Here is a 998,086-nt window from a genome sequence, read left to right as displayed (position 1 = left end):
CGCAGATCGCTTTTAAGGTAGAGCCCACGCGTCTCGCTTCAACGCGAACTAAGCGGCGAGAACACAGGCCCGTAGGGCCGCGCCATACGCAGCCGCCGCCGGAGTACATTTAGTCGCGGTTCATAATCGTTCGACGCGGATGGGTAAGGCACTAAAGAGCGATAACGGCTTATAATGATCAGAACGTCATCAGCGTACCTGGCGCCTCCACCTCCATTATTTGCTTGCGTCATCAATTCACCTTGTGCCACGGTCCGCAGCAGTTCGTGTCGCCGCAGCGCTGTTGTTTATACTGATAGGATCAAGTTTCATAACATTGATAATGACACAGCGCTGCGTGGAGATGAGCGAGCGGCGCAATGCTTACGCATACATAGACAACTCCCAGAGGAGTTCCTACGTGAATTCTTCTGTTTTCGTTTTTTCTTTCTTCTGCAGCTTCCCTCCTTCTTCTTCCAACACCACCTTCCGCAACGATGCCAATAGAAACGCCAAATGACAGCGCTCATTTTCTTGTCAGTCTCTTGCTTTATAGCCAGCCACCGCTGACGAAGACCGCCCCTAAAGTCACCCTACTAATTCTTTAAAACTAACCCACGAAGGATGACAAGATGGCCTTTGGCATAGATAGGTCCACCTATCGAAACATTGGTCAGCCTTTCTGAGGCACTTCATCCTGTTTCTATAATTTTATAGAATTGAGCTGTCAGGCATTATGAAAAATGATATCTGGTGTATTGATTGTTCAGAAGAAAAGGAAAAGGGGGGCTTTCAGCCATCCCGACTAGACCAAGTCAGGACTCGGGACATTTGCCCAAAAGTCAGGACTTTTGAGCAAGTGTCCTGGTGCGACTGAAATCTTGCTAGACTGAGCCGAGAAGTATGGTGGCTTGATGCGGCCGGTGTGTTCTCGCGCTCGCAAGGGAGGAAGGTGGGGAGGATGCGTGCTGTATTCTCACGCACGCAAAGGGGGGGGGAGATATCCGCACGCTAGGATGACGGGGGAAGGTAGCAGGTGAGTGCGCATCACCTCTCCCACTCCAGCTGCAGTGGCCGAGCGCGGCCGCTGGCGTCCTATCTTGGAGGCAATCTGCGCTGGGTTGGAAGGCTAGCTGACCTGAGAGAGTGATGGCTTCGTGTGCGCTCATTTCTCTAGCGCCTAGTTCGCGTTGAAGCGAGAGGCCACACGAAGGGGAATTCGCTCGCCACTGCTGCCGCTCTTCATCACATCGTTCTCACAGCGAGTGTCCGCGATCATCGAGTGAGATGTGTTCGTGCTTTCTATGCGCGCGTGACAACGTGCTTGTTAATTCATTTAGTAAGCGAATGTTTAGAGTGTGCAGCAGGTAAAACCACCAACTTTACTTCGTATAGCTATCTAATAATTTGAATTGAATTCTGGGGTTTTACGTGCAAGAACCACGATTTCATTATGAGGCACGTCGTAGTGGGGGACTCCGGATTAACATTAACCAACAGAGGATCTTTAACGTGCTCCCAATGCACGGGTCAAAGGCGTTTCTTTCTTTCGGGTATTTATATGTGTCGTCATTAAAGCGCTAACATGCACCCAATGTACGGTACAAGAGCACTTTTGCATTTAGCGCCCATCGAAATGCGGCCGCCGCGGCCAGTATTGGCGACCTCGTGCTTAGCAGCGCAACACCATAACCGCTAAGCCACCGCAGCGGGTTGTCTAATAGTTTGCTGTCGCAATCAATGCTGACTTTTTTTGTGCGTCATTGAAGCCACATCATCCAGAAAATGACGTTTGCAAGAACGAACTTCTGATGTGCGTAAGACTGTGCTGAAGGCTTACATTCGTTGTCCTGAGCCTGAGGAATCAATCGTCATAATCGCACCGACAGTTTTCGTGGATGTCATCAGTAAAGCTGACACTCAAATGCATAGGCGCCTAAGTCACCCGACGACACTCACCGCTAGGTTGACGTGCGCACAGGAGGTGGAAGCTGCAGGGTACGTAACTTGGACAGTACTTGATTCTAGTCCTGTCCCTATGCCACACCCTGATGTACCACATCCTGCCAGTCACCTATCTGATAAATGCGAAACCCCTGTGCATCACCAGGAGAACTCTGCCTTGAACGACACTTCAGCGCCCGTGACGTCTGTCCTTCAACATCAACACTTGCGCTTAAAGAATGGATGGCGACGACAGCGAGACAGACAGCCGACTTGTTCAATTCCCTTTACGTCTATATTGTATCTCTAGACAAGCGCTCTCCACGCATTCGTGTCATAATTTCCGGGTTAAAAAATCCCGACAGAAGCAGTCATTGAAGAGAGGGCTGCCGTTAGTGCAATTGACGCCGACTTTCTTCGTGAATTCCAGAATAAACAGTCCGGCTCCAAATACACTCAACGGCCGTCACCCGTCAATATACGAAACGTCGCTATTGGAGAACGAGCTTCCCTGACTGCGTATGACGTAATTATGGTGTACGACTGGTCTGTAATTTTGGGATGCGATTGGTGCAGTCTTGTGAAACGGTGCATGTCGTTATGTGGGCAAAAGGAACCATATGTAACGCCTACTTTGCCTGTGGAGCCACCGCAAGAGCCCTTGTGTACCGGAAGAGAAATAATGAATGCCAAATTGAACGAAGGGGTCCCACATTGCCCAATTTGTTCAGTATTTTTCAGTCGGCAGTTATCAGCTCCTAAAATTGTCGGGCGTGAAAGGTTGCATCCAGGATTTTCAAGGTACGTGTGCCCTTTACTTTTCATGTGTCAAGTTTGTTTGTTTGTTTGCGTGTTTGTTTGTATATTCTCAGGACCCAAGGGAATTACACAGAGAAGTGGTTTAGGAATAAATTAGTAAATGCGTTTTTGAAGGCAGTAGAATATTGTGTTGTACCGACTATTGCGACTTGGGGGTCGAAGACGAAAGACGCATTCTTGGAGCCGACGAGGAGGAAACGAAAAGCTTTATACAGTATGTAGAATATAGCAGGTAATAGCATAAAGTAGCGGAGCCGAAAAGCGCACTAGGCCGACGGGACGGCGGGTGGCGATTCTCTCTCCTAACAATGGGCCTGCTCTGCCTTAAAGACCCCTCACCAGGCCCCAAAGCAAATTTTGGTTATACGCTGGAAGTTGTTACGCATCCTCTAGGGATCGTTCTGCCGCAAAAATATTTCAAATCGGTTCATTAATAGCCGAGATATAAATATTTCGGTGCCGTGAACCCATGATTTCAGCAGGCCGGCTCCACTGCCAATCAAGACGCTCTCTCCACTCGCCCCGTCTGGCCTACGCAAGCGAAATTCCTTCCCTACGTTCTCCCATACCGAGGATCGCGTGACGCATGCGTCACAGGCCCCGCCTTCATTATTTTTTTCTCCTCGCTTTCTTTTTCGGCGCTACGCACTTCCGCCCACGGCGTCGCGCACGAGCTGCGCAGAGCGCACATCTACTCGTTAATCTACTCGTTAACCTTACAATAGAACTACGCTTATATAAAACGCACTACGACACCTAAGCGCATATTTAATTATAAGAAGGCTGATTTCACTGCCATCAAGCGGAGCGCAGAGCGTGATCACGCGCGGGAAGACGGTAGAAAATGGCATAGTTTCGGTACCTGCGCACGTGACCGCAGACCTTGGGAACAAGCAGACGAAGCGGAAGTACATCTCTCTCGCTTCGGTGCGAAATAAAACAAAAAAGACGCAGACATTCCGTTTGTGTGTTTTATTATTTCTCTAAACAACAGATCGCACAGATAATAGATGTCTTGGATAATTCTCGAAGTCACCAGTCACCACGAGCGACGTCACACTGCGGACATGAGTACGTAGGCGCAGGGGCACGACTACGTCACCGTCCGGCTTGGAGCGCGGCGGCCGTGAGACTGAATAAAGGCGTTCGGTTTGAAATTTCAGATTTTTCCGCAGAGCGGAGCGATGTAATACTTTGCAGACACGATCGTTATCGCGCATTGTAGGCTCTGCGCTTATCAGCTCAAAATGGCCAGACCTGGTGAGGGGCCCTTTAAATCCCTTTGGGCCTCCCATTGTGGGCAGGAACGAGGCAGGACCGGTGCTGGCGTCAATCGTGTCGCTTTCCTCTTTCATCAAAGGAGAAGTTGAAGCTGCATAAAACTGGTCTCCACGGCAGGGGTCAGCAGTTCCGTGGAATTCTGAAGGCTGCCAGTGGATTAGTCATGGTGCTCTCTGTCCCCGGACTCCTCAGTTCGAGCCACGGAAAGGGTTCGGCCGTTTTCTGGAACTTTGCAGGTTGTCACCAAGGGCAACCACTTCAGAAGAACGAGGTGGGGAGGGGGAAGCGCCCGTTGCCTCGAGGCAGGAATGGCGCACTCACCCTTATTAATGTTCCAGGTGGTCGCTGACGAATGTGCCCGTGGCTGTGTGCCCGGCAGCTTCAATGACTGCTGCTGCATGCACTGCGGGTGCGTCAACAAGCTGGCCTCACCCGGATCTATTCGACTATTGGACGCCACCAATGCTTTTTGGCTGGACTTCCCACGTTTGCTGGCAACCTGGATCTACGTCTACTGCTTCCGCTATCAATCTCGGCCTCAGTCTACAAACGGATTCCTCGGCAAGCACTTCACTGGGGCACAACACCGCTGCAGGAATGGCGCACTCACCCTTATTAATGTTCCAGGTTAGATACCTTGATTGTTTTTTCGTTCATAGTGGCAACCGTTGCCTATTCGTGGTGTTATGCCCCACTGAGCTCTCTAACTTGTGTAAGCGTTGTAGCAGCTGTATAGCAATGTGTGTTAAAATAATGGCTCTGCTTCTATGTGGCGATGTTGAGACAAATCAGGACCTTCTACCGAAAAAACGTAACTACTGTTTTAGAAACCGCAACAAGGATTGAAAGCGGGCGGGCGAATATGCGTAGTGATTTACACAAACTTAACCACTGGCAAGCATCTGTTAACGTGTAGCTGCAACACTTATCTTCAAGAATACGTTTTCTGGAGCTTGACAGGTCATCGCTGAATAAAACCCAAGGCGCACTGCCACTCCGCTCGCCTGAAGCTATTAATTCAATATCTGAGCAAATTAAGACTATTGAATCAGGGTGCGATGACACGGAAAATCGGCTAAGGCGATCTCCTCTTTTTTTGGCATGCCCGATGATTCCAATGAAACGTGGTCAGCGTCAGAAGGCAGTCATTGATGCATGTTGAAAAGAGCTTGGCGTTACAACTGAACCTTCGCAAGCCGACCATGCGCATCGTCTTGGCAAATATTAAGTGGGTAAATGTAGGCCGATTATTACTAAATTCACCTTCAAAGATAAGCAAAGAATAATTGGAAAAAGGTTATAAGTTCAAAAATACTAATTTTGCTGTTCGCGAAGACTTTTCATTGCAAACACGAGTAGCCAGAAGACAGTTAATAGAATTCGCGAAGTCCAAACATGTGCCGTTTAAGCTAGCCGTCGATAAACTGCGGATAGAGAATACCGTGTTCACTTACTGCGCTGATACTGACAGCGTTATTCAATCATCTAGTTAGCAGTTTCAAAGGGCGGCAGTCTCGTCAGATTGTCATGCACCTCACAGTCCAAGAGCCCATAATGCTGTAGCACAGATTTCAATATCTTTCACGAATATGCGCAGTTTACTCCCAAAACGTGTCGAAGTTCGCTCGCATCTAGAAACCAGCAATTGTGTTATTCTACTTAGATTTAGGTGCAAGTTAAAGAACCCCAGGTAGAAGAAATTTCCGGAGCCCTTCACTACGGCGTGCCTCATAATCAGAAAGTGGTTTTGGCACGTAAAACCCCATAATTTTAAGACAGGGACGGAAGAAAGGGCGACGGCGTATTGATAGCCGTAAAAAAAAAAAAACACTGCTGCCTTTCCACTAGAAATTTCAAGCCCAGTTGAAATAACCTGGGTCTGCGTTCCATCTTCACATTCTAACAATGTATTTGGAATATGTTATCGACCACCATACAGCACAGAAACGTTCACGTCTTATTTATATGAAAATCTTTGCGAAATTACTACGGAATTTACAAACGCTAACATATTCCTATTTAGTAAATTTAATTACCCCGAAATTGACTGGGCTAACCTAACGTCACCCTGCCAACACTCCAGCTTGCACTAGACTTTCCTCTAGTGCAAATGATTCAGAAACCCACCCGTGGCAATAATGTTCTTGACCTCGTTTTCACATCCATCCCTGAAACAGTTGCATCAGTTTCTTTGATGTCTGGTTTTAGTAATAATCTACTCGTTAACCTTAAAATAGAACTACGCTTATACAAACGCACTAAGACACCTAAGCGCATATTTAATTATAAGAAGGCTGATTTCACTGCCATCAACATAGGTTTAGAGAACTTCTACAGCTCGTTCATACGTAACTTTGTTTCCCGACGTGTTCAGGAAAACTGGAAAATATTTAAGGACACACTAATGCAGCTTACAAACGCTCATATTCCGCTAATTCACTTCCGGGTAAATAGTTCACAATCATGGTATCACAGGACACTACGCTTATTAAATAATTAAAAGAAACGCCTGTTCAGAATTGCTAAGCGGCAAGGAACCCCAGTGGCGTGGTTAAGAGTCCGAAAAGGAATATTGCTGTAACATTCGTAGCGCTAAGCACAAATTCTTTTCACATGACCTCCAATTCATGATGCAAAATAACCCTAAGAAATTCTGGGCAGTGATTTCCCCTCGAAGAGACTCGGGCCGAATTTCACTTCAAGGCAATACCGGAGCACCTACTTCAGAAGAATCCTCAGTTGTTTTTAATAATTTATCTCGATGTTTAAACGCGAGGATTACTCTACCGTTACCGCCATCGCAGACGTAAACTACAGGTATACGGTACCAATAAAGATTGATGCCTCAGGCCCATCTCATCTCTAATTAATAAACTAAAGCTCTCTACCTCAGCCGGCGTTGATGGTACAAATAATACAATTTTAAAGCATACATCCACATATACAGGCCCCATCCTATCACGCATTTTTGAGCAGTCCTTACCCACAGGGAGGGGGAGGGGGGACTACCATGTGACGGGAGAATCGGGAAAATCATTCCCATCCTTAAGTCTGGCGACAAAAGCAAGATAAGTAATTACCGACCCATATCATTAACAAGCATTCCTTGTACATTACTAGAGCATGTCATAGCATCTAATATTGTGCCGCACTTAGAAGCTAACTATTTCTTCTATCCAAAGCAACACGGTTTTAGGAAAGGACTTTCCTGTGAGACTCAACCAATCGAATTCACTAATGAGATATTCACAAACATAGACAAAGGTTTCCAGATTGATAGTGTATTTATTAACTTTGCCAAAGCCTTTAATCGTGTTCCCCACTCTAGATTGATAGCCAAACTATCATCATTACATTTAGATAGCCTTACAATATCATGGATAAGGAACTTCCTCCCGTCCCGCGAACAGTTTACGTTTACTGACAATCATTCATCTTCCTTGGCCGATGTGTCACCTGGTGTACCTCAAGGTAGCATGCTGGGTCCGCATATATTTTCTCATCTGCATAAATTATTTGCCGTCCAACATAACATCAGCTATCAGATTATTTGCTGACGATTGCGTAGTTTATCGCCCAATTAAGACACCCGACGACCACATCGCTCTTCAAAAAGATCTAGATGAAATTACAAACTGGTGCACGCTATGGCAAATGGCACTCAATACTGAAAAGTGCAAATTAATGACCATCAGCCGAAAGAAAACAAACTCTCTTTACACTTACTCGCTTAATAACAGTGCTGTCACTGTCACCCCCCTGTACAAATATCTCGGTGTCCATATTACAACAAACTTATCATGGAAGGCACATATAAAACCTGTTACAGTAAACGCATCTAGCACACTTGGTTACCTAAAACGAAACCTGCGTGAAACCCCTTCAGCCAGTCGTGAAATAGCATACAGAACCTTTGTTCGTCCTCAGCTCGAATTCGCTTCCGCCATCTGATCGCCACATCAGGAATATTTAATAAATTCTATCGAATCTATTCAAAACCGTGCCGCACGTTTCATCGCGAAAGATTACAGTAGGCATTCTAGCGTTACTGCTATAAAGAAATCACTATCATTCCCATCTCTTGAATCAAGAAGGACGATAGCTCTGCTTCGCTTACTGCACAAAATCACTCACAGTATTCACGCAACTACATTACCCCTTTCCCGCCCATTTCGCACATCTCGTCGCTTATATAACGCACACATTTTCACACGTGTGTTTGGCCACACAAGTGCATCTAACAAATCTGCATTACCTCTGGCAATAGCACCTTGGAACGATCTTCCAAGCCACATTGTTGAAATTAATAATCTGGACACGTTTAGAGAAACATTAAAAATGATTCCGTAGTCATGCGCACACGTTGTTTCATTTGTGCCATGGGACTTAACTGTCGTCATTCTCGCTTCTTGCAAGCAGTTTATAGGTATGCATGTGTTTTGCAGTTCTTTGCCAGGAGTTCGATGAGCCATGCGCGTTTCTGATTGTTTAGAGTGTTGTTGTTGTTTTTCGTTTGCTTGATGTTAGACGGCGGCTTTTCCTTTGCTCTTCTTTTCTTCAATTGCCTGATTTATTGGTAGCTATATTCTCCTGTTTTCGCTACATGTTGTTTCTCTTACCCCCCTCACGCAATACTCCAGTTGGAGCCTGTGAGGTATGTGTATAAATAAATAACACAAACGCAGCAGTGAAAATTGGACAACGTTGCAGAAGGTTTGCTATGTTCAACCAATATTGTTTCATATAAACGCGTTCTTTTAAAAAATGATTGCCAAAAACACAAATGCCAACACCACCCGAGAGCGATGCAAATACTATAAGCACGCGTTATGAACAAAATATTTTGATGGTGCCAAACGACGGGGACAATGTGGCGATACGTATTCCTCCCGGCCGTCATTGCATATGGCTGCTCATTAGCATAATTCGCGCGGATCGTCGCACCACGAATTATGGCGGAAAATCTCTGCAATGGCGGCCCAGCGCAACGTCACGCAACATCAACGGCCCTTCCTGTGACGCTCCCCACAGCATATTCCTTCAGCCAATCAGCAAGCTGGCATGGCGGTTATCTTGGATCTCCACCACATATTCCCGAAATTGCAAATGCGTTGCACTAGCTTCTGTACGCTACCGCTCACTTTCTTTTTGAAATGCTAACGTCGTAATATAGCTGCCAAGGAACAAAAAAATGTATTAGTCGATAAAATATGCAGCTTCACGTCACATTTCGTCACCTTGATGAAAACGTAAACTTGCATTTTTCAAAACTTCCGTTTCCCGGCACAAATTTCAAGGCACGTGAGCTCTCCACAGCCAATCAGAGAGTCAACATGGCGGTTAATGGCGGCCGTGCAGCCGCCATGCGTGTCGAGAATAGCGCCCCTAAACCGCTTTTCACCCGAAGCTTCGTGACCTATTTGGATCGACGTTGTAGACTCTTCGGAGAGCATCCCAGTAGACACAGCACCGATGAAGAGCAAGTGGCACGTGGGAGGCAGTGACGTGCGTGGGCATGACGCACGCACTATAGGCACAACTCTGGTCAGCCATAACGGTGGAGCCACCGTAGCGTCGGGGGAAGCGTGCTAGTCTCGCACCCCGGAGGTCCGCGTCCGATTCCCACCTAGAGCGAAGTGTCCAAAGTTTCCTTTTCAATTCCATTAATTGACTTTGTTTACAGAAACCTGCCTGACAAATTAGACGTCAATCCGAACATTTTGACGTGTTTTTGCTCTTAGCGCCGTCGACCACTTTTGGTACCATCTTTCGGTCACGCCGCCGAATACAACGCTTGATTTTAATAGGGCATATAACGCTTTCTCATTAAAAGTGTGGCTATAGTGATAGATCAGTGCTCGAGAACGCCCAAGACTTCAATATTATCGCGAACAAAGTTTTAGTAATCGGGAAATTGAGGTAAATACGGAGCACGATTTGCCACTTACCAGGGACATTCAAGTACTAGCCCGATGACGGAGGCAGCATTCATTTTCTTTCTGTCGCTAGGAGGCAACTTCTCGTAATAAAAAGATAACTGCAGTGCATCATAAGACGGAAGAAAATACTACTTGTCTAGTTCTAGTCGATGTTTAGAAAAAAGAACTCATTGACGTTATTACCCTTGACAACGACGCGGGCGGTCGAAAGGTTTCCTTTATGCGCTCCACTCTGCACCGCCCGCACCTTCGCGTTTCAGTAGTTTCCTTATCGCGTAGTGCTGTGCTGGTTTTGCTGACTCGCGAAATTACCTCGAAAGGCAGGTAGCACACATTTCCGCATCTATGTGATGTCTCGAGATGCCCGAACAGTCCACGTCACTTAAGCAAAAACAGCTGCAAGGGTGAATCCAACGCTCTGTCTTGGCTTGGTTTTTCCATGTCCGCGCGTTTGCGTTTTGCACAAAAATCCGTAGCGCCGTCGGTCGGGCGCCGTTTTACTTACAGACGGCTCTACAAAGCCGGGCTAGAGGGGCGACGAGCTCTAGCCCGACCGTGGGCTGTAAAGGGCGGAGATAACGTATGCAACGCCACCACTCCCCTGCTAGAGGACGGGCGATTTGAATTGCGCTAAAGGTATCCGCACCCTTCAGACACGATTTTCTCTTAAACAAAGCCTTTCCTTGGCACGAAACAAGTGCTGCGAAGTTTCGGGAATGGTACTTTAACAGTCCACGTTGACTTCATATTGCCTTTAGTGTCCCTTTAAAGAACACCAAGTGGTCAAACGTAATCCTGAGTGCCCCACTACGCAGTGCCTCATAATCAGATCGTTGTTTTCACACATAAAACCCCAGAAGAATAAGAAAATAAACTTTAATGAAAAGAATGGTCCGGCAGTTTTGGTTGTGGTGGCCTCAGGTGGCGGCTCGAAGTCCTCAGACTTGGGCGGCGTCTTCGGCTCGCCTGACAACCCAGAGCTGGTCTTCCAGCTCTGAACTTTTGAGAGCCGCCTCCCAGTGGCGGCGCCGCCGACGGAGAAGGTCCCCGGCGGTCCCCGCAGCCGGGGCTGCATTGGGAAGGAGCGAGCTGGAGGCTTCTTGTAATAGGGACTTTTAGCAGTGCCAAGTTACCGTACGGTAAGTGCGGAAATACCGTACCGGCCGAAGACTGCGCATGCGCGCACTTTACCGTACGGATAGACTTTCCGCAAGGCATACTAGGCGGTAAGGCTCGGCTTTCACCGTGTTTTGCGAGCCGAGCCGCACCAAGCCAACACAGTGAGAACTGGCGTCGGCCACAGAGTCCGCGCTGTGCATAGCGACGTCTCGCGTGCTTTTTTTTTTTTTACCATGACGCGGCGGAGAGGCTCGGCCTTTCTGTCCCGACGTGGGAGCGGCCCGCTGCGCGCTAGGGCGCGCCCTAAAGGACCCTAATAAAGTTTTTCATCTATCCATCCATGTCCTTGTTTGGTCTTGGTTTTGGTGATACCTAGAAAGGCTCGCCATATATTCCTGGTCTTCTTTGTGTTGAGTGTGCCTTGAAGTCAGTCGCACAGCTCATGCCAGTTCTGCCTAGTGAGCTGGTCTCCGTATTCTTCTGCTTGCTTTGCTGAGTGGGCGTTCCGTTTATTCACTTTACGGTTAGGTTTCGCCCTTTTCCACCATCTCAGTAGTCCTCTTCTGGCTTCCCAAAAATGTAGGAGGTGATAATCTACTGCCGGTGTGTCCATTGTGAGTTGAATGTCTTTAGTGTGCTTCTCCGCCATCTTACCACTTTGGTGACCCACTTTTCAATATTTTCGATGTTTTCTTGTATGCCATGTGTGCTCGGAAGGCCTTCCAGTCCGTCAGCCTTGCCGTTCCAGTTCTGCTCGGCTTTTTATGGTGCAGCACTTCAGCCTCGAGGATTTCGTGGTCGCTGCCGAGATTTTCTTTCAGTCTTGTTCAATCGGCTTTGGAGACTCTTGTTGTAAAGGTGAGGTTAGGATTTGTGTCACTGCATACACTGTTGCCTATCCGAGTCGTTAGTTTATGATCATTTCAGAGCATTACGTGATCCTGTTGCGCCGTGTCATGCACTCGCGTTCCTTTCTTGGTCGTGTGCTGGTAACCCCATGCTGTGTGCGGGTCATTAAGGTCTCCCGTTACTACGAGTTCATGGCCTTTATAGAGTCTTCTGGCTTGCGTGATGAAGTTCGAAAGTCAGTGGATCCCTGGGTGGACTATAAAAGCATAAGACTTATAGACTTTGGTGCATCTTTGTCTCAGGTTGCACTTCTACTGGGGTGTGTTCCACGGTTGCCCCCAGGATTGCGTGACCTTACGTGATGAGATTTTTCTTCGTCAGTATCTGTTCTCTGGGATCAGGCTAGTGTATCGTATCCCTGTACGCGGTGATTGGTGTGATAAACTTCTTGGATAGCGATGATGTCTAGTTCTCCCTGTTTAGTCAGTTCCAGGACGTTTGTTCTTTTGGTTGAAATAGAACGACAGTTCCATTGCCACCGCTTCATTGGGAGTTGTGGGAATCTCTTCTTGGTATTACGCGCCATCTTTTTCGATATCGTTGCTTTTGCCCCGGGTCATGGATTCCGATCTGGTCGTGTTGTGGACGTCTTTACGTGCTTTCTTGCGAGCCGTGTCGGTATCGTTGAGTAGCTTTTATACTGTGGCTTTCGTTACGTGGTTCTGCTAGGCATAGGACATGAAGTTGTTCAGTTCTTGAAGGGTAGCATGGATAGGGGTCAGCTGAGCAGTAATGTGTGGCTGGAGCTGTTGTGTTATCTCCTCTGCAAAAGTGGTAATGGGCTCATGTATCTGCTTTCGCACCTCCATTGTTACTATTTCCTTGATTCGTCCTTACGTAATGGGCAGTGAGATGTTTGGCATTCCTCGAAGTTTTGAGGCTTGATTGGCGGTGTCTTGTTATTTGCACCCTTGTATGAGGTTGTCAATGAGGACTTGCGGATCTTGGAGTTGTGCTCGCAGATCTCGTTTCTTCCGTGGGTTCCTGTGCTCATGTGTTTCCTCCTGCAGCGTCTGCATGATTCGCTTTTGGGGGTTGGGGGTAGGGGATCCAGACCATGACCTTGACCGGGGTCTGGAATTTGCTTGACCGCGTCTTGATTTGGAGTCACTTCTTGGTCTTCGTGTAGTGGGTAGTAAGGTACTGCTTGATTCGGAGAGTTCCGGGAAGTCGGAGTCTCAGTTTGAGTTCCATCTGCGTTGCTGCTCTTGGATCTTGTTTTCCCATTGCAGTCAGATATTTTACGGTGGTGGATTTGGCTTGAGTTTATGTCGGCACTCCTTTCCTGCTGTTTCATAGGGTTGTTGATAAATTTTACATCTGGGTTGGCAGTCATGGTCTTCCGGTCGATTTTCCATCCCGCACATATAGCAGAAGTTGATAAGGGGTTTCGGGCAGATATCTTGCCGGTGCCCTAGTTATCCGCAGGTTCTACACTATTGCCCGGATTCCTTGTATGGTTTGCAGCGGTAGTCACAGTACGGACATATTATGTTGTACGGGACGTGAGGTCATCGAAGTATATGAGTACTGTTGAAGATCTTCCTAGCATGGGCACTGCGAGGACCATGTATCCCGGGGATGCTCGTGGCCCTTGTAGTAGTTCTTCGCTCGTGCCTGGCTGAATGTTGTATACTACGCCTATGCTGATGTCCTCTGGTGTTCCGTCATTTGCTTTAACTTCGTAAATGGACCCTCCAAGCTGTATACTGGTCACGTTGAGAAGCATGTTGTTCGCTATCTTCTTGATTGGTGTACTTGAGATGATTATATTCTCGACATGTTGCACTTAATCCGAATGTTGTCATAGAACTGTATATATGCGAGAGAATGTATTAATTGTTGTAATATGAATTTAATATGTTGTTTCACCAACTGCCTGGTCATTTTACAAGCACTGCGTGCTTAGATTGACCAGCAAATTCATCCTGTACAAAGAACTTTGGATAAATAAATGAATGAAAAAAAACCTCTTTTTTGGCACAACTTGCTAGCTGGGCCGTGGGCATGAGTAACTGCCACCAGTGTCCACTTGGAGAGTTGTAATCCCGCCTTTGGTCTGTAGATGTTCTCCGTGTCGTCCAATGGCAAAGGCGGAAGTCTCGGTTTTATATAATATGGCATGTTTCCCGCTGTAGGTTTTGTTGCTTCGGCTTGCTGCGTACGTTGTTGGTCTGCTTCCTCGGCTGTGGGTGTTATACGCGCCTGAGTCTTCTTTCCTCCCCTCTCCCATGCGTGCAATTTTCCTGAATGTTTATCACCTTTCCGCTGCTCTAGTCATACGTCCACCCCGCTTGCAGTTTTCGCTGCTCTTGTGGTGTCTCGACATGCATCTCAGTGCTGTTGGTTTTCTGGCTCAGTTCTCGTGCATTCTTTGCTGTGTCGGATGCATCAGTCTTTCTTTTGTTGAATACGTACTGCATACATGATTTTTACAAGCCTGAAAGAAGCCCGCAAAAAGTACTGCGCGACTAGTCACGCGGCACCGCACATAGCCAAGCTCGTACTTACGCAGAAAAAAGGTGATACGGCTAATTTACAATCGTTATGATAGGCTGATCTCACCTTCATCACATGCTCAAAATTTATCGCTTGACTCGTTGGTGCAAAGGCGCACGTGCGAGCGCATTTGTACATTACATAGTATTGTGAATGCGGGCACCCGGTCCGGAGCACCCGTTTCGTTTATCGTGTCCCTTATCCACGCGACCCGTCGTTCAAATCCACTCGATACTGTTTTATTTAGGTCACCTTTATTTTTATTAAATATTCCTTTTTCGATTTTACTGTTCAAATGTCGAATAGTCGGGATGGATCGTTGCGCACGCTGTCATCCGATCAGTTCGCGAAAGGAGTGACTAAATATGTTTTCCGCTAACATTTACTTTTCGTTGTCTTTTCCGTTTCTTTTTTCATCTGTATTAAAGCTCTGTACACATACCTGCAACGGTTCTGCTTAGAGAGAGCACTATCCGTAAATACATAAAACAAAGAAAGTGAAAGAAATGTTTCCGTTTTTTTTTTTTTACCTTGCTGAGGCCCTTTGAAGGTCAATTACTGGCAGGCTCTGCGGCTGAGTGTCAAGGAGAGTTAGGACTTGTCGCTCAGTGTGCTAGCTGTCTCTTGAATGCCTACTTTTCTTTGCCATGAGTTGAGGGTACAGTTCGTCTGTCCCGCAGTACACACTCCTAAATGTCGCAATTGTGTTCTAAAAAGGATTTAGCAAGAAACGCATAACTACGTTAGAATACATTGTTAATTATAGAAAATTAATCTTTGAATAAAATTAGAAATCATCCAGAGCAGTCAGAGAAGAGGGGGCAGAGTCCTAGCCTCTCACTCCTCCCTCCATCGCGCTGTACCATTCCTCCCAAATGCACAGACAGCGTGAAGTCGTTTTATGCGTGGAAGAATCGTTTATTAGGACTAAGAGCACACTGATAGAAATCACTCCTAAGATGCACGTTTTGAAAATTTGCTTCTCATCCGAACATCCCCCCTTGTCTTCTTTCTTTTCTTTTTTTTAGAGCGCAGCTCTTTGGCGTCCGTTCCTGGGTTTCGCGTCGTCGTCGTCGTTGGCCTCGTAACCAGCTCCGCCCCCCTTTCATCCCCCCAGCGCTAGCAGCGACCGACTGATACCGCTGGATGCCGCTGACGCCGCTAGAGAGTCAAGATAACGTGACTGCATAGAACACCGTCGCCGCCATGCAGAAAGAGGAGGAAAGGGTCCCCCCCCCCTGTTCTTGTGTGGCGGATAGGGTGCTCTTCAGTTGCCGACGCGCCGTTTATTCGTTGTCCCTGAAACCAACTCCGCAGCTGGGGTTGACTCACTATCGGCGTCAGCGGCATCAGTCAGTCGCTGCTATCTCTTCCCTCCTCCCTTTATCGTGTTGTCCGCTTGCTGCGCGCGCTTCTGCCCCCATCGTTTGCCGCTGGGTGTACACGCCGCCCCCCTCCCCCCTCTTCCTGCGAGTCTCCGGTTGTCAAAGCGCCGGCTCGAACTTCATTCCTTTCTTCGCTCCTCCTCCAATGCAACCCCTGTGCGGTGGCAATCAGAGAGCCAGATCGGTGGCGGCGGATGTGTATATGTGCACCGCCCGAGCCGAAATTGCCGCTGCCGTTCGCCCTGTGCGGTGGCAATCAGAGAGCCAGATCGGTGGCGGCTTGACATAAAGACAAACAGCAATTTCCTAACACTTATGCGGGAGAACATCCCGTTCCTCTCGCTCGTAACACGTCCCACGGCTGTGACAACCTCGCGAGGCACTTGTATAGATCTCGTCTTTGAGAATGAAGCATTGGTGTACCAAGTCGAACATATATCAGTCTATTTCTCCGACCACAAAGCTTCCTTCATGACTGTCAAGAACTGTTAGTGGAGTCTTTGTTAAAGGAATACGTGTGAAAAATAAAAAAAAAATTCTGTGATAGCGCATACATGTGTTGCTCGATTTCTTTGCCTCAATCTATCGAAAAGGTGAAACAGCTTATTTGCTGCGCTCAAATTTCGCATTAGGAAGTAACGTAATCGTCGGTAATTTTTTTTCGTAAGAGTGATAACAAAACTGTTAGTGACTGGAAATTATCTGTTCCCATATACACTCCTCCACGACAAAGCTGCAATGGGCTACTGTGGAAATTATATATACGCTGGTGCTATCTGCTACGCGTTTTTTCATCTGTGTAGCACAGATGGTATTAAATATATTAGAACTGTCCTACTCCAACCGTTCCACTCTTTTTGTCTCTCCCCTGCAAGTAACAATAAAAGGTAGAGAAAATCGTTATTATCGCAGAAAAATGACATAAAGGTATCTGATTATTTTAACTCCAATATAACAATTTAAGGGAATATGATATTATGGATACTAAGACAGTTTTCAATTATATTACACGTGAAGAAAAAGGTACTGTTCCAAGTCGGTTCAACAAGAATAAATGATTTTTTTTCTATTTTAAGGACTAAATTTCACAGTGTAGTAGCGCTTTAAACGAATGAAAATTCCCCGTAGTTAGTTCGAATAGGTGGGATTTAAAGTTGCACATGTGATGCTCGAGTGTTTCATCGGATGTCGTGATGCTGCAGTATTATGGCCGTACAACGTGTGGTGTTGTGAAGCATCCTAAACGTTAGAATAATTTTCCGATGTTCAAGGGATCTGCCTAACCGGTAGAATATTTAGAAAAGAAAAAGCAAAACGGATAAAGTCGTGCCTGTCGAGAAACAGGATAATCCGTACAGTAGTGATTCGGGCGACCTGCAGAGGAAGTAGTGTGCAAGGTAAACTGAAATGTGTACAGCTATGACGTTAGTTATGTGGCAATGGATTAAAGAACAATAAAAGGTTAGTAGGGTGTTGAGCAAGAAAATATGTCGCAACCTGTATAATATCACCGTGTTCTTGTATACCTTTTGACACATTTGCTTCATGTGTTGAGGCTATGATATCTTGCTGTCTAATGTTACGCCAAGCAATTTGGTTTCATATTCGTACTGTAGCAGTTCCTTGTTTATTTCTTAGGTGTGTCCGAATGTAAGGCGCGCGTCTATCGCATTAAAAAGTATGTAACTACGCTGTCAGGTGTTCGGGACTAATTTTCTTAGTGAGTTACAACGAAAGCCGTCATTGTAATGTTCTGTCTGCTGTTTCATACAATTGTTTTTTTTTCAGATGTAATGAATCTGTTAGTGTCATCAGCGCACAATAACGCAGTCCTGGACAGGTTGAAAGATCATTTACGAAGACTAACAATAAGAGCGGTCTTAAGCTCGAGCCCTGCGGAACACCAACATGCAATGTCAACCGACAGTCTTAGAATAGCGTTTGCAACCAAGCCTAAACGCGTTACGTACCTAAAGAAATAGTTTTGTCCTCACTGCGCATTCTCCGAACGTTATTAGGTTCTTGTGGTCTAAGTGTGCTATGATAATCTGCGTCATTTGGCGAGTTTAACGTTAGTAATGTTTATGCAAGCTAAGAAATAGTGTTGTCAAACATGGCGGCACCTATGACTCCCACTTCAACGTGAATTCTCGTGAGGGCTACGCTCTCACTCTCGTTGATTGCCAGTAACAATTGGAATGAGCTTTCGCTTCTTCTAAACTCACCTGAAACTTTAGTTATCGGCACATAGCGCGTCCAATTTCTGAGATCGTTCGGCGATTCTGGCGTTTGTAGGCCTAACGGAATGCGTCCTCATAGCGACAGGATGGCTGTAAATCGATTGTCTTGCCTTGGATACGTTTGGCATGAGGCACCACACGGCACCCTTTCTTTATCGCCTTCCTTACGTTTGCGTTCTCGTGCGGTAAAATAAAATCTTGAAGGCACGCGCACCGTATTGTCCCGAAAAGGTGCTCACGTCTAACGTACGTAATACGATAAACGCTAGTCTGAAACTGTCTGTTACGTCAGACGGCTAAACGTTAAACTGTACGTTCATGCCGACAGTAAATTAAATAGCTAAATCAAATGACACGGAATGCCTCGTATTCCGTAATACCGAAGCTTTTTTATGAACAGTACATGGTCCACTAAGTCGAAATTTTTCGTTAAATCTACACATATTCACATTTTCAACATCTTGTTTTCAATATTTATTCGCATTTTCTGAGTGATGTTTCTGAGTGACATCATCATCATCAGCCTATTTTGATGTCCATCGCGGGACGAAAGGTTCCCCAGCGCTCTCCAGTACCCCTGTCTTGTACTAAATGGTTCCACGTGTCTTCAAATTTTCTAATTCCATATCGCCCACCTTATTCTCTGCCGTCCTCGACTTTGTTTCCCTTCCCTTAGCACCCATTCTGGAACTCCAATAGATCAGCGGTTCTCTCCCTTACGCATTGCATGGTCTGCCCAGCATGACTGCTTCCTCTTAATGTTCTTAAATAATGTTCTTCTTAAACAAGGGCGCTGGATGGGTGTTCACAAGGGTGAAAAGATAAACACACCCGCATTACACCCATAAGGGTGTGAAATATTTAAGAGTGCGCCGCTTCGTCACTTGCATGTGAAACAGGCTTTCCGCATTTTGACGTCTGCTCCGCCGCACTGCACCCGTATGGGTTTGTTAGAAATCGCTAAGTCCATTTCTGTTGCTGGACGCCGAAAAAGCTACGGGAGGTTAGTCATACGTAGCTTTCGCTGTAAAATTCACCGACGATTACGATACACCCTAAAGGCTGTTTCACATGGCGCGATTGGGACGAAAGAAATCGTTCTGCCGCGCACATCGCAGAGCGATTTTGCTGACAGCTTTCATATGCGTTTTCGGCAGTGCGATTTCCACCGCAGCGATGCGCAATGTTGACCCCAGCTCACGAAGTACTCGTGCCTACATTGTTAAATAAAAACAACATGGAAACTAGTCAAATATTCGAATTTTCCTATTATTGTTCAATAATAGAATAAGTACACCATTTTTTAACGTTTAAAAGCGTTGAGACTTTACGACAGCTTGTAGATGCGGTGGCTGGGACGCTGCACAACACCGGAAGTGTATGAGCGTGCGGCTTGTACGGCGTCGGTGGGGTGTATCCGTTTAGTACACTCTAGTTTCGTTGTTACTATGGGAGCCACAACTTTTTTCCTGGATGAGTATTTGCTTTTGCAGAAGAACAAGCTATTGAGTGTGCATGTATAAGCAGCTGGTACAATTTGTAGAGATGAAGAGGTTGACGACGGTGGCGATCAAGTGGGTACGTGCCTTATGTTGAAGCGGCGTCCTTCTCTCGGCCTGGATAGCGTGCAGCTTCTCCTTTTAAACGAATTGTGTAACTGGAAGAAAAATATGCTTATGAAGCTCCTAAGCCGCAGTCACTGGTGGGTGCGCCCCATTAGATCAACTAAAATTGGCGCGCGACATTGCCACAGAGCTACTAACGCGTGGTAAAACAGGAAAGCGCCTATTTTGACGACTCTTTGTTTCGTCACACATTGCCCCTCCCACATTGCGCCGATCGCAAAGACTCCGCGACGGCACGACCAACTTGTTGGAATCCAGTCGCGGAGAGCCCACGACGTCGCGGCAGTCGCTGAGCGACGGAATTCGCTATGTCGCTGTCTGAAAATTGCGTCATGTGAAACAGCCTTAAGAGCTGCGCTCTAAAGCAATCGCAAACCATGACAATCAAAACAAGCACGAACGATACCAAACCAAGCAAACAAGCAAATCAAACATGCGTGAGCGAGAGCTGACGCGAGCAGACGATAGTACGGAACGAGCGGTCCGGCTGAGACCAGATATGAGTACGCATCGAGCGGTCGGTCGGGCTCGCATGACACCAGTTTCCAGCGCGCAAGTCACTGTAGGGACCGTTCTCATTGGTCTCCGCCGTTCGCGGCTTTCATCTCCAGCTCTGCGTCCACTCTTTCATATTGCGATGTGCTCGTTCGCTTGGTTACGGCGCCGCCGACGCCGGCCGCAGAGAGGGGAAGAGCTGCGCTCTAAAAGAAAAGTGGCCACGGTGTGGATTCGATGCTCTGCCGCCTTAATGCCACTGCTACCGCTCCGTAGCCTAGCCACTGCGCCTCCGATGCAACCGGCAACAGTGATGAATATTTTCCAGCCTGTGCACGTGGTTAGGCCCTGCCTGGCCGGCGATTCACAAGATGGCAGGGCGAGCAGCGTTGTCGGGGGCCGGCAGACACCGTCGCTATGGACGACGAATGAGATGCAACGCGCTTCACGTCCACGTCGGACGACGACTACGACATCCCCCCGAATATGACGTGGAGTTCGCCTATGAACTCGATGGAGAAATATAAGGTCTATTCGATTCAGCCAAGTTTCTCTGCACCTTCTGCAACTATTCACGGTATTCACGGTGCACTGCACCTAGGCCCTCGATTCCCCAAGGTGCAGCAGTGCACCCTGCACCCCCGTGCTCGATTGAACGGGGTGCAATGCAAGGTGCCGCCGCGGTGCACTGCACCCTTGAACCTTGCAGCGGGTGGGTGCATACCGGCACCCCCTGCACTTTTTCGTTTCAGGTGCTGTTGTGGTCGGACCGCTGGCTTCATGACGGAGTGGAGCTTCTCAACGGAATTCGACTGTGGGTGGTACACTGAGCTGTGTAGCAGCTTTACCCCACACCTTTCGAGAAAAGTTGTCGTCAAAGCGCTAGTAAACACTGTGCCCTGATCTGATTGGATTTCCGCAGGAAAACCAACTCGCGCAAATATGGACAGTAGTGCATTGACCATCTCAACTGAGCTGAGTTCTTTAAGCGGCACTGCTTCAGGGAACTTTGTCGCTGGGCAGATCACAGTCAAAATGTGTCTGTACCCCGTGGCTGTTACCGGCAGAGGTCCCACTGTATCAATAACGAGCCGTCTAAAAGGCTCCGTAATGATAGGTACCAATCTCAACGGCGCCCTCGATTTGTCCCCTGGTTTTCCCACCCGCTGACAGGTGTCACATGTCCTCACGAAATGGTCTGCGTCCCGAAAACACCCTGGCCAATAGTACTCTTGCAAGAGACGGTCCTTAGTTTTCTTAACTCCTAGGTGTCCGGACCACGAACCCCCGTGCGACAAGCGCAACAAATCCTGACGATAGCATTGAGGCACGATCAGCTGATCGAACTCCATTCCTCTGCGGTCTAGATACTTCCGGTACAGGACTCCACCTCTTTCCACAAAGCGAGCATTTTTCTTGGCGATACCTTCCTTGACATTGCAGCGTATGTTTTCTAGGCTGCCATCCTTCTTTTGCTCGGCTATCAAAGCCGACCGGCTGACTTTTAGCAACCTATCAAGTCCGTCTGACGTAGGCGCGATGAGCAAATCTGCAGATAGCTCTTCTAACTTTCCCGCGTCGGGCATTTCCTCTCCAGTATCTGGCGCCTTCAACGCTACAGACTCAATTTTATTCAGTTCGGGCGTGCTCTGAATATCAGCTTGCTGCGCCTCTGACCCTTTTTCATTGTTCGATAACGTCGGCCCCACAACTACCGCCTTTGCAGCGAGCTCCCGAACCTTCGATCTGGTTAAGGCCTGAACGCTAGCCTCACCAAACAAAAGCCCCTTCTCGCGCAGGAGGTGATCGGACCTGTTTGAAAATAGGTACGGGTACTGGGGGGGGGGGCAGCATAGATGACACTGCCGCCTCCGTCTCAAGCGCTCCGAAAGGTCCTTCAATAAGCACTTTTGCTACCGGCAGACACACGCTATGAGCTTCCACGGCTTGCTTGATCCATGCGCACTCGCCCGTGAACATATGGGGTTCTACGTAAGACGGGTGAACTACATCCATTGTAGCTGCGGAATCGCGAAGCACTCGGCACTCTTTCCCGTTCACGAGGAGGTTTCGCATGTAAGGCTCGAGAAGCTTCATGTTCTCGTCAGTGCTGCATAATGAAAAAAACACAACTTTTGGTGTTGTTTCCGGACACTGCGCCGAAAAGTGACCCGGCTTCTGGCACGTATAACACACGCGCGCTTGCCTCATCTCGAACCGCTTTCTGCGTTCGGCTTCGGCTGCCGCCGTCTCTTTACGTTTGGTCGGACTGCTTTCACTCGCATCCTCACTACGCGTGTTCCCCTTTGCTCTCGTGGGTGTGAACTTCGGCCTCTCAAACTTCGAGCCAAATTCACCCTTTTGACCGTCCTTAGCTCCGCGAGCCCGACGCGTCACAAACTCCTCGGCTAGCTCAGCGGCTTTAGCCACCGTACAAACGTCTGGCCTATCCAAGACCCAGTACCGCACGTTCTCAGGTAACCGACTATAAAACTGTTCTAGCCCGAAACACTGCAGAACTTTATCGTGGTCACCAAACGCTTTCTCTTCTTTGAGCCACTCCTGCATGTTTGACATAAGCCTGTACGCAAACTCTGTATATGACTCACTTTTGCCTTTCTCATTTTCCCGAAACTTCCGACGGAACGCCTCCGCTGACAGCCGGTACTTTTTTAGAAGACTCGATTTCACTGTGTCGAAATCCTCTGCCTCCTCTCTATCCAAGCGAGCGACTACGTCGGCCGCCTCGCCGGGTAACAAAGTGAGCAAGCGCTGTGGCCACGTTTCCCGAGAGAACCCCTGCTTCTCGCACGTTCGCTCAAAGTTAACCAGGAACAAACCAATGTCCTCTCCAAGCTTAAACGGCCGCATCAGGTCAGTCATTTTGAACAATACTCGTTCTCCTGCACCGTGTGCCTGACTTCCATTACGAGCGCGTTCCATCTCTACCTCGAGACGCTTCATTTCCAAAGCGTGTTCGCGCTCTTCGTTTTCTTTCTGCTCTTTAAGTTCGCGCTCCTGTTTCTCTTTTTGCTCTTTAAGTTCGCGCTCCTGTCTTTTTGACCTCTCCTCAATAGTCTCAAGGCATTCCGACAGCTCGTCATCCTCAGCCTCTAACTCAAGAATAGCCTTTAGCAGTTCTGGTTTTCTGAGTTTGTCCGAGACATCCAGGCCCAACTCTCTTGCAAGCTCCAACAACTTCGGTTTGCGCAACGACTTCAAATCCATGGCTGCTCTGAATGCTGCTTTCTCTACTGCCTATTATTGTCTTGCCGCAATCTAACCCGGCAGCAACGACAACCACAATTACCAGCTCTGTTTCTGACACTAACAAAAGCCTGGCAAAGCTCAGAAGAAGAAAGTCCCGCACTCACGAAACCTCGCAGGCAGGAATTCAGCGCAGTCGTTCCGCTGCAGGCAACCAGTCATCACACAGGGCTCGTTGCACTGCTCCCGGATCGTTGTTGAGCTGCTCAGCATACAGTCAACTGCATCTCTTCGCTGCTGGCCTCCGTTGTCGCGATCCCACCGCTGGCAGACAGTTGTTGTAGTCGCACCGTTGGTGCGATTTGTTGGGAACTCGGCGCTGACGCCCGTTGTTGCACCTGGGTCGCAAGCCCCAAGGGTAGCGTTGGCCTGGCGGCCTGGGGTACAACTGGAAGCATCCGAAGGTCCCGGCAAAGCATGAGTCGACTGGTAACAACAAAACAACTTGTTTATTTTAACATCGCAAAGAGTTGGCGGTCAGGTTGACCGAAGTAGAGAGACGGGAGAGCACTTTACTCAACAGAAGAAATCGGAGCCCTCCCTTTGGCGTCCGGGGGCAGCTGTTTTTATACTCTCGCAGTTGAGGGCAAGAAGGAACCCCTCTATAGGCGAGCACGTGACTGTACAATGGGATAAGGTGACGCATACTGTCGTATCGCCGCCGGTCGGGCACAAAGGGAGGAGCAGGTGGCTCACACTGTCGTGTCGCCTCCGGTCGGGCACAATGGGGAGGAGAAGGTGACTCACACTGTCGTATCGCCTCCGGTCGGGCACAATGGGGAGGAGAAGGTGACTCCTACTGTCGTATCGCCGCCGGTCGGGCACAATGGGGAGGAGAAGGTGACTCACACTGTCGTATCGCCGCCGGTCGGGCACAATGGGGAGGAGAAGGTGACTCCTACTGTCGTATCGCCGCCGGTCGGGCACAATGGGGAGGAGAGGGTGACTCACACTGTCGTACCGCCGCCGGTCGGGCACAATGGCACATACACTCACACACGCACATGAAGACACGTGGCATCGGAACATGCCTGGACGCGCTTGGCGGGGAGGCGTAGCGGCGACGCCGAACGGGCCTAAATGTCTGCCGCTTTGTTGCAGTCGAGCCGGCTAAACCGCGCGTCGTAGGCGAAACGTAACAGACCGCCCCGCCGGGGGAAGGAGATCCCGATGGACAGGGGACTGCATCCGCTGTCCGGAGGGATGTCGCTCGATGATGCTCATAACCGAAGTCGGGCGTCCCTCGACGTTTCTTGAGCGCAGCGCACAGAGAAGGCCTCGTTCTCTCGTTCAGGTTCGCACAGGACACTGCAAAGTGACTTCGGGAGAGTTCACATTTTTGTTCTCGTTCCCGGCAAGCGTTAGAACTACGCTGAAACTCAACCGCTCAGTCAGCAAGCACGTCACAACCCTCACTAAGCCCTGCCAGGCTCTTTCCCCTTCTATACCACTGCCTAGTTCCTTACAGTAGTCTAGCAGCACTTAGAACGCGTCCACAAATTGGAAAATTGCACTAGAAAGCATGTCATCACTGTGAAACACTAAACAAAAGCAATATGTTAAAAATCCTGCCTCAGGAAGAAAAACATCAGTAACAAACAATTTTGAGGCTGATTCCTACGTTAGGGGCTTCGACTTAAGCCATCGGCGTTACCGTTGAGACTCCCCTTTTTGTAACGCACCTCAAAGGAATATTGTTGCAAGGCGAGGCTCCAGCGCAGGAGGCGGCCATTTTTGGGAGAGATGGTCTGCAGCCATTGGAGAGGGCAGTGATCCGTCTCAATGATAAACCTCGAGCCGGCTAGATAGCATGACAATTTCTGAACGGCCCACACGAGACATGCACACTCTTTCTCGGTGGCGCTATACGCCTGCTCACGACTGGTCAGCTTACGACTAGCATACAGGACGGGGTGTTCTACTTCTCCATTTTCCCGTTGGCACAGTACAACGCCCATGCCTCGCTCACTAGCATCGCACTGAACAACGAACCCTTTTGTATAGTCTGGCGATCGTAGCACAGGCTGGCTTGTTAGGGCACTCTTTAGGGCGCTAAAAGCTCTTTCCTTTGTCTCGTCCCAGACGACTGTTTGAGGCTCTGTTTTTCTTAGAGCATCCGTCAGGGGAGCCGCGATATCAGAGTACCTGGGGATGTACCTCTGATAGTAGCCGGCGACACCTAAGAACGACCGAATATCGGTCTTCGTGCGCGGTTGCGGGAAGTCTCGCACAGCGGCCACCTTTATTTCAGAGGGGCGGCGACGACCCTGACCAATCACGTGACCGAAGTAGACAACCTCTGCCTGTGCTAACTGGCACTTAGGAGCCTTTACTGTCAAGCCCGCTTCGCGCAGGCGGGTTAGCACTGCCCGCAAGTGTGCCATATGCTCAGACCAGGATGCGGAGAATATCGCTACGTCGTCTAGATACGGTAAAGCGAATTCTTGCTGTCCCCGCAACACTTTATCCATGAGGCTTGAAAAACAGTATGGCGCGTTCTTCAAACCAAAACTCAACACTTTAGGACGGAATGTTCCCATTGGTGAAATGAACGCCGCATACCTACTAGCCTCTTCTGTAAGTGGAACCTGCCAATAACCCCTGACAAGATCTAGGGTGGAAATAAACTGAGCGCTACTAACTTTCTCAAGGCGCTCCTCGATGTTAGGGATCGGATAAATTTGATCCTTAGTGATGGAATTAAGCCTGCGGTAGTCGACGCAAGGACGAGGTTCCTTGCCCGGTACCTCAACTAAAATCAAAGGGGAGGTATAATCACTCTCACCTGCCTCAATAACACCGAGCTGTAGCATTTTCTTTACCTCAGCCTCCATAATATCGTTCTGGCGGGGTGACACCCGATACGCCTTGGATCGTACTGGCTCTGGGGAGGTAAGTTCTATATCATGAGTAAGTACAGAAGTCCTACCAGGCCTCTCAGAGAACAGACCTTGAAACTCTTGTAAGAGCTGGTGTAGTTCGGTTTTCTGCTCAGGCGACAGCGGTGCTCGACTGACTAAGTCACTAATGACTTGACCGGTGTCTTCCCTGTTCGTCACTGAGCCTAGTCCCGGAAGCTCGACCGGAAGCTCTTCAGGAACGTTTACCATCATGCACACCACTGCTTCCCTTTGTCTATAAGGTTTGAGCAGATTACAGTGGTAAACTTGCTGTGCTTTCCGCTTTCCTGGCAGACTTACCACGTAGTTAACGTCCGACAGTTTCTGAACAATTCGTGCTGGGCCCTCCCACTGCACGTCTAGTTTGTTGTTTAGCGATGTGCGCAATATCATGACCTCATCGCCCACCTCAAAACGACGGGCCCTGGCTGTCCGATCATAATAAACCTTGGCCCTCTGCTGGGCCTTTGCCATTGCTTCACCTGACAACTCCTGTGCCCTTCTTAAGCGTTCGAGGAGCTTAAGCACGTACTCCACCACGACTGGGTCGTCGCCCCTGCCTTCCCACGATTCTCGAAGCATGCGAAGCGGAGACCGAAGCGAGCGACCGTACACCAGTTCAGCTGGCGAAAACCCCGTAGCTGCATGCGGCGCGGTCCTTAATGCCAACATCGCCCCAGGCAGACACAGCTCCCAGTCAGTTCGATGTTCAAAACACAATGCTCTCAACACGCGCTTCATGACGGAGTGGAGCTTCTCAACGGAATTCGACTGTGGGTGGTACACTGAGCTGTGTAGCAGCTTTACCCCACACCTTTCGAGAAAAGTTGTCGTCAAAGCGCTAGTAAACACTGTGCCCTGATCTGATTGGATTTCCGCAGGAAAACCAACTCGCGCAAATATGGACAGTAGTGCATTGACCATCTCAACTGAGCTGAGTTCTTTAAGCGGCACTGCTTCAGGGAACTTTGTCGCTGGGCAGATCACAGTCAAAATGTGTCTGTACCCCGTGGCTGTTACCGGCAGAGGTCCCACTGTATCAATAACGAGCCGTCTAAAAGGCTCCGTAATGATAGGTACCAATCTCAACGGCGCCCTCGATTTGTCCCCTGGTTTTCCCACCCGCTGACAGGTGTCACATGTCCTCACGAAATGGTCTGCGTCCCGAAAACACCCTGGCCAATAGTACTCTTGCAAGAGACGGTCCTTAGTTTTCTTAACTCCTAGGTGTCCGGACCACGAACCCCCGTGCGACAAGCGCAACAAATCCTGACGATAGCATTGAGGCACGATCAGCTGATCGAACTCCATTCCTCTGCGGTCTAGATACTTCCGGTACAGGACTCCACCTCTTTCCACAAAGCGAGCATTTTTCTTGGCGATACCTTCCTTGACATTGCAGCGTATGTTTTCTAGGCTGCCATCCTTCTTTTGCTCGGCTATCAAAGCCGACCGGCTGACTTTTAGCAACCTATCAAGTCCGTCTGACGTAGGCGCGATGAGCAAATCTGCAGATAGCTCTTCTAACTTTCCCGCGTCGGGCATTTCCTCTCCAGTATCTGGCGCCTTCAACGCTACAGACTCAATTTTATTCAGTTCGGGCGTGCTCTGAATATCAGCTTGCTGCGCCTCTGACCCTTTTTCATTGTTCGATAACGTCGGCCCCGCAACTACCGCCTTTGCAGCGAGCTCCCGAACCTTCGATCTGGTTAAGGCCTGAACGCTAGCCTCACCAAACAAAGCCCCTTCTCGCGCAGGAGGTGATCGGACCTGTTTGAAAATAGGTACGGGTACTGGGGGGGGGCAGCATAGATGACACTGCCGCCTCCGTCTCAAGCGCTCCGAAAGGTCCTTCAATAAGCACTTTTGCTACCGGCAGACACACGCTATGAGCTTCCACGGCTTGCTTGATCCATGCGCACTCGCCCGTGAACATATGGGGTTCTACGTAAGACGGGTGAACTACATCCATTGTAGCTGCGGAATCGCGAAGCACTCGGCACTCTTTCCCGTTCACGAGGAGGTTTCGCATGTAAGGCTCGAGAAGCTTCATGTTCTCGTCAGTGCTGCATAATGAAAAAAACACAACTTTTGGTGTTGTTTCCGGACACTGCGCCGAAAAGTGACCCGGCTTCTGGCACGTATAACACACGCGCGCTTGCCTCATCTCGAACCGCTTTCTGCGTTCGGCTTCGGCTGCCGCCGTCTCTTTACGTTTGGTCGGACTGCTTTCACTCGCATCCTCACTACGCGTGTTCCCCTTTGCTCTCGTGGGTGTGAACTTCGGCCTCTCAAACTTCGAGCCAAATTCACCCTTTTGACCGTCCTTAGCTCCGCAAGCCCGACGCGTCACAAACTCCTCGGCTAGCTCAGCGGCTTTAGCCACCGTACAAACGTCTGGCCTATCCAAGACCCAGTACCGCACGTTCTCAGGTAACCGACTATAAAACTGTTCTAGCCCGAAACACTGCAGAACTTTATCGTGGTCACCAAACGCTTTCTCTTCTTTGAGCCACTCCTGCATGTTTGACATAAGCCTGTACGCAAACTCTGTATATGACTCACTTTTGCCTTTCTCATTTTCCCGAAACTTCCGACGGAACGCCTCCGCTGACAGCCGGTACTTTTTTAGAAGACTCGATTTCACTGTGTCGAAATCCTCTGCCTCCTCTCTATCCAAGCGAGCGACTACGTCGGCCGCCTCGCCGGGTAACAAAGTGAGCAAGCGCTGTGGCCACGTTTCCCGAGAGAACCCCTGCTTCTCGCACGTTCGCTCAAAGTTAACCAGGAATAAAACAATGTCCTCTCCAAGCTTAAACGGCCGCATCAGGTCAGTCATTTTGAACAATACTCGTTCTCCTGCACCGTGTGCCTGACTTCCATTACGAGCGCGTTCCATCTCTACCTCGAGACGCTTCATTTCCAAAGCGTGTTCGCGCTCTTCGTTTTCTTTCTGCTCTTTAAGTTCGCGCTCCTGTTTCTCTTTTTGCTCTTTAAGTTCGCGCTCCTGTCTTTTTGACCTCTCCTCAATAGTCTCAAGGCATTCCGACAGCTCGTCATCCTCAGCCTCTAACTCAAGAATAGCCTTTAGCAGTTCTGGTTTTCTGAGTTTGTCCGAGACATCCAGGCCCAACTCTCTTGCAAGCTCCAACAACTTCGGTTTGCGCAACGACTTCAAATCCATGGCTGCTCTGAATGCTGCTTTCTCTACTGCCTATTATTGTCTTGCCGCAATCTAACCCGGCAGCAACGACAACCACAATTACCAGCTCTGTTTCTGACACTAACAAAAGCCTGGCAAAGCTCAGAAGAAGAAAGTCCCGCACTCACGAAACCTCGCAGGCAGGAATTCAGCGCAGTCGTTCCGCTGCAGGCAACCAGTCATCACACAGGGCTCGTTGCACTGCTCCCGGATCGTTGTTGAGCTGCTCAGCATACAGTCAACTGCATCTCTTCGCTGCTGGCCTCCGTTGTCGCGATCCCACCGCTGGCAGACAGTTGTTGTAGTCGCACCGTTGGTGCGATTTGTTGGGAACTCGGCGCTGACGCCCGTTGTTGCACCTGGGTCGCAAGCCCCAAGGGTAGCGTTGGCCTGGCGGCCTGGGGTACAACTGGAAGCATCCGAAGGTCCCGGCAAAGCATGAGTCGACTGGTAACAACAAAACAACTTGTTTATTTTAACATCGCAAAGAGTTGGCGGTCAGGTTGACCGAAGTAGAGAGACGGGAGAGCACTTTACTCAACAGAAGAAATCGGAGCCCTCCCTTTGGCGTCCGGGGGCAGCTGTTTTTATACTCTCGCAGTTGAGGGCAAGAAGGAACCCCTCTATAGGCGAGCACGTGACTGTACAATGGGATAAGGTGACGCATACTGTCGTATCGCCGCCGGTCGGGCACAAAGGGAGGAGCAGGTGGCTCACACTGTCGTGTCGCCTCCGGTCGGGCACAATGGGGAGGAGAAGGTGACTCACACTGTCGTATCGCCTCCGGTCGGGCACAATGGGGAGGAGAAGGTGACTCCTACTGTCGTATCGCCGCCGGTCGGGCACAATGGGGAGGAGAAGGTGACTCACACTGTCGTATCGCCGCCGGTCGGGCACAATGGGGAGGAGAAGGTGACTCCTACTGTCGTATCGCCGCCGGTCGGGCACAATGGGGAGGAGAGGGTGACTCACACTGTCGTACCGCCGCCGGTCGGGCACAATGGCACATACACTCACACACGCACATGAAGACACGTGGCATCGGAACATGCCTGGACGCGCTTGGCGGGGAGGCGTAGCGGCGACGCCGAACGGGCCTAAATGTCTGCCGCTTTGTTGCAGTCGCGCCGGCTAAACCGCGCGTCGTAGGCGAAACGTAACAGACCGCCCCGCCGGGGGAAGGAGATCCCGATGGACAGGGGACTGCATCCGCTGTCCGGAGGGATGTCGCTCGATGATGCTCATAACCGAAGTCGGGCGTCCCTCGACGTTTCTTGAGCGCAGCGCACAGAGAAGGCCTCGTTCTCTCGTTCAGGTTCGCACAGGACACTGCAAAGTGACTTCGGGAGAGTTCACATTTTTGTTCTCGTTCCCGGCAAGCGTTAGAACTACGCTGAAACTCAACCGCTCAGTCAGCAAGCACGTCACAACCCTCACTAAGCCCTGCCAGGCTCTTTCCCCTTCTATACCACTGCCTAGTTCCTTACAGTAGTCTAGCAGCACTTAGAACGCGTCCACAAATTGGAAAATTGCACTAGAAAGCATGTCATCACTGTGAAACACTAAACAAAAGCAATATGTTAAAAATCCTGCCTCAGGAAGAAAAACATCAGTAACAAACAATTTTGAGGCTGATTCCTACGTTAGGGGCTTCGACTTAAGCCATCGGCGTTACCGTTGAGACTCCCCTTTTTGTAACGCACCTCAAAGGAATATTGTTGCAAGGCGAGGCTCCAGCGCAGGAGGCGGCCATTTTTGGGAGAGATGGTCTGCAGCCATTGGAGAGGGCAGTGATCCGTCTCAATGATAAACCTCGAGCCGGCTAGATAGCATGACAATTTCTGAACGGCCCACACGAGACATGCACACTCTTTCTCGGTGGCGCTATACGCCTGCTCACGACTGGTCAGCTTACGACTAGCATACAGGACGGGGTGTTCTACTTCTCCATTTTCCCGTTGGCACAGTACAACGCCCATGCCTCGCTCACTAGCATCGCACTGAACAACGAACCCTTTTGTATAGTCTGGCGATCGTAGCACAGGCTGGCTTGTTAGGGCACTCTTTAGGGCGCTAAAAGCTCTTTCCTTTGTCTCGTCCCAGACGACTGTTTGAGGCTCTGTTTTTCTTAGAGCATCCGTCAGGGGAGCCGCGATATCAGAGTACCTGGGGATGTACCTCTGATAGTAGCCGGCGACACCTAAGAACGACCGAATATCGGTCTTCGTGCGCGGTTGCGGGAAGTCTCGCACAGCGGCCACCTTTATTTCAGAGGGGCGGCGACGACCCTGACCAATCACGTGACCGAAGTAGACAACCTCGGCCTGTGCTAACTGGCACTTAGGAGCCTTTACTGTCAAGCCCGCTTCGCGCAGGCGGGTTAGCACTGCCCGCAAGTGTGCCATATGCTCAGACCAGGATGCGGAGAATATCGCTACGTCGTCTAGATACGGTAAAGCGAATTCTTGCTGTCCCCGCAACACTTTATCCATGAGGCTTGAAAAACAGTATGGCGCGTTCTTCAAACCAAAACTCAACACTTTAGGACGGAATGTTCCCATTGGTGAAATGAACGCCGCATACCTACTAGCCTCTTCTGTAAGTGGAACCTGCCAATAACCCCTGACAAGATCTAGGGTGGAAATAAACTGAGCGCTACTAACTTTCTCAAGGCGCTCCTCGATGTTAGGGATCGGATAAATTTGATCCTTAGTGATGGAATTAAGCCTGCGGTAGTCGACGCAAGGACGAGGTTCCTTGCCCGGTACCTCAACTAAAATCAAAGGGGAGGTATAATCACTCTCACCTGCCTCAATAACACCGAGCTGTAGCATTTTCTTTACCTCAGCCTCCATAATATCGTTCTGGCGGGGTGACACCCGATACGCCTTGGATCGTACTGGCTCTGGGGAGGTAAGTTCTATATCATGAGTAAGTACAGAAGTCCTACCAGGCCTCTCAGAGAACAGACCTTGAAACTCTTGTAAGAGCTGGTGTAGTTCGGTTTTCTGCTCAGGCGACAGCGGTGCTCGACTGACTAAGTCACTAATGACTTGACCGGTGTCTTCCCTGTTCGTCACTGAGCCTAGTCCCGGAAGCTCGACCGGAAGCTCTTCAGGAACGTTTACCATCATGCACACCACTGCTTCCCTTTGTCTATAAGGTTTGAGCAGATTACAGTGGTAAACTTGCTGTGCTTTCCGCTTTCCTGGCAGACTTACCACGTAGTTAACGTCCGACAGTTTCTGAACAATTCGTGCTGGGCCCTCCCACTGCACGTCTAGTTTGTTGTTTAGCGATGTGCGCAATATCATGACCTCATCGCCCACCTCAAAACGACGGGCCCTGGCTGTCCGATCATAATAAACCTTGGCCCTCTGCTGGGCCTTTGCCATTGCTTCACCTGACAACTCCTGTGCCCTTCTTAAGCGTTCGAGGAGCTTAAGCACGTACTCCACCACGACTGGGTCGTCGCCCCTGCCTTCCCACGATTCTCGAAGCATGCGAAGCGGAGACCGAAGCGAGCGACCGTACACCAGTTCAGCTGGCGAAAACCCCGTAGCTGCATGCGGCGCGGTCCTTAATGCCAACATCGCCCCAGGCAGACACAGCTCCCAGTCAGTTCGATGTTCAAAACACAATGCTCTCAACACGCGCTTCATGACGGAGTGGAGCTTCTCAACGGAATTCGACTGTGGGTGGTACACTGAGCTGTGTAGCAGCTTTACCCCACACCTTTCGAGAAAAGTTGTCGTCAAAGCGCTAGTAAACACTGTGCCCTGATCTGATTGGATTTCCGCAGGAAAACCAACTCGCGCAAATATGGACAGTAGTGCATTGACCATCTCAACTGAGCTGAGTTCTTTAAGCGGCACTGCTTCAGGGAACTTTGTCGCTGGGCAGATCACAGTCAAAATGTGTCTGTACCCCGTGGCTGTTACCGGCAGAGGTCCCACTGTATCAATAACGAGCCGTCTAAAAGGCTCCGTAATGATAGGTACCAATCTCAACGGCGCCCTCGATTTGTCCCCTGGTTTTCCCACCCGCTGACAGGTGTCACATGTCCTCACGAAATGGTCTGCGTCCCGAAAACACCCTGGCCAATAGTACTCTTGCAAGAGACGGTCCTTAGTTTTCTTAACTCCTAGGTGTCCGGACCACGAACCCCCGTGCGACAAGCGCAACAAATCCTGACGATAGCATTGAGGCACGATCAGCTGATCGAACTCCATTCCTCTGCGGTCTAGATACTTCCGGTACAGGACTCCACCTCTTTCCACAAAGCGAGCATTTTTCTTGGCGATACCTTCCTTGACATTGCAGCGTATGTTTTCTAGGCTGCCATCCTTCTTTTGCTCGGCTATCAAAGCCGACCGGCTGACTTTTAGCAACCTATCAAGTCCGTCTGACGTAGGCGCGATGAGCAAATCTGCAGATAGCTCTTCTAACTTTCCCGCGTCGGGCATTTCCTCTCCAGTATCTGGCGCCTTCAACGCTACAGACTCAATTTTATTCAGTTCGGGCGTGCTCTGAATATCAGCTTGCTGCGCCTCTGACCCTTTTTCATTGTTCGATAACGTCGGCCCCGCAACTACCGCCTTTGCAGCGAGCTCCCGAACCTTCGATCTGGTTAAGGCCTGAACGCTAGCCTCACCAAACAAAAGCCCCTTCTCGCGCAGGAGGTGATCGGACCTGTTTGAAAATAGGTACGGGTACTGGGGGGGGGCAGCATAGATGACACTGCCGCCTCCGTCTCAAGCGCTCCGAAAGGTCCTTCAATAAGCACTTTTGCTACCGGCAGACACACGCTATGAGCTTCCACGGCTTGCTTGATCCATGCGCACTCGCCCGTGAACATATGGGGTTCTACGTAAGACGGGTGAACTACATCCATTGTAGCTGCGGAATCGCGAAGCACTCGGCACTCTTTCCCGTTCACGAGGAGGTTTCGCATGTAAGGCTCGAGAAGCTTCATGTTCTCGTCAGTGCTGCATAATGAAAAAAACACAACTTTTGGTGTTGTTTCCGGACACTGCGCCGAAAAGTGACCCGGCTTCTGGCACGTATAACACACGCGCGCTTGCCTCATCTCGAACCGCTTTCTGCGTTCGGCTTCGGCTGCCGCCGTCTCTTTACGTTTGGTCGGACTGCTTTCACTCGCATCCTCACTACGCGTGTTCCCCTTTGCTCTCGTGGGTGTGAACTTCGGCCTCTCAAACTTCGAGCCAAATTCACCCTTTTGACCGTCCTTAGCTCCGCGAGCCCGACGCGTCACAAACTCCTCGGCTAGCTCAGCGGCTTTAGCCACCGTACAAACGTCTGGCCTATCCAAGACCCAGTACCGCACGTTCTCAGGTAACCGACTATAAAACTGTTCTAGCCCGAAACACTGCAGAACTTTATCGTGGTCACCAAACGCTTTCTCTTCTTTGAGCCACTCCTGCATGTTTGACATAAGCCTGTACGCAAACTCTGTATATGACTCACTTTTGCCTTTCTCATTTTCCCGAAACTTCCGACGGAACGCCTCCGCTGACAGCCGGTACTTTTTTAGAAGACTCGATTTCACTGTGTCGAAATCCTCTGCCTCCTCTCTATCCAAGCGAGCGACTACGTCGGCCGCCTCGCCGGGTAACAAAGTGAGCAAGCGCTGTGGCCACGTTTCCCGAGAGAACCCCTGCTTCTCGCACGTTCGCTCAAAGTTAACCAGGAACAAACCAATGTCCTCTCCAAGCTTAAACGGCCGCATCAGGTCAGTCATTTTGAACAATACTCGTTCTCCTGCACCGTGTGCCTGACTTCCATTACGAGCGCGTTCCATCTCTACCTCGAGACGCTTCATTTCCAAAGCGTGTTCGCGCTCTTCGTTTTCTTTCTGCTCTTTAAGTTCGCGCTCCTGTTTCTCTTTTTGCTCTTTAAGTTCGCGCTCCTGTCTTTTTGACCTCTCCTCAATAGTCTCAAGGCATTCCGACAGCTCGTCATCCTCAGCCTCTAACTCAAGAATAGCCTTTAGCAGTTCTGGTTTTCTGAGTTTGTCCGAGACATCCAGGCCCAACTCTCTTGCAAGCTCCAACAACTTCGGTTTGCGCAACGACTTCAAATCCATGGCTGCTCTGAATGCTGCTTTCTCTACTGCCTATTATTGTCTTGCCGCAATCTAACCCGGCAGCAACGACAACCACAATTACCAGCTCTGTTTCTGACACTAACAAAAGCCTGGCAAAGCTCAGAAGAAGAAAGTCCCGCACTCACGAAACCTCGCAGGCAGGAATTCAGCGCAGTCGTTCCGCTGCAGGCAACCAGTCATCACACAGGGCTCGTTGCACTGCTCCCGGATCGTTGTTGAGCTGCTCAGCATACAGTCAACTGCATCTCTTCGCTGCTGGCCTCCGTTGTCGCGATCCCACCGCTGGCAGACAGTTGTTGTAGTCGCACCGTTGGTGCGATTTGTTGGGAACTCGGCGCTGACGCCCGTTGTTGCACCTGGGTCGCAAGCCCCAAGGGTAGCGTTGGCCTGGCGGCCTGGGGTACAACTGGAAGCATCCGAAGGTCCCGGCAAAGCATGAGTCGACTGGTAACAACAAAACAACTTGTTTATTTTAACATCGCAAAGAGTTGGCGGTCAGGTTGACCGAAGTAGAGAGACGGGAGAGCACTTTACTCAACAGAAGAAATCGGAGCCCTCCCTTTGGCGTCCGGGGGCAGCTGTTTTTATACTCTCGCAGTTGAGGGCAAGAAGGAACCCCTCTATAGGCGAGCACGTGACTGTACAATGGGATAAGGTGACGCATACTGTCGTATCGCCGCCGGTCGGGCACAAAGGGAGGAGCAGGTGGCTCACACTGTCGTGTCGCCTCCGGTCGGGCACAATGGGGAGGAGAAGGTGACTCACACTGTCGTATCGCCTCCGGTCGGGCACAATGGGGAGGAGAAGGTGACTCCTACTGTCGTATCGCCGCCGGTCGGGCACAATGGGGAGGAGAAGGTGACTCACACTGTCGTATCGCCGCCGGTCGGGCACAATGGGGAGGAGAAGGTGACTCCTACTGTCGTATCGCCGCCGGTCGGGCACAATGGGGAGGAGAGGGTGACTCACACTGTCGTACCGCCGCCGGTCGGGCACAATGGCACATACACTCACACACGCACATGAAGACACGTGGCATCGGAACATGCCTGGACGCGCTTGGCGGAGAGGCGTAGCGGCGACGCCGAACGGGCCTAAATGTCTGCCGCTTTGTTGCAGTCGCGCCGGCTAAACCGCGCGTCGTAGGCGAAACGTAACAGTGCCGTGCACCTTTTTCTGAATCGAACAAACCTATAGTGCCAACACCATGGTGTCACTCGGAAACTGTCATCGCTCGCCAAAGCGGTGTCATCGTGCTGAAAAGTAGATTCATCAAAAAAGAACACTCAACGCAATGTGCGTGAAACACTACTGCAATGAGAACTCCGCAAATAAAACTCAATTGAGTGATCGCAATAATGTCGGTTTGTCGTCTTGCGTTGTTTTAACCTCATAAGTAGCAACATTACACTCGGAAACATAAACCAGCAGCACTAGACTCAGCAACATTTCACCGCAACACTAAACTCAGCCACACACTCAGCGACAAGTAATGCACTAGCATTAATACATCATAAGAATTGGTTAGGTGGCCCCATAATTTCTCCTATTTCCTCCAATAAGGAACGTATTTGAAAAATTTTGTTAAGAAACTCCTCAGACGGCATTTTACAACTTACAACCAAAATTTGCAGTGTGAGCTGGTGAGGGACCCTCTAAGTAGCAAGCTTTCCATACTTCTTATGAATGATAATAGAGCATTAGGGCTGTAATTTTCAGTTTTCAGCTCATCTCCTTTTTTTTTTTTGAACCCTAGTGTAACTTTTGGAATATACAGAACAGCGGGAAATATTCAGAGTGAAATCGACTGTTGTGTACATCGCATAAGGGAGGTGTTATACAGCCTTTTCTTTACTTCGAATACTAAGAAATCCTACACAATTTACTGTATCGTAAATGTAGTAAAAGCAGCGGAATAATTCTGTACTGACCTATACAGTACCTAAAGCAGCCACGATACCTCCATTCGAAGTAGTAATGAACAGGTTACAGAGGCTCCTTCTATAACAAGCGATGAAGTTAGAAGGGCCTGCAAGACATGAAACGGGGAAGAGCAGCAGGAGAATATGGACTACCAGTCGATTTAATCAAAGATGGTGGAGATACAATGCTTGAAAAACTAGCGGCCCTTTATACGAACTGTCTATCGACTTCAAGGGTCCCAGAGAACTGTAAGAATGCCAACATTATACTAATCCACAAGAAGGAGACATTAATGAATCGGAACATTATTGGCCCATTAGCGTATACTTCCAATATTAGATAAAATATTCACCAAGATAATCTCCAATAGAATAATGGCAACACTGGTCTTTAGCCAACCAAGGGAACAGGCAGGTTTCAGGAAGAGATACTCTACAATGGATCACATCCATGTCATCAATCAGGTAATCGAGAAATCCGCAGAGTGCAGTCAGCCTCTCTATATGACTTTCATAGATTACTCAAAGGCATTTGATTCAGTAGAGATTCCAGCAGTCATAGAGGCATTACGTAATCAATGAGTGCAGGACACTTACGTAAGTATCTTGCAAAGTATCTACAGAGATTCCACAGCTACCTCAATTCTCCACAAGAAAAGTAGAAATATACCTATAAAGAAAGGGGTCAGACAAGGAGACACAGTCTCTTCAATGATATTCACTGCTTGCTCGGAAGAAGTATCCAAGCTATTAAACTGGGAAGGCTTAGGAGTGAGTCTCAACGGCGAATATCTCAGCAACCTTCGATTTGCAGATGACATTGTCCTGTTCAGCAACACTGGGGACAAGTTAAAACATATAATTGAGGACCTTAACAGAGAGAATATAAGAGTGGGGTTGAAGATTAATATGCAGAAGACAAAGATAATGATCAATAGCCGGGCAAGGGAACAAGAGTTCAGGATCACCAGTCAGCTTCTAAAGTCTATGAAGGAGTACGTTTACCTAGGTCAGTTACTCACAGGGGATCCTGATCATGAGAAGGAAAATTACAGAAGAATAAAAATTGGTTGGGAGTGCATACGGCAGGCATTGCCAGATCCTGACTGGGAGCTTACCAACATCGTTGAAAAGAAAGGTGTACAGTCACTGCATTCTGCCGCTGCTGACATATGGGGCAGAAACATGGAGACTGACGAAGAAGCTCGAAAACAAGTTAAGGACCACGCAAAGAGCGATGGAACGAAGAATGCTAGGAATAACGTTAAGAGACAGCAAGAGAGCAGTGTGGATCAGAGAGCAAACAAGGATAGCCGATATTCTAATTGTCATTAAGAGAAAGAAATGGAGCTGGGCAGGTCATGTAATGCGTAGGTTAGATAACCGGAGGACCATTGGGGTTACAGAATGGGTACCAAGAGAATGGAAGCGCAGTCGAGGACGCCAGAATACTAGGTGGGATGATTAAATTAAGGAACTCGTAGGCGCTAGCTGGAATCGGTTGGCGCAGGAGAGGGGTAATTGAAGATCGCAGGGAGAGGCCTTGGTCCTGCAGTGGACTAAATAGGATGATGATGATTATGATTATGACTATGATGATGATGACGATGATGACACAATGTACTCCAATTACATCGCTACAAATAGATTATTTGCCTCAGGCGGACATAATGTGCAAAAAAAGTAAGATCAATTATTTCCCTAAATAAGCAATTACATCAGTTAACTTCCTAGCTGCAAATTCTACGCCACGTGTTTATATTTGAAAGTTCAAGGGCATCAGCATAAAAGTCTAGAAACGCATTTCTACATTTGAAAATGATCATATAGACCCAAATTACAGGCGTCAAATTCTTTTTTCAATTTACCTGATTACGCACGTGTGGTATCATCAACAAGACTTAGCGATGCGTCTCGTGCCTATATGTGTTCTACTTATAGCGAGTGTTTCAGCGAACACTTTCAAAAATTTTTAAAGGTTGCCTGTGGCAGATAGCACAATTGTAGTTCATGAGCTGGTCTGTTCGAAGAGGCGGACAAGCATAACGGACTAATTACCAAAAAATAACTAATTATGTTATAACTAATTACTTTATGGCCCATATTGAAATTTACAAATTCTAGCCATGGAGTTGGCAAGGCGGATCCTCTTGGAACGAATTCTCAGGATGACACCAGTTTCGCGATATTAATTCCATAACTTTGCGAACTTTGCATTGACGTTCCAGTTACTTTCCTAACAAACCGTCGTTTTGTGCATATAAGCGCAAAAGTAGCTGGAACGCGACTGCATTTCTCCGCAAAGTTCGAGAATTAATAAAAAGTTTTAGAATAGGGGCCCCAAATGTTTGGGGCACCAAGAGAAATCACGTCGAAGCTATGCGCATGCGCAAGACGCAAACTGCGTTTGGGTTTTGCGTCGGGTACGCTATTTCACTGATTTAGCGAGAGCCCCGAAAGCTACCCCAAAATATTTGCGTAAACAAACATGGCGGCACCCATCGAAGTGACGGCTCTAACCAAGCGCCAAACTGGGCTCGATTCGTGGTAACGCGTGAAGTTCGTAAGCTAGGAGAAGTGACTGCAGTTATCGCTTTCTGTCAACTAGCCTGTGTATGATGATTTATTCATTAGACGCGGTTAACTTCGAATTAGATTGTGGGTTTCATGGCTCGTAGGCCTAACACGGCTTAGCTTGACTGGTGAAGGCACGTAAACTTGGTTACTCAAAACTACGTGCAATTTTTTGCTGCTAATAGAATAACCTCCGAATTGCAATCAAAAACTAAAACACGAAAGTCAAAATTACTGTTCTGATCAGAAAATGGTATATTTCATTTAATTATTTCTAATAGCTTTTCTTTCACGGCGTGGCGCTGTCAGCGCAAGAGGCTCTCCGCAAACGCAAAGCCCTAGTCTAAAACTCTTCACTCTTGTGTGGCCCAACGCTAACACCCGCAAAACTCTTTGGGGCCCCCAACTATTGGGGCCCCTATTCTAAAGCTCTCTAATGTCTCGAAACTGGTGTCATCCTGAGAATTCGTTCCAAACAAATGCGCCTTGCGAACTCCACGGCTAGCATTTGTAAATTGCAATATGGGCCATAAGGTCATTAGTTATAACGTTAATTAGCAATTTCTTGTTGATTAGCCAGTTATGCATTTCAATTTCTTGTGCAAGTAGTGTCCGCCTCTTCGAGAAGACCAGCCCATGAACTAGAATTGTGCTATCTGCCACAGGTTTAAAAATTTTTGAATGGGTTCGCTGAAACACCCTGTATGTTATCTTATGCAGTTGAAAGCCGTGCCGAAGTAAGACGTTTAATGTCAGGATTAAGTCTTCTGAAAGTGACTGAAAGGACATCTTCCAGGCAACACTCGTTAAATATCTTAGCTACCTTGTATCTTTCTTTCTTTTCTTCACTTAATTTCTATTTTTATGGCGCATATCTATTATCTCTCTCACGCGTGTGCTGTAAGGTCCGTGCTTGTTGGCACGAAGGCACGTCGTACACGGAACGTGTTTATGGCAAGCTCCTTCGTCGACAGGGCCATTCATCATCAAGTCGCCAAACTAAAACGACCACTCACCGGTCGTATAGGTTCATTGCCACCACCGTTCGCTGCTACGATCCTTTCATTAATCCGAACGCTACGTTTTTATCCCCAGCTGCGCAAGCAGTAACACCTATAGCGAATAAACCAAGCAGCAAGTGAACGAGCCTTTCAAAGCCCCAAGTTAAATATATATTTACATATTCCTTTATTTTTACCTATTGCCCTGCCCTTGTACACGAGCACGACATGTAGTGCGAGCTGGATGTCAAGGAAGACAAAAGAATCGCAAGAAAACCTTGGCTATCCCTGTGTGTACAGTTAAGCGGAGAGATGCCGAAGCACGTATATCCTTCCCTAGAGGGTCATTCAGCACCAATGACCCGGGGAGTGAAATTTTCTGTACACTTTTGCGATGACGGAGGAAATCGCGCGGCACAATTCCCGCGCCGATCATATATGAGACGAACTAGGCTTACGCGAGAGCTTCGGTCCACATCTGGGCTCGCTGCGTGGGCCGAAAAAGACGACCCTCGCGATAACTGTGGGCACACGAAGGCGATTCCTGGTGCTTCCTCTTTCCGGACTCGTGCAGAAGGAGCAACTCGGCCGCATACCTCTTACGTGAGCTCCCTTTCGCTGTGCTGCCTCGGAGAGAAAGAGAAAGACGACGCTGTTTGATCTGTTGTCACCTCAGCTCTGTAATTTTTGCATAGGTTTTGCTATTCATTAAGCAAGTTATTTATATCCCTGGAAGACGGCCGCATCTTTAAGGCGGTACTGTCCCTATGGGAAGGGTACGGCTGCTCCGGCGCCGGCATCTTTAAAGGGACAGCGCCATTCGAAGGAAGCCAGCGTGGCGGAAGCGGCCATGGCCTCGCAAGGCGTGGAGCTGCCAGTCATCAGGGACGATCAGCAGTCCATTACGTCATCATCGCTCAGTGGGGATGACTCAACTACCGTCGACCCTGACGAGGAAGTGGCTGAAAAGGCGGAAGTGGACAGCGACGGCTTCAAGGTGGTGAGTCAGCGGAAGCAAAGAACGGTTGGAATCGCAGTGGTAGTTTTGTCAACAGAGAAAGCTATTGATTTGAGAGAGCGGAATCCTATCAGGCTCTTCGAAGCCATTAAAGTACTGCTGGGATCTGCTCCGATTCGCAGTCGCTTCACAACGCAAGGTGCTCTTCATCTAGATATCGCAACGGAAGAGCAAGTTGACATTCTTCTCCGGTGCTCTCAGATTGGTGACATAAGTGTTAAAGCCCGGTTGCCCCACTCCTACATGACTAACACATGTGTTATTAGGGGAGTACCAGTGTGATATTCGGAAAGCGACCTCCTTCACCACTTGAAACCGCAAGGTGTTCTGCACGTGAAACGTATGATGCACCGGGTGGAGACTCAAGAAAAAGAATGGGCAGCGAAACCTACTAACTCTGTTGTGCTAACGTTTGCTCCCAATACCGAGCGCCCAGAAAAAATTGACCTCGGTTTTACCAAGCATGCAGTCGAAGAATTCGTTGAAACTCCTCCCCGATGCTTTAAGTGCCAACTCTTTGGGCATGTAGCCAAAGTTTGCATCAAAGATCAACGTTGCAAACGATGTGGTGGCGCCCACGATTACAAATCCTGCAAGGCAGATTTTGCTTGCGCTAATTGTGGGGGTGACCATCCAGCGAGTTTCGATGACTGCCCCTTCCGTGTAAGCGCCTTACACCATCGAGTGTCCTTCATTAGTGGTCCCAAACCACAACCTACTGAGAAGCCGATACCTGGAAGTGACGAGTTCCCTGCGTTAGAGTCGGAGGTTCGTGGCGTGGTAACAAGCAACGTCAGTGAGCGACCTGACCCTAGCAAGACGGCAAATTCCTCTGTGGGTGAGTCGGTTGTTCGATCTGCTTCAGTCAAAAGTGTCCAAGTTTCTCAGCGACCGGAACAAAGCCAGACTCGAAGACAAGGAAGACATTCCCTTGCCTCAAAAGAGATGAAGAAACCAGCTGCAGTGGCCAAGAGTGGGTCCCAGTCCACATCTTTTGTTGAAGTTGTGAGGCAGTGCGTCCAGCAAAATAAGGAGCTCAAAAATCGAGATCTGTCCGAGCTTCTGCGAGTTTTGTTTGAAGTCCTCCGTTCATATGTTCAAGCGATGCAGACTGGCACCCTGAAGAACTTTCTACAGCTCGTTCTTTCTTTTGAGCCCATGATTACCGCCTTCTCAGCGAACTTCACCTTATAATATGGCTAGTTTTCTTCAATCTCGTGCAACTAAAAATAACCAAAAAGTGCCGTTTATTATGCAACGGAACTGCTCTGGGATTATAAGTCGATTAGCAGAACTGAAATTATTTTTGAAAGAAACTTGTGTTCTAGTATTGGCCCTCTCGGCCTACCAAGCGGGAGATCTTTGACTGGATATGTCGCAGACAAGAATTGCAGCATAAAGTCATTTCCCGCAGGAACTGCTGCCCTTTACATACGAAGAGAGATTCCTCATGTGGTTTTGAACGTCACCGATCTTTGCACCGATAGTATTGAGGTACAGCGGCTGTGAGGATACGGCTCGGCTTCCGAACTCTTTCTGTTGCATCCGTATATACGTGTCTCCGCGGACGAAGGTAGCAATGGATTTGTTTCTCCAGCAGCTTTGCGACCGTTGCCCAGCGCCCAGAATTACCGGCGGTGACTTCAACGCCCATCACTCTGTCTGAGGTGACAGGAACACAGATTCACGCAGACGCAAACTTGTAGAAGTTATCGACAGTTTGGACCTGTGCGTGGTCAATGACGGAAGTCCCACTTTCTTCCAGCCTCCAGCCTCAGCCAAATCTATAGACCTAACTTTGCATTCACCTGACGTCCTTGGGAAGTGTTCAACTGCACCTGACCGCATGGGAAGTGATCACTATTTAATTTTAGTGTTTACTCCCTACTTCCATATGCGCGGCTTTAAAATTAGCCATGTTGTGAATTGGGACAAATACAGGGAGCAACTTGCATGTGTTTCTGGTGATGTGATAGACAAAATGATTTCTGGTAAGATGGCTGCTACCACGGCGATCAAGTTGCCTAAGCATTTTCCGACTCTGGACTTAAAACTCGGGAACCTTTGCGCAGCGCGCAGAAGGGCGGAGCGACAACTGATGGGGAAGAAAGACGACAGATCCTTGAAGACGACCTTCAATAGGCTTAACTCTGCCATTCGACGACATACGAACGAGTTCTGTAGGTCGCAGTGGGCGTCCTTCTGCACTAGCTTGACTATTTTCTCACCGATGACGAGAATTTGGCGAGTCATTGGCAGTCGTGCTGGTGATTCTCGTACTAGTAAACCTTTCGAAATGGAATTGACCTCATACTCTGCGCTAACCCTGGTATCATACAAGATGTGGACGTGCTCAGCAAGGTGCGCTGCAGTGACCATAGGATGGTAAGAACTCGAATTAACCTAGACCTGAGGAGGGAACGGAAGAAACTGACACATAAGATGCCGATCAATGAGTTAGCGGTAAGAGGGAAAATAGAGGAGTTCCAGATCAAGCTACAGAACAGGTACTCGGCTTTAACTCAGGAAGAGGACCTTAGTGTTGAAGCAATGAACGACAATCTTGTGGGCATCATTAAGGAGTGTGCAATGGAAGCCGGTGGTAACTCCGTTAGGCAGGATACCAGCAAACTATCGCAGGAGACGAAAGATCTGATCAAGAAACGCCAATGTATGAAAGCCTCTAACCCTACAGCTAGAATAGAACTGGCAGAACTTTCGAAGTTAATCAACAAGCGTAAGACAGCTGACATAAGGAAGTATAAAATGGATAGAATTGAACATGCTCTCAGGAACGGAGGAAGCCTAAAAGCAGTGAAGAAGAAACCAGGAATTCGCAAGAATCAGATGTATGCGTTAAGAGACAAAGCCGGCAATATCATTACTAATATGGATGACATAGTTCAAGTTTCTGAGGAGTTCTATAGAGATTTATACAGTACCAGTGGTACCCACGACGATAATGGAAGAGAAAATAGTCTAGAAGAATTCGAAATCCCACAGGTAACGCCGGAAGAAGTAAAGAAAGCCTTGGGAGATATGCAAAGGGGGAAGGCAGTTGGGGAGGATCAGGTAACAGCAAATTTGTTGAAGGATGGTGGGCAGATTGTTCTAGAGAAACTGGCCACACTGTATACGCAATGCCTCATGACCTGGAGCGTACCGGAATCTTGGAAGAACGCTAACATAATCCTAATCCATAAGAAAGGGGACGCCAAAGACTTGAAAAATTATAGACCGATCAGCTTACTGTCAGTTGCCTACAAACTATTTACTAAGGTAATCGCAAATAGAATCAGGAGCACCTTAGACTTCCGTCAACCAAAGGACGAGGCAGGATTCCGTAAAGGCTACTCTACAATATTCCATATTCACACTATCAATCAGGTGATAGAGAAATGTGTGGAATATAACCAACCCTTATATATAGCTTTCACTGATTACGAGAAAGCGTTTGATTCTGTCGAAACCTCAAGAGTCATGGAAGCATTATGGAATGGTAGACGAGCCATATATAAAAATACTGAAAGATATCTATAGCAGCTCCACAGCCACTGTATTCCTCCATAAAGAAAGCAACAAAATCCCAATAAAGAAAGGCGTCAGGCAGGGAGATAAGATCTCTCCAATGCTATTCACAGCGTGTTTACAGGAGGTATTCAGAGACCTGGATTGGGAAGAATTGGGGATAAATGATAATGGAAAATACCTTAGTAACTTGCGATTCGCTGATGATATTGCCTTGGTTAGTAATTCTGGGGACCAATTGCAATGCATGCTCACTGACCTCGAGAGGCAAAGCAGAAGAGTGGGTCTAAAAATTAATCTGCAGAAAACTAAAGTAATGTTTAACAGTCTCGGAAGAGAACAGCCGTTTACGATAGGTAGCGAGGCACTGAAAGTTGTAAGGGAATACATCTACTTAGCGCAGGTAGTGACGGCGGATCCGGATCATGAGACGGAAATAATCAGAAGAAGGAGAATGGGCTGGGGTGCGTTTGGCAGGCATTCTCAGATCATGAACAGCAGGTTGCCATTATCCCTAAAGAAAAAAGTGTATAATAGCTGTGCCTTACCAGTGCTTACCTACGAGGCAGAAACCTGGAGGCTTACGAAAAGGTTTCTACTCAAATTGAGGACGACGCAACGAGCTATGGAAAGAAGAATGATGTGTGTAACGTTAAGGGATAAGAAAAGAGCAGATTGGGTGAGGGAAAAAACGCGCGTTAATGACATCTTAGTTGAAATCAAGAAAAAGAAATGGGCATGGGCAGGACATGTAATGAGGGGGGAAGATAACCAATGGTCATTAAGAGTTACGGACTGGATTCCAAGGGAAGGGAAGCGTAGCAGGGGGCGGCAGAAAGTTAGGTGGGCGGATGAGATTAAGAAGTTTGCAGGGACGACATAACCACAATTAGTACATGACCGGGGTTGTTGGAGAAGTATGGGAGAGGCCTTTGCCCTGCAGTGGGGCGTAACCAGGCTGATGATGATGATGATGAAACCTTCCGAAGCGCTTGCACTGCGCAAGCAGAAACCTCTCGCGTGCTTGGCAGAGGAATTTGCAGATGCATTTGTACGTGCAAGTTCAGGAATTCATTCCTGCATGCGCTCTGCCTGCAACATCTACGTCTGTTATGGGCGCCCCGTTCACACTTCGAGAGCTACAGACAGCACTCAGCAGCCTGCGGCGTCGATGTACACCAGGTCCTGACGGCATTACCAACCAGATGATGCAGAACCTACCTCTGGAACACCGGAAGATACTCCTAAGCTATCTCAATCCAGAGTGGGAGACTGGCGATGTTCCTGCTTCATGGAAGGTGGCTTGTGTTGTCCCACTGCTGAAGCCCGGCAAAGAAATGACAGGCTTGGCCTCGTATCGTCCTGTATTACTGACGTCGTGTGTGGCTAAGCTCATGGAGAAGCTGGCAAGTAAGCGTTTGTCTTGATGGCTCTAAGATAGAAGGGCTCTGTCAACATGCATGACTTTATTCAGCACAGGTTTAAGCGCGCAAGACAGCGCCTTGGACTTGATAAGCCACATTGAACATCATAGAGCTTTCGGCCTTACAACACTAGCTATTTTCCTAGCTCAATACTAAATAGTTTGCAGGCCATAGGCGTACAGGGCTATCTTCTGCGATTCATCCACTCATTCATCAGTGAGCGCAAAATTCAAGTGCGGTTAGGAAGTACCGTAAGCACCGAAAGGGCGGTATCGGGAAGTGTACCTCAGGGAAGTGTCTTCCCCAACGCTCTTTAATTTTGTAATGGCTGGTCTTCCCGCTGAAGTGCAAAAACATTGCAGGCATGCCCATATGTCGATATATGCGGACATTTGTCTTCGGTTAACTGGATATCAACACAAGCGTTTAGCTCTGATAGCTCGACAGGCATTACTTTCAGTTCAAAGTTAACTTCAAGGTGTTGGGTTGACTCTCTCGGTGGAAAAATCTGGCTTCATCATATTTCCAGGTAGAGGAAGATGGTATGCTCGGCTGAAGATAGACCTTGATCAATCTTGCATTCGTCAATTGAAGCACAAGCGCTTTTTGGGTGTAGACTACCTCTACAGTGGCGGCGATCTGTGGACTCGATTGTGACATCACTATCTTCGCGTCTCAATGTGATCCGTAGAGTTGCAAGTCAGCAATGGAGAAATCACCCTTCTTCAATGATCAGGCTGCACGATGCACTGGTGTCGAGTCGAATAGTCTACCAGCTCCCTTTAATTTCCCCCTCGCTATCACAGCTGGAACGACTTGAGGTTTTGCACAGAAAGGGCCTAAGGAGGGCTCTTGGCGTTCCACAGACTGCTCCTAACAATGAATTACTTTATGAGTCTCTATCGAGACCTCTTAGCCTAGTCGCTTCACAAAGCTTATTGATGCAAATTGGCCGCCTCAAACAGACGTTAGCCGGGTGAGCCCTTCTACAGCGCCTTAGAAAGAGATCTGAGTCCCGAGCGTACTTGGCCCTTAATGCTCTTGGGTACCTGGGTCTTGACGCTATAGTTCGAACTAAGAGGTTGAAACCACTTCGGTCATTCGCGAGCCTCGATTGTTCGTTGACAATCCCTCACGTTCGCGCTAACCGGAGTTCTCCTTTGGCGGCAACGCGCTCGCTCGTACTGGAACATCTTGAGACTGAATATGCCCGTCATCTTCAAATTTATACTGATGGCTCTGTGGACAAGGTCAGAGGATCTAGTGCAGCTGCTTTTCACATTCCCTCTTGGAAGTATGATTGTTTTTTTCGCTTCACTGCAGTCGTGTCCTCCACAACGGCCGCAAGTGTTGCCATTGAGGCAGCTCTAAGGAAGCTGCGGTTTTGCACACCTCAACCTGTTGTCCCCCGCAGTTCGGGGCGTCTGCGTCAGCAGGCGTTTGGTGTGTTGCGACACCACGTACCCGAGCACACGAGGGTTGGACCCTCCCGCGTGTAGCCTTGCGCGGCTTAGCCGTGTCCGGGGAAAGGGGGATCCTGGGGTTTGAGCCGATGCCAGGTGTTCGGACCTTTAAGGCCCCCGGCGTAGGCAACACACCTCTTTGGCCTCTGCTTCACGTAGACGGCACCCCCGGATGACCCACCCGGGGGGAATCGGTAGTTGCCTTTTCCTGTCTCTCGCTCTCTCTCCAACCTTCGTCTCTCTCTCTTTCCTGTCTTCTCCTAGCTTCTGATCACTTCTAATTTTCCAGGCAGCAAGGGTTAACCTTGTGTGAATAACCAACCTAGGTTATCTCATATTTGGTTATAGTGATAACGTACAGCTGGCGTTTGCAGGACGTGTTTTTACAGTCCCTGTAACGTCCCCTTGTAGGGCTCCACGGTGGGTGGCTGGCGTTATTGCCGAAAATTACATTATTCTATGGCTAGTTCCTTCCCTCCCTTCCCAGATCGCCTTCAGAAAAGAGGGCGCACCGAAGATGTATTTCAGTTTTTTGGACGACAAAGACCCAACTTCCCACGATTTCCCGTTATTCACTCGGAAAAGTCAGATACACAAGTACGCGCAATCTCCCCATTTCTAGTATCAAAGTCTTTAACTGAGGCCCTTGGTCCAGGTTACAAGGCGGTAAGGATGGCAAGTGGAGATCTCCTCTTGGAGCTCCAGGATCTGAAACAATTTGAAAAGTTATCCAGTCTCGTGTCATTTGGGGACGTTCAAGTGACAGTGAATCCGCACCGAACTATGAACACCACCCACGGCGTTGTCTCAGACGATGACTTCCTTTACCTGACAGACGCAGAGCTCTTGGAGGGCTTTAGTGAGCAGAATGTTGTCAATGTGAGAAGAATAAAGATGAGGCGGGATGATAAAGAGATTGCAACCAAACACCTAATACTCACTTTCAATTCAAGTGTCCTACCCGAGTCAATAGAGGCCGGGTACACAAAGCTCCGTGTTAGGCCGTACGTGTCAAATCCACTGCGATGTTTCAAATGCCAGCGCTTCGGCCACAGTTCGCAGAGCTGCCGCGGCCGCCAAACATGTGCGAAATGCAGTGCCTACGAACACACCACTGAAGCTTGTGCGAACGCTCTCCACTGTGTAAACTGTGATGGGGAGCACGCCGTGTACTCGCGGTCGTGCTCTTCCTGGAAAAAAGAAAAGGAAATTGTTACAATCAAAGTCAAGGAAAACATAACTTTCAAGGAGGCACGCAGGCGGGTATCATACTTGCCCAAGAAAACCTTTGCCGATGTGGCGCGTCAGGGGGCAGCGTCACAACGGCCTCCGGCGGCTGTCCGACCCACAAGCAGTGAGTCGGAAGTTACGCCATCTGCCCCCGCGGCGGTTGCAGCTAGCGCTGCTCCGTCAACCGAGGAGAAGGGACTATCGACCCCGAAGGTGGGCGCAGCCGAGGCTGCCTCAACCTCCCAGGTCCCTTCCAGCGCTGGCAACGGCCGGCGCAGCCAAATCCCCCAGGGAGCCCCATCGACCTCCGGGCTGGTGGGCGCAGGGGTCTTGCCCTCGAAGGCGGGACTCTCCCTGGTAACTTCTCGCTCGCAAGAGCACGTGTCGGGCGCCTCACAAGAGGCAATGGACACTACACCTATCCTCAAGGGGTGCCAAGTGCCTAAGGAGCGGCGAGGCTCCCTCGAACGCTCCAGAAAGGGCAGAACCCCCGTTACAGGGCCTCGAAAGAGCTCTGTAACCTAAGGCATCACCTCCGTTTCCATACGCACAGCACTTATTTACTTTCAATATGGATACACAAATTATTCAATGAAACGTTAGAGGTCTTCTTAGGAACCTTGATGACGTGCAAGAGCTTATCCAAAAACACAATCCAAAAGTGCTGTGTCTACAGGAAACACACTTAAAACCACAACACACAAACTTTCTCCGACCATATGTCAAGTTCCGCAAAGATCGCGATGATGCTGTCGTATCATCAGGCGGTGTTGCCATTTTTATTCATAAAGGTATTTCCTGTCAGCGTTTACAGCTACAAACGCCCCTTGAAGCAGTGGCGGTTCGTGCTGTTCTCCTAAACAAACCTATCACTGTGTGCTCGCTCTACATACCCCCACATTACAAATTAGCTAAACATGAATTTCAGTCCTTCATAGATGCATTGCCAGAACCTTATATTGTTCTTGGCGATTTCAATGCACACAACTACCTGTGGGGCGACCCTCGTATAGATGCGCGAGGACGACTTGTTGAACAATTCCTTTTCTCTTCTGGTGCGTGCATTCTGAATAAGAAAGAACCCACATATTACTGTGTTGCCAACAAAACCTTTTCTTCAATAGATCTCAGTATAGTTTCCCCGTCTATACTGGCCGAACTCGAATGGGAAGTTGCGAGCAATCCTTACGGGAGCGACCACTTCCCCATACTGATAAGAACACCTAAAGAAAACGAATATCTACCACAGGCTTCTAAGTGGAAGATTGATACAGCTGACTGGGAGAAATTCCGAACTCTCAGTACTATTTCATGGGATGACATGTCCTCGTTAGGAATTGATGCTGCTGTGGAATATTTTACAGCCTTCATAATAGATGCCGCAACTAAATGTATATCCCAAGTAAATGGATTGGCATGCAAACGGCGTGTCCCGTGGTGGAACGACGATTGTATGATCGCTCGTAAGAAACAAAACAAAGCGTGGGGGTTGCTACGCGCATCCCCCACTGCGGAGAATCTTATCAATTTTAAAAAGGTAAAATACCAAGGCAGGCGAACCCGCCGACAGGCCAGAAGAGAGAGTTAGCAGAAGTTTTTATCCGGTATCAACTCCTATACAGATGAGGCCAAAGCCTGGAACAGAGTTAATAGGATTAGAGGGCGGCAAACATAATCACTCCCTCTGGTAAACGCACAGGGCGATACACTGCAAGACCAGGCAGACTCACTTGGGGAGTATTTTGAGAACGTGTCAAGTTCAACAAATTATTCGCAATCCTTCCTGAAATATAAACAAATAGAAGAATGCAAGCCACTCATCAGAAAATGTCGACAGAATGAGCCTTACAACCGTCCTTTTAGTATTGCCGAATTGAGAGCTGCCTTGAGCGCATGCAAGAGCTCCGCACCAGGATCTGATCGAATCATGTATGAAATGCTTAAAAACTTACACAATGATACGCAAGTAAGTTACACTACTCACACTTTTCAACACAATATGCGATACAGGGTACCTTCCAACCGCATGGAAGGAAGCCATTGTGGTCCCTGTTTTGAAACAAGGCAAAGACCCTTCCTCAGTGGCAAGTTACCGCCCGATAGCCCTCACAAGTTGCATTTGTAAGGTGTTCGAAAAAATGATAAATTGCCGACTCATTCATTTCCTTGAACAGAGCAAAATGCTTGATCCTTATCAGTGCGGCTTCCGAGAAGGGCGCTCCACAACCGATCATCTCGTACGTGTTGAAGGAAATATCCGGGATGCATTTATACATAAACAGTTCTTCCTATCGATATTTCTCGATATGGAAAAGGCGTACGATACAACGTGGCGTTACAGTATCTTAAGAGACTTGTTAGAAATGGGCATCCATGATAATATGCTTAACCTAATAGAAAGCTATCTGTCCACTCGTACCTTCCGGGTAAAAGTTGGCAATGTACTTTCACGTCCTTTTATGCAAGAAACGGGTGTACCCCAAGGAGGCGTGCTCAGCTGCACGCTCTTTCTCGTGAAGATGAACACGCTTCGTGCTTCATTACCACCAACCATCTTTTACTCTGTCTACGTGGACGACATTCAAATAGCTTTCAAATCTTGTAACCTCGCAGTATGCGAGAGACAGGTACAGCATGGCCTGAACAAAGTGTCAATGTGGGCAGACAAAAATGGATTTAAGATCAATCCTAACAAAAGTTCTTGTGTTCTTTTTACAAGAAAGAGAGGCCTGATTCCAGATCTTTGCTTAGAACTATGTGGACAACAGATACATGTAAACAAAGAACACAAATTTCTAGGTGTCAAACTTGACTATAGACTCACTTTCGTCCCCCACATTAAATACCTTAAAGAAAAATGTCTGAAAACAATGAACCTAATGAAACTTCTATCCCAGACTACGTGGGGTAGTGACAGGAAGTGTCTAATGAATATCTATAAGAGCCTCATTCGATCACGACTAGACTATGGTGCCGTGATCTATCATTCTGCAGCCCCGAGCGCGCTAAAGATACTAGATCCGGTTCACCATCTAGGAATCCGACTGGCCACTGGCGCTTTCAGAACGAGTCCCATACAAAGTTTATATGTAGAATCAAATGAGTGGTCACTTCATCTGCAGAGAACATACATCATCCAAACATATTTTCTGAAAGTCCACTCTAATCCTCAACATCCGTGTTTTAATACCGTTAACGAGAATACATATGCTACACTCTTTCGTAATCGTCCCTCCGTAAGAAAGCCTTTCTCGCTGCGTGTGAGGGAGCTTAGTGATGAAATGCATGTTCCACTCCTCGAGCTCCGCCTAATGCATCCAGCCAAGCTGCTTCCTCCTTGGGAGTGGCAGCTGATACAATGCGATATATCTTTCATGCAAGTTACAAAACACGCTCCAGAGATTGAAATACAAATGCATTTCCGGGAACTCCAGCACAAATACTCCTGCACGGAGTTCTACACAGACGCATCGAAGTCACACGACGGGGTGTCCTATGCAGCCGTCGGTCCATCCTTCTCGGAATCCGACGTACTGCATCCAGAAACTAGTATCTTTACGGCTGAGGCCTACGCAATATTGTCGACCGTGAAGCATATAAGGAAATCAGAGCTCAAGAAATCAGTTGTATATACGGACTCCCTAAGTGTTGTGAAGGCTTTGATATCGTTCTGTAAGCACAAAAATCCTGTTATAATTGAACTCTATTCCGTCTTATGTAAAGCATATGTATCTAACCAGCATGTGATTATATGCTGGGTGCCTGGCCATAGGGGCATCCAGGGTAACGTTCTAGTGGACCAGATGGCCACATCAATTTCATTGCATGCAGTTAATCCTACTGCTTCGGTCTCTGTCACAGACCTGAAGCCTTTCTTAAGAAGGAAACTGCAAAACCACTGGCAACGTATATGGGACGCAGAAATAAATAACAAACTGCACGTGATAAAGCCACAGTTAGGTTCTTGGCCCTCCGTAACAAAATCACGGCGAACAGATGTCCTATTCTGTCGCCTCAGCATAGGACACACATTTGGCACGCATAACTATTTACTCACTGAAAATGATCCTCCAACCTGCGGTAGATGCGGGGAGAGGCTGACCGTCCTCCACGTCCTCCTGGAGTGTCGGGAAGCCGAACATGAAAGAAAGAAACATTTTGCCTTAGCATACCGGCAGCACATCCCCCTTCATCCTGTTATGTTACTCGGCCCAGAACCTTTATTTGACACCAACGCAGTCCTAAGTTTTGTGAAAGATGTTGTCTTGCATGTTGTTAGCCCCACATGTTCGTAGCGGGTCCTCTCTTCAGAGGATGCCACTGTGATAGCTTTTTCGTATAGCACATGCCTCTAGGCCCTTGTGTTTCAAGGGCTCTGGCGAGGCAGCAGTGCTCCAAGTAATTTTACCATCCTATATTTTTCTATTTTGCATCATTCTTCTACGATGGATTTTAATGTTCATAGTATTCGTCATTAGTCATCGCCATAATTTTATAGCACGTAGATTTTACGCACTTTACAGCGACAATTTTTAGGCCAGTTTACAGCCAAGTCACATCTCCATAATACATCGTCAACATCACCACTTGTCATGGCGCTCTTTGGCCAAACCTGGCCCTTGCGCCATAAAACACCACACATAATCATCATCAACCTGTTGTCATTCTTACAGATTCAAAATCTGCCCTTCAAAGGTAGCACGGGTTCCCTACTGTGCCTTATGTCTTAGCTCCCTACGCTCGGTGCACAATCTCCATATCAAAGGTTTCTCCATACGTTTCCAATGGGTGCCCTCGCACATAGGTATCATAGGCAATGAGATAGCGGACAGCCTCGCCCAGAGCACTGTCTGGGAATCCATTGAGAAAAGTGCCTCAAGAGGACAAGAGACTCTTCAGAGAAGCGGTGTTTTGCCACTTCAGCTCTTTGTGAAGCTCACCTCACAAGCCATGTGTGACCAAGGGTATCAAAAGAAACCAAGCCACTTTACTGCTCCGCATTCGCACGGGCTCTGCTCGTACCCCTGCGTGGATGTCTAAGACTGGCCTGGCGTTGTCTCCATTCTGTTCAACGTGTGGTGTGTGCGGCGACATAGAAAATTACCTTATGTGCTGTACTCTGTATAACGCGGAAAGGAGTGTGTTATTCGGGTCCCTCAAGAAGACAGGAGTTCCTCACACTTCTCTTCAGGACATTGTTTTCCCGCGCGGGAACCAGTTGTGCAGGAAGGAGGTTTCTCGCCTTCTTTTAAATTACCTGCAGGACACGGATTTGGTCTCCACATGGTGACCTTAGGAGTGACTATTTGTAATTGTGAGGTCTTTGTCTGATTTATGTGATTTATTTATTTTAAGTGTCGCTACGGTGGAGCAAATGCCGGCAGCAACTGCAAGGCTAATCCCACCAGTAGCCTACAACCACTCAACTCAACTGTGCTGCCTCGGAGTTCAGTCCTCTCAAAGCAGCTTATACTATTATATCGATGTCCCGCGTACTGCGCAGTATATACTCGAGGAGAGTGTTATGTGTGTAGCATCTTACCGTTCGTAATCTGCGAAGCCGCACCTTCACACTGCGAAATTTATTTCGTGTGCATGGATTACGACGCGTTGTGGTCATAGCGGTCATCCCAGTGTGGTGGCGCATGTACAAACCTTTTCTAGCCTTCATATTCCTCACTGTCTTATTCCTTGTATTCTTAGCGGTTGTTATCGCCATCAGACATTGTCAAAGTCAACGTTGCCGTTGCTGTTTCTGATGCTGATGCTGATGCCGCCGGCACCGCCGGCACCGCGTTCGTGCCTGCTTTCGCAAGGCGCTATTTTGCGTCTTCGAACTTGAAGAGAATCGGAAGCACATTTAATGCATTAGCACTATCCGGGTCATTAGAGGACTCTCAGCGTCGCAGGTTATCATAACATCTGGGAAATAGACGCGTGAAAGCAAAGCTGAAGAAAATGTGTCACGGGGTGAAGACAGCGGCGGCGGAGTAGAAGAGGCGGGCGCAGGAGATTACGTCAGCGTCATGTGATAGCGCCGCCGCAGTTGTCGGACAGGAGAATCGGAAGAGGTGTGCGAAGGTGATACGTCAGCACAACGCTGTCCTTTGCTGATTGCATCATGTTCGTTTGCTTGGTGGGGCATGTCGCGGCGTCGATTGCATCATCAACTACGCTCCATGGGTTGTATAAAGGAGCCCCTGCGTGGATTGCGTCATTCGCCAAGGTGTCTTGCAAGAAGACAGTCGTGTCCGAAGTGGATACGGCATCGCCAAGCCAAACTATAGCGCGGAAACTATGTGCCGCCGAAACGCCAGAGCAACGCGCCGCTGGTTAGGAAGTCGCCCTCGTACCAGATATACATCATTTGGAAAAGAGGGGAAGAGTACGCGATGCTCTTCGTCACGCAGAGAGCCTGAGAGGGCGCGGCGTCAGCTCAAGACCTCGGAGGCCGCGCGAAGATATTTACCCAATGCGAACTTTTTAGGGTTAAATAAATGATAGAGTTCCCCAAATGCTGCACCATTACATCTCTCTAGGGTGACATGTGGAGTTCGTAATTTCTTTTTCGTTTAGTTTAGAGCCCACATTTAAAGATTATGGCTTTCAGCTAGAATTCATTTATCTCACTATGAATCATAAACCCTGCCTGGAAACGCATAAATATTTTTAAAGCCCTACCGCCTCGGGCGATAGCGCTGCATGGCTCCGCCGTCGCACGTGATTGGTCCACCGCTTCGCGTGACGCCATCGAGGAGACCTGTGTCAGCTGCCATGGCATGGTTCAGATGAAGAAATGAAACTTCCGTCCCGACAACTTGACAGATGCGACGTGTGGGGCCACGGAAGCCATACGGATGCTTCCGAGCAGCGGCGTGGCCAGAGGGGAAGGACTTATATGGGGCGTCGACCCCCACCTGCCACCCGAAGTTTTGTCGTGCCTGCATTCACGGACATGCCGGAAATCATGCCAGATTTTTGTCGATGAATGGCTTTTCACATTGCGAAATCTGTCCGCAACACGTCGAGAATATCAAGTTTGCATCATTCTTTCGCTCTGCATTCTAATCTTCATAGTACACGTCAATAGTCATTCCCATAATTTTACCACACTTAGATATTATGGAATATACATCAACTCTTTTAGGCCCTTTACAGACACGTCACATTAAGATCACAGAACACATCAGTCCACTGCGAACTCATTAACACTAGCATGGCGCTCTTATGGCCACACCTGGCCCTTGCGCCATTAAACATCATATATCCATCCATCCGAGAACATCAAGTTGCAGACTCTATCACACAGCACCAACACAAAATGCTCCGAAACATGTTGTCGCCTGCCAGTGAGCGCCGCTAACTTGTCAACTTGTCCTACCAGAAAGATATGTTCAGGGACACTTCATTACCTCGCTGCTGATACCTGCCTTAGCCAACACGCTTTTTTTTCCTTCGTGAATGTTACATGCGCACAGTCGAGTCATGCAAGTTTCTCGTTCGTACCGGTACTCGCTTGGTGCATTTCATTGCACCGGCTCGGCGCTAAAGAGCATTTCAACGAAACCCTCTACATTAAAATGATCCGTACGTTTCGGAACCCACTTGGTTTCTTTTCAAGAGGTGACCAAAATGACCCGAAAAAAAATGTTATGCAGATCTCACGCCCTGTAGGAATCGATGTAAGCGAAGCTTTCTGTGCTGGTTGATTTGATTAACAATAATTAGCGGTGACGTTGGCAGCGAAAGCTTAATTTCTTCAACGGTTAATCTAACACGAGATCGGTGAGTACTCGAGTGCGGTGAATACCTTGCGTGCACCACTGCTGTCTGCGTGGTACTGTTGCGCACTCCAGGGTAGCGTACCGTACTGCTGCCGTGAAGTAGCGGCGCCTGCCTATCGAAGCTCGACCGACATTACTTATTGGGTAGCGTGGCGTTGTCGGCGGGCTGCAGGAATCCGATAGATCATGGCGACCAAGCAGGGGCGAGACGATTTGCTAGTGCGAAACTTGCACTGTTTATTCAAAAGTAGTTGAAAGAAAATAAGAAAAGCATTAAGTATCAAGTATAAAGTATATTTCGGAGCCCCTTAAATAGGCTCTCTACAATTGTGGGCGGGATCTTGCTTCCGTCGATGACACGTGACAGGCACCGAGAGAGGGCCCCTCCTCCTGCAATACCGAGCACGGGTAGGAGAAGTCGATCCTCTTTTCGACGAATCCGGGGAGAAGGTCGGGTGAATGACCTCTCCGGCGCCGTGGGGTCCGGCCAGTAGAGGGGAAGGGGATGACGTAACACCCACGGTGCCACGACCATGGGAGGGGAAGGGGATGACGTAGCACCCACGGTGCCACGACCATGGGAGGGGAAGGGGATGACGTATCACCCACGGTGCCACGACCATGAGAGGGGAAGGGGATGACGTAGCACCCACGGTGCCACGACCATGTAGATGGTAAGGGGATGACATATCGCCCTTGGCGTCCGGCCATCCCTAACAGCATCTCCGGCGGGGGAGGAAGATCCCGACGTGTAGGGGCCAGCAGCCGCTGTAGGAGGGATCGGCGTTTCGGTATCAGGATTCCCCGTAGAGGTCACGAACCCTTCGTTCGTAGCAGGTAGATTCCGGGGAGTGGTCATCCGTCCTCGTGGCGCTCTCGTGACTTTTCTCCTTGGTCCGGTCCGGTTAAATTGGTCTTTGCAAGCAGGTCTCGCAACTTTCCGTCTCCTGCGTGGGCAAGCAATCACCCCAGAACAGTGCCGGACCCACAACCACAAAGCAGCGAGCACAAGGCCACTCTCCCCCAAGACACACCCGGCTTTTAACAAAAAAAGAAAACCCGCTACACCTTTCCCGTTTCCTACGCGCGTCCGCCCCCCCTCAACACTAAAACCAGCCATTTCTTGAAAGCGTTAGGGCGTGGTCATTAAAATCAGCTAACAGTCGGCTTCACTTCGGAAAACATATGAATGCACGAAACAAAAAAAAATGCCACGGAAACCCGGATGAGCATGAGGCTTTCGATACTCTAGGGGCAACGACTTAAACCATCGGCATTGCGGTTAAGCTTACCCTTCTTGTAGCGAATATCGAAGGTGTACTGTTGAAGAGCCAAGCTCCAGCGCAAAAGACGACCGCTTTTCGTAGACATGGACTGCAGCCATGTGAGGGGACAATGGGCAGTCTCTATGGTGAATCTTGAGCCAGCGATATAGCAAGCTAGCTTCTGTACCGCCCAAACTACGCAGGCGCATTCCTTTTCTCATGCACTGTATGCTTCCTCACGAACTGAAAGCTTTCTACTGGCGTACAGTACAGGATGTCCGTTCTCGTCATCTCTCTTTTGACAGAGCACCACCCCCATACCCCTTTCATTGGCATCACACTGAAGAATGAATGGCTTAGAGTAGTCGGGCGCGTTCAACACTGGCTGACTCGTTAGTGCGTTCTTCAGCATACTAAAAGCCTTTTCTTTCGCGTCATCCCACTTTACCGTTTGTGGTTCTGTTTTTCTGAGAGCATCCGTTAAAGGACTCGCAATCTCGGAATACCGCGGAATATATCTTTGGTAATAACCCGCCAAGCCAAGGAATGATCTGATGTCCCGCTTGGTGCGTGGTTGCGGGAAGTTGTCTATCGCGGTCAGTTTAACCTCGGAAGGTCGACGATGGCCTTGCCCTTTTACATGACCTAGATAAGCTACCTCCGCGCGCCCTAATTGGCATTTGGGAGCCTTAACAGTTAAGTTGGCCTCTCGTAGCCGACACAACACGGTTCGCAGGTGTTGCATATGGTCCGCCCATGATGAAGAAAAGATAGCTATGTCATCGAGATAGGGAAGTGCAAAGTCCTCCATTCCTCGTAGCACCTGGTCCATAAGGCTAGAGAAGCAATATGGCGCATTCTTCAATCCAAAACTCAGGACTTTCGGAAGAAAGGTTCCCATCGGGGAAATAAACGCTGCAAGCCTGCTTGCCCTCTCGGTCAATGGAACCTGCCAATACCCTCTGACTAAATCGAGCGTAGAGATGAAATTAGCACTGCTCACCTTTTCAAGCCTTTCCTCGATATGCGGTATTGGATAAGTCTGGTCCTTCGTGATTAAATTGAGCCTGCGGTAGTCGATACATGGCCGCGGCTCTTTTCCTGGGACCTCAACCAAGATAAGAGGCGAGGTATAATCACTCTCTCCTGGCTCGATTACACCTAGCTCTAACATCTTTATTTCAGCGGTCATGACTTCACGTTGACGAGGCGAAACGCGATAAGCTTTCGAACGAACAGGGTCCGACGAGGTTAACTCGATATCGTGAACGATCGCAGTCGTCCTGCCCGGTGTGTCTGAAAATACGTCTTTAAATTCAAACACGAGTTCCCTCAGTTCGGCCCTCTGAATGGGATTCAACTCCGCCTGTTCTACTAACTTATCAATGGTCTCGTCAATGTCTTTGTCTCCGTCACTGCTGGTAACTCTGGAAAGTCGACAGGCATTTCCTCATGTTGGTTAAGGGACATGTTCACAATGGTTTCCCGCGGCCTGTAGGGTATAAGTAGATTGCTATGGTACACTTGTTGTGTCCTTCGTTTTCCCGGTACCGTGATTACGTAGTTTGTTTCAGATAATTTCTGAATTATGTCAACCGGTCCTTCCCATTGAACCTCTAGTTTGTTTTTCAACGAGGGTTTCAGGATCATTACCTTTTCCCCCACTTCAAAGCGTCGCGTGCGAGCCGTCCTGTCATAGTAGCGCTTAGCCTTGCTTTGTGCCTTACGCATTTCCTGCCCTGCTAATTCCTGAGAAGCGTGCAGACGGTCCAACAGCTCTAGCACATATGCCACAACCGAAGGATCGTCTGCCCGGCCTTCCCAGGCTTCTCGAACAATGCGGAGAGGGGAGCGAAGGCAGCGTCCGTAAACGAGCTCTGAAGGTGAAAAACCTGTTGATTCGTGCGGTGCCGTTCGAAGCGCGAACATGGCTGCAGGCAAGCAGCTCTCCCAATCGGCTTTGTACTCATAACAAAGGGCTCGCAAAAGCCGTTTCATGACTGAGTGGACTTTCTCTACTGCGTTGGACTGCGGGTGGTACACTGAGCTATGGATAATTTTAATGCCGCACCTTTCCAGAAACGTCGAGGTCAGTGCGCTCGTAAAGACGGATCCTTGATCTGACTGGATTTCTGCGGGAAACCCTACTCGCGCGAAGATAGATTAAAGCGCGTTGACGATCTCCACCGAGCTCAGTTCTTTGAGAGGCACTGCCTCGGGAAATTTCGTTGCGGGGCATAGTGCCGTAAGAATATGTCGATAGCCAGACTGCGTCGCAGGAAGTGGTCCCACTGTGTCTATTATGAGCCTGCGAAATGGCTCCGTGATAATGGGAACAAGTTTCATTGGCGCTTTAGCCTTATTTCCGGGCTTGCCTATGCGTTGACATGTGTCGCAGCTTCTTACAAATGCTTCTATTTCTCGAAAGCAGCCGGGCCAGTAAAATTCCTGCAATAAGCGGTCCTTTGTTTTACGAATGCCCAGATGTCCTGTCCAAAAGCCCCCGTGAACCAGGTGCAGGAGCTGCTCACGATAGGGAAGCGGCACCACGAGTTGGTCGAATTTCACTCCCTTTCGACTGGTGTACTTTCTATAGAGGACGCCTGCCCTGTTTAGGAATTTCACGTTCTGTTTGGCTACACCTTCTTTAGCGTCAGGGCTTAGGTTACGCAGGGTGGAATCTTTTTCCTGCTCAGCAATCAATGTGGCCGGGCTTATATTCAATAACCTTTGCCTGCATTCTGCCTCGCGAGACATTTCAGGCTCTGCTGCTTTCCTGACTTCTTCATTAGCTGGCGTACCTTCCGCATCATCCCCTATAGGGCCGTCCGGTTCGGTACTGGTGGACGAATCCTCCTTCAAACCTATTTCCTCCATTACTGGACACTCGTACACTGCCTTGGCCGCGAGCTCCCGTGCCTTGGAACGAGTTAAGGCTTGCACTATCCCTTCACTAAACCCGATTCCCCTGCGTCGTAGCAAATCTTCAGATTTGTTAGAAAACAAATATGGATACTGAGGCGGGAGATGTGCCGAGATGGCAGCCTCAGTGTCTAGTACTCGAAAAGGTCCTTCGATACGAATCTTGGCCACAGGGAGACAAACACTGGAGGTTTCCACGGCTTGCCTTATCCAAGCACATTCTCCCGTGAACTGGCCTTACTCTACGTACGACGAGTGCACTACGTCCATTGTGGCTGCTGAGTCGCGAAGCACCCTACACGGTTTGCCGTTTACCACGAGGTCTCGAATGTACGGTTCTAGCAATTTCAGGTTTTCCTCGTTACTAGTTAGTCACACCAACACTAGTTTGGGATTTTTGCATCCCACGGAGATATGTCCCGTTTGCTGGCAGTTGTAGCAAACTATTGCTTTCTTGGCCTCGAAAGCCCTTTTCTTTTGCCTTTCTGCCCTCTGTTCGGGTGAATCCTCCCTTCCCTTGCTGTTCTCGTCACTACTTTTCACTGAATCTGACCTTTCCTTTGATTTATACTGATTCGACTTCGACCAACGCTCTGGCCTGTCGGGTCTGTATTTAGTCACCTCCTTCTTAGGAGCTTCGTTGCCTTCGAACGCACGGCGGGTTACGTACTCCTCAGCGAGATTCGCCGCTCTCGTGATAGTGTCTACGCCTGGCCTATCCTGAACCCAATGCTTGATGTTTACTGGCAGCCGGCGGTAGAACTGTTCTAAGGCAACGCACTGCATTGTCTTTTCGGTATCGCCGAGTGCACCCTCTTCTCTGAGCCATTCCTTCAGGTTTATCTCCAAGGTGTATGCAAAATCTCAATATGACTCACTTTTGGTCTTCTCGACTTCCCTGAACTTTCGCCTGAATGCTTCAGCTGATAATCTATACTTTTTAAGCAGATTTGCTTTGACTTCATCGAAGTCCTCTGCTTCTTCTTTCCCTATGCGGGCGATAATATCAGCTACCTCACGTGGCAGTAACGTAAGCAAGCGTTGCGGCCACGTGTTTCTCGCGAATTTTGCCTTCTCACACGTGCGCTCAAACTGTACCAGAAAAAGACCTATGTCCCCTCCTACTGCGTAGGGTGCCACCAAGTCTGTCATTCTGCGTTCATTTTCGCGTGCCTCTGTGCTAGGTCTTTCAGAATTTTGTGCTTTCAAGAGCTCAATCTCTAGACGCTTCATTTCGAGGTCGCAGTCTTCTTTGGCCTCACGTGCGGCTCGCTCTTCTTGGGCCTCACGTGCAGCCCGCTCGCGCTCCTCTTTTTCCTCTAGGCGCTTACGCTCTTCCTCTCTTTCTTTAATGCCCTCTAGGCATTCCGTCAGTTCCTCATCGTCTGCCCCGGTCGCTTCGATCGCCTCAATGATCTCCGGCTTTCTCTTTGATTCGGCAATTTGGAGACCCAACTCTTTGGCCAAGCTCAACAATTCCGGCTTCTTTAGTGCCTTCAAGTTCATGGCTGCCCTTAGTGCTGCTAAACCTTCACTCTATACAACCTTGACGTACTCAGACTTCCGTCAACGGATTAAAGAAAAATCACTGCTATGTACTTTCCAAAAAATACATAAAAGCCAAGTGATATCTCAGTGAAGAAAAGCCGTGCACTCACCACATGCAGTCATGATCCAGACACCTTCCTTCCGAACGTTGTTGCAAGGACGAAGAGGCTACGATATCGTAGTTGTCGTCCAAGTTGGGGTCTCCAGGATTCCGTATCCCAATCGCTGCCAGCCAGTTTGTTGCGTACTCCAGGGTAGCGTACCGTACTGCTGCCGAGAAGTAGCGGCGCCTGCCTATCGAAGCTCGACCGACATTACTTATTGGGTAGCGTGGCGTTGTCGGTGGGCTGCAGGCATCCGGTAGATCATGGCGACCAAGAAGGGGCGAGACGATTTGCTAGTGCGAAACTTGCACTGTTTATTCAAAGGTAGTTGAAAGAAAATAAAAAAGCATGAAGTATGAAGTATGAAGTATATTTCGGAGCCCGTTAAATAGGCTCTCTACAAGTGTGGGCGAGATCTTGCTTCCGTCGATGACACGTGACAGGCACCGAGAGTGGGCCCCTCCTCCTGCAATACCGAGCACGGGTAGGAGAAGTCGATCCTCTTTTCGACGAATCCGGGGAGGAGGTCGGGTGAATGACCTCTCCGGTGCCGTGGGGACCGGCCAGTAGAGGGTAAGGGGATGACGTATCACCCACGGTGCCACGACCATGAGAGGGGAAGGTGATGACGTAGCACCCACGGTGCCACGACCATGTAGAGGGTAAGGGGATGACGTAGCACCCACGGTGCCACGACCATGAGAGGGGCAGGGGATGACGTAGCACCCACGGTGCCACGACCATGAGAGGGGAAGGGGATGACGTAGCACCCACGGTGCCACGACCATGTAGAGGGTAGGGGGATGACGTAGCACCCACGGTGCCACCGCCATGAAAGGGGAAGGGGATGACGTAGCACCCATGGTGCCACGACCATGGGAGGGGAAGGGGATGACGTAGCACCCACGGTGCCACGACCATGAGAGGGGAAGGGAATTACGTATCACCCACGGTGCCACGACCAGGAGAGGGTAAGGGGATGACGTAGCACCCACGGTGCCACGACCATGTAGAGGGTAAGGGGATGACGTATCGCCCTTGGCGTCCGGCCATCCCTAACAGTACACAGAACAGACAGGGAGATGTGCTTTCTTGAGGCGTTGTTGTGACCGATATTTCATAACCTCTGAGAGGGTTGAGCATTGCCATTGCCTCGCGTGGTACATCGCTTTTTTCTTCTTTGTTCCCAGTTCCTCAGGACTTCTTTGGAGGAAGGTTCATCCTTACCACTGCCACCAGTTATTAGATCTTGCCGTTGTGTACGGGTGTTGGCCGACGTCGAGCAGAATTTTGAGAACTGAAGGTTCATTTATAATATTTACAGTAATAACACAAAGTAATGAACAGTCATAAAGTCATCGACGGCCAGCAGCAAATCGGACGCTGTGGCCCGTGTCAAGAAGAATGAAAAAAAAAACTCTTCCTCTGTCTCTCGCTTTTAACCCTTTCGGTCTCTTGGGGTCACGTAATTTCCGGGCACTCGTCGAGCCAGCTCAGGGTGTCGTCATTTTCCTCTAATAGTAGGCGCCCGTGCAAGTGCCGTCACACATTCGGACAATGGGGACGCCCCAAGGGCTCCATTGTCCGATGGTTGACTTGCCTCCGGCGTCGCCTCCTCGCCTGGAAGCGCTCAGTTGGAGGTCACGGGTTGTTCTCGAACGACATTCCAGTGCCGCAAAACAGCTTTGCTTGGGAACAAGATCAACTACCTTGAACTATGCCAGCCTCCAGTTGCACTTTCGGGAAGTCAAGCAGGAGGGGGGGGAGTTTAGGGGACGCAAGCGGCTTGCGTACGCAAGAACTAGGGGCGACGGTACTGCGCATGCGCAAACCGCTACGTCTACTTGCGTCCTTGGGTTGTTGGGGCGGCTGCAAACATCGCTGCCCCTAAGAGGTCAGGTTACCCACGTGCCTCGCGGTGCACGACAACTTACGAGAAGCGAGACCAACCGAGACAAGTCGCACATCCCGTCACATAGACGGAGAACATGGCTGCGCCGGCGCGGACGTGTGCACGTGTGCATTTCACAGCCGATGTGGTAAAGAAGCTGGTTGCCGAGCACACCGGCACGCTGTCGCTGCAACGGCGGCATGTCGAAATTTGCAGGAGGCTCTAAATAAACAAAGCACAGACCACAACGGATTATGCTGCACGAGACGCCTAACTACAGTTTACCAAACATGTTACCAAACGTATGTTTGGATTGTTTCGGCTCGGCCTGAGTCGTAACGTAGGCGCTTAGATAATTTTATATTTTGCCAAGTGTCCGGAGACGTCGTTTTTATATATATTGTTACACACGAGGTGTTTAAGGCAGAACCAGATGAATCTGGTTGATAGGCGCGGTTGTTGAAGAGCGGTCTCTCGGCAGCTTGGCTCACGGCGTTGTCTTCTTTCTTTCATCTCGTTGTCTGCGCGGCAGGCGTGGTTCATGATAGCTTGTGACATTTCCCAGCTGGCAGACAAAGCCCGCCGGGCGAGTCAGTCATATCGTGGGTTGTAACGCCTCAGACGCGCGACGTGTGTCACTTCAGCCTTGGCCGAGCGTCGTCCACTGCTCGTGAGACGCGCAATGCGGTAGTTTACTTCGCTGAGGCTCTCCAGAATAACGTAAGGGCCGACGTAGTGGGCGAGAAACTTCTGGCACAAGCCACGCTTCCGCAACGGCGTCCAGAGCCACGCAAGGTCACCAGGGTCGAAGTAAACGTGGCGGTGACGCCCATCATAGCGTATCTTGGACCGGTCCTGCGATGCTAGGGTGCGTAGCCTAGCGAGGCGTAGCGCTTCTTCTGCTCGACATAGGATCGCATCAATTGATTCGTTGTCATGAGCGAAGTAGGGAAATATGGTGTCGAGGGTGTAGCGCGGCGGACGAGCATACAGAAGGAAAAAATTACCGACGATTACGTTACTTCCTAATGCGAAATGTGAGCGCAGCAAATAAGCTGTTTCACCTTTTGGATAGATTGAGGCAAAGAAATCGAGCAACACATGTATGCGCTATCGCATAATTTGTTTTTTATTTTTCACACGTATTCCTTTAACAAAGACTCCACTAACAGTTCTTGACAGTCATGAAGGAAGCTTTGTGGTCGGAGAAATAGACTGATATATGTTCGACTTGGTACACCAATGCTTGATTCTCAAAGACGAGATCTATACAAGTGCCTCGCGAGGTTGTCACAGCCGTGGGGGAAGCAGAGGCTAAGCGCCGCCGCCGAGAAGACCCTGCCGTTCGCGCCGCCGAAGCGGAGGCTCATCGCCGCCGTCGAGAGCAACCAGCAGTAAGCGAGGCTGAAGCAGAAGCTCATCGCCGCCGCCGAGAAGACCCTGCAGTTCGCGCCGCCGAAGCGGAGGCTCATCGCCGCCGTCGAGAGCAACCAGCAGTAAGCGGAAGCGGAGGGGGGCGGCGTGTACACCCAGCGGCAAACGATGGGGGCAGAAGTGCGCGCAGCAAGCGGACAACACGATAAAGGGAGGAGGGAAGAGATAGCAGCGACTGACTGATGCCGCTGACGGCGATAGTGAGTCAACCCCAGCTATCCGCCACACAAGAACAGGGGGGGGGGACCCTTTCCTCCTCTTTCTGCATGGCGGCGACGGTGTTCTATGCAGTCACGTTATCTTGACTCTCTAGCGGCGTCAGCGGCATCCAGCGGTATCAGTCGGTCGCTGCTAGCGCTGGGGGGATGAAAGGGGAGCGGAGCTGGTTACGAGGCCGACGACGACGCCGACGACGACGCGAAACCCAGGAACGGACGCCAAAGAGCTGCGCTCTAAAATGGTGAGTAACCAGTGGTCTCGTGTCTCGCGGTATTGAAGGCATAGGCAATGAAAGGCAAGATACTGTCCCAATTCTTCTGTGCTGAATCGACGTACATGGACAGCATGTTGGCAAGCGTTCTGTTTGTGCGCTCGACCAGACCATTAGTTTGTGGATGGTAAGGCGTAGAATGGCGGAAGCTACGTACATGAACACAGACGAAGGGTTTCTTCAACCACGACCGCGGTAAACTGTCGCCCACGATCGCTGATTACTATGCGAGGAGGTCCATGTCGGAGTATAACGTTAGCCAGCAAGAAGATAGAAACTTCTGTAGCTGTGGCTGATGGCAATGCGGCGGTCTCACAATAGCGGGTAAGGTGATCTACGCAAACGATAACCCAACGATTACCCTTGCAGGATCGCGGGAAAGGGCCCAGAAGATCTATACCAACTTGCTCAAAGGGGACGCTAGAAGGGGGAACTGGTTGAAGCAGGCCATGTGGCGCTTGTGGCGGACGCTTGTAGCGCTGGCATTGAGAGCAGCTGGCGACGTACCGTTCGATATTTTTCCACATCTTAGGCCAGTAAAAACGTTCTTGAGCCCGGTAGAGTGTACGTGTGGAACCAAGATGACCGGAAGTTGGGTCATCGTGCATGGCGTGTAATACTTGGTGGCGAAGGTTCTTGGGGACAACTAAAAGGTAGCGTGCACCGGTGGTCGAGTAGCTCTTCTTATACAGCGCGCCACCATCACGTAGGCGAAAGCGACTGCCTGCAGGTGACTCCTGTGCCGCCGCGAAGAGCGGTTGTAAGTTCTCGTCCTTGTGCTGCTCGGAGATGACGGTACCCATATCCGGAAATTCCGGGGACACAAAAGCGATGCATTCATCAAAATTGTCCGCATCACATTCAGTTGTTTGAAGTGGCATCCGAGAGAGACAATCAGCGTCAGCATGTCGCCGGCCACTTTTGTAGCAAATAACGAAATCATATTCCTGTAGACGGAGGGCCCAGCGCGCTACTCGTCCTGAGGGATCCCGCAGATTCACAAGCCAGCATAGCGAATGATGATCTGTTATCACAGTGAAGGGGTGCCCATAGATATACGAACGAAACCGTTACACGGCGAAGATGACCGCCAGACACTCTTGTTCGGTGACTGTGTAGTTGCGCTCGGAGCGGCTCAAGGACCGGCTAGCGTAAGAGATCACGTGCTCACTGTCGCCAACACGCTGAACTAGCACAGCCGAACTACGCCGCTGGCATCGGTGTGAATCTCAGTTGGTGATGAAGGATCAAAGTGGCGAAGAATTAGTTGGGATGTCAAAAGGAACTTGAGCTGGCGAAACGATGAGTCGCAATCTGCAGTCCACTCAAAGGGAACGCCTTTTAGGAGAAGGCGTGTAAGGGGATGAGCCGTGTCAGCAAACCGGGGAATGAATCGGCGAAAATAGGAGCACAAGCCCAAGAAACTTCTTAACTGCTTTACAGAGTTGGGTACTCTAAATGCTTCTACGGCCGCAGTCTTTTGTGGATCTGGTCGGATGCCTCCTTTAGCGACCAGATGGCCTAGCACAAGAGTTTGTCGTCCCCCGAAACGGCATTTTTTTTTAATTGAGCACAAGACCCGCTTTCTCCAAGCAGTTCAAGACCAAATCCAAACGTTTGTTGTGCTCACTAAACGTTCGCCCGAAGATCAACGTCGTCTAAGTAGCACATGCAAACTTCCCATTTTAAGCCCCGTAATATCGTGTCCATGAACCTTTCGAACGTTGCGGGCGCGTTACACAACCCGAAAGGCATCACGTTAAACTCGAATAGTCCGTCGGGTGTTACAAATGCTGTCTTTTCTCTGTCGTCCTTGTGTATAGGAATTTGCCAGTAACCTGACCGTAAATCGATTGAGCAAAAGTAAGATGCCGCAAAGAGACAGTCGATGGCGTCGTCAATTCGTGGGAGCGGATATACATCTTTCTTAGTAACGGCGTTTAGGTGACGGTAATCAACACAGAACCGCCACATACCGTCTTTCTTCTTCACCAATATCACGGGGGCTGCCCAAGGACTAGATGATCCTCGAATGACGCCTTTGCATATCATTTCTTGGACCTGATCGCTGATTATCTTGCGTTCTGACGGGGATACACAATAAGGTTTTTGTCAGATAGGCTGGGCGGCTCCTGTGTTGATGCGGGGACGAGTTCTGGACGCAGGAATCGATGGCGGGCCATCGTGCTGCGCAATTAAAGTCGAATACCGAGGTATGTTTCCTAAGCAGGGCCATCAAAACTCGACGCTCGTGATCGCTGAGGGACTTATCAACCATGGAAAGTATCTTCGAGCTCCCGGGGCTCGAGACACTGGTTGCTCCTCCATCGGGGAGCTCTGTAAGTACTGCCACCGATATGGGCGAGTCTTCCTGAAACGTGGCAATCTTTAGGCCTTGAGGTAGCACTGCCGCTTCAGTGGAACAGTTTAGCGCCCACAGCCCCGCGCATCCATTGGTCACTGAGACCACGTAGTGCGGAACTAACATGTTTTTCTTGAGGCAGTTCCGATGTACAGGTTCCACTGCAGCATCGAACGAGATAGGAGTCGGAGATGAACAGGCGATGGCAACAGGTATCGCGGATAAGGCGGGCACAACTGTATCCTCAGACACGCACAACACACTCTCCGGGCAAGCTTCACCTTCAAAGAGCACAGGTGAAACACTGGTGTCGACACTGAGTTCTCCCGTCCGGCAGTCAACATTCGCACCACACAAATGCAAAAAGTCAATCCCCAGAATCACGTCATGCGAGGAGTGAGGAAGAACAGTAAACTCTGCATAAAAAACTTTCCCACCCAAAGACACATCCACGTTACACACACCAACCGGGTATAATGATTCACCACTGACTCCACGGAAACTTGAGCACTGGTCCCAACGAAACATAACCTTGCGTCCCAGAAGGCCTTTAAACCCCACACTCATGACCGAGACAGTTGCTCCCGTGTCGACTAAAGCCATTGTAGAGACCCCATCACTCAGTACATGAACCTTATTCTTTAGCATGAAAATAGTTGGAGGCAGTTGAGTCGGCAGCACACATTTTCCAGCGACCTCACCTCCATCGGGCGACACGAAACGGCGCCGAGGCGATGGTGACGTGGTGACGATCGGGCGGCTCGGAAGGCTGGTGGTGGCGTCAGAGTACGGTCGGAGGCAGGGGAGCCGTAGCGGTTCCGGGTTCTTTCTTCTCCAAAGTAGGTTTTCTGGGCGGTGCACCGGTCCTCTCGAAAGTGGCTTCCTGAAGTGGAGTCTCCTGGCCACTGAGTGCGCAGTGTACGACCGCTAGACCGCATAGTCGGCGCTGACGATCCGTAGTTTGATGCTCAGCGTCGGCTGCAGTACCTAGCTACATGGCCAGGCATGCCGCAGCAGTAACACACTGGCGAAGGGCGAACTTCAGAATGCGGATTGAAGTATTCTGCCGAAGACATCGGTTGAGGGTAACGAGGCTCTTCCCCTTGAAAGTCGTAGGTAGCGGCGAGTCTTCGTGGACGAAAGTTGCGTGGGCATGGATCAAAACGTTGAGGGAGCGAATCATTGCGTGGTGGTTCGGTCGTAATGTAATGCGGTTCGTCTCTGGAGCCGTTAAGATCCGCGACGTTCACCGAGTGGTTCCAAGTAGCAGAAGGGGGTTCCCAAAGAGTGTCTCGGAAAACGGAAGAGCTGCAACGTGGCGCCGCATAACGTGCTTGTTCGTCATGTCGCTGGAGCTCCTCGGGGACTATCTGGCGGATGGCGGACGAAAGGTCTGGGAGCGGAGGACTCGTGTCAACGCTTGCTACAGTCGTTACATTAGCCAGCCGTCCAAACTTTGGTGTAATTCGGCGAGTCTTCAGCGCTTCGAACGTACGGCAGTGCCGTATCAGTTCTGATACAGTGTGCAAGTTTTCTTTACCAATGAGGAAGTTGTACACGTCTTCCGCTACTCCTTTCACCACGTGCCCCACTTTATCTTCCTCTGTCATTTCAGGGTTGACGGATCGGCACAGCTTCAAAATTTCTTTGATATAGGTAGTGCAAGTCACGCCGGGTACCTGAGCTCTCTGGGCTAATGTGAGTTCCGCACGTTTCCTCTTTGCGTCCGAGTCACCTAAACACTTTTTGATCTCCTCAACAAAGCGTGTCCATGTAGTTAGCATGTCCGCGTGCTTGTCATACCATACCAACGCCGTGCCGGCCAAGAAGAAAACGTTCCTAAGCTGACTGGCAGCGTTACAGTTATTGTATTGGAGCTGTGCGGGGTAACTCCCACGACCTACAATGGAGCCACCAGCACAAGAGCTACGCCGAAGCCATCGCCTCGCCGGACTTTCGCCGTCGCGCTCAATCATGGCCACCAAAGCAAAATACCCAGCACCTCCACCAAATGTTACACACGAGGTGTTTAAGGCAGAACCAGATGAATCTGGTTGATAGGCGCGGTTGTTGAAGAGCGGTCTCTCGGCAGCTTGGCTAACGTCGTTGTCTTCTTTCTTGCATCTCGTTGTCTGCGCGGCAGGCGTGGTTCATGATAGCTTGTGACAATATTACCTGCTTGTAATAAAAATAGTTTAATGTACTTTAGTTCATATGCTTGATTTCATATTTTTTTAAAATAATAACGCAACAACGATCAGACGTTGATGGCGCTGCGAGCGCATGCCACCTAGAGTTACTGTATATGCTACCAAAGGTAACAGAGTTGCGCGTAGGTCCGCCATCTTGCCTGGGAAGCAACCAAATCTATGCGGCGAAGCCGCACTCTGTTTTTGCAGGCGACATGCCTACCGTATCGTCGATCAACCGTGGGCGCTTTTGCATCGCTTGTGGACTGCTTTTCCGCCTAATCGCAAACAAAGTGCATCGAAACAGCTGACTGAATAAGATCGTCAAGAAAAAGGCGCCGAGATCGGTCCCCACCGTAGCTTAGGCCAAGCGTATCCGCCGAGTCCGTCTGCACGCTCTCGGCGCGTCTAGGCTCAGGAATCAAGAAGTCTAAGAAGGATAAATGACGATATTTCAGCTTTCACATCAATGTTCTTAAATAAACCATTTTTTCATGTTTGCAGTGCCAGCACAAGTAGCGATGAGCGCCGATGTGACGCGTCATAAACACAGGTATGTATGTGCTGTCGCCGAAGGCTGACAGCCCTAGCCTGCGCTTCTCTGACGAACATATATCAATAGACAGACGTGTCGACTGAAAGGCATCACTGAACTAAGAAAACGATGTATATCCTTCGCGTGAAGAACAAGAAACGGCTATCGAAATCGGTAGTAACAGCCCATACAGCGTTTCGGGTCGGTGGTTCATTTAGGACTTTTTTCGAAGTTAAAATGCCAATCGCAAGTGAAAATCGGTGTTGTGGCACTTCCGAGCACGCTACTGAATATGTACAGCAAAATTTTCTTTGTGGTATAGGCCTAAGGTTTGGTTGCTGGGCGATAGCGCATCTACCATGACTGAGCGAGTCTTCTCTGTGAAACTAAAACTGCTTCTCGGTCCTTGACGTGGAAAATAATGTGTCGTCGTTCGGCTCCTGGCGTGGCGTAGTGGGGAAGTACCGGGCTTGGGATCTGTAGGTCCGACGATCGAGTCCTGGTCGGAGCTTGTCTGTTTCTTTTTTATTCAACCGAAACGCTCTCTGTTGCTTTCTGCTCTCAAAAAATATATATACGGTGGCCAGACACCGCGAATTTAACGCACTAGAGCTGTTTTTCGCACCAGTACGCCGCGCCTGCCCAGCGCGCGGCACTGGGCCCATAATCCGGTGCTGCACTGGGTACTGGGTTTTGCAATAGGCATACCTGCTTATGCGCCGAAGCTCTCAAACGTGTTGGCAGTCTTAAATATTACTGGTGAATCAATGACCAACCATTAGTATTTCGACTCTGGTACCCCGTTTAATTTGCTGTAGAAACGTACCCACCTACTAGCAGGCACTGGATATCAGCCACACCTGCAAGTGCCTCTTCATTATGTGCCTTTTCACTGCAGGGATTCCAAAAGTAACCTTCTGTGGGAGTGTAGTGAAAGTTTTTCTCTCACAGGATTGACATAGCTACATTATGGGTAATAATGCAAAACACAGTTAGGCCCTTACCGTATGGTAAATAACGACATTAATTCTTCTTGCATCCTGCTTCACATAAGCAGTACTAGATGAAATATCTTTACTTAGTAGTGTAACCTCTTTTACGTTCAGAAACAACAACCCAAGCAGTGCATTATCATGAAAATGTGAGCTGGCTTTTTTATGACAGTTCTGTGAAAGCAATGTGGTGCATGAGATTTAATGGGATCGAATAAAAAGCTTTTCCGCTTTCAGAGCGATTCGTGCAGTCGGGAGCAGAGCACCCGGTCATTATATCATTCCGATGGGACTGCGAGGACACTGCGATAAACCAACTGTGAGATGCACTGCGCACGTGCTCCGCAGCTGGCGCGCACGCGAACCAAGGTCGATCCAAATAGGTCGCGAAGCTTCGGGAGAAAAGCAGTTCAGTACAGATTGTCACCGACATCAGCAAGGGGGGTTATGGGAGAGGCGATTGAAGCGCGACTATGTTTGGAGGGAACAAACATTGGGAAAGAAAAAAGCGTTTCTTTAATTCAAGCGAGACAGTTACATTCATTCAACAAAAATAAAATTCCTGGTCAATTTTATATATTCGTGACGAGTTAAGAAAATACAATTTTATCCAATTTTATTATTATTAATAAATGCATTTATTTTCGGGGCCCATCGTTACAGGGGGCGTTGATTGACGCCACTATCACTCGAAATGCAATGCACGTCTTGAAATGGGCAGAAAGGCGCACTCGTAAAGTTCACCGGTTGAAATGCGCCCCCCTCACAGTTTGTGCTTTTTTGCTTGTCGAAGTTTGTCTCACTTTGGTGACGCGGGTAGCTTCATCGCTTCTTAATCTGTTCAGTCAAAAGTAGTGAGTTACGACCGCCAGATAATTGTGTAGTTGTTCTCGTGCGACTGCGCCGGCCGACGAGCTTGGCGTCCGACGATAGGATCAGCACTCTACACCTAAAGCTTTTGTTGGCCTCGGAAGAAAGTATGTTCTGTGCAGGGGTGCGATTTAGACAACCGTACGGCTGGTTTTTCCTGTATCGCTTTCCGCGCTGAAAGCTCGAAACGCCCATCAAGTCGAATGACGGGGCATTTGAATATATAGCTCCAAAAGCAGATCAACAAAACAAATTTCGCGCCTTCGAAAACAAAATGACGTCACTTCTTCTTTTAACGGACATGGCGTCGCATCATTTATTCTTCCGCCAGAAGTGTTGCCACCACATACAGATGGCGCTAAGCCCCATGAACCGCTGATGGACCGCCATGTTTTAAACGTATGGGCTCCTATGGAAGCTTCGCTACCAGGTACATTTACCTTGCGCGAAGAGCGAACGCCAAGATCGGCCGGATTCGCTTTGAATTTGACTGGCGATAACTTGTGTCAATCCAGTTCGCTGCAGCGGCAGCGTCGGGAAATACAAAAATTGGCCCGGGCATCTGCTTCTCCGCAATGCACTGTTGCTTGACTACCACGTGATGACGTTGTGCCAATAGAGGCGCTAGCGGCATGATAAGACAGACACGCAACTCTGCTACCTTTGATAGCATATTGTCACGTGGTGGTGACGTTGAAGAACACAGTAGCAATAAGCAATACTGTGAAAGACAAAACTAACTTTTATTCGGCGAACCTGTGCCCACAAAAATAGGCTACAATTATAGCACAACGATAGCGGCGAACACGGTCGGCGATCGTCGAAAATCTGCGCAGCGGGTCAAGTGCATCGGCTTTTATACAGCAGTCATCGAATGTTCCAGACTAATCGTTGGGACCCGCATGCCTTCCACAAAGTTCTACAACATTCGAGTCACGCGATGAAATCAGATAACACAAGGTTCGGCGACAACAGACAGCAGCTAGAAGCATCGATAACTTTCCAGAAACTTCGGATACATGCAGGCGCGTCCCGCGCTGTGCGATTACATTTGTTAGGCGGCGAAACGTGGTCGCCCGATAAAGATAAGTACACGTGGCAATATACAGTAAGTCTAATGCCACCTAGGGTGCCTCGACGCGCGCGCCCTCTCGGAGGGTGGAGTCATTCTGTGAAGGAGTCAGTGCCGCCTTCCGAACGGCGGCCGCCATTGCGCACCCACTTTTCGTTACGGTCGGTCGAGAGAGACACGTGCACGGCGTTTTCTGGTCCGAAATGCCCGGATGTTGCGTGCCCCAGTGCACGAACCACTCACGGAATGACTGGAAGATGTTCCGATTTCCTAAAGAATCGAAAAGACGACTCATCTGGCTGGTTAAGGTCAAGCGCGACAAGTGGCAACCCACGGACCGGTCGTGTGTGTGCAACGTAAGCTATGCCATTTCTGCATTCGTAGTTATTCGTTCATTTGTGTGCTTTTTCCCGTAGCGTATTCGTCTTGTATTCTTGATATCTGGCACATATGCATGCGTGTGTAACTCGTTTATTTCTGGATAGCACAAAATGCTTTGTTTTTAATCGCTTGTTGCACACCGGCTGTAACAGCGTCAAGATGTACGTACAGTACGCGTACGTTGTGCGCTCTTTGTGACCGGCGCCTCGCACAATTTGATTTTGTACTTAGCTGGAAGAACATACGCATGGCGCAGTAGAAGGTAAGGTGAGCATTAAGCTTGCCTTTCATGTAATGACATACGGATCGTGTTCACGTGTTTTCCCGGCGCTATTCTTGTGCCGCTGTCGAACTCGGGCGTTACTTGGTGTCCGTGCGTGTGTGTGTTCATGCGTGTCTTTGTGTATGGGGGGGGGGATGAAACCTATGACCACGCATGACACATGTATGGTCATGACAAGCTTGTCATGTCACGACTCATAATGACTGATTTAATGACAATTGGTGGTGACTGCTATGTATAGAAGCCACGTAGTCGTGCATTGGGCATGAGTAATTTGATCATGCATTGTCTGTGGTTCGCAATTTTTTCCCCACCCGAGGATCGCAGAATTATTTGAATATCGGATAAGTGATGATTGATTAGGATTGCAAGGCTATGTGTTCGTTTAACGACAAATCTTTTTTGGGCGGTGACAGAATTAGACGAAAAAGAAAGCTGTTGTGTTCGGGCTCCGCGAACTTTGTGTTTCTATAGTTTCTATAGAGGTTAAATGCATGGTGCTGTGTACTAGTTCGGTATCGGTGCATGTGAATAAAACCTCCGGTGGTCGAAGTTTCCAATGCCTACTGCCACGGATCCATCACACCCGATGATACGAAATCACAAAGAAAGGCCGTGGATGTGAAATTGGTGGAAATATGCGACGTTAAAAAATTCGCAAATGTCAGCACAGGTAACGCAGACACAAATGAAAAGCTGCCACGTTCACTGCAGTTTCCGTGAACCCGAAACAACCATTCAACATTGGTAGAACATCACTTACACACGGCCTCGTTTCAACCGCAGAGTGGTTATTTGACTGTTGCGAGCATTGCTTTCTACTCAGCGTTGCAGCATTCCGCCCGTAAATGGGCTAACTGATGACTGTTTCGAAAAGATTGGAAAGTAGGGTGTGCGATGGTATGGTATGGTATGATGAACTTTATTTAATGTCCTGAAGATCAACCCTTAGGTTGACGCAGGCGGCTCCCACGTCGGGACAGTAAGGTTTAACTTTACCGCCGTATCATGGGCCTTCTGGACGGCCTGTACTTGATCGAAAAGACCTCCACTGTGTAGGACTCGCTGCCACCAGTCTCTCTCCTTGTCACAGTCTGTGAAAGTCACAGGACACTGCCAAAGCATGTGATCCAGAGTAATGATGCCATTACACTTCTCGCAATTGATTGGTATCTCTCTTTCAGGATATATCTTGTTAATAAAGTTTGGACTTGGATAAGTTCCTGTTTGCAACAATCTCAGAGTCACCGCTTGAGCTCTATTGAGCTTAGCGTGTGGCACTGGGAATTCCCTTCTGTTGATGTAATAATGCCTCGTGATTTCATTATATGTTAGTAATTGGTCCCTGTTCTCCTCCTGTATATTATTAAGGTTCTGGTCGCGTAGTGCACGGATAGTAAGTCCTCGTGCAGCTGCGTTAGCCATCTCGTTTAAATTCTTCCGAGATGGATCGATAGACCCCATGTGCGCAGGAAACCAGCGGATTTCGATCTCTTGGCTGTCCAACTCACCGATCAGCTGGGCAGCCCTTTTGGTTACAAAGCCATTGGTAAAGTGTCTAATAGCCATCTTAGAGTCACTGTAAATCTTCGTCCACTTATTATTCCTTAAAGCCAATGCTATCGCTACTTGTTCCGCGACTGTCGTGTCTTTAGTCATGATTGTAATAGCATCCCGAGTGAGACCATGTGCATCTACTACTACTGCCGTAAAGGCTTTCTTTCCTCTGACCCACGCAGCATCTACAAATGCCGCATGTTCTCTGTCGTGTTCTATCTCTTGCAGGAGAGCTTTGGCCCTTGCCTTTCGTCTTTCCAGGTTGTGCACCGGGTGCATATTTCTGGGGAAAGGAGTCGTCTTGATTACCTTTCTTATGCTATCTTTTAGTTCTACTGTGCCTTCACCTGAAATTTTGGATTCGGTTGTGCACCATCCTACCTCTTCTAGTATTGCTCTACCTGGCCTTGTTCCAGAGAGCCTCTCTCTGTGGGCAATTTGCTGAGCTTCAATTATCTCGGCTATTGTGTTGTGGAGCCCGAGTTTCATTAATTTGTTATCCGGAGTGTTAATCGGTAACCCCACTGTTGTTTTGACTAGCCTTTTAATTAATCTGTTCAACTTGTTTATCTCTGTCTGTGTCCAAGTGAGCATCCCAGCTACATATGAGAAGTGACACAAGGCGAAAGCGTGGACCAGTCTCATGGCGCTCTCCTCTCCCAGCCCTCTGTGTCTGTTAGTGATTCTCCTTAGCAGTCTTATTACCTCCACAGTCTTGCTTGTGATGTGTCGTATTGTTCTTCCATTTGCCCCGTTTGCCTCCAGGAATAACCCTAAGACTCTAATGGATTCTACTTGCTTAATAGATTCGCCTGCCTTCGTGGTCAGTACTAACCTGGGTTCTTCCTCGGGAACGTATCCCCTCGGTTTTCTACCCCTTCTTCTGTTCTTGAGTACAAGGAGTTCAGACTTATTAGCAGAGCATTTGAGTCCCATGCCTTCTAAAATAGACTCTACCTCATAAATGCTCTTCTGAAGTCTGCTTTTCGCATGTCCCATACTTCCTTCAGCGGTCCATATAGTCACATCGTCTGCATAAATGGTAAAGTGAATGCCCTCTATCCCTTTTAGTCCCTTTGCCACTTTTGACATGGCCAGGTTGAAAAGCATAGGTGACAAGACCGACCCTTGTGGCGTCCCTCTGTCACCGAGATCCATCTTCTTTGATTTAATATCCCCGAGTCTAAGGTGAGCTGAACGATTGCCAAGAAAGGTTTTGACCACTTCGTAGAGTTTTCTCCCCAATCCCAGTTCGGAAATCACTTCAAGTATTGCTCTATGCTTAATTCTGTCAAAAGCTTTTTCGACATCCAACCCCAAGAGAGCTCGAGTGTTTTTTGGTTTAGCTAATAGCAGTTGATGTTTGATTAACAACATGGCATCTTGTGTGGACAAGCCTGATCTGAAACCAATCAGATTGTACGGTAGGATGTCATTGTCCTCCACATATTTCGTTAACCTGTTCAATATGACATGCTCCATTGTCTTCCCTAGACATGATGTTAACGAAATTGGCCTCAGATTATCCAAGTTGAGTTGCTTGCCCGGCTTTGGTATTAAGATAGTACTGGCCGTCCTCCATTCTTCTGGATATACCCCATTTTTCCATAGGTCATTAATGTATGTGGTCAGATACTTTATTGAATCGTCGTCCAAATTCTTAAGCAATCTGTTAGAGATGCCATCCGGGCCAGCTGCTGACCTACTATTCAGATCATACAGTGCCGTGCGTACCTCACTTTCGGTGAATTCCTGATCCATATATTTGCATTCTACCCCTAAGTAATCGGGATAACTCACATCCTGATCTTCTTTCCTGAGAGGCAAGTGTTTAGTAGCCAATCGCTCCATTATGCTCTCTGCGCTTGCAGTCTGACTCTCCTGGTGTACCAGTTTCGCCACTGCCGTACGTCTATTCGATTTAGTGACTTTTTCGTTGAGCAGATGCCTCAGCAGACTCCAATTGCCTCCACGTTTTATCCTTCCGTCTAGACATTTACACACCTCATCCCATTTTTGTTTCTGCAAATATCGTGCGTGTTCCTCTATACTCTTATTGAGCTGAGCAATTCGTTTTCTAAGTCTCCTGTTTAGGCGTTGTGATTTCCATCTTGACAATTATTCTTTTGTCCCGTGGCGGCACGCGGCTTGTTAAACAAAATCGGGTTTCAGCTGGCAGCCAAACGGTCTTTACGCTTTGGTTAATGGCATGAAACACACGCAGACACAGCAGCGGAAGACGGCGGGACTCATGCCTGCGTACGTTTCGTGCCTTTGACCAAGGTGAACAGTCACCAGCTAGCCCAACAAGACGTTCTTTTAAGCTCTGCGCGGCTGGTGTGGACGGCAGTTTTGTGCTGCCAGCAAGTCCAGTTGGAAATTCCGCTTTAAAAATAAAAATGACAGAATATTAAATTGATACCTTCACACTGCTGATGCTGAAAATTTCGTGTTCTCGACATATCATTAAAGCAGCACACGCTATCAAAGCAAACTGTACATGCAGCTGCGCGACGCCCGTTGACTGCCTACGGAGCGGGCATCATAATGGCGGACGCCGTAGCAGACGACGCGGTTGTCTTCACCCTGCAGGGCGGCGGCGGGGAGCGCGCGCATTGAGGCACCCTAATTGCGTTTGGGGCCGCTAACATATAATGTGTTTCTGCTTGCGTACCCAAACGCAAACTCACCCAAGCTCTAGGGGCCCCAACGCCTTGCGTCCCCTAAACTAAAGCTCTCTAATAGCTCGACGTGCGGCGCACGAGGTGGTGTTCGCCAACCTGTCTGACGGATCCGGTAACCTGGTAGACGCGCCCCGGCACACCATAATTGGAATGCGACGGCGATTGGATGTGATCGCAGAACTTGAGTGACGCCAGGAAAAGGGTCCGTATCCAACAGCATATGCACTTGCAATGAATTGTGAGAATGGCTCAGGTTTCAAAATATGCGCCGTCAAACTTGCAATAAAGATACTGTTATTCCACTTACATTGTTATGAAAAGACATTTTTTTATGCATTATACACAAGAGTAACTGCAAGGAACTGTCGTCGGACACTTGAAAAATTGGTACCTCGAAACTGGTGTAGTCCTGAGAATTCGTTCCAAGTGGATACGCCTTGCGAACTCGCCTGCGATAATTCGTATACTGAAATATGTTCCGTTGTCAAGTACGTTCTTTATTTCGGGAAATCCTCGGCGCACGCACACACACGCAGTCTGCGTTCCGTCCCGCCGCACCGCATGCGGCTTGCTCCGCCGATTCCTTCACTCACTCAGTTCGTTGTCGCGCGCTCCCCGCATGCCGACCGCGCACACACGCCTTCCGTGTTCTCCCCCGGGCCGCCACACACCGTTGCCAACCATCCCGTGCCTGCTACTCTACACAGTGGCCTACCAACGTTACTAGAAGTATCACAGAACACCTATACAAACTTAGAGAAGGGAAACTGTACCTTCCACAGTGCTACGGAAATAAGCGTAGCGGTGGCGTCGTGAACTAAAGTATGGGACCACAGGTGGCGCTGTACAACAGGAAACGGAAACGGGGTTTTGCACACGCTTTACCAGGTGTTCTGTGGCTTTACTGGGTTTCTGGCTGCTGCGCCTCGGTCGTGCTCCCGCCAGTTTAGTTGCTGTGTGGCAAACGTAGCGCCTACATATATATGTAGGCGCTACGTTTGCCACACAGCAACCAAACTGGTGGGAGCACGATCGAGGCGCAGCAGAATACATGTAGTGCAGAGTCATATCGAGTTAAGGCACACTGTGAACTGACTTTTAAGGTCATCCCGAGCGGTTTTTCGTTTATTACGCCGCCGTTACCCCGAGTTGTGCCGCCGCGCTACAGCTGTTGCATTTCGTGTAGGGCTACTTAAAGCCCCTACATCCACGCGTCACCGCCGACCAGGTTAAGTACCGCCAACCTGCCCTCCTCCTCCACGCTCCTCTCCCACTCACCCCCTCAGCTTCCGGCGTCAAGCGGAACTTACGTAGCTTCAGCTTCCTGTTCCGAGTGGAAGTGACCATATGTTTTTTTAGCGTTGTTTACTTTCGCGTCTACGGAGAGGCTTTAATTGCACCAGCTGCGGTTGAAACTGTTAATGCGATTCCATCCAAGAACCACCGCCTACTGTAATCGGCGATCTGGTCGTGTTCGCTGCTTCGCGTCAACCTGCGACAAGTTGTGCCACGAGAGACAACGTACAGTGGAATGTAGTGCCTGGGTGCTTGGAGACCGCTCCCGTTTTTCGTGCATTTGGAAAACAGCGACCGCAAACTACTACTTCAGCGGAATACAACAGCTTGTCCCCTTTGAATTCTTGTTTTGAAGCATACATCCCCTCCAGCCAGCACGTATGGAGGGACTTTAGTGAAGGAGTTCGCGACGCCAATTTGTACGGCAGACGCATAGAGTTTATGCTGTTGATTCTGAGGTTGAACTTGTCTCGTACGGCAGATCGAAGGTAACGAACGTCCCAAGTGCGTGCACTGCGTGAAGAACTGCAATGACGTGAAGCTATGAAATATAACAAGTTCAAATTTGCGTGGAGGGCATTCAGTGACATGGTGAAAACAAGTGTGCTTTTCTTGTGCGATATGAGTGGAGGTGTGCAGTGAATTGGTGCGTGCGCGCGTGTTGTAACGCGTGCAAAGGTTTACGGCGAATTTTGTTAGTGTTGTGACGCGAGCAGATGTGTACGGCGAATTATGTTCGTGTGTTGTGCCCCAGCCCATGGCTCTCCGCACTTTGTCAGAGAAAGGGGACGACAGGCAAAGCTTGCGGGCGCAGCGTACGCAAACAAGCACGTAGATGCACACGAATGACGCTTGGTGGAATGGCTAGAGCGAGCTACTCAAATTAGCACCGGTTGCTAAGCACGGGCGTCTCACCATCGTCTGCAATCACAGTGGAAATTCTCGCGGCGCAACTCCAGGAAGCGTAAACGCCGGAACCGGAAATCTTAAAACCGGACATGCCGGAACCGGAAATGCCGGAAGCGGAAATGCCGGAACCGGATTTGGTCTGAGGGGAAAAGGCGGTTGTCGCTACTTAAGAAAGCGGCGGTGGCGCGTGGATGGAGGGGCTTTAGGGCTACTGACAGAATGCGGTTTCCAGGTGGCACGATGGCCTCGACTGGAATAAACGCACACGACACCAAAGATTGAGTAAGCCTGAAAATATTTTATTTGCATTTTACAAGTACAACAAAAAGCACACGTCTGCGCATCCACACAAACGCGGTTACATAGTCAAGAACATAGTCAAGAAATGGCTCATTAATAATGGTAGCACAAACGCACAAGAAAGAAGACCTAAGCTACAAAACGTACGGTCGGCTGCTAAGTATAATAATTTCCCTGTCACCGCGTGTCACTTTTATACAGCATCTTTACAGCACTACCAGGCCGGGTAGTTTGGCGGAAAGAACGCAACAGCTTACGGCCGTCAGCTGCCTCTTCCTTACGGGTGTCATAATTATCCTAATCTCCGCATCAACGTCGTGCAAGTCCGCATACAGGCATCTGTATCTGAACCATATGTGCCAGCTTAATACATGTGTAGTGAAATTATGATAACCACTGCGTCTTATCAAACGTATTGGTTTTGCAAATGCGCATTACAGCTGACGGAACGACATACTGTAAGTGAAGCACAAGAGAACAAGGACAAAAGGAGGATACAACACTTGAAGAAATGAAGAATTAGTAGGCGTACAGCAAACAAGCGATGACTGAGAACAAACAATGATGCATCGGGTGTTCTGTGACATCGGTTTGCGTACTTACGGTGTTATGGAGATCAACGGCATAAAAACGTACCTTCAAGCGTACTCCCTCAACCTCCGCCGCATTCATTATGATAATCAACGCCTAAACAAAATGAGGCACTATGTTTTGCCAAGAGTAGACCTCTTTACAGCAAGTCTATGTAATGACTCGCAGACGAAACCAGCATGCTTTCGAAAATGTTTTACCGCCGTAGTATTCGAACGCCAACGGCCAGGAAACACATCGATACCAATAGGCTGTTGGCTGTCGGTGGTTAATCAAGTACAAAAACCTTGACGCTATGACTAAAACGCAGTTTCAACAATTGAATTTAAAAAAAAATCAACTGCCTATTTGTATGAGGTAACAAAACATCCTTAGACACCTCGATTGTTTATGTCAATGGTTTGGGTAAAGTAAAAAATCCGGCTTGTTCAGTGCCCCTAGCAGAGAAAGCACAAATTAAAGTATTCGACCAAATCACAGTAGCTACACTTGCGCGCTTACGGTGAAACGCGCCTCGATTGACTTTTCGCCCTCTGTGGCCATTTGTTGAACTTGAGAGTGTGCGGGGCCTGGAAGTATCTAGTAGCGATGGTGGCCTACCATCTAGGATGGATGGATGTTATGAGCGTCCCCTTTGGAACGGGGCGGTGGGTTGCGCCACCAAGCTCTTGCTATTATACTGCCTAATGTCCTACCTAGGTTAAACAAGAAAAAAAAACACTATGCACACCCACAGCCAAATTTTCTTATCCATATTGCAAACTAGGCTTTTGTAAGTCTCCGTGTTTTGTTGTTTCCCTACTTTTCTTCCACCAATCCTCCGATCGCCTCTTACTAATCCCTATTGCGGACAAGTTTACTTTTCCACTGCTCTCGATGAACCCAAGGGCTTCAAGGAGGCCAGTGGTGCCTAAATCGACCGCTGGTAAGACTTCTTCACATTCTAATAAAACATGCTCCATAGTTTCCCTAGCTTTACCGCAGCAAGCACATGCTTCTTCCTTATATCTCGCTTTATAGGTGCGTGTTCTAAGGGATCCCGATGTCGCTTCGAAAGGTAATGAGCTTCCCTTTGAGTTATCATAAATTGTTTCTTTCCTGATTTCGTATTTTCCTCTTAAGTAGTTACTCATGGCAGGTTTCTTCTCCATTGCCGCCACCCATGAGATTATTTCGGCCTCTCTGACTTTCCGCTTGACGTCCACCCTACAGGCCGCATACTTGCTGGTAAGCTTCCTAGTTCTTTTCCTCCACGGTGAATCAATGTTTTTTCCTGTACAGATACCTCAACACTCTCCCAGCCCATTTACTGTCTTCTATTGTCCTCAGTCGTTCTTCATACTCAATTTTACTGCGAGCTTCCCTCACTTCAAAACTAGTCCATCCCACATCACCCTGCACAGCTTCATTTGTAGTCTTCCCGTGAGCGCCCAATGCGAGGCATCCCACTGAACTTTGGTTCCCATCGAGTCCTGATTGTACCCCTGATTTAAAGCAAACAACTGCATTTCCAAAAGTAAGTCCTGGAACCATTACACATTTCCACATACCTCGGAGGACCTCGTACCTATTGTATCCCCATAGCGCTCTGTGCTTCATTATGGCTACATTTCTCTTCCCCTTCACTGTTATTGTTTTTTCCTGTGTTCCCATATATCTAATGCCTTCGTTTATCCATATACCATATATCCATATACCATATAATATTCTGTTACCCGAGGTATTTCCTGGCCCTGTATTGCCACTGTCTGTTCACTGTTTTCATTGAATACCATACACCTGATTTTCTAACATTACATTTCAAACCTAAATTGTTGCCTTCCTGTCCACAGGTGCCTTCCTCCCTTCCTGGCCAGACGTTGCAAATCAATTTGCTTGTTAGCTAGCCACACAATGTGGTCCACATAAAATAAACCTGGGAGCTGCTGCTCTACTACTGTTCCCGCCTGTTTGTGTGAGAGATTAAACCCGATATTACTTTCTTCTAGCGCTCTCTCCATCCTCACCATGTATATCATAAACAGCAGTGGTGATAAAGGGCACCCCTGCCTCAGTCCCTTGTTTATGTCAACTTTCTCCTCGCTCCTCATCCTTCCCCATCCGACGCAAGCGGTATTTTCTAGGTAAATCTCTCTAAAAGAAACTGTAGACAATCGTCACCTAAACGTTCCCCTTCCAGAATATTCCACAAAATGTTGCGGTCTACGATGTCATAGGCTCCTGTAATGTCTAGAAGGGCCACATGTAACGGTCTGCTTTCTACTTTTGATATTTCAATACACTGAGAAAGAACGAATAAGTTATCATCTAAACGCCTACCTATTCTGAGGCCATCCAGGAGTTATCCCAAAAGGCCATTATTCTCTGCCCATGCTTTCAGCTTTAATTTGATTGCCTGCATTGCTAGTCTGTATATTACCGATGTAATGGTCAACGGTCTATACGAGTGAATTCTATCTTTCTCCCCATTACCTTTATAAATTCAATTCATTCTACTTTGTCGCCAACTGTCTGGTATTTGTCTCTCTTCTAAAGTTCTTTCCCACTGCTTTCAGCAGAGCGTCCTTACTTCTTGGTCCTAGTTAATAATCAGCCTAACGGGAACCGCATCTAGCCCTGTCGCTGTGCGCTTAGGAATTTTCTCTTCGCCTTTCTTCCAGTTGAAATTTGTCAGCACCAGCTCCTTTTCCACCTGGGTCTCTTTCATGCTCTTTTTTTCTTCAATACAACCTCGTCATTACCTTGGAAAGGTTCGGCTGTTATTTTTCGGATGTAATTTATTGCCGCTTCACCTTCCAGTTTGTTTCCATGTTCGTCTAGGATATGTTGTTGTATTGTTGACTTCCTGCCTAATAATTTTATGATTCCTAAAATTCTAGGTGCGGCCTTCTTTTTCTCACGTATTTCTGACAACCAACGTTCACTTTCACCTTTTAATTTTGCTTGCACCAGTATTTAAACCATAGACTTTTTCTCCCGGTATATTTCCCATTTACTGGCTACTTCATCCTACGGCAACTGCGTCTTCTTTGCCTGTCTGTGCTCTCGGGATGGTGTCCGTCGCTCGGCGATCGCTTCTCGTATCTCCCTGTTCCACCAGCTTTTCGGTTGCTTTTTTTTTCCTTTCCAATGAACATGTTGTTTCTCTTTCCGTACTTCTGTCGTTATTACACTTAGAAGCTCACTATATTCCCACTCTTCCCCGCAGGGGCGTCTGCGCAAGCAGGCGTTTGGTGTGTTGCGACACCACGTACCCGAGCACACGAGGGTTGGACCCTCCCGCGTGTAGCCGTGCGTGGCTTAGCCGTGTCCGGGGAAAAGGGGATCCTGGGGGTTGAGCCAATGCCGGGTGTTTGGACCTTTACGGCCCCTCGGCGGCGGCAACACACCTCTTTGGCCTCTGCTTCACGTAGACGGCACCCCCGGACTGACCCACCCGGGGGAAACCGGTAGTCGCCTTTTCCTGTATCTCTCTTCTCAAACCTTCGCCTTTATCTCTCACTTTACATCTTTCCTGTCTTCTTCTCTCTTCTATTTACTTCCTTTCTCCTTGGCGGCAAGGGTTAACCCTGTGTGGCTATCCAACCTTGGGTAAACCATATTCGGTTATAGTGACGGCGTACGACTGGCGTCGTGCAGACTTGTATGCAAGCTCTGCCGCGTCCCCTCGTTGGGCTCCGTGGTGGGCGGTCGGCGCTGTTGCCGAATTTTTATATATTTTAATGGAAACCTCTTTCCCCAAACTTCCTGATCGCCCTCCTAAACGAGGGCGCACCGAGGATGTCTTCAAGTTTTTTGGACACCAAAGCCAGAATTTCCCACGCTTCCACGTTATCCACTCTGAAAAGCCAAACAAAGCAGTTCGAAACATTTCCCCATTCCTTGTCTCAAAGTCCTTGACTGATGTTTTTGGTCCAGGTTACAAGGTGTCGAGAATGGGAAGCGGTGACCTCCTCTTGGAGCTCCGCGATCTGAAACAATATGAGAATATACAGAAACTAGTGTCATTTGGGGAGACCCCCATAACAGTAACCTCACACCGTACAATGAACACCACCCGTGGTGTTGTGTCAGATGATGATTTGATTGACCTGACTGAGGCGGAGCTCCTGGAGGGCTTCAGCGAACAAAATGTGATCAACGTCAGAAGAATTAAGATGAGGCGGGATGGTAAAGAGATCCAGACGAAGCACCTAATAATTACTTTTGGATCAAGTATCTTGCCCGAGTCAATCGAGGCCGGGTACATCAAGCTCCGTGTTAGGCCGTACGTGCCAAACCCACTCCGTTGTTTCAAATGCCAGCGCTTCGGTCACAGCTCGCAGAGCTGCCGAGGCCGCCAGACTTGTGCTAAATGTAGTGCCCAAGAACACACCTCTGAAGCTTGTGAGAACGCTTTCCACTGTGTAAACTGTGACGGGGATCATGCCGCGTACTCGCGGTCGTGCCCCTCATGGAAGAAGGAAAAAGAAATAGTAACGATCAAAGTAAAAGAGAATATATCCTTCAAAGAGGCACGCAGGCGGGTAGTGTACCTGCCAAAGAAAAGCTTTGCCGAAGTGGCGCGTGAGGGGGCAGCGTCGCAGCGGCCTCCGGTGGCTGTCCGACCCACAGGCAGTGAGTCGGCAGTTACGCCATCTGCCCCCGCGGCGGTTGCAGCTAGCGCTGCTCCGCCTATTCAGCAAACGGGGCCATCGACCCCGAAGGTGGGCGCAGCCGAGGCTGCCCCAACCTCCCCGGCCCTTTCCAGCGCTGGCAACAGCCGGCGCAGCCAAATCCCTCAGGGAGCCCCATCGACCTCCGGGCTGGTGGGCACAGGGGTCTTGCCCTCCAAGGCGGGATCTTCCCTGGTAACTTCTCGCTCGCAAGAGCACGTGTCCGGCGCCTCACTAGAGGCAATGGACACAACACCTATCCTCAAGGCGCACCTAGCGCCGAAGGAGCGTCGACACTCGCTCGAACGCTCCAGAAAGAGCAAAACCCCTGTTACAGGGCCTCGAAAGGGCTCTGTAATCTAAGGCATCTCTTCCGTTTCCGTAAACACAGCACCTATTGACCTCCAATATGGATACACAGATAATTCAGTGGAACGTCAGAGGTCTCCTTAGAAACCTTGATGATGTTCAAGAACTAATCCACAAACACAATCCCAAAGTGCTGTGTTTACAAGAAACAAACTTAAAACCCAAACACACAAACTTTCTCCGACAGTATATAACATTTCGCAAAGATCGCGATGGTGCTGTCGCATCATCGGGCGGTGTTGCCATTGCTATCCATAAGAGCATTGCATGTCAACTTTTACAGCTACAAACGCCTCTCGAAGCAGTGGCGGTTCGAGCTGTACTCCTAAACAAACTCATCACCATTAGCTCTCTTTACATACCCCCACATTACAAATTAAGGAAGCACGAATTCCAATCCTTTATTGATCAATTGCCAGAACCTTACGTTGTTCTTGGCGATTTCAATGCGCACAGCTCTCTGTGGGGCGACTCTCGTATAGATTCGCGAGGTCGTCTTATTGAACAGTTCCTTTTCTCTTCTGGTGCGTGCCTTCTCAATAAGAAGAAACCCACATATTACTGTCTTGCAAACAATACTTTTTCTTCAATTGATCTGAGCATAGTTTCTCCGTCCATACTGCCTGAACTAGAATGGGAAGTTACCAGCGATCTCTACGGAAGCGACCACTTCCCCGTACTATTAAGAACACTTAAAGAAGACGAATATCCACCACAGGCTCCTAGGTGGAAGACTGAGACAGCAGACTGGGAGAAATTCCAAAACTTAACCAGTATATCATGGGATGACATGTCCTCGTTAGGAATTGATGATGCCGTGGAATATTTTACAGCCTTCATAATAGATGCCGCAACTAAATGTATATCACAAGTAAATGGATTGGCATGCAAACGGCGTGTCCCGTGGTGGAACGACGATTGTAGGATTGCTCGTAGGAAACAGAACAAAGCGTGGGGGATGCTACGCGCCTCCCCCACTGCGGAGAATCTTATCAATTTTAAAAAAGTAAAATCCCAAGGCAGGCGAACCCGCCGACAAGCCAGAAGAGAGAGTTGGCAGAAGTTTTTATCTGGTATCAACTCCTATACAGATGAGACCAAAGTCTGGAACAGGGTCAATAGGATAAAAGGGCGACAAACATATTCACTCCCTTTGGTGAACACACAAGGTGAAACACTGAAAGATCAGGCGGACACACTTGGAGAACACTTTGAGAGCGTGTCGAGTTCAAACCACTATTCGCAATCATTTTTGAAATACAAACAAATAGAAGAATGTAAGCCAATAATACAAAAATCCAGACAAAATGAACCTTATAACCGGCCGTTCAGTATTGCAGAGTTGAGAGCTGCTTTGACCACATGCAAAAGCTCTGCACCGGGACCTGATAGAGTCATGTACGAAATGATCAGAAACTTACACACTGACACCAAACTTACACTACTCACGCTCTTCAACGTTATTTGGGCTACGGGATACCTCCCATCCATATGGAAAGAAGCGATTGTGGTCCCTGTTCTTAAGCACGGTAAAGACCCTTCCTTGGCGGCAAGCTACCGTCCGATAGCTCTTACAAATTGTCTTTGTAAGCTTTTTGAAAAAATGGTTAACCGCAGACTAGTACATTTCCTTGAACTCAACAATATCCTCGATCCCTTTCAGTGTGGCTTCAGAGAAGGGCGGTCCACAACCGATCACCTTGTGCGCATTGAGGGAAACATTCGCGACGCCTTTCTACATAAACAATATTTCCTATCCGTATTCCTAGATATGGAGAAGGCGTACGACACTACGTGGCGCTATGGAATCTTGAGAGACTTGTCGGGAATTGGCATCCGTGGCAATATGCTCGTGCTAATAGAAAGCTATTTGTCCGACCGTACATTCCGCGTGAAAGTCGGCAATGTATTGTCGCGACCTTTTATACAGGAAACTGGTGTACCTCAAGGAGGTGTACTCAGCTGCACTCTCTTCATCGTGAAAATGAACACCCTTCGTGCTTCATTACCGCCAGCCATTTTTTATTCTGTTTACGTAGACGACATACAGATAGGTTTCAAATCCTGCAACCTTACTGTATGTGAGAGGCAAGTTCAACAGGGCTTGAACAAAGTGTCCAAATGGGCAGAAGAAAACGGATTTAAGGTTAACCCCAACAAAAGTTCTTGTGTGCTTTTCACAAGAAAGAGAGGGCTTACTGCAGAACCCAGTATCGTAATGTATGGCCAGCAAATTCCTGTGAACAAAGAACACAAGTTCTTAGGCATCATACTTGATTCGAAATTAACCTTTATTCCACACATAAAGTACCTCAAGGTCAAATGCTTAAAAACAATGAACTTACTTAAAGTGCTATCCCACACAACATGGGGCAGCGACAGGAAATGTCTAATGAACCTTTACAAGAGCCTCATTCGATCACGGTTGGACTATGGTGCCGTGATCTATCATTCTGCAGCCCCGAGCGCGCTAAAGATGCTAGATCCGGTCCACCATCTAGGAATCCGACTGGCCACTGGAGCTTTCAGAACAAGTCCCATCGAAAGTTTATATGCAGAATCAAATGAGTGGTCACTACATCTGCAGAGAACATACATCAGCCAAACATATTTTCTGAAAGTCCACTCTAACCCTCAACATCCATGTTTCAATACCGTTAACGATATGACATATGCTACACTCTTTCATAATCGTCCCTCCGTAAGACAGCCTTTCTCGCTGCGTGTGAGGGAGCTTAGTGATCAAATGCATGTCCCACTCCTCGAGCTCCGCCTAATGCATCCAGCGAAGCTGCTACCTCCTTGGGAGTGGCAGCTCATACAATGCGATATATCTTTTGTGCAAGTGACAAAGCATGCTCCTGAGATAGAAATCCAAATGCATTTCCGGGAACTCCAGTACAAATATTCCTGCACGGAGTTCTACACAGATGCATCGAAGTCACGCGAGGGGGTGTCCTATGCAGCCGTCGGTCCATCCTTCTCGGAATCCGACGTACTACATCCGGAAACCAGTATCTTTACGGCTGAGGCCTACGCACTCTTGTCGGTTGTAAAGCATATAAAGAAATCAAACCTCCAGAAATCAATTATATATACGGACTCCCTTAGTGTTGTGAAGGCCTTGATGTCATTCTGTAACCACAAAAATCCGGTAATTAACGAACTCTACTCCGTACTGTGTAAAGCATATATATCCAACCAACATGTGATTGTATGCTGGGTGCCTGGGCATAGGGGCATTGAGGGAAACGTACTAGCGGACCAGATGGCCACATCCATTTCATTGCATGCAGTTAGTCCTACTGCATCGGTCCCTGTCACAGACCTGAAGCCTTTCTTAAGAAGAAAACTGCGAAACCACTGGCAACGTATGTGGGACGCAGAAGTAAATAATAAACTGCACGTAATAAAGCCACAGTTAGTTTCTTGGCCCTCCGTAACAAAATCACGGCGAACAGATGTCCTATTCTGTCGCCTCAGAATAGGACACACGTTTGGCACGCATAACTTTCTGCTCACTGGAAATGATCCTCCAACCTGTGGTAGATGCGGGGAGAGGCTGACCGTCCTCCACGTCCTCCTGGAGTGTCGGGCAGCCGAATCTGAAAGAAGGAAACATTTTTCCCTAGCATACCGGCAGCACATCCCCCTACATCCCGTAATGCTACTCGGCCCAGAACCTTTATTTGACACCAACACAGTACTAAATTTCCTGAAAGATGTCGACCTGCATGTTTTTAGCCCCACATGTTCGTAGCGGGTCCTCTCTTCAGAGGATGCCGCTGCGATATCTCTTTAGTATAGCACATGCCTCTAGGCCCTTGTCTTTCAAGGGCTCTGGCGAGGCAGCAGTGCTCCACGTAATTTTAACATCCTACATATTTTTGATTTTGCATCATTCTTCTACGATGGATTTTAATGTTCATAGTAATCGTCATTAGTCATCGCCATAATTTTATAGCACGTAGATTTTACGCACTTTACAGCGACAATTTTTAGGCCACTTTACAGCCAAGCCACATCTCCATAATACATCGTCAACATCACCACTTGTCATGGCGCTCTTTGGCCAAACCTGGCCCTTGCGCCATTAAACACTACATATCATCATCATATTCCCACTCTTTATTTGGCCATTTGCCAAGTTCTTCCTCGATTCTAGCGACTATATTTCTTATTTGTTCAGCGTTCAAATTTGGACTGGCCATCTTGCACTGCTTGCTCTCTTTCCCAACTACATATCCCATTTTCAAAATGATGCGTTTATGGTCGCTCCCTATGCTAGCTCTTCCTCGTCAATGACCATTTCTCTCAACTTATCATGAATTCCTTCTGTCATCAGACAGTAATCGATGGGTGATTGCTGGTTTCCCACTTCCCACGTGATCTGCCCTTCACACTTGGGCCCTGTATTCATGATAACGAGGTTATGTTGCTCACAAAGGTCTAGCATTGGCTTTACGTTATTGTCGGCATAGCCATCTAAATCCTGTATGTGGGCATCCGTGTCACCTAATAGGATAATTTCAGCGCCATTCCCGAAACCCTTAATATCAGTGCTTATGCATTCCACTAACTCTTTATTCTTCTCTGTGCAATTATTTCCGGTCCACAAATACGTAAAGCCCAGCCAAGTTTTTTTGCACTCATTGTACCTGATAACCAAAGATGCTCTTGACATTTAGAATTTACTCTTTTCCATTTGGCTCCCTGATGGATGAGCATTCCGACTCCACCTCCCTTTCTTTCCGACCTAGTTCTGTTACACCCTTCCCAAACATAATTCTCAATCACTGGCGGCTCTTCCAAATCTCTAATGTGCGTTTCTGTAACCGCATACACCCCTATTTGTTCTCTATATAACTGCTCCTCAATCTCTGCCCACTTTTTCCTTCTTCTGCCGCCGTGCATGTTTATGTAGCCTATTGCATGGCAAGCTCTTTCTTGCTTTCCTTCTTTTTCTCTTATTGACGGCGATACTATGCTGAGGTTCCCTTAGGGGACCTTCTTCATTACTACCTACTGTGGCCTCCTTAGCGCCCACGTGCCCCCTAAAAAAGCAACAGCGCGACCAGCAAGTCGCCAGCCCACTTCTCATGCAAGCCTGTAATTGAAGTGGATCCCGCCTCGCTTAAAACCACCAGACCTTCTCACTTCCCTGTTTACTTAAACAACCTCGAAGCGTTTCACTCGGCTCATTTTCCATATCGCCTCATTAGCAGCCACTACGGCTCTTTGTATGTAACTGTCATGCACAGGCACCTGCGGCACCGTGCACACCACGATCTGCACCTGAGGAGGCAGCTCGCGCAAGTCGTCCACCCCCTTCGCCAAGCGCTGGGCTAGTCTTGTGCCTTTCCTGTTTAGGACGTCATTTAGCCCACCTGTTACTATGACAAGGTTGCGCACGTGGGCATTTTCCGCGAGCTTTGCTTTTGCTCGCTCCATGATAGAACCCAGCGTCCGCCCGGCAATGTCCCTACCGCCACTCTTTTATCGCCTTTCAACCTATCCGCAATTGCTTCTGAGCACCAATCCAGGTTTGAGTCGCCGGCGATAATCGCCATTTCACTCTCTCCTACCTCTCCCTGCTTTCCTTTGTCCTTTTCCGCGTGATTCGGAGTTCACAAGGAGCACTGACCCATGCGCCCCTGCTTTCCCCGCGTGTAAGCCTCAAGGTAGGTGCCGCTCTTTCCAGCTAACCACTCACCCCGTTGCACGCATTCCACGTACTTTGCTAGCACTCCCTCTCCTGTCACATCGGGGCACTGCGTTCCATTGTCACGCCTATTCTCGTTCACAATGGTGGCCCTGTTCAGCTTTTCCTCGGCTGCTTCAAGTCTTTTTTTCCACTACCTTCCTTGCATCACGCTCCCTATTTAGCTCATTTTTGAGCTCTTCAACCTGTGTGACAAGCTGTTCTTCGAAAGTGCCTGCGACTCTAGTGCCTGCGACCCTACGCCACCTGGCGTCGGCCCGGTTCCCTCACAGATCCCCCCTTTTTATCATGTGAAGAGGGCTTCCAAGGCACATGATAAGGACTCGGCTGGTCTGAATTAGCAACCCTATTGCAAAAACCAGTGCCACTGGGACCCAGTGCACCGGATTATGGGCCCAGTGCAGCGCGCTGGACGCTGGGGCGCTGGGAAGGCGCTGGGAAGGCTCGGCGTACTGGGAGGCACTGGCTACTCGTGCGAAAAACAGCTCTAGCGCGTTAAATATGCGGTGCCCGGACACCGTATATATTTTTTTGAATACAGAAAGCAAGAAAGAGCGCTTTAGTGCAATAAAAAAACGAAAATAAAACGTACAAATAAAACTGCTCCGACAAGGATACGAACGACCAACCTACAGTTCCCAAGATCGTCACTTTACCACTACGCCACGCCATCAGACGGAAATTCGCGGATAATTTGCCATGTCAAAGCCAAGAAGCAGTTTGTTTCGCAGAGCTACGTCTCGTACAGACATGGTTGATGCGCTATCGGCCAGCAACTAAAACTCACGCTATACCAGAAAGAAAAAGCTGCTGTCCGTATTCAGCAATATGCTTGGAAGTGCCACACCATCGATTTTCACTTGAGATTGCTATTTTAACTACCCGCGCCGAGATCGCTCCCCACCGAAGCTTAGGCCTAGCGTATCCGCCGAGTCCGTCCTCTGGGCGTGTCTAGGCGCAGGAATCAAGAAATCTAACAAGGATAAATCACTCTATATGTCAGCTTTCACAACGATGTTCTTAAATAAACAGTTTTTTCATGTCTACAGTGCCAGCACAAGAAGCGATGACCGCAGTGTGACGCGTCATAAACACAGGTATGTGTGCTATCGCCGAAGGCTCCCAGCACTATCCCGCGCTTCTCCGACGAAGATCTAGGACTAGACAGGCGTGTTGACTGAAAGGCATCACTGAACTAAGGAAACGGTGCATATCATTTGCGTGAAGAACAAGAAATGGCTATCGAAATCGGCAGTAACAGGCCATACACCATCCCGGGTCGGCGGTTCATTTAGGACTTTTTTTCGAAGTTAAAATAGCAATTGCAAGTGAAAATCGATGGTGTGGCACTTCCAAGCATACTGCTGAATACGGACAGCAACTTTTCCTTTCTAGTACAGGCGTGAGTTTTTGTTGCTGGGCGATAGCGCATCAACCATGTGTGTACGAGACGTAGCTCTGCGAAACAAACTGCTTCTCGGCTTTGACATGGCAGATTTCCGTCTGACGGCGTGGCGTAGTGCTAAAGTGACGGTCTTGGAATCTGTAGGTCGGTCGTTCGAATCCTTGTCGGAGCAGTTTCATTTTTTACGTTTTCTGTCCTTTTTTTTATTGCACTAAAGCGCTCTTTCTTGCTTTCTGTATTCAGAAAAATATATACGGTGTCCAGGCACCGCATATTTAACGCGCTAGAGCTATTTTTCGCACGAGCAGCCAGTGCCTTCCAGTACGCCGTGCCTTCCCAGCGCCTTCCCAGCGCCCCAGCGTCCAGCACGCTGCACTGGGCCCATAATCCGGCGCACTGGGTCCCAGTGGCACTGGTTTTTGCAATAGGGAAGGCCTTTCTGTTTCCCTGTAGCCGGGTCTCTGAGTCTGTAGGTATTACGTCCAATGTGTGCAGTCACTATAAATGGCCCTGTGCGTCGAAGGGCAAACTTGTTTGTGAATCCAATGGCTGCCTTACTTAGCGGGTGCGTGTCCCAGAGAACAAAGTCTCCAACCTGGAAGGTAGCTGGAGCTGGAGTGCGCTTTTTGTTGTAATACTTTGCCTGGCTGGCTTTTGCCAAAGTTTCGTGGTCCTGTGCAAAGGCCCAGGCATCTCGAAGATACACATCCAGTTCAGCAGCTAGGGCATGAGGTGCAGAAGGGGGCACCTCGGTGATAGCTGCCTGATTGTGATGGCTCCACGGGTTCCGTAGTTCCCGCACATAGCACAAGAAGGCAGGCGTAAACCCAGTAACTAACTTTCAGACGTGCACATTGCAAATACCACATTGGGCAGCCTTTTGTCCCCGTCCATGTGGAAAGTGCAGTAGCCCACCAGGCATTGGTTAACCGTTGCGTTATGGTGTTCTACAGTCTGTCCTGCTGGTCTGTATGGAACTGCGTGGCTCTCCTTGATAGCCCAGTGCTGTAGAATGCCTTTCCACAGTTTGCCTATGAATGTTTGCCATTGTCGCTAGAGATGGAGCTAGGCACACCATTCCGGCAAAAAACACCATCATTTTATCGATGATCAATTTGGAGGTAAGCGCATGTAATGGAAAAAACTCCACGAACTTCGTGAACTTGTCCAGCACCGTGGTCGACGAGAAGGGCGAACAACTTACAGCCACATCCATACGTGACAAGGACGCGAGCACAGCGGAAGAGCTGGGCATAGCCCTAGCCATCGCAACGTGCAAGAAGACCCTGGTTACCGTGGTGACGGACTCTCAAGAAGCATGCAGAAGGTATATGAACGGAAGGATCGGAGAGGCAGCACTTCAGATCTTGACCAACACCGAGATAGAAACAGCACAAATCCTCTGGACGCGGGGACACGAGTCTCTCGCGGGGAACCAGGCGGCGCACGCCGCGGCTCGAGATCATGCACGCTGAGCCATCTCCGACACGCAGAGAACACGGACCAACGACTGTTACGAGGATAATGAACGGATATCCAAGAAGTACTCAGATATCTTGGCGCACTACAGGAAGCAGAGGCGTCACTACCCGCCTGCGCACAAGACGATGAGTAGGAAACAAGCGGTAATCTGGAGAAGACTCCAGGCTGGAACCTATCCGCATGGAACAGTCCTGCACGCCATGTATCCGGGCACCTACGGGCGAGACTGCAAGTTCTGCCCGCCGGACATGCTCAACACCTTGCGCCATATGGTGCTGGAGTGCAGGAATAACCGCGAAGTACCACCGTCATCATCACCACCAGGTGATAACATGCAGGAAGAAGCAGACTCGGGAAGGATCGGAAGACCAGTGGGAGGCTCTGCTGGTGACGCAAGACCCTGACAGCCAGCTACGGTTGGTGAATAGGGCTCGGACGGCGGCAGCGAGCCATGGCTACCTGGACTGAGGAGGCCACCCACCTTTGGGCTCAAGAAGCCTGGTCAAGCAATAAAGTTTACTTCTCTCTCTCTCTCTCTCTCTCTCTCTCTCTCGCTGTCCAGCACCACCAGGATTTACTTATGGCGCCGAAGGGTTGTGGACAGTGGCCAAATAATGTCCACACATAGCTGCTGCATTGGGTGGGTGGTCCATGAACTGTCCATCAGTCCTTTTGGTTTTTGCCGGTGAGGTTTGAAAGCCTGGCACTGCTGGCAGCTGTGGATGTAACGGGAGATATCAGAGCGGATACCGAGCCATGTGAACAGGCTCTTCACACGTTTCCAAGATTTTAAAAAGTCTAAATGCCCACTTAAGGGTGGTCATGCTCCATTTCCACTGCCATGTCTCGTAAGTGTTGGGGAAGCTAGGCGACCTTACGTTCACCAACCATGCGCATAACGATACCATTGTTCGAGATTTCGCTATCATTAGCTAAGTTCTGTACCCTCTCGGACTCTAGCGTCACCAGGTAGCAGGCCAGAGTTTAAGTATTGCAGCAGCAGCAGCAGCAGCAGCAGCAGTGGATTCTTGCGTTGTCCCAACTGGAACTTTGCAGTGGTGGTGAGTGGGGACATATCAGTCACGTCAACAGGGGCTGCTAGTTCAAAACGAGTGGTTTGTTGTGGCTCTTGCCTTTCAATTGGAAACCAGTTCTCCGCCAAACAAGGCTGAGCAGATTCGGTAGCAAGGATGGGACACCTGCTTAGTGCATCAGCTGGGATGCTGGCCCGTCCTTTATGATGCCTTATGGTATACTTGAACCCTTGTAATCTCAACACCCAATGTCACACTCTGCACGATGTCTGCTCAGTTGTGAACATCCAAGCCAGTGATGATGCATGGTCACAATACACCTCAAATGATGTGAATTCTACATACTGTCGGTATCTATCGACAGCCCACACCACAGCTAGGCATTCCAATTTTTGGACAGTGCAGTTCTTTTCAGCAGCGCTGAGGGTCCTGCTTATAAATGACACAAGCCTGAGTTCACATTTGCCTTTCTGCAACAACACTGCCGATATGTCAGTGCCACTGGAATCTGTTTCAATAACAAAAGGCCTGTTCAGGTCAAGCAATGCCACAGCCACTTCTCCTGCCAGCGTTAGCCTCAGAACTAGAGTGGTTGCTTGGGCTAGTTGGTAATTCATAAAAAATGACGTACAGCCCGAAGTCGTGTCTCGCAGTCCTTTTCCTTCGCGCTGTATGTCATTTTTTAGCCTCAGAGTTTCGAATGTTGTGTGCTGCTCGGCACCCCAGACCCAATGGTCTCCTTTCTTGAGGAGAGCTGTCAGGTGTCTGGCTTTGTCAGAAAACCAGGGATAAAATTTCAGTAGTGTCCCACAAGGCCCAAAAACATTTGGAGCTCCGACTGTTTTAGGGCATGGGAACTCTGCAACCGCTCGCACTTTGTCCGGGTAAGGTTGACATTTGCCTGGAGAGATTACATGTCCAAGGAACTTTATTGCACAGCATGTAACTTTGCTGGAATTGATTGGCAGACCTGCAAAGCCAATTCTTCGCAGTACCTTATCGATATGTTGTGGGTGGTCCTCAAAAGTTTCTGAATAAATAAGCACATCGCCAAGAAATGCCATGTAGTAGTTGTGTTTTATGCCTTCCAACACTCTGTCCATGAGAGACTGAAATGTTGCCGGCCCACCTGCTACCCCTAATGGCATTCGCTTAAATTGACACTCCTATATGGCACAGGAATGCAGTCTTCGGTACATCTTCGGGAGCAACCGACACTTGAAAGAAGCCCTCAGCAAGATCGAGGCTCGTGAACCACCTAGCGCGGCCGAGCTGAGCCAGTACCGTCTGTGTGGGGCATGGTATATACTGGCACCGTTGTGATTGCATTTAATGGTCTGTAGTCGACCGCAAGGCTAATACAGGGGCACTGTATTACTTTGCTAATACAGCGGCACTGGCCCAGGAACTAGAGCAGGGCACAATGAAGTCTTGGTCCAGCAAATCTTCGATACACCCATCTCTTTTGGCTGTTAACTGGACGCAGCTTGCATCGAACTGGTAGGTGGCTGCCTGTATCTATATTGTGAACCACCAGGGACGTGCAACCTGGCAGAGTGGTAAAAATATGGTTATGGTCTGCAAGGATGTTAAGTTTCTGCTTCTGCTCCTCCCGAAGGTTCTGTAGGCTACACTCGCCACTCTCAGTGGTATCGTGGCATACATCCTGCACATCTGCAAAAAGTTCCTGTAGAAAGCTGGCCACATTTTCATCAGGCTCTTGACCTTGGTTATCGCATTGCAACGCTGTCTTAAGACTGACAGGGGTCGGTGTCCAGCATGCGACGCTTCGGTGCCTTTTTAAATTTGACGAAACCATATGGTTTGGAGTGCAGTGACCATCCGCCAAGGCCCATGTGGAGAGAAATACCTGCCACCTTAGGAAAATCCCGCCCAAGGACAACATCGTGACACAGCTCTTGCAAAAGAAGAAAACGCTGCTTCCTGGACCCACCTTGACAACGAATACGACTGCGAACCGATTGTGCAGTTTGTGACCAGCCCTGAGCAAGCCTCAGGGTTCGTGCTTCTTCCCTGAAGGTGGCTCCCGCGTACTTGGCCGCTGCGATGGCACGGCTACCTATTATAAGCTCACGTTTGCCCCAGTGTCCATGAGGGCATAAAGGACACTGTTACCAATGAACAGGTTAAGCAGTGGTTCTTTATTTCCGGCTGTTGCGAGCACGTGCAGGGACGTCGCGTAGCCGTGGGCCGGAGAAGCGGCTACGCTCGTCCATTTCCCGGGCAATCTGCTTGTAGGTGTTCCGGGGAACTGCAGTGAAAACAGCGAGGTTGGCTGTGTGGTCTAGCAGTAGCGCATTGACGTGCAATATGGCCAGAACCGCCACACCGCCGACACGTGATACTGCGGTTTGGCTGCTCGAATCGCGACATACATTGCATCGCTTGAAACCCGAAGTTCTGAGGCGCTCTCCCCAGTTGTTGCGGTGCCGAAGTGTAGTTGCCCCGTGTGTTCGGCGCGTGAGCGAACGGCACAGGTGAGGAGTTCCATTTTAGGGCTCCATGGGTGAAGCGTCTCTGACCGCGGACACTCGGAAGCCGAAACTGCCGCCTGCTGCAGCTGCCACTCTCGTTGCGGGGCCGGGAGGGTTTCGTTGGGCGTTGCAGTGGAGTGCGGAGATGAATAGACGAACGCCAAATCAGCTGCTGCTAGTGCAATACGCGGCGGTGGTGGTGGCGCGTAGCGCAGGCGATGCCAAGCGCGTTCCATGATAGGGCCGGACGCCTTCACCATTCCTTTGTTACGTTTCGCCTACGACGCGCGGTATAGACGGCGCGGATGCAGCGGACGCCGGGGCTTCGTTCAAAGCGGCGGACATTTTGGCCCGTTCGGCGCCGCCGATACGCCTCCCCGCCAAGCGCGTCCAGGCATGTTCCAATGCCACGTGTCTTCGTGTGTGCGCGCGTGTGTGTGTGTGCATGTTGGTGCCCACGCTTGTCAAAGCGCGGCAGCCGGGGAGAGGAGCTCCCCCAACTGTGAAGCGAGGGGGTCTGACCGGCGCCGGCCCGGCGGATGCGTCACCTACTCGTCCCAACGTTCCCGAGCGGCGCCGGCCCGGCGGATGCGTCACCTACTCGTCCCAACGTGCCCGAGCGGCGCCGGCCCGGCGGATGCGTCACCTACTCATCCCAACGTTCCCGAGCGGCGCCGGCCCGGCGGATGCGTCACCTACTCATCCCAACGTGCCCGAGCGGCGACGTCACGTGCGCGTCTATAGAGGCGTTCCTTCTTGCCCTCAACTGCGAGAATATAAAAGCAGCTGCCCCCGGACGCCGAAAGAAGCTCCGATTTCTTCTGTTGAGTAACGTGCACTCCCGTCTCTCCACTTCGGTCGACCTGACCGCCCGCTCTTATGCGATGTTAGAATAAACAAGTTGTTCTGTTACCAGTCGACTCATGCTTTGCCGGGACCTTCGAATGCTTCCAGTTGTGCCCCAGGCCGCCAGGCCAACGCTACCCTTGGGGCTTGCGACCCAGGTGCAACAACGGGCGTCAGCGCTGGGGTTTCCAACACCTTGCAGTCTTGCGAAGCTCATGCTGGCTGTTAGGTCTTGTAATGTCGGATGCATTTGTATCCGCATACGTTCCACCTTTTCGGCATCTGAAACAGGCTCCGCTATACGGTCATAGTATTCGGCAATGACGCGAATGAACTGCTTGAGGTTTTCTGCCGGATGCTGAGTGCGCTAATCTAGCTCTGCTTTTAGGTTAAACTTGTAGTCAACAGTGGTAAACTCCGCCGTAAATTCGGACGCAAAGTGCTGTCAGTCGGGGTGCACACGTGAGAAGCACCACCATGGATTGTTTGGCTGGCCCCTCCAACGCTGCTGGAAGCAACTGCAAACGGCGGTCAGGGAGGATCCCCGGAATATCGCAGTACTTTGAGTACTTCTGCATAATGTCTTGCGGCGAGTGTCGGTGCTGGTAGCCACTGAATTTTGGCAGTGGAACGGGCGCACCTTCGATGTTGAGCGCTGGCCCCGCGCCGGTTTTCTCGTCGGGCCTAGCCATGCCGGTTGTCTCGTCAGGCCCAACCATGTCGTTGAGCGGCATGGTGCGCTTTGAGCTATATCAGCCGCGAGTCTCTCCCTTTCCATTGTGGTCCCAGAGGTCGAAGCCAAGAGTCCTTGGACGATCGAATAAGGCAGGAGAGGCTGCGTAACTGGCTGGGTGGCACTAGACGATTCTTGGTCCTCCATGTTAGGTCCGGTCGGACGAGCCTCCACTTGTCAAGTACGTTCTTTATTTCGGGAAATCCTCGGCGCACGCACATACACGCAGTCTGCGTTCCGCCCCGCCGCACCGCACGCGGCTTGCTCCGCCGATTTCTTCACTCACTCAGTTCGTTGTCGCGCGCTCCCCGCATGCTGACCGCACACACACGCCTTCCATGTTCTCCCCCTGCCCACCACGCACCGTTGCCTACCGTCCCGTGCCTGCTACCCTGCACAGTTGCCTACCGCCTCGGATGGGTGGATGGATGTTATGAGCGTCCCCTTTGGAACGGGGTGGTGGGTTGCGCCACCAAGCTCTTGCTATTATGCTGCCTAATGTCCTACCTAGGTTAAACAAGAAAAAAGAAGAAAAAAAACGCTATTAACTACCACAACCAAATTTTCTGATCCCCTTGTGCGAACTGTGCTCTTGTACGTCTCCGTTTTTTGTCGTTTCCCTACTTTTATTCCACCAAACCTCCGATCGCCTCTTACTAATCCCTATTGCGGACAAGTTTACTTTTCCACTGCTCTCGATGAACCCAAGGGCTTCAAGGAGGCCAGTGGTGCCTAAATCAACCGCTGGTAAGACGTCAAAGCGTTGGGTAGACGCATAGAGTTTCTCACTACATTACCTAGAGGGAAATCTGGCGCGGCTGCGCTGTGGTATGCATGGGAATGCCGGTATATTGTGACTTCGGATTGGCATCGTTCTCGGATAGACAGGACACCTTGAAGACGCGCTTGGCAAGTACCGTTCCGTCTGTCACAATGATTCATTTTCTACTAAAACAGCACGTGAAAAGCTGTTTTAGCTTTATTATTACGCGAAAACATGTTTTGTTTAACTATGAGAACTTGTTATTGCGTGTACGCTTATATGTTACGTAAGAAGTATCAGCGGGCCGCTAAAGTTGGAGGACAGACGACAAGGTTCCCGCTCGCTTTGAAACAGTTTGTCGTCTGTTCTTGCTTTTCTTCGCTTGGTCATGCATTGTGGGTGAGTAAAGATGTAATATGCGTGAATGGAAACATTTTATGAAGATTTTACTTTGAGAACGCGTTATTTGCATAGCCATATCCACGTTTTAGACGAAGCCTCTTACAACACTAGCCAACACGAGCCTCGCAGGCACATATACCGTCATTCCCATGGCGGCACGGTGCCCCCTTAAGAAACTCCCATAGACGGTGGCGCCAGATTACCCTCTAGGTGTTATAGTGAGAAACTCTATGGGTAGACATCTCGTGCCTGCGACCCTACGCCACCTGGCGTCGGCCCTGTACCCTCACACCGTAAAGTGAATTAAAAAGTCAATAAGTGCAATTATGTTAATTATTCGATTAACATTTTCATTTCTCGCAGAAGTAATGGCCGCCTCGTCGTGTAATTTAGCTCAAGGGTTAGAATTGTGCTATCTCCCACAGGCAATTTCCAAAATTTTGCGCAGCTAAAGAGCACATTTTAAAACCAACACATATTAAACGAGCGGCCTACCAAATTATGCTAATTATCCCCGGGCCAAGCATGGTCCTAATATGGCAAACAGTTGATCAGGCTGGCCATTCAGGTCAGTCCAATGTCGCTGGCCATGACGCCGGTTAACATGTGGACAGTGCCAATCCCCAAATGTCGGCCGCGCTCGGCAGCTGACCATGGCCCGAGTTCGGCCAGGTCGGCCACTGACCTCCCCAGTTAGCACAAAAGAGATAATCATTCTTATTCATAGATATTTCGTCTTGACCCCCGAAAATCGAGATTGAAGAAGTCAACATCCAGAAGAATTCAGTCGAGCTGGGAAATCTGGCTGTAAGGCGGATTTTGGAAGACGAATAAAATCGCGTGTTCTGGAATTAAGGTTTCTTTTCTTTTTTTGCTGTTTTCTTTAATTTTCCTTCTTGGCCGGAAACTTTGGCGGGAATTGACGAACGTAGGTTCTTGTTTTTACTTCGCACGGTTAGAAGAGAACGCAATTAACCAAGGCGCGAGTGTTTGCATTGTGGGGAGTATGCGCTGAAGGGGCAACCGCTAGCTCCTTCATATCGTTATGCACTCAGCAACAAGGGAAAAAAGTTGCACTGTTCTTTCCGACCGTCAGAAAAGGCGAAGAATTAATAACGAACTGTGCTATTTCCCTGCTGCCACGAATACAACTATACACCTGTTATACAATCGTCAGGCACTTATGGCTATGCTATCTGAATGGTGTATACTAAAACGACGATATCACTTGTAGTCCGACTAACAAATGTTAAAATACGATTAGCTTTCGCGATAATGAAGTCGCCAGAGCGTCGCGCTGCTTCTTTATGTAGCGTAAGTTGCTGCGAGCAAAGTGCCGGGGAAGGTCGGCCGGTGCCGGAGATAGTGCAGTCTTGACACGGCGACTCAAAGCGCGAGCTGTCGCGAGGAAAGACCAGAAAGTTGCACGTGGCGCACGCTCCGAGTGTTTCAAAGAGCTGGCTGCATTTGGAACCGGAGAACTATGCGTCCTTCAGCGAACGTTAAAGGACTTTCAACTACATTCCATGGCATATCTGAACATTAACAGCGACAACGGAGTACCACATGACTCGATAATGCTGACTGGCCTACACTGTGTATCTATAGCGCCCGTATGGCGGGACTTCATTGTGACCCGGGAGCGCGACACGCCTGGCCGTTGTTTTGCAAGTGCGTGGCACCTTCTGTAGGAATGCAAAGACTGCAAGGGTGTGTTTCTGAGTGGCTGTCGAGGTTACAGCCCTTGACAACGCTCAGAGAATTTCAAACATTGGCAGCCCGGCTCGACTGACGGTTTAAACTGCAAAATGATTTTATGTTTGTTGTGCAATTTTCGTTTTGTCTTTTTGGTTGACGCGTATTTCACTGAGGCCGACAATAAAAAGAAAAAAGCGATCGTTGGTTAGAGCACTACGCTGCTGTGCTCCATGGCAACAGTTGGATTACACCACAGGTCACACATTTTCTTTTTATTAAAGCGAGACACGAACCTACCAACTTACTGCAAAGTGTCAAGAATGACACAAAGGGTGCTTCGTACAAATAAAGAAAGAAACGTGATCGTGGCCTAATTGTTTGAGCGCCCGGCTTCTGTTCTCAGCGTTAAATGTTCGGTTTCCACATCGGTCACACTTTATTAATGCGAAAGCATTATATGACATATGAAGCGGAAAATCCGGCGACTTGGCTGGCGATGGTACAAAAAGTCACGTGGTCACAGAGACGCGCTCGTACCACTACTTGTGCGCTCGTCGTCGTCATCGTCATCGTCTTCCTCAGCTGGCTCCGATGCCGCTCATCATGCCAGCGTTCCCATACTGTCCCTCACTCTGCAAGGCGCTGACGGCACTGGCACACTACAAGTCGGTGTGGCAATTTTTCGGTGAGTCCTGTCGTGCGCTCCGTTGGAGGAACCTTCGACTTCTCATTCAGTAGCTGCGCCCGGCTTCTTTGGACGTCTACGCAAGTGCGCGAATGAGGCCGCGCACGTGAAATAATACAAGGCAACGTGAAAACAATACAGTTACTTTTCCTAAAACGAGTCATAACTGGGAAGACTCCGCAATGCTTTCGCATTCACCCACGTAGGAATACCCAAGTGCCCTTGGCCTTTTTGTTTTCTTAAAGCTAGGCGACGTAGTATATGTACGTACCGCAAAGTGCCGAGAATGAGGCAATAAAAAGTTTGACCTAAGTTATTAGAACTTATTTGTATGAGGTGGCGTTAGCATGCTGGAAGCGGCAGTATTTTGTATTTTCTGAGGTACATTATTTAGGATTCCCTGTCCTTCGGGTGCCGAGTGCGAAACCACACTGAATATTTTTCTTTTCCTAATACATTGCAACAGCGCCGCAGTTTATACCGCAAGGGATGGAGGGCTGGATGTTATGAGCGTCCCCTTTGGAACGGGGCGGTGAGCTGCGCCGCCAAGCTCTTGCTATTATACTGCGGCCTAATGTCCTACCTAGGTAAGAAAAAAGAAAAAAAGGCAGGATCAATTCCCATAACCAAATTTTCTGACCCCCTATTGTGAACTTTGCTTTTGTACGTCTCCGTTTTTGTCGTTTCCTAAAAGCGGCAAAACAGGGCAAAACTAATGCTCCCGCATTATACTGTCGCATGAATCCAATTGTTCGCGCTCCATTTCGTTTTATAGAGGGCCCGCGTTGGCAGCATAAACCCGACCATGTACACAGGGCAAAATACCCGCCGTGGTTGCTCAGTGGCTATGGTGTTAGACTGCTGAGCACGAGGTAGCGGGTTCGAATCCCGGCCACGGCGGCCGCATTTCGATGGGGGCGAAATGCGAAAACACCCGTGTACTCACATTGAGGTGCACGTTAACGAACCCCAGGTGATCGAAATTTTCGGAGTCCTCCACTACGGCGTGCCTCATAATCAGAAAGTGGTTTTGGCACGTAAAACCGCATAATTTAATTAGCAGGGCAAAATTTGGGGCTTCTAAGTTTTGCCCATGCACAGATCCTATAAGGCTATAAGCGTGCGGTGCGCAGGCGTCGAAGAGAACGGCGAACACACAGCGCGATACAAGCCAGGTAGCTAGCAATAGCGGACGGTCAGCACAGACGACAGGTGTGCCCACAGAATGTTTCGCGTTCGTTCCTCTCCTCAAGTTTAACATTGAAACGTGTGCGCCTTCCCATTTTTGCGCGGAATGATGAGACCTGCTGCAATCTTCGTCGCATAGCCTCGGGATTCTTCCGTTGACGTTCTTGTGCAGGGTCACTCGAAGAAGGCGCGTCGCCCATTGCTATTCATTTAACTTTAGAGAAAACCCCGCACAGAAGCGTCCATGTGGATGTGAATCAAGACCCCGAGGTGCTTACAATCACGAAGCACGTGGATATGATTATAATTATCTGGTGTTGCCTGCGATCTACGTCACTCTGCCAGAAACGAAGGTCTGCATATCGCTGTAGTGAGAAGCGCCTCCCGGCATGCCTCATTTACGACCGTTCTCGGTAAAATCAATGAAGGAATCTTACTTCCGATGCGGTAGTGAAAGGCGTGTGTGCGCGTGTGTGCGCGTGTGTGCGCGCGCGTGTGTGCGCGCGTGTGTGCGCGCGTGCGCGCGTGTGTGCGTGTGTGCGTGTGTGCGTGTGTGCGTGTGTGCGTGTGTGCGCGCGTGTGTGCGCGCGCGTGTGCGCGTGTGCGCGTGTGCGCGTGTGCGTGTGTGCGTGTGTGCGTGTGCGCGTGCGTGTGCGCGTGCGCGTGTGCGCGTGTGTGTGCGTGTGTGTGTGCGCGTGTGTGCGTGTGTGCGCGTGTGTGCGTGTGTGCGCGCGCGCGCGTGTGCGTGCGCGTGTGTGCGCGCGCGAACACTTTTTTCCACTTTGACACTACTATAATGCTAAAAAGCCAAAGTCATCTCCTTTGCCTTGCCCTAGGTCCTTGCGCTGTCACAACACTTTGCAATGTGGTCAGCACGGTTTACGTTGTTGAACCGGTGCCTTGAATAGGTGCGACGTAATGATAATGTATGTTATTTCACTCGGATTTGTCAATAAAGTGCTACTGATATTTTTTTTTTTGTTCCTTGCATTGCTCCACACCATGAATCTATTTCCCAATCGGGAAAGGAGCCATGCATGTTCTGAAAGTGATTTTAGTTTATCCCGTTTTTCGTGCTCGCCCCAGGCACCAACATTTTTCAGACAAGAGTCTCCACTTTGCCACTTTTGGTAAATGGGGCAGACCTGGTTCTGTGTATTTTGGCATTTTCGCAGTGTTACTCTTTGTGCGGCAACCGAAAATTGCGCAGGTCGGCATTATTGCAACATGAGAAGTACCAACTAATCAACAATGCAGCAGCGCTACAGCTCACTATTGGGGGCGATGACTTACGGAGTCGCCACCTGTCGGAAGCGCCTCCTGCGTATTATAAGGGATCACGCGGCGCGCTCCTCACAGGTTTCGCTTACGGCGCTCAATAAAAACACCACGCAGCAGCCCTCCTGGACAATTATGTAAGTACTCTCAAAACGACGGAAGTTTTTGACTGTCAATATAATAATCTTGGGCAAACTGAAAGCACAGAGTCGTTTACAGACGCTATCTCTTTACCGAATACGTACACTGAACGCCGCTGCGCGCGATCGCCGCGATGAAGTCTCCTGAACCGGCTGTTTTCATGAAAGGTAGGCAAACGCGGAGAGTAAACTATGTGAAATATGTTCTTATAGTGGGTTGTCAGTATAACCAACTGGAGCGCAACAGAATGAAGCCTCAATGCAGCGATCGCACGGGTTCGCAGTGACCGACTGCGCGTCTGCATGCATATCCGCGAACAACGTTTTTCTTTCGCTGCGTGCGCGTTTTCGCACCGTGCCATGAGCTTTAGGCCGCAGAACATGAGCAGTTGACAGTACACTACCAACCATAGTTTCGTGGACACTATCAGACCTGTTAAAAATAATTTCGTTATAGAGACTTGACGCCTACGGCGACTGTGATGTGCCGTCGCGACGATTCAATCGTTTTTTTTCTTCTAAGTTCTTGGGCATTTCAATATTATTTTTCAAGTTGCGTCGCACTGTATGTTTATCGGTCTTATCAGCATGCGATTTCCCGCTGCTTCTTTTTCGTAATCCAGTGCCTTAATTCATAATACAAACATGACCATATGCGGTGCCGTTTTCTTTAATGTGCGTCTTACCGCTCCCTTTCCATTCCAGTAAACTTGCCAGTATCTAGCATCAACAAGTTCATAGACCAAACCGTCATCACATTAGCCGGGCAGCTGGCGCGGGCGAGCGTCTGTTTGAGTTTTCTGCTACTCACCTAACATCGCAGACCCGGCGCCGTAGCAGAAATCTCCCTCGCGTCTGTGCTTGCTGCATACCCGAGTTGTAGCCGATGGCTGTCGGCCGGTTCTAAGTTTCGAGAGCCAAGCTTCACGCAGCTTTTGTACTGCGGCTACGTGTGAATAAGGCTGACACCGGGGTCCGTTACGTACGTCCGACACTGGGGCACCGATCAGTAGTCTACAATGCTGCACACCTTCAAAGGTAGCCACTACCTATTATAGTATTTTCAAATGTTGTCAAGCAGACACCTAAGGCGGGAAAGCCTCACCGCTTAATCAGAACCGCAGCGCAGGTGGAACTTTAAACTTTGGTTTCAGCTCGCTTCGGCGCTTCCGAAGCAGCCGACGCGGCCGCTGTGTCCGCGTGGTCCCTCATGCCACGTCACGCCGACGGTGACGCCAGCTCTTCTAGTGGTGGAGCTCGCCCCCAATAGCAGTGCGAGCAGGCAGGTACCTAACAATAGTGAACGCGCTCGCTGAAGGAACCGGAAATGTCGCGCATGCAAATTGTTTGCGTATTTATTAGCGTATATTGCAGCCCTATTACACGGCTGTAGCAGGAGTGGGTACCATAGATTAGTATACAGGCAAGTTAACAACAGCTATAGAAGAAAAAAATGCGAGTAAAGCCGTCAACCTATTCGAGAAGTACTCGCTTACGGCTACTAAAAACTCATTTATTCGCAAAGATCGATTAGTACAGGGTAATGAATTCCGGAATTGTATTGCGCATGAAAAAGAAAGGTACTTGAACGTGTTATTAGGAACAAAAAAACGGTATCTTCTAAGCATAAAGATCAGAAGTAAACTTTTCTTTGGTAAGTGTAATATGACTACAGTCGCAAAAGCCGGAGACTGCGTTCAAGCGCACAATCTTTAGACTAACTGTGATAATGCAGCAAGAGTGGTCGGATGTCCAGCGACTGCGACTGTAATTACGGCAGATGAAACGGATAGATTTTCTTGGTATGATTATAAGTAAACTCATTCCACATTGTTTGTAAGAGTACCAAACCACGGATGCGTGTTCAAGAACGGTGCTAATTTGTAACGTAGGAATAGCTTAGTCACGTGGGGCATTAGTTCAAAGTGCGACGCAATTAAGCTAAGTTTAAATGTGTTTTCTTGTGTTTAAAGTGTTTAAAGTGTTTACATATTTAGTGTGGTTAGACTGAGAATGAATTTTTGCACAAATAACCCCTAAATACTTATATTGAAACATTCGTGTAGTTTACTTATATTGAAAGAAAGACATGAACGAGTAACGTGCGTTAGTAAATAAAAAAACTGTTTTACTGCAATTATTAATAATAATAGTACAGTAACCTAATCAGATATGACATCATATACGACCTGCAGTGGTTGTCTTCTAATATTAATAAATGAATTAGGCTTACCCTACACTACTAATCTTTATTTTTGCTTAGGTCAAGGGCTCTCGATACTCCCAACAACTCCATCACTCAAGTATGAGCACCTTGTCAAAATCCAGGGATGCCTTCACTAAACATGGTAAGTAACAACATAGTGAGAGAAACGATTAGTAATGTCCACTCAATTCTAGCAATGCTCTGCATACACCTGGAGGCTTGATGTTTGATGTTATGATGCAGAGCAAGATATTACAATACTCGAGCTTGGCAATAGGGGCTGCATTTTGATACAGGTAGAATGGAAAATGACTTGTGAATAGTGTTTATGTGCAGATCAAAAATCAAAGCTTTATAATGTTTTCTCCAGGCCATTTACGGTTAGGAACGGTACACAGGTATCGTGTTCAAGCCTAGACCACATCACTGCAAAATATATTGCTGAAATTTATGGTGTAGTAAATTTTCCTGCTGCAACTTTCATTGCATTTTTATTCTGCTTTTAGGCTTCACTGTAGTCCGTTTTGTGGACGTTAACGAAGTTAAAGCAGTGCTGTCACGAGTAAATGTCATCTATAAGGAGGTTCTTGTAGATCTTGATTTCATCATATATATTTTATTTTCCATATTCCAAACCATAAGTTCCAAAACTAATTGTCTCGTTATTTCCAATGTACACTGTATAATCAGTTGTGAAAAGTTACATTTGCTTAACCATCAATACCAAATAACATTGTTTCAGCAAATATGCGGAAGTGAAATAGGCCCAAGGAAGGTGACATGTACGGTCAGTAATGGCAGTGTAGTACTGTAGAAATAAATTATAGCTGAGAGCCGTACCCGCCCTATATATAGTGTACTGTTGCCTTGTTTTGCAACTTGTACTTATTATTTTCTTTGGTAACATAAGGAGGTAGTGCAGGTATTAACATCTTTTATTTTGCTTACTTTAAACTTTTTTTAGTAATTCCGCCAAAAAATGTGGTTGCATTGGTGCTTTATTGTGCAAGAATGCGTAGCGACAATATCCTGTTGACAAAAGAAACAGCCACCCTAAGATTATCAGTATAACAATGAAGTGTTTGTAACTTACTCTGCAGGCACATACCTGCGTGCAAGGGAGACGGCACGCACGAGTGAAGACATAGGCCGTGTGCCCTCAACAAAAGTGGAATTGGTCAGAGGGAAACGCCGCCACCCAAATGGCCATGAAAATGAAACTGTACAGTGCCAAAACTCCAGGTAACTGCTATTTCACATAAATGCCGCTGTATGAAATTCCCAGCGTGTGCACATGTAACATAAATAATCAATCTCGCAATGCGAAATCAGAGTATTGGATGAAGTGGGCATTTTCAAAAATTAATATAAGCACTCTGGGTCTGTATAATTTAACGTGACGAAATGTTCCAAAACCCAGGGGAACTCATACTTCAACGTGCTGTTATACCTGGCCTTACTCAACAATAAAATATAACGGTATGTTATATTTTATTGTTGAGTAAAGCCAGTGATAACAACATGTTGAAGTATAATTTAGCATCTTAATAAGTTAGGGCCTCAAGTACTGTGTTTTCATCCAGCCTAGTAACTTCAGCGACAGTCCATGCTAGAAATTATCTGCAGCTGAAAATAGTTTCCTTGTTACGTTATGAAATACCAATATGTCACACTCTGCATTAGGTGGTTCATTTACCTCTTTCAAATTATTTGTCTAAATAAATACCGCACATTGATCTGCAGTAGTGAATCTTCAGAAAAGTTTCTTGCACAACTGTAGTTATCTAAAGTTTCATAAAACCCTGCTCAGCACTACAAGCTTTTATAAAAGCAAGATGATGCAATTTCTTTACAAGTACTTGAAAATGCTATTGCGGGCAGGGTTTCAAATAGGTAACTCGAAGGCAAGTTACATTTTCATGTTACTGTAAGTGCTTGAAATAGCTTTGCTGCAAATGGTTGCAATTCCTCAAGGTTGCGCTCCTCTGCAGTAAGTTTTTAAGGTATGGCAAAATATTTGTTTAATCTGAAATATGCAATGTCTTTCTTGGCATTGCCAAGTGTTAAATATTTTATATATGGACTGGTGTTGCAGGTATATGCTCAAACATTCACCATTTATGAATTAGCTATGTCATCTGCGCAGTGAATGGAGCTTTCAATTTACCACAGCAAATAAAATTGGGGTGGTGTAACAATGCTACAGTGCTACGTCATTGCAGCTACCACATTGCAGCATTGCGTCATTGCAGCATTGCACACATGCTACCTGAAGGCATCAATGTTGGTGGATTCGAGACCCTCGTTATTTAAAAAAAATTATGGGGTTTTACGTGCCAAAACCACTTTCTGATTATGAGGCACGCCGTAGTGGAGGACTCCGGAAATTTCCACCACCTGAGGTTCTTTAACGTGCACCTAAATCTAAGTACACGGGTGTTTCCGCATTTCGCCCCCATCGAAATGCGGCCGCCGTGGCCGGGATTCGATCCCACGACCTCGTGCTCAGCAGCACAACACCATAGCCACTGAGCAACCACGGCTGGTCCCTCGTTATTTAATAAACGAGAAGAAATGCGAAGGTTGTGGGATCGTTCCCCACCTGCGGCAAGTTGTTTTTTCGTCCACTTTCATTTCCAAGAATTGGTCATTTCTTTATTCCGTTTACGAAGCACAAGTAATTTCACCTATGTTGTTCTTGGTGTCAGTGTTTGTTTGCTTCTTGTGATATGAGTTGCTAACTATAAAGTAGCACCCACACGAGATTCTGTAACTCTAGACCTAATTGCAAAAACGCATGCGGTACTACAAGTCTGGCATGGAGTCAACATAACATGTACACAACTTCAAATTTCGTAGGCAACAGATAACTGGTAACCTGTTAGAGTAACAGAATGGATGCCAAGGAAAATTCAGCCAAGGCCTTGGGCAGGAAAATTAGGTGTTGTGATGGATAAGCAAATAACAATCGCATTTGATGGACTGACTCAAAGCTGGCAGGGGTATTACATTTGAAATGATTGAAACGAGCTGCAGCATGACATGGTAACTGTGGGAGCCTTTACAATGTTTCGCTCTCTGCATTACACATACATGTGCATCCATATACAGACCGGGATGTATGTTGCTCCGACCAACCGTTTTTATTCAAGAAAGCCAAGTTTATGGTTCAGCACACATCATATGCTGGCAAACTCACTCATGAGTCAACTCCCTCAGATCATCCCATGAGTCTGAGTGAGCCCAGCTGAGCAGTATTTTGGCGAGTTTGAGCCCGAGTGAGCCCGGCTGAGTAGAATTCTTATGAGTTCAAGTGAGCAGCTAAGTGTAATTTTGGCGAGTCTGAGTGAGTTCCGATTATTTTTCCAGCACATATATGGTCCATGTACTTTCAAAATTCAGGTACGACACCAGCGCATAGGTTGAAAATTAAGCTTCTCGCCAGCTGACTACTGCAGAAATAATCATAGGGCTAGAGAAGACCGATACGCCTTGATGATGCGCCGTGCCGCGCGGGATCCATGTGTGCAGCGAGCCCGTGGATGGGTGCGCGTTTGGGAAATTAAGGGAGTTTCGACCCATCCCCAGATAACTTCCATAATACCTTTCTCTATAGTGTATTATTGCGATAGCGATTATTTGGACCCACTAGGCGAATTTTCGCCGTCGCCCTGATGTTCGGTTTAAAGTCCAAGTGCGATAAAAATTATAGTGTCCTGCTGCATCCCACATGCTGCGGTTTACTGCGAATGAAAGGGTGTGAGGGTGAGCCAAGAAGGATGACAGCTTTATGCGCGCTGTCCACGTCCCGTGATCACGCGCGCGCTAGGGTGCGTCTCTTGCTCGGCCGTGCCCGCGCGCAGCTGAGCGCTACACGGCGCGCGCGTGCCATATTTTTTGGAAGTAATTTGCGGCCGGTGTAAAGGCGGCAAACCGACGTGGCTGCTGGTTTCATGAGTGTTGGTTTCGGGCGAAACAGTGACTTCTTTAGAAGGGCAAAAATTTTGGGGCGGCGGCACGCACAGTAGAATGCAGTATTTCATTGTAACAAAATTTTGATGGAACGAAGTAGAGTGCTGAATATTATGTCTCTGTTACATCAAGGTTCAACAAAAAGCCCGAAGAAAATAGAGAAAAATCAGCGCTGGACGCATACGCAACTCCTTACTCTACACTGAAAACATTTGAGAAAACATTAAAAAATATACTCTGTACGTTTGTAAAATCCCTACCTGCAGATGTTCCTCTAGTTTAACCTAATTAATGTGCTGCCTTCTTAATTTACTCACGCAGCACACGTACCATTGTGAAATTTGCTTTTAGAAAGCATTGAGTTATTCAATTTTGCGAACAGAAAAAAAAAATGCAACCTTCGCTATAAACGCACTTCCTAACCTATTAAATAGCTACAATGTTCAGGGAACATGCGGTTTCCATAAGTGGTTTACTCACGCAGTAATATGTATTGCTCCTACACTTTGTAATAAAGCATATGCATCGACACGTAGCAGCTGACATTCTTGCTTATTTTCTCATCACAGAGGTAGATGTCGCACATGAACCTATATACTCACACAAATCAACGGGACCAACTACTGTGGAGACAGGCAACGAATTCTTTGTTCATCTTATACACTACAAGTGCGCGGTTTATGCATTCATTTGACTTCATGAATACCTTAATTAAATGATATTGCGCGACAAAAAAAGACGACACGGACGTGAGAGAAGACGACACGCGAAATATCATTTAAGTAATGGATTACCAACTTGCCCGGAATGCTGCTCTCATTATGAATACCTATATCTACTACAGGCTTTACGGCAATGCTTGCATATAGTGCTGCGAAGCTCGACGGAACTGCACATTATTACGGTGTGCTCGATATTCACTCGAGATGCAAACGTTTGCGTAGGCGGGCCACCAATGCTTCCATTCACGCAGCGCACCACAAGAACGCGCTCTATATGCAGTCCTTTGATTTCATAAAACTCTATTTCTGCCACAGGCTTCACAGCAATGCTTGTGTATAGGGCTGTACGTGAAGCTCGACGGAGCTGTAACATCCCACGGTCCACCCGATTTTTACCGAGTTTGTTTTTATAGGGCCCCTCACAGGCCACATAACAAATTTTGGTTATACGCTGAAAGTTGTTACGTGCCCTCTAAGAAGTGTTCTACCGCAATGATTTTTGAAATTGGTTCATTAGCAGCAGACAGAGAATGATTGAAGTGTCGCGAACCCATGATTTCAGGAGGCGAGAGTCGCCGCCTATATAAACACTCCCTCGACTTTCCCTGTCTCGCCTCCGCAAGCGAAATTCCTTCACTGCATTCTGCCGCACCGGAGCCGAGGGATCGCGCGACGGGTATGACGATGAGGATGTCCTCATATTATGGCTCATACCCACACTGGGGCATTGACCAAGAATTGCGTGCTGAAACGATTACCTATTCTTTTGAAGTGTTACATATTCGACGAAAAAAAAAGAAAGAAAAGGAAAGATACAAAAATAAACAAATTACAAAAGAACAATCAAAAAGTTATTCGTTTTGTTGATTGTATGTAACCGTAAACGGCATCAAACACGTCCCTGTGGCTGACCCCTATAACTGACGCACCGAAAGAGTGTATGGGGGCGCTATTCTCGACACACATGGCGGCTGCACGGCCGTCATTATCGGCCTTGTTGACTCTCTGATTGGCTGTGGAAAGCTCACGTGCCTTGAAATTTACGCAGGGAAACGGAAGTTTTGCAAAATGCAATTTCGCGTTTCATCAAGATGACGAAACGTGAGGTAGAGCTGCAAATTTTATCCACTAATAAATTTTTTTTGGTCCTTGGCAGCTATATTGAGACGTTAGCGCTTCAAAAAGAAAGTGAGCGGTAGTGTAGAGAAGCCAGTGCAATGCATCTGCAATTTCGCGAATATGTGGTGGTGATCCAAGATAGCCGCCATGCCAGCTTGCTGATTGGCTGAAGGAATATGCTGTGGGGATCGTCACAGGAAGGGCCGTTTCGTAAGCGTCAATTTGACGTTGCGTGACGTTGCGCTGGGCCGCCATTCTGTGACCTGTGACCGCCATTCTGTGACCAGGATTCTGTGACCTGTGAATCTGTGATTGTCCAACATATTTATTTGGCTTGTTTGGCGCATTATATAGTCTTTTTCTTAGATACGTAGATTTATTGGATACTTATGCGTATATTTAAATATTTTGTTGCGAGGTTTTGTTTATACGTGCAGTGAACTTGTTTCCAGTGACACTTTTTGCCCTTTATCAAGCTGTATCTTCGCATTTGTATATTCCATTGTATCTTCGCATTTCTAGTGCACGAGGGCGAGTGAAATGAAAGTGAGCCAACCCACCCCGCGCAATAATTGTTCGGTTCATTATCTGCGAGGCATACGCGTAGCACAAAGGCATCTCTCATTCACAAAAGTGACACACAGGTGTGAGGATAAATGTTCTTTAATGATCTCATACACTGGGTTAAACATACATTGAGCTGAAGGTATTTCCCAAAACGAAATTAGTCGCCGTATGGCTGCCGTGTACGTTGAACATTGCATGTGATTGGCCACTGTGAAGCGTTGGAGCAAACTGTTTAAAGAAGGACGTGAAAGTTGCAAAGACAATCCAAGACCAGGCCAAAGCAAGCGTGCAATCACCCCCAACATAATTGCAAAAGTTGATGAACTGATTAGACGAGAACGGGGGATAAGTATCAATGAACTAGCAGAGCGTGTGAACATCAGTCACGGTTCGATTCACACCATAATTCATGAATATCTCGGTCATCGGCTCTTGTGTGCGCAATGGATGCCCAACATATTGAACCCCCGCCAGAAGACGGAGGGGTTCGGCGCTGTCCTGACTCATCTGGTCCGGTATCACAGTGAGGGTAAGGACTTCTTGTTTGCAATTGTGACCAGGGACGAATTATGGTGCCACTACTACGAGCCTGAAACACGACGGCAAGGCTTACTGTGGAAACATTCGAATTCACCAGCCCCAAAGAAAGCAAAGGCCGTCATTCCTGCCGGAAAGGTGTTGACTTTTTTTTTTCGATCCTCAGGGGCCATTACTGATCGAATTTGCTAAACCTGGAGAGGCTATCAATCGTTTCCGATATTGTGAAACGTCGGATGAAGAACTAACGATGTGGGAAATTGACGAATGGGGTCCCCTCGCACCATGACAATGCCCGTCCCCACGTCGCTGATGTGATTAACACAAAACTGGCAAAGTTCAAGTGGGAAACACTGCAACATCCGCCATACATCCCAAACCTGTCGCCTTGCGACTTACACATTTTGGGGTAACTGAAGAAACAGCTCAAGGGAACCAAATTCGTGTCGGACGATGACTTGAAAGAGTCAGTTACACACTTTTTGAAGCATCCAAATGGGGGATAAGTTCAACTCTCAATGGCAACCCAAGGAGTTATATGAGACGAGAATCACGCGACTCGTTAGTCAGTGGGACAAATGTCTAAATGCTCATGGAGACTACTTTTACATAAAGTACCCCGTTTGTCATATAGTCAGATTTGCTCACTTTCATTTGTCTCGCCCTCGTGTATTTTGGAGAACTCCTGCTTTTTATATGTGCTCTCTGTTGCGACTATAACATCGGTGCCATTACTCGCAATACACGACCGGTGACAGCTGCTCCTGTGCAATACATTTTAACAAAGGACAGCGTCATTGAGATTTTTCCCTGACTGTTGCATATGTACGAAAATGTAAACAAGGTTCTTGAATGACAAAGTTTCAATAAAATATTTGTCCTCGAGTTGTTAATTTCATGGCCTTTACATTTTTCATAACTGCTTTGCTGCTTTCGAACTGATATAGTTCTAACGTTCGTGTCATATTTTCTTTACTTATTAAATAGACTGAGAAACATGGAAGCATTGATATCGGTTATTTAGGGTACAATTTTTGGGACATACGAGTATATTATTGTATGAAAAAATACATATTTTACTTGTCTTGGCAATGCGTAGCGTTCAAGAATTAATTTGCAGCATCTTTGGCAATGGCAATGCAGTTATTATTCATGTATTTGATACCTTGACAAATTTCATGAGGAGCAGGCCGAGCTGCAACGTGAGCCCCCCCCCCCCCCCCCTGAACGAAATTTCTGGCTACGCCACTGTTTCTGATGATAACACTAACCCTAAATTAGCAAGCGGAAGTTCTAGATATGTCTTTTTCTTAACAATTTGTATCGCTGACATACCAAAAAATGGTCATCTAGTGATTGTTTCTTGGCAGTAAGGACACAGAGGTGATAGCATCAGACCAGTCCTGTATAAATATAGGTTTAATGGAGGGACGCGGCAGCGTAATCTCGTGATCACTACTTCTGATTGTCTTGATGGATAATGCGCGCTCTGCACAAGAACACTTGATTAGCGGTATAAGTCGGTTCCACAGCACTGAGACAGAAGCGAGAGGATGAAACAGCATGATCGCAGTGCTAGCACATGGTAGAAAATGACATGTAGTTTCGTTCTCTGCGCGCAAACATCGGAAAAAGCAGACGTTCATCTCTCTTGCTACAGTGCGAAGTAAAACAAAAGCACTCAGACATTCGGTTTGTATCTTTTATTATTTCTCTAAACTTTTATTGGTCCACTGAAGCAACAGATTCAACAAATAACTGATGCTGCCTTGAATAATTATCTAAATCACATGTCACTGTGAGTGACATCACAGCACTGCCATGTACGTAGGCGCACTAAAGTTGGTTCTTTATTCTATGTGGGAGCGCGGCCGCCATTAAGAGAAGGCAATACGGTTTGAAATTTAAGCTCTTTACACGGCACGTAGGGATTTAATACTTAGCAGACACGATCGTTAGCGCGCATTATACGCACTGCGCTTGTCAGCTCAACATGCACAGACCTGACGAGGCGCCCTTTAAGGCGAAAGCCTTAGATCTCTGTTTCAAGGTCGCTTTGTGAGGTACAGAAAATCGGAGAGCTCGTGCTACTGCTTGCGCGTTTGTCGTCTTCTTCCACATCGCTGCCACATTGATGCCGCTAATCATGCCAATACAAAAGGTACGGTTAATCGGAGCGCTCGCGGCACTGCTTGCACGTTCGTTGTCTTCTTCCACATCGATGCCACTAATCACGCAAAAAAGGTACAGTTAATATAGAGTTAATTAAGGCACTCTAACCCACGACCTTTGGTGTTAATTAGGACAAAGTTTATTAATGCACAATTAATTAATGTAGAGTTCATTAAGGCACCCGTACCCCCAACCTCTGGTGCGAATTATGGCAAGGTTGAATAAAGCAGAGTTAATTAAAGTAGTTTCAATTAACAGTTTGACTGCATTGTGGGTCACCGGTGGGTCACAGCCTGTGCTCCTCCTATGCAGCAGCAGAGTTACGGGCATTCATCTGCTTGCTGCTGCGATAACATTATGACACTTGTGACTATCTCTGTGACTGTCCTCGCTATAATTTAGAGACGATCGCTCGCAAACGCGATAGCGCGCTTTGATCGAAGACCTCTAACAGAGGAACTTATATTAAAATGACGTCATCGCAGCAGAGGGCGACGAGGGCACTGTTGCAGTTTTTAAGAGCGAGCAACAGAATCGGACAAGCAGCTGTAGCATGAACAGATGGTTCATAGTGCTGCAAGTGCTACTGTGCTGTGCGGTGGCAATATGCGGTGACAGTGACCGACTGTGATTGTATGTCTGTGCTCCTTTCTTTTTTATCTTTACTTTGTTATCACTTTACCTCCCCTCCTCTCTTTCCTCAGCGTAGGGTAGCAAACCGGATCTTCCCCTCTGGTTAACCTCCCTGCCTTTCCCCTTTCCTCTCTTTCTCTCTCTTTATGACACTTAACCACAGAGGTATGATTTTTGTTGCGCGAGGTTATATATATAGCCATTAGAATACTTGTCTGATGTTAAATGCTATGACCCACCGGCGATCCACGATGCACTCAATGAAAACGTTTTTATGCTGTGTGAGGCGTGACCCACCAGTTACCCACGCGCAAGAATTATCCCTCTTGTGTTGCCATCTGAGGTTCGAAATTGCAACTAATATATCATTTTATTGCATTGGACATTGGATGGCACGTTTGTTTCGAAGGGTGGAGTGGTGTCACATTTCTCAGTTGGATTGCTTGCAAACTTTTCACCACAGTTTTTGAAATACGTGCCGTTGGACAAAGTAGCTGCGTTTTGCTTGCTACTCTCAAACTTTTCAGCATGTCTAATATATTATCACGCCTCTTACTAATGCAAAAAAGCACAATGCAAAGGAAACACATAACCTTAGTTTCGGCCAGAAGAATGCACCAGCAACTTCGCGATCACCGGCTGATGAGTCAAGTGCTCCAGTGTCATATGTTCAGCAGCGCACAGACAATGAAATCAGTGACAAAGATAGTGTTTACGAACCGTCACATACTTCAGCCAGCACGTCTAATAGAAAGTCGGACATGGCTGATGATTCCGAGGCGAATGAGTCAGGCTACGGTACTTTCATTTCTCTCAGCCCATCTATAGAGAAATGGACACCGCCAACAACTTCGCCTAGTGTGACACCCCACTCTAGGCCGCCCACTATCATTAAGTTGCCATCTAGCCATTATGCCCTATCTTTATACTCACTGTTTATTACGGATATCTGGCAAATTATGGTCACTGAAACAAACAGGTTCACACAACAAGTGTTGGAGTCAACTACTCCCAAATCTAAATCACGGTTGAAAAATTGAACGGGAACCAATGTCCTAGAAATTAAAGCATTTATTCGAATACTGATTTGTATTGGTCTCCTCCGTCTTCCTACTCCAAAATCTAAATCACAGTTGAAGAATTGGATGGAAACCAATGTCCAACAAACGAAAGCATTTGTTGGAATACTGATTCGTATTGGTCTCGTCCATCTTCCTACTCAGAGTCACTACTGGGCAAAGAGTAACCTGTACGGTATTGAACTCATTCGTTAAAATATGAGCCGTGACCGCTTTTTTCCTGCTTTTGAGGTTCTGGCATTTTGCGGACAATGAAACGGTTGCAAAGTTTCAGGGTCATGTCTTTAAGATCCAGCTTCTGGTAGATGAATTGAACCAAAATTTTTACCACTGTGCTTGAATCCGGAAAGGAGGTCGTGATAGATGAAACAATAGTGCCATGGCGTGGCCGACTTTCGTTCAGACGGTACATTCCACGAAAAGCCCGTAAGTACAGAGTCAGGCTCTTCAAGGCATGTACAAAAGATGGTTACACGCTAAAGGTCGATGTATATGCCGGAAAGTGTGACTGACAAGTTGGCATCGGACACGCCGTAGATGTATGTTTGAAACTCACGCAAAATTACAAGGGAGTCGGGTGCCCGCTGTACGTAGGAAACTTCTACACGAGCTTGCCGCTCACTCTTCTCCTTCTAATGGAAGACACTTTCATTTGTGGCACAGTTCGCTCAGCGAGGAAAGGGCTGCCAAGAGATATCACTGAAGTAAAGGTTGGAAATGGCAGTGTTACCGGACTTCAGTCCAAAGATGGAGTGAAGGTACTGAAGTGGATGGACAAGAGGCCCATTCTTATCCTCACATCTGTCGCCAAATATAAAGCAACTATGGTGGACAGTGGGAAGAAAATATGGAATGGCGCGCCACTCCCGAAACCTCAGGCCGTTCTCGATTACAATGTAGCAAAAAAAGGCGTCAACTACAGTGACCAAATGACGTCATACCACAACTGCCTTAGAAAAGGGCTCAAGTGGTACAGAAAGGTACGGTAGTTGTTGAGTTGCTTGTAGGAAGTGCCATCGTAAATGCGTGGAACATTCGTGGCATGCTTGAAGGAAACTCTACGCCAAGTATAAAATTTCTAGAAGAACTGGCTCGTTCACTGTTCGGCCCTCGTCAAGACAGCATTGAAGGACTCGTGGTAGGAATGTCCACACGCTAAAGAAAAGTGGCACATCGGCACATGACACTCAGTGGTACTGCATTGGCTGCTATGCGGCAAACAGTACCAGCAGCAGCCCAAACAACACTAGGGTGAAAGTGAGAAAAGTGACCACTTTCTGTGGATAATGCCCTGGCAAGCCATTCATCTCTTTGTTGCGTTTAATTCTAAGCACAAGTAAGCTGAGAAGCAAGCTAGCTTTAACTGTAGTATGAGTAGGATGAAAACTTCAAAGCATGTTAATGTTCCTACTAAATCTTACCTTTTCTCTAACTAATAAATATTTCTATCACATGAACTGACTTCTTGTCTTTTCTGGCGGCAAGCACTTTGTAGTTCAACATAGGTTTGTAGCACCTTGCAAATAAACGTGCACAACGGCAACCGCAAAGATAGCAGCACCATCTCTTTGGAGTAAAAAAAAAAAAAAGAGGCATAGCCGCGTGTCACACCGGTAGATCACTCCGCATGTAAAACAAGACCTAAGAAAGCGTTTCGCAGTGGAAATGTTAAGGTGCATATGACAGTGTGTATCACTAGGAACGCCTTCTCAGACTACACGACAATGCCCACAGAAACAGTTCTGCATTGTGTGGGTGTGTGCATTTTTTTCTAAATTTTTGACGTTCTTTTTCTCTCTCCCTATCATATCCCTTTGCCCCTCCACCAGTACAGGGTAGCCAACCGGATAGAATCTCTGGTTAACCTCCCTTTCTTTTGCTTTTCTCTCTCTCTCTCTCTCTTAAGGAACTTGAATCTACGACCTTTAGTGAGAGAAAACAGGTAATAAGAAGTAACAGCGCGTTTTAATGAGAATGTCGAGTAATTTAATGCATGTCTCTTGAGCGTGCAGGCTTTTGCCTTCACCCTCTTTGGCGTATGCCAATGTGACTGTCTTTTATTATGCTTTTGTAATACGGGACTGTGCGTTCACATTTTCACCTCACAAAAGACAAATGGGTAATTCTCGCATAGGAAGTACATCGCTATGGCCTGCAGACATATGAGGAACTTGTATATATGTATGTACATTGGCATTCAGTGTAATAAGGAACATTCAGCTACGGTATGCAGAGGAGTAGAAGAGTACGCACTTGGGCTGCTTGGTTCATGATTACGACCACAAAACAGCGCTAAATGAAAGGACAGCACTGTTGTCTGTGTCCCGCTCTTTGTACAGTATTCAAACCTGTAGAGCTTCAACATTCATTCTATTAATAGGAAAATTGAGCAATAGAAATGTTTGGCAGATGTTTTATTGAAAGGTTAGCTTGCAGGCCTCAATCTAAGCCTTAATTACTTAAAGCAGTTCCATGGTCAGTTGCAACGGTTCTAGTGCTTTTGAGGATGTTACTTTCTTAAAGGGAAGTAACAGCATTCGTGACCTCTTTTCTAGGGTGGCCATGCCGTCGTGCATTCACCATACACAGTAGGGCAAGCTTATACAAGCTTACACATTTTCTGTTCTAAACATCAGCAAAGAGAAGGTGCACTGCTTCAAAAGGTACTTTGGAGTATCAAGAATACCTAGACATTTGTCTTGGTTCTTATTTAGTTTTCAATACTTTTCTGCAGTTGCATGTGTCTTTCCACAGATGTACATGACCTTGTCACGCTTTTGCATGTTAAGCTGCTCCTGCAGGCATGTGTCCAAAGATCTGTTGTGTCAAAGTTCAGGGGGCTTTTATAGCAAAGATATATTTTTCTGACAGCTTTGTTTCAGGTAGCCAAAACTTCTCCAATGTGCAGTCGCCATTTCATTGTAGCTGCACCCGTGGTTATGGGCTCCCACTTAATTGCACTTGCATCCAAGCTCTTTACACACAATAGAAAACTGACACAGACAAGAGAAACAATTAAGATAAGCTCCATAAATCTGTTCCTCATATTTCAGTGTTTGTAACCTCAGATTAGGACAAACTAGCCTGACAGCAATGTTGTGTTAAGTGCCCGTGTCGCTGCACATGGATAAAATTCTCAACACCACAGCAAACTTATGCAAATACGATTGATATATACATATAATTATGTTCAGCTTGACACACCGGAGCTCTTCTATATCTCTTTCTAGCTCGGGCACCGTACAGCGCACATAGCGCACGGTGTTCTGGGTGACACTGTGGTGTTTACAAAAGTAGAGATCGCTTGAAGCTGAAGGAACATGCTGGTTGGTGGTACCTCGGAAGAAGAACGCCTATAGCTGTGGTTTCTTCATTTTCCTGTGTCTCGAACGTTTTTCAACATCAGAGGCTGTGCAAAGGGCACAATGTCATCCTCCAGGATGGGGGATAGGAATCCCAACCAAGCGTTTGACCCTGGTCGTCCACCACTGGCTGCATCGAAGACAAGGGACCGCAATGGCCCTTCCACTGTCGCCATTGAATCTTCCGGCAGCTCAACGGTTGAAGAAATGGAATCGGACAACGATTTCACACTTGCCGTGGGTCGCCGTTTGAAGAGAAAACTCAGGAGGACATCAACAGACAGTGAATCGTTGCCCAGGCAAGACAGTGGTAAGCAATCATTCACTGTTGCTTACGTCCCTACCACAGCTACCGACAATCTGAATACCTTGAACAGGCACAGCTTAACAGAGTACTTTGAGCGAATTGCGCCAGGCCAAGTCAGCGAGATCAGAATTAACGCGCGGAGGAACATCCTTTCGGTGGACGTGAACAAGTCGATTCTGGATACGCTAAAGGCTGCCACACTACTAGGAAACATCCCAGTGCGCTCCTTCTTTGCGTATGAAAAAGGAACCTCGACTGGCGTTATTTCTGACGTGGACAAAAATCGCAGACACTGACCTCCAGAGGCTTTTGAATTCCACCGCACCAATAGTGCAGATTCACCGCTTCGGTCAATCCCGGTGTATTAAAATAGTCTTTGACTCTGAAACATTACCTGACTACCTAAAAGTAGAATACGTAAGACACCGTGTGCGCCCTTACGTGCCAAAACTGGTGCAGTGTCGGAAGTGTTTCAAAATAGGACAGGTAAGCGCAGCTTGCAAGGGCGGCGTAACATGCCAACGGTGTGGAGGGGCCCATCAAAATGATAGCTGCGATGCTACTGCCCTAAAATGTCCTAATTGCGCCGGTCCACATGAAGCGACATCAAAAGAATGCCAGAAAATCAAGGACGAAATGTCAGTGCTTCGAAAGATGGTGCGGGACAACTCCACTCACAGACAGGTTGCTACATCGATACGCCGCCGCAGACGTCGATCGCGACACAGACGACAGCAAGACAAGAGTACTTTCCGTACAGATGGACCATCGGCCGCATGGCAAACTCCTCGCTTTCCAAGTTTGCTTCTGCGATCAAGATGCGGGCCCGACGTACCTTCTTCGGCAGCAGCACGTGGAACACATCCGCTGCATAAAACGACGCTTCCGCCGACCGACTCTGACATTGACTGGCCGTCGTTCCCGCCCAAACAAACAGGCTTAAATGCGTCGGGTGATGTGTCTGCAAAGGTGGTTGAGAATGATAAGACAGAAAATGAAAATGTACGAAGTATGCTGAAACACCTGAAAACTACGATGCGTTCACTTCTCTGCGGACTACAGACGCCGGTTGCTAAGACCGCGCTACATGTTCTAGATGCTTTGGAACCGCTCCTCGCGGCTCTACAATAAGGCATCATGGCGCTCTCTTTTGAAAACCAATTACGAAGATATGCAATAATGCAGTGGAATGCCAGAGGCCTACGAGGCCGCCTCGCGGACTTTCGGCAATGGATTTTCAAATACCAGTTTCCCGTGGCTGTAATATGTGAACCAAACATGACGTCTTTACTACGCGTATCTGGATATGTGCCACTGTGGTCAAGGAATGATCACAATTTAAGCAAAGTGCTCACTTTTGTTCGTCGGAATTTAACGTGCCTTCGTAAAGACATTCCTGCGCACGCTTCCAACGAGTACGTTTGCATAACGCTGAAGTACAAGCGGCGCACACTCTCAGTAATTGGCGGGTATATACCCCCAACATCGAGCATAGACTGTTCATATTTGCTGTGCATACTGAAAGCTTGTCCGGGTCCCCACATAGTCATCGGTGACTTTAATGCCCACCATCCCATGTGGGGCTCTGCTTTGACGAACGCCCGCGGTAGAGACTTGGCTGACTTCATGCTTAGTCAAGGCTTGATGGTGATCAATGATGGCTCGCCAACATACCTTCGAGGCTCTTACTACAGCAGTTGTCTTGACATTGCGTTTGTTTCAAAAAGCCTGCTGTCTGCTACACGATGGTGTACTGATCTCGACACCCATGGAAGTGACCATCTACCAACATATGTTCAGTTGAAATGGTTACATCCCCCAGCTCCGCACACTGTGCGTTCTATCGATTGGCCAACATTTCGAGAATCTGTGACCACCGCATGTCAAGCCATCCAAGCACCATCCAATATTGAAGATGTCATCGCGGCAACTTTATGTGACACAACAAAACACCTCAGCGCACCTTCACCTAGATCATCTATTGATGACCAGTACGAGCGACTTCGCGTGATACGGCGTCGAGCAGAACGGAAATACAGAAGGACCAAATCACCATTAGACGTCACTGCATCACGCCGGGCTCAGCGTCATGTCCTGCGCCACCTTGACAAGCTTGACAAACAAGGGTGGAGATCATTCTGTGGCTCTCTGTATCCGAGAAAACCTCTCTCTAGAATTTGGAAAATTGTACGAAGCCTTCGCTCGCCTCCACAACAGCTTCACCCGTTCAGCGCTGTGGCTATACGGCAAGGCCGGCGTGAAGTTGAGGTCGCCGATGACTTCTGCAAATTACTCGTGAGCTCCTCGAACGATATACCAACCCGTTCACGACTTACTTTCCCGTCATCTAGTGATCACCGTCTGGACGCGCCTTTTACTATGCACGAGCTCGACGCTGCGATATCTTCTTCCCGCCGGTCAACTTGTCCAGGACCAGACGGAATTACATACTCCGCGATTTGTCATCTTGGAATAGAAGCTCGAGAAATTCTCCTGGCGCTCTACAACGCTACGTGGGACACAGCAACTGTGCCTAATCACTGGAAGTGCAGTCGTCTTGTGGCTTTGCTAAAACCTGGGAAATGCCCACATGATCTCTCACATTATCGGCCAATAGCCTTGGCAAGCTGTGTCAGTAAAGTGATGGAGCGGATGGTACTGAGCAGACTGGAATGGCTACTCGAGAAAAGTGGTGGACTTCCTGATTTCATCAATGGATTCAGAAGAGGCCGATCATCCATTGACGGTGTGATCGACCTAGTATCTTCTGTTCAACAGGAAAAGAGACGCCGTCGTCTGGTATGCGCAATATTCCTGGATATCAAAAGTACCTACGACAACGTCTTCCACCATTCGATTCTTCAGGCGCTTGAGGATATTGGTGTTGGTGGCCGGATGTATGCATGGCGGCAGAGTTACCTCAGTGGCCGCACCATTTTCATGTCCACTTCGGATGGCGAGACTGATAGACATGACGTTCGCAGGGGTGTTCCGCAGGGTGGTGTCTTTAGCCCAATATTGTTCAATATCATACTGGTGGGCCTTGCAGACGAGCTACCTGAAACAGCGCGTATCAGTACGTACGCGGATGATATCTGTATTTGGTCATCTGGGGTCACACGTCCACAAGTGCGTGCAAGGCTCCAAAGTGCGGCTACCATAGCGGCGAAGTACTTGCGCCGTAGAGGCCTGCAACTCTCAGTAACTAAGTGTGCAGTCATGGCATTCACGCGCAAATCAATGTCACATTATCCAATCGTTGTTGATGGAACGGCGCTCCCTTTAGTCACGCACCAGAGATATCTTGGCGTGATAATAGACCGCAGTCTTTCTTGGACCAAACATGTTACTGCGCTTAGGGCTAAACTGACCAACTTCATACACGTTCTTCGTGTAATATCAGGACTGAGATGGGGCCCCTCTGAGCGAAGTTTGCTCCAAGTGTACCAGGCACTTTTTGTGGGCTACATACGCTACAGCATGCCTGTGTTATCTAACATGGGGTCATCTTGTACACGCACGCTGGAGAGCCTTCAGGCACAAGCACTACGGATATGTCTTGGCTTGCCACGCTGCACGTCAACTAAGGGCACAATAGCGGAAGCACGGGCTTGTCCTATCGACATATACAGGTATTGTGAACCTGTGCGAGCCTATCTTCGCCTGCTAACCAGACACTCACACCATCCACTGTCAACACTTCCAAGCACCAACCTTGACTGTGCTTTTTCTAAAGCTATTGCATGTCACGCAAGCATTGTACCTGCAAGATTCCAGGCCACCGACATCCCCGCGACACCTCCATGGACATTGCCAAGACCACTAGTGAGGCTTCAGATACCCGGAATTAGGAAGAAATCTCACGTTTCCTCCATCGGCTTGAAGCAGCTCACCCTGTCCCATGTATTTGCATTATATAGTGGGACTGTACAAGTATATACCGATGGTTCGGTCACGCCATCTGCCACAACGGCTGCATTTGTCATCCCACAACTTGGAACTACTCAACGATTTCGATTAGACCACAAATCGACATCTACGGCTGCGGAACTTGCGGGAATACGGGAGGCTGTCCGTTTTATGAGAATGCAGACACCCCATAAATGGACGATATTGTACGATGCCAAATCAGCGCTACAGGCGCTAAAATACTTTTTAAAGAAAGGACCATACTATCTGCTCGTGCTGGAAATCGTCGAACTTTATCACAGTGCCGAGTTAAGTGGCCACGTGATCACCTTTCAATGGGGCCTCCTCTTCCTCTGATGAAGTACTGATTGCCTACTCGGGACCTGACACCAACTCCATGATCAAGGCACTCATGCAGGACCTTACAAAGGCTTACAGAGCCCACCCTGATAACATTCACAGACGTCTACATATGATTGACCCAGACGGTAAATTGTTTGCCCTCGAAGCTTACACGGAGCAAAACATCGTTGCTACACAGGATTCGGCTCGGCGTTGCTTTTACCCGTCGCTACGCACACCTCATCGGCCAATCGAACAGCCCTGATTGTGTACACTGCCAGATTCCCGAAACACTGCATCACGTACTGTGCGACTGCCCAGCATATATGCTGGAGCGAAGGACGTTAGACAGTTTGCTAGCCAGCGTTGGCAGACAACTACTGACGGAGGAAGCTATCCTCGGCCCATGGCCTGACACTGCAATTTCAATGCGTGCAACAAAAGTATTGAAGTTCCTGCAGGACGCCAAGCTCGACGAGCGGCTCTAGCGAGGCAACTGTCGCATGTACATAAGCACTCACCACTTCTCTTATCATCATCATCCATCCCAATACTTTCGCTCCCCTTCCCTCTTCCCCAGTGCAGAGTAGCAGACTACAGCGCACTAGCTCAGGTCAACCTCTCTATTTTTCCCTATCAATAAATTCTACTTCTTCTGCTGGTTGGACACAAAAGCTTAGCAGACTATTTTAACTTGCTAAAGCACATTACTGATGGGACTTAGACAAAGAAACATACAAGACAAACACGGTGCTACTTCCAACTGGAATTTATTGAAGGGCTACAGAATGTACTTAAAAAAAGATAAAAATACATAATGTTATGCTGAATGTGATGAAGGCACATGTGCAAGAAACTATAGTTATTTGTTCAATGAGGACAGGAATGTGCTTTAGCAAGTTAGAAATTTGTTACCAACTTGCCCACATTCACATCTTAAGATTTAACAATGTTTCCACTACGTGGAGAACCTTGATCTACAGTGATTTATATCCTGAAGCAGGTTGGTGTTCATATTATAACGTGTGCTTCAACAGTTTAATCTCTCAGGATTTTATGTTGTTTTACTTGACAAGCTTACTAGGCTTGCAGACTACGTGTTCATATCTCAACGTAAACACCCACTTCCTTTTCAATTATTTTCATTTCTGTAAAAGCACAATAAATTTCGTCAGATGAGAAGTGCAAATGCGTTTTTTTTGTTCAGTCATACTTGGTGCTTGTTACCCTGCTGAGATTGTGAAGTAAAGCTTCAAGAGGACAGTTGCCTGAATACTTTTTTTTTCTGCATGCAGTATTACACTTGAATGCAAGCCTTTTTGAGCTTTGAAAAAATTTTGTTTAATGATCATATCTTGCTGGTGAAGGCACAGTGTTCCGTCATCGCGTCTTCACCGTGTCCGTGCGCTGCTTCACCAGCAAGGTATGATGATTAATCACCAACTAGCCCAACTTTCGACATTACTCATTTTCGTTAATGGTTTTGTTGCGTTGGGTTATTAACAGAAAATGTTGGAACCTTATTGTACATAAGAAAATTTATTCTATAGTCTGTTTATTTTTATACTGGTGATTGTTCTACAAGTGGCCAACATCAGCTAAACAAGGGAGGCCTTTGGCTGCAGGTAGTGTTTCCACAAGAAGACCAGTTGACGAAGATGAGTTTGTCACAACGTTGGCTCCAGCCCAAGATATTCCTTGTTTGACATCACTATTTACATCTTCCTGTGAACCTGTTTGTTGCTCCAACTCCAATACACAAAGACGAGTTGAATGCATATGCTTAGTTGTAAAGCTAGTCAATGAACTGCTGCATAAGGGTTCCCACCATACTAAACACACAAGACATTTTTCAATAAACCAAAGAAAAATAACAATATATCACAATACTAATACAACAATCAACTTGCACAAAGGAAAGCAGTTTATGCGGTAAATATCCACTCAGGCTAATAGATTAGTTGTTTTATGTATTTCATAGGTAATTGATAAATGCTAAAGGAACTTAAACAAGGCAACTACACAAGAAAGTTGTCTTTTTACAAACCATAACAATTACATCGGCTGATGCATTTCTCTCAGTGAGCATGTCAAACAGACAATCACATAGGCAGCCACAGCAAGTATTCAAGGTATTTATGCATAAATCAAGTTGTCAAACACAAGCTTCCTTCGTGTTCTGCATGCGAGATTTCCACTTTGGCAAATAGTAATTCTAACATCGGACACGATGAGCCACGAAGCCAGATGATGTTACGGTTGGCGTGCGGCACCCCGTGCAAGAAGGACGCTCGACCACCATGCCTCATTGAAACGAAGGGTGAATTCCCAATTTGTCATGGTTGTCTCGAGTGGAATGCCAGTCGGGCGGACGGCCCGCATTGTTCACAGGCCCCTTTCTGTGTGTGCGCGAGAACCCTTTTCACAAACGGTGCGACTCAAAGAGGCACGTGCCCCTTGCTCGAACTGTCAAGCTCTACAGGAGAACTTCCGAGAACCAACGTCAACTGCTGAGTGCCACCTGCGGAGGCGAGCCCGTATAGGCTCACCGGAGAAAGTGGGAGCAGCCACCCATCCACAACGAGATGCAGGGCGGGTCATGTGACGTTGACGTGGGCAAGATCCCGCCTACAATTTTAGGGGGCCTGTTTAAGGGGCCCCGCAAAGTACTTTTCAATTCATTCTCTTCTTCCCATCTGTCACCAACCATTGAATAAACCGTGCAAGTTTCGCACTAGAAATCGTCTTGTCCTTGCCTGGTCGCCATGGTCTACCGGATGCCTGCAGCCCGCCGACAACGACACGCTACCCAATAGTAACGTCGACCGAGCTTCGATAAACAGGCGTCGCAACAACTCGGCAGAGGTGGAGTACGCTACTTAACGCAACAATGATTAGCAATGAGAAAATACAGATAAAATGAAAGGAGCACGGCTTAGAATCTTAATAACGTTTACACCGAAGCTTAGTAATACTTGTTGGGGGGCTAGTTGGTGCATGTTTCCAGGAGAGGGTTGTAGCGCCGAAAAAGACAACACATAGCAAGCGAGACGGGACAGGCGCCTGTGCCGTCTCGCTTGCTATGTGTTGTCCTTTTAGGCGCTACAACCCTCTTCTGGAGACCGAAGCTTAAATTTGTTTTCTTTAAAAAAATTAATATATAGGGTTTTGCGTGCCAAAACCACGATCTGATTATGAGGCACGCCGTAGTGGGGGATGCCAGAAACTTAAACCACCTGGGGTTCTTTAACGTGCACCTAAATCTAATGTACATGGGTGTTTTTGCATTTGACCCCCATCGAAATGCGGCCGCCGTGGCCGGGATTCGATCCCGCGACCTCGTGCTCAGCAGCCCAGCACTATTGCCACTAAGCAACAACGGCGTGTAAAATTATTTTCCTCTCCCAAAATACAATTACCCTACGCGTAGAAGGATTCTCTCTGGGGGTTGGAAATCTAACGGAGGAATGGACAGAGAGGGACAGAATGACCAAGTACTGTAACATTTCAAAATCTTATCAAAACTCCAGGCGTGTTTATCCACCCCCCTAATCCCCCGACATGGCCCAAGCGGTAGATTGAAGGCAGTTACAAATCAAGACCTTCCGCAATCCCGTTCATCTCAGGAGGACATATCCAGACATCTATTCAGGCAACTATGCGGCAGGGCTCACGCATCTTATACACATTCTCTTGGAATGTGATCGAGGTTATAGGCAGAGGAAATTCAGTGTATACCCAGACAAAGCTGCGGCGCGGTGGACGGCTGCGCTTCACAGCTCAAACCTCCAAGATCAACTATGGGCCATCCAGCAAGACCGTGTGGCGGCGAGGAGACAGGATCTCCGAACCTACTCGGGGGTGGCCTAGGCCTAGGCCACGAATTTGCCGGATTTACAATAAAGTTGTTACCACCACTATGTTTAGCATGTAAACTAACAATTCGTTGGAACATACAAATGCGTTTCGGGAGTAAAATTTGCTTCAGGCTAAGATTTTGCAGCGAAATTGTAAAGTAACCACTGGCGACCAGCAACGGAATGCATGGTATCTTTATATAAATACCATGTCACAAAAGCATATCACAACAGCAAATATTCAGGTGAGTTTGTAAACAAAACAGGTGGACCAAGCAGGTAACAGAAACAGCACGGCACTGCTTTCAACGCTCCTTATTTGTCAGAGTTGGTGCAAACACGCAGTGCCGCGCATACATAGGTCACAAAGGCACCCAGGGTGCATTGACGCATAGACCGGGATATTCACGGCGCCTACACAACCATCGAGGGACGCTGTAATGCTCGTACCTAACCTGACTGTTTAGTGTGGGAAGGACGCTGCGACAGCACTAGTACTATACTACCATCTACTACTTGCGAAAGCAGGGAAGCATCCACGCGAATCACACCACCATAAAGCTAGAGAAAAGACGGGGGATGCGGGAGATAGAAATTCAAGACGATGAGCGAAACGTGAACAAGGTGAATGCAGGAGCCAACGTTTCGAGAAGTGGACTTGTCTTCTTCAAGACGACGTATGCGTTCCTCGCCACAGTATATATAGGTGGGGTTCTTCTAAAGGGGAGAGGGTGTGAGGCGGGAGGATGCGGAAACGAGGGAAAATGTGTTAGCTTGTCGAATTGAGAGTAAAGTTCACCTATATATAGGTGAACTCCACCTATGTATACTGTGGCGAAGAAAGCAGACGTCGCCTTGAAGAAGACAAGTACACTTGTCTAAACGTTGGCTCCTGCATTCACCTTGTTCACGTTTTGCTCATCGTCTTTTTACTATCAATTCGACACGCTAACACATTTTCCCTCGTTTCCGCATCCTCCCGCCTCGCACCCTCTCCCCTTTAGAAGAACCCCACCTATATATACTGTGGCGAGGAAAGCATACGTCGCCTTTAAGAAAAGTCCACTTGTCGAAACGTTGGCTCCTGCACTCACCTTGTTCACGTTTTGCTCATCACCATAAAGCTAGTCATTTAAACACGCGGCTAACTGCACACGATACAATTCTAGCAAATTAAAACAACAGGCGAAGATCGTTTCCACATGACCCAGATTGCTAAACCGGCCAAACCGACTAAATACGGAAACGACCGAGATCAGATAAAAGGATGACACGAGACGAAAACACGTTGAAAATATTTGCCATCCTCACTCCACCACGCCCAAACCACGGCCGCCCAATGGAAACGCACTTGGTGCGGCCCGTCGCGTCGCGCCGGTTTTACTGGGCGAGGGCGTGATGCGAGAGTTTACAGTTTCCGCCGTCGGGGCGCCACTGCTCCGGGACGCTTTGCAGGAGGAAGAGCGCCCGAGCGCCGCAGAGCCAATGGGTCTCACGCGTCGCAGCGGGTTTCTTTATGATATACGACTGCCCTACTGGATCTGCGCACGTGTGTGATCGTGTACGGTGTGAACAGGCGTTAGCACAGACGGTGCCATGCCGCGCAACTGCTGTGTGCCACTGTGCAGCACCAACGCAAGGAAAGATCCGACGATACGATATTATGAATTTCTGTGCGATCCTCAACGGCGGGCAGCATAGTTGAAGAACATCGTTTCGCCATGTTTGGTGAAAACAGCCGTTAAACTTCCCATTCAGGATGGTGAAACTTGTCTTGCCAGCTGCCATCTCATCTGCAGCCAGTGAGCTCTCGAGTGAGCTTGAATTCATCACTATGTGGAGTGAGCTAGTAGCTGATAGAATTAGCACCAATTGCGTATAACTGGCCGGCTACGTTGCACGTTCATGTGAGGAAAAGGTGCAGTTGTTCTACAAGTTTAAAAAATTGGATTAGGCGTGCATTCTTTTGTCCTTTGTTTAAGCGACTAACACACACACACACACACACACACACACACACACACACACACACACACACACACACACACACCCACATATATATATATATATATATATATATATATATATATATATATATATATATATATATATATATATATATATATATTGAGATATGTCTGTGGCTGATTTCATTACGAATATATTAGATTATGTTCTTTTAGTACCGTTTTTCAAGATAAATTTTTATGCTCGTCTTCAGGTGGCTTGTAATTCCTGCAAACTCCTTTTTCAAGCAGCGAGGCCAGCTGAAGCAACCAACAGATTGATCCGCAACGTTGATGATGGATGACTAAGGTACCCAACAATAGAAGCAGTTGGCCTGTGTAAGCTTGTTTGCTCCTTCGTCACCAAGGTCATGAAGTGCTCAGACGTGAGACGAACCAGCAGGCTACGCAACACCTTGATGTCAGCACTACTTCCTCATTTCACACAATTTCCGGCGCTGACTTGTGAAAAAGAAGATCGCAACCACGCTGAGGACCTCTGCAGAGTATTTTTGAGCAAGCTCATAAGACCGTTGTTGACGAACTGGGCTAGCAGCCTGAATTCGACAATGGAAAAAATTTTGCTTACACATATACCTCTCTTGAGGAAAGTACTGCGCTTGTAACGCTTTCAGATTCTGTGTACTTGAACTTTGAAATGAAAAGAAAAACTGGACTCGACCTACTGACTTCATTGTTTTCTTTCCGACCATTGTTGTAGGCTAGTAGTGCCCATTTGCAAAATATTTCCCGCATATACCCGTGAACCGGCTGAACTATAACGCAGTACATTTCTGCATGTCCAGAAACGTGAAACAGCGTTAATCATTGTTACGTTTCGCCTACGACGCGCGGTTTAGCCGGCGCGGCTGCAACGGACGCCGGGGCTTCGTTCAAAGCGGCAGACATTTTGGCCCGTTCGGCGCCGCCGCTACGCCTCCCTGCCAAGCGCGTCCAGGCATGTTCCAATGCCACGTGTCTTCATGTGCGTGTGTGTGTGTATGTGCATGTTGGTGCCTACGCTTGTCGAAGCGCGGCAGCCGGGGAGAGGAGCTCCCCCCAACTGTGAAGCGAGGGGGTCTGACCGGCGCCGACACGACGTATGAGCCACCTTCTCTTCCCATTGTGCCCCAGCGGCGCCGGCACGACGGCTGCTCCACCTTCTCATCCCATTGTGCCCGAGCGGCACAGTCACGTGCTCGTCTATAGAGGGGTTCCTTCTTGCCCTCAACTGCGAGAGTATAAAAGCAGCTGCCCCCGGACGCCAAGGAGGCTCCGATTTCTTCTGTTGAGTTACGTGCTCTCCCGTCTCTCTACTTCGGTCGACCTGACCGCCAACTCTTTGCGATGTTAGAATAAACAAGTTGTTTTGTTGTTACCAGTCGACTCATGCTTTGCCGGGACCTTCGGATGCTTCCAGTTGTGCCCCAGGCCGCCAGGCCAACGCTACCCTTGGGGCTTGCGACCCAGGTGCAACAACGGGCGTCAGCGCCGAGTTCCCAACAACTCGTGCCAGCGGTGCGATTCCAACAACTGTCTGCCAGCGGTGAGATCGCGACAACGGAGGCCAGCAGCGAAGATATGCAGTTGACTGTATGCTGAGCAGCTCAACGACCATCCGGGAGCAGTGCAACGAGCCCTGTGTGATGACTGGTTGCCTGCAGCGGAACGACTGCGCTGAATTCTTGGCTGCGAGGTTTGGTGAGTGCGGGACTTTCTTCTTCTGAGCTTTGCCAGGCTTTTGTTAGTGTCAGAAACAGAGCTGGTAATTGTGGTTGTCGTTGCTGCCGGGTTAGTTTGCGGCAAGACAATAGTAGGCAGTAGAGAAAGCAGCATTCAGAGCAGCCATGGATTTGAAGTCGTTGCGCAAACCGAAATTGCTGGAGCTTGCAAGAGAGTTGGGTCTGGATGTCTCAGACAAACTCAGAAAACCAGAACTGCTAAAGGCTATTCTTGAGTTAGAGGCTGAGGATGACGAGCTGTCGGAATGCCTTGAGACTATTGAGGAGAGGTCAAAAAGACAGGAGCGCGAACTTAAAGAGCAAAAAGAGAAACAGGAGCGCGAACTTAAAGAACAAAAAGAGCGAGAGCAACAAGAGAAAAAAGAAGAGCGCGACCGTCATCACGCTTTGGAAATGAAGCGTCTCGACATAGAGATCGAACGCGCTCGTAATGGAAGTCAGGCACACGGTGCAGGAGAACGAGTATTGTTCAAAATGACTGACCTGATGCGGCCGTTTAAGCTTGGAGAGGACATTGGTTTGTTCCTGGTTAACTTTGAGCGAACGTGCGAGAAGCAGGGGTTCTCTCGGGAAACGTGGCCACAGCGCTTGCTCACTTTGTTACCCGGCGAGGCGGCCGACGTAGTCGCTCGCTTGAATAGAGAGGAGGCAGAGGATTTCGACAAAGTGAAATCGAATCTGCTAAAGAAGTACAGGCTGTCAGCGGAGGCGTTCCGTCGGAAGTTTCGGGAAAATGAGAAAGGCAAAAGTGAGTCATATACGGAGTTTGCGTACAGGCTTATGTCAAACATGCAGGAGTAGCTCAAAGAATAGAAAGCGTTTGGTGACCACGATAAAGTTCTGCAGTGCTTCGGGCTGGAACAGTTTTATAGTCGGTTACCTGAGAACGTGCGGTACTGGGTCTTGGATAGGCCAGACGTTTGTACGGTGGCTAAAGCCGCTGAGCTAGCCGAGGAGTTTGTAACGCGTCGGGCTCGCGGAGCTAAGGACGGTCAAAAGGGTGAATTTGGCTCCAAGTTTGAGAGGGCAAAGTTCACACCCATGAGAGCAAGGGGCGACACACGTAGGGCGGATGAAAGGAGACGGCGGAGACGGCGGCAGAACGAACGAAAGGAGACGGCGGCAACCGAAGCCGAACGCAGAAAACGGTTCGAGATGAGGCAAGCGCGCGTGTGTTATACGTGCCAGAAGCCGGGTCACTTTTCGGCGCAGTGTCCGGAAACAACACCAAAAGTTGTGTTTTTGTCATTATGCAGCACTGACGACAACATGAAGCTTCTCGAGCCTTACATGCGAGACCTCCTCGTGAACGGGAAAGAGTGCCGAGTGCTTCGCGATTCCGCAGCTACGATGGATGTAGTTCACCCCTCCTACGTAGAACCCGATATGTTCACGGGCGAGTGTGCATGGATCAAGCAAGCCGTGGAAGCTGATAGCGTGTGTCTGCCGGTAGCAAAGGTGCTTATTGAAGGACCTTTCGGAGCGCTTGAGACGGAGGCCGCAGTGTCATCTATGATGCCTCCCCAGTACCCGTACCTATTTTCGAACAGGTCCGATCACCTCCTGCGCGAGAAGGGGCTTTTGTTTGGTGAGGCTAGCGTTCAGGCCTTAACCAGATCGAAGGTTCGGGAGCTCGCTGCAAAGGCGGTAGTTGCGGGGCCGACGTTGGCGAACAAGGAGAAAGGGTCAGAGGCGCAGCAAGCCGATATTCAGAGCACGCCCGAACTGAATAAAATTGAGTCTGTAACGTTAAAGGCACCAGATACTGGAGAGGAAATTCCCGATGCGGGAAAGTTAGAAGAGCTATCTGCAGATTTGCTCATCGCGCCTACGTCAGACGGACTTAATAGGTTGCTAAAAGTCAGCCGGTCGGCTTTGATAGCCGAGCAAAAAAAGGATGGCAGCCTAGAAAACGTGCGCTGCAATGTCAAGGAAGGTATCGCCAGGAAAAATGCGCGTTTTGTGGAAAGAGGTGGAGTCCTGTACCGGAAGTATGTAGACCGCAGGGGAGTGGAGTTCGATCAGCTGATCGTGCCTCAGTGCTACCGTCAGGATCTGTTGCGCTTGTCGCATGGGGGTTCGTGGTCCGGACACCTAGGAGTTAAGAAAACTAAGGACCGTCTCTTGCAAGAGTACTATTGGCCAGGGTGTTTTCGGGACGCAGACCATTTCGTGAGGACATGTGACACCTGTCAGCGGGTGGGCAAACCAGGGGACAAATCGAGGGCGCCGTTGAGATTGGTACCTATCATTACGGAGCCTTTTAGACGGCTCGTTATTGATACAGTGGGACCTCTGCCGGTAACAGCCGCGGGGTACAGACACATTTTGACTGTGATCTGCCCAGCGACAAAGTTCCCTGAAGCAGTGCCGCTTAAAGAACTCAGCTCAGTTGAGATAGTCAATGCACTACTGTCCATATTTGCGCGAGTTGGTTTTGCTGCGGAAATCCAATCAGATCAGGGCACAGTGTTTACTAGCGCTTTGACGACAACTTTTCTCGAAAGGTGTGGGGTAAAGCTGTTACACAGCTCAGTCTACCACCCACAGTCGAATTCCGTTGAAAAGCTCCACTCCGTCATGAAGCGAGTGTTGAGAGCCTTGTGTTTTGAACATCAAACTGACTGGGAGCTGTGTCTGCCTGGGGTGATGTTTGCATTACGGACCGCGCCGCATGCGGCTACGGGGTTTTCGCCAGCTGAGCTGGTGTACGGTCGCTCGCTGCGATCTCCGCTTCGCATGCTTCGAGAATCGTGGGAAGGCAGGGGCGACGACCCAGTCGTGGTGGAGTACGTGCTTAAGCTCCTCGAACGCTTAAGAAGGGCACAGGAGTTGTCAGGTGAAGCAATGGCAAAGGCCCAGCAGAGGGCCAAGGTTTATTATGATCGGACCGCCAGGGCCCGTCGTTTTGAGGTGGGCGATGAGGTCATGATATTGCGCACATCGCTAAACAACAAACTAGACGTGCAGTGGGAGGGCCCAGCACGGATTGTTCAAAAACTGTCAGACGTCAACTACGTGGTGAGTCTGCCAGGAAAGCGGAAAGCACAGCAAGTTTACCACTGTAATCTGCTCAAACCTTATAGACAAAGGGAAGCAGTGGTGTGCATGATGGTAAACGTTCCCGAAGAGCTTCCGGTCGAGCTTCCGGGACTAAGCTCAGTGACGAACAGGAAAGACACCGATCAGGTCATTAGTGACTTAGTCAGTGGAGCATCGCTGTCGCCTGAGCAGAAAACCGAACTACACCAGCTCTTACAAGAGCTTCAAGGTCTGTTCTCTGAGAGGCCTGGTAGGACTTCTGTACTTACTCATGATATAGAACCTACCTCCCCAGAGCCAGTACGATCCAAGGCGTATCGGGTGTCACCCCGCCAGAGCGATATTATGGAGGCTGAGGTAAAGAAAATGCTACAGCTCGGTGTTATTGAGGCAGGTGAGAGTGATTATACCTCCCCTTTGATTTTAGTTGAGGTACCGGGCAAGGAACCTCGTCCTTGCGTCGACTACCGCAGGCTTAATTCCATCACTAAGGATCAAATTTATCCGATCCCTAACATCGAGGAGCGCCTTGAGAAAGTTAGTAGCGCTCAGTTTATTTCCACCCTAGATCTTGTCAGGGGTTATTGGCAGGTTCCACTTACAGAAGAGGCTAGTAGGTATGCGGCGTTCATTTCACCAATGGGAACATTCCGTCCTAAAGTGTTGAGTTTTGGTTTGAAGAACGCGCCATACTGTTTTTCAAGCCTCATGGATAAAGTGTTGCGGGGACAGCAAGAATTCGCTTTACCGTATTTAGACGACGTAGCGATATTCTCCGCATCCTGGTCTGAGCATATGGCACACTTGCGGGCAGTATTAACCCGCCTGCGCGAAGCGGGCTTGACAGTCAAGGCTCCTAAGTGCCAGTTAGCACAGGCCGAGGTTGTCTACCTCGGTCACGTGATTGGTCAGGGTTGTCGCCGCCCCTCTGAAATAAAGGTGGCCGCTGTGCGAGACTTCCCGGAACCGCGCACGAAGACCGATATTCGGTCGTTCTTAGGTGTCGCCGGCTACTATCAGAGGTACATCCCCAGGTACTCTGATATCGCGGCTCCCCTGACGGATGCTCCAAGAAAGACAGAGCCGCAAACAGTCGTCTGGGACGAGACAAAGGAAAGAGCTTTTAGCGCCCTAAAGAGCGCCCTAACAAGCCAGCCTGTGCTACGATCGCCAGACTACACAAAAGGGTTCGTAGTTCAGTGCGATGCTAGTGAGCGAGGCATGGGCGTTGTACTGTGCCAACGGGAAAATGGAGAAGTAGAACACCCCGTCCTGTATGCTAGTCGTAAGCTGACCAGTCGTGAGCAGGCGTATAGCGCCACCGAGAAAGAGTGTGCATGTCTCGTGTGGGCCGTTCAGAAATTGTCATGCTATCTAGCCGGCTCGAGGTTTATCATTGAGACGGATCACTGCCCTCTCCAATGGCTGCAGACCATCTCTCCCAAAAATGGCCGCCTCCTGCGCTGGAGCCTCGCTTTGCAACAATATTCCTTTGAGGTGCATTACAAAAAGGGGAGTCTCAACGGTAACGCCGATGGCTTAAGTCGAAGCCCCTAACGTAGGAATCAGCCTCAAAATTGTTTGTTACTGATGTTTTTATTCCTGAGGCAGGATTTTTAACATATTGCTTTTGTGTAGTGTTTCTAAGTGATGATATGCTTTCTAGTGCAATTTTCCAATTTGTGGACGCGTTCTGGGTACTGCTAGACTACTGTAAGGAACTAGGCAGTGGTATAAAAGGGGAAAGAGCCTGGCAGGGCTTAGTGAGGGTTGTGCCGGGCTTACTGACTGAGCGGTTGAGTTTCAGCGTAGTTCTAACGCTTGCCGGGAACGAGAACAAAAATGTGAACTCTCCCGAAGTCACTTTGCAGTGTCCTGTGCGAACCTGAACGAGAGAACGAGGCCTTCTCTGTGCGCTGCGCTCAAGAAACGTCGAGGGACGCCCGACTTCGGTTATGAGCCTCATCGAGCGACATCCCTCCGGACTGCGGATGCAGTCCCCTGACCATCGGGATCTCCTTCCCCCGGCGGGGCGGTCTGTTACGTTTCGCCTACGACGCGCGGTTTAACCGGCGCGGCTGCAACGGACGCCGGGGCTTCGTTCAAAGCGGCAGACATTTTGGCCCGTTCGGCGCCGCCGCTACGCCTCCCTGCCAAGCGCGTCCAGGCATGTTCCAATGCCACGTGTCTTCATGTGCGTGTGTGTGTGTATGTGCATGTTGGTGCCTACGCTTGTCGAAGCGCGGCAGCCGGGGAGAGGAGCTCCCCCCAACTGTGAAGCGAGGGGGTCTGACCGGCGCCGACACGACGTATGAGCCACCTTCTCTTCCCATTGTGCCCCAGCGGCGCCGGCACGACGGCTGCTCCACCTTCTCATCCCATTGTGCCCGAGCGGCACAGTCACGTGCTCGTCTATAGAGGGGTTCCTTCTTGCCCTCAACTGCGAGAGTATAAAAGCAGCTGCCCCCGGACGCCAAGGAGGCTCCGATTTCTTCTGTTGAGTTACGTGCTCTCCCGTCTCTCTACTTCGGTCGACCTGACCGCCAACTCTTTGCGATGTTAGAATAAACAAGTTGTTTTGTTGTTACCAGTCGACTCATGCTTTGCCGGGACCTTCGGATGCTTCCAGTTGTGCCCCAGGCCGCCAGGCCAACGCTACCCTTGGGGCTTGCGACCCAGGTGCAACAACGGGCGTCAGCGCCGAGTTCCCAACAACTTGTGCCAGCGGTGCGATTACAACATCATCGGCTCTAATTGTGGACCCAGACTGATCAGAGTTCGGACTTCTTAAGACGAGCATTTTTATGCTAACCAATTAATTATATGCAACAAGTTAATATAGCGGATAACCGGCTTCGTGTGTGTCGAACGCTCGAAAAAGCGCACCTAACATAGGTGACTTCCGACACAAACTGTCGCTGACAACTGCAGCGATGCTGACGTGCTGCTATCAGTTGCAAATCGCCAGTTGACATTACCATTCATATTTTGTGAAACACCGCTAAACAGCTCTTTATCGGAACAAATCAAGCGCTGACCGCGTGGCCGCAGCGGGCGGAGCACAGCTCTCCCCCCGCAACTGTCCCGGAGCAGTGGCGCTGCGGCGGTGGCGATTGGGACTAGGCGCGTCACGCCACTCTTAGGGCCGATTTACGCTCAAACCGCCCATCGCCGCACGCCGCACCGCATGCATGCGGTTCGTGAAAAACGGGCGGTCGTCGCGATCGGTCACAAAATTGCATTTACGCTGAAACCGCATGATGCGGTGCGGTTCAACGTTGGTGCGGTTCGCATGCGCCCTCTGGTTGTCTAAATAGGTAACCAGCAACTGGCAACATGCATTAGCGAGTTGGCAGCCTCGTGTGCTGGCGACCAGCAATATTTCGCATCGTGCCAGGATATTGTTATTACGTTTGCTGTGTTATTAGTTATTTTTTTATTAGTTAGCTCGAGCTGTTCGAATGCGCCTGCATCCGCACTTCGGTTTGAGGACGCGACGTCTGTTGAAAGCCGGCAAACATTCGGCAGTGCGCAGAGCAACACTGTTCGAAGTCGGCAACTATCGCCAACAGCAGACGACACTGTCATATTTTTGTCGATGCAGGTTGAAGCTTTCGCGTCATGGTGAAAACGCGACTCTTGCACTATCATATTCTGTGCTGCATGTGTGGCATTGACGTGGTGACCCACCTTTGGAACACTGTGCAGTCGTCTTACCTGTGCCGCTTTTTTTATTATTTATTTATTGCTACCGCATATAATGTTGCGACAACATACGTCACTATGTGCTCGGTTGTGTACGGCGCGATGGCGCACTTTTTGTAGCTGTGCTAGGGAAAGCTTGTGTTGTGGAGAAGCGACGCGCCATCGCTCCTCGGCTGGACGAAGCACCAGCGCGGAGAAACGGGAAGCGACCCCATCCCGAGTCGAGTTCTGTGAATCCTCCGTCGCCCTCAGCGTCTCGGCTACCGGACAGGGACCGAGAGTTTGCCTCCTCAAACACATGCAGCTCTCGCCTGCGTCTTTTGTAGAAAATAAACGCAGTCTGTTTTCTGCCACCAACCGATGCGCACTCCTTTCACGGATGGGGCCAGACCCCGTACGTAACACTGGCGATGAGGCAGGAGTTGCGAAGCGGATCTATAAGTTTTCAAAGTTAAGGCCATGGCTACAGGACGAATGCAAGGCGCTGTCGAGCCTTTCTCGGCCAAATCATGGGAATCGTGGATCCAGCGCCTCGACTTTTACTTCGTGGGGAGCGACGTCAGCGAAGAAGCGGGCACTTCTCCTCACGCTTTGTGGAGCCGACACTTTCGAACACCGTGTGCGCGCTGATATACGCCGAAGATCCCGGCAGAAGTCAACTTAAATGATTTAGTGACACTTCTTAGGCGGCACTTCGACACCAGGACATCCGAGCTTTAGAGCCGGTACGTGTTTCAAAGACCCGACCAACGGACAGACGAGTCGATCAGCAGCTAAGCTGCGGCCCTCGGAACGTTGACAGCCGACTGCAACTTCGGAGCGCTGCCTTCGGCTACAATATCGACGACGTCACCTGACACCCAAACGACCGCTTCAGCGGCGAACCCAACTATGCCGCCCCAAGATATGATGCTGCGGGACAAGTTCGTCCGCGGCGTCTGGGACGAACATCTTCCGCAGACACTGTTCGCAGAAAAAGCCTGACATTTCAATGCGCTGTGGACTTAGCCTTGTCAGCGGAAAGTGCGTCAAGGCAGCAGCGAGATATCAAGGGAGTGGCAAACTCGGAGAAAATTAACAGGACGTCGCAAATCAAGCCAGGAGGCAAGCATACGTCAGCGTGACATTGCTATCGATGCGACGGCTTGCACGACCCTGAAACATGCAAATTCAAGACAGCCGAGTGCAGTTTCTGCTCCAAGGAAGGTCACATCGAGCATGCCTGCATCTCAAAGAAAAAAAAAAAAAAACACGGAACCACGCTCCAACAATTAACAGCTATGGGCACACAGTGTCAAACCACCACCTGTCAGCAAATCCTGCTGCAAGCTGCACACAGATAGCGTACATACACACTGCCCCAAGTTGCTCGTGGACTTGATAGCGGAGGGAAAGCCAGTCCAGTTTGAGGTGGACACAGGTACAGCATGCTCCCTGATAAGCGAAGACACGGACTACAGAAGGTGGAAGAAAAACACTCCATGGCTTTCATGCGAGCCGCTCGATTTGTGCACATGGTCAGGTAAACAATTACACGTCCTGGGCTCCACACAAGTTCATGTGATGTTGAGATCAAAGGACTATCTGCTGCCGTTGTTGGTTATGACGGGCACCGGGTGAAACCTCCTAGGCAGAGATTGGTTTTTGGCACTTCAAATTCAGGTGAAGGGGATCAACCACGTTGGAGAGCCAGCACTAGAAATTACAGAGGTCGTGGGATGACACCTAGATGTCTTCAAGGAAGACATTGGAAGCTATACAGGTCCTTTAGTTCACCTGGAACTCGAAGACGGTGCGACAGCAATGTTTTGCATGGCTCGTCCGATTTCAGTGGCGCTGCAGGCGCTTATGGAACATAAGCTTGACCATCTACAGCGCCAAGGCATCCTAAAACCAACGCAGCATACCAAATGGGCAAACCCATTGGTACTTGTTCAGAAGACCGACGGTACACTCAATATGTGTGGTGACTACAGGAGTACTGTTAAAACTGTTACTGTTAATGCAGCAGCGAAGACAGCATCTTACCCGCTATCAACTATAGATGAAGTGTTTGCAAACCTGCATGGTGGAACCCTCTTCTCAATGTTGGATCTTTATCAAGCATATCAACAACTGAAAGCTGATGAAAAAACAGCAGTACTGCTCACAGTGAACACCACAAAACGACTATTCAGGGTGGAATGCCTCCCGTTCTGAATTTCCGCTGCACCAGCTATCTTCCAGTGCGTGAGGGAGACAAAGATACCTGGAATTCCAGGGGTGAGTGTTCCCCTTGACGACATCATTGTCAACGGGAATAGTGCAAATGAGCACGCACAGCGTCTGAATCAGGTTCTGTCGAGACTGAGAAAGGCTTACGCCTCAAGAAAGAAAAGTGCAGGTTCGGAATTACGTCAGTTTGGTTTCTGAGACATCGAATTGATGGCAATGGTGTTTGCAACACCGAGAAAAAGGTTGAGGCTATACTTCAAGCACCCAAACCATCTGACAAGACATCCCTAAGGGCTTTTCTGGGCCTTATTTCATTTGACGACTGCGTTTTGGAGAACAGAGCAATGGTCGTGGTGGAATTGTATAGGCTCCTAGAGAAAAACATGCACTGGAAGTGGAAGAGCAAGCATCAAGCCAATTTCGAGGCACTTAAGGAGATGATTCGTGCATCTACAGTGCTCGCTCACTACGACGGGACGAATCCCCTTCTTTTGTCTGTGGACGCATCGCCGTACGGCGTTGATGCCGTCCTCGCTCGGGAAGATGCTATTTGCCGAGAGGCGCCCATTGCATTCAGTTCATGAACACTGGGAAGTGCCGAAAAGAGCTACTTCCAGCTCAACAAAGAAAGTGCAGCAGTAATCTACAGCATCAGTCATTTTCATAAGTACATAGCTGGCCGGCATGTGACCATAATTAACAGATCACCAGGCATTGATTGTAATCGTTAGTGAAACAAAGCAAGTACCCTGGGTCTTTTCATCAAGGATTACGTAATGGTGCCTTAAACTAGCAATGTACGATTACAAGTTGCTGCACAGGCCTGGCCTACTGCACCAAAATGCGGACACTCTAAGCTGACTTCCACTACCGGCACAAGATAAACCTTATCCTTTAAGAGACGTGCTCATGTTGGCTACCATTCCCAGCTTCGAGCTTTCACTGCGTCAACTAGCACGAATGACTCGAGAAGACTCAGTTCTGTCCCAAGTGCTGGAGGCTGTTTCAAATGGTGAAGTTCATAAACTGCCAAAAGAACAGTTTTCATCGTGCCGGAAACTGAAGACTGAGCTTTCAGCGCAGGAAGGGTGCCTTGTTAGAGGCTTCCGGATGGAAACTCCAACAAAGGCAAGAAACTACCTTCTTAAACTCGCAGCTGCAAACCACCATATAATTGTGGTTATGAAGGCATGTGCATGAAGGTACTTTTGTTGGGCAGGCAGGCATAAAGGGCCATCCTTCGTTTCAGTAGAAGTTGAGAGCTTCCTAAAGAAGAATGGGGTGGTCCATGTAACAAGCACACCGTACCATCCTACAACAAATGGCCAAGCAGAAAGGATGGCTTTTGAAACAAAACGAGCATTAGCCAAAAACAAGGACGAAACATTCGCGTGTAGGCTGGCCCACTTTTTCTAAAGCAACACACCACAATCTGCACATTAACGGGTGAAATGCCAGCTGCACTTGTGTTTGGGCGTGAGCTGGATACAGCTCTCACGTGCATTCAGCCCCAAGCAAAAGCGAACAAAAGCCATACCAACTGCAACAGGGACACAAAGTCGAGAGTACTCGCTGTAGGACAAGCAGTTTTCTTTTGAAACTTCGGATGGAATCTGATCTGGACAGAGGGAACGGTTTTGGAAAAGCTAGGCCACCGATTGTGGCTCATTAAAGGCCCCAACAGGTTAGTGCGATGACAATGTGACCACATCAAGCCTGGTATTTTGAGACACCCCACAGAAGATTCGGCGACACAGGATAAGGGCTGTACGCTAACCGCGAGCAGTGTCCCGCACCCATTTATGCTTGGGATAAAAGCAGATAACTCCACGTCGTCAGAGGCCACTCTCTCAGGAATGCTGGAGCCTTTGCGATCATCGGTGACCAAACCAGAGATTGGCACTGCCCTGAGACCGTGCCAAATACAACTGCAGAGTCATGCCCGCAGCGGGAACGACACCCTCCGGATCACTACGGCGACTCCATCTGAGAAGGGAGGCAAGTGTTTTGTACAAGCGATGCACCACCACTCCTCGGCTGGATAAGGCACCAGTGCAGACGAAACAGGAAGCCACCCCGCCCCGAGTCGAGTTCCAAGAATTCTCCACCACCCTCAGCGTCTCGGCCACTAGACAGGGACCGAGAGTTTGCCCCCTCGAACACATGCGGCTCTCTTCTGCATCCGTTGTAGAAAATAAACTCGGTCTGTTTTCTGCCACCAACCAATGCGAATTCCTTTCACGGATGGGGCCAGACCCTGTACGTAACAGCTTAGAAGAACACGCATACACGAACACACAGGTGTATCTAAGCCAATGAGCAAGGGATCTGTCACAGCAACAGCGTAGCACGCTGAAGCGCCGCAGCATTATCTATTAACATACTCCTATACAGATGTTCTATTATCACGGAATACAGCTGTGTTGATTGACAAGTCACTTCATCACCGAGCACGCATGTGAATCATCAACAGTGGCTTGTTGATTTAGTTGCACTTTGCTGCTGAGGTCTCTTTAGTAGCTGTCAAGTTAATAGTGAGCCTACATTTGCTTACATGATGTAATACGGCATTGCACTTCTGAACAGTAATGTTACACCGAATGAACGCACAGGGGCGCACAGAGCTAGCATTTGTTCATTCTATGTTACGTCATTATTTCAAAGTGCACTGCCATGTTAAGTCATGACTAAACAACTAGCCATCAGTACGTCTTGAGCAATTGATTACAATTATGACATACATAAAAGTGCTATGTACATATCACAGTTACTTCTTCAGGCAGAGATGCTTGTCAGATATGTTTTCAAGAGAAGAATGTTTGCATGAAAACAAATATTAATTCATATTGCTGAAAAGACACCACATATAGGCGTGAATACACGTAATGTTTACATTTCTTGTTGATGCTAAAAATTTCCCTCCCAATAGAAGTAGTGTTATGTCATTCATGCCTTAAGAGATGACAGAGCTTTACAGCGCACACAAGGCAGCAATGCCCATGCATAAAGGCCTGGGTGGCCAATCTGCTGCCCCTTCACTATTTATCCATACTTCTATCAGCATTTAAACAATGTACAGCCTGTGGTCAAAGTGAATACAGGCATGCTTGCTCTCTCAGCAGTGGCGACAATCAAGGATGATTGCCTTGAGACCGTTTGCTGCTGTTAACATCATTTATGCATGCATTCTCTTTTTATTCTTTTCCCTAGACAAAAAAGAAGCTTGCACAATCAGTGAGCTATAGCAAAGTAATGCTACTTGATTGCGTTGGGCTTGGCCCAAACGTCATTCATGTAGTGACAACCTAGCTAGCTGATGCACAGCCACATTAAAAAGAAAGAGAAGTCCATAGGCTAACAAACAGGCGCACAGTACGTGTACTTCATCTCAAAGCAAAGCAAGATTATCAAGCGACTATATAGAGATCTAGATTAAGGGGACGTAAGCATTGAGGCCCCCTAGTACTTCGAGCCTCAACGATTGCATCCCCCTGATCTAAAGCTCTCTAATAAGCATTGCAATGAGTGCAAGGATCTTGCATGCAAAATGGTTGACGTAGTAAGTCATTTTATATTTGCCTTTCTGAATCAGTAACAGCTTAAACAGGTACATGACAATGAAATGAAATGCTGGCTCATATGGTGCACAAGACACAAGTAGGGGAGAACATTTGCCATGCCTGCTGTAACACCACTTCCAAGATGCAGTAGACTGTAGGCAATGAATGCATGTTCATTGTGTCAGGGCAACTTGCACCTACCCCTAATGAAAGAACAGAATGTCTGCATTGTAGACATTAGTTAATTAGCACCATATGCATGGCAACACAAGAAAGTAAGGGAATGTTTATTGCCATTTTTTATTTTCATAGCCAACAGACTGTTTCTTGGGTGGAGCTTTGCGACGAATTCATATTATGTTCTGTGTAAATCTGTAGTGTGGGCATGTTATATTATGCAATCACTTCATAAGTAGTCAAATGAATGCAGATAGCCCCATAAACACTGTGAAATGGAACACAGAAATTTCCAGTTAAGAAGCCATAATAACTCACACTCTGTGCTGAACATAAAATAGAAAAAATGCGTAGTGGCAAATTGGGTGCACATTCTCATCTGCCATACAAATCCATATATTACAAGTAATCTTTTACTCGTTCTCGTATTGCTTACAGTTGCACGAACCTTACTGCAGCATCCTCTGTGGAGTAAAATAATCTTGTCAGTCACAGCTACTTGTTCACTCTATTAACATATATTAGCCCCCAGGCTCTCCTGTATCCCTTCATGCATGCTACAATACCATGGCTGTGCTCAATCCACCTCTTTCCGTTCCACTGAAATGAAGATGGCATATATTTGTTACCAAAATATGCTGTAAAGCATAACTGTTCATCATTCTTTAAGCCTCTGAGAAGCAAGGATGGATGTTCAGCCTTGCTGTTGTGGGATTTCATAGGTTCTAACCCACCATCATATTTCTAAACAAGCAATGATGAAATTATATAATCAAGCCATACCATCAGTACAACTGAGGTATTGCTTCCCCAGGGAGTCTCATTGCTACCCCAATTTCGTAAATACTTAGACATGTTAACAACCTAGACATGCTGAATTTAACTTCACAGCCTGTGTTTTAACACGACAAATAAACCAGATTAACCCAACAGCCCTTATATCATTCTCTTAATCACTTGAAATACTAACTAGCACAAGGCATTATAGTCATATTATATTCTGTTCGTATGTTTGGTGAATTGCACAAATAATTTTTGTCGCCCTTACAGCCTAGCTGATGCTGCCTTTCTTTATAACAATTAAGCAACAACCTTACTTGGTGCATTGCGGTGAGAACTATAACTAGCTTCCCAGTAGCACTGCACATGTACCCTCAGACTACATCATAGAAATGCTTCTGTACATACTAGAGGCTGGCCACAATCAGCATAATTTTGAAATCCAGATGAACAGGGTGCGAATTCATGTGTATCAAATAAATGTCTGTTCCATTGAGAGGCTGTGTATTTGTGTGCAACATAGTTATTAATTCACTATACTTATGGTAGAAGAACAGAATACACAGAACAACAAAATCAAGTTCTCTCTGAAAAGCTGCTTTTTTGCCACTATTATATGCAGCAAAGTAAGACTTCAGAAAGCGCAAATATGGCTTAGAACGACAGAAAGCTGAGCTAGTCGGTAAGTATTCATTATGCAAAACAGAGGTGAGGTGTGCAGACAGAAAACAAGAGTAGAGAAGTCCACTTCTCTACTCTTGTGTCCTGCCTGCATGCCTCATCTCTTTTTTGCATCACAAATATGGCTTGGGGGCCTCTTCATGCATTGTGAGGTGGGCGAATGTTAATTTTTTTCAAACAGAAATTGAACAAAAATAGTAAGTGTTAAATATTGAATAGTGACACGACCACGTGAGTACTTGTAGTATCAATATTTATTTCCGTATATTTAGGTACTACATCTTAACCAACTAGTGCGAAATAGAGCTAACTACTGTATTGGGGACAAAGGATAAGTTTTAAATGCAAGGCTACTAATGTTATATAAAAAAAAAATACTTGAATAGTGTATCAACAACTTTAGAGCCTCGTTGCAAAGAAGCTTTCCAAGAAATAATGACTGCTGTATGAAGAGCTTCCAAAAATTCAAAATAAATTGTTTCCAAAAAAACATGAAAGTTGTAGAAAAAACAAACATAATGAAGGGCCAATGTTTTGCGGACACATGTAAAAGGACTTGTTGCAAGGAAAACAGCAGAGACTTTTCACATAAAAGATAAATCTGCTAGATCGAGATGGGTGGTTGGCTTTAGGCAAAAAAAAGCCTATGGAAAAGTTTTGTGCCAATATGGCTAAAAGATACATTCGTTACTGTGCTTGCCTTTGGAAGGCTGCATAGGCTTGTTCACATGCAAGTACTTGTCACATATTCGTTGTTAAATAACTTCCAATTTATATATTGACACAAAAGCCTCCTCTGATCACGGAAAAAGAATAGTATTGTCATATAGTATACATAACATTTAGAACATCAGGGTACTATTTTTCACATTACGCAAATACTCATGAGAGACCAAACTGCAAGAAACAGCATAACACTTTGGCATAATCCGTAACTGATTATATCAACGAGTTTCCCATTTCATGTGGCAAAGTTGCATAGGGCAGATGGGATGTGACATCTGTGATTCTGAGATGCGTTATTGTATCTGAGTACAAGTTTTATACAATTGATCATTCTGGGAGTAAAGAAATAACAGGCATTGATTACCAGTATGTCATCATGTCACTTCTATCTGAAAAGTGACTATCATTTCAAGTCAAAGTTGCATTGAGCACCATGTTTATGTGCCCGTATATGTGTATCCCATGAACCGTTGCTTTAAGTTATGACCAGTGTCATGTCATTCCTGTATGTAAATGTGGTTTTGCACTATACAACTATAAAATTTTTGATCAGCATCCTAGTACATTTCCTTCAATTTGCACCACAGGCTTTCTGTCGCAACACCCTCTTCGCACCCATGATAAATGTTGCAGTCAGTAAAATAGAGCTTTAGATTATTTCCTAAACTGCTTTCATTCCAGCAAGTAGACGCCGAGCAGACGCTGCGCCGCAAGTGAACATTTATGAGGGCGTTCATACTTGCTGTTTATTAAGGTGGCTGCAAGGTAAATGGAGGGAAAGTGTACAGGTGAAGCGAAGCTCTGCTGTCGCATGCACATAAACAAAGCTTCTGGTTATGGCATCAAAACATTTTTTTCATCAATCCTCCAACAATGGAGCATGTACTGACAGGATGGAAAGCAGACACCAAGCAGACGGTGCGGTGCAATGAAGACACCTTGAGGGGCATTCAGCCTTCCTATTAACTAAGGAGCCCTGCAGCTTCCCCAGTGCGGCAAGGAACTACTGAGATGGAGTACAGCTCACAGAACACATTGTTAGCATGAAAGGTTGGTGTCGTGTTCCAGGGCTTCCGTGAACGAAGAGGCAGACTGAACTTGAAACATGTTTTATTGCATGGTAGCAACTTAACGTGGCAGAATGACAGCCAAGGAATATAAGGACAAAAAGTACACCGCAGCTTGGCGGCCAATGATTACATACACATAGTGAGCGAGGTTGATGTGATCGCAATATGGCCCGCATAACAGAAAGGGAAACGCTATCACACATGTACACGTGTACAGATATGCGACAGTTGGGCAGTGGCAGAGAGGGTGTTTTTCTGTGTCTCCACATGTGCAAAAAATTGCATAAGGAGCATTTGCATAGCTTACATTACAGCACATGACACCTAGCACAAAATGAATAATTGCAATACGTGGAGCAGTGCTATAACTTCTAAGCTGTTCCCTAGCCTCCCCTCTTCATAAAGCGTAAAATGTTCAGAGACAGCTCTGGAAACAAACATGTACAAAGCAAGGAATCTGCTTTGATACAATACCTATATTGAGAGGCATAAGAGCATAAACGATCAGTGATGCTTCTGCAATGTTTATTACTGCAGAGCACATGCAATTGACAGAAAAATATCACAGATGATTACGATACTCCCTAATACGAAATTTGAGTGCAGCTCTACATGTGTTGTGATTTCGTTGGCAAGGACAATCGGTCTCGTGTCGCATGTTGCAAACGGAGCGAAGTATGGCACCAGTGCCTTGCCAATCTGGAGATCGCGTGAGCCAGCGCATGGGTGACGCATGGGCATGGTTCACAGAAGCCACCGCCAACAAACCTCCCAGACATTGCGTGCTACTCTGGCACCATCTCATAGCTACCGTCACTGCATTTCGCTTTTATTTGCACACTTTTGCCATACACTCCTCTCCTTTCTGCCTCATGGTTGTGCTGCACCTTCCTATCCACTTTCCTCCTCATGCCTCTTCTCACTTGCCGATTTTTTAATCTCCCACTGCATGCTGCCTTCGCTCTCATCTTTTGCTGAACTCGTTCGCTCAGTTTAACCGAGCGAACGAGTGGTCCTCACAGCACGACAAAAGCTAAAGGAAATGTGCTCAAAAGTAAATGGAATGACCAGCGAAAGGAATACCCTGAATGCATGCACTATAAACCACGTTAAAGGATTGACTGAATGCACGATAGACATGGTCTACAAGATACCTTTGACACGTGGGGCTGATTACATGGGCCAAACAGGCAGGTGCGTAAACCATTGACTGTGCGACCACCTATACAACTGCAGTCTGATACAAGCACCCAGAGACCTTGCCATACACTGCGCTTCATGCCGTATCTTCCACAGGATGGGGATCTTGCTCAAATGTAGTAACCAAAGAAAAAGAAGTCATGGAAGCCTACAACATCAAGATGACCCCATGTGCCATCTATATCAGTCAGCAAAGAGATTAGCATAATGACTGACAATAGATGGCATGGTTAGACTGGGAAGAACATCCTTGAACATGCGAGTAGGCTATATGAAGGTCTCATTTTCCGAAAAATAAAACAGTTGTTAGTTTGCACTTGGGTGTTGTGCATTGGTTTTCTCTCTTAAGTCCTGTCCCTTCGTCACTTTGTGCAACAGTGTTATGTCGATCCAACTAGCCCACTGGGAATTTTTTTTTTAATTATATGTAATATGCTCTGAGTGCACATTTATGTCAGTCTTGTTTGCAATGCACATGTGAAAGACAGCACAAAAAAGATGCAATATTAGAGGTGAGCAAATAAGGATTTTTGGGACCGAATAGTATAGTGCCAGAAGCAAATTGAACCGAACACTTTTCTAAAAATGAATAGCCATTATCGTAATTAACATAAACTGATGTTTATATCCCTGTATTTTTGAAGTTAGCAAATTTCTGTAATAGTATAGTACCTTACTAAGTATTGCATTTGAAAAACACAAACTGAGCATACGAGCAAACAAGTACATTATTCGCATGCACAGGGCTCTTCAGAGGATGCAAATGATCACTGTAGAGCCTGCAAAGTGTGGCTGCCTGAGTAACCTAGCCTGCTCCTCTACGCAAGTTCTGATGTTTTATGGCTGTAGCACGCCTGTCATGGTGAAAATTTACCATACTTTTCTGCAATTTAGTGTTTATGTGGGTGCAGTTGGCATTTTGAAATACCCGAAACATATCAAAAAAATATTCACATTTACAAAAGGTGACCACTGAATCGAATAGGGCACTATTCGATGCATAATTACAAAGTTGCAAATATTCACACATCCTTATGCAATACAACAGCTTAAAATAATGGTTTCGACACTTACATACACACTACATGCTCCAGCAGCCAACAGAATATCATATATTGACAAAAGGGTGTTTAACTGGGCTACTTGGTTTTCGAGGGTTGTAGCAGCAGAATTTAAGGAACACGGGCATAGAAGGAACGACTAGACGAGTACGCAGCTGCACTGTCAACTGATTTCTTGATTGAAATTCCCACTATTTATTTCATCACCATATCTCTTCTCTTATACATCTGAGGCTGTCTCAAAAAGGTGACTTCCTTTCTTGTCAAGGCCACTAACGGTGTGCTTACACATTACGCTCCTGTTTTACTTATCTCGAATGCCTCAAGGATTTCCCGAGTTAGCCTATCGTCGTTCCTTTTCAGGACTTGTACTTCATGAAATTACGAGTTACGACAAGAAAAGTTTGCCAAAGTCTGGTGCCTACTGTCAGCGGCTTGTGTTCGTGTAGTGTCTCTGCGTTTCTCGTTGGACGGGGTGAAGCGATGGAGCAAGACCATCCTCAGGAGAAATGAGAAAAGCGTGCGCGCATGAAACAAACTTACGAGCGTCTCAACAGAAAATATTTGCAAAAGAAGCCTCCAACGCAAAGATTTCTCGCCATCAACTTAGCGTGAACGATCATTGTCAGCAGTGAGATAGCCGAGCGTCTAACGGTGGTGTTCGAGCATTGTGTAGCACCGTCGATTGATTGCTTTCCACCAGTGCTCACCACACGCGCAAGCTGTAGAATGTGTGCTGTGGCACAGTCACGCATAAGTTGTGTTGCCAGCACTCGATATGGTTTCCCACAACATAGCTTCACGCTGCTTTTCGATTCTCATGATATGTTGCAATTAAAAATTCCCAAGACAGGGTTAAGAGAGCGGTTAAAAAAAACATACAAGAAGGTAGGTAAAGCAGCTTGTGAACCCACTCCTATAATACCTCTACCTGCGTCTGTTTGTAAATGTGTTTTCTTTGTCGATTTTTTTAAATTTCCCACATTTCTTTCTATTCGAGTTTTTCTTAGTTTTCGCATTTGTGTGTGAACACATGCCTGCTACCATGCGTGTTTGCGCTTACTCTTATTTCTGTCCTTTTATTTTATATTAGCATTTGTTTTTGCTAGTTTTGTTTTAGCAAAGTCTTTACACATTTTCATTAACCATTCTCATTCAAAGCACTAACTCCTGTACACTGCAGGGCTGGCCTCTTCCATCTTATTAAAACCTGTCTCGCTGGTCTACCTCGTCTTTTCCATCTGCCTACTCGCTGTGTTTTCTGTCCTTGCTTCTTGTGTTGTTGCTGCAATGTGATTAACCAACTTGCTCAAAACAAATTTTGGTCGCCTATGAAAACAGAAAGGTTTAGAGATACATTTTCTTAAAAGCGTCATGTGGGTTGCACAGTACTTTACCTCTTACCTCTGTTCATGCTTATGCATCAGTGCATGTGGCAGCTCGCCAAAAGTGCACATGAAAGGCTGAATATTGCAAAACACCTTGCTATGCTGTTGCATTTTTCATGCATTCAGTCTTAGTAAACAGACGGTTTCACTGCCCATCACATATGATGGTAAAAATATTCAACATGAATAACATTGTGCAGTGGGGTATCATTTCCTGTCTGATGCCTTCGTCGTTGCAAAGACATTTTTCAGTGAATGGAGCCCGGCAAAGCAGTGCACTGAGAGCTTTTGCAACTTTCACCATTTATTATTTCACGAATGTCATAGCCTGAACCTGGCTGTCCATCACTATGCCGGTGGCTTGTGAATTAAATAATTGCCTCAATAAAACACATTCAACTTCACTCAGCATTTTTTAGTACAATGTTAGCAGAGCTATTTAGGGTGAATAATTGTGCTTACATTGGTGTTACTTGCGCGGTCAGATAAACAAATATAACAAAGGCTGCGGCATGACTGATTTGATGTGCAGATTGCAAATGGTGCCTTTCAAGCGTGCCCTCGACTACTGCTAGTAATAGCTACCCGACTGAGTATTTTGGGCCTAACTAAGCTAATGATGTTTGATAATTGTTCTCTTATTCGCATTACTTGCCTGGGCCAGGTAGCCAAAATAAACAATGCCACCACATTAATGTGTGTTTGCATGCAAGCTGCCAACAGTAGCTGTCCTTTTTGCGTTGATTGCTGCCATTTCACTGACAGTGGCGACAGCTTGACTGTGCTTTGACATGCAGACTGCTAATGGTGCCTTTCAAGCGTGCCCTCGACTACTGCTATTAATAGTTACCCAAATGAGTATTTTGGTCCTCACTAAGCTAATGATGTTTGATAATTGTTCTCTTGTCCATATTACTTGCCTGAGCCATATAACCAAAATAAAGAATGCGACCACATGAATGTGCTTTTTCATGCAAACTGCTAGAGTGACGGTCAATTTCGCGTTGACTGCTGCTGTTTCACCTACAATGTCTACGACATGGTTGCGCTTTGAAGTGCAGATGCTAAAGGTGCCTTTCAAGCATGCCCTGACGACTGTTATCTCATCACAGAGCCCGTCATGCTCGTAGGTGGCTGCCCAATAGCGTATTTTGGGCCTTCTGACATTGGCATTAGTCATCTCAATGGGCTGGAAATAACAGTAGGGGCAGCACAACTGCACGCAAAGCACAATGTGCTTTGGCGTGCACATTGGTGTGGCTGTCACTTTCACGTTGACTACTGCTTTTTCGTGTGAAGCTGGATAGTGGCTGCCCGAATGAGCATTTTGGGCCCCGCATAGTTATTCAGGGTTAACAACTGTATTTGCATTCAGATTTTCCAGCATTTCAGCACGTTTCCATGCCAATACTTATATTGAGCACGATCTGTGCAGGACGTTGCTTTTTCAGAATTGGGCTTCCATTAAAAGGAATATGTCACCAAATGAACTGCTTATTTATTTGAGAGGTCACGGCAGAATGCTTGGCTGCTGCGAACCCACCGGTAATATTTTGGTAGCCCTAATAAGGGCTGTTCTTTCATTAAAAAGAAGCCGTTATGCTTCATCGAGTGGCTCAATGCCGGACAGCTCGCAGTCGGAGTCGCTTTCTTCACTGTCATTTTCACCCAGTTGGATGATGATGGGTTGCATGTGGTCACTTCCAGACATATCAAGCCTGAACTTTGCCTCCAGGTGCATCACATGGTGAAGTTTTTTCCTCCAGTCTTCCGCCGTTACGTGCTTGATTTTTTCCCTCAAGACGTCTCTGACCATGGACAGCTTGACGCCTCTGTTGTCCTCAGCTATGCCATTTTTTACCTTTGCCCACACGAGCTCGATAGGATTAAATTCGCAATGGTATGGTGGGAGCCCGAGTACGATGCAACCGGCCCTTTCAGCTGCATTGTCTACGATGTAGCTCAGAAAGCATGGCTTTACAGATGCTACCAACTCAAGCAGCTGCTTTTTAACCACCCTTTCGCTGTAGGTGATGTTTTTGCTTTTGAGTCACTCCTGTATTTTTTCCTTCTTCCAAGCTGTTGACGGCAATTTCTCTTCTTGCCGGGAATGGTAAGGTGCATTGCCCAAAATAATGACGCTACCAGCAGGCAACTTCTGCAGAACGTCATTAAACCATCCCTCGAAGTGATTGCCGTCCATTTCTTCATGGTAGTCGCTTGTTTTTTGGCCTCAGAATATAACTAAGCAGCCATCGACGAAGCCATCCTCGCTGCCAATGTGCGTCACAATCAGGCGCTGGCCTTTTCCAGAAGGTTGTTTCAGACCCGTTGACAGGCCATTTGCTCGAGCGTATAGGTGTCCGCGCTTCTGCACCACGATGTCTGTCCACACGATCGACCCAGTGTGTACCGCCGTCACCCATGTCTCGTCCAGGAAAAAGATCTTTCGGCCTTGTGCCCGTAGCACTCCACACCACGAAGGTAGCGATTCTGCCATTCAGCGATGTCATCCTGATCGGTCAGCAGCGAATTGTGGCTCCTCTTCTCGTGCTTGAATCAGATCTCAACAAGCAGGCAACGCACAGTACACCACTTCAGTGATGGGAGATCCATTGTTGCATGTGTCTAGGTATGTGTGGCTGGCAGGAGGTCTGGACACCACTTCACGCAGAGTCAGAGACGAGGAGAGCTTTCTCGGTGAAGAATTCTTTATATAATGTTTACATGTTGTCATCGTTATCAGGAGAGAGACCAACAGAGTAGCTGCAAGCTGCTTAAATAACACCCCTCAGTCCACAGAATCGCCAGACAGTCCCTAAGGACAAAACAAGGTCGAGAGAGAGAGGGTCTGGGCAGCCTCCGTGGTCCTAACGCCGCTCTCGGTGGCCGGCACTTCCTCAAACCGCGCTGCGGCGTCGGGCCGATCTGGCGATCGGTCAGAATGGTGCGCCGGGGAAGTTTTATGGCCCGCATAGGACAAAGGGACAACTGTAAGGCACAGGGTCGAAACACAGGCCTCCTTTGGAAACCGTCCCAAACACAGTGGGAGTCGTTCGTGGTGCGGGCACTGCTGGACAAAGGAGGGGGGGTTGCATTGCTGCCGGCACGGGGAGGGGCCAAATAGCAGTCCGTGATCCGGTGGCCGCTTCCGTCGTGGACGCCATGCAGCCACAGGGAAACCCGAGCCGTGCACGTAGTCGTGTGCCCGAAGCAGGGACCATGCGGGGATGAATGCTGCCTCCACAGTCGACACACCATAGCACTGGCCTTCTGTCAGACAAATTCCAGGGCACAAACATAACACCATATACGCTTCGAGAACTCGTTAGTGATCTTCTTGACGGTCTATATCTCGTTGCGGCGAAAGAAATCGTGCACACGGCCTCGGTGTGCACAATGTGTCATACTTCCTGCTGTGTCTTCTTTTCTCCGCATTTCGTGGGCATTTTCGCGAGGGCGTCGATAGCTTGCCACCCGAAATATGCAAAGCTTTGACCGCCCTCCTCACCTTGAACGCTGTGCTTTTGCTGACACCGGGCATCTTGAGTTTGTAATGGTTGCGATAAATGCATTGTTTTATATAAGTACTTGTTCAATAGCAACTGATTCATTTGAAGCTCGGAACAGGAGTAGTAAATGTGCCGTGTACATGCAAACAAGCACAAAAGTCAGAGCTGCTCTTTCTACTTTTGTCACTTGCATGAAGCTAAAGAGCAGACGACGGGCAGCGTTGTGGAAGGCAAGGGGTTATTTTTCGGTCGCGATCCGGCATGTGCTGTAGCACATGAGAGCTCTACTAAACCAGTTATCAAAACACGAAAGTCTTTATTTATACCTAGAATTGCGCGTTTTAGAAGCACGATTTTTTGAGTGGAATTATTTTAGTCACGGAGGCAATCGGACATCGCGCTTTGGTCATGTGGGCGAGGCCTCCCCTTTTTTCTAAAGTTGTATCCGACTATAGTTGTTCCTTCTGTGCCCGCATTCTTTAAGTTTTTCGGCTACAATCCTCGTGTTGTCATCTTCATGCTTTGTTAAAACATGCATATAGCTTTTTATCAAAAAATGCAAATTGTCAAGAATCAAAACGAAGTATCTAGTTTTCACACATTATATGCTTATCATGCTGTGCCACTGGTGTTGGCACTAACAGTGTGTACTCAGACACAAGAAACAACCAGCTGAATTTCTTGCACATGCAAGGCGCTCAAATCTCTCAGTATAAAAATGTATACTTTGCTTAATCTAGAAATACGCCTCAGGATTTCTGCTGTTTACACCAATGTCCCTATGACAAAAATGAAGAGTGCCCGAAATTTGCGTTCCTGAGAACAGTGCACACGCGCGTCCACATTTCACGATAGCGCGCATGTACTCATGTAACCTTTAAGCTGTTCCTTATATTGCCCTCAGCGACTATAAACACCTTCATAGCACAGAAATAACTTCTGAAAAACCCACAAGATACGTGAACGAGACAGAAAGGGCCGGAACCAAAACTCGCCCGCAACGCTTATGCACTGTTCACTTCAGAACATATGCATATTGCATGAAACGAACACTTATACGCCTAGCACCACTGCGACACATTGCACGTCCATATCACAGTACACTTACGCTTCGTAAAAGTAAGAACCCTAGCGCTCGAACATTCTGTACGTGTTCGCGGTCACCAATGCGCATCGCAGCCGACAAAACAGCTCACACGGAGCAAGACACAAACAGCACATTACGAATGCCTGCAATGAGACGACAACGAAGCTCATCGCTACACATCGTGCCATCACTTCTGAAACACAAGCCAGCACTGCACAAACGTGCAATCTTCGTATCGATGAAGCGCGCACACACAACACCTACGAACACTACATGCTGATGTGGGCGATCGCAAATCTTTTCATTTTGGCGTTAGCCGACGCGACGGGCCGCACCAAGTGCGTTCCATTGAGCGGCGAGCCCACACGCTCACGATTCAAGCGCTGTCTTTTAAAAATCCGAAGGAAGCCAAGCCAAATCATCATTTTTTGGCTATTTGGGTACGGTGGCTAGCGTAATTTAGGTGAACGCAACACACCCGATCGAAAACTCGAACGACCGGGTGCGCGCAACGCCGGCCAATTTCATAAAGAAATACGGGCGAAGCCAAAGCCAATACCAGAGCCGTCAGCTGTCGGTGTGCTGGGTTACAGAGTTCTCCACACCGGTTTGAGAGTCGGGTAAACATGGCGTCCGCTTCGTCGGGCCCTGACTGGTTTTCGAACGCAATTGCAATATTAAGTTCAAGTCAGACTTCACTCAACAAATCTGACCTTCAGATAATTGTAAAGTCTGTCATACAAAGGTAAGTGAATTTTGCTATTATAAGTGTGCGTGTGTGTGTGGTTTCCTGGCACGTCGCAAGCGCGAACGCAGAATGATAAGGCGTTTCTGTCGGCGGATGTTTCTCTTTTCTTTTTCATCGCTGCAAAATTTAGCTCGCACAGTGTAGCTCCAAAAGTGGGATATTAATAGAGTTTGCACGTGTCTTCCTTTCACAGAGTGACTAGAAAAGTATCGACTTGCTCTGCGTTCTGTAGTAAAGTTGCTGAAGCCTGAGCAAGAGTTGCTTATAGTAAACAGCTTTCAACGTGATCCGTTACTCGTCAGCGTTGCGTTTACCTTTGTAGAAATGTTTGCGTAAAACTTCGATATCTAACTGCTGCAGAAATTCTCTTGTGCCGGTTGTGCTGCCGTTTGTCATGAAAGCAATGGTTACCCGGCGGCTGCGTTCTATTATGCTTATCTACATGTGTTGCTCTTGTTAAATTTTTTTCATGTTGACATTGTAAAATATTAGCAAACGTGCAGCTACAGCTTTCGTTAGTGTCCCCTCTGAGACGTATTAATACAGCGTACTTCTTGTTCACCTTCTTGTGCTGCTTAGTATTGGTTCGCGCATTTTTCGTTTCTCAATAGTTTCCTTTGCTTCTCTTTCCACAGGCCATGACTATTCCTACTTGCTTGTTCTGTTACTCGTGTTATTTTTTACATTTATGAGTTTTGTTCTTCTTGGACTAGCGTTACGAAAATTGGAACATCGGCGCCTAGGTTTCCTCCTCAACCCTCACATAGAAACTGTTAGTACCACCGTTGTTGGCAGAACAATTGATAGCATTTCATGCAACGGCCATTCTGGTCGTTGCTGGCGATAAGACCGGCGCACAGTGCAGATCACTTGCTACCACGCTTTCCGAATTAACATTACGTGCGTAGTAGAAGGGTTAAAATTAATTCAGAGGAATTCATAGTTGTACTATCAGTAGCAGGGCCATCCTATTGACTAAGAAGTTACTATTTCTGGAACTCTGCCACCTTGATAATTTATTTACATGGACAATTGTTTATTCTGCGAGCTTGTAGCAATTCTTCAGTGTATTGTTGCCATTGGTACCTAGCCATACTCTGATCTACCAAAGTGATTGTTCAATATTTCACTGACCCATCATGGCGGTTCAGTGGCTATGGCGTTCTGATGCTGCGCATGACTGGGCACAATACCGCGGCGGCAAAATGAAACAGGCTCACATGTGGACCTTCGGGTGCACATAAAAGAACGCCATGTTGGTCAGAATTAATCTGCACCCCCCATCCCCCACTACAGCATTTTTCATAGTTTTGGGATGCTAAACCCCACAATTTACTTTTACGAGTTGGCTGCCTTTGCATTCTGTTTTAAAAGAAAGATTTGTGTTAGTGAGAGCAGCGAAATAGTGTGGGGTGGCTGCCTTATTGTTTGTTAGAAAACATTGCAAGTCAGCCATTTCTGGGTGCATTATTGACAAGAGAGCAATCTGTGTGTTTTTAAACCTTCCTTTTGTTTTTGTCTTAGGTTATAATTTTCTCCAGGCACCAGTATAAATATATTGGTCTGGCCAAGTTTTTGTATCTTGGGTGTTTTGAGAATGTTGCTACCATCGGTGGTACCGCTGACCTGTGGGCATTTCAGATCCTCTTATACCTGTGTCACACGAGCACATTTGGAAGGCCTTCCAGTCGACGGCCTTCGAAATGCCACAACTCTATCGACTCAAAAGAGTTGTCGCGCTGCTACACGGCACTTTCGAAAGGCCGTTGGGTGGTTCAGGCTTTTCTCGTAAAATTGTGTGGCTCTGCGGATCTTTACTGTCGTTTTCATGTCACGAAAAGTTAAGCAACATTAAAACCACTTAAAAGCACTATAATTTATTTTATGTTTGTTTATACATTTAGAGAAATGTTTATGCATTGCCATAAATATATGTTTAGTTTTTAAGTTGTTGAGTAGCGAAACTGCGGCAACGTTTGCGTCGCTGCATGCGGCTGCATGTCGGTGTTGTCGAGAATATGTGCAGTTCGCACATATCAAGTGGCAAAAATACTTTGTTGAATAATTAATAACACTCATATATAGTATTTTTAGAGCATTTTGGTTTGATTTGTTCTTTCTAACCGATAGTACGAGCACACTGTGAACGAGAGGGCATGTTCGCACTGTTTCCGTTTCCGTTGCTCAAAGGCCATCGAGATTTCGATAGAGTTGTAAGGTGCTCCGTTGACTCGATAGACGATTGACTCGGCGGCCTTCGAAACCGCCCGTGTAGCAGCTCGAACTTGACCTTTGAGTCAACTGACTATCGGTTGGAAGGCCTTCCAAACGCCCGTGTGACACGGGCATTAGACTTTGAGCTGCATAGATATTTTATAAAGTATGCGCTCTGCTTGTGAAGTCGGTTGACCTCCTGTGCACTGGATGGTGCTAGATGCTTCTGAAACAGTAATCCGTAGCCTACAAGTGTGGTGTGAAAAAGTAAACATAACATAGGAGGCAACCTTTCAACATGAATTTAATTTGCTTGCTATGGATGTTATGGGGTCCGTGCTAGTGACTGCATTATTGTGTTCATGTCAGTTAAGTGATAGTTTTGCACGATGTAGGCTAAAATTCGGCCACTACCTCCCTAATGACTCCTACAACTAACCTATGGCCAACTTGGCAAGCTGCGAAGCACCTTGCCAAGGCGGCGGTCAGACCTTTAATGCAGCAGTGGGTGCTAAGAATCTCTGTGTCCGGACAGGCCGCCAATGGAAACTGACCCTGTCAACCTTTAGCAGCCGAACTCTGTCAAGTGAGGCTAGCTTAGCAGGACACTTTGAGGAACTATCAGACATTGTTTGGGATATCATTGGCCTTAGTGAGATTAAAAAAAACTGGTGAGGCTTATACATTGCTAAATAACAGCCATGTCCTTTGCTATAGAGGTCTCCCTGATAAGAAGCAATACAGGGTAGGATTCCTAATCCATAAGGACATAAGTAGGCAACATTGACGAATTCTACAGCATTAATGAGAGGGTAGCAGTAGTCGTAATCAAACTTAATAAGAGGTATAGATTAAAGGTAGTACAAGCCTACGCTCCACAACATCCAGTCACGACGATGAGGAAGTAGATCAGCTTTATGAAGATGTTGAATTAGCGATGAGAAAAGTGCAAACCCTGTATACAGTAGTAATAGGTGACTTCAATGCAAAAGTGGGAAAAAGCAGGTGGGTGAATAGGAAATTGGCAACTACGGCGTCGATTCTAGAAATGCTAGAGGAGATATGCTGGTAGAATTCGCAGAAAGGAATAAGCTGAGAATAATGAACACCTTTTTCAAGAAACGTAGCAACAGAAAGTGGGCCTAGAAAAGCCCTAATGGTGAAACAAGAAATGAATTTGATTTCATACTTTGTGCTGATCCCAGTGTAGTGCAGAATGTAGAAGGGATAGGTAGGGTAAAGCGCAGTGATCATAGGTTAGTGAGGGCTAGGATTCACCTCAATTTGAAGAGAGAAAGAGTAAAATTGGTCAAGAAGAAACAGGTCAACTTAGAGGCAGTAATGGTAAAAACAGACAAATCTAGGCAGGTACTTGCAAACAAATATGCAGCCTTAGAACAGAGAGATGATGACATAGAGGTAAGGAATGAAATTGTAACGAGGCTGACTTCAGAGGCAGCAATTGAAGTGGGAGGCAAGGCATCAAAGTAACCAGTAGGCAAGCTCTCCCAAGTAACAAATAACCTAATAAAGAAACAACAAAGAATGAGTCTCCAACTCAAGAGATAAGATAGAATTCGCGGAACTGTCAGAACGGATCAAAAAGGTGAAAATAAGTGATATTCGAAACTATTACATGAGAAAGACTGAAGAAGCCGTAAAAAATGGACGCAACCTGAAATCGGCGAGAAAGAAAGTTGGCATAGGACAAACCAAGATATATGCACTGGAAGATAAGCAGGGTAATATCGGCAATCTCGAAGGCATAATAAAAGCAGCGGAAGAATTCTATACGGACCTGTACAGTACCCAGAGGAGTCTGATACCTCCATTAGAAACAGTAATTAACAGGATTCAGAAACTCCATCTATAACTAGGGATAAGGTCAGAAGGGACTTGCAAGACATGAAACGGGGAAGAGCGGCAGGAGAAGATGGAAAAACAGTCGACTTAATCAAAGATGGAGGAGACGTAATGCTTGGAAAACTGGTGGCTCTCTATACAAAGTCCCTGTCGACTGCAAGGGTCCCAGAAAACTGGCAGAATGCAAACATATACTAATCCACAAAAAAGGAGACGTTAAAGAACTGAAAAATTATAGGCCCATTAGCTTACTCCCAGTATTGTATAAAATATTCACCAAAATAATCTCCTATAGAATAAGGGCAACACTGGACTTTAGTCAACCAAGGGAACAGGCTGGCTTCAGGAAGGGATACTCTACAATAGATCACATCCATGTCATTAATCAGGTAATCGAGAAATCTACAGAGTACAATAAGCCTCTCTATATGGCTTTCATAGATTACGAAAAGGCATTTGATTCAGTAGAGATACCAGCAGTCATAGAGGCATTACGTAATCAAGGAGTACAGACCGCTTACGTAAGTACCTTGGAAAATATCTGCAGAGATTCCACAGCTACCTTAATTCTAAACAAGTAGGATGATACCAATAAAGAAAGGGGTCAGACAGGGAGAGACAATCTCTCCGATGCTATTCACTGTGTGTCTTGAAGAAGTACTCAAGCTATTCAACTGGGAAGGCTTAGGAGTAAGGATCGATGGAGAATATCTCTGCAACCTTCGGTTTGCCGATGACATTGTTCTATTTAGCAACACTGCAGACGAGTTACAACAAATTATTGAGGTCCTTAACAGAGAGAGTGTAAGAGTGGGGTTGAAGATTAATGTGCAGAAGACAAAGATAATGATGAATAGATTGGTAAGGCAACAAGAGTTCAGTATCACCAGTCAGCCTCTAGAGCATGTGAAGGGGTATGTTTACCTAGGTCAACTAATCACAGGGAACCCTGATCATGAGAAGGAAATTCATGAAGGAATAAAAATGGGTTAGATCGCATACGGAAGGTATTGTCAGCTCCTGACTGGAAGCTTACCATTATCATTGAAAATCAATGCATTTTACTGGTGCTGACATATGGGGCAGAGTCTTGGAGATTGACAAAGAAGCTTGAGACGAAATTAAGGACTGTGCAAAGAGCGAAGGAACAAAGAATGCTAGGCATAACATTCCGAGACAGAAAGAGAGTGGTTTGGATCAGAGAGCAAATGGGTATGGCCCAAATTCAAATTGACATGGAGAAGAAATGGAGCTGGGGGGCAGGTCATGTAATGCGCAGGTTATATAACCATTCAACCGTTAGGGTTGCAGGATGGGTACCAAGAGAAGGGAAACGCAGTCGAGGGCGGCAGAAGACTAGGTGGAGCGATGAAATTAGAAAATTCACGGGCACTAGTTGGAATCGGTTGGTGCAGGACTGGGGTAATTGGGAGATCGCAGGGAGAGGCCTTCATCCTGCAGTGGACATAAAATAGGTTGAAGAAGGTGATGATGATGAGACAACAAATGTCGGCTTACAAGTTTATGCATAAAGTAAGCAAATCCTTTATGTATGATTCTATGGTTTACACAAATTGGTGTCCTGACATATTCTCTCTCCCCATTTTTTCCCTCAAAATATCAATTTCCCAACATACACAATGAAACAACAAAGCTGCTTGTTGGCCTAGTTGGTGCTTGCTAAATGACATGTTTTTTGCCGCAATTGAACATGCACCAACAGAAGACACGTAAAGACAACACGGGCGGCCGCCCGTGTTGTCTTTATGTGTCTTTCTTTTGTGTGTGTTCAATTGCGGCAAAAAACATGTCTTTTATACACAATGAAATTGCCCATCCCTGCAGTATTCCTCATTTCTGCATATTGATTGAAGTACCCTTGATGACTCATACAGAATTTTTTCACTATGCTTAGTTGTCTATGTACATACACAAGCTGAAGTTTCTACCTCTGGAAGTGATGCTTTTGCAATCGCAGTGCTTGAAAACAGTTTTGAAGCCGCCTGTGATACTTTTTGCTTATATTAGGATAGCTTTGGGGGCTTGACAAGTGATTTTTGGTGCACCATTCTGAAGCATCTGGGCAATTCTTTATGCGTACACTAGGTTGAAGGTTTGTTTTTTCTGCCTTACAACACAGGCATGCATTGCCCACCCAACTTTTGGTGCAAATTATGGGTATTACGAGAGTGAGTTGTCTGACACTAATGTAAGCCTAAAGCGACCCTGAAACGATTTTGACGATTTTCTACAAACGTACCGAGTCATTAGAGTCGGTCCTTCTGATCATCAATTGACACATCTGAGCGCTCCGCGTAAAGCGTGGAATTTATTATAAGGTTTTAAAAATGCACGTCACTGCCCATCGCAGCACACTGCTCGGCAGAATTTTAAGCCACCCCTACCTATATGACGGAAATCACCCATATGACGTCAGTGGGGCGAGCTATCCAATTGGCTGACCAGGGCGCGTGATCGATAATTTTTCCAACTTTGTGGTAAACAAATGATGTTTGTAATAGTTGGAATGTTATTTAATTTGCTTTTATACAAAGAAAGTAACATAAAGAGAACGCACAAGAACAATTTTTCAGTACACTTAAGCACTTCCAGCACACAGCAAGTGTCGTCTGCTTATGTTACAATGTGCTCAGTCTTTGACGAGAGCACCGCCGTCAGTGTCGGTCTGTCTTTTCGCGAGTGCTATGATTCGACTTTGTTGCGTTGTGGACTGCAAACTTAGCGACTGGCAATTGTGCCCATCTGCAAGCCAGTAGACGAGCGAACTGGCTGCAGCGCATCGGACTGCCGCTATCCGATCGGCGCCAGGATTTGCGCGATTGCGGCCGTCACTTTACACCAGAAGATTACTAACGCAATAGCGTTTCACGAGTCCGGTATTAGGGTAAATGCAAGCGCAAGGCTGTGTCCACTTGCATGTCGTTTCAGGGGATGAACAGAAGCACAAATGTGAATGGTCTGCATGGTGCAGCCACCTGGTGGCATAGAGCTCAACCACACACAGTAGCAGTAACAAAACGTATTCTTCTTTGCGTCTGGTGTAAATTTTTTGCAGGAGTGTAATCGTTAACACTTTGTTTTCATAATGTTTAAAATGCTTTACACTTGGTTAGAACAATACTAGCTCTTTGGCTGGTTAAGCTCTGCGCCAACGGGTGGCTCGACCGTGGAGACCGATCAGGCAGCTCACGTACGTCTACGCTAAAGTTCCTTCATCAGCTTGAGTTTATGCCTCCACTGTTCCGTCGAAACTTCAGCTAGTGTGTGATTACTGGAATACCAGACACGTTCGGCGCTACAACAGAATGCTTGCAAGCATGCTGCTTCAACAGCTCTCGCTTGGGGTCGATGGCCAAGCGGCTAGCGGAGAGGTTTTGCATAGGCGGGGGCAGGCTCCAAAACAACCGGAAGTGGACGATGTGATGTCGCATCGTGACGCAAACCAGTGAAAGCGGAGCTTAGCCCCGATTGCTCGGCGAACGAGTTGAGAAGGACAAGCATGGCTAGGGAGAAGGGTAACTTGTAATCGCTTGTAGCTCCATTAATATGTAACGCTTCACTTAAATTATGGTGCGAATGTTCTACTTAAGCTTTACCCTACGCGTCTACAAAATTTGTTCGAACCGTTTCAGGCGCCCTTTAAATTTCTTGTTAATTCTCATATTCATATTAGGTGCCAGTGGCAGCCTTCAATAATCTTTGAGAAGGCTACTGGCAATTGCAAAATTTTTTAATTTGACTAACAGAATGATAATGAAGTGTCCTTGACATTGGCTTCCTAGCAGCCTGTATTTACTCTGAAGCATGGTCATTAGTGCATATATGACAGAAATATAGCTTACTTTGTGGCATTGAGCCCTGCTTTATTTATCTGTCCATGCACGTGACTTGGCAGTGACCCTATAGATTTAGGTGCACGTTAAAGAACCCCAGGTGGTCAAAATTTCCGGAGTCCTCCACTAAGGCGTGCCTCATAATCAGAAAGTGGTTTTGGCACGTAAAACCCCAAATATTATTATTATTGGCAGTGACCCTTGTATGCTACCAACTGGAGGCTAGCTGTACATGGTGGCTGACCCAACATAGCCAGGTGCAGGTTGCATTAACCATTTCGCAATACATTCTGGAACATTTACAAGGGATATGAATGCAATGTAGCTTAATAAATCTAAAGTTTCTAGCAGCTACACATAGTGAAGCATTCTCTATAAAGACCACTGCAGCACATAGCCACTATTCCAGACACCTTAGACATTAATTTTCTTGAATCTGGAGACCACTTGCCATGATGTTCCATATAACAGAGAATATCAGTGTATATGGAATTACCACTACCATAAGTTTTTCTTGCAGGAAAATAAAAAAATAGCAAAATAAGTCCTACCCCAGTATTTAGAAATGCATCTTAATTTGAAGCCCATGCTTGCCTTGATATAAAAGATGCCTGTTGCGAACATGAAACAGGCATCATGTAAAAACACTTGTGTAATTGGATTTATGTGAACACTAACCCTGTATGGTCCAAATTAATTGCGAGGCTAAGGTGTGTTCAGTCTGCAGGTGAAGATTAGGACTTAAACATGCAAAAATGACCCTTGGTGTCTTTGTTTGTTGGCTTCTTATGATATGGCGAATAAAAATCAGGCCCCTGGTTTCCTTTCTTTTCGTTCAACCTAGGTAAGTGTTGCGGATAATGTTTGTAGAACTGGTATTTGTAGGGCAGAAGTTGCCAAACAAAGCTGTTTCAATGAAAGTTTACTTTCATCTTACCAGGAGAGTTAGTCTGAACAACTTTAAGCAGTGTTTACTCAATATTTCACATTTCTCAGGTCCTACCTTAACCATTGTTGTCAAGAAAGCAGTCTGGGTACCTGTGTTATGACCGATGACATACCTTAAGTTCCTTCTCAAGCAAGACATAGCAAAATAGCATGTAATATCTGGGCCCGTATTTTGTAGCAGTCCATTTCATTTTTCATCCTTTTCTTATCATGCGGCAGGCCGAGTGGCTGATCCCAGCAATAATGGCAGTGCTGCTGCATATGAGTTGCGTCTGAGCCAATGGAGAAGGGTAAAAAGAATGGAAAATATAATGGAATGCTAGAAAATATGGTTCTTGGTGTCTGTTGAAAAGGAATATTTTCTAGTTTTGACTTCCAATATTTCATAGGAAGAAAATTGTAGTGACAGGCAATTCAAGGCATATAGAGTGTCCTTATGCCTTACTATTCGCTTTCAGTGCCACTTTAAATAAACAATTCATGGTGCTCTGAATGCAAAACATATTTTTGGCTCATTTCAGACACATTGTGGTAGGTTCCTGTCTCACATAGCTTTGTGCATCTTTAGTAAAAAAGAATTTGAACTGTCTGTTGGTGGGAATGAACCTTGGCCCCCCATCACAACAGCCTGAAGATCTAACTACGAGGCCATGATCGCATGCATACTTCTCCCATACTAGCTTAAGCTAGCCCTTTCAGACGTTTCGCGTGTATGGCACATTCCATAGCACAAGCAAGAGCACGGGCACACATGCCACTTTCCATGCAGCCACAGACTGGAATGAAACACATGCAGGATAATCTTATCATTTTCTTCCATGTGTGTCATGTCGCTTATCAACAAGTTGCTTATAAAAGAAAGAGCATGCCTAGTTTCTCCCATTTTCCCTTCGTGGTTGCTAGTGCTTTGAGACACCCTGCTATACTGCATCGCCTTCCAGATCGACCCAAGTTGTTACAAAGCTGGTTGTAATATTCCCTCACTGGAGCACGAAAAATCAATGCTCATGTCATCGCAGTCATGCTAACGTCATCTTGCTGATTTCGGGACACACGCTCACGGCACACACACATGCACAATTGTTTGACATACACAAAACCATTGGTTCATTTGGTAACGCTTTGCAGAACCCCAAACTGTGCCGTATAGCTAGCTGCCTGTAAAATGCTTTGCATAACATTGATTCCCACGGTGCATGGTATCTACATAATCTTTTTACTGAATAAATTTTCCCATGTCATCCTTTATTATAAAAATATTTTTTTAGTGCCCTTGCACACTTGTTTAGAAAAGAAGATGGACATAATGGGAGGAAAATAATTTTATCATGTTGCAGTTTGTTTTCAGATTAGTTTTGATGAGCTATTATGAGAACCCATCAGCAGAACCCATCTTACGATGGCTGTTGCTGTTAATGCGATTAGGATTCAAGCAATGTAGGGACACATTGTATTGCCACCGCCGAAGTGCATCATGTATAAGCGGTTTACTGTAGCCGGGCACCTCTCTTTCGCTTCCCTATGGACACGCTGCTCCTTTAGGGATGCTCACATGAAGTCTGCCTCCTTTAGCGTGGCCTCTGAGATTGCGCCAGTGAGTATGAACCATGTACTGCGGCTTAGCTCCTCTCGTGCTTGCCTCTCGACGCGCTGTGCCGTCTAGTGGTGCGCCCGCGAAGCCCACAATGCATGGCATGCCGGTGCGTGCTGATGCTGAGAATTATCTCGCTGCCCATGGGCATTTGAGGCGCAATGCTAAAGCAACGGCCTGCTGTGATTGAGGAAACCCTGTGATGTGGGTTCGATTCGAAGTTCTCCAAGAATGCTATCACATTAAAAGGAAAGAAGGAACTTTTGTTCGCAACACACAGGCTCCCTTGCAGATAGAGACCCGCTTAGTGCTGTGAAGAACCCATTACAAAGTAGGGCTGTTTTATGGGCTTTACCTGATGGTGCTGAATTGCCTTAAACTGCTTTGAAGAAGTGGTACATATTGTAGTGAAAATTGAAATGAATGGTAAATTACCTTGATATAAATGCATTATAACGCGATTGTAAATAGTCATTGTGATCAAGCTTTCTATCCTGCTATGAATGCAAATTTTTTTTAACAATCTTTGTCAAACTGTCTGCAGTTAATTTGTGCACACCTTCTTTAAGCTTTCTTTTATAAAGCATAGTCTCCGATAGAGTGACTGCACTGATCCAGTGACACCAAAATGCGTGAGAGCCTTTTTGCCATATATATAATGGTTGTCCTTATGGTTATGGTGTCCTTGCCTTCTAAGCAAAAATTGAGGTTCTGTTTCTTTCCCTGTGTCACTTGTTTCCAAGAAACCAATTTTATCCCTGGAAAATGACATGACGTGTGAGAGCTAGCAATACTTTTTCTCCTAACTAGCCTTTCTGGTTGTGTTCTCCCAAGTACAGTCGACCAAAAAAGTTTGCGGACCAAGAGACCTGACGAAAAGCTGAATATCTCCGCAGCCTCAAAACGCAGCCTGGTATTCCCATTTACAGCCTTTACTGGCATATGTGAACAACATTGTGATGTACGGTTTTACTGGCTACTTTTAAAGGCTGCTCGTATATTTAGCATCTTCTGAGACCCCGTGGTCCGTAAACTTTTTTGGTCGACTGTACATAAGTGAGACACCCATTCCCTCTGCTTGTTGGAATTCAGACATAACCTTCTGCATGATATGTTTGCAATGTTGATGGACATTTGAGGAGATTGATCTCTAGGAACTTTTGTCATAGTGGCAACATGGTGGGCATGGCAGTTGCATTGAAGCCTTTTTTTTTTCCCACAAAACCATGCTTCTTCCTCATTGAGCCAAGTCAGATGTGTGAGCACATGGTTTATGAGTGGCCCCACACGATTTCTTGGGCGTCTGCTCTGTTGTCTCATTAGTGTCCCCAGCACCCCTGTGTTCTGAACTGTCGAAATTCCTTCTTGTATCAAAAGGATGCTCTACAGGTGTGCTTCAACCTTTATTTGGCAACCTTTGTTCTCACAACTTCTTGTGCTCAGCTACCTTGGTTTGGTGAATGGCTGTGTAGTAAGCCTGACTGAACAGCTGCATTGTTCATTGCTTTTCTGAGAGTGTTGGCCAACAATCCTCAGTAGTCATGCTCTGATGTATTGTGCCTTTGCTTTAATAATCCCTAAAGGTTGATCATTGACTCTGAAGCCATATTTATGCAATGCAATGTGTTGTTAGTGTGACAAACGCTCTTGCTGCACGTCTTATACACCAGGGAAAGTGAACGAGCATCTTTTCTTTGCCAGCTGTCGCTAGATGTGAAGTGTACATGCCCATCTGCACCAGCATTATGCATAGTTCCTTTGCTGTCAGCACATTTCCAAGAGCATAAATTTCTTGCAGTTGCTTCCAACCACCCTTTGCTTTGCAGTTGCTTCCAACCAGTTGCAGTTGCAACCTTTGCAGTTGCACCTCTTGCAGTTGCTTCCAACCACCATTGAGGTCACTAGGAACTTTGTAAATTAAAACACTTCATGCATTCTTTTGCATGTGTGTGTGTGGCTGATTTGCATCTTGCGACGCAACGGTAAGACGTCTTTGATGCAAAGCAGCAAATTCTTTTGGACTGACTGATTCGCATCTTCTGGTACATAGTAGTAGGCTTGATATGTATGTCTTAAAAGAAATTGACAGTCAATGAGAACATGCAGTTACATTATGATATGTGCGAATAAATCATGTCTTGGACAAATTTTAAAAAGCCTGCTGTTCTCTTAAATAGGGAATTATGCCTTTAAATCTCCTTCGAAGATTGCAGAAAATTATACAAGGCAGCACTGTGCTATTTATCATCATTAAATATATTTATGTGTCGCACGACTTTGCAATCCTGTGCTTGAGTCATAAAGTGTGCTCTACGTTTTATCAAAAATTATTTCTGCTTCCATTAAGTCCTTTGAAGCTCCAGATACAGATAGGTATTTTTGAGAAGTGATGCTGGCTATGCCCCATGTATTAGGACATTGTCTGTTAATGTGTGGCTCAGTGCCTATTATTCTCCATCAGGCACTACAGCATGCATCTGCCTTGCATGCCTTCTCTTTCCATCCTCCTGAAGGATTATCTTTCCGATTTACTTGTCTTATTCTTTAACACCTTATGGTGTCGGCAGCACCCCTACCAACCGCTTCTTTACCAATACAAAAAATTTACTAAGTTTTTTATATTAACATGCAAGTTATTGCAAAAGCTTGTTATGTGTTGCAGACGTTTGCCAAGGTTGTATTGCATAGTTTACAAAAGATTACTTTCTTTACTACCGAAGTTTCCAACCCGCTGTGGTTGCTCAGTGGCTATGGTGTTGGGCTGCTGAGCACGAGGTCGCGGGATCGAATCCCGGCCATGGCGGCCGCATTTCGATAGGGGCAAAATGTGAAAAAACCCGTGTGCTTAGATTTAGGTGCACGTTAAAGAACCCCAGGTGGTCGAAATTTCCGGAGTCCTCCACTACAGCGTGCCTCATAATCAGAAAGTGGTTTTGGCATGTAAAACCCCATAATTTAATTTTTAATTTTTTACCAAAGTTTCCAGTTAGTCAGTTTATGCAATGCACTATCACCTCATCTGTTATCAATATCCAGTGTCCACACACAGTAAAATCGAGAGTTCATTACTTAAAAAATTCTGAATTGTTCATTCTTTGTGGCTGCTGTCAGCTAGGTGTCATTGTTGTGCTTTGATGTACCACTGAAATTTTTTTTTAAATTTGGTCTTTATTCCTTTTCATAAATGTCACAGACTTCTTCCACTGTCCAAGTGCACTTGTCGCAGATTAGTTACTGGACAAAAAAATGCAGATTGCTTTGCAGCACTTTGCTTGACACATTGCATCTGCTACAGATGCAATGTGTTCAGCAAGGCGCTGCGTAGTGTGTTTGTTTATGCATCTGTTGTGAATGCACTTAAACCTTGAAGGCCTAGACAACTTTTATTCATTTGTGCCACCACTAAAAGCTTGTGTTGCCAGTAGTGACATCACTGGTATGCAAAAGCTTTCACTGCCCTTTCCTTGCAGGAATTCCAACCCGAGTACTTGTCACCCTTGCTTGGCCCAAAATTGTAATTCACTGCAAAGGCGCAGGGGCCATGTATGAGGGATCGCACCACTATCTGACCACTGGTGTCTGATTTCTACCGAGTTCTTGTTTCCAGCACTGTTTTAGTTGCATCTGTGCTATATGTGCAACATGTGTGACCAGAATACACAGGACAATGATACATTGAAATGAAAGGGTTCATGGATAGGACTGCTACACTTTAGCATGCCAGTGCTTCCCAAACCTTACTTCTTCGAGAACTACTTGAAACACTCAAAGTATCACACATGACTCCTTTTGCCATGCTATAACCTTATCAGTTTATGTTTGAGCACGGATACAAAGATTTTACATGTTTGTGACAATTAACAGTGAACCAGCTGGACTGGAAAATGAGTTAAACCATATGTTCGCAGAAATTTCTAATGAGAAAAGTGAGCTTGTTTGTTAAAGCAGTCTTTTTTTTAAGGGGGGTGCAGAATTTGGACACTGTGTCTCTCTTGCCAGGCTCCATGTTAAACTACAACCTGTACTTTGAGCAAATTAGTTATGCGGAATTCTGCAAGATGGAGGAAGTCTCATGAAAGGGAAAATTGTCATCTACCTGAATGTAGCACGAATCAATAAAGGGAACCCATACAGCTTTCTCGGAAAGAAAGCTTTGCAGTTGAGGAAAAATCTGTCATTGTCTGGGATTGTTGAGTAGCTGAGCTGCACACGAGGTATATACACAGCATATATTTTTGGTGAAACTAGTCACATCCTTTGCATTAGTTATTTGTACTAAGCAGGGCAATGTGCACGAGCTGCCACCATTAGTGTAGCCAGGGGGGGTTGAGATGGGTTCAACCCCCCCCCCCCCTCGAAATTTTCTGACGAACCCTCCCTTTCTCATGGAACAGAAAGTTTCAGGAAGTGGTCTCTAAAAGAGTGACATAGCTAAAAGAGGAAACTTGAATGTGAAAGCAAAGCAAGGGCTAGTGGCTTCTGAATAGGAAGCAGCCCCACTTCGTACTGTCTGCCTCATCAATTTCCGAGTTTGATCAAATAACAATGTGTGTTGCATGATGACCCCAATACCATGATTGTAAATTACTTCCAAACATCTCTTCAAACAAGTCTGACAGCAGGTCACCGAAAGTGAGTGAAACTGGCACCATATGATGCTATCGAAGTTCTAGCGCAAAAACTTGGTTCCTGTATTTTTAAATCTAAAATAATATAGCTTATCCACAATGCCAAAAGCACGATTGAGTGATAGGCAACTTGCGAAATAGTGCTCGCCCTCTTCCCTACGTAGCTGTGGTTGTGTGTGTGAGAGAGGTGAAGCTGTGCAATGCGTGTCCTATACATGGAAGGGAAGTATAACGACCAAGCACTTCGTTATAAAGACATTAGCGGGGTTAATGCCACTGATGTTGCTAAAAATTTTAATGAAAACCTGTCGGCCCTTCTCGGAAGAGCCAGTGTTCCTGCTACCACAGATGTCACAGTTCATGCCTCCAGAGTATAAGTGCCAGCTTAAGCTCATAATGAGCCGGCAGCAACACAAACTCATATATTACCATGAAACACGGTGGGCTTAACCACCACTGGAAATGTGCTTTGCAAAAATAAATGGAGAGAGAGAGGAAACGTAAGCAACTGGGGAAGGTGAGGCAGTCAAGACATTAAATGTCAAGTAGAAAGCAGGGAAGGGATGTTGCTTGAGGGTGATGATCAAGTTGGTGGGAGAGAGCCTCTGTTGCTAACGAGGTAACTTTCCACCTTTCACCATCAACTTACAAGATTTCATTTGCTTATGTCTCTGCTATTAACTGTTTTTGAAAATTCTTGCTGTAGAATGTGCCCTGGATGATACGTTAGGACTTCCAGTGTATAAACCAAAATTTCGATGTGGCTGGCAAAAGGCCCTTTAAAAAATGTGGCATCATGGGCTTTTGACGTCAAAATGTCTGTGGGTAGAAATGTCACCACAAAAGTTAACTGCCACCATTATAGTGGTGATTATTCTTGCCCCTGATTGCATTTTATATTTATCTTTGTTATGGATCGAAAACTCACTATGTAGGCTAAGGATCTATAGTATACACCCAGCCTTATCGCTTTGTACTGTGTAGGAATAAAATGTTCTTACGTTTAATGGATAGAGCAATGGCTGGGAATAGCAGCTGAATTGCTAGCTGATATAGACCCTCCTTGATGGTTCAGCAGCTATGCTCTTCTTTTGCTGAGTATAAGATCGTAGGTTTTATTTCTGGTGACATGGTGGCCTATGTAAATTGGTTTGGTGAATAAATTTTTTGGGATTTCTGTGCTTGTTAAAAAACTAAATAAACCTGGAAAACCCCGACAAGGATGGAAGCTTGGGCAAGTTCGTAATCCATGGCAGAACGAGCACAGCATGGAAGATCGGGACACATGAAGGAAGACGAAAAGTGCCGTGTGTCTTTCTGTGTCCCCGTCTTTCACGCTGTGCTCGTTTTGCACCTTTATCGCATTGTTTAGCAGCCTAGGTGTAGTCTGGGCATGCAAAATCATATCATTCTCTATCAATAATCTGACATGCTTTAATCTGGTAACATTAGCCAAATGTTGCCATTGGTGACATATTTTACACTAATAGTTCTAGCCATATGTTGACTAATCACCAATGGCATTGCACTGCTGAGCTCAAGGTGGTGGGTTCGATTCGTGATGGTTCGTTGAACCATCTAGTAAAGCAGAGGGACTGAACATGTTCTTTAGTCTCCGCTGGCAATGTCTGTTTCAGGCATATAGAAAAAATCAGCCTCAATTAAAATGTCAAAGTTGTGCCAAACTTATGAGTATTACTTATTGGGCAAGTTGGCAACAATCCATCTTGAACAGCACCACTTATGACGGACGAGCAAAGAGAACATGATACAGCTTATGTCCCGCGTGTTTGCTTATCTCTGACCTAAATGGTGCTGTTGAAGATGGGAAGTTGGGCCATTAACAAGCTTCTGATTGATGTGCACTTTGTATGAAATTGTTGCATATGTTCCAGGACACTTTGTTGATGTTATTTTCTTATTTCAGTGAAAGTGTGCTTTTGGTGGAAGATGAGGAGACCAGAGAGTTTTGTGAAGCTTTTGTTGCTCTCAGTGCCCACTTCATTGGCACTAGTGCAACTTCATGTGAGTACATGTTGTTGCTTAAAACTAACCTAATTCAAATTTGATTGGTTTCATGGAAGATATGTGTTGGTGGATTTTGCTCAATCTGCAGACTGGCAGCTTGTGTGTGTGTGTGTGTGTGTGTGTGCGCGCACGCGTGCGTGCGTGCATTGCACATACTGTTCTCTTATTTGACTGCACTTTCTGCATTAGTTCAGGGAGTGCAGCACTTTTGTTGCTGATTTGGCAGGGCACTGTGCACCACTTGTACTGTATTCTTCAATTTCACTTCTTGCAGTGCCAGTTCAGCACAAGTTCACAATTCTTTTGCACTCGCTTGTTTGCAAATGCCAGCATCATGCATGCTCTTAGTAGCAGACGGCATGGTGCAGTGCTAGTTAACTAATAGTACGCATATGTAAATATTCCCAGCTTGAGTTACAACAGTTACTCTGACATGAGGTGGCGATGCCTAAATGCTTGTCAGGGCATATTGGTAGCAGGCTAAATTGCTTCCATTCGAACAGCTTTCTCTTGAAGTGTATTTCCTACAAAAAAAAAAAAAATATATATATATATATATATAGCACCTGCGGCCACTATTTCATTGCTAGCATGCCACCATGATAGTAATTGTTGGGATAATTAAAAGAAAATATCCTTGCCTTTGCTATGTATGCATTTGTCGAACAGGCTTTACTGCCTGGAGCAGATTGCAGAACTCCTTCGTTGTGAAACATTTATCTTTGTGCACTTGCATTATATGAACTCTGGTAGTGCTGCACGTTGTGGTCTTGAGATCTGATTTAGAATGCTCAACCAAATAGTAGAGACCTGTAGTCATCTATGTTGGCTTTAATTAGGCCATTTGAGGTGGGCCTATAAGACTTTACCATTGTATTCTAAGTTCAGCTCTGATACAAGCACCAGATAGTATGTATCTAAAAATCCTCTGATGTATTTTAAGGCATCAGAGGGTAATCAGAATAATTATTCTCCAAACTGAGCCATAAAACTGAAAGTTTACTGTAATAGTGATTGCTAGTTTAAGTAAAGCCTATTAAATATTTCATAAGCAGGCATCCCCACATGAAATGAATACCATCACTGAGTTAGTGAAGTTTGTATAAAAAAGAAGTAGACATGTTGTTGCATGTAATGGCAATATGTGCTTATACGCTTTTTGCTTTATTTGATATTTTGCATGCGTGATGCATTCAGATCACAGGCAAAGATGAAAAGCTAATAATTTTACATTACTGGATCTGTGTCACCTAACAATAGTGTCGAAGCATGCGTAATATGCAGATAATGAAATGGTATTCAAACAGTCAGACCTTGACTCAACAAAATGCGATTTCATAAAATTTTTATTCAATGAAGTGCTTTCGCTTACCAGACACATATCTGTAGAGCCTAGTACATTGAAAACTTTGAAGTAATGAAGGGAATTCAGTATTGTGCACAATTAAAAAAAAATTGTTGGGGGAAATATGGGTAAAGAGGCAGAACCGTGTGATGCTAGGCTAATTGGTTCAACATGGCTTTTGACTGGAAAACAGCACTGTAAACAAAGACAAACGGGAAGAACATAACAGTCGCAAGCCATAAGGAAACGAGTCATGGGAAGCCTGTTTCGCATCCCGGCCACGGCGGCCGCATTTCGATGGGGGCGAAATGCGAAAACACCCGTGTGCTTAGATTTAGGTGCACGTTAAAGAACCCCAGGTGGACAAAATTTCCGGAGTCCTCCACTACGGCGTGCCTCATAATCAGAAAGTGGTTTTGGCACGTAAAACCCCAAATATTATTATTATTAAACCTGTTTCGTTCAAACTGCAACAAAACTTAATCTTTTGCTACAGTAAATGCATTGCCATACCAGTTTGAAGTGGTTGTTTTCCTTTTACGAAACTGCTCGCTGCAGGATCTCAGCATAAGCTCTCATAGATGTCAGCAATATCTGGTAGAGCTGATGGAACAAAGTAAGGGCTCAACTTGCTAGCTGTCTTAAAAGAAATGCATATGTTCGCTGTGAAAATTACATTTTTTCGCTCATGAATTAATAATATAATTTGCATCAATGTTTCAGTGTTTCCTTCTATGTTCAACAAAGTTGTTGATCTAACAAAATGATTTATGCTTCCCATTGACTTCGATAAATTGAGGAATTAACTGTATTTATTTAACTCATTCATGCTGTAAGCCTTTTCGAGATTCTTCCAGGCAATTGGTACGAATACAGTGCAGTGACCACAACATGAATAAAAATGTAGACAAGACGAAGTACGGAGTAGATGGGAACAGTTGCCTGCAATGAGTAACCTATGATCAACTGAGCATTTTTTCATAGCAGCATCACTGCAACATGATGGCACAGCACAACATTACAGCATATTACGTCAGGGTTCATGCTGTAGTTACAACAATAACTTTGTGAACAAATGCATGAACATTCACAGCATTGGCAGCCATATTTGGCAACAGAGCATTCCACATATGTCACATTTAATAACGTATCGCTAAATAAAAAATCGCCACCTGAGCACTCCGTACAGATGGTTAATCAGTGAAGCTGAAACATGTGACCCCGGTGTTTGTCACTGGGTTAATCCTGCTGGTTCATTAAATAACAGCTTGGTAGGCTGCCGGATCCTTGGTACACAGTTACTGCTTGCGCTCGGCTGCACGAGCCTGTTCTTGTGCATGAGCTTTAGCATTGGCACGGCGTAGATGAGCTCGTTCCCAGTTCTGCTTGCGGCGTTGCTGATGGAAAGCTGCCTGCTCTTCAGGAGTATGTATGACGTGTGGCCTACCCATTTCGGAGCTGTAGAGAAACTGCTGCACGCATGCTCGGCTGCAACTGAGAGCAACGACGTCACTACTGGCACAGCCAATCTTGTGCCTCTCTTTCTCTTTCTCTCTTTTTTTCTTTCTTTCTTTTTTTCTGCTCTTGCATACGGGGTTGCATCGGATAAGTTTTCGGTGTACATGTGACAGATGGACGAATCGGCTAGCCATATACAGACTCGCTGTAATACATTTATAATTCATGTTGCGCTGCTAAGCAAAAGGCTCTGGGATAGATTCCTCGCCCTGATGGCCCCATTTTGAGGGGGGCTTAATGCAAAAGTGCTCTTGTAACCGTGCATTGGGTGCATGTTAGCCCTTTAATGATGGCACACATAAATACCCGAAAAAAATGTTTATTTTCTATCTAAATGTGCCAAACACGTAGAAAATAAGCATAACTGAAAAAAAGTTATATATATATATATATATATATATATATATATATATATATATACTATATTACGGTGCAACCAAGAGTGGCGCCAGTCAGAAGGCAATGATTTGACGTGTGAAGGTGGAATCAGCCTCGACAGCCATCTTGTTTATGCATCGTTGTCTCTCTTGTAAATATTGTAAATACATCTTTATATGTGACTTCTGCAACGTAACAAATTGGTGGAGGTGCTGGGTACCCACGAAAAACAACGGAGCTCCGTGGTAGTTATTGCATGACGAACAAAACAGGACCCGACATGGTGCGGGCCACATCAATGCCTACAAGCCCGACGGTTGGGCTGGCTCAGCCGCGGGATCCAGAAACGTTCTGCAACACCGACCACCTCGACATACAAGACTACATCGCCACATATGAGTGTGTAAGCGCCCACAACAAATGGGATCTGACGATTATGTTGCCTAACTTGGTCTTCTACCTACAAGGCATGGCGAAGGTGTGGTATGGCAACTACGAGGAAGAGCTTAACGACTGGTACACATGCAAACAGAAACTGAGGGGCTTGTTCGGCCATCCCTCTGGGGGGAAGAGCACACTAAGAAAGAACTAGTGATCCGCGCCCAGTCGTCCACAGAATCGTATGTCTCTTACATCCAGGACGTGCTGGCTCTGTGCCGTAAGGCTGACAGCGATATGGCTGAGTGAGACAAGGTTGGGCTTGTACTGAAGGGGATCGCTGATAATACTTTCAACATGCTAATGTGAAAAAAAATTGTGAAACAGTACAGGACGTCATAAAAGAGTGTCAATTCTTTGAGCAGGCCAAGAGCCGCTGCATTGCAAAGCCATTTGCATGTCTGCTGAACACAGCTGCGGCATCCTCTTTTGATGATAGGCTGGGAGTGCAACCACCATCATCATCAGTTGAACTGATGTGGATAGTGTGGCAAGAGCTTAAAGCCATGACTCCTGCAGCCTTTCTTTGCTGCCCGAGTGAGCCGAACAACTCGCCTACAGCACCATTTAATAGTCCGCGAAGAACTCTTTAAACTTGGAGTTCATTCTGTTTGTGCCGTTGCCGCTTCACAGCTGTCTCATGATCCAGGTCCATCGACTGGTTCGTGGTATCCTGCACGCTACTGAAATCCAATAGAGTGGCGAACCGCGTACGATCGGCCAATCTGTTTTGTCTGCTGGCGTATCGGTCACGTTGCTCGTCACTGTAACAAATGTACTGCCTCCTCCCCTCTGTGACTGCCTTTCACCAGTTTTTATCACCCTGAACAGAGTGAGCATCGTTACCAGCCTCTATGGCACCGCAACAGCCAAACAATGATGCTCGTGCTCCTTGGAACAGTCTCTTGTCGTCATTCCGACGTCATGCCCACCGTCCCCAATGTAGCCCTGATGCCCATCTTCGGAAAACTAAGCGATGCAGCTCCTGGAGGTGAAGCTGCATTGATGACTCGATTGCAGAACTCTCTGATCACTTGGTTGACCAAACAGAACTTGATGGACGTTTTAGTCGATGGCGTCAGTGTCCCAGCACTCATTGACACTGGCACGCACGTATTTGTGAGGAGTGCCCAATTGCGCCGACGCCTGAACAAAGTTCTCACACTTGCTGTATCAGGTGCCCTCCGCATTGCCGACAGAGAAATGCCTACAGTGCTTGGTATGTGCACCTCTCGTATTGGCATCATGGGGCGCTTAACGACTGTGTTGTTTGCTGTTCTGGAACAATGCCCTTACGACGCTGTACTCCACTTAGACTTTTTGCCATCCCATTCAGCCCTCTTTGATTGCGCGTCGAGTGTCATTCAGCTTGAACTGCCCCACGGCTGCTATAGTCCACCAGTCACACAACAACAGTTGTGCTCTCCTGAAGACATCCGTGCCTGTCGCCTGAAGCCACTACATACGTCACTCTACTGTTGTTCGCATCTGCTCCTGATAGCATCCATGTACTATATTCCACCGCTGACATACTGCTTGAAAGAAACTTGGCCGTTCCTCATACCGTGCTCACTGTTACAGGAAATCAGACTTCACTCCCTCTCCTTAATTTTAACAGCTCGACTCAACTTCTTCCCAGGGGCATGTCTTTGGGCGACATCTTGCGTGTGAACGATTGCGAGATATCGGCTCTTGATGCCGAAATTCCGTCGCCGTACTCCACTTACTTTTTGCCATCCCATTCAGCCCTCTTTGATTGCGCGTCGAGTGTCATTCAGCTTGAACTGCCCCACGGCTGCTATAGTCCACCAGTCACACAACCACAGTTGTGCTCTCCTGAAGACATCCGTGCCTGTCGCCTGAAGCCACTACATACGTCACTCTACTGTTGTTCGCATCTGCTCCTGATAGCATCCATGTACTATATTCCACTGCTGACATACTGCTTGAAAGAAACTTGGCCGTTCCTCATACCGTGCTCACTGTTACAGGAAATCAGACTTCACTCCCTCTCCTTAATTTTAACAGCTCGACTCAACTTCTTCCCAGGGGCATGTCTTTGGGCGACATCTTGCGTGTGAACGATTGCGAGATATCGGCTCTTGATGCCGAAATTCCGTCGCCCTTTACAGGAACCTCCGCTTCACAGACTCTCACAGACGAACTTAGCAAGATGATTGCGCCTGATCTTCTTCCGGGACGAGTGGCTGACCTGTGCCGTCTCTTGGAAACAACTGCCCTTTAGCCTAGACATCGGTGGTTACCCATCGTATTTACACCAGAGACGCCAATCCGATATGCCGCCGGTGGTACCGTGTTTCACATGCTGGACGACAAGTGATACAATGAGAAGTCAATAAGTTGTTGACTAAAGGCGTTATCGAACCATCTTGTAGTCCGTGGGGGTCACCTGTTGTCCTTGTCAAGAAAAGGGACTGCAGTTTGCGCTTCTGTGTTCCAGACACCTCAACAAAATCACACGCAAGGATGTCTACCCCTTGCTGCGTATTGATGGCACCTTGGACTGCTTGCACGGAGCCAAGTACTTCTCCTCGATAGACCTCTGATCAGGCTGTTGGCAAATCTCGGTAGATGGCATGGACTCTGAAAAAGCTGCCTTCGTAACACCTGGCGGCCTCTACCAATTCAAGGTTATGCCTTTGTAATGCCCTGAAATCCTTCAAAAGAATGATCTACACCTTACTTCGCGGCTATAAATGGTCCACATGTCTGCATTATCTAGACGATGTCAGTCTTTTCACCAACTTTCACGAGTCATCTAATGCGTCTATCGGCTTTTCTCGCTGTTTTGTGATGCGCCGGCCTGCAATTGAACTCATCCAAGTGCCACTTTGGACGTCGTCAAATTACCGTTCTTAGCCATCTCATCAGTGCCAGTGGCGTTCAACCCGACCCTGACAAGAGTCGCACTGTCCAGAACTTTTCTGTTCCGTCTTCTGCCACTGACGAAAGAAGCTTTGTTGGGCTATGCTTGTATTTCCGTCGTTTTATCAAGAATTGCGCCGAAATCATTCACCTATTCACCGACTTAAGAAGGACGTTGCTTTCACATGGGGCCTTATTCAGACCAAAGCCTTCTCTGCCCTTGTTTGCTTCCTCATGGCTCCCCCATTGTTGGCTCATTATGATCCGTCTGCCACCATTGAACTTCACATGAATGCCAGTGGCCATGGAATTGGAGCTGTACTTGTTCGATGGCAGCATAACACAGAGCGTGTAATTGCATACTCCACTCGTCTCCTGTCACTGGCCATGAGGAATTTTTCAATTACCGAACGGGAGTGCCTGCCGTTAATTTGGGCAGCTGCCAAATTCCACCTCTACTTGTACGGCTGGACATTTTCTGTGGTTACCGATTGCCACACCTTATGCTGGCTCTCCTCACTTAAAGACCCCACTGGACGAGTGTGTAGATGGGTGCTACGGTTCCAAGAATATGCATTTGCTGTTTTATACAAGTCAGGCTGTTTGCACAGAGATGCTGACTGCCTCTCCCGTCATTCTGTCGACTGCCCTGAATATGATGCGCATGACACCTACTCTTGCGTGCTGGTGATTTCTGATCTGCACAACATCTGCAGTGAACAACACCGTGATGACTGCTTACGTGTTCTCGTCGATGTCTCAATTTTGGACATTCGGAGCCCACACTGCGCATGTTCGCCCTCTGCGACATTCTCTATCGTCGCAGCCTACGCCCTGAAGGACCAGAATTTTTACTGGTAGAACGCCATCTCCACACATAATTTCTAGAGCAGTTGCATGACGCCCCTTACTGCAGCCCACCTTGGCATTAAGCGTACTTACGACCGCGTATGGTGCTGCTTCTACTGGCCAGGCCTATACCGTTCTGTGCACCACTACGTTGCAGTATGTGTGCTCTGTCAGTGCCGCAAAAAACCTGCTGTGCTGCCTGCTGGATGCCTTCACTGCATCGATGTGCCCTCAGAAACTTTCTCTCGCGTGAAGTAACATTATAATGTAGCAACGTAACAATATATATATATATGGCAGGAACTGTTTCAGCAATAGTGGGCAAACTCCAGCTAGAAAACTGGAAGTGGGCTTCACCACAAGCCACCTATGGCTTCATTTGGAATTTGTACTGGCAGCGTTCATCATATGTGTGAACCATAGGTGTAGATTTCATTTGTTTTACATCACTTGTGTGACACTGCTGCATACAGAGTTCTTGCATTGGTTTGTCTCCTCTGACTGCACTTGCAAAAGATAGCTTGTCAACTGTCAAAGTTTCATCTTGGCCTGTATAAACCAACAAATGGCGCCTGCTGCTTGTCATTCAGTGTTGGCCGAAGACATTTAGCCAGGAATTGGTACTCAATACAAAACTCGGCGGGAAATTTATTATTATTACCGTATTTACACGATTGTAAGTCAACTCGAATGTAAGTCGAACCCCCCATATCGCGTGACAGGAAAAAAAAAAAGAGCATACCCAAGGGTGCATTCGATAATGCAAATTATTAGTAGCTGACATGCACTGGACTACTCGTCTTAACTAGTGCTGCCATCGTCAGCGCTGCTACGGTCCTACAGCGCGCCGTCGTCCAGCGAAATTCCACATTTGGTAAATGACCGCACCACGACATATTGTGGAATAGCAGCCCACGCCGAATGCATCTAACCACACGCAGCCGTCAGGGAGGCTCTTTTGAGAGGTCCAGTTGGTGTACAGTTCGCTGTCTTCTGCCGCCAGCCACTTGTTGTACTCACGGTGAGCCCGAATCTTCGCCTTAAAAGGCGAAGATTCGGGCTTGTTTCATGACCATGTCGCACTTCACTGGCAAGGACCGATCACGCATTTCAGCGACGCATGCCGCAAGCTTGGCCTACAGCTCTGGAAAGCGTCCAGACTTCGGCACGTGGGAAATTCCTCACTCGCCGTCACAAGTGAAAATGTCACTTCGCTGCAGTCGCCACTCTTGCATCACCTGTTCAGAAACATCGCTGCACAGTGACTTGTTTCTTCGGCGTAAAGGATGGCAGCCCTCTTGAACGCTGTTGTGAACAAGTGCCCTCTTGAACGCTGCTGTGAACGAGCGCCGAATGATTAGTGGGCCTGGAGCACTCATGATGACTGAAGAAGCATGAAAGTAGCACGCAGCCGGCAGTCAAGTCAAACGCGTCAGACTAATGCCTTTGGTCTAACTACAGAGAAAAACCCGTGAGCGGTGTCTGCTCTTCTATGAACTACCGACACTCCCCACAAGTGCCGCCGTTCTGAGGTTGTTGCCGCGAATGGAACAGCGGTGCTTGCATCAACTATCGATCCCCCCATGAGTGTTGTCTACACTGTAAAACTCTCAAAAAAGTAGAAAAACGTTTTCGAAAAGCTAACACGCGGGATAGCGAAAAGCTACGGGTAGGGCCATAGAGCAAGCATAAAATTGTAACTACGTTGTAGATCCCGTTGGTCTCGTCTTTTTAGTGGTGCCATGTTTTGGTTTCGATTGTAAGTCGACCCCCCCACTTAAGATTTTCAAATTTAGAAAAATTGGTCGACTTACAATCGTGTAAATATAGTATTTTTCTGGTATGTTGCCTGTAGGTAACAATTGTCAGTAAAGGGTCAAAGGGACGCTGAACTACTTTTTATTGAAGAGGAGAAATGCATTTGAAGTTAAAGTAGGCTATCTGAGACATATTTTGCTGCAATAAGTACTTAACTGCAATCAGCAGAGGCGGAGTTATTGGCAATAAACATGGCCTTTGTGGTGCTTCTGCTCCTCCTTCAATGCCTTTCACTGCGAAGGCTACAGTGGAGCGGGGTGTGCCCAATTTTCCGCCTTCCAAATGTCACCGTGGCACGCAGTCCAAATTTCATTTTGGGTGTTAATCTAGATGCCACATTTGCAATTTTGGTGCCTACAATGTGCCTAACATAAGCCAAACGCGGTTGTCCTCAGCAAGCCGCAGTGTGCTTAGCCAGTGGACTCGTCGCGGCACCCCGTGGCGGCCGCAGTATCTATGCTACATAGTAGGTGAAGAAGAACAAGTGGAGAACAAGAGAAGTCGATAAGATGTTGACTAAGGCTTTCTCGAACCATACCGAAGCAGATTGCAGCTACCAATAGCAGCTGCGTATGGGAATCTGCTTTATTACGAAATAAAACGCCCAGAAGAAAGAGACTGAGGAGCAAGCTTCACTTGAAAAGAGAGCGTTTCAGAGAAAAGTGACTTCATGCTGCACTTGTGAGCTCCATGCACTGCGTACGACAGCAAAACTTGGCCAAGATTTTCACAACAATGTGTGCTATCCTCATACTGTTATTTCAATGAGTCCGAGGAGTGGTTCAGGACCCCTTTAAAGAACTCCAAGTGGACAAAATTAATCTGGAGTCCCCTATTACGGTATGCCTCATAATCAGATCACAGTTTTGGCGCTTAAAAGCCCAGAAATTCAATAATTCTACGTGTTTGAATGCTGGTCCGGAGATATAAGATAGTCTTTGGTTTTTATATTACCATGATAAAGTAAAAAAAAAACATAATTTCATTGCAGCGGCGAGGACACACACCCAAATATCAAAGTCAGGATGCATACACTAATGGGCAGTGCAGTTGCACTGATGTGGATGTGATGCAAGTGTTTGGAGTACAGTTGCCGACCGTTTGCTCGGACCTCACGGGGACTGTGGAAATGTTCGAATAAACAGGTGTCCGAAAAAGCAGACTAAGAAAAAAAATCCTTTACTTCACGCACTTATTCGGGCTCAGCAGTAGGCCTAAAGAAATTGTGAATGCGCCGTTGCACGCTGTTCCGTTTACGCGCAATCACATAAGCCTAAATCTCGGAGAGGGTCGTACGGTCACTATAGGCGGCTAACAGCACAGTCACTGCTTGTACACGCTCCGCATGCGACGGCAGCGTAGCACGTGGTCCGTCATCTTCCGACTTGGAGTCATCATCCGGCGATGCAGCAGAAACCTGACGAATAATCTCGCTGTTGTCGAGTTCTGTGCATGTCAGTACAGCAGTGTCAGCACCTGTGAAACTGTCAAATGAGACGGTGTCCGGAATCGCAATGCAACCACTGCGCAGGTCTCGGGAGAACAATTTAGGCGTCAGTAGGGAGCACATCGGAAGGAGACAAATCCTAGGCCTCCCAGCACCCACTTGCCGGCATTCCCCAGCGCAGTCTGCGGGGGCACTGTCGGCGCCATTAGACACTTGACGCGATGTTTCCGTATGCCACGTTGGATCACCACAACCTCGACACATCACACAAATGCAAACACTAAACACCACCACGTCATCACGCTGACACCAGTCGCACAAACGAAAAATGTGGCCTACTCACAGTGTCGTGCATGAAGAAAGAAATCAGCTGCTGGATTGTCTTGGCATGGCTTACTAAGCTGAGACCGGAACTGCTGTGGCCACGAACCAGGCAGAAACGATGATGAAGAGTGGGGATTTGCAGTAGCGCCACTTTGTGGGGCAGCAAGGAGGCTCCGTTCAAAATAAAAATGGCGTTCAGCAAGTCGAACTGTGCACCGGTCAGTCGATGCATGGTGCTCTCGATCGAGGTGGCTCAAGGAGTGTCCGAAAAATCTGACGAGACGTTGCAAAGTGTCCGAACTTTTGGCAGTTATACATTATGGTCTATGGGGAAAATGGCGGTGCCGCGAAGCAGACCGAATAACCGAGCATGTCCGAATTTTCGGAGTCCGAAAAATCAGTCGGTGACTGTATATGAATTAAAGTGCTGATGATTATTTACATTTTCTAAATGTTTAACAAGTTATACCTAGTTAGGATTCTGTAATTTGTATGGGCTGATTTGATAAAAGATTGTACTAGGGATTTATAAGCAGATAGTTTGACATAGTTTGATAGTTTTCCTGGCATTACTCGAGTCCTCCGACCACATCCAATCGTCATCACATTCCAATTATGGTGCGCCGGGGTGCCTCTACCACGTTCCCGGACCTGTCCGACAGGTTGGCGACCCCCACCTCATGCGCCACACGTCGACTATTGTCTACCCCCCCCCCCCCCTGCTTGACTGTTCCCGAAAGTGCAACGGGAGGCTGGCACAGTTCTAGGTAGCCGATTTTGGTCCCAAGCAAAGCTGTTGTGTGGCTCTGAAAGGTTGTTCGAGAACAACCCGTCTCTTCCAGCTGAGCGCTTGTAGGCAAGGAGGCAACGCCGGTGGCAAGTCACCCATCAGACAGTGGAGCCGTTGGAGCGACCCCATGGGTTGAATGTGACGGCACTTGCACGGGCACCTACCATTGGAAGAAAGTGACAACTCCTGAGCTGGCTCGACAATTGGCTGAAAATGACATGACCCCGAGAGACCGAAGGGGTTAAAAGTGAGAAACAGGGAGAAGAGACATTCATTCTTTCATTCATTAATTCATTCGTTTTTCATTCTTCTTACCACGGGCCGCAGCGTCCGATTTGCTGCCAGCCATCGATGACTTTATGACTGTTCATTACTTTGTGTTATTACTGTAAATAATGTAAATAAACCTTCAGTTCTCAATATACTCCTCAACGTCGGTCAACTCCCGCACTCAACGGCAAGATCTCATAACTGGTGACAGCGGTAAGTATGAACCTTCATCCAAAGAAGTCCTGAGGAACTGGGAACAGCGAAGAAGAAAGAGCCTTCGACCCAGAGAGTCCTGAATAAACGGGAACAGCGGACCAATGAACTGGATGGCGTGGTGCTGCATCCGTGAATGAGCGCGTGGTTTTCTCCTTTTGATTCACCAGACTTTAAATTTTGAATGTTTATTTTGATGGTTCTAGGAATCGGGAATTTGTTGCATATTTTGTATTTGCGCAAATTATTTAAAGAAAACAATTCTAACCATCAGTCGGGGCAGCTGCCATGGATCTTAGAAGGTTGACGAGGTCAGACTTGTTGTTATTGTGCGATTAGGAGTTGAGGTGGATGAAAAGATGAAAAAGCCAGCTATCCAAAAGGCACTTCAAGATAGTGGCAGTGATGATGAAAGCATTAAGGTTGCTTGGGAGGTGATACAAGAAACACTGGAGCATGAGCATCAAGAACGTGAGAGTGAGCGTAAGTGAGAATGGGAAAAGCTCGAGAAAGAGGTGGCAGAGCTAGATTGAACTTAAGAAATCGCGTCCAGCGGCGGGCACTGAAGGGACAACCATAGCAGATCAAGCGAGGTCAAGCCATGTCGTATGGACCACTCGATGAAAGCGTACAAGGTTGAAGAGGGCATTGCTTTATTCTTGGTTCACTTCAAAAGATCTAATATGTATGGGAAAATAACTAAATATTAATTTGGTGGCCTGCATTGTATCGAATTCAGAATTTGTTTCTATATTTAAAAAGTAGCAAGGTAGTGAGGTGGATAGGGCCAAAGGTTTAATAATTCATCCATTCCCTGTGGTGCTGTCATGCTGTTCATTAATGATGACCTGCTTCACTGAACAGCATGTAAAAGAGTGGTAGGTCAATAGCCACCACAAACTGCATTTGGAAAATGTAGTTATGTAATGGTGCAAAATGAAATATTCCTGTTATCCAACAGAAATAAGAAATGTTATTGGAACCAGACATTGGTTTTTGTTAAGTGATTTTTATCATGGGGAAATATACTTCATTATTTGTTGAGCTAATAAATCACCAGGCAGCCTAGAAGCACACTATTCTTCGCTACATCATTTCAAGTTGTAAGGAAAGGAGTATCATGCTTCACATGTGCAGTGGCATTGTTTCTCCCAGCTTTCAGCAAAAGAAAATACTACTCATATTTGTGACTGAGTAGCCAGCTGACCGCCACCTTTTCCATGGAAATTTGCCTCATCTGGGCTTCACTGTATCCAGATTTGTATGTTATGGGAGAAATGGATATTCATATGTATTGAATATCAAATTGCCAAATCAGATGTCAATAAACAGGAGTTAACAGTTGCTATTAGGGCACTGACGTTCATTAAACATAATATACCAGCCAATGTTAATATTAAATAAATGCCTGCTGTTTCCTGTGTGGCCAATTTCAGCTGATTCGATTTCTTTCTATACATAACATATTGAAGGTGCTTTGATTATTACAAAGGGCTGGTAAATCTAGTTTGATAGTCCAGCAGTGTGTTGCGTTATTGAATTTGTTTTCCGAGGCAGTTAGCACTTGCAACATCTGTTTAAAAGCAGGTGCATTCTTATAACTGCTTAATAAATTAATAATGTTTGTCGTACTTTTTAAATTGTTCAGAAGCAGTACTGGTGAATTTTTTGTCTTTCAGTGTCACGGAGCCAGATAACAACTGCAGGCCATGCTTGCAGCATTCTCCTGCGGATACTGCTGAGGTGGCTGAAGGCACATAGGGAAAATTCTCTTCTGCAACAAGTGAGTTTTGCTGCATGTCTTCAGGGGACTTGTTCTCTGCATAGATCATGTTATGCTCTGTGAGCACCTAGAATTGCTGATGGATAATGTTTTGGTGAACTTGCATGTGTTGGGAACACAGCCTGAACATTTGTGTAATGGCAAACAATTTGGTTGCATCAAATTGCTGTCATCAGCTGTACAAAGAGTTGCTGTGGGGTCTAGACTGCTTTTGATAACAAAGGACATGACAAAATAGTTGTGTGAACATACAAAAGGTCATTTATTGTTTTTTTACAGTGAAGCTGCATATGGCTAGCCGATTCGTCTGCCCGTCTGTCGGTTGCCTGTATGCTTAAAACTCCTCCGTCGCAGCCCCATGTGCATGTGCAGAAAAAGAAAAGGCACCCGATTGGCCAACACCACCAAGATAGCACAAGGCCAGTTTACCCTGATCCATGACGTCGCATTACCTGACCTGAAATTTCCATTCATAAGGCTGGCGTGATGAAAGCGGCAACGCCATAATCACTGTTGCCTACTCGGGAGCATTCCCATTTGATTCAATGTCAGTCAGGCCAGGTAACATGACGCTATGGATCGGAATGAAAAGGCCTTGGTGGTGTTGGATTAGCTGCGCCATTAGTGATGCTGTTGCTCTCCTTCGCAGCTGAGCGCGCGTGCAGCAGTTTTCCTCTGGCTCCAAAATGGGTAGGCCACACATCATACATACTCCTGAGAAGCAGGCAGCTTTTGATCAGCAACGCTGTGAGCAGAACCGGGAATGAACTCTTCTGCACCGTACTGATGGTGCAGCCCGGGCACAAGAACAGGCTCGGGCAGCCGAGCGCAAGCAACAACTGCGTACCGAGGATCCGGCAGCCTACCAAGCCGTCATTTAGTGAACTGTTAGGATTAACCCAGTGATAAACGCCAGGGCTGCATGTTTCAGCTTTGCTGGTTAACCATCTGTACGGAGTGCTTCTGTGGTGTTTTTTTTTTTCTGTTCCCCAGCCTAAAGTAACGTGGATTTAAATGAGGGACTCAATTTTAGAAGTGCTCTCACTTGTGTGTGCTTTGCCTCCATAGCTTTCCCTTCTTTGCCACAGAAAGTTCTCCGCGAGTGTAACTAAATTAACAAGCATGGTGAACACATCCCACTCAACTATCGCGGAAACTCGCTGTCAAAACATTGCAGTGCGAAACGCGGTAGCAGCAGCGAGTGACTTGACCTTCGTGCAGCCGCTCGGCATCATCGCAAACTACGCCTTGAAAACACACCGCAGCACGGAATCGGTACCCCTTGTAGATAGCTTTCAAGATACAGCAACCCGGCCAGGTGGCGTCTTTACAATTGCTAGTAAGTACTGTGGTACGTAAAATTCCCGGACGCGTTTGGCTTTTGTGTGCAGGTGCAAGTAAGAGCGGGTGCGAGAGAGAAGATCTGGGAGGCTTTTTTCATATAACAATGTCAGCAAGCCAAAATACACACACAGATCAGAACATGTTGATGGATAACGCCAAGGAGTCGAGGAACTTTGACTCGCCACACAAGGATACCGAGCAAATAATGTTTGCCTATATTTGACACTGCCGCCTAAGTAATTCGTGTGTGTCATCCCATGAAAGCACATCCAAGCTCACCCGTGTTGGTGCCACTCTTTGAAGATGAATGGGAATCCTTCCGTGAACTACCGTAAAAACCGGACTATAGGTCGGACCGGAATATAGGTCGACTTCCCTCAACTAACCAATTCTAAAAATGAAAAAAATCTTTTTCAATGGCAAAAGTACCAACCCTTACCTTGAAACAAATGCAACTCAGCCGGTTGCACAGTGGTGACAGTATTTAAATGCTGCTCGCATGTGCACCTGGCCAAGTTTTTAACAGTATCGCGCGACCATCGACCTGTGTGCTTGTCAGCACCTTACTAACGGCGCTGAGCGGTGAAACAAACGAGATACGCGCATGCGTACACATGCACTTACTTTCGCTATTTCGCCACTCCATGCCGTGATGATAAGGTGCTGACAAACACCCAAGTCGATGGTCACGCGATACTGATAAAAATTGGCCGGTTGTACAGTACGCAAAAGGGCACGAAGTGCGCAAGCGCTACTCCGAATCAGAGTCGTCCGAACTGGAGTCGGGTGACAAGTGCTTCACGCTGCCCATGTCCCATAGAGCATCGTCCTCTGTGCCGTCCAGCGCAAAGCCCTTCCTCTTCATGAATCGTCGCACCCAGGATGGCGAGCCCTTGAATTGCGCCCTCGTCGGTCCAGAGGCGCTCGCGATCTCTACCACTTTTAAACGAATGCATTCGCCGGTCACAGGCATCGATCTTACACGCAGCTCCCGGACGAACTCCGCAACCTTGTCTTCCAGTTTTGGATACACTGCGGTCATTTTCTTTGGTTGCTGCAAGTTGTGGATGACGTTTTCTTTTGATTGCTGCAAGTTGTGATACGCTGCCTCTGCCTCCGCCAGTACCGAATGCTCTTTTCGGATACTCCAAATTCGCGCTGTGCCACCAGGTTGCCGTGGGCTTCCGCGTACTCGATCGCCTTTTTCTTGAAGGCGACGGTGAATTGCCGTCGGCTTCTGCTCATTCTTAAACAAAATATGGAAAAGCAGCCTTGAAGCAATATAACTTTGTGAAAATGGAAACGCAAATTGGCGGTGCCACAATGTCGCCACGTCACGCTGCTGTTGATGGCGGCTGTTTACTTCATCTCCCCATTATTGCAAGACTTCCATAGTTTTTCCGCCAATGTCCGGTATATAAGACGAGGGTTGACTTTTCGCAATGTTTGTTGAAAAAAAGTTCGACCTATATTCCAGTTTTTACGGTAGTCCTGGGGAGCATTCTGACGAGTGCGTGATCTATCCGCACGCACTGATGTCTCGCAGCCGAAAAAGAAGTAAGTTTCTCTTGCTAGTTATCCTTGCTGTCAGGTGGAGCTTGCATCAGAGCACTCGCACTGTCTCTAATTGTAAATGCAACACTGACTTCCAAGATTACGTGTCACGCGGGGAAACTGGGCATCACGAGACGTGAGAGCCGAGTGGGGTAGACGGGACTTTAGGGAATGTGAGAGTCGAGCATCCTCATAATGCATGAAGCATTTATTTACATGGGTGCACATTAGCTTATATAAGGGAAGATGGAGAAATGAAAACAGTTTGCGAGCATTAAAAGTTAGTACAGCCGAACCCACTTATAATGATACTGGTCTTAAAGGTCCCCTCACCAGGTCGCATAGCAGATTTTGGTTATATGCTGAAAATTGTTACTAGCCTTCTAGGGAGTGTTCTACCACAAGAATTTTTCAAGTTAGTTAATTATTAGCAGAGATAGAAGTATTTGAAGCGTTATGAACCCATGATTTCAGGAGGCGAGCTTCACTGCCAACATTGACACATTCGCCACTTGCCCCGTCAAGCCTCCACAAGCAAAATTCCTTCCCTGCATTCTCCCACACCGGAGCCAGAGAATTGCGTCACACACATGTCACTGTCCCTGCCTTCTTTTTTTAAACTTTTTTTTATCACGTTTTGCTGCGTGGGAAACTTCCAGTGACTGTCTTGCGCATAAGCCTGCAAGCTGTTGTGTTTGTTTTGTTTCACTCTGTGCATGATCTTGCGAGTTGTGCACGAGAGCACTTGTGTTGTAGTTTGGCTGGTTCTGCAAACTGGATCCCTCAGTGCGCGCATGTTTGGGCAGGCCAGCCCAGCTCATGGATGCTTACCGTGATACACTGCGTCATTGTACTGCTGACACCGGATTTTTGGTAATATAACAGGGTGTCTACCAACTGGGAAAACCGGGAATTCTCAGGGATTTTGAGTAGCCTGGAAAAAGTCAGGGAAAACTTGGGGAATTTGGGCCTCTATCAGGGAAAATTAGTGGCAATTTTATTGAAAGTGTCGAAAGTCGCGGTAATGCTGGCTCGAGCAACAGACAGGAATCGTAATGAATCGTCTTTGACACCCTGTCGTCGGCTGGAGGAGTTGCCAGTGTGTACTCAACGACCGACTTTGCGGATTCCCGATAATTTGGACGGCTTCGCGGCACCGCCACGTACCCCATAGAATCAACTTATCAGAACGTGTGCAATTTCAGACACAAGAACTCTTCGCCGTCCGATTTTCCGGACGTTTTGCCCTGACCGCAGGTCCGAAACGGCAATAATCAAAGGCACCACCGCCGCCGTTTTGGTTACTTCGACACCTCGAACCGGCACTCTCGCACGCGGATCCGCTGGCAGCCGTTGCCACCACTGCGGCAACGCTAGGCCTAGCTGCTTCGACGTTCGCTATGAAGCTTCTTGCCGTTGGGTGCCGAGTTTTTTATTAGAAGAATTAGCTGCTGTCAGCAATGGCATGGACTCCGCCTTTGGGTTCCTCGCGATTGGCTGAGAAATTTAGAAAACACGGCGCGTTGCATAATGCCGGTTCCCGAAACTTAGCTTCGCCTCTGTACAGAAATGTTACATGGTGAAGCATACGCAAAAGTATTGCAGTGAAGCATAACATGCATGGGAAGGGGCTATTGCCACGGAAAACAGTATGTATTCCTTAATTATACACACGTGCACCCGGTATTTTCTGTCACAGTACATGTGCCGATATGCCTAATATGTGTACCGACAGGCCTTCAGAGTGTTTTCGAACGTGCCTGTGGCGGTTTGAGCCCCTAAGGGCAGTAAATGGCACGCATTTATTTTTTTTCCAACTGGCCGATTTTTCGAACATATTCGCGACCTCTAAGGAGTTCTAAAAATCGGCCGTGGCCTGTGCAACTGACCAAAATGCTTCAAATGGTCCTTGGGGCGAACGAGTGGCAGAAGGAGGACAAGAACAGAAATGATGTACGCATTGAGGAATAAACGGGAAAGGAAGCTTGCTGCCACCGTTTTGAAAGAGATTGAGCTCAAAAAACAAAGTTTTGGCTGATGCCGAGATGCAGGTGTCCCTCATCCAAACCAAAATAAACTTGTTAAAGCAGTGAAACACAACACTCAGGCGTCATGCTTGGGCTGAGAGTATGTCAGGACAGTTGAGGTTGACTTACGAGCGGTTGAGAGAGAATCTCAATTGTGACAGAGTTCGGGCCTCATACCACTGAGCTTGCTATCAGTTGATAGAAATAGCTCATATTCGAATATATTTGCTTCTATGTGCATCTCCTTTTTATTCGTATTTGTGAATGTCTGACTTCATTTGCAATTTTTTTCGAAGACACTTTATTTGCTGTGCATTTTACTAACCCCTGCCTTCTATTCTCTTTCTGAATAAACACTACTCCTTAGTATTCAAATTGGATTAAGTCGCTTTATTATTTTTTTCATGTGCTTACTCGAAGGTGACAGAATCAGGCGATATGTTTTCAGCCCGTCTTGACACAAAACATAGTTCTGCATCACTCAGGGAAATGTGCAAAGGCACTCAGGGAAAACCTGGAAAACTCAGGGAATTTGGAAATGTCAACTTGGTAGACACCCTGTATAAGTTTGTGCCTCATAAACACTGAGGTAGATGCAAGTGGATCAAAGAATATGATTGTGCTGGAACATGGTAGAAAATGACAGTTTCGTTGTCTGCTCGCTTGACTGCACGACGTGGGAACAAGCAGACGAAATGGAAGTACATCTCTCTTGCTACTGTACGAAATAAAACAGACATGCAGACATTCGGTTTTTGTGTTTTATTGTTTCTCTAAACTTTAATTCATCTATTGAAGCAACTGGTCAAACAAATAACTGCTGTTGTCTTGAATAATTCTGTCGTGTGTCACTGTGAGTGACGGCACAGCACTGCGAACAACATAGCTGCACTTGTGCAAATGACATTGACTCTCCGGCTTGAAGCACGTTACCTGTGAGGAGAAGGGTGCACAGTTTGGTTTGAAATTTCAGCTGTTTTCACGGCGCATAGCAGTGTAATATTTTGCTTACACAATCATTAGCTTGTATACAGCAAGGTGTTGCATTGCATGCAGCAGGTTGTCGGAACAAATGTCTTTCGTCCTGGTTTTAGTTTCGTTCCACTGAAAGATGTTGCATTCCGGTTCTGCTCTGGATGGATGGATGGAATAGCTTTATTGAGGTCCATTAGGTCGCACCATATTTATTTTTCTCAATGAGGGTATTCTGAATTCTGTGATCATGTTCATAAACATAAATGAACGATAAAACTTTGGTGACAAAGTGCTGTCTCTAGAAAATGAAACAATAAGCTCTTCAGCGCGCAAGCCCTGGGTTTTGCTACAATGCTGATCTGCCAGCGCACTGAACCAGTGGCGTAACCAGGGGGCGCTGACTGGGCTTTACCCCCCTTTGAAATATTTCTGGCAGGTGCCCTGCTCCCTTTTATGCCTGGCCCGTCACCTATGAACAAAGGCACATATCCTTTGAATGCCCGCCCCAGACAAGTACATAATATTACACGCCTTCAAGCAGACCAAGCCAAAGCCCTCCCTCCCCCCCCCTCCCCCCCCCAAAAAAAAAAGTCCTGGCTACACGCCTGCACCGAATGGCAGGCTTAGATTAGTGTAGCACTCAACCAGCTATCGCTTGGATTACAGACTTTCCCCTTGAACCGAAAACCAATAAAAATATTTTGGTTTCATTCCGAAACAAAATAATATTTCGGTTATGTTTTTGTTCCGGGCAAGAATATCGGATTTTTTTTTCCCTTTTCGATTTGGTTTTCGTTCCGTTCCGACACACTGGTATGCACTGCGCTTCTCAGCTCAAAATGGCCAGACCTGGAGAGGGGCCCTTAACAATATATTGGATGTAACATTGAGCAGCCGATGTACAGTCAACTTTTGTATGTGTTCTAGGCGAAATAAACTGCTTACTGTAATGCTCCCACGTAGTGTTACCAGTTATTCACTCGAACCTCATTATAACAAAGTTGGAGGAGGAGCCGAAATTATTTTGTTATATTTGTTCCTTTGCTATATCCATTATTGTCATTTACTGCAATATATGCCCACTGAGGTGCCCTATTATAAGCATGGAAATAAGAATGTGGGTTTGCGGCTCCGGAACTGCTACACGGCCACACATGCGATGAAATTTGAAGAAAACAACAAAAGAATCTTTGGTGTGTGACACTGAACTTTTTGGCACCTAATGCAACAGCTTTTAGACAGCTGCCTTCTGTTCCATTATGATGGTCTTTCACTTCCGCTTTCCTCGTGGCTCGTCGCAGTCGAGCAACACGTGTCACACAACACAGCGCTCCGCTGTGTGATTGAGGAGGCAAGCAAACTTTGCCACACCGACTTGGCTTGGTCGGCTCGTTGCCGACGAGGTTACACTGGTGCCAATGCAATCTCGGAGGCCACGTGCAGCTGCTAGGCCCTGCTCAGCGTGCTGCAGGAAGGGACAGGAGTGAATGCACAAATGTTTTGCACCACCATGCATAGCAGCACAGCGTGGCACAGCTCGCGCAGCGTAGCACGAGCCCTAAGATTGCGTCAGGGAAATCTTGGGAGGCCAGGCCTAACTGCAGCTGCCTGCGTGCCTCAGAGAAAGAAGTGAATGCACTAATTTGTCACATGGCCACGCAGGTTTGCATGTTACCCCGAAATTGTAGTGGGGAGATCTCGGAGTCCACGCCCAGTTGCGCCTGCCTGCTCGGTGCGCAGTATGAGTGAATGCACTAATCATGCATTGGTGGTGAAGCTGCACACTGACAACGCGAAGACACACAACAAAACACGACACTCGCTGCACTCGCAACTACTTTATTTCAGAACAAATACTTCATATTTATATGCCTGTGCACCCTCACACTTCAAATGTAGGCGAAGCCAGATTAAAAGCATTTTCAAATTCATTTGTCCACCACACATACCCGGGCGTCAAAGATAGGCAGCCTATCTATCATGGTGTGCAATCCTATGCTATTTGTTGCACCCCTAACAAAATTATTATTACACAGTTTTTTTTCCTCTTTCTTTTTCGTAGTGTTCTTTAAAAAGGAAACCTCACGATGGCCCAGAAGAACAGATGGTTGACTGATACAACCCTCTCTTCTCTTGTAAATGTGAAAAGCTTCCACTATTTCCCTGGTTAGCTTATCATTATGGTCAGTGCGTTGCTTCACCACCAATGTATGATGATTAATCGCCAACTTGCCCAACTTTCCACATTACTGAATGCACTAATCTATTGCACCGTCATGCGTAACCTCGCAGCATGTGCTGGCTTGCGCAGCCAGACGCATGCGAGAGAGAGAGGTCAGTGGAGAAGTGCGATAGTATGGTTCTAGGGACCATAGTGATAGGGAGCCGCTGCTTGTGCACAGCCATGTGCAATAGTGAGAAAGACCAGTGTTGCTCGATGGCGTATTTGATGCGGAGAAGTGGGAGTTTTGAACTGCCGCAGTGAATGAGTGCCGAACCTGGCGGAAAGTGATGTACAGTCACGAAGCAAAAGTTTGGGGACCAAAGGTGCCGCGATTATTTATTTATTTATTATTGTCATTTTTTTTATTTTTTTGCTGTCTGGGCATTCCGGCTGAAATCAACAGCGCAAGCCTACATGCGCTTGTTTGACCAATACAATGTAATAAACCAATTCCATACCACGGAGCACTTGAATATATTTGAATTTTTGCTGATGCTGTAGTCTCCAAACTTTTGCTCGCGACTGTGCGTGGCATGCAATTGTCGGATATATTGTGGTGTCGGAGACGAATGGTAGTTCGTTATATCTATTGGCAGGACATTTTTACTTCGTTAAAACAAGGTTTTAAATACATGGATATCTATGGGGATTTGAAGGGGAAGTTCGTTTGCTTCTATATATCTGTTATTTCATTATATCCTGTTTTGTTATAACGCAGTTTGAGTGTAACAATTAAATCTGGATACTGGGTGTTTTGCGCTGAAAGGAAAAAGAAGGAAAAAAATCCTTGAGAAAAAAAGTGGGCTGCCTCCAACCTCACACGGATGCCTTCATTGCATCTCCCTACGCATTGCTAGCCTCTCGTGCTTCTCGCCTGTCTACCTTCCACCTCTCCATTGTCAGTGCAGTTGACTCATGTATTGGAGAGGTGGAAGGGAGAGGGGCGCACCAGTCTAGTGATGTGTAGGGCGATGCAACGAAGGTGTACCTTCTTTTTGTAGCTTGCAGCGGGTCTGGCGGCTCGCCTTTTTTTTTTTCTCCTTTTCATCAATTTCGCATCCCTTTTCTTCTCAGCGCAGACACTTAGTAGCCAGATTTAATTGTTATAGCCAGCAATGCAGCATGGAAACATATGTAGTAAGTGGTTTATTTTACCATAGCACACACAGAAGTTCAGTGCCAGGGCTGCTCATTGTTACATCCGAGTATTGTTAAAACAAGTAATGCTGTAAGTTGATTCGACTGTACCTCCTTTTGTCTAAATAAAATGTTTAGATGTTTGTCCCCTCTGCTTTTTTTTTTTTTCGCAACACAGTTATAGCAATTATAGATTATCACAAAGGTATTTTTTTGGCATTTGAGTATTGTTATAAGTGAGTTCAACTGGGTAAGATTTATCATCCAAACTAGATATTCATAATGCTGTCACAAATTTGTTATATATAAATTTTCTTAGCACAGTTGGAGTATATCTGCATTTTGTTTTTTCTGCCACTTTCAGAGCCTAATTATGGTACTTATTGGTGGCCTGTGTCTCTCAAATGCGGGCACACCAACCAAGTCCGAGTTGAGTACTCTTTCCTCTGTGCTCAAGTCTGCCCAGCTTCCTCCCAGCTTGGCATCAAAACCAGATGGTACAGGTAAGCTACCTTGAGTGTGCATTAGAATCTGTGGGAGAAACTTTCACACTGCTTCAGACTGCTGATAGGTGCAGCATTTAGCGCTTTGCATATTCACCCACCACGGTGGCTTAGGGGCTATGGAATTCTGAGCTATGTATGGTGATAATTTTTGCATTTGATGCGTCCATGGTGGCCTTGAATCTAATGGACCTTGCATTCAGCAATGGAAGGCCCTAGCCACTGAGGCACTGCAGTGTTTACCTAAATGGTAGATATGCACATATATTGATATTTTAATTGAATACTAATAGCTCTAACCCATTGAATTATTTTGTTACTTTCAAATGCCTGATACTCTTGCTACAAATAATTTATACTATTTAATAATTAGCCAATGCACCCTCAACCGTACAAATGCAGCTCAGTCACAACATTATGGTTATTTTGACATGAGTCAGATCAAAGCTACATCTTTTAATACAAAAACTTGCATGACGTTCTCCTAACTTTCAGTGGCACTTACATGGTCTGGTACAACTTGTCATGTTTTGTTAGTCACCATTCAGCTCAGAGTCCACAACGAAAACACAGCAGGTGGTGTGGCAGTAACCTAGACAAGCTGTGACAGTGTTAAATTAAATTACAAACGGAAGTGGAATTGTGTGCTAGAAACTGAAGGCATGAGTGTCCAGATGGCATTGTATCTTGCATAGGTTGTGCAATGAGTGTGCTGAGCATGAAGCGCACATATGAGCCTTTTTATTCGAAGCAAGATTTTGATTGTTAGACTGAGGTAATACACACCCAGTTTGTGAAGTCTGTGGTGACACAAAACTGTGCCAGCCGGCATAAAAATTTTGCTTGGCCAAAATGCGTGCAAGAACATGCAGTGCATGGCTGTGGTGTTGTGCTGTTAAGCACAAGGTCATGGGGTCAAATCCTTGCCACGGTGGCCACATTTCAATTGGGGCAAAATGCAAAACACCCGTGTACTTCGATTTAGGTGCTCATTAAAGAACCTCAGCTGGTCAAAAGTTATCCGAAGTCCCCCACTTCGGCATGTCCCATAATCAGATCATGGTTCTGGCATGTGAAACCGCAAAATTCACCTAATTTTAAATTAACATGCAGTGCAGCTCGTCTTTCGCGTTTGATTTCATTTGATTGTGCTGTCATTTTTGGAATGTTGCATAAGTCGTGCTGCATCATGTAAATAAAATTTTAAAATGTTTCCGCAAGGTAATGAAAAGTTTTCTTGTGGCTCAATTCTATAAAAATTCTAATAAACAGTTTAATAAACAGTTTTTGTTGGGCGTTCGCAACATCTCTGTGTGCGCATTAAACTCGTGGAGACGACAGTGCACATGCACTGTATGTAGGAGCACGCACGGTCTCTTGCATGTGCCCGTAGCTTTTCGAAAGCTGTGTAGCATCCGCTGCAGGCTCTGCAGGCTTTGCGGGATGTTCTCGTGGGTTCTTGCATGTCCACGAGAGCGCATTTTTCGATATGGCTCTGGCTGAAGATATGACTCCAGCTTGTGGTTTGACTTTGTGTCAGCTGATATTGGCTACACACTTTCAGAAGCTGGCATATGGCGGCACTAAGTAGCACACTACCAACTCCTGCATGTGCAAGTCAGCAATCCCCTTCTCAACTTTTGCGCCCGGCCAACTATTGTCGCTTCGTGTGCACACGCTTCACTATGTACGCATGACCTCACGCACTGCATAAGTGGGTAGTTGCAGACGCCCAACTAAGACTGTCTAATGGCTACATTACAGCTGAGTCTATATAGCTAAGTCTCAACAATAAAAAGGCGTACATTTGGCAGAAAGGTGGTTATAGTGAGAATTTTGTCAAGTTGAGGTTACAGGTCTTCAAAAGGCTGAAAAGCTTTCTAGTCTCCTTGAACAGTTAGTTAGATTTTTGAGATCAAGTAAGCTGGCCGTCATTTTGTGTTTTGAGCTAAACACTCAGTGTTTTCCCTGAGTCTAACATGTGATTTAGTACGCATGCATGCGGGAAATATTGAGTTGTGGCATGGGCTGTGCCTAGTGCCTGAAACTGCTATCCAACAGCACTGTACATAAAATCTTTGCAAAAGAACCACAGAATAAAGGCAAAATAATGAATTAGGTAGCATCAGCCACCACCTTGTTTCCAGGGGATGCTTATAAAACCCATCCATCTGCAGCCAGTCTTAGATTTCCTATCTTTTGAACTTATCTGTACACCTGGTTTCATGTATACTGTAAGCGTTCGTTAGTTGTGGTAAAGATAGAATCTGTTCCACTGGTTAATGGTGAACCATGAACCTGATTTCAATAGAACGACGTCGAGACGACACACGAGAGCTGCGGCAGCTCTGGCTGAACCCTAGCAGCAGCATCCTGGAGCAGCTGTCCACCCCACTGCTGGAAAACCCCTTGGGGCCCAAGTCGGATGCTAGCACGGATCTCGATAAGGACTTGGACCTCAGTGCCAGTCACATCATCGACCCCGGAATGGAAGCTAAGGTGCTTCTTACTGCTGTACACTTTTCTGCAGTGAAAACTTGGGAACTGAAGCTATTGCATATCTTTAGGTCTGTTTTCTGTTATACACACATTGTGTCTGTGAAATACAGTATGAACTTTTACTTGGAGGCAAGGGCACACTAGAATATAATTTTAAGATGCCCTGTATTACTTCTTAAAGGGACCATAACACCATAATTGAAATGCAACTCTTCATTTCACTGTGTTCAGGCTACATGAAATGACCACTTGGAAGAATGAGAAAATGTGGTTGTTTAGATTCTAAAATTAGAATTTTTTATTTACGTTTCCACTTTCTTGTTAGTCTGGCAACTCTGGCGCATTCGTAGATTTTGACATAAAGTGCAACCCACTGCTTGTGTTATCTGCTGCAGTGGCTCAAAATGTTTCTTTTCCTTTAAGCTGCATTGGAGGGGTCACAGCTTGTTATTTGCATGACATGAAACGGAAGCAGCACTCTGCCAAAAATAACTAGCATGCCAACTTAGCATACATAAAATATACTCAACTTTTCCAATTATGGCACTCATAGAAACAAGTACTGCTGGATGTTACTGGTGGTTACAAACCACCAGTAACCGCTAGAATTCTAGCGGTCTCCGCTAGAATTGCTTCCATGCTGCTAGAAACAACTGCTTGCACATGCACAAACTCAATGGGTGCGCTAGGCTTAACCTTTGCATCATGGAGGCGGCAGCAAAAATGTGTGCATATACAGCTGACCAGTACTGTAGTTCATGTGTTTGAGGTTCAGAAGCTTGTTTCAAATTATCTTGAGCACAAGTAAGTAAAAATGCTGGCATCCAGGCAGAGTTCACTTTCTGCAGTGTTTTGCTCAGCAGTTGAACTCCCTAAGGCCAGTTCTACAGAGAATGGCATAGTATTTTTGTTGGCATTGTTGTTACAACAGCTGTCCAAACTGTGGCTTCAACTTGTAGGTCATATAGGCATCATTGTTGGTTTACTATTACAGATTGGTATTTCAGTTACTGTCTGTAGACCTTTCTTTCGTGGGTGCCACCATATTGTGTATGCAGTGGCGCCATCTATGGGCAGTTGGCATGCTGGCTTGGGCAAGCATTCCGTCTTGTATGTCAGGTATATGCTCGGCGCTGGTTTCTGGCATTTGTTTTCGCACTCGCCCTGTCTATTTAGTGTGACGTGGAGTGGTGACGTAGATGGAAAACGGTTCTGTGAGACGTACTGAAGTGGTTTAAGTTGGCATGGCAGGACTTTTTGCTGGCATTGAGGCAGACGGAGCACACATCGCTATGTGTGCACATGTGTTTAAGCCTACAGTCAGCCTTGGAAATCATTTGCGTATTTCTAAAAATTCCATTCACTAGTGTGACCTTATAGCAGTATTCTCCTTTAGTTCTAAGCTGCAGTTTAGGAGCAATGAAACATGCGTGACAATCATAACAGCGTGGGTAGCGTTCTGCTACGGTAGAAGTTGTGCTGTTGTACTTTGAGAAGCATTCAAACTGTTGGCTGTAGATTACATTGCGGGACCACTTGGTTCGGTGAATATGGCCTACACCCATGAATAAAATAGTTTTGGTTAGTAATAACAGCATACCTTACAGTATGAATGACACCTGCCCAGCAAAGCGACCGTTTATGAACTGCTCGAGCGTCCGAAGCAGTGGTAGATGCTGGATTACATATCTTTACTCTATATAGCGCATGGTCCAAGCACGTGACATTATTTATGCATCTATAAACATTATGCGGCATGACCATGCGAGGTCTTATTGTGGCATTAACCCGTTTTCTCTTTTTTTTTTCTGTTATGTTTATTTCATTCTCAACGACATACTCACCTGTATTACGGAAATTTTGTCCTCACAAATATCCGTCGCATTCTTTTTATGTGGTCCCTCTTTGATATTACGGCTTTTCAGGCCAGAAGAGGAAATGCCGAAGCACATAGGTTATGTATGTATCGTGCTGGTTCACCAACCGCAGTCGCTGTGTTGAGCAGCGCCATTGGCTTTATACAGGAGGCCAGCGTAGACATATCATAGTGATTTCAAGTCTACTAGACTTGAAATGCCTGAAAACGATACCAGTGTATCACAAATATTTGATAGCGCTTGGCACTTAGATGTTTGGGGCTTGCATTAGGTTGGCTGTACACGGGCATGAGCTCATATGTTTTAGTTCCTATGCCAAGTGATCAGATTGTGAGCAGATTTTCCTGTTTCATGGCAATACGCAGACGCCGGTTCTCTTTGTTGAATTAAAACCAATACACCCAAAATAGTTCACAACACATACACACACCGCGGCTGATGATGCTCGTCACATATTTACACCCCCAAGAAATATTTCCACATACTGTAGTTATCGATGCACTGAAAGGCTACACACTGGTTCCCTGACGACCTTGTATGAACGAACATTACGTAAATTTCATGAAGTATGAGCTAAAACATCTCCAAATCATTCCGCAGCACGTGACAGCAATACTTTCAAGCAGCGCCGTGCCAGATCACACAAGTGAGAGAGGAGGAAAGGCTCGCTGTGCACCCTTTCCTCCTTGCCAGACGAAAAGGTCTATAGACAACATTACTGATTGTTTGCATCAGCAATGTGTTGGTATCAATGTTATGCTTGCCCAGGAGGAAATTGGCTCGCACAGGATGAGCACAGTCACACTTGGCAGCTCCTGGAAAAATGCAAACAATACTCAGGTTTGTAAATGGTTTACATGCTGTGACAGCAGGGAGTGGTGCACATTACAGAGGTTTTGTGTGGCCTCGTGTTGCCTGCACCCAATGTGTATTGTGAAAGTGCATTCTTGTAAAAATTCCTGCCTTTCGTCCATTTGACAAGTCATTGCAAGATGGACAACTTACTAAAAAGGCGGGAGATAATGCTTATTTCTTTCTCTTCTGTTACTTCAAAGTAGGGTTGTTCGAATACCGAATACAGTTGAACCTCGAAATAAAGAACCCCAATTTATTGAAATTCTCAAAGTAATACATTTTTTCGTTTCCCACTCTCTGCCCCATTGAAAACCATGTGTTTATTATTTTTTCCCGATCTGATGAGGTCATTTTAAACTGCAAGCCCGATTTAGTGAAGTCCTTTTGCATCGCACGCATATACCAGAAGCCTCCTTGACAGGCAGATAAAAATGATAGAAGCTTTGGCAGGGCAAACAGCACTTTACATGCGCCCTTTAACGCACAAATTTTGCTGGCGGCCTTCAATTTGTGGAGCAGAACGTACCGCTGCGCCATATTTTGCGTACGTATGAAACCCAGTTGGTGGTTTGATCTTGTGTGTAGGCTATTTTTGCCTGTTCACGATGAGCGGTGCACCTCGCAAGAGAAAAATGTGCCTTGATGTAAAGGCCAGAATTATCGCCGAAGTTATGAGTGGCGAAAAGGAGACTCTTGCTGAAATGTATGGGATTTCATCGAGCTCACTTTTAACTATTTTTAAATTGAAGGACAGTATCATGAGTGCCGTCAGTGCTGGTGGTTCAGGCCAACAAAGAAAAAAGCTAAAGGAAGTGGCTTACGTTGACATAGAAAAAGCCCTGTACCCGTGGTTTCTAAATATAGAAGGCAAGATTCAAGAAGAACGTTTGAATGAAGTGGGGTGTGAAGCAAATGATGGCGATTAAAGTTTGGCATCCACCATGGATGTCGTTGGCTTTTGGCAGCTTCTCGGCAATCAGGGCGGTGCTCCCACCGACATGACGCTCGAGGACTTTGTCTTCAGCGATGCTCGTGCTGTGACAACTGAAGAGCTGGACGATGATGCAATAATCCACAGCGTCACAGACATTGGCATGGAGAGAGAGAGAATAAGCATTTATTGTAGTAGAGGTTCGGTTATGGTGGATAGAGCCCTTCATCCAGGGCTCCACTGGTTACAGCAGCTCGCCGGACCTGGTCAAGGGTGGCCAGTTGGCTTCCCAATTCCACTACTGTGAATTGCACCTCCCGCAACCAGTTATGGTGAGTGTTGTCTAGCAGCGGTGAGACGGCAGCCACCGGGTGTAACGTGCACTGGAATGTTGTGTTTGACATAGGTGTGGAGGATGATGACTCGGACGAAGAACTCGAGGTGGCAAGCAGCACAGCTACACCAAAACAAATCATGGATGCACTGGATCTCTCTGCACTCATGCGGGTGTGCATTCACATGAGGCGGGCTTGGTAGCTCTGTCAGTTTACGGTGGTTCAGGCCAACAAAGAAAAAAGCTAAAGGAAGCGGCTTATGTCGATATAGAAAAAGCCCTGTACTTGTGGTTTCTCGATATAGAAGGCAGGATTCAAAGAGAATGTTTGAATAAAGTGGGGTGTGAAGCAAATGATGGCGACGAAGTTTGGCATCCACCACGGATATCGTTGACTCTTGGCAACGTCTCTGCAATCAGGGCAGTGCTCCTATTGAGGTGACGCTCGACGAATTTGTCTTCAGCGATGCTTGCACTGTGACAACTGAAGAGCTGGACAATTAACACAATAATCCAGAGTGTCACAGACATAGGAATGGAGGATGATGACTTGGACGAAGAACTCCAGGTGGTAAGCAGCACAGCTACTCCGAAGCAGATCTATGCACGCATGCGGGCATGCACTCACACGTAGCTCTGTCAATTTACAAGCGCCTTGCAACCCCGACGCTCATGAAAAGCAAGTGGCAGGTAAAGCTGACAGAGTTCTCGAGTTCTTCGCTTCTACTTGAATTGGATGGAATTGCCCTTTAAGGTCAAATAAATATTCCAGCGTTCATGAATTTATTTTGCCGATTAGTGTGTTGCCCACAAATTGCCATCTGCCAGGATTGTTCTCACCTTTATTTGCATTGCTTAAATGTACAAATCTCGATTTAACGAAACTCTCAATTTAACAAAGCTTTCGGCTGCAAGGAGGACTTTGTTATATCGAGGTTTGACTGTAGCAGACTTCAAATCGAATATCAAACTGAATGAAGAAAAAAAAAAAAGCCGAATACCAGATAGAATATTGAGTATCGGTAAATGTTTGACAAAATTTAATGCTTACAAATTTTGGGCAAGAACATACGGGACTCCACATGCTCCAGAGTCCCCTAACATTGCATAACAAGAATGTAGCAAGCAGTGGCATAGCCAGGGGCCCCGCCCCTCCCCCCAGCCTGGAATTTCTGTGTTAGTATACGGCCTTCCTAGCCCCTCTCTCCCCTTCTTCCCCCTCCCTGGTTAGGTGTGTGCCTCCCTCCCCCGCCCCACCAGAAAAAAAAAAAAAAAAAAAATCCTGGCTCCGCACTGGTAACAGGCTATAAGTAAGTTGGGCACTGTCGGCATCAAATAAAATGGAAACAGCAAAGTATGTGGTTGAAGTATAAGAGCGTACATCCGGTTTGACAGCTTTGTGCTATGACGCTCCCCCTACACTGCAATATTTTCGTTTTCGTTCTGGTTCTTTTTTATTTGCAGCAACTGTATTGTAAAGTTAAATGAAATAGATCTATTTAAATGGAACAAAAGATTATCGCTTGCATCAAACAGCCTCAACAAAGCAAGGAACTGTGCATGGCATTGGAGTCCCACACATGATATCGCACACCAAAGGGCATCACTCAAACTTCAGGCTAATACTAGGCCAATATAGACAGCATGGAGCAGAGATTGTTGAGAGCAACTTGTCTTCTCATGTTAGTGAAGAAAAGCCAGTTGTCAAATCTATTACAATAAGCATGATGTATTATCTACACATGGTAAACTGTATTGCAGCAGGAGTCTCAGAGTTCAGAAAAGAAAAAAAAAAAACTGACAGGAGTTCCTTGAATAATTACAAATATGTGGGGTAATTCTAGAAAGAGAGGGCGGTAATGAGTGTGGCCATGTGATCAAGCATTGTTGACATGAATGGAATGTTAGTTCGAATGTAATACTGCGTGCGCCAGTTAAGGTTTATGCAGCACCTGATTAAACACTGCATTGAAGTTTCTGATTAAATGAAGACTTCAGGTTATATAATCTCTATTGGTTACGTATAGACTCGTGTAAGGGCTGCACTCCCAACTTGGCCGCCCGAAATTTGGGGGCAAAAAGCTTCCAGTGGAGAAGAAATCGTGTTTGGTGCACCGATGCTGCGTGCTGCTGCTAGATGGCGAGAGCTGCACTTTGACCTCTGATGCAATGGTACATCCGGGGAACCGGGGTGTACACAAGTCGCTGCCTGTGGCGCCACTATTTTGACCAGAAAGTTCAATCCCTTGTAAGGGCCACACCTCATCAGAATTGTAAAAAAGTGTGGCGCTTACACGAGACTATACGGTACCTCAAATCAAGGCTTCAAATCCATTAAAAAATAGAGTGAAGTGATGCACCTGGTGTTGCTAGCTTCAACTGTTTTTAGACATTGGCTCTTACATGCTGCTGCTGCTGACCTGTGGCTATGTGCCATGCTTGCGTGCAGAACTTCTTGCTGGCCAAAAATGTGGCCAGTTTGCAACGAGAGCGAGCAGGTGACATCCTTCTTGACGTGTGCCTGGCCCTACCCTCCGTGGTGCAGTACACGCAAGGCTTAGAAGATGTACTTCTCTCAGGCGGCACTATGACGCTTGACTGCCTGACAAGCAGCATTGTGCTGTCTGGATCGTAAGTTTGGACTTTTCTTATATTGGTGTATGACTATTTACATTTTATATCCTTGGCTGCCTTTCTTTTACTTCTGATATTGGTGGTGACACTGCACATCAGGACCAGTATGTTTTCACTCTTCTTTCTGTATCTGTTATGTTATTTGGCTCGCAAAGCTGCCGAGGCCGATTGATCTTGTCACGCTCGACGACACGCTACACGTTCGTCCCGAACGTGTCCTTTATTTCCGCACTCCAACCATGCACACCACATGACCACACTCTGAGTCCCCCCATTCGCACCTCTCCTCTCACACACTCGCTCACTCCTGCCGCTGTCTTCCCCGCACTCAAGCCACATCTTCTCCACTCAGTCAACTGCTGTTGATCCCGCGCTTGGCCTCTGACAACCGTGGCTCCTCATCGCAGGTCTTGGGCTCGCTTGCCCCGGCCCTTGCGCGTCACAACTCTCTCCCCCCCACGCCTCAAATCGTGAAGCCATGCTGGTAGGGAGAAGCAATGGCTCATGGTAGAGCATCAACTGATCAGCATGGGTGGTAGTTCGATGACATCCTGTAGTAGGATTGCCCAAAACAGTCATTGTTGCCTAATCGTTTGACTACAAAATAAGGTCCACTTTGCCGCGGTGCCAATTTTGCCGAAACGCCCTTGGCCGCATCACTCAAGGTATGAGAATCCAGGAGCACAAGGTCATCCTCTTTGATGGTTGTTGGCTGCCGATGACGGTCGTAACAGGATTTCTGCACCTTCGAAGCAGCTGCCTGATGCGACCGAGCATATTGGAGGGCCTCTCCAAGCCACCGTTGGAATTCTGCAACAAGTGCATGGTGTGCTGCTTTCGGAGGCTCCGTGTCCTCCTTGTCACTTGCAGGTTCCCATGGGGTGCGCAACTCGCGGCCGTAACACAACAACGCTGGAGTATATCCAGTGACAACGCTCTCGGCAGTACGCATGGCAAGGCCGATCTCGGGTATATGCTGGTCCCAGTCTTTGTGGTTGGAGCAGTATGCCTGTAGACTCTGCTTAATTGTGCCATTGTGACACTCCACCGTTTGGCTAGCCGGCCGGTAAGGCACTGTGTGGCGATCTTTGATGCCCCAGTGTTTCAAAAGGTTGCGCCATAGTGTGCTAACAAAGGGCTTGCACAGGTGTGCCATGGCGGCAGAAGACTTTCACTATGCACTCTAGTATTGTTGCAGTTGTTGCTGCTCGTAGAGGGAAAAGCTCATGAAACTTGGTAAATTTATCAATAACTACCAGCAAGTATTTGTGGCCCCAAGATGTAGTTGGCAAGGGCCCGATAATGTCGACACTGAGTTCTTGCATGGGTGATGTTGCCCACTGACTGCTCATGAGGCCTTCCGGTTTCTTGCGCCGATCTTTTGTGCACTGACAGACAGTACAGCATTGCACATACTTTGATATGTTCGCTCGCATACCCAGCCAGACGAATCATGCAGCAACACGCCTCAGAGTTTTGAAAAATCCAGCATGGCCCGCAGTGGGATGGTCATGGGCCATCTTCAATGCTAGCTGCCACAAGTGATTAGGTAGCCATGCTACCTTCTTGCTACCTCTTTGCTGAACCAGCAGTCTGTTTGGCTGCAGTTCCGTTGTTTCAGCCAGATCGCGAAAAAGGCGATGATCAGTGTCCGAGCTTGGGAGCCGAGTCCCTTGGACCACTGCCTTCAGCTTTAAGAGGCAGTCATCACGAGCCTGTTCTTGTACAAGCTGTATTGTGTCACTCAATAGCGAAGAGTCATTCTTCGAGGTAACAGCTACTTCATCAAATGTAATTTTGCCTTCAGGTTCTGGAGCAGCAATGGGGAACAGTGTCTCATGCAGGTTGTCACTTGGGCTGTCTTCACACTGGAGAGGGGCTTTACTCAAGGCATCAGTGGGTATGTTTGCCAGCCCTCGTCTGCGCTTGATTCGGCAGTTGAAGCCCTGCAGCCGAAGAACTCAACGCTTGACCCTGGGTGAAGCTTGGTCGGTACTAAACATCCATGCCAGGGAGGAGTGGTCACAGTGTATCTCAAACTCCGTAAATTCAAGATATGCCCTGAACTTGTCCACTGCCCAGACTACTGCCAGGCATTCCCACTCCTGGACAGTATAATGTCTCTCAGCCGCTGTAAGGACTCTGCTAATGAAGGAAACAGGCTGCAGTCCATCAGGGCCAGCCTGCAGTAGCACAGCTGCAATTCCAATGCCACTTGCATCTGTATCCACCACATAGGGTCGATTTAGATCTGGGAGGCTTATAACAGCATCCTGAGCTAAGGCCTGCTTGAGTGCAGTGAAAGCCTGCTCTTGGCACTCCTCCCACTGCCATGGCTCATTCTTCTTCAAAAGGTTGGTCAGTGGATGTCTCGTCAGCAAGAAGTGAGGGATGAAGCTTCTATAGTAGCCGGCAAGTCCCAGGAAGGCTTGCAAATGTTTAACTGTGCTGGGTCTTGGGTAATCCAGCATCACATGCACCTTCTCCTCATCTGGTCTGCACTGCCCAAGGCAGATGATGTGGCCTAGAAACTTCAGGGACTGACCGCAGACCTGTATATTATTTAGATTAATCGTAAGACCAGCACCCTCAATGCGTTGCAGCACTTCCCTTACATGCTCAGCATGGTTCTCCAGTGTCTCTGAGTATACAAGAACATCATCTAAAAATGCCATAGCAAAGTGATGATTGATTCCCTGCAGCACCCGGTCCATTAGGGTTTGAAAAGTTGCTGGACCACCTGCCACCCCGAAGGGCATCCTCGTAAACTCAAATGTACCTTGATGGCAAATTAAGGCCGTTTTAGCTATGTCAGCCTCGCAAACAGGAATTTGGAAAAACCTTTGGGAGAGATCAAAGCTGGAAAACCACATTGCTCGGCCCAATTGCGCTAGCAGCCAGTCTGTTCGAGACACTGGGTAGGCAGGTACTCGAGTGCGTGCCTTTAACGGCCGGTAGTCTACATCGAGCCGGTAGCCTCCAGACTTCTTTGCAATGAGCACTGAGGCGCTAGTCCAAGGGCTGGTGCTTCGTCTTATAAGGCCCTGTTCTAGGAGGCCATCCATACAGCCCTCGATGATCTTTTGCGTCTTCGCTTTCACTGGACGTAGCTTGCATCTCACGTGCGCACTGTCCCCTTTGTCAATGCGGTGCTGAGCCAGGGTGGTACATCCCAGAATTGTAGTAAACAAATGGCTAAAGTCATCGAGAACTTTACTCATGCTTGGCTGTAGTTCCTTGGTGCCAGCCTGGTGCATGTTCTCTATGCCCGGAACTATGAGCACTTCTTCAAAGAGACTGTGCAAGTGGTACGACTCTCCATCTCCTATTGCAAGTGCTGTCGCTTGGTCCTTTACGCGCTTAGCAAATGGCACCATGCACAGTGGATCGGTTCCAATAGTCCATCCACTCAGCAATTGTGGGGTTTGCGCCAAATGGGGGGGTTCCACTCTGCGTGCGGGCTCCGGATCTAGCCCCACGCAGTCGCTTTGTGTTACTCCCCAACCCGTAGCGTGGGAATCGCGGCTACGTCGGGTTCGAACGGATAAGGCAACCAGCAGTGTCAACTGTAAGAATGTTTATTGCTACTGGCAATAAAGAACACTGGCAGAGGGACGTCCTCTCTGTAATAGTAATAAATAGGCTGGCCTCGTTGCCCGGGATAGTCGGGCAACGTGGCCACTCACGGGTTGCGGCAGGTACTCCAGTCCGGCAGGTTAGGGGTCAGGCCTCAGAGAGAGAGGGTCTCTCCCAGTCGCGCTGTTTTGTACCTTTTTACCTGAGCGAGGGGAATGTCCTCCTCGCCCATCAGCTACCTGCCTGCTAGTCGGGGAGGAAGGGCGCGCGCGTCGCGAGAGCGAGGTAGAATCGGGAGAGGGCATAGTGCGCCTCTCTCCTGTCTATGCCGGCTCTCGACGCGACGGCGCGGGGGAAGATGGGCGCTTGTGCTCCCCATACAATACATGTAAAGAGATGCCTGTTGCTGTCAAAAAATCTCTGCCCAGCACAATGTCCCAACACAAGTCTGGCACACGCAGGAAGCGTTGACTGCGGCTGCTTGTGGCCCACTCTATTTTGCACTTGAGGGAAGTCGTTGACAGAGACCAATCTGTTGTCAGGCGCAGTGCATGTTCCTGTGTCTTGGGTTTGGTGCTTGCCTCGACCACTACCCTTGCCACCAGCACTCCAAGCAAGCTCACAGTCGAGCCTGTGTCCAGTAGGGCCTGGAACGTAGTGTTCCCAATCTGCACTTCCAGGAGAGGCTCCTTGTTGGTGGCCAAGGCCACTACTTGCAGCGCAGTCTCGTAGGTGTTTGTCTGTGTAGTACCTACCGTACCCCATTTCCCGCACACTGAGAGCAGATATGTCTGATCCCGTTGCATTAGTAGCAGCGGGGCGGGCCGCCACGCTGACCTGTAGGGCACTCGCGAGCTATGTGACCGACGCCTCCGCAGCGATGGCAGGTGAATCTTCCGTGGTGAAGCGGTTGGTACCTTTGCGGATGTGACGGCGTTGAGAGATGTGACGTCCTTGTGGCGAATGCGGCCAATCTGTGCAATTGGTTTCGGTGGTAGGAGGGCTGTATTGCCACGGGGTGCAACGGCCAGGGGGATGCCGGCGGCGGATACTGGAACGGCGTGGCAGCCGCTGTGATCAAACCTCCGGGTTGTGTACCCGGCAGGCCAGCCATGTTTATAGCCGACTGGAAGGCTAAGTCCCTCGCGACTAGGTCAGTCGGAGGCAATGGTGGCTTGTATTGCATGCGCCTCCAAAAACGCTCCATGAGGCTGTCAGCGGCCTTTGCCAACTCCGTGAGACTGGTGAACTGCCTTCACTCCACCAAAGTTGCGAGTGCATCTGCCATAGCACGCGGTCAACCTTTTTTGACTCGGGTACTTCGCCGCCAATCCGGTCGTAGTAGGCCGTGATTGTATTTATAAATTCTTTAAAATTTTCTTGGGGATGTTCCATTCGGAGCTCCAGCTCTTGTTTCAAGCGGCGCTTCACGTCAATGGAGGAGAACTCCGCAATAAACGCCGTGGTGAACTCCTGCCACGACCCAAACGAGTTCACAAATCACCACCACAACTTCGCGCTACCTTCCAGCACAGCGGACACAATGTGCATAAGCCTCTTGTCAATCGCGACACCACTGACCAAACAAAAGGGTTCAAGCCAGTCCGAAAATTCCACAGGGGACCGAGGGTTGTTGAACCCCATATACCGTGGAGGCTGACCTGGCTGACCTCCTGTGGAGCGCGAAGCATAGTCGCTCGCCGCTTGAACCGCCGCCGCCACTGTCGTAGAACCCGTAGGCACTGCCTCGGCCACCATCAGTCTTTGTCCGACCACTGCCGCGATTTATTCGCATTCTACGGTGGATCCGTTCGTCTGCCCCAGCAGATGCTGCACTAGTTCTTCGCGAACGTTCACTGTCTCCATGTCCACGTAAATCCCAAACGGGCCCCCAGTTGTCACGCTCAACGACACGGCACACGTTCATCCTGAACTTGTCCTTTATTTCCGCACGCCGACCATGCACACCACACAATCACACTCGAAATCCCCCTGTTAGCACCTCTCCTCCTGCATGCTCACTCACTCCCGCCGCTGTCTTCCTCGCACTCATGCCACCTCTCCTCCGCTCGGTCAACTACTGTTGATCCCGCGCTTGACCTCTGAGAACCGTGGCTCCTCATTGTGGGTCTTGGGCTCACTTGCCCCGGCCATTGCGTGTCACAACCTGTCAAAATGTGGCAAGTCCAAACACACTTCTGACAACTGTATTGCCACGCTCCACTGTCCGAACTGCGACAGTGGGCATGCCGCCTAATTCCGTTCATGTCCCATGTGGAAGAAAGAGAAAGATATCCCTACACGTGAGATAAAGAAGAATGCCTCATTTCAGGAAGCACAAAAATGTGTTTCATTTCTTCATACCGTAAGGTGTGCTGATGCAGCATGTAAGATGGCAATGCCACAGCAAACTCTAGCATTGACCTGGCCCACAAAGTGTCTGTGGCTGTGCCACCAGCTCGCTTGGCGACAGCAGCTGGTGCTGCTTTGCCGTCTCTGAAGGAGGACCCCATCGACCTCTGGGGTGGTGGGCTGCGCGGTCTTGTCTTTTGAGGCGAGGCTTTCAAAGCGAACACACTGCTTGCAAGAACAGAAGACCAGTGCACCCCGCAAGAGGCGATGGACATAACTCCCAGCCACTTGGTGCAGCCTGTGCCTAAGGAGTGGTGGGATTCCCTCGACCACTCTAAAAACACTGCGTATCAGGGGCCTGGAAAGGACCCTGTGAGCTAATCTTTCTTTTCCTTAAGGGGAGGTGAGGGTGCTGAAAGCTTCTTTTTTAGTTTTCGACATCCATTGCTTAAATTTTGTGTGGAGATATATTGCAGAATGCTGATATCAAATATGTGTTTAGATTTAAAATACCTCACCTGGAAAAAAAGATATGACAGAATACAATACTCCTAATTAGGTCATGTCTTATGGACCTTTTTAATAATTTCTCATTAAAATAGCTTTTTTAAGATTATGTAGACATTCCCAAAGGCTCACTGCATATCCTAAAGCTAAGCAAATACCAATAAAGTAATTGTGGTTATCACAAATGAATAGCAAAGTTCGGAAAAAAAAACAATGTGGAAGTAATTAGCCTACATTTGATCTAATTATTAATCTATCACACTTAAGAAGAAACGTAAAGCTTTAGGATATAGCCGAAATATTACTAAAAAGAATGATTCCTAGTTCACTGAAATCGGTTGATGTAAACATCATCAAAACATCCGTAAGGCAAAAGCACTTGACGAAAAAAGGAAAGCTGAGAAAATTGCATTTAAAGTTTTACTGCCACTACAGTGAAACCTCGTTAAACCGTAGTTGGCCGGAGCTCGGGAAAGGTACGTACTAAACGGTAGTACTGTTTAACCGAATAGCATGAGATCGCCCACTTACCTGTCGAAAACGGAACTCAGAGAGAGTGCGATGAAAGGGGAAAAAACATGCAGTATTTATTCACTTCGCGCGACAAAAGCGTTATTTTCGTTTGATGCCGCGGCGGCCTAGCACGCCGACGACAGCGGCCTCAAACTTACTGAAGCTGCGTGCCAGCTTTTCAGCCAGCCCCCTGTTCTCGGCAAACATTTGCATGGCAGATTCCTCGTTGGTGTTACATATTCACTGTGCACGTGCGCAGTAGTGCTGCAGAAGTCCCGGGGGCGCCTCTTTCATTACGGGTGCCGGAGTTTGGAATAATTTTCATTTGGAATAGAGTTACGTTATCGCGCCCCTATTGTCGTCGCGATGATTGCATTCATGAGGCTGACGCAACGCACAGCTTATGCCACTGTCGGGCCTGAATCGCCCGTGCTATCGCTTTTTGTGTCGTCCTCGTCACTGTCGCTAGTCGACACTTCGGCAACAACAGAGGCAACGACGGCGAAAAGTCGAACCTCGAAGCCGACATATCTTCGCGGTCGCAGCAGCGCTGCCGAGCAACTTCTTCGCATTCCAAATGCCACACACTAGTCAACAGCAGATCCCTGTTACGTGTCAGCGCCGACTTCTTCGTGTCACGTTCGATAGCACGAACGATGTCTAATTTTTCTTCTATGCTGAGCACCCCGCGTCTTTTTTATCCAAGCTTCGGAACGACGCGAGTCCTCGCTTGCACGACGCCATAACGCTCTCTGGCACCGCGTCGAAATGATGTTGATGTTGATGTGGCTTCACGCGCAAACGCACAGGGCGCTTGGAGGCCGTTGTTCTGATCTCTGAGGCGTGTTGTTCTGCCGGGCCGCCTGATGGAGACAGCGCAGCGCCGTGTTTGCGCGACGAAAAGTTCAAACGCTACGTTTTAATCGGTGCATACGCAGTAAGCTGGTACGGTTTATGCGGATACGAAACACATTATGTTCAATGGCCGCTGAGTCGGGGATTTGACTTTACTACTTTTGAAACGAAACTACTGTTTAAGCGGGTACGGTTTAACGAGGTTTTACTGTAGCTCTTTTGCCTATTGAACAAATAGAAAACCTTTGGGCTCTAACATGTTGCCCAGGTGTTGCTGAGCCCAAGAACACTAAATTTACTGAAATCAATTCATGGAAACTTTATCAAACCTTTCATAAGGCAAAAGCATTTGATGAAAAAAAAAACACCCAGGAAGTCACTTTCAAGTTTTGAATGCTCTCACAAGTTCACACAAGACCTGGGCAGTAATCTTGCGTCTTGTCAGGCTTGTGCTTCTTGGCCATTCTCTTCATCTTTTCAGTCTCTTTGTGACCTTTCTTAGACCTGTAAAGCCTTTGTTTGTCCTTTTCAAGGCTCCTTCGAATGAGGGAGCTGCCAGGACTATAGCCAAGCTGCACTGCAACAGCCTTGCTGGTTTTTGTCATTCCCTGATTGTAGCGTGACACTGCTTCAGCAACATCCCTTTCCACAGCCAGCAATAAGTCGTGTCTGTTTTTGGAGCTTTGGGTCCAGATCACAGAGTGCAGGCACTCAATGGCATTTTGTGTCATGCCATCACTGCAGCGCTGTAAGAGGGCCTGGTTACCTAGCCTTGCAAAGACTGGCTCTAGTGCATTGTGAGTAAACCTTGGCAGAAGGTTTTTATGTGGTGGTGGCTCCTCTTGGTTGGCCAGGGCATGGTTGAAGAAGCACCAGGAGTCATCACCTTCAGGACAATGACTGTGATCAGGGGATTCGTCCGTTGAAGTCATGTGCAATAGTGTGGCCTGCACTGCCTTCTGCATTGCAGGAACATCATGCCTGTTATGTCATCATAGTTTATCTTTTTTATCTTATCCTGGGTAAGTGGGTAAGTCTCCCTTTCCCACCAAGAGACTCCTTGGCCTTATTTCTTCTCCAACAAGGTGCGAGGGGCTGTCCCCATTTGCTTATGGACATGGTTCAGACAGTCTTCTTTTTCAATGTCTAAGTATCCGTAGATGCTGTCTTGAGTCAGTGCATGAAAAGTGCAGCTATTGCCATCAGACAGAATCGTTGTGTAGTGCAGCCCATTATTCTGCAGGGACTGCCTGAACAGGATCAGTGCTGCTTCCGTCTCCATCCGTCTGGCATTGCAGTCAGTGTTTTTTTGACACTTGTGGGTTATAGCCCAGTCACCGTAGCCATCATCATTGGGGTCAGGTGCTCCTTGGCAGCCACGGCAATACCGAGAAAGGACGACATGGTCCAGCACCAGGCCTGTGTAAAGTTCAATAATGCACCCCACAGCTACGTTAGAATTGTGGCCACGGGTTTTCCAGGTGCCATCAAAAATGACGTCCACGTTTCCTACAGGGTTGAGGAAGTCCTTGTAGAGGGTTCTGACTACTTCCATGCTTGCTGCCTCTGTGGCTGTAGCTACTGTCTGGCAAGCTCGCACCATGGTTTCTATTTGTCCCCTGAAGGTCTTGTGGTGTGAAGGCCCCGGTGGGAGAGGTTCAGGGTGGCACAAAAGTCCGCGAGGGCTGTCACTCCTTTTTCCTATGCTTTGTATGCCTTTCATTGCCCTGAGGTTGACCTCAAAGGGCGTGATGTTTGATGCTCCGGTGACTCGTGGCGATCAAAAGTGCCGCTCTGTGAAATGGCAACTTGAGCACGCGAGCAATAGCCTCACTGCTAGGCCGTACTGTTTCTCATAGCACTTTTTGAGCTCAATAGTAGCCATCCCACACTTACTGCACATTGTGGATGCGAAAAGCGTCTGCAAAACTTTCATGTCCACAATGACGTATACCATGCCGCGATCGTCGTCGTCACTCACCGTGCCGATGCCTAAAAGCTCGAACTTCCACGAAGACGCACACTTTTTTGTCAAGGAAGACTTCACGTTGTCTGCACGTTCTTCGCGCTCCGCACACTCAGCCTCCATGTAAAATGTGTCGATGCGATGCGCACGTGAGCTTGGTCCAGGTGCGCCCACCGGCGATGCCGAAGTTGACAGTCTCGAGGAGCTTGAAGCAGCTGCGTCGACTCGCAGTGCTGTGGCTTGCGGCAACACCGAAGTTCTCAAGGAGCTTGGAGAAGCGGCGTCGTTCTGTGGTGCGGTGGAGCGGTAGCTTGCGGTAAAACCAAACTTGACGATCTGGATGAGTTCGGTGCAGCAGCCCCGGGGGACCGCGGTACTGCAGCTTGCGACAACACCGAAGTGGCCGTTCCTGGTGAGCCCAACGCAGTGGGGTCCATAGGTGGTACTGTGGCTTGCAATGATACCATAGCTGCCATAGTTCTTTTCGGCGATGCAGTTATCTTGGTCCAAGCACGTCTTCTTTTGTGGACCACTTTCTGCATGCTTGATTTCAAACACGAGTCCTGCCCCATCAGAATAACGGCTGTTGCGTTTGACCGGCAGTGGCTGGCGATCTTCCAGGAAGCGACCAACGGAGAGGCGCCGCCAGGTCTGATGCGACGACTCGCTTTGAAAGGATGGGCAATGCACCGCTTCCCCAGCCGTTCAGCACCGGGATGTCTGCTGCGGCGACAGCCTGCTTTGTGAAGACAGGAATGAGCCACTTCAACCGGGGGACGGTGCCGAGATGTCTGGACGTAGTCGGCGGAGCAAGTATTGTTAGTGTGTATGCCGACACCGTCATGGTCTGATTGGAGCGGGAGAATTACTGGAAGAAGATAATTGGCAGTGCCGTCTCATGCAGCTTATAATGGGCAGGCGTGGCGGCCATTGTCTGTGGCGTCGACTCTGGGATAAAGAGGCACCATGTCTGCGAGAACACACTCACCTCAGTGTGATCAGTGCAACCTGTGTGGAAGTGATTGCGTAAACCCTCCTCCTCATAGCCGGGTCGGCTTCGATGACTTTGGACGCTGCGTTTGGTCAAATGGCCGTTTTCCCTCACCTAGGGATCTAAGGAGGACAGAGTGCATTTAAGGAGCCGTTCATGGCTCCTCAGTGTGCATTCATCTTTCAGTCGTGTTAGACTGATGAACTGTAACGTTCTCATGTAGATACTATAAATAAATCCCATATTCATTGTTCTCACTGAGAAGCAGTCCTTCCCTTCAACAACATCCTCAGCGTGGAAGAGTTGGACGACGACATGGGCCAGCTACCTTCTATTTCATGCCCGACCCCAACCACCACCAACTGACTGGCAGCGGTGAGACGGACTTTGCAACGTGGTGCTGTGTCTGTGGTGAGTGCTTGGTTCTTGCTTTGACTCTCTAGGCTTCATCTTGTGGTTGTTCTGTTTAGAACAGTATGGAAGCTAGATTGTTGATTGTTAGCTGAGTTGTGTTTTCCTAGGTAGGTTTAGTGAGCAGAACCAAGGCAGTAAAGCTGCAATCATGGAGTTAAGGACACTGCTTAGAGACAAATTGTTGATTGTTGGTGAGGAACTGGGCCTAGAGGTACACAAGGAAATGCTAAAATTGGAATTATTGAAGCTGATTTCTGAAAAGGCCATTGAGTAGGACATTGCAAATGGGCTAGAACTTCTTAGGAAAAGCGAGGAACAGGACAGAGAGAGAGAAGAATGGGACAGAGAGACAGAAGAACGGGACAGAGAGGAACGCGAGTTGAGAAAAATGCAACTTGAGCTTGAAAGAAAACGTTTGGAGTTGTCTCAAGGAAGTGTAGGGGCTCTGGGACGATCAAGTGAGGCAGAATCATACCGCATCGACAGGCTGTTAAAGCCATTTGAGGTAGGGAATGACATAGGCTTGTTCCTAGGAAATTTTGAAAGGACTTGCGAGAAGATGAACTTCGGCCCGAGTACATGGCCACAGCAGTTGTCTATGTTGCTGTGTGAGGCTGCGGAAGTAATCGCCAGACTCAGTGCGCAGGATGCATATGATTATGTGAAATTTAAGGCTAGCTAGTCTTTTGAAAAAGTTCTGCCTTTCAGCCGAAGCTTTTCGGCAGAGGTTTAGAAGCACAGGCAAGAAGGATAGCAAGGGGTATCCGGAGTTTGCATATAGTTTAAAGGCCAACCTAGTCAAGCGCGGAAGCGTACGAGAGCAGAGACATGATTATTTAATGCATGTGTCTAGAGCAGTTTTACAGAAGCATCCCACAATCTGTGAAGTTGTGGGTGCAAGACAGAGGAAATGTAAACACTGTGGAAAGGGCGGCTGAATTAGCCGAAGAGTACGCAACGCATAGAAAGCTGAATGCTGAGGACGGAAATTGGGACGGTCGAACTAGACTGCGAAAACCATTTCCATTGAAAAAGGGTTCGCAGACTAGACGACCGGAGCCTGTCGATGTGGAAGGAAAGCCCTCAGAAAAGAGTGAGGAGAAATCAAACGGGGAAACTGTAAAAAGAGCAGAAATAAAAATTTGAATCTTTTAGACAGATCCGCGGCTATAAGTGCCACAAACTCGGACATATCGCTGTAAACTGTGGGAAGCCTACTGTAGTTTTCTCCTACGTGGATGAAAAAGACGAGGATATGGAACTTTTAACCCTATATCTTCACGACCTGCAAGTTAATGGCAAACCATGCCGGGTGCTGCGAGATAGTGCCGCCACTATGGACATTGTCCATCCGTCTTACGTGACGGTAGATGACTTCAAAGGAGAAGTAGCATGGATCAAAGAGGTTGTAGAAGAACACAGCGTGTATCTGCCCGTGGCCAAAGTCAAAATCAGTGTTCTGTTCGGGGAGCTCGTGACCGAGGCTACAGTTTACAAATTTTTGTCACTGCAGTACCCTTACATTTTTTCCAACCGGTCGGATCAGTTACTGCGTGACAAAGGGCTTAAACTGGGAGAGGGCGTAGTATAGGCGTTGACACAAGGCCAAGCTCGTAAAATCACGTCGCTTTCAGCTGAAAATGCAAAAGCTGATCCAGTGGAAGTAGCAAAAGAGGTAACTTCAGTAACCGAATCCGAGCTAGACTCGACGGACGAAAAAACGGTTAAGGAAAGCCTGCCAGCTGACCAGCTCAATGAGAGTGTATCACTAGAGTGCCAAAGTTCACCCCTGCAGGAAGAGCCAGCTGACGCACTTGCAAGCGAGACAGGGTCGTTTCTATCACCGGCCTCAAAGAACTTTGATCAGTTCTTACGTGTGAACAGAGAATCACTGGTAGCTGAGAAGAAGAATGATGACAGCTTGGCTAAATTGCATCACACAGCTAAAGAAGGCATTGCTAGGTGCAACGTGACAACAGAGAGGAGGATTGTTGTATCGGCACTACAGAAACCGAAAGGGCAGGGTTTTAGATCAGTTAACCTTACCTACTAAGTACAGGGAAGACCTTTGGGAGTCTCTGTCATGGAAATGGGTGGACTGGCCACCTAGGCATAAACAAATCAAAGGAAAGATTGCCTATGGAATACTACTTTCCTGGCTGTTTCAAAGACGTAGAAAACTTTGTAAGATCATGCGACGCCTGCCAGCACTCGGGTAAACCAGGAGAAACATGGAAAGCTCCACTAAAAGTAGTGCCCTTAATATCAGAATCTTTCAGACGAGTTGTGGTAGACACGGTAGGGCCTCTACCAAAGACAGTCGGGTTACAGGTACTTGTTTACCATGCTGTGTCCGGCTACAAAGTTTCCCGAAGCAATCCTTCTGAAAGAGCTCAGCTCCACTGAAGTAGTAGATGTGTTTTTGACAGTATTCGCATGAGTTAGGTTTCCAGCCAAAATTAAGGGTCAGTATTCACCAGCGCACTGACTTCCACATTCTTGCAAAAGTGCGGGGTAAAGTTGATGCACAGTTCGGTCTATCATCCTCAGTCAAATAGTGTAGAGAGGTGGCATTCAGTGCTTAAGCAAGTTTTGCGGGCGCTCTGTTACGAGCACCAGGAGGACTGAGAGAATTGTCTTCCGGCCACTTTATTTGCTTTGCGAATGATTCCTTGTGAGGCTACAGGGTTCTCGCCAGCAGAACTAGTGTATGGGAGGACACTCTGTTCTCCACTGAGAATGTTGAGAGAGATGTGGGAGGAAAGAGGAGAGAATCCAACAGTGGTAGAATACGTGCTAAATCTGCTGGAACGGCTAAGTGCAACACGAGAACTAGTCGAAAAGAACATGGGAGTAGCTCAAAAGAACGCCAAGTTCTATTAAGACAAGAATGCGAGGCTTCGTGCGTTTAATGCCGGAGACCAGGTAATGATCCTCAAACCTTCAAGAAAGAAGCTTGAAGTTCACTGGGACGGGCCCGTTAAAGTGTTGCACAAACTTCCAGATACTAACTATGCTCTGAAAATGCCCGGTCGCTGGAAGGAGGCCAGGATATACCACTGCAATTTGATGAAGGCATACGAAGAGTGGAGCGGAGTCGTTAACTGGTACCATCAAAGAGCAGGATAACACTAGTACCAAGTTTAATGAGTATAAGGCGACCTCCAACTATGAAATCAGCCTAGAAGTAGTAAAACATTCGGTAAGCTCGCACGCTCTTAGACCCGAGAGCAGCTAGATGAGCTAAGAGGGATGTTAGGGCAATATCTCGAAAGGTTCAGCGATCGGCCAGGTAGAACCAAACTAATGACGCATGAAATAGACCTGACATCAACCGAACCCGTAAGATCAAGGCTTTACAGGGTGTCTCCACGACAGGGAAATTATGGAGGCAGAGATACAGCGCATGCTAGAGTTGGGAGTTATTGAGCCCTCTGAGAGTGACTACACATCGCCGCTAATATTTGTATAAACCCCTAATAAAGACCCTCGTCCGTGTGTTGACTACAGGAAGTTAAATGCCATCACTAGGGATCAGCTGTACCCGACACCCAACATTGAGGAACGAATCGAAAGAGTTAGCGCTGCTAAATACATTTCAACTATAGACCTCGTCAGCTTCGGGCTGAAAAACGCACCGTTTAGCTTCTCTAAGTTAATGGATATTGTCCTAAAAGACTTGCAGGAGTTCGCCTTGCCATATCTTGATGATGTAGCAATTTTTTCGTACAGCTGGGAACAGCACGTATCGCACCTCAAGCAGGTGTTCTCATGGTTGAGGGAAGCCGGCTTAACGATAAAGGAAAAATTGTAGGTTTGGCTGCTTGCAGGTTACTTATCTGGGCCATGTTGTCGGTCAGGGCACGAGATGGCCAGTCGAGCTGAGAACAGCTGCGATTGGAGAATTTTCATAGCCACACACGAAAACAGGCATTCATTCATTTTTGGGACTTGTGGGGTACTGTCAACGCTACATTCCGAATTACTTGCAAATGGCAAGTCCTTTAACGGACGCCCTCCGAAAGGGAGCCCCGAATAGCGTGCACTGGGATAAGGACAAAGAGAATTCTTTCCAAAGTTTGAAAACGCTACTGGTTTCTCGTCCTGTGCTTTGCACGCCAGACTACACAAAGGAATTCGTAGTTCAGTGCGACACAAGCGACAGGGGTATGGCCGTGGTACTTAGTCATGTCAGCGACGATAATGAAGAGCATCCTATCCTCTGTGACAGCCGTAAACTAACTGTAAGAGAGGAAGCCTACAGCGCTTCAGAGAAGGAATGTGCTTGTTTGGTTTGGGCAGCCCAGAAGTTGTTGTGTTACTTGTACGGAGCGAGGTTCTTCTTCGAGACCGACCACTGTCCTCTGACGTGGCTCAATCAAATGTGACACAAAAATGGCCACTTGCTCTGATGGAACCTCACCCTCAGAGAGTACTTCTCCATCAGATAGAAGGGAAAGTTGCATAGCAATGCAGATGGTTTGAGCAGGCTCATTTAAATTTTGCATTTAGGGATCCCGCATAAATTTTGAGCTTGTTATTCTTAATTTTGTTAAGCCAAGAAGATCCCCTCTCAATTAGCAGGGCTCCATCCATGATCACTCAATTTGTCAGCACAAAATTTCTTCAAAAATTGGCGTAGCGAAATGCAGCAGTTGTTGTTTCTGCACGTATGTTTTCTTTGAAGCCTAGCAGGTCTGAAGTGAGATCCAAGGTACGTCATCTCTGCACAGAGCCGTGTTGTGGGGTTCGTTTTGCGGTTGCCTGTCCTTGTTGGATGTTTTGAGGCGGTGTCATCATTTCTCAGCTGATCGCTGCCAGCCAAGGCATCCCCCCCCCCCCCCCCCCCCTTGCCACCAGCCATTCTCTTCCTACCCAGTGGATATCAGCACTGGCCAGGCGAAATTTTACGGGCCATGGAGGAGCTGTTACGTTTGACCAGCAGGGGCTGGAGATCTTCCGGGAAGCGACCAACGGAGAGGCGCCACCAGGTCTGCTGTGATGACTCGCTTTGAAAGGACGGACAATGCGCCGCTTCTCCAGCCATTCAGCGCCAGGATGTCTGCTGCGGCGACAGCCTGCTTTGTGAAGACAAGAATGAGCTGCGTCAACCGGAGGATGATGCCGAGATGTCTGGGCGTAGTTGGCGGAGCAAGTATTGTTAGTGTGTACACCGACACCGTCATGGTCTGATTGGAGTGGGGAAATTCCTGGAAGAAGATATTTGGGAGTGCCGTCTCACGCAGCTTAGAATGGGCAGGTTAGAATGGGCAGACGTGGCGGCCATTGTCTGCGGCATCGACTCTGGGAAAAAGAGGCGCTTGCTCGAGTCAAGCACCATTTCTGCGTGAACTTACTCACCTCAGTGTGATCAGTGCAACCTGTGGGGAAGTGAGTGCGTAAACCCTTCCCCTCAAAGGCGGGTCGGCTACAATGACTTTGGACGCTGTGTTTGGTCAAACGACCGTTTTCCCTCACCTAGGAATCTGGGGAGGACAGAGTGTATTTAAGGAGCCGTTCGCGGCTCCTCGGTGTGCATTTCTCTTTCAGTCATGTTAGACTGATGAACTGTAACGTTCTCGTGTAGATACTATAAATAAATCCCATATTCCTCGTTCTCGCTGAGAAGCAGTCTTTCCCTTCAACAACGTCCTCAGCGTAGATGAGTTGGACGACAGCATAGGCTAGCTACCTTCTATTCCATGCCCGACCCCAACCATCACATGGCACAAAAACACACACACACGTACGCACAGCACGGCAGCCTGGCTAATAAACGTAGTAACGAAAGTGCGAGTAAACGGGAGCAAATTAACGATGTAAATATTTTCATGAATGATGTGAAAAGAGACTGTGGGGAGCAAAACACTGCACAACAAAGAGTAGCCTCGGGCGCAAAGGCACCACGCCATCAGCACGCAGCCGCGCCGGCTCGAGAAGGAGAGGAGGCGTTGTATCGTGCGCGTCTGAGCAAGACGACACACACAGTGGTGGGGCATCAAAAAAACTGCCTGTCTCTTTCCATACCATACATGGAACAACAATGTATGGGAGGAACTAATGTATGGGAGATGTAGCTCGTCTGATTCCGTGGTAGCCAAGTACGACGCATCTCCTTTCCTTTAACGAAAAAAAGGAAGGACCTTATATAAAGACCAGAAGGCAAGAAAGAATAGCTAGGAAACTTGACGGAAATTCGCTTCGTATTGCAGCCATTGAGGCTTGTTGCGCTGACGGGTCGACCTGCAGAGCTCTGCTTCCGATGCCTCCACTTTAGGGAAGACCTGTATATTGGCTTGTGGATGGCCAGTGGACCCGGGTACACTTTGGCCTTGTTCTGGAGGCTCCTGTCTTTCATTTTGTAAGCTACTATTTTCAGCGTTGCTGTTGTCGTCATCTTCGCCTATCCTGCGGTATTTTTCCCGCGTTGAAGCAGGTGTTGTCTGTTCCGCCTTAGAAGCCTTCCATCCTCTGTCTCCACGATGTGGGATCGGGGAGCCACTTCTTGAAGCACTCTTGCCTTACGTGACCAGTTGTCGTCCAGTATGCGTACCGTGTCTCCTTGCTGCAACGGGTGCAGCGTTTTGCCCACGGCCTGCTGTTGATGCTTGAGTATTGGGCATCCCAGCTTATTCTGGAACATTGGTGCGTAGGCGCCGTCCCTGTAACAGTTGGGCAGGTGAATGGCCATCCTCTAGTACAGACACACGATAAGACAAGAGTCCTAACCAAAAATCGTCGAAAGATTAAGTGGTCTTTTTCATAATGCGCTTAACTATCTGTACTCCCTTTTCAGCAAGTCCATTTGATCTCGGTAATCACGGGCTTGATGTAATGTGCTCAAAATCATATCGCCTTGCGAAGTCGGCAAACTTTTTGGATGCAAATTGAGGCCCATTATCTGTAAATATTTGCACAGGGATCCCGTAGCGCGCGAATATCACGGATGTTTTTTGTACCACCTCATGGGCAGTCATTGTAGACAACTTTTCTACTTCAGGAAAATTGGAGTGCGCATCGAACACTACTAGGTGCCCTTCCCCGGCAAAATGGAATATGTCGATGCCTACTCTGCACCATGGCATTACTAGGTGTCGGGCGCAAAATAAGGGGCTCGGACTGCTGCTTGTACGCATATTTTTAGCATGCGTTACACGAACGAATCATTGATTCAATGCTACTGCCTAGTCCAGGCCAAAAAATAAGTGCGCGCTCTTGCCTTGCACTTATTCATACCCAGATGACCTGCGTGTACCTTTGTTAGCATTTCGCTCCTCATGGACTTGGGTATGACAATTTTGCATCCTTTCAGCAGTGTCCTGTCTATGACAGATAGCTCAGCCATAAACTGACGTAATTCCCCTTGAACCGTTGTTCCACGCGACAGTTGATGCATTACAGTACTCAGATAGGGATCCGATAGTGTCTTGTCCTGAAGGCGACGTTTTGTCGATGGGGTTACCATGCACGAGACGACACGAACTGCATGAACCTCGATGTCCTCCATTGCTTCTGGGTTTGGTGAAAGGGCAGGTGCACGGGAGAGCATGTCAGCCAGGAGCAGGTCCTTTCCAGGAACGAACTGCAAGTCATAATTGTATTTTAGAAGGCGAACAAAGAAACGCTGTAGCCGGGGTGGCATTTCTCCAATGTATTTTTTTTCGATGGCCAACAACGGTCAGTGGTCCGTCTCTGTGAGGATCTTGCAGCCATAAGTAAACTGGTGAAATTTTTCGCAGGCGAACACTATGCCAAGCGTTTCTTTCTCGATTTGTGAATATCGCGTTTCGCTATCAGTTAGCGTTCGCGAGGCATACATCACGGCGCCAGTCATTCTGGTGCTTTTGCAATAGCGACGCGCCAATGCCAATGGCTGACACGTCTGCCGAGATCTTTGTTTCTTTAGTTTCATCAAAAAAAGCCAGGAGCGGCGGCAATGTTAATGCCTCGCAGACGTCTTGCCACTCGCGCCCATGGGCTGTAGTCCACTCAAAAGCCGTGTCTTCCTTGACGAGGCTTCGCAGCAACGCCGTTTTATCGCTTAAGCTGGGTACATACTTTCGGAAATAGTTGACGACACCCATCATTGTTCTCGCGGCATTTTTGTCTTCCGGCGCGGGCATGGCTCGGACGCCTTCAATCAACTCGGGGCTTATGCGCATGCTGCCTTCATTGATTATGTCACCTAGAAATGTTATCTCCTTCATACCAAACACACATTTTTCAGCATTAAACGTGAGTCCTGCTTTTTCTGCCTTTTCTAGCGCGGCACGCAAACGTTGGTCATGCTGAGTTTTGTCAGCACCCCAAATGAGGACGTCGTCGACGTAAACGCATACTCCTGGGATACTTTCAAAGATCTCAGTCAGTGTCTTTTGAAAGACCTCACTGGCAGACGAAATGCCGTACGGTAGCCTTAGGAACCGATAGTGCCCGAAGCGAGTGGCGAACGTGCACATGCGCGATGTAGCTTCATCAAGAGGTATCTGATGAAAATCAGAGTTGGCATCCAGTCGAGAAAAAAATCGAGCACCTGAAAGTTCACTTTCTATATCTCCGCGGGTAGGCATCGGGTGGTGCTCGTGTAATGTTTTTCTTTACTTCTCTAGGGTCCATGCATACTCGGAGAGTGCCGTTCTTTTTTCTTACCACAACCAGAGGACTTACCCATTCGGTGGGTTCTTCTACTTTGACGATGATGGACGCCTTCTCCATGCGTGCTAGCTCGTCACGCAATGGTTGCTTCAGTGCCAAAGGTACTTTCCGAGCAGGTTGTACAACTGGAACCGCGTCTGGTCGCAGAACCATCTTGTACATTCTTTGTATGCAGCCCGTTCCATGAAAAAGATGTGCAAATTCAATTTCTGGCCCTGCTTTTCCACTTCGCCTGACTGAGTCAATGTTTGCTGGGACAATGCCAAACTCGATGCACGTGCTCAAGCCAATGATCGCTTGGCGTCCTTTCTTGATGGTAAAGAAGGCAGTATCTTTCGTGGTACCGTTCCTCTCTAGTGCTTTAGTGGCGACACCAATATGCTTGATCTTGGAGTCGTTGTAGGCAGTTAGTACTGCTGCGCTCTTGCGCAACGTGTTCACTTTCGAGATGTGCTGAAAAATACTAAGCGGAATCAAGTTCTCTTGGGAACCCGTATCGACTTTCAGTTCTATCTCGTGACCAGAGACCCTTCCACGCACTGTCCAGTCTTTTCCTGGTTTTGTGTTTACGCCACAGATGGCTGACGTCAAGGACATCAAAGCTGTCTTCACAATCTTCCTGAATGCCGTGAACTTGCGCTATTTCATCACGATGAAAAGTGATTCTTCTTTTTACATGCATAGCAAGTTTTTCCATAGGCTGGACATTGCCGTGGCGCGTGCACTCGACCACAGTGCTTGCACCGGCCTTTCTGTTCTTTGCTGCGTTCATATCGGCGAGAGGAGTCTACTTGCATGTGCTCGTTGGCCCATACAGCATTTTGTTGTGCCGCCGCTTCAGCTGCTTTGCATATGTTGTCGGCTTTTTGTAGAGTCAAGGTTTTGTCCCGCAACATTTTCTCTCGGACAGTCTTGTTATTAGTCCCGAATACAATCTGGTCCCTAATCAGAGACTCTTCAAGGGTCCCAAAATTACAAAGTTTGGCTTGCATCCTCAGGTCACGTAGAAACCGCTCGAATTGCTCTCCCTCATCTTGACTCGCATACGGAACAAATGGCGTTCGTAAACCTCGTTCCCTTGCTCAATAACGTATGCATCAAACTTCCGCACTAGTGTCTCGTAGTCATCCTTGAGCTCACCTTCGGCGAATGTGAAGTTGTTTAGACCTCAAGCGCTTCGTCACCCGCGGCGCTCAGGAGGATGGCCGCCTTGACCACTTCTGTCTTGGGATGGTCTGTCGAGGTAGCCGTCAGGAATAGGTCCAGTCTTTGCTTGAAGAGTTCCCAGTTCCTTATGACATTGCCGGTCAACTGTAGTGGGCAGGGTAGTTTTAAGGCGTCCATGGCTTGCTTCCTGCTGCGCGGCTGCGGGCACTTATGACACCATGTATCGTGCGCGTCTGAGCAAGATGACACACACATTGGTTGGGCATCAAAAAAACTGCCTGTCTCTTTATTATGTTTGCTTTTATATCTTCGTGTGAGAGGGTGCTGCATGCGCAGAAGTGGTTAGGGGAAAGAAGGATGCACTGCTATCAGCTCGTCTGCTTCAGTGGTAGCCAAGTATGATACAGGCGCGTGCCAGGGCCAATCTGAGGGCTGTGCCTCAGAGAAGCGTGCGCTTCGCCTAATCAGCGTCGCTCTTTCCGAATTTCACCCCTCGAAAACGTCACCAATGCCGTCACTCACAGAATGCCTTCGTCTTGTTGAAAGGCGCCAAAATGAAGTACGGGAAACCACTTCTTTAACGAGACCAAAATGGCGGCGATCGCCTTGCATCGTCTGGAGCTTTGGCGGCTTGAAATTAGGGCAAATTTTCGAGCTGGGCCTTCAATTCCGGCCCACTGACGCTTCCAAATTGCCGTTTCTTTAATACTTCGAGAAGGAATTGAGCAATAATTCTTTGTGGGGTAATACTTTGGACAATGAAGACTTCAATATTGAGATTTTTGAAAATTTGAATTTTTTTGCATTTTTTTCGATTTCAAACCCGCGTCGCCCCTTAACACAGAGTGTAACATTCTTTGAAAATGGATACACAATTTCTATATTGGAATGCGAGAGGTCTTCTCCACAATCTTGACATTAAAGAGCTCTTACACAAGCTAATCCTAAGGTGCTGTGCGTTCGGAAACCCATGTAAAAGCTACACAAATAATATTTCTCCGGCTATATGTTATTTTTCTCAAAGACCGTGACGTGGCTAACACATCATCTGGCAGTGTAGCCATAGTTGTCGACAAGACTGTTGCTTGCCTACATTTGCCCCCTTTGCACACCCCTCAAGGCAGCTGCAGTGCGAGCAGTTCCGTTTAATAAATTGGTTGCTGTCTGCTCCATCTACATACCTCCAAACTAGTAGGTGTCTGCCGCTCTTCAATGAACGTCTTTGACACCAACGTGGGTAACTAGGTATGTATCACCACTCTTCAATGATGAAAAAGATCCCAAATTTCGCCAATGGTGAGTAGAATTGAACCCACGTCACGGGTTCCTCAAGGACAGCAACCTGACACATTAGCAGGCTGCGCCACAAATGCACTGGGCATGTGCCACTTTCAGTAAACGCCTTTCATGCCAATGTTTTGGCGAGCTGTGCCATGAATGCACTGGGTATGTGCCACTCTTCAATAAACCTCTCGCCCACTTGGGTCATTCAGTATGTTCCACTGAGTGCAGCAAGCAAGGAAACAAACCTCGGCGTTCACAGGCACCTGCGCGCCATACTTCTCGTCTTGGAGGCTGTGCACGAACTTCTCGGCAGTGCCACTAGATGGCGCGGTGTTTCAGAAAAGTGCAAGAGGACCTTGGTTGCTGCATGACTCGCTTCTCAGCGTTCACATGCACCGGTGCGCAGTGCATTTCGGAGGCCATGAGCAAGCTTCGTGGTAATGGTTCAAGATAGTACCGAGTGTTCGTGGGGAAGTGTGAAAGAGGAATCTTGCTGCAGTACACGTCTCAGATGTAATTTCGACGGTAGCAATATACTGTGTAAATATTGCTACATGCATATTGCGCGTTTCTTTTAGACAATGCGCGCAGTTGTCCTGACAAAGAAGACAAACTGCACCTGAGGCTCGAGCTGTCGGCTGAAATGGCCAGTGCTGCAGTTGTTTTTGTAAATATACTTTGTAAATCATTTTTAGTGTTCAATCCATTGTTCGCGTAACATTTTGGTGGCAGTACTGGGTATCAATCTCAGTACCTTTTGCCAGTATATTGACTCATTGTGAAATGCATTAACCATCGACAACCATCGTGAGATGCATTCCGCCAGTTTTTTTATTTTTCAATTGCCCGATAACTCAGAATATTTTGAGGCCTCTTCCATGCAAGAAAAATCCATCGGTAACTGTGCTTATTTGCATAAATGATCTTCATTATAATGAAAGTTCAGTGTAATGAAGCAAGTTGCTGATTTTACTGACTTTGTTATATCAAGGTTTAACTACTTTCTGGAAGGCATACGGGCACCAGTGATTACACTGGAACCTTTGACGAGTAAAATAGCCGCCGTGCTTGATTTGCAGATCAGATTTCGACAATCGACGAGTGTGCTCACCGCTATCATAGTGCTGAGCGTCACTTGTTTGGTTGGGCACAGGTTCGCCAAATAAACAGTTAGTTTCATGACTTGTATTGTGCCACTGTGGTTCTTCACACTCACTACGTGACAATATTGTGTCTGAAGAGGGCCCAGGCCTTAGTTATATTGAGAAGCAGATTGTGATAGTTCAGAAAGAGAATGCTTGCAGCGTAATGGGCTTTGTGTGAAGCAGTTATTTAGGCATCCTATTTGATGAACTACTAGCACCTGTAAAAGTTGAACCAGTGTGGTGTTAGTAAGATACTATGTTTTATGCCATTATTTTCAGGAAATCATTGTTTGCAGACATAGCTCTAGTGTGCAAGTGCCTGGGTCTTCCCGTGTTGGAGCCACTGGGTGAAGTGCGGCTGCAGCGGCTCGTGCGGCTTGCCCTGGGATGTGGACACATGGCCGTGGCCGTGACACAGGCTGTGTGTGTATTGGGCGTGTCCTCATCTGGAGGGAGCAGCCAGCCTGCATCCGGCACTACCAAGGGAGTCCCCTGCTGGGATGATGAAGGGCACCTGGCACTTGCTGCCCGTGTTGTTGAGGCTTGTGTTAGTGAACCTTGCCTTTTTTCTGTATGTTGTAGTGGGCATAAAATATTAGTTGCAAAAACGTGTGGGTCATCACAGAAGTATTTGGGGCATGGATGCTACGTAAAAGCAGATCCTTCTTGCAGCCTAAGCATGTGACTGATATTGAGGGCTGAGCTTCAGGCACTTGAGGGGAGACGCTCCTTGAAAAAACATTGTTAATATATGTACTAGAGCTTTGAAAATTCACCCAATTATAGAGTTCTTCAAGCATATTTCAAATATTTCATTAGCTTTTGTGTAGCTGCTATAGTAGCTTGAGTTATGTCCTACACATTGGCAAAATATAGTGATATTGCAGCAACTTTATTGTGTAATAAATTTTCGCAAAAAGCATTGTGCTGTAGCTTATATAACTTTTCATAGACTGCAAAGTGCTGATATCGATCCAAACAGCGCATACAATTACTACAACAATGAAAAAAGAATTTGGACACTTGAACTAATTTTTTGCACAATCCCATGAAAATAACTTTGGGCACTTCGTCTAACACTGACAAAATTTTTCATACGTACACTTGGAGGTACAGTCTAAACCCCCGATAACAAAATCCTGCAACAACAAAATTCTCACGACAACGAAATATTTTCGTATGCCTGGCGAACACCCATAAGATTCAATTTATTTTGTGCCTTTCAACAATGAAATATCGTTCTACAATCCTGCATCAATTAAATTTGCTGGAACATAACCCTGCATATTAGCTACTTGTGCAAGGCTAGCAGGTTCCAAAATGTGCTCAAATGCGATTGCCTTGCACTAAAATTGCGTAACACACCAGCACATTACACTAGTGTGGCACTGCCATTTCTGTTTACAAAAACAACCAAACGCCAGAAGTGATCGCATGCATTGAAACATGTCATGGCCGCCATCTTGTTTGTTGATTGCCTGTTTGAAGTGGCACGCATGTAGCTACCGACATGTGATGGCAGTTTTTGCACACCTAATGCAGTGCGTAATGTGTGCCTCAGTGAGAAAAAGGCAGCAAAAACAAAGAAATTCACGTGCCACTGACGTGGAATTGTTTACGGTGCTTGAGATGGCGGTCGCAGTATGGAGTGCCACGCATCGGGCCATGATTGACCGATTGTCCGGGAATGCGCATCCCTTTCTTCAAGAACAGTGGTTTTGGTGCCACCCGGCAGGCATTGCATGCGGATTTGACACCGGATGTAGATTTGTGCAAAGGGGCCGTAATCACGATCGATTGCCTTCGGGTACTATGGTGTTGGGCTGCTGAGCACGAGGTCGCGGGATCGAATCCCGGCCACGGCGGCCGCATTTCGATGGGGGCGAAATGCGAAAACACCCGTGTGCTTAGATTTAGGTGCACCTTAAAGAACCCCAGGTGGTCAAAATTTCCGGAATCCTCCACTACGGCGTGCCTCATAATCAGAAAGTGGTTTTGGCACGTAAAACCCCAAATATTATTATTATTGCCTTCGGGTATATGAGATATGATCACTTTCGCCCTCTGCACCGATGTGCAGGCACTGGACATGTCGATGCCTATGGAGTGCACTGGAGAAATGCTGCTGCATGCATGGAGCGCTGTTGCTCTGTGTTCGGTGCTGAGTTATGCGAAATCTTGCAAAACTGATAGTATCTCCGAAAGCAACTTACCGAGAATACTGCTCCACCAGAATGCTGCAATTGCTGATCGGCGCATGCAGCACACTTTGTGCTGTCGGCAGTGCAGTTCTATATCATCGAGCAAAGCTTGCCAAAGTAGGCTAACGGAATTATGACAGTAAAGTTTCATTCTGCGACACATCACCTATCTCTGCTTTCCAATTTCGCAACAACAAAATTCTCACGAAAGCGAGTTTTTTTGCATTCCCTGCTGATTTCGTTATTGCGAGCTTCAACTGTGTGTGCGGTGCTGATATTTACTGCTGGGAGACATTGCAATTTCAAGTAGTTTCGAAAGTACAAGGTTATATTTCAGGGAATTGAAAAAAAAAATTGTTGTCATATTCTAATTTTTTTGCCTAATTCTAGTAATTGTACATACTGTTTGGCTGGGTATCCTCACTTTGCGATCCACAAAGAACTAAACAAGCTACAGCACGAGGATTAGTGAAAATTTAGTACATAAAAAAGGCCCCCCAAAAATGACTATAATTTGCCATTGTGTATCGCGTCTCAAAAACTACAGCAGCTACACAATAACTATGAAATGCCATATTTTCCAGTGTATAAGTAGCATTTTATTTTTCAGAATTTTTCATAGGGGTGTCTTGTAGAGCGAAGCAACTTATATAAGCCCCCACCCCCACCCCGGAAAAAACTGTCAAAATCGGATTGGATGCTGTGGTTATGCGAAGCGTGCTGGGTTGACCTGCATTGGCAATTGCGATTTTCTGCGTGGTATGGAGGTATCGGGTTCTTCTCATGATCGGGTTGCCGAGACGGACGGAGCAGCAACGTAAGTTTCGGCAGGCCAACCGCGAGTTGATGGACTCTAAAGTCGTCGCATCTGCAGATGCTTTCAAGATACGGTGCGCACTGCTGTGCAAACTACACGGTTGCTACCAGAGTACAAGCCACCCCCCCTCCCTCCCGCGCTGCCTTCCCGCTTTCCTTCCTTTTGTGCTATTCGCTCACCGTCGCATGCTTTCACTCACACATGCAGCATATGGCATGCGGGGAGGATGTTATTGCCCTTGGACTTTATATGTAACATTGCGGCGACCACGACAGCAGAAATGTGCCTGGAGTGTCCATGTCATTGCTATCGAAATTCTGTAGGAATGGCACTGATACGCTTGCTCGTGACCCACGTTCACGGTGTGAAACGCCACTGTATTTTTTTTAATCACTTACTGAATAACCAGTTCCGTCTTATACACCGGTGCCACTTATACACCAGTGCCACTTATACATCAATGTGACTTATACAAAGGTGTGACTTATAGACCGGAAAATATTGTATTTGAAATCGTTATAGAAAACTGTCTGAATTTTGAAACCTCTAGTATAAATAATAAAAGAAAAGTTGTCTTGAGGAGCGTCTCACTCAAGTGCAACTTGTGTTACGTGCACCTCACCTCCATGATTACAGCATTTTTTAGCTCCTGTGCTATGGAAACATGCTTCAAACAATGAAAGTAAAGAAATAAACACAGTGGGAATGAGACACGCTAACTTATTGAAGGAAAGCAAGCCACTCTGTGCTTGGCCACTGCTGACTCCTGTTTATCAACCACTCCATCCTTTCTGCTTAAAAGCCTATGAAAGGGAGCAAATGCTATCTCACTTTCCTCCACGGCTTTTTAATGACAGAGATTTGCAAGTGTGACATAGAGTAGCAAGGACCCGACAGCGCTTCTGCTTCTGGTGACTCTGTTTCTTTTCAAGGAATCTCTGCATGGCACTATTCATTCAGAAACAGTGAGCAAGCAAAATTACCCACACTTTTCTATCTTATTTTCTATCCAAGCTGCTTCTATAACTTCTATCGGATTATACTAGCTTGATACTTTAACCCCTCTAGCCTCTCTCTGATGCTTTGGCCAGAAGGTACATTTAATATTTAGGTAAAACACGTTGGCAGGCTAGTTGGTTTGAATCCATGATGTAGTGTGTAAGCATGACTGAATGAGGATGTAGAAACATACACAGAGACAGCGCTACTTTCAACTATAGATTTTATTTTTGCACGCATCGATAAATATATGCCGTATGGGCGGAAACAAACGAAATGGCAAAAAAGAACATTCAGTGGTGCATGTTAAACTGTACACATGTCCAAAGCATGGTCAAAACATACACTGCAATAGTTGCAACAGTAAACTGAGGAATCTTATCTCTTTTTCAGATAGCGACGCTGATGGCGTTTCCTTTCCACCTTTCCTCTAATTTTGCAATTTCATAGGCCTCGACAATCTCCCTTGTCGTCCTGCTATGAGCCCTATTCAAACATGGGCTTTCATGGACAACCTCGGCAAAGAATGCCCAGGTGACCCAAGTTACTCTAGTGACGTTATACTTATGCTCTTTTAGTCTCTCATTGATGCATCTGCCAGTTTGACCAACATACATTCTTCTGCACGAAAGTGGAATGGCATATCCAACGCTTTGTGTGCAGGTTACAATTGTTTGTGATGTTGAGTAGAACGTGCATTCATTTTGCTAGTCTCTGAATTAACGTGGTTGCGTAGTTTCTGTAGACGCTTAGGGGCAGAGAAAACCGTGTCTACCCCTGACTTTGCCGCTATTCTTCTGAGATTATATGAAATAGAATGAATGTATGGTACCACAGCAACTTTTCTTTCCTCTAGCAGGGATACTGCTTCCCTTTGATGCGTTTTTATACTTCCTGCTCAAGCCCGCTGCAACCGAGGTGAGCATATGCATCGGGTAACCAGAATCTGCCAGGTGTTTGGCCTGATCTCTGAAACTGGTTTCCACTTTGTGGTCACATGACTTCATCACAGAATTATTAAAACACGATGTTACTATTGCGCGTTTTACGAGTTTCAAAAGAGTGAAACGAAATGATAGGACTGGCTTATTGCCTCTCGGCTGATAACTCCAGCACACCTTTTGGGGCGAAAAGTACAATCCCAAGTCTAAAAATCTTATGAAATGGCCTACAGGGACTTCATGCATCAATGACAAAGGAGACAACACTTCAGTGAACGAGATTACTGTTTTTGAAACCATGGTGTCAAAATTATCTGATTCGTTATTCAAAATAACTAAAAATAGTCAACAAATCTGAACACTTTCACGACATCGGTGTTATTTTTCAAGTGTTCATCAAGAACCTGGTCACTTAAGCAGGGAGCAATACATGACCCAATGCATATGCCATCTTTTTGTTTGACAACATGGCACTCCCTAGCCGCCTAAGTCAATTTAACATAAAAACTAAGTTCTAAAAGTCTGTCAAAAGTCAAACCGCAAGCGTTTTGCGGGAGAGAATAGTACAGGTCTGTTAAGTCAATATAAAAAGCAACAAGGTTCCTGTCTTGCCAGTCATTAAAGAATTCCACCACTTGTTCAGACCTAGTTACCAAAAATGGGTCGTCGATTGACTTGGGATTGTATTTTTCACCACAAATGGTCTGCTGGAGTTATCAGCCAAGAGGCAATAAACCAGTCCTAAGATTTCATTCTGCTCATTCAAAACTCGTAAAACACGCAATAGTAACAATGTTTCAATAATTCTCTGATGAAGTCGTGACCACAAAGTGGAAGCCAGTTTCAGAGATCAGGCCAAGTGCCTGGCAGATTCTGGTTACCCAATGCATATGCTCACCTCAGTTGCAGCGGGCTTGAGCCGGAAATATAAAAACGCATGAAAGGGAAGCAGTATCCCTGCTAGAGGAAAGAAAAGTTGCCATGGTACCATATATTCATTGTATTTCATATAATTTCAGAAGAATAGCAGCAAAGTCAGGGGCGTACACGGTTTTCTCTAACCCGCCGTGGTTGCTCAGTGGCTGTGGTGTTGGGCTGCTGAGCACGAGGTCGTGGGATCGAATCCCGGCCACGGCGGCCGCATTTCGATGGGGGCGAAATGCGAAAACACCCGTGTACTTAGATTTAGGTGCACGTTAAAGAACCCCTGGTGTTCGAAATTTCCGGAGTCCTCCACTACGACGTGCCTCATAATCAGAAAGTGGTTTTGGCACGTAAAACCCCATAATTACATTACGGTTTTCTCTGCCCCTGAGCGTCTACGGAAGCAGTGCAAACAGGTTAATTCAGAGAATAACAAAAGGAACGAATGTTGTACTCAACATCGCAGACAATTTGTAACCTGCACTCGTAACGTTGTCTATGCCATTCCACTTTTGTGTGGAAGAACGTATGTTGGTCAAACTGGCAGATGCATCAGTGAGAGACTAAAAGAGCATAACGTCACTAGAGTAACTTGGGTCATCTGGGCATTCTTTACCGAGATTGTCCCTGCAAGCCCATGTTTGAAAGTACTTCTATTTTGTATAGGGCTCATAGCAGGAAAACAAGGGAGATTGTGGAGGCCTATGAAATTGCAAAATTAGAGGAAAGGTGTGTGAGCAAGCCATCAGTGTCGCTATCTGAAAAAGAGATACAATTCCTCGGTTTATTGTTGCAACTATTGCTGTGTATGTTTTGACCATGCCTTGGACATGTGTACGGTTCATCAATATGCACCACTGAATGTTCTTGTTAGCCGTCTCGTTTGTTTCCACTCGTACGGTATATATTTATTGATGCATGTTAAAATAAAATCTGTAGTTGAAAGTAGTGCTGTATCTGCATATGTTTCTTTCTATGTCCTCGTTCAGTCGCACTTACACGCTATATCATGGATAATATTTAGTGTGTAGTATTTCAGAAACATTTACCTGGCTTTCTTTCTCTACTATTCAATGCTGTTCACTTTCAATTTTACTAAAATAGGAGTTTGTTTTTCAAAGTAATGTAATTCTTTAGGTTATGCCTAAATTTGTCTACCCCAAATTTAGGCATGTGAGAATCTTAAATGAGTTTGAAGCAAATTTGAAGTGAATAGTGATTCGAGAGAAACATTTTCAAATGAAATATCAAATAGCTGTTGTGCAAACTTGTATGCATAGGAAGTGCTCCATGTTAAAATTTATTGTTTTGTCTAAGGACGAAGTAGGTTTTAACCGATGCACACTTCTTCGCGTGCTTCACCAACTGCTCTTTGCATGTTTTCTCCCGATGCTTGTGTGTGCCTGGCTTGTGCAACTTTGGTCACTTATTGCTAATTTCAGTCACTTGTTGCAACATGCAAGAGGAAATTTACGTGACCTCGGAGTTCAAACGCAATGTAGGATGTGGTAACATTACAGAATGGCGATGTATCAAATGCGAACATAACACATGAGAGTCAATGGAATCTAGGTCGGGATTGCAAGAACGCTATCTAGCAGCTGGGAAAACGCTATAGCAAGGACCATATCGATGGGGTTTCACTATATTTGACTTCTCGGTGCTCATTCTATGGCTGGAGACTGCATGTGCACGTGTACAAGGAGTGCATCCTAGGCTAATACTAGGCGTTATTACAGTGCCCCATATGCAATGAAATGAAACTTATGAACGGGGCAAATGGAGACTCTGTCTTCTCAAAGATATGCACCAACCGGCCTAAGTTACCGCACTGTTGACGCACAGTATCCCCTTTCCACTTGTAATATGCTTTCATTGCACGATAGATATGCTTCGCCGCATAGCAAAACTGTATTTCGGCGAAGCCGAATATAGTGAATCTAATTATGTAATGCATATTTGGGAACGCTATGAGAAATTTAATGTGAAAATTTTTTCCAAAACGAATATCAAATGGCACAATTTTTGAAACTACTATTCAGAAATATGAATACCCACACGACACTGCTCAAATTGTATGCCTAAGAAATATAATTTTTTTTTGTGCATAAAGGGATTATTTTGATTTCTTTTCAGCTTGATATCTACAATATTATTGCATCTACCATGAGGTCGTCAACAAGAGCTGGCGGTCATGTAAGTGAGCCTTTTCATGTGACATGGACATAAAGCTAAATAACAGTTGATATGCACTGATAGTAAAAAATGTGGAAGACATGGCATACTGAGAAAAGGGTATGCGTGCTGTGTGTGTAGATATTAAATCGTTAAATGTATAAAGTATAAAGTATGTTGTAAGTATAAGGGAAAAAATTGTGTTATTTTTTAGTGAACCTTCGACAGCATGGTCACTGCTTTCTGTTTGGCATTTAGTACAATGGCTTCGCAGTGCAATGCACCTTTAATTGATTGTATTTTGCCACTCACTGGTGTGCTCAGGTGCTGCAGAACTTGCACGTGTTGACATCATGGCTGCTGCTCAGAGGCCTGCAAGTGATTTTGAGCTTGAACACATTCCTCGATCGAGGTATTTGCAAGGAAGGTGCAGGAGCCAAAAGTAGCCGAGGACCTTTGGACCAGACGCCTACCAGGACCAGGGACCAGTCAAGTGGCCTCAAACAGAATCTTCTGCGCATGTGAGTGGAGTATTGAACACTGCCATATACATAGCGACTTATTTTGTAATACAGTTAAACCTCAGTGTAACGAAGTCGGTAAAATCAATTTGCTTCGGTATATCAAAATTTCATTCAATTGAAATTCGACCTTTTTGCAAATAAGTACAGTTGCCGATCAATTTTTCTTACATGAAAAGGGGCCGCAGAATTTTCCGACTTATCGGGCAGTTGAAAAAAGCAAATCTAAATGAGAAAACAATTAATTTTGATAAATTTGGGAGTCGGCAACGAATGATATGGTTTCATGCTACGTACGTCAACAATATTTTTTCGGCAGTACCGATTAAACGAAGCCAGCCACACTTTCACGTGCACTCTGGCCCCGTGGCTGATAGCATCACCCACACTGGGACGGCGCTATTGGGAAAAGCACCGGCGGTGGGGAGCAAATGCTTTGTCTGCCTCTCGCTCCAACGGGTCACCAAAACTCGAGATCATGCAACCTCCAATACTAGTCGAGCGGTAAGGTAGCTTACATGTTGCCTTGCCGTCTTGGCATGCCCACTCGTTGAACACGCAGCAGATTACCTGTAAAGTAAGGTGCGTGGCTGCGTATATGCTCAGCTGCGCTTATAGCCATGTGCAGCCACGGCCGAGAGGCGCGCCAACGTATTCCCCCCGCCCCCTTGAGCACATTTCCCAACCACTGGCATGCGTCAGGACGCTTCGGCACATGCTAACAAGCGAATGCGTCGCTTCGTGTTAGTAGGAGGAAAAGGGCACGCAACCACTGGACATAAGCACTGATGCGTGCCGACGCATCAGTGCTTTTGTCATCAGTGCTTATGTATCAGTGACTGAGGCGCACTGTTGCTGGACTATTTTGTCTTCATCCGTCAAAATCCGCCCTAAAACAGCATGCTCTAAACTGAGCTTGAAACAATAGGTCAGGGATCTGTATACTCTTTTAGATATGAAAAACAGGTTTGATTAATAAATGAATGAATGAATTAATTAATGTATACCTGCAGCAAGTTTCTTTTTACCTTTGAAGTAACAATAGTGCACAAAATATCGACATCAGCGCTTGCGCTCGCGTCATCGTCTGTCTACAAGATTGCTTTGCAAACACCTGCACGACCATGCCATACCATATCAGAAGCTGTCGTACTATTTCCTTTTTGGTGGCTCATTGCACAGCCAACTACGTAAAGTTCAGGCATGCAAAGTATCATTGAAAAATAGTCACGTTGTAGTGACGGCGAAGAATATGATGCAGAGTCAAAAACTGGGAGTTACAAATTTAACTCTTTATTGGGCGAACTTTTGCCCAGCAAAACAAGTACTGTATTTACTTGCATAATGATCGCACCCCTGAATTTTGTCTTCAAAATTCGATTTTTTTTTCCTTTCCCGTGTAATGATCGCACCCCGAACTTGCCCCAGTAATATGTCGTGTGCCAAGTCTAGCCAATGATGATCGCACTTATTCTGTACATTCTGCACATTATTCAAGATTGCAGCACAGTTCCAATAATGTTTCAAGATGTGTGCAACACATTTTAAATATTGTTACATTCATCACGTTGATGCACTATGCTGCTGTGGACAGTTGTGTAGAGAGCATCTGAAAGGGTTAAGCACTGCAGAAGAAATACCACCAGCATCAAAAGAAAAGGAAAGTCTGAGGTGCTTCATACATAGTTTAGAAGAAGATGTTGTTGGGCGAATTGGTACATATTAGCAAACATTGTTTAACTGCGCGAACAGACGGACCACAGAGACAGCATGGGACAAGGACGGGTGCAAGAGTGGCAGTGTGGCATTGCAGCAGTGGCTTATAGCATGGGACAAGGTCTGCACCCATCCTTGTTCCATGCTGTCTCTGTGGTCCGTCTGTTCGCACAGTTAAACAATGCGTGCTTCATACACTTGAAAACAAGGTCTTCATTGACTGATAGCGTACACAGCGTGCCAGGATTACTTGAAGCATCTTTTACACCATATACAGAACTTAAATGTCCTGTAAAGGCATCAGTAGTGTTCGAGATATCTCCATTTTTGTCAAGAAGACATACCGTATTTACTTGCATAATGATCGCTCTCGCATAATGGTAGCACCCCTGCATTTACCCCTGCATTTTGTCGTCAAAATTCGATTTTTTTTCTTTCCTGTGTAATGATCGCATCCCAAACTTGTAGCAGCGATATGTCGTGTGCCAAGTCTAGCTAATGATGATCGCGCTTACCATCTGTCGAATGCTGTCGAATGCTACGCGAACGACTCTTCAAGACATACCAAGCGGTCTGCACGCACCAAACATTAAGCAGATGCCCCATTTTATTCCTTTCATCACTTTCTACACTTCCATGAAAAAAAGAAAAGCTACAACCAAACTTGCCTTGGCTTTATTATTTATAGGTTTTATAATGGTTGTGGCCAACAGCAACAACAAAAAGGCGCCTTTCGATTCTTCTCATCTACACTCGTGCGCACACAACAAATCGTGAGCGGCAACGATAGTAGCCATGTATACACTGATATGTTAGAAGTGTACCCTATTCATACGCCGACGCTTGTAACACAGCTAAGATATTCGCCCACCCTTAGCGGAAACGTGCCGTATTAGGATAGTAGTGAAGACAAATGCCGCAGTTTCCGCAGCGTGCCCGCCATGTGTTTTTATGTCACTGGCAGCTAAGCACACCCATCTCTGTTTCTGTACCCTCAAAGTAATCATGGCTGCGTTATTGCCGCACACTTGCCGATAGTAACAATATTATTCATTACTGATACGGAAGAAACTGTTTCAATGCGCATAACGTACTTGTGAGAAGAAAAAAAATAGTGTTCAGCGCGTTTTGCTTGCTACGCCGTCTGCCATTTTTGTTTTGGTGTCCAGCAGCAAATGTGGGAGAAAAAAAGAATGTTTTTCGTTCCGCAAAAAATTTAACCCACGTAATGGTCACATCCCTGAATTTGGGGCAATTTTTTTTTGCAAAAGAGTGCTATCATTATGCGAGTAGATATGGTACATCTTTGGCACTCTCTTTAGAAGAGTGAGAGCACACAAAGCTGCAAAAATATTTTGAATTACGTGTCACGCTGGCTTCGACACATTCAATGTAGTCGTAGTGATAATAATAATAATAATAATGATAATAATACAGTCGAACCCGGATATATCGAACCCGCATATTTCGAATTGTTGGCTATATTGAACACACAGATTACTCCCTTGAAAATACCGTATTTACTCGCATAATGATCGCACTCGCGTAATGATCGCACCCCCGAATTTTGTCGTCAAAATTCTATTCTTTTAATTTCCCATGTAATGATCGCACCCCGAACTTGCCGCAGCAATATGTTGTGTGCCAAGTCTAGCTAATAATGATCGCGCTTACCATCTGTGGAATGCTACGCGAACGACTCTTCAAGACAAACCAAGCAGTCTGCACGCCCAACATTCTTAAGTAGATGCCTCATTTCATTACTTTCATCACTTTCCGCACTTCCATGACTAAAAAAAAAGCTGCAACCAAACTTGCCTTTATTATGTGTAGGCTTTATAATGGTTGGGGTCAACAACAAAAAAGGCGCTTTTCGATTCTTCTCGTCTGCACTCGTGGGCACGCAACAAATCGCGAGCGGCAACGATAGTAGCCACCAACGATAGTAGCCACGTTTACACTGATACTTTAAAAGTGTGCCCTATTCATACGCCGACGCTTGTAGCACAGCTAAGATATTCACCCACCCTTAGCGAAAACATGCTGTATTAGGATAGTAGTAAAGACAGATGCCGCAGTTTCCGCAGCGTGCCGACCATGTGTTTTTATGTCACTGGCAGCTAAGTGTGCCCATCTGTTTCTGTCCCCTCAAAGAGGACATGGCTACATTATTGCCGCAAGCTTGCCGATATTAATGATATTATTCATTACTGATACGGAAGAAACTGTTTCAATGCACGTAATGTACTCACGAGAAGAAGAAAAAATCGCGTTCGGTGCGTTTGGCTTGCACCGCCGGCCGCCATCTTTGTTTTGCTGTCCCGCAGTAAACACGGGACGAAAAAAATTTTTTTTCTTTTCGCGGGAAATTTAACTCGCATAATGATCGCACCCCTGATTTTGCGTCAATTTTTCTGACAAAAAAGTGTGATCATTATGCGAGTAAATACGGTACTATATAAAAGTATAGGACAATTGCGTAGTATATCGAATTCCATTTTCGTCAACCAACGCCGCACCGAGCCCCTGGAAGGTACGCTTTTCCCAAAGACATTCGTGTCCGGTCCTCAGGGGAAAACATTTCCGCAGAGTCAGTCAGCAGGCTCCTCCTCTGCGCATGCGCGGCTGTCGCCTAGCGACGGAGACGCAGACCCTTTCCCCCGTTCTTGCGCCCCACTGGCGCGAGCTTTCTCACTCATCCTGTACCGCCGGTGTGTGCATTGGGCAAGGCCATTGGAGCTCAGTGAAGAGAGTGCGCGGCATGGAGACGCGGCGACGTTTACAAGCCACGCTTCCTGGGGAAAGGAAGAGAGAGTGAGGGGTCAGCACGGTTGCTCGTTGGCCAAGGGAGACAAGAGGGCCAGAGAGGGCTCAAAATACGAAGCATAGCGAAGCGGCAATTGCGCCCACAACACCTTCGACGGCATATTCCGCCTATCTTTTCCCCTGTTCTCTTCTTTCTTTTCCCTTCGTCGTTCCTTCGCAGCCTTGTTGACTGCCGCTCGAGCAGGCTTCTCTCGGGCTGCTCCATCTGCGCATTGCGCATTTTCTTGTGCGTACCTGTGTTTCAACGTGCCGTGTGTAGAGTCTATGATTGCGGTCATCTGGTGAGCTATGGCATCTGCGGACATAAAAAAGAGGAAGAATCTGGACTTTGCAAGAAAGCTTGAGGTAATCCGGCCTGTCGAGAAGGGAGAAAAGTCCTCCGTGGCAGACGCATTCGGCATTCCGCGGAGTACTTTAAGTACGTTGTTAAAAAACAAGCAGGACATCAAGCTTAAAGCAGGTGAGCAAAGTCGCTCGGGAGCGTGTCGTGTGCGCCCTGCTGCTTTTGACAAAGTGGAGAAGGCACTCTATACGTGGTTTCTTGAAATCTTAGCGAAAAATATTCCCGTTGATGGCCCGATGTTAATCGAAAAGGTCAAATGGTTTGCTATGGCTCTTGGTGAAGAGAACTTTTGTAGTGGCACTGGGTGGCTGCAACGGTTTAAAAACCGCCATGGCATTGTAGGAAAGGCCATTTCAGGCGAAAGTAGGGCTGTCAGCAGCCAGGAGATGCAGCAGTGGCTTTCTGAGGAGTGGCCGAAGATCACTGAGAAGTTTTCGCCTGCAGAAATCTTCAATGCAGACGAAACTGGTCTCTTTTGGCAAATGTTGCCGAATAAGACACTCGCTCTTCGTGGAACCTCATGTCACGGCGGTAAAATGAGCAAAGTGCGTGTGTCGGTGCTGCTTGCAGCCAACATGGACGGCTCGTGCAAGCCATGGCCATTCGTGATCGGGAAGAGCAAGTCACCGCGCTGCTTCAATAACTGTAAACAGCTTCCCATCTGCTGCGGCTGTAATAGGAAGGCCTGGATGACACGTCAACTTTTTGTTGAATGGCTGCAGGCTTGGGACGCTGAGTTGGGCAAGTCGGGCTGCCGAGTTTGCCTTCTGGTAGACAACTGTTCGGCCCATCAAACGACTTGCAAGCTACAGCACATCGAACGGAAGTTTCTCCCGCCGAACACCACAGTGAGACTGCAGCCCCTCGACCAGGGTATCATAAAGGCATTCAAGGTAGGCTATCAGATGCTACTTATTCAACGGCTCCTCGTAAACCTCCGCATGGGAACCGATCTCAAGATTGACCTGCTCGGGGCGATCCAGATGATTACCAGCGCTTGGGGCAACATGAAGCAGGCCGAAGTAGCCAACTGTTTCGGCAAGGCAGGCCTTGAAGTGGCCAGAGATGAATGTCCGGAAGCTTTAGATGACGATGAGCGCTTGGAGGTGTTGGATCTGGAGGACAATCCCAATTGCTGTCCCCCAGATTTTGGACCTTGCCGTTGGGTGCGGGAGTTGGCCGAGGTTGAGGAGGACTTTGGGATGAAAACTGGAGGTTTATTTACATTATTTACAGTGAGAGTACAAAGAAATTAAGTCATAAAGTCATTACGGGCCAGCAGCAACTCGGATGCTGCGGCCCGTGGCAAGAAGCTCGAAAGAGATGAATGAAGGAATGCTCTCCTGCTGCTCCCGTCGAATGGGGGGGAGACGGCTTTTAACCCCTTCGGTGTCTCGAAGTCACGTTCGACCAATCGGCGAGCCCACTCAGGTGGCATAATTTTCGGCCAATGGTAGGCGCCCGTGCGAGTACGTCACATTTGGCTCAGAGGGTCGCTCCTTGGGCTCCAATTGTCCAAGGGATTAATTGTGTGCGGTATTGCCTTCCTGGTCTGCAACTGCCGTCACAAATGCAGACGGGTGGGATTGCTCCCAGGGCTTCACGGTGCATTACGGCCATTGTTGCCTCGTGGCTTGCAAGCGCCGTCACAATAGGCGGATGGGGGGAGACGGTTTGTCTTCGAGCGACCTTTCAGAGCTGCAAAGCAGCTTTGCTTGGGACCCATGTCACCTGGAACCGTGCCAGGCTCTCGCTACACTTTCGGGAAGAGTCAAGCAGTGAGTAGCTCCACATGCGGCGCACGAGGTGGAGGACGCCAACTTGTTTAGGACATGCTGCGCCTCGGGAACGTGGTAGATGTGCTTCTGCGCTCCTTAATCAGGTGTAACGCGATTCGATGTGGTCTGGTGAACTCGAAGGAGGCTCAGGAAAAGGTCCCGTATCTAACAGAGGACGCGTTTCGCGACTTGTCCAATTTTCCCGGCACCGTCCCATCCGAAATGACTGTTGATGACTTCATTAACGCTGACAGCCAAGTTCAAGCAGTAGCCGACCTCGCTGATGAGGACATTGTGGCCGGAATAGCTGGCGTTCAAGACGGTGATTCCAGCGACGACGAGGGCAACTGTGTTTTCGAAGAAACGCGTCTGTGCACAGCCACTCAACTGGCGTCAGTGCAGCTATGTTTCGGCACACGCCTGGTTCGGCACTGTTGCGGCGAAATGGAAGGCACTGGGCTCTCGCACCTGGACAGTCTCGAGAAGATTGAGACTAGTGTTTTCAACTTCATTTCGCAGAGGAAAAAGCAGCCCAAAATTAGTGATTTTTTTTCCGTGAAATAAAGCGCTTTCATATTGTGTACACATGCTATGTGATTCGTAGCTGTTCCAATCGGTACGCCACAATTTGTTATGATCGAGAGTGCTTTTTTGGCCTATATCTGCATATCGAATTTTGCTATATAAAACTATTTTCCGATCCCCGTCGAATTCGATATATCCAGGTTCGACTGTAATCTTAGTGGTAACATGGCACTCTACACAGCTTGCAAGACTTAAAAAAAGAAAGGTTGATGCCTGTACAGTAGAGCGTCTGATAGCCAGCCATCTAGAGCAGGAATTTGCAGAGTGCAGAAGACACCCCCTTCAGCCTCCACGTAAACACACACGCACGCACGCACGCGCGCGCGCACACACACACACACACACACACACACACACACACACACACACACACACACACACACACACACACACAGGCACATGCAATTGCTCATTTGCAGAGCACAGCACATATGCAAACAGTCGATGGGTGCACAACATGCAGGAGTGCCAGTTCAGCCCGGTCGCAAGGAAGATGAGTCTGAATGGCCAGGGGGGTGGAGAGAAAGCTTTGTATGCCAGATATAAGCATGGAGTTGCAGTGTCGGGCTGTACAAGCGTGGTGGGGCTCAGGCTGTGCTGACCGCATGTTCAGACGAACTGAAGAAGAAAGATGGGGGCTGTCCAGAGAGCCGTCGAGCACCTTGCAGAATAGACAGACGTGCAATGTTGCGCTGGTATTGCAGGGCATGTAACTTGAGGGCTTTGAGACAATCCTCGTAGGCTCGCATGAGCTTGCGATGACAAAAAGACTGGAGTAGAGGGTGCATGTTGTCCAGCGCTGAACAAGCTCAAGTTTTTCAGCGATGTGAGTTTGGTACAAGGACTATACTGACGAGTAGTATTCAAGCTGTGGCAGAATGAGAGTGCTCGGAAAAGCTCAGGTCCACAGAGAAGTGAGACACAGGATGCAAACCTAAAAATGTGACGATCCTTAGATAAAGGGCTGGTGACGCATGCGGAAAAGTCGAGAGAAGGGCTGAATGTTACATGCAGAATGGGAAGGGCTTGAACAGTCTTCATAGGGGCTCCTCTGAGGAAGTAGGTTGGACACGCAGCAGCTTTGTTGTGGCTGATATGCATGGCAGCACTTTTTGCAGTGCTACTACAAAGTTTGTTATTATAAACCCAGTCGTTCACCTTTACAGAATGTATTTATTTAATTAAAGCGCATATGCTGTACAACAGCATAATGTTGCAGTGGAAGTGTTAGCTTGTTAATCAAACACATCCTGTTAAGATGCGTTAGGAACTTGGTTTTGAGTTGATCTTTTTCCTGACTATAGTATCAAAGCGAGAAACATTTTAGTGGAAGCTGAAGAGATTTGGGCAGTTTAAGCATGCCGACTGCACAAAGCACTGATGACACCTTTTCGCCTTCCCCACATTGCACTGACACCATCTGCTCTTTCCATAAAGAAAAAGAAAGATAAAAAGCCAATTACAGTTTCATTGACTCAGTACGTGCAGCTTCTCAAGCAGGCATCGAAGCAATCCTGGTATACATGGCTGCATGCATAGGTTTTGCATGATGCAGGTCCTTCTATGCATTGCACACGATGCACATATTGCAAACAAATCATTTCTTTTTGCAGTGCTCAAGTATAAGGACTCACTGACTCAAACATGACTGCGCTGTGTTATGTTTCCTTCAGTGCGTCAGCGTACTTGAGTGCTGCAAGAGCAATTTCTCCCCAACTAGCCCATAAGACGCATGCACTTGAAGAAAGTGAGTCAAGGAATACTATGAACTTGCTAAACTAAATTCACACGCCAAATACAATGGAACACTGTCAGCTGAAACGGACGACATGGATGATGACGTACAAACTTCCCGTTGTTCAGCTACTAGTGTCTTTCACTTGCGAAGGTTATCTTTGCCACTAGAAACAACGCAGAGCTTCATGACCCGAAGTTCCGCATGGTGCATTCACCACATGAATTCAGGAGTGCCTTATTTTAAATCGTTGCAGCACCAAACGGAACTGAATATTCATTTCCTTTGACAGAGTTTCTCAGCTGGGCTTGTTCACTCACCAGTTACGAACTCGATGGACATGCTGGGCCTACGCGTAACGTAAACAACATTGGCGGTAGGCGAGTGCTGATTATCCAGACTTCGGAGTTCGTAAGCTTGTTTCCATTCGTTTTGAGCACAATAAAATACACATACACCAAGCACAGACGTTGCAGCAATCAGAATTCGGTTGGATATTTTAGCAGACGATCGCACTGAGACAGGCGGAACCGAGTGGGCAGGTTGGATTTGTCGGCATTGTTTGAAGTTGGTTCTGATCCCTGTCACACTGCCACAACCCACAATTGTCGGTCATGTCGTCGTCGGCCTACTATCATAACACTGTCAAGCGTGTCGTGCGTCCATGGAACTCGAACGATGGTTGGTGTTGGCGTCTTCGCATCAGCGGCCATGATAGGGATAGCAGCCGGAGGCCTCGCAGCTTTCGATTGCTTGATGCCGGCGACGCATCACAGCCTCTGATTGGTGCACACCGGCGAAACATTGCCACGCGTCACTCTGTTCCCGACAAATGCTTTTGATGCGTTGGCATGTGCCGAAGCTTTCTGGCGCATGCCAGTTGTTGGGCCTTTACCGCGAACTCGCTCCCCTCCCCCTCTTTGCTCGTGCGGGAAGGCAGCACTCGTGAATCCGTCTTTCTTCTCTCACCCTCACTCTGTTTCACTCACACCTAAAGCACACAGTGCGCAAGGCGCTATAGGATCTTATCATACTTGGACTTTATGCGGAACATGATGCAGCTTTACTTCAGCAGTTGCTCTTGTCACGTGGCGCTCAATTTAAGAGGTGTGCGTTTGCAAATAGCTGCTTGTCATTCAATCATTCATTTGACCATCTGCGTCCACGGAAGTTTCCATTTATTGTCTTGGCATACAAACACTTCATTATATTGAGGTCATGAAAAATTAAATACTTCATTATATCGAGAATTTCGTTATACTGAAGTTCGTTATATTGAGGTTTAACTGTAATATGTTTCATCTACAATGGTAACTAATTCCTTGCTGCAGTAGCAATGCTGTAAATGGAACAGAATTGCGAGCATCGGACTGTCCTCGTTCTCCCAATATTTGGGATTTGGGACAGGAATGCTTATGGACTGAAATTTTAGTCCATGAGGCGGTTCAGTATTCCAGCACCCTTACTGTGATATCTCTTAACCCTTTACTAGACATATAAATACCTGAAAGAAAGAAAAAAGGGCATTTTCCATCTAAATGGGCTAAATACGTTGAGAATAAGCATAATTGACGAAAAGAAAAAAAATTACTGTGTGGAAACTTTTTGAGCAATATAGGGTGCAACACCAGGCAGAAAATTGAAAGTAGACTTCACTCCAAGCCACCTGTGACTTCACTTGGAACTTGTATACACAGCTCTTGTCATACCTATGTGATCCATAGGTCTACATTGCAATTCCTTTACATTACCTATTTGATAACACTGCAGCCAAAGAACCATAGGTGTACATTGCATTTCCTTTACATTACGTGTTTGATAACACTGCAGCCGGAGATCTTTAATGTTTTAATATTTTTTCTGCATCTTGTTTAATTTGATCTGCCAGATAATTAGATCAACTTATTTGGTCCTGTCAAGGTCAAATTAACGGAAGTCAACTGTATATGGAAAGGCAGTGGCCAGTTCTTGTTCCCCTTTTAATGCTACTTGTTCAACTCTGGTCAATCATTCACAAATTTATGTTGCCTCAGGAACAATTATGACAGGTTCATTTTGATAACCTGACACATCTGCTCGGCTCATCTTTTTTGGCTGTATATGCCTCTTTGACCGTATGATTAGAGCCAAAAAGAAGTCTAAGGCCTAAAAGTTTTGTGAGACACACTGAAGTTATAATAATTTACTCAGGCATTCAAAATCAAGTGCGCTCATAGGAGGCTTGTGTCTGCTTCATGTGGAAATATTTCATGGAATGACGAAGTGAACAGTTCGGTTCGTACTTAAACCAAGATGGTTTGAAACACTGTGCTGCACAAGGTAGTTTAATTTTTCTCTTTAAGGTAGCACCAACTCGGCTCTACTGCCTAGCATATAGGTAATGTAGGCACTCCACCAGGTGCTGTATGGACGGCTTCATGGTTTTATTTCAGAGTTGTAATGAACGGATGGGTTTTGAGAGCTAAACATACTTCGCCGTAGTGATGGTCGGTCGGTGCCATTCAGTGCTGTGCAGTATCGAAGATTCATGTATCATAGATACTATCTTAGATACTCTTAGGGTATCTTGTATCTGTATCATAGGTGTGTATCAGTATCTGTATTTCTGATAAATGAAAGAATGTAGTTTGTATCTTAAGATACAAGATACTGCTATCGCAGCATCACAGTGTGAAACTATAAACTTTGACTGAACTCCACTTCTCAAGCTGATACTGCTGCCACTAAGCCACCTGAATTTCCACAGGCACTGAATTTTCTATTGTCTGACCTTAACAGATAAGTTTACAATACTTCATGCTTAAATATCATAGCAACTAGTGGTGTCACCTGTATTGTGTATCTCCATATTCACTGTGATTGTGTGATATGGAACCGCCTTTCTATTTTACTTAGATATATCTATTTGTTTGTTTTTTTCACTCACCCTTAAATTTCTCACTGTTACAAATCACCAGGTAATTAGAGCTGTAAGTGGCAGTAGTGTGAATAGCAGTGGTATCTTGCGACACTTTGTGCCACTACAATGCGTATGAGATGTTTTTGGGCTTCACAAGTTTTCTCGTAGAAGAATAATTGTAAAAAGATCGCATATAAACGAATATGTCGCTAACAAATGCTTTATGCCAGCAGATAAGTAGAATATGAAAGGTCATTGCAGCTTTATGTGCTCTCTGTATACACAATGCATAAAAAAAATGGCGCTACCAGCATTCTTGCTGCTCTACACCTGTCCGGTGATCTGGTATCACGTAAAAGGTAATATGTTTACAGACAAGGTAAACCTCTACAGCGGTATTTGTGCCATTGTGCAGAGGTTTCTATAGATGTTCCTGTAATTAAATGGCGACCTGCTAGCTGGTTGGCAAGCAGAAGAATGACTCATAATTTACAAAAGCAACAAGCAAAAAACCGCTGACAGCGCAGCGTATAAAGAGCTTTCATGTTAAGAAGCTAAAGCAACCCCAATAAATTGTTTCGGAATGAAAAAATTATACTTTGAGCCAGAAAGATAAATATTTTGAGATACTAACAGACATTTAATGCAAATGAAACAAGGTTGGTTGGAGTTAAGAAATTTCCAAGCAAACATTTTTTTTGCATACGTGTTTGCTGCTACATTATATAGACTATAATAAATTTACAAATGTATCAAAGTATCTTAAGATACAAATGGAAAGTATCGTATCGGATACAATAATTGCTGTATATTTTCATCTGTATCACAAATACTTGTTGCCCGAGTATCTTGTATCGTATCATGATACAATTGCAAAGTACTGTATCTGTTTGAATATAGGTCGACCTTTTTTTCCCTGAAATGTTACCCATAATTAGCTATCAATCTATATATTCATGGCCAAAGAATCTCCACCTATATTCGTGATCAAAGCTAGCAAAAGTAACGAGCTAATGGAGTTCCAATGTGGAACCATGCTGCCGCCGGAGCCGCGAGGGCTAAGGCCGCAAACCAAAATGCCCTGGCATGTACGTCGACACCATGTGTCGAAGCCGCCGTCGCACAAAACACAAATACCATATTTACTCGATTCTAACGTGCCCTTGATTGTAACGCGCACCCGTTTTCCGTAACAGAAAAAGAAAAAAGAAAAAAGTCCTTTACCCTAGCAGCGAGCGAATTGAACTTTGTGCTGCCTTTCGCTTCAACGCCACCTATAAGTGGTTAAAACCCAATGCGCAGCAGACTGTCCCCATTGCAGATCTCTTTCAAGATAGGGCTGAGGCGATCGTATCACCAAAGTGGATCGTCGTAGAATACTTGCTGCTTCGGTCCACTGAAACCCTTTCGTGTTGCTTTGCTCACGAAAACCCTCTTCTTCTGTTTGTGCCAGTCCCGCAAGTTTCAGGTACTCCGAACACCGGTGATGCAGCCCGATTTCTGTCAGTCTCTGCATACATGATTACTTTCCTTTTAAATGTGGCATCATGATGAACTCGGCTCTTCGTGTTGATAGAACAAACGCAGAAAATGGGAAAACAGACGATAGACTAATGTCTAAGCACATGTACTGCAGCACATGGAGGAAGCGACAATAGCTAGGCTCGAAGCACGTACGAGGCGGCCATTTTGAAATGCCGATGTCAATATGGTAACATAGATTTAAGGTCGTACTCAATTTTCTTGCGCCGATCCTGGCAAGTCAACCTATATTTTGATAATTTTTTTTTAATTTCTTGGAGAGCACAATATATAGGGATTGACCTGTATTCATGCACGACCTATTTTTGAGTAAATATGGTATCTTTGTCCATCCCTGGTGCCATTGCAAGAGGGGTGTGCCTTTAACCCTTTCAATGTCACTGACGTACTGGTATGTTTCCACATTTCTGTCCCGCCATGTCACTGATGTACCCATACGTTCTGCAGTCTCTCCAGTCGGATGTGCACAGTAACACAAAGTTGGCTAGCTCCGAGGTAGTCCCGCCATCTGGTAAATATTTTTCTTATAGAAGCATATTTCCTCTTCTCTCTGGGTTTGCTCTGTCTGGGTTTTTGTTAGCACACTGTGCGACGTGCCCCTTTGCAGGGATTCTTCATTCAAATATTTGTGCTGTTGTGCAAGGCCACCATTTTTGCATGTTTCTGCCATCTGTCGAATGTATTTAGTCCTTATTTATTTCGTACCCTGACACGGTGGTGCTATTGCAGGAACGTGCACCTCAGAACAAAACTAGGCAGGAGATACAAAAACAAAGATGGGAATGTGAGGACCATACTAAGAGCGGATTTACCATTATCCGTGTCATTTTTCCCTTCTGCATAACCAAAAATAAACTGTTGTGTTCGTTTTATATTATCCAAGAAAAAAAAAAACACACTGGGGGTATGTCACCTCTGAAAAAACCCAACATGAAAGGGTTAGTGGCTTGGCTCTAAATATTAGAAGCTTTGCTCAGAAGCTCCTATCTAATTTTATGGGAATGAAGAAATCTATTTTTTCAGCAACCAGTATACCGATTTAATGAGGTTCATTGCATTTAGTAAAAGAAATTGTTACAGGCTAGTAATTATAGAAGAAAATTTTCAGTTTATGCCATCAACTTTTCTCCCAGAAATTATGGAAGTGCAGAATTAAACAAAAAAACTCGAGTATGAAGTTTAAAGCTCTGTAACTGCAATAAAATGATATAACAACTCTGTAAACTGCACCTATAATACATCTAAGTTGTACAAATGGGATGTGTGATACACGGCTCAAAAATATTCTGCTAATTTGTGCGTAGCACTTTTTTCAAGCCCCTCATTAACACTAACAATTCCACGTAAGCTGTGACTTCATATATAAAATTTGTCCGCTTGAGATAGTCTAACAGATTCAATTTACAGAACCACAATATGTTTTTATTGCAGAGTTATTGATTTGTAAACTTAGTGCTTCTATAATTTTTAACTTATAAAATAGAGGTCCTAAATCAAAATTCTGCTTTTTACAGTTGCTTGAGTTTAACTTTCTCAAAGGGAACAAATTTTCCTTCATGTAGGTCCAGCGGTTGTGTCATGAAACCATTTTTGCATTTTACAGGTATTTAAATAGCAAAATTGGACTCGGCCCCAAGCTAAAGCTTCCTCTCAACCGCAGCATAGCTATTTAAGGGGGTTCTGAACCACCACTCAGGCTTGACAAAAAAAAGTCTGCGGATAGCATATACCGCTGTCAACATCTCAGCCAAATTTTGCAGTCATGTGCAGTGCGTGGAGCTCGCAAGCGGTGCATGAAGTCGCCTTTTTCTAAAATACTATTTTCAGCAGAAGTCTGCTTCCTACTCTTTTATGGACGCTTTATTTTGTAATAATAGCACATTCCCATACTTCGCTGCTATTGGCCATAGCTGACCTCAATAAAGAAGGGTGCTTGGATCAATCTGCTTCTTCGTACTGTTACTGTGTATATTTATTGATGCAGTTTAATAAACAGGCTGAAGTAAGTGAAAATTTGCTTTTAATAATTACGTACTTCCGTAAAAAGCTGACTATTGTCCGGTCACGCTCGGCTGCCCGCATAGGAATTAAACTTTGGCCACTCTGCTTATCGGTGTCGTAGCCATCATGTCTCGCTTATTTCAGTTAGTAACACTCAACTAGCTCTCAAACCACACGAAGCTTAAGGTCAGACCACACACACGCTTGCCAGTGCACGCTCACTCCTGGCTGCTCCTGGCTAGACACCTTCGCAGACATCACTCCGTATTGAGCTATTGACAACACTTCGAAATGTGCAAGTTAGATGTGGCTACTATCAGTCGGTCAAGCTGGTGCAGGACAAAGCCGGTCCGCATCATACATACAGCATGGCCAGACTGGAAGATATGAGCGTGAGAGTGCCCAAGCCCTGTCGTGTCCAAAGCAAACGCTGCGCATATGCACTGTAGTTACATGTAGCTTCAATCTGCTACGTAGCATAGATACCGCGGCCACTGTGGGCCAAGTGCCGAGTCTGCTGGCTGAGTGAACTGTGGCTCGCTGAGGACAACCGTGTTTGCCGCGTCGTAGGCACCAAAATCGGACGTAGTGGCGTCTACGCAAACACCCAAAATCAAATTTGAACTGTGCGCCACAGTGATGTTCAGTAGGGGGAGTGTCGTAGGCATGCCCTACTTCACTGAGCCTTCGTAGTGCAAGGCATTGAAGAAGGAACGGAAGCACCATGAATGAGGTGCGGGATGAAATCCCACCGCCGCGGCCGCATTTCGATGGGGATGAAATGCAAAAACACCCGTGTTCCGTGCATTGGAGACATGTTAAAGATGCCCTGGTGGTCAAAATAATCCGGAGTTCCCCCACTATGACATGCCTCATAATCAGATTGTGGTTTTGGCACGTAAAACCTCAGAGTTCAATTCTGCCACCGATGCGGCAGAGTTGCTGAGGCCGGACTGGGCCTCCGCCACTGCTTCCCTCTGTGGGCTCTTGTGCTTTCTCCTTTGTCTGCTGACAGATTGGCACTGTGTTTACATCCTTCATCCTGCGTTCTTAACATGATTCATGTCTTATCAAGATGACGAATTCATTGCCACTGATCATAATCAGGTTGGTGTGCTCCCTTCTGTTGCGGCGTCGCCACGTTCAAAAGACAAGGAGAATGAGGTAATGGGTGTCACCTTCGCATCCTTGTATTCAGGGGTTTGTCTTGTACAGTATCAGATACGGCACACTGTCTCCAGCAACCTTTCCATCGGGACGTGTCAGTTTAGACTTTGTGAATAAAGCACGAACAACATCAAACCAAGCCAACCAAAACAAGCGCGAGCGAGAGCTGACACAATCAGACGATAGTGCGAAACAAGCAGTCCAACTGAACCAGACGCAAGTACGAATGGAGCAGTCGTGTGAGTCCGCACGACAACAGTTTCCCACATGTACGTCACTGCAAGGGCCACTCTCATTCGTCGCTTCCGCTCACGGCTCACTTGCCGCCCTGACGAGCTGCGAAAAATCAGCCCAGGACTGATTCCTCCCCCGGTGTGCATTTTGAGCTGCTGGAGCATTATGGTACAACACCGAAATGGCACCCTTGCCATTTGAGAGAAGGTGAATTTTAAACCACGGATTTTTATTGCGATAGCAATTGTATGGACACTCCAAGCGCATTTCTGGCGTCGGCGTCGCTGTGAGATTTCGCTCGAAAGCCATCTGCGACGTGTACAGAGCCCGCCGCACACTGTGTTTTCGCTTAGTTTGCATAGATGCTCGCTGCTGCTGCTGCTCTTACTCACTCCCAACGGTTTGACAGCGAATTTCCGCTGTCATTGAGTAAGATGTGTTCATGTCTGCTTGCGCGCATGGGACACCATGCTTGTTGAATTAGTATGCCTATGTTTACATCTTTATACGACCGATAAAACTATTATGCTTACTTAGTATAGCTGTTCACTAACTTTCCTTTGTAATCGATTGTTCGCCTTTTGGGCGAAATGGTGACTTTTTTCTTTGTGCATGGCATTGAGCAGTCTCTCCTAAGTTTTCCTTGATAGCAAGGTCAGAGCAATGCTAGTTGGAGGCGCCGCCGCGTGATTTGCCACACTGCTGAGAGCATTATCGGAGCGTGGTTTGTTCTAATTAACCTTTGGCAAATGCTTGTGCGTTTGAATTACCAGTTGTTTTTGCCCATTGGAATACACATAACTTTGACGGGACCACAGCGTCAGTTTGAATTAAGCGCGTTTGAATTAATGAGATTCGACTGTATATTTTCATCAGTGTCCCTTTCCATCGAACTAAGTGATCACAAAGCCGTAACATTCCACCTATCTTTTCCCATAAACAAAAAATATGGCCAATAAAAAAATATATCAGGAGCTACAACAAGGCCAACTTTTCTGCGATTAACTCTGAACGAGAATCTTTCTATGAATGTTTTCGTCAATCTGCTTCTTCACGATCAGTTAACAATAACTGGTTGCTGTTCAAACAGCAAATTCAACATCTAATTGACAAACACGTCCCTCTGATTTCCATTTGAGGCGATGCAGGCAAGCCCTGGTACAGTCGAACCCGACTATATCGAACCCGTTTACATCGAATTATTCCATATATCGAACAATTTTTGGACACGGTATAGTTACAATGAGTATATATAGCAAAAATTACGCTTACATCGAACAAAACTAGTAGTGACTCCCGATATATCGAACGTCAAGCGGCGGAAAGTGCCCCCGGAAGTTGGCTTTCCCTCGCGGTGACGGGAAAACCCGGCGGCGCGGCTCCATCCAACCGCTCTCCCTACGCGACCGCGCTACCTCGGAGCCGCCGACACCCCCCTACAAAAAATGATCCTGGCCCGCCCGCCCGCACCGCTTGCTCAGACAGCCAATCAGAGGCTCCTGTGCCCTCGTCGTGCAAGATGGCGAAAGTGCGAGTTGTCTCGCTGCTTATCTGATTCATTGTGTGCGCCTTCTCCCGCAGCGTTGCCGTGATGAAGCGGCAGAATTCGCCTTTCGAAGCTCGAAATCATAAATCGGGTCGAACGCGGTGACAAGTCGGATGTCCCCGCAACGTACAAGATTCCGAGGTGCACTCTCGGCACGATCTTGAAGGGGGAAATTAGGGCTAAAGCGGCCTAACTCACGACCCGGTGCCCGTAGTGCCCGTGGCGCCCGAGTCGTACGTGCGGCCGTATACGAGTGGTTCATCCAAAATAGCTTCAGCCGTACCGACTTCCGCGTGCTCGGTGATGACTGTAAATTCTGATTAATGCGACGAAGCCATTGCCAGTGTTGCCGAAGTTTGGAGCGAGCTGTCAGAATTTCCGGAAGCTGTTGACGAATCAACGGTGGACGAGTTTGTGAGCGCAAATGGTGGTGTCGCGACCACGGGAGAGTCCGGAAACGAAGACTACATTGCCGACATCGTGCCGAGCGCAAGTGAAAATGGGCACAACGAGGAAAGCAACGACTGTCTTTGGCCCACGTCTTCCGAAGTGACTGGTGCGCTCGCACTAGTCCGGTGCTTCTGCGCGAATGCGGAATGTTGCGGCCTCAGCTGCTCCGACTCCTTAAACAAAGTGGAAAAGTGCGTGCCTCGCACGCAGCGAAACTGCCCAAGCAGAAGAAAATGCAGGACTATTTCATGCGAAACTAAGCTAGTTTCATCAATAAAGTGATTTTATAAATGGTATGTGCTTTTATGACAACTACTTATTTAGCAGGCTTATATCGAATTATGCTCTATATCGAACTGATAGGCGTTTTTTGGCGAGTTCGATATAGCCGGGTTCGACTGTATTCCAACTCGCTAAAGAGACTATCGCGCAAGAAAAAAAAGATTGTATCGTGTCGCTCAGAAATCGTCCTCAGCATCTAAATGGAAGAAATACGCGAATTGCCTGCGCAAATTTCATCATGAGGATCTAAAAAATATTATTCGTGTTAACCCCCAAAAATTTTGGAGTATCTTAAAACCAAAGAATCAATTGCATAACATTGCGCTTATTTATCCAGATGGCTCTGACATTCCACTTGATCAGCGGGCTAATGTCATGAGTTCCTATTTCTCGTCTGTTTTCACCTCCGAAACCTGTCGCTGCCTAGACCAAATTTTGGTGCAGTGCCGCCGGTCGTCATCACAGTTGAAGGCATTTTGTGCCTCATTAACAAATTAAAAATTTCGAGTGCTCCAGGACCTGACAATATTCCTGCAAAGTTCCATAAAGGTACTAAGTACGTGTCGAGTCGCATCTTGCAGATAGTTTTTGCGCAGTCCCTTTTAGAAGGTGAAATTCCGCATGACTGGAAGACTGCGAAAGTAACCCCGGTTTTCAAAAAGGGCAACCGCTCTGACCCATCAAAGTATCGGCCTATATCGCTGACATACGTTGCATGCAAACTAATGGAACACATCATATATTCCCACGTCGCCAGTCATCTCAATAATAATTCTTTCTTTTTCCGCAAGCAGCACGGCTTTCGCCCCAGATTATCATGTGAAACACAATTATTCGAATTCACTACAGACCTTAACTTGAACTTGGATTCGTCTTTTCAGACTGACGTCATTTACACGATTTTTCAAAGGCATTTGATCGTGTAGCTCATCGTCGTCTCATGGCCAAACTCAGTTGTCTTAAACTTGACCCACTTACCTTGTCATGGATCAAAGGCTTTCTAACAGCACGTTCTCAGTTCACAGTCATTGGCGGTAAGCTTTCAGCAGCAGCTGCAGCACAAGTAGTATCCGGCGTCCCTCAGGGATCAGTTCATGGCCCGCTTCTCTTTATCTTCATAAACGACTTGCCATCTAGAATAACGTCATCTATTCGCCTCTTTGCTGATGATTACGTTGTATATAGTCGAATCTCAAACAGTAGTGATCAATCATTACTACAATGTAACCTAAACCTAATTCAAACTTGGTGCTCGCACTGGTTGATGGAGCCTAATACCTCAAAGTGCAAATGCATGGTTGTTTCATGCAAAAAAACTAATCTGATCTTTCAGTATTCCCTTAATTCGACAGCTATATCACATGCTAGCTCCTACCAATACCTAGGTGTCCTCATTAACAGTAAACTGACATGGTCGGAGCATATCTCGAATGTTGTAACTGTTACCTCAAGGTCGCTAGGTTACTTAAAAAGAACACTACGTCTGTCCCCAGTGGCATAGCAACAGGGGGGGCCGGGGGCAGTGGCGTAGCTAGGTCGTCTGGCACCCGGGGCCCATAGGTCTTCTGTCACCCCCCTCCCCGGGTGTAGCCGGCGGAAAGAGGGGTGTCTTCAGACGTATATGACACCCCCCCCCCCCCTCACTGGCCCCTTGCACCCGGGGCCCACGGCCCTCCGGCCCCCCCTGTTGCTACGCCACTGGCCGGGGGGCCTGGGGCCCCGGGTGCAAGGAGCCAGTAGCGGGGGGGGGGGGGGGGGGCTGTCATATACGTCTGAAGACAGCCCTCTTTCCGCCGGCAACACCTGGGGGGGGGGGGGGGGGGGGGGTGACAGAAGACCTATGGGCCCCGGGTGCCAGACGACCTAGCTACGCCACTGTCGCCCCCGGAAAGGAAAATAGCCTACGAAACCTTCGTTAGGGGCAAACATGAATATGCCTCTCCCATTTGGAGCCCTTACCAAGATTATTTAATTACCTCTCTCGAGTCAGTCCAAAATCGTGCTGCCCTATTTATTTCATCAAACTATAGTACACACGTCAGCGAAACCACATTAAATCAACTCTTGAATGACCCCTTTTAGAAGTAAGATGCAGAATCTCACGTCTCAGCTTGTTCCATAAGCTATATCACTTTTCTAACCTGCATGGTACACTGTTACTGCCATCTGCTCGACCTTCTCGCCGCCTGTTCAACTACAACAGCGTCCAACGCCTTGATGGTTCGACTCTTGCATTCAACAAATCGTTTCTTCCCGCAGCCATTGAAGACTGGAATTGCCTTCCCGAAGCAGTTGCTCTTGAGAGAAATCCAGAAAAATTCAGGCAGTCCTTAACTGAGCTCTTTGTTAAGTAACTTGAACTACGCATTTTTTGTTTTCTTGCACCATTTCTATGTTACAGGCATTGTCCAATAGAACATATTGATTTACATTATGCTTTGTATACTTTGACTTGTATTTCAATGTAGGTTGGGTGTCAATCTCTTATTACAAAGTATGTGTTCGTTTGTTAGCTTATTCCTAATTGCTCCATCCCATCCTTCTATGGAAGGATGTGTTTTACCTTTTTTTTTTCTTGCCTTGTGTTTTCCACTGCTCTTTACTGTATCCTTTTTTTTTTTGTGTGTGTGTGTGCATGCTCTGTATTTATAACGTAGTTGGTTCATTTTTTAATAGCATTCGCTCCATTATATGTTATTTCAATATTGTTCCCCCCCCCCCTTATGTAATGCCAAGTTAAGGGTCCTTAAGGGTTAATAAATGATGATGGTGGTGATGATATGTATATCATTGTCAATGAGCTGGCCAATGTCTTTGTCCATTGTTAAGATTAGCATGCTGGTAACAATTGAAGCAATGTTGATTTTGTTTACCAACAGACTGTTTATTTCACTTCATAAATGTAAACCTTCCTCTGGACAAAGTTGAGACTATTTGTCGCCATCTGCCTCCACATACAACCCCTGTATGAGCCCTGCGTGCACACTGTAATAAATGCAAGGGAAATAAGAACCGTGAAAGCATTCCCACCGTTGCTTTTGAGTGGTGATTACACCAGTATGTGCACTCTGTTTCAGTCAAGCACAAGCTCTGCTTTCACACCACTCATCAGCACCCAATTTAGGGAAATTTGGTTCAAACAGATCAAATAATATGCAGGTTCAATGCAAATAATATGCTTCAAGTTCAGTGAGGATTTGATGCCAGAAAATAATGCATAGGCTTGCTGGCATGAAACAGTGAGCTCTGGCTTTTCTGATTTCTGATTTTATTTTTCGACCTGACTGAAATTTACATGCATTTGCTTTATACTGCTTCTAAATGGATCTTCTGGTTCAAATTTTAGACAGCTTTAAACAAGGAGTTGAAGACAGGACAAGTTTGTAACATTGCATCTTGAATGTATTCACAGTGCACACATAGTTATGAAAAGGCATTGGCACAGTGAAAGAGTGCTGACTTCCAAGTTTTATTTTCATGAAAAACTGAATGGTATATACATTCGCAAAGAAAAGGAAACAAGGCAAGGGAGTGATAGTTGATATATCAGTCACTCTCACTGTATACCAGACCCATGCCTTATTTCCTTCTTTTTTGCCAGTCTAGATAGTATTCAGCTTTTAATAAACATACAACTAGTTGGAAGTCAGCACTCTTGAACTCTGCTTGCGCTTTCCCTAAGTATGTGTGTACTGTGCACCAATTCAAGTTTAAACCAATGTGGACATATCTGCTAACCTGCCGTTGTTGCTTAGTGGCTATGGTGTTGGGCTACTGATCACGAGGTCACGGGATCGAGTCCTGGCCATGGCAGTGGCATTTCGATGGAGGCGAAATACGAAAACACCCGTGTACTTAGATTTAGGTGCACGTTCAAGAACCTTAGGTGGTCCAAACTTGCGGATTACCCCACTACGGCATGCCTCATAGTCAGATCGTGGTTTTGGCACGTAAAGCCCCTTAATTTGGTTGCAGTCTGCTGTATGTAGTCTTGGGCTTTCATTGCAATATCTGTCATTCAGTTCTTGCTGCTTTTATCAGAGCTTCATTCTAACTTGCATATTCTTTCTTGGGCTGCAGCCAGCAGGGCTTTGGAGTCTTGCCCGTGGCACTTGCCAACCAGGTGCTGTCACTTCTGACCAGCGTGTTTGGTGAGCTCCGGCTGGAAGCCGGTGCGGCCCCTGAAGAGAGCGACCGGGAGGCCAGCCGTGCAGATGAGCGCATCCTCACTTTCCTGGGCAACATCAATACACCTTTCTGTGCATGGAAATGTGTCCGGGTGCTCATGCAGCTAAACCTACCTGCCCTGCTCTTTGACCTCGTCTCAGTCTCTTACCGCAAGGTAGAGCATTCTTTTGATTTGAGAAGTTGGTGGCTTGTTATACCACAAGGTGGTTTGCACCATTACTGTTCAGATTTTCTTTGCATGAGCAAAATGCAAGGGTTCTTCCTGAATATTTTGCAGATGTGGACATCTTGCAATGGCATGAAGAGGGTTACACTTACAGAAATAAATTCTGTTTTCTTTTATTGCGATAGCAATTATTATAGACACTCACGGCACAGCCACCGTCATGCTGTCACAGTATTTATGCGCATGCGCAGCCCGCACGTAGAGGACTTTAAGGTCTCCAGAGATGTGCAGTGTACTTGGCAGCAAAAGCGACGAAGCCAAGTGGATGCACCATCACACACTGCTCAATCAGCTCTACCTTAACTGAGTGAGCTGTGGAGAAATGCATTGTTTATGCAGAAATGCATTTGTGTGCCAGTTACTTTTTTGCTTGAATGCATGAAACGATGTCTTGTTAAAGTAACTGGAATGCCAATGCATTTCTCTACAACGTTCAGGAATTAATATCTCAAAACTGGTGTCATCCTGAGAAATCGTTCCAAGCGAATCGCCTTGCAAACTCCACGGCTAGAATTTGTAAATTGCAATATGCACCAAAGGTAATTTAGTTAAAAACTTAACTAGGGAAATGTTTGGTAATTAGTTGTTTATGCATTTCAATTTTTCTGTGCAGGTAATGTCCACCTCTTCGAGTAGACCAGCTCATGAACTAGAATTGTGCTATCTGTTATAGGCAACCTTTGACAAATTTTGAAAGTGTTTGCTGAAACACCCAGTACAGTCGCCGACCGATTTTCCGGACTCCGAAAATTCGGACATGCCCGATTATTCGGTCAGCCTCGCGGCACCGTCATTCTCCCCATAGACCATAATGTATAACAACTGCCGAAAGTTCGGACACCTTGCAACCTCTCGTCTGATTTTTCGGACACTCCTTGAGTCGGTCGAAAGCACCATGCACCGACTCTGACCGCCGGTGCATGGTTCGACTTGCTGAACGCCATTTTTGTCTTGCTGCCCCACGAAGTGGCGCTACTGGAAATCCCCGCTCATCATCATCGTTTCTGCCTGGTTAGATAGAGTGGCTCTGCAGCAGTTCCGGTTTCAGCTTAGTAAGCCATGTCAAGACAATCCAGCAGCTGATTTGTTTCTTCGCTGACGCTGCGAGCAGGCCGCTTTTTCGTTTGTGCGACCGGTGTCGGTACGGTGGTGTTTGCTTTGTGTGCTGTGTCGAGGTTTCGGTGAGCCAACGCGGCATACGTAAACATCGCGTCAAAGGTCTAATGGCGCCGACAGTGCCCGCGCAAACTGCGCTGGGGAATGCCTGCAAGCGGGTGCCGGGAGGCAACTTGTCGCCTTCCGATGTGCTCCCTACTGACGCGGAAAATGTTCTGCTGAGACCTGCGCAGTGGTTGCATTGCGATTCCGGACACCGTCTCATTTGACAGTTTCATCGGTGCTGACACTGCTGTATTGAAATGCGCAGAACTCGACGACGGCAAGATCATTCGTCAGGTTTCTGCTGCACCGCCGGACGATGACTCTGAGCACCATGTGCTACGCTGCCGTCGCATGCGGAGCGTGTATGTACAAGTAGTGACTGTGCTTTCAGCCGCTAATAGTGACCGTACGACCCTCTCCGAGATTCAGGCTTATCTGATTGCGCGTAAACGGAACAGCGTGCAACGGCGTATTCACGATTTCTTCCAAGCGTACTGCCGAGCCCGAATAAGTGCGTGGAAATAAAGGATTTCTTTTTTTTTTTCTTAATCTGCTTTTTCGGACACCTGTTTATTCGGACATTTTCGCAGTCCCCGTGAGGTCCAAATAAACGGTCGGCGACTGTATGTACCGTATTTACACGATTGTAAGTCGACTCGAATGTAAGTCGACCCCCCCATATCGCTTGATCGGGGAAAAAAAAAAAAAAAAACCCGAGGGCGCATTCGATAACGAAAATTTATTAGTAGCTGACATGCTCATTGGACTACTCGTCTTCACTAGTGCTGCCATCGTCATCGTTGCTGCGGTCCCAAAGCGCGTCGTGGTCCAGCGAAATTTCAAATTTGGCAAACGACCGCACCAGGACATCTTGCAGAACAGCAGCCCACGCCAAATGCACCCAACCACACTCAGCCGTCAGGGAGGCTCTTTTGACAGGTCCGGTTGGCGTAATTTCGCAGTCTTCTGCCGCCAGCCACTCGTTGTACTCACGGCGGAGCAGAACCTTAAAATTAAGGCGGAGGTCCGGGCTTATTTCATGACCACGTCGCACTTCACTGGCAGGGACCGATCATGCATTTCAGCGACGTACGCCGCAAGCTTAGCCTACAGCTCCGGAAAGCGTCCATACTTCGGCACGTGGGAAATTTCTCACTTGCCGTCACACAGGTGAAAATTTCGCTTCGCTGCAGTCGCCACTCTCGCACCACCCGTTTAGAAACATCGAAATTGCGGCCCGCTGCACAGTGATTTGTTTCTTCGGCGTAAAGGATGGCAGCCCTCTTGAACGCTGCTGTGAACGAGTGCCGAAAGATTAGTGGGCCTGCAGCACTCATGACGACTGGGGAAGCGTAGAAGTAGCACGTAGCCGAAGTGGAGCGCGTCAAGAAGTTAGTCAAACCAATACCAATGCCTTTAAACAGAGAAAGAGAAACCCGCGAGCGGTGTCTGCTCTTCCATGAACTACCGATACTCCCCGCAAGCGCCGCCGTTCTGAGGGTGCCGCCGCAAATGGGAACAGCGGCGCTTTTATCAACTATTGACACCCCCCCATGAGTGTTGCATGCACTGTAAGACTCTCAAAAATGTTGAAAAACTCTTCCGAAAAGCGAACAAACACGCGGGATAGCAAAAAGATACGGGTAGGGCCATAGAGTAAACATAAAATTGTAACTACGTTGTAGCTCTCGTTGGTATGGCTTTTTTTGGCGGGGCCATGTTTTGGTTTCGATTGTAAGTCGACCCCCCAACTTCAGACTTTCAAATTTAAAAAAAGGGGTCGACTTACAATCGTGTAAATACGGTAGGCATAGTGGTTATTGTACAGTAGTGGCCCATAGTACATATCGTTAATTGCAGTTTTGTTGTGTATGGTCCATATGTGCTCTCTTATTATATTTTTTTTATGCAGGCAGGGATGCTGAAGAGGATTCAGAAGCACCCAACAGATGGTGACAACTTCAGCACTTCAGATTCAAACACATTCTATGAGGAAGACTTCAGCACATCAGATGATAGCAGTGCTGATGAAGGTGATTGTTGCAAAAAAAGTGTTAGCATAATTTTTGTTTGGTTCCTTATTCTAAAGAATTTAAGCATACAGTCGGGCCTTGTTATAGTGAACATGGATATATTAAATTGGAATGGGCGCATACTGGATGCACATGGCAGGCTTCACAGCGCACCAGCCAGAAGGGTGCAACAACTGTATGCAACTACCTGATGTGTGAATACAGCGTGCCTTAAGCTCTAAGGTGTGTGTACCACACACCATTGTTGCAGCATGATGGTTCAACCATGGCCTCTGATACTGGGCCATCCAACGTAGAAGACCTTGGTAGAATAAGTGTATTCACTGTATCACTAACACAGTTGGTAGCAGTGCTTCATCTTTTGTGGATTGCAATGTACAGTAAAACCTTGATAATTCAAAGGCTGCCAGACAACGAAAATTCTTCGAATTAAGTGGATTTTTGAATTAATTGAAATGAACAAAAGAAGCAAGAACTTGCCAGAAAAAGCAATCACTTTTATTTTCGTGTCTGAAAAAGATTACTTTGAAGTAATCACTGATGCGGGATTGCTTGGTGCAGTAGTTCGCTGCCCCAAGTGCCATGTTCTCCAGCTGGCTCACAACACAAAGCATACAAAAATCACCACCACTGCACTCAACAAAGCTGCGGACGATGTTCATGGAATCGATAACCGCCGCTAAAGCAGGCATGTAGGTGCTTGACTAAAAAAATTTTGACTTTATGGATATTCCGGACTTGATAAATACACTGTCAGGGTTCCCATTGAGCTAATGCATTTTCACGACCGATTTCTTGGGGGAATTGAGGCCCCGTAGTTGGATTTTCCAGACTAAATCGCTCGTTCTTAGCCATGCTGCATGTTCTTAGAGGCCGCCATGCTGGATTTCTTGCTGGCTTGGCTTTCAGCGGCCCGCTCTGTAGCCTCCAAGATTGGGAGGCACACGCTATCAAAAATAAAGAACGAGCATAATTCTCTGGTCTCGGATCGGAGGTCATGCCTGCGCTTCCTTGGCTGACAAAACGCTCCAGGAGACGGCACTTTTTCTCCTTTTTCTTTTTTCGGTCAGCACTGTCTTCATATTCCCTTAATGCGTTATCTGCCTTTTTTTTTTTTTCTAAAGTTTCGGTTGCTATTTTGCATGTGCTGTGTCCATTGAGCAGGTGTGTCTTGGAGGCGTCTCATCTTTCGATCGGGCCTTTAATAGGGACTTTTTTTAAGCTGCTCTAAGCCTAATCAATTTTATTCTTTTGGCTGAATGAGCATTCAAGACTGTTTTCCGATCCCCGCGAGGTCACATGTTGCTGCTGGTCGGAAATTGCGAATTATCTGGATAGAGCCAAACGGGCTGTTCAATTTATCTGGTAGAATTTGTATTGTAAGTGACAGGACCGCTCAAATTCTTTGAATTAAACGAAATTTAGAATGAACCAAGTTCGAATTATCGAGGTTTTACTGTAGCACGTAGTCTCCTTAGCAAATGCTGCCTGGCATGCCGATTTGCTGATCATCGTTGCAAAAGCCACTGTAGCTACTGTGGGGGTGCTCTACTATTGTAGAGGCTAGGGCTGAAGGCAAGCTCCAGATCTACTTACACACAGTCGTTCCATAGTACTCCCCAACCCATAGCGCGTGTAATCACAGCTATGTTGGTTCGGCCAAATAAGGCAGCCAGCGGTGTCAATTCCAACAATGTTTATTGCTGCAAACAATAGAGGGAAGTTCACTGTGTAATAAGTAATAAATAGGCTTGCCTCATTGCACGTGATAGTAAGGCACGGAGGCCACTTATGGGACCAAGGTCTGGACGCCAAAGAGTGTGAGTCTCCCCTGGTGACACTCTTTTATAAATTTTTACCTTAGCAAGAGAAATGCACTCCTCACGCGTTGGATACCTTTCCCTTTCCAGCGAGTCGGGGAAAGGTGCACATGTCGCAAGAGCAAGGGAGCGCAGGGAGAGGGAGTAGTACGGCTCTGCCGTGTTTACGCCAGCTCTCAACACATCCGCAATGTGCGAATGCAATGACTTGAGTAAGCGGGAGGAAATGGATGCATGTGCTCCCCACATTATGCAGGCTTTACACCAAGAATCACTGCTCCTTTATATGTGGTATGGATGTACAGTTTAATGGCAAGAAAAATATACTTTTATTGGTGCCTCATGGCACTGTGTGGGCTACGGAAATGTTTAGCACAAGTTTAGATGTGAAGTACAAAGCCTTATGATTGCTTATATAGAAAAATATGACCCATTAGCTGGGATTGCAGAATCTCAATCAATCAATCAAAAAATTTATTTACTTATGTGCAAACTACAGTATTTACTGCCCTCAGAGCCCTTAGCCGTCATGGTTAGACACGGGCCCTTGCATGAATGTCAGGCAAGGTACTGTAAACTGAATATGGATGGAGCACTGTTGACACACACACTCGGTGCAGATGTTGCTGATAACTCTCACTTATGCTCAAACAGAGTTCGAAACTGTGAGCCCACCATTAATATTTGCAGTTGCTATAACCAGAAGCATTCAAGTACAAAACTGCAATACTGAGTATATCCTGCTCATTGCCCCTTGGCTTCCGCTCATTCAGCACACCGCCACGCTTGGGGTTCCACAGCGCATTTTCCTGCTTTGTTCAGCATGTACCATGCTGTAAGAAAATCACTCTAATATCTGCTACAAACATTGCATTTACAAAATGTCTGGTTTATTTTGTTCACAAAAAGCTTCCACGTCAGATGCAGTAAAGAAAAAAGTATGAGTCTAAGAAAAAGCTTAAGATGTCCAGGAACTTCGCAGCTTCGTGTTTTTCTCCCTGAGATTGCCTGTTGGACTTTATGGCTTGGCCCTTGAAAACTAAGCACACAGTGTTCAGTGGTATCTGCTGAAAAAAATGAGCCCACTCGGAAGCCTGTATGTTTTTTCGGAGCCCAGTTTTCTGGTTGCAACGGCTACAACAGAGCGGAATTCGGTGAGCAAGAAGCTTTCCATTGTTTTACCATCAGCTCCTGCTGAAAATGTGGACAGGTATGGCCATCTAGTGTGCAAAGCGCAAAACAACTAGAAAATAGCCTGCAATGGGCTACCGTCTATGAAAAACTTCTCGAAACATCCGCTCTAAAGGCCGTCTTATAGTTTGATGTCGCGAATATGCACATGCACGCTTGGCAAGACAATTCCACGCCAGCAAAAGTGCAGCGCTCTGTAGTCTGACGCAAGGCACAGTCAACGTATCCAGTGTTCCCCGGCTGCAGCAGGTGCAACATGCGACATGCTGCATTCTGCGTCAGCCTCGTTGCCCAGAATGCACCGCGTCTGCATCTCGCTGCTGGTGGTGGCGTGTTCCCCTGCACATAGCAGCAAGCTCAGTTTCTTATCATCCTGAAACTCCTAGTTTCATGAAACGCCTAGTTTTACAGAGGCCACTTTGGCCTCTTCTGGCCTGGCCGACGCGGCGCTAGCCGTGGAAGCGAATGGGTTAAATATTGCCTGCAGTTGTCGCCACTAGTTTGACTGGCAAGTGAAGCATTCACCAAAGTGACCATTGTCACATTGCATGGTCTCTAGCTTGCTTGATCACCCACATAGGCTCCTCCTATTTACATGCCAACTGCTGATAAAAGCTTATCAATCTCTGGTGAGTTTTATGTAAATTGAGTAAACCTATATAACGAAATCATTGGGACAGGAAATTGAGTTAGTGTAAGGGGTATTTTGCTAAAAGCAGGGGCTCTAATAGCAGAGCCCTAGTAATACGGGAAGGGCACTCCAACAATCCAGAGGCTTATAAAATGTTCTGTCAAGAACAGATAGGAACGAGAACAAGTTAAGGCAAATTAAAATGCATTGTTTTGTTCCTGCCTTCAAGACTTTGCATGATTGTCCGCTTGTACAAAACTCGTGTCACTCGTAAAAAGGCTTCTGCTTTATAATTTCTTGTTCATGTTTCATTTGTCCTCAATGGTACATTGAAACTAACTGCACTCAGCGCTCAATAGGAGTGACATGATTCCAGCGAGAGTCTGATGTTTATCAGCAGCTGCCTTGCTTATCGGTTATGTTTGTATGATGTAGCCAGAGTCCCAAGAAGCTGCCACCATGTAACAGAGTGGCCTTTGCCGTGCTCTCTGCCTGTCTGGGTTGACAAAGAAAAGCAAAGGGTTATTGTGTACCCTGCAACAAGCTGTCTTGCGTGGATTTCACTTCATACCAAGTGGCTTGTGGCACTGCTCAACTTTGAATAATGTGGTATAAAAGGCATGCACTGTGGTCGGGACCTCGTAGAACTTTGGATAAAGGATAAAGTGATTTTGTTATAAGGAGAGTTCACTGTAATTAATTTGGATGATATCGAAATAATTTGCTTGATTTGTACTGTTCACTATATTGAGGTTCGACTGTAGGTTCAACTGTAAGCAGTTTTTTCACATGCAGCCTTTTATGTTCAAAGGAGAAAGGTCTAAACTAAATCACATGAAGAAAAACTTGTTCTTATAAACATTTGAGATTGAAACCAGCAAGCTTGGGGCTGCTCTTGGCAATGTTAATTTGTTTTGTCATTAGGCAAATATGTACAGCTAGTGCCATCAACCATTGAAAGGAACTGTGGTATGTGGGCATACGTTGGGCCTCTTCGATTTATGGTGCCCGGATAGTCCGTAGAGAGCCTGAGGATTCTTTTGGACAAAGCTACGTATAAGGTCATGAGTGTGAGTGACTTGGGTTACCTACACGCACAGCTGTCTTCCGACTGCATTGTCGGCTGCTGCAGTGTCGGGCTCTAGCAGGGCTAGTACTGTTTAATGGAATAGCTGTAATAATGTATTTGGCATTAAGAGTGACTAGAGCATATGTGACCACCTTTTCTGGGAGTTTACAATATGTGTGCATTTTGCATTCTCTAAGTACCCTGTTTACTCACATGAGGCCTGCAGTTATTTGTTTTCTCGGATGATATTGCTGTGCAGAATAACTCAAACCATTAGCAGCCGACTATGAACACTTCTATCCAGTCGTCCTCATCGCTTCTGCTGCCCTTGTCGTTTGGCGAGCTCGGCTCATCGGCGCTTTTCCAAAGCTAGTCATCCTCTATGCCATCCATTATTGTTTCCATTCACCTTGCTATTGACAACAGCCTCGAACAAAACCGCATGCCATGTGTCCAAAATTCATGTGCACACTTCTTGCAGCAGTGCACTGTTAATGTGGCCTAAAGCACAATGCCAGCAAGACCTGCTAAACAATGCACCTCAGCGCAGCTGACATTGATGAAGCACGCTGCGAATGCGAAAGCACAGATGCGAAAGCTTCGCTTGCATAGATTCCCACAGTTGGTGGGATCTGCAATATTTTTCCATAAAATCTCACCTCTCCCAGCATTAACAAGCTTAAAGCGTCTGTGAACTACGTTGCATATGCACTAATTAATTGTACATGTCCGTCATGGCACTTGATTGTAGACGGTCGGCCTATAGCTTCCTGTAGGCTATTCTCAGGTGCACCACTTATTGCTGCATTGTCTGCTCCACATTGTCTCCTCCAGGTGCGGATATGTAGGTCTTGAAATGACGCAATCAGCACATTGGTTCCTCTGATTGGCTCACATGCCCTGTAGCTTTCACTGCACTGCAAGTTCATATTGAGCCGGAGTATAGTAGTAGCAGCTCGTAGAAATAATAAAGACGTGGGCGTGGCCTTCGTGATTGCAATGGCTCACCGGTAGGCACGCAGATACCTGTGACCACGCATAGGGGGAAAGCTTTATCCAAATTTTCACGCTCCAAAGTGAGGATGCAAGTCTTGCATAAGGCCAAGCTTTACATGTGTAAATACGATAATTGGGACTTGTTACAACGATGCTGAACAGTTCTCGGCCTGACCTTGAGGAAAGTAACATTGTACTACAGTCGACTCTCGTTACAACGGACCCTGATAATCCAACGAAAAACGTCCGTTTTATCCGAAGTCCGTAATATCCGAAACACCTCTCTTCCGAAACTTTCATCGCACTGTCTAACAACTTTATTGCAAAGAGTGAGTGACGAACTTTCAAAGTAACAAACAATAAAAGTCGCAGTTTTATTGTTTATTGTTTATTTATTGTTTATTGTAGCAAAGCATTGATTGCGATAGCAAATTAAGCAAGATAAGCGCGGCAGCAGCAGTGAGTGAATTGACCTTCGTGCTGTCTCTCACTTCAACGCGACCTAAACGACGAAAGCACAGCACATACGAAGCTACCGGTGCTGGGTGCACTTTGTCCACATTGCAGGTCGCTTTCATGATTCGGTGCCTGCGCGGGCGCGCACTTTGTCTCCACATCACAGATGGCTTTCAAGAAATGGCGGCTGCACCGTAAGCAGCAGTCACCGCCGGAGTAGTACCCCCATCTTTCTCTCTCCCCCTCCCCGTATCTCGTGCACGAGGGATGGCACGCACTTACAGTATTGAGCCACAATAGTCGCCTGACCCTTGCAAGTTGGTTGTCAGCCCGTGCCGACATGGCAAACGTACGTTTTATACGGCCGATTTTGAAAAAAATTGCCACTGATGTCGTCCGCTGTGGCCGATAGTTCGTTGTAGCACGGTCCGTTAAAAGCAAACTTTGTTGCATTAATAAAGTTGGTAGAACAAACTAAGGCTGAAATATGGTCCGTTATAGCCGAAAGTGTTGTATGCGGGTTTGTTGTAACGAGTGTAGACTGTACCATGGAACTAGCAGAATGTTTGATGCAGTCACTACAGAGTTGAATGAACTTCCGTTTATTTTAAGAAATTGCTCCAAAAATGCACCTGTATGCAGTCCAAAACAAGTGCCGAATTGACTCATGTGCCCACAAGGTACAATGAAAAAACTGAGCATCATCGCATGCTCATGACTGAATTTGTAGAGTGCTAGTGACTGCAAAAATCTATTAGCTTGCAAACTGCACATATTGTTGCACTGTGATGACACTTGTGGGATTGCTCATTTCAAAACACGAAAAAAAATGTTAGTTTGGCTTATAAGTGTTTCATGAGCAACACTGTGATGTACTGCAGTCTTGCAGTTTCATACAGTGATCATGGCTGAATGGAAGTCTAAACAACAACAAAATCAGTCCAGTTTTTTTATGCTGGTGTCTGGATCCGCTGTGGTCTCACCACTCTGCTGGCAAGCTCAAGAAATGCCAGCAAGCCAAGCAATCACCAGAAGGAATGAGCTGAACCAAAACCGATAAGTTAACTGCACAGGTCAAGAAGATTGTTGTGGCTGCCGTTACACTGTGCAACATTTAATGAAAGCCATGCACTCTGCTACTCAAGTTTTATTCTGGTGTGATAATAAAATGGGGGGGGGGGGGGGGGACAGTCAGCCTAAGCAAAGCGTGTTGTGCACACACAACATGGGAGTCAGTGGCAATCGAGTGACTGCTACATGGGGCCTTCATGATGCACGGTGAACCACCCATTTTCTTGAGGCCATGGCTTGTGTTTACTGAGAATTCCAAGTGGAATTGCGATTTTCACTGCATTCATTAGTTCATTATAACCTGCTTCGTTTTAATGTTTTCCTTTATACCATTTCTTCGTGTAGTGTGACTCCTTGTCACTAAAGTATTATGTTATGAAATCGTGTGTATTTTTTGTGTGCATTGGTTTGTGCTATATGGCAGGTAAATGGTATGAACTTGGAAATTTCTTTTGCAGGAAACTTACCTTGAATGAAACCTCAGTGTTAATGCCTGAAAATTTAGTCATTACTTACGTCTCAGTCCATTTACCAATGCATCCCAATTAGGCGAGAGGTTGAGCTTTAAATCAGAGCAAGAAAATGCAAGAGAAATCTGTGAAATTAAGTCAGGCTGAGAACTGTTCTTGCACCCCTGTATTTTTTTTTTTTTTGTCCACGCAGTCATTCATTCATTAGTGTCATCATGCCCACATGCCTGTAATGTAGATGTACAAGTGCAAAGACACTTCATTGCATAAAAGCAATGTGCAGCCTGCAGTACAAAGTGAGCAGACAGTTGAAGTATAAACAAAAAGAAATTTGGTGTGTTCATTATGGCTAGGCCTAGTAGTTCTGATTTGGACACCTGGCCATAATAGGTTAGTTCTGGCTTATGTGAAAAAAAAAAAAAAAAAATAGGGTGTTGAAATAAAGTGACAAGGCGATGCCTCTTGTCATGTGATGAACTTGCACTTAACTACTTCACTATATAGCGAAATATATGGAACTAAAGCTCTTAGAATTCAAATTTATTTATTAGGCCACAAGACAAGGAAAAGCAGCATGTCTTTGGAAGTGTGCACAGTAACGTCCTGCGGAAACGCAAAGTACAGACCCAGAGCGCATGGAGCCCACCTCAATATGGCCGCATACTTGCGCGTCTCTTTATCACCTGCTAGCTGCTGGACCAAAAACCTCCGGGCAACTTGGTGAGTCCTCAGGGCGTCCGAGGCCTTCGCTCCGAAAAAAACAAGCGCTTTCCAGCAACCCTCGGACTGGTGCGCGGAGCCACCCGAGAAAAACGAACGCCGGACTGGCGTCTCGGGAAGTCCGCGGTGAGTCCGGGACTGATAATCGAAGAGGCCCCCAGTAAGTATGGCATACACATGACATCTTCGAGTTTTGGTTGCTCTGTAATGCAGATGATGACAGCGAGCCTATCCTGGGCCACTGGTATGAACTGACAACTGCCCCGCGAGAACATAGCCCTGGTCCAGGTCCGCTGCAGCCAAAGGGGCTTCCTGAGGCGGAGACAGAAAGTAGAGGTGTCCGCTGCTCCCTTGCTGATGGCCGGCCCCTCATTCCAGACAAGGAGGAACCACATGGGGTAAGCTTCTTTCCACCAGCATTAGGGACATGTCATTCAACTCTCGTTCAGTTCATAACATGTTCCACGTGCATTGCTTCCTTTTTGACATTTTAGTATATCCAGTTGTCAACAAAAGTTCTCAACTTTGTGAATGCCTACCTAGTCAACTTTGAGCCAGTACAGGCATATCTCAAGTGAGTTTACACTCCTCTCTTTATTGCCGCTTTTCTTGAGTAACAGTATTTGTGAAAACAATTTGTTGTTTTTTTGTCCCAGATCTGGAATAGGCACACCACAGATGGTTATCCTTGCGGGTATCATCAAGGACTTGGATCGGGAGACATGCAAAAGTGAGCTGTTCTTGTTAAAAGCTGATTGTATTGGATGTTGTGCTGTTGAGACAGATTCTGCATGCTGACAGCAGTATAATTAGCCACAATGTTAATTAAGCTAATTTTGTTAAAGTGCACCATTATGTGTGCTACAAAAGTCATTTGAACAAAAGCAGCTAATTTCAGTTTCAGCAATGTCAGCTAAATTGCTGACATTGCTTTATTTGGACTTGATAATGCCACTGCAGTTACTGCACAAGTTTGTGTTTTTATTGAGTCATTGTGCAGTGTGTGTGCAGAATTGAGAATTGTTTTGATAAGTCGAGGGAAAAATAAAAAAGGCATAGTCTTGTTGGAAATAATCTGAAGACGTATCGTATCCTCTTACAATCCTTTTACTTTGCAAATTTTATTAACCCAAGAATGTGCTGCAACCAAGCACGTACCCAAGGGTAGGGTGAAGCAGCGCTTAACGTCTAGTTCACCCCTGCCGCGGGTGGGCCCGGTATTGCAATATCTTCGGGATCGGCCGACGTATGGGGAGTTAATGCCTGATTCACCTCCACCGCGGGTCGGCCTGGCATTGCACTACCTTAGGGATGGACTCACGTGAGGGGAGCGCTAATGCCTGCTTCACCCCCGCCGTGGGTAGTCCCGGTATTGGAATACATTCGGGATCGGCCTACGTATCGGCTTTACCTCCACCACGGGTCGGCCCAGCATTGCACTATATTCAGGCCGACCCGCAGCAGATGTGAAACACCTTGCTTTTCGTTTGAGAGCTTTGACTGTCGTCAGCTTTCGCTGCTATTTCATTTTCACGGAGTGGAATAGTCAATTTTTTCACTCCTTTTGGATGGCGGTAGTTATCGGCATCTTCTGGGGTGTAGAAGCCAGTTTTGTCATCGATTCGGTGCCCGCGCGATTAACTCAAGATGAATTCAGTTGTCACCATCTATTGCAGCAGGCAGGGTGTAGTTTATTGTTTTAATTATTATATTTTATATTATTTATAATGCCCAACAAAATGTTTATGTTACCATCGATCCAACGATCACGCGCATCCCTGTTGCTTCGTTAGTTCAACCTTCTTTGTTTAGACTGATCCAGGGGCCAAGAAAAGGACTCGGTTCATAGTCGGCTGCTCTGTATGCTCATGGAACGAGTTGTGGCCAGAGAAAACGCCAGTTGCGTTTAACTTTTCCTTTTGCTTCATCATTTCCTCGAGTGACAGCTCGCCACGACGCTGGCAGATCCTCGGAACCATGTATCCGCGATATGGGTTAGATAAGGTGGAAAATAAAATATTGCGAAACAATGTCCATCATCAGACCCTGCAATAACCCTTAAACCCATAAGCAATATGACTGTCACGCATTACCTCGTGTGGTTTTTCCCTTATTGTACAGCGCTTTTTGTGGAAAATTGGCAACTGGAAACAAGAGTCGCAAGGAGATGAGAAATTAAGTGATCTATTAAGCGAGAAAACCAAGGCAACAGCCAAACGAGGAAAAGCGAAAATTGTTTGTGAAAATATTTATGGATCAACATCTTTTTATTTAAAAGGGAAGTAGATAAAAAGCCGCCGGAACAGGAGAATAATTCCGTGTGTCTTGAATTACGCTTCTACAGTTATCAATCGAGCCGTCTGACGTAGCCACTTCCCTGCTGTGCTAATGGGAGGGGTGTCTAACCTTCCGCGGTGGGCGCAGTACGCCTAGAACCGCAGCATCCTGCGCTCTACACGGTTGTACGGGACTGGTGACCACGCATCGTTACGCAAGTTCCCAAATAACAACACGAGTCGGTTTTGCTACTTGCTAGAGCAGTAAACGAGGGATGCAAAAGAACTGTGACTGTTCTGCAAATATACATTTCTCTAAAATTCTTTCAGAGCTAATTAAAAAAACGTTACTAGAAATCTTTATTTGGCACTTTCGCTTGTTAACTTGCTCTTGGCAAAGTTCTTCCCGCGCATCTTTCATGTGAGAGTCCATTTGATGTGATTCTTTGTTTGCCAAGAAAGAAGAGATGTATCTCACAGGTGTACCTGTGAGATACACATTATTTCAATTCTCTTTTGCAGCTTTACGCCTCTTTATGGCATATAGTCAGCATTATTCACATTTGTACTAGTAAAAGTACCCTCCACCTCATTTGCATAGAAAAGTTACCTTGGGTTGCCCCCCCCCCAAAAAATCCTGCATACGTGCCTGGCTGCAACACTTGTCTTATTTATTTATTTTATAACTGTTGACTTAGTAATCACAGTACACAACCTCCACCTTTGATGTGTGACATACAGTTTTAACATCCATTAATTTCACTGCTTTAAAACATGTGCTCTTACAGTATTGCTTCATGGGTTCAAGTGACATATTGGCATAATAATATCAATTGGTAGCATCACAGACCATTGGTACACAACCCCAGTCATCCGGGATCGCTGTGGTGGACTTGGGCCACACTATGCTTCTGAAAACTGATTGTGTTTAAGGGATACTAAAAAGAAATATCCCCTTCAGGCACTCATTCTGTGTATCGAAAATTTAGTTTCACAAAAATTCCTTGCTTCTTCAGAATCATGAAAAGTGTACTGCTGCAGAATGGATTAATATAATTCTTCAATGAATTTTGTTATGTTTATAGATTGTGGACTCAGATGCAAGAACTCGTTACAGGAATGTTAGATATGAGAACATCAACTTTTTCATGTGTAGCATACTTGGAAAGCACCCATCCACCTACTTTAAATGTATGCTGGATGTTAAAAATTGTGAAAAACAAGGGATATGATAACATGCTGTTACTGAGAGCAGGCACCCAGACGTTTACGTTTAAACTTGTTTTACTAAAGCACCTTACTCATATTCAAAATTGCAACACAGGTCCAATGAGAACTGTTTCAAGATGTTTGCGACGCCTTTGAATTTCATTAGTTTCATCAGTGCTATTGCTTTTGATGCACTATCTTGGCATGCACAATTGTGCACACAGTGTCTCAAGGGGGTTTAAGTTAAACTAAATTGGTTGTTTACATTTCTGGAGCACCAAGAAGGTCAGTCTTGCTATGAGCAAGGACTTGGTAAGCCAGAGAAAATTCAATAATGAAAGACTGGTAGCCATACCACCTTAAAGGCCCCCTAACCAGACCCCATAGCAAATTTTGGTTATACGCTGGAAGTTATGTGTCCTCTAGGGAGCTTTCTGCGGCAAAAATTTTTCAAATCGGCTCATTAATAGTTGAGATAGAAATATTTCAGTGCCACGGATCCATGATTTCAGCAGGTGAGCTCCACTGCCAAGCAAGACGCTCTCTCCACTTGCCCCGTCTAGCCTTTGCAAGTGAAATTCTTTCCCTGCATTCTCCCATACCAGACCTCGAGGATCGCGGGACGCATACATTACAGGCCCCGCCTTCTTTTTTGTTCGTTTTTTTTTTTTTTTTCGGCGCTACGCATTTTCGCTGATGGCTTCGCCTGCGAGCTGTTGTCTCATTCGTGCAGCGCACGATTTTGCCCGCTGTGCACAAGGAAACAGGACTAGCGCTATAATTCGATGCTACACAAATACTGAGGCAGAACAAGCGGATCGCAGAACATGATCACGCGTGAGCACGGTAGAAAATGGCATAGTTTTGCTACCTATGCATGTGACCGCATGACCGTGGGAACAAGCAGATGAAGCGGAAGTACATCTCTCTTGCTTCGGTGCAAAGTAAAACAAAAACATGCAGACATTACGTTTGTGTGTTTTATTATTTTTCTAAACGTCAATTTGTCAATTCAAGCAACAGATCACACAGATAACAGATGTTGTCTTGAATAATTCTCGAAGTCACATGTCACCACGACCGACGTCACACTGCGGACTCGAGTACGTAGGCGCAGGGATGCGAGTACATCATCCTCCAGCTTGGAGCGTGGCGGCCATGAGGAGAAGGAAAAATGGCATTCAGTTTGAAATTTCAGATCTTTCCGTGGCGCGTAGTGATGTAATGCTTTGCAGGCACGTTCATTATCGCTCAATCTATGCTCTGTGCTTGTCAGCTCAAAATGGCCAGACCTGGTGAGGGGCCCTTTGAGGTTACCACAGTAGCACTCTGTTACATCATAGATAGGTCTAGTCCAAACCACTTGAGTGAGACAGTGATTACACTGCAATATAAAAGCCAGACTCAACCTAAGAAGTTTAAAAACAAAAATGTCCCAAACAAATTTCACTGGTGACTTATTGTTGACTTCGAAGCTATCTTCTGAGCTGCGAAATCGTTCCTTTTATTTTGCTCATTCGACACTCTGAATTTGACATGGTGCAACAGGAGCCACTGGGAAAAGAGAGAACATAAGGTAGACACTACATTTTCAGTGAAGTTGCTGTGGAAAAGCCTATAATCTAGGCTTATTGCATGTGGAACATGAAGTACTTGATGGGATAGAATAGAATTTATTTTTTGACTGACAAGACTGCTTTACAATTTTTGGCACCACGTTGTGGCCTGGGACTTACAGTAGGCATCTGGGGGGGGGGGGGATTCTGTAATGGTCCACCTAGTGGACTGTTCATTTCGGCCGCTGCTGATTGGATGCAGCAGTACGAGGGAGGAGGAGACAAGCGATGCCAGCCAATCAGCAGCAGCTGAAATGGACAGTCCACTAGGTGGATTCTTACAGAATACCTCCCCTGTTCATTTTACTCCAGTTAATTGAGTCCCAAACGAAGGTCCTGGCCCAGCGCCCATGCATTTCTGTGGGCTAAAACATTCGTTATTTTGATTCTAAAATTATCCGCTGGATAATTAGAAATTGTCTAGTCAGCGTGCACACACACACACACCTAACCACTATGGTGACTCCAATCCGACCTTTATTTGCAGCATCAATCTTTGCAAACATTAGGGGACAGTGAATGCATTGAAAAACATGTCAAACATCTCCCATCGAAAACGCCTATTTTTAGCCTGCCCTAGGACAATTTTCAAGCAATAACAGTAGCTCACAATTGTATGATTACAGTATTTGCCAGATTCTGATGCACATTTTTTTTTTTTTGTCCAAGAAAATTAGGTCGAGAACAATGTCTGCATGCTTTGTCGCCTCACACGGCACTATTGCGGCGAAGCGGACTTAAAAATAAAGACCCGTGCGGTGAAGCTGGCATTACAAAACCGGCTGCCACTGTGGAACACGTATTAAACCCCTGCCCATTTTTCTTCTTAAAGAGATAAATAAATCGGATGCGCACAAAATTTCTAGTTCATTTAGGAGCTTTGATGTTATCTTTATGTTAGTTCTACTTTGGACACGTAGAAAGTGGGCGCACATTCCTATTGCAAAAACCAGCATCTTCCAGTACCATCCAGTGTGAAACCAATGCATTTTTTGACACTAGAACTCACTAGGGGTGCTGGCGTTCACTGGGAGTCACTGGGACACCAGTGAGAACGTTGTATAAGAGCTTGGTCACACTGGACAAGACGCTGGTTTCACTGCCATGACACTGGGTCACACTGGTTTGTGCTCTACACGTGCTGGTCCTCGCTGCAGTTCGCTGGCTCGCACTGGAAACTGCGCTGGTTGCATTTGTGCCGCACTGGTTCCAGTACGCGAGGAGTATAGGTGCTGTTGAATATTAAATGTTTTATACAATTTAATCGCTAGATACTACTCTCTTGTCCTAAATAACGCTATATCTTGGGGTCATAAAAGTCTGTTTCGTGTCGCAGCTTGGAATAAAGTTGTGTGAGCTGCCGTGTTTATGCATGCATATTTAACACTGAAGATCACTTTCATTTTTTCATATTTCCTTTTGACTGGGCGGACACATTTTTTAATGTAACCGCGCAAACACAGAGGATGCCTCATTTTTTAGTAGTGTGTATGTAACCGATGACTGTGAGTTTTCGCCATTGTCATAGTGTTATGGAGTCTACATGAAAACCAGAAGTTGTTCGGGCGCGTTCTAACAGACCCCGAGTTCGAAGCCTACTGCTATAGTGCCTAGTGCTACTGATATTATCGCACTGATAACAAAGCTGAGGCGATTCGTGCACTTCAACTTTCCCTAGTGTACTAAAGAAATGATAGATAAAAGGTTCTGAGGCTCAAATACACACATTTTAGCATTCGCCAAGTACCCGCACCAAGATTGATTCCTTCCTCCAAAGCTTAGGCCTAGCGTATCTGCAGAGTCCGTCTACACGCTATCGGCCCATTATGAACATACGTATATGTGCTGCTGCTGAAGGCTGGCAGCACTATAGCCTACGCTCCTCTGACGAAGATATGTGACTAGGCAGACATGTTGATTGAATTGCAACATTCAAATAAGAAAATGTTTCATATTCCTTGCGCGAAGAACAAGAAACTGCTATCAAAATCGGCTGTAACAGCCCACACAGCATCCCGGGTCAGTGGTTCATTTACGACTTTTTCGGAGTTAAAATACCAATACCAATCGCAAAGGAAATCAGTGCTGTTCCACTTTCAAGCATACTGCTGAATACGGACAACTACTTTTTCTTTCTGATACAAGCATAAGCTTTAGTTGCGGGGCGATAGCGCATCAACTTGTCTGTGCGAGACGTGTCTCTGTGAAACTTAAACTGCACCTGAATTTTAACATGGCAAATTATCCACACATTTCCATGTGCTGGAGTGGCGTAGTGGTAAAGTGCTGGGCTTGGGATTTGTGGGTCAGAAGATCGAATGCTAGTCCACACATTTTTATTTTTACTTTCTTCTTATTTTTTTACTGCACTAAAATGCTCTCTGTTGCCTTCTGTGTTCAAAAGGATATGTATGGTGGCTAGGCAACCGCATATTTCGCGCTCTAGAGCTGCTTTTCGCATTAGTACCCAGCGTCTCTCAGTATGCCGCTCCTGCCCAGCACCTCTACATCCAGTGCGCGGAACTTGGCCCATAATCCGGCATCGCACTAGACACTGGTTACTGGGTTTCACAATAGGGATTTGATTCAGGGGCATGTTAGAATCGAGCTAATACTTTCAAATGAATCAGAGGTATGTTTTGATGTTTTTTCTGCATCTTGTTTAATTCGACCCGCCAGATAATTTGACCAATTTCATCCGTCCCATCAAGGCCGAATTAACCGAAGTCAACTATACTACATCAGACTGATTGACATGCGAGACACTGGTCAATCGTGAAACATGACATTCAGGATTACATGGGTTAATTTTGCTTGGGCAAAAAGCATGGATTGTGAAGATAGTCATTGTAAACTGTGAGCCCAGGAACAGAAAGCTGCCAAGTTTTCAGTGCCAGAGCAGTGAGAAGTTTATCACAGAGTTTAAAGTGAACCACTGTGTTCAGCACTGGTGTCTCAACGATGTGTTCAATGCATTCTTGATGTGGTGCAAGATGTAATGAGAGCAGTGGTGGCACATGGTATGCTGTGCTTCACTAGTGGATGCCCAAAAGCTGCATTGCACAGGTTATTTTCCACACACAATTTAAATGCGTGCATCTTTGGACACGGAAAGTGGGCAGTTGTGTGCGAAGCACAAGAGTTCAAAGCTGGACTGGTTGGTTTCAATTAAAATGCCAAAAATGCGGACAATGGGCTAAAGATATATACATACATACTAGACAGATTCGGCTTATATTAACTGTTTTTTATTTGGAGTGATAAAGTATAAAGGGACACTACACTGTCTGTAAGCATGTCATCTGTGCGTTATATTTTTGCTGTACTGCCTGAATAAAAACGAGTTAATAGTGCATTTGTCTTGCTTGTATATCTCCTGTCCCTTCTTCTGAACTGATCACCATGTTGGGTACTAAGACATCAAAGGTAGTGCTGTCATTCATGCCACATTTGAAAGAAACCTTCAGTCACTAGGCAGTATTAGGCCTGCATCCATAGACACCAGTTGTATAATGCATTGGAAGTACCATATTTACTCAAATCTAATTTGACCTCAAACGCAATATCCAGAAATCAGAAGCTGCAAAAATTTTCATGTGTGTAAGAGAATTGAAGTAGGAACAAAACTGAGATGCTGTATATTCTTACCTGTTCCATGGCAGTCAATAATGTTTTAGGGGATTGCGCATGACACAGTTAACGCTCGCTTAATGATACAAGCTCACTCACCATTGTCATTAACATATTCAGCTGATTGCTTGTCACCTCATTACTTGCACAATGAGCTGCCCTCAGTTCTCTGCATTGCTTTTGTAATGCAGCACTTTACAGAAGGTCATGAGGTCAGTATAGCAGCCATGTTTTTCCACAAACCACTATCCTGTTCACCACATATGTTTAACGAGGAGTGGTTGGTGGTTAGGTACAGGCCACGTTCAGCGGGTGCATACTGTATCTCAGTCAGCCTTTTAGTATAGTGACAGCCACAGCCCTCAAACGGATTGGAAAGGTGGGACACAGGGCAAACAATTTAAATTTTTGCTCCCAAAAATGTGTTCTTTCCTGCAGCTTTGGTTTCTTAGACAATACGAAGGTGCCAGCAAAATTTCAGCCATGTCTGCACAGTAATAAAGGGATGATTCATATTTTTAGATGGTGATGCCTCTGATAAAAAAATTTGCCCTTGACCACCATTTCGAGAGTGCATTCGCAGCGCAAGGAAATGCTTAGCATGAAATGGCTATCATCATTGTAAAGCTTGCTTTCCTCTTTTCTATAACCATCAAGGGTGCAATAGGATCTGTGTTGCAACTTCACGTGTTTTCGAAGTGCGCGCACCTGTTATCGCCTCATCTGGTGATCCTTCAGAGTTCGGACTATCACTACTAACACGTGCTCCTTCCTATCTTCCTACCACTCGGCTACTTATAAATACGCTCTACACCTTTGAATAAAGGCTCATTTTGTTCTACTGACTACGCTGATGCTTCACTGGTATGGCGTTACTGCGAGCACGCCATGGCTATCCTACAGTGGCGACGAGGATGGACATCGCCCGTGCAGTGAAAGTCGACATTGAACCAGAACCCACGCAGAACCGAGGAACCAACGCCATCATGGCTCACCTACTTCCTGACTTCGAAGAAGGCAAAGATAAGTGTAAGCCGTACCTTATTAAAGTAGAAGCATACTTTGAAGCGAATGCGATTGAAGACTCGACTAAGAAAAGAGCATTGCTTGTTGCTGCGTTAAATACGCATACGATCCAAGTGCTGGCAAGGAAGGTGGCTCCCGCGCAAGCCAAATGCGTTGACGTATGAAGAAGTCGTCGAAGTTTTGAGTGAGCACTACAGTCCCAAGAGACACGAAATCACCGAAGGCTACAAGTTCTTCAGTCGTTGCCAAGCGGAAGGCGAGCCTATTAATGAATTCCTGGTAGACATTCGCCGAATAGCTGACAATTGCAATTTTGGCAGTGCTTTGGATCGCATGCTATGAGATCACATTGTTTGTGGTATATGGTCAGGTGATGTAAAAGAGATGATCGGACCGGCAACAACACCCGCGTTAAAGGTACAGGCGTATCAGAAAGAAACTCTGGTGGATGAGAGGAGGGCTACCGCACGTCAAGAATGCGCAAGGTGCAGTAGTACAAAACATAATGACGCATGTTGCCCCTGGTCTAACGCTCGCTGTTACCGCTGTGGACGATGTGGTCACCTTGCAAAGAAATGTCGAAGTCGTGGGGCTCGAGAACAAGGCATTGCAAGGACGGCACAAACTAACACCCTCTTGGGGACGGAAGCCTCAGCCGACGAGGAATACGAAGCCGCCCACATTTGAACTTTGGTATCACAACGAAAAAGCTGTCTGGAACCGCCGATCCGCTGAATGTTTGCTTGGTGCGATGTGCAGCTGAGCATGGAAGTCGATACCGGGTAGGCCGTTTGTGTCATCCCACGTCGACTGTATTATAAGCACCGTGAGCAATGGCCGAAACTGAAACCGTCCAGTCTCAATTTATCCTGCTACATAGGACGCCTTCCAGTACTTGGGGAGCTTGCGCTCCAGGTTTTTCATAAAGGAGTTACAGTGGAGTGTGCGCTGATTAAGGGTGTCTTCCAACCGGGAAAACCGGGAATTCTCAGAGATTTTTTGTAGTCTGGAAAAACTCAGGGAAAACTCGGGGATTTTGTGCCTCTATCAGGGAAAATTAGCTTTAATTTTATTGAAAGGGTCGAAAGTTGCGGTAATGCTGGCTCGAGTAACAGACAGGAGTCATAACGAATCGTCTTTGACGCCCTGTCGTCGGCTGGAGGAGTTGCCAGTGTAGAGTCAACGACTGACTTTCCGGATTCCCGATAATTTGGACGGCTTCGCTATAGAGGCTAGAAGGTTATCCTAGTGTCGGGAGCGGGCGCCCTTTCCCGAAGCGCCGGAGAAACAAGTTTGGATGCTTGGCGGGGTAGTTCGAAGAGGGCGCTGCGCTCCTGTGGCGGGTTACCGACGCCAGCCGAAGGAATGCAGACACAAGTCGTCGTCAGTTTTTGGTAGCACGTGTAACGACGTGTTCACTTTGTTGCAGCCTTTATTTTCGTTGAGACCGTAGTGCCACGGCTTGGTGCGATGCGACGTTGAACTTCTGTGATAATGCCTTCAAAAAAAAAGAGAGGACATGTTTTGTTCCCCTTTGTAAGGGCGGTTACAAGTAGTCTATAGAAAAGGTGTCGTTGTTCCGCACTCCATCCGACCCTGTTCGCTTGAAGGCCTGGGCAAGGAACATCAAGAGAGACGTTGGAAAAGGAAAGGCTGACCACCTAACAGAAATTATTGATGAGCTATTAAATTATGGCAATTTGGAGTGTGCAGAATCTGTGTTGAAAACACAAGGCAAGCAGTTTGATCATGACAACTGTGTCGAAAAGCACAGTGACAGTAGATTAGTATATTATATAGCCGGCTATGTTGTCAGAAAGTCTTTAAAAAAATTTCCATGCCCAGAGTGTGCCTCTTGCCTTTGTATTTTGCCCCTACAAGCAGATTCTGATGTAAATTCTATACTAACCAGGCAGTTTGATCATGGGGGCTTGATCTACCCTTCCAAAGCTGTTGAGGAGCTTGTTTGTAAAGTTGAGGACACATTTACTCTGTATTTCAGCAGGAATCAGCTTCATGCTGAAAGCATGGTCTGCTTTTTGCATTTCCTTCAGGGAGCGAAGCTTAAAGAAGTGGGTTGCAGTGAGCATGGGCGGTGTTTGACAACAAACATAATAAAGTTCTATGCACTGACGAGGCTGCACTTCTTTGCAAAAGCAAAGAACATGGAACGAAGCACTCAAAGAGAAAAACAGAAGCTCCTGAAAATGAGGCGATGCCAGTAGAATGACAGTCGCGAGAATGCTCCCTGCTTTTGTACATACCTACCTTTGTTGTGCAATAAAAAAAAAAAGCTTGTAACAGGTTTTGAAAGCGCTCCCCATACAGCGTTTTTGCGGACCATAGTGTGCAATTTTGTAAAGCTGCAATAAACTATATGCACAAGAAAAACGGAATGCATTCCATTTTCTCTCCACGCTTGTGGGCTGATTAGTGTCGCTTATCCCGTAGAAAAAAAAAATATACCAACCCCATTTTATTACGGCCGCTTGCGTAGCTTCCGTCACTCTGGTTAAAATGGCAGCACAACAGGGACGAAGACAAGGCACATAGAAACACATGACAAGTGCACCGTCTAGTTTCTGTGTGTCTTCATCTCTTACGCTGCCATATCATAACCAGCTATGGGTGAACTAGCCCAAAACGAAGTTTTATTTCACCGCTCGTCACGATAAGCGTACTGGCCAATACTGTAAGGTTGACTAGCCCTCATAGATTATTGCGTGCCTGTTTTCTGAACTTGCAAATCGGCGGAAAGCGCCGGTCACTTGCGAGCGCCCGCTGCAAAGCGCGCCGGAGCCCGCAAGAACAACCCGCCAGCGAGCGCTGGCGCCATCTGCCGGAGCATAGCAAAGTATTTCACGTCGGCACGCGCCTTCACGACACTAGGATAACCTTCTAGCCTCTATAGCTTCGCGGCACCACCACGTACCCCATAGAGTCAATGTATCAGAACATTTGAAATTTTGGACCCAAGAACTCTTTGCCGTCCGATTTTCCGGACGTTCTGCGTGACCGCAGGTCAGAAACAGCATTAATCAAAGCCACCACCGCTGCCATTTTGATTACCTCGCCGCCTCGAACCGGCGCTATTGCACGCAGATCCGCTGGAAGCCGTAGCCACCACTGCGGCAACGCTACGCCTAGCTGCTTCGATGTTCGCTATTAAGCTTCTTGCCGTTTGGTGCCATGTTTCTTCATTTCTCCGCTGTCAGCAATAATTTTGGCTTCGAAGCTCGGAAAGCACGGCGCATTCCATAGTGCTGGTTCCTGAAAGTTAGTTTCGCCTTAGTACAGTTGTGTTACGCAATGAAGCATTAGCAAAAGTATTGCGGTGAAGCTTAACAAGCGTAGAAAGGGGCAATTGTCACGGGACACAGTATGTATTCCTTAATTTTACACGCGTGCACCAGCCCTCTCCTGTCACACTAGGAGCACCGCTATGCCTAATAGGTGTACTGACAGGCATTCAGAGCTTTTCCAGACGTGTCTGTGTCAATTTGAGCCCTTAAGAGCAGTAAAAGAAATGCATTTATTTTTTTGGACTGCCTGATTTTTCGGAAGTTTTCGCGGGCCCTAGGGGGTCCGAAAAATTGGACGTTGACTGTAAACTGACCAAGAGTATGCTTCAAATGGTCCGTAGTGCGAACGCGCGACAGAAGGAGAACGAGAACAGAAAGGACCGACGCTTTGAGGAATGAACGGGGAATGAAGTATGCGAGTGCTTCTTTGAAGGAGCCTGAGCACAAAAAACACTATTGGCTGACGTCGAGATGCAAGTGTCCCTTATACAAACCAAAATAAATTCTTTAAAGCAATGAAACACAACACTGAGGCATCGTGCGTGGGCTGAGAGTGTCAGGACGGTTGAGGTTGGCTTACGAGCTGTTGAGAGAGACTCTCAATTGTGACAAAATTTGTGCCTCGTACCACTGAGCTTGCTATCAGTTGGTATAAATAGCTCATATTCGAAAATATTTGCTTCTGTATGCATCTCCTTTTTATTTGTGTTTGAGAATGTCTGACTCGATTTGCAATTTCCTTCGAAGACATTTTATTTGCTGTGCATTTTACTAACCCCTCCCTTCTATTCTTTTTTTTTTGAATAACATAAACACTACTCCTTAGTATTCAAAGTGGATTAAGTCGGTTCTCTAAAAAATTTTTTTTTCATATGCTTACAAAAGAGTGACAGCATCGGGCGATATGGTTCCAGCCCGTCTTGCCATAAAACATAGTTCTGCATCACTCAGGGAATTTCGCAAAGGCATTCAGGGAATTTGGAAATGTCAACTTGGTAGACACCCTGTGACTTTGTTAGACTGTGCGGGACCAAGCCTCTGCGGTCGCGATTTAATCCAGCAGCTGAACAGCGCAGGTGCTCCAGTAGTTAGTTTTGTAGAAGACTCGGCGGCAACAAATGAATCGAGCGAATCCAGCGTGAACAGCATATTCAGTGACTACCATGACGTGTTCTCCGAGGAACTGGAGCTAATCCAGGGTCTCCCAGCCAGCCTGCACATCAAGAAAGGCGCCGTACCCAAGTTCTGTAAGGCCAAACCCATTCCATACGCGCTACGCGAGCGAGTGTCACTCGAACTATTCCATTTAGTTTCTCTGGGCGTGCTGTCGCCGGTGGCACACTCTGAATGGGCAACGCCGATAGTCGTAGTTCTTAAGACAGCGCAGTAAGAATCTGCGGTGATTTCAAGGCCACAGTAAATCCAGCATGTGCAACTGAGCAATACCCATTGCCAATCATTGAGGATATGTTTGCCCGATTACATGATGGGGTCTATTTCAGCACTCTGGATTTACAGGATGCATACAATCAAGTGGCGCTAGACGATAACATGAAGAAAGTTTGCGTCATTAATACGCCAAAAGGGCTATTTTGCTACAATCGACTTCCTTTCGGTATAGCCTCTGCGCCCGCGATATTCCAAAGAAAAATGGATGAGGTATTGGCTGGCCTTCCAGGAGCACAGGCTTATCTTGACGATGTGCTCATTTCCGAAAAAGCGAGTGACGGCGGTGAAAGGCTGAAAAACGTCTTAGAGCGCTTCCGAGAGTGCGGTGTAAAGCTAAGGTTCGATAAATGCAACTTGCGCAGCCCGGCAGTAACTTATCTAGGCCATCGAATCGATCGTGATGGGCTTCATCCGACAGAGAAAAACCTTGACGCTATCGTGCGGGCACCGAGCCCGTGTAATGTCAGCGAGCTACGTTCGTTTTTGGGTGTGATTACTTTTTACGCGAGGTTTCTGCCGAACATGTCAACCAGACTTGGTCCATTGTATCAACTGCTTGAAAAGAATGCATGTTGGCAATGGAAACAGCCTCAAGAGCTCGCGTTTGATTTAAAACAGCCAAGGTTTTTGTTCATTTCGACCCTTCGAAGGAACTTAAACTTGAATGTGACGTGTCTCCGTACAGTGTGGGAGCTGTCTTGTTTCACACGACCAGTAACGTTCACAGGCCCATCGGTTTCTGCTCGTGAACATTAACGCAGGCGGAGCGCAACTATTTGCAGCTCGATGAGAGGCACTGGTACTGGTATTCGGCATCACGAAATTCCGTGACTACCTTCTAGGTCGGGAATTTACCTTGGTGACTGACCACCAGCCATTGTTGGGCCCGTTGAGATCGGACAAGCAGATGTCCACAATGGCCGCCGCACTGATGCAACATTGGGAACTCCACCTGGGGACCAACCGCTACCAGCTACAGTACGCACCAGGACGACAGAAGCTGAATGCTGACGCCCTGAGCCGACTTCCGCAGAGATCTCCGGAATCTGACGACGATGGTGAGCCGCCCAAATATGTGCTGTCGCTAAACCAGCTGAACAATGGTGCCATAACGCGTGAGCTGAAGGCATTAACGGCTTTTGACCCTGTCCTGGTCGAGGTCAAACGGTACATATTACTACATATTACATGGGTGGCCCAGAAATGCAAACGGAATGGCCCGGGCCGTACTGCCGTTTTATGACCGTAAGCTCGAACTATCCGTAGCACATGAACTGGTGTACTGGGGTAATTGGGTCATAATACCGACCGAAGCTAGGGAGCGAGTGCTGCATCTTCTACATGAAACGCACCAGGGTTCACCGGCAATGAAGTCTGTCGCACGTTCTTTGTTCTGGTGGCCAGGCCTTGACAAAAATATTGAAGACGTGTCTGCACAGTGCCAGAACTGTGTACAAAATCTGCCAATGCCAACTGCAGCTCCCGTCGTTAACTGGCCTGAAACAGGCGAAAGGTGGTCCCATATTCACATTGACTACGCGGGTCCGATCTGCGGAAAAATGATACTCGTAGTAGTCGACGCACGCACCAAATGGCTCGAAGCAATACCTTTGTCGCATGCCTCAACGCAGACTACCATTAACTGTCTGCGTGGCATTTTCAGCAGGTTTGGAATACCGCGCACGATCATTTCTGACAACGGGACCCCGTTTGCCAGTCAAGACTTCGCGTTGTTCTTGGCAAACAACAACATTGTGCACCTTCGATGCGCTCCATACCATCCCCAGTCTAATGGTGCGGCGTAAAGGGCAGTGCGAACTATAAAAGATCGCCTTCGAAAAATGACGAAAGGAAAACTGGAAGAGAACTTAGTACGGTTGCTTTTTAACTACCGGAGGACTCCGCGAAAATCGGTTAAATCCGCAGCAGAGCTACTTTTGGTTTATCAAATACGCTTACGCTTGGGCACATGCTTTCCTCCAGCACTTCCAGGACCGAAAGAGTACCAAGATGACTGGCTGCCGCTACCTGGAAGTGATGTGTATGCCCGCAATTACGGTGTGGGGAGCAAGCGGATGCCCGGTCATGTGAAGGCGACGTCGGGAGCGAGAATTGTGACAGTGGAAACATCAGACGGAGTCGTCCAGCGGCACGTAGACCAGGTCCACCCGCGACAAGAAGCACCAGGGGATAAACCGACAGTAGCTACAACCACCACACATCGCAGTGAGCCAGACCAAGCAACACAACTACAGCATCCATAAACGGTGAACCCGGATGAAGGCATAACTGCTCGGCGCATTCCAAATGGCACCCGTTTTCCAGATTTTGCGGCACCAGATATTCCGGTGGCCCGTTGCATACAGGTGTCGCCCAACAAACTCTGAGACGCTCAACGAGAAAACGCAAGCCAGTGCAACACTTTCATTTCTGAGGAGGAAGGAATGCTGCAACTTCACATGTTTTCGAAGTGCGCGCACCTCATCTGGCGATCCTTCAGAGTTTGGACTATCACTACTAACACGTGCTCCTTCCTATCTTCCTACCACTCGGCTACTTATAAATGCGCTCTACACCTTTGAATAAAGGTTCATTTTGTTCTACTGACTACGCTGATGCTTCACTGGTATGGCATTACTGCGAGCACGCCATGGCTATGCTACAATCTGTGCTAAGGCTGATGAATAATTTCAAAAGTAACCAGTTTTTATTAAAATTGAGCCGACGGTCCAAAAGTCCACTTTCGTGGGGTGTGTCCCCACTTGAAGGCAGCGAGAATGCTTATGCTTAGTTGAAGCCTTTAACTGCAACCTCAATTCTAAGCAGAGCCCCCTGTGAGTTCTCACTCAGTCTTCTTGGAAAAATAAAAAAAAATCGGCTTAAGTTTGATTAAATACGGTACTTGGAAGCAAGTCTCCACACATTAGAGCAATTGAGTAAGGCTTTGTACCATGTCATCTACATGTTTTACCAAAAAGTATAACAAATCCCAACTGTAATACGTGTTGCATTGTGCAGGCACAATTGGTCTTTTGTTTGGAGCGTCTCTGGGCCAACTGTATGAGGACTTCTCCAGAGCACTGGCCAGGTTCATCCACAATGTATTGGCCACTGGTTTGTTGGATGATATCTACCAGGTAAACTGTAAAGTTTGTTGCTGGGTTTTACATAAATGATACTGTAAGTAAGCTTTTTCCTATGGCTGCAAATTGCTGGCAAGATAGCATAGCATGGCACTTGTGAAATTGAGCAAGCCAGGCCAATACAAGCAATGAAGGAAGAACAGTATGTCAGAATGTGCACTTTGCCATGAGTCTAGTTGGAGCATGAGCACCCTTTAGTGGCTTCTATAATTGACGCAAGTAGGCCAGTATAAAATTTGACATGTTATCGATATGTGCCTGTCTCAATTCTAGTTTGAACTGGCCACCATTTCAAATAAAGCCAATTCTGGTAAGCTGTACCCATGAATAAACTGAACAATTTTTTAAGACTTCTGGGGTGTGATCGGAGATCGTTGTTAGAAAGGCACATTCAGTTTCTCCTCACTCAATTGGCCTAGGCCGTGCCGACGTCGTCAGCCACGCCCATTGGCATGGCTTAGGCCAATCGCATGAGGCGAAACTGAACGTAAACTGAACACACGTTTCGAACGACGATCTCCGATCGCACCCCTGTTTAGCTTCTCATAGATGCAATTCATGGCAATATACAAGGCATAAAGCAAGAACCAATTTATAAGGTCCCATCTTCATTTTAAACAGTCTATTGTATTTTTCTCTGACATCTTGAAAGAAAGTCTAGGCAAAGTAACTACAAATCATTGATACTGTAAGTATTGAAAAATTTAATATTTAACAAATAACTTCATGTGTTTTATACCTAACGTGAAATTTGGCATGTTTAATAGCTTTTTGCTTCATCATAATGGCTTGCTTGTGTTTGCTTAAATACTTTTTTTTTTTTCTGTACATAGGATGGCTTGTTGACTCATCTAAATATCAACCCGTGGATTCAGAAAGAATGGCCATTGCAGATCTACTGGCGTACATTGTCAGTGCTGGCACAGGCAAGTATTGGTGTGCTATGCTTAAACTCTGCCTAGAGATTGGAAGGAAAATTGGGCTGTTCAAGTAGGATAGGCATATCTAATGTAGCTCCACTGTAATGGGCACTACCATGTTTACTCAATTCTAATGTGCCTTCGGTTGTAATGTGCACCCATTTTAGTCGCAAAAAAAAAGTCCTTTATAGTACCGCGCACCTCACACGTTCAAGCAGAAATAAAACTCTCATTTAGAAAAACACATTTACTTACAATGCACTAAAGTTGCAATGAATAGAAAAGTTGTACTTTCGCCTGAAAGCCAAAGCATCGATTGTGATAGCAAATTAGTAGACAGCGATACGAAGTAAGGATAGTAGTTTTATTAGCCGTGTAAACTTGTGAACATCCACTTACGAAATTAAGCATGTCGTCACTCGTGCACAAGCATACATGAACACGTCTCACTCTATGACCACGGTAACTTGCTATCAAAACAGGGGAGTGAGGGAATTGACCTTCGTGCTGCCTCTCGCTTCAATAACTAAGCAACGAGAACGCAGTGCAGCACGCCTAGATGGGTGGACTCTGTCCCCATCGCAAATCGCTTTCAAGATAGGGCCCGTGCAGCTGTGCCATACGCAGCAGCTGCTGGAGTAAAATGTCTCTCCTGTTTGCACCAGTCCCGCATGCAAGTTTTGGGAACTCCGAACACCCATGATGCAGCCCGATTTCCATTGGTCTCCACACACATGATCACTTTCCTTTAAAGTGGACCATCGTGATGAACTCGGTGTGTCTTCGCAGTCAGCACTTACATGCTGATAGAGTAACTGTAGAAAACTGGAAGACAGACAGTGGACTAAGCACACATACTACAGCACATGGAGGAAGCTATGGCAGTTAGGCTCGAAACACATACAAGGCGGTCATCTTGAAATGCCTATGACAATATGGTAATGCAGATTTAGGGTTGTACTTGATTCTAACGGTCATGCAATTTTTGAACCCGCTTTATCGGGAAAAAAGTGTGCAAGATTCGAGTAAATACGCTAAATAAAATTTTCGTTTTTGAAAGCTGCATCAAATAAAAAAAAATTTATGGGGTTTTACGTACCAAAACCACTTTCTGATTATGAGGCACGCCGTAGTGAGGGACTCCGGAAATTTCAACCACCTGGGGTTCTTTAACGTGCACCTAAATCTAAGTACACGGGTGTTTTCGCATTTCGCCCCCATCAAAATGCGGCCGCCGTGGCCGGGATTCGATCCCGCGACCTCGTGCTCAGCAGCCTAACACCATAGCCACTGAGCAACCACGGCGGGTGGCTGCTTCAAATAGCTTCGCTTTGTCTTCAATGAAAAAAATTTTGAAATATACAGGAGAACCTGGGTATATAGAATTATTGTCTATATCGGAACAGTTGTAACATCCCCTTGGAAATCCCATGCATAAGTATAGTGCTGTACTGCGCATGTATCGTGTGTATAACGAAATTCTTGATATAATGAAGTATTTAACTTTTCATAACCTTTTGTCCATAGAACACCATGTATTTAGAACCTCAGTATAATAGTGTTTATATAAACACACCTCTCAAATCGTGTGTTGCGCGATGAGAACGACGAAGTGGAGTCACATCATGTTCCTTATAAAGTACAAGTGCGATAAGATCCTATCATACCCCGCGCTCTGTGTACTTTAGGTGTGAGTGAAAGTGTGGGAGGGTGAGACAAGAAAAATGGTGACTTCACGAATGCCGTCTTCCCGCGCGAGCAGAGGGAAAGAGGGGAGGGGAGCGGGCTCATGGTAATGTGATCAAGCGCGTGCGGAGGGGGGAGTGGAGAGGGCGGGGGGTAAGTTGCTGCAAGTTTCGATTTCTGGCACGCATCTTGGCCATGGTTGCGCATGGCTGTAAGTGTGGCTGAGCGCATACGAAGCTTCATGCCTTGCTTTAGAGGCAAAAAGTGGGTGTGCCGAGACGGCATGGCACCATGTAAGCTGGCTTACCGTGCGTTTAGTATTGGAAATTGCGTAATCTCGAGTTACGGTGACGCATTGGAGTTCGCTCCATTCGCTCCCTGCTACTGGCGCTTTTCCCGATAGCGTCATCCCAAGTGGTGGTGGTGGGGGCGAAAAGCTTTTTTTTTTTCTTCTTTTTTTTTCTTTTTTTTTTCTGCAATAAAGAGGTGTGTGGACCCCTAGTGGGAACCCACATACTAGGTGGTGTCCCTAGTCCGGGTCCCCATTATTCGAAGTCCTGGCTCTCTGGACCAAGGCCCTTTGGGCTTGATGGTCTGAGCAACCAAGCAGGGCCACCTCCCAGTCCTCTCGTGTAAGGTTGGGGTTGGGGGTTAAAGCTGAATTTCGCTGGCCTATACCACGTGGTAGGTATCTGCTGCCATGCCACAGTGCTCGCACCTCCAGGTGACCATAGGGTCAAAGTGTTTCATAATAGCCAGGCATAACATCGTGTTTGTGAAAAGTCTCAGGAGCACGTGTTGTTCGCCCTCCCAAGCCTTAGCGGGCATAGGGTATCGATGATGACTATTTTTTATAGTAGTCTAGAATTTTTCTAAATGTGGTGAGGAGCTGGCCCTCATCCTGGTCCACGGAGTCTACCCAGGAGATGCGGGCTCGGGCAGCTGCATTCACGGCCTCATTACCCCCTAGACCCGGGTGACCCGGGGTCCAGACAATATGTTTTCTCTGAGAATCTGATTTCTTTATGCTCCAGCACAATATTGTTGCAGGAAGAAAGCAGGCCCAGGAGTGTAAAATAATGTATTGTGACGCTCTTACGTGCATAGCGGGTTCACGCCTCAACAAACAGTATGCGGGGGCACCGAAGAGTGGTGAACGAAGAATACGACGTGTGGCTGGCTAGCTGAATATCGACAGGCGCTCAGCAGATCAAGGCCATCGCATCTAACTCTACCCGGCTTCAAAGTAACGCCTTTTGTGGGCGTAACAGAGCGGTGGAGGTGCGGGGTACGACACAACGTACCACGGAGTCGCAACATCTAGAACTTCGCCGGAGCCGTCGTCTTGCCGGTCTCTTGCCAACGACCTTCCCTATGGCTCAGGACGGAGGTGGACAAATGCCAGCTCTAGTTTCACCTGCTCAAAGGTCAGTGCCAGTTGGACCTTTGCAGCACTACATGGAACCACGCTCGTTCGCGGGAAAAGTGGGCGAAGACGTCGACGAGTGGCTGACGCACTACGCAAGGGTGAGCCACTACAACCGTTGGGATTCTGTCACTCAGCTTGAATATGCCGTACTCTTTCTGAGTGAGACAGCGCTGATGTGGTATGAAAACCACGAAGACTCACAATGTGGGAGCGCTTCGTTGAGGAAATTAAGATGTGTTTTGGCGACTCCTACGCCAAACAAAAACTCGCCAAGAGAACACTAGCTTAAAGAGCTCAAGCTCCTGGAGAAACATGCACTATATACATAGAGGAAATCCTCAAGCTGTGCAAAATCGTAAATTCGCAGATGTCTGAGGAAGACCGTGTCGGACATCTCCTCAAAGGAATTGCCGAAGGTGTATACAATTTCCTCATAAGCCGGGAACACGTTGATTCCGTCTCAGATGTGCGTCATTGCCGTACGTTTGAGACGTTGAAACCACGTCGCATTGTGCCAAAATTTGGACGCCTGGCGAATGTGACAACCGTTGCCAGCGTCGATGAGAGCCCGTCTGCCGATCTTTCGTCTACCATACGGCAAATCGTGCATGAAGAACTGCTGCGGCACCAGGAACTTGCGCGCGACGTCATACCTGATACTTATTACCCGCAACACATGGCGCCTGCCGCACCCTGCTCTTCCTGGCAACCGGCGGTATGTGTCACAAATGTCAACCACAGAGGAGCTCCATGGCCACGTGAGGGCACATTTACGCCCGAACACCGACCTGCAGAACACCCTCGCCCCAGCAGGTTTGCACGGAGACCGACCGTTCCTCCTGTGCAGCAGGCTCAGCCGCTTTGCTCTGCTACACGACCCCCCACGGCTGAGCGCTTCGAAGGGCAGTTCATTGATCGTCGTTTACCTGTGTGTTATAGCTGTGGCGACTTGGGTCACATTGCCAGGTACTGCAATCGCCGCCAACCACCGAGGTTCGACCAATCAACGATGTCTAGGCGGTACCGCGCTCCTCTGGGCGAAACATATTCGCCGTCGCACACATATTTAGGAAGCTTGCCTCACCAGCACCCGGAGCCACTGCAGAACCATTCTCCATCATCCGATCGCAGCTTGACACCACCACCCGCTCCTCGTGTAAGCCGGTTGCCCTCTCCGCGTCGTCGATACCCATCGCCACCTCCGGAAAACTAGCCAGCGCGGCCGTTGGAGGTGAAGTCGCTGGACAATCTTCGATGTCGACAGAGATACCTCCACCACTCTGTTACGCCCACAAAAGGCGTTACTTTGAAGCCGGGTAGAGTTAGATGCGATGGCCTTGATCTGCTGAGCGCCTGTCGATATTCAGCTAGCCAGCCACGTCGTCTTCTTCGTTCACCACTCTTCGGTGCCTCCGCCTACTGTTTGTTGAGGCGTGAACCCACTTTGCACGTAAGAGCGTCACATTTCGACAGTATCGACAATATTGACAGGCGCTCAGCAGATCAAGGCCATCCATCTAACTCTACCCGGCTTCAAAGTAACCCCTTTTGTGGGCGTAACAGTATATTTACAACTGAGGTTAATGGCGTTCAGACAACTGCCAGACTTAGTCTTCCTCTCGTCCAATCCAACTCCTTCCTTCCCTTCACCGTAACATCACCCTCCCGGCGGAGTAGCTCCGTCCCGGTGCAAGTTATAGAGCCTCACTTAATGGGGGGACATAGGGCTTCAGCCTGGGGACGTGAACAACATCGCTGGTGACGTTGGGAGGCACTGAAGGCTGACCGACTGGGGTGATCTCGTATGTCACGTCGGACAGTTGGCGTAAGATCTGGTACGGACCAGAATAACGGGAAAGTAGTTTTTCCGACAAGCCGACGCGATGCGAAGGCGTCCCGAGAAGGACAAGGGAACTAGGTGAAAAATGGGAGTCTCGGTGCCGAAGGTCGCAGCGTCGGTTTTGAGAAGCTTGCGAGACTGTGAGGCGATGACGGGCGACTTCTCGGGCCTGAGCGGCTAAGTCAATAGCATCGCGAGCGTAACCACTGCTGGGTGATTGTACTGCGGAAGGTAGCAACGTGTCAAAGGGCAAGGTGGGGTCGCGGCCATACATAAGGGAAAATGGTGAAAATCTGGCAGTGTCATGACGGGACGAGTTGTATGCGAAAGTGATGTATGGTAAAGTGACGTCCCAGTCGTGGTGATCGTCGGGAACGTACATGGCCAGCATTTCTGTTAGCGTGCGGTTGAGTTGCTCAGTGCAGCCGTTCGTTTGAGGGTGGTACGCGGTAGCAATCTGGTGTTCTGTAGAACAGGAGCGGAGCAGATCGTCGACGACCTTCGATAGAAAGTAGCGGCCGCGATCCGTCAGCAACTGGTGAGGGGCACCGTGGTGCAGGATAACGTCGTATAGTAAGAAGTCGGTGACATCTGTAGCGCAGCTGGTTGGTAGCGCTCGTGCAATGGCATATCTCGTGGCATAATCAGTTGCTACAGCAATCCATTTGTTTCCTTTGATGGAAATTGGAAAGGGGCCAAGGAGATCTAGGCCCACACGGAAGAAGGGCTCTGTAGGGATATCAATTGGCTGCAGCAAACCAGCGGGAGGCATAGCATGTGTCTTCCGGCGCTGACACAGGTCGCAAGAAGCGACATAACGGTGCACAGAGCGATAAATGTCGGGCCAGAAGAAGTGTCGCCGCAGGCGGTCGTAAGTACGAGTGATGCCCAGATGTCCAGCAGTAGAAGCGTCGTGAAGTTGCTGGAGCACGGCTAGTCGAAGGTGCTTGGGAACGACTAGGAGGAGCTCCGCGCTGTCGGGACGAACGCTACGACGGTATAACGTTTCATCGCGCAAGGTGAACATCCGGAGGGACGGGTCATTGGGCGAGGAGCTTAAGCGTTCCATAAGTGTTCGAAAAACAGAATCTTTGCGCTGCTCGTTGCCAATATGGAGGAAGCCGGAGAGGGATAGAACACTGATGTCCGAGTCTGCATCAGTATCGTCCGGTTGATCCACGGGATTGCGGGACAGGCTGTCAGCGTCTTTATGCAGGCGCCCTGACTTATACATAATAGAAAATGTATATTCTTGTAGACGCAAGGCCCAGCGTGCAAGTCATCCAGTTGGGTCCTTCAAAGAGGAGAGCCAGCAGAGGGCGGGATGATCAGTTACGACGCACAAGCTCCGACCGAAAAGGTACGGCCGAAATTTCGCGACCGCCCACACGAGCGCGAGACATACTCTCTCAGTAATGGAGTAATTTCGCTCGGGCGGGGAAAGAAGGCGGCTAGCGTAAGCGATGACATGGTCTTGGCCCTGTTGACGCTGGGCGAGGACAGCGCCGATGTCATGACCACTCGCGTCAGTTCGTACTTCAGTGGGCGCAGAAGGGTCAAAGTGTGACAGAATTGGGGAAGTTGTAAGCCGCTCAATCAGGGTAGAGAACACTATCTCCTGCAGTGGTCCCCAAGAGAAAGAGACAGCTTAAGAAGGTCAGTGAGAGGGTGAGCTATGTCGGCAAAATTTTTCACAAATCGCTGGAAATAAGAGCATAAGCCCAGAAAACTATGGACATCGTTTGTTGAACAAGGTACAAAAAAATTTCGCACGGCGTGAACTTTCTGTGGATCGGGTTGGATCCCAGCGGCGTTTACGAGATGGCCAAGCATGTTCATTTCACGGTGACCGAAATGGCACTTGGAGGAGTTTAGCTGAAGGCCAGCCCCACGAAACACTGAGAGTATGGTTGTGAGGCACCGCAGATGGCTCTCAAAGTTCGGCGAAAACACAATCACACCGTCGAGGTAACAGAGGCATGTAGACCACTACAAGCCGCGCAAGAGAGAGTCCATCATGCGCTCAAATGTAGCTGGCGCATTGCATAATCCAAAGGGCATGACTTTAAATTGGTACAGACTGTCCGGTGTGACGAAGGCGGTTTTCTCGCGATCCATCTCATCGACACTAATCTGCCAATAGCCGGAGCGGAGGTCGATTGATGAAAAGTATTGGGATCCATGAAGGCAGTCAAGAGCGTCATCAGTGCGAGGCAGGGAATAAACATTCTTCTTTGTTATTCTGTTGAGGTGACGATAGTCAACGCAGAAGCCCCACGAGTTGTCTTTCTTCTTTACTAAGACAACTGGTGATGCCCATGGGCTACTTGAAGGTTCAATGATGTCCTTGTCCATCATCCTGTCTACCTCTTTTTGTATGATGGCCCTTTCTGTTGCGGAGACACGATATGGCCACCTATGAATGGGGCTGGCGTCACCGGTGTTGATGCGATGCGTGACAACAGATGTCTGGCCAAGTGGACGGTCGTCCAAATCAAAGATGTCTCGATAAGATGACAGGAGGTGACTAAGAGCTGCTGTTTGCTCGGAAGGAAGGTCAGGGGTGATCATCTTAGAAACATCGTCCGTAGGCGTCGAGTACGGAGGAGTGGGTGACAAAGGTCCGTTGGTACTGAGGAAGGATTCAGAGGTCAAAGAAGAAACCTCAAATTCTTTCAAAGGAGTGATATGCGCTATGGCAATACCGTGTGGCAGCACATGCGACGAAAATCCAAAATTGAGGATGGGCATGCGAGTGCAGTTTTCGCGGATCCGGACTAAGGTGCTCGGCAGGGCAATATTGCGCGACAAAACCACGTCAATAAGCGGCGACACGACGTACTCGCCATCAGGTACGGGAGGACAGGGCGTCAGGAGGACATTTGTAGCCACTTGTGGAGACAGCCTTGCAAACTCAGCAGAACATGAGCGGTGTGAAGCACAAGTTGTTGCATCGGCAGGAAGCGGCAGATCCAACTGTACAACACCTGCGGAGCAGTCAATTTGGGCAGAGTGTTTCGAAAGGAAGTCGAGGCCGAGAATTAGGTAGTGCGGACAGTGTTCAAGGATGATAAATAGAACAACGGTATAATGGCCCCCAATGGTCACACGTGCTGTGCACATTCCAAGGACAGGTGAAGTACTCCCATCGGCAACTCCCACAGTGGCCAGCACGGCGGGTGTCAGTACCTTCTTGAGCCTTCGGCAGAGGGCAGCGCTCATAACTGAAAGCTGCGCTCCTGTATCAACGAGAGATCTAACAGGAACGCCGTCAACTTCAATGTCCAGTAGGTTTCCACATGTAGGCAGGGTCAACAGAGGATTTGTGGGCCGGGTCGTAGTTGCAGCTTCACCTCCGGGAGCTGTACCGCCTAGTTTCCCGAAGCGAAGTGACCAGTTGGAGAAGGGGACGAAGAGCGGTGAACGAGAGGAGACGGGGAGCGGCTAGATCTTGGTGGAGCACTGTCGGCGTTGATGTTCCTAGTTGGCGTATAGGGCGAGAAAGTGCGATTGTCTGGTACTTGGCGGTAGTGACTCGGAGACGACCACCGAGGAGGCGACGACCAGTGATTGCGGCAATGATGGGCAATGTGTCCAATACCAAAACAATTAAAGCAGATGGGTTTATCATCCGCTGTGCGCCAGTCAGCTGGGTTGTGACGGAGTGACGGAAAGCTTTGCGTCTGGGAGTGAGCAGCCGGAGAAATCTGGTAGGTGTTTGTATGGCGGACTGAGCAGAGAGATGGAATGCCCAAACTTGGTATTTCCTCCCGAACGACTGCTTGTATAAGGAAGATAGCAGGCACGCTTTCCCGACAGTCGGGATGAACTGGAGCCCGAACCATGGCCTCAAGCTCACGGCGAATGATGCACGCGATATCTTCCGGTCCTGTGGGCTGAACGAACCGCAGCGGGTCTTCGTAAGAAGATGTCGCGGTGGTATCTGGCAATCGGTCGAAAGCTTAAGTGACGCGGCGGCCCTTCGCTTGTTCGAAGCGCCGGCACTCCTTTACAATTGCATCCACAGTGGCACAATCCTTACACATCAGGAGATTGAAGGCATCGTCTGCAATACCTTTCAGTATGTGACCAATCTTGTCTGCCTCGGTCATGTTGTCATCAGCCTTGCAACAGAGGGCCAGCACATCCTGTATATACATGACATAGGTTTCTGTGGACGTCTGAGTGCGGCATGCAAGTTCTTTTTTTGCTGCCAGCTGACGACCAACAGGTCTGCCAAACAGGTCTCGCATTTTTTCTTTGCAGACATCCCAGCTCGTTAGGTCAGCTTCGTGTGTGTCGTACCATTGCTTCGCAGTTCCTCTTAAATAAAATATCACGTTTGCTAGCATCATTGTTGGATCCCACCTGTTGTTGTCGCACACTCGCTCGTACATTGTAAGCCAGTCCTTGACGTTGGCGTTGTCCATGCCACAAAATGTCCCTGGGTCCCGCGGATGAGTGAGGATGACCGTTGGCACGGGCTGCTGAGGCGTTGTCGCTTGTGTCGGTTGATTTGCCATTGTGGCGGCAGGTAGGTGACGTCTTCTGCGAAGTTCCGTGATTGTACCCCGCACCTTCCACCAAAATGTTGCAGGAAGAAAGCAGGCCCAGGAGTGTAAAATAATGTATATTTACAACTGAGGCTAATGGCGTTCAGGCAACTGCCAGACTTCGTCTTCCTCTCGTCCAATCCAACTTCTTCCTTCCCTTCACCGTAACAATATTCTTTCTGTCAGAGGTGTGATCCATCTGGCTGCTTAGTTACGGCACATCCCTCTCGAGTCCACAATCATATGTTTGGAAGAAGGGTTAGAAACAGCCATGGCAGTGGCCACTTCCTCTGCCTGTGTTGGGCCCAGGAGCTCTGAAGGTGAGCCCATCCACCCGTCGTTGTTGGTGAACTACTGCAGCCGTGCACCACACCCTGCGGTTTGGGCCAGCAATGCCATTGTAGTACAGTCAAACCCACTTATAACGATACCGGTTTTAACAATATATCAGTTATAACAATGAGAAGCTGCTGCGCCATCAACTTTTGTATGTTTTCCATGGTGAAACAGCCCGCTTACTACAATGCCCCGATGCCACATTATCGGTTATAACGATGAAGTTTGGCTGCTGGGTGTCCGAGCTGAAAGATAGTGAAATGCGAAATCCTTGAAAAGAAAACGAGAAATTCAAGCCACTGCACGATGGGGCGCTGCTCCAACAGCCACCACACGCTCATTTTCTAGCCATCTCTGCGCGCCTCTCTCCCGTCGCCCTTCCCCCCCTCCGAACATGAATGGGTTGCGCACACAGCTCGGCTGCGCCTACAGCTCTGCAACGCCCCACCCTCCGAAACACGAATGGACCATGCCATCTGCGCAGCTCGCAGGTTGCTCGCTGGCTCCTCATTCAGCTCAGTTCTCCAAACAGCTTAATCGCTCACGCTGGTCTTCGTTGTTTGTGTCGAAAATGTTCCTGGCCATGCAGTTTCTCGCCGCTGAAATGGAAGATGGCTGATCCGCCCGCTGATCATTGGTAATGCACGACGTTGCCGGTGAAAAGAAGGCATACGGCTGTAGATTTGGAAACTACATGCTTCTAGCCGATCAGGCAATCATCACGGCCATGCTTCCATTAGATAGCGACGGCAGCGATGACGCGGTAGGGCAGGCTGCCTGATGAGGTGACCGTCGCGAACGTGCTTGCATGTGATAGCGACGGCAGCGATGGCGCAGTAGGGTAGACTGCCTCAACATTATCCTCACAGGAGGCCCAACAGATGATTCTGTCACTCCGGGGCTTCGTTCTCGCAAAGAACCTTCCGCTGCACTACATGGAGCACCTGGATGCCTTGGAGAAGGATGTCGGCAAGCTTTACGTAAAGCATGCAAGGCTGACGGTCTTGGGGTTTTTTCGTGAAAGCCAGTGAGAAGTATGTGGCAAGATGCTTGTGGCGATCTCGCCTCAGTGTTTCTTCTGGATTTCTCAAGCTGACAGGCTGCCGCAGCAGCCTTCTTGCCATTTAAAGAAGCCTCTTTTGAGGCCACCAATGTGATGCTTCGGCGGTGCTTGCATATCACTTATCACCCGTGACCAGTTGTTATAGCAGTGCCATTCTTTAACGCCAACAACCACGGCTTGTTACTCACGATCGGAGCGCCCGGGAAGCAGTTAAACGAGTGAACACAATCAGCAGCTGGGTGAAGTAATTGTGGTGGGGAGAGGCACTGGCCTCCCTGCCATTATAGTTTTCTCACAGCAGCTCTGTCATCCCCCTATTTTGATTTTTTCATGCAACCCGGTTATAAAAATTATCGGTTATAAGAATGGAATTTTCGTGGCACCTGAATATTATTATAAATGGGTTTGACTGTATACACCGTCTTGTCTTCCATAATTGCACTCGAGGGCACGCGTCCACGCTGGTAGTCGGCCCCATGTTCTTCTTTATCCATTTTCATGGGGAGAGGGGGAACTAATGTGGTGCGGCGCCATAGTTCAGGTACCTGCACTCTGTCCTGTGTATGTACGTCATGTTGTATATGTAGCCTGTCAAGCAGTGCCTGTCCACAGCATGTTTGGGCTAGTCGTGTGTACTGATTTGTAAGGTGAGCTTCCTTGAATTCCTGGTACTTGTTGACTACCCCTAGTGCCGTAAGGGAGTGTTTGAGGTGGCTTATGTAAGGTCAAGTGTTTGCTTTATCAGTTTTCATATTGTGACATCTATCTTGTCGTTTTCATGTTTGCACAAGTGAAGGTAGGGCACCAAGTAGGGTATTCTACTAATGACGAAAGCATGTGCAAATCGTAAGGCATCTTTGCTCCGTAAGCCCCCCTTCTTGTTGGAGACGCGGCACACCATACGGTCCACCTGGTCTCCAATCTTGCGTAGTTTGTCCAGTGTTGTGTCCACTCACAATTGTTGATGGATGTACAATCCTAGAATTCGTATCTCCAGTGCCTCTTTGATATGTCCAGCATATAGGGATAAGGAGGTCTTTGTGTTATCTTTAGGCGATGTCCTAATGTGGACAAACTCTGATTTGGTGGGTGCACATTGGACGCTACAGCATGTAGCATATGCATCCACCACGCTAGCTGCTGCCTGGAGGCTTTCCTCCATATGGCCCAGATTTCCCTCCGTTGCCCAGATGGTGATGTTGGCATACAACACATGCTGTACCCCTCTGACATTCACCGGTTGAGTGGGGAGGTGCATCATCGCTATGTTAAATAGCAGGGGCGACAGTACCACCCCTTGTGGTGTGCCCCTTGTACCCATGTGATAGGGTCCGTATTCTTCGGTTTGCAAACTAATTAGTGCTGATCTTTGATGTAATTGAAGGTATTGGTGCCACAGTTTGTGGTACTGAGGTGTTCCAATGTGACACTGGTTCACATTGTCAAAAGCCCCTTTGAGATCGAGAGCAAGTATTACTCGGTCATTGTGAGGCATGGCTGTGGGTTCAAGGACCTCCCTTTGCAAGTGCAATAGGACATCCTGTGCCGATTCGTGCATTCTGAAGCCAAACATTGTGGCTGCGAAGTCCTCCTTGTTTTCCAGGTACTCCGATAGGCGATCCCATACCATTTTCTCCATCAGTTTCCCCATGCATGAAGTCAATGATATAGGCCTGAGATTGTCCGTATTGATGAGTTTGCCTGATTTTAGGATGAAGGTGACAAGGGCCGTTTTCCACTTTATTGAAAGGGGAGTTTCCCCTTGTTAGATAGAGGTGATGTATTCGAGGAGGTGTATGTACACAGCATCTGGTAGGTTGGCCAAAAGTTTGACCATGATGCGGTCCCTACCAGGCCAGGGGCTGTGCCTCTCTTAATTTTTGCAAAAGCTGCTTTGAGATCATGCAGCTGGAATAATGCATCCAGCTCCAGATTTGCCTTGCCCGCATAGAGATACTCCGGGCCACGCGGGTCCTGCTGTTGGCAGAGATACTTGTCCCTAAGTGTCTCCGCTAGCTGTGTTGCGGTCCCTTGGAAGTTATGAAGAGCTCTGTGGAATTAGTTGTTTCCCTCTGTGTTTGTGTGGGGTCAACCAGACTGCGGAAAAGTCGCCATGTATTTTTCTGTGATATTTGTCTTGCGGCCATCTTACATCTGTCGACCCAATTGGAGTCTGCAAGGTGCGAGGCGTACTCTGCCGCTTTTTGTGTAATGTCTTGAATTCATTTGCAAATGGTTCGGTGATGTTTCTGCCTTTTCCATCGTTTTGTGAGACCCCTGCGGGCCTCCCAAAGGTGGAGAAGGTGGTTGTCCACTGCCGGCATGTCTTCTGTTGTGTTCATGTGTTTCTCATGAGAGCATAGGGTGGCAGTAATGTCCTGTGCTGGGGCTGAGAACGCCTGGGAAAAGAGGTTGCTGGGGAAAGTGGACATGCAAAAAGCATGCCAGTTGGGAAGTTTGGCCTGTGTGATTGGTCGTTTTAAAGGTTTGGTATGCACTACGGTATTGATGATGCAGTGGTCACTTCCTAATGTGTCATTCATGTTGGTCTATTCAACGTGTTGTATGTTTAGTCATGGTCAAGTTGGGACACGCGCCCCTGGTGACTGAGTTTCCAGTGCAAGTGGGGTAGGCTGGGTCTATATGTAAAATGATTCTCAGGGTGGACATAAGTTCTGCATCCCCTCACCTCTTCTCTCTCGTATTCCCACAACCCGCACGAGACAATGAAGTCCCCGACGATCACAAGGGGGTTATGTCCAGCCGTTTTCAGTCTGTGCCCTGCTGAAGATGTTCGCGAAGGTAAAATTGTGTGTTTCAGAGGGGCACTAGATATCAAGCACGTATACCACTGGGTCTGTTCTGCGCTTGGGTAATATGGACACCATGGTGTAACAGTAATCTATGTTCAGGTCGAGGTCAACCTCCTGTGCCGTGTACGATACACCCTGCACAGTGTTATATCCCCAAATTTTGGCTTGGGTGCCAGGTTCCTTTAGAGCAACCACAGCAACAGGATATTCCAGAGTTTCAAGGTAGGGGCGCAAGTGGGCTCATTTATGCCTATCCCTAAAGCCTCTACAATTTCACTGTATTATGAAGATAGGTTCGGACTTTTTATACTTTCTTTGCCCGTCTCTAGCCATGATTAATTTGTTTTTTTAGGTGTGGCAGACTCGCTAAGAGAACTATACCGGTACCCGCATGGTATTGAGCGAGTCTGCAAACGCTTCATGCTCATCATCCTCTGTTGTGCGGGGGAATTCGGTAGGATGCCCAACCTCACACAGGAGGCTGGAGTGGCAAAAAAGGCGAGGGTTATTCTGTATCCATGTCTTAATATTCTGAGTTACCTGTTGCGTAACCGTGGCAATGATATGCTGTTTGGAGTTGTATAGCGGACTGTACCGTCTGGTTGATCAAGTTTTGGAGTTGCGCCATCTGCTCAGCAAATGGCGCCTTCGGCTGTTCCAAATTTGAGAGTCGAGCTTCTATGTTACTTTCAAGGTCGAGCTGGGCTGATGTTAGCATACTGCCCGAGCACACGGATGCTGAATCCTCACCTTTATCCATGGGTCCACTGTTATCGGCGAATCTGCCCTAGCGTTTTTGAGTGTGCTAATTTTCAGTGTAATCTGTTTGTTTTGCTTCCTGAGCTTTTCGAGCTCCTTGTACATTTTATGTTCAATGGAGGGGAGGGAGAAGAGGGAAAGGACTGTGAGGTGACTCCGGCCCAGCTGCTTGCCTGTGTTGGAGAGTTGCCCAGAGGAGGGAAATCTCCGGCTTTAAAGATTGGCGACTTCGACTTGGCCCCAGACTGGGCTTGCTTCTTCTGTGCTAGCTGCTGCTGCTGCTGACGTCTTGCTGATGATGTAACACCTCCTGCCTGGTGTGTTGACCCGGTCACTGCAGCTTCCAGAATTTCCCCATGCATTCTGCGGAGCCGGCGGGATGGGCCTCTCCTCAGATCAAACAGGACGGTGCACATTCGGTGCACTTGCTGTCCGTAATATCTGCATCTACATTCCTCCGGGTGCTTCCTCCGGGTGAGGGCAGTTGTCCAACCAGTGCCCCATCATGCCACAGCGGTAGCACGCCGCCAACATTGTTTGAGTCCCGCACACCATCACGTTTTGGTCCCATATGGGCCGAATGTTCAGGTCACCAGCCGCCACTTCGCCCACGTACTGGGCCACTGCTGATTCTACATCACCATGTTGGAATGCCATCTTCAGGTTCAGGATCCCTTTGGGCTTAAGTACCACAATCCCCGCAGGGGCGTCTGCATCAGCAGGCGTTTGGTGTGTTGCGACACCACGAACCCGAGCACACGAGGATTGGACCCTCCCGCGTGTAGCCGTGCGCGGCTTAGCCGTGTCCGGGGAAAGGGGGATCCTGGGGGTTGAGCCGATGCCGGGTGTTCGGACCTTTAAGGCCCCCCGGCGGAGGCAACACACCTCTTTGGCCTCTGCTTCACGTAGACGGCACCCCCGGACTGACCCACTTGGGGGAAATCTGTAGTTGCCTTTTCCTGTCTCTCTCTCCCTATTACCTTCGCCTTTCCCTTACTTTCCACCTTTCCTGTCTCCTTCTCATTTCTTTATTACTTCCGACCTTCCTGGCAGCGAGGGTTAACCTTGTGTGAGTAGCCAACCTTGGTTATGTCATATTGGGTTATAGTGGCAACGTACAGCTGGGGTTTGCAGGCCCTGTTTTTCAGGCCCTGCAGCGTCCCCTTGTTGGACTCCATGGTGGGTGGCTGGCGTTGCTGCCGAAAAATACACGTCCACACATGGCTACTTCCTTCCCTCCACTACCTGATCGCCCTCAGAAAAGAGGGCGCACCGACAAAGTCTTCCAATTTTTTGGCCGCCAAAAAGAATCGTTCCCGCGTTTCCATGTCATCCATTCTGCAAAACCAGATAAACCAGTAAGAACTATCTCACCCTTCCTTGTTTCGAAGTCATTGACTGAAGCCTTTGGTCCTGGATATAAGGCGTCGAGGATGGTAAGCGGTGATCTCCTCTTGGAGCTCCGCGATCAAAAACAATATGAAAAATTGTCAACACTAGTGTCATTTGGGGAAACCCAAATAATTATAACACCGCACCGCACGATGAACACCACCCGTGGTGTTGTCTCTGACGATGACTTGATGGAGCTCACTGAGGCTGAACTCTTGGAGGGCTTCAGTGACCAGAATGTTATGTTAAACGAATTAAGATGAGGCGAGGTGGAAAAGAGATCAAGACGAAACACCTGATACTCACTTTCGGCTCAAGTGTCCTTCCAGAGTCCATTGAGGCTGGTTATATCAAACTTTGTGTTCGGCCATACGTTCCCAATCCTCTCAGATGCTTTAAGTGCCAACGTTTCGGCCACAGTTCACAGAACTGTCGAGGCCGGCTGACTTGTGCCAAGTGCAGTGACAATGAACACTCCTCCGAAACGTGCCAGAACACTCCACATTGTGTCAACTGTGATGGCGAGCATGCCGCATACTCACGCGCCTGCCCGTCCTGGAAAAGAGAAAAAGAGATTGTTACAATCAAAGTCAAAGAAAACATATCTTTCAAGGAGGCACGTAGGCGGGTGTCATACCTGTCTAAGAGCAGCTTTGCCGATGTGGCGCGTAAGGGGGCAGCGTCACAACGGCCTCCGGCGGCTTTCCGACCCACAAGCAGTGAGTCGGCAGTTACGCCATCTGCCCCCGCGGCGGTTGCAGCTAGCGCTGCTCCGTCAACACAGCAGGGGGGACCATCGACCCCGAAGGTGGGCGCAGCCGAGGCTGCCCCAACCTCCCCGGCCCCTCCCAGCGCTGGCAACAGCCGGCGCAGCCAAATCCCGCAGGGTGCCCCATCGACCTCCGGGCTGGTGGGCGCAAGGGTCTTGCCTTCCGAGGCAGGACTCACTTGGAAAACTTCTCGCTCTCAAGAGCACGTGTCCGGCGCCTCGCTAGAGGCAATGAACACTACACCTGTCCTCAAGGCGCACCAAACGCCTAAGGAGCGGCGAGGCTCCCTCGAACGCTCCAGAAAGGGCAGAACCCCCGTTACAGGGCCTCGAAAGAGCTCTGTAACCTAAGACATCACTTCCATTTCCGTAAACACAGCACCAATTTTCTTTAAATATGGATACGCAAATCATACAATGGAATGTCAGAGGTCTTCTAAGGAACCTTGATGATGTGCAAGAACTCATCCATAAACACAATCCAAAAGTGCTGTGTTTACAGGAAACACACTTAAAACCAAAACACACAAATTTTCTTCGACAGCACGTTACTTTTCGCAAAGATCGTGATGATGCTCTCGCATCATCGGGCGGTGTTGCAATTATAATTCAAAAAAGCATAGCCTGTCAATGTTTGCAGCTACGAACGGCCCTTGAGGCAGTGGCGGTTCGAGTTATTCTGCTAAACAAACTTATCACTATTTGCTCACTTTATATACCCCCACATTATAAACTAAGCAAACATGAATTTCACTCCTTTATTGATGAATTGCTAGAACCCTATGTTGTTCTTGGCGATTTCAATTCACATAACTACCTGTGGGGTGACCCTCGTATAGATGCGCGAGGATGTATTGTCGAACAGTTCCTTCTTTTTTCTGGTGCTTGTCTGTTGAATAAAAAGGAACACACATATTACTCTCTTGCAAACAGAACCTATTCTTCCATAGACCTTAGCAGAGTCTCCCCGTCTGTACTGCCTGAACTTGAATGGGAAGTTACCGACAACCCTTACGGCAGCGACCACTTCCCTATACTGCTAAGATCACCTAAAGAAAACGAATATCCACCACACGCTCCTAGGTGGAAGATTGAGACAGCTGACTGGGAGAAATTTCGATCTCTTACTAGTATCTCATGGGCTGACATGTCTTCGCTAGGAATTGATGCTGCAGTGGAGTTTTTTACAGCCTTCATAATAGATGCCGCATATAAATGCATATCGCAAGTAAATGGGTTGGCATGTAAACGGCGTGTCCCGTGGTGGAACGACGATTGTAGGATCGCTCGTAAGAAACAAGACAAAGCGTGGGGGTTGCTACGCGCCTCTCCCACTGCGGAAAATCTTATTAACTTTAAAAAAGCAAAATCCGAAGGCAGGAGAACGCGCCGACATGCCAGAAGAGAGAGTTGACAGAAGTTTTTATCGGGTATCAACACGTATACAGATGAGGCCAAAGTCTGGAACAAGGTAAATAGCATAAGAGGGCGACAAACATACTCCCTCCCTTTGGTAAACACACAAGGCGATACCCTGCAAGACCAGGCTGATGTTCTGGGTGAACACTTCGAGCGCTTGTCTAGCTCCACTCACTATTCGGAGAACTTTGTTAAATATAAAGCTATAGAAGAACTCAAGCCTCTGAATCGGAAATGCACGCCAAATGATCTTTATAATCGCCCTTTTACCATTGCTGAACTTAAAAGCTTCCTTATCAGCATGTCGGAGCTCTGCACCGGGCCCCGATAGAATCATGTATGATATGATTAAGCACCTACACTCCAACGCACAAACCACGGTACTAACACTTCTCAATAATATCTGGGCTGCTGGTTATCTTCCATCAAAATGGAAGGAGGCTATTGTAATCCCTGTTTTAAGCATGGTAAAGACACTTCATTGCTTACCAGCTACCGTCCTATAGCGCTTACGAGCTGCCTCTGTAAGCTCTTTGAAAAAATGATCAATCGCCATCTTGTACATCTCATAGAGTCCAGTAAAATGCTTGACCCATTTCAATGTGGTTTTCGGGAAGGGCGATCTACAGCCGACCATCTTGTGCACATCGAAGCAAGCATTCGCGATGCCTTCGGGCACAAGCAATCTTTCTTATCTGTATTTCTGGATATGGAAAAAGCGTACGACACAACCTGGCGGTACGGAATCCTGCGCGATCTTTCCGCGCTAGGTATCCGCGGCAATATGTTAAATATTATAGAGAGCTACCTAGGGAACCGTACATTTCGAGTGAAAATTGGTCCTGCACTGTCGCGTACATTCATACAGGAAACTGGGGTACCCCAGGGTGGCGTACTTAGCTGCACGCTCTTTGTCGTAAAGATGAACACGCTTCGTGCATCTTTACCACCAGCTATTTACTATTCCGTCTACGTAGACGATATACAAATAGGTTTCAAATCCTGCAACCTCACAGTCTGCGAGAGACAGGTACAGCATGGTTTGAACAAGGTGTCACAGTGGGCAGAGAAAAATGGATTTAAAATCAATCCTCACAAGAGTTCTTGTGTTCTGTTTACAAGAAAGAGAGGCCTGGTTCCGGATCCTTGCTTAGAACTGTGTGGACAACAGATACCTGTAAACAAAGAACACAAATTTCTGGGTGTTATACTTGACAATAGACTCACTTTCATCCCACACATTAAACATCTTAAGGAAAAATGTCTGAAAACAATGAACCTAATGAAACTTCTATCGCAGACTACGTGGGGTAGTGACAGAAAGTGTCTAATGAATCTCTATAAGAGCCTGATTCGGTCACGAATAGATTATGGTGCGGTGATCTATCATTCTGCCGCCCCGAGCGCGCTAAAGATGCTAGACCCTGGTCACCATCTAGGTATCCGTTTAGCCACGGGCGCTTTCAGAGCAAGCCTGATTGAAAGCTTATATGCCAAATCGAATGAATGGTCTCTCCACCTACAAAGATCATACATCAGCTTTATATATCTCCTTAAAGTACGCTCTAATCCTGAACATCCATGTTTTGATACCGTTACCGATATGACATGCGCTACACTTTTCAGTAATCGTCCCTCCATAAGACAGCCTTTCTCGCTGCGTGTGAAGGAGCTTAGCGATGAAATGCATATCCCACTCCTCAAGCATTGCTTAATGCACCTAACCAAGCTCTTACCTCCTTGGCAGGTGATACAATGTGAGATATCCTTTATAAAAGTTACAAAGCACGCTCCTGAGGCCAAAATCAGAATGCATTTCCTAGAACTTCAGTACAAACGCTCCTGCGCAGAGTTCTACACAGACGCTTCGAAGTCAAATGCCGGGGTATCCTATGCAGCCGTCGGCCCATCCTTCTCTGAATCCGATGTACTGCATCCGGAAACAAGCATCTTTACGGCAGAGGCCTACGCATTACTCTCTGCTGTGAAGCATATAAGAAGATCAAAACTTCCAAAAGCAGCGATCTATACAGACTCTCTAAGCGTCGTGAAGGCCTTAATGTCACACTACAAACATAAAAATCCCGTATTCAATGAACTGTATTCAGTATTGTGTAAAGCGTACTCATCTAACCAGAATATCATAATATGCTGGGTCCCTGGCCATAGAGGAATCGAAGGTAATGTTCTCGCGGACAAGATGGCCACATCAATCACATCGCAAGCTGTTAACCCTACCGCTGATATGCCTGCCACAGATCTGAGGCCTTTCCTACGAAATAAACTGCAAAATCACTGGCAGTGCACGTGGGACGCGCAAACAAATAACAAACTGCACGTTATAAAGCCCCAGTTAGGTTTTTGGCCCTCCCCAACGAGATCTCGGCGAGCAGATGTCCTATTCTGTCGCCTCAGAATAGGACACACATTTTGCACCCATAATTATCTGCTTACTGGAAGTGAACCTCCAACCTGTGGTAGATGCGGGGAGAGGCTGACCGTGCTCCACGTCCTTCTGGAGTGTTGGGAAGCCAAATCTGAAAGAATGAGTCATTTTTCCTTAGCATACAGGCAGCACATTCCTCTTCACCCTGTAATGTTCCTCGGTCCAGAACCGTTTTTTAATACAGACACAGTCCTAGGTTTTCTAAGAGATGTGGTCTTACATGTTATTAGTCCCATGCATTCGTAGCGCTTCCTCACTTTAGAGGATGTCGCTGCGATAATTGTTTTGCATAGCACATGCCTCCAGGCCCTTGTGTTTCAAGGGCTCTAAGGAGGCAGTAGTGCTCTAGGAATTCTTATAATCAGATATATTTTACCTATCGTATCATTCTTTTTAAATGCATCTAAATGTTCATAGTACAAGTCATACGTCATCGCCATAATTTTATTATACAGATTTTATGCACTTTAGAGCGTATATTTTAAGGCCCCTTTACAGCCACGTCACACCAATTTCATAGTAATCATAATTACACTGCGAACCCACTACCACAGATATGGCGCTCTTTGGTCATACCTGGCCCTTGCGCCATAAAACCCCATACATCATCTTCATCATCATAAGTACCACAATGAAGTCCTCAGATCGTAGTCAAGGCATCTGTTACAGACGCCAGTTGCTTGCCATCTTTGTGTATAGAGGCGGCGCAGAACTAGCGCGACTGAGATTCCTGGCAAAGAGAGAAATCCCCACGGTTGACGTCCGGAGTGTCACAGTGGCGTCCTCTTTGGCTTCCACGTTGGCTTGCTGCTTCTGTTGCCACAGGCGAACAAAAGCTTGTAGGCACTCATTTTCGATGGGCATAGAGTCCTTGCCTGGGGTCTTAAGCTCAATTTCTGTCCAATTCATGGACGATGGGTCATAGCCGATGATCTTCTCGGCCACCGTATTCGGGGAATCCCTGGCGCCGAGCTTGGCTCTCATTAGGGTTCACTCCGCAGCAGCATGCAGATATCTTCAAATTGATGTAGAAAGGCAAAAAATTTGCCCACCTGTGTGAAGTCAGTGGCACCAAAATTTTTGGGGTCCAGCTTGATGGGATGTGGTTCGTGTCGAAAATCGATGGAGCAGATGCGCCACCTGTCCGAACACTGGCGTTCATGCGCATCTCCCCTCGTCCCAGTGCAGGCGACGCTACCAGCTGCTGGCTTCGCTTAATTTGTAGTGCCAAGAAGATATCGATGACGTACGTGGCATGAAACCACATCATTCGTCACCAACTCCCAAATTTATAAAAATGAATTATCTCATTCAAATTTGCGTTTTTCGATTGCCCGATAATTTGGAAAACTCTGCGCCCATTTCCGTCTAAGAAAAATCGATCGGTGTCTACTTATTTGCATAAAAGGTCGAATGTCAATACAACAAAATTTTGTTATACCATATTTACTCGCATAATCGCACTTCTTTTGTAAAAAAAAATTTACGCACATTCAGGGGTGCGATCATTACGTGAGTTAAATTTTCCGCGAAAAGAAAAAATTCTTTTTTATCCCCCATTTGCTGCGGGATGACAACAGGTCAACAAACAGGTGGCTGTTGCTGTGACAATGTGGGACATGAAAACAAAATGGCAGCCGGCGGGCAAGTCGAACTTGCTGAACGAGATTTTTTTTCTTCTCGTGAGTACATTACGTGCATTGAAACAGTTTCTTCTGTATCAGTAATGAATAATATCGTTAATATCGGCAAGTTTGCTGCAATAACATAGCCATTTCCACTTTGAGGGGACAGAAATGGAGATGGGCTCGCTTAGCTGTCAGTGACATAGAAACACATGACGGGCATGCTGCAAAAACTGCGGCATTTGTCTTCACTACTATCCTAATATCGCATGTTTCTGCTAAGGTGGGCGAATATCTTAGCTGTGTTACAAGCGTCGGCGTATGAATAAGGTACACTTCAAGCTTATCAGTGTAAATGTGGCTACTATCGTTGCCGCTCGTGATTTGTTGCTTGCCCATGAGTGCAGACGAGAGGAATCGAAAAGCGCCTTTTTTTGTTGTTGATCACGACCATTATAAAGCCAAGGCAAGTTTAGTGGTAGCTTTCTTTTTTTCATGGAGTTGCGGAAAGTGATGAAAGGAATGAAATGGGGCATCTGCTTAAGAATCTGTTTGGTGCGTGTAGAATGCTTGGTATGTCTTGAAGAGTCGTTCACATATCATTCGACAGCATTTGACAGCATTCAACAGATTTTAAGTGCAATCGTCATTCGCTAGACTTGGCACACGACATATCGCTGCGGCAAGTTCGGAGTACAATCATTACACGACAAAGAAAAAAAAGAACGAATTTTGACAACAAAATTCAGGGTTGCGATCATTATGCAAGTAAATACGGTAGCAAAGCAAATTGCCAATTTTACTAACTTCATTATATTGAGGTTTAACTGTAGTATTGAACACTGAGTGCAGTGCCTCTGCAACTTTGCTTCTTATACGGGTACGCATCACTTCTTGCACCTTTGGAAGTATTTAATGCAAAGAATTTGAAACGTCACTATATTGGCAGTTACTGTCAACAAGACATTGAATCTGATGGGCAGTACATGTATGGAGGGAAAAGCACAGTATGTGTGCAAGCTCGCTGTGCACATGGATGGCTTGATTGTACAAACTGTGACCGTCCGTTCTCGGCAAGAGCAGATCGTCCCTCTCCTTCAAGAATATGAATGACTGCTTGGTCCGATACATGTTCCACAAGAAAGCGTAGGTGACGTTCCTTTCAATTGAGTATAGCTCCGGGCATGGAATGTCATACTGGAAATGGAATGCTTATGCTGAGATCGGCCTTGTAGGCCATTGTTTTCCGTGAACAGCACTTGATGTTTACATGGGCGGGTGAACTGAATGCAATCCCAACTCCAGTTTGGATGGATTTCTACATAAGTGTTTGATTTAGCAAAACCACTGCACGCCTCAGATGCACTTCGTGGAAGGACCATTGCGGTCTGAGCTGAACGTGTTTTCTTCGGTCTCTACAATTTCATGTGAATGGGAATGGACACAGCTATTCTACAAGCTGAAAGCCACTTTCAAATCTAAGTGTGTCTGGGCAGTGTTCGCAGTCGCCAGTCGATGCAGCGGCTGGAAGGAAATGGCCAAGAACAAAAGGACCATGAGGCGTTGGAACGCTAAGTGGTAAACAAGAAGAGATGGGTAGACTTGGGGCAGTCAGGACATGAGTAAAACGAGGACTACTGGTTCCAACAGGAAGTGCATTCAGATACTGAAACTCGACCAGACACAACAGTCTGCATGGATTCCTTATTGCCGACGTACAGTATGAGGATTGGCCATTTAAATGGCATACGCTCAGCCTAGTACCTTGCATATCCATACAGGCTGGTTAGCTTCCCGCAGTGCACCCATTTCTACATTTTTTGGAAAAAGAAAAGAAAAAAAAGTGAAGCAAGCACTCAAGGGCACACGAGGTGCACCGTGGTTTCGCGTCTCGGTGAGGCAGGCTTTTAGGGTTAATGTTGCGATCAGTACGTCAGACTACTCTACAGTGCAAGTAATTGGGACATTTGTGTGCGAAAAAAAAACATTCGTGCTTTCTGCGCCATCTCGAAAAAGCAACTGGGTAAATTACTGCATGTAACAATCTTTGGAAAGTGTCCGAGACATGTGGAGGTGTGTCAGATAAGCTTCAGATAGGCACATTTTATATATTAAATTATCTGTACAGTCAAAACCCACAATAACGAAATTCCGCGACAACGAAATTCTTGCGACAGCGAAATATTTACGTATCCTTGGCGAATGACCATAGGAGTCAATGCATTTCGTACCTCTTGACAATGAAATGTCGCTGTGCTACAATCATGCATCATCGTGATTTGCCGGAACGTAACCCTGCATATTACCTACTCACGCAAGGCTAGCAGGCTCCACGATGTAGTCAAATGCGATTGCTTTGCACTAAAATTGCATAAAATACCACCACATTACACTTGTGTGGGCGCCGACATTTTTATTTACAAAAACAACCAAGCGCCGGAAGCGATCACGTACGCTGGAAACACGTCATGGCCGCCATCTTGTTTGTTCATCACCAGTTCGAAGCAGCACGCATGTTACATGTGATGGTTTTTGCATACGTAATGCAGTGCGTAATGTGCGACTCGGTGAGCAAAATGCAACAAAAAGAAGGAAATGCACATCCCGCCGATGTAGAATTGTGTATGGCACATGAGATGGCGATTGCAGCATGGAGTGCCACACATCGAGCCGTAATTAAGCGATTGTCCAGGAATTCGCATCCCTCACTTCAAGAACGCTTGTTTTGGTGCTACCTGACAGGCATTGCATGCAGAGTCGGCGCTGGACGTAGATTTGCACAAAGGGGCAGTAATCTCAATCGATTGCCTTGTCTTTGGGTTTACAAGATACGATCACTTTCGCGCTCAGCACCGGATGCATTGGCACCTTCATACATATTACAATTCATATGATAAATTACATTTACATTCGATCTGTTTCACAGTTTCAACAGAATGCAATAGCTACTGGCAACGGTAGGGTGTGCTTTGCATTTTGAAAAATTTGGCAATACAAAATATTGTTTGCATGCCCTCAGGTTCTTTTGCTGAGACAGCAGAAAGACAAGGATGACCTGAGGAGTGAGAATGACACAGCTTGCGTACTCATCTTTCGCCTGGTGCTCAACACCATGCAGAAGGCCATCCTTTCTTCACACGTCGACGACAGTGAAGGCATGTACTTTATAATCTTACCTTCCATTACTTAGTTTCTTGAAACTAGCATATGTGTTAAGCCGCAGGCACATAAACATAATTGCTGCACTCTGGTATTTCTCAACTTAATTATTTTTATGTATTAAGCTGTCGTACTTTAAATATGTGACAGAGGATCTGAGAACTTATGCAAGCTGTTCAAGTAATGGCTATGTACTTTCAGTGTGTGTGGATGTTTTAATTGTCATTGAACAGCAGCAGTGTTAAGCATCATTGCATTAACACTACGGCAGTTAACACTTAGTGACTGCTGTAGTGTGAAAAATAAGAATGACACACTTAAAGCCCTTTTGTCCTCCCTGGATTCCAATGTAATCGGGATGGTATCTAGGTTGGACAGCACTATTCTCACTTGAGAGGTGTTCCCTGCAGGGTACACCTCCTATCGAAACGACGGAAATACACAAGGAGGAGGCTTGTTTTTACTTGTAAAACAAACTATTACTAGCTTTTTAGTTGATTTTGGTGATACAGGGTGTAAATCCATCTGGTGTAAAATAGCTCTTGGAAATGAGCATTACACGATTGGGTCATTTTATCGTTTGCCCAATGATAATTTAGTTCTACTTTTCATATGTTTTGAGGCATTTTATTGAAGATATCAAGTGATTATTTCATAATAGGTGGTGATTCCAATTTACCTGCATTGCAATGGTCAAATAAGTTACCTATGCTTTCCTCACAGTCATCACTATGCTATGCACTTTTTGATCTCATTGCTATTTATAGTCTCTTTCAGTTCGATTTACCAAGTCGTCGTGGAAACACTACTTCCACACTCCGTTCATACCGTACCTGCTATAAGCGACCACGAATGCGTCGTCGCATCATTAAGTCCTAGACCCCTATGTAGCAGTTCCAAGGCCTAGAAATGCTTTTTTGTTAAAAGAAGAAGATTACTTCGAAATAATTTATCCACTTGAATGGCATTTTGACAGTCCCTCAATGCTTAGTCCTACGGCTACTGTATCTGAGCTATGCACGATATTGAAGCAGATTTTAATGCCTATTGACTTGCACGTTACATACAAGGTTCTTTTCCATAAACAAAGGTGAAATAAACCGTGGTTTATCACTGAAATTAAAACACTTATAAACGGAAAGAAATGCTTAAACCAGTATCTCAGACACAGTCCAGAACCACTGATCGTCGACAATCTAAAATAGTTTGGTAGTCCAATCAGCTCGAAAATTGCAGTGGCAAAGAACAGTTTATTTTTAAACCTTAGAGTCATGTATCAGAGAGAGCCCTAAACAATTATGGAAACTGGTAAAAACAAACAGCAAAGATGAAGTTGGGATTCCAACTTTAACACAACAGGACGTAACTGTAAGCAACGAGAGTGAAAAAGCAAACTGCTTCAATGTTTATTTTATTTCCGTTTTTTGTTGCTCTATGCTCAATGCTGCCCCGACCTGCCTATATAGATTAAACAAGTTCAATTCCATGCCAAGCGTTATTATCGACGACTACGGGATTATGAGCCTTCTCACAAAATTAAACAAAATCTGTGCCTGGCCCTGATGGTATCTCAAACTATATCCTCAACACCTGTGCTGGCATCCTTTCTAAATACTTAGCATTACTATTCACAAAGTCCTTGAATGACTGTGAGCTGCCTCAGGACTGGAAAACTCGTAACATTGTTCCCATTCACAAAGCAGGGCTATGGGACAAGGTCATTAACTACAGGCCAATATCCCTAACTAGTACGGTACTGGTTTGGCCTAGTTGGTTACAATTCATGATCATTGTTATTTGTGCACCATTTGGAACGAGGACTGGGGAACAACAGACACAAGCGCAAACTTTCAGCTGGTTTTAATGGTAAGAAATCAAGTGGTTTACAGTGAAAGCTTGTTAATTCGAACTTCAATAATTCGAATTTATGGATAATTCGAACTCTACGATTTGGTCCGGCCAAGCTCCACAGAAGTCTATGCATAAAAAGCCCGTTAATTCGAACGTGAGAAGGTTCCGCCACGGATAATTTGAACTACGTGCCATAGTTCTGGCGGCTTGAGTCTGGCACACTGCCAGAGAAACGTGCCTACTGCCTACGCATAAGGCTGCGTCGCCTCCGGAACGGAGAGAACAGCGAGAGAAGGCAAAATCGGGAAAAATCTAACCGGCGCAGTGTCGGCCAAAAGACAGCGGCGGCTGCCTCCTCTCCGTTCTACATTGACCTCCGAGACTTCTTGCATGTCACGAATCTCACGGGCTTTGCAAATCTCCTTTGTTGACTATGTCGACGGGGACAAGGGTGCAGGGGTGTGTGGTGCGCTGAAAGATGACATAATTTCTCCGGTCAGAAGCGCTGAACCTGTCGATGGTAGTGACGAGGAAGATGAAGACGAAGCGCCAGTGCAGCCCTTTGCTGTGGAAGTCATGGCTGGATTGAATGCTTCTTCAGTTTTGAAGAAGGTGAAGAGGAGGCCTTCTGCCATGTTCGCTCGTTAGAGCAAAAAGTGCTAGCTGTCGCCTTCAAGGAAAAAAGGTAGACTACGATCACGGACTTTTTCAAGCATTAAATTTCTGACATGCCCTAGTGCTTCCAAATCACAGTGTACTGTTCTTCTCTTTCACTTTTGTTAGTTCGAACTTTCGTTAATTCGAACTGAAGCGGCTTCCCCTTGTGGTTCGAATTAACGGGCTTTTACTGCATATACATACATGAATGTGATGTAACATGAAATACATAATAAAATAGTATGCATGTGCAATTGACAAGACAAACTTGCATGCATGCATTTGCAATAGCGAGATAAATTCTAAATAATACGTGTGATACCCAAGACAGACATGTTGATGGCCTACACATCTATCGCTCCACTTTCACAAAATCCCGCCCTGTTAAGATAACTAAGTTCTTTTTAGGATAGTCCCAATGAAGCCATACTGAAGCAGTTTTTCCCAGGGCGATGAAATTTTTCCGCTTCAATTATCTCGCGTGTAGTCTTATTGTTGTGCTTAGCTACAACCTTGCAGTCACTGAACAATGGTTTGCAACCAAAATCCTGAGAGTGTAAACCCAAGTGCCCTTGCAGCGGAAAAGCAAAATTGAAGCCGAAAAATTGTGTTTTATACAGGAAATGCGATGATCACTTGGCCCAGTGAGTATTACAAAACGATTTGGACTTAATTTTATCCTGGTCACAAAAATAGAAGGTGCCCTTAAATATTAACAAATGTAAACATAGCAGGTTCACTCGCAGACGTGTACAGTCGAACCCACTTATAACAATATTCAAGTGCCACGAAAATTCCATGTTGTAAGCGATAATTGTTATAACTGGGTTGCATGAAAAAGAATCAAAATAGGGGGATGGCAGAGCTGTTGTGAGAAAACTATAATGGTGGGAGGCCAGTGCCCCTCCCCACCACCTTCATCCACCCGGCTGCTGATTGTGTTCACTCGTTTAACTGCTTCCTGGGTACTCCAATCGCATGTAACAAGCCGCGGTTCTCGGCGTTATAGAGTGGCACTGCTATAACAACTGCAAAGAGGGGTCACTGGTGGCAAGTGATATGCAAGCACCGCCGAGGCATCGCATTGGTGGTCCCAAAAGGGGCCTTTTAAAAATTGCGAGAAGGCTGCTGCAGCAGCCTGTCAGCTTGAGAAATCCAGAAGAAACACTGAGTCTACATCGCCACAAGCATCTCGCCACGTACTTCTTACTGGCTTGCACAAGAAAACGTCTATGTCCATCAGCCTTGCATGCTTTACGCAAAGTTTGCCCACATCCTTCTCCAAGGCATCCAGGGGCTCCATGTAGTACAGCGGAAGGTTCCTCATGAAAACGAAGCCCTGGAGGGACAGAATCATCTGCGGGCCTCCTGTGAGGACAATGTTAAGGCAGCCTGCGCTGCCACGTCATCGCTGCCGTCGTCGCCGTCACTATCTGATGCAAGCACATTCGCAACGATCGCCTCATCGGTTAGAAGCACTTAGGCTTTTTTTTCACCGGTGATGTTGTGTATTGCCAATGATCAATGGGCGCATCAGCCATCTTCCGTTCCGTTTCGTGAGTCAAACAAACTGTTGGTCAAATGAGGCTGAGAAACAGTGTGGCGAGGAACAATTTTGATGCAACCAACAAAGACAAACGCAAGTGATTAAGCTGTTTGCAGAACTGCGCTGAATGAGGAGTGTTAGGGTTGGCGTCTGACACCACGTGGCGACAGGTCATTCACCCGACCTTCCCGGAACCGGAGCCCACGTGCACCGGAGGAGTCATTCACCCGACCTTCTCTGAACAAGAGCCCACGTGCACCGGAGGGGTCATTCACCCGACCTTCCATGCACCGGAGCCCACGTGCACCGGAGGAGTCATTCACCCGACCTTCTCTGAACAAGAGCCCACGTGCACCGGAGGGGTCGTTCACCCGACCGGATTCGTCGCTGAGAGGATCGACCTCTCCTTTCCGTGTTTGGTACTGCAGGATGAGGGGCCCTCTCTCCGTGCCTGTCACGTGTCATCGATGGACGCAAGATCCCGCCCACACTTTTAGAGAGCTATTTAAGGGGCTCCGAAATGTACTTTGATATACTTCTTACTTGAGACTTCATACTTCATGCTTTTCTTATTTTCTTTCAACTACCTTTGAATAAACCGTGCAAGTTTCGCACTGGCAAATCGTCTCGCCCCTGCTTGGTCGCCATGATCTACCGGATGCCTGCAGCCCGCCGATAACGCCACGCTACCCAATAAGTAATGTCGGTCAAGCTTCGTTAAGCAGGTGCCGCTACTTCTCGGCAGCAGTACGGTACGCTACTCTGGAGTACGCAACAAACTGGTGGCAGCGGTGGGATACGGAATCCTGGAGACCCCAACTTGGACGACAACTACGAGATCGTAGCCTCTTCGTCCTGGCGACAACGTTCGGAAGGAAGGTGTCCGGATCATGACTGCATATGGTGAGTGCACGGCTTTTCTTCACTGAGATATCACTTGGCTTTTACGTATTTTTTGGAAAGTACATAGCAGTGATTTTTCTTTAAATCAGTTGACGGAAGTTTGAGTACGTCAAGGTTGTATAGAGTGAAGGTTTAGCAGCACTAAGGGCAGCCATGAACTTGAAGGCACTAAAGAAGCCGGGATTGTTGAGCTTCGCCAGAGTTGGGCCTCCAAATTGCCGAATCAAAGAGAAAGCCGGAGATCATTGAGGCGATCGAAGCGACCGGGGCAGACGACGAGGAACTGACGGAATGCCTCGAGAGCATTAAAGAAAAAGAAGAGCGTAAGCGCCTTGAGGAAAAAGAAGAGCGTAAGCGCCTAGAGGAAAAAAAAGAGCGCGACCGTGTTGCACGCGACGCACTCGAAATGAAGCGCCTAGAGATTGAGCTTTTGAAAGCTCAAAATTCTGAAAGACCTAGCACAGAGGCACGTGAAAGCGAGCGCAGAATGACAGACTTGATGGCACCCTACGCAGTAGGAGGGGACATAAGTCTTTTTCTGGTGCAGTTTGAGCGCACGTGTGAGAAGGCAAAATTCGCGAGAAACACGTGGCCGCAACGCTTGCTTACGTTACTGCCACGTGAGGTAGCTGATATTATCGCCCGCATGGGGAAAGAAGCAGAGGACTTCGATGAAGTCAAAGCGACCCTGCTCAAAAAGTATAGATTATCAGCGGAAGCATTCAGGCGAAAGTTCAGGGAAGTCGAGAAGACCAAAAGTGAGTCATATTCAGATTTTGCATACACCTTGGAGGTAAACCTGAAGGAATGGCTCAGAGAAGAAGGTGCACTCCGCGATGCCGAAAAGACAATGCAGTGCGTTGCCTTAGAACAGTTCTACCGCCGGCTGCCAGTAAACATCAAGCATTGGGTTCAGGATAGGCCAGGCGTAGACACTGTTTCGAGAGCGGCCGATCTCGCTGAGGAGCACGTAACTCGCCATGCGGACGAAGGCAGCGAAGCTCCTAAGGAGGAGATGAATAAATGCAGACCCGACAAGCCAAAACGATGGTCAAAGTCGAGTCGGTATAAAACAAAGGAAAAATCAGATTCAGGGAAAAGTAGTGACCAGGACAGCGAAGGAGAAAAGGAGTCACCCGAACAGAGGGCAGAAAAGCAAAAGAAAAAGGCTTTCGAGGCCAAGAAAGCAGTAGTTTGCTACAACTGCCGGCAAACGGGGCATATCTTCGTGGGATGCAAAAATCCCAAACTAGTGTTGATGTCATTAACTAGTAACGCAGAGAATCTGAACTTGCTCGAACCGTACATTCGAGACCTCGTGGTAAACGGCAAACCGTGTAGAGTGCTTCGCGACTCGGCAGCCACAATGGACGTAGTGCATCCGTCGTACGTAGAGGCAGGCCAGTTCACAGGGGAATGTGCTTCGATAAGGCAAGCCGTAGAGGCCTCCAGTGTTTGTCTCCCGGTGGCCAAAATTCGTATTGAAGGCCCTTTCGAAGTACTGGACACTGAAGCCGCCGTCTCGGCACATCTTCCGCCGCAGTATCCGTATTTGTTTTCTAACAAATCAGAGGATTTGCTACGACGCAAGGGAATCGGGTTTAGTGAGGGAACAGTGCAAGCCCTAACTCGTTCCAAGGCAAAGGAGCTCGCGGCTAAAGCAGTGGATGAAAGTCCAGTGGTGAAAGAAACCGGTTTGACAGCTGATTGGTCAACTAGTACTGAACAGGATAGCCCTATAGGGGATGAGGCGGAAAGTACGCCAGCTAATGAAAAAACCAGGAAAGCAGCGGAGCCTGAAATGTCTCGCGAGGCAGAATGCAGCAACTTATTGAACGTAAGCCCTGCCATAATGACCGCTGAGCAGGAAATGCGTAAGGCACAATGCAATGCTGAGTATTACTATGACAGGACGGCTCGCACGCGACACTTTGAAGTTGGGGAAAAGGTAATGAACCTGAAACCCTCTTTGAATAACCAACCTGAGGAAATGCCTGTCGACTTTCCAGAGTTACCAGCAGTGACGGAGACAAAAGACATTGACGAGACCATTGATAAGTTAGTAGAACAGACGGTTTAATCCCATTCAGAGGGCCGAACTGAGGGAACTCGTGTTTGAATTTAAAGACGTATTTTCAGACACACCGGGCAGGACGACTGCGATCGTTCACGATATCGAGTTAACCTCGTCGGACCCTGTTCGTTCGAAAGCTTATCGCGTTTCGCCTCGTCAACGTGAAGTCATGACCGCTGAAATGAAGATGTTAGAGCTAGGTGTAATCGAGCCAGGAGAGAGTGATTATACCTCGCCTCTTATCTTGGTTGAAGTCCCAGGAAAAGAGCCGCGGCCATGTATCGACTACCGCAGGCTCAATTTAATCACGAAGGACCAGACTTATCCAATACCGCATATCGAGGAAAGGCTTGAAAAGGTGAGCAGTGCTAATTTCATCTCTTCGCTCGATTTAGTCAGAGGGTATTGGCAGGTTCCATTGACCGAGAGGGCAAGCAGGCTTGCAGCGTTTATTTCCCCGATGGGAACCTTTCTTCCGAAAGTCCTGAGTTTTGGATTGAAGAATGCGCCATATTGCTTCTCTAGCCTTATGGACCAGGTGCTACGAGGAATGGAGGACTTTGCACTTCCCTATCTCGATGACATAGCTATCTTTCTTTTCTTCATCATGGGCGGACCATATGCAACACCTGCGAACCGTGTTGTGTCGTCTACGAGAGGCCAATTTAACTGTTAAGGCTCCCAAATGCCAATTAGGGCGCGCGGAGGTAGCTTATCTAGGTCATGTAATAGGGCAAGGCCATCGTCGGCCTATCGAGGTTAAACTGACCGCGATAGACAACTTCGCGCAACCACGCATCAAGCGGGACATCAGATCATTCCTTGGCTTGGCTGGTTATTACCAACGATATATTCCGCGGTATTCCGAGATTGCGAGTCCTTTAACGGATGCTCTCAGAAAAACAGAACCACAAACAGTAAAGTGGGATGACGCGAAAGAAAAGGCTTTTAGTATGCTGAAGAATGCACTAACGAGTCAGCCAGTGTTGAACGCGCCCGACTACTCTAAGCCATTCATTCTTCAGTGTGATGCCAGTGACAGGGGTATGGGGGTGGTGCTCTGTCAAAAGAAAGATGACGAGAACGAACACCCTGTACTATACGCCAGTAGAAAGCTTTCAGTTCGTGAGGAAGCATACAGTGCATCAGAAAAGGAATGCGCCTGCGTAGTTTGGGCGGTACAGAAGCTAGCTTGCTATATCGCTGGCTCAAGATTCACCATAGAGACTGACCACTGTCCCCTCACATGGCTGCAGTCCATGTCTACGAAAAACGGTCGTCTTTTGCGCTGGAGCTTGGCTCTTCAACAGTACACCTTCGATATTCGCTACAAGAAGGGTAAGCTTAACGGCAATGCCGACGGTTTAAGTCGTTGCCCCTAGAGTATCGAAAGCCTCATGCTCATCCGGGTTTCCGTGGCATATTTTTCGTGCATTTATATGTTTTTCCGAAGTGAAGCCGATTGTTAGCTGATTTTAATAACCACGTCTTAACGCTTTCAAGAAATGGCTGTTTTTAGTGTTAAGGGGGGAAGGACGCGCGTAGGAAATGGGAAAGGTGTAGCGGGTTTTCTTTTTTTCTTTTTTTTTTTTTGTTAAAAGCCGGGTGTGTCTTGGGGGAGAGTGGCCGTGTGCTCGCTGCTTTGTGGTTGTGGGTCCGGCGCTGTTCTGGGGTGATTGCGTGCCCTCGCAGGAGACGAAAAGTTTCGAGACCTGCTGGCAAAGACCAATTTCACCGGACCGGACCAAGGAGAAAAATCAAGAGCGTCACCAAGGACGGAAGACCACTCCCCGGAATCTTACCTGCTACGAACGAAGGGTTCGTGATCTCCACGGGGAATCCTGATACCGAAACGCCGATCCCTCGTTCAGCGGCTGCTGGCCCCTACACGTCGGGATCTTCCTCCCCCGCCGGAGATGCTGTTAGGGTTGGCGTCTGACACCACGTGGCGACAGGTCATTCACCCGACCTTCCCGGAACCAGAGCCCACATGCACCGGAGGAGTCATTCACCCGACCTTCTCTGAACAAGAGCCCACGTGCTCCGGAGAGGTCATTCACCCGACCTTCCATGCACCGGAGCCCACGTGCACCGGAGGAGTCATTCACCCGACCTTCTCTGAACAAGAGCCCACGTGCACCGGAGGGGTCATTCACCCGACCTTCCATGCACCGGAGCCCACGTGCACCGGAGGGGTCGTTCACCCAACCGGATTCGTCACTGAGAGGATCAACCTCTCCTTTCCGTGTTTGGTACTGCAGGAGGAGGGGCCCTCTCTCCGTGCCTGTCACATGTCATCGATGGACGCAAGATCCCGCCCACACTTGTAGAGAGCTATTTGAGGGGCTCCGAAATGTACTTTGATATACTTCTTACTTGAGACTTCATACTTCATGCTTTTCTTATTTTCTTTCAACTACCTTTGAATAAACCGTGCAAGTTTCGCACTAGCAAATCGTCTCGCCCCTGCTTGGTCGCCATGATCTACTGGATGCCTACAGCCCGCCGAAAACGCCACGCTACCCAATAAGTAATGTCGGTCGAGCTTCGTTAGGCAGGCGCCGCTACTTCTCGGCAGCAGTACGGTACGCTACCCTGGAGTACGCAACAGGAGCCAGCGAGCGATATGCGAGCAATCTGCAAGCAGCGCAGTTGGCACGGTTCATTCGTGCTTTGGAGGGCGAGGTGGCTTAGAGCTATGGGCGCAGCCCATTCGTGTTCAGAGGGGTGTAAGGGCAACGGGAGAGAGGCGCGTGGAGATGGCTGGAAAATGAGTGCGCAGCGGCCCATCATGCAGCGGCTTGAATTTCTCGTTTTCCTTTATTTCTTTTCAAGGATTTTGCATTTCACTACGTTTTGGCTCGGACACTCGGCAGCCAGACTTCATCGTTATAACCGATAATGCGGCATCGATGCGTTGTAGTAAGCAGGTTATTTCACCCTGGACAACGTACAAATGTTGACGGTGCAGCAGCTTCTCATTGTTGTAACTAATATATTGTTAAAACCGGTATTGTTATAAGTGGGTTCAACTGTACTGCTTTGCATTTTTCCTTAAAAGTCATCGAAGAAGTGAACAAAGCCAAGTACTTATATGTAACCTTTTCATCAAATCTAACTTGGAATGAACACGTTCATGATACAAGATTTAAGGCAGGACGCACCGCTTACAGTGAGGCAGTTACCTTACCAACGGTTGCCCTATCCTGGAATACGTGTGTGCTATATGGGACCCCATACCTAAATACTAATTAACAAAATCGAAGCCATTCAAAATCACTCTGCGCGCTTCGCGACTAGAAAATATTCTATGCCAAGCAGCATTACTGAAATGAAATGTAACCTAAATTGGGATGAGCTTGCCACACGTCTAAAACATTTTCCCGTCACTTTCATTAAAAATATTTTATTGAATCGATCAGTCCTCGGTAAATATATATACAGTAGAACCTCGTTCATATTGTTACGTGATGTTGCATTTGGAGGCGATCCCACCGCTAGCAACCAATTGTAAGAGTTGAGGAGGATGTTGGGATGAAAAACTTGGGAGGTTTATTTACATTATTTACAGTGAGACTTCAATTAACAGTCTTACCGTCATTACGGGCCTGCAGCAACTTGGACGCTGCGGCCTGTCGCAAGAAGTTCGAAAGAGAACAATCAAGAAATGCTCTAGGAATGCTCCCGCTCTGCGTCTTTCAAGCCCCCCGGTGTCTCGAAGACACGTCACGCTCGGCCAATGGGCGAGCCCGCTCTGATGACGCCATTTTCGGCCAATCGGCGAGCCCGCTCAAGTGTCGTCATTTTCGGCCAATGGTAGGCGCCCGTACGATGGTGTCATACCCGGCGAAGAGAGTCGCCGCTGGGTCCCCAATTGTCCGAGGGCTTACTTCTCCTGCGGTCTTGCCTTGCTGACTTGCAATGCGCCGTCACAATAGCCGGATGGGGGCGATGCGGTCGTGGCTTCACGGTGCATTACAGCCATCTTGCCTTGAGACGCACGTTACCCGCAACAGTTCCAGGCTCTCGCTTCACTTTCTGGAAGAGTCAAGCCGTGAATGGCTCCACCGGCGGCACACGAAGTGGGGGCCGCCAACTTGTTTGCACATGCCACGCCTCAGGAATGTGGTATCCGTGCTTCTGCGCTCCTTAATTAGCTGTGGTGCGATTCGATGTGGTCTGGGGAACTCGACGTAGGCTCAGGAAACTGCCCCGTATCTAACAGCTCGTCCTCGCCCCGGAAATTCGGAATGGCCGGTGAACTCAATTCGCTGGTCATGAGGAACGCTGAAAGAACCTGCAGGGTACTGGTGTCAAGCCTTGATTGACGAACTTCGGAATCCTGGGCCCTGGAGAACATACGTCAAACAAACAAAACAAAACATGCTCTGCACCACGCGTAAGCGCAGGCTCTTCACCCCTGACTCGCCAGGCTATTACCGAGTCAAAATGAACCCTGATCTTTTATTTCCCCAATTTTGACAAAGCAGTTCCAACCACCTTTCCAAACCGCTATCCATTTCTCCCCGAATGCCGACAAGACCAGAGGACATTGTTGTAGCAAAACCGTTGCAAACAAACAATGAAAACAGCCGAACATAACTTAAGTGGCCTAACTATTCGGACAGCATGTTTCCATCCTATCGCAGTGGCGTACTTATCGCACGAATTGGTGCCACTGAACAGTCTGGTCAACTTCACAAGTACGTAATCACAAGCGCGCTAGCTTTGTGGTCACTATTCCGAACGCGTACTTGCGTCGTAGGCAAACTTTGTATTACGCCTACTCACGTGTCTTTCTCTAATCCATACAGGACACGTACCTTAACCGAGAACTTAATTTGCGTAACTTATGCACTCCGCAGAACCCTTTTAAAAAAAATGCGTCTTCTAATAACTAGTTCCAGGCACGCTAACCAGAGAAGTCAGAATACGGCTGCCCTCAACACACACGAGCAACCCAGTCAAAAATCTGCTTCCTTCCGTCCGCCCAGGACACGCGCTAATGGAACTAAGAATGCTTCTCAGTGCAAATCATGCACTCACTGAAAACCTATGTGGTTAACCTTAGAAAATAAAAAAACGCTTATAAAAAAAAGAACGTTAACTAATACACACGCGCGTTACGACAGGCCTCTCACCGATAACCTTGACACTCAGGTTACTCACACACACACAAAAAAAAGAGCCTATCTACTCATTAATGAACAACTCGCGAAACTAAAGTTTTACTTAAAACGCATCTTTCAAATCTCGGAGCTTCACGAACGACACATAAAGCTCATACCTTACTTATTGAAAGAAATACTAGCCTCAAATCGCGAAAATTTTCAAAATGCTCAAAAATAAAACAAAACAGCACCTTTCACTCCTACGGAAGCTCTCTTGGCTTCCCGTGCCAAACGTTTACGTCTGACTCATACTTTGAGCCGTACTCGAGGTGGTCGCGGTCCGAAAGCTACTCTGGCTACCGGGGAACAACAAAAGGGCTGACTCACTATCAGCTCCCCAAAGACGTTACAGTCCCCTGCCAATTTGCGTCCTGGCGCCCCGCTTTCAACACGAACTCGATTAACCGCGTCGCTACTCCCCACCTGGTCTCGTCTTGCCACCTTGCGCTTCTGTGTACTACACGCTGAGCTTCGAAAAGAATGACGAAACGACGAGGAATTCAACTGCCCCGTGCCCTTTGTCCGCGTCCGTGCAGAACATGCTTGTCGGTCCCCTTTTGAGCGGTGGCTCGAACGTGTTTGATGCGTCGACATCATCACCGACAAACGCATCTTTCTTTTCCTCGCGCCCATTGCCGTTTTTGGCTTCGCTACATTAGCCACCGCATTCCGATCTTTAGGGCGCTTCTTTCTGCGGCGCTTTCTCTTGGAATTCCCTTTTATGCCGTCCTCTGGCGCCTCGTGCTGGCCATTACACATCTCATCGGCCCGGATCGGTCTCTTACCCGCACAGTCTGATTTTCATTTAAATCAACACTCTCTCTGCCTCGACTGGCGGACAGCTCAACCGACTCTTGAACAATGCAGCAGGCTTTACTCGAGTTATGCAACTCGCACTCTTGCGAACTGCCCTCTACTGCATTGCCCAGCTCACACTGTGCATCGGCTCACAGCCCGTCAGTATCGATCGCTGTCTCACGCACACAGCCCGAATGATTAATAACTGAATCATCCCTATCTAGGCTATCTAGACTGGCGGAGAGCTGCACCAATCCCTGAACAATGCAGTTGTATTCTCTTCACGGTGCATTACAGCCGTGTTGTCTTGGGACCCACGTTAGCCGCAACAGTCCCAGGCTCTCGCTTCACTTTCGGGAAGAGTCAAGCCGTGAATAGCTCCACCGGCGGCACACGAAGTGGGGGCCGCCAACTTGTTTGCACATGCCACGCCTCAGGAATGTGGTATCCGTGCTTCTGCGCTCCTTAATTAGCTGTGGTGTGATTCAATGTGGTCTGGGGAACTCGAAGTAGGCTCAGGAAACGGCCCCGTGTCTAACAGCGAATGAAGGAATAAGAACTGGAGACTATTTACAAAGTATATTTACAAAGGATAATGCAGCGCTAGCCAGTTCAGCCGACAGCTCGAGAGCCAGAGAGCGTTCGTCTTTGTCGGGGTGCCCGTGTGCATCGGCCGCAAGAAACACGCAATATGCATGTATCATTATCCCCGGCGGCGGAAGCACAGTCTTGGTGCGTCTAAATATCGGTGATAACTGGAGAGTGATATGGTTTAAGGCGGGCAACATGCACAACGTCAGTGGAATTCGGTGCAGATGAGGCACTGGTACTGACTGGGGCATATTCGTACGTAACTGTAGTCACGGCACGCAGCACTCAATATAGGCCTGTGTACCGAGACAGGAGTTTTTTCAGACAGGCCAACGATACGAGTCGGGGGACCACAGGAGTACCAGAGATCCAGGTTAAAAGTGGACGTCTCCGTGTTGGTGATCGCACAAGCGCCGTTGCTTCTCTTGTGAGGTCAGGAGGCGAGCGTGGGCAATTTCGCGTGCTTGGGCTGCCCTGGTGATGGCTTCAAGCACATACTCGCTAGTGTCTGCTGCGGCGGACGGGAGAGATGCGTCCAGTGGCAATGTAGGCTCGTGACCGAACAACAGAAAGAACGGGGAATAACCGGTAGTGTCGTGACGCGAAGAATTATACGCAAAAGTGACATGGGGTAGGGCAAGCTCCCAATCAGTATGGTCGGACGAGAAATACTTTGCAAGCATGTCTGTTAGGGTACGATTCAGACGCTCTGTGAGACCATTAGTCTGTGGATGGTAAGACGTAGTTAGCTTGCGCTTGGTTCAGCAGGACTGCAGGATGTCGGTGATGACTTTAGAAAGAAATGTCCGACCACAGTCAGTAAGCAATTGGTGTGGAGCGCCATGCTGCAGAATCACGTCGCGTAAAAGAAAATCAGTGACATCTGTGGTGTAGCTTGTTGGAAGTGCTCTGGTGATGGCGTAGCACATGGCGTAATCTGTCGCCACAGCGACCCTCTTGTTGCCAGATGTGGATAGAGGGAAAGTGCCAAGTAGGTCCAAGCCAACGTGAAAGAACAGCTCCGAAGGAATGTCAAGCAGTTGAACCCACCTGGCAGGGAGCGACGATGTGTTCTGGCGCTGGCATTGCTCTCATGCCGCAATGTTTTTCTGGACGGAGCGGGCAAGGCATGGCCAAAACAAGCGTCGGCGAATCCGGTCGTAGGTGCGGGAGACGCCAAGGTGACCCCCGTTGGTAAATCATGAAGTTCTTGGAAAACAGCTGACCGGAGGTGCTTCGCAATGACGAGGAGTAGAGCAGGACCGTTGGGGCGTACATTATGGTGATATAATACACCATCCCGGAGAACAAACAGGTGAAGGGACGAATCACAAGACGAAGATTCCAAGCCATCAATGATCACGCGCAAGGCGGCATCACGGCGTCGCTCGTCGGCAACGTGTAGCAGCTGAGAAATGGAGAAAATGCAAGCGTCGGCATCGGGGTCAGGGTCGGAGGGTGGTTTGTCTACTGGATAGCGGGATAAACAGTCTGCGTCTTGATGTAATTGGCCCGACTTGTACACTACTGCATAGGAATATTCTTGCAGCCTCAGAGCCCAGTGACCAAGCCGGCCGGTAGGATCCTTGAGTGAGAAAAGCCAGCAGAGCACGTGGTGGTCCGTTATTACAGAGAAGTGCGTGCCATACAAGTACGGGCGGAGTTTGGAAACCGCCCAGACGACAGCCAGGCATTCACGATCTGTAATCGAATAGTTGCGCTCCGCTGCTGTGAGGAGTTGGCTAGTGTAGGCGATAAGACGATCTTCACCCTGTTGGCGCTGGGCTAAGACGGCTCCGATACCAACCGTGATCACTGGCATCGGTACGTGCTTCTGTAGGAGAGGATGGGTCAAAGTGGGCCAGTATAGATGGCGTGGTGAGAATGTTGGTGAGCTGGGCAAACGCGGCAGTTTGAGCGGGGCCCCACTTAAACGGCACGTCCTTCTTCAGAAGATCAGTAAGTGGTCGGGCAAGCACTGCGAAGTCTTTAACGAAGCGTTAGAAGTAGGAGCAGAGTCCTAAAAAACTTCGGACGTCTTTGACAGACTGAGGTACAGGAAAAGACGTGACAGCATGAATTTTCTCTGGGTCTGGTTGAATACCAGAAGCGTCGACGAGATGGCCCAGCACTGTAATCTGCCGACGACTGAAGTTACACTTCGATGAATTTGGTTGCAGCCCAGCCTCGCGGAAGACTTGAAGAACAGCTGATAAGTGCTCAAGGTGTCTCAAATGAAGGTGAAAATACGAGAACGTCGTCTAGGTAGCAGAGGCATGTTGACCATTTGAACCCTCAAAGTAAAGAGTCCATCATACGTTTGAACATTGCTGGGATGTTTCATAGACCGAATGGCATAACTTTGAATTCATATAGGCCATCAGGAGTACGAATGCAGTCTTCTCTTGGTCCTTTTCATCCATGGAAACTTGCCAATAAACAGACCGAAGGTCTATTGATGAAAAGTATTTTGCACCGTGGAGACAATCGAGGGCGTCATCAATGTGAGGCAAGGGGTAGATGTCTTTCTTGGTAATACGGTTTAGATGACGATAATCTATGCAGAAACGCCATGTGCCATCTTTCTTTTTAACAAGCACCACGGGCGACGCCTAAGTGCTCGACGAAGGTTCAACAATACCTTTGGCAAGCATCTTGTTCACTTCATCTTGTATAACCTTACGCTCTGAAGCAGAAACTCGATATTGCCGGCGATAAATAGGACTGGCATCACCAGTATTTATGTGGTGCTTAAAAATTAAAGTCTGGCCCAATTGGCGATTGTTGAGGTCGAAGATGTCGGGGTAGGAACCCAAAAGGCGGCACAGAGCTGCTGCTTGTTCAGGCAGTAGGTCCACAGCAATCATAGGACAAAATGTTGCGTCAGGGCAAATAGCATCCTGTGGACGTGGTGACGAACCTGAGCACACGTCAACTGAAAATGTCATGACGTGGTGCTCTCCTATAGCACGCAGCCTTGCAACCGATATGCCTTGGGGTAGAATTTCCTTTGTCAGGCCAAAATTGACAATGGGGAGGCATGTCCGGTTATTGGCGACGACGGAGTGGAGCACAGTGATATTGCGCATTAAAAGGACATCAGGAACAGGTGTGGCGACAATCACCATCAGGCACAGGAAAAGATAATAGCAAATCGACGAAAGTCAAGGCTTTAGGCGGCAAGCGGATGAAGGCGGTCGTGCTAAAGTTGTTCGACAGTTCGGCACGAATATGCGTGAGTAGAGGAAGCAAGCTCGAGGCAAAGGATACTGGCAGAACTGTCGATCAAAGCTGAATGCGCCGTAAGAAAGTCGAGTCCAAGGATTAGGTCATGGGGACAATTGGTCAGCACTGTAAAAAGAAGTGGAATGAGGTGGTCGGCGGTACTGATATGGGAAGTACACATTCCAGTGACGTGAACAGTGCTACGATCGGCCACAGGTACTGCTCTAGTAGTAGGAGGCATGAGAACCTTGCTCAGTCAATGGCGGAGGTTACAACTCATTATGGACACCTGGGCTCCAGTATCAACGCCTTCAAAGGGACACCGCTGACGTGAACATCAAGTAAGTTCTGGTTCGTTGGGAGCGTCAATGGAGGATTTCTACGTAATGAAGTTAATGCAGCACTACCCCCAGGAGCTGCATGGTCTAGTTTTCCGTTCGGGAGGGTCCATAATTGGTTGGTGACGAATAGTGGCGTGGCTGGGGCGATGGGGACCAACGGCACTGCGGTGACGGCGGGCGAGCACAATGACTGTCATCGACGGATACGTCTGAGGTAGGCGGCATACGGCGAGGCGAGTAATGGCACTGGTCGGCATATAGGCGAGGAGATGGGGAAAAGAAGCTCGAAAACGGCGACATCAAGAAGGTGTGGCAGTGGCGAGCGACGTGGCCAATGCCGAGGCAACGGAAGCAAATGGGCTTGTTGTCCGGAGTTCTCCACTCGGTAGGGTTGTGGTATCTGGGAGGGGAATACCGATCGCTGTGAGGCATAGGTGTCGGCACCGGTCGGGCGTCAAGTCGGGAGACCTAGCAGACAGCAGGAAAACCGAGGTTGGCAAATTCTTGCCGCACAACTGCCTGAATGAGAGAGATCGCTGGGGCTGGTTGGTCAATGGTGCTGTCAAATGGGCGTGGATGGAACGGCGCAGGACTTGTAGCCTCGAGCTCGCAGCGAACAATAAGTGTGACGTGCTCATTTAAAGGTGGTGAAGCGGTAAGGTCGATGCAAGACGACGTCACAGCCGTGTTAAGGAGCCAGCCGTAGATCTGTGGAATGACGTGGCGGCTTTTGGCGAGCTCAAAGCGGCGACATTCCTCGAGAATGACGTCGATGGTTGACACATTGTTGAAGACCAACAAGTTTAATGCGTCGTCCACGATCCCCTCAAGTACGTGGCCGACTGTGTCAACCTCGGCCATTTTGTTGTCGACTTTCTGGCAAAGAGCGAACACGTCTTTTATCCACGAGACATACAATTCAGGAAAAGACTGAACTTGGGTAGCAAGCTCTTTTCTAGCAGCCAGCTGCCGACCGGTGAGATTTCCAAAGAAGTCGGTGAGCTTCTCCTTGAAAGCATCCCAGCTAGAGATCTTGTCCTCGTGTGTCCGGAACCAGACACGAGGAGTTCCGTCCAAGTAGAATAGGACATTCACTAGCATAATGGTAGGGTCCCAGCGGTTGTTTTGGCTAACACGCTCATACAGGGTGAGCCAGTCCTCAATGTCGACATTATCTTGGCCGGAAAATATGCCAGGATCGCGGGGGTTGGTAACCGTAACGTACGTGTTGGTGGGGTCGCAGGAGTAGAAGCAGACGAGGTGTCATCACCGGGAGCCATTGCGGAAAGCAAGGTGCGGCCGCTGTGGAGCTCCGTGGCGAGGGCGGGGAACGGCACCCTCTGCCAAAATGTTACGCAGATGAAGGAATAAAAACTGGAGACTATATACAAAGTGTTTTTACGAAGGATAATGCAGCGCTAGACTGTTCAGCTGACAGCTCGAGAGCCAGAGAGCGTTCGTCGTCTTTGATGGGGTACCTGCGTGCATCGGCCACAAGAAACATGCAATGTGCATGTATCAATATGTCTTGGGAAAAAAAAATGTGAGAAAGAACATACTAACAGGGAAAACATATGATCCGAGGTAAATAAAAAAAATTGGGCAGACTCAACTATTGCTGTCGTCTACGTAATGTGAAGCGTCATGCGGATCATTGCGTTGAGCTGGTGGTGCTTCGGCGGCCTGAGACACGTTTTCAGGGTGTCTACCAACTGGGAAAACAGGAAATTCTCAGGGATTTTTAGTAGTCTGGAAAAATTCGGGGAAAACTCAGAGAGTTTGTGCCTCTATCTGGGAAAATTAGCGGTAATATTGTTGAAAGGGTTGAAAGTCGTGGTAATGCTGGCTCGAGTAATAGATAGGAATTGTAATAAATTATCTGACGCCCTGTCGTCGGCTGGAGGAGTCTCCAGTGTGCAGTCAACAACGGACTTTCCAGGTGCCCGATAATTTGGACGGCTTTGCGGCACCACCACGTACCCCATATGATCAATGTATCCGAACGTCTGAAATTTTGGATGCAAGAACCCTTCGCCGTCCAGTTTTCCTGACTTTTTGCCGTGACCGCAGGTCAGAAACGGCATTAATCAAAGCCAACACCGCTGCCGTATTGATTACCTTGCTGCCTCTAACCGGCGCTCTTGCACGCAGTTCCGCTAACAGCCGTAGCCAGCACTGCGGCAACGCTAAACCTAGCTGCTTCGATGTTAGCTATTAAGCTTCTTTCCTTTGGGTGCCGTGTTTTTCATTGAAAGAATTCGCTGCTGTCAGCAATGGCACCGACTGCGCCTTTGTGGTCCTCGCAATTGGCTTCGAAAATCGGAAAGCACGGTGCGTTGGATAATGCCGGTTCCTGAAAGTCAGCTTCGCCTCAGTACAGGATTGTTACATGGTGAAGCATACGGAAAAGTATTGCGGTGAAGCATAACAAGCGTGGGAAGGGGATATTGCCATGGGAAAGTATGTATTCCTTAATTATACATGCGTGCACCCAGTATTTCCTGTCACAGTACGAGCACCGATATGCCTAATACGTGTACCGGCCGGCCTTCAGGGGGTTTTCAAATGTGCCTGAGGGGGTTTGAGCCCTTAAGGACACTAAATGACATGCATTTTTTTTCCAACTGGCCGATTTTTTGGACATTTTTGCGGCCCCTAGGAAGTTCGAAAAATCGGACGGGGACTGTGCAACTGACCAAGAAAATGCTTCAAATGGGCCGTGGGGTGAACGAGTGGCGGAAGGAGGACAAGAACAGAAAGGATGTACGCATTGAGGAATGAACAGGAAAGGAAGCGTGCTGCCACCATTTTGAAGGAGCTTGAGCTGAAAAAACAGTGTTGGCTGATGCCGGGATGCAGGTGTATGTCATCCAAACGAAAATAAGCTCTTCAAAGCAATGAAACGCAACACTGAGGCATCGGGCGCAGGCTGAGAGTATGTCAGGGCAGTTGAGGTTGACTTACGAGCTCTTGAGAGAGAATCTTAATTGTGACAAAGTTCGGGCCTCATACCACTGAGCGTGCTATCAGTTGATAGAAATAGCTCATATTAGAAAATACTTGCTTCTGTATGCATCTCCTTTTTATTTGTATTTAGGATGACCTACTCGATTTGAAATTTTTTTGAAGACATTTATTTTGCTGTGCATATTACTAACCCCTCCTTTTTATTCTCTTTTTGAATAACATAAACACTACTCGTTAGTATTCAAACTCGATTAAGTCGTTTTTTTTTTTTTATTTGTTTCATATGCTTACTAGAGAGCGACAGCATTGGGCAATGTGGTTTCAGCCCGTCTTGACATAAAACGTAGTTCTGCATCACTCAGGAAATTTCGCAAAGGCGCTCAGGGAAAACCTGGAAAACTCGGGGAATTTGGAAATGTCAACTTGTTAGACACCCTGCGTTTTGTTGTTTTCATACTGCGTGGTGTAAGAGGGTGACGGGAAACCAAAATGATATCGAGCTGGCGGGTGACGGTGGATGCCGCTGAAGTGAACTGCGATGACCACATCGCACTGCCTGCAGCAGGGAATGACGGCGTGTTTGGATTATCGCCTACTAAAAGTGTGCAGTAGGCTACCAGTGGCACTATGTGTCACACGCTGTAAAACAGATAGGTGAAGATGTTTATTGCACTAGGTTTCATGGCGATAGCTGCGAATGTGGCATGCGACTACCCAAGCGGAGATTTGCTGGTGCTGGAATAAGAAACTAAGCGTCGTCGTTTTCACGTGAGACGGGTGGACGAGTATAGCGGTGAAGCTGCCGTGGCGGGCAGCTATACACTGTTCTTTATCGCACGTGCCTCACTCATTTTCTTGTTTACATTGGGTCTAGCAGCCGGAAAATGTATCATACAATCGCAGTTTGGTGACGTACTGAACGTTGATGCCGAAAAATCTTGTTTTTCGGGAATATATGAACCGGCAAAGAATGAGCATAACTCTCTTGGGAAAACCAACGTAATGGGAACATATCAATGAGGCTCTACTGTATCTGCAGCCACCAACATACCCTTGTCAACATGCAGCGACCACCCCTTCAAGATAAAATAAATTTTTGCACACACATCGACATACCAGCAATTCTTCTTTTTTTTTGTGCACTATCACACTGGGATTTGCTGCTCACCGACATCACGCAGGTAGAATCGGACCACACATTTTCTGATCTGCTTCACCATTTGACGATTCCAGTTTAGCCTATAGATATCTTTCTTTTATGTGTTTTCTCTTCGTTTATTTTTTGTTTTTTCCCCCTTTTTTTTCATCTGCTTCCCACGCAGATGTTATCTAAGCTGTTTTCACATGCCAGAATCAGTGTATGTTACATTCTGGCTTAACTGCTTACCAGTGCTGTTATTGTGTTCCCATTTTGGTTGGTTGTGTACCTCCAGGATAAGTTTCGCATTCCCTTTATGTGCCTTCATCCATCATTGAATTGTATAGTTTCCATGTTTTCTTTCCCTTGATAATTCTGCCGACTGCGCTAATTTGCACACCAATTTTTTTTCTCTATCTCTGTGTGTGTCTCTCCCTCTCTCTCTAATGCTCACTCATGTATGTGGTGCATACTTCGTATGTTTTCATTATGTAATTAGCCATTAGCCATACTGTAATGCTTGGATGGGTGAAATGTAGGTATACTAATAAATAAATTAATTAATTAATAAATACGTTTGGGGAACTGTGTGGAATTGGTTCAGTGCCGTTTAGAAGTTATAATACTTTTCTTGGAAAGCTACATTCTTTAGAAAAACCATTTGGTTTCCAACTGCAGTTGTCTTTCCAGCTATTCCTGTGCGAATTTTTCTAAACAGCTCAAAAATTTCTCTATTTATGACTTAGTCATTGTGAATAGCTTTTGTTATTGTAATACAGTGGAATCCCGTTGATGCATTCCTCACTGTTGCGTTTTCCAGACTGCTACGTCATGTTTTTGCGGTCCTGACCTAAATCCCATTGACTTCTATGTATTCCCATTTGATACAGCACCATTCTGTAATGTTCTTGCACCTTACATCGTATTTGAAAGGGGCCGCCATGTAAATATAATGGCGCAGGAAGAAATTGGCTCTCGCATGTTGCAACAAGCTACTGACTTGTTGCAACTGAACAATTGAAGTTTGCACTTGAACAACTGAAGTTTGCAATAAATGAACAAAGTTGCACAAGCGAGGCGCTGCACAAGCATTGGGAGAAACCAGGCACAGAGCTGTTGGTGAAGCATCTGAAAAAGTGTGCATCGATCAAAACCTACCGGGAAGCCCACTGGGCCAATTCTGCCAAGTACTGGGCTACATTTACTTTGGGGCCTGTGAGTGTCTTATTTCTCTTTAGTTAGCTTCGGCGCAGTAGAACAGTGTTATGCGGTGAAGTGAATACGAAATATTGCGGTGGGGCCACTTTCGCGGAACACTGTACATGTCCCTGAATTATACACGCCCGCTTGTGCTGTTCCTGGTAACAATAAGAGCACAAGTCATCTAAATAATTGCACTGGCAATACTCGGAACTGTTTCTGACGTTGTGCTGTGGCGGTTTGCGCCCTCCTTCACGGTTACGTTTTCCGGGCTAATAAGTTTTTTTTCCATGGTCCGAATATGCGGAAAAGACACTAGCGCTACTAGACAACGCGGTATACACAGATGCTGCCACGTACCTGCGAGAAGGGAAGCGCACGGCCACGGCGGTGGTGGTGGACGGCGACGGCAATCTGATACATGTGCGACAGCAAAGGCAGCCGGCACAGCGGAGGCAGAAGAAATTGCCGTGGCACTGGCGGCAGTAGAAGGATATAGGACAGGCAGGCCTCTAAACATCTTAACAGACTCGAAGGAAGCGTGCAGAAATTACACGAGAGGCAGGATTAGCAAAGCCGCCCTCAGAATTCTTGGCGGAGCCAACTTCGCCGAGAGGAACGTTACGCACAAGTTAATCTGGATTCCGGCCCACGCAGGCACAGAGGGTAACGAAAGGGCAGACAGCCTAGCTCGAGAGACCACGTTCCGAGCAGAGCAGTCGCACGCCCCGGAGTATCACCCACACGCTTGTGAAGGAGGATACACACAAATCTTAAACTTATACAGAGGGACGAAAGCCAAATATCCCCCACCGCACAAAGCTCTAACGAAGGAGGAAGCAACGAGTTGGCGCAGATTGCAGACAAACTCCTTCCCAAATTTATACATCCTAAACAAAATGTACCCAACACAACACAGAGACACCTGCCCATGGTGCGGGGCCACACCCGCGCTCTATCATGTCACATGGGAATGTAAACACAATCAATCATTCCACCAACACAATAACCCGAGTGCGGAGCAGTGGGAGAGTCGGCTTACCAGCTGCGAGCTCACGGCCCAAAGGGCCTTAGTGCAGCACGCTAGTGAGGTAGCTAGGCTCAGTGGTGCCCTGGAATAGGGGCCCACCCTTGCCGGAAGAGGCTCCAAGTTGCCGGCGCCCAAGAAGATGATGGAGACCTCGGGACGCTAAATCTTTGAAAGAACCTAATAGTTTTTTCCTCTCCTCTCTCTCTCTCTCCATGGTCCCTTTAAAAACGCATCAGCAGGGTTCTAATGTATCAGGAGTTCATTTATTTTCTCTTGCCTGTTGCTGTGAATTCATTCATGTTTTAGAGTTGAAGAAAGGTATGGCCATAGAGAAAGGCTATCTGATGCTTCACCTTTCTTGAAACAGAAGTCAAGCAAGCTTTTGTAGTCCTCAATGCGATGCATCATTTGTGGCACTACAAGGATACGAAATCGCAGAAGTGGAGGCAGCAAAATGGTTTTGTCTATCTACGTGCCCATGAGAGAGGCCACCAGAAGCTCTACTCTTCCTTACAATCATTAGTACCAAGCTGAAGCTCCAAACATGACTCACTAGAGCTTTCCAGGCCCACTTTTTTTGCTTAAGGTGAAAAAAATCTCCAGAACAGCATGTTTCTTTCATTGAAAAGGCAGGCCACCTTGATGTCTGATCTGTGTTATTAGATCCCCATTGATGCAGCACAAGTGGTTTTGCCAGAAAAATACACATTTGCCACACTTGCAGTGTCACATATTCAAATTCGTAAAAGAATTTGCACCACAAGATAGCCATTACAATTGTACCATCTGCATATTTTGCTTTCTATACCTGCATTTTTTTTTCTTTTTTTTCAGACATGAATGTGGAGCACACCCAGCTGCTGCTTTTTTTGTTTCACAACCTGCAGCTAATGCAGAAGAAAATGGTACTACTGAGCGTTGCCAAGACAATAATTAATGTGGCCCCAGTATCCCAGAGGTAGGAAATATGTCCCCTCCCCCCCCCCTCCCCCATGGGTCTTATAATCGGTTTGTTTTCATACTACTGCAGTACCTTACTTTTCCATTTTCATACCAATCGCACCCTGATATATGTAGCGAGGTGATGCTTGTGAAAAAGCTTAGAATGCTGAGAAAGAATCAGTTCAAAGCAAAACTTAATAGTAAACAGTGACCACATAATTTAAACATATTTCAGCCCCTGTACTAAGTGTGCACCTTGTCAATCTTGTGGCATATGATATGCTAACTCCGTTTGGTATAGACTTATACCGTGGCACTACGTCGCGAAATTAGGGTGGCGTCGGAAGTGACTTTCGCATGATAGGCACTCTGCCACCGAGCTGCCGCGTCTTCCTAAGTAGCCGCTGGGTTTTTGCGGGTATGTGTGCGGTTCTATGTGTACAGTCCTTATTCTATGGTTTTACAGCAAAGGAAACTCGTAATGCCGAGCTGCGTAGTGCTGAAAAAAATGAAAGGGACTGAAGTTATCTTAGGTTTCCTGTTGATTAAAACCACGGCAAGCGATGGGGCCACCGTGCTAAAAAGTGTAAGTTGGGTTTTGAAATCAGATCACCAGTTATGCATCGAACATTCCGTAACAGTTAAGCTTCTTTGTTATTTTGTGTGGCGTGCATTAACCAACAAGGGTACTAGGATCGTCGTTAATAGCTTGTCATTACAATTTCGTACCGCACTGTGGGAAAGCTAGATTAGGGTGAGCCTGGATATATAGGTCAAGTAGCACATTCACCTCAAAACACGCCACATTCAAATTGAAATTTATTTTCATCTCTAAAGATTGAGCTGCCTGCAGTGTAGATAGACTAGCACATGTTCACATACGCAGGAAGCACGGTCATGGCTGCGTGAATCGCAGTGCCGATGTCATAAATGCGCCTAAACGTGTTCAGGAATTTCTGTGCATGAAATAAAATGTATAGAGTTGGTACAGAGTTGGAGGAATTTGATGACCGTAGTCAACAGCTCTGATTACACTGGCTTACATAGTCAGCATTGCCATAGGGCCGGTACCTGACCGGTCCTATCACCCAGCCAAAGCGATCACTTCTTTTGCCACTCACGGTGACATAGAAACCTGCTACAGTGTGTTTCTCGCATGAAATACTACTTAATAATCATAATAAAAAATGGCGAATTCCCGCATGTTTCGTAAAGCAGCGCCCAGTACTAAAACACTAGCATGATCGCAAACAATGATCCTATGGCATTTTGTCTCGCAGACGAAAAGCAAATGCTGGCCATCTCAGTGAGGCGGCTCATTTAGCTTGCAAGTACTACATTTTGCTTGTATTCGCACCAGTGACACCAACAAAACTAATTCAGTTAAGCCCACGTTAATCATGTTAAAAATAAGCGCGTTATGATGAGCTGCACCCAGATAGCAAGTGCCCTCGGCCATAATTGTGGCGGTCAGCGAGCTAGGCCTACCGTCTCCTTTGGCCGTATTTCGATGGGGGTGAAATGCAAGAATGTGCATTGAGTGAATGTTAAAAAAGGACACTAAAGGCACATATTAAGTCAGCCTAAAGTGATAGATTAGTGCTTGAGAATCTCTAAGGCGTCAATATTATCGCGAACAGAGCCTTAATAATCGAGAAACTGAGGTAAATACAGGACATAATTAGAGACTCCCCCGTGACATTCAAGTATTTGCCCGATGACTAAGGCACTGCTCAGTTAAATTATGTCACTAGTACTCAACCACTCGTTGCAAAAAACATTGTATTGTATAGTAAGACGAAATAAAATGCTACTTGTCCAGTTCTATTTCATTTTTAGAAAAACAAACCCATTGAAGTTACTCTTGACAGTGATGCGGGTGGTCGAAAGGCTTCGTTTTTGTTCGACTTTGCGCCGCCCACGCTTTTGCGTTTCAGCAGTTTCGTTATCACGTTCGTGCTGCACTGGTTTTGCTGGCTCGCGAAAGTTGCCCAAACTGGCAAGTAGTGGAAAATTCAACTGTCACCTTATGTTGCGGAATGCCCAAATGGTCTATGCCACGTGACCAAAAAGCAGCTGCAGCGGCGAATCCACCGCTCTGTCTTGGCTCGGTGACGCCATCTGTCGGGTGCCATTTTACTTACCGATGGCAGGGAGGGTGGTGATGGCGTATGCAATGTCACCACTCCCCTGGTTAAGTGACAGGAGACTTGAAGTTGAAAAAGGTATTCGGACCCTCCAGATGCAATTTTCTTCGTAAACTAAGTCCTTTCTTGACATGAAACAAGCATTGAGGCGTTATTTGCCTTTAGTGTCCCTCAGGTATTCAAATTTATTCCGGTGCCCCCACTACTGCATGTTTCATAATGAAATCATGATTTAAGCAGACCCCCATCCCAAGCCCACTGGAAAAAAAGAAAAAAAAGAGAGAGAGAGAGTACCATCCTATCATGCAAGCGGGGGTGGCGAACATAGGCTTAGCCCGCGCGACGTCGCTATAGGGCCTAAAATATATAGATGGCGCCTACTGCTGTTTGCACACCGTGTAGATCTGTGGGCGTGGTGCATACAGGTCTATTGCATTTCTTCGGCCTATTCTCCATTTGTTGCTTTAAAGTCCCTTTGAGGGAACTTTGTCAACTTCAAGTGTTGGCATTGTCAAGGAATTTCGTATCGTGGCACATCATAGTTTGCTCCATTGTGCTTCTCCCTGTGCATGTGGGCTTGTGCAGCACATGTATTATGAGAGCTCATGCCAATTTTGGCAGACAATGCCTGCTACTGTACACAGCCCTGGGCACGTGCATCCTGCTCTCTGACTTTACATGCTTCGTACATATGACAGACTTGGCTACAAAGAACATAAAGGGGATCACAAAGTAGTTCAATATATTGATAATTTGAGATATATGGCTATTTGAAGCTTGTCCAAAACCTCTGCACACCTCAGACAGTTTCCCCAGATTGCGAAAAGCGAGAATTTAAGGATTTGCTTGTCCAAAGCCGTGTCATACACACAAAAGTTAACTTATTTTTTGCATGTGAATGTTGTAATTCACTCGTGCTGTGGAGTGGTCTACCGATTGAAACGTTAATCCTAAATGCCTGCGTCACCCGAATGAGACACCACAGTGCACCTCGCGCATGTTAAAGTGCTTGCTCGTTTTTATAAAGGTAAGGTAGAAATAGATGCAGTGTGGAAGCAAACCAGCTTGTATGGATATGTGCCGTGCCGCCATCAGTGCACTGGTACTGTGAATTGCGCATGAATGTGCCAGGCCACATGAATAATCTTTAAACAGCCAATTGTCGGGAACAGGTAATCCATGCAGGCTGTTGTTGAGTTTTAGTATTGGAACCAATTTCCTGTTAAACCAGTTGTCCTTGCATTACTCAGGTCTTTACCACCCTAGTCCACCCGTCTCTTCTGTGTCACTTGGCGCTCCGATTTTTCATAGTCCCTTTGTTTGTGGCCCTTCCCCTGCGGCCACTGAATTTTTGGGGGGCAGGGTGTAGGAGTTCTGCATTGCATGATGGCGAATTGGTTAGTCTAGATGCTAAATGTGGGCCACCATCATCCCGTTTGCGATGGTTGCAGAGTCATCCTAACAACGCAGAACCCAGTGGACCACACGTAGAACATGTTGTGGCTCATAGCAATAAAGAGCTGCTCGAGAGTGACAGCGATAAGTATTAAGCATAATTAAATTTCAATTCTGTGAAGGTTAACTCTACAAGATTAATCTTTTTCTGATTGCCAGAATCGTAGACGTCCTACATTTTTCTTGTTATAAAATCCGGGCGCATGTTAGATTTCGGGCTTGAACTGATACAAACTGGGTGCTCATTGGAATTGGATAACTACAGCCTCCTGTGAGTGGACATTTTTCTGCCTCTTATTTTAATTCGGCCTGCTAGATAACCAGATCAGTTCTGCCCATCCATTCAAGGTCGAAATAACAGAGGTGGACTATATTGCTATAGATGAGACATGCATGTACAGTCCTTAGTTACATTTTTTCTTTTTGTCTAAGAAAACCCATGCTTGTTGGCTTATTCCAATGCATGCAGCTGTGCTTGAACCCTTTTGTGTATCCTTTTCAGGTTTTATATATCTTTAGTTATCATTTGTACATACATTATGATTTTAAGCTCGCATGTGATGTGTGTTGAGGAAAACCCCGTATTTCAGGATGAGCTTCCTAAATATTTTCTGGGAATATTGGCAATAAACCATACAAATAATACAGTTGAACCTCTGTATAACGAAGTAAATCTTAAATTTTTCACACCAATTTCCGCATGTACACTTATAACAAATATCGGATATAGTGGAAGTACTTATGTCAGGTGCGGCTTCGCGGTGATGAGGTTAGACTAGGTATTCTTTGAATCAGGATAGATTGCATAAAAATTTAGCAGAAGAAGTAAAAATTGTGTGTTTCTTGGAAAGGAACTTGGGGGTTAAAAGTTTAAAATATGGTAGGATTTCCTCGAAAGAGTTTGAAGGGTAGGAGGTGCCATCATATTACTTTGGAAGTTCTATGATTAGGAATTTTAATGAGCTTTATCGTTTTTGACATATTTGCTCTCTTTCTTTTTGGTGGCAGCCCATTGAAAGACATCCAGATTATCTACATTGCAAGACTTCTGCATATCTTTGAGTACCTGATCAAGAACTTGTATGATGCTCCAGCCTCCCTTGTGGACCAGGTGAGGAACAGAGATGGGCTGTATTTAAGGCATAACATCTTCTTTTCTTTTTTTAATATAAGAACTGGAGCTGAGGTGTTCATGTGCTTACGGTCGTAGAGGTTGAGAGTGACCTTGTCAAGCTTGTTTTACATCCGTGCAATTTCTTCCCTACACTCCCAGTGCCACTAGACATCTTTTTCCAGTTGATGTTCCTTTGGTTACCCATCATGGTGGCTAGGAGGTGGGGATTGCTATGACGTAGCACTGCTAAGCTCGTGGTTGTGGATTTGAATCCTGACTGTGGTGGCCACATTTTGATGAAAGCAAAATGCAAAAAAGTTTTTGTTTTTAGATTTGGGTGGATGTTAAAAAACTCTATGTGGTCAAAATTAACCTGGAGTTAATCCATAATGAGATCATAGTTCGGCACTTGAAACTCCAGAATTTAATTTACTATAGTCTAAATTAAATAAATTCTAGAGATTTATGTGCCAGAACCACGATCTGATTATGAGGCACACCATAGTTAAAGGGTTTCGGATTAATTCTGATGAAACATGGATAAAAGAGTGATACACATGTGCTTCATCTAAGCACTGGTCATGTGTTTCATGTTCGTCTAAATGCTGGGCATGCGTGTGCTTTGTCTTGTTGGGTCTCATCCGTGCTCTTGGGACAAAGGAACGACAACACAGTAGTGCAAACAATCGCAAGGGCATTTGTTGCACCTTTCAGACTAATGCCTGCTAGCCGAGTTGCTATCCACAAAACATGCTGATGAGCGTGCGACAAATCGCGGAAGTCCGACTCACCGCGACCGGATAATGAGCGAATATGTTCGCCCCATGCTGGACACCGACTCCTGGTCGCTTACGGTCACGCGAGCGGCGGCGTGTTCGAACGATCGTGTTCATCCATTCCGGGGTAGGCCTCAGGAGACGGTCTCGCAGAAGCATGGATAAGCGCATGCGCAGAACGTCCACTCCGCTTGCCGATCCCGAGCCAAAGAGAAAGCCTTCTCCTTTTTGTGCCCAAGTAACCCCGCCGTTAAGTGGTGTTAGCAAAGCCACACTCGCGCAATCTCTCACAATGCACTTCAACCAGACCGACTGCCGCTGGAACCAAGCCACGCAGCAAAGCCGGATTACAGGAGATGGGAGCTACGAGGGAAAACAACATATCAGGGGATGTGTGAGAGTCACGCATCCCCACAGTCTAAGCGTTTGTCCTCTAGAATCTTAACTATACTACAACAACCGGTCCAAGTTTCCACCTTACTGAAGTCCAAAATATGCTATGTGATATTACAACTATGAGGAACAGTGACAACTGGTCGGTGCAGTATTCGTTGCTGGTGTTAAATTGTGAGTTTAACGTGACAGCCAGAACAAATTTGTTGCAATTGTATGAGCTGACACATCTGTTTCTTTTTCTTCTTTTTTGATCCTATCGGCGAGCGTTGAAAAACTATGCCTAATAGTTGTCAGTCTTAGTGGCACAATCTGCTGTCTTGTTTTCTTGTTTTTATAAATTCTCTGGTATTCAGTGCCTTGTTGTCATCCAGCAGCAGTCATCTACGATTGTCTTTTTTGGACACTCAAGGGGTGTCCAAGTGGGCAGTCAGAAAATGGGGGGGGGGGATTTTACATGAGATATATTTCATTCATTATTACAATTGCCAGCAGTACGGAAAATTTGTTTACAGATTTTTGCTCAATGTCGTGCTTAAGTCTTTCTAAAATTTGGGAATGGTCCTGTGTCATTGCAGGGGTATTTCACATTTGCTCACCCTACAGCCCAATGTGCACCGCGTGCCAGTGCAATGCAGGCAATGCCGTCAAGTGTAAATGTTGCATGCAACCTTGACTGCACAGCACCGGCTCTTTAGGCAGTATTGTGCAAATTCAGCTTGATTCTTCCTGGCTGCACGCGAACTTAACGCATTCCTTCCAGTAAGTGCACAGACTAACTGGTAGGCACCCTCATGGTAGTTGCCGGCTGGTACCTGAACACCAGTTCTGCATTGCCCTTAGTGTAGCCGAGGCATGTGACTTCAGGCCCGATCACCAATGGGTCCGTCACTCCTACAAACATATTAGCATAGTATCATCCAGGCATCTTGCCACTTTTTCATTTTTTGGTTATGAGTGGATGGTCACATTAAGCGCAGTTGAATATGTTTGGCACTGATGTACCAAGCAATACCTGGCACCAAACCATTCTGGAGGCTTTGGCAAGCAACTGTTGTTTCCTTGTTATCTTGAAGCATAACACAAGTGTTAGAAAGCAACATGAGCAGTAAAAGCAATGAAATTTTAAGAATAAACTGCCTGTCTAGCTTCAGGGGCAGAGTAAGTGGTGTCATGTGGTGTTGCTTTCTATGCAAGAACAGAAGTGCCAGTCTCCAAGGTTGGAGCTCACACCCAGTTGAGCTGCGTGGAACATTGCCTGCATCACTCAGTCTAGCCCTATGTGGCATATATTCCAGTGCAGAAAGAACAACAAAATGGAAGTGGAAGGCTGCAAAGGTGTAAAAGGGGCATAATTGCCTATGACTCTGCTTATACAAGGCACCTTTGGAAACTTCCAATTAGAAAAGCTCCATTAGGTGGTGCTCTTAGTACCAGATGTATTCTACACATTTCTTAGATGGTGTTGCTAGGCTCCTTGAGGCTTAGTTTTTGTTGAAGACAGCACTAAGTCTTATTTGCACTTCGCTAAGAAATAAGCGTTGATGGCAGAGTGCTTAAACAATGCTGCTTGCGCCACATTTAAATTGTACCCGACTATAAATCTGTTTTTCGTTGTTTTGTTAGAAAATTAGTATTTGTTTAATGATAAGTTTCTTGTGGCTATTGTCAAGATTTGTCGCAGGCTTTCTTTCTTCTCATTCTATGTTGATAATCAGTGGTGCATTTAGGCTGTCTGAACTAACAAAGCCCCCACAATACTGTGATGGTAACTGATTATCTTAGTGAAGCCCTTGATTTTAACAGGTGCAAGGAAATTTGTTCAACATTCATGGCTCTGCATCTGTGAACCCTGACGCTGAGAATACCAAGCAACATGGGAAGCTGTTTTTTCCTTGCAAAGAAGTTGAGGACAATTTTGCCAGGAACTCTCTCTCAGATGTGGTGCAAGGTAAGTTCTGAAAATGCCAATACCATTTACTGTAGATAAATGGTTGTCTTATGGTGTTATCTGCCTGAAAAGCCATTCATGAGCTTTCATTTGTGGGAGCCAACCTCCACAAGTTGTAGCGATAATCACTGAACACACATAAAGCTCACGTCACTTTGGCTTGTTGCCACACAGACGTAACCTTTGATCGCTCAAACCCTAAGAAACACTATGAAAAGATAATCTGGCACCCACAAATCACTGGTGCTCCTTAACTTTGTATCATGCATTCAAGGCTAGGCAACTCTTTCATTATTGTGCCTATAGAAATGGATCAGTTTGAGTGACAGTTTTTCTACACATTGTTAAATATTTCCGTTGTAATTCTTCTACTAGCAAATCGTGTGTCATCTGAAATGATGACTGAAATTTAACTATTTGTCAGATTTGACAATTTTTGGCAGATCAGGGAACCTATAAAAATAAAACTTCGACTGGAGGTATCATCCTAGCTATCCTCCAGTGCTCCTAGCACTTCTTCAATAAAAAGGTGCAAAATTTGTGCTTTGGTCAACTCGGCAACATAATTTTTAAATGACAGCAGCAGTGAAAACACCGTAGCTTCTCTTGGGTTGCCAATCTTGTTACAACGGACCCTGATAATCTGACAAAAAACATCCGTTTTATCTGAAGTCCGTACTATCCGAAATGCCTCGCTTCCGAAACTTTCGTCACAATGTCTAACAACTTTATTGCAAAGAGTGAATGACAAACATCCAAAGTAAAAAACAAACAAAAAAAAAGTCAGTTTTGCCCGAAAGGCGAAACATCGATTGTGATAGCAAATTAAGCGAGATAAGTGCGGCAACAGCAGTGAGCAATTTAACCTTCGTGGTGTCTCTACCTTCAATGCGAACTAAACATCAAAAACACAGTGCATACGAAGCTACCGGCACTGGGCGCACTTTGTCCACATTGCAAATCACTTTCAAGATATGGCGCCCGCACGGGCGCGCACTTTGTCCACATAGCAGGTCGCTTTCAAGATACGACGCCCACATGGGCCCACACTTTGTAGACATCATAGACCATTTTCAATATACAGCGTCTGCGCGGACGAGCACTTTGTCCACATTGCAAATCCCTTTCAAGATACGGGGCCCGTGCCTCAGCTGCCATTTCATTTCATTTTATTACCTTAAAGACCCACGAGCGGTATTACATAAGGGGTGGGTACATATATTTTGGTGAGCAAGTCTTAACACAATGAAACATGACTGGTAACATTATTGGCAAAGTTGGATGAGCATGTGATGGCTGCGATGTCATTGGGTAGGTCGTTCCAGTCTGCTGCAGTACAGGAAAGAAATGATGTGGCAAAGGTGGTAGTTTGGGCACGAGGTCGGGAAACTTGAAAAGGATGATGAGTGCGATGAGATATGTGGGCTGGAGGGACGATGTAGGGTGCGCGGCCTAGTGAACTATAGAAAAATTCATGAAACAAGCAAAGGCTGGCAGTGCGGCGATGAATTGATAAGGGCAATAAGTCGGATTCAGCTTTCAATGCTGACACACTGATGTCGTAAGAATATGATGATGGATGAATCTGGCTGCTCTGTTTTAGACTGATTCGAGTGCATTTATAAGGTAAGCTTGGTGGGGGTTCCAAATGGGTGAGGCATATTCTAATTTTGGTCTGACAAGGGATTTGTACGCTAATAACTTCACATGTTTAGAGGCTTGGCGGAGATGACGTCTTAAAGATCCAAGTGTTTTATTAGTGGATGAAATGATGTTTGTAACGTGTGTGCTCCAGGACAGGTCGCCACACAAGGTAATGCCTAAGTACTTGTATGATAGAACCGGTTGTACAGGGACGTTAGCTATGACGTATGGGAAATGAAGTGGGTTGTGGCGACGCGTGAAGGACAGGATTTTACATTTTTTAGGGTTAAGTTCCTTTAACCAATTGGCACACCATTCCTGAATGCGGTTAAGGTCGTCATGAAGAGATGTTTGGTCAGAAGCATTATTAACCTTGCGATAAATTACACAATCATCGGCGAACATGCAAATATTACTAGAGACATGCATTGGTAAATCGTTCATATAAATTAAAAACAGAAGCGGACCGAGGACAGACCCTTGTGGGACACCTGACGTTACTGGAATAGGATTGGAGTTGTGGTTGTTAACGGTGACATACTGTGAGCGGTTAGTCAAGAATTCTTCTATCCATTTAAAGATATTAGAGGGGAAGTTCAAATATGAAAGTTTTAGTAGTAAGCGTTTGTGAGGAACCTTGTCGAACGCTTTTGCATAGTCCAGAATAATAGCATCGGTCTGTAGGTTAGAGTCAAGATTAGCATGCAAATCATGAATAAAAATGGCCAGCTGTGTTTCGCATGAGAAGCCTTCTCGAAAACCGTGTTGCGCAGGATGAAAAAAAGTTGTGCCAATCAGGAAGTTCATGACATTGGAGTAGATGACGTGTTCCATGAGTTTGCAGGGTAAGCTGGTAAGAGAAATGGGACGGTAGTTAAGTGAATTTTTTTTTACCTGATTTGAAGACTGGAATGACGTTACCGCTTTTCCAATTGCATGGTAGTTCACCTGATAACAGTGACTGTGAAAAAAGAAAGCATAAAAATTGTGCACAAATATCCTTCTTATTTTTCAAAAGCTTTAAGTTAATATTGTCAATACTGGGTAAAGATGAAATTTTCATGGTTTCAATTAGGGACAAAATGCCAGATGATGCGAAGACAACTGGTGGCATAGCATAATTTACCACTGAGGGTGGTGCTGAATATGATGGCAGTATTTCACTTTCTTTCATAAATATGGATGAGAAGGCAGAGTTAAACATAGTAGCGCACTCAGCATCAGTGAAAACTGTGCCTGACTCAGCTGTGAGGGTTATTTCTGCTGTGTGATGCGGATTGATAACTTGCCAGAACTTTCTGGGGTTACTAGTTAGCATATTTAGCAAGTTTGAGTGAAAAAAGGTATGCTTGACATTAGAAATAGCGGCGAGATATGATCTTTGAGCTTCGTGATATTTTACGCATGCGCTATGCGTCCCCTGAGACTTGGCTGAACGCTAAAGGTGCTTCTTTTGGTTCTCCAAACATTTCAGTGTTTTAGTAAACCATGGCTTTTGTGAATTAGAGTGAAAACTAATTTGGGGGATGAATCTATTAGTTAGACTTTCTAGTTTGCCTTTGAACAGTAACCAATTTTCTTGAACACTGCTGGAATGAAAACGTGATGAGAAGACTTGAAAAAAACGTGTTAAGTTCATTATTTATGGCATCATAATTTCCTTTGTCATAAAGACGGGTGGTTTTATGGTATTTGCGGCACCAGTTTGGCGTAAGGAGAAGGCTAGCATGAATTACTTTGTGATCGCATATTTCAGGTAGGTATGTAATGGGCTGAAGGCTGTCTGGGTGATTGGTTAATAAGAGATCTAAAATATTTGCACAGTTCTGTGTTACACGGGTAGGTTCAAGTATTACCTGAGTAAGGTTGAAGTTGTTGCAAAAATCTAGCAAAAAAATCAACATATCAAACAGCAGCTGCCGGAGTAGAACCTCTCTCTCTCTCTCTCTCTCTCCTCCACCACCCACCTCCCCATGCCTCGCGAAAGAAGACGGCGCGTTTCTGCCCTGCCTTCCTCCCTCTTGTGCGCGATATTGAGCCGCAAAGTCATTTGTCAGCCCGTGTTGCCACGGCAAAAGTAGGTTTTATACAACCAATTTTGACAAAAATTGTTGATAATTTTGTCCGCTGTAACCGATAGTCCGTTGTAGCGCGCTCCATTAAAAGCAAACTTAGTTGCATTAATAAAATAGGTAGAACAAACTAAGGCTGAAATATGGTCCATTATATCCAAAGTTCTGTTGCGCGAGTCCATTGTAACAAGCGTAGACTGTATAATACAGGCTGTTTTAACACTGTCTCAAACAATGGTAGATGCACATGAATGCATGTCATTTTGGTAATTGTGATCAACTAATATCAAGTGCAACTTTATTTTGCCCACTGTTATTCACTTTTATCCATCAGCACTTCAACAGCATATGCACAAATTATTATGAGCAATCCTTCCCATTGTGTCGGTTTTCTCTCCCTAAACAGCATGTAGTCAATTTCAAACCGACCTCCGACTGAAGCTTTGCTAGCTGTCTAATCTCTTACACTTTGAACACTGCCTTTGCAAGTGCCCTTATTCATTACTGTACAATATTGTGCAATGCTCCACATTAGTGTGTAGCACTGTACAGGAACTGAATAGAGCATGTGGAGGCTCCAGCACCTGTTTGAACGCACAGTAGACCACCTTGTTTGCACAGAAAAGCTGATCTAATGAAATAATCAAATATGAGGGGGCTTCTGCATGATCCCTAACCTGACAGCCATTGCTTCGCAAGCCTAAAAAATGCAGTAAAAAACAAACCAACCGACTACCACAGTGAACAAAAACATGCGCAGCACAGTCGTCGTGCAAGCTGCAGAAGCTGCCCCGTTGCACCTCGTCGTCGTGGTGAAATCATTCAGTGTTGTTCACTTGAGCATAAACCGCACTGTCCACCCCCGGCTGCGGCGGCGAGCTGCAGCTTCTGCTTCTCTCTGCACAGCGGTCTGTTGAGCCCAATGTTACCTGGATGCAGCGGTGCGTGTAGCTCGACGCTTCATTTCTTTAGCAGCCGTCGTACTTTGCAAGAAGGTGCCATTATGTGCATTGACAAGCAATGGAAGTCTGTGCAGTGATATCAAAGCTATAAACCGCCCGCACTAGCTGGGCCTTACTGTCAGTGCGCACACTAGACATCGTGAGGCACCTGGTGCTATAGTATGCAACTTCAATTTGTGCATGCAACTATGTAGCTGCATACGAACGAGACACCTTGTACAATAGGACGCCTCTAAAGAGCTTCCTTTCCAAGCTGCTTGTAAGCACTTGCCGAGTGGTAAGGACTTGCACATAGGGTGCGACATAACATGAGTGCACATTTGTGAGCAGGTTACCCAGATGTCGAAAGGAAAAGCCTTGTGTTAATTACTCCTCTCCACCTTGTGGGTTTCCGCAGAACTATTACGTCAAAGTCTTTGGGATATTCTATATATTCGGTGAAAGACCTTAAAAAATTTTTAAGCATAGAGCTTTGTGTTTTCTGATAATCAGTATTCCATTCGATATTCGTCTGATATTTTTCTTGATTTGATTTGATATTCAATTCACAATCTACTATTCGGTATTCGCACACCCCTAAAAATTATTACCCTTCTTGCTCCTCTCCATTCTGAGTGACGATATGAAGGTAGGTTTACTTTCCTTTTCAAAATGGTGGGAGTTTTGGCAAAAGGCTTTTAGCACAATAAGCAAGTACCTAAACAGCAGGGGTTTGCGAATACTGAATGATAGATTTCAAATAGAATATTGAATCGAGTCAACAACAACAACATAAAAAACTCTGAATATAGAATATCGGAAAGTTTAACACAAACCTTTATGTTTGTGGGTACGCCCGTGCCTCCGTTCGCGTCAATTGCCGGCCACACTAGCCACCTTCTGCCTGAACTCATGATGCATGCATTGCATGGAAATCCGTGCATAATTTTTATGCATTCTTTTGCTGCTGTTTAGCTTCCTGCGAATGCTACTGTGTATATTCGACACATTGCTGGAACTGTTGCGCCCGAGTGTCATGAGGCAAGACGCCAATTGCATTCCTGTAGTCTGCCATGGTGGCGTGGACTTTGGCACGATGCAGGAGAATGCAGATGAAAACACATAACTTGCGGCACGTCGCTGATTGGTTTAGCAGTTTTGCGACCACGGTCGCGCAACTGAAAAATCGAGCAGCGAGCAACTGTCCCAAAATACTCACTTTTCGAAAAAAGCAACCATTCGCAACTGGTCGCTTTGCAGCCAACTTGGTCGCGCGACCGCTGTCAGTCGCCGGTGTGAAGAGCCTTAATGCGTAAGTTGTGGGTATGGCTCCCACTGACAAGTCATCTTTTCGTCCACTTTCCATTTTCATTTTTTCTACATTTAAATTTCAACTACAACTAATTACCCCAATGCTTTCTTTGGCTTCATTGACTGCAGGCTTTATGTGGTAATGATTAACAAAATCAAGCGCTTCGGTTCCCCTTCTTCTCTTGCTAGCTATCAGTAACTTAGGCACCTATGAATTGAGATACATAGTATGCTGTATTCTTATTAAAGGGCAAACCAAATTAGCATGCCAGCACTGATAACAACTTGGTTTGTATATGAAGGTCTGGAAAATATTTTTTTATCGATAGAATGTTTGTCAAATAGAATTAAGTGCTTTTCTCCACCTGAAGCTGAAGAAATAGCGCAGTTGCCCTAATTACCAATGGGGTTTTCAATTTAATGATAGGCTATACTGTGCCTAATGGAAATCCTCTATTGCTTCTAAAGTATTCCTTTCCAGATTTATTCCAGAAAACAGTTATTCCGTCTTTATGTATGACAGGTAGTTCCTGTGGGTTATCGTTGGCTCGTTATAAGGCCGATCTGTGGAACAAACAAAGGAGGGGAATGCTCATCATGTCACTCGGCACCGCTCTGCGGTGCCGGTGCCCATTGGTGCCACATACGTTGACCACGGTGGGCGCTGACGATAAAGAGTTCGCAAATGGGGAGGCCCTCAGCAAGTTCACGTGACACCCCTCCCCCCCCTCCCCCAATCGCCCTTTTCTTTCGTCCACATCTGTCTGTCTGCAGCCAGGGGTCAGTGCGCTGTCACATGATATTTTTGAGCCCGCCATGTAAATAGAAAGCTATAAAGTCTTGCAATAGGTCGCTTTTTATAGTTTTGCGACAGGTCGCTTGAAGTTACGAAAAGATACCGCTTTGTGCCTACGAACGTCGTTCAGAATGAGGGGCCCCGAACAGTATTTCATAAAGATGGTGGCCATGAACATTCAATGGTCATCTCGTGCACTCGCTTTCATTAGTGAGGCGGTTTGTGGGTGTTTTGAGGGCCGTGCGACTGCTGTGAATAGATCTGCATTGAGTCTGCAACCGTAACTTAAGTCACCAACAGGCGCCGACTCATTCTCCGACACAGGCCTAATGGGCTAGACAGTGTGGCCAATGGTGTGGCCATGATGAAAATTCGCTGCCGGCTGATGTGGTAACAGGCTGCAAATTGTTGCGGAAAGCTTGTCGCTAATATGTTCGTATGGGTGGCTCATCAGTGATTGGTTGCGAAATGACGCATACAGGTTAGACTGATGGCCATTGAAACAGCGTTGTGGTTCGCTGTTGTCCAGCTGGCAACTACTGTGAGCATGTGTGCCAAGTTTGTCTGTGTGCGTATGTGCGTAGAAAGCTCCCAAGTGTGTGAATCTGCGTGCATGAACACTGAGCTCGCTGACTGATCACCCCGATCTTCATAGGTGCTTCAGTGCTTTCCACACGCGCTGTTTTTGTTGTTCTCTTTGTTCACATAGCGTTAATTGTTTCAATCTGTCTGGTCGACCTGGTTGAACTTTGTACCGATAAATATTGCACGCTTTGGGAACGCTGCACACGTCAAGGCACTGACCATGGCTGGGTCATTCACCGAAGGTACTGGTATTCAATAATTTGAATATTTGATATTCAATTCATGAGTCAAATTATTCGAATGTTCACTATTCGATTCGACATCGAATATTCAAGTACAGTAAAACCTCGTTAAACCATACCTGCTTAAACAGTAGTTTCATTTTAAAAGTAGTTAAGTCAAATCCCTGACTCAGCGGCCATTGAACATAATGTGTTTTGTCTCTGCATAAACCGTACCAGCTTATTGCATGCATATCAGTTAACATGTAGCATTCCCACTTTTCGTCGCGAAATCATCGCGTACGGCGGCCTGGCAGAACGAGCCTCAGTGATTGGAGTGGCCTCCAAGCACAAAGCTGAGGGCGCTTGGAAGGATGAAGCCACATCAACATCAACATCATTTTGGCACTATGCCAGAGTCAGAGAGCATTGTGACCCGGGCTGTGGAATCGTGCAAGCTAGGACAAAAACCGGGTGCCCAGCATAGAAGAAAAATTGGACATTGTTTGTGCTATCGAATGTGGCACGAAGAAGTCGGTGCTGGCACACAAGAGGGATCTACCGTTGACTACGGTGTGTAGCATTTGGAACGCGGAGAAGTTGCTCAGCAGTGCTGCTGCGACCGCGAAAATACGTCAGCTACGAGGTTCAACTTTTCGCCATCATTGCCTTTGTTATTGCTAAAGTGTTGCCTAACGACAGTGATGATGATGACATGGAAAGTGAAAGTATGGGCGATTCAGGCCAACAGTGGCAGATGCTGCACATTTCATCACCCTCATGCGGGTGTTTGCCAAGAAGAAGGGGCTGATGGAAAAGTTGGCTCGTAGCTTAAGTGAGTTTGAAGCCGCTATCGTCACTGCTAGCTGCCGCGGCATCAAACGAAAATAAGACTTTTGTCCTCGAAGTGAATAAATATTGCATGTTTTCTGCCCTTTCATCCCACTCTCTTGTAGTTCAGATTTTAACAGGTAAGTGGGCGATCTCATGCTATTTCAGTTACCGTAAGAATGCGCATATAATACAAGGTTTTTTCCCTATTATTAGCATCCCAAATTTTCTCCTCGTACTATATGCGGATCTGAATGAAAATTTCAGTCAGAAATTTGGGCTATAAGTTTCGGTTTCGTTATTGCTGCGTGGCTATGGCTTGACTTCATTATTTCTGTGTGGCCACGGTTTGGCTTCCTTATTGCTGAGTGGCTACAGCTTGGTTTCGTTATTGCTGTGTGACTACAGCATCGTTTCTTTATTGTTGAGTGCGCACCTTGGCAGCACACATGCAAACCATGCTTCGCGAAGTGAATCTTCTTTATTCCGCATTGAAGGACCAAGATGTCCGGACCACGAAAACAGTACTCGGCTGCTTTCAAGAGAAAGGTTATTTTAGCTGCACAGGACATCGGCAACAGTGCAGCCGGGAGGCAGTTTGGTGTCAACGAGGGAAGCATTCGTGGATGGCGTCGACAGAAGGAAGCCGTTTTCATGTGCAGCGGAACGCGAAGAAGCTTACGCGGCCAGAAGAGTGGGACATTCCCGGAAATCAAACTCGCCCTGGCGGAGTTCATATGCCAACAGCAAGCCGCGCATCTAGCTGTGAGCGAGTTAACAAGCGATAGCGCAAATGCGCTGCCATTTCCTATTACAGGCAATGTGAAGTGAATGTCATGTATCGCTCTGGCAGCATCCTACTCTGGCGTTGCTCACCAACTCTTTTGTTTTGGTTTCCTGTTGTTGCCTTTAAAACACTATGTAATAGAAAAATGACAAAGCGTGCCTCAGGTCACTTGGACCCCATCAGATCAACTTTGCGAACTGCCACAAAGCGAGATTGCCACTGCCGCCACCTCATTGCACGCGGATTTCACCCCTGGCACAACGGGCAGCTCAGCTGCCATCTTGACGGACGTCATGCGAGCCATCTCGCTGCTGGCGCAGCTGGACAAGGCACATGGACAAGGCACAAGGCACACAAGACAAGGCACATGGTATTTCGTCGCGCTCGGCTGATTAGAGCGCATCGGCGAGCTTCAATCATTTAGTGGCACCGCTGCGAAGAAGCACGTGAAGGCTCAGCAGAGTAGCTGCTCACTGTACAGGATCTCCTGCCATATGAGCCCTATTGAAAAGGGATTAATCATCAGTGAGACCTGTGACCAACGCACAACAGCCAGTGCCACCTGCCAGAGGAACTGAATGCGTGCTGGACTGCTCACCAATGACGACTTCACTGCGGGTTTGCAAGCCATGCCAAAACTTGCAGCATGGCCGACTGTGAAGACAAAGTGCACTTGGTGAGCGCCCGAGGCCAAGTGCACTTCTTTTTCACACTCGGTCTTGGGCACTCACATAGCAAGTGCGAGGGGAGAAAATGAAGTTTGAGTAAAACAGGCATTGTGGCAGATGGCCAGCTTGTCTGGTTCTTTACAGTGAGCATATCTAGGGTAGGGCCTTGGAGCCCCTTCCCTTTCATGATCTGCCAGTGTCTATGGAGAATGCGCAAGTGCCATGGGGAAATCCGAATAACCAGAGCAAGTGAAAAAAAAAATAGACAATCGATCAGCGACGGACATATTGCAATAGGACCGATACTTTGTCAAATTGGCTGAAGGGCAAGGTTTCTTTTTTTTTTTTCATTTATTGATGCTTATTTGTCACTGTGTGCATTTCCCTGGCACACGATTTCTGCTGTATCGCGTCATCGCAAGCCCGCCTATCGCATCACGAAGTGCGCATGCACCTACTGATTCGTGCGGAATAAAAGCAGCCACGCTATCTTCAATAAAGCATTCCATTGCTTGCACCTACTGCGTCTGTTGTTGTTACCCGCGCTACAGCAGTGGCGACGAGGGTGGGGCTTCATGTGAGCATGGTCAGCGACTGACAGGATCGAATGATGGCATCTCGCCCACTGGTTTTCAACGAAACGGTGAGCAGCTGGAGCACGTACAGGATACGGCTGGAAGCTTATTTTGAGGGCAATGGAATTACCGACACGGCCAAACGCCGAGCTCTGCTGGTGTCTTCATTTAGCGATAATGTCATGCGCATGTTGCAAGGACGCCTTCCAACCGTGTCGGTTAACAGCCAGACTTACGATGAAGTCGTTGAATACCTCGAGGAACATTACAATCCTCAAGTTAATGAAATAGTGGCGAGTTTCTCGTTCTTCATGCGCAAGCAAAGGGACGGAGAGAGCGTTCGGGAATACATTGCCGACCTTCGGAGACTGGCGGAAAGTTGCATCTTCGGCGACTCGCTGCACCGTATGCTGCGAGACCGCATAGTATGCAGAATCAGGGACGACGACGCACGACGCTGCCTATTAACGCGGAAGAAGCTAACTTTTGAGGAAGCAGAAGAATTTGCCATAGCTTCAGAGAAGGCGCTAGGCGATGTTCATGATATGCGAGGAGCAGACCCAGTGACTATGGGAACCAGCATCAATGTTGTACAGTTGCAGTGAGGACGACGACCCTGGACGAAGTGGAACACTGCAAAGGACAACCATTCATGTGAGCGTTGCGGCGGCCCCCACGCAACACACATGTGCCGTCATCGAAACACCAAGTGCCACCATTGCGGCAGGAAAGGTCATCTGGCGAAGGTTTGCAGTAGTGGCCGCCCTCGAGAACGTGGTGCCTTTGCCGTCGAGGAATCGGAAGGTGAGAGCGAAGAAGAAATATTGCTTGCTCTTGTCGCTCACAGCTCCGCCGACAGAGCTATGTTGAAGCCTCTCGAGGAAGAGTTGACATGGCAGGGCCGGAAATTGCGAATGATTCTAGACACGGGTTCTCCGGTCAGCGTCATACCGAAGAACATATTTAAGAAACATCCCAAATGGTGGCCGGCACTGGAAAAAAACATCTCTCCGCTTAACATGCTTCCTCGGGCCATTGCCAGTTGTCGGCGAGATAACCATGAGGGTTCAGCCTGGATCGACTGTTGTGACCAGCACGCTAATCGTGGTGGCATGTAACGGCCACTGCTCTGCGGCCGGAACACGATAGAGGCCTTCCGTAAGGCAGGTGTGTCCTTCTGGGACACTAGAACCACCTCAAGTGTAAATGTTCTTCGTGATAACAAGATGACGCCGCTGCTCGATGAATTTTCGGATCTTTTCGAGAACAAGCTTGGCTCTTGCAAGGGCCCCCCTGTGCAATTACACCTCAAAGAAGGAGCCCGCCCACGTTTCTGCAAGGCACGTACAGTGCCTTATGCCATGCGCTCCAAAGTTTCGGCCGAACTCGACTGTCTTGTGCAAGACGGAGTGCTTTCGCTGATAAGCATTTCAGATTGGGCAACACCGATGGTTCCGGTAGCAAAAAAGAATGGCGATATACGATTGTGCGGCGACTTCAAGTTAACAGTCAACCCGGCGTCTCACTTGGAACAGTATCCCCTGCCCAAAGTTGAAGACATATTTGCGGCGCTTTCGGGAGGCGAAGTCTTCAGCACTTTGGACCTACGCAACGCGTACAATCAGCTGCCGCTGGACGACGAAGCCAGAAAGACGGCGGTACTCAACACACATCGGGGCCTTTACTGCTACAATCGCCTAGCATTTGGGATTGCTTCAGCCCCCGCCTTGTTCCAGCGACGCATGGAATCGATTTTGCAAGGTTTGCCGAATGTTCAAGTGTACCTCGACGACATCATTGTGGCGGAAAAGAAAAACGACACATCAGTACTGCGGCAGGTGTTTCAGCGGCTTAGTGAACTCAACCTGAAGTTGAACAAAGCCAAGTGCTGGTTTAGGGAAGCACAAGTGTCGTTTCTGGGGCACCGCATCGATGCCAAAGGTCTTCATCCTCTGCAAGATAACCTCGAGGTGGTACTGGCCGCGCCGAAGCCAACATCGGTAAGCCAGCTGAAATCGTTCTTGGGCTTGGTCACTTATTATGCTAAATTCTTGCCCAACTTGTCAACGACGCTGGCTCCCTTATATCGCTTGCTAGCAAAGGGGGTGTTGTGGCAATGGGGGCCGTCCCAGGACAGCGCATTTAGAGAAGCAAAGAGTGCCTTAGGGAAGGCTAAATTTCTGGTCCACTATGACTCGCAAAAACCCCTTCGACTGGAATGCGATGCCTCATTGGTCGGCTTGGGCGCAGTGCTGTCCCACCGCATCAACGGCGAAGACTATCCGATAGCTTTTCGCTCTAGAACCTTGACGCCGGCGGAGCGAAATTACTCGCAACTGGAAAAGGAAGCGCTCGCCCTAGTTTTCGGTGTGACAAGGTTCAGAGACTATCTTTTCGGCAATAAATTTTGTCTGATAACGGACCACAAGTCGTTGACAGGGCTGTTCCATCCCGAGAAACCAATTCCGCAGGTGGCGGCGGCCAGGATACAGCGTTGGGCGCTCCTTTTATCAGCGTATCAGTATGACATAGAATTCCGGAAAGGACCACTGCACGCGAATGCTTGCCGCTTGAATGAGCCGCTTGCCGCTGTCGGAGCAAGGGCACCCTGGTGAAGATGATTCCGTCGAATATGTGCTACATGCGCAAGCTTTGACAAATTTTTCTCTTAGCGCAGAGCAGTTGGCAGACAGCACGAGCGAGAACATGCTCCTCAGACAGGTGAAGACGTGGATCCTTTGTGGTTGGCCAAACCAGCTGGGACCGGAGCAGCAGTGACTTCAGCCGTACTTCACCCGCAGATATGAACTCACTGTGAGTAAAGGACTAATATACTGGGGTCATCGCGTAGTTTTGCCCGAGACCGTGCGGGCACTTATTCTGAGAGAACTTCACGACACCCACCCAGGCATGACTGCCATGAAGCGCCTGGCCCGTACGATGTTTTGGTACCCCGGATTGGACCACGACATAGACAAGCTGGTACAAAGCTGTCAGCAATGCGTGCAATGTTGGCCCATGCCAGCGGTACAGGTCCCTTCAAGTTGGCCTAAAACCAACAAACGTTGGTCTCGCCTGCATATCGACTATGCAGGGCCAGTGGAAGGTCACATGATCTTGGTGGTGGTAGATGCGGAAACGAAATGGATAGAGGCAGTACCTCTTAAAACAGCAAGTGCAGAAACTACAGTCGAAGTACTGCAAGGGATCTTCGTGCGTTTTGGTCTGCCCCATACAGTCATTTCCGACAATGGGCCACAATTTAGCAATTCAGTGACTGAAAGGTTTTTCAAAGATAACCATGTCTGTCATGTCACCTCCGCTCCATACTATCCGCAGTCAAACGGATTGGCGGAGCGTGCAGTGTGCACCATTAAGGAAGGTATCAAGAAAAATAAGGATGGAAGTCTGCTCAGTCGTATTTCCAAGTTCTTGCTACGCTACAGGGCAACACCGACTCGAGATGGCAAGTCGCCTGCGGAGATGTTGCTGGGTTTTCAACCCAGGACCTGCCTAAGTGCACATTTTCCAAAGGAAGAGGTGGCACGGGATTCCACGGTGAGCAGACCCTCGGCACCGTTGCCGCAAATCTTTTCACTGGGAGCGCCTGTTTGGTCGCGGCAGTACAATCAGGCTCGCCAGAGATGGTTACCCGGCACGGTGACGTCAACAAGAGGTAGGCGTATGGTCACGGTGGACACCACAGGAGGGCTGCAGCGCCGTCACGTAGACCAAGTGCGGTCACGACTCGCAGCGGATGAAGCAAGAATTCTGCGCAACTCGACCTGGAGACAACCAAGTCAGAGAGTGTAATCAACCTTCAGCAGTGGAAGACGCTGAACCATCGTCAGACGGATCACTTGGTACATCCCTTGCTTCCAGTGAAGCAACCTCAAGTGTACCGGCGGGCTTAGGGCTTCCTAGGCGTTCTACACGCACAAGGAGACCACCCGACAGGCTGGGCTTCTAAGGGGGAGGAAGTGCCGTATCACGTCATCGCAAGCCCGCCTATCGCATCACGAAGTGCGCATGCACCTACTGATTCGTACAGAATAAAAGCAGCCACGCTATCTTCAATAAAGCATTCCATTGCTTGCACCTACTGCGTTTGTTGTTGTTACCCGCGCTACAGCAATTTCTTGCTATAAGTGCTAGATATGTGCAGTCGCTTCATGATCCATTAGTGGTATCTATGCATGTTTGATTAGTGTATTACATCTGCTGTGTGTAGTTTAGAAATAATTGTTTTATATAATTGAGGTGACACACAACTGTGAGTGCACAGGTGCTCGATGTGCCTTTGCGTACGATGAATTTTAATACAAGTAGGCAGCCTGGACATGGAAAAGAACAATGTGAGAATGGGACATGGAAATAGGCATGAACACACTAGCTGAAATAGGCATGAACACACTAGCTACACTGCACAGATGCTATTTTATCTATGATATATACCTACAAGGACAACAAAAATAGCGTCCTTGAATTGAGCGGCTGTATGTGTCAACTTGTGGACATAAGTTTAGCAGATGAACGGGATAGCTAAGCTAATGACAACTTGTGAGGAATTAACTCTTTATTGAAATGCAGAATTAACTGTGAATTCAGGTTCAGTCTGCGTTTATCTTCATCTTTTTATATAATAATAAGAAAATGAAACAGCGAGTTGAAGAAAAATGTTCCATCCTTGTGCAATACATAATGAATGCAATTTTTCATAAAGTACTAACTCGTGCAGCTTCATTTTCTGTTAACTGCACGTGGAGCTTCCTCGTTGCACCAGAGCAGTATGCTACTGCTACAAAGCATCGTTTCCTTGCTATTACAGCATACGTTTCTGCTCCAAACTGTGATTTTTCCTGCTCCGAAAACTGCTCTAAAAGACCAAGTGCTGCTTCCATCACTGTGATACATAACTTGCTATACAATAGACCTGACATGAATGACATGGCATATATTTCTTTAACTAGATATATTCTGAATATGCATATAATGTCATGCATGTCATAATATGGTTGGCATAAACTTCAAGATTTCATGGCTTGTTGGTATGTCAAGGCGTGACATGATTCCCATTAATGTTGTGACATGCGTAAGAAGAATGCCGTAAATTCATGTCATGCATGCATGCATGCATGGCATGCCATTATTACCATGACATGAACTTATGCTGACCCAATGGACTAAGCTGTCTGCTTCGTAACGTGGCTCTCGCCTCTGATTCTCCATGCTATCTGCATTTGAGCCAGGTGGCATGTGTAAGATCTCAGCAGCAGAATACCAGGTGGTGATAATCTGTTGAAACAGTGATTGAAAAGCAAGTTCCCAAGGAATGTTGATTTCCTTGTATGCCACAGTACTCACTCTCACATTCTATTCTCTTATGATTGTATTATGCATTCATTCACATATCAACTACTGTATAGTTTCATGGGCTAACACATACAGTACTTACCTTGCACAACTGCAAATCGTCCAGAATAGAGCAATCAAAGTAATAACTTTTAGCTTATACGACAATTATTACAAGCCAATAATATCACAGTGTCGGACATAATTAAATATAACATAGGTGTCTGGTTATGTGAACATATCAACAATCAATTCCCCTTTTCTTTCATCCCGTGTTCTTCACTAGCTAACACTAACAGTACAAGATTTGCTCTTAACAAGAACCTCATCTTACCCAAAGTCTGAACTAACTACGTCAAGCAAACTGTTCATTTCAACACTTTTTTATTATGGAACTCGCTACCATTTGTTTTAAAATTAATGGTGCTACACTCATTTATTACAGAATTCAAAAAGTTTCTTTTGAGCCAACCCAGTCTTGCATAACCTTCCTTTTTTTTTATATGTCGCATAATGTATGCATTTTCATTTCCATTGATGAATGCCACAGTTTACTACATCATGCTTATTAATCACACATAAAACTGTTTAAACATGCCCAATTTTTTTTCAATTAGTTCATATTTCAAATGTGGCTCAAGTGGTGGCACTGGCTAACACTCTCGGGGTTCTACCAGGAAACATAGATACCTAAGAAAGTGGATGGGGAACGGCGCCGCGGTAGCTCAATTGGTAGAGCATCGCACACGAAATGCGAAGGTTGCGGTATTGTTCCCCACCTGCGGCAAGTTGTTTTTTCATCCACTTTCATTTCCATTAAATTATCGTTTCTTTATTTAATTTATTAAGCACAATTAATTTCCCCTATGTTGTCCTTGGTGTCAGTGTTTGTTGGCTTCTTATAATATGACTAATAAAAATTGGGCCCCTCGGTTAACTCCCTTTCTTCTCGTTTACTTCTGCCGTCAAGTCACCCGTCTGTGTTCTCCAAGTGATACCACATCCTGCCGTCCATGAGCATTTAGTTTCTGCATTTCTTACCTACTTCTCACCCCCATGCCGCTCGTTCGCATAAGTTCACTCATTCATAGAAATCATGCAGTCGGTACCGTCATCATCATCTTGCTGCTGTTGTCACACACATGCACTCCCGCGTTAACTCTAGCTCACTGTACCCTTGTCACACAAACAAATACTGAAGTTACAGAAATACATTGGTCAACCTGGTAACGTTTTGCGGAACCACAAACATTGCTGTATAGCCAACTGCCTGCAAAATGCTTTGTGTAACGTCGATTCCCACAATGCTTGGGATCTGCACAATTTTGTTTTTCTTTAGTGTATCTTCTTTACACGCCAAACATACTAATGTCACCCATTAAATGCAGTTTTGCAGCTACATCTTTTCATATCAGCCAAGTTATCTATGATATTGTGTAGTGCAGTCAACGGCTTCAAATAAACCCTCCTTACCTAAAATATTGCTAAGCTACTAATTTTAGTGTTTAACATTAAGCAGAATCTGCCAATATTCAGTTTTCATTTCTCTAAAAACAATTACGATGTTTTGGGAAAATGTCGTAAATCAGCAAATATTGGTCAAAATAAAATCTTCAAAGCATGTGTAGACCATTTTAAATTAACATACTCATCTAATTTGAAGCTTCCCTACTGTACCCTCTTTGTACATATATCAATTTATAGTATTGAAAAAAAAAAATTTCAAGATGTAACTGAAAAGGACATTGCCGAAAAATGCAAAGTAGCGCAACGTCAAGTGAGAACCTCATGCAATATTTTTTAAATGCCCACTGGTTCATCTCCTCATTAATTCTGCGTAAACCTTTCAGCACAATCATAGGATGGTGTATAGGTAGCGTCAAAAGTTTACGGGATGGAAGGTATGAAGAAAATAAAAGTTACTGAGCCTTGTCACGCAACCTGGATTTCAAATGTGCTTTGTGTACTAGTGTCTTAAACCAACATAGCATTGTATTGTTTTAATGTCTAAAAGCTAAAACTGGGCTGACATCTGACCTTTTTGTGAAACCCATATCTAAACTTTTGACCCTGCCTGTACATGACCCTGCAGAACTGCCTGTACATGACCCTGCAGAACTAAAGCTCTTCTAGGGGAAACTCCAAGTTTCTCCAAATTTTCATGGCTCCTGACAGAAATGAGCTGAATGAAATGATGGGCTTACTTTCCTTGTGTGCTCTCGCTGGCAAAAAAAAAAAAAAAATACTACCAGCAATTCAGCCTTCCCCAAGTACAAATATATCAGACAAAAAGGAAAATGTACAATTGTATATTTAAAGAAAGATGTTTTGTGCTAACTTGATGAGAAATAAATTAATATGCGAGGTCAAAAGGACATTTGGTTGCCTAGAAATTTCTTTGAACTGCTTATAATTTTTCTCTTATTGTAAACTTTTATCTTTAATAGAAAAGGGGGACTTTATTAGCATATATTGTCTATCATTTAAGTTTCAAGGCTACTGTGCCCATGGTTGGAGCAAGTACTGGGCCATATAGTGGTGCTGTTGTCACTGATGTGCAGCTGTTTTGAAATTATAAACAGCGAGCAGTATTGTGTTGGCTTTTCATCTCTCCTGCGTAGGTGATACAATTGCAGCTGCTCACATTCTCATTGAAGATAACAAATTCTGACGATTGTGTGCTGCACAACACACCATCATACATACGATATTGTTGCTGAATGAGGGTGTTTCATGGAGTACATTGTCATGTAATTTATGGTGTTCCTTTCATCCTTTCTTTAAATTGTCACAATTTTCTTGCTGTTCATAGCATCATTCTTTTTCGGTGTCTTAAAGGGCCCTTCACCAGGCTATATAGCAAATATAGGTTATACGCTGGAAGTTTTTACGTGTCCTCTAGGGAGAGTTCTGCCCGCACACATTCTTCAAATCGACTCATTAATAGCCGAGATAAAAATATTTCAGTGCCGCAAACCCGTGATTTCAGCAGGTGAGCTCCACTGACAAGCAAGACGCTCTCTCCACTCGCTCCGTCTAGCCTACGCAAACGAAATTCCTTCCCTGCGTTCTCCCATACCGGACCTCGAGGATGGTGTGACGCATATGTGGATGGTGTGACGCCTTCATTTTTCTCCTTTTTTTTTTCTTTTTGCTCCTTGATTTTTTTTTTTTTTTTTTTTTTTTTTTGGCGCTACGCATTTTTGTCGATGGTGTCGTATGCGAGCTGTTGTCTCGTTCGCATAGCACAAGATTTTGTGCGCCGTGCACGAGGACACATGACTAGAGGTATAATTCAGTGCTACACGAATACTGAGGCAGAACAAGCGGATCGTAGAGTGTGATCACGTGCTGGAACACGGTAGAAACTGGCATAGTTTCGGTCCCTTCGCACGTGACCGCACGACCGTGGGAACAAGCAGACAAAGTGGAAGTACATCTCTCTTGCTTCTGTGCAAAGTAAAACAAAAAGCATGCAGACATTCCGTTTCTGTGTTTTATTATTTCTCTAAACCTCAGTTCATCCATTTAAGCAACAGGTCACACAAATAACAGATGTTGCCTTGAATAATTCTCGAAGTCGTGTGTCACCACGAGCTACGTCACTCTGTGGACCCGATTACGTAGGCGCAGGAGCCCGACTATGTCACCATCCCTCTTTGGGTGGATTCGCCATGAGTGAAGAGGGAAACAGCATTCGGATTGAAATTTCAGGCTTTTCCGCGGCGCGTAGCAATGTAATTCTTTGCAAACACGATCGTTGTTGCGCATTGTGTGCTCTGCGCTTGTCAGCTCAAAATGGCCAGACCTGGTGAGGGGCCCTTTAATGTTCTCTTTACATAGAGGCTTTTTCTGATTATAGTTCTGTACCCCAAGATGCCTCGTTTTGTGTTAGTTACTAACTTAAGCACCATTTTAAAAGTTAATTGAATATAGGATCCTTGTATTCTCTCTGAATACAGAATCAGAAATGGGTCAGGAAAATATTTAGAGAAAATTACTAAAACACCTCGTTTTGAAAAAAACTTGCGAAATTCAACCTGGTGTTTAATGTACTTATATCCTGACTAGTCAGGTCAGCGTATGTTCTGTTTTATTGTGATAGCAATTATACAGACATTCGAAGTGTGTTCACACTGTAAGCATCGCCACTGTGCTATCACAGTATCTGCAGCGTATGCGTGGTCTGCATGTGGAGAGTTAGGTCTCCAAGGACGCAAATGATGTAAAGTGCATTTTGCTGCAGAAACGATAAAGCCAAGTGGATGTACCGTCATGCTCCACTCAATCGGCCCTGCAGCAGAGCCAGGACATTGTTATGCATTCCATTGCTGGCGTGACAGTTTTGTGCACACATACTAGTGTTCCTGCTGAGCATCTGTGCGCATACCATATTGTATTTCATACAGTGTTCTGAGTAGAATGCACACTGAACATTTAGCTTAAATGATCTAATTGTTTCATTCAGTGCTGACAAACCTTGGTGGTTTTCAATTGGTCTTAACTCCTGCAATGCCTGCAACACTGTTAGTGATGCTCCACATCACGGCAGAATTGTGGGAAGCATGGTGGCTGCCAATGTGGTGTTTCTGCTGTGCAGCATTGGTTGCCTAGCACACTGCCTTCTGCCAACATGTCCCTGCATATTGTTAGAACATTGTTCAAGAAGCTCGAGCGGAACACTAAATCTTGTTGTTGCTTTCAGTGGGCGAAACTGCTGTATTCCTCTTCTCTTTTTCTTTTCTTTTTCTTCTTTTTATGTTGTAAAAGTTGCATCAGTTTTATTTTCTTGGTATTCTGTTGTAGTAAATCTCAGCTCTGAACATATGCAAGTCTCTGAAAATTGGATGTACTTGACTCGCATTGAGAATGGAGCTATAAACTTTTGCTAACTGATCTTAGCAACTTGCTACCATCAGCAACTGGCAGAGGCTAGCTAATTGTCATTTGAGATAGACAAAGGTTCTACCTACAACTTTGGCTTTTTCCAAGAAAAAGACTTGTGAACAAGTTACACACTAAAATAATATGTCACACATTATAAGAACTTCCAGCTAAGGCCAAATTTTATTATCCAGTGTTTGATAAAGGTGTAAGGATCAATTTTGCTGACAAAAGAAAAAGAAAGCCTACAATTCGAGCCTTTGAAATAGCCCTAACTTGTCCAGGCTGTCATTTGAAGTGTATTCAACATGTAGAATTTTGTCTGCATATAATGCAAATGAAAATGTAATAAAATGAGACATTGGGCAAAAAGATGCCATCCTTTTCATACAGAAACTAATATAAAAGTAGTAGAATTATCAATAGGCATTCATATTTTGCCACAAAAACAGTAAAAAAACACCTGCAAAATTCTTGAGATTCACACATATTATGTGGTATACAGATTGGGGACTATCAAACCCAGAATAATTGCAATTTGACTGTTTTCACTTTTGTTCACCATAGCTCAATAGCTCAAGTGCTTAAAAGCTGCGTTGGACGGAAATGCCTTTCAGATAATGCCTTTAGCAATGCCTTGGGCTATAAACATGTCTCACTGTAGAAAACATTACTACCGTACTAACTTGGACATGAGGTGCAGTGTTTGCCCAGTGAGTTTTTGTGAGCCTTCTCCTCGTGTTTACATATAAAAATGAGATTATTGAAGCATCTTCACATAATTTGTTGAATTTCTCTATTAGTCTAGTTCCTCATTTCATATCCACATGGCTGTGGTTTAGTAGTCATGTTGCGACATGATGGCAAAACCCTGTACCAGTAACAGCATTCACTTTTTGTTTCCAGTGTTAGTTGTACTGGAGATCTAGCAACCTCTAGTTCAACTTCAAAAGTCCTGTTTGGTAGATCTAGAATAATATTCTTTGGGACAGCCTCCTTTATAGCCTTTATGGTCTACCCCTGCTTGTGTGATCACACTCATGTGACAGCTCCTGTCAATTTAAAAACAAGAATAGTTCCATTTTTGAGCGTGTGTCTAAGAGGTTATTTTTAATACCTTCAGGATCCAGACAGGGCATTGCAGAAAATTTGGATTGCAGTGTACTGGGAACAATATGAAAATACATAATGCTTAAGTACTCAATATGCCAATCAGTGACCATACAGAATGGCGACTATTAATCATACAGAAAGGTTAGCCGTTAGGATTGGGCTGTTTCTTGACTCTTGAAAGCTCCCTTTCATGGTTGCCCCATGTTACAGTTGCCACAACGGTCTTGAATGTTTTTCTGTTGGAAGCCATGCTTTTTTGGTAATAACCTAACTCAGCTGCTTCTGTTTACAGTGTTATGCCAGTTGGTGCGGTAAAAGATACAATGTTCCTTAATGGTTTAATGAGTTTTGCTTAATGTGAAATGTGAATGGTTTATGCGCAGGTTCACACATCAGGCCGAAGTTTTACCACCTCATGATTCTGGAATCTGGTACACAGGATGTCCCAAAACTGGATGGTTTTGTAAGTTGAGCATTCTGTAAAGTCAACTCTTTTTGTTGCTCTGTATTACCAGATTTCTTATGTCTGTACCTATCTTGGAATACTCGTTCACACTATGGGTGAGCTAATGCCCTGCTCAGAACTAGGTCCGATAGGGTGTGATCATTGACTAAAAAACTGTTTTCGTTGGGCAGAGGAAGGAGGCTTACTTTTGCAGAAGTCCTCATGAGGCCAATGATTGAAGGCACTGCATTGCTTTAAATACATATCAAGCAGTAGATGTTTATATTGCAGCAATCTAAATTGGCAAATTATCATCTTGGCAATTATCACTTGGCAGTTCATCAGTCTTGCATTTAAGTAGTTTTAGCTGTGTGGCAAAAATGTGGGTATAAGGGCATAAATGGAGATATCATGTTGAGCATATGTTTCATATGCAGCTGATCAAAGCTTTCTAGTTGAGTAATCCTAAAGGTAAAAGTTAGCAAGGTGATGCATGAATAGTTAATGAAATTACTGACCGTGGTTCCTAAGCAGCCAGTTGAAGACGTATGTAACAAGGGTGGCATTCCCAAACCATTTCTGATCACTGGTTTGGTGAGTGACCAGAGAGGATATGGAGCAATTACACATTGGCATGAGAAGCATTGAAGGACTTGGGTATTGGTGTTCTCTGGTGTGGGTCCTTGCGTGCATGCTGTAATTGCTGTAATTTGTTGTAATTTGTAGGCTTCATGATCTGGCATTTGTGCATTGCATCAACTTTACATTTTACATTTGCCCCTGCGAGAAGCCTTGCCACTTTGCATGTTAGCTCAGCTGAATGAGCTGTTCTCAGTTTGTAGTTTAGTATGATGAGTGCTTTTTCTGCTTGGTTCATATTGTTTGTGTTGCTGCAGCAGCTTATTGGCTTGATATATTTAAGTCCATTGGAATTTTGCAATTTAGGTTGGAAAGTCTCTCTCAAGTAGGACAAACTGTGCTAACAAGTTGTGACTTCAGCTGCGTCTTGCAAAGAAAAGTAAAGGAAGCTGAATACGTTTACTATTCTTAAGTTACCACTTTTTGTAACCCAGTACACGATCTTGTGAGCTTTGCGCACAAGCTGTGCAACTGAGGTGGCAGACTTCTTTTTACCTGATGTCATCCTCCATCACGACGCACCCCGTCAGCTCCTCACTGATTGCGGCCACACCTGCTTGTCCCGAGTAGTTGAAGACCTAGTTCGCTCCTGCTCTGCCGAGCACAAGCTTTCCACCATCTACCACCCACAGACAGACTGACGGAGCGGCTCAATCGTGCATTGACAGAAATGCTGTCTATGTATGTTTCCGACGACCATAGTGATCGGGACAGCATGTTGCTTTTCGTGACCTTCGCCTATAATTTGTCCCGCTACGAGACCACTGGCTTTTCACTCTTTTACCTTCTATTCAGCCGCCACCCTTCTCTGCCCTTTGACACACTGCTTCCTTGCTCAAGGAACGCTCCCATTGAATATGCTCAAGATGTCTTTGCCTGGGCTAGCATAGCACTCCAAATTGCCGGCTCCCGGCTCACTGAATCTCAGACCGGGTCGAAGGTCCAGTACGACAGCAGACATCGGGACGTTTGATTTCCTCCTAGATTTGTTGCCCTCCTATGGATACCATGTCGCTCCGTCAGCCTGTCTGAAAAGCTGCTGCTGTGATAACGGGACCCTACACAATATTGCGTCAGCTTGGCAATGTGAACTACGAGATCGTTCTGCTGGACTCGCATGTCCCCGCAGACGTTGTGCATGTGTCCCTGCTGAAGCCTTACTTTGCCACGAATTCACCTTCCTTATAGTTACGCCGAGACGGTGCCTTTACAGGCAGGGTTTATGTTATGACTCAACCAAAAATGGCGCCAGTCAGAAAACGATTTGATGTGTAGAGGTGGAATCAGTCTTGACAGCCATCTTTTTTATGCATCATTGTCTCTCGTAAATATCATGTCATGTGGTTTCTACAGAAAATTTACCCGTGTTCAATATCTTCCGGACTGCACCACTTGAGCTTTTGTGGTATTATATAGGCAAGAGTATATAGCTACAATTTCTTTTTCTTTTTGAGGAATTCAGCTTGTAAGCATAACACAGCATGCTAACCCCAACTGATTTTCATTGCTACTTTGGACAGGTGGTGCTGGATGTCTGTCGTTAACACGAAGTGCATGAAGCCTATAATGAAGTCACCATGCTTTACATTCTAATGCCACAGCTGAGAACCAGCTGAATTTTCATATTATTCCAGATTTTTGCTTAAAAACTCTAGATGCAGTAGTTCACAAAAAACATCTAGCCAAAAGTCGGTCTTACTTTTTTCTCTTGTGCACTTTACATATGCAGGCCTGCAGTTTTCTTCTAGCATCACCAGATGCACTCAATTACTCTGACCTCTATGGAGCGGTGCTTTCACTTTTGTGGATCGGAGCTCAATGTGATGCAGTGGAACGGCCTTCTGATAGCCCTAAACTTTCATATCTGGTAAGGGTAATTTTCATATCTGAAAATGGAATTTGTTTTTTGCTTTTTATTTTTTCTTTCATGAGCAAAAAAAATAACCTTAGGTCTTCTATTCGTTTGGTGGGTTCAGTGCTTTCAATGCACTTATTCTGGCATATTTGAGGTTCATTAGACTGACTGAAATGAAGTCTATTCTTGTGAATGCTTTAAGCTGAGCAGTTTAGAGAAGCTTCAGTTCTCCATAGATTCAATACACATTTGTTAATTGAACTTATGGCAATCTGAGCAAATGTCCCAGCTCCCTTCATGTTTCTCCTGAAGGCACACTAAAAGCAAAAGGTTAGTTCTCCTGTATTGATTGATTATTGTCCCAAGGATCTTGGCATATGTTCTGCACCAAGAGTTACCTTAGCTGCTGGTCGCGGTTTTGATTTCCATGCGCTGCATCTGCATTCTGATGGGGATGGTATACAAGAGCACTTGCGTGCCATGCTTTGGGTCAAAATTAATCCAGTGTCTTCTATGTGGCATCTTTTATAGTCCATTGTGCAGTTTCAGGATATTAAACTCTCCAGTTTCACTCAACTTCGGTGGAGAGAAAATCACTAATTAGTAATATAACGCCCTTTGATGAGCTGGTTGGTACATGACTTTGAAAGCAAAGAGCACTAAGTGGATTAAACCAGCATGTATCCAGACTAAAGCAGTCTTGTGTGCTTCTGTTTAGTCCCATTCTTAGTGCTGCTTACTTTCACACTATTTGAAAATGATACATCTCCAGGAGACGGCAGATTGAGTGAGAAAATTAATAGCAGCGCGTCATCCGCCTGTCAGTGCAGCATAAGAATCATGCATTGTGCCAATTATCTCAGCCATAATACTCTGTCGGGCATTACCACCCTTACTTGAGTCAAGGCCACATATGGAGGGCGTGACACTCACATAAAAAGTGTTGGCAGAATAGCGAATAGTTTTGTAAAAAAAAAAAAACTTATAAAATTGGCCAAACTGTATATTGTTTGTTACTTGTTGAATTGCAATGTAAAGAAAATGCAATGCATGTATGCTTGCAATTGCAATCAAGTAAAGAAAGCCTTGGGTGTTATGCAAAGGGGGAAGGCAGCTGGGGAGGATCAGGTAACAGCAGATTTGTTGAAGGATGGTGGGCAGATTGTTCTAGAAAAACTGGCCACCCTGTATACTGCCACATGGTGGTGACGTTCAAGAACACAGTAGCAATACTGTGAAAGACAAAACTAACTTTTATTGAGCGAACCTGTGCCCACAAAAACAGGCTACACTTATAACACAACGATAGCGGCGAACACGGTCGGCGATCGTCGAAAATCTCATCAGCGGGTCAAGCGCGTCGGCTTTTATACAGCAGTCATCGAATGTTCCAGACTAATCGTTCGGACCCGCGTGCCTTCCACGAAGTTCTACACCATTCGCGTCACGCGATGAAATCAGATAACACAAGGTTCGGCGACAACAGACAGCCGGGTAGAAGCATCGATAACTTTCCAGAAACTTCGGATACATGCAGGCGCGTCCCGCGCTGTGCGGTTACATTTGTTAGGCGGCGAAACATGGTCGCCCGATAAAGATAAGTACACGTGTCAATACGCAATGCGTCATGACCTCGACCATACCGGAATTTTGGAAGAACGCTAACATAATCCTAATCCATAAGAAAGGGGACGCCAAAGACTTGAAAAATTATAGACCGATCAGCTTACTGTCAGTTGGCTACAAACTATTTACTAAGGTAATCGAAAATAGAATCAGGAACACCTTAGACTTCTGTCAACCAAAGGACCAGGCAGGATTCCATAAAGGCTACTCAACAATAGACCATATTCACACTATCAATCAGGGCATAGAGAAATGTGCAGAATATAACCAACCCTTATACATAGCTTTTATTGCTTACGAGAAAGCGTTTGACTCAGTCGAAACCTCAGCAGCCATGGAGGCATTACAGAATCAGGGTGTAGATGAGCCGTATGTAAAAACACTGAACGATATCCATAACGGCTCCACAGCCATCGTAGTCCTTCCTCCATAAAGAAAGCAACAAAATCCCAATAAAGAAAGGCGTCAGGCAGGGAGGTACAATCTCTGCAATGCTATTCACAGCATGTTTACAGGAGGTATTCAGAGACCTGGATTGGGAAGAATTGGAGATAGGAGTTAATGGAGAATGCCTTAGTAACTTGCGATTCGCTGATGATATTGCCTTGCTTAATAACTCAGGAGACCAATTGCAATGCATGCTTACTGACCTGTAGAGGCAAAGCAGAAGGGTGTGTCTAAAAATTAATCTGCAGAAAACTAAAGTAATGTTTAACAGTCTCGGAAGAGAACAACAGTTTACGATAGGTAGCGACGCACTGGAAGTGGTAAGGGAATACATCTACTTAGGGCAGGTAGTGACCGCGGATCTGGATCATGAGACTGAAATAATCAGAAGAATAAGAAGGGAAAAAGTTGCACTTCGGATATTCTAGCTTAACCTAGTGCTTACCTTTAGTAAGGGTGTGCGAATATTCAAGAAAATATTTCTATTCGATCTTGTGCTTCAATCGAATAGTTAATATTCGAAACACCGAATATTTTTTTAATAGTTTAAGAATAATCAGTACTGATGAGCAAGCGGGGGGGCTCAAGATAGGAAAGCTTAAAACATTGAGGGGTTCATTTTTCTTGCCTCCCTCCTTGTGCTACTCGAATGTAACACATAACCTAAGTTCTTATACCACTGTGGGCACAATATCATTCTCGGGGGTGATTTTACTGCTTAATGCTTGTGGGGTACCTGTGCTCATGTGCCTCCGATCTGTTGTTATTGTCATATGGTTAGTGGCTTGGTTCATCTATTGCATTCTATCGCAGAACTTTCTGGTGAGCATTATCTCAACAGTGCTCTTGTACTCACTTAGCTCATGAAGCTGCCTGCCTATTTGCTGAACATTTTAATTTTAATGCCAGACTTTTCTGGTGACAAAGTGCTACCTTAGATACTATAGTCACTGCTACTCTGTATAGGAACTTATTTCAGTGCACAGTGACAAAATAACACCTCGAATACACTATAGTTGCTGCATTGTAGGAGCTTATTTCAGTGCATAACTTTATGATTTTCTTGTCTTGTTGGTTGAAATTATAAATGTTTCTAGTAAAATGTTGCGAAACTGTATCACTGTATTGAAAGAAGTTGTTTTACCATTCAAGAAGTATTTGATTCGGTTTTAAAAAGTACTATTTGCACACCCCTACCTTTTAGTGTCCCTTAAAAGGGTGTCTAACACACTTCTGGTTGTGTCTAAAGAAAATTTTCAATTTTTGTTATTTGTAACATAAATGCTATTCATAAAATGTGAATAGCATTTTTAACCTACTCTAGGCTCTTTAATGACTCAAGTGAAAAAATAAAAATCCTTGAAAACTTGGGTGCTGGGCGGAATCATACCTGCGTCACACAGGTTCCTTAAGCACAACAGCCTGATAATATCGAGTTGTGCCATGAATGCGGGCAGGTAGTGACGGATTAATTCTCAGCATAAGCAAGCACTGGCACGCCACGCATCTTGAAAGCCATACTCAAGGAGGGGGTCGTAGTGCATGTTGCTGGATAGCACAGCTTGTCCAGAAGGAAGCACAAGAGAGGAGCATGGCTGCAGTGCACAGCTCAAACATTATTCATTTTGGTGGTGGAAATATAGTGTCACTACATTGCTTGAATGCTAATCACATTAATGTCAACAGTCATTGTGGCACCTGCCGTGGTTGCTTAGTGGCTATGGGGTTGTGCTGCTAAACACGAGGTTGCAGGATCAAATCCCGGCCACGGCGGCAGCATTTCGATGGGGGCAAAGTGTGAAAACACCCATGTACTTAGATTTAGGTGCATGTTAAAGAACCCCAGGTGGTCAAAATTTTTGAAGTCCCTCACTATGACGTGCCTCATAATCGGATCATGGCTTTGGCACATAAAACCCCATAATTTAATTTTAGTCATTGTGGCACAGGTTCTGCCTGAATTTTTGGTTGCTTAAATTTTTAAAAAGTGGAATTCTGGGGTTTTACGTGCCAAAACCACAATAGTGCTACAGACCAGTATTCCCAATGTCCAAGGATGAAGAGGCTAGTGGTTCGAAAACGACGACGATTAGCAGCTAGTGCGGGTGGTTACTTTTTGGCCAAGTGCAGCATATCGATCTTTAAATATACTACTTGTATATAACGTTGCGTCTGCGTCTTCCCACGTAATGTATTTCTCCTCGCTTTTTTTGCTGTGTAGCGCACTTCCGCTGACGGCATTGCGCATAAGCTGTTGCGATTGTCTCGTTTTGCGCAGCGTACGATTTTGCGCACTGCGCACTAGGGCACCTGACTAGTGGTATAATTCAGTGCTACAGGAAGGCTGAGGCAGACACAAGCGGATCACAGAGCACGATCCTGTGCTGGAACACAGTAGAAAATGACATAGTTTCAGTGTCTGCGCGCACGACTGCACGATGTGAGTACGAGCAGACGAAACGGAAGTACAATTTTCTTGCTGCGGTACAAAGTAAAACAAAAGCATGCAGACATTTGATTTGTGTGTTTTATTATTTCTCTAAGCTTTAAGTCGTCTGTTCAAGCAACATGTTACACAAATAACAGATGTTGCCTTGAATAAGTCTGGAAGTTATGTGTCACCACAAGCGACGTCACAGTGCAAACACGTGTACGTAGGCGCACCAGCATGTGTACTACATCATCCTCTGGTTTAGAGCATGGCAGCCACGAGAAGGGAAAACAGCATTCCATTTGAAATTTCAGACCTTTGCAAGCCACGTAGCGATGTAATACTTTGCAGACGCGATCGTTATCGCGCAATGTATGCTCGGTACTTGCCAGCTCAGAATGGCCAGACCTGATGAGGGGCCCTTTAAAAGCGAGTTGGGTTTCAATAATGAATGCATCTCATTTTGAAGAAAGTTGGCAGGATAAAATCTGTAAAGGAAACAGCTGCAGGTACCTGACAGCATTCTTGCAACATCAGAAAGATCCATGAAATATTGCTTATATTTATGGCAGTACATACATATATATATATAACAGAATTGTCGTACTTCCTTTTTAATCCTCTAAGTATACTTGTCGAAAGTACAACAAAAAATTCGGAAAAGCTTTTTTTTTTTTTTTTTATTGTTGGACATCTGAATAGAACATTTCTTGCAAATTGCAAGTGTATGTACACACATATGCGTGGGTATGCGTGAGAGAGAGGGGAGCACTGAAAGGGTTAAAAACCCGAAAAGTCATTTTGTGGGCTCACTTTGTGGGTTTTTTCCCCATTCTGTCTGCTCTACTTTTTTGTTCATGCTAGTTCACAATATGCATGATTGCTAATGGCACATTTGTCTTGTTGGACATAGGGTACAGCTGCAGTGCAGTACTGCTTCGGTGCAGTGTGGCGCTTGTTGCTGAGCCTGCCACCTTCCATTCAACTGTCAGAGGCTTTGGCAACAGGCAATGCAATGCTTGACCTTCCCCAGATCTTGCATGCCATTGTCTGGGTTTCGAGGTTTGGGCATAAGAACTTCAATGTCTGGATCAAGGTATGAATATTACCGTTTTTCTTTTCCATAATGTCAATGTCTGTTTCTGATTGTGTTTTTAGCTACTTGCTTTTTCTGCTGTCTCTAATAACTGTTGTCAGCTTATAATTCAAACTTGGTGGGGACTGCCAAAAAGTGTAAATAATAGGGAATCTGAAATAACAGATGTTTGTATTTGATAATATTTGTGTCTGCACAGTTATACTCATTATAGTACTGATGTTGTTTTTGGGGCAGCAAGAAACAGTGAAGTATTGTAAGCTCTGCTTAAAATTAAGGCTCCTTGCTGCCACGCTCCACATTGGAAATAATATATACAGTAGTAACACAAAGCAAATGCTGAGTGAACTGCACACATCATTATCTGTAGTTCCCTGAAGATACTGCTTATTCTTCCTCTCTAAAATGCACCGTCATGCTGCCCTTTCTTTTTCTTCCAGGATTCTTTAGTGAAGCAAGGCATGACACAACAGCGGGCAGAGTCCACTGTGCATCAAGTCACAACGAATGCCAGCCAGCTTCTGTTTGATGTACGAGTGTTCAAGCAGCTGGCCAGCAAGCAGGCAAGCATTACTAGACGTTTTTGTTTTCCTCTCACTCTCTCTTAGACAGGCTCTTTTTCTGCATTTTTGTTAAACCTCTGTTGACATGTGAACAGTAGCTAGGCCCAAATCTGCTCAATAATTTGGGTGTCCTGACAAATTTGGTAGGACTAACTGGGTGTTGTTTAAACATACACCTTAAGGAGCACAAGAATACTCTGAAAAACCAAATTAAAAACTTAGCAATGCATTGTTGTGACTGTAGATGTGCCACAGAATTAGAGTGGACATCAGTTTTATGCCGCTGCCCAAATCAGCGCATGCAAGAAATAAGTCGAGCTTATCCCTACGAAGAGCAAGATCATACTGTGTGATCCAATCCACTGCAGTGCTCCAAGGGAAAGAAATACAGTAGAACATAATTCATACGTTCCTGTTTAGTACGATTTTCCAGCGCCAATGTTAGCAATCGAGAATAGGGGTGGGAAAATACTTGAATATCACCCAATCGAATTGAATAGTTGCGGCACTTGCTTTGCCGTCACCCTCCCGAGTTCAGAATCATTTAACAGGTGGGAAATTATGCCAAACCAGTACAAAGGCGCCTCTTTCCCGTAAATCCGTACAGCGCCAACACAATGGTTACGCGCGGAGTGGTGATAGTCACGGGATGCCGTTGTCCGTGCTTTCGACTATCACGCAGATCAGTATTATGATAACCCACCTGCTGCAAAGATCAGAAAGCCCTTCTGTATTTTGGAGGAAAACTGGAAAGCAAAACTTGCTATAAAAAGAAAATAAAGAAAGAAAAAATAATAATAATCTGAGAACCTCATTGGTATTCAGTGCAACATATCGTCACTAATTCTTTAACTTCAGCGGGAAAAAAGCACTTGATTCTATTCGATTTGAGTACCTTAGTTAACTCTATCTTAATTAACTGTGCCTTAATTCACTTTGCCATAACACCAAAGATAGTGGGTTCGACTCTCGACCTTCACGTTGTCAATTGAAATCAAACTTGGAAGACGCTGGTTCACCCATATCTCCATGTTAGGTTGTGGGTTTTAGTGCCTCATTTAACTTCGCCTTAACACCAAAGGTCGTGGGTTTGACTCTCGACCTTCACGATGTCAATTGAAATCCAGCTTGGAGATACGGCCAGTTCAACCATATCTCCTCCAAGTGGGTTTGACTTGCACCAAAGGTTGTAGGTTCGAGTGCCTTAACTCTATCTAAATTAACTGTGCCTTAATTTGCCTTAATCAACACCACAGGTTGTGCTGAAGCTTCTTCTTTGCCTCAGCTTCATGCTATTTTATAAATTGATGGTCTAATTAGCCCTAATTAACACCACAGGTTGTGGGTTTGACTCCTACAAAAGTTCCGAGGGTTCAACTCCCTCCAAGGGTCATGGGTCTTCATTAACGTCATCCTAATTAACACCACCGGTCGTGGGTTCATCTCCCTAATAATTTTGGTTCTATGACGCCAGACATTGGATGTTTCGACCCATGAGCCATCTAAAGCTTTCACCTTAATATACTAGTGGTTGTCAACCAGAACCTGGAAAGAAGCTGCATCGACATTGCCAGTGAGCTTGGACTGCCTGCATCAAGTGTCGAGCATAAGCAGCTTGCTCAGCCCACTCGTCGTGTTGGTCACAGGCTCTCCTGAGGGTGCAAGACCAACCATGCGACAGTGATCCAAGAAGGCTGGTGGCTTGGTACACACCATCTGTCTGCATGATAAAATGTTAGAGGTCACGTGGTGAAATAGATGTGGTCACATGCATACAGGGCCTCCGTGCCATATGTAGAAGGACACGCTGTGGGTGAGAGGATGAAGGGCAAGCATGAAAGGAGCTCGAGCCAAGAATGCTGGCAGCTTCGTGTGCACTCCTGTGCACGCAGTTTTGGAGGTCATCTGACCTACGTAGTTTTGTAAATGAAGCACAGTTGAAATGGTAAAGTGAGCAGCAGTACAGAACATTCGCTTTGGGACAAGCATGTATGTTCCCCATTCTTGGTGCTCATCCCAGCAGCATTGTGATGGCAAGTGCCCACAGTCCTCAAGTGAACTGTGTTCATGTGTGTCATTGGGTGGATGGCACCACACTTGTTTGGTTAGTAAGCGGATGATTGCTACAATTTATACTGCCCATAAGATGATGAGCGAGCCTTACTTCGTGTCGTAGTGTAATACACTCAAACCTCATTGTAATGAAGTCACTTTAGTCATGAAAATACCTTCATTATATCCAATATTCATTATAAGAATTATGGGGAATGGGGCGCACCCTGTCACCTTTGTGCCGGTGTTTGCCTATTCTGCCTTGCCTGTACCCCTTCCTTTTACACCCATGACAGGTCGGAGCAACAGCTGAGCTCTCGATCCCCTATTGCTCTGGCCTGGAAAGGATAGTGAGGATGGTGCTTCACCTGTCGCGGTAGGCAGTGCGAACGTTGGGAGATATATCTGGTACCGAATCAGGTGTATACACGTTTTTCCATTCATCCACTGGCACCTTTGTTTAGGCATCGCTCGGACTTGAGCTCATCTGTGGTGTCTTACGCCTATGGCAAGCGCATACCTGCTGTTGCTTCTTTTTCAAATGCAAAACTGAAGAATGGTGTCTAGTTCTTGCATGTGGTCATACTACACCGAGCCACACTTATCAGAAGCCCAAGCGTACAGTGATCACCTTAGCTCTCGCGAGCAGGCCTGTTGGTCATCGCAAGAGTATGCATGCAGCGTAGGCTGTAGGGGCACTTGTCACTTAGCGGCGTATTGCAGGAAGCAATCTTCTCACAGCGACATGCTAGCTGGTGCTGTTATATTTCTGCCTTTGGTGTGGGACCCTCATTGCTCCCCTTGCTGCCCTAGGACTGGGCATTTTTGCAGGGTTGGGGGTTACTGGAGGCAAATAGACCTGTTTCTTTTAACTTATGGCAATACTGTGTTTCTTGCGGCACAGTACTTGCACCCTTTGCAGGCTACATGGGTGTGCAGTGGCAATAACATTTATGCAAAAAATCACAATCACGTTTATGCAAATGAAACTCAAGGGGGGGTGCCTCCGAAGGGCCTGAATGAGGTCTTCTGCAGATTTTGATGGCCTGTCAGCGCCATGGGTTCTACTTTACTGCCACAACTCATTGTGAAATTAGCATATACAGTGGAACCCCAATTATACGACTTTCTCGGAGCCGCGAAAAAGCATTGTAAAATGCGGGCGTCGTAAAATCCTAACATAAATTATTCCTATAAAAATACTGCTTATTTCACGCGACAGATTTACGAGAAACTTCAATGCAAACTACTAACATACTCTGCAGGGCTTGGAAACCCAAATTACCTACCAAAAAAGTAAATGCAATAAGGATTAATGCTGCAGCACAGGTACCAATCATGCTTTATTCAAACGAACCTTTACGGCACTCCACTGCCCACTGCCACAAGTCCCGCCAGCCAGCTTTAAAAAAAGTTGGTAAGTTTCTTTTGGACCTTGCTTGATCCATGAACCAACAGCTTTCGCTCGAGTTGGGCAACATCCAAAAGGAGGTCCTCTGCGGCGGCGCCTGAACAGATGAAGTTCCAGATGCCGTCTATGTGCCGTAGCACCTCGGCGAACGTGGTAGGCACAGGCACGGAATTTGTGGAATCATTGTTGTCCTCGTCTGATGTCGCAGCGGTGTCGGCGCTAGGCAAAGCCTCCTCGATGGCATCATCCAGCGACACCTCGCCGATAACCGACTAACCGATGAGGATTTAGATAACCACAGTTTGGATTTCGTTATACTAGTAGTAGAATACCCTCATTGGAATAAAGCATGGCTACATTTACTTCGGTATATCTGATAATTCACTATATCCAGGTTGTCTACCAACCGGGAAAACCGGGAATTCTCGGGGATTTTAAGTAGTCTGGAAAAACTCAGGGAAAACTCAGGGAATTTGTGCCTTTATCGGAAAATTAGCTGTAATTTTGTTTAAAGGGTCGAAAGTCGCGGTAATGCTGGCTCGAGTAACAGACAAGAATCGTAACGAATCATCTTTGATGCCCTGTCGTCAGCTGGAGGACTCGCCAGTGTACAATCAACGACTGACTTTCTAAATTCCCGATAATTTGGACGGCTTCGCGCCACCACCACGTACCCCATAGAGTCAATGTATCAGAACGTCTGAAATTTCGGACGCAAAAACTCTTCGCTGTCCGATTTTCCGGACGATTTGCTGTGACCGCAGATCCGAAACGACATTAATCAAAGCCACCACCGCTGCCATTTGATTACCTCACCGCCTCGAACCGGCGCTCTCGCACACAGATCCGCTGGCAGCCGTAGCCACTACTGCGGCAACGTTAGGCCTAACTGCTTCGACATTCGCTATAAAGCTTCTTGACGTTAGGTGCCATGTTTTTTATTGAAAGAACTCGCTGCTGTCAGCAATAGCACGGACTCTTTGTGGTCCTCGCGATTGGCTTAGAAGCTTGGAAAGCACAGTGCGTTGCATAACGCCAGTTTCCGAATGTCAGCTTCGCCTCTGTACTGAAATGTTACTTGGTGAAGCATACGCAAAAGTATTGCAGTGAAGCATAACAAGCGTGGGAAGAGGCTATTACCACGAGACACAGTATGTATTCCTTAATTACACACGCGTGCACCCGGTATTGCCTGTCACAGTATGAGCACCGATATGCCTAATATGTGTGCCAACAGGTCTTCAGAGCGTTTTTGAATGTACCTGTGGCGGTTTGAGCCCCTAAGGGCAGTAAATGACATGCATTTATTTTTTCCAACTGGCCGATTTTTCGGACGTTTTCGCGGCCCCTAGGGAGTTTGAAAAATCAGGCATGGACTGTGCAACTGACCAAGAAAATGCTTCAAAGGGCCCGTGGGGCGAATGAGTGGCGGAAGGAAGATAAGAACAGAAAGGACCTATGCATTGAGGAATGAACGGGAAAGGAAGCGTGCTGCCGCCGTTTTGAAGGAGCTTGAGCTCAAAAACAGTGTTGGCTGATGCCGAGATGCAGGTGTCCCTCATCCAAACCAAAATAAACTCTTTAAAGCAGTGAAACACAACACTGAGGCATCGTACGAGGGCTGAGAGTATACCTCAACTGTCCTGACATATATGACAGGACAATCGAGGTTGACTTACGAGCTTTGAGAGAAAATCTCAATTGTGACAAAGGTTGGGCCTCATACCACTGAGATTGCTATCAGTTGATAGAAATAGTTCGTATTCGAAAATATTTGCTTCTGTATGCTTCTTTTTGTTCGTATTTGAGAATGTCCGACTCCGTTGGCAATTTTTTTTGAAGACATTTTATTTGCTGTGCATTTTACTACTCAACATTTTACTACTACAACACTACTCCTTAGTATTCAAATTAGATTAGGTCGTTTTCTTTAATTTTTTTTCATATGCTTACTGGAGTGACAGCATCGGGCGATATGGTTTCAGCCTGTCTTGACATAAAACATAGTTCTTTATCACTCAGGGAATTTTGCAAAGGCACTCTGGCAAAACCTGGAAAACTCAGGGAATTTGGAAATATCAACATGGTAGACACCCTGTATATCTCTATATTGAGGTTCGACAGTACACTTTGCTCTCGTTATTAACTCTTTGAGGGTCAATAACGTAAATACACAGTGCCGCGAGCAGGTCCGAAAATCGTCAATGCCGTATATTTACGGCGCCGTCTGTACATTTACGAAGCGCATCAATTTCCTAACTTTCTCTTTTGTGTCACATGTGCTGCCTCTATGTGGGAATACAGGGAATTTTTTTCGCGCGCCTCCAACTCTCGGTTTTCGTTGCATGGTTTGTTCCAGAGCTAGTTTGCTCCCGCGCATCTATATACTACCGTTGGCGCATTGATACGCGGGCAGGCATTTCGGGTTTTGTTCCACTGGCGGTTTCGGCTTCTTGCGCTTGCAGAACTGATGGCTATCTCATTACTAATCGCTCAAAGGGCGATCGCCTCTTACTCGCTCGTTTAGTGCTCACGGGGGGTGTGCATAGGAAGGATGCCGTCGTGCATGCGTTTCTGTTGCTTCTTCTACTTCTTCTTTCTTTTTTTTTTGGACGCTTGCGAAAACTAATTGCCTCTGGTTGGCAATAAAATGAAGATTAGCAGAAGTTTGTCACACATTGTACTTTTTTGACAGGCACACAATCGCACAGTTTTCTTGAGTGCGCGCACCTATGCAGTTCAATTACGCTATGGATGTACATATAGTGTAAGAGCAGGAACATTTGAGTCTTGCGAAATATTCTTGTGTGCACATTTTCAAGGCCTTGAACTATGTGTATAAAAATGCATCAAATTTTTAATACTTATACGTTTATTTCCTTTTTTATTGTTGTTATTCATGAATGAAAAGTACATATATACCGAAGCAAAATATTTTTTTCTCACTTTACGGTCACCCTAGAAAAATTTCGATAATTTTTTTTTTTTTCGAAATAAGTCCCTAAGAAGAATTGAATCTGCAATAAAAAAAATGTACCCTCAAAGGGTTAATGCTTTACCTTACAGGTGGAACTGCGACATCTTTTAGTGAGTTTAGATCATACGATTTTCCAAATAGGACATCTTGCTTATTCTTTTTTCTCAGCACATAAGAATGAGGTTGTACTGTATCATTTTTAGATTACGCCTATTGAGGAACGTTTTGTTCCTCACTGTTTTCATTAGGTTGAGTTCTTGTGTTCTTTTTGTTGCTTTACCCGAGTTTTTAAAATGGCATGCTCACCTTTGACTTACGAACACATAGGCAGTAGAAGGATGCGTAATCACATTCCAAGAATAAATAATCAGTTAAAAAACAGTGCTGCTGCTTGTTACTAGCCTTCATCCTTGTCTTTACCCGTCCTTAAGTTGAATCCAACATCTGCACTTTGTGGCATCGTGACAATGTGCTATTCTCATCTGGCTATCTAATGGATGAATGTGAAACAACCATGTTGCCTCGTGCATTATGACATTATAAGTATACAAAGGAATCTCGTTAAACAGAATCTCAAGGACCCAGGTACATAAGTTCCGTTTATAAGGTGTTCCGTTTATCGAGAAATTGAGCTCAAAGTGACCCAACATGCTCTCTTTAAAGGGTGTTATGATCGGCCAGTGGGGGGGTAGTGACCTTCTAGCCTCTCCTAGCCCAGTGTGACGAATCGCTTCGTGAAGCTAACAATGCATCCCCCAGGAACAGACTACTGGCTCTCGCAAGGCGAGACATGTTTGATGAACCGAGTATTGTTAGCTGGTTCACTGTCGCCTTCACATACCAATAGGAGCAAGAAAACTCCGGGAAAAGGGTGTTCTATGGCATTCCCTCGTGGACTCCAGTAACTGCCACGGTCGTTTGACAAACCTTCCAGCTAACTGCGGGGTCATCCCAGGAACCAGGACGTGCCAGCTTGAGTGAAGCATGACAACCCCTGTCTGCGAAGCTCCCCCTTCTTTCTGTGTCTTCAGTGAAACAAAGGTGTGGGAGTGAGTGTGTGAACCCTTGCCCTCAACATGGGTCCTTCAACAACTTTGGACGTTCCGATTGAACGAAGGTGGGGCGGCAGTTTTCCCTGGCCTAGGGATATAAGGAGGACAGAGGGGATTTAAGCAGACTTTTTCGGCTCCTCAGTGTGCTTCAATTCAGTCATGCTAGACTGATTAAATGTAACGTTCTCCACTCTTCATGTAGATGTTGTAAATAAACCCAGTACTCCTCGTTCTCGATGAGAACATGTTCCTTCAACAATGTCCTTAGCGTGGATGACTCGGACGACGGCAGTGGCCAGCTACCCCTTTTTACATGCCCGACCCCAACTCTTACAAGGGGCAGATACTTTATCGTCAACAGCAGATAGTAGACATAGCATATCTGATTATGAAGCTTCCTCTTAAATTTTTACTTGCATTCAGCTGCTGACTAGAGCTAGCAGCACGAAATATAATTACAGAAAGACAAGAAGAGTCATATAGGGAAATAAAAAGTCAAATTTTCACCCGATAGGGATAGCAAAGTATTAGACTACATGAAATGTTGTTCATAATAAAGGGAAAGTAGAGTGAAACAACAAGGGCGTAGATGAATGGACACCAAGAGCACTTGCTTGCAACTAAAGGTTATTCAAAGAGACAAGTACAGTCGAATCTCGACAATGCGAACTCGAAGGGGCACAAAAATTTGTTAGAATTAAATGGAGTTCAAATTAAAGGAAGCTCATTGAATAGAGGACTTAAGTGCAGTGCTGCGTTGGGCGGCGCATGTCTAACACATGAGTGACGAGTTCCAAAAATGTGCCTTCATGGCAGCACGGTATGTGCTGCCATGGAGCCACACTTTTAGGCAAACTTTTCACTGCTGTGAAGCTGCAACTCAAGGCAGAATTTGCATATAACCTGCACCCCGACTTAACCATTAGATTTTTTGCATTTTTGGTGTGGGAGTATATGGGCCAATATACAACACTTGCAATGGGAGACATAAGCAGCAGCCAGTGTATGACTGCAGTGCTCGGTTGGAAGCGCTGCTGCTTAATTTGGCGCACTGTTGAGAGCACGACTGGCGGCGTAGTATGTCCAGATTAACTGTTGCAAACGCTTACGCGTTCAAATTACTAGGCGTTTTTGCAAATTGAATACACTTAATTTTGAGTTGTGGCGACTGTGCGGGTGGTTCTGCTTGCTTTTAAATATTTTTTTGTTTGAACAAACAGTTTGTTGTGAGTAAGCGCTTGTGATGCCCATTCTTCTCTGTCCTTGTGGTTTCATGCTATAGCTTCACTTTATCCAACTCAGTCACAACGCTGGCGTGTGTGTGTCAACTTCGCAGGAAGACGGCGCATGTGAAGGGATCAGTCATCTTGGCTCGCTTAAATTTGCACCCACTGCAGATTGCAGCCAAGATGTCGCATGAGCTGCGCATGTACATGAGCCATGTGGACAGGCACGTGTAGCCACGGTGGGATAGAGGAAGAGATCGTGCTTACCTGTTCTTTCTTACTCCCCCTCCCCTTGGCCCTAGTGCGCATTTTATCACTTGACTTCCAACATTGGGCATCTGGGAAGATGGTGTGCATCAAGTCACCATTCATCTCTGCTCACCATCACACATTTGCCCTTGCACCCACAGCAAACAGCGCGCTGGGCATGATCTTGTCGCAGTTGGGCTTTATACAAAACTGCACGATGATGACGGTGGTGAAAATCCATCTGGAGTGCCCATATAATTATTATTGCTGTAAAAATAGCTGTTTTAGTGAAGCAACCACTCATGAAGTCATGTTCGTCTCTGGCCATGAGCGCTTTGTGCAGGTGTTTATGTTGCCATCAGAAACACTAAGCAAACTTGCAGCTCACCAACATTTCCAACATAAAGAAACCACAGCAAGCCATGACCGCGGTAGAGCCACTCAACCATGGCCCCCACAAAAACCAACACAAGCCACGTTGGCAATAGCTTAGAGAACTGCCGAGAAAACATGAAAAAAAAAAGGCACAAACTGTCACGTCTGTTGCAATGCCTCTAAAGATTGGCTATGCAGTTTCATTTTCAGTAATACTGTACTACGCTACGCAGAACGCTGCTACTTTCTCGAAGGCCACGCGCATCGCAAAGATGAAATGGCTTTTCTGCCATTTTGAGGTCACAGACATATACATTTTTATTTAACTCAAAATTAGCACTTGTGTATTATTGAGAATGTTCTTGCAATCACAAAATTGGCCGATAGCGTTGGTTGGCCAAATGCTTTTGATCAGCTTTCGATGACGATATTGCAGATGCAAGATCAAGCGTCTGTTCACTGCTTTTGACACGAGATGGTAAAGTCCCTGTTGCAATGCAGTGCAATAACATTTGGCTCAAGTGTTGGGCTGCTGAGCACGAGGTCGCGGGATCAAATCCCGGCCACGGCAACCGCATTTCAATGGGGGCGAAATGCGGCTGTCCCCATGTTCTTAGATTTAGGTGCATGATAAAGAACCCCAGGTGGTAGAAATTTCTAAAGTCCTCCACTACGGCGTGCCTCATAATCAGAAAGTGGTTTTGGCACGTAAAACCCCATAATTTTTAATATTTAGCTCACATATTCAGAGGAGCCTCATTAACAGATTAGCAACAATTTTTTACTATGTTAAAAAGTGTTTCAAGGCCCATTTAAACGATTCCTCTTTATCGTGATTCTGCTGTATATTATTTCACGGAAGCAACAACACTCAGCAAAAGCTGTCAATTGAGTTGTCCAATTTTTTGTCACAAATTTTTTGTGACTCTTTCTGTCTTCCTAAACCTAAGGCCTGAAAAAAATGTGAAAATACAAGTGAATAATCTGTGTTAGGTACAACTACCACCTTTCATGTAAATGCTGTTCCTTTTTTCTGCTTGTCTTATTCTGCATGGCCGTCTAGGTAACCAGTGCTCACTATGCTCATAATCGTTTCAGCTGGGTCAAGGACCAGCCGACCTGTCAGGTCCTGTCAGTCGCTCTGAGTTGCCACATCTCATGGACTTGTTTGTACTGGAGGCTCTTATTGCAAAGCTGCAGGTCTCCTTGGATTTCAGCCTCTTGAAGCCTACGGTGGGTGCAGCTTGTGTACTGCAGAACTGTGAAGGCGTCACGGAAAAGTAGTGCACTGTTTTACGAATTAAAATTAAAATAGAGAAGCAGTGTGCTCCATCCTCTATTACGACAGTGTGTTTGGCCATTTATGTACTGGGAGCATTTGTTACGTGAAGGGACACGTGCAAATTGATGGTCACTGTCGGACAATGTTCTTGTGTTTAGCTAGTCACAAAGGCTTCAGGTACATGCATGCGATGTTCGTGAACTGCAATAAATCAAAACTGTGGAATAAAATTACTTTGTTATATTGCAGGAAAAAGTATATTTGTTGAATAGAATTACAACTGGGCAATGAAAAAGTTTGTCACTGATATTGCTATAATGGGGTTTGTTAGTAGGAGGTTCAACTCCATACGAGATACTGTACTGTAAACATGTGACTCCACCTTTCATACGTAAAATAGAATGTATGCGAACTTTCTGGGTCACGCAACAATGTTAGATGAGCAAAAGAACACACAGTACTTAAAAACCAGCCAGTATTACTAAGGTTGATATTTGCGCCGTTTGGTGTACCATTAGAACATATAACATTGTGCCTAAAGGACATGGGCAAAAGCAAGGGACGAAGATAAACAGCGCGAAGATACGAACATTTGCACTGTGTGTGTATCTTCATTCCTTGCTTTTGTTCATGTCTTTTATGCATAGCATTTTATGTTTCAATATTACTACACAAGAGGAACAAACTATTGATTCATAGGCATTGAGACTGGATACAAAAATGTGTCTCAGGACTTGTTTTATTATAAGTATTTTCCCAGTATGCAAGAAGGACTGGGAAAACTGAGGGGCCTAATTATTGTTAGTAACAACAATGTGAAGCTAACAATGAAGCTAAGAGAAGCTCCTACTGGCACAAGGCAGCTTTTTTTTTTGCACTTTCATTTTGCTTTTCCTTTTTATTCCTGCACTTCAATTTAAATACTGTTAATTTCCACTGGGCTTTGCTTGGCTTCGTCTTTCCTTAGTATGTTTATTTTTTGCCTGTCGTTACTACTATTCACATGCTGCTGTTTGCTATTTATATTGGTATCAGCTGCTCAGTGTTGACAGAGAATAAAGAATGGAATCAAAAAGAAAATTTTTACAATACAGCACCTCTGTCACTGTTTTTTGGGGTTGGAATACAAGATTAGACTCAAGTGGCACTTGCAGCCAGTGCCTATTTGTCATGTGGAGGGTGAATGAGCCTCAACGGAGTTGCAGCTGCTGAAGTCACTGAGTGTATTGGATGCATTTTCCACTGCCTGCTAGCTTACATTTTGTTTTCTTTTACATCCAAGCTTCTACATATCAACATGACTTTAGAGGCAAAGTTCACAAGGGGCATCTTTAGGAGCTTAGAATTTACCTTCATCTCACTGAAACTGATTGTAGTCATGTTGTTTAGAAGTGGGTGGCTTGTGTGTGTGTGTGTGTGTGTGTGTGTGTGTGTGTGTGTGTGTGTGTGTGTGTGTGTGTGTGTGTGTGTGTGTGTGTGTGTTTTTCAAGAACAGCTTGGAAAATATGTTAACCTTTCGTTTTTGTATTTTCGTTTAGAATGAAAACCACAGCCGGGAGGTCAAGGAGTTTTCATGGGAGATCTTTCCAATTCTTCTTCGTCTCGTCAAGCTCTACAACACATGCGTCAGGTGTGGGGATATACTTTGCCTTGTTAGAGCTTGTACACCCTATACAGACTGGCATATTTAGCGACATTTTTAGCAAGTGGACTTCACCAAAGCGAGTGTCACTTAATCAGCACGCTGCTAGACAGAAAAGGAAAGTGTCATTTAGAATTAATCGCAGCGTCGATCAGTAAATCAGCTGGTACAGTGTCGATCAGTAAATCAGCTGGTACATTACATATTGATTATATTAGGCAATATTTGCAAAATAACATTGTCATGATCAATCTTCACAAGTGAAAAGGAGATAGCATTGCAAAGAACACCCAAGAGATGCGCTGTGTAGGTAGAAGTTCTGAGAGGGATGAAGTGTTAGCACCTAAGAATTAAGATGGCTTTTATTGCCAGAGGAAGAATGGTGGTTTATATAACTGGTGGACGCCTCTAACATCTGAAATCACAAAAGTCATTTTAGAATTAGTGCTGACCCAGCATTGAGTATTTGTTAGCACAGTCGAACCCGGATATGTCGAACCCGGATATTTCAAATTGTTGGTTATATCGAACACACAGATTATCCCCTTGAAAATCCTGTGTAAATGTATAGGAAAGTTGCGTCGTAAAGTCGCCGACCGTTTATTCGAACCTGACGGGGACTGCGGAAATGTCCGAATAAACAGGTGTCCGAAAAAGCATATTAAGAAAAAAAAATGAAATCCTTTATTTCCACGCACTTATTCGGGCTCGGCAGTAGGCTTGAAGAAATCGTGAGTGCGCCGTTGCACGTTGTTCCGTTTACGCGCAATCAGATAAGCCTGAATCTCGGAGAGGGTCGTACGGTTACTATAGGCGGCTGAAAGTACAGTCACTGCTTGTGCACGCTCCGCATGCGACGGCAGCGTAGCACATGGTGCGTCATCTTCCGACTCGGAGTCATCGTCCGGCGGTGCAGCAGAAACCTGACGAATGATCTCGCCGTCGTCGAGTTCTGTGCATGTCAGTACAGCAGTGTCAGCACCTGTGAAACTGTCAAATGAGACGGTGTCCCGAATCGCAATGTAACCACTGCGCAGGTCTCGGCAGAACATTTTCCGCGTCAGTAGGGAGCACATCGGAAGGCGACAAATCCAAGGCCTCCCGGCACCCGCTTGCCGGCATTTCCCAGCGCAGTCTGCGCGGGCACTGTCGGCGCCATTAGACACTTGACGCGATGTTTCCGTACGCCGCGTTGGTTCACCGAAACCTCGACACAGCACACAAAGCAAACACCACCGTGCCGACACCAGTCGCACAAACGAAAAACGTGGCCTGCTCGCAGCGTCGTGCGCGAAAAAAACAAATCAGCTGCTGGATTGTCTTGACATGGCTTACTAAGCTGAAACCGGAACTGCTGTACGGGCACTCTATCGAACCAGGCAGAAACTATGATGATGAGCGGGGATTTCCAGTAGCGCCACTTCGTGGGGCAGCAAGGAGGCTCCGTTCAAAACAAAAATGGCGTTCAGCAAGTCTAACTATGCGCCGGTCAGGGTCGGTGCATGATGCCCTCGATCGAGTTGGCTCAAGGAGTGTCCGAAAAATCAGACGAGAGGTTGCAAGGTGTCCGAACTTGCGGCAGTTGTTATACATTATGGTCTGTGGGGAGAATGGCGGTGCCGCGAAGCTGACCGAATAATCGGGCATGTCCGAATTTTCGGAGTCCGGAAAATCGGTCGGCGACTGTATATCGAACTCTAATTTCACAGGTAATTCGATATATCGAACCCCTCGCCGCGCACTGAAAGGTGCGCTTTCCCCAAAGGTGCAGGCATCTCCTGCGCCCATCTGCGGTCGTTCAGCGCGCGATGCCACGTGGCATTTGCGAGCAGCGTGCACGGAGGAAACCGACTTGGCAACGGCTGGTCTAGAGCAGCACTGCTCCCTGGAAGGTGAACTTTTCCCAAAACCCCGTTGCATCTCCCACGGTCGTTCGGCGCGCGACACCCCGTGACGTTTGCACGCGACGTGTGTGAAGGAATGAGAAAACCGGTCTTGCGACGGCTGGTACAGAGCAGAAGCAGCCAATGGAGCCGCCTTAGTCGGAGAGACAATGCAAAAAAGTGAACAGGGGTGTGAGGGAGGCACGGCACCTATGCACGGCGCATGCCACTATTATGGCCATTACTGCCGAGTGCTTCTGAGCTCTCTCCACTCTCTCAGTCTTTCTCTCTTTACTTTTTCTCCTTCACAGCAGTACGCAGGCGCCGAAAAGCCAGATCAGCGCAAGCCAGACAAAACACCCGTCACCTTTTCTTGTGCGTGGTGAACGTTCCTTGGGTAACGTGTGTTACGTGCAGCTTTGTTGTGTAGTGCAAGCTATGGCAGCTGCAAACGTAAAGAAGCGGAAAAATTTAGACTTCGCAACCAAGTTGGGAATCATGCTCCAATAAGGCACCATTTGTCGTGACCGTGAGCGGCATCTCAAGCCGATTTCTGTGTTTCAAATTATCGCTATCTTGATCTATTTCACGATCCCCTTTGAGTTCGATATATCCAAGTTCGACTGTATTTATTTTTGAAGCACCACTATCGAAGCTACTCACTTTGGTAAAGGGAAGCGAGTTTGATGAACATACTTGCTGGTGAATAGGTTCGACAGCTAGTGTCATTAAACCTTTCCATCTGCAAATGATAGTAATGGCAAAATGCACTCACTTAGTCATCCTAAATTTGCCTAACACAACAGTATTACCTTGCCTTGTCAATTAACACTCACCATCTGGTCCCAGAAAGTGTGTGCATTACCAGGGTGTCTACCAACCAGGAAAACCAGGAATTCTCAGGGATATTGAGTAGTCTGGAAAAACTCGGGGGAAAACTCAGGGAATTTGTGCTTCTATCAGGGAAAATTAGCTGTAATTTTCTTGAAAGGGAACGAAAGTCGCGGTAGTGCCAGCTCGAGTAACAGACAGGAATCGTAACAAATCATCTTTGACGCCCTGTTGTCGGCTGGAGGAGTTGCCAGTGTACAGTGAACGACAGACTTCCCGAACGGCTTCGTGGTACCACCACATACTCCATAGAGTCAATGTATCAGGACGTCTGAAATTTCGAATGCAAGAACCCTTCGCCGTCCGATTTTCCCAAGTTTTTTGCCGGGACCGCCGGTCCGAAACGGCATTAATCAAAGCCACCACCGCTGCCGTTTTGATTACGTCGCCGCTTCAAACCAGCCCTTTTGCACGCAGATCCGCTGGCAGCCATAGCCACTACTGTGGCAATGCTAGGCCTAGCTGCTTCGACGTTAGCTATTAAGCTTCTTGCCGTTTGGTGCAGTGTTTTTCATTTAAAGAATTCACCACTGTCAGCAATGGCACCGACTCCGCATTTGTGGTCCTCATGATTGTCTTCGAAGCTCGGAAAAAACAGTGCATTGCATAATGCCGGTTCCCGAAAGTCAGTTTCGCCTCTATACAGAAATGTACTTCGTGAAGCATATGCAAAAGTATTGCAGTGAAGCATAACATGCTTGTGAAGGGCTATTGCCACGGGACACAGTATGTATTCCTTAATTATACACGCGTGCACCCGGTATCTCCTGTCACAGTACGAGCACCGATATGACTAATACGTGTACTGACAGGCCTTCAGAGATTTTTTGAATGTGCTTGTGGTGGTTTGAGTCCTTAAGGGCAGTAAAAGACATGCATTCTTTTCCAATTGGCCGATTTTTCGGATGTTTTCTCGGCCCCAAGAAAGTTCGAAAAATCGGATGTTGACTGTACAACTGAACAAAAAGATGCTTCAAATGGTCCGTGGTACGAGCGGCGGTAGGAGGACAAGAACAGAAAGGACCTATGCATTGAGGAATGAACGGAAAAGGAAGCGTGCTGCCGCCGTTTTGAAGGAGCTCGGGTTCAAACAACGAAGTGTTGGCTGATGCCGAGATGCAGGTGTCCCACATCCAAACCAAAATAAACTCTTAAAGCAGTGAAACACAACACTGAGGCATCGTGCATGGGCTGAGAGTATGTCGGTACAGTTGAGGTTGACTTACAAACTGTTGAGAATCTCAATTGGGACAAAGTTCGGGCCTCATACCACTGAGCTTGCTATCAGTTGATAGAAATAGCTCATATTCGAAAATATTTGCTTCTTTATGCATCTCCTTTTCATTCGTATTTGAGGATGCCCGACTCGATTTGCAATTTTTTTTTCAAAGAAATTTTATTTGCTGTGCATGTTACTAACCCGTCCCTTCTAATCTCTTTTTGAATAAAATAAACACTACTCCTTAGTATTAAACTGGGTCAAGTAGTTTATTTTTTTTTCACATTTTTACTAGAAGTGACAGCATCAGGCGACATGGTTTCAGCCCGTCTTGACATAAAAGGTAGTTCTGCATCACTCGGAGAGTTTTGCAAAGGCACTTGGGGAAAACCTGAAAATTTCAGGGAATTTAGAAATGTCAACTTGGTAGGCACCCTGGTTACATTGTGGCATGAAATGCTCTATTTGTCTGATTGCTAAAAATGCACTAATTTCAGTGGTTATATGTTTTCATTTGAACAAGTGTTAGTTGCAGCATCTACTGTGATACAGTTGAACTGACTCATAACATTATTCAAGTGCCAAGAAAATACCAGTCTTATATTTGATGATTGTTATAATTGGGTTGCTTGAAAAAAAGCAGAGGGTACAAATATACAAACATTTTAATTAGGCAGAAATAAGTGCTGTCAAACCCACTTATAACGACACCGGTTTTAACAGTACAGTTTAACCCACCTATAATAATCCCATATATAATGATCTATCAGTTTTACAAGCTCATTTCAGTGCTTTTACTATTTTTCGACCCTGCCTATTGAAACTGCTTCCAGGTATAATGAACATTCTTTAAATCACCGTACTGTTACAACAAATGCTTCAAACCTGGTCATGGCAAAATGAGGGCACACGAAGTACCAAAGCACGGAAACGCGACCAAACTGGGCGCGCGGCGGTGCACATTCCGCTCCACTGCAACCACGACAATGATACAGCCTTCGAGATGAGTGAGCGACCGCTGCATCAGATTTCGTAAGCCGTGAAGAATCTCATGGTGCTTTAAGGCAAACCTCCAGGGAGGAGGCGTACAGCATAGACAGCATGGTGCGGGGTGTGCATGGGTGTGTGCACCGGTTCAATATTGGAGGCTACAACGATGGCACTCTCGTTTTTGTGCAATTATCTGTGCGGCACCATGTGCGTTGCGCCTGTTTCAACCATTTGTAATGACCATCTATGACCTTCCACTACGGGAACAACGGCTGCTCAAGCATTTGTCGATGTGGCCCGAGTGGGCAAGGACGCTGCACCATGCGCTGCCGCCAGTGTTCCAATGGATTGGTGGTTACTATACCATTATCAGGAAGTCACAGTTTGGCAGCACTTCATTTATGCGTTGCTGATTGCTGATAACAGTTTGCAATGAGGTCTTACGTTTCGAACATGCATTTTGTTTGCCCGGTGTGACATAGATAACATAATTTTACTACTCTTGTGTAGCTGATGCACAGTAGTTTCAGAAGTTTACACTTCCAGCCAACTAGAATGCTTCGCTCTCCTGTGCAGAATAGTCATGTCCCACTGGTAGTAAAATATCACAAGCCCTTGAATAAAAAATGCCGGCTGTGCTTGCAGTTTTTAAATGACAGGTGATTGGAACTGGGTGCCGTTTTGAAAAAGGTATATGTTGCTGCATTTCATTCTTTAGATGGATGTTTCTATAATGGAGGTTTACACCTAGGTGCGGGAACAAAAATGCTGCTTAAAGGGCCCCTGAAACGGTTCGGACAAATTTTGTAGACGCGTAGGGTACAGCTTAAGTAGAACATTCGCACCACAATTTGAATGAAGCGTTACATATTAATGGAGCTACAAGCGCTTAGAAGTTACCCTCCTCCCCATCCACGCTTTTCCTCCTCAACTCGTTCGCCAAGCGAGCGGGGCTACTCTCCGCCTTCACTGGTCCTGCGTTACGATGCGACGTCACATCGTCCACTTCCGGTTGTTTTGGAGCCCGCCCCCGCCCGCGCGAGACCTCTCCGCTAGCCGCTTGGCTGTCGACCCCAAGCGAGAGCTATTGAAGCAGCGTGCGTTGCGAGCATTCTGTCGTAGCGCCGAACGTGTCTGGTATTCCGTTAACCACAGGCAAGCTGGTCATTTCGGCAAATCACTGGAGGCATAAACTCAAGCTGATGAAGGAACTTTGGCGTAGACGTACGTGAGCGGCCTGATCGGTCTACACGGTCCAGACACTTGTTGGCGCAGCGCTTAACCAGCCAAACAAAGCGCTAATATTGCTCTAACCAAGTGTAATACATTTTAAACATTTATAAAAACAACGTGTCGATGATTACACTCCTGCGAAAATTACGCACCAGCAGCAAAGAAGAATACGCTTCGTTGCTGCTACTGTGTATGGTTGCGCTCTATGCCACCAGGTGGCTGCACCGTGCAGACCATTCACATTTGCCCTTCTGCTCATCTCGGCTCATCCCGTTACGGCACAGTCAAGCGGCCAGACCCTGTCCCCTTGCGCTTACGTTTGCCCTAATACGGGACTCGCGAAACGCTGTTGCGTTAGTAATCTTCCGGTGTAAAGTGACGGCCACAAACGCGCAAATCCTGGCGCCGATCGGATAGCGGTAGTCCGATGCGCAGCAGCCAGTTCGCTCGTACGCTGCCTTGCAGAGGGACACGATGTCGCAGCTTGACATATTGCCAGTCGCTACGTTTGCAGTCCACAAGGCAACAAAGTCGAATCATAGTGCTCGCGAAAAGACTGAGACCAACTGTGACCGCGGAGCTCTCGTCAAAATGGAGTACGTTGTAACACAAGCAGACGACACTTACTGTGTGCCGGAAGTGCTTAATGTACTGAAAAATTGTTCTTGTGCATTCTCTTTATGTTACTTTCTTTTCATAAGAACAAATGAACTAACATTCCAACGATTACGAAGATCATTTGTTTACCATAATGTTGGAAAAATTATCGATCACGCGCCCTGGTCAGCCAATCGGATAGCTCGCCCCACTGCGTCATATGGGTGATTTTGGTCATATGGGTAGGGGCGGCTTAAAATTCCGCCGAGCAGTGCGCTGCGATCGGCAGCGATGTGCATTTTTAAAAGCCTTATAATAAATTACACGCTTTACGCAGAGCACTTAGATGTGTCAATTAATGATCAGAAGGACCTACTCTAACGGCTCAGTACGTTTGTAGAAAATCGTCAAAAGCGTTTCAGGGTCCCTTTAACGTCTGGTTTCTGAACTAAATTGCTGCCGAATTGTAACTGCTGACGCCAGCATCAGTGCAATTAGTTTTTGTCGGTTTTTAAGGGTGAGTCCGCATATAGTAAACTATACATGTATAACAACACTTTTTGCAGAACTATCGAGTTTGTTATAAACAGGTTTGACTGTACTCGGATGTAACAATGAGCACCGCGATGATGAAATGATGTGGGCAACAAAACTCTGGTAATGACACTTGGGGTGTGTGGGGGGGGGGGGGGGGGGGGGGGAGGAGTAAGCTTTGGTATCGCCGGGGGGGCTCAGCAGGGGCCTTGGGTCCCAGAGCCCCCCTGTTGTTCTTGCATATAATGAAGTCCGCTTAAAATGAACTGCCTCAGACATACTCTTTGGTTAAGACTAACATTCGGAGTGACTGCCACCGCTACCGATACTCGAGGCTAGGGTGCCTTGATGTGCCGTACCAGGGGGCGTGTGCATCAGGTTACCCTACTGCAGGCCTGTCGCGTACATCGTCCGTGGACTTAGGCAAAAACAAGAGGCGGAAACAAAGAGACAGTGATGTTTCACTTCATGAATGCGGGTGACGCGCAAGTGTACAGGTGCTATAGCGTATACAAAGCTATCGGGCCTCGGTGTGCCTAGACTGTCCTCATCGCAGATGGTATTCAAGACGGCTCGTACGGCTGCGCCATATGCAGCGGCCGCCAGTGCATAACGCCCCTTGTAAACATGAACTTACTGGGTTAACAAGTATGGTGTCAGCGCGCACAGGCAAACTGAACACATCATGCTCGGTGACTGTGGACGCACGCTGTCTATCGCTTCAATGCAAACTGAGCAGCGAGAACACAACACACGCAAAGCTAAAAGCCATCAGCCCACCTAGACTGTGCCCCGAAAGCAGATAGTGTTCAAGATATGAATGAGTGAATAAACATTATTTCCCTTTTTAAGAAAGGGGCGGGGCTGGGGGGGGGGGGGGGCAGGGAAGTCTATGTGCTAGAGTCCCAGCAGGCATCCATCACCACATTATGCGGCTAGACGTCTGTCTACCAGTCGTGGTAGGTCTCCGTTACCTCCTCAGCCCGCCTCGGGACTCGCTCCTGTAGTATGGGATCGGAGCTGTGCAGGACAGTCTCCCACAGCTCCTCGCTACTAATTAATGTTTGAGGGTGCGGGGGGGAGGGGGGGGGGTTGTGGTGTGGTATTGCCACATGATATGGGAGATATCTGCTATCGGGACAGGGCAGAAGTGACACTTGGGCATTGGGCATGTGACGGGAAAGAATAAGAGCAAAGTGCGCGGGGTAAGAAAAGTGAGACTTGGTAGTTGGCACCACAGTATTTCTCTGTGGTGCGTGCTAGGCACAGAGAGAGGTGGTACATTAGGCCTTGTTGTCTGTAATGTGTGCAAACTTCATGGAATGTGATGAGTGTGTCTTTATTGGTGTGTTGTTGGGAGTCATTGGGTTCTAGAGTTGGGCCCGCATTTGCAGCCACTCGGTCCATGAATCCTCGAGCAGCGGCATGTGCCATTTCGTTGCCTTGGAGTCTTTGATGTACTGGAGGTCAGACGAGAGCGATGTTGTTTTCTTGTGGGTGAGCGACAAGTACAGAGTGTGCGAGGTTGGTAATGTAGCCGCTACTGAAGTTCTGGATAGCAGTCTTAGTCACTAATGATGTCATCGCAATCAGGTAACCTTGATGCGAGGGCAATGGGAGCCTCTTCTGCATTGCCTGCTGAGGTGGTCTTGACTGATACTGAACAATCAGTGTTGCACTGGTTGTCTACGACTGCTAGAGCATAACGATGCCTAGTGGTGTAGGCTGCAGTGTCCACATAGTAGACTCCTTCAGCCTTTTTGTAGCTGCATTGTAGTGCCTTGGCTCGAAGTTTACAGCTTTCGACGTGAAATTCTGGGTGCATGTTTCTGAGTAGGGGCTGGATGTGGTATTGGCTGTGTATGTTCGGAGGGAGTTGATGTCACTTGCTCTCGTTAAATGATGGAGCATAAGGAAATTGTCTCAGGATCTCACGCCCAGCTTCAGTGGTGGGGAGTCTGTGGTATTGTGGTGAAAGATGTGCTTAGGTTAATCCTTGAAGGGTATTGATTGTGGCTGTGGCCATCACCCTTTGTGTGGATGCTCCGATTGCAACACAAAGCTGTGTCAGCAGGCGTTTGGTGTGTTGCGATACCACGTACCCGAGCACACGAGGGTTGGCCCCTCCCACACGTAGCCGTGCGCTGCTTAACCGTGTCTGAGGAAAGGGGGCTCCTGGGGGTTGAGCCGATGCTGGGTGCTTGGACCTTTAAACCCCCCCGGCGGAGGCAACACGCCTCTTTGGCCTCTTCTTCACATAGACGGTACCCCCGGACTGACCCACCTGGGGGAAATCGGCAGTCGCCTTTTCCTGTCCCCTCTCCATCTATAATCTTTCTTCTGCACCTTTCCTTCTCTCCACTCCTTTCCTTATCTTTTTTTTTTTTTCCACTCTAATTTCTTGGCGGCTAGGGTTAACCTTGTGTGGCTAACCAGCCTTGGTTGCACCATGTACGATTATAGTGGTGGCGTACAGCTGGTGTGCGCAAGTCTTGAGATACAAGCCTTGTGGCGTCCTCATGTTGAGCTCGGTGGTGGGCGGCTGGCACTGCTGCCGAAGACAAATGTTTTATTATGGCTACTCCTTCCACTTCCCTAACTGATCATCCTCTAAAAAGGGGGCGCAGCAAAGCAACCACTAGATTTTTCTTCAAGAGCTACGACAACTTTTCAAGGTACCATGTGATCCACAGTGACGGCAATATAACAGCCAGAAAACTATCTCCCTTCAAAGTTTCGAAGTGCCTAAGAGACACATTTGTCCCAGGATTCAAAGGTACAAGGATGGCTAATGGCGACATCCTGCTGGAACTGAAAGACAAAGAGCAACTTAAAAAGCTTTCAGACCTCAAATTCATTGGTGACATAGCAGTAACTGTCACGGCGCACCATTCGATGAACAGTGTTCGTGCAGTAATCTCTGATGAAGACATGCTTGACCTTAGTGATGAAGAATTGCTTGAAGGCTTTGCAGAACAAAATGTGACCAAAGTTGAAAGAATCATGATCCGTCGGAATAACACAAATTCCCACAAAACTTGTAATGCTAACATTCGGCTCCACCACACTACCAGACTCAGTCGAAGCAGGCTATGTGAAAATCCGTGTGAGGCCTTATATCCCCAATCCTAGGTGTTGTTTCAAATGCCAGAGGTTCGGGCACAGCTCTCAGACATGCAGAGAAAAGTTAACGTGTGCCAAATGCAGTTCTAACGATAATCCATCTGATAATTGTAATGCTGAATCACACTGCACTAACTGTGAAGGGAATCATCCTGCATTCTCACGGTCGTGCCCAATCTAGAAAAAAGAGAAAGAAATTATTGCCCTTAACCCTTTGAGGGTCGATTTTTTTCGCCATATGCGACCACCCAGGGTCGATTCTTTTTATTGCACATTTAAATTATTCAGAGGGGCCTATTTGGAAAAAATTTACCGTAATTTTTCTAGGGTGACCGTAAAGTGAGAAAAAAATGTTTTGCGTTGGCATATATGTACTGTTTATTCATGAAAAACAATAAAAATAGCAAGTAAAGTTAGGAATTTTTTAAAAATTGGCGCATTGTTATACACAACGTCCACACGAGAAAAATACACAATAAGAATGCGCACATGAAAATTTTTCGTAAGTCTCAAATGTTTTCTTGCACTAATATTTTTTCAGCGTGTGGTATTCCTTGAAGCATGGCTCCACAAAGAGCGGTTTGTTGCACTCAGCGCACATGTAGTTTGTGTCCTTGCGACGTTTTTGCTGCCGAGTGGTGTTGGCGCAGACGTGGCACCTCCTCTGGGTACTGCTTCCCTGAGCAGCCGTGGGAGGCAACTTCTGAATAAAGTGCCAAAAAGGAAACGCATGCACAGCAGCATCCTTCGTATGCGGACCTCTGTGAGCAACAAACGAGCGCGTAACAGGCGGTCACCCTTTGAGTGATAAGAACGAGATAGCCATCAGTTTTGCGAGCGAAAGAAGCCGAAACTGCGTTCGGAACAAAACCGAAACTAACCGCCGCGCGCCCGCGAAGGCGCCAATGCGCGAGCGGTAGCAGACGCGCTAGAGCAAAAAAATTTATACAAAGAAAACCGAAAGAGAGAGACGCAAGAAAAAAATTCCATGTATTTTCACATAGTGGCAGCACATGCCAGGCAAGAAAAAGTTAGGAAATTAGCACGCATTTTAAATGTACAGACGGCGCCGTAAATATATGGCATCGACCATTTTCGGAACTGTTCGCGGCGCCGTATATTTACGGCATCGACCCTCAAAGGGTTAAGATCAATGAAAACATCACATTCTCTGAAGCGCGAAGGCGACTTACATTTCCTCGCAACGAAAGTTTTGCCGCTGTGGGGACAAGGCAGGGGGCACTCTCACAATGGCCTAAAGAGCCCGCCCTGGTCACACGCAGTAAACCACGGGGGACTCCTGCCCCCACAGAGGCAGCACCCAGCGCTGCCAAATCCAACAACACGCAGACCGTGCTCTCGCAGGGCTGCATTACTGTGCAAAAACTGAGGCCCGAGACACGTCTCCCAGAGCCTCGTGACCCCGCCTCCACCGCCTATGAGAAGGAGATGGAGGTTGACGCAAGTACATCGGTGCCAGTGGTACCAAAAGACAAGCGCAGCTTGCTTGAGGGACATAAAAAAGAAAAAAACCCCTTGAATAATTCCACCAAAACCACAATAACATTATCACTCTACACAGAACACTCCCAAAAACTTCTTTGTCATGATGGGTGTTCAGATATTGCAATGGAATGCCAGAGGGCTTTCGCATAACCTAGATGATGTCAAAGAATTGTTATCACAGACTCCTTTGGAAGCGACCATTTTCCAGTTTTCTTATAGGCGATACATACGTATGACCCACCTGTAAATCCAAAAAAATGGAAGCTAAATGCTGCAAACTGGGCGGAATTCAAAGAGCTCGCATGTATGTCCCTTGAACCCATAAGGCAGCTTGATATTGAAGAAATGACCGCCTATATAACTGAACACATTATTCATGCCACGAAACAATCGATACCACAAACCTCTGGTAAAATAGTGAATCCTAAGCCCTGGTGGAATGAAGAGTGCAAGCAAGCACGAAAAGAACAAAACAAAGCATGGCGTACGTTTTGCAAATATCCAACAGAAGAAAACCTTATAAATTTCAAACGTGCAAAAGCAAATGGAATACGTATTCGTTGGGAGGCCAAGAGAGCTAGTTGGAGAAATTATATCGGCTCAATAAACTCATACAAAGATAGCCAGAAAGTGTACAGTAGGGTTCGAAGGCTGAAGGGGAATACCACACTACCCTTGCCCATGGTAAATGACAGTGCTACTACATTAGAAGGGCAAGCAGATCCTTTGGGCGAACACTTTGAGCACATATCTACTTGCGCGAATTACACAAAAGCATTCCTAACATAAAAAAATTAGCTGAGTCCCCCCCCAATACCCTTCTCCTTCCGCAAATCCCATAGCGATGGGTACAATTGCCCATTCACGATGCAAGAATTAAAAATAGCTTTGCGCAACTGCAAAAACTCTACGCCAGGATTAGACAGTATTAACTAGGAGATGGTCAAGCACCTACCCGAGGAAGCACTTGAATGCCTCTTATACCTGTTTAATAAAATTTTCTGCAGTGGTCGATTGCTGTCCTGTTGGAAGGAAGCTATAGTAGTACCAATATTAAAGCATGGAAAAGACCCCTCCTGTGTACAGAGCTACAGACCTATCGCTCTAACAAGCTGTGTATGTAAGGTGTTTGAAAAAAATGACAAACTGCCGATTAATGTACTTTTTGGAATACAATGGAATTCTGGATCCCCGCCAAGCCGGTTTTAGACCAGGAAGGTGCACAACAGATAGCCTAGTCCTACTTGAGAGTTATATACGAGACGCATTTCTTCATAAACAATACTGTCTAACAGTATTTTTTGATCTCGAAAAAGCTTATGACACTACCTGGAGGTATACAAGACCTCGCGTCGTATGGCGTGTCAGGCAGCATGTTTAACATAATAATAAGCTACCTGTCCGAACAAAAGTACATAGTAAGGGTGGGGAACTGTAGTGTCGAAAGTATTTGTGCAAGAAAATGGTGTACCACAAGGAGGAGTGCTCAGCTGCACACTATTCTTAGTTAAAATGAACACACTACAAAAAACACTCCCACCATTTATATCCTACTCAGTCTATGTAGATGATATACAGTTAAGTTTTAAATCATGCAATCTGTCCATATGCAAGAAGCAGATTCAGCTGGGAGTGAACAGGCTTTCAAAATGGGCTGACAAGAATGGCTTTCTCTTCAATGAAGAAAAGACGACATGCGTGTTATTTTCTCGGAAAAGAGGCATACATCCTCAACCGAATATTGCAATGAACGGGTATGTGCTTAGTGTAAAAAAAGAGGCAGAAATTTCTTGGCGTTATATTGGATGATAAGCTCTCATTTGTGCAACATATAAAAAACATAAAAATGAAATGCTTAAGAACTATGAACATCCTCAAAATTCTTTCGCACCAGTCGGGGGGAACTGACAAGAAATGCTTGCTCTGGCTCTATAACAGTTTGATTAGAACACGTATCGATTACGGGATCATCGTTTACCAATCAGCTTCACATTCTGTTTTAAAAATTTTGGATCCTGTACATAACCTTGGCATGCGACTAGCTCTAGGTGCATTCCGTACTAGCCCTGTTCCAAGTTTGCACGTTGAAGCTAATCAGTGGAACCTAGACCAACAATGTAAGTATTGTAGTTTTATGTACGCACTTAAGATTAGTTCCAACCGAGAACACCCGTGTTACAAAATGTTGAAGAGCACAGAAACGCAAACCCTCTTTGCAAAGCGGCCAACATTAGCAAAGCCATTTCCACTGAAAGCACTGTCGCTATGTGAAGAAAACAACATATTGCTGTCGGACGTTCACCTGCATAACACTAACGAGTTAGTAGCACCATGGGAATCAGTCACCATACATTGTGACTTCTCATTCACAGAAACAAACAAAAAGCATACACCCCAAGAAGCTGTAAAACACTTCTTATCACTACAGAGTAAGTACAATTGTCCAGAATTTTACACTGATGCTTCAAAAACTGCTGAAACAACATGTGCTGCAATTGGTCCAGATTTTGTAGCCCATTTAAGAATAAACAAATACACAAGTATCTTCACTGCTGAAGCTCATGCTATACTCCTCGCAGTTAAAAAAATAACAATAAAACAGATCAATCAATCGATAATATACGCAGATGCCTTAAGTGTGGTCTGGTCCACTTGAAAACAGTTTTCTATAAATAAGTTCAGCTAAATAAATGCTTTTTATGTCGTTTTTCTCCCGTTTTAAGTCTTTGTCTTTCAACGTATTGAAGTAAGATATTCGGATGCACCTGATCTTTTGCCAATTAATCCTCTGATAAGATTAAGAAATTTTTATGGTACTTTTGAGTTTGTCTTAAAGGGAGTCTACTGTGATGTCACGACACCATTTCAATTTAACAAAGTTTTTACAAGCATGTACTTAAAGCCTGTATGGATAGTAAATCTAGTAAAACACTATAAAAATGTTAATTGTAGTAATAGTAACATAAGTAGTAGTAATAGTAAGTAATAGTAATAATAACTAATAGTGGAATACTATAAAAAGTAAATTACGAGCGTCCTTCCGCATTAAAAGTTCGACTGGCAAAAGTGCCGATGAAGCGCACGCACTGGGACACAGTTTGCAGGGAACAGCGCTGTGCCCTTTCTTGCGTAACAACTTGCAGAGGCTGTGATGCGTGCGGCAGCTCGGAGCACTCATAGAAACCGAGAGCTGACTATTCCTTCAGCACAAGGTGGGTGGGGAAATGGCGATCGCGGAGTAGCCTGATTAAGCACCCGCTAGAGGGGGGAAGGGGCAGGGGCCCACATGTCTATCTGCACTCTTCCACTAGTACCCACGTCTCGCCTTTATTCTTGCTGTAACTGCGCATGGCTATTCATATACAGGCCATGTGCCTTATCTTGGAGGTAATCTTTGACAAGCACAAAGGCAGAGCCAAGATGTTTGGTGGCTTCATGCGCATTTGGTTTGGTGACAAGCGACGTAATGGAGACGGCTGTTGCGTTCACTTGTCGCCTGCTAGTCATACCCCACACAAGCGACGACTTTGAGCGATGTCTCCCCGATGTTGTTGGTATGAGGACAGCAAAAACATGCCGAAACTGGCGTGACGCGTGCTTTATTTTAAGCTGATGTGTTTTACTGTAAAGAGTAGCATGACATATTTCTGAGGGTCTTGTAGTGGGTTCTTATCCTTGCACATCTAAAAATTTTGTCATTTGCTTGTTCCGGGTGACAATCCGTAGTACATTACTGATGTACATTCAGTTCTGGTTTTTTGCTATTGGCTAGTCGCTCATAGCACTTCCACCTGACGTGCGACGAATTCTAGATTTCTAGAACTGAGCGATTGAGCAACAAGAACGAGCGATCTGTCCGCGCAACGGCCCACTTCGTCACTGGTCGCCGTCGTGCATAAAATCGCCCTCATGGGGTTTGGGCTTCAGTTCAGTTCACGTTGAAGCAAGAGACAGCACGAAGGTCGATTCGCTCTCTGCTGCTGCCGCGCTTTCTCACTCCAGCGTTCTGACAGCGGGTGTGCGTGGTCATCGAATGAGATGTGTTCATGTTTGCTTGTGCGCACGATACCATGATTAATTTAGTTAGTACGCAAATGTTTACAAGTTTACAAAGCCGATAAAGCTACTATGCTTACTTCGTATAGCTGTCTGCTAATTTGCTATCGCTATCGTTGCTTTGCCTTTCGGGTGAAACTGCGACTTTTTCTTTTTTCTCAGAATCAATATCCGTATCTTTTTGCACTTTTGTTTTTAATTTGAGGGTGCCACCTAATGACTGCTGCAGGTGATAAGCACGGTAAGCCATGGTGTCCAAGGTTTACGGTGCTGCGCAACGCAGTGTGCTAATCTCGGGTGCATGAAATACACTGATGCATTGATCTTGGCACAATCAGCACCCATGTGCGCTGGCACTCATAACTTCACTATTATGTCCCGACCTTCTTGCAATTTGTTTATAAGCGATTACTGATAATGTACTGTCCGCAAGGAGTGCTCTGGGAATTTGTGAAATTCGCAATTTAACAAAGTTTTCCACTGCAAGTACAACTTCATTATATCAAGATTCAACTGTATTTAGATACTGTTTGGAATGATAGTTTCATTTTTGTGGGTCACCTTTAAGTGGAGCCTATTTTGATTCACTGCATTTGAGAGCTCCTATGCATAACTTCAGCTTTTCTTCCCTCTCGTCTCTTCTTGTTTCTTTAAAGATGGAGTCTTCTGCTTCAGGCCGTAGATTTGTCACCAACAGGACGCTCAGAAACAAGCCTGCGTGCTATGGACGTCGTGCTGCGAATGACCTCACGACGCTGCTCTCAGGTGTCCAGCACCGTTGCTGCCATTGTGTCGCATCTGCCACCACAAGTGGACAGCACCCTTGATTTCTGGAATGCAATGGCAGTGAATGTCTGCAACTGGAGAAATGACTTTGCCAATGACAGCCTTCCATCAGAGAGCTACATTGCAGCTGTGCAGGTTGCTCATTTCTCCCCTTTGTCAGCAAACTCCACATTCCTGATCAACTCCAGCTTGAAGCGCATACTTCAATGCATTGTGCGCTTTGCTCAAGATGTCTACAGCTGGTCTGCGGAAGACAAATTTTCTAATGACCTTTCGCGGGCAATGCTGCCACTGCTGCTAGATGCTACCACAGAGTCACAGACAGACTTTGTAATGCTGGCTCTTGAAGGCATCATTGGGTCATCGGACACAGAAGAGTTTGCACAACATGTTTATGAAGAAATGCTGGCAAACTGTTACGAGCTGATTATCAATTACTCTCATAAGGAAAGTGAACTCAATGAATTAGTGTTTCATGAGTGCCTAAAGTTTATGGAGAGCCTCTTGGACAAGCAGCCTGGCAAAAAGGCCCTGGAGAAATTTTTCTGTGATAAAGACATCTGGAATATTTTCTTGTCTGCAGCAGAAGGAAACCTAAGTCCTGCATATGGAACTCGCGTCCTAAAGTTCTTTAGCAAGCTCTTCACACAAATTGATAAGAATCCAGGAGACCCAAGCCTGGAAAAGTTAAATGCAACTCTCTCAAGAATGAACCGGTTGAGTGAACTAGATTTGAAATCTCTCCAGAATTGGCTGAGCAAAGTTGTAACTGGTTCCAAAGGAGCAAACTTCAGTGAGGATAGCAGTCCTGTTCAAGAAAGTCGGCTTCTGCTTCAGAACCTGACAACTTATATTGTCAAAGAAAACAACAAGGTGTCAACTCAAGTGGCTGGATCTTTCTTAACTGCACTGGTTGAGATTGGAACCCAGCTTTTGTCTCCAGCATCCGAAGGCATTGGCTTCTCTGACCTCATGGTTGTCATGTCCACTTTGGCTAGTGCAGGTTCTGGTTGTGGCCATCTACAGCTTTTCAAGGCAACAACAGAGTGGCTTGAGACCTGCAAGAAGTATTTGTCCCAGAAGGATGTGCTCGAGAAACTGGAGGACAATGTCAGTAGTGGGAAGCACCAGGTCATTATGAACTCTGCTTGCTATTTACTGTCGTATGTAGCTGACTTAGTGGGCTCTCTCAAGCTTCTGGCTGAGAGACCGCTCATTGTTGGCCGGTGTGGAGCTGCCAGCCCACTACTGGATGGTGATGCACAACACCCAGAACCTGACTCAGATTGGGCTGACGAGCTAGGCCCCGAAGATGATGAATCTGGTGGTGAGGATTCTGATGAAGACTCTCTTTGCAACAAGCTGTGCACCTTCACCATGACCCAGAAGGAATTCATGAATCAGCACTGGTACCACTGCCACACATGCCGCATGGTGGATGGTGTAGGTGTCTGCACCATCTGTGCTAAGGTGTGCCACAAGGACCATGATGTAACATATGCGAAGTTTGGCTCCTTTTTCTGTGACTGTGGTGCCAAAGAAGATGGCAGCTGCCATGCTCTAGTCAAACGCAACCCACAGATATCATCAGATACAGGGCCTGTGTGTGCATCCACTACAGCAGCATTTTCACTTCCATCAGAGAATGTACTGCCCAGCTCAATACGTCGTAGGGCCTCATCACCGGCCCAAGGCCCTGGCTCTGGAGCTGTTTCAAGTGCTGCTGATGCGCGCACACCTGTGGCTACATCAGGAGATTCTAAAAAGGCTACTGAAGAGACTCTGAAACACCGGCAGCAGCTGGCAAAGAAGTTAGAGGTAAGATGCATTCAAGCATAGAAGATCCTTCTGTATTATGACATTGCAGAGCATTGTTACATATCCTATATGGTGTACTGGCTCTGCTTTTTTATACTGAACCTTCACTTATCTAGTGTTTGTGTTATAGTGCATAGTGTTATAGTGTGCATATAGTGTTTTAGTTTAACCTGCCTTCGTTGCTTAGTGGCTATGGTGTTGGGCTGCTAAGCACAAGGTCGCGGGATTGAATCCCAGCCATGGCAGCCGCTTTTCGATGGGGAAAAAATGCAAAAACACCCGTGTACTTAGATTTAGGTGCACATTAAAGAACCCCAGGTGGTCCAAATTTTCAGTCTCCCCACTACGCCGTGCCTCGTAATAAGAAAGTGCTTTTGGCTTGTAAAACCGCATAATTTAATTGTTTTATAAGTGTTTTAGTTTAGTGGAGCTAAACAAGACAGTTAAGCCTGTCTTTGCACATGCTTTATAATAAAAAAAATTATTGCTTCTATAACAATTGAATTATTTTAAATAAGCCTACTGAAATTTGTTTCTTTCTAGGCATTTCGAGGAGCCCTTGTTGAGCACATTGTAAGTCTTCTCATCCCATATTTATATCCATTTTGTTTACACTAGTTCTCTGTGAAAGTTGTTTTTAAAAGAAAATAGTACATTAGTAGGATGAGAAATTTCAGTGCCAACACTATAGGTTTAGTGCTGGACAAGTCTCTGATAAGTGTTCTTGCATATAATAACTGTTTGCACTTGAATGCAACTGAATTTAATAGTATATATTTGGAGGAATATTATATACATATGGAAAATGGTTCATCGCACACAGTTTTGCTAAATTCACATTGCACTTCTCGGAAATGAGCAACGCACATGCCTTAACACAAAAAAATATAGGCTGGTGCTTTTATTGTTATTACTATATTATAGTTGTAGCTTGCTAACACAGAAAAAAAAGGAGGAGGCCAATTTTTGAAGACTAGTCTGTGGTGTAGGAAAACTGCGTGCTATAGCAAATATGTTCCTCCAGGGCCTCTTCTCGATCAGCCAGTGCGCGAGTGTGATAACCACAGTAGCACCACCACTGTGTCTGTGTGGCCATCGACATTTATGGTTCAGCATGTTATCTTTTTAATTTCGAAGTCCATCGCTACTGATGAACTCGTGCTGATACCGCGATAATGATATGTAGACAAGTTTTTTGTTTGTTTGTTTGTTTGTTTGCTTTTTTTGTTTGCTCTGAATACCATCCATATGCCACTTGCGCTTACCATCCAGCTACCACAGGCATTGGCTCTGTACTCTATCTCGCAAGTAACTTGCAGCCCTGCCAAAGGTTTGAGGTGTACATGGGCAATATCCTTCTGTAGCAGAATATAGTTCTGTGCATAACTTTCTGATTATTGGCATCAATAGAGAGTTTTATTTTTGTTGGTGCATGAAACATTACCGCAATGCATGGCATGTTAGGCCCTTTGTGCATGCACATCATATGCTGTGAATTACTGTAGCAGTTACTGCTGGTAACCGTAATAGCCACCTAACCAAGATTTTGTAGCAATATGGCAGTGCCCATGCAGCTAAGACTGCCTGCTACGATCCAACTTCACGCTTGTTACTGTACCTCTGCCCTGACAGCAAAAAATGATTAGTAAAATCTTAGTATCATCTCACACTAAGGGCAAAGCATTAGCTATGTTTTGTCACTATTACTGAGATCAGCTGTTTTTTTGATGCTGCTAAATCTACAGAGGCTGCTAAACTCAAAATAAACACCAAGCATATGATGAGGCACAAGTGAACATTTATGAGAGCACCCACCCTTACTAATGGCTAAGGAGGCTGTAAAGAACTGCTGAGAAGCATGCTGGTGAAGCAAAGCCCCGCTGTCACATTCATGTAAAGCAGCTTATGGTGACAATGCCAGGACCTTTGTTGCGCCAATCCACTAACCATGGAGCATGTATCAACAGGATGGCAAGCAGACTCAAAGCAGACAATGTGGCATGGACGAACACATCTTCAGGAACATTCTACCTTCTTATTGACTAAGGGACCTGCGGCTGCCACAGTGCTGCAAGGAACTACACTGAGATAAAGTATATTAACTGTGCGCCATAAACGGTGGCTTGATGTAATTGAAATGTCAGGGGCACAAAAGTCTTTTAATTTTGAATGCAAATGGTTGCAAGTCACCAGCACTGCGGAGGGGTCTTCAATATACCGATTGCAATGCTAAACCTAAATGCCCACATTGCCCTGTGTGCAGCGATACTCTGCGCGCACATCGAAATGCATGTTGCATGATTTTATTTCAGAGAAGATAGAAACCAACTCAGTGTGGTAGCAAACCAGCCTGTCTCTAAACCACGCCGTGCTGACACAGGCTTGCCTGAATAACAAAACCACCGGTGGATGTTAGAATATGCCATGCTATCGACAACAAGAGTTGACTAGTGTTGTGCCACGCTGCGTGCCTATCATCAGAGGCAATGGGCGGGCGCTCCCCCCTCATTCTTCTGAAGTGGTTGCCCTTGTGCTTGGCTTCAAACATCCACTGACGACCTTCAAAGTTCAAAAAAACTGCCGAGCCTTTTCCTTGGGTTAAACTGAGGAGCCCCGAGGCACAGAGCACCACGACGAATCCACTGACAGCCTTCAGAATTCCACAGAACTGGTGACCCCTTTCCGTGGAGACGAGTAGTATTGTTAAGAACGGCCACCTGAAGTGCAAGTTTTGCCAGCCACTTGCAACAGGGGCGGCAACTTTCCTTGGCGTTACGCTCTAGCCTCGTTGCCGTTGTGACTGAATGAGTTCGACGAAATAGGCTTTGTGCCGCAACACGACATCGCCTACCCGGGTCGGCCGCGAGCGGGGGAGTTGCCGCGGGAACGTCGTCTGTGGCTCCAGCCCACGCGCCGTCCGAGACGCAAGACAAAGGGGCACCCGGCCGCGCTGCGTGGGTCAGCCCCGAGTTCTACAAAGTCTGTATGACGTCGGTTCCGGACCGTGAACCTGTGTGTGTGTGTATGCGTGTGTGTGTGTAAGCCGTCCCGGGGAGAGGCGGCGTGTTTACAATGACTGGACGAACGTTTCTGTCCCCTTGGAATCAAGGGGGGACCGAGTGTTTATAAACCGATGTTGTGCGGATGCTCAACACTCTCTCAAGCAGTCGTGTTAGACTGACGTACTTTTCTCTCGCAGTCATGCTTGACTGATGAACTGCATGTAAATACTGTAAATAAACCCATATTCCTCGTTCTCGATGAGAAGCAGTCCTTCCCTTCATCAACGTCCTCAGCGTGGATAAGTTAGACGACGGCATGGGCCAGCTACCTTCTAATTCATGCCGGACTCCAATCTTGACAACTGATTACGAACAATGGGATTGAGCCCCCAATCCTGACAGTATGCAGCTTGGACTTTTCCCACGACAAAAGAGGAAGGTGTTGTAGTTGATGGCAGCAGCGATCTTGCCTCATTTCTGCCAAAGGGATTTAAGACGGAACTAGCCCATTGTTAGAGAGAGAGTCGCCACCAGCTGCCCCGTCAGTCTGGTGTCTCTTCAGCGCCGCTACTTGTATGCTATTACCTGCTATATGTACATATTATATGAAGCCTTTCGTCTCCTTTTCTTCTACTCCAAGTGTCCGTCTCTCGTCTTCGACCCAGAGTCACAATACTAAGCAGGCACTGCTGAATTTGAAAGTGGACCTCAGCTTGCAACACTTTTGAGTTGATTCCCGCTCATGCGTTTGACTGCCCTCATGAGTGTGAATGAAACGTGCTCAGCACAGACACCATGGACCCGCAAATCGAACAATGATGAGTCTTGCGTGCCACTGCCGCATGGGTCTCTTGCATAGACTACAGTAGTGTACATGTTGTGTGCAATGGCTTTGTTAAACTAACATACAACCTAAATCTAGAAATTGTGGAAGTGAATTGGGGAAAATGGGATCAGGTCGGATTCATTCTTACCGCTCACGGAACCCTAAAATGCCGTTAGTTGAACCCCTGTGTTCTGCAAAACCCAGTTTGAGAAACCCTGTGGCTAGTGCCTGTGTGGCACGCATTTCACCTATGGCAGGCAATCCTTTTTGGAGCAAACGAAATTATATGGAGGAATGCTCACACAAAAGGGCAGTTGTTGTGAATGGGGCTTAGTTTACAATCAAACTCCTGTAAACAAATATGTGGACTGTTATGCTGGTATTATGCTCCAAAACTGAACAAAAAACTTCTACAGAGTATTTCTGTAAAAATGACTGAAGTGGGGGCTATAGTTTTAATGTGTACCTGAGTCAAAAGAGTGTCGAGTACCTCATGGCACATCCCAACTACACACATATCAAGTGTGATTACAGAGTTGAAATGCAGAAACGCTTAAATTTAGGTGCATGTGAAATAACCCCAGGCGATCAAAATTAATCGGGAGCCCCCCACTACAACATGCCCCATAATTATATAGTGGTTTTGGCTCGTAACAACTGTGCAGATGGGTTTGTGCAAGGTTCCCCCTACGAGCGACGATCAGGAAAGGACATGACGCTTCTCCACTCCGAAAACTCACCAAAGAGCTTCAGTAGGATTCATCAACTCTCCAACACGGTGCAGAGAAGGCTGCAGTGTCAGATCGCCAACAAACACAGGTTTATTAACCCAAGATACACCACAGTGCGACAGTCACGGCATTTACGTGCGAAGGCTTACCGCAAGACCAATTGAATACGTGCCCGCTGCACTAGGGCTAACTTGGTAGCGGTCCGCCAAGTGTGAGAATGAGAAGTCAAGGGAGCAAAGGTCCCGCGTAACAAACTTGTTGCAGGCATGTGTGCACCTGCCTCGGTGATGAAAGCATGAAGCACTCAGTGGAAGAGAGCTTGGGTAGAGAGGGCGCCAGGGGGCCGCCACTTGGAAGGCCAATTAGGGCGCGCCTCCTACGTTTGCTTCTTGTGCTGTAACTTGACTTTGAGAGGGATAAGCACAGTCTGCGTGGGAAATCTGCTCCAGCACGCTAGCCATGTCCGCCATGTTGCCGTTACTGTGACCCTTGCCGGAGATATTGAGCTAAGCACGACGCGCGAGCTGAGGGATAAGGCGCAGGAAGGCACGTCGATATCCACAACCCCCCCCCCAGTTAGCACCACAGTTTCTTGTAACTGAAAGACTATGACAAACTGGTGGCCACTGATATGTGTGTCATGCAGGGAAAACAAATGTAAGAAAACATAAACCAAATGTTCCCACATTTTGTGGCTGCTTCATTAACACCACATGTCTTCTGCCCACTTTCAATAACTTACATATGTTGTTACGTTTGTGCTGTAAAATAGGAATTTGAAATACATTTAATTCTAGAGTGCTGTCTTCAGATGAGGCTGAGTGGACACGTCTAAGGGGCATTTCTTCCTTCTTCTTCTTCTTCTTCTTCTTTATTTTTAGTGTAAAAAGTATGTCTACAAGTGTGTAATTGTTCTGCATGATACTCGCCACTCTGGCTCAGTGGCTGTGGCTATTAAGCTACAGTTTTATATGATAAATGCTCAGACTTTAGGTGTTACAGTAATTTGCTAAAAACAGCCGTTGGCAGATGATACTGGTAGTTTTTTCTCCCTCAGAAATTCGTGTTGCAGAATTGAAAATTTGTTTCTTACTCTCTCATCAAAATTAAAAGGGCATCCTGGACATCAAATATTAAGATTTGGCAGCCAAAATCACTTGCATGTCGCAATAACCACGCTTCTTGGTAGACTTTCATAATACATGGTGCCATCTCTAGAAAGGTTACAAATTTCATGATACACTTGACAGCCAAGTGCATTAGACATATGCAATTACTTGCCTGAATAAATACAGTATTTGTTTTTCATAATATCTCTTGATTGATATCTTTGATCACATATTAGATCCATACACCTACAAAACAAGCATTCAATGGTATTTTATTTTTAGTACCTAGTCAAGTCAGAGCTATTTGTACTTTTGTGCGCTCTTGTGAACATGTCACATGTATCTGCAAGATCTGATGTGCGAGTGTGTCGGTACTCAATGGCTTGCTGGTCTTACAGATTTCATAACTGTCATTTACTCTCAAGTCGCACATTGTCATGGAGTCTTCAACTCTTTGTTAGCTTAATTGGTGCCCGCTAATGGCTGGTAGGCAATAATTTCCATTGAACTATTGCTAACAAATTTGACTGCTTGTAGCAGTGATATCCTCCACAACACAGTGGCAGTGTGAAGACTAAGACGGGCATCTACGTATAATGAATGTGCTTCAAGTGTTCGTGCAATATATATAATTTAATATAACAAGGTCTTGCCTGATATGTTGAGTTTCATCTCTTATAAAATTGAACTTTTTTTTTTCTTCATATTTTTGAGTTGTAGCAGTACTTCAGCAAAAAAAATGGTCTTTTTAAGGTTTCTACAAACCTGGTTGGCACTGTTCTGGAGTTGATCCAGTTTCTCATGCCTGCCATTGTGGAGACATACAACCGAAACTCGCCCATTGGCAGCTCAACTCGAGCACAGAAGGCACTTGCTGAGCTCCACACACAAGAAAAGCTGTTCGAACACATTGACCAGCTTATGGTAAGGCTTATTTGCAGTTTTCTGTTTTTGTGTTCTGTTTGCAATGATGGAACTGTTACTACATTTGCTCCAAACTGCTACAAAGATTATCTCTACATGCTACTATAAAAGCCTCCTTTGGCAGTGATTGCACCATGTCTGCTCCAGAAACTCCTGCTGGAAGCCTGGTGGTAATGATTTGAAAACGAAACCAGAGCTTGCACTTCAGCTGCTTTGTAGGCTATGTGGGGCAGCACATTAGTATTTTCGGTTATTAATCTGCCTTCACATATTGAGTCACGAGAACTTCCTAAGTGGTCTGCATTGTCTCCAGCCTTGTAAGTGTGGTGGCGTTACTAAGTCACTTAACTGCTCAGAGCAGTATAGGTTACCCACGAGCAACAGCAGTGACTAAAAGTGAAGGCGTCAGTAGGGAGTGCAAAGCGGGAACAAAGCTATGGTGATTCTGATGTACCTGGAAAAATTGCAAATGAGGAAAATCTCTAGAATAAAATTCAAATCAGCAAAAAGGATGCTTTACTATGTTGAATTTCTAATTTCTGAAGGGATGAGGGCAAAATGTTTCTCCAACATTAAGAAGTGTGAGACTGTCCAACGGCCAGAAGGGGCTCTCCAAACCATTTGCAAGCCTGGAGTCTCTCCAGATTAATCAAACTATCTACTAATATTGTGTGCAAAGTGAGATTCCACTTTCTGTACATTATTCATAATTTCATTATTGCCAGTCTTGTAAACAGCTTGCCATATAGTGCATTTTATACCTTTGTAACTCATCACATGCTGTCCTTAATTAAACTTATTTTATAATTCCTTCTAAATGTAAGTGTATGCAATTCTTATGCTCAGAAAGCTTTTTAACTCTTTGTTGCATGCTGTCCACTACAGTGGACGAATTTTGGAGAAAGTTTAGTGCTTCTGTGAAGCTCTCGTGCTTTTTATAACTGCCCTGGAAGGTGCCACCAACCGTCGTTTTTCCCCAACACAGCTTCAAAAATAATGTTGTGTCGTACCGGCACGTAGTTCACGCCCGTCCTCTCACCTTTGCTTAAAACATATAATTGTCTACACGGGATAGAAGAAGCCTTCAGAGGCAAGACGTGCCAATATTGGAGCTCAGTGAAGTCATGTTTTTTTCTGTGGAGCACAACAATGCGTGCGCGGGCACATTTTCGCAGCAGTGTAGTCCTCGCTCTTTTAACATTGAATGTTTTTATTTACCTCTTATTTTTATGTAATAACCTTTTGTTCATTATTTTATCTAGCAAGCCCATAGGAAGAAACATTCAGATGAGTTACCAGCAGATCCCGCCACAGAAAACTGAAGGCCACCTGTCAAAGCAAGTTTAGTTGCCACCGCATGTGTTATGGCAACGTCAGTAATTCTTCACGTCATAATGTGCAGCATAAGCATGTAAAATGTTTTAGTAGTGAAAAGCGACATATAATTGCTCAAAATGCAAGGTATCAGCCAGAAAGGGGGATTGGGTAGGGGCACACCGGGCACATGTTCCCTTCTCCTCCCCATCCACACTCCCGAATTTCTGCACATCGGGATAAGTGGCATAAAGCAACATTTGACATTTGCCTGCCCAGCCACCCCCTCTCCAGTTAAGTGCGTGCCCTCCCCCTCTCCACAAAATAAATTCCTGGCTATGCCACTACAAAGTATACTTTTGCAATACCAGCAAAAGTGACTGTTTTTTCATATTCCATAATGCAGAGTAACATGGCTCCATCCAAACATTTGTATTCAAGTTTGTTTGTTAATGTGGGGGCGGGAACTTCACCTGTTGGAGCAAACGAAAACAGTCAGCACCTACACTGACTGAAGGGAGCTGTGAAGTAACCATTGGAAAGCATAAAAGAAAATTTTCTTCACATTTTCTGGATGCATGTTTATAGAAAACTAAATGTAATTACAGTTTGCATGTGTAATTTTTCTTCATGCAATAAAGGGTTAAAATTATTTAGTTAGGTGTTGCAGACCTTGCAGGGTATTATTTTTGCATCATTTACTTAACCAAAATACCTGCTACAAAAATACATTTCTTCTGCTATGAGAAGCCTTTGACTGTTCCATGCAATACTTCACACTTCTGCTTTCTGACTGTGTTTTAGGCTAGACCTCTCTACTGCGCTTTCTCAAGTTCTGCTTGTGTTGCCTTGGAAATAACTTGTACAAGACAAATTGAATGTATAGGAGGTCTGTAGGCAGAACATATTGGCTCCAGATGAGTCTTTTGCATTAGTGCTGTAAAATTATGTAGGAATGAGGAATTGTTAGGTACTGTAATTTCAAACAGGTATTGCAGTTCTTATATTTTGCATGAGCAACTCATCTAGCATTTTTATTTCACTCTAGGTGCCAACTCTGGGCTCTCAAGAAGGTGCCTTTGAAAATGTGCGGATGAACTTCTCCGGGGAGCAAGGACAGACCATAAGACAGCTACTGAGTGCTCACATGATTCGACGAGTAGCCATGTGCTGCCTTGCGTCGCCCCAAGGAAAGCGCCAGCACTTGGCCGTCAGCCATGAAAAGGGAAAGGTTGGTTTTTAGTTTCGCTATTTATTTTTTCTTGATGACCGCTATGTTTCGACTCCCCTCTCACCATTCTGTTAAAAAGCTTTACACTGATATAAGAGCAATACTATGAAAGAGTCTAACCCGCCGTGGTTGCTCAGTGGCTATGGTGTTGGGCTGCTGAGCACGAGGTCGCGGGATCGAATCCCGGCCACGGCGGCCGCATTTCGATGGGGGCGAAATGCGAAAACACCCGTGCGCTTAGATTTAGGTGCACGTTAAAGAACCCCAGGTGGTCAAAATTTCCGGAGTCCTCCACTACGGCGTGCTTCATAATCAGAAAGTGGTTTTGGCACGTAAAAACCCCAAATATTATTATTATGAAAGAGTCTTTGGTGTCTTAATGGCAGGTGGAACACATTTTTTTTTATAACCCAGGCTGTCCATCATGTTGGCAGCTGCAGTAATATTCCAACTTGTTACGTTATTTGCGGCACGGTACTCCAAATGACTGTGACTGTGTATGTAATAACCAGGGACCGGAAGTTAGGCAAAATGCATGTTTCACGAGTCCTACCTTGTTTAAAAGTTTAATACTGTCGCCTCGGGTATTAATGAAAGCACTAGAAAATTCGCATGCTTGCTTTCTGATTAGAAGAATTTTGTTATAGCCAAAAGTAAATTCCTTGTAATTAAACCATGACGCATCTTTTCTTGCATCGAGCTGACACGTCCTCTGACTTTTTTTTTTTTTATAATATTTTAGGAACGAGCTTATTCTGTAGTCTCATTCACTCCAGTGAAGGCTGGGCTACTGGCTGAAGCTTTAGTGAAATAATAGTAGTTTTGTTGTTGTCAAACGTGTGAATATTTCTTTCACATATATATATATCAACGGATTGTGGTCTGTTCTGGACCACCATCAGTTATACTTTGCTCCTCGAAGAGGCAGGACGTGTGTTGGGTGAGCTCCTGAACAACTTCACAATGTGCTGAATATAGTTTAAATTATGGATCTGGGACCTCAAAGAGATATGACGTAAGGCTTATACATTTCTCTCGCATTTACTGATGAATCGCCACTGAATTTTTAGGGCGCAGCTCTTAGCCACTCGTTCCTGCGGTGAGCGTCAGTGTCCTACCTTGTAACTGAGCGAACCAGCACAGCGAAAGATGAGAGCAAATGCGGAGCGCAACGGCAGGTGAAAAAAGTGGTGAGAGTGAAGAGAGTGCGACGAGGAAAGCGGAGGAGGAGGGTATGGGAAAAGCGTGAGAGGTTAAGCGTAGTGCCGGGCATGGGGGTATTGCGGCGTCAATGGCTACGAGATGGCGCCAGAGTAGCATGCGTCGCCTGTATGGAAACAAAGTGCTGCATGAGCAGAGGTTGTCTGCGGCAGCTGCTGTGAATCATGCTCACATGTTACCCACGTGCTTCCTGTCACGATCTCCCGATTAGCGAGGCATTCACACCACACCTAGCTCTGTTTGCAATATGCCGCATGAGACAGGTTGTCAGCACCAGCCAACATATAGTGAAATGAAAACATGCATACAGCTGTGCTTAAATTTCGCATTAGGGAGTATCGTAATCATCGGTGAACTTTTCTGATAAAATTTGCTTTTCGGGTTGCCCGGTAATTCGGAAAATTTGGGGGGCCCCTTCCGTGTAAGAAAAATCTATCGGTGACTGTACTTATTTGCATAAAAGGTTGAATTTCACTATAACAAATTTCGATGTAACGAAGCAAATTGGGTACTTTACTGACTTAATTATATTAAGGTTTAACTGTGCCACAAACACTTTGTGAGTGTAAAGGCTGTTAATAACTGCTGCGCAGCATGCGAGCACTTTGTTGTGAGCAGGGCCCAAACGGCATTAAGTTACGAAACGCTTGAAGTTGGCTTAACCTACTTGTGTGCTCCTTGAAAAAAAAACTTCAATGCTCAGGCACAACTCTGATTAGGAATGTGGGGCTCATTTGAAACTTCAGTCTGTCTCTGGCAAAAATTCCAGGTTTTCGTTACTGAAAGAACTGTCAAAGCTCCTGACTGGCGAATATTCTAGAATTCCATAGGGTGTTGGATAATTGATTGTTGCAAAGTACGAATATGTGCCCATAACTTCTGTAGATGTTTAGCATCCCTTTTCTGCATGCAAACATCATCATCAGCCTATGTCCACTGCAGGACGAAGGCCTCTCTTTGCGATCTCCAATTACCCCTGTCCTGCACCAATTGATTCCAACTTGCGCCTGCAAATTTCCTAATTTCATCACCCCACCTAGTTTTCTGCCGTCCTTGACTGCACTTCCCTTCTCTTGGCACCCATTCTGTAACCCTAACTTGTTCTCGAGCTTCTTTGTCATCCTCCAAGTTTCTGCCCCGTATGTTAGCACCGGTAGAATGCATTGATTGTACACCTTCGTACACCTTTCTTTTCAATGATAGTGGTTAGCTTCCAGTAAGGATCTGGCAATGTCTGCCGTATGCACTCCAACCCATTTTTATTTTTCTGTAAATTTTCTTCTGATGAACGGTGTCTCCTGTGAGTAATTGACCTATGTTAACATACTCCTTCACAGACGCTAGAGGCTGACTGGCAATCTTGAACTCTTTCCTTTCCAGGGTATTGAGCATTATCTTTGTATTCTGCATTTTGATCTTTAACCCCACTCTTACTTTCTCTGTTAAGGTCCTCAATCATTTGTGTCAATTCATCCCCAGTGTTGCTGAACAGGACAATGTGATCTGCATACCGAAGGTTTCTGAAATATTTGCTGTTGATCCTCACTCCTAAACTTCTCAGTTTAATAACATGAACACTTATTCCAAGCATGTAGTGAATAGCATTGGATACATTGTCTCTCCTTGCCTGACCCCTTTCTTAATAGGTATCTCTCTACTTTTCTTGTAGAGAACCAAAGTAGCTGTGGAATCTTTGTAGGTATTTCCTAAGATATTCACATATGCCTTGTATACTCCTTGATTACGTAATGCCTCTGTGACTGCTGGTATCTCTGCTGAATCAAATACCTTTTCATAATCTATGAAAGCCATATAGAGGGGTTGATTGTACTCTGCAGATTTCTCGATTACCTGATTGATGGCATGGATGTGATCCATTGTAGAGTATCCCTTCCTGAAGTCAGCCTGTTCTCTTGGTTGACTGAAGTCAAGTGTTGTCCATATTCTATTGGAAATGACCTTGGTGAATATTTTATACAATACTGAAAGTAAGCTATTGGGCCTATAATTTTTCAGTTCTTTAACCTCTCTCTTTTTGTGGATTAGTGTAATGCTGGTATTCTTCCAGTTCTCATGAGATATTTCATATAAAGAGTCGCAAGCTTTTCACACATAATATTTTCTCCATCTTTGATTAAATTGGCTGTTATTCCATCTTCTTCTTCTGACGCTATTCCCCAGTTCACGTCTTGTAAGGCCCTTCTAATTTCATCGCTAGTTAAAGAAGGAGCCTCTGTATCCTGTTCATTACTACTTTGAATAGAGGTAGGATGGCCCGCTCTGGATACTGTACAGGTCAGTGTAGAATTCTTTTGCTGCTTTTCCTGTATCTTCGAAATTGCTGATATTACCCTTCTTATCTTTCACTGCATAAATCTTGGCTTGTGCTATGCCAAGTTTTCTTCACACTGATTTCATGCTGCGTCCATTTTTTACTGCGTCCTCAGTCTTTCTCACATTATAACTTCGAATGTCTCTTACTTTCTCCTTCTTGATCAATTTTGAGAGTTCCACGAATTCTATCTGATCTCTTGAGTTGGACACTTTCATTCTTTCTCATTTCTTTATTAGGCCCTTCGTTACTTGGGAGAGCTTACCCACTGGTTGCCTTACTGCCTTACCTCCCACTTCAAGTGCTGTTTCTGAGGCCTAGTCTGGTTAAGGTTTCATTCATTCCTGCTATGTCATCTGCATCTCTCTGTTCTAAAGCTGCATATTTGTTTGCAAGCACCAGCCTGAATTGGTCTGCTTTTACCCTTACATATACGTAGGCCTGTTTCTCCTTGACTAATTTTACTCTTGCTTTCTTCATGTTGAGGTAGATCCTAGACCTCACTAACCTATGATCACTGCACTTTGCCCTACCTATCACTTCTACATCCTGCACTATGCTGGGATTGGCAGAAAGTATGAAATCTATTTCATTTCTTGTTTCTCCATTAGGGCTTTTCAAGGTCCTCCTCCTGTTGCTACGCATCCTGAAGAAGGTGTGCATTATTCACAGCTTATTCCTTTCCGCGAATTCTATCAACGTCTCTTCTTTCGTGTTCCTAGAACCGACACCGTAGTTGCCTATTGCTTGTTCACCAACCTGCTTTTTTCCTACTTTTGCGTTTCAGGCGGCCATAACTACAGTATATTGAGTTTGCACTTTTTTCATCGCTAATTCAATATCCTCATGTTGTCATCTTCATGAAACTGTTCTATTTCTTCATCATCATGACTGGAGGTTCGAGCGTAGGCTTGTACTACTTTTGTTCTATACCTTCTATTTAGCTTTATTATGACTACTGCTACCCTCTCATCAATGCTGTAGAGTTTGCCAATGTTGCCCGCTATGTCGTTATAGATTAGGAATCCTATCCTGGTATTGCTTCTTATCTGGGAGTCCTCTGTAGCAGAGGACGTGGCCGCTAGTCAGCCCTGTACAAGCCTTCACTTGAGAGGTTTCATGTGTTGCAGTGTTGCCAGGTTCAGTTTCCAGTGGCAGCCTATCTGAATCCAGAGGTTCTTAGCACCCTCTGCTGCGTTGCTGGTCTGATCGTTGCCTTGGTCAAGTGCTCCGTAGCTGCTGGGGACTGAGGGCCATGGGTTAATTATAGGAGTCATGAGGGAGGGAGGGGCCAAATACTGCACCAGGGAGGCCAATTCCTGTTCTGGTGAAGGAGTGTCATTTGTTGAAGCTTAGTGGGCCTTCCGCATTTGGCTGCACCTGGACTGGTATAGCCCCACCAGCTCTCCGCATTTCTTCTTTCTTCTTTTCTTTCTTTTTTTGGTGGTGTCTAGCTTCACTCTAGGCCTGTATATGTAGTGAACTGGAGGAGGGGTCGAACGTGCGACCTTCTGATTAGAAGCCCGATGTTCTACCACTGCTCCACGTCCCTGCCTCAGCCACATAGCTACAAATGGAAAATTTCCAATCCGAACGTCTGAGATAGCTCAGTCAATTGACTTTACATGTGGCAAGGCCACCTTAACCCTTTCAGGGTTGAATTTTTTTTTTTTTTTTTTTTTTTGCCATATGTGACTGCCCAGGGTTGATTTTTTTTATATATTGCAGATTTAACTTCTTCACACCGACCTATTTCTAAAAAATTCTCCCGTAATTTTTCTAGGGTGACTCTAAAGTAAGAAAAAAATAATTTGCGTTGGTATATATGTACTGTTTATTCATGAACAACGACAATAAAGAAAGGAAATAAACTGATAAGAATTTAAAATTTCATGTATTGTTGTACACATAGTTCAAGGCTTACAAAATCCACTGCACGAGCGTGGTGGCGCACCGTATATAGACATGCCGGAACAAACAAATGATGCAACGAAAACTGCGAGAGGGAGGCGCGTGAAAAAAATTCCCTGTATTCCCGCATAGTGACAGCACATGCCAGGAAAGAAAAAGTTAGGAAATTGGCTCGCTGTTTAAATGTACAGCCAGCGCTGTAAATATATGGCATCGACCATTTTGGACTTGTTCGCGGCGCCATATATTTACGTCATTGACCCTGAAAACGTTAAGGCACAGAAGTCCAACGCAGAGCGATGTTCATGCCCAAGAACTAACTCCAATTATCCGCAATAGAAGGGTTTTGCTGATCACGATATGTAGGATGGTATTATTTATTCAGCTCAGAAGTGAGCCTCATTCACCTGTCTCTTCCCACGCTGAGGGGCGCGGGAGAAGAGAGGAAAAGGAAATGCTAAAGAAATTTATAAATGGTTCTAACAGCGTGGTTCTGAACCGCATGCGACTAGGCAACCGTGAAGCGGTCAGGAACACTATACATTTTCAACAAGCTTGGTATTTGTAGCAGAAAACCACCCTGAACAGTGCTCAAATGCGAACAAATTTCTTAAGTCTTAATGCTAGACAAAGATTATCCCTCAGTGCTTAGTATCATCGTAGCTAGCAAATTAATTAAGCAGTTTAGAATTTACAAAAAGAGAAGAAAAAAAAGAGTGTGAGACAAGGTTTAGGCTGCCAGTCTCTTCTTTATTCTCCCTAGTGAGAGCCTTAGCACCAGGCACCAGCAGATAGCAAAAAAGGGAAGATAAAGAAAAAAATATTGAGACATAGCAGAACTGATCTCCAAGCTCGCCTGAGGACCACAAGCCATACATGGACAGGGACACACCTAGCAGCCTAATGTCGCATCCTGCTGCAGCAGGCATCATTCAGGCTAACCAATACTCGGTGAAAAAAAAGGTGCAACATTAACTCAGAAATCTTAGTATGGTGCTTGTTTGTCATTACTTTCACAACTTTTTTGCGGTGTGTAGTGCCACTAAATTGCAGATAAATCTTGTAGCCTATACAACTTGCCTTACTCCATTTTATTGAGAAAAGGTGAATTTAACAAAACAGGAGTCTAATGGGCTGTGTTCCTTAGAAAATTATAATTTATCCTTAGATGCACAGCAGAAGTTCTTATTGATTGAGCCTGCACATGCTTAAGGACAGTATTTGGGGCCTACCTATATATGTCTAAAATGACAGCCTTAAGCCTGTTTCACATGCAAGTGATTTTGGGCCAGTAACAGTGCGGCGCCCATCGTGTGAGCAAGCCTGCTTTCCCATTACCAGTTTTCCAAGCGGCACACATCGCTGTGATCACGATCGAAACATTTGGAAAAATTCGTGAGCGGAAAAAGCGGCAACCAATAGTGGAGTACCTTGGGCAGTGACATTAAATTCACTAGGCAGGGGCGTGACTGAAGTGTGGGTGGCATGGGAAACTTGCCCGCTCGAGCAGAAAGTTCTAGCAGACTACATTTGTAGCAGACATTGTCCTCTGCCAGTTTGCAATGTCTCGTGCGGTCTTCAACGAACTGTTCATCACTCAAGTTGTGCAGTGTCCATTTGTTTGGGATGCTAAAATGAAGGATTTTCGCAACAAAGATAAGAGGAGGATTCTTTAGGAAGTAATTACGCACTGAAGCTGAAGGTACTTGTCGCAAGTGACGCATACTTCCATAAAGTAAAAGCCGGCGTCTCTTGAATCGGCCTTGTCCATTGGTGCCTCAGAAGTGCCGCTTGTTTCTATGTGTCGTTTTTGAGTACAATTCTATGGAGCCACATTGTTTGTACATGCTGTTTTCTTCTTTTCGCCTCCTTTTTTTCCTCCGATGGTGACCCCATATGAATCTAGACAGACAGCATGAAACAGCAGTTCATACTATTCGTTCGCAACGCATGTAGGTGTTTTTTTTTTTTTTCTTTACAACTCCGAGCTAGCGTGTTAGTAGTTGTGTTTGGTCTTGTTTCTTCAGTTAAAAGGTCACGTAACCCGAGCTCTACAAGGGTTGCCGCCTTTCTACTCGAATACCTATAGGCGAAAAGGGACGCAAGCGTCTTTGAAAGCCGTCCACAGGCCTCTTGCTTTTGGTTGGCCGAGATAGTGCCCGAATGTGTTGCAGCACTGGAAAACAAGAGCCATTGGCAGACGTGCACGTGCTTCAAGCCCAAGTCGCAAAAATATGAACCAACCCATTCCTTTGCTTCCACATAACTAATTCTGTGTGCGTGTACATAGGAAGACTTTTAAGCTGTCACCTATAAAGAGCTAAAAGACAAAGAAAAGAAGTTGCATTACCAATTCGACGCACAGTATTTTTATTTTCTGTGAGGTTCAAAAGCACAAAAGTGGAGCACCGACTTAATACACCCATGAAACTTGCAGCTCAAGCTCGCCAAAACACGGAAATGTGGAGCAAGGTGCAGCTCTTGAAGACTGCTGAAACCCGTTGCTCACGGGCACTTTCCGCAAGCAGCACTGTGCATCACTGCGGCACGTGTCACCCCAAACCGGAGCATGCAAAACAAGGCTGCGTCTGTAGGCCACAGTGCCGCTCAACTGCCGCGACCACCGCCGTGCCGTCACTTACATGTCTAACAGGCTTTAGTGCTTGTTAGAGGCACCTAAAACAGCATTTTTTAGCGCCTATAGTTCCAGTCTCTAGTACTGATTAACCATGGAGTGAACGTAAGACAAGAAACATCAGAGGGACACTATATAAAGTAATTTTGGCTGTATTAGTAAATTACCTTACTACAATATCAAAAAAAGGCACCTTTACCATGAGAAGAGGCTTGGCAAGGCAGAAAAAGCACAAAAACCAAATGCTGGTGGCGACACTACCTTAAAGCTCTCTCCCCAGCTCACTGTGATGTGGACTTTGAGGAGGTCTACTCATGTCTAGTTAATTTGTTATTCGTAAAGGTGGACTATATTGTATTTTAAAAGATTCAAAAATTGGACTTCGCAAGTTTCAAGAACATTTACTGTGCCAGAATGGCCAAAATATGACAAAATACTTTGAGATCCATGATGTCACACTGATGTACTGGCGGCACTGTAGTATAGGCACAAAACTTTTAAAAAAAAATGAAACTTTTACCTTCATTTTCTCCTTTGGTAATCAACCTATTGCCGCAAAATTAATGAAAATAGTTTTGAATTAATGCATAGCCAGTTTAAAAAGCTTTAGTGTTCTTCTTCAGTGTCCGTTCAAGGCTGCGGAAAATCCAGCTTCACAGTACAATACACAGCTGGTGCAGAAGTTCGTCACTTACATTCATAAGTTTGGAAGCATGATGTCTGTTCTGTCCTCTTTGTGCCAACTATGCCATACTCTTTCTAGTGCAGGAATGGGCTACTTGTGCCCTTATAGAGTTGCATATGATCTACTGGTGCATGATGTCAAAAATTCTAACCCTTTATGAATGAGATATAAATACCAGGAAACAAATTTTATTTTCTATCTAAATGTGCAGAATGCATTATGAATAAGCATATTCAACAAAAAACATATTTTGTCAAAAATTTTTCAGCAATAGGGAGGAAACGCCATGCAGAAAACTGGAAATAGGCTTCACCCAAAGGCACATATGGCTTCGTATGAAATTTGTACTGACAGCTATCATGATATGGGAACCATTGGTGTAAATTTTGCTTGCTTTACATCATGTGTGTGATACCACTGCAGCCGGAGGTGTTGTGTCGGTCTGTCTCCTTGGACCAGGTCTTAAAAGAAAACATAAGGCATGGGCCAAACTTCTTGCTCCTCTTTCTTTGTTCTTGCTCTAAACCAACAACTAGTGCTTGCTGCTTGTCACTCAGTGTTGCCTGAAGTCATTTAGCCAGAAATTTGTCCTCAATACCGAAACTGAGCATGAAAAGAAATTGTTTCTGGTATCTATAACACTCATCCATAAAGGGTTAACACTTTTCTCTCCTGCCTTGTCTGCACAGTCATGCATAAATTTAGTGCCCGTAGCTAGTGAAACTAGACAAGATGTTGCATAAGGAGGGCACAACGAAGTGCAGAGAATGGGTTTTTTGTGTTGCTGCAGTGTTTGGGTAATGTATGAAATGCATTGCAAGGTAGGAGAGTTGGCATTGATATGTTTCTCTCTGGTTATACATGGTATTACACTCGCTCTGATGAGTCCATTGTTTCCACACGCATCTGTGCATAATATAAAAATGTTATGCAAGAACGTCCCCCACATGTTTTTTAGTGCCACAGACAAAAACAGACCTGTTGTCGTCATGCTTTGATGACATCTGGAACAGATGTCGAACATTTTTTTTCATGCGCCTTTCCTTTAGCAATCTCATTCTTTACATTCTTCTAATCAATGTTTCATTTTTTGTTTAGATAACGCTGCTTCAGCTTTCGGCACTTCTCAAGCAGGCAGATTCCAGCAAACGCAAGTTAACCATCACTGTAAGTTTGACTTCTTTCTCAGCCATTATGTGTGCTAAATTATTATGCCTTATTCAAGGCAGTGTGCATTGCAGGGGGCTACTACTTTCTTTGTTTATTAAAAGCATCTTGGGAAGCAGTCCCTTGTTCATATGGCGTCCTTATGGCTGCTCGATCCATTCTGCTTATTGCTTTGCTTAGTGCTGCTTTAGGGCCTCACAGAGTTGTGACAACCAGCCTGGCCACAGCTAGGTCATGCTGGTTGTCTAGTTTATCGTAGGTGTTACTGAAGGCTTGTTGCTATTAGGGGGGGGGGGGGGGGGGGTATTGCTGTAGATGGCTACACAAATGTTTATTTCAAGCCTTGTAAAGTTCGAAGTTTTCAGTTTGTCAGTGCAGGTAAATTGTTAAAGTTAGCTACTTTTATTTTAACTCCTATGCGAGTGCAAGAATATAATTATCCGTTGGCTTAAATATAAAAATTCAGGGCTGCAAACATTCTAAAATACCATTAGGGACATGTAGCGGCAAGGACGAGATGACGTGTGACACTGAAAATACATGTCCTTGCCTCTGTCCTCTTCCGCTTGCACTTTACGTACATGCAGTGACCTACTAGTTAGTAGACTGAAATCTGCTATCAACATACCATCACTTCATTTGCTAAGATAATTCACGATTGTAAGCTGTCATTCATGCTTTTAAACATTCTTGAGGTAGCTTGCCGCACAATGTGACAATGCTCCTCTTGTGTGTTGGCCTCATGCGAGAACAGCACATGCGCTCTGTCACATCCACTTGCTGCAGCTCAAAGATGCAACCATAAAATATCTTCAAACAAAATCCTTGTGTCTCTTGTCATCTGCCAGTCACTGCCATTGATGGTGCACAGAATAGCATCACTTTCGCAAGACCTGTTCTCACTTAAAATAAAAGTGTAAAGTGTGGCGGCTGTTGCAGGTAGACAGGCAGGAAAGAATCATTCTTGCCAAATGTAAGAATGTCTCTTTTTTTGTTTTCCATGTTCGCCTTGAGGATTAAGCTAAAGGTCTAGTTTAACTCTGCACCCATACTTTATCAATACCGTTCTACAAGCGCCCCGTTCAGGTCAGATCTTTGTATAATATGCACCTATTTTACTTGGTAGATGCAATGCTACATAACTGTGTGTTTTAATCACAAAATACCATAATTAGAGCATTTTAACGTTGCAAGATCCTTTGCCACGATGCTTGGCCTTGAGGAATTATGTTAGCATGCACTGGAGAAGTATGTGTGGAAGCTTGTCTATCCACATCTCAGAATGCTAAAACATTTTATTGCGATAGCAATTATATGGACACTTTGTGGGGCCTCGCGCATGTTCTTGTGACAAAGGAACAACACAGTAGTGCGAACAATCACGAGGGCATTTGTTGCACCTTTCATACTCTAATGCCTGCTAGCCGAATCGCTGTCCATAGAACATGCCGATGGGCGCACGACAAATTTAAGAAGTCCGACTCGCCACTACTGGATATTGAGCGAGTACGTTCGCCCCATGCTGGACAGTCATGCGAACGGTGACACATTATTTATTTTTATTTATTTATTTATTTACCCTCAGGGCCGAAGCATTACAGAGGGGAGTGGGTAGTGAATAAACACAGTGCATAGTAATATAATAATAACAAAATAATAATGAACATAATAAACATAATATCACAAAGCATGGTAAGGTATGGTAAATCCTAATTTTACAATGTTAGCTAATGCATGTTTAAATCGGGTATTATCATTAATGGAAACAATGTTGGAAGAAAGGTGATTCCAATCTTGTGAAGTTCGAGATAAAAAAGAGTAAAGAAAGGTTTTAGTATGACATGGCTCGATACCAACCTTAAAGTGATGGTCAACACGGTTAGATATATAATGTGGCTGAAGAATGAATTCGTCACGGAAGGTAAGGTGATAGTAAAGCCGATGGAAAAAGTTCAAGCGAAAATTTTTTCAGCGGGAGGCTAGGGATGGAAGAGATATATGTATCAGATTTCATAGAAGTTATACTAGCAGTGCAGTTATAACAGGAACAGATGAAGCGAGTAGAGCGATTCTGCACCATTTCTAGTGACGCAACCAAATTGTTAATGCTTGGATCCCAGACTGGAGTGGCGTATTCTAATTTAGATCGAATGAGTGTTTTATATAATAAGAGCTTTAAAGACGAAGGGGCTGCAGAAAAGTTACGGCGTAAGTAACCTAACATGCAGTTAGCGTTGTTGATTATCTTCTCAATATGCAGAGACCAACTTAGATTAGAAGTGATATGAACGCCTAAATACTTATAGGAGGAAACCGCGGCTAAAGGAGAGTTGTTTAGGTAATATGGAACAGGACTACTGGATGCGCGAGAGATACGCATCACTTTACACTTGTTAATATTTAATTCCATTAGCCAAGTATTGCACCAGTTAGATATAGAATTTAAATCTGACTGGAGAATGTTAGCATCGTTATCAGTAACTATTTCACGGAAAATAACGCAGTCGTCAGCGAAAAGATGAATATTAGAAGAAACTAAAGAGGGAAGGTCGTTAATGAAAATGAGAAAAAGAAGGGGACCTAATACGGATCCTTGTGGGACTCCAGATTGAACAGGACATTGGTTAGAGGAAAGTTCGTTGGCTACAAAAAATTGGGAACGATTTGAAAGGAAATCTTTGATCCACAAATAAAGACTGTTATCAATATTAAGTTGACTAAGTTTATGAAAAAGAAGTATGTGGGAGACCTTGTCGAATGCTTTAGAAAAATCTAAGTAAATACAGTCAGCTAACGAAGAACGATCAAGAATGCGGCGCAGTTTATGAGTAAATGATATGAGCTGTTTCACATGAAAATGATTTCCGAAAGCCATGTTGAGCTGGTGAGAAAAAGGAGTTAGATTCAAGAAAGGCGACAAGGTTCGAGTATATGATATGTTCTAAGAGTTTGCAGCATGTGCTAGTAATGGAAATGGGTCGATAATTACATGGTGGACTTTTATTGCCCGATTTGAAGATTGGAATCACCTTCCCAATTTTTCATTGGGTTGGAAGAGTTGATGTGTCAAGTGATTGCTGAAATATTTTTGTTAGTATGATTGAGCTGGTAGACACAAGTATTTATGAGAAATTTGCAATCAATAGAATCATAACCAGGGGAGGAATGGTGCTCTAAGTTATTGATGAGTTTCGCAATTCCAGCCGTGTCAACAATAATGGGAGGCATGAATGGGTAACTGTAATGAAAAGTGTCTGGAAGACTAGTATTTGTAACTACGGAGAAATTTCTTGAGAAGGTGTCATTAAGAATAGTAGCACATTGGTTAGGTGGGACGGGGTTGCCAGCTGTGTCTACCAAGGCAATGGAGTTATCAAGACGGGTTAATCATACGCCAAAACTTTCGAACATTAGAATTCAGAAGTTGGGGTAAGGTATTCGACATGAAGTTATCTTTAGCTTTCTTTAATGCTGCAATGTAGGTATCAGATGCAGATTTATAGGCCGTCCAGTGTGAGTTTGAGGATGATAATTTGGCCAAGCGATACAGATGTTTCTTTCGATTAGAAAGCTGTTTGATATGGGAGTTATACTATGGTGTTCGAGAACAGGGATGTATTCTTCAATTAATTTGTTTACTTTTGTTGAAAACATGTCCCAGTTATGTTGAATAGAACGTTCATCAAAGTTAGTCAGAAATGTGTTAGTGAAATCCACTGATTCATTGTTGATTGCCTCAAAATTAGCTCTAGCGTAGTTACTATGCTAGATTAGATGCAAAATTAGCTCTGGAATAGTTTTGCGTATTTTGCTGGTTTTAGGAACGTGCGCATCAATAGAAAAGGAAAGTAACGAGTGGTCGCTTATACCTGGTAAATAAGAAATACTAGAAACAAGGTCAGGTCTAGTTGTAAGGATTAGATCAAGGGTGTTGGCTGAGACAGGCGTGATTCTAGTAGCTTGACTGGTTAGCTGCGATAATGAAAACGTAGAGCATAGTTGTAAAAAATCGTGAGCTTGAGAGGAAAATGGTGACATAGCAGCTGGTTCTGTGTTCCACATTATGTTAGGAAAGTTAAAGTCGCCGAATAAAAATATGGGAGATAAGGGAAAACGTGAGAAAATATCATTAATACTGTCATGAAGTTTCGGGACAAAAGAATCAGTGTATGTGGGAGGACGGTAACAAATGCCAATGACTATATTTTGATGGTCAATTATTAAAGACACCCAAATGATTTCTAGGTTAGTGTTGACATCAATGCGCGATGATAAAAAATCTTTAGAGACAGCGACGAGCACACCGCCACCACAGCGCGCATCTCTGTCACAACGATAAATACAGAAACGGTATGTATCTTGGAAGATTTCCATATCTTGAACGTTATCATGCAGCCAGGTCTCGGTCAGTGCAATGATATGAGCAGGAAGTGTGTCTATTGCGGATGATAAGGAGTTATATTTGTTTAGTAAGCTTCTTGCATTAGTAAAAAGGACAGTTACACGAGAACAGCTTGAGTGCCCATCACCCCTCGCGCTTTCCTAGCTTGAAGTGCCCGGGTTAGGTGCAGCAACAGCAGGCCTTCCACGTAGCTCGATTTCTTCTGCCTTATCGGAGGCAGGATTATACATGAAGCATTTTTTGTTTAAAAACATTTTGTTGTAACGCAGCTGGGACGAGGACGATTGTGGTTGGCTACGAGCAAATTCCTTTAGTTTCTTTCTAGCTATGCGGGTTCCGGGTGAAAAGTCCTGACTGATGGATATGTTATTTGTTTTGAATTGCTCACGCAGTGATAACACCTTTTCTTTAATTTTAAAGTTGGAAAACTTAGCAATAATGGGACGCGGTTTGGCAGGAGTGATTGGACCTAACCGGTGAGCACGCTGGATGCAATTGGCAGAAAATGAGGGAAGTACTGAAATAATTGCATCTGTTAACTTTTTTTCAGTGTCATTCCAAGATTCTTTGGAATCGAGAAGGCCATAGAAAATTAGGTTGTCGCGACGTGACCGGTCTTCCATTTCGTCAAATCGTGACTGAAATGTGTATTTGTGCGAGGATAAATGTGCGAGGACTTCTTCAGTAAGGCAAGACATTTTTGTGACAGGTCTTGAGCCTGTTTAGCCTGTTGTTCCAAAGTGTCCAAGCGATTCTGAAATGCTGCAAGTTTGGCTTCAATGCCTTTTTGTCCGTTTTTAATTGCTTTAATATCAGCGGCGAGCTCTGCTTGAGTTTTACTTGATTGCAATGAGCGCGCATGAATTTCCTTTAGAAACTGGAACATAATTGGCATTTGCTGTTTGGGATCATCAGGCAAGCTTTCCATGTCGAGAAGCGATTCGGAGTGGGTGGATGGACCAGGATTAAGCTCAACGTCTCCCGCACGTATCAATAAGCAAAACATAGAAAAGCATTCAGATAAAGTCTCCAGTAATTCAAGTTTCCGCCTTCCGGTGGACAGTGGGCAGGGCAGCAGCAAAAGAGACCGGTTGTCACTTCTATAGGATTTAGTTGGCAAGTAGGAACTAACCTGCGCAAGAAGGCAGGACGGGTTCAGCATGGTATTCGGTGTGCTGCTGCTGGGCCCACTGGCCAACGTCAATGATGCGAAGCCGTTTATAGCCGTCCGTGCAGTCACATAGTCCACGGGTAAGGTCACGAGTGTCGAAGAGCATATGAAGATCTCGATGATATGGCAGTGGTCACCAGGATGAGATAGAGACCAGATCAGATTACTGATGTAGTTGGCATGCCATTCACCCGGTGCAGGTGAACGCGATGAAGCTTGCGTTGACAGGCAGACAGCAAGAACCTGCGCAAGAAGGCAGGAAAGGTTCAGCATGGTATTCGGTGTGCTACTGCCGTGCCCACTTTCTAGAATGATCGTGTTCCTCTATTCCAGTGTCCTGCTCCTAGGCGTAACAATATCATCTCGCAGTAGCATAGAACGGCGCGCGCGCGGACTGTCCGTGCCGCTTTCCGACCCAAAGCCAAAGAGAAAGAGCGTACTGACCGCTGCTGGCACCCAACTACGGGGAGAAGCCGGATTACAGGAGACGCGCGAGAGTCGAGCATCCCCACAAGTCTAAGTGCATTTTCGCCGTCGCTGTGATGTTCCGTATAAAGTCCAAGGGTGATAACACCGTTTCCGCGCATCGTATGCTGTATGTGCGAGTAAAAGCACTTGAGAGAGGCCACCGATCGCAGCTGAATCTGGTGCGCGCGAACAAAGAAAGTGAAGAGCAAACATGCCGTGTCCCGCTGCGTGAAATGCCGTGGGGGGGATGGGAAAAAGGGAGGGAAGGAGGGCAGCGTTGTACTTCGGAAGCAACTGTGCATTTTGCGACCAGGCACAAGGAGAACTGACGATTGCGGCTCAATCTCGTGCGCCATATATGGAGGAAAGTGGCTAGGCAGCGCAGGAGGGGGCGGGGCTTCGAGTCCTCCAGCAAGTGTGTACTTTTCGCAGTCGCGTGTACCATGTCTTGAAAGGGACCTGCAGATAGCTCATACCTTTGTGTTTGCTGTGTTCTCGGCGCTCTTGCGTTGAAGCGGTACACTGCACGAACGTCACTTCGCTCGCTGCTGCTGCCGCACTTACTCACACCAGCGTTTTGACAGCGAGTGTCCACGCTCATCGAGTGTGATGTGTTCATGTTTGCTCATTTGCGCTGACACCATGCTTGTTAATTCAGTTAGCAAGTGAATGTTTACAAGTTTATATGGCTGATAAAACTACTATCCTAACTTTGTATAGCTGTCTACTAATTTAGTGTTGCAATTGATGCTTTGGCTTTCGGGCAAAACTGCAAGTTTTTTCCCATTTGGGTGCACTCAGCCTTCTAAAGAACAGTTATGATGTGCTGCCCACTCTAGACGAAAAATGAATTTGACGGGCACCCCACAATAATACAGAGGAGATAATGTCATTTAGTCATACGCTGCAGGCTTCACTTTCTGACGCACTGCAAGAAAAGTTGAATCATTCAGCCACATGACAGGGCAGCAGTTTTTCACGGAACTAGTGTTCTGCTCCCCAGCTCCAATTTTATATTTTTTATTGTGTATGCGTCAGCAGATAGCTTAACTTCACTTATTGATTCCAAGAGTAGCTTGGAGGCTGCATGTTGCAGCACATAGCTGGTGGGACAATATGCCATAGCATTAAGTCACTATGCAGCAGACAGGGTTACATCGCACAGGTAATGCGAAAATGAGGGATCGTTCCCCACCTCCGGCAAGATTTTTCATCCATTTTCATTGCCATTGATTTATCATTTCCTTAATTCAATCAGTAAGTACAAGTAATTTCCCCTGTGTTTTCCTTGGTGTCATTGTTTGCTGGCTTCTCATGATATGATTAATAAAAATCGGGCCCCTCGGTTAAACCCCCTTCTTCTCGTTGTGTCACAACGAAGTGCTTGACAGAAGCCGCTTGCTAGCTTCCTGCAGAAATGTATTGGCCTACTCGAGGTGACCGACCCTTTCTTGGTTCGCAGCTCAGCAGCTGTATCTGAGTACTTCAACTCTCCCAGCACAGCCGGGATGTTAGCCTTCTCCATCTAAAGGATCTTTATTACTCATTGCCCCACTCACTTCTTGAAGTTGTAAACGGAGGCATTGAGACATAAGGGGATGTGCAATTCCAAAGCGAGCACTGAACAAGTGTAGATAGGTTTCTCGACTTGCTAGTGTTGTACTGGCACTCCACGATGGTCCAGTTCACAGGGAAGATGTTCCTCCAAAACAAAGGAGTGTCCATTGGCTCATGCCTTGCACCTATACTGAGTGACCTGTTGCTAGGTCGCTACGACCGTGACATCGAAAGGAACCTCCCAACGGTCCACGCCAAGAAGGTGCTCAGGTACTTCGACTACCTCGTCTTCATTGAGGCAACTGAAGACAATCTTGCTTCAGTGCTACAAGTCGTTTACAAAAGCTTTGTAGATAATATGAATGGTCTCACGCTCACAAATGAGCTACCAGAGGACAACACATTGCATTTTCTAGACTTTCTCCTTTTGTTCAAGAAAGAACATGTATGCTGGAGGTATGCACCCTGCTCAGCAAAAAGCCTCTTGCCTTTTCCGTCATCTCACTCAAGGTTAGTGAAGAGAGGAATTGCAAAAGCCGCCTTCCGTAATGCACTGCAAAAATAATGCATACACAAGATTGAAATGGCCTTTGAAGGCCAGGTACAGCAGCTTTTGCAGGCTGGTTTTCCAAGCGTCCTTCTGGTACAGCTAGCTTAGACATGTTAGCGGAAATGAACCAAAGGAAGAAGCCACACAAAACTGAGACCAATACTTTGAAAATGGCTGTCATTCCCTATGTGCGCATAGGTTTTCATAGATTGAAGAAGGCCGTGGGAAGAGCGGGTGTTTCGGTTGTTTTTTTCAGCCCCAGGCAAGCTAAACGCTCTTATGCAGGAGGGTCAACCGAGACGGCCCCCCTAAAGAAGGTTGCCAACAACATAAAACAAAAATACAGAAGCAATCATGCTCTGCATTGCAGGTCGTGTAAATGCATCCCCTATTTTAGAGAAGTCACTGTCATTCAAAAGCATGCTGACCAGCGCACACATGAAATTATCGAGGCATTTGCCATCATCCAACGTGGTCCTTCATGCATCAGTTCGACATCCACCCAGTTATTAGACAAGGAAGTAGCGTATCTGCAAATTTCACACATCGCCATTCACCTGCAATCTCGAGTCATTCTTCTCATGTTTTTCACGCCATTTATGTTTCCAATCTTGCTTGTCTGCCTATATATTCCACGCTCACACAATAAACATACTTTGTGGGAAGTCAGTGCCTGTGTCGTGCACTATTCTAAAACTCTCTATTGTGTCAATGCTTTTGTTTCTTGTTCTTGTCATTATCTCAATGTACCATACAAGTGTCATATCTTACCAGATAGCCCACTGAAATGGGTTGGCTTGCTAGTGATATTTTCTGAGTCCACAGACTTCTACACTAAGCGGCCATGGCGGCAGCATTTCGATGGGGGTGAAATGCGAAAACACCCATGTGCTTAGATTTAGGTGCACGTTAAAGAACCCCAGATGGTGTAAATTTCCGGAGTCCTTCACTACGGCGTGCCTCATAATCAGAAAGTGGTTTTGGCACGTAAAATCCCATAATTCAAGACTTCTATACTAAGCTGAACCTTATTATGACTTAGATGACTAACAGAGCTTAGATTTGACCTGAACTTATTCTTATTGTATGAAAAAGAGCATTCATTACAGTGCATTTTTAGTTACTTTTACTAGTCATGCCCTGCGCTAGTAGCACATTGCTGGTGACATCGTTGCCACAGCAAGGATAATGTGCTTCTGGCATCTGCCATTTAAAACATTTTGTATGATGCAACAACATTTGGGGAACTACATGGAATCGTACTGTGAGGCCAGAATATCGAGGCATTCATTTTTAACTTTTCTGAATATATTAAATATTGCCTGTGGCAGATATCATGCTTTGTCCTTGAGCTGAATTATTTAAAGAGGCAGACATTACTAGGATGAGAAATCGAAACACATATTAAACTATTCAACAAAAGTATCCCTAATTATCTTCTTAATTCCTTTACAGCACATATTGCAGTTTTCGAATTGTAGCTGGTGAGTTTGCAAGATGTATCCACTTAAAATGAAACTCCAGGATTATACCAATTTCAAGATATAATTTCCCAAAGCGTGGGACAAAATTTGTGGACATTCCAGTGACTTTTGTGCATAAAAGCATAAAAGAGAGCTTTGTTAATAAAGTAAGTTGAACAACAGTGCATTTTTACAGCAAGTTTGATGGCACATATTTCCAAGCTGGTGTCATTCTGGAAATTAATTCCAAGTGGAGACACCTTACAAACTTGCCAGCTACGATTACAAAGTTGCCATATGTGCTGTAAACTAGTTAAGAAGTTATTTAGTGAAATTTTGGTAATTATACTTGAATATGTGTTTCAATTTCTCAAGTAATGTCTGTTTCTGTGAATAATCTCGCTCAAAGACTAGAATTATGTTAACTGCAATGAGGATTTCTAAAAATTTCATAGAACTTAAAAAGTGATCATCCTATATAATTATTACTTCGGTCTGTGGCTGAAGTACCGATCCCCCTCTCCCCCCTTCCGGTCAGAAAATCTCCCGGATTTAGTTTCTCCAAACATGGGAAGTATGGTTTGAGTTTCTTGCTTCTTGCTTCGAACTTTATACATTTGCAAAAAACAACAAAGAAAGAGGGGGGGGGGGCGTGTTGTTGGGAACGTAGATTGGACCTGTCGTGATAGGCACAATATCTCTTTTTTTGTGCAGCAGCTCTGATGGCGTGCTGGTACATGTCTCCTCTTTTCTGCATCAAAAAGGTTCCAAATATGTCACAGGCACTCTCACAGTAATTTCACCCAATCTGATGTCTGTCGAAATCTGGATGACACTTGCACTTTCTACAATGCATGGCGAGATTGCTACCTATCAAACTCTTCAAAGAAAATGTTTCTATATTCTATTTTCAGAGACTGGCATCAGCCCCTGTTCCATTTACAGTGCTCTCAATCACTGGCAACCCATGCAACGAAGACTTTTTGGCAGTATGTGGACTAAAGGTACATGGAATGCTCCCTTGGTTTTCTTTCTCATTTGACCCGCCGTGGTTGCTCAGTGGCTATGGTGTTGGGCTGCTGAGCATGAGGTCGCGGGATCGAATCCTGGCCATGGTGGCCGCATTTCAATGAGGGCGAAATGCGAAAACACCCGTGTACTTAGATTTAGGTGCATGTTAAAGAACCCCAGGTGGTCAAAATTTCCGGAGTCCTCCACTACGGCGTGCCTCATAATCAGAAAGTGGTTTTGGCACGTAAAACCACATAATTTTTTTCTTTCTCCTTTGTTGTCACTTAATTCCTTTCATGTAAGTTGCACTGTCTCTGATAAAAGGGTAAACTGCAAGCAGTGCTGCTTCAGAATAGTACCAGTACGCAAGGAATACTAGTATGTGTATGTGCATGTGTGCTATAATAACGCAAAGAAGTGATGTGTAATGCAGCCATAGCTGTAGACTAGAATGTTAGGCTTAGCATTGTGCATACTAGTTAGCATAGCATTGCCTATTCGCTAGGTGCCACACAGCAATGAGAGAAACACCATGAGGAGGATTAGCAGACAATGCTGTATGGCCACATTTTCCCATGTGGCTAGTTGGTTTTGTGCCAACACCTCCTGTGCTTTGTGCTCTTTACATCTTTGCCATGTGCAATAGTCATGTGCCACATGCCCTAATGGGCCAGATGGGTTGTCTCTCGATGAGATGAGTCCCCATTCTTTGCTTCAAAATCTGCAGTGATAGAAAGAATAGGTGTTGGGACTATCGATCAGCAAGCCTATGACGCTGCCACTGAGTGTCTGCAGTGCACATTTTACTTACAGTGACTTCTTCCTATGCATAGTCTAGGAGTTACGTGCCATTGTAGGAGGGAGTGGCAGGAATTTTTTTGCCTTTTTGTTTTGTTTTATTGTCAGCACACCAGTTGTTTGATTTTATCAATTAAATTATGCAAAGGTTTTTGTAGCATATTTATCAAACTTGTACATGCTATCAATTGCTTAATACATTCTTACGGTATAGACTAAACCTATTTTGAAGTGATAATACTTGTACGTTTGGAAAGCTTAACAACTTAAAGCTTAACAGCTTACTAACTCCCTTAACCCTTTGAGGGTCAATGACGTAAATATACGGCGCCGCGAACAAGTCCAAAATGGCCGATGGCATATATTTACGGCACCTCTGTACATTTAAAAAGCGCGCCAATTTCCTAACTTTTTCTTTTCTATCTTGTGCTGCCACTATGTGAGAATACAGGGAATTTTTTTCGCGCGCCTCCCTCTCTCAGTTTTTGTTGCATGGTTTGGTTTAGAGCTAGTTTGCTCCCGCGCATCTATATACTACCGCACTCGCGCAACGGCGACGGCGGCTCAGGTTTTGTTCCGCGGGCGGTTTCGGCTTCTTGCGCTTGCAAAGCTGATGGCTATCGTATGGCTATCGTACTATGGCTATGGCTATGATGGCTATCGTACTAATCGCTCAAAGGGCTACTGCTTGTTTCTCGCTCGTTTGGTGCTCACGGGGGTGTGCATAGAAGGATGCCGCCGTGCATGCGTTTCAATCGCTTCTTTTTTTTTTCTTTTTACACTCGCGAAAACTAATTGCCCCTGGTTGGTGATAAGGTGAAGATTAGCGGAAGTTTGTCATACATTGTGCTTTTTTGATGGGCACACAGCCACACAGTTTTCCTGAGTGCGCGTACCTACGCAGTTTGATTATGCTATGGATGTACACATTAGATAATAGTGTAAGAGCAGGAACATTTAAGTCTTGCGAAATATTCTTGTGTGCGCATTTTCATGGCCTTGAACTATGTGTATAAAAATGCTTCAAATTTTTCATTCTTATGGATTTATTTCCGCTTTTATTGTTGTTATTCATGAATGAAGAATACATATATACCAACGCAAAATATCTTTTTCTCACTTTACGGTCACCCTAGAAAAATTGCGGTAAATTTTTTTCGAAATAAGTCGCTAAAAGAATTGAAATCTGCAATAAAAAAATCGACCCTGGGCAGTTGCATATGGCACAAAAAATTGACCCTTAAAGGGTTAAAGACCTTGATGCATTGAGGCAAAGGATACCCTCCCATACACTGCAGTTTTTTTTTTTAATAGTCACATTGCATGTCTATTGTAATACATTTGCCTGGAGCAGAAGTGTGCAAAAAGCTATTTGAAATATTGATTGTTCATACAACGAAGGGTACTATAAGCACAGGTGAATGATTTTTATCACTTGTGGGATGTTCATGGTTGATGGTTGAACAATTAAATCCTAATACATTTAGGTGTTCATGTGCTTCATAAGTTTCATGAAAAACGAGTAACAGCTAAAAAAAAAAAGACATAACAAGTAGATGGACAAAGCGTGATTTCACCCCTTTATCCATCTCCTTCTGTGTGTCTTGTTTCTTGCTCTGTTACTCGTTTTTTTATACAACATGTACCACCTGCCCCAAATTCACACTTTATTACTTCATACTTAAAAGTCATTACAAATAGTTAGTAGAGAGAATGCTATTACTTGTCGTACATTAAAGATTACAGCTCATTTATTTTTTCTCTTCTGTGGGACAAAGCTCGGGTAAGGCATTGGAGGGTGGAGGGAACATTCACATCTCCATCCTCCCTTGAAATTTGCTTGTGGCACCATCACAGCACAGCGAATGATGTGGCAGGTGTTTACTTAGTACTTATTTGCCTTTGGTTAGGTATCTATTCCTAGCTATTTACGTTTCAGTGTGGCTCATAATGTAATGTAATGAAAGCAGCTTCGTGTATACCTAAGGCAAGGTGTCATACTCCTCTAGACAGCCACCCTGGTTTACCTTGCTTGCCACCTATAAGGTGCAAACCTTCCAAATATTACCTATCGCTTATAATGCTATGCTAAAACATTCTATCAGGACTGCATGTGCTGTCTATAGGGGCTACATACTAGTATATCAATGCAAACATAGTACTCGCAAGGATCAAACGACATCCTCACTTTCATGATGTGTTCCTTTGTTGCCATTTCTTTTTTATTTAGGACTGCCATGTGCTGACCTTCAGCAGCAGTGGATCTGTATCTGAGCATCTTGTTCTTCACCCTCAACTTGAGACAGGCAACTACATCATAAAGGTAACACAAATTACAGTAGGTTTTTGGACACTGAAGTGTAGTCGAGCATTCTGGAATAGCAGAGCAAGAACTTGGCATGTTTCCCAAATCAATATTTTCTTTGTTCAGCGTGAGAGCAATCTTATTTTTTTTTTCTATTTTTTTTTTCTTTTCTTTATTTGGTTGTATTTTTGTCACTCTGCCTCCTAATATCTTGAAGCCCATGATACTTGATGATGTCACTTGGGCCCTGGCCTTTCGTATGGGAAAAAGCAGGAGTAGAGATGGTCGATTATTTTTTATTTGATTAATCGTTAATCAATTTAGCTTTTAATGAATTAATCACTTTCAATGCAGGGTTTTTCGATTACTTTATTAATCGAAATTTTTGCTGGACACTTTCAAAATTTGTAGGACCCTAATTTAATGTTTGAGAGGTGGAACTTGGTTTCAAATACATCTGTATAAACACTTGATAAAGCATAATCTTTATCTTGTTAAAGACTAAATATAGTTGGTGCTAGTAGCTTTTGAAAAGATAAACAATATATGTTACAAAATGGCACTTAGTGCAGAATTCACGTACATGGAACTAGTGAATCCCTGTGTGTAAAGTGACGTCCAACTGAAATATGCAAGAAATTGCAATATGCGCAGGAAAAAAGAAAATTGCTGGTTTAGGATTTTAAACCACATGCTCTTTTCTACAGAGCGAAGGAATGTCAATTGGCTGAGAAACTTGGATGAAACCGGCACCTTCTATGAATGGCCACACAACCAACATGCGAGAATAGATGCTCGGAACGCTATAGATTTGCTGAATCAACATGAACTTCATATAAACGCTCCAAACTGGCATGCATGCTGTGTCAAGTCTTGAGTTGACTGGGAGTGGCATGACGATCAACAACTGGATTGCTATAGTATGCCTTGAATTGCGAGGGCACTTCAAGCCTTCGGCTTTGGGCGGCGTGTGGGGGTAGAGGGGAAGTGCTCAGCTTGGCATCACTGAGGACTCGATAAAACAGTCAACAGTCGCTCTACCGCAGCCTCACAGTCACTGCTCGTGCACTGCCATTCCAGTACGGTCTCAAATTTTCACGCCGCCTCTGTCCAACTCTCGAAAAAAATTAATCGAACAGGCCTATTTGATCAAGTCAATTAAATCAAAGCGGGACATCAATGAAGATTATTTGATCATCGATATTACCAACCCTAAGCAGGAAAGGAACATTGCTTTTGAGCATTGTTCAAGGTACTGGGAAAGAACCTCTCCTGTAGGAGAGCAGCTTGCCTCTTCACATCATGGACTCTCAACATTTCATTCACTTTACGTAACGCTCATAACCACCCTGCAATGAGAGAGCTGTTCTCTCCGTGTGTGAGGAATCTTTGTGAAGAAATGGGTGTTCCGCTGCTTGAACATTCTGTTGTGGCTTCAGCGAAGCTGTTACTGCCATGGCAGTGGCAGCCCATTGGGTGTGACACATTGTTTGTAGGGGTCGCTAAACATGTTCCAGAGACGCACACTAGAATTCACTTCCTAGAACTTCAGGCAAAATACTCGTGCCTGAAATTTCAGCATTAAAATCCCATGCTGGTTGTCTTATGCAGCAGTCGGTCCATCCATTTCAGAATCCGACTTTCTACACCCTGAAATGAGCATCTTCATGGCAGAGGCTTATGAAATATTGTCGACTGTAAAACACATCGGGAAATTAAAGCTACAAAATGCTATTGTATTCAGACATCTTAAGCATCCTGAAAGCTTTAATATCATGGCAAAAACACCGAAACCCTGTACTCAATGTTCTTTATTCACTGCTATGTGGTACTTATCCATCTAACCAGCATATTATAATATGCTGGGTGCCTGGGTATTGAGGCATCGAAGGCAACATGCTTGCAGATGAAATTGCCACATCCATAGCAATGAAAGCTAGCAACACTTCCATAGCTATTGCTGCCATGAACCTGAAGTCATTTTTGCACAAAAAACTAGGGAGCTATTGGCAATGAATCTGGGACACCGAAACATCAAATAAGCTGCGTTTGGGAAATTTGCCTTCAATAACAAAAATACAACAAACTGAGGTCATTTTCTACTGACTTAGAATAGGCCACATATGTGACATACACATTTACCTGTTCACTGGGAATGAACCTCCTATCTCTGGCAAATGCAACGAGACACTGACCATCCTTCACGTCTTGTTGGAGCGTCGGGAAGCAGACACTGAAAGAAAAAAACACTTTCCTTTGGCCTACTGACAGCAAATCTCACATCCGACAATGCTTCTTGTAAAGAACTGATCTTGCAGCGAAGCTGTTTACCTTATGGACCTGTATGAATTAGTCATATGCGTGGTCTTGTAGGGGGGGTATCTGGGCAGGCTGTAAAGGGAACAAAAACGATGGCAGCGCTGCGTGGTCTTGTAGGGGGGGTATATGTGCTGGCTAACGTCCATAAAGTGAACAAAAGATGGCGGTGCTGCGGGGTCTTGTACAGGGAGTGGTATCTAAGCTGGCTAACGTCCAAAAAGTGAACAAAAGATGGCGGTGCTCCGGGGTCTTGTACGGGAGGTGGTATCTAAGCTGGCTAACGTCCAGAAAGTGAAGAAAAAAGATGGCGGTGCTGCGTGGTTTTGTGTGTGGGGGGGGGGGGGGTATCTGGGCTGGCTAACATCCCTAAAGTGAACAAAAAAGATGGTGGCACGATTGCTGGATAGGCGAGAGCAAATGATAGTACGGTGGAGAAGAAAGAAAGGACAGGCGATTTCTCTGCGCTCCGCACCTGCGAAGTGCACCCGCGCTTGCCACCGTTGCTGCAGGTTACGTCTGCTGTTGTCTACCTTCAACACAACTGCATGGCAGTTGGGGTCGGAAAACACGGGGATATACGCCGCAGTTTCTGCCGCAATGTGTAAGAGTCGGATTGTGCATTGCAGAGGTTGACCATGTGGGAACCCCTTTTGACCCCTATCTCCTGTTCATGCGCGTCTTGGGCCATCCACCCATGCGATTGCTGGGGACACGCAGTTCCAGCCTTATTTTGGATAGTGTACATTCCCCGCAGCCGCTGGCGTCGGCCATGACGCAGAGCCTGCTGCTTGCGCATGCGGCTCACGTTACGCCATGCGCTGTGTGTAGGAACAATGCCTGAGGAACTTGCCCCTCTCGCCCTCTCTTTGGCTTCTCTCTCCTTTAGCATTGGTTGTACGCAAGGGCCTGCGCCCGATAGATTGACTTTTGGTGCTCTTGGTGCCCTTTTGGTGCCCATTCTGTGTGGCAAACCTGCTTGGAAGATCCGCTGTGGCGGAGCAGACTTCCCGGCAGCTTTCACCCATAGTCTGCGACTGCCACCCTAGGGCCGTACTCCTGTATTGCATGTGCATTTTGTACATATAAAGAATACATTGTTGCGCCAAAAAAGGAAAATAAAGACTTGGGAAGGAAGAGTACAAAACGACAGATTGTACATTTTGTACATAACAGTGAATAAATACCCATTTGTTTGTACCACGGCGGGAGTCATCTCTATGCTTTGCCGGTGAGTCAGCGAACCCTTTGCGTGTGCTGCAGAGTAGGGATGAGCTACGTGTCTCCTTAGACCTTAGCTAGCTGTGTCCGGGCACATTAGCCTTAACCCCCACAACCACTGCAACGGTTGCAACTCCAACAGAAATGGAAAAAAAATGGAAAGACCACACATTTTGCGCTTGGTCAAAGAGCAAGCCGAGTATGAGGAGAGACGTCAACAGCAGAGACGCCACTATAACCAACAACAATGTGCCCATGCGAAAGGGGAGAATTCGGCTGGTGACTTTGACCCCGAAGAATGTCAGCAAGAGCAGATGTGAGAGTCTAATCATCATCGTTGAGCACAAGCTACCGATGCATGGTGTCAGCACGTACAGGCAAACATGAACACTTCACACTGGATGATCCTGGACGCTCACTGTCAAAATGCTGGCGTGAAGAATCGCAGCAGCAGCAGCAAGCGAAGTAACGCTTCAGTGCAAACTGAGGGGTGAGAACACAGTGCACGCAAAGCTACAAGCTGTTGGCCCACCTAGTCTGTGCCTCCAAAGCAGATCGCTTTCAAGATAAAGCCCATTCGACTGCACGGGGCCAAAGTACAACGCCCCACTGCCCTCCCCTCCCCCGGTGTCATGTGCCCGACGAAATACAGCCTGCTTCATCCTTGCACACGCGAAATTGAGCCACCATCGTTAGGTCGGCGTTGTATGCTTTCACTTGCGCACACAGCGTATGGCACGCAAGGACGACGTTATCCCAGCACGTCTTGTATTCAAACAATACCTGTAGCAACTGCCAGAGGAGGTCAACCCAGCGCACCTCTACCTAACTTCGTCCTCCGCAACGTTTTGCCTCATTTGTCCTTCCCACCTTCGCTCAACATTACCTATATTTTCCTCTAGGTGGCGTTACTTTGGCGCGCTCACGCTCCTTCGTACTTTCCCTGGTGCAAAATTTTCTTCACCTCCAGGTGCCTTCTTCGTTCGCTTGCCTCGCAGCTTCAGACAGACACCGCCCATTTGAAGAGCTGCACAGTTACGCTTGCACATAAAATTCATCTTGTAGGACACATCCTGGCCAGTGCTCTGCAACTTCTAGAGTTTAAGCAAAATTTTCAACGATGCCTAGTGAGAAGCTTTTTAAAGAAAACTTGCATTTTTATTGGGCATAATAAGGGAAAGGGTACGGTACTATTCTATTGCTTATTAGCCAGTTGTATGTAAGCATGCTTATGTGGTGCATTTGGTTACTGCATGCGTTGAATTCAATCTTGAAAACTTAGTGTGTGTTGTTCTTTTCTCTTATGCTTATAGGCCATGTGGCTGCCGGGCTCCCAAACAGAGCTCGCCTTGGTGACCGCAGATTTTGTCAAGGTGTACGACCTGTCAGTAGATGCCCTGAGTGCTCAGTTCTTTTTCCTATTGCCAACGGGGCGACTACGTGACTGTTGTTTTGTCTGTCCTGAGGAAGGGCCTCGCCAGCTGCTGCTCATGTCATCAGCTGGCTATGTCTACTGCCAGCCTCTGATTGAGGAGAGCTCAGCCCGTCATGGACCGTTCTATGTCACAAGTGTTCTCGACATCCAGCATCCTGACATCAAGGTGAATATGCAATGACCATGTGTGATAGTTTGTAAAATTGTGTAGGACACCATGAAAGCAAAGAAGGCTTGTGGAAAAGTCTTGCTGTGTGAGGCTTTAGTCGTAAGGGGAAGCATTAGGCACCCATCACAATGGAAGTCATCTTGCATGTAAAGTGCCATGAGACCCTACACAAAACTTCACTAGCATGATTCTACGCACGTCTGAGTAGGCACCAGCTTGACTGCCCACACCTTGGTTCTACTCGAAGCATTTGGTTGGTTGTTCCAAATAAGATGGGGAAAGAAGGTTGCTTGCAGAAGTCTGTATAATTTATATTCCATGCATGTAACAATGCCAGATGAAATGGTTATTATTCAATGTTAAGCTGTCAATTATTTTCAAGTACTAGTTAAAATGGTGGACTAATGGATATAGCTTAGTAGGTGTCCAAAGCTTCGGCAGAGCCTTTTGTTCGGTTGCACTGGTTGCCCCATGCTTTCTGGAGTTTTGAATGATGCCCGATTACTAATTTCCTGGGATACAACAGCCTCTTAGTCCTTCAACTGCCTCATGGAAAATTCTAAATAGGTGGCCTAAGTATCGGCCCTTTTGTTACAGTGATAGCCTTTAAAGATACTTCTGGATTTGGTTTACCTGATGCCAATGTCATTAGTTTTCAAAATGTTAAAGAAAATATATACAGCAGAACCTTGTTGATATGTTCCCGTTACATACTTTTTTCCAGTGCCAACGTTCGCAATTGAGAGCAGAAAAAATGACCCAACAGAGTACGCTCATTTTTTACCAGTTAATACGTTCATGGAAAACAATTTTTGAGCACCAACATTCAATATGTCGCCAAACCATGATCGTATGATACCTATTCGGGCCGCTATATCCCATGCAAACAAGAAAACGCGCGAGGCGCGGGCGATCGAGAACATTATATAGCTGCCCGCCGCAGCAACTTCACCGCAATACTTGCCCGCCCGTTTCACATGAGAACACTGGTGCACACTGAGTTTCTCATTTTGGTGCTAGCAAATCTTGTCCAGGGTTGTCGCATGCGACGTTCATAGCTATCACTGCCAATCCTATTGTGATGAGCATCTTCGCCTATTTATTTCACAGTCCCTGCAGGGGTGTCCACGTAAGCAGGCGTTTGATGTGTTGCGATACCACGTACTCGAGCACATGAGGATTGGACCCTCCCGCGTGTAGCCCTGCGCGGCTTAGCCGTGTCTGGGGAAAGGGGGATCCTGGGGGTTGAGGCGATGCCGGGTGTTCGGACTTTTGTGGCCCCCGGTGGAGGCAACACACCTCTTTGGCTTCTGCTTCACATAGACGGCACCTCCAAACTGACCCACCTGGAGGAAACTGGCAGTTGCCTTTTCCTGTCCTACTCTTCAATCTTCGTCTTCTCTCTAGCCTTTTCATCTTTCCCATCTTCTTTTCACTTCCTCTTCCGAATTTCCTGGCGGCAAGGGTAAATGTTGTGTAATATATCTAGTCTTGGGTATATACATTAGGTTATAGTACCGGTGCATAGCTGGCGTCTACAGGTTCCTCAACCTGTAGCATCCGCCCCTTGTTGGGCTCGATGGTGGGTGGCTACCACCGCCGCCAAATTTTGAAACTATGTTATGGCAGAAGCTTCCCATGACTTGCAGATCGGCCTCTGAAAAGAGGTCGCACCGATCCACCTTTTCAATTTACCCTCCGAACCGACCTAGACAACTTCCCACATTACCACGTCTTTCATAGTGAAGGAACACTAAGTATGCGTAAGCTATCCCCTTTTTTGGTGGTGAAATGCCTCATAGAAAAAATTGGCAAAGGCTACAAGGCCTCAAAAATGACCACCGGAGACCTGTTAATAGAATTGAGGAACAAAGAACAAGTGCAAAAGCTGTCTGAACTTGCCAGTATTGGTGAAATCAAAGTCACGATGTCTCCCCATCGCTGATTAAACACTTGCAGGGGCGTTATCTCAGAGGAAGATTTTCTCAGCTTGAGTGACGAGGAACTCCTCGAGGGGTTCAAAGAACAAAATGTGATCAAAGTTCAAAGAATCACAATCCGAAGGAACAATGAACAACTCCCCACCAAACATGTGATTCTTACCTTTGGTGCTAGCATTCTCCCCACCTCTCTCGACGCAGGATATCTAAAGATTAATGTCAGACCATGCATACCGAACCCAAGGTGGTGTTTCAAATGCCAGAGGTTCAGCCACGCATCACAATCATGTAGAGGCAAAGAAACAAGCGCGAAATGCAGTGCCAACGATCACCCATCTGCAAAGGGGATCATCCAGCATATTCACAATGATGTCCCTGTTGGAAGAAGAAGGAGGTGATTGCTCTTCAAGTAAAAGAGAAGATTTCATTTTTCGAAGCAAGGAAGAGGCTTTCACTCATATCTCAAATAAGCTATGCCAATGTGGCATGGCAGGGGCAGCACCACATCGGTCTCAGGAGTCTACAGGGGTCACGGTCAGTGGTCCCGTAGCAACTCCATCCGCCCCCTTCGTGGCAGCACCTAGTGCTGCTCCACCATCATCTAAGACGGCCCTGCAGGCAGCTGTTCCGCAGGGTCTCAAGACTAAACAGAATCCCAAGGCCCGAGACGCGTGCTTCAGCGCCTGGCTCTCGATCATCCAGCACCTCAGAGAAGGTGATGGAGGTCGATACCAAAACCCTGGCGTCATTGATGCCAAACGAACGGCATTCTTCTTTGCACTCTAAGAAGGACAAGCTCCTTATAACGGCGCTGAAATAGGGACATGTAACCTGAACGGTTACCATCCATCAAACTTGTACCGTTCCATATCGCATGTCACCTTTAATCTTTAAGCTCACAAACATCGGTACATTTTTCATTTTACACCCATGTCTTTCATTGTACACTGGAATTGCAGAGGTCTTATACACAATATAGATAACATCAAAGACATTAGAAACACTTTTTCGCCAGTTGCAGTGTGTCTTCAAGAAACGAATCTTGGTCCAAAAAATAGTCAAATTCTTAAAGGTTTCATCGTTGTCCAAAGGGACCGCGAATACTCCAGCCGCTTGTCAGGAGGAGCCGCTATAATTGTGCAGGGCGGCAGTCCTACCTGAAATGTTCAACTGAATACATCTTTCGAGGTTGTAGCCGTCACCATTCTGTCTCACAAAACCATAACCATTTGTTCACTGTATATTCCACCCTACACCCACTTTACTACTAAACACCTAGAAAATTTAACAGGTCAGTTACCGGCACCATTGGTTTTAGTAGGAGATTTTAATGCTCATTGTGCTCTTTGGGGCAGTGTCAAAACTGACCAAAGAGGGCAACTCGTTGAAGATTTCATTCTGTCGAATGACATCTGCCTTTTAAACTCAGGCTCACCGACATACTTTTCACCGACTTCCCGCACTTTTAGTTGTTTAGATTTAGCTTTTTGCTCACCATCTCTTTTTAGTGATCTTAAATGGGAAGCTCTCGACACCTCATATGGTAGCGATCATTTACCCGCAATCATCAAACTTTTATCACCACCATCAACCTTAGTCACTAGGCCACGCCGGTGGAAATTACAGCTCGCTGACTGGCCGTTTTTTATGGACAACGCGAAACTGGAAGCTGTCTTTTCATCAGAACTAAGCATTGACGAACTTAACAAAAAAATCGCTGAGATCATAATCTCAGCGGCAGAAAAGGCAATACCCTAGTCATCCGGTATTGTATATTATATAACGAGTATACTGAAGCGAAAAAAGAACAATATAAGACCTGGGGAATTATCGCTGTACTACAGCGATACAGCAATCTTTTTGACAACGAAATATCGCTGTACTACAATCCCGCATCAATGAAATATGCTGGAACATAAAACTCTCATATTACCTACTCATGCAAGGCTAGCAGGCTCAAAAATGTGCTCAAATATGATTGCTTTGTACCAAAATTGCGTAAAATACCACCACATTACATTCGCATTGGCGCCGCCATTTTTGTTTACAAAAACAACCGAGCGCCAAAAGCGATCGCATGCGCTGGAAACACATCATCACCATCTTGTTTGTTGATCGCCAGTTTGAAGCAGTATGCTACCTACATGTGACGACGGTTTTTGCACACCTAGTGCAGTGTGTAATGTGCGCCTTGGTGAGCGAAATGCAGCAAAAACAAGGAAATCCATATCCGACCGATGTGGAATTGTTTATGGCGCTTGAGATAGCGATTGCAGCATGGAGTGCCACGCATCGGCTTGTGATTGAGCATTTGTCTGGGAATACGCATTTCTTGCTTCAAGAACGCTGGTTTTGGTGCCACCTGACAGGCCTCGTATGTGGATTCAGCACCAGACGTAGATTTGCGTGCAGGGGCCTTACTCTCTTTCGACTTCCTTTGGGTATACACGATACGATCACTTTCGTGCTCAGCACTGGGCGTGTCGGCAGCTACAGGTGACAGCGTGCAGTGGAGAAATGCTGCTGCATGCGTGGAGCGCTGTTCTGCATCTGGTGCCAAGTTACGCAAAATCTTGCAAAAGTGATCTTATCTTGGTAAGCAATTGAACGAGAATACTACCCTACGTCAATGCTGCCACTGCTGATCAACATGTGACGCACTTTGTACTGTCAGCAGTGCGGTTCTATATCCTTGAGCAAGCTTGCCAAAGTAGGCTAACAAAATTTTGACAGTAAAGTTTCGTTTTCCAGCACATTACCTATCTGCGCTGTCTCATTTCGCAACAACGAAATTCTTGGAAAAGCGAATTTTTTGCACTCCTTGCCGATTTCATTATTCCGAGGTTCAACTGTAATGAGTCTTTTCTGACTCCTGTTTACCCTCCTATAAAACTCCATATATACATATACATCTTATCAGCGAGACGAAATACTGGTTATAATACGGTTTCCAGAAAATCCCACAGACAAGCGAGACAGCAAGTGCACTTCCTAACGTGGTGCTCTGATCAAGAGTAGACAAGCATTAAGACGAGAGAAATGCTTAGGCAATACAAAGGAGGAGATGCAGAGCAAACGAAAAGGAACGAAAAAAAAGTTAGTGTGGCAGCATGGTGTATGTCATGTGGTATGCACTCCAAAAATCGTGGGGGTTGCTGAGGCGAAGAAAAGGTCTTCTCCAGCCACTTGTCAGTAGCATTTGCTCTGCACAGAATGAATGCACATTGCTGCTTGCGTGCGAAAAGTAAATGTAGTCGCCAGCCAATATTTCGGTTACGGACGGGGTTGCAAAAATGTCAAAATAATCTGGCAGGCCGAAAAAAAAATGTATTGAGACAGTAAAAATAAAAAGTACTTCGGAAAGATTTACTGAGATAATGCCTATTCGAAATTCATCACGGTTGAGGCCATAGGTGCGTTCCACGTTCGCCTGTGGCAATGTGCACTGTTGCAAAGTGCAGATATTGTGCGACCTTGACTTCTCGACAATGTCATTCAGGCTATGTTTGGCAAATTCAGTTTAGAACTTTGTCTACTTGCGAGCTTTCACCATTCCTATCAGTACATGCGTATACAACATTCATAGGCGTTCATTGTAGTTACCAGCTGATCGCCTGCAAACCCAAACTTCGCTTCATGCACGCTACCATCAGTTCAGCCCATGCGCTTGAGCTGTCATGTCCGATCTTCATGTAATCGTCTGCAGGCACAACCATATTTAGGGCGAGCTTCCCGCAACCACATGTCGCCAGATGCCCCCACCAACTAGGCATAATCAGTGCCCTTATCAGGAATCTGCAGCCATAATTGCCATTTGGTGCTGAGTTTATGAAACTTTTCACAAAGACTGTATGGCACTCAGGAAAGGAGATGCCTCCTCGACAACGAAAGTTATGTCACGGATAACAGCCTCAATGGTAACAACTTTGTCAGGTTTTCAACATTGCACACGCACCTCACTCTTTAAAAATTAATGAGACACTAACAGTACGGCATCTGAAATTTCGTTCACCGTTCTGCATTGGTTGTGGCGATGCCGCAGGGAAATCCAAATAATATGACAGGTCCGAAAAATTAGGCTTCCGAAAACTGTAGTTTCTTATACACTACAGAATTTTTTTTTCTATTATTTTGTCTGCTTCCTGCAAAGATTGTGAGTGCTTGCACATCAACTTTTCAATATTCATTTGTTTTAAAGGTACCTAAAAAAGGGAAAACAATTCAAGCTGTCTTAGTAAAATGCTCTTCTGCACTCTTAAAGTTTACACCCTTTGGGTCATATCTTCTCTCGTAACAATAATCGTCATCTGTCTTGCCCACATTTCCTTTTCTTAACGCTATGAGCCTGGCACTTCCAAGTCATGAACGGCTTGTGCGTTATCAACGTGACACAGTATTTTCGACAGGAAAGTAGCGAGAACAGAGTTTTCAGGAAAAGAAATGCAAGCAAGGCAGATTATGATTGTCGTAGGGCAAGATAAGCCCCAAAGGGTGTAAGCTTTTTTAAGAGTATGCAATACCAAGAAAGTCGCTCTTACTGAGAGAAGCTTGGTAAACCAGAAAAGGCAAAGGAGCAAAAGATTGGTGGCGACGATGCCTTGGAAGTTCCCGCATCAGTCAGCCATGATGGCTTCTGCTGCTGCTTAGTCTAGCAGGCTCATAGCATTAAGGAAAGGAAATGCGGGCAAGACAGATGACGATTATTGTTACGAGAGAAGATATGACCCAAAGGGTGTAAACTTTTTTAAGAGTGTAGAAGGGTATTTTACGAAGACAGCTTGAATTGTTTTCCCTTTTTTAGGTACCTTTAAAACAAATGAATATTGAAAAGTATGTAAAGATTGACTACATTGTATTATAGATGAGCCAGATGCTGAACTTAGCAAGTTTGGAGAACATTTACTGCACCACAAATGCAGATATATTCACCAAAAATATAATTTCAACATTTCCTACAACTCTAGAAGCACGGAACACTTTTTTGCCGGCTCTTGCTCACTATTGTGCTTCTTTCTATTTAAAATTTTATAGTGGTTGTGGCTGCAGGAGCATTTTGAGTTTGCCCATTGTGTGTCATCACGATGCTGCTGAGAAGTGCGACCTATACTACACGATGCTGGCAGTCTATGCTGCGTTGTGCAAAGTCAGCTTTATGCTTTCCGCTTACACGCGAGCTTAATCCATTCCGTTCTGTAAGCGCATAGACAAACTTTGTAGACATGCTTGCCGCTTCCTGGTCCTCAGTCTAGCCTCCATGCATGATGTGGGACCCAATCACTGCTAAGTGGCAAACTTCCCGTGACAGCTTGCCAAACACCACCATGCCTTCCTTGGCTGGCGCTGTTTCACTGAGTGTAAGCCACAAAAGTTATGGTTTAGTGCCATGTTGCTACAAATCTAGTCACTGCAGACAGTAACCTGTAAGGCCACTGTGAACAATTCATTTGAATAATATGTTTCGATGTCAAGCAAGTGCAGAAATCAGTAGGCAACTGTAAACCAATTCAGTTTTGTTCTTATATTGATTATGAGCTATGCAGTGCAACGCAACTTGCTACTTGCTCACCAGAACCGAATCTGCCAATTATAGGTGCTGAAATAAAGATGTGTGAGCGTGCATGCATGTGTATACGTACATGTTTTAAAATTCACACATCTTTGCTAAAATGGAGGTGTGGGCTATATGCGAATGTCGACTTAAGGTGTGGCTTCAGGACCGTGAATTTCACCTCAAGGTGTGGTTTCACAGCAGCGTGAGCCACACTGCCATGAAACCGTCTTTAGGGCGAAGTTCTCCACCATCAGCCTTACCCAAGAAGTGGGGAACAGAGAGCCGCTGGCGGAAGATAGGAAGTGGATGATTCGTGCATCTGCGAATGGCGAGGTTTTTTTTTTTTTTTTTTTCTACAAAGATTTTCGCATTTTATGCAGTCATTTCCTCAGGTTGTACCACACATTTTATCTTTCTTTCCAGGGTGTTGTAATTGGGCATGCGGCTTATATGTGGAAATATGTATATTTGTTTGTTTCAAATACTTCATAAGGTTCGACTACTGAAGTTCAAGCCAAAGCATATATCGAATAGCATAACATTCGATCGAATATCTGAAAATATTCGAATATTTGCAAAAGCCTTGATGTAGCAACGGCAAACGATGCTAGATGTACTTAAAACTGTTCAGGGACACTTGGGCAACATGTTAAAGCTTTGTTGAAGCATGTGTGGGGTGGAAATTGAAATGTAGCTCAGGTCGCTTAAGAAATGTTCACATGGGCAAGGTAGTGTAACAGGGGAAAAGAAAGAAAGAGAGAGAGAGAGAGAATGAGGGTACTGCAGAATAGAATGAAAAAAACTGAAGGCATTTAGTTTGCCTTCCTCAAAGATGGTGCTACCTGTAGAAAGGCTTGCCAACAGCCTAAGAAAGACTGCAGTTCTCTGCATACCAATAGGCATTTATGCAGTAATATGTACTTTTTATAAAAAGTGACTACCATTTCAAGAAGCTCATGCAAGGAGGATAATTGTAGCAGACTCTAGAATCATCTGTTCTGATGTCTGCGTGCAGGCAAGCACAGATACAACAAACAGCTTCATTGCATAGAATGTGTATTCTATATCAAAAGTTTGTTATAATTAAACTTTCCCTCAGAACTACTGATAAAAAATTCATGGGGCCGCAACATTCATATCAAGACGGATTACCAGCGAAGTGGTTTATACTGTATACATGAGCTGCATACATTATGAAATCATACATTATTATTTTCTTTCTTTTTTTCTTCATACGGCACCACACTATGGTGAGATAAGTGCCACCATGGTCACCACACCTCCATGCATCTGCCGCAAGCGCTGCTGCAGCCTCATCAGCACCTCCAATGCACGTGACATTTTAACCACAGAAGCACAGGCCACGTCCACAAGCGCCGGCGCCACAACAGCTGCTGCAGCTGTGCCAGCACCTTTGAAGCACATGATGTTATAACCACAAAAATGCAGGCCACGTGCATAGGTACTGTTGCCACAACCGCTGTAAAAGCTGCGCCAACACCTTCCCCTTCTCATTATTAAAACAAAGTGCATGAAGGCCAACTTGTTACAGTAGGGGAATCAAAGGGAATAAGACCACTGACGTTACATTCTTAGCAGATTAATGAGGAATGTAGCCAACACTTCGTATATTTTTCGGAGGATGGTTTCATTTTTTATGTTTTATGAGCCTACTTCTGACTAAATCCCTGCGGGAAAGCCATGTCTTTGATATCATGCTTTTGTGGGAGACAAGCAGGGTTTGTTTGCGAACAATGTGTGATACTTTTCTTGTGATAAAAATGGTAATTGCATCAGGCAGGATGTGAGTGGAAACTGTCACATACAACCTGTTCCAAAGCAAGAGTGCAAATAAATGCATTATGCCTATGGGCCTGACTGCACCTGTAATACCCCAGTCGCACAATGTTGTACCCATTCTGGACAGACTACTAAAAATCACTTTAGTTAGAGATGCTGCACCATACTCCTTTATGCTACTTGATGCACATTGCTTCTGCAAATTTGTGAACATTTCTTTGCAGTCTGCCTAACTGCACTTTGAGCACACTATAAATGTTGCAAGTCTTTGCAGCAGCAACGCATCTGTCCCTAGCCAAGCTGCTTGTATGGCAATAGCCAGTGGCTTTCATGTTGCACACTATTGCCTTGAATTTGAGGTGTCTTCATTCTTGGTAAATGTGACTATGTCATAAATCCTAACCAAGTACACATAGTTGTACACTAGAGCCTCTTATAATGAAACATGGTATAACAAAATAATGAATAATGATGAAGCGAACGAAATTCCTGTGGAAATCCCCATAGAAACCCATATATTTAAAGCCTCATTTTAATGAAGTAAAATTGTACTATCAATGGATATCACACTAGTCATCTCTGAAACAAAAAAAATAACCTGACCGTTGCGTGCCAAGTACACTGCTTTCCGCGGAGTTCGGCACTCGTTCGGTGCGGCAATTCAAAACTCGCACATCCCCTCACTGAATACACCGTCGAGCAACACTGGTGTTTCTCACCGCCACACATCCCCACAGGGGCGTCTCCGTCAGCAGGCGTTTGGTGTGTTGTGACACCATGTACCCGAGCACACGAGGATTGGATCCTGCCGCTTCTAACCGTGCGCGGCTTAGCCACGTCCAGGGAAAAGGGAATCCTGAGGGTTGAGTAGACCTTTACGGCCCCTCGGCGGAGGCAACACACCTCTTTGGCTTCGGCTTCACGTAGACGGCACCCCCGGACTGACCCACCCGGGGGAAATCGGTAGTTGCCTTTTCCTGTCTTTCCCTTTCAATCTTTCCTGCCTTCTCCTCTCTTCTATTTACTTCCGACTTTCCTGGCAGGGAGGGTTAACCTTGTGTGGGTGGCCAGCCTTGGGTACTCCAGATTGGGTTATAGTAGCACCGTACAACTGGCGAGGGCTTGTCTTACTCGTAAGATTTGCGCCGTCCCCATGTTGGGTTCGGTGGTGGGTGGTTGGCGCTGCTGCCGAACTCAAGGCCCCTATATTATGGCTTCCAGTAAACCGCTTTCCCTTGATTGCCCTCTAAAAAGAGGGCACACCAATGCAACCTTTCAATTCTTTTTGAAAAACAATGAAGAACACTTCCCTAAGTACCATGTAGTCCACAGTGAAGACAACACGAGCGTGCGTAAATTCTCCCCTTCTTGGCGGTGAAATGCCTCGCAAACACGATAGGACCTGGCTACAAAGCCACGAAGATGACCAATGGAGACCTGCTCCTTGAATTGAAGGATAAAACTCAATATGATAAAATGGATGACTTGAAATGCATTGGCAATGTAGCATTCATTGTGTCGGCACAACGAACCATGAACACGAGCCGGGGAGTAATCTCTGAAGACAACTTCTTGGACCTTGGCAACGAAGTGCTGCTTGAAGGTTTTCAGGATCAAAAATTCATCAAGGTAGAAAGAATCCTAATCCACAGGAATAATGAACAACTTCGAACAAAGCACATTGTACTGTACTAACCTTTGGTACCAGTGTGCTGCCTAGTACACTGCATTCAGGTTACATCAAAGTACGTGTGAGGCCGTACATCCCAAATCCTTGACGATGCCTTAAGTGCCAGAGGTATGGGCATGGATCTCAGACATGCCAAGGAAGGCAGACTTGCGCGAAATGCAGCGTGAATGATCTCCACATTGCATGAACTGTGATGGAAGCCATCCAGTCTACTCCAGGACATGCCCTAAATGGAAGAAAGAAAAAGAAATCATTGGGCTAAAGGTAAAAGAAAATATACCATTTCACGAAGCAAGGAAACATCTTTTGTACTTAGATCACACAAGCTTTTCCGAGGTGGCGCGACAGGGGGCAGCGTCACAAATGCCTCTGGAGTCTACCGTGGTCACTGATAGGGGTCCTGTAATCACTCCGCCTGCCTGCCCCCCTGGTGACAGCAGCAAGTGCTGCACCATCATCATCAAAGGTGGGCCTGCAGACTTCGGTTCCTCAGGTCGCAAAGCTAAACCGAACTCCACGGCCTGGGATGCAAGTTTCAGCGCCTAGTTCACGATCCTCCAGCACCTCTGAGAACGTTATGAAGGTTGATCAAAAATCCCCAGCGTCATCGACACCGAAAGATCAGCGCTCTCACGAGCGCACTAGAAGATATAAAATATGTGTAACTGCTCTAAGAAAGGAGCTGGTAACCTAAACGGTTACCGTCCTTGTATACATATCTATCTTTACCATGAGCTCTTGAACACAGACAACAAAAATCTTCCTCGATATGGCTACACAAATAATTCAGTGGAATGCCAGGGGCCTATTTAAGAATCTAGATGATGTCAAAGATCTACTAAAGGAATATTAGCCACGACTGTTCTGTGTTCAAGAAACACATTTAAAGTCAACACACAAGAACTTCTTAAGACAGTACATAGTTTTCTGTAAAGATCGAAATAATGGTAATTCTTCTTCATGTGATGTGGCAATTGTAGCCCAAAAGTCAGTAGCATGCCAGCATGTATCACTCCAGAGTTCATTTGAAGCAGTGGTTGTTCAGGCTATATTGTTCAATCAACATATAACTATTTGTTCTATATACTTATATATCGCCTGATGAACGGTTTGACACTGCAGAATTTCAAAAGCTGATTGACCAGCTTCCTGAACCCTATATAGTAATTGGAGATTTTAATGCTCACAACACATTCTGGGGTGACTCAAGATGTGATGCGAGAGGACGGGCAATAGAAAAGTTCCTTCTTTCATCTGAAGCGTCTATTTAGCAAGACAGAGCCAACCTTTTACAGTTCTACACCCAACATATTCATGTATAGATTTAACCATAGGGCCAGCATCACTTCTTCCATACATGGAATGGAGAGTTGTTAGTAATCCATATGGGAGTGATCACTTCCCAACACTCCTAGAAACAATAAAGGGGCACGATGGACCAGCTTACCCCAAAAAAGGGAGACTTCATAGTGCAGACTGGTCGAAATTTAGAAACCTATGTAAACTGTGCCTGGAAGATGTGGACCACCTAGGTGTAGAGGAACTGACCAGCTATATCACGACTATATCACCGTTATCAATTTTGGCTTGATGAAACAAGCGTTACCTGAAGGCATAGCGGTGGCCACGCTCCGGTGGCCACGCGCCATGCTGTTCCCATTCGCCGCCAACCATATCGCATGTTGACGGCAGAGCGGCAAGTTATTCAGCAGGAAGTAAACAAGATGCTCGCCAGAGGCATTGTTGAGCGCTCACAGAGTCCTTGGGCATCGCTGGTCGCGCTCGTCAAAAAGAAAGATGGCACGTGGCGTTTCTGTGTTGATTACCGCCACGTAAACCAAATTACTGAAAAGGACATTTACCCTTTACCACGAATCGACGACGCTCTTGATTGTCTTCACGGTGCCAAATACTTTTCATCCATCGACCTTCGATCTGGTTATTGGCAGATTTCCGTCGATGAGCAAGACCAAGAAAAGACCATTTTCGTCAGTCCACATGGCCTCTACCTATTCAGGGTTAGGCCGTGCGGTTTATGTAATGCCCCTGCCACGTTCGAACGGATGATCGACTCTGCTTCAAGGTTTCAAATGGTAAACTTGCCTTTGTTACCTCGACGACGTCCTTGTGTTTTCTCGTACATTTGAGACGCACCTTGAGCTCGTTGCAGCAATCCTTGACGTCATCCGCAAGGCGGGGCTCCAATTAGACTCGTCGAAGTGCCACTTCGGGCGCCGACAGATTACAGTGCTAGGCCATCTAGTCGATGCTTCTGGAGTACAACCCGACCCGGAGAAGGTTCGAGCAGTAATGGCTTTCCCTGTACCTCAGTCTGTCAAAGATGTCCGCAATTTTGTCGGGCTCTGTTCTTATTTCCGACGGTTCGTGAAAGATTTCGCAGCACTGCTCAAGCACTCGCAGAACTTCTGAAAAAAAGACGTGCTTTTTACATGCGGTTCTCCTCAGGCTGCCGCATTTTCACGCCTTATCGCGATTCTCACCAATCCACCGGTCTTGGCCCACTTTGACCCGTCCGCACCTACAGAGGTCCGAACTGACGCCAGTAGTTATGGGATCGGCACCGTATTATTGCAATGCCTACGCTAGCCGGCTAGCGGACAATTATATCGGGATACAATTGATGTAAGCTGGGTACCTGGTGTAGACATGAAACCTGCGGCACGAAAGGCGCTACGTAATCATTGGCAAGCTGAATGGGACAAGGAAGTTGAAAATAAGCTGCACCTGCTTAATCCGTAGTTAACCAAATCTTTCCCACTGAAGCTTGATAGACTCACCGAAGTCACCCTGGCACGACTCAGAATAGGACACACTCATGGCACACATAAATACCTCTTGACTGCAACTGACCCACCGACGTGCACATGCTGCGGTGAGAACCTAACCGTCCTGCATGTCCTCATTCAATGTCCTGAACTTCACTGAGAGCGAGTGGCTCATTTTAGGGAACTCTATTCACACGATATACCCCCATCCCTCGATGTTCTTATCAGAGGATGCACTTTTTAACTTTAAAAGAGTGCTTAATTATCTTGCACAAGTTAATTTTCTAGAAATAATCTCATTCCATCCTAACCATCAGATCGTGCCTCACAGGCGAGGTACAATCTGGTGTACAAAAGTATGTCTGAGCTCTCGCGCTTCTTGCGTAAGCAAGAATTGTACAGTAAGGGACTCCGACTAGCCACAGTAATTTAACATGTGTGCCTGTAGCCAATGCATTTAAGGCCTTATATTTATTTTAGTAATTATTTTAGAATTGATGCACCAATATCTATAGATCTATCTTATGCGTGGGCCTCTATACAACCTCTATTTTAAATCATAGTCCTAAACTCATAATTTTGCTAAATCAAGACCCATGTCCTGGCACTCTTTGGCCTTAGATGCCCTTGCGCCAATAAAATATGATCATCATCATCTCACCGCCACACATAGCTGCGCATGAGCAACGACTCATTCAGTTGAACCTCTCTCCCTGCGGTGCAGCATGCAGCTGGCGCAGCTTGGCGTGGCCTGGGCATGGCTTCCGGGATCTCCCTGGTGCAATTGTGGAGGCCACGCCTAGCTGCACCCAACCTGCATGAGCCACGACTATGCACGATAGTGCAAAAGACACTAGTACATTCATTTCTCTCTCTTTCTCTCTGCTATGCGCTGCGCAGCCTAGAAGCTGGGCATGAATTCAGAGACTGCATTGGCAATGGGGCAATCTCGAAGGCCACGAGCCAGCTGAACCAAGCCGGCACAGCAAAGTTCACGTGCCTCCTCAATCACACATTGCTGCACTGTGTCGACCGCAACAGATGTGTTGCGGTGTGCAAGCTGTTCTCTTCCACCCCATTGCTGTTTCTCCATTGTCACAGTGAGCCAAGTGGAAATTAAAAGCAAGAGACCATCGCATTGGAACGAAAGGCAGCTATCGTAAAGGCTGTCGCCTCATGTGCTAAGTTGCATGTTGCTCACACTGAAGATTCTTCTTTTTTTTTCATAAAATTTAATCGCACACATGGCAGTATACCGGTTCCACGTGCCACAAAGCCGTCTTCTTGTTTCCATGTTTACAATTTTGCTCATTTGGGCATGGTATATTGCAGTAAAGGGTAATTATGGGTATAATGAAGTAATGGATATAACGAAGTAATTTTGGCTCCCCTTTCAACTTCGTTATAATGAAGTTCGAGTGTGTGTGTGTGTGTGTGTGTGTGTGTGTAGTAAAAGAGAATGCATAAAAATTGTTTTGGCTCTTCTAAAATGCACTTACCAAATGCATCATTGTTTCTTGTTTAAGTTTCCTTGAAGAGACAGGGTACAGAGTCAGTCACATCCTTTCAATGACATGTCCAGGCTTTGCAACAATGCTGGATTGCTCTTGTAATCGCTTTATGCATAGTAATATCAGCAGAAGAAATTCCACTTTGATGGTAACCAGTTTAGATATTAATGGCTGTGTAGTTAAGGTTCACATTTTTAGTCCTTCAGGACAAATTGCCATGGTATCTCTCATTTGATGGTGTTGCCACACCGATGAGTGCAGAATTGCCACGGCTTTTTGCATTGTGCTAGCTCTTTCACACATATAATACAAAAATGCAATGAATGCTGAATGTTCAGAGGCAGAAACAAAACTCAGGAGCAAGTCGTAAAGTGGACACCAGTTTCCGCTAGACAGTCAGCGATGTGAAGTTTGCAATCTGGGTAGGCACTATGGTGTTTGTCACTATGTGCACTAGTCAGTTTTTTTTACTGCTTAGTTCTGCCTAAAGCTAATGTTAGGTTCATCTTTTGTAGTATTCCGACTTTCATTTTTGCCAAAGATCTCGATGGAAAATTTTTTTTTTTCTGTATGCCTTCAAGGAAGCGAAGCATATTTGAATGGCAGCCTGAAAGTGCAACAAATGGACATATTGGCAAATCCCCGAGTTCACACATTGGTCATGTACCTTATTCAGTCTATGTATTGCGTGTAGATACTTACACTTGCATGTTTCTTTTTTCTCTCCATTATTATTGCACAGGACTCTGTAGGCACAGTGGCCGGTGGGGGTGTGTCCATCTACTACTCACACGTGCTGCAGCTGCTGTTTCTGAGCTATGCCAATGGAAAAAGTTTCATGGCCTGCATGCCACAGATCGCTTCAGAAATAACTGACCCTGTGCTGATACAGCTCAAGCCAGCAGCAAGCAGCAATGGCGGCTCAGGGGGCGCCACTGCCACCAACACAGGAAGCGGTGCACCCACAGGTACAACCACCACAACCACCACCTCGGCAAGCAATGCCACTGGGGGGAGCAGCAGTACCTCAAGCAAGCCAACACCCCAGCCTCTGTGCCAGTGGTCTGAGGTGCCCAATCACCCTGGCCTTATCCTAGCACTCATGCAGTTCTCCAATAACCCCTTGGTTCTTATGATCAAGCCTGGCACTGTCCTTGTCCAGGTGAGCATGCCATTGCATATTACTCAATGCTTTTCAAACATTGCACTTCATTTTTTAAGCATGTGAGTGCCCATTTGAAAACCTTCCGTGCATTTTGCCGATTTCATATGTAATACCTAAGGTGTTGCAATGACTTCGATGCTACATGCTACACCTCTATAAAAAAACTGTTGAATATCATGTGGTCTTTTATTAACAGCTTGGTGTGCTTTAGAGATAACTAAGAGTCAACTCTGTATGGACGCATGATATGTTGTGATTTATTTTTAGATTACGAGGGACAGAAATGTGCTCACTGGTGCTACTTTATTGATCAAAATGCCATGCTACACAAGCCAATTCACTGGGAGCTAGCATTGTCTTCAGAGCGAGGAATGTTTCCACGTGAATGTGTTCAGCTCTCAGTTGTGCAGTATAGGAACTGTAGGCTCAGGATTTAAATTATTTTCACTGTTTACTTCATGTTTACACTCAGGCTAGTGTTGTATTATTTTTGATAGCCTTAACTGTCCTGTATAAGCAGCTGCATATATAGTGCTCGCATGTCATGGAGATGTTATATTTGGAAGAAGTGTTGTAATTAAATAATTCTAAATTAATTTTGTAAGTGCTTCTCTAGCTCCCCTCCATGTTCTGCATGCAAGAAGATGCTTGCAGAAACTACGGGCGGTAGCTAATGTATGATGTTCTGTTGCTCGTGCAAAAGAATGACAATGCTCATTGGCTTTGTTTGATGCTATGTGCAGACACTGTCATATATAGCAGACAACTGCCGATGCTATGTTTATGCCCCGTAAAGATTGTTGTAATTTTGTTTAAAAAAACATGTTCATCTAATAAAATAGTGTGCAGCTTTCCAACGCCTATGTAAAGCGTATGCAAAAAAGTTTAGGTTTAACATTTCAGTCATGAGTTCAGGAACATTAACGCATTATGCTGTGTCTATGATTGTGGTGGTGTGTAGTACATAAAAACTACACTACTATGGCAATGTCAAGAGGCTGCCACTGAAGTCTATGCCATGTACTGGCAGCACCACCACAATTAAGCACTTGGACATCATTTGCACCAAAGTACACAGAGATGCGGCCATTTCTTTTTCTTTGTTTTTTTTTTCTTGGCAGCCATGGCAGAATTTTTTTCTTTTTTAAGGCTTTGTACAGTATATTCTTTGTATATCTTCTTGATGCACCCATTTATTCTGTCCATTGAAAATTTGGTTTTGTCACATTTCTTGTACCTTAAGAATCGTCAAACTGTACAGCTGCAGAACATGTTAGGAATTTTCAATTCTTTAGCAAATTGTCTCAAGTTTACAGAATGTGAACACCATGCAAGAATTATTACAGGACTGTCAGATATGAGAATTTCAATTATTTTTATGTCTAGCAAACTTTTAAAGCACTTATCCAGTCACTTGAAATATATGCCTGATGTAAGGCATTGTGAAAACAATGAAAGAAGTAAGCACATCATATGAAGACAGACTGACACTGCGAGAAGAATTATCTAGCTGTCTACCTTCCAAATACTTTGCACTTATATTCAAACTTGCAGCACAGATGGACAATCAATAGTGCTTCAAGATGCTTGCGGCATATTTTAACTATTGAGAAAAGGTTTATTGGTGGCTCCTAATGCAAAGGCACAGCAACCGGGAACGGCGAGGCAGCCCGAAGCACTGTCCAAACGGATGCCAGCAATCAACAGTGCGAGCCGAGACGAGCCGCGCGTTGGCAATGCGGCTGTGCCGCGAGGCGCGTCTTCTTCTTCACAATCTCCCCCCGGACAAAAAGAGCCATCCTGGCGCCTTAAGAATCGGGAGGCAGAGGGTCGTGGTAGGGCTTGAGACGCGAGACTTGGACAATGTCACGTCCACGCCGGCGCAAGTCTTCAGCTGGTGACTGGGGCTCAATGAGAAAATTCACCGGGGATCTTTGCTCCAAGACTCAGTAAGGCCCTTCGAATTTTGGGACAAGTTTCGAGGAAAGCCCCGGCGTTTGGAAAGGGACCGACAACCACACAAGAACGCCTGGAGCATAGGTGGTGTTTGGAAGCGTGTCGATGCGGTTTTCTTTCTGGCGCTGCTGTTGCTCTGCCATAAAGGAGCGCGCTAGCTGGCGGCATTCTGCGGCTTGTCGGGCGACGTCGGACACAGGTAGACACTCGGAGGCGTCAGGACGGTATGGAAGGAGCGTGTCGATGGTATGCGTAGGCTCGCGGCCATACAGGAGGAAGAAAGGTGAAAATCCCGTAGTGGCCTGGATCGCGGTGTTGTACACGAATGTGATGAATGGAAGGATGCGGTCCCAGTTACCATGATCAGATGCCACGTTCATAGAGAGCATATCACCAAGTGTGCAGTTAAATCGCTCTGTGAGCCCGTTAGTCTGTGGATGGTATGCCGTGCTTGTTTGATGAATAATATGCCATTCCGAAAGCAAACTTTCAACGACTTCGGAGAGGAAGGCGTGACCTCGATCGCTGAGGAGTTCTCGAGGTGCGCCGTGTTGAAGCACAAAGCGATGTAGGACGAAAGAGGCTACATCCCGCGCTGTAGCACTTCGTAAAGCAGCAGTTTCGGCGTAGCGTGTCAAATGGTCAACAGCAACTACGATCCACCGATTGCCGTCTGGCGTCATAGAAAGCGGGCCGTATAGGTCTATGCCGACGCGATCGAAGGGTGTGGCAGGGCACGGGAGCGGCTGCAAGGCACCAGACGGGCGTAAAGGCGGCGATTTGCGGCGTTGACAGTCAAGACAGCACCGAACAAACTTGAGTACAAAATTGTACGTGCCGCGCCAGTAGTAGCGGTGGCGAATTCGTTCGTATGTCTTGAAGACTCCGGCGTGGCCACACTGGGAATCGTTGCGGAAAGCGGCACATATTTGAGACCTTAAGCTGCGGGGAACCACCAGAAGCCACCGACAACCTTCAGGAGTGTAATTGCGTCGGTGCAGCAGCTGGTCACGAATGGCAAAATGAACTGCTTGGCGTCGGAGGGTTCGGGATACAGGGATGGTGGATGATCCAGAAAGATAGTCGAAAAGAGAAGCGATCCACGGGTCACGACGTTGTGCGGTGGCAAAGGAGTTCATGTCGAGAGATGTCATGGAATGTGTGGAAGTTGTTCCGCAGGCCGAGTCTAGAGGTAAAGGTGAACGAGACAAGGCGTCTGCGTCGGGAGTGTGTGCGTCCGCTGCGGTATGCGACGCGAATATCGTACTCCTGGATGCGTAGTGCCCAACGGGCTAGGCAGCCAGTGGTATCTTTCAAGTTGGCAAGCCAACAAAGTGCATGGTGATCTGTGACCAAGTCGAATGGGCGCCCGTACAGATATGGTCGGAACTTGCCAAGTGCCTATACTAAAGCCAAGCACTCTTTTTCGGTCACGCTGTAATTGGCCTCAAACTTCGTCAGCGTGCGACTCGCATAGGCGACTACGTATTCGGGGTAGCCCGGCTTTCGTTGGGCGAGGACGGCGCCGAGACCGACCCTGCTGGCATCTGTATGTACTTCAGTTGCAGCTGACAGGTCGAAATGGCGAAGAATAGGTGGGGAGATAAGAAGACGACGCAGCGTAGCAAAGGCTGAGTCACATGCAGGGGACCAGCAGGAGAGGGCGGCGTCACCACGTAGAAGCTTTGTCAATGGCGCCATGATCGATGCGAAATTTCGAACAAAGCGCCGGAAATATGAGCATAGGCCCACGAAGCATCGAAGTTCTTTGATGGTCTGAGGCTTTGGAAACTCGGCGACTGCTCGAAGTTTTGCAGGATAGGGTAGAACGCCATGCTTGGACACAACATGGCCTAAAATGGTAAGCTCTCGCGCGGCAAAGCGGCACTTCTTGAGGTTGAGTTGAAGGCCAGCATTTGTTAGACAGGTCAAAACTTGTCTGAGGCGGAGCAGGTGAGTAGGAAAATCAGGCGAGAAAACCACGACATCGTCGAGGTAACACAGACATATAGACCACTTGAGGCCACGCAGCGTGTTGTCCATGAGTTGTTCAAAGGTGGCAGGGGCGTTACAAAGCCCGAAAGGCGTCACCCTAAATTCGTATAAGCCGTCAGGTATAATGAATGCGGTTTTCTGGCGATCGGCCGCAGCCATCGGGACCTGCCAGTACCCTGAACGCAAGTCAAGGGACGAGAAGAATTCCGCTCCCTGAAGACTGTCGAAGGCGTCATCGATGCGCGGCAAAGGATAGACGTCTTTGCGCGTTACCTTATTAAACTGACGCTGGTCGACGCAAAAGCGAATAGACCCGTCCTTCTTGCGAACGAGAACAACAGGAGATGCCCAGGGACTCTGTGAAGGTTGAATAACATCACGGCGCAGCATTTCTACGGCTTAGGTGGTAATGACACGACGCTCTTAAGGCAGAGACGCAGTACGGTCGTTGACGTAACGGCTGATGTGAACCGGTGTCAATGTAGTGCTGCACTTCCGACGTGCAGCCCAGGTGAGGTTGTGAAACATCGAATGAACTTCTAAATTTGTGCAGGAGATCAAGGAGGTCGGCGCGTTCAGCAGGTGTGAGGGTATCGGCGATGGCATTCGAGAACGCATCCCTGGACGTTTCCTGAAGCGCGGACATCAAAGACGATTGGCCGGAGTCGACATCAAAAGAGTCTCCGGAGATGTCAACCACAGACGAAGAGTCGAGGAGTTCCATGAAGCCAAGGCATTCACCAACGAGCAACGTAATAGGCGCACAGAGGGGATTGTAAAAGTATATATTGCTGCAGCCCACAGCCATGTCAAGCGTCGCGAAGGGTAGTGGAAGAGATTTACGGCTCATGAAGACGTCGGACGGTGTGAAGAGGACCGTTGCATCAGTAATGGCATCGCAAGAGACGGGTACGGGGGCGAAGGGCGGTCACAATCTTCGTGCAAGGGTGCGTCACAAGGGGAAAATTCAACTTTGGCATGTGCGCAGTCGATCACGGCTTTATGACTGGATAAGAAGTCCCATCCGAGGATGATGTCATGCGAGCAGGCGGGAAGAACAATACACTCGACGATGTAAATAATGCCGTGAATAAGCACACGTACACTACAGGCTGCGTGCGGAGTGACGTGCTGCGCGCTTGCCGTATGAAGCGACAGTCCAGAAAGCGGCGTGGTCACCTTGCGCAGTGAACGGCACAGTTTGGCGGCTATCACAGAAACGGCTGCGCCGGTATCCACAAGAGCGAATGCGGGAACACCTTCTACAGAAATTTTGACCACGTTAGCAGGAGAGGCGCGAGGACTTAGACAGTTCGAATGGGGTGCAGTTCTTGCCTCTTGAACTGCGACGTTCAGTTTTCCTGGTCAGGTGGTGCGGGTCGTTGATGCATTGGGGAGAGCGAGCGTCGGCAGGGGGATGGCGAGCGACGCGAAGGAAATTCTGGGATGTCAGCACGAGCGTACGGTTGGGGGGAAGGAGCGGCGTATTGGTGAAATGGCTGGCTGCCGTACTGGAAGGGCCACGAGGCGTCGCCGAACGCTTGAGGGCGACGGCGGCAATATCGGGCGACGTATCCAGGAGTGCAGCAAGAATAACAGATGGGTCGATTGTCAGGTGTCCTCCAAGGATTAGCTCGCGGTGCGGTCCAAGATGCAGCATGGGCTTCCGGTGGCAGCGGTTGGGACTGGGTCGCGAAAGACGCCTGTGGAGGCCTGCGTACTGCCTGCGTGTACGTAAGAGGCGCGGCCACAGGCAGGACTGGCTGCGCATAGGTGAGATGCGTGGCGACAGGCTGCACTGCCAGCGCAGAGTTGAGATTCGCGGCTGCAGGCGGCTGATGGTGTGCGGAAGGGACAACTTGGGCGACCTCTTTGGAAATGAGGGTGCAGAGCGTGTTTGGAAGACGGGAGGTGGGCTCCTGAGTGAAGGGGACTAAAGAAAGTTGGCGGGCAACTTCCTCACGCACGAAGTCCTTGACCCGCTGAAAGAATGAGGATGGGTCGTACATATTGCCAAGGCTCGCCAACAACTCATCGCTTCCCAGAGGATGCCGAGTCGAAGCGCGTTGCTTCCTTAACTCGTAACTTTGGCATAGGCTGACAACTTTGGACACAGTGCCCGGATTCCTGGCTAGGAGCATCTGGAATGCGCTGTCATCGATGCCTTTCAGTATATGGCGAATTCGCTCAGCTTTGAGCATTGCGGTGTTGACTCGTTTACAAAAATCCACGACGTCTTCTATGTAGCTTGTGAACGTTTCTGCCGTCTGCTGTGCTCGGGCGTGCAAGCGTTGTTCGGCACGCAGCTTGCGAACAGCGGGTCGGCCGAACACTTCCGTAAAGGTTGTCTTGAAGACTGATCACGTGGGTGCGTCACTTTCGTGGTTGTGAAACCACAGTTGGGCAACACCAGCCAGATAAAAGATGACGTGGGTTAATTTGGCTGAATCATCTCACTTGTTGTGTGCGCTCACCCGTTCATATGACGCAAACCAGCCTTCTACGTGTTTGTCGTCTGCACCGCTGAAGATCTTGGGCTCCCGTTGTCGTGGAACGCCGGTGTAGGTGGCGGACTGTGGGGTCGGGGCCGTTTGGGATGAGCTGTCGATCATGGCGGGCATCTCAGCTCCAGGGTTTCAACTGACGGGGTTTGAGTCCCAGCACCTCCACCAATTGAGAAAAGGTTTATTGGCGGCTCCTAATGCAAAGGCACAGCAACCGGGAACGGCGAGGCAGCCTGAAGCACTGTCCAAACAGACGCCAGCAATCAACAGCGCGAGCCAAGATGAGCCGCGCGTTGGCGATGCGGCTGTGCCACGAAGCGCGTCTTCTTCTTCACACTATTATAATTGTAATCAGTGCTTTCGATTCTAATGCACTACCTTCAGGTGCACAGTTGTGCACATAGGGTTGAATTTCCTGCATTCTTCCTAACAAAAAGAAGAGGGTGAGCTTCGGGCCAGGGAGCGCATGAGCACGTTCAAGGAGAGACCAGGAGCCATCTTTACGTTCTGGGCTCAGGTGGACATTAATAAACACCTATCTGAGCCTAAAATCTTCAACTGTAAGCTACCGTCAAGGGACTTCACTGGTGGCTACCGACTGGAACAACTGCCGCGAACCACGGAGGTAGACTGATCAGCTGACTTGTGGATAAGCTCAAAGTGAAGAGGACTATGCGAAGGGCCAGAACACCAAAATCGTTCAAGAGCCAAGTGTGCTGCTAGAAAAATTGACTCGATTTATGAGCGGTTCAAGAACAATAACGATGAACTGAAGAATATTAATGAGTTAGCAAGCCACATAAGTGACAGGGCGTTTGAGGCGGATTACGCTACAGTGATTGAATATGAGGACTATACGACCCGCATCTTAGCCGAGCTCCAGAGCAAACGCTGCCAACATTCCGAAGCCAATTTATCGTCATCGCCTATCAAGGTTCGCGACATGCTGGTGGCCACAGGACATTCTGATAGGCCAAGAGCCAAGTTGCCGAAGTTGGTCATTAATGCTTTCGTCAGTGATCTGTGGTTGTGGAACGAGTTCTGGAAGCAATTTGACTAGATTATCAACTGGAATGGAAATCTTACAGCTGCCAACAAATTTAACTACCTGAGATTATTTTTGAAAGGAGACGTGGCGGCAGCTATAGCGGGGCTGCTTACCACCGAAGCGTGTTAGGTGGTTGCGTTGGACATGCTGAAGAAACGGTTCAGTGACAAGAACTTATTGGAGCAAGAGTATTTCTCAAGCTTCGAAAGCTCACTCCTGTGCATTCTTCTAATGAACTGACAAAACTATGAAATTCTGTACGACCAGATGCTCATTAACACGCGAGGACTGGAGGCGCTTGGCATTAGCAAGTCGTCTTTCTCATCGGTTCTGGTCTGAACATTTCCACATGACATCGTCATACCCTATCACAGATCTTGCGCTACCCAAGCTGCAAGTTCTGCCAATGACAACATTTAGCATGCCATGGAACTAGAGCATCTGCTTCAGTTCGTTTCTATTGAACTAGAAAGCCTAAAAAAGAGTGACTTCGGGGATCAAAAAGATACGACAAGGTGGCTCATCCTTGAGACAATAAAATTTGTCGCTTTCACAGTGCGATCCCAGCGCCATATGTGCTTCATAACCAAGCTTGAAAAATCCCTCTGTATACGGGCTACACTTTCTGCAAGTCAACACAGCATTTAACAGGAGTCCTGCCATACAGACCTGCCACTGGACCTCTTTGATTTTCAGAGTTCTGGCAGCCAGACGGTAGCCAGCTAGTTCCGGTCCTGATACGAAGTCACGTGAGTTGGGATCCCAAAACAACCCAAAGCTGCCCGAAGTTTGCAAAATCGAACGCCGGGACAGCTGGCCAAATGTAAGCAGGCTACCAGCATGGCATCACCCGGCGAGGCCAGCGTGCGCTCGGTGTAGTCGGTCCATTTATGCGTTGCCAGCTTGAAAATATCTAGTTTGTGGGATCTCCCCTCTCGTGCTCTTGGGACAAAGGAACAACAACACAGTAGTGCAAACAATCACAAGGGCATTTATTGCACCTTTCATAGAACAATGCCTGCTAGCCGAGTTGCTATCCACAAAACATGCCGATGGGCGCGCGACAAATCTAGAAGTCCGACTCACCGCGACCGGAAAACGAGCAAATATGTTCGCCCCATGCTGGATCCCAACGCCTGGTCGTTCGCGTGTTCGGTCACGCCAACGGTCGTGCGTTCGAAGGCGGCCACGCGAGGCAGTCTCGCAGAAGCATGGGCCCGCCGCGCGCGCGCGCGGGACGTCCACGCAGTGCGCCGACCCGCCGGGAAAGAGACAGCCCGTTCTCCCCTGCGCCCCCAAGTAACCCTGCCGTGAGGCGGCGTTAGCAACGCAACACTCGCGCCATCTCTCGCACTGCGCCCCAACCACATCGACCGCCGCGAGCATCACCCAGGCCACGCGGCGAAGCCGGATTACAGGAGACGTGCCATGCGGGAAAAACATATCAGGGGACACGCGAGAGTCGCGCATCCCCACAAGTTGCATTCAGGGATACGATCACTTTCGCGCGATTTTGCGCGACTCTGCACTGGACGCGCGCTGGGCCAACCTCACCTTGTACACCCGGAGTGTCTACCAACCTGGAAAACAGGAAATTCTCAGGGAAAACTCAGGGAGTTTGTGGAACCAAACTCCAAGACTACGATATCTGAATCCTACAACCTCCAGAAGGAAGAGTAGAACATAGTAATCCATAACCTTGGGATGAACGGTTATACAAAAGTGTTGCGTCCTCTGCCGATGGAACAAGAATAAAAGGAAGACGGCGGATCTTACCTAAATCCAAGATCACCCACACGACACCATGTCTCGGTACCATACGTTCAAGGCGTCAATGAGACTTTAGCCTGTGTACCACGAGGGACAAGGCTTGACGTCGCTCGCAAGCCTGTCTCTATGGTCGGTAGCCTGCTCTTTTATCGAAAAGACTGCATTCCTGGTGAAAAGGTGCAGGGCATTGTGTACAAGATTACTTTCAGCGAATGCCCTTCGTCGTATATTGGCTAGACTAAAAACTTCCCGGAAAGAATTCAACACGAGAATGACCTTTGCCACCTAAACAGAGAATGTAGTACTGTGGCAGAACACTACAAGCTTTTTGATCACTGGATTAGCCCTGACGGTGCTGTGATCTTGGAGAAAGAAAACAACCACCAGCAGCGGCTCCTTTTGGAATCCTGGCACATCCAGAAGATGCCGCATAACATCAATAATTCATCAGGAACTCTCCACCATTTACGCTTAAGTCTACGAAAAGTGCTTTGCGTGCCTGTCAAAGCACCAAAAACTCGTATAAGCACTGCTGCGCCTCACGCCATCTAATCCCTGAAAAAGGAGTGGGCCAGGCTCCGAAACGTCAGGTCTTTAAAATAAATTTTAATTTGAGTTTTCCTTCTCTTTAATTCAGTTGTCCACAACAAGGCAGATATCTGCCGAATGTTTACCTTTCATTGTGTTAGCTACACACTTTTAGTTGGCATTATGCAATTGTCACTGATACGGCTTTATTAGAAGAGAAGATCATCTAGAGTTAATATTTTTAAGACAGTTCGTGTCATCTTATATCTAGTATATTCCTTATAGTTGGCACGGAACTTATAATTGACCCTCTGGAGTGGATCAAGGAGGCAATGTTCTGATTGCCAGAGCCTTCATTCGAGTCGGTTATACTACCCAAGTTCTTCATCCCTTTGGTTGAATCACTATGGTCCCATGAGCCTCTGTACACACAGCTGGTCTAGTGAACATGTTTGTATCTGCGCCAATTATCAAGAACCATCTTGAGCTTGATGGGCTGAGTCCTGTATTACCTAAGTACCTCATTTCTCTGTTCTACAGGAGATTAAGATCTTGACTGCAAAATCCAAGATCACAGACCTGGTTGCTATTCGGCACCCAACATCCAGTGGTGAGATGCGCACTACCTTGATCCTGCTTTGTGAAGACGGCAGCTTGCGCATCTATATGGCCTCTCAGGTATACAGTAAAACTTCATTTATTCAGCGCTCGTTAAATTGAAAATACGGTGAAATCTTGCATATGTTATGGTCCTGTCAAACGTGTATAGAGACCTATGGCATAAAATACTGACACTATTTTACACTATTTGGGAGCACATACATTGGTTCAACATTGGGACACACTGTGTATGCAATGCAGTTTTTCAGCGAAGAGCATGGGAGCCAAGCAAACAAGCGTTGATAGTGTGGTCTGCAACATTATGACTTGCCAGATCATGGCATTGCCAATACAATCACAGCATGTGAAAGACACTTTAGGAAGGACATGAATAGTGGTTTTTGTACCTTGTGGCTCAATCCTGGGCCACTTGCACTCACACACGATGCAGCTCTCTTGTTAATTGTCTACACTGTTACCTGCATTGGTTAGTTTCCATGGCTCAGGATTGACACATCGCATGCAAAAGCTGCTACAGTCGAACCCATTTATAACGAACTCGAAATTTTCGCAATAAGGGATTATTGTATTAGTAGCTTGTTATATGTGGACTTGGCCTTCAAAACACGAAAAAATTCATGACACTAGTTGGTGTTGGCAGTTATGATTGGACACCACTTTGGTCCAAAAAGTAGGATTTTCAGTACCTTAATTTTTTTTTCCTGGCACACTTCCACATCTAACTGCAAGTTTGTGTCAGAAACGTCATCTAAAGAAAGAAATATCATGTTGTAGCTCCTTTGAAACAGCACCCAGCCGGTTTTGATTGCCTGCTGTTTCAAAACTACGACCGCACCCACCACCATTTTTTCTTCCAAGAGCTTGTGATTATACTCTCAATGGTACACGAGTGGATTCTGCATACGATAGCAAAGCGGTCTAGTTACCTGGAAGCGGAAAGTAATGCGGCATGCTGGCATTTTGCAACGATCTTTCCGTTGCGGCTGTGGCATTGGCTACACGCGTGCCGAGAGCTACGGAGTTGTATCTTTTATCTCATTTCAGCCAAAAAAGCGTGAAGTTTGAAAAGTAGAATGCCATCACGAACTGTCACGAAAATTTGTAGATTTTCGTAAATAATCAAGTTTACTTTCCTTGAATAAATCCCAGACCTTAGCCCTCTGCCTTCTTTTTTTTCTTTATTTGCTACTATTTGAAGTATTTGCTTCGAAATTATTCGAGAAGAATTACTATTCGCTTCGAAACAAAAAAGCACTATTTGCACAAGCCTACTATATATATCACTTCTCTTCCTTCGATTCCCTTCTGTGAATTTTTTGTGTAGTTAGGACTGTCTCTTGCATTGTTGTGCGAAATACAAATGGTGACCAGTGCTAGCCATTGCCACTCTCCCTCGCATTTTGTTGATAGAGAGGAGGCCCCTGGTTTCATACCACTATAGCGGTGCCTTCTTTCCATGAAAGTTTTGTACTTCTTCATCGTCATAATTGTATACAATTTCGTTGATGATAATTTCTTGTTGCCAATGAGGTATGTGGCTGGACATTAATTAGGAGAACCGCAGTTGTCTTAACGCCCGCATTGCCTGCACTTTTCGACTTATAACTTTAAATATTTTTGTAACAATGATTAAAGGGACACTAAAGTGAAAAATTATTTCACACCAAAGACACCACTCTTACGATAAGACGTTTGGTAAGCCAGAAAAAGCGTAAGAATGAAATACGGGTGGCGACACCTACTTAAGGGAGGAGGCTACACTTGAAATACTACTTTTTTATTTGTGGACAGATCTGAACGAAATTTTCACACTTCGTGTATTTTAATATGCAGATTCTAAAAATATAATTAATTTCGCCATAGGATAAGTAGTTTCTGTTATACTCTAAAAGCATTGTATAAGCTGGGTCCTTTGTTTAGAGGAAAATTAGCATCTAAACAGAAAACCCTAACACAGTAATTTGAGTATAAAGACTATCTAGAATGTTCAGGGAGTGTCATAAGGTATTAATTAATGTTCTAGGCTAATCTGAGCAAGAGTTGGAGCTCATCAAAGTCGTGAGAAAAAAAATGCCATCTTGACATGTCAAGCATGTGACCCATTTAAAAAACTTTTTAAGAAGAGTACTGCTTTGAAAACGTGCATATTGCTTACTGCATACATTTCTCTTTCTGGCAAAAAAAAAAAATATGCTGATAGCTGAAATAGGACAGAAGCTATTTTACCTTCAAAATTGGAAGTCTGTCAGAATTGTTGTTTTGAGAAATCAAGAAAAAACATTCTGCAACATCTTTATTGAGAACATACCAATAAAATCCCAAGGAAATTCACCAGAGGCATAATCTGGATGCATACTATCTTTATGCTGCTTTTTGGCCTGCTTCCTTGCGCTCAAAGAGGCTTCTTGCTGGAGTTGGCACTTCGATGGCGGTCTTTCTCCTTTGCTCACCAAGATGCAGTGCCAGGAATATTCATGTTTAGCTGCTGTAGAATTGCAGTGGACGCAATCAGGTTCCCAGTGTTGAAGCGTAGGACAGCTTTCCCAATACCAGCTTGCACGGCAAAGAGAGATACGTGCCGTTCCTCTGAGACACTCCAAATCACTGAGTGAAGGCTCTCATTCGAATTCTGTGTCTTGCCTCGCTGGTATCTCTGGAGCAGGGTTTTTTTCAGACAGCCGCGTATATACAGGCAGCATTGCTTCTGCCACATGTTCTGGCAAGTTGTAGTGGTGCCTAGGTCCAGGCTCTCCCTTTGCTCTTGCAGCATTGTGACGACAGAACATTGCTGAGTGCCCGTACTCCTTGGCGGGGTCCTTGAAAGCATCACCACTTTCTAGCCGCACCTGGGACACAGCACGAGTCCAAGGAACTCTTGTACGACGGATAAAACCACGATTGCAAATTCAGTTCCGCTGTCGTTCACGTCCTCTCTCGTGTCGACACCCAGCAGTGTGAACTTTCGTTCACGCTGCTGGGCATGCTGCTGGGCACGCCAGGCACGTTTTCCGGCGCTCACTGCGCGCTCACTACTTTCTTCAGTCGTGAAGGAAACGGTGCCTGCACGATCTATGCCAACACGCGTGGCGTGGGCGGAGGAAGTGTTGACGCTATACGTGCCGGTTTGCAGCTCGGAACTCGATCGGGTAGAATGTCCAGACAGACCAGCAACCAGCAACTCCGCGAGTATGACAGGCCTAGCCGCCTTCCGTCGTGCATTCCACAGCCGCTTGAGGCGTAGTAGCCTTGAGACAACGATCTTTTCCAGCCATCCAGGCAGTGAAATGAGCATCTTATCAAACGTCGGCGCGATGAAACCAGAGATAAACAAGCGTAGCGAAACGCGAGAGCCATCGGCCACCGCGTTCGCAAATGGCGACGGCACGAAGTTTGAACATTTTTGACCAAATTTTGCTGATTTCGCGCTCACCCTGGCCCCTTTAAGCGCGATTTTTTATTATTTTCCGATTAAATTTAGCTTCTAGATTTCGCGGAGGGATTCTTGAATGTATAAACGTAGCGAAAATGCACTTTTCCGAAAATCGACTTTTTGTGATTTTTTTCCGTTTCAAGACCCGCGTCCCCCCGTAAGTTCCCGCACCTGGGGGCTGTGACGTGTTGGATTTTGATGGCATCTTCTAGGGCCTACTGATTATATGTAGCGGTACAGATTGACTACATTGTGTTCTAAAGGAACCAAATATTAAACTCTGCAAGTTTTGGGAACCTTTACCCAGCCAACGCGGTGGCCCAAATGCGAAAACTTACTTTGGCATCCCTGACGTCACGCTGACGTACCAGCGCTGGGGTTTCGGCGCGAAATTCAAATACTGATACTTGGACCTTCATTTTCTGATCTAATAATCAAACTATTTTTTTGAAATGACTGCCTGTAGGGTTCTCAAACAATGCTTCATTAGTCTAAACTAATTTATTGTTTCGCTTTAGTGTCCCTTTAATGGGTGAAGTCTTTGTGAACGTTGCTCCTGTCAGTTACCACTGATAGTTACTGAGCAGGGGCTTCGTGAACCGTGAGCACAAAAGCTTCGCAGAATCCTGGCAGTGATGGTCGTCGTCCATTGGACACTGAAGTAGGGCTGAAATGGTCAGCGCAGGTACAGGCACATTTAGTAGTAATGCCAAGGGCCTTCAGAGATTCGATGCCTCCTGCAGTGCGCTGTGTGTAAACATTCTCAGCGTCTCTAGGACATAAAGCAGTTCATTGGAAGAGAGAGAGAGAGAATAAACATTTATTTCATAAAGCGAGTAGAAAATTTCCTCAATGAGTGGGGCCCTCAGTCCAGGGCTCCATTGCCATGCGCGACTTCGCGAGCCCGCTGGATCAGCCGTTGCTGTTCCTGCTGGCTTGTGCTGAGCAGCGCAGACTCCCAAGAGGAAAGGGTAGGGTTGGGTATAGGAGGAACACCTGAAGGGTTAGGGCATTCCCATATGGAGTGATACACCGTGGGTTTGGCCCCACAGTGGGGACAACAGGAAGGGTACAGGGTGGGATGAAAGATATGTAGCATGTGGAGACAAGGAAATGAATTGGTCTGCAGTTGCCGCCAGACCGCGGCATCTGCTCTATTAAGCGAAGGATGAGGAGGGGGATAGTTATGGCGACTTTGTCGGTAGTACTCGAACGTCTCAGTGTACTGTAGGGGCTCTGGCGGTGCGTCGTCTGGGTTGGACAGCTCTTCCGATGGTGCCCGGCCAGTCAGACCTCGGGCTACCGCATTAACACGTTCAGAATTGGTAACAACTTACAAGTACCTTGGCCTTCACATCACCTCTGATCTTACTTGGAATACCCACATCACCCATATAATAAGTAACGCTAACAGAATGCTAGGTTACTTACGACGCAACTTTTCCAAAGCACCTTCTTCCTTAAAATTAATCCTCTATAAAACTCTAATACGACCTAAACTTGAGTATGCGGCTTCAATCTGGGATCCAGGTCACCTAATGCACTCACTGGAAATGGTTCAGAATAACTCAACTCGTTTCATTCTTTCTAACTATAATAGAACCGCGAGTATCAGTGCCATGAAATCTAGCCTTAACCTACCGTCCTTGTCATCACGTCGAAAATTGTTCCGTTTGTGCCTTTTTCATAAATTATTTCATCACCCGCTGCTACGCAACAAACTTATTTCTCCGTCTCCGTATGTATCGCCCAGACTAGACCACATTCATAAGGTCGGCATTTCATTTTGCAGATCCAACGCTTTTTTTCAGTCATTTGTACCACGCACTTCCAATGAGTGGAATCACCTCCCCGCCTCGATAGCCACTATCGCAGATCACCTATTATTCAAGAATGCCATAGCTAGCACTGTATAACAAGGAACCTTTTTTCATATTGTTCAACCTGTACTCACAAACGACTTAGCTAACATTGTATATCTAGGTGCCATTTGTTAAATTGTTTTGTTTATACATATTCATATACATAATTTTCTGCTCTAGTAACTCCTGTTTGTTGAATTTACCCGTTTTGCTTGTAACCACTCCCCTCTATAATGCCGTAATGGCCCTGAGGGTATGATAAATAAATAAATAAATAAATAAATAAATTACCATGGAGAGAGGCGTGTCCAGGAGTCCAGACGATACGCACCCTGTGTAACGTGGGAGGGGGGACAGAGGAGAGAATTCGATGTGTGTGTGCAGTCACGAGTCCTTGCGCGAAGGCCCGGCAGGCAGCCTGCGAGTCTGTCACTATGGTGATGGGGGTGTCCTGTGCGGAGAGGGTCGAGGCATGGACAATGGCCAGGGCTATTGCCCCTTCCTCTGCTGAGCAGCTGTGCGTTGTTAGAACTGTGGCACACACCCTAAGCGCGTCTGTATTGTCAGTTACAGCTAAACACATGGCCCGCCTCTCTGGGTAGCTGGCCGCGTCCGTGTACAAAACCGGTGTAATTGTGGTGCGGTCTCCAAAAATGCGTGCCAGGGCCTGAGTTCGGGCGCGTCTACGGCCGGCGTGTCGCTCGGGATGCATATTGCGGGGAATTGGAGCTACTTGTATGCTAGCGCGTAGAGCAGGAGCGAGGCGATATTGTGGGACGTGTGTGGGTGTCTCAGGGACAGGGTAGCCAAGGCGAGAAAGTATAGCGCAGCCCTGACGACTGCGTCTGAGACGTTGGAGCTGACCATTGCGATGAGCCTCCAAAAGCTCGCCTACGGTGTTGTGGATACCGAGCTGAAGAAGCCGTTTTGTGGAAGCATGTGGAGGCAGCCCAAGAGCCGCTTTCACTGCCTTCCGCAGAAGGGCGTCCATCTTCTGAGTTTGAGTGAGGGTGAGATTGTGATAGGGGAGGTGATATGTGAGCCGGCTGATTATCAGAGCCTGGACTATGTGGAGGACGTCTTTCTCGCGAAGGCCTCTTCTACGATTAGTAATGCGGTTTATCATATGTGTGACTTGTGCTATCTGCTGACCCAAAAGGTGCGTAGTGTGCGAGGCTTTGCCATCCGACTGAATGTGGAGGCCCAAGATGCGGAGTCTAGCTACCTGACAGATGGGGCTGCCGTGCAACATCAGGGAGATATTAGGGGATTCGTCGGTTCTGCGGCGCCGCCTGTGCACGAGGAGCAATTCGGACTTTTCGGCTGCACAGGAAAGGCCTCCCGTGGCTGCATAGTTCTGCACAACACGTACAGCTTCCTGGAGAGCATCCTGGATGGCCCCGTCGGATCCCTGGGTTGCCCAGATCGTAACGTCGTCGGCATAGAGAGCGTGCCGGATGGTGGGTATCTGGTCTAGTAAGGGGGGCAGCTTAGCCATAGCCACGTTGAAGAGGGTGGGCGATAAGATCGAGCCCTGTGGTGTTCCTCTACCTGTGAGTGCGATGACGTCCGACCGGAGCTCTCCTATGCCAATAGTGGCTGTGCGGTCCGACAGGAAAGCTCTGACATAGTTATAGGTACGTGTGCCGCATTGGGAAGAAGCCAGATTGTCGAGAATTAGATCGTGGGAGACGTTGTCGAAGGCCCCTTTGAGGTCCAGGGCCAGAATAGCTCTGGTTTGTGCCGTAGTGGGGCCATCCACAACGTCCTCCTTAAGCTGCAGCAAAATGTCTTGCGCAGTGAGGTTAGGGCGGTAGCCGAAGAGTGTATCCGGAAAGAATTGGCTGTCTTCGAGGAAGGGTTGTAGCCGCGAAAGTACAACGCGCTCGAAGAGTTTACCTACACATGAAGTTAAGGATATAGGTCGGAGATTCTGGAGGGACAGTGGCTTGCCTTGCTTAGGAATTAGCATGATGTCCGCATGGCGCCATTCCTGTGGAAGCGTGCCATTCCTCCAGTGGTCATTGTAGAATGCAGTTAAGTCTTTAATGGCCCCATCATCTAGGTTGCGTAGGAGTGTGTATTGAATCCCATCAGCCCCGGGTGATGTGTTGCGCCTAATACCCTGTAAGGCCGCCCTAACCTCGGCTTCTGTAATATCGGCGTCTAGGGAGGTGGCGTCTATGTGTGGGTAGTCTCTGTAGGTGGGGCGGGTGCCTGTAGCAATGTAGCGTTGCTGTAAAGTGTGAAGTAGAGTAGTGTCATCGAGGCCTGATTTGTGGAGGATGGTGCGGACTCTGTTGCTAGTGTGTATTTTGGTTTGCGTAGGGTTTAATAATGCGCGGAGTAGCGACCAGGTCCGAGGTGTGCTTAGCGTGCCGCTGAGGCGATCGCAAAGGCTATGCCAATTGTTATTAGTGAGGGTGTTCGCGTAGTCATCTGCCTCCGTAGTTAGGCGGGCAATACGCAGACGAAGTTTCCGATTATGTTTTTGCCGGCGCCACCGCCGGGTCAGGCCTCTACGGGCCTCCCAGGGATGGAGCAAATGAAGATCCACATCGGGTGTCTCTGTTGTCGCAGTGATGTATTGAGTTGCCCTTTTTAGATCAGTTTGGAGTTGTTTGATCCATTCCTGAAGGGAGAGGGTGTCCTGAGGAGCTAGGGAGGACCGATTACGCCTAAATTTATCCCAATTGATTAGCTTAACATTACGTTCAGGAGTGCGTGTTGGTTCTACCTGCAGTTCAGTAGCTAGAATGTAATGGTCGCTGCCCAAGTTCTCCACGAGATTGCGCCAAGAGTGTTGGCCTACCCCTCTGACCATGGTGAGATCAGGGCACGTGTCTCTGCTTACGCTGTTGCCTAATCATGTTGGCTGATCTGGTTCTGTCAGCAGAGTCATGCGATGTAACGCAAGAACTTGAGCAAGCCGGCGTCCTTTCGGTGTTTCTGTTTGGTAACCCCAGGCCGGGTGCGGGGCATTGAAGTCGCCTACAATGACCATCTGTTTAGCCACCTTGCATAGATGTGCAAAAAGATGTCCGAACTCATGCTTCCTCGCATTAGGTGCGCTGTAGATATTAAGCACAAACAGGCTGCTATGGGAGCGAGAGCACGGGACCAATTCGAGAAGTACATGCGGTATGGGTGAACTTTCGAGGATGTGTTCGATAACGGTCAAATGTTTGGACACTAAAGTGGCTGTGAGGTGTGGGGTGTTGCTATTTATTGTGTCTGTGTATGTGTTGTAGCCGGGAAGTGTAGGAGTACAATGCACTTCCTGCAACGCTATTACATCGGGGGGATGGGGCTGTGTGGCAATGAATTGCGTAAGGGATCCGCGTTTCCGGCAGTAGCCCCTGCAATTCCATTGCCACACGCTTAGGGGTTGGGGGGTAGCGCGTGTCCCTTTACGGTTGCTGGCCATGATCAAGTAGTATTTGTTTGTGTTTTATACCCGGAGACTGTCCGGGTGGCGGCTCATCGGCTTGGGAGGTGCCGGGAAGTGAGTGTTCCGGGCCCAGTGAGGCGGGTTTTCGGTCTGGTGACGGTAATCGGGCAGGACGAAGGTAAGGATGTGATCTTTGTGTTTCACGTGAAGGGGACAGGGAGCGTTTGGATGAAGGCGGAGGGATCGAAATTTGGCCTAGTGAAGCCGCTATTTGTTGTTTAATATCGGCCACTATCTGCTGGACAGCAGGTTGCAGGGCCTGTTGTATTAGCTGTTGAAGTGGCGCTGTGACTTCAGCCATAATGAGCTCCTTCATTTTTTGCATTTCTGCCTGCATTATGGCAACCAATTCTGTCTTTAGAGAGACGGCCATTTCGTTCAGTGCTTGTTGTGTACAGTAGTTGGTGCGAGAGGTTTGTGCAGAGTCATTAAGATGCGGCTCATTGTCGGTCACCATGGGTTGCGGCGTGGGTTTAGGTTTAACGTGTTGTGTGACTGAAGGGGTGTGGAGATGTGGAGAGGGAGACAGAGGTGGGAACTGCGCTGCCCAGCTTACCGCTTGCTCCTTCTTGGCAGATCCATCTCCTTTATGGCCGCGGTCCCTCGAACGGCTGGTACTGGGAGTCCGGCCCTTGGAGTGGCCCTTGGAACGACTCCTGTCAGTCTGGCGGCGATCCCCGGGTGATCCGCTACTGCGGCTGCGTCCTCTAGTCCAGGGGTTCTCCGCCGAGTTCCCCGGTGTCGTTGCTACTTGGGTCATAGTTTCCAGAGCGCTCTGCTGAGTCGTCGTCCCAGGCTGGCCTTGCGCTGATCCGGGCGGGGGGCGCTCGTCCTTATGTTTGTTTTTTTCACGAAGTACGCGCGATTTGTTGCGTTGCGGCAGTTGACGCGATGGACAGCGAGGGTCAGTAGCGGGATGAGCGCCGTTGCAGTGAATACATTTAGGTGTGCACTCATGTTCCTTCGGTGGGTTTGAGATGCCACACGCCGGGCAACGGGGTTTTTCGGGCGTGGGACAGACGTCCACCCGATGGCCCATCGACAAGCACAAGCTACACACCTGTTGGCGCGGTCGGTATACGTGACAGCGGAGTTCTGCTCCGTACATACGGACGTAGCGGGGTACGTGGGTGCCGGAGAATGTGATCAGGGCCGCTTTCGTAGGTCCCATCATGCGAGCGTGTAAGACAGGGGCTTCTGAGCAGCGGAGGTTTTCTAGCAGCGTCGTCGTAGTGGTGTTGGGCTCAAGGCCTGAGACTACACCCTTGCAGGAGTTGTCTGGGGCGGCTACGTACGCTTGGACGGCGTGTTGAGTGACGCCCATGGAGATGAATCGAACTTTCTGCAGCCGTGCCGCGAGGTTCTCGTCCGGTGTGCTGAGCACCGCAAGGTTTTGTTCAGTGCAGATACGAATGATGAGCTCGTTGAGCACGGCGCTGTCCAGCCCCGCTGCTATGCCGATGGCTCGGGCAACAGAAGTATAAGGCCACGCACCGAGGTTCAGGCCGTCTCTCGGGCGGAACACAATCTTGTAGTCGTCGACAGGCAGTGGCGGGAGTCGCGCGTTCCTCTTGCGCGGTGCTTCGGGTGTCGGAGGAGGTGGCAAGTTCGCAGTAGCTTCTGCTAAGCGTTTTTTTTTCCGAGCGACGAGAAACCAGTTGGTGTCGTCCTCGGCCTGACCGGACGAAGCGTCGGCGTCCATCGTTTCAGGGGAGCGGGTGTCGTCGGTCTCCATCTGAGCGGAGTAAATGGGCGTTGGAGAGGACGCGCGCCCGCGTCTAGGCTGGCGAGGTGAACGCAGGTAAGGCCCAGCGCGGCGGCGTCGGTGGTGCAGAACTTCCAAAGCCAATGAAATGTGAGGATCTCACCAGATCTTGGAGAAATTGGGCTCGATCGATGCCGCTCGCCGAGCTGCGTCGTTTGATGGTATTTTCAGTGGTGAGAAGGCAGGGGAACCGCTCGTTGATGGTTCGAAATGCGGAGCCCATACAGAGTGCGGCCAGTCACTACGGCAGCAGGTGGCGCCTATCTTCATTGGAAGGGTAGAGCAGTCCACCTCTGTCCTGCTGCCTGCTGCTTGGTGAATTGTTGAAGCAGCAGGCTGCTGGAAACTTGTTATTGAATTGTTGAAGCAGCAGGCTGCTGGAAACTTGTTATTGAAGTGCAGTTGTCAGGCTCCATGTGTTCTCTTGCTATGCATGCTATGTAACCGCCCATGTGTACTGTCACTATCACTTGCAGTGTTGGCAGGCTGGCGGGCACAGTTTGCACTTTGAACCGCTCCAGGAAGCGAATGGGAGTTAGTGGCACTTGAGATAATCCTTTTTGGGCATGCTCGCTGCTGACAAAAGTGCCTTGCTTTGTCCGAGCTCTGACTCGTGCTGGGTGTTCCTGCTTTCAAACATGACTGCAATCCCTGTTTTCAGCAGCTTCTCCAGGCCAGACATTGCAGAGCGCATGTCGAGTTGGTCATTCAAGTCTAAGGATCACCTCAACGTCAAAAACATGGACTCTATGGGGTCACTATTGAACTTTCTGGTTAGAACAAAGCAAAACTATTCTCTCGAGAGCAAATACCGAATGCAAGCAACTGTGGAGTAGGTCGTCATCGGAAGCACCTCGTAAGTCTCTGCTGCCAGAAACTTCCGTGTGAAAGGCAATCTTCTTTTCAGTTCCTTCATGTACATGGAAAATGTCAGCTCAAGCCACTCAAGCCAGCTGTCATCAGGGTCATCATAATGCCCGACATCAGGGTTGTTTTGGTGAATGTGTTGTACCTTGTTGCTGGTGTCGTGAACTATAAACCAGCGGTAGATGTTTCACATGAAAACTGTTGGTCCTGCAACTGCAAAGGACAAACCGCAGCTGCGCCCCGCCTGTCCTCGTAAAAAGTCCAAGGCCGCCATTAGGCTCGGAGCGAAAACTTCCAAGGCTCGTCTGACATTCATTTTTTTTTTTTTTTCCAGTGTTATTCAGGAACACATGCTTTCGTGTAAGCTTCCGTACTGGTTTGATGATCAGTTCTTTCTGCATGTTGTAATGACAAGATGACACCTTTCTGTCTGTGCCAATCTCACTGTCCAAAAATTTAGTCCTGATGCTTTTAGTATATGGTAACAGTCAAAGCTGAGGAAAAGAATCTTGCGAACATCATAGGGTACTCAATTCTGTACGTCGTAAAGCCACCCCACAACTCCTTCATGGCATTCTTGTTGATTTTTTGGTTGTCAGCTATAAGTCTGTCTACTTTGAAGCCTGACTCTTCAACATTCTTGATAACTGCTAGTACCAGCTTCGATAGTTGAGAGCCAGTGAGACCTTCACTGAAGAAGTAGGATGCTGGGATTCTGTACAATGTTGACAGGCCATTTATAACTAAAGATAAACAATGAATTTGCCAGCGAAGGCTCACTCTCCAAGTCTTCTGATTTGCCTATGTCCATGTGGCAAAAAAACAAAACAATCTTGGTGTTTGTTGTATTGTAGCTTTCATTTTATGCGCATTTTGTCTGTGAGAAGGGAGCAGTGTCTTAAATGAGGCGACGGCAGTTTTTTTGTTTTTTGCTTTTAATTGTAGCTTGATGAGCGTGTTAAAATTTGATTCTCCACTCATGCACCTGATTAATTTATGAAGAGTAGTCCTTCTGGGTAGCTTCAGGAACCTTTATTTCCTGGCATGTTCGTAAGCCTTGGTGGATAAGTGTCTCAATATGATGCATTCATGCATAGCATCTTAATGTCTTCCGATCACATAGGCTTTTTACACCTGAAGTTTTCTCAAGCCTATCAATTCTTTTCAGTTCTTTCTTTTCTCAGCTACTTGGCTCTCTTGGTTGCAAAAAGACTTGGCCCCCCCCCCCCCCCCCCATCCATCCATCCACCTGTGTTTCTTGGTGCGCCACCATATGACAGTCATGGTTAGGAAGCTCATCAGAAGTACTTGATGGCGCACATTGTTGCCCTTGCATGACAATGGAAGTTTCCTGCTCATGTGGTTCTTCCTTGGTGTAGCCTCTTTCAACCTGCACAGGTGTCTGCACTGGTTGAATTAGTCATTTTTTCCGACTTTTCCATAGGTTGCTTTTCTGAACGGCAAGTATGCTCTGGTTCTTCGTAAGTGTCGCCTCTTTCTGCCTCCAAAGCATCCCTGTTGCATTGGGTGACTCATCCATTTTCTCCTCTTTTCCATGGGTTGGTTGTCTGAAGAGCAAGGGCGTAGGTGTGGCTTGGCACCATTCATAGATGCATAGTTTCTTGTTGAGCTTCTAGCATTGTTATTGGGCATGATGCACATAAAACATTTGCCATCAATTTTTGTCTTGTGCCTGATGGCGCCAATTCTTCTAGCTCACTTGTACTTTGTGGGGATGCGCGACTCATGCGCGTCCCCAGATATCTTGTTTTCCCCCATCTCCTGCAATCCCGCTTCGCCGCGTGACGCCCGCGGCGGTCGATGTGGTTGAAGCGCAGCGCGAGAGATGGCGCGAGTGTTGCGCTGCTACCGGCGGGGTTACTTGGGTGCGGGAGCGGAAGGCGCTCTCTCTTGGATTTCGGGACAGCAAGCGGTACGGACATGCCGTGCCACGCGTGCACCGACCCATGCTTCTGCGAGACCGTCTCACGTGGCCGCCTTGGAATGCGCCACCGTTCGCGTGACAGTATGCGCGAACGACCAGGCGTTGGGATCCAGCATAGGGCGAACGTATTCGCTCGCTATCCGGTCGCGGTGAGTTGGACTTCTAGATTTGTTGCGCGCCCATCGGCATGTTTTGTGCAAACAATCACAAGGGCATTTATTGCACCTTTCATAGATCAATGCCTGCTAGCCGAGTTGCTATCCACAAAACATGCCGATGGGCGCGCGACAAATCTAGAAGTCCAACTTACCGCGACCTGATAGCGAGCGAATATGTATCCCAACGCCTGGTCGTTCGCGCGTACTGTCACGCGAACGGTCCAAGGCGGCCACGCGAGACGGTCTCGCAGAAGCATGGGTCGGCGCACGCGCAGCACGGCACGTCCGTCCCGCTTGCTTCCCGAACCCAAAAAAGAGGAAGCGCCATCTCTCGCACCACGCTTGTACCACTCCGACCGCCGCGGGCGCCAGGCCACGCGAGCCGTGCAGGAAAACAGCATATCAGGGGATGCGTGAGAGTCGCGCATCCCCACATCCCCCCAACCTTAAATCACTTCTTATTCCGGCGAAACATGTGACACGGTCTAACATTCACCCGTGCTTCACGAACAAGATAGTACATGCAACAGTGGTCGCGCCGAAGAAATGTCTACACGCTGTCCATAACATGCGAGCCAACATTGTCCCTGGGTACACCGCTGGCGTCCGCCGGTCACAGCAGCAGCTTTGCGGACTCGACGGCACGATCCCAGGCCAGGACTCCGGAGACGACGACGCAGTAGTCGGTACGAGCAAGCGTCGCTCGCGCCGACGCGCCCTGCTGGCGAGAGCCGCAGTAGCTGTCGGTGACCGCCGGCTATTTTGTCCGCCGCCGAGGGTTGTGAGCTAGATACAGGAGGCCGCCGAAGTCGCCGCGCCGAACTGGCCACAGCATCACCATCGCCCGGGGTGGCTCAATCGTAGTCCAGGGCAGCAGCGCAGACAATGTGCAGGTTGCAGCAAGCTAGGGGTGACTCCAATCACGCTGCGTACATTCAACACACTCGGCAAGCACTAAAGTAGTGCAAGGGAGAGGAATTCTGCATGCGCATCGCCCACGTGGTATGATGTTCAACTCGGCTAGCAAAAGATCGGGCAGCTACTCAGATGCTAAGTTCATGTGAACGAAGCTCGCTTCCTTGAGTCGAACGAGTAATTTCAATTCGTGCGAGGCTAAATAGAATGAGGGAAGCAAATTGCAACACCTCAACGCCACGGTCCACCAGGTTGTGTTCCTCCACGTGCGACAGGCAGCTTTGTGAAGCCTTAGGTCTAAAGCATCGCTACCCTGACAACAACCGGCATCCAAAAACAACACCCAAAATGAGCGCAAAACAGGCAGCCGCGAGGAGACGTCAGCTCTGTGAGGTGGTCCTACTCCGCTCGGTGCACACAGCATCCGAGTTGACAGCGCCCACCGTCCCAGACGGTGTCGGAGCGCCCGGTGCCAGGCCGCAATACCAGTCAGCCCGTAGTGGCACCCGTGGCCCGCGGCCACCCGGCTCCCAGGGCCGTGACTTCATCCGAGTCAAAGAGATAGAAGAAGCTATTTACATAAGAAATTCGGACCACCCACGAGGCTTCCGTACTCACTCGCTTAAGGCTTGCCACTGCTCCGCGGGCGCTCAGCCTCGCTCTCCCAGGATGCAGACCACGTGGCTCTCGTACCGACGAATGTCATTAAAAAAAAAACACTTGCGAAAAGGCTTAGCATGTTGACATGTTCATACACACTACAGCCGCCGTCGCCTCGCTCAAGAAAGCACGCCGCCAACGCTAGCGATCAAAATCCGCGCTAGCCCTACGCTTCGGTTCAAACAAAGGTCTCGAACGAAGCAAAACTGTTAAAACTATCGTCCGATGCCCAAAGAGTCCCACGTTGGGCAGCCAGATGTGGGGTCTCTCACACCCATGCTCTTGGGACAAAGGAACGACAACACAGTAGTGCAAACAATCACAAGGGCATTTATTGCACCTTTCATAGATCAATGCCTGCTAGACGAGTTGCTATCCACAAAACATGCCGATGGGAGCGCGACAAATCTAGAAGTCTGACTTACCGCGACCTGATAGCGAGCGAATATGTTCGCCCCATGCTGGAACCCAACGCCTGGTCGTTCGCGCATACTGTCACGCGAACGGTGTCCAAGGCGGCCACGCGAGTAGGTCTCGCAGAAGCATGGGTCGGCGCACGCGCAGCACGGCACGTCCGTCCCGCTTGCTTCCCGAACCCAAAAAAGAGGAAGCGCCTTGTCTCTCGGCGCCCGAGTAAACCCGCCGCAGCGCGACACTCGCGCCATCTCTCTCACCGCGCTTGTACCACTCCGACCGCCGCGGGCGCCAGGCCACGCGAGCCGTGCGGGAAAACAGCATATCAGGGGATGTGTGAGAGTCGCGCATCCCCACAAATTCTAAGAATCCCAAAATTTCAGAATAATAATTCTTAATACTGAGGCATTAACTTCACATAGGAACTGAATAATGATCGTTATTCTGACAAGTTTGGTATTCTGAAGTTCATGGTACTGAAATATTTTTACATTGGCACTATAAAGCAATCAACAGGGTATTTCAGAAAAGCTTTTTAATCTTCAAAGTTTGTTAATGTTGTGTTCATAGTAACAAGATTTTACTGTATATATACAAAACAAATGAAGCAGATGTTCATGCAAAAGTTACAAGTGCCATCATCCACCAGAGGAGTGGGTGCGACGAGTCAGGGTAACGGGCTTGCACATGAGGTGCAGATAGGAGCATGTTCCAGTGTTGGGACAGTGCAGTGTCGAGCCTAGTATAGGTGCTGGCCTGGGTTTTATGCCCTGATGGTGTTCATCAACTCCAGGCTTTAAGAGGAAGCTTCAGCTCGAGTGCTCCTATGTAAATACATGTAAAAGGAGAATTCGTTTTTCTCGGCAACCACTGAATCAAATTTGACGAGGTTTCTTGCATTTAAAAGGAAACTTTAAAATATAGGGACTGTTGGTTTCGAATTTTCAATTTAGGTCGTCAATCTTTTATTAAAAATTGGCAAAAATCAAACATTTTCAGAAAAGAAATCTATCAAGTTTACAACTCTAACTCGGCAATGAAAAATGATATCACAATTCAGTGAATTGCATCTAGTAGTACATCTATAGCGGACAAAATTAATATGTCATACATGAATCTCAAAAAATATAGTAATATGAAAATACAGCTTTTGCAGAACCCTTATACACAACGTAACTAATTCATGTAAGATATAAAATGACATATTCAATTTGTCCACTTTGAATGCTCTAATGGGTTCCATCTACAGAACCACGATATCTGTTCCTGATGCAGAGCTATTTGTAAACTTCGTGCTTCTATTATTTTCAAAGTAGCGAATTATTGAAAAGGTTTTAACAAAATTCAGGCCCTAAATCGAAATTCTGCTCCCGACAGTCACTAGAATTTAACTTTCTCTCTCAAATGCAACAAATTGCATTAAAATCAGTCCAGGGGTTATCTCAGAAAAACGTGTTTGCTTTTTACATGTATTTGAATAGGCCGCGTCGGAGTTGGGCCCGAGCTAAAGCTTCCTCTTAACCCTTTGAGGGTCAATTTTATTCGCCATATGTGACCGCCCAGGGTCGATTTTTGTTTTTTCATTGCAGATTCCAATTCTTCTTAGGAACTTATTTCAAAAAGAAAAAGAAGATTTAAGATTTAAAGATTTAAAGAAAAATTCACCGTAATTTTTCTAGGGTGACTGTAAAGTGATAAAAAAATCTTTTGCGTTGGTATATATGCACTCTTCATTCATGAATAACAACAACAAAAAAGGAAATAAACTTATCGGAATTAAAAATTCGATGCATTTTTATACACATAGTTCAAGGCTTTTAAAATCCACGCACAAGAATATTTCGCAAGTCTCAAATGTTCCTGCTCTTATACTAATACGTACATCCATAGCGTAATCGAACTGTGTAGGTGCGCGCACTCAAGAAAACTGTTTAATTCTGTGCCCATCAAAAAAAGCAACAGTGTGACAAACTAGGGCAATTAGTTTTCACGAGTCTTAAAAAAAAAAAAAAAAAAGAAACGCATGCACAGCGGCATCCTTCCTATGCGCACCCCTGTTAGCACTAAACGAGCGTGAAACAAGCGTTTGCCCTATGAGCGATTAGTAACGAGATAGCCATCAGTTTTGCAAGCGCAAAAAGCCGAAACCGCCCGCAAAACAACATCCAAACGGCCGGCCGCCCGCGCGCGTGCCAATGCTCGAGCAGTAGTATATAAATGCATGGGAGCAAACTAGCGCTAAAACAAACCATGCAACGAAAACCGAGAGAGGGAGGCGCGAAAAAAAAATTGTCTGTATCGCCACATAGTGGCAGCACATGACAGAAAAGAAAAAGTTAGGAAATTGGCGAGCTTTTTAAACATACAGACGGCGCCGTAAATATACGGCATCAACCATTTTCGGACTTGTTCGCGGTGCTGTATATTTACGTCATTGACCGTCAAAGGGTTAAGAAGTCACTTGAGAATGCACCTGTGTCCATAAGGGAGGTTGTTGCGACCACAGACTCAAAGCTTGAATAGTTGCTACTCCAGCACCTCAGACACAATCTTCCCCTTCCACATGGCGTCTTTCCTTTTCTCCGAATGTTCTTTGTTTTTCTTCTTCTTTTCACCTTGCTATGGAACTCGCTCATTAGTCAAGTTTTCTCAGCCTTGTGCTACAATCACACATCATCTTTATGTTAGAAGAAATCTCGTGTGTGCATGCCACCACTTCTCATCTTCTTCACATGGTTTTCACACAGTGTTCACTGCAGTTGCACACTTCCCCCATCACAGGGGGTGGTTCTTGCAACATATTTTCTCTCTAGGCAATATTTAGCCTTGAGATTTTTCACAGGCATTGCATGTTTTTTTTTTTCCATACTTGAGGCATTTTGACTTAATCTAGATGCCCTTGTTGACCAGTGGCCAGCCAACTGTAACTGCAGAAGCATTGCACACATACTTCATGTGCTCCCACCTTGTACCAGTTGCACTGCTGTGTGTGGGTGACTTTCGCACTGCACATGTGCTCATAAATTGGGCCATAGAATGCATCGTATGTGTGGTGGTCATTCAGTAAGGTGCCCATGCACCATTGTTACACCCTATGCGGTGGTGGGCTGAATCAAATTCCAAGTGGTCTAGCAGGGGAATTCTAGATGGCAAAACCAGCTCCTTTTAAGCCCGGGATACATGGAGCGGAAAACCGGCGTCCAAGCGACAAAATTTGCCCGGCAGTTAACGCTCGCTTCTCGGCGTCCAAAAATTTTACTCCCTCCAGCTACCCGGTCCGATTAAAAAGAACTCCGCCCAGCCAAAATCGCTGTCGGTAGTGACGGGAGCACCTCGCTCACTCGCCAAGCATCATGACAATTGATCTCCCTCCAACTTCTAGCGGCTGGTAGATATTTGCGTATTCTTTCCTTTTCCATCGGAGCATCCATCGCGCGACCACTCTGAAGTGATGGAATGCGGGCATTTTGGCTAGTTTGGCCGTAGACTTTCCGGCTTTCTGCACGTGAGAGGGACACTTTTGATAATTGCAACCGAATATTGAATGTTTGAGACCATGAAAATAATAGGACAAATTTGTGTAAATTTGTTTTTGTCTGCAAGCTTAAGGGGGGATGAGGGGATCGGAACAAACTTTTTCATTTTAGAGTGATGAAATTTCTGATCTGATCTGATCCCCGCTTCCCCCCTTAAGTGAGGTGCTCACAAACAGATAATAATTATAAGTGCGGTGCAATTTCCTTACTAACACGGTCGAAGGTTGCATTACACAAAATAGTGTGTGCATTATACTGCTTTTCTTATTATTGCCTTTTTTTGTATGTGTGGTGGTGCCCATATGGGTTCGGGTATAGGGGATGAAACTGTTTCTCATTCGCAGTGCCCAAAGCTTTTTTTTTCACTGTTGGCACAAGTGGTCATAAAGTTTGGTTTTCTGCTTCTTCGGTCAGAAGTCACCCCTGCTCATCTACAACAATAAGTCCCTTCTGCTCGAGTGCCTTGAGGGAAAAGAGCGATGACAGATTATAGCTAGAAGCCGACCATGCCTGGTCTTCTGGCTGTTTCTGGCTGTTTGCACCTGTATAAGCCCAGGCGGCACATGGAATGCCTAGGGCATCGGGAAGGAGAGCTTCTGACAAGCCCATTTCACGCCAAATTTAATTATTCTATCCTCTCCGGCTGCAGTAGTAAACGCTTGTTCTTGAAGGAGGCTTTAAAACAGCAAATGAAACTGAAGTAAACATGAATGACCACAATGTGTTTTTACATAAAGTAATGTCACTGTTGGAGAACCACAAAACCTTCTGCAATGCCTGTGCTTCGAGGTGCCACCGCTCAACGTGATCAGACGGTGCAAAGCCAGCCCACTAAAATGCTTACAGCTCAATGAAATGTGCAGAAATTGCTTGTAAGCACCTGTATGAAACTTTTTTCCAAGTTATTTAGTCATTAACAACAAATAATATAATAAAAAGCCTATTTACTTTTTTTTCTTATCCAAAAACACATTCCTAGAGTCTGGAAACACTGGCAATTATGCGGTGAGCGCGTGGCGGCATTCGCCTGTTTTGCACTGAATGTAAGTGATGCCAGCAAACCATCGGCGTCATCCCGCCGCGTCTATTTGTGCCGAGCGAAGTTCGCCATGAAAGTTCACTCCATGTATCCCAGGCTTTACTCCAGTGTTCACGAATTGAAGTTAACGGTTGACCAAAATATGTTATGAGATCATGGTTGCAGAGTAAAAAACCCCTTGTGGTCAAAATTAATAAGAAGCCTGCCACTATGGTGTCCCCCATAACCTACTGTGCAGTTATGGTACGTTAAGCCCTGTAATTATTTTGTCAATAGACTCAAACTTACTACTGCCAATTCAGCAGAGAAAAATAAGTTTAAATCAGCACAGGAAGCACAAGAAATATATAACATTATGTCTGTGATGGAAGCTTCTGTATAACGTAGCTTGCCCTCTAAGTAGGCAGAGGTTGCTATGCATAACTTTTCTGTTGAATGCACCACTGTTCTTTATTTAAAATTGTGTATATTATATTTTATTTGCATTTGGTCTATTTGCAATGGATATGCAGCTGTAAAAGAAGATATGAGAGAGGTTGTGTTGAAAAGGGGAACTTCCCTTGTGCTTTACGTACGACTCTGGTGACCTGGCGCTCATTGCATAGCAGCATGATTTGGTTCGTAGTGAAATGAACAAAGCATGAGAGAATGTTTTGAAAGGAAAAAAAAATGTATTCTATGGCCCACTCTTGAAAAGAACACCTAGCTGGTATAAAACCAATATAACTGAAATACTTTACCAAGAGAAAAATAAAATGGATGATAAGATGCATTAGGCTCGTGTGTAATTTGTAGCAAAGTGTGTCATAACTGCCTGGCCCAATAACTTCACCTACATGGTATGTCTGTGATGTTTGTCATAGGTCTATTTTTTACATGTTCACATTTAATGAAAACAATTAAATTTACAATTAAATATGTTACTACAAATTTCAGAAAGAGTTGATTACTGGACCATTTTATACTGTTCACATTTGTAAGCTTGCTTCTCAGCTTACCAAAAAACATGAACCAAAATAAATCTGGGGGACACTTTGCAGGAACAGACAGGTTACTGGCTGACCCCAGCATTCCAGCCTGCGACCATTGTGGGGCTGGCAGGGACAGCAACTTCTGGCCTACCCTCAGGGACAGTGGGAGGCAGTAGTGCAGCACCTCGTCCATCCAGAAGAAAAAAGTCAATACGGGGCCGGGTGGGCCCAAGCACAGTGCCAGTGTCCTTTCCTGTGGACTTCTTTGAACACTGCACATCCATTCAGGATGTGGAATTTGGTGGGAATGACCTGCTTCAGATCTACAATGCACAGCAGGTGAATGTCTTAAAATTTTGCACTTGCTTGTGATAGCTGGACAGCTATAGTGGAACTTTGGTTATGCAGCACTTGCACTCTCAGTAGAATGTATTTGTGTAAGGAGGAAAAGTAGTGTGTGATACTATCTGGAATGCCATTTTCCTCCTTTCACTGTATGTGCTGTGGCAACTGGCGTGCCATAGGCGTATTGCACAGAAATTTTGATTTCAAATTGGATAGAGCCGACTGGCAAAATAATTTATATTCAGTTTTAAGATTGCTAATATTTTAGAATGCCAGCACAGCCTCCAAGAGCCACATATGGTCGCACCGTATATCTCAAAAGTTGTATCATTGCAAGAACTTTAAATTTAATCCTGTCATACTTTTTCTTTTTCATTTGTAATGTGAAAATTTGTTGTGGTGCACTATCAGTGCTGCTGCTGCAGCATGTGACAAACTAATTAGCAGTGTCCAGCAGTGCAACGCATCTCGCCACCAGTCACCATGTCACCACTTGGGGAATGCCATCCTGCAAAATACTGCAGGCCCAGCAATAATTCAGTATATACACAGTGTCTCTGTCTTGCATAGAAACCTTGCAATTTGTAGTCTTTTAGGCCATAAATGCATGCCTTTTTCACCGAGTAAGAAAAAGACTAAGCTGAAATGTGCCAAATGCACAGATACCTTTGGTGTGGAGAGCCCCACATCACTTCAATAGGCCCATGTGTACATGCAGCACACTTATTGACATGTCGGTCTTGATGCTATAGACATACATTCATTGCACACACTTACTGTGTCAAGTAGAAGTCAGGGTTGAAGTACACATAGCTGTTGTAGAAATTTGGTCAGATTAATGCATGCAAAAGAACATTGTATGAGTTGTTCTTTGTCTGTCATTTCTTTAAGAATTCACTTTTAGGAATTAAGTTTTGTTTCTTTTTTGTGGCTTCAAATGAAATCAGAGAAACACAACTGTTTCCGTGTAGTTATCTAGTGAGGCGTTATCTAGTGAGGCGAGTCTAGCAGTGCTATTGGAGGAATTAGAGGACAGTAAATGGGATATAATAGGGCTCAGTGAAGTTAGGAGGCCAAAAGAAGCATATACAGTGCTAAAAAGCGGGCACGTCCTGTGCTACCGAGGCTTAGCGGAGAGAAGAGAACTAGGAGTCTGATTCCTGATTAATAAGAATGTAGCTGGTAACATACAGGAATTCTATAGCATTAATGAGAGGGTGGCAGGTCTTGTTGTTTTAAACTTAATAAGAGGTACAAAATGAAGATTGTACAGGTCTACGCCCCTACATCCAGTCATGATGACCAGGAAGTCGAAAGCTTCTATGAAGACGTGGAATCGGCGATGGGTAGAGTGAAAACTAAATACACTATACTAATGGGTGACTTTAATGCCAAGGTAGGCAAGAAGCAGGCTGGAGACAAGGCAGTGGGGGAATATGGCATAGGCACTAGGAATAGCGGGGGAGAGTTATTAGTAGAGTTTGCGGAACAAAATAATATGAGGATAATGAATACCTTCTTCCGCAAGTGGGATAGCCGAAAGTGGACGTGGAGGAGCCCGAACAGCGAGACTAGAAATGAAATAGACTTCATACTCTGCGCTAACCCTGGCATCATACAAGATGTGGACGTGCTCGGCAAGCTGCGCTGCAGTGACCGCAGGATGGTAAGAACTAGAATTAGCCTAGACCTGAGGAGGGAACGGAAGAAACTGGTACATAAGAAGCCGATTAATGAGTTAGCGGTAAGAGGGAAAATAGAGGAATTCCAGATCAAGCTACAGAACAGGTATTCGGCTTTAACTCAGGAAGAGGACCGTAGTGTTGAAGCAATGAACGACAATCTTGTGGGCATCATTAAGGAGTGTGCAATGGAAGTCGGTGGTAACTTTGTTAGGCAGGATACCAGCAAACTATCGCAGGAGACGAAAGATCTGATCAAGAAACGCCAATGTATGAAAGCCTCTAACCCTACAGCTAGAATAGAACTGGCAGAACTTTCGAAGTTAATCAACAAGCGTAAGACAGCTGACATAAGGAAGTAAAATATGGGTAGAATTGAACATGCTCTCAGGAACGGAGGAAGCCTAAAAACAGTGAAGAAGAAACTAGGAATTGGCAAGAATCAGATGTATGCATTAAGAGACAAAGCCGGCAATATCATTACTAATATGGATGAGATAGTTCAAGTGGCTGAGGAGTTCTATAGAGATTTATACAGTACCAGTGGCACCCACGACGATAATGGAAGAGAAAATAGTCTAGAGGAATTCGATATCCCAAAGGTAACGCCGGAAGAAGTAAAGAAAGCCTTGGGAGATATGCAAAGGGGGAAGGCAGCTGGGGAGGATCAGGTAACAGCAGATTTGTTGAAGGATGGTGGGCAGATTGTTCTAGAGAAACTGGCCACCCTGTATACGCAATGCCTCATGACCTCGAGCGTACCGGAATCTTGGAAGAACGCTAACATAATCCTAATCGATAAGAAAGGGGACGCCAAAGACTTGAAAAATTATAGACTGATCAGCTTACTGTCCATTGCCTACAAAATATTTACTAAGGTAATCGCAAATAGAATCGGGAACACCTTAGACTTCTGTCAAGCAAAGGACCAGGCAGGATTCCGTAAAGGCTACTCAACAATAGATCATATTCACACTATCAATCAGGTGATAGAGAAATGTGCGGAATATAACCAACCCTTATATATAGCTTTCATTGATTACGAGAAAGCGTTTGATTCTGTCGAAACCTCAGCAGTCATGGAGGCATTGCGGAATCAGGGTATAGACGAGCCGTATGTAAAAATACTGAAAGATATCTATAGTGGCTCCACAGCCACTGTAGTCCTCCATAAAGAAAGCAACAAAATCCCAATAAAGAAAGGCGTCAGGCAGGGAGTTACGATCTCTCCAATGCTATTCACAGCGTGTTTACAGGACGTATTCAGAGACCTGGATTGGGAAGAATTGGGGATAAAAGTTAATGGAGAATACCTTAGTAACTTGCGATTCGCTGATGATATTGCCTTGCTTAGTAACTCAGGAGACCAATTGCAATGCATGCTCACTGACCTGGAGAGGCAAAGCAGAAGAGTGGGTCTAAAAATTAATCTGCAGAAAACTAAAGTATTGTTTAACAGTCTCGGAAGAGAACAGCAATTTACAATAGGCAGCGAGGCACTGGAAGTCGTAAGGGAATACATCTACTTAGGGCAGGTAGTGACGGCGGATCCGGATCATGAGACGGAAATAATCAGAAGAATAAGAATGGGCTGGGGTGCATTTGGCAGGCATTCTCAGATCATGAACAGCAGGTTGCCATTATCCCTCAAGAGAAAAGTGTATAATAGCTGTGTCTTACCAGTACTCGCCTACGGGGCAGAAACCTGGAGGCTTACGAAAAGGGTTCTACTCAAATTGAGGACGACGCAACGAGCTATGGAAAGAAGAATGATAGGTGTAACGTTAAGGGATAAGAAAAGAGCAGATTGGGTGAGGGAACAAACGCGAGTTAATGACCTCTTAGTTGAAATCAAGAAAAAGAAATGGGCATGGTCAGGACATGTAATGAGGAGGGAAGATAACCGATGGTCATTAAGGGTTACGGACTGGATCCCAAGGGAAGGGAAGCGTAGCAGGGGGCGGTAGAAAGTTAGGTGGGCGGATGAGATTAAGAAGTTTGCAGGGACGGCATGGCCACAATTAGTACATGACCGGGGTTGTTGGAGAAGTATGGGAGAGGCCTTTGCCCTGCAGTGGGCGTAACCAGGCTGATGATGATGAGGAGGAGGAGGAGTAAGGATCAATGGCGACTATCTCGGCAACCTTGGTTTTGCAGATGATATTGTCCTGTTCAGCAACACTTGCGATGAGTTACAACAAAAGATTGAGGACTTTAACAGAGAGAGTGAAAGGGTTAGGTTGAAAATTAATATGCAGAAAACAAAGATAATGATCAATAGCCTGGCAAGGGAACAAGAGATTAGGATTACTAGTCAGCCTCTAGAGTTTGCGAAGGAATACATTTACCTAGGTCAATTACTCACAGGGGACCCTGATCATGAGAAGAAAATTTACCCAAGGATAAAAAATTGCATTGAAGTGCATACGGCAGGCATTATCATATCCTGACTGGAAGCTTACCACTATCACTAAAAAGAAAGGTGTACAATCGGTGCTATATACTGGTGCTAACATATGGGGCTGAAACTCAGAGACTGACAAAGAAGCTCAAAAACAACTTAAGGACCGCACAGAGAGTGATTGAACGAAGAATGATAGGCGCAACGTTAAAGGGGAGACGGGAAGAGAACAGTGTGGATCAGAGATCAAATGGCACTGGCCAATATTGTAATTGGCATTAAGAGAAAGAAATGGAGCTGGGCAGGTCATGTAATATGTAGGTTATGTAACCGGTGGACCGTTAAGGTTGCAGAATAGGTGCAGAAAGAAGAGAAATGCAGTCGAGGACAGCAGAAGTCTAGGTGCAGCGATGAAATTAATAAATTAGCAGGCGCAAGTTGGAATCGGTTGGCACAAGACAGGAGTAATTGTAGATCGCAGGGAGAGGCCTTCGTCCTGCAGTGGAGTTAAAATAGGCTGGCGATGATGATGATGATGATGATAATGATAGATGGCAATACCTTTAAAGCAACAGTGAACAAAATTCCATCAACACTGTCTTTGAATTTTGTATCCTGTCTAAGTAAAATGTCATGCTTTATTATTTTTTTTTTTTAATCTGTGTAATGTGATGCCAGTTCCATGGTACTAAATGTAGTCTTGGATTTAGTCGATTTTTCTTTCGCATACTCAGTCCAGCCACTCTAGCTCCTCTGCCATATCTTTACCCTAAATTTACAATGAGCAAACCCACCTTTTTTTTTTTTAAACAATTAAGTAATTGCATACTATATATTGTTTAGCTTTTTATGCCACTATTTGTAACTATGTTGTTTGAATTGAATTGAGGCATTTAAAATTTGTCTGTTCATACTCCTGTACAAGAAAAAAAAAACTGCATTGTTTCTATGGTACCACTTTCTTATAGAGCTGCTTTATATAAAGTAGACTACCATTAAGAAAATCTCGTAGATACCATCAAAATCTGTTCATCGTACCCCAAGTTTGTCTTTACAGAAGTTATCCATAGGGCTCAACATCTGTTACTCCTGTTGCACTCAGATATCCATGATACGAAATAATAAATCACACACCAGTAATACCAAAAGGTAGACAACCTGCAGGGGCGTCTGCGTCAGCAGGCGTTTGGTGTGTTGCGACACCACGTACCTGAGCACACGAGGGTTGGACCCTCCCGCGTGTAGCCGTGCGCGGCTTAGCTGTGTCTGGGGAAAAGGGGATCCTGGGCGTTGAGCCGATGCTGGGTGTTTGGACCTTTAAGGCCCCCCGGCGGAGGCAACACACCTCTTCGGCCTCGGCTTCACATAGACTGCACCTCCAGACTGACCCACCTGGAGGACATCGGCAGTCGCCTTTTCCTGTCTCTCCCTCCTCAAATCTTCATCTTTATCTCCCACTTTTTGACTTTTCCTGTCTCCTTCTCTCTTCTTTTTACTTCCTTTCTCCTGGCGGCAAAGGTTAACCCTGTGTGGCTATCCAACCTTGGGTACACCATATTCGGTTATAGTGACGGCGTACGACTGGCGTTGTGCAGACTTGTACGCAAGCTCTGCTGCGTCCCCTCGTTGGGCTCCGTGGTGGGCGGTTGGCGCTGTTGCCGAATGTATACATTTTTTCATGGAAACTTCTTTCCCCAAACGTCCTGGTCGCCCTCAGAAACGAGGGCGCACCGAAGATTTATTCCAGTTCTTCGGACGCCAAATCCAAAACTTCCCCCGCTTTCACGTTATTCACTCTGAAAAGACAGACAAACCAGTGCGAACCATTTCACCGTTCCTTGTGTCAAAGACCTTGACTGATGTTTTTGGTCCAGGTTACAAGGCGTCGAGGATGGCAAGCGGCGACCTCCTCTTGGAGCTCCGCGACCAGAAGCAATATGACAAACTACCGAAGCTAGTCTCATTTGGGGAGACCCACATAATAGTAACCCTGCATCGTACAATGAACACCACCCGCGGTGTTGTGTCGGATGATGATTTGCTTGAGCTGACTGAAGCAGAACTCCTGGAGGGCTTCAGCGAACAAAATGTGATTAATGTCAGAAGAATTCAGATGAGGCGAGAAGGTAAAGAGATTCAGACGAAGCACTTAATAATCACCTTTGGTTCAAGTGTCTTGCCCGAGTCAATTGAGGCCGGGTATATCAAGCTCCGTGTCAGGCCGTACGTGCCAAACCCACTCCGTTGTTTCAAATGCCAGCGCTTCGGCCACAGCTCGCAGAGCTGCCGAGTTCGCCAAACTTGTGCTAAATGCAGTGCCCAAGAACACACCACTGAAACTTGTGAGAACGCTCTCCACTGTGGAAACTGTGATTGGGAGCACGCCGCGTACTCGCGGTCGTGCCCCTCCTGGAAGAAGGAAAAAGAAATAGTAACGATCAAAGTAAAAGAGAACATATAGTTCAAGGAGGCACGCAGGCGGGTTTCATACCTGCCCAAGAAAAGTTTTGCCGATGTGACGCGTCAGGGGGCAGCGACACAACGGCCCCCGGCGGCTGTCCGACCCACAACCAGCGAGTCGGCAGTTAAGCCATCTGCCCCCGCGGTGGTTGCAGCTAGCGCTGCTCCGTCAACCCACCAGACGGGGCCACCGACCCCGAAGGTTGGCGAAGCCGAGGCTGCCCCAACCTCCCCTACCCCTTCCAGCACTGGCAACAGCCGGCGCAGCCAAATCCCCCAGGGAGCCCCATCGACCTCCGGGCTGGGGGGTGCTGGAGTCTTGCCCTCCAAGGCAGGACCCTCGCTCGTAAATTCTCGCTCGCAAGATTACGTGTCCGGTGCCTCGCAAGAGGCAATGGACACTACACCTATCCTCAAGGCGCACCAAGCGCCTAAGGAGCGGCGAGGCTCCCTCGAACGCTCCAGAAAGGGCAGAACCCCTGTCAGACTTCTTCTTAGGAACCTTGATGACGTGCAAGAGCTTATCCAAAAACACAATCCAAAAGTGCTGTGTCTACAGGAAACACATTTAAAACCACAACACACAAACTTTCTCCGACCGTATGTCAAGTTCCGCAAAGATCGCGATGATGCTGTTGTATCATCAAGCGGTGTTGCCATTTTTATTCATAAAGTATTTCCTGTCAGCGTTTACAGCTACAAACGCCCTTTGAAGCAGTGGCGGTTCGAGCTGTTCTCCTAAACAAACTCATCACCATTAGCTCTCTTTACATACCCCCACACTACAAATTAACGAAACATGAATTCCAATCCTTTATAGACGAATTGCCTGAACCTTACGTTGTTCTTGGCGACTTCAATGCGCACAGTTACCTGTGGGGCGACTCTCGTATGGATGCGCGAGGTCGTCTTGTTGAACGGTTCCTTTTCACTTCTGGTGCATGCCTTCTGAATAAGAAGGAAGCCACTTATTACTGTCTTGCAAACAATACCTTTTCTTCAATTGATCTGAGCATAGTTTCTGCGTCCATACTGCCTGAACTCGAATGGGAAGTTATGAACAATCCTTACGGAAGCGACCACTTCCCCATACTCTTAAGAACACTTACAGAAAACGAATATCCACCACAGGCTCCTAGGTGGAAGACTGACACAGCAGACTGGGAGAAATTCCGAAACTTAACTAGTATATCACGGGATGACATGTCTTCTTTAGAAATCGATGCTACTGTGGAGTACTTCACAGCCTTCATAATAGATGCCGCATCAAAATGCATATCCGAAGTGAGTGGTCTGGCATGCAAACGACGTGTACCGTGGTGGAACAGCGAATGTAGGATCGCCCGTAAGAATCAGAACAAGGCGGGGGGGTTGCTACACGCTTCGCCCACTGCAGAAAATCTTGTCAACTTTAAAAAGTAAAGTCCCAAGGTAGGAGAACCCGCCGACAGGCCAGAAGAGAAAGTTGGCACAAGTTTTTATCGAGTATTAACTCGTTTAGAGATGAGGCCAAAGCCTGGAACGGGGTGAATAGGATTAGAGGGCGCCAAGCATATTCACTCCCTCTGGTAAACACACGGCGATACACTGAAAGACCAGGCAGACTCACTTGGGGAGTATTTTGAGAGCGTGTCAAGTCCAACAAATTATTCGCAATCCTTTCTAAAATACAAACAAATAGAAGAATGTAAGCCATTAACAAGAAAAAGTCGAGAGAATGAGCCTTACAACCATCCCTTTGGTATTGCCGAATTGAGAGCTGCCCTGAGCGCATGCAACAGCTCCGCACCAGGATCTGATAGAATCATGTATGAAATGCTCAGAAACTTACACAATGATACACAAGTTACACTACTCACACTTTTCAACACCATCTGGGATGCAGGGTACCTTCCCACCGCATGGAAGGAAGCCATTGTGGTCCCTGTTTTGAAACAAGGCAAAGACCCTTCCTCAGTGACAAGTTACCGCCCGATAGCCCTCACAAGTTGCATTTGTAAGGTGTTTGAAAAAATGATAAATCGGCGACTCATTCATTTCCTTGAACAGAGCAAAATGCTTGATCCTTATCAGTGCGGCTTCCGAGAAGGGCGCTCCACAACCGATCATCTCGTACGTGTTGAAGGAAATATCCGGGACGCATTTATACATAAACAGTTCTTCCTATCGATATTTCTCGATATGGAAGAGGCGTATGATACAGCGTGGCGTTACGGAATCCTAAAAGACTTTTTAGAAATGGGCATCCATGGTAATATGCTTAACGTAATACAAAGCTATCTGTCCAGTCGTACCTTCTGGGTAAAAGTCGACAATGTACTTTCACGTCCTTTTATGCAAGAAACGGATGTACCCCAAGGAGGCGTGCTCAGCTGCACACTCTTCATCGTGAAGATGAACACGCTTCGCGCTTCATTACCATCGGCAATCTTTTATTCTGTCTACGTGGACGACATACAAATAGCTTTCAAATCTTGTAACCTCGCAGTCTGCGAGAGACAGGTACAGCATGGCCTGAACAAAGTCTCAATGTGGGCGGACAAGAATGGATTTGAGATCAATCCTAACAAAAGCTCTTGCGTTCTTTTTACAAGAAAGAGAGGAATGATCCCAGATCCTTGCTTAGAACTATGTGGACAACAAATACCCGTAAACAAAGAGCACAAATTTCTAGGTGTTATACTAGACTACAGACTCACTTTCGTCCCCCACATTAAACATCTTAAAGAAAAATGTCTGAAAACAATGAACCTAATGAAACTTCTATCCCATACTTCGTGGGGTAGTGACAGGAAGTGCTTGATTAATCTCTATAAGAGCCTGATTCGTTCACGATTAGATTATGGTGCCGTGATCTATCATTCTGCCGCCCCAAGTGCGCTAAAGATGCTAGACCCTGTTCACCATCTAGGTATCCGTTTAGCCACAGGAGCTTTCAGAAAGAGTCCCATACAAAGTTTATATGCAGAATCGAATGAGTGGTCACTTCATATCCAGAGAACATACATCAGCCAAACATATTTTTTGAAAGTCCACTCTAATCCTCAACATCCGTGTTATAATACCGTTAACGAGATGACATATGCTACACTCTTTCGCAATCGTCCCTCCGTAAGACAGCCTTTCTCGCTGCGTGTGAGGGAGCTTAGTCATGAAATGCATGTTCCACTCCTCGAGCTTCGCATAATGCATCCAGCTAAGTACCTCCTTGGGAGTGGCAGCTGATACAATGCGATATATCTTTCATGCAAGTTACAAAACACGCTCCAGAGATTGAAATCCAAATGCATTTCCGGGAACTCCAGCACAAATACTCCTGTACGGAGTTCTACACAGACGCATCGAAGTCACACGACGGGGTGTCCTATGCAGCCGTCGGTCCATCCTTCTCGGAAACCGATGTACTGCATCCAGAAACTAGTATCTTTACGGCTGAGGCTTACGCATTGCTGTCGGTCGTAAAGCATATAAATAAATCAAAACTCCAGAAATCAGTTATATATACGGACTCCCTTAGTGTTGTGAAGGCCTTGATGTCTTTCTGTAACCACAATAATCCGTTAATTAATGAACTCTACTCTGTACTGTGTAAAGCATATATATCAAACCAACATGTGATTATATGCTGGGTGCCTGGACATAGGGGCATCGAGGGAAACGTTCTAGCGGACCAGATGGCCACATCAATTTCATTGCATGCAATTAGTCCTACTGCTTCGGTCCCTGTCACAGACCTGAAGCCTTCCTTAAGAAGAAAACTGCGAAACCACTGGCAACGTATGTGGGACACAGAAGTAAATAACAAACTGCACGTGATAAAGCCACAGTTAGGTTCTTGGCCCTCCGTAACAAAATCGCGGCGAATAGATGTCCTATTCTGTCGCCTCAGAATCGGACACACGTTTGGCACGCATAACCTCTTACTCACTGAAAATGATCCTCCAACCTGCGGTAGATGCGGGGAGAGGCTGACCGTCCTCCACGTCCTCCTGGAGTGTCGGGAAGCCGAATCTGAAAGAAGCAAACATTTTTCCCTAGCATACCGGCAGCACATCCCCCTACATCCCATAATGCTACTCGGCCCAGAACCTTTATTTGACACCAACGCAGTCCTAAGTTTCCTGAAAGATGTTGTCCTGCATGTTTTTAGCCCCGCATGTTCGTAGCGGGTCCTCTCTTCAGAGGATGCCGCTGTGATAGCTCTTTGGTATAGCACATGCCTCTAGGCCCTTGTGTTTCAAGGGCTCTGGCGAGGCACCAGTGAGTGCTCCAAGTAATTTTACCATCTTATATATTTTATATTTTGCATAATTCTTCTACGATGGATTTTAATGTTCATAGTATTCGTCATTAGTCATCGCCATAATCTTATAGCACGTAGATTTTACGCACTTTACAGCGACTATTTTTAGGCCACTTTACAGCCAAGTCACATCTTCCATAATACATTGTTAACACTACCACTTGTCATGGCGCTCTTTGGCCAAACCTGGCCCTTGCGCCATAAAACACCACACATCATCATCATCATCATCAAAAGGTAGACATAAAGAGACATTTATTGGATTTGCATGATACTAAGTGTTGCTTTATGCACTCATACTTAACTCCTTCCTTACCATGTCAAATAATGTGCTCCAATTAAGAAGAGAGCTAAAGAAATGTACTTTCGAAAGTAAGAAAATATAGAAACGCATGTTTGGGTGCAGTATCCAATATCATTTGTGAAAGACAAGCTTAATTTACTGAAAAGTACAAGAAATGTTCACAATGTTGTGCTGATACCATAAAATGAAGAAAAGAAGATAATATTCCAAAATATATTTTTCTTTTCTTTTCTTTTGTTCAGTGCTTTTGCATGAACTTTCATCAGCACATTTAATTTGTATTGTTGTAATTCGTAAGGGATTTGGGCTACGAAAAAAATTTTCTGGCTAGTGGAAACTTTTTTTCTGGTAGGTGCCACAAATATTAGGCAATGCCTTCACACTCGGCTGGGCTGAATGCAGCAAATTACCTTGATACGGTGTAGAGACACTGTAAATTAGAGATGTAATATTGCCAACATCTCTATGACATCTCAATTGGCACAAGAAAATGATAAGCTGTCAAAAGAAAGAAAACAAAACTTGTTGCCGAGCAGCTGATTACTATTCAGGCTGGTTTTGAAGGTCCCTTTCGTTCGAATTTTGACATCATCCTCGGATGTACTGCTGCTTCTAGCATTTCAACAATCATTTGAGGGCGCAACAGAATTGCAAGTCCGTCGATGCGAGAGCCCAGCTACCGGAGTGCCTGCCATATTCGCAGTCACAAGATGCATACCTCCACATATTTGTTAAACGTCGCTGCCAAATGTAAAAAAAAGTAAAAGGTTTCTCCTTGGACTACGTTCTAGATGGCACAGCAAGTCCAAAATGGCACCAGGAGACTTGAAATTGAGCACAATTACCATGCTTCCCCCATGACCCAGATCCATGGCAAGACAGTTTACAGCTGTACATATCCGTCCAATCGTCCTGTTGTCAATAGCTTGTAATGGGACTTGCTTCATAGTTTACACTTGTGTGAGTAAGTGAGAAGCAGTCAACTCTGTTCTTATGATGAAAAAAATTCTTTTTTAATGCTGTACTAATGATTTTTATTGAATATATGTCATGCTCTGTATGAAACGCAAGCTCAAGAAATGTACTTTCCAAACATATAAATTGGAGCGACAACTGTCAGGGTGTATATTATGTAATATAATTTGTAAAACACAAACTTTAATGAAATCTACAGAAAATGCTTGCAATGTTACACTAATGCATAGAAATAAATGAAGGAAGATATAATTTGAGATAGTCAAAAAATTTCGACTTCAATTGTCTACAGTACATGAAAGTTTCAATGTTCTAGTTCTAGACCTGAACCACAAAACAAATTTTTCTGCTTAGTGGAAGCTGCTTTCTTCTGGTATGTTCTACTAACACTGAGCAAAACTGCACACTCTGCTGGGCTCGTAATAGCAAATCTCCAATATATGCTGTGCAGACACTGTAAATAAGACACATAATATTGGCAACAGCTCTAGAACATCTCAGTCTGTACGAGAAATCGATCGATCATCAACAGGCAGAAAATGAAACTAACCGTTGGACAGCAGATGTCAGTCCTGGCTGGTTATGCAGGTTTATATTGTCCAAAATAAGGTCACATAATTTGACATCATGCTCACTCACTGCTACTAGTAGCATCCAAACATTTGTCTGAGGATGCATTACAATTGCAATACCAGCTTCGTTCTCATAAAGGCTGAGTGCTCAACCACTGGTTTGCCTGCTGTCTTTGCAATCACTGGATGCACACCTCTGCCTGCCCACTAAAAATCGCCTTCACATGGCAAAAAAAAAAAACTACTTAGAAAGCGAGTTTACTTTTTAGGCTACGTTCTTGATGGTGAAAGAAGTCTCTAAGGTTGCCGGGAGCCCCTTCTTACTGTAAAAGGCCTAACGTTCATTGCTTATTGAGAAACAATGCACTTTCCAGGTCTTTGGACATGTTGCTATAGTTATTGATTGCCGCAAAAGCCGAATGTCACAAATTCGTGATATACGGTGGCCAAAGTGGTAATACAAAAATGAAACGTGTTCTCAAGCTCACTATATACCTGTTATAAGCTCTAGTAAATAAACAGTCTGAAGAAAATTTTGGAAGCATCAACTGACTTTTCTTTATATATGTTCACAAAACCTGTAGAAAATAGTTGACGGTGCACATGGGAACACCTCGTTGATTGCGACTCGAAACAATGGTTGCAGCCCTCCACTATTGCTCCTAGATGGTACAGCACATCAGTGATGGAAAAGATTGTTACGAATGCGTGACTGCCGGCACTTGAGCCAGAAAACAAATTCCCAGCCACAGGCTTCGTTAATTTGGTATGTCACGAATTTGCGACAACTGGCATTAAAGAGTTAAAAATACAATGAAAAAAGAAGACAGGTACACAAGATGGAAGGAGTAATTAACCATCATTGAACAAAGGATGTCTCTGGAATCGACATTTTGAAAGGAGAATTGTCTTTGTCAGGGCAATGATGCAATGAGTCGCTTTATGCAGCTACTTCCTCACATTAAACAAAGCTACACTTGACTACTTTAATGTATGTTAGACATCATTTTGGGAAGCGGATGATGCACTGTACAGAATGATTTATTCACTGGTCGGGACTTAGCGTGGACTTTCAACAAGAGCAGCAGGCTAGAAGACGTTGCTTGTAGCCAGCACGTGCCAGTCAGAAGTCTGTTATAAGGCTTTGTTTATGCCATGAGAGGATGATAACAATTTCATAACCTCATGTTTTCTTAAAAAAAATTCAGCGCTTGTTCAATGTAACTTTTCTTGGCCCACACATATCACACAGTAGCAATAAAATTTGCCCTAGCAGGCTTGAATATTTGAACATAAAGCTTGTTGTCAAAGCTAACAAGAAATTTCCTAGAGACTTGATCCACAGCCTCTGTGTCACGTGGCAGCTGGACATGTCCAAACACTAGACAGCACTGATTTTCAACCTGCCCTTAGTAACATCTCATTAGAGGATTTTGTCTATCGTATATCTTTGCTCATGAGTGTCAGTGACAAGGAATGGTATTGCATGCACATGAGCAGGCTGGGTAAGCAATCTATTGTGCTTGCCTTGCCTGGAATGTGTGAAATCAGCAAAAGCAAGTTTTCATAAAGGAAGTCCACTAATTCGCAAGATCCCTGGTTCGCCCTCTGGTGGTTCAATAGAAGTAAGGCTTAACTCTACGCATTGATTTGCTTGCTATCCTGAAACACTGACAGTCATAAATGGGATGGGGGCTTTCGTGCAGGTGAAGCACCGGCTTAACACAACAGGCATGTACGTGGCCTGCACTAAGCCTGGTGGTTTAACACTGGAGATCACGAACACTGATCCCACCTTGGTCATGGTGGGTGTGCGAGTGCTGGTGGGCTCACAGGATGTGCAGCGGGCACCTTCAACAATGGAGCTTTTTGGCCGCTCCCACCCACTGGTGCTGACGCGGTCACGCTGGTATGACTTCCCTTTCACCCGTGAGGAGTCGTTGAGTGCTGATAAGAAGGTGAGAATTCAGACTAGTTGGTGTTTATTCATTCTGGCAGAGACGGCAGTGAAATATTATGACCACATCCTTCACTCATAAATAAAATTTTTGAGTAAACACAGCATATACCATACCATTCCATATATAACACGAAGTTTTGTTCTAGACTTTGGCACATCTGATCAGTTTTTCGTATTTTAGTACCAAAGGTCGTAGGTGTAACTGTTTTTACAGTGAAGCCATTAATACTACTAGAATATTCTTTACATCCAGAGAAAGCATTCACAATAAATATTCACATCAATTGCAAGTGGATAAAGTTAAATTTGGATGAAATTTTGTAGGCATATATTAGAAACTGGATATCATCTACCGGGGAAACTGTGAAGATTTGGTTTATTGGGGGAATCACAAGAATTAAAACCTGATGCAGTAGCTACGGTACCTTGCTACCGAGTGCAAGGTAAGATTCAATTCCTGGCCATGGCAGCTGAATCACAATAGAGGTGGAATACAAAAATGCTCGTGTACCAAGAATTGGGTGCACGTTAAATGACACCAGGGAGTTTATCCACTATGGCGAGTCTCATAGCACCTTTGTTGCTTTGTCAGCCTCATTAATTGCTGATAATGCTCACAAAGATGTTTGAAAGAAATGCTGTGAGAACTAAAGGTCTGGTCAGAATTTAACATTGAAGGAATGGAGTGGGTGCTGTGAAATAATGACATTCACATGAAATTATTCGATTCGCACCAATTGAAACATGTTTCATAAAACATTGATAACTTAAAACAATAGCCATGTAAAAAGTAAAAGTTAGAATGGAATAAAACTTTGCAGGGATTTACAAAGCACCTATGGGAAAAATTCAACTGTGTGGGTTACTGATAAGAATGGCCACCATGGTAGCTCAATTGGTAGAGCACAGCATGCGTAATACAAAAGATGTGGGTTAACCTCCCAGCCCTAACAAGTAGTTTTGTTTTTTCATTCACTTTCATTTCCCTTTACCTCATCATTTCTATGTTTCAATTAAAATTACTTTTCGTATTTCCTCTGGTTTTACATCCTGCCATAGCCCTAAAAGAGCTGCAGTATGTAAAAAAAAAAAATTGTCAGTTGGTTTTATGTGCTTGCATTTGACAACAAAGCCATGCACATCAAGGCAAGGGTGACTGTACCCAAACTATTTCGTACTATCTATATTTCACCACTAAGGGCCACTTCATCTCACTTGGAGGAATTTTTCCCCTAATATAGAAGTTATGTTTTCTCTTTTGAAAGAAACATCATGCTTCTTTGCATCAGTGTTATGAAAAATCTTATCAGTACCAGAATGTCATCACAGGTCCTAATCAGTTGTCAATCCCTTTTAGGTTAAGCAGAAGCTTTTCTGGGGAGACAGAGGTGGACTGGCACTATGATCTGTTGTTCAGTTTGTAGATGTGTACGAGTGGCTGACATCTGGTTTATTATACAGAGCAGACTAGTTATAGTAAATCCACTCGCTGCAGAAGGCCAAACAAAGGATGAATTTTTCTAATAATTTGTCGACCTTCCCTGGAATTTATGCAATGACATGCTGCCATTCTATATTCATTAGTATATAGAGCAAATAGTAAAGAAGCACCTTTCTTCCACCATCTTTTGCTGCCAGTTGAAAATTTTTGTGCATTTATTAAGTCACGAGAAAGAATGTGTAACCAAATTCTCATATGTCTTTCTTATTAATCTGTGGAGGAGGTTGAGGAGAGGGAGCCACTGTGGCCACGATTTATTGGAACCAGCCAGCTTTGGTACCGTTGGTTCTAGAGAGCGGCACGTGGATGCAACCACTTGGGATGGGCATGCTAGCATGTTCTGTCACATGCACACGGCAGCCTTCTTTCTTTGTGGCACTGGGGCCAATTGTCGCACCGCTACAAATGTATCTAATGTATTGTAATGAAGAAGTGGCTCTTGGGCCATGCCAAGGGAAGCATGGGCGGCATTCCCAGGCAGGACGGGTTCAAGACAGACGGGCTGAAGCGCTGTCTCATCACGAGCCATCCCAAAAGAGTCAATGCCGTCCACAAGAGCCATCTTCGGCAATTTCTCATTCCCAGAGCCATTTGCGGCAGCGTGGCCGAGTGTAATGAAGGGGCTCTTGGGTGCGAGCACTCGCACGGTGGGTGGGAGAAAAGAAGGGGAAGTCGGAGTAAAGCAGGCGATCGGAGGGGTGGCCTCTTGTCTGCTTCTCTCCTTTACAGTATTGTCATCTACACATACATGTTGCGCACCCATCTCACATTATTTATTTATTTATTTATTTACTTATTTATTTATTGAAAATCCTTCATTTTAAAGTAAAGAGGCACAAAGACCTTTGTGGAAGAATAGGGGGTCAAGGCCAATGTCCAAATCAGTGGACTAGAGTTCTGTTATGCTGAGGCTAGGCGTGGAATTCCTTTTTCTTTCTTTCTTTCTATTGCTATTCATAATTACTGAATTTGTTCGTTATGGTGCAATGGTCCATTGCATAGCACCATCATATCATCGGGCAGCTCCACGTCCCTGAATTTTTGCTCCAAGTGTTTTCTCATCACACTTGTAACAATCTGTGGCCACTGCCACCTGTGTTTATGTGCACTCATTGTATGAAATGCCATGAAGATGTCTCTCGAAGGCAGTATCGCAGTTGATGTCAACGGTTGGGCCCATGTACGTCGGTGGGATGTCATTGTGTTGCATGAAGTGGGCTTTGAGATATGTACTTGCTGTCTCATGCAGTAGCTCCCACACAGAGCTGTACTGTCTTCTGTACAGTGTCAGCAACCCAGTGCATCAGTGTGACAGACCATTTTTTCTTTCTAAGCACACCACTTAGGCACTGACTCTTGGCCGTTAACACCTTTGTCTTTGATGCACGGCGAGCAGAAGGCATGGATACATCTTTGAATTTTGTCCGTCCTCCATTAGATTTCTTGATTACATTTGTGAAACATCTTTAGTGGAGTCTGCAAATTCTTCTGGTTTTACATGTACAAACATCAGTAACACTGATATCTGAGAGAAATTGTGATAGCATACTGCAAAAATTGTATGCAAGGTAAGTGAAGCCTTGACTCCAAGAAAATTAAGTTATTTTGCTTTTTTTAACAATTTGATTAAGTCTTAAAAAATATCTGCAGCTTGTTACAGGCTTCTGTACCATCTCAAAACCTAATACGGAGATGTTCCCCCCCCTCCTTTTTATATATGTACATTCAGAGCATTGGGGCACCTTAAATTGGAAGAAACAGTGGGGAATTTTCTGAACACTTGCATCACAACACTCAACACTTGCAACAATATAGGGATTTGGAGAAAACCAATAAGACAAAAGAGTGGTAAAAAATGTTTGATAGAGCCAGAATTGAGGAAGCAAACATGAGAGCTGAAGTGCCAAGTGAACTAGACTGTGCATAGTAGGTGATGTAATGATATGGGGAACACAGGCAGTAATTTCTTCAACAAAAACTCTCCATAGTACTTGGACATAAAAAAGTCACAAAAGCCCGAATGTAGCAAAGAAAAAACTGGTAAAAGGCAAGCACTATTGCACTTGACAGCAACTAAGGCTTAGGTATTTTGCATGTGATAAACAGCACATCTGCCTTTTCCATTACAACATTTCACTTTAGAATGTTTTCCTGTGCCACATTGCACAAGTTTTTTGTGCTGATTTGTGCTGATAGTCTCAGGGCATGTTCCAACCTGTAGCAATCTCTTTAAGGCACTGAGAAGTGTGCTCGGTGTGTAGGATCATTTTTATGAACTTTTAAAGTAAACATCACTGTCTGCTAAAAATTGTCTGTTGTGTTTTGTGTCATGCAGATAAGCCTATTCTTTGGACCAAGTAGTGACCCATCATGTGTGACCATGGTGGATTCTGTCAAAGTGTACGGCAAGTCAAAGGAATCTTTTGGTTGGCCTGAGGAAAGCGATGAATTTGTAACAGGGGTAGGTGTCGCAGCACAGTCTACTGCAGTAGGAGCTGCTGGAATTGACTCTGATGGAATCCCATCTGCGCCGTTACCCCTGACAGCTCTTGACAGGCAAGTAATTCTTGAACTTGGTCTGTCCTTGTAAAAGAGTTTGCACACCTCCTTGAAACCCTTGAGAACCAGTGATTTGGAAAAACATATTCAAGGGCCTATAAAACTCCTTGAAAATAAATGTGTTCTTTGATAATTTTTGATGCATGGGGCTGGGGTTGACTTCTGAACATCCAAAGTAACACTCTGCATCAACCATCTGCCGTGGACACACTCTATAATGAAACGATCCTATATATTCTTTTGAGAGTTTCGCTAAGCGATTTCAGTCTCGAATGTTCACAGCCCCTGGTGACAGGCTTGTTTAAATCGCCATCATGGTGCTATAGACAAAGCCAGATCAAGTGACCAAGCCGTACCACCATTTTTGTTGTCTTGCTAGTTGTTTGATATTGCAGCCATCATGACTCCAATTTTGAGGCTTGCGCTCTTAAAATGTGTGAAGAGAAGCACGTTTTAGCCACGGCTTTAATGTGATGAGTATCATTGGATGAAGCCTGGCACTATTAAAACTGAAGCAAAGTGTGATGTGCCACAAGGTGGTTGACATTGACAAGTCAACTTTGAAAAGCCACCTGAAGAGCTTGAGATGTTTGTGCAGTTCATTAGCTGCTTAGCTGTAAAGAATTGCAGCTAAGGAGACATGAATATTTTAAAATGAAACTTTCTTTGCCTACCATTCCATGGTTTAGCCTGGGTCAGTCGCTGGTCGGCTTCTCACCTAGTAGCTTCAGCCTCACTTAAAAAAAGAAATGCATGCCTGGTGCCAGGATTGGAACCTTGGCCCACCAGCACAGCAGCCCAATGCTCTAACCATTAGGCCACAAACACACATACTTCTCTCATGCCAACGTCAAGTAACTTTTTCAGATGGTCACCACATGTTGAGTATGATGATGATTTACCACACTACGAGTACATACCCACAATGGGTAATCGGCCAAGAAACTTGTTTGCCTGTTGACAGTGATGATGATGATGATATCCATACAATGGCGTGTACCCAAGAAGCCGGCGGTCCAATGGCACATGCCCACAATAGGAGATTGGCCTACAAGTGTGCGGTACATGTCGTGCCACGAACTACTAGCTCTTTGAGATGATCGCTGCGTGTTGATTATGATTTCCATACATTTCAAAATACCCACAACGGTGATTGGGCACAAAGCACATCCACAAGTTGATGATAATAGTGATGTTTTCCATACTATAGCATTTACCCACAATGGGAGATCAGCGAAGGAGTGGTGGGTGCATTTAAAATAAGGAATGAGAAAATATAAGGCAATATAAGGTTTGTCACATTACATAGCATGGGTGAGCGAGAGCACATGCACTTCTGTTTCCTTTAAGCCAAAGTCAAAGGAACGAAATGGGCAAATTTGTAACATTTTATTAACCGCTTCATAAATGCTTCTGAATAGATTCCAATATGTCCAGTGGATCTGCATAATTTTTAATGAGTATGAATGAAGTTTGTTTCAACCTCCTTGAATTTTAGACTTCAGCAACCTGGAAATCCTTGTAATTGTCCTTGAATTTTGTGTTGGATGCTCTGCACGAACTTTGTTGTAATATGAAGTGCAGTTATTGCAAAAAAAAAAATCACGATGAAATTCAATTTATCAGTAATAGGTAGTAAAGCAGCGCTCAGTACTATTTTCACAAACAAAATTGACAAAATTTTATTCAAGAACCTATGCAGTAAACTAGTGTGAGTACCCTTGTAAATTGGTAATGTAGTTAATGCAGTGATCGAGCATCAGTGCAGTGGCTTCGACCACTGCACTGACCAATGTGTCAGAGCTGTAAAGTATGTTCTCTATTTTGGGAAATCCTTGGCGCACGCGGCTTGCTCCGCGGATTACTTCACTTACTGAGTTCGTTGCAAGAGTTCTGTCTCAGCACTGAGCATGTCCGGCACTCTGATAAACACAGGTGATTTGGGCATTTCAGCGGATGGGTGGAGGCGTTAACTAAAGCATCTTCATACTAGTATTTACTCGCATAATGACCACACTCGCGTAATGATCGCACCCCTAAATTTTGTCATCAAAATTCGATTTTTTTTCTTTCCCGTGGAATGATCGCGCTTACCATCTGTCGAATGCTACGCGAACGACTCTTGAAGACATACAAAGCGGTGCCTGCACACACCCAACATTCTTAAGCAGATGCCCCATTTCATTCCTTTCATCACTTTCCACACTTCCACGAAAAAAAAAAGCTACAACCAAACTTGTCTTGGCTTTATTAATTGTAGGCTTCATAATGGTTTTGGTCAACAACAACATTAAGGGCGCCTTTCGATTCTTCTCGTCTGCACTCGTGGGCACACAACAAATTGCGAGCGGCAACGATAGTGGTCACGTTTACACTGATACATTAGAAGTGTACCCTATTCATATGCCAACGCTTGTAACGCAGCTAAGATATTCGCCCACCCTTAGCGGAAACGTGCCATATTGGGATAGCAGTGAAGACAAGGGCCGCACTTTCCTCCGCAGCATGCCCGCCATGTGTTTCTATGTCACTGGCAGCTAAGTGCGCCCATCTCTGTTTCTGTCCCCTCAAAGTGGACATGGCTATATTATTGTTGCAAACTTGCTGATATTAACGATATTACTCATTACTGATATGGAAGAATCTGTTTCAATGTGCGTGATGTCCTGACGAGAAGAAAAATAATCGTGTCCAGTGCGTTTGGCTTGCTCCGCCGGCCGCCATTTTTGTTTTGGTGTCCCGCATTGACAGCGGCAGCCGCCTGCTTGTCATCCCGCAGCAAATGCGGTATGAAAAAAGAAAATGTTTCTTTTCATGGGAAATTTAACCTGCGTAATGATCACACCCCTGAATTCGCATCAATCTTTTTTACAAAAAAAGTGCTATCATTATTGGAGTAAATACGGTACTACCACTGTGATAAAGGGGCTTTAGCATAAATGTGAGTGGCCTGAGTGGCCTCCACGGTGTAGCCACTTGGTCGCGCAGAGCTTAACCAGCCAAACACAGAGCTAATATTCCTGTAGCCAAGTGTAAAACATTTTAAGCCTTTAAAAAGACAACGTGTTCACAATTATCTTGCTGTCAAAAATTTACTCCAGCAGCGAAGTAGAATACACTTGGTTACTGCTATATTAGCTCTGTTTTTGTCTGGTTGAGCTCCGTGCTACCAGAGGGCTGCACCTTGCAGGCCACTCATGTTTGCACCACTGCCAATCTGGCAAAATGCCCAGTCCACCTGCATTTACCGGAATGTCCTACATGCTGAAACTCTGTTGGGGTAGTAATCTGCTCTGGAGTGAAGTGACAGCCGAAAATGTGTATATGCTGGCACCGATCGGAGAGCTACAGCTAGCCCTATGCACTGCAGCCACTCGTTTGCATGTTGCCTTGCAGTGGGACATGATGTCACAGCTTGACATATCACCGAATTCTAGATTTTCAGCCCACAACATAAGGGCAATCCATGGTGCTTGCAAAAAGAAAGTTCAGGACCAACACTGGCCGCTCAACTCGCATCACCACAGAGCAGATAGTAACATAAGCAGGACTTATTGTGGGCTGGAAGTGCTTAGTGTAGTGATAAAAATTGTCATTGTGTTTTCTCTATTACTTTTTTTATGGAAACAAATTAACCAACACTCCAACTATTATGAACATTATTTGTTCACCATAAAGTTGGAAAAATTATCGATGACATCACCTGGGTGGCCAGTCAGATAGCTCGTCCAACTGACATCAATTGCACTAACTACGTCAACTGTAAGGGGGCAGCTGAAAAGTCTGGGGAGTGATGCCGCTGCAATCGGTAGTGATTCACATTTTTGAAATCTTTTAATAAATTGCACTCTATGCAGAGTGCCTAAATGCGTCAGTGATCAGAAGGACCTACCCTAACGACTCGGTATGTTTGTACAAGATCGTCGAAATTGTTTCAGGTCTCTTTAACAAAGCAAAATAGAAAAAAAAATTGTGTCCAAAGTCAAAAAATAATGCAGAATTGACATTAAAGCTTCCAAACAAAGTATAAATCTAGCACACAGCAGATTTTTTAGCAAGAAAAATGGGCAAGGGTCGTCCAATATGACTGCAATACAGCCGTGTTGTGTCGTAAAGCATATGAATGCCGCAAATGCAGTTCTGCTTTCATAACCGTGCAGGCAATTTTCAGCCCAATTTTTTTTGAAAAAAGGAAGGAGCATATTAGAGTGGGGTGACTATCATAATCAGACATTGGGAGCTACCTTTATTGCGTGAAAATCTTCCTAGGGCAGGTAGTAAATAGGTTTTGATGGGAGGTTGGAACGGATTCACTGTCCGCTAAGCTCTGCCAAGACATGCTGCCACTAAAGGGGTCACTATTGGAGTCGCAATAGGGGTCGGGTGCGTGCACGCTGACTGGTCAAGTTCGAATTATCCGCCGAAGGCCAATTTTAGGATTTAAATAATGAATGTTGGTGCCTATAGAAATGTGTGGGCAATCTTCTGTGGAGATCAATTCACTAGAATCAAAAGAATGGAGTCTACTGTGTTCCTTTATATTGGCTTTCATGCTTGAGATTGGCTAGGTCACTGTGAAAGAAAATGCAACTTTTGAAACACTGCAAGTTATACTGTAAAATATGTGTGTAAGGTGTGTACAGAATATTTGTGTGATTGCTTATGTTCTGCAAGCTTGGCCAAAAGCTTGGCCACTTGACCCAAAGTTATGGTGTACAGTATGGGAGTGCCTTGGGGGAGCTTTCACTGCATATTTTCACTCAAGGGAAGTTGCAGTGGCTGTGGTAAGCTTTTCTTTTTCTTTTTCTAATGTCATGCTCCAAAAGCTTTTGTGGTTGGTAGTACGTTATGTGCGTTTTCTGGGAAATGCACGACTTTGTGACATATGCTGTCATTTTCCTTGGCGCTTGGTTGTGTCACATATGTTTAGAAACTAAGGCGAGTTATAGGAATTCCCTTCCTTTTATTTTTCATTAAAAATTTTCATGTAGAAGTTCAGAATAAGCCAGCATAGCAAACTGTTTTAAGTGTGTGTGCTGCAACACCTAGAGGCCTTCGTGGCTTCCTTTTCTTTAACAGGCTGACGAGCAGTTGCTTGGAGATGTTGGATGACTGCTTCTCAGTGAGCTCGCTGTCAGAGGAGTGGCTGACTGGGAATGCTAAAGGGACCGCCTTGGAGGTGGCCACACGCCTGCTAACCTTGCCCACTCCACCTGCTGTACACCAGCAAGTCCGTGCTCTCCTGGCTGCTTTACACCCAAGCCGTACTGCCTACACCAGCCACAGGGTGTGTTTAACTCCTTGTGTCTTTTTCTCTTGGATTTGGCATAGAAGGGCTAGGCAAGGAGGGGTGCCAGGATTTTTTAGTGTTGGGGACATGGCATGGTTCTCCACACCACTGGGAGTTCAGGGATAGGGTATGGGATTATTTTATCATGTTTATTGAGGGTTCTAATCATCACAGCCCAAGTTCAACAATATGAAAATGGTCACCTACAAATGCGTCGCGTGTGCTTTAAGCTCAACGCTGCTACTCTAGGCATTGCATAGATGGTGAGCATGCCCGTCATGGTCTCTTGATGCCTTTCTTGTAACACTAAAGTCTCATGCACTTTCAACTGATTTTGTTTGAACGTGGCACCTCACCCTCTTAAAATTGACAACTGCAATCAACTTTGCCAGGACCACATTAACAAAATGTGAATGATAAAAGCAACAATGGCTCAGGAAATGCTAGTTGTGCGTGCTACGATGCATGACGCAGTTTTGAACCAGCTCCAATGTAAAAGAAATTAAACGAGTCCGGAACCACCCCTTGGGCATGGTGAAAAAACACAGCCCGTGGATTGTGTATGCTGCTGTGAACATCTCGGCAAGTTTTTCAGTGGTGCGCGGCGTGTGCAGCTCACAGGCACGGAGTCACCTTTTTTTCAAACGCTCTTTTTTCAACAGAGCCTGCCCCTAACTTGTTTCTGGACGATTTATTTCATAATATAGCCGATTCTTATGCACGACTGCTGTTGGCCAATAGCTGATATCAAATATGTTTGGATCAGTGTGCTTCTTCCTACTGTTACTGTGTATATTTAGTGATGCAGTTTAATAAACAGGCTGAAGTAAGCGAAAGTCTGCTTTCTAATTTCGATAATAATTAGTACATACTTCCGGAAGAAGCAGAGTATCATCTGCTCACCCTCAGCCATGGCTGCCTATGTAGGAATTAAACTTTGGCCACCCTGCTTATCGATGTCTTAGCCATTGGGTAAAGCTATTTTCAACTAGTTTTGAACTCTCAACTAGCCGTGAACCAGGCGAAACTTAAGGTCAGACCACACAAATGCTTGCCAGTGCACACTCAATCCTGGCTGCTCCTGGATTCGCTTCATGTTAAGCTATTGATAGCGCTTCAAAATCCATAAGTTGGATGTGGCTACTATTGGGCAGTCAAACTGGTGCAGGAAAAAGTTTGTCCTCACCACATAGCACAGCCAGACAGGAGCATATAAGCGTTAGCGCACACTCAAGCCCTGTCATGAACAAATTAAACGTTTCGCATGCGCACTGCAGTTCCATCTACAGTCTAAGCAATTTATAACCATACCAGTTTTAACAATGTATCGGTTATAACAATGAGAAGCTGTTGCGCCGTCAACTTTTATGTTTTCCATGGTGAAATAACCCGCTTACTAAGAAATTCGAGTTGCTGCACCCTTGCCCACCGCCCCAACAGACGCCATGCGCCCATACAATAGGACCTGTTTTCCAGCCTTTTCATTGCCAGCCTCAAGCGCCTCTCTCCCCTCGCCCTTCCACCCCTTCGAACACAAACGAGCTGTGCCCAAAGCTCTCTAATGGACCCCGAATGGACCCCGCCAACTGCGCTGACAACGCTTGATGGCAATGCTGCTGGATTGCTTGCTGGCCCCTCATTCTGTGCAGTTCTGCCAATGGATTACATCGCTCGTAGTCTTCTTTGTTGGTTGCGTCGAAGTCATTCCTGGCCACGTGGTTTCTCCATCTCGTTTAACTAGCCGCCGAAATGGAAGATGGCTGATCCATCATTGGCAATGCACAACGTTGCCAGTGAAAAGAAAGTGCACTGCTATAGATTTGGAAACAAAGTGCAGTATCGTGAAGGACTACGAAGACTGTAAAAAAAGTGTGTGACTTGGTGATAAAGTATGGACTATCGCAACCGACGGTGTCGCCGATCATTCGCACGGCAGAGAAGTTCAACAAAAAAAACTGTTCGGTAGACAATTGGTGCAAACGCCGTCGACAAGGTGCCTATGAGGAGGTGGAAGAGACCCATTATGAGTGGTTTCGCAGTGCCTGTGCCATGAACTTGCCCATCACTGGGCCAATTCTGTCCACAAACAATTAACATTTCAAACTCATTAACAATTTTAACTTCCGTTCGGGTTGCAGCTGGGTACAGCACTTCAAGGAGAGGCATGGCATTGTTTGCAAAGCCGTCACTGGTAAAGGAGCTTCGCTTGACGTGGAGGCGAAGCAGAAGTGGGTGTAGGAAGCGCTGCCCCACATCCTAGGCAACTAAGTTGACACTGACGTGTATAATGGTGATGAAACAGGACTGTTCTTCCAGATGTTGTCGTCGAAGAGGCATGCACTCAAAGGAGACGTGTAAGGGTGGCAAAAACATCAAGCTGCGTCTTTCTATGTTTTTCTGCACCATCATGGATAGGAGCAACAAGTGCCCTGCATTTGTCATGGGGAAATAAAGAAAAGCCCCGCTGCTTCTGCTGTGTTGCCAGGATACCGGTATGCAGCCGTCACAACTGCAAGGCATGAGTGACGTGAGAACTTTTTCGCGAGTGGCTCTTGGAGTTCGATCGATGAAACGAACGATCTAACAGGAAGGTGGTGCTCATCATAGATCATTGTAGTGCTCATCACTCCATGCCTAAGCTCTCAAGCATGAACGTCTTTTTCCTGCCATCAAACACGATGGAAAGCTTGCAGCCCATGGACGACGGCGTGATCACCAATTTTAAAGTCGTGCATCATTGTGGCCATGCGTATGATGGCCATGTATGATGGCCATGTATGATGGCCATGTATGATGGCCATGTATGATGGCCATGTATGATGACCATGTATGATGGCTATGTATGATGTCCATGAGAACAAGCAGGTAGCAAGCAGACTTGAAGATCAATCTATTTATGGCCATGCAGTTTATCTTTGGTGCGTAGTCCGAAGTAAGCGATTCTATGGTACGGGACTGCTTTAGCAAAGTGGACTTTGTCCGAGGCAGCGGTGACATATATAAAACCTGTGAAGCTTCCTCCGATGAAATGATGCCTGAACTTTGGTCTGCAGTCAACAAAGATGCTTCAGGACTCAAAGATTGTCTACATGCAAATGACGTATTAGAAACAGGAGTTCTAATCCATGAGGCAATTGTCACAAATGTTCTTGCATCGGATAGTGACGGCGACAGTGACAATGACGGAAGCGATGATGTGGTAGTGCAGGCTGCCTCAATGTTGTCCTCACAGGAGGCCCTGCAGATGATTCAGTCTCTCCCAGGCTTCATTTTCAGAACCGAACTTCCGCTGCACTACGTGGAGCACCTGGATGCTTTGGAGAAGAATGTCGGCAAGCTTCACGTAAAGCAAGCAAGGCTGGCAGACATGGGGTTTTCTCATGAAAGCCATTTAGAAGGTGACAAGATGCTTGTGGCAGTCTTGCCCCAGCGTTTCTTTGGGATTCGAGAGGCTGCTACAGCGACATTCTCGCATGTGTTAAAAGGCCCCTTTTCCAAAGCGATCCCTCGACAGAGCTCACATGCCGCTTGCCATCCGGGACCCCTTTTTGCAGTTGTTATAGCAGTGCCATTCTTGAACACTGAGAGCCGTGGCTTGTTACACGCAATTGAAGTGCGTAGGAAGCGGAGCTAAACAGTTAGTCAACACAATCAGCAACCGGATGGAAGTAGGTGGTGGGGGGGAAACTGGCCTCTCTGCCATTAGTTTCCTCGCAACACCTCTGCCCTCCCACTCTTTTGCTTTGTTTTTCATGCAACCTGGTTATAACAATAGAATTTTTGTGGCACTTGAATGTTGTTACAAGTGGGTTCAACTGTAGCTGCGGTCTGCTATGTAGTGTAGATACCACGGCCACCTCGGGGTGCTGTGACAAGTCTGCTGGCTGAGTGCACTGTGGCTCGCTGAGGACAACTGCATTTGGTGCGTTGGAGGCGCCAAAATCAGAAATACTGGCATCTATGTGAATATCCAAAATGAAATTTGAACTGCATGCCACAGTAACATTCAGTAGGCCGAGTGTTGTTACCGAGTGTTGTTCTGCCGTAGCCTTTGCACTGCAAGTCATTGAAGAAAGCAGAAGCACTGTGAGGGGAATGTTTGATTGCCAATAACTCCGCTTCTACTGAGTGCACTGAAGTACTTTTTGCGACAAAGTATTTGAAATACATTTCTCAGCTTTAATAAAAATTGGTTAAATGTCCTTTTAAAGACACTACTCTGCACTTTATTGATGTGCTAGATAACAAGTGTTTGCACATTTTTATTTTACATTTGATGTTAGATTTTTTCTCTTTTGTTACTGTGCCTATAGAAGTCGATGAATTTGATCGGCAGTTTTTCTACACGTTAAATATTTCCGTTGGAATTGTTCTGCTAGCAAATGGTTCACTATCTGAAATGATGACCGAACTTTAACTATTTGCCATATTTGACAATTTTGGGCAGATTGGGGAACCCGGAAAAATAAGACTTCGACTAGAGGTATTGTCCAAACTGACCTTCAGTGCTCCTAGTACTTCAATAAAAAGATGCATTTGTGCTTTTTTCAACTTTGCAACCTTGCAACCTCAATGCTGCAACCTCAATGCTGCTGCAACCTTCTGCAACCTCAATGCTGCTGTCATTTTTTAAATGACAGCAGCATTGAAGACGCAGAAGCTTCTCTCAGATTGCAAATTTTCTGATCCAATGTATGAGCTGTTTTAATGATATCACAAACAGTAGATGCTCATGAGCGTTTGTTTTTTAGTTTATTGTATTCGACTAATATCAAGTGCAACTTGATTTTCCCACCGTGGGTTGCTTGTATTCATCAGCGCTTTGGAGGCATATGTGCAAATTATTACGAGCAATCCTTCCCGTCGAGTGGGGTTTTCACTCACACAAGAGCATGCAGTCGCTTTGAGACCAACCTTTGACCGAAAAATTGCTACCGTGTTTATTCGAATATAGATTATTCATAATTAGCTGTCAGTCTATATTTGTGACCAAAGCTAGCAAAATTACGCAACTAATTGAGTTCCACTGTGAAACCTTGCCACCGCTGGAGCCAATAGGGCCAAGGCCACAAACCAAAATGCTCTGGCATGCATGTCGATGGCATACGTCGAAACCGCAGTCGTGTAATACACGAATACCATATTTACTCGATCCTAATGTGCCCTTGTTTGTAATGCGCACCCTTTTTCCGTGACAAAAGAAAGGAAAAAAAGTCCTTTACAGTAGCAGCAAGCGAATTGACCTTCATGCTGCCTCTCGTATCAACACGACCTATAAGCGGCGAAAACACAGCGCACGGCGGACTCTGTCCTCGTCGCAGATCGCTTTTAAGATGGGGCCGAAGCGATCGAATCACCAAACTGGATCATCACAGAATACGTCCTGCTTTGATCCACTGATACCTTTCCATGTTGCTTTGCTCGCGAAAACCCTCTTCTTCTGTTTGTGCTAGTCATGCATGCAAGTTTCGGGTACTCAGAACGCCTGTGATGCGACCCAATTTCCATCTGTCGCTCCACACAAGATGACTTTCCTTTTAAATGCGGCATCATGATGAACTCGGCACTTCGTGTTGATAGAGCAAATGAGAAAATGGGAAGCCAGACAGTAGACTAATGCTTAAGCACACGTACTACAGCACATAGAGGAAGCTACAGCAGCTAGGCTCGAAGCGCGTATGAGGTGGCCATTTTTAAATGTCAATGTGGATATGGTAACGTAGAGTTATGATTGTACTCGATTCTAACACGCCGATTTTGATGGGTCGACCTATATTCGAATATTTTTTTTTTTCTCAGAGAGCACAATATATGGGGCCGACCTATATCCGTGCTCGACCTATTTTCGAGTAAATATGATAGCTGTGTAACCTCTTACATTTTCAACCCTGCCTGTGCAAGTGTTCTTATTCATTGCTGCACAATATTGCCAGCACTCCACATTACTGTACAGTACTGTACAGGAACTGAACAAAGCATGTGGAGACTCCAGCAGTAATGAACGCATACTAGGCCAGCTTGCTTGCTCAGAAATGCTGATCGAATGCAATAATCAAGTTTGGAGAGGCTTCTGCATGCTCCCTGACCTGACAACCATTGCTTCACGAGCCTAAAAAATGCAATAAAAAGAAAACCAGGTGCCTGCTGCAACGAGTAAAAACAAATGCTCCCTGTACAATAGAAACTTGCCCGTTTTCACATTAGCAAAGCTACTGCTTTCCTGCATAGCATGGGCGTGACTATGGCTAGTAGTGACGCCGACAAATCTTCATGATTTTCTTGCATTATCTGACTTAAGGAAGTTATGAACAGGAAACTAGGTGCATATTTTATATATATATATATATATATATATATATATATATATATATATATATATATATATATAACTCTCAGTACTTAGACTAAAAATTATGCAGATAAGAGTAGATAAGAGAAAGTGTTTTCAGCCATGTTATTTTGGTGTTATCTTTGGGTTGTGATTTTCTCTTATTGTGATGTCTTTAATGCTGTAAACTGGCAAGCTTGTGCTTTGAAACATTGTGCTCAGACTGAGCTCCACTTGTTTCTGCAGGATCAAGCTCTCTTGAGCTACGTCCTGGAATGCCTGAACATTAGCAGCAAAGAGAAGCCACCATTCCAAGATCTTGATGGTGAAGCCTTTTACCGATTGGTGGCAATTGCTCGTGGTGTGGCTTGTGCTCGGCCAGCCAACCTCGTGCAGTTTGCAGAGTCCCATGAAGTCAACACAGGCCCTGTAGAAGGCCTTGAAGAAAGTGAGTGCCTGCTTGGGTCCTTCTTATTTATTACTGCTACCTGTGTGATGTAGTACAAGTGGCTGCATAAGTGCACAGTACATATTTAGTTGTAGATATTGATTGTAAGCAAGGAGCAACTTTATTTAGCTACAGTAAAGTAAAATTCATAGTAATCTAAGCTGTTAGTTCACATTTACCAAACGCTTATAGAAGATGCTGCCACTCTGCTTTGATCCCATGTATCCAATGTAGAGGTATAAATGGTTGGCATGCTGCAATGCTGCCCGATAAAGTTAATAAAATTAATAAATTGCAAAAAAAATTGTTGTGAATTTGGCAGGGAAATAAGAAACCAGATACACGTGAACAGGGTTTATTTCCAGAAGTTTGTTTATGCATTTTTTTTTCTCAATGTGAGCTTTATTCTGACCCCCACTTCTGTGATACAGCACTCACACTCTGCAAACAGCAGCATGGCAAAGCCATAATACAAGCTGATGAAGTTTCCTGTGACATAAAACATGCCAAAAACCTGTGGTGTAGGCAGTGTATTTGGAACATTCTGGACATACTGGAAGTCACTGTCATCTGCACTTTTGTAGTGTTGTCGCTTTTTTGCTCTTCACAAGCAACTATGTGAATGCTGTCATATGTGCAAAAATTTGTCTGGCATGTCTGTGCATCACATGCTAGCATGCTTACTGGAAAAGGATGTTACCATCTATGGTGAAAGTGTGGGTAGTTTGTCAACTCTTAGTAGCTTTATCAAGAAGTAGCACACTCGCCTTGAAGAAAGTGAACTTGCCAGGAAGTGAAAAATTACGTACATGCATGCTGTGGTTGACAGCAGGAACACATCACCGCTTTTTCTCCAAGTAGTGCTTCTTAGCAGTCCCAAAGCTGGAATGTGTAAAAAAAAATTGGAAGACACTTAAGCTTCGGTTTTAAGAGCGGAACGCGATAGCATTCAAAGATCTCTGACTGCTTCTCACGCTTCTCGTCAACTGCAGCTTATGTAATCGTAATGTTTAACAGGAAACGCTGGTGGCGAACACTAGCACAAAGGCGAGCTTTCTGGTAGAAATGCTGCCTCTTGCCTGGGGCAGTATGTGGCGGAGGCGAGTTCCATCTGGAGTGGTTGCTAGAAACCGAGCATGCCACTGCGTGGCATCCGAGATTTGCGTGCGCCGGCGTGCGTTAATCTCTGTCGCCGTGGCCAGTCTATAATGGTGGAAACGCTGGAAAAGGGGTTTTTTGAGTTTCCGCTTAACAGAATTATGTTTTCTCATACACAGTTAAACCTCGATATAACGAAGTCGGTAAAATCGGCAATTTACTTCGTTATATCAAAATTTCGTTGTATTGAAATTGAACCTTTTATGCAAGTAAGTACAGTCGCCAATCGATTTTTCTTGCACAGAAAGGGGCCGCAGAATTTTCCAAATTATCGGGCAATCAAAAAAAGCAAATTTGAATGATAAAATTCGTTTTGATAAATTTGGGAGTCGGCAATGAATAATACAGTTTCATGCTACGTACGTCGACAATATCTTCACATCGGCGGTACGAATTAAGCAAAGCCAGGCACACTTTTGCATGCCCTCCGCCCCCGCAGCTGATAGCGACGCCTGCACTGGGACGACGCTATCAGAAAAGGCGCCAGCAGCCAAGAGGGAAAAGCTACATATGTCTCTTGCTCCAACAAGTCACTGAAACTTGAGATTACGCAACCTCCAATACTAAATGCGCGGGAAGACAGCTTACATGTGCCACGCCGTCTCTCTCTTTGCACAATCAGCAGATTACCTCTAAAGCAGGGTGCACGGCTGCATATGTGCTCAGCCGCACTTGCAGCCCTGCACAGCCACAGCCGAGATGCATAGCAGAAATCAAGACGTGTGCAAACTACCCCCCTGCTCCCTCATGTGCACTTGATCGCCCTACCGCAACCTCGCTGCCCTCCCCCTTTTTCCCTTTGCCCGCATGTGAAGTCACCATCTTTCTTGCCTCACCCTCGCACACTTTCTCTCGCACCTAAGGCACACAGTGCCCAGGGTATGATAGGTTCTTATCGCACTTGAAGTTTATACGGAACATGATGTGGCTCCACTTCAGCGGTCACTCTTGTCGTGTGCTGCGTGACTTGAGAGGTGCGTGTGCAAGCAGCCACTTGTAATTCAATCATTTGACCATCTGCGTCCACGGAAGTTTCCATTTATTGTCTCAGCATTCCTTTGTGGCGGCAGTGAAATTTTGTTATATTGAAATCGCCTACAAACACACTTCGTTATATTGAGGTTTTATATACATAGTGTTCTATGGACAAGAAGTTATGAAAACTTAAATACTTCATTATATCGAGAATATAATTATATTGAAGTTCATTACATCTAGGCTTAACTGTATTTGCTTTCTTGATACAACCATATCTGCTGAACCCCTATTTTACAGTTACGGGGAGACAAAACTGGCTGCAGTTGGGAAGCTAAGATCAGTGAAGTTTTTTGTGGCAACCGAAGGTTTCTGTCGCCGTCCATCTTGTGGCCAACACTAATACGCTGCATGATATAATTTCAGTGGTGATATATATATTTTTACAGTACTGCAGACAAGAGTGTCTAGTGTCTAATATGCAGGAGTGAGCACATACAAGGCAAAAAAAAAAAACCTTGAATACACATTCACTACAAAGATATGGAAAGAGCAAAAAAAAGATGCATCATTCAGACATAGCTCTCAATTTTGCGAGGAACACTTCAACATTGGGGCTGTCAACAACGTCCTCCGTAACTGATTCTGGGCTGCTTGGTGCTGGGAAAAAATGAAGACTTGAATCTATCAATATTTGTACGATACTGTTCGAGCTATTTGCCATTATTGCAATGAGTGTTGGCGCGAGACACAGGGGTTATGCAGGGAGACAAATCAATTGGTAAAAAATTGTGGTGCATGAGATACAAGACCTTCAACTTTGATTCGGCCCACCTAGACTGCAGCAACTTGAGGCCAAGAAAACTAATCATTTCTGTACCACTGTCAGTTCTCCTGTACCTATTACAAATGAATCTTGCAGCCAAGCCATCCTCTGTATTTTCTCTAGCTTGGTAATATTCTGTTTCATATGCGGGTCCCACAAGGTTGATGCATACTCTAAACCGGGCCTAACAAGTATTTTATAAGCCGTCAGCTTAACTTGGAGTGGCGTATTGCAAAGCTTGCATTGTATGGCTCGTAGGGCTCGGAGTGTGGTGCTATATATGTTATCTATGTGGTCGTTCCAACTTCGCGTTCATGGGATTGTTACTCCCAAGTTCTTGATTGCTGGTACTTCCCTTAGTGGTTTGTTTTCTATATAATGTTTACATGCTTATATGCTATTTATGCTATTAATGCTTATATTACTCTTGAAAGAAAATGACATTGAAAGAGTTGGGGCACCAAGACTAAAAATTCATTTCTTTTCGGGCAAGCAGAATGTAAATATAGTCTGACCCTCCATGACCCCTGGAAAAGTGCTCATGACCCATTTGGGGGTCATGACCCACAGTTTGAGAAATGCTGATCTAGGTTCACCACTTCGCTAGTTCATCATGTGACACATTAATCTCCGGAACTCTGAAAACTTGTGACAAGATTTTGTTGTGTCAAGTACATTCTTTATTTTGAGAAATCCTTGGTGCATGCACACACATGCAGTCTGCGTTCCGTCCTGCTGCACCGCACGCTACTTGCTCTGCCGATTACTTCACTCACTCAGTTCGTTTTTACGCGCTTCCCGCATACCGACCGTGCACACATGCCTTCCATGTTCCCTCTCCCCACCACACACCGTTGCCTACTATCCCGTGCCTGCTACTCCACACAGTTGCCTACTGTCTCGTGCCTGTGATTCTATGCCACCTGGCGTCAGCCCGTTACTCTCACAGTTGTCACAGCTTGGCGTGTAAAAGTTCTTTTAATGACTGAGGTTTTTTAGCGCACGAGAAGGGACGAAAGACAGTGGCGAGACGAGGACACAGCGCTGTGTGCTCGTCTCGCCACTGTCTTTCGTCCCTTCTCGTGCGCTAAAAAACCTCAGTTATGGAATACCAACACGCCCTAACCTACGCTCTTTTTTTAATGAGCTTTCATAATCGGGGACTGAAAGCAATGCTTCATGACAATGGCAATGACTCTGACTCTGTTGGTAGGCTTTTTCCAATGCAGTTCGTTTCATATCTGATTGCACCATGGAAACATGTCAGACCAGTTTTCTTGAAAAAAAAAATGCTTGTTGGAATTGGTTAAATATGGTAATCATTTATTGTGAGCTGTCATTTTCATTTGAAAACCTACTCTGGGCAATCCAAGAAACGGGCATGTTCAGTGGGAGATAATGTGTCCTCGATGATATCCCAGAGTGCTGCGAAGAGAGACAGTGCAGCCATTGGTATCGGGTACATTCGTCCCAACCAGTCAATTTCTATATATCCAGTGAGGGCCAATTTCAGGATTGAAATAACAAAAGTTTTGGCACATGGAAATGTATGAGCGCCGGCTGAGATGTTTGAGCGAGATTGAACTAATAAAGAAACTGAATTAGCCGGAGTTGAATTATTCCAATTTACGGTCGAACTGTCTTCTATGCTATGCCAAGTAAACTTTTGTACAACAAGCAATGCATACATAGTCACATACAGAGTTAGTGGTGCTTGAAGGTAGGAGTGCCGTCATCAGACATTCGGTTGCTGATAGCTGGGCTCATTTCATGGATTTTTTTCTATGTTTGTACTGCATTGCAAACCAGTTCACTGATGATTGCGCATTCAAATTAACCGAAGATTACTCCCCGTGCAGCTCATTGGACTGAAATGAATACATGGTGTGCTTCACAGATGTGTGTTGCGCATGTCAGTGTTGGGCAGGTTTTAGCACTGGCTGATGGTTTGCATAACAAGGGGTTGTTCTGTGCAGTGAACAAGGAGGAGGTGCTTGAGGAGCGTGGCTTGCCACTCAAGGTACACATAGCAACCAACACTGTGCCACCTCCAGAGAATGGCCACTTCCTGAGCATCTTGACAGAGGCCTTCTGGCATCTGCATCGGCAGCGGCCTCAGAATCCTGCCCTGGCCCCCATCTCCAAACATGGCCTAGTTCACGTTGAAGCCACTGTTAGTTTCACTACTTTCTTCTCAATGATACAGTGTTCAGTTTTGCACGACATTATATAAAGTAGGGGGGTGTGAATACGCAATATCACTGAATCAAATAGTGAATGTTCTAATAATTCGATTTAAGCTCATGCTCGATGCTGCACAAGCGAGCGCCTCACTCCATTGTTTTTGGTGCAAAAGGAATGCTAAGCCCGCTGCAGGCAGGCCACCCCGTCTAATGCGGTAGCGGACTTTGTCTCTGTGAGCACTTGTGCCCTACTGCTTGTGCTCTCCGATGTCGGCTCAATGCAAGGATCCACACACACAGTGCCCGAACTTCGCAATTCACAGAATGCCGTTGCATCGACTGGGGCCACCTTTGTCGGTACAAGCTTCACCTGTGTCAGCAGGGCCAATTGAAACAATAACGCAACACGGAACAGCAATAAAACCACCATGTATTTCAGAAAGGGCAAAAGCATGTGCGAAAATCAGGCTGATCAGCCTCTGGAAAGTGCGCAGATCATATTACATGGAGACGAACTTAATGCCGCTTCAACAGCCACCAATCTAACCAGTTAGCATGATCTCGAGACCTATCACTGATGAGCCGCCCGTACAAACAGCAGCAAACATTCTGCAACAGCCTGCGTCCCATTTCCACATCGGTGGCGAATTTTCGCCATGGCCACACTGCCCAGGCCATTAGGCCTGATCGGCGCTGCTTTATCGGGCGCTGGCAGCTAAAGTTATGGTTAGGTGCCGAATCGATGTAGTTCTATTTGCAGCTAGCACATGACACTCGGAAAGTCGATAAACCGCCTCACAAACAAAAGCAAATGTACAGGACGGCAACAAAGGTGCTCACCACTGCCATCTTTGCGACACATCGTAAGGTGGCCTCTTGTTCCCAACGGCATTCAGAGACACACATCGGTCTCTTTTTGTAGCTTCGATCAACCCATTATAAGCTTTACATGGCAGGCACGAAAGTTTAATGTTACTAGTGCGCTGACTACTCAGCTGCATACATTTGCACGGATGGCGGATGGAGGATGGATGAGAAAGGACAGAGAGAAGGGATTGTCACATGCGAACTTGCTTTGTCGCTCTCGATTTCAGAACCTTTGCCAGGTGGCAAACCATACTGAACGTAACAATGAAGACACGGCATTACTTTACTCTCGGCCCCAACCACAGTCAACCTGCACAACGCCAATGATGGCTACACGCGGAACGGTGATTGAGTCATGTGGTGTGCCAGTCCACACTTTCATCTCTCCCGTAAATTAACCTTAATATAACCCACCCACTGTAAAGATGGGAAAGTCCTGTATTTTGTAGGAAAATTAAAGCAAAACTTTCTATCCAGTAAAAGATTGCCATGAAACACAAATCCACGGTTAAACTAGGTACCTCATAGGTAATCAGCAGAACATGACGTCACCAATATTTTAGCTTCAGAGGGGAAAAAGGCATTCGATTCTATTCAACACACATTCTATTGATAAAAAATATTTTCCAAGCCTCCATATAATATAACTGATCTGTTATCAGTGCTGGCATACTTATTTGGAGTTCCCTTTAATATGAGTAGTTCGTACTTTATATCCTGATTTTCGCGTACCCGAGTTACCGATAGCTTGTTACACAATGCTAGGAAGTTCTGGGCATGTGCAGCACTGATTTCTTTTTTTTGCACAAAATTTGTAAGCATTTAATTTTGTGATAAGTTTTCTTATACCGTATTTACACGATTGTAAGTCGACCACTTTTTTAAAATTTGAAAGTTTGAAGTTGGGGGGTCGACTTACAATCGAAACCAAAACATGGCGCCGCCAAAAATGAGAGACCAACGGGAGCTACAACGTAGTTACGATTTTATGTTTGCTCTATGGCCCTACCCGTATCTTTTCGCTATCTCGCGTGTTTGTTCGCTTTTCGGAAGGGTTTTTCAACATTTTTGAGAGTTTTACAGTGCATGCAACACTCAAGGCAAGGGGGGGGGGGTGTCGATAGTTGATGGAAGCGCCGCTGTTCCTATTTGCGGTGGCACCCTCAGAACGGCGGCGCTTGCGGGGAGCATCGGTAGTTCATGGAAGAGCAGGCACCGCTCGCGGGTTTCTCTTTGCCTGTTGCGCTTAGCTTTCTTGACGAAAGGCATTGGTTTGACGCGTTCCATTTGACTGCCGGCTACGTGCTACTTCTATGCTTCCCCAGTCGTCATGAGTGCTCCAGGCCCACTAATCGTTCGGCACTCGTTCACAGCAGCGTTCAAGAGGGCTGCCATTCTTTACGCCGAAGAAACAAATCACTGCGCAGCGGGCCGCAATTTCTATGTTTCTGAACGGGTGGTGCGAGAGTGGCGACTGCAGCGAAGCGAAATTTTCACCTGTGACGGCAAGTGAGAAATTTTCCACATGCCGAAGTCTGGACGCTTTCCAGAGCTTCCAGGCTAAGCTTGCGGAGTACGTCGCTGAAATGCGTGATCGGTCCCTGTCAGTGAAGTGCGACATGGTCATGTAACAAGCCCGGACCTTTGCCTTTCAAGGCCCTGCCCCGCCGTGAGTATGAGTGGCTGGTGGCAGAATACCGCGAAATTACGCCCACCGGACCTGTAAAAAGAGCCTCCCTGACGGCTGTGTGTGGTTGGGTGCATTCGGCATGGGCTGCTGTTCCACAAGATGTCGTGATGCAGTCGTTTGCCAAATGGGAAATTTCGCAGGACCAAGACGCGCTGTGGGACCGCAGCAACGATGACGATGGCAGCACTAGTGAAGATGTGTAGTCCAGTGACCATGTCAGCTACTAATAAATTTTCGTTATCGAATGCGCCCTCGAGTATGCTCTCCTTTTCTTTTTCTTTTTTTCCTGTCACGCGATATGGGGGGGTCGACTTACAATCGTGTAAATACGGTATTCGATTCGAAAAGTACTATGTTCGGTATTTGCACACCCCTACTAAATAATGCACAAGTACCTTCAACCCGGAGGAGCTGCAACTGGAGACGTATTCTCATGCGTTCACCTTCACCGATACTATTGCTTTTGTGTGACATAGTTCTCAACCAGCCAATAAGCACACACTGAGAGTGATATCGCAAAAAGCGACCGTCCGAGAATGCATCCCCTCATGATATCATTCTAAAAATTTCACACCATACACGTGGCACTAGCTTGCATAGAAAGGTCACAACTAATAAATAGCGCTGCAGTTCATTTACTCAGGCTCCTTGGAGCAACGCTTTGAACTGCCTTAAAATGGTGATCTTTGTAATAGGCCAGGCACAGTGCACCTCACATTATTTTGCAGGATTCGAAGAGCCATATGCATCCTGAGTTACTGAATGGCTGGTCAATCCCATGGAATGCTTCTAGTACATTATTGTCTTCCAGCTATTACAGGAACAGACAAAGGGCTGAAATACAGCAAGACGCATAGAACACCTTATTCATGCCAGTGCTTGTCATCATTACTTCACCCGTAGAAGTTAAAGAAACACTCCTACATATTTGGCTTGAATTTCTAAGCCCATCACCTAAAAGCAAGCTGTAATATACTGGATGATCAGAAAAGTTTTAATGTGCTGCATGGTCATGCAAAGAGTGGGCATTAGTTACTGGATATCGCAAGCAACATCTGTCATCTGGGTGGGAACGTAATGCAGTAGGCTTGAAACTATTTAGTGTGCATAGATTGTCACAAATTGTTGGTGTTTGCACCTCTGTTGAAAGTTTCTTCGATTGCTTTTAATGGTAAGCCTAAAGCTAGCATGGCCTGTCTGTGGTATGCCTTGTGCACAACTCTGGAAACTGATCAGCCAGTCAAAGGCAAAGGATGTTCTGAGCATATCTTCTTCTTTCTGAGGTAGACACAGACCTGTGTGAAAAATTTGCCATGTCAGTGCCACTGCATTTGAATTCGTGCAAAAACATATCCACTTTCTTGTTTACTGTTAAACCAATACTACTTTGAGTGGTGCAGCACCGCTTTGATTTGGCACTCACTATTGGCTCACAGTCTGATGTGTGCTCCTACTTACATGTTTTCATTGTCTGTTGGGCACAAACTAAACATGCCCAGTGTGAGCGCCAACAAGGTGTTCATGCAGCAATAACTTGGTGCTGCATTTTCATTATCGCTTCCACATAGGTTATTGACATGGGCTACACCAAACTATTTGCGATGTGTGACGACCTATCTAAACAAGAGCTGCTGTGGAAAATTGCTTCACTAAATGGAAAAAAAAAAAATAAGGCATGGTCTTGTATAGAAATGCTCTAGAAAAATATAAATTCATTAGGTTTCAATTTTTATTAGAGTGAGCTAGATTAGCTCATTGTTTGACTGTTGCACCATTGGTTCTGTGTGGTGACTGTTGCCGACTGCCTTACTCCACTCTCTGGAAATAGGTGCAAGCCTTGGTTGAGGTGATGTACGCATTTGTGGCCTTGGACATGGAGAATGTTGGCTTGGTGGCAAAGCTGTTTGCCCGGCTGCTGCTCTGTGAGGACACGGTAGTAAGCTTTGCTGCTAAGCAGGCCATCGTTCGTGTGCTGCGGCCCAAAACACGGAAGCGCAAGGTTTTCATTCCACGTAACGCCCAGTGCAGCACACCTGGTAAGTTCATACCTACAGGAAACTGTGATTTTGGCCCTAAAAATTCAGGAACTCCTTTGTGTTGGCTAATCTACTATGAAGTGGATTCAGTATTGAGGGAATAGCCAGTTGAGGGATTAGCCTGTTGGCACTTCAATAATGCTCAGACATGAGCACCTTGTGAACAACACTTTAATGTTTCTGATATGGTGCAGGAACTGAAATGATGTTCTCAGCTGGTTTTGAGCATTATGTCACTCTGCTGTTGTATTGATGCACACACACATGCACGTACAGGCTGTAGTGTGCCTCCGCATGTTCCATTATACAGTGGAATCTCATTGATACGATTCTGCATACGTTCTTGGGGTAATATGGTTTTTCTTTTCCTGGCCAACGTCCCATTGGAGCAACGCATTTTCATACGGTTATTGCAATTGCATTTTCACCGGAAATTTGATAATACGACTGCAGAAGCAGGCTTTCACTTGTATTTCTGAAAATCAAAACTTTATATTGTAATGTACTTCCTGAAATAACATTCCAATGACCCATGAATGTGTTAAGCCCTAGCCACACTGGAGAAAAAATGCATACGGTGTGCCGGCAGCGGTAAAACGCTGCTGTGGCAGTGTGACCGCACCATCTAGCAGTGCACTGCTGCACATGAGCTGGGTGAGGAAACGGCGCCTTCTTTTTTTTTAACTTCCAGAATAATGTTTTCACGGACATTGAGAAGAACGAAGTTTAGCACAGACGAGCTATGTAAACATTGCTGAATAAATTGCGTTTGCTGCGGTTTGTATGGTGTTGATTGATGCTGCTCCGCATAACGTGTTATGTGCAGCAATATCACTCAAGCCCTCGCAAACGTTTGCTATTAAGTTTGTCACTGAGTATGTCAGTTTTCATACTCATCTGGAGCTTGCTTTAGATAATACAATTTTCAGATGATACGTTTTATTTTTCCGGTTCCCGGGAAGATTGTTTCAATGAGATTTCACTTTAATTCATGGATACTGACATGCTCTTAGCAACGAAGGACACAGCACACAGTAGTGTGAGCATACAAAAAAAAAGGTTATTGATTGCTCCTTTTATATAACAATGCCAGTTAGCGAAAATTCATGCAAGGAATAGTTCCTCGATACAGACACATTGAGGAATTGAGAAAGTTACCACCATGCAAGGTCAGCACTTTCCTATCACAGAACATGCTTGTTACTAAATTGCATAGTATCAAATTGAAAAAGAGGAAATTTTCTTTCTGACAGTACTATTCTCAAACAACATGTGCATAAAAAGGATTTTAAAAAAATATCTTAACAAAAATTTTGTAGAAATAAACAGTTAATCAAGAACATTATTGTTCATTCACATAAAAAACCTTCAAAATTTTCAGGATGTACATTAAACGCAAAGAACTTTTGCAATATTCCAGCAAATATCTTCTTACTATGCAAAATATTTCTTGAAATATAAATATAAAAGAAAACATTAACCCTAGTACTATACTCGGGGACACCTTTCTCTGTTGTATGTTACTGCGCAAAATTAGTTTCCAATAAACTGGTTTCGGCTTCAGTTTCGGCCTGACAGATGTGCATTTGCTACAGTTAATTTCTTCGCATGTGCTCCATGGTTGAGTGCGTTGAACCACAATCACCGAGCGTGCAGGCATATTGGCGTCTCCTTCCCTATGCTTCATTTGTTTCTAGCCACAATTAAGCCAATTGTTTGAGTGGAAAACTCGGACCAACATATTCAATTATACCGTGGATAATACTACCCAACTCTGTATCGTCCAGAAGTGACGTGAATTTTGCCAGTGCTGCAGTTTTGAGGACATGTACTGATATATAAACTCTTCTGGAGCTGAAAACTGGGCAGCACCACGAACACGTGTAGCGTGCTTACATAGCGCAGGCGCGATATACCAAAAGAGCATGACCCACTGCCCATACGCTCTGCAGCTCGGAAAACGTATAGTGGAAGCTCGCGCTGCAGAACCCATGAATCCTGTGCTCAGTCCCCACCCCTGCCCGTTCCGATCTCTTTGATGAACATCGTACAGGTGTGCAGGCGTGTCTCACAATACTGCACAGCGCAGGTTATATACCTCGGGATAGCAGTTGTACTGCACTCGCTAAGTTGCTTATTTACAGCATGAAGCCGTGTAAACCCCTGGACGGCTGAAAAATGTCACACTTTATAAACGTCTACACAGTTAACGCTGGTTCTAAAGTTTAAAAATAAATGGTCACCTACCATTTGGCCAGTAATCAGTAATTCCTGATATAAAACACATTGCATTAGCTAACTTTGCCAAACGCCAACATTCTGATCCCTACTCTGACAGATGGTTACACCTGCCCCTGCCCTCCACTTTCCAATGTGCATTTTTGTGCCTATGGTTAGGATTCGCACACAGAATTCCAGAACCAGCAAGAAAATGCCTTGGAGGTGCAGGGCTGCCACGGCCACTTGCAGACAGTTTGACATCTGGCGAGGTATTCTGTTAGAGTCCACCTAGTGGATATGTCCATTTCGTCTGCTGCTGAAGTGCTGATTGGCTGTGGGACCTCACTGCTGTGGATGCGCAGACCAGCCCAGCCAATCAAAACTTCAACAGCAGACGAAACTGACATGTCCACTAGGTGGACTCTTACAGAATACCTCCCCTGGACACGGCAATTATTCTTCAGCAGGAATAATTTTTACTACGCCAAAAATTAAAGCAGACGAAACAAGGTGTTTTTTTATATATTTCCTGCATAATCAGCTGGCTAAAATCTGGAAGTCACTCAATTAGTAATGCATGCACATACACACATGCACACATACAAACACACACACACCAGTCACAGGAGTAAACCTTTAACCCTTTGAGGGTCAATGACGTAAATATACGGCGCCGCGAACGAACTCCAAAATGATCGATGCTGTATATTTATGGCACCATCTGTACATTTAAAAAGCGTGCGAATTTCCTAACTTTTTCTTTTCTGTCATGTGCTGCCACTATGTGGGAATACAGGGAATTTTTTTCATGCGCCTCCTTCTCTTGGTTTTCGTTGCATGATTTGGTTTAGCGCTAGTTCACTCCCACACGTCTATATAGTACCATGCGCAGACAGGCGGCGTTTCGGGTTTTGTTCCGCGGGCGGTTTCGGCTTCTTTCGCTTGCAGAACTGATGGCTATCTCGTTACTAATCACTCAGAGGGCGACCGCTTGTTTCTCACTCGTTTAGTGCTCACTACGGTGCGCATAGGAAGGATGCTGCTGTGCATGCGTGTACGTTATTTTTTTTTTTGAGACTCAAAAACTAATTGCCTCTGGTTGGCGATAAGATGAAGATTAGCGGAAGTTTGTCACACATTGTGCTTTTTTGACGGGCACACAGCCACACAGTTTTCTTGAGTGCGCGCACCTACGCAGTTAGATTCCGCTATGGATGTACATATTAGTTTAAGAGCAGGGACATTTGAGTATTGCGAAATATTCTCGTGTACACATTTTCAAAGCCTTGAACTATAAGAATGCATAAAATTTTCTATTTTTATAAGTTTTATTTCCTTTTTAATTGTTGTTATTCATGAATGAAGAGTACGTATATACCAACGCAAAATATTTTGATGAATATATGATGATATTTTGACGCGTGATGAAGGCCGTCTTTTCGAGGTCCATTTCATCAACTGAAATCTGCCAGTAGCCGGATCGAAGATCGATGGACGGGAAGTATTTAGCTCCGTGCAAGCAGTCCAAGGCGTCGTCAATGCATGGTAGTGGGTAGATGTCTTTTCGCGTGATCTTGTTTAAGTGGCGATAATCGACGCAAAAGCACCAGGTACCATCTTTCTTTTTCACAAGGACGACACGTGAAGCCCAAGGGCTGGCTGCTGGCTCGATGACCCCTTTGCGGAGCATTTTGTCCACTTCAGATTGGATGACTCGACGTTCAGCATGCGATACACGATATGGGACGCCGACGAATAGGATTCGTATCTCCAGTGTTTATACGGTGGTGAACAACAGATGTTTGGCCAAAAGGCCTGTCACCAAAATCAAAGATCTAACTGTACAATTCAACCAGGAGTCTTGTGTCCGTGGCCTGTGCAGAGGTGAGGTCAGGTGCAATCATTTTCGCAAAGTCATGCGTTTAGGAACCAGAGCTGTCAGGTGCAATTGGCACTAATAAGCCACTCTCAGCATTCAGACTCTCAATGTCAAATTCACAACCACTAGAAATGCTGGCCAAGAAAATGCCGGCCGGAAGCACTTGAGGGCACAGGCTGAAATTCAGATGCGGTAGAATGATGTCGTTACAAGTAACCGTCACCAATGTATGCGGAACAGCAACATCCCGGTTCAAAAGCACGTCGATGATGGGGTGAAGCACACATTCACCATCAGGAACCTGTGGCTGGGCGGTCAAAGTGACGCAAGTAACTACCTCGGGTGACAGACGCACATCTTGAAGCAAGCACAAGCGCGGTGGGGCGGTACTCGGAGCATTGGCGAGTTGAGGCAGTTCTAACTGAAGAACGCCGGTCACGCAGTCGATGAGAGCAGAATGAGTGGATAAAAAGTCCAATCCAAGGATAACATTCTGAGGGCAGTTGCCGATCACACCAAAGAGAACAGAAGTAGGACGGCCGGCTATAATTAAAGGCGCAGTACACATTCCAAGAACAACCAGCACGCTGCCATCGGCCACACAAAGCACTCAGGCAGCTGCTGGGGTGAGGACTTTCTTTAAACATCTACGTAGGCTAGCACTCGTCACAGATACATGGGCTCCAGTGTCGACGAGTGCTTGGACAGGTACGCCGTCTATTTTAACGTCTATTACACTTCTCCTTGTGGGCACAGACAGAGGACTTGCTGCAGTAGTCGGCAATGCAGCACCACCTCTGAGGGCTGCATTTCCTAGTTTTCCGAAAGGGTGCAGCCAAAAGCCACAGGGGATGAAAGGCGACATGGCTGCGGTGAAAGGGAACTGGGGCGACGTGTTTGCGGGGAACGAGACTGGTGTTTGCGCAGCGATGGTGAGCGGCTGTACCACGTGTTCCGAGCAGAGCTGTTGGCGCTGTTAGACTCAGCGGTGGGCGAAACATTTCAGGTATTTCCATCAAAACGGGTTAGGTTGGTCGGCGACAGGTGAAACATATCGGCTGGTCATCCACAGTTCTCCACTCAGTCGGGTTGCGATAACGTGGAGAGGAGCGTCGGGGTGGAGCGAAAATAGAAGGGCGTTCATTAGCTCTGGGATTGGCGACAGCACACACAGACTGTAAACCAATTTTTTCAAGTTCCTGGCGAACGATGGCTTGTACAAGGAGAACTGAAAATGTGATAGCATCAGGGCTACGCGAACAGAAAGCTGCAGGCACCATCGTATCCAGTTCACGTCTAATGATTCGCACCACGTCCTCTGATGGCGACGCATGCTGCTGTGCGAGTTGATCTTCGCACGTTGACATTGCAACAGTACATATTGGGAAGTCTGGTCAATGGTTGCAAGACGCGTCGGCTTTTGGCCTGCTCGAATTGTAGGCACTCTTTAATGATTGCGTCAACTGTAGAGCAGCTCTTGCACGTGAGCAGATTAAACACGTCAGCAATGGCCTTAAGCACGTGCCCGACCTTCTCAGCTTCTGTCATGTCGTGATCGGCTTTACGACAAAGTGCCAGCACGTCCTAGATGTACGAGACATAGGACTCCATGGGGGATTGGGCACGGGAGGCCAGTTCCTGCTTTGCGGCAATTTTACGGCCGGCTGGTTTGCCAAACAACTCTGTCAATTTACCCGCCGTGGTTGCTCAGTGGCTATGGTGTTGGGCTGCTGAGCACGAGGTCGCGGGATCGAATCCCGGCCATGGCGGCCGCAAATCGATGGGGGCGAAATGCGAAAACACCCGTGTACTTAGATTTAGGTGCACATTAAAGAACCCCAGGTGGTCAAAATTTCTGGAGTCCTCCACTACGGCGTGCCTCATAATCAGAAAGTGGTTTTGTCACGTAAAACCCCATAATTTTTAACTCTGTCAATTTCTCTTTGCGTTGGTCCCAGCTGGTTAGCTCCTCTTCGTGGTTTTCGTACCACACCTTTGTCGTGCCTCTTAGGTAAAACAACAGGTTAGCTAGCATAAGCGTAGGGTCCCATCTGTTGATTCCACTCACGCGTTCATGCATGGCCACCCACTCTTCAACGTCGGCGTCATCTATCCCGCAGAAAGTTCCAGGATCCTTGGGTTGCACGACGACAACCGAAGCTGACAGCGACATACCTGGCGACGGTGACAGGCAGCAACGACGTTGATCCCGCGTGCTCACCATCATTCATGGTGTGGACAGTGATGCGCTGTCCACTGCAGAGCTCCGTTTCCAGTTGTGGTACCCTGCACCTCTCGCCAATATGTTACAGGAATGTTGCGAGTATAGAAACACTATATTTACAATATATATACAGGATGAGTCAGAATAGTTAAGATGGCTCACCACCAACAACACGCAGCAGCCAGCGTTTCCGATCTTCTTCCTCTCTCTTCTCTCTTCCTTCCGTAACGATATTTATAGTGTTTCTTTTCTTTATTTACTTTTTGGATCTTTTCAGATAAATTTCATTTTGTGAGGTACAATCGTGAGCAAAACCACAGATGCTGCGAAACATTTTTTATAAGCCTAGGCATGTAGGCTGAAATCAAGTGCTACAACTTACATGCCCACTAAGACAATTCCAGGTTCCATGGCTCTACTAGAAAAAATTTTAATGTTTTGCTGATGCCATGTTCTCTTTTGGTCATAATTGTACTTCCAGCTGCTCACTCAATGATCACACTATATGCTAATTATATGCTAATTTTTATTGTTTGTTTATTGTTACTCCATAAAGCTCAAATAAGTTATAAAGCAACATCTTCAATTGTAAAAGCAAAAGAAAAAACAACTTTTTAGATGTTTCTAGTTCTCTTGTAGAAGGGGTTGTGTCAAATTGCTATACGAATTAGCTTATTTTTATAGGTGAGAGGTAACTTTTGCACCACATTTGAAGCATCTCTAGTGCTTGTTTCTGCATGAAATTTGTGCGATATATTCTTCTTTTAAATTAAGTATTTTTTATATCAAAGTTGAAAAAAGAAGCACATATTTAAAAATTTCTACCTACCATCCTCAAATTGATTTAATTTCATTTTATTTTAGCCTCTAGCTTTGTAATCTAACATATCCGTGTCAAAATCTGGCTAAAAATTTGTGTAGCCTCTTCTTGGGAAAACAGCAGTTTATAGCATTTTGATTTCTGATTTCAGTTTATATATTTTCAATGCAGCTTAAATCCAGTATTAATGAAGCAAATAATATAAATTCAGCAGACAAAATGAAGAAAAATGTCACCACTGCCAAGCAGTATAATTTTTGACAGATACTCACTGAAAAAAATTAAAAAATGTACAGCCACAGGTCACTTAGTCACTGGGTCGGCCCTCCTGCCCAACCCCTGTGTAAGGTTGTTTCACTGCATTTCTTATTGTATAAAAAATATAAAGGAACATATCCAAAGGTAGCAATCACCATTTTTCTGTACTTCTGCATGAGAATGGGTGGGGTCTGGAAGGACTATCACCGGTGGAGTATCACCTCTGTCTACTGCTGCTGCCCAGCCATCTTCCATGGTCTTGCTGTTGCTAATGATTGTTTACATCTCCCAAAACAGAACTAAGCATTCTTTAAAGGTAGCAAAATTTTGCATATAATACTATGGAATTTAGATGTAAATTTTTGGATTTAGTGGCCAGAAGAGCACCAGAAAGCCACTTTTAACTCAATTTTTCTGGGAAGCCATATGGTCTCCTTTATAACACTGAAAACATCATTGGCACACTGTAATGAATCAACACTAGAGCTTCCCATCTGTCCCACTATGCAGGTGAGGCAGCCACTGACCAAACAGATGGAGGCAAAGCATCGACATCAGGGGCAACAGGTGTGTCGCAGTCTCTGTCGGGCACTCCACAGCCACTGGTGTCTATGCCAGGCAGCTCGTCGTCAACTCTGGGTGGCCTCGAAGTGCAGCCACAGGCCTCCCTGGAATCCCAGGCCGATGTGGAGTCACATTTTGAGATGCTTGAGAACATGGATGCTGTGGTCCTCTTGGGGGGTGCTGGTGGTGCTGGGGGAGGGGGTGCCTTCCCACCGCTGCTGGATATTCCACCTGATGCAGACGATGAAACCATGGTGGAACTGGCCATCGCCCTCAGCCTTCAAGTGTGTTGCAGTTTGCTTTGTGTTGTTGTGTGCTTTGACATTTACAGCATGCATACCTTTCTTGGCTTTTACCACGTTCAGGACCAACCTGGCCAGTCTGAAGACCTGAATCTAGGTGCTCTGGGCAGTGCTGGGGGGTCACAAGGGCCAAGTCAGCGAGCGTCTTCCCTTGAGGGTGGTCACTATTCGGACACAACAGCTTCAGCCGGCGCTAGTGATGATGAAGGAAGCACAGCTGCCACTGATGGCTCCACACTGCGCACATCACCTGCTGAACAGGTCTGGACTAGCCACAAGATTGATAGCTGCTGTTTAGTTTGGACATATGCATTAATTGCTTTATACGTCATGCACTTATACGTCTATTGCACACACCACAATTGCAAGTGCAAGTGCAAACTCGGTTTGCAGCCTGTACACAATTTTTTAGGTGTGTGCGAATATTGAATAGTGGATTTAAAATCGAATATCAAGTTGACTCAAAAAGAAAAAGTGAAGTATCGCATTGAATACAAAAAAATTTAACACATGGCTTAGTTCTTTACAAATTTTGTACAAGTGAACCAGGTGCAGCATGTGCAAAGGAGTCTACTGTCATTGCTCAACAAGGTCTGGAAGATATCTTTTATCGACAGACTGTCTGTTGAATAGAATCAAATGCTTTTTCCCTCCGATGCCAAAAAAGTACTGAAGTTGGCTTGTCCTGAATACCAATGAGGTTTTCAGTTTAATACAGAGCCATACTGTGCTTTACTGAAATCTTTTTCTTAGGAGGTTTTGCTTTCCAGTTTTCCTCCAGAAAACAGAAGGGCTGTCCCACCTTTATGGCAGGTGGGTTGCATAGATTATCGACAGCTCACTAAGACCAGTCTGCGCAATAGACGGCAGTGCGAACCACCCATAGCACAATGTTATCGCTCTGTGAGCAGCCATTGTTGGTGCAGCAGAGCTCAATTATGGCTGCGGCATTGACAGTAAAGAGCAGGCGCCTTTCCACTCTCATGTTCGGTGTCGTTTGCTACTTGCCTAAAGTTCTAAAATTGGGAGGACCATGAAAAGTTTGTGCGAAGGGCTCCACTCCATCCATGTCCACCCACCTTCTGTGCAAATGCATCTACAGCTGGACGATCAGTGCACTAGTCAGATGCTAGTTTTGTGACGGGTTGCTCAAAGCTAAACAAAGGCTGATGCGCATCTACAAACAGCTTCCCGAACTAGAGGCTGCCATACAGTGGGGTGCAAAGATGGCAGTGGCAGGTATCAGTAACATTGGCACCATCCCAAACGTTCACTTTCCTTGGTGATGCAGTTTGTCAGCTTTCCAAGTGTTATCCGGCCGCTGTGAATAGATCTGCATGAATTTGGCACCAAACTATAACTTAGTCGCTGACAACTGATAAAGCAGCACTAATTAGGCCTAGAGGCCTAGACAGTGTGGCCATGACAAAAAATCACCTCTGGCCAATGTGCAAACAGGCCGAAAGCTGCTGCAGTAAGCATGCCCCTAGAATGTTCATATGGGTGACTCATCAGTGATTGGTCCCGAGATCACATGTACGTGTTATATTGATGGCCATTCAAATGGAACTTGAGTCTAAAGGCGACGAGCCGGCAACTGCTGCAAGTGCGCATACCAAGCTGGTCTGTATGTTCCAACTTGCGTGACACATAGGACACAAGGTCCAAACTGTGCATGTGTATAAATCTATAGGCATGAACACATCTATTTGGTACAATCTGCATGCCTTCCAGTGGCTTATCAGCCCAATCTTCATGCATGCTTTAGCAATTTACATACGCACTGCTTTTGTCACTGTTCCCTCGGTCCAAATTGCATATGGGAATTGTTTTAATAGATCCTGTCATCCTGGACGAACCTACCAACAGCGATAGTGCACCGTGTAAAGGCTGCCTGCGCCAAGGCACCAACCACAGCCGGGTCTTTCACCGAATATATACCAAATATTAGCAAAATCTAACAGCACACGTTCAGTTCGCAAATCGAATAACAGCAAAACCTCGTTATAACAAAGTTGAAGGGAGGGGTCGTAATTACTTTGTTATAACCATTAGTTCGTTATAGCCTCTATCAATTTCTATACCAAATCTCGCAGCAGCCCGCCATGCAAAAAAGAAAACGGCCGTCGCATGGGAAAAAAACAAGCAAAAAGAATACAGCAAGTAATTGCTACTTTATTCACGCCAAACGACTCATCACTGATCAATCAACAGCACACCAGCTGGCAGCTCACTTCGCAGAAAGAAAAGTCCTTGATAAATTTTTGCCGCGTCTTCTTCAGGCGAATGATGACTTTTTCAGCTGCAGCCGCTCTTTCGAGTACGTCCTCGCCGTCATCGTGAGTGCCAAAGAAGCAGCGCAGCAGATCTGCCGCATGCACCGCTTGTGCGGGCCTCGGTACGTCGGGTTCGCCAATATTAGGCTCCGGGCTGTCATTGACACATTTGTCACTGTCGTCATTAGGCATCCCCGTCACCACACGCACAATTTCCGCCTCCGTTAGCTCTTCTGTCGTCACCGCGTCAGCATCGGCACTGACGTACGTGCAGAAGGTGTCGCAGTCGGGCACAACGCCGGCGTCAAGAAGAGCATTCCATGACGCTAGGGCTTGGTCACCCGCAGCACTCTCATTCATTGCAGCACTGATATCTTCACTGTAACCGCTGCTGCTGACGCCAAATGAGGCATGCCGGAAGCAGTTGGTGATGGTGCTTGCCGGTACAGCCATCCAAGCAGCCTGTAGCATCTCGATCGCCATGAACAAGTGGATCGTGGACTTGCGCTTCATGCTCATATTGAGCAGAATCCGGTCGATCACAAGTTTGCGGTAGCCCGACTTAAAGTTCATGATAACTGCTTGGTTGAGTGGTTGCACAACTGCAGTGCAGTTTGGCGACAAGAAGCATAGCTCAATGTTTTTGAGCACAGCAGCAGTGTGGTGGGCCGCGCAGTTGTCCAGTACAAGGCATACCTTCTGGTTAAGCTTGCCCAGCCGCTTGTCCCACTCCCGCAGCCATTGCGCGAAAATTTCTCTTGTTGTCCAAGCCTTACGGTTGGACACATAACTCACTTGGAGCTTTCGTTTGTCTTTGAAGCATCGTGATGACGCACTTTTGCCAACCACGAGGACCGGCACCTTTTCTGACCCATCCATGTTGGCACGAAGCAACACGGTGTGGGGTTCTCCTCCCGTACTCTTGGGACAAAGGAGCGACAACACAGTAGTGCAAACAATCACAAGGGCTTTTATTGCACCTTTCATAGATCAATGCCTGCTAGCCGAGTTGCTATCCACAAAACATGCCGATGGGCGCGCGACAAATCTAGATGTCCGACTCACCGCGACCGGATAGCGAGCGAATATGTTCGCCCCATGCTGGGTCCCAACGCCTGGTCGTTCGCGCGTACGGTCACGCGAACGGTGGCACGTTCGAAGGCGGCCACGCGAGACTGTCTCGCAGAAGCATGGATCGGCGCACGCGCGGGACGTCCGCCGCGTTCGTCGGTCCGCCGCCCAAGAGCCAGCGTGTTCTTTCTTGCGCCCAAGTAACCCCGCCGCAGCGCAACACTCGCACCATCTCTCGCACTGCGCTTCAACCACTCCGACCGCCGCGTGCGCGGCGAAGCCGCACGGAGACAGGGTCTATGCGGGAAAACTAGATCTCTGGAGACGCGTGAGAGTCGCGCATCCCCACATCCCCCCAACCTTAAATCACTACATATTCCGGCGAAACATGTCCCACGGTCTAACATCGAGTGCTTCGCGAACAACGTAGAACATTCAACAGTGGCCGCGCCGAGGAAATGTCCCCACGCCATCCATAGCATGCGAGCCGACATTGTCCCTGGGTACACCGCCGGCGTCCGCTGGTCACAGCAGCAGCTTTGCAGACTCGACGGCACGATTCCAGGCCAGGACTCCGAAAACAGCGACGCAGTAGTCGGCACGAGCAAGCGTCGCTCGCACCGACACGCCCTGCTGGCGAGAGCTGCAGCAGCTGTCGGTGATCGCCGGCTCTTTTCTCCACCGCCAAGGGTTGCGAGCTGAATACAGGCGGCCACCGAAGTCGCTGCGCCGAACTCGCCACAGCATCACCATTGCCCGGTGGCTCGATCGTAGTCCGGGACAGCAGCGCAGACGATGTGCAGGTGACGGCAAACCAGGGGTGACTCCAATCACGCTGCGTACACTTAACACACTCAGCAAACACTAAAGTAGTGCAAGGGAGAGGAATGATGCATGCGCATCGCCCACGTGGTACGATGTTCAACTCAGCTAGCAAAAGATCGGGCAGCTACTCAGATGCTAAGTTCATGTGAACGAAGCTCGTTTCCTTGAGTCGAACGAGTAATTTCATTTGTGCGAGGCTAAATAGAATGAGGGAAGCGAATTGCAACACCTCAACGCCACGGTCCACCAGGTTGTGTCTCTCCACGTACGACAGGCAGCTTCGTAAAGCCTTAGGCGTAAAGCGTCGCTACCCTGACAACAACCAGCATCCAAAAACAACACTCAAAATGAGCGCAACACAGGCAGCCGCGAGGAGACGTCAGGTCTGTGAGGTGGTCCTACTCCGCTCGGTGCACACAGCATCCGAGTTGACGGCACCCACCGTCCCAGACGGTGTCGGAGCGCCCGGTGCCAGGCCGCAATACCAGTCAGCCCGTAGCGGCACCCGTGGCCCGCAGCCACCCGGCTCCCGGAGCCGCGACTTCATCAGAGTCAGAGATAGGAGAAGCTATTTACATGAGAAATTCGGACCACCCACGAGGCTTCCGTACTCACTCACTTCAGGCTTGCCAATGCTCCGCGGGCGCTAAGGCTCGCTCTCCCAGGATGCAGACCACGTGGCTCTCGTGCCAACGAATGTCATTAAAAAAACACTTGCGAAAAGGCTTAGCATGTTGACATGTTCAAACACACTACAGCCACTGCCGCCTCGCTCAAGAAAGCACGCCGCCAACGCTAGTGATCAAAATCCACGCTAGCCCTATGCTTCGGTTCAAACAAAGTTCTCGAACGAAGCAACACTGTTAAAATTATCGTCCGATGCCCCAAGAGTCCCACGTTGGGCAGCCAGATGTGGGGTTCTCCTCCCGTACCCTTGGGACAAAGGAACGACAACACAGTAGTGCAAACAATCACAAGGGCATTTATTGCTCCTTTCATAGATCAATGCCTGCTAGCCGAGTTGCTATCCACAAAACATGCCGATGGGCGTGCGACAAATCTAGAAGTTCGACTCACCGCGACCGGATAGCGAGCGGATATGTTCGCCCCATGCTGGGTCCCAACGCCTGGTCTTTCGCCCGTACGATCACGCGAACGGTGGCGCGTTCGAAGGCGGCCACGCGAGACGGTCTCGCAGAAGCATGGATCGGCGCACGCACGGGATGTCCGCCGCATTCGTCGGTCCGCCGCCCAAGAGCCAGCGTGTTCTCCCTTGCGCCCAAGTAACCCCGTCGCAGCGCAACACTCGCGCCATCTCTCGCACTGCGCTTCAACCACTCCGACCACCGCGTGCGCGGCGAAGCCGCATGGAGACGGGCCTATGCGGGAAAACTAGATCTCTGGGGACGCGTGAGAGTCACGCATCCCCACAACGGTTATGCTGACCTTACTCTGCTCACTGCCCTGGCAGCGTTCACCTTTGAAGGCCAAGGTTTTTAGCAGCAGCATCTGGTAGAACAGGGCTGTCTCATCTGCGTTGAACAAATCCTTGACACTGTATTTTTCTAGCAGCTGTCCAACGTTTGTCTCCACCCACGCCACTGCAGCTTCATGGTCGACAGACTGCACTTCCCCTCTGACAGCCCTGCCAATGATGTTGTGGTGCTCCTTGAAACGCTGCAGCCAGCCGACACTCGCCACAAAATCATCGTGCCCCATGATGCACGCGAAGTCCCTCACTTTGCACTGCAACAGTGCCCCACTCACAGGAGTGCCGCTTGCTCTTGTGCCCAAAAATCACTTGAAGACCGCCTTCTCTACAGCTTCGAAAGCGGGGGCTCACAGCTTCTGTCGCCTTTTACACCACGTGCAACAGCACTGGTGACAGCTTCTTTGCTGCTCAAAATCGTCAACAGCGTGCTCAATCTTATGCCGAAATCTTTGGCCATTTTTTTTTTTCTTCACACCGGACTCAGCGGCTTTCAGCATAGCCACCTTCTGCTCAATTGATATCGTTTTGCACTTCCATTTGCCATCGTTCATCTCCTTTCTGGCGACGGGAACTAGCACGAACGAACTAATAGAAACACTGATATCGTTGATGCGCACGGAGGCAACGACACACAACAACAAAACCGCAGTCGGCGCCGTCCCACACACGCAGCACAAGAGCGAGCGGGTCCACCAGTTACATGGAAAAGGGGAGGCTGGGAGACTTGAGCGGGAGACGTAAATGTTGCGCGTCTCCAGTCAATAGAGAGTTTTAGATCCTGTCAATAGAGAGACAATAGAGAGTTTTAAATTAGGGGACGCAAGCGGCTTACATACGCAAGAACTAGGGGCGACGGTACTGCACATGCACTCACGCAGACGTAGGAGTCTGCGTTTGCGCAGTACCGTGGCCCCTAGTTCTTGCGTACGCAAGCTGCTTGCGTCCCCCAATCTGAAACTCTCTATTGACCTGACGGGTACAAGAATGGTCAGTAAATGCTCGTTGTGAAAAAACAAAGATTGCCGTCGATTACGTTACTTCCTAATGTGAAATTTGAGTGCAGCTCTTAGACTGTTTCGGCTTTTCTATATACTCAGGCAAATAATTCAAGAAAGAGATGTAGTATGTACAGTTATAACTTTTTATTCTTCACTTCTTCAAGAAACACTCCACTCCCAGATCTTGATTGTCATGAAGGTAGCTTTGTGGTCAGAGAAATAGATGGATATATGCTAGACTTGCTGCACCAATGCCTGGTTTGGCGTAGCGCACCTCTGGATTCTGGCGGCGACGGTGCTGGGCCTCTGCTCGGGCAGCTCGTTTGACAGAGCAGCAGACGAAGGACTTCCACTGGTTGCCTCGCTCATAGCTCAGAAAGAACCCCTGATAATAAACTACTTATATAGGCAGACGGATTATATTATTATGTAAACCGTCTGTAAGCCTCGGACAATTCGTCTGGTGCAGAACATTTCACACCCGCCGCCGCAAACGGAGCGTAACTTGGTGGCGCAGCTGCCTCACTTATTGGGAGGTTGCAGGAGGCAGCGCATACGAACGTTGCTCAGTGAAGAGATGGCAGCGACTGGCTGACACTGCTAGCAAGTCAACTGAAGGTCGCTTTGCGTTTTGGCTTGGGAAGGGGGCACCATGATCCACTGATACCGAGCTGGCGCTTTGGCAACCGGAGAACACCGCACGCTCTCGCGCAGTTGACGCCGTGGAGGAGAGAAGGGGGGAGGGGGGAAAGGGGTACACGCAGCGGCTATGCGTTTCGGCTTGGGCAGCAGCACATCATCGAGATCAGCCGCCACCTAGCGTGTGCTCCGATTGCCGCCGCGCATGGGTGGCATTGGAGGAGGAGCGAAGAGAGCAAGGCTCACGCTTTGCACGAGAGATGGTGCCAGGAGTGTGCGCAGCTAGAGCTGTATGTGAATGTTTACTATTCGATCTACACGTTTAATTCGAGCATTCGCACAACCCTACAATTATTTCTTTCTGGTGCAAGTTCACTGCAACACAGTGCTCATTGTCATGATGCTACACCACATCTAACATAGTAGCAGTGAGATAAAAGTGGTCATTACTGAACATACAAAACTCTTTTCTCTGGGGCTTTTCTTTGTACTGACGCGAGGTGGTGTCAAAAAGTTCCCAGGCTATTTTTGCAACATCGCAACAGAGCGCAACACAAGGCTGCATGCAGTAACAGATAGCACTAACGCTGGTAATTCAGAGTGCCGAAGAAAATCATCCAGTCTCTATAACGAGTGGAGCAACTGCTGTCATGCTGGTCATGCATTTTACAATGTCTTCAATCTTTATCATGAACTGCAAGGCAAAACGGAGCAAGCATGAAGTTGTTCATTAAGCTGGGCAAATCTGGCACATACATTTGATATGATTCAGCAATCTTATGGCAACGCAGGGAAGAGTTCTGCGAGTTGTGTGGCATGTCTGATTCTAGGATGGAAGAATGCTACTGGAAGTCAACAAGGGATCAGGTAGACCTTGAACAAGCTTGCTTAGTCTTTTCTGACATTCGCGGCATCTTGCATTCTGAATTCACCCCAAATTTCTAGACCCATCAACAGCGAGTGTTACTCTTAAGTACTTGGGCGTCTAAGGGAGAACATTTAACAAGAACAGCCTGATCTGTGCGATGACAATGAATCCTGTCATAGTGCTCTCCTCATACGTTTCTCCCTTGAAACAGCATGGTTTCAATGCCCTCATTACCAGATTTGGCTACTGTTGACTTCCCTCTCTTTCCAAAATTAAAAATTTGAAAGGTCACTGTTCTGACGCAAGTGTGAAGAGCAGCAATTGCTCAATTTGTTTTTGAAAGACTTCCAAGGCACATTGCAAAAGTGGCAGGGATGCTGAGGGACGCTGCACTGTTATTATGATGCAAGATAACTATTTCAAGGTGATAGTGCTTAAATGTAGATAAATTACCTTCTTGTAAACAGAGCCAGTCTCAACTTTTTGATACCACGTCGTAATTGTGTTAGCTGCATTCATAAAGATTTGAGCATTTTTGGGTACACAGTGTTTGCACACAATAGTAAAGATGTGAAATTAATTTCAACCATAATTGCAATGTATGGGTCACGTGGTATAAATGCACATATTCATGTTGCTGCATGACTGGTGCCTGCTGCACTATTAGCTGGAAAACAAATCAACCCACTTTGAAGTGGGAGTTGCATGCTTGGGGCCAAATGCTAAGCATTTTCAGTTTTGCTTGTTGCACTTATAAATTGAATGCTTTCACTATCACTATTCTTGCCTAATACCACTAATACCGGAGATAGTTTGCACCTGCTTTGAAGTTTGGATTCTCAGTCTCTTAGCCTAAGAATCACTATGCATTCCTGAATTCTCCTGCAGTTCACATGAATGGCTTGGTAGCATCTTGTAATGCATATGCTATATCAAACTCAACTCGAAGTATCTCGAGTATGTTCTAACGGAAAGTTTTTAAGTCTTCTGTCCTTTGCCCATAAGAATACTGATGTCAAAGAACTTTCAGCACCGATTTTCGTCTCTTCAGTGAGTCGGCAAGCCTTCCATGACAAATGCAAATGGCCTGCATACAATTAAGTTTTGCAAGCTATTCTCGTAAAGCCTGACATGCTTAGAGCCGTAAAGCAGTTGTACAAGCATTGGGGGAACCATCTTAATTTGAGAGATGTGGCATGAGTACACATTAAGTATTAGTATGCATTTTCCAACAGCTTACTTATCTCCATTTCAAAGCAAAGTTAATATACTAAATGTACTAAAAAAAAGTAGACTTCTAACTTTTTATTACCGTTCGTGCAGGAAAAAAAAATGTTGTCCCTTTCTGTTTCTTTTCCTTCATAACCATGCTTTTTCATGAACACGCAATAGCTAACAGCCTTGAAAAACTTCGTGTTCCCTGCTGCAGTGCTCCCTGCCGATGCATCGACTCGTCGTGCTTTCCCTGGTGCGTGTGCATGTGTGTGCAGTGTGCTACTATGTGAGAAACCTTGCTGCTTTCTGGAAACATAGTTCCTGATGCTTTGAGGAACCAGTCATTTTGTTACTTCTCTGCACAGCGTGTGATTTCAAGGTAGCCTGCTGCCTTTTATTTGCCATTCTTTGTGCGGCGGTGCTTTGCTGTATGCTTATATGCGTTTGCAGACTGCACCCTGCACTGCATGTACTACTCCTTACGCTTCAGCTGTGCATTTGTGTTGTGAGCTGTCTGTATCTTTGCCACTTTTAACAGCCCCTCCTGGCTATGCATGGGGTGCATGACCACAAGATGTTCCTTTAGTGCTAAACGGATCTATAGTGCCATTTCTTGCCAGCTGCTTTCATTTTAATGGGCTCTGCATGGATGCAAACTTGGACCAACCCTTTCACAGCTCAAGGAGGTGTGGAAGAAGTAGCTCACATATTGCCTATAAAATGTGCGCAGACTATTTCTAACTTATGCATTTTATGCCACATAGCTACCATACAAGTTGCTTTGATGGCTGGGCAGAACCGCATAAAGATGTTCATTGTAACAGGGCTGGTGACAAAAAGTGCAACAGTAGAACCTCGTTATAGTGAAGTTGTCAGAACCTGGAAAAATATTCACTGTAACATCTTTTCTATAGCCATTGTTCGCCATTTTGTCTTTCTGTAACTATGACAAAATTGTTCTAAGCACAATTGATTGATTCTCATTCAAGAGAGCAAAACTATGCTCTCTACTGAAATGCAGATTACACACCTTTGGCTATAAAGTGTTAAATCAAGGTTGTCTGTACAGTGTTTTCTTTTGGTCATGTCAGAACTTTCTCAAGCTACGCAAACAGTTTATACAGTCAAATCTCGATAATTCGAAGTCAAAGGCGCCTGAAAATTTCTTCTAATTAAAAGAAGCTAATTGAATGGAGGACTTAGCTGCAGTGGCACATGAGCACTGAGCTAACACATTAGTGGGAAGTTCCACAAGATTTATTCACACGTATTTACAAATTAGTCAGTTATGAGGCGTGGCGGTGCTTGTACTGTGATACGAGACGGCGGGTGCACGCGTGTATAATTAAAGGAAAAACGCCATGTCCCGTGTCAATTGCCCCTTCGAACTTTTGGTATGCTTCACCGCATAAGACTGCTATATTGGGACAAAGTTGACTTTCGGGAACCGATATTATGCAATGCACCATGCTTTCCGCGCTCCAAAGCCATTGGCGAGGATTACAAAGGCGGAGTCAGCACACTTGCTAACAGCAGCGAATTGTTTCAAGGAAAAACACAGCACCAAACAGCAAGAAGCGTGGTAGCGGATGTAGAAGTAGCTAGGCCTAGCGTTGCCGCAGTGTGGCTACGGCTGACAGCGGATCTGCGTGCGAGAGCACCGGCTCAAGGCGAGGGGATAATCAAAATAGGCTGCGATGGTGGCTTCAATTAATGCCAATTCAAACCTGGGTTCATGGCAAAAAGTCCAGAAAATCAGACAACGAAGGTTTTTTGCGTCCAAAATTTCAGACGTTCTTATACATTGACTCTATGGGCCGCGACACTAACAAAAGTCACTAAACCGTCACTAACAGAAGTTATCGGTGTTACGCGCCTGCATATGCCTGAGCACAAATTGCCACCGTGGTTTCTTTCTTCGCGTGCGGCATTGAGGAGTCTCTCCTAAGCTCTTCCTCTATGGTGGGGTCAGAGGAATGCTGGTCGAAGGTGCTGCCACGTGATTTGACATGCTGCTGAGAGCATTGTCGGAACGCAGTATGTTCAAATTAATTGTTGCCAATGCTTCACCTTCGAATTACCGGGCGTTTGTGCCCATTGGAATGCACATAACTTTGACGGGACCACAGCGTCAGTTCAAATAAACCAAAAGTTTGTGTGTTCGAATTAACGAGAACCACCCCCATACATCATGCATTAATTCGCCATTAATCACATGAATAACTGAAGCCACTGTGTCTTTTTCAAGGCTGCATGGCACTTTTGTTATGATGCAAGATGCAGACCAAAGGAAGAGGGGTTGCTATCATTACGTGTATTGCTGCTGCCACAATTTTAAGGGACATTAAAGAGAAAAATGATTCTGCTACTAAATCATTATTAGTAAATTGCCATTCTACAATTCCAGAAGTGGCACTCCTACCACAAAAAGAGGCTTAGTTAGCCAGAAAATATGCAAAATGGAAGGACGGTGCCAGTTACTGCACGATCTTGCTGTGACTTCGTGAATTTTTATGGCGTCTGCTAGAGCCTAGTTAATTTTTTATTGGTAAAAATGGACTACAGTGTGTTCTAAAGGAGCCAAAGGTCGCACCTGTCAAATTTTGGAAACATTTACTGAGCCAACTCAACCCAAATACGAAAAGAAAATACTTCTTGAAATCCATGTCATCAGACAGATGTACCACTTTAGCATGTCCCTTTAACATCTACACCATGATAGGGAAGCATGGTGACGACCCAGTAAGAATTCAAGGCAGCCAATACACGCACAAATTGTCCTTGTTACTTAAAATGGTGAAAGTCATAGTTATTGTCCATCCTTATCATTTTTTTTTTCATTTTTTTCTTTGTCACAATTGTTCATATTGTTTCAGATATAGTAAAAAAATGTAGCCTCTTCTTCTATATAGCCATTTCCTCACCATAGCCATCTTGACTGTGTCAGAGGTAAAATACATAGAAGCCTATAAGAATGTATTATGGACTGGCATTTCTTTTCACTGTAGCCATTAGTTCACTATATGCAAATTCATTATGACAATATTCTCCTGTATCATTAACAATTAAAGTGCAAATGGGAGACTTTATAAAGTACTAGAACGCTTCTACAAGTGATAACTCAAGAGCACGATTTCACACCTTTATACATCCACTCACCAAAGATGTTGCAGGCTCCAACCTTAGAGTAGAAGCCAAAACCATGCCGAACGTCGCATGAAGTGGCAAAAGCAAAATTTGAGAATGTGTTGTTATCCCTAATTTGTTTGCATTTTTCCCCTCTTTTTAACGATAATACTACATTTGTAAGGCCTTAGCAGCTTCCATACATTTTAGTCTTCTGCTGGCATAGGCATCACCTACACTTAAGCCAGAGCTGGTATGATTGAATCACTGGTGTCTGCTATGAGTGGACTTCCCAGAACAGAAAATGTTTCCTGATGTGACATAAGCCACACTGTGAGACAAGATGGTGTATTTCATTGTACACAGTTAAATGTATACATTGTATGCATTATTCCTCAAGCGTGTCGTGAACTATTGCAAATTGAGCATTTCGTTTCCAAGGTTCTATGTTAGTTGAGTTAGAGACATGTTGAAACTACATTTTAACTGCAGGCATGTCATAAGTGGATATGCAGTGGAATCTGTATAACCTGCTTAATTCAAACTTCCAGCATATTCGCACTGACGCTGTGGTCCCATCAAAATTATGTGCATTTCAATGTGTGAAAACGGCCGGTAGTTAGAACGCATTCATAGGTGTTTGCGATGGTCAAGTCGAACACATTGTGCCACCAACCATGCTCTCAACTGCACGAACTCTTGCATCAGCACCTCCAACTTAGCAGCACGGCCGCGCGCTGGCTGCTGCTCTCGTCTCCAGTTTCAAGTACCATAATTTGAAGCACCAGAAATTCTAAAAATTCAACAGTTAAGTGGGAGTGTGGGTGAATTTTGCCTATAGGCATGGCTTCAGGCAGCACGTGCCGCGCTGCTGTGAAGCCACACTTTTGGAATTCATCTCTGATGTGTTGGCTCAGTGCATATGTGCTGCCTAACACAGTGCAGCACAAAAAAAACCTCCATTATATGAGCTTCCTTTAATTCGAACCTCATTTAATTCAAACAAGTTTCAGGCCTCTTCGAGTTCAAATTATCAAGATTCGACTGTATTTCTGCAACTTATCTCGTAGTGTGGCATCAGGTTCACTTTGAGACAAGATGGTTCATAATGTTGTACATAGCTGAATGTAAACATGGTTTGCAATATCCTTCAGCCATAATGTGAACCATTGCAAATTGAGCAGTCAGGTTCTAAGGTTCTGTTAGCAGAGTTATGGGTATGTTGTAATTACGTTTTAACTGCAGCCATGTCCTAAGTATGTATATTTCTGCTATGGCCAGCTGCAGAAAGCTGGCCCACAGTCAAGGAAGCAGTGTTTGACTAAGACCTGATGTCATGAAAAATGTGGGAATGCCTGAATGTGGGCAACATGCATAGAAACATTTAGAACTCGTTAAAGAGAGATGAAGACTTAAATCATCAGAAATCCAAATGCAGATGCACATTGCCAAGCACTACTCTGAATGCAGTCATAGATTGCACACTTTCACAAGCTTGACGAGCCAGGAAGCCTAGTGAAGGCCTGCAAGACTGTTGTAGCACCTTCGTACAGCTGCAATATAAATATATATTTCACTCTGTTGTATGCAGAATTCTCATGTTGTGCTTGTTTTGTCAACTGCAAAGAAAGAAAACCTCAACCATACTTGCAAAAACTGTAGTCTGTTCATTTTGTGGACTGTTTCACCACATCTAAGTGCAGTATATACTTCAGAATAAATTTAAGCTTTTCTTTAGCATTCATACAGATTGGATTCACTAATTGATGAACTTGCCCTTTTGTGGAAGTGGTGCAGCATTATGCCACTTGCTCCAGAAACATCATTGTTGCTCTTAATCATGATTTGCCCTTTTCCAAAATTTGTTGCCACAGGGGAACTGTCACTTGCAACACTGGTAATTTGTACCGTGGCGAACTGTAAACATGGAAATAAGAAAACGGCTTTGCGGCACCGCGGAAGCTCTACACTGCCAGGCATACAATGAACTTTGAATAAAACAACAAAAGGATCTTTGGCCTGTGCAACACGCGACTTAGCAGCTGACGTACCAACACAGCACTCTGCTGTGTTATAGTGCCTGGAATAAACTTGCTGCTAGTGTGGCGACCAGAAGGGTCCTTGAATGGGAGGAGGTGGCCGCGCCAGCGCTGCCTTTCAACTTTGACTGCCAGGGTTGCTGCGCATCATTAAGGTGTCAGCACAGGTGACAGCGGTTCCGGCGCGTTGCAGTTGCCCATGCATCGCATGGCGTTTCCCTTTGCCCCGTGCGAAGCATTTCGTTCAAGTGTTTCATTCTTGGGTATCGTGCAGTGTAATTTGAGCCTTTGTGAGTGGAAATTGCACCGACTAATGATGCTAAACGTGAAGCATCAGTGCAAGAAGAAGACATGTTTCGTTTCCCTGTGTCAGAGCATAGACTTAAGAACCAGCTTTCAGAGCCGGAGTGGCTACTGGTCAAACCCAGACAAGGTACTATCTATATTCGGCGCCCCGTCGGGCAATGCAGGGCTTGCAAAATGGAAGCAGCTAATTAAAAAGGGTTACCACGAGCTGACTCTAAATGTGTGTTGTCTAGTAGAAGCACTTTTATGAGATTTACATCAAGAGAACTTCCAAAGTTACAGTGGATGGGATCGTCAATGAGCTCGCCTGAGAAGGACCATTTATTATTATTGCTTTGGCTTTTCAGACAGTTTTTTTGCTATACAGTTGAATCCGCTTATAACAATATTCAAGTGCCACAAAAATTTCATTGTTATAACTGATAATTGTTGTAACTGGGTTGCATGGAGAAATCAAAATAGGGCGACGGCAGAGCTGATGTGAGAGAACTTTAATGGCGAGGAGGCCAGTTTCCCTTCCCACCACATACTTCCATCCAGCTGCTGACTATGTTCACTCATTTAGCTGCTTCCTGTGCGCTCCGATCACATGTAACAAGCCATGGCTGTCGGCATCAAAGAATGGCACTGCTATAACAACTGCAAAGAGGGGCCATGGGTGGCAAGCGTTATGCAAGCACCGCCGAGGTATCGCTTTGGTGGCCCCAAAAGGGGCCTTTTAAAGAATGCGAGAAGGTTGCCGCGGCAGCCTGTCAGCTTGAGAAATCAAAATGAAACGCTGAGGCGAGATCACCGCAAGCATCTCTCCACGTACTTCTCAGGCTTGCACGAGAAAATTCTATGTCCATCAGCCTTGCATGCTTTATGCAAAGCTTGCTGACATCCTTCTCCAAGGCATCCAGATGCTCCACATAGTGCAGCGGAAGGTTCCTTGCAAAAATGAAGCCCTGGGTGGACTGAATCATCTGCCAGGCCTCCTGCAAGGACAATGTTGAGGCAGCCTGCCCTATCACGTCATCGTTGCCGTCTCTATCCGATGCAAGCACATTTGTGTCGATCGCCTCATCGGTTAGAAGCACTTAGTTTCCAAATCCATATACTCGTGCTCTTCCTTTTCACCAGCAACGTCAGGCATTGGCGATGATCAGTGGGCAGATCAGCCATCTTTCGTTTCGGCGGTGAGTCAAACGAGGTTGAGAAATCACGTGGCCAGCAACGATTTCGACGCAAACAACAAAGACGAACACAAGCGATTAAGCTGTTTGCAGAACTGTGCTGATGAGGAGCCAGTGAGTAACATGCGAGAAGTGCAGTTGGCATGGTTCATATGTGTTTCAGAGGGTAGTGTGGTGTAGAGCTATGGGCGCAGCCCATTCATGTTCAAAGGGCTGGAAGGGTGACGGGAGAGAGGTGCGTGGAGAAAGCTGGAAAATGACCATGCGACGGCTGTTGGAGCAGCAGGCCATCGTGCAGTGGTTCAAATTTCTCATTTTCTTTTCAAGGATTTCGCATTTCACTACCTTTCGGCTCGGACACTCAGCAGCCAGACTTCAGCGTTATAACTGATAGTGCGGCATCGGGACATTGTAGTAAGCAGGTTATTTTACTATGGAAAACATACAAAAAGTTAACGGTGCAGCAGCTTCTCATTGTTATAATTGATATACTGTTAAAACCAGTATCGTTACAAGTGGGTACATCGGTATTGTAGACTCTGTAGATGAAAATTTGCCGTATATATGACCGGCATTTTCTTTTAGTTGTTGCTTTATTCTTACAAAAGGAAATGCAAGTTGAGGTTGCCACATAAGAACTATTTCTATGTAAAGTGAGTGGTGTCTTCTAAATAATATTTGTAATATAGTGAGTCTTGTTCGGACTTTTTCTGTTGATTAGCACATACGATCATCGAAGACAGTGAAATTTTGGGAAAGTGCAACAGTGTTTTGCTTTCTTTTTGCATATATGTGACACTATTTAACATTTACGTATTGATATATCAATATTCCGAATCGGCAAGCGCTTTTATCAAGTTTTATCGACAAAAACTCGATATGGGACTCGTATTCATATCTTTAAGAAATTAACCCGCTTTTCTAATCCCAGTGTCACTCGCGCAATGACTGCTGTGATAGACTCGATCTGGATCATTTTTTACTGGCCATTAAGAATGGTCACCAGGATACAGGTGATTGAGTTCACTCAGCAGGACTGGGTATGCTACGTGTGATTGAGAAGTATGATCGCAGTGACTAAATTATGATCCAAATTGGCGTGAGGCATGTTCATCCACAATTACTTACTGTGATCAACATGTAAGCAAACCTTCTGTGTTTGTTCCAAGTGGTGTTGAATGCTACAAATTCAATCTTATTTAGCGAGAGACAAAATAATAAAAATCAACTGCCTAGCCTGGTGATAGTAGGTGTTCAACGTTTCGTCGCGCTGTTGTGCCGCTGAAGGGGAAACTGAGTACATGCCAGCATTTTCACGTGACATCGGTGGGCGAGTACTGCGAGGAAGCTGCCGTGGCAGGCACTTACTCCTCTCAATCACTCAGGCCTCACGCTTTTCCTTGTTCATATGAGGTCTAGTGGCTGGAAAACGTATTATGTGATTGCAGTTTGACGATATACTGAATGTTGGTGCCTTGCAGGAACGCATTAACTGCTAAAAAAGAAGCATAACTGTATTAGGTGATTTGTGTTCTTGATCACAAACATTGGCACTAGAAAATCGTAAGAAATGGGATCGTATCATTGAGTTTCTACTTTACACTGCAAGAGCAACATCAAGCATGGTAGCTAGCTCTTTGAGGTGCTATGTAACACCGCACCACATTTTGTATTGGCCCAAAAGTGACCTTGGGATACCCAACAGGTGCTGAGTCTACTTCAGCCATGCGTTGTATATTCGAGTGTCTCTTCGTTCTCCCTACACTGATGTATTATGCTTTGAACTCCAGGCGCTGTGGGTGTTCCCCTCAATTGCAGCCTCTGTGGTGCACCTGCAATACCAGTTGTAGGCAGGTGTTTAATGGTGATGCCAAGCATTCTCTCCCTCATTCTCTCTCGTACACAGTAGCTGACTCATCCAATTCAGTGCCACATATGTGTAGGATGTTTTTTCGTTCTCACTGTGCTCACGAGTAGTTAATTGTGCTCGAGATGGCATTACATGTTCTATATTAGACATGGCATTGTGGAGGTTCCCATAATAATTGTGCAGCATAAGACCGGGTGCTTAGAGGATATGAGTCGATATGCTTCTGATGGTCCCTTAGTGATTCCCAACATTGGAAGTGAAATACACACAAACCGAAACATTAAAAAATTTCATCATTCATCACATACACTGTGTGGCAAATGCTTCACATTAATAAGATTCCCAGAATGCATGGAATCTGCAGAAACCTTTTTCTCTATATCAGTATAGCATCATATGTTTACATTGTACGTTTAAATATATATTGAATATAATAGAGGCGTTTTCATGTTAGGTCCAACTTCATTATAACGAGGTCCGACTGTATTTTTTGCATTCAATTTTTTTTTTATTATGTATGCACATCTATTAACACAGTTTGGATAATTCAGCATGAACTGTGTAGAGCCACTGTTATGAATGCTTTTTGCTTTTTTTTCCTCATTGTTGTGCCCACATAGCAAGGTGGCAGTGGTGCTGGCTCGGAGAGTGGTGGCAGTGGGGCTGATTCAATGACAGGCGAGCCTAATGTCAGTGGGCGCAGCAGCGCCTATGGAGACAATGCATTGCCTGAGGGAGGCCTTGCACGCTCAGAGACGAGCTCTGTGGGGCTTCCGCCCACACTGCCTCAAGAGGACCCTGACACAGCCTGGGGTCTGCATGCCCTGCGTTGTGCCTTACTTGACCGGCTGCTACGTTTCCTGCCACAGCTGCGCAGTGTGGGTGGAGTACGTGCCATACCATTTATGCAGGTCAGTGGTTGCAGTCTTCAGGCCTGCTAATGTTTATGAGGGGGAAAAAAAGACCCCAATGGGGCAACTTCACTATGCGATAATGCATGCACAAAACTTTTTAAATAGCACCTTTAACAGACCATACTGGTGGAACTGTGTGCTTTGCAGAATGGTAAGTCCATAGGGCCCATATGCAGAATGCAATATGGTACTTCAACGGCTTGCATGAATACGCTATTTTTGGTATTTTGCATTCTGGCCTTCATGTGGCTTGCATAGGCTTACCTCTTGTCTTTTTACTTATAATCTCTCTCTCTCTGACTCAGTTCTGTTACTCATCACGTCAGACATAAGTTGGTGAAATTAGCTTTGTCTTTGTGGGGATTGAGGTGCCTTCCTGTGCCTCATGCCCCAGCTCTCACATGGTGTTTATCTTAATCTCTGGGTACCACTGCCCCAGTGGCACACATGAGCGCGGGGATGAGGCATGGGGAGGCACCTCAATCCTCACAGCTTATAGAGTGTTTTATCCAGTTCACTGTCATATTGCGTACTCAGTGGCACCATCTGTGAGCTGTTTGGTTCTGTGAGTTTTGTTTTAAGCCATGCTGGCTTAAGTGAATGCTCGGTGTTGTATGCTAGGTATACGCTCAGTGGCAGTCACTGGTGGTTATCGTCGAGCTGGCATGGTCTACTTAGTATGACGTGATGTCGTCTACATTGGCAAAGATTCTGTGAAACATACTGAAGTTATTTGACTTGACATGGTCAGAATTTCTGGTGCTGATGAGGCGGACAGAGCACCCAGTGCAAGATATGTGCACATGTTCACTTGGCCTTGCCAAGCAGTTGTGCATTTCGTCATCATTTATTTTGCCCTTAATGCCCTATACAGTTCATTACGTATATTGGGAGGGGGGGGGGGGGAGAAAGGTAAAAAAATGCATGTCATAAAATGAATGCAGTAATTAACTGAATGACAGCCATTTTCCAAACAAACAAGTACAAGGCAAGCACAACAAAGAACAAAATTTGTCTTGTTAATATCAGGTATATAGCAGTAGTGACAAGTTAAAGCAAACAAACTGCCAGTACATGGAGGAGGAGCAAAAGAGGGAAAAAGAAGAAAAAACCAGAAAGGTATGCAAAACAAAAAAACCTGATAAGCAGTAATTAACATCTTGGCAGTTAAGACAATGAAATACAAAGGCCGCACAATAAAGAACAAAATTACAATCATTATTTGTACCCAACAATGTGCACATCTGTAACAGCAGTCGCAAAAATAAAATAGAGAACCTGCAAGACATTAATCAGACAGTACTTTACATATAAGATCAAACAAAAAGTGCTGTTACAGGCTCCCTAAATTTAGGTGGATCAGGCTGAAGAATGACAGCTTTAGAATGAATGTTCCATTCTTTGATGTTTGTAGGAAGGAATGGTTTATTAAAATGCAAGCATTGTACCGTAAAGATGTTGAATGCTTTTGAAATTAAATAGGCGGCAAGAAGTTCGAGAGGGCAAAAATAGCAGTGTGCCACGCACATAAGAAAAATTAAAATATACCTTGTGGAACAGGCTTAGTCGTGCGATTCTCCATCTAACTGCTAAAGGGGTTAGCTTAAGAGGTGATTTAATGTGAGCTTGGCTGAGATATTTATCATATTTTGATGGTATAAACTGGTCAGCATGATTTTGAACTGACTCAAGAGAGCTAATAAGGTAATCCTATTAGGGAATCCATACAGAAAAGGCAAATTCAAGTTTGCTCCCAACAAACGTTTCATATGTTTTTTTTTTTTCTGATCACAGGAGAGGAAAAGGGATAGCGTTCTTTTAACCGGGCAAGGGAACAAGAGTTGAGGATCGCCAGTCAGCCTCTAGAGACTGTGAAGCAGTACGTTTACCTAGGTCAATTAATCACAGGGAACCCTGATCATGAGAAGGAAATTCATAGAAGAATAAAAATGAGATGGATTGCATACAGCAGACATTGTCAGCTCCTGACTGGAAGCTTACCATTATCATTGAAAAGGCAGGTGTATTATCAGTGCCTTTTACCGGTGCTGACATATGGGGCAGAGACTTTGTAGACTGACAAAGAAGCTTGAGAAGAAGTTAAGGACCGCACAAAGAGCGACGGAACGAAGAATGCTAGGCATAACATTGAGAGACAGAAAGAGAGCAGTTTGGATCAGAGAACAAACATGTATAGCCGATGTTCTAATTGACGTTAAGAGAAAAAGATGCGCAGGTTAGATAACCGTTGAACCATTAGGGTTACAGAATAGGTACCAAGAGAAGGGAAGCGCAGTAGAGGACGGCAGAAGACTAGGTGGTGCGATGAAATTAGGAAATTCGCAGGTGCTAGTTGGAATCGGTTGGCGCAGGACAGGGGTAATTGGAGATTGCAGGGAGAGGCCTTCGTCCTGCAATGGACATAAAATAGGCTGATGATGATGGGGGTGGTGGTGGTGATGATTAACCAAGTGACCTTGAGACGTCTGCTACAAGTTTCGAAATATGGTCTGACCAGGACAATTTACTTTTCATGAGAACGCCTAGGTAGCGGTAGGAATCCGCTTAGGATATGTCTGTAAAGTGAAATGAATACTGAAAGACATTAGTTTTTTTGCATGAGATAACCATGCATTTACTCTCCGTGGTTACTTAGTGGCTTTGGTGTTGTGCTGCTAAGCACGAGGTCGCGGGATCGATATCCGGCCATGGTGGCTGCATTTCGATGGGGGCGAAATGCAAAAACGCCCATGAACCGTGCATTAGGTGGAGGTTAAAGAAGCCCAGGTGGTCTAAATTAATCTGTAGTCTCTCACAACAGCATGCCTCATAACTATATTGTGGTTTTGGCACGTAGAACCCCACAGTTTAATTTAATCACTCATGCTTGACAGGGTTTTTTTTTCAGCTGCAGCGTTAGAGGTGCAGTAAAGATAACATGGACTAGCATGGAGATACTTTTTATCTACTCTGTGGCCATCATATGTTCTTATGTCCACAATTTTCACCCCAAATAATGTGGTTGACTGTGCAGTAGTGGGAATGGTTTTCATGCAGCTGGTAGATTTAGAAGGCTGCGTTCTTCACTCTTATTCACTCCTGTCAGGATTAGGCAACAAACAAGCATACTGCTTCTAAAGTATTGACAGCTCCATTCTGGCCTTACCTCCAAACTAAGAGTAACACTTGCTGAACTTTATAATAAAGATGCTCCAAAGGACAGAATTCTTTTCTGACCCTTAACAGTAGCTGTCTCAAAGTAACTGGCAGCGAACATGGAAGATGCACACTTCAGCTTCCTTGCCAGCTGCCATGCGTGTGCCGGGGGAGTGCTTGCAGACTTCGCCCAGGGGAAAACTCCTTCCAGTAGCCACAAAACTTGTCTATAGGATTACCATCGCTGATTTCTATAGTGCTGGTTAGACAATGTTAAACATGAGGATCATCTTCCATAGTTATTGTGCAAATTCTTGAATAAGTCAACAAAAATATGATGTGCCATATCTTCCGGTCTATAAGTCACACCTCCCTCAAACGGCAGTTTTTCCGGAAAGAAAAAACATATATAAGTCACCCCGGTGTATAAGACGCACCTGTTTATTTGGTAAGCAATCTTAAAAGAATACAGTGATGTTTCATTTCATGAACATGGGTAACACGCAAGTGTATCAGTGCCATTCGTATAGAATTGTGATAGCAATGATATGGACAAGCCAGATGCATTTCTGCCCTCGTGGTTGCCGCAATGTTCCGTATAAAGTCTAAGGGTGATAACATCGTCCCCGCATGCGGTATGGTGTAGGTGCGAGTGAAAGTGTGTGATGGTGAGCCGAATAGAGCACAAGGAAGGAAAGTGGGAAGGCAGCACGGCAGGGAGCTGGGGTGGCTTGTAGTCTGGTAGCAACTGCATAGTTTTACGCAGCGACGCGCTGTATCTTGAAAGCAATCTGCATATGCTACAACTTCGGAGTTGGTTGACTTGCAGTCGGCCTGCCGCCGCTTGCATTACTGCTCCATCCTTCTCGCACGGCGCTCGGAAACTCGATCATGAGAAGAACCCGGTAGCTCCATAATATGCACACAACCCGTAGCAACTGCCAAAGGAGGTCAACTTAGCGCACTTGGCATGGCCGTAGCATCCAATCCAATTTTGACTGCAGCTTTTTCTGAGAAAAAAAATTATAATGTCGCACCATTCTATAAGACGCACCGAAGAAAAATTAACAAAATACCACGACCTATACACCGGGAAAATACGGTATTAATTTTGGGCAGATTGCGTTCTTAGCTTTGGCAGGTATGATATGCCAAATTTTGCACATTTTCTACTGTTCCCCACAGTTTATTTCCTAGGTCATAATAAATGCCAGGTTAGGGAAAAACGCCCTAGATCTCTGAAAAATTGCCAGGTGGCCCTATGGCCCTACCAAGCAGCTGAAAAGCCGAAAAAACCCTTTGTGTAAAGTAATTACCCTACAGTTGGCAACAGGTGTTATTACTTCCCTCTGCTGTAAAATGCTTGAACATGTGGTTTACTCTCGGGTCTCAACCACTAAGTACGGCATAGACCGCTTATAATGCAAGTCACCGGAGTCCCGAATTTCCGCACTTTAAGCAGTATCTTACTATAACCAAAATAAGATTTATCAAAGGCGTGTGTGTGCAAGACATGTAAACCAAGCAGCCATGTGGTAATCAAAGCATACGGCCAGAATGTGCCCTCACTTTCATTGGCGAGGTTGTTCTTCCGTTTTCCCAGTGCTGTAATGCGACTGCGAATCATTTCATTGACTCTGCACCAAACTGCAACTTTGGTCGCTGACTCCCGATGAGACTACGCTGGCTAGGCCTAGCCAGTGGGGGTGCCACGCTGCATGCCGTCACAGGAAGCTTGCCCTTGATATATGTTTGCAGATGAATACATGTTGATCTGGTATGAGATCATACGCACAGGATGCACTAACGGCAGCGTGCATGAAGCGCGGTTTGTAAGCAATCAGCTGGCAACCACTGCCAAAACTACTAGGAAAAGCTGGTATAAGAACGGTGAAAGCTCTAGTGTAGAAAATGTTCAAAAATTATGAACTTGCAGAACACAGTTTAACCCTTTCCCTACCACGAAAAAAAGAAGAAAATTTTACCAAATTCACTTGACTTTTTTTTTTCTGCAGTTTGTAGAGATTTTTTGTCTGAATAAAACGGCACTATTATTTCAATTAATGGGGTTCCTTTATTTCACAAATTGTGTTAAATTTAGTTTGAAGAAGGCTTCTCTGCATGGCCCTGTGTCTTGCAAAAATGCATTTTGCAGGGCTTGATACACTAGGGGAAAAAAAAGAATACGAAGAAAAAATAACCTAAGTGGTGCAAATACATGCACATGAATAGTGGCTACTTTTCCGCAGCTCCTAAAGCAGTTAGTAGGCCATCTTCGTATGGTAGACTTCGAAGCAAGGTGCTGCACAGAGGCCAATTTCGCACTGTTCAGATTCTTCAAATGAGAACACATCACTTTCTGTTTCCATGCAAAACTTTGCAGAGCTGTCATCTGATGAGTCATCAAAATATTCTTTTTTTTATGCAAGCTTTCATTGCCTCGTTTCAAGGAGGCAGCCATGTTTTATGCGGTGGTGTCAGAGGCTGCAGTATAATGAAAAGCGAGGCACAAATGGCACAACATGGACAAGTGTTGCCATCTAGTGTCAGGAATTGCAACTAGATGCAATAGGACCAGTATAGTCATAGGTTCACTGTGTCACAAATTTTCGTTTATGACAACTATAGTCGTCGTTGTTACATTGGTACAAAATTTCATGACGACTAATACTCGTCAATGGAAGGTATAGGACAGCCTCACAAATTCAAGGTCGCATGCACAATATCTGCACTTCACAACGATGCTCAAATGCAAAATGCATGCATGGCCTCAACCGATTTTTCCGTGAAGCTGGAGGTTGGGGTGTCTCAAGCGTGCCTTTGGGTCAAAGGAACGACAACACAGTAGTGCAAACAATAAAAGCATTTATTTCACCTTTTATAGACCATTCTAGGCAGCCGAATTACTATCAATAGAACATACCGATTGGCGCTGAAAAATCGACGAAGTCCGACTTGCCATGACAGGATATTGAGTGAATATGTTGGCCCCCTTGGACGCCAACACCTAATCATTTGCATGTACGGTCGCATGAATGGTGGAATGTTGGTGGAACGATCGCGTTTGTCCATCCCAGTATCCCGCTGCAAATCATTTCTCAGGATGGTCGTGCGAAGTGTGCCAGCCGATGCTTAAACGTCCGCACACTCTACCAACCCCAACCCAAAGAGGAAAAGGCTAATCCCTTTTGTGCCTGAATAACCCCATTGTTAGGTGGTGTTTGCAGGGCAACACTCTAAACACTCTTGTACTGTTCTGCAACTACACCGACCACTGCCGGCGCTTAGCTACATGGTGAAGCCGCATGAAACAGATGCGAGAGCCATGTGCTCGCTGAGCCAGCACACTGCCGCTGCATTTTTTTCGTTCCCTCAGTTTGTTTGCTCACTCCTTGTCTCCTCCTCCTCCACATCACCCTCATCACTTTTCCCTCGGCCGGCACACCTCATTGATAAGCACACTCGCAGCCTTGCTCATCTGCAGGACTTTTCGGCAACCACATTATAACCGGTATTTCGTCTTGCGTGTCTGCACTATAAGTGGTATGCATATAGATTTAGTTGTATAGAAAGATAAACGAGTCAGAAAGGACCACATTATATCCAGTCCTGTACTATAAGTTGTTACGTTATAAGTGGTCTGAGCTGTACATCTGAACTTGCTTGGGAATTCATACTGTTTTACAAGAACTGTGCTTGTTTGCTTTTGCATTATGAACACTTGAATGTTTAACATTTCTGGTGCAATCAAAAGCCTTTGTGCTTGCAGGTAGTGCTAATGCTCAGCTCAGATTTGGACAGCGAGGATGAAAGAGATCGTGCAACCCTGGACAATCTGCTGAGCAGCTTGATTGGCGAGCTAGACCGAAATGTGGCCCGCGTAGTGGAAAGGAGCCCATCCTCTGAGGAACAGCTCATTGTCATGCGCCTACTCAGTATCATGATGTCACGCATCAAAAGCTCAGCCAAGGCATCCGGCCCCAGCGACCCTACTTGCCAAAACTACTGCAGCACTTCAGCTGCGGTGGCCCTACATGCCAGTGGCATCGTGGACCACTGCCTACAGGTAGGCTTGCGTCTCATATTTGGTCTTAGTAGTACTGTGGAAGAGTACGAGGTCATGATATAATTCTCTAAGCACTCTTTTTCGCTTACTTGAAAGTGAACTCAAAAGCTTGTTTGCTCTTAGTGCCATTTGGATAAAAAATTTTGTACACTAAACCATTCTCAATTGTCACATGAGTTAATGAACAGTGTGCTTATGCGCACAATCGTCAGACATAAAACACACTTCTGCCACTTTTATGAGCGTTTTTATGAAGTGCATAGCAGGTGAGCATAAATAGGATGCCGCCGTGCATGCGTTTCCTTTTGCTTTCTTTTTTTGGAGACTCGCAAAAACTAATTGCCTCTAGTTGACGATAAGATGAAGATTAGAAGTTTGTCACAAGTTTTCGTTTTTTGACGGGCACACAACCACACAGTTTTCTTGGGTGCGCTCACCTACGCAGTTCGATTAGGCTATGGACGAAAATATTAGTGTAAGAGCAGGAACATTTGGGTCTTGTGAAATATTCTTGTGTGTGCATATTCTAAGTCTTGAACTATAACAATGCATGAAATTTTTAATTCTTATAACTTTATTTCCCTTTTTTATTGTTGTTATTCATGAATGAAGAGTACGTATATACCAACGCAAAATATCTTTTTCTCACTTTACGGTCACCCTAGAAAAATTACGGTATATTTTTTTTTCGAAATAGGTCCCCTAGAAGAATTGGAATCTGCATTAAAAAAATATTGACCCTGGGCGGTCGCATATGGCGAAAAAATCTACCCTGAAAGGTTTAAGCACTGACCAGGAGTAGCTGTAGGGTGCGTTCCTCCAGTTGCCAGTTGGTATCCGTCACACTTTTACATAATGGTGTGTATGTTAATGCATGATGAAGAGGCTACATTTTGTGGGTATCTGAGCTAACATGCCCAGACTCTGCGACCAAGCGGGTCCCAGAGTTCGGCATCCAAGTGTTTTGAAGATAAATAGGCAAGGTGAAAGTGCCTAACTCTTTTCCGGTCTGCAGGAAAATAGGCAGTGTTTGGGAAGCCTAGTAAACAATTTTCTTACTGCTACAGCAAGTATTTGATATTAGAATGTATGGTATAAATTTGTAGAAGGAATGTGCTTTCTAATAGTATTATTTTCAAGCAAACATTTCTTAAGAATTGTTAGAAAAAATTATTTAATAGAAATATTTGTAATAAAAATGAGAACTCCATAAAAACATAAATGCCGCTTTGCACCAAGAGAACAAAAAATTTGAAATATACATTTTGAACAAAAAGGCTATGTGCAAGATTCCTGCAAATATGAGCTTTGTATCTGGAGAAGTTCTTTATATACAAAGGAAAATGTAAGCCCTAGTGGCTGTTCGGAAGTTTGTAAGAGCCTCACAGCAGCGGCTTTTACGAACCGCCTCGTGCCAATGCGGAGCGCAGTGCCGAGGTCCACTCCTGGCCATCTTCTCCTGCAAAACTCCACTTTTTGCACCGCCCGTAGCAAGTGCCCAAACGACGTTGACATCCTGCGGATAAGAACTGTGACCTTTAGAACACAACGGATATCTTTAGCTCTGAGCGCAGCAGTGACAAAACAGTTTGGAGTAGAAAACGAAACTTGCCGGCAGATACCTGTTGATATTCCAGGGCTATTTGTTGCACTTTTGCCGCCTGTGCTGAAATCTGATAAATCAAAATCATCTTCTGAGTCTGTACTGCTACCACCATCAAAAAATTATCATGCAGACTCATCAGAATCCGTCGAAATTCGTGGTTTCTGAAGAGCAGCTGCGCGCAACATCGATGCCATGTCGTAAGCTACGAGCGCTCATCACGCCCGACTAAAGGGCACTTTAAAAAGCCCCCCCAATGGTGGAAAAAAGAAACGCAAAATTTAAACTAGGAAAACAGTAGAGAGTTTTAGAATAGGGGCCCCAAACGTTTTGGGGCCCCAAAGAAATAGCGTCGAAGCCACTGCGCATGCGCAAGACGTAAACTCCGTTTGGGTTTTGCGTTGGGAACGCTATTTCACCAATTTAGCGGGAGCCCAAATAGCGGCCCCAAAAGCTTTGTGTCGGCAAACATGGCGGCACCCATCGAAGCGACGGCTCTAACCTAGCACAAAACTGGGTTCGATTCGCGGCAACGCGTGAAGTTCGCAAGCTAGGAGAAGTGAGTGCGGTGATCGCTTTCTCTCAACTAGCGTGTGTTATGAAGATTGACTCATTAGACGCCGCTGATTTTGAATTCGATTGTGGATTTTATGGTTCATAGGCCTAACACGGCTAAGCTTGGCTGGTGAAGGCTAGTAAAGTTGGTTTGCTCAAAACTAAGCGCAACTAATTGTTTGCTGCTTACAGAGAATAACCTCTAAATTGTACTTAAACGCGAATACACGCAAGTAAAAATTATTATTCCTATCATAAAATGGTATATTTTATTTAATTATTTCTAATAGTTTTTCTTTGACGCCGTAGTGGCGCTGTCAGCACAAGACGCTATCCGTAAACGTCAAACCCTATTCTAAAACTCTTCACTCCTACGTGCCCCAAAGCTTACACCCGCAAAGCTCTTTGGGGCCCCAAACTATTGGGGCCCCTATTCTAAAACTCCCTAGTTTCTCTTTCAGGTGCTAGATAGCTGTAGTCCAAAAGCGCTCTGAGCGGGGCAAAAATTTGAAGTCGAAATCATTGAGAGTTGGTTATAGATAGGTATAGGCATGGACAGGAAAATGGGGAGAAGGGTCTTTTCTTCAGGCTCTGTGTTGCACCAACAACAGTGGCTGTGAAAAAAACATGCGCTACTTCAAATAAAGTTAAAGTTATACTTCCTCAGTGATCACTCACGGCAAATGGCCTGAATCATGAGTGAACTGGAGACATGTGTTCAAAGGGCCCCACACTTTTGACCAGTCTTACGATACCCCATTGTTGTCCACAATCATGATGCGAACTGCTGTTGCACATGATGCTTTAAAGTAAAAGTCTTGCCGGTTCCCTGTTCAACACTTCGTGAATTATTGAGGGGATAATCTTAAATGTTGCTCTCTGTCCCAGTCACAGAAAATATGAGAATCTGGCGCCTTTAGTTTTACCTTGACAAATCACTTCTGCAAGAACCCCACAAGGTGGAGGACAGCATGAAAGGGAATATCATGAAAGGGAAAACTTCATAGCTTTCTTTCTGAGAAATTTGCGTAGGTTTCCCTTGTAGCTTCATGCTATAGTTAGATAGATGACAATTTTCCTTTTCAGTTTAGCCTTATAGTACAGCTTATTTTTCTGCATTAAAATATTGATGTACAGTATCAAACTGTGTTTCTATTCCTTTAAATTTGATATAACTGGGCTTGTCGCCACAGCATGGCATGGTTAATCTGGCACTGAACTGTTGGATTTTGACCTTGTGCAAGAATGCAAAACCTTATACAGTAAGCAGATGCGCATTGTGCAAGTAGAGGCAACAATATACACAGGCTTCCTGTGGAGTGCTGCCTGATTTCACTGAGCATGCTGTAAGTTTACTCAATATGTATGTGCAGGTTCTGGGTACTTTGCTTGAGCACTGGAAGGCAGTGCAGAATGCTGATGCTGATTCATCTGGAGGCAGTTCGAGTGGAAACACTGGCCCTCCACTCTTGAAACCGCATCCTGCTTCTCCTCCCCCAGACATGTCTCCTTTCTTTTTGCGGCAGTATGTCAAGGGACATGCTAACGACGTGTTTGAGGCTTACCCTCAACTTTTGACAGAGATGGCCCTGCGCCTGCCATACCAGGTAATATGCAGGGTTGATTCAGTTTGTTTCTGCTTTAAAAGGTTTGTGTTTTGAAAAGGTGCCATATGATAGCATCATCTAGTGGCATTATCTGGCAGAGAAACCCTTTGCACCTTCATGCTATCTGTTAAAATGGACTTACAATCATTGAGAACATACGTTGAGATTATGTTGCACATGAAAAAAATCACACTTCACATTGTTGGGACCAAGTGTGATTTTGCACAATAACAAATTATATTTTTTAATTGCTACAGAATCTCACTGAGTGGGCCTAACCAGCCCATTCTCATAGCCCTCTTCCCCTATTTTCTCTCCCTCTCATACACACACACACATCTCTCTCTCTCCCCATTGTCCACTCTATCAACCTATCCTATATTTTGTCGAGACTGCTTTTTTTATGTTTCCTTTTTTTTTTTTTTTTTTTTTTTTTTGCTACTTGGGTGTCTCACCCTGCTGCCCAAACACAACAGCCAGTGTGACCGTTTAGGATTTTTACTTCGCCAATATACGCTGCCTAGCTGACAGTCAGAACAGTTGATATTGTAGACAGCCCTTTAAACTTTCTCTTGGTGCATGGTCCTTGGGCTCAAAGGGTCATCTACAAAGTCAACTGTTCCAGTTGTCAGGTAGCGTACATTGGTGAAGGAAAAAAAATGAAACAAAAGAATTGCACAACGCAAGAACGATGTGGTGATTGCGAGAGAGCTCGTGCTCTTAGGCTGCTAATAGACTGATTATCCCTTTTGTCTCCATTACATCAATTCATGAAATCTCATTGCAATGTGTGTGTGTGTGTGTGTGTGCGCGCGCGCGCGCGCGCGTGGCGCGCGTGTGTGTGTAACTTTCTTTTTTTTTTTTTTGCAACGATCAAAATTGGTTCAGTGGATGCTGAGCAAAATGATTTTTTTTCATTTTCTGGTATTTAGGTAGGTGCTCCTGAAGTAAAGTTTGGTCTGATCGAACAATCTGGTGTAAAAAGGCAAGGACAGGAAACGTGCAAAATGGGGAAAGCACTAGCTACAAACTCTTGGAAATTTAGTAGGTTGCTCTTGACCTGCCATGCATGGTTGCAGATTGCTATCACAGTATGTTCACACTACAATTCTTTAGTGTATAGATGTGTTATCAACTTGCCTGAGCTACAGTTTTAAAGCAAACCACATTAATACTTTATCACCCATCCAGTTTTGTACTTCGTTCATCATAGCTCTAACCTCCCTCAAAAGTAATCTTGATTAAACCATGGAGAGTCAAGCCCATGCAATTCGCGTCATTCCTCCTGAGCTTCTGTCAAGATACTTCAATGCTCTGCAGGTGTGCTTCTTCACCACATTGTCATGTCATCACCAAGACTCATTGCTTTCTAAAAACTCCAATCGGACTTGCTTATGGAATGTTCCCCATTAGCTATGTGTGCTGAGGGGAGGAGTGGACTGGGGTCCTTGCGCAGAGTACAGTGTGGTTGATATCCCTGGCCATGTATCTGGTGTTGACATTTGCTCAGGACATTGTTAGGTTTTAGCTAGAAATTAAGCTCAATAAGCCAACTTCCCAAGGACACAGGCTCCCCATTGGCTATGTTGCACTGCAACATGTGCATTTTCATTGTTTTGGGCTCTGCCAGGCACAATTCTGTGAGTCATCTTCAAGTTTAGTTGAGAGAGAGAGAGAGAGAGACATAAAAGCTTTAAGGATATGCTGGAAGTGCTAGCCTGGCTGTTCGCCTGACTTGCTACTCCAAGTGCTGGATGATGATGATATATACAGTGATAAGCACTTGACAGCACTTACAGCCACACACACACATATACACTATAGAGATATTTACAAAGTTTCATTAAGGCCCGTGGCCCGCAAGAACGTTGGCAGCATTTTTGTGGCGCATAATGCGCAAGCGGTGCTTTGCCATGGGCCGAGAATCTGCTGCAGTTCTAAGCTTGACTCCCATTGCAGGTGTAGTGCTGCCTTCAAAGACTGTGTCGAGCTCTGACGCATAACAGCAGCAGTCGCACAGAACATGTTGCAGTTAGGAACACTCAACTAGCCTCAAACCACACAAAACTTAATGTCAGACCACACGCATGCTTGCCAGCATGTGCTCACACCTGACCACTCTTGGTTAGACACCTTGGCAGATTTCGCTTCGTATTTAGCTATTAGTAGTGCTTCAAAATGCCCAAGTTGGACATGGCTACTATCCATCAGTCAAGCTGGTGCAAGACAAAGCCATTCCGTACCACATAGCATGGTGAGACTGGAGCATATGAGCATAAGCGCACACTCAAGCCCTTTCATGCACAAAGCAAACTCTGCGCATATGCACTACAGTTCCATGTAGCTGCAGTCTGCTTTGTAGTGTAGATACCACGGCCGTCGTGGGTTGCCACAACGAATGCACTGGCGGGCACACTGCAGCTCGCTGAGTACGATGATGTTTGGCACATCCTAGGTGCCAAAATTGGAAGTAGTGGCATATACGTGAACATCAAAAATCAAATTTAAACTGTGTGCCATGGTGACGTTCAGCAGGCGGAGTGTTGTGGGCATGCCTAGGTCGGCCATAGCCTTCACAGTGTAAGTCATTGAAGAAGGAGCGGAAGCACCGCAAAGGGAATGTTTGATTACCAATAACTCCACTTCTGCTGAATGCATTGAAGTACTTTTTGTGGCAAACTACCGTATTTACTCTAATCTAATGTGCACCTTTTTTTTTTCGATAAAATAGGTAAAAAAATTGCATGTGCATTAGAATAGAGTACAATCCTAAATTGGCGTTACGATATCGCCATCGGCATTCGAAAAATGGCTGCCTCGTACGCACTTCTAGCCTGGCTGCCGTAGCTTTCTCCATGTGTATACCTCCATGTTGCACATGTAACCAGGTGCTGGTGTAACCATAGCCTCGTATATTCTTTCATGCCCTTGCAATGGTGCCGCAGAGACCGTTCGTTGCCCTCTCCCTTCCTCCTCAATTTACGCCTCTGCTCTCCGCGAGAGGCACTCACGCCCCATACTTGCTAAAATACTTGCTCTCACATACCAGACATAGCTACGCATCGAGGCCCATCAAAGCACTCAAACCGATCTGTCAAGCAAGAGTTGTGCGATTTCCGTCGTGTTCGTTGCAAGTAAACGTGTGCGTTTTGTAACAGCAGCATGTTTATATTTTTTTTTTTTCTTGAAATGGGGGGGTCAGCGAAGCATGGACCGAACTTGTGAGCAGTGTACACAAATGAAGCGACCGTTTGTTTACTAGATTTTGTGCGACCACGTGTTAGTTGTTGGCGTCATTGCAATGTATATTGCTTTACTACTATAAAATCAGTGATGTACAATGCATAGTTCTTATTGTTTCCTTGTGTTACTTTCTTTTTTATACCCAATCAGTTGTCTATCTGCAGTGTGGAACCAGTTGTGGTGTCCTGCACCCGACAAGATGCCGTACTGCTGTGTGCCACGCTACAAGTCATCCAGTAAACAACCAATGCCGGGCATATCATTACATGAAATACCAAGCAATCCGGAACTGTGCGCAAAATGGCTAAAAGTAATTTCTTGTGAAAACTGGGCAACGAATACAACATTGTGCTATTCAACTGTATGCAGCCGACACTTCAGTTCCTCTGACTTCAAGGAAGTTTGTGAAATTCGGAAACTTAAAAAAGACGTATCCATAGCATTTTCGAAGAATATCCGGCGTCCTTGCAGCCCCCTAAATAAAGAGAGAAGCGGCGCATCAGTGAAAAAGCACGAGGCTGCTGCGCTAGCCAAGCCATCACCGCGAAAGCGACGAGCAGTCATTGGTGTCAACCAAATGGAGTCGTGTCCGCATCCGCTCAATGACTTGCCAGTCGTCGGCATCGCCTTTGAAGATTTGTCACCTGTGGACTGCACCGCTACCGAACCATTGCCACCCGTGAAAAACGGCGCTAGCGAGTTCTCCATCACCACGACTGTGCAGGTGGACAGAGCAGTGCAGGAGTCCTCTCAATTCTCGGTTTCAACAGTGGACAAACGAAAGCAAAGTGGCAACGAGACGCAAAGAACGAGACTTTGCGCTTATTGAGCGGCTCAAAAATACCGTCGACAATTGTGAACAGGAAATACAAAGGCTCGAGGAAGAGTGCTTTGTTCATGCATTCCTCCAAGTTGTCAAAAAAGTGAAGGAGAAAGACTTGGCTGCGTCGGTATTAGTAGAACAAGTTAAGAATGTCGGGAGAAAGAAACCAATGAGGTCTGATCGATCTGACCACCACGCTGTGGTTTTTTGTAACCTCTAGACTCACGCATATGAGCATATAAGGACTACAGGCATTCTCCAGCTGCCCAGTCTACGTTTTATGGGCTCATCACGTGGAGAAGTCTGCTTGACGGAACTCGTGAAGCAAAGGCTGTCAGCCGAGCTCGCTTCTCATCCCTTATCGCATGCCAGGGCATGCTCGTTAATTGTAGACGAAATGCGCTTGAAACAAAGGCTACTTTACTATAAACAAAGGGACGCCTTCATCGGCAAAGTAGACTATGGTGGGAGCTTTCCTAAGGAAACAACAATTGAGCCTGTGCTGGCCAACTCACCTCTGTGCTTCGTCCTCAACGGCCTTTCAGTTTCGTTCAAAGCACCTGTGGCCTACTTTTTCACAAGAAATTGCACTGGCTGCAAGCTGTACACGCTCATGCGACACATCCTGAAGGAAGTTGAAGACATAGGCTTTTTCGTCATGCGCATTGTCACCGACAAGCAGAGAATCAATGTCTTAGCATTCCAACTTCTATGCAACGGAAGCTTCATGCATTGCATTGAGCACCCAGGAACACCGAGTCGAAAGCTTTTCCTAGCATTCGATCAGTGCCACTTGGTCAAAAATGTGCAGTCGCAGTTTTTGTAGCGTGACATCAGAAGAGGTGGTGAAATAACGGCAAACCACTTGAATAGCCTCTACAAAATGTAGCAAGGCGGCCTTGTAAAGCCAGTTCGATTTCTAACAAGAAAACGCATGTTGCCCACAAATATTGCATTACAAATATTGCATACGCATTAGAGAAACTTATCCGTGTTGTTCTCGCAAGAAGAAGAATGCGGATATCCGCATTCTTCTCGCTGTGAATAAAGCCGCTGCAATACTCCGCGAGCCCAAAACCTTGATGTGCTCAATGCCAGGACACCAAGAGAACCTGCTGCAACTGTTACTGACAGTTTTTTTGCCAAAGTGTTTGAAATAAAACTGCTGTCACGAAAGACCCTCAAACTGTAAGCTGTGATCTCACAGTTGGGCGCTTTTTGGTGAAGGGCTGACTCTGCACAACATGTTTTGTGTTGCTTACTTCTGATGCACATCTACAAACATCAATTCAATGTGCGATTTTATTTTATAGTTCCATGTCAGATAGGCACGCCAAACCTGTCTCCACGTGCGCGCGCAAACTACGTCGTTGTTGCCTGCTCAAGAACAGGGTATGGGTAAGCAGCACGATCTGGTGGCGGGCGCATGAACTAGGCGGTATGGATGGCGCGCTTTGTTCCTCCCGTCAGTGGGCGGGCATGAAAAAATATCGGAGGCTATGGTGTAACCTAGTCTACCGCCTGTCTTCCCGTTTTCTGTGTGTATCCAATGAGCATGGAAGCGCCGACTGCGAAAACACGCCGAGGCCACCATGATGCCGCATTTAAAAGGAGAGTTATCATGTGCGCGGAGACGGACATAAATCGGGCCGCATCACGAGTGTTCGGAGTTTGCGAACACTTGCGTGCGGAACTTGCACAAACAAAAGAATATTTCCGCCAGCAAAGCACCAAGGAAGGGTTGCAGTGGACCGAAGCACGTAGCTTCGCCGAAATAGAAGAGCTGCTCGCGTAATATATGCAAGAGCAGCACAGTGGCCTGTTATAACCGACCTGCTCAAAGTACGGGCGATGCAGTTAGCCCTACAGAAAGCTAATTTGGAATGACTTCAAAGCGAGCAGGTGCTGGCTATCAAATTTTATGAAAAGGCTTTTCTCTTCAAAGGTGGACAGGGATATACCAAAAATTGCCCAAAGAATATGAAGAGAAATTGCACAGTTTTCAGCGGTACGTTTTGAAGTTGTGCCATAGAAACGACTACCACTTCGGACAGATTGGAAATGCCGATCAGACGCCGCTCTACTTTGACATGCCCGCCACCAAAACCGTTGAAAAGAAGGGGGCGAAGCAAGTGCATGTTTTGTCTTCGTGCCACAAAAAACACTAGTCACCATAATGCCGCCCTCGTATCTTCAGACGGAAGACACTCCCGAATCCCGAAAGGAATCGTGTTTCCAAGTGGCGTGATTGTGCATGCAAATGAAAAAGGTTGGATGACCACGGACTTTGACGCTGACTGGATTGAGAATGTTTAGCGGAAGAGACCCGGCAGCAGTTTGGGTCTGCATGGGATGCTTGTGCTTAACATGTTCATGTGCCACCTTGACCAGCGCATCAAGGACAAGCTGGCTGCTTGCAACACCAACCTTGTCGTGATACCCGGCAGCACGACATCGCAGCTCCAGCCGCTCGATGTTTGTTTGAACAAGCCAGTGAAAGATAGAATTCGGGCGCTCTACACCGGATGGCTTGTCAGTGGCTGTCACGAATTAACACCCACCAATAAAATGAAGCATGCCTTGCTGCAGGACTTTGCTGGATGGGTGAAAGATGCATGATGCACGATCCCGTCTGCCATGGTCAACAAGGCCTTTAAAAAGTGCGGGATTTCGAATGCCATGGACAACACCGAGGATGAAAGGCTTTGGTCTGTTGATATCGATAAGGAGTTGTCTGATAGGGACGACGAGTGATATCTATTGCTCCATGCAACTCGTACCGGCGCAGTGAAAATCTTGGCGGCAAAGTACGCCTTCCATTTGTGTTTTTATTCATGATAACTTTAGTGTAATGGGAATAAATCTGTTTTTTCCAAATGAGAGAAAATAGTATTTCTACATGAAAGCACAAGGTGCGCTGTATCATGCTCTCTTTTTTTTTTCTTTTTTTTTTTTTGTCATGGGAAATGGGTGCGCGTTAAAATCGAGTAAATACAGTATTTCTGAAATAGCTTGTTTTAACTTTGAATGCTTTTCTCGTCTTCAATAAAAAGGGGTTCAGGGCCCCTTTAACCAAAATCAGTTACATGCAAAGAGCATGTCATGGGTTGAACTATGGGTTGAGTCCTCTATGAAATGCGTGAGTGACTGTGTTTACGATGTGCAGCATTTATGATTATTTTTCATGAGTTCAGCAATGTTAAAATGTAAGGAAAAATAATACAGTAGAATATTGTTCATACATTTCTGAAAAGAATACAAGAAAAAAACGTACTTACCATGAAAATGTACGATTGTAATTCACTAAAAAATTTGAGACTCAACTGCAGTTGACATCTACACAATGTTAAGTGAAACTTTGTGTGAACTGTTGCTGCATGAGGTGCTGATGCACACCAGTGAGGCCTGCACGGCCTGAGACACACGTCGTTTTTGCTTCTTCAACAAACTTATGTTTAAACTCCTCGAATTCGTCTTGGGTCAACAATCTCCTTGGGCGGAGCATTTCGGAGAGAAGTTTTGACGTGCCTACTCAGCGAGAGATGCCAATGCATGTTGACCTGGTTTGGCCAAAGAGGCTTAAAGGGACACTAAAGGTTACCAGAAAGTCAAGTTAAAGTGATAAAGCAATGCTCTAGAACGTCTAAGGCGTCAATATAATCGCGAACAGAGCTTTAGTAACCGAGAAATTGAGGTAAATGCATGACACGATTTGAGACCCCCCAGCGACATTCCGGTACTAGCCCGATGACGAAAGCACTCCTCATCATAATTTATGTCACTAGTACTCAAGTACTCGTATTAAAAAGATAATTTCATTAGATTATAAGACGGAACAAAATGCTACTTGTCTACTTCCATTCGATTCTAAGAAAAAACATTTTGACGTTACCCTTGAATAGTATGGGTGATCGAAAGGTTTCGTTTTCGCTCGACTCTGCGCGCTCGACTTTGCTCCGCGCGCGCTTTGGAGTTTCAGTTGTTTCTTTATCGCGTCGGGCTACGGTGGTCCTGTTGGCTCGCGAAACTTGCATTTGGAACAAGCAGCGAGAATGCCACGTCCATGTGGTGTCCTGGGATACGCGAACGGTCCGCGGAACCTGGCCAAGGGCAGTTGCAGCGGCGAATCCAATGTTACTTATCACTGTGTGCCAACGACTGAACCTCTCCGTTCGAAGTGGTTAAGTGCTGTACCTCTGCCACAGCGCGCTGACAAGAGCCGAGAAATCACGTAGTGTGCTCGCTGCACTTTCCTCCAGAGGATTACGAGTTTAACGCCGACTTACTGAAGTCGCGTGAAGTGCCTTTCAAAGCAGGCCGTCGTCGTAGTAGTACGCAACGACGCCGGCAGCGCGAGCCCTCAACAGCAGGTCACATTCATCAGTGCTTAAATCGCTGAACTCGAGCCCAGCGTCGCGAGCTAATGTGTCATTGTCAGGGTCATCCATTGCAACGAGCGTCGAAGTTGGCGTCATAAAATAAAGAACCAGCTTATCGTCGTGCGCTTTCCCTTCCGTTAGCCACTGCAGTTCTGCTTTCGCGCTACTGTCGGCTCTGTCTTGGCTCTGTTTCTGGCCGCGCTTTTGCGTTTTGCACAGAAAATCCGTAGCGCCTTATGCGGGAGGTGTTTTACTCACCGACGGCGCATCGTCCCTATGAGACCATGACGTCAATACTCCTCGATCGGAGGGCGGGTGATTTGAACTGCGCTAGAGGTACGCGGACGCTTCAGAACGCATTTTCTATTAAAATAAGTATCTTCTTCGCACGAAGCAAGCGTTTCAAGGCTTCTGGGATTGTATTTCAACAGTCCACGTTGACTTAATATTAACCTTTAGTGTCCCTTTAAGGCCGCTTTGTTGTTTTCTTATTGCATAGTGCTTTAAGATGGCAGTGGGAAACTGAAACAAAATTGAGCTGGTGGGCTACACCAGAATACAATGCCACCAGAGTGAAACATGATGCTCAATTCGTGCTGCCTGCAGTAGGAAACGGTGGCACGTTTTGGCTATGGTCTGTTTAAAGCGTACAGTACACTTACAACGTCACTATGCCATATGCGCAATCAGACAGCTAGATAAATGAAGATGCTTATCGCAATAAAGTTGATCGCAACAGCTGGGGACACAATGTGCAACAACCCGCATGGTTTGCCAGTAGGAAAGTGACTGTGTGCTGGCATTCTTAAATGACACGGGCTAGCGACTATTGCAAGGAAGCAACCATAGTGGGCATCTACTGCTCTCGATCGTGCATACTTCGCACCTTTTCTTATTTGTGTGAGCTCTAGCAACTGGTAAACATAGCAAACGATTGCACTTTAGTGATGTACTGAAAGTTGGTGCTGAAAGATAGTGTTTTCCAGGAGCATATTAACTGGTAAAAAAGTAACTTAACTGTATTGAATAATTTCTTGAGTTCTCGATCACAAACGTTGGCACCGGGAAATTGCACGAAATGGGGGGGGGGGGGGGGGATAGTATCAGCAAGGTCCTACTATGCTTGTTACTTAATCTTCTAATAACCACTACCTCTATTGGTTGTCATAAATATTCTCAGTCTGATGATGACAATTATTCATAGCATTTTATAATTTTGGCAGCAAGATTAAAATGAGTTTACGAGACCTGCTATGCTGTCATTTGCCTCTCATGTGCTGTGCCACTGTGGTTAATTTGCTGTCAACAGGCTTTTTATTAATGCAGGCTTATGTTTATGGCCATCTATTTTCATGCATAGGTGAAGAAGGTGTGGGCTGTGGTGCCCCCTGGCTGCGTAGCACCCAGTTTCGGTTCCACATGGTATTCATACCTGTGCGAGTACATGATGGTGCAGCAAACACCCTTCATCCGGCGTCAAGTGCGGAAGCTGCTGCTCTTCCTGTGTGGCTCCAAGGAGAAGTACAGGCAGCTGCGTGACCTCCATGCCCTTGAGTCACATCTAGCAGGTGCCCGCACGGTGTGTGGGGCCAGTGGGACCACCGCACCTTCAATGGGCACAGCTGCGCTGCCGTATGATGCCCTTATCTTGGTGGTGGAGCATCTCAAGGCATGTGCCGAAGTGGCTACCTCACGCACAGCTAACTGGCAGCGCTACTGCCAGCATGACAACACAGTTCTGCCCTTCCTCTTTCAGGTAAAATAGGGCAATCTGCCAGTGTGTCTGAAAACCTAATTGGGATTTGGATGAGGTAGAAACTGTTTAATGTTAGGCGGTCTGAGCACTTAGCTTATTTTATGGTGTACAAGATTGTATGTATGCATGTAAGTATTGTGGGGTCTCAAACGTGCTCTTGGCACAAAGGAATGACAATGCAGTAGTGCAAACAATTAAAAGGTGATTTATTGCACCTTTTATTACGATAGCAATTATATGGACACTCCAGGCGTATTTCTGCCGTCGGCGTCGCCGTGTGGTTCTGTTTTAGTGAAAGCGTGTGAGGGTGAGCCAGGGAACATGGTTCAATCTCGTGTGCGCCAGTGAGGAACGCCGCCCAGATGCGTGCCCTCTCCTGTGGCGTGTGAGGGAGGGGGGTGAGGCGAGGGAGGAGGGGCGTTCTTCTCCGGTGGCTGCTAGGACGCCTCGATGTCCTCCTCGCCCGCTGCTCCATACAAAGTGGCGACAACCGCTGCGTCTACTATGGCGTTGGCCACGCGAATCGCAGACGCTGTAGTAGACGCCTTTGGCGGACGCCGTAGGGTCGCATTTCTGGCGCTCGTGTGTCTCAAAAGCAGTCTGGAACGTGGTTGAAGTGCACGCCCACGTGAGCTTAATCTTCAAAGTGAACCACGATGTTTGCAGAGTGCGTGTAGTGCCGGTAGCTTCGTATGCACTGCTTTCAACGTTTTGTATGCATTGAAGCGGCAGATGCACTGAGGTCAATCGGCTCGCAGCTGCTGCAACGATTCCTAACTCCAGCTTTTTCACAGACAGTTTCCGCTATCATCGAGCAAGGTGTGTTCATGTTTACCTGTGCGCACATGACACCATGTTGGTTAATTTAGTTAAAACACGTTGATAGGCTGATTGGTTTGAATCCATGACAGAATGTGAAAGCATGACTGAACAAGGACGTAGAAAGGAAGCAGACACACAAAAACAGTGCTGTCTCCATGTGTCTGTTTCTTTCTACGTCCTCATTGAATCTTGCTTACACATTCTATCATTGCTAATTTAGTTTGTAAGCAAATGTGCTACGCCTTTTGGGCGGAACTGTGAATTTTTATAAGGCAATGCCAGTTAGCCAAATTACAACTAATAGAACATGCCGATGGGCACTGACGAATCGAGGAAATCTGACTCACTCTGACAGGATATCAAGTGAATATGTTTGCCCCATGCCGGACGCCAATGCCCAATGGTTCATACGTACAGTCATACAAATGGTGACATGTTCAAACAATTCTTTGTCCATCTCGGTGCCCCACTCGAATCTCCAGCTGGGAACACTACTCCTTTAAGGAGGGCGTGTGGCACTTGGTTTGAGATTTGAGCTGCTTTTGTGGCATGCAGCTGTGTAAAACTTTTCAGACGCAATCTTCAGCGATAAGATGAAGATTAGCGGAAGTTTGTCACAAGTTTTACTTTTTTGACAGGCACACAACCACACAGTTTTCTTAGGTGCGCTCACCTACGCAGTTCAATTGGCTATAGACGTAAATGTTAGTGTAAGAGCAGGTACATTTGACACTTGCGAAATATTCTCGTGTGGGCATTTTCTAAGCCTTATGTGTATAACAATGCATCAAATTTTTAATTCTTATAAGTTTATTTCCTTTTTTTTATTGCTGTTATTCATGAATAAACAGTATATGTATACCAATGCAAAAAAATTGTCTCACTTTGCGGTCACCCTAGAAAAATTACGCTAAATTTTTTTCGAAATAGGTCCCTCAGAAGAATCGGAATCTGCACTAAAAAAAATCGACCCTGGCTGGTCACATATGGCTGAGAAAATCAACCCTCAAAGGGTGAATGGCATCAAACTCTTTTGGTAATTGGACTTGTTTTGCTGCATACCATTTAATTCCAACAAACCTCATAGAGGGGCGAGCATCCAATCGAAGCAAAGTGGCCCAGTTCATATTGCCATAGTCATCAGCAGAAACCGTATGGGAACAAAAGGAACGAGCGCTTGGGGCTTTTCTAACTAATCGTAGAATGACATCACTTTCAAATAACATCACCTCTCGAATCTGCCACCACAACTTTTTGAATCCTTCAAGCACAACCGAGGTTAGATGTACGTAGTTATCGGACCAATAAGCAGCCTTTTCTCTCCTTTCATTTCCACTTGCACACTAGAAACTTGCGCAGAGGAGATGGCAAGGGGCCAAAGGGAGCAAATCCTCGCTGGCCCCCACCTAAAGGTTGAACATCTCGGTGGAGAGATGGCTCGGGACGGCACTCCGCGGCTATGCTTTTCATCTCAATGGCCACGTGCAGCAGCTGCAGCAACATGCAACTATCGTGTAGACCGGCAGTGCAAAGATGAAATGATTTTTCTCTTTTCGAGATTGCAGACATATATCTTTTTCCTTTATTCAACTCAAATTAGCAATAATTGTATTACTGAGAATGTCCTCACAATCACGAGATCAGCCAATAGCTGTTGTGGGGCTTCGCTTCTTGCGATGGCACTGCATGATGACATTGCAAAAGAGGGAGCAAGCTATTTTTCACAGCTTTTGACACAAGATTGTAAATTTCCTACTGCGTGCAATGCAATTATCTGTGGCTCACATGTTCAAAGGAACCTTGATAAAAGATTGGGAATGTTTTCTTACTATGTTCAAAAAGTGTTTCAGGGACCCTTTAAAGCCTTTATTTGTGCATTCACTGCTGCGCATGACCCCGCCTTTTCCACGGGCCTTCAGAATTGCATATTTGCCATCCATGACTGCGCTGATAGTGACCACGGTTTTGTTCGTAGTGGTTGCAGTAAACAGTAGTTTTGTTTCGACGCAGCATGCGTTGGCCGCATTTCTTCACAATTGTGTAGTCACCATTCGGGATCGCATCAATAGCAACCACAGTTTAGTCCGCAGTGGTTGCGCCAGACACTAGTTTCGTTCCAACTCATTGCACACATTGGTGGCAAACAGTGGTGTTTTTACTCAGTGCAGTGCGCACAATGTCGAGCATAGTGGAAGCCATTGAGGAGGAAGAGTGATTCTACACTGCCATCAAACACACCAGCTACCTCACAATGCTGTCACCAACCAGCTCATTGCCAAAAAAATAGTCTGGATGTGCAGAAGGTAGTGAAAAGCACGTTTCACATGAATATGCGTGTCTTGCACTGCCGCCACACTGGAAAGGAAGTCATGAGGGCATCACCGCTATGAGCGCTAATCAGTCACAAGATGACGAAAATTGCAGCTTTCGCACTGCTTTTGTGCAAAATAGAAAGAGGATTTGCTGATTCAGTCAGGAAGTAAAAGTTTCAATGTAGTAAGCATTTGTTTACAGTTGAACCCCGAGTATACGACTTTCTCGAGACCACGAAAAAGCGTAGTAAAATCCGGGTGTCGTAAAATCCGAACATAAATTATGCCTATAAAAATACTACTTATTTTGCGCGACGGATATACGAGAAACTTCAGTGTAAACTACTGACATAGGCTTGGAAACCCAAATTACAAAAAAAATAAATGTGATAAGAATTAATGCTGCAGTACAGGTACCAATCATGCTTTATTCATACGAAGCTTTACGACACTCCACTGCCCACTGCCGCAATTCCCGCCAGCCGGCGCGAACTTTAAAAAAAGTCAGTAAGTTTCTTTTGGACCTTGTTTGATCCGTGAACCAAGAGCTATCACTCGAGTTGGGCAACGTCCAAAAGGAGGTCCTCTGCTGTGTCACGTGAACAGATGAAGTTCCGGATGCTGTCTATGTGCCGTAGCACCCTGGCAAACGGGGTAGACACAGGCACGGCATCTGTGGCGGCGTCGTTGTCCTCGTCTGATGTCGCAGCAGTGTTGGCAGTAGGCAAAGCCTCCTCGATGGCGTCATCCAGCGACACCTCGCCGCAGATTGCAACGTTGTCGTCGGCCTCCACATACTCGGCGAAAGTCGTGGTTAGGTTTAAACCCTCAAAATCGTTGTCGGCAAAGCCTGCACCGGCCTCGAGCGGCATCGAGGTTGTTGCGTCCCCAGCAGAGGAGGCAGTCTCTCGCTTAAAGCCAGAGTGCTTGAACGAGTTAGCGATTGGGCTTCGCGACACTGCGTTCCACGAACTGGCAATACAATGCATGGCATCAAGCACAGTGATCTTTTTTGCGAGCAGGCTTCACAGGAGCTACCACCCATAGACCGTGATTGCAACCCCGGTGCTGTGCATGTTAGCACAAACCCCTACAACCTGTAATTCAGTCATATTTATTGTGACAAAGTCTTTGTTGATCTTTACGTTGCTCATCTTTACAGCACCTTCAGTTGTCTTATTAAATACCACTACCCAGGTGAGCTTCCTACTCGATGAAGGAGTGGCCTCAATCATCCTGCAGCTGCTTCAATGTGGGCTATGTGGTACAGCTTCAATGCAACAACCCCCCCAACATCAGCAGGGAGCAAGTAAGCCACATGCCGCCTCTGGTTCACCATTCAAGCAGCCACACCGCCGTGAGCGGGACACATCAGAGGAGCCTGATGAAGTTGAGAATTCGGATGAGGCTCAGTGTGCAGCTCTGGCACAACAAGTACATAGTTCTGTGGAGCGCTCCCTGTTGGGCCAGTTTGTGCGTGCATTCCTGCTTGAGTGCAACTCTACAGCTGTGCGATGGCAGGCACACTCGCTTCTTCATCAGCTACATAGACACTCGCAGCCATCACATCGAGAGGCCCTGCTGACACTGATGTGGGAGCTCTGGCCACATCTTCCCTCATATGGACGAAAAGCAGCACAGTTCGTGGACCTCTTGGGCTACTTTACACTCAAGGTGAGCATACTGATAATCCACCTTTCTTTAGGAGCTGTAAGACTGCCCGCAAAGGTATCTTTATGCATGGTTCTTCCTGGTCTTGATTGGAAAACACACACATGATTGCAGCAGTGTTGTACCATTTTACTTTACTTGCTGGTGTTGATCTCTCCCACTACAAGCATTGGTTATCCTAACCCATCGTGTTTCCCTGTAGGCAATCAGCATAAAAGGTTCGTTTTGCACACAACCTCTGGGAAGAATTTGTGTGGCAGTGTTTTCTGCCCATGGTAAACATGCAATACACAATTAATATAGTCTGGTATACTTGAGAATAAAATTGTGGAAAACATACTTAGTTGTCTTTATTGTTATTTTAGGTTTTTTAACATGCATACACTATTTTGAACTCTTGAATTCACAGAACACAGCACAATGGACATGTCGTTCAGATTTTGGCCTTGCACCTGCTCTCCGCCTTTACAGCAGTTACCTGGTGTTTAAGCATTATGTGCTTCTGCTGTATTGTAGATATCCTACGGATTCATCCAACTGTGCACTTTCAGTGGTGTTCAACAATTACCCCCATCATTTTGGTACCACACCGTCACCTGTGTGTCCTTCTGTCTGCGACACGTAAGGCTAGTATGTTCGGGCATATGTTGCATTTTCATGATAAAGCATTTTGTAGGTATACCATCTTTCTTTTACAAATATCACCAACAGTGCCAGTCCTTATACAGTCTACGCTCGTTACAACATGCCCGCGTACAACAGACTTTCGGATATAACGAACCATATTTCAGCCTTAGTTTGTTCTACCTATTTTATTAATGCAACGAAGTTCGCTTTTAACAGACCGTGCTACAACGGACTTATCGGCTACAGCGGGCGAAATTAGCGGCAATTTTTTTTTTTTTTTTTTTTTTTCAATATCTGGTGCATAAAACATACTTTTGCCGTGTCAACACAGGCTGACAACTGACTTGCGAGGGTCAGCCAACGATCACGGCTCAATATCGCGTGCGCGAGGGAGGAAGGAGGGGCAGAAACGCGCCATCTTCTTTTGCACGCGGGGCACGGGGCTTCTCTTCTGGTGGCTGCTGCTTACGGCGCGGCCGCCATATTTTGAAAGCGATCTTCGATGGAGACAAAGTGCATGCCCATGCGGGTGCCGTATCTTGAAAGCTATCTGCAATAGGAACAAAGTGCTCGCCTGCACAGTCCTCATCTTCAAAGCGATCTGTAATGTGGTCAAAGTGTGCCCAGTGCTGGTAGCTTCGTGCTTTGAACGTTTAGTTTGCGTTGAAGCGAGAGACGGCACGGAGGTCAATTCGCTCGCTGCTGCTGCTGCTGCTGCTGCGCCTATCTTGCTTAATTTGCCATTGCGATCGATGCTTCGCCTTTTGGGCGAAACTGACTTTTTGCTTGCTTTTTTACTTTGGACATTCGTTGCTCACTTTTTGCAATAAAGGTGTTATGCATCGTAACGAAAGGCATTTCGGATGTTACGGACTTCGCATAAAACGGACGTTTTTTGTCGGGTTATCAGGATCTGTTGTAATGAGTCAACTGTACCATGCTCTGTCACATTCAGGTGATTAAATATATTTTCTGAACACAGCTATCTGCCTGCCTTGCACGGCAGCTTGTTTCAATGAATGTGAAAGGCACACTGGGTTCCATAACCCGGCTTCAGCCACACAAATTACCACAATTTGCTCTGCCAAGGAGATACCTCACTGCATTGCCAAAAGCCAAGTTTTGTTCTGTATAGTACTGTCACAGTAAAAGAAATCTGAGGATTCTTTACACTGAGTGCAAATGAATGAGGTGGCACTGGTCAGGTATTCACATTAATGAACGTCATATTGATTAACCCTTTCTGGTCCTACATTAACTCTAATTTAGCAACGAGTCCGGTCCGAAACTATTTCGCTAGTTTTAAGCTTTGCAGGAAAAATGTACTCGTATGCACAGATGCATTGTAGGATATTATTTTTTCTCTTTTTATGTGTGTTCTAGTCTGTTATCAGTACTTGGAAATGATATGCTACCATTCAGTACCCAGGATTTCTGTTGCATGTTGTCATTTTCATCCAGAGTGTCTGCTGCATCTCTTGCACTCATTAGATGAAGTTTCGTCTGATGGAGGAATACGATTTTCCTCTTCAGTAAAGTCATTGTTCCTTTCACTGAAACCAAAAGAATTGTTCCTGTAAAATGTGCACGTTGAGGTCACTGATATGCTTAGCAGCTGCAGAAAAACTCAAGCCGATGGTGCTTTTACGCCTTTTTGATTACTTACTTTAGTGCTGCCACACCTTTAGGGAACATGATAAATTAATAGAACTGCACACTTGTGCGAGCATGCTAAAGATGGTACTACATGTTCATCAAGACAAAGAATGCACTCAGTGTAAAAGGCCTTGGCAGGTGCCTCCCAACAGTAGACCAGAACGGCCACTCTTTGATGGCAGGTGGCTCCTGACAATAAACTGCGAAGAATTAATATGGGCAGTATACCTCCATTAATTCGACTCTGGTTAATTAGATTGTATGATTAATTTGATCCTGACCAAAGATCCCAGTCAATGCTTATGCATTTCTATGGGCCTAAACTTTCGTTATTTCGATCCTAAAATTGGCCTTCACCAGATAATTCAAACTTTATCAGCCAGCATGTATGCATGTGACTCCTATTATGACCCTAATACAGACCTCTTTAGTGGCAGCATGTCTCAACAGAGCTTAAGGGGCAATAAATTCATTGAACACATGTAATCTCCCATTGAAAACGCTTATTTTTACCCTTCACTAGGAACATTCTTAAGCAGTTGGGGTAGTCCACCAAGTCTTATTACGGTGTTTACTCGAACATAATGCACGCCTTCTTTTTCCTTTGAAAATTAGTTGCCTGCACATTGCAATTAGATACAAAACCTAAACCGCATTCGTGGCTTGCATATGGTTTATCGTATAACACGGCTGTACTGTGGCGAAGCTGAATTTTACAATCCGTGCAGCAGAGCTGACTTTAGGCCCATTGCCCCCACTTTTCCTGCTAAAAAAATCGAGCGCGCGTGAGGTTTATACTTTGTTTAGGAGCTTTAATGTAATTTCTACATTAGTTTCTACTTTGTATGCACAAAAAGCTGTCAAGAAGCTGTCAACTCAAGGCTGTCCAGCAGGTCTCGGCAGCTCTAGAGAGGCAGCGACCTCATGAAACCGAGGAGAAGGGGGGCAGCACCCCCAGGAAGGGGGCGGCGGCCTTCTCGGATCCGCGGAAGTAGCGAGGAACCAAGACCTCGAGGAGCACAATACACGAGACTGACGTAGTGGCCGTGTCGCGGTAAAAGCTTGTCCTCCCTGCGTGGAGGGAGCCTAACCGACTCTGCAGGCATTTTCACTAAAGTTGTTCTCTCTCTCTCTCTCAAAAGCTGTCAGAATGGGACAAGTACTGCCAAATGAATCAGCAGTGTGTTTCGGGATTTTTTTTTTCTGTATCTTGTTTTCTTTTTTTTCACTTCAATTCAATTCTTTATTTGCAGATGTAGAACATGCAGAAATACCAAAACTGGATGGACCCGTAGCCACAGGCTAGTTGCAGGTCCAATTCGACCTGCCAGATAATCATTTTTGCTATTGTCAGGGTCGAATTAATGGAAGTCGACTGTATTAGCGTATGTGTCTGAGATATGACGCTTGAGTGCCTAGAACATCTTATTTTTTTTTTCTGTGAAGGATAATTGTGTGACATGCTTAATTTGTTTGACAGGCTTCCTTATAATAAAGGTGTAATGTTCATGGTAATGTTTACAGGCCCCACATCCTGAGCGGGAGTTCACTGAAAAGGCACTGGCTGTGCTGCATCAGCAAAACCAGCTCTTGTGCAATCACCCCAACTCCAGCCTGTACAACTCTATACGAGGCCTAGTAGAAATGGATGGCTACTACCTGGAAAGCGAGCCTTGCCTTGTCTGCAACAACCCCGAGGTGGCTTACGCAAACATCAAACTGTCTGCCATAAAGGTGGACTCGCGCTTCACCACTTCTACCCAAATTGTCAAGCTGGTTGGCTCACACACAGTGTCGCGCATTGTACTGCGCATTGGAGACCTGAAACGTAGCAAAATGGTGCGAGCCATTAATATCTACTACAACAATCGGTCAGTACAGTCAGTCGTGGAGCTGAAGAACAGGCCTGCCATGTGGCATCGTGCCAAACGCTGTTCCTTGGCTGCAGGCCAGACTGAGCTCAAAATGGACTTCCCACTTCCCATTGTGGCATGCAACCTTATGATAGAGTATGCAGACTTCTATGAAAATGTGCAGGCATCATCAGAGACACTGCAGTGCCCACGTTGCAGTGCCTCTGTGCCAGCTAGCCCTGGCGTGTGTGCCAACTGTGGAGAGAATGTATTTCAGTGCCACAAGTGCCGTGCTATTAATTATGATGAGAAGGACCCATTCCTGTGCAATTCCTGTGGTTTCTGCAAGTATGCCAAGTTTGACTACACCTTGACTGCCAAGCCTTGCTGTGCCGTTGACCCAATTGAGGGTGAGGAGGACCGCAAGAAGGCTGTGGCCTCTATCAATGCACTACTTGAGAAGGCTGACAAAGTGTACCGACAACTTATGGCCCACAAGCCAGCGTTGGAGCTGCTGCTTCTCAAGGTAAATGATCTAGGAGGGGGCCACTAGCAGAAAAATGTTAATTTTGTCTTTTTCCTTAGAATTCTTCGTATTATGGGGAGCTGGATTATGAGCTCAAAGTTACTGTTCATTAGCACTTTTATGATCTGAGCAGTTTTCAAGCTGACCACCTCTCAATTCATGAGTTGGTATGCATGATTTCTCTCTGTGCTAGTATATAACGACATCACATTTGAGGACCTACTGCTGCTTAGATAACAGAAGCCACATGCTTAGCCTTGGTGCATTGTTTTTATAGGGATATGAACAAACTGTAATGTGAGTAGTAATTGTGGTTTATTAATAAGCAAAGTAGTTATAATGATTTTTGTTAATGTGATCATTTATTCATATTCCATGGGTCATTAAGGTTAGAAGACAGAGCCCAATGTGCAAGAAATTAACTGTGCTAGAAGAGAAACTTGGGCGAGTTGGTGGTAATTCATGTTTCGGAAATTAACCGCGCTAAACAGACAAGGATGAAAGAAAAGAAGAACATGACACTGGCGCTGATTCACTGACTCAGCACCAGTGTCGTGTTCTTTTCCTTCATCGTTGTCTGTTTAGCGCTGTTAATTTCCAGGGTCATTAAGGTTTCAAGGACTTCACTCTTACAGTATATGGTGAAAATGTTGTTAATGAATAACAGGTAAGAGCTAAGAAGTTGTTGCAGTTAGATCTACATACTGCAGTGGGTAGGATATTCTACATGTGTAAGCACGTCACTGATGGGATTTCTCGATAGGGGCAAAATGAAAAAATGTTTGTGTACCATGCATTAGGAGCGCATTAAAGAATCCCAGGTGGTCAAAATTAATCCGACGTCCGTCACTGCGGTGTGACTTCTAATTAGATCATACTGATACCTTGGGGCTTTAACTTTTATGTTGACCTTTTAGTTTGGCCCTTTTAGTCTATGGTGTTGCCTGGGTAAGCTCGTACTATTAATAATTTATTTTTTTAAGTGATTTAATGTTGAACAAAAAGAATCAGAGCTTCTAACACTTTATTAAGGCCTTTTCTTGCCATGTCAAAAACTAACAGTAAAAGAAATAATGGTAATTAATGCACGCAAACCCAAGTTTGCCAAAACTTCAAAATACAAGAAAAAAAGCGTAACCCTCAATTCGAATTTTCGTGGCTCCGGATGCCACATTTCACTCTGCCATAACGTCGCAGAGTGGTGCCAATAGCCGCAGAGCATCGAGTTGGTGCCTCATGGTTGCCAACCTGCTCAGTCTGTTGATGGCATTCGCACGGCCTCAGTGGTTGGGCGGCACGCAGTCAGATCTCAGCAGCCACAGTGTCACTTCTATGGTCGCAAGAGCTTCCACGAGGCAGCCGTTGGCATACCATGTGCTGAGCGTGTTGATGCATCGTTCGCATGGTTGCAACACCTCACCTGTGGCTGTGTGATAACCAGGCGATACTTAAAGCAGTTGTAAAATGTATTGCCATAGTTCCTTTTTTTTTTTCATTACTCATAATATCATACAAACGTAAATCGCACATCACATTTTCAACCAGTGATACTAGTGCCAGTCATTGATGTCACATCCGTCACACAAAGTGCACAAAATTGCCGCATCGTGATGCTGCTATCAGTGCTGCGAAACAAACTTTCTCGCAAATGTGTCAAGGCCCCTTTAAGGGGGTTTTAGAGTTGATAGCACTAGGTAACATTGGAATGAGCTCAGTAAGAAAGTGTAAAATTAGAGCAGCCAGAATTGTAGAGGTGATGAACCACTAATGAAAGGTGGTATGTATCAGCAGTCTGAGCTAGGAAGAGAGAGATAGCCCAGCTAATCGAAGACACAGTAGAGGCCCAGTGAACTCTGGAGGGCCAGAGGGCGAGATTGACTATCAAACAACACGTGTGTTAGTCACACTGGTTCCACCAGTAGTTCATAGCATTTTTACTGTGCTAAGACTTGAGCAAAAGTCTTGTGCCAACAAAGCATTCAAATGAAACTTTGTGCAGAATGGCATTGGATATGTGTAGGATGTGTGTGGCCCACCTCAACGCACGTGCCCCATGTGGCACTGGTGAATGTTCAGTTTGACAAGTTGACCGTAGTAGGTGAGACTGTGTGATTGTTGTAGTAGAAAATAAAGTTGTTTTCATTGTGGAGATTCTCCTCCGTGCTCTTGGGACAAAGGAACGACAACACAGTAGTGCAAACAATCACAAGGGCATTTATTGCACCTTTCATAGATCAATGCCTGCTAGCCGAGTTGCTATCCACAAGACATGCCGATGGGCGCGCGACAAATCTAGAATTCCGACTTACCGCGACCTGATAGCGAGCGAATATGTTCGCCCCATGCTGGATCCCAACGCCTGGTCGTTCGCGCGTACTGTCACGCGAACGGTGTCCAAGGCGGCCACGCGAGACGGTCTCGCAGAAGCATGGGTCGGCGCACGCGCAGCACGGCACGTCCATCCCGCTTGCTTCCCGAACCCAAAGAGGAAGCGCCTTGTCTCTCGGCGCCCGAGTAACCCCGCCGCGGCGCGACACTCGTGCCATCTCTCTCACCGCGCTTGTACCACTCCGACCGCCGCGGGCGCCAGGCCACACGAGCCGTGCGGGAAAACAGCATATCAGGGGATGCGTGAGAGTCTCGCATCCCCACATCATAGAGTGGGGAATGTCAGTAGAGATTTATCTACCATGACTGAAATTGCAATCCCTCTGCATGATAGCATAGAGGTGGCTCAGAAAATTTACCTTTTCTGTACTGGTTGGCTTTTAATGTTGTAATAGAATACTTTCAAAGGAACAAGGGAATGGAGGGAAGGGCGGCTTGTTGTTTGCTACTGTATTGCACAAGCTTTTAAATTTAATGATTTAATGTACGTGACTAGCGACTACCAGATTTTAGCTGTTGCATGTTACAGCTCTTACAAAAACATTCTGGTTAGTTGGTCAAGTGCACTTTATGGTAGTAGGGGAGAGATGCTGTTAGAATTCGCAGAAAGGAATAAGCTGCGAATAATGAACACCTTCTTCAGGAAGCGTATCAACAGAAAATAGACCTCGAAAAGCCCTAATGGTGAAACAAGAAATGAAATAGATTTCATACTGTCTGCCAATCCCAACATAGTGCAGGATGTAGAAGTGTTAGGTAAAGTGTAGTGACCATAGGTTGGTGAGGTCTAAGATTCACCTCGATTTGAAGAGGGAGAGTAAAATTGTTCAGGAAGAAACAGGTCAATCTAGAGGCAGTAAGGGTACAAGCAGACAAATTTATGCTGGTACTTGCAAACAGATATGCAGCCTTAGAACAGAGAGGTGAAGGTGACATAGAAGTAATTCATGAAACCGTAACTAGGCATGCTGCAGAGGCAGCAATTGAAGTGCAAGGCAACCAAGGCAACCAGTAGGCAAGCTCTCCCAAGTAACAAAGGCCCTAATAAAGAAACAACAAAGAATGAAAGTGTCCAACACAAGAGATAAGATAGAATCCGCGGAACTGTCAAAACTGATCAACAAGAAGAAAATAAGGGATATTCGAAATTATAATGTGAGAAAGACTGAGGAAGCCGTAAAAAATGGACATAGCATGAAATCAGTGAGAAGGACACTTAGCATTGGACAAACCAAGATGTATGCACTTAAATATAAGCAGGGTAATATCATCAGTAATCTCGAAGGTATAGTAAAAGCAATGGAAGAATTCTGTACTGACTTGTACACTACCCAGAGCAGCCGCGATACCTCCATTCGAAGCATTAATGAACAGGTTGCAGAGACTCCCATAACTAGCGATGAGGTTAGAAGGGCCTTGCAAGACATGAAATGGAGAAAAGCGGCAGGAGAAAATGGAATAACAGTCGATTTAATCAAAGATGGAGGAGACATAACGCTTGAAAAACTGGTGGCTCTCTCTATGAGGTGTCTATAGACTTCAAGAGTCCCAGAGAATTGGAAGAATGCAAACATTATACTAATCCACAAAAAGGGAGACATCAAAGAATTGAAAAATTATAGGGCCATTAGATTACTCCCAGTATTATATAAAATATTCACTAAGATAATTTCCAGTAGAAAACAACGGAAGACACTTTGTCGAGACTAAAGTGTGAAACGGCGGAAGCCTGACACCATTGCCAGTGGCGATTTGTTGCGTCGGAAACACCATGGAGGCACACAACTCGTACGCACTGTTATGTGAATGTTTGTTTGTTTATTAAATGCCTGCAACGTCGTTTACGCCTATGTCTATCGTTTCGATGTCTTCCGAGTCAATCATTTCAAAGCTGTCATCTGGGAGGATGTCGGCTTGCAACTCATGGCCGGTGAACTCCTTGTGCTTTAGTGGGTCCACATCCAGGATGGCTGCTTTATGGTGACTGAAGTGCACAGATACATAGTCAAGGTGGGTCACACTACTGCTAGTGCTGAAGACGAGGTCTAGACAATTCCCATGGTTGGTAGTGGCTTTGCTGGGCGGGGTATTCAACTTGAGCATAAGGGAGGTGGTGGTCACAGTGCTTCCGAGCTTCATTTGCCTTGGTACCCGGAGATGCAGCGAGTTGCTTCAAACGCATTGCCTCTCTTGTGTTAGCCCTATGCGTCCCTGGACTCTGTGGTGTCGGACGCGCCTCGCCCCACTGATGCATGCGACGTATACGCTCAGCCTCTCTTGAGCACTGCTTGCGTTCAGTGGCTGCCACACGTCGCGCGTTGGGATACACTGATTTGGCGAGACGAGGGATCCTTCCCACACGATACCGCAATGTAAACTGCTGCCACCGCCGCTGCCACACCACACCCAAGCAGACGGTCGCCACACGCGCCTCGCGACAGTAACGTCAAGACACACAGCGCCCAATTGGGAGGCCACCTCAAGCACCTGAGGACAGTGACGTCAGGGCGTACCGTCGAACACACGACCACCACGCGTGCCGATGTGATGAGTCATCTCGTGCGGCGCTGGACCACCCCGACACCCGCACTTAACGACAGTGACATCACGCATGCGAGCCTATCAGGAGGCACACACCTGTGCCTAGCGACAATGATGTCACGACACAGAGGAGACCAATCGGGAGGCCACAAAGCTGTGACAGTTTCTGCTAATGGCAGATGACCTTGACAATGAGCCAATAAAGGCTTCTGCCTTAATAAGGGTAACACTGAACTTCAGTCAACCAAGGGAACAGGCTGGTGTCAGGAAGGGATACCCTACAATGGATCACATCCATGTCATCAGTCAAGCAGTCAAGAAATCCACAGTGTACAATAAGCTTCTCTATATGGCTTTCATAGATTACGAAAAGGCATTTGATTCAGTAGAGATGCCAGCAGTCAGAAGCATTACGTAAACAAGGAGTACACGATGCTTACGTAAATATCTTGGAGAATATCTACAAAGATTCCAGAGCTACCGTAATTCTCCAAACAAAAAGTAGGAAGGACCTATAAAGAAATGGGTCAGACAAGGAGACTCAATCTCTCCGATGCTATTTACTGTGGGCTTGGAAGAAGTATTCACGCTATTAAACTGGGAAGGCTTAGGAGTGAGGATCAACGGAGAATATCTCAGCAACCTTCGATTTGCAGATGATGTTGTCTTGTTCAACAACACTGGGGACAAGTTACAACAAACGATTGAGGGCCTTATCAGAGGGACTATAAGAGTGGGGTTGAAGATTAATATGCCGAAGACAAAGAGAGGAAGATAATGATGAATAGCCGGGCAAGGGAACAAGAGTTCAAGATTGCCAGTCAGCCTCTAAAGTCTGTGAAGGAGTGTGTTTACCTAGGTCAGTTACTCACAGAAAACTCTGTTCATGAGAAGGAAATTCACAGAATAAAAATGGGTTGGAGCACATATGGCAGACATTGTAAGCTCCTGAGTGGAGGCTTACCATCTTCATTGAAAGGGGAAGTATACAATAAGTGCATTTTACCGGTGCTGACATATGGGGCAGAGACTTTGGAGACTGACAAAGAAGCTTGAGAACAAGTTGAGGACCGCTCAAAGAGCGATGGAATGAGGAATGCTAGGCATAATGTTAAAAGACACAAAGAGAGCAGTTTGGATCAGAGAGAAAACGGATATAGCTGATATATTAAGAGAAAAAAATGGAGCTGGGCAGGTCATGTAATGCTTAGGCTAGGTGGACCATTAGGGTTACAGAATTGGTGCCAAGAGAAGGGACATGCAGTCAAGGATGGCAGAAGACTAGGTTGGGTGATGAAATTAGGAAATTAGCATGTGCTAGTTGGAGTCGGTTGGCGCAGTACAGGGGTAATTGGAGATCCCAGGGAGAGGCCTTCGTCCTGCAGTGGACATAAAATAAGCTTATGATGATGAAGAAGAAGAAAGGCTAAATAGAAAAATGTTTGCAAATACGATCAAATTCATACCAGGTGCGTTCATAAAGAAAGAGAACTTTTGTTATATCATCTTTATTAATTACTGTACAACATCTTAAGAATGGTCATTTTCAAGGTAGTCACCTCTACTGGGAATACACTGTTCCCATCGTTTCTTCCATTTTTGTAAAGCCTCCTGGAATGCTTTTTCTAGGATAGTGAGCAGGTCTCTTGTCACATTGTCCTTAATCTCCTCTATGGTTTGGAAACAACGTCCTTTTAGCATGGTTTTAAGTTTGGGAAACAGGAAAAAGTCTTCTGGGGCAAGGTCTCGAGAATGCGGTGGAGGGAGCACAACAGGAGCGGGAGGTTTTGCTAGGTAGCCGTGGAGAAGGAGCAACGCGTGGCGTGACTGGCACGTTGTCATGATGCAACATCAAATTCAGGTTTTCCAACAATTCATGCCTCTTACTGTGCAAAGCAGCCCTCAGATGTGCTAAAATTCCCTGATAGACTTCCTTGTTTACCATCTGGCTATGTGGTGCCTGATAGACAATGCCTTTGCAGTAAAAAAACACAACCTTGGTCTTTGACAGACTCGTGCATTTTTTTTTTTTACGAGACCCTTTGCCCACCTACTGTGATGATTGCACCTTCATTTCAATATCATAGCCATAAACCCACGTCTCATTGCCTGTTATGATGTTCTTAAGGAACTTTTTAATGTCACTGGCAGTGGCAAGCAATTCCTGGCTGATGTCAACACGGGTTTGTTCCTGATCGTCAGTCAACAAATGCAGCACAAATTTTGCACTGACATGAAGCATCTCAAGTTTGTCACTCAAAATTTGATAGCATGATCCTACGCTGATGCCCACTTAGTCGGCAACTTCTCAAACAGTTAAATGGCGATTTCTATGAATCGCGGCACAAGCTCTCTTTACATGGTCATCTGTTTATCTGGAAGGTCGTCCAGGCTTGGGATTGTCACCAACCGACATTCTGCCATGTTCAAAACGTTTAAACCACTCATAGCACTGCATGCGACTCATACAATCCTCCCCATATGCTTGGCTAAGCAATTGAAATGTCTCTGTGAAAGTTTTGCCAAGTTTGTAGCAAAATTTCCCACACACATGTTCTTCAAGCTCATTCAATGTCACTTTGGCACTAATCCGACGAACAGCTTGTGCGTGCGATCACTTCAGCTGCTGCAGCTTGCCAACTAACGGTCAGAGTGAAACAGGGCAAATGGCAATCTGTTGTCTAAACCTGCCACTATATGCGCTCCCTTTGCCAGTTGGCGTGCTATTTCAAATGTTTAATTTCTTTTTGAGCACGCCTCATATATATTGGGGAGGTTCCACTCTACGTGCAGCTAGGGCTGAAGGCGAGCTCCGGATTGCGAGTTCCCACGCAGTCGCTTTGTGGAACTCCCAACCCATAGCGCGGGAATCGCGGCTATGTCGGGTTCGAACGAATAAGGCAACCAGCGGCGTCAACTGTAATAACGTTTATTGCTACCAGCAATAAAGAACACTGGCAGAGGGACGTCCTCTCTGTAATAGTAATAAATAGGCTGGCCTCGTTGCCCGAGATAGTCAGGCAAACGAGGTCACTCATGGGTTGCGGCAGGTACTCCAGTCCAGCAGGTTAGGGGTCCAGCGTCAGAGAGAGAGCGTCTCCCCTGGTCACGCTGTTTTGTGCCTTTTTACTTGGGCGAGGGGAATGTTCTCGCCCGTCAGCTACCTGCCCGCGAGTCGGGAAGGAATGGTGCGCGCACGTCGCGAGAGCGAGGGAGGATCGGGAGAGGGCGTAGTGCGCCTCTCCCGTGTCTATGCCGGCTCTCGACGCGAGGTAAGATGGCTGCGTGTGCTCCTCACAATATACTAAGAAAAAGTTCAATCATTGGTGTAATGGATGGAATAATTTGACAAATATCTTTATTTAAATGCTTGGGCCTACAGGCCTGAAAAAGCCTTAATGGTCATTTCTTTTATGTGGGCAAACAATGATTATCATGGTTTTTGTTGTATTATCTGTTTTGTATAAAAACTCTGGCTGCACAGTGCTAAAGAATAATAAGCCTAATGTCTCCCAAGTCAGATCAAACTACATAAATTCTGACTGCCCATTGTCATTTAATGGATTAAGCCTCCAACACATGTGATACTTGAAGCAGTCTGTTGAACAAAATAAGAGCTTACTTTTGTAAATCTTCAAAATATACTTTAGCTGTTAGCCAAAGTGATGTATCTGATATTCCTTTTCACATGTACAGCATTTTCCCTGCAAATTTCATTTTGATGTTCCTGTCGTTATTTTGACTAACCTTTCAATGGGCATTACCAATGCACTGTCTCTATCTATTCTTAAAATGAATAATGCTGTATTAATTTGCAGTTTCCATGTTCACCCTTTTTAAATATAGTGCTAATGCATGCTTGGGCATATTGCTTGGTAATTGCAGGTTCAGGAGCAGGGCCTGGTAGACAGGGCTCTGGAAGAGGAGGCTGCTGCTGCAGCAGGCACAGCAGCAGGCACAGGCAGCACAGCTACGACTTCAGCAACACCAGCCAGCACTGGTTCTGCATCAGGATCAACATCCAGCATGGTGAATCGGTCCATACAGCAACTTGCTCAGAAGTACTGCTCCGAGTGCAAAGCCTCTTTTGATGAGCTGAGCAAGATCGTTCAGAAGGTAAATTAAAGTTGAATTCAGACAATTATTGAACCCAGGATTGGTTAGAACAAACTCTTTGACAGTCGACATTTGCAACAAATGTGGGTGCGTCGATAATCAATTTTTCTTGCTGACATTTTAAAAAGTGCAAATTGACTTGTTAGGTTTCTTTTTTCTTTTTTTTAGTCTCCAATTGAATTATAATTCATCATGGTTGGGATCAAACCTAGGTCTAACGTCTCTTGGGTTGGTCATTGTACCATCTCCAGTGTGTTATTGTGCGCATGTGTGTGTCAGTGTGCACGTGCAGTTACAGGCTGTAAAAAAATATAAAGATGGGCCAACCAGCTCAACTTACTGTGTGTGCTGTTAATTAGGTCTGGACAGCTTTTAATTTCTCTAGTTCTTTAAATGCAACAGAAGCCACCGAAAATTGAAATTCACGGTAACAGTGTTCAGTATCAATATCACCGTGTGAATAAAGGGAAAATCAGACATCCACCCGTTCGTAGCAATTGCTACAAAGGAAACCCATACGGGTTCCTCGAAAGAAAAGCCTCATGGTTGAAGAAAAACCATGAGGCTTTTCTTTCGAGGAACCCGTATGGGTTTCCTTTGTAGCAATTGCTACGAACGGGTGCATGTCTGATTTTCCCTCGATTCATTACTTCTCTCCACCTTGCGGTTTTCCGCAGAACTAGTACGTCAATATCACAGAGTGTTGACCCGCTGCACTGGCTTAGTGGCTATGGTGTTGGGCTGCTGAGCACGAGGTTTCATGTTTGATTCACAGCAGTTACATTCTGATGGAGGTGAAATGCAAAAATGCTTATGTACCATTTATTGGGTGTACATTCGCATCCTTCATTACCCACTGTGAAGTTTTAGGACAGTAAACCTTATAATTTAAGCAAATTGGTTGTTGATAAAGCTGTGCATGATTAAGGCATGTGCAGCTCATGCTTCAGTTTCTCTGCTTTATGCTGTTCATATGACGGAGCAGCATCTATTCAAGCTGAAAGGCACTGCAGCCAAGCCATTTTTTTCTTCCTCCCTTTTTTTTTCCTTTCAGATCTTGGCTTCACGAAAGGAATTGGTTGAATATGAGCACAAGCAGAAGGACAGCAGAAAAGCACAAGCAGCAACTCCAACTTCGACTGCTGTACAGCCAGCGCGAAGCGAATTGCCATCACCAGGCAGCTTCAATTTACCAGCGAGCAATAAGCAGTCATCTGGGAGATGTTATGGTTGTGCCAGTGCTGCAGTGGATCACTGCATCACCCTTCTTAGAGCTTTGGCTACCAGTGTGCCATACAGGTAAAACTGAAGCTGATTTTGTGAAGAGAACTGTAAGGCTGTCCTTGTTCCCACTTGTTGAAGGGAACTTACAGTGAAACTTCATTGCTCACCTGACTTTCCAATATGTATAGTTGAAAAATTCTCACATACTTTTTCGTTCAATCATTTATACGGATTTTGGACTTCCACAGGGAAGCTTTGTCACATGTTTTTCCATTGATCCTTGATGGCAGGTTGCCATATACTGTGCATCTTCAGAGGCATTCATGTTTGTAAAAAAAAAATGAACTTCTTTAAAGGGCCCCTCACCAGGCCCATAGCAAATTTGGTTATATGCTGGAAGTTGTTACGTGTCCTCTAGAGAGCATTCGGGCGAAAAAATTTTTCAAATCGGCTCATTAATAGCCAAGATAGAAATATTTCAGTGTCATGAACCCATGATTTCAGGAGATGAGCTGCACTGCCAAGCAAGACTCTCTCCACTCGCCCCGTCTAGCCTCCGCAAGCAAAATGCTTTCCCTGCGTTCTCCCATACCAGACCTCGAGGATCGCGTGACGCATACGTCACGGGCCCCACGTTCCTTTTTTTTTTTTTTTCCCTGCTTGCTTTTTTTGCTGCACTTCCGCTGATGGCGTCGTGCACAAGCTGTTGGGATTGTCTCGTTTCGAGCAGTGCAAGATTTTGCGCACTGTGCACAAGGACACATGACTACTGGTATAATTCAGTGTTACACGAATACTGAACCAGAACAATTGAATCGCAGAGCATGATCACACGCTGGAACACGGCAGAAAATGGCATAGTTTCGGTACCTGCACACGTGACTGCACGATCATGGGAACAAGCAGACAAAGCGCAAGTACATCTCTCTTGCTTCGGTGCGAAGTAAAACAAAAGACATTCCGTTTGTGTGTTTTATTATTTCTCTAAACTTCAATTCATCAATTCAAGCAACAGATCACACAAAAAACAGGTGTTGCCTTGAATAATTCTCAAAGTCGCATGTCACCACGAGCGACATCACAGCGGACGCGAGTACGTAGGCGAAGGGGCACGAGTACATCACTGTCCGCTTGGAGTGTGGTCGCTGCGAGGGAAAGGGAAAACGGCATTCAGATTGAAATTTCAGATCTTTCTGTGGTGCGTAGCGATGTAATTCTTTGCAAACACGATCATTAGCACACTTTGTATGCTCTGCGCTTGTCAGCTCAAAATAGCCAGACCTGGTGAGGGGTCCTTTAAGGGAGATACGGTGAAGTACTACTTCACAAGGTTTAGTTTGGAGTGCAATTTAAATTCTCTGGCCTTCAGGGTTAATATATTCAGTATTCAGCTTCCTGGAAACACAACTTATTGAAAAAAGGGCGTAGCTGCCGTGGGCAATCTCGTTGGCCCTTGTCGCATGCAATTGGTTCAACACTTCATGACATCATCATGGGGACCTGTGTTGGCTCAGCCAAAGAAATCAAACTTATGTCCTAGCAGCTTGACAGCTGTGATGTACAGGGCCACACGAGCCATACTGAAGCTTTCAACCCTATGCCAAAACTGGATATTGGTGTTGTTTCATATAATTTTGAGCAAGTGGTACCTCGCACAGTGGAAAGCTCTCTGGGCATCCAAAGCAACAGCACAGCCTCTATTGCCAAAGCGAGCTGTCTTTAGGCACCTTGGGAACATTAGTTGGCAGGTACACACTGCCAACTTCTCTTAGTTTTCAAATGCACGACAAGAAGAAAAGGTGTATTTTATGTTGCTTTTATTGGATTTATTTCTACGGCTTTTGAAAGTGTATATAGACAGGCGTGGCTTTTCTGCCATGTTCACTCGTGGTAAGGCTGCAGGCTTGTACAAAGAAACTGTCTAGATAATGGGTCACTACCTCAAATAGTGATTACCATATTTATTTGAATATAGGTCAATCTTTTTATTCATAAAATGTTACTGAAACTGAGCTATCGAGCTATATTCATGACAGAAGAATCTTTACCTATATTCGTGAACAAAGCTAACAAAACTACATAGCTAACGGAGTTCCTCTGTCACGCCCACTTTAAAGCCAGCCAGAAGATTATCCAGATTGGCTTTAGGAAATGTTGCATATCTACTGCTCTTGACGACACTGAGGATGGCATTGTTTGAGGTGCCAAAAACGCTTGTGAAGCATTTGACAAGTTCTTTGGCCATTCCGACGAGAATGCAGCTTGTGGGCTGTGGCATCGACTAACAAGATTTAATAGCTGAGCTTACAGTGACTAAAGGTGTGTGATGCTCAAAGTTTTTGTTTTTCTAGAGAGGTAGGGGTCGACCTGTAATCAAGTTATAATTTTTTATTTCAAGGCAAGTTCAATTATATAGGGTTTGACCTATAATTGTGTTCGACCTATTTTCTAGTAAATTCGGTACTTTTTCCTGAATGTCCTATTCACATGAAGATTCCTGTTCACGAGTAATGTTGCAATGAACCTATGTGACATTATCTGCCACTGCAGCAGCAGCGCTTTGTCTCACGAGCAAGGCTCATTGCTCAACAAATTCTAAAACCTCATTGCTTACAATAAACCAACAGCATGCAACATACACCCATAATTCTGGAAGAAAATGCAGTAAAATATAGACAAGCCACAGAAAGTGCATGCCAGTTGCATGACACTGTGCGTAGCAGGTACTAGGTACTAACATGACCATAAGTAGATGTTGACTAACTCTTCAATTCAGAATGGGATATACCTAAGGAATGGACACTCCTTATGTGTGCATGAATGAGGGAGTCGTTTTCTAATGCATGTGTTAAAACGTCATTTTGGTGTAAGCTCAATAAACAGCTCTACTTGCGATATCATTCTCCACCAGCATTTTAGAATTTGCAGACACTAAATTACATGGATAGAAGTACTACAGGTACATGGAGCAGTAAATGTTTAAGAAATTTGGTACAGTGGACTGTTACAGCACATTTTACACTGGTTGATTCGATCAGGACTGAAGGCCCCACCCGGCTAGCATGCATGCATTTCTGTGGGTCCGAGCTTTCATTATTTCGATCCTAAAATTGGCCTTAGCCATATGTTTAGAAGTTTATCAGTCAGCCTGCAAGCATGTAACCCCTGTGGTGACCTAAATAGCAGTACCTTTTGGGGTAGCATGTCTCAGAGGAGCTTAGGGGACAGTGAATGTGTTGGAACACGCATCGTCTCCTGTCAAAAATGCCTACTTTCAGCCTTCTCTAGGAAGATCTTCAAGCAATAATGGCAACTTACAATTTTCTAGTACGATATTTACCCAATTCTTACGCGCATTTTTTTTTTTTTTCGCAAGAAAATTTGGCCGGAAATTGCCTGTACAGTGCAGTCAGGTATAAAACCAAAACCATGTTCCTATGCTTTACCGCATAACATGGCTGTATTGCGGCGAAGCTTGCTTTAACATACCGTGTCACTAAGTTGAAGTTTGCTTTAGGAAACCGGCTGTCATTGTGCAACACATATTAGATTCTTGCCCATTTTTCTTGCTAAAAATTTGGGTGCACATTAGATCTATATTTTGTTTAGGGGCTTTGATGTCATTTCTATGCCTTTTTTACTCATAACGGCTTGTAGAAAGCTGGTGCACATTGATTCAGGGCCATGTTAGTATTGGGTAAATACCGCCAAATTAATCATTGGTGTGTCAGCCTTTCTTCTGCACCTTGTCTAATTCGACCCACCGGATCATTGATTTATTTCATCGGTCCCAGCAGGGTCAAAATAGAGGAAGTTGACTGTGTAGTATATTTCTTGCAGGAGGAGGAGAAATAAGCTTTATTTTAGTACAGCAGATTTATGAGACCTAGGCCTCTCTACCTAGATGACCGCCTCGAGCCCTTGGGCCCTGGTGGCATTTTCAGCCTGCTGGATTGCCTTAATTTGGTCTTCCGGTGCACACCTGAGCAACACGGTCTCCCGCTGCTCTCTAGTCTTTTTTATACTGTGTGGTTGTCTGAGGAAAAGCCCAAACCATATGTTGTAGGTCCGCCCTTTCTTTGCAGAATCTCCATCTATCCATGTAAAGGTCCAGGTACTAGCGGTGGGTAGGCCACCGGGTTCAGATATGTATCTGTTTGTAAGAGGCGCTATGCTGTCGCTTGCCATCTACTTAGCGAGGAGTGTGCCGCAGGGACTAATTGTTTGTGATTGGCCAGTCATTTGCAAAAATTATTCTCTTGGAATTTAAGTTGGTCAAAGTGTTTCTTTTCACCAGAAAGTTTGTTTTTTTGGTGATGTTGAGGAAAAGATTTTTATCAGATAAACTCTGCCTCCAAAAAAGTGTCATAGTACGAGTGATAGTGCCATAGTAATAGATGCAAAATTTTGCTTGCACGAAATATAAGTGCAATTCATTGCATATAGTGAACTAACAACAAACATGAAAGCTCACTGCACTGGTTAGAAGAGGTAACAAAGAAATTTGAGTAAACATTTCTATTTTGGCACAAAAAATAAAGCATATATCTTAACATACTAACAAGAAACAAGTTTCTGTACAGAGTTAATAGAAAAACAGTGCCTTAATTTTTTTCTTACCCCTGCTCTAACAGAGAGTTTGACTTCATGAAACAAAGATGTCTTTTATGCAGTAAACAGCTAAAATAGCACATGTATAAATATGATTGGACAAAGTTAACAGCACCAGATTAGTTAGCTTTAAAATATTTACAAGGTATAGGTGCAGCTGTGCCCAGTGCACTAAGGTGAATTTAACTGACCAAATTTTGAAACTTTGCGTAGAGCTATTAACAAAGGTGCACTGCTTAACTTGTGAAAAAGTGTATTTTTCTGGGGTGGAGTCTTTCATTTCAATGTTCGGCCACTGTGTATGATGCAGGAAGCCTTGTTTTCCTTAAGAAACTGTATATGATATCCTATTTCTGGTTTACTGCTGCATTTAACACTTGGCAATGAGGCAGTCTGCCCAAAAAGGAAACTAGAAAAAGTCAGTGTGCACAAACACTGGTAGAGTGCACATGCACGTACACATCATGAAATAAGTTTCTTCTGTGTTTGTGAAATAAGCTTTCGATGTGACTCATGAGAGAGAGGAAAGGCAGAGGTTAGCTAGTGCATTGACCGGCTGGCTGCCCATAACATTAGAGTGGTAGGCTAACATTCTAGTCAAAATATACTGTAGTCAATATCATGAAAGTGGTCTGAGCAGAGTATGGTGCCACTGTTAAGCTCAAAATACTTTTTTTACTGCCACAATATACTACGCTGCAAGGTGCTGTTATCTCTGTGGAGTGGTTGACATTGCGACAACTGGTTTTCATGCATCCATACACCACACACAAAGACATTAGTGCATTCAACACTCTGCAGCACGTCTCTGTAGCTTACTGCATACACTGGGAACAAAAAGAAAAATGGCGCAGTTTTGCCCGAAAGCTGAAACATCGGTTTTCATAGCAAATTCTTACAGTTATACAAAGGGTAGTAGTTTTATTGACTCTATAACTTTGTAAGCATTCATTTACAAACTAAATTAACAAACATTTGTCATGCACGCACAGGCAGACATGAGCACTAGATCATTACCACTAGATGACCGCAGACACTCACTGTCTAAAATGCTGTCATGAGAAAGAGCGGCGGCAGCAGCGAGCGAGCGAATTGCCCTTCCTGCTAACTCTCGCTTCAGCACAAATTAAGTGGCGAGAACATAGCACACACAAAGACATGAGCTCTCGGCGCGCCTAGGCTCTGTACCGACTGCAAGCGGCTTTCATGATAGGGCCCAAGCAGCCGCATTCAGCTATGCCATACCCAGCCACCGCCAAAGTAACCCCCCCTCCCCTTATGTCATGTGCACAATGGAAGACTGCATGCTTCCTTGCCGTCTTTCTCCCTTGCACATATGAGATTGAGCCACCATTCTTCTCATCTCACACTCGCACCCACAGCATATGACGCACAGTCGCGATGTTATCACATTTGGACATTGAACATCGCGATGGCGCTGACGATGAAAATGCGCCTGGAATGTCCATATAATTGATTCGCAATAAAATCAGCAGAAGTGGGAAAACAAGTTACTACCAGCACAGGCATACGGCTTTGAAGGTGGTGAAGCTCACGCAGAAAGACGTGCAACGAACTTCACCAGTTGTTGCACACCCACAATGACAAACGTCTGGTCGGTTGCAGTCCCTGCTGTTCAATTCTGTCATGATTGCAGCGGGTGGTGCAGCTGAAATATTTATTTTGCTTGACATCACACATCTATTGCCATATGGGGGAAGAAACATTAAAATCATAATCTCTGTGGCTGCTTCTGTACTACAATGCTTTGTCCAATTGTATAATTGCTTCAGCTTCCCTTTAAAGGGCAGCAAGCAGTGTTTGCAAAACAGAGGCCCATATTCTTAGCACATCGAAATCAACATTGCCTGTACAGATTTTCATGTGCAGTGAAGCTTAGCTATTTCACCTGAGATGGCCAGTTTAGCACAATAGATAAATGCATAGCTTTTCTGCTGTCTTTCTTGGCCATCTGTCAGCTTTGCCCTTTGTTTTGTTTTGGTGTGTATACAGGCAACTTCTGTGTGAGCGGGGCTTGATAGGGGAGCTGGTGGAGCACAACCTTCGTCAGGGCTGGTCACAAGTTGGCCAGTTGGTGTGCCTGCTAACGCGCGACAACCCCCAAGCCACTGACCACCTTAATGGACTGCTGATGGAGCGCATCTCACTTGCTCTACTGCGTGGTGGGCAGGCGCCCTCTTTACCCCAGCAGCCCTGCCTAGCTCTAGTGCCTGCTGCTACCACGCCACCTACCCCAACAGAAGGAGACAACAATGAGGCAATGTCAACACTGCCACCAGTCGTAGTTGGTGTCCCTGACTTGCCAGCGGCAGTCCGTCATGAGGTGGCCTTGTTGGCTCTGTCACTCCAGAAGGAGGACTCATGCTGGGAGCAGCGGCTAAGGTACACACGTAAAAGTCCTTGTTTCTTTTGGATATCTCATTAACATACCCTGTCCTGGCTTTCTGGCAGTCGGGAGTATAAAAATTTTAAGCCATTCTCTGTATTCTTTTGCTTGTTTTCACAAGTTGTGATGGCACTATTAAAGTGGTTACAAAAACAGAGTAAGCTTGATGAATGCTTAAAGTGTGTGCAGCACCTACCATTGTTAACAGCTTGAACAGCATGTAAACACTCACAGTAGAGCAAGTGTTTGTGTTTATGAAAACGAAAAGTGCCATTGTGAACGCTAACACATGTCCATCATTTTTTAGCTTTGATTTCCTTCTGCGGTCTACTCTCCTGCACCTGTAATTGAACAAGATGTGCCGTATAGACTCGTGTAAGGGCTGCACCTGTGTGCCGCGCTCTCGCATCTGCAAATTTTTACCCGATGCATACTTCCGCATGCTGCTACTAGATGGCGAGAGCTTTTTGTTGACCTCTGATTTAATGGTACATCCAGTGATCCGGAGTGTGCACAATTTTAACCAAAAGGTTCAGCCCCGTGCAAAGGCCACACCCCTAACTATGAACAACACTACGCAACTATGATTGCGAACAACACTGCACAGCCATGGCTACAAAGAGCCCCTACTACTTATTACATGACACCCACAAAGCAGTGCTGGAATACTGGAATGTGCAACCAGCTGCAGGGTTACTTGGCTGTCTGCCGATAAAGGCCCTTAGACAAGCTGCACAATGGCATTTTCGTTCGTGTGTGTGTCTAAGTATTGATTGGGTTGTCAAAAGCATTAAACTGTGTATGGCTTCCTCTGGCAAGATCTATCTTACAAATACCATCATTTATTAGAGCATCCGCTCTGCTTTATAAATTTCCACAAAGAAGTGTCCTGTGGTTGCTTAGCATTAAAAGTAAGTGCACAGATTGCTGGAGTTTTCCTTCTCGAAACGTAAGAAATTGCAGATTCCGTATGCATGTGTACATTTCAGTAGAACTTTGTCAGCCACATGCTCTCCTTCATCCAAGAAATAAATGCTCCATATAACGTATTTTTGCAACCAGAGTATTAGCTTGTCAATTATTCATTCTACAAGCATGCAGCACTGTGTTTTCACTGTTTTTCATAATAGTTCATATGGTCAGAGTGAGAAAATAAAAGCTGTAGATTTACAAGCTCTATTTCATGACGCTGTGAATGCATTTATTTGTTCGTGCAGGTGTGTGATGCGGTTGTTTCTGATGGGCATCAGTTCACAGAGTCCAATTGTGATGGAGAGCATCACACTGCCTTGTCTTAAAATACTGCAAGCAATCATCAAACCAGACCCACCCATCACTAAACGCAACAAAGACAAGTCGATTGAGGAACTGGCAACTGTACGACCCTCTGGTGAGTGAGAATTGTTGCACTGCGTTAACTTACCAAGTTTTGCCCTCAAATGTAGTATAATCTGGACCATCATGACTACCATTGGGGCCAGCTACAAAAGTGAGATTCACTTATTCAGGCCCAACCTTGTTTCTCCATTTTTCAAATCTCCATTTGCATTTTTTTAGCCTACATCAGGACCGATTCCCCAACACAGCTCAGACCCCATCTGAAGCGCTGAAAAATAAAGCCGTCTTGATACGTACAACTTCTAACTCTGAATGCCTGGATTTAAGACATTCTCTGAAGATGTATATACATTTATTTATTTATTGTGAGTCTTTGATTGGTTACTTAATCGTGATTAATCAATCGTTGATTTCTATGCAAAACATATAAATTCAAGAAACACTACATCTTGCACTACGTGATTGTTTGAAATAGGCTGTGGAGAGAAGTCATGGCTGCAGAGCAGGTGGCATTTACAAAACTAGGTTTTTGATTGTGACTGCCAGAACTTAAGTATGTTGTTGCTAATATTTAATACTTAATGGGATTGTGAAAAAATAGTGTCATAATAAGTGTTAGCTAGAATACCAATCCATGTTGCTGCATATATTTTGAAGGCTCAGAAGTTGTGCAAGGCAAGAGATTTCTAGCAGTGTATGCTTTGTGTACTACATGGCTTCAATATTGTATAGCAACATGCCCCCCCCCCCCCCCCCCAAATGGTCAAATTGTACAAATTTTCTCATTCCAGCTAGAGTACCCGTCATTCACACAATTCTGCACCAGTGGTGCAAGAATAGAATACACAATTTATGCTGTTACTGGAAAAAAGCTATGAGCGCATCTAGAGGCTGGATAACAAGGCTAACATATTTATACCTTCATTACATATTATACTTGTGACAGTGAAGTACACCCGTGAGCAAAAGTATATAGACCAGGGGTTAGGCGATAAAACTAATTTTCTCCTCTCTCTGTGAATGCAACTTGAAAGGAAAGACTGCAACTCCCACTTGGCACTACAAATTTTCTAATGCAATCGTCAGTTTCCGTTGGGGGGGTTCCACTCTGCGTGCGGCTAGGGCTGGAGGTGAGCTCCAGATCTAGCCCCACACAGTCGCTTCGTGGTACTCCCCAACCCATAGCGCGGGAATCGCGGCTACGTCGGGTTCGAACAGACAAGGCAACCAGCAGCGTCAACTGTAACAACATTTATTGCTACCAGCAATAAAGAACACTGGCAGAGGGGCGTCCTTTCTGTAATAAGTAATAATAGGCTGGCGTCATTGCCCAGGATAGTCGGGCAAACGAGGTCACTCACGGATTGCAGCAGGTACTCCAGTCCAGCGGGTTAGGGGTCTCGCGTCAGAGAGAGAGGGTCTCCCCCGGTGGCGCTGTTTTGTACCTTTTTACTTTGGCAAGGGGAATGTCTTCCTCGCCCGTCAGCTGCCTTCCTGCAAGTCGGGAAGGAAGGGAGCGCGCGCGTCGCGAGAGCGAGGGAGAAGCGGGAGATGGTGTAGTGCGCCTCTCCCGTGTCTATGCCGGCTCTCGACGCAACCGTGACGATGCAGGGGAAGATGGGCGCATGTGCTCCCCACGTCCTCCTCCCCTTAAGAAGCCCCCCGTACCTTGATGCTAGCACCTAGGTACGCCCGAGGGGTTCGGACGCCCATTCCCGCCAAGATTCACGATCAAGGCAGTGTTGCACACGCCGGCTTTGAGCGTCGGGCTTGCATTGCTGTAGCCCTCTGCTGGCAGATACTTGATGCCGACTCGAAGGTGCCTAGTCAGCGGCACTGCTCGGGCTTGCGAGGCGGATCGTAGTCTTGGCTCGAAAACGGCTCCCCGTGCTGTGCCGCAGGTGTCAGCTGCGCAAGCCGGGAGTTCGCTTGCTGGGTGCCGGGTAGTGGTTCGTGCGGCTGCAAGGCCAGCGTAGCAGCGTCAGTGCCGCCGGTGCGTCAGTTGTACCCGTGAGTACTGCAGGCAGTTCGCACGGCCGTGTCTTGTTTCCTGCTTCGGCAAATTGGATTAGTCCACCGCATGGAACGACATTGTGATAAGCAGCATGACTGGCCGTATCCGGGAACACCGTCAACGCCCGTTACGAAGGGGATGGTCGTCCACATCATCGATTCCCAGCTCAGGATAATCACCACACTGGTGCTCGCGAGTCTTTGGTCAATCAATGCACACACTGCATACAAACACGTTGAACTGTTCACGCCACATTCCCGTCGGGGTCCGTGTGGTTGCGTGAAGACTGGAACGACGACTCGTCGTCAATACTCGGCGCTCTGCTGTCGGTAGGCGTTCGCTTCCCAGCAGGAACTAACAAGGTGCCAGCATGGCCCGGACTTACGAATGGTCCTCGCAGTCATCGAGCTATGCAAATACAGCAGTCGGATCACTTCCGCCTGCTATGCAAGTTGCAGCGTGGCTGCGGGCTCGCCGTTCGATTCTGGCTGCTGTCTCTCACCAACCGTGTTTGAGGGAGGGTCTGATCTTCATCCCACTGTTTCAGGTCGCATACATGTACCGGCTTGCTGATCGGCTTCCCTTTCATGTTCTCGAGCCGGTAAACAAGCAAGGAAACCTTCTCTCACACTTGATACGGCCCGGTCCACTTCGGCGCCAGCGAGGCAGCGAGTTAACTCTTTGCTAGAATCGCTGAGAACGTGCTGACGTTGAAGCACCAGATCGCCCACTTCGTATTGGACGTTCCAATGCGAGCGGTCATACTGCGCCTTCTGTTGCGCCCTAGCAGTGCGAAGATTATGGCGTGCTTTGTGTAAAGCTTCCGTCATCATGGCACGTAGGTGCGTTGCGTATTCAGCTCATGCTGCCAGCGCGACTGACATTCCGCTGCGATCCGCGAGAACTCTATCGATCAAATTCGGCAGCTCTCTCCCCAGGTTGAGAGAAGAAGGCGCATACCTAGTCGAGCGGTTCACTGTCGATCGCAATGCAAACCCGATCTCTGGAAGGTAGGTATCCCAGTCCTTATGTCTTTCAGAGAATGCGACAAGCATGTGCTTAATGTTGCAATTGACCTGTGCAGTAGGGTTCGACTGAGCATGGTAAGTTGTCGTTTTCTTGTGCTTAATGCCAATTGTGCAGCGCACAAGTCGACGAAAACCTTCGCAGTGAAGTAGGACGCATTGTCCGTTATCAACTGCTCCGGGAAGCCAAACCTGGTGAAAACCTCGATCAACTTATCCATGATCACTCGTGCCGTCACTTTTCGTAAGGGGAAAAGTTCGACCCATTTACTGAAGGGATCTGTGACTACCAGCAAGAATTTGTTCCTGCTCGGTGTGGTGGGATACGGTCCTATGATGTCACACACCGCGATTTGCCAGGGAGTCTGGCTGTCGATAGGCTGCATGAAGCCGTGTGGTCGTCCGCCTCGGGGCTTCACGCTCTGGCACACATAACACGAGCGGGCGTAGCGCATCACGTCCCGTTTCATGCCTGGCAAAGCAGTGAGGCGACACAACGTAAGTCTTGGGGCCGCTTGCGGGCCCAGCGATGCACGAGTCGTGAAAGTAGCGTAGCAGTGCTCCTCGCAACGCGCGCAGTATCACCACCTTAAACGCCTCACTTGTGTCGTCCTCGCTGGGAATATACCTCAGCAGGACGCCGTCGAAATTCAGCAGATTAGAATCCAGCGCACTCGTAGCATTACCAGCTGTTCCCGAGCGCTTAGCACCGAGAGCAATACCAGCTGCCTCCATGTGTGCGGTGGCCGCGTCACCCTGCTCCCGGAGCTCGTCGAGCACTTTTCGACAAAGGGGGTCTTTCTGCTGAGCCTCGAACAGCTCCTCTCTGCTGAAGACAACTCCTGCGGAACCGACAACGTCTACGTGGTTCACGCTCTCGCCCAGGATCGACGGTTGTTCCGCGTCCCCTACTCGGGCTAAGACTTGGGTTTCTTCCTCGCCTCGGACTGGCGCTCGTGAAAGTGCTTCAGCTGCAGCAGTGCTTTTTCCTTTGCGGTAGCGCACGGTGAAGTCGTAACGCTGCAGCAGCAGTGCCCAACGTGCCAGGCGGCCACTCGGCTCACTCAAGCGCCTCAACCAAGTGAGAGCCATATGATCAGTCTTAATCTTGAATGCCATTCTATCGACTTAATAGTCGAACTTTCGCAGAGCAAAAACTATCGTGAGGCACTCCTTCTCTGTCGCCGAGTAGTTCCTTTCTGCCGGCGTCAACGAACGACTCACGAACGCAACCGGTCGGAGAGTGCCTCCGTGCTCCTTAAGCAAAATTGCACTTAAGCCTAGGTCACTTGTGCCTGTTTGAATCACAAACTCCCTATTCAAATCGGGCAGCTACAATTCGGCCGTGTCAGAGCACCTTTGTGAGGCCACACAGGGCCGCCGCCTCCTGCTCTTGACCCCAAGCAGGCACGTATGCAGGATTTTACATGTCGTAACCCTTGCTGCTAATCGGATGTGTCTCCCCGTTATCATTTTGGCTTGACGAAGAAAGTGTTACCTGAAGGCACAGTGGTGGCCACGCTCCAGTCAGTGATAGACGACCACGTCACTGCTTTCGCAGCCGACACGTCTTCAGATCCTCCTGATTACCCGCAGGATGCCTCGAACCTCGACGGCCCATTACGTCCCATGGTCGCTCCGGACCTCGCACCTGACCAAGCAGCCACCCTATATCACCTTTTGCTTTCCTACCGCGACATATTTTACAATAACAATTGACCACTTAGTCAGACGTCCCTTGTTAAAGGGACACTAAAGTGAAAAATGATTTCTTCTGCATCAGTAAATTACCATTCTACAACACCGAAAACACCACTCTTACAATGATAAGACGTTTGCTAAGCCAGAAAAAGCTCAAGAACGAAATATGGGTGGCGACACCTACTAAGTTCCCGCACCTGGAGGCTGTGACGTCTTGGATTTTGATGGCATTTTCTAGGGCCTACTAATTATATATAGCGGTACAGATTGACTACATTGTGTTCTAAAGGAACCCAATATTAAACATGGCAAGTTTCGGGAACCTTTAATCAGCCAACGCGGCCCAAATGAGAAAACATACTTTGGAATCCCTGACGTCACGCTGACGTACCGGCGCTGGGCTTTCGGCGCGAAATTCAAATACTGATACTTGGACATTCATTTTCTCATATTATAATCAAACTATTTTTTGAAATAACTGACTGTAGGGTTCTCAAACAATGCTTCATTAGTCTAAACTGATTTATAGTTTCGCTTTAGTGTCCCTTTAAGCATTGGATGAACACTGGTGATGCTGTTCCCATTCACCGCCGACCGTATCGCGTGTCCATGGTAGAGCGGCAAGTTATTCAGCAGAAAGTAAACAAGATGCTCGCCAGAGGCATTGTTGAGCCCTAATCGAGTTTTTGGGCGTCGCCGGTCGTGCTCGTCAAAAAGAAAGATGGCACGTGGCATTTCTGCGTTGATTACCGCCACCTAAACCGAATTACTAAAAAGGACGTTCACCCTTTGCCCCGAATCAACAACGCTCTTGGTTGTCTTCACGGTGCCAAATACTATTCGTCCATCGACCTTCGATCTGGTTATTGGTAGATTTTCGTCGATGAGCAAGACCAAGAAAAAGACCGCTTTCGTCACTCCAGATGGCCTCTACCGATTCAAGGTTATGCCGTTCGGTTTATGCTATGCCCCCTGCACATTCGAATGGATGATCGACTCTCTGCTTCAAGGTTTCAAATGGTCAACTTGCCTTTGTTACTTCGACGACGTCCTTGTGTTTTGTCCTACATTTGAGATGCACCTTGAGCGCGTCGCAGCTATCCTTAATGTCCTCCGCAAGGCTGGGCTCCAATTAAACTCATCGAAATGCCACTTCGGGCGCCGACAGATTACAGGGCTAGGCCATCTCGTCAATGCTTCCGGAGTAGAACCCGACCCGGAGAAGGTTCGAGCAGTAACGGCTTTTCCTCTACCTCAGTCTGTCAAAGATGTCCGGAGTTTTGTGGGGCTCTGTTCTTATTTCGGACGGTTCATGAAAGATTTCGCAGCAATCACTCGACCACTCTCAGAACTTCTGAAGAAAGACGTGCTTTTTACATGGGGTTCCCCTCAGACTGCCGCATTTTCATGCCTTATCACGATTCTCACCAATCCACCAGTCTTGGCCCACTTTGACCCGTCCGCACCTACAGAGGTCCGAACCGATGCCAGTGCTTATGGGATCGGCGCCATCTTATCGCAACGCCAACACGGACACGACCGTGTTGTAGCCTACGCTAGCCGGCTCCTGACAACTGCAGAGCGCAACTATTCCATTACCGACCGTGAATGTCTTGCTCTCATCTGGGCTGTTTCAATGTTCCACCCATATTTATATGGCATGCCCTTCTCCGTAATCACAGACCATCATGTGCTCTGTTGGCTTTCATCGCTCAAAGATCCTACTGGCCGGCTCGGTCGTTGGGCCCTCCGACTACAAGAATATCCCTACACAGTGACTTACAAGTTGGGACGCCAACACCAGGACGCAGATTGCCTCTCTCGCTACCCAGTCGAAGTCACGACCTCTACATCTGATACTGACACCGATGCCTGTGTTCTGTTTTTCCACTGCTCCATGTCGCCGACGAGCAGTGCCGTGACCAATCCTTGCGTATCATCATTGACCGCCTGGAATCGTCACTTGCCGACAGTTCCCTTCACTTATTCACACTTCAAGATGGTGTACTCTACTGCCGCAACGTTCACCCCGACAGCCCTGCATTACTCCTTGTGACCCCTAAACAACTTCGCTCGGTTTTTCTCCACGAACTTCACGACTTCCCCACTGCCAGTCACCTGGGTGTGTCACGTACCTACGACCGGATCCGCCGATGCTTCTTTTGGCCAGGGCTTGCTCGCTCCGTTCAAAGATACGTAGCTGCATGTGAGAAATGCCAGCGACGCAAGACAGCATCGACGCTTCCTGCTGGGTACCTTCAACCGCTCGTCATTCCCGCGGAACCATTCTTTCGTTTTGGTTTCGGCTTACTCGGTCCTTTTCCTCTTTCTACCTCGGGGAACAGGTGGATCGCTGTGGCCACCGATTACGCCACGTGCTGTGCCATCACCCGGGTGCTTCCTACAAGCTGCGCCACAGATGTCGCCGACTTTCTTCTACACGACGTGATTTTATTACATGGAGCTCCGCGACAACTTGTCACAGACTATAGCTAGACATTCCTATCGAAAGTTATCGCGGACATCCTGCAGTCCTGTGCCACGAGGCACATGCTATCCACGTCATACCATCCACAAACAAATGGCCTCACGGAGCGTCTCAATCGCACTCTCATAGACATGCTCGCGAAATATGTCTCTTCAGACCACACTGACTGGGACCTCGCTCTACCGTTTGTCACATTTGCTTATAAATCCTCGCGCCACGACGCAGCCAGTTATTCCCCATTTTTCCTTAAGCACTGCCCCTCGACACAACCTTCCCTGTTCACGCGGCACCAACCAATGAATATGCACTTGACGCCATCGCCCGCTGTGCCCACGCAAGGGAAATTGCCCGTGATCGCCTTCTGAAATCCCAAGAGAGTCAAAGGCGTTTGTACGACCGGCGACTCCGAAGCATGCACTTCCCGCCTGGTTCTTTGGTGCTTCTATGGTCTCCGTCGTGTCAGGTCAGCGTGTCAGAAAAACTGCTGTCACGAGACACAGGCCCATACCGAGTGCTTCGTGCCGTGACTCCCGTCACCTACGAGATCACCTCTGACGCCCATCTACTTCCCAGTCCAGTGATATTGTGCACGTCACAAGACTGAGGCAGTGTCATCCTCCCAGTGATGACATTTGCAGCTACTAAACGTTGTCCCATTCAGCACTTTTGCTTGATGGTGAACCCCTCATTCTCCTTAAAAAGTACACTTAAATTTCCCCTCACCAGGTCTGGCCATTTTGAGCTGACAAGTGCAGTGCATACAATGTGCGCTAATGACCGTGTCTGCTAAGTATTATGTCACTACGCACCACGGAAAGAGCTGAAATTTCAAACCCAATGCCATTTGCCCTTTTCCTCGCGGGCGCTGCCTCCAAGCCAGCGGGTGAGGTATACGTGCTACTGCGCCAACGTGCATGTGCTTGAGCTGTGGCGCCGCACATGGTGACACACGACTTCAAGAATTATTCAAGGAAACATCTGTTATGTGTATAATCTGTTGGTTCAGTAGATTAAATAATGTTTAGAGAAATAATAGAACACAAACTGAATGTCTGCATGTTTTTGTTTTACTTTACACTGCAGAAACAGAGATGTATACTTCCATTTCGTCTGCTTGTTCCCATGTTGTGCAGTCGCACGCGTAGACACCGTGTTCCAGTGCGCAATCATGCTCTATGATCCGCTTGTGTCTGCCTCAGTATTCGTGTAGGACTGACTTATATCACTAGTCAGGTGTCCTCGTGCACAGCATGCAAAATCATGCGCTGCACAAAACGCGACGCTCACAACAGCTTGCACATGATGCTGGCAGCTGAAATGCACCGCACTGCGAAAAAGCTAGGAGAAAAAGAAAGTGAAGGCGGGGCCCGTGACATATGTGTCACGTGATCCTAGAGCTTTGGTATGGGAGAACACAGGAAAGGAATTTCGCTTGCAGAGGCTAGACAGGGCAAGTGGAGAGAGTCTCTCTTGGCAGGGGCGCTCGCCTCCTGAAATCATGGGTTTTTGGCACTGAAATATTTCTATCATGGCTATTAATGAACTGATTTGAAAAATTTTTGTGGCAGAACGGTCCCTAGAGGACATGTAACAACTTCAGCGTATAACCGAAATTTGTTAGTGGCCTGGTGGGGGGGCTCTGTAAGTACCCAAGTGCAGTGGTATTTTGCAGGAACTGTAGCGAAATGTAATCGGAGCATAAGTCTTAAGCATCGTATCTCCTACTATAACTACTTATGATCTGTTCTTGGATAATTATTGCTTTATTGACTTTTGTGCAAAAAAAAAGAATGAAAAGAAAAAAAAAGGAACAGAAAACAAAGCATGGCTTCCAACTTCCCAGTGGTCTGAATTCTAAATGACTTAAAATTTGTCATAAAGTACATTTTCTAGAAATGACACAAAAAGCCCACATTGTCAAATGTGGTTTGTAGGCATCATTGTCATGTGATTATAAAGTTACCCTTCTGAAGGGGACAGTGTGAACTTGAACATTATGCTATACATGAAAGTGAGAGGAATGTATCATTTGCATTCAGACTATCAAGAAATGAGTGGGTTAGATTTAAAAAGCATTTTATTTGCAACAGCTCTTTGCCATTTACAGTAGTATTTTCATTATCATCTCATTTGCTATCATGACTGACCAGCACCATCCTCGCAAACCACTGCTGTGTCTGAAGGGTTTCTGATACCTGTTTAATCACGCTGATATATAATGTTGTTTAAAGAAGGCATGGGACCATGCATGCATCTGCAGGCATGTGTGTTGCTGTGGACCTTAAGGGCTGGCTGGATGGAGACCCACTGCAGACATACAGTGCCTGGAAAAGCCGATGCCTGGGACGACCTGCTGACACCCTTTCACTTGGTGGGGGCAAACGGCAACGGCGCGAAGACGTGCGGGCCCGCTTTCTGGTAGAGAAATATGGCTTGCGCTGGCGCCAGCTTGCTCGCCGAGGTGGCTCCTCCCTGCGCCTGCTCATGTTCCTCCAGCCATCACAGCAGTCCACTCAAAGCCAGCCACGCCGACCCCGCTCTCTCCAGTCGAACTGGCTGCGCCAGGTTCTCTTCAACCCTTCTTGCCGCCAGGCACGCACCGTGGCCTGCACTTTGGTTAAAGCCCTCTGCCAGGTGAGCGCAACAGTCCTGGCATGCACTGGCTGTGGTACAAAGTGCATAGTTATCAAGTGTGCATTAAAGATTGAGAAATAACATTCTGAAAATCTATTACTGTAACAGCAGTTAAGAGCTCGAAACTGCATTTGCAATGTTGGTGCTTTCCATTATGCTGCAGATGAGGGCTTTCATAGTCAAGTCGTCATCATTAGATTGTACTGTTGTCAGACCGTGTCCTAATCCCAAGCTTCACCCTTGCCATAGGGCAAAGAAAAACAAAACTTTGCTACCACTGTGATTCAAAGTCATGTCCCTGTAGCAATGTGCAGTTGGGAGCCGGGTAAGCTCACCGCTACACTATTGCACAACTTTAGTGCTTGGTACTTTGTGCAGGGTTTTATACACCACACAAAAACCATAACAGCCAATACTGTAGTGGACAAGAACACGTGCATAGCAAAAGAAAGATTTTTTGTAAAACGGTGGTGTCTGTTGTGAGAGCTTGCTGCTGTCATAACAAATCAGTTAGAGTTGGAGGAATCCCTGATTTTTCATTACCTATTCTTTGTTACCAGACTTTGAAGGCTATCTGTCTTTCTTGCTGCTGAATAGCCACCACTTTGGTATCATATCATTTGGCACCATTCATATTATATCATTTGGTACCATTCATCTCATATTATTTGGTACCATTCATATTATATATTTAGTACCATTCATATTATATCATTGGTAACATTCGGTATCATATCATATACAGTATCGCATCTGGCTAGCATATTTACTCTGGTAACCACCAATGCTATCATGATGTAGTGCTTGCAGCTGTTGTGTGTGCACATGCGTGCATTTTCTTTGACATGGTATGTTCTTTGAAAACAGTGGTGAAATTTCAGAATTGTTGAGTGAATTAAGGATCCGCAACAAAAGTTCCATTTTGGCTGCTTTATGTTGTATTACTCTTACTACTATTTTGAAAACACAAACTTGCTTGCCTTTCCATTGGCATAGCTAGGAGGGGGGGTAGGTTGAAGCCTCCCCCCCCCCCTCCTTTTCCTATGGGGCAGAAAGTTTCAGGAGGTGGGCTTCGAAAGAGTGTCATGGATGAAAGGGAAAGTATGAATGTAAAAGCAAGGCAAGGGCTAGTGGTGGTCTGGGGGTCGGGGGGCACAGAACATTGCAGCCTCACTCATGGTGCGCCTCTACCTCATTCAAGAACTTAACCATAACTGCTGATGATTGATCAGTGCTAAAAATTCCACACACAAATAAAGATGGGATGAGCATGTGCATAAAACTTGGGGCCGTTGTTGATCCCCACCAGGTCGTCATATTGTCGAGGAGCTCTCATTTCTGCTACTTGACCAAATCGTCGACCACACTGTGCAGAAGAACAGTGTTCCGAAAATGTTGCAACTTGCTTGTCTAGGAAACACATAATAAGTCCCCGCCCTCCCCCCCCCCTTTTTTTTTTCTTTTTCTTTCCCTTTCCTCTGACTTTCATTATATTAGTAAACTTAAGAGCTTGCTGTTAGGCTAGTTTGTACACGCTGTTAAACATGAAAACGGGGCAAAAGTGTGACAAGAAAGAAAGACCTACAGAACCCTGATTTTCGCAGGGCAAAATATATCAAGGATGGGAATGCTGGGCCAGGGAAGCTAAGAAACTGCCACAACAAACAGGTGGGAGAGCATGTAGTTGAATGGCCTTAAAATAGATGCAGAAACAGAAATATAGGAATATAGGAATGTTAGGGCTGCCGCACCGTTCAGCAACCCAGTGGATGCTGAAGAGTGTGACAGTGACTAACGGAAAATAATTTTAAGAAGGCGAGTGGGGTGATGGATACCAGGGGAGCGGGAGGAGGGACACGCATAAAAGGTGCCAAGAACGAAGCTGGCGGATAGTTATGGACATATAGAGAGCGTCTCGTCACTTGCTAACCGCTTTACACCAGATGGTCGTGGCCAGTCACCTAGCTGTATCTCACCTACCCCGTCGTAACACATGCTGCTTGCTGCAGAGAGCCTGTTCTAATTAAACGTCTTGGCAATTTTCAGAGTAGACGGGTGTCAGTAGACGACACTTTGAAATCTCTCGGAGCTATTGGCCCTTGTTTTACTGCGAACAACAGGTGCCGTAAATTTCACAAAGGCTTCTAAACAGGAAGCAGCCCTGCTTTGGACTGTCTCCCTCATCAGTTCCCAAGTGGGATCAAATAAGAATATGTGTCGCGTGATGACACATATTCATAGTCACCAGGTTTTGCTGAAGAAAAAAAAAAAGAATATTTCCATCATCACTTGGATATTTCACTCCGCAAAAGGGCACCAATAAAAAAAAAAAATACAGCCAGGGTGCCTGATCTGAAGAAGCCCAAAGTTGTTGTAATCCTTGTGCAGAAACCGCGACTCACAGGGGCCAAAAAAAAAATACAAATTTAGCACTTGCTGTGCATATAAAAAAAATATGCAAACGCGGTAGGAAAAACGATGACAAACAATCGGCGAGCTCCGCACGGACATGCATAACCTCTGCATTGCACCATTATGGCTTTGCTTGCCAGCAATGTCTCCAGGCTGGCACTGCAGGTCAGAGTGCTCCAGTATCCCAGGTCGTCATTGCAAAAAAAGCCGCATTCTTGTCACTGGATGACACACTGCCCTATTCCAGTACATCATACCTATAGCAACATTTACAAAAACTTGCTTTTTTGCCATCTTGGGATGGCGATGATGCTGCGTCTGATGGCTCTGACAATAGGCTGTTGCCACAGCAGCAAACATGGTTTTGCATCCGATTGTAACATGCAGGTAATGTTCAGACCAATTTTCGATGAAAATAAGGTCCGCATTAGATTTGTGGAAATACGCTATCATATCATCTGACCCTGTTCATATACGACACCTTGAATATTTTCACAAATTACAATTTCAATTACAATTACAATTACAATTTCACAAATTCTTACAAGGCCACATGTGAAATTTTGTTTGTACATGAGAAGTTGGAAAGCACCACCCAAGGAGCATTCTGCCACGATAATTTTTAAAAAGGGTTATGTAGTAACTGATATAGAAGCTGTGAGGTGTCTCCATACAATGGTATGCAGATGTGAGCTACACTCCCCACAGCAGAGACTCTTTCCCATCACCTCATCCCGTACTCGCAAGCAGCATTCCTCTCCTGCCTTCTCCCATTCCGGAGCCAAGGGCCCATTTCCTTCTCTTTTATCACGACCCTCGCCCTGCAATTCCTGGCTCTTTCTTTCTCTCTCACTCTCTCTCCCCACTTTTTTTTTTCCTGCTGTGGGGCACATTTCCAGAGACAGTTCTGCGTGTTGTGCATTTCACAATAATACTCGAGTTATTCACACTGCTGCTGACTATTTGTGCAGTGCAGGGGCCGTGCATGTTATGCAGAAGCACTGCTTATGAGATGTCATCTCGCTGGTAGACCAAGTGACACTTTTGAGACCAAGGGCTCCTCCCATCGGCTTGTACTTGAATTTTCAGCTGTCTTGCAGTGCACATAGGTGTAATACTTCGCAGACATAATTGTCTCCGCATGATCTATACATTGGGTTTGTCTGTTTGTGATGCCCAAACCTGGCGAAGGGCCCTGTAAAGAGTATTTACTTAAATTTGCTTCAGGTCCCATCACGGTGCCGGGAAATGCTGGACCTGCTGACAACATATTTGGATGACCTAGGCACAGCTGGTGAGAGTGGAGCAAAGTTCTTGGCCCTCTACCAGAGCCTTATTGGGCCTGACCATTGGAAGCACTACCTGGCCATCAAAGGCCTACTTCCACACCTTGGCGACCTCATCACCTCCGAAATTGAACAGCTCACCCTGCTTGAGGAGACTACACTCAATGCTGACCTTTCCCAGGGTAAGTGCTTCTGGCATTTGTTTGTTAGTTATTCACTTTGTTTCTAGCAGCCACCGTCATCTTCCTTGGCCGCCTTTTATACGTGGCATACTCCAGCATGTGTCTCTCGTGCCTCGTGCTGCAAGCTGCGAGATTAGAAAGAAATGAAAGAATAAAAAATGACCTTCTTTGGCTCCTTCCATCAGTGCGAATGGTTCTCGGGTCTTTCGCTCGCTGACTTGCACATTGTTGTAGTGGACCTAACCTCGGTCTTTATAATGTTAGTTAATTTGTTTTTCACCACAATTGCTCCCATGTCTTCAGCAGCCCATAGACAACTTGCACATTCACAGGTTTGCAAACCTTTTTTCTTCTCTCACACGTTTTCACCAGAGAAAAACGTAAGACTCCAAAACCTTGGAGCTTGTGCCAATAATGTGAGGGGTGGCTGAAAAATTATGAGCCTATCAATAAAAGGTAATCAGGGCAACTTTTGTTCATGGATATTTTTCAAAATGGCAATGGTGGAACTGCTGTGCCAATTGCGCCAAACTGCGCCAAGAGCGGGCCTTTGCGCCATCCTGCGCCAAAACGGCATTGTAGCAGAAAATTGCACTGAGCCTGTGCCAAAGCATGCATAAAAACAAAACCCTCCTTCCATCGATGCTTCGCAACTAGCAAAACTGAAATCAAAATTGACAGCATGCTATAATCACCATCGTAGAAGGATGCAGAAGCCCGTCCATTGAGTTTCTCTATGGGCCCATCAGAGACATCTGGTTTGTCATTTGCGCATTTTTCTCTGACGGACATACAATGTTGTACCGCTGTACCGTCTAGCTGGTGCTTTATTTCTGTATTTATCGAACCCGCATGGTACCGCACAGTTTGCCAAAAGAGGATGTCACATTCTAAGATTAATGGTTAGCTTTATTTTTATGTTTATGGGTGATAATAGGACTTTGCAAAAGAGCCGCTGCGATCGCAGTCGCACATGGTGCATAGTTCAGAATGGTATTAGCAAATGTGATACATGGTGAGAGCTGCCACTTTGATGGGTGCCGCCAGGTTTATTGATGCAAATCTTGTGTCGAGTTTAGATCGCTGCACTATTTCGGTGAAATAGCATCACTGACGCAAACACAAAATCATATTTGAGTCTTGCGCATGCGCAGTGGCGCTTCTTTCCTTTTTTTTTTCTTTTTTTTTTGCAAGATTTCTTCGAAAATTTTCTTATGTGCGTGGCATGACATATCGCATCATGTCATGTTTAGTGCAGGCACGCGCACTCGATCGGTCTTGTGGTGTGAGCCTTTGCCCACAAGCCGTGACTGTCGCACTGTGTTGCATCCTGGGTTCGCTTTCTTTCCTGATCGCAGTTGCAGGGTAAGCCTCATGCACACCTGCCTCCACAACATATCGACTATATCAGTTAATATTTGTATGGCATATGGTAAGCACACATGCGTTGAACCCTGTGCCAAAAGTGCTTGCTGCTGCACCAAATCGGATTTAGGGCTGTTCCACCACTGTAATTACATAGATGTCGACTATAGTTGAGAGAGAGAGAGAGAGAGTGAACTTTAATGAGCACCAGCAGTTCAGTCGGCTGGGCTAGGCCTCCCATGATGGGACGTCGAGGTCTTGCCTCTTCGCCGCTTCGTAGGCCTGCTGGGTCGCCCAGAGTTGGTCGTCAAGATGGGAGCTGCACAGGGTGGCGTGCCATCTCAACAAGAGGGTCACGGAATTAAGGTCTGGGTATTGATGTTTGCACTCCCATAGCATATGGGGGAGTGTTGCTGATTCAGTTTTACAGACCTTGCACGTCTGGCTCAGGTAGATGTCTGGGTATATAGTGTGATAGCGTGTGAGGGAGGGGTATGTATTCGTCTGTAACAGGCGAAGGGAGGTTGCCTGTGCCCTGTTTAACTTGCGGTGAGGGGTGGGGAAGGTTCTTCTTGCGAGGTAAAATGACTTCACAAGGTCGTTGTATCTTGTAAGGCGGTTGCGTCCTGCGGGTGCACCTGCACCGTCTCCGGCACGGTTGACTAGTTCTCGTGCTACGGAGTGTGTAACCTTGTTGAGGTTGGTGAGGTGCGGGTGGACAATGCCGGCGTGTGCTGGGATCCAGACGAGGGTGATTTGATTTTCAGGCGAATGCGGGGCTTGTCGTAAGATACGGAGTGATTGCCGAGAAATACGACCTTTGATGTAGTTGTTGATTGCTGCACGAGAATCGCTCAGTATGGTGTGACAGGCTGGGTCAAGAGTGGCCAGGGCGATGGCCACTTCCTCGGCCGTCTTTGCATTTTTGGTAACGATGCTGGCAGCATGTCGGAGCAAGCCGCCTGCCGTGGTAACCGCCGCAAAGCGCCGTCCATCTTGGTACTCAGCTGCGTCGACGAAGGTGACGCCCGCTGTGTTGGCATAAGCTTTGATGAGAGAGGTAGCTCGTGCCTTCCTGCGTTCTTTGTTGTAGTCTGGGTGCATGTTTTTCGAAATAGGGTCGGCGTGTATCCATTGCTGAATGTCACGTGGTATTGGATGTTGGTCTCCATGTTGACGGTGGTAGGTGATATTAAGCTTGTTTAGAATGCTGCGGCCCGTTTCCGTTAGGGTAAGCCGCTCTAGTTGGGATCGACGTTGGGCTTCGATTAACTCGTCTAGCGTGTTGTGGATACCTAATTGTAGTAGAAGTTCCGTGCTGGTGTGGTTGGGTAGTCCTAAGGCCTGCTTATAGGCTCCTCTGATGATGATGTCCAGTTTAGTCTTTTCAGCTTTGTACCAGTTGAGAAAGGGCGCAATGTAAGTAATGTGACAGACGATAAAAGATTGGACAAGGCGGATGAGGCTTTCTTCCTTCATACCCCCTCGCCGGTTGGTGACTCGTTTCAGCAGTCTGGAGGTATTAGCGGTCTGTCGAAGGATCTTGGAGATAGCCATAGAGTTAGCTCCGTTGGCTTCTATGGTCATACCAAGAACGCGGATTCTAGGGACCACGGGTATAGGTCTGCCATCCCTCAGGTTGAGCTCTATTTCCTCGTATTGGCGTTTATTCGTGGAGCCCCGCGGAGGGCGTCCACGGAGTGTGGGGCGGTATAGGAGAAGCTCCGACTTTTCAGGGGAACAGCGGAGTCCCCTGCCTTCAAGATAATTTTCTATGACGTCAATGGCGTCTTGTAGGGCAGTTTCGATTTGGCCTTCACTGCCCTTTGTTGAGTCGGTCAAATTTTTTGTGGCCCTGCACTGTACATTTTCCCAGTTAAGTATTTTCACACATTCTTTTTGCAAAACGTATGAACAAGGTTCTATTGTATTTCAGTCGTTATCGGTTACAGAATACAATGATGATAAAGGGCACAGACTAAAGCTGAAATTCATTATGTGCATTAGCTTCCTGACCTGATGTGCCCCTGCAAGCACCCAACTGTTGTGGCAGGGTAATAGATATTGGTCACCATAAAACTTATCCGTGCAGAGATGTACCTTAGGCACAATTTCTGTTTGGTGTGCATGACTGCTCACCATTCACACCAAGGTTGAAAGTGTTCCTTTATACAGTCAAACCTCGGTACAACAAAGTCGCATTCAACACAAACTACCTTCATTATATCTAATATTCATTATAAGCACATATGCCGATATCAGCAGAAAAAATTCACAATTAGATCTATCTGAAAGAAATGCAAGCAGAATTCCTCTGACACAATACCTCCTGCGAATTTTGATGGCTTGGCAGTGGCTTGCCAGGCCAAGACAAGGCATGGGAGCATCAATAACTTACAACACATGCTATGCATTGTTGCTAATATGCAGCCAGGCGAATGGTGTGACCACATGCATTGAAAAATTCACCAATGATTACGATACTCCCTAATGCGAAATTTGAGCGCAGCTTTCTATGTGTTTTCATTTCGCGATGTATTGAGGAAATAAATTTGAGAGCGACGTGTAGCAGAGTTGGCAGTCGTCAAAAATCTGATCTGCAGGTCAGGCGCGTCAGCTTTTATACATGACTCGTCGAAGGCTCCAGTGTAATTGTGGTGTTGCTTGGCTTCCATAAAGTACCACAGAATTCGAATTGCGCATAGAATCAGATTACAAAACAATCGCAAACCATAACAATCGAAACAAGCACGAACAAGACCAGACCAAGCAAACCAAAGAAGCGAGAGTGAGAGCTGATGCGAGCAGGCGATAGTACGAAACGAGCGGTCTGGCTGAGACCAGATATGAGTACACATAGAGCAGTCGGGTAGGTCTGCATGAAGCCAGTTTCCCACGCGCATGTCACCACGCTCTCATTGGTCGCCACCATTCGCGGCTCGCGTGTTTCATCTGCCGCTCCACGTTTGCTGTTTCATCTTTTGCTGTTGACCTCGTTCACTCGGTTACGCTGGCACTCGCTGCAGGAACAGGCCAATAAGAGCTGCACTCTAAAAAATTCAATTCTAGAGTTTTACATGCCAAAACCAATATAGTTGAGGCACACTGTAGTGGAGGACTCCATATTAATTTTGACCATCTGGGGTTCTTTAATGTGCACCCAATGCACGGTACGCTGGCGTTTTTGCATTTTGCCCCTATCGAAATGTGGCCGCTATGACCGAGATTTGATCTCGCGCCAATGGGCATCTCAGCGCAACACCAAAGCCACTACGCCACCACGACAAGTCGCATGGAATGAGCACAGTGACTTGCTGGCTGCAGTCCAATGAAGCCAAGCCACTGCCCAAATCATGCAAGCTCATTCAGAATTTGCTAGTTATTTCAAGTTTTTCTTGCTAACTATGGGCCATGCAGTTGCTAAAAGATATTTCAGAGACGGGAGGCTGCTGCATGTGGTCCCGAACCCCACTACTACGGCCATCAGTTAAGTCTTGCTCCTAATTGCCGTGAAGTCTACTGGTACAGACATACTGACAGCAAGCTTCCACAACTTGTCACCATCCACTTTGCAGGTTGTCAGTCAATTTTCGTTACAATTAACTGCACTGCCTAAGCCACTAGGCCTAATGAGCGCTGCTTTATCATAGGTTGGCAACTAAAGTTGCAGTTTAATGTCAAGTCAGTATGGTGGCAACTTGGTTCATGGCCACCATGTTTGCAGGATTGCGTGCATCGATAATGTTCAAAAAATTTAACAGCATGCTATACGGTGTCCCAATTTTGGTTGCTATTGTTCATTGGTTCTAAGAGTAGGTGACGGTGCTGCAAGGATGTCCAAACCAACACGCAGGTCCGGAAAATAGGGTATCTGAAAAATGAGGTTGGTGACTGTATTTAACAGTCGGGGTATTTTACATTTTGTCTACCAAAATGCATATTTTGAAGCATGTGCTATCAAAAATTTGCTTTGCTATTACTGATACCATGTCAGATCTCGCATTTCTGTTCTTTAAAGGGACACTAAAGCGAAACAATAAGTCAGTTTAGACTAATAAAGCATTGTTTGAGAACTCTGCAGGCAGTCATTTCAAAATAATAGTTTGATTATTAGATGAGAAAATGAAGGTTGAAGTATCAATATTTGAGTGAGTTTCGCGCCGAAACCCCGGCGCCAGTACATCAGTCTGACGTCAGGGATTCCAAAGTGTGTTTTTGCTTTTGGGCCATGCTGGCTCCCGAAACTTGCCATGTTTAATAGTTGGTTCCTTTAGAACACAATGTAGTCAATCTGTACCGCTATATACTTCAGTAAGCCCTAGAAGATGCCATCAAAATCCATGATGTCACAGCGAACAAGTGCGGGAACTTCAAGGAGGCATCGCCACCCGTCTTTTGTTCTTGCGCTTTTTCTGGCTTACCATGCGTCTCATCGAGGTAAAAGTGGTGTTTTTGGTGTCGTAGAAAGGTAATTTACTGATGCAGAAGAAATAATTTTTTCTCTTTAATGTCCCTTTAAAGAAGAATACACCATTGAAACAAAGCATAAGCAACCAAATATTGAATTTACTTTGTCATATCTGCTAATTTGTTATATCTGTGTTCATTATATCGAATTTTGACTGTAGTAGCCCCCACAATGATGCTCACAAGTGCATTTACTAGATGTGAAGGCGGGCAACACCAAGAGCGTGTGTCCTACTTTTGCCATCTGCATCTAACATATTTTGAAATTTTCATGCACATCATTGTGAGCTCCCACTCGTTCCATGCCTCAAGCACCACTTCAATCTTTTTAGTTGCAGACTACTAGCTTTTGGAGATAGCCTACACGCAAAATTCCTCATGAAATCTGTATATTGTAAGAACATGCACATAAATGAGGATGTTGTCACCAAAGTTTTTGGTCGACTGGTTATGGTGGTTATGGTAACTTTACAGACAATTTGAAAAAGTAAAGAACAGTGCGAAAAACAATAAAATATGATGCTGTTTAGTTTGACAAAATGGCAAAGAAACCTTCTGTAATAGAAAAGCAATGTCATTTAACAATACGATAAAATAGGAGCAATATAACATGTAGTATTATTACTACATCAATCATTAAAATCACAAAAGTCAGTTGTTAAGACGAAGAGAGCTGTTGCATAAAATATTTCTTAACTTAATTCTTGAATACATGCTCTGTGAGTGATGGTTTAATGGTACTATGTTAACTACAATTCCACAGTTTGATTCCCACAACTATGGTAGTGAACTTACTATAGTTTGTGCGCACTTTAGGTAAAATACGGTTATCGAGTTCAGAGAACCTAGTATTGTTAGCATTTACAAAAGTTTCAACGACAAAGCCATCTATAGGTGCAATGTTACAACATAACTTATGTATCACAACTGATAACTTAAACGTAAAAAGCTGATGGAAGAGGATGAATGTTTAAACTGCAATGAAGTGACACTGCATTGGATAAGAAATGGCTGAAAGTCACGAGATGAAGTGCCTGATTTTGCAGGTGTTGAAGTTGGCTGAGGCGTGTGAAGTACGTGTTGCCCCAGGCTGATACACAATAAGATAAATGGCTGTGAATGTGTGTGTGATAAAGGGAATGGATGATAATATAAGGCTGAAAATATGAGATGGTTTTGATTATGGCATGTATTCCAGATCTTACGGACAAGCGATTGCACATGAAGATTGAATTTCACATGCCTGTCTAAAACTGTGCCAAGAAACCTTGTGCTGTCAAATATTGGTATTAAGTTTTTGCCAAGACACGCAGATATAGATTTCGAAATTAGTGTCAGGAAAGACTGAAAAAAAAAAACTGTTATTCAGAGGTAATAAGAAATGATTTTCATAAGGAATGGAACATGTCATTGTGTTTTTCTTTTCTCATATTTTACTGCAATGGCATTACAATGCGGAGAATGTTTGATATAAGGTTTATCTGCATAGCATTGTCAGCTCATAGCTGTAAGCGTCCTATGCAGGTTTAAGTCAGGTTACACTATTTGTAAAGAGGTTCAAAACCTTTTAAAATAAAATTACAAATACATATTGTGCACAAAGATGTTCCATGTGCCAACTCCCTGATCCATCATTGGACAAACTAGGTTCTATGGATCTGAAAGTAGTTATGCTAAGCTATAATTGTTAGCAGCATTTATAGAGAGCAGTTGTGCATGAAATAGGTGCACTTGGTTTAGTTTACTTTTGTGGTTCACTCAAGTGGAGATTGACAAACAGTGCCTGTATGTGCAGGTTTTGCCCTGAAGATGCTCACGGAGCTCCTTTCATCATTCATCGAAGTGGACTCAGTCCGGCAGCAATATAAGTCGCGTCTTGTTGGATGCGTGCTCAATGGCTACTTGTCTCTGCGCAAGCTAGTGGTTCAACGCACGAAGTTGATAGATGAGACGCAAGAAAAATTGTTAACACTACTAGAAGAGATGACAACAGGCACCGAGTCAGAGACTGAGGCATTCATGGCAGTTTGTGTTGCAACACTAGGCCGTTATGGGCTGGAGGATCTGCGAACACCTGTGTTCATCTTTGAGCGGCTCTGCTCATTGATCCACCCTGAGGAAAATGAGCTAGGCGAGTTCCTGGTGACTCTCGAGAAAGACCCACAGCAGGAGGACTTCCTCCAGGGGCGCATGCTGGGCAACCCATACAGCTCAAATGAGCCTGGCATGGGGCCACTGATGCGTGACCTCAAGAACAAGGTGTGCCAGGACTGCGAGTTGGTGGCTTTGCTCGAGGATGATAATGGCATGGAGCTGCTTGTCTGCAACAAGATAATGAGCCTTGATCTGCCTGTCAAGGTACACCACTTGCTTTTCCTTCTCTCTTTCTCTCTCTGCTTTATGGTAGCACATAATGCACCTACGTAGCTACTAGTATTAAGCTCTAGCTTTGCTGGGAGTGGCCTTTATCCTACAGTGGAAATAAAATAGGCTGATAATGATGGTGAGTTACCACACAAGTGCAATTTTTTATGGGTCACAGCAAAAGAATAGACAGAATGGCATTTTAATGTTAATTGAACATCCTGTGGAGCAGTGGAGACTAAAATTAGTTGTAATAATACTATGCAGGCAACTTGCACGTGTTGAAGCACTGCGCTGATTGTGCCGTCCTCTACCAAAACATAAGTTTCAAAAGAAATCGCTGAATTTAGTAAGATGCACACCTTCACTGGCACCCACAAGGCCTTAGCTGTGTACTAGCATTTAACAGACAAATCTGGTCCATTTTAATCACTGTTTATCAATCGACCGGTAGCAAGAGAATCCTTGTCACTACGTGTAAGAAAACTTAGTGAGAAAATGGGTAGTCCACTCCTTGAACATAGCCTGATGGCCCTAGCAAATCCATTGCCATCATAACTGTGGCAGCTTATAGAATGTTATACATAATTTGTAGAGGAATCAAATCTCTGTAGAGGAACCAAATGACCTGCATCCGGAAACAAGTATCTTTGCAGCTGAGGCCTATGCACTATTGTCAGCTGTGAAACATGTAAGAAAATCAAAACTTAAAAAAAAAATGATTATATTTACAGACTTCCTAAGCCGTAGTGTCATTCCTTAAACAAAAAAATTCTGTTCTTAGTGAGCTCTATTCTGTTCTCTGCGCAGTGCACATGTTTAACCAGCATGTCATGTGCTGGGTTGGGTGCCTGGCTACAGAGACGTCAAGGGTAATATCCTAGCACACCGAATCGCCACACCAATTGCATCGCAAGCTAATAATCCTGCCGCTGCTGTCCTTGCCACAGATCTGAAGCCTTTCCTACAAAAAGACTGACACGCCACTGGCAACCCGTGTTGGACACTGAAACAAATAATGCCGCATTTGCTCGCATAATGAATGCACTCGTGTAGTGTACGCAGCCCCCACTTTTCCAGTCAAGAAGTGTGTTTTTTTTTTCTTTTTCTCGCATAATGGTCATACCCTGAACTTGCTGCTGTGAAATAGGAGACACACGGTACAATTCGGTGTCTGATGCGGCATCCGGTGAGTACGATTGTGTCCGACGCCGTGTTGGAGGACAAATCGTACCATGTCTCTTCCTTTTATTACAATAGCAATTATATGCACGCTCCAGGCACATTTTTGCCATCGTTGTCGCCGTGCGCCGCATGGTGTGAGTGTGTGTGAAAGCGCCCGAGGGAAACCAACGATCACGGCTCAATCTCGTGCGCAGACTTTCGTAGCGCAAGAGGCCCTGGGGGGATGGGAAGGAGGAGCAGTGGCGTTGTACTCTGGCAGCAACTGCATATTGCACAACCATGCCCGAGGGGCACCAACGATCGCGACTGAATCTTCTACATACAAAGGAGGAAAGTGGGAAGGAAACATGGCGGGAGGGGAAGGAGGGAGTGGCGCGGCATTTTACTTTGGCAGCAACTGCGCTTGCGCGGCCGCTGTGCGCCCTATCTTCAAGGTGATCTGCGTCGGGGGCTGAGTCAACGGCGGCTCATACCTTTGTACGGGCTGCGTTCTTGCCTCTCAGTTTGCATTGAAGCGAATGTTTGCAAGTTTATACAGCCGATAAAACTACCATCCTTACTTTGTGTAGCTGTCTAGTCATTTGCTATCGCAATCGATGGCTCACATTTCTGACAAAACTGACTTTTTTAGAGGTGGCCACGAAAAAAAAAGAATTGTTCATAATTGTACCCTGCATAATGCGCCCCCCAACTTCGACCATATTTTTCGGGGAAAAAAAGTCTGTTCATTATGCAAGTAAATATGGTAAGCTACAAGTAATTAAGTCACAGTTAGGTTTGTGGCTCTCCACAACGAAAACATGACGTACTGACATCCTATTTTGTCAACTCAGGATAGACACACGTATGACACCCACAATTTTCTGCTGATTACTAATGAACCTCCAACCTGTGGTAGATTTGGTGAGCGGCTAACTATCCTCCACATCTTCTTGGAGTGTCAGGAAGTAGAAGCTGAGAGAAAGAAACAACTTTCCTCTAGCATGCCGCCAACATATACCTCTCCATCCAACAATGTTTCCTGGTGCAGTACTGTTTTTTGACTCCAAATCAATTCTAGATTTTTTGAATGGTGTTGTATTAAATGTTGTTAGCCCAAGAAATTCGTAGTGCATCCTCTTCCCAAAGGATGGTGCTGCAATAGTAGTGTTCTGTATAGCACATATCTCCAGGCCCTTGGGTTGCAAGGGCTCTGACAAGGCAGTATTCTTACAAATTTTTACCACTTACATCTTTAGTATATATATCATCCTTCTGCAATGTATCTTTCCTGTTCATAGTATACTTCATTACTGATTGCCATAATTAATTACATATTCATTTTATGCGCTTTACAGTGACTGTTTTAAGGCCTCTAAAGCCACAACGCATCTACCTCTCGTATTTCATCATCGTATTGCGAACTCATTAACACTAGCCTGGCACTCTTTGGCCATACTTGGCCCTTACGCCACAAAATACCAATTCATAATCATCATCATCAGACATTGCCATTTCTCAACGTTGCCGTCAACTCGACTCATGCTCTCGACTCAATGCTCTCACCTTGAGCATTGTAGAAGCGCCTTTCCTCCTTAACAGCTCCTGTGGTGTTACTTGCATCATGTGCCTCTAAAACAAAACCACCACTTGTCACAACCGTTGTCGCAAGGCAGCTAATATGCTGACGTGTGCCACAAGATGCAAGAACTGAAGAAAAAACATAAAGCATTCCAGAATAGTTTTCCACAATGGTTCCTGTTGCTGAATTTCTGAGTTATGAATGTAACACTGAATAATTGGCTGCTTTGTTATGTTGTTACGATTTCAGCTTTAACTTCAAGGGGTGTACGGTAGCACGATTAAAAGATGGGACAAAAGAAGACACACTGGGACACACACAGCGCTAACTTCCAACAATGTTTATTATCGAAAACCAGGTCGTACTTATACACTCAGCCAACATGAGTCACAGCCACGTGAACAGATGAACAATGAATCTGAGCGAAGCATTTTTGTAAGTGATATGTTAAGCCATGCACAAAAATTTCAGTTCTTTTTCAGAGAGCCAATGATGGGTGAACTCTAGCAGCTGCTGCATATGGCGCAGCCACGCGGGCCCTATGTTAAAAGCGATCTGTGATGAGTACAGAGTATATGTGCACCACGAGCTCATAGCTTTGTGGGCACTATGTTCGGGCTGCTTAGTTCACGTTGAAGTGATAGGTAGTCCAAAGGTCAATTCGCTCGCTGCTTCTGCTGCGTTTCCTCACTCCAGCGTTTTGACAGTAAGTTTCCACGGTCATCAAGAGAGATATGTTCATGTTTGCTTGTACGTGCATGCATGCTTGTTAATTTAGTTAGTAAGCTAATGCTAACAAATTTATACAGCAGACAAAACTACTATCCTTACTTCGCATAGATGTCTACTAATTTGTTATCGGAATTGATGCTTCACCTTTCGCGCGAAACTCCAACTTCTTTGCATGCTCGATCACGAACGTTGGCGCTGGAAAATCGTACAGTTAACATACATAGAACCTCGCTCAATGATGTTCTACTGTATTATGTGTTCAGCATTATATGATTTACCAAAGTAATAAGTAATGACATTGCAGGCAATGCGTCTTACATAGAGGCATTTGTGCGTGTGACCTTGACTCTCTGGCTGGAAGTAGAGTACCTTCAAGAGGAAAGGCACGCGGACTTCTGTTTGAAATTGCAGCTGTTTTCGTGCTGGGCATCCACATGATACTTTGCAGACACGGTTGCCACTGTGGGATCTACATGCCGTGCTTGTCCGTTTGCAATGTCCAAATTTGATGAGGGGTTCTTTAATTGCTTTGTTATGGTTGCACACTAGTGTTGATTGCGACGCTCCATACTTGTGGCAATTCAGGGCTTGTGTGTATTTTGCAGCCAAGCGCTTCCAAATCAGCTTGTGTTTGACGCCATTGAACAATGATTGTTTGCTTGGGGAGAGGAATCAGAATGAGGATTTCCAGAATTAACAAAAGTTGAATTACAAGCCTATACTCTATAATGCATACATGTGACTGTTAGGCAATGGTAAACAAAGCTAACCAGTGAAGGATGCTGAGACCATGTTAAGCAGGTGCTTTTCTGGGGGCAGTCAGGAAGAAAAAGTGGTCATGCACTCAGGTCTGTCTTTTTATTTGATTTCATAAGAGCATCTGCTAGAAATATGTTACCAGAAATGCCCGCCCAGCTAAAGACTGGTCTGGGCAGAAGTTTTTTTTTTTTTTTCGTAATGCAAAAAATTCTTCACCTCATACAAGATACTTTGCCATAGGTAAGTTCCTGCCTCACCTTGTTTTGGGCCTCTTCAACAAACATTAATAGGGAACTCGGTTAAGCCATCATGGAAATGATGGGCACTACATTTATGTGCCTAAACTTCATCCTTCTGGTTTCGAATGGGTTTGTGACTTTGCAAATTGATCATTTTTAACAGAATACAGTCGAGCTCCTCTAGAAGGAAATAACCTGTATTATGAAGGAATAATTCAGTCCTGGTTCTATTGTGGGCTGTGCAGTGTACAATGTTTAAAATGAATTGACCTGTATAATGAATGATTTTGGCGCCCCAAGTACTTCGTTATAAAGGCATTAGACTTTATTGAGTTGTAAATGGCAACAATTTGCAATGATTATGCATGTGCGTAGAGACATTTGCTTGCTGTGAATAGAGCACGATGAGGGCTTGGAAATATATAAAGATAAACCTTTAGAAAGGTTGTTGCAAGAACATCTGTAGCACAAGCATGAACATTAAACAAATCCATGTACTAACTATCATTACCATGATAGCTGAACAATCGCAGCACCAGAGTTCTCTCCAGTAAGCTTTAAAAGAAACTGCATGGTGGGATAAAACTAAGGCGCTGCATCAAAAGAGCCTGATGCTCCAAAGTGGTGATTTTGCTGCTCTCAGAGCTGCTCCAAAGCACTACAGACCATTTCCACCTCTGAACTGTGTTGCAGCATTGAATGTTGAATGTACTGTTTGTTTTTGTTTGTTTTTCTCTATGGAGAATTTTGTATTTTGAAGTTTTAGTTGGTTCATATTGTTCGTTTTGAGGAGAGTGCTATGTTAACATTGCTGTATTGTTGCCTTCTGCTGCCTTTGTTATAAGAGATAGGGGGGCTAGTCAAGCTGCCATAATGCAGCTTTTATCCTGCTGTCCTTTCCCACTTACTATGTACATTCTGGCATGTACCAATGTGGTGAAAATAAATTAACTCATCTTGTGAATAGGCTCCACTCTGTATATGTGTTGCTGGTCTGCATTAGACTAGTATCTTTTTACTAAAAAAGGGATACCTGTATGGTGTGTACACCATTTATTAATTTTGAGGTTTTGCGTGGCAAAACCACGATCTGATTATGAGGCATGTACACCATTTTTACAGGAAGTATACCGCAAGGTCTGGTGTCCTGAGAATGGCGAGTCTGAGGCAATGCGAGTGGTGTACCGCATGCGGGGGCTGTTGGGAGATGCAACAGAAGAATTCGTGGAATCTCTGGAGGCAAAGGCTGGTGGTCCCCAGGTGGACGAGGAGCAGGTGTACCGACTGGCACGTGTCATGGGCACATGTGGAGGCCTTGAGGCCATGCTCGAGCGCCTTGCTGCCATCGATGACCTGGCACGTGGACGACCACTGCTCACTGTCCTTCTCAAGCTATTTGGCCTCTGTGTAAAGGTCTGTATCTTTGTTTTTGCATGTAACTTGGGGCAGTGATGATCAACCAGTATTGCCATGTTGATGTGGTTTTTTTCCATTAATGAGTTCACCTAGCGAAAGAGATTGTGAAAGCCAGGAAATAGTTATGGTGGTGTTGGCTCAATCTGCCATTCTATAACATGTTCTGTTTGTGCATTATATTTTTTCTCTAAACTGTAGCATCACCATCACCATCATCACAAGAACGGAAGCCCTCTGGCCACGTATAGACCACATCTTTCCAAAATACGACTAGTAATATTTTAGGTCAGTTTCGCGTGCAGTCGGCACCGAACACATGAGCGTCTACGGTCAATGACACTATTGGCTTTTGGGCCAAGGCAGCATGCTTGCAACAGAGTCAAGATGATTGATCCTAATTGAGTATTCAAAGCCAGCCATCTGAGCATAACAGTTTTCAGGCATTCAAAAATCTAACAATGCTGCTACTTTCTGTATCATAATTAATTCCAGACAATTTAACTTCGAAAACTAAAACTTTGCAAGAGTGCAATTGTCACACTTTTAGCACATGTCCATGAGTGACGTGGCATTGATGCGGCCGAGCAAATGCATGTGAATGGTGATAGACAAAAAGAAGGGCGAGAGATAACTGTGGGGCGCAGCACAGTGGCGTCTGGCTCAGTGAACACAGTGAGCCGTCGCGGGGTAAAAAGTAAATGCAAGCGACGCTGCCAACCGTGCCCCGTTTCTTTTTCTATTGCACTTTCGAAGTCTATATTTTGAGATATCCAGAGTCTGGTACAAAAGCTCTTCAAGATAAGAGGTACATGGGATGAAACCATGGCCAGAAAAAATTGTCAACTTAACCAATATTTCAAGATATCAGAATTCGAGTTAATGAGGGTTTACTGGATTGCATTTCTGTCTGAATGCAACATGATCGCGGATGTTAGTAGCACTGTTGCAGAGATTATTCCAGTAACTGATTGCATGTGGCAGCACAGACATATTGAATGCTTCGATTCAGAAAAAAAACGCACAGCACTCTGTTGGTTATGCAGCCAGCGTGATGTACGATGAAACTGTGCTAGTGGCAATGTATTCCATATTTAATGCAAAATATTTTATCAAGTAAACAAACAAGAACTGTCTTCAGTCATAATTACAAGGATGAAAGTGCAAATAAGGACTTAAAGGAACACTAAAGGCAAATACTAAGTCGACGTAGACAGTTTAAAAACCATTCCAGAAACCTCATGATGCTTGTTTCAGGCCAAGGAAAGACTTAGTTCACGAGAAAATTGCATTTGAAGATTCCGAATACCTTTTTCGAAATTCAAATCTCCTGCCACCCAACTGGGGGGAGTGGTGATGTTGCATACACGATCACCACCCTTTGCTGCCGTCGGTGAGTAAAACAGCGCCCAACAGATGGCGGTACAGAGCCAAGACACAGCAGTGAATTCGCCGCTGCAGGTGTTGTTTGGTCAAGTGGCGTAGATCATTCAGCTATCCCGCGACATCACATGGAAGTTGAATTCTGTGCTACTTGCAGTTTGTGCGAGTCTTGGGAGCCAGCAAAACCAGCGCAGCACTACGCGATAACGAAACTAGTGAAACGCGAAAGTGTGGGCGACGCGGAGTCGAGCGAAAATGAAACCTTTTGACCACCCGCACCATTGCCAAGGGTGATTTCAGTGAGTTATTTTTTCTAAAAAATGAAATATAACTGTACAAGTGGCACTTTATTTAGTCTTATAATGCAATACAAGGATGTTTTTTGCAACGAATGGTAGAGTATTAGTGATAGAATTTAACTGAGGAGTGCTTTCGTCATCGGGCAAGTGCTTGAATGTCCCAGGGGAGTGTCTAATCATGTCCTACACTTACCTAAATTTCTCGATTATTAAAGCTTTTTTTTTTTTTCGCCAAAATTTTTCTTCGCCATATACGACTGCCCAGGGTCGATTTTTTTTATTGCAGATTCCAATTCTTCTTAGGAACCTATTTAAAGAAAAATTCACCGTAATTTTTCTAGGGTGACCGTAAAGTGTGAAAAAATATTTTGCGTTGGTATATATGTACTTTTCACTCATGAATAACAACAATAAAAAAGGAAATAAACTGATAATAATTGAAAATTTGAGGCATTGTTATAGTTCAAGGCTTTGAAAATGCGCACACGAGAATATTTTGCGAGATTCAAATGTTCCTGCTCTTACACTAATATGTACATCCATAGCGTAATCGAACTGCGCAGCTGCGCGCACTGAAGAAAACTGTGTGGTTGTGTGCCCGTCAAAATAGCAAAACATGTGAAAAACTTCCACTAATCTTCATCTTATCTCCAACCAGAGGCAATTAGTTTTCGCGAGCCTCAAAAAAAAATAGAAGCAACGGAAACACATGCACGGCGGCATCCTTCCTATGCACACTCCCTTGAGCACTAAACAAGCGAGAAACAAACGGTCGCCCTTTGAGCGATTAGTAACGAGATAGCCATCAGTTTTGCGAGCGCAAGAAGCCGAAACCGCCCACGGAACAAAAGCCAAACCGCCGCCCACAAGTGGCAGTTTGGCTTTTGGCACGCCCGCGAGCGGTAGTACATAGAGGCGCAGGAACAAACTAGCTCTAAAACAAATCATGCAACGAAAACCGAGAGAGGGAGGTGCGCGAAAAAAATTCCCTCTATTCCCACATAGTGGCAGCACATGGCAGAAAAAAGAAAGTTCGGAAATTGGCATGCTTTTTAAACATACAGACGGTGCCATAAATGTACGGCATCGACCATTTTGGGCTTTGTTCACGGTGCCATATATTTACTTCATTGACCCTCAAAGGGTTAATGTTAGTCACATTAGAGTGATGATGATAATCCATAGCGATGAAACACTCTGTGCAGTTCCATCGAGGTAGAAAGTGAAGCATCTTTAGAATTGTTAGAATAATAATGCAGGTCACTGCATATTTGGTTGTTATACAGACATTCGCAGACTATGAATGTAACGTACTATGTGCAAATTAACCATGCTAAATGAATTCAACATGACACAACCACTAGCTGCAAGGCTGTGGTGGGCAGGCAGTGCACAAAGGTATACAGCTGGTGCACACATGTGTAGTAAGCTTTGTGTTGGATAATTTGAAGTACTGACATTGAGGAGAAGTGCCGTTCTCCATGGCCTTATGAACTGATGCTCACAGCTGTGTTTTGCACTCCTGTCATTCCTACTCCATGGTATAATGGACATAGACTTTATACAAGCATCATGCCATGCCATGCACTGCAGAAGTCTGTTCAGTCAAAAAATTCACGGGCTTGGCTTCACTGTTTTTTCCAGGTTCGAAGCAACCGTCTGCATCTTCTGGAGTCATCGTTGCATGCAGTTGCACGTCTCCTGGGGGCACTGCGGCTACTGCTGGGGGCACAGGAGGCCGCGCTTGCAGAACAGTTGCTGGCAACACTGGAGGCTGTGCTGGCTGAAGGAGCTGCCCATGTGCCTCCTCGGCTTCCTGAAGGCGTTACACGGGATGACATCACATTCCTTCTGGCCCAAGTGGGCACTGGCCGGCCCAGTCCCCGTCTGCTGCAACTGCTCATGCGTGTTGTGCCCTTCTTAACCCTAACTGACGAGGTGCGTCCCCTTATCTCCATCACAGATGAAAGCCAATTTGTATGCTTCTATATTTTCACTTTGCTGGCCCACGATAAGATATAGTCAGTGAACTTGACCTCTTCTGGCCTGTTTCGCGATTTTGCCACATTCCGAGTCTGAGCTCATCAATTCAAATTTGATTCTTGTTGGGTCTCAAACATGCCCTTGGGACAAAAAAACTACAACGCAGTAGTGCAGACAATTAAAAGGGCATTTTTTGCACCTTTCATACACCAATGTCAGCTGTCGGAATCACTATTAATAGAATATGCCGATGGCCACTGTCAAATCGAGGAAGGCCGACTCACCACGACAAGATAACAAGCGAATGTGTTCGCCCCCATGCTGGACACCAACTCATAATGTTCGTCTGTACAGTCACGCGAACGACGTCGCATTCGAATGATAGAATTCATCCATTCCAGTGTCCAGTGGAAGTATTCTGTAAGAGTCCACCTAGTGGACCGTCCATTTCGGCCGCTGCTGATTGGCTAGGGCTGCTAGTCTCCTCCTTGCTTGTACAGCTGCACCCAGTCAGCAGTGGCCGAAGTGGACAATCCACTCGGTGGACTCTTACAGAATACCCCCCCCCCCCCCTGCTCCCAAGCCTTTAGCAGGACGGTCCCGCAAACAGTGGACGAGCATGCGGAATGTCCATGCAGCTCACTGACCCCAAGCAAGAGAGGAAGAGCCTACTCCTTTCGTGCCCCAGTAACCCCTCTGTTAGGTGGCATTAGCAGTGCAACACTTGCACTATCTCTCATAATATGTTGCAACAACACTGACCACCGCCAGCGCTCAGATAAGCAGAGAAGCTGGATTACAGGAGATGCAAGAGCCTTGCGGGGAAAATATCGGGACGCGTGAGAGTCTAGCATCCCCGCAACTATATGTTTGCCCCCATGCTGAACACCAACACCTAATCATTCACGTGTACATTCACACGAACGATGGTGCAGTCGAACGATCATGTTCGTCCATCTCGGTACCTCGCTCTGAAGCCTTTCTCGGGACAGTCCCGCAAAGCGTGTCGATGTCCGCACACACCACCGACCCCAAACCAAAGAGAAAGAGGCTACTCCCTTTTGTGCCCAAGTAACCCCGCCGTTAGGTGGCGTTAGCAGAGCAACACTCACGCCATCTCTAGTACTACCCTGCAAGCATACCGACCGCTGAAGTAAAGCCGCGCAGCGAAGTCGGATTACAGGAGATGGGAGCTATGCGAGAAAACAACATATCAGGGGATGCGTGGGAGTCGCGCATCCCCACATAGTATGTACCAATCCTGCCCCTGGTGGTTGAAAAACTGCAACTCAGATTTTCCTTGAGGAAACTAGTATGAACCTCTGTGCCACAAACCACATGGCTGGATGCAATTGGTACCAGGCATGCCGCTGCGCATCATAGTAGCTTATGAGCATGTCTCTGCAATCACAGAAGAAGCGCTTGTGCCACAGCAGCGCTTGTGCCTCGAAACAGCAACTCTATCAGCTGCCTGATTTGTAGTGTGATCAAAATTTTGATCAATGGTAGTGCCATGTACGTGGCTGTGTAGGCTGGCGGGGTATATAGACCGTTTTTTCGTAGGCGCCGCCATATTGTGAACGCAGTGGCGCCACCTATGAGCAGCGCCATACTGGCTTGGGTGAAAGCGGTGTTTTGCATGGCAGGTATACGCTCCGCGGTAGTTTCTGGGGTTTGTTTTCGCGGTCGTGCGGTCTGTTTAGTATGACGTGCGTCTTCTACGTGGTAAACAGTTCTGTGAGACGTGCTGGACTGGTTTAAGGCGTCATGGCCGGAATTTCTGCTGGCGTTGAGGTGGACGGAACACGCAGCGTGATATGTACGCGCATATTCGAGTCTACAATCAGCCTCGGAGCTCAATTGTGTATTTCTGAATGTTCCAATCACTAATGTGGCCTTATTGCAGTACTATCCTCTATTTCTAAGCTGCAGTTTAGGAGCCATGAAACATACGCGACGATCATAACAGCGTGAGCGTGGGTACCGTTCTGCTACGATAGGAGCTGTGATGTTGTACTTTGACAAGCGTTCAAACTGTTCGCTGCAGGTTGCATTGCGAGACTACTTGTTTCGATGGATGAGGTTTCCGTCCCTGAATAAAATAGTTTGGGCAAGTAATAGCAGCATACCTTACAGTCTGAATTACTACACTTGTCCAGCAAAGGGACTGTTTATGAACTGCGCCAGCATCCTAAGTAGTGGTAGGTGCTGGATTACATATATCTTTGTTCTATATACCGCATGGTCCAAGCATACGGCATCAGCGGTTTTATACATTTATAAACATTGTGCGGCGTGACTACTCGAGGCCCTATTGCAGTGTTAGCTCGTTTTCTCTTGCTTTTTCAAGAAAGAGGATGATAACCGTATTTCTTTTCGGTTGTGTTCGTTCCATTCTCTACGACGCACTCACATGTATTACGGAAATTTTGTCATCAAAAATAGGCATTTCATTCTTTTTATGCGATCTCTCATATATTATGGATGAATGCAGGCCAAAAAGCCAATGCCGAAGCGCACAGCTTACATATGTACCGTGCTGGTTCACCAACCGCAGTGATCGCTGTGTTGAGCAGCACCTTCGGCCTCATGCAAGAAGGCTAGCGTAGATATATGGTAATTTGAAGCCTACTAGACTTTAAATACGCGAGAACGATGCCGGTGCATCACAAATATTTTATAGCGCCTGCCGCTTAGATGTTTCGTGGTTGCCTTAGGTGGGCTGTGCACGAGCATGCGCTCTTATGCTTTATGTTTTACTCCCTACGCCAAGCAGTCAGATAGTGAGCAGATTTACCATTTCATGCTGCTAATACAGACACACCGGTTTTCTTTGTTGAAATAAAACGGATATGGGGGGGGAGCAAAATGGTTCACAACACATACACACACCGCGACTGATAATCTGAGTACACCGCGGCTGATAAAACGCGTCACATTTTTGCGCCCCCACGAGATATTTCCGCCTACTATACTTACCGATGCACCGAAAGGCTTCCCTGACGACCTTATATGAACGGACATGGCGTAAATTTCACGAAGTAAGATCTAAAACATCTCGAAATTGTTCCGCAGCACGCGACAGCAATACTTTCAAGCAGCGCTGCGCCGGATCGCCCAAGCCAGAGAGGAGGAAAGGCTCTCCGTGCACCCTATCCTCCTCGCCCGATGAAACGGTCTATAGGCACCGAGCAACATGCCTGGTGCTGCTAACAGGTGTCTATTGAAGACCTGATGCTATTTCTGATGCCACTCTTTTTCTACACTTCACTGAAGTGTAAAAAGTTTACAGTATAAATGCATTCAAGTAAACAGACCTAGTCCCAATAAATTTGCAATGTTAAAAATTGGTGAGCAGTTGCGGACAAACTTACAGTAATAGCTTTCTTTAGTCATGTTCCTGAAATTTCCATTGATGTTTAATTTTTATGTATTTGTTTAGCAAACAGCATTGTTCTGGGAACATGAAAAATCATTTGCATTTTGCCTGAACTGGTTTTTATTCAACAGAAAGCCGAGGGCTGACCTACAGTTCTCAAGCTGCTGAATCCAAAAAGTGCATTGAAATTTGGCATATATCACTGCTTAGCCATTGTTAATTTTGGGAAATTAGCTAATGAGTTAGTATCTGGAAGCGTTGATTAGCCAGGGACATTGTGGTGCCAGAGGTCCTAAAGTCTTCACACTCCTTTCTAGTGCCATATTTTACACTTTGCATTTCCCGTTCTTACTACCTTCATCATTGGTCTTGCACAAAGCACCCCTCCCCCCCTCCTTGTCACTGGGATCGGCCAACAGGCGAGATAGAGGATGAGAAATTAATCTAAAGAAAATCATCCTAACCCTTTATGAGTGAGTTTTCCCTTCAGGCAACATACAGAAAATGTTTTTCTTGTCGAGTTTGGGTATTGAGTACAAAGTTCCTGGTTAAATGCAGGGTGTCTACCAACTGGGAAAACCGGGAATTCTCAGGAATTCTGAATAGTCTGGAAATACTCGGGGAAAACTCGGGGAGTTTATGCTTCTATCACGGGAAATTACCTGTTATTTTACTGAAAGGGAACGGAAGTCATACTAATGCTCGCTCGAGCAACAGAGAGGAATCGTAACGAATCGACTTTGATGCCATGTCGTCGGCTGGAGGAGTTTGCAGTGTACAGACGCCCGATTTTTTAGGCATGACCGATAATTCGGATGGCTTCGTGGCACCACCACGTACCCCATAGAGTCATGTATAAGAATGTCTGAAATTTCGGATGCAAGAACCCTTTGCCGTCCGATTTTCCGGGCTTTTTGCCGTGACCGCAGGTTCAAAACGGCCTTAATCAAAGCCACCGCCGCCGCCATTTTGATTATTTCACCACCTCGAACCGGCATTCACGCACGCAGATCCGCTGGCTGCATCGATGTTTGCTATTAAGCTTCTTGCCGTTTGGTGCTGTGTTTTTCATTGAAAGAATTCGCCGCTGTCAGCAATAGTACCGACTCCATCTTTGTGATCCACGCGATTGGCTTCGAAGCTCGGGAAACACAACGCGTTGAATAATGCCGGTTTTTGAAAGTCAGCTTCGCCTCGATACAGCGAAGTTACGCGGTGAAGCATATGCGAAGTATCGCAGTGAAGCATAACCAGTGTGGGAAGGGGCAGTTGTCACGGGACACAGTATGTATTCCTTATGTATACACGCGTGCACCTGCTGTCTCCTGTCACAGTACAAGCACTGATATACCTAATAAGTGTACTGGCAGGCCTTTAGAGCTATTTCGGACGCACCTGCGGCGATTTGAGCCTTTAAGGGCACTAAAATACATGCATTTACTTTTTCGGACATTTTCACAGTCTCCTAGGGAGTCCGAAAAATCGGACGTTGACTGTATAGCTGACCAAGAGGATGCTTCAAATGGTCCGTAGCATGAACGCGTGGTGGAAGGAAGACGAGGACAAGAAGAACCGATGCATGGAGGAATCAACAGGAAAGGAAGCGTGCTGCTGCTTCTTTGAAGGAGCTTGAGTTCTAAAAGCAAAGTGTTGGCTCACGCTGAGATGCAGGTGTCCCTCATCCAAACCAAAATGAACTTTTTAAAACAGTGAAACACAACACTGATGCATTGTGTGTGGGCTGAGAGTATGTCAGGACAGTTGAGGTTGACTTACCAGATGCCGATAGAAAATCTCACTTGTGACAAAGTTCGGGCTTCATACTAATAAGCTTGCTATCAGTTGATAAAAGTAGCTCAGATTCAAGAATGTTTGTTTCTGCGTGCGTTTCCTTTTTATTCGTATTTGAAAATGTTTGACTTGATTTGGAATGGGTTTTACCATTTTATTGAAGATATTCACTGTGCATTTTACTAACCCCTTACTTCTGTTTTCTTTTTGAATAAAGTAAACACTGCTCCTTACTATTCAAACTGGATTAAGTCGTTCTTTATTTAACATGCTTACTAGAAGGTGACAGCATCAGGCGACATGGTGTCAGCCCATATTGACATAAAACAAAGTTCTGTGCCACTCAGGGAATTTCGCAAAGGCACTCGGGGAAAACCTGGAAAGATCAGGAAATTTGGAAGTGTCAACTTGGTAGACACCCTGTAAATGTCTTCGGCCAACACTGAATGACAGGCAGCAAACGTCAATTGTTGGTTTAGAACAAGAACAGAAAATGAGAAAGAAGTTCGGCACGTGACTCACTTTCTTTTTAAAGCGCGGTCAGAGGAGACAGACAGATCAATATTCGGTTGCAGTGGTGTCATCCAAGAGGTGTAAAACAGATGAAATGTACACCCATGGTTCACGCATGAAGAGTGCTGTCTGTAAAAATTACAAATGAAACCATTGGTGTCCTGTGGTTAAGCCCACTTCCAGTTTTCAGCCAGTTGTTTCCCTTCTATTGGTGAAAAAAGTTTATGCAAAATATTTTTTATCGTTGATTACACTTATTCTCAGTGTGTTTCGCACATTTAGATAGAAAATATTAATTTCGTGGAAGTTATTTGTCTTGTATGTAAAAGATTAATTACAAAATACAGCCCCTGGTTAATTAATCATAACAGCCTACTACTATGCTTCATTGACATCACTTCTGGCAGCTTTCCTATATCTAATCTCATCCTCTCCTCTTTGCTCGAGGGTGACATTCTGTCGACATAATAGCATTTTCCTACTATTAACTGCTAATTGTAGCTTACGTTGGCTAAATCAGAACATGCAGATCAGAAAGGAGCTTGTTCCTATTTCTTATGTTTTTTTTGAGAAGTGCTTGTTCTATTCCTAGCCAAAATTCCATGGTTTTGATGGCTCTTTCCTCCATCCCTTCCTCCCCTTCCTTTTTTTGAAAATAATAAGCAGCTGCTTTGAATGACTTTGTAAAATGATATTTTCAGGCCAAGATGGATGTCCTCATCAACCACTTCAAGCGGCAGCTCAATTTCATTCGCTTTGATGTGGAGCACACACCAGAGGACGATGTTCAGCTAGAGTGTTTCTGCAACCTGAGTGCTGGCATTGAACGCAACGACAATGGCAATCGACTCAAAGACCTCCTTGTTGCCCGTGGCATTGTAGAGGGTGCCATTCAGTACCTGCTCGTGTATGCACCACCTGCCAAGTAAGCACCGATCCTTTTTTTTTTTTTTTTGCCATCTCGCTCCTGACACAGTAATTAGTTTTAAATAATGTTTTAGATTCCTCCCTCTGACCAGTTTTCTTTTTTCCCTCTACCTGGGCTCTCAAATCATTGGCAAAATTAAAACTACTCCAGGCTTTTCGCTCGATCGCTAGTTCGCGATTGAGCACCTGTCAACAAAGTAATCGCTTTCCTACAGGAGAGCCATGCAGCGAAGCATGTTGCAGTAAATTTTTCAGAGATAAGAGAGAAGATAGAAATCAGTTTTTAGACACTCGTAACTTGAAATTACTGGTGCAGCAATGCCAAATGTTAAGTTCACAAGTGCAAATGTGACCATGCAGCAGTAAACTAGGTGAAGTGGAAATACAGTAGACTTTCATTCATTTGACTCTAGTTAATGTGATTTTTTATTCAATTCGATCCTGGCCAAAGGTCCCGGCTGGCATCCATGCATTTCTGTCGGCCCAAACTTTTGTTATCTTCATCATAAAATTGGCCTCTGCCAGATAATTCGAACTTGGCCAGTCAGCACACACATCTCTGACCCCAATGGTGACACCAATAGTGACCCCTTCAGTGGCATTGTCTGCATGGGTGGAGCTTAGGGGACATGAATGCATTGAACGTACATCAAAAAATCTTGCGTAGAAAATACCTATTTTTGACCTGCCCTAGGAAGATTTTCAAATAATAACCGTCATTCACAATGTCTGATTACAGTATTTACCAGATTCTAATGCATGTCTTCATTATTTCAAGTAAATTGGGCCGAAGCATGCCTGCACAGGAAATTGGATACAAAACTAAAAACTGCCTTCACGGCATTTATATGCTTGACCGCATAACACATCTGTACTGCGGGCATGCCGATTTCAAAAACCGTGCGCCGAAGATGGCCTTACAAAACTGCCCGCCATTGCAACACGGATCTTGATAAAAAATCAGAAGCACCTTAAATCTGTACTTTGTTTAAGAGCTTAAATGCAATTTCTAGGTTAGTTTACGACTTTGTACACTTAGAAAATGAGCCCGTGATTAATTCGGGGGCGTGTTACTCTGATAAATACTGCCGAATGAATCGGTGATGTGTTTTCACATTTTCTATGCATTTTGTTTAATTCAACCCGTTGGATAATTCAGTCAGTTTTGTCAGTCATATTAGGGTAAAATTAACGGAAGTCAACTTAATCCTAAACCACCACGGTGATGGCTACCGTAGAGGAAAGCAAAAAAATAAGTTCTGGAAGGGTTGGCAGAACAGTAACAAATTTTTTTCGAAGTAGCAGGTGGTTGCAGCACCTCCGGAGCAATGCTGGGCAGTGCTTTATTCTGAAAAAGCAAATTTTTTTCAAACGTTTGGTCACCGCCATACGTGTATGGCAATGACTCTCAAAGGGTTAATCCAGCAGTCTTCACAAATATTGACAGTTGTCTGTGTGCAATCAGCCACAGCAGGGGAGCATATTCTGCTGAGTTTACAAAACTTCCACCTAGTTTAAAAGCTGATATAGTAATGTCAGCATTAACTGAAGCATAAACAAGAAAAACTGCATCAGAACACCTGTTACACATAATTACATAGAAGTACAACCTGAAATCACTCCGTAACAAGCTTCTAAGCATGGCATAGTCCAGACGAATGTTTTGGAGCCTAAATTAAGCCACAGTTGCATATGCAGGTTAACTTGGAATTGCAACAATAGGCTGGTTTTGTGTTCTACTTGTTTGCATTTGAATTTATGCTGATAGTGCTTGTCACTGCATAACATTGAAGTGCCTTGTGTTTGTTTGAACTTCAAGCTGATATACCTGTCACCATGTCAATGTATTGTGTGTTTTGTTGTGCACTTGTAGGAGTTCTCTGCTGTCAGCCTCAGAAAATTGGAAGGAGTTTACATCCAAGCCAGCACTGAAGTATGTCCTCCGCATCTTGACAGGCCTTAGCAGTGGACATGAGAAAACACAGGTCCTAGTCAGTACAGAATGCATCCCTATCATTCATCGGTATGTACAAGGACATCCTACTCATGACATGCTGAAAAGTTCCCCTCTGTATTGTAAAGTAGACTCACTGGTGGGATTACAAAGTAATGTTATTAAAAGAAAGCAACTTTGTTCTTGTGAGCTGCTGTCTGGTTGAAACCAAATTACAGCAGCAGTGGCAGCACCCCGTACTTATCTTAGGCCTGGGCTAAGGTTAGCAGATGTCATATATGTTGGTCAGAAATTTAAAGCATGTGCTTATCTTGCCTCTTAGTCTCCGGGCCACTTTTTCTTAATTTCTTAGGCAACAAGTACACCTTGTTTATACACAAATCCTCCGTGGTAGGCAGCTGACACCGCTGCCAAAATCAATTCAATCTTTATGGCTTCCCTATTTGCCCAACACTCTGGTCACCCTCTTACAAAAGGAGGGAGCATCTAGCATTCTATCAACATCATTTCTGCCCACGCCCACAAGGGTGTCTGCATCAGCAAATGTTTGGTGTATCGCGACACCCTGGGCCCAAACACATGGGGGTGGCACCCTCTCTCGCTTAACTGTGCGTGACTTAGCCATGTCCAGGGAAAAGGGGTTGCTGGGGGTTGAGCCGATACCGGGAGTTTGACCTTTATTGCCCGTCAGTGGAGGCAACACACCCCTTTGGCCTCGGCGTCACGTAGACGGCACCCCCAAACTGACCCAACCAGGGAAAATTGGTAGTTGCCTTATCCTGTCCTACTCTCTAACATTAGTCTTTTTCTCTCCCTTTCGATCTTTCCTGTCTTTTTCTCACTTCTCAATTTCTGATCTTCCAGGCAGCTGAGGGGAACCTCGTGTGAGATAGCTAACCTTGGTTATAACATATTTGGTTATAAGTGGTTATGTCTTGTTCACATACAAATCCACCTTGTTTATACACAAATCCTGTCACATCCCCTTGTTGGGCTCTGTGGTAGGCAGCTGGTATCGCTGCCAAAATCAATTCAATCTTTATGGCTTCCCTATTCGCCCTACACTCTGATCGCCCTCTCACAAAATGAGGGAGCACCAGTGAATCTAAACTTTTTCACGACGACACATCAGGTCTTGTATGCACACATGCTCCGCCCACAGAAGTGTCGCCTAGCAACAGAGGCGCATCCCGTCCTTCTCTAGGCCTTTTTTTCTGCCAGCTACGCATGCGGGAAATGCAAGCTCCGTGCTCGCAGCGATGCCACGCTTTCCAGACAGTGCCATTTACATGCGCTTGCACTTTGGAATAGATCAGGTGTCCACCTCGAGTGAGACATTTGCAGTGTTCATGGCAAGGAATCTGAAAAACAAACAAAAATGGAGACGACATGGAGCTTCCTCTTTGTTGGTAGTTTACTCAGCATCAGCTCTCTTTTGCATGCGCGACTCGTACTATACAGTGCTTCCGTGGTGCGTGCTGGTGAAACTATAGCAACAGCATATACTGAAAGCCAACGGCGACATTTTTGTGGATAGCTCATACGGTCATAACTGATAAACTGATAGGTAAATGGGCAGAATGGTTCATTTTGGGGCCTTTCACTATAGTGACCTTTCAGAATGACAAGCGATTTGCCGTAATCCCCTGAAGTTTATTATATGGAGATTTCACTGTACTAGATAGCATCACACGGCTGTTTTTTCTTGCACCAAGTGGCATGAGTAGCACACTTCCTTTTGCACTTACCTCTATAGAAATCACACAGTTTCCAAGGCTTGAACAAAACGTCGCCTTCAGTCGTGCAAATATATTGGCAGCTTCCACATCAGCTCAGTGAATGATGACGGACTCCGGACTCACAATGAAGGGATTCCTGAGGTGACAAGCTTCGACCAGATGTGGGTGCTCGTGCCGGCTCACATCGCCACACCTCTGAGCTAAGTCACCCACAGAGAATGTGGTTCTTAACATAACTCAATGGTGAGAGGGCTCCTGGCAGCACCCCGTGGCAGCCGCGGTGTCTACGCTAGGCAGCAGACACAGCTAAACGAGTGCACTTGCTATGTGCACAGCAGGGCTGGAATGGGCGCTCTTGTGCTCCCATGGTGTAAAACAACTTGTGTAAAACAAAAACTTACTTGTGCTCCAGTCTGGTCATGCTGTGTGGTGCGGATGGATCGTCTTTTTGCTTCACAGATAGAATACAAATCCAAATCGTGTATTTTGAAGCAGTATCAATACCTCAATACAATGCTATGTCTGCCAAGCTGCCTAACCAGAAACGACCGGGAGCAACGTTGGCCTTGAGTGAGTGCACACTGATGCGCATCCCTTATAGATGCTGTGAGGGTACCAGGCTGACGCCAGGTGGCATAGTCGTAGGCACGAGACGGTAGGCAACTGTGTAGAGTAGCAGGCACAGGACGGAAGGCAATGGTGTGGCATGGAGGGAGATCATGGAAGGCGTGTGTGTGCGGTCGGCATGCGGGGAGCCTGCGACAACGAACTGAGGCAGTGAAGTAATCGGTGGAGCAAGCCGTGTGCGGTGCGGCGGGACGAAACGCAGACTGCGTGTGTGTGCGTGCGCCAAGTATTTCCCAAAATAAAGAACGTACTTGACAATGCTAACCGCTTTCTTTGCCAGGCATAGCAGGCATCGTGTACATGTGGTTTGGTCTTGAGTTTGGCATGGTTTGAATGCAAGCTGAGTGTTAAAACTAAGTAATCGAAATTAGCAAGACCCAGCGGTTACGACACCGGTAAGCTGTTTGGCCGAAGTTTCATTCCTACACAGGCAGGCATGGCCAAGTGTGAGTAGGTGACAGTCAGCTTCTTTCGGAAGAGCATAACTCTTATTGAAATTTGTAACGCAGATTCTCACATACTTCAGCCATGTTTAGTTACTGCGACATTTAATATATGCAGTAACAGTAGGAAAAATCACACTGATCCAAACGCCCTTCTTGGTTGATACCAGCTATTGGCTGATAGCAGCCGTCTAGGGGATCTTGTATATGACGACATATGCAAGGCTGTGGGTGAGGTGATGGGTGAGGCGCAGGCCTCTGCTTGAAAATGAGGTGTGCGGAGAAGGTAACTTTGTGCTATACTTGTGAACACCACCCACTGCACACAACTGCAAAATTTTGCTCAGATGTTCGCAGCAGCATATGCTATCGGCTGAAAGTGTTTTTTTTACCAAGCCTGAGGGTTGGTTGTGGACCCTTTTAACTAAATTCATAAACTAAGTTCTCTTGCTGCAAGTATGACTTCATTATACATGTCGTCGGCCTTTGACATTCAGACTGATGAATGACAAAGGCCCTGCCTTTAACTTTGTTCCAAGCATCTTGCAATTTTGAACTGTTTGGATCATTCACTAGGAAAACTTTCAAATACTGGAAATGTCTGTTGTCATCTTCCATGTGTTTCTGCTGCATGTCTGTGCTGTCTTCATCCGTATGGATGCAAGACCTTTCTGTAGCCTCAAGCAGGCATGCTGTGAAGACCCCCCATGTCGTGACATTGGAATGGTCAAAACCTACGAGACAGGCTTCTTTCTGGTTTTTAATGTCCAGCGCATGTACTGATGATGAAAAGCAAATGTACATATCTACGCAAGTTGGCCTGGAAGTAATGCCTCTACTTCTCTCCTTCCCTTGTTCAATAACAATGCTAATATAACATAACAGTTTGCTACATTGGCATGACCTGTGTATATGTGTGTAATTACTCTGTTGGTGGACACATTGGTGCCTTTGGAGTTTATTCTTTCTTGGGGGGGGGGGGGGGGCACTGGAAGATGCCTCCTATAGAATGAGATTCGAGAATAAGGATGCATTTTTCATGTGAGACCATTACTTCATGTGCAGAACACAACCATGTACTGGCAATGTATGCATGCATGAGCGAAGTCATGCTGGCATAAAGCTGTATGATCACCATTCTTTGGCCACAATACTTAACAAACCCTTTTTGATTCAGCTGCCACTGTCAGCTTGGTAAAACTTGTCTGTTCCTACTTATAAGTTCTAAGTATCACTGTGATAAAGCGTAGAATGTGCCTATGAGTACGAACAATGTATTCAGCCAGAAAATGGCATAGCTGTACATTGTACACATCACTTCCATGTAAGCTTTTCTCACAAAAGCTTCCAAAATGCAATGGCACTTGCAAAACCTTTTTAATATAGAAACTTCCATGCAAACCTAATTGTGTAAATTAAGAAAAGTGTGGAAATGAATGGCGGGTAGGGGGTCAAGTTTGATTTCGGCACCCACAGAACCAAGAATTATTGCAAGTAGAACACTCGAGTATCCCAGTTTGGTAACTCGATGTTCAAAGCGCATGCATAAGCAGTGCAAGAGTCATTTTCTCTTAGTGAGTAATTTTCTTGGCTTATATGCTCTATTAATCCTTGTTTAGTTGCCAGATATGCAAGATCTTAAGTGAGAAATTTTATAGCATAGTAGTTTGTCTCGCATATATTTCTTACCCCCCACCCCCCCTACTTGTGCTTTATGCATGCCTAGTCTGTGTTTCACTGTGTAGGCTATTGTGTTGCTTAAACACAAATTTCCATGTTAAGTCAATGCTGTTATTTTCTAATGTCCAGCCTGGAACAAGTGTCAAGCGATGAGCACGTTGGCTCACTGGCAGAAAATCTTATGGAGGCCTTGAAAGAAAATCCCAATGTGGCACAGAAGATTGAAGAGGTCCGCAAACAGACCAGAGATGAGAAGAAGCGGCTCGCAATGGCCATGCGGGAGAAGCAGCTAGGCGAGCTAGGCATGCACACCAATGAGAAGGGCCAAGTAAGTTGTGACTGTTCAACTGCATGAATCTAGTGAATGTTATTACTTCAACTGGGAAGCATTCAAGTCCATTGTCCGCATCCCCCCCTTCCCTTTTACCATATAAACTCCTATGTAAGGACCGCACCCCTAACTTGGCAGCCCAAAATTTTAAAAAATAATAATAATTCACCGACAGTTACAATACTCTCTAATGTGAAATTTGAGTGCAGCTGTATACATGTTTTCATTTCGCAATATACTCGCTGGTGGGGACAATCTATCTCGTACAGTACACTACAAACGAAGCGATGCGTGGCACAACTGCCTCGCCAATTGGGCGATGGCGAGAAGCAACGTGTGAGTGACGCGTAGTCATGATTCACAGGAGCCGTCGCAGACAGCCCTCCACTCATGCAGCACTTTGTTTCCATATAGACAACGCGTGCTACTCTGGTGCCATCTTGTAGCTATCGTCACCGCAAAGTCTGTCTTGTGGGGCACTATGCGTTTCTTCTCACACTTTCACCATACCCTCCTCCTCCACTTTCTTCCTCGCACTCTCTCCGCTATCGCAGTCTTTCATCTCCCTCTGTGTTCATTTGCCTGGTTATGAGGGGCAGTGCCGACACTCGCTGCAGGAATGGGCACATAAGAGCTGCACTCTAAAAATTCGAACCTAGAAGCAATTGCGTTCAGTGTGCTGATGCCAATCACGTACATCAGAGAATTTTCGTGCTGCTATTAGATGTTGAGAGCTGCACTTTCACCTCTTTACATCCGGGACACAGCCATGACCAGCTCCTCCGTGCCCCTCTGAGGCAGTGCGCAAGTCGCCGGTGCGATCTTTTCCTTGTGCAGTTCATTTTCTCAGCCAGCTCTTTCGGCTCATCTGTCAGCTGCCAGGAGTCTGCAATGGGGAGAAAGCATTTGATGACGTATAATGCTGGCATCTTTTCATGCCATGGATGGCACGGACGATCACTTAATCCACGAATGTGCTGGCAAACTGAGCGTAAGAAGCAGTGGCAGTGATAGCTAAGGCGCGTAGTCAAGTGCACAGCATGCTTGAATAAAGGAATAAATTCCCTATGAAATACATGCTGTTCACTATTGATTGTGGTGGTGGCCAATCACGGAGGATTGCAGCATATCTTGTACAGCATGTTTTGTCTGAAAAATCAGACCAAATGGCTTGGTTCCGTGTAATAGCTGCACTTCGTCAAAATTGCGGCAAAAAGTGTGGCCCTTACATGAGTCTACATGGTACTCCTGTTTGTGTGCTTATTACAGTTATAGCTTAATAATGTAGACCTTGTTAACTTGAATTTTTGCTTATTTTGAACCAATCACCGTGGTCCCACCTAGCTGCATAGAAGTCCACGTATAATTGCATGTTATTTCAGAATTAAATCAGTTCTGCCATAGATGAACTGCACCCCACTGGGGGTAGTCTGGTCATCATATTCTCTAGGAATTCATATATTCAACGATCAGTCAGATCACCAGAACTGTGGTGGTTTGCCTGTGTGAGTTTATTACGAATGGCGACAGGCCAACATGTTTGTTGCAAATATTCCATTATTTAGAATTAATAAGCTGTTGGGGGGGGGGGGGGGGGCTAGTTGGTTTGACATATCTTGCAAACGGGAGTGCAGAAGTGCTTCGAGATCGCCTAACGAACGAGCAGTCATCACTCCATCAATAATGACAAACTAGTGTGGGTACAGCTTCATCGGCACATCCAAATAGCTTAAAAGAAAAGCATCTTTAAAAACGTATCGGAAGGAGGAGGAAAAGGGGCATGTAGAACTTCAGTCATGAGCGAGAAACGTTAATTCTTTGACCATCAGATGCACTGACGGTGCACTACTACACAAGTCAGCATGAGCATTTATCTGACCAGCCTCGAGGATTTCTCTTTCAAGCCTGCCTTTGAATCTGCTTACGATCTTGGTTTTTTCTAAAAGTGGTGAACAGACACATTCCCCACAGTGTGCAGGAAGGTACGCTACGTTGCTCAGAGCCTTTGCAAGATATTCCCTTATTTCCAGTCTGTGACTCTTCCACCACGCTGTCCACAGGCTGTCCCTCTGCAAACACCACACGCAGTGTACACACACATAGCGCCACACGCATCTTCCTTCCTCTGTTGCTGCTGCACTCATGCCACCAGGTCCCTCCCCTGGCAATTAGTCAGCCGCATGTGCACAGTTACTGGGAACTGCGCCTTGCACCCTCTGTGGTTGCTTAGTGGCTATGGTATTGGGCTGCTAAGCACCAGGTCGCGGGATCAAATCCCTGCCACAGTGGCTGCATTTTGATGGGGGCAAAATACGAAAACACCCGTGTACTTAGATTTAGGTGTACATTAAAGAACCCGAGGTGGTCCAAATTATTCCAGAGTTCCCCCCTACGGCCTGCCTCATAATCAGATCATGGTTTTGGCACATAAAACACCACAATTCAATTTTTAGTTAACCGCGCCTTGCCTCACCTCACCTGGAGCTCTTGTTCAGCTTACAACGCCACACTCTCCTCGCAAGTTGCTACCACTCGGCTCTTCTGCATGCATTCTCACAACCAATGTAAGCGATTGATAAGCATTCTCCTGTTACTCTTGGTTGTGTTTCCAACACTATCACATAGCAAGTTTGTATCTGGGAATGTAATAGCCATCACTTCAAGTATAGCCATCACAGACATATGCAGTCGAACCTGGCTATATCGAACTCGCAAAAAAACGCCTATCAGTTCGATATAGAGTGTAATTCAATATAAGCCTGCTGAAAAATTGGATGTCATAAAAGCACATACCATTTATAAGATCACTTTATTAATGAAACAGCTTAGTTTCACATGAAATAGTCCTTTATTTTCTTCTGCGCAGTTTCGCTGCCTGCGACGCACACACTTCTCCACATTGTCTAATGAGTCGGAGCAGCTGAAGGCGCAACCTTCCATATTCGCGCAGAAGCACTGAACTAGTGCGAGTGCACCAATCACCTCGCACAACGTGAGCAAAAGACCGTCGTGCTTTCCTCACTGTGCCCACTTTCACTTGTGCTCGGTACGATGTCGGCAAAGTAGTCTTCATTTTTGGGCTCTCCCGTGGTCGCGCCACCATCTGCACTCACAAACTCGTCGACCGTCGATTATTATTACAGCTCGATCCAAACTTCGGCAACACCAGCAGCGGCTTCATCGCACTCACCAGAAATTAGTCATCATTGGGCATGTGGAAGCCGGCACACCTGAAGCAATTTCGGATGAACCACTCGTACAAGGCCGTGTGTACGCGTCGGGCGCCACGGGCACCGAGTCGTGAGTTTGTACGCTTTAGCCCTAATCTCCTCCTTCAAGATCGTGCTGAGAGTGCTCCTCGTAATCTTGCACACTGCGGAGAATCCAACTTCTCACCGCGTTTGACCCGATTTGTGATTTCGAGCTTCATGATGAAAGGCGAATTATGCCACTTCATCACGGTAACACTGCGGGAGAAGGCTCACAAGGCACAAACACAATGAACCCGAAAAGCAGCAAGACAACTCGCACTTGCGGCATCTTGCACAACAAGGGCACAAGAGCCTCTGATTGGCTGTCTGAGCAAGCGCTGCGGGTAGGCCAGGATCATTTTTTGCAGGGGTGTGTCGACGGCTCGTTCGACGCTTCACGGTCACGGTAGGGAGAGCGCTTTGATGGAGCCACGCTGCCGGGTTTACCCGCCACCACGAAGGAAAGCCAACTTCTGGGGGCACTTTGAAGCCGCTTGACGTTCAATATAACGGGAGTCGCTGCTATTTTCGTTCGATGTAAGCGTAACTTTTGCTATATATACCTATTGTAACTATACTGTGTTCAGAAATTGTTCGAAATTTAGAATAATTCAATGTAAACGGATTCGATATAGTCGGGTTCAACTGTATACAGTGTTGTAACCACCAGTTTGCATTGTTGTTTGTCTGTAATTTAGGCATTGGCAATACACATTTTTTTTCTGTTTCTGCTGAGTGTTTAATGTGATTAATGAGTGTGAACAAAAGTTGAAAACATAGCAGCATAAAGTACTGCCGCCACAAAGCTTTTAGACGTGTGGCAAATGCCAACATGCTGATGGAGAAAGAAATTGGAGAATATTACATCTGGGGAAGGCAGAAAGTGGGTAAATGATACCGTGCTTGCCAGTGTGGGTCCAGCGTTGGCCACTTTCTCGACGAAGCTCACTTGTGTACACTAGTCCAGCAGGTAGCTCTGTGCAAGAGAATGAACATACCAGGTGATGTGATACGTAGAAAACAGAATTTCTGCAGGGCAAAGCATTAAGGCAAGGTGCTGCAGAGTTATTGCGCAGGACAGAAGGAAAGGCTAGGGCAGCTCTAGAGAATGGAGCACATCACATGTTCTTTACCTTTTCGGGAGAGCAAAATATTACCTTAACTGTAGCCATACTCGAAGGTAAGCAAGCAAAGCAGTGATCACTTTCTGAAGCATAAAAGACAGGCAATGATCACCTTTCTCTCTTCGAAACAAATTGGAGCTTTTCATAAGCTCCATGCCATTTCAACCGCCAAGTGTGACCTTTTGTTCCAATTCAAGTTTCATTTAAAGATTTTACTGCATGTAACTTGGTAAACTTTTAGTGATACTGTGAAGAATATGAATTCAGTGTTTGTCGTGTTACATTTAGCTTGCTTGTTCTTTGTGGTTGCTACTAGTTCACATGCTCAAATTTTCTAGTTCAGTGTGACACATCCAAATTAGACACATCCAAATTAGACACATCCAAATTAGTATTCTCATGAGTTACCGTAATTACTCGCATAATGAATAGACATTTTTTTAAATTTATGCAAAGGGTGGGGATGTGTTCATTTGCAAGGTAAAATTTTGAACAAATTTTTTTCGTGCACATCTCTCCCATTGCCCTTCCACCCCTCCAAACACAAATGGGCTGTGCCCCTAGCTCTGCGCCGCAACACCCTCCGAAACACGAATGGAGTGGGTCAGCTGTGCTGACAACACTGCCGGCGCTGTTCCCAGATTGCTCACTGGGCTCTCACAGTTGGTTCTTTATTCTTTGGCCCTCATTCTGCGCAATTCTGCTAACGGATTAAGTTGCTCGTGCTTGTGTTAGTTCTTTGCGTCGAAGTCATTCTTGGCCACATTGTTTCTCAGCTTCGTTTGACTCTCCGCCAAAACGGAAGATGGCTGATCCGCCCACTGATCATCAGCAATGCATGACGTTGCTGATGAAAAGAAAGCGCACTGCTATAGATTTGGAAACAAAGTGCGTCTAACCGATGAGGCGATTGTTGCGAACAGGCTTGCATCGGATAGCGACGGCAACGACGGCAGCGATGACGCAATAGGGCAGGCTGCTTCAACGTTGTCCTCACAAGAGGCCTGGCAGATGATTCAGTTCCTCATGGGCTTGTTTTCATGAGGGACCTTCCACTTCACTATGTGGGGCACCTGGATACCTTGGAGAAGGATGTCAGGAAGCTTTGCGCAAGGCAAGCAAGGCTGACGGACATGCGGCTTTCTCATGCGAGCCGATGGGAAGTACGTGGCGAGATGCTTGTGGCGATTATGTCCCAGCATTTCTTTTGGATTTCTCAAGCTGAGATGTTGCCACAGCAACCTTCCCGCACTTTTTAAAAGGCACCTTTTGGGGCCACCAAAGCGATGCCTCGGCGGAGCTCGTATGTCACTTGCAACCCGTCACCCTTCTTTGCAGTTGTTATAGCAGTGCCATTCTTGAACGCTGACAGCTGTGGCTTGTTAACAATACGCGATCAGAGCGCGCAGAAAGCAGTTAAACGAGTCAACACAGTCAGAGGCCGGATGGAGGAAGGTGGTGGGGAGGAGAACTTGTCTCCCCGCCATTATAGTTTTCACGAAACAGCTACGTCATCCCCAATTTTGATTTTTTTTTTCTTGTGCCACCCGGTTATAACAATTATCGGTTATAACAATGGAATTTTCATGGCACTTGGATATTGTTATAAATGGGTTCAACTGTATTGATTATAGTGTATTAAAAATATTATATTGTTAGAAATATTCATGGCATCTACATTTCTCTTTTTCACATCGGTTTCCAACCTTACCACTGAACTCACAATGGGGGCAGAATGCAAAAACGCCTGTGTACCGTGCATTGGGTTCATGTTACAGAACGCTAGGTGGTCTAAATTAATCTGTAGCCCCCCACTATGGCATGCCTCATGATCATATTGTAGTTTTAGCTTGGAATACCCCTGAATTAAACATTTTTATAACCACTCAACTAGCTGTCTCACACTAACTGTTTCTTGTACAATATGTTGCTGGCTGACATTTTTGCCTTTATTCCTCCATCCTTCTAATGTGGCTGTATCTTGATTAGTATAGCCTCTCCAACCTTTAACCAGTTTTTGTTGAAATCGGGCACTACCACACACCAGAATGATCTTATGCCATTTCATAACGGTGTTACTAAAGTGAGCCTCGGTCATGGAAGCCATGTGTAGAAGCAATGTGAAAGTGAGGGGGTGCTGTTGGTGGTTTGGGTGATAGTCCACTAGGATTTGCAGAATGTTCCAGGCAGGCCTGCTGTGCTGACTTAGTCTTGATTGCAGGTGACAGCCAAGAGCTCAATTCTAAAACAAATGGAGGACTTGGGTGAAGAGGCAGGACTCGTGTGCATAATCTGTCGTGAGGGCTACAAGTTCCAACCCAGCAAGCTGCTTGGTATCTACACCTTTACCAAGCGCTGTAATCTGGATGACTTTGAAGCCAAGCCTCGCAAGACACCTGGGTACACAACAGTTACACACTTCAATATAGTCCATGTTGACTGCCACATGGCTGCTGTCAGGTAGGTTCAATCTGCTATATTATATGTGTGCCAGTGTTGACACTGCTAGTCATTAGAAGTACCATATTTTCTGCACTATACAAGTTTGAAAGTTGAAATGTTGTGGGGTGTGGATTATCTATGCTTGCGGACTATAGATGATTTTATTTCGTAAGATCGGATATAACTGAGATAGCTGGAAGATAACGAGGCCAGACTGCGATTGCGAGATTTTACAGAGTCCTATAAAGTATTCAGGCTTTTACTGGTCAACAGTAAAGTTTTTGCTTGCCAACAGTTTACTTGTTACAGACAAGCTAAAACACCTCATTTCTGTTGAAGTTTGTCCCTGCACAGTATACTCAGGGCAGGGACAATGTAAGAGAGACTTTTCATTTTAAACCCATATTAGCCCCTGCAGGACTATACAGTGGGTGCGAGCTATAGTCCAGAAAATACAGAAGCTGTAGTAGGCACTAAAATATGCATTTCCTTTTTTATGCCAAGCAGACTTGCACTTCTCAACATTTTTGCTTACATGGCTATTGTTTGAGTTTTGATATGTGAATGTGTGCAGAGATAGGATACAAGTTTGGAAATAAAGGAAGCATTGTCCTCTCAATCAATGGAAGCAGCAGGGAAAAAAGTGTAGCCACATATATTATGCAGAGTGAGCTTCAAAAATGTTAGTTTCCAAGCCTTTAACCCCATATCATATGAATCTCTTCATGTGAAAAAATTATACAAGCCTTTGTTAAGTACTGAAAACAATCCCAGCTTTTCAAAGAATGCGCGGGACCGAATGGTCACGTTCAGAGAAATTCTCCTGCACTACCGCAGAGAGCGGTTACGCTACCCCCCAGCACACAAAACACTGAATAAGTCTCAATCTACCACTTGGCGACTCCTTCAGACACGAACTTTCCCGAACCCTGTGCTTTACAACTGCATGTACCCCGATGCATACTCCCCACTCTGCAAAGCGTGCGAGGCCCCCGCTGACCTCGATCATATTATCTGGCAATGCCCCAAAGCCTCACCCACCAACACCTCCCGCACTAACACACGTATCTTAACTACGGCCGAGCAGTGGGAGACATTGCTGCTCAGCTTGGACCCAGAGGAGCAGCTCTGGGCCATCCGGATGGCCGAAGACGCCGCCAGAAAGCAAGGGCTGGCCGCCGTCTGAGGAAGGGGGGGATTGGGGGTTAGTCTCCCGACCACCGCCACCCCTGAACCCCATCAAGGACATAATAAAGTATTATGTCTCTTTCTCAAAGAACTGCATCATTGCAACTTTATGAGCTCGAAGGGCCAGTATTATACTCGATGTCCCAGCTAATGTTAGCCAAGCTGTTTAAAAAAAGTGGTAAAATATGATTGTGAGACCTACAGTGCTTGGTCATTAGTCTTCTTCTGCCACCTGGATAATTTCTGTGTACTGAGTAATTGGCTAATTAGATAATAATAATTAAAGTATTGTTTAATTGAGGGCGTGACTTCCAATGGGAAAGCTGTTATTGCACTCTAAAACACCCCATTCAGTCATTTTCAGTGTGTGATGGCCTACATAATTTTCTTTTTTCCACATTTTACTCATGCATTCGACATATAAAAAGTGCCGCATGATTTGCACACCTGCACACCACAACACCGGTGGCCCCAAAGGTGATTGGAAGCGACCAGGAGTGAGAGCCAAAGGGTGCTTGAACACACTGGGATGAGAAGGGGATAGGGTTTCCTAGAAGATAACAAAACTGGATGACGGAAACCTTTGCCTTGAGAGGTCGCTTCATGGTATCACGGCGTGCACTGCCGCAAAATTCACATAGGTATAACTCACACCCCAACTTCAAAGTTTTTGGTGTGGGTTGTATGCTGGTAATAATGGGTATGAGGCTCAGGCAGAGCTGAAATGCAATCCATGTGGCCTGCTCCTTCCCCAATTGGCCTAGAAAACACTACTGAAAACTGTGCGCTGCATTTCTGCGATATCACACTCTGCAGCTTATTTATACAGTAGACTCTCATGAAAACAAACACTGTAAAATTAATTATCTTGACAAGCCATACAGTCATTAACTTTTTTTTATTTTCCATAGATGCAGTGCACTTTTGTTCATGTGTAATTCTGATATAAGGTTAGCAGATTTCCAAAGCCATTTCATGTTCACCTTAAAAAGAGCCTGCAGTATCCATGCGACAGTGTGTGTGTGTGTCTACAGTCTACTTCAAAAGTTTTCAAAGCACAGCATTTGTGAAAAAGGTAAATTCTCTTGTAACTTCACCACTGGGACTTGAATTTAGGTGAGCAATGTAGTGATGGTACAGGGAAGTGTTCTGCATCCTTTTGTTATAGGGCAGATGTATTACCAGTGACGAAATTTGATTTTCTTTTTGATTTTGTGCTCCAAAATATTTTCAAGTGGGGGAGTACATACAGGGTATCAGGAAAGTCAGTGCCTATTTTAAATTTCTGATAATTATAAAATTCAAATTGTCTTCGGTGGAAGCACTTTCATTTCACACAATGAAGATGGGCAGTTTTTACACTGTCATGAATTCGACATAGGCTCTAGCCTTATCCACTTCCAATCGGGATGCTTCATGGCAGAACTAGGCACAAAGTGGAAGATAAGGACACACACATGGTGTTGACTTCCAACACCTTGACAAATGTGGAAGCTTGGGCGAGTTGGTAATTCATGGTGAAACTAAGCACCACGCAAAAAGCACCATGTTTGTTTCTTTGTGTTATCATCTTCCATACAGTGCTTAATTTTGCCTATCTTATTGGAATGTTCATGAGGACATCCCAGATTAGCACCTGCAATTGATGTACACTTTGGAGCTTTATTCAATAAGGGTCTCTTTTTCACCCCTTGCCCCAAGGAAATGCAATACAGTGTTGGATCAAGGTTACAACATATTGTACCATGGAGGCAAGTCATATGAAAAGTAGTATTGCCACCGACTTTCCAGGCGGTCCTGTATGTGTGCTTTACTTTGCCCAAATTTGTTTACATAAGTATTTCTAGGAAGGGATAATTATGTGCAAATTTAGCAACCCTAGAACTGTGTACGGAAGCTGTACATGTGATTGATCCATACAGGCATGCCAGGGGCCGTGATGAATGGGAGAGTGCAGCATTACAAAATGCAAACACCAAGTGCAACGGTCTTCTTCCCCTTTGGGGGCCACAAGTTCCTGAGTCACAGTTTGCCAGCTGTCTTGCCAGGTTAGTTATTTTCGTAATTTGTTTCTGCACTTTTTCGTCAGTGCTCCTATTAACATAGCTATAGTGGCACAGTGTTCCTTGATCATTTCCAGTTTCTTCTTGGGTGTGCTTATTGTAGCATCCATTGGAGTCAAAAGTCTGTAGCATGGCTTGCCTTGAGTCATGGCATGTGTCTGGGTTGTTCTAGCTAGGCATGATTTTCCTGCTTATTTTTATAGTATCTTAGGTTTACATATACATTCTATTGGTCTATTTTCATCCTAAAAAGCCTGCATATGTTTGTTTTTCTTTTCGTTTTTATGTAAATCCTCTGTAATAGTTCTTATTAGACTTTTGCACGCACAAAGACAGGACGTCGAACGAAGAAGGGACACACAACATGCGCAATAACAATAGCTTGCTTTGTTACATTTTATGCTGTGACTAAGGGCCATATTATGTAATGATTCATTTCATTTTTCACTTTATTTTGCCCTTTCTGATTGGCTGAAACATCACTGAGCCTCTATTGTCAGTTGGATCGGCCACTCAGCACAAGAATGGAAATTGAAATGGATTGTTAGAAAAATATGGCCCCATGTTGCTTACAAGTAGTATCTAGCAGGTCACTGATGGGTGTCTTTGCCTCATGGCAGGCACAACACATACATCCAGGACTGCACGGGTCACCTGGATGTTGGCTACATGTCAACACTTCATGACCTCAAGCTTCTGTTGAGCCGCTTTGCCTTTGAGCGCTCCTTCAGCGAAGACAGTGGTGGTGGTGGGCCCCAAAGCAACATGCATCTCATCCCCTACCTTCTTCACATGGTTCTCTATGTCATAAACACGTACGTATTTAATATTATAAACTTTAACTATTACATCTATAAATATTCCTAATATATCCATCTAAAATGTGCAAAGGAATCCAAATGCAATAAGTATGCTCTTTCCGGGAGTACAGGTCCAATGGGCCAATTCTCAACAGTGATGCCCCAATCCTAAGTTTATTGTTTGTCAGCAAATGCAATGAGTGATGACTGGCACAGGGTCAAATACCCGGGTTATGATGCTATATAATAAGGCACAGGTTGGTGACAACAGACAGCTAGTGAAATTACTAAATTTCCCAAGTTAACATGGGTCAAATATAGTCTTTTAGTATAACGACATGCTCTCTCATTTTTTAACATTGATAATGTAATGGTAATGATTGAACATGTTAAAATAGCTAAACTTGCTAATAAATGCATGTGCACATAATTATTCAATATCGAATTCAATATTCAGAGCTAGGTATTCATATTCTATCTGTATTAAAAAAATTCTATATTCGCACACATCAGTTATGCCAATATTCAATATGATGAAAGTATTTTGGTGTCGGGTGTGACTTCATTGCAGGAGACTTCCATTAATTCGACTCTGGCCAATTTGATTTTCCACTGACTCTATCCCAACTGAGGGTCTCTCCCACACAGTGCCCAAGCGTTTCTATGCACCCAAAGTTTCGGTATTGCAATCCTAAAATTGGTTGTTGCCAGATAATTCGAACTTGACTTGTCTGCATGCACCTCTGCCCCCTGTGGCTGTGGTGACCCCAATAGCGACCCCTCTAGTGTCAGTGTCTGTCAGCGAAGCCTTGAGCACAGTGAGTGCGTCGAACCTACGTCATCTCCCGTCGAAAATTTTTGGCCTGCCATCGGAAGATTCTAACGCACTCCTGTGTGTGTGCTTGTGTACGTGCGTGTGTGTGTCTGTGTGTGTTTTAAGAAAGTTGGGCCGAGAATTGCCTCTGTGGTGCTATTGGATACGAAACCAAAATCGCTTTCAAGTTGTTTGTACGCTTTACTGCAAAGCACAGATGTATGGCGGCCAAGCTGACTTTAGAAAATTGGCTGCCATTGTGCAACACATATTTGACCCTTACTTATTTTTCATGCTAATAAATTGGGTGCCCAGTGGATTTCTACTTTGCTTAGTAGCTTTAATGTCATTCCCTGCGTTACTTTTTCCACTTTGGACATATTTATCAAATCATCTGTGGTCACGTGTTTGATTTGAGGATGTGTTAAAATCGGGCAAATACTGTGAAATAAATCAGTGGTGTGTTTTGGCGTTTTCTGCATCTGGTTTAAAGGAACACTGACTCCAAAATTTCAAACTCTAGATGTGGTTCGATTCTCCTGAATATGTATGTACATCTGACAGAGTATTAATGGTGGACATTGCCTAGAACATATATTAATATGGTTATAAATTAAGTGGGAATGCTCATCTGATTTGGCAGCACATTGCGACATCGTCATCAATATGACGCATTTAGTGGCTGCTTGGGATCTCTGCAGCATTTTGCAGGCTCCACAAATATTGTTGACATCATAGATTGTGATACTTGCATGGAGCACAACAGGGTGCTGCTTGTTCGCTTCTGTAATGGGCTATTCGTCTGCTAGCAAAAGACACATGGTGTGATCTGGCATCCGACTTGTAGCAACTACCACACATAACTGATTTCAAGTACCAACAGGGTGTGGCTATATATCAGATGACGTATAAACAACCAACTAGCGAGCGCAGACTGCGTGAGGTCTGCAATGGAGCGGTGCCCGCAGCAGTCCATCACCACAGCCGAGGCATTCACGTCTATCGCTGCTCATGTAGGCATAAAAATCCACTAAAGTTTGTTTCTTACACAAAATAGTAACTAAGGGAATAAACTTATATAGAAAGTGCTCCTGCTCTGCAAAGCAGCATCCTGTACTAAAGCACAGAAGTGATAGGGAGATGTGATGTGAGAGCATTTCGCTTCGCTGACAGAGAGCATACGCTGTGATCGTCTCAGCGAGGCAGTTTACACGGCTTGTTCTTCGTATCGTTGGCATTGAGAAAACAAAGTGAATTTATTAAAGCACCACATAATTGTGCCAACGTTATTCATGTTAACAAAAATAAGTGCTCTGCTGAAGAGCAGCGGTGGGATAACAAGTGCTGTAGGCTGTGACGGCCAGCAAGTACTGTATTTACTCGCATAATGATCGCACTCGCTTAATGATCGCACCCCTGAATTTTGTCGTCAAAATTCTATTTTTTTTTTTATTTCCCATGTAATGATCACACCCCGAACTTGCCGCTGCGATATGTCGTGTGCCAAGTCTAGCTAATAATAATTGCGCTTACCATCTGTCGAATGCTACGCAAACGACTCTTCAAGACAAACCAAGCGGTCTGCACGCACCAAACATTCTTAACTAGATGCCTCATTTCATTACTTTCATCACTTTCCGCACTTCCATTACAAAAAGAGGAACAACCAAGCTTGCCTTTATTATGTGTAGGCTTTATAATGGTTGTGGTCAACAGCAACAAAAAAAGGCACCTTTCAATTCTTCTCATCTGCACTTGTGAGCACGCAACAAATCGCAAGCGGCAACGATAGTAGCCATGTTACACTGATACGTTAAAAGGGTACCTTATTCATACGCCAACGCTTGTAACACAGCTAAGATATTCGCCCACCCTTTGCGCAAACGTACGGTATTAGGATAGTAGTGAAGACAGATGCCGCAGTTTCCACAGCATGCGCGCCCATCTATTTCTGTCCCCTCAAAGTGGACATGGCTACGTTATTGCCACAAACTTACCAATATTAATGGTATTATTCATTACTGATACAGAAGAAACTGTTTCAATGCGCATAATGTACTCGCGAGAAGAAAAAAAATCGCGTTCGGCACGCTCGGATTGCTCCACCGGCCGCCATTTTTTGTTTTGGTGTCCCGCACCCGCATCCCGCAGCAAACGCGGGAGGAAAAAAATTTCTTTTTTTTCTTTTCGTGGGAAATTTAACCCGCATAATGATCGCACCCGTGAATTTGCGTCAATTTTTTCTGACAAAAAAGTGCGATCATTATGCGAGTAAATACGGTATACCTGGCTTGATCAGCAGCATGTCATCGGAACCATATATCTTTGAATAGCATGCTATTATAAACTGTTTATCACTCGTACAGTGACATGCTTTTATTGACAATGTTCGTGTAAAACGAAGGAGCATCATGCAAAGACATTAGTTTTGTGCTTCCTTACGATGAAGATGACCATGGTTCTGACGCCAACGACATGATATAACATGCTTGCCACTAACAGACGAATTCTGCAACTGTGAGCTCCTCAGTGCCACCAGTTCTTGAGCCCCCAATATCACGTGTCCGGTCAATTGCGACCACCGCAGTACGATGCTCGTTTCTTATAGTTTGGGGCACGCGTTTTGAAGCGATGTTAAAATTGATTATAATTAATGATGCTGCCATTAATTACCGTATTTACTCGCATAATTACTACACTATTTTGTCATAAAGATCAACGCAAATTCAGGGGTGCGATCGTTACGCGGGTTAAATTTCCCACGATAAGAAACGTTTTCTTTTTTCATCCCGCATTTGCTGCGGAATGACAAGCAGGCGGCTGCCGCTGTCAGTGTGGGACACCAAAACAAAAATGATGGCCGGAGAAGCAAGCTGAACACGCCGAATGCGATTTTTTTTTCTCGTGAGTACATTATGTGCATTGAAACAGTTTCTTCTGTATCAGTAATGAATATTATCGTTAATATTGGCAAGTTTGCGACAATAACGTAGCCTTGTCCACTTTGAGGGGACAGAAACAGAGATGGGCGCGCTTAGCTGCCAGTGACATAGAAACACATGGCGGACATGCTGCGGAAACTGCGGCATTTGTTTTCACTACTATCCTAATACGGCACATTTCCACTAAAGGTGAGCGAATATCTTAGCTGCGTTACAAGTATCGCCGTATGAATAGGGTACACTTCTAATGTATCAGCGTAAACGTGGCCACTATCGTTGCCGATTGCGATTTATTGCGTGCCCAAGAGTGCAGACGAGAAGAATCGAAAGGCGCCCTTTATGTTGTTGTTGACCAAAACCATTATGAAGCCTACAAATGATAAAGTCGGAGCAAGTTTGGTTGTAGCTTTTTTTTTTTTTTTTTTTCCATGGAAATTCGGAAAACTGATGAAAGGAATGAAATGGGGCATCTGCTTAAGAATGTTGGGTGCGTGCAGACCACTTGGTATGTCTTCGAGTCGTTCGTGTAGCATTCGACAGATTGTAAGCGTGATCATCATTAGCTAGACTCTATCGATATATTGATAGAGTCTTAGATATTGCTGCGACAACAGCAGGGTGCGATCGTTGCACGGGAAAGAAAAAAAATCGAATTTTGACGACAAAATTCAGGGGTGCGATCATTACGTGAGTGCGATCATTATGCTAGTAAATACGGTATATGTCATTTTGGAGCATTTATAGTTTCATTCTGTGACTGTCAAACACAGACCTACTCATTAAAGCATAAGTCATAAACAAAAATTCGGCTGTCAGGGGTTCTTTCACTCAATCCACAGGATAATTTTATCAATTTTGCCTGTACTGTCGGGGTTGTATTAATGGAAGTCGACTGTATAATGAGGTTCGACTGCAGTGTTGTCTGAATGTCTATCAAGTAGCACCTACAAGATCTCGCAGAAGGCACATTGTGCAAGGACTACTTTAGTGTGTCATCAAGTTGTATCAAGAACTGCTTCTACTGTGCTTGGATACATGCAGGATATTTTTAACAGAATTCCTCTTGCCCTCATCATCAGTGCTAACCATGCTGCAGGTCACTGTGCACAGTGTCATTGCTTGTCACTGTACTGTAGACCTCCCTTCACTTTGGGGGGGGCCAGGTGAACTTGGGACAACAAACGAATAGCCTTCCCAGAGAGTAGTGGCACATGTTCCCCAAAAATTGCTCAAAGCAAACAGAATGTTTCATTTATAGACTCTGTTTCTGGCGTAAAAAAAAAAAAAGCTGTTTCTTAAATATCTTTTGTGTGTGTGTATATGTATAATAATGGGGCTTGCTAAAGGTGAAATACACTGAATAGAGTACGACAAATATATTTTTGAAAGATGAGTTTTAGCAGGAAAATGCCAGCACTCACTCAACCCTTTCAGGGTCGAATTATTTTGAAAAAAACTTTCCCAGGTGGTCAAATTACTTTATTGCGGATCTTGAATGTACAAAATATGTAAAGTCAGGAATAAATAGTAAAAAAAAATAGGAACAGTATTTTGGTGTCGGCATCACTCAGAACTGCAAAATGTTCAATAGTATTTCGGAGTGTGGTACTCCTTGAAACACTGGTCTACGCACAGCGCCTTATCGCAGTCTGCACACGTAAAATGCGTGTCTGTTCTGCTCTTGGAGCGATGAGTTGTGTTGGCGCACACATGACATCTTCTCTGTGTGCGGCTGCCTTGGGCAGTGATCTGGGGCACCCACTCATGTAAGCGTGTTGCCGCAGAGAGCAAAAATACGTCGTGAGCGGTGGCGATAAACAAGCTAAGAGCAGCACCAATCAAGATAGAAATCAACTTCCCCCGGCCCGGCGAGAACATGCCGACAAAGAAAAAAAAATCACATTTCGCACACCTCCGTTGCGATCACGCGGCGGAACCGAAACTGCGAAAGCGCGTTGCCGCTGAGAGCGAGAATACCTCGCAAGCAGCCGTAATAAACAAGCTAAGAGCAGCGCCAATCAAGGCAGAAATGAAAGAGAGTGCAAGAGAGTGCGGACAAACAGAAAAATGACATTTCGCGCGCCTCCGTTGCGACCACGCGGCGAAACCGAAACCGCAAAAGGGGTGTTGCCACAGTCTGCGCGACGCGCTGAAGCTAGAAATCAGTTTTGTGTATCTCCCCAAGAAGGTAGCACAAATTTCGAACGCTTCTTGTAAGTCCTAAGACATGGCAGCACCTCCCAGAAAGCACGCATCGTCATTATAGCGTGAAATTTCAAACGGAGGGTCGAAGCCGTACCCGTACGGCAAAGACCTTGCGGGACAGAAAACCGCCGCCGTACATGTACGGCAAAAACCTTCAAATGGTTAAGTAACACATACAGTAATACCTTGTTATAACGAAATCGCTTTATTCAAAATTTCTTCTGGTCCCGACCCAAATGCATGCATTTTAAGCTGCATTACACAAAGTGCACGAAGAGCTTGACCTGCTTAGAGTGAAGTGGCGAGTGGCGGCGACCAAAAGTACCAAACCCACAACCGATGACCGCCTAGTAAAGGGTACCAAGCGAGTGCAGAGTGCTCCCAGCTGTTTACTGCGGAGTGAACGAAAGCTGTCAAATTCTCTGGTGCAGCGTGCCCGAACTGTTAATCTCGGTCGCATTCGCATCGCTGATGTCCCCTGTGATAAAATCCATGCGAAAATAAAGTTTTCCTGACGCTTTGCAATGCCAGAAAACCACGGTTTCTTGGATGCCGAAAAGTGGCCAAAAGACCGCAAGCAGATTTGCACGGTAGCATTCCACGGGGTGCGCTCGATGAGCAATGTTTTACCGCTTTAAAGAGCACTTCTGGCATTGAAACATGCCGAAAAGCATAAAGTGTCCCTCCAATTATAAGTGCCATAATCGACACGAGGAGCTACGTTAACAAATCGGGAAGATGACTTAGGGGAAGTCGGTCTAGAAATTTGCTCGCCGCTTGCCATAATCGGCCTGCATTGCAATAAAACACCACCCCTAGCTTCGTTGCACTTTTGACAATGCAAATCGACCAGTAACTTGCCAAAAACACGAAAAATCTGAGCGTGGCCAGTCAGGCTGTCAACATGGCAGGTCAACGCAAGCTGATGTTTCCCCAGCGATTTTTCTTGAGCCAGTCATGCTCAATTCGCACCATCCGACTTAAGACAAATGGTCTAAATGCGTGGTAGGGTCATTGAATTTTGCTCCTAGACATTTGTCAATGGCGCGGACATGACGGTGTGCGAACACCGACACTCGAACCGTAGAATTAGCACAGTGTCATTCACAATGGTGCGCCAAAAGACTCGTTTTGCAAACTTCATTGCTGTACACCTCAGGAAAAGATTGCCTAGTGTTCATGCAGAGCCCATACTGCAAAACCATTTAGTTTTCACGATCGCACTGCGTACCCATAATGAGAGCCTAATCTTTTTTTTGAGCACAACAAACACAACCTGAGACTCGAGCCATGGCATTTGCGGTGCTTTCCAGCACGATACTCTTGTAGTCTTTCGTGGCCTCCACCCCCCCCCCCCCCCCTATAAAAGCGGCTACTGCCTTCCCATCCTCATTCGCTCTCCAGTGTGCAAGCCGTTTGGACGCCAGTCACTCCTCTCACTCGCCTTCATGTCAACTCCTTGCCTCGTAACTGCCAGTTTCGATGTCACTGCCCCTTCAAAGCTACCTTCTTCTGGTCTGCCCTCCCGAGCCCAATCTTCCACCAACAGGTGCCCTTCCACAGTTCCTGCTTCTTGGTCTCCGCAACTCCAATCGCCTTTCTTTCGCTACACATGAAGCCAATGCCAAGCAATGGCTGGCTTGAGCGGTTCAAGAAAATGCACACGGTGTGACCTTGAAGTCGATCAGTGGCGAAAGTGCAGCCATTGCAACCGTCACCATCACCAGCGCACACTGATGAGGAAAGCGAGATGTTCTGATGAAATTTTGAAGCTTCTGCCTTCTGCATTGCCTGCCACATTCAGCCGCTTTGGCACCGACAGTTCATGCATTTGGATCCATGTTGCAGGTCATGTGATTGTGTGTTATTCGGAGGGCTTCGTTAGCCTTGCCTCGCATGTAGTTTACAGTGATAAATGCACCTGCACTTACTGGAAATGCTGAAGTCTCGGCATTTAAATGGGCCATAAAGATTTCAAGTTCAACAATGGATGGCTTGAACGGTTGAAGAAACGACACGGCGTGACCTTGAAGTTGATGATTGGCGAAAGCGCAGCTGTGAACCGTGACACTGTAGACGTGTGGCGCCAACGTCGGCTCCAAGCTCTACTTGAAAAGTATGAAGCCAAAGACATCTACAACCTAGATGAGGCTGCATTTTTCTACAAGATGCTGCCAAATCGCACGTTCACCGCACCGGTGGATCCTCTTCCAGAGGAAAACAAAGCAAGGAGCGTGTCACAGTGCCGTTTGGTGCCAATGCAACAGGCAAGGACAAGCTTCTCTTGTTGATACTGGGGAAGGTGGAGAAGCCGCGGTGCTTTCAAAGTAAAACTACTCCTGAGGAATGCATCTACAGAAGTAACAAGCGAGCATAAATAACTGCTGCTATTTTTTAAGACTACGTGCGCCTTCTGGATAGACGGTTCGATGCAAAGGATCAACGAGTGCTTTTCATAATTGACAATTGTCTGAACCACGGGAAGATCGACAACCGCAAGGCGATCACTGTGGAATTTTTGCCTGCAAACACAACCGCAGTACTGCAACCGATGGATCAGAGCATCATTGAGACCACCCAGAAGCTGTACCTCAAGGCTCTTTTGTAGCGCAGGCTCACAGCATATGATGCCAGCAAGAGCTACAGCATTGATTTGCTTGGTGCGATCCATTTGCTGAACTTTTTATGGAAATAACTCGCACCTTTGAAGGTCGCCAACTGCTTTAGCTTTTCTCAAGGGGTTGCTTATATCCAATTACCATTTATAACAGTTTTTTCGCTGTCCCGCTCACTTCGTTATAACAAGGGATTACTGTATGTGCAATATGTGCACTGATTACATGTATAAATATGTTGTGATGAAAATAAAAATTCAGGGCAGTAATTGCTTTCTTTCGGTAAGGCACATTAAGGCAGCACAATAATCATCTGAAATGTTGACTCAGTGTAGTGATCACATGGTTGCTTGGCAATACTGTCCGCAAATTTTGAAGTATCACCGTCATACACAGTCGGCATTTATTACAGTGCATATGCTTCACAACAGTGCCATCTCTAACCCTCCATTCTTGCTTTATTTTTGTGTGTCGCTACATAAATATTGCACTGATAAAAAGGGCAAAGGGCCACCATTGCACAATGCCCCAACGAGAAATACCTCTGAAATTGCTGAAAAAAACTGTCATTTAAGCTTGCAATGTCGAAACACAGTTACACTTGTCCACCTTTATTTCTGGTCATGGAGAGATGTACAAAAAAAAAACTCAATGTTATTTTAATCAAAACTTAGTATAGTAAATAATTCATGAGTAATTTTTTTGCTGAACTTTGCTCAACTGAAAGCTCACTCCAGCATATAATAATTGATACTGTAGGCTATGCATTAGGTTTACCATGATTAAATCAGTTTTGAGGTATGATACATTGGGCATTACAGGCTTAAATAAATACTGAGAAATTCTGGCACGCCCCTTATGGTAGAAATAGTGATCGCAAAATACCAGCGAGTTTTCAGTTAAGTATTATTGCTAGAAAAATACAAGAGTTCTTTCTTTGGATGAATGGCAAAAAAATGTGCACCAATTTTTTTAATGCTAGAAACTGATAATGGTAAACCCCAATTTTATATTAGTGCATGTTTTGGCAGATGGCTCAATGAAGTTACTTTAAAAAAAAACAATTTAGTGTATGAATAAAACTTAAAGCAAATCAGTCCATCAATCAAAGTTGATTAGTGTTGAAATTTGGGCCTGTTGCTACTTTATCTTGAATGTTTTTCAGCTTAGTGCAACTAGTACAAAGACTCAGAGAAGTAACGAGACTTACGCACAGCACTAACTTGCAAAAAAAGAAAAAGAAAAAGTCAAATTTCAGTCAGTGACGATAACAGTGATGCCTTGCGCCAAAATGATGATGGTAGCATTTTGATTGCTGTCCACATTTGTGACAAAGCTACAGAATCTTGTGTTCATTTGATCTTTGACCAGTTTTTCCTCCACATTTTTTTTTTAAATGTGGTGAAGGGCACGGCTTTAAGTTTGAGAGAACAAAGTTTTCCTTACATGAAAAGATAGGGTACTGTAAAGTTTGTGCAAGTTGACTTGTGGGGCAGTGCAAGGGTCCTGTAGCTGTTCTTAATTGAATGGAAGAAAATGCTGGCTATAGCTGCAGAAAGTACACATCATTTCTAATGCAGGCTGAAATGTAAAAAAAAAAATGACTGGTAACAAACAGAAGAAAAAGTGCCGTAGTATCTATAAGCAGTTTAGAGGCTTGAAGTATCTGGTTATATAAATATTGAAACTGCTTTTCAGTAGCATCTGACCTTGAGCTTGGTTGTATGGATTCATAATAGAAAAACAGCTCAAATAACAGGACAAGAAACATAGGACAGGGGGCAGCACTGACTTCAAATGAAGCAGTGATTGAATAACCATTGCATATTGTGGTCTCTCTGCAGTACTGAAGGGGATGCCAATTACCACAAGTTCAAATTTAGTGATCCACAGAGCTGTGTCATCCATTGCCACTCGAATACTGTTTCACCACTGCGTACACATGTTCAGCCTCTAAAGGCAAGCGCCAGGAAAAACACAGTGTTGCCCAAGTTAAAGAAGAGATGTTTTTTACACTTTGTCTCCAACAGTACCCATCACCTGTTCTCGAGCAGCAAAGTACGCAAAGTCTTCTGCACCAAGGACAAATGCACAGAATGGGTGGTGTTAGCAAGCATATTGCTGAAGGAGGATAGCCTCCTGCGATGTCCTGCAAACAGAGAAAAGGTTCCTCTGGCTCTTTCGTGTGCTCCTTCTCAGTGGGAAAAAAGCCAAATTGTGGGAGTGGGAGAGCATAGTGCGATCTCCATCAGCATTCACCTTCGATGAATGCAGCCTGGCATTGTAGGATCGCACATATGCACTAGGCACGAGACTAGGTACTGGGGGTGTGCGAACACTCAAATAGCACCAAGATGAATAATGATGGTTTAAATAATTTGATTTGCAAATCAAATGTCTACTATTTGATTTTTCGAATGCTACATATATTTAGTGTAGAGACCGGCACAGTGCCACATGTGATGTGCGCCGCGGAGCCCCTCGTGCTTGATGCCGCCCAAGCAAGCGTTGCACTTTGTTTTCGGTACAAAAGGTGTGCCAAGCGTGCCGTGGTATCACTGCGTGTGCTCCTGACATCGGCCCAGTGAGGGGATCACGCATATAGCACTTAAATGTGGCACTTCGCAGAATGGCACCGCATCGACCGAGTTAGCTTCTGTCAGTACAAAGTTCATTCGGGTCAATAGGACCGATAGAAATGATAACGCTACATGGGCAGAGGGAATGGCAACAGAAGCAGTGCATATTTTGTAAAGTGCAAAAGCATGTGCAAAGATCGGGACGATTAGCTGCCAACAGGCACACAGGTTGTGTTGAATACAAAGCGACGACACTTCAACAACTGCCAATCTAATGCGTGACCTCAGGATTAGCCACCCATACGAACATGTTAGTGGCAAGCATTCCGCAACGGCTTCCAGCCCGTTACTACATCAGTTAGCGGCGAATTTTTGTGAAGGCCACACTGCCTAGGCCATTAAGCTTAATCAGCACTGCTTCATTGGGCGTCGGGGACTTCAAGTTATGGTTTGGTGCTGAATCAACGCAGATCTATTTGCAGCAGCTGCATGACACTTGGAAAGTCGACAAACCACCTCGCAAAAGAAAGCGAGTGCACGGGATGACAAGAAAGTTTTTCATGGCTGCCATCATTGCAGCAAACCCTACAGCGGTCTTTCGTTCCCAACGCCATACACATCAGTCTCTTTTTGTAGCTTGGAGCAGCCCATCACAAGACTAGCTTTGGATTTACACAGCGGGCATTAAAGTGGGATGATCCTGTTGCACAGATTTGCGTGGGTGGCGCAAATGCGTGCAACAAAGTGGGAGGGGGGAGCATCACGCTAACTTTCCGTGATCTTCCAGATTTCAAAATCTTTGAAAGGTGGAAAATCATGCCAAACCAGACAGTAAAATGGCATGTTCCACGCCTGCTCTTTATCCTCGACGCCGGCTATGCACAGAGCGGTAATGAAGTCACATGATGCACAGTCCTTTCGTTTGTTGTGCAGATAGGCCTTACAATAACATTGTGATAACATTAGGGCCTGCAATAGCATTGCAGAAAGTGCAATGCTTACATTTGTACAAACTTTCAACAGTCCAGAGGGAAGGTTGACAGAATGGTAGAGAGGAGGTAGGGAGAGGAGGCATAGAATAGGTAGAACCAACGAAGTCACGAAATAAGTGAATAATGGCCTTGTCATTCTTCGTTCACAGCTTCCATACATGGGGGAGGGAGTGGGAAGGAAAAGACGAAGTAAGAAGGCAAGCAAACACTACTATTTGACTCGACAGTGGTTGCGGACAAGCTGAATAAATTTAAGCTGAAAGTACACAAAGGTGCATTTAAGCACCATAGCCTCTAGGCAACACTATGGAAGCCGGCCACACGTCAGATCAAGACTTCTGTGCTCACCATGGTAGCTTTGCGGTGAGGCGTTGCTCGAGGTCATGGGTTCAATTCCGACCAGGGTAGCCGCATTTTCATAATCGTGTACTTAGATTAATGTGCACGTTAAAGAACCCTAGGGGGGCAAAATTAATTCAAAGTCCACCACTACGGTATGCCTCGTAATCCAGTTGTGGTTGTGGGGATGCTCTACTCTCACGTGTCCCCTGATGTTTCTTTCCCCTCATGGCTCTCACATCCCCTGTAATCCGGCTTTGCATAGCTAATCACCGGCAGCAGTCGGTGTAGTTGCAGCATATTGTGAGAGATGGCACGAGTGTTGCGTAGCTAATGCCACCTAACGGAGGGGTTAACTAGGACGTGAAAGGGAGTAGGCTCTTCCTCTTTGGCTTGGTCTCGTCGAGCTGCGTGGATATTTCGCATGCTTGCTCACTGTTTGCAGGACCATCCTGCTAAAGGCTAGAGAGCAGGACACCAGAATATACAAACTCAATTGTTCAAACGTGCCACCATTTCTTGTGACCGTACACGCGAGTGATTAGATGATGGTGTCCAGCATGGGGGTGAACATATTCGCTCACTGTCCGGTCGCGGTGAGTCTGGCATCCTCGATTTGTTGCATGCCCATCAGCACGTTCTATGGGTAGAAATTTGGCTAGCAGGCATTAGTGTATGGAAGGTGCAATAAGTGCCTTTTCAATTGTTTGCACTACTGTGTTATCATTCCTTTGTCCCAAAAGCATGTGTGAGACCCCACACGGTTTTGGCATGTACAGCCTCATATTTCAATTAAAGTTTAACACTTCTGCCATGATGCGATGTGTCACTTGAGGCAATGACAATGCTAACCTTCTTAGAGGTTATGAATAATGGCGCACAACAACGCCTCAAACAAACATGTCTCGCTTTGTGTTGTCAAGTCGGGGGGTCCGTGCAGCCAACGAAGTTTCCATTGATGGTGCCGTGCCAGGTTCCGGGAGAAAGGGTTCCGAGCGATAAGAGAATGAAAAAAAAAATGATTATATTCAAAAAAAGTATATGGTTGAGTTTTACAGTATGGCTCCAACTATCGGAGCACACTATAGTAGCGTCTTTGCATGTCCGAGTGTCGCACTGTTTCCGAGCATCCCCCTCCCTTCTTGGCCATCTGGTTCCGCTTTTTATGCCCTGCATTGTCATTGTTCAGTCGCTTCCACCAATCCTGAGGTCAGTTGCCCTTTCCCTCTGAAGGGAGAAACACACGCACATCACGGGGCACAAACAGGGAAAGGGGGGAGAACGTAGGCTGACTTCGATTGTACACTGACTCCGTCTCCGGCGTGGTTGTGCCAATTTGTGCGGCTGGCAGGTGTGAAGAAACGTAGCCTTGCATGGACCTCAACTCCGGCGTGGACAGGCCAATTTGGGCTGCTGACAGGGGGGAAGAATCATAGCCTTGCATGGACCTCAACTCTGGCGTGGACGTTCATCATACCATTTGACAAGGCCGTTGGCTCGTTTCCCACAATTGCTTCATCCGTGACCGGAGTTTTGTCGCGGAGTGAACGGCCGACCATATCGACCTTGATGGGCTCTTCGTGACGGTAGGAGAGACGACATTGCTATCTGCAAGCCTTGAAGTAAATGATGAGGCGTGACAACTGCATGTCGCTGGGGTGGCATCCCCGGCTCAGTGTTCTGTGTGCTATGTAAACAGCAGTGATGCACACAAGGTAACGTTTAGCACTAACTCAGAACTCTAGTAGTTGAAGAAATACATTTTCTGTCAACATCCCCACTAATTATCGTCAATCAAAACAAACATCACAGAAATCCATGTGATTTTTTTACAATTGCTGCAGTGTTTTTTGTTCTTTAATTACACTTATTGCTTTCTAATGTGCTGTTCAGCCACATGTGATGTGTGGTAGCTGTGTACATTGTGTACTTTCTAAATGTTACTACAGGAGAGAGAACCAAACATACACATATATATATATAATATGCTTTTTTTTTAAAGGACAAGGTGTGTAGCAAGAGAGGAGAAGAACCTTTCGAACTTCCTGGAGATGTTGCCTGAACGGCAGATTGAAAACTGTTATGAGGTGAGACAACAAAAACACAGCTTTTTTTCCCCTTGTCTTTCTTTCTTTTTCTTGCCAGATGCCTTGCAGCTGTTGATTTAGATTAATTTGAGCATATTTTTCAGCACCAAGCACTACAAGTGAGTAATGTGCCTTTAACAAAAGATTACTTGAAAACTTTGTTTTATTTTGCTTCGTGATATATAAAACATGTTTGTGCTGGTTTCTTTTTAGTAATGCGTTCGGTACTGATTTAGTTATGATAAACCTCATTGTGACAAAAGTCAATGAGGAAATGTATTTGAGCGGAAACATTGTAAAATAACAGGACGTGAGAAAGGGACATGCAACAATGCTGTTGTCTGTCCCTTTCTCATGTCCTGTTATTTTGTGCTGTTTCCGCTCAAGTCATGAACCAACCAGCCCAAATGCATACGCTTCTGGACAATGTACTTTTTATTTTGCTGTTTACTATAGCAATATGCCAGTTGGTTACCCTGTCAAAGAAGAAACAAAGTTCAACAAAGCAGCACATTAGACAACAAAAACCATCTCCATATTAAGGTGAAGTTTCTTACAAGCCTCAAGCTCCAGTAGGAGTAATACGTGAGGCAGTTTTTATAATATATATTTACAAGTTGAAGCATTACAAAGTTGGAAAGTAACAAAATCTGCATAGACATAGGCAAATTATTATGGTAAACATATTAAAACAAGGGCCAGAACCTTAACAGCACTCACCTGTACAGTCGAACTCACTTATAACAATATTCTAATGCCAAGAAACTGCGCTCGGGCTGCATATGCGCTCAGTCACGTTGACAGTCATGCACAGTGCTAGAAAAGGAGACTTGCGCCAACCTGCCTTTTGCGATGCGTGGCTTTCCTCAAGAATAAAAAAATTCACTCGTCTGCCAATGCTGTATCACTAACCTACAGAGAAAGGACTTCAATTTCATAATGTTGGCAAGAGTGAGTACTACTCACTTTACAGTGACAAACGAGTAGCGCAGTTGCCTGGCATAGTAAGTTCCTCGCACATTACCTACACACATCCACCCCAACACACTCTCAAACTTATGCCTACTCTATTATCGCTCAACTATCAAGAGTAAGTGAATGGAATCAATGCACTGAAGCGTAGATGACGACTACACCGACAGCGCATGAATGTTCGAAGCTGAACGTTTTGTGATGGTCCACAAAATAAGTGAGTGACTAGTGATAACATGTATTTGGTTCAAGCTATTACAAAGTATGAAACATCTACGTTCCAAGCCTTAATTGTGCATGGAAAGAAAACTTCAACCGATCACACCCGCAAGCAGTTGGGCTGAAAATAAACAATCAGATAGCAAACGCGCTGATGAACATTACTGAGTCAGAAATATAACAAGCGACTACTTCAAAGTGATTGGCAAATAAGAAAAATGGAGAGCAAGAGACGCTATAATTCTGATTTAATTCAGATGCAAAAAGTTTGGACAGCTTGATATATAGTTCAAGACTTTCTTCTAGTACTAGCACTGTATACGCTGCTCACAATGTTTCGACAAAGCGTAATGACCTCAGAAAGCGCTTACATGTCCTCTAAAGCTGCGAGCAAAGCTTCATGTCATCCATCCAGTCACCAACTACGATATCGGCCGAAACAGAGGTTTGCTGAGCTGCACTGGCATCATGCATATCCATTGTAAACAATAAGACAGCGGAGGCAACCAATGGATGCATCACCACATGATCAAACATGGCAGTACCTGTGGGATCACTATGAAAAGGGTCTATATTGAGGTTTAACTGTAGCATGCATGCCAAAGGTCCACTATATCAATGAATGAATTCTTCGGTTTTACATGCCAAAACCACAATTTGATTGTGAGGCACACTGTAGTGGGGGACTCCGGATTAATTTTGTCCAATGTACAGGACATGGTCGTTTTTGCATTTCATCCCCATCGAAATGCAGCCACCACGGCTGGGATTTGATCCCACGACCTCGTGCTTAGCAGCACAACACCATAGCCACTAAACCACCTTGGCGAGTTCCACTATATCAAGTGCCTGTAACAACTATGTAAACTAATACCACCTTATTGAAACTTTGGTGACAGGACCAAAATGTCAAACCACGCTGCATTGAAGTGTGCATAGCACAGCAGGGAATGCTACATTCAACAGTGATATTCAACATTAGCTAAGTGCAGCATGCTGTACACATCGTTCAGTGGACCACGTCATGTACTATAGATGCTTGCTCTTTGCCTGACAGCAGAGAATTCAGGTATTCAACTGCCACGTTGAAAATATAGTGGCATTTAAGTTCTCAAAGCAATATAATCAACAAAACTAGCTGGACTATGCAAAAACAGCAGTGGCTGAGGCAGAACATGTTTGTTTACTTTATATGAAGCTGAAGAAATGCGATATTAAAGTGACCCAGCAACACAGAAAAAAAATACAAAGAGAATGGCTTCAAATATCTCACAGTTGGAAAGGAGAAATACAATCCTACTGACCATATAACACGTCTTGTCGCCATGAATGCCATAGTTGGCCTTCACCTAGGTTCCCTCTGGGTTTTCCTTTCACCTTGTGGGTTTCAGCAGAATTAATTGTACTAAGTTTTATCTCCATGGCAACGTCATTCACAATGTTCAACTTGTATTGCTTTTTCTGTCCCGTGCTGTTCATTCTCTTTCCTCTCCCTACTTAATTTAATGGGCGTCTGAATCCACAAGCAATAAATTAGAAATATTGCAAGGGTTTTTGGATAGCCAGCTCCTGCTTTGCCTGTGGCTTTTTCAAAGATGTAATAGCTATCCCACTTGTGGATTGGGATTAAAACAAGGACTGAAAACAGCCAAGACCCAGTGCTTGCTTTATTTTGTATGTTGTTTTCTACCTTGTGTATTCCTGAAAATAAGCCTCTCCTGAACAGTTCCTTTCAGTACAAAGTTGATTGCTGATTGCTGCAAGTTGACAGTGTTCTGAAAACCTCTTTCTTGCATACCACAGAGTGAGGGCCCATGCTACTGGACAACCATGGCCCTGGCAGTGTGGTCCCATAACCGGTGGCGGTGTGGCCGTGTTGCGCTGGTGCGACGTATGCTGGTACTGGCACATGCACGACATCTGAGCCCACAAGGCTGCTCAGCACTTGCCGACACAGTTCCCCACGAATTCGCTGTCTACCGGCCCTTTCTCTGCTACCTAGCCATGGTAGATGGATTGTACAACACCATGTTCAAGGCACGCTCTCTCATTCTCTTTTTGTAAAATGCCTTGGAATGTGCCACAAGCAGCTAGTCTGAGGGATGTCTCCTGTACATGACTTGCCAAGCAGTTTTTCAGAGCTGCCCCATTATTTAGGCTTTTCCATGACACTGCCTGTACCCCTAAGAACCAGCGTAGATGGGCAAGCAAAATTTCAGGTTTCATGCTGTATCTTGCGTGATTTTTTGTAGATAACCTGCGTGCACAATGTCACAGGTGTAGCAGCCATGGAAAAGTTGCCATAATTCAAGTTATTCCCATACCATCTTTCATTGGCAAGGTGTATTTTCAGCTTTCCAAGTCTGATTTGGCTACTGAGTTATAATATTGAAGGCATTGGTCAACCGAGCAAAAAAAAAAAATTATCTGTGTGCTAGCTTTGTGGGACAGCAAAGCAGTAGTGTAATTTAAATGGTGGGGGGGGGGCAGTCATGTGGGAAGTTGAAAGTGGCTTATCCAGTAGTAAAGATTTGGGATCTCTCACACCCGTACTCTTGGGACAAAGGAACGACAACACAGTAGTGCAAACAATCACAAGGGCATTTATTGCACCTTTCATAGATCAATGCCTGCTAGCCGAGTTGCTATCCACAAAACATGCCGATGGGCGCGCGACAAATCTAGAAGTCCGACTCACCACGACCGGAAAACGAGCGAATATGTTCGCGCCCCATGCTGGATCCCAACGCCTGGTCGTTCGCGCGTACTGTCACGCCAACGGTGGCGCATTCCAAGGCGGCCACGCGAGGTGGTCTCGCAGAAGCATGGGTCGGCGTGTGCGCGCGGGACGTCCTCGCTGTTAGCCGATCCGCCGGGAAAGGGAGGGAGCCTGCCTTGTCTCCCGGCGCCCAAGTAACCTCGCCTGTCGGCGGCGTTAGCAGCGCAACACTCGCGCCATCTCTCGCACTGCGCCCCAACCACATCGACCGCCGCGGGCATCACGCAGGCCACGCGGCGAAGCCGGAATACAGGAGACACGCTATGTGGGAAAAACATCAGGGGAGGCGCGAGGGTCGCGCATCCCCACATCCCCCCAACCTTAAATCACTTCTTATTCCGGCGAAACATGTGACACGGTCTAACATTAACCCGTGCTTCGCGAACAAGATAGTACATGCAACAGTGGTCGCGCAGAAGAAATGTCTACATGCTGTCCATAACATGCGAGCCGACTGTCCTTGGGTACACCACTGGCGTCCACCGATCACAGCAGCAGCTTTGCGACTCGACGGCACGGTCCCAGGCCAGGACTCCGGAGACGACGACGCAGTAGTCTGTACGAGCAAGCGTCGCTCGCGTCGACGCGCCCTGCTGGCAAGAGCCGCCGTAGCTGTCGGTGACCGCCGGCTCTTTCGTCCGCCGCCGAGGGTTGCGAGCCGGATACAGGAGGCCGCCGAAGTCGCCGCGCCGAACTGGCCACAGCATCACCATCGCCCGGGGTGGCTCGATCGTAGTCCGGGGCAGCAGCGCAGACGATGTGCAGGTGACGGCAAACCAGGGGTGACTCCAATCATGCTGCGTAAACTCAACACACTCGGCAAACACTAAAGTAGTGCAAGGGAGAGGAATTCTGCATGCGCAGCGCCCACGTGGTACGATGTTCAACTCGGCTAGCAAAGATCGGGCAGCTACTCAGATGCTAAGTTCACGTGAACGAAGCTCGCTTCCTTGAGTCGAACGAGTAATTTCAATTCGTGCGAGGCTAAATAGAATGAGGGAAGCCAATTGCAACACCTCAACGCCACAGTCCACCAGGTTGTGTCCCTCCACGTGCGACAGGCAGCTTCGTAAAGCCTTAGGCCTAAAGCGTCGCTACCCTGACAACAACTGGCATCCAAAAACAACACCCAAAATGAGCGCAAAACAGGCAGCCGCGAGGAGACGTCAGCTCTGTGAGGTGGTCCTACTCCGCTCGGTGCACACAGCATCCGAGTTGACGGTGCCCACCGTCCCAGACGGTGTCGGAGCGCCCGGTGCCAGGCCGCAATAGCAGTCAGCCCGTAGTGGCACCCGTGGCCCGCGGCCACCGGCTCCCAGAGCCGCGACTTCATCCGAGTCAAAGAGATAGAAGAAGCTATTTACATACGAAATTCGGACCACCCACGAGGCTTCCGTATTAACTCGCATCAGGCTTGCCACTGCTCCGTGGGCGCTCAGCCTCGCTTTCCCAGGATGCAGACCACGTGGCTCTCGTACTGACGAATGTCATTAAAAAAAACACTTGCGAAAAGGCTTAGCATGTGTGGGGTCTCTCACACCCGTACTCTTGGGACAAAGGAACGACAACACACATTAGTGCAAACAATCACAAGGGCATTTATTGCACCTTTCATAGATCAGTGCCTGCTTGCCGAGCTGCTATCCACAAAACATGCCGATGGGTGCGCGACAAATCTAGAAGTCTGACTCACCGCGACCGGAAGCGAGCGAATATGTTCGCCCCATGCTGGATCCCAAGGCCTGGTCGTTCGCGTGTATGGTCACGCGAATCGTGACGCGTTCGAGGGCAGCCACGCGAGGCGGTCTCGCAGAAGCATGGGTCGGCGCGCACGCGGGATACGTCCCCGCCGCGCGTCGACCCGCCGGGCAAGAGGGTCGCTGCACATGCGGCACGGCCGTCCCGCTTCCTGTCTCGAACCCAACAGCCCGAGCGCCTTGTCTCCCGACGCCCGAGTAACCCCGCAGCGGCGCGACGCTCGCGCCATCTCTCGCACCGCGCTTGTACCACCCGACCGCCGCGGGCGCCAGGCCACGCGGCGGGCGAAGCCGCCCTGCAGGAGACGAGCCATGCGGGAAAACTAGATCTCAGGGGAGGCGTGAGAGTCACGCATCCCCACATCCCCCCAACCTTAAATCACTACATATTCCGGCGAGACATGTGACACGGTCTAACATCAAACTGTGCTTCGCAAACAAGGTAGAACATTAAACAGTAGTCGCGCCGAAGAAATGTCCGCACGCTGTCCATAACATGCGAGCCGACATTGTCCTTGGGTGCACCGATGGCGTCCGCCGGTCACAGCGGCAGCTTTGCAGACTCGACGGCACGATGCCAGGCCAGGACTCCGGAGACGACGACGCAGTAGTCGGTACGAACAAGCGTCGCTCGCGCCGACGCGCCCTGCTGGGAAGAGCCGCCGTAGCTGTCGGTGACCGCCAGCTCTTTTGTCCGCCACCGAGGGTTGTGAGCTGGATGCAGGAGGCCGCCGAAGTCGCCGCGCCGAACTGGCCACAGCATCACCATCGCCCGGGGTGGCTCGATCGTAGTCCGGGGCAGCAGCGCAGATGATGTGCAGGTGACGGCAAACCAAAACCAGGGGTGACTCCGTTCACACTGCGTACACTCAACACACTCGGCAAACACTAACGTAGTGCGAGGGAGAGGAATTCGGCATGCGTATCGCCCACGTGGTACGATGTTCAACTCGGCTAGCAAAAGATCGGGCAGCTACTCAGATGCTAAGTTCACGTGAACGAAGCTCGCTTTCTTGAGTCGAACGAGTAATTTCAATTCGTGCGAGGCTAAATAGAATGAGGGAAGCGAATTGCAACACCTCAATGCCACGGTCCACCAGGTTGTGTCCCTCCACGTGCGACAGGCAGCTTCGTAAAGCCTTAGGCCTAAAGCGTCGCTACCCTGACAACAACCGGCATCCAAAAACAACACCCAAAATGGGCGCAAAACAGGCAGCCGCGAGGAGACGTTAGCTCTGTGAGGTGGTCCTACTCCGCTCGGTGCACAAAGCATCCGAGTTGACGGCGCCCACCGTCCCAGACGGTGTCGGAGCGCCCGGTGCCAGGCCGCAATACCAGTCAGCCCGTAGTGGCACCCGTGGCCCGCGGCCACCCGGCTCCCAGAGCCGCGACTTCATCCGAGTCAAAGAGATAGAAGAAGCTATTTACATAAGAAATTCGGATCACCCACGAGGCTTCCGTACTCACTCGCTTCAGGCTTGCCACTGCTCTGTGGGCGCTCAGCCTCGCTCTCCCAGGATGCAGACCATGTGGCTCTCGTACTGACGAATTTCATTAAAAAAAACACTTGCGGAAAGGCTTAGCATGTTGACATGTTCAAACACACTACAGCCACCATCACCTCGCTCAAGAAAGCACGCCGCCGACGCTAGCGATCAAAATTCACGCTAGGCCTACGCTTCGGTTCAAACAAAGGTCTCGAACGAAGCAGAACTGTTAAAACTATCGTCCGATGCCCCAAGAGTCCCACGTTGGGCAGCCAGATGTGGGGTCTCTCACACCCGTACTCTTGGGACAAAGGAACGACAACACACATTAGTGCAAACAATCACAAGGGCATTTATTGCACCTTTCATAGATCAGTGCCTGCTTGCCGAGCTGCTATCCACAAAACATGCCGATGGGCGCGCGACAAATCTAGAAGTCCGACTCACCGCGACCGGAAGCGAGCGAATATGTTCGCCCCATGCTGGATCCCAAGGCCTGGTCGTTCGCGTGTATGGTCACGCGAATCGTGGCGCGTTCGAGGGCGGCCACGCGAGGCGGTCTCGCAGAAGCATGGGTCAGCGTGCGCACGCGGGACGTCCTCGCTGTTAGCTGATCCGCCAGGAAAGAGAGGGAGCGCCTTGTCTCCTGGCACCCAAGTAACCTCACCTGTCGGCGGCGTTAGCAGTGCAACACTCGCGCCATCTCTCGCACTGCGCCCCAACCACATCGACCGCCGCGGGCATCACGCAGGCCACGCGGCGAAGCTGGAATACAGGAGACGCGCTATGCGGGAAAAACATCAGGGGAGGCGTGAGGGTCGCGCATCCCCACAAGATACATGCAAGAATGCAAGCTTTACTGACCCTATTAACCCTTTGAGGGTCGATTTTTTTCACCGTATGCGATCGCCCAGGGTCAATTTTTTTAGTTGCAGATTCCAATTCTTCTGAGGGACCTATTTCAAAAAAAATTTACCGTAATTTTTCTAGGGTGACTGTAAAGGGAGAAAAAAATGTTTTGCGTTGGTATATATGTACTGTTTATTCATGAGTAACAACAATAAAAAAAAGGAAATAAGCTTATAAGAATTGAAAATTTGATGCATTGTTAAACACATAAGGCTTAGAAAATGCACGCACGAGAATATTTCGCAAGTGCCAAATGTTCCTGCTCTTACACTAATATTTACGTCCATAGCGTAATCGAACTGCGTAGGTGAGCGCACTCAAGAAAACTGTGGTTGTGTGCCCGTCAAAAAAGGAAAACGTGGGACAAACTTCCGCTAATCTTTATCTAATCATCAACCGGAGGCAATTCGTTTTCGCGAGTCTCTAAAAAAAGAAAACAAAAGGAAATGCATGCACGGTGGCATCCTTCCTATGCACACCCCTGTGAGCACTAAACGAACGAGAAGCAGGCGGTCGCCCTTTGAGCGATTAGTAACGAAATAGCCATCAGTTTTGCGAGCGGTAGTATGCGCCAGAGCAAACTAGCTCTAAAACAAACCATGCAACGAAAACCGAGAGGGAGGCACAAGAATAAAATTTCATGTATTCCAACATAGTGGCAGCACATGCCAAGAAAGAAAAAGGAAATTGGCGCGCATTTTAAACGTACAGATGGCGCCGTAATATACGGCATCAACCATTTTGGACTTTTTCGCGGCACCGTATATTTACATCATTGACCCTCAAAGGGTTAAGGTCTCATTTCATGCTGCATTCTTTAGACATGGCGTCCATGCTTGGTGAGCCAGCAGAAATTTAGTAAAGGCAAGCATGGCTATAACTGACATCTTTAGAGTGGTTACAGGGGAGGTATTCTGTAAGAGTCCACCTAGTAGACTGTCCATTTCGGTCGTTCCTGATTGGCTAGGGCCGCTTGTATACTCCTCGCTCGTACAACTGCATCCAATCAGAAGCGGCCGAAATGAACAGTCCACTAGGTGCACTCTTACAGAATACACCCCCCACCCCCACCCCTCCAGGTTCAACGAAAAAAAAACCTGTATAGGCAAAACCCTCCAAAGTGAATTCTTTAAACATAACTGCCAGTAACGCGCACTCAAGGTCTCGCGCATCTGCATTTGGCAGCGTCACAGATGACAATGCGGCGAAGTGAACATGAAATGCTTGCAACTTGAGTAGGCTAGTGGCTATGAATCCATTGTGCTTGTGCATCGTGTTTCATTTTTCCTGTTTCCCCATTAATTTTGCACTACCTACCGCCATGAAATGTACAACTTTAAAAAAATTTTAAGTGAGCTATTATTGCACTAGAGTGAAACACTAATCTGAAACTTATTAATGTGCTTATTATTTTGGTTGCACTGTAAAAAGCAGCGAGTTTGCTTGTTCCCTTGAGTTTTTGACTGCCTGATTCAGACATGTTCAGTCTTTTTCGGGTCTGCAAAATCAGTTAGCTGCTGTACAGTGCAGTCCTCTGTTAAAGGGAACTCTTCAGTGTAGAGCACATGCGAATTTTTCCTGCTGGCAAGTTTACCACTACCTGTCCTCACTGTAGATTATTTTTGCTTGGTGGCACTGGTATCTTTCTACACACCTGTGTCAGTGCATTGATGTAGCTTCAGCAGACACTTGCAGCTACAGCATCAGCAGAGTGAGAGCCACACATTAGAGTGTTCCCTTTAAAAGTGGATCACACTGTACATATAAAACCACGCCCCTGACATAACTTAACACCTTTTTTTTTTCTTCCTCTTTAGCTGAATGCATCTTAAATATGGACTTAAATGTTCCTACTGGAAGTCCGAGGCTGTTTAAGCCCTCTGTGGGCCAGTGGTCCCAGTAGAAATCGTGAACCTTTGCCAGGGCTACCTCAGATTTACATAAACAAAAATCATAGCTAATCTTGGAAATCTTGAATGTACAAAATGTATAAAGTCGGGAATAAATACTAAAAAATAATTAGGAACAGTATTTTTGTGTCGGCATCACTCAGAACTGCAAAATGGTCAATAGTACTTCCGAGCGTGGTACTCCTTGAAACACGGGTCTACACACAGCGCCTTATCGCAGTCTGCACACCTAAAATGCGTGTCTGTTCTCTTGGAGCGAGGAGTTGTGTTGGTGCACACATGACATCTCGCGTAAGCGTGTTGCCGCGGAGAGTGAGAATACCTCATGAGCGGTGGTGATAAACAAGCTAAGAGCAGTGCCAATCAAGATAGAAATCAACTTCCGCCGCCCCTGCGAGAGCGTGCCGACAAAGAGAAAAACCATGTTTCGCGCACCTCCGTTGCGATCACGCGGCGGAACCGAAACCGCGAAAGCGCGTTGCCACTGAGAGCGAGAATACCTCGCGATCGCGAACGTCGCTGATAAACAAGCTAAGAGCAGCGCCAATCAAGATAGAAATCAACTTCCACCACCCTGCAAGAGAGTGCCGACAAAGAAAATGACGTTTCGCATGCCTCCGTTGCGATCATGCAGCGAAACTGAAACTGCCAAAGGGGTGTTGCTGCAGTCTGAGCGACGCGCTGAAGCTAGCAATCAGTTCTGTTTATCTCCCCAAGAAGGTAGCGCAAATTTCAAATGCTTCTTGTAAGTGCTAAGAGGTGCAGCACCTCTCGGTGAGCACGCATCGTCATTATGGCGCAAAATTTCAAACGGAGGGTCGGAACCGTACCCGTGCGGCAAAGACCTTGCGGGACAGAAAACCGCCGCCGAACATGTACGGCAAAAACCTTCAAAGGGTTAACGCAGTGAGCCCGGTACTTTCCAGTATGAACGGCATGCGCGTTATCAGCATGACATAGCATTCCCGACAGGAAAGTAGCGGGCGCGGCATTTTCAAGAAAGGAAACGCAAGCAAGGCAGATGACGATTATTGTTGTGTGGCAGAGATACACCCCAAAGGGTGTAACTTTGTCTAAGAGTGTATGTCAGGGGCGTCTACCATAACAGACATTGGAGCATCTGGTTGCGGGTGTGCCAGTAGAGTAGTGGTAGCAAGGGCATTCTTGGCAGAGATAAAAGCAGACTCAGGAGCATTAGTCCATGATATAGGCATGCTAGCTCGTGGTGTGCCAGAGAGTAGAATGTGCAGAGGCTGCAAAATTCAAGCACAACGAGGAATGAAACGGTGATAGTAATTGATGAGGCCCAGAAATGCCCATAATTGCTTGGTGGACGACGGATGTGGGAAATCTTTAATGGCTTGGACACAGGATGGGACAGGTTGGATGCCATGCTCGTCCACTCGGTGGCCCAGGAAATCGAGAGAAACAACACCAAACTCACTCTTCGAGAATATTTACAACCAAGCCATATTGACGGAGGCGTTCAAACACCTTACGTAGGTCAGATTCGTGTTCCACAGCAGAGCGACTGAATATAAGAATGTCGTCTAAATAGACAAAGCAACAAGTCAGGCCACAGAGTACTTGATCAACGAACCGCTGAAAGGTTTGAGCAGCATTACGGAGGCCGAATGGCATGCGCACGTATTCAAACATGCCAAAACGGGTAATGATTGCAGTTTTAGGAATGTTGGAAGGCTTGACAGGAATCTGATGGTAGGCTTTTACTAGATCCACCTTGCTAAATGTGCAGCACCCATGAAGTGTTGCGGTGAAATCATGGATGTGAGGTGTAGGGTACCTATCGGGAATCGTCACTTTGTTTAAGGCGCTGTAATCGCCACACGGTCGCCAATCACCCGTCTTCTTGGGCACCATGTGTAAAGCAGATGACCAAGGGCTAGCAGAAGAACAAATGAAGCCCAACTCGAGCATGTGTTCGAATTCTTGCTTTGCAATTTTCAGACGGTCTGGTGCCAAGCGGTGAGGTCAGGCATCCTGTAGTGTCCTGGCGTCCTTTAGTCACAATGTGGTGCGTGATGTTGCGCACTATTGGACGATTTGGCAAGGGTGGTTCAAACAGCTCTGGAAATTCCAACAGGGTGGTGGACCACGGTTTCGGTACCTGGGTGTGTGCTTGTACGACACTCAAAGGTGGTGCAGACATGGTGATACCTTGTACGGACAGGTTTGTTTAGGAGTCAAGAAGGCGGCAGTTGCAAAGGTCAGCAAGAAGGTTAAACTTTCACAGACAATCAGCGCCGATGATCAGCCCGCGGACGTCAGCGACGGTGAATAGCCATCAAAAAGGGCGTCGCAGACTACGGTCGAGAGTGATAAATTTCTGGCCGTACGTTTTAATTTTAGAACCATTGATTGCAGTGAGAAAAGATGTGTCATGGCGATGTCTTCTGTGGTCTTGAAAAGTAGGGGGAATGACCCAAATTTCCGCACCAGTGTCTACAAGATAGCGAACTTTTGTGACACGGTCGGTGACGTAGAAGAGACAGCTTTATGTAGAACCAGTAGCACTTGCCGTGATGAGTGACTGGCCCGACCGTTTCCCAGAAAGTTGCAAGACGGAGGGCATGATACGGTTTAGTCATGCGAGCAATGCCGCTGCTGATGGTTATTCGGCCAAAAGTGTAAGGCAGCCAACTGGTTACTTAGCTCCTCTACTTGCGCAGGAAGGTGCATGCTTGAGCTGTCGAGTTCGTCAAAGTGCTGCTTTAACTGTGGTTGTGTCGCAATGAGTGCATTACAACGATCAACAGTGGATATCACAGGATGAAAAGAATCCATAATCTGGTCGGCCATCGTCGCTAAGGCCTTGACAGCCATCGTAGTAGATGAGGCACACAAAATCATGTGTACCTGGTTTGGTAGAAGCTGTAAGAAGAGCTCCCGAAGGATTTTCGAGTCTGTTGATGATGGACAGGCTCCCAGGAGTTGTGTCATGCGGCGAAGCAGTTCAGCCAGTTTTCTGTCACCAAGTTCCTCCGATGAGAGGAGCTGTTGAATCCGTCGCGACTCAGAGTCGGTGGTGCGCCGTAGTAGCTCCCGCTTATGGGTATAGTACTGATCATCGGGCAGAGGAGCTAGCAAAATGTCACGGACCAAAGCTGCAGTGGTCGGGTTAAGCGCACTCACGACGTTGTCGTACTTGGCCACCTGAGATGTGACTCAGTGATGGCAAAACTGTGCCTCAATGTGGACAAACCAGACTGCACAGTCCGAGGGCCAGTCCGAGTGCGGCGATGGAAGACGTTCCGTTTTCTTCAAGACGTCGTTGTTCGATGGCCGGTTCCATGGCGTCAAGAAGAAACTTGGTGGACGTATATGGTTGTGATGCGGTATCACGTCCGTAGTCACGAACTTGTAGGAACAGAAGGCCCACAAAGAATTGCCATTAATAAACAGATGACTGCGTTGATGCCGCGGCTACCATCGTTGAGCCTATATGCCTGATAGCGCTAGTACAGTCTCTTCTTCTTCCACCGCGGGGCTTTATGAGTACTGTCCACCACAATATGGTATGTTTCCAGCCACTAAAGCCCAGGTAAACAAGAAAAGAAAATATGCTAGGCGCGTGCAATTGAGAACAGTATATAGCTACCCGCCGCGGCAGCTTCAGTGCAATACTCGCCCACCCGTCTCACGTGAAAACGCCGGTGCGCACTCGGTTTCTCATTTTGGTACCAGCAAATCTTTTCCGGCGCCAGTGCATGCGGCATTCACAGCTACCACAGCCAATCATATTGCAATGAGCATCTTCGCCTATCAGTTTCACAGCGCATGATGCCGTCGGAAGCGTAGCACACTGTTCTAATAGGCGATAACCAAAATGGACCGCCGTTCCCTGCTGCAGACTGTGATCGCATAAGTTTTTCGACTGCTATATCCTATGTGAACAAGAAAAGGTGCGAGGCGCGCACGATCGAGAACAGTATATAGCCGCCCATCTCACATGAAAACGCCGGCGTGCACTCAGTTTTTCATTTCGGTAACAGCAAATCTTCTCTCCGGGGTCGTCACATGCGGCATTCACAGCTAGCACCGCCAATCCTATTGCGATAAGCATCTTCACCTATCTGTTCTACAGCGCGTGGTGTGTAGTGCCATTGGTAACATCCGCCCGATTTTAGTAGGCGATAGTCCAAATACGTCGCTGTTCCCTGCTGTAGGCAGAGCGATGTGGGCATCACATTTCGCTTTGGCGGCATTTGACGTTGCCCACCAGCTCGATTTCATTTCAGTTTCCCATCTACCTCTTAAACACCACGCAATAGGTAAACAACAAAATGAGTCTCGGGCTGCCGAAGCATCACCAGCTCAACACGCATCGGCGTCTCATCAGGTTGCAACAATCCGTGCGGCGCTTCGCATTACGTAGATGCCAACAATAGTTGAGTCTCAAATTTTTTTAGTTATTCGGATCGTACATTTTCCCAGTTAGTATGTTTTTTCTCTTGGTTTTCTCCAAAACGAATAAATGAGGTTCTGCTGTATTAGACTAGGCCGATCTTGCAAAAGCTCCTCCCATTGATGAGCCGTCTTCCCACTATGATCCGAAAGAACAAGTATGTCAGGCTACTTCTGTAGCAGTGCTGCATGTCTTTGACCATTATGTTCAGCATATTTGCATGTAGCTGAAAACAATAGCTCACTACAACGTCAAACCTGGCTACAAATGATCTAACTGAATTACTGGACTGCAAGAAGTAATTTTTGCAATAACTGGACAACTGATTCATGACGAAAGAGCAACCAAATTTGCACACTTGAAGAGCTACGACAGCCAAGAAATATAGCAACAAGGAAAACAATTCAAACTACTTGTGCCACCTACCAATTCAAACAAAAACTTAAAGTTATAGTTGTTTTATCCTCTACGATATGGCGCTACCTGTTTCTGTGTGGCTATGTATGTCCCTCTGCGCACTTGAGGCAGCTGTCACTTGTGGTTGCAGGTGGAATGTATATGTCCCAGTGATTGGCAAAGGGTTAATCCATGTGCATTTGTAACTGGGAGTTTGTCATTATCATTGTTCATTGTCATTGTTTGACACTGTTTATATAAAGTATTGTTGCTCATGGAAGTTTTTCAGCTGCCTGCATGCACTCGTATTTCTTTCATTCATTATTTCATGTTCCCTTTTGACGACTTTAACAGTATGGCCTCTGTCACTCAGTGAGATGTTTATCAATACCAAAGTAATTTTTTTTTTCATTAGTTTTAACGCAAGTTGTTTCCCTCTTCAAACAATCCTGGTACAGTTAAACCTCAGTACAACAAACTTCATTATAACAAAATCCTCGATATAATGAAGTATTTATCTTTTTATAACTTCATGCCCATAGAACACAACACCGTGTATATAACGAAGCATGTTTATCCACCATTTCAATGTAATGAAATTTCACTGCTGCTGCAAAGGAAGACTGAGGCAATAAACTGAATTTACTGGGGGTGCCAGAGGTCAAATTATTGAATTGCGTGCAGTTGTTTGTAAACACACCTTTCAAATTGCATGCAACAGAGAGCAGCCACCAAAGCAGAGCAGCGTCTTCGTCAGCGCCTGATTCAGCTGGTTGTGGAATCCAAGATGTGTGCCAGATCTCTGAGGTTATAAGCTGGCAAACGCAGTGTCGATCAGAGGCACTAGGAGGCACTTATATCATGTACATATATCATGTACATATAGTATATCATATCATATCATATCATATCATATATATTATATCATATACATATCATATATGTACATATTATATCGGCACATCCTATCATGCTCTCTACGCAGCATAGCTCTTTATTCCACACATGATTTGAGTGCTTGCTATGATTTTGGAAAGGGTTTGTCACAATTCAGTGCTTGGTGTTAGAAAAAGTCTTGTGCACTATTAGGATGTATAATGGATATTTAACAGATGTTTATAGTAAAACACTCTTAAGCTGTACCTGATGGAGACAAAAAATTGTGCATGGTAATGAATAATACAACAAAACACAAAATTGCAGCTCGTGCCTACTTGCCACCAAAAATAAGAAAAAAAAACAAGTTTTGCAACCTCGAGTGAATGACTGCTAAGCAGCAGCATGCATTAAAAGAATCGTACAAGTCTGCTTTGTGCGCATTTCTCCAGACACCGTCACTGTTGTCTCTCTGCCCCAGCTGATATTCATGGGCATGGTTTCGCTCAGGTGCTTCACTGTCATGCAGTTATCGCTGTAATTAATGTCATTGATGTGAATTAATGTTTGTCGAAATATTCACCTCCTGTTACCTATGGTGGCTCCTGATGTGGTAAAAATCATTCTAAATGTTGACAGAGTGCTATTGCTGAAGTTGTTCTATCAACCCTTGTTTAATATGTCATTAAACATTTACATGATTTATTCACATTTCCAGAGGGTGTCCTGTAGCAATGATGATGGCTGGTCAGTGGCATTGGCAGATTATATCCGCCACAATGACCAGCAGCACCTAGAGCTTGGGGACAAGCTGCTGAGGAATTTTGAAGAAGAAGTGCTGACGTGCCAGTCATTCATGGAATATTGTGATGTCATGGGTGAGAAATAGAGGCATTTTTGTCAACACCACTTGCTCCATATTGATGTAGCAGGCGGCATGTTTGTCTGATGGGCTAAAGTTTTATGGTGAAGCTTTTCTTAACTGCACGACATACATGCAGTATTAAGCAGATAAAAGCTCTCGGTCAGGCCACTTAAATGTTCCATTTCATAAGCCATCTTGGCAGAGTGAAATCACCTATAGAGTTGCGTGGGCTGACTGCTGTGCTGGTTTGTGCAGCTACAGCACTTCACTGTGCAAGAGTAATTGCTTACCAACATTCTTTATAAGAGCACCTCACCAGGATTGGGTATTGCAAACAAACAAGTGTGATGCTTAGATAGTGCACTAACGATTGCATTGCAAAGAATTATGGCAATGTCTGTAACAAGAACAGCTGAAAATTCTAATGAAAGCTTGCACACCCTACTCCTCAGATCAGCCATTCTTCCAGCCAGTAGAGATGGTGGATGTCGTAGCTCTCACCTCCATGTTGCATGTGCTACCCGCAGTGTACAAATAGCCAGCAGCAATGCGAACTTGAGTTCATCTATGAAACGCAGAATTCGCAAAACCACCACCGGAAACACACCATACAGCAAGAAAGAAAGTGGGGAGATGGGATTGTCTTGACATATACGTCTTGTGGTCTGTCAACTCGGAGATGGGAAAAGGTAGTGGAGGAATATCGATTGCGAGTGCTGGTCCAGTGCAATGTGAGAGAGCCACTTTTGCAGCGCAGGTAGCTCACCTTCTTGTACCATCACATTGAAACATTTTATTTGCTTCTATCTCCACTATTACCAAACCCTTTTAAAAAATTGTCATGATAGAATGCTGACTGGGTGTCATTTTCTAACTTCCAGTCTATAACAAAAATTTCCTACAGGCCATGGTGAAGGGCCCTTTAACACTTTGAGGGTCGATTTTTTTCGCCATATGCGACCGCCCAGGGTCGATTTTCTTTATTGCAGATTCTAATTCTTCTTAGGGACTTATTTCGAAAAACATTTACCGCAATTTTTCTATGGTGACCATAAAGTGAGAAGAAAATATTTTGCATTGGTCTATATGTACTCTTTATTCATAAATAACAACAATAAAAAATGAAATAAAACTTTGAAGAATTAAAATTTTGATGCATTTTTATACACATAGTTCAAGGGCTTGAAAATGCGCACACAAGAATATTCCGCGTGACACAAATGTTCCTGCTCTTACACTAATATGTAAATCCATAGCGTCATCGAACTGCGTAGGTGCACGCACTCAGAAAAACTGTGTGGTTGTGTGCCCGTCAAAAATGCAAAACGTGTGGCAAACTTCTGCTAATCTTCATCTTATCGCCAACCAGAGGCAATTAGTTTTTGCGAGTGTCAAAAAAAAATGCAGTGGAAAAGCATGCACGGCAGTATCCTTCCTATGCGCACTCCCTTGAGCACTAAACAAGCGAGAAACAAACGGTCGCCCTTTGAGCGATTAGTAACGAGATAGCCATCAGTTTTGCGAGCGCTAGAAGCCGAAACCGCCCACGAAACAAAAGCCAAACCGCCGTGCACAAGCGGCAGTTTGGCTTTTGGCACGCCCGTGAGTGGTAGTATATAGACGCGCAGAAGCAAACTAGCTCTAAAACAAACCATGCAACGAAAACTGAGAGAGGGAGGTGCGCGAAAAAAATTCCCTGTATTTCCACATAGTGGCAGCACATGAAAGAAAAGAAAAAGTTAGGAAATTGGCACGCTTTTTAAACGTACAGGCGGCGCCGTAAATATGCGCAATCGACCATTTTCGGACTTGTTCACGGCGCCGTATGTTTACGTCATTGACCCTCAAAGGGTTAAGGGTATAATTTTGTGCGGTATTAGTTCACTGGTAGTTGTTTTCACAAGAGTAGTAATTTGAAATGTTCATCATGGTTCACTGAGAGAAAAAGGACAATAGTTTGCACATAAGGATCAGCAGACTAGTCATGTGCCACTGTCATGGGCCATTTAAGCCCTCATTTTGATTTCCCTCATGTCAACAAGGGAATAGTCATATTTGCCTATTCGTGATTGTCATCCTTAAAAAGAATTGATTAGAAATCCAGGTAATGATTACAAGGTTGAAAAGTAATGTTTTATTTCATGTAAAGAAGTGTGACTAAGGCAGTATCATTGTAGTGCAAATGTGAGGTCTCTGATGCTTCGGAGCAGTGACTTCATTTTGAGGCAGCACACAAGCCTTTGGCACACTGATGTAAAGGCCCTTCATCACTTCCCACCACATGTGCCACTCAGTTCACCTGTGTCCAACTTCTAGCACACCCATCATCACTGTTTGCATTTTAATTTCTTCATTTGGCATATAAAACTCCGGAATTTTTTTTTTATTTTAATGTTAATTCAGTTTATGGTATATTTACTAAAAGTGAGCAAACTGCACACAACAAATTTTGACCAGCTTTGTAGCCATATAGCATATGCAATAACATGGGCGCAGCGAATTATGACCATGCCACAATGTTGGCTGTGTATGCCTTGCCAGTTGCAAATTCTTGCCTTTGCTGTTGTCTACCTCTTTCGTCCACATGCCAAGTGTATGCTTGTGTAAAGCTGCGACTAGAACCGGCTAGCAAAGCAACATGTTTAAGCCACTTTCTGCCTACTGCAGTTGTGCTTGCAGCTGCAACATCATCTCATTTGCATGCATTTATTATTTAATGTAAAATTTTATTCTAGTGCCAGCATATTCAATTGGAATGCTGACACAGTAATGTGTGTGGCAACCACCCCTCAGAGCACTTGTAGCTGTATACAGGTCTTTACTGTTTGCCACGAAACCACAATCTTTCACTAACATCATTGTTCAGGCTAGTAAGGTAGCCATGACGTAAGGGCTTACATGGAATAAGGTGTGTGGGCCATTGGTTTTCGAATAAAGTATTAGGCTGATAGTTTTTCGCTCATGAACTTCATCAGCTTAAATTTTTCACTTGGACCAAATTGGCTGCTAGTGGCTACCTTACCTATATTAATATTTGTGATGTACAGTGGACTTCCAATAATTCGACTCTGACAGGAACGACGAAAATTAATAAATTTTCCGGCAGGTCAAATTGAACAAGATGCAGAAGAAAACTCCAAAACACGCCGATGATTAATTTGGCAGTATTTTCCTGATTATAACATGCCCCCAAATGAAATGCATGCCCACTTACCATGTGTTCAAAGTAGGAAACTAACATAGAAATTTCATTAAAGTTCGTAAACAAAGGAGAAATCTAACGCGCACCCAATTATTTAGCAAGAAAAATGGGCAAGGGTCTAATATGTCTTGCACTAGGGTGGCCGGTTTCCTAAATTCAACTTTGCCGCCATATATTGGTGTTCTGTGGTAAAGCAAAGTTTGGGCCCAATGAGATACGTGGGCGCGCGCAGGCTGGGACCTTCGGGCGGGGTGGGATTAACTGAAAAATTGAATTAACTGGAGTCGAATGAACAGAAGTTTATCATATTTGTATTGTTAGATCTTTAGCTTTGATAGTAAACAGCATGGCTTCAAGGCTATTTCAACTGGGGTTTGAATTGAACTAAGAGAATTGTAGTTTCTTGTTCTTTTAACCATGTTTTGTTTTATCTTGGTTGTAGTTTCTTGCTGTTGAAGTGTTTGTGTTCTGTGTTCGCAGCAAGACATCATTTGACTTGTGTTTTCATCTTTTGTTTTCCAGGTCTTCTGTGTGAAATTCCCAACCCAGATGCCTTCCTGCTAGAATCACTTCAGCTAAGGGTCTGATTCAAGTTTTATTATTGAAGGACTATTTAAATAAAGATGCTTGCTTGAACTTCCTGCTGCCTCATGTTCCAGACTGCTTTGCTTCTTATGGTACTTGCTGTCTGATATATCTGCACATTTAGTCATTCTCCACTTGTCAGCTTTCCAGTGAAGTTTTGCAATGTAATGAAATGTAGAGAGTTAAGCATGTTGGTAGTTCATGTTCAATGTAAGAACGAGAAACAGGGCCAAATGAAGAAAGGCACACACAGTGCCGACATCAGCGCCGTGTATGTCTTTCTTCGTTTGTCCCTGTTTCTCGCGCTGTTCTTATTTTATGTAATGTTAGTTACTGAACAGAAAGTCTAGGCAGTGTTTTAGACTGGATCACACTGTCCTTATAAGTATACTGACCCTAAAGAAACCAAAGGCAATAAACTGGTTCTGGTCCACAAATCATGACACTTAATAAAGCAGAACATTAATAGCAACAGTTGCTCCCTGGTGGGCACTATACCCTTTTGTATAGCATTCTTTAAAAAAAAAAAAAAAGGTGATAATTTCAGTAGCATGCACTTTAGTCTGCAAAATGGGAAGCTGTAGAAGTCAAAATTTGCTTCCCAGATTTATTGATGAGCAGCTTTATCTTGTGCAATTATGCAAGGTGCAGCTGCTATCAGGCTAGCAGTGAGTGTCTGGCATGCTTGTAAGAGCACATTGTGTTCTAAGCATACTGCTTACAAGGTGAAATACCTTAAAGCTTGTAGGAGACTGCCAGAGCTTAGTTCGCTCAGAATATGCTGAAAGCATATAAATTAATACAAAGTGAAAGAAGTGCCACAGCATTGTGGCTAGGTGGCATAGCCAATGCTGAGCCAAATTGTGCACGAGTCTGAAATTACCCGTTAAATTTTAAAATGATTGCATACGTTGAAATAGAAAAGTATTGCCAATGTCTATAATATAATCTGTCTACTGCTCATGATGAATTGCAATGATGGTGAGTGCCCAAACATGGTAGCTAGATCACCTTTCTAGAAGTTGACCTACCAGGACCACGTCTGCATTGGACAAGCTTTTTGCAACATTCTAGTTCCAAGTTTTTTGCCTCGAACCATTTTTTTCATTTTACATGTAAAAATAAAATGCTCAAAGGTTATTTTGCAAGCAAAAACATCTAAGAATTCCTTGCCCTACTCTCAACTGAATGCTGATATGCTTCGAGTTCTTGTTCATGAAACTGTGTGTCATAGGTCGGATATAAAACACTGCGATGGTGCAAGGCTAGGGCAACTGCATTTGCTCTCTTGCTGAGGTATGTGTGCTATTTGTTAAGCCTATTCATTGACCTGTACCATTCCTTGATGGACAGTGAAATTTAATTTTACGTTAATATTGCAGACGTGTGTTATTTTGCTGAGGATGATGATGATATGAGGCAGATTCCTCATTGTTGCTCAAGTGGAGTCAGTCTGCAGTTGCAGTCCAAGCTCTGTGGTCACAAATTCAGTGAACCATCTGTCTTGGAGTACATGAGCATTAAGTCACTGATGATGACAGGCAGTAATTTCCTGGACAATATGAGTGCAAAACGGTGAAGGAGAAATGGTGTGACATCTTTTCAATATGTAATGTGATATGTACACTTAAACAACCACTACCCCTTGCTCATTTTGACTGCACATACACCTCTGCAACTTCTTGTTGGTAGCAGTGGTTCATGCTGTTCCATCAATCTCAATCTGTTCCATCACTTATACTTCCCATAGTCCAGTGCAGCATGTGAGAGTTCTGTTGCACAAATCCTATGGTAAGTGTCGTCATCCTTTAGAAAATGTGTCAATGTATCGCCTCCACTTAAATCTCTCCTGTGTTCCATTCTGACCCTTCAAGATGTTGGCGCACACTTGTCCACATTTTTTTTACTCTAAAAAATTGTGCCCAGCATTTTCACTTCAATTTCCTCCTTGACAATCGCCTGTAACTAGTACTCCCTTCATATTGGTCAGGTGACATTCCGCACAACACATGCTGACCAACTTTTCTGATGCATCCCAAGTTACTATGATTGGCTCTTGCCAATAAAAATTTTGCTATCTGAAGACTTTTAACTCCACGTGATCACCACACACATTTGCTTTGCAAAGTTTAGCTGCATTGCAGCTAAACTTTGCCCTTGATGTGCTGAACAACTACGCTCGGAAAGCAGGGTTGGGCATTTCTGCCCAAAAATCAAGCTATGTTGTGGTGGCCAACAAGAAAGGACGCACAAGAATCACGCAGCACCCCTTTACATTTAGACTCGGCACAGTGACAATCCCTGAGGCTTCTGAGGTCCGCATACTGGGTCTCGATATTCACCACTCCGGCAGTGGTGCACACTGGCTCCGTAAAACCAGACAGAGTTCGACAAAAACACTTCACCTTATTTGTCGCATTGCAGCAAAAGCAGCTGGAGCTCGTACTGACGTAGCTCGACGGTTGGTGCGTGCAGTCTTGCAGCCACGAATTTTATACCAAGCACAATTTCAACGGCTGACTTTGGCACAGCTGGAGACGATTAATCGCGATGCTATGCGCACAATCACAGCACTGCCCCGCATCACTCCGATACCAACCTTACAGGAACATGCCCAGCTCAACACAATTGCAGAGCTAATTTTGCAACGTGAAAAAGCACGTGAAATAAAAAAGCAACTTATTCCGACTGTCGGTGCGTTGCATGCTCATTTTCACCACGGCTCTCGGATTGACAATCAGCCCTATCCAATGCCTCTTTGGGAATTCACCAGCATCACAACTAATAAGCCAACGAAGTTACGACGCAGCGATACAACAGGTATTATTGACGAACACAGTATCGTCGATGCATCATGTGCTAACACCTGCAAAGTCTATACGGATGCTCCCATTCTCCCAGACGGCGGAAAGACATCATTCCTGAGTACTACGCATCATTCCATCAGCGGCCACCAGCGCTATTTATCTACGGAAGCCAGTGCTCTAGTAATGGAACTTCAAGCCATCCACGACGCTGTGCAAGATGCGACATCTAAGCTGCCTACCATCAAGCAACTAGATATCTTCACTGATTCTTTAGCGGCTATTCAGGAACTCAAGAAGGTTGATAAGGCGATGGAAATCTGCGAGACTATACACACTATGAATAGCAAGACAGCTACTTGCGTCAAGGTACACTGGATTCAAGGCCATCCAGCGAACCCTCATAACATTGCTGCTGACCAGCAGGCACACTGCCCTCCTAATCCTGATCTTCCGCCTATTCCCCTCCCACCTCAACCCCTTAACTCGCTCCGAGCCCGTAAAAACTTTCTCCGGCAGGACACACGCACTCTTATCCCACCGTGTGTCTGCTCCCTCCCCCTTCACCTTACTAGGGCGGAGGAAGTTGTGCTTAAGAGGCTTAGGGCCGGGGTGGCCCTTACACCAGCTGTTATCTCAAGGTGGAACTGGTCACATTTACCACTGGGAGCTGATGCATACCACCTAATATGGACATGTACTGGTTTAAAATCAGAACGCTCGCATCTCCTACTGCAAGCCGGCCTCCGCTACGGTGTGACAACCAGCTATGACCGCTGGATACATGACAACAGATTCCACAAAACACTGCTTTAATTCATACACAACACAGGCCTCACAGCATACATATAATACACATATACGCATCAAGAATTATGCCTTAAGGGCAAGTCTTTATCGCAATAAAAAAAAAAAAGCTGCATTGCACAGCCAGCATAATGTTGCAACACGTAAAACTCTGTATATTTTCCCCATAATTTGGCAGCTTATACCACCTCACATTTGTAAGCTTAGTAGTGCACCTTGGCATAACTTCACTGCAGATTCACCATGTTCTCCTGTAGCTGGTAATGAGCTCGCATTTATATATATTAGCACTTGGGTTGCCACGCGGCATAACGTCATAATAAAGTTAAATACATGTATAAGCATGCAGGCCCATTTTATAGAGATACTGCAACAGTATGTTTAAGAACACTTTCATGAATTGTCTTTGTAGATAGCAGGCATGCGCTGCAGACATATACGTTTACTATGTATCATCGCTTTGAGTCCGTCTAGATATGTTCATGCAGGAAACGATAAAGTTTCTTACAAAAATTACTCGAGGGAACTTTGGTGCTATACTCTGTTTCAGTAGATCCTCTCAGCACTGTGGAAGCTATCGTCACCCTCAACCAATTAGGAGGGCGAACACATCTTAAAGGTGTCCTTCAACACCTTTTCGTCTGCTAGCAGCAGCCAGCCACAGCAGCACAAGCTGCGGCAGCATCTACGAAGACACTGCAACTGCGCAGCGAGATCAGTAGTAGTGAGAGCAGTGGTGAATTTTGCTTCGAGACTGATAAGGCATGCATTCTCGAGATACAGAGGAGGAAGAGGAGTGCTCAGCCCGCATGTAATATCGCACTCATTGCACGAGTTGGTGGTGCCATCTCTCAATCCCTCTTGTAACATCCACTTGCACAGGATGCACTCTCTCATTCACAAGTGCAGCCATTTTTTAATTACAGAGTTGGTGCTTGCACCTTTCCACACTATTCCAAGCACGTTCAATGCGAGCTGCTTCATTCTTTTCACATAAAAGAGCAGCTTCGAACGTTACCGCATCGAGCACATCTGCAGATGCCATTTTGGCGAATGACGAAGCACCATTGAGTTACTATATTAATGTGGTTACTTTGGAGACCAGCTGGCACAGTAAAGATGGGGAAAAACGCGAAGCACACTGTATGTAAATGATCACGATTATTCCCTCTTACTTCAAAGGGGCCTGGATAAGCTGCATGTCAGCGACACGTGAAGCATGAATTATTGTCAAAAAAATTTAAGTTTTTGTACCGCCAATAAAGAAGGCACCGTTACAAGAAAACTGCTGAACACCCTCCGTGGTTGCTCAGTGGCTATGGTGGGCTGCTGAGCACGAGGTCGTGGGATCGAATCCCGGCCACGGCGGCTGCATTTCGATGAGGGCGAAATGTGAAAACACCCGTGTACTTACATTTAGGTGCGTGTTAAAGAACCCCAGGTGGTCGAAATTTCTGGAGTCCTCCACTGCAGCGTGCCTCATAATCAGAAAGTGGTTTTGGCACATAAAACCCCATAATTTAATTTAAAACTGCTGAAGAACCCACCGCCCACAAGAAAAGTTTTCCTTCTAGGAAGCACAAAAAACTGCTAAATTTAGCAAAAAGAACCACTAAATTGGCAGCACTGCAGGGAGCTCCTTGTGGTGCTGTAGTGGCTGTGGCTGTGCTGTCTACATATGAAGTCAGCCAGTGTTAGAATTGCTTGTGCTATTTAAATTCAATTTAATATATATATATATATATATATATATATATATATATATATATATATATATATATATATATACACACACAGCAGCATTGCATAATTTTTTTTCTTTGCATGTTTTCACTCGAACAAGTGGAGAACGTTATTTTCAGTATCGTAGAGCCTTAAGAACTATTTTATTAAAAATCGTACAAAAAGCTGCAAGTGCGATTTGCAGAGAAGCTTCCAAGTAAGCAGCTGACCACTTCTGAAGGCCATTTGGTCAAGTAACAGGCTCCAAACTATCATAAGAAGCCAACAAATACTGACACCAAGGACAACATAGGGGAAATTACTTCTGCTTAATAAATGAAATAAAGAAACGTGAAGTTAATAGAAATTAAAGTGGATGAAAAAACAACCTGCCGCAGGTGGGAACCGAACCCACAACCCACTTTCACCCATTTTCCCCCACTTTAATTTCCATTAACTTAACGTTTCTTTATTTCATTTATTAAGCACAAGTAATTTTCCCTATGGTGTCCTTGGTGTCAGTGTTTGTTGGCTTCTTATGATATGACTAATAAAAATCGGGCCCCTCCTTTCTTCTCGTAGGCTCCAAACTATGGCACTCTAAACCTGGCAGCGCAAGAATTTATGCTCGCAGGCCTCGTAGCTTTGGCTCTGCTGTGAAGAACTACTGAAACAGAATATGGTGTCTATGGAAGCTGCAAGTATGGTGGTTCAGCCATCAGGGGCAATACATGAATTTGCCTAAACTTTGTCCTTCTGGCTGCAAACGAGTTCGTGTCTTTACAAACTGATCATTTTCAACAAAATAGTCCCTTAGAAATGCAATTGGTTGTTGATGACAGTCATATTGATATTGCAATGACCACCATCATTCCCATGGTAGTGGAGCAGTTGCAGTGCCAGAGTTCCCACAGGTAATTTTTGTAGAAAACTCTATGCAGGAAACAGATGCAACCGAAAATTTTTTGGCTTATTTTAATATAACATACGGGAACACCGCAAATAAGTTCTGTTTCAAGCTACCCTTACATGCCAAGTGCCACGTACGCACGTGCACAGGCACGCACACAAAAACATTTCTGACAGGAAGAGAATGAAGGTCTCGCTCTTGGAAATATCGATACAAAGTATGGATGCTATGATACCCATTGTTGAAGACTTGAGGCTCAAAAGGTGCAGGCTACAGCCTTATGAGGAACTTCATGTCGGCCATGATGTCGCAGTAGATAAGAACTGCATTTCACTTTTGCAAGCCGAGAATTTAGGAGAAACTCCAACGAAAACTTGCTGCATCTGTTCTCCATTCTTTTGCATTTCAAGTACAGGGTCAAAAAAGGGGCACTGCAATGGTTAAGGGGGGACGCGGCTTTCGCATCGCGAAAAATTGCCAAAAAATCGATTTTTTGAAAATCACACTTTCAGTTTCTATAACCCTTTTTCTATGTGGTACCCAAATATCATCACTGTAAACCACTTAGAAGTGCTCTAAAAATTTTGTTTTATCAGCCAAGGTGGCGAAAAATCTCGCGGAAATCAAGAAAGAACAGCGTTTTTCAAGCCACAATATCTTCGGCACGGCGTGATCGAGCGCCGCCATCTTGTTCTCGTTGGAAAGCGCATTTCTCCGTCTTCAAATTTGCCGCTTCAGCTATCTCCTCCATACATAAACAAGCGCACAAAAAGCAAATGATTGAAGGTCTTGCCGGAGTCTGCGATTGGCCACGCCCGCTACGTGATTCTAGCGTGGTTTGCCATTGGTCCGGCGTTGGCGTCGTCTGCTCGGCTCTTTGCACCTCGCGAGTCTGGACGTCTGCACTCGCCGTAATCTCGATGGTGGTGATAACTTTATTGCACACAGGGGAGTTGCGGACACGCAGGTCCTTGGGCCCCCGCACGGCCCCACTGCACTCAAACGTTCATGTCCCGGAGGCTCATGACGCTGGCAGCCAGGCCTGTGGCGATGGCTTGCTTGGCCGGGTCCTCGGAGCGCAGTAGGGTCTCCCAAGCCTCCCAAGTAGTAAGGTGCTCCAGGCCCCGCGGGGGAGGATCCGCCGGGCAGAGGAAAAGAATGTGATCGAGAGTGGCTTTGGGGTGGTGGCAGAGGGTACAGGAGGGGTCGGTGTGGACGTGGTGATAGCGCGAGCGTATATAGGGTAAGGTGCGTGTTTGGAGCCGCCTCCAAAGTGTCTGGTGATAATTGTCGAGGGAGGGATGGGGTACGTGGGGGGTAGAGCCGACGCTCAGTTTTGCAGGCTTGCGTCAATTCAGTGAATGAATGCATGCGCTCCCGTGAGAACCCTGGATCGGAGGCCGCCGCTGCCCGGTTGAGAAAACCTCGGGCTAAAGCGTTGACAGCCTCGTTTCCAGGATTCCCAGAATGGGCAGGCACCCATATGAGCTCCATGTGGCGGGGCGGGTATGCAGCGAGAGAGTTCAGTATGCGAAATGCAGGGACGTGAACTCTCCCGCGAGCAAAATTTAGTATCGCAGTTTTAGAGTCTGATAATATATACCGGGCCTCCGTGCGCGTAATAGCTAGGGCAATGGCAGCCTCTTCAGCCTCCTCCGAAGTGGCAGTTGGGGATATGTGAAGGGTGGTAATCCGTTGTAGGGAGGGGTTCGTGATGGCAACAACCGCGTCCTCACCTGTGCATGCGGCATCCACCCACACAGCATCCGGTTCCGTGCCATAGTGTTTGTGGAGCGCCCGTGCGCGAGCTCTGCGGCGGGGTTCATGGTAGGTGGGGTGCATGTTTTTAGGGAGAGGTTTAATGAGAAGTTCGCGGTGAATGTGGTGGGGCACCTGGAGCTGTGTGGGATCTGTGGCTGGTATCCTGATACCGAGGGTGTGTAGTATGTGTCTGCCGGTGGTGGTTCTCGCGAGACGTATGTATTGTGCCTGTCTGTGGGCCTCAATAAGCTCACCTATCGTGTTATGTAGGCCTAGCTGGAGGAGTTTCTCGGTGGAGGTATTTAGGGGTAGGTGTAGTGCTGTCTTAAATGCTGTTCGGATCATGGCATCCAGGGTGGAGATTTCTCTGCCCTGGAGTTTAAGGTAGGGGAGCGTGAAGAGAAAGCGGCTGAGGACGAAGGCATGAATGAGACGACATAAGTCATGCTCCCTCATACCCCGGTGGCGTGCAGAAACTCGGCGGATTAGGTATGGGATATCGACACCACCGTCCGCTTGAGTTTGTGGATGGTGAGAGTGTTTTTCCCGTCATTTTGGATGTGCCCGGAGGCCCAGTACCCGGAGAGTGTGTACCTCAGGGATGTACCGGTTTTCCAGTGTCACGGTTACAGGGGTGGTGGGCAGTTTCGGGTTGTGGGGCGAAGTATGAGGAGTTCCGACTTCTCCGGAGAGCATGAGAGTCCGATACTCTGTGCATGTGTTTGGGTGAGGGTAGATGCCGACTGCAGAGTGTTCTCTATGTCTCCATCACTGCCATGGGTAGTCCATAGAGTGATATCATCAGCATAGAGTGTGTGCCGAAGGTGAGGGATGTTTTGTAGTTTGCGGGCAATGGGAATGAGAGTGACATTGAAGAGAAAAGGTGAGAGGACAGATCCCTGGGGGGTGCCAATCCCACTAAGGGTGTATGGGCGGGATGTGTGGGGACCGAAGTGAATTTCGGCTGTGCGGTTAGTAAGGAATGCTTGAATATAGGTGTACATACGTTCACCTATGTTCAAGGGGGAGAGCGCCGCCATTATCGCTCGATGGTCTAGGCGATCAAAGGCCTTGGAGAGATCCAAGGCGAGGACGGCTTTTGTGTGGCCCGGTATGAGGGGGTCGAAAATATCCTGTGTGAACTGGAGCATGGCGTCCTGTGCCGACAGGTGGGGACGGAAGCCCACCATGCTGTGCGGGTAGAGGTCGTGCTCCGCCATGTGTTGTGTGAGTCGGGCGAGTGCGACATGCTCCAAAAGCTTGCCCAGGCATGAGGTTAGGGAGATGGGGCGAAGATTTGCAGGTGTAAGGGGTTTGTGGGGCTTGGGTATGAATAAGATTTTGGCGTGACGCCAGGATTGCGGAAGGGTGCCCTCCTGCCAGCATGTGTTGAAGTACTCCGTGAGCTGGGCAATCGACCGATCGTCCAAATTGCGGAGCATGCTATTGGAGATACGGTCAACTCCTGGAGTGGAATTAGAGCGGAGAGTTAGGAGGGCCGCTCTGACTTCTGCTTCCGTAATCTCCGCGTCGAGATTGGCATTCGGCGTGCCTGCATAGGGGGGCAGGGGGTTTGAGGTACCGGGAGTTGTGTGTGTGTTCCTAAGTATGTCGATGAGTGCGTCGGGAGAAAGGTTGGTCTTGTGTATAAGGCGTGTGACGTGATCTTGTGTGGCTGTTTTAGATTGCGTGGGGTCAATTAAGTGACGGAGGAGTTGCCAACTGCGCTTGGAGGACAGATTGCCAGCCATACTATCGCAAATCTGTCCCCAGTTGGATCGGCAGAGCTCCTCAGAGTGTTCAGTAATTTTTGTTTGCAGTGCAGCTAGCCGCTTTTTAAGGGTCCGGTTGAGCTTTTGCCCTTTCCAGCGCTCTAGGATGCTATGATGGGCCTCCCATAGGTGCGCCAGGTGAGTGTCGAGGGTGGGCGTATCTGGTGTGGTGTCAAGGGTTCGAGTGTGTGCGGAGACATCGTTCGATCATGAGTGCATGCCACCCACTGGTCGATGTTTGTAATGGGAGCGTCAGGAAGGGCCGCCCGTGCGGCGCGGACTGCATCCCAGTTGGTGAGTGTGTGTTAGGTGAGAGGTCGTTCTTTGTTTGTAGGGTACTGTAACGTAGAGGATGCAATGATCGCTCCCTAATGTGTGATATATGTTGCGTTCCACGTAATACCCGCAACGTTGCGGCTCAGTGTCAAGTCCGGGCTGGTGTCCGCGCTGACACTGTTGCCAATTCTCGTGGGGATGTTAAAGTTGTTGTGTATTGTGAGGCGGAGCTCTTGTACCAAGGACCAGAGTCGTCGTCCTCGTGCCGTGGTGGTGCGGTAGCCCCAGTCAGTATGCTGACTGTTGAAGTCCCCTCCGATTATCAATGGATGCTTGCCTGCAATACGATGGAGATCTCGCAGTAGCGTTTCCAATGAAGCCATCGGATGAGACGGTGGGTGGTATATGTTTGCAATAAAAATAGATGGTGTGGAGTGTGTATGTTGTATGATTTCTGTGATCACGCAGGGCGTCTCGGAGGTGATCTGATGCGTTTGGTGTGTAATGGAGCGATGTATGAGTGTGGAAGCCCTGGGTGTATTCGTTGCGTCCGAGTGCGCGGATGCGTAACTGGGAAGTGTGGCAGGGGCATGTGTGTCCTGAATTAAGGAGGAGGATGTGCGGCGTGGGAAGTGTGGGGAGGAGGAGTTGGAGGGGTGCGCGCTTGCCCCGGAAGCGGCGGCAGTTCCATTGCAGAATTGATAAAGAATTAGGTGGTAGCCCCGCCATACTGTAGCTTGGGTGGGGTGAGTATAGGTGGGTTGGGTAGGGAGTTCTGTGGGGTAGGTGGGCGGGATTGATAGGGGCGATTGGGAAGCTGCAGCGAGGGAAGGGCCTGCTCGATTGTTTGGAGGCGGGTGTCGTACCGTGCAAGGCCCATCTCAAGGGTGTGTGCCATGCGCGTAAATGCCGCTTCAATTTGTTGTTCAAAGCGTTGAGATAGGTGGTCGGTGAGCTGAGTGAATTTTGCCTCTAGACGCGCGTCCATTTCGGCGAGTTTAGCGTCCATGCGGGCCTCTAGAGATTGAAGGTCGGTCTGGGTGACGGGTGGGTGCTCTGTTGTGCGTTTTGTCAAAGCCGGCGCTACGCGGACATCGCACTAGCGTGGCCGATCCCTATGCTTGTGGACGTTTCAGACTCGCGGCTAAGCATGCCGAGCATCGGCGACGCGGATTTCGCTACCAAGATTCACGCGCTGAATCCTCGGACATGCGGCTAAGCCTTTCAGCACTCGGTGTTTCGGAATTCTTGACGAAGCACATATCGCGCACGCAATCCTCTGACACGCGGCTAAGCTATTCGCGCCTAGGGAATCTCCGACTCGGCGATCAAGCACATCACGCGCGGGCTTCTCGGACCCTCGCCTAAGCATTTTGTGCATCGGCACCTCGGACTGCGCGAGTAAGCACATCGAATATCGACTCCTCGAGCCCGCGACTAGCCATTTCCCGCGTCGGCATTTCGCAGTGTGCGAATAAGCGCATCGAGTGTCGACTCCCCGAGCCCACGACTAGGCATTTCGCGCGTCGGCACCTCGGACTGCGCGAATAAGCGCATCGAGTGTCGACTCCTCGAGCCCGCATATCGCCCGTCGGCACCTCGGAATGCGCGAATATAAGCGCATATGGAGTGTCGCCTACCCGAGCTAGCGACTATATAGGCCTTTCGCGTGTCGGCACCGTGGACTTCGCGAATATATATATATAGGCGCACCGAGTGTCGACTGCTCCAGCCCACCGCTAGGAATTTCGCGCGTCGGCACCTCGGACTGCGCGAATAAGCGCATCGAGGGTCGAATCCTCGAGCCCGCGACTAGGCATTTCGCGCATCCTCGGTCTGCGCAGCTAGGTACTTCGCGCGTCGGCACCTCGGACCCGCAATTAAGCATATTGCGCGTTCACTCTATTATCATATTGTCACGATAGCTCGTAACAATATATCTATCATACCACTCCATAAAGAGGACCTCATCATGAGTTCTGTTCACTAGGCCCCTTGGGCTGGCATAGACACCTGGCTGCAGAAGTGTTGAGGCATCATACAAAAGTACAATTCTGGAAAGCACCTAGCAGCTGCAAATCTATCAATGGCTTTCTGATCCTAAGTTCTACAGCCATTGTCAAGTAAAGATGACTTGGGAGGCTGCTCACAGAGCCTTCATTCAGTACGTAACATGGTCAATATCTAGCTACCAAAAGAAAAAAAAAATGCCTCACTGATTGTACTGGAGATTGCTATCAGTCGGGCAGCCTGCGGTATACAGGCTGCCTGAATGTATGTACACTGGAACTATATTCCCACAGAGTTCTGCACGTCACTTGGTTTGAAACTTAAACACCATGTTCTCTGTAGATCAGCAGCAGCAAAGAATTCCCTATAAAAAGAAAAAAAAAGGGGGGGGGGGGGAGCGCACCAGACCAGATGTCACATATGTACAAGAAGCCCCACATCACAAAACACCCCAAAGACTACAAATTTGGTGCCTTTTAGAGCTGAGGAGAAGGTGAAACTTTGAGAGCCGTTTTCTCAAAACTGTTTTTCTGCCTTTCTCCTCAGTTTCTGGAGCTGATTTCCTTGTTACCGTTTAACATATTTTGACTCCGTTTATTTTTTTACGTTCTTTGGGCTACAGTGCAGGTCTGATCATTCTCGCTTTAATTCATATGTTTACCCTTTGTAAGTTTACGATATGGCTATTCCTCTACCCCGAAAGTGCGCTTGATGCAAAGGTAACACAAAATATGGCACTCCAAAAAATTTGTGTTGCGAAAAAAACAAATGCAAGAATGTCGATCACGACCTTCACCACACATTTAGCTATGCAGTCAATACTTAACAAGCCTTCTAGCACGTTTTTTTTTAAGATCCCCATGCAGGCTCTCCAGAAAGTTAGAGGGAGAAAAATTCTGCTTTATTAAATTGAATAAAATGTTCTCAAGATATGACTCTGAAACTTTTAGGGAAGCATCAGAGAAACATTCTAAACATTTGTGCCAATTTTCATCAAAATCCATGAAGAAATAAGGAAGTTGATTTTCCCAGCCACGTCCCCCCTTAACTGTGCAGGTAGATCAGAAAAACGGCAACCTTCAGATGAGCTTGAAGGGTCCTCGAGATCCTTTTGTACACAACAATGTCTAATGGCACAGCCTATTCCCTGGATGATGAACAAATGAAGTTTTGTGTCGCATGAGTATATATAATCTTTTACTTTTTACTTTTCTTTAACATTTTCTATATAATGCAAAAGAAATGTACAGTGATCTGTTTAACTTTGTGCAAAAAGATATCTCAACACGTTTGTATATAATAAAAGTTTAGTTATTTCATGTGGATGTGTTTATAAAGCAGCTTAGTGCATGGTTTGTCTTCATTACAAATAATGCTCTACACTTCTTGCATTGAAGACAGTTTCTTCGCATGCATGTAGGCAACTTGTAGTGGGGGCACTGTTCTCGGACAATTACACATGATTTATTCCATCGTACCTCATAGAATCAGATACGTCTGATGCCCTGTTCATTAAATCACTGTCCAGGTTGCACTTAAAAGGCACATTTTGCCTTCATGAGCATGACAGCCACCTCAAATTCGATACCTGGACACTACATTTACATCTTGGACCCCTTCACAGCTTGGTACAGAAAACAGCTGTCAACTGCAGAGACGCCTACTTCTAAGTTAATTCGATCCTGACCGAAGGTCCCCGCCGACACCCATACATTTCGTTGGGACAAAATTTTCATCATTTCGACCCTGGAATTAGCCTTCGCCGGATAATTCGAACTTTGCCGGTCATCACGCATGCGTCCGACCCCTATGGTGTCTGTCCTCAGTGGGGACTTAAATAGCGGCCATGTAGCGGCAGCGTCCGTCTTGGCGGAGCTTAGGGTACGGGGACTGTATCGAACATGCATCGACATTTCCCGCCGAGAATGCCTATTTTCAGCCTGCCTCGGGAAGATTTTATAATGAAAACGGTTAGCTCACACACAATGACTTATTACAGTATTTACTCTTTCTAATGTGCGCCCTTTTTTTTTCCCCTCAAGAAAACTTGTCCGAGAATTGCTTGGGCAGGTTTGTACGATACGAAACCAAAGCCGCTGCGACTACATGACGCGGTGGATTGCGGCGAAGCAGACTTTAAAAATACTGTGGCAAAGCTGACTTTAGAAAAGCAGCCGCCATTATGCAACACATATTAGACCCTTGCCCGCTAAAAAATCGGGTGCGCATTAGATTTATACTTTGTTTAGGAGCTTTGATGTCATTTGTACGTTAGTTTTCTACTTGAGACACACAGAAAGCTGGTGTGTGTCTCATTCGGGGGCATGTTAGAATTGGGCAAATACTGCCAAATGAGTCAGCTGTGCTTTTGCATTTTTCTACATCTTAATTCAACCAATTTCGTCGGCCCCGTCAGAGTCAAATTAACGGAAGTCGACTGTATAAACGAACCCTCTTGCTGCAGTGTTTAATCTTCCATGATGGAGCGTATAAGTGCAAATGAACAAGGACGTAAAAAGAAACAGAGACAGCACTTTCTCACTCTATGATAGACAACTCTATCGTTGATTCTCACCAACTAGCCTGCCAACGTGTTTTAACCAAGTGTAATCTCCAAGTCATTCCTGTGAAAGGAAAGGAGTTTGTCTGCTCGGTACACCCCACCCATACTGTGGTTGTAGACCTTGTCCAAGCTGTCTAGGAACACGAATGAACTCCTTGATGTTTTTCGGTCTCTGTCGTTATGCCCACACACTCCAACAGTATTAGGCTGTGTATGTTGGACCGTACTTTGAGTGGAGCTGCAAATTGAACCAAAAAGGAATGAGAAGTGTCTGTTGGCATACTATCTGTTGCTAACATTAAATTGCAAATGGACACTTGCCAAGAACTTGGACACACTAATGGCTGATGCTGTGCAGGTTTTGGAGGCTTTCATACACACAAGACAGGTCACAAGAGATGAGAAATGCACCCATTTGCAGTTGACTTGTTTCTGTGATTTGCACAATCCTTTTACTTAATAATGTCTTTCCATCCACAAGACCACCACACATCTTTTTTTTCACAAAAATTTATTACAAAGTGATAACACTGATGGTGTGGATTCAACCAGCAATATGATTGCTCTGGAAGTACAGAAAATCTCCTGATGCTTCCAATGGTTTGGGGTGCATTGGACAGGCAGCCGAGCAGATTCAAGCATGTAAGTATCCACTGCAAATAGAGCAAAAATATGTGTCAGTACTTCGCAAAACAGTTTTTCCATTTTTTAAAATACAAGTTCATCCTAACAAGAGTGCATAGTACCTATAATAAACTAAAAGACAGTCCCCACCTGTCTGCACCCGTGCACGAATTCAGCTTAGTAGAGCCCATCTTAAATGGCTCTTGAAATGCTGTAAAGTGTTTCTCGCACAAAGTCTGTGCTATTCAGTGTGCGATTTACGGGGTAATGATGTAAACAAAGAAAATCCTGAGAAAGCACTCTTGTCTATGCCCAAGGAGGCTAGGGAAAGAGGAGGTGCTTGTTTAGGCCTGCACCAAAATTCAGTATGCGAGCCAGAAAACTGCAGCCAGAAGAAAAAGGCTGTGCATTCTGCACTTCTTTAAAGCTATCTACAAGCATATTTATTTGCTTCTGACAATTTATGCCTCTGATTCATGACACCGGCGACACCACCAGGGGGAAAAGAAATAAGATAAACTTTGAAGGTGCTAAAGCTTCCAAACGGCACCAGAGAACATGGACTAAAAAGGGGACATCAAGAGGATCACATTTTTTTCCCTTCATATTCTCTGAAACTGTTTACAAGCTATGCACTTTAACTAGGGGAATTGAGGAAGGCAAAAACCAAGGTTGTGGGAAGACACACTTCTTCAGCAATGAAAAGTGACAAGCTGAACCCTGTAATGCACCTTTGCAAGACGGAACCAACACAGGGTGTCTACCAAGTTGACACTTCCAAATTTCCTGAGCTTTCTAGGTTTTCCCTGAGTGCCTTTGCAAAATTCCCTGAGTGACACAGAACTTTATTTTATGTCAATACGGGCTGACACCATGTCGCCTGATGCTGTCACCTTCTAGTAAGCATGTTAAATAAAGAACGACTTAATCCAGTTTGAATAGTAAGGAGCAGTGTTTACTTTATTCAAAAAGAAAACAGAAGTAAGGGGTTAGTAAAATGCACAGTGAATAAAATATCTTCAATAAAATGGTAAAACCCATTCCATATCAAGTAAAACATTTTAATTCAAATACGAATAAAAAGGAAACGCACGCAGAAGCAAACATTTTTGAATCTGAGCTATTTCTATCAACTGATAGCTGTATCGAGGCAAAGCTGACATTTGGGAACCGGCATTATTCAATGCGTTGTGTTTTTCGAGCTCCGAAGCCAATCGCGTGGACCACAAAGGTGGAGTCGGTACCATTGCTGACAGCGGCGAATTCTTTCAATGAAAAACACGGCACCGAACGGCAAGAAGTTTAATAGCGAACGACAAAGCAGCTAGGCCTAGCGTTGCCGCGGTAGTGCCAGCTTATCTGCGTGCGACAGCACCGGTTAAAGGCGGCGAGATAATCAAACTGGCGGCGGTGGTGGCTGTGATTTACGCCATTTTGGACTTGCGGTCACGGCAAAAAGTTCGGAAAATTGGACGGCGAAGGGTTCTTGGGTCCGAAATTTCACATTCTTATACACCGACTCTATAGAGTACGTGGTGGTGCCGCGAAACCGTCCGAATTAACGGCTATCCAGAAAATCAGGCGTCCAGAAAGTCGGTCGTTTACTGTACACTGGCAACTCCTCCAGCCGACGACACGGTGTCAAAGACGATTCGTTATGATTCCTCTCTGTTACTCGAGCCAGCAATACCGTTACTTTCGTTATCTAATTCAATAATATTACAGATAATTTTCCCTGATAGAAGCACTAATTTCCCAAGTATTTCCTGACTATTCCAAATCCTTAAGAATTCCCGGTTTTCCCAGTAGGTAGACACCCTGCAACACTATTTGCACAGACATGACAGCCTATTGTTTGTGTTCTCTGTCAACCAACCTAGTGGTAATGATAACAGAAATGAAGCTGAGGTCATCATTGCTTCAATGTGAGTGCTGTGCAGCCACTGTTCCTGTCACAGTGCACAGCGAAGTGCTCCCCTAGCGCAAATATGCTGACTTCGGCCAATGCATGAACACTACATCACAACACTTTTGCCCAATCACTAAGATCCTTATCACCACCACTGCATCAAACCGTGCATCAAGATTTCATATTTCCCACTGGGTTATGGCTTTACATTGACTAAGAAAGCTGTTTTGGTGCTAAGTGCATTCTCCTCAGGAGAAGACACTGTGAAAGCCTGATAATGCTAACTATATCCTAGTCATTTTATCATGTAATGCTGCATGTCATTACACATAGCTTCAGGCATTTACAATTGAGATTCACTTTCCTCATTTTAAATGCATGAGTGTAACAAAACTAGAATATAAGCCTGCATGCCCATACTACTTGGTGTTATGCACACCATACCTCGTAGGAGTGCCTAGCTGTCTATAGATGTACTGTACGATAAACATTATACAACATGATTGCTTGATCAATTAGTGTAACATCTCAAAGCATTAATTCATAGCCTCTCAGAGATGCCATGGTGGAGGGCTGCAGATAAATTTTTACAATCGGGAGTCCTTAAGTGTGCACCCAAAGTGCAGTATAGGAGCATTTTTGCATTTCACCCCATTAGAATACAGCTGCCATAGCTGAAAAATGCAATTAATTTCACAACTAATAAAAAAGTTAGGTTTGACTAACTAACGATAATGAACATGGCTACTGCAAGAGCATCAAATTTACTTGGGCAGTGATTACAAAGACTGATAGTGGTGGTGATGATTGCAATGAAATAACAGTTCCCATTTCCACATAAATTAAGCTCACAAAGTTTTGCCACCTGGTGCAGCAAATCAGATAACGAGAACAAAAGTTTCTAGACACTTTTCGCAAAAGAAAAGCTTTCCGTAGTCCGAAGCATGATTGCATGCAAAGTTATGCTGACTTGTAAGCAAGCTGTAGTGTGTCGCAATGAGAAATCTTTACAACCATAGAACAATCAAAGAAATAGACACTTCGGTACCTAGATCTAAATGCAGGACAGTCAATTTCTAATCATCTTCACGACAGTGACAAGATTTATTGCTCGCTACAAAATTTCTTGCAAGTCGGGCTGTTTTCCATTAAGCAGTTAACTACACAAGGTACAGTACATGTATTTAAAGGGACACTAAAGAGTTACAAAATTAAATTTCCGCAATGGCAGTAAAAGGTGACTCATAAGCCATACAAGATGCGAAAACAAGACAAGTGGCAACGCCACCCTGAAGTTCTTGCACCAGCTTGCCATGATGTCATAGACTTTACAAGTTTTAGTTTAGCATTATAGCGGGGTTGAAATCAGCATGTGCAGAATGCTAAACAACCCATAGCGTTAAGCGTAAGCATGCTATTTCTCAGATATAATGTTACCGTCTTTGCATGATTGACATAATTTACTTAAATAGTCCTGGCTGCCCGCTTCGAACTGAATTTGACATTGCTTTTGGTAGAATTCATTTCGCTTGTAGCAAATTAGTGTCTAAATGGCTCCTCGTTTCGAACACATCGAGGCCTAACAAGAAAAACGATGACAATGATTTAATGGCATCCCCTTTGAAATGGGTCGGTGACAAATAGTCACTGAGCCTGCTTGATTTAATCAGGTATGCTATACATGTTTTCTATCTAGCATTTTTGTATACAGCTCCTTAATCTTTTTTTCCTTGAAAATCTATCTTGTAAGTGATCCAGTTGTATCAATCTCTTCCCTGCATTTTTTCCACCAATACTCAAAACGTCTTTTGCTTATCTCGACTGCAAACCAGCTGATGCTTCCATCTACTTTGAATCCAAGTGTTTCTGAAAGTTGTACGTTATCTACGGTTCCCACTCGGTGAATCCCTTCACATTCCATTAGGATGTGCTGAGTGGTCTCCGGACTTTTGCTTCAGTGTACACAAGCCGTATCTAGTTCCAAATATTTGCTGTGGTGTGTTTTTGTCCTTAGGCAACTGACTCGAGGCTCAAATAACAAGGGACTACCCTTTGTGTTATCATACAGATTTTCTCTTCTAATTTCTTTTTCTCTTTCTTGTAAATCCCCATCATTTGTTTTGTTTCCATTCTTTACATCCAATTAACTTTCTCTGTTTTTCCCAGTTTCTTTGTGATGGCTCCTGGTTGTCTATTACATATCAATTGCCCTGTACTTGGTTGCCAACTTCCTTAACCTCCATTCTGTGTCTACGCTTTTCAAGTACAATTACTTGTGCACTTTAGCTGCTTATTTATTTTCATCCATGTTCCTGAGTCTTTCTTCAAAATGACTTTTTCTCTGTTTCTCTGACTTCAAAAGAGGCCCAACCCATGTCACCCAAAGCCAACTGGCCTACTGATCTTTGGTCAACTTCTAACCCCAACAAGATATCTGATTTTAAGCATACAATGGCATTTGCAAACGTTAGCACTGGCACCATTACTTCTTTCCAGAATCTGCGCACCACCTCACCTCCGAGATGCCAGCGCCACCTATCTGTGAAGGTGAGAGATAGGCACAACAGCATATGGCCTCCGAGATCGGATGATTTCTGAGGGTATGATCGACAGCTTGTACTGCACATCAGAAGATCTCGGAGGCTATGGTCGACAGCCTGTGCTGCTTGTACTGATTTTGCCACAGATCGGCGGGCATTGAAAGTAAAATTAAAATGTGCTCCAGCCTTCCATTGTGCTGCCTCTAACACTTTACGGATGCAGACACAAAGCTAGGCGAATGGAATAGTGTCCAGCACATAAACAACATTATCATGCTATACTAAAATTCGCTTTCTGCAAAGTTGGTTTGTGGAATGGTTATGCTATTTCCCTCAACACCGCTATTACACTAAGCTAAAACTGTCTTTTGACAGCATCTACTTCAGTCCAGTGAATTGTTTACAGGTAGTTTTTGTTAGGGCTTTTTGACTCAGCAAATTTATTTTACTACACTGCATTTTAGAGGAACCAAAGACTCAACCTAACAGCCTGAACACTTCTGTACCAAAGGAGCCCAAAAGTATTTGAATATAATTAAAAATTCATGACATCACAGTGTACTGGCACTATGTCTTTGGATGCTGTTTTCTCCTAAAAACTTTCTCCTATGAACTGTAAAAGAGCCTTTTGGAAAAATACTTTGCCTGTCTAAACAGATTTGGGGCTACTATTATCTGTCCCTTTAATGTGAAGTTCATTAAATAAGGGCCCATTTCACAAAGCTCTGCAGAAATTTTTTTTTCACATCACTGGCAAAGATTAATAACTTCACTTCCATCTTCAGATATATAGGAGGGCTGCACTCCCAGTGATCTGATAGGGCTGGCCGCAGCACCCATGTTAGAAGTCCGTGGTCTCAGGGACCTCAGTCCACGTAACTTCACCATGACGGCCACAGTTTCAATGTGCGAGCTGTGTGCCACATGCAATGCATCTCATTGCTTGTGCCCGTGACTTGCATGGCATAGAAAAGCGCCAGTGCTTGAAAAGGGGAGGCATCAATTCCATGACAAATAACAACCATGACGACATAAAGGAAATGCAAGATGTGAGGCTTCTGCCACATGTGGACTTCACATCTATCTTGCACAAGCCTCAAGTTTTGTGACACAAGGCGAACTAAAGGTTTGCAAAGAAATGAAGGCACACACTTATATAACCAGTAGATAGGTGCAAAAAACATACATAAGAGAGCTTGCTGACAGCTGTGTCGTCAGTAAGGTGCCATGTCTAACATGTTCTTGAGGCTTGCATGAGTGCAAAGCAAATTTCATGCGACACTTTTATTACAAAGATGACAGTGGCTATTACAATTATTGCGTTCCCACTTGGCCTTGGTGACATACTTGGCAAATCAGTTGGCCATGTCACTTAGATTCACTCTGTGCAGTGCCATTCAGCTGATTTCCAAGTAATTGTATTTGATTGGTGTTTCAAGGCACATGCATCACTGTCATTTCAGCGAGTGAGAAATGTCGTCAAATGATAATATAGCTAGCTTTACAGGTGACAGTTTCAGCAGGTGGCAGTGTGTGCAAAGTGCAGGGCAGAGAAAGTTTTTTTGCTGTTCTGAGCTTTGCCAGAAACATTCTGCTCTCCTTTGCACTGTGATATCATTGTTTTTTTTTACATGGGTTTATAATAATGACTTCTAGAATAAAGATCACTCGTCATGCTCCGTAGTATGATTGTTACACCCAAACACCACACAACTGACCATTGTGAATCCTGCTGCACAACACAGCACACTTACAAGTGCACAACAGCAAGCATCACACTAGAGTCTAAAACAATGCTCATGCCACTTCGGAGCACTGCCCCTGTGCAGCCCTCTTATACTTGCAACAGAACTGGAATGATTGTGCAACTTTAACACTGTAGTAAAGTCTTAAGTATAAAACACACACTACAGCTTCTTTTCATTAGTGTCTTGCTAAAGCTTTATCTGCACTGGTGGGTTACTCTGTTGATGTCCACCTAGTTGGCATGACCATTTCATCTGCTGCTGAAGTGCTGAGTAGACCATAAATATGATCGCTTTGGCACAAACAAGGAAGGACGGAAGGGAACAAAGGGGGCGCTCCCCTTGTTCCCTTTCGTCTTTCCTTGTTTGCACCAGAACAATCATATTTATGGTCTACTCAGGAATGCAAACCGACTAGCCCAGCAACATGTACTGCTGAAGTGCTGATTGGCTGGGGGTGCCTGTCTCCTTCTGACATGTACCCCAGCCCAGCCAATAAGAACTTCAGCAGCAGACGAAATGGACATGTCCACAAGGTGGACAATTACAGAATACCCCCTCTCCCTTTTTTTTACATCCTAAATTAAAGGAATGCAGTCACCAAGGCATTACTCACACACATTAAATATAATAAAAAGATGGTGTGGATGCCTTACGGAAGCTTGATGCGCATAAAGACGTAGCAAGTGAAGAAAGACACCAGGATGCAGATGAAGCCAGTACTGATCAAAAGAATGCGGTTCAACCTTGGCGTGCTAGGGTTGTGGGTTCGGTCAAGGATAACGAAACCAAGACCACCAATGGTAAAGAGGAAGCTTGATGCCAGACCCTCCATGATGTACTGGCCATTCACTCGATACGGCATAAAAGCCACCTAAGAAAGAAAAAATAAATCGATACATTACATTGACTGAGGGTTGCCGCAAGTTCACAAGCACTACGGGTTTCTATTATTTTATGACCATGCGGGCTTCACAAAACATTGAAATAAATGTATGCACAGTACTTCAAAAATAAGAGCTGTTGTTGCCATACTTTAGGGACCTATGGCACAAGACATGTGACAATGAAATAGGCAGGCGCAAAGAAAAAAAAAAAATTGTTTTCCGATCTTTGCTTCGGCTGTCATTTTACAACTGCCTTTCAGCAAATATATATATATATATATATATATATATATATATATATATATATATATATATATATATATATATATATAAATTTGTGTGTGTGTGTGAGAGAGAGAGAGATTGCCCGTGACCATTTGTCATTACCGTCAGCACCAACATCATGACACCAACTGGCACTGAAAATTTACAACAGCTCGGCTAACACATTAGACAGCGTTATGCTACCTACTGCTAACAGTAAGCATATATTTGCTGTTGCAGCAATAACATTGACAAATGGATCGATGCTCACAGGTTTGCTGTGACCGTGTTCATCCACTGTAGATCCGATGCTTGGAGGCTCGACAATAACGTCGTATATTATACCTGTAAGAGCACACGCCAACCAGAAAAACCCGTCAAAGGAGTGGTAACACGTAGCACATCGCAGCTTATCTGACACTCTAAGAGCGAGTCACCTACCTCCGCAAACTAGGAAGTATGAGAAGAGCACCAGCGAGTATACGACCATTGGCGATGGTTGGTGGAACCATGTGGGCTTCTTTAATTTCAAATTTGGAACTTCGAGTACATAAAACGGGAGGCTGTACAAAAACTCCATCGTGTACACGAAAACAGTTTCGCCGGCAGACACTTGAGGAAATGACGTCATGACGTCGTTCATAGTAGAATAGTAGAATGATAGTACCAATGGATAAAGCCGTGGAGTGTCTAGCTATGGATAAAGTAGATGAGTATTTAGCGCCTCTCGTAGTAACTGCAGTTTGACACACTGAAAAAGTTATTGAAGTCTTCTTAAGCAGTCTAACAATGGCGACAATAATAATGATTCCATTTGGTTTAAGGAAAAGTTTATAGTGAGCTTTAAAGAAAAATTTTGAGGCCACAAAAACCAAATTTGGATGCTTCACCTAGCTACACGTTTAACTACCGTGCTGCGTACCAAAGGCCTAAAACATGAAAACGGGACAATCCTCTCAAATAATGCATTCGTAGACCAAAAGTAACCAAACGCTAGCTCTGATTGCACACCACCCCACACTGCACGAAAAATCACACACTAAGTGCCCCTTCTGCCACACAACGATAATCGTCATCTGCCTTGATGCGTTTCCTTTCTTTAACCATGCGAGCGCGGTACTTTCCAGTAACGAACGGCACGCGCGTTATAAGCATCATAGAGTTTCCTACAAAATTATAAGCATGATAGCATAATCGTCATGTGCCTTGATGCGTTTCCATTCTTTAACACTGCGAGCCCGGTACTTTCCACTAACGAACGGCACGCGTGTTATCAGCATGACAGCATTTCCTGTCGACAATGCTATCATGCTGATAACGCGAGTGCCGTTCGTTACTGAAAAGTAGCGGGCTCGCAGCGTTAAAGAAAGGAAACGCATCAAGGCAGATGACGATTATCGTTGTGTGGCAGAAGGGGCACCAACCATAACTCTTATATATATATATATATATATATATATATATATTAGAGGCATTAAACCATGCCTTAACAGCCGTGACTGTGGTTGACATCCTCAAACTACTTCGAGCCATGTCCGGTGTAGTGTTCAGCGGGAAAGTGGAACAGGGCGGCGGTACCCATAGAGTAATATCATATAGGTGTTCTGTGGTAATATACTGACTGGCGGTACCGACTGCACTAACTGTGCTAACTGCACGTCAGCACGTGTACGGCTGTAACTATGATGATAAGCCAGCCGTTGCACTCCACAGTACTGTACCGCATGGTACCACTATAGAAGCGCTAGAAGCAGCACCGGCGAGCGAGGGCACGCGGTAACGACAGAAACCCCGACCGCTGGCAGCACCGAGAGATCTCGTCGGCGCCACGAGCAACATGGGGCAAATGGGGTCTTGGCAGGCGCCTGGTTTAAAGCATCTTGTACGGCTTGTGCCACTTACACTGATCTTATTGCTGTTGTTTTCTCCCATGAAAGCGAGTAAGTGTCATTTATTGCCTCTTTAAGTACCGAGCTGTCATTTGGTTTGAAGAAGGCAACGCTTTGTGTATTTGCTGTATTGTGCCGATTTGGCGTTTCTTACAAAACGCGCTCAAACCTGGTTACATGGTACTATTGTGTTGTTGGACTAGTAGGTTATAGTGCCTGATTGAACAGCGCGAAAAGTAACACAAGATGAGATAAAACACACCGGCGCACGTGTTTCGTCCGTTGTGTCTTTTTACGTTGGACGAGTTGCTTCATTCGTGTAGCTATTTGCTCTATGCAGCCAGACAAACCATGATTGTGTAACCGCTGTTCATCTTTGTTGAGCAGTGGTATTTTCGCGTGGTCACGCGACACGGCGCATTGAAAAGGTCAAGCATTCTTAGTTATGTTCATGTAGTAGTGTGCGCAAAACAAAGTTAGTATTGCGAAGGATCCAGAGTTTATTCTAAACAAACTTTTTGGGTGTGTATTGATGCTGTTGACATCAAGCTGTTTCACAAATTCTGGAAGTAAAAAAATTAGCCTGAAAGGAAGCCGTCTTTGCAAAACGTAAAACTGTGCTATGCCAAATAAAATAAGCAATAATGCAAGTTAAAACTTCATTTGTTTTATAGACTTTAGGCGCAAGAACCACCTTTAAAAAGTTTTCATGACTTATTGCTAGGCTAATTGGTTTGTACTTGTTATGGTGTAAAGCATGCGACGTGTTCTTCATATGTCGATATTTCATATCATTATATGAAGAATACGACAGGGGAAAAAATAGTGTTGTTCCTTCATATCGTTTCGCATGTTTTATATCATAAGAATGATGTTTCTCTGTTACTCCTTTTCCTAAGCTGTGTGTTAGGTGTTGGCACAACTTCAGATACATTTTATTTCCTCTTCATACATTAAGCAAGGGACAAGAGTGGGAGGAACTGTGCACAAGGCATAAAACTGACTAATACCCGTGTCACACGGGCGTTTGGAAGGCCTTCCGACCGATAGTCAGTTGACTCAAAGGTCAAGTTCGAGCTGCTACACGTACGGTTTCGAAGGCCGCCGAGTCAATAGTCTATCGAGTCAACGAAGCACCTTACAACTCTATCGAAATCTCGATGGCCTTTGAGCAACGGAAACGGAAACAGTGCGAACATGCCCTCTCGTTGACAGTGTGCTCGTACTATCGGTTAGAAAAAACAAATCAAACCAAAATGCTCTAAAAATACTATATATGGGTGTTATTATTTATTCAATAAAGTATTTTTGCCACTTGATATGTGCGAACTGCACATACTCTCGGCAACAGCGACATGCAGCGACGCAAACGTTGCCGCAGTTTCGCTACTCAACAAATTAAAAATTAAACATATATGTATGGCAATGTATAAACATTTCTTTAAATGTATAAACAAACATAAAAGAAATTATAGTTCTTTTAAGTGGTTTTAATGTTGCTTAACTTTTCGTGACATGAAAACGAAAGTAAAGATCCGCAGCGCCACACAATTTTACGAGAAACATGTGAACCACTCAACGGCCTTTCGAAAGTGCCGTGTAGCAGCGCGACAACTCCTTTGAGTCGATAGAGTTGTGGCATTTCGAAGGCCGTCGACTGGAAGGCCTTCCAAATGTGCCCGTGTGACACAGGTATAACCTGCAAATACTACGGTTTGTATATGCATGCAGTTAGAAATAGTCTGCTTAATATGGTGTTCATGCGTTAGAAAAGATAACAAAGTTCACGTGAATAACATAAAAAACAGGTACATATAGCAATGTTGCACTGCTAATAAAAAAAATTAAATGCCATTTTGCAATTTATGAATGGATTTTTTACTTTGTTCTAGGCCTCCAATCTTATGCCCGTACTGATGCACCAGTACAGATAATCAAGCCTAGCGATGACCACAAGAAGCTCATTATAGACAAAGAAAATATAAAGGTAAGTAAAACGATTTGGTTAAAGAAAATTACAGCTGTACTTCAGCTTAAAAGAACTTGTAAGGAATGTTCAAGTGAAACCCATTTGTGCAGCATCACTGACATTGAGTGTCTGATAAAGGTGCAGTTATAGTGATGAATGCCGACATGTACAAATATGCAGATTCATTCTCGCATGTCAATAGTGTGCATTATACCTAGGGATCAGCATTTCATTTTTTATTTCCACCTACAAGTTCATTCACTTCACCCCCACCATGTGGCAGTTATAATCACGTATTTTGAGCTTCTTTGCAAATTGTTATCACATGTGACAAACCAAGGTGCTCATTTCTGAACCAGCTCTAGCATATCAGCATTTGTGATCACAGCTGGTCGCATATATAGGCTACAGGCTAACTCTTCAGATCGGTGCACATCCACTGTATAGACGGTTTCCTTTAGCTTTGAAGTTGCTTGTCTGAAGTTGCACTGGAGAAAGTTTAGAGAGGGTTTCCTTTAGCTTTGAAGTTGCTTCTCTGAAGTTGCACTGGAGAAAGTTTAGGACCTGGCTTGCCTTTGCTTTTATGTACTTGACATAAGCTTTGCAAGGGAAATTGCTTGTGAGAAGACCACTTAAGTACTTGTACAGTCATAGGCGCCGACTAGGGGAGGCTCTGGGGCCCGAGCCCCCTCCAGAGTTCTTTTCTTTTGGGGGGGGGGGTGCTGAGCCCCCCTCCCCCCTACACCTACAGTGCCATTACCAGAGCTTTGTCACCCACATCACTTGAGGTTTCTCTTGACTTTTCTTGACCTTCTCACTTGAAGTTTTACTGGGGCTAATAGCTCACTGCATCATTGTTGGTGCGGACATGCACGGCTTTTAATTCATACTTTAGCTTTATTTCTGCAACTCCTGACAATAGGAGGACACACGCATTAGAAGCACTGCGGCGGCTGCCTCATCCGTATTTTCTCACTTCAACATTGTTTTAAATTTCCACTGTAAACACCATGCACATATACAATATATTTAGATATACACACAGGACAAAGTTTATCGTATATCTGAAAGAGATGGCGGTAGCCAATTAAAAATTATTTCTAAAGGTTTGGATAGCCTATACCTAGAGAATGAATATGTTGCTGTACGTTCACGACTCGTCAAATTGCTTTGCGGGCTTTTTTGACCATGAAAAAAACCTATTGGGAGCGAGCTCCACCACTAAAAAAGCTGGCGCCACTGTCGGTGTCACGTGGCATGAGGGTTCACGTGGACACAGCGGCCGCATCGGGTGCTTCAGAAGCGCCGAAGTGAGCTGAAAACGAAAGTTTAAAGTCCCACCTGCGCTGCGGTTCTGACGAAGTGGTGAGGCTTTCCCGCCTTTGATATCTGCTTCACAACATTTGAAAGCACTATAATAGGTAGTGGCTGCCTTCGGAGGTGTGCAGCATGGTAGGCTGCTGCTTGGTGCCACACTGCCGGACATACGCAACGGAGCCGGATGTCAGCCTTATTCACACGTAGTCACAGGACAAGAAGCTGCGTGAAGCTTGGCTTGCGAAACTTAGAACTGGCAAATAGCCATCAGCTACAGCTCGGGTACACAGCAAGCATGGACGCAAGGAAAATTTCTGCTATGGCATCGGGACTGCGATGTTCGGTGTTCGATGTGTAGCAGAAAATGTGCACTGAGACACTCGCCCGCACCCGCTGCCCGGCTAATGTCATGGCGCTTTGGACTTTGTGCTTGTTGATGTTAGATACTGGCAAGTTCACTGGAACGGAAAGAGAGCGGTAAGAAGCACATTAAAAAAAAGTATGGCATATGGCCATCTTTGTGTTATGAATTAATGTACTGGATATGTCGTCGTTTGGGCTATCTCCCGACTATAGCGATTGGTGGATCTGACATCTCGAATGTTTCTTTCGTTGGGCTTCGACTCATTCGAAACGAGAAGCGATCTCGAAAACTCCACAAGGTTATCTGTAATACTCTGTCGTCGAAGCAGCCTGAGACTAAGCGAAAGCCGTTTACACAGTGATTTGCTATGAACGAAGTGAATTTTACACAAGCAACTTGCTCACAACACAAGCCAAATTCAATTCGAAGTGGGCAGCCAGTACCGCCGCCATCTTTCCAGCAAACTATGCGAACCACGCAATGACACCAACGCTAAATCTGAGAAATAGCGTGCGTACGCTACACGCTATGGGTTGTTTAGCGTTCTGCGCATGCACAGTAAGGACCCGCTATATTATAGCGTACGCTAAACTAAAACTGTCTGTTGAAATGTCCAAGAATTTATAAGAAAAAAAAAAAAGATTGAATCATCGCGACGGCACATCACAGTCGCTGTAGGCGTTGAAGTCTCTATAACGAAATTATTTTTAAACAGCTCTGATAGTGTCCACACAACAATGGTTGCTTGTGTACCGTCAAATTCTCGTGGCACGGTGCGAAAACGCGCTCGCAGCGAAAGTGACACATTTTGCACAGACATGCATGTAGATGCACAGTCAGTCGCTGCGAACCCGTACGATCGCTGCATTGAGGCTTCATTCTGTTATGCTGCATTATGTTATACAAGGAGCCCACTATGAGAACATACTTCACATAGTTTGCTCGCAGCATTTGCCTGCCTTTCACGCAAGAAGCCGATTCGGGAGACTCCATTGCGGCAACCGCGCGCAGTGGAATTCACTACGTATTCGGTATAGAGATAGCGTATGTAAACGATTCTGTGCTTTCAGTGTGGCCAAGATTATTATTTTAACAGTAAAAAAACTTCCTTCATTTCGAGAGCACTTACAGAAATGTCCAGGAGGGCTGCCACGCGGTGTTTTTATTGAGCGCTGTAAGCCAAACCTGCGAGGAGCTTATTATCCCTCCCTCGTACTATGCAAGCAAGGCACTGCGGACAGATGGCAACTCCATAAGTCCTCGCTGCCAATAGGCTTCAATGTCCCCTTCGGCAGAGACTTTTATCAATGGTGTGTGAAATGCATGTGAATGTTGTGTCTGAATATTGCTTCTGTTTCCAGTAAGCAATGCTAACGACTCACAAATAAAAAAAAAATCTTCTAATAATTGACAACATTTATAAGGAATAGAAACATCGTCATTTGCATACAAAGGTCATAAATATATACAGGGTGTCCCAATTAACTATCATGTACCAAGATTTAAAAAAAAGAGCAATGCGTTACTCGAAGAAAACCTAGTGCATATTGTTTACAGTACAGTGGGGTAGCTGCCAGTAATTTTTTCGTTCCTGCGATTTATGATCCTGCTTTATGATCCCACCCGGATCATAAAGCAGCACCCTCTAACAGGCTCCCTCTGAGTTAGCCAGAGCAAAATAAAGGGAATGAAGAAAAACATTGTGATCGAGCTAGTTCCTTATCTATCGCGCCCTGGCCGAAGTAACACGTCTTGTTTGTGTGTTAGTTGGAAACAAGCTGTGATAGCTGTTGTCTTAGCATAGATTAAGTGCACGGAAGTAGAAAATAAATTTTATTAAAAAGAATGGTCCGGCAGTTTTGTTGTGGCGGCCTCAGGTGGTGGCTCGAAGTCTCTTTGGACTTGGGCGGGATCCTCGGCTTGCGAGGACAGCCCTGAGCTGGTGTTCCAACTCCAAACTTTTGAGGGCCGCCTTCCAACGGCGGTGTCGCCGATGGAGAAGGTCCCCTGCGGCCCCCGCTGCTGGGGCGTGGGGAAGAAGCGAGCTCGAGGCTTCCTGTATGCTAGTAATGGCCGCAGTTAAGGATGCGTTGCAAACTGAGGTGGTTTCAGTACCGTTGTTGCTGGCACATTCCCAGAACATGTGTTGCAGCATTGCTCTCTGTCTGCACACTTTCAATGCATCAGTTGGGTATAATCCTGGGTAGCAGTGAGGTAAGACGGCTGGGCTAAGGTAGGTGTGTGTTTGGAGCAAGCATAAGGTTACAGCCTTGTTCCTGTTTAAATTATTGTGCGGTGGTGGGAATGTGCGTCTTTCGAGTCTGTAGTGTTGGCATACCTGCCAACTCTTCCGAATTTTCCGTAAAATGTACGAATTTTAAACACTGTTAAGATTTTACGAATCTTGCTTGAAATTTTACGGGAAACATTTTATTTGCAAAAGAAAAAAAATGTGAAAATGTAGTAAAACTACACCCTAGTACCTTGCGTCACCATGAGAGGGCAATATGTATGCGTGGTATCATCAGCAGCTGCAAGGTTGTGGTGACTTCTGTCGTCTACTAGGGGGGTCGCGAATCCATATCCAAAGCTCGATAGCGCCTCTAGCACCCCCGTAAGCCTGTTGCCATGCTGTTGCCTTTGTTCGCGCGGGCGTGCGGGTTTGAACTTCAGTCAGCTTCGGTCCCTGCAGTGTTGACCTCGCCTTTTGTGTGAGTAGCTGCCGCGTCTGACGTAGTGCGACTCGGGCCTGTAGCAGCTTCGCAGTGTAATGGCGGGCTCGAAGCCCCGACAGTACTTCCAAGTGTTTTTGAAATCATACAGGGCAGAATTTCCATTCTTTGTGCTGTCGAAGAAAGGGGAGAAGTTCGGATTCTGCACCATGTGTACCTGTGATGTGAAAATCTCGCATGGTGGCAAGTCTGACATCAAGGTCCACATCGCTTTGAAAAAGCATCAGGGATACGTGCGAGCCGCGGACAGCCAGCCAAGCCTAGCAAGTTTTGTACGCAGTGACAACGACCTCGGTGTGATTCGTGCAGAATGCCTCTTCACGGTGTTTTTAGTTGAACAGAACATCCTGCTGAGTGTCACCGATCATGCCAATGAGCGACGAGCAAACCTACATGGAGAAGTTTCCGAAGCAGGCTAAGTCGGCAACAGCGAAATCATTGCAAAAATAAATTGTGCCCGAGTGGAGTTTTTGCTCTTCACTCTCCAAGACACGGATTTCACTTGTGGTTTTGAAAACGTGAGTAAGCTTGTCGCAAAAGGTAAATCCCTCAAAAAAAAAAAAAAAAAGTGCTGCCGCACAACCCCCTCCCCCTCCTCTCCCCCCTGCCGCGATAGTTTATGAAATTCCAAATCTTCAGGTTGGCAGGTATGTGTTGGGTGAGGTCTCTGAACGTGGTCAGGTGATCGCCCCACGCCTATTGTGATTCTTGTTGCTGCATAAGTGCACGGATGTTTTTTTTTTTTTCAGAAAATCTATCGCCACAAAAGCGAGTTAACGTCAGTGCAAAGGTTTAAAGGTGTGTTTTGTTTCGTCCCAATCGCCATGTCTTTCTCTAATGAGCAAAAGGTAAACATGATCCTTACCTTGGGATCTGCAAATGGCAACAAGAGGAGCACCTCAAATATATATATCATTCATGTAAATGTGGTGGTAGACCAAACGCATCGACTATCATCAGAGATTATGAAAACCTGAGACAAAACGGCAGCTTCAAGAAACAGCGCCGGAGGACTCCATATTTGAGTCCTAGTCTACGCACGGATGTTCCAGCATTTATGGTCTCAAACCTTCAAGCTAGCATGCAGGACGGGGCCACCCAGGCACCAATTTCCAACTCATCAGTTAGGAGGATTCTAAATGATGACCTTTCATCCGTGCCACCTTAACCAGCACCAATACTTGGAAGATAGGCACCTGTAAAATCGTCTAGATTTTTTGAATTGTGCCCTCACAAAAGCCGATGAGGCACCAGACTTTTTGGGCATCATCATGTGCAGAGATGAAGCCAATTTTCACAGAAACGCCCAGGTAAATTTGCATAATGCACACTATTGGAGTGACTGCAATCCTTGCTGGGGAAAGCGCACTCGGCACCAGAACCAGTGGTAGTTTAATGTGTGGTTCGGAATTTACTCCGGTGCAATAATCTGTCCGATCTTCTCTGATCACAAACATTGACTGGACAGCATTATGTGGACGAAATCCTTGAAGGAGTGGTGGATGAGTTCCTCAGTGAAGTCCCGCTGTCATGTCTTCCACTTCTGTGATATTAGCAAAATGGAGCACCAGCATACAGCAACTGAGCACGAAACTGGCTGGACGTGACATTTCAAGTGCAATAGATTGGAAGGCACGGGCCTGTAAATTGGCCGGCTAGGTAACCTGACCTCTTCTCACTCTATTTCTTTTTTTGGGGTTATAAAAGATTGTGCTTCCATGATCGAGACGGACGTGAGATTAGTTCAAGGCATGGATAACGGACGTCTACTGTAGAATTCCGGTGTCGGTCATCAAGAAAGCCACTGAAGATGTGATAAAACAGAAACAATACTGTAATGGTTGGGGTCGGGCATGAAATAGATGGTAGCTGGCCCATGCCGTCGTCCAACTTAACAACGCTGAGGACGTTGTTGAAGAGAGAGACTTGTTCTCATTGAGAACGAGGAATATGAGATTTATTTACAGTATCTACATGAGAACGTTTCAGTTCATCAGTCTAACATGACTGAAAGAGGAATGCACACTGAGGAGCCGCCAACAGCTCCTTAAATACTTTGTCCTCCCTAGATCCCTAGGTGAGGGAAAAACGGCCGTTCAACCTGCTACCAATTCGGAGCGTTCAATGTCATTGTAGCCGACCCACCTTAGAGGGGGAGGGTTTGTGCACTCACTTTCGCACAGGTTTCACTGACCACACCAAGGTGAGAGGGTTTTTTGCAGATAGGGGTCTTGCCCCGAGCAGGCGCCTCTTCATCCCAGTGTTGACTCCGCAGACAATGGCCGCCGCGTCTGCCCATGACTTCTAGGCCCCGTGAGACGGCCGCAAGACATCTTCTCCAAGGATTTCCACCGCTTCAGACATGCCGTGACGGCGACGGCGAATCCACTAACAATACTTGGTCGACACCACGTACCCGAGCACACGAGGGTTGGACCCTCCCGCGTGTAGCCGTGCGCGGCTTAGCCGTGTCTGGGGAAAGGGGGATCCTGGAGGTTGAGCCGATGCTGGGTGCTTGGACCTTTAAGGCCCCCTGGCGGAGGCAACACACCTCTTTGGCCTCTGCTTCGCATAGACGGCACCTCCAGACTGACCCACCTGGAGGAAATCGGCAGTCACCTTTTTCTGTCCCTCTATTCAATCTTTTCCTTTCCCTCTCGCTGTTTCTTCTTTCCTGTCTTCTTATCACATCTTCTCACTTCCAAATTTCTAGGCGGCAAGGGTTAACCTGGTGTATGTATCCAACCTTGGGTATTTTATATTAGGTTATAGTGGCTACGTACAGCTGGCATCTGCATTTCCTCCCGGACTCGTGGCGTCCCCTTGTTGGGCTCGGTGATGGGCGGCTGGTGTAGCTACCGAAATAAATCAATTCTGCATGGCTAAGACGTCATTCCCCCCCCCCCCCCCCCTTTTCGATCGTCCTCTTTCAAAAAGAGGGCGCACCGAAGAAACCTTTTAGCTATTCAGCCAGCGCAAAGAAACTTTCCCCCGCTTTCATGTGATACACAGTCACGATCCCGAAAAGACAGGTAGAACTATCTCACCTTTCATCGTAGCTAAATGCCTTACTGAGACACTAGGTGCTGGCTACAAAGTGACGAAAATGAGCAGTGGCGACCTTCTTCTTGAGGTCCGCGACACTGAACAGCATGGCAAACTCTCTAATCTCCTAGCATTCCGTAATGTGGCAATCACCGTTACTCCCCACCAATCATTCATCATCATCATCATCAGCCTGGTTACGCCCACTGCAGGGCAAAGGCCTCTCCCATACTTCTCCAACAACCCCGGTCATGTACTAATTGTGGCCATGCCATGCCTGCAAACTTCTTAATCTCATCCGCCCACCTAACTTTCTGCCGTCCCCTGCTTACGCTTCCCTTCCCTTGGGATCCAGTCCGTAACCCTTAATGACCATCGGTTATCTTCCCTCCTCATTACATGTCCTGCCCATGCCCATTTCTTTTTCTTGATTTCAACTAAGATGTCATTAACTCGCGTTTGTTCCCTCACCCAATCTGCTCTTTTCTTATCCCTTAACGTTACACCTATCATTCTTCTTTCCATAGCTCGTTGCGTCGTCCTCAATTTGAGTAGAACCCTTTTCGTAAGCCTCCAGGTTTCTGCCCCGTAGGTGAGTACTGGTAAGACACAGCTATTATATACTTTTCTCTTGAGGGATAATGGCAACCTGCTGTTCATGATCTGAGAATGCCTGCCAAACGCACCCCAGCCCATTCTTATTCTTCTGATTATTTCAGTCTCATGATCCGGATCCACCGTCACTACCTGCCCTAAGTAGATGTATTTATTCCCTTACGACTTCCAGTGCCTCGCTGCCTATTGTAAATTGCTGTTCTCTTCCGAGACTGTTAAGCATTACTTTAGTTTTCTGCAGATTCATTTTTAGACCCACTCTTCTGCTTTGCCTCTCCAGGTCAGTGAGCATGCATTGCAATTGGTCCCCTGAGTTACTAAGCAAGGCAATATCATCAGCGAATCGCAAGTTACTAAGGTATTCTCCATTAACTTTTATCCCCAATTCTTCCCTATCCAGGTCTCTGAATACCTCCTGTAAACACGCTGTGAATAGGATTGGAGATATCTTATCTCCCTGCCTGACGCCTTTCTTTATTGGGATTTTGTTGCTTGCTTTATGGAGGACTACGGTGGCTGTGGAGCCGCTATAGATATCTTTCAGTATTTTTACATACGGCTCGTCTACACCCTGATTCCGTAATGCCACTATGACTGCTGAGGTTTCGACAGAATCAAACGCTTTCTCGTAATCAATGAAAGCTATATATAAGGGTTGGTTATATTCTGCACATTTCTCTATCACCTGATTGATAGTGTGAATATGATCTATTGTTGAGTAGCCTTTACGGAATCCTGCCTGGTCCTTTGCTTGACAGAAGTCTAAGGTGTTCCTGATTCTATTTGCGATTACCTTAGTAAATAGTTTGTAGGCAACGGACAGTAAGCTGATCGGTCTATAATTTTTCAAGTCTTTGGCGTCCCCTTTCTTATGGATTAGGATTATGTTAGCGTTCTTCGAAGATTCCGGTACGCTCGAGGTCATGAGGCATTGCGTATACAGGGTGGCCAGTTTCTCTAGAACAATCTGTCCACCATCCTTCAACAAATCTGTTGTTACCTGATCCTCCGCAGCTGCCTTCCCCCTTTGCATATCTCCCAAGGCTTTCTTTACTTCTTCCGGCGTTACCTTTGGGATTTCGAATTCCTCTGGACTAATTTCTCTTCCATTATCGTTGAGGGTGCCACTGGTACTGTATAAATCTCTATAGAAATCCTCAGCCACTTGAACTATCTCATCCATATTAGTAATGTTATTGCCGGCTTTGTCTCTTAACGCATACATCTGATTCTTGCCAATTCCTAGTTTCTTCTTCACTGTTTTTAGGCTTCCTCCCTTCCTGAGAGCATGTTCAATTCTATCCATATTATACTTCCTTATGTCAGCTGTCTTACACTTGTTGATTAACTTCGAAAGTTCTGCCAGTTCTATTCTAGCTGTAGGGTTAGATGCTTTCATCCATTGGCGTTTCTTGATCAGATCTTTCGTCTCCTGTGATAGCTGGCTGGTATCCTGCCTAACCGAGTTACCACAGACTTTCATTGCACACTCTTTAATGATGCCCACAAGATTGTCGTTCATTGCTTCAACACTAAGGTCCTCTTCCGGAGTTGAACATTGAACACGTGCAAAAGAGTCATTTCTGATGAAGATCTGTTGAGCCTAAACGAGGAAGAGCTCCTGGAGGGCTGGAAAGTACACAATGTTATTCAAGTGCAAAGAATAAAGATCAAGCGAGACAAGAAAGACATTCCAGCTAAGCATCTCATCCTTACCTTTGCATCGAGCGTGCTACCAGAAACCCTAGAAATGGGATATACCAAAATTAGAGTCGGGCCTCACATCCCAAACCCCCGAAGATGCTTCAAGTGTCAGAGATATGGCCATGGTTCGCAAAGCTGTCGTGGCCGACTTACCTGTGCAAAGTGTGGCAAACACGAACACAAGTCCAACAATTGTAATGGCACACTCCACTGTCGCAACTGTGACAGTGGACACGCAGCATACTCTCGAACCTGCCCCATCTGGAAAAAAGAAAGAGACATAATCACAATGAAAATCAAAGAAAACGTTTCATTTAAGGAAGCGTGGAAACGTGTTTCTTTTTTTCATACCTCAGGTTATGCTGATGTGGCGCGCAAGGGGGCAACGTCGCAGCAGACTCCGGCTCCGGCCCAGCCCACAACGAGTGTGGTTGCGGCCTTGCCACCAGCCCCCCTGGCGTCAGCAGCCAGCTCTGCTTCGCCGTCCCTGAAGGAGGGCCCATCGACCTCTGGGTTGGTGGCCTCCAAGGCCCTGCTTTTCGAGGCAAGGCCTACGGTGAAAACACCCCGCTCGTGTGAGCGGAAGTCCAGTGGCTCCCAAGAGTCGATGGACACAACCCTAAGCCAGAAGGCGCATCAAGCACCTCGGGAGCGGCGCGAGTCTCGCGACCGCCTCAAAATAGACAAAACCCGTACCATAACCACGGGGCCTGAAAAGGCTCCTTAAGTCATTTCTCTAGCTTGACTCCTCTTGACACACAGCATAAAAACACAAACAATATGGCTACACAAATAATACACTTGAACGTTAGAGGTCTTATCCACAACCTCGATGACATTAAAGAACTCTTACACAAACATAACCCAAAGGTGCTGTGTGTTCAGGAGACACATCTTAAATGCACACAAACGTTCTTTGGACCGCAATGAGGCGAACACCTTGTCTGGCGGTGTAGCAATAGTTGTAGACAAGTCCGTAGCTTGTCACCATGTCGCCCTTAAGACGCCCCTTGAGGCAGTGTCAATTCGGGCAGTTCTTTTTAATAAATTGATCACTGTATGTTGCTTATACATACCCCCTAATTTTCATCTAAAAAAAAGTGATTTTTATAACCTAATTGACCAGCTTCCGGACCCTTACATACTCGCAGGTGATTTTAATGCCCACCACACCGTGTGGGGAGACTCGCGATGTGACGCGAGAGGTCATTTCATTGAAAATTTTCTTGTGAACTCCGGTGCATGCCTCTTCAACAAGAAGGAGCCAACTTATTTTAATATTCATAATAATTCATATTCATCAATAGACCTGTCTATTGGCTCAGCTTCAATTTTCCCGGACTTGCAATGGCATGTAATAAAAGATCCCTATGGAAGTGACCACTTCCCTGTAATGTTAAATTCAATGCCTCAACATGAATGCCCCCTACATACACCCCGGTGGAAACTAGCCTCCGCCGAATGGAATGATTTTAAGGAAGCAACTTACTTATCACGAGATCTTATCACTGATTTTAATATAGATAATGCAGTAGCATATTTTACTTGTTTTATAATTGACGCAGCTGAAAAGTTCATTCCCCAAACACAGCATCTCTCTTGTAAAAGACGGATACCCTGGTGGAATGAACAGTGCGGAGTGGCACGAAAGAAACAAAACAAAGCGTGGGGTTTGCTGCGTCGCTCCCCGACTGCAGAAAACCTAATAGAATTTAAACTGGCAAAGTCACAAGGAAGGCGCACACGGAGACAGGCAAGGAGGGCTAGCTGGGAGAGTTTTCTCTCGGGCATCACTTCCTACACCCAAGAGTTCAAAGTATGGAATGGCGTAAGAAAGATAAAGGGGCAACAAATCCACCCTCTGCCCTTAGTGGACGACCAAGGGACTACCTTGGAGGACCAGGCAAACGCTCTGGGCGAACACTTTGAACATGGATCAGGCTCCACACATTACACAAAATCATTCCTCAAATATAAACAATTAGCTGAACTTAAGACACTTGATCGTGAATTCCGTCCGGATGAACCATATAACTGTCCTTTTAATATTGCCGAGCTTAAAGCTGCATTGAGCACATGTAGAAGCTCTGCACCGGGAGCTGATAGAATCATCTATGACATGATTAAGAACTTACACGAAGACACACAAATGACACTTCTGGCACTTTTCAACTCTATCTAGGCTGCCGGATACCTCCCATCCTCATGGAAGGAAGGTATTGTTATTCCCGTCTTGAAGCTGGGTAAAGACCCTTCCTTGGCGGCAAGTTATCGCCCGATAGCTCTTACAAGTTGTCTTTGTAAGCTATTTGAAAAAATGATTAATCGTAGACTAATACATTTCCTCGAACTGAACAATATGCTTGATCCCTATCAGTGTGGATTCAGAGAAGGGCGGTCCACAACTGATCATCTTGTACGCATTGAACGAAATATCCGCAATGCATTTGTACATAAACAGTTCTTCTTATCGATATTCCTCGATATGGAGAAGGCGTACGACACGACGTGGCGATACGGGATCTTGCGAGACTTGTCGGGGATGGGCATCCGTGGAAATATGCTAAACATAATAGAAAGCTCTGTCCAAACGTACCTTCCGCGTGAAAATCGGCAATGTATTGTCGCGACCTTTTATACAAGAAAATGGTGTACCTCAAGGAGGTGTGCTTAGCTGCACGCTCTTTATCGGAAAATGAACACCCTTCGTGCTTCATTACCGCCAGCCATTTTTTATTCTGTTTACGTAGATGACATACAAATAGGTTTCAAATCCTGCAACCTTGCAGTGTGTGAGAGGCAAGTACAACAGGGCTTGAACAAAGTATCTAAATGGGCAGACGAAAACGGATTTAAAGTGAACCCAAAGAAAAGTTCTTGTGTGCTTTTCACAAGAAAGAGAGGGCTCGTTGCAGATCCCAATATCGAAATGTATGGCCAGCAAATCCCTGTGAACAAAGAGCACAAGTTCTTAGGTATCATACTTGACTCTAAACTAACATTTATTCCACACATAAAGTATCTCAAGGTGAAATGCTTAAAAGCAATGAACTTACTGAAAATTTATCCCATACAACATGGGGCAGCGACAGAAAATGTTTGATGAATCTTCACAAAAGCCTCATTCGATCACGATTGGACTATGGTGCCGTGATTTACCATTCTGCAGCCCCGAACGCGCTAAAGATGCTAGATCCGGTTCACCATTTAGGAATCCGACTGGCCACTGGCGCTTTCAGAACAAGTCCCATTGAAAGTTTGTATGTAGAATCAAATGAGTGGTCACTCCATCTGCAGAGAACATACATCAGCCAAACATATTTCCTGAAAGTCCACTCTAATCCTCAACATCCGTGTTTTAATACCGTTAACGATATGACATACGATACAGTCTTTCGTAATCGTTCCTCTGTAAGACAGCCCTTTTCACTTCGTGTGAGGGAGCTTAGTGTTGAAATGGATGTCCCAATCCTCAAACATTGCCTAATGCCCCCAGCTAAGCTGCTACCTCCTTGGGAGTGGCAGATGATACAATGCGATATATCTTTCATGCAAGTTACAAAACACGCTCCAGAGATTGAAATCCAAGTGCATTTCTGGGAACTCCAATACAAACACTCCTGCACGGAGTTCTACACTGACGCATCGAAGTCACGCGAGGGCGTGTCCTATGCAGCCGTCGGCCCATCCTTCTCGGAATCCGATGTACTGCTTCCGGAAACAAGCATCTTTACGGTTGAGGCCTACGCACTATTGTCGCTGTAAAGCATATAAGGAAAACAAAACTAAAAAAATCTGTTATATATACGGACTCCCTAAGCGCTGTGAAGGCTTTGATGTCATTTTGTAAGCACACAAATCCAGTAATCAATGAACTATATTCCGTCCTATGTAAAGCGTATATATGTAACCAGCCTGTCATCATATGCTGGGTGCCGGGTCATAGGGGCATCAAAGGTAACATTCTGGCGGACCAGATGGCCACATCAATTGCATCGTATTCTGTTAATCCTACCGCTGTAGTCCCTGTCACAGATCTGAGGCCCTTCTTGCGCAGGAAACTGCAGAACTACAGGCAACGCTTGTGGGACATGGAAACAAATAATAAGCTGCACGTAATAAAGCCACAATTAGGGTTCTGGCCTTCTGCAACAAAATCACGCCGAACAGATGTCCTATTCTGTCGTCTAAGAATAGGACACACATTTGGCACACATAATCCTTTACTCACTGGAAATGAGCCTCCAACCTGTGGGAGATGCGGGGAGAAACTGACCGTCCTCCACGTCCTCCTGGAGTGTCAGAAAGCCGAATCTGACAGAAAGAAACATTTTCCCTTAGCATATCGGCAGCACATTCCCCTTCATCCTGTAATATTACTTGGCCCAGAACCGCTCTTTGACACCAACGCAGTCCTAGGCTTCCTGAAAGATGTTGTGTTACATGTAATTAGCCCCATACGTTCGTAGCGTCTCCTCTCTCCAGAGGATGCCGCTGTGATAGCTATTTCGTATAGAACATGCCTCTCGGCCCTTGCGTTTCAAGGGCTCTGGCGAGGCAGTAGTGCTCTTAGACAATTTTAGCATATCGCATATTTTATATAATGCATCATTCTTTCTTAATGCATTTTAGTGATCATAGTACACGTCATTAATCATTGCCATAATTTTATTACGTGTAGTTCTTACGCAATTTACACCAACTCTTTTAGGCCCCTTTACAGCCACGTCACATTAAATTCACAGAACCCATCAGACCACTACAAAATCATTACCACTAGCATGGCGCTCTTTGGCCATACCTGGCCCTTGCGCCATTACACCTCAAACATCATCAACAATACTTGGTCCGCCGATCGCGTTTAGTCATAGCGGCGCCGAGGGGGTGTTGATGCGGCACATCGTCGCCCCTACAAAACGAGTCGCCACAGCAGGTGAGGAAGGGTTCCCCAGTCGCTTCTGGGAAGCTCGCCACCCCCGCAGCAGCAGCTGGCTGGGAAAATTTTGTAGGTCGGTACCCTTGCAAGCCGTTTGTAACAGCTCCTCCATGGTCCGGAAAATCTTGACGGGCCAGTGCTGATAACCGCTGGGCAGGAAGAGAATGGCTGGTGGCAAGGGGGATGCCTTGGCTTGTAGCGACCAGCTGTGAAATGATGACACCGCCCCAAAACATCCAACAAGGACAGGCAACTGCAAAGCGAACCTCACAACACAGCTCTGTGCCGACATGGCCTATCTTGGATCTTACTTGGGACCCACTAGGCTTCAAAGAAAACATAAGTGCAGAAACAACAAATTCTGCATTTTGCTACGCCAATTTTTGAAGCAATTTCGTGCTGACAAATTGAGCAGTCATGGGTGGAGTCCTGCTAAATGAGAGGGGATCTTCTTGGCTTAACAAAACAATAAAACCCCCTAAATTTAGGCGGGATCCCTAAACGCAGAATTCAAATTAGCCTGCTCGAGCCATCCTCATTGCTATGCAACTTTCCCTTTTTATATCTAACGGAGAAGATGTACTCTTGGAGAGTGAGGCTCCATCGGAGCAAGCTGCCATTTTTGTGTGACATTTGATTGAGCCACGTCAGAGGACAGTGGTCGTGCTCGAAGATGAACCTCGCTCCGTACAAGTTACAACTTCTGGGCTGCCCAAACTAAACAAGCACATTCCTTCTTAGAAGCGCTGTAGGCTTCTTCTCTTACAGTTAGTTTACGGCTGGCGTAGAGGATAGGATGTTCCTCATTATCGTCGCCGACCTAAGTACCACGCCCATAATTGTGCTATAGTCATTCAATCATGATTATGTCACTGTCGTCATGGCATTGTAATCGTGTCGTGGTTATTTATGATCATCACTTCAGAATCATCCCAACGTCGTCATACCATTGTCCTCGTAATGTCTTTGTCGTTCTATCGACGTCATTCCTTCTTCGCAATTTCTTCGTTACCTCTGCATGCGCCGGTGGCTTACGGTCCTCAATGTACTGTCGTGATATAACCTTGGTGAGCGATGGTCATGACAAAGCGGGCCAATCACAGAGATGGTGTATGTCACATATAGCCAAAGCACTTCAAATCTCGGGAAGACCACTACAGATTAAAGGTGTCGTAGTCAATACGGTGTGTCGCTACGTGGTCGCCACATTGCGTGAATGCTAATTACACTAACTTTGGTAGTCTTCTTAAGATAGGTTCTGCCGGATTTCTTTTGTCTTTGCAACATCAAAAAGCTCTGGTCAACATCATTCCCAGGTTATTAAGACCTCGAATTCGTAGAGGTGATTGGTGATTGCTAAACAACCCGACGTTCAATGGAGGTAGTGCTGTGAATTTGACAGTGGCCCTGCCTATCAACAAGGGGAAGTGCATTGAGGGGAAAAGGAAAAAAGGCTAACAGTCAATGCATATGATAAGATTTTGTTTGTGCTTTTTGCCTCTTCTAACCAATCAAGACATGCGAAATGAGCCACGAGTTCACTGATCTTCTGTCAAATTCTAACGAAAGAACCATCATCACCAACCGATCACCCATCATCTCTACAAGTGTTGTTTTCTAGCTGTACTTCAGAATGTTTAACCAAAGTCCTTTTGTGCTTGCATTCGGTGTTTTTGTTCCTTGTGGGAATTATGTGTGCCATTTTGATAGTTCATTAGTATGCTAGATGAAAGGTGTCCATGGCTGTGTGCATGGATATACGTGCTGTCATTTATTTTCTTTATTATTTTTTTCATTGATTGGTGAGTATGCCATGCTCGATTTCAGGTGCAATGAACTTTCTTTTTGCTGTATAATACAGCCAACGTTTCTGTTGCTGCATCTTGAGTAGTAGTCATTTGCTGTTTCCACACATCATGTTTAAATTGCATAAAAGCTGTGCACTCACAAACTTCAGAACTCTACATACATTACACACTTCATGTATGGAAAATCAGTCACCTGGTGCCATCAATGTACAAGCAAACATTCATAATCTATTGACCCTTTTTGTGACGATGCCATGGGTGCTGCCACATTTGATCACGTGGTGACGCGTCCATTGCTTGCCTTAACTGTCTCCGTTGTCTCCGCATTTACAATGGATGTGTATGATGCAGGTGTGACTTAACAAACCTGTTTCGAGAGATATCGTAGATGGTGTCTGGGTGGACGACATGAAGCTTTGGCCACAGCTTCATAGAGCATGCAAAAATACTTTTGGAGCTGATTAAGCTATATCCAAGCGGCGCGAGCAGCGTAGATTCTGCTTGTTCTAAAAGCCGTGCTAAATATGTATTCCAAGCTATCCAAACTTTCCGCTCATGAATTGGATTGGAATTAGTGTGTGGTGCTCTTCGTTCTTCATTTGGCAAATATTTTGAAGCAGCGGCTTGTCACATATCTGGCTCTGTAAATTTTCTCAGTGCGGTCACTACCTGATTATTTTCTGCCTAATAACTTGCAGATGTGCTCAGTTCCGATAGATTTGTTCTTGCTGCGCACAAGGCTTGAAACGTAGCTGTTTTGTACATTGTAATACCTTGTAGCAAAGATGTATTATCCCTGTTAACTCGCTTACTCTTGTGGACCGTCACAAAACGCTCAGCTTCGACCATTCGTGCGCTATTGGTGTAGTCCATCATTTATTATGTGTACATGTATAGTGCGCATGTATTCAAGTGTGCGCTTAATCACTTATTCTTGACACGTTGGCAATAGAGTGGGTGTGTTTTCGGGCCAGTTGGGCTAGATGTGTGTAGATACTGTGCGCAAAACTTACTACGAGAGGAAGCGGTGCTACTCCCTCTGTCATTGTTTAACGAGCGGTACTCACCCTTGCCGACATTCCAAGGCTGAAGCCCTTTCTTTGATGGTTAGCGATACAATTCTGGTGGGTGAGCAAGTTTCTGTATCTTTGAGGAAAGCCATACATCTCGAAGTGTCAGTAACATGCACGTAGAGACAGTTGCAGTAGCGGTAAGCAAACGTGGCTGCACAGATTCATTCCATTCCTTAATATTCCAGTCACTATTTTTGCAGCCAAATACTGCAGACATCTCCAATCCACATGATTCAATCCAACATGATTGGAGCACACTGCGTTAGTGAAAACTTAGTTGCATTTTCGACTGCTGACCGCACAGAAATAAGGTAGAAGCAGTAATGGTTTCGTGTTAGCGTGCTGCAGCCGAGGCCTCGTGTGATGCACCCCCAAAAGCGCCATCTTGTTTCTGTAGAACAAACTGCTCCATGAAAAGGGTAAAAATTTGGAGGACACTTAAAGGGCCCCTGAAACGGTTAGGACAAATTTTGTAGACGCGTAGGGTACAGCTTAAGTAGAACATTCGCACCACAATTTAAGTGAAGCGTTAGGTATTAATGGAGCTACAAGCGATTAAAAGTTACCCTCCTCCCTAGCCATGCTTTTCCTCCTCAACTCGTTCGCCGAGCGAGTGGGGCTAAGCTCCGCCTTCACTGGTTTAGCGTCACGATGCGACGTCACATCTTCCACTTCCGGTTGTTTTAGAGCCCGCTCCCGCCCGCGCGAGACCTCTCCGCTAGCCGCTTGGCCGTCGACCCCAAGCGATAGCTATCGAAGCAGCGTGCGTTGCGAGCATTCTGTCGTAGCGCCGAACGTGTTTTGTATTCCGGTAACCACAGGCAAGCTGGTCATTTCGGCAAATGACTGGAGGCATGAACTCAAGCTGATGAAGGAACGTTAGCGTAGACGTACGTGAGCGGCCTGATCGGTCTGCACGGTCCATACACTTGTTGGCGCAGCACTTAACCAGCCAAACAAAGCGCTAACATTACTCTAACCAAGTGTAAAACATCTTAAACATTTATAAAAACGTGTTGATGTTTACACTCCTGCCAAAAATACACACCAGCAGCAAAGAAGAATACACTTCGTTGCTGCTACTGTGTATGGTTGAGCTTTGTGCCACCAGGTGGCTGCACCGTGCAGACCATTCACATTTGCCCTTCTGCTCATCTCATGGCTGATCCCGTTACGGCACAGTTAAGCGGCCAGACTCTGTCCCCTTGCTCTTGCGTTTGCCCTAATACCGGACTCTCGAAACGCTATTGCGTTAGTAATCTTCCGGTGTAAAAAGTGACGGCCACAAACGCGCAAATCCTGGCGCCGATGGGATAGCGGCAGCCCGATGCGCAGCAGCCAGTTCGCTCGTACGCTGCCTTGCAGTGGGACACGATGTCGCAGCTTGACATATTGCCAGTCGCTACGTTTGCAGTCTACAAGGCAACAAAGTCGAATCATAGTGCTCGCGAAAAGACTGAGACCGACTCTGACCGCGGAGCTCTCGTTAAAATGGAGTACGTTGTAACACAAGCAGACGACACTTGCTGTGTGCCGGAAGTGCTTAAGTGTACTGACAAATTATTCTTGTGCATTCTCTTTATTTTACTTTCTCTTCATAAAAACAAATTAACTAACATTCCAACTATTACGAAGATCATTAGTTTACCATAAAGTTGTAAAAATTATCGATCACGCGCCCTTGTCAGCCAATCGGATAGCTCGCCCCACTGACGTCGTATGGGTGATTTCGGTCATATGGGTAGGGGCGGCTTAAAATTCGCCGAGCAGTGTGCTGCGATCGGCAGCGATGTGCATTTTTAAAACCTTATAATAAATTACACGCTTTACGCGGGGCACTTAGATGTGTCAATCAATTATCAGAAGGACCTACTCTAACGACTCTGTACGTTTGTAGAAAATCGTTAAAACCGTTTCAGGGTCCCTTTAAGCTTCACCTTTAAGAGTGGAACATGGTAGCATACAAAGATTCCTGACTGTTTCTCACACTTCCCGGTAACTGGAGCGTATGTAACCGTAAGGTTTACCGGGAAATGCTGGCCACATACGCTATGCACAAAGCCGGGCTTTGTGGTCGAAACGCGGCCTCTCGCGTGGGCCGCAATGAGACTGAGGGGAGGGCCAGCTGGAGGCATTGCAAGGAACCGAGCGCGCCGCTTCGTGGCCCCTAAGACACCCACGCGCTGGCACGCGCAAATGGCGGGTTCCACGGCTGGTCTGTGAATAGTAGAAACTCTGGAAAAGGGGTTTCTTTGAGTTTTCGCATAACAGAATTATGTTTTTGCGTATAGTCAAATTAGAATCCGAGAGCTATCATGTCTGTAGGTTGTGTGTAAGTCATAGTTTACAATTTTTCCATGTATTTTAGCTTGAGAAATTCAATTATTTCAGTAAATTACTTGCATGTGGGTATGGGTTGTTCAAAATTCTCTTTGTCGAAATGACGCCGGATGCTGGACCCCGATGCCGGGTTTTCTCAAATATGGGCTTCTTAACGCTATCGGGTTAACATCTTTTGAGATCTAGCAGTGCCTGTGGCTTGTCGCCTCTCACGCTGCAACAGCCCGGAGACCATGTACAGCTAGTACAACATGTTTTATTAAGCGCCAAGAAATCAAAAAACGATCTCAGAAGCAGCAACAAATGGTCATGAATAGAATACTTTGCTGTGGAAGCCAAACAGTGCACGACAGTTCCTGAACTATGTTCTAGCGTGCACCCCCAAATGGTGTGCCAAGGCTTGTAGCCCTGACTGTGCTGCCAACTTATTGTGACACAGAGTATAGATGCACACTTAGCATGTTTACTGATATATATATATATATATAAGGAAACGTAATGGTCCGCAAACGGATTCTTATGGAAGGTCAGACAGGACTTCATATATTATAATGATTCACCTTGATGGACCACACGTCTGTCAAAACAGTTTGTCTAGCTCAAAGAAATAGTAAAGTTTTATTCAATTATGGTAACTATTGCACTTTTTGGTTTCATTAATATTTACATAATCATCAAGCGCCTTTTATTTCTTTTAAAGGCTTTGAGATATGCCATACTACATAGTTGTAGTTATGATATACATTCCACAAGCTCAATCCTGTGATGACATTCCTCTGCGCAAATTTGAAGTGTTTCTGCGTCACGGGAGGTCTTCTTTAAACAAGAAGAACCTTCTAGCATTGAGACACTGCTGAGAAGTATGGAAATCTGACTGGATTGTGCCTTATTTAGTCAGTCTCTGTCGGATGGTAAATAATTGTGCATTATTAATGCCCATGTTATTTGCTTTCAGGCTATCTCGAAGATCAAAGGTCCTGTAGCTACCATTGGTGTCGTGGGAAAGTTCCATTCTGGCAAATCTTTTCTGATGAACCAACTTATGGGGAAGACTAAAGGATTTGGCATTGGCCCTTCTGTTCGGCCTGAAACAATGGGCATCTGGATGTGGGGAGAGGTGCAGTTCCTTTCTTCATTACTCTTTGGGATGTGCTTTTGGTTGGCACTGTTGAGATGCGTGTCAGTTTTTATGGAGAAATATGCATTGACCTTTTTGTAATTGCAAGGTTGCTATTTGTTAACACTATAGAAAAATTTGCCCACCATAGTCAGACTTTAAACCCTGTATTCGAACCTCGCAAACTTGATGTTGCAGGTTCAAAGGGGGCAGTTGAATCAGATGAAAAATAGCTATAACAGCAAAATTCTCAATATGTATTTTTTTGTTTGAAAGTCATGTTGCTTCCGTCCAATGTGTTTTATTCTTTATAAATATAAGCAAAATTCTCAAGATGTATTTTTCTCTTCGAAAGTCATGTTGTTCCCTTCCAATGTGTTTGACTCTTTATAAATATTCTAAAATTGGCTGAATTGTTTGTGCTTGTCTTATTATTATTACTATTATTATTATCACTACTACTACTAATTCTTTCTTTTGCAGCCTCTGAAAGTACAATTACCATCAGGGCAACAACTTTCCCTTATTTTTCTTGACACAGAAGGTAAGTACACTCTATTGACTTATGAGCAGAAAATAAAAGGCCAGTTCATGCAACTGAAGAAATAAAATTTTCTAGGGGTACACAAATATTCAAAATTTCGAATAAAGATAGCTGAAGGTGAAGGTTTATTTGCTTCTATTACAGAGACGGGAACAGGAGCAAAAGGATACAAAGGCCTGACAAATGGCTCCCCCTCCTGTTCGCATTCAGCACTGTGGTACATAATATGAAATACATTGGGGACATAATATAAAATCAATGTTACATGTGCAGTACGGAGGTAAACATATCATTCAAATAAAATTTAAGATTAGTAGCACAAAATAAAAAAAATACATTATAAAATCGTAATACAGATTGACTGTGAATCGGTAGATACAATTTCCCAAGTGAGAAAAATAAGTAATGCACTAAACATAAATCAATTGTATTATTGAATTCCAAAAAAAAATCCATAACAATGTGTTACAGTGTAAAATGCTCAAATATACAAATCATCTATATTGCATTTCATTTGCTATAATTTGCATTTTCATGGATTTCTTGGGTAATTTACTGTAATCAGGTAAATTTAGGTGATTTAATAATTGAGAAACCTGGTGATTCAAATGCTGTCTGCCATAAATTGTTCGAGACTTTGGAGTTTCCCTAGTTTCCTTGCATAGGCAATAGTGAGATTTTGATTCAGATGATTTTGATTCATACAGTTTGTTAGCTTTTATATGTTGCAATAACCTATAATAGTATATCTGGTTTGCTTTCAGCATAGTGTGTTTAATGAATAGAGTATGCATTCTCAAATCTTGAAGCCTACCCTGGTAATTTTCGAAATATCTGAGGGCTCCTTTTTGTAAGACTATCAATCTCGATAATTTTGTGAATATGTTGTACCCCATACAAGTAAACAATATGTAAGTCGTGAATAAAACATGGAGTAATATAATACCTTTTTAAGCCAAAGTGGAATCAGATCCCTGATTCTTTTGAAACGTCCCATGATTTTGCTAAATTCGACTGACAATTTTTCCGCGTATGTCTTCCAGGACATATCACCTTTAAACCAGATACCCAGAAACTTATGAACGTCTACTTTTTCTATTGGTATGTCTCGAAACCATATTGTTAACTTAATATTCATCGGTTTGTTAATATGTGCAAATATTATATATTTAGTTTTAGTGACATTTAATTGCAATTTGTTGCTGTGTAATCATGAAAACAGAAGATTTAAATAGCTATTTATTGAAATCTGCAACATTTCCAATGACTTGTCTGTGAAAAACAGATTTGTGTCATCAGTGTATATGATTAAACTTTGAGCATTTGGTATGTAAGAAAGATAATTGATGTATAGGTTAACACTTTGACGGTCAATGACGTCAATATACGGCGCCGTGAACAAGTTAGAAAATGGTCGATGCCGTATATTTACGGCGCCGTCTGTACATTTAAAAAGCGCGCCAATTTCCTAACTTTTTCTTTTCTGTTACGTGCTGTCACTATGTGGGGATACAGGGAATTTTTTGCGTGCGCCTCCCTCTCTCCGTTTTCGTTGCATGGTTCATTTTAGCGCTAGTTTGCTCCCGCGCGACTATATACTACCGCTCGCGCATTGGCGTGCGAGCACGCGGGCGACCGTGTGGATTTTGTTTCGCGGGTAGTTTCGGCTTTTTGTGCTTTCGAAACTGATGGCTATCTCGTTCCTAATCGCTCAAAGGGCAACCACTTGTTTCTCGCTCGTTTAGTGCTCACAGGGTTGCGCATAGGAAGGATGCCGCTGTGCGTGCGTTTCCGTTTATTTTCTTGTTTTTTTTTAAGACTCACGAAAACAAATTGCCCTAGCTGGTTGGCGATAAAGATTAGTAGAAGTTTGTCACACGTGTTACTTTTTTGATTGGCACACAACTAAACAGTTTTTTTGCGCTCAAAGGGCGACCAGCTGTCTCTGGTTCATTTAGTGCTCACAGGGGTGCACATAGGAAGGATACTGTCGTGCATGCTTTTCCACTGCATTTTTATTGCGAAAGCAATACTGCTCGCACTTTTGGCCCATCAGTGGTCGTGGCGCCTCCTTACACAGCTGCACGTCACGTGACTGTGTGACGTCACGCCAGACCGTGAGACCCAGCTCGTGGCATCGATGGTGCAGGCGAAGCCTTGCGCGCTGCTGCTGCGGCGCTACCGAGAGAGGGCGCTTGCTGGTGTGACGTCACGCTAGGAGGATAAATGGGGCTACAGCTCGGCTCCTCGAAGTGGTCGGCGCGCTGCCTTGCGCTATGTCGGATGATGTATAGCCATAAGTTTAACAAAGGGCAACCATGTACACACCATCAGCCGAACCAAGACGCAGCCAAGGGTATTGCTTTCGCAATCTTCCAGGTTTAACCAAGCTAAGCCTTCAGCCAATTTTTTTTTGGACACTTGCAAAAACTAATTGCCTCTGGTTGGCGATAAGATGAAGATTAGCGGAAGTTTGTCACACTGTTGCTTTCTTTGATGGGCACAGAACCAAACAGTTTTCTTGAGTGCACGCACCTACGCAGTTCGATTACGCCATGGACATAAGTATTAGTGTAAGAGCAAGAACATTTGATGCTTGCGAAATATTTTCGTGTGCTGATTTTGAAAGCCTTGAACTATGTGCATAAAAATGCATCAAATTTTTAATTCTGATAAGTTTATTTCCTTTTTTATTGTTGTTATTCATGAATAAAGAGCACTGCATATATACCAACGCAAAATATTTTTTTCTCACTTTATGGTCACCCTAGAAAAATTACGGTAATTTTTTTTCGAAATAAGTCCCTAAGGAGAATCAGAATCTGCAATAAAAAGAAATCGACTCTGGGCGGTCACATATGGTGAAAAAAATAGACCCTTAAAGGGTTAAATAACAAAGGTCCAGGTATAGAGCCCTGTGGGACACCTTGTAGAATATCTTTAATTCTTAGGAATAGTCTTAGCTGTTCAATTTGTTCTCAATTTGAAGTTTCATTATCCAAAATCATTGATTATTCATTTCTATGCAAATATAAGTGTTAGCAACAATAATTGAAGTCTTATGGGACAAATATCAATGCAAGTGGAGACTTCTGAACAAAACTGCTGCAGTAGAGGTGGGGTAGTTGTGCAGAGGCACCAGTTCCTGAGCATATGCAGGAGCAGATAAGTACTGCTCAATAATTTCCAGTCATTCACTAAGAATGCCTCATTTTTAGGCAGCCTAGAAATCTGTTATTTTGATTTATGCAAAGCAATTAATTATTTGGATAGTCTCGTCATGTTTCCGTCCAATTGAAACAGTGTGGTGCTGTAGTTCCATACTTATCTCCTTCAGGGAATGCAGCATGTGCATCTGGTGATGTGCTGTTTCCTTGTTTCGTTACTGAAATCATCATAGTCATACCTGCCAACTCCCCCAAATTTTTAAAAAGTTTACAAAGTTTGGCTTGTTCTACAATTTTATGAATGTTGTGTTAAGTTGTATGAAAAGGTAAATTCTGTTTGCAATAAAGTTTCATCAATCTCCTACCATACTTACAGTGGCACTTGCTTCAAGCAAGTTTATTCAGACAAGTTCCTAAAGCAGACAAAATCGGCGACATCAAAGTTGCCGAGTTTCCGCTGTTTAATTTTTGCTGCTTGTGTGCTGCATCTAAAGGTAATTTTTTTTTTCATAGTGTGTATTTATCCTATAAAAGGTCTGTGCTCAGGTTAAATTTGTTTTAAATGCATATAATTTCCCCCTTTACCCCCTCTTCTTTGCTGTGCCGCAGGATTTTAACAAAATTTAATTTTAACAGGTTGGCAGGTATTGATCAATCAGCGGAACTGTATTTGCAAGAACAAAAAAGAAATATATATAAAAAAATTCGCAATTTTGCCAGAAAGGCAAAGCATCGATTGTGATAGTAAATTAGCAAACAGCCATTCGAAGTAACGATAGCCCTTTTATCAGCTGTATCAACTTGTAAACATTCACTTGCTAACTAAGGTAAAGTACAACCCTGGCGATTTTTTCAACCATGTCAAGGTAATAGAATATTTAGGTTTCCAAGACCCCCCTGTCACGCGTCTGATAGTAGAATTGTTATGCAAATTTGCAAATACCTTTAAAGGGATACAGAATAAAAATCGAAGAATATAGAGAAAACCCCACAACTGCATTCCTAAGACACGATTGCTATAGTATATAGTCATTATTCGGGTTACTTTTGAGCGGATGGCTTTATTTTTGACTCTCTATGAGCGGCCACCGCGTCACTCGCAAAGCGCTCCCGCCAACAAGCCGGCGAATCTGACGTCACACCTACCCTCAGCAGCCGCGGAACGAGCTGGCCGGCTGCGCAGTTTTGTTTTCCTCGCGCTGCGCAGTGCAAAATGCAAAGTTCTAGTGAGAGCGATAGCATGAGCGGAACTTATGACTCCGACTTGGATGAGCGGCCTACTGAACGACCACGAACGATAAAGGCGTATGCCTACGATCCGTCCGCGTCGTCAAGCGAAATTGACGACGACCCGCCGCAGCAGTCCCCCTCCGCGGTGCCGAGAGAGTCTGAACCAGCAAAGTGGTGTTTACACTGTGCATTCCGTGTACACGCGTTCGCCTCGAGAGATCATGGGCGGCATCATAGGTGGAAACCAGATTTAAACGCGGTTCCTGCGGCTCGGATCGCAAGCTCGCACCTGTCACGAATGAGTTAGCGGGACGAGAGGCGCACGCCTCATTGACAGTGTTGCATCCGAGGCGGTGCGCCCAGCGTGATTCACTAACGCAAACGCTTTGCCATGTTTGGCTTCAACAGAGCGAGGACGCTTATGCCTCAGGCTATGCAATGTCAGGCGACGTAAGGAATTTACTCTGCGTTCTGCGCAAAGCGGCTTGCTCCGCCTGCTTGGATGGGTAGCTGCTAGCGCGTAAAACATGAAAGCCATCAATGCACAATACAGGTGCCGTGAGTACACACTGTACAAAAAAAAAAAAAACGTAGAAATCGTTGAAGATATTGACGCGTGTACAGTGGCGTAGCTAGGTCGTCTGGCACCCGGGGCCCATAGGTCTTCTGTCACCCCCCCCCCCCCCCCCCCCCCCCGGTGTAGCCGGCGGAAAGGGTGTCTTCAGACGTATATGACACCCCCCCCCCTCCACAGGCCCCTTGCACCCGGGGCCCACGGCCCCCCGGCCCCCCGGCCCCCCCTGTTGCTACGCCACTGCGCGTGTAGATCTCCCTGTACCTACACCATCGGAGCAGGTGTGGCCGGCGGCGTGAGCATAACAGTCGGCTGCCGACTCTCGCGCGGCAGGTGCTTGATGCGCGCAAGTAGCTGTTTTGAGAATAGATGCGATGAAGCAACGGGTGAGGATTGGAGCCAGGCATGTGCAGTGACTGAAATGCGCCTCTGTAAGCAAGGAACGTCTTGTTATTCACGGAGTGAACGAGTACATGCGCAGCGGTTTCAGCGTCCCGTTGTTTCATCGCAGCCGAGCACTCCTTCCCTTGGTGCACACGAGATGGCGCCACCAGTCTCATGTCGGCGAATTTTTTTTCGTCAGCCGTCGCTTCAGACGATGCGGATTTCGATTTATTCTGGCAGAATCGGCCAAACATTTGGCTCAGAACGTCGTACAAACGACAAATTACGGTCAAACGGCACCTGTGCGCAAAACTACAGCGAGAACAAGTACGCGAGAAAAAGACTACCGATGCCTGCCGTTTTCACATGCGCACAGCAGACCCTCGGCATTTTGCGGCGTTGACACGGCTGCTCCACACATCAAACCACAAATCCACGAGATCAAAGACGAGATTTTCGAACAGCTCACACGAGGAAGCGGTACGAATAGGACGGTCGAACAAAGAAAGCGCGTTGCTGCAAACGTCAACTCGCCCCTTCGCGCGCTCAGTGTGGACGATCGCTCGCAATGGGCCTCGAGGTGGGTAAGCGTGACGTGATATCCGGTTTTGCCAGAGCTTTCGGAGGAGGCCGGTAGGTGCTGTGATTTGAGAAATATTTACTAAAATAATTACTTTTCGCTCACTTCTCCTCAGAAAGAGTGTTGTTTTGGTCGCTCTCGGTGCGACAGCTATCACTGGAGACAGAAATCTCGGCGACAAATTTTTTATTCACTATCCCTTTAAATAAGCAAAAAAGTGCAAGAACCTGACCATGCAGTTGAGCGAACCTCTTCGTGTGACGTCGCAAGTGTCTCCACCGGGAAGCATCTTTATAATTGCTAGTAGGTACAGCGGGGCGTGGCGTTTCTCGCGGCGCTCGAAGTTTCTGCGCAAGCGCGAGTAAGAGCGGGTACGAGAGAGAAAATCTGGGGGTCTTTGCACCATGAATATGTGACTCTGCCTAGGCAATACAGAGGAGGCTTCTTAGCACATCTTGTATCCATTTGTCCCCTAGACATGTCGGCATTGCGGAGTGCGGTCAAGTTTGTTTACGCTCCGCCGCTGGCTGCTTGCATGGTGAGGCAGTGGGCACAGACGCTCCATTTGGGGATCACTGCAGCAAAGGTTAACCTGGTGTAATTTATCCAACCTTGGGTCTGTTATATTAGTTTATAGCGGCTATGTACATCTGGCGTCTGTGTTTCCTTCGGATCTTGTAGAGTCCCCTCGTTGGGCTCGACGGAGGGTGGCTAGCATGGCCACTGAAATTAAATATGTATGGATTTATCGTCCTTCCCCCGTCTGCCTGATCGCCCTCTTAACAAAAAAGGATGCACCGAAAACTAGTTGCAGTTTTTTGGCCAACCAAAACAAACCTTCCGACGATTTCACATAATTCATAGTAAATATCCTGAAAAGACAGTTGGAATGATTTCACCTTTCACAGTTGCAGAATGTCTTGCTGAATCAATTGGCCCAGACTACAAAGTCACAAAGGTGGCTAGCGGCGACTCCGTGATAAACAGCATGACAAGCTCCCAAATCTGGTCTCCTTCGGTAATGTAAGCATCACAGTGACTCCGCATCGATCCATGAACACAAGCAAAGGAGTAATTTTTGACAGTGACCTGTTGTATCTGAGCGAGAGAGAGCTCCTAGAAGGTTGGAAGGAACAGAATGTCACCATAGTAAAGAGAATTGTAATCAAATTGGAACAAAAATACCTCCTGAACATCTGATCGTTACCTTTGCATCCAGTATGCTGCCAGAAACATCACAAACGCAATACACTAAAGTCCGAGTCCAACCATACATACCGAACCCTTGGAGATGTTTCAAGTGCCGGAGGTATGGCCACGGTTCATAAAGCTGTCGGGGCCGACAAACCTGCACAAAATGCGGTGTCCACGATCACACTTCAGATAACTGTAATGGCGCACTCCACTGTCCCAACTGTGAAATGGAATGGGCTGAGAAGGCTATAAGGACAGCAGATCAACCCATTACCTTTGATAGATGACCAAGGAAATACCTTGGAAAACGAGGTCGATGCCCTTGGCATACACTTTGTGCGTGTATCAAGCTCCATAAACTACTCAGAATCATTCCTTAAATATAAGCAAATAGCAGAACTTAAGCCAATTAACAATAAATGCTGACCAAATTTACCGTACAGCTGACCTTTTAATATTGCTGAGCTCAGAGCTGCGTTGAGCATGTGTATGAGCTCTGCACCGGGAGTTGACAGAACCGTGTATGACATGATTAAAAACCTGCACACTGACACACAGATTACACTTCTGGCACTTTTCAACTCTATTTGGGCTGCTGGACACCTTCCATCCTTACAGAAAGACACTATCGTAGTACCGGTCTTGAAACAAGGCAAAGACCCATCCGACCTTTCAAGTTACTTTCCAATAGCACTCACAGGTTGCTTATGCAAACTCTTAGAGAAAATGATAAATCGTCGTCTTTTACATTTCCTTGAACCGAAGAAAATGCTCGACCCTTATCAGTGCGGCTTCAGAGAGGGTTGGTCAACTATTGACCAACTCGTGCGCATGGAGGCAAACATTCGCGACACTTTATCCATGAGCAGTTCTTTCTTTATGTTTTATTAGACATGGAAAAGGCTTATGACTCAACTTGGAGATATGGGATTTTGTGAGGCCTCTCAGAAATGGGTATTCGAGGGATTATGCTTAATGTAATTATAAAGTTACTTATCACACTGTTCATTTCGTCTTAGGGTGGGCAATGCTTTATCCAGGTCATTAACATGAGAAACTGGGGGCGCCGCAAAAAGGGATTTTAAGCTGTACCGTCTTCATCATCAAAATTAAGTCCTTGCGCTTATCTATACCTCAGGGTATGTTTTATTTGGTATACGTGGATGACGTATAGTTAGGTTTCAGGTCATGTAACCTTGCTATTTATGAGCGACATGTCCAGCTTGGCTTGAACAAAGTGTGTAAATGGGCAGAAGAAAACGGCTTTAAACTGAATCCTCTTAAAAGTTCCTGTGTCCTACATTCACACCAAAAAGAGGATTATTTGCAGAGGCCAATGTAGAACTACGTGGACAGCACATACCAGCTGTCACACAACACAAATTTTTAGGCGTCATATTAGTTTTAAAACTGACCTTCATTCCACGCTTAAAGCACCTCAAAGAGAAATGTCTAAAAACAGTGAACCTTCTTAAAATTTTATCACATACAACATGGGGCAGTGACAGGAAGTGTCTGATGAATGTGTACAAAATTCTCATACGTACACACTTAGACTATGGGGCCATAGTGTATCACTCTGTCAGTCCAAGTACCTTGAACATGCTTGACTCTGTTCACCACCTACGTATCCGCTTGGTGACCGGTGCCTTCAGGACAAGTCCTGTAGAGAGTCTCTACGTTGAAGCTAATGAGCGGTCGCTTCATCTTCAGAGGCCGTACTCCAGTTTCATGTACTTTCTGAAAGTGAACGCAAACCATGACCATTCCTCTTATGTAAGCATAAAGTATGTGACATCTGCAATGCTCTTCAATAATCGACCTGCAGCTAGAGAACCATTCTCTCTGTGCGTAAGAAAGCTTGCTGAGGAAATAGAAGTTCCAATTCTTAGCAGAACCTGATGGTCCCAGCTAAGCCATTGCCACCGTGGCTGTGGAAGCCCATAAAATGCGATACATCATTTGTAGAGGTGACGTAACATGCCCCAGAGGCACATATTTGAATGCATTTCTTAGAACTTCATTCGAAGTACTTGTGTATAGAGTTTTACACTGACGCTTCTTAGTCGCATGCCAGCATGTTTTCACCGTCCTCTGAATCTGATGTGCTGCATCCAGAAACAAGCATCTTCACCGCAGAAGCTTATGCAATACTGCCCACTGTTAAACAAATCAAGAAAGCAAATCTGCCAAAGCCATTATGTATATACATGGACTTTCTAAGTTGCGTAAAAGCCCTAATGTCACTGCGCAAACACCGGAACCCTGTACTTACCGAGCTTTATTCTGTTATTTGTACATCGTACATGTCTCAGCAGCAAGTCATTATATGCTGGGTACCTGGACATAGGGGCATTGAGGGTAATATGCTGGCGGACCAAATTGCCACATCAATTGCATCGCAAGCTATCAATCCTGCAACTGCTACTCTTGCCTTAGATCCAAAGCCTTTTCTTCGAAAGAAACTGAGAAACCACTGGCAGCGCTTATGGTATGCCGAAACAAGTAATAAGCCTCACTTAATTAAACCACAATTAGGTTATTGGCCCTCCGTGACAAAAACTCAACGAACAGATGTCCTATTCTGTCGTCTCAGAATAGGACACGCATATGCCATACAGTTTTCTGCTGACTGGAAATGAACCACCAACCTGCGGTAGATGTGAAAGGCTCACCATCCTCCACATCCTCCTGGAGTGTCGGGAAGCCGAATCACAGAAACACTTTCCTGTGACATACCAGTAGCACATCCCCCTTCATCTCGTAATGTTTCTTGGTCCAGAACCGCGTTTTTGACACCAGAGCAGTCCTAAGTTTCTTAAACAATGTTGTCTTAAATGTTGTTAACCCTACAAATTTGTTCTGCATCCCCTCTCCTGAGGATGCCGCTGTGATAAGTTTTGTACAGCATATGCCTCCAAGCCCTTGCCTTTCAAAGGCTCACTTAATGCAATAGTTCTTGCAAACGTTTGCCTTGATGTCTTTTAATCTATCATCATTCTTTCAAAATGTATCTTTCCTGTCCTTAGTACTCCTCATTAGCCATTGCCATAATTTTATTACACATACGTTTTACGCACTTTACAGAGACCGCTTTTAGGCCCCTTTGCAGCCATGTCACACCTACCTCTCGGAATTCATCTATCCACTGCAAACTCATTAACACTAGCCTGGCACTCCTTGGTCATAATTGGCCCTTGCGCCATAAAACAAATTCATCATCATGATGCACAACCTTCATGGCCATATATAGAAAACATGGGATGGCGGTGCTCCTTCGTTCCCATTGGAGGGTCGAAAAGCATAATAAAACCCAATAGTGTACCTACAAATCGTCCACTTTAATGTCGACCTACCGCACCCTGACGGCAAGTGAATTGTATTCTTCCTGTTGGAACAGTTTGGAATTGAGTGCTACACGGGCGTTAGTGTGCCGACCATGCATCACCGGTCATGTATAGATTTAACCTTTGGCAAGAATGTGTCTAGTGTAGCAGTACAACCGACCGTGGTGTACCACAGCGACCACAAAACTATGGTCACTGTGGTGATGAATGAGACAAAATAGACTGTAAAATGATGAAGTTTCAGGTATGTGTCTTTATTCAATCAATATAACAATAACCATATAAATCAATTAGTTGTCATTATAGTCATCCCAATACAGCTTCACTGGTTATTCTTCTTCACAGAGTGTAAGGGCACAAAACTTTTCTTCATTGATTTTTTTCCCCTTTCTTTACAAAACAGGGAAGCTCCTTAGTTGACTGAATGTCTAGTTGGGAATAGCATTAGCATTACATGCATGTATGAAATGATGTAAAAAAGATTTTTTTTCTTTTTGAAAAATGGGGAAACGAATATTTCATCTTTAACTTTGGTTAGAGGTTACAAAATATTCGGTATTCAGAATAATTAAATATTGGAAGGTCGTTTACATCGAATACAGCCGACGTCTGATTTTCTGGACTCTAGGGGCTACGAAAAAGTCCGAAAAATTTAATGCATGCCTTTTACGGCCTCCAAGGGCTCAAATCGCCGCACAAACATCCGAAATATCTTTTAAGGCCCGCCAGCACCCTTATCAAGTGTCTCGGTACTCGTGCTGTGACACGAGATGGCAGGTGCACGTGTGTATAGTTAAAGAATGTGTACTGTGTCTGATGTCAGTGGCCCTTTTCCCCTCCTGATATGCTTCACCGCAGTACATTGCTTAAGCTCACTGCGGAACATCGCTGTATTGCGGCGAAGCGAGCATTTGGGAACCGGTATTATGCAAAGCGCCGTGCCTTCCCCACTTTAAAGCCATCGGCAAGAATAACAAAAGTGGAGTGGACACTGTTACTGAAGAAAGCAGCGAATTCTTTCATTGAAAAAATTCACCGATGATTATGATAATACCTAATGCAAAATTGGAGCACAGCTCTATACATGTTTTCGTTTCGCGATGTGTTGGCTGGCGCAGACAATCTGTCTCATGCGGCACGTTGCAAACGAAGTGAAGTGTGTCGCGACTGCCTCGCTAATTGGGAGATTCACAGCAGCCGCCGCAGGTAGACCTCTGCTCATGCAGTGCTTTTTTCCATATATTTGACGCGCGCTGCTCTAGTGCCATCTTGTAGCCATCATCGCTGCAGAGCCCATGATGCGTGGCACTACGCTTCTCATGCTTTCGACACACTCTGCTCCTCCGCTCTCCGCCTCATGGTTCTGCTGTACCCTCCTCCTCTGCTTTCCTCCTCATGCTCTTTTTGCTATTGCCGCCTTTCATCCCCCGGTGTGCTCCAGGTTCGCTCTTTCATGCTTCGCTGTGCTCGGTCACTCTGTCATGAGGGACGGCAATGCACGTCGCAGGAGCGGGTGCCTGAGAACTGCACTCTGAAACACTGCACTCAACAGCAGGAAGCTTGGTAGTGAATGTCGAACCATCTAGGCCTAGCATTAGCGCGGTAGGGGCTACGGCTGCCAGCAGATCAGCCTGCGAGAGCTCCAGTCCGAGATGTCAATATAATCAAGGTGGTGGTGGCGGTAGCTTCAATTATGCTGTTTCGCACCTGCGGTCACGGCACAAAGTCCCGGAAAATCGGATGGCAAAGGGCTTTTTTTTTTTTTTTTTCAAATATTTCAGATGTTCTTGTACGTTGACTGTACGGGGAGTACATGGCAGCTTGACGAAAGCTTCCAAATTTCCAGGCATATGCAAAAAATCTGACATCCATAAAATCTGTTGTTGACTGTATTCTTGTTTGTTTAGTTTAATTTTACTGTATTCAAGTACCCCAGCAAGTTTAACTAGTTGGTAATATGTTCATTATAGTGATCAACTCAACAAGGGTAGACAGAGGCCAGCGGAGTCTCTACTTGCTAATAAAAGGCTTTAATGTGATGAAAGATGTGTATATTGTTAGTATGAGTTAAGTATTTGTTGTTGTGTGTATATATGTTTTCGTAAAAAGCCTTTTAGTTGTGAGTGGCACCACCATTTGCCTCTCTGTCTTTCTGTGTGTTCGTTCATTGAATGCTATAATGAGCATTCTTCAAACTGATTTTTCAGGTTTTGCAGCCACTAATGTCTCTGAAAACTATGATGCCAAGATATTTGCTATTGCTACTCTGATCAGTTCACATCTCATCTATAACTCTGTCAAGATCATTGACCAGTCTGAAATAGATTACCTGGAGCTCTTGTCCAGGCGTACACAGGTAAGGCATTGCTGCTTTGTTTAAAAAAAAAGGAAGATTTTAGTGGCATCCTGAAATTTGACTAATATTTAAGCTGTGCTTCTATTTGTCTTGGGTGTCATGAGCTCAAGGTCTTTGAGTTGTCCCATTTACAAATTTATTGGTTCCAGCACCATGGAGTGTCAAGTTATAACATTCCATTATGATTAAGTAATCAGAAAGCTATCACATTTGTAGACAAGGATGGCATCAGAGGAAGCTGACGTGTGCAGGGTTCATACAGCTTTTTGAAATCCTTGAATACCGTTGAATTTGGAAAAAGAGGTTCAAGGGGCCTTAGAACTCCTTGAAAATAAATGTGCTCCTTGAATTCCTTGAACACTGGGGTTAAGGGCGACTTTTGAATAGTCAAAGCAACAAACTCCACATTGAGGCTATGCCATGGACACTGTCTATTGGGAAACAATCCTAGATATTTTCTTTCCAGAGGGTTGTTAAGCGATGCAATGTGGCGTGTTCACAACCACGAACGACAGGCATGTTTAAATTACCATTGTGGTCGTGGAGCTAGACAAAGCCAGATCAGGCAGCTGAACCTTACCACTGTATTCATTTTTTTTCTAGTTGGTTCACACCACAGCCATCATGGCTCCATTTCTAAGACGTAAGCGCTAGAAATGTCTGGCAAAAAATTTTTTTCAGCATTTGGTCTTCACTGTGACAGGTATATTCGGCTGAAGCAGGACACTACTAACCATGCTAGAAGCTACAAGGGAAATTTTTTTTTTCATAGTCCGATTGGTCGCAAAATGAAAACCACAGTGAAAATCTGATGACCCTGTGCACAAATATGTTGCGCAGTTTCTCTAGCATGCCTGTCGATCGCGTGAGGTCGCAGTTATCAATTCTTAGCGTGCAGTGAGCACGTAAACACACCTTGAACAATAGTCTCTCCCACTAAGTGTGAAGTGCGTGCTGTCATTAGATTTCTGCATGTTAAGGGGTGCAATGCAGCCGAAATGCATCGACGAATGACTAACGTATATGGTACAATTTTGATGAATGACAGCAGAGTGTGGCAATGGTGCAGGAACTTTAAAGCAGGACACACAGACATTCATGATGTAGGTGGGCAAGGAAGGAAGCGAGTGGTAACCGATAATCTTGTTCAGCGAGTGGATCAGGCGATTCAAGAAAATCATCGCTTCGCAAATTGTGTGTTGAGTTGATCGTTTCCTGAAATCTCATGATCAGCTCTCAATACCATCGTGAGTGAGAGACTCCAGTATTGCGAACTCTGTGTGAGGTGGGTTCCCAAGATGCTGATCGACCATCACAAAACACAGCAAATGGGCGCAGCCTTAACGTTTCTCCAGTGCTACCATGATGAAGGAGATGATTTTTTGAAGAAAACCGTCACAGGGGATGAGACTTGAGTCTGTTTCGAAACTGAAGAAACAAAAGAGCAATCCAAGCAGTGGATACATTCTAATTCCCGGAAAGCAAAGAAGTTCAAGTGAACCTTCTCCACCAGAAAATGTATGGCTACTGTGTTCTGGGACAGCAGTGGTGTTCTCTTGGGGGAATTCATGGAATGTTACACGACCATCACTGCAGCCTTGTACAGCATGTCTCTTGAGCGTCTATGAAGGGCAATTCAGAACAAGCGAAGAGGAATGTTGTCATCAGGCATTGTCTTTTTTCATGACAATGCGCAGCCGCACAGTGCAGCTGCAACAAAGAAGTTCCTGCAGCTGGAAGTGTTTGATCACCCACCGTACAGCCTGAACTTGGCTCCCTCTGATTACCATCTCTTTGCCTACAGGAAACGCTGGCTAGGAGGGCAGGAGTTTGACTCAGACGAGCGGTAGACCTGTGTACAGAATTGACTGGAAGCACCGCTGGTGGCCTTCTATGACGAGGGTATAGGAAAGCTGGTACCACGCTATGGCAAATGTCTCAATCTGAGAGCAGCTATTTAGAGAAGTAGCTGGAAAGTGTATATAGATATTCCAAATAAAACAATTTTGATTTTCACTGTGGTTTTCATTTCGTGACCGATCTGACCTTGAAAAATAAGATAGCCCTCGACATCATTACAATGTAAAAAGCCACTTGAAGAGCTTTATGTGTGTGTCGTATTCAGCAACACATGGCTGCTGGCCCTTTTTTGTGGCACGACTGAGCGGTGAAGAGGCCAAGCTGAATAATTGTGATATCCAAGGAGAATGAGATTTCACTATTTTCCAGTGTATGCGTACTAAAAGGTTTGTTTCCCCCTCCTTGAAATTTGCCCTTTGTCATCCTTGAAACTCGTCAATTGTCCTGGTATTTTGAGTCTAATGTTCTGTACGAACCCTGCATGATGGCAGATGTCTACCTGAACATAGTGCTGGTGTCTCTATCAGGCATCTGTGCCGTTTGGATACTTTCAATACTGTGAGCATACATTATACCTACAGGTATAAAACAAAACTGCTTCGTTTATTCTGGGAAACTTCAATCATGGCAGCAGTATCACAGCTTTAAACTAAGTCTCTCTGTTCGCCCCTTACTACAACAAAGAGCTCATGCTGCACTGGTAAATTAGCACAGGCTGCGCTGCTACTTATAGAACAAATGCAACACTATACTGTAAAGCTGAATCACATGCATATATCTCCACAAATAGACAATGTATGCAAACTAGTGCTAGTGATTATGCATCTTTCTTAATTTGCTCCATTGCAAGTGTCAATTAGGCTTTGGAACAAGCAATGTTCAGTGCTGTGTGTTATTCGCTTCCCCTTATATAAAGCCCATATATAGGCAATTTAAGGGAAATAATCATGAAAGGAAACATTTATTAGTCAAGGTGGGCAAACTTTGCACTTTTATCAGAAGGCCTGCTTGAAACGACACCGAGTGGGCAGGTGGTAGCCTTTCTTTTCTGGCTTCTGTGACCCTCAGAAGCCATCTTAGTCTATTCTCATGATCTGTAGAGGCAGTGGCCACCATGCTCTCACTATGCAAGGCCCACAGGAACAAAATAGAGGGCCCTCTCTGCACAAGCTAGTGGTACTAATGCTGTATGCATTGCCGTACATACTGTTGACTGTCCATAACACCCTGTCCTGTGCCCTTAACTCTTTGCTTACCACTAGAAATGTGCTCATTTTTCATTCTTTTATGTTTTAATGTTTTATTTCAAGATGTAGTACCAGTCACAGCGTATACCGTGATACATAAAGTTATAGCCTGATCATCAGTGTTTTGTATGGATGTAAAGCAGTAATAATTGCTCAAACTGCTTTTGAAAATTCTTATGTGAAACTTCAAAGAAGCACCGCAGGGTGCTTCTTTGTACAGTAATATTGTACAGTAGTGAATGAGGGCACTTTCACAGGCTGTCTTTAATATGTAAGAAATTAAGCTGCTAGTTAAGTTTCGGCCGAAAATTGGTTGGAAGTTGACTGCGTGCTTTTGCAAAAGGTAAAACCCCACACGACGGGAAAGATTGTTCGTAATTTGTACATACGCTGTCTAAATGCTGATCAATAAAAGCAATATATGCTAAGCTGAAGCTCAGTAGCGCTGTCAGATGGTGCATGGCATTGCTAGTAGACGTTCAACATACGTGTTTGATGTGTAAGAAAACTATCAGTTAAAGTGATCGATTCGACTCCAGATTTTTGCTGACGGCCAGGCAATGGCGCACCTACTATGCATATTTTACTGATATCGGCATAGAGATACTGGAGCCCAGCAGCTGGCTGCATTCAGCTTATGGAGGTGATGCATGAGTGTGCTCTCACAGGGTCCTGAGTTTGTGGCCCTACACCCGCTGCAGTGGCTCAAGGGCTGGCTCTGATCTGCTAAGCATTAGGTTGCGGGTTAAATTCTCAGCAGTGGCAATCCTATTGAACCATGGATGCATGTTAAAAAATGTCGGGTGGTTGAAATTAATCTGGAGCTCCTGCTGCAGTATCTATCACAGCTTGGAGGTTGCTTTGAGGCATTTAACCCCGCAAGTTTGTTTAATTTCTGGCCTTAGAGTGGAAGCAGCAGGGGCACGGGACCAGCATTGAGACTCAAGTGGATCAATTCCTCAGCAGAGATCATGCATTTTAACAGATGTGTTTGCACTCATCTGCCTTCTACCCACTGCAGGACAAAGGCCTCGCCCAGTATTGTCCAGTTACCCCCATCCTGCAAACTCCATCCTAGGCCTCTGGCTTCCTGATCTCTTCAATGCATGTAATCCTCTACCAATGGTGACTGCATTGTCCTTACCTTGGCACCCATTCTAGCAGCCTAACAGATTGCTTTTTATCTGTTTATTGCATCGCATGACATTCTACTTGTTCTTAATCTCAACTAGAATATCAGCTACTCGCATAATGCTTCATATCTCCTAATGTTATGCATATCATTTTCTGTTTTGTTGCTTGTTGCGCAGCTCTTAGCTTCGTTTCAAGCTTCTTGTTGTCCTCCAAGTTTTGGCTCTTTATGTTGGTACTGGCAGAATAAAAAATTTACTGTGAATGGCACACCAGTTCTAACCTTCCTAAGTACTGTGACCCCCCCCCCACCACCCCCCCCAGTAACATCTGGCTTATTCTGCAGAGAGCCCCCCACTAAGCTTCACTCTATGTGGTTCTTGTGCTGAACATTTCCAGGTTCAGTTTCTACTGCTATCCTCTTGAGTGGGAGTCTGCTAGCACATTCAGCTACATTGAAGGTCAAGAGCTTATTGTGAGATAAATATGGGAAATATTAATGGGTGCATGCTTTATCAAGTCCCACAGCAGTCAAGGACTCTTTTATGAAGAATGTTTATTGTTTGCATTATCATGAGTAAACAATAATTACTGGAGTGAAGACGAAAAGCACAGAAGAGCACAACTGTGGGAAGGTGGAAGGTGATTAGGGTGCGACAAAAATAAAAAGTTCCTTTGGATAGAACATTTGGTTGCTGTGCAAGGTCATCAGAAATCGGCACCTAGCAACCGAGGCTTCATGGCAATGTGCAGTGTTTTGGTACACTTTGCCTGAGCAGAGAGGGCCCATAATTTTGTTCTGGTTGATTTGACACAGTCACTGTAGCAGCCATTGCTTCTATGCATCATAAGAGTAGATGAGTGCAGTTCTCAAATTGTTAGAGATTTCCATGAACAGGTTATCAACTGCCCCATGTATGTGTTTATTATATCGTCTTTCAGTTCCTTTTCATTTTATAGGAGAGGCAGTAAAGTTTTATTTTGTTAGCTACACAGTAGAACATGAATCTACATTTACCTTTGTACTCTTTTAACAGCTTTTTGCTTTAAGATCACAGCTGTCTCGAGCCAAGTGGAATGGAGAGTTTGTTCATGACCTGCTAAGCTTTCCTCCTTTGTTGTGGGTATGTGTCCGGAAATTGTCTTTACTCTATAGTGGGTTCTTTTGTCTTTTGAAACATACATGCAATTTTTTTTATACATGTCTTAATGAAATAAATATATTTATGTGAACGAACATATATACGGTGCTGAGCAATTGAAATGCGATGCTCGGATCGCATGGCGGCCAATGCTGTTTGCACCACCAGAGAGTGCTGGGGGGTTGCTGTCAGACCAGATACAGTTACAATCTGTTATGAAGGCTCTCACTTTTTATTATATATATCACAAATAATCAGCTTGGCGTCTTCACCGCTCAACGGTGGCGCAAAAAAAGAGCCAGCAGCCACATGTTTAGAGTATCTCGTTTCAATTGCAGAGCATAGCACATATATTACATGAATCTTGTTATTTGCCATAATGGTGCAAAAACTAGATCACTTCAATAGAGTTAAACTGGCTTTATAATATGTCTATATATTTATAAATATAACTGCACATTTTTTTTTCATGTTTATGAGCTTGTCCATTGTACAAGTCGAGGTAGCATTAAAAGATAACTGCAACTATATAATAAAGATTCTACTGCATAAAATTTTAACTATTGTTTACTAATTGCCCAAGCCAAGAAAAGAGAGAACATATAAGGAGGAACATGAAAGTCCCTTCTTGTGTGATGTCCTTTTTCCCAGCTTGAACAATTCATAAGCAATTGTTAAAATGTACTAACTAGCCTCTCAAGATGTTGTACTTAAGCATATAATGTCTGTGCGCATGTAGGACATTTGTGTGTGTGTGTGTGTTACGGGAACTCCGGCATCAGAGCTAGCAGTCGAAGAAGTGGAGGACAATGTGACTTGTGAGCGCGAGCGCTGGTTCGAGGCTCGGCTGGGCGCTCATAGAGAAAGACGTTCAACAAGAGCGGACACTCCCATAGAGCCCAATTGCTGAATTGACTGTAGTGCACCAAGCGCATGGGATTGACATCTTCCGGTTTCGGTTTTGGGCGCGGCTGGCCAGGACTGGGACCTGCTGGCGGGGACAGAGGGACTGCGCCATTCCCACATTGGCACCCAACGTTGGGTGCCTAATGGGGGCTTAGGGCCGTGGCTTTAGAGCCAGTGGTCAGCTGAGGCTCTCAGAGACGACACAGAGTGCAGGAGACATACAAAGGACAACCTTTAGTGTCCGGAGCCCAGACCAACTGAGATCCAGCTTACTGATCGTTGCTCCCTGTGCCAGGCTCGCTGCACGTGGCCCGGGCGCATGAGCCCCGCTCCGATCATGATGATGGCGGCACCGCTGTGCTGCCATGTGGCCGATGTCCCCATGATATATATGTATATATTCAACTCAGTTGTTCAATTAATTGAGCCCTTGTTATAAATCCGTCAAGAACTGCTAAATATGCATAACTTTCAAACCGTCAAATTGGTAGTGCATGAACATGAAATACGCTAATTTTCTCTGTTCAAGTACACTTTCTGTTCTGAAGCAACACAAACGCATGTGCATTGATGACAAAACTCTGCAAGCAGGCTTCTTTCCAGAGGCGGTGCTCACTCTCCTAATAGTTGCAAGGCAAGAAATGTGATCAGTCATGTTGTTCTCTTGTTATTTCTGTCAGCGTATGAGCCCCAACTTACACCCTTCTTTGAGCAAAAGGTCCCCCATTTTACTGGAAGCATCTAAGCTATGTGGGGAGGTCTGCTTGCCTGGTTTTGCATGTGGTTTGTTGCTCTGTGAATTTGTTGGGTGTTAAATTCTGAGGAATAGCCTCATTCTCAAACTCAAATATTTGTGGGACCTTAAAAAGAAAAGTGCCTAGAATCAACGAAATAAAGGTTCAATATGGAAAGTGGTCTACAAGCTCTCCTTTCTGTGATAATGCAATCAGCCCATTGAACGTTTAATGATCATTTGGTTGCCGCATTGCGTACCTTCTAGTCAAATTCCCTGTTTTCTTTTATCTTGGATGGGACAGGTTGTACAAGACTTTGTGCAAACAACTGATAACAACGAAACACCTACACAGTGGCTTCGCAGGCTAATGGAAGCACATACCAGGGAGAGCGAAGAATACAAAATAAGCCTCTTGGGTAGGTGACTGTTTCTTTATATTTGCAATAATTAAAGCTAGGATTAACACCTAACAGTTGAAGGTAACGTAAACTATAGTTGTAGTTTCCCCATTTGTGTTCTGTGGTCCTTACAAGCAAAGTGAAATAATAGTTGGAAATAAATTCTTGCTATTTGTTGTTGTCATCATTGTCTGTTTGTCCAGCAGGTCCTATGTGTGTTGTTCAACAAAGACTGAGACTGGATGCTCTGAAACCTTTATTTCTGAAACTTAATCGTTGGCACTTTTATCCCTTTCTATGTAACGTGCAGTCCACTTATAATGATTCTGCGTATAACAATATATCGATTATAACAAGGGTTCAAATTAAGTAAATCAACTTATGCATTAGGGCTATGAGAAAAAGAGAGTGTATATAACAATATGTTATGACCGCATGTCAGACACAACAATAAAAATTCTCCCTTCTGTAGGGCGTTTTCTATGTGGACTAGCTTGACTTTTGCGTTGCTAAGTCCCTCTTAGCAACAATGATAGTTTTTAATGATGCTGAGACGGGTGAAAAGTTTGCCTATGCAGGTTTGTATCTGCTGCCATTACCGCGCAGTGCGTCCTGCCCGCCCACTGATTGTGAAAACCATTGATTGATTGATTGAAACTTTTATTAGAAAGGATGGCTTGTGGCCTAAGAGGGGGGTAAGGGATCAGTTGAAAGGAAGGATGCCCGTCTCCTTAGTGAGGGAAAGCACACCATTAATTCTTCTGGTGACATCTCGTTGCGATGCGACCCAGTGGATGTATGATGCCACCTTTAGTGGTCGGTTGTGCTTGTCTATGAGGCTGGCTATGGCAGGGCAGGACCAGATCACATCTTTGAGGTCGACATTGATTGCAGTACAGTTGGGGCATCCCACTTGTGTCCCTCTCCATGTGCTCTGAACATCTGGTGTAATGGATGCCTTAGCTCTTGCCTTGTGGATAAGAACCTGGGCTGCTCTGGAAAGACGAGTGGGAATGGGAGGAAGGATGCTGGGAATGGGGGGGTGGGGGAACTCCTGTAGTAGAGCCTTCTTGATGTGCTTCAGTCGGGCAATCTTGTGGTCTGGTACAGGGACAAATGATGGGGAGCCATAGGTGTGGTCCAGCAATGGTGGGCTCACTTCAAGGCTATGATGGCAGTTCTCTCTTTTTCTTGTCTGCAGCCTCACAGACTGCCCTGTTCCACGCTCCCCTCATGTTGTGGCCTGGTGTCCAGTGTACGAGAATGCATACACGTCTATTATTTTGCAGGTGGCAGCAGGCTTGTTCAATGTGGTGCGTCATGGTAGTCGTGTAGGATCTGGAGTTCAGTTGCTTGAGGGCCTCTTGACTGTCGGTGTAGATAGGAACTGTGGCTTCTGTGGGCCCATCACAGAGTTGAATGGCTTTTTCGATGGCTTGTAGTTCAAGTTCTGTGGCTGTCCAGTGAGCATAGCTGCTGTGAGTCGTGGCACGTGCTTGCCTGTTTGCTGTGTAACAAGTGGTAGCTGCATACATTTTGCCTGAACTTTCATCGTATCGTAAGGTAGTGTCAGTGTATATTTTTGTTCCTTGGTGCTTTTTTTGGGCATCTAGTACTCTTTGGTGTCGGTGTGCCCTGCCTTCGCCTTTGGTGTTTTGTCTGGGTTGTGTAACCCTTATTTCATTCCAGGGTAGAGGGAGCTGGTCCAGCTCTGGCAAGTGCAGGTTCGTGCTATGCAATCTAGATGGTAGTCGCTGACAGTTCAATGTGTTCCTCAGCCTCAATTCGTGGTTATTCTTCCCCGCAGGGGCGTCTGCGTCAGCAGCCGTTTGGTGTGTTGCGACACCACGTACCCGAGCACACGAGGGTTGGCCCCTCCCGCGTGTAGCTGTGCGCGGCTTAGCCGTGTCTGGGGAAAGGGGGATTCTGGGGGTTGAGCCAATGCTGGGTGTTTGGACCTTTAAGGCCCCCTGGCACACCTCTTTGGCCTCTGCTTCACATAGACGGCACCTCCAGGCTGACCCACCTGGGGGAAATCGGTAGTCGCCTTTTCCTGTCCTCCTCTCCATCTTCGTCTTTCTCTCTCACCTTTTCCTCTTTCCTGTCTTCTCTTTACTTCTTATTACTTCCGTATTTCCTGGCGGCAAGGATTAACCTTGTGCATTATGCCCAGCCTCGGGTATAGGTATTTGGTTATAGTGGGGATGTACCGCTGGCATGCACAGAACTGAATACTTCTCGTCCTGTGTCGTCCCCTGGTTGGGCTCCATGGTGGGTGGCGGCCATCCCTGCCGAATATATTATTATTACTTATGCAATCAACTTTCCCTCCACTCCCTGATCGGTCCTTCAAGAGGGGCGCACCAAAGATTCCTTCAACTTCTTCATGAGTCAGAAAGATACATTCCCAAAATACCATGTTATTCACAGTCAACATGAAAGCAAGACAGTCCAAATAATATCTCCTTTTGTTGTGGCAAAATCATTGGCAAACTCCATCGGCCCAGGCTACAAAGTAACTAAAATGGGAAGCGGCGATCTCCTGCTTGAACTTCGTGACAAGACACAGTACAGTAAATTGTCAAAACTAATTGCTTTTGGAGATATTCCAGTTTCAGTAGGCCCACACAGATCTTTGAACACTGTCCGCAGTGTCGTCTCTGAAGATGACCTGCTCGATCTCAGTGAAAGTGAGCTACTTGAGGGATGGCAAGAATAAAATGTAATAAAGGTCCAGAGAATAACGATTAGGTGAGACGGCAAGGAAATCCCCTCAGAACACGTAATCTTAACTTTTGGAACTAGCAATTTACCAGACTCAATAGAAACAGGATACTGCAAACTCTGTGTAAGGCCATACATTCCTAACCCATGCCGATGCTTCAAGTGTCAGCGGTTCGGGCACGGTTCACAAAGCTGCCGAGGGCGCACTACTTGTGCAAAATGTGCATCAAACGAGCACTCATCTTACACTTGCACTTCCACCACCCATTGTGCTAACTGTGACGGGGATCACCCAGCGTACTCTCGTTCTTGCCCACCCTGGGAAAAAGAAAAACAAATCATCGAAATCAAAATCAAACTGAACCTTTCCTTCCAAGAGGCGCGAAAGCGCTTCTCGATGAACCAATCTAGTCCGTCCTACACCGGTGTGGCGCGCCGGGGGGCAGTGCTACATTACTCGGCGGCCGCCCAAGTCACACGCCATCAGCCCCCCCCCCCCCCCCCCCCCCGGCCGGAACAGCCAGCGCTGTTCCAGCTCCCGCAAAGGAGGAACAGCAGACCCTCGGGCCTGTTAAACCCAGGGCCACTGCTCGTGCAGATCGGCCCACCACTCCCGCGAAAATCCCCGCTCCGCGGGCAGTATCTACCACCTCAGACGAGGTGATGGACACAACAAATACAACTCCGGCGTCTCAGACGCCCAAGCAACGGTGCAGCTCTCTCGAGTGCGCCGGGAAGAAAGAAAAATTCTGTATCACTGGGCCTGGAAAGGCCTCGTGAGCTAATCTAATCTCTATCTCTTAGAGACACAGCACAAAACATACATACATACACAGATATTACAGTGGAATGTGAGGGGTTTACTCCACAACCTAGACGACATCAAGGAACTTTTATATAGGTACACCCCAAAGGTGCTGTGTGTCCAAGAAACACTTCTTAAACCTTCACAAACAAACTTCCTCCGACTGTATGCCATTTTCCGAAAAGACCACAACGAGGCCCTTGCCTCGTCGGGCGGTGTGGCAGTAATAGTAGATAAGAGTGTTGCTTGCCGGCAGTTACAGCTTAAAACGCCCCTAGAGGCAGTTGCAGTAAGAGCAGTGCTTTTTAGTAAGCTGCTGACAATTGAATTCTTATACATTCCTCCCAACTGTCAACTCTCCAAAACTGAATTTGAAAGCGTTATTGCGCAACTTCCGGAACCCTACATTGTCGTTGGAGACTTAAATACCCATCATACCTTGTGGGGCGACTCTAGGTGTGATGCCAGAGGGCGTCTGATTGAAAACTTCCTCTTCAGTACGGGTGCATGCTTGCTAAATAAGAAGGAGCCAACTTTTTACCGCGTTGTGCACCAGACATTTTCATCTATAGATTTATCCATTGTTTTAAGTACAGTCGTGCCGTACTTGGAGTGGAAAGTACATAAGGACCCATACGGGAGTGATCATTTCCCGATTGTTTTAAAATTAAGGAAACGGGACGAATGTTCTTCACATGTACCCCAGTGGGAAGTTGACTCAGCGAACTGGCAGCGATATGGAGAGCTGACATATATGACCTGGGATGATATTTGTACGCTTAGTATTGACGATGCACTGTCATATTTAACCGCATTTATTCTCGACGTAGCGTCAATATGTATCCCGCAAACAAATGCATCGCCTAATAAACGACGTGTTCCCTGGTGGAACGATGAATGTAAGGAAGCACGAAAGAAACAGAATAAGGCTTGGAATCAGCTCCGTGACTCTCCGACTATCGAAAACCTTATCAGCTTTAAGAAAATAAAATCAGAAGGCAGAAGAACGCGCCGCCGTGCCAAAAGGGATAGCTGGCAAAAATATATTTCCGACATTAATTCTTATACAGACGAAAGAAAAGCCTGGAACAGGGTAAACAAATTAAAAGGCCACGAAACTCACCCTCTACCATTAGTAAACACACAAGCAGACACTCTTGAGGACCAAGCTGATTGTCTAGGAGCGCATTTCGAGCACATTCCCAGTACATCTCATTATACAGATACATTCCTAAAATACCAGCGACTAGCTTCAAATGCAGAACAGCTGCATTTGAGTCGGAAAGGCACATCCAATGAGGCATACAATCGTCCATTTGGAATGGCTGAGTTCCAGGCCTCACTGAACTGTTGCAACAAGTCCGCTCCAGGAAGTGACAGAATTATGTATGAGATGATCAGACACTTACACCCTGAAACCCAAAAAACACTACTGTCACTCTTCAATTCCATGTTCTCTGCCGGCTACATTCCTTCTGTCTGGAAAGAAGCAATCGTAATCCCTATTCTCAAAGAGGGCAAGGACCCTTCCTCACCCAACAGTTATAGGCCTATAGCTCTGACAAGTTGTCTATGCAAATTATTTGAGAAAACGATTAACCGTCGCCTCATCCATTATCTCGAAAGCAGCAAGATACTCGATCCCTTTCAGTGCGGTTTTAGGGAGGGTAGATCCACAACAGATCACCTTTTCCGCATCGAGACAAATATCCGCAATGCCTTTGTCCACAAACAGTTTTTCCTGTCAGTATTTTTAGATATGGAGAAGGCATACAACACAACCTGGCGCTTTGGAATCCTCCATGACCTGTCTGAAATGGAAGTTCGAGGCAACTTGCTGAACGGGATTCAGAGTTACCTCTTCAATCGCACGTTCCGTGTTAGAGTTGGTAACGCTCTGCATCGTCCATTTACGCAAGAGGCTGGTGTTCCACATGGTGGTGTGCTGAGCTGCACTCTTTTTATTGTCAAAATGAACTCGATCCAGACTGCCATACCAAATACTATGTTTTATTCTGTATATGTAGATGACATCCAGATAGGTTTCGAATCATGTAACCTAAGTATCTGCTAGCGACAAGTACAGCTTTGCATAAATAATCTAAGTGGGCGGACCAAAACGGTTTCAAGCTAAACCCACAAAAAAAGTACATGCATCCTGTTTTCTAATAAGAGAGGCATACTGGCGGACCCCGCAATAGATCTAAATGGAGAACGGCTATCTGTGAGCCATGAACACAAATTTCTAGGAATCCTTTTAGACAGTAAGCTGACTTTTGTACCACACCTGAAGTATCTGCAATCAAAGTGCCTCAAGTCTATGAACCTGCTGAAGCTCTTGTCACGTATATCTTGGGGAAGCGACAGGTGGTGCCTTTTAAAGCTGTACAAAAGTCTAATATTAACACGCCTTGACTACGGAGCAATAATCTATAATTCTGCCGGACCTAGTGCTCTAAAAATGCTAGATCCTATTTACTACTTAGGTATCCGCCTTGCTGCAGGCGCCTTTAGGATTAGCCCTGTGTAAAGCCTCTACGTCGAATCAAACTAATGGTCATTTCATTCTACTATATGTGACTTGTCCACTGCTAGGCCGTTTTGTAACTGCCCAGCCACTAGGCCTCCTCTGTCCCTCCGGTTTGGAAGCACTCTCAGAAAAAACAGAGGTCCCTCTTTTACACAATGTCCTAATGGCTCCTACACGGCTTCCACCGCCTTGGGAGTGGCAGGCTATCTATTGTGACATCTCTTTCTTAGAAATATCGAAACGAGCCCCGGAGGCACATATATATTCGCATTTTCTGGAACTCCAGGAGAAGTACTCATGTGATGAATTTTACACAGATGCTTCGAAGTCTCCAGCTGGTGTTGCTTACGCAGCTCTGGGACCCTCACTTTCAACATCTGGACCACTAAACCCACACACCAGTATCTTTACAGCGGAAGCATACGCCATTCAACACATACGGCTAACAAATATCGCTAAGGCTATTCTCTTCACAGGCTCATCAAGTGTAGTGAGAGCCGTGATTAGCTTACAAAAGCATAAGAATTCGGTTTTTAATGAACTGTATGTAGCTTGTTATGCTCCACATATATGTGCAACCAAGCGATTATCCTATGCTGGGTACCTTGCCATAAAGGTATAAAAGGCAACGTAGCTGCTGACGAAAACGCTGCATCAGTGAGTTTTAGCGACACAGATGGAAATATCCCCATTCCTGCCACAGACCTAAAGCCCTTTCTGCGCCATAAATTGAGGAATCATTGGAAAGCAGAATGGGATACACAAACATTGAATAAGTTACATATTATAAAACCTAGATTGTGGACTTGGATAAGTGACAAAACAGCATGGTACAAGGAAGTACTTCTTTGCCGATTAAGAATAGGACACACTTACAGTACTCACTCATACCTCTTGACTGGCGGAGATCCTCCTACTTGTAGTAGGTACGGCGATAGCCTGACAGTCCTCCATGTTCTTATCCAGTGTCCTGCAATAGAAACAGAGAGGAAAAAGTATTTCCCTTCTGCATATCGGGAAAATATACCTCTCCATCCTACATTTTTTCTTAGTGACGAACCATTTTTTAAACTGCAAATAGTCTTAGATTTTTTAGCCGAAAACGACACCCTGAAAATCATTTGCCCAGGCAATTTTTAGCGCAAGACTAACAGCCCTGCATTCAAGGGCTCTCTTGAAACTCTGCTGTCAGTGTTGTTTTATTGCATAATGTTTTAACGAAAGCCCATTGCCTTAGCCCACATCACTGCCTAGTCACCACCATTATTTTAGCAACTATATATTCTACGCCACTTACAGCTACAGGTTTTAGGCCCTTTTACAGCCATGTGACATCTACCATGAGGAAGTCATTGGGCACGCCATCCATAATACATTGTCAACATTACCACTTGTCATGGCGCTCTTTGGCCAAACCTGGCCCTTGCGCCACAAAACACCACACACATCATCATCATCATCATCGTGGTTATTCTTGTGGGTCTTAATCAGTGTTCTTCCCGTTGGGAGGCAGCAATATCTGTGCAGCTCTTCTGCTTTTACGTGTATTGGTAGGCCAGTGATTGCCCTCATAGCCATGTTGTGTATCTTGTCAAGCTGCTTGTTGGCGGCCATCAGGTCGTAATGTGGACCATACCTTATTTTGGTGATGAAAACAACTACTGTAAGCCATCGCTCAACCTCTGTTCCTGCCCCTCCGCTGTGGTGGGTTAGCCTCTCAAAAAGGTGCACAGTTGGTCTCCATTGCTGCTTCAACTGTTGATGGGCTTGCCATAGCATCCTTGTTGATTGGGATGCCCAGTATATTGAGGTGTCCATCTTCTGGTTGGTGAATCTGGTGTTTGTTGAAGTAAAGGGTGAAGTCAGAGCTTCCATGTTTTTCATATAGTGGGCTCTAGTGTGTCTTCCTTGGCGAGGGCCTCATGCCTGTAGTGTTCAGTTCCTAATCAATTATGCCCAGTGTGTTTTACACTGTTGTAGCTTGTTCAGCTGTGTTGAGCCTATACGTCCTCCCCAGGGTAATATAGTCAACGTACATTGTAAACCAAAGGTTTTCAACTGCATCTAACCTTCATGCGATCCTTACGATGACAATGTTAAAGAGTGTTGGGGAGATGATTGACCCTTGTGGGACTCCTACAGGGTTGGTGAAGCACCCCGCTTAATGACCTGGAGATAACTGAATTTTATATGTCCTGTTCTTTAAGAATGCCTTAATGAAGTTGACCATTCTGGCACCTGCTTGAGTTCTTTCGTCTGCTTTGATAATGGGGAAGCAGTGCTGCCCAGGTGGCATGCGCCCAGGGGGTGTGCGAGCCTCAGTGCCATGAGTGAGAAAGCGCTATAACTTTTAGCCTCTCAAACAAACCCATGGCTGCAGGGAGCATGTTGTTTCTTACATTTTGTGGAAATGCAAAATCTTAGTGAGTTTGACGTGTTTTCCTTTATCATTTGGCTTAGTGCAGTGTGCGCGCATGTGAGTATTGAAAACATTGAAGAGGCTGCGATCATTGAAGACAAATTTACTTGTGAAAAACTCCCTAAAATGTCTTCACAACAAGCTATTCCAGAAGCATCAGTGCCTGCAAGTGCGCCACTAATATATAGTTGTGGTACGGTTTTAAAAGGATCAACTTACTGGAAGAGTCCGTTCATGCAAAATAACTATAGCAGGGCGAGGATTGCACACAATAAATTGCTTTCGACATAGAGAAATGAACTCTGAGAACAGTGGTTCAGGGATTTCACTTGCTCGTTTTATGCATATTCAATGTGGATATAGGGACAGCTCCTTTGTAAGCAAGGTGTTGTTGATTTCTTTAAAGCCACGGCGGTAGAATTAAGGTGCATCCATTTTAGAGACCTTGCAACTCGCCAGCTGCCGGCTGTTCTGCCAAAGCACTACGATCTGCCTGTCACGTAGAGGTCCTCTTTGCGAGTTCTTGTGGACATTGCTGTGGCCATTCAGCGACAGAGAAGTGGCCACGGCTACGCTACAACGTCGCCGGCAGCCTCACCGGTGCTGATTGGTCACCGCTGATGTCACTAGGCTTCTTTTGGGTCACTTTGAAGCTGTCGCTGATGGCGCTTCAGATGTAGTAAGCCACAAGGGTTTGTTACCGTTGCCAATTTACCTTCTCCTCGCAATAATTTCACACAGAAGAAAATGCGCTGACATTCGCGGCATCGTCGGCTGCAATGCCAGCATGGCCGAACTGGTTTGCCGTGCGCCGTCGGTAGCCATGCACTGCAGATATACTAGACTTGCTTGTTGGTGCTCTTTAACTGTGGACATCGCTATTAATAAAATGAACAATCTACGCATCACTTCACTTTAGTGAATATTTTACCTGGAATAGAAGCTGCATAGCAAATATTTGTGTTGCAGGTAGCAGCGATGCACTGTTTCTGCTGTAAGAACAAAGTGTTCACTGTTTGTGTTTGCTGTGGCATTGTATGATTAGCAATGTCATTTGCCTCCTTTTCTTTTTGGCACCAGGCACAGTCAACAGACACCACACACGATTGAAAAAACTGGGTATTAAAATCAGGTGGCACGAATATTACTCACGTCCCCGAAAAAATGCCAGCATTATACATTCTTGTACCAGAAATAGGTTCTCAATCAAACCTATTTTTACTTGGAACAAAATCTAATGCGCATGGCTATTGTATCCGAGATGCTGTAAAAATTTCTGAAGCGGCATGAGATTGCGACACGAGGATGCTGTGACTGTGCTCCTTCGGCTTGCCTAGTCTGCCTGATCGAGTCCAATGTCGCCCTTGCTCATGCTTGGAGTTCTGACAAGAAATAATAGACTAACAACCACGCAGCATTAACAATGACCTTCAAGTTCATATTTTTTTCACAGCTTTTGCACAGCACCCAGCATACCACCGCTGGCCTTTTTCTTTGTATGACTAAAGAATGCACACAATGTTCATGAGGAGCCGCTGCGTAACCGTTCAAAACTCCCAACGCTGACTTCCCATACCAGGACGGCGAACGGTGTCAAAAGCTTTCTTCAAATCAACTGCTACTAGTATGTCTGGTCGTCCTTTGCAAAACTTCCTCTCGCGGACGCTGGTGTCCAGAAGGTAGAGGCTATCCTGTGTGCCCAACTGCAGTCAGAATCTGGTTTGGAAGGGGTGGAGGTACTCGGCCTCCTCAAGATCGTGGGAGAAGCATTTGGTAACCATCTTTTTAATTAATTTACAAATGATCGGAGTAAGTGAGGCTTGTTGCATATTGCAGAGTTGCATCAGTTGCTTGCCTGGTTTTGATAGAGGTATGACAACAGAATGATTCCAGTGCTTGCGCTTTGTAGTGTGGGGACCCCTTTGGACTCCCTTCTCCAGTTCACACGCGACTTGGGCTATTTGTCTGCGTGATTGCTGGGGACATGCCATTCCAGCGTTATTTTGGATAGCATACATTCCCCGCGGCCGCTGTTGCCAGCATGACACGGAGCCTGCTGCTTGTGCGCGGGACTCACATTATGCCGTGTGCCGTGCGTACAAACAGTGCCGGAGGAACGAGCCTCTCTCACCCTCTCTTTGGCACCTCTCTTCTTCAGCATCCGAGGTATACGGGCGCCTTCACCTGGCAAATTCACTTTCGGTGCTCTTGGCTGTTGGACGTGTAGATCCACTTGGTCCCGCACCACTCTGAGCAAGGCGGCCCCCTTTGTGTGGCGAACCTAGCTTGGAAGAGCCTGTGTACACAAGCAGAGTAGACTTCCCGGGAGCTTTCACCCATAGTCTGCGACCGCCACCCTAGTGCTGTGACCCCGGTATTGTACGCACGTTTTGTACATAACAGAGAATAAACCCCCTTTTGTTTGTAGAATGGCTGGAGTCATCTCTGTGCCTTGCCGGTGGTTCAGTGAACCCTCCATAGCGCCCCATTGTGTGCGCTATGGATTGGGAACGAGCTACATGTCTCCTTAGACCTTAGCTAGCCGGTTCCGGGCACGTTAGCCCGAACCCCCACGGTAGCTGTGTCATTGTTTGCGTACGTACTGTGCTTTCTGTGCTCATTAGACGAATGTGAACTATATCGCATTAGAAAGCTTGCTTTCTGCGCTTTCCAATGACACCTAATATTGCCTAGTTTAAAGCGTTACCTGACGGCAATCAAAACAGTGTGAGCAGAAAACGTCCTTTTTGCTTTACTAGCCTCCATTGTACTGCATTTCTTGCAAAACTGTTCAACATAACAAAATGAATTTTGCTGTGCATTTAAATGAAAAGTTATACAGTTGAAACTCGATTTAATGAAGTGATGACCACGCTCGAATTATTTTGTTAAATCGGGATGTTTGTAAAATCGAGAAAGGAATTTTTAGGTCCTTTGAGATCTAAAATTGTAACATAGCAACACGCAAAGGCTACCACGGCATTGTATTTGCCACTAATCCAGCCATCTGTCGCATAAACCATGAAATGGCTGTTCCGTGCATGGGTGCGACTTGCAGCCTCATCAAATTAAAGCTAGGGATGTGACCATGGTGCCTAGATGTTTTAACGCGGTAGCTTCAGAGCGCACACTTGAAGAAGCCGTCTGTATCAAAATTAGAAAGAAATCACCACTTTTTTATTCATTTATTTCAGGAAAAACTTTGTTAAATCGAGTTTACCTTTGGGTTTGGGAATTTGGGTTGTGGATAACATTGAACCCAATGGGTACCGGCCGGGGAATGTAAATTTCCTTATTAGATCAGGAACTTCGTAAAATCAGGTTCCATTATATTGAGTTTTAACGGTACAAGGTTTTTATGAAGAGAGATTGCGTGTAAAGCAATTAGGTACAGGCTGCAATCAAAAGGGGCAAAACAATCAAAGTTTATAAATGAATATTTTTTCTCCTTTTCAATGCAGAACAATAATATTTAATGATTTTCTACGCTACAGCGAACTTATCATCTATGTGAAGTTGTTTTGTGTTGTGATGAACATTTCATGAGTTCTTGTTGCTTCAAATTGGCAATTTATGGCTACACTTGGTCACACATTACCAAGGAAGAGACAAAACTATTCAAAATTTTCAATCATCAAGCACCAAGCCCTTCTCTCCAATTCTATGAAGAGAAAATGATCTTATGTTTATTAAGGAATCTACAAGGAAGCAGTGAATTTAGCTCATTTTTTTACTGGCCAGGTCCATGCAAATTGACATTCTTTTTCATGTAAACGCTGAATGTTGCACATCAGTAGAGCCATACAGTGTGTTGTAATTACTAGCACTCACGAGTTTTGCTAAGCAATGCTTGAAACAAAAGATTTCCAATGAATAATAAATCTCATAGGGGTATATTAATGATGGCACCATCTGAACAAAAAAAGAAAATAAGTTGTTTCACGACAGTTCCAACATTTGTCAAATGTGGCGCCACTAAACGTTAAAAAGCGGACAAAAGACGGTTGGATTCTTTCTCCAGATTTCAGTGCTTGGTACAGTAGTTGCCGCACGCACCTACCCCACATTCCTTCAAGTGCATGTGTCTGCAACCAGGCGTTCGACATAGTTCTAGGTTGGCTCACTCAATCGTGGCTGCTGGGAGAAAAAAAAATGGAAGAAAGAGGAACAAAGCACCATGCACAGTACATCATGACTGCATGCCAGCTAGCCAGCAGGTTAGGCTATTGTGCCCAGGAGAATTGCATATGAAGTAAGATTCCAGAAATTTCCTGTTGGCTCACCTTTGTTCACAGATCTCCAGGGTGTCTACCAAATGGGAAAACCAGAAATTCTCAGGGATTTTGAATTGTCTGGAAATACTAGAGGAAAACTCGTGGAATTTGTGCTTCTATCAGGTAAAATGAGGTAAAATTAAGGGAACAAAAGTCGTGGTAGTGCTGGCTCGAGTAATGGAGAGGAATCATAACGAATCGTCTGTGGCACCATGTCCGCTGAAGGAGTTGCCAGTGTACAGTCAACAACCGACTTTGCGGACACCCGATAATTCGGACCATAGCCTGCTCTATACTTTCAGTGCCTGCTCAATTATGCGGAGCGCCATTGTTTGGCGACGCCGAGCCTAGTTCAAGGACTGGCCAATGGGTGGAACTAGCAGCCCTGGATGGAGCAGACGACATCAAGGCCACTGTGCATAGCACCGTATCTGCTGAAGCACTAGCTGCAGTGCATTTTATAATGCAAAAGAAAATGTTCTATTGTGAGGTATGAGGGCATTACATTTACAAGGTTCTGTTATGCCTGGTTTGTGATTGATTGTTCTCTAATATTAATTAGTTTAAACTTGCTTTCATATCTTTTCATGGAGCAGCAGTACGTCGTTGCACTTAACAGGTATCTAATGTCACGGCAACCTTTGTGTGAACAAAGGCACTTTTTCTCATTGCAAAATTATGACTGACTGCCCAGCTTACTGACCCAGATTCATGCTAATCCGGCTCACTTAATTTTTTTAGAAATGGAAGCTGCAAAAACAATCGAACTGCGCGTTGTCCCTCTATTCCGAGGTTTCTATGAAATTCTTTCTCAGCCTCATGCAGGTCTGTCATATTATATGTGCTAAACATGCGCTTATTTTCCAGCTCAGTTACTGCCTACGAGCACAGCACAGTGTTACTGCACCAAAAGAAAGAAGTGCAAAAATGCTGACGCACATCAAACTTTATTACTACATCAGGTTTGTTCAAGTTCATATTTCAGGCTTCATTTAAAGCTTTAGCGGTTTCTGGGAGAGTGGCTTCATAAAGAATGTCTTCGCCATGTCATTCGTGTCTGTTACAGACAATACATAATTGGTGAATATCGGCCTGAAATATTTCCTGCAGACAATCTTCAAGAGCTGCAGGTGGTGCTCAGGACAAGCACACTTCAAAACTCTACAGTCTGCCAGTATGGATACAGAATTCTCGACGGCTTCTTGCAGTGGCTTTGCAAGGTTCCTTCTCTTGCTCAGAATCGCCTCAACATACATTTTCAAGGCACGCAGCATATGTACAAGTTGACTTGAAAGGTACAGGAGCCCTCCTCTGTCCTGATGCTGGATCCGACTGTCACTTGGTGGAGCAAAAGATGGCTTCGACACAAGCGAAATACAGCTGCTGCTGTCAATCTGTTCTTTAACGACACGAGCCAGGTAGCCTCCTACTATCGAGATGGCTGCCATGTCTACCGTTGGAAGGAGGCTGGCTGATTTTTTCAGCCGATCTTCAAGCAACCTTGTTGCTTCTGCTGGAAAGTGGCCTGAGTGATTGTCTCTTGATTCACTAGCATTATGCAGTGCCCCTGATGCCTGACTTGTGGTGTCAACTACATTGCTGCTTGTAGAAGCTGAAATAATACCAGTCTGAGCACCTTTTCAATCCCAGAAAGAACAGCTTGGGCATCTGTCTCATCATTACTGCCAGCAGATCCTTGTAGCCATCTAAAAAAGGACTCTATTGGGTCTGATGAAAGCTTGCGTGTCAGCACAAACTTGAATTTGGAAGTTTCCAGCAGGTATTTCACACATTCCACATTCAACTTGGTGGTCATTACCAGTGCAAAGTACTGGTAATGCTTGCTTAGTAACTCAGGGGACCAATTGCAAATGCATGCTCACTGACCTGGAGAGGCAAAGCAGAAGAGTGGGTCTAAAAATGAATCTGCAGAAAACTAAAGTAATGCTTAACAGTCTCGGAAGAGAACAGCAATTTACAATAGGCAGCGAGGCACTGGAAGTCGTAAGGGAATACATCTACTTAGGGCAGGTAGTGACGGCGGATCCGGATCATGAGACGGAAATAATCAGAAGAATAAGAATGGGCTGGGGTGCGTTTGGCAGGCATTCTCGGATCATGAACAGCAGGTTGCCATTATCCCTCAAGAGAAAGGTATATAATAGCTGTGTCTTACCAGTACTCGCCTACGGGGCAGAAACCTGGAGGCTTACGAAAAGGGTTCTACTCAAATTGAGGACGACGCAACGAGCTATGGAAAGAAGAATGATAGGTGTAACGTTAAGGGATAAGAAAAGAGCAGATTGGGTGAGGGAACAAACGCGAGTTAATGACATCTTAGTTGAAATCAAGAAAAAGAAATGGGCATGGGCAGGACATGTAATGAGGAGGGAAGATAACCGATGGTCATTAAGGGTTACGGACTGGATCCCAAGGGAAGGGAAGCGTAGCAGGGGGCGGCAGAAAGTTAGATGGGCGGATGAGATTAGGAAGTTTGCAGGCATGGCATGGCCACAATTAGTACATGACCGGGGTTGTTGGAGAAGTATGGGAGAGGCCTTCGCCCTGCAGTGGGCGTAACCAGGCTGATGATGATGATGATGATGAGTACTGGTAATGACCACCAAAAGCAGTTCCTTGCTCAGGAACTGTTTTTGTATGCACTTGTTCTTCATCTCTTCAATATATTCAGAAGATGTCAAGAGCCAGGTCAGGCAGATGTCATCAGCAGTGTCGTACTGTTTGCTGTCTGGCAACTTTTGGTGAATACGCTGGACACAGTTACTGACGTCCATTAACAGGAACCAGTGGTGCACAGTTTCCATGAACCGAACTGTGGGACCCACACCTGCAAAACTTATGTCAACTGGATGGCCTGCTTGCTCCTTCAGCACCTTGAGTGCCGCATTGACCAGTGGCGAGAAGACTTGAACAGCCCTAGACATGTTAATTTTTTCAATATTCTATTGATAAATGTGCTTTCTCATGAGAAACTTTACAGGCTTCACAATGTTTCCTTGCTGCATGCGGTATAGTCGTTTCAAATAAGTGGATGAACCCTCACCGCACTCGCCAAGGTCTCGGGCTAGAAATTGTGACCTAATGTTTTTGATCAGGTGACACTGGTCAAATGCAAGAAACAGCTTCCGTGGCAGATTCTCGGGGTGCTGAATGCAATGCGTCAGGTTTCCGTTGCACAGGAGTTCCATGGCAAGAACGTTGGTCTTGTGATTGTCAGTTACTATGCGCACCATGACAAAGCCTGCTGTTCCGACCTGCTTAATTGCATACTGCATTAGCACAAACAGCTGGCGTCCAGTGCAGTTCTTGGTTAAGAAATACCCTGCAGGTATTTGAATGCGCACTGAAAGTCCAGAAAGTACAAAACACAACAGGGAATTGGCCAGCAGTGGTTCGGCAGTGCTTGTCTTCGCAGAAGCTTTCCGCTGTCCACCTCTCCAACAAATGCATCTCGCTGTTAGTTGTATTGGAGTCGCTGTTTGATTCTCATTTCATCAACTACCAAAGAGCAAGTTTTGGCCTGTGTGCTCGTAAGGTTTGCCACATCTGTTTGAAGTCGCTGTTGGACTAACACCTGATGTTACTCCAAGAAATCTCTGCAAAGTAGCTCAGCTTGGAAGCTTCAGGATTCCCTTTTTTTTGGATGTGCTCGTAGGCTTGCGTTGAAAGGTTCCTTAGCACTATAGAATGACACACTGTTATCTTCAACCACGTTGGCCGAATTTTTTAGAAGTTCATTGCTTGGTACAAAAGTGTACCAGCACCCAAGTGCTTTTCATTTGCTGCTTCCACGACGCTGGAAAAAGCAGTCAGGTAGCTATCTTTTAACTGTAGCAGTTCCTATTTATACCTGTCAACAGTGCTTCAGTCGCTCAATCTTGGCCTTTAGGTCATGCTATCTTCATTGCCACCTCTGACGTTCTGCTACCGAAATAGCATTGCGCACATCAACCTGGATACTTTGGTGCTTCTTTTTCATGCGCGCGGCAGGCACATTCGGCTCAATTTCGTGCTGAGATTCTACACAAACAACTTCGCTGTCCGCATCCAGAGAAGAAATACCTGCTGCTGGAGTAGTGACTTCATCCATTTTGGCACTCTGGGCAAGGCTGCCTGTGGTCAGTAGATTGGCAGCAGACACGGCAGGGGCAGCAGGCGCACTGCGACGAACTGCAGATTCCCGTTCCTGCACACCAGAGTCACTCCACGGTTTCTTTGCAGCCGGCTGCATGTACTCCGGGTATTCATCAAAGACTCTGGGAGTAGCACCCCTTTTGAACTTGAGAGTATCGCATCCTTCTTTGTAGCCCGTAGCAATGAAGTGCCGGCTACAAACTACCGAAAAATGTGACGTTGTATTCGGTACCCAGTTCTTCCTTGCGATTACTCTCTTAACCTACTTTCTCCTAGCTTTTCATCAGAAGGGTTTTCATGAAAAGAAACGCCCGGAACTTTCCGTTTCGAGTCCGATTTGCACTTCAGCACACAACAGTAGTCCATGATGGGGCCAAAACACGTGTGAGCTTGAAGCGCAGAACCACGCACACAACTAGCAATAATCAAACAAGGGGTACCAGTGGTAGAACAGGCTGAACAGGCCTGGCCAGCCTAGCCACCTGGCTTTTGTTGCCCAGGGCTGGCGGCACCACCACGCAGAGAAAACTGGCAGAGCAACATTGCCAACCGACGGCGCTTCCCTTACATTTGAGCAGGCACTCCAAGTATAGAGGAGGCTATGTTCGGACGGCTTCGCTGCACCACCACGTACCCCATGAGACAATGTACAAGAACGTCTGGAATTTCGGATGCAAGAGCCCTTCGCCGTGCAATTTCCCGGACCTTTTGCCATGACCGCAGATCCGAAATGGCATTATCTGACATCACTACAGGTTAATGGGTGCTTTAGACAAAAAATTCACCCATGATTATGATACCCCCTAATGGGACATTTGAGTGCGGCTCTATACGCATTTTCATTTTGCGATATCTTGGCTGGCATGGACAACCCGTCTCATGCGACATGTTGCAAACGGAGCGATGTGTGGCACGACTGTCATTGGCGTGATTCACATTAGCTGCCACAGATGGACCTACGCTCATGCAGCGCTTTGTTTCCATACATGCAACGCATGCTAGTCTAACGCCATCTTGTAGCCATCATCGCCACAAAGCCTGTCTTGAGCGGCACTACGCCTTTCTTCTCACGCTTTTGCCATACCCTCCTCCTCCGCTTAACTCCTCCCGCTCTTCGCTATCACTGTCCTTGATCTCATGCTGCACTCCGCATTTGCTTTTATTCTTCACTGTGCTCGTTCGGTTACAAGGGACAATGCTGACGCTCGCTGCAGGAATGGGTGCCTAAGAGCTGCACTCTAAAATAACTGTTCTGAATGTACAGAAGGAAATAGTAACCGTGAGAAAAAAAGACCAACAGTGATACCTTATATCCACCAGTTGTTGCACAACTTAAAGAAAATTGCCCGCCGAGGTAACACTGATATGGTTTTTTCTGCACCCAACAAACTAATCAGCTTGTGCAGGAAAACAAGACCAGAAGAGAAAGTGCTCCTAGTTGCCCAGTTAAACTAAGGAAGAAATTTAGAGATTGTAAGACATCAATTACATATTGTATACCCTTATCGTTTGGAAAGTATTACGTCGGACAGTCGGGCAGCTGCATTAATGATAGACTGCGCAAACACAAAAATAAAGTCGACAAAGTTGCATCAGATGGTTTTTTCTCCCTTCATTGTAAGCAACATAGTGCTGTTACGACTTTGAGGTGGTCCCGTAGTGCTCGTCACCCGTTTCGTGACAGAGCGTTGGTAGCGAAGACTCCGAGTCAGGCGTCGATGAGAATAACAAAAGGGACTTTATACACTATATACAAGTCATTATACAGGACAAGATCGGATTGGCACTGGGGCCGAGAGCTCACAGCAAACGCGACTGTTCCCGCACGGCGACGTCCGGCGAGGCTCCAACGCGTGACACATCTCACTCCACTCGAGAGCGGCACTCAGCTCCCGGTGGGTCGGTGAATCCGGTTCTCCAGGCGGCGGCGGCGGGGCTTATAAAGCCCCGAGAAACGATTGTTGCTCAAACGGCCCAATACAAAGCCAGCGCTCGACGGTCGTCCGAGAGGTCCAACCAGCGACCGCGCTGGCCACCCGCTTCAAAGTTGCCGTGCGCGGTGACCTCCAGGGAAAAGGAAATATGGCGCCGGGCTGTCTAGCACTTTGTTGCACGTTTGGACATGTCGCTTGCCGATGCCTCTCCTCAGGACGCCGCTGCCTGACGGCTCAGCATCTTGACTTGTCAAGGGAGAGTTTAGGGCGCTGTGCCTTTCGGCGCAGCCCCGGGTTTGTCCAAAGGGCATTCGCAGGATAAATTCTGCATCTTGTAGATTCGGAATCCGGGCTGGTTGTACGGGCACAACAGTGCTCCCCTCTCTTCGAATCAACAACCATTACTGGTATAAATAAGCGCGAACTGACTAAACTTTTAATAGAAGCTGAGCAGATTGATGCCCTAGGGGATTCCTGTATCAGCAAACCATCATTTGCTTTCTCTGAAAAAGAACTGAATTTTTTGCGCATGGCTTAACATATCACTTATAAAAGTTTCGCTCTGAATGTTTATCTGTTAACGTGGCTATGACTCATGTTGGCTGAGTGTATAAGTAAGACCTGGTTTTCGATAATAAACATTGTTGGAAGTTAGCACTGTGTGTGTCCCTGTGTGTCTTCTTTTGTCCCATCTTTTAATCGCGCTACCGACACCCCTTGAGGTGTATATGAAGTGTATACAGCCACTATGTCCTCAGATTAAGGGAACTGAATTCATGTTTATTAATATTCTTGTAGCAACAGATGAGTTGCCTAAGTAAAAGTAGCTTACATCACTTCCACCAGTTTGCTTTCAAAATTCCTCAATTCCTTTTGAAAGAGAAAGTATATTTACAAATGACTCTATAGTTCTAATGTGGAGGTTGAAAAGTACACATTGTTTTGAACAAGCATGTGAACAAGGCTGTTCAACCTGCATGTGTGAAGTTCGGTGTTGGTCATGCACCAATAGGAAGTGTAAACATGAGATTCTCATCTATTCTACTTGAGTGGCTGTATGTGCAGTGTGCCGAGTAGGAGAAAGCTATGGTATGAGAGCATGCAGCCATGCATGGCCAGTGTTTCAAAGTGCACACACTTGCTCATAAGAACTTCAGAGATGCATGGCAGACATGCAATGCTACATATTTGTCCCCTTACTGTGTGATGTGTTTTAGCACTGTGCTAGTTCTGTTTCTAAAAATGCCGTACCAACCAGCCCAAGTTGCAATGCTTCTGAGAGAAAAGGTCAATGTGGGGAATTTAGTCAGCTGAACGAAGGAGGAGGCCGATAAGTTTAAAAGAAGGTGGCATATGTGAAAAAATACATGGGGACTTAGCAGGCGATGTTCTTTGCAAACAGAAATGTTTTGTGCTGTTCACTGCTATGTAAAGAAAGTAGCACGTACGGCCGTTGTTGCAGGGTTAGCCGAGATTGGAGAATAGACACGAAGTAGAAGAAAGCGCAATTTTACATTAGCACACCCCATCATCTGCAGTTCATTTATGCAGTAGTATGTGGATGAAGCTTTTGTGTGTCTGTGTGTGTACGTGTGTGCACACTTCATATAACATGTTTTAAACATTGTCAAGATCAAGAAGACTTGCATATGATCTTTTCATTGAATAATTGCTAAGGTTATTTCAGAAAATCATAAGTAAAAGTCATAATCATGTAAAGAATGCAGACTTTAAGTGGCATGGTTCTGTATCTTTAGATCTGTTCAAGTCCCTGGAATGCCACACACTTTTTATACCTGCGGTCAAGCGACCCCTCTTAACTGACTTGTCTCAGGTAAGTACGGGCTTATTCCTAATGGCCTTCACTTATTCTCATCTTCAATTAACCTGTATCTATAATGAGTTAGTGCCTCATAATCACACGCATTCATAAAGACAATGATGTATAAAACATATTGCATGTATCTTGACAATATCTACTTTGGTTTGTACTATATAAGATTCATTAATAAACACAAGTTGGTGCACAACAAGGCCCCGGAATGGACAACTGGTGGTGCCAGTTTGGTGACCTTGCAGTGCTTTCTTGTATTTTGTTGTATATCAGGAAAGTTTATTAATTGACTCGTTGATTCTTTAGTCAGTTTTGTCTGTATCTAAAAGGTTTTTCAGGATTCTGGTATTCTCCAAACTTGTGGACACAATAAAGCTTGCTTAAAAATTCAAAATTTACAGTCTGTTCTGTTACTGCCTGTTCTTAATGGTGCCAAGATGTGTAGTGAAACTGAACTTCCAGCTAACAGACTTGTGTTGGAAGGAGATAGTGTCATTACCATTCTTTTAGCATTTGCAGTAACGTGTAGCATAATGGCTTACTGTGTAGATTTTTTTTCACTCTATCCTACACACATACTTAAATAGACTCTGAAACAATTTTGCCAATTTTGTACAAACATATTGAGTCATTAGGGTTGGCACTTCTCATCATTTAGCGATGCATTTAAGTGCTCCGCATAAAGCGTGTAACTTACAAGGTTAAAAAATGCACATCGCTACCGATCGCAGCACGCCACTCCCCTGAGTTTTCATCCACCCCTGACCAAGTGATGCGAGGTGACCGTATGACGCCAGTAGGGCGAGCTATCTAATTGGCTGCCCAGGGCGCATCATCAATAATTTTTTGAACTCTATGGTGAGCAAATGCTCATAGTAGTTAGAATGTTAGTTAATTTGTTTCTCTAAAAAAAAGTAACAGAAAGAGAATCCACTAGGACAATTTGTCGCTACACTGAAGCACTTCTAGCACACAGCAAGTGCCGTTTGCTTGTGGTAAAACATGCTCTATGTCGATGTGATCTGTGCTGAACCATGGTTCGCTCTTGTTGTGGGCTCCAAACATAGCGACTAGCAATATGTCAAGCTGCGACGTCGTGTCCCTCTGCAAGGCAGCAGGTGAGCGGAGTGGCTGCAGCGCATCGGACTGTCGCTATCCGATCGGCACCAGGATTTGCACATTTGCAGCCGTCAGTTTACGCTGGAGAATTATTACCACAGTAGTGTTTTGCGTGTCCAGTATTCGGCTAAACACAAGTGCAAGCAGACTGGGCCTGGCTGCTTCACCGTTTCAAGGGATGAGCAGAGGCGTGGATGCGAACAATCTGCATGGTGCAGCCACATGGTGGCACAGAGCCCAACCAAATACAGTAGCCGTAACTAAGTGTATTCTACTTTGCTGCTGGTGTAAATTTTTGGCAGGAGCGTAATCGTGAACACATTTTTCTGAATGTTTAAAATATTTTACACTTGCTAAGAGCAGTATTAGGTCATTTTTGGCTGGTTAAGCTCTGCCCCACCAGGTGGCTGGACTGTGCAGACCGATCAGGCCACTCGCGTACATTTACGCCTCAACCCATCCGTCGAAACGCCCAGCTTGTCTGTGGTTACCGGAATACTGGATACGCTTGGGACTGCGACAGAATGCTCGCTATGAATGCTGCTTCGATAGCTCTCGCTTGGTATCGACTGCCAGGTGGCTGGTGGGGAGGTTGGAGAGGCTTCGCACGCTGGCTCCAAGAAAACCGGAAGAAGACAACACGACATCCCATCATGACGCAGAGCCAGTGAATGCAGAGCTGAGCCTCGATCACTTGGCAAACGAGTTGAGAAAAAGCATAGCTATGGAAGAGGGTAACTTTTAATCTTTCCTAGCTCTCTTAATATGAGACACTTCACACGAGTTGTGATATGAATGTTTTACTGTAGCTGTACCCTACGCATCCACAAAATTTGTCCGAACCATTTCAGGGACCCTTTAATAAAGTTTGTAGCCACCATGCAAATTCGATCTATACATTCCATCCATTTTTAAGCATTCTTGGCCATGTGACATGAAATAGGCTTAACATACTGGGATAATTCTTACAATTTTGTGGCTAATTGACTAGAATACACATTAACTAATGATTCTATGGCCTATTTTTATGTTACAAAGCCATTGTTGTTCAAGATGAACCCTTAAAATTCATGTAGAAAGCTTGTATTCTGCAATATTCATTTTGAATTTGTCGCCAAACTTGACTAGTTAGTGGAGTTGAATATTTGAAGTTTTGAACACAAATAAAATTGTTGAGGCTATTGAATTTATTAAGTTTGATTTGAAAATGGTGTCTGATAATTTCACATATTCATTAGCAGCCAAGGTCAGTTGCATGATTCTCTCTTCAGATATTCATTTACAAATGAATATATTGCATATTTAGGGATACCGGATCACGTATGGCAAGGTTCATGCAAATGGTGCCTATGAAATAACTACAGTATAGACTCATGTAATGGTCACACTTATTCAATTTTGACAAGGTGCTGCTCTTACACGGGACCATGCCATATGGTCTAATTTTTCTAACTACAAATATGAAATCAGTCTTAATCCTCCGTGATTGGCCACTACCACTAAAGTAAATGCTACCCTTTTCATAATTGATTCATCCATTGATGCTTGCTGCGCACTTGGCTACTCGTCTTCGCCATTGCAGCCACTGCTGCTTACGTGCTGTTCATCAGCACAATTGTCAGCTCTTGCAAACTAGCGGCGCTCTCGCCATCTGGTAGTGCCGTGCTAAAGTATGTTGCACATGTCATCAGTGCACTGAATGCAACTGCTTCTCAGTTGGAATTTTTTTTGTGCAAATTATAGGCTGCCAAGTTGGTGGTTAGGCCCTTACATGAGACTGTACGGTATTCCAGGTGCCTTCTATTAACCAGCCCTGTTGTAAATAGTTTACGTTATTCCTGCAGTCTTCATACATAGCTAAAGATAGCTGACTTCCTGAAAGGCATTGTTGATGAGCTTATGGAATAGTCTTGGAGCAAGCTAGTGCAGCATTCAATTTCTTTAATGATTATCTACAGCTGCTTATGAATGCTTCTTTTTTTCGAGGTTTCATGTAGCTTTTCTGCTTCTGACTTATTTCAGAATCTCTTTCCCCAGCAAGACTCATAGCATCAAAAATATTATGTCTAGTGTTTTGGAGTTACATATATCTCCTTTTATAGGTGGTATCAGCTGTAATTGTGAGTCTAATTATTACTAATGACATTTCTTATATATGACTATACTAATTTAGGCAGGTTCCATTTGTCATTATTGTCACTTTCATGACAGTAGTACACTTCAGAAGTTGCGCAATTTGCTTTTAGATTTTTGCCCCTGACCCTGCTACCTTCCCTTTATTTTACTGCATTTTAGAAGTGCAATATGCTCTATATTTGCAGCCATTTCTTTTCCTTCTCTATTTTTTCTTCTGAGTACTATATGTATTTAATTGTAAAATTTTTACTATTCAACTACTGCTACGGCTGTCAAGTCTTGATTTAAATCAATGAAATGCAAGATTTTTTTATTTAGCGTATTTGGGACTGTGATGTTAGAAAGTAAATTTAGGTTGCAGTTTCAATTTAACAAAGTCCTCGTGCATTGCGTGCATGCATCAAGGCTTCATAATTAAGCCGAATAAGCTGGCTGAGATAGAGCTCATTATTTCTGCATTACTCTGCATGCAAATGTTGCCAGTGGGTGTAAGCAAGTGGTTAGTCTGCCATCCATTGTCTTGATCGAAACTGTACAGGGCATGCTCCTTCCATTTTTTTTTCTTCTTGAGTGCCTCAGCAACTTAGATGGCCCATTGGGCAATGCATGAAAAAAAAAAGGGGGGGGGGGGGGGGGGCTCCAGTTCATGCTGTGAAGGTGGTTGGTCAGCGAAGCTGTGGTATCGCTTGTTCCGATAGACCAATGTGACATAGCCTTGAACTGGGTCCTGCCCAGCCAGAGCACAATGCCATTGTGCATATTGACATTGCTGTTCCTTTTGTAGGTCATCATATTTGCCTTGCTCTTCAGGTGACTTAACTGTGTGTGGCTTGCTTCGGGCAGGAACCGCTGCGTCCTACCTAGCCTGAGCATGATGCCATTGTGCATATTGACATTGCTGTTTCTGTTGCCGCCCATCATGTTCACGCTGCTCTTTGGGAGACATAACTATGCATGGCCTTTCCATAGCGCTATCAGAACACAAATGAGATCTGTGGCTAGGCGGGTTGTTCGTTTACATATGAAAGTGTAGTTACGGCACTCCCTTCTTCATATGCTACAGCTGTCACCTCCCAGCAACTGCAGCTTATGCAACCGTAATCTTTACCGGTGAACGCTTGCGCTGAGCGATATGCGCAAGGACAAGCGCTCCAGTTCTTCTTCTTCTTTTTTCTTTCCCCCGCACGGCCGGCACCGCGGATGCGCAGAGGCAAGTGCCATCTGGTAGTGCTGCAAGGAATCCAGGGGCGCACGCTGTGATTGGGAAGAAAAAAAAAAGTTTGTTCTCTTTTTTAAGTTGCAAGCATTGCACAGAAGGTGCCTTATCTCGCTTAAGTGGCAGCCACATGCATATTGTATTGTATTTCTAATCATTTTAGATGTATTTTCAGTGTAGTGTTGCTCAATGTCAGCATCTTTATTTTATGCTGCTTGGTGATTGCACATTTTAACTGTAAGTCAGCTTAAATTAGGGGATCATAGAATGAAATGGGTACCTTATGGTACCCATTTACCGTGGTACCCATGCAGCATGAAATGGGCATATTGATTTCACTTATGCAAGGCCAGAAACATGTAGAGGCATGTCCCATGTTGTTCCTATTTTTAATTGCTCCTGACAGCACAGAGAAATAGGCCTCTTTTTATCACTGGTGGCAGAGCAACAGTCTTCATTTTGTTGCCACTAGCAGTCACTACAGTGCACATTGTGGCCTCGTATATCATTCTTAGAGTGTACTAGAGTGCTAGATATTCCTAAAGCAACAGTGTAGTGACCTGGGCTAGTTGGTGTGGCGACATTTTTATGACCAGTGAAACCAACATGGACTCTGGAGAGCACATACAACATACCACTGGTGCATGCTAGTGGTGTATTGTACTTGGGTCCTCTACTGTGTCTGTCTTGGTATCCCTTGTTAAAGAAATTTCACTGAAGTTTAAGCAAAAATTGAGCCTAGTACTAGTATGCGGCATTGCCTGCTAGTGAAAACATGCATGGCATTATCCAATGGCAGTTTTGACAACTAGGTGTGACCTGCAATTCAGCTTTGCATGCATCTGACCACTAGTCAATTACCTTATAACAAAGTAATGGCTGGTGCACTTCATTATATGATTTCACACAGTTCTCCCTCTCACCTCTTTTGTTTGTATGTGGCGAATTTTTTTTTTTATAAATGCGTACTGACATGGTATGAGCCCCCATAAGCATTCTAGAAGGCTGTTGGGTTTTTTTATACTTCATAATATTGAAGTTTGATTGTTGTTACTCAAAAAAAATGTGCAACCTTGTCAGCATTTTATATTACAAGAGAAACTTGGGCGATTTGGTTGTAATTCATGTTTCGGAAATTAACAGCGCTAAACAAACAAGGACGAAGGAAAAGAAGAACACGACCCTGGCGCTGTTCGTGTGTTGTGTTCGTGTGTCGCAGTGTCATGTTCTTCTTTTCCTTCGTCCTTGTCTGTTTAGCACTGTTAATTTCCGAACCATTTGTATGGTAAATGAAGGTGGTAAACATTGTATCGTGGCAGTAGTTGATGGTGCTTCATCTTCCTAGCTGTTAAGTGAAAAATAAAAAGAATAAATGCACTTGACTACCATAAGTATGCCGTGCTGTTGTTGTCAGGTGGGGTCAGTGCCAATTCTTGCTGTAGGTATTTCATATGTCCACTGCAGGATGAAGGCCTCTCCCTGCGATCTCCAATTACCCCTGTCCTGCGCCAACCAATTCCAACTAGCGCATGCAAATTTCCTAATTTCATCGCTCCACCTAGTCTTCAACTCTGTTTCCCTCCTCTTGGAACCCATTCTGTAGCCCTAATGGTCCAACGGTTATCTAAACGGCGCATTACACGACCTGCCCAGCTCCATTTCTTTCTCTTGATGTCAATCAGAATATTGTCTATACCCATTTGCTCTCTGATCCAAACCGCTCTCTTTCTGTCTCAACGTTATGCCTAGCATTCTCCGTTCCATTGCTCTTTGTGCGGTCCTTAACCCTTTGACGGTCATTGACATAAATATACGGCGCCGCGAACAAGTCCGAAAATGGTCGATGCTGTATATTGATGGCGCTGTCTGTATGTCTAAAAAGCCCGCTAATTTCCCAACTTTTTCTTTTCTGTCATGCTGCCACTATGCGGGGATACAGGGAATTTTTTTCTCATGCCTACCTCCCTCAGTTTTCGATGCATGGTTTGTTTTAGCGCTAGTTTGCTCCCGCGCGTCTATATACTACTGCTCTTGCATTGGCACGTGGCCATTTGGATTTTGTTTCGCAGGCGGTTTCGGCTTTTTGCGCTTGTGAAACTGATGGCTATCTCGTTTCTAGTCGCTCAAAGGGCGAGTGCTTGTTTCTCGCTCTTTTAGTGCTCACAGGGGTGCGCATAGGAAGGATGCCGCCGTGCATGCGTTTCCATTTCTTTTCTTTTTTTTAAGACTGGTGAAAACTAATTGCCCTAGCTGGTTGGCGATAAGATGAAGATTAGCGGAAGCGGAAGTCACACGTGTTGCTTTTTTTTTTATGGGCACACAACCAAACAGTTTTCTTGAGTGCGCGCACCTACGCAGCTCGATTATGCTATGGACGTACGTATTAGTGTAAGAGCAGGAACTTTTGAGGCTTGCGAAACGTTATCGTGTGCGGATTTTCAAAGCCTTGAACTATGTGCATAAAAATGCATAAAACTTTTAATTCTGATAAGTTTATTGCCTTTTTTATTGTTGTTATTCATGAATGAAGAGTGCATATATACCAACGCAAAAGGTTTTTTTCTCACTTTACGGTCACCATAGAAAAATTACGGTAAATTTTTTTTTGAAATAAGTCCCTAAGAAGAATTGGAATCTGCAATAAAAAAAATCGACCCTGGGCGGTCGCATATGGCGAAAAAAATCTACCCTCGAAGGGTTAACTTGTTCTCAAGCTTTGTGAGTCTCCAAGTCTCTGCCCCATACCTTCCTCTTTAGTGATAATGGTAAGCTTCCAGTGAGGAGCTGACAATGTCTGCCATATGAGATCCAACCCATTTTTATTCTGTGAATTTCCTTCTCATGAACAGGGTTTTCTGTGAGTAATTGACCTAGGTAAACATTCTCCTTCACAGTCTCTAGAGGCCGACTGGCTATCCTGAACTCTTGTTCCCTTGCCCTGCTATTTATCATTATCTTTGTCTTCTGCATATTAATCTTCAACCCCACTTTTACGCTCTGTTTAGGTCCTCAATCATTTTTTGTAACTCTTCTGCATTGTTGCTGAATTGAACAATGTCAACGGCAAATCAAAGGTTGCTGAGATAGTCACCGTCGATCCTTGCTCCTGAGCCTTCCCAGTTTAATAGCTTGAATACATCTTCCAAGCACGCAGTGAATAAAATTGGAGAGATTGTGTCTCCCTGTCTGACCCCTTTCTTTATAGGTAGCTTTTCTTGTGTAGAATTAAGGTAGCTGTGGAACCTCTGTAGATATTTTTCAAGGTATTTACATAAGCATTCAGTACTCCTTGAATACGTAATGCCTCTGACTGCTGGTATCTCTACTGAATCAAATGCTTTTTCGTAATCTATGAAAGCCATATAGAAAAGCTTATTGTACTCTGCGGATTTCTCGATAACTTGATTAATGACATGAATGTGATCCATTGTAGAGTATCCCTTCCTGAAGCCAGCTTGTTCCCTTGGTTGACTAAATTCCAGTGTTGCCCTTATTATATTGGAGATTATTTTGGTAAATATTTTATGTAATTCTGGGAGTAAGCTAATGGGCCTATAATTTTTTAGTTCTTTAACGTCGCCCTTTTTGTGGATTAGTATAACGTTTGCATTCTTCCAATTCTCTGGGACCCTTGAAGTCTATAGACACTTCGTAGAGAGAGCCACCAGTTTTTCAAGCGTTATGTCTCCTCCATCTTTGATTAAATCGACTGTTATTCCATTTTCTCCTGCCGCTTTTCTCCGTTTCATGTCTTGCAAGGCCCTTCTAACCTCATCGCTAGTTATGGGAGTCTCTGCAATCTGTTCATTACTGCTTCGAATGGAGGTATCGCGGCTCCTCTGGGTAGTGTACAAGTCAGTACAGAATTCTTCCATTGCTTTTACTATACCTTCGAGATTGCTGATGATATTACCCTGCTTATCTTTAAGTGCATACATCTTGGTTTGTCCAATGCCAAGTTTCCTTCTCACTGATTTCATGCTACGTCCATTTTTTATGGCTTCCTCAGTCTTTCTCACATTATAATTTCGAATATCCCTTATTTTCACCTTGTTATCAGTTTTGACAGTTCCGCAGATTCTATCTTATCTCTTGTGTTGGACACTTTCATTCTTTGTTGTTTCTTTATTAGGTCCTTTGTTACTTGGGAGAGCTTGCCTACTGGTTGCCTTGGTTGCCTTGCACTTCAATTGCTGCCTCTGAAGCCTGCCTAGTTACGGTTTCATTCATTGCCTCTATGTCATCTTCATCTCTCTGTTCTTAGGCTGATTATTTGTTTGGAAGTACCAGCCTAAATTTGTCTGCTTTTACCCTTACTGCCTCTTAGTTTACCTGTTTCTTCTTGACCAATTTTACTCTTTCTCTGTTCAAATTGAGGTGAATCCTAGCTCTCACTAACCTATGATCACTACACTTTACCTTACCTATCATTTCTACATCCTGCACCATGCTGGGATTGGCAGAAAGTATGAAATCAATTTAATTTCTTATTTCACCATTGGGGCTTTTCCAGGTCCACTTTCTGTTGCTACACATCCTGAAAAAGGTGTTCATTATTCTCAGCCTATTCCTTTCTACGAATTCTACCAGCATCTCTCCTCTCGCGTTCCTAGAATCGACGCCGTAGTTGCCAATTGCTTGTTCACCAGCCTGCTTTTTCCCGACTTTGGATTGAAGTCGGCCATTACTACAGTGTACTGAGTTTGCCTTTTTCTCATCGTTAATTCAACATCATAAAACTGATCTACTTCATCGTTATTGTAATGGCATGTTGGAGCGTAGGCTTGTACTACCTTTAATCTATACCTCTTATTAAGTTTGATTACGACTACAGCTACCCTCTCAGTAATGCTGTAGAATTTGTCAATGTCGCATGCTATGTCCTTATGGATTAGGAATCCTACCCTGTATTGCTTCTTATCTGGGAGACCTCTATAGCAGAGGACATGTCCGTTATTCAGCAGTGTATAAGCCTCACCAGTTCTAATCTCACCAAGGCCCATGATATCGCAAACAATATATGATAGTTCCTCAAAAAGACCTGCTAAGGTAGCTTCACTCGACTGAGTTCGGCAGTTAAAGGTTGACAGGGTCAGTTTCCATTGGCGGCCTGTCCGGACCCAGAGATTCATAGCACCCTCTGCTGCGTTACAGGTCTGACTGCCGCCTTGGTCAGGTGCTCCGCAGCTGCTGGGGACTGAGGGTCGTGGGTGAATTGTAGGGATCATTTGGGAGGATATTTCAGAACACATATTTTTCCTAATACGACTGTCACAGAAAATATGCATGCTCTCATTTACTGTTGCTTGGGCCTCCTTAGGGTTACATAAATGAAAATTCTGAACTTAGAAGCCATCTTAATCTTGTTTAAAAACATGAGATCATAATGCTGTTTTTCAATTTTTATTCATATTATGGGAACATGTTTTCTGTATAGATTGAATGGCTTGTAAATTTAAGCCATACCTGTGTGTGCCATTTGTGCCACTGATGTGTGAAATACTTTAGTCAAACTAGTTTGGGGGCTGTGCAGGCATCTGAAGAAGATCTGACCAGTGAGTACATTGAGGAGCGCAATGCACTTATGAAGAAGCTGCACGAGGTGTTGGTGCCCAAAACAAAGAATGGTATGAGCTGTCTTTCATGTGTTTTTGTGCATTGCATCTGCTGGACTTGGCCCTAATCTCTTAAGAATGTGATAGCCTGTGATAGCCTGAAATTTAAATTATTTAAAGTTCTGAATTCACAGTGGTGCAGCTGGTACTCTGAAAATTTGCTTATCTCGAAACTCGGGTTTTATAAATTTTCACTCAGTTTTATGAATTTCATTTAGCAATTGTTTACAGTGAAAGAAGCCTACTTTAAAGGTCCTGAGTCCTAAGTTGCTTTTCTAAGTAAATTTTGGCCCATAGAAAAGCCTAAATAGGTAAGCAAACTGTGTAGTACAAAGAGTATAGTTATTCTATACCAGATGTTTTTTCTCATGTAGAAAACTTAAAAAAAAAAAGCTCATGTCAAGGATTCTGCTGTTTCTCTAATAGGCTAAGTAGCTAGGCGGACATTAGCAGCAAGAAAAATGTTAATGATAATTTTGCTAATTAACTCAAATATGCTAATAATCATCTGAATTACTAATTTTAGGGCACATTAAACTGTACATGTTAAGCACATTAAAACCAAGGAGTAATGAAGTCATGTACACTTTGCAGAAATCCTAAGACTAGCACCACTTTCAAGATATGTGATCTGAAATGTGCAACAAAATATATTTTCCAGTTAATGGTTTTCCAAAAGCATACCTCATGCAGTTTGGGACAATCTTAACTGTGTTGCCAAGGCATTTTTAGGAGATGTTAGGGATGGATATCTCGAAAGGGGTTTTAGTGTTAAGATTTCTGCTAAGCACACATGAATTCACAAGGCCTTGGCTCCAATTTCACAATTACAATATGTGCGCTTAGGTTTGTAAATAAAAAGATAACATATTTTAGATTTAATTAGTGAATATATGGTTGACAATTTTCTTGCAGATAATGTTTCCCTAGCCACGTATCTTATGGTAAAAACAGCTAGAGTCTAGATTTTACTCTTTTTTTTTTTTAGTGTTCCGCATAAAAAGAGCATCTGTATATAAACTTTAGTGAAAGAACATGAAATAAAAAGAAGTTAGGATTTTAGGTATCATGCCTCATTTTAAGCTATCGTTCTGAGTTCTGCACTTTTCGCAAACACTAGCTTTGAGTTTTGTAACCTTCAGGGTGTATAGTGTATTTTTAACTTGCAACAGTACTATAGATCTGCACATTTACCAACTTGATTCAGTAATGTACAAGAAAGTTGTTCTTGTGGTATAGCAGTTTCCACTACAGCTAGAAACTAATTGTAATGAACAAGGCGGAGGCCTTGAAAAGGCAACAAAAGTAGTTGTCCTGTGTAGAGTGTTGTGCTGTGGTAGCATCATGTTTTATAATGGCAGTTGCTTGATGCATTAGCTAAAAGCAACCTGCAACAGTGCAAAAAGGAGGAAATATATTTAAGAATCTTTACATGTACGAGTGGGGCTAATAGTAGTCTGGAAACTTCGCCTGAAATGTCTAAGAACAGGGGCTGACTTGAGATGCACATAATCTGTGTACGGTCATCACACGACTTGGCCGAATGCTAGATAAAGAAAGTTGTGTTTAAGCTTAAAGGACCCCAAACCACATTGACCTCGTAGGTGAGTGAACGGTTTCCCTCTCACCTTCACTACTCTCCCATTGGTGCTCTTTCCTCGCTGCACATCTCTCTGGAAGGAACATTGACGCTATGCAAGTACCAAATGTCGCATTGGCGCTCTTGTTTGAAAACACCATCAACTTCTGGTTACCAGATTCCACTTTTTTTTTTTTTTTTTTGGCTACACACCATTGCCACTGCATATAGTGTAAAACATGTTACGTGACATGAAATAAGTAGATTGTGCACAGCAAGCAAGCAAGACGACAAGGAAGAGCGGGTGAGTGACTACATGGCAAAGACGTGCTAGCTGATACGTTAGAACTGACATCCCGTGCAGATGGAGCAATCGACAGCTTTTACGCTGGTGAGATCATGTGCAAAACCCTGTAGACGTTACAAGAAGAGACTGGAAAAGTTGGAGAGGAGCATGTAATTAGTTTCCTTTTTTTTTGTAGCTTCCCCTCAGTGTATAGCGCAGCCATGTTTACAAAAGGTGATTGTGATGGCATTCCCTACACAATGCATGTATTTACCTAAATGTGTTCTAACATGTCAGAGGTGGTTTAGGGGGACATCACCAGTGCTGTTTAGGGGCCAATCAGTTTTGCTACATCTGTTAGCTACACCTTTATGTTTAAAAATTCTTAGATATATTTTTCTCTCTCTTTCTCAACTGCTGTAGGTTGATTCTTCCTGAATGCATCAAGCAGCCATCACAAAACATGACGCTACTGTCGTATGACATTAGTTAGCAGGAAACACATACTGCATGTGCTTTCCAGCCACCTAGTTTTTGGTCAGGATGATAGCAGTGCTGTTCAAACTGCCAAGATTTATTTGTTCTAGTACTTGTAAATAAATATTGCCTTCCTTATCAGGTACTTTAATGGGTTGGGAACTGCAGGTAACAGCTTGAAACTGGCTTCAATATCTGTGTTAGTAGATTTGATTAACCAACCACTCTTGGGAAAAAGTAATAACACAGTAGTTTTTCGAGCAAAACAGTGTAAATTGTAATATTGCATTGTCATATGTTTTCATAACCTGATCAAGAAGGAGAAGCTCACTGTTTATGATTTCAGTTTCATAGTAATTATCCTTGCATAGTGGTGTTGCCGTGTCCACACACGCTTGTAAATTGCAAGAGTGAATGTTTCTCACTAGCATGCCTACTTTTAAAACTATCAGGAGATGTTGAAAAGAATTCTGGGCCTCTTGAGGATATGGTGAAAGAGATGCTAAACACACAGAAAGAAATCCTTGCTAAAATTTCTGAAATTCAGGTAAAGCAGTTAACCTCAGAGACAGCCATTTCGGTTGTCCAGGAAAGACTGGAATGATCGAATCTAAACCACAGTACGTAGACGACGCCAACACCCGACTTGTTACTGTTGAAGGTTGTGTGAAAAATCTTGATGGTCAATTCCTTCAAATGTCAGAACGAATCGACGATCTCGAAAATCGTTCAAAGCGCAGTAACATTATTGTTAGAGGAATAGAAGAGGCCACACTTTAAACTGAGGAAATACTCCTACGACGTTAATGACAATATGTTTGTAAACATTTTAAAACAAAAGCTTAGCTCTATCGAAAGAATTCATTGGTTGGGCAAGAAGGTCCCAGGAACAAGTCGACCAGTGATACTCCGAGTAGGGGGTACTTCAGGGAAAAATCTGAAATATTTAAAAACTGCTTGGAATTAAAGGGAATGTTAACAGTTGCCGATACACGTACCCGGCTCCTGCAGCCGCGCTTCGTTCGGCTTCGGGTACCGACTGACTCAATTAAAATAAATCTGCATGCTTTAATATCATTAACCTGAATGCAAGAGCGTACTTACCAAACAAGATAGTCTAGAAAGCATTGTAATAGAGCACAGTCCAGATGCAATGGTAATAACAGAAACATGGCTGCATCCGGATGTGACTGATGTCGTAGTAATGCCCCTTGGATATTCCATAATAAGAAAGGATCGGCACACTAGAGGGAGTGGGGTAGCTATAGTTGTGAAAAGCGACATTCCATTTACGGTACCTAATGATCCAAGCAATCTCGAAACAGTCTGGATTAAAACTACCTTGAATGACCGTAATTTGCTAATCAGTGGTGTGTACCGGCCTCCCAACTCCACTGTAGAAGTACTAGAAAACTTGGAAACATTTATGAACTTGCACGTGCGTCCAGATGACAATATATGCCTTGCGGGCGATTTCAATTTGGCTGGAATTGATTGGGCGTCAAATTCTTCAGGAGGAACTGAAGTACGGAGTTGTGATCAGTTATTAAATATTGCATTTAATAATAACCTGACTCAAATTGTGTCTGGCTTGATAAGAGTGGGCACGGAAACTTCAGCGCTTTCAGATCTTGTTTTCGTTTCAAATCGGCTATGTTCTTTTATTATGAGCTGTGACATTGATGATGGTATTTCGGACCATAATATGGTAGTGACGTCTTTAAGTTTGTCTGTGTGTAAACTCCTCCATGCATCAAAAATACCGGTCTTGAATTTTACATTAGCCGAAGATGTATCTATTTTAGATTACCTCGAAGTCTTGTTAGATAAGTTCCTAGTTCATATAAGTTCAGATAAGTTCACCCTGGTGCAAGCGTGGACGACCTATGGAATTTCTTTTCAAACATGGTTGAGCACTGTGTGGAAAGCTTTGTCCCAAAATGTTTAAAAACAACAAAATGAAAAAATCGCTGGATAACCAGAGAGATAATTCATGCAAAAAGAAAGCTAAAACAGAAGCAGAAGGCATCTTCGAAAAATTGGCGGCCAATCGACAAAAGCTGTATTTCTAGTATGAGTTGAGAAGTAAAAGAGCTAACCAAAGAATCTAAAAATAGGTTCTATAATGCCACATTACAATCTTTTCTGAAAAATGCCCCCGGAAAATTTGGGCAGTATGTTAACCCCCCAACTGCCTCTCGTTCGCATGAAACTGGAGGTAGCGCTCTAAAGAAGACACAGGATTTCAACTCTTTCTTCTCATCAGTCTTCACACGCGATAACGACTTCCTGCCCGATTTTACAGATGAATCTGGAAGGCTGCCTTTTCAAGATATAAAAATTGACGAACAGGGTGTATTTAACCTCTTACTCAACATGAATACTAAAAAAAGTATGGGGCCTGATGGAATTCCTAATGAATTTTTACAAAGGTATGCAGAATGGTTTTCTAAATTTCTAACTAATTTTTCAGGCATCTATTAACCAATTTTCCTTTCCCAGCGCATGGAAGCGTGCTAAAGTTATCCCAATTCATAAAATTGGCAGCAAATCAGACGTTAAAAATTATAGGCCAGTCTCCCTCACTAGCACTTGTTAGAAACTACTTGAACGTACAATATCTAAGCAGCTATTTGTCTACCTTGACAACTACCATATCCTAAACAAATGCCAACATGGGTTCCGTCAAGGACTCTCTACAGTGACTCAACTAATAGAGACTGTTTATGATCTCTCATATACAATAAATAACCGAGGCCAAACAGACATAATATTCTTAGATCTGGCCAATGCTTTCGATAAGGTGTTGCACCCAAAGTTTCTATTGAAAATGAAAACTATATTCAAAAACCCTCGCTTATCCGAATAGTTTTCGTCCTACCTAAGCCATAAAAACCAATTTCTCACATGTGAGGGATACCGGTCTTCCTTTTCACCTGTAGAGTCTGAGTACCCCAGGGAAGTGTATTGGGCCCCCTGTTATTTTTATTATTTATCAATGACATGCCGCAAGACATTACAGTTCCCATCAGCCTCTTCGCAGATGATTGCATATTATATAACTGTATTGAATCACCTGCCGATCAGACCGATTTAAATTCAAATTCGCAAAAGGTAAAAAATTGGTGTGACAGCTGGCAAATGGTTTTGAACTCTGAAAAAACTGTTTACATGTCTATCACTAGAAAACAAAGTATTATTGATTACACTTATTCTATTGAAGGTGTCGCGTTAGAGTATCAACATTTAAGTACTTGGGTTTAAAGCTTACCTCGGATTTACGTTGGAATGAACACGTTGATTATGTATCTACTAAGGCCCAGAAAGCCTTGTGGTCACTTGGAAGAAATGTGTATAATGCTTCCCCTGAAGTGAAATGCCTGGTATATAAAGCTTTGATTCGACCAGTTATGGAGTATGCAAAAATTGTGTGGGACCGATACACTTCATTTAATCAGTCTAAGCTGGACAAAATTCAGCGGCTTGCTGCACGATTTATTTTTAACAAATATTGTCGTTCCCATTCTCCTATGCAGTTATGTGAAATTGCTGAACTTCACTCTCTAGAGTCTAGAACTGAGTATGACTGTTTGAAGTTTCTTTTTCTTATTATTCATGGCCATGTTAAAATTGATAAAGATGACTATTTTCACTTCTCTCCTAGTAACTATTTTCGTCATCGCCACAGCATGTATATCCCTCCTCCTACTACTGGCAATGATTGTTTTAAATACAGCTTCTTTCCGAGAGCAATAAAACAATGGAATCTATTAGACTCAATAGTGAAGTCGTCATCTATACGCGACTTTCTCGAAAATGTCAAAAGCACATGTGTACGCATACCATAACTCGGCCAAATGTTAATACTGTAATCACCTGGGTATTGTATTACATGCTGTATTCCCATGGTATTACTATCAGTGCATTCCCCAAAATGTACTTTTATTTTCTTTATCCTATAAATATATTGTTGCTTTGTATTGTCACCTACCACTCCTGGAATAGCCCAAAGTTGGGCTGACAGTATCAATAAATGAAATGAATAATATTGGGAGCAATGAGTTTCTTTACTAGAGGTGGTAATGAGTTAATTATACTCCATATCATGCTTTGAAGGCAACGCAGTGTAAGCTATACAAGTACTAGTGCAATCATAAGTCTGACTCTACGTGTTTCGCCATTGCAGTTGTTTTTTATATGTGAAGCTTTCTACAGAATAGCTACTGTCAGAAATAATGTGAGGAAGACCCAGCTCCAGGAGCGTTGTGTTTTAAGCTGTTCTTTTTTATTTTTATATTGCGTTGCACCCGCTTCATGGCCTGGTGCTCACTTCCTCCTCCTTGATGGGTGCTGCACGTGGAAAGAGTTATGGCCTGAAGCCCGGGCCTGAGGCAAGGGGCGCTACAGAGCTCCCCACCATAGAGCAGAAGCCAGAGGAGCCGTCCAGTAAACATGCTTAGATGCTACCGCCCAGAGTGATGAAGGGATGGAGGCCGGGTTGAGTGGAGGGACCGCGGGTGCAAGAGCAGCGACATAGGAAGGTTTGAGTCTGTCAGCAGCCACAACATCTTCGCGAAAGTTAATGTCCAATGTGAACATCTTAGGCATACGATGGAATACACGGAATCGTCCATTGTAGGCCGAGGTGAGGGGTGCATGCACGGGGTCATGCCGAACGAAGACATGGCTGCAGGAATCCACATCCTGGCTGACAAATACAGACCAGTAGTGTCGGTCAGCAGGAATTACAAGAGCAAGGTCGTGAGACATGATGCACAGCTCCCGGACGTAGGTGGAAGCATCATGGGTGCAAGATGGCGACGACGGTGCGAAGAATTCTCCAGGCAGGCGCAGGGGAACGCCGTAGATGAGTTCAGCCGAAGAGCAACCTTGGTCAGCCTTCAGTGCTGATCGAATGCCCAGAAGGATGAAGGGAAGGTGGACGAGACAACATTCCCTTGGCTGATAAGTGGTGAGGGTAGCCTTCAGTTGTTGATGAAGTCGTTCCACCATGCCATTTGCAGAAGAAGTATGGATGTGTTGAATGCCCAGAATGTTGGCAAGCACGGTGAATAGGGCCGATTGAAACTGGTGGCCTCGGTCGATGTGACGACAGAAGGGCACCCGAAACGTGACACCCAGCCGCTCGTGAAAGCCTTAGCAACCGTCTCTGATGTAGTGTCTGTAATGGGAAGCGCCTCTGGCCATTGGGTGATGCGATCCACACATGTGAGCAGGTAACAGGCCCCACGTGATGACAGGAGAGGGCCGACAATGTCGAGGTGGATGTGGGAAAACCTAGCCTCTGGAGGCCAAAATAGGGTATCATACATGACGGTATGGCAGTGAACTTGAACACACTCGCATTTAAGGCAGATTCGCGCCCAGTGACGGACGCCTGCATTGATGCTAGGCCTAAGGAAGCGAGTTGTAGCTAGCTTCTGGGTTGCACGAATTCCAGGGTGGCTCATGTTGTGCAGTTGATCTGAAATTGCGGGACGAAAAGCCAAAGGCATGAAGGGTCGAGGAACACCAGTGGATGTCTCGCACATCAAGGAGGAAGAAAATGGAAGCGGGCACTCAGTGAAGGACAGGGACATGAATGAGGAATGAAGGCGATGCACCTCAGGGTCGTTGCGCTGGGTAGCTGCTAGCTCCTCTATGTCTACTGGCGGTTCGACTGCCAGGGTATCAGCGGGCCCATGCATGTGACGTAGATCCACTGTGCACTCGGAGATTAAGCACAGTTGGCGGACCTCCCGTGCAGTGTAGTTGCTGGGATTCCGATGAAAGTCAAACGTCAGATGCTTATGGTCTGTGACAACGTGAAAGTCCCGGTCCTCCAGAAAGTGGTGAAATGCTTGATGGCGAGTTGCACTGCAAGGAGTTCTTGACAGAATGTGCTGTATTTAGCTTCAGGTGGCTCCAGTCTCTGTGAGAAAAAACCAAGAGGCTGCCAACCAGATGTGTTGCTCGAGAGCTACAGCGCCTGCCATGCTTGATGCATCGGTGATGAGACGAATCGGGGCATCAGGAACGGTATGTGTGAGCATGGTGGTATCTGCCAGCGCCTTCTTGGCAGTTGCGAAGACAGATGCAGCATCCTCAGTCCACGCAAGTGGCACAGCCGGATCTTTTTTGATAGCCAGTAGGTCGGTCAGAGGCTTCCGAAAATTGGCACACATCGGAAGAAAGGGGCAATGAAAGTTTAGTAGGTCCAGGAATTCTCTGAGTCTTTTTAGTGAAACCGGCAGTGGAAAGTTGAATTGCCTTCACTTTGCTGGCGAGAGGCCTGATATCTTGTGGGGGGACAAAGTGGCCTAAGAACTCAATGGTAGCGACGCCGAAGACGCACTTGTTCGGATTAATGACGAGACCAGATAAAGTCAGTGGAAAAGGGCATGCAGATGAGCTTGCGATGAGATCATCAAGGTAGGCAAACATGATGTAGAAGCCTCGCCTGACCTTGTTAATGGTGTGCTGAAAAGTCTGTGCAGCGTTGCGCAATTCAAAAGGCATCCTCACATACTCGAAGAGGCCGAAAAGGGTGGTAATGGCCGTCTTCGGAATGTGAGCGGGTTCCACAGAAATTTTATGATAAGCTTTCACGAAGTCAATTTTAGAAAAGATAGTGCACCCAGCCAAATTTGATATGAAGTCTTGTATGTGAGGAAGTTAATAGCGGTCTGATAAGGTGTGGGCGTTCAGAGTGCGGTAATCCCCACATGGTCTCCACCCGCCAGGCTCTTTCTTTGGCACCATGTGGAGTTGCGATGCCCAGTTGCTTGAGGAAGGTCGCACAATACCGAGTTCAAGCCTGTGCTCAAACTTGTGGCTAGCGATGGTGAGGCGGTCGTTCTCCAGACAGTCGGTGGGGCTGAGTAAAGACTGAAGGTCCAGTGGTCACGAAGTGGTGAGTGATGGAGTGCTTCATTGGTGACTCTCTGGTGTGCGGCTTCGTAAGATTGGAAAAATCAGCGAGGATTTTTGCATACAGTGCGATTTTTGCAGCTGCGAGAGCTGAAAGCCCCATCGGCAAGGCAGTGCAGAGTACGCCGTTGATGGAGAGGCGCATGTTGAGGTCGATGAGGTGATGAGCATGCACGTCTACCGCAAGGCTGAAGAAACTGAGGAAGTCAGTGCTGAAAACAGCTTGCGAGACATCAGCAAGGATGAAAATTCAATAAAACATACAGCGCAATCCAAGGTTGAGTGTGAGAGACCGTTGGCCATATGTGCGGATGGCGGAGTTCATCGCTTGGAGCGGGCAGGTCTGTTTGTTGCGGCAGTGATCTGCACAAGAGGCGGGTGTGACGTTAACCTGGGCTCCTGTGTCGACAAGGAAGCAAGTGCCACTGATCTTGTCCGAAACGTAGAATAGGCGGCACGTCCTTCGACCGGCACCACTTGCCGCTGTCAGTGGCTGGTCACAACATTTCTCGACCAGGAGCACGGACGGGTGCACTTGTGAGCAGAGGTGCTGAATACGTGGTGGTACGAGCACACAGCCGAAGATGAGCTGTCACGTCACGAGTTCAATCGTTGAAGCTCCGGAGAGCGCGGGGGCACCAGGAAGTGACTGCGGGACCGGAACCTCAACGAAGATTGGCTTGTGAAGGGCGTGAGGTAATCAAGACGTCTGACAAGGGCGTGCAGACAACCCTCTATATTCACAAGTGTAGGGGCTGAGGCAGTAGCTGGAGGCGGAGTTGTAACGGTGCTGAGGCTAGGGGCCCGCGAGTAGTCCACCACTTGGTCAGCCAGTTCAGCGAGTTTGTCTAATGGTGCATCACCTGCAGCCATGAGAAATGGGACCATGTTCTGCTGGAGGTGCTGGAGGAACAACTCACACGGCAGCTTGTCCTGTTGAAAGGCGGGAGACTTCGCCAAGAAGCTGGCGCATGTGTCAAAGGAGCTGTGAAGAGTGACTTTCAGCAAGCTCTGTAGCTGTGAGGAGTTGCTGGAGTCTGCTGTGCTTGGACCCTGACTTGCAGGAAATGATAGCAGCCATCAACATGTCGAAGACATGGATATCGAGTCCTGCATGGTGATAACATCCGCTAAGTCCTCGGCGACGGCCAGAGGGAAGGAGGACACCAGATGTAAGAACTTAGTCTGTTGTCTTGTGATATGCCGAAGATGGTAGTGTGCCTCGACCTGCAGGAGCCAGGTGTTGGGGCTGTTGGGCCAAAATGGTGGCAGGTTGATGTGTTGGAACGCGGCCACTGCAGCACTGCCAGGCCGGGCGACTTCCTGGCCATCGTCACTGGCAGGAAGAGCAGAAGAGCCAGCAGGATCCATGCCGGAGGGTTGGAGCTGCATATTCTTTACCGGGTTTCCAAATCTGTCGGAGCTAGTGCGATGAAGACCCAGCTTCGACAGCGTTGGGTTTTGAACGTTTTTTTTTTTTTAATCGCGATGCACCCGCAGCACGGCCGGGAGCTAACTTCCTCCTCCTTGTTGGGCGTTGCACCCGGAGTGAGTTGTGCCCTGCGGCGTGGACCCGAGGCAAGGGGTGCTACACTACCTTATGTCTTATAACTACAACATGTGGATGTCAGGCGACATTAAATAACTTATTATTTGCGTACTTTCGTGCTTCCAGCATGCGGCATACTACGTTTTGGTCGGAACCGTAGGCAGTATGCTGTAGCCACTGGGTGTAGTAACATGTCACTCTGCTTGTGTGTTGGTAAATAGCTTCACATCTGCAATGCCTTCATATAATAATTCCGTCATATTTTGCGACATAAAAGTATGAGACAATGCTACATTGCAGTACGTGGCTTGTACCTCTTTCTTTTATAGTATGACACTATTCTTTGGTTGCAAATGCAAGCAGTCAAAGAAGTATTTGTATGCTTCGTAACGTAGCCTGCTATGTATGAAATGGAGTATATTTCACATATGGCATTACCATTATTAACTTTCACAGGGGATGCATAATTAGCTTTCATCTGAAATTAAAAGGTACCATAGAAATTTGTATGAAACTAGACCTTTATTTTCTTTAATAATATAGCTAATTGGACAAAATTTATGCATAATGTAGAGTTAATTCTCCAGTTTTCAAATATGGTTTAATTTCTCAATATCCTATCTAGGTATTTTTCTGTGCTCCCTATAAGTAAGAAGAGTAGTGTCCCTTGCACAAGGTTTTGACTTCATATCAGGCCAAGAAGAATGTTATAAAATTGCCTGTATTGCTCCTTATGAACAAATAATTACAAATAAGCTCAAAAATGTTCTAGGTTATTAAAGAACAATTTTTTAAATTTCTGCTGCAGTTATCAAGAACATTGGTGACTGGTTTTCATAAAACTAGCATCACCAAAATTGTTGTAAGTTATAATAAGGTCCAGATCCTTCTGTCTTATATATCCTTGTGCATGTGCATGAAAAATTTGGCCAAGATTGAATCATATTAAGTAGAATTTTTGTGCATAAGTAGTAAAAACAGCAAAAATTGAAAACAAAGAAAAACGAAGTTGAAGGTTTCAATGCGTGCTTATTGCATTTGAAGGTGACTGATTTGAATGAAATATTTCCAAAATGCAGACCGGTCACTCCAGAAAAAAACAATGTAAAACTTCAAAATTCTACTGTTGCATAGGTGGTACCATGAAAATTCTTGCAAGCTTCCTCCTCTAGCCAGGCTTCCTTTTCTACAATGCAATGATGAGATTTATATTCAACTGTCTATTTTCCAGAGATTCATTAGATTCTTGTCAGGTCTCTCTGGTTGCCCAGAGTGATCAACTCCCGAGTTGAAAGAATGCCCAACTTCTGTAGAAGCTTTTCAAAGTATTTGTGGCCTTTGTTGCACCAAAATATGTCTATATAAATGGCCACCTCTGCAACAGTGCATGAAGCAAATCTTGTTTTGTAGCACAGCAATCAAATCTTGCTGTTTAGAGACTCAGCCACATCTTGGGGTTTGCCCTGAATACAGCGAAAGAGTAGCTTTTTGCTTGTCAGCCTCTCATAAGTAGGTAGCATAGCCTTCGCTTGAGCACTGGTCAAAAATGAAGACTGAACTTGTGCTGACTCAGCCAAGGCTAGTGCTCGGTTGTCATTACACCAGGGAAGCTCATCATCTGGGCAAAACGTTGTGAGCCTCAACAGTACAGCGTGAATGGAAAAATGAAGCACCTGCAGCTACCATGTCTCATTAATTTTTTGCAGTATTCTGGTTAGAGAAACTTCTTGATTTTTTTTACAGATGAAAATATAATGTTGAAGTGTCATCTTGCAATAGAAATCTGAAAAATAATTTTTTAGAACAAGAATGTGGCTTTTCAACTGACAATTTCCTTCATGTAACTTGTAATAATGTTTTGTTTTTGCTTTTGGAAATATATATACTGCACTAATGACCCTGCAAAGTTGATATACAATAAACAACCCTGCAATAAATTGCCAAGTTTAAGCTTCAACTTTTGATGTCAATGCAAATAAACACACAAGTAGATGTTTTGTCAGGAAGGCGTCGCACGATATGGTTTAATTCCTAATTGGAGTTTTGCAGTTTGTGTGACTAATGATTTCTGGATGTTGGAACAACCCACATGCAGCAAAAATGTCTTCTCCATTAGATTATTCAACAAGAAATGGTACTAGAGATTTTCACTTGTTCTTTTGTTGTTTGAGTTTACAAATTGTAAGTTAAACCTATTAGCTTTTTTTATTTGGCCCTCAGTTGGGCCAGTGTGCTTCTAAGGCTAGTGCACAATACCCATTATGATGGTAGCAACTAAAAAGCTAGTAGATGCAAAGCGCCCAGCTCCCATTGTTTGTCAAAGGTATAGTATACTGCTATGTTGGCTAGCCATTCAGCTGAACTTGGTTTTTGCCTGAATGTTTTCTAAAAGCAATCTGCTTGTGAGCAGGCTTCGCTTTATCTATCCAGTATGGCATGTCTTGTGTTCAACTATAAATGTGTCCATTGTATTAAAACTTAGTCTTGTTGCGATTCCACCCTCAGGAAAGCCAATCACTGGGGCTGAGCTCGCTGGCCTGCTTCAAGTGCTTGTAGATGCTGCCAATGAAGGGTCTCTTGCTGATGTAAGTATATTGCTAGTTTCAGTCTTTTTAATGGAATGTCACAGCAACTTCAATCAAGCTATTAATGAAACTGGAAATCTAGAGGAGTGATTTTGCACTGATTACTTTAGCTAATACCCAGTGTCCAGCAGGCAGTTTCAAATGGCAGTAAAGAATTTCCACGACAATGCATTGGTTTACTTTACCCAAAAATGTGACCTAGGGGACCATCTTGGTTACATTTTTCACTCAGCCAAGCACCTATTCATTTCTTCTTCATTGCATAAAAAGCCAGAAGCATCAGAACAGCTTCTATTGAAAAGGTCAACAGTTCTTTGAAGTGGAACAATTCCTAAACTCCAAATATGTGGCAGTCTACAGAAATGCTCTTCACCAGCTCATGCCATTGGTGGCATGAGTGTGTGACATTGTGTAGAAAAAATGCAGAGATATGTGGTGTGTGTGTGTGTGTGTTTTATATTTCAAGTGTTCTTACGCATAGCTATCTGGCTTTGTTGCTGCTTTTTTGTGCTCCCATTTCTTTTTCTCTGCAACAGCTTTATTGTAACTTTTCTGTCCCTTCTCTCGTTTGCTTCAGTTATTTTTTATCTAGCGTTGCAGCTGCATTAGAGAAAGCAGTCATGTCGTTGATTACGACATTGTGAGAAATATTTCGCTGTTGTTTAGCCTTGGCTTACCCAGTGGTAAGTCGGTGCAATCCTGTGTGAACTGAAAAGTGAGACAGTTACAGTGCTCGTGGTTTCCTTTCCTTTCTCTTCCTATTTGCCATAAATTACTGCTATAGCTAGAGTAAACTTTCTGTTAATTCTTTTCGTACTTTATAGGTCCCCTGACATAATTTTGACAGTAAATTGCTTTCCACGTTCCTTTTTGCTCGTTCTGAGCTGCGCTACAAGCCTAAAAAAGTCCCTTCCCTTGTTTGTCCTCTAGGATGGTGTATTATACCGCCGCAATGTTCACCCTGATGGTCCTGCCCTACTCCTTGTCATTCCTAAGCACCCCCGATCATTAGTTCTCCACAAACTCTTCATGACTTACCTATTGCCGGTCACCTCAGCGTCTCCTGCACTTATGGCCGGGTTCGCCGGTGCTTCTTTTGGCCAGACCTTGTCCACTCCGCATGGAAATACATTGCGGCATGTCAGAAATGCCAGCTCTGAAGAACACCATCGACGCTCCCTGCCAGGTGCCTTCAACAGCTTGATATCCCGTCGGAGCCGTTCTTTCGCGTTGGCTTGGACTTACTTGACACTTTCTCTCTATCAACGTCTGGCAACAAGTGGGTCGCTGTGGCTACAGATTATGCCCCGCGTTACACAATTCCCAGAGCGCTCCCAACAAGCTGCGCCACAGATGTCGCTGATTTTCTCTTGCACTTAAAAGGATTGTTTCTATGGTCCCAAGGTAAATTCAAAAAGAATTATGCAAATTGACACATGCAAACGAAAGTCTTGTTCAACCTTGAAACCTAAAAGAAAAGCATTCTCTTCGACGTTTCACTGACCCAGTGGCACCTTATGCTGCTATCAGTGGGAGCAGCGCTTTCATAAATGTGTACTGGAATGTTACCGTATTTACCCGCGTATAACCCGCCCCTGCGTATAACCCGCACCCCTAACTTTGAACTCGGCGGAAAAAAAAAAAAAAAACTCGCGTATAACCCGCAGGTTTACCTGAAAAAAAAAAATGAGCGCTAGAAAGATGCAACTCACACTCAGTGATCATTTCGTTTTCAGAACATTTATTCAAACGACCGCCACCACGTCACTGGTTATCCGATTCTTAATCGTCGCCGCTCTCACTACTGCCATCCGAGGCTTCATCGCCACTCTCAAAGACGTAGTCGTCCTCGGAACCATCCAGACTATTACTGATCGCACATTTTTTAAAGCTTTTGCGCACCAAATCGGCCGGTATCGCTTTCCACGCATCCACGATCCACTGGCACAGCAATGGAATATCAGGCCTTCGCACGCGTCCCGTCGGTGTGAGGGCGTAAATGCCGTCGGCCATCCACTGGGCATACAGCCGCTTCACGTGTGCCTTGAACGGCTTGTTCAGGCACACGTCGAGTGGCTGTAGCATGGACGTCATGCCGCCAGGTATTATGACGAGGTCGGTGCTGGTCTCGGCAAGGCGAGCCTTCACCGCATCAGTGCAGTGGCCTCTGAAGGAATCTAGTACGAGCATCGACCGGCGTGCCAGCAAGGCACCTGGTCTTCGCTCCCAGATTACTCGAAGCCAGTCACCGACTAGGCCACTGTTCATCCACGAATTTTCTTCCGCACGCACAACGATTCCTGGGGGCAGTGGAATGCCAGGTAGCGTCTTGCGTTTGAAAATCACATACGGGCGCAGTTTCGTGCCGTCAGCCAAAGCGCATAGCATGACTGTGCAGCGCAGCTTGGCATTTCCGCCGGTCAGCACGCTGACTGATTTGGAGCCCTTTTTTTCCATGGTCGTGCAGTGGCGTAGCAACAGGGGGGGCCGGGGGGCCGTGGGCCCCGGGTGCAAGGGGCCAGTGAGCGGGGGGGGGGGGGGGGTGTCATATATGTCTGAAGACACCCCTCCTTCCGCCGGCTACACCCGGGGAGGGGGTGATAGAAGACCTATGGGCCCCGGGTGCCAGACGACCTAGCTACGCCACTGTGGTCGTGTCCATCGGCATCTCAAAGTACACAGGTGTTTGATCAGCATTTCCCACCTGAGACAGCAAATAGCTGTGCTCCTTCCGAAGTGCGATCACATATCGTTGAAAGTTCAACAACTTTTCCTCGTAGGCTTCAGGAAGCCGCTGGCACATGGTTGTTCGCCGCCGCATAGAAAATCCATGTCTTCGCATGAAGCGCTGAAGCCATCCACGGCTTGCACGAAACTCACGTGGAATGTTCAATTCCCGGGCCAACTTCAGGGCTTCCATTTGCGCCATCTCAGTCGAAACAGCGTGGCCACGACTTCTCTGCTCCTCAATGAACTTCGCAAGCTGCGTCTCGAGGTGGGGGTACGCGCCAGTCTTCGGACCCCGAAACGCTCGCCTGTTCCAGTTCGTTGCTTAGAGACTCTCTTTTTTCTTCCTCCAGTCGCGAATGCACGACTCGTCGACGTCATGCTGTCTTGCAGCAGCTCTGTTGCCGATTTCTTCGGCAGCGGCTATAATCTTTAGCTTCTCTTTCGCTGTGAAACACTGCCGTCGAGTCGCACTCATGATGCCAAAACAAAGCAGGCAAACAGTGCAAACTGGGGTAAGTACACTAAACAGCGCCTAACGCGAGGCTCAACAATGCTGGCCTTTCGTTGGCCCTTCATCGGCTTGACAAGCGTCGATGACGATGGGGATGGCGGACTACACGGGGAGGCTGCCGCACATTGCGGTGAAGCCGACCCCCCCCCCCTCCCAAGGAAAAAATTCGCAGATAACCCGCACCCCCACTTTTTAAACGCGTTTTTTCACATTTTGGTGCGGGTTATACGCGAATAAATACGGTACATATTATGCAAATGATGGATTTGAACACTAAAGACTATTAACAAAGTATATTTACAAAAACAACTGTAGTGCTGGCCAGTTCAGCCGACAGCTCAAGACTCAGGAGCAGTTCGTTTTCTTCTTCGGGGTACCCGCGCTCCTTGTCCAAAAGAAACACGCAGCATGCATGTAGCATTGCATTATCCCCAGCAGCAGAACCACAGTCCCGGTGCATCGAACGATCACATTGACAGGAGAGTTATAGGGTTTGAGACATAGCATTGAAATGACGGCATTCACCACATTATAGGGGCCGAGGTTAGGTCCACTACAACAATGTGTGAGTCAGCGAGCGAAAGACCTGAGAACTGTTCGGACTGATGGAAGGAGCCAAAGAAGCTCTTTTTTTATTCTTCCATTTTCTTCTAATCTCGTAATTCGCAGCATGAGGCACAAGACACACGTGCTGAAGCACGCATTGTAAAAAATGAGGCCAAGGAGGATGATGATGGCTGCCAGAGGCATCAAGTGCATATTCGCTGGCCTCTGTTGTGGTGGATTGAAGGAATGTGTCCAATGGCAAAATTGTTTCTCAGTCGAACAATCGAAAAAAACTTCGAATAACTGGCAGTGTCGTGGCGCGAAGAATTATATGCAGATGTGACATAGGGTAGAGCAAGGCTCCAATCAGTATCTTCGGACGAGACATACTTTGCAAGCATGTCTTTCAGGGTTCGATTCAGACACTCCGTGAGACCATCAGTTTGCGGATGGTAAGGTGTGTCGGCTTGTGCCTGGTTGAGCAGGACTGCAAGATGTCAGCGATGACTTTTGAAAGGAATGTCCGGCCACAGTCAGTGAGCAGTTGGCGTGGAGCTCCATGTAGCAAAATCCTATCCGTGCAAGAGAAAATCAGTGACATCTGTGGCGCAGCTTGTTGGGAGCGCTCTGGGAATTGTGTAACGCGGGGCATAATCTGTAGCCACAGCGACCCACTTGTTGCCAGACGTTGATAGAGAGAAAGTGTCAAGTAAGTCCAAGCCAACGCGAAAGAACGGCTCCGACGGGATATCAAGCTGTTGAAGGCACCTGGCAGGGAGCGTCGATGGTGTTCTTCAGAGCTGGCATTTCTGACATGCCGCAATGTATTTCCATGCGGAGTGGACAAGGTCTGGCCAAAAGAAGCACCGGCGAACCCGGCCATAAGTGCAGGAGATGCTGAGGTGACCGGCAATAGGTAAGTCATGAAGAGTTTGTGGAGAACTAATGATCGGGGGTGCTTAGGAATGACAAGGAGTAGGGCAGGACCATCAGGGTGAACATTGCGGCGGTATAATACACCATCCTAGAGGACAAACAAGGGAAGGGACTTTTTTAGGCTTGTAGCGCAGCTCAGAACGAGCAAAAAGGAACGTGGAAGGGGTAATGAAAAGGAATGGAGAACAGAGTGAGCACGTGATGGATGAATCAGAAGGCAAAGATTACAAGCTATCGATGATGGTATAGAATAAATGGTCACGGCCTATGATGAAACACAACTGTATTTACATTATTTACAGTAATTGGATTGAATGCAGTCCATGACGGACGCTGTCTTTTATTCTACTTTTTTGTCTTCTCCGCCCGTCCGCGTGCCAGACAGTTGGCTTCTTTTCTCTGACTTTTTGAAGAAAGGTAAATATTCAATATCCTCCGCACCCCGGAAAAGCGCACAGTTAGAGTCTGTTAGAGCGAAGAAAGTTCAATTAGGTACAGAAGCTGGACGGGTCGCCGTATTACAGAGCTGTTTGGAAGCTTCACCGAACAGGTTCTGATAGTTTGATCCCATCTTCCATAGTTGTCGTGGGGCATTTTCTTCATAAAGAAGCACAAGATCACCAGCTTTCAGATTGTTCGAAACTTGAACATTGGCATAGTGCGCTGAACGCCTGCTAAGAAGATATTCTCTCCTCCATCTTCTCCAAAAGTGCTCCAGTAACTGATTACGATGAAGCCACTTTCTTGTGACTGCAGAAGATCTTGGCCCTGAAATATCAACATCTTCGTTGTGGTAAGGAAGGCTTGTTAGTCGTTTACCGGTTAAGAAATGAGCCAGAGTAAGTATTTCCATTTTTGCTGGTGACGTTGACAAGTAAGTGAGAGGCCAGGAGTTTATTACCGCATCTACCTGATACGATACCATTGTTAATGCTTCTGGCGTAAGCTTTGTCTTGTCAAGGATCTTCCGGAGGCTGGTTTTCACAGTTATTATCAATCTCTCCCAGAAGCCGCCCCACCATGCAGCTCTTTCTACGATGGACTTCCATGCTATTCTTCTTTCAGAGCAGTAGTCTTGTAGCTCTCCACTGAACAATATACTCTTACCAAGGAGGCGATTTCCTTTGACGCTTTCTTGAAAGCCTGTGTGTTGTCTGTGTATATTACGTCAGACAATCCATGACGCGATACAAATCAACGAAACGTGAGCAGAAAACTTTCTGCTGACAGTCCGGTGGTTAATTCAAGGTGTACTGCTCTTGTGACAGCGCAAGTAAATGACACAATGTAACCCTTCAACTTACTGTCTTTCATGTTGAGAGGTCCAGCAAAATTGATTCCAACCGCTTGAAAGGGATCAGATCGGTGAACTCGTTCACTTGGTAATGGTGCAACAGGTGCGCTGCTGGGGTTTAAGCGTGTCTTCATGCAAGCGTTGCATCCTCGGATGACTTTCTTTACAGTTCCTCTTCCGCTGGGTACCCAAAAATTTCTCTCTAAGCTCGGTAAGGGTATCTTGCAGACCACCGTGGAGTGTTCGCTTATGGCACTCTCTTATGACAAGTTTTGTCAGATGATGAAGCGGAGGCAACAAAATCGGATGTTTAACTTCTGCTTCCTGTGAGAACTGCAGTCGCCCACTTACATGCAACCGTCCTTCCCTGTCGAGAAAAGGATGAAGCTGTAGTTCCTTTTCAAGATGATTCATTTCTTCTGCATAGACATCCTCTTGAGCCACCTTGATCCAATAATTTTCAGCGCCGCTAATGTCTTTGGCTGTGAGCTGTGGTTGGTCCCTGATGCATGTTATTTTGCAGTTTTTGATGAAAGGAAATACCCACGCTGGTATTCATAATACTCTTGTGAGGCTTGAGTAACGTTCAAGGTCCATAATAGGCAACAACGTTCTTGCATGTAAAACTTGTACAACGACTTTTGCTTCCGTTAAGTCTATATCATTACTATGTAATTCTGCCTCAAGGGTGTGCATGTGCCATGCATCTTCCATTTCTGTCAACCATGCTGGTCTTTTCCACCACACTGCGTTTGTCTTGAGAAACTGCCGCTGAACTCCACGTGTAAGGCAATCCGCAGGATTATCAGTCCCAGGACAATGTCGCCATTGGCTCTTGTCGGAACAGCCTTGAATTTCAGCCACCCTATTCTCGACGAATGGCTTCCATTTCTTCGGAGACCCTTTTATCCAATGCAGTGGGACCTTGGAATCCATCCAAAGGAATGTTTCAGCACTACTCAAGGGCAGTCTTCAGAAATTTCGCTAACCTTGCTCCGAGCAAAGCGCCAAGTAGCTCCAGTCTTGGCAAAGTCACTTTTTGCATAGGCGCCGCTCATGACTTCGCCATTAATAGGTGGCTATGAGCACAATTCTCTTGGTCAAGGAATTTCAAATATGCACAAGTTCCATATGCCCTCTGACTTGCATCACAAAATATATGAAGCTGCATGGAGTGACTTTCGAGCCTAGTCTTAACCCAACGTGGGATAGTTGAAGTAAGGTGCTGCAGATTTGAGCTCCAATTTTGCCACTGTAAAGCAAGGTCCAAAGGCAAATCTGCGTCCCAATCTGCCTGTCTCTGCCACAATTCCTGAAACAATATCTTGGCTTGAATGCTGAAGGGCGCAATCATTCCGAGCGGGTCAAATATCATTGACGCTGCTTGCAGAACATTTATCTTACATGGCTTTTGATCTTTTTCCAAGAAGCATAACGCCGACTTTGCAGCTACTGTCATCTTGTCTGTTAGAGGATCCCACAAGAGTCTCAATATCTTGACAGCTCCTGATGGGGTGCTACCTCCTTCAGCTGTGGAAATATTTCTCAGCAGTTTTGAATTTGATTACCATTTTCTTAGTCGCATTCCAGCGTCTTCAGTTATAGCATTTGATTCTCTGTATACTTTTTGCGCTGAATCCTCACTATCGGCTGCTATAAGAAGGTCATCAACATAGAAAGAAGCAGCAAGCAACTTGGCCGTTTCTTCTGTTTGATCCTTTACTCCCTTCAGGAGGTGATGGAGTATGGCATTGAGTAGGAAGGGGCTTGCTACTGTTCCAAAAGGCACCCTTGTCATGTGTCATTTCTCTATTTTAGGATCGGGTTTTCTCTTAGAGAGTATATCCTTGAACCATAGGAATCTCAACGCATCTTTGTCTTCCATTTTTACGCTAATCTGGAGAAAGGCTTTCTCAATGTCAACCGTCAGAGCAATACGGTTCTTACGAAAATGTATGAGAAGAGCAACCAAGTCGGTTAGCAGCTTAGGTCCTTTCTCAAGACGGTCATTGAGGGACGATGAATCAGGATCGTGAGCGGATGCATCAAAAACTACTCGTACTCGAGTCGTCGCGTTGCTTCGCACAACAGCGTGATGCGGCATGTAGTAGAGCTTAGAGGGTTGCGCATCAATTTTGCCAGGTACTCTCTCGATGTGACCTAGATTGTTCATTTTCTTTTCGAAACACATCAGTCGCTTCCCTGCTTGCAATCGGTTATCTTCTAGTTGTCCGCAGCTTTCTTTGGTAGCGACCTTTGACGAAGGCGATATCGTGTTCAAATTTTTCTAGCACCATATTAGGTTCTTTATTTTCCACTGTTGTCGACTGGCACAATCCTGATGCTCTCTAACTCCCAGAACCTCTGAAGAAGATTGTCGATAGAGTTGGTAGAGTCACTTACTCGCAATACGCATGCGTTGAGTGCTGCTTCCAAAGAGGTGTTAAACGAAAGTAGTCCTTGTAACGTCCATCCAAATGCAGAACCCAGCTTCACCAAGTCTGCCTGGCCATGGTATCGTTTCATTTCTCTGGACATGAATTGCCATAGCTGGTCAGCACCAATTGAAAGGCTAATACCAGGAACAGCAGCCATGCCCGGTAACAAGAGCTCATCTGCAAGAAGGTGTTCGTCACTTTCAGCGGTTCTTACAAAGTCATGCTCGAGTGGTACTTGAACAGCATCCTTACAGACGAACGGTACTTCAATGACCTGTACCAGGTACTTCTGATTGTCATACTGGCTGCGAAGTTTTAGTTCGACAAGGCGATGTTGTACGGTAACTGAGCTTGTCTGTCCAAAAATATTTAGCTGTAAATTAACAGATCCAAGTTCTTTCAAGCCAAGTGTCTTAGGTACGTCTTCACGAATGAAATTGCACTGACTTCCGCTCTCTACATTTCCATGAATGTAGGCCCTTTGCTTTTTTCCGATGATCCATGCCCGAAATGTCTGCAATAAAACTTCAACATCCACATACGAACGAGAGTTGGTATGAAGACTGTTCGCATTTACGGGACTTTCTTGTTCTGTCTTCTTAGGTTTCCACTTAGTATCGCACATTGAGGAGACGTGTCTTCCTATGCATGTTCCACACTTGACTTTTCAATAACAGTCTTTGGCAAGATGTCCTCTCACAATGCATAACATCGGTTCTCTGTAGCCAATTTCTTCAGCTTTTCTTCGTGGTTGACGCTGCTGTCACATACTGAAGTTGAGTGCTTTGAAGACCCACAGAAGAGAAAGTCCTTATGTCTAACTTTCGAGGAAGACTGCAGGACAGCTGCTGTTGGTAAGGTGCAGTGCAAGTTTCTTCTATCCCGGCGTTAAGCTTGTACAAGTCCATATTATTGGCTTGTAGTCGTTCGATCAAAGATGAAATCTTTGCACTGTCAGCATTTTCAATCATGGCTTTCGCTTCATTAATGAGACGCGTATTCATCTGGCGTTGCACCGTTTGCTTGTCTTTGAGGACTTTGAGGCGGTTCATCTTGTGTTTCAACAATGTGTGACCTCGCTCACCTTCTCGGATGGACACTGAGTAGGTGTCTTAGCACAGCGAAGGGTAACGGCAGATGGTCCAGTCAGGTCGTACCGTCTGGCTTTCGGAGGAGGTTTCTGCTGTCCTTACGACGTGCTGTCTTCGCTTTCAAAGTTCCCTATGAGCACTCCAGGCATGTAGAGTCCCAGCGAGTACTACCAGCAGGTTTCGGCACCAGGTTATAAAATAAATGGTCACGGCCTATGATGAAACACAACTGTGTTTACATTATTTGCAGTAATTAGATCGAATGCAATCCATGACGGACACTATCTTTTCTTCTACCTTTTTATCTTCTCCATGCGTCCGTGCTGTCGCATGCCATGCAGTTGGCTTCTTTCTCTCTAGCTCTTCGAAGAAAGGTAAATATTCAATAGATGGTGCGCAAGGTGGCATCACAGCATTGCTCATTGGAGATGTTGAGCAGTTGTGAAACAGCAAACGCAAGCGTCGGTGTCGGTGTTTGTAATGGCGGGTGTTTAATCCACTGGATAACATGATAAACAGTCTGCGTATTGATGTAGGTGGCCCGACTTGTACACTTCTGTATAGGAATATTCTTATAGCCACAGAGCCCTGTGACCAAGCCATCCGGTAGGATTCTTGAGTGAAGAAAGTCAGCAGAGTGCGTGATGGTTCGTGATTACTGAGAAGTGCGTGCCATACAAATACGGGCAGAATTTAGAAACCACCCAGACGAGAGCCAGGCATTCGAGTTCTGTAATTGAACAGTTGCGCTCCACTGCTGTGAGGAGGCAGCTAACATAGGCGATAACGTGATCTTGTCCTCGTTGATGTTGGGCTAAGATGGCTCCAATCCCGTGACCACTGGCATTGGTAGAGGCTTCTATAGAAAAGGACACGTCAAACTGGGCCAGTATAGGTAGCGTGGTGAGAATGGTGGTGAAGTGGGCAAAAGTGGCAACTTGAGTGGGACCGCATGTAAACAGTACATTATTCTTCAGAAGATCAATAAGTGGTCGGACAGTTGCTGCGAAATCTTTTATGAACCTTCGAAAGTAGGAGTGCAGTCCTGCAAAATTTTGCAGGTCTTTGACAGACTGAGGTACAGGAAAAGAAATGACAGGCACAAATTTTCTCCGGGTCTTATTGAATACCGGAAGTGTTGACAAGGTGGCCCAGAACTGTAATCTGCCACGCTATAATCTGCCAGCAACCAAATTGCACTTCGATGAATTCAGTTGGAGTCGAGCCTTGTGGCGACAATTGCAAACACAAACATTCCCCAGTCCGGTGCGATTGCAGCACATTTTCCCCGCGCAATACCCGAATGCTCTTTGCAAATTATGTCAGGACACTAGAGCGACGCTGTCACACATGTTGTGGGAGTGTCGGGTTACATCAGCTACAATGGCAGTAGCTCCGGAGGCTCTTGCGTCGAAGTGGGCCGCTGCTCTGCGCAGCTCCAACCTCAAGACACAAGAGTGGGCTGTCCAGCAAGCGCGAGAGGCGGCGACGAGGCAAGGCCTCGAAGTCCCCTCATGGGAGACCTGAGCCCGGGTCATCAAATTTGCCGGATTCAGAATAAAGTTGTTTCCATCCATCCATCCGTCGAGCCTTGCAGAAGACTTGAAGAATAGCTGATAAGTGCTCAAGGTGTGTCTCAAAAATGTACTGGAAAGTAAGAGAACGTCATCTAGGTAGTAAAGGCATGTTGACCATTTGAACCCTTGAAGCAAAGAGTCTTGCTTTGGGGTATGCCTTGCGGCAGAACTTCCTTAGTCAGGCCAAATTTGACAATTGGGAGGCATGTCTGGTTATCAGCAACAATTACAATGAAGTGGGGCACAGTGATATGCACATCAAAAGGACATCAGGAACAGGCATGACGACGTAATCACCATCGAGCACAGGGAAAGATGATCGCAAGTCAACGAAAGTCAAGGCTTTAGGCGGCAGGCAAACGAAAGTGATCCTACTAAAGTTGTTCGGGAGTTCGGTATGAACATGCGGGAGAAGAGGAAGTTCGAGGCAAAGGGTACCGGCAGAACAGTCGATCAGAGTGTCATCCGCAGAAACGTCAGAGGTAGGAGACAGATGACAAGGTTAGTAGCGACGAGAAACAGCATATGGTTGAGGAGAGGGGCTAAAGTACATAGTTCAAATGTGGAGACGTTCAGGAGGTGCAGCAGTAGCAAGCTACATGGCCAATTCGGTGGCAACAAAAACAGATCAGCTTGTCGTAGGGAGTTCTCCGCCCAGCGGGGTTGCGAAATCTGAGAGGAGAATACAGGTCAGTGCGAGGCACAGCTGTCGGTGCTGGTCTGGCATCGGATCGGGAGACAGAGCAAGCAGCAGGAAAACCGAAATTGGCAAATTCTTGCCGCACAACTACATGAATGAGGGAGATCACTGGTGCTGATTGGTCAGTGGTGGGGTCAAGTGGGCATGGATGGAACGGGGCTGGACTTGCAGCTTCGAGCTCACAGTGAGTGATATGCGTCACATTGTCTTTGAAGGGGGTTGCAGTGGCAAGGTCAATGCAGGATGACGTCGCAGCCGTGTTTGGGAGACGGGAGAGCGGTGGAATGGGGGGGGGATGCAGCAGCATTCCTTGACAATGACGTCAATGGTGAAAACGTTGTTGGCCAGCAAGTTGAAAGTGTTGTCCGCGATCCTTTTTAGGACGTAGCCTACTTCGTCAACCTTAGCCATTTTCTCATCAATTTTCCTACAAGGACAGAGCACACGTCGTATGTATAAGACATACGATTCAGTGGCAGACTACACTATGATAGCAAGCTGGCGACCGGTTGGGTTTCCAAAGAGGTTGCAGAGCTTGTCCTTGAAGGCATCCTGGCATGACAGCTCATCCTCATGAGTCCGGAACCAGAGATGCGGTGTTCCGCCCAAGTAGAATGTTACATTTGCAAGCCCCACAGGGACGTCTTTGTCAGCAGGCATTTGGTGTGTTGCGACACCACAGACCTGAGCACATGAGGGTTGGACCCTCCCGCGTTTACCCGTATGTGGCTTATACCCCTGTCACACTGGGCGTTTTAATGTCATTCGAATCGAATGGCATTAACATCGAATGACATTATTCGGCTCCTACACAGCGATGATTAATGTCATCAGCACCGAACGACTTCCGCAATTGAATGAGTTCGAGAAACTCATTCGGCTTCGTACTCGGAGCGAATGTGTACTCTCAACCCCAGAAACAATGCAAAACAGGACAGAGCATTTGCAAATTGAAAGCCGTATTCGTAAAAAAATAACTTTTGCGTATTTTAATGGACTTGTTACTTTTAAGAGACAAAATCTGTACTGCAGGCTGTTGCAAAATGTTGTTACTCTCCAGCTCAATAGCGTCTGGCCGCTGCCCATGCCACCGCCACTCTGCTTGTCAGCAATGTTGTAAACACTCGGACGCCTGGTGTCACATTTTGGTTAATCAGGCATCGGCAAGCACTTTATATGCACTTATGCAAGCACTTTATACCTACCTTGTTCTACTTTAGTCACCACATTTTTTTGGAATGATCGCCATTGATATCACCACCAAATAACACTAATTTTTCAAGTGTAGCACTTCTGCAGGTGAATGACACTCGTTGCACCGAATGGCATTCGATTCAAATGACATTAAAATGCCCAGTGTGACAGAGGTATTAGCCGTGTCTGGGGAAAAGGGGATTCTGGGGGTTGGAGCCGATACCGGGTGTGTGGACCTTTAAGGCCCCCTGATGCAGGCAACACACCTCTTCGGCCTCTGCTTCACATAGACGGCCTCCAGACTGACCCAGCTGGAGGAAATCAGCATTCGCCTTTTACTGTCTTCCGCTTCAGTCTTCATCTTTCTCTCTTACTTTCAACCTTTCCTGTCTCCACTTCTTTTCTCTTCAGAGTTTCCTGACGGCAAGGGTTAACCTGTGTAGTTATCCAACCTTGGGTTACATTATACTAGGTTATAGCGGCAATGCATGGCTGGCATTTTCAGGTATTCTTCTAACTAGTAGTGTTCCCTTGTGGCCACCATCGCCATCGAATTGAACAAGATTTACATGGCAAACGCTTTTCCCCATTTCCAAGATCGCCCCCTAAAATGAGGCCGCACCGAAGCAGGTTTCCAGTTCTTTTTGAAACCAAACGAAGACACATTTCCAAAGTGTCATGTTCTTCACAGTGAAGGCAACGCAACTGTAAGAAAACTGTCACCATTCCTAGTTTCTAAACGCGTAGCAAACACGATTGGACCTGGCTACCAAGCCTCAAAGATAGCTAGCGGATACCTTCTCCTTGAACTCACCAGTATTGGGGACATTAAAGTGACAATCTCTCCACATCGCTCACTCAACACAAGCAGGGGAGTTATATCAGAAGAAGACTTCCTGAACCTGTGTGAAGAAGAGCTCCTCGAAGGATTCTAGGGATTCCAGGATCAAAACGTAATTAAGGCACAAAGAATAACATTTCGACGAAATGACCAACAAATCCCCACAAAACACGTGATACATTTGGAACCTGTACTGTGCCCAGTTCACTTGACACAACATATTTAAAATCAATGTCGAACCATACATGCCGAACCCAAGGTGGTGTTTCAAGTGCCGGAGGCTGGGACATGCATCACAATCATGCAGAGGCAAAAAACATGTGTGAAGTGTAGTGCCAATGACTGCTAATACATAATAACTGCAATGCTCCTGCACAATGTGTCCATTGCAACGGAAACCATCCAGCTTGCTCACGGAGCTGCCTTTGCTGGAAGAAAGAAAAAGAAATCATCGCAATCACTGTAAAAGAAACGATATTTTATGAAGCGAGGAAAAGGCTAGAGCACTTACCTCAAGTAAGCTATGCCAGTGCAGCGCAGCAGGGGGCACACCAGTTTCCGGAGTCTACAGAGTTCGCGCATGGTGTCCCTGTAGAAACTCCATCGGCCCCCTTGGTGGCAGCAGCCAGTGCTGCTCCATCAACATTGAAGATGGGCCGGCAGACTGCAGTGTCACAGGGCCCAAAGTTGAACAGAACTCTACGACCCGAGACATGCCTCCTGGTGCCTGGTTCTCGGTCATCCAGTGCCTTGGAGAAGGCGATGAAGGTCGACCCAAAAACCCCGGCGTCATCAATGCCGAAAGATCCGCACTGCCTGGAGTGCGCCAAGGACAAACTTCTTGTAACTGTGCCGAAAAAGGAACAGGTAACCTGAATGGTTGCTGCCCTTGATAAGAGTAACCATTTTCCTACAACTTCATCATCTTTGCTCACACTTAAGTAAATATTTTCAATTCTATTAAAGTGGGTTTCATCATTCATTGGAATTGCAGAGGCCTGATCCACAATCGAGGTGATGTCAAAGACATAATGAATACAGTATTACCAGTAGTATTTGGCCTTCAAGGAATAAACTTAGGCCCCAAAAATACATATTTCTTAAAGGTTTTACTGTTGCACGAAAAAACCGTGAACACACCAGCCATCTATCTGGAGGAGTCGCTATTGTTGTGCAAGACGGCATCCCCACATGGAATGTTCTGTTAAATACCCCATACGAGGTGGTAGCTGTCACCGTTTTATGATATAAATAAAACTGTCACCATCTGTTCACTGTACATTCCACCTCATACCCATTTCACTACCCGAGACCTGGAAATTTTAACAGATGGCTTGCCGGAGCCTTTTGTTTTAGTAGGTGATTTTAATGCTCATTGCACTGTCATGAGTCACCAGTAAGACCTGTATGATAATGTGAAAAAGACGAAGATGCAAGTCGACAAAACAAAGAATGGACCCACAAGTGAGAAGCACATGAAGTGCGAGAAAAAAGAAGAAATCAAGAAAAAGGAGACGCAGGCGGAGATGAGCTGGCATTGCTGACGGGGTCGAGAAGCAAGACAGTGGCATCTCCAGCTGTGCTCTGGAAACGGGAGGCAGCAGCTTCGGGGACCACAGACCAGAGAGGGGACGTTCGTGAGTTGGCCCACGACAACTCCAGCTCCTGAGCCTCGACTGCGTCACCGTGGCTGTGTTCCGCGGCTCCGGTCCAACCCCATGCTGCCGTAACCGGTTGCTATCCCATGCCACGAAGGCAACCACCTGGCCATGTCAGCGGCACAACGGCCAACTGGCCCAGACTGCGTCCTGTGCCACGCGGGTCTCTGCGGAAGACCACAACCTCATTGCTCTCTTCAGAGGTCGACGTCCACACTGCGTCGGAACCACGCAGGCCAACGTCCTTTGCCATGCTAGGCCGGAGTCCGACACGACTGGTGACGGTCAGAACATTCGTTTGCTCACGACGTCGCATTCGTTAGTCGAGCGGAGGAACAATATGTAGTTGAGGGCTTGTTTGTTTTTATGTGTATAGCTAGTGTTTGGAGTGTCTCGTGAGTGTATAGTGTTTATAGTGTGTTAGGGTAGTTTGCTGTTGGTTTGTCTTTTTTATTTTTAGATAAATTTTTTAAAACATATCTTAATTGTGTCTCTCTATTTCTGGAGCGCTGAAATTAGTGACAATTGGCGAGCCTGCCAGGATTGATTTTTCCTGCCCCATCACTAATATTTTTGGGGATCCGGAAATGGATGGGGGTAAGACTCTAGCCTTAGTGAAAGAGTTGGATTTTTCGAAGGATAAAGCCTCGAAATTTATTGAGAAACAGAGAGATCTTCCAAAAGGAATGCAAGGCCGAATGTGCGAATGCACGGGAAGTGCATGCTAGGGATAAGGAAATTTTAGAACTCAAACTGAGATTGGCACAAGTGATGGAGTGTCACCGTAATGATGAGAGTTTGGCTTCAGTGTCCTCCGGCTACAGTCTCCAAATGCCAACAAAATCTGTCCGTGTAAGCTAATGGCACGATACGATGAAAAGCATGACGACTTCGATGCATACTTGCACCGGTTCGAAAGGATAGCCCTCGGACAGGGCTGGAACTGGAGCGAATGGGCCACAGCCCTAAGTCTTTGCCTGGTAGGCAAGGCACTGAGTGTCTTTAGGAGGATGACTGCCTCCGACTCCCTAGACTATGGCAAGGTTAAGAAGGCACTACTACAAAGATTACAACTTCAAGCAGAAGGTTTTTGCGAGCGGCTCCGAAACTGCAAGCCAGAAGACGCAGAAACGGGAAAGCAATTTGCGTGCCTCCTGTCAAATTATTTTGACCCGTGGGTGGGAATGGTTGATGTTGGGAAGACTTATGCGGAGGTTCGTGATTGCATGGTCAGTGAGCAATTCTTAGCTTGCTGTAGCCATAATCTGGGTGTATTCCTAAAAGAGAGAAAGTTGGATTCACTCAATGGTCTAGCCGAACATGCTGATCAATTTTTGGAGGCACAGGTGCTGAGGAACCTAGGAAGAGGACATAGCCAGAGAGAAAGTAGACGAGGCGAAATACGAGCCTCAGGGAACCATGTGCCCCCACCCCAGTTAAGGTGTTTCCTCTGTAATCGTACCGGGCAAAGCGCCGTTAACTGTCACGTAGGGAACAGCCGCTCCCACTAACAAATAGTGTGTCAATTGTGCAATAGAAAGGGACACCGTGCGAATGAGTGTAGGTCTGGCATATCACAAAAAACAGCCTGCTTAATAGGCAAGTGTGGAGAAACCGACTCGCAACCGAACTGTGTAGAGGTAAACCAGGCTCAAGAGAGCCAACAGGTACTGGGAGAAAAGCGGAAAGAGGGAGACCCAAAGGAACAAGCTCTACCTGTCGTAGAGGGAGAGGTTCTTGGACAATGGGTAACGGTGCTGAGAGGTAGTTGCACAAATACAGTTTTAGTAAAGAGGAGCCTGATAGTACGTGACGAAGATCCAACAGGAGTGCTAATGCAAGTTACCTTGGCTGACAACACAGTGACGTACCTACCTGAAGCCTGTATCCAAGTCTCCACGTCGTATTATAGCGGGTGGCTTAAGGCAAAATGCCTTGAAGAGCCATTATACGATCTAATTCTAGGAAATTTATCTGGAGTATGGAGAGTGGATGATTCAGATTGGAGCTGGAAGAGAAGTACAGCTATCGCAGTATGAGAGATGAATGACCGGTGAACAACCACGTCAAGAAGTGAGCAAGCAACAGCTGTACATTAGTAATTCACAGGAAGCGGCAACTGGGGTATGCCGTCCAGTTGTATCATAAGCTGTATGAACTAGAGCCCAAACTTAGAGCAAGGCACCCATGTCAGCCCTGAGGGTACCTGCAATTCAGTGTTTAAGGATCACACCGGCTGATTTCATGGAGGAACAAGACAAGGACGAGTCGGTCAGATCGTGCCACAAGAAGATAGGAGAATTAGTGAAAAGGAAAAGAAGCCGCACTATGTTTGAGTTTGTTATGCACAATGGTCTTTTATATAGAATGAATGAATGAATGTGTGGTGTTTGTTGGCGCAAGGGCCAGGTATGGCCAAAGAGAGCCATGTCCGTGGTGATGAGTTCGCAGTGTCGACGTCCACGCTGCATCAAAACCAGGAGCAGGTACAGCTAAAGACCCTCAATCTCCCAAAGTAGCGCCATTCACTTCCCTCCTCCTCCGCTCGGTGCAGCCTCGACGGTGGCGCCGCCGGTGCTGGGCCTGCCGTAGCAGATGACGACTAACACGCTATGGGAGGAAATCCGCGGAAAAGCTTGTTCGAGCCCTGTGGAACAGTTTTTTCAATAGAGATCTTGCTTCGTCATCCGGTAACTGGCCTTAAAAATGTCGTGTTGGAATTGTGGAAGAAATAGAGAAAAGGACTATTATTCAAGGCGTATTTAAGGCATAAAGTGCGCGCACGTTGAGAGTTAGTGTTGCTGAAACACGACGCAAGCACGCAGTGTACTCAAACAGGTGCGTAATTACCAAACCTTCAGGTTTTGACAGCGTGAAAGTGTGTGTACGTAGTTTCGTAGCTTCATTTACGTACCTGCAGGATACTTTTGTTCGGCCGGCGCGTGAGAGATTCTGACTGTCTGCGGTCAGCAATGCCTGGCAACAGAGCCGCTTTTTTCATTGCAGGTTGCTTTGGGAATTGTGACGATAGATTGTTTTTTTTTTTTTAACAAGTACTACTCCAGGAGGGCACATGTAACGGCTAACGGAGTCCTCTGAAGAGCACGTGACATTACAATAAAGCAGGCGGCGCAGGGAGTCTTCGCATACAAAATTGTACTCTGTACTCTGTACTATATCTTGTACTCCCTTAGCATGCACATGTTTCGGCGAGCCCCATTCAGCCCTGGTTCTAGCTTTGGTGCTCCCGTTGCAGCTTTGGTGCCCTGGGGGCGCCGTCAATAGTACGAAATAATGACACGTTGTTACAACTAGTAAATAAAATATATTGAAGAAATACAATCGCGCCGAGGCGCCAACTTCTAAAGCAGCGCTAGCGCGCCCGCGCGGGAATTACGAAACGCCAACGAGGAATTTACCGGCCCGCGTACGACTCTACAATCAAAGTGCACGTTAAACATCCCCTGGCGATCTAGATAAAGTTATCCGGAGCCATCCACTACGACCTCCATCATCGCTTTAGTCACTTTGGGACATTAAAAACGTTAGTCACCACAAACCAAATCAATACATGCAGGCGTACATTCGAAGGTAAAAGACTGCATCCACAAGTCATAGGGAGCCTTGCAAAAGCGTCGAGAATGTGCTAACTTCTGGTGGAGCTCAAAACACACCCAGAATAAAGTTGCTTCTATGTCACAGACCAGCTGCAGATGTGTGCACTTTCACCGCAAGACGAAACTACATGAAACAAACAGCACATTCGAAAAAAAAGTCAACTTGAACGCGCTAAAAACCACGCAGAGCATGAACACATACTCTTTTTTGAAGCGGAAGTTGTCAACTAAGCTCAAAAGAAGAAGTTGTGAGGAGCCGTGGCACTTACTTCACGAAGCTGTGCGTTCTTTGCCACTTCCTCGAAGTCAACCCGCCCGATCCTGTGAATCTACACTTTTCTTTTTGTGTTGCGGCCGCCGGATGGCAAAGCAAAAAGCTTTTTGCCCTCGCTGTGTCTGCTGTGGCAACCGAAGGCGCAGCAGCATGGCATCGCAATTAAGTTCTCGGCCCTAACACATTCTATTACGCTAACGCATTCTGTCAGTCCGCCTGCCATACTTTCGTCGCGCAGGCCCAATAATGGAAGTCGGAGCGCACTGGAAAGAAAAAATATACAAAAGCGCAGCGCCTGCTCTGCTCTGGAAACAAAAAAATATACAATAGCGTGGCGCCTGCTTCCACGTGACACAGATTGGCCAGTGGGGGAGCAGAGGAGGCTGGGGAGACAGGAGGCGTGGAGGAGGAAGCGCCAGGGTGAGCAAGTGGCGGAAAGATCTAAGAATGGCGCTAATTTTGAAAAATTGAGGGGCTTTAGGGACAGCAGGAGCAGGTACAGAATGAATAATACAATGTAACAAAACATTTTTCCATTTTGTAACAAAACATTTTTCCATTTTGTTACGTTGTTACAGCAATGAAATAGCAACACCAGCAACACTTACGAAAAGATATGACTAGGTAGGACAAATAAATCAAATTATAGGTTGTGAAATATCAAGTACAAGGTTAAATAACTGAAGTACAACAGCGAAGCAGCAACATAGCAAAGGTCACATGAAATATGGCTACGTAGCTCTTTAGTAAGTGCTTCATTTGGCAATTTTGCACAGAGCACTGTCAAGGCTGCTGCATAGTTCCATGGTTTGAGGACAAATTGAATACTTGAAACAATCCAGGTGGCATCTAAACGGTACAATGTTTAAGGGTTTAGTGCATAGAGTTTGATGGTAAAAATTTATAATCAGAGTGATAGGTGCTCGAATTTGTGAAGATGCGTTAACAGTCTTGTGCAGTGTGAGAAGCTACTCACACGTCTATCTCTGCTGCAATGATTCAAGCAACAAATGGTGAGTGCGCAACGAAGGGGAAAAGTTACGGTCATTGCAATTATAGATTAGTGTAATGGCCCTTTTTTTTTATGGATTCAAGCTTAGCAGTATTGCCTGCATGGTGGAGAGACCATACCGTAGAAGCATATTATGGAACGGGTCAAGCTAGAGCCTTACACACCGTTAACTTGCCTTCTTTAGTTGTATCTTTCAGGGTGCGCTTTAAATATTTGAACTTTTGTAGCACTTTCCCACATATATCAATTTGTTTGTGCCATCTAAAATTAGACACGAAAGTAACACTCAGATATGTGAACTCATTAACACTTTTTAATTTGCATGCATTACCATAAGTGAATTTGATAGGCACCGCAGTGACTTACCACTGGGTAAGCCATGACCAAAGAACAACGAAATATTGTTTTGCAACATCGTCATTAGTGCTTTCTCTAATGCTTACTGCTCTCTCTAATGCAGCTAACACTAATCGTCTCATGGCTCCAGCAAATCTGTTACTGCTGTGGCAGTAGCAGCTCATAGGATGCGACACTTTGTTCATGGAGAGGTTACTTAACAAGCTCTAGAGACACTCATTTGTATGCATTTTATAGAACTTCAGACAAAATACTCCTGCCTGGAATTTTACACTGCATCAAAATCATATGCTGGTGTGCCTTATGCAGCAATCAGTCCATCCTTTTCAGAATACCACGTTCTACATCCTGAAGCAAGCATCTGCATGGCAGAGGCCTATGCAATATTGTTGGCTATGAAACGCGTCAGAAAATTAAATCTACAAAAGGCAGTTGTATTCACAGGCTCCTTAGGTGTTGGGAAATATTTAATATCGCTGCAAAAACACAAAAATTCTGTAATCAATTATATTTATTTGCTTCTATGTACTACTTATGCATCTAACCAACTTGTTATATGCTGGGTGCCTGGGCACAGAGACCTCGAAGGCAATGTGCTTGCAGATGAAATTTCCATCTCTATAGCAACAAAAGCTAGCAACAATTCCAGACCTGTTCCTGCCATGGACCTGTAGTAATTTTTGCTCAATAAACTAAGAAGTTGTTGGCCATGAATGTGAGACATTGAAACATCAAATGAGCTGCATTTAATTAAGCCTCATCTGGGAAATTGGCCACCAGTAACAAAAATATGACAAACCCAGGTAACTTTCTGTGGATTTAGAATAGGCCACACACACGACACATGCTCTTACCTTTTAACCAGTTATAAACCTCCTATTGTAAATGAAGCAGAAACTGAAAAAAAGAAAGCAGTTTCCTTTAGTTTACCGACCGCATATCCAACTACTGCCTGCAAAGCTTCTTGGCAAAGAATAATTTTTTGACGCTAAGGCCATTTTAAACTTTTTACATGATGTAGCACATCCCCTCAATGCAAGATACTGCTGCAATAGTATTCCTTTTGCAGGGCATGTGCCTCCCAGCCCTCTTGTCGAGGGTCCTGGTAAGGCAGTAGTGCTACTGACAATAAAACCTTTTTGTATATTGTAAGGAATTGTTGCATATCTTTCATGTCCATAGCATGCCTTGCATCTTATGTGTCATTATCATAATTAATGACATATATATTTTATGCACTTTGTAGCGGATATTTTTCAAGGCCTCTGTACAGCCATGTTACATCTATCCATATAAATCCACAGTTCATATACCATCGACATCCTATTACCGTGGCCTTGGAGCTCTTTGGCCACATCTGGCCGTTCTGCCAATAAACGCCATTAATCATTATCAATCCATCATTGCCCACGAAAATCGCAGCCCAATAAGCTTTATCAGCATTTCATGAGTGTGCCAGGGAAGCATTACAAGCATTTGAGTTCGTCCAACGCTCATCGCTGTACATGAGTGAACACAATAACATTTCTTTACACAATTTCGTCCAGCAACAAGCGTTGCACGAAGTCGGAGACTTCCAGTAGTCCTCTGGTGCATTCACAGGGTTTGTAAATCTCCTTGAAATCCTCAAAAATTCTTCAATTAAGAAAAGCAGATGCAAGGGCCCTTAAACCTCTTTGAAAATAAATGTGCTCCTTGAATTCCTTGAGAACATGGGGTTGAGGGTGACTTTCGAACATTAAGAAAAACAAACTCCGCATATTGGCTAAGCTATTTACCCTGTCTGTTGGGAAACAATCCTAGATATATGCTTTTGAGATTGCCACTAAATGATTGCAGTGTGGTGTGTCCACAGCCACCAATGACAGGCCTATGTAAATTAACATTGCCATCATAGAAGTAAAAAAATCCACCTCAAGTGACCAAGCTGTGTCATGATTTTGTTGTTTCGCGAGTTGGTTCACATTGCAGCCATCATGGCTCTATTTCCGAACCCTCTAGGCTCTAAAAATGCCTGGTGGAAAGTAAGTTTCAGCCATTTGGCTTTAACATAACAAGTATCTATGGCTGAAGCCAGGCACTATATTAATCATCATGCCAGAAGGTAGTTCATATCATTGCAAGGGGACAGTCTTAGAAATGACCGGCCGAGGTGGCAACGTGCCAGCTATTTCAGCCCGCTGCACGTGCTTCGATCGACCCGCGGTGGCGGCGCCCTTCAGAGAACGAGTGAGGACGACAACCACGTTTGGAGGATCGATGACGACAGCAGGGTTGGCCACGTTTGGCGCCCCGTGCATTGTTGGTTAATTTGCCGAGTCGTCATGGTCTCTCTGCGGCAGGGGGAGCCTCCCTGGCAAAAGGGTGCTTTGCGGTACGGGGGCCCCAGGATTCGTCACAGTCTGCTGACACACATGGCGACTACAGGAAAAAGGCAGCTCTGGAATTTAGCGGCGCGGGCTGGGGTCGGGCGTGACCACCTGACTACGGGGATGCAAGACAATAGATACCACGACGACTGCGCTGCAAAGGTCGTCTACCTTTGGAGAGAGCACTGAAACCTGTGCTTCACGTGTGTGTGAGCCCTCCTCCTCCAAAAGGCCGGGTAGTTTACGATGACGTCGAACGGAGTGCTTATAAGCAGCGGTTGTCGGCTGCTAGAGTGTGCTCGTCATCGTGCTCTGTGCTCGTCAATATACTCGTGGGCTGTGTGCTCGTTTGCTGTGCGCATCGTCTTGCAGGCTCCATTTGGGAGTCACGCTAGACTGTGTAAATGTATCCCATGTTCAAATGTAAATAATGTAAATTAAACCCTGTTCACCTAGTTCCTCCCAAGTTCCTCTCTACGACCTTCAACTCCTACAAATGGTGGCAGCGACGAGATTGTCCGACAGCTCCTACAACTGTATGCCAGCGGTGGGATCGTCCGACGACTCTAGTAACAGTCAACGTTGAAAAGCCACCTGAAGAGCTTGAAGCCAACTCGTACTCAGCAGCTAAAGGAGCTTTCATTATTTTTCAGTGTGTATACAAATAAGGTTTGTTTCCCCCCCTTGAATTTTGCCCTTCGGCATCCTTGAAATCTTTTAATTGTGCTTGAATTTGAAGCCGAATGTTAGCTACAAATACTGCATTCATAAAGCACTGCTAAGCAGAGCAATAGCCAAGGACATTAGAGCAGGGGTACATTTTGTAAAGATCCATTTCATTTTACATTCCTTCATTTGTCGTGCTGAGAGGACTTTCTTGATGGAAACTGTGATGTAGCTTCATCTGAGCCAATGTCAAAGGATGCAAAGAGTGGAAAACAAACGAATCGTCATAAAATATGGTCCCAGGCTGCAAAAAAACTCCTTTTTAGATATCAAAGGGAAGACTTGATGTCGTCTTTTTACGACAGAGCGAACCTGCCTTTAGTGAAATTAGAAAGGAAACAGCAAAGGATGAGTCTCTTTTACTGCATCATAATTGAACTTGTACTAGTAAACAAGCATTGCTTTACAGTTAAACCTCAATATAAAATGAAATTGGTAAAATCTGCAATTCGCTTCGTTTTGTCAAAATTTCATTATATTGAAATTTGACCTTTTATACAAATAATTACAGTCACCGGTGGATTTTTCTTGCACTGAAGGGGCTACAAAATGTTTAGAATGTTTGGACAATTGGGAAAAGCAAATTTCAATGAGAAAAAAAAATCATTTTATTGAATTTGAGACTCTGCAATGAAAGGTACGGTTTCAGATGATATCTTCACATAGGCGATCAAAGTGAAGCCATCTACAGCGCTCGCTCTGCCCCCACGGCTGATACTGTCCTTCATAGTGGGACGACCTTATCATGAAAAATCCTGGCAGCTGGGAGTGAATGCTTCATCTGCCTCTCGCTTCAATGGGTCTCAAACTCAAAATTACGCAACCTCCAGTACCAAACATGTGGAAAGACGGCACACATTGATGCTACACCATCTCTGCATGACCACTCTTTTCATATGCGGCAGATTTTCTCTAAAACCATTAACTGGCTGCGTATGCGCTCAGTTGCGCTGACAGTCATCCGCAATAGAAAAAAAAGACACGTGCCAACCTGGCCCCAGTTTCTCCCGCGCACTTTATCACGTTACTGTGATCTTGCTCCCCTCCTCCCATTTCCTCTTGCTCGTGCAGGAAGACAGTGCTCCTCAAGCCACCATCCTTCTCGGTCGATCCTCACACGCTGTCACTTGCACCCAAAGCATGCAGCACACGAAGCAGAATAGGTTCTTATTCCTCTTGGGCTCTATACAGAACATGACGCTGCTCCACTTCGGCAATCACTCTTGTTCGCCCGGCGCATGATTTGAGAGGTGCATTTGCAAGCAGCCACTTCTAATTCAGCCATTTAACCATCTGCATTTGCAGAAGTTTTCTTTTCTTGCCTCTCTATTCTTTCGCAGTGGTCATGAAAATTCATTATATTGAAACGTTGCATAAACATAGTTTGTATAGTGAGGCTCTAAATACATGAACAAGAAGTTATAAAAAGTTGAATACTTTGTTATATAGAGGATTTCGTTATATTGAAGTTTGTTATATTGAGGTTTAACTGTATAATTGAAGCACAATAGCGAGTGACCGACAAGGAATATACATATTGGGTATATCAAAACGGTACGTCACGATTCTCACAGATCTTGCAATTTTGCTGCAGTCTTGTGATTTTATCGATGGCTCAAGCAACAGCGAGTCAGAGGATGCTGCCTTTTCATCTTTCATTCCGAGAGCGACGACGGCAGAAATAAATCTGGAACTTAAGGATGCACGGCTAGTTCGTGCTCCTCCACCAACTGAAGCCATTCAGCACTAGCCAGCAACATGGGGACATACTGAAACTGCAAGAAATGTTACGACAGCAAAATGCAGCAGAAAGCAAGAGTTTACTGCAAGATTTGCAACATTCTCCTAAGTTTCACATTGAGGAGCTGCTTTTCTGCATGGCACTGCCAACTGTACAGCTTCGTTAAATTTTTATAGCACAAGTAGTTTCTAAGGAAAAGTTTTTATCTCTTTGCAGATACTGGCTACTAATAGCAACATTCTGTACCGTATTTTCCAGTCTACAAGTTGCGCCTTTGTAAAAGTTGCACCCCCTTAAAAAATAGTTTTTCCGAAAAATAACATGTATGAGTTGCACCGGTGTATAAGACGCACCTGTTCATTTGGTGAGCGATTTAAAAAAAAATACAGTGACGTCTCACTTCATGAACACAGATCACATGCAAGCATATCGGTGCCATTTCTATAGAATTGCGATAGCAATGATACGGACACACCAGGCACATATCTGCTGTCGGGGTCACCGTGATGTTCCATATAAAGTCCAAGGGCAATAACATCGTCGCCACGTGCCATATGATGTATGTGCGACAGTGAGCCGACTCGCGCACAAGGGAGGAAAGCGGGAAGGCAGCACAGGAGAGGAGGCGGCGGGGCTTGTACTTTGGTAGCAACTGTGTAATTTGTGCAGCAGCGCGCGCCGTATTTTGAAAGCAGTCTGCAGATTCGAAAACTTCAGAAGAGTCGGTCGACTCGCGGTTGGCCTGCCGCCGCTTGTGTTGTTGCTCTGTCCTTCTCGCACAGCGCTAGGCAACTCGATCACAAGAAGAACCCATTGCCTCCGTAGTGCACTCACAACCCGTAGCGACTACCAGAGAAGGTCAACCCAGCGCGCTTCGCGTGTCCATAGCATCCAATCCGATTTTGATGGCAGTTTTCTTTTTTTCAGGGGAAAAAAAACGTACATAAGTCACACCATCCTAAAAAATGCACCAACGAAGAATTCGTTTAAAAAAAAGACTGTCTTATACACCAGAAAATGTGGTATATACCAAAATTTTTTCCTTTTTTTTTCTTCTTTTTTAGATACTCTTGTACTTTACAATCTTGTTTTTGGCAATTTATATATATATTATAATACCGAGACCGATCAAGTTGTCAAGCGCTGTTTATTCCAAAGAAGGCAACGCTCCCAACTCACGCGCGAAGAAGTAGAAGAGCAGGGTAGGTGATGATGGCTATGTACAAATGAAAATGACGAAGTATGTTAATAGTGCTTACACTAACTTCCCCCCATCATGGAAGCGGCCAGCCTGGCCGCAGATTAGAGATTATCTAAACGGGGAGTGAAGGGCTTGATCCGCGAGACGTGAACAATTTCGGCATTCCGGCGGCGCCGGTCGGTGACGAAGTGTACTGGGCGGACGAGATAGTTCACTGCAGATGTTTGCTGCACAACGGTGTATGGGCCAATGTAGCGGGGAAGGAACTTCTCACAGAAGCCTGGGGTGCGGAGTGGAGTCCAAAGCAGGACTTGGTCTCCAGGGTGAAAACGTAAATCACGGTGTTTGTTGTCGCAGTAACGCTTACGCTCAGCTTGGGTAGCTTCTGTGCTTTGCCGGGTGATTTGACGGCAATGTGCAACTCGGGCAGCAAAATCTTCTGGAAGCGACGCGTTAGGCGAAGAAGGTGCGAAAAAGAGTTCTCTGTCGAATATGGTGGAAGGAGATCGTCCATACACAAGGAAGAAAGGGCTGTAGCCAGTAGTCCGTTGAATAGCAGTATTATATGCGAATGTCACAAAAGGAAGAATTTTATTCCAGTCAGTGTGGTCAGGACGGATGTACATGGAAATCATGTCAGACAGCGTACGGAAGTGCTCAGTAAGGCCATTGGTTTGCGGATGATAAGTAGAAGTAGATTTGTGGACGGTATTAGTGGCCTGAAGAACTTCCTCAAGAACTTGTGAAATGAACGCCTTGCCACGGTCACTGAGAAGAACGCGAGGAGCCCCGTGGCGCAAGACGATGGCGCGCAAGAAAAAGTCGGCGACCTCAGAAGCGGCGCCGGATCGCAGAGGGGCAGTCTCGGCATATCTTGTTAAATGGTCGACCGAAGTGACAATCCAACGGTGACCGGAGGGTGTCAACGGCAAGGGACCATATAAATCAATGCCAACAAATTCAAAAGGTGCGTTTGGTCAAGGGAGAGGTTGTAGTAAACCGGCAGGAGGGGATGTCGAACGTTTGCGGTGCTGACATGACGCACAAGAGGCAATGTATTTGGCCACCGTTGTGGATAGGCCAGGCCAGAAGCAGCGGGTCTTTATGCAGTCGTAAGTCTTGTGGAAGCCTAAGTGGCCAGCCGACACGTCGTCGTGAAGTGCCTCTAATACCCGCAAGCGAAGGCAGCGAGGTAGAACTGGGACCCGCCGGTGACCTGTTGGGTGGTAGACGTAGCGGTGTAGCACGCCACCTTGAAGGCGGAATCGTCGAAGCTGGCGTCGCGAGCGGCTGTTGGGTGGTTCGGCGAACCCACTAAGGCGATCCATGAGAGCTCGACAGTAGGAGTCGGCCCGCTGAAGCGAGACGAAATCAGAGCATGATGAAAGCGTAACTTGGTCCACGAGCGTTATCGAGAGTTGGTGTGAGGCAGGCGTAGCATCGGAACGACGTGGTGGGGAAGACGACGGTGCGTTACCGGGAGAGAGTGAGAGTGGGCAGCGAGACAATGCGTCTGCATCATGATGGCGTTTTCCAGACTTGTACGTTATAGTGAAGGCATATTCCTGCAAGTGGAGTATCCAGCGTCCTAAGCGTCCTGACATGTTTTTCATTGATGACAGCCAACACAGAGCATGATGGTCGGTGACGATGGTGAAGTGGCTGCCGTAAAGGTATGGGCGAAATTTCTGAATCGACCAAACTATAGCCAGGCACTCTTGCTCTGTAATGGTGTAGTTCCGCTCAGCTGGAGAAAGTGTTCGGCTGGCATATGCTATGACTTGTTCTTTAGATGCTGTATTACGTTGCAGAAGTACTGCGCCAATACCTTGTGCGCTTGCGTCAGTATGGAGTATGGTGGGGGCTCGATTATCGAAGTGGCGAAGCTCTGGTCCGGAAGTAAGATGCCGCTTAAGAGCTTGAAAAGCCGACTCGCAGTCGCTAGTCCACGTGAAGGAGGCACTGGTAACCAATAGCTTGTGTAGAGGAGCTGCTATTGCTGCGAAGTTGCGTATAAATCTACAAAAATATGACGCCAATCCGAGGAAACTACGTAGATCTTTCTGTTGCTGGGGGCGAGGAAACTGGAGAACAGCACTAATCTTTTTGGGGTCAGGCTGGATGCCATCTTTTGAGATGACGTGACCCAATACTTTGATCGTCTTGCTTGTAAATTTGCATTTTTTTGTATTGATCTGGAGACCAGCATTCGCAAGGCACTTGAGAAATTCGTCTAATCGATGAAGATGTTGGCTGAAGTCAGACGAAAAGATGACAATATTGTCCAGATAACAGAGGCATGTCTTCCATTTTAGACCACGAAGTACGTTGTCTATCATGCGCTCAAATGTGGCAGGAGCATTACAGAGGCCAAAAGGATCACGTTAAATTCATAAAGGCCATCCAGTGTAGCGAATGCGGTCTTTTCTTTATCAGTCTCGTTCATCGGAATTTGCCAATATCCTGAACGAAGATCAAGGCTGGAGAAATACTCCGCCCCTTGTAGTGTGTCCAAAGCGTCGTCAATTCGAGGTATTGGATATACGTCCTTGCGTGTGATCTTATTGAGCGCTCAATAATCCACGCAAAAGCGAATGGAGCCATCTTTTTTCTTTACCAGGACCACGGGAGAAGCCCATGGGCTAGATGAAGGTCGTATTATCTTCCGCGCAAGCATGTCAGCAACCTGTTGTTCAATGACCTTTCATTCAGACAGCGATACACGATAGGGGCGTCGTCGTATTATAGTGGAACCATCGGTTTCGATGCGGTGTGTAGCTGCAGGAGTTTGGCTCAACACAGGGGAACAGCTATCGAAACAGGCTTTGTGTTTTGCCAAGACCACCATTAAGGCTTCGGACTGCGCGGCTGTTAGGTCAGAACCAAGAACTGCTGGAGGAGGGAAAGAATCATCCAAACCTGAGGTTGGTGCTGGCGATGAAGAAGGGCAAAGCATGACTATAGAGATAGGTTGAGTGTCGGCGAGGGTTGCCACAGTCATCTCTTTGGGCAGCATCACAGGAAGGGCGTGGCCACGTGAAAACCGGACGAGACAGGTGGCAATGAGAATTCCGCGAGAAGTGCAGCGGGAAGAAGGGGCGACTAGAGCATCTTCGCCGGCGATCTGACTGGATGTTACTGCTACAACGTCTTCGTGACCAGGACGCAGGACGTAGTCTGCAGCGATGGCCAAGTTCACGCATAAAAGTGAAGAGTCCGCAACAGGTTCAAGCTCTGTATCCGTGATGTGGACAACTTCCTCTCTACATGAAATGACGGCTGAAGCAGAATGTAGGAAGTCCCAACCCAGTATAAGTTCACGGATACACGTTGGAAGGATGACAAACTCGATGTGGTGGCTTATGCCGTCGATGAGAACACGAGCAGTACACTGTCCGTCGGGGTGAATGAATGCATTATTAGCACCACGCAAAATAGGTCCAAGATAAGGCGTTTTTACTTTACGAAGCCGGGAACACAGATCACTCCGAAGAACAGAAATGGCGGCACCGGTATCGATGAGAGCTGACGCGGCAACACCTTCGACAGTCACAAAGCATGTTGGCCGGGCGAACAGGAGGAATTTTTGAAGACCAATAAGAAGCAGTTTCCCCTCCAAAAACTGCAACAGTTAGTTTTCCGAGTGCTGGTCGACAAAATTGGAAGTGGGGCGAAGCGGTGATGTAGAGCGCCGGTAAGGTGATGGAGAACGACGTCTGGCCGAACGGGAACTATGAGGCAGATTGGGAGCAGCTGGAGGAGACGGAGAACGCTGTTGAGGGAACGAGTACGATCCGGGATAGTAGTCGTCTGATCGGCGAGTGCGGTCTCTTTCGTGCTCAGCATAGCCTCGTGTTTCATCCTGCTGGCGACGGCGGCAGAAGCGAGATATATGGCTGCGTTTACCACAGTAAAAACAAACCAGACGAGGTGGACGCCACTGAGGGTACGATGGCGCAGCAAGTGCTCTGGTTCCCACCGAAGCCAAATGGTCATAGGAAACGCCAGTAGGCACAGAAGTCACGGTAGGGGTGGGTAGCGAAACAACATCCGCGTAGGTCGGTGTGGAGCGCGCTACCGGAGCAAGATGCGTCATGGGTGTAGTGATCGCTGTCAACTCCTGCTTTACGACCTCGCGCAAGTCGAAGGTGGGGGTTGGGGCGCAAGCAGCAGGTGGACGCTTTAGGTCTTGTAGTTGAAGCGCTTCGCGGATGATGGTGCGGATAAGAGCACGTAGATCTGGAGAATGGGGATCCTGAGGATCGCTGCTTTCATGTGGAAGACGAATAGACTGCAGCTCGTCGAGGCGTTGACACGTTGAAGTGATGTCTTGGACAGAAGCCGGATTTGGCACGATTAAGGCGTTGAACGCGACAGGCCCAATGCCTTTTAAGATGTGGCGAACGCGTTCGGCTTCCGTCATGCTAGGATTCGCACGGTGGCACAGAGCCAAGACATCCTCTATGTATGAGGTGTAAGACTCTTGGGGAAGTGGGCAGCGCGTTCCCAGCTTCTGTTTGGCGACTTCAGCACGGCCAGACGAGGAAGCGAAGATTTGCCGCAGCTTGGAGGTAAACGTGGACCAATCCGCGATGTCGGATTCGTGGTTGAAATACCACGTCTTTGCAACACCGGTCAAGTAGAAGGCGACGTGCCTCAATTTCGGGGTGTCGTTCCACTTGTTGCAAGAACTCACGCGGTCGTAGTGGTCGATCCAATCGTCGACGTCATCACCGCGGAGTCCCGCAAAGACGGGGATCGCGCTGAGGGCTCGTCACAGTCCAAGAGGGCGCCGCAGGCGGGGTCACCTGTGTGGTAGGGTTAGAGCCGCCGGAAGGGCCAGGGCTGGAAGTGTCCATTGTTGTAGGGGTAGCTGGGTGCAGGCGGCGACCGGAACGGAGCTCCAGGGAGGACGGGAACGCGAGAGGACGTCGGGGTCTTGACGTACCTCCACCACTTTATAATACCGAGACCGATCAAGTTGTCAAGCGCTGTTTATTCCAAAGAAGGCAACGCTCCCAACTCACGCGCGAAGAAGTAGAAGAGCAGGGAAGGTGATGATGGCTATGTACAAATGAAGACGACGAAGTACTTAAATAGTGCTTACAATATATATATTTAGGACATAAATCTTGTTAATAAAAGTTGTATGCCTGAAAAGCGAATTCATTCTGCCTTGCTTTCATGTATTACATAAAATTTTGAGCGCAATAGCTTCTTCAGAAAGAAAAAAAAAACATCTAGTGCAACCTACGAAAACCAGCCATTTTCTCCACAGTAGGAAAAAAATCTAACATACAGGCAACACCTGCTATCACCTGTAGGTCAAGCAATTTGTCTATAATAACGTGTAGTATAAAACATGGCATTGGACTAGTTGGTGATCACCAAACTGAATATATTAGACATGCAAAAGACAGCACAGAGACAGACAACAGTGCACTTCATTGTTGTCTGGCTTCTTTGCAGTGTCTCTTTTGCAACCAATATGTATATTAATTCTGAATTCATTAGATGCGTTAAGTATTCTGAATAGAAAAATTAACAAGTATTTATTTTTCTCTATGGTCTCAGTGTCCCCACACAACATTCAGATCGGTTTTTCTCACATTGCAACATGGATCATTCAGTCATTTGCCAACTTAAATTTGTTATATCATAATAAAGCTTTGCATACACAGTCTTCAATGTATATAGACTGCAATTATTGTATTGTGTTTAACGTATCTTGGATATATATTTGTAGGGATATATCTGAAAGTTTTGAAACAAGCATTTGTAATCATCAAACTTTAAAATACCATGATTTTATTGCACATTAAAACTTCTTAGTTGCACTGTAAAGTGATTAAGGAGAGAAATAAGTTATTTCATTATGATTATTGAAGATATTAACATGTGAAAAGTATGAACATAACAGCAGTATTTTGATCTTGTAAGCCACACAAAAAGTGCAAAACTTCATCATTTAGTAAGAAAAATTGTCTTCTGATGTCATCATCATCATCAGCCTATTTTATGTCCACTGCAGGACAAAGGCCTCTCCCTGCGATCTCCAATTACTCCTGTCCTGTGCCATCCGATTCCAACTAGCACCCGCAAATTTCCTAATTTCGTCGTGCAACCTAGTCTTCTGTTTTCCTCCACAGCACTTCCCTTCTCTTCGTATCCATTCTGTCACCCTAATGGTCCAACGGTTATCTAACCTGCGTATTACATGACTTGCCCAGCATCATTTTTTTCTCTTAATGTCCATTAGAATATTGTCTATACCCGTTTGCTCTCTGATCCAAACTGCTCTCTTTCTGTCTCTTAAAGTTATTCCTAGCATTCTTTGTTCCATCGCTCTTTGTGCGGTCCTTAACTTGTTCTCAAGTTTCTTTGTCAGTCTACAAGTCTCTGCCCTATATGCCAACACAGGTAAAATGCACTGATTGTATACCTTCCTTTTCAATGATAATGGTCGCTTACACGCCTTAGTACCGTGTATGGTCCGAAGTACTTGCTCAGCAGTTTCTCGCTGAGTACTCGCCGTCTAATGGGTGTCCAAACCCAAACTTGGTCACCAGGCTCATAGGTAACTTGTCGAAGGTGGAGATTGTACCTTATTGCATCTGTACACTGCTGTTGTCTTATGTGCACACGGGCCAGTTGACGAGCTTCCTCGGCGCGCTGAATGTACTCCTCAACGTCAGGAGCCAACTGGTCGAGCTGATCGATGTCTTCCTATGAAATCATGGCGTCTATGATAGTTTGAACTTCTTGACCATAAACGAGGTGAAACGGCGTGAATCTTGTAGTTTCCTGCGTGGCAGTGTTGTACGCAAACATTGCGTACGGTAGGATTTCGTCCCACGTTTTGTGCTGCACATCCACGTACATAGAGATCATGTCTGCCAGTGTTTTCTTTAGCCTTTCTGTCAAGCCGTTAGTCTGAGGGTGGTATGCAGTGGCCTTTCGATGACTCGTGTAACTCAACATGAAGATGTCGTCCAGAGGCTTTGCCGTAAATGCCGTCCCTCGGTCAGTGGTGATGAATGACGGTGCGCCGTGCCGAAGCACAATGTGATCCATAAAAAACTGGGCAACTTCAGATTCTGTCCCGTGTGGTAGTGCCTTCATCTCAGCGTAACGCGTCAACTAACCAGTTGCAACAATGATCCACTTGTTGCCGGAGGAAGACAAGGGAAATGGTCCAAGAAGGTCTATTCCAACTTGATCAAACGGCGTACGCGGAGGGTCGATTGGTTGTAGAAGGCCTGCAGGTTTGAAGGGTGGTGACTTGCGGCGCTGGCATTCACGGCATCCTTTCACGTAGCGTTTGACGCAAGCAGTCACTCTAGGCCAGTAGTACAGTTGCCGTACTCTGTCCAGAGTCCTTGAGTAGCCCAAGTGACCAGATGTCAGCTCGTCGTGGCAGGCTAATAGGATGTCGTCGCGAAGGGCTTGAGGCACTACTAGAAGATGTGGTTTGTTGCCGGCATCTCTGTTTCTTTTGTATAAGATGCCCTCTCGTAGGCAAAATGACGACAGATGTCGCGAAATAGGGCGAGGAATGGACGCGATGGCGCCTTCTAAGTGACCGATGATGGGCCTTAACTCAGTGTCCGATCGCTGTTTAGCGAGCAGATCCGGCCTGCTGAGGGCTCCCAGGAAGGCGCTGCCATTGTCTTCGTCGGGATTCGTAGATTCAACAGGTGCTCGTGATAGCGAGTAACCATCTTCATGTTTTCTGCCTGACTTGTATACGATCGTGATGTTAAATTCCTTGAGTCACAGACTCCAACGTGCCGATCGTCCAGAAGGGTCTCAGAGGTTGGTCAACCAGCACAAAGCGTGATGATCAATCACAACTTTAAATGGCCGCCCGCAGAGATACGGCCTAAACTTTGTAGTAGCCCAAACAACCGCGAGGCACTCCTTCTCTGTGGTGGAACAATTGGACTCGGCACATGACAGAGTGCGGCTTGTGTAGGCGATAACTCGTTCAGTCCCGTAGTTCAGTCACCAGGATAGCTTCGAGACCGATATTGCTGGCGTCAGTGCGTACTTCTGTGTCAGCATCCTCATCAAAATGACCAAGCACGGGAGGAGAAGACAATCACCATTGTAGCTCTGCAAAGGCGGTCTGTTCTTCATCAGTCCAGATGAATGGCGCGTTGTCACGCGTAAGGCGAAATGGCGGCTCTGCAATCTTCGAAAAATTCTCAATGAAGCGTCAATAATATGCACACAAGCCCAAAAATCGTCGGACAATTTTCTTGTAGGTTGGAGCGGGAAAAGCAGCTACTGCAGCAATCTTCTCGGGATCGGGCCGAACAACTGCCGCGCTCACAATTTCACCAAGGAACTTCAGTTCCTCGTAACTGAAATGGTATTTCTCTGGCTTGAGTGTAAAGTCAGCTAATCTAATGGTTTCGAGTACATTCCGAAGGCGTCAAAGGTGCTAGTCAAAAGTTTCCAAAAAGACAACGACATCATCGAGATAGATGACGCAGCTTTTCCATTTGAGGTCAGCGAGAACGGCATCCATCATTCACTGGAATTTGGCTGGAGCAGAACAGACGCCGAAAGGGAGTATTCTAAATTCGTAAAGGCCATCCGGAGTAACAAAAGCAGTTTTCTCGCGGTCCCGCTCATCTACTTCAATTTGCCAGTAGCCAGTTTTCAGATCGATGGAGGAGAAATACTTCACGCGCCTCAGCCTGTCCAGAGAATTGTCGACACGAGGCAACGGGTATACGTCTTTCTTTGTGACGTTGGTTAGCTTTCAGTAGTCAACACAAAACCAAAGCGTGCCATCTTTCTTTTTAACAAGAACGACTGGCGATGCCCAGGGACTGCATGAAGGCTGTATTACGCCATCTTGAAGCATTTCCTTCACCTGCGTTTGAATCGCATGTCGTTCGGCCGGGGAAACATGATAAGGCTGTTGCCCTATGGGGGGCACATCGTCATAAGTGATGATGCGGTGTTTCGTAATCGATGTTTTACGTATCTTAAATGACCATGCAAAGCAAGAGTGGAACTCGAGCAACAGCTCGCGCAGGGGTTGTTTGTTCTCTTCAGGAAGCAATGGACTAATGTTGACGTTGCGTAGAGGGGCTTCAGCAGTGCCGATAGCCTCAGAAACAAAACACTCAGTGACATCGGCGATCGGGTTGGCGTAGGCAGTGACAGTACCAGGGAAAAGGTGCTGGTGTTCATTGCTGAAGTTCGTGACAAGAACCTGATCATGGAACCTGACCCAAGAACCTGACCAAGATCATGGAGATCAATAAGGCTTCTTGCTACGCAAACACCTTGAGAAAGCAGGAGAGAGCGATTGCTTTCTGTGACCGCTTCACCGTGTAAGAGTCTGTCACATGCCACTTGAACCACGACACTTGCATGCGATGGTAACGTGACAGCATCGTCTATGACACGAAGAGATGCTCGAGGGTGGATGGTGTTGGTCGTCGCTGCGGCACTCTTTGTCGAGAAAGTGACGAGGCGTTGTCGAATGTCGATGATAGCTCCGTGCTCCCTGAGAAAGTCCATGCCGATGATTAGGTCTCGAGAACACTGAGGGAGAATGCTCAAGCTGGCAACAAACGTAGAGCTGCGAATCTGTATTCATGCCGGGCACATGCCGAGTGGTGTGACGAAGTGCCCGCCAGCTGTACGAACTGGCGTTTGATTCCAAGGCGTCGTCACTTTCTTCAGAAGGGTGGCCATTTTTTCGCTGATTATAGAATAATCCGCTCCAGTGTCCACTAAAGCAGTCAATTCATGACCGTCGAGCAGTACAGGAATGTCCAAGGAAATTCTTCTTCCGTAATCAGCAGGTACTGTCGTTATGTATCGTTGGTACGCGTCAGTAGGGGTCCTTGAGCACATCCAGACTGAGCGGCCTTGCCCCCGAAGGCCACTGTGATTAGTTTTCCCCGCGCGGGCTGGGCGACTAATCCTGCACCACTCTTGAATACGTACGGCAAGTCGGAGAAAACCACTGCGGTGAAGGGGAGTGTGACTGGTGTCGAGCTGATGGGGATCCACGCTGCTGGGCAACATATTCTTCAATTTCAGGAGGACGCTGGCCGAACCTAGGTCACGGCGAATTTGCCGAGAATCCTCGCAGTCCGAGCTCTCAATGGGAGTGCTGTCGGTAGACGTGCCCAGCTTCGCCACTGTGAAAGCAAAGGGGATGATGATCAGGTGCCTTCCACACGTCTGATTTCCTTGGGGCCTGTCAAGGGACCTGGTAATATGAGGCCGCTTGGACATGCTGCAGCATGGCTGGGCATGTGGTGCGAAGCAGGGAGGGAGGTGGGGCAGGTTGCCTCAAAGCTTGTGAATATGACATACAGGGGCCGTCAGTTCTTAGCGGTCGTGCTTTTGTGTTGAAGTGTGGTTCTCTTAGCACATGCTGGGTTTCGTCACGGAGAATGCTGGACAAGGAGCCGAGCGTCGGCTGTGAGGGTACCGACAGTTTCTGGAGTTCTTCGTGGATTACGGAATGAATGAGCTCTCAAAAGAAATCGACGTGGCCCCCGAGAGCTCCGAAGAAGTCTGTACGTGAGGCAGCGTTCACATGGTCTTTGTATGATGGTGCCCGCTGCCGAAGAATCTGTTCCATGGTGACGGCCTTGGAAAGAAATTCTGACACAGTCTTGGGAGGACTGCACACGAGACCGCCGAACAGCTGCTCTTTCACCCTGCGCATCCGGTATCGCACTTTCTTTCCTTCCGACATGCTGGGGTTGGCTTGTTGAAAGGGAAGCGTCATGTCCTCGGCACACATTGAGACACCTTCGTTCGGCATTTGTGTACGGGACTGGAAATCACGCTGAGCTCGCTCTCGGTGATCAGGGCTAGCGTATGTCTCAAGAATCCAGCGTTTGAATTCTGCCCATGAAGTTGGGGCATCTGCGCGGTTCTCATACCAAACACGTGTGTCATCGTTAAGGCTAAAATATACATTTTTCAGTTTATAAGCGTCATCCCACTTGTTGAACGTGGCAACACGTTCATAGTGCACCAGCCAATCTTCAACATCCTCATGTATGGCGCCGTGGAAGGGATTCGGCGTTTGGGGATTGAGTAGCATACACTGAATTGGCGTTGTGCCTTCCATACTGGTTGGGGTGGTCGGAGCTGCCATTTTCTCTGGGAGGAGTCCAAACTCAGGGGCTTGTCCGCAGATCCTTCTGCTGGCGCGGTGTACAGGCGTAACCACCGGTACGGGGCTGGAGCTCCTGCTGCTCGGAGGGGTTTGGTGTATAGAATAGATTACCCCGCACCTCCACCAGTTTTTCGCTAGAATAGCAGCTTGGGCTTGTTGGTTTTCCATCCTGCTAGTAACAGCGCAAAATGTAGACAAGAGACGAGACAAGAAGACACCACAAGCGCTGCGGTGTCTTCTTGTCTCGTCTCCACCAGTTTGTCACGCGCTAAAGCAAGAGTAAGGAACAGTACCAGCAGCCAGATACGAAAAATGCCAGACATGAAGAGACGGTTTTCCAGCTGGCACAGGAGCTTAGACTTCGTCGTCTTCTTCGCCCTTTTTGCTGGACACACAATGCTGACTGTTTGCTGGCTCAAAACACCAGGTGGCAATATTAATCTTCAATCCCACTCTTACACTCTCCCTGTTAAAATCCTCAATCTTTTGTTGTAACTCGTCTGCAGTGTTGCTGAATAGAACAATATCATCGGCAAACCGAAGGTTGCTGAGGTATTCGTCGTTGATCATTACTCCTAAGCCTTCCCAGTTTAATAGCTTGAATACTTCTTCCAAGCAAGCAGTGAATGGCATCGCAGAGATTGTGTCTCCATGTCTGACTCCTTTCTTTATAAGTATCTTCCTACTCTTCTTGTGTAGAATAACGGTGGCTGTGGAATCTCTGTAGATATTTTCCAAGGTATTTACGTAAGTGGTCTGTACTCCTCGATTACGCAATGCCTCTATGAGAGCTGGTATCTCTACTGAATCGAATGTCTTTTCATAATCTATGAAAGCAATATAGAGAGGCTGATTGTACTCTGTGAATTTCTCGATTACCTGATTGATGACATGGATGGGATCCATTTTAGAGTATCCCTTCCTGAAACCTGCCTGTTCCCTTGGTTGACTAAAGTCCAGTGTTGCCGTTATTCTATTGGAGATTATCATGGTGAATATTTTATATAGTACTGGGAGTAATCTAATGGGCCTATAATTTTTCAATTCTTTAACGTCCCCCTTTTTGTGGATTAGTATAATGCTTGCATTCTTCCAGCTTTCTGGGACCCCTGCAGTCTATAGACACTTCGTATGAAGAGCCACCGGTTTTCCAAGCATTATGTCTCCTCCATCTTTGATTAAATCAACTCTTATTCCATCTTCTCCTGCTGCTTTTCCCCGTTTCATGTCTTGCAAGGCCCTTCTGACCTTACCTCTGGTTATAGGAGGAGTTTCTGTATCCTGTTCATTATTGTTTCGAATGGAGTTCTCCTGAGTCCTCTGGGTACTGTACAGGTCAGTATAGAATTCTTCTGCTGCCTTTACTATACCTTCAAGATTGTTGATGATATTACCCTGCTTATCTTTCAGTGCATACATCTTGGTTTGTCCTATGCCAAGTTTCCTTCTTACTGATTTCAGGATGCGTCCGTTTTTACGGCTTCTTCAGTGTTTCTCGCATTATAATTTCGAATATCACTTATTTTCACCCTGTTGATCAGTTTTGACAGCTCCGCAAATTCTTTCTTAACTCTTTAGTTGGACACTTCAATTCTTTGTCGTTTCTTTATTAGGTCCTTTGTTACTTGGGAGAGCTTGCCTACTGGTTGCCTTCGTGCCTTTCCTCCCACTTCAATTGCTACCTCTGAAGCCAGCCTCGTTACGGTTTCATTCATTACCTCTATGTCATCATCATCATCATCTCTCTGTTCTAAGGCTGCATATTTGTTTGCAAGTACCAGCCTAAATTTGTCTGCTTTTACCCTTACTGCCTCTTAGTTGACCTGTTTCTTCTTGACCAATTTTACTCTTTCTCTGTTCAAATTGAGGTGAATCCTAGCCCTCGCTAACCTATGATCACTACACTTTACCTTACCTATCATTTCTACATCCTGCGCCATGCTGGGATTGGCAGAAAGTATGAAATCAATTCATTTCTTATTTCACCATTGGGGCTTTTCCAGGTCCACTTTCTGTTGCTAGACATCCTGAAAAAGATGTTCACTATTCTCAGCTTATTCCTTTCTACGAATTCTACCAGCATCTCTCCTCTAGCATTTCTAGAATCGACACCGTAGTTGCCAATTGCCTGTTCACCCGCCTGCTTTTTCCCCACTTTTGCATTGAAGTCACCCATTACCACTGTATATTGAGTTTGCACTTTTCTCATCGCTAATTCAACATATTCATAAAACTGATCTACTTCCTCATCATCGTGACTAGATTTGGAGCTTAGGCTTTTACTACCTTTAATCTATAATTCTTATTAAGTTTGATTACGACTGCCTCTACCCTCTCATTAATGCTGTAGAATTCGTCAATGTCCCTGCTATGTCCTTATGGATTAGGGATCCTACCCCGTATTGCTTCTTATCAGTGAGACCTCTATAGCAGAGGACATATCCGTTATTCAGCAACATATAAGCCTCACCAGGTCTTCTAATCTCACTAAGGCTGATGATATCCCAAACAATGTCTTATAGTTCCTCAAAGAGTCCTGCTAAGCTAGCCTCACTCGAGAGGGTTCGGGTGTTAGACGTTGCAAGAGTCTGTTTCCATACTCTGCAGTGCTAAAGTAAGGCCAATGGAGGCGTGCAGGATATTGTGGCTGTAAAATTAAATTATGTGGTTTTACGTGCCAAAACCACTTTCTGATTATGAGGCACGCCGTAGTGGAGGACTCCGGAAATTTCGGCCACCTGGGGTTCATTAACGTGCACCTAAATCTAAGTACACGGGTGTTTTCGCATTTCGCCTCCATCGAAATGCGGGCGCCATGCCGGGATTCGATCCTGCGACCTCTTGCTCAGCAGCCCAACACCATGACCACTGAGCAACCATGGCGGGTGATATTGTGGCTGTACATTTGTCAGCTGTATAAAGCATATTTCTCAGCGCTTTGTTTGTTGGGATGTTTTATTTGTTTAGAATTTAAGTCAACTATGCTCTAAGAATATTTTTGAGGAACCTTCCTTCCTTTTTTTTTCCAGGTTCCAAGCCGATGGAGTGCATTTGTTGACCGCCTCATGAACTCCGCTGCAGAAGACTGTTTCCAGATTTACACTAGTGAAATGAATTCTCTGCTTGAAAAACATAATAATGGTCCCATTCATGATGATCTATTTATGGTATGTCCTAAATTGTGACCGATTGAGTGCTTTCCACGATGAACATACACCCTCTCACGATAAAGTGAAGGCCAGCCGGCCATGACTGAGAAAAGTAGGCTGGCCATTACTTTTTTGTAATAGGCTGTATATTCTGACCTCTAAAATTTACATTAATATCAATAGAAATCTTACGTTAAAAGGCTTGATGTAACTGCATGACAGGCTTTCGCACAAGAGCTTGTAACAAAAGGCTATTTGTAAGGGAAGACTATTTTTTAACGAAGTGCTAGTGGGTCCGAGTGCTTTCCTTCCTAAACTGTGTTAATGTTCTAATTACCATACGTTTTTGTGTGAGGGCTACACCCTTCTAAGTACCGTGCCCCTAAATAGCTTGGGGAAACAAATGAAGATTAGCCATGCCCGTTTGGTGGTTTCCACAGTTGATAATCTGTTGACAGGAAGCTCATTTACATATTGTTCGAATCATATCCAGCCACCTCTCAGCTTGTCCTGTGACTCTCTCCCTGTACAGCATAGGCGGCGACTACAGGGGGGCTCCGGGCCCGAGCGTCCCCCACGCACACACACCTAAAATGGTATTATCAGAGTTTTCTCACCCACATCATTTGAGGTTTCTTTTGACTTGCCTCGACCTTTTCACTTCAAATTTTATTGTTGCTAATAGCTTACTGTATCATTGTTGGCGTGGACGTGCACAGCTTTTAATTCATACTTTCGCTTTATTTCTGCAAATCCTGACAATAGGAGGACAAGCGCATTAGAAGCATTGGCGGTGGCTGCCTCATCCGTATTTTCTTAGTTCAATGTTGTTTTAAATTTCCACTGTAAATAGCATACACATACACAATATATTTAAATGTACACACAGGACAAAGTTTATTATATTTTTGAAAGAGCAAGAGGTAGCCAATTAAAAATTATTTTTAAAGGTATGGATAGCCTATGCCTAGAGAATAAATATGTTGCGGTATGTTCACCTCAGTTCAAATTGCCTTGCGCGCTTTTTTGAACCTGGAGAAAGCCTGCAGACTTCAGTGACCCCTTCGGCAGAGCTATCGACGGCATGTGTGATACATGTGAATGATATGTGTCTCAGTAATGCTTCTCTTTCCAGTAAGCAATGCTAACGACTCATGGAAAAAAAACTCTTCTAATAATTTACAACATTTATTGCTGATGGAAACATTGTAACTTGCATGTAGAGGTCATAAATACACACAGGGTGTCCCAATTAACAATCATGCACCCATGTTTTAAAAAAATAGCAATTGCGTTACTCGAAGAAAACCTAATGCATATAGTTTCCAGTACAGTGGAGTAGCTTCCAGTCATTTTTTTCATTACTGAGATTTAATTAGGTAATTGTAATGAATTATCTAACTCAAAACATACTGTGACGTGGTAGTGACATATAAAGAACACAGTAGCAATACTGTGGAAGAGGAAACTAGCTTTTAATGAGCGGGTCAAGTGCGTCGGCTTTTATACATCAGTGGTCGAATGTTCCAGAGTAATCGCTGGGACCCGTGTGTCTTCCACAAAGTTCTACACCATTCACGTCGCGCATACATGCAATCAGATTACACAAGGTTCAGTGACAGACAGCGGATGGAACCATCGATAACATTCCAGAAACTTCCTATACATGTAGGCGTGTCCTGTGCTGTGCGGTAACGATGGTTAGGCAGTGAAACGTGGTCACTCGATAAAGATAAACATGTACACGTGTAAATACCCCCCTCTTAAAAAGCATCGACCCGATGCTGCAAACAAACGAGAGTAATAAACAAAAACACCCATCGTAAAAAAACAACAAACTAAAAAAGTTCATCAGCGTGCGTAAAAGGGCTTAAGATGCACCACGTGGACCACTTCAGATCGTGCGCGGCGCCGCTTTGAATGCGAAATGCCTTCTGGCACGACCTCATAGTCCAGTTCGCCAACACGTCGGATGATCTTGTAGGGTCCGAAATAGCGTCGGAATAGTTTCTCACTGAGTCCTCATATACTTATTGGGGTCCAAACACGGCTGCCAGGCTGGTACTGGACGTAGCGTTGTCGGAGGTTGTAGTGTTGGCTGTCGGTTTGCTGCTGGTTCTTGATCTGTAGGTGGGCGAGCTGTAGAGCTTCTTCGGCACGCTGTAGATAGGTAGCGACGTCAAGATCCTCTTCGTCGGTGACGTGTGGCAGCATGGCGTCAAGAGTCGTCGTCGGGGTCCTGCCTTAAACCAGCTTGAACAGCGTGGTCTGTGTTGTTTACTGCACCGCCGTGTTATAAGCAAAGGTTACGTACGGCATTACTGCGACCCACGTCTTGTGCTCGACGTCGACGTACATTGCTAGCATGTCAGCGAGGGTCTTGTTCAGGCGCTCCGTGAGGCCATTCCTCTGCGGGTGGTAGGCAGTTGTCCTCCTGTGGCTTGTCTGGCTGTATTGCAGAATGGCTTGGGTGAACTCTGCTGTAAAGGCCGTTCCTCTGTCGGTGATGAGGACTTCTGGGGCACCATATCGCAGCAGGATGTTCTTGACGAAAGATTTCGTCACTTCGGCTACGCTGCCTTTCGGTAGAGCTTTAGTTTTAGCAAAGCGGGTGAGATAGTCTGTTGCCACGACGATCCACTTATTTCCGGATGTTGATGTCGGAAACGGTCCCAACAAATCCATCCCCATCTGCTGAAATGGTCGGCGAGGAGGTTCGATTGGATGTAATAATCCTGCTGGCCTTGTCGGTGGTGTCTTGCATCGCTGACAGTCTCGGCATGCCTTGACGTAACCGGCGACGTCAGCGGTCAGATGCGGCCAGTAATACCTTTCCTGTATCCTCAATGGCGTCCGGGAGAATGCGAGGTGCCCAGCATTTGGATCGTCATGTAGGGCATGCAGTACTTCTGGGCGCAGCGCTGATGGAACAAGAAGGTAGTTGGCGTGGACTGGTGAGCAGTTCTTCACGATCAGGTTGTTTTGTAACGTGATCGAAGACAATCCGTGCTTAAATGCCCTAGGGACAACATCGGTGTTCCCTTCCAAATACTCGATGAGGCCCTTTAGCTCCGGGTCTGCTCATTGCTGTTTAGTGAAGTCTTCCGCGCTTATTATTTCAAGGAAGGCATCATCGTCCTCGTCGTCTTGCGGCAGGGAATCGATGGGGGCGCGTGACAGGCAGTCGGCGTGAGAGTGTTTTCGTCCGGACTTGTAGATTACCGTGACGTCACATTCTTGCAGTCTGAGGCTCCACCGTGCCAGCCGTCTTGAAGGGTCCTTTAAGTTAGCTAGCCAACACAACGCGTGATGGTCGCTAACCACTTTGAATGGCCTGCCATATAGGTAAGGGTGAAATTTTGCTGTAGCCCAAATGATGGTGAGGCATTCCTTTTCAGTCGTAGAATAATTGCCTTCCGCTTTTGACAGCGACCAGCCAGCATAAGGTATCACCCGTTCAAGTCCGTCTTTCCTCTGGACTAGGACGGCACCGAGGCCTAGGCTACTGGCGTCAGTTTGGATTTCGGTGTAGGCGTCCTCGTCGAAGTGTGCAAGTACCAGTGGCGACTGCATGTGTCGTTTGAGTTCTTGAAATGCGTTGGCCTGCGGTGTTTGCCACTTGAACTCCACATCACATTTGGTCAGACGTATTAGCGGCTCCGCGATGCGTGAAAAGACCTTGACAAAGCGCCTATAGTAGGCACACATTCCAAGGAATCTACGCACTGCCTTCTTGTCGAAGGGCTGCGGGAACTTTGCGATGGCAGCTGTCTTCTGTGGGTCGGGGCGGACTCCAGATTTGCTGATGACATGGCCTAGAAACAAAAGCTCATCGTAAGCAACGCAGCACTTTTCCAGCTTCAGAGTAAGCCCTGATCACTTGATGGCCTCTAGTACTTTCGCAAGCCGCATAAGGTGATCGTGGAAATTTCCGGCGAAGACGACGACGTCATCCAAGTAAACAAGACAGGTCTGCCGCTTCAATCCCGCTAAAACCGTGTCCATCACGCGCTGAAACGTTGCAGGCGCCGAGCGCAGTCCAAATGGCCTAACCTTGAACTCATAGAGGCCGTCTGGCGTGATGAAGGCGGTCTTTTCACGATCCCTTTTATCGACTTCTCTTTGCCAGTAGCCAGACTTAAGCTCCATCAACAAGAAGTATTTAGCATTGCAGAGACGATCCAATGCGTCGTCTATCCGTGGGAGGGGGTATATGTCCTTCTTCGTGATCTTGTTCAGTCGACGATAATCGACGCAGAAACGTAGGGTTCCGTCCTTTTTCTTCACCAAGACTACAGAAGATGCCCACGGGCTTTTCCACGGCTGGATGATGTTGTCACGCAGCATTTCGTCGACTTGTTGCCTAATAGCGTCACATTCTCTACTAGAACACACACTGCTCTTGGTATTCAGCATATTGATGGTAATGTCACCTACTATGAAGACATATTTAATCTGAATATATAACTTGAGAAAAACAGAATCAAGAGCTATTGAAAGTTTTGCAACAGACAATGACAGGTAGGAATAACTGTAGCCTAGAATGGTGCCTTTGTTGCCCTCAGGAATGGAAACGTTTAAAAAATTCGATCCATACAAATTCACAATGTGAGACATTTAAAAACATATCATGTCACTGAGTGTATGATATGTAAGGGAGATAAAAATTGCTGAGGCTCCATAGCTGCCTGATACGATAGGATACCAAATAGGTTATCATCAAGGAAGCAGAGCCATGTTTCCGAGATGCAAATTACCAAAAATTTGACTAAGTGAAGTAAGGAAGCTTATAATATGGTATAAATTCTTGCGAAGACTTCAAGCTTTCTCAGATTTAATGCTTCAGTGGTCTGTACAAAACCTTTCCCAAGCAGCGCTCCCCTGAAACGTGGAAACCAGGCCAGGGACTGCTTGTACCTGTCTCATAAACCAGTGGGTGACTGGCAGTGAGAGTCAAACCACACACCTCTTGCAGCCAAACCGGGGGCTGCGCATATTTAAGATATTCGTTCTATCCCAAGATGAAAGGGTCACTTATGTATGATGCTATTTAATTTTTTTTCATCTGGTGAAGTATGATGTAAGATGCTGCCACACATGAAAATGTATAGTACTGGCAGGATAATAATGGTGAGCATTTCAGATGAGTAGGTTCACCCATAGTTATTTAGTCGCATAGTATACTTCCAATGCCGTGCAATAGGCTGCTGACTTAAATGTTGCTTTAAGAGAACCTGCTGTTGGCTGAGCCATACATAAAGATATATTTACCCCCTTACTGGATGCACACATATGATGAAAGCATGAATAACTCGAGCAGTACTCCATAAGCAGGCTATTACATTCTTGTGTTGGTGTGTGGGTGTTTGTGTTGCATGCACAGGTCATAACAAGCTGGAGTAGCAGAGGTAATAAGTTGCGGGAGAAGGGCTTTGCTGATGTGTATGCATTGTCATATTGTTTATCTGCTATTTTTTAGACAAAATGGTATAGGCTGTGCAAGAGAAGTTTGAGTGTCAAGCCATGAAGCCTTAAAGACCATAACTGTTTTGAAGTGCTTCATTTTAATAGGCAAGAAAAGCTTGCTGCTTACATCTCTTGGTTTGAACTATTGTCGCTGCTTGAGTGCAAATACTAAAGGCTGTTTGTTTTTGGTCACAAGAAAGGAAAGGTGTCTGTTTGCTGCATGTTTCATATCTTTTCCTCCTGCTGCTTTCTTTCTTTTCCGTCTCTTTTCTATTTTTCTTTTTGCTTGGGTTTTGACCACTTTGCAATGTTTTTGCTTGCTTGTACTTTTAGGCCCGGCATACAGAAGCGAAACAGATGTCATTCACACTACTTGAACAGTTACTGCATGGGTAAAGCTTTCTTTATTTTTTGCATTTATCACTTCCTATGTACTGTTGTGGCGTTATTTGTGTGCCTTTCGTTGCAAGCTGCTGTATACTTTCTACAGTTGTAATTGTTGATGTGAGTTTACAGTTTTTGTTCCCAATTATTTTGTTTGCCCCCCCCCCTTCCCAACTCCTTCCTTCTTTTCTTTAACTTATTGGAAGTTGTTTTTTGCCTAAACTGCTGGTCTTTTATATGTAAAGCATTGTGAACAGTAAAATTTTAATGTATTATTTTTCTCTTAGTCTGCCTGATGCCTTGAGCACTGCTAGCAGCCAGTTGACAAAAAAGTTGGACAGTGAATTTGCTTTACGAAGAGAGATGAACTTCAAAAGGATTAAACTTTTCTGTGGAACTATGCAAGATAAGTATCTGGTAAGAAAGGGCCTTCATCGTTATCTTGAATGTTTTTTGGGTGTTGCTCAGGTAGACCTTTGATAATCAATATTGGTTCATTCAGAATTCCTAATAACTCGTAAGGATTGACTATCGGGCTAGTTATAGTTAGTTTTTGATATGAAAACAGCACTACCAGACGGCGCAAGAAGTGTCTGTGCTCCTTGTTTAGTCCTGTATGGCAGTGCTCTTTTCCTCTAATCCTGATAATGCATAGAATTTTCTAGCTTGTATAATTGTTTTATGTAAACTATATGGTGTGATGGGTGAATGGCTATGGTGAATATGCCTGTCAAATATGTAAAATTAGTTATGGACCCCATTGAATTAATGTTTGTTGCAGGGATTGCTTCCTAGCTCTGCTCTATAAACCATGCTGGGGAAGTCCTTACAGTTATGAAGGCCATATACTAATTCTATGATGCAACTTTGAACAATGACACAACTTGCCTCTCTTTTAGACCATAACATAGCTTTATTATGCCTGTTTACAACGTTGTGCGGTAAATTAGCACATGTGTAAGCATCGCCATGAGTTAAGAGTTTTAGAGTAGCAGATTAGACTTTGTTCCCAAACACATGTCTGACGCTTGAGATTACACAACCTCCAACATTAGGCACATGGTAGGACAGTGCACGTGAAGCAGCTAGCCATCTTGGCTCCAGGCTTTGCACCCGCTGCACATTGTCTCCAAGAAAGGGTGCAAGGCTTACGTATGTGATCATCCACACAGACAACCATGCCGGGGCAGAGGAGGAGGCTTGTGCCGACCTGGGGAGGTATTCTGTAAGAGTCCACCTAGTGGACATGTCCATTTCGTCTGCCACTGAAGTTCTGATCGCTTGGGCTGGGCTGTGCGTCCACAGCAGCCAGCTGCCACAGCCAATCAGAACTTCAACAGCAGACGAAATGGACATGTCCACTATGTTGACTCTTACAGAATACCTCCCTCGCCCTCCCTCTCTCACCTGCACTCACCTGTGTCCATATAGTTGCATCCATGTAATTGGAGTGTCTTATATGGAGTGTCCGTATGCAATCGAACGCCTCTACAGCAATATGATATGTATAACAAAGGGTTGATTATGTCCCGGCTGAATTCCTATCTTTCATACATATTGTGTATTCCAGAAAGTGGATGGGAAAATGGCGCTGTGGTAGCTCAAGTGGTAAGAGCAATGCACATGTAATGCAAAGACATAAGATTGTGACCCACCTGTGGCCAGTTGTTTTTTCATCCATTTTCATTTCAATTAATGTAGCATTTCTTTAATTCAATTAGTAAATACAAGTTACTTCCCCTATGTTGTCCTTGCTGTCTTTGTTTGTTGGCTTCTTATGATATGATTAAAAACCATGTGGGACGTATGAGCGGCGCATCATGTATGGCAAAAACCCTCATAGGGTTTAAGCAACAACAATGCTATGCAAATAGAACCAATTGCTCAATGCCATATTTGCCACACATATCAAATTACGAGGGATGTTCCGAAAGTAAGTTTCATTATTTTTTTAAAGAGAAGATGGTACACCAGGTGAAACAAACTCGCCATAAGAATCCATGCCCTTTGTTGGTTCAGCAATGGAAGGTGTGTCAGCGGAGGAGGAATGACACAAGTGCAGAGCGCCGAAGAAGAGAGAGTAGCAGCAGACCGGCATGTCCGAGGTTATTCAAGTACAAATCGCGATGGCAGACAGACGTGTGCTGACAACGTGGTCGCCAATGGAATGCGTGCTGTTATCCCATATGAATGGGCACCTGTTCCCTGCATTGAAAGCCGCGCACTCGGGGCGTCACTTCCAAAGCAATGCTGAGGTTGAGCAGGCTATGCAACAATTCCTTGCATCGCTAAGCACCGTGTCCAGAGTGGTTTCTTCAAACTGATTGCACGCTATGACAAATGTCTCGGTGTCAGTGGCGACTATGTGGAAATATAGTGCAAGGTGTATAGGTCATGATGCCACGGTGTTTTTTTTTGGCAGTAAACTTTCCGTGTGTAAATAAATGACGAAACTTACTTTTGGAATGTCCCTTGTATGAGCAATGGGAATTAATAGTTTATATGGTCCACTCTTTTCCTGTTTTTGTTTAGAGCATTCTTTTATGGATTTTCTTTGCAGCATAATGCACTGAACTGTATTCAGTTACAGTTGTACGTACAGCTGCCAATCAACTGCTCTCCTGCTGCTACCTTTGAGCATGTTGGATGCATGCATGGCAGCAGATTTTGCATAAGAACTGTGTCCAAGCATGCAGATGAAGCAGCCATAAAGAGTTTGAAAGAGTCCTTTACATGTTCTAATTGCATGGTCCCCAACTTTGGGTGGTGTGACGCTCCACACTGCCCCATCTTGAGGGACATGGTGAACTACCTTGTGGTGGACAGCCTGAAAAATATGTGATGCTGCAAGAATCCACTATAGCAAAGTGAATTGAAAATCATGTGAAAATTCTTGGTAGACAACAGCACCGGGGAATGCGCACACCTCTGCTTTTGATGGGCCTTAATAACTTTGCGAGCTTGCACCTTTGCATTTGTATTATCTGAAAATAGGTTTTTTGCAAACTTGCACATTTGGCACCCAGAAATTATGCTGTATGACTGAGAATTATCAAAATGTTACAAACATGGACCATATTTACTGAATGTCCAGTATTCTTTACTGCATGATTATCATGTTTTGCATCTTGGCTGTAGTTCTCCATCGTATTGTTTGAAGTGGGCCATCATGTGCTGGAAGCTGAATCAAAACAGATAGCACTTCTTGCTGACAGCAGTCTTGTATCCAGTGTCAACAGCCGTGCCAATTACCTGGTTTGTGTTTCACAGTGCAGTCATCTCTTTCCGATATAGTCCACAACTTTTGACATAATTTGACCACATAATGACCACATAATTTGAATTGGGCGGATTTGGTGGTGTAAACTTAAGAAACTTGCCATTTTAATTGAATTTTTTTCAGAAATGATCAAACCCTTTTTTTTTTATTTGAAACAAGCACCAATATAATTTGAAGAAAACCAGGCTATCTGGTTACACAAAGCCATGAACTGCATTGACTTAGGTTTACAGACCTTTGATTACATTTCATTACTTCATTTGTGTGTGACCCACGAGTGTTCAAAATTATGCGTTAAAGCTATGGTGCTTTTACATTATTCGTAAACCAATTTTTTTTCCTGCAGCTTGATGCTGAGGGCTACATGAAAAGTATCCCTTTACCAACCACAAGCGCCAGTCTTGAAGCAGCCATGAGTGGTTACATCAACCACCTGCTGGAAGCATTCACTACACAGCTAATTTCAGTTTTACCTGAAAAAGACATTGCCAAGTACAAGAACTTACTGAAGGTATGTGTCTATACATGTGTGAGCTTTTACTGGGTTGACGTGAATAATTTAATGCAGAAACCTTCTTTGCGAAAGTATTTGACGATTGTATGTTTGCTTCCAAATTTTTTACTTCGTGCCATCTATACAGAGCCTCTGAAATGATGTGAATAGTGCACTCTTGTAAAAATCTGTGTCTGCAGAACGCTGTTCTAACCAAACCCTGTTATTTACAGACTGCATTTCTAGCACAAGTGTTGAGTGTGATGGCTAGTGTCGTACCTCAACAATCTGCTCATTATATTTATTATATTTATTAATTTCACCACTTAATGGGTGCACCTCACACACTCGTGATGCTGGCTCACACTTTCTAGCTTGGGCCTCAACGGAGCAGAACAGGTGAAAGAGAACACCTGCGGCTGCGGTATCGGTTGAGGGGAGAGAGCATCGCCGCATCACTCTTGCTCTCGGGAACCTGTGTTTTGTCCGCGAAAGCTCTTGCCTGTGTTCTGTGTTTGGTAAGACCACATCAAAACGAGCCAGGCATCTCAATGCGCTCGCTTGCCCGCAAGGAGTTCATAGCTCGAAGGACTGCTCAGTGGCGTTCAGTTGGACATTAATGCTTTCACATTCACAACTCATAAGTGCTTAGGTGTCCTCAGATTTTATCAAGTACTATTTAATATTGCTAATATGCTCTCATTTGGCATGGATTAGCTCACGGCCATGGTGGACAACCATGGAGACGCATTTACTATCCGCTGTAACACTTATTAACCGTCCTGCAGCTGGTGCAGCAGGGCTCACAAAGGGCTTCCCATTGTCACTTCCCTTTGTCAGAGGTGTGCCATGGCGACAGAAAACTGGGACCGTACACTCTAAGATTTTCGTACTTGTTGCCACTCGCAGAGGGAAGAGCTCCGGAAACTTGGTGAATTTGTCAATAATGACCTGCAAGTATTTGTGGCCACGAGGTTTAGATGACAAGGGCTTGGTAATATCAACACTAAGCTCTTCCATGGAGCTGTAGCCCACTGACTGTTCATGAGGCCCTCAAGCTTCTGACATCGAGCTTTTGTGCGCTGACAAGCAGCACAGCATGGCACGTACTGCATTTTCTGGTCTATTAGTCACGCTTTTGTGTAAGTCGCACCCTCCTCAACACGGCGTTGTAAAAAAAAAAAACAGTTATGTATATAAGTCGCACCGGTGTATAAGATGCACCTATTCATTCGGTAAGCGATTTGAAAAAATACCGTGACGTTTCACTTTGTGACCGTGGGTCACACGCAAGCAATGATATGGACACTCCAGGCACATTTCTGCCATCGTTGTCACCGTGATGTTCTATATAAAGACCAAGTGCGATAACATCGTCCCTGCGCCGTATGATGTATGTACAACGATGAGCCATCTTGCGCGCAAGGGAGGAAAGCAGGAAGGCAGCACGGGAGGGGGGCTTGTACTCTGGTGGTAATTGCATAGTTTGAGCAGCAGCACGCACTGTATATTGAAAGCGATCTGCAAATATGACAAATTTAGAGTCACTTGACTCTTGGTCAGCCTGCCGCCGCTTGTATTGCTGCTCCGACCTCCCACTGCGGTCAGCAACTCGATCACTCAAGAAGAACCCCGTACCTCCATAGCGTGCACAAACTCGTAGCAACTGCCAGAGCAGGTCAACCCAATGCGGTTCGCATGGCCATAGCATCCAATCAAATTTTGATGGCAGTTTTTTTTTTCCAGGGAAAAAAATGCATATATATGTCACACCGTTCTATACGGCTCACCGACGAAAAATTCAGAAAAAGACCTCGACTTATACACTAGAAAATACAGTACTGTGATATGTCAGCCCACATGCCCAGCCAGACTGACCATGCTGAGACACATCTCACATTTTTGAAGAATCCGGCATGGCCTGCAGTGAAGTAGTTGTGTGCCATCTTCAATGCCAGATGTCAGAGGGGATCCAGGTAACCATGGTACCTTCTTGTTGCCTTTTTTCGGAACCAGCAGTCCGTTTGTCCAGTTCTGTTGTCTGACAGGTCCGGGCTTGGGAGCCTGGTCCTTGGGACCACAGTCTTCATTTTTGAGATGGCCACTTCTTGAATGAGCCATCCTGTGTCACTTAAGAGTGCGGCATCCTTCTCCAAGGCTACTGCGTCTTGCTCAAATGTAATTTTCACTTCAGGATCTAGAACAGCAATGGGAAACAGTGGCTCATGCAGGCTGTCACTTGCGTGGTCTCCACACTAGAGATGGGCTGTGCTCAAGGCATCTGTGGGTATATTTGCCAGTACCCATCTGTGCTTGATTTGGCAATTCAAGTCCTTCAGCCGTAGGACCCAATGTTTGACCCTGGGCAAAACTTGCTCAGTGCTAAACATACATGACAAGGACAAGTGGTCACAGCGAATCTCAAACTTGGTAAATTCAAGTTGGTCCCTGAACTTGTCCGTTGCCCATACTACTTCAAGGCACTTCCACTCCTAGATAGCATAATGGCTTTCTGCGGGTGTAAGAACACTGCTATTGAAGGAACAGGCTGAAAGGTCCGTGAGTGGATGCGCTGTCAGTTAAAAGGGGGGAGGGGGTGAAGTTCTATATACAGTAGAACCTGGTTGGTATGTTCCCGTTAAGTATGTTTTGCCGGCGCCAACATTCACAATCGAGAACACAAAAAAAGACCCAATAGAGTTTTTCTCATTTTTTACTGGTTTATACGTTCCTGGAAAACGGGATTTTTAGCACCAAAGTTCAGTACGCCGCCAAACTGTGATCATATGATACGTTTTCCAGCGGCTAGATCCCATGTAAACAAGAAAATGTGCGAGGCGTGTGCGATTGAGAACAGTATATATAGCTTCCCACCGCGACAGCTTCACCGCAAAACTCGCTTGCCTATCTCACGTGAAAACACTGTCATGTGCTCAGTTTTTCATTTTGGTACCAGCAAAGCTCTGCGGTCGTCGCACGCGGCATTCACAGCTATCACCGCCAATCCTGTTGCGATAAGCATCTTCACCTATCTTTTTCACAGCACATGGCGCCGTTTGAAGCGTAGCGCACGCTTTTCAGATTCAGATTCAAATGGTTTATTTTTCTTAAATTTTTTTTCTTGAACAGACGATAACCGAAACACAACACTGTTCCCTGCTGCAGACTGCGATTGTACACATTTGCCGTCCTCTAAATCCCATCTGAACAAGAAAAGGCGCAAGGCACGCACGCTCAAGCACAGTATATAGCCGCCCGTCTCACATGAAAACAATGGCATGCACAGTTTCTTATTCCAGCACCAGCAAATCTCCACCCGGGTCATCGCTCACCGCATTCATAGCTTTCACCACCAAACCTATTGCGATAAGCTTCTTCACCTATCTGTTTTACAGCACGTGGTGCGTAGTTTCATTGGTAGCGTACTGCATGCTTTTAGTAGACGATAATCCAAATGCATCTCTGTTCCCTGCTGCAGGCGGCACGATGTGGGCATCACGTATCGCTTCGGCAGCATCCAGCGTTGCCCACCAGCTGGACTTTCTTTCGGTTTCCCGTCCCTGTCCTAAAATACCACGCAACAGGAAAACAACAAAACGCGTCTCGTGCCACAATGATCCACGTGACGCTTCACGTTACGTAGATGTCAACGATAGTTGAGTCTGTCAAACTTTTTTAGTTACTCCAGATTGTACATTTTCCCGGTTAGTACGTTTTTTCTCTGTTCTTTTTTTCAAGAACGTATGAATGAGGTTCTACTGTAATAGCCAGCAAGCTCCAGGAAGGCTTGCAACTGCTTAATTGTGCTGGGTCTTGGGTAATCTAGCTCTGCACGCGCATTTTGTTCATATGGTCTGCACTGCCCAGGTGAGACGATGTGACCCAAAAACTTAAGGGACTGACGGCACACTTGTATTTTGTCCAGATTAATTATAAGACCAGCACCTTTAATACGTTGCAGTACTTTCCTCACCTGCACAATGTGACTCTCAAGCGCCTCCGAGTAGACTAGAACATCATCTAAAAATGCCATAGTGAAGTGGTGAGTGATTCCCTGTAGCACTCAGTCCTTCAAGGTTTGAAAAGTTGCTGGGCCACCTGCCACTTCAAAAGGCATCCCGGCACATTCAAACATACCCTGATGGCAAATGGAGGCCGTTTTCATAATATTGGCATTGCAAACAGGAATCTGGAAGAACCCTTGGGAGAGATTGAAGCTTGAAAACCACTGAGTTTGGGCAAGTTGTGCCAGCAGTCAGCCGTTGGAGGCATCGGGTAGGCAGGCACCTCAGTTCATGCATTCAGTGGTCAGTAGCCTACAGTGAGCTGGTAGCCTCCAGACTTCTTAGCAACGAGCACTGGGGTGCTAGTCCAAGGGCTGCTGCTTCGCCTTATGAGACCCTGCTCTAGGAGGTCATGTACGCAGCCTTCAATGATTTTCTGCTTCTTCGCATTCACTGGATGGAGCTTGCATCAGACAGGCACACTATCCCTGTGTCTATGCAATGCTGAACGAGGGCGATGCACCCAGGAATTGTAGTGAACAAAGGGCTGAAGTCGCCAAGCACTTCCTTCATGCTTGGTTGTAGTTTTGTTGCTACAGCGCAGTGCTTGCCCTCTTCGGTTGGAATGTTACTCCCTATGGCAGGAGCTGCAAGAACCTCTTCAAAGAGGGTGTGCAAGTGTTAAGACTCTCCATCTTCTTCTATTTCGAGCCCTTGCCACACTTAGCGAATGGCACAATGCATAGCGGGTCGGTGCCAATAGTCCATCTTCCTAGTGCTGCGTGTATAGAGATGCCTGTTGCATTCAAAAAGTCCCTGCCAAGAACAAGGTCCTGACATAGGTCTGGCACACACAGGAAGGGCTGGTTGCAGTTGCTCGTAGCCCACTGGATGTTGCACTTTAGGGATGTAGTAGACTGGGACCGACCTCCTACCGGGCGGAGTGCATGCACCTGTGTCCTGAGCTTTGCAACCGTCTCCCTTGCTACGTTTGCCCCCGGCATTCTAAGTAAGCTCATGCTTGAGCCTGTATCCAGTAAAGCTTGTAATGTAGCCTTCTCAATCTGCACCTCCAGGAGGGGCTCCTTCCTGCCGGCTGAAACTGCTACCTGCACTGCAGTCACATAGATGCTCGCCGAGGTGGCACCTAACACGTCCCCTTTCCTGAATGCTGTGATCAGAAATGCCTGATTCTGTTGCATTCGTAGCCATGGGGCGGGCTGGTACGCTGACCTGTGGGGAAATCGCGAGCTACATGACCCACACCTCCGGAGTGGCGGCAGGTGAATCTCCCGGGGTCGCGCTATTGGTATCCCTGTGAGGCTGCTGCAAGTGCAAGAGGTGGCCTTATAGCACGAGTGTTCAGTCTGTGCAGCTGGTCTCGATGGTAGGATGGCTGTATCACTGCTGGATGCAACGGCCAGTAGGATGCCACCGGTAGAGCCTGAAACGGGATGATAGCCGCAGCCGTCAACACTCGGGGCTGCACTCCAAGCAGGCCAGTCACGTTCACAGCTGACTGGAAGGCAAGGTTCCTCATCACTTGTTCTGTCAGAGGGGGAGGCACCTTGTACTGCAACCACCTCCAAGCACGCTCCATGAGGCCGTCAGCTGCCTTAGCCAACTCCGCGATATTGGCAAACTGTTTGCTCTTTCAGCACCCTGTGGTCCACCTTTTCCGATTTCGAAGCTTTGCCGCCGATCCAGTCATAATATACTGCAGTTGCGTAAATTCTTTTAAATTTTCTTCTGGGTGTTGCGTACGGAGCTCAAGTTTGTTTCAAGTGGTGCATCACGTCAGTTGAGAATTCCACAATGAAGGGCACAGTAAGTTATTCCCACTTCGCAAACATGGTCACGAAGCGCCACCACAACTGCGCGCTGCCCTACAGAGCGGCAGGCACAATGTGGGTGAGCCTTTTGTCAGCGGCGAAACCACTGACCAAACAGAGCTTCTCCAGCCTGTCCAAAATCTCCTCGGTGGACTAGATGTCATTGAATCCACTGAATTTTGGGAGCTGACCTCCACCGGAGCAGCGTCACCTGACAGTGGAACCGCCGCCACTGCTGTCACAGAACCTGCTGGCACCAATCAAGGAACATTTCAGCCATAGTTGGCCGCCCGTTGTCATTGCTGCAGCAGTCGTCATCTTCATCCTCACTGCTCAAAACATCAGGCTGTGGTGTGGAAACTTCCTCCACAATGTCCTCCACAGTACACAAACCGCAGGTCACAAGATCGTTGGCTGCGGTGACAAAATCGTCCTCAGTGAATTCAACTCTGAGCTCGTTGCAATCTTCAGTTGCTACTACTGGCTCCTGCAGATTCTCTTCTGGTGGCTTGCCAAAGCCACATTTCGTAGAATGATTATCTATGGTCGTCGGTGAGCCATGGTCCCAGCTAATTGTGATAAAATGTATCGTCTCTAGGGTGCTGATATTCAGTTCCTTGTCTTTCCATTCCAACTTGGCCAATGAACGACACACCAAGAGACTTGCAAAATAATACTTGACATTCCGAATAATATCCGCGTCCAGCGGTTGTAAATGGCTTGTCGTATGTGGGGGCAAAAGAAGCTTCGTGTTTTGTAGGGTGGCATCTTTTTGGTGGATGGCACATTGATCCAAGACCAAACAGATATCTCTGTTTTTACTGCCCATTTTGCAGTCAAGGTAGGTAAAAGAATCTGTGGACAAGGCAGAGGTCATCCAGGACTTGGCTAACCTTGTAAATGCAAGGCAAATGGCCTGTCAGTTTGAAGCAGTTGGGCTACTGGTGGTGGTCAATGATGTTAACTGTACCTTTTCTGATCCGTCGTGATGGCCGCAATAAAAAATGTAACCCATTGCCTACCTTTTTGGAGCCTTGGCACATTTCACCTTTAAAACAGAGCCTCTTCTCTGGCAACAATTTGTAGAATAGACTGGCTTCATTCACGTTAAACATCACATGGTTGGTATCCAGTGATGAGTGAAGGCAGGGTTGTCCCCATCCAATCATTCATGGCGGCCTCGTCCTCTTTTTTTTCTTCGCAGCTTACATTCTTGTAAATGACCCACCATAGTTACTTAGTGATTTTGGCATTGTGCTGCTAAGCACTAGTTTGCAGGATCAAATCCCGGCCGCGGCAACCGAATTTTGTTGTGGGTGAAATGCAAAAACGGCTGTGTACCGTGAATTGGGTGCACCTCAAAGAACCTCAGGTGGTCAAAATTAATTCGGAGTCCCCCACTACAGCATGCCTCATAGTCAGATTGTGGTTTTGGCACGTAACACCCCATGGTTTGATTTTCTTGTAAACAAGTCCATGCCTCACCTTAAATTTTTGGATCGAACCCCCGTTCTTTATGTCAAGTGACAGTACGATGTTGTCGGCTGTCTCACAGAGCACCTTGCCGTCAGCGTTCACTCCAGCAGCCACGATCTCCATGAACCAGCAGTCCCTAGGGAGTCCAAAATATTGGATGGTGACTGTACAACTGACCAAGGGGATGTTTCAAATGGTCTGTTGGGCGAACACGCATCGGAAGGAGAACGAGAACAGAAAGGACCTATGCACTAAGAAATGAACAGGAAAGGAAGCGTGCTGCCGATTCTTAGGAGCTTGGAGCTTGAGCTCAAAAAACAAAGTGTTGGCTAACACAGAGATGCAGGTGTCCCTAATAAAAACCAAAATAAACTTTTTAAAGGGCCCCTCGCCAGGTCTGGCCATTTTGAGCTGACAAGCGCAGAGCATACAATGCACACTAACAATCATGTTTACAATAAATGACAACACTACGCGCCGCGGAAAATTTTGAAATTTCAATTCGAACGCTGTTTTCTCTTTCCCTCGTGGCAACCGGGCTCCAAGCCAGACAGTGACGTAGCCATGTCCCTGCGCCTACATACTTGGGTCTGCAGTGTGACATCGCTCGTGGTGACACACGACTTCGAGTATTATTCAAGACAACATCTGTTATTTGTGTGATCTGTTGCTTGAATTGATGAATGGAAGTTTAGAGAAATAATAAAACTCACAAACAGAATGTCTGTGTCTTTTTTGTTTTACTTCGCACCAAAGCAAGTGGGATGTACTTCCGCTTCATCTGCTCGTTCCCATGGTCGTGCAGTCACGTGTGCAGGTACCGAAACTATGCCATTTTCTACCATGTTCCAGCGCATGAGCATGCTGTGTGATCCGCGTGTTCTGCTTCAGTATTTGTGTAGCGCTGAATTATACTGCTAGTCATGTGTTCTTGTGGCTCACAAAATCGTGCACTGTGCGAAACCAGACAATCACAAGAGCTCACACGCGACGGCGTCAGCGGAAGTGCGTCGCACCGCAAGAAAAGTGAGGGAAAAAAATGGAAGCAGGGCCCGTGACGTATGCGTCATGCAATCCTTGAGCTCCGGTATGGGAGAACGCAGGGAAGGAGTTTAACTTGTGAATGCTAGACGGGGCAAGTGGAGAGAGTGTCTATGTTTGCGATGAAGCTTGCCTCCTGAAGTCATGGGTTTGCGGCACTGAAATATTTATATCTTGGCTATTAATGGAGCTGATTTGAAAATTTTTTGCAGCAGAACTCTTTAGTTCTGTCGCAGTTCTCCTTAGAGAACATATAACAACTTTCAGCATATAGCCAAAATTTGCTATGGGGCCTGGTGAGGGGCCCTTTAAAGCAGTAAAACTCAACACTGAGGCATTGTGCACTGGCTGTGAGAGTATGTCAGGACAGTTGAGGTTACCAGCTGTTGAGAGAGATTCTCAATTGTGACAAAGTTCGGGTCTCACACCAATGATCTTGCTATCAGTTGATAGAAATAGCTCATCTTCCAAAATATTTGCTTCTGTATGCATCTCCTTTTTGTTCCTATTTGGAGAATTTTCGGCAATGGAGCTTTTTTTTTTTTTTCGATGATATATTTTTTTGCTGCGCATTTTACTAACCCCCTCCCCTCCCTTCTGTTTTCATTTTGAATGAAATGAGCACTACTTTTTACTATTCAAACTGAATTAAGTCATTTTTTGTGTTTTAACATGCTTACTAGAGAGTGACACCATCAGGCGACATGGTGTCAGCTCGTCTTGACATAAAACAAAGTTTTGTGTCACTCAGGGAATTTTGCAAAGGCACTCAGGGAATTTGGAAATGTCAACTTGGTGGACACCCTGTTTTTGCCTCTTTGACATTGACACTGATGCATTTGACATTTTTATTACTTGGTCATATTGAGCGACTATCGTAGGCGGGGTGGACAATGCCAAGCCTAAATCCTTCCTTGACAAGGTTAGTCCGTTTCCTCTTCGGACCTTTATCTATTTTCTGCAGAATTTTTTGCTTCTTGAATGACAGAGGCTCTTGCTTTTGCGACATGATGGTGATGAACAATGGAAATGGCTCCTTCCGATTACTGGGCAAACCAAATTACAAAAAAAAAAAAAACGAGGTGGTCTAGGTCAATAAACAGCATGCAAAAGCGTGATGTGGGCTACAGAAGGGGAGGGAATAGCGAGCCAAATGAGGTCACAAAAAAAAAATGAAACCGAGGTCAGCCCAACAATGCGTGTATAGAAGCGCACACCTGTGCTCACCCCACAGAGAACAAACCGGCAGGCCATCGAAGGCTGGCTGGCTGGCTGACATCGTGCTCTTTCATGCTTCCTACCTTCCAACCCTCCATGCACTCCGAGCATGGTCTTTTCTGCTGAACAGTGGGACCACTGAGTGTTTGCGCAGCCACGTGACATAGCCGGTGATGTGGCAAATACGGCTGATTGGCATCCCACTGCGCCAGATGCTCTGCTGGCTCTGCTGCCACTGTGACTGTGACTTGAAGGTTCATGTGATCCACAGCAGTGCAGCAACATGTTTGGAACAGCCTTTGTTTTGCACATTGTATGCAATGTATTTCAACCAGGGGATATTACGGATTCATACCACACCGAAAGTTGTACCAGCTGTTATCTCCCAAAATATATGTTTTGCTTAGGGCTTGCTCAGACTCGTACTCGCCATAATTCTACACAGCCGGGCTCAATCAGACTCAGACTCACGCAGTTGCAAAAAAAATTATGCAGATCGTGCACGAATCCTGAAATTATGTGAAGTAAAGCTTTGTTGAGGCGGGGAGAGAGAGTCTTACAAGTCAGTAAGACGAGCAACTATTTACAGGTTATATTTACAACAGCGGTTGCAGTGCTGACCGGTTAGATTCACAGTGCAAGCCCAGTTCGTTCTTCCTCCTCTTTTCTCGAGTGATGGCACCCATGCGCCTTGTTCAAACAATCAAATACCACACGCGTGTAGCAATATATTGAGGAAACCACAGGGTTTGCACAGGTCCTTGAAATTGGAAGTTGCGTTTTCAAGGCCTTGAAAGTCCTGGAATTTCTTTTCCGTCATTGAAAACCCTTGGATTCTTGGAGTTTTCACGGGGCCCAATTGTGCTACTTGCATTTTATGTTGGCTGAGCGCACTCCCAGCAAGCTTCATTGCTTACCACATTACGCAAGCGCACGTCCACGACCCAATATTTTTTTTTCATCTGGCTTGCTTCGACTTCATGGTTGGCCAAGAGCCACAAGTTGCTCGCCACAATGAGGCTAGAGCATCTCGACCTCTTCGAAGAAAAGAGAAGTTGTGCCACCATGCTTATTTGTAACGAAAATGCAGTTACATGAATCGAACATGAATATTAAAGGCTGACCCACATGGAGCAAACTTTCCTGACAAAATTTCAGCAGCAAGCACTGGCACGGTGACACGGCAGCGGGCCTTTTTCATGCCACACACACATGCAAGAAAAAGCAGGCGGCCGCCGCCACCACCATAATTTCAACCGGAAGTCGGGTGCAATCGAACCCTGATTGATCCACACTGCCCGCCTGCATTCGCCGCTTCTGCCAGCAGCAATATCAAGCCCGGCTTGACCGGCGGCACACAGCTATGTTTTCGCCGCCGGCCTCTGGGAGGACACTGCCAGGCGACCGGCCGCCACTTTCTTGCTGGAATATCGCTCCATGTGGGTAGGCCTTAACTGTTGAATTTAGTACGAGGGCGAATCAGAAGGTGTTTGTCTCTATTTTTTTTAGCCAAATTACAGCTGTAAATGTGATGTCAACATATCCATTCCCAGCTGTGCACCTTTATTAGACTGGCCTGGCCTTATCTGCCGGCATCTCCACAGCACGGTGCAGTTGTCAATTGCTGAAGATGGTAGTTGTGCTTCACACGTCCACTGCGTATGAGCAACGGTGTGTGATTAGTTTCCTATCAAGCAAGGGACGAATACTCCTCGAATTCCACAAGGAAATGCAGCCCATGTATGGGGAAAGGTGCCTCACCTTGAGAACTGTGAGGTGGTGTTGTGAGTTTGCAAAAGGCGGTGAAGTCTTGCATGACAATTAGTGTTCGGGGAGGCCATTGCTGTCACAGGGGCATCTCAAATTTAGTGCTGCGAGGGGACAAATGTCTGAACCGGTGTGGGGACTGTGTGGAAAAATAGTGTAAGGTATGTAGAATAGCATGTATATTTGCAATTACCTGTATTTACCATGTTTTAGCTAATGAAAAATAGAGGCAAAGACTTTCCGAGTCGCCCTCATTGTATTTCACTTTTTCTTTTGGCTTCACCTTGAGCTGGATTTATTGGCAACCCACTAAATAAAAGTACACCCTCATAGCCTGAGCGTTATCTGTTGGCCACATTGTGCTTTGTTTATATCTGGTCCGTGCCCACTCCAGGGCCGTCTATGCTTTGTTTGCTTCCTTTTTCCCACATGTCGGTTGTGCTGCACATAGTGATCGGGTGATCCGGGCATGCAGGTGGCATAGTTCAGAATAATGCCTGGGAAATGTAAGTTCCAAAGCGTTTGGCTCAGCAACGACGATCATAAGCTTTAGGTTGTGCCGAATGCGTCAGACCTCCACCACCCAAAATGCAGAAAGACGTTCGACATCGCTTCTATGGGTGAATCGGCTCTCAGAAGCCCCGCAAAAAGTACAAAGCACTGCGGAATAATGCAAATGGCAGCTGGAACCTCTACGGAGAACTAACTGGCGGCAAGTACAAGCGAGTGGTCCACTGGCTTGGCTCCATCGCAGGTGACCAATCTAAATAGCACTTGCAAGTCACACGAGGTGGTTACCAATGCAGAAATTCTGTGGACAATGAAAGTGATTACCTCCCACTACTCGTACAGATGGTCGGCATAAACTAGTGACTTGTTCAAGTGGATGTTTCCCAACAGCGATGTGGCTAAATCATTTTCCTGCTGTTGCGGTCCAGTTCCATTACGAGCAAAAATAATCTTTCTTTCCGGTTTTCAGTCCAGTTCCTGTTTGTGTTTCATCGATGGTCAAAACATGATTGTCAGTGAAAGAGCTTTGCTTCTTTGGAATGACGTAATGAAATGTGGAGTCTGCAAGGAGTAAGCAGGTGAGCTTACCAAAGTGTGCATCCTTTGAATATGCGTACAGTGGAACCTCGGTTATACGTCCTCTGGTTTTGCGTCGACCCGAGTTTTACGACGAATTAGCGCAGTCCCGGCGAAGTCCCCATAGAAGCAATCCATTTAAAACCCCGGTTATCCGAAGCAATTCTACGCCTGACCCCCGTTATACGACGACCCTCGCGAAGCACTTTTGTTTCTCTATCCCTCACCAGCAGCCGCCCATAACACTCACTGTGCTGAAATAGCGCCTTTTCTTCTCCACAATCACTTTCTCCTTCTATTCTTGGTGGCGTCGCCTCTTGTCGCGTTGGGGAAGCGTTTCTCTCCCCCCCACCAGCAGCCGCCCGCTGTGCTGAAATAGCACCTTTTCTTCTCCACAATCACTCTCTCCCTCTCTTCTCGGCAGCGTCACCTCTCGTCGCGCTGGGGAAGCGTTTCTCTCCTTCCAGTTTCCCAGCAGCAGATCGCCGACAAGGTAGCGCCAAGAGGCCTAGGTTTATAGTACGTGTTCTTCATCGTAATTCTAGCGACCAGCGTTCAGCGGAGGTTTTGAGTTGTGTGGAGCAACGCGACGCACAATGTCCCGAAAGTGGACAGTTCTGTCGCTCAGCGATAAGCTGAATATTATCGAGGAAGCGGAAAAGCAGCATGGAGCCACGAAAGCCAGCATTGCCCGAGACCTTAAGATACCCAAATCTTCGGCATCTTTAAGTGCGTCAAGCAAGGGTACTGGAAGCGGTTAGTAGAGCGTCGGCTGGTGGCTATGGAGCGCAGCGAGTCGGGAAAAAAAGATCACTGTGGCTCGACACCATGCATTTTATTGCCAGTTTGTGGAACACAGTGTCTTTAAGCACAATCACTAACTCGTTCAAGCACTGTGGCTTTAAAGGGACACTAAAGCGAAACAATAAATCAGTTTAGACTAATGAAGCGTTGTTTGAGAACCCTGCAGGCAGTCATTTAAAAAGAAATAGTTTGATTATTAGATGAGAAAATGAAGGTCCAAGTATCAGTATTTAAATTTCGCGCCGAAAGCCCAGCGCCGATACGTCAGCGTGACGTCAGGGATGCCAAAGTATGTTTTCTCATTTGGGCCGCGTTGGCTGATTAAAGGTTCCCGAAACTTGCCATGTTTAATATTGGGTTCCTTTAGAACACAATGTAGTCAATCTGTACCGCTATGTATAATTAGTAGGCCCTAGAAGATGCCACCCGCCGTGGTTGCTCAGTGGCTATGGTGTTGGGCTGCTGAGCACGAGGTCGCGGGATCGAATCCCAGCCACGGCGGCCGCATTTCGATGGGGGCGAAATGCGAAAACACCCGTGTGCTTAGATTTAGGGGCACGTTAAAGAACCCCAGGTGGTCAAAATTTCCGGAGTCCTCCACTACGGCGTGCCTCATAATCAGAAAGTGGTTTTGGCACGTAAAACCCCAAATATTATTATTATTATTATTAGAAGGTGCCATCAAAATCCAAGACGTCACAGCCCCCAGGTGCGGGAACTTAAGTAGACGTCGCCACCCGTATTTCGTTCTTGCGCTTTTTCTGGCTTACCAAACGTCTTATTATTGTAAGAGTGGTGTTTTTGGTGTTGTAGAACGGTAATTTACTGATGCAGAAGAAATAATTTTTCACTTTAGTGTTCCTTTAAGCAAGAGACTGCCTCCTCTTCTGGGGACGCAACGACCTCGATGCCGCTCGAGGCCGATGCAGGCTTTGCCGACGACGAGTTCGAGGGTTTAAACCTCACCACGACCTTCGCCGAGTACGTGGAGGCCGACAACAACGTTGCGATCTGCGGCGAGGTGTCGCTGGATGACGCCATCGAGGAGGTTTTGCCTAGTGCCGACACCACTGCGACATCAGACGAGGACAACGACGATGCCACAGATGTCGTGTCTGTGCCTACCACGTTCGCTGAGGTGCTACGGCACATAGACTGCATCCGGAACTTCCTCTGTTCAAGCGACGCTGTGGAGGACCTCCTTTTAGACATTGCCCAACTCGAGCGAAAGCTCTTGATTCACGGATCAAACAAGGTCCAAAAGAAGCTTACCGACTTTCTTTAAAGTTCGCGCTGGCTGGTAGGAATCACGGCAGTGGGCAGTGGAGTGCCATAAAGGTTCGTTTTAATAAAGCATGGTTGGTACCTGTACTGCAGCATTAATTCTTATAGCATCTACTTTTTTGGTAGTTTGGGTTTCCAAGCCCTGCAGAGTATGTTAGTAGTTTACATTAAAGTTTCTCTTAAATCCGTCGCATGAAATAAGTTGTATTTTTATAGGCATAATTTTTTTTTCTGATTTTACGACGCTTTTTTGCGGTCCAGAGAAAGTCGTATAATCGGGGTTCCACTGTACAGTTTTTGTCGCGGCCCCTTGACACTGGCAAAACTGAACGTCGCTCTCAGTGTTGCATTCTTCAGACACTCTTGAAAGACTATCAGTCCGATAAGCCAATGATCTTCTTTCTTGGTAGAGACCTTGAAAGGGTTGTGCGGAAGCTCCTTGCAAAATTCATGAAGGCTTCAGCGTTGTCTTCATTAGCAGGGGTTGGTGGTTTGCTCAGGGTAGATGTTGATAATGTTTGAACCACACTCCGCTTGAAAAAGTGGATATCGACCCCAAATTTGGACAAACACTGAAAGGTTCAAGAGCAAGTGCAAAGGATATGTTTCAATTCAGAATGGAGTGCAAACTATTTTTGGCAGCTGTGACCAACAAAATACTGGAACGAAATTCCCTGAAGTAATCCATGGTTAGAAACCTGTCCTCTCTAGACCCCCGGCTGTTGTGCTCGAAGCCAGATCAGCCTGGTGGACCTAAGGAAGGTGTTGGATATCTTGACCATGGCAGGAAGACTGAGTGACTCCCAACGGGAGTGTGTACTGGCAGAATACACGGAACTACTGCAAGAGTTAAAGCATGAGCTTCACATTTTTTAAAGAGCCTTAGCAGGCTAGATGAGTTTTTCGTGACCTCTTGAGCTTCAATCCCTCATAAAGAGAGCTGTGGAAAGCAGTCAGGCTGTTGCTTGTTTAGAGCCACGGGCAAGCAAGTGTCGTGGTTCAACGTCAACCATCAGACCTCTGTAGAGAACCTGAAAGGTTTGTCATACATTTCGCAGCGTATGATATGTGATGCAGTGGACAGGGCAGGTGGCATTTTGAACGTTCCTGTCACAAAAGAACTCGGAATGGCCGTGTCCGGAGTGAGGCAGCAGTACGGTGCTCTCTTGGAATCGGGAAACAGTACGAAGAAAACTCAAAGCAAACGAAAAGCCGCATAACCATGAAAAAAGTTGAAGGCATGCAGATGAAGGAAAAGAAGCTTGAGGCAGTAGTAGTCGATGCAACAGCCTCTGCAGATGGAAATGCAGAAAAGGCGGAAACAACTAGGGACATCACACACGTGGTGAAATCAAACAGCCTGAGAAAGACCACAAAAGCTAAGGCTGAAGAACTCAGCAGCATTAAGACACAAATAGAAAACAAAGTGAAAGACCTGCCCTGAGCTTCAGAATTTCATGTATGTTGTCGAATAAAGCTGTGCATGCGATAAGTGAAATCACTTTCCTTTGTTCTGTGTAACGTGTGTAAACTACCGTAGTATTCTTTCGATTTTTTTAAAGGTCCTTGAAAACTCCTTGGAATCTTTTTCTGGGAAACTTGTTTGGACCCTGGGAAGCGCAGAGTGCCCTCTGGTGTGCTATTCTGCTCAGGGAGGAAGGAAAAAGGAGAAAAATAAAGGACTGAGGAGTCATGACGCGGATAGGCACTAGGATGCAATCATAGTAGAATCTCGGTGATAAGATCACACCTGTTACAAATTCTCCAAAATTCCCAGCACGAGTCCATTAACCTACAGCATGCTAAATTTTGTATGTTGCAAATCGCTTTTCACGCTGCGGTGGATGATACGAACAATTGAGCCGCTGCACCATCCCTGGCAAAGCCAGCCCCGATGGGCCAGTTGTGTCAGGTCCTGGGTGTTGTCAGGCTGGCAGAGCGGCCTCACCAATGCATTGGTCACATTACTGTTGCCAAGGCGACCTACGTCACTCTGCCTGGCCTCTGACCCCTCGCCCCCCCCCCCCCTTTCCTCAAATAAAAAAAAAGAAAGAAAGAAAAACTTTTGCTTGCTGCAGGACCATGCAACTTGTCGGCCATTCTCAAACACCTTGCAACTTTATCAGGAGCCTGCAATCGCACACGACAGAGTCTTGCTGCATCAGCAGGATCGGTGGCATGCGCTTCCATGGGCAGCCTTATCTCTGTATTCCATGCCTTCTGTTGTTTTCGGCACTTGATGACAATTCCAAACTTTTCTACCTTTGCACCCACATCACACACCCGCCGTGGTTGCTCAGTGGCTATGGTGTTGGGCTACTGAGCACGAGGTCGCGGGATTGAATCCCGGCCACGGCGGCCGCATTTCGATGGGGGCGAAATGCGAAAACACCCGTGTGCTTAGATTTAGGTGCACGTTAAAGAACCCCAGGTGGTCAAAATTTCCGGAGTCCTCCACTACGGCGTGCCTCATAATCAGAAAGTGGTTTTGGCACGTAAAACCCCAAATATTATTATTATTATTATTATGCACCCACATCACTACATCAAAGCTACTTTGTATCACATGATACAAAGTAGCTTTGCCACTGCAAAGAAAACAAATTTGCTTATCTATTATAAGTTACCTTATAAATCATGTCCTTATCACCATCAGGCACAGCTAGGATGCAGCAATTAAAAAAACTTGAGATAACCAGGCACATCTTAATATGGCAGCCTCAGAACACGCAAACTGCACAGCTCGCTGCTGCCGAAATGTGCACGAAACAAGTACCCCAGTGATTCAAATTCCCTTTAGCCAATAGGAGTGCTCTCTGCACACCAGGTGACTGCCACAATGAATTGTGATGCTAAGTTTCCCTCTTCGTGCTCGCTTTTGTTACTTTTATTTCTGCATGGAGAAATAAAGCACCGCGGCTATCTGAATCTGATCTCTCATGTTTGCGGTGTTACCAAGATAGTAGTGCTCCATCAACAGACGGAAAGCCATGCTCGCACGATCAGCAGTGTGATAGTACCTCCTGAAGCCCTATTTTCTTCTTGATTTCGAAGACAACACACTAATCAAATACAATTTTCTCAACTTCTGCAGTGGATTTCTTCCAAATATTTTGTCATGAGATAAAGAAATGTCTTATGATTGCGGGGGAAAAACTTAAAAATGCAGAAATTTTGATCAAGTTGACCATTTCATTGCTGTGTTCCCCCTAATATGATTTTTCGGTGATATGAATTTTTGCCTGTGTCAACTAAATATTCTAAGAGAGCCTTGATGGCACACTTCATTGATATATTCGGCCAAGGGCTCAGTAACACTTCACTGAACAGCCTGTTGTTAATTGGCACAAATGAAGGGATCAGTGCCTGCCATTCACAATCGTACTGTGGACAAGCAACAAGTATATCTGATCCACTGTCTCAGGTACTTTGAAATTACCACAGTCTGGTGAGTCCGCTCATCAGATGCTATGCAAATATTGTCTTGTTAATGCAACACCTATTCTGCCCCCTCTTTCTCCCTTCAGATGTAGTACGCTGAAAACCGTACTAACAATGCTGCTACATCTAAAATGCATGAATGCAGAGCTCCAGAAAAAGTGGCCAACCTAAATCCAAAACTGCTTTTTTTCTTTCAGTTTTGCTCTGGAGTCAAAAAAATTGTAACGTTGCGGTTCAGTTCCGTTACGAGCAAAAACAATCTTTTCGGTTTTCGGTCCAGTTCCTGTTCAATACCTTGCTTTTTAGCTCTTGATAGGGCACTGCACCTGTGGATTCTTGGTGGGGAGGCATTTCTTTTTCACTTAAAGCAGTCAGTGACTGCTGCTGATTGTGCATTTCAAGTTTGGGAGCCATATTTTTGTTGGAACATGCCTACTGTAAGTGCATGCAGCAGCATTCTGAATTACTTTGATTTTGCTGGCTTTCTTATGGGTAATATTTTCTGACCAGCAAGATGCATTCATGGCTGTTCCTGCATCACCACAACGAAGTAGTACAGCGGGGGAGAAAAAAGCAACAGTGGAAAGAAGACAAGTAGTATTACGTGCTGGCATGCAAATTACTGTACCCTTTCCTTCAGTTTGCATGCACCACAGGGTGTGCAAGTGCTGTACTGCATTCATTAAGTTGTGTGGCACCGTGCATGTCATCGTCAAGAACTAGGACAGAAAAATTTAGTCTGACCAAGCTTCAACTGCTTAAGGAAATGAAAGTTGGGTCAGTTTATGGTAGCGCTTGGTGAGTACAATATAGGGTAACAGCATTTAAGAACCATTTATTATTTTTATTTTATTTTTATTCAAAATACCCCCAAAGGCCCTCATTATGAGGATATTACATGGGGGGGGGGGGCAATCACAAGCACTGGTCATTAGTTAGCACATACTAAAAACAAGAGAGTGTAACAGAAGTAATAATACAGTGAAACATAGGTAATATACAAGATAATTAGGTCACAATTATTACAGTGAAAACATTAGTACATATTAGGAGAACATAAGGCAACTGCAATGAAAAACACCAACAAACATCGAAAACACTGTAAAAGTACCAAAAAAGATTAATAATACGATTAGTCGACAAGTCGTGAGCGAATTAAATGTTGAAACTTAGTCAAGTCTGGTTCCGTGGCAATGACTGAATGGAACGCGTTACCATCAGTCATTGTGCGAGGTAAGAACGAATATGCATAATGGGATGACTGGCAGTTAATGTGTTTGACTTTGTATGGATGGTCACGGCGTGGAAAAATAACTGTTGGTGACTGAAAGAAATCATCATGAAGTGATGGATGGTGATAAAGCTTATGGAAAAGTGTTAAGCGAGAAATTTTACGGCGAAGTGCTAAGTTGTCCAAGTCAGCTTTATTCTTGTAACGAGGTGACGCTGGTGTAACGTGAATAATCTGAAAATATAAATCGCGCAGCACGGTTTTGCAAGGCTTCGATGTTACTAATGATATAAGTTTGTTCGGGATCCCAGATGGCAGACGCGTATTCTAGTTTAGGGCGGATTAATGTTGTGTATGCTAGTTTTTTAACATGCATTGGGGCTTCTCTTAAGTTATGTTTAATAAGTCCGGGAGTACGATTTGAAGAGGCAAGGGTAAGATTAATATGATTATTCCATGATAAGTTTGACTGAAGATTGATGCCAAGGTACTTGTAAGTAGTTGCGAGTTCCACAGGGTTGTTATCAAGGGAATAGGTGGTTAGAATTCGTGGCCTATTGGTGAAAGACATGAGTTTAGTTTTGGAAATATTTAATCGCATTAACCAATTAGAACACCATGTACTTATTGCGTCCAGGTCAGTTTGTAGTAAGTGGCTATCAGTGTTACTTGTTACACATCGGTAAACTACACAATCGTCTGCAAATAGTCTGATTTTAGATGAGACGCTACTGGGTAAATCATTAATATAAATTAGAAAGAGTAAAGGTCCAAGTACGCTGCCTTGTGGAACTCCAGATGTAACATCAGCATAACATGAGTTGGAATTGTTAACTGATGTAAACTGAATTCTAGATGAGAGAAAATCGGTGATCCATGCAATTATAGTAGGGTGAATGTTAAGCTGTGAAAGTTGTGAAAGGGTGGTTTTGAGTGATAATAATGTTTATATGAAATAAAAACTGCCCATAGTAAATGTTTGACTGCACTAATCTAAACACTACTTTTCCTTTCATGAAAAGAAACACTTGAAGCATTTGGTGGACTCAATAGAACTGAAGAATCAAAAGGCTGTGGATAGTCTCTTTGAGAACTGCATTGCCTCAGCCAAAGGTAAATATTCTATAATTTAACACACACAATTACGAAGTATTGCCTGTTGGATTCAACATTCCATTTCACACTATTCTGGACACGAGCTCAAAGCAAGGAGTTAGTGTATTATTATCAATGCTGTTGAACAAAAATTTTCTATGCAGATTGCAGAGAGATTTTGGCAAAGGTATTGATGGTGCTGCTACCACTGTGTTTTAGCTCTTTTTGACTGCTGCCTTGATATTTCACAAACAGATGCTCGAGAATGTTTATTACTCCTATGTTACACTCACTCAAAGACTAGTTAATAAGGTATCATTTGATATATTGCAATACATGTTGTAGTATTTCCTTAAATAAAAAATTAAGGCTGCTGAAAATGCTGAACAGTGTTAGAGCTAACAGAGCACTAACAAAATCCTCCTATCATTTGATAGAACCTAGTTTCAGTTCGCAGATTGCTCGGTTGAGGGCGGCAGGGTACTCGAGCAACCTTCTTGTCTCAGTCTCGGAGAACTTGCGTAGTAAGTTAAGCACCAATCCTCACAGTATTGAGCCTCAGGTACACGTTCGAAGAAACAAAACAGCTGTTATCCTGCACATTCATAGGATCTCCCACAAACTTAAAAAATTAGGACAAAAAGCAGGTATCGATGTTGTTTTTCTGCTCCAAACAAACTTGCCCAGCTTTGTGTGAGAACTAATCCTGCTGCTAAGGAACGTAGGATTTGCACTATTAATCATAGAAAAAAGTATACAGTTTGTTCGAAAGGTGTTGTGTACAAGATACCCCTGAAATGCCGTCGGTCTTATATAGGGCAGACAGGTAGATGTCTCAATGTTAGGTTACAAGAACACAGCAATAAAGTGCACAAAGGGCGGGAAGGGTTTCTAAGTGTTCATTGCGCACAATGCGGCTGTATCCCGCTTTTTGAAAAAAACCACTATCTTAGCCAGGCATTCTAATGAATGCATCAGACTTATCATTGAAGCAGCAGCGATTGCCGAAGGTGACTCAGTTAGTAAGCCGTCAATAGCATTAACAGATAAAGAACTGGTTTTTCTGAGGTCGCACATGCGCTCTCATTCGTCTTAGGCGGCGGTCATGGTTCCTTTGAATGTTGAATGCATACTCATGTCGGTTTGATGCCTTGTGGGGGGCGCTTTTGTCTTGGTGTCTCAGTATATATGAGCGTTACTCAAAATGAAAATCAGTTGGAAGTCAGCGCTTGTCTTCGTCATTCTATTGGTCCCTTGTCCTTGTATGAGCTGTAAGTGATATTTGAAACAATGGAATATCAACTAGCCCGTACCCAAACCTTGCTCCCCTTAAGAGACAGGAAGATGGAAGTATGGATTAGAGAGTAAATTCATGTAGCTGATAATGTCATTGAGATTAAGAGGAAAAGGAGCAGGGCTGGTCATGTTGTGCAGACCAGATAACTGTTAGTTTTCTTTAGTAACAGAATGGGACGCCAGGGGAAGGGAAAAGCAGTCTATAGTGGTGTGATGAGATTATTCATTTGGAAGCATAGGATGGAATCAGCTGGTGCAAGTCAGCTGTAATGGAAATTATTAGGAGAGGCCTTCGTCCTGCACTAGGCATAAATAGGCTAGAAGTTTCTGGTGCTGGGCCTCTTGGTACATAGCTTGAAAAACAACAAAACCCAGCCTTTGAAGACGTGCAGCAAGAGGAGAGAAATTACTCAACCGCACACGCTGGAACTAGAAACAGAGTTTAATGAAACAAATGGATCGAAAGGAAACCAAAGGGTGCAGGCGCCGTACATAAATATGGTGATGTTGAAATGTGTCTTAGGAACATTTTTGTTAATGCTGGTTAATAGCTGCTTCATTGAAATTAGGTTCCCTAATTTAAGCAATTAAACAAAATCTAAAAGTACCAATGTCTAGGTTGCACTACTTTTGGCAACATAAATTTGGTTGCAATCTTGTAGAGCTTTCCGCATTTCCTTTGTTATTTGTGTGGACCTGCACAGTGGCTAAATAGTGTGCATCTTTAAACAAAGGTGTAAAAAAAATACAAAAAAATAGAGATGCCAAAGCAAATACAATAGGACCTGGTATTTGAAGTCCACAACTTGAAGACATCTTTTTTGGCTCAGCCACTGGTTTAATAAAGAAATGTACCTGTAACAAAATCAGTAAAATGACACGCAAAAGTAGAAAACCACATTTTGCATGTGCTAAAACCTCATCATCAGAATTATCCCAGTTTGGTGTCCCTGTCTTGTGTTTTTCTTTCAACATAAACACGTTCTAATTCGCCCAGCTTGCATTTATATGGTATAAGGTGCACAGACAGAACACTGGCATGCTTTTCTCTATGGACCTATGAAAGCTGACAATATGTGCAATATTCTGCATTCCTTCTCCTGTTCCAGATGCTTTATCTTCTAAGGTAATTCTCACACATGTTCTGAGTGATGCACAGTTTGAACGACTCAAGAAGGTTGGAGTTGATGCAGCCTTTGAGGCAAGTTATTAGTTTTCACTGTTGTTTGCTGTTTGCTGTATTTGCTGTAGTGCTGTGCTGGCCACTGTGTGGCAAACACAGTGGCCCAGCAGCTGTCATTCCTGCTGCTGAGCACAAATTCATATGATCAGTTCCCAGCCGTAGTGGCCCCAACCTGCTTGGGGCTTAAGGCAAAACTGCCCATGTACTGAGACTTCAGTGTGCCTTGAAGAACCCTGAGTGGTCAAAATCAACCTTGAGCCTACCATAGGGGTGTCTCATAGCCTGTACACCTATAGAACATAGAGCCCCATCAGTTATTAATGCTGTTTGCAACAATGTACTGTTGGGCTAGTAACCTTTGCACTGAAAAATAGCATTACTAATTCTACATGTTGTACTTTTGCAGTTGGTTACTGAAGCAGGCATTGGCATAGCCGGCAGGGCGGAGGGGTGTTGAACCCCCTCCCCCCCCCCCAAAAAAAAAATTCTGGTGAAAACCCCCTTGCCCTCTTTCCTACAGAATGAAAAGTTTCAGGGGGTGGGCTCTAAAAGAGTAGCATAGGTGAAAGGGAAAGCTTCAATGTCAACGAAAGGCGAGGTGAAAGTGGCGGCCCGAAATGAGGAGGGGGGGGGGGGTTGTTGTGGAGGTGGCTGGCCCCTCTCCCATGCACAGAACACTACAGCCCCACTCAAGGCGCAACTCTACCTTATTCCGACATTTGTGACGAAACCCCCCTCCCCCTTCCCCCATTTCCCATGGAACGGAAAGTTTCAGGAGGTGGGGCTCCGAAAGAGCAACATAGATGAAAGGGCAAGCTTGAATCTGAAAGCAAGGCGAGGGCTAGAGTGGTCCAAAATGAGGGGGGGGGGGCTGTCATGGGGGCGATCCCCTCTCCCATGCACAGAAACGAGGAGGGGGGAAGTGACGTGCATAAGAGGTGTCAAGAAAGAAGTTGGCGGATAATTATGGACATAGAGTGTCTCTTCACTGCCCGATCGCTCAACATCAGACGGTCGTGGCCAGTCTGCCAGGCCATCTAGCTGAGGCTCATCTATGCAGTCTTAACAGGTGCTGCTTGCAGAGAGCCCATCCTAACCAAAGGTCTCGGCAATTTTGAGAATAGACTGGTGTCAGGAGACACGACGCTTTATAAACTCTCAGAGCTACCAGCTGGCCTTTACTGCGAACTGCAGATGCTGTAATTTTCACAAAGGCTTCTAAACAGGAAGCAGCCCTGCTTCGGACTGTCTGCCTCATCAATTACCAAGTGAAATCAATTAACAATATAGCGTCGCGTGATGCCTACAATACCATGATCGCAAGTTACTTCAAGGCACCTCTTCAAACAAGTCATACAGCAGGTCATTGAAAGTGAGTGAAACTTGCATGATATGATACTACTATCGAAGTTCTAGCACAAAGCTTCGTTCCTGTATTTTTAAATTTAGAATAACGTTGCATGCCCACAAGCGCGATATAGTGGTAGGCGACTTGCAAGCAAATCTGGCTTGCACACAAGACACACGATAGTGATGTGTCTAATTTTTGATTAGCCCCGTTTTTAGCGCTGTTCGTTTTTCCAAATCATGTGCCAGCTCGGTCATCGACATACATTACATAAATGCATCAATTCTTAAATGATTTTTTTTAATATCATCATTTTTAAATATACCATAAGGATGATAACGTAATTTGATGTGAAATAGCTGAACGCCTTAGCAATGAAAAAGTTTTGTCAGAAGTTAGGCAAAGTGTTGTTTCAGCAACACAAAAACGTGCATCCTCTTTCTTAAAGCAGTCTTGTCCAGGGAGTGCTAGGAGTTTGTCTTTGCATGGTGTACAGTCTGCATATATATATATATATATGGGGTATCCCAGCTAACTTGGACCAAGATTTTGAAAAAACCTTTGCGTTCTTCAGAACAGAAATCACGTGGATGTTGTTAGCGTTTATCTAAACTTACAGTACCATTTTTTTGCTTGTCTTTTTTTAACAATTAACCAAAATAAATAAATTAATTTTTTAAATATACCTTGAAACGTTCAGGCACCAATAGGAAAGTTGTGGAGCTCCACAAATATTGCCCAATTTTTTTTCTAGTGTCCAAGTCAATGCAGAATAGAAAAAGTACACACAAAACATGCATCATACATCTGGAACCTGTGCGACAGAGAGCATCATTTGTTACAACGGTGCTAGTTAATTTCCTTTCCCTTGTCCTCTTGTAGCTTCAACGCTAGTCAAGGAGGGAAGGTGAGGAAAGTCTGAAGTCGGCGCCCCTCGATGATTCGAGTGCACGGTGGCAGCGCGAAGGAAGAGCCGTTGTCCGACGAAGTGACGTTTTATTCAAACGCCGAAGCGTCTGTCCGGGTCCAAGCCCGAAGCTCAGCACTCTCCAGGCGTGCCGCAACTTGGCTCCAAGACTCGTCTGCTTCCCTCTTGACTTCGAGAAACATTCTGCGGTACTCACTTGGAGTCATCCGCAGTTCCTTCAACACTCTAGATTTTAGGTCTGAGTAACGCATTACACCAGCCTCCGATTGATTGGCAACGAATGTTCACACCTTGTCATTTAAGAATGGTAATATAATAGTGCCCTGTATTTCCTCAGGTACACTTAATGCCGCAAGAAGAGCGTCCACGTTCTTGAACCAGGCGGCAACCATTGGCTCATTAGTGGGCATGGGGGCAAGGACTGCTTTCAACTCTTTCGCGTATCGTGCCATTCCGGTGTGCTGATTCCTGTTCTCCGGTTCCTCTGATGAGGCACGCGACGACCTCATCTTCTCCAGCTCTAGCTTGAGCTTTAACGCCTCTATCTCTAGCATCAATTCGCGGGTGCAATGCGATTCATTCACACTATCACCTTCCATTGCGTTTCCATCTGAATCCACCATCTCCCAGAGTGTGCCTGAACGCAAGTGCATTCAGTGAAAGGGACCTCGAGAGAGCACAAAATGAGCCTCACCTTGTCGTGATGCGTCGCCCGGTGCTGCTGTCAGCTGCGTCAGTCTTGGCTCCCAGGCTCGTCGTGACGTAGTCCTTCGGTGCTCCCAGTGCTCCACCGGATCACCCCTGGCGTTGCCTTGCTCAGTTGCGTCGACGTTCCTTGCTGCCTTGCTCCTGATGCAGAACACAGCACCTCCTTTGTCGCTCAACGAAGTCCTTCGGGTCTGCCCTCGTTCCTTGACGCGTAGCAGCTCTTGTCCCGCTCAACTCCTGTCGAGCAAATGTCGTCTGGCAGGCTCGTACGGGATGCCAGTACTGCTTCCCACAGCGTACCAGCAGGTCCAAGTTGCAGCGAGCGTCTAGTCAGCTTCACCGGACTTAAGCACCTTCCTCGCTGCGGGCTGTCCGATCCTAGGGTCGACTGCGCCAGTTAATTTCCTTTCCCTTGTCCTCTCGTAGCTTCAACGCTAGTCAAGGAGGGAAGGTGATGAAGGTCCGAAGTCGGCGCCCCTCGATGATTCGAGTGCACGGTGGCAGCGCGAAGGAAGAGCCGTTGTCCGACGAAGTGACGTTTTATTCAAACGCTGAAGCGTCTGTCGGGTCAGCAGTACCCTTTTCTTCGCTAGCAACCTCGCTAACATTACCGCGCGTGTGCGTCGCTTGTAATGTTAGCGAGGTTGCTAGCGAAGAAAAGGGTACTGCTGACCCGACAGACGCTTCGGCGTTTGAATAAAACGTCACTTCGTCGGACAACGGCTCTTCCTTCGTGCTGCCACCGTGCACTCGAATCATCGAGGGGCGCCGACTTCGGACCTTCATCACCTTCCCTCCTTGACTAGCGTTGAAGCTACGAGAGGACAAGGGAAAGGAAATTAACTGTGCTTTTTTTCCAAGCTGTGCCAGCGGCTAGATGCATGTGAGCTCGACTGTCTATTACTGTCGGGCCGTGCAACCGTTTCGAAGAATTTGTTTGCAGTGCCTAAAGCATGCCATACTCAAGCGAGCAGAAGGCGAACATGGTCTTAGCCTTGGGAGCGGCACGGGGCGACAAGGGGAAAGCTGCCAAGGTATACTGAAATTGGCAATGTGGGGGAAGACTCAAGAAGTTTCAAGAAGATGTGGCACAGAAAGGGGACCATCAGTGAAGAGGCTGAAGGAGGCATTTTGGCTTTCATGATTGCAAACCCTCATTCCAGCGTGCCTGATGTGAGTGGTGAAGTCGGCATTTCAGTCTTCAGTGTCAATAGTTCTTAGGAAGGCTGAAATGCATCCGTATCACCTCCAACTGCATCAAAAGCTGCAAGAAAGAGACTTTCAATGGCGGCTCGATTTCTCAAATTGGATCCTTGGGAACAATGACGAAATATCGGATTTTGTTGACAAAGTGCTCTGGACAGATGAGGCAAACTTCTCCAGAAATTCTCAAGTCAGCATCCATAATGCGCATTACTTGAGCGGTATAAACCCGCATTGGGTGGTGCAGACCAGACACCAGTACCAATGGTCATTCAGTGTGTAATGCGGTATTTTTGACGGAAGAATAATTGGCCCCATATATTTTGACCACATGCTCACTGCTCAGTGGTACGTAAACGACATCTTGGAAGGCCCAGTTGAAGATTTTTGCTGTGATCTTCTTCTTGTGTTTTTAAAGCAAACGTGGTATCAACACGACGGTGCACCAGCTCACAGCAGCAGCCTTGCCTGAGCCTGGTTTGATGAAGCCTTCAAACGCCAGTGGGTTGGGCAGCATGGACCAGTGGCATGGCCTGCAAGGTCACCGAACTTGACACCTATTGACTTCTTCTTGTGGGGACATGTGAAAGACCGAGTATACCGCAAACCTATAACTACACCAGAAGCGCTAAAGGCAGAGATTACCGAGGCCTGCAGCAAGATAGCGTCTTGCATCATCAAAAAAGCTACATCGGACGTGCTGAAAAGGTGCCAATACTGCATTATGGCAGAGGGCGACTTGTTTGAACACATTCTTTAGACAGACATCACAATGAATAAATCTCTACAACCGTTATCCATGAAAAGAGCCATCTGTGTGAAACTTTTGTACGACGTGGAAAAGGCACGCAAGTAATATGAAATTACAAATTCTCTGCCGACAAGGAATGGGCAGGAAGCTAAAAAGCAACCTTCCGTGTCAGTTTACAATTCTTCCTTTTGTGACAACCAGCGTAATTCACACGACGTTATCAAGCTTGTTATAATGCGTGTTTGCTTGTTCGGGTCTTGCTCCCAAATTCGAACTCATGAGCTTGTCATTTTTCCTCCGCATGCATACTGCTAGCGTGAGAATGCAATTATCGCCGCCGAAACGGGAGCCGCGCTGTATTTCAACTGCCGCCCGAACCCACTGGCGTTTATCTCGGAAGCAAGCACAACACGAAGCTCTGTCGTGGGCAGCACGAAAGACGCGAAGCGAGCAATGTTTTTTACGAAGCACGGTTGAGAGTGCTGTAATCGTGGCGCATTCGGGCGCACAGAGCGCACTGTCATGTGGTATTTTTTAAACTCCGCGGGCTTTCGTTTTTCCCGAATAAAAACGGCTACGCTAAGTCTATCTCGTTGGAAGTACCTGGGTTGGGCAATATTTGTGGAGCTCCACAACTTTCCTATTGACGCCTGAACATTTCAAGCTATATTTAAAAAGTTAATTAATTTATCTCCTCTAATTACTCAAAAAAGGACGAGCAAAATAATGTTACTGTAAGTTTCGATAAATGCTAACAACATCCACCCGATTTCTGTTCTGAAGAACACAGGTTTTTTCTTAATCTTGGTCCAAATTAGCTGGGACACCCTGTATGTATGTATGTATGTATGTATGTATGTATGTATGTATGTATGTATGTATGTATGTGTGTGTGTGTGTGTGTGTGTGTGTGTGTGTGTGTGTGTGTGTGTGTGTGTGTGTGTGTGTGTGTGTGTGTGTGTGTGTGTGTGTGTGTTTATATATATATAGAGAGAGAGAGAGAGATGAAAAAGGGGAGGAGTGGTAGTTGTCAGCAGAGACCCCCCCTCAAATAAGTTTCTGGCTACGCCACTAGAAGCAGCGAATGTGTTAGCACGTTTCCAAGTATTGCCGATACTTCTTTCATTAAAAAAAAATTTTTTTTCTCAAAACCAAGACGTCGTGCAACCAAGACTTCTTGTGGGACATCATGATCCCCCCGATTGTGTGATGCCCCTGATTGTGTGTTGTCAGTGATGATGCTGACTAAGCTGGCGCTGACGGTAGGCTGCGTTGGAAACACAGTTTTCATTTTGTATCCAATTGTACCGCATAGGCATATTTCGGACCAATTTTCTTTGCAAAAAAAAAATGAGAGGGGGGGTGCATGTTAGAATCAGGTAAATATGACAATCATTTATTGTGATCTGCCATTCTCCCTTGAAAACCTTCCTGTGGCAGGCTGAAAAGAGTTGTTTTTGGCAGGAGATTTTTTTAACATGTCCTGATGCATTCACTGTCCCCTAGCATCGCCAAGGCAGACACTGCAGTATTTGGAGTCACTATTGCACTATTAGGGTAAAGTGCATTTGTGCCAACCAGTCAAGTTTAATTATCTGGTGAAGGCCAATTTCATGATCAAAACATAGAAAGTTGTGTGTGTGACGGATGGGACCTTTGGTTGGATTTAAGCAAAAAGTTGAATTTGCAAGAATCAAATTAATAAATGTTCACTGTATTGACATTATTCTGTGAATTTACTGCAAGAAATGCATTCTTATAAAAGCAACAGCCTGTTATGCTCAAGGCATATTATGGCTCGAGATAGCTTCTGGCATCATATATGCTCAGGTCACTCTTCATAATTTGGTATATTGTGTTGCCAGTTGGTACATGTCTCAGGAGCAAAAACAAAAACATTGAAAAGTATACTGAGGCAAACAAAATGGAACAACTGAGCTTAAATGTCAGCTGTATCATTTGCAAAGGTTTGATGTTGCAGGAAATTAACCTATAGAAGAAAAAAATTAATTTTGGGTACTCACACTGGTTATGCATTCATGCATACATCCTTGGGTATGGACTTCAGTTGTCGGCATTCCTCTGGCTTTCATGTCATATGTGATTGCAGTAAAAATAAAGCAATTTCAGATGAACTAAAGGAACTTTCACGATTACTTCATGGACCTCGGGCATAGCACATGGGATTTCTGCACAGTTAGTAAAGCACTTCATTAATACCTACACCTGACTGCTAAGGATTTTAGGGCGTGGAAGTTGTGAAAAGGGCATTTTCCTATGGATTTTCCACCCAGCCTGTAATTCTGGAATGCAAGGTGGTTATCTGAAAAGGAAGTACGTATACAGTACATCCCTCAGTTTTGAAGCGGCTGTGTTGCAAAAAAAAAAAAAAAAAAAGAAGAAGTTATCTCTTCACAAATCTCATGTTCTGAAAACTTTTTCTGCATGTTTTTTGTGCAGTGATGTCCTCATATTGGTCTTGGGCAAAGTCCCTGGTTGCATGGGTCTCATTTCAAGACTAAAAAGCAGAAATACCTTCATCCCTAACTTTTTGTGGCATGATAAATAACTGCAACAGTAGACTAAAGAAATTCAGAATTCTCACCCCATCATTTATCATAGCCCAACTGCCATTATTAAATATGAACTGCCACATGATGTTCCATTGTCAAAACAGTGTAACCATGAGTATGACATGATTACTTTTTGCAAGAAGTTAAGTTTGCATACAAGTGCAAACTGTTAACCGAAATGTTGATGTGGCCTTGTTCACAGTGTATAAGTATGAATTTAAAACTTCATTTGGCAGTTTACGCTTGCGTAGTCTCCCCATTTTTTTCATGCAACAAGTGATCATAGATCGCCACCAACTAACCTGAATCCACTGACTGTCGAATATGATATTTTGAGGTAACTATTGTGATGCACAGAGCTGAATGAGACTAACGTGTGTGCCACTGCTGTGCAGTAATGTGCCAAATAGTTGCTTACTGTTCCTTATGCATTCTTTTTAGGTGTTTGATTTGGAATGCAGAAATTTCTCAAGTGAAAAGGTATACGGACTCCACGAAGCTAAGCTTAAGGTAATTTTTCAAGTTCTTACCGTTATAGTTGTGGGTGTTCAAGCTGACTGGCCAGGTGCCGGCCAGGTAAGGTCTAAAAGTCTATGTGGGTCCCAATTCCTTAGCCGAAACGCGTTTTCAAAATTCAGCTAGTAAGAGCCTATGAAATTTCGCAGTGCCTGATTTAGAAAGTCACCCGCCGTGGTTGCTCAGTGGCTATGGTGTTGGGCTGCTGAGCACGAGGTCACGGGATCGAATCCCAGCCACAGCGGCCGCATTTCGATGGGGGCAAAACGCGAAAACACCCACGTGCTTAGATTTAGGGGCACGTTAAAGAACCCCAGGTGGTCGAAATTTCTGGAGTCCTCCACTACGGCGTGCCTCATAATCAGAAAGTGGTTTTGGCACGTAAAACCCCATAATTTAATTTAATTTAGAAAGTTGGTCATAACTGGTGAGAGTGGTGCGGCGCAGTGCATCGTGCATTTGTATGATGCAGTCTGCGCCACGTATTGCCGAGCGTGTGCTCCTCCCGACTTGGTGTTTTTTTTGTGTGTGTGTGTGGCTGGTTCCCTCTGCCTTGTGTGGCCACAACAGTGATAAACATGAGTAGTGGTATAGTACAAAACAGAACACCCTATCATTGTCTATATATCAAGTCCAAGTGCGATAAGATTATGCCCAGGCTGCTGTGGGTGCGAGAATGACCCAAGAAAGATGGTGTCGATGTATGCGGTCTTCCTGTGCGTGCAAGGGGAGGGTGGGGGTTTGCCATTACCTGAGCAGTCCACTGATAGTGTCATCCCTCAGTGGGCAACACTATCAGCTGCCACGGCAGCATGGATGCAAATGTTTCGCAGGCTTCATCCGTACCACTAATGTGAAGGTATTGTTGCGATGGCATGAAACCTTATCTAATTTGGACGCCGGCTCTCAAATTCAACAAAACAAAATTTTTTTTATTGTTGAAATTCACTTTTTTCAATTGCCTAGTGCTAATTCCGAAACCTTTATGACCAGTTTTGTCTAAAAAAAAATTCCATCAGCGACATTACTTATTTGCATAAAAGGTCAAATTCCACTATTTATTTATTTATTTATTTATTTATTTATTTATTTATTTATTTATTGTACCCTCAGGGCCGAAGCATTACAGAGGGAAGTGGCACAAAAAAGAAAACATTTCTGTGAAAAGATACATTTATACATGGAGATATATAATGTACGAATACAAATACAGTACTCTAATTAACAAATCAAATCAATACAAATCACCAAACTATAGAACAATGTAAAATGACTAGATGATACAGGTAAGCACAAGCAAACAAGAAGAAACAACGAAAAAATAACATGAGGTAATGAACTAATTAGTTACTGTTAATTAAAGCATTCTTGAAACGTTGATGGTCTGTAATTTCTGCAGTAGTGGTAGGAAGATGGTTCCACTCCTTGCAAGTCCTGGGAAAAAAATTAACACTGAAAAGTAGAAGTCCTACAAAAAGGAACGGCTACTTTATGTCGGTGGTCAGTGCGTGATGATACATACTGGGGAGGAAAGATGAAATCATTGTGTAGTGAACGATGGTGAAATGTGCAGTGAAAAAGACACAAGCAATGCATATTACGGCGAGATGCTAGTGATGGTAGTTCAAGGCTCGATTTCATATTAGTCACACTTGCGGTCTGAGCATAATTAGACATAATAAAATGTGCAGAGTTATTTTGAACCTTTTCGAGTGAGTAGATTAGATTGTCATGGAAAGGGTCCCAAACAGAGGCGGCGTATTCCACCTTCGAACGAATTAGTGTTTTATAAAGTAAAAATTTAAGAGCCTGAGGTGCGCGTGAGAAATTCCGGCGAAGATATGCAAGTGTTTTGTTGGCGCTGGCGATTATGGATCCAATGTGATCATTCCAGGTTAGTTTTGAGGATATAGTGATGCCAGATATCTATATGACAATACTACTTCCAAAGGAACTTTATCAAGATGATATGAAACATTTGCATTAGTAGATCTAGCTACATGCATGACTTTGCATTTTTTAGTGTTTAATTCCATGCACCAAGTCTTACACCAATCGGATACAGCATCAAGATCAGACTGTAGTGTAGTAGTATCGTTAGAACTAGTTATTTCTTGAAATATTACACAGTCATCTGCAAAAAAGTTGATATGGGAAGAGACGCAGAAAGGTAAGTCGTTAATGTAGATTAGAAAGAGGAGAGGCCCAAGCACCGATCTTTGTGGTACCCCTGAGGAAACAGGACTCAGAGGAGAGTCAGTGTTATTAACAGAGACAAACTGGGAACTATTTAGTAAAAAACATTCAAGCCATTCAAGTAGTTTGGAATCCAAATTTAGTAACTGCAACTTATATAAAAGGAGATTATGGCATACTTTATCGAAGGCTTTTGAAAAATCTAAAAATATACAGTCAGCTAAAGAGGAACGATCGAGGATAGCATGAAGACGGTGAGTGAAACATACGAGTTGAGTGTCACACGAAAATGTCTTGCGGAAACCATGTTGTGAAGGCGAAAAAAGTGAGTTCGATTCAAGAAAAGAAACAAGATTTGAAAATAAAATATGCTTGAATATTTTACATGGAATACTAGTTAGAGAAATGGGGCGATAATTTAGAGACTATAACAAAGTGCCGATTTTACCGACTTCGAGGTTTAACTATAGTATTCTGTTACCCACCATGCGCAATTGTGGGAATTAGTGCAGGAGCTTGAAACAGTGTTAAGGTGAAGTTCACTAGAACAAAAATTATTGTGTGTAATGAACACAATAAGATGAATAGAGGGAAAATATTGGTTTAGAGGGAAATATGGGAATAGAGGAACCCTTATGGGTTTCCTTTGTAGCAATTGCTACGAATGGGTGGATGTCTGATTTTCCCTCTATTCATTACTTCTCTCCACCTTGCGGGTTTCCGCAGAACTTCTACGTCAAACACAATAAGACATACAATTCATGCATAATATAGCATAACAGCTGTAAACCAAGGAACAAAAAAAAGATCTCCATACTCCAATGGCTCTTTCATTCTTTTAGCTCAATTGCACTGCAAACAGTAGTTATGAATCCTGACTTCTTGATGCACCACAGTTACAGTAAACTAGAATTTAAGCCAATGGGCCAACCAGGACGTGCCCCACCTTATTAACTCGTGTCGCGCGAATTGGTGATCATAAAAGCAATGCTATCATCGCTCTCTATCGAATGTGTCTAGTTTTGGTGCGCACATTTGCTGCATTTAGTTGGCACGTCTGATTGCATTTCTATCACATTTAGCTTTTTTGTGTCTGTGGTCAGGTACGTGAATATTTCACTGCCATCAATGCACTTCAAGCAATGGCTCAATCATTGCTACATGCTGGGTGCACCATGGGATGCAGGCAAAGCAAAAATGCTCAGAAGCTTTCCTTGTTCAAGGCACCCTATGATCTCAACAAAAGGAGACAATAGGACATAAATCTTCACAGAGCCAACAAGTCATTTCATCACACGGCTGTAAGACATTTACAAACTGTTTTACCGCATGAAAAGTTCACCACAAGAGTGTAATGAGCCTTCCTGTGCATGATACGTTGTGCTTCCCTCTTGAGGCTTGGAAGTTCAGAACACATGGAAATCATAATGCCACATGTTGTTAGCTTTCACCTGACAGCAAGTCTTCATTTTTTGTCAAAGGGCTGAAAAAAGCAAACGTGCACCCAGGCAAACATGAACACATCTCACTCAATGACCGTTGACACTCACTGTCAGAACACTGGCGTGAAGAAGAGTGGCAGCAGCAGTGAGTGAATTACCCCTTGTTCTGCCTCTCATTTCAGCACAAACTAAGCTGCGAGAACACAGTGCACATGAAGCCATCAGCCCTTGGAGTGCCTAGACTACCCATAGCAGGTGGCTTTCAAAATAGGGTCTGTGCGGCCGTGCTCAGCCACACCATACGCAGCCAGAGTAGAACACTCCCCCCCCCCCCCCCCCCCCATTGCCTTGTGCGCAATGGAAGGCACCACACTTCCTCTCTTGTGCAAGCAAGATTGAGCCAACAGCCCTCACTGCTCACCTTCGCATGCTTTCGCTCTCACCTACAGCATACAGTGCATGAAGATTTACAAAGATTGCATTTTCTCATACCAGTCTAGTACATTGCTAATATCCTGTTGAAAGGTTTGATTCTTTACTTTATATTCGTACACCTTGAGGGCAAGTGCTCTGTCATCTGCATATTGAAACAGCTTCGCCTTTGTTTTTAATTGACCCAGATCATATATATGTATATATATTGTAGTCAGGAAGACGGTCGGGTGCTTCAGGCACATCGTCACCGCCTCGCTGGGAGCAGAGCTCATGTGCTCAGTGCCGGACACTCGATCAACAAACCTGCCTGTGTATCGTTCTTGCTTGTTAATGAAACCGTGTTACATATTTGGTGGAGGTTGCTTTCCTCAACCCTGGAACTCCACAGTCGGAAGTTGCCACCCATCATGCTTGACGACACAAGCCAAACACCACCACCGGCCTCACCCAGCCATCTATGTTCCGGCTCGTTGCATCAACGGGATCCAGCAATCTTCAGCGGCTCTAACGAAAACTACATTGAAGATTGACTCTCATCCTACAAACGCGTGAGCGCCCGCAACAAATGGGACGATGCTTATAAGTTGAACAATGCAGTCTTTTACTTCATGGGCATCACAAATGTGCGGTTCTGCAACCACGAATCTGACCTTCGCACCTGGTCCGACTTGAAGACGAGCTTCAAGCAAGTTTTCGGTCGCCCTGCGGTGCGAAAGCTTTGTGCCAAAGAGTGCTTGCGCAACCGTTGCGAACAGCCCAGTGAGAACTTCAGCAACTACATAGGAAACGACCTTTGCAAACGCATCAATGCATCAATGACCAAATCCGATAAGATATGCAGGAAAACGCCCTTTGCAAGCGCATCAATGCATCAATGACCGTATCTGATAAGATCCGGTCATATCTTATCAGGGTCATTGAAGTTAATGCCTTTCAAATGCTCCTATAAAAAAAACCTGCAAATCGTTGTCGAAGTTGCTGACCACTGTCAGAGTTATGATGAACTCCACAGACTTCTCCTGACCTGATGTTCTTCCACGCAAGATGCCTTGGTTTCGAGCTGAACTCTTTCGTTATCACAAGAAAATGGTCGTTTTTTATAGATCTCGGAAAAAAATTATTTACCACTACAAATAATATTCCAGCATACATTGCAGCATAGCATATTGTGCATAATGAAATGTTCTTTCCAAAAACATATGTTGCCAAACAAAAAATTATTAGGTAAAACATACAAATTCTGGAAAGCGCCATTTTTGCTGCCAGTTGATAAAAACACAAAAAGAAACATGATGCAGTAAAACCTCGTTAAACCGTACCTGCTTAAACAGTAGTTTCGTTTTAAAAGTAGTAAAGTCAAATCCCTGACTCAGCGGCCATTGAACATAATGTGTTTTGTATCCGCATAAACCGTACCAGCTTATTGCGTATGTATTGGTTAACACATAGTGTTCCACTTTTCGGTGTGCAATAACGGCGGTGCATCGTCTCCATCGGGCAGCCCGGCAGAACAACAAGCCTCGGAGATCAGAACAACAGCCTCCAAGCACCCTGTGTGTTCGCGCGTGAAGCCACATCATCATTTTGGCGGCGTGCCAGAGTGTGTTGTGGCGTCGCGTACGAGGACTCGCGTTATGCCGAAGCTCGGCTAAAAAAGACACTGGATGCTCAGCATAGAAGAAAAATTAGACATTCTTCGTGCTGTCGGACATGACACGAAGAAGTCGGCGCTGGCACGCGACAGGGATCTGCTGTTGACTACAGTGTGTGGCATTTGGAAAGCGAAGTTGCTCGGCAGGACTGCTGCAACCACGAAGAGATGTCGGCTGCGAGGTTTGACTTTTCGCCATCGTTGCCTCTGTTCTTGCCAAAGTGTTGGCTAGCAACAGTGGTGAGGATGACAACGAAAGCGACAGCATGGGCGATTCAGGCCCGACAGTGGCAGAAGCTGCGCGTTACGTCAGCCTCATGAATGCAATCGTCGCAACGAGAACGGCACCCCGCAATGAAAAAGGTGCCCCGGGACTTCTGCAGCGCTACCATGCATGCGCGTAATAGCGCATGCATGGAGAATACGTAACACCGACGAGGAATCTGCCATGCGAGTGTTTGCCAAGAAGAGGGGGGCTGGCTGAAAAGCTGCCTCACAGCTTCAGTAAGTTTGAGGCCGTTGTCGTCGCTGCTACGCCGCCGCGGAATCAAATGAAAATAACACTTTAGTTGCGCGAAGTGAATAAATACTGCATGTTCTTTTCCTCTTTCATCGCACTCTCTCCGAGTTCCGTTTTTGACAGGTAAGTGGTCGATCTCATGCTATTTCGGTTAAGCAGTACTACCGTTTAGCACATACTTTTTCCGAGCTCCGGCCAACTACGGTTTAACGAGGTTTCACTGTACCTACAAAGGTAGTGATTACAGTGACGGGGCCCGGCACTTTAACATATGCACTACAGTGACGGGCCCCGGCACTTTCACATTTGTACTGCAGTGGCGGGGCCCGGCAATTTAAAAACTACACTACAATGACGGGGCCCGGCTGCATTGAAGTTCATTCTGTTATGCTCCATTTGGTTATACAAAAGCGGGCATTAAGAATCGTGATGCACTCGATAACCGATACACCCAGCAGGCCACTGTTCAATCAACTAAACATATTGTCATTCGATCTTATGCGTGAGCACAAAACAGCTAGCTATGTAAACAGTGTTGTGAAACGTGATCATCCTTTCCCTGTGTCCATATTTTTTTCATCATCACATGCTACCAGAAGTACTGCCGCCGGAAATTTCAATCTGCCTCCTGTTACATAATGTATATGGCAAAAGACTACTTGAATTTGTTGGAGTTAAGACATGGAACAACCATACCCTCCAAAATAAGAAACACAAAATTTTGGCAAAGCACTATTCGTTAGCTATAAACCATTGGTTTTGTGCCTGTATTCTTGCTTGGCATTCTATTGTTTGCGGTTTGATAATTTATGCAACTGGTGATCATTTCTATGCATGCCATAAAAAAAAATCTTTTTTTTTTCTGTTTGTAATGGTGCTAATGTGTTGCATTCATCCCCTGTATTGATCCCCCTATGCTTGTACTGAATGTCTATTATATTTCGCATATCCGGACCCATCCACTAGCCTGCGGCTATTGGGTCCAACAGTCTTTTGCATATTCACTGTAACACCTATGATGATAATAATAAAGAAAAAGAAAAGGAAAGTTCACTAGAATGGAAAGGGAACGGTAAAAAGCAATTTAAAAAAAAAAGGCATGGCATATGTTCATGCTTGTGTAGCACAAGACAATGAATATTGTACTGGATTAAGAAAAAGAAGCAGCTGGTAATTGGTCGCTTAGAAGACCGATAAACACACAGTGTGATGCAACTTGAGAAATAATTATTGAAACTTCCAAGACTTTAGAAGAAAAGAGAAGGGAAAGACTGAATCGTCGCAACGGCACATCACAAAATCGCCGTAGGCGTCGAAGCCTAGCTATAACAAAATTATTTTTTAACAGCTCTGATAGTGTCCATGTAACAATGGTTGCTTGCGTACTGTCAAATGCTCATATACTGCGGCATAAAGCTCATGGCACGGTGCGAAAACGCGCTCGCAGCAAAAGCGAAACATTGTGCACGGACATGCATGCAGACGCGCATTCGGTCACCGCGAGTCAGTGTGATCGCTGCATTGAAGCTTAATTCTGCTTTGCTCCATTTGGTTACGCAGACAGCTCACTATAAGAACATATTTCACATAGTTTTCTCTCAGTGATTGCCTACCTTTCACGCAAGAAACCGGTTCGGGGGAGTCGATTGCGGCGACCGTGCGCAGTGTCCCAGTTTACTGCACATAGTAGGTAAAGAGGTAGCGTCTATAAGCCATTCTGTGCTTTCTGTTTGTCCAAGATTATTATTTTAAAGGTAAAATACTTCTGCCATTTCAAGAGTGCTTGCAAAAATGTCCAGGAGGGCTCCTGCGTAGTATCTTTATTTAGCGTCGATAGCCAAACCTATGCGGAGCGCGCCCCGTTATTCCTCAGACTACGCAAGTGAGGTGCTTCTGACAGATGGCGACTCTGTAAGTCCTCGCTCCCATAGTTGTATGAAACTCTATGCCACGGTGCTTTATGCTCGCCCCCAATACCGACATCGTTATAGTGACGGCCCCGTCGCTACAGTGTTGCTGTTAAAGTGCTGGGCCCCGTCACTGTAGTGCTGATGTTAAAGTGCCGGGCCCCGTCACTGCTGTCACTACCATCTACAAAAACATTAATATAAAAAAAATTCAGAATATACATTTCAAAGATAAATAACCCGGGAATAGTGTGAAAAAATAAATGCTCAGTACAGTGCTGTTCTTCGGATACAAAAAAAAAAAAAAGAAACTAAGACTAGTTCATCGCTTATGCCATGCGGTGAAGCAGTTTGCGGATTTTGTGAAGCATAGGTGCATTCCTCAATTCTCCCACAAAACGTATGGTTTTTGTTCAAATTTGTGGTCCTCATAACACATTTCGCAGTTCCGGCTTTTCGGCATCTTCTGAGGATGGTCTGATGAGAAGTCCAAGGAATGTACTTCACCAGTTCGTCTAGAGTCATGTACCTCTTCCAGGATCAATTGCTTTCATTGTAGCCGGGCAACTACAAGATTATGCATCCAAGCATATCTATTTGCATTTTTGCCCGTTGTCTTTATCACCTCTGCAAAGAATAACAGTAGAAAGAAATCTCAAGCCGTTGTAAACTGTCTTGCACTGATCCGTAGTGCTGGGCCAAGATGTGCTACGGGCAGCCTTCTTGGAATGAACAGAAGTTTCTTTGCTGCCGATGGCAGCACATCATAACCAAGTGAAGTATGCACCCTGAAGATAATCAGCAGAGCTCTCAGGTCGTGAAGAAAAGATCGGCAGATAAGCATGCACAAGGAAGGAGACCTCTCAAGGCCGTAAGGGAAATTCGCGTGTGAACAGCTGTGGATGTCCCATTCTGACTCAAACGATCTTCGCCGTCAAAGTTTGAATCTGCTTTGCTGTCATCTTCAGAATCATAACTGGAGTCCTCATCACTAAATTCAAGTGCAGGTGCAGCATAGTTTCGAGCAGGATGCTTTTCTTGCGACGCAGCCATGCGGGACGACGCCATGGGAGCGACTTTCAATAACTGCGCGGTGACATCGGCAGCGCCCCTTGCCGGGATTTTACGAGAAAAGTGTTACCAAAACTCTTGGAAACTGGTTGCAAAAGCCGGGTCCACATGTTGGACATGCAACGGACCTTCAGAAATACACTTTAGTGCAATAAGAGGGCTCAGACTCCAAACCAAAGCTCACTAGTGAACAGGTGGCATCATTTTCAGTTAATTATCACCGCTAAGCACTGTTGGACAGCATTGCCAACAATATAATTTAATTTGTGATATGCTGGGAGTCATTTGATTACAAAATTTCGATGCTAGTGTGGCAGAAGGTGACAGCCACACCTCTTTTCGCTACAACATAAGCACATTAGTTCGCCAAAAGGTCCGTCAAAAATCACGACATCGCCGGAGTGCAAAAATTTAAACTGATTTTGAAAGTGCAGTGCCTGTACTAACTACTTGATGGCCTTATATGGATAAGAAATGGCTCCAATAAGTTGTTATTGGCGATCTAAAGCATCATTCACCGGTGATCAATTTGAGTAGGCGTGGTAACGAAAGAGTTAACCGCAGTTCCTGACCACGGCCTTCCGGTCTGCGAGATCAAAGAGTTCATTAGTGCTGAAGTCGCTCAGCAGCTGTCTCTACTCACTGCCATTCCAAGCTCTACACCTTCTTTGACTCCAAACCTGTGACAGATGACACAGGAGCAAGTATCTGAAGCAACTCCTTCCCCCCCCGTGCTCCGCTGCCAGTGCCTGCACCTATCACATAACCGAAGTTGTAGCATGGATTCTGCCGCTGATGTTGTCGCCACCACTGCCCGTTGTACCGTCATGTCTGCTACCTCCCTCGTTGGTCACGAGGTTACCAGCTAACACTGGATCATGGCGAATGGCCGACAATCGCCCAATATGCTTCTATTGTGGCCTCCCTGGTCATGTGGCACGGTTCTGTTGACATCACTTATGGCTTCCCCAAGCTGACCAACCTGAGCTGTCCTACGTCTCTCCAGTTCAGCTCTTCTCATTGCCTCCTGAATCACATCTGACTTCTCGACTCACCGCCAATCCTTCTGCCCATTATCGCCACTTGCCAATTTGTAGGTGGAATTGTTGTACTTGCACTACAGTGCAGTCCACTTATAACAATACCAGATATAACAATTTATTGGTAATAACGATGAGTTGACTTAAGGGAAGACCCTGCTCTTTGGAGCCGAAAAATGTCCCAAATATCTTTATGCATCCCAGTGCTCCATATTGGTATAGAGCATTTATTCTTGCTTGATTGGATCCCTGTATCATCCATGATTGATTTAGCCCCTGCTGTAATCATCATAAACAGATTGTGTAATGTTTTTCCTCGTTTTCTCAAGACAGCATTTTTGTCAGTGTCACTGTTTTGGAGTGATGATCTCTTTCTTTTACTTATCCTATCACAATAGTTATTTGTTTATCAAAAAGGTAGAAAAATAGATATTGTTGTGGGCATATAATATAGGCAAATATTAAAAAAAGATCATTTGTTCTAGATGTTAGTATGGGTCCATACTTTAAATAGTTTGACATGCTGTAACTTTGGTTCAAGTCAGTCTAGAGAATTCATTCTTGTACCACTGCATGCTCCGATTACTCAAGATAATTTTTATATGTTTATATACAGTAGAACCTCGTTGATACATTCCTGTTATGTATGTTTTCCCAGCGCCAACATTCGCAATCGAGAACACAAAAAATGGCCCAATAGAGTTACTCATTTTTTACCGGTTCATAAGTTCCCGGAAAACAAAATTTTTTGGCACCAACGTTCAGTATGTTGCCAAACTGCGATCGTATGATATGCTTTACGGCCACTAGATCCCATGCAAACAAGAAAATATGCTAGGCGCATGCGATCAAGCCCTGAGGTGAAATCGAACGTCGGCTTTTCGAACACGTAATAGATCGCGGCCCAGTGTATAGCTACCCGCCACCGCCGCGGCAGCTTGACCGCAATACTCGCCCGCCCATCTCATGTGAAAATGCCGGCGCGCACTCAGTTTCTCATTTCAGTACCAGCAAATGTTCTCCGGTGTCGTCCCATGTGGCATTCACAGCTATCACCACCAATCCTGTTGCGATAAGCATCTTCGCCTATCTATTTCATAGCGCGTGGTACTGTCGGAAGCGTAGCGCACTCTTTTAAGAGGTGATAACCGAAATGCACCGCTGTTCCCTGCTGTTAGCTTCAATCATATACGCTTTCCGGCCACTAGATCCCATGTGAACAAGAAAAGGCGCAAGGTGCGCGCAATCGAGAATGGTATACAGCTGCCCGTCTCACGTGAAAACAACGACGCGCACATTTTCTTACTGTGGTAACAGCAAATCTCCGCCCAGGTCGCCGCACGCTGCATTCACAGCTATCGCCGCCTAACCTATTGCAATAAGCTTCTTCACCTATCTGTTTTGCAGTGCGGGGTGCCATTGGTAGCGTACTGCATGCTTTTAGTAGGTCATAATACAAACATGCCGCCGTTCCCTGCTGCAGGCATGGCGTGATGTGAGCATCATGTTTCGCTTTGGCAGCATCCGGCGCCGCCCACGGGCTCAATTTCGTTTCGGTTTCCCATCGCCCTCTTAAAAGACTACGCAATATGAAAACAATAAAATGCATCTTGGGCCACCGGAACAACACCAGCTCCACACACGCGTTGGCATCTCATGCCACAACAATCTGTACGACGCTTCACACTACGTTGATGTCAACAATAGTTGAGTCTGTCAAATTTTCAGTTACTTCGGATCGTACATTTTCCCAGTTAGGGCATTTTTTCTTGCTGCTTTTGCCAAAATGTATGAATGAGGTTCTACGTATATTACACCATATATAGTTTAGTAAATACCACTTCAATGCAGGTTGTTAATTTTTTTAATTTCTAGAAAGATATTTACTGTGCAAATAAACTGAATGTACATCTTAAATTAGCACATGGAAATACATCAACTATGCAGGTTGCATCAAAATCTACTCAGAAATAAAAAAAATTCATTGATGCAGTGTCTCCCTTAAGAGTACCGACTTTTGCACTTAGGGCTATGAGAATAAAAGCATATGTAATGATATTTTATTCACTGCATATTGGATATAACAATCAAAATTTTGCCTTCTGGACAGTGTTTTTCATGCACAATAATTGTGACATTTGCGTTGCTAAGTTCACCTTTAAACGAACGATGCTGAGAGTCCCGCCCACGTGTCAATTGGGAAAGTTACGGAGAGTATCGCGAGTTGGCACAACATGACACAGTTGGCGCCAGCCGCTTCGTGTCTGTAAGCTCCACGTTGCCCACAATCGTACTCCATTATGCTGTGGAACTATGCTCCACGCATGAACAGAGAAAGGGAAAAAGAGCAAAAAACGAATCGGTGCCCAGCCTTTCTACACTTGCTCAACGAGCACGGAAGCAGCCCAGAAGCAGCGGGCAGCCCAGTAGAAGATGGTGCTGACAAAGCACAAAGCTGTGTTGCTTGAGACACAGCTGCAAATTTTTCAAGATTCAAAGAAGTATGAGCCCATGCAGGAGTGCCGCAATCATGATGGCTGCAACCAGGGGCCATGCCGATCAATGAAAAAGGCGGCTTTGTATGCCAGGGGGCGAAACCCTCAAAATAGTGAAACCAACACGGTGGAAGCCACTGACATTACCAAGCTCTGGGAGCACGTCACTACTGATGATGAAACAGGTGGTGCCTCGATGGAGGAGTTTTTGAATGCAGGTCATGCTGCCTCGTTCTGCAAAGAGATATCCGACAGGGCGATCTTTGTCGCGACATACAGCAGCATTGTGCAACAGAAGCGATGACAGCCGCGACAGTGACGATGAGATTGACAATGGCCCGTCTTTGACACTGACCCTGACGAAGTCGCTCAATTGGTTTCCTGCACGCTAAATTATTGCCAGTGGTGTTTGTGCAGCAGCAGGCTGCAATGCACACTGCGATTATGAACCTGAAACTCCCACAAAAGCAAGTGCAGATTTCTGACGTACCTCTTGATTGCACCTGATCCGAGATCAGCTCATTGGCTTGTTGCCCTACTTGCTCCCTGTCTACACCGGACATCTTCAACAGCTCTATGGATGCCCTCCTGGACCCCACACAGTATTACCAGCCCCTCAAACTGCTTCGCAAGTACTGCTCCACATTTGATTGTCAACAAGCAACTTTGGGTGGCACATCAACGGTGTATCACGAGATCGATACAGGCATCCACGCTTTGCCACTGTGCCAGCAACCTTACCACGTATCAACGATAGAGCGCCGTGTTATTGAAGACCAAGTCAGTGATACGCTTCACCACGAAGTTGTTTAACCTTCTTACAGTCTCTGAGCACCCCCTGTAGTCCTTGTAAAGAAAAAAAGATAGATCCGTCTGGTTTTGTGTGGACTACCGCTGTCTTAATAAGATAATGCATAGAGGCATGTATCCTTTGCTGTGCATCGACGATGGTCTCAATTTGTTGCAAGGCACGGAGTACTTTTCCTCACTATACTTGTATCTCGGCTACTGGCACATGCCGATGGCTCCAGCAGATCCCCCCAAAACAGCTTTTGTTGCACCAGACGGCCTGTATGAATTTCATGTTATGCCATTTGGGCTTTGCAATGTCCCTGCTACTTTTGAACGAATGATGGACAATCTCCTCCGTGGTCTAAAATGGAAGACGTGCTTATGTTGCCTTTTTGACATGATTGTCTTTTCTGCTGACTTCACCTCTCATCTGTGCCATCTCGAGCAGGTCTTGCAGTGCTCAAAGGGACACTAAAGGAAAATACTAATTCAAGCTAAAGTGATGGATTACTGCTCGAGAATCTCTAAGGCATCAATATTATCACGAACAAAGCCTTAATAATCGAGAAATTGAGGTAAATGCAGGACATGATCAGAGACACCCCCAGGACATTCAAGCAGTTGCCCGATGACGAAAGCACTCCTCAGTTAAATTCTGTTACTAGTACTCAACTACTCATTGCAAAAAAGATCCTCGTATTGTATTACAAGATGACATAAAATGCTACTTGTCCAGTTCCATTTCATGCTCAGAAAAAAGAACTCATTGAAATTACCGTTGACAACGACGCTGGCGGTTGAAAAGTTTCGTTTTCACTCGACTCTGCGTCGCCCACGCTTTCGCATTTCAGTACTTTCCTGATCGCTTAGTGCTGTGCTGGTTTTGCTGGCTTGCGAAACTTGCACAAACTGCAAGTAGCAGAGAATTCAACTTGCATGTGATGTCGCGGGATGCCCAAACGGTCTACGCCACTTGACCAATAAGCAGCTGCGGCGGCAAATCCGCCGCTCTGTCTTGGCTCGGTGCCACCGTCTGTTGGGCGCCGTTTTACTCACTGACAGCAAGCAGCAAAGGGCGGTAATGGTGTCTGCAACGTCACCACTCCCCGGTTGAGTGGCAGGAGATTTGAATTTTGAAAAAGGTATTTGAACCCTTTAGATACAATTTTCACGTAAACTATGCCTTTTCTTGGCACGAAATAAGCGTTGCGAGGTTTCAGGATAAGTATTTAAACAGTCCACGTCGACTTAGTATTTGCCTTTAGTGCCCCTTTAACCCTTTGAGGGTCAATGACGTAAATATACGGCATAGCGAACAAGTCCAAAAATGGTCAATGCCGTATATTTACGGCGCCGTCTGTACATTTAAAAAGCGCGCCAATTTCCTAACTTTTTCTTTTCTATCTTGTGCTGCCACTATGTGGGAATACAGGGAATGTTTTTCGCGTGCCTCCCTCTCTCGGTTTTCGTTGCATGGTTTGTTTTAGAGCTAGTTTGCTCCCGCCCGTCTATATACTACCGCTCGCGCATTGGCGCGCGCGCAGGCAAGCGGTGGTTCGGGTTTTGTTCCGCAGGCAGTTTCAGCTTCTTGCACTCGCAAAACTGCTGGCTATCTCATTACTAATCGCTCAAAGGGCAACCGCTTGTTTCTAGCTCGTTTAGTGCTCACAAGGGTGCGCATAGGAAGGATGCTGCCGTGCATGCGTTTCCGTTGCTTGCTTGCTTGCTTTATTTATTTTATTTTTTTTTACACTCGCGAAAATTATTTGCCTCTGGTTGGCGATAGATTAGCAAAAGTTTGTCACACGTTTTGCTTTTTTGAGGGGCACACAACCACACAGTTTTCTTGAGTGCGCACACATACACAGTTCAATTACGTAATGGACATAAATATTAGTCTAAGAGCAGGAACAGGTAAGAGTTGCGAAATATCCTCGTGTGCGCATTTTCGAAGCCTTTAACTATGTGTATAACAATGCATCAAATTTTTAATTCTTATAAGTTTATTTCCTTTTTATTGTTGTTATTCATGAATGAAGAGTACATATATACCAACGCAAAATATTTTTTCCCTACTTTATGGTCACCCTAAAAAAAATTACGGTAAATTTTTTTTTCGAAATAAGTCCCTAAGAAGAATTGGAATCTGCAATAAAAAAAATCAACCCTGGGCGATCGTATATGGCGAAAAATATCGACCCTCAAAGGGTTAACTAATGCAGGCCTCCAACTCGCTATGAGAAAGTCTCCAAGCGACTACCGATACTCGGACACGTGGTTTCCAAAGAGAGAATTTTACCCGACGCTTCAAAACTTCACGCTGTCACCAATTTCCCAAAGCCCGCAACCCTGAAAGAACATTGAAGCTTCATCGGGCTCTGTTCATACTTTCAGCATCTTCTTAGAAATTTTACTTCCATCATTGTTCCGTTGACCCAATTCCTGCGAGGCAACACTGGCCTTTCTACTTGTACCTCAGATATTGATGAAGATTTACGACATTGCGCCATCTGCTCATATCATCGCCCATACTGTGCCATTTCGGCCATATGGCTCCCACAGAAGTCCCCATGGATGCCAGCGGCATAGTGCATGGTGCTATTCTCGCTCACCACAAAAGTGGATACGGCGAATACGTAGTAGCTTATGCGAGCAGTACAGTAACCAAGACCAAATCTAATTACTTCGTCAAAGAAAAGGAGTGCTTAGCTATCATTTGGGCTCTTAGAAAATTTCACCCATACCTATACGGCCGGCCCTTTAATGTTGTTACCGACCGTCATGGCCTATGTTGGCTGTTGACCTTGCCAACTGGGCGCTCCTGTTGGAGGACTTAAACATGCACGTTTTCTATCAGTCTGGCCGTAAACACATTGACGTTGATGCTCCCTCTCACTCGCCTAAATCAAGTGACACGACTTCCCTTTTTGTCATCGACTCAGTGTTTTCGCAGCAGTGCCTGTCAACTTGGCTGCAGAACAGCACAAAGATCCGTGGATTGCGTCTCTTTTAGACTGCCTTTCTAACCCCACAACGACTCGCCCTTCCCGTGCTCTCTGCCGACAAGCTTCTCACTTTGCGGTACGGGATGGACTGCTCTATCACCGCAACTATGTTTCCAACAGTCGCAAGTGGTTGTTCATTGTCCCTCGCCACCTCCGCACAGATTTATGCTCCGCTTTCCACAGCAAGCTCACAATGCGCCCACACTGGCCTCTTCAAAACTTACGCCAGGCTCCGCCTGCGCTTTTATTGGCATGGGACATAAATTTTTTTTTTCCAGAAGTACATCCACTCATATTCAGCATGCCAGTGCCACAAGTCTCCTGCTCACTGTGCTTGTGGTTCCTTGCAGCCAATCCCATCCCCCACTCGGCCATTTGACTGTGTCGGCATCGACCTCTACGGCCCTCTATCCTGCAGACCTGCTGGGAATTGTTGAATTGTTGTTGCCGTAGATCACCCGATGCGTTATACAAAAACAGCTGCCCCACCAACCGCGACAGCTCACGACGTTGTGTCCTTCCTCTTGCAGCATTTTGTACTTCGCCATGGTGCGCCCTGGTAACTTCTGAGCGATCGAGGACATGTCTTTTTTTCCATGGTACTTAACACACTCCTTACTGTATGCTGTACTGTCCATCGCACCACTACGGCCTATCACCTGCAGGCTAACAACATCACTGAGCGATTTAATCGCACTTTTGGCGACATGCTATCCATGTACATTGCATCCGACCACACCAACTGGGATCTCGTTTTACCACATGTGACTTACACCTACAACACTGCCTCACAGGCCATGATGGGCTTTTCCCCATTCCTCCTCGTATATGGCCATAAACCTTCCTGTAACTCTACATGATACTCCCTTACCGACCTGTCCCATCCGAGTGCACGCCGCTTCCCGAAGCTTTCCAGATACGCCGAGGAATGCTGTCAGCTCGCCTGCTCTTTTACGACTGAAGACCAATGGCAGCAAAAGTTCCATTGCAATGATGACTCACCCACCTGCGCATATCAGCTGGACTCTTTAGTCTGGCTCTGAATATCTTCAACCACTCCCGGTGTTTCCTCTAAACTCCTCGCTAAGTACCACTCTCCCTACCGCTTCGTGCAACAGACATCCGCTGACTTAAAGCGCCGCGGGCGCAAGACAGTGCATGTGCAGCTACTCGAACCTTACTATGACCCAATCGTCCGCTCCTCCTCTTGACTTGCCAGGATGGCGCTCTGTTCTCCAGAGGGAAGTTGTAGCAAAGAAGACAGGCATGTGCTTAAGGTGCATCCTCAACACCTTGCTCAAGAACGGAGCTCGCTTGCTCTGCTTTGATCAGCAGACCTGCCTGTCTATTGCTCCGACTTGTTAATTAAACCACGTTACAATATATATACATTGAAAAGCAATGGTCCGAGTGTGCTTCTGTGTGGTACTTCATACTTTCAGAATCAAACTTTATTACAATATTCAAAGTTGTTACAAAATGCAATATACAGGAGGAGGTCCCGGAGTTGGAGACTGAATTGAGATCTCCTGTAGATGGTATACACAAATGGAAAAGTAAACTTAGTTATGGCAACAACAGTAAAAAATAAAAGAAACTCAATAAACAAATTAGAAAAGCGGTAAGTATAAAAACAGTAGAACCCGTAGTTTAACAACACCTGCAGACGGGCTAGATGGTGCATTGCAGATTGGCGGAAAATAAGTGCACTGCGTTTTTCTCGGTGGTTCATATGTGTCTTCCTGTGCACTTATTTTCCGTCGATCAACAGTAGAACGTCAATTAAAACAATTAAGCAACATATGAAATATGAACGAATTGAAAAAGAAATTGGGCTTGTTTAAACAGTTTCATACATGATTAGTAAGCATGATGTAGTATTTACCAAACTGTGGTATTTACCAAAGAAAACGAAAATGCAACATTATGTGGCATATACAAAAAAAATTTTTATGTAAGACTGGGTTGTTTAAAATGAAACATTTTGAATTTTATAATAAAGTAGTGTAGCATCTTAATTTTAAAACAAATGGTAGCGAATTCCATAATAAAAAAGCACTGAAATGAACAGTTTGCTTGCCGCAGTTAGTTCGGACTTCGGGCAAGATGAGGTTCTTGTTAAGAGCAAATCTTGTACTGTTAGTGTTGTCTAGTGAAGAACATGGGATGAATAAAAGGGGGAATGGATTGTTGATATGCTTACATAACCAGATACCTAAATTATATTTGATTATGCCAGAAACTGTGAGGATATTATTGGCTCGTAATAATTGTTTGGCATTAGTGTGGTGTAAGCTAACAGTTATTATTTTGATTGCTCGATTCTGCATGATCTTTAGTGGCACAAGATAAGTACTGTATATATTACCCCATGTAGTTATACAGTAGTTGATATGTGAATTAATGAATGCACAATACAATGATAAGAGAATAGAACATGAAAAAAAAGTGACAAGCTCGAATGAGGATGCATGCACCATAGGACATCTTTTTTACGTCTGAAATGTTGTGATGGAATTTTAAGTTTCTATTTAGTCTGACGCCCAAATACATGCAGTCATCACTAGCCTGGATCGAGTACTGTGGCATACAAATAGAAGGAACAGGAACCAATGATCGTTGATGCAACACAAAGACGATGAATTTAGTTTTAGCTGGATTAAATTGTAATCTGTTTTAATTTTCACCAGTGTAATATGTTGAGAAGGTCCACTCTAAGTTTATCTATTTATCATTTATTTATCTATGTATCATACACACGGTCTTACACACTATACTAAATTTTAAAGTAATTGCTAAAGATTGTAAAATTAATTTCAAAAGCCCAAACAGTTTAACTTTTCAATCAATGTATTGTGATCTATTGTATCAAATGCTTTGGTCAGGCCTAAAGACGGTACCAGTACTACATAATTACTTTTTAATGCATTGTTAATAAAATATGCAAATTCTTTAAGTAGTGTAATCAAGTTTTTGTTCTTTGTGAATTCGAACTGTGCTATTATTTAAAGAAATCTTGTCGCAAAATTGGTAGATGCAATGTGCTTTTCCATGATATGGGATAACAACAATAAAATTGCGATTGGTCTGTAGTTAGCACACTCTGACTTTTTGCCATTCTTACATAATGGTCTTATTACACATACCTTTAGTTCATTCGGTCACCCATTTCATATATTCCATTTATTATCTTGAGAATAACTTCCTTTAGCTTATTAAAGTTGTAGAACAGATCTATACAGTGAATTTTATCAAACCCAGGTGGCTTGTGCTTTTTCATCTGGCACCTTATAGCATATAGGTCAGATTCAGAAACAGGCAGCAAATATGCAGAATGCATGCAGTGACATTTCGGACGATATGTGGTACCTTTATCAGAGTTCATACGTCTCAGTTCCTCTGCTACACTTAGAAAGGTTGCAGTGAATTTATGGTACAAGGTGGATTTTTTTTTTTTTTCGTCTTTAATAGACATCTTCTTTGATCTGCCCATCATTTCATTGACCATTTCCCAACTTTTCCTGCTATCATTATTTTTTTAAAGTAAACTTATGCATGAGGTACATTTGTTTTATTTAGTGAATCTTTGCAGTTACTAGGTTCCTTAATGATCTATATTCATCTCTCTGTGAAAGATTTTCTAGGTTTATTAGCACCTTTTCCAAGTTTTATTTGTAAGATAGCATAAACGAACTAGCTAATCTGCCATCCATTTATCGTTAGCATTCCTTGTTTTATTTACTAGTTTCCTCGACTGTAGATGTATATTTTGAAATATTCTTGTTACTTTCTTGTACAAACATATATAATCAACTCGTAACAGGGGGATCCAATCAGTATTTTGAATATATCAATCTACTACCTTGTTATCTAATACTTTTTTGTATTAATGCAGCCATTGCAACTTTTAGTATGTTAATCTGTAATTACACAATCAACACAAAGCAATCAGCTAATTTTTGTTTTATACCTGATATGTAGCACTCATTTGCAAAACGAACAATAATGCTTATCTATGCAGGATTTTGACATTTTCAAACCAAGATATTCCTCTCGATTGTAGTCTTTAATTACATCCTCTAGGCCAAATTCTGTTAATAAATCTAGGTAATCCATTTCAACTCGACTAGATTAAGTCATTGTCTCTATGTTAATGTCTCCAATTAAAGCTAACCATGCTTCATTCATGTATTTTTGAAAAAATATGTGTAGTTCGTCTAGAAAAACATTGGCAAACAAATTAGGGGGCCTATATATTGCGCATAATCCATATCTTATTTATAGACAGTTTCACCACCTCTGCACACTCAGACTCCTGCAAACGAACTTCTACCCAAATCCGGCGTCCCTTAGCAGCATATATCCCGAGATTTATCCGAATTGTTCTTGCATGGCCTGTGGTGAGGTTGCTACTTTGCCTCATATGCTCTGGGAGTGCGGGTCGCTGGGCCCGAAGTTCACCAAGGAAGAGTGGGACGTGCTCCTGTGAAGTCCCGTCTTTGAGGACCAAATCCTGGCCGTCCAGCGCGCCCGCGATCGGGCCGGCAGACTAGATCTGTCAGTCCCGTCATGGGATTAGCTGGATGCACGTTTTATCGCATTTTACTGGACCAAATAAAAGTTTATTCACTCACTCACTCACCACCTCTGCATGGTTAAAGGTTACTTGAGTATTATTCGATATCCAGTCATTATGTACGAATACAATTACACCTCTATCTTTTCTATTTTCCCTGCGCCATGCATACCTCCTTATATTCAGCAGGTATGCATGATGCAGGGAAACATTCAGGTTATACATGTTTACGAAAGGCATATCTATGCTACTAACTTCAGTTAAAACATTAACATCAGTCGAAATAACTGCTCCTTTCAAACATAAGCATAATTCATCCCAATTCTTTTTAAACTGCGTTTATTTATGTGCAGCAGGTTTAGATTCATATGCAACCTTTTATCCTCTGTCTTAGCATTTGCATGAGCGTTCCAATCACTGGAATTGTGAAATGTAGCCGTTACATTATGAAAGCAAGGTCCCCTTTTGTCCTGATGTGTTTTTTCAGCGTGCCTTCAGCTTCCTTGATTAGTATTCTTCCGTTCTGTGGCCAGACGTACTGATAGCCTTTCTGCTTGGCAAGCTGTCATTGCCAAAGTAGCTGCTTCTGGTTTCTTGTCATATTTTCATTGATGAAAATGTTATCGTGCTTCAATGCTTTTCTTTTTGATAGCCACGTGTCCGTAGTCTTCCTGTCCCTGAAGCGAACAATTATTGACACAATAATGTTATGCCGTGCTCGTAGTTGATGCATTGCTTCAGCTTCCTCATGTTTCGGTATTGGCAACTGTAGCCTCAAGCTAAGTTCTGTCAATGCACAATATAAATTTTTGTTAGGCAGCTCACAAATTCCATGAATTTTAATATTCCTATACTTGCATAGCTTCCGCAGTGTCTTTCAACTGAGCTATATTCTGTTCACTGTTCCATCTAGTTTTTCTGTTAACTCCTCTGATGTTTTTGTCAGCTTCTTTATTTGTGTGTCATAATCAGCAAATATTGCCAAAAGCTCCTCGTTCTTAGCATAAAACATTTCAACTGCCTTGTTCATAGCTTCAGTCAAATCGCATTGCTTATGAAGTTTCTTTCCAATCTGCCTAAAACTGCACCAAGCTTCTGTTAAGGCATCAATCTGTGTGCTTAGCATTCACACATTTGCAGTTTCCTTAACCGTTTCATGCCAATCAGATTCGGCATCGCGCTCTTGGAATTCTTTTCACTTGCATTCATCACATTTTCATGTTGGCAAAAAGCTATATGGTACTTGCTACAGCACTCACTACATGTCAAACTCTGTTGATCTTTGCCAAAATGCTTTTGACACCATAGTAGCAAAGCAAGACAGATTGCAGTACAGTGTACTGTGATGCATGATGCCAGTCAGTCATACATCTGTGGAACATCCCTTTATTCCACATTAGCTCAGAACCTGCTCAAACCCAGGATTGCTCATAGGCCAAGCCAAGCAAGGTCTGCTTCTTGCTGGTGATGATGATACCACACAGTGGAGCACAGAACAGTAATATGGAAACTGCGTCTCTCCTAAGATCAAGAAAAAGCATGGTTACAGAATCATTCAGTGTTCCACTGGACTGCATGTGAACAATCCGTGCATAACAATTTTTTGTGAATACAGGCCCAGATTATTTTGGTTAGAAGAGATCCTCTTGCTAAATTGTGGCGATCCATAACTTTTTTGAGCATGCCTTGTAGTTTCCTCATATACAGTTTAACCTTGATATATTGAAGTCGAGAAAATCAGCACTGCACTTCTTTATATTGAAATTTGACCTTTTATGTAGCTAAGTACAGTCACTGATGGATTTTTCTTATATGGAAGGGGTCACAAAATTTGCTGAATTGTCGGGCAATCGGAAAAAAAGAATTTAATTTTGTTGAATTTGAGAGTCGGCGACCAAAGATGCAGCTTCTCATGCCATATCAACGATATCTTCACATCGGTGGTACGAAGCGAAGCCTGTGACGCTTCCACGTACACTTCGCTACTGCGGCTGATAGCGTTGCCTGCAGTGGGGCAACACAATCATGCAGAGTGCAGGTTGAGGGGAGTGAATGCTTTGTTTGCCCCTCACTTCAATGCGTATCCAAAATCCAAGATTATGTGGCCTGTCTTCAACAATAAATGCATGGAAAGACACAGTACCTCAAAGATAGAACTTGCTGGCCATGTATGCACTCAGCTGTGCTGACAGCCATACGCAGCCACAGCTGGGCACTCTCCCCCCCCCCCCCCACACTCTCCCCTTGCTCGTGCGGGAAAACAGTGCGCATTAAGCTACCATCTTTCTCAGCTCACCCTCGCATGCTTTTCCTCACACACAGCATATGGCGCACAGGGCATGATAAGATCTTATCGCACGTGGCCTTGATACAAAGCATGATGGTGAGAGGGCCTTGCTGCTACACTGCTGCACTTCAGCGGCCGCTCTCTGTAGCATGGTGCATCATTGGAGTGGTGATCACGCACATCAATGTGGTGCATCTTCAAAATTTACCAACTGTACCACCACCACCACTGGCAACATAAAATCTGTTAGGTAGAGAGGCACAGTTGCACCACTTGAAAACCTTCTGGCTCACTCTATCCTAGTGCACATGTGACAATGTTGTGAGCACTGCGACTCAGTGTTATTGTATGGTGGACAAGATAAAGCTCAGCAGAACATAGTTGGCATTTGTCACTACCTAACACAAGCAATTTTTTTTGCTTTTGCAAAGCGGCCATGGTGTAGTAGTTGGAACACTCGGCTTGAAAGGGCAAGATTGTTTGTCCAATTCCAGGTATCTCTGCTCAGATATCCTTTTTTTTTTAGTTGCCTTGTGCAATGCACGAACCGAAATGTGATGTGCAAACAGAATTAGCCCATTTCCTAGCTCATAACTGCTGTTTGCAGTAACATTAATTAATAACGAATTGTTAACTGTTAATAACCAAATAACTGTTCGTACTACTGATGAAAATAAATTCAACTTCAACCTCTCCCTTTAAAATTAACGTAACTCATATACTTGTAATAAGCAAAACACACAGCGCTTACATTCAGTTTAACAGAAATTGCGATACAGTTGAACATCGCAATGAAGAAATCGGCGGGGAATGCGAAAAAAAAAAAAATTGCTTTCCCAAGAATTTTGTTGTTGCGAAAAGAGACGGCACAGATAGGTAATGCATCGCAGAACAAAACTTTACTGTCAAAATTCTGTTAACCCACTTTGGCAAGCTTTGCTCGAGGATATAGAACCGCATTGCCAACAGTACAAAGTGCGCCGCATGCATCAACGAGCAGTGGCAGTACTGTCATGGAGCAGTATTCTCGGTCAGTTGCTTTAGGAGATAAGATTACTTTTGCAAAAGAGAACGCATTTGAGCTGGTTGGTTCATGATTATGAGCAGTAAAACAGCGCTAAACAACATAACGAGGAGAGGGACACAGTTGTCTGTGTCCCTCTCCTCGTCCTGTTGTTTAGCGCTGTTTTACTGCTCGTACTCTTGCAAGATTTTGTGGAACTCGACGCCGGATGCAGAGCAGCAGCGCATGCAGCAGCATTTCTCCAGTGCACACTGTCGCACACAGGCACCGACACATCCAGTGCTGAGCACAAAAGTGATCGTATCTCATGTACCCGAAGACAAACAATTGAGATTATGGCCCCTTCACGGAAATCTACATCCGGCGCCGAATACGCACGCAATGCCTGTCGGGTACCGGCAGAATGGGCTGGAGTGCGTTTGGCAGGCATTCCCAAATCATGAACAGCAGGTTGCCGTTATCCCTCAAGAGAAAAGTATATAATAGCTGTGTCTTACCAGTACTCACCTACGGGGCAGAAACCTGGAGGCTTACGAAAAGGGTTCTGCTCAAATTGAGGACGACACAACGAGCTATGGAAAGAAGAATGATAGGTGTAACGTTAAGGGATAAGAAAAGAGCTGATTGGGTGAGGGAACAAACGCGAGTTAATGACATCTTAGTTGAAATCAAGAAAAAGAAATGGGCATGGGCAGGACATGTAATGAGGAGGGAAGATAACCGATGGTCATTAAGGGTTACGGACTGGATCCCAAGGGAAGGGAAGCGTAGCAGGGGGCGGCAGAAAGTTAGGTGGGCGGATGAGATTAAGAAGTTTGCAGGGACGGCATGGCCACAATTAGTACATGACCGGGGTTGTTGGAGAAGTATGGGAGAGGCCTTTGCCCTGCAGTGGGCGTAACCAGGCTGATGATGATGCCTGTCGGGTGGCACCAGGACCAGCTTTCTTGAAGCAAGGGATGCGTATTCTTGGACAATCGCTCAATCATGGCCCATTGCATGGCACTCCATGCTGTGACCGTCATCTCAAGCGCCAAAAATAATTCCATGTTGGTGGAACGTGGATTTCCTTGTTTTTTCTGCACTTTTCTCGCTGAGGCGCACTTTACGCAGTGCACTGCCACAATCGTTGTTCGAAACACACATTCAATTTGCGTTCAGTTTCGCCTCATGCAATTGGCCTAGGCCGCACGGAGTCGTCAGCCATGGGGAATGCTGACTGAATGTGCATTTCGAACAACGATCTACGATCGCACCTAGTAAGTGTGCAAAAACCGTCGTCACAGGTCGGTAGCAACATGCGGGCCACTTCAAACGGGTGATCAACAAACAAGGTGGCGGCCGTGACGTGTTTCCAGCGCACGGAATTGCTTCCGATGCTTGGTTGTTTTTGTAAACAAAAATGATGACACCCACACAAGTGTAATGTGTTGGCATTTTACATAATTTTAGTGCAAAACAATCGCATTTTAGCACATTTTGGAGCCTGCTAGCTCTACACGAGTAGGTAATATGCGGGGTTACGTTCCGGTAAATTTCGTTGATGCAGGGTTCTAGTACAGCAACATTTCATTGCCAAGAGGTACGAAATGCATTGAATCCTATGGGCATTCGCCGGGAATACGAAAATATTTTGTTGCCGCGAGAATTTCATTGTTGCGGGATTTCGTTATCGCGGGTTTCGACTGTTGTATACTTTCAAAGGCAGATGGCATTGCTGTTACAATTTCTTTGTGTAATCTATTCCATTCATGTACTGTCTTGGTAAAAAAAGAGTGTTCATAAATGTTGATGCAACACTGATATCCTTCTGGGATGTGGTCTAACTCTGGATGACGTGTAACTTGGTTTTTCACGTTTATGTCCCAAACTCGAAGCATTTGTTTGTGTTGATAATTGCAAAACAATAAGTCATATGTAATTAGTGGCTTGTTTAGTAGTTTTATGTTCTTCAGAATCTGTGTGGATGTTTCGTGATAGACTGGAAGGCAGCTGCAGGAGGTATATGTAGTATGAACAGCACCCATAACGACCATCTTGTTAGGCACTTCCACCACCTAGCCAACATCACTGGCTATTCTGTTACATTCAGCTGAAGTTGCTCCCAGGAATTGTCACTGTGAGAATTATAGAAAAATCTGGCAGTGTCAGCTGTGAAAAACTCATCTGCACATTGCCCTACTTGTCTCTAGGTCTGCGACATCTCGTGACATCTGCATGTGATAGTGCAAACTGTTCAGAGCTCATCAGCGCTCATTCACGTCCTTGGTCTTACACCTCTGCCACATCTCATGTGTGCAGGAAATTATCAGTAATAGCCACAGATAGACTAGGTGCATTAAGGTGGAACTTTGTACGAACCAAGGAGACCTTGTGTAGATACTGGGAGAAAGCCTTGCAGAGCGTATCGTAAAGTCCTAAGGCGTGTGAGTGCCACGTCAGTTGGTGGAACGTCTTTTTAATGTGACTGTCTACCACTCAGAACTTGTTCTAAGATTGTGGTGGGAATGAGAAGATCGCATGTCACATTGACAGAAACGAGCATGCTTCTATTCTGTGAACAAGGAATTATATTTTTAATTTGGCTCTGAAAGGGCCTCAAAATAAAAAGTGGGAGGTTGTAACTCATGGGAGGTTGCAAAACCTTCAGAGCGATGCTAGGCAGTGCTCCACTCTGAAAAGGTGTCTTTTTCCCAAATGTTTGGTTACCACTGTATATGCACGGCCGGAACTACTTGGGATCTGGTTCCGCCACCATACACGTACGATGGTGACCCTCAAAGGGTTAAGAACAGACTACACAGATAGAATAATTGTTTTTAAAATTTGTACATGTTTTTCAAATAGCCACTGAATGTTTAGACACTTCAAATAGTAAGCTACAAATAGTATTATTCTATGAACTAGGAGGTGTTTGAAAAATAGTAGATTGTCCCTTGAAGGCTTCTGTGTGGACTCCAGAATCTGCTCAAGATTGCATTTAAAAATTCTTGTGGACCTTGGGTAAGCTCTCAGCTTATTCTGTTCTTCATATGGGCCTACTAAGTGTTAGCTTAGATCTGCTTAAGTATTATGAAATGGGATATATTAGTTGTGAAAACTGATGTTCATGCAGGCAGGAATCACTTATAGACCCAACTACTTCATCACCACTTTTCCTGAATTTAGTTGGCCTCACCATAAAATAAAAACTTCCATGTTTAACGAAATGTCTTGTTAGTTGTAAGTCTTATACCATTGATTTTATCTAGACATCACATATGCCAGCAACTATCCATTCCACTTCAGACAAACCACCAGCCTCTATTGTAAAAATGGTGGCTCAGTAGAAACAATAAAGCATATTTTATTGGTATGCCCAGCTCATAGAGCTGAAATAGCTCCTTGCAGGAGTAAAACGGACTGAATTTCTCTGGCACCACTAGTGCTGAAAGACTATAGATGCCATGCCTTGACCTTCTGGGCAGCATCAGGCTTTGAACTTATTATCTTCACAACATTGGATACTTAATGTTAGTCTCTCCTATCGAAATACTTCAATTTTCTTTTTTTGTTTCTTGCACTGCCATTCTATCCCCTATCCCTTCCTATGCTGAGTAGTATGTACACAGTTGCACACATATTGGTGAAAACTTACTTTTCAGTAGTTTTCTTGAACTTCTGTGAAAGTATCAGAAAGGAAAATTTCTCTCCTATCTATTAGCTGTTGTGGTAAAGCAGTCGGTGATATGTTAAGTGGAAACATTCAAAGATTGTAAAACATTGGGGACATTTTTTAGTGATAACTGCAAGGGTATTTTCAGGGAAAATACTCAAATACTATTGCAAAACTGCAAGGACACAACGACTTTGTAACTGAGGGTTCAACCTGAACCATTGGATTTCCACTGTCTGCTGAACTGGGGCATAGAAGTTATAATATCTGCTCTGCAGTCATACTGTGCTTCAGCTTCATTTTATTATTATCATCATCATCATCATCATTATGTTGTTGTTGTTGTTGTTGTTGTTGTTGTTGTTGTTGTTGTTGTTGTTGTTGTTGTTTGGCAAAGTGTGATTGGTATAATGTAATGATTCGGTCCCATTTTTGTTTCTGTGCTTTGTCATTGGCACAAGCTGTGCTAACCTGCATTTCAACAGAACCAGCTGGTTCACAGCAGTGAATGATTATAAAATATAATCAGATGAAAAGAATTATGTTATCCTTGTCTGTGATATGTTTACATGTTTTGCTATACTGGTACTCATCTATGTTATTTACTTTTTAATAGATGGCCCTCTCCGAGTTCATTGAGCAGATCAAAAATGAAAATGATCTTCTTGTGCAGAAGCACATGGCTGAAACTGTAAGTTAGTTTGACTAACTCATTGTTGATCCTAAAATGTTGAGTTTCTGAATATGTGTATATATAGACAGAACTGTGACTGCTTTTAAACCGCTCAATAATTAACCCTTTCAGGTCGAGGCATTGCTTAGTCAATTTGAACAGAAAACTGGACCTGACCATATGCCATTACCCATGAACACTTCTGAGCTTGACCTCAGGTATAACTGCACTTTATTTCTCCACGGTGCTTATAAGCATTTAGTGGAAAACATCAATGCATTTTGCAACATAGTTTGAAAATATATTTCTCGAAACTAGTGCTGTATGGCATATATAATAAATAAATATGACTTCATTACTGCTTGACTTCAATTATGCAGTTGTGCCTTAGAATGAATTATTAGAGTAATTAGTGTTTTGCTAAATAGCTATCACAGTGCAATTTTTAGTGCAAGTAATGTCTGCCGGTTCAAGTGATTCAGCTGAAGTGACAGAATTGCGCTATCAGGCATAGGAGATTTTTAATAAGTCTGTTTCCAGTAAGAAAGTCGCATGGTATATATATTTTCCATATTGTAGAAGGCATAGCTATATGTACTAGGTGTTTCAACGACTGCTGTCTCTAATTATTAATAATAGGTAATTCAAGACACATTGATAGTTTTGCTGACCAAAGATTCACGTCAGGGGCAGAAAAAAAAACTCCTGCTGTATCATTTGTGCTAAGTAACATTACAATATCCAGCGTTAGTCTTTCAGTGTGACTTGGATGTTTGGCAAGCTGCATGTTTGAAATTTGGTAAGCTCATAGTAAATTGGCTTTTAAAACAAATAAGTCTTATTAAGGCATACTGGCATGAAGAGTTGTGCCCCATTTTGCTCATGAAACCAAAACCCAGCACATCAGCAGTAGACCATGTATTTGCTATTCTGTATCTGCTAACACAAAATCTAAGCTAAACCTGCGTCTGAACTGTTATCTTTCTTGTCAACTTGGAACCAAACCCAAACTGGAACATTTTGGAAGAACCATTACAAATAAGTTCAACCATTGATTCAGAATAGTTGAGACCAGTTGAGACCAGTATTTGTTCTTCTCAGTGTTGTATTGTAAACAAGCACCAATGGGAATAAGTTCACTTTTTCTAGCACTTGGTTGTTGACTTTGCCATGAAACACACCAGCACCCCGTAAACAATTTCTTATACTACAAAAAGAGGCACGCTGATAAAGCAATGCATTGGTGTTCAGTGTCACATAGGAACAGAAGGCAAGGAAGCAAAATAACACTTTCTGGTAGTTGCTGATGCTTGAAGCAAGCCAAGGAAGTTGCCACTTACTGACGTACTTTGGCATACTGAGTACAAATGAATCACTGAAATGTCTCACCTGGTCTATTTTTAGGCATTTTGAGATACCTCAGCTGAAAGGCACTGTGTACTTTTTTGGGGGGGTTTAGAAAAAGCAGTTTAGACCTGCCACAGTGGCTCAATGGCTATGACGTTCTGCTGCTGAGCATAAGGCAGTGGGTTTGATGTCCAGCCACAGCAGCCATAATCAATGGGGGCAGAATATAAAAATGCTCATGACTGTGCTTTGCGTGCACATGTATTCGAGAATCCGAGGTAATCAAAATTCGGAGCTTTCCACTATGGCTCAAATGAATCATTACATTTGCTTTTCAGAGCTAAACACCAACTGAAACCAAACAAATTTCTTTACGACACTCTGTTAACAATATCATCTACTGACATCTCATCCCTAATCTGCACTATTGTCTTCCTATCATTCAATGTTCTTGCCTATCATTTTGTTTCCACTGCTTATTGTGTCGTCCCCAACTTTGTTTCAAGGTTCTTTGTTAAGCCTCTGAGGTTCAGCCCCATAGGTGAGAAGTGGCAGAATATAGTGATTATATACTTTTTTCATTATATACTTTTTTCTCAAGAATATGGAATAAGCTGCTGTTCATGATTAAAGAATCCATTTTTATTCTCCTAAGCCAATATATATACCGTGAAAGCCTGAGAGATAGCCCACCTAAAAGTCAAGAGGAAATAAGAGGTGGGCTAACTTTTTGTGTGTTGGGTAACTTTGAGGTGGGTAACTTTTCGTTTCTTTGAGCTGGGAGCTTATTCAGGTATGGGTTATCTTTCAGTGGTGGGCCTTCTCTTGGGATTTTATGGTAGGCAGGTTACACTTGCAGCACCCGGGGACAGGGCACCATCTATGAAAATATTTCTTTCATTATTTATGAGTACATATCTGTCTACCTTCTTGAACAAGAAGGGCAACCACATGCCACTTGAACAAAAAAATATGTGTGTGCTCGCCTACCTATCCTCTCCTGACTTTTGCATTGAAGTCGTTCATTGCTATAATGTCATGGTTTAGTGGCAGTGAAGAAGTAGACAGATTACTGGAAAGAGGGAACAAAGCATCTTAACTCTTTATTGGGAGAGCTGTTGTGCCCACAAAAGAAAGTAATGCTAATATGACAACAATAGTGACGAGCACAATCATGAAATCTGAACTCACGGGCCAAGTCCATCTGCTATTTATAATTGTTGCTATATATTCCTGAGCAATTGCTGGTGCTTGCATAGATTCAAGATTGCGTAATGCTATTTACATCGATCATACGATCTGATCAGATTCACCTCTCTCACTGTAGAATTGGCAACAAAATTCATGAAATTTCATATACAGCAAGTGCATCCTGCTCTGAGGGATAATGGGATAAGAGTAATAATTTAGGGAAAGCGGTTTTGGGCAAAAAGCAAAACAGCACACGAATGGCAATGGTATAGTGAGTTTTGACACTCTTCGTTACACTTTTCTATCTCTTCGTTGCTGTGAGCATAGACCCATACCTGTCTGAATGAATATTCCCTGTTAAACTTTGTTACAATTACTGTTACCCAGAGAATCCACCATGTTCCCTGCAATGCCATAATTGATTAAACATCCTACTGTACTTTCTCCTGTTAGAAAAGCCTTTGTAGTAGAAGACATGAGCATTACTTAATACTGAAAGTGCCTCAACCGCTCTCTGATGCCTCATAGTTCCTCAAGGATCACAGTTTAACTAGTGTCGCTCAATAGAACTGTAGTGGTGAATGTTGCTTGGTGTCCAATGACAGTCTGTCTGGAAACACATATTCTTGGTACACTCTGCTGTGCACCAGGCCTGACCCATTGCCTTGGTCAAGTACTCTGCAAGGCACTCTATACTGAAGACCAAGGGCTAATTGTGGGATTCATATGAAAGGTAGTGGCAAACTGCTATGCTAAAGTGGCTAAGTCCTCTTCTAGCAGTGAGGTCTATTTTATCAACTCAGCAATTTGTTTTTAGTAGAGGTGTGGATGTGGAAGCATCTTTGTGGACAATATAAATGTCTGCATTATTAAGTATGCTTTTTTCTTTTCCACCTAGCCTGTCGCGAGAAAAGTCAAACACAGAATCACAGTTTTCAGTGGCTTTGGAAGATTTTCGTACTTCACCTCACTATTCACAGTTCTCCAAGAAGCTCATGGTAAGATTGAAAGTTACTGTGCACCTGATATATATTCTCTCTCTCTCTCTTTGAGCATTAAAGGCAAATATTAAGGGGCCCTGCAACATGTTTCTTTCTAAAATTGAGAAGATACTGGGGTGAGTGCAATGTCTTTCAATGAATATAAAAAATTTTGAAAAGAAACCATAATAATAATAGATGTATAAAGAGGGCAGTGTTTCCTTCCCCATTCCTCCTCAACTGTTCTCACTCAGCTAGGGCAGTGCCGATAGCATGCACTTATGGTAACCCTTCAAGTTTTGCATCTGGTAAATGTGCCGGAAAGCAACAAAGGAGTGGTGAGAGCATGGGTGGGACACCTTAGCAGCCTCTCTTTTCCTATTTGCTAGAAAAGAGGAGGTCTGTGCTTGTGTTTGCTAACTTTCGCTCAGAGGTCATTCCACGCCAGACGCACCAGTAGAAAACTTGGCCCTGTCAGATTTTTTTTTTTTTAATTGTGCACATTTATTGGGCCTAAAAATATGCATTCGCAAAATATTGTGTGAAAAAAAGAAGTTTTTGTATGCCTGAGCGCCATTTGAATTCTACCCTTAATTCAGATCAAAATGCGGTATGCATAGTAAAAAATTATTTTAAAAATTAGTTCAGCAAAAGCAAAAATTTTGTCTCACTAACATAGAAACATTGTGCTTTACTATGCACTCTCCTTTGTAGCCTTTGCGTTATGTTTACATGAAATAAGAAATGCCAGGAAAGAACCCCAAGTTTGTTACTGTGAGTTCCTACGCTACACATAATGCCAGGCCATGTTGCTCTGCTGCAGCTCCACAATATAAAGACCCGGCTGCATGGACTAATTAAAGGGGCCCTGTACTACCCCTCGGGCTTGGTAAAAACACATACTCCACAGATAGCATATGCTGCTGTGAACGTGTCAGCCAAATTTTGCAGTTGGGTGTGGCGTGTGGATCTTGCAAATGGGGAGCAAAGTCTCATTTCTCTCAAATGCACTCTTTTCAACAGAAGTCTGCTCCTCACTCTTTTCTGGATGCTTTATTTCGTAATATAGCAGATTCACATACGTGGCTGCTATTGGACATGACCAACTTGCCCAACATAGTGTCCTTTTAGATTTAAGTGTCTCTGCCTTCATTGTATATTTGGAAGTTTGGAAAAGGACTTTTTTGGCCCTAAACAGTCGTGTGCATTTCTGGGGGCCCCCTGTACCAGAAAATGTAAGAAACATACAGCACAGATACAATAAAATTATATTCTAATTGCACTTGTCTTGCTATCGTGTTGTGTTCAAAACATTTATAGTATTGTTATTCCTTGCAGCTGCAGTTGACCAAGAAATCAAATGAGCGGCAAAAGGAGAATGTAAAAGCATTTGCTCAGGTTGTTGATGGGCCACTGAGTAAAGCCCGCCAAATCGTTCTTCTGTCTGCACACAACTACAGAACAGAGTTTGGTCTTCGCTCTTATGTAAGCCCCTTATTTAAATTTTGCCTGTACCTCTCCCCATCTCTCTCTCTCTCTCTGCTTCTGTCATTCTTTACAGTTGTGAATGCAGTGGAGTAGAGAAGACCAAGGAATTTGATGGTCCACTTTTATCAAGCAAGGGGCGGTGTAACTTGCCTGTGTAGGCGCTATTAAATATGTGGGAATTTTTATTTTTATGTGTTGATGTTCAGTTTAACATGACCTTATATCGAGCCCATTAAATGCAAGGGAAATCATGGAAGAACAGCAGCCCCTACATAAAAAAGGTAGAGGGGGGGGGATTGAGAGGGGATCACATGATAAGCTTGGTGCCTAATAAATAATTCATTGCTTCTTTACATTTCCTTGCAAAGGAAACACGATAGCTTTCCTGTGCACTTTCACCATGTGTAACATAGATGGCCAAATTAGTTGCATAAAATTTCAATTATGTGTGGTGCAAATGTGACCCAGCATATTTCTAGCAGCAGTCATATGCAAATAAGTGCATTCTGTTATGCACATTTATCTCACGGAAAGCGGTGCAAACTAATGTCATCACTGGATGCAAGTGTAAAAACTGCCTTCTCTCTCTCTCTCTCTCTCTCTCTCTCTCTCTCTCTCTCTCTCTCTCTCTCTCTCTCTCTCTCTCTCGTTTAAATCATCCATTGTATGAAACCAAAGGCTTGCCATGCTCTGTCATCTTGCTCGTGAAATGTTGATAAGCCAAGCAATTTTTGAGAACATAAGAGCATAAGAGCAGGATGCAAAAGATGCAAGCCTGTTGCCTTTATTGAGTGTGTGTAGCAGTTCAACGTAGCCATGCTAAGACAGTATGGCATATACTGCAATCTGAAAAAATAAATTGTCTATGCTGAAAGAATGAATTAACACATGTGCGCCCATTTTTAATTTCTTTCACTGTCCTTATGCAGTGCCAGAGCCTTTCAACACTTTCCTTCTGGTTAGGAAACTACCCCTGAAGTTTCATATAGGGACAGAAGGTGCAACCAGAATCACCAACATTAGTAGAAGGGGGTTGGCCACACTCGATTGGCCAGGGCCATATGTACTCATGTGAATCTTTGTCCAGCAAAAGTGCCTCACACATTTCTTTTTTCACATTGTTTGCATACTAAACATACAACAGCAAGTCTAGACAAGCTAATTCGTGGTAACTCAGAGCCGCTACTGCGCCTGCACCTTGGAAGACAGCGAAGCTGAGCCACATTGGGAATTCCTAATTCGAGGACAGGGAAGAATGGAGGCACGGAATGGCAGCACGCAATGGTGACTGTAAAGCATTTATAAATGCTCGAAAGTTAACTGCTTTCACGAATATTTACAAAATTTTGCATGAGATTTATTTCATAGGCCAATTCATTGAGTAGCAGTGGCAGTAACATAGGCTGCCAGTTTGGCAAGAATTCACATTTACACATTTATGCTTGCCTGCATTTTATGCTTACTGTGTAGTTGCTTAAGATCGTGCTTATGATCGTGCTTATGTTGGCATAGGATTATGTGATATACCTGGGCCGCCAAAATTGCAGTGCTTTCCCAGAAATTTTTCATCAACCCTATCGCACCATAGCTGTTCGCCATGCCTTTCCACCTAACTGCCTGATTATCATAGCACATCATTGACTTTCCAGAGAGGGGAAAGCCAACTACAGTCAAACTTTGTTATAACAAAGTTGCAACTGCCACTAAAATTACTTCATTATATCTGATATTGGTTATAAAAATACACAATAATAAAAAAAAATATAGGGTTGCATCTATGTGAGAGAAGTGCAAGTGTGATGCCATGTGTCAGCATCTCAAGCCACCCAGCAAGGATGATATTCTTGGTCATTTATTTTCAGAGATCATTTCGCATGACTAGAAACTGAACTCGTTGGTATCGATGGGCGAAAGCATCCTCCTGGCACTGTGTCAAGCACACTGTCTGACATGACTGGCAAGCTGCCACACTGCCTTTGTCACCTAAATCAGCCGCTTGGTGACACAGCGATAACCTAGCGACCTAGCGATAACGGCTGTGTGAAAAGATGTACTTGCAGTCGCTGGCTATTTAAGGTGCATCTAGGTGAAGCACGTCATGTGGTGAACTATGGTTTGCTAGACACATTCAATTGTGAGTGATGACAACGCCACCACTGTGAGCACCACTTCACTTAATAAAATGCAGTACACATCAGTCGATGCACTGCCCATATATCCTAGTTCACTGTACCCAGAGGCGAAATTCTCGGTCACTAACTGTCACCAATACAGTCACTTTCGCAGGATTTCACGTGACTCAGCACCTGAAGCGCCGGTGTCTATGGGCGATAGCACTTCTCTCATAGTGCCACGCATTCTATCTTGGTGTGGTATTCTGTGCATTGTCAAATTCTGCCAGATTGTCAAATTTCGTAATGGCAGTGTTTTGAGTCTATCAGAAAGGCCGCAGCAGCGCTCTGGGATCAATTCATTGGTAGTGTTCAAAGGGGCCCTGAACCACTTTTTATTGAAATCGAGAAATGCATTTGAAGTTAAAATAGACTATATCATAAATACTTTGCTGCAAGAAATACTTCAATGTTTTTAAAAGAAGCCGAGTTATTGGCAATCAAAAGTCAAGTATGATCCTGTTCTCTGTGCTCCTGTTCCTTCTTCAGTGCCTTGCACTGCAAAGGCTACGCCGAAGCGGGGTGTGCTTACAACGCTCCACCTACTGCACGTCACCGTGATGCACAGTTAAAATTTGATTTTGGATGTTCACGTAGATGCCACTATTTCCAATTTTGGCACCTACCACGCGCCAAACATAGCCGAATGCGGTTGTCCCCAGTGCAGTGTGTTCAGCCAACGAACTCGTCACGGCACCCCACGGTGGCCGAGGTATCTACACTACATAGAAGACCGCAGCTACATGCAACTGTGCTGCATATGCACAGCGTTTGCTTAGTGCACGACAGGGCTTGAGTGCATGCTCGCGCTCATATGCTCCAGTCTGGCCGTGCTACGTGGTGCAGACCAGCTTTGTCCTGCACCAGCTTAACCGAGGGATAGTAGCCACATCCAACTTGCGCATGTTAAAGCATAATAAATAGCTCATTACGAAGCGAAGTCTCCCAAGATGTCTAACCAGGAGCGGTCATAATTGAGTGCGAGCTGGCAAATGTGCGTGTGGTCTGACCTCAAGTTTCGTGTGGTTTGAGGCTAGTTGAGTGTTCAAAACTAGCTGAAATTAGCGAGACCCCACGGCTATGACACCTATAAGCAGGGTGGCCGAAGTTTAATTCCAACGCAGGCAGCCGCGGCCAAGCATGAGCAGACAATAGTCGGCTTCTTCCTGAAGTACGTAATTATTAACAAAATTCAAAAGTAGAGTTACGCCTACTTCAGTCTGTTTATTAATCTGCATCAATAAATGTACACAGTAACAGTAGGAAGAAGCGCACTAATCCAAACACCCTTCAATAATGTCAGCTATTGGCCAATGGCAGGCATGTATGGGAATCTGCTATATTACGAGGTAAAGCGTCCACAAAGAGCGAGGGGCAGACTTCTGTTGAAAAGCGAGTGTTCGAGAAAAAGGCAAGCTCGCGCTCCGCTTGCGAGCTCTACGCGCTGCACACAACTGCAAAATTTGGCTGATATGTTCACAGCAGCGTATGCTATCCACAGACTGCGTTTTTTAACATACCAAGATAAAGCTATCAGAGACTGCCATAGTGAAGGGCTTCAGAGCCTGTGACCAGAGCGCTGTGATAGAGTGTCCTAGAATACTTGGAGAGTGGCCAAAGTAGCCCACGAATACCTGGGCCAATGTGAGCCTCTTGCAGTGAGCAGCCACCAGAGGTGCCTGTGTACTAAACTTGTGGGCATCTCCGCTTAAGAAGCGCCGGGTGTCTGCTATATGCTGGGTAATGCACACTCTGTTGAGGTACAGCATACGTCACCGCAAAATTATACTAATTTGCAGCGACTTGTTGCACAAGGCAAAGCACGCATTTGGGTATTGTCCTACTTGCTCCATATTTACATTTACCTCTGCACTTGCAGGCTTACCACTGCCATGTTTGTCACATAGGCAGCTGTTGCAGTCACTGTTTTTGCGCAAGGGACTGTGCAAGCGCAGTATGCTCTAAAGTGGTTAGGTATGGCATGCTCAACAAAGACAATGACGTACTGTAGCACAGAAAAGAGTAGGACAAAGCGGACAGTCAGAACAATGTAGAGAGCATATATATTCTGACGTGCTCCTGATGACGCTGTGCTCTGCATCTCTTCTAATTCTTTCATGTTTTTTTTTTTTATAACTCCACCTTCGATGGCTCCCACGTCTTTTATGTCTTTTCTTTTTTTGCATAACTACATGAAAATATTTACAGTGGACTTGCAGATGTTTGAGGTTTATTAGAAGATAAATAGATTTGCTGGTAATTTATTTTGGGCAGACGGGGTAGCGTGATGCGTAATGAGGCATTGATTTGCATTTACGTTGACCTTCTTGAAAACTGCACTTTTATTGCGTTGTCTAAATATTCTTATTTTATTACATACTACTTACCGTATTTACTCAATTCTGACGCACCTTCGATTGTAACACGCACCCGCTTGCCGTTGCGAGAAATAGAAAAAGTCAGTTTCGCACGAAAGGTGGAGCATCGATTGCAATAGCAAATTAGCAGAAAGCTATATGAAAAGTAAGGATAGTATTTTTATTGGCCGTATAAACTTCTAAACATTGGCAAACTAACTAAATTAACAAGCATGGTGTCACGCGGGCACAAGCAAGCATGAACACGTCTCATTCAATGACCGCGGAAACTCTTTATCAAAACGCTGGAGTGAGGAAGTCTGGTAAAGGGAGCCAGCAAATTGACCTCTGTGCGACCTCTCGCTTCAACGCGAACTGAGCGATGAGAACACATCATGGTGCGCCTAGATGCATAGACTGTCTCCATCACAGATTGCTTTCAAGATAGGGTCCACGTGGCCAGGCCGTACGCAGCAGTTACTGGAGTAGAACGCCTCTCCTGTTTGCGCCAGTTCCGGACGTAAGTTTCAGGAACTCCGAATGCCCGTGGAGCGGTCCGATTTCTGTTTACAGACAGACGGTTTACTACTACAGCACTATGGAGAATTGCGGCATCGCATGTCTTCGCAGTCAGCACTTCCATGCTAATAGAGCAAACGCAGAAAACGGGAAGACAGACGGTGTACTATTACACCTTAGAGGAAACTATGGTAGCTAGGCTCGAAGCATGTACAAGGCGGCCATTTTGCAATGCCGATGGCGATATGGTAACGCAGATTTATGGTCGTACTTGGTTCTAACGCTTACGCAATTTTTGGACCCGTTTTATCCGAAAAAAGTGTGCGTTAGATTCCAGTAAATATGGTAACTGACAAGGGCACCAATATTAGGGGTTCAAATGACCCTGCAGGTATCAACCATGTAGTTTGGTATTTCTTTTCTACAGATATGCAAAAGAAGGGTATAGGAATGTTAGAATTCTATTAATTGTTAGTTACATTAAATTGTTAAATTGTAGCCAGTATTTCTAGTATTTTTGACTGCATAGCAAGAAACTTTATTTTGAAGGCAACTATAGTGCCACAACCTTTTATTAAGAACATCCAAACGTCAGAGGTAGCTAATTACACGCAGCTGCACAGAACAAAGGGGCAGCTTGCTGTACCTGCTAGGCCATCTATTCAGGTTTATTCAAGATTTGTAAATTATGTTAACAAGCTGCTTCGGCACTCTGAATATTTATCATGAGAACTATAGGCATGATTGTGCCAATAGGAAGCTGTATGTCTGTGTGCTCCATTCACTCCCAGTTACTTGCTGCTGAAATGGTAATCTTATACATGATCACTTGTTTGCACTTTTTTATAGAGAACAACGGCACAAAGGCTAAGTACCATGAAACAGTGAAATATCTCAATATGTCTCAATATGAGCTATTGCTCATAAAATTCAGATATTGTTGTAGAATTTAACACCTCATCTTATATGTTAGTCTTTATGGTGAAGGGGTGCCATGCACTTGATATTTTGGTGTACTTCAGCTTTTAATTTTAAAAAAATGGAGCCACTTCGTAAATGGCCACACCTGACTCTGGGACATGTAATCGTAAATCTTTTGTATATTCGCAAGACTCAATATTGCTGGAGAGGGAGGCAAACATTCACTGGAACATTTACGCGCACAAAACTAACATTTATTGCACTTCACTCAGAGCCATCGAAGGCCTTGTTCTCCAACGCAGTCAAAAAGTTCAGCCATTTTAGCTGGCAGCATGACTGGGTCACCGTCGTTGGACTCTGAATAACTTTTATGAAACGTAGACACGTTGCTGGCATTGCCTCTGCAGTGTTTGCATGCTCCGGATGAACATGCAAACAATCGGGACATGCCTGCCTGAATATGAAGGCATGCATACTAAAGTGAAATGTCGACCATAAGCCCTGTGACTTCTCGCGTGAGTGACTGATGGTGATTATAAGCAAGTAGTGCTTTCTATAATGGGTATATCTCTGGTTACACAATGTACAATAAAAAAATGAGGCATCCCTTTCTTATCATTGCATCATTTCTGTGGGTTCAACTTTGTCTTTAAGAAAAACTAAACTATGAACTAAACAAAACAGTGAACTAGTACATGTGACCTCCAATCACAGAGGCACCCAATCAAGAACAACGTGGCTTCCACTGCGCTGCCTATACGGCGTGCCCTCAGGATGTTGCCATCCACTGTTTCTCGTACTCGCAGAAAAAAACTCTCATATTGGTCATTCCAGCTTGCACAGATTTATGCATAACAAGTCACCGTTTTACAAGATGCACTGACAAAATTTTTAGGGGGAAAATGCAACCTACAATTCAGAAAGTGCAACATGTTTATTATTTACATGCTGGGCTTCGACAATTTCCTGACATGCTCAAAATTTAAAATGCCATTGTAGAGTCAATTTCCCTAATGTATGTCATTAGGGAATTTGGCACAGCGTTGCTGTGCCAAACCGCCGTGCTGCAGCTGCTCACCACAAACACCTCACGCGTAGGCCGCTACTTTGGCCACTCTCCCAATATTTCTAGTACACTCTACTTGTGCTCAGCAGCAAAATAGTGTAGGCACTGAGCCAACACAGCAGATGAAGAATTTTATAGAAGTAAGCCAGATATAGCTGACGGCTGTCACAGTAGGGATTCCGAAGCCAAATTCACAAAGCTTTTCACTCGGAAATGCTTTGGCCAGCCTCCTTTGCTAATATATCTGGCATAGTGATTGGCTGCCTTCTGCACTTGCAATTTTAGCATAGGAACTTTCTTGTGAATATGGGCCCCAATTTGTACTAGCTACGCAACCAGGTTCATAACAGTGTGTTTGCATAACAAGAAGGAAGAATGGTTGTCATTATAAAGAATGATTAAGGAGTGTTGCCGAAGCCGACCTTTTGATGATGTGACTTCTCTTCTTCAGGGTAGCGACTGCTGATAAAGACAAGTCCCCTTGTCAAAACTTTGGCTTAAAGCAACATTCTTTGTTGTATCACTTTTAATCACTTCAAGCCTCCATCTTCCTGTGAACTTTGCTCTTGTTTTGGATTGCCATTATAAAGCACTTATTAGGCGGTAACTACAAACAGCTGTCATGTCAGTGGACAATGCTATATCACTGGACAAGATTGCTGTTTCAGCTTAGGGAAGTAAGCCGGCAGGCCTTCAGAAGTCTTCATAATGACAACTACTTTGAGCTTAGGCCATTCACGTAGCAGAGACACATTTCCATTCACTGTCCATGCATCTACACAAAAAAAACGTCTGTGGCATAAAAAATTCTTCACACATGCAAACATGTTTTGCCGAGAGTCTCTCACCGCTTAATGGCTCACTTCCACTTTTCTCGTAGGTCCACATCAGTAGGGAAACAAACAATTATACATTGCCATGTTGCCCTTATAACGTACAACATTAGGCATTGTCATTACCACGAAGCATCACCGTCACCACACAGGAAGAGTTGTACACAAACAGAGCGGTAAATTGCTTGTTGCACAAACAATCTTCACACATCACTAATGGCAGTCTGCGCTTGTGCTGTAGTTTGCATACACACAGAATCCCTATGGCATCCATCCAATGCCTACTTCACTGCCTTTCTATCTGCACTAGCACTGCAGCATGTCTACTAGGCGCTATATGAAATGCTCCTCTAGTGCTATGCAGGAGTTTAATGACCTGAAGAAAGGTACTAAAGGACCCTAGCATTGCCCTGTGAGCTATTGCATCGGCTGCTAGCCTCCTAGTTGGCTCAGATGGTAGAGCAGCCACCCCGAAAAGCCGTTGATCCCGGGTTCAATCCCTGGACCAGGATCATTTTTTCTTCAACTATGAAGCTTGCCTTGTGAGAAAGCCGTATGGGTTTCCTTTGTAGCTTCATGCTGCTGTCAGGTGGATGACAATTTTACCTTTCATGAACCTTCTCCACCATTGCATGATTTTGCAGACCTGGTTTGCCATCAACTTACCCTGTGGTAACTATCATTCCCATGTGGGCAGTGTTGGCTATGAGTACAAACAGCTGCATAAGAGAGATAAATTGATTTCTGGGGCATTCCGTGCTAAAATAACAATCTGGTTATGAGGCATGCCGTAGAGGGGCACCCTGGATTAATCTTGACTGGCTGGAGTTCTTTAATCTGCACATAAATCTAAGTAGGTGATGGAAGTAGCACAGCTACCTGCTACCTGTACATCTTATTGCAAAAAGCAAAGACCAGTCAGTTGCCAGCAATGGATAGCTGGTGTTTACTTTTTGTGATAGTATATACAGTGCTCATCAATGCAAACATTGCAAAAGCACAGGGCTGCTGGCACCTTTTTTACCACCGGTGGGCGCTGAGGACACCAAGCTGTTGCATAATGGTATACAATAAAAGCAAGAGCCTTTTTGACCCATTGTGGCTGCATTTAACCCCCCAACCATCTGATCACCCAGCATACCAACCACCATGCAATCTGAACCACTGAGCACTGTATATATATGTATAGTAGGTGAAAAATAAAATGCAGTTGCTGCAATTTGTGGTAACTCGTAAAGCTTGCGTAATTAGTGTCACTCTATGGGCAGTCCAGGCCACGGCGGCCACATTTTGGTGGGGGCAAAATGTGAAAACAACCGTGTACTTAGATTTAAGTGCATGTTAAAGAACCCCAGGTGGTCGAAACTTCCGGAGTCCTCCACTATGCCGTGCCTCATAATCAGAAAGTGGTTTTGGCACGTAAAACCCAAAAATTTAATTTTTAATTTTTTTGGGCAGTCCAAAAGTTTCACGGACAGTGCAATTGGTCACTTCCAGTTTTAATTATGCTTGTTTTCTGCTGGACTGCACATCCTTGGCAAGGATTGACTAGCGGACTATTTGGTTTACGATTACAGTAAAAATCAGCACCACAAGAAGGCATGATACGTGAAAAGGAGCACTCAGACACTACTCGTCTCTGTTGTGTTCACAGGCACTGTGCAGTGTTGTCTGTGTGCTCCTTTTCTTGCGTCATCCTGTCCTGTAGCACTGCTTTTTCCTTCACTTTCTTCAAGCGTGGATTGAAGTCCCAAAAACTAATGTTCTTGAGCAAACAGGCTGATTATTACTAGTCATTTCCTCACTTCTTTTTGTAGTTTAATTATAATTTATTATTAGTCATATTTACCATACCTGGTAAGCCTCTGCCAGTGTGGCATGCTCCACACACCTGTTAAGAGGAAGCTTTAGCTCGGGCCCAACTCTGACACGGTCTATTCAAATACATGTAAAACGCACCGATTTAATGAAATTTGTTGCATTTGAGAGAGAAAGTTAAATTCTAGTGACTGTTGGAAGCAGAATTTCGATTTAGGGCTTGAATTTTGTGAAGATTTTGAAATATTCAACCGCTTGAAAAAAATAGAAGCACGAAGTTTACAAGTTCATAGCTTAACATCAAGAACAGATATCGCGGTTGTGTAAATGGCATCCATTAGATCATTCAAAGCGGACAAATTTGATATGTCATTTTAAATCTTGCTTGAATTTCTTACGTTGGTTGCAAGGGTTTTGCAAAAGCTGTATTTTCATATTACGATAGTTCTTTATATTCATGTATAACATATCAATTTTGTCCGCTTTAGATGTGCTATTAGATGCAATTCACAGAATTGTATTATCATTTTTTGTTGTTGAGTTACAGAGTTGTAAACTTCATAGTTTCGTTTTTTGAACATTTGCGATTTTGGCCAATCTTTAATAAAAAATTTACGACCTAACTCAAAAATTCGAAACCAACAGTCACTAGATTTTAAGTTTTTCTTTTAAATGCAACAAACCACGTCATATTCGGTGCAGTGGTTGCCGAGAAAAACGAATTCTCTTTTTACATGTATTTAGATACGAGCACCTGAGCTAAAGCTTCCTCTTAACTGTGAAAATGGTGCACAACAGGGTACACAACCTGCCGTGGTAGCCCATTGGTTATTATGTTACGCTGCTGAGCTCAAGATAATGGGTTTAATCTTGACCACGGTGGCAGCATTCTGATGAAAGCAGAATGAAAAAAACACATACCATGCATTGGGTACATGATAAAGAACCCCAGTTGGTCAAAATTAATCTGGAGCACCCCCATTACGTTGTGACTCCTAATCAAATTGTGGTTTCAGCAATGTAAAACCTCAGCATTTAATTTTAGTGGATTTGCCTAGAACGTGCAGTGACCAAGACTTTGCATTAATTTGATTGTGCTCATTAGCCACTGCAGCTACAAAGCTTGCTGAATCATTTTTCTCAAGTTCCACAGCAAGACAAAGGCTTTTACCAGTGCTTTTGATTACCCCCGGTCTTCTCTTAGTCATATCTACCCTATATCTGTAAATTTATTCATTTTATTACTTTATTGGATTATCTGCTGAATCTAATCAAGCTTGTTCCCATTTCGAGCTTCTTTCAAGAATAGTTTTCTGTTACCAACATAATTTTAACAGCCGTGCTTTGCTGGCACAACCCCGTTTATCATATTTGCTGATGGCCTGAAATATGACAGAGCATGGTAAATGTCCCTAATAATTGTGTTATTGGCAGAAAGAAGTGTCATAACTATTTTGCTTGTGGGTTTGTGTTTGGAGCAATTCACAAGTTTTATACTATGCACACCTGTTTATGTGTTTGTTCAACTACTTCAATTTCCATTAAATTCAGTCCATAGTTTGCTGAACAGTTTTCTCTCACGGGGCAAATGTCTGGTCACTGTTGCAATTCGGATGGTGTCACATTTTCATGCAGATTATGCAAGTGTGCCTTGTACAGTTAGAAGATGGAAAGGCGAAATATTGGCATGAAGACCTCAAGCGAAGCATCGTTGTGGACTTCATGAATGCAGACCCAGACCTTGCCAAGGCTTTGACCAATGTCAAGGGAATGTGGTCAAGCATCTTGGGCTTCTTCGTTTGGTTATTTTGGATGTTAGGTATTAATGTGTAGAACTTATTAATTATACCTACAGGATGTGCTGTCATGGTGTTTCAATATATAGTCATCACAAAAAGATATGCTATTACAGTACACTGTACAATATTTAGTGCCGAAGTTGTGCTGTACTAAATACAAGTGAAAATTTTGGATGGCTCAGAATTGCAGGAGCACAGCTTGGGCTTTGTTTTTATGTTATACGGAGAATTAATTTATTATGGGGCACAGATGAAAGCCCTTTAGGTGCCTATCAAATTGTTGCTTCCAGCAACATATCTGTACAATATGTAATCATTTGTTTCATGCAAAGCTTGAATAAACCTCCCCTTTACTCATAGGTGTTAGTTTCCTATTCCTTTCACAGTTCAAAGCATCTGTGAAGTTTGTTTAACTGTGTGTACTTCATTATGGTATCGAATGTTCACCTTCCAATGGTTTGGGTTCACACTGGAGGTGGTTCTCCCAAATGTCATATAAAATAATGTCTGAAGACATTTTTAAATGATCGGCATAGCTGTAATGTAAATAATGCACCCACTTGACCCTGCTGAAACCACGGTAGTATTCACAGCAGAGGAGCTTTCTTCAGCTGCTGTTGGGCTAACCAATTCAGTGGCCTAGTGTACCACTTCTGCTGTTTTTAGGATGTGTTGTAACCTATACAAGTGTGGTATGCAGAAAAATTACTTTACCTGCTTATATGTTTGAAAGTTTCTGCCTTGCAAAGCAACTTTGTGGTTGATTACCAGCTAATTAAATACCAAAATGGAAAGCTGAGTACTGGTACTTATAATTAAACACATACAGCACATTTGTTCCCATTGACATGGTAGTGACAGTTGCTTATGTACAGGGTGTCTACCAACCAGGAAAACCGGGAATTCTCAGGGATTTTGAATTGTCTGGAAAAACTCGGGGAAAACTCGGGGAATTCGTGCTTCAATGGGAAAATTAGCTGTCATTTTATTGAAAGGGAACGAAAGTCGCTCTACTGCTGGCTCGAGTAAAAGAGAGGAATCGTAACGGATTGTCTTTGACGCTGTGTCGTTGGCTGGAGGAGTTGCCAGTGTACAGTCAATGACCGCTTTTCCGGGCGCCCAATTTTTGGGAAATGCCCGATAATGGGGACGGCTTCGCGGCACCACCACATGCCCCATAGAGTCAATGCATAAGAACGTCTGTAATTTAATTCAGACGCTAGAACGTTTCTGTGTCCGATTTTCCTTACTTTTTTCCGCGACCGCAGGTCCGAAACGACATTAATCAAAGCTAACGCCGCCGTTTTGATTATCTTGCCGCCTCAAACAGCGCTCTTGCACGCAGATCCGCTGGCAGCGGTAGCCACCACCGCGGCAACGCGAGGTTTAGCTGCTTCGGCGTTCGCTGTTAAGGTTATTGCCGTTCGGTGCCGTGTTTTTCATTGAAAGAATTCGCCGCTGTCAGTTATGGCACCTACTCCGCCTGTAATCCCCACGATTGACTTCGAAGCTTAAAAAGCATGGCGCGTTGCATAATGCCGGTTCCCGAATGGCAGCTTCGCCTCAACACAGGAATGCTACGCGGTGAAGCGTACGTGAAGTATTGCTGTGAAGCTTAACAAGCGTGGGAAGGGGCAATGGTCACGGGACACAGTAAGTATTACATAATTATAGACGTGTGCATCTGCCGTCTCCTATCACAGTACGAGCACCGATATGCCTAGTAAGCGTACTGGCAGGCCTTCAGAACTTTTTCTTACGTGCCTGTGACGATTTGAGCTTTTAAGGGCAGTAAAATACATGCGTTCATTTTTCGGACTGCCCGAATTGATTTTTCGGACGTTTTCGTCGCCCCTAGGGAGGCCAAAAAATCGGACGTCGACTGTACAACTGACCAAGAGGATGCTTCAAATAGTCCGTGGGGCGAACGCGCGGCGGAACGAGGACAAGATCAGAAATGGCCATCACATTAAGGAATGATGAAAGGAACTGTACCGCCTCTTCTTTGAAGGAGCTTGAGCTCAAAAAGCAGTGTATGCTGACGCAAAGATGCAGGTGACCCTCATACAAACCAAAATAAACTTGAAAGCAGTGAAGCACAAAACGGATGCATTGTGCGTAGGCTGAGAGCTATGTGAGGACAGTTGAGGTTGACTTTCCAGCTGCTGAGAAAATCTCACTTACGATAAAGTTCGGGCCTAATACTAATGATCTTGCTATCACTTTATAGAAATAGCTCACTTTCGAAAATATTTGCTGCTGCATGCGCCTCTTTTTATTCGCATTTGAAAATGTCCGACTCGATTTACAATGGGCTTTATCATTTTTCTTGTTCGAAGATATTTTAGTTGCTATGCATTTTACTATCCCCTCCCTTCAATTTTCTATATTGAATAAAATAAACACTACTACTTACTATTCAAACTGCATTAAGTTGTTTTTCTTTTATTCTTTTTAAATGCTTACTTGAGCGTGACAGCATCGAGCGACGTGGTGCTAGCCTGTCTTGACATAAAATAAAGTTCTTTGTCGCTCAGGGAAAACCTGAAAAACTAAGGGAATTTGAAAATGTCCTCTTTGTAGACACCCTGATGTAGTAATTTGGCTTTATTCTATTTTATATAGCTTTATTCTAGTACCTCCAAGCAAGCTCCTTAATTGTCATTCCCCAAAGAGTGCAAAGAGCAAGGTGCACTACAGAAAGCCGATTTAATATCTCCACAGACATGAACAACCTTCTCCATACTCCGACGCCAGTGTGAGTAATTCCATAGTTTGGCAGCACACGAGCAACTTAAACACAAGGATGTGGATTGCAAAGAAGACTCGGACATGGCAATTCGATAATTACTACATCAGGGTAGTGTTTTAGGGCCTTTATTATTCTTAATTTATATTAATGACATTGCCAGCGTTGTCACAGCACCAGTTCAAATAAAACTGTTCGCTGACGATTGTGTTCTGTTCAGTGAGGTAACCGGTTGCGATGATCAGATAACCCTGAACAATAATCTTCAAAACCTCCTTTCTTGGTGCAATCGTTGGAACATGGAGGTAAATGCTAACAAAACAGTTTACATGAAGATAACTAAAAAAATAAATAGCCTATCTTTTCCTTACGCTCTCGGATCTGAACCATTAACCGAGGTTAGGGAATACAAATATCTTGGCGTCACAATAACTCATAACCTGCACTGGAACATTCACATTTCTAACGTATGTGACTCAGCCTTTCGTAAACTCTGTCTTCTACGTCATAAACTAAAACAAGCTCCCGCTGAAACTAAACTTTTAGCCTACACATCAATAATAAGGCCAAAACTGGAGTATGCCTGCATAGTGTGGGACCCTTACACAAAAACGAACATTGGTGCACTAGAAAGAGTACAGCGTAAAGCAATCAGATTTATTTTTTCGAAATACCGTATGACTGATTCCCCGACAGCAATAATGAGACAACATGGCATTCAGACATTGGAAATACGAAGAAAAATACAACAGCTGAAATTTCTTTTTCTTCTTAAAAATAATCTCCTCGCCCTCACTCCTGAGCCTTATGTAACGCCAATGGCAGCACGCCGAACACGTCATCGTCATGCTGACTCTCTAACTCCCTATAATGCCAGAACTAACATTTTTAAATATTCTTTTTTCCCACGCACTATAACCGATTGGAATAATTTACCTCAGTCGCTACTAAACAGTACTGATTCCATTGACCGTTTGAACTACTGATTTCATTTTTTTTTTTCCTTCTCATTGCTTAAAATTGTACTGACGGTTCATTTGTACATTTACTCTACACTTTGTTTTGGGAATTGTTTGGTTACAAGACCGAGTGTTCTTTTTACCCATTTGGTTCTCGCAGCTGGTGGACTCCATTGCTATTGTGCACACTAATTTGGTCCTTTTGTTCTTACGTCTGCAAATGCAATTATTCTGTATTTTGTATGCCCCTCCTGCCTGGGCCTCAATGAGGCCTGCAGTATTGTATAAATAAATAAATAAAATAAACTACACGTAGACATTTTCTCCTTGATGGGCATTTGCTAACTACACTACATTACTACACGTAGACATTTTCTCCTTGATGGGCATTTGCTAACTCTTTTGGGTCACTTTTTGTGTTCTTGATTGCGAACGTTGGCGCCGGGAAAGCGTACGCGACGGGAACGTATCAGCGAGGTTCTACTGCATTTAGAGTGGCAGTGGGTGAACCAAAATGAAGACGTACACAGCACAGCTAGTGACAAACAAGCTGCATTATGGATATGACTGATGGCGAAGCTATAAACTGCATGCTACCCAGCTACAAGAGCATCAGCTTGTCAAGTAGAAATGTGGTCTTACTCATACTGCAGCAAAACACTGCCTTAGAGCCTGGCAAGACCATGTATGGTGCCCTGAAAAATGCACAAGATCGACCAAAAAGAAGAACTCTAGGAGGGACACTAACAAAGCAACAGTAAGATACATTACTTTGGTGAAGTATTTAATGTTTGATGTGCAGCATTCTGAAAGTATCCACTGACTGAGAACTTTATAATCATGTATGCATAAGCAGCTCGATCTGAATGGGTTTTATAGTTTTAGGACATTCGAAAGGCGCCAACAGCAGACAAAAATAAATACAAACACATGCTGTGTACCTTTGTGTCCCTTTTTTTTTGTATAGATGGGATGCTGTAAAACCATGATGAATGTATATGTTCACATTTGTCTCAGCAAAGCACAGAATAAGTTTTAAGCCATGGTCCGAAGATGCCAGTAATGACATGCAGTTACAGCTAACAATATACTGTAATACAGGGGAAAAGATTAGTGCCCACAAAGAAACTAAACATTAAGAAAAACCAGGCAAAAAGAAAGAGACAGACAGGAAACATACAAGAGGACAGGAAAGGGGCTGTCTTCTTGTATATTTCCTGTGTGCATCTTTTTTTTTTTTTTGCTGGTTTTTCTTAATGCAATGCACCAACTAGCCCAACAACATGTTTTACTAGAAAACTCAACATTGTTGACTAACATCCACCTTGGGTCAAGCCACCTTGCAAAGTCTGGGTTCAGCGTATGTTAGGCTCCAAACCGGTGCTACCACAGGCACACCACATGACTACCATGTGACTACATTCCCATCATCAGGAAACTGCCATTTAGTAAGAATATGAACATCAACATTCAACAAGGCAAACAAGCCCATTCTAATCACCTAGCCATAATCAACTGTGATGTCTACTACGCTGATACCACTCGCACCTTAAAGGAGACCGTTATGACAGACCTTGGACAATAAATCAGACAACCTACACCCACAAAGTTTTGTATTAAGCCAAAAGTGAAGTGTAATAAATAAAAGGTATTTAAATATGTATGCTCACTCTTTGCTTCTGTGCCATAAGTGACTATTTGTATGTTTAAGGAGGCTTCCTTCTCCAAGCTGTATGGTGCAGTTCTGGGCCTGCTGGCACCTGACAAAACTACAACCACAAAGTGCTATCCCCCAACAAATGCAGGTAGACCATTACTGATGCCATTTGCCTACACACATGCAACACTGACATCATACCAATATGTATGGATATTTAGGAGGTGTTACCATGTTCTGTGCAAAATGCACTTCACGTTCATACTCACTCAACACATTAGATTAATGTATAAATAGTGTACTTAGCTTATCCTGAAGTGAATCATTGGCAATAAAGCACAACAAAAGAAGGTGCCTCAGCTTGCATCATATAGCACTGAGTGACCCTATTAAGTCACAAAGTCTGTCCTGAGAGGTCAGAGCCAAACATAGAAAGCTGTTGCAGATAGCTCAAAGAAACCTAAAACCAAAAGGCTGCTTATCCAATCTCCACCCCAAACCTGCTCGGTGGGAACACGGCATTAATCAATCCGGTATTCCACAGAGGTCCGTTCTTGGGCCTCTTCTCTTTTAAGTTTATATGAATGACTTGCATCATAATGTTGTTCAGTCATCTATTAGGTTATATGTCGATGACTATGTAATTTACCGTGTGATTACTTCTGGCTCAGATACTTCTGTACTTCAATCCTCCCTTCACATGATTACTAACTGGTGCGATGTCTGGCAAGTGTGTCTCAATCCTAAAAAATGTAAATCAATGAGAATATCTTGCAAAGCATTTCCCAACCCTCCTCTTTATGACATTGGTGGTTCTGTGCTAGATGGAGTAACTTCATATAAATATCTTGGAGTACATGTAACCGTTAATCTTTCTTGGCCAACTCACATTAATTATGTAGTCAATAATGCTAATAGTATGATCAGTTACTTATGTCGCTACTTTTCAAGAGCACCATCATCACTAAAGCTAAAAGCTAACACTATAAAACACTTGTACGCTCCAAGTTGGAATATGCATGTGTGGTGTGGGATTCAAGTCACAAGTATCTTATTAATCTAATTGAACCTGTGCAGAACCATAGTGCATGCTTTATTTTATGCAATTATTCTCATCTTGCAAGTGTGTCACCTATGAAAGCATCCTTACACCTTCCTAACCTCTTGTTCTGCAAGAAAAGCTCCCATTTATTATTATTTCATAAAATATTTTGTAATGCAGGACTGAGAGATGAACTACTAAGTGAGCCAACATATGTTTCATGACATACAGACCACAGCAAGAAAGTAGGTGTTCCTTTTTGTAAAACTAAACTAACTTGTTTACTTGTTCATCCAGAAGACAGCAACCAATTAGAACTACCTGCCCATCTCCATTGTCAAAGCCATTAATATTTCTGCGTTTAAACCTGCCATCGATTACTTTTGTATGCTGTAACTACTTCATCATGTAACTATGTACTTTTGATCTTTTGTCACCACTCTCTTCTGCAACACCTTTGGTTATTGAGGGTACGTAATAAATAAATAAATTAATTCTGCTCAGACACTTTCACTATACGATGCCTAGCGAAACTAACCTGAGAGCAGACGGAGCAAACTAGCATGCACAGCATGCCAGAGGCACAGCAGTTACCTAATGTATTTCATACTTCTTGAAAATGTCACAGAGGACTTCCCCAACATTCTATCTATTTCCATATCCCACCCTCCCTTCCCTGTTCCTGAAGAAGTCAGACTGCCTCACCCTGTAGTAGTGCACGGCAAGCATATTGATGCAGCTCATGGTAACAAATTAACAAAGTGAGCAAAAGACTAGGAGACAAAATGTGGCAAGATTGAGCTGTTTTCTGTACCGTCTTTTGCTCACACTGTTAGTTTGTTACCATAGTTGTCAACTAGCCCAAACCCACACTTTACTTGAGCATAGCACACATTATGTGTATCAAAGGCTTCAGCCTGGAATGGCCCTTGCACACCTGTGCTTGGGAAGAGTGAGAAAATTATAAATGAAAGGCAGGAAGGTTAACCAGTACTGGGCCCTGTTGGCTACCATACACTGGGGGAGTGGGGAGGGAAAGATTAAGAGAAGAGAAAGTCCACTGTGGATATATCCACCTGTGTTTGGGAATTGGCAAAAGACGACCAAGGAATATGCCCCAAGTGCTCGGCTCTTGTGACAATGTCAGATGCTCAACAGCTGTCCTGGATGTGTCCTGGAATGCAGGCAATCAGACTTAAGAATTTAGGAGAGGCTGGGCTGAAGCCAGAGCTACCTGAATACTATGACCATTGAGTTATGGACAAGTTTGCAAAGACACTGCTGCAGTTCCTGCACGATGCAGAGTTGGAAGCTATTATTTAACTTTCTTTTATTCTTTATGCTGCCTTGTGGGAAATCCTCCCCAATTAAAAAAAAATCCTGCCAATCAGACCCAGCATCACAGCCAGGGACTGAGCTGGATGCTCTCTTGCCACCACCACATTATATTCAAGAGTTGAGGGGAAGTCTTTACAGTCAAACAAAACTTTATTAAGAGCTGCTTCATGATGCTGTGTCCCTCTCTGCAGTTTTCAAATATAAATGCATCTTTCACATACTTGTTCAACATGGCAAATTTAGTGCAGATGATGCAAACAGGACAAATGTGTTGACTATCAACTAACTTTTACTTGTAGTTGTACAGTACACAAGTTTTTTTTTTCTTTTTTTGCTAAATAAGCCAGATTCACAAACCGAACCTATGTGAGACAGCTGTAATGACAAGAAAAACTAGGCACCTTTCCTCTAGAAAAACTATCAGAATGAAATGGGTCAAATTAGGCAAGCAAACAATGTGCGAGGATCACATTTTGGATCAATAACAAGTCAGATCCTGCTGGTGCATGGATCAAAATAAGCCAAATCCACTCGCCCACTAGGATAGCGCTTTCCAGACAATGTGATCCAGTCAACGTGGCAGTCTCATTGCAAGTTGTATTCCTTATTTGTTCACAGCCTTCAATGCTGCTCAAGAAACACATCCTGTGAGAGATCACAAAGGAGGCTCCATATGCTTTCAAGCAGATGAATTTGATCTCTCAAGTATTATCCCCAGTGTTCATGAAGCATAGCAGTGCCTCTAATTGCGAATGTTCTAATGGCTTTTCCACTGAAATAACATTGGACCATTCTTGGAAGTAGTTCTCAACAAAGTTTTTGTGATAAAACAGCATCAAATTGAGTGTTTCAAATTGAAACGAGTCAAATCCCAGCTTTTCATTATAATATTGGTCAAATGTGCTGCATACTTTTTCATAACTAGTTGCTGTGAAGCTGCCCTAGCTGACATTAAAACATATCATATAATTGCTTGGATAGTGTTGTATTTCAGTCCGATAACAAACTTTGGTGCTTTTCTCAAATTGTTTAAGTGAATTTGACTCATTTTGAAAAAAAGAAAATCTCCACGTGTATTAGACAGATGACGAGTTTGCAGGCACAAAAGCATGATGCTGTTTGGCAAGCCAGCAAAAGAAAACACAGCCAAGTGTGAGCTTTGTCTCTTGATTATGTCTTCATTGCATTTTCCTTTGTCAGTTGGTTGAGCAACTCGCTTAGCGTTGTGCTTTAGCATTTACAAGTTTAACACCCGTGTCTGAAATATACTGTATGGCAATTGATAGTGAACCTATCCTGTTCATGTTTCTCATCCCATCGTCTGCATCGTCTGCCATGCTAAACGAAAACCAGCTAGCCCGGCTTTTAAGATACACGTCACGTGTGAGGTCATTTCTTAAAGAGGTCCTGCAAGCATTTTTGAACATTGTAAATAAGCCTGCACAGTAGTTTGACAATACTGTCATGAATATCCGACTTGCTGATCTTCAATTTCCTGAAGGCGACACCACTTTCTGTGCCAGTTTATATGCAGTAATAAACGTGATGGCTACTTCCCAACTTACTTTAAATGTCACAGCTAATAAATGCTTCCAGCAAAAACAAGTGGCGCCATCTGGTGGTGGACAATACCTCAATGACAATACTATGGTGTCCAAGGCTGGGCGAAGCAACAGACATATTTCAAAGCTTTGTGATAATGGGCTGAGCATGCGGGGCATTGTTCCACACAGACAGAGCTTTGTGAATAGCAGGAGCAAGCAATAAAAAGTAAGGGAAGGCTGCAAGAGCTTCTAAATGTGGAAATAGGTGGAAGGAACAAGTCCAAAATAATCCACAGTGCCCAGTTCTAACAATGTTCACGCTGGCACTACCATATTAAAAGGAGTTCGGACATGACATTTGTCATTTGTTTACGTTAAACAAAGGACCAAGCCCTCTAAACTATTAAAAAAAAATCTGCCTTGCATCAGAATGGTACAAATAAATTACACTAATGCTTGTCTCTACAAACCAGTTTCAGTACCCAAGGGTGGCTGCATCATGACAGACTGGCTCGCTCCGTTCCTGTAATCGCTGCAGCTGCCACGCAAATGCAACCAAAAGAAATGCACGAGCACTCCTTTTTATGAGCAGCGTCACCATATCTAACTACATATTGCTTCACAATGTTGGCAAATTATGTTCTGCATCATGACAATAACACCAAGTCTGGCATTTTGAGACCAACTAGTATACAACTACAATATCTTGTCCCACCCTTCATACTTGAAAACTGTCATCTTTTTGTATGCAAGTAGTGTGGTAGAGTTCCAGGGAACTTCGTCTGCTTGCATGCAAAAAGTCACAAGCTTTCTGAAGTGCGAGTGCCTTGCCAACTGCATAAGCTGCACCCCTTGCTACAGCTACCACCTAGTCTTTCCAGCAGCAAAACAACCTTGCTGCGACGCTTGTGGCTGGGAGTTCATTAATGCGACTCCTATAGGGGTGAGGAAACCATAAAGCACCTATTTTGTATCTGTCCTCGCTATGACGTACAACGCCTCTCTCTTTGGACAACTTTAAACAGACTGGACTCGAGACTGTTCACAGAGTCCAGTCTGACCGTGGCCACATCCATCACTGGCATAGAGATTCATGCACTAGTACAGTAGTTGAAGTGCGCTTTAGAGACTGTTTATAGTGTCACTGTGCATCATCTCACATGCACTCGGTGCTCACTCTCTCTCTCTTTCTATTCCCCTTTCCCTTACCCCCCAGTGTAGGGTAGCACACCGAATGTTTGTCTGGTTGACCTTCTTGCCCTTCCTCTCCTTGCTTTCACTCTCTCTTTACTAAAAGGAACAGCGGTGCTAGCATCAATGGAAGTTGCAGGCACAGCTGTTAAGCCAGCATGGAAATGATGGTTAGCACATGGATTTGCCTAAACTTTCTCTTTCTGGCTTCGGATGGTATTGAGACTTTGTGAACCAACAATTTTCAATAAAATGTTGCATTACAAGCGCTACCATTCACTGCGATTATGCATGTGGGGAAATATTTTTGCCTTCCGAGTTTGGAAAAGAAAGGATGGCCTTGACAGGCCGATAAGGGATAAAGCGAACAAAGCCACAAGTACTCGGCAATTTAAATGCAATACTCAGTGTGTGGCTGATGGCACTTAATCAGCTGGTACCCAGCAGATGCATTCTGAGCAGAGCGATTACCTAGGGCCCCCCAGTAGTGCATTAACTGCCGGCCGCCATGCACTTTGACCATTGAATTTGCTGGCTAGTGCTGTACAAACTATCATTCCCATGGCAGCTGAACATTAGTAGTGCCAGAGCGCTCTAGTAATTTCAGTAGAAAACTATGCACACAAATATTATTGTATCTGGTGAAACAGCAAAGTGCATTATGTCCTTAATGGGTCCTACATTGGGCTCAAGATGAATGCTATGGGTGGTCCAGGTTAATGCCAGAAAGCTGCACTTGTAGCATGGACAGAGTTTTCCCCACTTAGGTTTAATCTCTACTTTGAGGCCACTACACACATCAGTTATGGACATGCAGGAGTCTTCAGCCCAGAACTTCGCAATCTTGGTGCACTTGAAGCTAAAATATTTAAACTGTGTTTTACTCAATCTGATAAGGAGGCACATCATGGTGGGGGACTCCAGATTAATTTAAGTTTAGGCAGAGTGCTTTTACATTTCACTCTCGCCTAAATGTGGCCACCACAGCAGAGATTGCACCCGCGACCTCAAGCTTGGCAGCACGGTACCGTCGCCACTGCACTACTGCAGATGCACCTGAAGCTGTTCTCCGCATTTTAGGCACTACTATTGTGCACTTGTTTGGTTGCAAGTTATTTTGGACCACTGAAGCACTGACTATTTCTTGAAAAGCTAGAATGGCGACATGCACTCCACGGACATGAGAGCACTCATTACTTCATGCATGAAGACTTTCCTGGCTACAATGCTCCAAAACACTGCAAGCATATATACCAGATAAGTGCAGCACTTTTCCAAAGTGGAACGTAAGTTATGTACAAGTATTTATTTGACACCCCATGTAAAAAAAACCCTTCAAACATAACTTAAGTTACAAGTTGAGTTTGTACACAGAATGAGGATGGCAAACAAGTCCAAGAGAACACATAACTAGCCAAAGGATAGGTGGAACTAGACAGTGCTGGCAAAATGATGAAGCTTGTGATCGTAAACAGATGAATTATGGGAGTCACAAGTTGCCATCCACCCTCTGGAAGTCCTAGTCTTTTCTACAGTTCATCCTTTGTAGAGTCATCCTTGTCCGTTGGTGGGGGAGTGCCACCAGAGTACAGTTTGGCCACAATGGGTTGAACAATTTCTTCGAGAGACTTCTTTTGTGCCTTGAGCTGTTCAGCATCAGCATCAGGATTCTGTTCCAAATACTTGATAGCCTCATCCACAGCCTCCTTGATAGTAGTTTTCTCCTTGGTATCCAACTTGGCACCAAGCTTCTCCTTGTCTTCCACCTGGTTTTTGAGTGAATAGGCATAGGACTCCAGTTCATTGCGGGCCTCCACTTTCTCTTTGACTTTCTTGTCTTCATCAGCAAACTTCTCTGCATCCTTGACCATCCTTTCAATGTCCTCAGGAGTAAGCCTGTTCTGGTCATTGCTGATGACTATCTTCTGCTTGTTGCCAGTGCCCTTGTCTTCAGCACTGACTTTCAGGATACCATTGACATCAATCTCAAAGGTGACTTCAATCTGCGGCACACCACGTGGTGCTGGAGGAATTCCAGTCAGGTCAAACCTGCCCAGCTGGTGATTATCCTTTGTCATGGGTCGCTCTCCTTCATACACTTGAATGGTCACCGTCGATTGATCATCAGATGCCGTGGAGAAGATCTGGGACTTCTTAGTGGGAATGACGGTGTTACGAGGGATCAGTTTCGTCATAACACCACCAACTGTCTCAATGCCAAGGGTCAATGGGTTAACATCAAGAAGTACAAGATCACCAGTGTCTTCCTCTCCTCCAAGGACACCAGCCTGGACAGCAGCACCATAGGCCACAGCTTCATCTGGGTTGATGCCTCGGGTCGGTTCCTTGCCATTAAAGAACTCCTTGACCAGCTGCTGCACCTTAGGGATCCTGGTAGAGCCACCAACCAGCACAATTTCGTCAACGTCGCTTTTCTTCAAGTCACCATCCTCAAGTACCTTCTGGACTGGTTTCATGGTGGAACGGAAGAGGTCCATATTCAACTCTTCAAACTTGGCACGTGTCAGAGTCTCACTGAAGTCTTCTCCATCAAAGAAGGACTCTATTTCAATCCGAGCCTGGTGAGCAGTCGACAGCGTACGCTTCGCCTTTTCAACCTCACGCCGAAGCTTCTGCACAGCACGATTGTCCTTGCGCACGTCCTTGCCAGTTTTCTTCTTGTACAGCTTTATAAAATGCTCCATTACACGCTGGTCAAAGTCTTCTCCACCTGCAAATACAAATGAAGAAATGTTAAAGCGGCCCTGAAACGGTTCGGATAAATTTTGTAGACGCGTAGGGTACAGCTTAAGTAGAACATTTGCACCACAATTTAAGTGAAGCGTTACGTATTAATGGAGCTACAAGCGATTACAAGTTATCCTCCTCCCTAACCATGCTTTTCCTCCTCGACTCGTTCGCCGAGCCATCGCGCCTAAGCTCCGCCTTCACTGGTTCTGCGTCACAATGCGACGTCACATTGTCCACTTCCGGCTGTTTTGGAGCGCGCGCGAAACCTCTCCGTTAGCAGATTGGCCGTCGACCGCAAGCGAGAGCTATGGAAGCAGCGTGCGTTGCGTGCATTCTGTCCTAGCGCCGAACGTGTCTGGTATTCCGGTAATCACACACTAGCAGAACGTGTCGAAGGAACGGTGAAGGCATAAACTCAAGCTGATGAAGGAACTTCAGCGTAGACGTGCGTGAGCTGCCTGATCGGTCTCTACGGTCCAGCCACCCCGTGGCACAGAGCTAACCAGCCAAAGAAAGCTAATATTGCTCTAACCAAGTGTAAAACATTTGGAACATTTACAAAAACAATGTGTTAATGATTACACTCCTGCGAAAAATTTACACCAGCAGCAAAGAATACATTTTTTTACTGCTACTGTGTCTGGTTGAGCTCTATGCCACCAGGTGGCTGCACCGTGGAGACCACATTTGCGCTTCTGTTCATCCATGGTGCATCCCATGAAACGACACGCAAGGGGGCTCAGCCAGGCCCCGTTTCCTTTGAGCTTGCGTTTACCCTAATATCGGACTCGCGAAACGCTATTGCGTTAGTAATCTTCTGGTGTAAAGAGACGGCCGCAATCACGCAAATCTTGGCGCCGATTGGATAGCGGCAGTCCGATGTGCTGCAGCCAGTCCGCTCGTCTGCTGCTTTGCAGAGGGACACGATGTCGCAGCTTGACATATTGCCAGTAGCTACGTTTGCAATCCACAACGCAACAAAGTCGAATCATAGCGCTTGCGAAAAGACAGACCGACACTGACGGCGGAGCTCTCGTCAAAGATGGAGCTCATTGTAACACAAGCAGACGACAGTTGCTGTGTGCCGGAAGTGCTTAAGTGTACTGAAAAATTGTTCGTGTGCATTCCCTTTATGTTACTTTCTTCTTATAAAAACAAATTAACTAACATTCCAACCATTACGAACATGTTTGTTTACCACAAAGTTGGAAAAATTAGCGATCACGCGCGCTGGTCAGCCACTCGGATAGCTCGCCCCACTGACGTCATATGGGCGATTTCGGTCATATGGGTAGGGGCGGCTTAAAATTCCGCCGCGCAGTGCACTGCTATGGGCAGCAATGTGCATTTTTAAAACCTTATAATAAATTACACGCTTTACGCGGAGCACTTAGATGCATCAATGATCAGAAGGACCTACTCTAACGACTCTGTATGTTTGTAGAAAATCATCAAAATCGTTTCAGGGTCGCTTTAATGTAAACAAAGTGCAACTTTCAAACGAGTACTCATTACAAGCCACTAACTCTGGAATGCATTTTGTGCAATACTAAATGGCCGATATAGCTGAATAACCCTACTTAGAAAGTGAAACAAGCGTATAGCTGGAATTTTCATAGCCAAACAGATTAACTGATTGGGCTTAATGACCAAAGCAACACTGGGGCTATGAAAGACGGCATAGTGGAGGGTTCTGGATTTAATGTACCTGCAGTTTAAGCACACTAGAGACCCCCCCCACCCCACCCCTAAAATAAAATATGTGGCCAATAATCAAAACCGCGACCTCATACTCTGATGCAATAGCCAAGCCAGTGCAGCAGATTTCCCAATGGCATTACAGTACCTAATCCTCTGCAGTGGCTACCTTAACATTATTGTTTATTGCAATCTGCACTATCTACCGTCAAGTCTTGGCCCTGCATGCCACCTTACTGCAATACTAACTAGGAATGAAGCCGAGTACTAGGATTCACAAAATAGCCAATACAAACCAAGGTGAGTGTCGCCATTGGTAGACACAACTTCGAAGACACCGTTGTCAATGGTCAGGAGAGAGACATCAAAGGTTCCACCACCCAAGTCAAAGACCAAGATATTCTTCTCGCCCTCCTTCTTGTCAAGACCATATGCAATAGCAGCAGCAGTGGGTTCATTGATGATCCTCATCACATTGAGTCCTGCGATGGTTCCGGCATCCTTGGTTGCCTGGCGTTGGGCATCGTTGAAGTAGGCTGGCACAGTCACAACTGCATGGGTTACTTTCTTGCCAAGGTAAGCCTCAGCAGTTTCCTTCATTTTCGACAAAACCATGGCAGATATCTCCTCTGGGGCAAAAATTTTCTCATCTTTGCCCGAGGTCTTAACCTGAAAAATGGTATTTCAGGAAGAGCAAAAATTAATGCAATTGCAGTGCATTTGAAAATGACAGGATTCAAAATTGTGCACAGCCAAATTTTTAAACCCTGGACTAGGACCACGGCCTCAAAAATCTGATCCAAAGGCTCATGCAGATGAAAGAAGGAAATACTAACCACAATGTGAGGCTTGCCATTCTTTTCCTTCACAGCAAATGGGAAGTACTTGACATCATGCTGGACAGAGGGGTCAGTCCAGTCACGACCAATAAGACGCTTAGCATCGAAAACGGTGTTCTCAGGATTGCTGGTCAACTGATTTTTGGCTGCATCACCAATCAAACGTTCCCCTTCAGCAGTGAAAGCAACATACGAGGGCGTAATACGGTTTCCCTGATCATTAGCAATAATTTCCACTCGCCCATTCTTGAAGACACCAACACTGCAAGAAAATTTTTTTATAAAATTTAGTACACAAACTAAAGGACCTCACATAGGAGTTCCAACACAGTGCAACACTAAAGCGGGATGTGGAAAGTATTAATAACAATCACTGAGACATGTTATATGTTAAACGTGGCCTAGAACGCTTACCATGAATATGTTGTTCCCAGATCAATGCCAATGACAGTGCCGACGTTTTCTTTGTCTTTCGAAGCGTCACTGTCTTTCTTAGCAGAGGCAACGGCAGCGATCAAGAGCGCTGCCGTGAGGCATAATGAAACTTTCTGCATCTTGTAGGCACCTGCAAGTGGCAAGAGAAGCAATTACAACCTGGTGCTACCAAACCGGCTTCACGTGTACAAGGTCACTAACGGTCAGGCACCCCGGACTAGTGCATACGTCGAGTTACAACTTTACGGCAAAATAAAATGACTAAATGCAGATTTTCAGTGCAATTGCGTAAATGTGCTGGGTATCAATGGAAAAGCCGAATCACGTCCCACATGCTTGCGAAAACAGTAGTACCAGTCAAACTTTCAACGAAGCCGGCAATATCGTTACGCATGTCAGACTACCCATATTATAAATTCAGCATCTTTGTAAGGAGTATGAGTGATGAGCAGAGTACCTCGATTGCGCATAAGCAGTACATATACACAAGGTGCGGAAAAGTAACCGAATAATGGCTTTCAGATTCAAGTCCACGTCAGCACAAGACGTGCACTTGAAACTGATACCGCCAGTAGCGGCGCGAGTACAAGCCAAGTCAATAATTACAGTATTTACAGAATATACACAGACAAGATCACAGTGTAGACTGCGAATAAACGATATATTCTCGGCAGTCTGGCACCGGGGCACGACGCACATTACGATCTGCTGGGATAGCACTGAGCTCAACGACACAATATTACGTGTTCAGTATCTACACTAGTAAAATGCACATTCGTATGTAGAAGCACTAATACGTACAATTCGCTCTGGAAACTCCAGACGAGCACTGACAACAGAACGCTCAGACGGCCGGCACGACTCTACTACTGCTTACGAACAACTAGATTCACGCCGAGAAACTGACAGACACCAGTCGTAGGGAAGGCATGGTATAAGAGGCGGCTTCTCGTCGTGGCGGCACCGCATTGGTCAGATAGGAACAAACTGAGCCTCATGATTGGTCAGATTGGTGGCACGTGGTACTACCAACAAACGACACGTAGCTTTCTAGCTTTCGCATTCCTGATTACACTAGAAAACACTAGAAAGGCGAGGGGTGTGGTGACACGTATTGTGTCACGCTGTTTTGGTTTTTTAAAGCCCGCTGAAAAAAATTTTAAAAGTTCATGTGGTGTTCGGAGAGCAATAAAAGAAAAATACATGTCCACCATAGCAATCTTGCAGTACAGTAGCGTTGTGACGACACTGCGAACTGCTAGCGTCATGGTTTTGACAAAGCCGGTAGTGGTTTTGACAAATTTAAAGTGTGAAAAGGGATTTTGTTCCCATGTTTGTTCATGTTATGACTGGGTTCATAATTTTGTTTGCAACCGTGTTTGCACTAACAAGCATAAGCACACTGCTACAGAACAGGAACGGGAATGTTTCATATAAGAAGGAAGAAGGTAAAATAAAAGAAGATACGGGAATGTTCTCGTAAGGTAAGCGCGAACCAAAAACCGAAACTACCACCTTTTTGCGTGTACGTAAGTTCGTTATTATTTTTAAGGTTATGCAATAACCATACTTTATGCTAGTAAGATATTATGCAAAAACTTCAATCGTGTTGTAACAGCACGTTGATGTTATTACGAGTGTTTAGACGTGGTTTAGACCGGCCTCCGTTTAGACCATATTTAGACCAGCGAAGCGTTCTTAGAATGAATCATAGCCGATCCAGGTTTGCAAATAGCCAGCAGCGTCGTCTGCCAGCATGTCTGCCAATAGGTAGAGTTTTTGTTTGTTTGTTTGTTTGTATGTGTGTATGTGTGCGTGTTGTTTGACCTGCGCCTCGTTTGACCATGCATAAAGAGTAACCGCATTCGCTTTGCAATGGAAGAACAAGATTTTTACTTGCGCAGTGAGTCTGCGAGGTCATGTCCACTGTGACGTGTGCCGTTGTGCGAATGGCAAAGTTCTGCTGGTGTTGCAGAAGTCGCGAGGCGCGGTAGTGCTGAACTTAGCGTTACAAGTTGGCGGCTGACGTAATTATATTTATTCAATCGTGTTTTTCACTAATTGTAACAACGTGTCATTATTTTGCATTATGAGATCCTGCGGCGCCTCCTTTATTATAATCTCAGGTGCTCTCCTGAGGCCTCCGTTTGTCGGTTACATATACCTTCCTGGAACAGTGCTTGTAAAAAATCCAATCTATCGTCACGACGAAAAAAGCGGCCCGCGACTTGCACAACACCAGTCAGAAGCTTGCTGCGCGCATTAGTCATTAAAAGTTCAGTTTGGTGCTAGATGACGAAAGTTGGGATTAACTTAACTGTGAATGATCGTAAATTGCATCAGCGCCTCAGTTAATGCGTTGGGCTGGGGTCCAAACCTGCGTGCTTCCATGTAAACCGGCGTGCTGTAGCAAGTAAATGTATAGTTGATCATGAAATCTGCTGTAATGTGCATCACGTGCTTTGATTTTCTCATGATACACTATACTTTAAGTGACGAAGTGCGTGTATCTGCTAATTAATATTATGACGAACGCTCACCAAAAAGGGTGACGCACGTATGCAGTACACCCTTAGCTGGTAAATCTCTTTGCTTTCAGTAAGGTTCACAGCTTGTCGTTTTCACGGGTTGCTAGAATTAAGGTACACTATTTGACTTAAGCTTTGCGTACGTATTATTATTTCGGTTACGCAAGTGACGGAGTCCTCCATGGAGTGCATACGTGGGCAAAGATCTACCAGTGAACTCGTTGAATGTTAAAATCTGTGTATCATTTACGTTGCGTACTTTGATGTGTATATATATACACATAAGTTAGCATAGTACCTGCGAGGGAAATAAAATAGTGTTATCTGGTGAAGTGGTCCTAAAGGAAACCAAGTGGTTGCACAGAAAAGGAATCCGTTCCTCCACCTTTCGAATTTCAGCAGAACTGATTTACCATCGTGGTTAGAAGTATTTCGCTTAGTGCATATGTTGGTTGCATTAATTGTTTAGGAGAACCATCCACAAAAACCTTTAATGTTTTTTGGCACTTTGCTGTTATTTAAGCACTTATTTTTTTTTTCTTTTCTTGGCCATTCCGAAGCAACCGCAAATATCTGAAAGAAAAAAAAAAAGACCAATCGAAATCGGAAATTCTTGTTGGAAGTATATATTCACGGAATATCCACTTATGGGCACCCACGTAAAATTTCTGATGTACCTTCAACAAGCGGGGACGACATTTATTAATAGCTGTTAAGGCACTTTGTACAAATGCAATGTGTAACATTAAAAATTCTGTACTTGCAAGATGAAACAATAAATACGAAATTATAGGTACATCATGATGAGTACCTCACTTCAACGCATGCTCAACACATATTTTACATGTGTATCCATTTGAGTGAGCACCACATGTGTTCGCATGAAGCTGAAGCACATAAAGCATGAAGCAAAATTAAGATAAAAGTTATAAATTAAGAGATATGTGGACTCGGACTGTGTGAATCACATTCAGTATATGCATTCTTTGTGGCGGTAGCTTTCTGTGGTGTAGTTGACAACATGTGTTACTGTGTATGTGCCTGAACAGACAAGATTGAAACTGTAGATGACACACACACACGTGCACACTAATGGTGGGTTTCGAACCCAGTTTCCCCAGTACACAAGCCCCAATGGTGTTACCATTAGGCCATGGACGCATGCCTAAAAAGGCAGAATAAAACATTTTTAAAAATTTCTTTTGTGCAAGCCAGCACTTTGAGACACTTTTTGGTTGCCACATTAGCCGCGTGGCGTATCAACAGAAAAGTTACAGGATGCATTCATTGCCAAAATTCAGTGCGCGTCTTTCATCATACTGGGACTATGTGGCACATTTTCCACAAGGCCAAGCATGTCGTATCTTCTGATTTCAAGGCCCACCATGGTGGCTGAGGGACGCATTTGTCACTAAAATCTGCAGCGTGTGACTTGTCATAATGCTCTGGCTATTGCTTACAAAGGCATCAACCCAAGGTTGGTTCTGCTGAGCTTTTTTTTTTATATAAACTGGCAAGACACCAACACAAATGGAAAGCCCTAGTTTTGCTGGCATATAAATGTCAGCAAAGTAAAGCTGAGAATATTGCATGCATTTGACTGAATTTATGGCTGGTATAATATAATGATGCCTATCACATGTTCCAAAGAAACAGTGCACAGAGAACAAGAAGCAGACACAATGAAGCACTGAACTAACAACCATTGCTTTATTGCTTGTTTGCTCCTGTTATTTGACGTCTACCGCACGCACAAGAAAAAATGACCATAATGCTCCATCAAACACATGCCTAGCAACATTATCATGGTGAAAGATATACAAGCTGTTTCTCATGGAAGCTTAGTGGTGGCACTTTTACACACTTGTCCCCTTTTTGCAACATCATACTATATGCTTCCCATAAACTTTTCCCCTCCGTGCCTTTTTAAGATACATAGTTTAAGGTCTGGTAAGGAGCCACAATCTCTGCCATGACCTGCTAATGGCTTCCATGCTTGATGTTAAGCGAGTATGCATGCTCGCTCAGGTGCTCATTAATACATCTACCCATCTCTCCTATATAGCATTAGCTGCATGATGATGGGACTTCGTACACTACCACACTCTTGCATTCAATGTATTTATTAGCGCGCTTTTCTTTTTTTTTTTCACATTTCAGATTCCTTTGCATTTTAATGTTTACTTTTGTGTAAAGAGCCCCTAGTTGGTTTGTACACTGAAAACGTGTTGCACTCCCGCTTTCACAACTACCTTCTGTAGATTGTGACACTTTATGAATGTGCAATATTTGTACAGTATCTTTCACCATGATAATGTTTCTAAGCACGTGTTTGATAGTAATTTCTTTCTCATTGCAGGTGTGCTTCACTTTTTAAAGAAGCAGTGAAGAAACAGTGGAGAAACAATAAAGCAGTGGCTGTTAGTTCAGAACTTTGTTGTGTTGGCATCTTACCCTCTGTGATCCACCTTTGCACTGTTTCTTCAGTATAAGCCATGTACCAACCAGCCCAGCCAAACCCACTCCTTTCACTTGATTAATGTGGTGAATCGGGCGTGTTGGTACATATTTGAAAAGGTGGCAGCACTAAAAAGAAAGACACAGACGGAGACAGGACAACAAGGATGAGCGCTGAACTTCCAACAACATGATTGTGAATGGTTCACGAAAATATTGGCTGTCGGAGCCAAGGGTTATCATCTGCACATGCGTAAACATGCGCGAGAAGGAAAAGATTTTGAAGGTTTGCTGGCAAGTCATTGGCTGACTTGCAAGGATTGTTCACCCAACCTTGAAAACACTTCTGTTATCAAGAGGAGTAAAACGCGTCTTACACGGGAAATGGCAGAATCTGAACGAATTACCAGACTTGGGGAGGGATGTGTCAGCATGGCCTTCATCACCCTTGCAGACAAAGAGCTGGCATATTTACGCATTCGCAGATGATAACCCCTGGCTCGGACAGCACATATATTTTCGTTAACCATTCACAATCATGTTGTTGGAAGTTCAGCGCTTGTCTTTGTCGTCCTGTCTCCGTCTGCGTCTTTCCTTTTAGCGCTGCCGCCTTTTCACTTGATAGTTTCTCATCATCCACCACTTACAAGCTGCTTATTCTGTTGGTAATACAAGCAAGCCACAGCTTGGCCCACTGACAAAAATAAAGAAGAGAGATCTCAATTGATTGGGATAGATTTGTAATGTTATTCTGGCTTAACTTCACGTTGTTGGAAATTGCAAGAAATTGGTTTTGTAGAGTATAGATTAAAAGTATATGAAAAGCATGGTTGCTTCTTCTTTTTCCATGAACCAAATATCAAATTTGGACATTTGATGGACATGCAAGGCTTTCCCTTATATTTGGACTTCTATTAGAAGCATCTTGGACATCTAGCACAGATGCAGGAATATTGTGCGGATATTTAGAATATCCGAAGCAGACATACTCTGGCGGTCCAGTAGATACCTGTGATTATTTGGGTTGTTAAAGGGACACTAAAGGCTAATACAATGTCAAGCTAACGTGATAGATTAGTGCTCGAGAATCTCTAAGGTGTCAATATTGCTACGGAACAGTATTTGCGTCGACAAAGAGGCGCCGGGAGCCATGAAGGAAGGCTCGACGTGCCATCCACTGCGAAGCTCCGTGACGAGGTGCAGGGAACGTCCACCTCCACCAGATATGTTACGTAGGAAGACGCCGACGAAAAGCTATATACAAGTACATTTACAAGGCAATATGCCGCACTTGGCCAAGACCAAGAGGCAACAGCCCGCGCTAGCCTCCAATCGTCGTCGTCTTCACCCTGCTCGCCTCTTTGTCGTCGCAAATACTGTTCCGTAGCAATATTATAGCAAACAGAGCTTTAATCGAGAAATCGAGGTAAATGCAGGACATGATCAGAGACTCCCCCAGGACATTCAAGCACTTGCCCAACGATGAAAAGCACTCCTCAGTTAAATTCTGTTACTAGTACTCAACTACTCGTTGCAAAAAACGTCCTCGTATTGTATTACAAGATGACATAAAATGCTACTTGCCCAGTTCCATTTCATGCTCAGAAAAAAGAACTCATTGAAGTTGCCATTGACAACGACGCGGGCGTTTGAAAGGTTTCGTTCTCACTCGATTCTGCACCGCCCATGCTTTCGCGTTTCAGTACTTTCCTGATTGCGTAGTGCTGCGCTGGTTTTGCTGGCTCGCGAAACTCGCACAAACTGCAAGTAGCAGAGAATTCAACTTGCATGTGATGTCGCGGGATGCCCGAACGGTCTACGCCACTTGACCAAAAAGCAGCTGCGGCGGCAAATCCACCACTCTGTCTTGGCTCGGTGCTGCCGTCTGTCGGGTGCCTTTTTACTCACCGACGGCAGCAAAGAGCGGTAATGGCGTATGCAATGTCACCACTCCCCCGGTTGGGTGGGGGGAGATTTGAATTTCGAAAAAGGTGTTCAGACCCTACAGATACAATTTTCTCCTAAACGAAGTCTCTTCTTGGCACCAAACAAGCATTTTGATGTTTCTGGAATGGTATTTAAACAGTCCACGTCGACTTAGTATTTGCCTTTAGTGTCCCTTTAATACGTTAACTAATGTGGCATCAAGACATTGCTGTCAATCACGAGTGAAATCATAATGATATTCTTAAATAATGTTTAACTGCATTATTGTTCTTCTAGACTAATATGACATTACAGTGCATTCAGGCTCCAACGCACGTCTTCCAATAAAATGCACTACTGCTCTTCCCAAAAAAGCCGGAACAGGATTCAACAATGGGAAGTCAAATAATGAGATGAAATCTTTCATACACAGTGCAACATGTCCTACTCTTCTTTCCAACTGTGACAAAAAAGAATGGTAGCCCTCACTACCACCCGGACCATATGGTGTCCCGGCGGCAGTGAGGGCTATATCGAAAGTGTTCTGCAGGAGGCAGTAGTAGTAATTGAGAATTATTTGGAACTGACACGGTTAAGGTGCTCCCCCTCCAATTCGGAGCTGTTGCTGTACAGTCCCACTAGAAGGGGACCCAAGCCAAGGGGATGGATCCCCGTGGACCAGCTGAGTATTCAGCTACGTACAAGAAATGGCGATCTCATACCTAGGGTTGATAAGATCAGGGTTTTGGGGATGATGATTGAGTCGAACGGCGCCAACACGCTGACGATCCAGAAGATCATTGCCAAGACAGAAAATGCGGTACGCCTAGTGAAGAGGGTGGCCAACAGGCAGAGGGGGTTCAAGGAGGATAGTCTGATTAGACTTATGCATGCATTTGTATTGTGTCACTTTACTTATGTGGTGGCCATGCACAAGTGGAAACCATCGGAGAAGGAGAAGCTTGACACGCAGATTAGGAAGATCACGAAGAAAGTGTTGGGAGTGCCAATGTGCACCAGCACCGACCGACTTCTCCAGCTGGGAATTCATAATACCTTGGATGAGATAGCTGAGGCTCAGGAGAGGACGCAGATGGTGCACCTCTCTACAACTAGCACGGGTCGGCAGATTCTGAGAGAGTTAGGTGTTCCTCAGGAGAAGATTTCGCAGCTTCATGTCGGTATTCCCTTGAAGGTCCGTAATCGGTACCACGTCAAGCCTGTTCCCAGGAACATGCATCCGGAGCGAAATGTTGGTAGAAGAAAGGCCAGGGGAGCTTGCCTGCTGAGACACATTCGTGATGAGAATCAGAAGGTTGGCTTTGTCGATGCTTCTTTTAACGAGGAGAGGAAGGTGTTTACCATAGTTGTCGTGGACAATGAGGGCAGTGTCGTTAACGCTGCTACCGTTCGGACTGATTGGCCAGAGGTCGCGGAGCAAGCGGCTATTCCGCTCGCCCTGGTTGACAGGCACAGGCCTTTTGTATATAGCGATTCAAAGTCAGCCGTTAGGGCCTTTGAGAAGGGCTTGGTGGCTAAGGTTGCTTTTAAAATTATGCAGACATGTGAGATCTCTCAACACTACTTATGTTGGTTCCCTGCTCACCTTGGGATGATCGACGGAGCCCCTTCGAATCTCAATGAGTCCGCTCATGAGGCAGCGCGAGATCTTACCCTCCGCTCTGCCCCGTGCAATGGCATGGCGGTACTCTCCGAGAACAGAGACTCCCCTTCCACATACAATGAAATCACGAAGTATTACCTTCTTAATCGCAGGGTTTACAGTTTGCCGCATCCTAAACTAAACAGGGCTCAGGCACTTACATTACGCTTACTACAGACTGGTACTTATCCTTGCCCACGGAGACTGAACATGTTTTATCCGGAGACGTATACAGAGCCTTATTGCCAAGATTGTGGTGCTTTAGCCATGCTCGAACACATGCTCTGGTGCGAAAGAATTGAAGACTCGGCGATCAAGGATGCGTCCAGGTGGGGGGCTGCACTTTGCAGCCCGGACCTGGATGAACAATTCCGGGGTGTCCAGCAGGCTCACGACGTGGCCATGAGGCTTGGCCTTCCGGTCCCGACGTGGGAGCGGCCCGCTTAGTGGTTAATTATCACTACTTGCACGATCAAATAAAGTTTTCCTTCCTTCTTTCTACTACAAAAGATGTAGACAGTAATGGACACAACAAGAAAAATGAGACATCGCAATGGTGTTGAAGATATTTGTGTTGTATTTGATTGCTTGTTTCTCACTGTACCACATAGAACATATGTAAACAAATTCACAAAAGCAGGCTAACAAGGTAAAAGCATCCAGCAAAGATAAAAAAAACACTCTCAGGAGCACTTCTCAGACATGTAATTGTGCATGCTAAGTGATTGTATTTCCTTGCATATTCGAAAAAATGTAGGCACCTGGAGAATTCATTTTTCTAATTTAATGGGTGCCAGGAAAGACTGCACAGGGCTTTGGTAATTGCTTTTCATAAGTATACAAAATATTTTTCAAGATGCACTATTAGCGATATTGTTGTCGCTATAGTACAGAAGATTGTATTAAGTTTACCATTTCTTAGCAGGCAACAATATAATCTCAGTGGCTTCTGGAACATGGTAGCTTTATTTCCAGTATTGGTGGCAGTTAACTTGAAGTGCACATAGCACAAGTGTCGGCCATACTTTCAGGAGTACTAGTTTTAAATTTTTTTCTCAATATTTTCAATAAAGTTTTTTTTCTTCTACTTGCTGTTTCTTTAGCAGTTGTGGTAAAGTGTTGTAGGAGTGCAGATAGGGAGTGCTGCTTTCAAAGTGCACAGCAGGCCAGAGGTGCAGAACATATGGCCTGCGAGCCACATGCACAGTTTTTGCAACCTGCGGCTTGACTTTTAGACTTCTGTGATGTACTGGTGCTTCAACCAGCGCATGACTGTATGACGAGATAAAGAACAATTTTGTTGTCAAACATGGCACACACTATGAAACATTAGTGAAAAAAAAAAAAAAAAAAAGATAGAGAGAGAGATATGTGACTGTATGATCTATCTTTTAGAACAGATAAGGTAGTCTTCAAGCTACCAGTGCCAAGATTTGCATTATTGGCGCAGCATCCATAGTATATTTCGATTGAGTTGCTACAAACAGTAGTGCCTGTGAACCAATGCTTTTACTTCGTGTGTTTGCCTTACTTTTCAAATTTCACAAATAGTTGCTCACATGGCAGTGCATCAGGATTAAGCTTCAATCAAGGTTGTTTGGATCTAATAATATTGCTGGAAACTGTGCCAGTCGAGGCTTTGTAATAGGCCAGTTCAAGTAACGTGCTATTCTTCATCAACACATCATAACGAGCTTTTAATGATGATATGATGTTAGCTTGCAATATTGGTATTCGAATGCAGACATAGCCATTTCTCACCCAATCTAACGGTGAAACCCCCAACATTTTTTTGTCCATACTATACTGGAAAGCTATGGGAGCGCTGCTTTTTTCCACTAATTTCTGGCATAAAATAACGTTTTTCAATTCGAAGATAAATCTTCATGCATGTGGACAAAGTGCAACAGCGTATTTTTTTTCAGAACATGCCCAGTATATTTTTGCAGTGATGTCCTTCTAAGATGAGAAACAGAGTGACCATCTGTTTCTTAACCCTTCCTCTGCGATTTCAGAAAACTTGACTCCACAGTAAACCTAGAGCACATTAACCTGCAATGTTTACTAGAGCTAAAAGGCATGTACATAAAGCAGCCTTTCATTCTATTTTGCAGGAAGAGGAAGGCCTTGAGACTGACCTCTCACTTCGGAACATCTGCGTCTGTGAGCAGATATTCTATTTGATGTCTCTGAACAAGAGCTCTTTTCTGTTTTCAGTGATCAATATGACATTACAAGATGTGCCAAGAACAGCAACAGTAGCGATGACACCAAACATAGACTGCTTTTCCGCATGCAAAACATGGAACATTTCTCACTAAAGTATGGCCCATGTGGGTCCCAGGGTAGTTGGTTTTGGCCCTCCCTAATTTTGAGTTGTGCAGTCGTGTACTAGGCACACATATTATAGTGTAAAAGCTGCAGTCCATTACTTCATTTGCTTAGTTGGGTGCCGTTACCCATAATCCAGCATTCCAAATAAGCTTACTTCTGTAATACCTTGCTGTCCATTTTTCTATGCATTCTTCAACTGCTGTTAACAAACTGTTTTTTTTTTTTTTTTTGTTAACAAACTAAAACAGTTTGTGTGGTTTTATAGCCGTCTAAATGTCTAAACGTTATGGGGCAAGACGATAAGCTCCTGCATATTTCTGCATGTGTTGTGTAATAGAGGAGCTGGAAAAATGAATTTTACCATCTCAATCACACGTATCTGAAAAAGGCAGAAAATATTTGCAGCCATAATTTGTGTAATAAAAAAAAATAAGCTTGATACTATGAGTTAAGGCAGAAATATAGTTCATCATGATAAATTTCTGTCATCTGTGCATTTCGAATTAAAGGACAGCCTTGAAGCCAGCTGATGAAGAAAGGACGTATTCTTGGACAATCACTTTTGCGAGAATCAGCACTAGACGCATGCGCACATGGGTCAAGCAAATGCGATCAAGTAGTTCATTGGCTCTGATGGGCCGAGTCTCGCGAGAATGAAACTATCGCCGAATGTGATCGCCCGAGAATACCACCCGATTAAGGTACAGGATTTTGCAGCAAATGACTGCAACTTCTGAACTTTGACATTTTTGGCTATAAGATGTGCACATATGTATGATGCAGAGATTGTAAGTGTGTGCTAGTGTGTACGTGTGTAACCACCGCTTTGAGACAGCATATCCTGCATTGTATTTGGAACTTCGTGTTCTGAATATAATGCAAGGTTGCTTCGTCTGGTTTGATGGGACCAATATTTCAATAAAGACATCTATACCACCATTCCAGTTTTGTGTTTTAATATGCAAGCTCAACCACCAGATGACTGAGGTTTGCGGAAAAGCCAACAGGAGTTTGCTGCATGAGACAGTGAGCACAAATGCAAGGAATATGGTTATAAGGAACTGCCAGCACACGGCCCAATCTGCTACCGCAATTTGCGGCCGCTCGGCCTCATCTATGCATGCAGAACAGCTTTGGTGTGCATGCACATGTTTTCTTTTTACAAATTAATTGTTTACCCTAGGAAAATTTTTTTAAAAAATGCAATAGCCTATCATATTGACATCCATAGATGTATTGGGGGTATGTATAGATGTATTGGATAGTTGTGGGCCAACAGGTGTGTTGGCCCACAACTGTGCCCTGGAAAATATTTCCAATAAAAATCCAATAGCTTATTAGATGATTAGCAACAAGAGGTATATTGGCCCTATAGGTGTATGGGTCCAATTGGCCAAGTAGTCTTGTAAATGTGTCGGTTCAATAGGACCAGTATTGTGGAAGACCAATGTGTCAGCTTGTTGGCAAGTGCTGGAACTTGCCAAAACCCATGACATCATCATTGCATCATTCACAGGTCATTTACTGCGTGTGGTTCCCTTTGTGACTCTTTGACTGGACATGACATGGTGTGTACATTAAGGAGGAAGAATGCTGGTCCATATAGAATGCATTATTGGCTGAACCCTTTCTGTATAGGCTCGATCTTGTCCCCAATTGTGTGCCTATTTAAAGTCACGTATGTAGGCTTCATGGTCTCTAAAATTGCCTGGATCATTCCGAAATGACGAGTGGTATTTTCGCTACTGGACATAGAAAGGTGACTGTGACACCTGGCTTGCTGGGTGCTCCCCACCCCACCTCTTCTTAAGCAGAGTACCAGGATGTTAGCTCCAAACGTTGAGAGCATCCCAGGCACCCCATCCCAAAAACAGCAGACACGATGCAGATTGTCAGGTACGGGAGTGGGGTGGGAATTTTGTTGTTATCACTAAACTAGATGCTGTGCCTTATTACAATACATGTGTGCTATGTTGGTATACAATTTTTAAGGGGCAAGCATGGATTTGGGGCTCTTGGCTATGTATGCTATACAGTTTTGTATGGTCAATGTGCTGCAGTTAACTGTCCTTGCATTCTTGATACTAATGTGTGCAAGTTTTGCATTAATTTGTGCTGACTTTCAGTGAACAACTTAAGAGGAAACTTTAGCTCGGGCCTAAATCTGATACTGCCATACATGAAAAATGCAGAAACACTTTTCTGAGATAACTACTGGGTCGACTTAATGAAATTTGTTGCATTTGATAGAGTTAAATTCTAGTGACTGTTGGAAGCGGAATTTTTATATAGGGCCTGAAATGTTTGAGTGGAATTATCAAAAATCGGTAAGTTTGCACAAATTAGAAGCGAGAAGTTTACAAATTTGTAGCTCTGCACGAAGAACAGATATCTCTGTAAACTACATCCGTTAGAACAGCCAAAGCAGACAAATTTGATATATCAATTTATACCTTACGTGAATTCACCCGTCGCGATTGCTTAGTGGCTTTGACCTTGCACTGCTAAGCACGAGGTCACGGGATCAAATCCCGGCCGCAGCGGCTGCAATTTGATGGGAGTGAAATGCAAAAATGTCCATGTACCGTGCATTAGGTGCATGTTAAAGAACCCCAGATGGTCAAAATGATTCCGGAGTCCCCCCACTATGGCGTGCCTCGTAATCAGATTGTGGTTTTGACATGTAGAACCCTAGAAATTATATATCTTATGTGAATTCGTTATATTATTTGCAAGGGCTTTGCAAAAGTCCTACTCACATATTAGTGGTGTATGTGAGAGCCATTGTCTGCTTTAGATGTACTATTAGTTGCAATTTGCACAATTGTGATATTGTTTTTCATTGCTGATTTAAAGTTCTAGACTTGATCGATAGTTTCGTTTTCTGAAAATTTGCTATTTTCATCAATTTTTATTAAAAAGTTTATGACTTAAAGGCAAAATTTTGCTACCAACTGCCACTAGATTTAAACTTAGTCTTTTAAATACAACTTATCAAATTTGGCGCAGTGGTTATCATGAAAAACTTTCTCCTTTCTCATGTACTTGGATAAGAGCCCCCATGCAAGCTTCCTCTTAAATTATGAATGAGTTGGATGCAGGCTATTGCATGAAAACATTGCCTACACTGTTGAGGCATTAAGCATCCATCAAGTAATTCAGACATTGGTGTCAACACTTTTGTTCCTTAGCTACACATTATGGATGACTCATTGGAACTATCTGGATTAAGCATGAAACCAAATACCATATAGCTGTGCTTTTACAGAGTCTAACCTGTCTTGCCTACTTAGTAAAGCTTCACCAGTGTTTGTCACCAGTATATAATAAGCCAGCAATGTCAAGGCAGTAAATTTCTGCTGTACTGGTCGGGCCGGAAGTCAAAACTCTGACCTTTTAATACCAAGGCCAGTACATTACCAGTTTGTATCCAGAGGAGTTGCTACTGCTTGTGAAATGTGCAGTGCATATCAGAGGAACAAGAGATGACTGCAAAGGAAATGTGTTTGAGAACAGTTTATTTGCCATTGAAAAAAGGATATGAGAAAAGTGAGGATACTAATAATGACCAAAGGACAAGCAACTGCATGACCTCGCTAGATATAGGAAAAAAATTTGATGCAGCCATTTAATTATTTCTTTTGCAGTGAGGACATCAAAGCCGTATGCATCAACATACATTCATGACAGTGGTGTAGCCATGGAAAGGAAGGGGGAAGTGTTTAGGTGTAGAAGAGCATCGCAAGGGTGACAAAAATGAGATCCTATCCACATGAGAAAGCAGGCACCAAGAATGGCGGGTCCAGTCTTCCCACAATACAGTAAATAAGATGCTATTCAGGCACGTTAACGAAGGAAATGGGTAGAGTAAAACTGAGTGGAATCAAGATGCGTTCAGTTGGGAGTAAAGTATGAATACACATCTTGTCAAAAGCTGAGCGATAGAGAAGCAAGATTGACCACATATTAAATAAATAACAAAGCAATAAAGTTAACCCTGTAAGTGTTTTGGACGACCTCAGCTCGTAAACAGCAATAATATCCCATTTTCAAAGCGATTTGGACGAACTCGGCACATACACTTTGGCTTTCTTCCACAGTCGACTTCAGTCAACTCGAACCTGACGGGACCAAGGAAACTGTTTGAATTATCCGGCGGATCGAAATAAACAAAAAGCAGGGAAAAAAAGAAACGCCGATACACGCCAGTGATTCACTTCGCAGTATTTCCCTTAAATGTTAGCTTCGCCGCAGCACATTAGCAATGAAGCATACCAAGCTGGAAAAACGTGCCACTATTCGGGGCATAGCATGTGTTTATTAATTTGCACACATCTCCGGTCACAGCACGAGCACAGAGACACCTATTTACTGGCAGCAGGTTTGAACGATGGCATCTGGCATTGACAGCTCGCACGTGAGCTGTGCGTGCCAAATAATGCTGCTGCTCAGCTCTGACCTAGCCATAGAAGTGCTGGAATGCACAAAAAAAAAAAAAAACTTTTTTTCCAGTGAAGAACTTCGCTTCGCAGAATAGTAGATTTTGAAACATGGTAAAATAAAGTGTTTTTTTTTCTTGTTTCAAACTGTACCGTTCGTGGCAATGAAGTACATATATGTTGCATAGCGGAGAGGTAAAATGAAGTTTTCATGCTTAAAACATGAAGAAAATTGATTGAAAAAGCTTTAGAAGCGTTTTCGAAGGTGTGAAGTTTGAAAATAAGCCATACAAAAAAAAATCCAAATAAGGCTACATTTAGTAATATAAGTAGAACACTGAAGGGGTTAGTTAGTAAAGCATGGCTTGTGGGAAAAAAGTTAATATAATGATGTAATAAATTGGGACATGAGCTCTGGTCTAACCAGGTGCAAGGCCTTAAAAAATTTACGACTGTTGGTTATATTCGTGCCATTGGTGTAACAGATGGCTTCAAGAGCTCCCTTTCGAAACATTTGTGCCTGCTGGTTTGAATGTATTGATTTTGTGGATGAGAAATGATTCTCTATATTTTATGTCTCTGGGCAAAGAAAAGCGTGAATGTAGAATTAAAGTTTAAGTTGGTCAAATTGTGACATGGCAGTTTAAAAGCTGTGCAGCTACTTTCAAAGTTTCTTGGCTATGTCCATATCATGTCCGTTTAATCTAAAATTCTTAGGCTGTTCTGTTTTGCCGATAGTGGCAGAAAGAACATTCCAGCTGATAAATGACATTATAACCAGTGCACAGTAAAACGATTTAATTTCGTGGTCACCATCACTTGCAGATCTTACACCTGGGACGAAAACAGGCTGTTATGTTGACAGTACACTGCAGGCTTACTTTTGCATGCACAAACATGTCTTTGAGGTTTCTACTGCGGTGATAGGTGACACTTCGCATCTACAGGAACGCTTTTATAAGGTGCTCGTTGCTTGATAATATTGAATAGTATTTATGCAGAATATTGTTTGTGCTTGAGACAATGTTGGAATACTTTGTTACGAAGGCTGGCGGCAGCTTGGAGCGTGTTTTAGTCTCCGTCACCAAACTGTGTAATTAACCTTTTGCAGCACTGGTGACACACACGCAGAAGCTATAGCAATCAAGAACAGTTCTCACACCCCAAGACTCCAAAGGATGGCCCAACAGCAGGTGCATGTGTTTATGTGAGACTGGCTTGTAAGCTTTTGACATGGACAGTGCATTTTTGCTCAAGTGAGGATGTCATGTTCCTCTGAGGAGCTGAACATGTGCAGTTTGCTATGTCAGCTTCAAAAATTTTGCTGTTTCTTCATTATAGTGAAAGTTCAACAACACAATTAACACGGTTTTGTCACATACACCTTTGCTTCTAAAGCATTAAGCAAATGTGTTCACACATTTATATACACATTTTAATTAAATTCTTGGGTTTTACGTGCTAAAACCACAATCTGATCATGAGGGATGCTGTAGTGGGGGACTCCGGCTTATTTTTGTCCATCTGGGGTTCTTTAACAGTCACCCAATGCACGGTACATGAGTGTTCTTGCATTTCACCCCAATCAAAATGCAGCCACTGCAGCCAGGAATTGAACTCACGACCTCGTGCTTAGCAGCGCAACACCATAGCCACTAAGCCACCATAGCGGGTCACATAGACATGTAGTGCCGTCTACTCATAAGAACGGTGTCTGATCATTGCCACATATCTTTACATCATGGCTATTTTACATACCTCAAAAATACAATGGAGCAGACAACTACCATCATTATAATTATTATAACCAGCAATTATTATAAATGATATCAGTCTGCAGTTACAGTCACATACTAATGTGACTATGGCTTGAGGAAGGGAAGAATGAAGTAGTGGTTATTATAGCATAGATGTAAATGTGTAGCGGTAACAGAAATACTGAAATATACCAGTGCAAACAGTATCACTAGTGGTGACATCTTGTGATGTTGAGTTTAACCATAATGTGCAAGAAACATTATTCTGTTGCACAATTCCATTCAAAAAAATTGACAGCCATTAACAACTTTGCAATGATTATGCCACTGTGTACTTGTTTGTGCCAGCACATAGGTCAAATGGAACATAGCCGCACATTTCAATAAGTTTTCTGGATGCTTTGGTGTTGAACCAAAGCCTGCAGATACGTTGAACACACTAGCATCTCAAGATGTCACCTATGCTACCATTTCCACCTACACTTACAGCATTCCAGTATATGTCTAGCTAATACTGCCAGCTGCAAATGCTTCAAAACACAGTGGAAAGTAAGACATTTTCTAGTACACAATTTTTAAATAAATGCCTTGACTATCTTTCTGGAAGCTTTCTTATACTCTTCTAGAAATGTGTTGCCACCTATAGCCAGTGCACAGCACCGGTCTTGTCAGAGGTGGACTGCTGCCACCAGGACAACCACTTTTCTGCTTTGCAGAAAATATGAAGTCTTGGCAGAGAGACTTCGAACCACAGGTTTGTAGTGAAACATTTCTCATCCTAAATGCTGAATCAGGTCAGTGATCAATGTCGGCAATTGCTATAGAAACTGCGGTCCTTCGTCCACAAAGAGTTGTTTAGGAGCGCTGTGATAAAGGATGACGTCTTGAAACAAAAAGTCTGCAACATCAGTAGCACAGCTGGTCAGGAGGGTGCACATTATCGCATAGCCTGTGCCAGAATCTGTGGCAACAGCGACCCACTTCTTGGAGTGAGACATGGGGAACAGGTCAAATAAGCCGACGACGACACGAAAGAAGGGCACGTATGGGACGTCAATTGGTTGGAAGGGACTACAAAGGAGAAGAGAGAACTTCTTGCAGTATTGACAAAGCTCATATGAAGCGATGCACTGGTGCACAAACTGGTACATGCTGGGCTAGTAGAGGTGGCATGTGTGTGGTCGTATGTACAATAAACACTGAGGTAGCCCGCCATTGGTACGTTATGAAGTTGGGCAATGGCAGTTGGCCACAGGTGTTCCGGAATCGCAAGGAGAAGCTTAGGGCTGTCAGGGAACACACTGCAGCAGTCCAGAATGCCAACCTGGAGTAAAAGTATGTGAAGGGCGGCATCATGAGGTGAAGAACTCGGCCAGATAATCAGGTGGTCTAAGTCCCATTTACAATGCAACTTAGATGCGAAATGTGCACAATACAGGCTGCAGTGTCGCTGGAATCAATCAGGTGGATCGACGGGATGACAAGATTAACACTCCACATCCTGATGTAAGCGAGCAGACTTGTAATGACAAAATGGGAGTACTGAAGTCTCAAAGCCCAGCATTCAAGTCTACCTATGAGGTATTTCAGAAATGAAAGTCAGCATAATGCATGGTGATCAGTGACAACTTGGAACTGTTGGCACTAGACGTAGGGTCGAAATATTGTGACAGCCCAAACAAGAGCAAGACACTCCTTCTCGATAATAGAGTAGTTCCACTCAGAATGATAAAGATGGCTGGTGTACGCTATCATGCAGTTTTGTCTCTGCTGATGCTAAGCCAGAACAGCACCTATGCTATGGCTGTTGGTGTTAGTACGGACCTCTGTTGGGGAAGAGTCATCAAAATCAGCCAGACTGAGTGGGGACATAAGCAGGGTGATCAGCTTGGTGAAAGCTGAAGTTTGCGGTGAAACCTAGAAAAAAGGCACTTCCTTCTTAAAAAGGTCGGTAAGGGCAAACTGGCAAAAATATGAGCCGAGGCCAATGACACTGCAAACATTGAGGATTTATCGAAATTCACAGCAGCCCACGCTTCGTCAGTGTTGGGTCTGATACCTGCAGCATCAACAAGGTGGCCAAGGAAATTTTGCAGCGGCCAAACTTGCACTTGGTGGCATTCAGCTGAAGGGCAGCTCTTCAGTACACATCAAGAACCATTGAACGGCATTCCTAATGGCTTGGTGAAAGTGAGAAAGTGGAAGGTCAGCTGCTATCATCTCATAGAAGTTTTTGGCAGGCTTGGATGATGCTGTTTGTCGCAAGCAAGCAGCAAAGGGTAACTGAATCCATAGCGAATCTAGTGTGTCCTTCTAAGGCACACACACTTGCCAGTATGATGCCTTGAGGCAAGACTTGTGGCGTGGTTCTGAAGTTCAGAAGAGAGAAACAAGTGCACATCATGCAGCAACCGCAGCAACCGCAGAACTGCGTGAGGAAGAGCGATGTTGCACATCAGGACTACATATACTGTAGGTGATGACCCGTAGTCACCATGAGGTACTGGGGAACGTACAACAGAATGTCATATGTTGAGGATTTCGGCTTAACAAGCTCATCTGGTGGTGGCACTGGAGATAACATTAATTTCCAATTGAAGGAAACTGGTGGCACAGTCAATTAGAGCCGAATGGAATGTCGGAACATCATGGACAAGGGCATTGATGGAGGATGCCGAACAGAGCTGTATATGGTGTCCAGTGATGTTCACGTGCTCGATACACATTCCAATGATGGGACATGTACTGCTGTCGACGACTCATACAAGTGAAGTATCAGGCCCGAGTACTTTGTGGACACGATGCAGGTGGGCACTTATTACTGATATATGCACACCGATGGCAATTAGCATGGATACATTCATACCATTTACCTAAAAATTCAAAAGGTTTAGTGTTCTGGGCACAGCCAGGAGAGGATTTTTGTGGTTGGGCAGGCAATACAGAAGCACGTCTGGGCACTGCATCCTTTAGTTTTCCATGGAGATTTGTTAGGAGGAATTGGGCAACAGGGACCAACAAAACAACGGTGAATGCAAGTGATGAACCCATGGCGACGGTGAGTGCTTGTACTCCAGGCAGGCAAGATAGCATGAGGGTTACGCAGCTGAGGGCTGTACCAAACTAGTGGAAGTCTCTAACCCTTGCAGTCTGTATTGAAGAGAGGCTGGGTTGACAAATACATTTGGTTGTGGCAATGGTGGGAAGCATGGCCATTTCCTCTGTAGTTGAAGCGGATCAGCCTGTTGACCTGTGTGCACCACTCGACCAGGTCGCGATATCAGCAATAAGTAAAATAATGATGAACGACTACAAAAATATGGGGCCACCGTCTTAACGACCAAGCATAGAGACAGGCTTGATACCAGTATTTCCATACTCCAAGCAAGCAAAACGGTTGGTCGGGGTTCTTCACAGTTGTGGCAATGAGATGCATAAGGGGAAGCCACTTCAGTCGTCTCCCATTGGACAATGCGCACAATATTTTCTGTTGCAGATGGTTGGTGAGGCAGCGGGAGGTTCCCACAAGACAAAGTAGTTGCAGCATTGGGCAGCCAGAAGAACATTTTTTGAAATCCAGTGACTTCATTTTCTTAAATCATTGGCACTCCACAATAATGTTGGTGGCTGCAAAAATATGGGGCCACCGTCTTAACGACCAAGCATAGAGACAGGCTTGATACCAGTATTTCCATACTCCAAGCAAGCAAAACGGTTGGTCGGGGTTCTTCACAGTTGTGGCAATGAGATGCATAAGGGGAAGCCACTTCAGTCGTCTCCCATTGGACAATGCGCACAATATTTTCTGTTGCAGATGGTTGGTGAGGCAGCGGGAGGTTCCCACAAGACAAAGTAGTTGCAGCATTGGGCAGCCAGAAGAACATTTTTTGAAATCCAGTGACTTCATTTTCTTAAATCATTGGCACTCCACAATAATGTTGGTGGCTGCAACACCATTTTTAAATATGAGCAAATTAAAAGTATAATCAGCAATTCTTAGCATGTGAGTGGCCTTGTCTGATTCTGCCATCGTATCATCGACCTTGCAGCTAAGGATCAAGACATCTAGATATATCCTATATAGGACCCTACAGATGTCTGTGCCCGAGTGGCAAGTACTTTCTTCACAGAATGTTGACAATCATCCGGCTTAGTGAAACAGTCTTGAAGATTTTGCCTGCACATGTCCCATGTCCCAGCTCCACTTTAATGCATTTTGTAACACACATATGCCATGCCTTTTAACTAGAATATAGCATCGCATTTGCAAGCATGGAAGGAAAGAGGTGCAATATATTAACATTGATTACGTATGTACAAGAATGTTACAACATACAATATGGTGAACCCAGATTCGAGACTAGGTGCTGCTTTGTCTTGATTTGGTCACATCTTTGTTGGTATTGCTGTCTAACTGTCCTCTTGCAATATAAGTCACCCCCCCCCCCCCTCTTTTTTTTTGCACTAGCTGGATGTACAATTTTTTTCAGTGGTTTGTCAGTTTCTAATTGCCCAGGAGGAGGGGGGCATTCTACAGCAAGAATGTTTAAAATGGATTTCAGTATTAGCAGAGGCAGAAGCAAATGTTGCGCGGTGATGGTGTGAGGAGATGAACTACCCTTCCCACAGCAGAGGCTCTCCCCCATTGCCTAGACCAGCACGTGCAAGTGATATTTATCGAGGCCCTGCCTTTTCCCACATCCAGGCCAACACGTCAGGTTTATGTCACAATTTCGGCCTCCTTCTTTTTCTCACTTCATTCTTTCTTGTTTGCTATGTGACAAATTTTTGGTGGTAGTTTTGTGCAGCCTGCATTCCATGGAAACCTCTCAGCTGTTTGCATTGCTGCTGGAAAATTGCAGACTGCAGGTGGTTTATGTGACACAGAGGTGACTGCCTGTGACGCTGCTGACAGGGAAAGAGGCTACTATGAGAAAGGCATGCATGCTTTTGTTCAGGGGTGTGCAAATATGTGAAACTTTCTAATAACAAATCGAATAGTGTCCTATTTGATTTAGTCTTCGAATTGAATAGTCCCTATTTGTGAATGCAAGTATTTCTTAAATACTTCTAGAATATTTCAGAACCTCAACTGCGCCCAATTAAACATAAAACTTGAGCAAAAGTATGATAAATTTTCACCCTCGGGGGCATAGTTAGACATAAAACATGAGAACTTCCATAGTAGAGCAGGCTACGTCGCTTAGGTAGCCATGCTTTAAACGCTAACAGCAGTCATTCACACTCTCTGAACAGTCCTGTGCATGCAGAGAAACTACTTGTTTGCTCCTAATACTCGATTTGTGATTTTATTAAACAATGCTTCATAATGTACGATGTAATGAGAGAAACTTGCTAACTTTTAAGAGTACTACTAGGATGTGAACATTGTTTTATGTTAATTGTGATAACGGCTGTTCATTATTTGAAAACTATTCAAACACTATTTGATATTCGATTCGATTCTGACACCACTTGACTCGTATTCAATTTGGTCTCAAAAATTACTATTTGCACACCCTACTTTTGTTTGTGTTTTCAGCCATTTCCATAGTGGACAGCATCGTCATACTTTGCAAGCATGATCATCATCACGATATACACACTGCTCTTGTCTGTTTGCAATGCCAAAACCTGGTGAGGTGCCCGTTTAACAAGCAGCATCATCACTTTTGCTGCATCACTCAGAGGAAACATTCAAGGGGAACCATAGTGTACCATGGGTCAGTGGTGCAACTCCCTATACAGTGTTCATCAGTGCAACAAAAAAAAAAAAAAGGGTTTACTTCAAAGGACTCTAGTTTGCTCTTGTGTCAAGATAAGTGAATATGTGTAAATAAGGGTGCGCAGTAGCAGCAGGGGTAGTGCTACAGTGCCACGGCCCCCCTGAAAAAATTTAAAGGGCTCCTAAACCTCCTCAAACAATTTTTTACATATTTTAAATAAACATGCACATCACATGCAGTATAATGTGATAATGATTTATTGCGAATATGGCAGCGCTATGGCCCTCAGGGAAGCCACAAATTAAAAAAAGAACACTTTCATGCTCCACTCCAGGCTTTTCTTGTCCCTTCTTCGCAGGTTGTGATGCCACCAGGGTGCTGCACATCATGTCACCAGGGTAAAAGCTGCCACTTGGTCAGTTGATGAGGGACAATAGGGGCAACATGATGAGAACTGGTTGCATGTTCTGAGAATTAAGAGTGTCACTCATTGTGTGCCATTGAACCTTTTATGAAGCTTCCATTCAGTCAGTATCGTGTGGAAAGCGATTAGGGGCAGACAATCGAGGAGCCTTTCTTCTGGTGTGTTGATGTGACCCATAGCTTTCTCTGCACTGCATGGAGTTGGCGAGAGTATGTGGTGAGGAGAGAGCGCTAGTTGGGAGAGTAGCGAAGGCGAGCGAGAAGCAGCGGTGGCTGCGTACTCATTCATCAAACACCTGTAATTTTACTATTAAGGCATCTCAGAAAAGATTTTGCAGCTGTATGTTCATTGTAGACTAGTACACAGGTGCCGTTATGTAAAAATTTTTCGAGCTTGGAGTGGTTTAGGGATCCTTAAACTCTTTTGTTACCGCTGGAAATGTGATTTTTGGTATTTTTATTTTAACATTTTATTTCAAGCCTTAGTAGTTGCAACATATACTGCAATACATAAATTTATGGGCTGATCACTGGTGTTTTGAATGGATGTATAGTAGTAATAATTGCTCAGACAACTTTTGGGAGTTCTTATGTGAAACTTCGAAGAAGCAGTGTGTTGATCTGGGTTGGTTGGTACATCATTAGGATGGGAACAAACAGCGCTTGGATGGGATGAAGTGAGGACGACAGACAAGGCACTCAAGGAACCTCAAGGAACATGAATGAAAGCAACAAGTAATGATTTGCTATTTTTAGTACAAGTATTGAGAGTGCAAGAAATCTGAAATATACAAAATATGCACCTGGCTCCTAGTTCCCAACTATTGTAAGTCAGATCATGCAAAATAAAATTATGAAAATTTTTTGGTGTAAATACTAGCCATAGTATGTCCATGCTATGCGGGAAAGCAGTAGCTTTGCAAATTTGAAGAAGGGTTAAGTTCTTATGGTACAGGGAGCATTTTTTAATTATTACAGCAGGCACCTGATTTGTCTTTTGCTGCATTCTTTAGGCTCACGAAGAAATGGTTGTCAAGTCGGGGAACATGCAGAAGCCTTCTCATACTTGATTATGGCATTCGATTAGCTTTTCAGTGTAAGCAAGCTGGTCTGGTACACATTCAACTGGCGCTGGAGCTTCTGTGTGATTTGTTCAGTTTCTATACAGTAAAGTACAGTAATGTGGAGTTTTGCACAATATTCTACATTAATAAATGAGGGCACTTGCACAAGTGGTGTTCAAAATGGAACAGATTAGATAGCTAGCCAAGCTTCGGTCAAAGGTCATTCTGAAATCAACTGTGTACTCTTTGTGCGAGTGAAAACCCTGCACTATGGGAAGGATTGTGTATGATAATTTGTACATATGCTGTCAAAACGCTGATGGACAAAAGCAACCTACGGTCGGGAAAATAAGGTTGCATTTGATATTAGTCGAATACAATTTAAAAAAAAATATGCAGATCCCACGCACTGTGTGAATCGATGTAAGCGAAGCTTTCTCTGCTGATTGCTTTGAATGACAATAATTAGCTGTGATGTTAATGGCAAAAGCTTAATTTCTTCAATGTTTAGTCTAACACGAGAGTTGTGAGTTGATGTTAAACATTACCTTGCGTGCACCACTGCATTTGGTCTGCATAGTACACAGAACACACAGGGAGAGGTGTTCACTTGAGGTGTTGTTGTGCACATTTCATAACCTTTGAGGGGGTTGAGCATTGTCATTACCTCACATGGCACATCATATCATGGCAGGAGTACTAAACTTGAATTTGATTATAGGGCTGTACGTGCCAAAACCACAATCAGATTATGAGGCACACCGTAGTGGCGGACTCCGGATTAATTTTGACGCTGTTATGTTCTTTAATGTGTCCCAAAATCGAAGTGCACATGCATTTTCTATTTTTCTCCCGTCGAAATGCGGCTGCCGTGGTCGGGGTCCAATCCGCGACCTCTAGCAATGCCATAGCTGCAAAGCTACCACAGAGGGCACAGAAGTGTTGATTTGACAGTTGACCGCTTCCGTAGTGTCTCCTGGACCCTGTAGTGCGCTTTAACTAATGCGGCTCTGCTTCTGCATGCCCTACATAATTTGTCCGCTTTACATATTTGCATGGTGTTTATTTTTCAGAAAGAGCAGGAACGTACTGTGCCCTACCTTGAACTTAAGCTTATCCAGTTTCCTCGCAACTGCTTTCGTATGGTAGTAGGGTTTCCTTGCCTTCCCTCCCCCTCTCCCCCTTGTATGGGAACTGCCTCTACTCTTCCTTCCTCTCTACAGCTGTATCTACGCCCCCTTTGGACTCGCACGTTAGTAGAAAGGAAAGCGTTGCAGTTTCTGCAATGCTTCTGAGGGGGGTCACGGATAATTACAGCTGTCAAGAGGCTAATGTAGCGATGCCCAGGGAGCTCCAGAGGGTATTATGCACATTCGACACGGTAGGGTCCAAATGAGTTTCCACATTGCCTTTCCTCTCCGACTCGCTCCTGTCATGTATACACATTCTGAACCATCACACAATGCTGTGTGCCAGACAGCAGCAGCTACAGCAGCAACAGCAGTGGGAAAGTTGAAAGAAGAGGCAAAGAAAGCTTCACTTTAATAACATGGACTCATGAGCTCTACCATTGTTTAAGACGTAGTTAAAAGAGTCTATATGCCAGAATCAGAAAAATTGACAACCCAAGACAAGCTTCAGTCTTCACTGCTCCTGTCGTTTAAAAATTATGTAGCCAATTCAACCAAAGGACAAATTTTGTGTCTTTTTATCGAAAAGCTAGGAGCATTGTAGGATAGTTTCAACGATACCTCCAGTCGAAGTTTTATTTTTTCAGACTCTGCAATCTGCCAAAAAGTGTCAAATCTGACAAATAGTAAAAGTTAAGTTGTAATTTCAGATAGTACAATGATGTTTCTAGTAGAATTCCAATGGAAATGTTTAACACGTAGAAAAACTGTCAATAAGTTGATAAATTTTTATAAGCTCAGTAACGAAAGAGTTAAGGCCGTAACCAGGCCTTAGGTCTTGGTTACGGCCGTAATTGAAGGGACATCTGTCTGGTACCAGGCACTTGTGAATGGTGCCCTGCACCCTTGTTTTCGTGTATTTTTTCTATAACTCAACGGGGTTTCTATTAAAATACTGTGGCTGAGAACCTGCTCAAGAGGGCATTCTTGGCCACCTTTATTAGGGCAATATCCCATGAAGCATCTAAAAAAACTCCATGAGTGGGGATGGCCTCATGTTAAATTAAATTAAATTGTGGAGTTTTATGTGCCAAAACCACTTTCTTATTATGAGGCACGCCGCAGTGGAGGACTCCGGAAATTTCGACCACCTGGGGTTCTTTAACGTGCACCTAAATCTAAGCACATGGGTGTTTTCGCATTTCGCCCCCATCAAAATGCGGCCGCCGTGGCCGGGATTCGATCCCGCGACCTTGTGCTCAGCAGCCCAACACCATAGCCACTGAGCAACCACGGAGGGTTGGCCTCATGTTGGTGCATACCTCTTCTTCGAGTGTTGAGGCCTCATAACAGCTAGGCATCCATAGATGAAAAAGGTGTGCCCACAAATCACACCACAATATTTCCATAGGGCACCCTTCTGAAACAACACCTAGCAGAAAAATGGGACACAAAATACATTGCCATTCCACATAGTTTTGCCCCATATGTGAAGAACTCTTTCTGGGAACATTTGTCAGATGAATGGGAATGCATTGAACTGCAAATGTGCCGATATCTTTAAACTGGCACCTTTTTCAAGATACCTGCCAAGTAGACTGCTTGAGCACCGACTGGCTTTAAATTTTCAATTGCAACTCAAGATTTAGTTGAGGAATTAGTCAAATTATTATCGCAAAATTTCCAATTTAGGCCACATAGGTCTAAAAAGATAACTTCTATCGCACTGCTTTGAATAATTACTTAAGCTTTGTTGAAACACCCAGTATATGTGCATATGCATGTAATTAAAAACTAAAGGTATAAACAAAGCCTACTTAAGTAAGATTCTTCTAGCTGATTATGCAGCAAGAAGCATTTCATACCTAACACATACTTCTGGAGACAACATAAAAAACTTGCACTGAAACACCGTTTGCAGTATTATCTTGTCCTTACAATTAGGCACTGCACAAATAAAAGAATTTTTTTAGGTTTTTATTGTTACTCTACACTCTTACACAAAATTATACCCTTTGTGTCATATCTTGCCAAACAACAATCGTCATCTGTCTTGTCCGCATTTTCTTTCTTTAATGCTGTAAGCCCGGTACTTCCAAGTCACCAATGGCATGCACGTTATCAGCATGACAGAGCATTCTCGATAGGAAAGTAGCGAGCGCAGTGTTTTCAAGAAAGGAAACAAAAGCAAGATAGATGACAATTATTGTCGTGTGGCAAATATACACTCCAAAGGATGTACATTTGTTTAAGAGTGTAAATCATTATCAACAAAAAAGCACTCTGGTTTGAATGTTCTTGCAAGGAGTGAGGGATACTATTTATTTGTAGCGTCATCATGTGCCGACACTTGGTAACCATCCTCATTTTTGTCTGCACGATAACGTGAAACCACATGCACACGCACACACACCGGGTGCACGAGGTATTTGAGAGCAAAATGTTGGCATCAGGCAAACAATATCTCCAGCAAAAATAGACATATTTTCACCAAACTTTGGGAAACACTTCTCTTACAGTTTATTTCCACAATTACTCAATGAATCCGCCATCCGCAGCAATAATCGATTCAATTGAGCTTCATAAATGGCTGCATGCACGTATCAGGTCCGTAGAGGTGTTGGCCATTTAGTCAGCAATGGCGGCCTTCAACGAGTCTTTTGTATTATGTGGCTGTTTGTTGACTTCTCTCTCTCAACGACGCCCCAGACATAGTAGTCGAGCGGATTTAAATCTGGAGAACTAGGAGACCACAAGTTGGGAGTAATGTGGTCGTAGAAGTTGTCAGCCAGCGACTCCTGGGTGACGCAGGCAGTGTGGGCGGGAGCCGAACCTTGCTGAAAAATATAAGGTCTTCCTTTCATAACAGTCTCTATCTAGGGCTTTACAATGGTGGCAAATATTTCCACGTACACAGCAGCACTAACGTGGAGTCCTTCTGCAAAAGAAGTATGGTGGTATGATGTCACCCTAATTGCCGACGATGGCTAACACCATCACAGACGATGAAAATTTTGTGTGCATCACTGTAGGCACCTCATCAGCGTTTGCACAAAGTCACCTGTCGTAACAGCGGTTAACTTTTTGGTCTTGGTCAAAGCTCTTTTCACCTGAAAAAAAAAAAAAAAAAACAGACAATTCCAGGCTCCTCGGGTCTCTTCAGCTTGCTTAGCAAGCGCTTGGACTGAGCAGACAATTCTCCCGACTTTTATCGGACATGAATTGCCCCCAACTCATGACATAGGAATGGTACCTCAAGTCCTCGTGCACAGCGAGCCTGACAGTCGACTTTGCGACTTGGAGCTCCTTTGCCCGCATTGACCTCCCTGGGTCGTTGCTCATGACTTGCAGCCGCTGGAGAAAATCAGGGGTTCTGACGACGTCTGGCCACTGAGTGTGCTTTTTCCTTTTCGCCACAGATGCCATCGCTGCCAGAACACATTAGTTCTGTCCCCACCTTGTAAATGAAAGACTTCGCTACGTTCAGAAAGGTGGCAATTTCCAAGTTGCTGTGGTGTGTGGCCAGGGTGACGAGGACTGCATGGCATTTCATTTCCTGTGTCAACCTGTACGCTTTTCTTTGAACAAACTGCGCAGTATGAATGATTGAGGGTCAACGAAAAAGAAGCTGCATGCCTAGTTAGATATATGGTACATTTGATTCGCCTGCACCACCTGAACCAGTTCACAAGGTGCTGCACCTTGCCATTTGTTTCAGTGGTACAGCAGTGGTGCCCACTGAACTGCGACGTTCATTTCAAAAGGTGCAGGAAAGGTGCAGGGCTGGTTCACAATTTTGCGACACCCACTCCACTGTCGGTGCCGACTTGGTGCAGGCAAACAGATGCGAAGCAGCGGCACAGCAGATTATGCAGCAAGTGGGCGCGAGCACCATTAAAACCCTGCTTACGCATGTCTGATGCGTCTAAGCAAGTGTGGTGTCTATTTACGCTCCAGAAGTCGATCATACCTGCAGTTCAAAATCTCTCAAACTTGTACACTAGTCTGACATAACTTAACGCCTGCATCATGTCTGCACCTTTGCACCCATTTTGAGTGCCTCGCTAGGATCGCGCCTCAAGAATTGAGCAACATAATTTCTGAACCTCTTGTGAACTGCCGTGAACTGGTTCACAGTGGTACAGGCGAATCAAACAGACCCAATGAGCCTGCTGCTATCTATGGTGGTAAGGAACAGTGTTCTCAAATATCTCGTGCACCCGGCATATAGCAGTGAACTATGAAACGTTTGTTTGTTCATGGAGCATCTTTTACAAGTAGCACCAGATAATGCTTCTTCTCCCTTTATACTTTCTGCATTATGCATATGTATGCATATACATTTGCCTTGAATTATCAGTATAGCTTCTTGAATTGCATGTTTTGATTATGCCATGGATACATGTACTGTTGTTCAATGTGTACCTCTGTATGTTGATATTCTTGTTTTTGTTTCTGTTTGTCTGATATGTACATATATTTTGTATGTGCAAAATAAAAACTCCGTAGTTAGATGTACCACTGTGTGCATGTCATTTTCTTTGTCATGACTGCCCTTGTCCAGCCATACTGCACTTGTAATCATGCCTTTTCAGTTTCAGCACACATCCCTTAACATACTTGATGTTTTTAAGCAATCATTGTCTTTCATATAGAGATGTTTAATTATTCAATGGTATGTCAGACCACATGACAGCTGCGGTGTCACCGATGCAACCTGTGGGGAGGCAAGTAGATGTAGACGGAGAGCAGGGAGAGGAACAATTTAATGAAAACAAGATAGTGATTACATACATTTGGTTGATGCCGCAAGGTGCAACAGATGATGGCCAATAAAAGTGCAACACATAACCAATATCAAAACCGAAACTGATGAAAACACAAAACGATTGTGTTCCGTTTCGGTCTTTGAATCTATAATACCTTTCAAATGAGATACATTTCTTGATCTTAGGAATGCTGATGACAATAATAGATGCAATGACCTGTCATATGAATTTAGTTAAATTGAGCAGCTTGCTAGTGATGCTAATGCAGACATTGAATTGTTGTGGCAGAAATTTAAAGATGGCATTATTTCCTTTTGCATTCTCAACTAGTACTTACATACTAAACGAAACGAACAAAAAGCAAAAATGAACCCATGGATTAAAAAAAAGAAAAGATCTCCGAATCTCCAAAATAGCAACAGAATCCTTAAGCTAGCCTGAATCTTACCCTAGCTATCATTTGTATGAATTCAAACATATTTCCTGTACTCTACTGAACTTTTTTAGAGATGCACTCCAGAGGTTTTCCTGTCCAAAAAGCTAGGACAGTACAATATTTCCTGAATAAAAGCAGAGATAGTGCCAATTTACTGAATATTTACCTTCAGTCAATTTTCACAAATTACGGCAAAGTCACACAGCATGTCCAAGCCCATGGAGAAATTTGGTAGGCATGGCCTCTGTGATTGTCAGTGCAGTGCTGAAGTTCTTGGGCCATGTATTTGGCCACTCTCTTTACAGACCAGGTTGGAATCTTTGATCTGTCATTAAAATTAAACTGCAAAAAGAACCTAGCCCTGACAACCATACAGCACAAATTCCTAAATCAATATGCTGGATGGAACGCCAAATATTTACTTGTAAACAACAAATTGCTAACATGTTCGCCTCCCAGTGAGTGGAAGATGGCAAAGGCAATCCCAAACTAAAAATTGGTCGATGAAGCTGATGTCTCCAACTTTCACCCAATTTCACTAACATGTAGTCCATGCAAATAACTAGTAAAACACATTACTACCCGCCTTGTGAAAGAACGCATCCCATCACCATTCCAGCAAGAGTTTCGCATCACAATATAATAATGATAAATAACTACTAGTGTCATTAATACTGTAGCAGGGAAGAAAGGATGATGATCGTGAAGCTGTGCTGTTGTCAGATTCAACGTGTCAGCATGCTAGCACAGAAAGCACCGAGCCCCACTAGGTTGTCTTGACGCCAGCACAGCTCTTTACTGAGGGACCCCATGGAGGAATGTGGTATTAGGCACATTCTCTTTGTTCGTCAGGGCAGTGCCAAATATTTCAGATCACGTGTTCAGCCAACTATTGACAGCACTGCACTTGGCAAGGGCTGCAACTGACTGATTTGTGATGGCTGCCTGATGTACTGAAAATGTTTTCATTGTGCGGCTGAAATAGTAGCACAATAATCATATTGCGACTCCATGATAACGCTGTCAATTCAGTACAGCTACATTGACTAGGCTTCTATTAAATATAGCCAGGTCAATGGTGGCCTTCCTGCACAGGTCTGATTTCCAGAAGATATTTTTCTCACCCTCCTATACAGTGCATGGCTAATACAGGAGACTTGGAAGGCATACTCTTCCTAAACAGCTTAACACTGACGCTTCTAGATATGCATATATCTAAGCAGAAACAACACCTGATCATATACCAAACCTCACCATACTTGACAGAAATACCATCTTAACAGTGACTGTATAAAGCGCTCATTCATTCTGCAGGCAATGAATGAAACAGCTTGCCCACATGTATAACTTGTAGCAA

At 45.5% G+C, this 998,086-nt stretch overlaps 4 protein-coding genes across 8 annotated transcripts; 2 read left to right on the top strand and 2 right to left on the bottom strand.

Annotated features, from left to right (window-relative positions):
• The first annotated feature begins 161,552 nt into the window (after positions 1-161,552).
• Positions 161,553-710,666, top strand: poe (E3 ubiquitin-protein ligase-like protein poe). Of its 4 annotated transcripts, XM_075691109.1 has the most exons (73): positions 161,553-161,724; positions 178,753-178,850; positions 192,809-192,912; positions 202,538-202,676; positions 204,988-205,175; positions 211,622-211,803; positions 235,511-235,778; positions 243,250-243,309; positions 243,613-243,809; positions 266,994-267,255; positions 270,401-270,521; positions 278,916-279,071; positions 279,159-279,343; positions 279,440-279,519; positions 279,602-279,675; positions 294,296-294,511; positions 296,472-296,590; positions 297,430-297,522; positions 322,666-322,801; positions 347,132-347,255; positions 351,850-351,952; positions 354,931-355,075; positions 377,239-377,318; positions 379,669-379,806; positions 385,212-385,394; positions 385,835-385,957; positions 396,398-396,532; positions 398,120-398,211; positions 414,912-416,859; positions 417,403-417,432; positions 423,281-423,451; positions 425,814-425,996; positions 435,879-435,947; positions 446,473-446,562; positions 449,598-449,690; positions 454,523-454,810; positions 470,834-471,253; positions 481,598-481,735; positions 502,761-503,030; positions 517,440-517,691; positions 521,530-521,750; positions 526,833-527,040; positions 533,618-533,819; positions 538,755-538,951; positions 543,347-543,554; positions 551,466-551,803; positions 551,885-552,082; positions 561,420-561,458; positions 570,342-570,632; positions 577,561-577,857; positions 581,389-581,622; positions 591,428-591,823; positions 596,155-596,631; positions 600,436-601,290; positions 610,105-610,335; positions 611,390-611,634; positions 618,184-618,573; positions 619,795-619,967; positions 629,404-629,777; positions 633,417-633,657; positions 641,285-641,847; positions 647,452-647,742; positions 651,069-651,362; positions 657,792-658,015; positions 659,891-660,040; positions 664,590-664,788; positions 671,388-671,626; positions 674,719-674,844; positions 675,480-675,674; positions 690,148-690,232; positions 693,227-693,460; positions 706,682-706,841; positions 710,553-710,666. In XM_075691109.1, exons 1-73 carry the CDS (start codon positions 161,606-161,608, stop codon positions 710,615-710,617), a joined length of 16,512 nt encoding a protein of 5,503 aa, XP_075547224.1. In that variant the 5' UTR covers positions 161,553-161,605; the 3' UTR covers positions 710,618-710,666. The 4 variants fall into 4 exon arrangements, with proteins under 4 accessions (XP_075547224.1, XP_075547239.1, XP_075547232.1 ...); XM_075691124.1 differs by lacking the exon at positions 278,916-279,071; XM_075691117.1 differs by lacking the exon at positions 561,420-561,458.
• Positions 710,667-725,734: 15,068 nt separating this feature from the next.
• LOC142580205 (oligosaccharyltransferase complex subunit ostc-A) lies at positions 725,735-733,844 on the bottom strand. The gene is made up of 4 exons (XM_075691097.1): positions 733,651-733,844; positions 733,481-733,554; positions 732,715-732,932; positions 725,735-725,893 (listed from the first exon to the last, which is right to left on the bottom strand). Exons 1-4 carry the CDS (start codon positions 733,838-733,840, stop codon positions 725,875-725,877), a joined length of 501 nt encoding a protein of 166 aa, XP_075547212.1. The 5' UTR covers positions 733,841-733,844; the 3' UTR covers positions 725,735-725,874.
• A 736-nt stretch (positions 733,845-734,580) lies between these two features.
• LOC142580196 (uncharacterized) lies at positions 734,581-950,233 on the top strand. 2 transcript variants are annotated; one of them, XM_075691079.1, is made up of 22 exons: positions 734,583-735,149; positions 736,991-737,085; positions 757,957-758,118; positions 758,602-758,662; positions 771,346-771,494; positions 776,770-776,856; positions 778,818-778,932; positions 799,513-799,589; positions 809,594-809,687; positions 823,002-823,081; positions 864,088-864,225; positions 870,007-870,065; positions 870,345-870,474; positions 873,684-873,848; positions 894,037-894,127; positions 896,515-896,606; positions 904,541-904,609; positions 933,328-933,402; positions 933,517-933,602; positions 936,821-936,920; positions 938,241-938,387; positions 949,711-950,233. In XM_075691079.1, exons 1-22 carry the CDS (start codon positions 735,047-735,049, stop codon positions 949,906-949,908), a joined length of 2,373 nt encoding a protein of 790 aa, XP_075547194.1. In that variant the 5' UTR covers positions 734,583-735,046; the 3' UTR covers positions 949,909-950,233. The 2 variants fall into 2 exon arrangements, with proteins under 2 accessions (XP_075547196.1, XP_075547194.1); XM_075691081.1 differs by lacking the exon at positions 776,770-776,856 and having other exon boundaries at positions 734,581-735,149.
• Positions 950,234-961,641: 11,408 nt separating this feature from the next.
• On the bottom strand, positions 961,642-967,026 carry Hsc70-3 (heat shock protein 70 cognate 3). Its single transcript, XM_075691091.1, has 5 exons — positions 966,879-967,026; positions 966,057-966,207; positions 965,640-965,904; positions 965,100-965,472; positions 961,642-963,085 (listed from the first exon to the last, which is right to left on the bottom strand). Exons 2-5 carry the CDS (start codon positions 966,194-966,196, stop codon positions 961,884-961,886), a joined length of 1,980 nt encoding a protein of 659 aa, XP_075547206.1. The 5' UTR covers positions 966,197-966,207; positions 966,879-967,026; the 3' UTR covers positions 961,642-961,883.
• Positions 967,027-998,086: the final 31,060 nt, after the last annotated feature.

Source organism: Dermacentor variabilis, chromosome 1 (genome assembly GCF_050947875.1).
Source record: "Dermacentor variabilis isolate Ectoservices chromosome 1, ASM5094787v1, whole genome shotgun sequence".
In the NCBI taxonomy this organism is placed as follows: domain Eukaryota; kingdom Metazoa; phylum Arthropoda; class Arachnida; order Ixodida; family Ixodidae; genus Dermacentor; species Dermacentor variabilis.
The sequence above is the reverse complement of the archived record's forward strand: the minus strand, read 5'-3'. Positions and strand labels throughout refer to the sequence as shown.

Excerpts from the sequence above, each read along its gene's own strand:
- LOC142580196 (XM_075691079.1), top strand. The coding sequence starts at position 735,047 with ATGGGGCAAATGGGGTCTTGGCAGGCGCCTGGTTTAAAGCATCTTGTA. Across the intron at positions 758,663-771,345 it reads TATTTTTCTTGACACAGAAG|GTTTTGCAGCCACTAATGTC; the intron begins GTAAGTACACTC and ends CTGATTTTTCAG. Across the intron at positions 894,128-896,514 it reads CTGCATTGCCTCAGCCAAAG|ATGCTTTATCTTCTAAGGTA; the intron begins GTAAATATTCTA and ends CTCCTGTTCCAG.
- poe (XM_075691109.1), top strand. The coding sequence starts at position 161,606 with ATGGCGTCCGCTTCGTCGGGCCCTGACTGGTTTTCGAACGCAATTGCA. Across the intron at positions 296,591-297,429 it reads TGTTGGATGATATCTACCAG|GATGGCTTGTTGACTCATCT; the intron begins GTAAACTGTAAA and ends TTCTGTACATAG. Across the intron at positions 675,675-690,147 it reads GTTCTCTATGTCATAAACAC|GACAAGGTGTGTAGCAAGAG; the intron begins GTACGTATTTAA and ends TTTTTTTTAAAG.
- Hsc70-3 (XM_075691091.1), bottom strand. The coding sequence starts at position 966,196 with ATGCAGAAAGTTTCATTATGCCTCACGGCAGCGCTCTTGATCGCTGCC. Across the intron at positions 965,905-966,056 it reads CTGGGAACAACATATTCATG|TGTTGGTGTCTTCAAGAATG; the intron begins GTAAGCGTTCTA and ends ATTTTCTTGCAG. Across the intron at positions 963,086-965,099 it reads CAATGGCGACACTCACCTTG|GTGGAGAAGACTTTGACCAG; the intron begins GTTTGTATTGGC and ends TTGTATTTGCAG.
- LOC142580205 (XM_075691097.1), bottom strand. The coding sequence starts at position 733,840 with ATGACGTCATTTCCTCAAGTGTCTGCCGGCGAAACTGTTTTCGTGTAC. Across the intron at positions 733,555-733,650 it reads ATACTTCCTAGTTTGCGGAG|GTATAATATACGACGTTATT; the intron begins GTAGGTGACTCG and ends GTGCTCTTACAG. Across the intron at positions 732,933-733,480 it reads AACACGGTCACAGCAAACCT|GTGGCTTTTATGCCGTATCG; the intron begins GTGAGCATCGAT and ends TTTCTTTCTTAG.